General features: G+C 40.1%; 8 protein-coding genes, 1 non-coding gene and 2 pseudogenes across 11 annotated transcripts in view; 5 read left to right on the forward strand and 6 right to left on the reverse strand.

Annotated features, from left to right (window-relative positions):
- The window catches only part of MED21 (mediator complex subunit 21), a 9780-nt gene extending 8164 nt beyond the window's left edge, over positions 1–1616 (reverse strand). The window contains exon 1 of the mRNA XM_052640695.1: positions 1558–1616. Within this exon, the coding sequence (XP_052496655.1) occupies positions 1558–1599 (42 nt within the window). The 5' untranslated portion in view covers positions 1600–1616. The remainder of the gene's footprint in view (positions 1–1557) is intronic.
- Positions 1617–10807: 9191 nt separating this feature from the next.
- On the forward strand, positions 10808–50364 carry TM7SF3 (transmembrane 7 superfamily member 3). The gene is made up of 12 exons (XM_052640494.1): positions 10808–10923; positions 22418–22572; positions 26364–26514; positions 30156–30276; positions 31209–31380; positions 37780–37957; positions 41067–41153; positions 43026–43106; positions 43716–43868; positions 46966–47063; positions 48021–48183; positions 49440–50364. Exons 1-12 carry the CDS (start codon positions 10833–10835, stop codon positions 49700–49702), a joined length of 1713 nt encoding a protein of 570 aa, XP_052496454.1. The 5' UTR covers positions 10808–10832; the 3' UTR covers positions 49703–50364.
- A 15926-nt stretch (positions 50365–66290) lies between these two features.
- FGFR1OP2 (FGFR1 oncogene partner 2) lies at positions 66291–77265 on the reverse strand. Its single transcript, XM_052640960.1, has 6 exons — positions 77131–77265; positions 74465–74582; positions 73249–73391; positions 70838–70951; positions 68784–68897; positions 66291–66428 (listed from the first exon to the last, which is right to left on the reverse strand). The coding sequence occupies exons 1-6, from the start codon at positions 77263–77265 to the stop codon at positions 66291–66293; spliced, it is 762 nt and encodes a 253-aa protein (XP_052496920.1).
- Positions 77266–88923: 11658 nt separating this feature from the next.
- On the forward strand, positions 88924–119870 carry INTS13 (integrator complex subunit 13). Of its 3 annotated transcripts, XM_052640731.1 has the most exons (16): positions 88924–89148; positions 91224–91298; positions 97357–97559; positions 97942–98022; positions 101589–101679; positions 103236–103364; positions 105084–105168; positions 109584–109673; positions 109884–109973; positions 111291–111469; positions 112429–112599; positions 112844–112998; positions 113315–113545; positions 115117–115256; positions 118779–118914; positions 119640–119870. In XM_052640731.1, exons 1-16 carry the CDS (start codon positions 88924–88926, stop codon positions 119677–119679), a joined length of 2121 nt encoding a protein of 706 aa, XP_052496691.1. In that variant the 3' UTR covers positions 119680–119870. The 3 variants fall into 3 exon arrangements, with proteins under 3 accessions (XP_052496691.1, XP_052496693.1, XP_052496692.1); XM_052640733.1 differs by lacking the exon at positions 111291–111469 and having other exon boundaries at positions 89038–89148; positions 112475–112599; XM_052640732.1 differs by lacking the exon at positions 109584–109673 and having other exon boundaries at positions 89038–89148.
- Positions 119871–165560: 45690 nt separating this feature from the next.
- LOC128048585 (60S ribosomal protein L23a-like) lies at positions 165561–166036 on the forward strand (annotated as a pseudogene).
- A 5626-nt stretch (positions 166037–171662) lies between these two features.
- On the reverse strand, positions 171663–205751 carry LOC128048215 (heterogeneous nuclear ribonucleoprotein A1-like; annotated as a pseudogene).
- Positions 205752–206521: 770 nt separating this feature from the next.
- ITPR2 (inositol 1,4,5-trisphosphate receptor type 2) lies at positions 206522–799158 on the forward strand. The gene is made up of 57 exons (XM_052640930.1): positions 206522–206613; positions 265082–265152; positions 329726–329841; positions 330625–330711; positions 332785–332943; positions 339048–339146; positions 339429–339512; positions 339983–340129; positions 345793–345888; positions 361263–361307; positions 380366–380517; positions 384848–384947; positions 385453–385613; positions 393442–393583; positions 395936–396097; positions 400085–400257; positions 401159–401278; positions 401396–401581; positions 402830–403081; positions 403798–403942; positions 405742–405892; positions 437732–437925; positions 441997–442126; positions 444101–444158; positions 445863–446028; positions 447284–447457; positions 467925–468014; positions 468127–468252; positions 473505–473627; positions 474516–474716; positions 477278–477529; positions 480086–480211; positions 493474–493602; positions 495298–495418; positions 517871–518061; positions 523620–523762; positions 529485–529593; positions 597396–597504; positions 598491–598678; positions 604396–604579; positions 605277–605533; positions 613292–613492; positions 615856–615966; positions 619593–619688; positions 621150–621272; positions 669116–669223; positions 674004–674196; positions 676835–676960; positions 686615–686790; positions 695440–695604; positions 698845–699040; positions 703496–703588; positions 719537–719667; positions 720795–720960; positions 734049–734209; positions 798212–798373; positions 799072–799158. Exons 1-57 carry the CDS (start codon positions 206522–206524, stop codon positions 799156–799158), a joined length of 8106 nt encoding a protein of 2701 aa, XP_052496890.1.
- TRNAW-CCA (transfer RNA tryptophan (anticodon CCA)) lies at positions 662077–662150 on the reverse strand. The gene has a single exon. It is a non-coding gene; the product is annotated as a tRNA-Trp (tRNA).
- Positions 799159–903804: 104646 nt separating the features above from the next.
- Positions 903805–947568, reverse strand: SSPN (sarcospan). Its single transcript, XM_052639697.1, has 3 exons — positions 947293–947568; positions 914493–914579; positions 903805–908107 (listed from the first exon to the last, which is right to left on the reverse strand). Exons 1-3 carry the CDS (start codon positions 947566–947568, stop codon positions 907742–907744), a joined length of 729 nt encoding a protein of 242 aa, XP_052495657.1. The 3' UTR covers positions 903805–907741.
- Positions 947569–1036784: 89216 nt separating this feature from the next.
- Positions 1036785–1041454, forward strand: BHLHE41 (basic helix-loop-helix family member e41). The gene is made up of 5 exons (XM_052639741.1): positions 1036785–1037173; positions 1037310–1037373; positions 1037695–1037802; positions 1038130–1038241; positions 1038712–1041454. Exons 1-5 carry the CDS (start codon positions 1036785–1036787, stop codon positions 1039824–1039826), a joined length of 1788 nt encoding a protein of 595 aa, XP_052495701.1. The 3' UTR covers positions 1039827–1041454.
- Positions 1041455–1089197: 47743 nt separating this feature from the next.
- Positions 1089198–1108256, reverse strand: RASSF8 (Ras association domain family member 8). Its single transcript, XM_052640787.1, has 4 exons — positions 1108131–1108256; positions 1093360–1094249; positions 1090351–1090495; positions 1089198–1089737 (listed from the first exon to the last, which is right to left on the reverse strand). The coding sequence occupies exons 1-4, from the start codon at positions 1108231–1108233 to the stop codon at positions 1089616–1089618; spliced, it is 1260 nt and encodes a 419-aa protein (XP_052496747.1). The 5' UTR covers positions 1108234–1108256; the 3' UTR covers positions 1089198–1089615.
- Between the last annotated feature and the right edge of the window lie 45177 nt (positions 1108257–1153433).

Raw genomic sequence — 1153433 nt, forward strand, 5'->3', positions numbered from 1 at the left:
GGGTTTTAAAAAAGGGGTGTCCTTATTGATGTTGGAAACTTACTGCTCTGATGTGGCTGGTGGGACGCTCAGACCCTGTAGAGAATGCAGTGGTATCTCTAGAGCCAGAAATTTCTGCCTACAGCTGAAAACACTCAATTACAACTCCTAACCACATACTGCTTTTTGCATTATTTAAATGTCTTGAGTATACGAAGTCTTTCTAACCAGACTGTAAACTCCTCAAGGAGTAACTCTCTGTAACTATGACAGTGTTTATATATACCATACCAGATAATCTAGAGGCTTTCCTCCGAAATCCAATGATCATCCATGGAGTTAATGGCCATATTCACTTTGTCCTTACTATCCTTCTGGCTATGAAATGTATATGAATATGCAACATTTCCCCTAAAATAATGTTTGTATCCAGCAGTCATTACAATTTAATTTTGTAAAGCCTCAAAGAAGTATCTCCCCACGGGAGACTGGCTGGCCGCCCAGGCAAGTCATCAAAGGTAGAATTCATCTTGGTGAATTTATCAACATTAGAGGCCGGCCCTCATACACACAATAGATCCATTTCTCACAGGCAGACTCACACTGTTCAAGTGTACAAACACTGAGTGATAACAAGAATACCAACTTATTAGCTTCCAGTGAGAAAAAACTGGCAAGAGCCTAGGGACAAGAGACTAGTTTGATTTTCCAGTCAACATCTACAGGTATCTTACCTGGGACATCAAATTATAAACAGAATGACAGAAATGTAACTACCAATGAAAAACAATTTAGCTCTTAATGGTAATAAGTACATGAATGCTTTGGTTTGCATATACTTTCCACATAGACATAAATAACAGGAAAAATAACCAGAAAGATCAAAGTAAGGGGGGCTATTTACATCACCTGACCTTTCATAGGGAGAAGATTCATTAGCAGATGTTTTAAATATCTTAAAGATATACAAAGACCGTAAGATTCACTATTATAAGATGTCACTTTCCCTTAAACTGACAAGCTGGGGGAGCGGCCAAGAGATGGAACCCTTGGTATATAGGAACCAACTAAGATGAAACAAAAACTTTTCACATTAGTATCACTCCAGCCCCAATCTGAAAATTGTAGCCAAAGAATACCCTCGGCTAACATCTAATGACAAAGATCTAACCATTAAGAACACGGATTTATCTCCGTGGGTAAAAATTCATAAGGGGTAAAAAAAAATTCCGCTTCCTCTCTCCTCCCGGCAAAAAAAAAAAGGAAAGATCCATAAGCACCACTGACAAGAAAATAAAACTGGTCCCAGAGAACAAGGCAAGTCGCTGAAGCCTGACAGTCCACGCAGTGAGATCCTCCACTTGGCAGGCGAAGAGGCCGCCGGCTCTCGCCCGGCCCCGCAGCCGGCCTCAGACCTTCCAGACGGCGGCGCCGCCTCCAGCCAACCCCAGCGCTTGTTGCTGAGGCCCAGCCTCAGTCCACTCCCCACTTTCGAGTTTCGTCCCTCACACCTCTTTCTCTGCCATGCTTTCTCTCGGGAAGGAAGACGACGGAAATTAATCGAGTGCAATTGCTCACCGAGTTCACAGCGTCCTGCAGCTGCGTGAGCCGATCCGCCATGTTCCTCCCGCAAACAAAGAAACGTGAAAGCCGCTGCTCCTACGCAATTGGACAGTCATGGCCAATCACAAGGCTGCGTTCTTGGAGGGGGTGGAGTCAAGCCAAACCCCAAACCCCGTAGCGAAGGGGCGGGGCTTTCCCGAGCCTTAACTTTGTTCAGACTAACTCCACTTGAAATTAAGAGAGGCAGCCTAGAAATAAAAAGACGCTTACTTCTGGGGAAAAAAGTTATGACCAACCTAGACAGCATATAAAAAAGCAGAGACATTACTTTGCCAACAAAGGTCCGTTTAGTTAAGGCTATGGTTTTTCCAGTAGTCATGTATGAGTGTGAAGAGTTGGACTATAAAGAAAGCTGAGCGCCGAAGAATTGATGCTTTTGAATTTTGGTGTTGGATAAGACTCTTGAGAGTCCCTTGGACTGCAAGGAGATCCAACCAGTCCGTCCTAAAGGAGATCAGCCCGGAATATTCATTGGAAGGACGGATGTTGAATCTGAAACTCCAGTACTTTGGCCACCTGGTGCGAAGAGCTGAGTTACTAGAAAAGACCCTGATGCTGGGCAAGATTGAAGGTGGGAGGAGAAGGGGACGACAGAGGATGAGATGGTTGGATGGCATCACCGACTCAATGGACATGAGTTTGAGTTAACTCCGGGAGTTGGTGATGAACAGGGGGATCTGGCGAGCTGCAGTCCATGGGGTCGCAAAGAGTCGGACATGACTAAGCGACTGAACTCCACTTGGGATAACCCTGTTGTGCCATTGTCTGTAATAGTCAGTGGCTTGTCGCGAGTCTTTCGGTTTTGGAGGCCAGCATACTTTCTCATGACTTAAGTGTTAAACGCTATACAGAGATTGTTCGATTGTGGGGGTTTTCAATGTAATTCCTTACCCTCCCTTGTATCCATTCTTAAACATCGCCTTGAATACTTTACATATTTTACGTTGCTTTAGCTTCTAGGCGACCACAAAACATACACAGCAAGCAGCTAAAGAATACTTGCGAGTCATGATACCGACTTTCATTTTAAGAAATACGAATTAAAATTCAGCAAGCGATCAGGACGGACTGGGTTCGGGTGCCCCTCTGTTGTATTTGGGTGCAGAGTGCCTTAGCCAAGTGGAGGCTGGAGGCGTATTTAACTGTGGGCGTGCTGGAAGAGTTGACATATATGAGATGGAAAGCGTCCAAAACAAGTACTAAAGGGAGCTGTAATGTCCGTGTTGAAAGAGTAGGAACAAAAGAGGTCTTACGGGCTAGAGAGAGAGGAGGAAGATGAGCTAGGTAACGGATAAACAGTTGGTGTGTTAGCGACCTCGATAAGGAACAGAGCAGGCTTAGTGGAGAGGAGAGTGGAAGTCTTGCTGTGTAGTTGGAAGAGAAGAGGTTCCTAGAAAATAAGCCAGGTGCAGAGATGGGGCGAGTTCAATTTTAAAAATGATAAACTGTGCAATTTAGGCTTACACTAGGGCCTCCTAAGGGTATCAGTCTGAAGAGTGATACTAGAAACTTGGTATTTAAGGGAAGTTAGCCTGGGGACAGTCTGGAAAGAAATGGGGCTGGAATCAGCTAATGACAAACTCCCAGATCCTGCTTCTCAGGCAGATTATCCCTGGGGATGATCTCCAAGGGCTGGGGGTGGGTTGAGAAAACTATCCACTGGGAACTTGGCTTGTTGGATCTATTCCAACCTTCTGTTTCACCCTCATACCCACCCCATCTCCAAACAATGGACAAACCTGCTGGGACCTAATTAGGAACCTCTCCAGGTTTCCCCAATTCATGGGATAAATGAGAGAGAATTCCAGCTTGTCTTAACTGTAGTGTGGGCTAAGCTTGTGACCCTTTCCACTCGGCCCCAGCTGAGAGTGTACATTACTGAATGCCTGCCATATGCCAGGAAGTATGTCAGGGGTGCTGAGTTTGCAAAGATGAATAAGTCAGGGGCTCACAAGGAGAAGGGGTTTGCCGTTAAACCCAAGCAGAAAGGGCTGGGTATCAACCTAAGAGTTCTCTGGAGTTACTGGAAACTGTAAGAAAGACCTGGCTCTAGTAAACCGATCCTCCTCATCTTGCAGTCATTTTCTAAATGAAATAATCACTTCAGATTTTTCAGCCACAGCTTCTGAAAAACCCTTGTTTTTCCCAGGTTTCTTTAGCCTCTTCTGGCCACGGACCCTTTAAGAATTAGATGAAAACTGTGGACTTTTCCCCACACCAGGCTCTCAAAATTTTGCATACATTTAAGGGATTTATGAATCTCTTGAAGCTACGAACTTCAGGTAATAACTCCTCAGTCTAATACAGTCTTAGATATGTAGCTCAGGATGTCTCAACCACACCTCTATTGACATTTTGGGTTGATTATTCTTTGTCCTAGGGGTGCTGTCCTGGGCATTGTAGAATGTTTGCCAGCATCCCTGTCCTCTATGCTTGAGATGACGGTAGCAACGCCCTCCCCCTTCCCCAGTTGTAACAACCCAGAATATCTCCAGATAGTCCCAAATATCTCCTGGGAAGTGTGGGGCAAAATTTCCTCCAGTTGACAACCATTTCCAGTGGCTCAGATGGTAAAGAATCTGCATGCAATGTGGGTGACTCAGATTCGACCCCTGGATCAGGAAGTTTCCCCGGAGTAGGGTATGGCAACCCACTGTAGTACTTTTGCCTGGAGAATTCTGTGGTCAGAGGAACCTGGCGGGCTTACGACTGGGGTCCAAAGAGTTAGAAATTACTGAGCGACAAAGGTTTTATCAAAACAATTTCTTTGCTGTTATTTAATTCATACTCTGTCTTTTAAAGTTTTGTTCCGTTCAGTCGCTCAGTTGAGCTCAACTCTTTGCGACCCCATGGACTGCAGCATGCCAGGCTTCCCTGTCCATCACCAACTCCCAGGGTTTGCTCAAACTCATGTCCACTGAGTCAGTGATGCCATCACACCATCTCATCCTCTGTCATCCCTTCTCCTCCTGCCTTCAATCTTTCCCAGCATCAGGGTCTTTTTCAGTGAGTCAGTTCTTCACATCAGCTGGCCAAAGTATTGGCATTTCAGCTTCAGCATTAGTCCTCTCAATGAATAGTCAGGATTGATTTCCTTTAGGATTTTTTAGTAAAAAGTTTTACTATTTTCATGCAAATTTTTTAAAATACTAGAGTCCACATGGGTTCCCTTCTCTCTCTTTTCATGATTTTAACATTTTTTTCACATGCTTTTTCATTTGATTTTCTTGAATTCCCAGCTGGATTATATGGTTTTAAGAGGAGGAACCCAGTATTATGTATCTCTTATTCCCAGGAGGCTCAAACAGTAAAGAAACTGCCTGCAATGCAGGAGACCTGGGTTCAAGCCTTGGGTTGGGAAGATCCCCTGGAGAAAGAAATGGCAACCCACTCAAGTATTCTTGCCTGAAGAATCTCATGGACAGAGGAACCTGATGGGCTACAGTCCATGAGATCACAAAAAGTCTGACACAACTGAGTGACTAACATTGTCTTTTAAACACAATTTTGGTAAGTATGTTCTGTTAAGCTTTATATTATTAAAAGTTTCAAATATACACAAAAGTAAAGAGAATAGTATAGAGAACACTCATATACCCATCATCCAGCTTCAGTTTTTTAAAATCAACTTCAGAGAAGGCAATGGCACCCCACTCCAGTACTCTTGCCTAGAAAATCCCATGGATGGTGGAGCCTGGAAGGCTGTAGTCCATGGGGTCACTGAGGGTCGGACACGACTGAGCGACTTCACTTTTACTTTTCACTTTCATGCATTGGAGAAGGAAATGGCAATCCACTCCAGTGTCCTTGCCTGGAGAATCCCAGGGACAGGGGAGCCTGGTTGGCTGCCATCTACGGGTTCGCACAGAGTCAGATACGACTGAAGTGACTTAGCAGCAGCATAGCCTATCTTGTAGTATTTTAATTTGTTTAATCTGTAATAACATTTTTTCAGAAAAAGAAAACTTTAACAGTTCTTTAACTTGACATTCTAGACCCTTAACTACCTTTATTAACTATTCAGTCACAATTTATTTAACTTCTAAACTGTTCCAAGGACTGTGCTGAAATACTGTAAGCATTTGCTATAGTAGATTACTTGCAATTCCCTATAGATGCTCTGCTGTTTCACACGCCTGTGAACATCATATAAGACACATTAATTCTCTTTTCCGGTATGAAAAGCCCACACTTCATTCCTACCTTGATTTTGTTCCCTTGTTGACCATCCATTTAGCTTTAAACCTCACTTTAAACAGTTTATTTTTTGATAATACATTTCCTGAAACCCTAAAGTAAGTTAATTGCTCCCAATCTTTACCACAATTGTTCCTTGTACTTCTGTTACTACACTTAGCAAATTGAGGTTTAATTATTCATACATGACTCTCATTCACTCACCACCATTAGCTACTTGTGAGCAGGAAACATATTTTAATTGTTTCCATATTTCTAATACCTAGCACCTAGCATTTAGCCTGAGACATAGAAGCCACTGAATGCATATTTATAGACTACGTGAATGAATTTCCTAGCATAATGATTTCCATATAAATTAGTAAATAAACATTTATTGAATTTAATTTAATAAACACAGTCCAAAGAATGTAACCAGCAGGAAAAACAAAAGTATTAAAAAATACAGAGCTAAGGTAAGTTTAGAATGAGATAGGATAGGAACTTCCCTGGTGGTCCAGTGGCCAAGACTCCATGCTTCCAATGCAGGGAGCCTGGGTTTGATCCCCGGTCAGTAAACTAGATCCCACAGCCACAGTGAAGATTCTGCATGTGGCAACTAAGACCTGGAGCATTCAAATAAAAAAAAAATTTTTTTAAAGAATGAGATAGGATAAATGGGAGAGCTTCACATAGAACCTTTTCTGCCTTTCCCCTGAAACTCTATTCCCATCTCCATCCAAATGTCTTCAGTTCAGTTCAGTTCAGTTCAGTCACTCAGTCGTGTCCAGCTCTTTTCAACCCCTTGGACTGCAGCAAGCCAGGCTTCCCTGTCCATCACCAACTCCCAGAGCTTGCTCAAACTCATGCCCATAGAGTCAGTGATGCCATCCAACCATTTCATCCTCTGTTGTCCCCTTCTCCTCCTGCCTTCAATCTTCCCCAGCATCTTGCATTTTGTCAAAAATCTAGGATAAATTGCCCACCTTCCTTCCTTTTCTAAACTTTAAGCAGTCCTTAAGGCTCTAGTTATCTATTTCTTGGATTTGTGTTTGGTTTCAATTCTTAGGAATAAAATCTCATCTGCAAAGCTGCTGGGCCCATTTGCTTCACAGGTTGCCAGTGGAACTCTGACATGAGCAAGGAACCCCAGCCAATACTCTTCCCAAGCTGTTACAGTATTCCAGAGCCAAGGTAATGAGATCCTCTTCTGCTTACTGACACATTTGTCATCATCTGTCTTCTGCAGATACGGGGAACTGCAATGCAAAAATGTGGAGAAGGGAGAATAGGGTTAGTTCAGGGAAGTGAAACTAATTCAGCATGGCCAGCACACAGGAACTGAGTTGCACCAAGAACCCGGAAAGCTGGATGGGCACTACATCATGAAAAATATGTCATTCTCAGGAAGATGGACTGTTACCCTGAATGATTTTACCAGAAAACCTTCAGAACAGTATCTTAAAAAAAATTATTTTCTTAATCAAAAGGTATATACATTCATAGAACATTTTACAAAGGACAGAGAAAATCATTCTTTAAAAAAAATTAGTTAACTAATTTTGGTTGTGCTGGGTCTTTGTTGCTGTGCACAGGCTTTTTCTAGTTGTGACTAGTGGAGGCAACTCTCTAGTTGTGGTACATGGGCTTCTCATTGCAGTGGCTTCTCTTTGCAGCAGAGTCTCTGCTCTAGGGCTTGTGGATTTCAGTAGTTGTGGCACATGAGATTAGTTGTTGTGACACACAGGCATAGCTGCCCTGAGGCATGTGGAATTTTCCCAGACCAGAGATCAAACCAGTGTCCCCTGCATTGGCAGGTAGATTCTTTACCACTGGACCACCAGGGAAGTCTGAGAAAATTATTTTTAATTCAATCACCTGGAGATAATCTATTTTAAACATTGTGATAATGTTCTTTCAAACTTTCTGACATATAAACATGAATGCATATCAAAAAGAAAACAAATAAAGCTTATACTATATATATATATATTTATTGCTTTTTAACTTGTCTTTTCATAAACATTTCCTGATCAATCAGTTGCCTTTTAAAGCATGATTTTTGATGGGCTACACAGTATTCTATCACATGGATGCATTACAGGTTATTTAATTACTTCCTTATTGTTGGGGATTTAGGCTGTTTTCATTCTTTTTGCTATAGTAAATAGCACCTTAAACAGTTTTGTACACTATATATATAAAATTTTATACATATTTACATACTTAAATCTAAAAGTGTAATTATCACACTAAAGCTATGAGTATTTTTAAGATTTTTGATGCAGCTCATGCTATAAAAATGTGTATGAAATTACACTGTCACTAGTTCCATCATAGAATGTCTTCTCAAATCTTTCATCCACACTCAAAGTTCTTGTTCTTTTGAAATATTTGCAGCTTAGTTTCTTGACTTGATTTTGTATGTATGTTTGTTACTAGTAAATTTGAACTTATTTTTCATGTATTTATTGGGCATTTGTGTTTCTTTTATTTTTTTAAGATTCCCTATTCAGATTGTTTGCTAACTTTTATTTTTGGCCATCAACTTGATCATATTGTTTATGGTGTTTTTGACTTTAATTAAAAATGTTAAGTAGCCAAATCTACCAATCTTTTTCTTTATGGCTTCCTCCTTTGCTTTTTTGCTTAGTAAGTTCCTCCACTTTCATGCTGCCAGATTCCAAGAGATTCTTGCTTAAATAAATTCTTAAAAGAGTGGGAGATCTGAGATATATAATTTAGTTTTTGGTTATGCTGGGTCTTCATTACTTCTAGCCATCTTTTCCTAGTTTTGAAGAGTGGGAGCTACACTCTAGTTGTGGTGCGCAGGCTTCTCATTGTGGTGGCTCTCCCCTTGTTGAGCACAGGTTTCAGTAGTTGCAGCACCGTGAGCTCAGAAGTTCTGGCTCTCCGGCTCTAGAGCATGGACTCTGCAGTTGTGGTACATGGGCTTAGTCACAGCTTTAGAATCCTCCTGGACCAGGGATGGAACCCATGTCTCCTGCATTGGCAGGCTGACTCTCATCCACTGTGCCATCAGAGAAGTCCCAATTTTTTAAAACACATATATTTCCTCTAGCTCTTTTAAGATCTTGTGACAATGTGAGAGTTGTAATCCTCCCTCCCTGAAACAGTTAATCAGTTATCAGTTTATTGCATGCTTGATCGGTGGATTCAAATGCTACTCTTATAATCGCTCCTGTCATCCTCTTGGTATTTCATCTATTGAGAATTACTGGAATGAGGACAGTAATAAAAACCATAGGAATAAACAGTAGTACCGCAGCTGTGAACATTTAGACCAGGCAGAGGAAGGACAGAAAAAGACTTGTGCCTGTTAATATTATGGTGATTGCTATAGGTTTTTAGTTTGCTGCTGCTGCTGCTGCTGCTGCTGCTGCTAAGTCACTTCAGTCGTGTCTGACTCTGTGCGACCCCATAGAGGGCAGCCCACCAGGCTCCCCTGTCCCCGGGATTTTCCAGGCAAGGACACTGGAGTAGGTTGCCATTTCCTTCTCCAATGCATGAAAGTGGAAAGTGAAAAGTGAAAGTGAAGTCGCTCAGTCGTGTCCAACTCTTCGTGACCCCATGGACTGCAGCTCACCACGCTCCTCCGTCCTTGGGATTTTCCAGGCAAGAGTACTGGAGTGGGGTGCCATTGCCTTCTCCTGGTTTTTACTTTAGCAGTGGATTAACCAAATATGTAATTTTCAACATGATTGTTCATTGAAATACATAACTGAAAAAGTAAGTGAAGTCGCTTAGGAGTGGGTTGCCATTTCCTTCTCCAGGGGATCCTCTTGACCCCAGAATCGAACCCGGGTTTCCCACATTCTAGGCAGATGCTTTACCGTCTTAGCCACCATGGAAATCCTCAAAAAAGTGAAAGAGCAGGAAAAATAAAGGAGGGCTGCTGCTGCTAAGTCGCTTCGGTCGTGTCCGACTCTGTGCAGCCCCATAGGCGGGGGCCCACTGTCTCTGGGATTCTCTAGGCAAGAACACTGGAGTGGGTTGCCATTTCCTTCTCCAATGCATGAAAGTGAAAAGCGAAAGTGAAGTCGCTCAGTCGTGCCCGACTCTTGGCGACCCCATGGACTGCAGCCCACCAGGCTCCTCCGTCCATGGGATTTTCCAGGCAAGAGTACTGGAGTGGGGTGCCATTGCCTTCTCCGTAAAGCAGGGCACTCTTCCCCAAATAACTTTGAATCTATAAACCTAATTCCACCATCGTCTCGCGAGCCATTTAATCACATGGACCATTGTTCTTTAAACAGCCCTCGGGTATAAAATTTGAGAGGAAGTTCAGATGAAGGTCTCGAGTCTTCGAGGATATTTCGCTTGGAGAAAACGAAACCTCAGTTTTAAACGTGGCGCTCAACATTATCGCAATAAGTACTACAGACACAGCATCGCCCCCACATTTTCATACTAACCTCTCCCTGGCGGCTAAGGCAATTGCGACAGGGAGAAACGATCATCTCTAGCGTTTTGAGCACCAGATTCCTCTTTTTTTCCCTTTTGCAAAGGACCGTTAAACGTGGTACCGGGAGACGTTAGGCCGCAAAAGAAAGGTTTATTTTTTTTCCTGGAACGGTGGCTTTCGTAAGTGCAAAGATACCAAAGTTGAGAGACACAGGTTACACCAGAGAACTTCCTGGGGTCGCCGATGCCCCCGGGGTGGGAGTCTGAGAAACTCAGCCAGCCGAACCGAGGCTCGCGCTGCCGGGACAAGCCCCTTGATCCCGCGCGGCTCCCGGCCCCGCCACGGCCGGCCCTTGGCCCCGGCCCGCCCGTGGCCCCGGCAGCCCCGACCCAGGCTCCGGCCCAGGCCCCGCCCCCAAGGCCTAGCTGCCGTGACGTGAAGGTCGGGAGGAGGTGCGAGGCCGCGCAGCGGGGCTTATTGCCGGAACTGGAACGGTCTGCTGGGCCCCCGGCGCGCGGGCTCTTCGGGGCTGGCAGGTGTGCGGCGAGTGCATCTGGGAAGTGATGGCGCCAGGCGCGGGCGACCCGGGGTAGCGCTGGCGAGACGGCGGGGCCCGGCCCGGGCAGCGATGGGGCTCCTTCGGCTGCTGCTTATCGTGGTGCTGGCTTCGGTAACCCGGGCGGCCGGCGGAGCTGAGATCGTCGGAAACTCCAGCGAGGGTAAGGTCGGGGGCGCCTGACTTCTGCAACCCAAACTTGGTCTTGCATTTATTGCAGGGTCAAATCCGCCCTGGGGTCAGTCCACTGCGCGGGGGAGGCGGTGCGTTCAGAACTGGCAGGAATGGATCGAGGTCCTTTCCTGCAGGAGGCAAGTCCTATTGGCTAAGAAGGCCCTACTGTCAACCTCCTAATCTATACTGGGGAAATGGGAAGAGATAGGAAACCCGCTTGTTCAGACACATTATTCTCTCCCTTAGGGCGTAGCCATGTTTGCAGGTTTAATTTAACACCGTGAAACACCCCTTTGCTCGCAAGTGGCTCATCTGAACCTCTGGACTGCGAAGCTTGATAAAGCCAAGCTGCAGCGGTTCTTGTACTCCCCCAATCTAGATGCTTTTCAAATTCGTTATCCTTGGCGGAGTTTCAGAGGAAAAGTGAACCCAGAATGGGACTTCAGCTCATAGGTCATGTGCTTGGTGAATGGATCTTAGCACTAGTTGGTGTTTTGTTAATGTAAACTGTAAAAAGCACTAATTGTACCAAGCTGATAATCATGTGCTTTTCGGTGTCGTGAGGTCAAGCGTATTTTGGTTATGTATTGAGCTTAAGAGACTAGTAGTTCTGAAACATAACATTTTCTGAATAATGTGATTGTGCTTCTCATCTGTGAAACGCTCTGTGCAAACTGAATCCTAGAATTTTTGCCTAGGACTTAAGACCAAAGCTGAAAAGGGCAGTTATACTTTTGAAGAAGAAGAAAAAAAAGCCTTGTTTCTAACAGGGCACTCACATTCACTGCGTGCAGTGTGTGCCAGGTGCTTTTCATGGCAGGGTTGTTTACGCCTCACAACCCTATGAGATGATAACTGTCCCTCACTGGTGGAGGATGAAGCTGAGACCCGGGATGATGCTCACTACCGGAGTAAACAGCTCAGTGGGGCACAGGTAGCTATGAACCCCTGTGTCATGTAAATTTCATGGTCCTCCCCTTCTACAAAGCTGCCCTCCAATGAGAATGCTTTATTTAGTATGGTGCTTTACCCTTAATTCTTCTCTGAATTCTTATTCCTTGAGATAGAATCTCTTCTCCCTTCCTCATCAGGCCAGCTCCATTCTTCCAAGGAGAAGAGTCTGAGAGATTAGAGTGTGCAAATGATCAGACTCGTGAAGTAATTTGAGAAATTAATGTTTTTCAGATGCTGTGTCTCACCTCCTTTCTGTGATTACAGCACTAGGATTTCCTCAGCCACGTTATTCTTCTGCCCTTGCATCAGTATTGTTTTTCTGGGTAGAAGGGCAGCATGTGGGAACTTGACTGCTAAACAGTAATGAAACCTGATATTCTCCACATCTGTCAGGTAGAGATCGGAGTGGGAATTAACAGAGACACTTCAGCACTTGCCTGATCCTCCTGGAAAATGGCTGGATTGCTATTGGGAGATTCTGATAACTTGAGTGAAGTGAGTGAGTGAAAGTCGCCCAGTTGTATAGTCCATGGAATTCTCCAGGCCAGAATACTGGAGTGGGTAGCCTTTCCCTTCTCCAGGGGATCTTCCCAACCCAGGGATCTAGCCCAGGTCTCCCGAGTTGCAGGCGGATTCTTTACAGCTGAGCCACCAGGGAGCAAGTGCCATAAGTTAGAGGGATTTACCCATTTTATAGCAGGATAAGCTAACCTGACACCTTGTGTGGTGGTTTAGAAGCTAAGGGAAATTTTAAAGGTGGCAGATTGAGTTTGTAGTATGTCTGAGGATGGTGACCAGTGGGGCACAGGAGATGAATCATACGTCTAAACAGTTTTCCCTTCTTTGGGAGTCCCGGTTCCCTGCTGCCCTTAACACTTTTAATTCAGTATTATTTAAGGTTCATATCCAGTAACTCACATGGAACTTACCCAGTAATTGGAGTTTAGCATCGTGCCCTTTGAACCTTCTCAAGTGCCTCGCAGGCCACTTGTGTAGTTAGTTGCAAGTGTTCTCTTTCTCTCAAAAGTGTGTATATGTTTGTGTTTCTTTTCATCTTTTAGGGCTAATGAAAATTCATAAGGAGGTATCAGTGAGAAATTGGGAGGGTAGTTGAATGCCAGCCAGCTCAAATGGCTGAATTATTTTTAATACTCCATCTGAAGAGAATTACGAAGTGTTGACAGATCTCTCCTACAATTTGTTGTGTTAAAGCACAAACGTAAAGAGATGTGTTTTAGTAAAATAGTAAAAAGGAAAAGTTGGAAAATGTTAAGGTTACGCATTTAGGTTCTGATTGAGAAAGAAAAGGAAAATATTGGGACTAGGCAGCTCCTTTTAGAATGGTATTATTGGAAAGAAGGCATTCCCAGGTGGCTCAGTGGTAAAGAATCCACCTGCAATGCAGGGGACGTGAGTTCAATCCCTGGGTCAGGGAGATCCCCTGGAAGAGGAAATGGCAAGCCACTCCAGTATTCTTGTCTGGGAAATCGCATGGACAGAGGAGCCTGGTGGGCTGCAGTCCATAGCGTTGCAAAGTCAGACATGATTGAGCCACTGAGTACACACACACATTTTTTTTTTTTTTTACACACACATATTGAAAAGAAAAAATGACTCTGGGTAGGAATGGAGAAAGACTATGAAAACAGAAAAGGATCTCCTGCTGTGGGTTAGATGGCAAAAAACATTTTTGGCAGAAAAGGCAGAGGTACTGCTTTTTAGAGAAGAGCTACAATCCGAGTGCTCTGTCTCCTGGTAGCCATTTGCCTGTAACATCCTTTGATGTGCCATCTTTCCCACCTGCCCCCAAGTCATAAGACCTAAATATCCCTCATAAAATGTTTCCGATGCATCCTTTGGCAGATGGCTTTGAGGTGCAGTGAGTTCCTGTTAACCTCTTCAGGATGTGTTTTGTATGCGTGTCTTCTTTTGCCATATATGTTTTTATGAGTAGTGATTGAATGCAGTTTCTGCCAGGCAGGATTGTTAAAGTTGTCTTGACTTTCAGTGTGTTTCCCTGTCACGCTATGGAAGTCACTTTCTCAGTGCTGTTTATAATGGATGTGCTGGGCATTTATCTGTGTTAGGCCTCTTCTTTTCACTAGTGTATTTGTAACAGAACCATACTGACTGCCTGCGTATTTTCTTTTCTTGGTAACTACATGAACCTCTGAAACATTGGAAAGCTAATGGAAGTTAATAATGTTTTGTTGTGCAGTATTGGATAGTTTAGTTTACAAATATTTTTCCCATTTGATGCTTTTAGCAGCCATTTGATGTATACAGTACAGTTGCCTGCCTTTTCCCATGAGGGAACTGAGGTCCAGAGGAAATAATTACTTGCCCAAGGTCACAAAATTCAGTCATCATTTACCAAACACTTATCATGTGCCAGTCAGCTGCCTGGGACTGTTTGAGGCCCTGGAATATCAAATATGACAAAGCCCTGCAAGTCAGGGCTCAAACCATAATTGGTTTCTTTAACATGCAACCTTCTATAAAAATTGTGAAATGGCTGTTGGATTGCCTGTGTAATGCTGCCAAAGAATTTTCACACAGAAGTTAAAGGTAACTAAGGATGGGAAAAAATATAATTATCCTTCCCTAATTCATCAAGCATTGTGTTAGGAGTTCTCACACCTGGCAGAACATTAGAATCACCTAGAGTGCCTTGAAAAAAAGGCATGTTGATGAAGAGACAATTAGAAATTGAAATATAAAATAAAAAGCAAGTTTATAATACCATCAAGAAATATTAAATATTTAGAGATGATTATAATGGAATATGGAACAGTCTCTACACAGAAAACTATACAATGTTCTTGAGATAAATTAAGAAACTTAATAGAGGGATATCTCAAAATCACAGAAGAATCCTGTGTTATAAAGATATCATTTCTTCCTAAGTTAATACTTTCAGTGCCATCCCAATCAAATTTCTACAGGTTTTAGTTTTGTTTTGTGAAAATTGACAAGTTGCTTTCTAACATTTATGTGGAAATGAAAAAGGGCCAATAAATAGTCAAGACAGTCTTGAAGAGGAAGAACAAATTTGGGGCAGAAATTAAGACTGTGATATTGATGTTAGGGTAGGCAAATGGACCAATGGTACAAAGTTAGGAGTTCAGAAACCCTCACCTTGTCACTTGACCTATGTCAGAGGTGGAATTTCTGAGCAGTAGGAAAACTACTTTCAACAAAGTCTATGTCAGCAGGATATTCCTGTGGGAAATGAACCTTGGCTCTAGCCTCACACCCTATGTAGAAATCAGTTTCAGGTTGATTTTAGACTTCAATGTGAAAGGTAGAACGAAGTTTTAGAGGTTAACATGGGGAATGTATCTTTATGATCTTGAATTATGTTGGTAGATAATTCTTTAAAATAATAAAGGAAAAGCTTGAGAAACGGGACTACATTAAAACAAAAACTTCTGTTCATCTCAAGGTAACAGGAGAGTGAAAAGACAAGCTATAAGAGTGGAGAAGATATTTGCAACATATTTGACAGAATACTCATATCAGTGATGTCTACAGAGTTCCTAAAATTCAGTAAGGACAGATGATCCAGTTTTTCACATGGGCAAAAGGCTTGAATAGACTCTTTCATTGGAGAAGAAAATGGCAACCTACTCCAGTATTCTTGTCTGGGAAATCCCATGGACAGAGGAGCCTGGTGGGCTACAGTGATGAGGTCACAAACAGTTGGACACAACTGAGGGACCAAACAACAAGACCCTTTCACAGAGAGGATATTTAAATAGCCAATAAGTAAAACAAACTATTCTTACCAAGTGTTGGTGAGCATCTTGGATTACTGAAATGTTCTCTCACGGATTGATAGGGGTCAAAATTGGCAAAACGATGTTGGATAACTCGGAGAGCACCTACTAAAATTGAACATAAGTAAACCCTGTAACCTGATAATTCTACTCATAGGTTCTCCTTATAGAAATGTGTACGTGTACACCGAAAGATACATACCAGAATGCCTAAATGGAGTTATTTATAATTACTCCAAACTAGAAATAATCGAAATGTTCATTAACTGAATAGATAAATACATTGTGGTACATTTATTTCGTGAAGTATACAACAATGGAAGTGAGTGAATAGTGGTTACTACAGCAACTGGGATGAATCTCACAAATAAAATGTTGATTTTTAAAAAGCTAGACATAAAAGAATTCATGCCATACAAGTCTGTTTAATTAAATTTCCAAAAGAGCCCATCTGTGGTTTTAGAAGTGAGGATCACGATTACCTCTGGGAAGGAGGGACGAGACAGTGACTGGAAGGAGAGGTTAGAATGCTGTTTCTTGACCTGGTTGTGTAAACTTTGTGCCCTTATCTGCATGCATTTATTATAATAAATATTTGCTTTGTAATTAATACTTGGGCCCTAACCCCAAGGATTTTGATTTAACTGATCTGGAGAGGGACCCAGGCAACAGTATCTTTAAAAAAGCACCTTCAGATAATTGTAATGTACAGCTTCAAATTGCTTTCTAATAAGGACACCTCATGAGTACTATAGAAAATATGAAAAACAGGAAATGTGTAAAGAAAATATTATTTAAAGTATACCCCAGAGAGACATGCTCTTAATACCCCTACTTACTTGTCAAGTGACTGGTTTGTTAAATATTTAACCAGTTTGTTAAATGTAGTGTCTCTCCCCTTTGTTCTCTGGCTTCTGCTTGGTTCTTGCCAGAGGCATTTGACTGGGGGAAGAGGATTGGTGAGGCATCATCTTCCTTTTGGAAGCTTTTGGAAATCTGGAAAGTAATAGATGAAAGTTGTAATTGTTTCTGAAATGCTATGTGTTTTTCTTGAAGAAGTCAGAAGCAAGGGCTGTCACTTACTGTTTTGGTCCTGGTCATTATATTTTCTCACAGAAGCTGTTTGTTTTCATTTCTCATTTTCTTAAGGAGAACAAGACTTCTTAGGTATTTTAACCATTTAGGATTGAAGGTGATCTGCTACACTGTCACAGCAAAAACCTTCTCAAGTAGGTTTATTGCTGATATACACACATATATGTGTGTGTGTGTGTGTATATATATATATGTAAAATATATATACAGTGATTTTATTTCTTGCGCTCCCCAGGTGGCTCAGCGGTTAAGTATCTATTTGCAATGCAGGAGATGCAGAAAACCTGGGTTCGATACCTGAGTCTGATTCCTGGGTTGGCAAGATTCCCTGGAGCGGGAAATGGCAACCCACTCCAGTTTTCTTGGCTGGAAAATCCCATGGACAGAGGAGCTTTGTGGATCCATGCTGTTACAAAAGACTTAGTGACAATACAACAGCAGAATTTTATTTCTTATTTCTTATTCATGCTGGAATGGTAACAGCATAGATATTTATTAATAAGGGATTGGTTGGGGACTTCTTGGCATTCCAGTGGTTAAGACTTTGCCTTCCAGTGCAGCAGTATGGGTTTGATCCTTGGTTGGGCAGCTAAGATCTCACATGCCTCTCAACCATAAAAACCAAAACGTGAAACAGAAGCAGTATTGTTACAAATTCAATAAAGACTTTAAAAATGGTTCGCATCAAAAAATAATAAAAGACTGGTTGAATAATCATGGTGACATAGAATGTAATATTTTATAACCTTTAAACTAGTAAAACTAGGATTGCCTGTTGATGTGGAAAGATATGTAAGATCTAGAAGATGGGCTATACCAAGACATATTTGTGTTTTTCTTTTTCCCATTTACATGGAGATGCTTATGCTGATATGCTGGAGAAATTAACTTTCTCTACGTTTCTTGCATTTTTGTTGTTGTGTCCGACTCTTTGTGACTCCATGGACTGCAGCACACCAGGCTTCCCTGTCCATCACCAACTCCCGGAGCTTGCTCAAACTCATGCCCACTGAGTCGGTGATGCCATCCAATTGTCTCATCTTCTGTCATCCCCTTCTCCTTTTGCCTTCAGTCTTTCTCAGCATCAGGGTCTTTTCTAGTGAGTCAGTTCTTCGCATCATGTGTCCAAAGTATTGGGGCTTCAGCTTCAGCATCCATCCTTCCAATGAATATTTAGGGTTGAATTCCTTTAGAATTGACTGGTTTGATGTCCTTACATTCCAAGGGACTTTCAAGAGTCTTTTCCAGTACCACAGTTCGAAGGCATCAATTCTTTGGCACTCAGCCATTTTTATTATCCAACTCTCACATCCATACATTACTACTGAAAAAAAATCATAGTTTTGACTATACACACCTTTGTTGGCAAAGTAATGTCTGTGCTTTTTAATACGCTGTCTAGGTTTGTCATAGCTTTTCTTCCAAAGAGCAAGCATCTTTTAATTTCATGGCTGCAGTCACCATCTGCAGTGATTTTGGAACCCAAGAAAATAAAGTCTCTCACTATTTCCATTCTTTCCCCATCTATTTGCCATGAAGTGATGGCATGATCTTATTTTTAAATATGATCAGCCTTTTGAAATATGGTTATATATGATCTGAGAAAATATTACCATTCTGAGGGAAAAACATAACAAGTGACAGAAGTGTTGAGAGTGTTACCTTTTTATGTAGGTTGGCTGTGTCCCTATTTTATAAGTTTCAGATGAAGAGTTAAGGTAGAACTTGTGTTTTGAGTGCCATCAAACAAGGAGATTTTCTCCAAATTGTGCATTTTCTTTCTGGTAAGAACACCTCATGATCACTATAGAAATTTTATAAACAATGAAATGTGTAAAGAAAAACTGAGGGAATTCTCTGATGGTCTAGTGGTTAGAACTCTGCACTTTCAATGGGGAGGGCCCATGTTCAGTTCCTGTTGTGGAACTAAGATCACATAGTCAAAAAAGAAAAGAAAAAAATCAGTTAGCATACATTCCCAGAAATACCTACTTTTATTACCTCTAGTTATTTTGTTAAGTTACCAGTTGTTTAGTAATATATTTTCATTTCTATGGTTGTGTCTTTCCCTACTGTCTTTTAAATCACTGGAAGTTTTTGCTTCTCCAAGTATTTCTGAGTTGTGATAGATTAAGGAAAGGTTAAGAAAACCAAGATTTCACTAGTTGATAGCATCAATCTCTTTTAGGGTTTGTAAAGGTTATAAATGGTTTTTCCAGTAGTCATGTATGGATGTGAGAGTTGGACTCTAAAGAAAGCTGAGCACTGAAGAATTGATACTTTTGAACTGTGGTGTTGGAGAAGACTCTTGAGAGTCCCTTGGACTGCAAGGAGATCCAACCAGTCCATCCTAAAGGAGATCAGTCCTGAATATTCATTGGAAGGACAGATGCTGAAGCTGAAACTCCAATCCTTTGGCCACTTGATGCGAAGAACTGACTCACTGGAAAAGACCCTGATGCTGGGAAAGATTGAAGACAGGAGGAGAAGGGGACAACAGAGGATGGGATAGTTGGATGGCATCACCAACTCGATGGACATGAGTTTGTGCAACCTCTGAGAGTTGGTGATGGACAGGGAAGCCTGGCGTGCTGCAGTCAATGGGGCCACAAAGAGTTGGACATGACTGAGCAACTGAACTAACTGAAAGGTTCTACAGAGTATTTTGATTCAAGGCTCATGTAATGGGAGACAGACATAAAGATTATCAAAAGAGTTTCCAAGACAGGCTTAGGGGCAAATTTAAGTGTTAAGTGATAATAACCTTCATGAATTTGCTTACATCAGTTTTGGTCACAATACCCAAGAGGCAGAGTGATTAGCTCAGCAGAATACTTAAATAAATATCTGTCAAATAGAGAAAAGGGGTGGCGAGGCTCTGAAAACACAAAAACTGAAAATGTAACTCGAAAATGCAGGCCGGTGAATGAACTGAGTGCTCTTGACAGTTCAAGGATGGAAATCTAATTAATTCCTAGGAAAACAAACTGATCCTGCTCTTTAGTTTTGCAGACTAGAATTTATGGATAGTTTTAAGACTTGGAAGATGGTGGATAGATGATACCAAAATTAAAGTGCAAAACATGAAAGGTTTTTAGGGCCATTTACTGAGATCCAGTTAATTGTATACATAATTTTGGTTTCCTTGTAAAGTAATCTGGAGACGGAAATGGCAAACCCACTCCAGTGTTCTTGCCTGGGAAATCCCATGGACGGTGGGCTACCATCCATGGGGTCACAAAGGGTTGGAGGTGACTTAGAAACTGAGCACAATAGAGTAACCATGGCGATGGGAAGGCCTGGGATATATTAAAGTGCTTTCCTTACTCCCTTTAAAAAAACAAAACAGGAAACGCGCCACTTTTTCCAGACTTCCGTTGATTCTAGTAGTCACTTCTTAATATTTTTACCTCTATTTGGGCTGGAGTTCTGTTCCACATAAAAGGTGAGATGTCTTTCTTGTTACATAAATAAGAAATACACCACATTCATTAAAATTTTCACTGGATTTTTAGAAATTAAATTGTAACCACAAATAACCTTTTGTCATCAGTTAAAAAATTAAGTTACAATGGTACTATCGAGAATAACTTTTATTCTAGGCTTCCCAGGTGGCTCAGTGTCTGCTAAGCAGGAGACATGGGTTCGATTCCCAGGTTGGGAAGATCTTCTGAGGAAGGAAATGGCAACCCACTCCTGTATTTTTGCCTGGGAAATCCCATGGACCGAGGAATCTGATGGGCTACAGTCCAGGGGTTTGCAAAGAGTTGGACTCAACTTAGGGACTGAACAATAGCAACAAAAACCTTTATTCTCACCCACTATTTATATGTTCTGTTTGGCTTCTTGGTTAGCTTTTCTTAATAGTCTTTCTTTTTTATAATCATCCAGATGGAGTACTTGTGTTAAGAACAAAAACAGAAAGTATTGAAAAAGTTCGTTTTCTTTGGAAATGGTACATAAGAATGAGTTAGAAAGTTATTTAGCGTCTGGAGTGTTTCTTTCAGCTCCAACTGACTCAAATTTCTTTCTTTAAAAAAAAAAAAAGATTGTTCCACTCTAAGATTCTGGTGAATATTATCTTTACCTCATTGACTCCTTTTCATCTATATTAAATTGAAATCTTTTTGTTTATTTTTAGACTCCGACACCCAAGCCTGCTTATGTAATGCTTGCGAACTCTGCTGTTTATGCAGAGATACACTGACTCTAGGGCAGAGGGTGAGATGGGAACCCAGAACCACACAGAAGTCAAAGCAGCCTATTTAGTGGATTCCTTGAGAATTAGGTTGGAAAAGGAAAGAAGTGGTGAGCAGCTACAAGAAAGCCACACAGAGTGAATGAAATACAGCCAGACAGTGGAGGCAGGTCAGCAGGTGGGAAAGCCTAGAGGAGGTGTTGGAAAATTTGTTATGGCCTACCTTTTATGTGGACTCTGAACTTGATCCTTCAGCGAACAAATGAAAAACTCCTTGAAGTCCCGTTTTTCATGAAGTACCTGGTGTGGACACTCAATACACATTTTTGCCCACATTGATGGGCAAAAGTTTACAAGCTGGGTAATATAGTCCTATTAGACATATGAAGAAATTGAGGTTTAAGGGAAGTAAGTAACTTTTCTGAGATCACATAGCTAGTAAAGGGTGGGATAAAACGGAAGCCAGATGCGTGTCTCTCAGTTCAGTTCAGTCACTCAGTCGTGTCCGACTCTTTGTGACCCCATGAATCACAGCACGCCAGGCCTCCCTGTCCATCACCAACTCCCAGAGTTCACTCAGACTCACTCCATCAAGTCGGTGATGCCATCCAGCCATCTCATCTTCTGTTGTCCCCTTCTCCTCCTGCCCCCAATCCCTCCCAGCATCAGAGTCTTTTCCAATGAGTCAACTCTTCGCATGAGGTGGCCAAAGTACTGGAGTTTCAGCTTTAGTATCATTCCTTCCAAAGAACACCCAGGACTGATCACCTCTAGGATGGACCGGTTGGATCTCCTTGCAGTCCAAGGGACTCTCAAGAGTCTTCTCCAATACCACAGTTTAAAAGCATCAATTCTTCAGCACTCAGCTTTCTTCACAGTCCAACTCTCACATCCATACATGACAACTGGAGAAACCATAGCCCTGACTAGATGGACCTTTGTTGGCAAAGTAATGTCTCTGCTTTTCAATATGCTATCTAGGTTCGTCATAACTTTCCTTCCAAGGAGTAAGCGTCTTTTAATTTCTGGACTGATTTCAGAAAATATTGTTTAGTACCAGTGCATTTACAATTGGTGGTAACTCATGAGGGTTGTTAATCCTTAAATTCAGGGACTCTGTTCTGAATAGAGTTCTTATTGCTGCTCTGGGCTCTGGAAGCCGAGCTCCTTGAACATCCTGTGTTTGCATCTTTGGAAATACCTTTCTACCCCTCCAGTTCTCAATTCCACCCTTTCCAGATGAGTAGTCACCTTGGGTGGGGGTGGGGGGAGGTTTATGAGGGCGTGGGGGGTTGCTGCTTCTGCCTTTTGAGCTTCATTGTCCTCATTAGTGAATAGAGCGCAACAGTTTTTTCTGAGGACTAAATTAATCTTGCATGTGTGTTTAAGTATACAATTCCTACAAGTTGGTTACAGAGAGGTATGAATGTTAAAATGAAACATTTCTCCCCTTGTAGGTCTTCTGGAATTTTCTGTGGGGAAATTTAGATACCTGGAGCTCAAGAAGCCCTTTCCAGAGGAAGCTATTTTGCGTCATATTTCCAGCAATGTCACTTTTGTTATTTTCCAAATACACTCACAGTATCAGAATACAACAATTTCTTTTTCTGAGGTAAGTACAAAGAGTTACTTCCATAAAAGCCATTTCCACAGTTTGGTATTTAGTGTGAGCATTAGAAATTAATGCCTCTTTATGTGTTAAACTTTTAAAAGATCAAGATTGAGTCCTGTCAAGTTAGTAATTTAGGCTGGCTAGGAGGTGAATATTTCAGGCCTTTCTTGAATGGTGACCTCTGACCTAAAAGAGGGGTGATGCTGCTGAGTTTGGTAGGGGTGGCTTGTACCAAACGTCTCCTGCCTGCAGTTAAGCTTTCCCCGTATTTCCCACCTTTTCTTTTTCTTAACCCTACTGGGTCCTCAGTGATTTTTTACCTGAGAATATATTTTAATGGATTTCTGTGGTCATTTAGCCATTTAGCCTTGAAGTTTACTAAGACACCTAATAGGATCAGCTTTATTCTTTAGAGTTTCATTGAAAGAAAAGAATCCTAACTCTTAGTTTAACCAGAGCAGTGCTGTGCTCCCAGCAGCATTTGGGACCCTCTTACAGAGGGTACTCACTAAACCCCCGAGCCTCAACCACATCTCTGGGAAGTTTCCAAGTATCCTGAATCAGCTGAAGCCATTAAGGCTTTGCCATTTCTGCTACCCTTTACAGATCCACTTATTTTTGGTCCATGTGACCCCTTAGACTAATACATGAATTTCACTCTGTATGAAGTTGTGCTGCATTTTTATCTGTCCTCAGCCTACCTCCTGGCTTCCCCTGTAGCTCAGAATCCCCATGGACAGAGGAGCCGGGCAGGCTACAGTCCATGGGGTCGCAAAGAGTCCGACACGACTGAGAAACTCAGCACAGCACAAGCCTACCTTCTAATATTCTGGAATTTGCTAAATGAAGCTGTCTTCGTCCAGTCTCTATATATTTTCTGGACATTGGTCATTGTATCTTTCACACTAAGTGTTTTATAATTTTTGTTCCTGCCTTCCTGCCCCTACCACGAAGGTTTTGAAGGTGTGTGTGTGTGTGTGTGTGTGTGTGTGTGTGTGTGTGTGTAGTGGTTTGATAGACTAGATATGGGGGCTTTCCTGCTGGCTCTGTGGTAAAGAATCCTCCTGCTAATGCAAGAGACGTGGGTTCAGTCCCTGATTCAGGAAGATCCCACACGCCAGGGAGCACAACTAAGCCCGTGCGCCACAACTGTTGAGCCTGTGCTCTAGAGTCCGGGAGCTGCAGCTAGTGAGCCCATGTGCTGCCGCTGCTGCAGCCCGAGCACCCTGGAGCTGGTGCTGCCACAAGAGAAGCCACCAGCACGAGATGCCTGTGCACTGCGGCTAGAGAGTAGTCCCTGCTCGCCACAAGTAGAGAAAAGCCCGTGCAGCAGTTAAGACCCAGCACAGCCAAAAAGTAATAGGCTAGAAGTGGAAGGGCTTGATCGAGGAAAAGAGGAAAGAATAAATTCTACTAGTTGAAGATATAATAGTGTATATGACCCATTCATTGATTTTGCGGGAGTTCTTTGCAGCCAGAGCAGAAATCAAAGCATGTTGAATTTCATAACTTTCTTAGAAGGAAAAAACATTCTCATTCTTCAGCGGGAAGCCAAGTTTTTTTATGGGACTAAATTCAAAGGGAAACTTTCTATTCAGGCACTTACCTAGGAGACGCAGTAAAATGGCACATAGATGATTTCCTTCTTAATAACATCACAGCAAAGACAACGTTTGAAGGAAGAGACGGGATGGAGAAAAAACATGCAGTTATATTTATTGAATGCCCAGTGTGTGCTAGGCCAGTGATCCTTGAGCTCCTGGGGCCAAAGACTTGGTGTCTGCTGAAATTGTGGACTTTCTACCTGGCAGAATGTATGACTACATCTGTATAATTTCATGGGGGTCTCTGGAAATGCATTGAGCCTCCTAGTGAGGACCCCTCGCATTTGATTTTCCATGTAGGTAATTTAATTCTTAGAACAGTTTGTCCAAGTAGTCCTAATGTTTATCTCTACTTTTGAGGAAACGGAGGTTAGGTGAAGGGGTGCCTGCGTGACTGATGTGACAAGAGTGGCCTGGATGAGCAGCATCTTGGGTCTCAGTTTTCGTGCAGAAAGGATCTTAGTTATCCTTAATGATAACCATGTTCCTTTCCTGGGCTGCCTTTAGTTCTTGCTATATTTATACTGCTGAGAAGATGACAACCAGAACGGTGCATAATTCTAGAAGGGAGCGGTCTGCATGAAGAGAGCTGTTTCTGTTGTAACTTCCTGACGACTTGTGGCATCTTGGAGTTTTGGGGTCATCTTGGCAGTGAGTTAGTTCTTTGAAACATTTGACCCTTAAGTTCCTTGGTCATTCTCTCTTACGCTTGTCAAATTGAAACCCACGTGGCACTTTTTTCTTCCATTTCCTTCTTGTTCAGTTGCTCAGTCGTGTTTGACTCTTTGCAGCCCACCAGCCTTCCCTGTCCTTCACTATCTGCCAAAGTTTGCTCAAACTCATGTCCATCGAGTAGGTGATGTCATCTAACCGTCTCATCCTCTGTCGCCCCCTTCTCCTCTTGCCCTCAATCTTTCCCAGCATCAGGGTCTTTTCCTTAACTTTAAGGAAACACTCTGAATCTACTACCTCTCAACTTTAGTACTTTGTTATTCAAAAAGCTTTCCCAGCAGATGGAGGGAGGGGATGAGAGAGTATGGGGGTGTAAGGAAGAGTAAGAACAGGGCACAAAGAAGATGATCTCTGTGTTCACTGTCTTGGTCTTGGTGATGGTTTCCCAGGTGCCTGCATTTATCAAAACATATATTGGTATACTCTATGTGTAATTTATAATATGTAAATTATAACTCTGTTTTTTTAGAAAACTTTTCAAGGACCAAACTCTTTGGGGGCAGAGCTTCTATTTTTTACCTTGGTAGTGGTCAAGTTAATTTGTATATCAGGACCACAAATGGAGGCCACTCTAGTGACTTGGTCCACGTCACAAATCTAAGCCTAAGACTGCACTTACAGGGAATGCCTGTCAAGGAAACCTAACTTAAACCGATCACAATCCTCCAGCTCAGCTTAGCCAGCTCACTTTACCCTAGAAAATAGGACTTGCTCGTCTTCTGACTAAATCCCAACCTCCTAACCGAGCATGCTCTTCTAATGCTCTAAAAAGCTAGTTCATGCCCTATATCCCTTGGGAAGCATGCGCCACATCTAGTGAGGCACTGTCCTCCCCCAGTCCATCAGTGGTGTTCCGTTGAATAAAGGACATCAGACTTGTTACTAAATTGTTTTAGTTTTGTCATTTCCATGAAAGTCCTTAACCCAGTAGTCTTAGTACTTGAAATGCGTGCTAAGTCAGTTCAGTCTTGTCTGACTCTTTGTGACCCCATGGACTGTACCCCGCTAGGCTCTTCTGTCTGTGGAATTCTCCAGGCAAGAATACTAGAGTGGGTTGCCATCCCTTCCTCCAGGGGATCCTCCCGACCAGGGATCAAACCCTCATCTCTTATGTCTCCTACATTGGCAGGCAAGTTTTTACCACTAGCAACGCCCGCAAAGCCAAGTACTTGACATAGTAAATCCTAACTGAAGGGACTGAAAAGCTTGGGAATGTTATTGTGTATCTGCTATTCCTGGTCAAAGAGTGTATATTTTAAATAATTCCTCCATGTGTATTTGTGGGCACATGCACATAGAGGTGAAAATAATTCTTTAATCATCTAAGGAAAGTCTTTTTTACTCCTTTTTGGTTTTGAGAAGCTTTGGAATAGGGCATGCACACTACATTTACTCTGGCATTGAAGCACTTTGTTCAACTGCTGATTCGCAATGACTCTTCTTTCCTCGTTGCAGACTCTCCTTCCTAATGCCTCGGTGACGGGCACTGACAAAGGACTGGTTTCCATTCTTAGACCAGAGCAGAGTATGTGCACTTGGCACTTGGAGACATTAGACCCTGAGCCTGTCCAAAATGTGGCCATTCCACTGTCCTACTCGGAAAGCGGTAACCTTTCTATCATCAACTCCTTATTACTGTCCAGAATGCAGGACTTGTGGGTGAGAATTTAGAGATAACTATAATCCTATTAAAAGCGTTTATTATAAATATAGTTCTTCGAATTAGAAAGGTTTTAACAGCGGGGGAGTCAGAGAATTAGCATGATGAGTGAAAGCCCAGGAAGGGACTAGGATTAGAAGAACACATGTATTCATTTGGAAAACACTGAAGGAGCCCTTGGAGGAACTGTAACAGAAAGACATGTCAAGAGGAGAGGTTGATTCATGTTGATGTATGGCCGAGACCAGTGCAATTATCCTTCAACTGAAAATAAATAAATTTTAAAAAAGCAATTATCCTTCAATTGAAAATAAATAAATTAAAAAAAAAACACAAGACATGGTTCTCACACATTAGTTGATGGTTCTAGGTCAAGGAAGGTGTGGGAGAAGAATAAGGTATTTGGAGGATGGTGGACAGTGGGTGTGGCTGGAGCCAGAGTGGGAAGGTCCTGGTATATAATGTGAGGTCTGCATTCTTTGCTGAGGCAGCATAGAGACTTTGAAGCAGAGGAATGACCTGATGCCTTTCCTCTCTAAGAAGGTTAACCCTAGAAGCAATGTGGGGAGTGGATTGGAGGGGGCGTAGCAGAGTCAAGACAACACAACTTTCAGGACTCAAAACAAGAAATGAAGATCTGAACAGAGGCCCTGAGAAGGGGGTGGAGAGGACAGGCTGGATTTGAGAAATTTGGAATATGGAATTACAAGATACAATGACCAGTGGTTATGGATTGTTAAAAGTGGGGAGCACAGACTTCCCATTTGGCCAGCTGGGAGATGATCAGAATAGTGATCAGATGGGGTGTTTGTGGTGCTGGATGTTCTAGGTGGTTGGGATGGGGTTAGATGGTGACTTCAGTTTGGCACATTGACTCTGAGACACTTGTAGGACATCTGGATGGACGTGCATGGTAGGCAGCTGAAAATAAGGACCAAGGCTGGAGGAGTGGGGTTAGACATCCAACTGGACAGCTGAATAGCTGTTAGTAAAGTCATGGAAGTGAGTGAGGTCATCCAGGCATGAACTTAGAGATTTAGGGAGGAAAATTATAGCAAATAATTTCCTAGTGTGTTGAGGTCCTTTAATGATCCAGAACCTGCTGGTCCGAAGTAGACAATAAGAAAGTAAAAGAGAGAGAGAAAGAGGCTCATATTCCTGGGTTTACGCAGAAAACCAATAAAGCTCTTGGCATAGAGCTTGCATCACTCATGAAGGCACTGGGCGCCCTCTCGAGGGGGTGAAGGCACAGTGCGCCTTCTCGAAAGGGTCTTAGAAGCCCAGGCAGGAGAGTGAGCATGATGGGTTTCTACGCTCCAGAGAAGAGAGAGAGAGAGAGGGAGGGAGGGAGGGAGAGAAAAAAAGAAAGACACAGGGACCCAAGCTCTGATGGAACAAGGGTGTTTTGTTCAACATAGTGTGGGTATATATACTGTCTTACAAGGTAGCTATTTTCAGCAAAGATAAAAATCAAAAGTCCAGACTTACAAATTATCAAGGAAACGTAAGGTAATCCATATCAAAGAGAGAGGATTGTAAATAATCACTTTTACCGTATGGTTCATAAAAAGGAAGAGGGTTGTAAATAGTTACTTATCACCGTATGGAGCTAACAAAGGAAATGCATGCGTTCCTCAGCCCCCGGAGCGGTTTGCCAACTCCTCTTAATTCCTGAGTATTCAGGAATTAATAAGGGACAGCGGATTCATGCCAGACCCCAAACAGCACACAGGAAGCCTCCTGTTAAATTGCTTCCGGACACTAGTGCCTGCCACAGTTTCTGGGGGATGCTAACTGCCGAAGAATAATTAGAAGGCTAAGGAGTAGACAGGACAGTGAGAAGAGAGACTGGATGCCCAGCATTATAAGAAGTGGTAAATAGGACTTTGCAGAGAGGTCAAGAGAGTGACTGAAAATGTCCCTATGGTGGCACAATCCAGAGTCAGTGGCGGCCTTTAATGAGAGTCATTTTAGTGACACCATGAGGATGAAAACCAGATCGTAGTGATTGAGGAGTGAAGGTGAGGGGAGGAGATTTACATTCTCTTGAAGTTTGGTGGTAAAGGGAAGGCGAGGTTGCAATAGCTAGAAAAGGAGGTAGAATCCCAAAAAGTGATGGGAGTTGAAGAAAAACATATGTAGCCAAAGGGTAATTATTTGATTAAAAAAATGATAGATGTCAAGTTTTCATCAAGGTCAGTGTACAAAGAAAATTAGTGAGCAGTGGAGTGCCACTTACAGTACACATGCTTTTCTTGGGTGTGGCAAATGTTTGTAAATACAGGAAAAGAAGAGTGTGAAAGAGCATAGAATTCTGAGGAAGAGTCCACTGTGAAGCAGTTCAGACTGGGTGTCTCCATTCCGGCGCTGCAGAATTCCAGCAGTTTATAGAAATTAAGAACCAGCTGTGGGAATGATTGAATGAGTTAATGGAGCTGAGATCTTAAAGTACTTTAAACTGGTTTACCTTCTTGTCTCTTAACTTCTCCTCTTGAGCCCACCATACACAGTTCTTTGCATGGAATTGAACTAATGTCAAGTGACTTCTTTAAATTTTGTCTTGGTTAAAGGTTATGAATAGGATTCCTAATAAGAGCCGTTTTAACCATATTATGAATGTAAATTAAATACCCCAAGGGGATTCCCAGGTGGTGTTAGTGGTAAAGAACCTGTTTACTAATGCAGGAGATCCCTGGGCTGGGAAGATCCCTTGAAGGAGGGCATGGCAACCCACTCCAGTATTTTTGCCTGGAGAATCCCGTGGACAGAGGAGCCAGGTGGGCTATGGTCCACAGGGTCACAAAGAGTCAGACACAACTGAAGCGGCTTAGCATGCAGGCATGCAAATACCCCAGATTTATTTTGTGTTTAATTGTGCACATGCCGTGTCTAATACATGATCCTGGGGTTCTTGAGATCTTTAATTTTTTTTCCTCTTTTATGTATACACAAAGACTCTTCCAGCGAGGAGGATGAGAGGTTGACACCATCTTTCTCCCTGTTGAAAGAGTTAAGTGAAAAGTGGACACCCTTTTTCTACTTACCAGGATCTAACGAAAACTTCTCAGAATCTAAAGAAAATGTGTTTAGGAAATGCACGTATTCAACAGTTGACATACAATTTCCAGGTGTTCACAGGGCTCCTGAAACCCATTTTTGGACCCCAGCTTCAGAATAGCTGTCTCTTCTGATGTTTTGAACTCTAGAGCAGAGGTTGGCAAACTGCAGAGCACAAGGCAAAGCCAGCTCATGGCCTGTTTTGTGCATAAAATCTTATTAGAACACAGACGTTCACTTACATATCATCTGTGGTTGCTTTCCTGCCACGGGGCAGGGTTGAGTAGCTGCCACAGAGATCAGAGAGTCTGAACAGCTTCTAAGACATTTACTATCTGGCCCTGTACAGAAAAGGTCTTCCACAGTCCATCACCTCATATAACTTTACCTTCAGTCTATGAGGTAATACAAAGCTTGAAGCTCTCCACTGAACTTCTATGTTGGGTGTTCTTATAAGAGTGGGGTTCTGTTTTTCTGAGTGTGCTTTGACTATATAAGAATTCTAAGTAACTTCCTGGTTTCCCATCCAGATCCTATCCCTGGTGGCTGTAATTTGGAGTTTGATGTAGATATCGATCCAAACATTTACCTGGAGTATAATTTCTTTGAAACAACTATCAAATTTGCTCCAGCAAACCTAGGCTATGCGAGGTATGTCTGTCTCCCAACTCCCAAAACTCTTTTTAGGATAAGCATGACCCACTGTTGTGTAGACTGAGTAAATTCTCTCAAAATCCATAGTTCTCCTTAGCAGAGTTGAACTGCTTATTTTTTTTTCCAAATAGAAGTAGTTTAAGCTTTGTTATTAATATGTAAAGTGTAATTTACAGTTAGTATTGTTTCCCTCCTTTCTTATGAAGAGCCAGATGTTGTTCTTATTAGGAGCTTAGAGGTACATCTTAGTTTTTGTAAAGACTTTTAAATATGGAAAGCATTTTGGGACTCCCCTGATGGTCCAGTGGCTAAGACTCCGTGCTCCCAATGCAGGAGGCCGGGGTTCGATCCCTGTTCAGGGAACTAGACCCACATGCCTCAACTAAGAGTTCACATGCTACAACCAAATATCCCATGTGTGGCAACAAAAACCCGATGTAGCCAAATGAATAAATATTTTAAAAAAGAAAGCATTCTGTAGCTGTGAAACATTCCTATGTTTGTAAGGATTTTATTGTTTTAATTAAAACTCTGCCCTAATTTCTACTTTAAGAGTAATGATAGGTAACATTTGAACACTCTCTGTGTATCATTCACAGTGCTACTGAATATGTTCTTTGTCATTTAATCCTTAGAATTTTATGAAGAAGGGGCTGTTGTTCTTATTTTACAGAGCAGTGCCCTAAGGGTTGTTGAGATCCAGTGACTTGCCCACATACACACGGCCAACAAGTAGCTAAGCTGGCAGTGGACTCAGCCTGACTGATACTCACATCTGGTTAATTAACCATACCTACCGCTTCTCTTTCCTTAGTGATGCCAAACTGGGAATCGCTGTTGCAGAGTTTGAAGTTTTGATTCCTTTTTACATTAGTAGATGAGATTTGTAGCATGAGAGATTAATGTTCAGCTTTGTTGGTTGATTTTAGAGGTTCAGATCCTCCATCATGTGACGTCAAGACGGGCCCGGACTCCAGGTGGAGGCTGCAGTATGATGTCTATCAGTATTTTCTGCCCGAGAACGACCTCACAGAAGAGGTATTGCTGAGACATCTGCAGAGGATGGCCAAGGTGCCTCAGGTGCAGGCCAGTGCTGTCAAGGTAAGTCTGATGCCTGTAATTCCTGTAGCCAGATTGTGACACCGTTGTAGAGCTGAGAAGGGGAGAAGCTACCAGGAGCTTATTATTATTACTATTTTTACTGTTTTCTTGGTCTTTCTAGGATTCTCATTTTATCCTCTTTGATTTCATTGTCATCTTGGGAGTCAATGCCAGTGACATCCCAGAGTAACATTGGCTTTTGAGGAGGTGCATGTAAATTTTGTTATGTTTTGTTGCAGCCATGACTGTGGCTGGTTATCTTGAGCTATGGGTGGAAGTGGGTGGTCATTTTCTATGTACTCCCATAACTATTAGATATAAAAAGTTGGGAAATATGAAGTGTATAGTGTTTCGAGAAAAAGTAATGTGAAACTATTTAAAGATATATGCATTATCCTTACTATTTAAATGCAAGTACAAATTTGTAACTTGCAGCAAAAATTTTCTCTGAGCTTTTGAACCCCTGAAAACTCTTGCTATTCCTCAAGTGTGGGGGTACAGCTGGCAGCACTGGCATCACGTGGGAATTTGTTAGAGTCACAGACTCTTAGGTTCCACCCCGGATCTACAGAATCAGCGTCTGTATTTTACGATCCCCAGGTGATTCCTCTGCACATTAAAGTTTGAGACTCATACTCTCGATCATTTTTGTGGAGGGCAGGATTTTGCCTTTATGTCTTAAAAGGTACCTGATATCAGTCTGATAAACAAGGACATCTGTCAGTCTGGTAGTTGGTGAGGAACATTTTTCCAGACTTATGATCTTCCCAGAAAGTTGCAGACTACCAGATTATATAGAAGGAAGCAATTGAAATAGGGCAGCTGTGGGCTTTCCCTGGTGATCCAGTGGCTTCTGATGCAGGGGATCTGGGTTTGATCCCTGGTCAGGGAACTAGATCCCATGTGCCGCAACAAAGAATGAAGATCCTGGATGTCGCAACTAACACCCGGCACAGCCAACAATAATTAATTAAATTAAAAAATCTTGTGATTATTCGCAAATTAGGAGCTCAATTTGAAAAGTGTGCCTTTGTACACAGGAAATTTCGAAGACCACTTTTATTCTCATGAAGAATATAAAACGTCACATAACAGAGTCTTTTTAGGTTCAGTTCAGTTCAGTCGCTCAGTTGTGTCCGACTCTTTGCGACCCCATGAATCGCAGCACGCCAGGCCTCCCTGTCCATCACCAACTCCCAGAGTTCACTCAGATTCACGTCCATCGAGTCAGTGATGCCATCCAGCCATCTCATCCGCTGTCGTCCCCTTCTCCTCCTGCCCCCAATCCCTCCCAGCATCAGCGTCTTTTCCAATGAGTCAACTCTTCGCATGAGGTTGCCAAAGTACTGGAGTTTCAGCTTTAGTATCATTCCTTCCAAAGAAATCCCAGGGCTGATCTCCTTCAGAATGGACTGGTTGGATCTCCTTGCAGTCCAAGGGACTCTCAAGAGTCTTCTCCAACACCACAGTTCCAAAGCATCAATTCTTCGGCGCTCAGCCTTCTTCACAGACCTGCCTCTTGAGAAATCTGTATGCAGGTCAGGAAGCAACAGTTAGAACTGAGCATGGAACAACAGACTGGTTCCAAATAGGAAAAGGAGTACTTCAAGGCTGTATATTGTCACCCTGCTTAGTTAACTTATATGCAGAGTACATCATGAGAAACGCTGGACTGGAAGAAACACAAGCTGGAATCAAGATTGCCGGGAGAAATATCAATAACCTCAGATATGCAGATGACACCACCCTTATGGCAGAAAGTGAAGAGGAACTAAAAAGCCTCTTGATGAAAGTGAAAGAGGAGAGTGAAAAAGTTGGCTTAAAGCTCAACATTCAGAAAACGAAGATCATGGCATCTGGTCCCATCACTTCATGGGAAATAGATAGGGAAACAGTGGAAACAGTGTCAGACTTTATTTTTGGGGGCTCCAAAATCACTGCAGATGGTGACTGCAGCCATGAAATTGAAAGACGCTTACTCCTTGGAAGAAAAGTTATGACCAACCTAGATAGCATATTCAAAAGCAGGGACATTACTTTGCCGACTAAGGTCCGTCTAGTCAAGGCTATGGTTTTTCCAGTGGTCATGTATGGATGTGACTTTTTTTGGGGGGGGGAGAGGTGGGCTGTACTGCACAGCTTAGTGCAGTACTAAGTTCTTAGTTCCCCAACTGGGATCAAACCCAAACCCTTGGCAGTGAGAACCCAGAGTCCTAACCACTGGACTGCCAGGGAATTCCCTAGGTTACTTTTTAACTTTTGGTTAAGAGTTAGAACATTGTGTGCCAGAATTCAAAGAAACACAAATTGAGGACATGACAAAAAGACTATGGAGCCTGTTTGAAGAGGCTCATACTGACCAACTCTGGGGCAATTCAGTCATCAAAAAGAACATGATCGATTAAGCCTTCAAAAAAGAAGAACATCTTTAGTCCATCCTGATACTAAAAAAAAAAAAGAAAAGAAAAGAAAAAGGAAAATTCCTCAGTTGCTACCTACCATTGGAGCAACTTACATAAAATTACTCTGAAAATTGATAAAAGGGAAGGAATTTACTTTTAACAAAAGAAGGATGTGGATTCACCCCCAGTTGATAAGAGAAGGCTCCCCTTCACTTTTTTAGTATTCATTCATTTATTTTGGCTGTGCTGGGCCTCTGTTGCTGCACACAGGCGTTCTCTAGTTGTGACGAGCGGAGGCCACTCTCTAGTTGCGGTGTGTGGGCCTCTCGTTGCGGTGGTCTCTCTTGTTGTGGACCACAGGCTCTAGGATGCGTGGGCTCAGGAGTTGCAATTCACAGGTTCAGTTGCCCCATGACATGTGGGATCTTCATGGACCAGGTATCAAATCACTGTCCTTCGCATTGCAAGGTGAATTCTTAACCACCAGACCACCTGGGAAGCCTCAGAAAGCTCTTCTTTAAGAAGAATGCCAGCTACTGACTGCATAAGAATAATAGAATTAGAAAATCACCATTTTATGACCCTCAGTGAAATAATTTAGGCAAGGATCTCCAGGTAAAAGAGTGTTAGGGGGCAGGATAATCCCAAGATGCCTAAATAGCACCCTGAAGTTCATTCTAATTGCAGAGGGAAAACTACTTTTAGAATGGAGTGATTCAATGGTCTCTACCTTATCTGTGTGATCAAAGTTAATTTTGCTGATGAACCTGCATTATGTGCTTAAAGCAGTGTAGGCTGACTTTATCACCATCACTTATGGAATATTCTGGTGAAACAGGTTCAACTTGATTTCCTGTTTATAGGAGTTTCTGCTTACAAGAAATCCGTGGGATGAAAGTACAAATTAGATACCCTGAGTACAATCTAATAAATTCATATTGGAGAATAATCTGTAAAATAACTTCCTTCATCTTTGAAAGGTGGGAGAAAGGTGATTCCAGATTAGAGATTGGAGATAAACATATATGGAACTTGGTTGGATCTTGGTTAAGGGGGAGAAAAGCCATAAAAGACATTTGGGGAAATTCGAATATGGACTGTGTATTAGATAATAAGAAATTGTTAATTTTCTTAGGTGAGCTAAGGTAGTGTGGGCACGTCAGAGGATATCCTTATACTTGTACTTGCTATTCAAAGTGTGGTGGGTGAATGCATAGCATTGCAACACCTGAGAATTTCTTAGAAAAGCAGAACCCTGGGTACTTCCTCTGACCAGCAGAGTCAGAATCTGCTGTGATTCATAGGCCATTAAATTTGAGAAGCACTGTGTTAGGACATGCATGCTGAAGTATTTAGAAGTGAAATGTCATGATACCTGTCACTTACTTAAAAAAAATATATATATGGGAGAGGAGGGAGAAAGAGGGAAGGACAGAAAAGCAAATGTGCTAAAATAATAACTGTTGAATCTAAGTGGTGGTATATAACTTATTCATTGTGTTGTTCTTTTAACAATTCTCTCAGGTTGAATGTCTCATAATAACAACTTGAAAGAGTAGAAGCTAATGTTAACAGCATTCTATTGGACTTGACTAGTCCTTTCCCCAGAAAACATTATTTTTGAAGGCTAAGCACTATATTTAAACAGTAGAAGTTTTCTAAGAAGCTTCTAGATTATTCACTCCTAAAACTCTTAATATTTAGTTTTCTCTCTTCTATTAGTAGGAACCTATCTGTGTATGAGGGCTAAGTGGAGCTTTTGTTTTTATTACATGTATCTAAAAGAATGAAACTAGGACACCTCCTAACACCATACACAAAAATAAACTAAAAATGGATTAAAGACTTAAAGGTAAGGCCAGAAACTATAAAGCTCTTAGAGGAAAACATAGGCAGTACACTCCTTGACATAAATCAAAGCAAGATCCTTTGTGACTGACCTCCTAAAGTAACGGAAATAAAAAAAAAATAAATAAACAAATGGGACCTCATTAAACCTAAAAGCTTTTGCAGAGCAAAGGAAACTATAAACAAGGTGAAAAGACAACCCTCAGAATGGGAGAAAATAATAGCAAATGAAATAACTGACGAAGAATTAATCTTCAAAATAAGCAGCTCATGCAGCTCAATACCAGAAAAATAGACAACCCGATCAAAAAGAGAGCAGAAGAGCTAAATAGACATTTCTCCAAAGAGGACTTGCAGATGGCTAATAAACACAGGAAAACATGCTCAACATCTCTCACTATTAGAGAGATCAAAACTACTCATGAGATCAAAACTACTCATGAGATCTCATGAGATATTAGCTTACACTGGTCTGAATGGCCATCATCCAAAAATTAACAAATAATAAATGCTGGAGAGCGTGTGGAGAAAAGGGAACCCTTTTGCATTGTTCGTGGGAATGTAAATTGATATAGCTCACCATATAACCCAACAATCCCACTACTGAGCATATACTCTGAGAAAACCAGAGTTTAAAAAAAGACACATGTACCCCAGGGTTCATTGCAGCCCTATTTACAATAGCTAGGGCATGAGTCAGTGCTAATGAGGTGGATGAACACCTATTACACAGAGTGTAAGTCAGAAAGAGAAAAACAAATATTGTATATTAATGCATAGATATGGAATCTAGAGAGATGGTACTGATGGACCTGTCTGCAGGGCAGCAGTGGAGATGCAGATATAGAAAACAGACTTGTAGACACAGTGGAGAAAGGAGAAGGTGGGACGACGAATTGAGAGAGTAGCATTCAGACATATACATTACCATGTGTAAAAAATGATAGCTAGTGAGACTTGGCTGTGTGATGCAGGAAGCTCAACCCTGAACTCTGTGACAACCTAAAGGGCGGGGAGGTGGGAAGGAGTTTCAGGAGCGGGGGACCTGTGTATAACGATGGCTGATTCATGTTAATGTCTGGCAGAAACCATCACAGTATTGTAAAACAATTATCCTCCAATTAAAAATAAATACAATTTTTTAAAAGCAACCTTTAAAAGGGAATTGTTGAAGTGAAGGACTAAGATAACACGGCTATATGTAATTTTTCTTATTTCAGAGCCTGTTAGACAAAGTAAGTGGGTGCTCGCTGTGAGCTGTTAACCCCCACGACCTTTGTTGGTGCTGGCTGTCAGTGATCACTAGTGTTTTTTGGACCCTTACGCTGTGTGGAGTATTGACAGGAGACTTGTGAACAGGATGTATAAGGTTTCTGCCCTTATGTCTTTTATAGTCTAGCAGATGGGAAAAATTCTTTTACTTCGTCCTAACTAGCACATTTTACTTAATCATTATATCACATTTTACTTAAATTATTAACATATGCCAAGTCTTTCGATGTTTTGTGTAAGAGCTTGATCATGTCAGCACAAACAGACTGTATAGGGTAATCTTTCGACAAACCCAAATGAGTTGGCAAACTATTATGTATAGGATGGATAGATAACAAATTGCTCTGTATAGCAAGTGCATGCCTGCTAAGTCTCTCCTTCAGTCTAGTCCAGCTCTGCTACCCTGTGGACTGCAGCTCGCCAGGCTCCTCTGTCCATGGGGATTCTCCAGGCAAGAATACTGGAGTGGGTTGCCATGGCCTCCTTCAGGGGATCTTCCTGACCCAGGGATCGAACCAGTATCTCTTAAGTCTCCTGCATTGGCAGGCGAGTTCTTTACCACTAGCGCCACCCAAGGTAAAGCACAGGGAACTATATTCAGTATCCTGTGATAAACCAGAATAGAAAAGAATATGAAAAAAATATATGTGTGTATAACTGAGTGACTTTGCTTTATAGCAGAAATTAACACAACATTGTAAATCATCTGTACTTCAGTACATTAAAAAAAGTCAAATGGCCTGGTGTAGGTTTTAAACAAGAATGATGCTTTCATATTACAATTTAATAGCACATGTAGCTGGGGTTATAATAGAAAAGCTTGTGGGGTTTGATTTTTTTAACTTAAACACTAATCATGCATTATTTTTGGCTTCAGGTGGTCACCCTAACAGCTGACGATAAGACAAGTGTTTCCTTCTCCTCTCTCCGGGGACAGGGTGTCATTTACAATGTCATCGTTCGGGATCCATTTCTAAACACGTCCACAGCTTACGTACCCACTCACACGTACGCTTGTAACTTTGAGGCAGAGGAGGGTAATTGTTCCTCCCTTGGTGAGTATGTAGATTTCAACTGTGAACTTTCTTCTTTGGCCTTGAAGAGTTTTATCAACTAGTAAAGACCTTCAGGATATTTACAAGGGCTTTTGTCTCTTTTATTCATTCATGCATTAAGCACATGCCTCCTGAGCCCCTGTGTTACTCTGCTCTCTGTTCTAGGCGCTGGCATAGAGGAGTGAGTAAAATGGGCATAATACTTGCCTTCCTGGAGCCTGCATTTTAGTGGTGAGGGGAACGAGGCAGACAAAAGACATTTGTAGAATACACAGTACCTAAGATAAGTGATGAGGGCTAAGGAGCAAGAATTAACCAGTGAGGAGATAACCAGTGAGGGCGAGAGAATTTGAGAAACTAGCTAGGGAAGTCCTTGCTGAACTGGTAGCATTAGGGTGGAGACCCATGGCAAGGCAAGGAGCCATGCCCGTGTCTGCGGTGGGGAGTGGGTTGCCAGGCCGAGGAGACAGCCAGCGCAGAACCCTCAGCTGGGAGCCTGCTGGTGTGGCTGCAGGAGCAGGCAGCCTTGGAGGTCCTCCTTTGAGCTACAGCTTTTATTCCGAGTGCAATGAAAAGGCATTGGAGGGCCTGAGCAAATAATACTATGATTGGTCTCATATTTTAATGGGATCACTCTGGTGCTTTTCTTGAGAAAAATCAGGGGCAAGAGCAGAAATAGAGGGACTGATGAGGAGGCAGTCATAGTGTCCAGGAGAGAGAGGACAGTGGCACTTGGGGTGTTGTAACATCATCGTGTGTGTGTGTATTTAGCATTTTATTCTGAAACAGTTCCACAGAAAAGATGTAAAAATAATTCAAAGAATTCTGTATAATCTTCACCAACATTCCTCAAATGTTAGTTAACATGTTTGCTGTTTGCTTTTCATTCTTTATCTAGACATACACACATATCTACATTTCTTCCCCCTGAAGCATTTGAGAGTAAGTTGCAGACATAAAGACCCTTTGGCCCTAAAATATTTCTGTTCGTTTCCTTATATAGCCATAGTGACGTTGTCAAATCACAAAATGAACACTGATATACTACTGTTACTTAATCTATAGATGTTATCAAATTTCATTGTTTGTTCCACTAATGTCCTTCATACCCAAAGGAAAAAATTTTTTTTTGGTCTGGGGTCCACTTTGGTATCACGGGTGCTTTATCTTCTTTAATCTGGAATGATTTCTTAGTCTGTCTTTGTCTTTCAAAAAACTTTACCTTTTTGAAGCATACAGATTAGTTTTTATTTTTGTAGAAAGTCCTCAGTTTGGGTTTATCTGATGTTTCCTCCTAACTTCAGATGATGCATTTTTGGCAGGAATACAAAAGAAGTGATGGAGTGTCATTCTCTGCAGACACCTGATGTCTGTTTGTTCCATTCCTGGTGGTCATAATCCTGAGTACTTGGTTAGGGGTGTCTGCCAGGTTTCTCCACTGAGAAGTAACTATTTTTCCCTTTAAATATCTTTTGGAGAGATACTTTGAATACAGGCAAATATCCACTTCTCAAACTCTTCACTTGCTGGCTGGAGGATCCAGTGAACTTGCCTGAAATCCTTCCAGCGGGTTTGCCAAATGGCATTTTGCTCTACTTATCATTTCTTTCATGTTTATAGCTGTAGGAAAAAGGAGGGGGTCTTGGGACTGAGCTGATGGGCCAGCTAAGAAAGAGACTGGAAAAGGACCTTTGGATTTAGCAACAACTAGAAGCTACTGGTGTCCTTGGGAGCGTTTCAGAGGAGCCTGATTGGAGTATGTTCAAGAACAAATAGGAGGAAAGAAATCGGAAAAAGAGTTTGAAGAGCTCTTTCAAGGAGTTTTCTATAAAGAATAAAGTCTGTTGGTTGTGGGAATTCCCTGGTGGCCCAGTGGCTAGGACGTGGCACTTTCACTGCCGTGGCCTGAGTTCAGTCCCTGGTTGGGGAACTAAGATCCCACAAGCTACACAGTGTGGCCAAAAAATAAATAAGTAAATAAAGTCTGTTGGTTGTGTTCAAGCAGGGATTAATTTTTGCTCTTCTCTGCGAGAGCTGTGTCCCACCCAGTCATCCAGTGCCACATGCGAGAGCCTTGAGAGATACAGTGCAAGAAACCAGGCAGATAGAAGTTCTGTGATTTGACAGCTAGGCTAGATCTTGTTGGGTTTTTCTGTTCCTTTTCCCCTGAACTCTTTGCACCAGGGCCCTCCTGATCAGAGCACCCTGGGCCCTGTCTTTCCACGTTAGGTGGAAGAGAGGGAAGTGTCCCATCTGATTGTTCCTTCAACTCAGGGTGGAACCCTCCCGGTCATGTGGGCTCTACCGCTTTCCTTTCCTAACTTCGTTTGTTAGGGAAAACTTCAGTGAACTTCCATATACCATTATCCAGCCTTAACAATTTTGACTCATGGCTGTTATCTTGTTTCAGTTGTACACCCACCATGTCTCTGCCCCTCCACCCTCCTTTATCACTGGATTTATTTAGAGCAGGTACCTAATGGTCATTTTGCTTATGGAATTTTGGTATGTATATCTTAAAGAAAAGGGCTATTAAAAATAAATAGCCACAGTAGCATTAATACAAGTTTCAGTGAAAAATATTGAAGATAATTCCTTAATGGCATCAAATTAACAGCCAGTGTTTACACTTTCCCAGTCTTGCTTTTTCACAGTTCATGTGTGTGAGTCAGGTTTCCCATGAGGTCTGTACATTGCATGCAATTGGTATGTCTTAAATTCCCTTGACACCATAGTTCTCCCTCCCCACTCTCTCCTTTTTCTTCTTCTAGTTTCCTTTTGAAGAAACAGAATTATTTGTTTTAGGCACACTCTCTTTTCTTCTCTTTTCCACCATTCCCTCCCCCAAATGTGTCATAGGTAGAATTGCAGACCCTTATCAGGAAGCAGCGTTGTCTGATTTCTCTTTCTGTGGGACCTGCAGCCATTGGTATTCATCACCCACTTAAAGTCACTAGGGGTGGCAAGAATGTTTCTGAAGTAACTTATATACCTATGGAATAAGTTATTACTTCATTCTACTTGTTTTTCATGAAGCTTTTGTTCTGTAGTAAATAGATATAACATATTAAATTGGATGTATTATCCACTTAATTTTTACTCTTTTTAGGAAGAGTATCTACCAAAGTCTTCTTCACTCTTTTTGCCCTGCTTGGCCTCTTCATCTGTTTCTTTGGACACAGATTCTGGAAAACAGGTATTTTGTCTAAAATAGTTGCTACTTACATGCCTCATGTTTTTTTTTTTCCCCTGAAATGCTGCTGGGGAGTTTATGACCTGTAAGGAGAGTAAGCAACTTATTATCTCCACTATTTCATTGATTTGTAGCTGGGGTCTTTTAGTAAACATTTTACTGAATTACAGTACATTTTAATTTTTTCTCTTTTCTCCACCAGGGAGTGCAAACTCCTCTTGTTAAGCAGGGTATAAAGTTTGATTTGTGCATCCACCTTTATCAATTGCTAGAATGACTAGTTGACCAAAGATTACTAATTAGAAATCAGAATGTCTGTGTACAAAATATATGTGGATTTTGGTGATGGTGATGGATGTGGTTTTGCACAAATCAGGCTGCAAATCAGTGAGGCTGAAATGTCTGCACAACCCTGGGAGGTTCAAACAGCAAATGGGAACGCCACGATCTGCTCAGTGAAACCCAGTGAAGGGAGGAGAATATGAAATGTGCTTGTTAAGTTGACTTGAATTCTTTGGATTACCTTTTATATAACTAACGTTTGCGTGAGTGCTTAGTCACTCAGTCATGTCCAACTCTTTGCAACCCCATGGACTGTAGCCCACCAGGCTTCTCTGTCCATGGGATTTCCAGGCAAGAGCACTGGATCGCGTTGCCATTTCCTCCTCGCGTTGCCATTTCCTCCTCCAGGGGGTCTTAACTCTCCTGTTTTAACATCTCCTGCATTGCAGATGGATTCTTTACCCATTGAGCCTAATGTTTGTAGTTACTGGGGGGAAAAAAATGAATCCTTCATGTAATTCATTAACAGGGGATATAATGGTATTACAAGGGGAGAGTGAATGTAATCCTGATCTTAGAAAACTGTTTCAACTGATAAATTGTTTGAAACAGCAACTCCTTTCCTTCCATTGCTACCTTTTTTTATCTCGATTAAGAAGAGAATATTGTGAAGAATATTTAATTACTCAAAATGTAGAATGATCCTATAGTACAGAATTTAATTGTTAAGCTGTATGTAGAGTTTAAAAGATGAGGAAATGGCAATCCACTCCAGTACTATTGCCTGGAAAATCCCATGGACAGAGGAGCCTGGTAGGCTGCAGTCCTTGGGGTCGGGAAGAGTGGACACGACTGAGCGACTTCACTCACTCACTCACTAGGTTTTTATGGTTAAAGACGGTAGTCAATGTTCATACTAAACAAGAGAGGATGAATTTAAAAAAGACGAAAAAGTCACATTTTGCTTTGGAATATATTTTTTTAACCTTTCAAATCCTATTTTTGCTCATGTAATGAAGGGCTCCCAGGTGGCGCTTCCACCTGCCGATGCAGGAGACACAAGAGATGTGGGTTTGATGCCTAGGTTGGGAAGATCCCCTGCGGTAGGAAATGGCACCCCACTCCAGTATTCTTGCTTGGAAAATTTCATGGGCAGAGGAGTCTGGCAGGCTGCAGTCCATGGAGCCACAAAGAGTAGGACATGGTTGAGTGACTGAGCACAATGAACTGAAATCTAGTGTGTAATTTCAGATCAGACACAATAACAAAAGTACTATTTCTGTTTTAAATTGGAACTATAAATATACTAAACCAAGCTATGAAGTTAACAATTAACTGATCAATTGAAACTGACCTATATACAAAAAATGTATCCAATAGTTAATACTTTAATTTGTACCCATTTAATAAGAATATTTACTCCCAATGACTTCTGAATTTTTCCTGCCTTTTAGATACTTATTTCTTTTCTTTGAATGCCCTCATGTATACATTCTGGGAACTGAAGAATGTGTTTGTAGATTAGACATTTAAATTGCATTTACTAACCATAGCTTTTTTTTTTTTTTTGCTTTCTTGGTGGTCTGCTACTAGAACTATTCTTTATAGGCTTTATCTTCGTGGGATTCTTCTTTTATATACTGATTACAAGACTGACACCTATTAAGTATGATGGTAAGTGAACATAATATAGTTTGATGGAGGTTCAAAAAGCAAGGTGCTGTGTTTGCACCCAGCATCCCTTGTATAGGTTGACCAGTAATGAGTGTGCTATCCTCTTATGTGTGTAAAATAACTGGCCACCTATGCTCTACACATCTTTTCTGAACTACTCCTTCAAACCTTCTCTCCAAGGTTTTTAATCTGCATGGAGAATTCCTTGGTACTCAGGGAAATGAAGGGCCATGTGGATTATAAGCCTGTGTTCCAGCTATGTGGTATATTGACAATATGACATTTACAACAGAGTGTTAGGATTTTCTTTATCTCAAAACAAACACAAGCCTCCAGAATCCTTGTCACCCCTTCTTCCACAGTCCCAGATAGAGGTTGTACCCAGCCATGCCTGTCATTCATCCTCAGAGGCTTAGCTCCCCGGCTGGTTTCCAGTCTCAGACCCTCCCTAGAGAGGGCCTTTCCATGCTGTTTTCATGGCACTGCTGATGCACCCTTGGTGCCCGACCCAGAGAAAGGGTAGTCTAGTCTGGCTTTGGTAACGTTAGCGTGTCTGAGCATGCATCTGAGAAGCTCTGATTTAACTGTCCATCCGCTCCCCTTGTGCAGTCCGCCTGATTGTGACAGCCGTCGCCGGAAGCATCGGTGGAATTTTCTTGGTAGCTGCTTGGTGGCGATTTGGAGTCCTTACGCTCTGCATGCTGTGTGTTGGACTGGTGCTGGGCTTCCTCATCGCGTCAGTGGTTTTCTTCACTCCCCTGGGTAGGAGATCCATTACTCATGTTGTGTGTGTGCAGTTCATTGTCAGACTTTATTTCACCTTTCCAGGACACGTCCCCCCCCCCCCCCCCACCCCTTGTCAGGGATTTGGGGCCTCTCCTGAGAGTTCTGGAAACTTGCACTGATAATGTGCCACTTTAGGGAAAACCAGTACCAATAAGAATCCCCCGTTCCTCAAAGGTGCCCTATGTAGATGAATTCTGGAACATCTTCAGAGGTTGCCTTGGACCTACGTGTCATAGGGGTCTGTGTGTATTTCTGTTGGTTGAAATTAATGGAGGTAAAGGGAATTCTTTATATATGGCAGAACAGTGGTTTTCAGTTTTTAAAACCCTGCAACTGTTTCTTCAAGTGAGTTTTAAGCAGAAGCCTGGTACAACCCACAGATATACTGGCACTACTCTGATGGCAGCTGAGCCAGGGAGCCTGGTGCTCTGTTGCCAGTCTTCTCTTGTACCCCTAACCCCTGCTCCCACTCCCTGCAAGCCCTGAGTGTTCCTGAGGTACCTACTTATAGTCATCCTAGCACAGTAACACAGGGATGGTTTGGGGGGTTTTAAATTATTCAGTTTCTATCCATTTAAAAAATCTAGGTAGTGTGTAAGTTAACTCAAAAGGGAGGAAAGATTTTCCTTTTAACCTTCTAGGTTCTTTGGCTGCTCTAATAATTCAGTTGACATAGGACAGATTACTAGGAGAAAACCAAATTTAATTCTGTACCACTGGAGTCCCATAAAAATAGAAGACTCAAAGGCAGTCAGGCAGTTGAGGCTTCTCTGCCATCCTGAGCTAAGAATTCAGATGGAGTCTGAGGCTTCAGAGAGGTGGAGGGCACTTCACAGGAACATAAGAAGGGTAGGTGTTTGGTAACCAGATGTCTGCCATTGCAGATAGAAAGCTGTCTCTGGTAATTGCTTTCATTCTGGGCCAGGCCTGTGATCTACATTCTTTTAGGCAGTAAAGGGAGAGAAAAGTTTCCCCCAAATCTGCTGGGTCTTGATTGCCTTCAGCTCAAAATAATCCACATGCCAAAGGGGCCCATTCTGGGGTGCCTGTTCTGCTGCCCTTCACTCTGTAGTTGTATGATAACTTACATTTCTTCAGTGGTGAAAATCCTCCTGCCAGTGCAGGAGAGACAAGAGAAGTCGATTCAGTGCCTGGGTCAGGAAGATCCCCGGGAGAAGGAAATGGCAACTCACTCCAGTATTCCTGCCTGGAGAATCCCACGGACAGAGGAGCCTGGTGGGCTACAGTTGATGCGGTCACAAAAGCCAGGCACGGCTGAGCGCACACACACTATACATAAAATAGATAAATAACAAGGACTTACTGTATAGCACAGGGAACTATATTCAGTATTTTGTAATAAGCTATAATGGAAGATACTTCAAAAAAGAAGTGGGTGTGTGTGTGTGAGTGGGTGGGTAGGTGTATAGCCGAATCAGTTTGCTGTACCCCAGAAACTAACACGACATTATTAATTAATTATATTTCAAGAAAAAATAAAATTTTTAAAAAGGGTGTCTATGGCCAGAAGTACTCTACTAGGTTATTTTTTACTTCTGATAATGTTTAGTTCTTTTATTAAAATTTTTTAGATCAGAAAGAATTGGTGACCTGTGTATTTACTGACGATTCCAAGGCCCTTTTGCTCTGATTTTAGCAAACCTATAGCCAAGTTCATTCCAGGCCCCCTTACAGGTAGCTCTTTATCTACCTGCAAAGTAGCATTGTTGAGATTCGGCTAAATCACAGACTCTCAGGGATGTTTATTGAAAATGCAGATTCAGAACTCTACTCTAGAAGTGCTAAACCAAATACTATTTAATGAGCTTCCTTTTTGTTAGTCTTTAGAAGATGGAGGGATGGTGGATTAGAATCTTTTGTAGTTAATATGTTGAACTATCTTATTTTTAGTAGTTAATGTATGAACTATCTCATCCCTCAAGGACACTTAGGGTAAGTGTGACCTTAATTAGTGTGGGTACAAACTCATATTTCTAAGCACTAAAATTTGGAAAAGATTTGATTGACTTCTAGATTTAATGAAATTACTGTTTTTCACTTTATTATGTGTCTTCTGAGTAGGTCAGTCTTCTCATGCCTGGCATCATAACTACTATTGTTAATCTCTTGTATTCCTTTTTTTAAAGTCACATGTGCATGTTGTGAAGGATAGCATTGGTGAGCTGGAGATATGATCCATCCATTCACCTCACTGAAGCATGGTGCAGTTTGCTTTCTGAGAATATGGGGTCTCCAGGTCAGAGCCCCTCACTATGGACCTCCAACTCTTTCAGGATACGTGGGTCTCAAGATACAGGGACATCTCCATTTGGACTGAGGGATGGTGCCAGTGTCAGTATTAAATAATTGTCAGATTTACATTTTTGTTATTTAAACATAATTTATAATAGAAGTGCTAATATATCCATCCTGGGCCACCCCAAGGTGCACTGCACTTTAGAGAAGGGTTTAGTAGGATGGATTAGCTCACATCTTAGCTAAATGATTAGCTCACATCTTTCCTGATGCCTGAGAAAAAGTCACATCTTCCAGTGTACAGTGGGTAAACAGGAAATGCATTGATGGTCAAAATCGACTAAACAGAATTTGCTTCTTATACGGGATTTCATATATCATATGATCACTCTGAATGCCATTTATATTTTTTACTTCACAGTACAAAATCAGGGAATTATAGAAATTTATAGCTAGAAGGGATGATTTGAAGCTTGGAGATAAAGTGGTTCAACCTTTTCATTTTAAGGATCAGGAAACAGGCCCAGCATCACAGCTGGTGAATGATAGAGCTTGGGCTAGTCCAGCCTCTTCTAAGTTATCCTGTAATAAATGCAGAGCATTACCTGCTTGATTTTTCCTCCTAGCCCTCTACTTTCTTAGGACACATCCTTCAAAGAGGGTTGTATTGATAGTTAAGTGAAAAGAAATCAATTCATTTCATAGTGCCTGTTTGTTACTTTAAACCTTCGGAGTATGTCTATGTTCACATGTTGAGAAAATGAAATTCCAGTTGGCGAACCTGTTGTTTACTCCTGGTTTCTTTCTGCTTTTCCAGGAAACCTAAAGATTTTCCGTGTCGACGCAGTATTCTGGGTGACCTTCTCTTGTATAGCCATTTTCATTCCAGTGGTTTTCATGGGCTGCTTAAGAATAGTAAGTGTTTCATCAGGTCAGGATTCACCCTATTTTCCTGGGCCTTCCTTTGTTCACTTATTGCATCATTTTGCATTTCTTTTCCCTAGAGACAGCTGTCTGTCTGTATCAGATGATTGATTTTGAATAGCCTTGTTACTGTGAAAGCAAGAAAAGTTCTTGTTAAATGATCACATTATTTTTTCCAGTAAGTGGTGCAGGTCATCGCACTTCTAACAGCAGGAGCAGAGAAGGTAGGGCTTATGGTGATGCAGCCACTTGATGGATTGTTCATTTCTGCTGTCTCTCCAGGAGATTCTTCATCTACTTAGAATTTATTATTGAAGTTATTTCAGCAGGAAGACCTTTTCTATGACGAGGGACACTGTGTTTTATGAACCATAGGTGTTGAAAAGTTTTTTTCAGTTTATCTTCTTTTTTCCATAATTTTTTAAATTTATTTTCCAGCCAAAATAAATTTTAAAAAGCACTGGGTCTTCATTGCTGCAAGTGAGCGTTCTCTAGTTGCGGTGAGCAGGGACTTCTTGTTGCAGCGTGCAGGCTTCTCATTGCGGTGGCTGCTCTTGTTGCTGAGCACAGGCTCTCAGACGCTCGGGCTTCGGTAGCTGTGGCATGTGGGCTCAGGAGTTGAGGTTCCCAGGCTCTAGAGCACAGGCTCTGTAGTTATGGTGCACGGGCTTGGTCGCTCCAAGGTATATGGGATCGTCTCGAATCTGGGACTGAACCTGTGTCTCCTGCCTTGGCAAGTGGATTCTTTACCACTGAGCCACCAAGAAAGCCCCTAGTTTCATCTTTTCAGGTAACCTTTATTCAGTTCTAAGATTTGGTCCCTTTTCATATGCCCTGAAGGAGCAGGAGTGATTCCCAGCTCCTCAGGGTTGAGGCCAGTGATGAAAGCTATAAAAACTATTATTCTTCTACCAGAGGTGATGCCTAAACACTTCTGCTTTTCCACAGCTGAACATACTGAGCTGTGGATTCATTGGCTCCTATTTGGTGGTCTTGGCCGTGGACAGTTACCTGTACACAAGCCTTTCTTACATCACTTTGAACATACTCAGGAGAGCACTCCATGTGGATTTCCGCAGAGCTTTTGTGAATGTGCCTTTTCAAACGAACGGTAAGACTCGAAATCCAGGAACCAAGTGATGGTCAGGTAGGAATATTGGCTTACCTGTGCTAACAAGAGCTCTTCTAACCAGATTGAAAGAAGGTTAACGGGCCATAAGGAGGAAATTCACACCATGCAGATGGTATTAGAGCCCTGTGTTAATGATTACTTATGATCACAGGAGCAAAGAATTTAAATTTGTAAGGTGGCTGAAATTCATACTTCTAAAAATCTAATAAATGAACTTATTAAGAAATTTCTAAACCAGGATTACTAAGGTTTATCTAGTCATTCCCGGTTATCAGAAAAATGCTGAGAATAAAGCTGTTTGGCACTTTATGAGTTGAGGGTAGGGTGAGGGGTGAGAAGGACAACCTGATTTTTTAAGTTATTCCCTTGTTTCCTTCCTATGAAGAAGCACATAATTTGCTAATAAAAAGAGAAAGTGGTTTTCAATCAGTAGTTGTGTTTTTCCTCAATTGTAAGAGTTGACCCATTAAAGATTTTCCATTAAGTTTTTGAAGGAGAAAAATGATTACTAAATCAAATGTTCACAAAGATTGCAAGATATGTTGGTTTCAGAATGTTAAAATAGGGAGGATGGTAAAGCAAGACTTAGAATTGAAGTTATAGAAGCATGATTGAAATTGTTATGAATATTTAAGGTCAGCTTTTTCTCTCTGCTCTCCTGAACCTGCCCTCATTGTTCAAGAGGTTGATGGTAGAGACCTTGAAATCCACGTGTCGTAGAAGTGGATTTTACTGAAAGCTCAGTACAATTTGTTGAATCTCTTCATGCATTTCTATATCTACTCTATATGAGTGGGGTGGGGTCCCATACAGGATGGAATGGGGAAAGAAGAGCATGGTGGTCTCTGATGTTCCACGTTGTATGTCTGTGAGATCACTGCCTTTCCTCTCCACTCTGAAAAAACACAACAAACAACTCTGCCTTTGAGCACTATCCCTGTAGTCATAAAATACTGGAATGCCAAGGCTCCAAACAACTGATTCCTTTATAACTCTGTCTGGACTTTCAAGTGCCTGTAGTAGGAAATTCCTATCTTGAAATGTAAAACCATAGTTTCCTTGCTTATTCCCTGGCTTGTAAGTGAGGAAGTACACATATATTTGGACATACTCACCATAAAGTGTAGTATTTAACTGAGAAAAGACGATACAGATTGAGGCTATAAAATGTCTTAACATCTAGTGATCAGTTTTAAAATACAAGAGTTCAGACTGTGCTTTCTACTGTTCTGTAGACTTTATTGTCCTGGCAGTATGGGGGATGCTGGCTGTAAGTGGAATTACGCTACAGATTCGAAGAGAAAGAGGGCAGCCGTTTTTCCCTCCCCACCCATACAAATTATGGAAGCGAGAGCGTGAGCGGAGAGTGACGAACATTCTGGACCCCAGCTACCACATCCCTCCACTAAGAGAGCGACTCTTCAGCCGATTAGCCCAGATCAAAGGGCTCTTCCAGAGGGAACAGCCAGCGGGAGAGAGAACGCCCCTGCTTCTGTAGATGCCAGAATGCTTGGTCAGGGCAATATAGAAGTACAACCCCCGTACCATCTCAGGTTCGGTGATGCTGCCCGGCTGCTTCAGCAGTCTCTGGGACAAGTCTGCTAAGAAACCGGCTCTGCATCGGTGCTTTGTACAGTACTGTGGTCTCTTTATTGAAAGAGGGTAAGGGCATGCCTGGGAGATGACAATAATTCTAAGTGAGAGTGAGAAAGGTGGTCATAATGTTGGTGGTAAGGAGGTTTTTCTTTATTACCAAATGCTTAAGAAATTACATTTTTGATTTATAGGTTATGTGTCAACTTACTCCATTAAGTAGATACACTTTTTAAAAAATTAAAAATTAATTGTTGTTCTGTAAAGCTATGGTGGGTTTTTTGTCTTCTGCTTCTTTTTTTTTTGTAACTTCTTGAACAATTCTCTCACCTAAGTCTGTCTAAACTTGGGGACCAGGGCACGGAGGGCGGTTTTATTTAAATAAATTTTTATTTGCCACTGTGTTTGTAGTTTTGGGGATTTGGTATCGTACCTTTGAACTTCAGAGTACAAAGTGGGGAGAACTAACTTATTTTCTGACTACAAGCAATCTGATTACTTAGTTGCACATAAATAGCATATATTATCAAAAATTACCCTTTTGTTTATCTTTGTGATAAAATACATATTTACCCTATCGATCATTTTTAAGTGTATATATAGTTCAGTTGGTACTCCTCATCTTTGCCTTTTATTGCTTAAAATAGTAATTTAAATAGCTGAAATATTTCAATCATTTGAAAAGAGGTCAATTTATGTAGATAATAAAGTTCTTATATGGATGACTTATTTATATTCCAGATAAAAAATGACTTTTTTTCCTTTCAAAACCTTTTAAAATAGTTTTGACAGCCGATTTCTAATTTAAACTGCATTCAATGACATATAAATTGTTTTATTTTGGGGAGATAAATTGGCCCCTAGCTTCATCTATAGTCCAATTAATAAAGAAACCTTTAAAATATTTGCGTTTTGTAGTTCTTTCTGCTAAATTAGTTATTAGAGCATTGGTACAACTTCAAAAATATCAGTATGAAGTCTTTGTCCTATCTGTGTTGTGAATTGGTGAGGAGAGAGAAAGGATTTAGGTGTTGAATAAAGCTGCTTTCAATGAGGGCCCTGGATTCTGTAAGAAGAGTCCCTTCAGTTCTGACTTTGTTGCACCGCAGGAAAGCACCCAGATGCCCTGGGCCGCATCCTTGCTCCTTGTGGCCTTCTAACAACTGTCAGAGTCTCTGCCAGGGTTCTACCTTGTATCTGAAGCTGGTGACTGAGATGCCTGAGTAGCTGTGAGGTTGGTTATGGTTGCCCTACTCCTATTTGTGAGTTAACCACTATCTAAACGATGCTGCTTTTACAGGTTTTTCAATATACAATAGGTTTTTGATGCTTCTGGTAACTGGAGACTTTTCAGCTTTGCTCTTAAAAGTGTTATGGAAAGGCTGAGACAAAATGAAAAAAAATGTATAATAATTTCTTGAATTGAAAAGTTGAAATTACACAGGTGTTTGTTTGCTATGTATTTTGTAATCTTCACTGTTTATATAACTTCAAAAAACACTTGAACGTGAAGGAAAAAAATGTGGGCTTTTTTTTATGATTCACCATAGAGATTCTGTATTCTGCTATATCATAAATTCTAACAAAGTGACATGGAATATTTGTGTTTTTTTTCTATACATCAAAATGTCTGCCAGTAAAGATTATAAAGACAAAACATACTTTCTTGGAGGGGGGAGACAAATTGTTTAAAATTTTTCATGATAATTTGTGAGAAATAAGCCAGTTTGTTTAATTTTTTAATAATAAGTACCTATTTTGATACAAATGCAAAAAGGTCTCATTATTATAAAATTCTTATAAAATTTTTATCATCTGTATTTTTACAAAAGTAATAAGACATGAGGACAGTTTCATAGCTATAAACAAAAGTATTTAACTTGGGCAAATAATTCTTCATTTCAAAAAATCAGTTTAACAGCAACAGAATCACAGACTTAGAAAACAAATTTATGGTTGTAGGACAGTGTTGGGGGTAGGGGGTAGGAAGGTTGAAGGGGAGGTATAGTTAGGGACTTTGAGATATACATGTACACAGTGCTATATTTAAAATGGATAACTGGCAAGGACCTGCTTTATAGCACAGGCAACTCTGCTCAACGCTACATAACAACCTAATTGGGATAAGAATTTGAAAAAGGAGACATGTATATGTTAAAAAAAATCAGTTTAAGCATAAATGGAATGATAGGAAATGAAGGAAATCTGGGGTAATGTGTTAAAGGTTATATCCTTCATTAGAAGGAAAGATGTTGTCTTTAATGCATTAGTTTGTGTTGGTGTCATTAGCGCTTTAGTTGGGTCAAACAGAAAAATAATAATGTTGTCAGAAACTTGTTTCTACCAGTTAAATGTTTTAGTTCTGATTAATCTATTCTGGATTAGCTATTAGGTTGCCAAACCACAGCAGCTAACCAGTGCTATAAACCTGTTGAGTTCTATATAAAGTGGGATAGAAAACTGATTCTAACACAGAAATTGCTACAATGTTAAAGGAGGAATGGACTTTAGATACAATAATATCTGATCTTAACATGTAATCATGTTATTTTGTACTTGAGGAAATTCTTAAGGAGTAAATTATATAAAGTCACAGTTATCAAATAATAGTGCCCAGACCAAAACTTGAGAACTCCCTATCCAAATGTGCTTTACACTCTTATTGTGATGAAAATGTGAATCATTGATTTTTTTTCAATTTTCTTCTGTTGTTAGTGAATTCTTAGGAAGCTCCTCTGCTCCTAATATTGCCATGATCTCTTCTTCTAGGAAGGTGTTAATTTTGCACAGTGAAAACATGTTTTTCCAAGTTATGGTCATGGACCATTTTATACTCATTATAAAGTATACAATAGATATTTAGTTTCCAATTCCATAAGTATTTCACCACAGCAGCATTTGTAGTGAATTTTTTGGTGTCAAGTTCACTCCTTGATGATGTACTTGATACCTGTTGTTAACCTTCATGAAAACCCTAGAATTCTTTGCTCTCATTTCCTGAAAACTGTAGGCTTTCCCACTGTGATGTTCAGTCCTTAGGAGCAAGGCTGCCTGTGTTTTCCTTTTTGACATGCACTGAATTTCGTGCCACCCACCCAAAAATTATATGTTGAAGCCCTTACCTGCCAGTATTTCAGAGTGTGACTGTATTTGGAGAGAAGTGAAAAGTGAAAGTGTTAGTTGCTTAGTCGTGTCTGACTCTTTGGAACTCCACAGACTGTAACCCACGAGGCTCCTCTATCCATGGGATTCTCCAGGCAAGGATCCTGGAGTGGGTTTCTATGCCCTCCTCCAGGGATCAAACCCAGGTCTCCTGCATTGCAGGGTTCTTCCACATTGCAAGCAGATCTTTACCGTCTGAGCCATGGGGGAAGCCCATTTGGAGAAAGGGCTTTATTAAGGAGTTAATTAATTAGGTAACCGAGCTTCCCAGGTGGCTCAGAAGGTAAAGAATCTGCCCACAATGCGGGAGGCCCTGGTTTGATCCCTGGGTCAGGAAGATCCCCTGGAGCAGGAAATGGCAACCCACTCCAGTATGCTTGTCTGGAGAATTCTGTGGACAGAGGAGCCTGGTGGGCTACAGTCCATGGGACTGCAAAAAGTCAGACATGACTGAGTGTTAACACTTTCACTTAGGTGAAAATGAGGCCATCAGGGAGAGCCCTTAATCCAATCTGAAAAAGATTAGAACATACAAGGACTCTGGGACAAAGTGGGTGTGAGCACACAGTGAGATGGTGGCCACCAGCCAGCAGAGGAGAGCGGCCTCAGACAAAACATACCTGATCTTGGACTTGCAGCCTCAGAACTGAGAAAATTTCTGATGTGATGCCGCCCGGCCTGTGGTATTTTTGTTATGGCAACCCTGGCAAATGACTACACTTTACAAGTCCATTTAATCCTGCTTGTTGATTGGGAAACACTTGTGTGGTCTGGCTACTGCTTTTGCAAGGACTACTCTTTATGAAACTGAGGTAGAGAGGGGTTCAAGTTAGTGGATACTTGGACTCACCAGGGACCCTATAATCACAGCACTGGGGAGGCTGGCAGTTCTGGATCAAGCATCAGGGACAAAATTTTAAAAATTGTAATACCACAATACTCTGATTTGGACCTCACCTTCACTCATCCATGCAATATTTTGTTAAGTTCCTAAGTGCCAGGCATTGGCAAAAATCAGGCCCAGTCCCTGCTTCAGGGCTTAGCATGTGATGAGGCAGACACTAAAATAGTTACACAAAAGACATACAATACACAATGGAAACTTACCATGGAATTGGAGGTAAAATCTGGGATGCCAGGGAAGAATTCCTTGAGGAAATGACATGTAAGTGGAGACCTGGAGGTTGATCTTTGTTTTTTGAATGTTGAATTTTACGCTAGCTCTTTCACTCTCATCAAGAGGCTCTTTAGTTCCTCTTCACTCTCTGCCATAAGGGTGGTGTCATCTGCGTATCTGAGGTTATTGATATTTCTCCTGGCAATCTTGATTCAAGCTTGTGCTTCATCCAGCCGGTATTTCACATGATGCGTATAAGTTAAATAAGCAGGGTGACAACATATAGCCTTGAAGTACACCTTTTCCAATTTTGAACCAGTCCATGGAACAATGGATAGTTAGAACAATGGTTCTAACTATTGCTTCTTGACCTGCATACAGGTTTCTCAGGAGGTAGGTAAGGTAGTCCTATCACTTCACAGCAAATAGAGGGTAAAAAATGGAAACAGTGACAGACTGTCAGGCTCCAAAATCACTGTGGATGGTGACTGCAGCCATGAAATTAAAAGACGCTTGTTCCTTAGAAGGAAAGCTATGGCTGAACATAAACAGTGTATTAAAACACAAAGACATCACTTTGCTGACAAAGGTCCATATAGTCAAAGCTATAGTTTTTCCAGTAGTCATGTACGGTTGAGAGAGTTACACCACTATAAAGAAGGCTGAGCACTGAAGAATTGATGCTTTCAAACTGTGGTGTTGGAGAAGACTCTTGAGAGTCCCTTGGACAGCAAGGAGATCAAACCAGTCAATCCTAAAGGAAATCAGTCCTGAATACTCATTGGAAGGACTGATGCTGAAGCTGAAGCTCCAATACTTTGGCCACCTGATGTGAAAAGCTGACTCATTAGAAAAGACTGTGATGCTGGGAAAGACTGAAGGCAGGAGAAGGGGACAACAGAGGATGAGATAGCTGGATGGCATCACTGACTCGATGGACATGAGTTTGAGCAAACTCTGGGAGATAGTGAAGGACAGGGAAGCCTGGCTTCTCTGTCTGCAGTCCATGGGATCGTAAAGAGTTGGACACGACTTAGTGACTAAACAACAGCTAGAGGATGAGGGCTTCCCTGGTGGCTCAGATGGTAAAGAATCTGCCTGCAATGTGGGAGACTCAGGTTTGATCACTGGGTTGGGAAGATCCCCTGGAGAAGGGAATGGCAACCCACTCCAGTATTCTTGTCTGGAGAATCCCATGGACAGGGAAGCCTGGCAGGCTCCAGTCCATGGGGTCACGAAGAGTCGGACATGGCTGAGCAACCAACAGTTTCACTTTCACTGGAAGGTGATTTAGGACCACAGGGAGGCACAGTGCATTCCATGTAGTAGAGGAAAAGCATGAACAAATCCTGGCGGCCTTCCCTTCTCATTTTGGAGATGCCCCAGTGGAATCTCACTTGTATGCCCACCAGTCATTATAGCCCTTCATTTTGGTGCTTGGCAGAATCAGCTCTCCCATTCTCAGCTCTTGTCATTTTGAGCAGCTGATCCAGACAGGATGTTGTCATTTTTTTTTAAATCGAGTTACAAATGATATATAACATTGTGTAAGTTGAAGGTGTACATATGCTGATTTAATACATTTATATATTACTATATAATTATCATTAGAGCATTAACTAACATCTCTATCATGTCACATATTTCCTTTTTGTGGTGAGAACACTTAAGATTTCATTTATCGGCAACTTAGAGTATTGCTGACTGTAATCATTATGCTGTGAATTAGATGTCCAGAATGTATCTATTTACCTTCTGATTTGAAGTTTATACCTTTAAACATTCTCCCCAGCTCCTCCCCCTACCCCTGGTAACCACCATTCTGCTTCTGTTATTAGGAGTTTGGCTTCATTAGATTCCACAGATTAGTACCATAGTTGTTTGTCTTTCTCTGCTGACTTATTTCACTGAGCATAATGCTGTCAGGGGTCATCTGTGTTGTCACAAATGGCAGAATTTCCTTCTTCCCTATGGTTAAATAATACTTGATTACATACATATGCAACATCTTCGTCCATTCATCCAATGGAGGACACTTAGGTAGTTTCCCTACCTTGGCTATTGTGAATGATGCAATAAACACAGGCATAAAGATAATTTTTCAATACCCTGTTTTCCTTTGTGTGTGTGTATTTGTGTGTGTGTATCTAGAAGTAGGATTGCTGGATTATATGGTAGTTCTGTCTTGATTGTCAGTCTTCTCTTCCTCATTACATTTTAATTGTTTTACAAAACTGCATGGAGCACACCTTGCCTTTTTTATTTAGCTTTTTCCATTCCTCCCAAGACCCTAGAATTTAGTGATCATTCCCTGGCAGGTAGGTCAGAATCCCAGTGACTCATAAGCCATGACCCTTGGAATCACTCCTTCTATTCCAGAGTCTTGTACACACAAGTATAATAATATATGACACTACTTCCCCTGGAAGGAAGTTAATAAATGGCCACATTTTTTTTTGAAGTCTTTTCCCTTTGAAGTCCTTAAGGAGGAAAAACCCTATTTCACATGAGGTTTCATGGCTTCTCCTCTACTGGATTATCTTTTGCCCAGATTAGCTTCAATGTGCTCAGCCTGCCTGTAGTCATGGTGCAGGATCTGGGAGCTTTGAGGAGAGGGGCAGAGGATCAGAAACAGCTGCAAACAGCAAGGAAGAAAATATATTAAGCTCCCTGCTTCTCCATGGGTGGTGTATATCACGTAAAACACACCAGTGATTTTCTTTCTACTGAATAGAGATGTTTTTCACCTCTTGCATAATATGTATGTCTAGAGTCTGCATCAGCTGGGAACAAAAACCTTACAATTATTGAGACAGGTCTTAAAATGAACGTATTCTCAGTTCAGTCGCTCAGTCGTGTCTGACTTTTTGCGACCCCATGAATCGCAGCACGCCAGGCCTCCCTGTCCATCACCAACTCCCGGAGTTCACTCAGACTCACATCCATAGAGTCAGTGATGCCATCCAGCCATCTCATCCTCTCGTCCCCTTCTCTCCTGTCCTCAATCCCTCCCAGTTTCAGAGTCTTTTCCAATGAGTCAGGTCTTCGCATGAGGTGGCCAAAGTACTGGAGTTTCAGCTTTAGTATCATTCCTTCCAAAGAAATCCCAGGGCTGATCTCCTTCAGAATGGACTGGTTGGATCTCCCTGAAGTCCGAGGGACTCTCAAGAGTCTTCTCCAACACCACAGTTCAAAAGCATCAATTCTTTGGCGCTCAGCTTTCTTCACAGTCCAACTCTCACATCCGTACATGACCACTGGAAAAACCACTAGCCTTGATTAGACAGACATTTGTTGGCAAAGTAATATCTCTGCTTTGCAATATGCTGTCTAGGTTGCTCATAACTTTCCTTCCAAGGAGTAAGCGTCTTTAATTTCATGGCTGCAGTTTCCATCTGCAGTGATTTTGGAGCCCCAAAAATGAAGTCTGACACTCTTTCCACTGTTTCCCTATCTATTTCCCATGAAGTGATGGGACCAGATGCCATCATCTTCGTTTTCTGAATGTTGAGCTTTAAGCCAACTTTTTCACTCTCCACTTTCACTTTCATCAAGAGGCTTTTTAGTTCCTCTTCACTTTCTGCCATAAGGGTGGTGTCATCTGCATATCTGACGTTACTGATATTTCTCACATCTGCTGGATCATGGAAAAAGCAAGAGTTCCAGAAAAACATCTAATTCTGCTTTATTGACTATGCCAAAGCCTTTGACTGTGTGGATCACAATAAACTGTGGAAAATTCTGAAAGAGATGGGAATACCAGACCACCTGACCTGCCTCTTGAGAAACCTATATGCAGGTCAGGAAGGAACAGTTAGAACTGAGCATGGAACAACAGACTGGTTCCAAATAGGAAAAGGAGTATGTCAAGGCTGTATATTGTCACCCTGCTTATTTAACTTCTATGCAGAGTACATCATGAGAAATGCTGGGCTGGAGGAAGCACAAGCTGGAATCAAGATTGCCGGGAGAAATATCAATAACCTCATATGCAGATGACACCACCCTTATGGCAGAAAGTAAAGAAGAACTAAAAAGCCTCTTGATGAGAGTGAAAGAGGAGAGTGAAAAAGTTGGCTTAAAGCTCAACATTCAGAAAACAAAGATCATGGCATCTGGTCCCATCAGTTCCTGGGAAATAGATAGGGAAACAGTGGAAACAGTGTCAGACTTTAGTTTTTTGGGCTCCAAAATCACTGCAGATGGTGATTGCAGCAATGAAATTAAAAGATGCTTACTCCTTGGATTCTGCTGCTGCTGCTGGTGCTAAGTCACTTCAGTCGTGTCCGACTCTGTGCGACCCCATAGACGGCAGCCCACCAGGCTCCCCCGTCCCTGGGATTCTCCAGGCAAGAACACTGGAGTGGGTTGCCATTTCCTTCTCTCCTTGGATTCTAGGGGAAGTTAATATTTGAGAAATTCATTCATTTTCTCTCATATCAGCTTTTGGTTTGACAGGACTGAGCACTTCATCCCTGAGTGGTACCAAAATCCGAGATAAAAATCCTCTGGCATTGAAGGCAACCAAGGACGACTAGCCCTGTTCATCACCTATTTATACAAATCAAAGCAATGTACTGAGGTTCAGGGTTACATACAAACATGATAAGGACAAGTGCTTAGGGAATGCTGATTCTAATGAGCTTTCTTCATTTCAGTTCAGTTCAGTTCAGTCGTTTAGTCATGTCCAATCATTTGCAGTTCCATGGAATGCAGCACACCACGTTTCCTTGTCTATCACCAACTCCTGGAGCTTGCTTAACCTCATGTCCATTGAGTCCGTGATGCTATCTAACCATCTCTTTCTCTGTCATCCCCTTCTCCTTCCACCTTGGATCTTTCCCAGCATCAGGGTCTTTTCCAATGAGTCAGCTCTTCACATCAGGTGGCCAAAGTATTGGAGCTTCAGCTTCAGCATCAGTCCTTCCAATGAATATTCAGGATTGATTTCCTTTAGGATGGACTAGTTGGGTCTCCTTGCTGTCCAAGGGACTCTCAAGAGTCTTCTCCAACACCACAGTTCAAAAGCATCGATTCTTTGGCACTTAGCTTTATTTATGGTCCAACTCTCCCATACATGACTACTGGAAAAACCATAGCCTTGACTAGACGGACCTTTGCTGACAAAGTAATGTTTCTGCTTTTTAATATGCTGTCTAGGTTGGTCATAACTTTTCTTCCAAGGAGCGAAAAGCTTCCAAGGAGCTTCTAACATCATGGCTGCAGTCACCATCTGCAGTGATTTTGGAGCCCAAGAAAATAAAGTCAGCCACTGTTTCCATAGTTTCCCTCTCTATTTGCCATGAAGTGATGGGATCAGAAGTCATGATCTTAGTTTTCTGAATGTTGAGTTTTAAGCCTATTTTTTCATCCTTCTCTTTCACTTTATCAAGAGGCTCTTTAGTTCTTCTTTGCTTTCTCCCATAAGGGTGGTGTCATCTGCATATCTGAGGTTATTTTTATTTCTCCTGGCAATCTTGATTCCAGCATGTGTTTCACCCAGCATGGCATTTTGCATGATATACTCTGCATATAAGTTAAATAAGCAGGGTGAAAATATACAGCCTTGATGTACTCCTTTCCTGATTTGGAAATCTGCATACAGATTTCTCAGGAGGCAGGTAAGGCGGTCTGGTATTCCTATCTATTGAAGAATTGTCCAGTTTCTTGTGATCCACAGTCAAAGGCTCTGGCATTGTCAATAAAGCAGAAGTAGATGTTTTTCTGGAACTCTTTTGCTTTTTCAATGATCCAGCAGATGTTGGCAATTTGATCTCTGGTTGCTCTGCCATTTCTAAATCCACAGTTCACATACTGCTGAAGCCTCTTGGAGAATTTTGAGCATTACCTTGCTAGCATGTGCTGCTACTGCTGCTAAGTCGCTTCAGTCATGTCCGGCCCTGTGCGACGACTCCATAGACAGCAGCCCACTAGGCTCCTCTGTCCCTGGGATTCTCTAGGCAAGAATATTGGAGTGGGTTGCCATTTCCTTTTCCAATGCATGAGTGAAAGGTTAAAGTGAAGTTGCTCAGTCGTGTCCCACTCTTTGCGACCCCACGGACTGCAGCCTACCAGGCTCCTCCATCCATGGGATTTTCCATGGAAGAGTACTGGAGTGGGTTGCCATTTCCTTCTCCTACTGGCAAGTGAGATGAATGCAATTGTGCAGTAGTTTGAGCATTCTTTGGCATTGCCCTTCTTTGGAATTGGAAAGAAAAATTGACTTTTTCCAGTCCTATGGCCACTGCTGTTTTCCAAATTTGCTGACATATTGAGTGCAGCACTTTCACAGCATCATCTTTCAGGATTTGAAATAGCTCAACTGGAATTCCATCACCTCCACTAGCTTTGTTTGTAGTGATGCTTCCTAAGGCCCATTTGACATTACATTCTAGGATGTCTGGGTCTATGTGAATGATCACACCATCGTGGTTATCTGGGCCATGAGGATATTTTTTTGTATAGTTCTTCTGTGTATTCTTGCCACCTCTTATCTTCTGCTTCTGTTAGTTCCATATCATTTTTGTCCTTTATTGTGCTCATCTTTGCCTGAAATGTTCCCTTGGTATCTCTAATTTTCTTGAAGAAATCTCTAGTCTTTCCCATTCTATTGTTTTCCTCTATTTGTTTGCATTGATCACTAAGGATTTCTTTGTTAGAAAACTCAAATGTAGCCTACTGATACTCAAGAAGTAGGCCCTGTGTTTCAAGATCAGTGCATTTTTATTTTAGGTACAATCCTATCCATTGATATTGATTTCAATATAGCGAATTTTCTGAAGGCTTTTGGTTACTCTACAGTGGCCTTACTCTTTCCCTTTTACTCATGTGGAAAAAGACTTACAAGGGATATCATTAACTGAAAAGAAAAACCAAGGCGAAAAATCAAGGCAACTTACTAGACATGGGTTTTAGGATGAGGTTGACTACTCTAAATTTTATATTTTCCATGTGTTGGATTTTTTACCATGTACAGTTCTTTTCCCTTTATGTGAAAAATAAATAACAAAAGTGAACATAATCTAACCTCTGGGAATTTATACACCAGACATTACAGTGCAAAAGCCTATATATATATGTTTATTTTTTTATATAAATGTTTAATGCAGCATTTGTTTTAACAAAAACTGCAAACAATCTGAATAAACACCAATAAGGGAAATAGTTGATAAAATTATAATGCATTTACCCAATGATGGTTACAAAATACTGGTTTGTAGGTTAAAGAATTTAGTTGGCTAGAGTATGTTAATAGAATAATTTGTTAGAATATTGATGTTATTTGCTTCTGGACATTTCTCCCATGCATTTGATTTTTCAGTCAGTTTAGTTCAGTTGCTCAGTTGTGTCTGCCTCTTTGCAACCCCATGGACTTAGTTGTTTTATGTGCAATTTAGTATTAAGCTTCTTATGCAAATTTAGGCACATATTTTTTTCTTCCTGTTGTTAGAATCAAGCCACAGTATGTAATAAACCTCATTGAATAGGTATCAATAATTTAGATTATTAAAAAACTAAATTTAACTCTTTTCCTGTTGTATTTAGGTTGAATGCAGTTTAACTCAATCATTATCGTAATGTGGCTTTAGCCAGTGGAAGCAGTGGTGATGCTGAGAAATGGTAAGCTTCTGATACACAGTTGACCCTTGAATAACAGGTTTGAATGGATTTTTTTTTTCAATAGTAAATACTACAGCAATACATCATCCATGGTTGGTTGATCCACAGATTCAGACCCTCACAATACAGAGGAACACTGGATATAGAGGGCTGACTCTGTTATACTCAGATGTTCAACTGTGTAGAATCAGCACTACTAAACCCCATTGTGGTTCAAGGGTCAATCGTATTTAGAAGGGAGATTCGACAGGATTTTTTGATGAACTTGGTGCAAGATTTAAGACGTGGAGTCAAAGATGCCACCAAGGATTTGGGCTCTACGAGTTGGAAAGATGGAGCTGTCATCAACTGAGATGGGGAAAAATACAGAGAGATCTGAGAGTCAGCAGGGGAATTCAGCTTTGGACATCTTAAGTTTGATATTTCTCTTAGTCACAGTTGGAGGAGTCTAGAATTAATGAGGTCTAATGAGAGCTGTAAATTTGGGAGTCATCTAGCATATAGGTGGTACTTAAAGTCACAAGACTGGATGAGATCAGCAAGGAAGTGAGTTAGATTCAGAACAGGAATAAGAACCGAGCCCTGTGGTTCTCTAATTTTAAGAAATCACAAAGAAAAAAACAAAGGAGAATGAGCTGCAGCCAGTGAGTTAAAAAGGAAACGTCCCCTCAAATACCAATTAGAAATTCTTCTTCATCAACAGTTCACTAAAAATTGTACGCTTGTTTTACTCTGAAAGTCAAAAAAGGTAGTAGTCACCACAAATTAAGGATCTGTGATCTTCCATTCATTATAGTCAGTTTAGGAACACAACATTGTGGAAGATATCTTGATGTTAAAGAACATCAATTTGAGCAGAAAACATTTTATCTGTGAGCCTTTACCTAAGTAGTTTTTCAGAATTGTATTCCTTTTATAAAATAACATGGTGGATAGATGAGAAATAATAGATGATCTATTCATTTCCTAAGTCTGCAGTGACAACTTACTACAGGCTGGTACAGGCTGGGTGGGAAGCTTAACAGAAATGCATTCTCTCAGAGTTCTGAAAATCAAGGCCAGAAGCCTGGGATCAAGCAGGGCTGATCCCTTTTGGAGGGCCTGAGGGAGATGAGGTCATTCCATGCCTCTTTTCAAGCTTCTGGCAGCACCTCATAAACCTTAAGTTTCCTTGATGTGCATAACCCTCTGCCTCTGTCTTCATGTGACTTTCTCCTTGTGAGTTTCAAATCTCTTCTTTTCCTATAAGGACGCTAGTCATTGGATCTAGGATCCATACAATATCCAGGAGGATCTTATCCTGAGATCCTTAAACCTGTAAAGACTTTATCTGCAAATATGCTCACATCCATAGGTAGAGCAGTTAGTACCCGGACATATCACTGGAAGACACTTTTAAACCCACTACAGATGATCCACAGGTCTGCAGAATCAGCAACAAGTTGCTGGCCAGTTCCTAAGGAATACAGGTAGAAACTGTTGCCAAGTACTAATTTTGTGGGAATACCAGACCACCTGATCTGCCTCTTGAGAAATCTGTATTCAGGTCAGGAAGCAGCAGTTAGAACTGGACATGGAACAACAGACTAGTTCCAAATAGGAAAAGGAGTATGTCAAGGCTGTATATTGTCACGCTGCTTATTTAACCTATATGCAGAGTACAACATGAGAAACGCTGGACTGGAAGAAACACAAGCTGGAATCAAGATTGCTGGGAGAAATATCAATAACCTCAGATATGCAGATGACACCACCCTTATGGCAGAAAGTGAAGAGGAACTAAAAAGCCTCTTGATGAAAGTGAAAGCGGAGAGTGAAAAAGTTGGCTTAAAGCTCAACATTCAGAAAACAAAGATCATGGCATCTGGTCTCATCACTTCATGGGAAATAGATGGGAAAACAGTGGAAACAGTGTCAGACTTTATTTTGGGGGGCTCCAAAATCACTGCAGATGGTGATTGCAGCCATGAAATTAAGACGCTTACTCCTTGGAAGAAAAGTTATGATCAACCTAGATAGTATATTCAAAAGCAGAGACATTACTTTGCCGACTAAGGCCCGTCTAGTCAAGGCTATGGTTTTTCCTGTGGTCATGTATGGATGTGAGAGTTGGACTGTGAAGAAGGCTGAGCGCTGAAGAATTGATACTTCTGAACTGTGGTGTTGGAGAAGACTCTTGAGAGTCCCGTGGACTGCAAGGAGATCCAACCATCCCATTCTGAAGGAGATCAGCCCTGGGATTTCTTTGGAAGCAATGATGCTAAAGCTGAAACTCCAATACTTTGGCCACCTCATGCGAAGACCTGACTCATTGGGAAAGACTCTGATGCTGGGAGGGATTGGGGGCAGGAGGAGAAGGGGACGGCAGAGGATGAGATGGCTGGATGGCATCACTGACTCAATGGACGTGAGTCTGAGTGAACTCTGGGAGCTGGTGATGGACAGGGAGGCCTGGCGTGCTGTGATTCATGGGGTCGCAAAGAATTGGACTCGACTGAGCGACTGAACTGAACTGAAGGATAAACAAACAACCTTAAAAAAATACCTACAAGTAAGAATAAATGTAAGTATTGTTTCCAAATTAACTTGGAGACCATACCAATTTTAATTACTCATCTTTATTGATAAAATAGGTTCCTAGCAGTACATAGTCTCAGACATAAATTTAAGGGTTTTACTTAAAAAAAAAAGTATGGGATAGAACACTGTTGCTATATAATAAAGTACATGTTTTTAAACACCAAGTTCTTAAAATAATATCCAAGTAAGAAGACCAAGAATAAATTAATTCAACCTGTTTGTAAAAATAATTATTTGTCAAGTAATTTTTATAATAGAGCTGCCCCAACAAATTGCCTCAGACTTAATTTCAATTGTGTAGCTAATTTAAATTCTGACTTGGGATAAAAACTCTATGAATGTGCCATCAAATTAAAGGATACTTTCCCAAAAACCAATAGAAAAGTTTAAAAATAAAATTTATTACTTGTTTACAAAATACAAATCAAGGCCTCTGAATGAGAAAATAAATCTGTTTAATGTTTGGGCCCATTTTCTATTCAATCAGTCCCCTCAACTATTCCAAACTTAAGATAAAAAAATTCTGAAGTGAAAAGCAGTTTTTAATTTTACCATATATGAAATTATACATAAAAGTAACCATGTGATTATTAATTTAACAAATTATATACTCCAAAGTAGAATGTTCTATCATGCATATTTTAATATATATTCAATATAAATGAGTACAGTATATTTAATAGTATTTGACATTCCTTTTTCTTCTATAATCACCACAAAATATGAAAAATTTAGATTTTGATTGATGTCAGCACATTTCTATTTCTAGTGGCTTTTAAATACTTATATATTAGACATACATTTTGTAAAAAATAAAACAAATACTGATAAATCCAGATTTCCCCTCCTCCCCTGGCACTCCCCAACCCTTTGACTGAAAGGTTACAAGAAATACATTTTGCTTACGTTTATGAAAACCAGATGGAGCTTTAGACCTAGCAAAAAAAATTTTTAATTTTAATTTACTGTTTCTGTATCTCTTAAGAGTAATTACTTTAAAAAAATGGTTCTGAGGCAGAGCAATTCCCAATTTACTGTGAAATTACCACACCTAGCTGGCTGTATCAAACATTCCAACTGTTAGCTAAATGAGCTACATAATATCCTTAAAGATCAACCAGAGAAGAGAAAAATCTCATCTTCATTACTGATTTAGAGCCAAAACTTATTCAAAGAAGTAGTTTAACCTACTAAATATGTCTCTTATAAGCTCTTCTTTCTTAGAAAGTAGTATTCCTTCTCTTTCATTCCTGAAATGATATCTCATGTACTTAAGCAAGTCATGGACAACTGTCAGCTCATTATTATGATAAATGAGCTCAAACTAAATTACCTGTTTTATTTATGGTGCATATAAAACATTCCTAACAGCCTTTTAAACTGAACTTTGTTTGACAAAAATTTAAATTAATGAGAAGGTAGATAGGCAATCATTAAAGCTGAAGTCTCATGGTACATAAGCTATTTGTTAACTTTCACCAAATAGGAAGAAAATAATTTAGTATGACGATTTTTCCATTCACAATACTGTGGCAAAATCTGTATATTAAAATTGGGATATTTTTATGAATTCCAAGACATTTGTTGGGAATATTCATGTGTATCTAAATGTCAACCAAAAGCCAACAGCACCGCTGAAAGCTCTTGTTATGTTCAGTAGTTGCTGTGAAAATCTTTAATTCTGCCAATTACATTTAATTGGCAGAATTACAAAATTCTTGTAATACAAATTTTGTAATTATAAAAATTACAAAAATCTTGTTCACCAATTAACAAAGGCTTAATTTCTGCTTTTCAATTATATTTTGGAATAAAGTCTATGACCATTAACTATGTATTTTTTCACTGCTATCTTTTAAATGTCCTTGCCAGTGCACGGTACATATTATAGAAAAAACAAAACAAAACAAAGGGTAACTTGAGATGGATTTTGCTGTTGATTCATTCACTTAACAAGCCAGTCCCAGTGAGTGTGTTGGAACCTTGTAAGAAGTTCACAGACTTAAAAAGCTCTTCAGCTCTTCCTCAGACTGAGGTCACTACTGGTTACTAACGCTGACAAAGATGTACTTTCTGACACATCCTCTTTCCTAAGGTTCAAAAATGATTCTCGAGTTATTTGAAGAATTTCTCTCAAGCCTTTATTTTCTTGCTATAAGAAAGCAAACAAAAAGAAGTAGTCAGCACAGTGGCTATAATATTAAAAAGGTATCTTAAGAAAAACCAAACATATGAAGATATGATAAATAAAAGCAAGTACTGTAATTGGCAGAAATGTATTAAATCAGTGGGTCCCCAACCTTCTTGCCAACAGGGACCAGTCTCATGGAAGACAATTTTTCCATAGGCTGGAGGCGGTGGGTGGGAGGGAAGGAGTTGGTTTCAGGATGATTCAAGTGCATTACATTTATTGGGCCCTTTATTTCTATTATTATTACATCAGCTCCACCTCAGTTAATCAGGCAGTGGATCTTGGAGGTCAGGGAACCCTGTATTAAATGATATATGCCTTTACCAACTTGAATCCAGAGAACACGTGTTCAGTGTCTTCCACCACTGTGAAGGCTTTTTATTTATGCAGCTTCAATTACAGAACTTCAGAAACTGCCTTATTTTATAACACAGTATATATAGATGAAGAGGAGCTCTCCTGGTGGCTCAGTGGTAAAGAATCTGCCTGCACTGCAGGAAACGTGGGTTTTGAACCCTGGGTCGGGAAGATCCTCTGGAGTGGTAAATGGCAACCCACTCCAGTATTCTTGCCTGGGGAATTCCATGGATAAATGAGCCTGGTGGGCTACAGTCCATGGGGTCTCAAAAGTGTCAGACACAACCGAGTGACTAAACAACAACACAGATGAAGAAAATAACCTCTAGATTTTTATTTGTGTAAACTCAGAAAGTCTGTGAATAATACCCTGGGGCTAACACCTCTTAGTACTTTACTACTTTTATTATTTTCCATGATAGCGTGGAATGCAGGGCAAGCCTGGTTTGCTTTACTTGTGACGATTTAACAGCAGCAGGCTGGCTGAATATATTGTGTTGTTTTTTTTAAGAAGGAAAGTAAGCGACCAAATTGAGCACTAGTAAACGACTTTGCCCTTATCTTCTAGATGAGTTACTGTAAGTCCATGGGGTTGCAAAGAGTTGGACATGACTGAGCGACTGAACTACTGTAAGAAATTTTAGACGTTTAAGAATAACTATCATAATTTATTTTCTACAGCCTTGTCTTTGGTCTTACTTTCTAAGTTTCAATGGTATAAAGCAGGCATCAGCAAACTATGGCCGGAATTGAGGCCTATTATTGTAAATTAAACTGTACTGGAACACAGTTGAGTCCAATCTTATATTGTGTGTGTATGGCTGGTTTTTCGTTTTAGTGGCAGAGCTGAGTACCTACAACAGAGACTGCCTGGTTTTCAAAACTGAAAAGATTTATTATCTGGCCTTTTACTGAGCAAGTTTGCTTGCCTTAGTTACAAAGAATGAGAGAACTTTGTACAGTTAGAAAAATCATTTTTGGTCCCCTATAACTAATTTCTCCACCATGATTTCAAAATGAAGGTTTTAAAATTATAAAGGTCACCTCTTCTACCAATTTAAGCTATTTAACAATGACTTGTGCTTTTGCTACACAAAATAAAGGACAGATGCGATAAAAGCTTTTATGTCAAGTGTTAGTTGCTCAGTTGTGTCTGATTCTTTGCGACCCCATGGACCCTCCAGGCTCTCTGTCCATGGGATTTTCCAGGCAAGAATACTGGAGTGGGTTGTCATTCCATTTTCCAGTGGATCTTCCGACCCAGGGATTGAATCCAGGTCTCCTGCATTGCAGGTGGATTTTTTACCATCTGAGCCATCAGATGGTAAGAAAGTTTTTATATCCCCTAGAAAAATACAAGTGGCCAAAGAATATTATTTGTGGATTAAAAAAAACTTCCCCCTGCATCATTGTGATCTCTGATAAAATAGAGATAGTTTAACAAATTACTGCTACTGCTAAGTCACTTCAGTCGTGTCCGACTCTGTGCGACCCCACAGACGGCAGCCTACCAGGCTCCCCCGCCCCTGGGATTCTCCAGGCAAGAACACTGGAGTGGGTTGCCATTTCCTTCTCCAATGCATGAAAGTAAAAAGTGAAAAGTGAAAGTGAAGCCGTTCAGTCGTGTCCGACCCTCAGTAACCCCATGGACAGCAGCCTTCCAGGCTCCTCCGTCCATGGGATTTTCCAGGCAAGGGTACTGTTCACCTGATAACAGAAGCAACACAGGATCAAAAAAAGTCAATTTTCTCAATGACTGGTATAAGTTTGCTACTGATCTTAGACTCCTACATTACTATATAAATGGTCTTGCATTATTCACCCAAATAACCAGTACCCAGATTAGGAAAAAGAACATTACTAGCATCCCAGAAAGTAAATATTTAAAAATGAGAGATATTTTCTGGCATAAATCTTTGTACAAATAGTTTTCACCGACATGTGCAATTTAAAACTTACTTCAAGTTGAAATATTCGTTCCTGTTCCTTGCAACCATGTTGCTCATCAATTTCAATGGCTTTCCTCATTACTGCTGCCATTTCAGTTATCTGGTCAACATGTGCTTGTAATTCCTAGAAAAAAAGGAGATGGAAGCTGTAAATCAATGAAACATTTAAAAAAAAGCCTCTTTTTATGAAATCTACATTACTACTTGATATGAATGTTAATACCTTTACATAAATGTAATATATCAAACAGATATTTACAAGACTGTTGACTGAAGATAAATGTCCTTGTGAAGTCAGATTTCTGTTAGGACTAGGATTAAGGATAAGCAGCACAAGATATCTAAACCCACAAACAGGAATAATACTCATTTCACATTCCTCTCACCATAAATGATAAGCAACATTTTCTTTTTCGTACCTACATGCCCCATGACCAAACTAATGGGAAAGATATATATGCAATATCTATTCCTTCCTGAAGTCTTCATGATTTATAAATATATCCTATGTTGCTCACTGGCAACTGAGGGTTACTTTGTTACACTAAGGCCAAAACTTAAATATAGAAGTTGATAGTTTCCCACATAAACATTCAGTCTCTTAAATAGTTGTATATACTCTATTTGGAAAAAGGATTTGAACAAGACCCCTCAAAACCTACAACACTAGTAAACTGTGGAAGGACTATAAATATTCAAACAGACAACAAATAGGAATATCTTTAGCAAACCACAAGTTTAATGTCTTAAGTAACAAAAATACAGATCCTTATATTATTTTAATATAATCTATACAAACCTAGTACACAGAAAGAAGCCAAAATAAATTACACTGTTCAGTACAGTGCTATTTAAATTGAAATTACTGGAAGTCAAATACATTTTAAGATATTAACAATTCAGCCCCTCAGTTGCACTGCTGACATTTAATAGCCACATGTGGCTGGTGGCTTCCAATTTGAATAGCACAGATAAAGAACATTTCCATCACTGCAGAAAGTTCTATTAGACAGCTCTGGATCAGACTATGATGCTAAGAATGATATCAAGACAAACAACTGTCATGTCCTATAACAATTAAAAAAAAAATTACAATCTCTCCTACTATAAAGGAAGCCTAACGTTTAAAACCAAGTCCAGTACAGGTAACTGCAGCAGCAAGTCAGATAAGGATAATGAGTAAAAATTTTGAATACCAACAGCTTTCTCAGTTTATGATTTGATGTCTTATGGCAACTACAAGGAAACGAATAATCATTTGCCTCTACAATGGAAGAAAACAAGAAACTACATTTTTCAGTACAGTCTGTTCTAACAAAACCATCATAAGAAAAAGAAAACTCAATACAAACAGGAGGGTATTTTTACAGGCCTGGTTCCTGGATGACCCACTTATTACAATAAGATCTTTAGGGAAATATAGAATCTCTTAAAAGGCACAATAGGGCAAGATCTGTGCTTTCAAAATGTTTTAAAAGCAAGAAGTGCTAGCAACAAAATCTTTGCACTCTCGTGAAATAGCATTTGAGGAAAAAAAAGACAAAACACAACAGACACAATGGAGAGGTTGCTACTATACTTAATTGTAACACCTAAAAAAGGTAATTTTATTTTATTGTGATTGCAAATTAAAGGACTATAAACTATGGAAAATCTGAATTAAAACAGTTCATTTAATTGTTTGACTGAACAAAATTTTTACAAAGTCAGATTAAAATTACTGTCAAGAAAATGTCTTTGATGTCCAGAAAAAGGACAACCATTTGAAGCGTCCTAAAATTTTGCAGCTACAGTTAACTAGAACAACAAAATGAAAGGCTGGCCTAAAGAACCTTTAAAGCCTACAATTACCTAACAGGCTATGTATAATGCAATATACAGCGAATTCATGACAGATTTAAAGTTTCTACACTGAGTATTTTTGCAAGGCTATCAAAAGCATAGTGTTTTTTAAAAGCAATTTCATTTATTTGCTGATTTAATTTGGGAGAATTCAATGTAAAAGAACTTTTTAAATGGCCCCCCCATCCACACCCCCAAAGTTGACTGTTTTATTTAGTGTACATTCTGATTTGCTTCCAAGTGCCTCCTCTCCAGTCCATGTTGAGGTGCTTCAAGGATGTGTCGAGATGCACCAAGGAAGAATCCTTCGGAGCTGTTACGATGCACCATGTCAATCTGTAGTACAGAGTCATTATAATGTTAATACGGACAATATCCGTAATTTCAAAACTGAATGAGTGTTAGTTCATGCGAGTTAGCCAACTGTTGGAAATGTTTGTTTTTTTAAGATTTCCAAAAAGGTAGTAGTTCAAAAATAATGTAAAAATGAGTGTTTGAATGAAAATGAGTTCTCCTTAAACTTTTTATTGGCTTTTAAATGTGTGCTCAAAAACTTCTAGGTGAGGGCAGAATTCTGTTAAAGTAGTCTCAACAGAGCCTCTTACTCCAAAATGCTGTTAAGTGTAACTCTGTGTTTTACCCAAAAATGTGTTATAAAATTATTTTTGCATTTAGGTGTATCAGAGCACTAGTACTTAAACATATTCTGGAAGCTCATACTTCTCGTGCAAGTTTCTCTGCTCACCCATTTCTGCTTGTTAAGCCCCCAAATTAATTCGAGGCTAGATTTAGATGGATTTGCTAGCTTTCCTTGCCACTTTCCCAGATTCTCCTCGTGAGAACTAAACTTGCTTCCTCTAGTACTCCAGTAATAATCCAGATCTCTATTTAGGATTCATCACATCCTACCTTATGTTAGATAATCATGTTTGTATCTGTATCTCCCAATGCATTGAAAGGTCCTATGGTAGAATAATAAAACTTAGTCATTCATCTCATTATGATAACTAAGCCAGTGCAAGTGTTAATAAATATTTGTTTGAATCAAAGCATCTCCTTTTTGGGAAAAATCAAAATCACAAACATTAATATGTATTAGTTAGAATTAATAACAAGTAACCAAACTGTTATTTCATGGAAGGCAAGAATCAGCACTTAGAAGAAGAATTTCATCTGCATAATGAAAAAGAATGGCTTACAGCTATCTTAAGACATGTTTAACTTGCTAATTAATAAAACAGCTGTAATGAATGGTAAAATCTAATGTGTTTTAGAAAACATTTGCTTCTGACATAGCTGCTACCACAAGGGACTAGTTACCTTCAGTATCTTATTCTTAAGCACTTGCTTGCCAGAGTATTCTCTGTAGATCTTAAAAAATTTGTTAGGTTGTTAAACACAAGGGCCTTTTGGAATGTCTCAAGAACATACTTATTTTACCAATAATTTTAAGTCAGTTCATATTTGTACCTTAAAAAAACCTCTTACATTACATATTCAAAATAAAATGTTTTTATAATGATATTAACAATAGATACATTTTATACTCAAAAGATTGCCACTTGACTATCCAAGGTTCCTTTTGGTTAGGAGATAAATAGCATAATTAGATAATATTAAAACTACATTTGTTAACTTATTATTATACTGTTTGACACAAGAGCTATTACTAACTTCCTTAATATGGAAAGTTGAATTTACATGTTAAAGCAATTTACTAGATATTTATTTTTAGTAGAATTAATAATAAAAAATACCTAAAAGCACCAAGATGGAATAAATATTTTAAAGAATCTAAAAAGTGTTTTAATAATTAAGAAAGATAAAAATACATTATAACAGTCAATACTTCTTAAATAACACTCATTATAACTAACAAAAAATAGCTCATCATTATCCAATAGAGATAATGGCCTTGTAATCACAATCTATTCTAAAAATCAGTTTAAAATAAAATGTAAATGGTAAAGGACTATGCTATCTTTTCACAGCAGCTGCTAGCAAACACGGGGATCACAACTAGTAAGATGAACAGCAGAAACAACATTGATTTCTAGCCAGTTCAGCTCTGTCTCTAAAAATGTTGTTGAGTGGTATGTGATGGAGGATGGGATGGGTGGGAAGGCAACATATATAGTATATTGTTTCTTTTCCTCCCCCCACCCCTTTGTGCTTCCATTAATAATCAGGAGTATCTATAGTCTGGATGAATTAGCCTCATTCAGAAGACAGTCTTAAAAACAAATCTAACTTTAGCTGTTTTTGGGTTTTTAAAAAGATTTTGGGGCATTTAATTTTCACTTTTGCAACATATACCAATATAAGTTAGAAGAAATATTTCTTTGAAGCAGGTAACATTATAATTTTGAATAATTTGAATTGAATAGACTTACCTTTATTTCCCAAATAATGTTTACTTTTTAATACATATTTTAAGCTACTAGGGAAGAATGGAAGTTTGAAAACTAAATCAAACAGAAAATGACACATAACATGAAAAAAATAAGGAAAAGAAGAAAATGTCAAAAAGAGAAATATTCAATATCATGTAAGACACCTGTGATTTTTTAAAAATCTGAACACAAGTTAATTGATTGTTCTTTTTTCAAATTATATTTACAGAATGGGATTACCTTAGTGTGTTGCTCTTTTAACTTCATTATTATTCCTGGATCATCTTTTTTGCTAGCCATTAGCAATCTAAACATTTGCTCTCGATACTTGCTCATTATAAGTTCCAAGGCAGATTGATGTTCTTCCAGGGATGTACGTAATTCTATCAAGAGTAACAGTATATTTTATTTAAACTTGAGTTTAAAATGCACAATGTATTCTCTTCCAAATCATATTTTTTAAAAAGCAACTTATAAAGGGGGTATTTCATAAAGAAAATATGAGGTACAAAAATCTAGCCATATGGAAATAAAGGACACCAAATGGAGTCCTTTATTAGTTTTCAAAATAACCATTTTAAGCTCATTTTTTTGAGAATCATTTTAACAACTACTGAACAACAACTGAGGGTCAGATCATGCTCTATATTAGGAATACCAAAAGGCCATAAAGTTCAGAGTTTAGTGGAGAAAACAAAACATAAATAATTATAACACAGTGTGGGAAGTGCAGAGTGGAACTCTACCCTAAAACATATAAACATATAAAAAGTCTGTGAGGAAAAATTGGTGGAGGCTTCACAGAAGTATAGTAGTGAGATGAATGTACATTCCTTCAGTTGAAAAATAAAAGGACAGGGCAGTCTAAGCAGGGAGGCATGAAAGTGGATGGTATGTTTGGGAACCTGTTCAGGGTGGCAAGAGCAAAGGTCTCATGGAGAACGGAGGGATGGGAAGAATACGAAAAAGAAGGCTTAGAGTCAACTTTGAAGGCCTCTGGATAAGGAAACAGTACAGTGATGGTTCTTAAGCAAAAGAACAACATGACCAGATAAGTTTTTGTAAAATCAGTCTGATGACTGTGCTGAAGATGGACTGGAGCGGAAAGAGACTGAAATCAAGGAGACCAATGAGAATACTTCAGGCCGGAGACTATAAACACCTAAGCAAGGGACTGCAGAGAATGAAACTGAGTTATTTCACATGTAATAATTTAAGTGGTACAAATGGATATTGAAGGTGAGAGCCTAAGATGATTCCAAGTAAGGTAGACAAGCATTCATATGTAGGATAGGATAAAGAGAAATATATGTAATTGAAGCATAATGGACTAGCGAAAGTAACTTTAACTGGCTATTTTCCCATTTAAAAAATATTAACTGATCCAAATTCAATAGTGCAATTGGAGATTAAAGCTCACTTTTGATATGCTATAATCAGTGATAATATAGCTTGCCTTTGTTCTCTTGTTGCAATTCTCTGATTTGTCTGTTTTCTTGCTGGATTCCCATAACTAATGTGGACCGTGGCCGATGTCTTGCAACTTCATTAAGTTCTTGAATTTCTTCTTGATACTAATGAAAAGATTTTTTTCAAGACATAAGAGAATATATTTGAAAATACGTATCTTATATATGTGTATATATGTGTGTATATTTCATAAGGAATTCTTACAGCTCAACAATAAAAAGAAAAAGAACCCGATTAAAAAATGGGCAAATGACTAAGTTCTGAGGATGCAATGGACATCATGGTGTTTAAAGTTAACAATACTATATTATATATTTGGAATTTGACAAGAGAATACATCTTAAATATTCTCACCACATACAGTAATTACATAATTATGTGAGGTGACAGATTAACTAACCTCATGATTAGTAGGTAATGATTCCACAATATATACATGTGTATTGTATATCTTAAACTTACACAATGTTGTACATCAAGTACATCTCAATAAAGCTGAAAAAAATGGGCAAAGGATTTGAAGAGACATTTCTCTAAAGATGATACACAAATGGTCAATAAACACATGAAAGATACTTAACATCATTAGTCATTAAGGAAACACAGCTCAATGTAACAAGGGGATAGCACATGACAGCCACTAGGATGACCTTCATCAAAAAACAAGTAATAATAATGAGTTTAACAGAGGATGTGCAGAAATTGCTATCACCTATATATTGTTGATGGGAATGTAAAATGACATAGCTGTTTTGGAAAATAGACAGGCAGATCCCCAAAAAGTTAAACATAGAGGTATAAGACCCTTCTATTCTACAGCTAGGTATATACCCAAGAAAACTGAAAACAGATGTCCACATAGAAATGTATATACAAGTATTCACAGCAGTATTATACATAACTGCCCCAGAAAAAAAACAATCCAAATGTTCATCAACCAATGAATAGAAAAACACAAGGTGCTATATCCTTACAATGAAATTATTAACATTTAGCAATAAAAAGGAATGAAGTACTGATACATAATAGAACATAGATGAAACTGAAAACTTAAAAAAACAGTCACAGTAAGTCACATATGGTACTATTCCATTCATACGATATGTTTAAAACAGGCAAACCTATAGACTGACAGATTCATGGTTGCCAGGAACCAGGGAAAGGGAGACTGAGGGAGCAGCTTTATGGGTAATGAAGTGTTCTAAAATTAACAGTGATTATGGTTGCAGAGCATGTGAATATACTAAAATTCAATCAACTGCACCCTTCAAAAGGGTGAACTGTAGGGGACTTCCTTGGTGGCCCAGTGGTTAAAACTCCATGCTTCCAGCAGATGTGGGTTCATTTTGTGGTTGGGGAACTAAGATCCAGCATGCCATGTGGTGCAGCCAAAAAAATTTTAAAATAGGGTAAATTTTATGGTATGGTTCTTAACTCTGGTTGTCAACCCCCCCGCCTTTTTTACAACTCAATACAAGACATGTATGTTCACTGGAATGCATGAATCAAGCTAGACAGGGAGGTATGTAACGTGTTCAGGGCAGCAGAACTGCAAAACAAAATATGGGGCTGGCCAAAAAGTTTAGGCTTTCCCATAAGATGTCATGGAAAAGTCCACATGAACTTTTCGGCTAATCCAATAGGTAAACTTGCTTCACTTTTTCAGCAACTTTGTTAAAATCAGTACCCCCAGGTTGCTGTCTCCTTTTACAAAAGAGATGTGCTTCATGAGACTAAGCTATAAATATATATTTTCCTACAGTGATTTCCATCATAGTTTCAGAGATTCTATAGTTCTCTTAAAGTTAAAATCTTAACTTAAAGTTAAAATCAGAAGAGGGCTTAAAATAGTAGTTCAACTTCACAGCCCACTGGAAAGCTCTTCTACACAATGGTAAGGATAACAAGAAGTGAAGCCCTTTTCATTCCTTAAGGAAGCAAGTATAAACGAATAGGGCTTCTCAGGTGGCTCAGTGGTAAAGAATCCACTTGCGAATGCAGGAAATGCAAGTTCAATTCCTGGGCTGGGAAGATCCCCTGGAGTAGGAAATGGCAACCCACTCCAGTATTCTTGCCTAGAAAATCCCACGGACAGAGGAGCCTGGTGGGTTATAGTCCATGGTGTCGCAAAGAGTTGGACACGACTGAGCACACACACACACACACAAATGCAGTAACTGCAAAAGGCGAAAACAAGATATTGCTTTGCATCATCTTCAAAAACTATTTTATTATTAAATAGCACCACCAAAATATTCTCATAAAAATATTTCTACATTATAAAAATAGGAGACAGAACAAAGAATGTGTCACTATTAGTAAAAGATATTATCTCGCCTTTGTCAAATGTATTTAGACCTAAAAAAATTCATGTACTTTCCAAACTCAAATCTGCATCACTGTAGGAAATTAAGTGATCAAATCTATGGTTTTAGAAGATATATATATACATACATACATGTCAGTTGACCTTGACAAAATTATATTTCAATCTAAAGTAAACTAAAACATACAAGTCAAGCTACTTTTAAACTTCAGAAAACATTAAAAATAAAATACTAGTTAAGCAGAAGTTTGTAATAAAAGCAACACATAAATGTCAGTGACGGTCTTTTAAAAATAGAATCAACAGGGGAAAAAAAAAAATCAAACCTGCTTCATAGCCTCTACTCGCTTGTTGAGAGCCGTGGTTTGCTCGATCAAAGATTCTGCTGCATCGTCGTGGTCTCTCAACCTTTCAACAAGGGCTTTAGCGTCAGCAAGTGCCTTCTCAATGGTGCAACTCATTTCTAAAGGAATACACAGGGTTAAAAATGAAAAACAGATTCAAAAGAAAGCTGGCATATCAATCTTATTCTAGTTCCACTTTAACACACATTATGCTTAAGCTATATTTGTTACTGAATCGTTCACTGTCTCAGGATGAAAACCATCTAAGAACACGTGGTTTTGATCCTGTTAAGATGGAACAAACTTGAAAGTGATTTTATAATATTCAAAAAATTATACACAACACATATAAATATATATAATTATATATTACATATATACATATGTTTATATATACACATTATATATATGTATGTGTGTGTGTATATATATATTTATGTATATACATATATACACACATAGGGCTTCCCTGGTGGCTCAGAGGTTAAAGCATCTGCCTCCAGTGCGGGAGACCTGGGTTCGATCCCTGGGTTGGGAAGATCCCCTGGAGAAGGAAATGGCAACCCACTCCAGTATTCTTGCCTGGAGAATCCCATGGACTGAGGAGCCTGGTGGGCTGCAGTCCCCGGGGTCACAAAGAGTCGGACACGACTGAGTGACTTTACTTACTTTACTTATTTTTATATATATATATTATATATATATGTATATATAATATATATGTATATATAATATATATATGTATATGTGTATATATATGTGTATATATATAAGTATATGTATATATGTGTGTGTGTGTGTGTATATATATGTATATATATATAAGTTTGAGAACAAAATCAGAATGTATTTAAAACACCCTGAATATACAGTGGGGACAAAAGTGTACATTCACTAAATACATTTTATGTTATATAGACTCCTCTATTCATAGGATTCTTCAGGCAAGAATAGTGGAGTGGGTTGCCATTCCCTTCTGCAGGGGATCTTCTCAACCTAGGGATCGAACCCATGTCTCCTGTGGCTCCCACACTGTAGGTGGATTCTTTAGCGCACTGAAGAACTGATGCTTTTGAACTGTGGTGTTAGAGAAGACTCTTGACTTGGACTGCAAGGTGATCAAATCAGTCAATCCTGAATATTCACTGGAAGGACTGATGCTGAAGTTGAAACTCCAATACTTTGGCCACCTGATGGGAAGACGTGACTCACTGGAAAAGACCCTGATGCTGGGAAACATTGAAGGCAGGAGGAGAAGGGGACAACAGAGGATGAGATGGTTGGATGGCATCACCGACTCGATGGACGTGAGTTTGAGCAAGCTCCGGGAGTTGGTGATGGACAGGGAAGCCTGGCAGCTGCAGTCCACGGGGTTGCAAAGAGTTGGACAAGACTGAGCAACTGAACTGAATGTTATATAGAAATTGCGCTCTTCGTGAGGGCAATCCCTATCTTGCCATTTGTGAAAAAAGGTCATTTTATTATTTTGTATTCTGCAGTGAGTGACTGTCAGGTCTCCGACCATATGACCCCTGCTAGCCTCTGCTTGGTCAGGTGACCTCAGACACCATCCACAAATGTACACTACTAACCAGCCAAAGCAGCCTCTATGTGGCATGCTACACTAAAGGATCAACCTCCTTCTGGAGGAACTTCAGCTTCTCATAGAAAAATTATTAATAATTCTAACTCTCGCACTTTCCTTAGTAAATGGCAAAGGAAGTGTTAACTTAGAACAACACTGGCCATTATGGGAAACTTCTGATATGTTAAAATCAGTAACTAAAATGTATAAAAGGAGCTGAAAAACTAGGAGACAAAACATAACACAGCCAATAGTTAGCTTCTTCAACTGATATGCCGAGACCTCAAAACAAAATTTTTATTTTAAAATCTCTCAAAAACTTTAACATTCTGACACTTATCACTCTTGAATTTTTCTCTTTCTACTGTTTTGCCTTGTTTTCTATTAATATACGAGCCACCCTTTACGATTTTCTCAAAAAATAAAATTACTTTGTAATGTTTCTATGTCATAAGCCAAATCTATAGCAATTAAATTAAAACTCATGTGTAGAACAAAGTTAAGGGCTATAATTAGGGATTTTCACCAAGTTTAGGAAGACAGAATATAGGTCTTTTTAAGATACTACTACATGGGACTCGTTAGGTTAATTGTTAGCCCCTCAGATACAGAAAAATGCAGCAAGAGATTTAAATAACCCAACTGTGTAACATTTTAAAAGAAAGAAAATACAACACATCCCACCATTTTAGCAGGCTTTCATTAAGATTATACCTAGCAAAGATTCAAAATTGCAAATTAAATAAAGATGAAAAAAAATTCAAACAGTATTCTTGGTTGTACCCAACAGCTGAAGCAGAGAGTATATTGTCCTGTTTTTATAAACAGGTTCAAAGCTGAATATAAAGATTTAATCAAAATAAAATAAAACTGCCAATTTATAAAACGTTCCCTATATGACCAGACATTTCCAGAGATCTTTAAGAATTAAGTCGGAAATTAATACAACTTCTGTCTCTCTAGATAAAACCACCAAAAGATTTGTCTTCAAAGATTTAGGAGATTTAGAAAAGGGCACTTCAAAATACAACAGCAAAAGGGCCACTAAAGGAACCAATTCTTACTGTAGGTTAAAACACAAAAGGACAGTCATTCAAATCTACCTAAGATGTCCTCCAACAAGGCCTTGCCCTTCTGGAATTACCTAAAATTAGAGCTAGGCAACAGTACAGCTTTCTCCAGTATTCTTGCCTAGAGAATCCCAGGGATGGGGCAGCCTGGTGGGCTGCCGTCTATGGGGTCACACAGAGTCGGACACGACTGAAGCGACTTAGCAGCAGCAGCAGCAGAGCTAGGCAACAGTACAGCTTTCTTATTTATATGGGGGTCACTGTATCTCTATGGGGGGGGGGTCACTATATCTCTATGGGGGGGCTTCCCTGGTGGCTCAGAGGATAAAGCGTCTGCCTGCAATGTAGGAGACACGGGTTCGATCCCTGGGTTGGGAAGATCCCCTGGAGAAGGAAATGGCAACCCACTCCAGTATTCTTGTCAGGAGAATCCCATGGACAGAGAAGCCTGGCGGGCTACAGTCCATGGGGTCGCAAACAGTCGGACACGACTGAGCGACTTCACTTTCACTTTACTTTCATCTCTCTATGAGTGAGTGTTAGTTGCTCAGTTGTGTCTGACTCTTTGTGACCCCACAGACTGTAGCCCTCCAGGCTCCTCTGTCCATGGGATTCTCCAGGCAAGAATACTGGAGTGGTTAGCCACTTTCTGACCCAGGGACTGAACCTGGGTCTCCTACATTGCAGATTCTTTACCATCTGAGCCACCAGGGAAGCCCCTATATCTCCATATCTCCCATCAATTCCACTAACTATAGAACATCAGATTTTTTAAGAGTAAAGTTACATTTAAAAACAGAAAAAAATGTCTTACAGTAAAAATAACTGGTTGCAACAGATGTTGAAAGAAAATAAAAAAGCAAAGTCTAGAGAAAGCTGTGAAAGATTTGAGATGTTTATCTTGATTTAACAGAACAACTCAGGTATGAGGACCTTGACAGTCCGAGGTCCCAACATGTAAATGACATTATTGGGACTAATATCAGAAGAAACCTCCTTATGCTTTGCAATAACATGACATCTACAAACAATAGCTAGGCTGTGTTTCCAAATAAAATGCACTAAAGTTCCCACACAGCATGAGGTGACAGGTGACCGATTACCTATACTGTGTGTAATTCAGTAAGCTGCCCTCTCCCCAAAAGTTATGCTCTCAGAATTCTCTGGGCAAAGGCATCTGTAGATTAACTGAAACAAAGCCCTGAATCTAGATGCAGCCTTTTCAGATAATGATAAATCTTTCTTTCTGAAATATGAAAAAGTTAAGCTGTGTCTGGGGTTACCAACCTGACAACAGGTTAGACAGGGAGACATAAGGGCTTCCCTGGTGGCTCAGACAGTAAAGAATCTTACCTATCCCTAACGTTTTGCCTTTATCTTTAGTTCATTTGCTGTTTATTTGCATGTGTGGAAGATATCTAATTATATTTTCCTTTTCTCATGGAGACAACCAATTGTCCCATTTCCCATTTTTTGGACAGTACATTTCTCCCCATCCGAATTTTAATCCCACACCAGTTGTATGTTTTCTCAATAAATGTATGGGTATGTTTCTGAGCTATTTCTGGATCTATTTCTGGATCTATTTATCTATCAGTAAGCTGCCTCAGCTGTTAGATTCCAACTGTTGGTAGCTTTCTGAACCGAAGGGATACAACCTTATACTGAATCTTGCTCATTGGGATAACTGTTATCCCCGTTTTATCAATGAAGAAATAGACTCAGGACTTGAACAGAAAAGAGCTGACTGACAGCACCATGCAGCAAGGAAGGAGCCAAGCGAGTACCAGAAATAGAACTTCTGATCCCAGTCTAGGGGACGTTCATCAGCCAAGATGGCTCTCCAGGGCTCTGCCTGCTTCTACCTATATAAAAACTACCGTGAAAAAAAAAAAAAAAAAAAAAAAAAAACTACCGTGGTGTCCTGGGTGGAAAAACAGAGCAAATTCCTTGATGCTACTCCACCAATGAGTCTTCCAAAATATTACATAAACTGCACTGCAAACCAGCAGTAGAAAATAAGTGGAAGTGTAAACGAAGATGAAAAAATAACAAATTTCTAATATCCTACCTCATAACCATAAGAAGCCTAGCACTTATTTTAACCAGTCATCAGAGTTAATCTGAAAGACTGTTAAAAACAAAAAAATGAGATGATGAAAATGATCATCAAATGGATCACCAAATGGAGTCACTTATGCTAAGCCCCAACCCTTCATTCTTTCTGGAGTTATTTCTCCACTGACCTCCAGTAGCATATTGGGCACCTACTGACCTGGGGAGTATCTCTTTCAGTATCCTATCATTTTGCCTTTTCATACTGTTCATGGGGTTCTCAAGGCAAGAATACTGAAGTGGTTTGCCATTCCCTTCTCCAGTGGACCACAATCTGTCAAACCTCTCCACCATGACCGCTGGATCATGGAAAAAGCAAGAGTTCCAGAAAAACATCTATTTCTGCTTTATTGACTATGCCAAAGCCTTTGACTGTGTGGATCACAATAAACTGTGGAAAATTCTGAAAGAGATGGGAATACCAGACCACCTAACCTGCCTCTTGAGAAATCTGAATGCAGGCCAGGAAGCAACAGTTAGAACTGGACATGGAACAACAGACTGGTTCCAAATAGGAAAAGGAGTACATCAAGGCTGTATATTGTCACCCTGCTTATTTAACTTCTATGCAGAGTACATCATGAGAAACGCTGGACTGGAAGAAACACAAGCTGGAATCAAGATTGCTGGGAGAAATATCAATAACCTCAGATATGCAGATGATACCACCCTTATGGCAGAAAGTGAAGAGGAACTAAAAAGCCTCTTGATGAGAGTAAAAGAGGAGAGTGAAAAAGTTGGCGTAAAGCTCAACATTCAGAAAACGAAGATAATGGCATCTGGTCCTATTACTCCATGGGAAATAGATGGAGAAACAGAGGAAACAGTGTCAGACTTTATTTTGGGGGGCTCCAAAATCACTGCAGATGGTGACTGCAGCCATGAAATTAAAAAATGCTTACTCCTTGGAAGAAAAGTTATGACCAACCTAGATAGTATATTCAAAAGCAGAGACATTACTTTGCCGACTAAGGTCCATCTAGTCAAGGCTATGGTTTTTCCAGTAGTCATGTACGGATGTGAGAGTTGGACTGTGAAGAAGGCTGGGCGCCGAAGAATTGATGCTTTGGAACTGTGGTGTTGGAGAAGACTCTTGAGAGTCCCTTGGACTGCAAGGAGATCCAACCAGTCCATTCTGAAGGAGATCAGCCCTGGATTTCTTTGGAAGCAATGATGCTAAAGCTGAAACTCCAGTACTTTGGCCACCTCATGCAAAGAGTTGACTTATTGGAAAAGACTTTGATGCTGGGAGGGATTGGGGGCAGGAGGAGAAGGGGACGACCGAGGATGAGATGGCTGGGTGGCATCACTGACTCGATGGATGCGAGTCTGAGTGAACTCCGGGAGTTGGTGATGGACAGGGAGGCCTGGCGTGCTGCGATTCATGGGGTCGCAAAGAGTCGGACACGGCTGAGCAACTGAACTGAACTGAACTGAAACATCACCAAACCAAGACTTAACTTATAGTTTTGGCCTCTTCCAGAAATGGAACCTTAAATCACTCAATCAGGAATCATTATGAGGTCATTTGCCTGACAGATCCCTGCCATCCCCTAAAGGAAGTGACCTTGTCACATCCAACCTGCTTTTTGCTAGTATAACTTCCTTGTTCCTTTTCCTATAAAAGTGTCTCATTTTGTACAGCTCCTTAGAACTCCTTTCTGCTAGGTGGGGTGCTGCCTGAGTCATGAATTGTTGAACAAAGCCAAAAAGATTTTTAAAGTTTACTCAGTTGAATTTTGTTTTTTACCACGACCAGCTAGGTTTTTTGAAACTATAATTAACATCCACTTAAAAAAAAATTCTCTATATTGCATAATGAAATACTCCTATCAAAATGAACTACATTTAAAATCTGTTTTGTAACTATAAAAACTTATTTATTCAGGGAAAGTGTTAGCTGCTCAGTCGTGTCTGACTCTTTGCAACCCCAAGGACTGCAGCCTGCTAGGCTCATCTGTCCATGGGATTCTCCAGGCAAGAATACTGGAGTTGGTGGCCATTCCAGGGGAATCCCCCTTCTCCAGGGGATCTTCCGAACCTAGGGATCGAACCTGGGTCTCCTGCATTGCAGGCAGATTTTTTACCATCTGAGTCACCAGGTAAGCCCAATTCTATTCAGGGTAAGGAATTATAAAAAGCAGGTAATTAAAAGCATACTTTTATTAGCACTTTAGATAAACAGTGACATAAAATTTCTAAGAATCTGCATGTTTATTTCCTGTATGTGAAACCACAGAAAAGTTTAAATATTTTATAATGTGCATTTATTTTGCAACATTTTTGGAAACCGCTGTGCTTCTCTCCCTCCCCGAGTCCTCCCTTTTTGTTGGTAACTGCAGTGGGAGGAAGATTTGTTTTGCCATTCTCTGACAAGTTTTAAATTTAAAAAAAAAAAAAAAAAAACTCCAATTAAAAAAAAAGGATATTCTTAATTTATCTATTTTTAAGTGTGCATCTTAACTAGTCATACTTAACTAGTGTACTTACTTACATTATCTTCTACAGGTAGGTTCAGATTGCAGGTAAAAAACTTTTAAAGCAGTTCCTGGTCCTACTCCCCTCCACCCCCCGCCCCTTCATGTTAAGCACATTCTCGCCCACTCTACCAACCAAAGACATTTGCAGTCAGACTCCTGGCAGAGCGTTCAGAACATTCTGCTGCTGATAAAAACCACCACCCACCCAAGAAAGAAACTGCCAGCTGTTTACTTTTAGACTTTGGTTAAGAAAAAATTAAGGAAATTAAAATCATTCTTCTTTCTCTTTTATCCACAAATCCATTATCCTATAGCTGGAACCACAGAGAAATACTGTGACCACTGACATACCACAGATGTGTCTATAAACGTCAACAATCTAGTTTGGTTAAAAATTTTTATTGTTCGGGCAGAGGCCTCTAAAGTTACTTTGTAGAAAATATTAACTGACACCCATGGAGGTACAAAAATGAAAGGCATAGTTATGGTTTCCTTAGAAATTTACGGAGATCAAGAAGAAAACATGTAAATTATAAATTATGTACTTTTAAAAAGCACTTTACACACACACATCACTGTATTTGAAAGCACAAAAAATTTTCACTGTCCTTGAAAATAACGGAATGAACACATTTAGAGTTTTATGAAGCAGCTTTTTGAAGGAAATGAATTTTTAAAGTTAGAAGAAACAGAATTTGAAAACAAGGACACAGGTGAAGTTTTATTTTTTTCAATTACATGTTTCCTTGGAATTGTGACTAAATATAAGTTCATATACATATATGTTCAAACAAGTATGACAATTGAAGAAGAAGCTAATCTAACCTAAACCAGTTATTTCTAACCTATGGGCAAGGAATCACTGGAAGGGTGGCACAGATGTACATGCACTAAGCATGGTCTGTAGTCTAAATATTTCTCTCATACCTATATATCCCATCATTTTTATTAGACAGAGACAGCTAATAAAATACAAAATCATGTAAAAGCATAATAGTTTCATGCCACGATGCACAATCTCAACTAACAGATACTAAAAATACAATTACTTGTGTGTTAGTGGTACAGAATTTCCTCATACTCAAAACTGGTCAGCATTTTTTAAACTAATATGTAAGGTTTCTCTGGCTCTAAAATTCTACATTTTTTGAGGATGCTAAGGACTCCTACTTGATATTATAAATGGGGCTTCCCAGGTGGCTCAGTGGTAAAGAATACACTTGCCAATGCAGGAGACTTGGGTTAAATCCCTGGGTCAGGAAGATTCCCCTGGAGTAGGAAATGGCAATCTGCTCCAGTATTCTTGCCTGGAAAATTTCAGAAACAGAGGAGCCTGGGGGACTATAAACCACAGGGTTACAAGAGTTGGACACTGAACAACTAAGCAGGCACACACACATTATAAATAAATATACACATGTACATATTAATACACATAATGCCTGCTATGTGCCAAGCAATGAATTAACTTTTGCTACAAAGATGAATAAGATGTGATTCCAGACTCAAGCTCAAATTGGCACAAGATACTTGAATAATGTTATGCAATCTAAAAAGTTCTGTAGAAATACTGTTTCAAGTGCTTTGGGAGAGCAGTGGTGCTATCAGTATCATCTGGGGGAGCCGGAGAAGACAATGGTCTATGAATTAAATTTTGATAGGAGGTTTTATAAAAAGGAAGAGGAAGCATTCAAGACAGATGGTACCGCACATACAAAGGCAGAGAGCTGTAAAAGTGCTTGGCGTGTTTGGACAAACAGCAGTCTGGCGTGAACGAATATTGAGGTATTGGCAATATAAAACAGAAAAGGTAAAAATGGATTGGGACAGACAGTAAAAGGCGCTATGTGATATTCTTAACAAACAGGACTTAATTCTGTCAGCGGTAAGGTTATTGAAAAAGTTTCAAGAAAGGATTGACATAAACAGATTTGTATTTCAGAATGGTAACCAGGGGAGGAGGATGGTGGGGAAACCATCTGGTTTTGAAAGAAGAAACAGCACAGTGCAGTACAAGGAGAAATACAGTCAAGGATGAGCCCTTGGGTTTCTAGTGCGGACAACTGGATGGATACCAGTACTATTATCTGAGATCGGATAGAGAAGAAAGGTGAGATGAAAACCAAGAAAAAGGTAGGAGTCTTCAGAGGACAGTTTAAAGACAGTTGCTTATCCGCGAAGAGAACTAGGAAGAGTAATATGCCTTGCAGGGTGGTTTCAAGAAAGGGAATGGTTCCTATGCAAAGAGGTAAATTGAAACCTGAAAGGGAACACTCTTCCATCCCTGCAGACCACCCCCACCCCGCCCCGCCAACGGTGAGCTGCCAGGTGGGTTAGGCAGGAAGAAAACAGAGAACAGAGGTGTGTCCACACGGGTTAGGGCCAAGGCTTTTCATCGAACTTTCTGCACCTGAGTTCCGGAAAGAGGTGCTCAGAGCTGAGAACAGGAAGTACCGCGCCCAGGAAACGGCAGCCGGTGGTTCAAGAGGTGGTGCAAAAGGGGGAGGAAAGCGTACGACTCGCTACGCCCGCTCATCTCCCTGGATTGATTCCACTTACTCTGGTCTCAATCCCTCGCAGCCGTCAGCTGTGGTGGTTAGGACTCAAAGCCTCTGCCAACGGGGACCTATGCACCCAAGGGAAGAGACTCCTCCCGCCTGTTCAGCTTCCTCAGAGAGCAGACGCAGAACCCAGAGTAGGCAAAGCAGGGCTGGCTGCGGGGATCCAAGGGCTCAGCCCCATCACTGGCAAGGAGAAAACCTCCGGCAACCGCCTCCGACCAGCGCTCTCAAAGCGCTTTAACCTCGCGAGACTTCCTTCCTCGCGTAGCGGTGGGGGGTGTGGGGGGGCGGACAGACCTCAGCGATTTGTTTGAGGCCTCAAGCTGAGCATGCGCAAGTGGTAGGGGCGGGCCACTTTACGTCCCTCCCCGCTAATCCACACTCGGGCTTTTGCTCGGCCTCTCGCAAATCTCGCGAGTTTTGTTAGGGGAAACGGGCTGGGTGGAGAGACGGAGCAGGGAGATCTAGTGGGAGCCCTTTGCGCTTAGGGGCCCGTGACGGGTTTAGCCGGTGCTGTGGTTGGTACTACCCTCTTGGGGAGGCTCTCAGGTCGCCGGGATCAGTCTTCCCAATGGGTGATTGGGAAAGTTAGCGGGTAGAAAATCTCGAGGGTCGGAGGCAATTTTTTTTCTTGGCTCCGCCCTCTTCCTGTTAGAGACCTGGGTGTCTGGCCCGCCGAGGGGGAAGGGCAGTTTGGCGGGGCTGTCGAAGAGGGCTTTGCGCACGCGCCAGTCCGAGTGTGTGAGTGTTTGTGTTCACGCGCAGGCGCGCGCGCGCTCCTGCATTTAGGAAGCCTGGGAAGGACCGGTGTGCTAAGAGATGAACGGGGAAAGCATAGTCCCCTGTCTTTGGTACCAGTCACTCCTGACTGTGCGCTGACCCTCCCCACCCAGCCAGCAGCCTTTTCCAGAGAGGCTGTGGTCCATAGCCTCTGTTCGTTTTCACTGCAGGACCAGGCACGAAAGTAAGCGAACCTCGATCCTGAGGTCTTCCCTATCCACTCACCTTGTACTTTCTACCCCCCACCTTCCAGCAGAGTGTGTCTAGGTTTCTCAAAGAAGAGTTTTGCATGAAGGGGAAATGCGTTTGAAAGCAGTAGAAGAAAATAGGTAGATTGTAAAAAGTCAGTTCGTTTTGATGAGCACTTTTGCTCTGTTTACCATGTGCTTTTCGAATGTGGATTGTCTGTTCAGTGTAAGATTTTCTTAGCGAAGCATGGGAGTTCCTATAAAAGTTCTTGAAGTTCCTCCTCTCCATCAGCGTGATGGTAGCACCTAAGTTTTTCTGTTCTACATGATAAATTAACCGTGGTGTTTCATAAGCTAAGGGGGAGAACGTGAATTTGAGGTCCTTATCCTAATGCGAAGACCTGATATGCAGTTATCTTAGGAGATGTTTGTTATGTTTTGGACTTCCCTTTGTTGTCACTCCTCTTTCCAGTACATTCTTTCTCCCCCTCTACCCTTCTTCAGAAGTCTTGAGATTTTTTTTTGGAGGGAAGCCCCAAAATACTGACTGAATTAAGTTTAGGGATTTATATGTAATTGATGTCAGTTAACAAGGATCATCAAAAGTGTATTTGAAGAGTACTTGTCGTTTATTATGTTTGATATTGTGTAAGAGAAACAATTTGATTATTTGTAAAAATATTTTCTGCGGACCAGTTTAAGTGCATTCCAAAAGCGAAAAATGTATGCATGGATTGCAGTGTTGCCTGCCTCCGGTAGAATGGCAGGTTGATATGGACCAGCTCATCCCTTGAATTGATAGTTACTTTCTTGTCATGACCTCGTTAAATCTTGTCCTTTGTTGGATAAATTTCATTGAATACTGATTATTTTAATAATGTTCCCTTCCAAATCTTCTTGAGGAAAAGAGACAGTCATTAGAAATAATTGAAGAGATTAAATGTTATATATAAGATGTTTGGCTAATATAATTTATCCTTTACAGGTTAAAACAAGATGAAGATTTTTTCTGAATCTCATAAAACAGTGTTTGTCGTGGATCACTGCCCTTACATGGCAGAATCGTGCAGACAGCATGTCGAATTTGATATGCTGGTGAAGAATAGGACCCAAGGAATCATCCCATTGGCCCCCATATCTAAATCGTTGTGGACTTGCTCAGTAGAATCTTCCATGGAATACTGTAGAATAATGTATGACATATTTCCTTTCAAAAAGCTGGTGAGTGTGAAGTACAAGGAAAATCAAGATTTGGGGGGTGTGCTTAACTGCTTGTTACATTTTTTATATATGAATTTGCTATCAATTTGAGTTACTGTTTATTTGCTACTTTAAAAATGTGGTATATAGAACTCCCCTTTGGGATTAATATGTTACGTGTGTTTAATCGAGGCCAACAATAATAATAACAGCTTAGAGTTTCGGAGCTCTTCATACATGTGCTTCATATTTATTAACTCCTATGACTCTCACAACAGTCCCATTCGGTAATTACTGTAATTAATGGGACAATATTCAAAGTATGTAATAACCAGAATGGAACAGACACTGACCACTGAGAACTGTTGCCAGCATAACCAGAAGGGATGTTGTCTGAAAGCACTTTGTCAGAGTGTGTTGGTGTGTTGTGTGAATATCAGTCTTGTTTATTACTGCCTTGTTGGAGATGCAGAAACTGAGGTCAAAAGAAGCAACTGCTCTGAGTCATATAGCTAGTTAGAGGCAGAACCAGAATTCTAAGAACCAGGCTGCTTGCAGTTTTAGTGAAAGTGTCCTAAACTGCCACAGGGTTTGGCCATGTTGTAAAGAAATACTCTTAAGAATGCTAAGTGGAAATTGTTTTTATCAGTAAGAAGGGAAATGTAAGATTGATAAAAATTTCGAGTAGGAAAATTATCTTCAGGTTTCAGAATCTCAACTGTTCTATTTAAGGGAAGTCATTTGGTTAGCCACAAGTGGATGATGTGCTTTCTGTCTCATTTGGAGCAACATAGGCTGGGACCTGTTGTTGTTTAGTCACTTCAGTCATGGCCAACTCTTTGCAACGCTATGGACTGTAGCCTGCCAGACTCCTCTGTCCATGGGATTTCCCAGGCAAGAATACTGGAGTGAGTAGGCTGGGACCTAGCCAGTTCATCGACTGGCATAGGCAGAGGAGTAACAGTAAGGGTGAACATGGAAAGTCTAATATATATTACACATTCAGATGTATTCTAAATTAAATATAAATTGCTTTTAGTCCCTCTGTAAATTGTTTATCATGTAGGATTAAAAAAAGTATATATGAGAGGAAGCATAATGTAGTGGTTGAGGGGATAGGTTTTGGTTCAAATTCTAACATCATTAAGCAACCAGTAGTGTGACCTTGATCTTTTTGCTTCATCTCTTCAAGACTCAGTTTCTTCCCTAGTCAGCATAACACCTCCTTCCTATGATTGTTGTAAGATTTCACTGCAGTAATGTGAGTAAAGGGGACCAGCAAGACATGTTCCTGTCAGATAAGCCTCAAGAGAAAAGGCTACTTACCAAACTTACTGGGAAATCAAAACTAGTATTTCACAGATAATAAGAAAAAAGATGCATGAATTATACCGTATAGTTCAGTGAAGAATAAATAATCTCATCCTCCTCCCAAAAGAGAACACAGCCATATTCTGATGTATTTTCTAATATGTCTTTACTGTCATCATCTTACCTGATAGTATTATTTGGTTTGCATTTTATTTTAAAATTTAGAATGAAGTCCAAATTCATTCTTCCGGCCTCCACTGCCTTATGTGATATGACTCCGGCATATTTTTCTGACCTTATGAGAGTACACAGAGGCTTTTGCATTTGCAGTTTGCTGTACCTAGTATTCTCTACCTCCATCTCTTTCCCTGGCTGGCTTCTTTTGGTCATTTTGGATTCCTCTCAATTGCCACTTTTATAGAGAGCTCTTTTCTGATCAACTGATCTAAAGAAGCTAAACAATTTCTTTTTCATAGCATTTATCACTCTCTGAAATCATCTTGTTCATTTATTTTTGTTTGTATTCTTCCTGCACTGCCCTCTGTCTTTCTACATCTGAAAACTCCTAATGTTCCCCATGGTGTGAGGGGAAGAACTGTTTTCCTGGTACTGGGTGTTCTGTGTATGTATGAATGAATCAGTCAGCAAACTAGTGCTAGAGACTGCACTTCACGTTGTGTTTGTATTACATATATTAAAAGATATTTATAATAAAATAAATATTTTAAATATGTAATTGAGTGGAATTGGAGTTGAATACTAATTATTTCTTTGAACTCTATTAGGTGAATTTCATTGTAAGTGACTCTGGAGCACATGTTTTAAATTCTTGGACTCAAGAAGACCAAAATTTGCAGGAGGTATGCTTAAGTTTCTTTTGTTTTTTGCTTAGGTTTTGGGTTGTGGCCATTTTTGAAAATATGTGAATACAGTAATACTTCCTTAAAAAATAATTTTTTACTGGTATAGTATTTGCGTGTAGTTTTAAAACACCAACTAACACTAAAAGAAAAACAGCTATCTACCTTCCAGTCTTTCCCCACTTCGTAGAAGCAAGCTTTCAACTCTCTAGCTCATCTAGTATTTACTTCCATATTTCTAAATAACATTTTTACTGCTATTTATAGAGTTCCTAATTTAAATCTTATTTATCATTATTGTCAATGAAGATTTACCTTTTGTAGTTTCTCTTGCATATGCCACTATGACCGCCCACTTCCATTCCCCGGTTTTCTCGGTACTGTTACATCAGAAGTTTTGGTTAATTCAAAATCCCATGTTTACATTATGTCTACATAAGGGGTTATCCACTGCTAAGCCAAGTAGCGTATGTGATTGTTTCATTTCTTTTGTGTTTTAAGGTTTTATTAAAATATAGTTGATTTACAGCTCGGTATTAGTTTAAGATGTACAGCACAATGATTTGACTTTTGTGTTATTTCCTTTCTTGTACAATTTTTTTATGTATTTCTGGAATTTGTATTTACTTTTTTCGCTTTTAATATACTTAGCTTTCTGAGAATATATTGCTGTTTTCCTCATGTCTCTACAAAAAAACTCAATATTTTTATTATTGGTGAATTAGAAATTAGGCGGTTTGACTTTTTTTTTTCCCCATGAAAAACTTCCTGGAGCTCAGTCTTGGGCTGCAGTTTGAACTGGTTGCATTCTAGGCCTGTTGCCCTGCTGTCATCCTCCTTGCTCCCTGCCTTTCAGTTCCCAATTTTTTTCTTCTTTTTTTTTTGGTGTGTGTGTAATCTCTTGTTTTGGGAGGATATACCCTCCAGAATTTCTGTAATTTACTTTACAGTTTATTCGTACTAGAGGTATAAAAATTTAAGCTTGGAAATAATTTTTTCTTCAAAATACTGAGGGCCTTACTCTACTGTTATATAGCTTCCAGTCTTGTCAAGAAGCCAAATATTTTTTCCTTTGTAAAATGGAAATATTTCTTTGTAATGTTTTAGAATATTTTCTTTCCTCCTTTATGTTCTGAAATTTCTCAGTTATTTGCCCCAGTGTTGGTGTTTTGTCATTCATTGAGCTAGGGTTTATATTCTTCCAGGGAAATTTCCCTGTACTGTTTCTTTGATAATGTTCTTGTCTTTGTGTTCTGCATCTTTCTGGAATCCCTATGAGTGGGAAATTGGACTTCCTGAGTTAATTCCCTTACTCTTTTTGTCTTTGGTCCTCATTGTTCTTTCTGAACTTTTTACCCATCACCTTTTAACCCTTATATGGAACTTTTTATTTGATCATATCTCTCATTTCCAAGAACTTTTACTTATGCTTTAATTACGTACATGTTTGTCATTTTTCTTTTCTTGCTTTATGGGTGTAATTTTTTAATCTGAAGGTACTAGTAATTTATTTGATGTTTTCTTTTGATCTCTTTGTGTTTTCCGTGTTCTTTTCATGTTGAGGCTTTTCTTAAATGCCTGCTGATACTTGGGTATGCAATCTTGTTTAAAAGAAAGGCACTCAACAGCAGGTGAGAAGTAGGTATTGCCAACTGGTCTTTGTCATAGTTATCTAATTGCTCTCTCTGGGAGACCTCTGGATGTCACAATGGACAGATCACCTCTCTGGGACCACTCGGGGTCTCCAGGGAAGGCCTTCCACTCTTCTACCTCTATGCTGTAAACCTGGTTATCAGCCTTCTGGGAACCAGGGGAGAGGGTAGGTGAAATATCGAACTTCCACTCAGTCTTTCTGGTTTTGGTCTAGTATTGTGCTGTCCAGTGTACTAGCCATATGTAGCTACTATTAGCTATTAAATAGCTACTATTTAAAATTAAATTTACTGGAAAAGACCTTGATCCTGGGAAAAACTAAGGGCAAAAGGAGAAGAGGGTGACAGAGGATGAGATGGTTGGATGACATCACTGACTCAGTGGACATGGATTTGAGCAAACTTAGGGAGATAGTGAAGGACAGAGGAGCCTGGTGGGCTGCAGGTCATGGAGTCACAAAGAATGGGACATGACTTAGTGACTGAACAAAATTAAATGCAGTTAAAAAGTTCAGTTTCTCTGTAGTACTGGCCATGTCTCAGATGCTCAAATAAAACACATGTGGATAGTGGCTACTGTACCGCACAGGTATAGAATATTTCCATCATCACAGAAAATTCTTTTGGGCAGCACTTGTCTAGTGTCTTACCCTTATATTCTGCTGCACTTGGTGAAATCCTTGTTTGGTAACTTCCTGGTTCAGTTCCTCCAAGGGATGTGATTCTGTGTCTGGGGAGAGGTGGTCACTTGCATGGGTAGGGTGTAAGTTTGGGAGTCAAGTTGTACTTTATACTGACGTCAACTCATTCAGTTTTCAGTATCTTGCGCACCCTTGCTTTGTGTGTTACTTGATACCTCAGTTGCTGAACTTCTCCTAGATTCTGAAAAGCATATCATCTTGCTTTTTCCCCTGTAGGTGCTTAGATTCAGCTAATTCAGTGTTACTAAGTTGATTACTGGTTCTCCATACATTCTTGCTGACATCTCTTGTTTATTCTCTTCTCTGCTCCTCCATTCTCTTCATATTTGTGAGTTTATTGGGGTTCCCCCCTTCTGCCCCCCTGCCTTTGGTGTTTGCTTTTTAAAATTAAATTCCTTTACTACAGTTTTAGTGGGGTTTTAGGAGGAAGCAGAAATAAACCCATGCTCAATACATCAAGTTTATGCTTTTTAAACATGTGTCTCAGGATACTGAGTTTGTGGTAGATTGCATTCTTTGCTGTTGTTTAGTTGGATAGCAGACTTCAGTCTATAAAGTTCTTCACTGATGAATATGAGCAAGAGAGACAAGCATTCGTGAAATATTTCAATACATTATTTTCAACTATTTCATGTTAAAAATTCTCTGTTAATGGATATCCTTTAATGAAAAACGCTCAGTCATGTCCGACTCTTTGCGACCCCATGGACTATACAGTCCATGGAATTCTCTAGGCCAGAATACTGGAGTGGGTGGCTATTCCCTTCTCCAAGGGATCTTCCCAACACAAGGATCAAACCTAGGTCTCCCACATTGCAGGCAGATTCTTTATCAGCTGAGCCACCAGGGAAGCCCTTAATGGAAATAATCCCATCCAAATGGAGGTTTTAAATTGAATACTTATAAGAAAATGTGTTTATCACAGTGTTTGGTCTTAAAATGTTGTGATTAACATAATATATAAACATTTCTAATCTTCTTTTCTTTTGAGGTAACTCACTGAAGGTGGCAGGTGGGTAGGAGGGCTGTTTTTTGGCTTGTCTTTGCATTTATATCACTCCAGAATGATCTTTATTCTTTGATTGCTTGAAAAAAATATTAAAGATTGCATTCATTCCCCCTGTACAGTCTCTTAGAAATAGCATGTATTCTATTTTGTTCTTTCAAGAGGTACTGTGAAAGAAGGCTGAGGCTTCTCTAGTTGTATATGAATAAAAATAAGTACAAATTTGTATAGATTTTCCTTACTGCACCTCTGCAGTGCAGTAAAAGGTATGCATTTGATAATGGTAGATATACTGATATGAGAATTATTGTACTACTTCCTTCTGCTTTCTGAAGGTGACGAAATATTATATCATACTGTGTCACAAGAGTTGCTTTTAGATTATGGACTGAAGGGAAACTAGTTGTGAATGCAACCATATAGCAAAGCATTGGTGTTTAGGATGATACAAAGTAATTGACATTTTGTATAAATTATGTATCATCATCTCCATGTTGACACATTTTATGTTTAGCTTTAGTTATCTATGTCACACCTTTCTCTAGTTATTTTGAATAATCATGAGAAAAAATTAAAGTAGGTTGATTGAAGAATGTTTAGGCTGGAAGGATTGTAGACATTTTTTGCTTTGGCTCTTCTTGCTGGTGAAGGTACTGAAGCCCAGGGGGCCAGAGGTAGTTTGACTTACATGCTTAGATTCAGGACTTCTCTTACATCTCATAATGCTATCCTCTCTCTACATGGTAGATCTTACTAAAAAAATGTGTCAAATCTCAAGAGTCTTGTTTTTGTTAGCTAAATTTAAGTAAAGTCTACAAGTATCATACTAATGTGGGGCAGGTTCTATTGGTTTCACTTTCAGATTAGGTTAAAGACTAGGAGAGATTGACCAGGATCACACAGTATTAAAAGGCAGAGCGAGAACTTAAGCCCATATTTGTCTGACACGAGAAGTTAAACTTTCTGCTGCTTTCCCATGACCACAGCACCCCTCTCCTAAAAAGCAGTTTCTCCTATGAACTGGGAATTTTTATAGTGCTGTGTACACAGTATTTTTTCTTTTTTGATTATTGTTTATGAATAGGTAATACCTATGTAGTTTAAAAATAAAATTTGCATATATATTGGCCTGTGTACATAGGTACATACATGTGTGTATAAATAAAAGCTAGGCCTTGAAGAATTTTCCACTTGTCCCCTGCTCCAGTTAGTGGTATACTGCTGCTGCTGCTGCTAAGTCACTTCAGTCGTGTCCAACTCTGTGCGACCCCATAGATGGCAGCCCACCAGGCTCCGCTGTCCCTGGGATTCTCCAGGCAAGAACACTGGAGTGGGTTGCCATTTCCTTCTCCAATGCATGCAAGTGATAAGTGAAAGGGAAGTCACTGAGTCGTGTCCGACTACTAGAGCCTGCTTATACCAGCTTGAGAGAGCTGAGTATGTGAATCCCATCTCACCTTTGCACTCAGTGAAAGATTGAAATAAGCTATCATGGAAGTTTTTAGCCACAGATACTGGCAAACACTACAAATTAGGAATTTTTTTTTGTTAAGAGAACTGGTTTACTGGCACATCATTGTTTATCTCCATCACTGTTAGTTTTTAACTGGACCTTCGAATGTATCTTTATGCATACATAGAACAGAGTCCTCACTCTTTCTTTTAAAGATTGTTTTACTTATTCTGGATCCTTGCAGTTCCATATGAACTTTTCAAATCTGCTTATCAGAAAAGTCACCTGGGATTCTGACAGGGCATATGTTTAATCCTAGTTCAATTTGGGTAGTATTGTCATCTTAATAATAGTAAATCTTCCAGTCCACGAACATAGGGTGTTTTCTATTCATTTAGATGTTTAATTTATTTTAACAATATCTCATAGTTCTCAGAGTATAAAATTTGCATTTCCCTTGTTAAATTTATTCCTAAGCATTTTATTCTTTTCTCAATTTCACTTTTGAATTTTTCTTTGCAAGTACATAGCAGTGTAGTTGGTTTTTTCTTTTGATCATGTACTTGCAAGCTTGCTGAGTTTTACTATTTTTAGAAAATTTCTAATGGATTCCTTAGAATTTTCTACATGCATGATTATTTAATCTGCAACATAGAGATAGTTTTACTTCTTCCTTTCCAATCTGAATTCCTTTTACATCTTTTTCTTTCCTAATTGCCCAGGAGAGAACCTCTAGTACAGTGTTGAATAGAAATGGTGAGAGTGGATATCCTTCTGTTTCTAATCTTAGAGGGAATGCACCTATGTGTAGGTTTTTCATAGATGTCTTTTATCTGCTTGAGAAAGTTCCCTTCTGTTTCTAGTTTGTTAACTGTTTTTATCTTGAAAAGATTTTATTTTTTTACCTAGGCTCATTTAATCCTCTCTCAACCCATGAAAGGATTTTAGATTTTTGTCAAATGCTTTTCTGGAGCTGATCATGTGATTTTTAAAAAATTGTATTGATAGCATTTGCGTTAATTAATTTTTGGATGTTAAATCAACTTTGCATTCCTGGGATAAGTCCCACTTGGTCATGGTATATAATTCTTTTGAAATGTTGCTGGATTCAGTTTGCTAGTATCTTGTTGAAGACACTTGTCTCCATATTTATAACATACATTGGTCTATAGTTTCCATTTCTTGTGATGCCTTTGTCTGACTTGTGCTTATTCTTGTCAACATAAGTGTTTCCCCTTTTACTTAGCTGATGGCAGCATTAGCTGCAGTTGGGCCTCCTAATCCACGGGCAGATCCAGAATGCTGCAGTATTCTGCATGGTCTCGTTGCAGCAGTGGAAACCCTCTGTAAAATTACTGAATACCAACATGAGGCTCGTACTCTGCTGATGGAGAATGCAGAACGTGTTGGAAATAGAGGACGAATAATTTGCATTACTAATGCAAAAAGGTAAGACATTAATCACAGTAATTCTTACTGAGGAATTTTTCATGTCCTATTGTAGTTTTTATTTTAAAAAAGTAGAAGCAACATGTTAGCATTTAAGCATATCACGTGTGGCCTTTCCAATATCAAAGCTGTGTTCCCAGTTCTAAAATATCCAGTTCACCTCAGTGAAACTGTTTGAATTGTTACCATGTAGGTCAATTTGACTTTTTTCCCTCACTAGGTTTTCATTCAGTTGCTTGGTTGGTATTGTGAATGAGCATGCTACAGACAGTCCTTATTGCAGTAATTAAAGTGCCTGTAACATGATACACAGCTGAATAGTGTGTTTAACTGTTTTTCTCTTATTGTTTATTTAACTTGGTTATTTTTTTTTACCCCATAGTGATAGTCATGTGCGAATGCTTGAGGACTGTGTCCAGGAAACAATTCACGAGCATAACAAACTTGCTGCAAATTCAGATCAGTGAGTAAAATCCATACATGGAATAAATATTCCATTTTTATAGTCCTGTTTATTTCATTATAATTATTCCAGTAATTTAAATAGTAATTGGTAGCATTCCCTTGAATTCTCTACTGGCTCCACAAATTAGTCAAAACGTGTGTTTGATCAGCAGCTTCTTGTCCCATTTGCCCTTTCACTTTAAATTTTTACTTTTTGCTCACAGGCAAGGTGAGCAGAAGGATAACAAATAATTTTTTTCAATATAAATTTATTTATTTTAATTGGAGGTTAATTACTTTATAGTATTGTATTGGTTTTGCCATATATCAACATGAATCCACCACGGATGTACACGTGTTCCCCATCCTGAACCCACCTCCCACCTCCCTCCCTGTACCATCCCTCTGGGTCATCCCAGTGCACCAGCCCCAAGCATCCTGTATCCTGCATCAAACCTGGACTGGAGATTCGTTTCTTATATGATATTATACATGTTTCAATGCCATTCTCCCAAATCATCCCACCCTCTCCCTCTCCCACAGAGTCCCAAAGACTGTTCTATACGTCTGTGTCTCTTTTGCTGTCCCGCATACAGGGTCATCGTTACCATCTTTCTAAATTCCATATATATGCGTTAGTATACTGTATTGGTGTTTTTTTTTTTTTCCTGGCTTACTTCACTCTGTATAATAGGCTCCAGTTTCATCCACCTCATTAGAACTGATTCAAATGTATTCTTTTTAATGGCTGAGTAATACTCCATTGTGTATATGTACCACAGCGTTCTTATCCATTCGTCTGCTGATGGACATCTAGGTTGCTTCCATGTCCTGGCTATTATAAACAGTGCTCCGATGAACATTGGGGTACATGTGTCTCTTTCAGTTTTGGTTTCCTTGGTGTATATGCCCAGTAGTGGGATTGCTGGGTCATAAGGCAGTTCTATTACCAGTTTTTTAAGTAATCTCCACGCTGTTGTCCATAGTGGCTGTACTAGTTTGCATTCCCACCGACAGTGTAAGAGGGTTCCCTTTTCTCCACACCCTCTCCAGCATTTATTGCTTGTAGACTTTTGGATAGTAGCCATTCTGACTGGCATGAAATGGTACCTCATTGTGGTTTTGATTAGCATTTCTCTGATAATGAGTGATGTTGAGCATCTTTTCATGTGTTTGTTAGCCATCTGTATGTCTTCTTTGGAGAAATGTCCATTTAGTTCTTTGGCCCATTTTTTGATTGGGTCGTTTATTTTTCTGGAATTGAGCTGCAGGAGTTGCTTGTATATTTTTGAGGTTAATTCTTTGTCAGATGCTTCATTTGCTATTATTTTCTCCCATTCTGAAGGCTGTCTTTTCACCTTGCTTATATTTTCCTTTGTTGTGCAGAAGCTTTTAATTTTAATTAGGTCCCATTTGTTTATTTTTGCTTTATTTCCATTACTCTGGGACGTGGGTCATAGAAGATCCCCCTGTGATTTATGTCGGAGAGTGTTTTGCCTGCGTTCTCCTCTAGGAGTTTTATAGTTTCTGATCTTACGTTTAGATCTTTAATCCATTTTGAGTTTATTTTTGTGTATGGTGTTAGAAAGTGTTCCAGTTTCATTCTGTTACAAGTGGTTGACTGGTTTTCCCAGCACCACTTGTTAAAGAGATTGTCTTTTCTCCATTGTATATTCTTGCCTCCTTTGTCAAAGATAAGGTGTCCGTAGGTGCGTGAATTTATCTCTGGGCTTTCTGTTTTGTTCCATTGATCTATATTTCTATCTTTGTGCCAGTACCATGCTGTCTTGATGCCTGTGGCTTTGTAGTAGCGCCTGAAGTCAAGCAGGTTGATTCCTCCAGTTCCATTCTTCTTTCTCAAGATTGCTTTGGCTATTCTAGGTTTTTTGTATTTACATACAAATTGTGAAAGATACCGTTGGTAGCTTGATAGAGATTGCATTGAATCTATAGATTGCTTTGGGTTGTATACTCATTTTCACTATATTGATTCTTCCAATCCATGAATATGGTATATTTCTCCATCTATTAGTGTCCTCTTTGATTTTTTTCACCAGTGTTTTATAGTTTTCTATATACAGGTCTTTAGTTTCTTTAAGTAGATACATTCCTAAGTATTTTATTCTTTTCGTTGCAATGGTGAATGGAATTGTTTCCTTAATTTCTCTATTTTTTCATTATTAGTGTATAGGAATGCAAGGGATTTCTGTGTGTTGATTTTATATCCTGCAACTTTACTATATTCATTGATTAGCTCTAGTAATTTTCTGGTGGAGTCTTTAGATAAATTTATAATGCATATTTTTAATGGCTAGATCTCATACTCTGTTACAAATCTATAAAATGCCAAATCAAAACATTACAACTAATTACATTGTATGAATTTTTTAAAAAGAAAAAAGCTACTAAGGACATGTTTGGGACAATTGTAGTGTGGAGTATATGTTAGATTGAGCTGCTATTAAATTTCTAGGTGGAGTACTGGAATTATTGTTAACAAGTAGGATTATTCTCACTAGGGGAAGGAAGCATGCTGAGGTATGTAGGAGTGAAGTATCATTGTCTTTGCAAGTTACTCTTAAATGGCTTAGTAAAAAAAGAAGCAGTGTACATCTATTTAGTCATTTATAGTGAAAATGAATGTAACTAACAGTGAATATAGGTTAAGGATATGTGGGTGTTCATTATATAATTCCTTTCTTTTAATTTTTCTGTAGGTTTGGAAATTTTAAAATAAAAAGTTGGCTCACAGATACAGAGAACAAACTAGTAGTTACCAGTGGAAAGAGGGAAGGGTGGAGGGGCAAGTTAAGGCTAAGGATTAAAAGGTACAAGGTACTGTATATAAATAAGCTACAAGGATATAGTGTGCAACAGGGGGAATATAGCCAATATTTTGTAGTAACTATAAATAGAGTATAATTTTTAAAAATTGTGAATCACACTATGTTGTAAACCTGAAACTTTTATTATTGTACATCAGCTACACCTCAATTTAAAAAATAAAATAAAATGGAGGGGCAAAGAACAGATAAAATGTTGGGGTAACTTTTTAGTATTACAGATCCTATATTCTTGGAAATAACCAATTATAGGTAATATAGTTGCCTGATGTTGTCCTTAAAAACACTAGTATGTATGTGTATGCTCTCAGTTGTGGCCAACTCTATGTACTGTAGCTTGTCAAGCTCCTTGGAACGTGGAATTTTCAAGGCAAGAATAGTGGCGAGGGTGGCCATTTAAATACTAGTAAAAGGGAAATTAATACACAGTATATTCATTTCTCTCTATGGCAGTTATCTTTTGAAAATTATACCAGAATGTAAGAATTTTTCCTTTATTCTATCCTTCAAAAACACAGAAAATGATCATTTTTGCATTTGAATTAAATTCATAAAAATTATTCATTAAATGTTCATAGAAGGATCGCAATTATACAGTCTTTCTGACTATTTAGCTTTTATGTTAACTATACTAATCTGATTTATACACTGTTTTAGTATATTAAATGTTTTATGGTTTACCTGCCTGAATTCATTCCATAGTGTGTGTTCTTATCTTTTAAGTGAAAAGTTTTTCTTTAAGTCTCATGCAGATTCAGAAATGTGAGCTAGTCTTGATCCACACCTACCCTGTTGGTGAAGACAGCCTTGTATCTGATCGTACTAAGAAAGAGGTAAGTACAGGTCATGGAAGAAGAGGTCATTGTTAGTTATTAATGATAAATACAAGGTTTAGCATAAGAATGATCTGATTGCCAACATTTTCTGCTAAGAAAATTTGGTTTTGAAATCTACCTGTATGGCGAAATACCTGGATTGGCTCTTCATGTTATAATTGTAGATTTTGAAAGTATTTTCTGTTTTGCTTGCCTCTTGATGTTTATTTCAAATAACTTTATTGTCAAACCACACACAATTTGTATTGTTCCTCAAATTTCAATTACTTTGTGTGTGTATGTGTGTGTGTGAGTCACTCAGTTGTGTCTGACTCTTTGTAACTCCGTGGACTGTAGCCTGCCAGACTCCTCCATCCATGGGATTTTTCTAGGCAAGAATACTGGAGTGGGTTGTCATTTCCTTCTCCAGGGGATCTTCCTGACCCAGGGACTGAACCCAGGTCTCCCACATTGCAGTCAGACTCTATCATCTGAGCCAAATTGCTTTAATGACTTCTTATTCTGGAAAATTTTTCTTTTTTCCTCATTAGAAGAAAAATACTCTCTTTAGTCAAAATATACTCCTATAGCAAAGAAATTAATTTTACCTATCCATAAGGGAAAAGACTAATTTCCAACCTTAGTTTTACTTTTCAAATAAATTGGCACAATTTTAAAGGAAAAGATGAGTCTGTTGATTATTAAATGGATTCACATAGCATAGACCATATCAGTGGTCTGTGTTTAGCAATACAGACGTATGTGTTTATATAATGATATTAAATGTATATGTTCTTATCTCTTTTTTTATCTAGCATTATTTATTATAAACATTTAAAGTATTAATGATTTTTTTTAATAACTGGTGGGTTTTTTTTTAAATTGGTTTTCTTAGGTTATCTCTGTCATTGTATTTTAGGTAATTTCCAGTGTAAACCCATTTTTTTGCTAGCTTTTTTATGACTCTTGATATCATGACAGTACTTTGATTTTACTTTATGATAAGTAAACAGTTTACTTATGACAAATATTACCCTGGAACAAATAAAATGTTACCTTGTTATAAGTGACTTTTGGCTGCCTTATTACATTTATTGGTGACAAAATATGGCATTTGTAGTGATTTTCATTCTTTGTAATGAGTAGTGTTATCTGCAGAGGTTTGTCTTCTTCACAAAATTAATTATTTTACAGTATTTCTGTGGATCACCTCAAATCAATTTTGCATATAGATAAATAGAAGTTAAACTTATAAATTAAAATATATATTTAAATCAAAGATTATTCTACTCTGAGTTTCAAGAGGACAGAGATTTTACCTGTTCACTGCTGTATCCTCCAATAACTCACAATTTCTGGCTATCAGTATAGTAAGTTCTCCTTACCTATCTGTTGACTGAATGAATGAATAAAAATGTATTACTGAGATAATGATTATGATTAACTTATGGATCTTTTGCTTCCTATCTCAAAAGTTAAAAAGTACTTAATTTTTATGGGTTGAAGTAAAGTATTTAGCCCTAAATTACAATGTATTAATGTTTTGTGGGGTTTTTTTTCATACTTCTCTATAGTTGTCCCCGGTTTTAACCAGTGAAGTTCATAGTGTTCGTGCAGGACGGCATCTTGCTACCAAATTAAATATTTTAGTACAGCAGCATTTTGACTTGGCTTCAACTACTATTACTAATATTCCAATGAAGGTAGGCAGTTCTTTTTCTTGCTACTTTGAAAACTCTTCTTTTCTTTTTAAGTATTTGCTTGATATGTATTATTTGTTTTAATGAACCTTAATTCTTTCTTCCCATATCATATTTTCTGTTTTGCTAGCCCACATTCAGTGTGTTTGACCAGGTTAGTAAATAATGAAAAGCAACATGAAAGGATCACAGAACAAAATGCAGTATTTTTTTTCCTAATTTCAACCTTCTATATCAGCTTTTTTGTTTTTAATTTTGTTCTCATTATTTTCATCAAAATATAATTTTCATCTGAAATGATTACTTTTTCTGTGATTCTTTTCCTGACAGTTGTTATTAGATTTAACTCACTTCGTGTGTTCTAGTATATCTTCTGTTTCCTTTGTTTTTGTTCTTCTCTACCCACCATCAAGGTGTTTATCACTGATAGGTCTAACTAGGGGGAAAAAGTTTATAATTTTAGACAAGTTTATTATTCTAGTTGAAAAACTACCATATGAGTCTTAGGATTTTACTGAAGGATTTTCTTAGGAATCTATTACTAACGTCATTTTCATTATGGGCTTCCCTGATGACTCAGTGGTCAAGATTCTGCCTGCCAATGCAGGAGATGTGGGTTCAGTCCCTGGGTCGGGAGGATCCCCTGGAGAAGGAAATGGCAACCCACTCCAGTATTCTTGCCTGGGAAATCCCATGGACAGAGGAGCCTGGAGCACTACAGTTCATGGGGTCACAAAAGAGTCAGACACAACTTAGTGACTAAACAACAACAGCAACAGCATTTTCATTATATTACTTAGTTGTCTTAAGACCAGTATGATCCCTGGCCTATAGAAAGCTTCAGATGAATTTTTACTGAGTGGAGTTCAGTTTAATTGTATTATTTATGTCTACAAACATAAAGTAGCCACTATATCTAAACATTTAAATTCATTTCTTATAAGTCCAGTTGTATTTTTTTGCATATTCTAAAAACTAATTTGCATGAGAAATGTAATCTTTTCATTATTCCTCCTTATACCAGTGGCAGGCTCTTCAGTAGAAATTATAGCCTTAATCAGTTTGGGTGAGGAAGCAATTAAGATTAAAATAGCATAATAGATACACTTTATGTAATTTCATGAGTTGCAAGCAAAATCCTTTGAGGATGATAGATACATTACTTTTTAAATTTGACCATATTTGTGTGTTATTGGTGTGATTCCTCAATCTCTGTCTCTTTCTTGTAAATAGATAGTACTAAAGTTTCTATTTACTGTTCAGTGAAAACAAGTTGCTCAACTTGTTTATTAGTCTATATTTGCTATTTTATATAATTGGTGCTTGTTTAATTTACTATAGGAATTTAAAGATGCTATTTCCTCCTTTAAACAACTATTGTACAATTAGCAAACTATTTGAGTTATGTCATATATGTGTATAAAAATGTATTGGCAGGACAATGCATTCAGAGTAAAAAAAATTCTAAATTTCTAGATTAGTCATCTACGTTAATTCTGACATAAAAACCATTACTTTATTGCTGAAATGTAGCCAGTAGTTTTTTTCACATAGTTTGTATTTAATTGGAAAATCATTGCATCTTTAAATAGATTAATTACTGAGCACATTGTCCCATTATTATTGCTAATTACTGTTGAGTATATTTGATCTCACTTTAAGCAAAATAAATAATTCATTAGAAAAAAATCAAAGCCAAGTTATTTTTAATTTTGCTTTAAGGAAGAACAACATGCTAACACATCTGCCAATTATGATGTGGAGCTGCTTCATCACAAAGATGCACATGTAGATTTCCTGAAAAGTGGTAAGTAAGAGACATTGGAAAGTAGTATTTTATAAGATCTAACGTAGGAAAACATACTAACAGCTTTGAGAAGTTCTTGAGTAACTAACCTGATGACTTTAATTCATCCCTTTGCAAACTTATCTGACAGTGTCACCCATTAATGGTCATGGAACCTAGTGTTCTTTTGAGTATACTTTGGGAAAGATGAGGCTAATGGAACAAATACAGGTATACCTTGTTTTATCATGCTTTGCTTTAGCAGATGTAGCTTTTTTTTTTTTAACAAATTGAATGTTTGTGACATCTATTGGTGTCATTTTTTAAAGCACTTGCTCATTTCATGTCTCTGTCACATTTTGGTGATTCTCAGAATATTTCAAACTTTTTCATCATCATTATATTTGTTATGGTCACCTGTGATTGATGATCTTTGATATTGCTATTGTGATTGTTTTGGGGTACCACAAACTGTACCCATATAATACAGAGAACTTATCCATAAATGTTGTGTGTGTTCTAACTGCTCTACAAACTGGCTGTTCCCTGTCTCTTTCCCTCTTTTTGGGCCACCCTATTCCCTGAGACACAAAAATATTGATATTATTAGGTTAGATAATCTCCAAATCCATCCATGTTGCTGCAAATGGTGTTATTTCATTCTTTTTAATAGCCGAGTAATACTCCTTGGTATGTATGTACCATACCTTCTTTATCCATTCATCTTCACTGGACATTTAGGTTCTTCTGTGTCTTGACTGTTGTAAACAGTGCTGCAGTGAAAATTGGGCTGCATGTATCTTTCCGAATTAGTTTTCTCTAGGTATATGCCCAAGAGTGGGCTTGCTGGATCATATGGTAGCTCTATTTTTAGTTTTTTAAAGAACCTCAGTACTATTCTCCATAATGGCTGTGTTAATTTACATTCTCATCAACAGTGTGAGAGGGTTCCTTTTTCTTGTCAACCTCACCAACATTTATTGTTTGCAGATTTTTTTGATTATGGCCATTCTGATACCTCATTATAGTTTTGATTTGCATTTCTCTAATAATTAACAATATTGAGCATCTTTTCATGTGCCTCTTGGCCATGTGTATATCGTCTTTGGAGAAGTGTCTCCGTAGGTCTTCTGCCCATTTTTTGATTGGATTGTTTTTTTGATGTTGAGCTGCATGAGCTGTTTGTAAATTTTGGAGACTAATCCCTTGTCCATCACATCATTTGCAAATATTTTCTCCCATTCTGTGGGTCATCATTTCATTTTGTTTATGATTTCCTTTGCTGTGAAAAAGCTTTTGAGTTTAATTATGTCCCATTTGTTTATTTTTGTTTTAAGTTTTGTTATCTGGACATCTCTCACTTTAAATCAAAGGCTCAAAATGATTAAGCTTAGTGAGGAAGGTGTGTTGAAAGCCAAAATAGGCTGAAAGTGAGGCCTCTTGTGCCAAACGGTTAGCCAAGTTGTGAATGCAAAGGAAAAGTTCTTGGAGGAAATTAAAAGTGCTACTTCAGTGAACAGAGAAATGATAAGAAAGTGAAACAGCGTTATTGGTGGCATGGTGAAGGTTACAGTGGTCTAGATAGAAGATTAGACTAGCCACAGTATTGCCAAAAGCCAAAACCTGATCCAGAGCAAGGCCTTCACTCTTCAATTATGTGAAGGCTGAAAGTGATGAGGAAGATACAGAAGAAAAGTTTGAAGCTAGCAGAGGCTGGTTCATGAGATTTAAGCAGAGAAACCCTATAACATACAAATGCAAGGTGAAGCAGCAACTACTGATGTAGAAGCTGCAGCAAGTTATTCAGAAGATCGAGCTCAGTAATCACTGAAGTTGGCTACACTAAACAACAGATTTTCAGTGTAGATTAGACAGCCTTCTATTGGAAGAAAATGCCATCTAGGACTCTTAGGGCTAGAGAGAAGTCAGTGTCTGACTTCGAAGCTTCATAGGAAAGGCAGACATTTTTATTAGGGGCTAATGCAGCTTGTGACTTTAAGTTTAAGGCAATGCTTATTAACCATTGTGAAAATCCTAGGGCCCTTAGGAATTATGCTAAATCTATTTCACCTGTGCTCTATCAGCGTAACAACAAAACCTGGATAATAGCACATCAGTTGACACCATGGTTTACTGATTCTAAATAACAACAGGGTCTACTGATTTTAACCCCACTGTTGAAACCTACTGCTCAGAGAAAAGGGTTTGTTTCAAAACGTTACTGCTCGTTGCACAGTACATCTGCTATCTCAAGAGCTCTGATGGAGACATACAGTGAGATTAATGTTTTCATGCCTGCTAACACAACATCCATTCTGCAGCACATGGATGAAGGAGTAATTTTGACTTTGAACCATTGTGTTTAGTCACTCAGTCGTGTCTGACTCTTTTCAACCCTATGGACTGAAGCCCACGAGACTCGTCTGTCCATGGGATTTTTCTAGGCAAGAATACGGAGTGGGTTGCCATTTCCTCCTCCAGGGGATCTTCCCGACACAGGGATCAAACCCACATCTCCTTCCTGCCTCTCCTACACTGGCAGGTGAATTCTTTACCACTTGAGCCATATGGGAAGCCCTTCAGAAGTCTTACTATTTAAGAAATATATTTTGTAGAACTATAATTGCCTTTGATAGTGATTCCTCTGATTGAGCTCAACTAAAAATGCCGGATCATCGAAAAAGCAAGAGAGTTCCAGAAAAACATCTATTTCTGCTTTATTGACTATGCTAAAGCCTTTGACTCTGTGGATCACAATAAACTGTGGAAAATTCTTCAAGAGATGGGAATACCAGACCACCTGACCTGCCTCTTGAGAAACCTATATGCTGGTCAGGAAGCAACAGTTAGAACTGGACATGGAACAACAGACTGGTTTCAAATAGGAAAAGGAGTACGTCAAGGCTGTATATTGTCACCCTGCTTATTTCACTTGTATGCAGAGTACATCATGAGAAACGCTGGGCTGGAAGAAGCACAAGCTAGAATCAAGATTGCCGGGAGAAATCTCAATAACCTCAGATATGCAGATGACACCACCCTTATGGCAGAAAGTGAAGAGGAACTAAAAAGCCTCTTGATGAACGTGAAAGAGCAGAGTGAAAAAGTTGGCCTAAAGTTCAACATTCAGAAAACGAAGATCATGGTATCTAGTCCCATCACTTCATGGGAAATAGATGGGGAAACAGTGTAAACAGTGTCAAACTTTATTTTTGGGGGCTCCAAAATCACTGCAGATGGTGACTGCAGCCATGAAATTAAAAGACGCTTACTCCTTGGAAGGAAAGTTATGACCAACCTAGATAACATATTCAAAAGGAAAGACATTACTTTGCCAACAAAGGTCCGTCTAGTCAAGGCTATGGTTCTTCCTGTGGTCATGTATGGATGTGAGAGTTGGACTGTGAAGAAGGCTGAGCACCGAAGAATTGATGCTTTTGAACTGTGGTGTTGGAGAAGACTCTTGAGAGTCCCTCGGACTGCAAGGAGATCCAACCAGTCCATCCTAGAGGCGATCAGTCCTGGGTGTTCATTGGAAGGACTGGTGCTGAATCTGAAACTCCAATACTTTGGCCACCTCATGCGAAGTGTTGACTCATTGGAAAAGACCCTGATGCTGGAGGGATTGGGGGCAGGAGGAGAAGGGGATGACAGAGGATGAGATGGCTGGATGGCATCACCGACTCAATGGACATGAGTTTGGGTAAACTCCGGGAGTTGGTGATGGACAGGGAGGCCTGGCATGCTGCAATTCATGGGGTTGCAAAGAGTCGGATACGACTGAGCGACTGAACTGAACTGAAAAATGTTGAAAACCTTCTGGAAAAGATTTACCATTCTAGATGTTGTTAACAACATTTATTGTTTGTGGGAAGAGGTCTCAGCTTAACAGGAGTTTGGGAGAAGTTGATTTCAACCCTCTTGGATGACTTTGAGGAGTCTAAGACTTCAGTGTTGTCATTATTTTGACATCTGTTTACTCCATTAAGACAAAAAGTGTTCACTTATATCTCATATATTTAACTTATAGACTCCTCATTTTATGTTTTTTCTAATAAATTTATTGGGATTCAGAATGAGTTATGTATTTTAGATTCCTGAAGGTTTAGTTACATAACCACATTATTTTATCATTTAATGGTGTCAGAGGGAAACAGATGTAGAGTCTTGAAATGTAAAAAATTTTGCTGTTGATTTTTAGTGTAGTGAATAAAATGATTAAGTTATTAATAACAAATTTGAAGGAAAATAAAGTACCTATTTTAATAATAACTAATATCCACACTCTGGTGTTTTTCTAAGAGGCTTAATAAAAAAGATGTTCTCTCTGACTTATTTTCTCTTATAAAGCTTAAACTCTTTCAGAAATCTTGGCACACATTTGAAGTTTGTGATCTATTTAATAATCTTCATATTTCTCTAAATTATTTTTAAAGGTGATAACCATTTAAGTGGCAGCAGTAGAGAAGGCTCATTTAAAGAAACAATAACATTAAAGTGGTGCACACCAAGGACAAATAACATTGGTAGGTACTTAACAATAATTGAAAGTGAAAAGAATAAATCAAAAGGTTCTTTTTAAGTGTTAGGTAGGGTTCACTTGTTTCTTTTTGAATTTTTGTTTTTCATTATTTTAGGGGCTCAAAGAACAAGTTTTTGTTTTTGCTTATTTTTCTCTTTTAATTGTAGAAATATTTCTTTATATTCTTTCAAATCAGTATTTTCTTCTGTTTCAGAATTACACTATTGCACTGGCGCTTACCGAATTTCACCTGTAGATGTAAATAGTAGACCTTCCTCCTGCCTTACTAATTTTCTTCTAAATGGTAACTTTCTTTATTTGTTTTTACTGAGATCATTACAAGTGAATCATTAGAATATGTGAAAATGTGAATTCTGGAAAAGCTTAAATATAGTCTATAACCGTTTTATTTTCCAAAGCTGTTTGGTTTCGGTAGCTAAGTCGTGTCCTACTCTTATGACCCCATCCATGTACTGTAGCCCACCAGGCTCCTCTGCCCATGGGATTCTCCAGGCAAAAATACCTGAGTGGGTTGCCATTTCCTTCTCCAGGGGATCTTCCCAACCCAGTAATTGAAGCCAGGTCTCCTGCATTGCAGGCAGATTCTTTACCAACTGAGCTACGAGGGAAACCCAAAGCTGTTTTAAAATTGTATAAATATCCTTTAACAGTTTTACTGATGTTTAAAAATAAGTTGACTTTATGTCTTTCAGACTGTTGTATCTAAGTAAATTTATTTAGTATATTTTTCGGTATTTTTATTTTTAAAAATTGACATTTAGAGTCTTAAGTTGATTTTTTTGGAAGATAGAATGTAGATTATCATGGCCTATTGAATTTTAAATTATAAAATGTAAATGAACCTATTTCTCTTTACTATATCATAAATAAACATTCTATTTTCAGTAATATGTGATGTGGTTCTTAGAGATATAACTTTAAATCTGTGGTTTCTTTGAGTAAAAAAAATTTTTTTTTAGGCCAAATTATTGAATTCCATTTGCCAAATCTAAATTCCAGTGACTCCTTGGTGATTCTTATAATAACTAGGTTTTGGAACCACTGTAGTAAAGAGTTACTCTGCCTTTATCATAAAGTTAATTCAATTGTTCTATTAAACACAGTTTGATTATGAGATTGGGTAAAGTCCAGATTAAATAACATTTGGTCATGTAAAACAGAAAGTAGTAACAGTAACTGTGCTGATAGGGAGGTATTGTAGAAGTGAATTAAGACTTGCTTTCTCCCTAAAATGGTTTGTAGCTTTGATAATCTGAGGGTTAACAACTCTTATATAAAGAGTTGTCCCACTTTTTTCTTGACGTTCAGGAAGAAAATTTTTATATGAACTTGAAACTGAATGAAACCAAACATACCAGAGACCACTATACTTATTCTGGAAAACTATCTTACATACCTGTGTAAGCTTGGAGTAACCAAGAGAAGGCTAAGGCTAGCATTCAAATTTTTAGAACTTGATATGCAGATAGATTGAATTAGCAATGCTAGTTAAAATATGAGGGGCAATAAGTAAAATGAAAAATCTAGATGTCAATCTTATGGGAAAAATTGAGAGCCACTTGGATTCCATCACTGATAAGAGTAATTTTGTGTTTGACAGGCCGTTCTGTTTTATTGGAACAACCACGAAAGTCAGGTTCCAAAGTCATTAGTCATATGCTTAGTAGCCATGGAGGAGAGATTTTTTTGCACGTCCTTAGCAGTTCTCGATCCATTCTAGAAGATCCACCTTCAATTAGTGAAGGATGTGGAGGAAGAGTTACCGACTACCGGATTACAGTAAGACACTAATATCTATAAATTTTGAGTTGATCATTCAGCAAACATGTAGAAGGCCTATTGAATGCTAAGACCTGTAGCAGAAAGAAGTTTAGAGAAGTTGATTTTTTATTATTATTTTAATTAGGTGAATTTCCTGCAGTATGTGCTCAAAAGAGCTATTTATCACTATGTCATCTTCCCTATGTATTCAGTGTATGCTGAGATGTATGTGGATAGCATTGACATGATGGAATTAATAGGAAAGAGTGGGAATTGATTTGAACTAATACCTTAGGCTGAATTTTAATTTCTAGTAACATAAGTGCCAAGCATAAACCTTTGAATGTTTGGATTCTGCTACTTTGAAATAACACTGTCAGTGTTTGTGTTATTGATAGGTACATACAGGGCAATTGGGTCTATTTTTGATAGAAACTACATTGTTCTTATTTGAATTTTTCACTCCCTACCCATCTATTATATTGGATATTTCATGACTGTCTACTTTTTAAGGTGGTTATAACAATTAAATGTGAATGATAACAATTAAATGTGAACAACTAAATGTAAATTACCTATAATTCCATCATTAAAGATAAACACTGTTAACATTTTGATGTTGTGTTAAGATAATTTTTAAGTAGAATGGTATTTTAATGTGACGAACTTAGTCTTTTATCTGCATATAATAGAAAAGAGATAAATTATAGATGTGAAGAAAAATGAGTGGTTTTAAAAAGTGGAAGGAACCATGAATGTATTTATGTTTGAGCCTTTCTTAGTCTCCATTGAGTAAAGGCTGGGTTTCATGCTCAAAAAGAAAGGAAAAAATTAGTGTGTGGAGGGTGATCTACTAGAGAAAATGCTTTGTTGTATATCACAGGACAGAAGACATCAGGGGAACAGACTGTTACATGTAATCCACACTGAAACACTAGAAAATAGTTTCTAATTTTATTTTATTTGGTTATCATTAGGATTTTGGTGAATTTATGAGGGAAAACAGATTAACTCCTTTTCTAGACCCCAGATATAAAATCGATGGAAGTCTTGAGATTCCTTTGGAACGAGCAAAAGATCAGTTAGAAAAGCACACCCGTTACTGGCCTATGATTATTTCACAAACCACCATTTTTAATATGCAAGCGGTAAGTGTGAAATAGTTTGTTTTTCTTTTGGATTAATGATATATCATTTATAGATAACATTTATCAAGCAAGGAATAAAATTATATGTGTTTGTTACAGTTAAACAATAGAAAATGGAAATGATGGTAACAGATTAGCTCTCCATGGTGATGTTTAAAATCAATTCAAGTTCTGTCTAGATGCTTTGATACTTATTTTTCATGACAGATTTTCTTTTTCTCTCCTTTTTTTTGGAATCTGACAGGTAGTTCCATTAGCCAGTGTTATTGTGAAAGAGTCTTTGACAGAAGAAGATGTATTAAACTGTCAAAAAACAATATACAACTTAGTTGATATGGAAAGAAAAAACGATCCTCTGCCTATTTCCACAGTTGGTACAAGAGGAAAAGGTCCTAAAAGGTAAGTTTTTTTCTTTCTTTCTCATATGTCACATTTATTTGATGCTTATTGGGGTTTTTTTTTTTTTTTAGCTAACTTATTCCACATGTAAATTATGTGTTTTAGAGTGTATATCTACACATACATAGGATTAAGGTGAAATGGTAAAAAACATAAAATAGATGAATTGGACACATTATCAGTTAGAATTGCACCACTGGAAGAGAAAGGAAGCCCATGTTTAATTATCTCTTTTAACTTCATCATTAACAAGTGACACTTGGATATTATTTAAAGAATATTTTGTAAGGACATTATTTTTACATCTTTACTTTAGAGATGAGCAGTACCGAATCATGTGGAATGAATTAGAAACCCTTGTCAGAGCCCATATCAACAATTCGGAGAAACATCAAAGAGTCTTGGAATGTCTAATGGCATGTAGAAGCAAACCCCCAGAAGAAGAAGAACGAAAGAAACGAGGAAGAAAGAGGGAGGACAGAGAGGACAAGTCAGAGAAAGCAGTGAAAGATTATGAACAGGAGAAATCCTGGCAAGATTCTGAGAGGTGATTTGTTGATATGAACATAGTCCGTGGTGCCTTCTGTCATATGACATTCTACATGTAACACATTTGAACATTCAGACCTTATTTATTAGTAATGCATTTAATGTGTTTATTTTACTTTATAGCTGTTATTATTCTTTAAATCTGGAAGGTCTTTCTTGGGCTTAAAGAGGTTTTTTTTTCCCCCCACTATTTAACAGCAAAGGTAGTGTTCAATTTTTCCTAATTAACTTCTGAAATGATAATACATGATTTTTGTTATCAGTAATTGCTTTTATGTGTTATGCACATCAAAGGCATAGTTTTCTTTCTTTATTTAGTGACTATTTTTTAACTGCCTATCACATGCCAGACATTTGGCATAAGATCCCTACCCTGGAAGGATGAACAGTGTTGTGTAGAGGTTGACCAAGTAAGTAAGCGATTTATAGCAAAGTGTGAAAGACGCTGCTGTAAAAATAGGCATAGGAAAAACACTTGAAAGCACAGAAGATCATAGTCCTATTCTGGAAACCTTCCTCATTAGTACATTCTTTTTCCTCAGAAAGGTGTCAGGTTAAATTTGAAAAAAACAAAAAATAGTAAACATCTATAAATAAAAAATATCATGACGTATTAGTTGGATTCATCTTCTGCCTTCTTGCCAGAAATCAGGCAAAGAGCCAGGTAACTATCGTAATGGCAATAGTTAAAAGCAGAACTTACATGGAAAATTTCAGACATACGCAGCAGTAGAACAGTCAGTCACCTATTATCTGCTTTCAATAGCTAATCAATTTGTAGCAAACCTCATTTCATATATATCCACATCCATTCCCCTCACCATCACCACCCTTCACTTTCCCCATGTGAATATTTTGAAGCTAATACTGAAAAGTGTATTATTTCATTCGTAAGTAGGCAGAATACTTTTATTTTCTTTGGCCTTAGAAATTCACTTCTTCCTTAGGGCTGCTGAGTTTCTGACACAAAATTGTCTTGCTTTAAGAAGAGGAGGGAAGAGTATTCTTATTCTGATCCCATTGATCTTCAAGTACATGAAATTCAAGATAACCTTGGAGTTAAGTTCCTAACTTATGGAACATAAATACATTTCACAGTACATAAACTAGTGGGAACAAATTCTAGTAGATTTCTTAATCTTAGTTCTAATTTGAAATAGTGTTTTGTCTGTATCTTTAGAAAAATTAAAATTGTGGATTATTTTCCAAAGATTATATTATTTCTGATCTTTTGCAATTTACCTTTCTAAATTCCCCCCTGCCATCTTTTTTTTACAATTTTAGCACCATTTTACAGCTAACAACATTACTGAATAATGACACTATGATGAACAAAAAGGAAAAGTTGTATTTATAGTCATTAAGTTCTCTTACCTGATTGTAAATTGAAGGTTAGCTTCTGATTTGTTCCTGATTTGTTCCTAGGCTTATGTTGTGACAGCAGATATCTTAGTAAGGCTGATTTGCAAAGTCTAGTTTAATTACTGAGCCTTTTAGATTTCTAAGAATGTAAACTTGTTAAGTTTTTTTTTTTAATGTGTAAGTTTTTATTATTTGTCCCTCTGGAAGATTAAAAGGAATCTTAGAACGTGGGAAAGAAGAGCTGGCTGAAGCTGAGATTATAAAAGATTCACCTGATTCCCCAGAACCTCCAAATAAAAAGCCTCTTGTTGAGATGGATGAAACTCCACCGGTAGAAAAATCAAAAGGTAAGGCAGAACTGTGGTAACTATGTAAAAAGTTTTCCAATTTAGTTCTGTTGTACAGAGTCCTCTATGTTTTGTGTGAGGAAGAGCTACTCATGGCCCCTCATGTCACTTCAATTCAGTTCAGTTCAGTTGCTCAGTGGTGTCTCACTCTTTGCAACCCCATGGACTGCAGCACACCAGGCCTCCCTGTCCATCACCAACTCCCAGAGCTTTCTTAAACTCATGTCCATCAAGCTGGTGATGCCATCCAACCATCTTGTTCTCTGTCATCCCCTTCTCCTCCTGCCTTCGAACTTTCCCAGCATTAGGGTCTTTTCTAAGGAGTCACTTCTTCGCATCAGATGGCCCAAGGATTGAAGCTTCAACTTCAGCATCAGTCCTTCCAATGAATATTCAGGACTGATTTCCTTTAGGACTGACTGGTTGGATCTCCTTGCAGTCCAAGGGACTCTCAAGAGTCTTCTCCAACACCACAGTTCAAAAGCATCAATCCTTTGATGCTCAGCTTTCTTTACGGTCCAACTCTCACATCCTTACATGACTACTGGAAAAACCGTGGCTTTGACTAGACAGACCTTAGTCAAAAAAGTATTGTCTCTGCTTTTAAATATGCTGTCTAGGTTGGTCATAGCTTTTTATTGTAGGCCTTAGTTATCTTGAAGGTAAACTAAATTCAGTTATTTCAGGGTGAATGGGAAATGGTATGACAAAGGACTGGGTTTTTAACCACTGCAGCCTTAGTAATACAGAAAGACCTCAAGGCTGGCCAGGTTAGTTACAGGTAGCTCATCCTAGGGAGGTTTGTTTGTTTTTTTATGTACTGCTATTGTAATATGTATTGTAATACATCTTAATAATCTCCAGTTCATTAGTTTCTTTGAAATTAGAGATAGAGGCAGTCTTATCAAATTTGTCTGTCAGGCATTTGCCAGGGTACCTGCAAAATAATAGGCTTTAAATAAACGTCTCCCGGTAAATTATCTTGTTACTCATATGCCACTGCTGATTCAGTTAAGTCGCTTAGTCGTGTCCGACCCTTTGCAACCCCATGAATTTCAGCACGCCAGGCTTCCCTGTCCATTACCAACTCCGGGAGTTTACCCAAACTAATGTCCATCAAGTTGGTGATGCCATCCAGCCATCTCATCCTCTGTCTTCCCCTTCTCCTCCTGCCCACAATCCCTCCCAGCATCAGTCTCCTTTCCAGTGAGTCAACTCTTTGCCTGAGGTGGCCAAAGTATTGGAGTTTCAGTTTTAGCATCAGTCCTTCCAAAGAACACCCAGGACTGATCACCTCTAGGATGGACAGGTTGGATCTCCTTGCAGTCCAAGGGACTCTCAAGAGTCTTCTCCAACACCACAGTTCAAAAGCATCAATTCTTCAGCGCTCAGCTTTCTTCACAGTCCAATTCTCACATCCATACATGACCACTGGAAAAACCATATCTTTGACTAGACGGACCTTTGTTGGCAAAGTAACGTCTCTCCTTTCGAATATGTTATCTAGGTTGGTCATAACTTTCCTTCCAAGGAGTAAGCGTCTTTTAATTTCATGGCTGCGGTCACCATCTGCAGTGATTATGGAACCCAAAAAAATAAAGTCTGACACTGTTTTCACTGTTTCCCCATCTAATTGCCATGAAGTGATGGGACCAGATGCCACGATCTTCATTTTCTGAATGTTGAGCTTAAGCGAACTTTTTCATTCTCCACTTTCACTTTCATCAAGAGGCTTTATAGTTCCTCTTCACTTTCTTCCATAAGGGTGGTGTCATCTGCATATCTGAGGTTATTGATATTTCTCCCGACAATCTTGATTCCAGCTTGTGCTTCTTCCAGCCCAGTGTTTCTTATGATGTACTCTGCATATAAGTGAAATAAGCAGGATGACAATATACAGCCTTGACGTACTCCTTTTCCTATTTGGAACCAGTCTGTTGTTCCATGTCCAGTTCTAACTGTTGCTTCCGGGCCTGCATACAGGTTTCTCAAGAGGCAGGTCAGATGTTCTGGTATTCCCATCTCTTGATGAATTTTCCACTGCTGATTAGGATGCAGTTAATTTAGGTTAATTCTAAACAATGTTTCAACATTGTTTGGAAAATACAACTCTAAAAATTATTAGTAGTAACAAAATGTCTCAGGCAACTGAAACATGCATTATTAAGAGAACGACTTAAATGACCATGGGTCCATAGGGTGGAATGTATAAAGCCCCAGAATTGCTGTTGTCACAAATGTCTCCTCTCCCCTCTTGCTAAGGAATATCATTTCAGATTTTAACTTAAATAATAACTACTTTTTCAGGAAAGACTTCCCTCACCTCCTTTCACACTTATCTGTGTTCTTTTTGATGATAGCCATTCTGACAGCTGTGAGGAGATATCTTATTGTGGTTTTGATTTAGGATATTGAACATCTTTTCATGTGCCTGTTGGCCATCTGCATTTCCTCTTTGGAAAAATGCATATTCAGGTCTTCTGCCCACTTTTAAATTGGGTTGTTTGTTTTTTTTTGATGTTGAGTTGTAAGAGCTGTTTATATATTTTGGATACTAACCCCTTATTGGTCATATCAATTGCAAATATTATATCGCATTCAGTAGGTTTTGGTTTTATTTTGTTGATGGTTTCCTTTGCTGTGCAATCTTTTAAGTTTAATTAGGTTCCATTTGTTTATTTTTCCTTTTGCTTTAGGGGACAGATCAGAAAAAAATCATCGCTATGATTTATTTCAGAGTATTCTGTCTGTGTTTTCCTCTAGGAGTTTTATGGTTAATGGTCTTACATTTAGGTCTTTAACCCATTTTGAGTTTATTTTTGTATATGGTGTTAGGGAATGTTTTTTGCCTCTTCATATTGTGTAGAAAAGAGTTAACTATAGCAGGCCTGAGGCTATATCATCATTAGAAAAGCCTGCTGGCATGTTTGGCCCTTGGCTGACATCTGGGAATATGGCTTTTGAAACATTCCCCAAATGATGAAGTTATGTCTGAATTAAACACCTTCTTTGCTTCTAGGAGTCTGGAATTTTGGTAGTTGTAGTTAGGAAGAGAATGCATATGTGCCCAGCCTCTATTGAACTCTTGAATCTTACTTTTTTGTGCTTTTCTGACAGAAATATTGTACACACATGGCTGCATTTTTGCTTCTGGAAGAAGTATGCACTCTGTATGAACCCTCATGGGAAGGAGAGAACATAGAAAGCCTGTAGATGGATTTCTCTGGTCTTTGCCTATTGTGTCTTTCTGCCACACTGGGCTGGCTATGTATTCTTGCTGTGCTGCTGTAATGATTCTTAGCTATGACTGTAGCTTAATTTTAGTTATTTGAATCCTTCTAGCAAATCACTGAACTCTAGCAGGTGGTCTTGGAGATCCCTAAACACATAAAAATTTTAGAATAAAGAGAAGATGATATTGCTTAAATTCATATAAAGTGAACAAGAATTAGAGGTAAATTTGTAAACTTTGAAGTAATGAATTGTTCTACTTTTTTTCTCTTCTTTCAAATATTACACCAGGGCCAGTGTCCTTATTATCTTTATGGAGTAATAGAATCAACACTGCCAATTCCAGAAAGCATCAGGAGTTTGCTGGACGTTTGAACTCTGTTAATAACAGAGCTGAGTTATATCAACATCTTAAAGAGGAAAATGGGTTTGTATTATTTATTGTAGAAATTAGTTTTGTTAATTGCCTTATTTTAATAAGTTTAAAAAAAACACTGCCTGTTTTTTGTGTTCAGTAGTTTTGATAATGTTACTTAAAAGGAGAAAAAAAATCACTTTCTTAAATTTTTGGTGCTTGTAAAAGACCTGATATTCTTCATTGTAACCATGAATGTTCAGTAAACATCATAGAGGGAAAAATCATAAAGAAAACTTAGTATGTAGCACTGACCCTTGTATAAAATGACAGGGAGAAAATATTTTCCTAGTAAGTAGTACAGTATTAGGAATATTGAGTTTAATTGAATAAATCCAAAATCTACAAATAATTGAAGATTTATTAGGATAAATATAAAATAATTTAAATGGTTATTTTAATTGCTTTTTTAGAAGAAATTCTCTTTAAAATGTATTGATAAAGAAATTTTTTTAGTAGAAAAGGAAATAAATTCTTATCTAAATGGTAAAGATTTTTTCCTTTAGTTTTACGCAATCTCTCTGGGCCTCCCTCAATTTTCACTCATTTGCAAAACAAGGACGTTAAACTAACCATCAGGAACCCTCAAGTTAGTTGTTTTCTAAAGTGTTTACATTCTTCTGTTCTGTGACTATATTAGATTTTAATTTCATTTGAAAGTTTGATAAAGAGAAAAAATACGGGTGGTTAATGAATATTTTATTTTACCAGCACTTTTTTTCCCTCCTACTTTCCAGAATGGAGACAACAGAAAACGGAAAAGCCAGCCGGCAGTAAAGAGTGACTTGAGCAAGTGAATTTAGTATACTGCATAGATATTTTGGATGGAATTTGATATAAGAACTTTTACAGCAAGATTGTATAGTTATGATGCCTGGACTGGTTTTTACATTTTTAAAATATTTCAACTAACTTTATCTTTTTTGTATTAATTGTAAAATTGGCACATATGTCAAAAATATACATTTGTCCTCCCAAATTAAACAAATTTATTTTATGGTAGAGGGTGTTCCCTCTGGAAATGTTTTTTAAAAAATTCTTAGGCTTCTCTTTGCCAAATAAAACTATTAAAATATCTAAAATGCAAAATATCAGAGTGTTCTTTTAAATAAAATATTATATTCATATAATGGCTGACCATTTTGAGAAATTTTTAAGAAATTTTAACAATTTGGGTGATATTTACAGTATTGAATATAAAATATTGCCTATGAATCTGCAACATATGCAGTGCTTTTCCAAAAACTAATGCTTTTGTTTGCTTATTTTGTATTTTATTTTAGATTATTTTGTGTGTGTTGCCCTTTTAAAAGCAGCGTTTTCAGGTAGTTTTCAGTTTGGAGATGTTAACATGTTGGATGATGTTAGTTATTCTTTTTCTGCCAAAAACTTACTATCCATTAACTTTTCATATTGAAAAAGAAGCATGAAGGAGATTGCTTTGCAGACTTATTTACCCGTATTGGATGATGTTACAATTCATTTTCTGCTAAAAACTTACTCATTAACTTTTCATATTGAAAGAAGATGAAGGAGATTGCTTCTGCGAACTTAAAGAAAAGTTACTATGTCGCTTATTTTAATCCCTAAATAGAATCTTGGTCTCCTCATCTCTCAGAAGTGTCACAGTTATATGGTATATGTTTGGTGAGTCTTCTTCCTGTGCTGCTTTTGGAAGTCCATAACATGTTGCAAGAAACATGTTATTTCATTGTTAAATGCTAATTCTAGGCTTGCCATTTTTCTTTGAGTTTCTGTTAGAGAACAGGAAAAGCTCTTTGTTTAAATATAGAAATTCAGTATTTTCTATTTAAAAAAAAAATCCCTTGTGCTTAAACAAGGATTCAGCAGGTTATCTTGTCAATCCAGTGAAATTTACAATGTTCTCCTTTATCCACTCCTGTGCGATTCTAAGCCATTGCATCCGCCCTCTTACCCTAAGCTAGTGCCATCTTAATTTCTACCACTGTGCTTAGATACACACCACTCAAATGCATGACCAGACCTAATTAGCACCTAGACTTGCAAGATTTAAAGAGTTGTAACCCAGTACTAAATTATTGGATCATATTTACTTGTGGTAAATATGAATTCTGACCGTTTCTGCCTTATCCTTGATACCCATTTAACTTGACCAAGTTGAAGTCCCTAGTTTAGTTCTTAATTCAAAAATACTTTCTTTATAACCCATTTGAGAGACTCTTTTTTTACTCTCAGTTTGTGCTTCTTCCTTTCCATGTGCTAAGGCAATGCTTCTTTGTTGACAGACTTATCTACATTTCAGTCTTCATTTTTAAGTATTATTTTTGCATATATACTGCTGTTACTGTGTTCTACCAACTGGGAGGATGTTTCTGTGGCTGCATTTTGAACTAGTATTCTATATATTGTTGGTGGTTAATAATCTCCAGTAGACACATTCTTACCTGTCTAGATGCCTTTTGAGCACCTAAAATTGAGCTCCTCCTTCATCTCCCACAGAACATCAGGCTATGTATTATTGGTCTTATCCTGCAATATCTATTACAGCCTTTTGGTAGACGTGACTGTTTTAGAACAACAATAGAAGAATGGTTGGTGAGTTTTTGGTTCTTCTAAAACAGGATCCATATTGAGGATTTACTAGTCAAGAGAAGTGGACAAAATATAAATTTAAAAAATTATTACCCTTCCAATACTGGAATCTAAGCTTAAGTCCAGGCTTAATGATCATGGGAATCAAAGTTACCCTAGAGAGAACAAGTACACTTTCAATTCTAAAGATTCTGATACCAGTATCATGGGAGCAAAAGATGTCCCTTATTTTTGTCCCCTGACTCCCCAACAACACCAATGAAAGTTTGACATCCATCCATGGACAAAAGTCCCTTTGAGGGAGCTATGGAATTCTGCATCCTATGACAGCCTGAGAAGAGTCTCAGCCACCTGTGTGTCGAGGTAGACTCAGCTGTGGGCCATGCAGTGGCTCATGAAGAGGCTCCAAACCCTCAGCTACACTCTGGGAGCCCCTGGGAAACACTATCTTAGGCAGTCACCCATGGACACAAGAGCCTTTGTGGAATTCCAAGTTTCTAGGTGAGAAGTTTCAGCACACCATTGAGTAAAAAAGTACATCTGGAGGTATTGGAGTAGATAAGAGAAACAGCTTGACCTTACCTGCATCACCCTTCCTCCAACGTGACACAGCTTAGGGCCAAAAGAGATCTTAGTGTGGAGAAAGGGAGAGTGTATAAGCACCCAACTTCCCCAGTGGTGTTAACTCTTAGAAAAGTTAAAGGACAAAAGTATTAAAAATAGTTATAACTACAATAGTTTGTTAATAAATATACAATACAAAAGATGATTGTGACATCAAAAGCATGAAGAGGGGAATAAGTGTAGAGTTCTTGTATGTGGTTAAAGTTATTATCAGTGTAATGTAGACTGATACGTGTATATTTTATGTAAAACTCATGGTAACTACAGAGCAATATCTACAGTAGACTCGGAAGACATAAGGAGCAGGGAATCAAAGCATACCACTCCAGAAAATCGTCAGTTCACAAAATAAGGTAGCAGGAGAGGAAGCAAGGAACAAGAGAAATACAAAACAGCCAGGAATAAAGATGACATGACCAAGTCCTTACCTATCAATAAGTACTCAAAAAGTAAATAGATTGAATTCTCTAATTAATGACATACAGTTACTGGATGGATTTTTTTAAAATTTGAGACACAACTGTATACTGCCTGCAAGAGACTCCTTCAGATTTAAGGACACATGGGCTCAAAATGAAAGCAACATTCCATGCAAGCGAAAACCAAGAGAGCAGGGTAGATATACTTTATATCAGTCAAAATAGACTTAAAGCCATAAATGATGACAAGAGACAGTCATTATATAATGATAAAGGGGTCAATTCACCACGAAAATATCAGAATCATATATTCACCCATAATTGAGCACCTTAAGCAAATGTTAACTGCTCTGAAAGGATAAATATTATTGTAGTATAACAATACAATAATAGCAGGGGACTTCAGCACCCTAATTTCAACAATGAATAAGTAATTCAGATAGAAAACTAATGGTTAAATGAACCAAGCAGTCGCATAAAACATTTCATCCAAATGCAACAGAACACACATTGTCCTCAAGCACACACAGGATATTCTCCAGGATAGTTAACATGATAGGTCACAAAGCAAATCTTAGCAAGTTTAGGAAGAGTGAAATAATACCAAGTATCTTTTATGCCGACAGTGGTATGAAACTGAAAGTTGCTAACAGGAAGAAAACTTAAAAATTTACAAAAATGTGAAAATTAAATAACACTGTCTTGAACAATCAATAGGTCAAGGAAGAAATCAAAAGAGAAATTTTAAAATATCTTAAAAATCAAAATTCAACATATCAAAACATACAGTATGATGCAAAAGAGAGGCATTTGTAGCAATAAACACCTATATCAGAGAATAAAGATCTGAAGTAAACAACCTAACTTTATACCTCATGAAACCAGAAAAAGAACTCCAAAGTAAGAAGAAGGAAAGAAATAACAAAGATCAGAGCATAAATAAATGAAATAGACGTTAGAAAAACAGCAGAAGAAATAAAACTAAGAGCTGGATTTATTGAAAAGATAAAATTGACCAATATCTAACTAGACTAAAGAAAAAAGACTCAAAATGATAAATGAAAGTGGAGACATTTTAACTGATAATACAGAAATACAAAAGATGTTGAGACTGCTAGGAATAATTATATGCCAACAAACTATAACAGAAAAAACGTGAATTCCTAAAAATATACAACCAGACTGAATCATGAAGAAATAGAATATCTGAGCAGACCAATTATAAGTAAAGAGATTGAATCAGTAATAAAAAAACATTCTCCAAAGGATAAGCCCAGGACCAAATGATTTCACTGGTAAATTCTACAAAATTGTTAAAGAAGTAATGCCAACACTTCTCAAACTTTTCCACAAAATGGAAGAAGAGGAAACACTCTCAAATGCATTTTATGAGGCCAGCGTTACCCTGATACCAAATCCAGACAAGAACACTACAAGAAGAGAAATGGATATAGATGCAAAAATTTTCAACAAAATGTTAGCCAAACCAAATTCAATGACAAATTAAAAAGTGTACATACACCATGATTAAGGGGGATTTAGCAAAGATGGCTGGAGAAGGCAATGGCAACCCACTCCAGTACTCTTGCCTGGAAAATCCCATAGACGGAGGGGCCTGGTGGGCTGCAGTCCATGAGGTCTCTAGGAGTCGGACACAACTGAGCGACTTCACTTTCACTTTTCACTTTCATGCATTGGAGAAGGAAATGGCAACCCACTCCAGTGCTCTTGCCTGGAGAATCCCAGGGCTGGGGGAGTCTGGTGGGCTGCCATCTATGGGATTGCACAGAGTCGGACATGCCTGAAGTGACTTAGCAGCAGCAGCAGCAGCAAAGATGGCTCAACATATAAAAATCAGTAAATGTGATGCATCACATTAATCAAATAAAAAACAAAAATAATAAGATCACCTCAATGGATGCAAAATAGCATTTAATAAAATACAGCATTCTTTTATGATAAAAGTACTCAACTAATTGGATATAAAAGTAACATATCTCAACATAATAAAGGCTTTATATAACAAGTTCACAGTTCACAACATACTCATTGATGAATGGTTGAAAACTTTTTCTCTAAGATAAGGAACAAGACTACTCTTATTCAGCATAGTACGGAAATCAGAGTAATCAGGCAAGAAAAATAAATAAAAAGCATTCAAATTGGAAAATGAGGTATAACTGACTTTGTTTGCAGATGATATAATCTTAAATAGAAAATCCAAAAACTCTACCAAAAAAAAAAAAACTGATAGAACTAATCAAAAAGCTCAGTAAAGTTGCAGCATAAAACATCAACACACAGAATTAAATTGCATTTATATACACTAATAATGAAGTATCTGAAAAAGAAAGAAAATTTCATTTACCATGGTATCAAAAAGCATAAAATACTAAAGAATAGATTTGACCAAGAGGTAGAAAGGTCTATATATATTGAAAATTATGACTCTGGTGAAAGAAACTGAAGAAGACACAAGCAAATGGAAAGATATTCCATGTTTATGGATCAGAAAAATTAATATGGTTTAAATAGCCATACTACCAAAAGCTATCTATAGATTCAGTACAATCCCTATCAAAATTCTAGTGGCATTTTCACTTTTAAAAAAAAGGCACTGTTTTTTTTTTTAGAATAAGGGTTCTAAAATTTGTATGGAGAAAGAAATAAAGAAATCCTGAGAAAGAACAAAGGTGGCGGCATCACTGTTGCTGATTTTAAACTATACTACAAAGCTATAGTAATCAAAGCAGTATGGTACTGGCATAAAAATACACACATAGACCAATGGAACAGAGTTGAGAGCCCATAAATAAATTCTCATATGTATGGTCAACTGATACTTGAAAAGGGAGCCAAGAATACTCAATAAATGGTGTTGGGAAAACTGGATAACAACATGTGAAACTATATCCCTATCTCACAAAAATTAATTTGACATGGATTTAAAACTTAAAAACAAGACTTGAAGCCATAAAACTCCTAGATAAAGATATAGGAGGGAAACTTACTGACAATGATTTTTTGGATATGACACCAAAAGCACAAAAAAAGCAAAAATTGATAAGTGGGACTACCTCAAGCCCATGGTCGAGAAAATCCTTTGGAGAAGGAAATGGCAACCCACTCCAGGATCCTTGCCTGGAAAATCCCATGGACAGAGGAGCCTGGTGGCTACAGTCAAGGGGTCTAAAACAGTTGGACACAACTGAGCGACTGAGCATAGCACCTCAAGCTAAAGAGCACAGCAGAAGAAACAATAAAATTCAAAAGCAACCTTTGATATGGGAGAAAATTTTGCTAATTATGTATTTGATAAGGGGTTAATATATAAAGAACTCATACCACTCATTGGCAGAAGAGGGATTGAGTCAACATTTTTCCAAGGAAGATATACAAATCATCCGTTCAGTTCATTCACTCAGTCGTGTCCAACACTGCAACCCCATGCACTGCAGCATGCCAGGCTTCCCTGTCCATCACCAACTCCCAGAGTTTGCTCAACCTCATGTCCATCTAGTCAGTGATGCCGTCCAACCATCTCATCCTCTGTCGTCCCCTTCTCCTCCTGCCTTTAATCTTTCCTGGCATCAGGATTTTTTCAAATGAGTCAGTTCTTCCCATCAGGTGGTCAAAGGATTGGAGTTTCAGCTTCAGCATCAGTCCTTCCAATGAATATTCAGGGCTGATGTCCTTTAGGATGGACTGGTTGGGTCTCCTTGCAGACCAAAGGACTCTGAAGAGTCTTCTCCAACACCACAGTTCAAATGCATCAATTCTTCAGTGCTCAGCTTTCTTTATGGTCCAACTCTCACATCCATACATGACTACTGGAAAAACCATAGCTTTGACTAGATGGACCTTTGTTAGTAAAGTTATATCTTTGCTTTTTAATATGCTGTCTGGATTTGTCATTGCTTCTCTTGCAAAGAGCAAGTGTCTTTTAATTTCATGGCTGCAGTCACCATCTGCAGTGATTTGTAGCCCAAAAAAATAAGGACTGTCACTGTTTCCTTGTTTCCCCATCTATTTGCCATGAAGAGATGGGACTGGATGCCATGATCTTAATTTTAAATTTTGAGTTTTAAGCCAGCTTTTTCATTCTCCTCTTTCACTTTGATCAAGAGGCTCTTCAGTTCCTCTTTGCTTTCTGCCACAAGGGCGGTGTCATCTGCATATCTGAGGTTATTGATATTTCTCCTGGCAACCTTGATTCCTCCTTGTGCTTCATCTAGTCTGGCATTTCACATGATGTACTCTGCATACAAGTTAAATAAACAGGGTGACGATATACAGACTTGATGTACTCCTTTTCCAATTTGGAACCAGTCCATTGTTCCATGTCTGGTTCTAATGCTTTTTGACCCGAATACAGATTTCTCAGAAGGCAGGTCAGGTGGTCTGGTATTCCCATCTCTTGAAGAATTTTCCACAGTTTGTTGTGATCCACACAGTCAAAGGCTTTAGCATAGTCAATAAAGCAGAAGTAGATGTATTTCTGGAACTCTCTTGCTTTTTTGATGATTCAACAGAGGTTGGCAATTTGATTTCTGGTTCCTCTGCCATTTCTAAATCCAGATTGAACATCTGGAAGTTCATGGTTCACATCCTGTTGAAGCCTCTCTTGGAGAATTTTGAGCATTACTTTGCTAGCGTGTGAGATGAGGGCAATTGTGAGGTAGTTTGAGCATTCTTTGGCATTTTTCTTTGGGATTGGGATGAAAACCTTTTCCAGTCCTGTGGCCACTGCTGAGTTTTCCAAATTTGCTGGCATATTGAGTGCAGCACTTTCATAGCATCATCTTTTAGAATTTGAAATAGCTCAACTGGAATTCCATCATCTCCACTAGCTTTGTTTGTAGTGATGCTTCCTAAGGCCCACTTGACTTTGCATTCTAGGATGTCCGGCTCAAGGTGAGTGATCACACCATCCTGGTTATCTAGGTCATGAAGATATTTTTTGTATAGTTCTTATGTGTATTCTTGCCACCTTTTCTTAATATGTTCTGCTTCTGTTAGGTCCATAGTGTTTCTGTCCTTTATTGTGCCCATCTTTGCATTGATCACTGAGGAAGGCTTTCTTATCTCTCCATGCTATTCTTTGGAACTCTGCATTCAGACCAGTATATCTTTCCTTTTCTCCTTTGCCTTTAGCTTCTCTTCTGTTCTCAGCTATTTGTAAGGCCTCCTCAGACAACCATTTTGCCTTTTTGCATTAGTTTTTCTTGGGGCTGGTCTTGATCACTGCATCCTGTACAATGTCATGAACCTCCATCCATAGTTCTTCAGGCACTCTGTCTATCAGATTTAATCTCTTGAATCTATTTGTCACTTCTACTGTATAATCATAAGGGATTTGATTTGGGTCATACCTGAATGGTCTAGTGGTTTTCCCTACTTTCTTCAATTTAAGTCTGAATTTGGCAATAAGGAGTTCATGATCTGAACCATAGCAAGGTCCTGGTCTTGTTTTTGCTGACTGTATAGAGCTTCTCCATCTTCAGCTGCAAAAAATATAATCAATCTGATTTCAGTATTGACCATATGGTGATGTCCATGTGTAGAGTTATCTCTTGTGTTGTTGGAAGAGGGTGTTTGCTGTGACCAGTGCATTCTCTTGGCCAAACTCTGTTAGCCTTTGTTCTGCTTCATTTTGTACTCCAAGGCCAAACTTGCCTTTTACTCCAGGTATCTCTTGACTTCCTACTTTTGCATTTCAACCTGCTATGATGAAAAGAACATCTTTTTTTGATGTTAGTTCTAGAAGGTCTTGCAGATCTTCATAGAACTGTTCAAATTCAGCTCCTTCAGCATTAGTGGTTGGGGCATAGACTTGCATTACTATGGTATTGAACGGTTTACCTTGGAAATGAATGGAGATCATTCTGTCATTTTTGAGATTGCACCCAAGTACTGCATTTTGGACTCTTTTTGACTGAGGGCTACTCCATTTCTTCTAAGGGATTCTTGCCCACTGTAATAGATATAATGGTCGTCTGAATTAAATTCACCCATTCCAGTCCATTTTTGGAAAATTCAATGGCACCCCACTCCAGTAATCTTGCCTGGAAAATCCCATGGGTGGGGGAGCCTGGCGGGCTGCCATCTATGGGGTTGCACAGAGTTGGACACAACTGAAGCGACTTAGCAGCAGCAGCAGTCCATTTTATTTCATTGATTCTTAAAATGTCAATTCTTGCTATCTTTGACCACTTTCAATTTACCTTGATTCATGGATCTAACATTCCAGGTTTATATGCAATATTTTTCTTTATAACATCAAACTTTGCTTTCATCACGAGTCACATCCACAACTGGGCACTGCTTTTGCTTTGGCTCTGTCTCTTCATTCTTTCTGAAGTTATTACTCCACTCTTTTCCAGTAGCATATTGGGCACCACTGACCTGGGGAGTTCATTCTTCAGTGTCCTATTTTTTTTTGCCTTTTCATACTGTTCATGAGGTTCTCAAGGGAAGAATACTGAAGTGGTTTGTTATTCCCTTCTCCAGTGGACCACATTTTGTCAGAACTCTCCCCCATGACCCATCTGTCTTGGGTGGCTCGAAATGGCATGGCTCATAGCTTCACTGAGTTAGACAAGGCAATGGTCAATGTGATCAGTTTGGTTAGTTTCCTCTGATTGTTCAACAAGATGGCAGAGTAAAAAGACGTGCACTCACCTTCTCCTGCAAGAACTGCAAAATTGCAAATCACTGTGAGTGTCCATGAGTCTACAGTGGATGTGTGGGTCGACAGTATACAAACCATAGTGTATGGTAAAATCTTCACAATCCTGTGATAATTGCATGGTTTGTTTGATGAACTATTACAGTCATAAATAGTGTGATATTTTACTCCAAAATTTTCATGTTTATATGAATATTGTTCAAAATCACTGTGTGGACATGTGCAAACCTCATTAATGCATATATCTGTTAATATATGGATTGACACTTGTATATCATGGAATAAGACTGAGAAACACACAGCATAGTTTTAGAGGAAAGTTACCAGTGTTTGAATTCTTGAATACTGCTCTTGTATTCCTGACTTTACAGCACTAAGTGCCCTTAGTTGAGGGCAAAACAATCTACAGTAGTTTGTTCTCATTGTTTTATGAGGCACTGTGTTATTTGCTTTGTTATTTCTGTAACACTTCAATTAAAGTCACCAGCACAATTGTACATGTGTGGAGAACACTTTCACTTTTCACTTTCATGCACTGGAGAAGGAAATGGCAACCCACTGCAGTGTTCTTGCCTGGAGAACCCCAGGGACAGGGGAGACTGGTGGGCCGTCTATGGGGTTGCACAGAGTCAGACACGACTGAAGCAACTTAGCAGCAGCAGCAACAGCAGGAGAACACAAGTGTCCAGATGTTAACTTTGTTATGGAGGTGTTGCTAATGTGAGCAAAACTAGAAATGTCCATATTATTGTAGAGATTTGAAGCACTAGACTTAATTCTGGGAACTCTGAACTTATTCTTATTAGGTTTCATTTCATTGAAATATAGTCCTGTTATTAAAGTGAACATATTAGATTGAACCATATAAAACTGTCATATTTACAGTAAAAACAAAATTTAATATTGGCCATTTCATGTGGTTCGACTGAACTGAACTGAACTGAACTGATTTATAGATTTGTTTTTATATTCTGACCAAATATTTGGTAGAAACTAAATTTAGTAGCTTGTGCGTATTGAAACAAGTTCCTCCTAGTGAAAGGTGCAAACTTAATTTATTTTCTCATTTGTAACATTTTAAATTAATTCCACCACTGTCCTGAATCAATTTAAAATTAAAAGCTTCAAAGGACCTATGGCTTATTCATGATGATGTTTGGGAGAAACCAAAGTAATAATGTAAAGTAATTATCCTTCAATTAAAAATAAATAAAAATTTCAAAACGCTTCAAAAGAGAAGAGCAGTTTGAATTTACATGCCCCTGTAATTTCTTTCTTAGTATGGAATGGAGTAATACTCAACTATTTAGATTTGAAAATTAAAAGAAGAGAGAAATATTATCCTATTTAAAAGCAGACATCACATTAAATTTATGTACTTACCAGGTTCAAGAACAGTCCTTCAGAATATGTTTTAAGTGGTATAAGAGAAGGGAAAAATAAAGGTCAAAGAGGTTAGAATACAAAAGTGCCGCCAGAGTTGCAGAGATGTTCAGAAGACTGAAGATTTAGACAAGGCCAACCAAAAATATGCCAACCAAGATGTTGGCAATTACTTCCAAAAAGCCATTTCTATGGAGTGGTGGGAGTAGAAACTAAACTGTAGTGATTAACATGTTGCTTGAATGCAGTTAGAAGGGGAGGATATGAATCAGCTCTTGCAGAAGTGTGGTGGCCAAAGTGCTCTTGCCAGGTATGGCAGCTCAGTAAGAGAACTGAGAGAAGGTTTGTTGTTATTTTTTGGTAGTCTTTAAAAAAAATCAATATCATATGCTTGTTTGTGAACTAAGGATAAGAATACAAAGGAGTCATTTCAACAATAGTCCTCCAGTCCATGGCATGGTATGTCTATCTGTGTCACCTTCAATTTCTCTCATCAGTGTCATAGTCTTCTGAGTACAGGTGTTTTACCTCCTTAGTTAGATTTATTGACAGGTTTTGGATTTGGGGTTTTTTGCTTTTTAAATTTTTTGTCCTGTTAGCTTGCAGGATTTCAATTTCCTGACCAGGGATTGAAGCCAGGCCATGGCACTGAAACTGGTGTATCTTAGTCACTCGATCCCTGGAACTCCCAATTCTCAGGTATTTGATTCTTTTGGTTGTTATTGTAAATGGGATTGTTTTCTTAATTTCTCTTTCTGATAGCTTTTTGTTAGAATTAAAAAATGCATCATATTTCTGTATATCAATTTTATATCCTGCATTCATTGATGAGTTCTAGTAGCTATTATGTTGACATCTTAAAAATCTTCTATGTAAAGAATCATGTCAATGGCAGACAGTGACAGTTTTATGTCTTCCTTTCCAATTTGGATCCTGTATTTCTTTTAATTGTCTGATTGCTATGGCTAGAGCTTTCAATACTATGTTGAACTGAAATGGCGAGAGTGGGCATCCTTATCTTGTTCCTGATCTGAGAAGAAATGCTTTAAGCTATTCATCACTGAGTATGACGTTAAGCATGGGTTTGTCATTGATGGTTCTTATTATGTTGGGGGAGGCTCCCTCTATTGGGCCCTCATGGCTCAGATGGTAAGGAATCTGCCTGCAATGCAAGAGACCGAATCCCTGGGTTGGAAAGATCCACTGGAGAAGAGAATGGCTACACACTCCAGTATTCTTGCCTGGAGAATCCCATGGACAGAGCAGCCTGGTGGGCTACAGTCCATGGGGTGCAAAGAGTCAGACATGACTGAGCGACTTCACTTTCACTTTCAGGTTCCCTCTGTGCCCACATCCTGGAGAGTTTTTAATCATAATGGTTATTTAATTTTGTCAAAAAGCTTTTTATTCATCTATTAAGACAATCATACGATTTTTAATTCATCAGTTTATTAATGTGGTATATCACATTGATTGATTTGCAGATATTGAACAATCCCTGCATCTCTGGGATAAATCCCAATTGATCAAGATATATGATTCTTTTTAATGTATTGTTGAATTCAGTTTGCTAATATCTTGTTAAGGATTTTTGCATCTATGTTCATCAGTGATAATGACTTATAATTTTCTTTTAGTGTGTGTTATATCTTTGTCTGGTTTGGGTATCAGGGTGATGCTGGCCTGGTAGAATGAGCCTGGAAGCATTCCTTTCTCTGAAATTTTTTGAATAGTTTGGGGGCTTCCCTTGTAGCTCAGTTGGTAAAGAATCTGCCTGCAGTGCAGGAGACCTAGGTTTGATCCCTGGATCAGGAAGATCCCCTGGAGAAGGAAATGGCAACCCACTCCAGTATCCTTGCCTGGAAAATCCCATGGACAGAGGAGCCTGGTGGACTGCAGTCCATGGGGTGCAAAGAGTTGGGCATGACTGAGTAACTAACACTCACACTTATACTTTGAAAAGGATAGGTGTTAACTCTTCTCTAAATGCATGGTAGAATTCACCTATGAAGCCATCTGGTCTAGGACTTTTAATTGTTAGTTTTTAAATTACTGACTCAACTTCATTACTGATAAGTGTTTCATTCATATTTTCTATTTCCTCATGATTCAGTCTTAGGGAAAGAATTAGTATTGTTAAAAATAAAAATAACCATACTACTCAGGTCTACAGATTCAATGCAATCCCTATTAAAATATCAATAGCATTTCTCACAGAACTAGAACAAATAATTCTAAAATTTGTATGGAAGCACAACAGATCTTGAATAGCCAGAACAATCTTAAAAAGAAGAATGAAACAGATGTATCACCTCCCTGATTTAAAACTATACTACAAAGCTACAATCATCAAACAGCATGGTACTGGCACAAAAACAGACACTCAGATCAATGGAACAGAATAGAGAGCCCAGAAATAAAATCACACTTATATGAGCCATTGATCTACAACAAAGGAGGTGAGAATATACAACAGGGAAAATATAGCCTCTTCAATAAATAGTTTTGGGAAAACTGAACAGCTACATGCAAAAGAATCAAACTAGACCACTTTCTCACACCATATACAAAAATCAACCTAAAATGCATTAAAGACTCTAAGACTTGAAGCCATAAAACTTCTAGAAGTAAATGCTGGCAGTATGTTCTTTGACATCAGACTTAGGAATTTTTTTTGGATATGTTTCCTTACACAGAGCAACAAAAGTAAAAATAGACAAATTAAACTATATCAAACTAAAAGGCTTTAGCACAGCAAAAGAAATCAACAACAAAGCGAAAAGGCCACCTACTGAATGAGAGAAGATAATTCCAAATGATAAATCTGAAAAAGACTTAATATTTAAAACATACCAACAACTTATACAACTCAACATTCAAAAACCAAACAATCCAATTTTAAAAATGAGCAGAGGGCCTGAATAGGCAGTTTTCCAAAGCAGACCTATAGATGGTTAACAGACACATGAAAAGATATTCAATACCACTAATCATCAGGTAAATGCAAATCAAAACCACAAGATATCATCTCAGACCTGTCAGAAGAGTATTATCAAAACATCAACAAATAACCAGTGTTGGCAAGGATGTGGAGAAAAGCAACCGTTGTGCACTGTGGTGAGACTGTAGATTGGTGCAGACACTGTGGAAAACAGTATGGAGACTCCTCAAAAAACTAGACATATGATCCAGCACTTTTACTTCTTTGCATTTACCCAAAGAAATTGAAAACACTAATTAGAAAAAATACATGCACCCCATATTCATTGCAGAATTATTTTCAATAGCCAAGATATGGAAGCCACCTAAGTAACCATAGCTGATGAATGGAGAAAGAACATGTGGTTGTTGTTGTTCAGTTGCTAAGCCATGTTCCAACTCTTTGTGACCCCATGGATTTCACCATGCCAGGCTTAGAAAATTGCGCTTCCCTGGTGGCTCAGATGGTAAAGAATTACTCAGCTGTAATAACGAAATTTTGCCATTTGTGACAACACGGATGGACCTTGAGGGTATTACGCTAAGTGAAATTAAGTCTGACAGAGAGAAATACTGCACAGTCTCACTTATATGTAGAATCTAAAAACAAAACAGATAGACAACCATGATCGAACAGAAAGAGTTATAGATTCAGAGAATAAGCAGGTGGCTGCTGGAAGGAGGTGGGTCCGGGGAGGACAGAGATAGGTAACATAGATTAAGAGGTACAGACTTTCAGTTCCAATATAATGAGTGAAGGGTATGAAATTCAGTGTCAGAAATGTAGTCAATAACTATGTAATATCTTTGTATGGTGACAGATGACAAGTACACTTATTACGGTGACCTTTGGAAATGTACAGAAATACTGAATCACTATGTTGTGCACAAAGAGTTCATATAGAACTGTAGGTCAATTATACTTCAAAAACAATTTAATAAACAAATAGGAAAAGAGATTAGATTTGTAGCTACCAGAGGGGGAAATAAACGAAGGCAGTCAAAATGTACCAACTTTCAGTTGTAAGATAAGTAAAAATTACCAGGGATTTAAGATACAATATGATAAAGGTAATTAACACTGCCATACATAATCAGTCAGTTCAGATCAGTTTAGTTCAGTCGCTCAGTTGTGACCGACCCTTTGCGACCCCATGAATCGCAGCACGCCAGGCCTCCTTATCCATCACCAACACCCGGAGTTCACTCAGATTCACGTCCATCGAGTCCGTGATGCCATCCAGCCATCTCATCCTCTGTCGTCCTCTTCTCCTCCTGCTCCCAATCCCTTCCAGCATCAAAGTCTTTCCCAATAAGTCAACTCTTCGCATGAGGTGGCCAAAGTATTGGAGTTTCAGCTTTAGCATTAGTCCTTCCAGGACTGATCTCCTTTAGAATGGACTGGTTGGATCTCCTTGCAGTCCAAGGGACTCTCAAGAGTCCTCTCCAACACCACAGTTCAAAACCATCAATTCTTCAGTGCTCAGCTTTCTTCACAGTCCAACTCTCACATCCATACATGACCACTGGAAAAACCATAGCCTGGACTAGACGGACCTTTGTTGGCAAAGTAATGTCTCTGCTTTTTAATATGCTATCTAGGTTGGTCATAACTTTCCTCTCAAGGAGTAAGCATCCTTTAATTTCATGGCTGCAATCACCATCTACAGTGATTTTGGAGCCCGAGAAAATAAAGTCTGATACTGTTTCCCCATCTATTTGCCATGAAGTGATGGGACCAGATACCATGATCTTCATTTTCTGAATGTTGAGCTTAAGCCAACTTTTTCACTCTCCTTTTTCACGCTAATCAAGAGGCTTTTCAGTTTCTCTTCACTTTCTGCCATAAGGGTGGTGTCATCTGCATATCTGAGGTTATTGATATTTCTCCTGGCAATCTTGATTCCAGCTTGTGCTTCTTCCAGCCCAGAGTTTCTCATGACGTACTCTGCATATAAGTGAAATAAGCAGGGTGACAATATACAGCCTTGATGTACTCCTTTTCCTATTTGGAACCAGTCTGTTGTTCCATGTCCACTTCTAACTGTTGCTTCCTGACCTGCATATAGGTTTCTCAAGAGGCAGGTCAGGTGGTCTGGTATTCCCATCTCTTTCAGAATTTTCCACAGTTTATTGTGATCCATACAGTCAAAGGCTTTGGCATAGTCAATAAAGCAGAAGTCAGAAGTAGATGTTTTTCTGGAACTCTCTTGCTTTTTCTGTGATCCAGCAAATGTCGGCAATTTGATCTCTGGTTCCTCTGCCTTTTCTAAAACCAGTTTGAACATCTGGAAGTTCATGGTACACATATTGCTGAAGCCTGGCTTGGGGAATTTTGAGCATTACTTTACTAGTGTGTAAGATGAGGGCAATTGTGCGGTAGTTTGAGCATTCTTTGGCATTGCCTTTCTTTGGGACTGGAATGAAAACTGACCTTTTCCAGTCCCATGGCCACTGCTGAGTTTTCCAAATTTGCTGGCATATTGAGTGCAGTACTTTCACGGCATCATCTTTCAGGATTTGAAACAGCTCAACTGGAATTCCATCATCTCCACTAGCTTTGTTCGTAGTGCCGCTTTCTAAGGCCAACTTCACTTCACATTCCAGGATGTCTGGCTCTAGGTGAGTGATCACACCATTGTGTTTATCTTGGTCATGAAGATCTTTTTTTGTACAGTTCTGTGTATTCTTGCCACCTCTTCTTAATATCTCCTACTTCTCTTAGGTCCATACCATTTCTGTCCTTTATCAAGCCCATCTTTGCATGAAATGTTCCCTTGGTATCTCTAATTTTCTTGAAGAGATCTCTAGTCTTTCCCAGTCTGTTGTTTGCCTCTATTTCTTTGCACTGATCACTGAAGAAGGCTTTCTTATCTCTCCTTGCTATTCTTTGGAACTCTGCATTCAGATACTTATATCTTTCCTTTTCTCCTTTGCTTTTCACTTCTCTTCTTTCCACAGCTATTTGTAAGACCTCCCCAGATAGCCATTTTGCTTTTTTGCATTTCTTTTCCATGGGGATGGTCTTGATCCCTGTCTCCTGTACAATGTTACGAACCTCATTCCATAGTTCATCAGGCACTCTATCTATCAAATCTAGTCCCTTAAATCTATTTCTCACTTCCACTGTATAATCATAAGGGATTTGATTTAGATCATACCTGAATGGTCTAGTGGTTTTCCCTACTTTCTTCAATTTCATTCTGAATTTGGCAATAAGGAGTTCATGATCTGAGCCACAGTCAGCTCCCAGTCTTGTTTTTGCTGACTGTATAAAGCTTCTCCATCTTTGGCTGCAAAGAATATAATCAATCTGATTTCAGTGTTGACCATCTGGTGATGTCCATGTGTAGAGTCTTCTCTTGTGTTGTTGGAAGAGGATGTTTGCTATGACCAGTGTATTCTCTTGACAAAACTCTATTAGTCTTTGCCCTGCTTCATTCTGTACTCCAAGGCCAAATTTGCCTGTTACCCCAGGTGTTTCTTGACTTCCTACTTTTGCAGTCCAGTTCCCTGTAATGAAAAGGACATCTTTTTTGGGTGTTAGTTCTAAAAGGTCTTGTAGGTCTTCATAGAACCATAGAACTTCAGCTTCTTCAACGTTACTGGTTGGGGCATAGGCTTGGATTACTGTAAAATTGAATGGTTTGCCTTGGAAACAAACAGAGATTATTCTGTCATTTTTGAGACTGCATCCAAGTACTGCATTTCAGAACTCTTTTGTTGACCATGATGGCTACTCCATTTCTTCTAAGGAATTCCTGCCCGCAGTAGTAGATATAATGGTCATCTGAGTTAAATTCACCCATTCTAGTCCATTTTAGTTCACTGATTCCTAGAATGTCAATGTTCACTCTTGCCATCTCCTGTTTGACCACTTCCAATTTGCCTTGATTCATGGACCTTACATTCCAGGTTCCTATGCAATATTGTTCTTTACAGCATTGGACCTTGCTTCTATCACCAGTCACATCCACAGCTGAGTATTGTTTTTGCTTTGGCTCCATCCCTTCATTCTTTCTGGAGTTATTTCTCCACTGATCTCCAGTAGCATATTGGGCACCTACCGACCTGGGGAGTTCCTCTTTCAGTATCCTGTCATTTTGCCTTTTCATACTGTTCATGGGGAACGTTATTAAGAGAATTAATCTTGAGTTCTCATAACAACAAATATTTTTTCTCTTTATTGTGATGTATCTATAGGAGATGATGAATGTTCTCTAAATCTATCATGGTAAATCATTTAATGATACATGTAAATGAAATCATTGCTTAAACAGTGCTATATGTCAACTCAGCACTTTTATTTCTATCTCAATAAAACTTGAAAAAAATTAAAAAATACAATGGGGAGGTAAGCATTTACTAATTTTTTCCTATTCACAGTCAAATCTTAACCTATTGCAGAATTTATTATTTACAGTTATACTATGCCATCATGCTGAGGTTGTAAAGAATGTCTTGTGTTGGCAGTTTATAGCATTTTGTACACTGGGAAATGCTGTTCCCAGTGACGCAATTACTTTCTATAACGGATGAGTCTAGATGATTTGTTTAAGATAGTGGTGGCCTGGATGACATAAATTTATAATTGATCATCAGGCTTCTAAGGAGAGGTAAGTAATTAGAATTAATTGGTAGTATGTTAATACAATTAATGCAGAGGGTAAAGTATTTATTGCTTTTTATTGTTCATTTTACCTGCTTTCTAGATCAGTCATCCCAGTTGTTGACACATCTGGCTTTCTGACAGTATCACTCCCTTCTCTGCTGGATAATGAGATCCACTTCATTATGAAAGCTGGTGTTTTGGAGGCTGGAAGACTGCCTACTCTTGTTAAGAGGTAACGGTGCCCTTCTCAATAATCCAGGTGAGGGTGGAACTTCACACTCCAGGATAGGGGGCTTTCTCAGCCTTAGAACATACATTTCTTGGTCTGAATTACTTATTAAGTTTCTCCTTTGAAACATCAGGGACTGAGGAAAAAGAAAGGTCTTACAGTTTCTACAGAAATAGTGTGTAACATAGGCCGCTACTGCCACAGTCAGTATACACATACTTACTAACAAAGCCAAAGGCAGATTTTTAATCTAGGGGCTATTTTCCACTGGAAAAAGCAAGAGAGTTCCAGAAAAAAATCTACTTCTGCTTTATTGACTATGCCAAAGCCTTTGACTGTGTGGATCTCAATAAACTGTGGAAAATTCTGAAAAAGATGGGAATACCAGACCACCTGACCTGCCTCTTGAGAAACCTATATGCAGGTCAGGAAGCAACAGTTAGAAGTGGACATGGAACAACAGACTGGTTCCAAATAGGAAAAGGAGTACGTCAAGGCTGTATATTGTCACCCTGCTTATTTCACTTATATGCAGAGTACGTCATGAGAAACTCTGGGCTGGAAGAAGCACAAGCTGGAATCAAGATTGCCAGGAGAAATATCAATAACCTCAGATATGCAGATGACACCACCCTTATGGCAGAAAGTGAAGAGGAACTAAAAAGCCTCTTGATTAGAGTGAAAGAGGAGAGTGAAAAAGTTGGCTTAAGCTCAACATTCAGAAAATGAAGATCATGGCATCTGGTCTCATCACTTCATGGGAAATAGATGGAGAAACAGTGGAAACAGTGTCAGACTTTATTTTCTTGGGCTCCAAAATCACTGCAGATGGTGACCGCAGCCATGAAATTAAAAGACGCTTACTCCTTGGAAGAAAAGTTATGACCAACACAGACAGCATATTAAAATGCAAAGACACTACTTTGCCAACAAAAGTCCGTCTAGTCCAGGCTATGGTTTTTCCTGTGGTCATGTATGGATGTGAGAATTGGACTGTGAAGAAAGCTGAGCACCGAAGAATTGATGCTTTTGAACTGTGGTGTTGGAGAGGACTCTTGAGAGTCCCTTGGACTGCAAGGAGATCCAACCAGTCCATTCTGAAGGAGATCAGTCCTGGGTGTTCTTTGGAAGGAATGATGCTAAAGCTGAAACTCCAATACTTTGGCCACCTCAGGCGAAGAGTTGACTCATTGGAAAAGACTCTGATGCTGGGAGGGATTGGGGGCAGGAGGAGAAGGGGATGGCAGAGGATGAGATAGCTGGATGGCATCACCAACTTGATGGATGTGAGTTTGAGTGAACTCCGTGAGTTGGTAATGGACAGGAAGGATACATTGGAGAAGGAAATGGCAACCCACTCCGTTCTTGCCTGGAGAACTCCAGGGACAGGGGAGCCTTGGTGGGCTGCCGTCTCTGGAGTCGTACAGAGTCAGCCATGACTGAAGTGACTTAGCAGCAGCAGCAGGGAGGCCTGGCATGCTGGGATTCATGGGGTCGCAGAGTTGTACACTACTGGGCGACTGATCTGATCTGATCTGATTTTCTGTGTTACATGAGGTAAGATGACTGTTCTCAATTAACACACCATTGTCTGGCTCCAGAATAAGGCAAATTCCACTATATGTGATATTTTTAATTGTGCCAATTTTATATTCTGGGGACATAGCAGATGTAAAGTTTGGGTGGACATTTCCAACAGACCTCCTTAGTTTAAACATCATTTCCTGAATTTTTCTGTTAGGACACCTTTTCAGAGAACTGCCGTTGATTATACATAATGTTCTGTTATACCAGCGTATAATAGTAGAGCCTGGTCTCAGGTGGTTAATACAATTTGTTCAGTGCTGCTGGAGTTTAGGTAGCCAGTGAGTTTAGCAAAAAACAAACCAATTAAATTGCAGCTAGCTTTCGGAACCCAAAGGATAATCATTTACTGATCTCACTGCAAGTGTCAAGTGAGTTGAGCTCCTGTCTTCCTGATCATAAAAAGTGTAAGGAGGAACTGGGAAACAGGGTCTGTGCCCAAAAGTTGGTATTATAAATTGAACTGGATTAACAACTGTTGGAAACATGTTGGGTTGACCCAGAAGGAACAAACAAGAATCAAATGTCAACAAATATCATTTTTATTTAAATATTTAAGATTGTCTTGATGGTTGACTTATTTCTCCCTATACTCCCTTTCGGGGCTGATGCACGTGTGCATGTGTGTGTATGTGCGTGCATGTGTGTGTGTGTGTGTGTGTGCGTGTGTGTGTGTGTGTGTGTACACATGCTTAGTTATGCTCTACTCTCTTTGACCCCATGGACTGTAGCCTGCCAGGCCCTCTGTCTATAAAGTTTTCCAGGTAAGAGTACTGAAGTGGGTTACCATTTCCTCCTCCAGGGGATCGTCCCGACCCCGGGACTGAGCCTGTATCTCTTGTGTCTCCTGCATTGGCAGGTGGATTCTTTACCACTAGCGCCACCTGGTGGGAAAGCACATATATCCTGTATTTGGGCACCACTTATGGCACCCCACTCCAGTTCTCTCGCCTGGAAAATCCCATGGATGGAGGAGCCTGGTTGGCTGCAGTGCATGTGGTCGCTAAGAGTCGGACATGACTGAGCGACTTCTCTTTCACTTTTCACTTTCATGCATTGGAGAAGGAAATGGCAACCCACTCCAGTGTTCTTGCCTGGAGAATCCCAGGGATGGGGGAGCCTGGTGGGCTGCCGTCTATGGGGTCGCACAGAGTCAGACACGACTGAAGCAACTTAGCAGTAGCAGTAGCAGCAGTAGTAGCTCCAGGAGGCAGTGAAAGGCTCTGACTTCTTTCATCTGTTTTCAGCCTTCCTCCTTCTACTCAAGGGTCAGGTTCATCCATCATAAGCTAGCTACTCTTTCTCTTCTGTTTTCTTTCTCCCACCTCTGTCTCCCTCTTCTCTACTTTTCTTCATTTTCTCCCTTATAAATAATTGGTAGATTTCACATTACAGCCTCGATGCTGCTTATTATATTTATGGAGTTTGTTAATTTCTAAATTTCCTAATCTTCTCAGTCTTTTTTATAGAATGGAAGAACATCTTGAGATTAGCTCATTAATAGTATCGAATAACTAAGTCTCGGTAGGAGGGCTTCAGAAACACAGTAATTTGGCAGTCGGTTTAAATTTCTAAACTGATTGTGTATGTGTGTGTGTGTGTGTGTGTGTGTGTGATTTAAAAGCTCAACAGGGAAATTTTTTAAAGTTTAGGATATAAAGAACTTCCCTGGTGGTCCAGTGGCTAAGACTCTATGTTCCCAATGCAGGGGGCCAGGGTTTGATCCCTGGTTAGGGAACTAGATCCCACATGCTGCTAACTAAGAGCCCTCAGGCCCCAACTAAAGACCTCACATGCTGCATTGAAGATCAAAGATCCTATGTGCTACAACTAAAACTGCTAAGTTGCTTCAGTAGTGTCCAACTCTGTGCAACCCCATAGACGGCAGCCCATCAGGCTCCCCTGTCCCTAGGATTCTCCAGGCAAGAACACTGGAGTGGGTTGCCATTTCCTTCTCCAATGCGTGAAAGTGAAAAGTGATAGGGAAGTCGCTCAGTCATGTCCGACTCTTAGCGACCCCATGGACTGCAGCCCACCAGGCTCCTCTGTCCATGGGATTTTCCAGGCAAGAGTACTGGAGTGGGGTGCCATTGCCTTCTCAAACTAAAAACTGGTGCAGCCAAAAAAGAAAATATTAAAGTTCAGGACATGAAAGTTATATAATTAAACAGAAACACAGTAAAAACTAGTATTCTAATTTCAATGAATACACTTAAATCTCATAGAAGCCAGAAAACAATTTAAGTTTTGCACCGCAAAGGTTTGGTGTTGTTGGAGAAAGAAGATGAGGTGACTGATTATTGCAAAAATGGAAATATGCTGCAATATAACAAAGGCAGGTGGCTTTAGATATTGTAAGTTGCACTAAGTTGGAAAGAAGAGCATCATACTAGGGAAGAAAAGAATGAATCTAGAAGACAGAATGGGGCAACTACTTAATGAAGAGAAACACTATGTTGAAGTGAGATCTGAGCACTGTTGCATATTTCATGGGACAGCCTAGCAGTATCTGTTCTAACTACCAGGGAGATAAGTTCCAAACAGGCTCAAGTTCCATCAGGTTTCCCTCCTTGGCGATAGAATTGCTTACCTCGGGGTGACATGTCCTCAGGTTTCTGAGATTCAGAATGGATAGCACATGTTTTCAGCATCTTTGTTGCAGGAAGCAATTCATATTGAGCAAGAGACAAACTGGTTATATTTTGTCTAAATGATTTCTCTGAAAAGATGATACTGTGAAAGTGCTGCACTCAATATGCCAGCAAATTTGGAAAACTCAGCAGTGGCCATGGGACTGGAAAAGATCAGTTTTCATTCCAATCCCCCAAAAAGGCAATACCAAAGAATGCTCAAACTACTGCACAATTGCACTCATCTCACATGCTAGTAAAGTAATGCTCAAAATTCTCCAAGCCAGGCTTCAGCAATACGTGAACCATGAACTTCCAGATGTTCAAGCTACTTTTAGAAAAGGCAGAGGAATCAGAGATCAAATCGCCAACATCCAGTGGATCATCAAAAAAGCAAGAGAGAAGCATCTTCATGACCATAGTCATGTGTCTGAGACTCCTGAAGTTTCTCAGGAAAATCATTCATTCTCCACTCCTGCAGAGACACTTTCACCTCTTAGCATGAACGCAGATACAAAATTTGTATGGGACAGCACATTTGACTCAACTCTTTGGCTGTGGCAAACTGCTTGTTTCACCAAGTTTGGAAAGAAAGTTATGACCAACCTAGACAGTATATTAAAAAGCAGAGACATTCCTTTGTCAACAAAGGTCTGTCCAGTCAAGGCTATGGTTTATCCAGTGGTCATGTATGGATGCGAGAGTTGGACTATTGAAGAAAGCTGAGCACTGAAGAATGGATGCTTTTGAACTGTGGTGCTGGAGAAGACTTTTGAGAGTCCCTTGGACTGCAAGGGGATCCAAACAGTCCATCCTAAAGGAGAGCAGTCCTGGATGTTCTTCGGAAGGACTGATGTTGAAGCTGAAACTCCAATATTTTGGCCACCTGATTCGAAGAGCTGACTCATTTGAAAAGACCCTGATGCTGGGAAAGATTGAGGGCAGGAGGAGAAGGGGACGACAGAGGATGAGATGGTTGGATGGCATCACCTACTCAATGGACATGGGTTTGGGTAAACTCCGGGAGTTGGTGATGGACAGGGAGGCCTGGTGTGCTGTGGTTCATGGGGTCACAGAGAGTTGAGCATGACTGAGTGACTGAACTGAACTGAAAACTCTGGAGTGAATCCAAATAAAAGGGTGAGCATCAATTTAAATTAAATGTTTAATTCAAACATAGGAATTCTCCCAGAATTAAAAATCATATGTGAAATTTTCCATGAAGTTATCATTCAAATATGCTTCAATATGAAACAGGGTCTAGCAAATATGAGTTACCTAGTTCAGAAAAGAGAAGATGGGCAGAGATGATAACAGGTTACATTTAAAAAACATTCATCCAATGCCAGGCACTGTGCTAAGTGTATATTTCATTTTATCTTCACAACAAATATATGGGGATAATAATTATCCTCAATTTATAAATGATGAAAATGAAATAATAAAATTAAGTAGCTCCTCAAGGTAACACAATAGTATATTATAGAACTAGATTTCAAACCCTTGTCTGACTGTAGATACTGGATTTTTAATCAATGTTGCCTGTGTTTAGAGTATATGATGGGAGAGAACATGGTCTTAACTTTACCAGTTGAGATTAAATTTGTTAGCAAGACTTTTTCTAATGATGAGAAACCACAAGGTTGCAACAGATGAATAGTGTCCTTCTGAGATAATTTAAGAATAATAACAACTAGACAGCACGGCCTAAGTGATGGTTTAACGTTCCTTCCAGTTTTGTTAATCTTTGGTAAATGTGAATTGTATTTAATGTGTAGAGGGTAGAAAATGGATATCATGTCTTTTTTAATTTTTTAAAAAATTTATTTATTTTTTAATTGAAGGATAATTGCTTTACAGAATTTTGTTGGTTTCTGTCAAACCTCAACATGAATCAGCCATAGTGGATACTGTATTTTGTTGAATTTTCTTACATAATATTTTATTACAAGTTTTTCCTCCTGAAAATCACTACACTCCTTGTAGAAATATTGGAAAATACAGAAACTATAAAGAGAAGAAAACAAAAAATGTATAATGTCACCACAGTTGACATCAGGCACTATATTTTAATCTTAACACTCTCTTTTAATCTGAATATTTTAACCAACATTAGCTGGTTACTGCCTGTCAGTATAAAGATTAACTGAAAAATATAGCAAATAGAAAACTAAGCAACTACCACAATCTTACCTTGCATGTTGTTAACATCAGAAACAGCCCCATATCTTGTCAATAAGTTTTGGGAGGTTTATGAGTGACTTATCACCATTTCAGTAGAATCCAGGTTAAATATTATGTTGCCTGTTGAAGTCTGGCTAGTTCTGGAGAATTTGCCAAAAACTATATGTTCTATGCCTGAATATCAGTCGCTAGGAAAATGCAGTACAATCTTTGAGCCCATACTTTCAGGTAACTCAAATGTATTTACCAATTTGGGCAGCTCAGAAAGGGATAAATCTGATAAATGCATCAGTGATGAGATATCCTTAGAAAAAGATGGAGTTCTCATAATCACATCAGATGATGAGTCTTCTTCTAATTGGTTGTTGGTGAAACAAGCTGTTTGCCACTGCCAAACAGCTGAGTCAAATGTACTGTCCCATGCAAATTTTGTATTTACGTTCATGCTAAGAGGCAAAAATGTCTCTGCAGGAGTGGAGAATGAATGATTCTTCTGAGAAACTTCAGGAGTCTCAGACACATGACTATGAAGATGCTTCTGTCCCAGCTGGCTTGACCAGAGCAACTACCTAAACTCAAGGGGAAGATGGGAGGCTGCCCTTGCTGATGCTGAAGCTATCAGGAGGATATTAGGTGACTGGACAAAGCTTTTTGGGTAGACTGGGTCAAAGCCACTCCATTTGCAGAGCAATGTTGTCATTGAAGATAGTCCCTCAGAAGGTGAGGCTTTATCCAACATTACTTCCTCTGAGACAGAGGACCCAGGAGAATGAGACTACTGGGATGAAGCAAGCGGGACTCTTGAATACCAGGCTTGACTAACTGACTCTTCAGTTCAGTTCAGTTCAGTCGTTCAGTCGTGTCCGACTCTTTGCGACCACATGAATCACAGCATGCCAGGCCTCCCTGTCCATCACCAACTCCCGGAGTTCACTCAGACTCAGGTCCATCGAGTCAGTGATGCCATCCAGCCATCTCATCCTCTGTCGTCACCTTCTCCTCCTGCCCCCAATCCCTCCCAGCATCATATGCCAGCAAATCTGGAAAACTCAGCAGTGGCCACAGGACTGGAAAATGTCAGTTTTCATTCCAATCCCAAAGAAAGGCAGTGCCAAAGAATGCTCAAACTACTGAACGATTGCACTCATCTCACATGCTAGTAAAGTAATGCTCAAAATTCTCCAAGCCAGGCTTCAGCAATCCGTGAACCGTGAACTTCCTGATGTTCAAGCTCGTTTTAGAAAAGGCAGAGGAACCAGAGATCAAATTGCCAACATCCTCTGGATCATGGAAAAAGCAAGAGAGTTCCAGAAAAACATCTATTTCTGCTTCATTGACTATGCCAAAGCCTTTGACTGTGTGGATCACAATCAACTGTGGAAAATTCTTCAAGAGATGGGAATACCAGACCACCTGACCTGCCTCTTGAGAAATCTGTATGCAGGTCAGGAAGCAGCAGTTAGAACTGGACATGGAACAACAGACTGGTTCCAAACAGAAAAAGGAGTATGTCAAGGTTGTATATTGTCACCCTGCTTATTTAACTGACTCTTAGACAATGTCAAATAAAACAGGATGCCTTTGTCTTTTTGTCCTGTGGATCAAGCTGTGCCCCTTTATTCCCTACTCTGTTGAGTCTAGTTTTCCTAATAACATTGATGTGGTAGTTCTACTCTGAAGGAAGTCAAAATCTGTGAATGAAGTAGCTGTTGATACCATAGAAGGAATGACCTCAGGCAAAGCAAAAGAATATTCAAGGTTTATTGTCAAGGAGAATTCTCTTTAATGAATTCTGTGTTGCTACTGTATGCAGCAGCCTTGTTGTCTTTGCATACCTTGGGGTACCTGGAATAAAGTCAGGGTCAAGGATAGGAGTGATCTGTCTTAAGTGATCAAATAAGCCAGAAACTGATGAGGCCTCATCTTTAGGGGCCTTCCCAGGTGGCGAAGTGGTAAAGAATCCGCCTGCCAATGCAGGAGATGCGAGAGATGCGGGTTGGATCCCTGGGTCATGAAGATCCCCTGGAGGAGGAAATAGCAACCTGCTCCAGTATTCTTGCCTGGAAAATCCCATGAAGAGAGGAGACTGGTGGGCTAGAGTCCACAGGGTAGCAAAGAGTCGGGCATGAGTATGCGACTGAGCAGGCACAGACACATCTTTAGGGATCCAAGACGTCACTAAGGTAGATAATGAAACAGAGCAGGGTTTGTTTGGTTTTCTTGTTATCTCATTTGGCCCCATCGTTGTCACTGGGACAGCCCTTAACTGTCTGGGTCTTCTCTGAGGTTTTTGAGGTAATCTCCAACCTGTAATCTTATATCCTAAAATCTGGGCAGGACACTTAGAGGAAGCATGCTGTTGAAAAACCTGCATTAGTTCTGGCAGTGTTGTAGAAACGTCAGGGTCCATAGGCCAGTGGAATTGTACAAAGGGACCTTGTAAAGGAATGACGTACCTGGGATCTGCAGCCAACACTGGAAGGTTCCAAAGGTGCTTGTTTATCTTGCTTCTGAAGGAGTTCATAGTCACTCACGATGGATCCAAGTGGAAATAGTCTGCCAGTGTGTGCACCAAAAAGAGACGGTTTCCAACACCAAGAATTTCGGCAGCTGCTTTAACAGTGATTTCAGCTACGTTGGTAGAAAACTTTGAGCCTCCTTGGATCCTAACACTGAAAATTTAAAAGAACGACACAGAGTGGATTGTTGCCTTATTAACAACCCGTTACTTTTATGTGGGCTTTCAGAGTGTATTTAGAATGATATGGGCTTCCCAGGTGGTGCTAATGGTAAAGAACCTGCCTGCCAAGGCAGGAGACCTGGGTTTGATCCCTGGGTCTGGACGATTCCCTGGAAGAGTGTATATAATAGTCTCACATGGTTTATTGCTATGTCCAATAACTAGGAGAGGATGGAGGACAATTATTATAATCCCTAAGATATAGTTGAGGCTTCCCTCATAGCTCAGTTGGTAAAGAATCTGCCTGCAGTGCAGAAGACCTGGGTTCGACTCCTGGGTTGGGAAGATGCCCTGGAAAAGGAAATGGCAACCCACTCCAGTATTCTTGTCTGGAAAATCCCATGGATAGAGGAGCCTGGCAGGCTACTCATGGGGTCACAAGAATTGGACACGACTTAGTGACTAAACAACCAATATATAGTTGAAGAAACTGAGATTCAAAGAGCTAAGTGAAATGTCCAAAGGAACAGAGTAAGTACCCGATCCAAACCCAGGTGTTTGATGACTTCAAGTTAGAAGATAAGAATTTCAGTGGGAAAGTCATTTTGGAGTTTGAAAGTTTTGAGTTATTTAACTGATCTGAGTTTCAGTTTCTTCAAACAGAAAATGGGTATAGTAATTTCTCTTTCAGAGATTTTTTTTTTTTGGAATGTGGACCATTTTTAAAGCCTTCACTGGATTTGTTACAATACTGTCTCTGTTTTATGTTTTGCATTTTCATCCTCAAGGCATGTGGGATCTTAGTCCCTGACCAAGGATCGAACCCGCATCCACTGCAGGGGAAGGCAAAGTCTTTACCACTGACTACCAGGAAAGTCCCAGATATTTTGAATATGAACTGACATAGGGCACTTCGCGAGTTGCCTGGCACAAAAAAAGCCTTTCACTCTTCTGCACCTGTCCTGTTCCTTTCTGTCCCTTCTCTTTTCCGGTGACCTCTCCTATCCTTCCCATCGCTGTGCTCTGCCCTGTGTCCTTCCTTTCATCTACCTCATGTCCTTTCCTTCCTCGCTTCCATCCTTTCCTTTCACCCTCCTGTATCCCTCTTTTCCATGCACCTTCCTTTTGCTTTGCTTTCTTATACTTCTTTATCTCACCTCTTTTTCTTCTAAATGAATGGCAGATCTCCTCTTAAATGGAAGTATTGACTTGTAGTTCCCGCAATTACTAAATACACTCTTTTAAGTAATAGACCCTGATTTGACATCAGTCCAGAGTTGGGGTCGTGAGGCTAGTGTCTCTAGGAGGTCCTGGCTTTACTGAATGAAATGTCAAGTAATAATCCTCACAGATCCAGAGAGGATCTGAGCGTCATACAGCCCTGGTTCGCTGTTGAAATGAAAAGGCATGCTAAACCCAAAATTATAAAAAAAAAATTTTTTTTAGGTCTTTTAAGACAAGGAAAATAGATTTTATTTCCAGGGTGAAGTGATTAGATTCTGTTCTGAAGGCTTCTGTTTCTTCCCTTCATATCTAAGACCTTCAAAGGTGCCAGGGAGCCCACAAGACTTTTCAAGATCCAGGGTTTGCTAACTTCTCCAGCCTCATCTCCCGCCACTGGCCAACTCACCCTGTGTTCCAGCGATGCCAAATTTTGTGTGGTTTCCCACACATATCATTCTGCGTAATGCTTTTGTAACCATCAAAGAGGTCCTTCTCTGAGACTATAGTGCCTCCTTTTCTAACTAGCTAACTTCAACTTTAAAATCCATCATAGACATGATCTCATCCAAAAAGTTTTGCCAACATCCTACCCTCAGCTGGGTTAAGCTACTAATTTAGCCTCTATAACTTTTTCTTTTTCACTGAAGTACAGTTGATTTACAATGTTGTGTTAGTTTCAGATGTACAGTAATGTGAGTGTTTATATGTTATATATACAAATACATATATGTTCTTTTTCATATTCCTGTCCATTATAGGTTATTGAAAGATATTGAATATAATTTCCTGTGCTCTATAGTAGAACCTTGTTTATTATCTGCTTTATATATATGGTGTGTATTTGCTAATCCCAGACTCCTAATTTATCCCTCCCTCTCCCCTTCATTAACCGTAACTTTGTCTTCTATGTTTTTGTTGTGTAAATAAGTTCATTTGTATTATTTTTTTTATTCCACATACATACAAATGGTATCGTGTGATATTTGTCTTTCTCTGTCTGACATTTCACTTAGTATGATCTTCTCTAGGTCCATCAGTGTTGCTGCAAATTAGCCTCTACATATTTCATATGGTTCTGTTATTGCATCCGTTACACTATATTACAGTTTCTTTATTACATTCCTACATACCCTACTGCACTATTAGACTGAGTTCTTCGGCAACAATTTATTCCTATTATCTCCTGCTCCAGGCCTCTTCAGGATGTGGCAAATAGTAAGCACTCACTAAATTCTTAATGAATGAATGAGTAGATAAATGAGCAAAAAAATACGACTGGAATGCAAAAGTAGGAAGTCAAGAAACACCTGGAGTAACAGGCAAATTTGGCCTTGGAATGTGGAATGAAGCAGGGCAAAGACTAATAGAGTTTTGCCAAGAAAATGCACTGGTCATAGCAAACACCCTCTTCCAACAACACAAGAGAAGACTCTACACATGGACATCACCAGATGGTCAACACCGAAATCAGACTGATTATATTCTTTGCAGCCAAAGATGGAGAAGCTCTATACAGTCAACAAAAACAAGACCGGGAGCTGACTGTGACTCAGATCATGAATTCCTTCTTGCCAAATTCAGACTTAAATTGAAGAAAGTAGGGAAAACCACTAGACCATTCAGGCATGACCTAAATCAAATCCCTTATGATTATACAGTGGAAGTGAGAAATAGATTTAAGGGTCTAGATTTGATAGAGTGCCTGATGAACTATGGAATGAGGTTTGTGACATTGTACAGGAAACAGGGATCAAGACCATCCCCATGGAAAAGAAATGAAAAAAAGCAAAATGGCTGTCTGGGGAGGCCTTACAAGTAGCTGTGAAAAGAAGAGAGGTGAAAAGCAAAGGAGAAAAGGAAAGATATAAGCATCTGAATGCAGAGTTCCAAAGAATAGCAAGGAGAGATAAGAAAGCCTTCTTCAGCAATCAATGCAAAGAAATAGAGGCAAACAACAGACTGGGAAAGACTAGAGATCTCTTCAAGAAAATTAGAGACACCAAGGGAACATTTCATGGTAAGATGGGCTCGATAAAGGACAGAAATGGTATGGACCTAACAGAAGCAGAAGATATCAAGAAGAGGTGGCAAGAATACATGGAAGAACTGTATAAAAAAGATCTTCACAACTCAGATAATCATGATGATGTGATCACTCACCTAGAGCCAGACATCCTGGAATGTGAAGTCAAGTGGGCCTTAGAAAGCATCACTACGAACAAAGCTAGTGGAGGTGATGGAATTCCAGTTGAGCTGTTTCAAATCCTGAAAGATGATGCCATGAAAGTGCTGCACTCAATATGCCAGCACATTTGGAAAACTCAGCAGTGGCCACAGGACTGGAAAAGGTCAGTTTTCATTCCAATCCCAAAGAAAGGCAATGCCAAAGAATGCTCAAACTACCACACAATTGCACTCATCTCACATGCTAGTAAAGTGATGCTCAAAATTCTCCAAGCCAGACTTCAGCAATCCGTGAACCGTGAATTCCCTGATATTCAAGCTGGTTTTAGAAAAGGCAGAGGAACCAGAGATCAAATTGCCAACATCTGCTGGATCATGGAAAAAGCAAGAGAGTTCCAGAAAAACATCTATTTCTGCTTTATTGACTATGCCAAAGCCTTTGCCTCTGTGGATCACAATAAACTGTGGAAAATTCTGAAAGAGATGGGAATACCAGACCACCTAACCTGCCTCTTGAGAAATCTGTATGCAGGCCAGGAAGCAACAGTTAGAACTGGACATGGAACAACAGACTGGTTCCAAATAGGAAAAGGAGTACGTCAAGGCTGTATATTGTCACCCTGCTTATTTAACTTCTATGCAGAGTACATCATGAGAAACGCTGGACTGGAAGAAACACAAGCTGGAATCAAGACTGCTGGGAGAAATATCTATAACCTCAGATATGCAGATGACACCATCCTTATGGCAGAAAGTGAAGAGGAGCTAAAAAGCCTCTAGATGAAAGTGAAAGAGGAGAGTGAAAAAGTGGCTTAAAGCTCAACATTCAGAAAACGAAGGTCATGGCATCTGGTCCCATCACTTCATGGGAAATAGATGGGGAAACAGTAGAAACAGTGTCAGATTTTATTTTTTTGGGCTCCAAAATCACTTCAGATGGAGACTGCAGCCATGAAATTAAAAGACGCTTACTTCTTGGAAGAAAAGTTATGACCAACCTAGATAGTATATTCAAAAACAGAGACATTACTTTGCCAACAAAGGTCCGTCTAGTCCAGGCTATGGTTTTTCCTGTGGTCATGTATGGATGTGAGAGATGGACTGTGAAGAAGGCTGAGCACCGAAGAATTGATGCTTTTGAACTGTGGTATTGGAGAAGACTCTTGAGAGTCCCTTGGACTGTAAGGAGATCCAACCAGTCCATTCTGAAGGAGATCAACCCTGGGATTTCTTTGGAAGGAATGATGCTAAAGCTGAAGCTCCAGTACTTTGGCCACCTCATGCGAAGAGTTGACTCATTGGAAAAGACTGATGCTGGGAGGGATTGGGGGCAGGAGGAGAAGGGGACAACCCAGGATGAGATGGCTGGATGGCATCACGGACTCGATGGACGTGAGTCTGAGTGAACTCCGGGAGTTGGTGATGGACAGGGAGGAATGGCGTGCTGCGATTCATGGGGTCGCAAAGAGTCGGATACAACTGAGCAACTGAACTGAACTGAACATGCAAAGACACCCCATAAACCGTGAGTAATACACGAACACAATAAAAAAGTCAGAAGGCACAAAAATGAAAATCATATAAAATATACAATGTTCCTTTTTACCCCTTCATTCTTGTTGCCCAGTCTCCCAGTTTTCCTCCCTTACTGTTACTATAATATTCTGATGTATTCTATGCCTACAAGGTATACGTGTATTCAGGTTGCTGCCTTTTGAAAGAGAAAAGGAGGATTGTTCTCAGTTAGTGTGTGGTCCATGAGTGTAAAATAAAATGGTGTGAGAAATAAAAACTTAGTTCCCAAGAGTTCACTTATTTGGAGAGTTTGTCTTCCAATTCAAGGAATTATCATAATAAACTTTGCTCTAAGAGCCTGTTTATTAGCAACATTGTGAAATGTGTCTACTTCTTTTTGTGGTGGTCTTCTATTCCTTACTCTTTCTCTAGGGCAAGGTTTTACTTCATCATATCCTGTCTTTGCTCTTGACTAAACTCATAGGCTGAGCATCTCACACAGCTGTCCTGGTACTTTTTAAAATGAGGACACTCACCCACTTGGAGATGGAATCAAGCTTGTTTCCTTTACGTCATCCCTGTCCAGCACATGAAGGGTAGAGGTGATGGTGGCTGTTCGCGTTTGCTGGAAACAGAAATCCCCAGACACCAGCGCCGTGATTTGGAAATCTCTTCCTTCATCTTCTAAAGGCAGTCCTTGCAAGGTCTTGATAGAAGGGTTATATTCTAGCCAGCTTGGCAGTCTAACATTATGAACCAGTGTGACCTGTTAAGTTACATGTGAAATAAAGAACTTGCCTTTAGGAAGACGTTTTACGTTTGTTTGCTTGCTCTGTTCCTGTGACAGAGTACTGAAACAGGAGTTAAAGATCTCTGTTGACATAGAAACGTCAGTTTAATCATAAACCAGTATTTTTAAACCCTGACAATAGACATTCTTTCATCTCAGGCTCATAAAGTCCTTATGAAAAACAAACTTTGAGTAGAAATCATAGAACAAACACTAAACTTTATTAAACTACTTGGACAAGTATTATACTAAAAAAAATTTACCAAAACCTAGCAGCTATTTAATGATTGACAATTAAGACTTGTGTCTAAGAATGTTATATTCTATTAAATTCAAATACTGAATTGTTTTTCTTCTTGAACTAAGTTCCTTACAGGAAAATTTCTTTATGAGCCTTTTAAAATAACTTCATTTCTTGGTTAGTGCTCTGAGACACCTACATACAAATTATTACATGGACAGCTTGGAAAGCTTGAACCTTTTTTTTTTTTTTTAATTTTTAAAATTTTTGTTCCTTGTGTTATACAGTAGGTCCTGGTTGGTTATCCATTTTAAATATAGCAGTGTGCACATCTATATATCCCAAACTCCCTAGCTTTCCCTTCCCCGCTATGTTCCCCCTTGGGAACCATAAGTTCATTCTCTAAGTCTGTGAGTCTATTTCTGTTTTGTACCATTTCTTTTTAGATTCTGCATATAAGGGACATCATACAATGTTTCTGCTTCTCTGTCTGACTTACTTCACTCAGTATGACAATCTAGGTCCCTCCGTGTTGCTGTAAATGGCACAATTTCATTCTTTTTAATGATCCCTGTTTATTTTTAATAACTGCAAGAACACAGTGCTGAACAGATGGTTAAAGATACTTAAACGCTTACCTGAAACTAGTTTATCTTCCCTTGGAAAGTATATGGAAGAATTGGATAATAGAATAATTTTCCAATGATAGCACCTGTGTCTGGCTTGCTATGAAGAGTTTGGATCTCTTCGCATGAATAGTGAGTTGTCACAGCCAGCACATTCACAGAGACAGATGTTAGCACCAGCCCCAGACGTGATATGGTTGAAACTCTTGTGATCCAATTCAGGGACAACAAAGGGGTGCGGCGAGGTAGGCTCCTCTGTGTTTCTTACTGGTATCCATGGCTCACTTGGGTAACTGGATATCACATTACTGAACCTCAAACTGCCTAAAGGTAAAAGCAACAACATTTAAGCTCAGCCCATTAGCATTTCTAACTTATGTTCAGAGCAATATTTAAGAGTTAGAAGCCTTTTGCTTTCACATATCATTTGTTTCAACTAACAGAGAATGGAAGATCCCCACTATTTCAAAACATCACTGCTCCATGGTGACAGTACAGTGAGTGAGAGAGGGAGGCCACTGATGCATTTGGACAGAGTCAGGCTTGTGTGGCTTCCTTCAGGGATTTCCATCTAGCTCTACCTAGAGTTAATATGGGGCTCACAAAAGGATGTTGATGTAGTAACACAATAAAAAACAAATACAAAACAGCAACAAAAAGCCTTCTGCAAAGAAACAGACTTCTTCCGTTTTCATCTGTGCGCCCATAATAGAGGTCAGAGGGTTTTAGGCATCCCTGTCCCTCATTTTCATCCTAACGACCTCCCTTTGGGAAAATTTCCTCCACCTATTTCGTGACTGAATGATGTAGTGACCCATCACAGTCACCCACCTCTCTGGCCAGGCAGGTGAGCAAATAACTATGGGTTGGTCGGTCAAAATCCTCAGTGCCTCTTGCTGTTGGGAAAGACCAGGTTTAGGGAGGAGGCCCAGGCTCTACTTTTACTGCGTTCTGGGGTTTTATATGGACATGCTGGGACATAAAATCTCTCCCTTCCCTCTCAGGTTGGTTGAATGTTAACCTGCGGCTTCTTATCACTGCTCCTTCCTCTCCCCACTCCGCTTCTCTCAACGCCTCTGGTTTCTGGAACTTACAGAACAGCTCAGTCACGCACAGGCACTCTGAAACCCACAGTGCGAGCTACGCTTTGTTCCTTTTCAGCTCCCAATGGACTGGTGCTGTCTCCAGCATTTCTTCTTCAGGTTGAGCGCAATGTTACGCTTAACCGGTAGAGAGCGCTGGAGAGACGCTGCAGGAAGAAGGAGGCGTCTGGTTTCCGGGCGCTGTTAACGCTTTTGCCGGTTCCTGCTGAAGGACTCAGCAAGATTGTGTATGAAAGAGGATATCCAGTGCGCTCCTTACTCGCCACACAGTGTCCTTTGGTGACCTGGCAGCCCGGCCCAGGCCCCGCTGGCCACTAACCGTGACTCTCCCGCCTGGACGCTGGCACGTTCCAGACGTTCGTCAGCAGTGGTACCCAGACCCTCGCTATGCATCCGCATGTTGGCCTTGGAGCATCTGTACCCCGGAAGATTGTTTCTGGCTGGGGGGTGACAACCCAGTAAACATCCCTGTCATCTCGGGGGTGGCAAGCATCCTTTTCTCTAAAGAGATCTAAACTCTGCTCTTGGAGAGTGGACCTTCTCCAGGTTTTCTCTCTCTTACGCACTGTCCAGCAGCCCTAGGTATACTTTAGAATCTTTCTTACATCTTTTTAAAGCTATTCTCCTAAGTTAATAATTCTTTACATAAAACCTTCCCTTTTCAAATTCCTGTGTGTCCTGTTTCCTGATTGTCCAGACTGACTCACCCCTTATTCTTAATATTACTTTTAATTTCTTTAATTAGCTTGGTTCTTTTCTTATCTTCAGGTTGGTAATGTTTTATTATTACTATCCCACCACTGAAGTCTATGTAACATGGGAGAAGCAATGCCTTTTTTACCTGTTATTATGTATATGGAAGAGTTTGTAAATTATAAAGTGATATTTTATGTTTGTTATTTTTATTATCTAACAGCCCTCCCATCTTATTTTATTCACCCTCACCCCTCCTCTGCTTCCAGGTCATCGGTTCTTGACTTTTGCCTTCTCTCTATACCTTACCTTAGCTTTTCATACTTATGGGTTCACCTTGATCTCTTCCTGGAACTCTAGGCTTAGTGTCTCCATGACTGTCTGCAGTTATTCTACACTGCCTAGATATGGAAAATAATGTCCTTAATTTTTAATTTGACAATCAAGACTTCATTTATTCAACATTCATGAGGGCCTGTGATGTGCAATACACTGTTGTGGGTGCTGGGCATCTAGAAGTGAACAAGATAGGCAAAGCCCCTATGTTTATGGAGTTTACAATCCACAATTTAACCCTAATCTAGCTTTCCAGACTCATCTCCCTGGTTTAACGTGTGCTCCAAGGGAAGTAAACATCTCCTGGTCATTTTCCTGCCTGTCTCTTAATTATTAAAAAAAAATAAAACCTGAAATGATCTCCATCCTCTCTATCTGCACCCTATGTTTTAAGACCCAATTAAAAACCATCATGAATCTTCGGTAGACAACTCCCAAAGCACTTAGAGCAGTGATTCACAACTTTCCCAAGGCTTCTCTGAGAGTTAAAATATGCCCTTTTTGTAACAGCAGCCAATATTACCCTCAGTTGGAAACAGGAGGGTTTTGCCAGAATTTTAGTATGTAGGGGTGTGTGTGTGTGTGTGTGTGTCTGTGTCTGTGTCTGTGTCTGTGTGTAGGTATATGTGCAGGGGCCGGGGGTGGAAAGCATGTATAATTTGAAAGTCTTCTGGGTGATTTCAATATATCTCCATAGAAGGACCTGGCTTCTTCCTTGTTGAGAATCACGGGTTCTATACATTATGTTTCTCAGTGAAACATGTGCAGCTTTTAAAACAGTTTCTATTATTCAAATTCTCATGTTTCATCTTCTTGATTAAATGGAAACACATTAGGAAAAAGTTCAGTGGGTCTGCTACTTCTTGAGATTCTTCCCTGCCCACAATTCCTACTTGTATGTATTATACACAGAATGTCGAGAAATATTGAAATGATTATTGGTTTTACTTGTAAATTGCAAAACCAAAGCAAAACAAAATGAAATACTATTTGCCTTAACAACTATTGACCAAGCTTCCCCCCTCCCATGTTTTTTTTTTTTTTTGTCAAGGGATTCTAAGTCCATTCCCTGGCTTGTTTCTCACACTTAATTTTAGACTAAAAAATCAAGGTTATATCTAAATATAAGAGTTAAAACTATAAAACTTCCTGAAGAAAACTTGGGGAAAAACTTTATGACCTTGGATTACACAAATAATTCTTAGGCTATAAGAACCACATAATTACCAAAATTGTTTATTTCTTTTAACGTTGACAATATCAAATGCTGGCAATAATGTGGGGAAACATTGTTAATAGTTTCAAAATGGCACAGCTACTCTGAAAAACACACTGACCATTTCTTACAGAGCTAATCACAAAAATACAGAATTTATCAAATATACAGTTTATTGTTATTGCTGGTGGCAATATAACATTTCAGAAACCCAAATTTGAAATTACTTTAAAGATTAGCATTTTGCTTTTTAATGAGGCAATTTCTCCTTAATGTATTTTTTCCTGCACTTAGCTGTCTCTTCTTTAGATAAACAGTCCCACCTCACTTAACTGCCACAGAGAAACCACTTCCCATCCTTTGGGCTTTTCAGTTGCTTATCTTCGACCCTCTTTAAGTTCTCCAACAGTCTTTCACATGAGCAGAATGAAAGGAAACATCAAGGAAGAGTTTCATCTTGTCTAAATATAAAAGACCACTTCACTTAAATGATGACTGGGAGAAAATGTGGCCAAGAACTAGCAGCATTTGATGCTGCCTTTGGGAAATGAGCTGACAGTATGAGCAAGACTGCCAGCCCTGCAGGTTTCCCACGTCTGCTGGGATCTGCCTTCGAACTCCCTGTGGAGAGGATGGGGTTGTCAGGAGGGCGTGCTCATGTGTCTCAGAAAGGGAATGTGGACCCAGACAAACTGCCATCTGTTTCACTGAGCTTAATGACCCCAAAAAATTAGACTCCGTCATTCTGATGAGTCCTGAAAATAGAAAGCTCCCTCCAGCCAACAGTTTGTATCCTTCTTATTAAGCATTTAAGGCTTTATCAACAGCATGATAAATGGAAAGTGGGGGAGGAATGGAAAGCTCTGAATTGGAGGGAGTTAAGAAACATGGGTTCTTGTTTCTTTCCCAATTAACTAGCTAGTACACTTCCTTTCTTGGCATCTCAGATTTTGCAGTTGTTGAGTTAGAGACGATCGGACCAAAAGTTCCATGTGGTCTCTTTCGGTTCTTAAATTTTATGATTCTGTAGTGATAGGTGACAAGAACTTACTGAAGTGAACCCTTCTCCCCGTGGCAACCGTAGGAGAGTTAGCAGGAGTGACTGCCCTGGCTTGCTTGGCTGTCTTACTTGGAAGCACTTCAGTGACCCCTGAGGGTGAAGAGATTGAGCACTTCAAATTCCATTTCATCATGTACACTGTCAGAGAAAACTGAAGACGGATTTATGGATAGCTTGAGAATATGTGCTTGAGTATTTTAGAGAGTTACTGTTCATTTAAATAGGTAGGAACTTAATGGGCTCTTTCTAGTCTCTGCGACATGTGATAACAGAAAATAAATAATAGAGTAACTTTGCCAGAGTGTTAGATTCTGGGTTCCTTTGGTTGATGAACAGGATGATCCAAGAAGTAAACAATAGAGAATGATCTCATTCTTAAAATCTTGATTTTTAGGTACTTTTCCAAAAGAAAAGTATATTTCATGTGTGAGATCTAAAAACCATAACAATTAAAAAATCTTTGGCTAGAAAATTCATAAAGTTTTGAGCTTAAAAAGATTTGAGGTGGCTTTTTTTTTCTTCTCTCAGAACTTCAGCAACACATAGATAGACACACTGTTTGCAAGTGGTTGCCTAGTAACTGCTTATTTACAGTGACTATGGGGACCACTTCCCTGTAGCCTGACTCTAAAACTAGAAAGTTCAGGGAAAACACAAACACTAAATGATTTATTTCATTGATCATCAGTTTGATTTTCAGACATTCTGTAATTCTTATGTTTTAGAAGTACCAGCTTTAAACAGTGGATTAAAAAAATACAGTGTGATATTTGCTTTGTTTTAGTGGGAAAATAATGCATTTTCATTTATTGTGGTTATTGAAATATTAGGATTGTATAAATAAATCTTATTACGTCCTTTCTCTTTGTGCTGCCTTTTCTGCCTCCCTTCTTTAATATTGCTCTTTCAAATTCATCAAGTTTTCCCTTATTTGAGTCTTTCACATGTACAAATTAGTATATTGAAAAGCAGAGATATTACTTTGCCAACAAAGGTCCATCTAGTCCAGGCTATGGTTTTTCCTGTGGTCATGTGTGGATGTGAGAGTTGGACTGTGAAGAAAGCTGAGCACCGGAGAATTGATGCTTTTGAACTGTGGTGTTGGAGAAGACTCTTGAGAGTCCCTTGGACTGCAAGGAGATCCAACCAGTCCATTCTGAAGGAGATCAGTCCTGGGTATTCTTGGGAAGGACTGATGCTAAAGCTGAAACTCCAATACTTTGGCCACCTCATGTGAAGAGTTGACTCATTGGAGAAGACTCTGATGCTGGGAGGGATTGGGGGCAGGAGGAGATGGGGATGACAGAGGATGAGATGGCTGGATGGCATCACCAACTCAATGGACATGAGTTTGAGTGAACTCCGGGAGTTGGTGATGGACAGGGAAGAGTCGGAAATGACTGAGCGACTGAACTGACCTGAACTTAGAAATGATAAGCTCTGTGTCTCTTATTTTGGTGGTTATTCTGATTATTTTAATGTGAACATGTGTCAGAGTGTATAGTTGTTCAATAATTTTACCTTCCAAAAATTGCGAAGAGTTCAGAGTTTTGTTATTGTTGTTTTTAGCTATACAGCATGCGGAATCTAAAGTTTCCTGACCAGGGATTGAACTAGTGGACTGTCAGGGAAGTGTCAACCTTAGAATGTTTTAATTCTGGTCACCCTCCACCCTCTCACTATTTGTAAGGTACTAAGATGGTGTTTTAGGCTAATTATTCCCACTGATTTTTATAACATTACAATCAATGTAATCAGTTATAAACAATCAATGTTGTTAATTTTATCCTTCTATCACCAATGTCTTTGTTACCATTTCTTTGAAATAGAGTCCTTCCTTTAATCCTTGGTGAGCTCTTTGGTAGTAGATTCTCTCAGTTTTTATTTGTCTGAAAATTATTTTCTCAAGGGCGTTAATAACAGGTTGTCAATTTTTTTATCTCAGCCTGTTGAAGATACCCCACTGGCTCTGGCTTCTCTCACTGCTGTTGAGAAGTCAGCTGTCAGCCTAACTGCTAGCTCATTATGGGTGGCGCACCTTCTGTCTGTGCGCTGTTGGAGGCATTTTGTCTTTTGGTGTCTTGTGGCTATGATTAGGTATAGAATGCTTTTTTTTCCGTCCTGCTTTTTGTTTTGTTTTCATTTGGTTTTTCTGGATTTGTGCCTTTTAAGCATTCTGGGAAATTCCCAGCCATTATCCTGACAAGGTTTTTCTTACGTATTCTAGTACATCACTCTGGAATGATAGTTAGACCTCACTCTATACTCCATGCCTTTTAACTTCTATTTCATATTTTTCATCTCTGTCTGGGATATTTCCTATTTCCTGAATTTTTTTTGTATGTTTCTTTCCATTCTCAAATTCTCTCCTCGGGTATAGCTAACCGATTATTCCTGTCCATTGATATTTTACAATTCAATTGTTGATCTCTAGGAATTCCGTTTGGTTCTCTTTATTTATGTATGTATTTATTTTCACTCCTGCATTTTATTTTATTTAAATTTTATATTGGAGTATAGTTGATTAACAAGGTTGTGTTAATTTCAGGCATACAGCAAAGTGATTCAGTTATAATGTACATGAATCTCTTCTTTTCCTATTCTTTTCCCAATTAGGTTATTACAGAGTATTGAACAGGGTTTCTTGTGCTACACAGTAGGTCCTTGTTGGTAATCTATTTTAAATATAGTAGTGTGTACATGTCAATTGTTTGGTTCCCTTTAAAATCTGTTTGTTCATCTGCAGAGTTTGTTGTTCTATACTCATATTTTGAGCTTTCACATTTATTTATTTAATCATATTAAATATAATTATTTTATATCTGTGTCTAATAGTTCCAACATCAGAAGTCTTTGGGGATCTTTTTCCCCTGTTGTTTCTGCTATCTCCTATTCATTGTGCCTTGCTTCCTTGTGCAAGGAATTGTGCAAATTCATTTGTGAATTACTCCTTTTCCCTGGGTCTTTTTTTTTTTTTTAATTGAAGTGTAGTTGCTTTACAATGTTATGTCAGTCTCTGCTGTACAACCAAGTGACTCAGTTATACACATATATACATTCTTTTTCTGTATTCTTTTCCATTATGGTTTATCACATTATATTGGATATAGTCTCCTGTGCCATACACCTTGCTGTTTATCCATTCTAAATGTAAACTTTCTTGGATCTTTATCTATGGTGGGAATTTTTGTGTCCTAGATTTTACTCTCTTCTGCCAACCATTTAGGAGACAATATCACCATTTTAAATAAAGCTGTTATCTTAAGAAGTTTTATTTATTTATTTGTTTGATTCAGTGGCAAACTGTAAATCACAATTCAGGCTATAAATCTTTGTGAGAATCAGGCTGTTATTTTCTGTCAGAGAGGGTTTTTACTTAGTTAGGAGACCTGAATATTTCTTTCTTTCCTGTTATTTTATCCATCATTTTATTTGTTTCTAGTAAGAGAATCATTTAGGGCATCTAGTCTGCCATCCTGCTGGAAATGGAATAATCTTATGAAATTCCAAGTTGAATGCAACTTATTTTTGTCACTAGAATTTCTTTCTTGACACGAGGCACCAGTGACTAAAAAGTCACACAATTCAGACCAAGTTTAGCAGAAAGAGTAAATGAGAATTGTTACAACATAAATGAGAGTGTAGCTCTATTTTTTGTAACATCCATGGACATAGAACCTGACACTTGCCAAATTTCAGAATTTACTGTACTCAAGATCTGTGTCATTGACTTTAAAAAGTGAAATGTGAGGGTTTAAAAAAATATTTATGTATTTGACTGTATCTGGTTTTCATTGGGTCATGCAGGATCTTTTGTTGAGATGCTTGGACTCTCTAGTTACGCCACGTGGGCTTAAGTAGTTGTGGCATGCTGGCTTTGTTGCTCTGCTGCACGTGGGATCTTAGTTTCCGAACTGGTGATTGGACCTATGTCCCCTGCATTGCAAGGCAGATTCTTAACCACTGGACCACCAGGGATGTTCCTGATGTGTGAGTTTTGAAAGAGACTTGGATCCCTCCTGGTAGCTTAATGTTAATAAACAAATTATACTGATTTAAGTGCAAGATCTACTCTGGGAGTGGTTTATACTTGATACTGGATCTGAAGGTGTAAATTCCCAGTGATGGATACAGCCAGGTGTGTTGTGCTGACACCCAGGAAAACATTCCTCCTTGCCTTCCCTTTTTTCTTTTGATGCTCAGTTGCCCATGGTCAGAAACAGGTGTTACTTTCTGAGAACAGTTCTGAAAAATAGTTCACCTCAGAAATTTATGTGAACAAGCTAATCAATGCCAATAGAAAGTTGGTAAATACCATGTTCCTAGGAATAATGCAAATGGCTATATACCTGTTTCAGCCTCTATGGGGCTTGATGAAACCTGCTGTCATCTCAAAAGTTCCTCAACACAATAACAAAATGAAGGACACTGCATATTCAGCTACTGCTTGCTATAGCTTGCATAGACCCAAGATTTTCTCAAGCTTAAAAATGCTATCATTTCTTTGAGTCACTGCAGACTATTAATAGAAGCTTCCACTATCTCTGGGAATCATTTAAATGAATGCAGCTCTCGCTGTAGGGGAGTGAGTGGTCAGTGATGAGACCACCCTTGTTCCCCAAGTCCTGTTGAACTAGGCCATCTAGAATGTTGATCAAAAGAAGACAGATAAGCAGTTCAGAATCACAGAGGAAATGATCTCACCAATAATGGTTTATTCAATAATTAAAAAAATATTTACTGTGTATCTCCTCTGGTTTCTAGCACTTAGAAATACAGTAGTGAGGAAAACAACCCCAATCTTACAGCTCACAGTGCTGGAGTGGAAGAAAGATGAGAAAAAACAGATGAGTCCATTACTAGAGGGTTTTTTTGCCTATACTCAACAGGATCCTAGTTCCCCGAGCAGGAATCAAACCCACACCTTCTGCATTGGAAGCACAGAGTCTCAACTACTGGACCACCAGGAAAGTGCCCCATTACTAGAGCTTAATGAAGGCTTTAACAGGGGAGGTAGAGGCTGCTACCCAACCATCTTGGTGTGCACTCTGCTGGTCCCACACGGAGTTTTTCAGTCAAAACTGTACTACATCACAACACAGCATAGAAAACAGCCTTCCAGGAACTATCTCCCCAAAATGAAGCAATGCAGAGGGTGGGGTGGGAAAAGGAGCAAGAAACGATGATGAAAATACTGTAATTATTTGACCTTTCAGGAGAAGTTTCAAACATATTAAGAAAGTTTGTTTAATAAGCAAAACATTGGTACAGTGTTCTGGCACATGGCATTTGTAGACAAAACTGGGAAAAAGGAAGTAAAATTTTTAGTTTGGAATTGAAAAGCCAAATTTTAATATTTTTCTATGTTCACAAAAAATAGCTTCATTTTAAAAATTAAATCCTCATGTAAATAATTTTTTAGGGCCATGAAAATACCATCATAATGATGGACACATGTCATTTACATTTGTCCAAATCCATATGGACTTCCCAGGCGGCACAAGTGGTAAAGAACCCATCTGCCAGTGCAGGTAGGTATAAGAGACCTGGGTTTGATCCCTGGGTTGGGAAGATCCCCTGGAGGAGGGCATGGCAACCCACTCCAATATTCTTGCCTGGAGAATTCCCATGGACAGAGGTTGGTGGGCTACAGTCCATAGGGTCACAAAGAGTCGGACACGACTGAAGTGACTCAGAGAGAAAAACCCATAGAACATAAAACACTAAGAGTGAACCCTAATGTAAACCAGGGGCCTTGGATAATCATGAAGTGTCAGTGTTGGTTCATCAGTGTAGCAAATGTACCCCTTTTGTTGATAATGGGGGAGGCCATGCCTCTGTTGGGGGGAGGAAATTGTGGGAAATCTCAGTATCTTCCAATCAATTTTGCTGTGAACCTAAAATTTCTCTTAAAAAAAAAGGTTTTGTTTCAAAAAAGAAAATTTGCATCTTGGTTGTGTGCTCCGACCACACCCCCTTATAAAGCAGCCATATAAGTGAATCAGATATTACAGAATAAAAAGCCCATCAACACACAGTGTCTTAAATGAATAAGAGTGGCTCTAGCTCTAGTATGTGTTAGCATTTTCTTGGGAATAATGGTCGTGAAAATTGCTCAGTTGTGTCCAACTCTTTGTGACCCCATGGACTACACAGTCCATGGGATTCTCCAGGCCAGAATAACATGGAGTGGGTAGCTGTTCCCTTCTTCAGGGGCTCTTCCCAACACAGGGATTGAACCCAGGTCTCCTGCATTGCAGGTGGATTCTTTACCAGCTGAGCCACAAGGGAAGCCCAGGAATAATGGTTAAATAAAACTTAACACTCCCATTGGAACATTAAGAACATTTTTTCTCTTTTTTCAGTTGTCAGACCCAAGAGCTGGCTTAATCACCAGCCCCCTCTTCCAAATGCTCCTTATCATTTGGTTGTTGCTGCTTGTCCCACCTGGCTACTCTTTGTTCTCTCTGCTTGGGCTCTGAAGTTGTTAGTTTTTTGCCAACTGTCTCCATGATGACTGGTAGGAAATAATTGATCCTTCCTTCATTGTTTGTAGTGAAAGCCTGTCTCCAGTTCTATAAGCTTTCCACTGCATCTTGCCTAGAGAAGACAAGAGAGACATAATTTCTCCCTGGGCCCTGGCCATCTGACCCACTCCCCAAGCCTTGTTTTCTCTACATCAGGAGATTGGGGCAATCACCATTCACCCTGAGGGGTAGCAGATGAAGGGGATGTGTGTGGGAGTGAAAAAGCCTAGTTTTAAAGAGAGAGTATTGTGGGCACCATGCCTACCAGGATAGCCTAGACTAATGAGAATTTTTTTTCATATTTTCAACACTATTCTGATCAGCCTGCCTTTCTCATCACTAGTCCTTTCTGAGATTTTAACACTATTCTCTGTTCATATGGAAACAAATATCTATATTTAGTTTAAAACCACTACATCATCAAGAGGGCAAAGTTTAAAGTACTTGACCTGTTTCTGAACATTGTTACAGGGCTGTCTTAACAAATGAGACACAGAAGAATGTTTTCAAGAGTCCTAGGAAAATGTTATTTCTTAAGACATAGAGTATACCTTTTCATGAAGATGGCGCCGAAGGCGAAGAAGGAAGCCCCTGCTCCTCCTAAAGCTGAAGCCAAAGCAAAGGCTTTGAAGGCCAACAAAGCAGTGATGAAAGGTGTCCACAGCCACAAGAAAAAGAAGATTCAGACATCACCCACCTTCTGGTGGCCCAAAACACTGTGGCTCAGGAGGCAGCCCAATATCCCTGGAAGAGCGCCCCTAGGAGGAACAAACTTGACCACTACACCATCATAAAATTCCCCCTCACCACTGAGTCAGCCATGAAGAAAACAGAAGACAGCAACACACTGGTATCCATTGTGGATGTCAAGGCCAACAAGCACCAAATTACACAGGCTGTGAAGAAGCTCTATGACATTGACTTGGCTACGGTCAAAACTCTGATCAGGCCTGATGGAGAGAAGAAGGCATATGTTCAGCTGGCTCCTGACTATGATGCTTTGGATGTTGCCAACAAAATTGGGATCATCTAAACTGAGTCCAGCTGGCTAATTCCAAATATAAAAGTTTTCACTATGTGGGGAAAAAAAAGATATAAGCTATACATGGGGTGCTGTGGGGAGTCATGGATGCTGGTCATAGTCTTGATAGTCACATTTTATTCATTGGTGTGAAATTCCAGGTAAGTGTGGCCTGCACAGGTGTTGCCAAAACTCAGCCTCTGTTCAGTGGTGCTGAATAGAAATGTGGAGACCGAGTTTTGGGTGACGTAGAAAGAAGAGTAGCTGCTATTTCTTTGCTAGACAAAGGGGCCCACAGTGGGCGAGTGCCCTGAAGGCAGTGCCCTGGAGGGAGCAGTGAGGAGTTTTATAGTGTTCAAGGAGCAGAACATGATCAGCTCTTGGACTGACTGACATCAAGGTGGAGTTTCAAGCGTCATCCATCTTCTGGTTTCAACCGGTGTAGGGTCTGTATTCTTGTGGTCAGCAGTTTTCATCTGAGTGGAGGGTAGAGAGGGTGGTCTGCCTCCCATAAAATCAACTTAGGAATCTGTGTCAGGCCTTTATCTATGTCTTTCAGGGAACTGGGAATATGATGATTCCGTGATATGGCAGAATTATCGTCTAAATTATTACCAGTTCCCTAGCCCGACAGCTCTCCTTTGTTCCTACATCTTCACATTTCCCAATCATTAACTCTTGAGTCAGCATTTTACTTCAAAAGTCAGGGACATAGGGGCTTGTGCACAGTTCCACAGGGACCAGACCTGACCTTTTTCTTTACCTCATACTCTACACCCAAATCCTGCTGATTCTACTTTCAAAATATACTGTGTTCCTAAATCAATCATGTCTCAACATTACATCTTAGTCCAAAACATCATTATCTATTTCCCGGGCCACTGAAATAGATTTTACTTCCATTACCTTTGACCCGTTTCCCATCCACCCAGCTGTTGGGTTGGGCCACTGAGTCTCCTAAGGTTCAAATGACAAATTTTTTTCAAGGAAATGGGCTTGCTGGCTCATCCCTTCCCTGAGTTGTTTTTGCCTTATCTGCACGGTTATCCCTCAGTCATCCTTGATGTATGGGGTCCAGGTGATGTATGGGATACTAGAGATGACTACATAAGTAAGAATATGGAGCTGTTGGGACTTTGCTCGTGGTCCAGTGGTTAAGACTCTGTGCTTCCAATGCAGGGGCCACAGTGGGTTCCATTCCTGGTTGGTGAATTAAGATCCCATATGCCCTGTGGTGAGGCTTCCCAGGTGGCTTAGGGGTAAAGAATCTGCCTGCAATGCTGGAGACACAGGATGTGCGGGTTCGATCCCTGGGTCAGGAAGATCCCCTGCAGGAGGCATGGCAACCCACTGTAGTATTCTTGGCTGGAGAATGCCATGGACAGAAGAGCCTGGCAGGCTATAGTCCATAGGGTTGCAAAGAGTTGGACATGACTGGAGCAACTGAGCACGCATGCATGCACATGCTCTGGGGTGAGGCCAAAAGATTTTTAAAAAATGAGTAGGGATCTGCTATGGAGTTTGGAGCACACAGAGAAGAATCATGAAAAGTTCATGTTGGACAGGAGGATTTTTTGCACCAATAAAAGACTCAACTTAACAGTTTCTGCTTCAAAATAAACAAGTTCCAGGACAAACGTTTAATATGCTCTGAAGGGGTGTAAGCTGAAGGTCACATAACTCATGAAAAATAAAGTCCAGGGTTTTCAAGCAAAGATAAACATGAGGCTATATACGTAAAGTTGGGCTTCTGCAGGTGGCTCAGTGGTCAAGACTCTGCCTCCCAAAGCAGGAGATGTGGGTTCAGTCCCTGGGTCGGGAAGATCCCCTGGAGAAGAAAATGGCAACACACTCCAGTATTCTTGCCTGGGAAATCACATGGATAGACGAGCCTGGAAGGCTACAGTTCATGGGGTCTCGAAGAGTCAGACACGACTTAGTGACTAAATAGCAGCAGCGGCATACACAACAAAATAGGGTCACCAAAGTTCCGTCTAGTCCAGGCTATGCTTTTTCCTGTGGTCATGTATGGATGTGAGAGTTGGACTCTAAAGAAAACTGAGCACTGAAGAATGGATGCTTTTGAACTGTGGTGTTGGAGAAGACTCTTGAGAGTCTCTTGGGCTGCAAGGAGATCCAACCAGTCCATCCTAAAGGAGATCAGTCCTGGGTGTTCATTGGAAGGACTGATGCTAAAGCTGAAACTCCAATACGTTGGCCACCTCATGCGAAGAGCTGACTCATTTGAAAAGACCCTGATGCTGGGAAAGATTGAGGGCAGGAGGAGAAGGGGACAACAGAGGATGAGATGGTTAGATGGCATCACCGACTCAGTGCTTTTGGGTGGACTCCAGGAGTTGGTGATGGACAGGGAGGCCTGGTGTGCTGTGGTTAATGGGGTTGCAAAGACTCAGACACGACTGAGCAACTGAACTGAACTGAACTGAACCACACTATTTGAAGAATGACTATCTAATGTGGACACAATTATAGTAAAGTGAATGCCACTCGGCAAACTGAACTGTACAAGAAGCCTGTTTTTCTACAGTCCTACACTCTACCTGCTGAGCTATGGCAGGGAGTATAGGAGTCTGTTCTTCTATAACCTAATTTCTGTTTGGAGCCCCCATTATTCCAATGCAGCAGGAATTAATCTCTGTCAGTTCGGGGATTTCCTCCCACATTTGCATCAAATTTTTGGAGAATGTTCAACGGACGAGAGGTTGGGAGCGGAAGTACAAGTTTGAATCTGACCTCTGGTCACCATCTGTCCATGCTGGCGGGCATCACAGGGATGGCCAACACTGGGAATGGGAAAGACCTGCCACCCCAGCTCCCGCAAGGACCACACCTTCAGTATCTGTCTGTTGGGCACACCTCACAGTCATTTTTCTAGGCTATTCCCAGGAACCCCAAAACCTATCTGGAGCTTTGGTAATGCTTCCTTCCCACCTGACTCTTGAATGAGTGAGGGAGAAGGGGCAGGGGTGGGGCCATCTCAAGGCCACAATAGCATTTATGTTCCAACTTCTTCCTACACCAGGAAATCTTTGTCAGGGATCCCATCTTCTACATTACTGAGTAGATTTCTACATCTTATTTATGCCCTGCATACTTGCCATTCTCTTCGGGGTGTCGAAAGCCAAAAGCAGCTCATTATTTTCTACTTTCTGTTAATGTATTCTGCCCGAGGGTGTGCATGCTCGGTCACTCAATCACGTCCGTCTCTTTGCGACCCTATGGACTGTAGCCCTTCAGGATCCTCTGTCTGTGGGATTCTCTAGGCAAGGATACCGGGGTGAGTTGCCATCCTCCAGGAAGATCTTCCTGACTCAGGGATCAAACCCAAGTCTTCTATACCTTCTGCATTGGCAGGCAGGTTCTTTGCCACTAGCATCACCTGGGAAGCACCTGGCCTGAGGATAATAGAATTCAGATAACCTATCTGCTGTTTGGAAGTCATTAAGAATGAAGAAGTAGAGGAAATAATAGAGGAATGCATTGGCTAGTACTTTAAAAATGTATCCTACCTCATAACTTTCTATTGATTAATTATGTAACAGAGGTATGAAGCATAGACTGGAGTGGCGTCTGAAACAGACTAAATCTCTTGATGCATGCTAAATGATGATTACATGCTCTAATATGATACATGGGAGCTCTTAAAAATATTATTTGCAATAACTTAGAATGTCATTAGATTATACAGGGTCCATTTCTGCTGTGATCAGGCCATAGAATGCTAGGCTAATCAATCGCTTAACTTTCTAAGCATAGATTTTCCTATTTGTAAAGTGGGGATAATAACCTCTACTTCACACAATTTTTTGGAAATTAAATCATGTTAAATAATCAAAGTGATGCATCACAAAACCATTAAGTAAGCTCTTATTTGTTCATTCGTCCATTTATCAACTCATGGCTTCACCCTTTCTGTTATCAGGTACACATGCCTTACTCCTGTACAGCAAGACTACGGCCACTGTTATTTGTTTGTTGTTGTTGTTGTTGTTTTTTAATTAAGGTGGATGGCTCTTTCTTTCTTTCTGGCTGCATCAGATCTTAGTTGCAGTTCCAGCATGTGGGATCTTTGTTGCAGCATATAGATTCTTCGTTGCGGTGCATGGGCTTCTCTCTAGTTGGGGCACATGGGCTCAGTAGTTGGAATGTATGGGCTTAGTTGCCCTGGCACACATGGGTTCTTAATTCCCCGACCAGAGATGTCCCCTGCATTGGAAGGCAGATTCATAACCACTGGACCACCAGGAAAGTCCCCAGCTGCTGTTAATGAAGCTTTTGCCATATATATACAAACAGGTCTTTGGGTGTGTGTGCCTGCCCTAGCCATTTATCAAGTCAATTATAGATAGAAGCCCTAAATAAGATCAGTGAAGATAAGCCCTGGATACACTATTCCCAAGGATCCTATGAACAACACTCATGACTAGGGCCTCTGCATTGCCCTTACTGGTTTTCAGCAGATGAGTAGTTTAGAACAGAAATAGTAACTTATGGACAACAACATCTCCCTCACCTTTTGTCTATATAAATATTATCAATGATACTTTATAGGCTTCACATAGAGACTTGGATGAGATAAACTCTTAGATCTAGAGCGGAGTTCATAACTACTCTTTCTCTTTTCATTGCAGTATAATTTTTATACAATAACGTGAACTGATCTTACATGTTCAAGTCAATGAATTTTTGACAACTCTATACACCACCCTGAACAAGAATTAAACATTTTTATCACCATCCCCACAATTTACCCTCATGGGCTTCCCTGGTGGCTCAGATGGTAAGGAATCTGCCTGCAATGCAGGAGACACGGGTTTAATCCCTGGGTCAGGAATATCCCCTGGAGAAGGAAACGGCAACCCACTCCAGTATTCTTGCCTGGAGAATTCCATGGACAGAGGAGGCTGGTAGGCTACAGTCCCTTGGGTTGCAAAGAGCCAGACACGAATGAGCAAAAGCAAGGAGTTTACTTTCATGCCCCTTTCTAGTCAATTCTTCTACCAATATGGCTGAATTTTTTTAATTGTGAGAGTCCCCACATGTTCTTAGGGATGCCTTCTATTTTAGTTATCATTTGAATTCTCACAACTTTCATCTGTTGGAAGTAAACGAATGAGGGACAATGCTTGCTGCATCATCTCAAAATCCATAACTATCCTGGGAGGTTGGAACTATTCCTCCTTTCATTTTACAGATGAGAAAACTGAAGCTTAATGAGATAAAGTCAGTTACCCAAAGGTCAAAATGCTCTGAAGTGGCAGAGCTGGAATTTGAACTCAGATGAGTCTGATTATAGAACTTTTTTTTTTTTAAGACACATTTATTTAGCATCATGATCAGACTATTACATTGAGCATCAGTAGCATGGGTACAAAAAAACCCAACTGAAACACTTCGTTGGAATGATTTACACTTTCCACAGGAGAGAAACTAAAATAACCTCTTATACAATTAGTCGCAAACACAGTCCTGGAGGTTTCTCATCCATACATGTGAGTATTGTCTAAAACATGTCTTCTTTGTTGCAGCTAGGCCCTGCCACCACTGTGCCTGGCTGAGTTCTCAAGTCTGTTGTAATCTGTGGCTTCCCTGTCACTTGTCTGACTATCCTTTCTTCCTAAGCTTTGTTTCCTGGCAGTAATGAAAACCTTCTGTCGCTGCCATAGCTACTGCTGGAACTGCCATAGCCACCTTGGTTTCATGGCTTGGCAAAGTACTGGCCTCCACCACCACAAGGGCCTGAACTTCTGCCTCCAAAGTTTCCTCCTGTCATGGGTCCAAAATGTGAAGCTTGGCTGTTGTAACTGCCAAAACCATTGTAGCTTTTGCCACCTCCAAAATTGTTTCTGTCATCACCAAATCCATTATGGGGCTTCCCTGGTAGCTCAGCTGGTAAAGAATCTGCTTGCTATGCAGGAGACCTGGGTACAATCCCTGGGTTGGGAAGATCCCCTGGAGAGGGGATAGGCTACCCACTCCAGTATTCTTGGGCTTCCCTGGTGGCTCAGATGGTAAAGAATCTGCCTGCAGTGTGAGAGACCTGAGTTTGATCCCTGGGTTGGAAAGATCCCCTGGAGGAGGGCACAGCAACCCACTCTAGTATTCTTGCCTGGAGAAACCCCATGGACAGAGGAGCCTGGGGGCTTGAAGAGTCAGACACAACTGAGCAACTAAGCATAGCACAAATCCATTATAGCTGTCCCCACTGCCTCCGTATCCGCCACCACCACAGCTGCCACCAAAGGCACCTTGACCACTGAAGTTTCCTCCTCGACCAAAGTTGTCATTCCCACCGAAATCACTAGCCATCATTCATTCACCAGCTAGTGAAGCCCTAACCATCTCTTGCTTAGCTTAGGCTTTCCTTACTTCACAGTTGTGGTCATTCACAGGGTAGTTGATAGTCTTGTCTGCAGAGTCATGGTACCAAAGGTTACGAAAGCGAAGTCTCTCTTTGCCACTGCTTCGGTCAGTCATGATTTCAAACACTTCGGTTTCCCTATACTGTTCAAAATAACCTCTCAGGTGATATTCTTCAGTGTCTTCTTCAGTGCCACCCATAAAAATCTGTTTTTCACAGTTAAGTGGGCACCAGATCTTTGAGAATCTTCTCCTGAGACGGCTCTCTTGGGCTCCACAATTCCTCCATTGCCTTGCGTGGCCTGGCCTTCCTGGCCGCATCCACCTCCTCCACAAGGCACATGTGACAAAGCCGAAGCCTCTGGAGTGCTTGGTGTTTGGAGCCCTCATTACCATACAGTCTGTGAGTGTTCCCCATTGCTCAGAATGGCTCCTCGGACTCTCCTCAGTTGTTTCAAAGCTCAAAAGTCTGACGGAGAGCTTCCGCAGCTGTTTGGTTCTTTGGGAGACTCTGAGTTAGACAATCATGCAACAGCGAGGGTGGGTGGAGACTTTAATGTTGCTTACTGGCCAGTGTCCATGGGCAGAAAGGCTGGAACTTGACTTTTAAATCACTATGCTAAAGAGCAGGTGTATCTTGAGGTTTGGCTCATGACTGCAATTGTCCTGGGTCTGAATTTGGGGCATTATGACATCTGTTATAGATAGCATTAGTCACTCAGTTCTGTCTGACTCTGTGACTCCATGGACTATAGACTGCCAGGCTCCTCCATCCATTAAATTCTTCAGGTAAGAATACTGGGGTGGGTTGCCATTCCCTTCTCAAGGGGATCTTCCCGACTCAAGGATCGAACCTGGGTCTCCTGCATTGCAGGCAGATGATTTACCATCTGAGTTACATCTGAGCTACACATCCTTATGATGACAAAAGGAGAAAGAATAAGTTGGTTGACTTAATACTATCATACAGTGTAACTTCCATGTCCTTTATAGTATCTTCACAAGACTTGTTACACTTTCATTAGCTTATGCCTGCAAGATTTCTATCAGTTGATGGTTAAGAACCATGATGGTGATCATGATAATGATGAGAATTATGAAAACAAACATTTCTGAGCACTTACTATATATAAGGTGCCATATGAGGCCCTGTATCTTCATTTCCTTATTTAGTTCTCATAACCACTTTCAGGGTAGAATCTGTCATTAACATTTTTACAGACTGAAATATTGAGACTTTAGACAGCCTGAGTGACTTGCCCAGTGCTGTCCAGTTAAGAAGGTAGTAGAACTGATTTTGAATCTTGTCAGGCTGTCCCAAGAGCCTGCGTTTCAACCACCACCCTATACAGCCTCTTAATCCTCTATTTATGCCCTCAGTCCTGTTAATAAAGAATGGTCTTGGTTCCTGCCTGAACTAGATTCCACCAGTATAAATATGTGAACATGAACTCTGCCAGCTGGCACACTTTACTTTAAGATAAGATCCTTTTAGTCCCAAACTCTCAAGTCCACCTGGTCTTCAGAAACTTGGACAACAGCCAGACTGGCCTTTGGCCAAGTTATGAAGTAGAGGAAGTTGGTCTTTGGCATTTTATACGTCCCTGCACTCTGCTTCCATACCCTCTAAATATCCAATCAGTCAAAGACTCCTCTAATTTTCAGTTCCTGGAGCCCAAATCTTACCAAAAGGACTGAATTCTTCAGTCTCTGCCTGTTTACTTCTTGAGACTCCAAGCTCCTCAAGCCCCAGCTTGTTGGTTTTCCATCTGTATCTGAGTCAGTTTCACTCTAATTTCCCACCCAAGCCTGTGCTAATGTCCTCATGGAGGGAGGTTGGTGGAGGCCCTCCAGACACTCAAGGCTTTCTAGAGATAGGACCCCTATCTATTGGGTTGGCCAAAAAGTTCATTTGGGTTTTTCCATAACATCTTCTAGGAAAACTCAAACAAATTTTTTGGCCAACTCAATATTTTGGCAACTGGAGTGCTCTGTGTTCCAGGACTGATAGGAAAGGAAGAGATGGCAGCCTTAGTGATAACAACAGCTAATCACAGAGTATTTAATCTGTGCCCTAAACTGTTCTAAGTACTTTATATGTGCATGTGTGCTAAGTTGCTTCAGTCATGTCCGACTCTTTGTGACCCCATGGACTGTAGCCCACCAGGCTCCTCTGTCCATGGGGATTCTCCAGGCAAGAATACTGGAGTGGGTTGCCATGCCCTCCTCCAGGGGATCTTCCCAACCCAGGGATCGAACCCGTGTCTCTTACATCTACCTGCATTGGCGGATAGGTTCTTTACCACTAGCACCACCTGGGAAGCCACCTGGGAAGCACTTCATACATATTAATTTATTTAATCCTTCCAACAGTCCTATGAGGTATTTTAGTCAAGGCTCCAGCAAGAAATAAGAGATACACAGAGATGAAATTCTGAAACGAATTCAAAGAAGGGACTATTTGCAGATGTGTAGGCAGATCTGAGGGAATCAATCAGGAATGCTGAGGCATCCAGGAAACTAGCCACAGTAGGAAGTCATTTCTACCTCTAGGCTGAAACGGCAGTCAACAGAATGGTGTTAGAGCTGATGAAGAGCTTCTCCAGAAAGAGCTCCTCTTGGTCATGGGATGAGTCAGAACTCCAGTGATCTGGGGACTGGGGGAGCAGGGGACGTGACCATTGCACGGGTTAGTGAGGTGTTGGGGAAACAAGTGCTCTTCCCCCTTCCAATTTCGTATCATCAGTAGTCATGTATGGACGTGAGAGTTGGACTATAAATAAAGCTGAGCACTGAAGAATTGATGCTTTTGAACTGTGGTGTTGGAGAAGACTTTTGAGTGTCCCTTGGACTGCAAGGAGATCCAACCAGTCCATCCTAAAGGAGATCAGTCCTGAGTGTTCATTGGAAGAACTGATGTTGAATCTGAAACTCCAATACTTTGGCTACCTGATGCGAAGAGCTGACTCATTTGAAAAGACCCTGATGCTGGGAAAGATTGAGGGCAGGAGGAGAAGGGGACTATAGCAGATGAGATGGTTGGATGGCATCACTGACTCAATGGACATGAGTTTGAGTAAACTGCAGGAATTGGTGATGGACAGGGAGGCCTGGCATGCTGCAGTCCATGGGATCACGAAAAGTCAGACTCGACTGAGCAACTGAACTGCTGAACTGAACTGAAACAACTAGAAGTCTGAGGTCAGTCTGGGTGGTATAGGCTGGAGGTACCCATTACCATGGGGCTCAGTACATGGCTTAAGGACAGAGAAAAACCACAAAGCACAGAGAGGTTGAGCAATGGACCCAAAGTCCCAGAATTAGGAAGTGGAAGCACTAGGATTGGTATGGAGGTTGATACACTCCCGCTAGCATTGAGGAGTCCTCCCACATTTCCATCAAGTCTGACAGCTTCCAAAAATGCCCTCAGGCTCCAGTCATCTGTTTAAAATGTCCTTTCATGTTGATGTATGGCAAAACCAATACAATATTGTAAAGTAATTAACGTCCAATTAAAATAAATAAATTTATATTAAAAATGAATGAATAAAATGTCCCTGTCCGCAGTAGACCCTGGGCAGAAATTACTTCGTGACGGGTTTGGGTGATACTGGTAGGTCTTGGCCAATTGGCTGGGTTAATGACAACCAATACAGTTAAGCTTATGAAATGGAAAAATCATGAACTAGTAAGTTTGCTGGAAAACTGCTGAGAAGTTGGGGAGAACCATTTTGCCCCAGCAGAGAAACTGAGACCTGTGGTTTCTGGGTGAGAGAAGTCAGTATGTCTTCAGTGTGAACAATTTCTGAAAAAAAAAAAAAAGAAAAATCTACCCACCTGGGTTGAACCTGCTCATGGCAGAACAACTGCATTGCATGGAGACATTTCCTGTGAAAAGTGGTACATAAAAGCACTCTTATGAAAGAGAAAATTCAAGAGAAATGAAATGATTAGAATAAGCCTGTTTTACATTAAAGAAGTGACGCTCTAATGATAGCCTTTTCGTATTTATTCATTTCTAATTAACTTTTTGTTTTCTTCTTGGAAAAACTGGGCAACAAGCTAAGTACACTCCCTCCCTCCTTTTTTTTTTTTTGCTTGTGCTGGGTCTTCATTGCTGCAGGCTTTTCTCTAGTTGCAGTGAGCAGGGTCTACTCTCTAGTGCTTAGGCTTTACACTGAGGTGGCTTCTCATTGCAGAGCATCGGCTCTGGTGAAGGGGACTTCAGTAGCTACAGCGCATGCGCTCAGTATTTTTGTGACTACTGGGCTCTAGTGCCATGTGGAATCTTCCCAGATCAGGGATCGAATCCATGTCTCCTATATTGCAGGCAGATTCTTTACCACTGAGCCCCTTGGGGAGCCTCTAAAGTATACTTAATGTAAGCCAGACAATAGTTTCTATGAAGAAAAAGAATGAAGCTGGGAAAGAGGGAAGAGGCCCAGGGTGATGCATTAAGAGGCACAGAGTGTAAGAAAAATATCAGCTTTCCTTATGTAATTTAGCAACAGAATTGTATAGGTGTAATGGGTCACTATGGCTTGGCGTTACCTCTGTAATTTAAGAAAGAAAAGCAGTCTTAAGCAGACGGAGCAGTTTTCTGATAGAACTCTGTGAAAAGTAAATCAAATGTACTCAGCTTATAATCAAATCAAATGTTATAGACCCAGAGAACACGCTTTCCCACTAGATATTTTTCTCTCCTACTATTTGTTCACAAGTTGTTCTGGTAAAATTCTATTCTATTAAGCTATTTGAAATGTGAAATTGGTTTTAGGTAGGCAATCTTTATTTATCATAAAGATGAAATATAATTGCCTTAATTTTTATTCTTTCCAGAATTTGGCTATTTCTGGCATCTGATCCCATCACTTCATGGCAAGTAGAAGGGAAAAAGTGGAAACAGTGACAGATTTTATTTTCTTGGGCTCCAAAATCACTGTGGCCTGTGACTACAGCCATGAAATTTAAAGACACTTGCTTCTTGGAAGGAAAGCTATGAGAAACATAGACAGTGTATCAAAGGAGCAGAGACATCACTTTGCTGACAAAGGTCTATATAGTCAAAGCTATGGTTTTTCCAGTAGTCATGTATGGAAGTAAGAGTTGGACCATAAAGAACGCTGAGCAATGAAGAATTGATGTTTTTGAACTGTGTTGCTGGAGAAGACTCTTGAGAGTCCCTTGGACTGCAAGGAGATCAAACCAGTCAATCCTTAAGGAAATCAACTCTGAATATTCATTGGAAGGACTGATGGTGAAGCTGAAGCTCTAATCCTTTGGTCACCTAATGTGAAGAGCAGACTCATTGGAAAAGATTCTGATACTGGGAAAGATTGAGGGCAGGAGAAGAGGGTGACAGAGGATGAGATGGTTGGGTGACATCACCGACTCAATGGACTTGAGTTTGAGCAAATTCTGAGAAATGGTGATGGACAGGGAAGCCTGGCGTACTGCAGTTCATGGGATCACAAAGAGTCAGACACGATTCAGCAACCTAACAACAACTGGAGAAAGAAGGTTGGGGTATATACCACAGCTGTCTTCCCTCTTGGTGACCATAGCATATGGAATAAACATTAGAGTTGTTTTGAAAATTGTTAATGGACAAACTCAGGAAAGACCTGGACACATCAGGGAAACATTTCAGTTCAATGGAAGGAAGATCCGTTCAACCTGAAACGGGTTCCCTTGAGAGTCACTGAGTTTTATTTAGCTAGAGACTCTCATGCATGGAGTCTGTGATTTATGTAAAGTCAAGGCAAGCATATGCAGAGTACTGAGCCAGATAAATTTCAGTGCCCCTCCCGTATTCCGATGACTAAATGTCTATCCCTTCTTAAGGAAAGGAAAGAGAAATAGAGCCAGAGCATAAAAGTCCATGAGCAAATAAAGCCTTTGTAATGGTCTGAATGGGCTGTGTTGATGACTGACAGATTAATGGTGGAATAATTTCCGCTGTTTGTCCTGTAATGAGTGTTTGTACCTTGGGTTTACAACAAAATTCTCGCCCTGTGAACTTTTCCAGCTGGATTTCAAAGAAAGGAAATGGTTTGGCTTAAGTGACAATTAACAGAATTCCTTCTCATTAATTTTTTTCTGTATTATTTTTATCACAGGCAAATAGGGGGCTATTTGTTTCAGTTATAATCCTAAAATCTTGTAAGTTCAAGATAAGAGCTTACATCCAATTTATTTACACAGCATATGGTTTTCTAAATGCTTTAACTTTTTATGGATCCTTTTCTTCTGAACACAGAAATATGAAATTTATTTCTACCTTGCAGCATCCTTACATCCCCTCACAGAAAAGTATTTTTGTATTAATTTATTCATTTTCCATCTTATAAATGGGAATTTTTCTAAACAGTTTCCCCTCTCTTTCTTTGATTAGTTAACATGTTTTCCTCTCTATTTTAACCTTTCATTCTCTCCCACTTCTTATCTCTTCTTCATTCCAGTTCATTGAGAAAAAAAAAAGCATTGCTCTCTGGTCATCCCCTGGAAAATCCTATGAACACATCTATTTCTGCACCCATCTTCTTCCTCTTTCCTTCCCTTTTAGTGAAAAAATGTTCCTCCTTTAAAAAAAAATTAAAGGCAATGTTCAATGAGGCTAAAAGAAGGGCTTGATTCTATGTTTGTGAAGAATCACATGTCATGGTGAAGAAAACCTGATCATTTACAGGCAATTAATGAGAGTGAGGCTTATTTTTTTTTTCCATAAAAAGAGGAAAATTAAATGATTTCAGAATTCCTAGTGAGCTATCTAAAATTTGGTTGCATTTAGCTTATGACATTGAGACAATCAGTCCACAAACATTTATTGCCCTTTTCCTTATTGTACACAGTAAACAATTTTATGTTTGGAGGCAGATGTACTCAAGAATGCGCAGAGGACCTGAATAAACATTTTTCCATAGAAGACATGCAGATGGCCAACGGGCACATGAAAGGATGTTCTACATCATTAATCATCAAGGAAATGCAAATCAAAACCACAATGAGATATCGCTTCGCACCTGTCAGAATGGCTGTTACCAAAAAGAATGCAAATAACAAGTGATAGCAAGGATGTGGAAAAAAGGAAATCTTTAACACTGTTGGGGGGAACGTAAATTGGTGTAGCCGCTATAGAAAAAACAGCATGGAGATTACTCAAAAAACTCAGAACAGAACTACCATATCATCCAGCAATTCCACTTCTGGGTATATATCAGAAGAAAACAAGACACTAATCAGAAAAGATATATGGACCTTTATGTTCATTGCAGCATTGTTTTCAATAGCCAAGATACAGAACCAACCTAAGGGACCATTAAGAGACATTGAATGAATATAAAGTATGAATATAAACTATGTTGCAAAAAAGAAAACAGGAAATTAGCAAGTTATACAATATTATTAACCAAACTACAGATTTTGTTCAAATTTCACAAAATTTTATGCCAGTGTCCACTATATGTTTTCATACCTTAGTCAAGACTCCACATTGTATTTAATTACATTGAGCAGCTTCAGCTGTGTGCAAAAAATTTTGGTAAATTCTCTTTTCATTTTTATTCTATTACAAATATTTGCTAAATTTCCTTGTTACGGCTTCTTAGATACACCCATCATTTAAAAGTGGACATTTAATTTCCAAATACATGCGATTTTGTTTAAAGTATCTTCGACATTAATTTCTCACTTTTCATTTCATTTAAATGTTTTCTTCTCTGCAATCACCTTCTGTGCTTTTTTCAGTCTTCCAACTTTACTGAGGTTTTTAATGGCTAAGTCAAAGACCTCTCTTCGTAAATGTCACGTTGCACTTGAGAATATATGGGCCTATTTTTAAATATCTTTTGATACTGATTTCTAACATAATTTCACAGTGATAAAGGAACAGATTCTGTATGATTTCAATAACTTAAGCCCATGATGCTTTTGCACCTTGTTTTATGTCCTTGGATCTGTTCCAGCATCTCCACTTTACAGTCCATAGGAACTTGAATAGAATTTGTATCCTACTACGGTGTGAAAACTAGACAGATTTTAATTATGTTGAATTGGTTCACAGTGCTTGTCAGGTCTACTATATCCTTTTACTTCTCTGTATATTCATTCTATTCATTTTTGAGAGTTTGATATTGAAACTCCAACTAAAAATCTAAATTTATCTACTTAAAAAATAATTGCGATATATAGTGGAATTATATGTAAACTTGGTTGCCAGAGAGGAAAGGCAGCTGGGAGAGGAAAGAAAGAGGTGAGTGAGACCAAGAGGTACAAACCTGCAGTTGGAAAAATAATTGAGTCACAGGTATGAAACATACAGTGTGGGAATATAGTCAAGGACTATGTAATATCTTTTTATGGTGACATATTGTAACTAGACTTCATATGATCATTTTGAAATGTATAGAAATATATTATGTGCCAGGAACTAACATAGTATTTATTGTTGGTCAATTATACTTCAAAAGAAGAGAAGCAGACAAACTCATAGAAAAAGAGATCTGGTCTGTGGGTACCAGAAGCAGATGTTGGGGGGGAGGGCAAATTGGATGAAGGCAGTCAAAAAGGACAGACTTCTAGTTACAGGATAAATAAGTACTACCAATGTGATGCACAACATGACCAAGATAATCAACACTTCTCTACATTATAAATGAAAGTTCTTAAAAAGAATAAATCTTAAGATTTCTCATCACAAGCAAAAATATTTTTCTTTTCTCTAATTTTGTATTTATATGAAATAGTAGATGTTCACTAAACTTATTGTAATCATTTCATGATATATGTAAGTCAAATCATTATGGTGTACACTTCAAACTTATACAGTGCTGCATGCCAATTATACCTCTATAAAACTGGCAAAAAAAAAAAAAAAACAAGAAAAGAAGAAACTGTTAAGAAATTATTGGTCTTAGGAAGTTAATATCATTCTACTACCCTTATGTCTGCTACCCACAGGACATTTCATTCATTTTTGCGACAGTTTGTGATGACTCTAAACATGAAGAGATAATGTCTTTTATAAAAAATCTTTTAATTTCTCCACACCTCCATCCAATCCCTTATCATGTCCTTTGATTCAAACTTTCAGACAACTTTAAATGAGGCCCTATCTCTTCATCTCTACCACCCCCACTAGAGTTCACATCAATATTATTTTTTGCCTGGGCTACTATACGGAGCTTTCTTACTAGTGGCCCTACTTTATTTCTTGCTCCCCTTGAGTCTTTTCTTCATGCAGCAGCCAGAGCTGTCTTATCTCAAATGCTGCTGATCAGTAGGACTAAAACCTGTCTATTGGACAAAGAGGTATAAATGTCTAGGCAGGTAGATATAGAATTTGGAATTAAACTTGGAGTGGAAAGCCTGTAAGTGAAGGTAGACTCAAAAGAGAAGAGGCCCAGTGGGTAAGCCCTGGGACACAATATTGTTTCGCTGCATCAGATATACTGAGGCACCTGCATTCAGTGACGTGTCAGTACAAGGAAAACCAAGAGAAGGTGGTATCCCTGAAGGCAACGGAAGCAAAGATATCAAAGAGGAGGGAGTCGACCCCTGTGCAAAAGGTTGATGATAGGAGAAGTAAAATGAGGACGGAGAACCACTGATTTAGCATCATGGAGGTCACCGGCGATGTTGATGAGAGTAGTTTCAGTGGATTCGTGGGGGCAAAGCCAAAGCACGCAAAAGAGAATGGGAGGAGCACTTCCCTGGTGGTCCAGGGGTTAAGAATCCACCTGCCACTGCAGAGGACGTGGGTTCCTTCCCTGGTCTGGGAAGATCCCACATGCCTCGGAGCAACCAAGCCTGTGCACCACAACTGCTGAGCCCACACTCTAGAGGCCACATGCTGCAACTGCTGCACCTAGAGCCCATGAACATGCCAACAAGAGGGGCCGCTGCAGGGAGAAGTCTGAGCTCCACGACAAACAGTAGCCCCCTCTCACGGCAGGCAGAGAAAGACTAGGCAGCAACGAACACCCAGTGCAGCCACACAGGAATAAAATTTAAAAAGAGAGAGAGAATGGGAGGAGACAAATTGGAGAATGAGACTATGCACAACTCTGTTCAGGAGGCTTTCTGTAAGGGGATTAGCTACCATCAGGGTGAGCTCATAACAACGGAGCAGGGGACACAGGAAATGGCAGAGGTGTGCCAGCAGGTGCTTGTGGAGCTTCTGTCTCAATTGTTTCCATTTCCTCACGAGCTGGGAGACAAGGCTACCATCAGGAAGACAGTCAGAGCTGGGGAGTAGCTGTGGCATTTGAGGAGGGATGAGAAGGTGTGAGCAGTCATACAGAGGAGTGGAAGAGGGATGGAATTAAGAAAATGTGTTCTGACGGCCTCACTCCCTGGAAGTCCAGTAGTTACGATTTTAACACCAAAAATATTTTGTATTTGGGGTATAGCCGACTAACAATGTTGTGATAGTTTCAGGTGAACAGTGAAGGGACTCAGCCATACATATCCAGTAGTTGTGATTCTAGAATGGGACTGGTCGGTGAGGGTTTGCATTTTTTCCTAGTGATAGTTAACAGTGCAGGTTGCAGCAAGCTGGGATATTGGATTTAGCCAGAGTCGCAGTTGTCTAGGTGAATAATACAGAGAGAGAAGACAAAGAAAATTGAAATAGTCATGTGTGATGATGACAATGGACCCTAAGCCAGCTGAATAATGAAGGAAAATAGGGCTTGTGAGAGGTGGGTTCCCATGTAAAAGTGATGGATCAGTGGGATCTTAGCAGGCTGAAAGATGGTGGAATTAGGGTCGTTACAAAAACAGGAAGCAGAAGGTAGTGAGAGTAGCTGCTTGAGATTAAAGTTTATGTTTGTAATTACTATTGGTAATGATAAGGATCCACAAAATGCTCACAGAGTGAGCAGATGAAGCAGAGAGGAAAAATTGGGGTTGATTAAGTTAGAGACCAGGATGTGAGAAAGATCTTTCATATAGATACTGAAAGTGTTATGAGTTATGCCTGAAGTGTTGGCAAGAGTAATAGTGAGCCAGAAGGTAAATCTGCAGAAAATTGAAAAGGATGACTCAGTAGTCTATAGATGACTGTGATAAAGATTCAGCTCAGTTCAGTTGCTCAGTCATGTCCGACTCTTTGCGATCCCATGGACTGCAGCATGCCAGGCCTCCCTGTCCATCATCAATTCTCAGAGTTTAGTCAAACTCATGCCCATTGAGTCCGTGATGCCATCTAACCATCCCATCCTCTGTCATCTCCTTCTCCCACCTTCACTTTTTCCCAGCATCAGAGTCTTTTCAAATGAGTCAGCTCTTCGCATCAGGTGGCCAAAGTATTGGAGTTTCAGCTTCAACATCAGTCCTTCCAATGGACACTCAGGACTGATCTCCTTTAGGATGGACTGGTTGGATCTCCTTGCAGTCCAAGGGACTCTCAAGGGTCTCCTCCAACACCACAGTTCAAAAGCATTAATTCTTCCGCACTCAGCTTTCTTTATAGTCCAACTCTCACATCCATACATACTACAGGAAAAACCATAGCCTTGACCTTTGTTGGCAAATAATGTCTCTGCTTTTTAATATGCTGTCTAGGTTGGTCATAACTCTCCTTCCAAGGAGTAAGCATCTTTTAATTTCATGACTGCGGTTACCATCTGTAGTGATTTTGGAGGCCAGAAAAATAAAGTCTGCCACATAGAATATTCAAACCTGAGTACCAAAGAACAGTAAAACCAAAACTATAATGCTGGAATGTAATAGAGCTCATAAAAGAAGCACAAAATGTTGTGACCACAGTTCTCATATTTTAGCAAGCATCAGAATACTTACATGATTTGTTAAAATACAGATTGCTGGGCCCCACCCCTCAGAATTTCTCATGTAGTAAGTCTGGGGGGTGGGGCGTCCAGTGATTTGCATTTCTAACAAGTTCCCAGCACATTTCAAAAATGAACTTGGTATGGAAATTTAGAATAAGGAGGGATTTCTTCCAGCTGGAAAGATCAAGGATGATTCGTGAAGAATATTCTGTATTTCTTTACATAATTTTGGAAACAACAGAGTTTGACATCATCAAATACCATATGTTTGGTATAAAGAAGAGAAGTCATAATTTTCAGTCACATATTTACCTGCTCTGCATGTCAGAGGAACTAGGAAACATGGTTCCTTCACTTGTGTACACTTTATCAACATTTTGCACACCACATGCTAAGTCTCTTCAGTTGTGTCTGACTCTTTGCCACCCTATAAGCTGTAGCTCACCAGGCTCCTCTGTCCAAGGGATTCTCCAGGCAAGAATACTGGAGTGGGTTGCTGTGCTCTCCTCCAGGGAATCTTTCCAATCCAGGGATCAAACCAGTGTCTCTTTATGTCTCTTATATTGGCAGGCAGGTTCTTTACCACTAGTGCCACTAGGGAAGCTTCCCAAATGTATGCAATGTTGTATGCCAATTATATCTCAGTAAACTAGAGAGAAAAATAAAACTGCATTGTCCACAGTGAATTTGATTCTCATCAAGACTCTATCTGATGGACAACCAGAAAAAAAACTGACTTCAATCCATTCTGTTTAAACTTTGATATGTTGTTGATTATTTGCTAAGTCGTGTCTGATTCTTTTGCGACCCCATGGACTGTAGCCCACCAGTCTCCTCTGTTCATGGGATTTCCCAGGTGAGAATACTGGAGTGGGTTGCTATTCCCTTCCCCAGGGAATCTTCCTGATCCATGTCTTCTGAATTGGCAGGCAGAGTCTTCTTTTTTTTTTGATTCATTTATTTATTTTAATTGGAGACTAATTACTTTACAATATTATGGTGGTTTTTACCATACAGCAACATGAATCAGCCATGGGTGTATGTGTGTCCCCCATCCTGAGCAACTCTCCCACCTCCCTCCCCTCCCATCCCTCTGGGTTGTGGCAGGCAGATTCTTTACCACTGAACCACCAGGGAAGCCCCAACTTTGATCTAGTTACATAAATTGAAGCAATCCCTTTAAGTCAGTATTTAATATCTTTGGGGTGAAATGTTTGGCCTTTCGGATTTCACCTGGTGGAATGTGGTTTTGTGACCTCGTGGCTGTGGGGGTATGGGGTCCCGCTCTGTGTTCTGGCAAGAGGTTCTGTGAAACCTCTTGTCTGCCGGGCTGCTGCTCGCTCTGCTGACATTCTTGGCTGAGGTCTGTGCTGGTGTAACCCATGGTCTGCTCACTGAGCTTGATCTGAGCCCAGGAATTCTCTTTCACCAAGTTGGCATTTGCTTGCTTGCCATGGTCCCCTCTGAGTTTCTGTCCTGTCTCCTATCTGGCCACTGGCCTGGTGGATTATGGATCATCTCACCCTTCACCAAAATGGGGTGGGATGTGTGACAGAGGCCCTGTGGCAACCTCACTGGGTCTCCGTTCATGTGACTTCACAGTCTAACCCTTGGGATCCTCACTTTGGGTCCCATCTCTACACTGGGCTTCCCTGGTGGCTCAGGAGGTAAAGAATCTGCCTGCAGTACAGGAGACCTGGGTTAGATCCCTGGGTCAGGAAGATCCACTAGAGAAGGGAATGGCAACTCACTCCAATATTCTTGCCTAGAGAATCCCATGGACAGAGGAGCCTGGTAGGCTACAGTCCATGGGGTCACAAAGAGTTGGACAGGACTGAGTGACTAACACTTTCACACTTTCTACCACATGGGAGTAAAAGCAGATTTGGGGGATCTGCTGTCTGTCTCCCCTCTCTGCCCAATGACACGGACTCACCACTTTTTCTCTAACATGGCACTCTGCCGCCCTCATTTGGCATGGGAATTGCCTGAGAGGCAGCCTCCTTCTGGAACTCTAACTGGAAGCAGAGCCTGACCCCGACTCTGCCCTCAGCATTGCCCTCGAACTAGCCTCCCTCCATCTTCCTGTCTCTAACGCCCCAGACTGAGGAGATCAGAGCATCTCACCCACCTCCCTCGCCCCCTTTCTTGTCTATTCCTTTGCTGTACTTGGGCATCAGAGAAGTGCTCTCCACCCCTCTTCGTATTTGAATATCCTTGAAATTGGGTCTTAGAATTCATATCATGTCCTTAGTTTAATTAGCAGAATTTTTTCTTTCTTGGTGGTGTAATGGTGCTCCTTACCATCAATGTTGTCTTAGATTCTAAAATACTGCATCTCTTTGCTTCTCCTGTGTCACATTCTCCTATTTCCACTTTATTGTCACAGCTGAGCACACTGGTGTCACTAAAGGTATCGTCCCTACTCTGTGGCAGGTATTATTTGTTGAAAGGGAAATAACGAATTTAATAAATTCCTTTTCCACCATTCTGGATTTTTACCTATTGTCTTGATCAAGAAACCCAAAAACATGCCCTTCTACCTCTGAAGTGAAGTGACGTGAAGTCGCTCAGTCGTGTCCGACTCTTTGTGACCCCGTGGACTGTAGCCTACCATGCTCCTCTGTCCATGGGATTTTCTAGGCAAGAGTACTGGAGTGGGTTGCCATTTCCTTCTCCAGAGGATCTTGCTGACCCAGGGATCGAACCCAGGTCTCCAGCATTGTAAGCAAGACACATTACCGTCTCAGCCACCAGGGAAGTACCTCTAGTATGATTAAAATCCAGGGCTTGGTCTCTGAGATGAAGACAGCATTGAAACCTGATTATGGAGTGGGGAATAAAATGTATCTGTTTAACAGTTGCAAAATAAATGTGATACCTGTTACACATTTGAATATCAGAGCAAAAGTTACTTTTATAAAGGTATTGTTGATAATGATGGTAACAATTTGATGCTTATAGTAGTTTTTTAATAGTTTAATTGCTAATAGTGAAGTCACTCCGTCGTGACCGACTTTTTGTGATCCCATGGACTGTAGTCTACCAGGCTCCTCTGTCCATGGGATTTTCCAGGCAATAGTCCTGGAGTGGATTGCCATTTCCTTCTCCAGGGAATTTTCCCAACCCAGGGCTCCAACCCGGGTCTCCCACATTGTAGACAGACACTTTACCGTCTGAGCCACCAGGGAAGCAACCTTAATTGCTAATAGTGATAACTAATTTTCTATTATTGGAAAGTATTTGTTTAGGTTGGGCCCTCTTTAAATTCAATTTTTTATTAGAGTATAATTGATTTAAAATATTGTGTTAGTTTCTGCTACATAGTAAAGTGATTTATATATATGTATAATCAAAAAGTTATACATATATATATTCTTTTAATTTCTTTATCATTATGGTTTATTACAGGATATTATGTAATAGCCCTGTGCTATACATAGGACCCTGTTGCTTATCTATTTTATACATAGTGGTTTGTATACGCTAATCCCAAACTCCTAATTTATCCCTCCCCCACCCCCTCTCCCTTTTGATAACCATAAGTTTGTTTTGTATGTCTGTTAGTCCTTCTGTTTTGTGGATAAGTTCATTTGTGTCATATTTTAGATTCCATGTGTAAGTGATAGCGTATGGTATTTGTGTTTCCATTTCTGACTTACTTTACTTCGTATGATAATCTCTAGATATAGCATTTGAGAAACAGGGCAAATAAAAATTTACTTATGATGTAAATATGATAATGATCTACTGTTTAATAAGAAAATGTAGTTTCCAAATGGTTTGACTAGCATGATCTTTTCTATTGTTAATCTTATTTTGTGTTTTATACTATAAGCATGATTTATTTGTATATTCTTCTAAAAATCAAGCATAGTTTCTGTTACTACAAAAAAAGATTCTAATATGATAATGAGATCAGAGTGAGAAGGTTATGATTTAATTCCTGATTTATGAACAAATCACCTGATATATCTGGTCCTTAGCTTTTGTCACTTGTAAAATGAGAAAAAGATGATATTCATCTAGGTGTGGAGGGCTATCAAGTCTGGGAGTGTTCTGTTTGCAAAATCAATAGGAAAACTGAGCTCAAAAGAGAAAGCGAAAACAGAAACCTAAGCTTAAACTCAAGTATTTGACTATTTCATTATACTGTGAATTATCCGGAGGATTGCATTAGTTCTCTGCCTCATTTTGCATTGTTAGTAAACATCATCAGAAACACCTACAAATGTTTTAACTTCTTCACCTATAAAAGCTTAAGAAATTAAAAAATATTAACTGAAAAATATACATATGTGAATAGTCACCTTCTGATTGTTATCTTAGGTTTATTAAGATTTATTAATACTGACGATTCAGTCATTTCTCATAATCAGATTGAATGATATAAAGTTTGCAGTCATGGATCATGGATTCTTTTCTCTCAGGCACACCTTCTGATTCTATGATACATTTTGGAGTATGAATTATGTTAAACAAACTGACAAATATGGAATTTTCTGTTCTTTGAAATATGCAAGTATTACAGCAAAATAAAATAATTTTCATTTTAAGGTTAGTGATGACATGTTACATATCTGCCGGGAATATAGATTTAATCCTTACACAGTTGTCACAAATTTATACAGCATTTTTCTTCAGATTATATAAAGTTTAATACTACAGTCTTGGGATTGTACTAAATTGAGAATAGATAGATTTTTTTTGCTTATAAATACAATTTGAGAATTTCTCTAACTCAGAATGAAGATGAAAAATCTAAAAGTGTGCTATTTGATAATTCTCATTACAAATTGAGGGACTGATAAAAAAATGAAAAAAATGCAACTTATTTTCCTGAAAATGTTACCAAAGAAACAAGTTCTTGTAGTCTATTAATATACACCACAGTTTTTTCACATTTACTAATACCCTCCCTATTTTCAGACATAATTTTTTACATTGTCTCCTTTTATTCACTGTATCTAGCTCAACTAGATAGAGAAATGATTTTGAAAATTGTAAAAAGTGTTAAAATACATGTTAAATGATAAAGTTGTTCTAAGCAGTCATTGTACAAGTGGTTAGGCCAAGAGAATTTCGTTATGAGAATTCATATTAAATATTAATGTTTAGATGGTTAAATCTCTATTTTATAAGCAGATCATGTTATGGAGGGGAGAAGTAAATGGCAACCCAGTCCCAGGAAAGTACTCTGTCCTGGGAAACCCCATGGGCAGAGGAACCTGGAGGGTTGTAGTCTCTGCGGCTGCAAGTGACTTGGTGACTAAAGCACCACCACCACGTTATCAAAGAGGAGCTGTGATAGGGAGTGTTTTCTTTCCTGGCCTTCAGAAAGGTGCTGGTCCTGATTCAATGAAAATTGCTAGTGAATAATGGGTAGCTTATGATGTGTAGTGTTTGTTGACTTGTAATTACAATTTACTGCTTTGTTTTGGCACTGCAAATGTCTTAATTATTCACATTAACACACATCAACTTAAAAAAAGCTTAAGAATAGTCAGCTATGTGCGTTCATCTATGTGACAACAATTTTTGTAAAATGAGATGAGTTCAGAATGTATTATAGATCAAAATTAATATGGAAGCTTTTATTTATTTTTTTTAAATTTTATTTTTACTTTATTTTACTTTAGAATGCTGTATTGGTTTTGCCATACATTGACATGAATCCACCACGGGTGTATACGAGCTCCCAATCCTGAATCCCCCTCCCACCTCCCACCCCATATTATCTGTCTGGATCATCCCCATGCACCAGCCCCAAGCATCCTGTATCCTGCATCGAACATAGACTGGCACTTCGTTTCTTACATGATAGTATACATGTTTCAATGCCATTCTCCCAAATCATCCCACCCTCTCCCTCTCCCTCAGAGTCCAAAAGTCCGTTCTATACATCTGTGTCTCTTTTGCTGTCTCGCATACAGGGTCATCATTACCATCTTTCTAAATTCCGTATATGTGTGTCAGTATACTGTATTGGTGTTTTTCTTTCTGGCTTACTTCACTCTGTATAATTGGCTCGAGTTTCATCCATCTCATTAGAACTGATTCAAATGTATTCTTTTTAATGGCTGAGTAATATTCCATTGTGTATATGTACCACAGCTTTCTTATCCATTCATCTGCTGATGGACATCTAGGTTGTTTCCATGTCCTGGCTATTATAAACAGTGCTGCAGTGAACACTGGGGTTCATGTGACTCTTTCAATTCTGGTTTCCTCAGTGTGTATGGCCAGCAGTGGGATTGCTGGGTCATAAGGCAGCTCTATTTGCAATTTTTTAAGGAATCTCCACACTGTTCTCCATAGTGGCTGTACTAGTTTGCATTCCCACCAACAGTGTGAGAGGGTTCCCTTTTCTTCGCATCTTCTCCAGCATTTATTGCTTTTAGACTTTTTGATCGCAGCCATTCTGACTGGTGTGAAATGGTATCTCATTGTGGTCTTAATTTGCATTTCTCTGATAATGAGTGATGTTGAGCATCTTTTCATGTGTTTGTTAGCCATCTGTATGTCTTCTTTGGAGAAATGCCTATTTAGTTCTTTGGCCCATTGTTTGATTGGGTCATTTATTTTTCTGGAATTGAGCTGCATAAGTTGCTTGTATACTTTTGAGCTTAGTTGTTTGTCAGTTGCTTCATTTGCTATTGTTTTCTCCCATTCAGAAGGCTGTCTTTTCACCTTACTTATAGTTTCCTTTGTTGTGCAGAAGCTTTTAATTTTAATTAGATCCCATTTGTTTATTTTTGCTTTTATTTCCAGAATTCTGGGAGGTGGATCATAGAGGATCCTGCTGTGATTTATGTCGGAGAGTGTTTTGCCTATGTTCTCCTCTAGGAGTTTTATAGTTTCTGGTCTTACGTTTAGATCTTTAACCCATTTATTTTTGTGTGTGGTGTTAGAAAGTGATCTAGTTTCATTCTTTTACAAGTGGTTGGAAGCTTTTAAAAATAAGTTATTTGGGAACAAGCTATATCCTGGAAGAAATATAAAGCTTGAGAGAGTAAAATCAGAAATTCTCTGGATAAGTAAGGGTTTAGCTATTTAATTATTACACATGGGAGGCAATTATTTTTAATCAAAATGTATCTTTTTATTCTTTGAGAACATTCATTCAAAGAAAGCATTTGTGGCACTGACATTCTAAAATCCAAACAAAGAATAAAGGTGTCCTAACAAGTAAGCTGACCCTAGAAAGGCTGGGTCTTGCTACCCCGGCCTGGCTACCTTGTTCTGCATCACATTGTGTGGGGGGTTGGGGGATAGTTTTATTTTTTCTTAATTTTAAAAATTTATTAAACTTTAAATAGAGAAATGATTTTGAAAATTGTAAAAAGTGATTTATTTCTTTTTGGCTATGCTGGGTCTTTGTTGCTGTACTTGGGCTTTCTTAGTTGCGGTGCACAAGCTTCTCATTGCAGTGGCTTCTCTTTTTGCAGACCACAGGCTCTAGGGTGGGTGAGTTTCAACAGCTGTAGTGCCTGGGGTTAGTTGCCCCATAGCAGGTGAAATCTTCCTGGACCAGGGATCGAACCTGTGTCCCCTGCATTGGCAGGTGGATTCTTTAGCACTGAGGCACCTGGGAATTCCAATAGTTCTCTTTATTGATCCTTACTTACCATCTGCCTCCTCTCCCATTCTACCCTCTCCATTCTTTTTGCTTTCCTTTCCTTTTTCTTTCTATATGTTTTTCATAACTTGAAAAAATTCCTATTTTTGTCTTCTTTCCAAATGATAAAACACATTTGTGTCATTATACTATTAAAGATACATTGCCAAAATACTATTTGATTATAGTAAATTCACACATACAGACAGACATTAAGAGTCTATTTCAATTCGGGATAAATTATGGAAACAAACAATAAAATGTGTTTGACTTATATAAGCTGAAAATGCTTTGCACACAGGTGCCAAAGTTTATTGATCAGCTATTACATTGAGCTAGTATTTTAATATATTTTGAATGTGAAAATATTTGACGTTCCTTATAATAGAAACCACTCAAGTCTGTTATTTTTTTTTACCCTTGAGAGTCTGTATATAATAACCATCTTATAAATAGAAATGTTTGGAATTCTTTTTGCATGTATGCTTTGAAAGACATGTGTCACTGGACTTACTACTGTTCATGGGTGACAGTGTATGGTTTTATTTCTTTTTCTTCAGAGCATCAGTTTTCTAAATTCTCTTCCCTCACCAAACTCTTTCTTAGTAATATACACAAAAAGACTTTCTTGGTGATCCAATGGTTAAGAATCTGCTTGTCAATGCAGGGGACACAGGTTTGATCACTGTTGGGAAGATTCCACGCGCCTCAGGGCAACTAAACCTGTGCACCACAATTACTGAAGATGACACACCGTAGAGCCTGCGCTCTGCAACAAGAGAAGCCACCACCACAAGTCCCCACACCGCAACCAGAGAGTAGTCTCCACTGGCCACACTAGAGAAAGCCCGCTCATAGCAACGAAGACCCAGCATAGTCACAAAAAAGGCTGTAGAAAATAATATACACAATAATACATCCCTATAGGAGGAAAGTGTCAGTCCAAAAATATAAGGAGCTTAATCTTTTTTCTTCCCTTTTATTGAGATATAATTGACATGCAGCACTGTACGCATTTCAGATGTATAGCATAATGATTTGATTTACCTTCATCATGAAGTGATTATCACAGTAAGTTTAGTGAACATCTATCATCTCATATAAGTACAAAATTGAAGAACTAGAAAAAGATTGGTGTTTGTTGTATTGTGAACTCAGAATTTACTCTTAACAACTTTTATATATAGCATTCAGTTCAGTTCAGTTCAGTCGCTCAGTCGTGTCCGACTCTTTGCGACCCCATGAATCGCAGCACGCCATTCCTCCCTGTCCATCACCAGCTCCCGGAGTCCACTCAGACTCACGTCCATTGAGTCCGTCATGCCATCCAGCCATCTCATCCTCGGTCATCCCCTTCTCCTCCTGCTCCCAATCCCTCCCAGCATCAGAGTCTTTTCCAATGAGTCAGGTCTTCGCATGAGGCGGCCAAAGTACAGGAGTTTCAGCTTTAGCATCATTCCTTCCAAAGAAATCCCAGGGCTGATCTCCTTCAGAATGGACTGGTTGGATCTCCTTGCAGTCCAAGGGACTCTCAAGAGTCTTCTCCAACACCACAGTTCAAACGCATCAATTCTTTGGCGCTCAGCCTTCTTCACAGTCCAACTCTCACATCCATACATGACCACAGGAAAAACCATAGCCTTGACTAGATGGGCCTTAGTCGGCAAAGCAATGTCTCTGCTTTTGAATATGCTCTCTAGGTTGGTCATAACTTTCCTTCCAAGGAGTAAGTGTCTTTTAATTTCATGGCTGCAATCACCATCTTCAGTGATTTTGGAACCCCCCAAAATAAAGTCTGATACTGTTTCCACTGTTTCCCCATTTATTTCCCATGAAGTGACAGGACCAGATGATATTTTTTAAAATTTATTAGAGTATAGCTGATTTACAAAGTTGTGTTAATTTCTGCTGTATAGCAAAATGATTCAGTTATGCATACATCCACTCTTTTTTAGATTCTTTTCCCATATAGGTCATTGCAGAGTATTGAATAGTTTCCTGTGCTATACAGTAAGTCCTTATTATTTATTTTTTCTATAATAGTGTGTATACATCAATTCCAATCTCCCAGTTTATCCCTCCCTACCCCTTCCCCCACCCTGTAACAATAAGTTTGTTTTATACATATGTGAATCTATTTCTGTTTTAAAGACAAATGATTTTTAAACTCTAAGAATACAAAGTATAGTTAATGTAGACTTGTAACATAGCTGCTAAGAAAACCAGTATGGTACAACTTTATATGGCATTGTGTATGGCTGCGTTGGGGGAGATGGCATACATAGAGACATATTATCATTAGAGACATGAACCATTATGCAATGACTCTAGGGGAGAGTATTTCAAATGCTGTGAGAATGAAGGAATTGCATGTCCATTAGAAGCAAACAGAACAGATGTTGCTGACAAGTTGTCTTAAGAGTTCTAGCATGTTCCCTTCTCATCCTCTGGTTCTACCCACTGCTGCTTACACCTTCTCTCAGAAATTGACTGACTAGAAGGAAGTGAGCATGTATTCAAAACCTGGTGTTATGTTATCTTCATCCACACACAAACATGGACAGGAAATGACATTTGAGCCAGGTGTTCACCTCTTCAGGGAAATGAAAGTGTGTGTGAAGTGGCCGTGATGGTCGCAATATTTGAAGGAATGTTTTTGTCTAGTGTAAACCTACTTCCACATGAAAAATACTAGATTCGCTTTATACAATAGCCCTCAGGCATTCTTAAGAGAAGATGCAATATAATTTGGGAGAGTTTGGGGAAGCTGAGTTTAGGCCTGTTTATTTGAGTATCTCTTAAAATCTCTTATTCAGTTTAGAGTTTTATATAATTACAAAAAAATGAATATTTTTATGTCATTTATGGCAAGTTTTATTCAATATCAAGCCTGCTCCGGTTTGATAAGCAGAGATTGATTGTAAGGGTGAGCCTAGCCAAATCCTGACTTAGCCAAAGGCCCAGAACTAAGGCAAAAATGGTAACAGGTTTAGTTGCAACACTTTCCTGTTACCTGGTACCCAGAAATAACCAGACTCCAAACATTGATAAGTTGTCATGGAGAACTACATTCCGATCTTAAATGTTTTTGCCAAGAAGGGTGGATTTGAATTCTACAGGCTTCTTGAATTTCCACTTGGCATTTTGTCTACTGAGATGTTCTGAAAGATGCCACGAGACACGTGTGTGTGTGCCTAGTCACTCAGTCGTGTCCAACTCTTTGTGATCCCATAAACTGTAGCCCACCAGGCTCCTCTGTCCATGGGATTCTCTAGGCAAGAATACTGGAGTGGGTTGCCATGCCCTCCTCCAGGGGATCGTCCTGACCCAGGGACTGAACCCACGTCTCTCTTCTTTCCTGCATTGGCAGGCAGGTTCTTTACCACTCGTGCCCCACCTAGGAGGCCCTCTAGGAGACACTGGGCCAGCCCAAACTGAATTACTGAATTGCCATGCAGCTATATATCCTCTGCTTGTAATTCCACTACAAAGACTCTGATAAACACTTCCTTAAAAGTATGCCTTAACAAGAAAAGGTTAAGTAAAAAACCAAAATCAAAAGCTGACGTCCTAGGCATGTCTTCTGCATGACTGAATCTGGTATTTCCATTTTCTCCTGTTCTGCCTTCACTCTACTGTGTCAACTGAAACTTCGAAAAAATCTTTCTCAGAGTTTCTTTAGAAATTTTTCCATTTAAAAAGAAGTGTCATTTATTGCTGTGATTTTTATTTTTCATTTTTAAAAATACAAACTTTCTAAAACATTAAGAAAGTAGAGAAAATTAGTCCTAGTTTTACCATACAAGTCTTGTGTTCTTAGCATGTTGTTTTCCCCTGACATTTTAGTGAGCAAACTCAATATAGAACTTTGAGCCTACTTGTAAATCTTGACATAAATCTTTTCATATATTTTACATATTCTTAATAAGAATCATTGGCATATATCATGTTAGCTACTACTTCTACATCATTGATTTGCTATTGTTCAATATTTGCTTTGCTTCCAATATTTATTATTATTAATACTATGACAAAAATTGTGAGTAAAGTATTTTTCATATATAGAATTATTTCCTCAGGATATACTCCTTGGATCTATATTGTCATTGAAAAAGGCTGTAAAGATATGAGATTGGCTCTTTCACCATCAGCATTGGTTATTATAAGTAAAAAATATTTTTTGCTATTATGAGAAATTACATCTTACTATTGTATTACTTTCATTTCTTGCCTACATCCAACATTTTGCCTATAACATTTGTTGCATATAGTTTGCCCATCTTGTTTTCTTTTAAATTTTATTAGAATTTTGACATAATATTTTACAGTTGTATGAATTAAATCTACTTGACATTTTACTTTATGTTTTATATCAATGCATATGTATTTTAAATTCAGAAATCCCTTATACATACTTATAAATATTAAATTTCATTTTTCAGTTTTTTATTGAATAACTACATTCTCCTGAATTTATCTTAAGATGTCATGTGATGTTCTAAAAGCATTAAACTAGAATTTTCAGCCAACCACGATTTGCGAATATGGTACAACTCTACACGGGTGTGTGTATATGCCTGGATGTTGGTTAAGACTGCAGATGCAAAACCCACTAATAGGGAGGACCAGCTGGACCAACCCTCTCATGGGAACTTGAGCATCTGGGGATTTTGGTATCCGTGGGCCCTCTTGGAACGAATCCCCCACAGATAACGAGAAATGACGATATGACATTTTATAGTACGTACACAAATGAGAGGAAACCAAGGCAAATTTGGGAAAGGTCAGGTCAAAAAAAAGACTTCAGGAAGTTCTCCTTGAGTTTAGTCTCCCTGTTTTTGCCCTTTTCTAAGTTATGGTGCTGTTTTTTCTCCCACTAGTTGGGTGCCCTTGGGTTGGTTCTTTAACTTCTCTTAGACTCAGTTTCTTCAGCTGTAAAATAGGGCTGATAGTAACTAGTATTTATCTCCTGGAAGTTCTTAGATAATATACGAGAAGTGCTCTGTTCAGAGACTCAAATATAGAAGTCATTAATATAATTACTTTTCCCCATCTCTTTCCTTTCTACTCACATTTGCTCTTACGTCTTTCATTCTCATTGACAGTTACCAGTTTGACGGGTTTGGCCTTAGTAGTCTGTTTCCACTCATTAAGACAAGGTTAAAGTTCCTGAAGTAAACCTTTAAGAGCAAGTCAGAAATCCTGAGGGATCTGGGAAATGGGATTACACGTTGAGAAATTGCTCCTAGTTTGCATTTTAGGACCTTAATTGCCCCAACTGCACTTCTTATAGTACGGGAAGTCTGTAAGAGGTGAGGGATAGTCAGAGGTCTGCTTTATGTCTTCCAGTTATCAGGCTGGGGACCATAAGCACAATAGCTTTTTCTTGTGTTACATGGCAGTTTTCTTTCAGGGTTTTATCTGCCCCCCTTCTGTGAAGAGATAAAAACTTGCGGAAGGCAGAGTTCCCACGGGACATTGTGGGGTGGTTGTGCAGCACCAGGGTGGGAATTTAGCCACTTTGGTTTCAAAATTTGTTTTCTCTAGTATGTTTGAAATTTTCTCATTAAAAATCAGATTTCTTTCTTTTAAAGAAATTTTAAGGAATCAAATATCCCTGAGAGAGATTATCAGGCATTCACTACTGTTTACTGAAGGGGCTGATGTGTAAATAAAGCAGCTATTGACTCAGACTCTCTGGAGACAGGTCTGGTGTTGACTTTGTCATTGATCTGTCTTCTTGCACAGGTCACAGTATCTCTGATGCTTGATTTTCTTATGACTTTTACTATTGCTTTTCTCTCAGACAATGGTAATGACAAAAATAACTAACACCATGTCAAACTTGTTTAGTGTATTTTCTAATGTAAATCTCACAAGGACTTTAGGAGGCAGGTACTATTGTTCTCATTTTACAGATAAAGAAAATTAGGCATCAGAGGCTGAATATTTGCATAAAGTCAGCAGAGAGTCAATTAGTGACTTAAACCAGGTTTCCCTGGTGGCTCAGACCATAAAGAATCCACCTGTAATGCAAGAGACCTAGGTTGGATCACTGGGTTGGGATGATACCCTGGAGAAGGAAATGGCAACCCAATCCAGTATTCTTGCCTGGAGAAGTCCATGGACAGAGGAGCCTGATGGCTACAGTCCATGGGCTTGCAAAGAGTAGGACACGACTGAGAGGCTAACACACACACAAACCAGGTCTATGTGATGCTTTATTTTTAATTATTCTGGTATACAGTTATGATTGATGACTGTTGTCCTGATATCTAGCTGAGAACATGAAATTATATTAGAGGAAGAATAGTTGCAAAGTAAGCAAGAATTGAAATATTTGAGCAGTTTAACAGCTGGTAGTGTAAATATCTCTAAGAGGTTGGAAGAATATTTTAATAGGATGTTAAACAGAACTTTCAGTGGAGACATCGAAATACAATAATTAAGACCAAGATGCAAACTGTGAAGGGAAACATGAGCTAGGCTGTTGGAGATGATAAATGATTTTGAAGTGCTTTGGTGTGCACTGCTGCTGTGTTATGAGTCCTGCCCCACCCTCAGTGCATGGGCAAGATCCAAGCGTGCATGTGTGTGTGTGTGTGTGTGTGTGTGTGTGTGTGTGTGTGTGTGTTGGGAGGAGGGTGTGGAAGAGATAACTGGCTCTCACATCTGGGAAGCACTTCAAAGGCACCACTGGGGGAGACTGGAATTTGTCCCCTGCAGGTAGGGAAACAGATAGATGTCAAAACCCTAGCTTTGGAAATAGGTTAAAGGTCAGGAGATGGGTTGGACACCATTCTTGGCAGGAAAATCAAACTTGCTGCTGCTTTGGGATTGGCCTACATTTGTGGAATTTTCCCAAGCTAAAAGGGTGTTTCTTGTGGATCAATCTTTAATATGAGACCTGGTTTGGGATTATTGCTAAACTCTTCTCCACTAGACAACACTTTGACAGTGATCAAAACTAAAGTCATAAACAAGGGGACAGATGGACACCACTTTCCTGAGGTCAAGTCGCCTGAGGAAGTACACGTTGTCACTTAACATATTAATACTATTCTAGCTGGAAACGCTTAACCTAATCTAGTTAGGAAGAAAGGCAAGACAAAACCAAACAGAGGACTATCCTATAAATAAATGGCCTGATTCTTCAAAACTGTCAATGTTATTAAAGACAAAGGATGTCTGAAGAATTGGTACAGATCAAAAGACACTGAAGAGATATGACAGCTAAATGCTGTATGTGATCCTGCATGGGATTCCATCCTGGAGGAAAACCAATGCCATCAAGCAGTGGTCCTCAACCTTTCTGGCATCAGGGACTGGTTCTGTGGAAGACAATTTTTCCACGGACTGGGGGTGGTAGGGATGGTTTTGAGATGATTCAAGCACATTACATTTACTGTGCACTTTATTTCTATTATTTTTATATCAGCTCCTCCTCAGATGATCAGGCATTAGATCCTGAAGGCTGGGGATCCCCTGCTATGAAGGACAGTTGACCACACTGGATTATCGACAGTAGATTAAAGTTTTAGATCAATGTTAACTTTTCTGAGCTGGATAGCTGTATTATGGATACAGAAGAGAATATCTTTGCTCTTAGGAACACATGAAGTCCTAGGTAAAGGGGCATGATATATGCAAGCTGTAGACGGATGGTTCTTAAAATAAATTGTATGTGTGTATGTGTGTGTTTGTAGAGAAAGACAATGATGAAACAAAGGTGGCAAATTATAAAAATCGGTGAATTTGGGTCAAAGTGATGTGCTCTTCATAAAAAGTTACTCTTCTATAACTTTTCTGTAACTTTGAGATTATTTCAGGATAAAAAGGAAAAACATTATTTTTTCAGCAATGCCTTCCCACTCACCAAAGTCTGTTTCACCCGACCTCTCTCCACCCCTTCCACACATGACCACCTCCTCCAGAAATGCTAGTAAACCCCACTCTAGACCTGGTAAGTCAAAAATTTCATGGGATGGGACCTAGGGAGCTGTGTTTTAAAATGGTTCTTACACTAAAGTTTGAGAAGCACTGGTTTAGACTAGTCAGAACCCATGCTTGGAGTTGGAGGAGGGGGGTGGTGTTGACCCCACTCAGGCTGGTAGACATGAAGGAAAAGTGGACAGTTCTCTGGGATCTATGACAAACCCTATGAGAATCTTATCAACTTCTCACAGCATTTTTTTTAGTACAAAATTTCACAGCAGGCTGTATACATAAGGCATATTTGTTAGAGGACAAATCCACAGAACTCTCCCTAGTGAATACAGAGATGGGATTCAGGAGGAAGGGGCACTTTGCCCTGGCTGTACCTGGGACACTTCCCTGGGGAAATGGAGCTTTAGGGTGTAGAGGTGGGAGGAGGGAAGGAGGAAGGGGATTTTCTGGCAGAGGGACCATTGCATTCAAAAGCATGAAGACTGGGACTTCCCTGTGGCCCAGTGCCTAAGACCCTGAGCTCCCAATGCAAGGGGCTTGTGTTTGATCCTTGGTGAGGGAACTAGATTCTACATGCTGCAACTAAGAATTTGCATGCAACAACTAAAAGGTCCCACATGGCACAATGAAGATTGAAGATTTCGCACGACACAACTAAGACCCGGTGCAGTCAATAAAAAGAAAAATCATGAGACTAAAAGTACTAGATTATATGTGGGAAGTCTGGCTTCCCACAAGGCTATCAGGAGTGGAAGAGTAGAAACTAAAGTTATCAAAGGAGGAGACCAGATAATGACCACTGTGGAATGTTATGACATGGTGGTGTCACATTCTCAGTAGAGGAAATCCGTTTAGATGGACTGATGCCCACAGTATCTAATATTCATACCAGCAGTTAAAGACTTTAAACTTTCTTCTGTAGACAAGGGGGTGTCACTGTAAGTTTGAGCAGTTTTGATCAGATCAGCCTTATAAGGAGAGTGCTTTGGCTTGCTGTGAGGACTGTGAGTGGGGGAGACTGGAAGAGTAGAGACTTGGGAGCAGGCAACAGGTACAGGATGGAGCAAGCAGGGAAGGTAAAGAGGAGACATTTTTTTGAGATAAAGGAAAGAAAGTAGGTAGAGAAAAGAAAAAAGAGTGACTCCAAGACTTTGCGTCTGACTACTTAAGAGGTTGCTGATGTCATTGATGACAAAAGTGATTTGATTGGAAGATGGAACATTTTGAGTTTGTGCATTCAGACCAATTAATGAGGAATTAAGTAATGTGTTTTACCCCACCTATAGCTTCATTGAATTCTTTTTAGTTATAACCTACCACCTTTTCCCCAGTCTTGGCAGCTGAGTATGAGGCTACTGTTGCTCAAAGTAGGTGTCAGGTGAAACCAAGAACACAGAGGTCAAGGGAAAAATAGAGTGAGCAAAAGTGTACGTTTGAAGAAAACTTTCTCATCACTCCCAAAAGGAACCGGGTGTCCTTTCCTATCCACTCCAGGCCATAAGTAACCACAATTGGCTTAAAAAATATTTATTAATTATTTGCCTGCACTGGGTCTTTGTTGCTGCATGTGGGTCTTTAGTTGCAGTATGTGGGATCTAGTTCCCTGACCAGGAATTGAACCCAGGGCCCCTGCATTGGGAGTGCAGTCTTAGCTACTGAATCACCAGGGACGTCCCCATGAATTGACTTTCATCTACATGAATTTGCCTATTTTGCACATTTCATCTAATTAGACTCACATAACATGTGATCTTTTGTGCCTGGTTTCTTTCACTCAGCATAATGTTTTCAAGGTTCATCTGTGTTGTAATATGAACCAGTAGTTTTTATGGCCACGTACCATTCCACTGTGTATTTATCCATTCATCATGGATGATGGACATTGGCTATTATGAATAAAGCTACTATGAATATTTTTGTACAAATTTTTTTGTGCACATATATGCTTTCATTTCTCTTGAATACATTTGTAGAGATGGAATTGCTGAAAGTGAAAGTGACGTCTCTCAGTCGTGCCCAACTCTTTGCGACCCTACAGACTGTAGCCCACCAGGCTCCTCTGTCCATGGGGATTCTTCAGGCAAGAATACTGGAGTGGGTTGCCATTTCCTTCTCCAGGGGATCTTCCTGACTCAGGGATCAAACCTGGGTCTCCCACATTGCAGGCAGACTCTACCCTCTGAGCCACCAGGGAATTGCTGGGTCAAATGTTAAGTCTGTTTAACTTTTTTAAAGGACTATCAAACTCTTTTTCCAAAATTTCTAATAGCAACAGACCATTCCAATTTTTCCATATCTTTGTCAACACTCGTTATTATCTTATCAGCCCCTTATCAGATATACAATTTGCAAATACTTTCTCCCATATGATTATTTTAACTCTCTTGATAATATCCTTTGAGATACAAAATTTTTAACTTTGGTGAAGTCAAATTTATCTATCTTTTCTTTTGTTGCTTATGGCTTTGGTGCCATATTTACAAGACCATTGATAAATTCAATATTATGAACATTTACCCCTATATTTTTTCTTATTTAATTGAAGGATAATTACAATATTGTATTGGTTTCTGAATACATCAACGCCTCTATGTTTTCTTATAGGAGTTTTATAGTATTAGCTCATATATTTAGGTCTGTTTTGAGTTAATTTTTGTGTATGATGTGAGGCCAACCTGGTCTTTAATAATTTAATCGGTTTCAATTGCCCATCTCTACTAGGGCTTCCCTGGTGGCTCAGAGGTTAAAGCGTCTGCCTCCAATGCAGGGAAACCTGGGTTCGATCCCTGGGTCGGGAAGATCCTGTGGAGAAGGAAATGGCAATCCACTCCAGTATTCTTGCCTGGAGAATCCCATGGACAGAGGAGCTTGGTAGGCTACAGTCCATGAGGTGGCAAAGAGTCGGACACGACTGAGTGACTTCACTTTCACTTCACTGGTGGTAAAAATCTAGTCAACTCTGGATACATTAAGTTTAGGTTTTCTCAATCACCACAGTTTTAGTCTCAGTAAATCTAGGACTCAGCGTTTTCCTTCATCCTCTTCTTATGTAGGATTTAGTCAAGTCATTAATGGTTAATGGTACCTGTTGACAAGTAGTACGTATAGAGTGGGTTAGAATTAGGATTGGGTTCAAATGTGGTTCTCTATCCTAGGGTTAGCTTCAAAGAGAAGACAATGATAGATCCTGAAGAAAGTTTGGGAATCTGGGATTAGGGTGAACATGCATCCCAACTGAAGTACGGTTACTCTTGGAGATAGCAAGTTTTACAGAGGTCCCTGAGATTCTATAACAATAGCTGTACTAGGGGATTTTTCTCCCACACATTCAGCATATATTTATTAACTGCCTATCATGTGCCAAGAACTCTTATAATAGTGGAATAAAGCAGGAATGAAAATGGACAAATTCTCTGCCATCCTGGAACTCATATTCTAGTGGGAGGAGACAGGACAATAAATAAGCAAATAACATGTTGTGCTAAAAAAAAAAAAATCTAAGAAAAATAGAATTGGGGAGACAGAACAAATGAAGCTGAGGACAGTATTTTTTACAGGGTGGTCAGGGAAAGTCTCCTGTGATATGGGGACATCAGAGCAGAGTCCTGAAGCAGGAGAAGGACCGAACCCTGCAGATACACATGGGGAAACACACAAGGTGGAGGGGACAGCAAGTGCAGTGCCCTCCTATGGCATATGTGAAGGTGAGCGAGGAGGCCAAGACGGCTGGAGCGGAAGGCTTCAAGTCAGTGGTGGGAGATGAAGTCAGAGATGTGGTGGCGGGCTCTCAGAATGGCTGTGCAGGTGTGGACTGCTCGCCACTCACTCATACGTAAGGTGCTGCTCACATATGTGTACCTGCACAGCTGCACCACATCAGCCCAGGGGGAAGATCAATATAGGGCCTTAAAGGCCATGGAAGTGACTTGAGAATTCACTCTGAGGTGGGAAGCCATTGCAATGTTTTAAGCAGAGGCTTGACCTAATTTCTATTTTAACAGCAAATGTCTGGCTTCTTGGCAGAGAACAGATCATAAAGGTGCAATGGTGGAAGAGGGGAAATCAGTGAGTAGTCTGCTGTGATCCAGGAGAGAGATGATGGAGGCATGGACCAATGCTGTAGGATTTTGTTTATAGTTTGAAAGCTGAGTTGACAGGATTTGCTGGTAAACTGAATGTGGGACATGAGAGAGAGGAGTCAAAAATGATTCTAAGATTTCCAAGCTGAGCAGACGAAGGAAAGAATTGCCAGAATAGCTAAGGCACAGAAGACCCTTTGGAGGTTGACTGACCATCTATTTCATGCTAATGCACAAGTGTGACTGGATTCAGGTCTCAAACTATACAGGACACATCAGTGGATGGTGGTGGTGGGGATGGGGTGAGAAGGAAAAAAGACATTGATCTTGGTTATATGACTTGAAGTTTGTACCTGTTCATTAGTATGATGCACGTGTTTATAATGTCTTGTTCACTGATAAGTTTGTACCTAGGGGAAACAAAGAAAAACATTCATGACTTAGGCCAATAATAGTGGAGCATCCATTTGGATATTTGGCACAGGATTGTGCAACATGAGAAACCATAGAATGTAATCCATGGGCTTCTTGAATAAATAGAAACCACCATTTTCAGGGTCTTCATCAAGTTCCATTGCAAGCTTTTAAATAGTTCAATGCCTGGGAGGCTCCCAACATTAATAGAGTGTATCATGTAGACAGAAGAGAGCTTCTGTCACATAACAGGCATTTCTAAGTTGCTAAGTAACGATTTCCAAAGGAGAACACTGAAGTAAAGGGAGATCTGTCAGTTACATGGTAGGACAATGACTGGGTCCAGTTTATCTCAACACATACAGGCTTTGCGCTGACATTTCCTGGATTCTGTGAACATTTTATTCTCCTCTATCTTGTATGCTTTCTAAACGTCTGAATATTAAGCTTATTCCTTCAGTATAGAACTCACCTGCCAATGCAGGAGACATAAAAGAGACACAGGTTCCATTCCTGGGTTGGGAAGATCCCCTGGAGAAGGAAATGGCAGCCCACTCTAGCATTCTTGCCTGTAGAATCCCATGGACACAGGAACCTGGTGGGCTAGAGCCTATGGGGTCCTAAAGAATCCGACACGACTAAAGCAACTTTGCAGAACTAGCTTTACATTCCATTATGTAAGTGTCAACCATCTTCAAAATGTAAGACAGCCTTGAACTGTAAATTTAAATTTCCATCAGTTGCACAGTTTGGCACACACCTCTTTGTCCGCCCCGAGTCCCTTCACCTTTCAGCAAACCTTGCTCTGGGGGGATTACTTAGGTCGAAATTCTTTGGGTGTCTAGAGTCCTAACTGCTACCCAAGTTTGCCTTTTCCAGGTCTTCCGGAAGGATAGGACCAAAGTCTTTTAAAATGGTAAGACGAGAGTTACAAAAACAACAAAGAAGGTGTGGAAACGTGTCCCGCTGCCAGTTTCATTCATGAGAGTCAGAAGCTTTAAAAAGGAAACAAACCGAGGCTGTCGGTGAGAGGGTGACAGCAGGCTCCGGAGGTGGAAGATTAAACCTGGGTTTGGGATTAAGAGCAGGAGGCGCGGCCTCCGAGGTTTAAGAGAAGGTTCGCTGCCTACGGTTGGCTAAAAAATTGCTGGCTCGGCCAAGTGACTTTTCCCTCGCGTCTACCTGGACATCTGCTGACGGGTCAAGTTTCACTAACGCCTTACATTAATACTAGAGACAAAAACCTAAACTACTAACTCCACATGGAGACAAACCCTTCCCTCTCCCTCCCCACTGTCTCCCTCCTTTTCCCTCGTATTTTCTTTCCTTATTGTGTATTTTGAAAAAGTTCTATTTTTTCCTTTACTTCAACACACCTTTCTCTCCCTCAGTCAGCATATAACCCATTCCACGCACCCAGCCCACCCTGACTCCTCCTTTTCATCTGCAGGCGTGAGGCTGGCTCCCTCTGCTCCGGTCGAGCGCGTCCGCCTCATCGCCAATTCTCATGCTCTCCGCCCCCTTTAAGACCCGGGAACCGGTCTGGCCCCGCTGCCCTTCGCCTTCCCAGGCGGGAACTGTCGCATCCCAAGTCTAGCCACTCCAGGGCGGCTCTCGGGCGACAGCTTCCCGGCTCGGGGGCCCCGCTGTCGCCCCTCCAGCGCCTCCCCGTGTTCGGTGCGCGCGCGCCGCGGCTTCCCGGGTGGCCGGGTCCCCCGCCCCCTAAAGTCGTCCCTCCCTGGCCGGGCTCCGCCCCCTGCCGCCGCTGCCTGATTGGCCTCCGCCTCCTTGTCCCCACGCTCCTCGGCTCCCCTTCGCCCAATGGGCACCACCACCTGGTCCAAAAATTTCCCCGAGGGGACCCAAAGGCTCTGCAAGCAGCAGATCCGGCCAGGCGGCTGGGACCGCCGCGGAGGCGCGCGGAGCGCGGAGGGTTCGCGGAGGCGGGAGCGGAGGAGCAAGGAGGAGGAGCAAAGGTGTCGGAGAGAAAAGTTCTGAAAGGAACAGGAAACCTGCCGGGAGGCGGCGGCTGCAGCTCTCCCGGCGTCCGGGCGGCGCGCGTCGCGGGGTCTCCGGAGCTGCGGCTCCGGTCCTGGCAGCTCTCCCGGCGCAGGTCTATCCCTCTGGTCGTGCCTGCCGCCGCCGCCGCCGCTGTTCTGGGCTGCAGGCGGGCGCTCCGTTCCGCCTCTGCCGCTGCGGCTCCCCGGAGAGGGCGGCGCGGGTGCTGAGAAGAGAAGGGGACGTCTTCTTCGGAGCATGAAGCAGCATGTCCGATAAAATGTCCAGCTTCCTCTATATAGGGGACATCGTGTCCCTGTACGCGGAGGGTTCGGTCAACGGTTTCATCAACACGCTGGGGTAAGCCAGGGCGCCGGGTGGGGAGCGCGGGCTGGGGAGCCCTGACGCTCGGTCCCCTCGGAGCTCATCCCCTTCGCCTGGGGTTGCTGGGCAGGCTCTGTGCCCGCGGACAGCGCGGTGCGCTCGGCTCGCGCGCTCGCAGGAAGCTGCCGGTGGAGGCAGGACTTTCTCAGCAACTTCGTAATCTCGAGCTCAGGCGCATCTGAAAAGGAGGAAGTGATTCAGAAGCCCGAACACAGGCCCGACGAAGTCCTCATTGGCCTCTCCGTGGGTTGTTTTGATTAAAAAAAAAAAAAATTTTTTTTTTACCCTTACAGGTGGGGAAAAAAAGAAAACAACACAAACAACACGGCTCCTCTCCCCACCTTTGCTCGCTACGACTCTCAAGCCCCTGCCCCTCACGGCCGGGTTTGTAAGAGCAGTCGATAAAAGTCTGTGGCCTTGGACGTGAGACGGACGATGAGGCGAGCGGGAGGAGTGTGGCTTTGCCCTGCGGGAGGAGCTCACTGTCCCCGCTACGCTGAAGTAATTTCCTTTTGGCCGTGCCAAACGGGAACTCGCCCTTCCTCGGGGGCGTCCTGGGGGCTTCTGGGTTCTAGAACTCACACCTGCTTTCTCCCCTCTCCGGGCCTGGGGCCACTGAAATGCTCAGCCTCTCCTGGGATGCAGCCAAATGCTTGGCTCTTGAGATTGAAGTTGATTTTTGAATGGGGGAAGTAGGTATATAAACATAACCTGTGCTAGCTGGGTAAAGAGGACTTCCTTGATTACTAATATTTTCTCTCTGTCCTGATGGTGAATACCAGCCTGTAATTTTAATGCGCACTGCATTGTCTTTTGATAGGCACGGTTTTTGTTGCTGTTGCCGCCTAGTTTCAGTAGCTGGACTCCCCAGTCTTAGAGATTTTAGGCTGAGGAACTGGTGTTTCCACTTATGACTGGTCACTTTTTTTTTTTCCTGCTGTTAGATTTTAGGGCACACGACTTAACATGCAGCGTCATTGGACGGTGACTTTGAGCCATGCTATTCACGGGGTGGTGTCTACCTGACAGGGGACATGGGAGTCCCAACTTCCACAGTTTCTGTTACTTGTGCGTCTCCTCTAGTGAGTGAAAGAAGGGAGGTAGATTTAATGTAATTCCTTTAAGATCAGTGTTAATTTATTGTGAAACTAAAGCATGGAAGGAAAAAAAAAACAGCTGTAACACGTGCTTGGTGCTGAGTTTGTAAATTGTAAGCTGACATTTGTTTCTGGGAGAGTTCACAGTACAAGGTCAGTGTTTGGGCCCCCAGTAACATTTTGCGGATGGACTCTGCTGCACCTCACCCTTCTCCATTGTGGACTCTTTGTGGAGGTAACATGGTGGTTAAGCTGGAGGGGCCTGGGGTCAAATCTCTGCTTTTCCTATTATGAACCTGATGACCCTGGGCAAGTTGTATAATTGCATTCCAGTTTCCTCACCTCTGAAAATGGGAAGATTGTGGTTACTACCTCATAGGACTGTGCTAAGAAGTGAGTTAACATAAAGTGTTTAGTATAGCACCAGGCACGGGAGCAGTTGTATAAAATGTTCACTATTGTAATTATCACTCCCTTGGTAACTGTGAGCAATAGTGACACTCTTGGACACAATAATAAAAAGGATTAGGAATAAAGTATAAAACCTAGTCAAATTAAAAAGCCATGTTTTCGTAGTGTGTTATTCAGCAAAAGAGGGCTTCCCTGGTGGCTCAGATGGTAATGAATCTACCTGCCATACGGGAGACTCAGGTTCAATCCCTGGGTTGGGAAGATCCTCTGGAGAAGGGAATGGCAACCCACTCCAGTTTTCTTGTCTGGAGAATTCCATGGACAGAGGAGTCTGGCCAGCTACAGTCCATGGGGTTTCAAAGAGTCAGACACTGCTGAGCGACTCATACACACTTTCAGCAGAGGAATGTGTTTGGTAACTACCTACTTAAGCACTTGTAGTGTCTCTCCCGCTCAATTTGGAGGTGGAGAAACGGAGGGGAAGAGAAATGAAGTGACTTACCTACGAAGCAGAGGACATTAATGTCAAAAGCTGGAACTGTAGCCCTGTCCCCAGATTCTCAGCCAAGTGTGTATTTCTTTGGTTACATATTGTTGTCTTTAAGCCTTGAAAGAAAGAAGCTTGACCTTTCATGTAGCATGTAGATTTGTATTCAACATTTCTTGCTGGTGTTGTGGAAGTCGAGTTGCTTTAGAGTGTGTTTGTGCAGTGTTATTTTTCTGTTGACAGACGGATTCTTTTTGAGGTTCCTATGACAAGACCTCTGTGTGGCTCAATTCTAAGGTGAGGATTGGGTATGCTGCCGCTGGTGAAGCTTGGTGCTTTGATTGAGTGTTCTTTTTCTTTATGGAGTCCATGGAATAGCTGGAGTACAATATAGTTCATGGAACTACATTGGCCTGAGAGTTTTAGGAGTTACAAAACTGGCAGGAGCCTATGTGCATGTGACGTGAAATGTTCTCTAGGCAAAGTAGCATCATCTGCTTTGCTAGTGTAGAAGACAACTGGTAGATATGTTACCTTGCATCTTTTTTAGGGCCATAAATATGGAAGCAGCATTATAGTTTTTCATTATATTGTTGTAGGATCGTAGTAATACACTTTTTCTATCAAAGAGAGAGAGCATACTTCAAATTGAATCTCTCTGCTCTTCTATAGTTGGAGGGAGATCTGTTGTCTGAGGTCTATTGTTAATTATAACCTTGTTCATATCATTTATTCCCTTTTCATGTCAGCATGTCTTTGTAGAGAGTAAAAGTATATGCTTGTCCCACCCCTAGAGTATTATAAAAGTGAATGGAAGAGACAGAAAGGAAAGAGCCCCCCACTTTTTTTTAGACAGTTTGTAGGAAAATCCACATTATGCTTATATTCTTGTGGCCCTTGCTGCTGCTGCTGCTGCTGCTAAGTTGCTTTAGTTGTGTCCGACTCTGTGCGACCCCATAGACGGCAGCCCACCAGGCTCCTCTGTCTCTGGGATTCTCCAGGCAAGAACACTGGAGTGGGTTGCCATTTCCTTCTCCAATGCATGAAAGTGAAAAGTGAAAGTGAAGTCGCTCAGTCGCGTCTTGACTCTTCGCGACCTCATAGACTGTAGCTTCCCAGGCTCCTCTGTCCATGGGATTTCCCAGGCTAGAGTACTGGAGTGGGGTGCCATTGCCTTCTCCCTTGTGGCCCTTAAGTTTCTTCAAAGGTGTGTGAATTGTTAAAGTGAATCAGAGAGCTTGATTGGAGACGTTGGCATTGTAGTTAGCCAGCATAGTTTGTTCCACTGTAATATTAAAAACTCAGCGGAAGAGCTAAAAATGAGGCTAAAGGTTTCTGACTTCTGTTTTCACTCTTTATCTGTTTGACACTTTTGGTCGTGTGATGGTTTTTCAAATTCAGCTTAATTATCATGAGATAATTGTTAGATATTTATTTGTCTGCAGATAAATCGTATCTGATTTTAGTATCTAGTGTGGAAATTTGAGAGAATACACATTGTTATTATTTGGTTTTGGGGAATTTCTTGCAATAAAGTCATGAGTTTTTCAGCTGGAAAAAAAATTACAGGTTTTCATTCTGTTAGAGTTCAGTAGGCCCTTTTAGAGGCCTTTCCAACTGGAAATGTGGTAAGATTTTTGTAGGCTCTGTGACCTAGCTTTTAAGCTCAGTTTCTTAGTCTGAGAAATCAGACTGCTCCTGTTGCAAAGGTTTGCATTTCCCTCCCACCCACCCACCTCCCCACAATTATCCTTTAACTAGTATTTACCTGATGTTTCTGAAGCCTGAGTTGTTGCTAAATAAGGTAGAGTATTGTTCTTCCAGCTTGTATTGGTAACAAAGGGGCCTGGTGTATGTTTTCTAACTTAATTTTTCATCTACATATCTATTTAGGAAACACATTAAGGAAAACTGTTAAATCCTGTTGGATGAAGATGAATATATTTTAAATAAACAATTTTTTTTTGCTACTGTATACTTTAAGGTTATGGTTTTTATTTTTCTTTTAAAAGTGAAGGAGTTTGGGGACATGCTGTACAGTTTCAAATGTGGTGTTGCTGTTTTTTTTAATTTTAAAAATTGAGATGTAGTTGATTTACAATGTGTTAATTTCTGCTTTACAGCTAAGTGATTCAGTTATGCATATATATGTGTATAGTTTTTAATATTCTTTCCCATTATGGTCTATCATAGGATAGTTCTCTGTGCTATATAGTAGAACCTTGTTGTTTATTCATTCTCTATATAATAGCTTACATCTGCTAACCCCAGCCTCCCGCTTTATCCCTCCCCCAACCCCTCTCCCTTGGCAACCACAAGTCAGTTCTCTATGTCCAGAAGACTGTTTCTGTTCATTTCTGTCACATTTTAGATTTTAGGTTCCACATATAAGTGATATCATATATGGTATTTACCTTTCTCTTTTTTAAAAATATTTTTTGATGTGGACCATTTTTAAAGTCTTTGTTGAATTAGTTACAGTGTTGCTTTTGTTATATGTTTTGGTTTTTTGGCTCTGAGGCATGTTAGATCTTAACTCCCTGACCAGGGATTGAACTGGCACCCCCTGCATTGGAAGGCAGAGTCTTAACGGCTGAATCACCAGGGAAGTCTGTATCTTTCTGTACCTTTCTCTTTCTGATTTTTCTTAGTATGATAATCTGTAGGTCCATCTGTGTTGCTGCAAATGGCATTATATAATTCTTTTTTATGGCTGAGTAATATTCCATTGAAGAGGAACTAAAAAGCCTCTTGATGAAAGTGAAAGAGGAGAGTGAAAAAGTTGGCTTAAAGCTCAACATTCAGAAAACAGATCATGGCATCTGGTCCCATCGCTTCATGGGAAATAGATGGGGAAACAGTGTCAGACTATTTTTTTGGCTCCAAAATCACTGCAGATGGTGATTGCAGCCATGAAATTAAACGATGCTTACTCCTTGGAAGGAAAGTTATGACCAACCTAGATAGCATATTAAAAGCAGAGACATTACTTTGCCAACAAGGGTCCGTCTAGTCAGGGCTGTGGTTTTTCCAGTGGTCATGTATGGATGTGAAAGTTGGACTGTGAAGAAGGCTGAGCGCCGAAGAATTGATGCGTTTGAACTGTGGTGTTGGAGAAGACCCTTGAGAGTCCCCTGGACTGCAAGGAGATCCAACCAATCCATTCTAAAGGAGATCAGTCCTGGGTGTTCATTGGAAGGACTGATGCTAAAGGTGAAACTCCAATACTTTGGCTACCTCATGTGAAGGGTTGACTCATTGGAAAAGACTCTGATGCTGGGAGGGATTGGGGGCAGGAGGGTAAGGGGACGACAGAGAATGAGATGGCTGAAGGCATCACCGACTTGATGGACGTGAGTCTGAGTGAACTCCGGGAGTTGGTGATGGACAGGGAGGCCAGGCATGCTGCGATTCATGGGGTCGCAAAGAGTCGGACACGACTGAGCAACTCAACTGAACTGAATATCCCATTGTATCTATGTACCACGTCTTCTTTATCAGTCCATCTATTGATGGACATTTAGGTTGTTTCCATGTCTTGGCTATTGTGAATAGTGCTACTATGAACATAGCTCATATATCTTTTTGAAATATAGTTCGATCTGGATATATGCTCAAGGGTGGGATTGCTGGATCACATGGTAATTTTTAGTTTTCTGAGGAACCTCCATACTGTTTTCCATAGTGGCTGTACCCACTTATATTCCCAACAGTGTAGGAGGGTTCCCTTTCCTCTACATCTTCTCTAGCATTTGTGATTTGTAGAGTTTTTGAGGATGGTGATTTTATTTGCACCAAATGCAGCGTTAATTGTCTCTTTCCCCTTCCTCTATTTTTTTTTATATTGAGATTTACTTCGCTAGTCATTGATACTTGTGTTTTCTTTTTAAATTTTTGTTTTATATTGGAGCATAGTTGATTAATAATGTTGTGTTTCAGATGTACAGCAAAGTGATTTAGTTATACATGTACATTTATCATTTTTTTTCCAAATTCTTTTCCCATTTAGGTTATTACAGAATATTGAGCAGTGTTCCCTGTGCTGTACAGGGAAATGTATATCCTTGTTGGTTATCCATTTTATATATAGTAGTGTGTGTATGTCAATCCCAAACTCCCAATCTGTCCCTCCCTCCCTTTCCGCCTGGTAACCATAAATTCATTCTCTAAGTAGGTGATTCTGTTTCTGTTTTGTAAATAAGTATTTTGGTATCATTTTTTTTAGACTTCACATGTAAATGATATTGTGATACTTGGTTTTCTATTTCTGAATTACTTTACTTAGTATGATAATCTCCAGGTCCATCCATGTTGCTGCAAATGGCATTATTTCATTCTTTTTAATGGCTGAATAATATACCATCGTTTATATGTACCACATTTTCTTTATCCATTCTTCTTTCACTGGACATTTAGGTTGCTTCCACGTCTTGACTATTGTAAATAATGCTGCATTGAACATTGGTGTGAATGTACCATTTCAAACCATGTTTTTCTCCAGGTATATGCTCAGGAGTAGGATTGCTGGATCATATGGTAGCTCTAGTTTTGTTTTTTTAAGGAAACTCCATATGGTTCTCCATAGTGGATACACCAATTTATATTCCCACCTACAGTGCAGGAGAGTTCCCATCTTTGCACATCCTCTCCAGCATTTATTGTTTGTAGGTTTTTTCTGATGTTTGCCAATCTGAGTGGTGTGAAGTGATATCTCATTGTAGTTTTGATTTGCATTTCTCTAATAATTAGTGATTTGAGTATCTTTTCATGTGCCTCCTGGCCATCTGTAGGTCTTCTTTGGGGAAATATCTACTTAGGTCTTCTGCCCATTTTTTGGATTGGGTTGTTTGTTTTTTGGATATTGAGCCGCTTGAACTCTTTGTAAATTTTGGAGCCTGATTCTTGTCAGTCACATCATCTGCAAATATTTTCTCCCATTCTGTGGGCTGTCATTTTGTTTTGCCTATGGTTTCGTTTGCTGTGCAAAAGCTTTTGAGTTAATAAAGTCCCATTTGTTTATTTTTGCTTTTATTTCCATTACTCTAGGAAATAGCTCAAAAAAGATATTGCTGCGATTTATGTCAAAGAGTTTTCTCTGTTTTCCACTAAAGTTTTATGGTATCTGGTCTTACATTTAGGTCTTTAATCAGTTTTGAGTTTATTTTTGTGTATGGTGTTAATTCAACCTAGTTTTGGAAGTCCTCGCCTTGACACTTCTGACATTAGGTATTTTGGGTACATCTCCTTGATCAAGGATCTCATACCACACTGTGGGAGTGAGCGGGAGAGAATTCCACAGGACAGTAGAGTCGGTGAAAAGTACACTGTTGTTTCATTGTCTGTTCTGCTTGTAGTTCAGGGTTCAGTGAATGACAAGCGTGTGTGATCATGTACGTCTGTATACATATATTTAAGTGATTACTGCCTTTGGTTTGAGGGTTCTTCTCAGGACCTACCAAGAATCAACACCAGCTTGTTAAGGTTTGAGAAAATGCTCAGGTGACCACCCATTGAAGCAGTGACTGCCAAGTATCATAATAGTTGCTTAGCCAGAGTGGCTAAAGATCAGGACTCTTATTTTTAGTTCATGTTTGATTTTTCTCAGTTCAATGAGTTTTGTTTCCATGTTCATGATGGATATCAGGTAGGGGAATGGTGGGTCATTTATAATTCTGAATTAATCCCTCAGATAAATGAACAAGACTGTGTAAAGTCCTATGTTTATTTTTTCCAATTGTAGTCCCTTGAATTTTCCTTTCTGACCTTTTTTTCTGCTTAAAGTTTTTAATATTTAAATGTTTGCAAATTTGACTGTTAATTTTTTCTTCTTTTACTTATTTAATTTTTCTGTTTTTTTCATAGTTTAGAAAATCTTCCCCTTAATAGGACTGTTTAATCAGTAGAGACTTGGATGAAACAGGAATGGTTACAGCTGACTTATGTTTGCATTAATTTGTAATTTATCTTTAGTCTCTTGTAGATAAAACTCTTCCAAGTAACAGCCATTATTTTCTGCTATAACTAGGTGTATAAATTTAGCTCTGTTTTGGCTACAGCATTTGTTACTATGATAAAAGTATCTAAAAATCCATGGGATGTTTGCATGTGTCTCTAAAGAGGAGGAAGAAGACAGTATAATCTTGAATACTGAGTTGTTTTGGAAAGTGTGAGGGTTAGTAGTGTCATGTTATGGAACTTGAAATCAGCTAGAATACAAAGACAGCTTCTGAAGTGGTGAACATAAAGTCTATTTTAAGCTGAAAGGTCGACCATTTCTTAAACTTTGAAGTCATTCCATAAACAACAGGGTAGCTTTTAGACCCTCTCCGGTGGAGAGCTCAGTCAGGTAAACAACCATGCTTCCTTAAGTGCCTTGACTTTGGGAGAAGAGAATTCAAAGGCAAATGATTGCCCTCGTTCTTTATTTAACAGAGCTTTTTTGCTTAAAACATTTTTTTTTTTTTTTTGCATAGGTAGCGCTTTTCACAATCATGTATTCCCTTTGGAACTCAGCATATAGACAGAATACTTTAAAAGTTAGATTCAAACTTTTAAAACAAATTCCGGACACAAGGTGTATCTTCATATAAATATAAAGGAAGTTACAGTGGACTTCTGTGACAAATTTCTAGCATAACAAGTAATTGAATTTTCCTCCTTTTGTTTACGTCAGAACTTGGTAATAAATCACCGGATAGTAATCAGAGAAGTGAAATTTTAATGGTCATTCATCCATTCATTTATTTAATGAGTAAAATTGATTGTGCCTTTCAAATGCACAGGGGTTTTCTACTCTCATGCAGATTTAGGTGGGAATGTTTTTAATATATGCTTTAGAAAACCATAATTCTGATGTAAAAATATAGAAAAAAATATCCACGGAAAATAGTGAAAGTGAAGACCTTTCAGCATGTTTTTTAACAGTGGTGACACCATTTCATGGATGGGTGCATGATTTTCATTTTTATTTTCATTCTTAGGTCTCCTGTGTTTCCCAGATTATACATATATTTCTTTAATTAGACATTTATTACTGTTAACAGTTAGCACAGTTAACTAAAATGAAAATAATGTTTTTGAGGATCTTCAGTTTCTTATTACTGTTCATCAACGTTTATTTTAAAAAGCATAAAGAAAGCATTTTCCTGGTCATTGTCAGTAGACAAACCCCACAAACCAGGAACTGCATGTTGCTAAAATATATAGGTCATATGTTTACCATAAAATTTTTTGTTCTAGTTATTTATTGTTGGTGTTTTAAAATGTATTATGGAAAAATGTTTGGCCAGTAATGCTGATCCTTTATAAATGGTTGATTTAACTTTTGCTTCCCTTGTGGCTCAGATGGTAAAGAATCTGCCTGCAGTGTGGGAGACCTGGGTTCGATCCCTGGGTTGGGAAGGTCCCCTGGAGAAGGGAATGGCTACCCACTCCTGTATTCTTGCCTGGAGAATTCCATGAATTCTGATAGGCAACAGTCCATGGGATCACAGAGTTGGACACGACTGAGTGACTAACACTAACTTGTGCAGTAAATATATAGTCTATTTTAGAAGTCTGTTTACACATGTAAGAAGTATGCCCTTCAGCGTGACTGACTAGTTCATTTTAATAATCTTAGTACCCACTATGGAACTATTACTGTCTATCAGTTTCTATGGGTATTACTTAGTGAGGGCTCTGTGTGTGTGTGTGATTGAAATCATTTGAGTAATTATTTTTATTGAATATCTTTGAAATGGATGGATTCGCCCTTTCAAAATTCAAATCAATGATTGGTTAAAAATAGTGATTTTATAGTTTATTCTGACACAAACCTACAGAACTCCAACCCTGAATTAAAAATAAATTATCAGTTTATTCAGAAAAATTTAATCATGAAATTGAAAATGTGTCCCCAGCATGATCAAGTTTCTGGACCATTCTTGGTGATGTGGTTTATGCTGGAGGATGCTGCAATGAATCACTGGTTCATTTGACACATAGTTAACAAACCCTGACTATGTGTTAGAGATCCAGCATGAAGAGATGCCAGATATTGTGCTATTTTGATTATTATCTCAGAAATTCAGACTTCCTTTGATAATTTGTAGTATGACATTGGACTAGGATCTATGGGAGTCTAAGGGCATTTGACACCTCTGCCCTCAAAGTTGTAAATGCCACAAGATCAGGAACTGACTCTGACTTTTAATCCTTGTATGCTCAGCACCTCACATAATTCCTGCTACATAGTAGGCATTTAATAAATATTTGTGAAATCAATGTAGTCATTATTTAGTCATGGAGATAAGATTGGTATTGAATAACTACAACATAAAGCAGTTTTTTTCAAATAAAGATGATTAAAAACAGGGATCACAGGGAAACCAAAGCGGATTCTTTGAGTGGTATGACCCAAAGAGGGCTTCAAAGAGGAGGTGATATTTAGCTGAACTTTGTGGGATCATTAAGGTGAATATTTGTCTCAAACCTGTGTCCATAATTTGATCATGTATGTGGAGCCCTATACCAAGGTCACAGTGTGGAGCCCTGTACCAAGGTCACAGAAGAAAAATCTCTGGAACTGACCAAGGCCCATAGCAACTGTTGCCGTGAGCCTCTGGATCTAAATTAGCCAGTTCCTTGCCTGGTAATCGAACCTGGGCCGCAGTGGTGGGAGTGCTGAATCCTAACCACTAGACTTGACAATATATTCTTGGTACTTTTTTCTTTTATTCAAAAAATTAGTGAAATTTTACTGTTTATATTAATAGCTCCAAAAAAGGAAGCAAAAATTTGATATTATTGAGATGTGCAAAGATTGAAGAAATATCCTGAGAACATATTTTATGCTTATTTATCGAATGTAAGAACTTTGTTTGATTCAGGCCCTCTGAATTTGTCATGTGCTGAGACATGTTAACTGAGTTTAGTCAGTTTGCTGAGACAAGAGATAAAGAGGGCAGGATATAAAGCCCAGAAACTTGGCAATTATTTGGGGGAATTTTTATAGTATTTCCAGCTTCTTTGAATATTCTGATTTCATTCCTTTCCCCCTTATTTCTCCTTATCCCAGTGTTTCATCATTTTTCTTCCTTAATCATGGACTTCAGTTGTCTTCTAGATCCCTGGAAGCTTTGCTAATAAAGAAAACTTTCCATCTAAAATAGTTATAATTTTTTTTGTTTGTTTCATAGTGCCTGAGACTGTTCAACACATGCACGCATGTACAGGTGCATGTGCGTGTGCGCACACACACGCACACACACACTCCATTTCGTGTAGAGTACTGGTATCTGTGGAGCCCACTCTGCCCTCATTTCCTGTGGGTGTTTAACAAGCAATAGAGGCCATAGATTCCCATGATGGCCAGGAAAGACTTCGGAAGTGAACAAAGCATAATCTAAATTCATATCTAAATTCTTAGAATTCAAGCATGTGTTATTAAGATTCTATCTAAAGTGTTTGAGTCATTTGAGTCATTGTTTAAATATCATCAGAAAAATCTCTTTGTGAAAATTGCAAATTGCCGGACTTCTATTATGCATTTGTTATACAAGAAAACTCTACAGTGGAATCTTAGAACAAACTTTTATGTTTTTAATTAGACAGTTCCTAGATGTCTAGCTGTCTAAGATCTGTGGTGATGACTGATTATGAAATAGCCACTAGGAGCAGACACGACTACTCTCCACATATTATCTCCTTTTGAAAAGAGGATTCTTCAAATTGTGTAAAGAACTTATGGATTATCAGAGCTAAATACAACATATCAAACAAACAAAAACCCAACCAAAAATGAAACTGGATTAAAAAAATTGTTGATTAACTTTTCCACTGGCAAATCAAAGTGTATTATTTATAAAAACTAGAGAATGTTAAGTCCCCTCCAACTTGCATTTAGTTAAATTATTTGCAAACCTTATATTGTATTGTCTTGGAACTCTTGAAAAGCTGCCTGTAGGTATCTCTTGTTATTCTTTTTTTTTAAATAAAATGTTGATTTATTGCTGCATTGGGTCTTCATTGCTGTGTGTAGGCTTTCTCTAGTTGCAGCGAGTGGGGGGCTATTTATTCTCTAGTTGTGGTGCACCGGCTTCTGGTGCAGGCTTCAGTATTTGTGGCTCTTGGATTCTAGAGCACCAACTCAATAGTTGCATTGCATGGGCTTTGTTGCTCTGCAGCTTGTGGGATCTTCTCTGACCAGGGATTGAACCCTAGTCTCCTGCACTGGCAGGTGGATTCTTTATTACTGAGCCGTCAAGGAAGCCCCTCTCTTGCTGTTCTTACTATCTGATCACAAAAGCTCAAAAAATTTGGAAAGCAAAAGATACCTGAATATCTCTTTGCCCATATGGGTAAAGCTTAAGAACTGAATATTAGAAATAAAGTTCCATTGTTAGTAAGGAACAGAAACCATCTTTGGCTAGCATAAGCAAAGAAGGGAATTTATAAGTACAAGGATCCTGGAGGAGCTCCAGGAAATTGAATGATGAGCTCAACAAGTGAACATCAAGAAAGGCAGAAACTCAGAGCTGCTGTGGGTATATTGGTAGCAGAACCTTCTGTCTGGTCCTGCCATTTACAGGACTAGGATACAGCAATTTCTATACCCTTTATCTTCTTAGCATTCAAAATGCAGAATGATAGAATTTGGCTCCACTTGGATTAATCACTTATGTCCATGAAGAAAAGTCACAAGGCCAGATCTGATTATCAGGGAAATCACTTTTAGTGGGGCTCTGATTTCTGCCTGCTTCCAGGGCGGTGTGGTATGGCAGGAAGAGAGTGCGGAGGACCTGAGTGAACTGAGATCTCATCACTTAGTAGGTAATTGAATAGTAACTTCTCAGCACCTTTTAAAATTATGGTCCTATTCATAACATAAAATGTACTGTCTTTTTTTTTTTAAATATTTATTTCTTTGTGCTGTGTCCTTGTTGTGGCACTTGCAATCTTCTCTCTTTGTTGTGGCATGTGGTATTGAATCTGGGCCATCTGCATTGGGAGTGTAGACTCTTAGCTACTGGACCACCAGGAAGTCCCTCATCTTACTCATCTTTAGGTGTAAAGTTCAGTGGCGTTAAATGCATTCACAGTATTGGGCAGCCATCATCATTATCCATTTTCAGTACTTTTTCATCATCTCAAAGAGAAACTCTTCACCCTTGTGAAAATAACTCCCCATCTTCCTCACCAGGGCACCCCCCCCGCCTTTGGTGTGGTCCTTTAGCGTTTGGCTTATTTTATTCAGCATAAGCTCTCAAGGATCATCCATATTGTAGCATGTGTCAGGACTCTATACCTTTTTATTGCTGAATAGTATATTATGATAAGGATACAGCCCATTGTGTTTACTCATTCATCAGTTGATTATCATTTGTGTGGCTCCTCCCTTTTGACTATTACGAGTAATACTGCAGTGAATATTTGTATGTAAGGTTCTCTGTGGACATATTCTTAATTCCTTTGGATATACACCCAAGGAGGGGAATTGCCTGGACATGGTACCATATTTAATATTTTGCCCCAACCTTTCCTGTTCTCTTTATCTTGCTTTACCTTTTTCTTTCATATCTTCTTATTATACACAATATAATTTACTATTTCTTGTGTTCAGTGTTTATCACCTGTCTGCCCCTGGTAGAATGCAAGCTCTTTGAAGGCCGAGATCTTTTGTTTTGTCACTGAGTATCTTAAGTTCTTGACTCCATAAATATTTGTTGAATGAATTCATGTTGAATTAGGATATGAACATTCCCAGATCTCTAAGTAGATGTTAACATCAGCCCTGCTCTGGGAAAAAAGTCAATTTAATTGTAAAGTCAGTGTAATTGTTCTTATTAAATACTTTGAGAAGCCATAAGGGTAATTCTTTTAAAATGAATGAAAGTTGTCACTAGATTTATAGTGCCATTAACTCTCTCTTGGGTCATATCTCTGCACCTCCCTAGCCTGACATGTGATAAAACTTACTTATAGCCTTATTTAATGGTTCGAGTGTTATAGACACATTAAAGTTGTTATTTCTGAAAGTTCAGTTTTATTTTTGCACATGCAAAAAGTGAATTTGTAAGCATTTTGTGAGACCATTTCTTAACTTCAATCAGCCCTTTTTCTTAGTGGATAATATATAATACATCCAGGGAAATATTTTGTACCCTAACAGCTTTAAGCAAAAAAGTTTAGTTGAAAATAATTTGCTAATATGAAACCAGAAAGTATTGGGGGAATTTATAATTTTAGTTTACTAAATAGAAGAGGGCATATAACAAGTTGTAATATTTATTTCTGAAATTTAGGAAAAAGTGTCTGGAAAGGGATGGGTACTTAAATGTAGGTTGAGGAGAACAAGTGAATGGTATTTTTGTTCTTCGTTACTTAATATTCTTTCTGTTGACTCTGTTATAATGTGCTCTGCCTCAGTCTTATTCCAAAAGACATGTCTGGTTATTCTCTTTAAGAATTCAAAATTCTCCAGTGTTGTTATTCACTCTTATTCTTGGAATCCTTACTGGTAGCGATGTACAAATGAGAACTTCTTTGAGAGCATATTTGCATATAGGACAGAGAAATAAAGGGAAAAATGTAGATGTGTACAAATGATAAAATAACATAGAAACATAGAACAAGGTCATTCTGTTCCCGCTAGTCCTAACATGCTGTGATCCACTGTGATAGATGTTTAAAAATATGATATCTTTAGAAAAGTAATATTGAGATAAAAGATGAATTAGGAATCCAAAGTAAGTTAATGATTCAAGGACTAGTTATTTGTGTTTGGCTGAAGTGTTCAAGGTCATTGCTAGTATCAGGGATATAATTCCTTGGACATTTGCGTTTCAAGTAGACTTTTGGTTTCAGCCATGTTTGCAAAGAGGGTAATTTTAGTTTGGGTTTGTTAAAATTCACAGGGAAGAATTTACAACACTCCTTGTTGTGTTGAGGACTCTACTTGTGGCTAGGAATGGTTAATACTATGACATTTTAAGTCAAATCAAGATTACTTGTCAATGAAAGTGTTAGTTATTTAAAACTTTACTGAATGAATCCATCGCCAGGATTAATAACAAATGATAAAAGGCCTTTATTTATCTTTCTTCCCTATTTACCTGGCAGGACACGATTTAGTAATTGAGTTCCAATTCTAAATCCATGTCCAGACTGAGCCTCCTTTCCTGGTCAGCACAAATGAAGCCATTGTTATCTGTCATGGTGAAACATAGTACTTATTTCTGAAGTCTTAGCTGCTATAGAATCTCTCAGAACTGGCTTTTAAAAACTATCAAACTGCAAGTAGAAAAACATTTTGTTAATCATTGGAGAATCTTAAAAAATAATTGTTAAAGTAAATTGACAGGTACAGGCTCTGGAGAGTCGATAATTTGGCAACAAGATAGCCGTAATTTTATACTATAAACATTTTTGAAAGAATAGATCAACATTCATATTGTACTTTTGTCAAAATTGAAGTTGTAATACATGCTCAAAGAATCAATATTAACTGCATTATTTAGTTTGAACCATATTTACTTTAGCAAAATGCACAATGATTTTAATTTTTGTATCAGAGTGTGCTAGTTAGTCCCCAGCATTAGTTTTTCACTCTTTCATGATAATAGAAGTATTTGAGTGTGTGGGTGCTGAGAATAAGGACCACATTTCCTAGCCTCTTTTGTAGCCAGGTATGGCTTCAGACTAGAATTTGTGGTCAGACCCTTACAGATGTTTACTCCCCTCTTCTGACCCCCCAGCCCACTCCCATTCACCTGTTTGTAATGCGCAAGGGAAGAAGCCGTCTTGAACCATGTGGATGAGGCCAATACTTTAGGAGTAACAGGATAGCAAGAAATGAAGCTGTTCTCTGGACATCTCCAAATCCTGGCTGTACTGTCTGTATTTGAACAGAAGATGAAACAAGATGGGCTGACAGGGGTCAGATCATGTATTCCCTGTTAGGCAATGTGAAGCCCTTGATGAACTGTTAAGAGGAAGAATGAAATGATCAGGTTTTGCTCTAGGAAGATCAGACAGTGGTAAAGAGAAGTAGAAGCAAGCTGCAAATGGCAGGCATGGGAGGAATCAGGTGACTCATGAAAGCAGCCTGAACCCAGCAGCTGGAGTGGGGATGTAGAGTAGCTTCTCATCAGAATCGTTGAAGGGACAGTATCTTTGTTTAGTGTCTGACTTTAGACCCAAATGTTTTATGAATCATTTGGAGATGTGGGTTTGATCCCTGGGTCGGGAAGATCCCCTGGAGAAGGAAATGGCAACCCACTCCAGTATTCAATGCAGTGTCCTCCTGCATTGGCAGGTGGATTCTTTATCACTAAGCCACCTGGGAAGCTTGGGAGAAACAGAGATAATCCAATTGTTATAAAAGAAGTACAATTAAAACTACAACTGGGTAAACTTTCTGAAAGAAAGAAAATCCCATGGACAGAAGAGCCTAGCAGGCTGCAGTCCATGGTGTTGTAAGAGTTGGACATGACTGAGTGACTAAATAACAAATGTTTCTCCCACTAGGCTTTAAACTGTGTAAGGGCAGCAACTGTGTTGTTTACAGTTACATCCCCACTGCCTTGCACAGTATCTGTCATATAATAGGTTTTCAAGAAACATATTGAGCAAATGAGTAATGTTTTAGCATAATGGCTAAGAGGATGAGTTTTTGATCAGATAAACTTGGTTTCAAATTATGTCTTTACTCCTTCTCATGGTATGATGTTTGGAAGTTACTTAATACTGAAAACCTCAACTTTCCTATCTGTAAAGAGGGATTGTTACCTATAGTATTGCCATGATGACTAATGGAAATTAATGTATGTAAAACCCTTAGCTTCAGCCTCTTAGAATTAGGCACCTAAATGTTAAATAGGTAGAAACCATTATTATTACTATTATTCTATGTGAAAAAATCAGCAAGAGTCTCTCTGGAAGCTTGGCTAAGTTCTTACTGCATTGATTTGAAAGTTCTGCCGTATTGTGTTTATAAAACTTTGCAGTAAACCAGTTTTTCAGTGGGTATTTGTTTAGTAGGCTGTTCAAAGGCACTCCGCCTTATCTATTGTTTGCTTTGGTTTTGGCCCTTTTTTTCTCCTTTCCTTACTTTGATAATGTGTACTACTAAACTGCAGGCACTTCTGTTTATCTTGTATTAGTGGTTTGATGCATGCTATCTTTTTGATGTAATGCAAACACCTAAAGTATATCAACATTAGTCACAACCTTTGAATTGCTTGGCATACATTTTCTATATCTTCCTTGACTAGAATTTTCAAGTCTTGTTAAATTTTAAAGCCATCACGCTACTTCAGTGGCTAACATTTCTTCCCTACTGGAACACAGTGGTGAAAGGAAACAGTTTTATTTATTGAGACAAAACAAATGTTTGCTTTGAAGCCATTAGAATGGAGGTTTTGCATAAGTTTCCACCGAGCAGCTGGTGTCACCATCCCTTCTCTGAAATTTCCTATTGCCAAGAATTCCTTCTGAGCTTCTGTGACTGTTAGAGGGATTAGCAAAAACATTTATCTAATTTGGATAATTAATTAGTTTAGAAATAAACAAATTTGCCTAGGACAATCAGGTCAGATTTTAAACAGTGACTAATCAAATTATAATGGTTACTTCTCTTTAGAATAATAATGATTTTTAGACAAAATCATAGGGATCTGAAAGGCATAGAGAGGATATCTTACTCCTGCCACTTAGATGTACCTAGTGAACAAATATGATCCAGGTTGTAGCCTTCTTTTGATTAAGATATGGAAGGAGATTTTGCTATTTGCCAGAATCTTACTATGTATATACACTCAGACTGTTGAAGCACTCTGAAAAATTAAAGCATTAAAACACTTGAACCTGCTTTGCAAACTCTTGTTAGAAAATTTCTCTGTGAGAAGGTATTTCCTTTTAGTTAAGAGCAGTTCCTGATGGTGCAGTTTATGCCAGTTTGTTATCTCTAGTCTTACTGGACTAACTACTAATGGATAAAAGTGCTCCATTCCTTGTTCTGACAGTGAATTAGTCAATCTGAAGACCTTTTGTTAGCCAGGATGTTTTTTAGTTGCAAGAAACAGAAAACTCAATTGGAACAATTGTTAGCAAAGAAGAGAACTTAAAAAAACTTTTTATTTTATATTGGAGTATAGCCATTAACAACGTTGTGGTAGTTTTAGGTAGACTGCAGAGGGACTTGGCCGTACATGTACATGTATCGATTCTCCCCTAAACTCCCCTCCCATGCAGGCTGGCATATAACATGGAGCAGAGTTCTCTGTGCTATAAAGCAGGTCCTTGTTGGTTACCCATTTAAAATACACCAGTGGGTACATGTCCATCCCAAACTCCCTAACTATCCCTTCCTCCCCCCCACCCCCCACCCCGCCTCTGGCAACCAACAAGAATGTATTGTTTATGATCAGAGTAGCTAAAAAGTCTGTGCATAGCTTTGTTATAGGCTCTCGGCTTTATCCTTGATTCGGTTTTGTCATCAGTATTAGCCCATCCTCAGACAGGCCTTCTGCCTCTGGTGGCAGTGTGTCTGCTGGCAGCTTCATCATTAGTGCATCCTACCATCTTACATCCAGAGCTTAAACTCTGGAAGTGCTGCAGTCTTCACTGTTGCAATGACTCGGATGACAGTCCCATCTTCAGCTGAACACTGTGGCCAGGGGATGAGAGGCTCTGATGGCAGAGGATACGCCATCATGCACTACGTGGAAGAAGAGCCCTTCTGCATTCTCCTTTCAGGGCTCAATGGCCAGAAGGAAGACAGTGGATGTTGGAAAGGCAATAACAACACGTGTCTACTGTAGCCAGATGGAATTGCTCTGTGGACATAACAAAGCCATATTTCCTGTGTCCTTACCATCAGGTTTTAAAATGTGAAGCCATTAGTTTTTTGTTTTTTTTAAATTTATTATTTTTTTGAAGGATAATTGCTTTACAGAATTTTGTTGTTTTCTGTCAACCCTCAACATGAATCAGCCATAGGTATACATATATCCCCTCCCTTTTGAACCTCCCTCCTATCTCCCTCCCCATCCCACCCCTCTAGATTGATACAGAGCCCCTGTTTGAGTTTCCTGAGCCATAGAGCAAATTCCTGTTGGCTATATAGTTTACATATGGTAACGTAAGTTTCCATATTACTCTTTCCATACATCTCACTCTCTCCTCCCGTCTCCCCATGTCCATAAATCTGTTCTCTATGTTTCTCCATTGCTGCCCTGAAAATAAATTCTTCAATACCATTTTTCAAGATACCATATTTATGCATTAGAATATGGTATTTATCATTCTCTTTCTGACTCACTTTACTCTGTATAATAGTTTCTAGGTTTGTCCACCTCATCAGAGCTGACTTAAAGGTGTTCCTTTTTATGGCTGAGTAATTTTCCTTCATGTATATGTACCATAGCTTTACCCATTCATCTGTTGATGGACATCTAGGTTCTTCCATGTTCTAGCTACTGTAAATAGTGCTGCAGTGAACAATGGGATACATGTGTCTATTTCAACCCTGGTTTCCTCAGGGTATATGCCTAGGAATGGGATTGCTGGGTCATATGGTGGTTTTATTCCTAGTTTTTTAAGGAATCTCCATTCTGTCTTCCATAGTGGCTGTATCAATTTACATTCCCACCAAGTGCAAGAGCATTCCCTTTTCTCCACACCCTCTCCAGTAATTATTGTTTGTAGACTTTTTGATGAGGGCTGTTCTGACCGGTGTGAGGTGATATCTCATTGTAATTTTGGTTTGCATTTCTTTAAATATGAACGATGTTGAGCATCTTTTCATGTGTTTGTTAGCGGTCTGTATGTCTTCTTCTGAGAAATGCCTGTTTAAGTCTTTTTCCCACTTTTTGATTGGGTTGTTTGTTTTTCTGGCATTGAGTTGTATGAGCTGCTTTATATATTCTGGAAATTAATCCTTTGTCAGTTGTTTCATTTAATATTATTTTCTCCGATTCTGAGGGTTGTCTTTTCACCTTGCTTATTGTTTCCTTTGCTGTGCAAAAGCTTTTGAATTTAATCAGGTTCCCCTTGTTTACTTTTGTTTTTATTTCTGTTACTCTAGGAGATCTTGCTTTGATTTATGTCATCGAGTGTTCTGCCTATGTTTTCTTCTAAGAGTTTTATAGTGTGTGGTTTTACATTTAGGTCTTTAATCCATTTTATCTTTGTGTATGGTGTTAGGAAGTGTTCTAATTTTGTTCTTTTACGTGTAGCTGTTCAGTTTTCCCAGCACCATTTATTGGAGAGGCTGTCTTTGCCGCATTGTATATTCTTGCCTCCTTTGTAAAAAATAAGGTACCAATAGGTGCATGAGTTTATTTCTGGGCTTTCTATCTTATTCCATTGGTCTATATTTCTGTTTTTGTGCCAGTACCATACTGACTTAATGACTATAGCTTTGTAGTATAATCTGAAATCAGGAAGATTTATTCCTCCAGCTCCATTCTTCTTTCTCAAGACTGCTTTGGCTATTCGGGGTCTTTTGTGTTTCCATATGAATTGTGAAATTTTTTGTTCAAGTTCTGTGAAAAATGCCATTGGTAGTTTGATAGGGATTGCACTGAATCTGTAGATTGCATTTGGTAGTATAGTCATTTTCACAATATTGATTCTTCCTACCTAGGAACATAGAATATCTCTCCATCTGTTTATGTTGTCTTTGATTTCTTTCATCAGTGTCTTATAATTTAATGTGTACAGTTCTTTTGTTTCCTTAGGTAAGTTTATTCCTAGATATTTAATTCTTTTTGTTGCAATGGTGAATGGGATTGATTCCTTAATTTCTTTTTCTGATTTTTCATTGTTAGTATATAGAAATGCAAGTGATTTCTGTGTATTGATTTTGTATCCTGCAACTTTGCTAAATTCACTAATTAGCTCTAGGAGTTTTCGATACATCTTTAGGGTTTTTTATGTACAGTATCATGTCATCTGCAAACAGTGAGAGCTTTACTTCTTTTCTGATCTGGATTCCTCTTATTTATTTTTCTTCTCTGATAGCTGCAACTAGGACTTCCAGAACTATGTTGAATAAGAGTGGTGAAAGTAGACACCTTGTCTTGTTCCTGATCTTAGGGGGAATGCTTTCAGTTTTTCACCCTTGAGAATAATGTTTGCTCTAGGCTTATCATATATGGCCTTTACTATGTTGAGGTAGGTTCCTTTTATGCCCATTTTTTGAAGAGTTTTAATCATAAATGGGTGCTGAATTTTGTCAGAGGCTTTTTTCTGCATCTATTGAGATGATCATATGGTTTTTATCTTTTGATTTTTAAATATAGTATATCACATTGATTGGTTTGTGTATATTGAAGAATCCTTGCATTCCTGGAATAAACCCAACTTGATCATGGTGTATGAGCTTTTTGATGTGTTGCTGAATTCTGTTTGCTAAAATTTTTTTGAGGATTTTTGCATCTATGTTTATCAGTGATATTGGCCTGTAGTTTTCTTTTTTTGCTTTGTCTTTGTCTGGTTTTGGTATTAGGGTGATGGTGGCCTTGTAGACTGAGTTTGAAAGTGTTCCTTCCTCTGCAATTTTTTGAAAGAATTTTATAAGGATAGGCATTAGCTCTTCTCTAAATGTTTGATAGAATTCTCCTGTGAAGCCATCTGGTCTTGGGCTTTTGTTTTTTGGGAGATTTTTTTTTTTATCACAGCTTCAATTTCAGTGCTTGTAATTGGGTTGTTCATAATTTCTATTTCTTCCTGATTCAGTCTTGGAAGATTGAACTTTTCTAAGAATCTGTCCATTTCTTCCAGGTTATCCATTTTATTGCCATATAGTTGTTCATAGTAGTCTCTTGTAATCTTTTGATTTCTGCATTGTCTGTTAACTTCTCCTTTTTCATTTATAATTTTGTTGATTCTTCTCTCTTTTTTTCTTGATGAGTCTGGGTAAAGGCTTCTCAATTTTGTCTGTCTTTCCAAAGAAGCAGCTTTTAGTTTTATTAATCTTTACTATTGTTTCTTTCATTTCTTTTTCATCTATTTCTGCTCAGATCTTTATGATTTCTTTCCTTCCACTAATTTTTTGTTGTTGTTGTTCTTTTTCTTCCCCCAGTTTTTTTAGGTGTTAAGTTAGGCTGTCTATTCGATGTTTTTCTTATTTCCTGAGGTAGAGTTGTATTGCTATAAACTTCCCTCTTACAACTGCTTTCTCTGCATCCTATAGGTTTTGCGTTGTCATGTTTTCGTTGTCATTTGTTTCTAGAATTTTTTTGATTTCCCTTTTGATTTCTTCAATAACCTGTTGGTTATTTAGAAACATGTTGCTTAATCTCTGTGTGTTTGTGTTTCTTACAGTTTTTTTCTTATAACTGATATCTGGTCTCATAGTGTGGTCAGAGAAAATGCTTGATATGATTTCAATTTTGTTAAATTTACTGAGGTTTGATTTGTGACCCAAGATGTGGTCTATCCTGGAGAATGTTCCATGTGCACGTAAGAAGAAGGTGTATTCTTCTGCATTTGGATGAAATGTTCTGAAGATATCAGTGAGATCCATCTCATCTAATGTATCATTTAAGACTTGTGTTTCCTTTAAAATTTTCTGTTTTGATGATCTGTCCCTTGTGTGTGAGTGGGGTGTTAAAGTCTCCTACTATTATTGTGTTACTGTCAATTTCTCCTTTTATGTCTGTTAGTGTTTATCTTATGTATTGAGGTGCTCCTATGTTGGGTGCATAGATATTTACAATTGTTATGTCTTCTTTTGGATTGATCCCTGGATCATTATGTAGTGTCCTTCCTTTTCTCTTGTAATCTTCTTATTTTCAGGTCTATTTGTCTGATATGAGGATTGGTATTCCAGCTTTCTTTTGCTTCCCATCTGCATGGAATATATTTTTTCATCCTCTCATTTTCAGTCTATATGTGTCTTTAGGTCTGAAGTGCGTTTCTTGTAGGTAGCATATATATGCGTCTTGTTTTTGTATCCATTCAGCCAGTGTGTGTCTTTTGGTCGGAGCATTTAATCCATTTACATTTAAAGTAATTATTGATATATATGTTCCTATCACCATTTTCTTAATTGTTGAGGTTGATTTTGTAGATCTTTTTTCTTCTCTTGTATTTCTTGACTATATAAGTCCATTTAACGTTTGTGGTAAAGCTGGTTTGATGGTACTGAATTCTCTTAACTTCTGTTTGTCTGAAAAGCTTTTTGTTTCTCCATTGATTTTGAATGAGATCCTTGCTGGGTATCGTAATCTTGGTTATAGATTTTTCCCTTTCAATTCTTTAAATATATCCTGCCATTCCCTTCTGGCCTGCAGAGTTTCTGCTGAAAGATAGCTGTTAAGTGTATGGGGTTTCCCTTGTAGGTTACTTGTTGCTTCTCCCTTGTTGCTTTTCATATTCTTTCTTTGTGTTTAGTCTTTGTTAGTTTGATTCGTATGTGTCTTGGCATGTTTCTCCTTGGGTCTATCCTATATGGGACTCTTTGTGCCTCTTGGACTTGACTGACTATTTCCTTTTCCATGTTGTAGGAATTTTCAACTATAATCTTGTCAAAAATGTTCTCATACCCTTTCTTTTGCTCTTCTTCTTCTGGGACCCCTATAATTTGAATGTTGGTGTGTTTGATATTGTCCCAGAGGTCTCTGAGACTGTCCTCAGTTCTTTTCATTCTTTTTACTTTATTCTGCTCTTCAGAAGTTATTTCCACCATTTTATCTTCCAGCTCACTAATTTGCTCTTATGCTTTAGATATTCTGCTATTGATTCTTTCTAGACTATTTTTAATTTCAGTAATTGTGTTGTTTGTCTTGGTATGTTTATTCTTTAATTCTTCTAGGTCTTTGTTAATTGAGTCTTGCATTTTCTCCATTTTGTTTTCAAGGTTTTTGATCATCTTTACTATCATTATTCTGAATTCTTTTTCAGGTAGTTTGCCTATTTCCTGTTCATTATTTGGACTTCTGTGTTTCTAGTTGTTCCCTTCATTTGTGTAGTATTTATCTGCCTTTTCTTTTTTAACTTATTGTGTTTGAGGTCTCCTATTCCCAGGCTTCAAGATTGAATTCTTTCTTCCTTTTGGTTTCTGCCCTCCTGAGGTTGGTCCAGTGGCTTGTGTAAGCTTCATATAGGGTGAGATTTGTGCTGAGTTTTTGTTTGTTGTTTGTTTGTTTTTCCTCTGATGGCAAGGCTGAGTGAGGTGGTAATCCTGTCTGCTGATGATTCGGTTTGTATTTTTGTTTTGTTTGTTGTTAGTACAGGGTGCTACTGTTGGTTGGGTGATGCTGGGTCTTGTATTCAAGTGGTTTCCCTTGTGTGAGTTCTCACTATTTGATATTCCCTACGGTTAGTTCTCTGGTAGTCTAGGGTCTTGGAGTCAGTGCTCCCACTCCAAAGGCTCAGGGCTTGATCTCTGGTCAAGAACAAAGATTCCACAAGTGGATTCTTATGGCATTAAGTGAGACTAAAGCAAATATCCAAAAATGAGAAACCAAAGATGAACCCCAAACAAATAGTGGTTATAAAATCAGGCAAATAATAATTAAAATAATGGAATATACAAATATACATATACACCCATGAGCAAAGTGAGGACAGTCCAACAAAAATAAAGTATAGTAGATGGACCTGGTGAAGGAAGAAAATAAAAAATTATATTTACCAGTTAAGAACAAAACTAATTAAAGCACAAACTGAAAAACAAAACTAAAGCAAGGTGCCAAGTGGGGAAGAAAGCAATGAAAATAAAAGTAAAAAATATGTTGAGAGGAAAGGAGAGAAAGAAGAGAAAGAAAGAATAGATATGCAAAGTTAAATAGAGGCAATGCAGAAGATTTATATACATTATAGATTAATTGCAAGGGGAAAAGAGCAGTACAGAAGGTGACCAAAGGAATAAATGTAGAAAAGTATAATATTTAAAAGCAATTAAAAATTAAAATTATAAAAAAGAGAAAAAAAACAGAAGAAAGAGAAAGGAAAAAGAAAAAGGGAAACTCCGTAGAACTGCAAAAGCTCAACGTAGAGGCAGGGGTTTATAACAACAATAAAAAATGTGACTGAATATGCACATGTACATATACACCCATAAGCAAAATCAAAATAGTCCAACAAAAATAAAGTACAATAGATTGACCTGGCAAACAAAGGCAACCAGAAATTATATCTACCAGAACGGAGCTAACCAAAGCTCAAACTGGAAAACACAGCTAAAGCAAGGTGCCAATTGGGAAATAAAGGAATGAAAAGAAAACTAACATATACATTGAGAGGAAAGGAAAGAAGGAAAAGAAAGGGAGACTAGATATGCAAAGTTAAATAGAGGTAAGTAAAGAAGATTTATATATATTAAAGATTAACTGCAAGGGAAAGAGAACAGTAGGAAACAAAGCAAACAAAGGCAAAAATATAGAAAAATTAATAATTGGTTTAAAAAATTGAAAATTAAAATTAAAAAAAGAGAAAAGAAAAAAGAAAAAAAAAAAGAAAACCCCATAGAGGGAGAGGGTTTTAACAACAGTGAAAAATGTGACTGAGAAAAAAAAAAAGCTCAAAAGCTTAATAAGATTTCATAGTGCCAATAAAATCGACAACTACAACAGACAGGGAAGAAAGAGTGGCGGGGGGGGGTGGGGGGGGGAGAAAAAAAATCCAAAACAATCTACAGAACAAGTCAAAACATAAGAATAATAAATGTTTTTCTTGAGTCACTGCTGTCAGAGTCCTTTTCCTCACTGGGAGTCACAGTCTACCTCACCTCCCGAAGATAATCTCCAGCACTGTGCTGATCTCTGGACCTGCTTGTGAGGGCAGCTCAGATTCTAACCTGGTCCTAGTCCTATGTGCTCTTGCCTCCAATGTCCAGTGTTCTTTTGTGGGAGATCTCAGTGACCTTTTATATATTCCATAGACACAGAGTCTGCCTAGTTGATCGTGTGGATCTAATCTGCAGCTTGTACAGCTGTTGGGAGGGTTTTGGGTCTTCTTCCTTAACCACACTGCCCCTGGGTTTCAACTGTGGTTTTATTTACACCTCTGCATGTGGGTCATCCACCGGGGTTTGCTCCTGAGGCTGCCCTGGAAGACTTGGGTCTGCCCCTGTGAGGGCCTGGTGTGGAGGTGGTGCAGCTGCTTGGGTTGCAGGGGTTCTGGCAGCACCAGGTACTCAGGGGAGTTGGCGGATAGGACAGCAGGAACTATAATGCTCTAGAAGGATATGGCAACCAGTATTGGCCAATACGCTCCAGTATTCTTGCCTGGAGAACCCCCCTCCTTGACAGAGAAGGAGGCCACAGTCTACAGGGTCACAAAGAGTCGGACACTACTGAAGCGACTGCGTGCATAGACGTAAGAGCTTTTTTGCCTGTGGCAGCTCTGCCCCGGTGAGAGTTGACTGTGAAGGTGGCGCAGCAGCTGCTTGGCTTGCGGGGACCCTGGAGGTGCAAAGTGTGCAGGCATGTGGACTGCCTCCGCTGCAGGAGTCATGGCCCTATCAGAGTCTTTTTTCGAGCTTCTTGTAGCTGACAAACATAAGGTCTCTTTGACCAGTCTTTCTCCGTAGCTCCACCAGTTCAGGCACATAGAGGGGTCCCCCTGGCTTGGTTCCTACTCTGTAGGTCGGTGCATCAGGCACGTAAAGGGGCACCCTGGGTGGGATCTTACTCTGTAGTTTGGGGCATCAGTCACTTAAAGGGGCACCCTGGGTGGGGTCTTACTCTGTAGTTCGGGGCATCAGTCACTTAAAGGGGCACCCTGGGTGGGGTCCTGCTCTGTAGGTCTGTGTGTTAGGCGTTTGATGGGCCAACCTTTCTGTTGTTCAGCTGCTGATGCTGGCATGTGGGGAGAGAGAGGCTCTGGTGATGGCCCCACCCCTTACGCGTGACTCAGCAGTATCACCTTGCTTCCATGGCTGCCAGCTTTCCTCCACAGGCATTTCCCACCACAATTTCCTCCTTTACCTCCCCTCCATCTGTCTCTCACAGTCAACAGCAGCCTTCCCCCTGCTATTGCTCCACAGTCCCCAAACTCCAGCTCCAAGCCGCTGTGCTTTCCAGAGGACCCATGTCCCTGTCCGAGGTATGTATGGCTGCGGCAAGGACTGTGATTCTCATTCCATTGAGGCTGCCACAGATCAGCTCTTTCACTCTCATTCTTAAATGTTTCTCCTCTAACTCAGACAGTTGTCCTGATGCGGGGATCGGACCCCTGCTTCAGTTCCCCCACCCACTGAGGACAGGTCCAGTCCTAGGAACACTCCTGTTTTTCGCCCTAGTTCCTTCCTCCTCCTGAGTTTGCGTGGTTCTGTGTATTCCTTTCCTCTGCTCAGGTACTCCTGTCCTCTCTCAGCTGGGGTTCTGCATGCACTTCTGTGTCTGAAGGTGTATTCCTGATGTATCCGTGGGGAGAGAGGTGCTCCACATCCACCTACTCCTCTGCCATCTTGTTCTCTCTAGCCACCGTTAGTTATTTTTGATGCTATAGAAGACTATTGTCTTTCCAGTTTACTAGTTTTGGGTATTAAAGTAACACAGTTTCAGGTGGAGTCTACTTCATGATGAAAAGGAAAATTATCTGAGTACTATGCATGGCGTGGTAAAGCCTGATTAGTCTGGTCTGGTCTAAACTTTTCTTTGGCATCGTCTCCTGAAGGAAAGAATCCGAGACTATCAAGGGTGGGGGTTGTAGTGAGGGTCAAAAAAGGAAGGCAGCATTTTATTGTAATGTTGATGCAAAGTGAAAAAGGAAAGAGGAGTTGAGGAAACAAGCTATTTCAAAATGTGTACACGAATATGAATATGTATATGAATAAACCTGCTTTGATAAATGAGTCTCATCCTGAAGATATATGCATTTGAATCTCTTGCTCACAGTAAATTTGATTATGAATGTATTTGCTTTTAATATTCATATCTTTTGTTTAGATATAAGCAGCTTATTAACTTTATAGAATAATTGTGTCACCTTATATGTACACAGTGTACAAGAATTGGTTATTATGATGGAGATATGTGTTAAGCAAGGTGTAACATAAGCAGGATTAAAAATATGAATTTTAAAACTGAAAATTGTTAGATATCAAAGTTAGCAAATGTTGCTAAAATACTTTTCATTAAAAATTCCCTCTGTAAGACAAATATTTTTTATGTCACAGCTAGAAATGAATTATAATACCTAATTAATATGTAATATTTGAAATGTGATCTTTATGTAACATTTAGAAAATACATAGTAAATTTTTCTCTTAATAGTCAGTGTCTTCAATTTTTGTTTTACCTCCTTCTCCCTGGTGGCGCAGAGGTTAAAGCGTCTGCCTGCAATGTGGGAGACCTGGGTTCGATCCCTGGGTCGGGAAGATCCCCTGGAGAAGGAAATGGCAACCCACTCCAGTATTCTTCCCTGGAGAATCCCATGGATGGAGGAGCTTTTAGTCTTACCTTAAATATTTAAAACTGAGGTCCATCTTGAACTATTGAACAGATTGGTTGGTTATGAAATGACTATCTAGAAATCATATTTAATTTCAAGGTTGAAGTCAAACCATTGAATAAATAGATACTTGATTATGAACTTTTAAAAATATGAATCTTGTAAAGAGCTGTCTAAGTGCTTAGTTTTGAATTTTAGTCTATCCTGAAGTAGTTGAGAACTTGGACACATCATTTAATCTCTGAAGTCATTTCCTCATCTTTAATTTGGGAGTACTACTAACACTTCTACTCTGTTCCTCAGTGGTCCTTTGAGGGTATGAAATGATGTTATACTTGTGTGAGTGTTTGGAAAACTATATTGGTATATGCTGAATATTTAAAAAGTTACTGCTGCTGCTGCTGCTAAGTCACTTCAGTCGCGTCCGACTCTGTGCAACCCCAGAGACAGCAGACCACCAGGCTCCCCCGTCCCTGGGATTCTCCAGGCGAGAACACTGGAGTTACTATATGAGCTTAAATTTTTTAAAAAAAATTCAGTTTATTTAAACAGAAAAAAAAAGTTAACATATTTCTCCTACCCACTACCCCCTATCTCTTGTAACCACCAGTCTGTTCCATCTGGGAGCTTGTATTTTTTTTTTTTTTAAGAGACCACATATAAGAGACATTGTATGTACCTATGACTGATTCATGTTGATACGTGGCAGAAACCAACACAATATTGTAAAGCAATTATCCTCCAATTAAAAATAAATAAATTTTAAAAAGAGACATTGTATGTCATTTATCTTTTTTTGTCTGACTTATTTCACTTAGCATATTTCACTTCAAGGTCCATTTATGTTGTTACAATAGAAAGATTTCCTTTCTACTTTATGGCTGAATAATATCCTATTGTATATATTCATTAATATTTTGTTTAAATAATATACAGTTGTATGTGGTGTATACCATATTTTCTCAGTTTATCCATCAGTTCAGTTCAGTTCAGTTGCTCAGTCGAGTTCAACTCTTTGCAACCCTGTGAACTGAAGCGTGCTGGGCTTCTCTGTCTATCACCAATTCCAGAGCTTGCTCACTCATGTCCATTGAGTTGGTGATGCCATCCAGCCAATCTCATCCTCTGTTGTCCCCTTCTCCTCCTGCATTCAGTCTTTTCCAGCATCAGGGTCTTTTTCAGTGAGTCAGTTCTTCACATCAGGTGGCCAGAGTATTGGAGTTTTAGCTTCAGCATCAGTCTTTCCAATGAATATTCAGGACTGATTTCCTTTAGGATGACTGGTTTGAACTCCTTGCAGTCCAAGGGACTCTCAAGAGTCTTCTCCAGCACCACAGTTTGAAAGCATCAGTTCTTCAGCACTCAGCCTTCTTTATGGTCTAACTCTCACATCCATACATGACCACTGGAAAAACCATAGCTTTGACTAGATGGACATTTGCTGACAAAGTAATGTCTCTGCTTTTGAATATACTGCCTAGTTTGGTTATAGCTTTTCTTCCAAGCAGCAAGCTTCTTTTAATTTCATGGCTACAGTAACCTTCTGCAGTGATTTTGGAGCCCAAGAAAATAAAGCCTGTCACTGTTTCCATTGTTTCCTTGTCTATTTCCCATGAAGTGGTGGGACTGGATACCATGAGCTTAATTTTTTGAATGTTGAGTTTTGAGCCAGCTTTTTCACTCTTCTCTTTTACTTTCATCAAGAGGCCCTTTAGTTCCTCTTCACTTTCTGCCATAAGAGTGGTGTCATCTGCATATCTGAGGTTATTGATATTTCTCCTGACAATCTTGATTCGAGCCTGTGCTTCATTTAGCCCAGCATTTTCCATGATGTATTCTGCATATAAGTTAAGTAAGCATGGTAACAATATACACCCTTGATGTACCCCTTTCCCAATTTGGAAGCAGCCCATTGTTCCATGTCCAGTACTAACTGTTGCTTCTTGACCTGCATACAGATTTCTCAGGAGGCAGGTAAGGTGGTCTGGTATTCCCATCTCTTGAAGAATTTTCCACAGTTTGTTGTGATCCACATAGTCAAAAGCTTTAGTGTAGTCAATGAAGTATAAGTAGATGTTTTTCTGGAACTCTCTTGCTTTTTCTGTGATCCAGCGTGTATTGGCAATTTGATCTCTGGTTCCTCTGCCTTTTCTAAATCCAGCTTGAACATCTGGAAGTTGGTGGTTCACATACTGTTGAAGCCTGGCTTGGAGAATTTTGATCATTACTTTGCTAGTGTGTAAGATGAGCAATTGTGCAGTAGTTTGAACATTCTTTGGCATTGCCTTTCTTTAGGATTGGAATGAAAACTGACCTTTTCCAGTCCCATGACCACTGCTGAGTTTTCCAAATTTGCTGGCATATTGAGTGCAACACCTTTAGCAGCATCATCTTTTAGGATTTGAAATAGCTCAACTAGAATTCCATCACCTCCACTTGCTTTGTTCCTAATGATGCTTCCTAAGGTTTATCCATCAGTGAACACTTAAGGTGAGGTAAGGTAAGGTGAAGTCACTCAGTCGTGTCCGACTCTTTGTGACCCCATGGACTGTAACCTACTAGGCTTTTCCGTCCATGGGATTCTCCAGGCAAGAATACTGGAGTGGGTTGCCATTTCCTTCTCCAGGGGATCTTCCCGACTCAGGGATCGAACCTGGGTCTCCTGCATTGGAGGCAGATGCGTTAACCTCTGAGCCACCAGGGAAGCCCAGTGAACACTTAAGCTGATTCCATATCTTGACTATTGTAAATATGCTGCAGTAAAATGGGATGTATATAGCTTTTCAAGGTAGTGTTTTCATTTTCTTCAGATACATACCCAGAAGTGGAATTTCTGGATCATATATGGTAGTTATATTTTTAATTTTTGAGGAACCTCTATATTGTTTTCCATAGTGGCACCAGTGGTTAAGAGTCTCCCTGCCAGTATGGGAGACAAGAGGTGTGAGTCAATCCCTGGGTTGGGAAGATCCCCTGGAATAGGAAATGGCAACCCATTCTAGTATTCTTGCTTGGAAAATTCACGGACAAGGAGCCTGCTGTGCTACAGTCCATGGGATCATAAAGAGTCAGACACAACTGAGCACGCATAGGCATGCACACACACACACACCAGTTTACATTCCAACCAACACTGCACAAGGATTCTCTTTTCTCTACATCCTTGCTAACACTTGTTAATTCTTTGTCTTTTGTTAATAGCCATTCTAACAGGTGAGAGGTGATATCTTCTTTTGGTTTTGATCTGTATTTCCCAGATAATTAGTGATGTTGAGCACCTTTGCATGTACCTGTTGTCCATCTGAATGTCTTATTTGGAAAAACTGTCTATTCAGGTCTGTTACCCACTTAAACATTGGATTTTTCTTTTGCTGTTGAGTTGTATAAGTTCTTTATATATTTTGAATATTAACTCGTAAATATCTGATTTGCAAATATTTTTTCCTGTTCAGTGGATTGCCTTTCATTTTTTGATACCTTCCTTTGCTGTGCAGAAGCTTTTTAGTTTGACGTAGTTCCACTGTTTATTTTTGCTTTTGTTGCTTTTACTTTTGGTGTCAGATTCAAAAAATCATCGTCAAGAGTGATCTCAAAGAGCAGCTTACTGTCTTTGTTTTCTTCTAGGAGTTTTAAGGTTTCAGGTGTTACAGTCAGGTCTTTAATCCATTCTGAGTTAATGTCTGTGTATTGTGTAAGATAGTGGTCCAGTTTTATTTGTTTGCATGTGGCTGTCCAATTTTCCCAACACCATTTACTTCAGATACTGTCCTTTCTTCATTGTATATTCTTGGCTCCTTTGCCAGAGTTAATTGAACATATATGTGTGGGTTTATTTTTGGGTTCTCTATACTGTTCTGTTTATCTATGTGTCTGTCTCTACCCGCCCCTGCCATACCATACTGTTTTAGTTGCTATAGCTTTGTGAAAGTGAAAGTGAAGTTGCTCAGTCGTATCCTACTCTTTGTGACCTCATGGACTGTAGCCTACCAGGTTCCTCTGCCCATGGGGTTTTCCAGGCAAGAGTTCTAGAATGGTTTGCCATTTCCTTCTCCGGGGAATCTTCCCATCCCAGGGATTGAACCTAGGTCTCCTGCACTGTAGGCAGACGCTTTACTGTCTGAGCCACCAGGGAAGATGCTTTGTAATAGCATTTGAGATGAAGGAGCATAATGCCTCCAGCCTTGTTCTTTCTTAAAGTTGCCTTCGATATTCAGGTTTTTTTTTTTTTTTGTAATTCCATATAAATTTTAGGATTGTTTGTTGTAATTCTGTGAAAAATACCATTGGAATTTTGATAAGGATTGCATTGAATCTGTATATTGCTTTGAGTAGTATGAACATTTTAACATTATTATTTTTTTCTATCAATGAATATAGAATATCTTACCATTTATTCGTGTTTTCAGTTTCTTTCATTAATGTGTTGTAATGTTCACCATACAACTCTTTCACTGCCTTGCTTAAATTTATTCCTAGGGTTTAAAAACTGATTAAGTCATAGAGAAGTCACTGAAACCTATTTATTTTCAACAATTGAATCATATTACACATTTAATATCAGTGACTTACTTTTCCAGATTTGCTATAATTTTAAAGCCAGGAATGTTTCCCCTTTAGCAGGGATGCAAGTAACTATTGAATTGGTTACATAACTCAGTATTTTCTTGATTATACTTTGTATTTATTGATAAATATATTTGGAAAATAGAAATAATTTATGTTTAGTTGTATACATCATTAAATACCTTGTTTTAGGCAGTGGTTTTAAAACTATACTCCAAATATCATCTGATTACAATTCAACAGATCAGTCATGACATTTGGTGTGTCATTAAGGTAACCTACCAGATTACTTTTTTTTTAAACCTTGAAACATAAGAGATGAGACATAAGTTTAAGCTTTGTTGATTGTTAGAAAGAAATCTAGTGAAGCTGTTTCTTAAAATTGCAGTGTTTAGGGAAGCTTAAAGGACAAAATAGTAAACACAGTTACGTGTTTAAATCAAGATATTCATAAATTAAAGGAAATGTAACATTAAATGAAGGAAAATAAAGCATTTCCTATCACATCCTTTCTTTTCCTGTTTTTAAATTCCAGGCTCTTTAGAGAAAACTTTAGCTACTTAACAATTCTTTAGGCCATGGGTGGAATACTTATGAGTCTGGCCCAGTAACAGCCCCTGTACTGCCAAGTTCTTGGAATTTAGATTTTCGACAGTCTGGGAAGAGGCTTTTGATTAGTTTGTGAACACAAGGGAGGACGGAACATCCCTGTGGTGCTGCGCTGAGGATAGGGAAGAATTAGAAAGGGTGGACAGTGGGGAAGTAGTGAGTTCCTACTGTATAACTTTTTTACATTCAGAGAGAATTCAGTAGTTTAGAATGTTGAATTCAGCAGGTAGCTGAAGATACGTCATTTCGCTAATTTAGCACTGAAAAATAGGACTCTCCAGGGGAAAAGCTGTAAGGATTTTGGGCAATCCTTCACTCTAGGGACTATGCATAGAATTACTTTGAGAGAGGAAACTAGAAAAGGCATGTGGTGATTCTATTGGTAATAGTAAATCTTGTCCACAGTGAATTACGTGCCTTTTTCATAGACTTTCTTCAGACAGGACAAAAGCAAGGGCCAAATGCCATGGTGAAGGATTTTTACTCTTTATATGTGTGTGTGTGTGTGTGTGTGTGTGTGTGTGTGTGTATGTATGTATGTATGTGCTCAGTCATGTCCAACTCATTTTGACTCCATGGGCTGTAGCCCGCCAGACTCCTCTGTCTGTGAATTTTCCACAAGGATACTGGAGTGGGTTGCCATTTCCCCCTCCAGGAGATCTTCCCAACCAAGGGATTGCACCTCCATCTCCTGGGTCTCCTGCATTGGCAGGCACATTCTTTACCACTGCACCACCTAGGAAGCCATTTCTTCTCCTGGCAGCAGTTGTTCGCATCTGCATGGATGAGACCCTCCAGTGACGAAGCCCTTGGTGTCTAAGCTAGAACCAACGCACAGTTGCAGGATTTTGTCTCTTGACGGATGTATTTTTCCGATGTAATTTGTTGTTGTGAACAGTATTGTGGCTTAATGTGCGAAGTGAAAAACTTTAATAAAAAGCTGAAAGTTGTATTGGTTTGTGGGAGAAATTGAGTATGTTATGAAGCCTACATTTGTTTCTTAGAGGATGTCCAATAAGATGGGGTAATCGTGGATGTTTATCTTTTTCTTCTTGATTAGAAGTTTGGTTTGAAATCATCAGTTTGGCAAGATGACTGGGCCCTAAAAACAGTTGCTCTAAAAGGCAGTTTAAAAATATTTTGAATAAATGTTACTTAATATCTTTTTAAAGCTTGTTGTTTATCCATCTTCTATAAAATAGTTGTCCTACTATATAGTACAGGGAAGGGGCTTCCGTGGTAGCTCAGTTGGTAAAGAATCTGCCTGCGGTGCTGGAGACCCCATTTCGATTCCTGGGTCAGGAAGATCCCCTGGAGAAGGGATAGGCTACCCACTCCAGTATTCTTGGGCTTCCGTTGTGGCTCAGCTGGTAAAGAATCCACCTGCAATGTGGGAGACCTGGTTTCGATCCTTGGATTCGATCCCTGGGTTGGGAAGATCCCTTGGAGAAGGGAACAGCTACCCACTCCAATATTCTGGCCTGGGAATTCCATGGACTGTATAGTCTATGGGGTCACAAAGAGTTGGACATGACAGTGATTTTCACTTCACGTCATAGCACAGGGAACTATATTCAGTATCCTGTGACAAACCATAATGGAAAAAATTATGATAAAGAATATTTTTGTGCATATATATATATATATATACATAAAAGTGTCACCTTGCTATATAGAAGAAACTAACGCAACATTGTGAATCAACTGTAATTCAACAAAATTAAAAAATTCTGTTTAAAGCTTGACATTATAAAAGAGAAAAAATGAGAAAGACAGATAGAGAAGACTAAGGAGAACACGAATTGCCTAAAGACTGTAGCTGGTTTTTTTCATGGGGCAAAATGACTGCTGGTGACATTGTTTTTCTCTTACCTTTCCACGGGGGCAAGACAGTCATAGTGTCTGGAGGAAACTGAGAAAATCTTAACCGAAATGTCAAATGTTGCTGTCCCTAGGGAGACATCTTTTATACCACCCATAAGTAAACTTGGCTGGTCTTATTAAGTCTACTCCCTAAATGTATGGTGTTAAAAATTACATCTTAGAGAAATTATATCTTTTCATAGATGGTTGTTATTTATGTCTACTGTGCTGAATGAGGAAATGTAATTTTTATTTAGAGACTGCAAATCTAGAATTAGGAGGCATAATTACTCCTTTAAGTTATTCAGAATATCAGTTTGTGAGATTCCAAAGTCGTAACAATTATGTGGAAAACCTAGGATGAGAAAGAGCATGTGAGTGTTGGTAGGCCAGTTGCTACTTCCTGTGAATTCAGTGAAAAAGGCTGGTGAAACTTAACTTCTGTCCAGACATTTTTAGAGAAGGGTGAAGGTAGTGGATCCCTCATGAATATGAATCAGTGAATTATTTGGGCAGAATAAAAAAATTCATTGTTTACCTTTGATTACCTGGTCTTCAGTTTCCCTCCATAGGATGGCAGAAAGTTGAGAAATGAGTTATTTTGTCTTGAAAAAGAACCTGCTTTTGGTTACTTAGAAGTAGGAATAGCCAAAGCAAAAACCACCAGAACACATTCTTAGAGACAGTTTTGATGAGAAAATAATTATGATGCATCAGCTGGTGTTTAAACATCTCCAAAGATCTTCTTATTTTTGGAATAAGCGTAAGCAGTGACCCTGGTTCCTGTTTTTTTTTTTTTTTTTTACCAGATATGAATCTGATCAGTATCAATTTAGAAGGAAACCGTTTTGCAGGTGAAAGGAAGTTGCTTTTCTTTTGGGTCCAGGAAATGCAAGTGTGAAGCATAAACAACCTGTATATAAAAGGGAGTTAGAAAGTAGGGCAGAATATCCACATCCATTCTCATGAAGGGGAGAATGCAGAAGATGGTACCTTTCTTGAGTTTGTCTTTGTACAATTAATTTTCCTCTTGCTTAAAATTCTAAAGATGAGACATATAACTTCAAGAGAAACTTCTATAATGGTAATTTCCCCTTTGACTTTTGCTTGTTGCAACTTGATTGCTCTTTAGTTGTATTGAATTACAGCATGGAAACTTCCAAATACAAATTAAGTTGCTAAGGGAGAAGAAAAAAATTGGTTGTTAATAATAGCAGTATTTGTAAACTGGGCCCTTCAAAACTTAATGTGGATGGGTGTGGGTGTGGGGATGGAATTTTCCTTTTACAAAAAGATGTGTAATTCCTTTGCATCCCATCAGTTTTAAAAAAGTTATTGAGCTATTTGTTGGCCAAGAACAGCTTCCTAGGAAGAGGAGACTACGTGACTTGAGGAGAGGATCTAAATATTTTATTCTCTGTTCCTTACAGCCCTTAACTGAGGTGCTATTATTTGAGGTACTTTCTAGGCTTTTAGGGTTTAAGGCAACCACTTTTTCGGCTTCTCTAGTGGCTCAGCAGTAAAGAATTTGCCTGTCAATGCAGGAGATGCGGGTTTGATCCCGGAGTCTAGAAGATCCGCTGGAGAAGGAAATGGTAACCCACTCCGGTATTGTTGCCTGGGAAATCCTGTGAACAGAGGAGCCTGGTGGGCTACAGTTCATGGGTTATCAGAAGAGTTGGACACGACTTGTGACTAAACAACAACCACTTATTAGCTGTTAGTTTTATTTCCGTAGAAAAATAAAGTATGAAAGGAGTTAGCTTCCTAATAGATGTTCAAGGAGAACGATATTTATGTAAAATCTCTGTTGAATAGAGTGTGTCTTCTTTGAACAAAACTATGCTAACATTATGATAGGAGAATTTCCATGAGAACTTAAGACTTCTTGATCCTAAGGTATGCTTTTGTTCCAAGTGTTTTTCTAAATCTTTTGGCTGGGGCCTGGGGGAGGCTATATTCCCTTTTGAGACTAAGAGAACTATGGTTCAACTTGCCATGAATATACACAGACATAAAATTTTATATATATTGAGGGTGTTCAATGCTCCCTAAAACCCACTCTGTGGACCTAAGCTTGGGAACAGTTGTGTTAGTATGTAATTATGGTGCTTATATTAAGATGTAAGCTCTGGGTTTGGTCTGTTTTATATTCTGCTGTTTACCTTGTGCCTAGTACCATGCCTCCACAGTCAGCCCTCAATGAATGTTTGTTGAATGAATGAGTCAGGGACAAAATCAGTGTATGTTGTTTGTGATTACATGGCTACTCTGGATTTTCTGGTTGCTCATATTCAGTACTTCACCAGTTCTTTACTAGCTCTGGGCCCTTCATGGGTACATTAACTTCTTTTGCAAGGACCAAAGACCCAATCCGGTAAATAAAACAAAGGCTTTTTGGCTTGCATTCCTGAGAAGTGCATGAGGAGGTCTCGCTTCAGGTACAGTTGGAACCAGGGGTTCAGTTGATGAGACCGGGATTTTGTCTTTTGCTTCATTTTTTCCCTCCTTTTGGGCTTTCTACTCTGGCACTTTTTCCACCCACGGTGGGGAAAAATGATTCCTGACAGTGTTAGACCTACACTTTCCATCACAATTCTTGATCCTAGAAGGAGATTAGGACTGCTTCCTTTCCCATTCATTGTTCATATCTGCTTCTGTAAAGGCGCCTTGGCCCTGCTGGGGTTGTATACTGTCCTCTGGATGAAGCACTGTGTCTGGGAGGAAGTGACAAGAGGGGTCAGCCTAGGCCTCTTATCCTTCCTTGGGTGGCTGAGAGGTCTTCTTGGTTCTTAACTATGCTCTGTTAAGAGTTTTAAGTGGAAAGTGGAAGCGTCTAAAAGGTCAAGGAGCAGAATAAAAAGTAACATATGTCTGAGGCACCTTCCCTATATAGTTCGTTTCAGGTTGATATGGTCTTGGGATGTCAATGGGTCTGGGATCAAACCCGCGTCTCCTGCATTGGCAGGCGAATTCTTTACTGCTGAGCCACTAGGGAAGCCCAAAAAGTGGTTGCCTTAAACCCTAAAAGCCTAGAAAGTACCTCAAATAATAGCACCTCAATCAAAGGCTGTAAGGAACAGAGAATAAAATATTTAGATCCTCTCCTCAAGTCACGTAGTCTCCTCTTCCTAGGAAGCTGTTCTTGTTCTGAACAACTGGTTTTCTGGATGATATCACCAAACACACTTAATGTCCTCAATGGAATGACTTCTGTCTTTCTTGCAGAATTTTTGAGAATTAAGAGAATAAATGCCAGCGTTAACTAAGTGAGCATAGTAATCTTGTGAAACCTGTTATAGATCAGAGAGAGCTTCTGTCTTCAGATTGCAGGCACAGTGATTTGGATTTTCTGTACATGTTCGAGCTTTGACTTATGGGCCTTGTAATGACTCTTGTAGGGCATCAGCATGGGCTGAACACCCTGTGCTTAGCAGGGCTCATACACGGAACCAGTGCAGGTTGGCTCTGGTGGGAAAGGAAATACTTTAGAATATGTGGGTGTTGTTTGAAACAGTGTGCTATGTATTTCAATTATAATTTCACTGTTCTTTCTTTGATGTATATTTCATTCAACAATGATTTTCTAATGATGCATATATATATATTTTTAAAGACAAGAGGAATGTTTTCTTTCTATACTTATCATGCAAGTGTGAGAATAACCCACTGAGGAGGGTTCAAATGCATTGAAAATCTTGAGATATATTTTGATAAGTTAAGACAGTTTAATTTTGAAATGCATAATGTTCTTAATTTTCTGTTTGGTTCATTGTGGACCCGTGCTGAGCAGGAGACTGTTAAATCCTTGATGCAGTGCTGACTTTTGAAACTTAGATTAAAAAAAATTATTTATTTTAATTGGAGAATAATGACTTTACGATATTGTGATGCTTTTTGCCGTACATCAACATGAATCAACTTCCCTGGTAGCTCAGTTGATAACGAATCTGCTTGCAGTGCAGGAGACCAGGGTTCAGTCCCTGGATTGGGAAGATCCCCCAGAGAAGGAAATGGGAACCCACTCCAGTATTGCCTGGAAAATCTCATGGATAGAGGAGCCTGGTGGGCTGCAGTCTGAGGTTGTAAGAGTCGGACATGACTTAGCAACTAAACCACCATATACATGTGTCCCCTCCTATCCTGAACCCCCCTCCCACCTCCCTCCCCAACCTATCCCTCTGGGTTGTCCCAGAGCGCCTGCTCTGGATGCCCTGCTTCATGCATCAAACTTGCACTGGTCATCTATTTTATATGGTGATATACCTGTTTCATTGCTATTCTCTCAAATCGTCCCACCCTTGCCTTCTCCTACTGTGTCCAAGTCTGTTCTTTATGTCTGTGTCTCTTTTGCTACCCTGCAGGTAGGATTGTCAGTACTGTCTTTCTAAATTCCATATACATGTGTTAATATACAGTTACTTGTCTTTTTCTCTCTGACTTACTTCCCTCTTGTCCGTCCTCAAACACGGCAAACATGCCCCCACTGTGCTGTTTCCTCTGCCTGGAATGCAGTTATCTTAGATAGCTCCCTTACCTCCGTTATGTCTTCTATCACGTTTTATGTTTCCTTTTTAAAGTAGTATTTATGCCTTAGCACATCCCATGGGTGGAGGAGCCTGGTGGGCTACAGTCCGTGGGGTGGCAGAGTCAGACACGATAGAGCGACTAACACACTATGTAATTAATGGATTTATTGTGTTTATTGTTTCTTATTTGTCTCTTTCCTACTACTCCCTACTAGAGTGTTGGTTTTGTTTGCTCTTAGAATAATGCCTGGCACATCGTACTGCTCAGTCAATATTTGTGGAATGAATGAATTTCCTGATGAAGAGATTTTAATTCCTTTTTTCTATAGTGATTGGCTTACTGCTGAACTTTTTTCAACAACTATGTGTTAATAATAAATAACAGGAATGAAAATGATGAATCCTCATAATTATTGAGAATGTACTTTGTGCTGGGTATTTATATAATAAATAACATTGATGATGGTGGTGGCTATCCTTTATTGAATGTTAACTTTGTACTGGGTGTTTTGCATTGTTAAATCAGTTGTTTCTTCAGATCAACTCTATGATGTTAGTACCAAGTTATCTCAGTTTTATAGGTAGGCCAGAGAAATAACTTCCCAACATCACATGTTTATATGGAATCAGTACAGTTGTGATATTAGAATCTTAAAAGAAACATGTATTGTTAAGGGCTTTTTAAAAAAAAAAAACACCTTATTTTTTCTTTTCTTTTTTTGGCTGTGCTGGGTCTTTCTTGCTGCATGTGGGCTTTCTCTAGTTGTGCCAAGAGGGGCTACTCTTTGTTACGGTTCTTGAGCTACTCTTTGTGGTGGCTTCTCTTGTTGTGGAGCACAGGCTCTAGGAATTAGGGCTTCAGTACTTGCAGTTCCTGGGCTCTAAAGCACAGGCTCAGTAGTTGTGGCTCGTGGGCTTAATTGCTCCTTGGCAAGTGGGATCTTCCCGGACCAGGGATCGAACCCATATCCCCTGCATTGGCAGGTGGATTCTTATCCACTGTGTCACCAGAGAAGTTCCAGAAACATGTGTTGTTAAATTTATATTATCCTATTTTTGTCCTAATCTAGTAGAGCCAATATATCTGTTTGGGAACATTTATTTGTGTTTTTTTTAAATTAAAAAATTTAAATGAGTATTTATTTATTTTTGGCAGTGCTGAGTGTTTGTTGCTGCGCAATGGCCTTTCTCTAGTTGCAGCGAGTGGGGCCTACTCTCTGTGGTGCTTGGGCTTCTCATCGTGGTGGCTTGTCTTGTTGTGGAGCACAGGCTCTAGAGTGCAGGCTCAATAGTTGTGGCACATGTTTAGTTGCCTTGCAGCATGTGGGATCTTCCCAGACCGGGAATCGAACCCTTGTCTCCCGCATGGGCAGGCAGATTCTTAACCCATAGACCACCAGAAATGTCCCTTATTTTTGATGATTACTGTCTGAAGGATTAGGGTTTAGAACTAGGAGTATCCTCCGTTTGGTCTTCCCTGGTAGTCAGTGGTAAAGAAGCTGCCTGCAATGCAGGAGACCCAGGTTAGATCCCGGGTGGAGAAGATCCCCTGGAAGAGGGCATGGCAGTTCACTCCAGTATTCTTGCCTGGATAATCCCATGGACAGAGGAGCCTGGTGAGCTATAGTCCATGGGATCTCTAAGAGTCGGACACAACTAAAGCGACTGAGCACACACATCCTTCCATTTATAGGTAAGTTCATTACCTAGGATTCATTATAAATTCTACTTTAAGAGTACTAGTATTTCTGCTTCTCAGTTCACTTCAGTCGCTCAGTCATGTCCGACTTTTGTGACCCCATGGACTGCAGCACGCCAGGCCTCCCTGTCCATCACCAACTCCTGGAGTTTACTCCAACTCATGTCCATTGAGTCGGTGATGCCATCCAACTGTCTCATCCTCTGCATCCCCTTCTCCTCCCGCCTTCCATCTTTCCCAGCATCATGGTCTTTTCAAATGAGTCAGTTCTTCACATCAGGTGGCCAAAGTATTGGAATTTCAGCTTCAGCATCAGTCCTTCCAATGAGTATTCAGGACTGATTTCCTTTAGGATGGACTGGTCGGATCTCCCTGCAGTCCAAGGGACTCTCAAGAGTATTCTCCAACACCACATCTTCTAGGCATTGGGAAAAAACTTTTTGTCCAACTTGGAAGCAAGAGAAATAATTTAATTTAGTACATACATGTGTGGCTCTTTTCAGCCATCAGATTTCTCTGCTGTTTTTGTTTACCTTTGATTTTACTGTCAATTGGCTCTCTGTTTAGAGATTGTATGGTTTCTTTTACTATTTTCAGGTAAGAATACTTTCATTCTATCCCAGAAAGACAGGAAAACACTGCAGAAAGGGATGTATCTGTCATTTCAGCTACAACTAGACCCTTCACAGTAACACAAATAAGTTTGGAATTATTTTCTTTTTGCACAGAATGACTTAAAAGAGGGTATGTCCACTGATTCCATCCATACAAATTATATGTGTAACTTTAGAATGATGTCTGTTTTTTAAACCTATATTTACTCACATTTAGCCACTGTTAATGAAATGTTGGAAGCTATGTCTCTGAAGGATCTATGTGAGAGTGTGATTTTTTTTTTTTTTCTTAAGAAGGATTTTTAAAGCTCCCCCTTTTCTGGCAATTCTTAGAAATGTCCCAGTTCTTGTTGACTCAGAGTCATCTGCTTGTAGCTTTAACACGGTAGCTTTTATACCCTCCAACTTACTGGAAAAAAGAAGTCTAGTTTCTTATGCTAATCCTTGTGAGAAAATGGTTTATGGTTCCCAGAGGTTTTTCTGGTGAGGGAACTTCTCTTGCCAACTATTTCCTCCTAGGTATATTTCTCTTTTGTGTCTGATTAGCATGATATTTGGTTCTTATATTCGTCTCGTTTTGAAGAAGGTAGCATAGTTAAAAGAACAGGGAAGACACAGGTCCTAATAGCTATAAAACTAATTGCTTGTTGCATTGTACTCTGGAGATTTCAAAGAAGAGAAATGTTTTTGGATAAATTGTTTGTTCTGCCTAGGAGCTCCTACTGACTGGGTTATTTTTTGAGGCCTGTTTTAGCCACTCACTTCTGTAATATATGATGTTACTTTATGTTTTGCTGAGGGCATGAGCCCGGGAGGAGCAGTTCGATCACTGTTACATACTTAATTCATCTTTTCTTCCTATGTTCTTCCTGCTACCTCTTTATCGACTGCGTTTTGTCTTTTGAGATTTGTTTTCCTTATCCTTGTGGTCCACTGAAGTATGTAAGTTCATTCATTCAGCAGTTATTTCTATGTGCTGACTATATGCCAGTCACTATGCTAGGTATTGAGAATATGAAGATTAAATGTATACTGCTGCAGTCCCCAAGGATCTCAGTGTTCATTAGAGGCATGGAACTAAAAGCATTTACAGTATATAGCAGCTTGAAAGAGTGCATATCAAATATGGCGGGATCATAGAAGGAGACCCTAAGCTTCTAGAGGATTGATGAGTATGGAGTTTTAAGCTAAATACTATGCACCAAGAGAATTTGTCAAAACCTTGTAAATTTAGGCTATATTGTTACAATATAGTAGGGATATGAAAACCATATAACCTGAAAAGAGTTGAGGGCCCTGGTATATACTTTTTTCCTGGTATATACTTAGATGAATCTATTTGCAAAGCAGATACAGAGAACAAACAACTGGACACTAGGGGGGTAAAAAGAGAGTGTGATGTATTGGGAGATTGGGACTGACATAAATGTTTATTTACATTTATACACTGTTATGCATAAAATAGGTGACTAACGAGAACCTACTATTTAGCACAGGGAGCTCTATTCAATGCTCTTTGGGTTCAGAGAGAGGGTATCTGTATGTGTATAGCTGATTTATTTTGTGGTATAGCAGAAACCAACAAAAACATTGTAAAGCAAGCAAACTCCAGTAAAAAAAAAAACTTAAGAAAACAATGCCAGTAGATTGCTGGATGCACCGCTGCCACACACTTTCAATTTAAAAAAAGAAAGCAGTATCTGTAAAACACAATAAAGCAAAGCACAGTGACACAGGTATGCCTGTACGTCTGCTGCCTTTTATATCTCTTACCTGTTTTTTCCATTCTCTGCAAGATACAGATTTCTGAAATTTCAGAGACAAGAAGAGGCCTTTATGAGTTGCAGCCCAACACTGTAAAGCCATCGGTTCTGCTTTATTCATGGATGGTCTTGCTTTGTTGAAACATTTTTTCAGCAAGGCCTAATCTAAGAAGACTCAAGGAACATCTTGTTTGCTTTCTTCTCAAATGAAGGGTGTGTCTCCACAATAATTACCTGAGTGTGCATTCTTAACTAGATCTTTCATTTCCTAGAGGTGCAAACTCTATATGGCAAATAGCTTGCATAAGTGTCATAATACAAGTGTGGTAGATTCTTTCTGTCAGTTCAGTTCAGTCACTCAGTCATGTCCAACTCTGCGACCCCATGGACTGCAGCACGCCAGGCTTTGCTGTCTAACACCAACTTCTGGAGCTTACTTAAACTCATGTCCATCGAGTTGGTGATGCCATCCAACCATTTCATCCTCTTTTGTCCCCTTCTTCTCCTGCCTTCAATCTTTCCCAGCATCAGGGTCTTTTCCAATGAGTCAGCTCTTCGCATGACCAAAGTATTGGAGTTTCAGCTTCAGCATCAGTCCTTCCAATGAATATTCAGGACCAATTTCCTTTAGGATGGACCGGTTGGATCTCCTTGCAGTCCAGGGGACTCTCAAGAGTCTTCTCCAACACCACAGTCCAAAGCATCAATTTTTCGACACTCAGCCTTCTTATGGTTCAACTCTCACATCCATACATGACTACTGGAAAAACCATAGCTTTGACTGGATGGACCTTGTCGACAGAATAATGTCTCTGCTTTTTAATATGCTGTCTAAATTGGTCATAGCTTTTCTTCCAAGGAGCAAGTGTCTTTTAATTTCATGGCTGTAGTCACCATCTGCAGTTATTTTGGAGCCCAAGGAAATAAAGTCTGTCACTGTTTCCACTGTTCCCCATTTATTTGCCATGAAGTGATAGGACTGGGTGCCATGATGTTTGTGTTTTTGAATGTTGAGCTTTAAGCCAACTTTTTCATTCTCCCCTTTCACTTTCATCAAGAGGCTCTTCAGTTCCTCTTCGCTTTCTGCCATAAGGGTAGTGTCATCTGCATATCTGAGGTTATTGATATTTCTCCTGACAATCTTGATTCCAGCTTGTGCTTTATACAGCCCGATATTTCTCATGATGTACTGTGCATATAAGTTAAATAAACAGGGTGACAATACACAGCCTGACAATATACAGGTTCTTTAGGTTCTTGTTATTAATCCTTCGTTTTACAGATGAGGAAACTGAGACTCAAAGAAGTTAAATAACTTTCCTAGTGTCACACAGCCAGTAAATGGCAAGGTCAGAATTTGAATCCAAGCAGTCTGATGACACCAGAGTTGCAAATCTTAATCATTACACTGTGTGTAACATTATTAATGCTAATTGGTTAACAATCATTTTTGCCCTGTGCTCATAATTCCTGTTATATTTCTTATTCCCGACTGTCCCCTGTGTGGATTTTATTTACTGGTGGGAATACTAGGAGGATGGAAGGGAGAAGACAGCATATGAAGTAAATCAGTAAATCTGAGAGAGCCAGAATATTAATGTTCTGTATATTCTCAAAAAGAAAATATTTTCTCCACTTGTTGTTTTATATATTTCTATGAGAAGTTGCATGTTTTACATATGTCCGTAGATCAGGCTTGCCAATTATAGGTTTTAAAGCATGTATCCTTGCTACATTTTGTCTGCTTGCCCTATCAGTAATTGAGAAATATGTTGAAATCTCCCACTGTGATAATCTTTGTTAATTTCTCCTTGTAATTCTAAATTTTTTTGCATAATTTGAGGCTGTTACATTAAAATTTAGAATTGTTATGTATCCTTAGAGAACTGAAACACTTCTTGTTGTTTAATCACCTTATTTGTTTTGAATAATGCTTTTTTTAAAAAAAAGTCTGAAGTCTGTTTTTCTACTATAGCTTTCTTTTGATCAGTATTTCTTTAATGTGCTTTTCTCTGTCCTTATGTTTTGGGTATAATTCTAGTACATAACATATGGTTGGGTTTTTTCATTCAGTCTGGACATCTTTTTTTCTTTTTTAGTCTGTCTTTGAAGTGGTATGTTAAAATTAAATTTATTATGGTTAATATTGACTCATTTCTACCTTCTTACTTTGTGCCTTATGTTAATCATGGTTTTCCCCAATTTTTCTTCTCTCTTAATTCTTTTTTGAATCAATTGAATTTTTGCTTATTTTTCTTTTTGTTCTGTTCATCCTTCTCTGTTGGCTCTGTGATAGTGAAGTCATTCAGTCGTGTCTGACTCTTTGCGACCCCATGGACAGTAGCCAACTAGGCTCCTCCGTCCATGGGATTTTCCAGGCAAGAATACTGGAGTGTGTTGCCATTTCCTTCTCCAGGGGATCTTCCCGACCCAGGGAACGAACCCAGGTCTCCCACATTGTAGGCAGACACTTTACTGTCTGAGGCACCAGGGAAGTCACTGTGTTACATATTAATACGTTTTAGTATTTTAAAAATTATGCTATGCACACTCAGTAAAGTAAAAAGTTAATTGATATTTAGCTAATTCCTGTACAGTTCAGAACCATGGAACTATTTAACTCTGATCACTGTCTTTTTACTTATATGCAGATATCTGATATGTAATGTTGTATTTTTTAAAAAGTCATATGTTAGTCAGTATTATTCTTTTATACTAAAAATGTTTATTTACATTTATTCACATGTTAGTTTTTTTCCTTCCAATGTCTTCTTAGAACTGATATTTTTATACTAAGATAATTTTCCTTCTACCTGAAGTATATCCTGGAAAGTGTTTTAGTGAAAATCTGTTAGTGGTAAAGTTTAGCTTTTATCTATCTAAAAATACTTGATATCACCCTGTTCTTAAAAGTTAATTTTGCTGGGCACACAGTTTCAACTAAATGATTACATTCAAAGAAGTGATTCCAAAATCCTCTGGCTTGTATTGAATCTGAGACACTAGCAGCCCAATGTGTTGTGTTTTCTGTATTTGTGGATTCATACCTTTCATTAGTTTATGAAATTTCCAACCATTATCTCTTCAAATATTGCCTCTCTTCCATTTGTCTATTCCACTGATGCTAAATATAATACATTGATACTTTCTCGTTCCATCCCTTGTGTTTCTTGGGTGTTAGTCATTCAGTTGTGTCTGACTCTTTGTGACCTCATGGACTGTAGCCCCCAGGCTCCTCTGTCAATGGGGTTTTCCAGGCAAGAATACTGGAGTGAGTTGCCATTCCCTTCTTCAGGGGATCTTCCTGAGCCAGGGGCTGGACCCAGGTCTCCTGCATTTCAGGCAGATTCTTTAACGTGTAAGTCAACAGGGAAGCCCTGGCGTTTCTTAACCTCTCTTTCATATTTTTTCTCTTTCCTGTCCTCTGTTTCATTTTGAGTGATTTCTTAAGATCTATCTTCTAGGTTATTAATTAGTTGTGTTTGATTTTCTATATTAAACCTACTTACTTAAACAATTATTTTTTGTTTCTGGAAATATTTATCAAGTCTGTCTGGCCATTTTTAATGGGCTCTTTCTGTTTTTTCATTTAAGAAAAGTATCTTTAATGTCTGTAAATATTTATAATTGTTATAGTTTAAGTTGGTAATTAGATTGCCAACATCTGCTGGATCATTGAAAAAGCAAGAGTTCCAGAAAAACATCTATTTCTGCTTTATTGACTATGCCAAAGCCTTTGACTGGGTGGATCACAACAAACTGTGGAAAGTTCTGAAACAGATGGGAATACCAGACCACCTGACCTGCCTCTTGAGAAACCTGTATGCAGCTCAGGAAGGAATAGTTAGAACTGGACTTGGAACAATAGACTGGTTCCAAATAGGAAAAGGAGTATGTCAAGGCTGTATATTGTCACCCTGCTTGTTTAACTTCTATGCAGAGTACATAATGAGAAACGCTGGGCTGGAGGAAGCACAAGCTGGAATCAAGATTGCTGGGAGAAATATCATAACCTCAGATATGCAGATGACACCACCCTTATGGCAGAAAGTGAAGAGGAACTAAAAAGCCTCTTGATGAAAGTGAAAGAGGAGAGTGAAAAAGTTGGCTTAAAGCTCAACATTCAGAAAGCTAAGATCATGGCATCTGATCCCATCACTTCATGGCAAATAGATGGGGAAACAGTGGAAACAGTGGCTGACTTTATTTTTTTGGGCTCCAAAACCACTGCAGATGGTGATTTCAGCCATGAAATTAAAAGACGCTTACTCCTTGGAAGGAAAGTTATGACCAATCTAAATAGCATATTAAAAAGCAGACACATTACTTTGTTAACAAAGGTCTGTCTAGTCAAGGCTATGGTTTTTCCAGTAGTCATGTATGGATGCGAGAGTTGGACTATAAAGAAGGCTGAGCACTGAAGAGTTGATGCTTTTGAACTGTGGTGTTGGAGAAGACTCTTGAGAGTCCCTTGGACTGCAAGGAGATCCAACCAGTCCATCCTAAAGGAGATCAGTCCTGGGTGTTCATTGGAAGGACTGATGTTAAAGCTGAAACTCCAATACTTTGGCCACTTGATGTGAAGAACTCACTCCTTGGAAAAGACCCTGATGCTGGGAAAGATTGAGGGCAGGAGGAGAAGGGGACAACAGAGGATAAGATGGTTGGATGGCATCACCGACTCAGTGGACATGGGTTTGGGTGGACTCTGGGAGTTGGTGATGGACAGGGAGGCCTGGCGTGCTGCGGTTCACGGGGTCGCAAAGAGTTGGACATGACTGAGTGACTGAACTGAAATGAAAGTAAATATTAGTTATAGTTTAAGTTGGTAATTAAAGTGTATGTTTGTTGTTGTTTTTGCTGATGGAATAGCAGCTTGCTGCAGTAGAAACTTTGGAAATATTCGAACTCATATTTCTTGAGTATAATCTACAGTATAATTGCTGAGTTGGACAGAAAATAGTGAACAACTATTGGAAAGTGTGAGTGAGTGACCAAAACCAGGCAGAAGCCTGGGGCAGGGGAGGTGTCTATTCTTGGAATAAGAGAGTGTCATTAGATGAGTTTCCCATTTTATAGCCTTTTTACTGGTAGCACCTTTAAGGTGGTACCAAACATGTGGCAAAAACTCAGATAGCCAGGACAGTATGGTAGTATTAGTATTAACAAAGTTCTCGACCTGAGCTTTGCCCAGTCTGTCACTTTTACCAGTGCCAAAGATTTTCTAGCTCTCTGCAGATAGTGACTGAGAACTGGTATTAGTTAGCGTAACCTTAGCCATCATTCCTGGAGAAGGAAATGGCAACCCATTCCAGTATTGTTGCCTGGAGAATCCCATGGACCGAGGAGCTTGGTGGGCTACAGTCCACAGGTCGCCAAGAGTCGGACACGACTGAGCGACTTCACTTTCAGTTTCTAGCCATCATTAAACAGTTGATCTCTACTGATATCGATGACCATTTATATCCTGAGAAAGACACTTTGTAAATGCTTTGACTTTCATGAGAACAGTAATGGGCAAGCTGGAATAAAATGCTGCTTACACTGGCTTGTAATAGTATTGGGTTCAAAGAGGTTGAGCAGACAGCCTAGAGAGGATCAAGGAAAGAAAATTATTAGATGTAGAAGGAAAATCTGAGAAGAAAATGATTGCTTTCTTTGGCTAGATTAAGACTTTAAGCTTTCAGAATATACAGGCAAATCCTTTCTGAAGTCATGGTTAGGTAATACATGTTTCTCTTTGAGAGGTAATGTGTAATTCTTTTAGTTTTTTACCACCAGTTCTACCAGCATCCATACTCTGAATATAATTGTTTCACTAAATGATGGCTTCTTGCAGTGATTTCTAAAAATGTTAATGTGTGAGCAACAGCATTGCCTTTGTAGTCCTCAGGATATGCATTTTGTTTAAAGGTCTTTAGGTCATTTGGCATAGATGATAGTGCTGATCAAAAAATTTAAACATAAGGATTCACTCAGTGTTTTTCGGGATTTCTATGTAGTATTGTTTGATAATTTAGTGTCTATGCTATAATTTATATGTGGTTTAGATTAATTTTATCTTTCATGGAAGAACAACTGGAAACATTTGAAATATGTAAGAGTACGCACAATTTCAACTTTGGAAGGAACCAATTTTAGAAATATTAGCAGCAACAAACCTGTGCATGGTTGAAAAACTTACATGTGGAATTAAATATACTTTTAATGTTTAAACTTAAAGTATTTGTGTTAGTAAAAATATATTATTGAAATAGGAAACCTAATAAGAGAAAATAATGTTCAACTTTATTGATTTAACTTTTAAAAATCTCACATTTCCAATGGCAAAAGGGAATTTAATTCTACTTGTCAACATAGGCAAAATATGAGTCCAGGCCATGAGTGAATTTTCTATGCTGCATCTGTTTTACATTTACAAGTTAGAACACTCTTTGGCAGAAAGTTTAACAATGAAATTACTTCCCTTTTTGTGTGATTAGAATTGTTTATGGTGTTATGCAGAGGTGTATCCGCAGGGCTTATCAGATCTAAGGTATGGAACTGGACATTTGTAGAACCTAGTATTTCATGTTAAGTTACTCTGAATCATGAGACACATTAGTTGGCTTACAAACAAGACTATACAGGCCTTGTTGTTGTTGAGTTGCTAAGTCATGTCTGATTCTTTGTGACGCCACAGACTGCAGCATGCCAGGCTTCCCTGTCCTTCTCCATCTCCCAGAGTTTGTTCAAACTCATGTCCATTGAGTCAGTGATGCCATCCAACCATCTCCTCCTTTGTTACCCCCTTCTCCTCCTGTCTCAATCTTTCCCAGCATTAGGATCTTTTCCAGTGAATCAAGTTGGCTCTACGGGCCTGGAGTTTGGCTTTTTACTTAGGCAACTTGAGTATTGGTCAGTAAAAAAATGTCCCCGATACTAAATGGCAAGACTTTAAGATGTTAAAACACTGCCTTCTAAGACTGTGGTGAATGAATGGAACAAAGATCACACACTAGTACTTTGCTTGGTATGATAAAATAATAAATAAACTTCAAGCAATTTATTCTGAACAGTTAAACTTTCAAACTATAATATATACAATATTTTAACCAATACAATATTGTAATTAGCCTCCAATTAAAATAAATTTTTATTAAAAAAATAAAATCAGAATTTGCTACTGAAAGGTGATACCAAAGCCAACTTTGATTACAAAATAGAATCAGAGAAATGAGAAACCACAGAAATAGAAGGAATTTGTGAGATCACAGCTGCCCCATTTAGAAAATGAGGCAGAGAGAGGTTAAGTGGCTAGCATAAACACAGCTGGCTGTAAAGTGGCAGACCAGGGATTTGAGCTCAACATATGTTTCTTCTCCTCTACTACTACTTCTAAGTGACAGTAAGGGAGGGTGATGTGCCAGGGTTGACTGACGGCGGGTGGTGGGGCTGTGTGGGGTAGAGGGGCAGTTTTGCTAAAAGTCAGAAAATTGCAGCTAGAGGAGAAATTCATATGGCCATCAGGGTAAAACTCTTAACTCCCAGTTAAGCATCACCGTCTTGATGGACGTGAGTTTGAGTGAACTCCGGGAGATGGTGATGGACAGGGAGGCCTGGCGTGCTGCGATTCATGGGGTCGCAGAGAGTCGGACATGACTGAGCGACTGAACTGAACTGAACTGAAGGGTAAAATGGTTTGTGACAGAGTCCTGAGAGTTCTGTAAAGGTGATTCCATCATACTTATGAACCTGGTCACAATATTAGCTCTCTTTCTTAGTAATAGTTTTTAATGACACTTACTGTGGATTCCCCTTCTTCTCTCTCCCCTCAAATTCATTTTCTTTAAATGTGCCTCAAAACCATTGTATTAGAAATAAACTATATCACCTAATTGCACAAGGATTGCATATGTGTGGTAGGCAAATATCAGGAAGATAACACACTTATTTTAAAAATTATGATATTTCAAAGGTAGAAATATCAGTTATGGCTTTGTGAGGAAAAACATATGACTAACATATTATATTTTACCTATTTTGTGGCAGTTTCTTTACAATTGGTGGAATAATAAGGGACTGAAGACCAACAGAGTAATTTGCTTTTTTTTGGAAGTCTACTTAAAAATTGGAAAGCCATGTATTTTATGCAATAATTTATTTACACTCCATGTGTATTCCTAAAATATATGCTATTTAATTTTGCCTACCTATGCCTTCTGTATAAATGGAATTATATAACATTTGAGACTTACTTGTTTTTAGCTCAATTTCATGTATTTGAGTGTTGTTGCATGTAATTGCAGTTTATTCACCTTTTAAATTAGTTCTCTTTTGCTTGAAATTACACACTTGTCATGGTATATTTATTTACATTACTGTTACTGATGGACATTTGAGTTTTTCCAGTGTTTGCTATCATGAAGTGTTGCCTCAAAAACTCTTGTATCAACACATGTCTTCAGTTGCACAAAATTTGCAAGATTTCTCTAGGGGGCATATCTGTCCAGTTAAAATTTGATTCATGTATATTTTGATTCATATTTATGTATAAAATCATTCAAAGTAGCTAATGAAATCTCCTTATAGATACCTTGGAAGGTCTAATTGTTGAATGATTTTTTTCTTGTTAATTACAGTAAACAAATAATTTACAGTTATGACCTTATGAAGAGAAGATAGGTATGAAGGATAACAGGTTTTATGTTAGCTGAGTTTCAGTGACAGATTGAGAATTTTTGGCTGTGGCTATAATTGCCCATTTGGCCTACTTGCTGATTCAAACAGGGGGAGATTAATACATCCCTTAAAAAACTGTACTGACAGATTGAAGTTGAAAGGTTCTATATAAGATATTTTATTTAGAGCAGGCTGTCTAGGTCCTTATCAGGATTTGACATTTTTGATAACTTTCTGAGATATGTCACCCTTTCTTCCATCTACTATTAGTTAACCATTTGTTAGTGCCAGTTATTTTTATTGATTTTGTGATCTATTAATACCAAAAATAACATTATTGATTTACTCAGTTGTTTGCTAAGAGTCGGATAGGACTGAGCGTCTTCCTTTTCACTTTTTACTTTCATGCATTGGAGAAGGAAATGGCAACCCACTCCAGTGTTCTTGCCTGGAAAATCCCAGGGACAGGGGAGCCTGGTGGGCTGCCGTCTATGGGGTCACACAGAGTCGTACACGACTGAAGCGACTTAGCAGCAGCAGCAGCAGCAGCAGCAGCAGCAGCAGCAGCAGTTGTTCAAAAAGTGACTCAGTCATTCACTCAGTTAATACTTAACATCTTGCATGTTTGAGGCCTAACATTTAGATTTGGGCATAATATGCTCTCACATGTTATGGTGAGAGCTTCCCAGGTGACACTAGTGGTAAAGAACCCACCTGCCAATGAAGGAGACATAAGAGATGTGGGTTCGATCCTTGGGTCGGGAAGATCCTCTGGAAGAGGGCGTGGCAACTGCATCAGTATTCTTGCCTGGAGAATCTCATGGACAGAGGAGCCTGGCAGACTACAGTCCATAGGGTTGCAAACAGTTGGACATGACTGAAGTGACTTAGCATGCATGCATGCATGCAGAACAGAAATGTGCTGACTCTCCTGCAACTTACAATTTGTAGTGCTAGTAAAATACGCACGTAAAAGAAAACTGGATGGAGTGTGAGAAGTTTTCTTATAGAGGACAGCCTCAGGTACTGTGGGAATATAGGTGCTACTAATCCATTCAAGAAAGATTGGAAAGTGTTTAAAAAATACAGATTCTTAGAATGTATCCTCAGAAATTTTTGTTTGGTAGATAGGAACCAAAGAAAGGTATTATTATTATTACCTCATGTATATATGATTCAGCCATTGAGCCAGATTTGGGAAACACTATTTATGAGTGAGAAAAATAGGAAGTAATCATGAGAAGGTATTTAAATGACTCCAAGAGGGTATAGATGGCTTTCAGATGATTTTCTGCTCATTGGCCAAAGGTTGATCTTTATATTTGTACCTATTCAATTGTAAATCCTTGTTTGTAAGTTATAAAAGTTAACTGCTCCAGTGGTGGATGGGAAAGCCTGGTTTATCAGTAGTACACGTGAAAACACCTGAAATTGTTCACCTATAATGAGTGTCAGGAGTGGGCTTGACTTCCATGGAAGCTGATGTAATCTTAGGTAGCATAACTGTAAGCTTAGTGTCAGAAAGAAGGAGATGAGAGACCTGTGACCCCTGCGCTTGTTGGAGATGCACCTGGATTCATGTGAATAGTCTCTGGGATCACATTTATGGGTGTGTTAACCCTTGGACTGCAAGGAGACCCAACCAGTCCATTCAGAAGGAGATCAGCCCTGGGATTTCTTTGGAAGGACTGATGCTAAAGCTGAAACTCCAGTACTTTGGCCACCTCATGCGAAGAGTTGACTCATTGGAAAAGACTCTGATGCTGGGAGGGATTGGGGGCAGGAGGAGAAGGGGACGACCGAGGATGAGATGGCTGGATGGCATCACGGACTCGATGAACATGAGTCTGAGTGAACTCCAGGAGTTGGTGATAGACGGGGAGGCCTGGGGTGCTGCGATTCATGGGGTTGCAAAGAGTCGGACACGACTGAGCAACTGAACTGAACTGAACTGAACACTTGGATGCGTGGAGGTGTTGAGCTCCTTGGTAAATATCTATATGAGGGAGAACTAGAGAGAAATAGACTTGTTCATCCTAGAAAAAGAAAACTTAGTCCAAAAGAAAGAACTGAGACCAAAAAGGGAAAGTTATTTGGGAAAGCCAGTCTCATTGTTTTTCATTTATTCATTTAACAAATATTTACTTAGTGGCCACTATAACTCATTCTAATGGGTGCCAAGGATATAATGGTAAACTAGATGGATTCAGTTTCTGACTTCATGGAGTTACAATTTATTGAAAGTTCAGACTAATAAGCAAGTAGTTAGAAAATGTAAGTTCTGTGATGGAAAAAGACCTATAAAACAGAGCAGAAAGATGGTAAGTGGTGAATACTCTGGCCCTGAGGGTATTCAAGAAGAGGCTCTTGGAGATATTATAGAAGTTGTTCAGTAAAGTCATCTTTAACATTTAACATCTGTGATCATATATGTTTTTATAACATTCACACTGTTGTAAAATTCACACTTGTTTCACACTATTATAAAATTCACACTTGCTTCTTTATCCACCCATTTCATCGTAACCTTCCCTTTCTTCCATTCTCTCCAAACTCAGTTCCAGCTCATTCAGTCTGTATGATGAGATGACTGTCTTTGTAATTTTCACAGACTTTGGTTTGTAAGGAATAGGACAAATTCTTCGAACTGAAGTCACTCTTAATTACTAATGTTTTTATCTGGGCTATTGAGGATAGGCATAAATATTTATGTAAATGCACTGTGACCTGACTGATGGCTTTAGTTTTTTCCCATTCCTCTTGATGGCAAGCCGTCATGCAGGTGGAGACTCCTTGGGTGATTCTAGGGGAGCCTGTATTTCTGTGGGAATGGCAAACACAAAGACTAAGTAAAATATCAATGCCACTTTTAATACATATTTTTTGTGCCCTAGATGAGTTGTTATTGTTCAGTTGCTAAGTCACGTCCGAGTCTTTGAGAACCCATGGGCCACAGCATGCCAGGCTTCCCCTGTCCTCCACCATCTCCTGGACTTGTTCACTTTCGTGTCCATTGAGTCAGTGATGTCATCCAACTGTCTCCTCTCCAGTGCCACCATCCACAGCTGTCCCCTTCTCCTTTTGCCTTCAGTCTTTCTCAGCATCAGGGTCTTTTCCAGTGAGTTAGATGTTCTCATCAGGTAGCCAGAGTAGAGCTTCAGCTTCAGGCCTCCCAGTGAATATTCAGGGTTGATTTCCTTTAGGATTGACTGGTCCAAGGGATTCTCAAGAGTCTTCTCCAAATTTGAGAGCATCAATTCTTTGGCCCTCAGTCTTCTTTATGGTCTAACTCTCACATCTGTGCATAACTACTGGAAACACCATAAGCTTTGACTATACAGACCTTTGACAGCAAAGTGATGTCTCTGTTTTTTAATGTGCTGTCTTGATTGTCATAGCGTTCCTTCCAAGGAGCAAGCATGTTTTAATTTCATGACTGGAGTCACCATCTGCAGTGATTTTGGAGCCCAAGAAAATAAAATGTGTCCACTTTTTCCCTTCTGTTTGCCATGAAGTCTCTAAATTAGACTATGTGCTTTTTTAAATTATTATTATGCTTTGAATTCTTAACTCACTTTTTTTTAAATTGGAGGATAATTGTTATGTTGTTATGGTGTTATGTTGATTTCTACGGTATATCAGCATGAATCAGTATACGGATAACCCCTCTGTCTTCAGCTTCCCTCCCACGCCTCCCCCCATCACACATCCACCCCCCTTCCCGCCCCTGTTGTCACAGAGCACTGAGCTGAGCTCCCTGTGCTGGGTAGCTGCTTCCCACTGGCTCTCTGTTTACACATGGCGGTGTGTACATGTCAGTGTTCCCCTCCCAATTCATCCTACCCTCCCCTTCCCCCACAATTAACTAGTTAGAAAAGCTGGAGTTTCCCTCACAGCATTTTTTTAGATTTAAATATAATATTGTGACATCCTTAGGACTCTGAGCCTTGCACATTCAGTGTTACAGCCTGAAGTTGGATTTTGTGGAGGTTTGGGTTTGCTTTTTCTTGACCCATTGTGACTTCCTGTTTCTAAGAAAACAATTTTGAAGCCTCTTAAAAGGAATTTCTTGCATGCTTGGCAGCTCTTGTAAAACCACATTTTAGCAAACCAGTATGAATGAAGTATACTAAAAAAAAAAAAATCAAACAAAGAACTATATGCTTGATCAAATTATTATTTTGTTTGGTGGAAATTGGATCTTATAGAGAAATCCAGTGATTTAGGAAGTGTCTGCTTTTGTAAACAGATAAACCAGGAACCAAAAGTTTCATCTTGATTTGGTTAATTATTCTAGTTCAAGGGGACTGTTGATCATGAATTGGGGTTACTTTATGCTGGGGTTAGTGCATACTAGTGAATGGGGTTTACTTTTGTGTTGGGGTTAATGTGTGCTTTTTAACAAAGTTCCAACTGGGGCATCGTTATTTAAATGAGCTCATAAATTTGGACTAACTCATGTGCATTCTCACAATATTCTGGAGAAAACCCTAATGGCTCTCATTATTTAGTCAATGGAGAAAATGACTATCAGTGAGTCTTTTGGTAGTTAAATATTCCCCTGACACAGAGATTCGTGTCTCCTGGCTCTCAGACCAGAGATTCAGCTTTTCTGGGAATTGTCCTCAAAATTGGCTTTTCATGGATATTTTAATAGGGGCAAGTTTTTGTAACTAGGAAGGTACTCTATTCATTTGAGTAAATTTATTGAGTACTCATCACTAAGTGTCAGGCATCCTTCTCGAGGAAGATAGGAATAGGGCGGTGAAGTCCCAAATGTTATTATCTTAAACACTTAATATTTAAGGGCCTACTCTATGCTAGAAACTGTGCTAGGTACGTTACAGCAATGAAGTTAGTCAGTCCTCCTGACAATACCATGAGGTGGGTACTCTTATCTGTGTTTGCAGGTGTAGCGAAGGAGGTCCAAACCCCCGCCTGGCTGGGCCATAGTTGAACACAGGATGAGCACTTTTTATCCTATTGTGTCATCACTCTGTGAGCCTGATCTCATAAGCTTACACATTCCTTATAAAAATAAAAGAGAACACGCTCGCATTCATGCTGGAACATGAAAACTTGGGCAGTCTAATCCCTGTTAATGTTTTGATGTCTGTGTTCCAGTCCTCATATGTGTCTCTGTAGAGGGGTGTGTGTGTGTGTGTCTTTAAATACATACAATATCTTACTGATTTGTTCCCACTTATTTTCACCACATATTATAAATGTTTTCCACACTACTGCCTTTAAAAAATAGAATTGTAAATGGCTCTGCAGTGTTTCATGGTTTGTCAATATTGTGATTTCTCTAACGTTTCCTGCTGCTGCTGCTGCTTGGTGCTTAGCCATGTCCGACTCTTGGCAACCCCATGGACTGCAACCCACCAGGCTCCTCTGTCCATGGAATTTTTCCAGACAAGAATACTGGAGTGGGTTGCTGTTTCCTACTCCAGGGGATCTTCTCTACCTGGCAATCGAACCCTTGTCTCTTAGGTCTCCTGCATTGGCAGATGGATTCTTTACCACTACTGCCACCTGGGAAGCCCACCACCTAACAGTTTTTCAGTTTTGAGTTTTCTAAACCCTGCTTTGATTCACACCTGTATAACCAGATCTTTTTCCAAATTTATGACTATTCAAACATTTCTGAATGAAGAGTGGTATTGAAAACTTTTTGTAAATATTGATGCAGTCTCCGTGTGCATTTTGTGCTCTATGAACATGACAATGTCAACAGTGTGAATGTTCTTTTCCTTCCAGACTGGTGGATGACCGATGTGTGGTGCACCCAGAAGCAGGGGACCTTGCCAACCCTCCCAAGAAGTTCCGAGGTAGGAAAGAAATACTTACTTTATATTATATGACCTAAGTGGGGGTATTTTTCTGTCTTAAAAGAAGTAATATTAGAACTTTATTCAATATAAAACTTTCAAATAGAAATATATCTGCTGAAAACTCGTTCAAAAGTTCCCCATTGTTTTTCTTCCTTGAGACACTGAAGGGCTGATACTGAAAGAATAGCTTCAAGTTTTGTTTTGCTGGAGAGTAGTCTGTATGTTAAGAGGCCACTTTTCAAACCGGTAAATATAGCTGAATGATATGTATTTATATATTTCCGTGACAGTTACACCATAAATATTAGTGTTTCCTTATCAGCTCTTTAATTTATTTTTGTAAAATCTCCAGCATGGTGATACTGATGGGTTAGTTTCACTTTTAAAATGTCACTTTGGATGGTACATAATAACTAACAATTGTCTTAGAGCTCCTTTCTAGGTATAATTTTAGAGGCAGTGTCATACTGTCAACTGAGAAGTTGTTCATAGTAGCAAGTTGACTATGACTGTTACAAGAGAAGGATTAATGGGACTTGTAGAGAATCATAGACAACTAAGACCAGTCATTAAGAGCTTGTGCAAGTCAAATTAATACTTTATAGTGTATAATATAATGATAACAACTTAAAAGCAACATTCATTTTGAATACACTGTGTCAGCATTCCTCCTCACATTGGTGAAAGACAGCTTTAATAAGGGAGCCTGATCTGGACAGAGAGTCAGAGGGGTTTGCTGGAGCCCCAGACCCAGATCAGAATGCTGTCCACGTGCATGGGGGAGGAGGGAGCCTTCACGTCTGGTGAGTGTTTCCCATGCTTCATGTTCTGTAACTTTCTTACACCATTTTTATTATAAGGATTTGCAGGAATATTGCATTTTTGTCTCAGAGAGTGACAGGCACCGTAAATGTGGTTTGAGTGACATCAGTCACTTTGAATACGCCATCTACTTGTCTCTCCATGTGGGGAAATTAGCGTGAAAGCAGATTGAGGGAGTGATACCACCCATCAGTGCGCCTGGACCCCTGCTCAGTGGGGACACTTCCCCAGCCCTGGGCATGTGAAGTCTTCTCACAACACAGTCCCCATGGAGAAGGGACTCACTGTTGACCTGCTTGAAGGAGAGTCAGCAGTTGTGACAAACCAGACACAGAGTGCTTCAGGAGAGCTTTCCAGAGACTGTGCAGTGAGTGTGTGGAAATGATTTCAGAGGCAGAAGAGGCTAAAGGAGGCTGATGGAAGAACGGACACTATGAAGAAGAACATACAGGTTCTAGAAAGCGTGAGCGAGTGTATTATATGAGGAGATGAGGAGACTGTGGTATGGAAGAGAGAGCTGAGGAGATTACCCAGAATGCAGGGCAGAGGAACGTGTGAACAAGTCATGAAAAACCAGTGTTGGGGAGGGGCCGAGAGGGTGTAGCAGCATCTAACCAGATTCTAGAAGGAGAGGCCGGAGTGCGTGAGAATGAGGCAACGTGTAAAGAGATACGGGTGAGAACTTGCCTAGGTTGTAGAAAGCCACTGTTTCTCAGGTGGAGGAGATATATTGAATTCAGAGAAGGGATGATAAACAAATTCAGATCCACAGACTCTCTTTTGTGAACTGTAAGATGTGGAAGATAAAAAGTTTTAAAAGCAAACTGGGACAACAGATCTGTATTTGTAGCAGAAAAAAGCATGGAGTCTGGGTTTGACCGCATTTCTCGCCGACTGTCATCTTAAGTAGGTCACCCAACCACTTAGTGTCTCCGAGGACATCTGTCATTGCCTGGTGGGACCAGGGGTGGATAAAAACAAGAATAATCTTGCCACACAAGGCTCTGTGTGGCTTGGATTATTTCCAGAGAATAAATGTAAAAGTGTTTTAAGTCATTATACAAATGGTAGCTAACTTATGATAGAAAGACATAATGTATTTCCTTTAAACATAATTGGTTCTTCTCTTACATTATAACCTCTTCAAGGGCAGGCTTTTCTTTTTTTCTGTTTGTGTTTCCCAGGCACAGAACTTTGCCCATAGTAGACATCAGAAAAAAATAGCGATTAGCTGTTCATGGGTGAGAGACCCACACTTTCCCTGGGATCGTGTGATACAACTTGGTTCCCAGGGGTGCTTCATACTTCATGATCATGAGCTTGTGTAGCCTTATTCCTCTGTCAGTCAGGGGAAGTTAGTCTGTGAAAGATAAATCTTCAGGGTTTGTGGCTGTCTTTTTCCTTTAAATATTTTAGTGTGTCTGAGGGAACTCTGCAGTAACAGCTCTGTACCCAGGAGGTAATTATACACAAATACTTGGTGTTATATGATTCAGCGGGCATTGGTTCAAAGTATGAATCATTCAGGTGCTCCGTCCGCCCCTGGAAGGCTGGCTTTTCCTGTAATCTAATGCGTTAGGTCATTGTCGTTGCTGGTTTGCTCTCATTTTCTACCTCTTGTGTAAGACTAAGTCATTTGTCTCCACTCATCACTGGAGAAGGAGGGTGTCTTGCCATTGAAGATTCAAGACTCCTTTTTGTCTGAAAGCTCTGACTCTTCTCCCTGGATTCTTGGAGGCCCCTCCTGACGGGGCCCCAGAGAATTCCATGAGATGGGCTTGCGTTGCTTTCCCTGGCCTTCACGTTGCTTGGCAGACCTTGTTTTCCCAATCCTGTATCCTTTCTCATACCTTATTCTTTTGCAGCTTCATCCTTCTCTTCCTGAATGTGTTCCTACTCTTCCCTTTGGCTGTAAAAGCGGTCACTTTTGCATAGATTGACCTCCCAAGATCACCACTCCTGCCTTTCCAGACCCCTCTGCCAAGTTTCCAGAGCACCCTCCCTTATTGTTACTTTTTAGATAATATGAAGAAACAACAGTGTATCCCCAGTTCAGCTGCACTTCACTTCCTTTTGCCTCAGCCAGACAAATGGTGTCTGCAAATTAATTTGAAACAGTTTTTATTTTTCATACTTACTGTATGGTTTGTTCAAGCGAATCATAAAATTTTAGAGCTTCTAGAAGGCAATTAGCAGTCAGTTAAGGACTTCCCTGGTGGTACAGTAGATAAGCATCTGCCTGGAATGCAGGGGACACGGGTTTGATTCCTGGCCCGGGAAGACTCCACATGGCCCAGGAAGACTCCACATGGCCTGGAGCAACTAAGCTGTTGTGGCAAAACTACTGAGCCCATGCTCTAGAGCCCATGAGCAGCAACTGCTGAGGCCACATGCTGCACCTACTTAAGTTTGTGCTTAGAGCCTGTACTTCACAGTGAAAGAGGCCTGTGGAGGCCTGTGCACCTCAATGAAGACTAGCCCCAACTCGTTGAAACTAGAGAATGCTCATGCACAGTGATGAACACCCAACGCAACCAAAATAAATAAATAAAAAGTAAATTGAATATGGGTCTCCCAATTTTTTAAATGAGGAACCAAAATTTTAAAGAGGTTAATACAGTTATCCCCAATACCCACAATTGTACAAGCAATATTCCTTTGACGGGTTCCCTCTGCTTTTCACATGAACAGAGGAAATGAAGCTTTAACAAACAAACAGCTTCCCAAGGGTTTTTTAAAACCTGGCGGATGGACAGCTATTTTCAGTAACCACACCATCAGAATAGAACTAACAGAAGCACATTGGCTTTCTCTTAAGTAAGTGCAGAAGTCTTTTCATGATCAAATATTCTTTCATTTTTAAAGATCAGCTATAAACTTTGGAATACATTTAGGTTATGAGGAGTCGTAAAGGGAGTATAGAGAGTTCCCTTCCACCCACTTTCCCCTGTGTTAGCATCTTATATAACTGTGGTTCATTTGTCACAGTTAAGAAATTACCATTTGTACATTACTGTTGACTAAATTCCAGGCTTCCTTTGAATGTCACCAGTTTTCCATTATCCTTTCCGCAATCCTGATCCCGTTCAGGATCCCACGTGCCATTAGTCATCATGGCTGTTTAGTCTCCTCTGGTTTCTTCCACTTTCTCAGTCTTTCCTTGTTTTTTTTTTTTTTTTTTAATGACTTTGATACTTTTGAAGAGTACTGGCCGGATATTTTGTAGAATGTTCCTTGATTTTGGTCTGGCTGATGTTTTCATCATACTTAGACAGGGGCTAAGGTTTTGGGAAGGGATATTAACTACCTTTTTCCCTACATCATATCAGGGGCACATATTGTCAACATGATTTATCACTAATACTATTTTTTGATACATAGTTTTAAAGGAATATTTGCTTATTTGTTTGGCTGTGCCAGGTGTTAGTTGCATGTGGGATCTTTCAGCTATGGCATGTGAATTCTTAGTTGCAGCACGTGGGATCTAGTTCCCTTACCAGGGATTGAGCCCAGGCCTCCTGCACTGGGAATGCAGAGTCTTAGTGTGAAGATCCTAATGTACAGTTTAGCCCTCCTCCTGCACACTAAATGATAGCAGTTGTTTCTATTTACATTCTTTCCGTTTTTCGTTTCCCTGTCCTCGTTCCATTATGCATGTCTCCCCCTATTCTCAAGAGAAGTTGGGTATAGATTTTTCAAAACATTTAGACCTATTAATATGTATGCATTTTCTATTAGGTGGAGAAACAGACCTAAATCAAAACAAGAGAGGTTTGTGTGCCCTTTTCTTAACCATAAAGGTGATAAAACACAGAAGTAACCCAGAACTCAGGGGGCCACTCCCCAGGAGGGCCGAGGGAAGAGAAGACAGGCCTGTCTCCTAGACCACAGGCTTTTTGGCTGTTTGCTCTAGAAATTTCCATCTCTGTGACTCTGTGGTCATTTGACATGTGACTATTTCATAATCCACCAGCCCTATCAAAAGGCTGCTTCCGGCAAGCAAAAAGTCATTCTGAGGCAGAACTTTGAATGCTTCAGGAACTAAAACAGAGACTGTCTCTGCTGTGCAATGCCGCTTGAGAGCAGGTCGTGAGTATCAAGGACTTGGGGGAACACTGACAAGACCTCTCTTTAACTCAGTTTCTTCTGGGCGTGTAACTCAGAGAGCCATCTTCAGGCTAGCACGTTCACCTCCGGGCTTCCCTGGTGGCTCAGTCGTAAAGGACCTGCCTGCCAAGCAGGAGACATGGGTTCAATTCCCTGGGTCGGGAACATTCCCTGGAGGAGGGCGTGGCAACCCACTCCAGTATTCTTCCCTGGAGGATCCCATGGACAGAGGAGCCTGGCGGTCTGCACTCCATGGGGTCGCAAAAGGGTTGGACGTGACTTAGTGACCAAACAAAAATGGCAGCAACAACAATACTCTCACCTTTTGGCTCTGCTCATGGAGGTTATGGGCTTCCCTGGTGGCCCAGATGGTTAAGAGTCTGCCTGCAATGCAAGAGACCCAGGTTTAATCCCTGGGTTGGGAAGATCCCCTGGAGAAGGGAATGGCTACCCACTTCAGTGGAATTAAGATTGCCAGGAGAAATATCAGTAACCTGAGATATGCAGGTGACACCAACCTTATGACAGAAACTGAAGAAGAACTAAAGAGCCTCTTGATGAAAGTGAAAGAGGAGAGTGAAAAAATTGGCTTAAAACTTAACATTGAGAAAACTAAGATCATGACATCTAGTCCCATCACTTCATGGCAAATAGATGGGGAAACAGTGGAAATAATGACAGACTTTATTTTTTTGGCCTCCAAAGTCACTGCAGATGGTGACTGCAGCCATGAAATTAAAAGACGTTTACTCCTTGGAAGAAAAGTTATGGCCAACCTGGACCTCAGATTAAAAAGCAGAGACATTACTTTGCCAACAAAGGTCCATCTAGTCAAAGCTATGGTTTTTCCAGTGGTCATGTATGGATGTAAGAGTTGGACTATAAAGAAAGCTGAGCACTGAAGAACTGATGCTTTTGAACTGTGGTATTGGAGAAGACTCTTGAGAGTCCTTTGGACTGCAAGGAGATCTAACCAGTCCGTCCTAAAGGAGATCAGTCCTGAATTCAATGTTCATTGGAGGGACTGATGCTGAAGCTGAAACTGCAATACTTTGGCCACCTGATGCGAAGAACTGACTCAATGGAAAAGACCCTGATGCTGGGAAAGATTGAAGGTGGGAGGAGAAGGGAGATGACAGAGGATGAGACGGTTGGATGGCATCACCGACTCAATGAACATGAGTTTGAGTAAACTCCAGGAGTTGGTGATGGACAGGGAGTTCTGGTGTGCTGCGGTCCATGGGGTCACAAAGAGTCAGATGCAACTGAACTGAACCCACTCCAGTATTCTTTCCTGGGAATTCCATGGACAGAGGATCCTGGTGGGCTGCCGTCCATGGGGTCACAAAGACATGACTGAGAGACTAACGCTTTTCTGGAGGTTATACACTTAAGAGCACTGGTGAAAAAGCTATCTGGCTAAGTAATAGCTTTGACATTTTATATAGTTGAATGTGTCAATCTTGTCTAACATGGTAATTCTCTGGTATGAGCCAATTTATAAATACCTACTTCCTCTACCAGTTTCACAATTCCTTTATTGAATTCCTTCAGATTTGATGATCATGTAATTTTGGGGATGAAGACTGAAACTATTTCAGATTTGAAATCACTAACATGTATTGACTGAGTGCTTAATACATGCAACACTGGGCTCAGGACTTCCTGTGCATTAATATTTATAGTCATCTCAATAACCCTGTAAAGTAGAAATTGGTGCTGTCTCAATTTTGCAGTTGAGAGAGTTAAGTATAAAGAAATTATACAACCATTTTAAGGTCCCCAAGCTTCTTAGTGGTGGAGTTAGGATTCAAAATGAATTCATCTAGCTCTAGAGCTGTTTGCTTTTAACAACTGTTCGCTACTGTCTGTTGTATAATACCCTCCTGTAAATTCTACCTGTTGGCCCTGAAAAGCCACATAGATTCTATCTAATCCCTCTTCCACACAATGAAGCTTTAAGTATTTGTTTGTTATTGTTTGGTTGCTCAGTTGTGTCTGACTCTTTGTGACCGCATGGACTGCAGCATGCCAGGCTTCCCTGTCCTTCACCATCTCCTGGAGCTTGCTCAAATTCATGTCCATTGAGTCGATGATGCCATCCAACCATGTCATCCTCTGTCACCCCCTACTTTTCCTGCCATTCTGTATTTGTTTAGAATGATTTTATTCTTGCACGTCTTTTCTTCTACTGTCTTAATTTAAAAAATTCTTTCACCTGTTGCCAGCTACATTATCTTCAGTGATTTCTCTAGTCTTCATCTCGCTGCTATGTGTGGATTCTGGTTAGGCTCCTATATGTCAGTGTCATTCTTAGTGGCGTAGGGAGATCTGAATATAGTACATTTGGGTGTGTTGTGATGAGACCCTACCTTGTTTTTGGATGCCACACTTGCAGCCCAAGAGTCCTGAGCAGGACTCCCCAACTCCCCTATAGGTGTTAGTCAAGCCAGACTCCTGAAACGTTTTCATTTGCATCTCTGGACCCTTGCTTTCCTCCTCCGTGCTCAATGCATGGTATTTTGCAGCCAGATGGGGGATCTGTTATGTTTCATCTTTTGAGCATTAGTCATTGATCTAGCCTGCCAAACTTTCCCTTTCTCTCTCGTTCTCTCTTTTTCGATCTTAACTCTCATCCACCTTATTTATTCAAAATCTTAGCCTCCTGACATCTTGAAGCTGAAGTGGATCACAGGGATATATGTGATAGTCTCGCTTCATGTGTTACTCCAGTGTGACTGAACACACCTGAAGAGAACTAGATTAGGACTATGTTGGTTGGAGCTGTTGTCATGTCAGATCCTGGAAGACGTGGGTGGAGAGAATCAGTTTGGGAAATGGTCCTGGGAAGTGTGAGGGAGTGAAGGAGAGAGAGCCTAATGCAGTGAAAGTGGTGAAGTGTGCATAGGGCTTCCTGGTGGCGCTAGTGGGAAAGAACCTGCCTGCCAATGCAGAAGATGTCAGAGACACAAGTTTGATCGCTGGGTCCGGAAGAGCCCCTGGAGGAGGGCATGGTATCCCACTTCAGTACTCCTGCCTGGAGAATCCCATGGACAGACGAGCCTGGCAGGCTGCATCCCGTAGAGTTGCACACAGTTGGACAGGACTGAAGTGACTTAGCAAGCATGCACGCCAAGTGTGCGTAAGACTCACCAGTGTGCCAGCTGGAGCTCAGTCCTTTGGGGCCCTTGGAGAAACCACAAGGAACATGCCTCAGAATCTCCTATCCAAGGCTGCAGCCAAGTTTTATCCTCGGTGGGTTTGTGGACTGTGTTGTCATTTCTTCCACACGAACTTCTGGGTTGCTCCTGCTTGCTAGTTTCTCCAAGTGTCGGGGAAGCGATCATGAGGACAGGAGGAGCGATGTGGGCGCTTGAGCTTGGAAGCTGCCCACATGCTGGGAACTCTCCACTGTGGTTGTCAGTGAACTTGGGCCTGAGGACACATAGTTGCGGTACTTGTATGTGCTTAGAATTTGCACCCGTTTCTTTATTTGAAAGGTCTGTGATTAGACTACAAACTGTTTGAGGGTAAAAACTGTGCTCTGTCGAGTTACCTAGATCAAGAACAGTGTTTTGTGTATCGTTGGGGCTGAATTAATTTTTGTTGAATTAACGAATAAAGTCCTAGAAAATTGTAATTCTGAAAGGCAATAGAATTTCAGTTCTGTCATCACATGCTTTTTTTGAAGTCTTACTATTACCCAGCATGTAACATAGATGTTAGGTGATTATTTCACTCATGAGAAAGCAAAGTGTAGACCTGTTATATTCTTACAGCCTTATATTCTCAACCTCTGAATTTCAGTTCATTGGTGTTAAAACTATGTATTCTAATATATAAATCTGTCGTGTGAATAGCGGAAGATGAAAACTTTTACATGAATTAAGTGAAGTTCTTTTAGGTTGTAGCATTTTATAGTTTGCTGCTACTCAGTTTAGAAAACTGCAGTGAATTTCCAAGCCAGAAACCCCATGGTTTATTGAAAAACATCTTTAACATTCTCCAGTTAAATGTTTCTGCTGTGTTGATTCTGTGTATTTGTGGTAAGTCATCATAATAAGAACCTTCTAAAGCTAATCCCCTATTATTAAACGCTTAAGTGGCAGTGGAAATTGGATAGTAAGTTTATTCTTTTCAGTGAGATTTCAGAGAAGGGCCAAAAGATGGAATGAAAACACATTGCTTTGTCTCTTTGCTTCTCTTGTTGACTCTAGTCAGGATTGTAAAAGGGCTTGTACTTTTAAAATATTTTAGTCTCTGTTGGAAGGAAGTTGCTGTCCTGAGTGGTTTTCTGTTTTGGACTGCAACAACAAGAACAACACCGTTAATCGTGTATTTGTCTCTCTGTGTTTGCTGTATGAACTTTGATTCATACATACAAATGAACTTTGATTGATTTGTGGCTTTGACTTGTGAAGTTTAATTTGCTCCATGGAGAGTAAAAGTAATGGGCAGAAAATGAGCACTTGTGATGTCCACGGTTTAGTACTGTTAGAACAACTCCCTTATTTACTGTTCTGTATCCATGGGCCAATTTTCCGAGTTGGGAGCTTGTTGTAGAAATCTCCCTTCAAGTGTTATGCATGATGTTAAATGTGTGTCTAAATTTTTGGTAAGTAGAGAATAAATGCCTTTTGTCTGTGAACATTTTAACTTAATAACTAAGACTGCTCTTTCTAAGAATAGAAAGTGCTACATATTGAAATTCTTAACTTTGAGTGCTTTGGATGGCCTTTGGCCATGTTCCCTTACTTAATTCGTGGTAGCCTCATTTTACAGATATAGAAATCACACTGTGAGGAAGTCAAATAATATGCTCAAGGTCACACAGCTGTTAGGTGAGAGACTGCCTTATCTGAAGCTGATGTTTTGAACTCTATAAAATCTCGATATATGTAGTAGAGATTTATTGATTATTCACTGTGTGCAGTGCAGTGTGTGAGCTAGTTACTAGGGTTCAAATGGGTCAGAAAGTAATGCTACTCTCAAGGAATTTATAATCTAATGAGGGAGATAAGATGTGTGTGTAAATGATTGCAACCCAACATAGAAAGTACAGGTTCAGTTCAGTTCAGTCGCTCAGTCATGTCCGGCTCTTTGCAACCCCATAGAATGCAGCACTCCAGGCTTCCCCGTCCGTTATTGACTCCCAGAGCATGCTCACACATATGTCCATCAATTCAGTGATGCCATCCAACCATCTCATTAATCTGTGGTCCCCTTCTCCTCCTGCCTTCAATCTTTCCCAGCATCAAGGTCTTTTCCAATGAGTCAGTTCTTCGTATCACATGGCCAAAGTATTGGAGTTTCAGCTTCAGCATCAGTCCTTCCAATGAATATTCAGGACTGATTTCCTTTAGGATTGGCTGGTTTGATCCCCTTCCAGTCCAAGGGACTCTCAAGAGTCTTCTCCAACACCACAGTTCAAAAGCATCAATGCGTTGGTGCTCAGTTTTCTTTATAGTCCAACTCTCACATCCATTGGAGAAGGCAATGGCAACCCACTCCAGTACTCTTGCCTGGAAAATCCCATGGATGGAGGAGCCTGGTAGGCTGCAGTCCATGGGGTCACGAAGAGTCGGACACAACTGAGCAACTTCTTCACTTTTCACTTTCATGCATTGGAGAAGGAAATGGCAACCCACTCCAGTGTTCTTGCCTGGAGAATCCCAGGGACGGTGGAACCTGGTGGGCTCCCATCTATGGAGTCGCACAAAGTCGAATACAACTGAAGCAACTTAGCAGCAGCAGCAGCTCACAACCATACATGACTACTGGAAAAACCATAGCTTTGACTAGACAGATCTTTGTTGGAAAAGTTATATCTCTGCTTTTTAATATGCTGTCTAGGTTGGTCATAACTTTTCTTCTGAGCAGCAAGCATCTTTTAATTTCATGGCTGCAGTCACCATCTGCAGTGACTTTGGAGCCCAAGAGAATAAAGTCTGTCACTGTTTCCACTCTTTCCCTGTATATTTGCCATGAAGTGATGGGACCAGACGCCATGATCTTAGTTTTCTGAATGTTGAGTTTTAAGCCAGCTTTTTCACTCTCCTCTTTCACTTTCATCAAGAGGCTCTTCAATTCCCCTTCACTTTCTGCCATAAGGGTGGTGTCTTCTGCGTATCTGAGGTTATTGATAGTTCTCCCAGCAATCTTGATTCCAGCTTGTGCTTCATCCAGCACAGCATTTTGCATGATGTACTCTGCCTATAAGTTAAATAAGCAGGGTGACAATACACAGCCTTGATGTACTCCTTTCTCAGTTTGTAACCAATCTGTTGTTCCATGTCCAGTTCTAAGTGTTGCTTCTTGACCTGTATACAGATTTCTCAGGAGGCAGGTAAGGTGGTCTGATATTCCCATCTCTTGAAGAATTTTCCAGTTTGTTGTGATCTACACAGTCAAAGGCTTTGGTGTAATCAATGAGGCAGAAGTAGATTTCTTTTTGGAATTCTCTTGGTTTTTCTATGATCCAAGGGATGTTGGCAATTTGATCTCTGGTTCCTCTGCCTTTTCTAAATCCAGCTTGAACATCTGGAAGTTCACGGTTCGTGTACTGTTGAAGCCTGGCTTGGAGAATTTTGAGGATTACTTTGCTAGCACGTGTTGCTGCTGCTGCTAAGTCACTTCAGTCATGTCTGACTCTGTGCAACCCCATAGACGGGTGCCCACCAGGCTCTGCTGTCCCTGGGATTCTCCAGGCAAGAACACTGGAGTGGGTTGCCATTTCCTTTTCCAATGCATGAAAGTGAAAAGTGAAAGTGAAGTCGCTCAGTTGTGTCCAACTCTTTGCAGCCTCATGGACCACAGCCTACCAGGCTCCTCCATCCATGGGATTTTCCAGGCAAGAGTACTGGAGTGGGGTGCTAGCATGTGAGATGAGTGCAGTTGTGCAGTAGTGTGAACATTCCTTGACATTGTCCTTCTTTGGGACTGGAATGAAAATTGATCTTTTCCAGTCCCGTGGCCACTGCTGAGTTTTCCAAATTTGCTGGCATATTGAGTACAGCACTTTCACAGCATGATCTTTTAGAATTTGAAATAGCTCAGCTGGAATTCTGTCACCTCCACTAGCTTTGTTCATAGTGATGCTTCCTAAGGCCCACTTGACTTTGCACTCTAGAATGTCTGGCTCCAGGTGAGTGATAGTACCATCTTGGTTATCTGGGTCATGAAGATCTTTTTTGGTATAGTTCTTCCATATATTCTTGCCACCTCTTCTTAATATCTTCTGTTTCTGTTAGGCCCATACCATTTCTGTCCTTTATTGTGCCCATCTTTGCATGAAATGTTCCCTTGGTATCTCTTAACTTTCTTGGAGAGATCTCTAGTCTTTCCCATTCTATTGTTTTCCTCTGTTTCTTGCACTGATCATTGAGGAAGGCTTTCTTATCTCTCCTTGCATTTTTTTGGAACGCTGCAATCACATGGGTATATCTTTCCTTTTCTCCTTTGCTTTTTACTTCTCTTCTTTTTTCTGCTATTTGTAAGGCCTCCTCAGACAACCATCTTGCCTTTTTGCATTTCTTTTTCTTGGGCATGGTCTTCATCCCTGCCTCCTGTACAGTGTCACAAACCTCTGTCCATAGTTCTCCGTGCACTCTGTCTAGCAGATCGAATCCCGTGAATCTATTTGTCAGTTCCACTGTATAATCGTAAGAGATTGGATTTAGGCCATACCTGAATGGTCTAGTGGTTTTCCTTACTTTCTTCAATTTTAGTCTGAATCTGGCAAGGAGTTCATGATCTGAGTCATAGCTCCTGGTCTTGCTTTTGTTGACTGTGTAGAGCTTCTCCATCTTTGGTTTCAAAGAATATAATCAATCTGATTTTGGTATTGACCATCTGGTTAAGAAAGTACAAAGGGCTACATAAAAAGTTATAGTAATGGTATTGTGGAATGACGGAGTTTTTAAAATTTTTTACAACTTTATTGAGGTACAGTTGTTTAAAATGTACAATTTGATGAGTTTTGACATATACGTATACCAGTGAAACCACCACCACAATAAGGAGAAAATGAACTACTTTTCTATTAATAGTAAAATAAGTAAGTTCTAGTCAAGGAGTCCAGCTGATAAACCACAGTATATATTCCATGCTGGTAGATTGGAAAAGACCCTAATGCTGGGAAAGATTGAGGGCAGGAGGAGAAGGGGCTGACAGAGCATGAGATGATTGGATGGCATCATGAACTCGATGGACATGAGTTTGAGCAGACTCTGGGAGATGGTGAAAGAGCAGGAAGTCTGGCGTGCTGCAGTCCACGGGGTTGCAAAGAGTCAGACACGACTGAGTGACTGAACCACAGCAATGCTGGTAGAGTCGTGAGTTGGAGCAGGTGTGGCCCTGTGGAGCCCAGAGGTGTGGGGATGGAATGCATAAAGATATATGGTAGGACATAGGTGCCGATGGTTCATGGGGCCACTGCTGCCTCCACCCCTTTGTTCCCAAGCCATCTACCCTCCCTCTTGGGCACATGGACCTGTAGAGGTCTTTGATTTAGTAAATGCACTGCGTGCTGAAGAATGGCACTTTATTCTTCCAGAGAGTTGCCTGGTACATCGATTGTGTCTTTAGAAAAGCATTTCAGCATTCTGTGAGACTGGTCGTTCCTAGGCGCGTTATGTGATAAGCTATCCCACAACCATGGGTTATTCCCATACCTCGTTTACTGGTCATGTGCTATGCTTGGTGGACTCCATGCCTGTGAATCAGGTAATTCTCATAACCACAAGGGGTCAAAAGTAATAGAATGAAGGTAATAGGAATCACATTGAGAAAACAGAGGGTGTTAGTATACAGTAACAGGGAAGATGAGTGATAAAGAAAAGGATTCTGTAGAACCAGAAAGCTAATCTTGTTCTGTCATGTTGGATAGAAGCTAGCCACTTCCAAAGTCTGCAAATTTTAGCCAGTTCTTCAGAGTTCTCAGTCTGAGGTTTATTGGTTTGTAGTCTGGATAAAAATGATGTATGTCTTTTCAGTTGACAAACGTATCCATAGTTTCATGCTGTGCTAATTGTTTTTAATTATTATTTATTACTGACTGTGCTGGGTCTTCGTTGCCACCTGCAGGCTTTCTCTAGTTGTGGTGAGGTTGCTTCTCTTGTTGGGGAGTGCAGGCTCAGTAGTTGTGGCGCACGGGCTTAGTTGCTCCCTGGCATGTGGGATCTTCCTGGACCAGGGATTGAACCTGTGTCTCTTGTATTGACAGGTAGACTTTTAACTATTGGACCATCAGGGAAGTCTTGTTATGGTATGTTCATTGTTAAGAGTGAGTGATAAGACCCTTTCTATTGATGCTAAAGGGCAATTTTCCTCTGATGTCTTTTCTAGAAACCAAATGTCCATATTTCAAAAATGGAGATTTGAATTTCCTGTTTTGAGAGATGAGAATAGCTCCTTAATTAAGATAGCATTTTCCCTGTTAGTAGAAAGATTTGTGCCTATGGGGAAGAGACATTTTGGCTTTTCAGGCCTAGTATTCACCTTTTCATGAAAGTAGTTCCCAGGGGAATACTTGGTATGCAAAGCTAAACTGCATTTCCCTTTTAAATAGTAAGTATAATACTGAGATGAAAGTGCCAAGCCATTACCCAAATAAATTCTCCATGACATAGACAAGTAAACCAATGATAACTAAATGTGATCAGGGCTACTCTACTACCACTGCTGCTAATCCCTGGCATTTTTTAGTCCTTACTATATGTCAGGCGATGTCTGCAATGCTTTCTGGTGGCTCAGATGGTAAAGTGTCTGCCTGCAATGTGGGACACCCGGGTTCAGTCCCTGGGTCAGGAAGATCCCCTGGAGAAGGAAATGGCAACCCAACCCAGTACTCTTGCCTGCAGAATTCCATGGATGAAGGAGCCTGGTGGGCTACAGTCCATGGGGTCACAAAGAGTCGGACACTACCAAGCAATTTCACCTAGTCTGCAATGCTTTATATTATCTTATCCATTCCATCTTTCTGAAACCCTAAGAAGTATGCATTGTTATTAAGATATTATTATCTGCGTGTACTGTATAAGGTGATGAATTTCCTGGGAGGCTCAGCAGGTAAACAGTCTGCCTGCAATGCAGGAGACACAGGAGACTTGGGTTCGATTCCTGGGTCAGGAAGACCCCCTGGAGAAGGAACTGGCAATCCACTCCAGTATTCCTGCCTGAAAAATGCCATGGACAGAGGAGCTTGGTGGGCTACACAGTCCATGGGATTGCAAAGAGTCAGACACGACTGAGTGACTAAGTGCAGAATACTGCAGACCTTGAAACAGAAAAAAATATAAGGTGCTAAAACAAATAAAACAACAACAAAGACCAAAGGCTTACAGAAGATAGAAGTTTATTTCTCTTTCACCTAATAGTTCCTAGGTGAGTGATACAGAACTGTCTTGTAACTGTATTGTCTTTAACACATGGCTTCCAAAATTGCTTCAGTGGTTACTATTCTGTAGTCAATACAAAGAGGGCAAAGGGCAAACAGATTCTTCTATAAGGAGAACTTCTGGATTTGCATGTATTAGTCCTACTTATGTGTAATAGTCATATAGTATATTGGGCTGAACGAGATCCTAGTTCCCAGACTAGGGATTGGACCCATGTACCCTGCATTGGCAGGTAGACTCCCAACTGCTGGACCACCAGAGAAGTCCCAACACATCCCATTTTGTGGATGAGTAGATCAAGGTACAGAGAAGTTAAGTAACTTGTCCAAGGTCATATAACTAGTAAGAAGCAAACGACTGACTGAGATCCAGACTCTTAGGGGACGACCGAGGATGAGATGGCTGGATGGCATCACGGACTCGATGGACGTGAGTCTGAGTGAACTCCAGGAGATGGTGATGGACAGGGAGGCCTGGTGTGCTGCGATTCATGGGGTCGCAAAGAGTCGGACACGGCTGAGCGACTGAGCTGAACTGAACTGATACTGCTTTTAGTCCTAAAGGGCTGTTGAAGTAAGAGAAGATCACAATTGCCTTGGGAATTCAGAGGAAGGATGGAGGTAAGCTGGAGCTGTGGAAGGATGAGCAGTTGTTAACTAGGTGGACAGGAGAGGGCTGGGGAGAAACAGGCACAGGGACGTGTAGTAGCATGACTCATTTGTGGCTATGGTTTTAGGAAAGTTAAAAGCTGAGGAGAATGTGGAATAGTGACAGAAATGAGCTTGGAGGACGGTCTGCTGCTGCTGCTGCTAAGTCACTTCAGTCGTGTCTGACTCTGTGTGACCCCATAGATGGCAGCCCACCAGGCTCCCCCATCCCTGGGATTCTCCAGGCAAGAACACTGGAGTGGGTTGCCATTTCCTTCTCCAATGCATGAAAGTGAAAAGTGAAAGGGAAGTCGCTCAGTCGTGTCTGACTCCTAGCGACCCCATGGACTGCAGCCCACCAGGCTCCTCCGTCCATGGGATTTTCCAGGCAAGAGTACTGGAGTGGGGTGCCATTGCCTTCTCCAGGAGGAGGGTCTAGGTGTTTTAATTTTTAACACCCACCCTCCTCCCCCACCAAAAAAAATACCCCCAAACAAAACTGCGTGGCTTTCTGAGCATTCATTTGCTTAACTCCTGAATCTCGGGGTTTGCTTGTGGCTTCTTCTGTTCTGAGCTGACTTGGCTGATCTCTGATGGACTTGTTCGTGTATCTGTGGTCAGCTGATGGCTGGATGGTATGGGCTGGCTTCGCTCACTTACCTGTGTGTGGATAGGTTGTTAACAGGCGTGGCTGGGCCATTCATCTCATTCTCTGTCAGGCTAGCTCAGATTCCTCCCATAAGGTGAGTGTGAGAACAGCCAGAAAGGGCAATCCTTCTCCCCTAGTGCTCAAGTATTATTCAGACCTCTAATGTTATATGGGTAAGTTCAGAGGCAGAGAGTGGAGAAATTGACTGTGTCTTTTGACAGAAGTACCTGCAAAGCCACTTGTAAAGAGACGTGCATACAGGGATGAGAAGAATTTATGACTGCTTGCCATTTACCACAGTAATGAACTTGGTTCTGGCATCCTTTTTGCCAGAGGGGTAGATCTAGAAGATTGCTGGAGATGTTAATCTCGAGGTGCAGGAAAAAAATCCAGATGCCAAATACAGATTTGAAATTTGATAGCATATAGATAGAATTTAAAGCTGAGAGTGAGAAGAGTTCCCTAAATGGAATCCCTGAGAATACCAACATTAAAGGTACTTCTCCCAAAACAACAATATCAAGAACCACAATGAAGCACTACTACAAAAATGAGTGAAATAAAACTACTGACAATATCAAGTGTTTACAAGGATGCAGATCACCTAGGGCTCCATGCATTTGTCAGTGGTGTGAAAAATGCTCCAGCCGTTTTGGAAAAGAGTTTAGCAGTTTCTTATAAAGTTAAACACACATACCTATAAAAGCCCAAATCTCACTCTTAAATATTTACCAAGAGCAACTAAAACTTACTTTCATACAAAGATAACTGTTCTTCAATGCTTATATTAAAAACTGGAAAAAATGAAAAACTCTCTTTTAATGAATGGATAAATAATACATGAAGTACATTACTATTCAACAGTAGAAAGGAGTGAACCAGGGATACCTCCAGCAATATGGTGACTCTCAAGTGCACGACACTTGGTGAAAAAAGTCAGTCTCAAAAATCTGCCTAACGTATGGTTCCATTTATATACTATTCTGGAAGAGGCTGAGGCAGGAGGGGTAAATTTAGTCAATTCAAGATAGAATAGTACAGAGGGGAAAACTAGCTCTGAAATGGTTAGAAGTTCATATGATCCAGAAATAATCTCATGACTTCACTGAAAAATAATGAAATCTCCCCCCTCTACACTTCTGTGAATTTTTTTCACCTCTAAGTCTAGCTGTGTTGAAACATGGAGAAAGCCCTTAAGCCTTCAGGACTCTTTGCTTCTCTGGGCCCTCTCTGGAGGTCCTTGATGAGGTCTTCAGATATTTACATAATACAGTATTAATTTTGGGGAAAAGAACAATCCTTATGAAAGTACAACAAAGCACATTTTAATCACTTTTATAGGATGTTTGTTCTTCTAAATATATGGAAGGTTAGAGTATTTCTAGCTGTGCTATATCCATTATTATTTTTGTATTTCTTAGGTAATTTCAAGTATATTATTCCAGTGGAATTTCCTATGAGAAGTGCATTGCTTTTATAATATAGTTTTCAGAAACACATTGTGGTGAGAAGCATGGACTGTTGGTAAAACTAAAGCTATGGCTCACTCAGAAACTCTTCAGTGAATTAAACTGTAGCTATTTTTAAAAATTTATTTAATTGGAGGAAAGTTGCTTTACAATGTTGTGTTGATTTCTGCTGTACAACAATGCAAAGCAGCTATAATTATGCATATAATCCCCTCCCTCTTGACCGTCACTCCCCTCCCCCATCTTACCCATCTAGGTCATCACAGAGCACCAGGATGGGTTCCTTGTGTTATTTTTAAATAAACTATTTCCCTATCCTCTCTTGTTTTGTCATGTATTAGACATATTGAAAACATATTAAAAAGTCAGTCACTCCAGTTTTCACAAGCTGTATAGCATAAAATATCTCTAGTGGGAGGGAAAATATCTTATCCACATTTGATATTTTAAGTGAGAGTATGTGTGAATTAGGATTATACTTATATGGTTTATGGTAGATTGGCCTTACTTATTTCACTCTTTTGAGTATTAAATAAATTAATATATGTTTTGTTTATGAAAGTCTCCGTACATCTTATAAAACTTATTAATCATTAACTTAAGCAACCACCGATAAAAGATAGATTTGTACATTGTATGCTCAAGTCCAAGTCAACCGCCTTTCTTCCCAGGTGTTGATTTAGTGAATAAGCAGTTTAAAGATCTTCTCTGATCAGGTGCCTTTGTTTACATTTTGTGGTTTTCAAGGTAAATACAGCAATTTCAGAATAAAGCAAACTGCTGGCGGGTGGCAGTGTTTGTTTTACAAATGCTTGGAAGTAGTTTGGAAATGTTGCCTTTTGAAGAATAAGAGGTAAAGACTGAACAAAGCAGCCCTCTGAGTAGAGATCCAGCCTCAACTGGTGTTTCACCACCCTCTCACCTTGTTCTTCTCAAGCCTTGTCGTCTTTTGTTAGTGGGTGTGTGCTGGGCTTAGTCGCTCAGTCATGTGCGACTCTTTGCAACCCCATGGACTGTAGCTCATCAGGCTCTTCTGTCCATGGGGATTTTCCAGGCAAGAATACTGGAGAGGGTTGCCATGCCCTCCTCCAGGGGATCTTCCCAACCCAGCCATCAAACCCAGGTCTTTCTCATTGCAGGCCGATTCTTTACTGACTGAACCACTAGGGAAGCCCAAGAATACTGGAGTGGGTAGCCTATCCCTTCTCCAGGGGATCTTTCCGACCCAGGGATTGAACAGGGGTGTCCTGCTTTGCTGGTGGATTCTTTACCAGTTCGTTAACTGGGGACCCCTGCAAAAAGAGATTTATGCCCTGTGAAAGTGAAAGTGAAAGTGATAGGTCCATAGGAGTTCTCGGAGTCTTGCTTCTTCTCTAATGTTTTGCTATGTGACTGTGATTTTTGGTGATGGTGGTGGTGCTGTGTATGTGTGTGTGTGTGTTTGCACGTGTTCATGTTTGTGTGTGTGACTGTTCCACTGGATGACTTAGAGCCGGTTAAAATTAAAATTCTAGAGTCTCTCAAGGTCCATGAAAAACCAGAAGATGATAAGCACATCCATAAAGTATTCTATCTTGAAATCATAGGTATAGGTAGGCTAAAAATGATTTTTAAGCTAGTACTTCCTAAACAGAAAGCTTCAGCTCTGGTGAGAGATAAGGCCTTGGGCTTTGTCCTTTTGGTTCCATTTAGATGTACTGCATAAAGCACAAGTCCAGCTATGATTATTCTAGAAAGCTTCATGGTTATTCAACTTGTACTCTGATTGTACCTGCATAGTTAAAACCTTCATGTTGATAAATAATGGAAGGTAAAAAGAGTTAAAACAAAGTTAATTATGTGGTTAGCGTGGGAGTTAGGTTTTGTGAAAAGTAAAACTCACTCAGTTATGTCCGACTGTTTGTGACCCCATGGAACTGTAACCTGCCAGGGTCCTCTGTCCGTGGAATTCTCCAGGCAAGAATACTGGAGTTGGTTGCCATTTCTGTCTCCCAGGGATCTTCCCTGACTCAGGGATCAAACCCAGGTCTCTCCTGCATTAGGTTTTGTGATGTTACCACATAAAAGAAAAAAAAAATCAAATACTTGAAATGTCATGTTAAAAAAACCAGTGTGACCCTCCAGTGGGCAAATGTATAAAAAAGGAAAGAGCAGCTGATTGAGTGTAACTGATATTTTGACTTAAAGCAATAATTGGATGTTCTTTGCTTCCTATTTCTTTGTCAACACTTGTTTTTTAAAAAATATATATTTGGCCAGCATTGTTAATAAAACAAAAGGCAGGTACCTTCACTGGTTGACTTCCATATAGGCAAGCCCAGAGAGCAAGCAAGTTCCCTACTTTCACCTAACACAAAGATGGGTAGCATGTTCTAGTGGCTTTTTGGGATATTCTTTCTGTATCTTCCTTGCCCTGCAAATAAAATATCAAACAGCCTGAAATTCAAGGTTTCATCACTTAAATAGCGTAGAACAGAAGTAGCCTTGAAATGGCAACTTAGTTGCATAAAACCTTTTGGACTTGGAAACTGTGATCACTTTCTTCAGAGAACACAAGGCAGTCAGGAGCCTTTGTTGCATGTGTTCTCTGAGCCATGCTATGATGGATGTATAGCAACCAAGCAAGCTGAAGACAGCCCAGCCTTCGTTGCCAGAGGCCATGCTGTGCTATGCCTAGTTGCTCAGTCATGTCTGACTCTTTGCTGCCCCATGGACTGTAGCCCGCCCGGCTCCTCTGTGCATGAGATTCTCCAGGCAAGAATACTGGAGTGGGTAGCCTATCCCTTCTCCAGGGGATCTTTGCAACCCAGGAATTGAACAGGGTCTCCTGCATTGCAGGCAGATTCTTTATCAGCTGAGGAAAGCCCACCACAGGCCATAAGAGATGGTAAATGCAAAGTGTGAATTACTTGTAGGACAAAGACCTAGATGTGGTTCTCTAGCGTGGGGGTCCTCCAGACCCTTTTGAGAGGGTCTTCAAGATCAAAGTATTTTCACAATGGTACTCAGGTGTCGTCTTTTCCACTCTCGTTCTTTGGTGACTGTACAGTGGGATTTTCCAGAGGCCCTGTGAAGTGTGGTGCTGTTATCTCTCTGTTTGCTAATGGAACGTATGCTTGTGTTTTATTGTGTTGCAGATTTCTAATTTTAATCTGTTGTATAGTAAACATTGATAGAAACTGCCCACAAAAGAAAGTCTCTTAGGGGTTTTCAATAATTTATAAGCTTGTGAAGAGGTCTTGATACCAAAAAATTTGAGAACAGTTTACTAGAGAAACAGTCAAGTAGCAAGAGTTAGGAATCAGCTTAACTGAGCTGTAGGAGAAAGCATGTGTTAAAAGCAGTGGATAGGCAGGAAACAGGTGAGAACTCTGGTCAGGGAGAGTAATTAGAAGTCAGACCAGCAGGTATACCTAAGGAGGCAGGACAAAATGAAGGGACAAAGTACATAGTTATTTCCGTGAATTTTTTGAGTTCAGCACTGTGCCTACAGCAGGATGGACCTTTGACAAATATTTATGAATGAATGAATGGGAAAATATAAAGATTGTGGAATCATATAAAAGTTTGAAAAACATGAGGTGCAGTGTTTATCATAGTATTTTTATAATGAAGGAAACTTAAATATACACAAGGAGAAAAAAGATATAGACATTGTGATTTGTCCTTAGTGGGAATTTAATATTTTCAAGTAAAGTTTAATAACTACAGAATATGAAACAGATATATGTATCCATATACATGGGCTTCCCAGGTGGCGGTAGTGGTAAAGAACCTGCCTGCCCATGCAGGAGATGTAGGAGACGTGAGTCTGATCCCTGGAGGAGGACATGGCAATCCACTCCAGTATTCTTGCCTGGGAAATCCCAGGGACGGAGGAACCTGCAGGGCTACAGTCCATGGGGTTGCAGAGTCAGACATGACTGAAGTGGCAGCACACACAGCGCACGTCCGTATATATACACACACACTGCATCTTCTCTATCCATTCATCTGTTGGGGAGCACTCAGGTTGCTTCCGTATCTTGGCTATTGTAAATAATGCTGTGAAGAACGTAGGGGTGCATGAGTGAGTAAGTGAGTGAAGTCGCTCAGTCGTGTCTGACTCTTTGTGACCCTGTGGACTGTAGCCCACCAGGCTCCTCCGTCCATGGGATTCTCCAGGCAAGAATACTGGAGTGGGTTGCCATTTCCTTCTCCAGGGGATCTTCATGACCCAGGGATTGAACCCAGGTCTCCTGCATTGCAGGCAGATGCTTTAACCTCTGAGCCACCAGGGAAGCCCTATAGCTTTACAAATTAGTATTTATATATACAATGGAATATTACTCAGCCATAATAAATAATTGAAATCTTACCATTTGCAATAACAGAGATAGACCTAGAGGGTATTTTGCTAGGTGAAATAAGTCAGACAAAGACAAATACTGTAATATTTCACTTATATGTGGAATCTAAAAAACAAAATAAATGAACAAACATAGCAAAATGGAAACTGAGTCATAGATACAGAGATCAAACATGTGGTTGTCAGAGAGGGTCGGGAGCATGGGGAAGAAAGAAATGGATGAAGGAGATGAAGCAGTACAGACTTCCATTTGCAAAATAATTGAGTCGTGAATATGAAATGTACAGGGTGGGAAATAGAGTCAGTAATGCATTTTATCTTTGTATGGTGACAGACTGTAACTAGACTTACATTTTGAAATGTATAGAAACATCGAATCACTGTGTTGTACAGTAAGTACTAACAGATTGTTGTAGGTTAATTATATACCTCAAAAGCAAACACTCAGACGCATAGAAAAAGATAACAAACTTATAGTTAGAAGAAGTGTGGGGTGGGGAGGAGATGGTGAATTGGAGGAAGGCAATCAAAAGGTACAAACTTCCAGTTAAGATAAATAAGCACTAGGGGTGTACTATACATGACAAATATAATTAACACTGCTGTTAATTATGATTAACACTTAGGATTTAAGAGTTCTAAGAGTTCTCATCATGAAGAAAAAAATAGTTTTTTCCCGTTGTTTAATGTTGTCTTTACATGAGGTGATGGATGTTCACCAACCCTATTGTGACAATCATTTAATAATGTGTGTAGTCAAATCTTTATGACATACACTGTAAACTTATACAGTACTATATGCTAATTTTGTCTCGTAAAACTGGAAAGAAGAGATAATGTGAAGTGGGAAAAGAGCTCTAGTTAATATTGTAAATATATTTTCAGTTATCTAAAATACATAGGCATGTATAGTTGTATATTTTGGTAACTGTATCTGTTTGCCTTTCTAAGAGCATACATCAAAATAAGAAATATGGTTAACCTTGGGGCATGAAAAAAGTTAGGACTTTATTTTTTCTTTGTATTCTTTAGATTTTCCTAAGTATTTTGATCATATATCAGTTCTATATTAAGAGAAAAGTCAAGTATTTTTTTACATACACACACACTTATTTTAAGCCACTAGAAAACATTTTGAGTTGTTTCAGATTGAGATATTTTTCTGTCCTAGGCTCAGAATCTTTTAATTTCTTTACTGCTTGTGTGAAGCTGACTTGAATGTCTGGAGGAGGCAGAGAAGGAGGGAATTACAGGCCGAGGAGGGAGAAATGGCAGCCGATAGTGCCCTTACCAGAAGGAAGACACAAACTCAAGAAGTCATTCTAATTTGTCCTGTAACACCGACTGCTCCTTGTGACGATCTTTACCAGAATCTGGGCCGAGAAGGAGGCCTGGCTGCTGCAGGGGTGTCAAGAAAAGAACAAGAAAGCTTGCAGCAGTGATTAGAAGAAAATAAAGAAATACTAGTTTATCTGCAGCTTTGCTTGCCCTTTGCCATTTAGAAGATATAAAAACTAGGCCTGTTTTGGAGGAAAAATAATAATAATTAAATATATATATATAATGCACACATATATTCTACTTGCTAAAGTTTTTAGTGGTTTCTCTAGAACATAGATAGTCCTTTAGTGCTTCACTTTTTTTCTTTTCTCCTCTCTTTAGTAGGGGAAATTTTTGGACATTTAAAAGTGAAAAGACCATATACAAAAATGAGCTCAAAGAAGATTATAGACATAAATGTAAGAGTGAAAACTATTGAGATTATTAAAAACAAACATAGAAATAACTCTTTGTGATGTTAGGTTATGCAGTGATTTCTTAGGTATGGCATCAAAGGCACAAGTGATGAAAAAATAGATAGACTGGACTTCATCAAAATTAAAGCTTTTATGCTTCAAAGTACAGCATCAAGAAAGTGTAAAGATAACCCATGATCTGGGAGAAAATATTTGCAAAACATATATTTGATAAAGGGTTCATATCTCAAATGCATGAAGAACTCCTACAACTCAATAATAAAAAGACAAATGATGTAATTGAAAAATGGGCAAAAGATCTGAACATGTATTTCTCAAAAAAAGATAAAAATGGTCAATTAAGCACATTAAAATATGTTAAATATCAGTAGTCATTGGGGAAATATAAATAAAATCCACAGTGACTATTACTTCACACATGTATTATGGCTGTACTAAAAAAGATTGATAATAACAAGTGTTGGTGAGGATGTGAAATATTAGAACCTTATACACTGTTGATGGGAATGTAAAATGATGCATAATTTTGGAGAACAGTCCAGGAGTTCCTCAAAAAGATAAAGTTATCATTTGACCTAGGAAATCATCTCTAGATATATACCTAAATGAGACGAAACATAATCCACACTAAAACTTGCATACAGATGTTCATAGCAGGATTATTTATAATAGCCCAAAGTGAAAAAAGTCCCAGATGTTCATCAGCTGATACATGGGTAAACAAAACATGGTATATCCCCACAAGGGAACATTATTTACCCATAAAAAGTAAGGATGTACTGATACATGGCATGGATGAACCTTGAAACCATTATGCTAAGTTACAAAAGACTCCGTATTATATGATACTATTTATGTGAAATGTCCAGAGTAACGCAAAGTAGATTAGTGATACATAGAGATGAAGGCGGGAATGGCAACCCTCTTCATTATGCTTGCCTGGAGAATCTCATGGACAGAGGACCCTGGCAGGCTATAGACCATGGGGTTGCAAACAGTCAGACGTGACTGAGTGACTAACACACACACACACACACACACACACACACACACACGTGAAGGAGGGGAATGTAGGGGAATGGGTGCTGTGTACAAGATTTCTTTTTGAGGTGATGAATTTTTCTAAAGTTAAAATATAATGATATTTGTACATTTCTCTGAATGTTTTTAAAACAATTGAATTGTACCTTAAAGTATGAACTTAATGGAATATAAATTATATATTAATCAAGCTTATGAAAAGCAAAAGGTGTTGTAGTCACACGTGATAAAATGTTAAAACTCATAAGTTGTACCAACTTGGGGTACTATTATTGTTGTCCAGTCAGCCAAAATAGGTGAAAATCGTAAGCTTTAGAGAGGTTATGAACTTCCCCCTCTTAAAAAAGAGAGGCTATGTGGAAATAGGCACTCTTACACTCAAGGAGAAATTATAAATTAGCACAGACTGTCTGGAGAGCTGTCTGATGAACCAAGGCTACTTTACAAGGCCTTGGCTGAGAGAGGGAAATATAAAATATCCAGCAAGCAAAAAATTCTGATCTTAAATGTTAAATAATAAGGTTCTGTCTCTGCCTACTTATGAGCATGCAAGTTCAGTGATCAGTGGCTCATAAAACCTATTATTAGCTCATGAAGTATATAATTAACATAGGCTGATGAATCAAAGAGTCTAACTGATATAAACTGGAACATTTCTTTGTCCATGAAACATAAGTAACACCCTAGAATTTTGTGTGAAAATCCAACAAAATAGTATTTTCCACATGACATACATCAGAACGGGGCTTCCGAGATGACTCGTTGATAAAGAATCTGCCTGCCAATGCAGGAGAGGCTAGAAACGCAGGTTCAATCCCTGGGTCGGGAAGATCCCCTAAGTAGTTAGACTTTTCCTTACCATTCTATCTGATAACAGATGTAGATGGAAGAGCCTGATAATCTTGTCAAAGCCTTTGTTCTAGTTGAGTCTTAGCGTAGCTAGAAAGTGGACAAAGAACTTGCAGAACTTTTGTTTTGCTTATTTTAAAGCTGTGTTCCTCAAAATAGCTAAAAAAAGAAACAATCAAAAATATCCAACAATTTAAGAGTAAGTAAACCATGAAATATCAATGCCATTAAAAATAGGTGCACCGTTGCTACATGTTGTTAGGTATACATTTCCGCTATGGAAGTAAAAACTCTACAAAGTATAACCCTCTTGTTTATTTTCTCATTCCCAGCAAATAGCATAGTGCTTGGCACATACAATGTACTCACTAAATATCTAATAAATGAGCCTGGAAAATTTTATTTTTTGTTAGACTTTGCTTTTCTATATATTGGAAGTAGTTCATAATTAAGAAAGATTAAAACAGAACAAAACCATGTGCTTACCTCTATTGTTGCTATGTAACATTTTATTTTGGAGAAGGCAATGGCACCCCACTCCAGTACTCTTGCCTGGAAAATCCCATGGACGGAGGAGCCTGGAAGGCTGCAGTCCATGGGGTCGCTGAGGGTCGGACATGACTGAGCGACTTCACTTTCACTTTTCACTTTCATGCATTGGAGAAGGAAATGGCAACCCACTCCAGTGTTCTTGCCTGGAGAATCTCAGGGACAGGGGAGCCTGGTGGGCTGCCGTCTATGGGGTCACAGAGTCGGACACGACTGAAGTGACTTAGCAGCAGCAGCAGCAGCAGCAACATTTTATTTATTAATAAGGATTCAAAGAGAATATGTTCCTTTATGTCTTGAAATATTTTCCTTTAAAAATGTAAGTATTATGAACAAATAAGAGCAACACACAACTTCTTGTCATTCTAGAACACTGGGAGTTACTATTTGGTGCAGACTGTACTTTGTTCAAAGTGTCACAATCCATGATTCAGAGTCCATTTTCAACCCTTCTGCTTTCTAGTGGAAGGGCCTATAGGTGTCAGGATCATTGCAAAAGAAACGAAAAGCCTGAGGAATAAGAAAGAGAGGGGAGAGGGGAAGGTCACTGTTACATGTTAAATACCACTTGATGAAAAGGAGAAAGGGAAGAGGAAAGATGAAAACTGCCAATATCAGGTCTGCTGAAACTATGTGTGCGCGTAGTCGCTCAGTCGTGTCCGACTCTTGCGACCCCATAGACTGTAGCCTGCCTGGCTCCTGTGTTCATGGGATTCTCCAGGCAGCAGTACCAGAGTGGGTTGCCATTTCCTTCTCCAACTGGGTAGAGCCTCAAACTAACATTGCTCTTTTTTTCATTAGACATTATTTTTAAGAGAAGTCTTAACTTCACAGCAAAATTGATGGCAAAGTACAGAGATTTCCCAGGTCAACATCCCCCACCAGAGTAGGACATTTGTTATAATCGATAACTTACAATGACATATCATTTCACTGAAAGTCTGTTGTTACTAAGGTTCACTCTTGGTGGTGTACATTCAGTGGAGGTTGACAAATTCATAAAGATATGTATCTTCCATTACAGTATCACGTAGAGTTGGGTCACTGCATATGTGTGTTCCCCCTATTCATTCCACCCGTGCCACTAAACCTTGTCAATGCCTGAGCCCTTTTTTGCCAGTTTTTTTGTTTAATTGACATAAAATATTGTATTAGTTTAAGATGTACAACATAATGATTTGATATATGTATACACTGTGAAACAACTGCTACAATAAATTTAGTTAACATCCATCACTTCACTTAGTTTTTTTCTTGTGATGAGAACTTAAAGATTTACTCTTTTGCTGCTAAGTTGCTTCACTCGTGTCCGACTCTGTGCGACCCCATAGACGGCAGCCCACCAGGCCCTGGGATTCTCCAGGCAAGAACACTGGAGTGGGTTGCCATTTCCTTCTCCAATGCATGAAAGTGAAAAGTGAAAGTGAAGTCGCTTCAGTCGTGTCCGACTCTGTGCGACCCCATAGACGGCAGCCCACCAGGCTCCTCCGTCCATGGGATTCTCCAGGCAAGAGTGCTGGAGTGGGGTGCCATTACTCTTTTAGCAACTTTCAAATATACAATACAGTATTGTTAACTATATTGTTAATATTGTAATAGTGTTTAGTCACTCCGCTGAACTCCCCTGAACTTATTTATCTTTTAACTAGAAGTTTGTGCCTTTGGACCACCTTCACATCCCCATCCACTACCCTGCCCATCACCCCACACCCTCCCCCCACCCCCCACCTCTGGCAAGCATTAATCCCTTCTGTTTCTGTGAGTTTGTTTTTTTTCTTTTTTTTTTTTTGATTTCTCTTATAAATGCTATCATCCAGTATTTGTCTTTCTTTGCCTGACTCATTTCACTTAGCATAATGCCCTCAGGTTCCATCCATGCTGTCACAAATGGCAAAATTTTTTCCTTCTTTATGGCTGAATAATATTCCTTATTGAATATTATTCATTTATGGCTGAATAATATTCAACCTCCCATTGAATATATTCCATTAATATTTCATTCCAATAATATTCCATTATATATGGTATGTACTTTATTTCCTTTTTCCATTCATCTGTTGATGGGCACTTAGATTGTTTCCATGTTTTAGCTATTATAAATAATAATGCAGTGAACTTGAGAGTGCGTATATTTCTTCGAGATAGTGATTTCATTTCCTTAAGATCCAAACATGGGATTGCTGTATATAGTAGTTTAATGTATATAGTAGTTTAATGTATATAGTAGTTTAATCTCCAGTGTTTCATAGTTGCCACACCAATTTACATTCCACCAATAGTGCATAAAGATTCCCTTTTCTCTACATCCTCACCAACTCTGTTATCTCTTATCTTTTTTATGATAGCTGTTCTAACAGCTGTGAGGTGATGCCTCATTGTGTTTTATATTTGCATTTCCCTGATGATTAATGATGTTGACTACTTTCTCATGTACCTGATGGCCATCTGTATATCTTCTTTGGAAAAATGTCTATTCATGTCTGTCCAGTTTTTAATCAGATTGTTTGGGTTTTTGCTGCTGAACTGTATGACTTCTTTATAGGTTTTGAATATTAGCTCCTTATCAGATATATGATTTGCAAATATTTTCTCCCATTTAATAGGTTGCATTTTCATTTTGTTGATAGTTTCCTTTGTTGTGCAGAAACTTTTTCGTTTGACATAGTCCCACTTTCTTAAATTTTGTTTTTCTTCCCTTTGTTATTGGTGCAAAATCCTGTCCATTTTAAAATTGGGTTGTTATTTTGCTGTTGAGTTTTATGAATTCTTTATATATTTTGGATATTAATCCCTTATCAGATATTTGTTTCACAAATATCTTCTCCCATTCTAATCTCTGATCCTTTCACTTTTTGCCTTGGTTTTGCTTTTTCCAGGACGGAGCCTTTTCAAACTGGCTTCTTTTACTTAAGTCTATGCATTTAAGGTTCCTCCTTGTCTTTTCATGACTGTGATCACTCATTTCTTTTTAGAATATTAGTATATTCTGTCATCTGGATTCTCACAGTGAATTTATCCATTGACCTACTGAAGGACATCTTGGTTGCTTCCAAATTTTGCATATTAGGAATAAAGCTGCTATAAACATCTTGAGTGCAGCTTTGTGTAGACATAAGCTCATTTGGATAAATACCAACAAGCTTGCTGGATCTGATGTTAAGATCATATTTAATTTTATAAGAAACCCCTAAATAGTTTTTCAAAGTTGATGTACTGTTCTGCATTCTCACCAGTAATGATTGAGAATTCTTGCCAATATTTGATGGTCTTAGTCTTTTGGGTTTGGGGCATTCTCACTGATATGTAGTTACAGCTCATTATTTTAATGTGCAATTCCTTAATGACAAATGATGTTGAGCATCTTTTCAATTGTTTCAGTGCCATCTCTATATCTTCTTTGGTGAAGTATCTGCTTAGATTTTTTTGCTCAGTTTTTAATTGGATCATTGGTTTTCTTATCATTGAATTTTAAGACTTTATTGTCTATTTTTGGTAGCAATCCTTTGTCAGGTAAGTTTTTTACAAATGTTTTCTCTCCATCTGTAGCTTATCTTATTCTCTAGACAGTGTCTTTGGCAGAGTAGAAGTTTTTAATTTTGCCAAAGTCTAGCTTACCAATTATTTCTTTCGTGGATTGAGCCTTTGCAACTGTATCTAAAAAGTCATCACCCTACCCAAGGTCATCTCAGTTTTCACCTGTGTTATCTTCTAGGAGTTTTATAGTTTCACATTTTACATCTAGGTCTGTGATCCATTTTGAGTTAATTTTTGTGAAGAATGTAAGGTCTTCAATTTTTTTTTTTTTTTTTTTTTGCATGTTGCTATCCAGTTGTTCCAGCAGCATTTGTTGAAAAGCTCATCTTTCTCCATTTTGTTGCCTTTGCTCCTTTGTCAAAGATCTGTTGGCTATAATTATGGGAGTCTACTTCTGGACTCTATTCTATTCCATTGATCTGTTTTTCTATTCTTTCGTTCTTGGCATGTTGTCCTGGTTACTGTAGCTTCATAGTAAATCTTGAAGTAGCCCTTTTCTTTTTCACAAAGGACAAATTGGGAAGTTGGTGGGGAAGATGGATACCAAAATTTCACCTTTTATAAGCTAAAGGCTAGGTTTGAAGATTTGACTTGAGGCATTTTGACCAAGTGGGTATGCTGATTGTGAATCTATTAATAGAGTCAAGTACAAGTCTTTACTCAGTCACAAGCAGCATTCAGATATTCAGGTAAGCCCCTTTATTTCCTTAGTGGGAGGAAGCCAAAGGGTGGGACACATCACAGTTTCCCTCTTCAAGTCCCATCACTAGAAAGAAACAATGGAAGTGGAAAAGAACCTTCCCCCCACCGCTAATAGTACTGTTAAAACAACAGCAACATGAATGCTGATCAGCCAGCATAAAACTAGAACGTGCAAGCACCTTGAAAGCCCCTGTGTGCCACTTACTCATATCCTGCCATTTCTTCCCCCACAGAGATAACTGCTGTCCTGACTTTTGTGTTAAACTACCTCTTTCTTTAGTTTTATCATTTACACTGTATGTACGTATTTCTAAATTAATATACAAATCTCATTGTTTTCTGAGTCCATGAAATTGGATAGAAAAAAATTACATCCTTGTTTTCATTCGCTTCTTTTATGTTTCACTATTTCTTATTAGTTGTGCCTTTAATTACAAAAGGAGCTAATAAAACATTATTCTGAGAAGGCGTCTGTTGGCTCCACTGGCTCACTGAAGGCCCACGACATGTTCTTGCTAGGGTATTTCCTGGGAGTGGCATTGCTAGGTCTGAGAACATGTTTCCCCGCTCTTACCAGGAACCAGCAGATGCTCCATTCTAGCCCTTGTCAGAATTAGTCCTTTAACCACAGAGCATGGCCAATAATGTGAGGGACCGCTTTCTCAGTTCTCCAAAGAATGCCACATAACCAGTCCATTCTATGTGATAGGAGAGATGTTGATTTGTTAGTAAATTTCTTAGGCATTAGGGCTTATTTCTCTCCTGGAACCACAGAGCTGGCATGCAATTCTTGGTTGTCTTACTGGGAGCTTCTTTGTCCTGAGCTGGGTGTAATGGAGTCAGACTGATGGAGGTTTAGACCCTGTTCTGGCCACTTACTAGGAGTGTGACTTTGAGGGGTTATTTCATCCCACTCTGTCTCAGTGTACACACTGTAAAATGATGATGATATTGATGTCCTGGGGTTCTTTGAAAATTACACAATTTGTGTAAATTTACAAGCACAGTTACTAGCTCAAGGTGGATCACTAAGGGTTGTTTTCTTCCTAATCCCCACCCATTCCCTTTATTATTAATACAAGGAATTAGAGATATAGATGGAAGATATAGTTAAATTTCTATATCTTATATAAAATTTCTTCTTTCTTTCCCCTTTTCTTTGAAATGCTGGAAATTGATTTATATATATATATATATGTATACTCACTTCAGTCACTCAGTCGTGTCCAACTCTTTGTGACCCTGTGGACTGCAGCATGCCAGGCTTCCCCGTCCATCACCAACTCCTGGAGCTTGCTCAAACTCATGTCCACTGAGTCGGTGATGCCATCCAACCATCTCATTCTCTGCCCTCCCCTTCTTCTCCCACCTTCAATCTTTCCCAGCCTCAGGGTCTTTTCTAAGAAGTCAGTTCTTCGCATCAGGTGGCCAAAGTATGGGAGCTTCAGCTTCAGCATCAGTCCTTCCAATGAATATTCAAGACTGATTTCCTTTAGAATCAGCTGGTTTGAATCTCCTTGTAGTCCAGAGGACTCTCAAGAGTCTTCTCCAACACCACAGTTCAAAAGCATCAATTCTTCAGCACTCAGCCTTCTTTATGGTCCAACTCTCACATCCATACATGCCTACTGGAAAAACCATAGCTTTGACTAGATGGATCTTTGTCAGTAATGTCTCTGCTTTTTAATATGCTGTCTAGGTTGGTCATAGCTTTTCTTCCAAACAGCAAGCATCTTTTAATTTCATGGCTGCTATCACCATCTGCAGTGATTTTGGAGCTCCCAGAAATAAAGTCTGATACTGTTTCCATTGTTTCCCCATCTATTTGCCATGATGTGATTGGACCAGATGCCATGATCTTCATTTTCTGAATGTTGAATTTTAAGCCAGCTTTTTCACTTTCCTCTTTTGCTTTCATTAATAGTTTTTTCAGTTCCTCTTTGCTTTCTGCCATAAGGGTGGTGTCATTGCTTATCTGAGGTTATTGATATTTCTCCTGGCAATCTTGATTTCAGCTTCTGCTTCCTCCAGCCCAGCATTTTGCATTGATGTACTCTGTATAGAAGTTAAATAAGCAAGGTGACCATATACAGCCTTGACACACTCCTTTCCCAATTTGGAACCAGTCCATTGTTCCATGTCCAGTTCTAACTGTTGCTTCTTGACCTGCATAAAGAGTTCTCAGGAGGCAGGTAAGGTGGTCTGATATTCGAATCTCTTGGAGAATTTTCCAGTTTGTCGTGATCGGCACAGTCAAAGGCTTTGGTATAGTCAATAAAGCAGAAATAGATGCTTTTCTGGAACTCTCTTGCTTTTTCTATGATCTAACAGATGTTGGTAATTTGATCTCTGGTTCCTCTGCCTTTTCTAAATCCAGCTTGAACATCTGGAAGTTCATGGTTCATGTACTGTTGAAGCCTGGCTTGGAGAATTTTGAGGATTACTTTGTTAGTGTGTGAGATGAATGCAGTTGTGTGGTATTTTGAACATCCTTTAGCATTGTCTTTCTTTGGGATTGGAATGAAAACTGACCTTTTCCAGTCCTGTGGCCACTGCTGAGTTTTCCAAATTTGCTGGCATATTGAGTGCAGCACTTTCACAGCATCACCTTTTAGGACTTGAAATAGCTCAGCTGGAATTCTATCACCTCCACTAGCTTTGTTCGTAGTGATGCTTCATAAGGTCCACTTGACTTTGCACTCCAGGATGTCTAGCTCCAGGTGAGTGATCACACCATCATGGTTATCTGGATCATGAGGATCTTTCTTATAGAGTTCTTCTGTGTATTCTTGCCACCTTTTCTTAATATCTTCTGCTTCTGTTATATATATATATATATATATATATATATATATATATACACACACACACATTTTAAAATTAAAATACAATTGATTTACAGTGTTGTGTTAATTTCTTCTCTATAGCAAAGTGATTCAGCCATGCATATACATAGATTTTTTTTCGTGTTGTTTTCCATTGTGATACTGAATATAATTCCCGTTCTTTACAGTAGGACCTTGTTGTGTATCCATTCTGTATATTCTGTTTGGATCCACTAAGCCCAAACTCCCATTCCTTCCCTCCCCTCCTTTTTCCCTTCACAAGTCCAAGTCTGTTGAGAATTGTTTTAATTTTCACCTCTGTTATTCCAGTACACTCATGTTTGATTCTGGTGACCTCCACATTGCTGTGATTTTAGTTCAGACTTTGTTTGGGCTCAGTGGAGGAGTCAGCACAAGTCACTGAAGCTCTAGAAAAGCTTATGTGGACATCACATGCCTTGTTCCTGGCTTTGCCCACAGCTGCTCCTTCAGTGTCTTGCACTCTGTTAGTCTGGTTCCACCACCTCTAATTACTCTTCACTCTTTGACGGCATCGTTCTCACCTTTCATTAGGTGGTTTGTGTGTGTCAGCTCATAGAATTAGTAATTTTGTGTTTAGTTTGTCTAGATTTGTATAGTGTGTGCAAAGCTTGTGTAATTTCCTTAGGTAAGATACAGTTCATAACAGAATGATACCTTGCAATTTAAATAGCAGCTGTTGAGGGAAGTCAGACAGTTACAAACTACTCTCTGCTCTTTTGCAAAACAGCTGTGCCCTGATGAAATGAATAATATGTTTTAGGGCATACCTGGATTTGCTACTGTAGTTTGATTTACATAAACAAAGGAAAAACTCTACTTATTTGAATTTGTTTCCAAGTGCAGCACAAGTCTATTCCTGTGAGAGAATTTTGAAAGAATTTTGAAAGAGTCTTGTTCCTAAGAGAAGGAAATTCTTACCTGTTAGTTCTTACAGTGGCTATGACCCATCACCTACTTCCGGGAAGGGGTGTTTTATTTGAAAGGTGAGAATTTATGTCTGTATCATTCATTTATTTCTAAAGTATTTAATGAAGACTTTTTATGTGCTTTATACTTTAAAAAGTTTCATGTACACCCATGGCAGATTCATGTCAATGTATGGCAAAACCAATACAGTATTGTAAAGCAAAATAAAGTAAAAAAAAATTTTTTTTTAAAATAAAAAAAATAAATTTTCCCAGCTTTATGAAGGTTGATTGACAACTAAAATTATGTACATTTAAAGCATACAAGTTGATGATGTGATATACGTGTATGTTAGATACTTTGATAGATGTTGGAAATATGAAGGTGATTAATACATACACTGTTTCTGCTCTCATGGTGTGACTGGCCACTGATGTGCAGAACATTTTTATCTTTTTTTTGTCTGCATCGTGGGGCAATGGAACTTCCTACCAGGGATCGAACTTGTGCTCCCTGCATTGAAGTGCAGACTCTTAAACACTGTACCACCACAGAAGTCCTTATGCCCAGAACATTCAAGTTTGACTTCTTGACTCTGGTCATAGTGGGTAAAGGTGGTCTGTAGAGGATCAATAACTTGTTTGAAAAGCCATATGTTTTATAAACATTTCATTTTATATCTATCTTGGCATTTAATAAGAAAATTTAAAAGAAAATGCTGGCTTATTTCCTTTGGATTAAGGAGAATAAAGAAAATCCGTGTCCACCCATGTGCCCAGTTCAAAAGGAGAAGCCATAGATCTTTGACAGATGGGCAGCAGGTGAAATGTTAATACTTTGGTGGCCACTGAAACTCAGTAAGATAGTCTGGCTCCTGAAGCAGGTGCCACATTCTACCTGGGGCTTTTCTTTCTGTGTCTAATCTATAAAGACACGGACATTCTCTTTCCTAATAAGAGGCTTTGTATTATTGGACTTGTGTCTTTTAACAGTGGCATTGGAAAATTGGGCTTTTTTGGGAACTGTTAGGGCAGTATTATGGGAAAAGGCTAGTTTTAAGGTGGGAAACCCTTTTTTCTTCCTTAGGGAACCTTAATCCTCACAAAATTAATCAAGTAAGGGTCAGTTGCCAAGCAAAAACATACAGTAAACAAGGAGGAGAAGACTAACATCAATGATCATGTAACATATTATAGTAGGTAGTGATTGGTTACTTCTCAGTTTTCTTGTTTAGCAAATCTTTTAAAACTGAGAAAAGGAGACATTAGTGTATATTAAGTACTTAAAATATACTTTTATAATCTGTCTAGTTAATGAATAGAGGAGATTAGAAGGGGGAGACAGAGAGTGAGAAGGGTGGGAGTGGAGAGAGGATGTAGACGAGAAGGCTCCAGGTGATTGAAGAGGTGGAGACCGAGGGGCTAGCCATGAGGAGGGAGGAGGAGGCAGGAGGAGAGGTCCTCACCCTGGACTCTTAATTTGGGTAGTTTTTTTTTTTTTAAAGAATCAAGCGTTATTGACTCTTACCATTCTTTGGAATTCTAATTAGTGCATAAACAATCACTCTTTTTAAAAAAAAATCTCAGTTTTATTTATTTATTTTGCTTTACAATATTGTATTGGTTTTGCCATACATTCACATGAATCCACCATGGGTGTACATGTGTTCCCCATCCTGAACCCCTCTCCCACCTCCCTCCCCATCCCATCCCTCTGGGTCATCCCAGTGCACCAGCCCTGAGCACCCTGTATCATGCATCGAACCTGGACTGTCGATTCGTTTCACATGTGATAATTTACATGTTTCAATGCCATTCTCCCATATCATCCTGCCGTCGCCCTCTCCCAGAGTCCAAAAGACTGTTCTATACATCTGTGTCTCTTTTGCTGTCTCGCATACAGGGTTATCGTTACCATCTTTCTAAATTCCATATATATGTGTTAGTATACTGTATTGGTGTTTTTCTTTCTGGCTTACTTCACTCTGTATAATAGGCTCCAGTTTCATCCACTTCATTAGAACTGATTCAAACATATTCTTTTTAATGGCTGAGTAAACAATTACTCTTAATGCTTCAAGAACTGGCTTTGACTGTCTACAAGTTCTCAAGCTAGGAGGGTCATAGCAATCACCTCCTATCCTCACTTCCTCGTTGTCTACCCCCTGACAGGGTATTTTTCTAAGGATTCTGGCTCAAGAATCCTCACAACATAGGGTACACTTCCTGAGAGTCCAATACAGTCAAACAGATATGAATGTATATCGGATAGAGAAAGAAGAAGAGTTGAATTAAATAAATGGGTTTTCACTTATTCGAAAATTTATGCCTTGATGAAAACTAGTCATTATCTCACCTGAGGATGTAATAGGAGAAACTGGCTTAAGCAGTCTGAGGAAAGTAGCATAAACAAGAAGAGCTGTATCACTAACCAAGAGGGCTGTTGAAATTAAGATGAGTTTTTAGATGTCTGAAGTGAAATTTTTAAAGGATTTCCTTACTCTTGAAAACTTATTATTAATCCTGCATATGCATTTGCCCTTTCATAATTGTTGAAAGGTAAACTGAGGCACATTAACATTTTTTTTTTTTTTGGAAGCGTTTGTAAACAAACACAATTCTAATGGGACCATGCCAAATCAGAAGTGGTTAGGAGCTTTCTAAGGACAGGAGCTAAGGGCAAGGTTTTTACAGACAGGATGCAGAAACAAAGCAAAGCAATTAGTTGATTGGTTATAGCTTATCAGTTGCTTTGGGAAAGACTCGTTGGTTGGTTGTGATCGGTTGTTCTTAAGTTTCACTTTCTCAGATTTGATTCTGGCTTCGGTGTTGGTTTGCTTACTTAGGCTACCAGAGCATTAGATGCTGCCAGCACCGGCCCCTCCACCCAATCCTCCCCCATGTGATGGCCTCCTGTTTAAATACTTTAACAAGAGTATACACACATAGTTGTATAACTCTGTCGCTTTGGTCAGTCGTGTGGTAAAAATAATTTTGTGGGTGGGTTTAAACTCGTGATTAGTGTTGTTTGTTTAGGATCTTTAAAACTTCTAGTACAAAACGATGATTTGAGCTGAGGGTAGGGTATTGTTGGAAGTAGTAGAGAAGCGAACCTCTGTCACCATAACTCATGCTCCCAACAAGGGCTCTGGCAGTGTGAGATGAGCACTGACGACGTCACGTAACTAGAGAACTGTCTCCTCAGAAGTGGCCATCTGTTGCTTTGAACCTGAAGGCAGTGGTCTTTCAACCTTTTTGATCATATGTTCCAACAGAAGCAAAGTGGGAATAATAGATGTTTACTTATAGAATATATATATTATATATATATTATTGTAATACTGAGTAGTATGCATTATTGAACATACACAGAAATAAGTTAAAAAATAGGGGATAAATCTGAATATATATTCAGTTTTTAGACATTTCTTCCACACCCTAGTAGACTGGGCACTCCCGGAGAATGTGCACACCTTTGTGGAAACCTTCTGCCCTGGTAGTTTGCCTTTTTGATGACTCAGCTGTTTTCATGGCCTGACTGGTGTTAACTAGCTACCCGATCTTGGGCAGATAATCTCACTTAACTCATGTGTAAATTTGGGAGTAATTACAGCTATCTCATGGAATCGCGCTGAGACGTCGCGAGTTGTAGCAGTCTGAAACGTCAGCGCTTTTCCGCATGCCATTTCTGTCTCATCTCTTCTGTTTATTCATGATACGTACTTCCTTCTCTTCTGCCTTGGGATTTTAGTTTACTAATTTCACTTTGTGTGTTTCTCCTGACTTCCCCCACGCTCCCAGTCTTGTGTACTGAGAGAGTATTGGTTTAGGCTAATTTGTCATAATGCTATGTCCAGTTTTACTGAGTCAGTCCTGGTTTTCATCTGTTGTTCTAGCGTCATTACAGTTCTTTTAACTTTAAAAGGTGTCCTGGTTTAGAGTAAAGGACGTGCCCCGCCCACCCTCCCGTTAATCAGTCACCAGCAAGTATAGAGGACCTTGATGGGAGCAGACCTCTTGAATGACGGTCAGTACCTTGGCACTACACAGATGAGAGATGGTTATTTTCAGATGAGCTGTTAGTCTCTAGTTTATCCCAGCTGTTATCAGAAGAGAGGGAGGGGTCTTATAACTTACTGTCTATAAGGAAATGACCAAGGGAGTGGTAAGTATGGCATGCCCGTAGAGAGATGTTGAGTGTATCTGCCTACGCAGATTGCAGAGTGAAAATCTGAATTTTTTTGGATATTGAAGTTAGAAACTACATCTCCGACCTGAAAGTTGACATCATAGTGAACGTTTTCCAAACTGAGAAAAAGTTCTTTCAATGTGGAATGAAGTGTCATGCTATCATGTAAGGTTACATTCATGTTCATAACAGGAGTTTAGAAATAGGTCTTCTTGTTCTTCCCCAGGCTCTCAAGAAGCAGCGGAATCATTCCTTGTTCTCCTAATGGCTTACTCAAGACTGTGGCTCCTTGTCCTGTGTTTTTTTTTTTTTTGCCCCATTTCTGGCTCCATGCTTCACCACTGTTGGACACTCAGCAAATATTGACTAGCAATGGTGAAGCTTATTCTAACAGTGCTGGGGGAGGAAGAAACCATACATGATTAATAAATCATGCATGTATTTTTCCCTTTCAAAGATCCTGTAACTGTGTCCTAAGACATGCTATTTAAATTACTAGACTTGTTAGGGAATTATAGGTAGAGAGCTTATGTTATAGTAAAGAAAATGAGTTTTTTGGTATTTATTTTTACTTTTTTGACATTTATGGGGATTGATCACATAAGAAACTATTGGACAAGTTAACTTTTGCATTCCTTGAGATCTATAGGCTTTGTTTCCTAAAAAGAACACTGATATTTGGTTGTGATCCTTAGCGCTGAAATCTTAACAACCCTGACACAAGACTTGAAAACAAAGGTCTTTATTTCCTCTAGTAGAATCAGGAGCAGGTGATGAATGTAGTGGAACATATGAACTTTTCATTGTTTCTCCAGGAGAAAAAAAGTAGGGATTGAAACTATTTGATGTGTACATTTAGAAAATCAGTTATGACTTAAATGTAAATACTATTCAGATTTTTCCGCAAAAGCTTGACATTTTATATTATATTAGAATAAGCAGTGACTTTCCCCTTAGAAATTTATATGAGTAATATGTCTGAAAGCTGCTTTGGATCACAGTCTGTTTTTCATTTTCCGACCTGGACGTTTTATAAGTCAGTGCTAACCTTCTTGAGTTCTGTTTGTATTTTAGTTTCCGTATTGGACTCACTGAACTGGAAGAATGATAACCCATGAGAACTTAGTAAGGAATCCAGATAATACTTTTGGAGACAGGGTGCAGGTATTTGGGTACCATATGGTACCAGAGAGTCAAATCCCTGTCAAATCAAATTCATACAGTAATGAATCTCACTTCTTTTAGTCATTCAGCATATACTTAAAGGTACAGATTTCCTATACCTAAAGGTACAGACTTCCTCAGATTTTACCCTTTTCCCTTCTCAATTCTTATACTTCCATGTAAAAGTTTCATTGATTCTTACAGTTTAAATTGCCATCTTTGTGCTGATGGACTCTCAAATTTGTATTTCAAGTTCCTTATCATTTTCTTTTCTAGTGACTCATCACCCATGGGTTTCCTGGAGGAAGTGGTATTTTAGAATCCCATCTACTATTTCACAATTTAAAAATGAGTTTATTTAAATGTCAAGAAGTAATCATTGTCATTCTTATTAAGACTAAAAGGAAGGTCTTATTTCACGTGGAAAATGAGACACCCAGTGGACTTGTCCTCAGGCAACTGGGAAATCATGACTCCGATGATGAAAGGATGGTTTAGAGATACATGTTTGAAATTCAGAGAGGAGCAGCTGCCAAAGGGGAATTTGCTGTATGTCTCAGGAAACTCAAACAGGGGCTCTGTATCAACCTAGAAGGGTGGGATGGGGAGGGAGATGGGAGGGAGGTTCAAGAGGGAGGGGATATATGTGTACCTATGGCTGATTCATGTTGTGGTTTGACAGAAAACAACAAAATTCTGTAAAGCAATTATCCTTCAATTAAAAAATAAATAAATTTTTTAAAAAGAAAAAAAAACAGAAAGAATGATTTTTTTTTTTGTAATATTATAGAATTAGTTGAGTGTTACAAAATTAATTAGGGAAGCCTTCCTGGAGAAAGTGATTCTTCAGGGTTTTGAAGTTAGAAGGGATTTGACTTGGTGGGAAGTTGACAGACCAAATTATTTAGATGATAGAACAACACACATAGGTGTCTTTGGAAGGAAAAACAAGCTATGGATTTGGGGCAGGGACTTTTTGTGTGTGTTTGAAACACAGAATCTGTTGAGGAATAATGAGAAAAGGTCAATGAAGTAGTGATATGAGATAGGAGACTTGGTGGAGCACACTCAAGATGGGGTAAATGAATTTGCACTTGATGCAGAAGAATTCTTAAACAAGAAACTATGCTAAAAGCAGTGTTGGAGGGACTTCCTTGTGGACCAGTGGTTAAGACGTCATTTTCCCAATGCAGGGGGCCTGGGTTCAATCCTTGGTCAGGGAATTAGGCCCTGCATGCTGCAGCTAATAGTCAGTGCAGCCCAGGAAAAAAAAAAAAAAAAAGCGATATTGGAAGAAATTGATCCAGTAGTTTCAAGACTGAATTGAAAGGGGAGATATTCATGATGGAGACTCAAGCAAGGACATATAGTTGTCTTGATGTAAGGTGATGAGCTGTGCACTTAGGTGAAGCTGTGCAAATAGAGAATGGTAGTTGTTAAAGCAAGAGGCATATCAGAAAAACCATATTGGATTAGACAAAAATTTATATTTGAGTGAGTAAATATTAAGACAAGAGGAGTTGAAGATGTTTTTAATCATATGTTTTGTTTGCATTATTTGAAATTACCAATATTTGACTTTTAAAATCTTCCAAAGTGGTAGCTTTATATGATTCCTGGTTATACACACCTGGTTGGGTGATAACCACTCTCAGAAATGAGTAGCAGCACTAATAAAGAACCAAGAATTGCAAGGGTAGGAATGCTACCAGCTGACTGAAGACAGTGTTTTTAAGTGATGGTGGGTTTTTTTCAGAGCTCTGAGCTTGGAGCTGAGTAAATTACAGAATTGAGAACAAAATGAACAAAGACAGATTTCACAAATAATCTTTGAAGTTTTAAACATGTACACATTTATGCTAACTCAAAGTGCAGATAAAACAATATGGCCTTTGAAACTGGATTAAGTAGTCTTTAACTAATGTAGAGAAACTCTGAAAGATTGATTACCTGTCCAGACAGCTTTGCTCTGACCTGGGCAGTTGCTCGCTTCTAATTTACTTGGATATTTAGCAAGCAAAAGGAGTTTTGTGAACCTGGAAGAGAGTCGAAGCATGTTTGCCTCTCTTTTGCAGTCACTCTGATGTAGCTTATAAGAGAATTAGGCTCAAGTTAATTAAGAAGCTAAACAAAATACAACACACATACACAGCTAATAAGAGAGCACTTGAGACCTTTGAAGGAACAGGCGTGTATACACAGCAGTTTTGGAATACCCACTTTGACTGGATTACTTTGGTAATCATCTTTTTCTTTACGTGCATCTTATTAGTGAGTATAAATTAATTAATCATAAGTGGCCCACATGTGCTTCAGTAATGAAGAAAACAGTGTCGCCAGATTAAATTTGTGACCCTTGCACCAGACCAGGGGTGTTCTGAGTTTCCAGATAAAACCTCCCAAGACTTCTTTGAAAAAGACATGAATCACCAGACCGCATCTCCCAGGAGGCAGGCCGCACCAACTAGGACTGAGCAGCAGCTGAGGAAAGACGTGTTCATGGTTTAGAGTGGCAGATTGTTAGGCTGTTTCCGCTCATTTCCTATTCAAACTCACGTCCAGTGCTTCCTGAACACCACAGAGAACACTAGCCCTGTCTTCTCTGGCTCAGTAGATGGAGGACATGGGCAAAACAGAATGGGCTCATTCTCCAGGTGGCCCCCATTTGCATGCAGATTTTACTGGGTCTTCAAGGAAGCAGCTCATGAACAGCCATGCAAGGACTTGTGTGTGTGTGTGTGTTGTAGGAATATTATATTTCAAGTTGTTTGTGCTCCCTTAGGGTGAATGGGGTGAAATGTTTTATATTTAATCCCACTCTGTGTCCCCTAGGTTAGGTACTGCTGGGTTATTCAAAAGAAATTTAATGTTTAGGCTCTGAATTTGAGGGAGTTGGGAAATAAGTTGGGGAGATAAGCCTCTTTGTATAAAATACCCAAAGAACAACAAAATACTGTTTATAATCATTGTTGGATAGTAAATATTGGAGGGATCTGAGAAGGGGGTCTCTTATGAGCTGTTGCAGTCAGGGATGGCTTTTTGGAAGACTGAGGTGTATGTTTTAAAATTAAATTGGCATGTACTGAACGTATAATAGGTCAGCCTCTGTTTGCAGCAAGGACTAACATTTGAATTTCAAATAATTCTATTTTTTACCCATTAAGTAGAGCCACTTTTTGATAATTGGGTTCCACAAAATAACTTTGTGACCATGACATTTTTTAAGCCAAATGTTTAAACCAAATGTTTCCTGATTTTTGCTTCATGAAATTTGATTACCCTACAGACTTCTGTGGGCTTCCTAGGTGGTGCAGTGGTAAAAAATCTGCCTGCCAATGCAGGAGACGTAAGAGACGCGAGTTCCATCACTGTGTCAGGAAGTTCCCCTGGAGAAGGAAATGGCAACCCACTCCACTATTCTTTTCTGGAAAATCCCATGGACAGAGGAGCCTGGTAGGCTTATCCGTGGGGTCGCAAAGGGTCAGAAACGTCTGAGCAACTGAGCAGCGCCACCCCCCCCCCCCCCCCCCCCATACAGACTTCTGTAATGGAGAACTTTCAGGCATTTTTTCTTTCTTAAAACAGTGGTTCTGGGAAGGCATTCAGGGGCGCTTCTTCAAACGTGAGTCCGCTTTCTCTGTAGCAGTTGTTCTAACAAGCTGACAGTTCAACTCTGCTGTTTGGACTATTGAAACATAATCCTGTACCATTTACCAGATTGTTAAAGCATCCAGAGTTTATGCCTCAAATAAACTTTTATGTTGGTGGCACAGAGGGTGGCTGCCGTCCTCTGCCAGGGTTCAGGCACACAGAGCCGGGAGCCTCACGACGTGTCATCATTAGAAGTGCAATCAAAACTGTGCCTCTCCTGGACCAGCTCACATTTGGCCAAGTCACAGCTGCTTTGTGTCTGTGTGTGTTCAAGGATGAAAGGCAAAAACACCTGGGCTCCTTTCTGTTTCCATGTTTTCATCTGGCAGGCAAGGAACACGGGAGGTCTGTTGTTCACCATTCCTGGAGCACATCAAAGCCTGCCTGTTCGAGCAGAACCACAGCTAATCTGCGGGCAGGACAGGCCCCTGTGACTCGTGAGAACATTAAGAGTGCTGCTACTTCGGAAGGATTCTGTCGCTTTCACAAAAGCATTTTAGCTCAGAAAAGTGGCACCTATCATCGTTTGTCGAACTTTGTTTCACAAAGAACTTCTCCAGACAGTCTAAAATGAATAATCACATCTTGATTGCAAATTTATTTTCCTCTGTGCTCACCTTTTCCTTTTAAAAGATCCCAGGAACCACTTTCAAGAAAAGACAGCACATTTCCTGGTGATTTATTTGTTATTTATTATTTATTTTTTTTGGTGAATCATGGGTGGAATCCAGTTAAGTTGCAGGCTCCTGTAGTTCTTCCTGATGTCTCTTGTTTATGGTCAAAGTGATCCATACTTATGCTGAAAAATTCAGATGGTACCAAAGGTTGTGGGATTTTATTCAACATCTGGGAAGTAATGTCACTAATATTGATTCATTTCTTTCACTACTTTATCCATGTGTGTGTGTTCATTCATTCAGGAAACATTCACTGAGTGTGTAGTAGGTGCCAGACAGGTGGTGATATTTTTCTACACGAGGTAGAAAAATAAAGCGGGGTAGCTGAGAGTACAGGCTGGAAAGGGGGTGCTTGGTGTTTTCACTGTGCTGGGGCTGGGGTGTCACTGATATTTGAGCAGAGGCCTGAAGAAGGAGTCAAGAGTTGGCCATGCAGAAATGGTGGGGAAAAGGCAAAGGCAGAGAGAGCAGCAAGGCCAAAGGCCCTGAAGTGGGGGGTCCTGGGTAAGTGTCAGCAATAGTGAATGGGGAGGGCCTCGAGAATGGCCTGAGGCCTGAGTGGGGAAGTCAAGATAGCCCCTGGGGGTGCTGGACCTGGAAGAGTTGAAGCTGCTGCAGGGTTTTGAGCAGAGGCTGATGGGACCTGACTGTCTTTCAGTGGGTCCAGTTGCCCCACCTGGTGGAGACCCGACAGTCAGAAGGGCAGAAAGAGGGAGCTTTGTCAGGAGACTGTTGCTGTATCCAGGAGAGAAGTGGTGATTTGGGTCAGAGCGGTGAGTTGGTAAGAGAGTGGATTCTAGGAGTATTTTAAAGGTAGAACCTATAGTGTAGGTTGTCTTTTGTTTTTGTTTATGGTTTCCTTTTGGCTTCTCTGGTGGCTCAGTGGTTAAGAATCCACCTGCCAATGCAGGAGACCTGGGTTCGATCCCTGGCTTGGGAAGGGTGTTCGACTGGTTGTCCTCCGATTCATGTAAGTGTTAATAGATCTGCTATCTCCTAGAGAAGGGAATGGCTACCCACTCCAGTATTCTTGCCTGGAGGATTCCATGGACAGAGGAGCCTGGCAGGCTACAGTCCATGTGTTTGCAAAGAGTTGACTGAGACCCAGTTCAGTTCAGACATGACTGAGCAACTGACACTTTCACTTTCATGGTGTTAAAGAATGAAATAATGCCATTTGCAGCAACATGGATAGACCTAGACATTATCATACTAACTGAAGTAAGTAGGATAAAGACAAGTATCATATAGTATTGCATATATGTGAAATCGAAAATATGATACAAGTGAACTTATATACAAAACAAATAGACCCACAGAAGCCACCAGGGAAGTCCATGTAGGATAAAGACAAGTTTCAAATAATGTTGCATATATGTGGAATCTAAAATATGAACAAGTGAACTTATATACAAAACAGATAGACCCACAGACATAGAAAACAAATTTATGGTTACCAAAGAGAAAGAGGGGGAGGGGTAAATTAGAGTCTGGGATTAACATGCACACTACTGTATGTAAAATATTATTAGATAACTAACAAGGACCTACTGTATAACACAGGGAACTCTACTCAATATTTTGTAATCACCTATAAGGAGAAAGAATCTGGAAAAGAATAGATTATATATATGTATGACTGAATCACTTTGCTGTATACCTGAAAATGATACAACATTGTAAATCAACTGTACTTTAACAACAACAAAAGTAAATTAAAAAATAAAATTTATCTGTTCCAGTGGGTAAAAAAAGAACCTATAGGTGTTTTATTATTTTGGATATGAGGTACAAGAGATGGGAATCAAGAATGGCTCTAGGCTTTTTAGTCTAGGCAACTGAAAAGGTGAAATTGCTTCCCTAAGCACATACTATGTGCTGTGGAGCTTACAAGCTACAGTATTAAGGACTGTAAAAGGATTTTTTCTTCACAAAGTTCTCTGCTGAAATTTAACTCACATTCCATAAAACACATAAACATTCAATAAGGTTAAGTGTATCAAGTGTAAGTTTAACATATTTTTATGTATATATTCATGTAATTATCGATCAGTTTCCTTATGCCCTTTCCCACTCCTTGTCAGTTCTTCTGGTTAAAGTAACCACTATTTTTACCCTCATTACCATAAACTGGACTTCCCTGGTGGCTCAGACGGTAAAGCATCTGTCTACAATGAGAGAGACCCGGGTTTGATCCCTGCGTCAGGAAGATCCCCTGGAGAAAGAAATGGCAATCCACTCCAGTACTATTGCCTGGAAAAGCCCATGGACAGAGGAGCTTGGTAGGCTACAGTCCACGGGGTCGCAAAGAGTCGGACACGACTGAGCGACTTCACTTTACCATAAACTAGTTTCCTCTGTTTTTGACCTTTATGTAAACAGAGCCATATATAAGCTTTAAAATGAAGATATAATGTACATACCATAAAGTTCACATTTTAAAGTGCACAATTCAGTGTTGTTGAGTACACTTGCAAATCTATGCAACTCTCCCACTCTGTAACTCCAGAACTTTTTCAACATTCCCCAAACGTTTGCCATTAACAGTCCCTCTCCAATCTCCCCAACTTCTACCCTGGCAACCATGAATCTACTTCCTGTCCCTTTGGACTTGTATATTCTGGACATTTCATATAAATGGAAACATATAATATATGACTTTTTGTGGCTGGCTTCTTTCACTTAGTATAATATTTTCAAGGTTTATTCATGTTGTATCATGAATCAACAAATCATTCCTGTTTATTGCTGAATAATATCCCATGTGGGAATATGCCATATTTTATCTATCCTCAGTTGATGGAAATTTGGGTTGTTTCCCATTTTAGGCTATTATGCTTACTGTTGCTATAAACACTCATAGAAGTTTTGTGTGGATACACATTTCAGTTATCTTGGGTATAGACCTAGTCTTGAAAAGCACGTGCCCTGGGTGGCTGGTTTCTTTTTACCAGCATTACGTCTGTGTAGTTAATCCATTTGTGGGGGTGTGTGTTTCAGCACTTCTTTCTTTTCCACTACTCTTTAGGATTCTGTTCTATGAATGTACCACAATTTATTTATCCAAATATGGTTGATGGACATTTGGACTATTTCCAGTTTGGGGCTGTGGTGAATAATACTGCTGTGAACAAGCACTCATTTCTCCTGGATAAACACACAAAAGTGATGTTGCTAGGTCATCCCTCTTCATCTGTCTTTCCACATTGTTCTGGCGTGCTTATTCACGCTGATGCTGGGCACGCCCTTGGCTTCTTGCTGACCTGCCGCAAGAGTCCATCCCTGCCTGGGCACACATTTAGGACTGATTTTTATCTGGTCTCTCTGAAGCATCTTGTAACAATCCTGTCCTTCCTTAATATACTTTTTTCCCCCTGTTGATTAACAAAGCCAAGTTTAATACATTTGTGGATTTGTGGACCTCCGTGAATCCCATCCAGCTGTTTGTTCACGGTTCCCAGGTCAAGAATCTTCTCAATTTTGTGATGCCTTAAACATATCAGTCCTCTTCAACCTTCCCCCTATGCTTTAAGATCTTCTGTTCTAAGATGTCACTGTACAAGTAGGAAGGACCATATGTGTGACTCTTTGCTACCCCATGAACGCCTGCCAGGCTTCTCCTCTGTCCACGGGGATTCTCCAGGCAAGAATACTGGAGTGGGTTACCATGCCCTCCTCCAGAGATCTTCCCAACCCAAGAATCAAACCCACATCTCCTTCATTGCAGGCAGATTCTTTACTGTCTGAGCTACCAGGGAAGCTCTGAAGGACCATATATTCACATACATAAAACTGGCTAATACAGAGACCCTGACCTTGCTGGGAAAAGAGGTTAGAATTATTAGCACTTAGAAAAGTCACTGTCTTGTTGGGAAACTCTCATTGTTTCAATTCTCCTAACCTTTGAGAAATTTTCTAATTGTATCCTTCACCACTTCTGTTAAATAAACTCCTTAACTGGAGACTAAAAGGGATACACTGCAATTAAACTGGACCCTCCCCGGCTGAGAAGGTGTTGCCCTGGCCTCGGGCACAGCCAGCCTCCAAGTGGTATATGCTGCCTTGAGCTTCTTCCCTCACCGGGAGCTTTCCCCTCCTCAGCCTGGGCAGGTTTCCTGCCTCAGATTTTCTTTATGGGGAATAATTGGGTGCTACTTAATCACAGAGTTCCATGGAAAAGAATATGAGTGGACTAAACAAAGTAGACAGTTAAGTAGTTCATAGTAAGTTAGATCTTTTTCTTGGGAAAATGAAAAATTCTTGTTTAAAAAGTTTTTGTTAAAAAATTTGTTAAAATTTTTTTTGTAGAGAGTTTGATAAAGCACGGAGTGAAAATCACTTTTCCTTCCTCTGCAATGCTTACTTCCATTCCTTAAGGTGAATAGTTTATTTTCCTTGTGTTTTTATCAAGCATATGATATCGTGGTGTAGCTTTGTTTGTTTTTATAACACCAAGATCACATTATGCACGTGGTGTAGCTTACTTCTTCCACTTGGCAGGGCAGCACAGATGTGCTTCTGTGGATGTGCTTCAAAGTGCTGATGTACCTTCCTTTAATCTTGTCTCTCTTAATGCTTAGTTTTCTTTACTCGTGTTTAGAGTAATGAGTTGATACCTTGACCTCCAAAGAAGACTATTAAGTGTTTTTTCTTATAACTGTGAACTCATGGATTTTAACATATTTGCTGTGCTTTAGTCCGCTTTAGTCATGAACCTTTAGGCACAGACAGCCTCATCCTTGTTGAGTAGGAGTCTCTTTTGATGTGACTCAGCCGGTGTCACTCACTTTCAGGTAGGACAAGGTATTCCAGGCTGTTCTTTCCTCCAAATTGGAATTAAAATTTGGGTTAAGCCTCAGTTTTATTGTGTGCTGTGTTTAGGAAAATGTGTCTCACTAGGTTTAATCAGATCTCCCTGCTGCACCCCTGGGTGTGCCTTATCAGTCCATCGCCAGGTATGTGTGAGAGCCTCCAGGTGCAGAGAAGGGCAGCTGGAGCCTGATCTGTAGCCAGCAAGTCACCTCTTCCTCCCAAATCAAGCAAATCTCAACCCAAACAGCAAAAACAACAACAACAACAACAAAAGAAAAAACCTTATTATGTCCTCAGAATTTTATCTTTTATCCTGACTATTTATGGGACACCATTGATAAGAAAAGAAACACCATCGAAAAGAAACCAGTTTAGGGCTATATACAAATCTAGTGATTTTTTTTTCAGTTTTATTTTACAGTATTTTACATATAATAACACTCACCCATTTTAAGTGCCTAGTTCAATACGTTTTGGAAAATGCAGTTTTGCAGCCAACACAGGATCATATATCCATTACCCCCAACTCAAAAACTCTTTTGCCCCCTTGCAGTCAACTCTTGTCCCCAGCCCAGTGCTAGGTGAACCACTGACTGTTTTGGATGCTCTAGTTTGGCCTTTTCTAGAATTTCATATAAATGGCATTATTATGGTGTATAGTTTTTTTGTGTCTGGCTTCCACGGGCTTCCCTGGTAGCTCAGATGGCAAAGAATCGGCCTGCAATGTGAAAGATCTGGGTTCGATCTCTGAGTCAGGAAGATCTCCTGGGGAAGGGAATGGCAATCCGCTATAGTGTTCTTGTCTAGGAAATCCCATGAACAGAGGAGCCTGGCAGGCTACAGTCCAGAGGGTGGCAAAGAATCGGACACGATTGAGCAACTAACACTTACACACTTTCTTCCACTTTGTGTATATATTTGAGATTTATCCATGCTGTTTTGTGTATGAGTAGTTCAGTCCTTCTTTTTTTTGACTCCGTAATATTCCATTCTGTGGATATACTAATTCATTTGAAGTTGGGTTGTTTCCCTTTCTTGTTTATGGCTATTATGAATAATGCTGATATAAACACTTGTGGACAGGGAAGTCTGACATGCTGCATTTCACGGAGGTTGCAAAGAGTAGGACAAGACTCAGCAACTGAACAACAAATATCTGTGTATGAGGCTTTGTGTCGACCATGTGTTTTAATTTTCTTGAGTAGATACCTTGGAACAAGGGTTCCTGAATTATATATTCAGTGTATATTTAATTTTTCAAGAAATTGTCAAAATGCCCTGTCTCCTGCAGAAGCTACTCTGTCACCCCATCTTCTAATTTTCCAACTTCTCATGTCCAGCCTGCTTTCTGGAAGTCTTCCCTTTCCTGCCATTTCCTAGTTCTTCAGTATCTTACTGCCCTGACTTCCCAACATGCAAAATAGCTGGTTTCTGTGTGTGCTTTCCACCGTTAGTGTATAAAAGCACAGACTCTGATGGGAGTTATGAGGGTCTGACTCCTAGTTCCACTACTTGTTTAATTCTGTGACCTTGGGCAAAACCTAACCTTCTACCTCCACTTTCACCATCCATGAAATGGGAATGAGAGTAGGACCTTTCTCTCATTTTTCTTTTTTCGATTTTACATTTATTTTAATTTTTTAAAAATTAAAATGAAATTTAGTTGACTTACAATATTCGTTTCTGATGTGCAATATAGTAATTGATATTTTTATAGATTATATGGCATACAAAGTTATTATAAAATATTGACTGGTCCATGTGCTATACAGTATGCCCTTGTAATTTATTTTTTAAAATTTTTATTGGAGTATGATAGAATTGATGTGAAGCTCTTATCATAGTGCTTGGTGCATAGTGTCTGACCATTCATTGTTAGCTGTTATTAGAGTGTGTGAGTGTGTGTGTGTTTTGTGCAGAGAGGGTGTTTCTTAGTTTTCATTCTTTAAACTTCAGTTCTCTGTTCACCTTTTTTTCATCTGAAAGGATCTTATGAAATTAAGCAACTTAAGTGACAAAATATCACAGCAAGCATATTCTGAAACTCTGAGGTATAATCAACACAACTGTATTTGCTCATTTGGAAAGTAAAGTTGGAAGTCATAATAATGGATATTTATGTAATGCTTTAACTTTGAGTATTTTACCCTTTGCTGACAGATATTTCATGGTGAAAGACTTAGAAGGTCTAGGGCTGCAATTTCTTGGTCTTGAAATAGTGAGATGCCAGACCAGTCCATGATGTGATAAACACAGATGGGGCAGGTGAGCTGTCTAAGCTTTTTATCAGGAAATTCTAAACATGAACTCCATAACCTTTCATGCCAGTCATCTCTGCCATGGGTCCCGTCATAACACAGAAGGCAGTAGGTAGTATATAGAAAGGGCCTTCTTCCTAACACGAGATCCCCTTGACAGCATTTCTCATCTGCCTCTGCCTGAACCCTATTGTGAAAGCTAACTTGCCTGTGATTAATTTGCTGTTGTATTATACTGGCTTCCCTGTGTGCCCAACTTTGGAGATAGGCTATTTTGTCAGGGTGCCGCTTGCAATGTTGCAGCTGTAATTGAGCCCAGCATTCTGAGTGTGCATCATTGAGCCTAATATTCTGAATGTGTCCCCAGTTCTCTGGTTGAAGCTCCATTCTTCCGTGAATCAGCCTGAAATGTCTCTATCACCTTTCCAGTGGCAACATCATGGTATTCATTTATTATATTTGGGGTGAACATATACTTTATCGTCTAAATTAGGATACTTTTGAGAGTAAAAAAGGACATGGTAATTAAGCTCAGGCACCAGGCATAAAACCAGAATTGGCCTGGACACATAAAATTATATGAAGTTGAACTCAAATCTGTCAGATACTCAAGCAGCTTCATTTTTCTGAATTTAAATTCAGAACTGTACTTTTGTTAAAGTTTCATTGCATTGATGTTTGTCCTGTAGAGATTATTTCAAATCTACATTTTTGTCTGTCAAATTAATCATTCATCCCCATTCTGTGCCATCTGAAAATTTGATACATACCTTTCTTGCACATCTTTTTTTTGGTAATATAAAAGTTACCTCCCCTGATCCACAGCACCAGCTCATCTCTACTTTTAAACTGAGGCACAGGATCTTAGAGTGTTCCTGTCTCAAATATTTGCATTTTAACAGGAGACAAAAATGAGTAAAACCTTTTGGAGCAGAAAGAACAGAAATCTCACAGTTGTTTCTCAGGCAATTTGGCAGGTGTTTCCTCTGCAAAATTTGAGCATCTTCCATATACTAGATATTAGGTGCTGAGTGTAGTGCTGGGCACTGTGCTTAGTTGCTCAGTGGTGTCCGACTCTTTTTGACCCTGTGAACTGTAGCCCCCCAGGCTCCTCTGTCCATGGAGATTCTCCAGGCAAGAATACTGATGTGGATCGCCATGCCCTCTTCCAGGGGATCTTCCCAACTCAGGGATCAAACCCAAGAGGATTCTTTACCATCTGAGCCACCAGGGAAGCCCAAGAATACTGGAGTGGGTAGCCTAATTCCTTCTCCAGGGGAACTTCTTGACCCAGGAATTGAACCAGGGTCTCTTGCATTATAGGTGGATTCTTTATCAGCTGAGCTACCAAGGAAGATGAATGTAGAGTTACATGCAAACATGTTAGTTATCAAAAATGCCATCTGATGGATAGGTAAGGTTGTAAAGGTAGAGGAGGTGTTTCCTCTACAGATTCTGAGCGTCTTCCATATGGCAGATAATAGCTGGTGAATGTAGAGTTACATGCAGAATGTTACTTAGCAAAAGGTGCCGTCTGATGGATAGGTAAGATACTAAAGGTAGAGGTCAACTAGAGTGGGGTGAAAAAGAGGAAGACTTATTTCAAAGGATATCTTCCTGTTCTATTGTAATTGCCTGTATAGAAACTTCATGGGGCAATTAATAGAAGGATAATTTTTATTTCAAAGTAAAAACTGGATTTCAGAAGTCTATAAATCAAGAAAAAGTTCCTTTGATCATGTCAGTTTTCACTCCTCTTGACAACAGAATTCCTTCCTTCCTTTGTTTCCTTTCCTTCCCCTCCTTTTCTCCACTCTTTATGTAGATTTTTTTTACAATTTCATTTCCTTTAACCCTAACCTGTATTCATCTGTAAAGTAGTAAAGTCACTCCAGTCATGTCCGACTCTTTGTGACCCCGTGGACTGCAGCCCACCAGGCTCCTCAGTCCATGGGATTCTCCAGGCAAGAATACTGGAGTGGGTTGCCATTTCTTTCCCCATGGGATCTTCCCGACCCAGGGATCGAACCCAGGTCTCCTGCATTGGAGGCAGACGCTTTAACCTCTGAGCCACCAGGGAATCCTATAGAATAGTCACTTTCAAACACTTTGTATTGCAACTCTCAGTGTGGGATACTGAATACTGTACATTTCACACCATAATCCAGCATGTAACACACACGTACACGTGTACATGCACACACACACACACACACACACACATACACACACAGACACACGAAACAAGTTTCTTGAATAGAATACTTGCTAGTGCAATGACTTCTGTTTACGTTCTCTTCTCTTCCCACTCCATTTCATTCCATCCCTCTTGAAGCTCCATGGTGATGTATGGTAGAAACCATCACAATATTATAAAATAATTATTCACCAATTAAAAATAAAATTAAAAAGTCAAATGCCATTTCATTCCATCCCATTTCATTTCAGTCCATTCAAAAAGGGCTGACTGAAGCCAAATAAATTGACTTCAAACTTGGTTTGCACAATTACAGTTTTTAAAACAACTATTGTTGTTCAGTTGCTAAGCCATGTCTGTTTGTGACCCCAGGGATTGCAGCATATCAGGCTTCCCTGTCCTTCACTATTTCCCAGAGCTTGCTCAAACTTATGTCCATTGAATTATTGTCCGGTTACTTATAAATTATTCATAGAGATAGATGCTTTATGGTCATAATAATCAACAAAAAGTAGTTTTACTTGGGCACAACTCTGCAATAATAGTGATGATTAGGACTTTGTCATCTTTTTTTTTTCCTTATTGGTATATCTGCTCACAGAGGACCTAGCATGAGACACTGATTTTGTTTTTTTCTCCTGTATGGGTGTAACAATGAATTCAACAGCTAGATAATGAACAGCAAGAAGTTCTTCAATCTAAATATTACATAACTCTCCATTACATAATTATAACTTGGCATAAAATATTTTGTATTCAACTTTAAAAAAGTTTAAGCCAGGAGTTATTATTGCCATGCTGCAGTTGGTTTAAAAAGTCCATCACTATAAATTATTTTACCTGTCTTAAAAGTTTAGTTATTCAGCTATTTGAAAATTACTACTTTTAAAGTGGAGGCCTTGAGACCATGAAATATCCTGCCTAGTTGTTTCAATGTTGCTACTTTGTTACTTCTATTAAGTCAGAGTCGCAGATACTCAGCCCTTTTTAAAATACATTTTTGGGTCCTATGGCACCCCACTCCAGTACTCTTGCCTGGCAAATCCCATGGATGGAGGATCCTGGTAGGCTGCAGTCCATGGGGTCACTAAGAGTTTGACACGACTGAGCGACTTGACTTTCACTTTTCACTTTCATGCATTGGAGAAGGAAATGGCACCCCACTCCAGTACTATTGCCTGGAAAATTCCATGGATGGAGGAGACTGGTAGGCTGCAGTCCATGAGGTTGCGAAGAGTCGGACACGACTTCACTTTCCCTTTCGCTTTTCACCGTCATGCATTGGAGAAGGAAATGGCAACCCACTCCAATGTTCTTGCCTGGAGAATCCCAGGGACAGGGGAGCCTGGTAGGAGGCCGTCTATGGGGTTGCACAGAGTCGGACACGACTGACGCGACTTAGCAGCAGCAGCAGCAGCAGCAGGAGAGGTTTGAGCTTCCCAGGTGGCGTTAGTGGTAAAGAACCCACCTGCCAAAGCAGGAAACATAAGAGATGTGGGTTCATTCCCTGATTTGGGAAGATCCCCTGGAGGAGGGAATGACAACCCACTCTAGTATTCTTGCCTGGAGAATACCACGGACAAAGGAGCACAAAGAGCCGGACGTGACTGAAGCGACTGGGCATGCATGCACAGGAGAAGTTAAGCATTTCTAGGAGTATGAAACCAGGAAAAGCTAGGCTATCATGTTGTGTTTTAATTTCAGTAAATGTACCTAAGTGTATCTTTTAGCATGTGTTAGAATTTTATTCTTTTTATGGTGGAGCTATAGTACATAGTGGCTCAGATGGTAAAGCGTCTGTCTACAATGTGGGAGACCCGGGTTCGATCCCTGGGTTGGGAAAGTCCCCTGGAGAAGGAAATGGCAATCCATTCCAGGACTGTTGCCTGGAAAATCCCATGGACAGAGGACCCTGGTAGGCTACAGTCCACGGGGTCGCAAAGAGTCGGACACGACTGAGCGACTTCATTTCACTTCATAGTCCATCGTAAGTGTATAGCACATTTTGTTTATCTATTCGTCTCTTGATGGATGTTTGGATTTCTTTTACTTCTTGTGAAAACAGAGATTAATCTGGAGTAAATCTAAAAACTATTTTTGAAAATTTAGGATAGATCTTCAGTTTCAGTTTCTTCATTTATCAAATTAATGCTAACCTCAAAGGGTTTTCAGAAGAATTAAGTTAGGGAATGTGACAAGCTCTGATACATAGGAGACACTATAAAAGTGTATTATATAGCTATAAATAAAAAATACAAGTAAACACATATAAAATATATATAAATAAGTATTGTGAATATGTATGTATATGTCTATATGTATGGTGTTGGTAGTGGTTTAGTTGCTCAGTGGTGTCCATCTCGTTTGTGATCCCACGGACTGTAGCCCACCAGGTTCCTCTGTCCATGGAATTCTCCAGGCAAGAATAGTGGAGTGGGTTGCCATTTCCTTTTCCAGGGGATCTTCCTAACCCAGAAATCAAGCCCACATCTCCTGCTTGGCAGGCAGATTGTTTATCAAAGAGCCACCTGGGGAAGCCCTGTGTCTATATGTATCAGTTCAGTTCAGTTCAGTCGCTCAGTCGTTTCCGACTCTTTGCAACCCCATGAATCGCAGCACGCCAGGCCTCCCTGTCCATCACCAACTCCCGGAGTTCACTCAGATTCATGTCCATCGAGTCAGTGATGCCATCCAGCCATCTCATCCTCTGTCGTCTCCTCCTCCTGCCCCCAATCCCTCCAGCATCAAAGACTTTTCCAGTGAGTCAACTCTTCGCATGAGGTGGCCAAAGTACTGGAGTTTCAGCTTCAGCATCATTCCTTCCAAAGAAATCCCAGGGCTGATATCCTTTAGGATGGACTGGTTGGATCTCCTTGCAGTCCAAGGGACTCTCAAGTCTTCTCCAACACCACAGTTCAAAAGCATCAATTCTTTGGTGCTCAGCCTTCTTCACAGTCCAACTCTCACATCCATATTTGACTACTGGGAAAACCATAGCCTTGACTAGATGGACCTTAGTCGGCAAAGTAATGTCTCTGCTTTTGAATATGCTATCTAGGTTGGTCATAACTTTTCTTCCAAGGAGTAAGCGTCTTTTAATTTCATGGCTGCAGTCACCATCTGCAGTGATTTTGAAGCCCCCAAAAATAAAGTCTGACACTGTTTTCACTGTTTCCCATCTATTTCCCATGAAGTGATGGGACTGGATGCCATGATCTTCGTTTTCTGAATGTTGTGTTTTAAGCCAACTTTTTCACTCTCCTGTTTCACTTTCATCAAGAGGCTTTTTAGTTCCTCTCCACTTTCTGCCATAAGGGTGGTGTCATCTGCATGTCTGAGGTGATTGATATTTCTCCCAGCAATCTTGATTCCAGCTTGTGTTTCTTCCAGTCCAGCATTTCTCATGGTGTACTCTGCATATAAGTTAAATAAGCAGGATGACAATATACAGCCTTGACGTACTCCTTTTCCTATTTGGAACCAGTCTGTTGTTCCATGTCCAGTTCTAACTGTTGCTTCCTGACCTGCATACAGATTTCTCAAGAGGCAGGTCAGGTGGTCTGGTATTCCCATCTCTCTCAGAATTTTCCACAGTTTATTGGGATCCACACAGACACACATATATACAGACACATGTCTGTATGTACACACTCATTTATATATGTATAAATTTGCTTCAGTTTCTTTCAGACTTGATATTTGTGTATTCTGACTTGAAGACTTGCCTTTTGATTTTGAAATAAGCCTGCTGATTACACATTTTTTGATTGTCCTTGTTAATATGAAACTTTAAGAATGGGAAATTAATTGAAAATTATAAATTATGATGTTTTAGTAGTGAATTCTGCTTATGCCTAGTGTTTGCTTAATGCTAAAATTAAAACCTTGACAGGAATGAAAATTTGGTATATTTGAATTTTATTTTTCTGTTTCACTCCAGAGAAAGCAGAGTATAAAATTTCCCTTGTTTTTGAGAATTTAGCCATTAATGTAGGAATCAGGTAATAAATGTTTTTGAGAATAAGATGTTGTAACATTCCTATTAATGTCTTAACATTTATTTAATATATGCATACGTGGCACACTGGGCTTCCCTTGTGGCTCAGCTGGTAAAGTATCCACCTGCAATGCAGGAGACCTGGGTTCAATTCCTGGGTTGGGAAGATCCCCTGGAGAAGGGAAAGGCTACTCACTCCAGTATTCTGGCCTGGAGAATTCCATGGACTGTCCATGGAGTCACCAAGAGTCGGATAGGACTGAGTGACTTTCATTCTCACTTTCAGGTGGCGTACTTCCCATAATAAAACATAAATGTACCTTTGAAGTATTATAATTGTTTTATATCTATCTATCTAGATATCAGAAATCTATATATTTTTAGATGTAGATAGTTATCTATGGGGTTGCAAAGAGTCGGACTCGACTGAGCGACTTTCACTCACTCACTCAGATAGATGTATATCAGAGGATTACAGTTCACATTCTGACTTAATTCCTTACCAACTTTTTGGATTTAAGAGAAGTATCAATTTCTTTCTCTGGAATATAGAGAAAATTATCCCCGCTAACTCTCAATGTTGTTGTGAAGATCAGATGTTCTTTATTATCAATATGCATTACTCTCTGTGGTTTAGAAGGTGCTCCAAGGCAGTTCACTGTATCAAGCAAACGAAGTATGGTATCAACATCTGTCACTGCGGGGCCAGTGACTTCACAGGGCTTTCAAGCATCCTGTGTGTGATTGAACTTGTGTATATTTGTAAGTTATTTCAATCTATAGATTCTATCTTGAATGACTAAGGCAACTTACTCTGAGCTTTTACTTCCTATGTCAGAGAAGGGAAAGGTTAGATTTTATCTGGAGCCCCTTCGAGTTGTAACATTTTTATAATCTACAGGCCATTTCTCTCCTTCTTCAGTAGTAAAATAGCTGACTTTTGCTTAGAAGAAGCTATCCTGCAACCTTCATGCTGGAAGCCACGTATTCTGATAAATTTTAACACGTGCTAACACCTGCAGTAAATTTTCTTCGGCCTTTGTAACATTCTAGAGGACGCTTCCCCTCTTAGACATCCTCTATCCTTGCCTTTGATCACGATCAGTTAGTAGATGTTTGGTTTGAAATTTCCACGCATAAACAAAACAAAACAGACTCCTTTAAAAAAAACATACTTTAAACTTAAAGAGTTCTTTAAACACACTGTATTTCAGGATACATTTCTTAGAGAAACTGAAAAGCAAGAAGAGAGCTACAGTTATATTTTTGGCCAGTGAATGTGTACCTCTCTCTGACCAACTGTTAATTCTAATTGCTGGCATCCAGTCACACCTCATCTGCCTGTCCCTGGCCCTGGGGAGAGTTTTGTTACCACTTTCCGTTTTATCATTGGGAAGGGCCTGTTGTCTTCATGGAACTCTGCTCCATCCGGTTTATATTAAAAACAGGAGAAGCTCAGAGGCTCTCCCTCCCCACCTTTCTCCATGTGGAGATAATAAAGCCCTTGGCAGCCACATTCTCTGTAATCAGCATGAGGTAATTTTACAGGCTTCCATGAAAGAGCCATTTGTTGAATGCCTGCTTTGTGACACCCATTTGCTGATGGTTTAATGTTTTGCCTCATTTAAATCTTATGACATCTCATGGAGGGAGAAGAAATGAAACAGTTTTCTTTCCCCCATTACCAAGGGAAATTGTTGGCTACTACATAACTTGAACTTCATGTATAATAACCTAGAATAGAGTCCTACAGAACGTTTCTGGGGTGCAAAAGCTGCCTTGTATTTTAGGAAGCACTTGTATCTGTACAAAGCAAAACATTTGAGAACTATTTAGTGAGGTATTGTGAGTAGAAATTTAGACTGGTTTCCTTCCAGATGCACATGAAGTCGCTTGGGAAGGTTAGTTCTTTGATTTACAGTGTTCCATACTGAGGAATACATGCTCCACACCATTTAAATGGCTTTCATATTTCTTCCCTCCATGAACATTTATTAGAAGGTTTAAGATACCAGCAGATCTTTCAGTTTAATGTGAACACTTCCAGGAGGTTTGATTTCCTTCCATGGTTTTAAAATAAATGTTCCAATTTTAAGACTTTTTTTTTCTTTTTTTTACAATATTGCTTGACTGAACATAGCCTGTTTAGTCAGATTTCTAGCATTTCTTTACCTTCTATAATTCTGCAAAAATTGCTGGCCTTAGATCTTTAGGTTAAGTTTTTTTTTCTTTTTTTAATTTAACTTGAATTACTTGCTTATAATTACTTAGCTATGCTTTTGATGTTTGCTTTATGAAGCAAACCTTGCCTTTTTCTTTTTTTAAAGTATGCTTTGAGTCTTGAAATGCTAGAGATTGTTGCTACCTAGTTAATAAATGACACTAAATAGCTTTGTAATTAGAAAACTCCCTGAGGTCTTTTTTCCTACCAGTATATACATTTTTAAGTTTAGAGAATGAGCAGACGAAGGGGCTCCAGAGTTCTGGAAGCAGGTTGAGGAGGGTAGTGAGAGTGGATAGATAGGTCTGGATTCCTGCATGCCAAAGAAAGTGTTAGTTGCTCAGTCATGTCTGACTCTTTGTGAGCCCATGTAGCCCACCAGGCTCCTTTGTCCATGGAATTCTCCAGGCAAGAATATTGGAGTGGGTGGCCATTCCCTTCTCCAAGGGATCTTCCCAACCCAGGAATTGAAACCTGGGTTTCCTGCATTGCAGGTGGATTCTTTACCAGCTGAGCCACCAGCAAAGAGAAAGGAAGGCTTTTTGTCAAGGCTGTACCCATGCTGGTGCTAGTTATTGCTTCTGCATATTTTAAAAGATACTAAGGCCATGGTTTTTCTAGTGGTCATGTATGGATGTGAGAGTTGGACTGTGAAGAAAGCTGAGCACTGAAGAATTGATGCTTTTGAACTGTGGTGTTGGAGAAGACTCTTGAGAGTCCCTTGGACTGCAAGGAGATCCAACCAGTCCATCCTAAAGGAGATCAATCCTGGGTGTTCATTGGAAGGACTGATGCTAAAGCTGAAACTCCAGTACTTTGGCCACCTCATGCGAAGAGTTGACTCATTGGAAAAGACTCTGATGCTGGGAGGGATTGGGGGCAGGAGGAGAAGGATGAGATGGCTGGATGGCATCATTGACTAGATGGACATGAGTTTGGATAAACTCAGGAAGCTGGTGATGGACAGGGAGGCCTGGTGTGCTGCGATTCATGGGGTTGCAAAGAGTCGGACACGACTGAGCGACTGAACTGAACTGAACATGGTAGTGGAGACTTTACCCTCTACTTCTTGCCGTGCTTTTTCTGGGAATTCAAGAACTGTATACAAAGACACATTGTGGCGTCTGAGACTGTGACATCAATGAAGGGGTGAACACCTTGTCATGAATTTGACATTTTGGGGTTACGTTTGGGTTTAATCTGAGAGCTCTACTTTTGGAAGCTCTTTGCTGAGAGCTCTGGAAGTGTTTAGTCACTTCTTAATCTTAGTAAAGCTACTGCTGAATGAATGGAGCAATGTTAATAATAATACCTTACATTTAATGCTTATTATAGGACTTTAAAGTTCACAGAGTAATTTCACAGATTTTCTGTTTTTTTTTTCTCATCTCAGCAGCCCTGTGAATTAGGTGTGGCAAGTATTATTACCACCTTTATTGTGCAGTAAATTTAAAATCAGACAGAATACGTGACTAGCCCAAGAACAGATTTTAAAAAATATTTTCTAAAGGAGGTAGAGGGAGAGTTACACACACACACACACACACACACACACACACACACACACCCATCACTGTTACCACCAACATCATTTTTACAGAGGTCTGAATGCCCTAGGCTTCTTCCTGTCAACCAGAATAGTCCTGTGATGATGGTACCCACAGAAACACTTCAATTATTTACAAAATGAGCTGCCTCCTGGGGAAGGTGGCTGAGGAGAACTAAACAGCTGAGGCTCTGAAAATGGAAAGGGCTTTGAAAATCTAAGCCTTAGTGTCTCAACCAGAGTGGGAGGATGTCAGCTAGACTAACCTCACTTTCCCTCTCCCTCACCCTTCCCCACCCCGCACTAATAGGTAAGACTAAGCCTGTTGGTTCTGCTGCTTTCTTTTTAAATCTGCAGCTACCCTAAAACTCCCATAGGCCTAGATCCTCCCTATCTCTGATCAACCTGGCAGTGGACTTTCATGCTGGGCTTCTCATCTTGCTGTTTATGTCATCCCCCACGTGCTGTAAGAGCTGAAAACCCTAAGAATAGGGTGTTTTCCCTGGGGGAGAGAGCATACTCCTAACCTAAAACATGGCACCCTGCAGACCCAGATTTCAGCCAGTGTTGCCGATTTCATTTCACAGCCTGGAATGTCATTTTCTTGACCAATTGGTAGGTCCCTGGACATTCTGCTTCTCTGCCCTTGGACTGGCATGGACTCTGTTTGAGATACCCCCCCCCCCCACCCCCTCCCTCGACCCTGCAACCCCTGAGCATTTGAACCTTCTTGCCAACATGCTGAATTAGTATAGATTCTTTAACACTTAACTTGTGTCTTCTTCTCCGGAAGACTTTTCTGGATCCCCCTAAACAATGTGAATGGGCTCTTGGGTCTTTGAGGCCCATAGCACCTTCTCCAGAGCCTCATTGTGAAAATTCATCACACAGTCAATGCCTGTTTCACCCACTAGATGGAGAGCTTTCTGAGGACAGGGTCTGAGTCCTCACACCCAGAGGCACAGCCTACTGGTCAACCGTAGTTGGCTGGATGTTTGACTGGATGCATCACAATCGCTTTGGCTATGACGATGAGGACTGTGACAGTTTCTTTGCTAGCTACCCAAGGATACCATTTATTAGGAGTGCTCCTGTGGTGGTCTAGAATTTAGGAAAAAAATAATTTCTTTGTCAAAAGACTATTTCCTAATGGAGTTAACTAGGGATTTGAAGTAATGGAGAACCCTTTTTTTTTTTTCTTTCTTCATAGATGAAGGTAGTCAGAAGTAGAGATTGTAGATTATGGAGTTAAGTTCTACTTAAATATAGACTTGTATTTTTGCCTAATATAGGACAGTTAAAGCAGTCTGCTGTGTTACTTAGGGAGTACTCTTTTGGAGATATCACTAAACAACCTTGGTATGCGTGCTTGTAAAACTTGTATATTCTCTTTGTAGATACTAATATATAGGAATAGTTCCTAGGGGTTATCAACCTATGCTGCCAAGGAAAACAGGTTTTAAATCTAGTTATTTGGGTTTCACATGCTTGTGCCTGGTGAGGATTCCTGTCTCCTGCTTTAATTATGACAGTCTTTCCACCTACTTTGAGCAGTTAGAAGGTGTCTGTTTTCTGCTACTTATAAAATATTTACTCATCCACATCAATAACTTTTAGACCAGAAGTTAATAATGTTTTCTATAGGTGTATATGTATAGAGGGGAAGCAATCAATAGAATTTGTTATTATTTCTAATTACAAGCTATAGAAAAAAGTCATTTTTTCTTCTGAGTTTTAAAACTTCCTTAAGTAACTTACAGTAATATTTCTTGATCATGTGTGCCGTTAGAACCAAAAGAGAGATTTGAAAAGAGATTGTCTCAGACTTCCCTGGTGGTGCAGTGGATAGGTATCCACCTGCCAATGCAGGGGACAGGGGTTTGACCCCTGGTCCGGGTAGACCCCACATGCCACGGAACAACTAAACCCGTGTACCACAACTACGGAGCCTGTGCTCTGGAACCCTGATCTGCAACTAGTGAACCCATGTGTTGCAACCACTGAAGGCTGTGCTCCACAACAAGAGAAGCCACTGCGATGAGAAGCCTGTGTGCAACAATGAAGAGCAGTCCCTGCTCACTGCAACAGAGAAAACCCGAGCCCAGCAACAAAAACTCAGTGCAGCCAAAAATAAATAAACAAAAGTATATGAAAAAGAAAAGCGATCATCTCATTTAATTCTACACTTAATTTTAAAGAGAATAATAGAATGAGCATATATATATATATATAAAATATAGTCAATAATGTGCCTAAAGTTGACATTTGAGTTGACTGAATTGTATCTTTGGAAATGTATTTGAAAAATGAAAATGAATGTGAACATTAACACATCAGTCAAAGCAAGGTTAATTTATTATATAGAAGTTTTACAAATTTTTGTGAGATAAATAAAAATAATGTTTGGATCTTTTGTGACAATACTCCTTTACTATAGAATATTGGGCATTGACCTATATTCTAGATTGTAATCCATTCCACAAACATACAGAATCACTAACAAATAAAAGCAGGGTTCAGGCAAACTTCCATTTTCCTCTTTAAACAGAAAAAATTTGTTTTTCCACTTAGAGATATCACTATATTATTACACTATGATTTTCTAACTTAATATTTAGTAGTAGAGTATAATCTTAGTTTTTTGTTTTGCTTTGTTTTTCCCTTATAACAATGCAGTACAATCATTATAACATACTGCATCTCAGATTTCCACACCATGTTCACCCTAGATATGTGTAACCTTGGGGAATAGATGACTGAGATGCGATTGCTTGATTGCTGTGATTGTTTCTACTTCTTCCATCACTTTTGACTGTCAAAGATACATACCATGAATAAGTAATTGATTGTACAAAGTCAGATAAGGCAAGGAAAGACACTAATCTGGTTCTGACTTTCTAAGACCAGGTACCGCATTATAATTAAGAAGTGCTTAATAATGTTTACATTGGTTTGGTTTCTTTATAAATCACATTAGCTATGGTTTCTTTTAAAAACCCTAACCAAATGAAAAAGGTGGTATTTTAACAGACTAAATAATTATTTGAAAAGCAGTGTTATGGGTAGAATTTAAGAATTCACCTGAGTATGGGCTAAATGATGTTTAAATGTTATTTATATGCAGACATTCGAGATTCTAATACTCAGCTATAAGGGAAATCTAAGAAATGCTGGTCTCCTTAGTTACAGTGTTTTCGTTTGTTGATTTGTCATAGACTGCCTCTTTAAGGTGTGCCCTATGAACCGATATTCTGCTCAGAAGCAATATTGGAAAGCCAAGCAAGCTAAACAAGGGAACCACACAGAGGCGGCCTTGCTGAAGAAGTTACAGGTAAGGACTAGCCTTCCATCTCTCTGGCTTAAGATAGAACAAGTACAACAATAACAAAAGGTCTATTCCATAGCTTGGTGATTTCCCGCAATACATTCAGATCCAGAACAGATGTGGCAACACGCTGAAAGTGGAAAGGACGTTTAAGTCTTTCTAATCCGTGTATGACTTCTGATTTCCTGGTGTGTAGGTATTGTATTTCTTCCTGTTTATTAGGGTGTGCCAGACCAATTCAGATATTCACATCACACTGAAAACCAATTCAGAATCTCTGCAGGAATATCAAATCCAGTTATATTTTACTTGACATAGTACCCATTTTCTTTTGAAAGACTATCAGAAAAAAATTGAAAGTCTATTGTTTCTGATTTGGACTCTGTGTAAATTTAATAAGACTTTGTTATTAAAATTCCTGTTACTTTTAGAATTGAAGCTGTATTTTGAAGCTTTTGAAATTTGTCTGTTTGGCTTCTCTAGCAATATTCCTTCTGAAAATAATTTTTTAAGACCAAACTGCTTAGTCCTTTTTCTGAAATTTCTAACATAAGAGCATATCAGTATATTTTAGGCTACATTTCAGCATTAAACTGAGAGAATTGTCACACATTATAATCATAGATTTAGTTACTGCCCCACTTCTCCCTAAGCAACAAGTTTAAAGCAATCTGCCTATTTTAGTCTTGATTGTATTCTTTGTTCCTAAAATAAACCTTTTTTTCTGTGTCAGCTATTGTGCTCTATTTGTTATGGTTTCACAGTAAATATTTGATAATCACTTTATAGCATGCTGCAGAACTGGAACAAAAACAAAATGAATCAGAGAATAAGAAGCTATTGGGAGAAATTGTGAAATACAGTAATGTTATACAAGTAAGTGTCTATTTATTTTTGTATAAAGGAGATGAATATTTTATCGATAATTTGCATTTGGTAGGAATGCCAACCTGCATTAAAATTGGGGGCTACAATAGTTTGTTCTTCGGTCAAAATTATACAGTGTGATATTTTCAGTTGATATTTAGCACGTCATTCTATATGAATAAATCCAGTGTGTACACATAAAGAAATGAGCTTATCTAGATGAATTACACAAATTATTAAATCAAAAGGAAGAAGATGGGGAAAGCTTGTAATAAAATAGTCTTTTAGAATTAATGAGACTAAACATGTAACATATGAAGCTTTATCTTTTAATTTTGTAGGGAGGAAAGTTTTCAAATTGTACTGTCCTTGAGTTATTATATCTTCTATTTCAATTAGTATTCACACTGATTTATTTCAGCAGCATTTCTTCCTTGTGCTTCACTAGATCTTATAATTTTTTACTTGGATAGTTGTTAATATATGCCCCAACCTTGTTCCAAAAAGAATGCAAGGCATTTTCAAAAATACCTTTCACATAACAAGATAAAATAGAAATAAATAAGGTAACTGGATCAAAGGGAAAATACTGATTGCATGAATAAAGTGAAGTCAAAGGTGAGGCATGTTTATCATATCCATGTTGTAAAGACTGGTAAACTTTGAGTTGAAGCCTTTTTGTTGCTTGTCTAGGTATAAGGCCATGTGAAATATTGTGATATTTACATATTAGTAGAAGGCTAGTACAGAGAACTAAGTCAGAAGTTTGGAAGCACAAACATTCTCAGGAAGAGGACCAGAGAACTGTTTCTCCAAAGAGCTCTCATAAAGAGGACACTGTTTAATATAGTAAACAATGGCCCTAACAACTTCCTTACCATAAACGCTACAATGAGGTGTTTCTTAGAGCTGTTTCAAAAAATAACATCCCCTGATGTTTTATTGGCCAGTGGCCAAGTGCCAGAGCACGGGACCAACAGAACAATTCTCTGATGGGGCAAGAGGAGAGCCCTGGGTCTGTGACTCCCTGGTTCTTACAAGTTAATCCCATAATAGACTGTGTGTTACCTGTGGCTGAATGTCCCTTGGGTGGTCCTCCATAACTAAAGTTTCTCTTAACCAAGTTTTGCTTCATATGAAGTGCCAGCAAGCAGAGCTTATGTTTCTTGTCCACAATCTGACATGCACATGTTTCCCGAAGTGTTAAGGGCTGAGCCACACCCTCTTAACAGGGTGGATTCCAAAAGGACTGGAGTTGGCACCTGAGGGTTTTCACTGATTTCACTGGAAATTTCTGAGATAATTTCCTTCTTATTTTGTGGATGTTAAAGCGACCATTTGTTTTTTTTTTTTTTAATGATTGGGATAGTAGACAGGAAGGTTATTTGTTTCAGTTTTCCTACTCAGAATAATGTCTTGGAAAGGTTTTGCCCATGGGATCCAAATAAGCCCAGCAGTGGTGCTCCCGCCTTCATCTGAGAAGGAGCGGGATCATGTCCTCTTGTGGGAGTGGCAGAGGTTGTTTGGGACGAGCAGCTGGTCTCCTCACACAGGGGGATGAGGGCTGGTTTTAGGCAGGGGTGGTTAATAATATGAAGTGGGTTGATGCCTTATTCCAGTTCCTTTCTTATCCTTTAATATAGTTTGATTTTGTGGCCGGGCAGGAATTGAGAAAGAATATGTTGGGTTGGTCAAAAAGTTCATTCAGGCTTTTCTGTAATGTCTTATGAAAACCTGAATAAACATATTGGCCAACCCCGTAGTTGGGAGTAACATCCTGGTCTCTTTTGGAAAGCCTGGGTCTATCCTATTTTTTATCAGTAGATGAAAATCATTCAGGGACGTGTCCTTAGTTTTTTTCCCTTATGTGCTCACTTCGTATGAAACAGCACTGGGGATGGAGGTGAGGAGGAACCCAGAGAAAGTCAACTTGGATAGATGGTGAGTCTGCAAAGAGCTTCTTTGTTTACTCTCTCCCCTGAGCCGTGTTATGTGGGTATGTGATATAAATATAAACACATATGTGTAATGAACAGAGGAGATCAAAGAATGAAGGCAGTAATCCCTAACTTTTTCCTACAGCTACTGCATATAAAAAGCAACAAGTATCTGACTGTCAACAAGAGGTTACCTGCTTTACTGGAGAAGAATGCCATGCGCGTGTCCTTGGATGCTGCGGGAAATGAAGGGTCTTGGTTTTATATTCATCCCTTCTGGAAGCTGAGAAGCGAGGGTGACAATGTATGTAGCTCTAAGATGAGAAAAACGTGCGTTCTTGAAGATGTTGGTTCTTAATAATGGCGAATCCAAAAAATGCGAAGAAAGGAAAGATAGTTTTCAAGTTTCAATGTATTATTTTATGTTAATTTCTTTAATAGGTTAAAAGCATTTATTTATAGTACAGATTGTGCTCGGGAATCATAAAAAGACTAAGATCAGATTGATTTAAAATCATTTTCCGGCCAGAATTTTGTGAAAGAATTTAACATTAAAATATTGACTGAGACTTTTAAGGGAGAAAGAAGCAGAGTTTGCTTCTCGGCCTTATTCAGGGGGGAGTGTGGCTGTATAGAAAAGCTGTGTTAGGAGATGGAGTTTATTCCTTTGAATTTACAGAGTAACACAGCAAATCATGACAATATGTCATTTATTGGCTCAGTGGCCATTTGTTTACAATCTGTACAACTTAATAGATGTGTAATATATGAGGAGATGTGTAATGTAATGATTGGCAGTGACTCATTGATGACAGTACTTAAATATGTTATATCATATGAATTTTAGTAGTTGCAGTATATTTTTATGCTGCTTTATGGAGTAGAGAAAATAAAAATTACGTGTGATGATTCAATAGGATCAAAAGTTAGATATTTTTGTGTGCAATAGATGAAGTAGCAGGTGACAGTCCTGGCATGTGGGAGATTCTTAATAAATTCTGGTTGACACCAAGTACTCAATAAATTTTGTAAATAGAATACAAATATTGGGTCAGGTGATCAATAAAAATAGTTAAAATTAAAAAAAAATTAACAAAAATTGAAAGCAATGTTAAAGTCTTATTATTCTGACAGTTTTCTCAATCAATACTGTAATAATATTTTTAAATGTATTGGCTGTTTCTTGTCTTAGAAATGTCTTATATTGTAATAAATCTATTTTTCCAGTGAATTTTGAAGTCCAAATTCAACTCCACAGGTTACAAGCTTCATGGTTTAATTTGGTTAATAGATTAGCTGATGATATCCTCCTTCGGTAAGGTTTGGGAGAAGCATGGCATGCAGGAATGTAATGCACTTTAAACTTGTTTTGGATTCCTTGAAAAAAAGTTATTTTCTTTTTCCTTTTGGCATCAAGTGATGTTTGCTGTGAGCATGACATATTTTAATTTCAGTAGGTAGTTAATTACAGTCAACTCTCAATTATTCAGGGACTGGTCATGCAGCTTAACAACAACCTGTATCTTTGGATGCCCTGTTTTAAAATACTTCTCCAGCCCCCCTCACTGAGTAAGGTCCCTGTTTGCAGGTAGTCAGTGAAAATTAAGCATGAAAACAAACAAAAGCTGAGCTCAAGCTCTAAAGGAATGGAATGAAATCATTGGATAAATTGGGGCCTTGAGATTAGTGTGGATTTTATTAATTGATGCTATCTAATTTTTCATCTCATCTATTCCTTTCCCTACTCCCAAATGCCTTTATGGACTTCCCTCATGGTTCAGATAGTAAAGAATCTACCTTCCATGTGGGAGACCCGGGTTTGATCCCTGGGTCGGGAAGATCCCCTGGAGAAGGGAATGGCAACCACTCCAGTATTCTTGCCTGGAGAATCCCCATAGACAGAGGAGCCTGGTGGGCTACAGTTCATGGGGTCACAAAGAGTTGGGCATGACTGAATGCCGAACAGTAAGCTCCAAATGCTCCTTGTCAATAAGCTATAATAAGGATGATTTTATTAATTCATCCTATCTAATTTTTCATCTTATATTCCTTTCCCTACTTTCAAATGTCTTTAGAGGATCAAAGAGAGTTGACTGTAATGAACTATTTCAAATAATTAGCTGGACTGGATTGCAGGACGGGGAACAACCTACCACCCAAGCACTCCATCTTGGTTAAAGTGGATAGTATAATTGTTATGTGCAAAATAGAGATCCTCCTTATATAGATGTGCTCCATAAAGCATGGCTAAAACAACCTTACACATTGCTTTTTGCTGAAATAGCTCACTGTTTTTGCTCACCACTGTAGCTTTTGTGTGTGATTAAGGTTGCTGTGAAAGCATAAGCACATCCATAGACCTTTATTTCCATGAAAATAATTGTATCATAATACTCATTTTCCTCCTTAGGAATAGGTAGCATTTTTCTAAAATACAAGTGTACTGTATTTTATTGAAGGCAGTTGGAAACCCTGTCATTTCATAACAAGTGGTTTAATTACTATTGATTTTTTGAAGCAATTTTTAATAAAAAATTTTTAAATTATGAAAGTATGATAACATTTACTGGAGACTTGGAAAATACAGAACCAAGTTACCTTTATTTCCACTGTATGTTACAATTATTTTTTAAGTAGATAAGTTAAGATTTTTTTGGTTGGAGTTTCAGTATCAAACTCTCAGAAATTAGTAGAATGAATAGACAGAAAAGTAGAAGAGATATAGTAGACCTGAAGAGCACTATGAACCGATTCAACATAATTAAGATTTATACAATTTTCACACAACAACAGGATACAAATTCTGTTCATTTCTGTGACTGTATAAGACTGTAGATTTTTCAAAAAAAACATTAAACTAAAAGGAAGAAATTGCCAGATTTAAAGGGCTTTTATTTTTTTTTATTCTTTTTTTTTAAATTTTATTTTTACTTTATTTTACTTTACAATACTGTATTGGTTTTGCCATACATTGACATGAAACCACCACAGGTGTATACGAACTCCCAATCCTGAATCCCCCTCCCACCTCCCACCCCATATCATCCCTCTGGATCATCCCCATGCACCAGCCCCAAGCATCCTGTATCGAACATAGACTGGCACTTCGTTTCTTACATGATAGTATACATGTTTCAAAATTTCTATTTTATTATTTACTAATTAGTTAAGTTGCAATTTAGGTTATAACTACCCAAAAGATGTTCAGTGACTGAAAGCTAATGTAAGACTGAGGCTGATGATAGGCTGGAGGGAAAAGTGCTCATCTCCTCAAAAATCAGTAGTTTCTACTGTTTAAGGCCATCTCTGTCATATATTTTATAGAATTTCAGGGTAGATAATTTTGGGGGAAAAATAGTTTCATGTATCTCTCAACTTTTAGCTGTGTAGATATCCATGCTTGTTGTTGCTCAGAAAGTCACTGGGGACAGCTTTGAACAGAGTACATAAATATTTTATTTTTGTTTATCTTCCCTTGATGGAGTAGTTAATTTTTCATCTTCAACTTGTTCTAAGAAGACATTGGTTCTATACCTTGATAGTAGATTTTAAAAGGGAGAAAAGGTCAGATATTTCTTTCAATCAGGAAGAAGAAAAACAACCCTTAGGGAAAGAGCCTCTTTAAAGAGCAAGCAGATTTCATTCTTGAAAACCTAGACTCCTTGGAATTTCAGAGAAGGTGGGACTCGATCCCTGTTGTTTTGATTTCTACTGTAGTGTTCTTTTCACACCAGGTGCCACTTCAAAAGAAGGGTGGCTGCTGGTGGTATTGTGTTCCTCTTTATTTTCAGTAAAATCCCAGCATGAATCTTCCATGGCTGTTACATAAAATCGGCAGAAATGCTTTTGCAATTGCAGTTTTTTAAAATGTGTGTGCACTAGGGTGAACGTGATATGGCAGAAAATGATGTCATCCTCAAGTTCTGTATTAAATATATGGCTTCTCAGAGGACCTCTTCCCCTGTCAGTGGATCAGGCTCCATGCCTGCACTCTTCTGAAAATACTACCAGATTTACCAAGTTATCTAAATAGATAAGAATTCCTCAAGAATAGAGACTACTTTTTACACACGTTTGTGTTATTCTTAGCACTTCTTACTGTTCTTTTTATATCTTATGATTAGCATCTTGTCCATTTCATTTGTCAGTTTTATTCATCATGTGTGATCAAAGTAACCATTGTCAACAACAAGACCTAGGACCTGAAAATTAGTGAGATAATGTTAGATTCTCCTTATGAATACCACACTTATGAGTCCTTGAAGTTGGTGACATTTTGGCTATATGACTAGTCTCTTAAAGTTATAGAAGACTTTACAGCTATTGTTTTGAAGTAAAACTAATATAGGGATTGATCCAAAGCTTACAGAAAGTTATGGTAAAATAGTGAGACTTAGAGCACTGACTATAGGTGCAACCAAAAGTATTCTTTTAATTAGAAATATATAGCTAAAATATGTCACTATATTTAGCAACTAATTGGCTCGTATTTATATAGTACAGACAGGAAGGATAGTGAACCAAATCTAACTGTTCTTTAGGAAATTGGAAGACCAGATGTAGTATTGGCAGAGTGTAGTGTCCAGTTCCGGTGTCTGTAGAATGGAAGACTACTCAGGCTTCTACGTGATTTTGAGACTTGGAGTTGGCTTGGTGTCATGTGCAATAACATATGTTTTTGTTTTTTGAGGGAGGTGTTGAAAATATGTCTGTGATGTTGATTTTTGTTTATTTTGTTTATAATTTAATTGCTTAAAATAGATACCAATTCATGATTCAAAGATAGAAAACAATATAAAGATATATAGGGAGAAGTCTCTTTTTAATCCTTTTTCCCATGTTCCCAGTTCCCTCTTCTCTTTTTCACAGTTAACCACTGGGATGATTTCTTATGCGTATACTCCTACTCTCCGTGTTTTACACAAACATAGCCCAGTTCTGCCCTTTCATCCTCTCACTTAACACAGTTTCTAAATGATTTCTTCCTTATCTGGACATAATAAAGAGCTTCTGTAATCGTTCTTTCTGAATCACAGCCTCCACCTGATTATGGACTTGAAAGGCAGGATGGTGAATAGAGACTAGTCCTGTAAATAACAGAAGCTATTCCTGCAAACCAAAGAATAATCTTCTTTTGCTCGATTAATGAGCTTATGGCTTCTCTATCATATTTGAATCTCCAGGTGTAGTTTGTGACAACAGTACTGTAGGTGAATGTTGACTCTTGTATATAATTTATTGACATTGCAAATGTGAAATTATGCTCCTTAAAGTCTTAGTCTAGATTCAGATCCAGGGAGAAGACGTTTTATCTGTTTTTATTGTCTCAGTCCTAATTTGTTTTTCAGTTATCTACTAGGCTATTCTAATATTTAGTTGATATGCAATGTGCAAAGGGAAGGTATTGATTTTCATTTCTGAAGTGAGCAATTCTGTGAAGAAGAGTGAGGGTACTACAGTAGTAAATCTTCTAGTGGAACTTAACAAAAGTAACTTTAATAACTATAACTGTTCACTATTATCATTAAGAAAAGCACAGCTTTGTTTCCCCAAAATCTGAGTGATGAATAAAGACACTTAAAGATCAAGCAGACATTGTTAATAAAAAGATCAACTTTGACCTATTTCTTTAGAGCACTTTTCCCATAATTAATTTTAATTTTTATTTACAAATGAGCACCAGGTTTAAGGAACACTGTTAGTATTAGATGTTTAAGATAAAAGTGAACCAGTTGCCCAAGGCCCAAACTATAAATGTGTTCCTACAGGGTCATACCAGATTCTTCATTTTCTGAATCCAGATGAGATTAGAACGTTTATTAAAGTTCTGAGACTATGGGGAAGATCAAATATAGTAGATTTGTTTTTAATTTAGAGCAAATACAAATGTATAAGATTCCCTGCTTGCACGTGAAGTGGTTTTAATGTTTAGGCAGATTCTTGTTTTGTGGCAGATGCATTTATTCTTGATAGCTCCTGTGTACGTGGCATTAGACCACTGTGGAGGGATGCTGACCTAATTACTGACATTAAGAAAGCTCTAACTGAAATGGCAGACCAATAAGAAAAGAATCTAGGGACTTCCTTGGCAGTCCAGTGGTTAAGATTCCACGCTTCTACCACAAGGGGCGTGGGTTTGATCCTGGGTCAGGGAGCTAAGATCCCACATGCCAAGCAAAAGAAAAAAAATCTACACCAGCTTTATGAATCCACACTTATAGGCCCTGTGGGACATGATTATATAGTCATTTATCAGAAGATATTTCACCTTGAAGAGAAAAGAATTGACCTAAAATTTGATAAACAGGTCAAATATTAGGTCAATAATGAAGACTCTTATTTTTAGCATCAAATATATCACCACAGATCCATGCAGTGTCTCAGTTGCAACTTAATTCTGATTTCCAGATTGTTGTTGGAGATAAAGTTGTTTTGATGCCCGTGAATGCAGGACAGCCACTACATGCCAGCAACATAGAACTACTCGATAATCCAGGGTGTAAAGAGGTAAGTTTGGGAGGAAAGGAAGTGAATTTGTTGATTTTTATCATGAGAAGAAAAATAAATCTTGTACTTTCTTTCATTGTTTTCATAAGCATAAGCCCAGTTTATGCTAGTTATTATTGCTAAGATACCTATGGATTTTGAATGGTCCTTTGAAGATATTTTTTGACATACATACCCCATTGCCCAAAGTTATTCTTTTTTCTCCTTCCTCTAGTTGAAGTAATAATTCATGGTATAAAATGGAACCTGCAGTCTTATAACTTAACATCTCTTCATTAATAGGTGAATGCTGTTAATTGCAACACTAGCTGGAAAATCACTCTATTCATGAAATACAGTTCCTATCGAGAAGATGTACTAAAAGGAGTAAGTATGTTATGTAGAACATTTGCTGGAAGAATTGAAGGCTGTCTTACTGAGCTTCTAGATGCAAAACCTATGTATTCACTGTGTTTGAAGTTTAGAATGTGACTGTAAACCTTAAAACTCATGTTGAGTTTTCCTTCCTATATTTGGAAATGTATACATAATCATTAAAAGCCAAATGTTTACAGAAGGGCCCAGAGTATCAAAAACCTACAGAGTCACCTACTTCTTACGTCTGTTTGATCAAACTTTTGTTGAAAATACAGTTTTTCATTTATTTTTAATTGAAGGATAATTGCTTTACAATAATGGTTTCATTTCTGCCACGCATCAACATGAATTAGCCATAGGCATACATAGGTCCCCATACATACCTCCCTCCCATCTCCTACCCTTTCCCACTCCTCTAGGTGGTCACAGAGCCCATACAGCAAAGGAAATACAGGGGTTTTTTTTGCCTCTTTTTCTAGGGTGATGTTGTTCGATTGTTCCATGCGGAACAAGAGAAGTTTCTGACTTGTGATGAATATGAGAAAAAGCAGCATATTTTCCTTCGTACAACCTTGCGTCAGTCAGCCACTTCTGCAACCAGCTCTAAAGCACTCTGGGAAATAGAGGTGCGTAAATCATTTTTGGCTTTTAATAAATGCTTATATCTAAAAGACAAGGTCACTTGTATGGTTTATCGTCATAAGCATCGCTTGTGCCTGTGTGCACGCTCAGTTGCTTCAGTTGTGTCCGACTCTTTTCGATCTCATCACTCTAGCCCCCCAGGCTCCTCTGTCCATGGGCTTCTCCAGGCAGGAATACTGAAGTGGGTTGCCATGCCCTCCTCCAGGGCATCTTCCCAACCCAGGGACTGAACCTGCTTCTCTTATGTCTCCTGCATTGGTAGGCAGATTCTTTACCACTAGCGCTACCTGGAAAGCCCAAGCATCACTTGTGATAGATCCATAAAACAATAATTTTTGTGAAGCCTCTTGTACCTCTTTACTGCTGTGACCAGTCTGAAATGTTGCTACTTCCTTTATTTCTCTTCACATATATATAATTCTGCTTTTAAAAATTCCATTGTAAAGTGTTGACTTCAGGCCAACATCAGACTGCAGGCCTTGTGCCTTGAATGGCACTGGTGTTGAGATGGAGCAGGAGCACTCACTGTAAGTGAGCATCAGAAATACACAGTCACTGAAAAGAGCATTTGTGTCTTCTGGGGGTGCTCTTTCTTTTGGAGTGACGAGAACCATAGTTAAGAATTCATTCACCTTTAAGAGAGATTTTCTTAAATGTGCCAATATGATAGAGTAATTAAGAAAATATAAGGTATGGGTTTTTATTTTAAGGAACTTTATATATACCGGAAGAGATAAGATATACCTGTGCTGTGCTTAGTCACTTGGTTGTGTCTGACTCTGCAACCCCATGGACTGTAGCCCACCAGGCTCCTCTATCCATGGAGATTCTCCAGGCAAGAAAGATATACCTGAGTGGCTGTAAACAACCCGACAAGTTCCATCTGGATTTAATATATCTCCAGCCACTATAGCAGTGGTTCTCAACCATTTCAAACCCATCATCCCACCTTTTACAGCAGTTTATTTTGTTATACTTCCTTTATGTATGAAAATGAAATTCATGGTTAATGTTATTATATATTCTCATGATTAAAAAATCAATAAAATGCCCAAATTCTAATACAAAGAAGATACAAAAGGAAAATAATTTATAATAAAATAATATTCATTTCAACATATAAATACATACTCTAGAAACTATAACATTTATACCCATCTTGGGGCTTCCCTAATAGCTCAGTTGATAAAGAATCCACCTGCAATGCAGGAGACCCCAGTTCGATCCCTGGGTTGGGAAGATCCCTGGAGATGGGAAAGGCTACCCCTTCAGTATTCTGGCCTGGAAAATTCCATGGACTGTAAAGTCCTTGGGGTCGCAAAGAGTTGGACGCGATTGAGCGACTTCACTTTCATTTCACTTTCACTTTGATGGATTCATTTAGATTTGGGAGAGGTGATAAAAGAAAAGGATAAGAAGCCATTCTATATAAGTACAGGAAAATGAAATAGCAGAGCTAAATGTGGGCCCTTGGGTAATATCTAGTATTAGGAGAGGTAATAACAGAACAGACTCATTTGTACATGATTTAAGAAAGAAATCACCATAATTGGAATAAGGATAATGAGGCAAATTATAAGCTATTGAAACAGAGAAAATGAGGAAGTATAATATTTATGTAAATGAGCCGAGCCTTAATTATAAATGTTACATAAAGACAATTCTCTAAGTTATGACATGGTTTAGAATAGAGATGAAATAGCACAAAAGCATGTTGAGGCATATTTTCAGTCTCCTGCATTCAGAAGGGACCATGTCCTTCAGTGTATTTGGATACACTGGTCTTTAGTAGGTGAAAGTAAGTAAAGTAAGTAAAGTCGCTCAGTCGTGTCCGACTCTTCGCGACCCCATGGACTGTAGCCTACCAGGCTCCTCCCTCCATGGGATTCTCCAGGCAAGAGTACTGGAGTGGGTTGCCATTGCCTTCTCCAGGGGATCTTCCCGACCCAGGGATTGAACCCGGGTCTCCTGCATTCCAGGCAGACGCTTTAACCTCTGAGTAAGTCGGAGGAAAACAACTACCGGCAAAACTACATAATCCTCTTCCCAGAAGCCAATCTCACAAATTCTCTTATTAGAATAAGAGAAAGATAACAGGCAACCAGGAAAGAAATACATAGTTAAACATTTTTTTCATGCCATAGATTTCTTACCATTGTGCTCTAAGAATTTTCAAAATATAGGCGATAGGGCTTCCCTGGTGGCTCAGTTGGTAACGAATCTTGCCTGCAGTGCAGGAGACCCAGGTTTGATCCCTGGATTGGGAAGATCCCCTGGGGAAGGGAATGGCTACCCACTCTAGTATTCTTGCCTGGAGAATTCCAAGGAGAGGGTAGCCTAGTAGGCTACAGTCCATGGGGTCGCATAGGGTCAGACACGACTGAGCGACTGACAAACACTTTGACCTTTCACTTTCTTTCAGCAGTACTGTTAAATGCTATTTTAAAATTTTATTAGCAAAATACAGTGATGGAAAAGTTATATAGCAAATTCCTTACACAGTGAGTTTGGTTTCAACTCTGTTAAAAGAAGTTTTGTATCTTCCCTCTTATATATTTGCTGTTAGTTTTATAGCTCTTGATGTAATTTTGCCACTGCACCAATATCCTTCCCAACAAAATGCTTGGTTGGAAACGTTATGATCCATTGAGCAGTCAGAATGGAGAGAGTGAATACATTATTCAGTAATTTTGACATAATGTCTTGGATTCAGGTAAGCTTCCTTATCCACAGTGAATGTCTCTAAAATGATTGGCCTTTTCATATAACTTGATGTAAAAGCTTTTCCGTATGGTTACATGTTACAGCACTAGCAGTTTATATTTGTGGTAGGTTTTATTTCTGTTGGAGATTTGAAAGTGATACTAGGGGACGTTTCTGTATGGTGTGCTACATCAACCAGGCTTCAGTTCAGGAAGCCTGAGCATCAGGTGTTTCAAGCAGACAGATATTTAAAATTGGAAATTGGTTTCAATGTTGTTGGAAGGACTGGATGGGAAAAAGTGGGATGAAGAATATGGTTTTATGTAAAGATCTGATAGGGCTGGAAGCCAGGGCTGCCTCTTCCTGTGGCCCAGGAGTGCTCCCTGACACCTCCCTGTGGGAGGCCCTGCAAGGCAGCTACTGCCACCTTTATTGGAGCCCTGAGAGGATTCTGTCTTTCACTCTCCTTTGCTTCCTATCCTGGTCACACAGCAGGGCCCTTAGAAGGACGGGGATGGTCCTGAGTGTCACACACAGTATCTAGCCTATGCTTATACGCTTCTGTGAATTGCAGGATATTTAATATCTTGGCCACTGTTCATTCATTCCAGTAGCATCCCTCAAAAATCACTGTGATAAATGAAAACGTGCTCCCTTCCCTGACTCCAAATTGTCCTTTAGGGAGCTGTATGTACTACTATTGCTAGACCCGCTAATGTAGAGGGCAGGAGTTCTTAGTCTGTGATCCCTGGTGAGTGTCAAGTTATTTATTAACCTCCAGCAGTTGTATACAAAAGTTGTGTGAGAGTATGTGTGTATGTGAGACAACTCATGGATTTTATCGGATTCTCAGAGATGTCTCTCCCAAAGGAGTAAGAGTTCAAATATTGACAAGATCATGGTAGGGGTGGGATTAGCAAAGGATTGGTGGAAGAAGGTTGATTTGAGAACTGAACTTTGAAGGATAAGCAGGTGTTTGGCCATAAGGGGAGTATTTTTGTAAGACTTTATCCACTTTGAAGTATTTTCATAGTTATCTCATTTGAGCTTTTGGAGTATGGGAAGAAATGGGGGCTGGAGTCTAGCAAAAGGCATTGGGAAGTTCTATACATTTGTTTGCCTGGTGACTCAGATGGTAAAGAATCTGCCTGCAGTGCAGGAGGTCCAGGTTTGATCCCTCATCAGCAAGATTCCCTGGAGAAGGGAATGGCAGCCCACTCCAGTATTCTTTCCTGGAGAATTCCATGGACAGAGGAACCTGGAGGGCAATAATCCATGGGATCGCAAAGAGTCAGACATCACTAAATGACTAACACTTTCACTTTCACTTCATACATTAGCACACAGAATTGAGGCTGGGGCAGGAGGCAAAGGATATCAACAAGAAGAAGGTGATCTGCTGAAGAACAGTGGAAAGTTACCTGAACACTCTAATATGCCTTTGTGATATTTACTCTTCACAGCAATCCTATGAATTAAACCTACTTAGTACATGAAGACGGAGAAGGCAATGGCACCCCACTCCAGTACTCTTGCCTGGAAAATCCCATGGACAGGGGAGCCTGGTGGGCCGCCGTCTGTGGGGTCGCACAGAGTCGGACACGACTGAGCGCTTTGACTTTCACGCATTGGAGAAGGCAATGGCAACCCACTCCAGTATTCTTGCCTGGAGAATCCCAGGGATGGGGAAGCCTGGTAGGCTGCCCTCTATGGGGTCGCACAGAGTCGGACACGACTGAGGCGACTTAGCAGCAGCAGCAGCAGTACATGAAGAAACAGGCTTCTGAGATGTTACATTCCTTGCTGTGATCAGACCATAGTCATTAATGTCAAGAACATATATGCTCAGTTGTAGCTGACTCATTGTGACCCCATGGACTGTAGCCCATCAGGCTTCTCTGTCCATGGGATTATCCAGGCAAGAATACTGGAATGGATCATTGGTGGGACCCAAAACCAGTTGTCTCCGAACTGGAGAACTTGAACTTTGCTCCAGCACTGAGCCGCTTGTCATAAGCCACAGTTTCAGACCTTCCACCACTTTCATTTTCAGCGCACCTAATGGCTCAGCATCTGGGGCAGGTATCAAAGGACATGGTGTTAAACAAGCCACACATGGAAAGAGCCAGGAATTAAATTAGTCCAGACTTCCAGGCCTTGGCTTGGTGGTCTCTCTGCCTGGAATGATCTTTTCCAGTCTCGCTGCATCACCGTCTCATTCTTTTCCATCAGAGTACCCATGCTGACTGCCGTGTTGATCCAAAGTAGCCTTCTGTAGGGAGCTCCCCTGGTGACTCAGTGGTAAAGAATCCACCTGCCAATGCAGGAGACGTGGGTCTGACCCCTGGTTTGGGAAGATAACCCTGGAGAAGGCAGTGGCTACCCACTGCAGTATACTTGTCTAGAGAATTCCATGGACGGGAAAGCCTGGCAGGCTACAGTCCATGTGGTCACAAAGAGGAGGACACGACTGAGCGACTAAAGCACGAGCCTTCTCTAGGTGCTCAATCACGCACTCTCTTTCCTGCTGGTGTTGCCAAATCTTATTCATTGAAAGCTTAGTCTTATTCGTTGCTCTGGTCCCTATTGCCCAGAAGAGTACCTGGCACCTGGTGGACTCTTAACATAATCTGTTGAGTGAATGAATAACAAATGTGAGGAAGCCCCGCAGTATTTCCAGTTTGGGCCTGGAAACATGTGTTTTGGAGTAAGGCTGTATTTGCAGATATGAGACATGAGAATCATCCAAGCCCAGTAAGGTAACTGTTCTCTTACTTATTTATGGGGAATCTTGGTTTCTGCTACATTGGACTCCTGAAAAGGTATATTAGGTTTGACAAGTTTAACGTGAACATGCGGGTACCCCATGTAACGTCTTGAGATTTGCTTGCCAGGAACATGCATGTCTTTTAGCCATTTTTTTTGTTTCTCTTTTTGTCTGTAGGTAGTTCATCATGATCCGTGCCGTGGGGGTGCAGGACAGTGGAACAGCTTGTTCAGATTTAAACATCTTGCAACCGGGAACTATTTAGCTGCGGAGGTAACATTAACGGATATAGTGTTGTAAAATCTCTGATTCAGAAATAGTAAAACAGGCAATAGAGAAGATGTATTTGTAGGAACAGTTATTGTGCACATTTGATTATTGCTAGTCAAGTACTGGATTGGCATGTCCGCTATTCTCAAAATGTAAATATTAATTGAAATCTTAAAATAATCTTTGTTTTGAAAATAAAAACAGCAGCAGCCACCACAACAGAACCATGTGGTTGGTTTGCTGTAAGGGTATTTGAAAGAGGGTGTCTGATTTGCACCAGTGTGGGATTCATCCTGAGACTTCCTGTTTGACTTCACTCTTTCAGAATGTCTGATTTGGAATCCTGATCAGCTCATAGTTGGTGTGGTGTAGTCTAGATAGCTTCAGATTGATGTTCTGTGGCTATTCTTTCACTGGTGGGTGGCTTTCATTGTTCAAACCATTAGAAAGGAAAGGGTCCCCCCCACCCCACCGCCGAGATATTGCACTGTCTTAAAACTGTCAATAAAAATGGTAAAAATGTAGAAAGGTCTTTTCTTTCTCCACTAAATGCATGTTGACAGAGTGAAAAGTGGTAGAAATAACAGCACTGAAGCTGTAGGAATGATTTAATTAAAGGTTAGTTATCTGGTTTAAAACTAGTTTTGAAAATATTTGTTATAATTTTAAATTCATTTTTTCTTAAATCTTTATAAAATTGAAGCATGGTTGATTTATAATATTGTGTTAGTTTCACATTTACAGCAAAGTGGTTCAGTTATACATACATAATATACATGTTGTGTATCTATATATATATTTATATTCTTTTAAAAATTCTTTTCTATTATAGGTTATTATAAGATATTGAATATAGATCCCTGTGAAAGTGAAAGTCACTCAGTTGTGTCCTACTCTTTGTGACCCCATGGACTATACTAGTCCGTGGAATTCTCTACGCCAGAATACAGGAGTGGGTAGCCTTTTCCTTCTCCAGGCCCCAGGTCTCCCTCACTGCAGGCGAATTCTTTACCAGCTAAGCCACAAGGGAAACCCATAGTTGCCTGTACTATACAGTAAATCTTCGTTGTTTATTTTATATATGGTATTATATAGAAAATCTTTGTTTTCAAATATATGAAATATCCATTTATTTTACTCTTAACTCTGTTTTTCAACTTAGAGTTTCTTCTGGGATTCTAAACCAGAATTTTGTCTTGGAATGTCTAGTATTAATTATCTAACTTTTGCTTTTGGATGTTTCAGAGGGTAAGTAGGTGGGGCTGGAAAGCTGATGCGCAAAAGGTGGTGCAAACAGGAAGTTTCTATAAATATGCTGACCCCAGTGTAAAGTAGAACTCAAACCCATTACCCTCTCTGTCATGTTAATCTGTGATGGTTTTCCTTATAGTATTTCCCACGTTCTCACTTTTTATATGTCTTATTGACTTTCTCTGTCAGAATGAATATACTCTCTGAAGGCAGGAATTTTTTTTTTTTTTTGCTAACATCACCACTGGATGCCCAGTACCTGGGAAAGTACCTGGTACTTTGAAAGCATTTGGTGAATACATTTTGAATGAATGAATGAATATGAAGAAGCTATTCAGGGTTCCCTAAGCTGAGAGAATGGGAATAAAGAAAATCATAGAATTTGTATTTGAGACACATTTGAGACCATATTTGGGCAAATTAATCTCTCTAAACTCCCGTTTCCTCCGCTGGAAAATGGGGATAATCACAATATTTATATAAGTTTATCAAGAGAATGAAATGATATAAAGTGCTTGGTGTAATGTGTGACCAGGAAGGAATGCTGGCAAGATTAATTTTATTATATGGCAAGTAGAAAGCATTCTTACCTTTATAAATATCTGACTCAATTTTAATGAATCGGCTCACTTAAATGAAATAGAGCTTCACAATTTATGGGCTGCTGATACCATAAATGTTTTGAAGTAACTTTTTTTTGGAAAAGTTAAGCAGTAAGGTAAGAGAATCTTGTCTAAAATAAGAATTAGAAAAGCCTAGTGGGTGTCCTATCAAAGATTAGAAATTAGGATTAAAATTCTCTTAGAAATGGGGAAACACTCAAGTACAACACCCCTTGGTAGAGGGTGGTGGGGGGCACAAGGAAGGGCAGCTGCCTGGTGGATGAATAAGGCAGATGGGGAAGAGAGAGAAGCATGTTCAGGCAGTGAGGCAGAGGAGATATGTTTATTTTACAAACTAGTTTCACATGGGTAATTCATGTGTATATCACACATAAGATATATGTGAGTTAAGAAGTGATGCTAGAAGGTGGGAGGGGAGTGATGGGGCCAGAAATGTAGGGTAGCTGGTATTTTCAGGCCATATATATTAAGCCATGCAGAATGTGTTTAATCTTTCGCTTAAAGAGCAGCGTTCTAAATAATATGTGTTCAAAACAGACCACTCCAGAGTGGCACTGCCCAATATGGTAGTCACCAGCAGCGTGTCAGCTATTTAAACTTTATATTTTTTTAATTAAGTAAAATTAGAAAGACTGGCAGCCTGGGAAGTCACACAAGCAACAGGAAAATCAAATAGGCTGAGTCACAGGCGCCAAGCAAGAGAAGGTAGGGTTTCAACAAGGAGGGAGTGCTACAGAAAAGGTCAGGAACAAAATGTCTTCACAGCACTTGGCAAGAATATGGTCATCTGTGACTTCACTGAGAGCATTTTTAGTAAGACCAGAATGCAGGGAGCAGAGGAAGAGATGAGGAAGCTAGCAATCAGAAGGAGGTGTGGACTGAGATTTCTATAATGGTTGTGAAGGGGGAGAATCAGAGTCATAAAAGGAAGGGAAGAGTTCTATTAGATTAAAAAAATTTTTTTTTTTAATTTTTATAATTGGTTTTGCCATAGATCAGCATGTATCCACCACAGGTATACATGTGTTCCCCATCCTGAACCCGCCTCCCTCCTCCCTCCCTGTACCATCCCTCTGGGTCATCTCAGTGCACCAGCCCCAAGCATCCAGTATCATGCATTGAACCTGGACTGGTGACTCGTTTCATATATGATATTATACATGTTTCACTGCCATTCTCCCAAATCATCCCACCCTCTCCCTCTCCCACAGAGTCCAAAAGACTGTTCTATACATCTGTGTCTCTTTTGCTGTCTTGCATACAGGGTTATCATTACCATACAGTAAGATGGATGAGCTCTTCTAGGGGACGATCTATCAGAGGGCAGGATTTGGAGGCATGTTACTCTTTTCCTCAAACTTGTCCACTTTCAACACACCTATTTATAGTTTGAAACATTAATTTAGTATGCTTAGGCACCCCTGGTCAATTGGATGATACAATTCTTAAATTGCCTTTGAGTTCATGGTATTTATATTGGCCAGTGCAGCAAAGAGAGCCTGGAGTAGTGGGAAGAAAAGTCCCAGGTAGACTGCTCACAATCTCTCTGCCTTTAAGCAAATACTTGACCCCTCTGAACCTCAGTTCCCTTGTGTGTGAAAAAGGTGATAATATATATTATATGGGATTTTTTGGAATTAAAGAATATCTTGTGAATTTTAAGCATCTTGTACATAAAGGGTATTTAGTAAGTATTAAGTCCCTTTGTTTCCATTGGGAGGAAGGGGAAAGGAAATGTGTAGTTGTGCTTATTATTATTTTAAAAGTTATCCTTATTACTTTTGTTATTCATAACTGACATTTCTTTGTCAGTCAGATAACTTAAGGGGTAAAATGTTTTGGGAATCACCACTGGGTACCTTGTATCTAGAACAGTCTCTGATAATTTATATTCAGTAAGTATTGGATAGTCTAATGAATAAATCATAGAGAGAATGAAGTTTTAAATCCAGGCATTTCGCTTGGCAAAACAGAAAACCCAGAGTCAGAGAAGGGATTTATTTTGTCCAAAGTTAAGAAACAAGGTTAATGATAGTATTCAGGCTGGATGCTACACTTGCATTGTTTCATCCCGATCAGTGAGTCTCGATGGAGGATGGTCTTCTTCCCAGGGGGTGTTTGACAAAGTCTGGAGACATTTTTATTGTCGCAGTTGGGGAGAGGGAGCTACTGGCATCTAGTGGGTAGAGGCTAGGGATGCAGCTAAACATCCTAAAAAGTGAAGGACAGATCCCACAACAAAGAATGATCTGGGCTCAAATGCCACTAGTGCCAATGTTGAGAAACTGATGTATGTTATACTGAAATTACATAATCATTTTATTGACTGCCTCCTAGATGAAAGCACTGTTCTGTTATTGCGAAGAAATCAAAGATGACTAACATTTTGTCCTTGTCCTTCAAGAATGTGCAGTCTGGAGGGGAATTATATTAACTCATCACTGGGACATCTATTTGTCAGTTGTTTCCAGCATACATAAATATCTGAGATAACAGGTTATGTGTAAGGTTTAAATTATTAACATTTGAAGACGCTCATGGTAAATCTCTCAGTAAGTTTAAAGGGCTGCCACCTTAAATCTAAGGACATATGAGAAAAAACACCTAAATTTTTAACTTATACTTTCGTAATCTGATATTCTATTTCACCAGTGCTTACTGGGTGGCTAAGTTATTCAGAAAAATGTAATAAGCTTATTTGTTTGGAAATGAAGGGTAAACTAAAGAAAATTAGACTGTTACATGTGCTGAGTATTGTGTAGTCTTAACTGTGGAGACAAAACAGGTAAATTACAAGCTATTCAAGAATGGCACCATGTTGTGTGTGTGTGTGTGTGTGTGTGTGTGTGTGTGTGTGTGTGTGTGTGTGTGTGAATTGTAGAAAACATCTAGGAATTAGGATGGTGATATGATATAACACTGTTTAGACTTTATTCTGTAAATTACTAAAGTCAACTAAGGTTTAGAAATGAACCCTTACTCAGTTTGAATATCTCTAACAGTGTTGTCTTAGCGAATTAAGGGTTTATTTTTGAATACTATGCAGTGCTACTAACTCATGACAAAATGTGGAACAAAATATTTGTGAATTAGGTAGCAGGGCATTTGTGACTGTATTATTAGGCTTTCTTCTATAATGTCAGTTTCTGTGGGCCATGCAAGAAATAAGGTGACATGAACGGAAGTAAACTCTCATATATTTTTGCTTTTTTTTTCTTTTTAAAAATTTATTTATTTTTTAATTGAATGATAATTTTTACAGAATTTTATTGTTTTCTGTCAAACCTCAGTATGAATCAGCCATTGGTGTACATATATCCCCTCCCTTTTGAACCTTGCTTTTAATATACAGCACGGTTGTCAGCACACTCCTTGCCATTTTGCCATGGATCTTTTTCTTGTATCACCTATTGGTGCAGGAGTGTTCACAATCCTGTCTGTGGCTGAGAAAGTAATTTTATCATAATCTGAATAGGGACAATATGAAAGCCTTAGTAAATAGCTCTTCTACAGCTGTAAGAAGAATTATAACTCAAATATCACAATTTCTAATCTGCTGCATTTTCTTTCTTTGGATGTTATTAAAGGACTAACTTTTGATAATCATTTCCCAAGAGTGACAGTGAAAAATAATTTTATTAAAGATTTTGTAATTGCCCATTTTAAGACAACTAGCTTATTTATCTGTAGATAGGCCAGACTTCCACCAGATGGCAGTAAACACTTATTTCCTAACTCCAGCGTAGTCTTTGGATTTTAGTTAATTAAAAACTTAGTACTCAAGAACTTGTACATTAGCATAGGATCTTATGTATATTAGGGCTGTAGTTTTAAATACCTCAATGTCTGGTTCTCTTTCAAATGTTATCAGTCATAGTATACGAAAAGGGTCTTTATATATATATGTGTGTGTGTGTGTGTATATATATATATATGTATGCGAAATTTATATACAATAGAGGAACATGCATACCAGACTCTTTATATACAATAAATATATATCAAAATATACATGATGCTTGGTACATGTCAGCATCCTGTAAATGTTATTTTCCCCTTCTTTCCTGGCCCTAACAGTAATAGCTTGGCTCTGAAATGCCTTGTCATTAGAAAAAGGAACATATAATTATTTAAAATTATACATGTGTTGACTTTATGACTTCGGTGTGATATATATTAAAAATTGATCAAAAGACATTTCATTATAAAAATAATTTTTTTTTTTTTACAAAAATGAACATAAATTTTGGACTTGCAGCTTGCCATCTGCTGCTTGCTATTCTTTCGAGAGGCAGTTGCAGCTGTCTTTAATTTAATAAGTGGTATAGCCATGACTTTCACTGTCTCGGTGCTTATGATATTAATCTGTCTCTCTGCCACTTTTCTATTCTGACTTGTCATATGCTCTGCCTGACTTCATTCTAGTCCTCTTTGGCCACTTGAATGAAGATTCCCTTCAAAGCTTAATTTCAGGACTTCCCTGGTGGTCCAGTGACTAAAACTCTGCACTTCCAGTTCAGGGGGCCTGAGTTCTATCCCTGGTCAGGGAACTAGACTCCACATGCCACACCTAAGAGAGCTCACATACCTCATCTAAGACCCAATACAGCCAAATAAATAAATACATAGTTTTTAAAAATTAAAAAAACAAGTTTAGTGCCTATTTGCTCTTTCTCTTCTCTTTCTGTTACTTACTCTCCTGGCTGCAGTGGGCCATGACTTTGATCTTAGATATTTCACTGCCAATTGAAACTCAACAATCATATCTAAGATGAAATTGTTTCCCCAGAGAGACTAAGTTTTCCTAGCTCTGGGTGAAAACCTTGCGAGTCATGATAAACACTTTTTCTCCCTCAACCTTCGGGTTCTCTTGATTCTGTCTCCGTAGAATCTTTCCCATCCGCTTTCTCCTTTCTATTTCAGCATCTTTATTGATGCTGGGGCTCTACCACCACTTACTCCAGGCCTGCACTTGGTTACATTGTCCCTTTTATCATCTGTCTCTATCTCCTGCTAACTATGGCCAAGGGAGGGTTTTTAGTGCACTGTTTCTGCAAACATTTTCCCAGTGATATATGCAAAATCTTCCTGAAGATGCAAACCCTTTAGCATGTGGCAAAAAAAGCCCCATTGGTTAGGCCTTCCTTCTTACCTTGGATCATACCAGTCCTCATTATGGGGGTAGGAGGGAAGTCATTGGCTATCAGAACTAAAAGATGGAGCTTTGGAACCGTCAGACCGGTGCTTCTGAATAACCTGCTGCTCTTCAGTGGTTTGATTTTGTATGGAGTACTTAGTGTGCCCCAGGTGTCTTACCTAGAAAATGGGGTTAAGGGTTGCTTCTAATAGGATAATTGTATGGGGAGAATTAACCTTGAAAAGCATATAAAAATATTCTATAAGTGACATTTACGGGCCTTCTCTGATCAAGGCTCATTTTCTCAGATATTTAGCAGTAGCTCCCCTTGTACTGCTTGTCTTCTTCATTCCAGCCTTCTGTCTGTCTGTCTTTTTTTTTTTTCAGTTTTCATTTTAAATTTTATTTGTTAACTTTTAATTTTATATTGGAGTATAGTTGATTTACAATGCTGTGTTAGTTTCAAGCGTAAGGCAAAGGAATTCAGTTATAAATATACCTGTATCTGTTCTTTTTCAGATTCTTTGCCCATAGGTTATTACAAGAGTATTGAGTCAAGGTCGCTGTGCTGTACAGCATTTCCTTTCTGAGAACCTATTTTATATAGAAAATATTTCCTTCTCTCCCAGTTGTAATTCTACCTATCTTCAAGGCTTCACTCATGTACTACCTTCTCCAAGAATAATTCTTGTTTTTTTTTAATTGTTTGTTTGCTTATTTTTTGGCTATGCTGGGTCTTTGTGGTGCACTTGGGCTTTCTCTAGTTGCGGTGAGCTGGGGGTACTCTTCCTTGCTGTGTGTGATCTCATTCTGGTGACTTCTCTTGTTGCAGAGCCGAGGCTCTAGGTGCGTGGGCTTCAGGAGTTGTGGAGCACAGGCTTATTTGCTCTCTTGCGTGTGAAATCTTCCTGGACCAGGGATTGAACCCTTGTGTTCTGCATTGGCAGGCGAGTTCTAATCTACTGTACCACCAGTGAAGTCCCTTCATGAATAATTCCTGAATAAATTTGCCCACCATAGATCCCTCCTTCTTCTGACCTATTATTATTTATAAATTATTCATTCATGTCTTGTATCTCTTGTCATATTCTATTTTATATTACTGCTAACGGTATTTATGTCTATTTTCCCTCCTAGATTGTAAGGTCTTGTGGTCAGGGACCATATTCTTTTTGTCTTTGTGAAAATACCTAATGCCACCATTCTTTGTCCATTTTAGATGCTCTATTAATATTTATTGAGTAAATGATCGAATAACATATTAGATCTCTCTCTCCAATGCCAGATTTATAATTCATCTTTTAACATAAGAAAATACTTCCTTTAAAGTCCTAAAAGATTCAGGAAGCTTCATATCACCGTGTCTTTTTTCCCCTTCTTTAGAAATATTTTTTTTTATTCATCCTTAGTCTAATTGCTGAATTACTGTTATGGTTATAGTTATAGAAGGAGATCAGCAGCATGATTAAAACATATATTAAAGCATATATTTATTTGATCTTTGGTTAATGTTGGTGAATTTATGTAGCCATAGATCTATTTGGGTACTCGTTCCTTCTCCTCCTCCTTCAGTTCAGTTCAGTTCAGTCGCTCAGTCGTGTCTGACTCTTTGTGACCCCATGAATCGCAGCACGCCAGGCCTCCCTGTCCATGACCAACTCCCGGAATTCACTCAGACTGACGTCCATCGAGTCAGTGATGCCATCCAGCCATCTCATCCTGGGTCGTCCCCTTCTCCTCCTGCCCCCAATCCCTCCCAGCATCAAAGTCTTTTCCAATGAGTCAACTCGTCGCATGAGGTGGCCAAAGTACTGGAGTTTCAGCTTTAGCATCATTCCTTCCAAAGAAATCCCAGGGCTGATCTCCTTCAGAATGGACTGGTTGGATCTCCTTGCAGTCCAAGGGGCTCTCAAGAGTCTTCTCCAACACCACAGTTCAAAAGCATCAATTCTTTGGCACTCAGCCTTCTTCACAGTCCAACTCCCACATCCATACATGACTACTGGAAAAACCATAGCCTTGACTAGACGGATCTTAGTCGGCAAAGTAATGTCTCTGCTTTTGAATATGCTATCTAGGTTGGTCATAACTTTCCTTCCAAGGAGTAAGCGTCTTTTAATTTCATGGCTGCGGTCACCATCTGTTTTTTGGAGCCCCCAGAAACAAAGTCTGACACTGTTTCCCCATCTATTTCCCATGGAGTGATGGGGCCGGATGCCATGATCTTTGTTTTCTGAATGTTGAGCTTTAAGCCAACTTTTTCACTCTCGTCTTTAATTTAATGATATGGAATTAGTATGATTAGGCTTTAGTCATAGACTTCTTTCTTTTACAGATGAGGATCCTCAGTTCTTTCAGGGTTAGGTGACCTCTCCTAAGACCCATGGTATTTCCTTCCAGACCAGAGTCTGGAATCCAGTTCCCCACACATCTGTCACAGACTGGACTGGGTGATGCTAAAAGGGTGGAATGTGTGAAGACAATTTTAGAAAGTAACATTGACTTTAAGGTAGAATGTGACCTGTGTCTTAAAGGGTGTATGTGATTCTGTGTTTGACTTCGGTACGTTAATTCCTGTTTTTGTCCACATTTTAGTGATGCATATGTCGTGGCTTCTAGCATGAATTTGATTTACTTCACAGTTTCTGTAACCAACTAGTCCAAATGCTTATTGGATGAAAACTTTGACCATATGATATATCCTGGTTAAACTTGCTGCATACCTTTTGAATATAGTTTAACTATAATTTTAGAGTATATATATATTTTTTAATTTAAAAGAAAATTCTGAATTCTTCAAACTGAAAAAAATAAAACAATGATCCTTTCTTTGTTAAAGGCATTTTATTTTATTTTTAATTTGGCTACATCACACAGCATGCAGGATCTTAGTTCCCTGACCAGAGATTGAACCCGGTTCTTAGCAGTGAAAACAGCCAAGTCCTACCATCGAACCTCCACAAAATTCCCTAAAACAATGTTACTTGACTAAGAAAGCTGAATAAACCCCTTCTGTGCCCTTTGTTGGAACTTTCATTACTACCGAGTAAAAGTGTGTCTTTTTGAGTTTGATTAATCAGTACACTGTCTTTTCACTTTCTACCTTTCACTGTTGGATTCCAAAAGCAAGAATAGTACTGTTCTGGAACTGACTCATTTAATCATAATTCAGGGGAATTTAAGGAGCTTGAGGTACACATCTCCATAGAAAAATAAAGTTCAGCCTCAGATCTCTCCAGTTACTAGCCTGGCACCAAGAGGCAACTTGTAACTGGATTCCTATTTTATAACCCCTCCTCCACTCCATTGTCTGTCTGCTCTGAAAATTGGAAGACTGCTGTCCAGTGGCTCTTGGACTGGCAACTCCTCTCCCTTATACCCCCACTCACTTTCTGGTTTGTTTAACCATAGTTTAGCGTTCTGTCTGTTCTTAGATTTCATATGAATGCAGTCATACCATGTGTGTCTTCTCCCACTTTAAAATTGAAAGATAGGTGACATAGTTGTAGGTGTACAATATAATGACTTGGTGTGTGTGTGTGTATATATATATATATATATATATATATAGTGGTAGTGGTAAAGATATATATATATATATATATATATATATGTATGTATATAGGCACTAGTGGTAAAAAACCTGCCTGCCAGTGGAGGAGATGCAAGAGACAGGTTTGATCCCTGGGTTGGGAAGATCCTCTGGAGAAGGACATGACAATCCACTCCAGTATTGTTGCCTGGGAAATCTCATGGACAGAGAAGCCTGGCGGGCAACAATCCATGCAGTCACAGAGAGCTGGACATGACTGAAGTGACTTCATACACACACACACATACACACACACACACACATATAGAAATGATCACCACAGTAAATCTTGATAACATCCATCACCACAGTTATAAAATTTTTTTCTTGTGATGAGAGCTTTGAAGATCCACTCTCTTAGCAACTTCCAAATATACAATTCAGTATTATTAAATGTAGTCACCATGTTGTACATTACATCCCCAGGACTTACTGTCTTAGCATTGGAAGACAGTAACTTTTGACTCTGCCTTCATCCATTTCTCCCACGACCATCCCTGCCTCTGGTAACCACAAATCTGTTCGCTAAGTTCATTTTCTGTTTTTTTGTTTCTTTGTTTTGGATGCCACAATCTCACATATAGGTGAGATCATACAGTATTTGCCTGTGCTGTGCTTAGTCACTCAGTCATGTCTGTCTCTTTGCGACCCTGTTGACTGCAGCCTACAGTATTTGCCAATCTCTGTCCAACTTATTTCACCTAGCATAATGCCCTCAAGGTCCATCCCTGATGTTGCAGATGGCAGGATTTCCTTCTTCATTTTTTTTTTTACGATTGAGTAATATTCCATGGTATATACTTTTGAGATCTTTCCTTGTTATGTGCATCAGCAGCTCTATGTTTTATTGCTGACTAGTATGCCATTGCTTGAATATGCCATGTTTTGCTAATCCAGTCTCCTGTTACATGATAGACATTTTTGTCTAAGCCTAATTTCTAGCTCAGTTTTATATCCCTACCATTGTTCCTCCCCACCTTTCCCATCATCTTCAAATGAGTGTGTCTTTTTAGTTGATTTTCCTCGAATATGGTCTGCAGGAAACTCCTGGAATATGAACTCAGCATACACTGTTCTTTCTTCCGCTGAGGAAAGCTTTATTTTCCACTATCTTTGATCATTGCCTATGTTTCACTTATTTTCTCTTCCTTTTAGTACTCTGGAGGTCCATTAGTTGATACCCCATTCTCTGGTCCTCTGTGACTATTTCCTTTTTCCTAATTTTCATTTATTTACATGTTTCCTCTGTGTTGAAAGATACCTGTTCAATTTTTGTTCTTTGCATCAGTCATTTCCTATAACATCAACTATGCTTATTCCTGCTGCTGACATGGACTTTAATTTTGTATTTACGTATGTTTTCATTATTATTGAAATTCCCCTTAATTTAGCTTCTTTTTATATTGTGATTCTTTACTTTTTAATTGTTTTATTATTTATCTTATTATTTCATATTATATTTTTAGCCATTCATATTTTGCTATCTTCATATAGAGGCAGTGTTTTCTTGTACTTTCTTGAATGTGCCAAGCCATCTCCTGAAAACTTATTTTGGATCATATTGGGCTTCCCAGGTGGCTCAGTGGGTAAAGAATCCACCTGGCAGTGCAGGAAATGCAGGAGATATAGGTTTGATCCCTGGGTGGGGAAAACCCCCTGGAGAAGGAAATGGCAACCCACTCCAATATTCTTGCCTGGAGAATCCCGTGGACCGAGGAGACTGGTGGGCAGTCCACGGGGTTGCAAAGAGTCGGACATGACTGAGCACTCTTGCAGGCATACTATAGATAATACTCAGAAAGACTCTGAGAACATATTCCCCCTGTTTTAACATACTTTGTAATCTGTCCCATATTTTTTTTTTCATGCTTTCCTCCCTTATTGTCCTCAGAAGCAGAAGGTTTGAGTGGATGGTCCTTTTGTTCCTCTTGCTTTTTCTCAATCGTCTTGCTGAATGTTTAGCTGCAGGGCAGCCTTTAGGGTCCCTGCCTGCCTCCCAGTTCCAGCAGGTGTCGACTCTGCGTCCCTGGGATCTCTTGCAGTTGTGTCTCTTCCTGGCTCCTCTGCTGCTGCTACTGCTGCTAAGTCGCTTCAGTCGTGTCCGACTCTGTGCGACCCCATAGACGGCAGCCCACGAGGCTCCCCCGTCCCTGGGATTCTCCAGGCAAGAACACTGGAGTGGGTTGCCATTTCCTTCTCCAATGCATGAAAGTGAGAAGTGAAAGTGAAGTTGCTCAGTCGTGTCCAACTCTTAGCGATCCCATGGGCTGCAGCCCACAAGGTTCCTCCGTCCATGGGACTTTCCAGGCAAGAGTACTGGAGTGGAGTGCCATTGCCTTCTCCGGGCTCCTTTGCTATTTCCCTGTTAAATCCATCATCATGCAGTGTGATTCCAGACTGCAGCAGCTACATTTTTTTCTCTTCTCACTGATTCTTCAGGCAGAGCTTCTTAGAAAACCCTCTGCCGTCGTTTGCTCCCTGAGCTTTCTGCCCATTTGCTTTCTGAGCTTTGTTATATCTCTTTGATGATGAGAAGCAGAAAGAGGTAATGGAGAGGATAGAAGGATGTGATCAGATATTCAGTTATGTCTGACTCTTTGTGACACCATGGACTGTGTGTAGCCTGCCAGACTCCTCTGTCCATGGGATTCTTCTGGCAAGAATCCTGGAGTTGGGTGCCATTTCCTCTTCCAAGGGATCTTCCTGACGGAGGGATCAAACTTGATTCTCTTGTGTCTCCTGAGTTGGCAGGCAGATTCTTTACCAATAGTGCCACCTGAGAAGCCCAGATGAAGGATGGGGGAAATTTTCTGCTCCATTCCCTAGCAGGTTTTCAGGGATGGAGAAGCACTTCTGTATGGGTTGTTGGTTGATGAATACTTAGGTTCTGTGGGTCAGCAGGCAAATCGTGGAACCGCAGCCAGTATCTTCTGAACTGTGTTCACTTGGACAGTAGCCTGAAGTGAGGTTGAGATTTGCCATGAGATGACAACTGGGGAGGTATTGCCTCTCCTCCAGCTTTATAATTACTGTCAATTCACTGAATATTTAAGGTTTAGGTTGTTTTCAGTGTAAGTCTTCAGTGTTATTGAGAGTATTTTGCTTTTTTATCTTTTTCCAGCACCTTCATTAATATTTAGCAATTAATTGGCAGGGGCATTTGTCAGAGCTACTAACCAAGTGTCATACTGAAAAAGACCTCTAGCCTTATGTCTTAAGTGGTGACTTTAATTACCTGGTGTTGCATATTATATACACAAACTGACTCACATTAATAGGATTACATTCAACTGGACAGCTTGTTATTTTGAGAAAACAGCCTGTAAACCAAATGATCAACAGGGACGCCTCTTTGAAACTGCACCCCACTCCAGTACTCTTGCCTGGAAAATCCCATGGACGGAGGAGCCTGGTGGGCTGCAGTCCATGGGGTCACTAAGAGTCGGACACGACTGAACGACTTCACTTTCACTTTTCCCTTTCATGCATTGGAGAAGGAAATGGCAACCCACTCCAGTGTTCTTGCCTGGAGAATCCCAGGGACGGGGGAGCCTGGTGGACTGCCGTCTCTGGGGTAGCACAGAGTCGGACATGACTGAAGCGACTTAGCAGCAGCAGCAGCAGCCTGGTGGAAAGATTGAAGGCAGGAGGAGAAGGGGACAAAAGAGGATGAGATGGTTGGATGGCATCACTGACTCGATGGACATGAGTTGAGCAAGCTCTGGGAGTTGGTGATGAAGAGGGAAGCCTGGCATGCTGCAGTCAATGGGTTTGCAAAGAGTTGGACATGACTGGGCAACTAAACTGAAGTCCAGTGGGAGTCAGGAGTTATGAATTCTAGCCAGCTGGAAATGTGTGGGCCAACACACAGCATATCCAGATCTCATGCTTCTCTTTGGAATGACCCCCAAACTACTCCACAGCCCAACCCAGAGACATGAGTTCTTTTTTGTTAAATAATCCACATGCATTAGTTGACATAGGTGATATGTGTATGTGTGTATATGTATATATATGTGTGTGTGTGTGCACGTGTGTGTATATGTATATATATAGTTCCTCTTTTGCTTGACTTTCTTTTCTTGTGTGTATAGCACATGCAGCAGGATCTTGAATCACAGTTAAAACTTGCCTTTGGTCTACTTTTAAAACTTGGTGTCTGCATTATTGGTCAATGGCAGGTTTTGTGGTGGGCAAAATGAAGTTTCTCTAATGCTTCCTAGGAGATGAGATTGTCAGCTCTCACTTGTTCAAAAATGTCAACTGTTTGATATAAACAAAGGCCATAGCTTTGGTATTTTACCTCTAGTTTCCTGCCACTCGGATTTGAAGGTATTTGGTAATACCTTTTTTCTTAGCCTCTTTCTATGTGAAATTTAGTTAAGTATATGTTGTCTGTGTGCATGCACGTGCTCAGTTGTGTCCAACTCTTTGTGACCCCACGGACTGTAGCCTGTCCACCAGGCTCCTCTGTCCATGGAATTTTCCAAGCAAGAATACTGTAGTGGGCTGCCATTTCCTCCTCCAAATCTTCCCAACCCAGGGATCGAACCCATGTCTCCTGCATTGGCAGGCGGATTCTTGATCACTTCGCCACCTGTGAGTATCAGGTCAGTTCAGTTCAGTTGTTCAGGCATGTCTGACTCTGTGACCGCATGGACTGCAGCACACCAGGCTTCTCTGGGAATATAGTGAACTGGAATTAAAGATCACTGTTCTTGTTAATGTACTTTTAATAGCAATTCAAAACTAGTTTTTTGTTTTTTTTTTTAAGCTTAACCCTGATTATCGAGATGCCCAAAATGAAGGGAAAAATGTGGTGAGTAGAACTATTTTTTTCTCCATAAAATACAAGCATATTATTTATATTTTATATGAACAAACTGAAAAGTTATTAGACAATTTGAAGACTAGGGACTCTGAGAGAGAGACTCTGAGTAGAGTTTGTGGATCAAAGATAAAAGTAAATGATGAGGTGGCTTAGAGTATAAGAAGATGATCAGTAGTGGGTGTTTAAGGAGATTTCTAGCAATTTGGAGGCTATTTATGATAGAGTGCTGAAGGCAGCTGGGTCTCAGAGGTATGCTTCATCTAGGTTTAGTTTTCATAAGTGCATAGAAATTAGAAATTAGGAAAGAGGAGTGGAATTGTGACTTAATATTAAAATAGGACAACAAAAAAATCATTTTTGATTCAAAATAACTTGGGTTTTATTTATGCAAGAAATTGAACTATTCAGCAAGTAGATAATTTTACTTTCTAATATTCTACCATGTGCTACTCAAAATGATCTCAATCATTTTTCATTAAAAATTCTTATTATTATTCATCCTGCTCATCTCATCCCCACTTGTAAAGAAAATGACTTAATGATGACAACATGATTTAATTCAATAAAATTTTAGAGAGGAAGGGATGTGCCAGAGGGAATGGGTTTGGGGTACAAGTGAAACTGTGTGGTGATAGATGGTAACTAGACTTCTGGTAGTCATCACTGTGTACTATAGGATGTTGAATTATGATGCTATATACCTGAAACTTATTAAAAATTCAGAAATTCAGGACACTTTGATGTGATATAAATAAAGCCCGGATGATGGGCTAGATTTCTTCCTTTTTTTTTTTTTTTTTGGTATGTCTAATTATCATTTATATTACTGTTGTTATATTTTTAAGTTACTTCTGCAACTGCTGTCCTTAGAAACAACTAAGGACAAGACCTAAAAATCAAACTCCTGTTTCTCAGTTTCCTACAGGAAAAGACTGTGAACTATTTTTTAAACTGATTCAGTTTCCCTTCTTTTAGTAGAAAATTGGCAACCCTGAGACTTCTGTTTCCCATGACACACAAAAGCTAGTAAACATCTAGAAGTGGTTCAAAATTTATAAGTAAACAATATTATATGACCAAATAGAAAGTTTAAATAATTTTTATGACCTGAAAACACACTTAAGAGAACAAAACCTCTCAATATTTTCATACCTAATCTTGAGAGTCCCTTGGACTGCAAGGAGATCCAACCAGTCCATTCTGAAAGAGATCAGCCCTGGGATTTCTTTGGAAGGAATGATGCTAAAGCTGAAACTCCAGTACTTTGGCCACCTCACGTGAAGAGTTGACTCATTGGAAAAGACTCTGATGTTGGGAGGGATTGGGGGCAGGAGGAGAAGGGGACGACAGAGGATGAGATGGCCGGATAGTATCACTGACTCGATGGACGTGAGTCTGAGTGAACTCCAGGAGCTGGTGATGGACAGGGAGGCCTGGCGTGCTGCAATTCATGGGGTTGCAAAGAGTCGGACACGACTGAGCAACTGAACTGACTGAACTGAATCTTAAACATTCTAACGAATAATTTCGATTGTCTGAAATTATTGCACAAAAAAGATATAACTAAATGTTTTAACTAATCAAACTGATCACATAGAACAGCCTTGTCTAACTCAGTGAAACTATGAGCCATACTGTGTAAGGCCACCCAAGACAGATGGGTCAAGGTGGAGAGTTCTGACAAAATGTAGTCTACTGGAGAAGGGAATGGCAAACTACTTCAATATTCTTACCTTGAGAACCCCATGAACAGTATGAAAAGACAAAAATATATGACACTGAAAGATAAACTCCTCAGGTTGGTAGGTGTCCAATATGCTACTGGAGAGGAGTGGAGAAAAAGCTCCAGAAAGAATGAAGAGATGGAGCCAAAGCAAAAACAACGCCCAGTTGTGGATGTGACTGGTGATGGAAGTAAAATCCAATGCTGTAAAGAACAATATTGCATAGGAACCTGGAATGTTAGGTCCATGAATCAAGGTAAAATGGAAATGGTCAAATAGGAGATGACAAGAGTGAGCATCGACATTTTAGGGATCAGCAAACTAAAATGGACTGGAATGGATGAATTTAACTCAGATGACCATTATATCTACTACTGTGGGTAAGAATCCCTTAGAAGAAATGGAGTAACCTTCATTGTCAACAAAAGAGTCTGAAATGCAGTTCTTGGGTGCAGTCTCAAAAGTGACAGAATGATCTCTGTTTGTTTCCAAGGCAAACCATTCAGTATCACAGTAATCCAAGTCTATACTCCAACCAGTCATGCGGAAGAAGCTGAAGTTGAATAGTTCTATGAAGACCTACCAGATCTTCTAGAATTAACACCCAAGACTGGAATGCAAAAGTAGGAAGTCAAGAGATAACTACAGTAACAGGCAAATTTGTCCATTTAGTACAGAATGAAGCAGGACAAAGGCTAAAAGAGTTTTGCCAAGCGAATGCACTGGTCATCCAACAACACAAGAGAAGAGTCTACACATGGACATCACTGGGTGGTCAATGCCAGATTCAGATTGATGATATTCTTTGCAGCTGAAGATGGAGAAGCTATACACAGTCAGCAAAAACAATACCAGGAGCTGACTGTGGCTCAGATCATGAACTTATGTAAACTTCAGACTTAAATTGCAGAAAGTAGGGAAAACCACTCGACCATTCAGGTATGACCTAAATCAAACCCCTTATGATTATACAGTAGAAGTGACAAATAGATTCAAGGAATTAGATCTGATAGAGTGTCTGAAGAACTATGGATGGAGGTGGCATTGTATAGGAGTCAGGGATCAAGATCATCCCCAAGAAAAAGAAATGTAAAAAGGCAAAATGGTTGTCTGAAGAGGATTTACAAATAGCTGAGAAAGGAAGAGAAGCGAAAAACAAAGCAGAAAAGGAAAGATATACCCTTTTGAATGCAGAGTTCCAAAGAATAGGAAGGAGAGATAAGAAAGCCTTCCTCAGCAATTAATGCCAAGAAATCGAGGAAAACAATAGAATGGGAAAGACTAGAGATCTCTTCAAGAAAATTAGAGATACCAAGGGAACATTTCATGCAACGATGGGCATCAATAAAGGACAGAAGTGGTATGGACTTAACAGAAGCAGAAGATATTAAGAAGTAGTGGAAAGAGTACACAGAAGAACTATACAAAAAAGATCTTCATGACCCAGATAACCATGATGGTGTGATCACTCACCTAGAGCCAGACAACCTGGAATGCGAAGTCAAGTGGGCCTTAGGAAGCATCACTACGAACAAACCTAGTGGAAGCGATTGAATTCCAGTTGAGCTATTTTGAATCCTAACATGATGCTGTGTAAGTGCTGCACTCAATATGTCAGCAAATTTGGAAAACTCAGCACTGGCCACAGGACTGGAAAAGGTCAGTTTTCATTCCAATCCCGAAGAGGGCAATGCTAAAGAATGTTCAAACTACTACACAATTGCACTCATCTCACATGTTAGGAATGTAAAGCTCAAAATTCTCCAAGCCAGGCTTCAAGAGTACGTGAACTGTGAACTTTCAGATGTTCAAGTTGGATTCAGAAAAAGCAGAGGAACCAGAGATCAAATTGCCAACATCCACTGGTTCACAGAAAAAAGGCAAAAGAATTCCAGAAAAACATCTACTTCTGCTTTATTGACTATGCCAAAGCCTTTGACTATGTGGATCACAACGAACTGGAAAATTCTGAAAGAGATGGGAATACCAGACCACCTGACCTGCCTCTTGAGAAACCTGTATGCAGGTCAAGAAGCACCAGTTAGAACTGGACATGGAACAATGGAGTGGTTGCAAATTGGAAAAGGAGTATGTCAAGGCGATATATTGTCACCCTGCTTATTTAACTTATATGCAGTGTACATCATGTGAAATGCTGGGCTGGATGAAGCACAAGCTGGAATCAAGATTACCAGGAGAAATATCAATAACCTCATATACGGAGATGACACTGCCCTATGGCAGAAAGCGAAGAACTAAAGAGCCTCTTGATAAAAGTGAAAGAGGAGAGTGAAAAAGTTGGTTTAGAACTCAACTTTCAGAAAACTAAGATCATGGCATCAGGTCCCATTACTTCACGGCAAATAGATGGGGAAATGAAACAGTGAGAGACTTTATTTTTTGGGGCTTCAAAATCACTGCAGATGGTGATTGCAGCCATGAAATTAAGACACTTGCTCCTTGGAAGGAAAGCTATGACTGTCCTGCTGCTGCTGCTGCTAAGTCGCCTCAGTTGTGTCCGACTCTGTGTGACCCCACAGACCGCAGCCCATCAGGCTCCGTTAGACTGCATATTAGAAAAGAGAGACATTACTTTGCCAACAAAAGTCCATCTAGTCAAGGCTATGGTTTTTCCAGTGGTCATGTATGGGTGTGAAATTTGGACTATAAAGAAAGATGAGTGCCGAAGAATTGATGCTTTTGAATTGTGGTGTTGGAGGAGACTCTTGAGAGTCCCTTGGACTACAAGGAGATCCAACCAGTCCATCCTAAAGAAATCAGTCCTAAATATTCATTGGAAGGACTGATGCTAAAGCTGAAGCTCCAATCCTTTGGCCACCTGATGTGAAGAACCAACTCATTGGAAACGACCCTGATGCTGGGAAAAATTGAAGGCAGAAGGAGAAGGGGACGACAGAGGATGAGATGGTTGGATCACATCACTGGCTTGATGGACGTGAGTTTGAGCAAGCTCCAGGAGTTGGTGATGGACAGGGAAGCCTGGCGTGCCGCATCCTATGGGTTTCAAAGAGCTGGACGTGACTGAGCAAATGAAGTGAATTATACTGAACTGTTTAAACTGAGTACAACTTGCTGTCGCCCCATGGTGTCTACTGCTTCATATATCTGATTGCCTCCTTTTCTGTATGTGGGCTCGGTAAAGGACAGAAATGGTGTGGACCTAACAGAAGCAGGAGATATTAAGAAGAGGTGGCAGGAATACACAGAAGAACTGTACAAAGAAGTGCTTCACGACCAAGATAATCACGATGGTGTGATCACTCACCTAGAGTCAGACATCTTGGAATGCAAAGTCAAGTGGGGCTTAGAAAGCATCACTACGAACAAAGCTAGTGGAGGTGATGGAATTCCAGTTGAGCTGTTTCAAATCCTGAAAGGTGATGCTGTGAAAGTGCTGCACTCAACATGCCAACAAATTTGGAAAACTCAGCAGTGGCCACAGGACTGGAAAAGGTCAGTTTTCATTCTAATCCCAAAGAAAGACAATACCAAAGAATGCTCAAAGTACCACACAATTGCACTCATCTCACATGCTAGTAAACTAATGCTCAAAATTCTCCAAGCTAGGCTTCCACAATACGTGAACCATGAACTTTCAGATGTTCAAGCTGGTTTTAGAAAAGGCAGAGGAACCAGAGATCAAATTGCCAACATCTGCTGGATCATGGAAAAAAGCAAGAGAGTTGCAGAAAAACATCTATTTCTGCTTTATTGACTATGCCAAAGCCTTTGACTGTGTGGATCACAATCAACTGTGGAAAATTCTGAAAGAGATGGGAATACCAGACCACCTGATCTGCCTCTTGAGAAACCTGTATGCAGGTCAGGAAGCAACAGTTAGAACTGGACATGGAACAACAGACTGGTTCCAAATAGGAAAAGGAGTACGTCAAGGCTGTATATTGTCACCCTGCTTATTTAACTTCTATGCAGAGTACATCATGAGAAATGCTGGACTGGAAGAAACACAAGCTGGAATCAAGATTGCTGGGAGAAAATCAATAACCTCAGATATGCAGATGACACCACCCTTATGGCAGAAAGTGAAGAGGAACTAAAAAGCCTCTTGATGAAAGTGAAAGAGGAGAGTGAAAAAGTTGACTTAAAGCTCAACATTCAGAAAACGAAGGTCATGGCATCTGGTCCCATCACTTCATGGGAAATAAATGGGGAAACAGTGGAAACAGTGTCAGACTTTATTTTGGGGGACTCCAAAATCACTGCAGATGGTGATTGCAGCCAGGAAATTAAAAGACGCTTACTCCTTGGAAGGAATGTTATGACCAACCTAGATAGCATATTAAAAAGCAGAGACATTACATTGCCAACAAAGGTCCATCTAGTCAAGGCTATGGTTTTTCCAGTGGTCATGTATGGATGTGAGAGTTGGACTGTGAAGAAGGCTGAGTGCCAAAGAATTGATGCTTTTGAACTGTGGTGTTGGAGAAGACGCTTGAGAGTCCCTTGGACTGCAGGGAGATTCAACTAGTCCATTCTAAAGGAGATCACTCCTGGGTGTTCTTTGGAAGGAATGATGCTAAAGCTGAAACTCCAGTACTGTGGCCACCTCATGCGAAGAGTTGACTCATTGGAAAAGATCTGATGCTGGAGGGATTGGGAGCAGGAGGAGAAGGGGACGACAGAGGATGAGCTGGCTGGATGGCATCACCGACTTGATGAACGTGAGTTTGAGTGAACTCCGGGAGATGGTGATGGACAGGGAAGCCTGGCGTGCTGCAATTCATGGGGTTGCAAAGAGTCGGACACGACTGAGCGACTGAACTGAACTGATATGTGACTCTCAGTAGGGCTGGATTTCTTTAAAAGCAATTTGTATGGGTGTTAAGTCACTTCAGTTGTATCCTACTCTTTGCGACCCTATGGACTGTAGCCCACCTGCAGGGCTCCTCTGTCTATGGGATTCTCCGGGCAAGAAACTGGAATGGGCTGCCATTTCCTTCTTCAGGGAGCCTTCCCCATCTAGGGATCGAACCAGTGTCTCTTACGTCTCCTGTATTGCAGGCAGATTCTTTACCCCTAGTGCCACCTGGGAAGCCCTAAAAGCAATTTAGCCAGATATTTTGATATAAAATAGACAAAGTCTATAATACAATTTGGTAGGGATTTAGCCATCCCTTTTGGAATGAGCAGGTGTTATTACTGCATCACCCCAAATTCTGCTGTTCGATAGAAACAGTTCGAATATTTAAAGTGATCACTGTTTTATATTGGTATGCAGATTTATGTCTTATGAGGATAATGATTATGGAAGTGATGAATCAAATCAGAATTTCTGGACCTGAGTCAGTCCTGTTTGACTCCTCTCTGCAAAGTAATTATCATGTTTACAATTGAAATAAGCTGAAGTATCAGGTACTGATCCAGTAAAAACTTTAGTTTGTGTCCAAGTATCTTTATATAGAGAAGTAGTTTTTTTTTTTTTTAAGATAAATTGGATCTTTTGTTTGTAATTCAATTTTATCTCCTGGTATGGGCTTTTCTCGCCTTGATTTTCAAGTAGCTGTACCAGGATTGTTGGGCTCTTACCTTCTGATGACTTAGGAAAACGCCATCAGTAGCCATGTTTGAAAAGCACAGTGTGTTCTCCTTGTAAGCTTGTTTGTGCCCTCAATGGTTTCTAATCAGAGACCACCAGGAAAATACATGTACTTGAACAAATGGGGTTCATTACTCTTTGGACTCTCACTGTGGGGAACTGTGGGGTACCTCAGTGAGCACATGTTAGGAAGAACCTATTTTAGGGCTTGGGCTTATGCAGTTGATTTTGGGGACGACTTAAACAGGTGAAGCTTTGCTGTGTATAGGAATGCTGTCAGGATGAAGAGGTGTCTTAATACATTTTATCTATGGGCAGGGTAGGTGAGATCCATGTCCTTGCTAAAGAGGCAGTAGCTGCTCATACTTGGTAGAGGAGAACAGGATCCTAATTTTTTTGTGGCTTGTACAATATTCACAATCTGTTGGTGTTCAGACATGGTTATAAAGTGGTGTTGTTTTGCCTTGATGCATTCCAGTCAGGAAGTGGCCTTATCTGGTGTTGCTGTTTTGTGAAACTGTCCATATTCACCAGGCCCAGCTCGAGGGTCAGGCCAGCTCCTAGCAACTCCAAGGCCTGGCTCATATACCAGGCCAGCTGTTGGATGTCAAGGACTGTTTTTCTCTTTGTCAAGGTTTATTTCTGTGATATTCTGTATGGCTTCTTGAACATGGTGTAGAGACAAGAGAGCTCTGCTTTAGCACCACCATAAACTTGCATAGCCTCAGACAAGTCAGGTAGCTTTCCTGAGACTCAGTTTCTTCACCGGTCTGATAGAATGAGGATGTTTGCCCTACATCCCTCACTTGAATGCCAGGCGGATAAAATCAAAGCAGATGGATGGAAAACTCATTGTCTAAAAGATGTCGGTAGGGTAAAAATGTGTAAGTTGTTTCTCTTAAGGGGGCCTCATATCAAAGCTTCAAATTGTGTAGTTGAATTAAATCTTCTGTGCTCATCTTTTTTACACTCCATACCATTTGGAGATACTGTTGATGCTTCTGGGTGGAGGTGAGTGGAAGAATATAGTGTGTGAAGGCTTATGGAGCCGCACAGAGCATATAAATAAGTAATCAATCCATGGTGAAGTTCACTCTTTGTGTTAATCAAGCCTTAGTTAGACTTGCTAGATTTTGTTTCTTTGTATTCTGAAGTACAGTTTTTTTTCCACCTCTTAAGCACCCTTCTGTTTAAGCAGTGTTACTAGTGATACTTTAATTGCATACCACACAGGTGGATTTGCTTTTGCTGTAGAATGTTATGATTGGCTCTCAACTGTCATCTCAGAAGCACATCCAACTGGGACACTTGATTTCATTTTCTTTTCTCTCTGAAACCACTAGCTTGAGAGTAAATAAAACTGAGAATATGGAGCAGTAAAGCTAACAATATGGCTGCTCATTTTATACACCATTTACCACGTAGCAATAATGACGTTTCTGTCTAAGAAAGGAAACAGAGGAACATTTGGAGTGTAGCCTGTGAAAAATGAAATCTGTTTCCCAAAACAATGCTATCTCACCTCAGATCTAGGTTCCAGTAACACTGAATTCACTGTGACCATGCTAATTATTTTCTTTTCTAATGTTCCTTATGTTATCTATTTAATATCCAGTTAATATTTTTCCTGTAATTCAGAAACCTTTATCAAGTGTTGCCTTCCATTTTTGAAGTTTCAAAGGTTAATGGATGGTGCTGCTGAAATGAGGCGGAGTGTGTCAGAGCTCCCATTAAGACCCAAATTGCTGTATTTATTCTACAAAGAAGCCTATTATTTCCAATCTTACAAATGTACAGCATCCACAGGGACCCTGTAAATATTGGAACTGTATCAAGCCCAGCTGGGAACCTGACAGTCATTAGTTTTTTTTCTCCGTGAAAGCCTGCATCTTTTCAGATGGCTCTTTGAAGGGGACTTTTTGGAGGATAACACCACTCATTTTCACTTACTTTATTTCTGTGGAATGTGATCTGATTTTTTGAGGGAATGTCTTTTGTCTGTGCTGGGGATTCTCAACCCCAGAAATCCTGATATATTGATATTTGGGCCAGATCATTCTTTGGTGTAGGGGCTGTCCTTTGCATTGCAGGATTTTTAGCAGTGTCCATGGACTCTTCTCACTAGATTCCAGGAGTGGTCTCCCTGTTCTCCCCTCACCCAAGTGTGGCAACTTAAAGTATTTCTGTAAATGACCAAATATCTCCTAGGAGCCAAATTGTCTTCCTTTGAGAACCATCAAAAACATACATGAAACAGAAATGTTTTAGGAAGCATGAAACTTTGCTGAAATAGACTTGAAACTTCTATTCTATAGATTTTTTTCTTTGGGGGGACAGATTCTGAAAGAAGACTCCCCCAGTTCTTTGAGTTTTACTATATATTCATCAGTGGTAAGATGATAAGGAAAAGAAAGAAAAAAGGGATCATATTAGGAATTCGTTTGAGAGCACTTGATTGTGAAGGAACCCTGGCAAGAGAAGCAGTGTTTGCAGCTTTAACTGGCAGGGTTGTGTCTGTTACATAAAGTCTGCAATGAGAGCCCCAGAGGGTCTGGACCAAGACACAGATGCCTGCACATCTTAGGCTGCAGTGGCTGCGCACAGGTCTGAATCAGCCCTGAAAACGCATACATTATTTCTTACCGAATGTCTCTGGCTCCTCACAGCAGAATCCCTACGTGATGTCTCTGCTAAGAATTCGATGACTCACAAATGAGTCAACAGAGAAGGTGTTACAGGAGGCTGCCTGCTGTTAAGCTACAGCAGGGCCCTGGAGAAGCCAAGGAGCCATTAGTATCCTCTCTGGCTTCCCATACAGGATTTTCGATTTATATAGTCTGAGAGACGGTGTGCCTTTCCTTCCAAGTGCAAATGCTAGTTTTCTAAAAGCCCAGCAGACTAGGTTAACATTCTGAGGCCCTGCATGCCCTAAATTGAGAGAGAGAGTTTGGGAGAACGAGCTGATGTGAAATTTAACACCTGTTTAAGCTCTGTTGTACCGTAATGTATTTTCATGATGCAAAGAGGGAGAGAAGTGTGCTTCTGTAATTCTCAGCAGGGAACTAGTGTTTTGGGTTTTTTTTTTTTTTCCTTCAAAAGAGATGTGGGTTTATAAACAAAAGCCACAAGCACACGATTTTGAACAAAACTGTTTTTATATAATGGAAATAAAGCATTAATTTTCTTGTATATTGAAACTCAATCCATTCATTTAGAAATTATATACTTATAACTCATTATTCACATTTCATTGTTTAAAAAATTCCAAAAGGCTAGCTTGAAGTTTGCTGTCAAACTGCTTATGACAGCTGTTAAGCAAATTAACAGAGTACAAGAGATTAAAGCGAAAAGGTTTAGACTGCAGCACTGTTTTAAAAAACTTCTAAATGTGTTAGAAACTCCTATTCCCAAATAAACAATTGTTATGCTTTTATAAATGGAACTTATCTGTTCAGGAAAGCTTTTTATCCCCAAGGACCTAAGCAGATGATTTGGGGGTACAATATACATTTCATTTATCCTGTGTAATTAAAGTTAAACCACAGGTCTTAAATAGTATGAGTAATTTAAAGTGAGCTTTTAATTAGCCCTAATAAGTGAGGTTTCTGTAAGGCAAGGATTTTTATTGTTCACTGTAAGAGTGTCAAACTAGAGAGGTCTCTGATCACTCTTATCAGGATTCCACAGGGAAATATTACCAAGTGGGATATAATAGAAAGTGGGGTTCAGCTGCTCATTGCTCAGAAGCCATTAAAGAGGCCAGTTTGGTAGAAACTGCTTTATTTCGGAGGTTGGCAACTGGTGAGGGATAGAGGGAGAGGACAGATGCCTGTCCAAAGCCAACTCCTCCCTACCCCTCACCCTGTCCCCCTCCCCTCCCCGCCTCAGCAGTCTGGAGGCAAGAGGTTTTATAGACAGAGGGAGGGGGCTACATGCAGAAACAGCAGAGTCAGTCCCGACAGTCATCTTGAAATCGGTCACTGGTGGTCTGATCAATATCATCTTAATTGTTTTAAGCACAGTTAATCTTCATTTCCAAGGTTGCTCTGTTCCATTTCTTTGAGGCCAGTTCTCTGAATTGTGGCGGCTTATGTCACGGCTAGTGTGGTCATCCTGTAGTTGACTTCGTCCACTCTGTGTGAGTTTCAGTATCTGCAAAACAGCTCACAGACTATGGCTCAGAATATCACCTATAGCCCTTGAGGAGGAACTGAAGGTCCTTGACTCTGCTTAATGGCTGAACTATTATTATTTGGTCTCCTTTGACTGGTTTCCTTTGTTTCTGCATGTTCTCACTTCGGTGATTAAACCTATTCTTTGGCTGAAGTTTTTCCATGGACAAAAGGCAGGCTGAGGACATGGGGGACACGGACCATAGTGTCCTGCTCCATTTCAGTAGGAGGGCAGTCTCCAGGAACCTGGACCTGCTCTCCCTTTATGTGTCCAGAAAATTCATTTTATTAGCGTTTCAAAAGAGGAAAAGGAGAGTGTAGGCAGGAGGATTGACTCCACTAAATGAATTGATGTATAATGACTGATGACAAATGACTGATATATAATCACAATGGCCTCTCTCAGTCGCTTATTCATATCCGACTCTTTGCGACCCTGTAGACTGTAGCCCACCAGGCTCCTCTGTCTGTGGGATTTTTCTGGCAAGAGTACTGGAGTGGGTTGCAATTTCCTGCTCCGGGGGATCTTCCCAACGCAGGGACTGAAGCCTGTGTCCCCTGCACTGCAGGCAGATTCTTTACCACTGAGCTACTGGGGAAGCCCTCTCAGTTGCTAAGTAGACATGAAGCCTTGGGGCAGTTAGTGCATTTTCCCTGAAGGAAAGCTAAATGATGATGAGAAGATTGGTGTGCAGATGGCACAGATACCTTTCAGGGATATGGAATGCCCCCAGGAAGACTGGAATACTAATTTGTTGCATCTACACTGGCCTACAGTGAGAGAAACTGTCAAATACTTGTTCATTGACTCTCCAATATTTAGGGTACATGCTTATCTTCTGTTAATAAAACATTTCTTCAAATACGAAAGTGAAGTGTGTGAAAGTTCATTGCTCAGACATGTCTGACTTTTTGCAATGCTGTGGACTCTAGCCCACCAGGCTCCCCTGTCCGTGGAATTCTCCAGGCAAGAATTCCGGAGTGGGTTGCCACTTCCTCCTCCAGGGGATCTTCCCAGCACAGGGATCAAGCTGGGTCTTCTGCATCGCAGGTGGATTCTTTACCATCTGAGCTACCAGGGAAGCCCTTCTTCAAATATGGTTCAATATAATTGATTAGATTTTATTTTCCTTAGCTAAAATTGTGTTTTAATTGTGCCTTTTTGATACTGCATTTAAGCCACTTGTTTCAAAAATCCTTCGAGTTTTTTTCCTACAACTGCCTGATCTCATCCATTATTTTTGCATTCTTCCAATCTGAGGCAGTCTTCCCTCGTGTGTATTAATAACACTCATTATGTTGGTGGTTCTTCATTTTGGCTGCAATAGCATTGCCAAATCCAAAAAGAGCTCTTCTATAATATTTCTTTGTGATTGTAAATCTCCTGATCTATTTCTCCCCAAGTTTTCATGTTATAATAGGAAAATAATTTCCTTTTTTCCTTTTAGAATTAGCATTTTCTCTTCTTAAATCTCCCCATTCCTCTTTCTCTACCTTCTTCATCAGAGTGATTTTTATCTTCGATATCAGATGTCACCACCATTTTTACTATTGAGAAGGAGTTCCTGGTTACACATGGTACATTCTACTGGGCCCTGTATAAGAGGATTGTGTAGATTTTCTTGAGACCTTGACTCAATTACTTGGAGGTGGACAGAAGTGTGATTCCTGTGTCACCAGTACATTTCAGAGCCGCCAGGGAAAGCTACTTCCTTCATCCATATCTTACTATAATATCTGGGTTTTCATATTGAGTTGGATGGCAGAGATAATGAAACAGTGTACTTTTGAGTTGGTTAGTTGGTTCTTTTATTCTTTCCTCCCTCTCTCCCTTCCTCCTCCTCTACCTCCCTGTCTCTTCCGTCTTCCCTCCCTCCCTGCTCTTTCCTTTCCTTTCTTCCTTCAACAGCTTTGGTGGTGGTTTGGTCGCTAAGTCGTGTCCAACTCTTGCAACCCTGTGGACTGTAGCCCGCCAGGCTCCTCTGTCCATAGGATTTTCCAGGGAAGGATACTGGAGTGGATTGCCATTTCCTTCTCCACAGGATCTTCCCGACCCAGGATTCGAACCCAGGAATCTAACCCAGGTCTCCTGTATTGCAGGCAGATTTTACTAAGTTATTATTCACATACCATAAGAATTCTCCTGTTTAGAAGGTACAGTGTTGTGAATCTGTAACCACTATCTAATTTTAGAGCATTTTTTAATCACCCTCCCCCCAAAGAAAGTCTATATCCACTAGCAACCCCTATCAACCCAAATCTACTGTCTCTATGAATTTGCCTTTTCTGAATATTTCGTATATGGAATTATACAATATATGGTCTTTTAAGTGTCTGGCTTCTGTCACTTAACATAATGTTTTCAAAGTGCATACATGTAGCATGTATCTGTATGTCATTCCTTTTCATGGCAAATAATATTCCATTTGGTACATGTACCATATTTTGTCTATCATTTGATGGACTTTTGGCTTATTTCTGCTTTTCAGCTATTATAGATGAAGCTGTTATGACCATTCATGTGCAAGTTTTTGCATGGTCATATACTTTCATTTCTTTTGGGTAGATACCTAGAGTTAGAATTGCTGGTTGTGTCTGTGCTAAGCCTCTTCAGTCATGTCCAACTCTGTGCGACCCTTGGACTGTAGCCTGCCAGGCTCTTCTGTCCATGGGCTGCTCCAGGCAAGAATACCGGAGTGGGTTGCCATGCCCTCCTCCAGGGGATCTTTGCAACCCAGGGATTGAGTCCGTGTCTCTTATATCTTCTGCATTGGCAGGCAGGTTCTTTACCACTAGCGCCACCTGGGAAGCCTAGAATTGCTGGTTATATGTTTAATATTTTGAAGAACTACCAAACTCTTCCTAAGTGGCTACACCATTGTGTGTTCCTCAGCAATATATGGGGAGAGCCTGAGTGTTACAGTCTCTCCACATCCTAACACTTGTTATTGTCTGTACTTTGATTATAACCATCCTAAAGCATTTTCCTATTTAGTAAGGAGATTGAGCACTTTTGCAAGTATTTCTTGGCCATTTTTCTGTCTTCTGGGGAGAAATGTTTGGTCTCATCCTTCGTTCAGTTTTTAATTGGGTTATTTGTCTTTGCAACTGTTGAGTTGTAAACGTTCTTTTTATATTCTGGATACAAGTCCCTTATCAGATATATAACTTACTAATATTCCCTCTCAGACTGTGTACTTTTAACAACTTTATTTATCTATTTAGTTTTGGTTGTCCTGGGTCTTCATTGCTGTGCGGGCCTTTCTCTGGTTTCGGTGAGCTGCGGCTGCTCTCGTTGCGGCTGCAGGCTTCTCTCTGCTGCAGCTGCTCTCTCGTTGCAGCTGCAGGCTTCTCCCTGCTGCGGCTGCTCTTGTTGCGGAGCATGGGCTCTAGGGTGCATGGGCTCCAGTAGTTGCAGCTCCCGGGCTTTAGAGGATCTTCTCTGTAGTTGTGGCACACACAGATTGGGTTTTTGTTTTCTTTTTAAACAGGCATTTGTAAAGAGCATTTTAGATGCATAGCAAAATTCAGTGGAAGATACAGACGGTTCCAATACACCGCTGCCTGCACAAAAGTACAGGGTCCCCTACTATGAGCATCCTTTACCAGAGTGGTACATTTATTACACTGGTTAACCTACCTTGGCACATCATTATCATCCGAAGTCCAGTTTACGTTAGGGTTCACTCTTGGTGTAGAACTTTCTATCTCTCTGATTAAAGTATAATGACATGTATCCACCATAAAAGTATCATACAGAATAGTTACATTGCTTTAAAAATCCCTGTGTTTTTCCTACTCATTCCCCTCCCATCCCCGGCAGCCACTAATCTTTTTACTGTGCCATAATTTTGCTTTTGCCAGAATATCATACTGCTGTATATTTGAAGTCACACAGTATGTAGCTTTTTCACATTGGCTTTTTTCATTTTAACTATGCCTTTAAGGTTTCTTCATGTCTTTTCATGGCTTGATAGTTCATTTCATTTTAGTGCTGAATAACATTCGATTGTTTGAATGTCCCACAGTTTATTATTCACTCACCTACTGAAAGGTATTTTGTTTGCTTTTATGTTTTGGTAGGTATGAATAAAGCTGTGATGCAAGTTTTTGTGTGGACATAGCTTTTCAGCTCCTATGGGTAAATAACAAGGAGCATGACTGCTGAATCATATGGTATAGTGTGTGTTTCATTTTGTGTAAAACCATTGAAATGTCTTCCAAAGTGACTGTACCATTTTGCATTCCCACCAGCGATGAATGAGAGTTCATGTTGTTCCACACCCTTGTCAGCCTTTGGTGTTGTCAGTGTTTTGGATTTTGGCCATTCAGTAGGTGTATGTGGTATATCATTGCTGCAAGTGAGATCTAATTAGAGAATTTGCTATTCCCTAATGACATTTGATATTGATCACCTTTTCATATATGTATTTACCACCTATATGTCATCTTTGGTGAGGTATCTGTTCAGGTCTTGTGCCCTTTTAAAAATTTGATTAATTGTTTTCATATTATTGAATTTTAAGAGTTCTTTGTATATTTTGGATACCAGTCCTTTATTAAATATGTCTTTTGCAAGTATTTCCTCCCAGTCTGTGGTTTATCTTCTCATTCTTTTGACTGTGTCTTTCACAGAGCAGGAGAAATTTGTTTTCATGGAAGCTTGATTATCGATCATTCTTTTTCATTGAAAGTGCTTTTGGTGTCATATTTTTCTCGCACATTCCTATTTTCCTAGATCTAGTGTCCACACTTCCCATTCCTTCCCTTATTTTCACCTTCTCATTCCAACTATTTTTTTTTCTTTAGACTCCCTCAACTGTCTGTGAGAGTTGAAATACAGGAAATAAACGAAACTGCACAAAGGCACAAAGGCTGCCTAAATTTCAGTTGGGAATAATTAAAGACCAGTGTTTTCATGATGCAAAGGAACACCTTTCAAGCAATAGAATTTCACTTGACTAGCTGCTGCCAGAGATTTATTTGGGAAGAAGTCTTTTTAGCTCACAGATGATCTGTGAAGATCTTTTCCAAGCTGGAGATTCTGTGAGCCTGAGCTATAATGTTACCCAGGCTGCCTTCTTCCCTAACTTACTTGTCTGGCAAGGCCATTTTTATTGGGTTATTTAAAGACATTTAGGTTTTCTCTCAAGATGGGATCGTGTTTTGCCCTTCAGAGACTTTTGTTTTCAGTTCATAGATTTCCATGCCTCAATGCAGATGACTGTGAATTGGGTCTTCTGACCCATGAGAGTGTTTTCAGAAACTTTAAAGAAGGTTGTTAAGCATTACGTTTATGCCTGTTCTTTGAGGAGTGACTCACTCAGTGCCTGAGGGCTGCAGACCAGGCCTCTGGCTTTGGGTGACATGGATGGAGATGGCTAGTTAAATTTGGAGTTGAGCATTCCTGCTGCTCTCACCGCTCCCCTCCCCTTTCCCCCTTTTTATTCCCTCCTCCCCATCGCCTTCCCTTCTTCCTCCTCTCCTTTCTCTTTCCTCCCCCTCTTTCTCCTCTGGTCCTCCCCCTCTCCATCCTCTTTCTTTCTCTCCTTCCCTCGTCTTTCATCTCCTGCAGGTATCTGCACTCATCTCTTTGTTTAAATGAAATAATGTTCTTCCTCTTTTTCAAATCTTTGTTGTAAGATTAGCAAGAACAACCAAGGAATGGTTTGGGTACCTTGAGAAACTTTGTGTAAATTCACAAGTGTAATTTGCTTCCTATCTTGCATTTCCTTCTTTCCTCTTTCCCTATACTTCTTCTAATGTGTAGTAAGTTACCTTTTTTCCTGATGAATAAACATAGTTCATACTTACTGATAAGAAACAACTGTTATGGGGATTAAACTACCTGGGGAGAGTTTGCCAGACTCCTATCTTCATTTAAGTTTGAACTTGGGTCTTTGTGGAGGGCCTATAAGTGAAAGATGCCAAGAGCTACCAGGGACTGCTAGGCTGTGCGAGATTTAGCAGATAGCAGTCCTGCTTCTACTTCGGACCCTGGCAGTTCCTCTGCCCGTTTGTAGGTCAGTGGTGCTGCCAATTTGTGCACCATTTACAGAAGACACCAGCAAGAAATGGCAAGGGTTTTCTGATGAAGGAAAATGGTGCTCGCAGCCTTGGGACGGTGCTTTAAGTGAACATTTTGGAATGGTCGGGTGTAGTGCTGCATTGCTATGGTGACCTTGAAAGCAAAGCTTGTCTTTGGGTGTGAACTGCTCTCATTTACCTTCGAGCATTCCTTCCCTCCTCTACTTTCTTTCAGCTTCTTTTGATGGTACAATGACAGCTGTCCTCTCTTATATTCAAATTTAATTGATTTAATAAATATGTAGAAGTATTGCCAAGCTTATATTATAATTGCTGTATCCTCTTTTGGTTTTCTTAGACATCAGATCCTTCCATGGGACATAGGAACTTGGGGAAGTTCAAGAGAAAATGCATAATCATCCGTCTTGTGTTGCTCTCTGCTTAAAATGGTAGGGATGTAGTGGAAATATTGGCTGAGTTTCATCATAAAGGCTTCTATTCCATTTGACTTCGCTTTATTTGACATTATAGTATCTTCTGGGATCTTACAGAATAGCCAGTGAACTGAATGGCAATCCTGCTGTTGATTCCCCTTCATTCCAAGTTAATATCCCAGTGGTGTTTCAGGGCTTAGGCAGGAACTCTGAGATGCTTCCAGCTTCCAGTTTATGAAATCTGGATGGTTCAGCCCACTGTTTCTCTGTGTTTTTGTTTGTTTCGTTTGGCTGAGCCGAGTCTTCGTTGTGGTGAGTAGGTTTTCTCTAGTTGTGGAGCAGGGGCTCTAGAGTTTTCATGCTCAGTCAGTGCAGTGCGTGGGTTTAGTTGCCCTCAGGCATGTGGAATCTTAGTTTCCAGATTGAAATCCGCATCATCTACACTGGAAGGTGGATTCTTAACCTATGGACCACTAGGGAAGTCCCTCTGTGTTTTATTTATTTATTTTTTGTAGCTTTTCAAAAAAATGAACACTTATTTTAATTCGAGGCTAATTACTTTACAATATTGTATTGGTTCTTGCACATATCAACATGAGTCCGCCACGGGCGTACACGTGTTCCCCATCCTGAACCCCACTCCCACCTCCCTCCCCGTACCATCCCTCCAGGTTATCCCAGTGCACCAGCCCCAAGAATCCTGTATCGAACCTGGACTGGCAATTCATTTCTTATATGATATTGTACATGTTTCCATGCCATTCCCCCAAATCATCCCACCCTGTCCCTCTCCCACAGAGTCCAAAAGACTGTTCTATACATCTGTGTCTCTTTTGCTGTCTTGCATACAGGGTTATCATTACCATCTTTCTAAATTCCACATGTGGAATGCTCAAAATTACTACTGTGAAAATAGGTTTACTATCAGGGAAGGGCCATAACTATTTTGACTGTTGCTGCTTTAATAATTTACCCAGATGAAGTCCTCTGGAGTGTGTGAACTAGGTAGGCATCACTATAATCCAGTGAAGAAATACGTGCAAATTTAAACTTCTCTCCCAATTTAGTAAGAAACCTAATAAAAGTAAAAAACATTCTATCACCTCAACAGAGAGATGGAGATCTTCCAGCTTCAAAGAAGAAACGCCAGGCAGGGGAGAAGATCATGTACACTTTGGTTTCAGTCCCGCATGGAAATGATATTGCGTCACTTTTCGAACTGGATGCCACAACTCTTCAGAGAGCGGACTGCCTGGTTCCAAGGTAAAAAAAAAAAACCCACAAAAAGACAGGTTAAACAATAATGTCCCTTTGAATAATTTTACTGGTTGGTAAGGAATTAAAACCATAATTTTAATACAATTTTTGTGACAGCAAGAGAGCAAGTATAAGTGAAAAACAAGTGTAAAAAATCATACCTTTTTTATGAGTAGATTAACATAGTTGTTCTATTCTTAAAAATAAGTAAAATGTTCAGGATAAGAGAAATTCTGAAAAATTCATGAGAATTATTTATTTTTACTACTTGGATGTCCCGTGGTTACTAAAATGAAAAACAATCTAGAAGCATTTCCGTTGATACTTATAGCATTTTTATACTCCAGTAAAAATTAATTTAAAAATACTTATGACATTTTTATTATGTCAAATTCCATATTTCATTCATTTATTTATTTATTCGTCCATTTGTTCATTTATTTAGTCATCGAGTCAACAAATCTTACTGAACATTGATTACCTCCCAGGCATTGCCCTTGGCATTGGGAGGACAACTGTGAGCAAACTGGTGATGAACTTAAATTCAAATGGGAGAGAGAGGTAATAAACAAATAAGCACAAACTATAAGGTCAGGTAATAAAAATGTTTTGAAGAAAAAAATTGAAGCATATGGAGAGTTCTGTTATTAGGTATGAGACCTCTCTGATTTAGGACATTTGAGAAAAGATCTGAATGATCTGAAAGATCAAGCCCTCTCCATCTGGGAGAAGTGTTTCAAGCAGCAGGAACACAAAATGGAAAAATATTTAAATTTGCTAGCTGTGTTGAAGGCCCAGCTAGGAGACAAGTAGACCTAAATGAAGAGGGGGAAGGAAGATTGTTGATGAGGTAATTGTTAACTTACAATATTTTACATTCTTTTGTTTGGATTTGGTGAAGTGTTTTTTTTTTTTTTTTTAACCTACAGCTGTCTACCTTCCAATAGCATTAGGATGCAATCTCTAGATGCATAGAGTTTTGCCTTTGTTATTAAGTTTGGTGGGATTGTTCTAAATTGTCCTTGATCCAGCATGATTGTCCTTGGCCTTGGGCAGATCGCAGTGGTTAGATTGAATGTACATGCTCAAAATGCAGACATTACTGTGCAGGTTACTTTCAGAGAAGGTAAAAAGTTGCTCTACTAACACTGCTGGAAATCACTGCTCCTTGGGCTTCCTGGGCTGTTTCACAGCTGTTCTCACTCATGAGATATGTAGCTGAGTCTATGGTCACACCACCCAGAACATGCCTGATCTTGGAAGCTAAGCAGGGTCAGACCTGTTTGGTACTTGGATGGGCGAAAGGTAGCTGAGTCTTGGCCTTGCATGAGCCATTTCTCTTTGGGCTACCAACAGAGATCTGTAAAGAGATCCACACGGAAGGTTTGACTTGATGCAAGTCTCTGACCTTTTCTGAGTATGGCATCTTAATAAATCCTTGCTCTGACGACTCTAGATTTTAACTCAGCAAACAGAGTCCTTCTTGAACTCTAACCAAGAAAACTTGCTTAAGGAAAAGGTAGAAAGATCTCACTATATAGACAATCCCCAAAGCCTTGCTCTATATGGAAGGGTTCATCTATTACTATTCAGAGCCGCTGAAGCCCTTCTCATTATAGAACAGATTTTTGTATTAACATATTCTTTGTCATTAGTTGTTTTAAAGTTTCTGCTAATGAACACTTAGTAATAACTACTATTGTAATATAACTCTGGAGCTCTTGCTGTGTGCTGAGCACTCTTGTCAAGTTCTTTATAAATATTCTGGCAGCAATTCTAACAGATCAGAACTGAAGACTAGCTGTGCTGTGTGTGCTTAATCGCTCAGTAGAGTCTGACTCTTTGCAACTCCATAGCCCACCAGGCTCCTCTGTCCGTGGGATTTCCCAGGCAAGGATACTGTAGTGGGTTGCCATTTCCTTCTCCAGGAGATCTTCCCAACCTAGGGATCAAACCCAGGTCTCCCACATTGCAGGCGAATTCTGAGCCACCTGGGATGAACTAGTTAATGCCATGTTTTTCATGTCAGCTTTAAATTGGAATCACCTGTGCAGCACTTTGCCCTGTATGCTCTGGCCACACGAAGACCAGTGAAATCACCTGGAGATCTTTAAAACGTACTGATGCCTTCTCTGAGTCGCAGACATTCTGATTTAAATAATGTGCAGTGCAGCCTGGGCAACAGGCTGTAGAAGCTTTTCTGGTGACTCTAATGTGCAGCCAGGTTGGGGAACTGCTGGCTTAGTGTGACTAGGCTGATCAATCAATGTCTGGCTCATGAGGTGGAATTTGATCCTGATGTGTGTGAATTTGAAGTCTATACTCTTAACCACTATGATGCATATCTTCATCTTTTATTTTTATTTATTTAAAATTTTTTCTGATGTGGATCATTTTTAAAATAGTTACTGAATTTGTTACAATATTGCTTCTGTTTTATGTTTTGTTTTCTTGGCCTTGAGACATGTGGGATCCCCACACGTTAGCTCCCCAACGAGGGATCAAACCCATACCCCTGCATTGAAAGGCAAAGTCTTAAGCCCTGGACTGCCAGGAAGTCCTCCCAATGTCTTCATATTTTAGACATTCAAATTACATCAAGATTCTAAGAAAGGATTTTTGTGGTGTAGGTCCTAAGGAGTTATTCATTTCTAGAATTCTTAGAAATTGCAAGTTATTATGCTCAAGTGTGGTCTCATTAGTTTGGAACTCAGCCATCTAGGTTGACTCCATAAACATCTATAGAAAAAGTGCAGGGGTAAGACTAGGGGGAACGACCATGGAGCCTAATAAGCTATGGCCCCACTTTCCAGATGCTTAAAATACAATGGTGAGGATAGTTGAATCCAAATGACATCTCCATGCAGAAGATAAGTGGTATCACAGAGGTATTTCAGTACTGGACCTTTGCTGATTATTTGGACAATGATTGGCCCTTGCTGGTCTAGATTTTTGAAACTCAGTCTCGATCTACTTTTATGAATGAGCAGAACCATAATGTTTGAGACTAAATCTCTTTCCTTGAAGCCTTTGTTTTTTTTTTCAATTTGAGTTTCTCTTAATGGCCTTAATGCTTTCTGCCTTGTGTTATAGGGATTTATCTTATCTTTCCTGCTGAACTTCTCGCAACTTGAAGGCAGAGAACTTACCAGAATGGTTTTCTTTTAATGGACACTTTATTCATTTTGTTTAAGAAATGATAATAAAAGTTTCACTGAACATGATAATATTTGAGCTGGAGGAAGCTCTAGCTGTTCTTTCTTATACACTCTCTCACAATTTACCTATCATTGGTTCTTATTGTTGCTGGAACATGAATTAGCAAATATGGGACCATTGCTCCTAAGGGAAATACGGAGTTAGGTTCCTGCAAGCCTCTGGACACAGTATTTTTGTCAATCAGTTAATACTCAACCTTGTTTTCTATGTGTTTTTGGTTAAAGACACCTCACTTAATGTATACTTTTGGTTCATGAACACTGGATTCATGACCATCAACACTATAACTCATGCCTGGATGAAGCTTCTCTGTCAGTATTTTCTCTGTAATGCACATCACAGCTTTGCTCTACAGGAACACAAGAGAGCACTTCAGCACTACGCTTGGGACTGTTTTCAACAGTGAATTCCCCAATGACAGTGAAAAACATGGTAATATACAGACCATGAAAAGACACTTGTTGATGGTTCAAGAGCAGAAACGAGAAGGCAGAGCATTGCCTTGTTTAGCCTCACTGGGGATGTGAATGGCAGGGAATCAAATTTTTTGCCACTCTGTGCATGTCTGAGAAAGACTGCCAAAGTGCCCCCAAGAAGTGATTTTGGGGTTACAGATAATTTGTCACAAGTACATAATCTGCAATTATTGAGGATTGACTACACTATATACTTTCATGTGTAAATGGTTAAACCACAAAAGGGACTACTGTGAGACAGCCATTATAACTGAGATGGTTACACAGTCAGTGCTTCTTACCTTCCTATACATCAGAATTTCCTGGAAAGGCTGGTAAAATACTCACTGTTGGACCTCACGCTCAGATTCTCTGATTCAGTGGACTGGGGTAAAACCTTGGACTTTGTGTTTCTAACTAGTGTCCAGGCGATGCTGATGGTGCTGGTCCAAGGTCCAGATTTTGAGAACTACCAGTCTAGGTGATACTACTGCATGCTTTGAAATAGTCTGTAGTCAGATTTTCCCTTTAAATGTGACTGATCTACACTCAGTTAACTGTGTGAAATATATTTATATTCATATCATGTATGAAACTTAAATGTTAATATTAAGTGTGTTAATTTTTTATAAACAATTTTTAAAATATTATTTTTCTTTTAGGAACTCATATGTTCGGTTAAGACATTTATGTACAAACACGTGGGTAACAAGTACTAGCATCCCCATAGACACGGATGAAGAGAGGCCTGTTATGTTGAAGGTAAATGTTTCTGAGAATGGTTTACTTTTCATCCAGATGTTGAGTGAATAGGATTACGGGAAGACTGACATGTTCTTACAACTGCACTTCGTCAATATTAGAAATTACTGCAGTGAATTTCATCAAGGACTCAGGCCCCCCAGTCAGGTCACTGCAGGGCTGTGATTCAAGAAGATGCAGCAGAGATACCAAGAGAATGGGAGCAGCATGTCGGAAGGGAAGAAGATTCCAGAAGGGCATTGTCTTTCCTCTGTTGAAACTGAAGCAAATGGCAGGGGTGAAAGGGAAACACTGCCAGTCGGGCTTTGAGAACAAGGCAGGAAATGGGCAGGAGAGGTCTGTGTCTCTACAGCTTTTCATAGTGGGCGATGCTTGTAGGAATCGTGTTTGGATCATCTGCTTCTGTTTTGTACCTCTTTTGCAGTACTAAGATGTGTTAGTACTGGAAGAGTATTGCATCATTTTTTAATAAAGCAACTAATCTTAATGGAAAAACACATTGCAGATTGGAACTTGCCAAACGAAAGAAGATAAAGAAGCATTTGCCATTGTGTCTGTCCCACTGTCCGAGGTCCGAGACTTAGACTTCGCCAACGATGCAAATAAAGTGCTGGCGACTACAGTTAAAAAGCTGGAAAATGGCACAATAACCCAGAATGAAAGGAGGTTAGTAACTTTCCAGAGTGACTTTTACTTATTTATCATTCATATTTTTAAATTAATTTATTTAATCAGAGGCTAATTACTTTACAATATTGTGGTGGTTTTGGCCATACATTGACATGAATCAGTCACGGTGTACATGAGTTCCCCATCCTGAACCCCCCTCCCACCTCCCTTCCCTTCCCATCCCATCCCTTTGGGTTGTTCCAGTGCTTTGAGTGCCCTGTTTCATGCACTGAACTTGGACTGTCATCTCTTTCACATATGGTAATATATATGTTTCAATGCTATTCTCTCAAATCATCCCACCCTGGCCTTCTCCACTGAGTCCAAAAATCTGTTCTTTATATTTGCGTCTCTTTTGCTGTCTCACATATAGGCTCATTGTTACCATCTTATTAAATTCCATATATATGTGTTAATATACTGTATTGGTGTTTTTCTTTCTGGCTTACTTCACTTGTATAATAGGCTCCAGTTTCATCCACCTCATTAGAACGGATTCAAATGTGTTCTTTTTAAAGCTGAGTAATATTCCATCATGTATATGTACCACCACTTTCTTATCCATTCATCAGCCAGTGGACATCTAGGTTGCTTCCATGTCCTGGCTATTGTGAGCAGCGCTGGGATGAACACTGGGGTACCTTGTTCTCTTTCAGTTCTGGTTTCCTCAATGTGTATGCCCAGCAGTGGGATAGCTGGGTCATATGGCAGTTCTGTTTCCACTTTTTTAAGGAATCTCTACACTCTTCTCCATAGTGGCTGTACTATTTTGCATTCCCACCAACAGTGTAAGAGGGTTCCCTTTTTTCCATACCCTCTCCAGCATTTATTGCTTGTAGACTTTTGGATAGCAGCTATTCCATCTGGTGTGAAATGGTACCTCATTGTGGTTTTGGTTTGCATTTCTCTGATAATGAGTGATGTTGAGCTTCTTTTCATGTGTTTGTTAGCCATCTGTATGTCTTCTTTGGAGAAATGTCTGTTTAGTTCTTTGGCCTGGTTTTTGATTGAAGTGAAGTGAAGTGAAGTTGCTCAGTCGTGTCCGACTCTTTGTGACCCGATGGACTGTAGCCCACCAGGCTCCTTGGTCCATGGGATTTTCCAGGCATGAATACTGGAGTGGGTTGCCATTTCTTTCTCCAGGGGATCTTCCCAACCCAGGGATTGAACCCAGGTCTCCCGCATTGTAGGCAGACGCTTTTACCGTCTGAGCTACCAGGGAAGCTTTTTCTGGTATTGAGCTGCATGAGCTAGAATAACTTTTAAATCATCAAGAGTCAGTTGTCAACTCATGCAGTAGCTCTCAGTGAATGAATGACTCTAAGGAAATATGTAGAATGGTCTCCATGGCAGCATACCTGCTTCTCAATGAGCAGATCCTGGTGCCTAAATGAAAATAGTAACATTAAAATCTGGGGAATGTTTACATTTTTCTATTTTAGTTTGGCTTGAACACAGTTGTTTTGAGTTACTTTCTGACCTTTCCTTTTAAATGTTTCTTAAGAGATGCCTTTTGATACACTTGATTTGGTATTTGGGTTTGGAGTTTTAAAGGCTCTATAAAAGTTTTATGCCTTTTTGTTCTTATTTATTCAAGATACATTTCTCTGCTCAAGTCCGCAAAGCAAACATGTTATGTAATACCAGCAAACAGTCTGCAAGAGTGTAGCTTTCTGCCCTTGTAACTCACTCAAAGACACTCGAAGAAACTGGACCTTGATTCCTCCACTCATTCCATTTTGGAAATGAGTAAGAAAGAGTGATACTGATAGCCACCAGTCATTTCATCCCTACTTTATACTGGTACTATGTTAGGCACTGTAAATATATTTCTCTAGTCCTTCAAACAGCCTTGATATGGCCATTATTCCCATTCTACATAAGGGGTAATTGAAAGTTTAAGCCAGTCAGATAAGGTCACACTGTAAGTAGGGGATTTAATCATGTGTGTTTTTAAAGTCCATAGGTTTCCAACACACCAGAGCGCAAGCATTCTCTGTATTTCTCCACTTCATGGTCTGCTACATACCTTTCAATTTGAATAAGAAAAATAAGAAAGTACCAACTTCCCAGGTGTTCACACACTGAAATTCTCATGCACAGCTGGTGATATGATAATTGATAGCAGTTCAGTTCAGTCGCTCAGTCGTGTCCAACTCTGCGAACCCATGGACTGCGGCACGCCAGGCATCCTTGTCCATCACTAACTCCCAGAGCTTGCTCAAACTCATGTCCATCATGTCGGTGATGCCATCCAACCATCTCATCCTCTGTCATCCCCTTCTCCTCATGCCTTCAATCTTTCCCAGCCTCAGGGTCTTTTCCAATGAGTCAGTTCTTCACATCAGGTGCCAAAGTATTGGAAGCTTTCAGCATCAGTCCTTCTGATGAATATTTACGACTCATTTCCTTTAGGATTGACTGGTTTGATCTCCTTGCTTTCCAGGAGATAATTGATATAAGCTTTTTGAAACATAGTTTGACAGTAAGGAGCAAAGTTTAAGGAAGCAGTCACTCCTCCTGTAAGTGGAATCATGCAGTGTTTGTCCTTCTGTGACTGGTTTATTGCACAAAACAGGTTCACTCATATTCTCATATGTGACAGGATTTCCTTGTTTGTTAAACTTGTGTACTATTCTTAGGACAGTTTACACACGGTGGCAATGCAGCCATGAACAGCACAGACTCCATTCACATCTTCATGCAATTTACGGGCTTGAGTATTGGTTCCAGTTCCCTGAGATAGGAGCTCAGAATCTAGAGCAGGGGCCATCCAACATGTGATCACCAGATCAGATGTCCTTCTGATACAGAGTTAATATTTTCCTATAGCAGTGTCATTTCCCTTTGAATTTTACTTGCTTGATATTCCTGTCTTGACACCAGCTATCCTTTGTTTAGTGTTCGGGTAGATGCCTTTTTTCAATATCCATTTGTTTCAGATTTGCCAGTCATTTTGCTTTGTTAATGTCTTGTGAGCAGGCAAGAGCTGGATTTTAAAAATATAATCTGATAGTCTATTTGAATTCGCTAAAGTTTAATTACCTTGATTTGTTAAATAATGTGTTTGGACTTATTTGAATACCAATGGGTATCGTATTTTGTTATTTTCTTTCTCCTGTATAGCTTTTTTTTCTTTTCCCTCTTCCTCTTTCTTCCTTTCTGTTAGAGTGTTTAAGTTTGTATTTTCTCCCCATTTTTACTTTTCTTCTGGTTTAGAAGCTATAGATCCTTTCGTATTCTTTTGCAAGTGCCCATATGGTCTTGTCATACATTTCAGCTATATATTCTTTTTTACATAACTTGAAAATATTTCTTTCTCTCATGGGAGAAAAATACTTCAGAATGCTTTGATTATTCTCTGCTATTCTACTTCCCATCTTTTATTTTGATGGGTGGGGGGACTAGTTATCTAGATGCATAGTTCTGAGTTTATTTAAATTACTTATGTCATCTAAATTATGATGTATCACTTTTTTCCTGAAAATTTAGTTCCTAAAATTATTTTTCAGATATTAATTATATTTCTTAATGTATTTTACCTTCTCTTCTACTTGCTTTTATTTCTTGCATTTCACTCTTCTCTGGGTTCACTTTTCTTTTTGCTGAAATTTTTTCTTTAGTCTATTCAATGAGGTTATAAATCTTATTAATCTTTATATGGGGATGTCTTTATTTTACCACCTTTTTAAACTGATACTTTATGTATGAAATGCCAGCTTGACTGTTCTTTTTCTTTAGTATTTTAAAGTTATAACAATTATTTTCTGTTGTATCTTGTTGCCATTAAGAATTCTTTATTGGCATTTTTCTTTACTTTCTGATAATTTTGTAGATTTTTTCTTTTGTCTTTTATGTCCTTAAAGTTTCACTACAATGTGTTTACAAGTAATTTTTATTTTTATTTTACCCACTTGACACTTAGGGTATACTTTTAATCAGAATACTTCTAGTTTTCTTCAATTCTGGAAAATTTTCAGCCATTTTCCTTCAGGTATTTATCTTTTCCTCTTCCCTCTTTTCTGGAACTCCTATTAGATGTGTGTTGAATCCTCTTAATTCATCTCCCTTATCTCTTAACTTTCCTTTTATAACTTGCCTTTTGAAATCTGTCCTGCTTCCTAGATTGATTTTTTTGATACTGTCTATAAGTCACCACATTTTCTAGAATGTGTGTGTAGTATTTTACCTTCATGAATTATATTTTTATTTAAATGATTATAATTTTGTTTCTCAGATTTCTGTTGGTTCTTTTGCACAGCCACATTTTCTTCATTTGTATCTGCCTTCTTTTATGTATGTTGTCTTCTTTGGTATATAATTGTTTTCTTAACTCTTTGAGGATTGGAGACACACTGATTTAAAAGTTATTTTGAAATTTTCCTGTTACTTGCATTTTTTTGGTAATGAAGTGGCCTCCTGGTTTTTTAGTATGATGGATGGCTTTCTTAATTTCAATTTTTCTCTTGTGCTTTGAAATTTAAGTACGCAGGTTTTTCTTGAGTGGAAATTTTTTCTTATTCTTTCTCTGCATTCTCTCATCTTCTTTATTAGTTTTATGGTTGCTTCCACCTGGCTCATCTCAACAAGTCCAGAGCCAGGTCTGATACTGAGGGCTGAGAATTCATGTCCTCTGGTAATTTGAGGCTTTAGCCATGGAGATTGCAGGTGATTGAGGACAGTCCTGTCTCTGTGCTTCCTCTCTTTCCTCCTGTCACTCACTGCACAGCCAGGACTGGTCACAATACTTTCAGGCTTCCTTTAAGAGACAGAGACACGCTGCTTTAGTCTCTGCTTTTGTATCTTGAGTTTAGTTCCCTGCCATATGCTTTCAGTCCCCATTGTCTTGCTAGTACTGAATATTATCCTTGCTCATCACTGTTTTTCTTATTTTATTCCTGGTTGACTGTGTTTTTTGTTATGTTTTAGGTATGTCTTTTTAAAATATATATTTTGTTTATCATGGCTGCATATGATAAAAAAAATTCACACTAAAAGTTTTTAGTAAAAGGAAATTAATAACTTTGAATGATGAAAGGGCCTACCCATCTCCCTGGTGGCTCAGACGGTAAAGCTTCTGCCTACAATGTGGGAGACCCAGTTTCAATCCCTGGGTTGGGAAGATCTCCTGGAGAAGGAAATGGCAACCCACTCCAGTACTCTTGCCTGGAAAATCCCATGGACGGAGGAGCCTGGTAGGCTACAGTCCATGGGGTCACAAATTGTCGAACACAGCTGAGCGACTTCACTTTCCATCTCCCAGTATAGAATTGTAATTTGGTCTAAACTGAAAAAAACAGTTTTATTTGCCCCAGATGGGATGCTTGAGGTGAAAAGACAAAAATAAGGTTTCAACAGTTTTGGAGGTCAAAAGAGAAGACTCATTTTCTTGACTATCATTAGGGGAGGTAGGCTCTGCAAATAAGGTTAATGTATAGTCATTCTCAGTCAAGACTGTTAATTTTCTTCATCATCATTCCATTAGCTATCACCAGTTTTTAATTTATTTTTAATTGGAAGATAATTGCTTTACAATATTGTGTTGGTCTCTGCTGTACAACATTGAGAATCGGTCATAACTATGTGTATATATATCCCCCTTCCTCATGAGCTTCCCTCCCAGCCCGCCATCCTACCCCTCTAGGTCATCACAGAGCACCAGGCAGGGCTCCCTGAGTTATCCAGCAACTTCCCACTCTATCTGTTTTACATATGGTAGTGTATATATGTCAAAGCTGCTTTCTCAATTTGTCCTACCCTCTCCTTCCCCTGCTATGTCCACAAGATCATTCTTGACATCTGCATCTCCACCATCATTAATTTGTAAACCATCTGGAAGAGTTTGAAGCAGAGGCGTTTGTAGTTGCTCCCAGAGTTGTACTTCCTTAGATAACTAAACACCTGAATACAATATCCTCTAAACAGCAAGAGGGAAAAAAAAAACCCCAATATTTCTAAAAAGAAAATGCAGATATATTTATGCTTGGACTGGACTTGTAGATTGAGCCCTTGAAGCTCAACTCAATTTTAGTTTGCTGAAGAAGTCTGAGCTCAAAATAAATATTTTATTATTTCTGTTAAGGACAACAGAATAATTTAGAAGATGTTGAGTCACAATTTTGAAAGAAATTCACACCACATTTTGATGTGTAGGAATCATGTTTTACATTTCTGTGGTTGCCCCTAGAAGTTATGTCAGTGAATCCTATTCCTAAGACATTTTGTTGAAACAGATTGGGTTAAAATTTAAAGTAGGCACACAAGAAAACATAATATCTCTGGAATTTGGAGTAAGTTTATGAACCTTGGAGGTGTGTTGAATTTGGATGTGGTGGCTAAATTCTGGATTATAGGTGTATCCACTTGGCTCCACTCTCTTGCAGGAGTTGAATCTGGAGGTAAGATCAAGGTGCTTCATAACTGATTACATTCCACACTTTTCTGGAGTCACTGAATCTCTTAAATTGTAGTTTTTTTGTTGATGTAATCTTGACTGATTGTACTAATAACAGTGAATAATTATGCTGATATATATGGATAAAGCTTATTTATTGAAGTATAGTTGATTTACAATGTTGTGTTAGATTCTAGTGTAAAGTGATTCAGTTATATATAAATATACATGTTATTTTTCATTATGGTTTATTATAGAATGTTGAATATAGCTCCCTGTGCTATACAGTAGGACCTTGTTGTCTATCTGTTTTATGTATGGTAGTTTTTATCTGCTAATCTCAAACTCCTAATTTATTCTTCCCCCACCCTGTGCCTGCTTTTGTAACCATAAGTTTGTTTTCCATGTCTGTGTTTCTGTTAAATGTTAAAACATTGTAAATAAATTCATTTGTGTCATATTTTAGATTCCACATACAAATGATATCATATGGTATTTTTCTGTTTTTGTCTGACTTGAACTTTGCTTAGTAATGATAATCTCTAGGTCTATCCATGTTGCTGCAAATGATACTATTTCATTCTCTTCTGTCTGAGTAGCATTCCATCATGCATATATATGACATCTTCGTGGATAAAGTTTACTTAAATATTTGTTGGATAGTTTTTGTAGTATTAAAAAATTCATATAGGATGCAGTTCCCTGGTGGTATAGTGCCTGTATGAATTTTACAAAAAACAGTCACACAGAAAATGATAAAACGCAGGAAGGAGGAAGAAGAAAGCTAAGGGAGGAAGGGCTCTCCAGACACTTTAGGTGCCAGACACCACTAGTGTTCAACTAATAGTTAAAAAAAATAGCCAAAGTGTGAAGTTAAAGGTAAACATTAGTGTATGATTTTAGAGTGTTATGATTTTTATAGATCAGTTAATACTTTCAGAACAATTTAGAGATAGGATGGCTTGCTCTTGTCTTTCTTTGCAGGTCATTTAAGTTTTTCCTATTCTGTACAGGGAGAAACTGTAATGTACTAAAGGTTAGAAAATGTAGTTGAGTTGATAATAAAAAAGAACAAATTTGAGTTTAAGAATTTAGTTTAGCTGTTCTCTCATAAAGCCAAAATACCCTTCTTTGTGAGTCAGTCATGAAAAAGCATCTGCCGATGGGTGTTATCCTCTCAACACCTCTGGTTTTGGGACTCATGGGGTTTTATTTCATAATTGTCTTTGCAAATACTTGATTAGAGTTGGAGGTGGGAGTAGGGCGTGGTGAAACTGAATAAGGGATGCTCTTTGCAAAGATTTAAGTAAATATTTACTGTATTAGTTATTAAATGATTTTATTATAAAATACTTTTACTTTTTTAATGTTTTAATGTTTATTTAAAAATATTCCCAAGATTAAGCACATCATATTTCCTTTTCATGATAGGTTTGTAACCAAGTTATTGGAAGACCTTATCTTCTTTGTTGCTGACGTGCCTAACAATGGACAAGACGTTCTAGACGTGCTTATCACCAAGCCAAACCGAGAACGTCAGAAGTTAATGAGGGAACAAAACATATTGGCACAGGTGATTTTCATGTTTTATCTTTTGAATTATAGTATCAGGAAAGTTCTTGTATTAGTTACCTATTGATGTACAGCAAATTAGCCCAAAACTTAGTGTCTGAAGCCAGCAGATACTTAGGTTTTCTGTGGATTAGGAATCTGGCGGGGGGTGGTGGTGGTTTAGGTGGGCAGTTCTTGCTCACGGTGTTTCACAGGCTGCAGTCAAGGTCTTGGCTGGGTTGTGGTCATCTCGAGGCTCAAATAGGGGAGGATTTATTACCCAGCTCACTCGCCTGGGCCTCTCCACAGGGCTGCCTCAAGCCCAGGAAGGTTGTGTTCCTTAGAAGTGAGGGATCCAAGACAGAAGAAGAGAGGGCCTCCAGGTGGAGGTCATAGTCTTTTTGTAACAAAAATCTTAGAAACTGTAGCATCTCATCATTTCTACCTTGTTTTCTTAGTTAGAAGTGAGCCAGTAATTCCAGCTCACAGTCAAGAAGACAGGATTCCATAAAAATGTAATTCCAGGAGGCAGGGTTCACTGAGGGCTATCTTGGATATGGCCTGCTACAGACCTATGAAAAACCTACATGGTCAAACTGTCTGCAGAAAACATGCTGTAATAATGTTCTAAGTAGAATTTCCAGGGGAGCTTAGAAGCTGCCATCTCTATCTGCTTCCTACCTTTTCCCCATTTTCCCCTCAAAAAGTAGGGCAGTCTATTCATTAGTCACAAGTGCTCTTTACAGTATTCTAGTTTTTTCCCTGAAAGTCTAGAAATGCTCTTATGCTATGTCTTCCTGAAGTTGTTCATCACGTGCCAGCAAATTAATTTACTCCCTAATACTGTGCACGTTTGGACATGCCTACCTTCGTGCATTCTTTTTATTCTGTTAACTGCTATATAAGTAATGGGCTTCTGCCTTAATTGTGGACTGTAGGAAGATACTTAAGAAAGAAAATTTATGTTATTAATATACATGCTATTGTAGAGTTGGGAAAGGAAAACAGTAGACATTATCAATTAATATTCTGTAGCTGATTGTCACAATATATGAAATCAACATTTTTCTCAAATAAAATAAAGGTTGCAAATCTAATGAGACAAAGTCTTTTCTAACATTAGCATTTCTTTTGTATAAAACATTTGATTTCAAGGACTTTTAGAACCTTGAATGATTTATTAATATTATTTTAACAAATATATGTCAAACATTTTACTTCAGTATTATAAATAGAAAATTCACAGTTTAGTGAATATAGAATTATTGAAGAAACTTTAATTCATATTTTATTTCATGGACTACAGAGGATAATTCTGCTTTCTTGTATGACTCCTCATGTCTTTGCCTAGGTGCTCTTTTATAAATACTCATCCTGCCAGTTCATCTCCAGGTGATCCTACCTGCTGTCTTGTTGCCTAAAAGAGTCATGCTCCTCAATGCTTTTTAAATACTTCCCAACTGCTAATTTTCTTACAAGAAGAATCTGAGTCACTGGGTATCACCAGGTGCCCATATGGCTCCTTATTTGTTTTGAATGCTGATACATTCATTGATTTGGTCACATCTTTAATGTATACAAATAATAAGTTAATTCTTTTACCAGGAGGTTTAAAAGCAATATTTGGAGGTAGTTTTTGATGTCAGTTTTAGATGAAAAGTGAATATTTTCCTTATAGTGTTTTGACTTTAGAAAGTTATGGAGAATAACAGAAGTAGTTGTAAAGCCCATTGAAGTCAAACTATATTTTAGTTCATCTGAATATGCTCATGTAACTTAGTAAAACTTAAAATCTTTAAATTTTTTATTATTTTTAACCAAATATTTATTTATTTACATTAAGTCCTTATTGGTTACTTTAAATATAGCAGTATGTACGTGTAAGTCCCAAACTCCCAATTTAGCCCTCCCTCCCACCTTCCACCTGGTAACCATAGTTCATTTTCTAGTTTGCAAGTTTGTTTCTGTTTTGAAAATAAATTCACTTGTATGATTTTTTTTTAAGTTCTGCATATAAGTGATATCATATGATTTTTTTCTTTTTCTGTCTGACTTATTTGGGAACTTCAACACTTCTCGAATATTTTTTTATTTTAATAAAATAGAATTTCTAAACAAAATGAAGCATTTTATTTAAATATTGTTTTGTCTTTTAATTTATGGAATACTTTTAGCAGTATTTTTCTGTCCTTTAATATGTTGGTCTTATATCCCCCCAAAATCTTTCTTTTATGTTTTTATTTTACACTAATTCTACTCAAATATTACAAAAGCCTTTTTGAGTCAACGTTTTTTGTTATAAAAAAATTTAAAAATTCTAAACATGCATCTCCATTCATCGGAATAAGTCATAGTTGTGTTGTTTTCTTAATAGGTATTTGGGATTCTTAAAGCACCCTTTAAGGAGAAAGCAGGAGAAGGCTCAATGTTGAGACTTGAAGATCTGGGGGATCAAAGATACGCCCCCTATAAGTACATGCTGAGGCTGTGCTACCGTGTGCTGAGACATTCACAGCAGGACTACCGGAAAAATCAGGTTCAAGGATGGCCCTTCTTTTTATCTTTTTAACATCTAAAGTATGGGCGAAGTTGTTTGGTTACAGTTCCAAGACATATAAATTAGGAATGGGAAATTCTGCTTTGCAATGAAATGCTTTCTCTTGGTCATTTGTGTGTGTTCCAAAATGTTTCTTTTATAGTTGAAATATTTTATAACACACAAAAATGACCTGTAAATGTACTTGAAATGACATATGTGTTTATTATTCCTTGTAAAATTAGAATTGTTGGGGGAAGATGTCTGAGTCCTCATGTGTGCATGGTATTAGCTCCTGATGGGCAGGAGGCATGCTGGATATATTATGTAAAGAGGAATGAGACATTTCTTGGCATTTCTAGAAACACGTGACATACCCCATCATGTGTAGGCTAAATATGATGTGCATCTGAAATGTAAGGCAGAGTCATGGAGTGGGTAGGGGTGATAAGACAGTATTGTGGGAATTCAGGAGAGAGAGGAGCTCAGCTCAGGTAACCCAGGAAGGGTGCTTGGAGAAGGAAGCATTTGAATACAATAAGAATCATTAAAAAAAAAAAAAAAGAATCATTTTCAGAAATTGTATGGGAACTGGCATTTTAGTGAACAGAGATTTCTGAAGAGAGAATAATGGATCCTAGAAGGGCAGTTTCATCAAGATACACCTAACCATGGAGGACAGGGAACCCAGGTGTATCCAGGGATATAGCTTAAAGTTGCCAGCTCATGTAGAATTTCATCTCATTTTTGTCTGAAAATATAACATGTAGTGGGCTCAGTAATATACATCTGCTTAATACAAAATTGTTTTCAATTAATTATCATTTGGTAAATTGGTGTCCTATGTTTCTCTTAGACAGTTGGAGAGATGAGTGCATAGTCAGGAAACTTCGGTGATGAGTTTAGTCCATGCAGAAGGATGGTGTGGGAGTGGGCTGGAAAGTCATGTGGGCTGAGCTGTGGAGGGCTGAGGATGCTGACCTGGAGGCTGGGTGCTATTTGGGAATCAGTTCAGTTCAGTCACTGAGTCGTGTCTGAGTCTTTGCCACCCCATAGGCTGCAGCACACCAGGGCTCCCTGTCCATCACCAACTCCCGGAGTTCACTCAAACTCATGTTCATCGAGTCGGTGATGCCATCCAACCGTCTCATCCTCTGTCATCCCCTTCTCCTTCCACCTTCAATCTTTCCCAGCATTAGGGTCTTTTCACATGAGTCAGTTCTTCACATCCGGTGGCCAAAGTATTGGAGTTTCAGCTTCAACATCAGTCCTTCCATGAATATTCAAGATTGATTTCCTTTAGGATGGACTAGTTGGATCTCCTTGAAGTCCAAGGGACCCTCAAGAATCTTCTCCAATACTACAGGTCAAAAGCATCAGTTCTTTGGTGCTCAGCAAAGTAATCTCTGCTTTTTAATATGCTGTTTAGGTTGTTCATAACTTTTCTTCCAAGGAGTAAGCATCTTTTAATTTCATGGCTGCAGTCACCATCTGCAGTGATTTTGGAGCCCCCCAAAATAAAGTCTGTCACTGTTTCCACTGTTTCCCATTTATTTGCCATGAAGTGATGGGACCAGATGCCATGATCTTCGTTCTCTGAATGCTGAACTTTAAGCCAACTTTTTCACTCTCCTCTTTCACTTTTATCGAGAGTTTCTTTAGTTTTTTTTCACTTTCTGCCATAAGGGTGGTGTCATCTGCATATCTGAGATTATTGATATTTCTCCCGGTAATCTTGATCCCAGCTTGTGCTTCTTCCAGCCCAGAGTTTCTCATGATGTACTCTGCATGTAAGTTAAATAAGCAGGGTGACAATATACAGCCTTGACGTATTCCTTTCCTGATTTGGAACCAGTCTGTTGTTCCATGTCCAGTTCTAACTCTTGTTTCTTGACCTGCATACAGATTTCTCAGGGAGTAGGTCAGGTGGTCCGGTATTCCCATCTTTTGAAGAATTTTCCACAGTTTGTTGTGATCCATACAGTCAAAGGCTTTGCCATAGTCAATAAAGCAGAAGTAGATGTTTTCTTTCTGGAACTCTCTTGCTTTTTCTGTGATCCAGTGGATGTTGGCAATTTGAGCTCTGCCTTTTCTAAATCCAGCTTGAACATCTGGAAGTTCACAGCTCATGTACTGTTTGAAGCCTGGCTTGGAGAATTTTGAGCATTACTTTGCCAGTGTGTGAGATGAGTACAATTGTGCAGTAGTTTGAGCATTCTTTGGCATTGCCTTTGTTTGGGATTGGAATGAAAACTGATCTTTTCCAGTCCTGTGGCCACTGCTGAGTTTTCCAAATTTGCTGGCATATTGAGTGCATCATCTTTTAGGATTTGAAATAGCTCAACTGAAATTCCATCACCTCCACTAGCTTTGTTCATAGTGATGCTTCCTAAGACCCGCTTGTCTGGTTCTAGGTGAGTGATCACACTATCGTGTTTATCTGGATCATGAAGATCTTTTTTGTACAGTTCTTCTGTGTATTCTTGCCACCTCTTCTTGATATCTTCTGCTTCTGTTAGGTCCATACCATTTCTGTCCTTTATTGTGCCCATCTTTGTATGAAATGTTCCCTTGGTATCAGTAAGTTTTACTTAAAGCAAGAACATATTCTAGTCAGTAAATTTTCCCAGCATAGAAAACATCCCCAAAGAGAATCCCCAAGAAATTGAAGTGAACACTTTGGACTGTGGAGAAGGTTAAGCTTACCAGTTCTGAGATGTGGCTTGGAATAGAAAGGCAGGCTGGTGGGAAGAAGAATCAGATGGAATCATACATGGGGGAAACTCCCCAGTGGCTCTCTCTTGCTCTAAGAATGGACCTGTTTTCACATGGCTCTCCAGGACCTCACCTCCCACGTCAGCTCGTTTTCTCCTCAATGATGACTTTCCTGCTGCAACGGGCACTCTGTGTTTACAGAGCTCAGGAGACTGGGTTCCACCACCACGGAACCTTCCACTTGCTACTCCCATGCTTCGACGACTTCTCTCCCCATGATTGCCTCATTAAAAGAAAATCATTTCATCATTTTCATCATTTCTATCCCAGGTCAAATGTCACTTCTTCAGCACCTACCCCATCTAAATTAGTCAGCTTTTCCCATCCTCTGCTTGTTTCATTTGCTTATCAATACCTAAAATGATCCTGTTTGTTAGCTCAATGACTGCCCTTTATCACTAGGACATGAGCTCCATGGGAGCTTGTTTGTCTTGTTTACTGCCATACCCCTACCTGTCAATTCTGTAACATGTGTTTGCCAAAAACAAGTACATCCTCTTACGTAACCATAGTATAGAGCTGGAATGCCCTTCCAGACATATCTATTGGATGAATCGGTCTGAGCAATAAAGTGATTAATCATATTACCTTACTGGACTTTTTTTCCTGTTTACCTTTTTATTTGTGAGTTTTTTCACTGATATTTTTTTAAAGATGAAAAGTGCTATGTAATTTTATCATTATTTTAAAGAGAAGATTTAATCATTGTAGTATGTATAAAAAAAAAGAAATTGCCTAGGTTCACCTGGGATCTTCATATAACAATATGAAGCTCATGCTTCATGAACAAAATGTCAGAGGGTCATTTTCATTTCTGTAATTATGCCAAAATCCTGGGTTATGACTTTTAGTGAGTGTTTGAAGAGGGCCATCTGTTATACTGGTGAGATACTTAGTTATCATGTCATAAAAATTTGTGATTTTAGCTAGGTTTATTTTTGTTTTTCTAATTTGTAAGTGTAAGCACCATATTAAAAATTACTTCTAGACATGTAATTTTCTGTTATAATTAAAATGAGGTCTATTAATATATTTGCAATTCCTTCCTCAAAATTCCTATTTATTGAAGAATTACTTATTTGCTTTTCTTTTGACAATAATTTTTAGTGCGTTTTCTTTTATGAATAAATTAATCATTGTTGCTGACCCTAATAGAACCTGTTATTTCTAAGCTGTTTGGCAGCGCATTCTGACAGTCCTTCTCCTTTGCAGGAATACATTGCTAAGAATTTCTGTGTCATGCAGTCCCAGATCGGCTATGATATTTTGGCAGAAGATACCATCACAGCTTTGTTGCACAACAACAGAAAACTACTAGAGAAACACATTACAGCAAAAGAAATAGAAACATTTGTTAGTTTACTCAGGAGAAATCGAGAGCCAAGGTTGGAAGTAGCTCATGCAGTGTTTTCTTGTGGGGATTATGGCTTATTGCTTTATTTTCAGAACTTTTCAGAACTTTAGTAAAGTTAAAATTCTTTCATGGACTAAACAATTTTGGACTTATTGCTATGATAATTATGTATCATCGTGAGTTATTATCTCATAGGGGATCAAAACCCTATGTAGATAATGTATTTAAATGTGGTTGATTTTACTCTGATAACTTGTGTTTTTATAGTTCTCCATAGTTTTTCAGAATATGTTCATATATATATTAATACATTGTTTCATTTAAATCCTTGCACATTCTCCTGAAGTACACTGGTCATAAAACATCTACATATTAGAGATGCAAAAATAGAAGCCTACAAACCAACTAGAAAGAGAAGTTAGGGTTTCTGACTCCATGGCAGGTCGCCTTTCTCTTATACCATGCTGCCTTATCGGGGAGAAATGATTGCAGAGAAGTCAAGCAGAATGACAAACTCTTCTTAATTAGCATGGCAAATACGTGTTAGAAGATCGAATTAGGCCTCTGACTTGACCAGACCGAATTCATGTGCTGTCTGGCTGTTTTACTGAGAACAGCGTTAACTTTGATCTGGCTTTGTTTTGATACTGTAAATATAACAAGTTACAGTGCTGTGGGATGAATATCAGCAAATAAGTAGAAGCAAGCTTATATCATTTTTGGAAACAAGGTTTGTACTAAATACAAATAATTGGACATTTAATTTGTCTCTAATGCTGCAGTAGATAAGCAACACATTAGAATACTGTTGCATGGAATTAATATTAAAAATATATCTAGACAGCTTCATTATATCCCAAAGTATATTTTGGGTGATGATTTTATAAGATGCTTTTTGGTAATGTTCAGTTTAATTTTTTTTCTCTTGTCAGGTTTTTGGATTATTTATCAGATCTGTGTGTGTCTAATACCACCGCGATACCCGTGACTCAAGAACTCATCTGCAAATTTATGTTGAGCCCAGGCAATGCAGACATTCTCATTCAAACCAAGTAAGCCCAAATGATGGAGGCATCCTTTTATGTTCATTATTTGTAAGCAGGACAGTTCCTTGTCTTGTTTCTGGATGAACTTTTTCATAGACTTTTGTGTGTGTTATTTATTTCAAGACTGGTCTCAATGCAAGGAGACAACCCCATGGAGAGTGCCATCCTTTCAGATGACATTGATGAGGAAGAAGTTTGGCTCTACTGGATTGACAGCAACAAGGAACCTCATGGCAAAGCTATTAGGCACCTTGCCCAGGAGGCAAAGGAGGGCACCAAGGCTGATTTGGAAGTCCTTACCTATTACAGGTTAAGTATCATAGAGAACCATAATTCTCAGTCTCACATATTGAGAGGTGATTCTCAGAAATCTGTAAATCTGTGAAGTCAGACGTCTGTGAAGAAGTTTAAGAAGTTATATCAGAACTAGGGTAGCTGAAATACTTAATATTATTTAACATATTCACAATAAATGCAAACATCTGTGTTTTCCACATATATCACTTGCTATTTTCTCATTTTCTGCTAGTTTGGAACTGTTGTGCAGCAAAGGGGTTTTTCCTCTTGTTGATTGGTGTGGGTGCAGATAATCGAGTTGAGAAGGAGATAGCGCTGGGGCCAGGGAAGCTGATTTGGTTGTAGAGGTGGTCTCAGTGACGGTTAGCCAGTAGTTATGTACATATTGCTCATGGTCATGTAGAGACCTAGGACTTTGGACAAACTGGTGTCTATAGTTGTGACAGTTCAGTGGTGGCATATAGTAGTTGAAGTTTCAGTGGTGGTTGACGTAGTCAGTATAGTGAGAGCAAGAACCGAGTTGGTGTTTTTTGAGTCTAAGGCTGCTGCTGCTGCTAAGTCATATCAGTCGTGTCTGACTCTGTGCGATCCCACAGACGGCAGTCCACCAGGCTCCTTTCCCTGGGATTCTCCAGGCAAGAACACTGGAGTGGGTTGCCATTTCCTTCTCCAGAGTCTAAGGCATGGAAACCCAAAGCAGAAACCAAGACTGGGCCCAAATCACAAAAATCTGAGAAAGACAGAGAATTCCTTGTGTTCCCTGATTTCTACAGCTACAAAATCAAAGGCTACTTTCTGTATCTTGGAGGTTGATGAATCAAAGTGTACTGATGCCATTTGGACTGGTCACTTGAATAATCATTGATCATTTGGGAACTAAGTAAGTCTACACTTGGGATGTAGACATGAGAGCCTGGAACTGAGTGAGTCTGAGCAAGGCAGAGAGAGATGGTTTCACGAGAGCTGTTATCCATAGCCTTTGGGCTTAGTGTATTTGTAGTCCTAGGAAACCAAGAACCTAGAGCCTGATGGCCGTCTCCACCAGAAATTTGTTGCTGGAACAAATGAGAGAAATTGCAACTGAATGGGCACAGAAATGGCCTCATCTACGTGCCATTCAATCACTTAACCCACTACCACAATGTCCAGTATCACATACACTTGGAAATATTAGAAACATAAAAGTAGATGCGGATTGATACTAATACTTAGACGTTATCCGGATAAGACAAATAATGTAATACATTTACTATTTTTAAGGTACCAGCTAAATCTCTTTGCAAGGATGTGCTTGGATCGCCAGTATCTGGCCATAAACCAGATTTCTACACAGCTCTCTGTTGATTTGATCCTGCGATGTATGTCAGATGAGAGCCTGCCTTTTGACCTCCGAGCATCTTTCTGTCGCCTCATGCTCCACATGCACGTTGACCGGGATCCCCAGGAGTCCGTGGTGCCTGTCCGCTATGCCCGGCTCTGGACAGAAATCCCCACAAAGATCACAATTCATGAGTATGTTTGGGAACATTTCTCGATGACTTTAAATTCAGCTGATGAACTCAAAATCAAATGTCTTCAATTTCTTAAAAAATTTATTTTATTGAAGTATGATGGTTGATTTACAATGTTGTATTAATTTCTACTATACAGAAAAGTGATTCAGTTCTACACATATATATACATTCTTTTTCATATTCTTTTCCATATGGTTTGTCACAGAATATTGGATATCATTCCCTGTACCATACAGTAAGATCTAGGTTTTTATCCATTCTATATATAATAGTTTGCATCTGTTAATCCTAAACTCCTAATCCATCCCTCCCCCAAATGTCTTCAGTTTTGAAATGGAATATAAGGAAAGGCATTTCTGTGTTCAAATTTGGCTTCTTTAACCTTCCAAATGCAAATGAGATACTCTTTTTGGAAAGTAAAATGACAACTTTTGATAATAGAAATGTTATTCTGGAAACCAGTAATCAGGAAATGTATTAATAATAGGAGAAAAAATTTATTAAGTCTTTAATATTATGGTAGACTTTGATTTAAGTGCTTTACATGTAGTAACTCATTTCAAAACAGGCCCATTTTACAGATGAGGACACAGCGTCTAGAAAGGTTGATTAATTTACCCAAACTTAGAAGTCAGGAGGTTAAAGTATATGTATTTTCCAATTTAAATGACTACAATCAATTTAACTTCCCTTAAATTCTTTCTGTGTTCCCAGATATGATTCTATAACAGACTCTTCCAGAAATGACATGAAGAGGAAATTTGCACTGACAATGGAATTTGTTGAAGAATACTTGAAAGAAGTTGTAAATCAGCCTTTTCCTTTTGGAGATAAAGAAAAAAACAAGCTGACATTTGAGGTAATTTCTTTTAAACAATTAATCTGTGAAGTTATTCACTTTACACTGTCTAAAATTAGGGACATTGAACATCAAAGATTTTTTTTCCCTCTGATATTTAGGATGTTTTGATCATTTGGTAGTTAAATTCCTGAAGGTATGATTCCCTCTGCCATTGATTAAAAGATAGATTTGATACTTTAGTTATACCTGATATACAAAATATTTTATTTATAATTATGTTATATACTCTTTTCTTTGATTTTTTGATTTATTTGTGCAAACTTTATTGCATTTAATGGACAGAGAGTTTTGCATATTTATGATATATCTTGCATATATTTAAAAAAATCTCCAGTAAAGTGATGTTCTTAGCCTCGTTAAACTAAATTGAAATTATAATATCACTTTGAGTAGATGGTGACAAAACTAGAGAGAAGATGCTGTTACCTGATACCTGGGGTATTAGGTACCTACTACTGATGTGTAACAGATTACCCCCTAACCTAGCAGCCCAAAGCAACAAGCATGATTATCTCATGTTTCTGTGGGTCAGAAATCTGGTGGTTCTGGATCAGGGTCCCTCATGAGGTTGTAAATCAAGCTGCTGATTGGGGTTACCGTCATCCGGGGTCAGATGATCTGCTTCTGAGTTCACTTGTGTGGTTGTACTTCCTTGCTGGCTATTGTCTAGACACCTCATTCTTCTTGCCATGTGGGCCTTTCCATAGGCTGCCTCAGTGTCCTCACAGCCTGGTGCCTAGCTTCCCCTGGGGTAACTATTTGAAAGAGAGAAAGGGCCCAAGATGGAAGTTGCAGTCTTCTATAACCTGAGCTTAGAAGTGTCTTGTCATCATTCTGCTGTATTTTGTTGGTGACACCGACTAAGCCTGGGGCAATGTGGAAGGAGACCCTACGTTGGGGACCATCTTGGAAGCTGGCTGTCATGCCTAGTATGTCCTGTAGCATCCAGAAGACCACAAAGTGGCATAAGGAATGTGTATTTCTAGACAAATTTCATGGATAATATTCAGTTGTTAAAGTAACTCATTAATGTGACTGCTTATTAAGTGATATCCTACTGACTAAATAACTTAATATTTAAGCAAGAAGTCAATCATTCTAATGTAAACCTCATTTAACCACCCTGATACATCTGAAATCTGTCTTCTTGCTTCCCCTGTGGACTGTTCACCAGATACCTCATATTCCTGTCACATGGGCCTGTGATGGGGTTGATGAACTGGTCTTATTTGGATTTAATTCTAAACTTGATTAAATCAGAGGTCAGTAGTTACTTTTGCAGGTATTAAATTCCTAGGTATTAATGAATTAGAAGAGGACTGCTGAAGGATATATTTCCTGTTGATTAGACAGAATTCTTTTTAAAATTTTTGAAGTATAGTTGATTTACAATATTATATGAATTTCAGGTAGATAACAGAATGAGTCAATATTTTTGTAGATTATATTCCACTGAAAGTTATTACAAAATAATGACCATATTTCCCTGTGCTGTAAAGTATATCACTTTTGCTTATGTACTTTATACATAATGGCTTGTACCTCTCAGTTTCCTATACCTGTATTACTCCTCCCCACTTCCCTCTGCCCACTGGTAATCACTAGTTTGTTCTCCATATTTAGGCGGGGTTCTTTAAAATCTACCTTTCTATTAAATGAGACCAGCTGGAAAAAAAAAAGAATTAGACATAATTAGATATGTCTGCACAAACTTAGATAATAAAAATTCAGTGCTTATTTTTGTTCTTAATGTTTTTCTTTTCTTTTCTACCCTTTTTCTTCTTTTTCTAAATTAGGTGGTTCACTTGGCTCGGAATCTTATATACTTTGGATTTTACAGTTTCAGTGAATTGTTAAGGCTAACAAGGACTCTTCTGGCTATCTTAGATATTGTCCAGGCCCCCATGTCATCCTATTTTGAAAGATTAAGCAAATATCAAGATGGAGGTAAGAACTTTGGAGAAAAGTTATAATCTTTTTGGCATCACTTTGAGGTGAGATAAAGAACAAATCTGTCGAGTGGTTGTGAACATGTACCTGGTAATATATATGTGCACGTGGACCTTCATCCTGTGAATGCCAGGAGGCTAGATGTGCTAGCATGCTTCTCTTTTTAATGAAAAGCTTTAAAAGACAACTTAATAAGATCAAGGAATTCCATCGTGCTATGGTCAGTTCACTAGTGAAAATATTACGTGTTAAAAAACAAACACTTGAGGCTTCACTGGGGGTCCAGAGGCTAAGACTCCATGTTCCCTGCAAGGGGCCCAGATTTGATCCCTGTCAGGGAACTAGATCCTGTATGCTGCAATTAAGAGTTTGCATGCCACAGCTGGAGGAACCCCATATTGCAACGAAGACCGAAGATCTCGCAAGCTGCAACTAAGAGCTGGTGCAGCCAGATTGAAAAAAAAAAAATTTGAGATCATCCTGGTGTGTGTCACGTGCTGGCTACCCTTCATAAATAGAAAAATGTAGAGAATGGGTACAGGCAGGGCCACAGTAAAGAAGCAGTGGGTGCAAAGCCATTACAGAGGCAGTACAGTACAGTGGGCAAGAGAGCATGTGCTTTTGAGTCAGAGTGCCTGTGTTCCAATTCTGGATTGACCACTTTTTATTAACTTAGGCAAGGTACTTCTCCTCTCTAAGAGTTTCTTTTCTCTTTGAGATATGGTCATAAGGTCAGTTTTCATTCCAATCCCAAAGAAAGGCAGTGCCAAAGAATGCTCAAACTACCGCACACTTGCACTCATCTCACACACTAGTAAAGTAATGCTTAAAATTCTCCAAGCCAGGCTTCAGAAATATGTGAACTGTGAACTTCCAGATGTTCAAGATGATTTTAGAAAAGGCAGAGGAACCAGAGATCAAATTGCCAACATCCACTGGATCATCGAAAGGGCAAGAGAGTTCCAGAAAAACATCTATTTCTGCTTTATTGACTATGCCAAAGCCTTTGCCTCTGTGGATCACAATAAACTGTGGAAAATTCTGAAAGAGATGGGAATACCAGACCACCTGACCTGCCTCTTGAGAAACCTATATGCAGGTCAGGAAGCAACAGTTAGAACTGGACATGGAACAACAGACTGGTTCCAAATAGGAAAAGGAGTACGTCAAGGCTGTATATTGTCACCCTGCTTATTTAACTTCTATGCAGAGTACATCATGAGAAACGCTGGGCTGGAGGAAGTACAAGCTGGAATCAAGATTGCTGGGAGAAATATCAATAACCTCAAATATGCAGATGACACCACCCTTATGGCAGAAAGCGAAGAGGAACTAAAGAGCCTCTTGATAGTGAAAAAGGAGAGTGAAAAGGTTGGCTTAAAGCTCAACATTCAGAAAACGAAGATTATGGCATCTGGTCCCATCACTTCATGGCAAATAGATGGGGAAACAGTGAAAACAGTGGCTGACTTTATTTTTCTGGGCTCCAAAACCACTGCAGATGGTGATTACAGCCATGAAATTAAAATATGCTTACTCCTTGGAAGGAAAGTTATGACCAACCTAGACAGCATATTGAAAAGCAGAGACGTTACTTTGTCAACAAAGGTCCGTCTAGTCAAGGCTATGGTTTTTCCAGTGGTCATGTATGGATGTGAGAGTTGAATTATAAAGAAAGCTGAGCTCAGAAGAATTGATGCTTTTGAACTGTGGTGTTAGAGAAGACTCTTGTGAGTCCCTTGGACTGCAAGGAGATCCAACCAGTCCATCCTAAAGGAAATCAGTCCTGAATGTTCATTGGAAGGACTGATGCTGAAGCTAAAACTCCAGTACTTTGACCATCTAATGCAAAGAGCTGACTCCTTTGAAAGGACCCTGATGCTGGGAAAGATTGAGGGCAGGAGGAGAAGGGGACGACAGAGGATGAGATGGTTGGATGGCATCACCGACTCCATGGACATGGGTTTGGGTGAACTCTGGGAGCTGGTGATGGACAGGGAGGCCTGGCATGCTGCAGTTCATGGGGTTTCAAAGAGTAGGACATGACTGAGCGGCTGAACTGAACTGAATGATAGTATCTGCCTCATGGTTTCCTTGTAAGAATTAAGTGAACGTATACAACATATTGAAAGCACTTATAACAGTGCCTGGCTCATAATTCGATACAGTTTGTTTCAGATGGTGATTGTTTTCAGGTTGGATGCCCTGAAAATACCCTGTGGTATAAAATTGTTTGCAGAATGTATATTGAAGAGTGCATTTGGGATATATTACCTGTAAGGAAGTGAGGAAGGTAGGATTGGCATTTAGGATATACACCTGTAAGGAAGTGGAGAAGCTGAGCCACAGGGTGGTTACAATTGTGGTCTTTGCTGATCCTACGGGGATCTCTGGAGCTGGGATGGTCCCTCACAGTGGTTACAAATTAAGGCAGAGAGCCTGGGCTTTGTATCTTCATATTAGCCAGCATTGATTGCTGGCTTCATCATAGAGAAGATGTGCAGCCTTCAGTAAGGCAGTTCCTTTTGGACGGTGGTCTCTCTTAGTGAGAAGCATGGGTACGAGAAGGCAGCAGCCATGACTGGCCAGCAACTGAGGATATAGATACCTCAGCTCTAAATAGGTGCACAATGTATCCACTACAGTACCCACTGCAGGATTAAACAGTGAAGCCAGAAATCTAACTTCAAATATAGAGAAGAAATATCTGACAAAGAATGATAAAGTAGCTGAAGTAATTAATTGCCACTGCTTAAATCTCAGTTCCTTCTACATCTGCCAAAAATTTGTACATGTCAATAAGAAGCAAATGAAACTTTATATATCCCTCACCTTCAGCCAAACTAGAAGACAGTGTGAAATTATTTTAAGTAGAAAAATGACATCAGTTTTTAGTGGCGCTGCCTCACTATTCCCACTGAGAGCTTATGTGGATAGTTAAGGGGTTCTGGAAAAATCAGGTGAAAGAGACTGTGTGAAAATCATCTATAGAAGGAATTCCCTGGCGGTTCTGGTGGTTACAACTCTACACCTTCCACTTTGGTGGAGAAGGAGGGTGTCGATCTCTGGTCAGGGAACTAAGATCCTGAAAGCCATGTGCAGTGCGCCACACCCTCCTCCCCCCACCAAAAAAAAAAGAAATCACTATTAGAAAGAGAAGGTCTATCCTAAGGATGAAAAATATTGAAAGAGAATCCAGAATCCGGATAGATAAGAACTCTGAATAAAGAGGAATGAACTTGAAAGGACACAGGGAGCAGTTGTGGAAAACTAGAGGTGAACAGGTTAAAAGTAAGACAGAGGCACCCTTTGGACTCTTGTTGGTGAAAGGGAAAAGAAACAAGGTGGGGAAATCTGGAATACCACAAGATAAAATAAAATTGAAGAAAATAATCTCTACAGCCTCCCAACAAAGGCCAACCTTTAAAGAAACTGCATTTCATGACTCGGACAGGAGAGGGTGCCCTTGAGCTAAAGATCATGTAAATCAGCCCACGTCACCTTGTCCATGAAATGCAGAGATGTAATCAATTGTCATCTGTATGAAAGGACTATAAGATCAAAACAGAATGGAGAATCAAAACATTTCAGTTGATGGAAATTTCTCTCAACATCAACCGTGAAAGAGAAGAGAATTCCAACACGATACTCTCAACTGAATTAAATACCTTCAAATATGAAAACATAAACATATGATAAACACCTTGAATCATAAACCCAAGAACTAAGGTTAGAAATGGACAAAAAAAAAAAAGCCCAGTAAGAAATGAAATGAAAGTTGATTGGACTCATAAAGGAGAAAGACTTTTTTATTATTATTATTAGAAATAACAGACTGAATTATGCAATATCAAAGGGAGAATAGATTTGATTGGAAGTGTAGGAAGCACCATTGAAAAAAGGCAGAACAGTAATGAGAATGTTGCTGCTGCTGCTGCTGCTAAGTCGCTTCAGTCGTGCCTGACTCTGTGCGACCCCAGAGACGGCAGCCCACCAGGCTCCCCTGTCCTGGGATTCCCCAGGCAAGAACACTGGAGGGGGTTGCCATTTCCTTCTCCAATGCATGAAAGTGAAAAGTGAAAGTGAAGTCGCTCAGTCGTGTCCGACTCCTAGCGACCCCATGGATTGCAGCCCACCAGGCTCCTCTGTCCGTGGGATTTTCGAGGCAAGAGTACTGGAGTGGGGTGCCATTGCGTTCTCTGAAGGAGAATGTTAAGTAGGTAAAAAAGAACAAGTGAAAAAGTCAGTGAGAAAATTGTTGAAATGGAAGAAAGCAAAGAGGAGCCATCGTATGAATAATTGGAATCCTTGTAAAAGAAACATGAAACAGTGAACAGACCTGAGAGTTAAAATTCCAATCCAAGAAAACATTCTGTAGCTAAAAGAAAACCTGAACTATACATGCGGGGCTGTACAGAATGGTGATCTCCAAGACTCATGACGGAATAAACTATTGCAGAAACTATTACATATAGTATGCATTCAGAGAGAGTGATGGTGGGGGCAAGGAAGCAGTATGAAAGCAAATGGAGAAATAAAAGAAAGTAGAGATGCTTCCTGGTGTGATGTTTTTTCAATATCCAGTTTACTTTACACCAGACCATCCTTTAAAAACTCAAAAATTGACTTTGACTTTTGTTCTCAGTGCTGATAATCTGTTTTCAGAGTTTAATCCTAAAGAAAAGTGTTTGAATCCCCTGGAAAATTGGTATGTACTCTCCACTGTTTTATGCATGTCTGACCTCCGAGAGACATTTTTTTTACTCTTTCCAATATTTTATAATTCTCATATTTTCTCACGGGCTCCATTCACTTCTGGATACCTTACTCATTTTATCAACTCTGTGAGAACCACTAATTAAATTGCTCAGTAAACTCTCACTGAATAACTATTACTGAGCAACTGTAGACAACAGACTATTCTAGTCACTGGGAAAAATGAGGAACAGGATGCAGTCCCTAGCTTAGACAGAACAGACACCAAATAGGCATAATCCCACCCCTCTCCCTCCAGGGGGAGATAGGCAGATCATAAGTGAATGTACACTGCTGTATTGAATAACACTATGGACAAAAATCAACTAGGACAATATGGAGTATGATGAGGAGGGGACAGGCAGTTACTTTTAGCTAAAATGGATTTTTTAAAAATTGAAGTAGAGTTGATTAACAATGTTGTGTTAGTTTTATGTATACAGCGAAGTTATTTAGTTAACATACAGATATATTGTTTTGTTTTCAGATTCTTCTCCCTCACAGATTATTACAAAATACTGAGTATAGTTTCCTGTGCTCTACAGTAGGTCCTTGTTGTGTATCTGCTTTATGTATGGTAGTATATATATGTTAATTCCAAACTCCTAATTTATTCCTCACCCTATTCACCTTTGGTAGACATGTTTGTTTTTTACGTTTGTGGGTCTATTTATGTTCTGTATATGAGTTTATTTGTATCTTTTTTTAGATTCCACACATAAGTGAGATCATATGGTATGTCTTTCTCCGCCTCACTTATTTCACTTGGTATATAATCTGGGTCCATCCATGTTGTTGCATGTGGCATTATTCCATTCTCTTTTCTGGCTGCGTAATAATTCATTGTACACATGGACCACGTCTTCTTTAGCCATCCGTTGATGGACATTTAGATTGTCTCCATGTCTTGGCTATTGTAAATAGTGCTGCTATGAAATGAGGGTGCATTTATCTGTTAAAATTATAGTTTTCTTCAGATATACGCCCAGGAGTGGGATTGCAGGATCATAGGATAGCTCTGTTTTCAGTTTTTAAAGGAACTTCCATACTATTTTCCATAGTGGCTGTACAATTTCCATTCCTACCAACACTGTCGCGGGTTCCCCTTTCTCAACATCCTCTCCAGTATTTATTATTTGTAAACTTCTTGATGATGGTCATTCTGACCTGTGTGAGGTGATACCTCATTGTAGTTTGGATCTGCACTTCTAGCTAGTGAATGGAACTAGCTCTCAGACATTTGAGCGGAAACCCACATGCATCAGGAGAGAGAGCCCTGAGGCAGAATGAGCTTGATACATGTGCATATCAAGCAGGAAGGCCATTTTGGCTGAAGTAAAGTGAGGTAAGGGCCAACATAGGATAAGAGGTTGGAGAAGCTCAGATTGTAGAGAGTATTACACCCTCAAATTGGAATTGTGTTCTGAGTTGGATGAGCAACTTCAGAGGATTTTAAGAAGGGAACAATATGATTTGATAACTTTGGCTGCTGAGTGGACAGTTGTGAACATCTGTGTGGACATAAATGTTGGAAAGACTATAGAAAGGAGGCTATTTCAGCATTGGGTGATGGTGATGGACTAGGATAGAGGGTAGAGAAGTGGTTGATATTAGAGTGGGGCAGTCCTGACTGATAGGACTTGATGAGAATGGGGAAGAAGGAAGAGAATCAAAGATTATTCCAGCGGTTTGAAAGCAGCTGGGTAAATGTGGTACTGTTTATTGAGATAAGGAAGAATAGCAGGTCAGTGAGACTGTAGGGACAATCAGGAATTCCTGTTTGGGTACCTCAGGTCTGAAATGACTATTGTGAATCTCCTGGTGATGTTATAGTTGGAAATGTGAATTAACTTAGGGTGTAGTCATGGTAGGAAATAGGAATGTGAGAATCAGCACACAGGAGACATTCAGAATATCAGACTGAATATAATCAGCTAAAGAGTGACTGTTGATTGGGAAGAAATGATGTCCAAAGATTGAATCATGGATGTGCCAACATTGAACAATGAGATAGCGGAGGAGCCAGCAAAAGAGACTGGGACAGGGTGCCAGCAAGTAAAGAGGAAGACCAGGAGAATGCAATGTCTTAGAAGCCAAACAAAAAGTTATTTTAATTGTTTGTTGGCTTATATAATGTACTTCCTAGATAACCTGTTCATTGAGTAGTTTATGTGCTGAGTGGTTTTATGGGATTACCTTTCATGTCATGTGACTTGGGCTTAACCTTGTGTTATTCCATTAATGAAATATGAAACACCATAATTCTATTGTAGTATAAAAAAGTGATTCATGATAGTTTTTATCAGCCAATTATAGTTTTCTAAGAAACTTTTTGTTGTGTTGGTAAGAAATACTTATACGTGTTCTACATGCACTGAGATTCAGAGGTCTTCCTTTTGAGACTGGTGTGGTGTGTAGAATGGTGTCTCTTCATTAGGGGAACACATTTTCTTAATTTGTGGTAAGGGTTTCTGCATTTTGCCTAGATTTTTGGAATCTGAACCAATATGTTTATCCCCCTATTTAGTAGTAAGTATTCTAGAAATCTGTTATTCTAGTTCTTGGTGTATTAAAATCAGTTTGAATTTAAGGATGATAGTTTGATTTCTTCTTTTGATATTTGCAAATTAGAAGGTAAATTATTTCTTTTATGCATTCCTGTTATTGGATACATAATTTAAGCTGTAGGAAAATATAGTTTGTTGTTAAGCATCTTTTTATAATAATGACAATTTTACTTACTACACACAATACCTCTGAGAGAATTTATTATGATTAGCTTTCTTCATTTCTCTCAACTCAAAAAGTCCTTCTCAGGGAATTATTTCTGCTTTTAGTAGCATTAACTGTTTATTTAATAGCATTATCTTGACACGTATCGAAGGACAGTGCTTTCATAGTGTGCTGTGCTCGGTCACTTCAGTTGTGTCTGACTCTTGACGACCTCATGGACTGTAGCCCATCAGGTTCCTCTGTCCATGGAATTTAATGAGGAAGAATACTGGAGTGTGTGTCATTTCCTCCTCTAGGGGATCTTCCTGACTCAGGGATCGAACCCACGTCTCCTAGTTCCCCTGCATTGGCAGATGAGTTCTTTACAACTGCTGCTGCTGCTAAGTCACTTCAGTCGTGTCCAACTCTGTGCGACCCCAGAGACGGCAGCCCACCAGGTCCCCCGTCCCTGGGATTCTCCAGGCAAGAACACTAGAGTGGGTTGCCATTTCCTTCTCCAGTGCATGACAGTGAAAAGTGAAAGTGAAGTCGCTCAGACTAGCGCCACCTTATTTAGATCTCTTTGGAGCTTATCTATATTTGTAAGACAAGAAAAGATACTATACTTTTGTCAATATTGCCTTGAGATACATTTGAAAAAGTGCATATGTGGCTTTCACTTACAGTACATAAAATAAGAAAGAAGGTACCTCACAGGGATACATCGTTTATTCATAAATGTTGCCAATATGCAAATATAATGAAATTGTGCCTGGAGTCCCCAGTTTTGTAAAAGAAAAATTTTTTAAAGTACCAATATAGGAAAGCATATTCAGGGAGATTAATTAACTTGCCTAAGATTCATTAGTAAGTTAGTAGCATTGCTAAGAATTAAAGTGCAAGAAATTAGTCTTCCTATCCTTTGCACTGCTACATTATTTATTAGTCCAATGAGCTAATACTTTAGAAAAATTCTTATTGAGGTTAGAATTGTGTTCCATAATTTTTTTAAAGTTAGCATTTCTGTAGGGGCTCAGTCTTATAGATATTCTTTAAGTTAAGTAAACAAAATAGAGGTTAAAGGTAATTTTTAAAATAAAAATAATAAAATCAGGACAAAGCAACATCGTGTGCTTCTAGATGTGATGTCCTAAGAAGGGCACAGCATTGCCTATTTCAAATTTCTGATAAACATTCATCATCTCCATCTGATCATGAAGAAATATGAGGCAGATACAAATGATGGGGTATTTTATAGAATAATTGGCTTGAATGTTTCAAAAATGGCAATGTTACAAAAGATGAAGGTTGAAAAACTGTTTCAGAATAAAAGAGATCAAAGAAATATGACAACTAAATAGAATATGTGGTGTTGTATCAAGAAAATTATTATCTACAGAAGACATTATTGACACAGTTGGTGAAATTTGAATATGGATTGTATATTAGGTTGTAGTGTTGTATCAGATTTTCTCATTTTTCTAATTGTACTGTGGATATGTAAGAGAATCTAGTTTTTAGCAAATAGCTGAAGAATTGAGAGTTAAAAAGGCTATGATGTCTGGAACTAACTCAAATAGTGCAGGAAAGATTGTGTGTGTGTTTTTGTGTGTGAGAGAGAGAGAAGAGAGAAAGAAAGAGAGGATGCAAATGTGGCAGAATTTGTGAATCTGATAAATTTGATCAGAGGGTGTTATGGGAGTTCTTTGTACTATTCTTGCAACTGTTTCCATAAATTTGAGAGTATTTCAAAACAGAAAAGTTAATGACTTAGATAATTAGCCAAGTAGGAAAATGATTTATTGTATGTAAGATGACACTTCAAACTTAACAGCATTATCCTGCAGCTTTTCTGGGAGCTGTGTTATTATAGCTGAATTCTATTAGGCTATAAATTCCTTAAAAAGTCTTCTTAGACTCTATAAATTCTTAGCAAAAGAAGCAAGAGAGAACACATTTCTGGAATTTCCAAAGGTGGAGACAGGATTGTCAGGCCTGGGAAAAATTCCTGTGGTACAGAGTGAGACTGAGGTTGATGCCAGAAAGGAAATCCCAGATTACGGGAAGTACCTGGGGAAAAAAAAGAGTTGTTATTCTAAAGGAAAAGTCAGGGAGCCATAGTAGTGTTACCATATTACAGTACCTGGTGTAGCATCCTCTTGTCTTTTATATTAAAATGGTTTGGATTCTATTTTCTTATTTTTAATTGGAAATCATTTGCAAAGCACAGTTTTCTAAAAGTAGGAGACAATTTTATAAGCACGGTGGCTAGACAAACCAGCTCTTTCAAGTAAGAGATAACAGATTTCTTTCCTCATAATGTGTCTGGAAAATTCTGTGCAATAGAAATATGTCTTTTTTTTTTAAATCCTTTTGATCTACTTACCACTTAGGAATTCTGCTCCGCCGCAGTTAGGGTTATACATTCAGAGACACGTGTCTCGTCATTGTTTGGCAGGTCAGACACAGGGGAGCGGAAGAAGAGGCGTGTCGAGAAGGTGAAGGTTTCTGGTTCCGGTTCCGGTTCCAGAGTTCCAGTCCTTGCTGGCCTCAGTGGCGCCTGTCTTAAATAGGGTGTGCACACCGCACTCTTGTGTTTTTCTGGGAAATCCTGTAGGCTTTGATGCCAGTGATTAGTGTTTGAGGTGATGGGGTTGGCTGCCTTGTAAAGTGGCAGTTACAGACGTTTTCCTCTTCTGGGTTCCTGGTTACAGTTCAGCCCTTCTTATCGTTGGGAGTTGCCTTCGCCCTTGAGCTGGTCGGGGGTCTGAATCTAGCCCCCAGGCTGTGACAACGCATCATCACAGTGGCTTTTGGTTGGCATGGGCAGCTGCTCGGCATTTTGGTGCCCTAGAGGTGGTCCAGTCAGAAAATTGGAGGCATACTCACATGGAGACAGAGGGGGCTGGCACTTCCCTGCCCTTTCCTGTGGTGAGGGAGGAGACTCTCATCTTCAGAACCATCAACTAGCAACCTTTTAGCCGTTATGTACTCACTTAGGAAAAGAAGTATTGTTTTCAAACAAATGTATTCACTCCCAGCAGGCTATGTTGTTCATTCAGTTTGCTTTGCCTAATACCTATCATTTACTCTCAGTGATTTAAAATGCACAGACACCATTCGGTGTAATTGATCTTTTGGGTCGAAGGATTATGTCAAACAGTGCTCTTCTTTGCCATGTCCATAAGTTGAAAGCAAACCCTTAGACAGGCTGATAAACTGGGTATTTTCAATATGCTTGTGAAAGTACAGTTCATTTAAAAAATTATTCATCTCTCTTTCTGCTTGCTGAAGGATATACAATCCGAAGATTGGTACTGCCACAGGCATGCCTGCTTTTAGTGCACTTAGCTTTACTGAGCTTTACAGGTAGTGCATTTCTTTATAAATCGAAGGTTTGTGGAAACCTGGTCCAGCAAGTGTGCTGGAGCCATTTGCCCCACAGCAGTGGTCACTTTGAGTCTCTGTGCCACATTTTGATAGTTCTCCCAATACTTCAAACTTTTAAAATTATTAGTATTTTTGTTGTGATGATCTGTGATCTTTGATGCTCTCTTGTAGTTGTTTTGAGCCACTACTAACTGTACCCATGTAAGCTGGCCAACTTAATCAATAAATGTGTGTTCTGACTGCTCCACCAACTTGCCATTCCCCATTTCTCTTCCCCTGCTTGGGCCCTCCTTTTCCCCTGAGACACATATATATTGAAATTAGACCAAATTAACCATAAAGTGGCCTTTATGTGTTCAAGTGAATGTAAGAGTTGCACATCTCTCACTTTAAATCAAAAGCTAGAAATGATTGCACTCAGCGAGGAAGTCATGTTGACAAGCCGAGATAGACTGAAAACTAGACCTCTTGCACCAGTTATTCAAGTTGCGAATGTAAAGGGAAAGTTCTTGAAGGAAATTAAAAGTGTTAACTTCAGTGAACACCTGAATGGTAAGCCTTATTGCTGATATGGAGAAAGTTGTGTAATGGTCTGGTTAGAAGATCAGACCAGCCATAATAATTCTTTAAGCCAAATCCTAATCCAGAGCAAAGCCCTAACTCTCTCCAGTTCTCTGGAGGCTGAGAGAGGTGAGGAAGGTGCAGAAGAAAAGTTTAAAGCTAGACAACTCTGGTTCATAATGAGGTTTAAGGGAAGAGGCTGTCTGTATAACGTAGAGTACAAGATGAAGCAGCAAATGCTAATGTAGAAGCTGCCGCAAGTTATCCAGAAGATCTAGCTCAGATAACTCATCAAAGTGGCTACACTGAACAACAGATTTTCAGTGTAGGTAAAACAGCCATCTGTTGGGAGATGTTATCTTCGACTTTCATAGCTAGAGAGGAGAAGTCAATGCCTGTCTTCAGAGCTTCAGAGAACAGACTAACTCTCTTGTTGGGGGCTAATGCAGCTGGTGACTGTAAGTTGAAACCAGTGCTTTCTTACCATTCTGAAAATCCTAGAATCCTTCCGAATTTTGTGGTGTCTACTCTGCTTGTACTCTATAAATGCAGTAAAAAGGCCTGGATGATAGCACATCTGTTTACACCATGGTTTACTGAATATTTTAAGCCCATTGCTGTTCAGAATAAAACAAAGATTTCTTCCAAAATATTACTGCTCATTGACAGTGCACCTGGTCACACAAGAGCTGTGATTGGGATGTACAACCAGATTAATGTTGTTTTCATGCTGCTAACACAACATCCATTCTGCAGCCCATGGATCAGGGAATAATTTTGACTTTCAAGTCTTATTATTTAAGAAATAAATTTTATAAGACTATAGCTGCCTTAGATAGTGATTCTCCTGATGTATCTGGGCAAAGTAAAATGAAAATCTTCTGGAAAGACTTCTCATTCTAGATTTCATTAAGAACATTTGTGATTCATGAGAAGAGGTCAAAAAACAGGAGTATGGAAGAAGTTGATTCCAGCCCTCAGAAATGACTTTTAGGGGTTCAGAACTTCAGTGGAGAAAGTCCCTGCAGATGTGGTATAAGTAACAAGAGAACTGGAAATGGAAATGGCATCTGATGATGTCACCAAATTGCTATAATCTCACGTTAAAATTTGAACAATCGAGGAGGTGTTTGTTATGAGCAAAGAAAGTGGTTTTCTGAGATGGAATCCACCTCTGGTGAAGATGCTGTGAAGATTTTTGGCATGACAATAGAAGATTTAGAATATTACATGAACTGAGTTGGTAAAGCAGTTCAGAGAGGACTGAACCCAACTTTGAAAGAAGTTCTCCTGTGGTTAAAATGCTGTCAAACAACTACAGAGAAATTGTTCATGAAAAGAAGTCAGTTGATGCAGCAAACTTTGTTGTCTTATTTTAAGAAATTGCCACAGCCACCCCAGCCTTTAGCAATTCTGATCACTCAGCAGCCATCAACATCTCATTGTGACAAGACTCTCCACCAGTGCAAAGATTACAACTTGCTGAAGGCTCAGGTGACAGCAGTTTTTAGCAATAAAGTTTTTAAATGAAGCTATGTATGTTGTGTTTTTAGACATAGTGCTGCTGTTCACTGAATGGACTAAACCATGGTGGAAACATAACTTTTACACGCAGTAGGAAACCAAAGAGATTTCCTGTGACCCACTTTTATTGCACTGTATGATTTATGGTGGAGGTCTGGAATGGAACCTGCAGCATCTCTGAGGTCTGCCGGTACTGATGTGATTAATTAAGATCACTTATTACAGGTGGTTGGGTATATACTGTTCTACTCGAGAGTCATTTAAATAGTTGGGACAAATGTGAATCCTACTTACAACATTCTTCTAAGAGTGACATAGCATGTTAACTCGGAAAATTCTATAATCTGTTCAAATAGAACTTCACATAGTCTGGAAATGGTTTAGGTCTAATTTATTATTTGGTTAATTTATTATTTGATTATCGTGTTGGTATCCTTTAATTTGTCTGTTTGCTTTTGAATGGAACTAGGATTCAAATTTAAACCTCCAAAATGAAGCAATAAAGTCTAACCACTGAGTAAACGTTGGGCCCATTTGGGTATCCAGGCCACCACTGTCATTTCTTTTCACAGTTGTCTTCCTGTCCTTGAACTCACCATAGTGTGAAAAGACAACAGATAGAAAACTACCAAAAAACTAAATGAGAGCTGAACAGTTTCTTCTTATCCTTTTTTTTAATCTCCTATCGTTTTGCTTTTTCACAACTCCACATTCTTGGGAGTTCCCATAATCAAACCCTGACATGTGGGCCTGTTCCCAGTCAGTAATCAGATAATCTCTTTTAGGGGGAATATATGTTATAATATTGAAAAGAGTAAATCACCCCCTCCCCCCAAATCAATGAAGAATTCCATTTTCTTTGAGGATTTCCTTTCCTTTGAGGTTTTTAGGGTTGGAGCAGAAGTGCCTTTGGTCTTAGGGAAATAGGATACAGGTAACCACAGCAGCCTGGAATGATCCTTTTTCTCTAAAAGGATCCCAGCCGCACTGGGCGACTCAGTGTAGCCCTGCGGGCCCAGCCCAGGGCAGGGAAGGGCAGGGAAAGGGTAGGGAGGGAGAGCCACCTTGGAGACACAAGTGTCTAGTAGCAGTTTCCTTGCTCCAGGAGATTGGGGGCGGAGAGTAAGAGTATGCTACCTTCCCATCTGGTGGCAAAGGACCAGCTGCTTCTTCAATTTAACTTTTTTTTTTTTTCCCTTGGCTTGGCTGGGACTTCACGTGATCCACCTTGAAATGCTTTTCCTGGCAGCCTTGCTGCTTTTTAAAAGGAGAAGGGAAATTGAGATGGGAGGTGGAGCAGAAACATTTTTTAATAGTGTTCTATGGGTGGGAAAGGAAGAAAATATTTGCAGCAAAAAAAATCTTCCAGAAAATAGTTTCTTCCTTTATAAAATCAGGAGGTTAGTCCAAATGTGATTTTTGTGGTCTGTTTCAGTTCAAAACCGGGGCTCTTCGAAGATTAGTGTGTAGTTCTCATTCCCTCACTGAATCCTGTTCTTCTTCATGTGTGTTGCAAAACACTCCTTTTAGCAAATATTCGTGAAGCATGTCTCCTGGTTAAGAGCTGTGATTGCTCTTTGTAAAGACATCAGCTACAGTGCCTTGAAACCGGGGGCTTTAGTTCACCTAAAGTATGGAGTGTGTCACCAAAAAAGCAAACAAGGGGACTTCCCCAGTGGTCCAGTGGTTAAGATTCTGAACTTCCTCTGCAGAAGCTTGGGTTCGATCTGGATTGATCCTTGGTCAGGGAACTACCATCTCACATGCTGCGTAGTGCAGCCAAAAAAAACAGAACAAGCAGGCAAGTAAGTTAGCAAAAAGGTATGACTGGGTGCAAAGTGGGACTCCGAGGAGGTGTCTGTGTGGAGATGCAGGATGAGACAGAACAGAAATGAGGCTTAGTTCCATGACCATAACCAAAGAGCAGGTAGCGAAGGTTCTTTTTAGGTCTCATTCCAGTGTCCCTTCAGCTTCTGTTAATGTTTCATCGGACTGAGCTCCTTCCAGTTTGGTATAAAGGACATATGTTCACAGTGGAGCTCACAGTGCTCAGAAGTGTCAGGCAGATTGACTTGCCGGATTACCCAACATCACTTGAGCATCTGTTTCATGGACTTCTGGACTTAATTTTTCCAACCACCATTCTTCCTCTTAAGATGCTTCTTTCAGTTGGTCCTGCCTCATCTCAGCTTCAAGCCTGTCCCTCGCCCTTAGATCTGTCTCATCCTCTCCAGGTCTCCTTCCTCACACCTCCCCATCTGCTTCTCCCTTCTATCTACAACCTTCTCTCCATTCACATTGTAGGCTTCCGGTAAAGGGAGCTGGAGCCTCGAAGAGGAAGCAAGGACACATGTGCAATTTTGTTCATAGTGATGTCTGTCTCGTCCTTTGTGTGTGCACACCGTGTCAGATGAGTGTGTTCTCATCATGCCTTGAGATTCTTCCACTGACAGCAACTTCCCTTGAGACAGAACAGGTTGTGTACCCCAGAGAGCAGAGATTAGCCCTCAAGAGGTATATTAGGGGGAGCTCTTAGGACAGCACCAGCGGAATGGAAGGGCATGGTAGGATGGAAGCAGGCCTGGGCCAAGGAAGAAACTGGATTGTGATGCAGTCTTAGGGGGAGCCTGAGGGTTGTCTGAAATTGGATGTCCTTTCAGAGTTGTCTCTCACTGGATGAGGGGGCTGAGTTTTTATGCCCCTGTGGGGGACTCTGAAATGGCATGGGCACTTGCTTGAGGCAGCTCTCTTCAGATCAGTCAGTCCCCATAGGGCTGACCTTGAGGGCTGTCCCCCGGGTGGCACTGCCAGCAGCTGAGACAGTAGTCCTTCATTCCTGAAGGTGAATCTGGGCAGGACCATCACAGCATCCACCATAGATATTTTCTAAAAAAGTACCATGATTAGAAAAATTTTAGGTCAAGATTAAGCTCTCACAGGAAATGCAGAATAGGAGGAACCATAAAAGTGATTCAGATCTTACAGAAGATAGAGATGTAGGGACTCCAAAACAACATTAAAACATTTAAATGCACAACAAAGTTCTAGACATGAAAGAAATTTCTAGATGCTACCTGCTTTCAAATGCCCCAGAATCACAGGCAAGAGAAGCCTGCTCTAGGCAGCAAGTCTGTTATGAAATCCTTTTCTTCAGATATGAAGTTTTCTGTGACATTCTGATCTCATGAGTGGTTCTTCCACCAGCTTTGTGCTATGCTGACTGCACCGCTAAGTCTTTTCGGACTTAATGTATAATGTCTTTTACACTTTTATACATTTTTTTTTTTTTTTCTCCTTTAGCGTTTAAAAGTTTTAGAAAAAATGCCTGTAACTGTCAGGCTTTCTCTTAGTTACCAATGGTGCCTGGGAGGACTTGTTTTCCTCCCCTTAAGTTTTAAGGTTTAAGTGTTCTCTATATATAGAGGTTCTCAGAAACATGATCTACACTAGATCATGTCCCTTTAAAAAGTGGGATGGGTTGGAAGGTGGGAGAGAGTTTCAAGAGGGAGGGGACATATGTATATCTATGGCTGATTCATGTTGATATATGGCAGAAATCAACACAATATTGTAATTATCCTCCAATTTAAAATGAAATTAAAAAATCACACACACACACACACACACAATAGGCAAAGAATAATTATGTAATATGTCTCCTTCACACTGAGTTTCCACCATTGGCCAGGCCACACATTTAGCAGGGTATCTATTTATATTTAACACCTAGCACTCATATAGGTCTTGCATATTTTTATCTGCAGTCCTTGTCATAATCCAGCTTGTTAGATGTTATGGCCCAGGAAATAGGCTCTTTCAGAGGTTAAGTACGTACCCTGAGACCATACTGCTTGTAGCTTGCTGAGCCAAATTTTGAATTCAGGTTTCTGTCTCTTTTTCTCTAGTTCTTCACAAACCTGACAGCCTTGCCACCAATGTGCTTTCTGCTGCTCCACTACTTTCTGTGCTGATGACTTCTTCATCTGCAGGGATCCTGCTTTCTACCTTTTCCTGGTTTCCTGAGAAAGTTTAGTACAGAACAGTAGGTGTTTATTAAGGAGTTTTGATGTAACTTAAGGTGATTTCACAGGTCAGATCCAAAAAAATTTTTAAGCCAAATATCTCGCCTTCCTGAACCATTGCTGGACTTGTCTCAGAAACAAAGTTTCAGTCACAAGTCTTAAAACTTTTGCCAGCTTAAATATCTTGAAGTTGGATGTTTCTCTTCACTCCCTGCTGGTCTCTTTGTCTCTGGTTTTGGCTGTTTCTCCACATTCCTGCATAAGGATCCTTCTGAGTTACTTGTTCTCAATCTCTAGAGAGTAACAACACAGTACCTTAAGTTGATGCCCGCAGGTCTTTATCTGTGTTAGATGTCTCTAGGTCTGTCTCTTGCTGATTCCCAGGAATATGAAACAACTTTATCCTCCAGGATCAAATATTACTGTATTTCATGTATACTTTTATAACTCACTTATCTCTAGGATGAATGTATGTGACATGCTTTATATAGATGTGCATGCATTTGAAGGACAAAAATATTGAGACCCTAATGTTCCAAATGTATGCTTTTGCCTTTTTGTTAATGTCAAAAAAATTTTTTTTTAATGTCTGTTTTTTCTAGTAGACTTACAAAAGACTCCATGACTTTTACAATCACTACCTAGATAATTCAATAATAAAGGTTGAAATTTATTGGCTGAGGGAACTAAAGTGGGGAGAAAAATTTTGAAAATAGATTCTGTTTCTGGTTCTAGAGGTGACTTGGACCATGCCTAACATGCTTTTTTATGCATACTTGGCTTTCAAATTATCCATTGAGTGACATGCATTTGAGGAATGTATGTAAATTATATGTTTTGTATATTTGAATGATAAAAATATTTTTGAGACCATAACATTTCAGATGTATAATTTTTTCTTCTATTGCTCATGAACTTTTAATTTGGCTGCCCAAATTGCCAATGAATGGGAGATACCAAGACAAATGCCAGTTGATATTAAAATGCTTCTGATATTTTGTTTCTTACAATTTTAGCGATTATTTATGTTATACCTTTTCAGGGATCTCTCATGCACCATCTCTTTTTTCCTTTATTTTAATGTTGCTGACCTTTTTTTTTTTTTTTTTTTACAATTTTGTTTATTTATTTAATTTTTGTTGTGTTGAGTCTTTGTTGTGTGGGCTTTTTTCTAGCTATAGGCAGTGGGGGCTACTCTCTAGTTGCAATGCATAGTCTTCTTATTGTGGGAGCTTCTCTTGTTGCACAGGACTGGCTTTAGGGTGAGTGGGCTTCAGTATTTGGGGCACGTGGGCTCAGTAGTTCTGACTTCTGGGCTCTAAAGCACAGGCTCAGTAGTTGTGGTACACAGGCTTCGTTGCTCTGCAGTGTGGGATCTTCCTGGATCAAGGATGGAATCCATGTCTCCTGCACTGGCAGGTGGATTCTTTACCACAGAGCCACCAGGGACGCCCCTCATCTCTTTTTTAAATTGAAAGTATAGTTGATTCACACTGTTTTGTTAGTTTCTGGTACACAGCAAAGCAATTAAGTTATATATATATATGAGCTATTTCAAATCCTGAAAGATGATGCTGTGAAAGTGCTGCACTCAATATGCCAGCAAATTTGGAAAACTCAGCAGTGGCCACAGGACTGGAAAAGATCAGTTTTCATTCCATTCCCGAAGAAAGGCAATGCCAAAGGATGCTCAAACTACTGCACAATTGCACTCATCTCACATGCTAGTAAAGTAATGCTCAAAATTCTCCAAGCCAGGCTTCAGCAGTATGTGAACCGTGAACTTTCAGATGTTCAAGCTGGTTTTAGAAAAGGCAGAGGAAACAGAGATCAAATTGCCAACATCTGCTGGATCATGGAAAAAGCAAGAGAGTTTCAGAAAAACATCTATTTCTGCTTTATTGACTATGCCAAAGCCTTTGACTGTGTGGATCACAATAAACCATGGAAAACTCTGAAAGAGATGGGAGTACCAGAGCACCTGACCTGCCTCTTGAGAAACCTGTATGCAGGTCAGGAAGCAACAGTTAGAACTGGACATGGAACAACAGACTGGTTCCAAATAGGAAAAGGAGTATGTCAAGGCTGTATATTGTCACCCTGCTTATTTAACTTCTGTGCAGAGTACATCATGAGAAACGCTGGCCTGGTTAAGCACAAGCTGGAATCAAGATTGCTGGGAGAAATATCAATAACCTCAGATATGCTGATGACACTACCCTTATGGTAGACTTCCCTGGTGGCTCAGACAGTAAAGCATCTGTCTACAATGCGGAAGACCTGGGTTCAATCCCTGGGTTGCGAAGATCCCTTGGAGAAGGAAATGGCAATCCATTCCAGTACTCTTGCTTGGAAAATCCCATGGACAGAGGAGCCTGGTAGGCTACAGTCCATGGGGTCGCAAAGAGTCGGACACGACTGAGTGACTTCACTTCACTTCCACCCTTATGGCAGAAAGTGAAGAGGAGCTAAAAAGCCTCTTGATGAAAGTGAAAGAGGAGAGTGAAAAAGTTGGCTTAAAGCTCAACATTCAGAAAACAAAGATCATGGCATGTGATCCCATAACTTCATGGGAAATAGATGGAGAAACAGTGGAAACAGTGTCAGACTTTATTTTTGGGGGCTCCAAAATCACTGCAGATGGTGATTGCAGCCATGAAATTAAAAGACGCTTACTCCTTGGAAGGAAAGTTATGACCAACCTAGATATCATATTGAAAAGCAGAAATATTACTTTGCCAACAAATGTCTGTCTAGTCAAGGCAGTGGTTTTTCCAGTGGTCACATATGGATGTGAGAGTTGGAATGTGAAGAAAGCTGAGCGCCAAAGAATTGATGCTTTTGAACTGTGGTGTTGGAGAAGACTCTTGAGAGTCCCTTGGACTGCAAAGAAATCCAACCAGTCCATCCTAAAGGAGACCAGTCCTGGGTGTTCATTGGAAGGACTGATGCTGAAGCTGAAACTCCAATATTTTGGCCACCTCATGCGAAGAGTTGACTCATTGGAAAAGTCCCTGATGCTGGGAGGGATTGTGGGCAGGATGCGAAGGGGACGACAGAGGATGAGATGGCTGGATGGCATCACCGACTCAATGGACATGAGTTTGAGTGAACTCCAGGAGATGGTGATGGACAGGGAGGCCTGGTGTGCTGTGATTCATGGGGTTGCAAAGAGTCGGACACAACTGAGTGACTGAATTGAACTGAACTGAACATACATATATACACACACACACACATTCTTTTTTGTATTCTTTTCTATTATGGCTTATTACCAAATATTGAATATGGTTCCCTGTGTTAAATAGTTGGTCCTTGTTGGTTTTCTACTTTATATATAGTATTTGTATCTACTAATCCCAACTTCTAATTTATTCCTCCTTCCCCGTTTCCTCTTTGATAACTAAGTTTGTTTTCCTGTCTGCCAGTCTTTTCCTATTTTGTAAATCAGTTCATTTGTGTCATATTTTAGATTCCACACATAAGCGATGCCATATGGTATTCGTTGCTCTCTTTCTGACGTAGTCACTTCGTGTGATAATCTCTATGCCTGTCCACATTGCTGCAAATGGCGTTGTTTCATTCTGTTTTTATGGCTGAGTAACATTCTGTTGTATATGTGTACACATCTTCTCTATCCATTCCTCTGTCAATGGACATTCAGGTTTAGTACACCTTCTTAACAGAATAATATGGTTGAAATATTCCCTCATTAACTGTGTGGGTTAATAAATTTCGGAAGGATTTAATGGGTATGATGCATGCCTAATTTCCATACTATACTAAGTCATGAAGCGACTGTATAACTTCCTTATAGTTCTCTCAGTCAGGGGTTGCTCACATAAAGTTATGATATATAAAAATATTTTTTGTTATACTTTGTAAGTTATTTAACTCAGTAGAAACAGAAGACGAATTCTAAATTTATCTGTGTTTCTCTGGGTGTGTTGGAAACAAAAGAACTGTCTGTAGTTTTTGAGGTTTTGGTTTTGCAGAGGTATCTGCCCCACAATGGATGAAGCACCTTTCGGTTTAGTGTGGAGTTTATTCTCATTCTTTAAGCTCTAAGGTGACTGAAGTCTCTGCAGTTTCCTAGGAGCAATATGAATGATTCCTGAAAGCCAGAAAGAGCTACTGACATGACCAAATTCAGTTAATCAGGCAAAATCAATATTTATATGAGCTCCCAAGTGGTGAGAATGAGTAAAGAGGACCAGGTTGTCCTCACCTCCTCTCTACTCAGGTATTTCCTCGATCTTAAGTTCTGTTTGAGCCTCAATCTCTGGTCAAGAGCATCCACCAATGACTTACAATGAAGGACCTTATTGGAACATAGAGATGATAGAACATTAGTGCAGAAAGGGACTGAAGAAATCACCTACACATTGTATGATCTGTAGATCTTTGTAATAACCATTGAAAATGGTCCTCTAGGATATCTTGGAACACTTGAGTGACCAAGATTTTACTGCTGCAAAAGGCAGCTCTAAATATCAGGTCTCCTTTGTTAGGTTATCCTAAAGATTCCTCCCTCCCACTTCCAAAACGCAGCTCTACTTTTGTTCCCTGGAGCCACGCTGAAATCTAGCTTCACTCCCACACATCAGTTTTTTCTGTTTGAAAATGGCCAGCCTGTCACCTGTGTGTCTCCGCCTCACTGTGTCATCACCTGCAGTTCCTTTAACAGTTCCCTTTATGATTCAAATATTTTTGATCACTGCTTGGCAAGAACAGTTATTTTCTCATTTATTCTGAACATTACTTTTGTAATACCATCTAGGTGAAAATGAGTGTTTCGGGTAATGATGACCTAGCATTGATTTCTGCGTGTGCTCTGCTGCGTGCTCTGTTGTTTAGTTTTGTCCAACTCTTTGCGACCTTTTCCTCCATCCATGGGATTTTTCAGGCAAGAATACTGGAATGGGTGACCATTTCCGTCTGCAGGGGATTTTCCCCACCCAGGGACTGAATCCGCATCTCTGGTGTCTCCTGCCTTGCAGGCAGATTCTGTACCTGCTGAGCCGCTGGGGATGCCCTACTATTGATTTCTACTTGAATGAAACTCAAGTTCTAGTTTGCACTCTGTTTACACCACATTTTCCCCATCATATACTTGAGTTGGTTTTATTTGTATCTAAATGGCAGGGAATTTTATATTTTCAGTTTACCTTGTTGGACTTAACCCAGTAGTTTTCTTTTCTCTCAATGTGGTATATTATATTGATGGATTTGTGAATGTTGAACCATTCTTGTGAATTTGGGATGAAGCCCACTTGGTCAAGGGGCTTCCATGGTGGCTTAGTTAGTAAAGGATCTTCCTGCAGTGCAGGAGACCTGGGTTTGATCTCTGGGTCAGGAAGATCCTCCTCAGAAGGGAATGGCAGCCCACTCCAGTATTCTTGCCTGAAGAATTCCATGGACACGGCAGCCTGGTGAGCTATTGTCCATGGGGTCCCAAAGAGTCAGACGTGACTGAGCGACTAACAGACCACTTGGTCATGATGTATGATCTTTTCTATGTGCTTTGCATTCAGTTTGCTACTATTTTGTCGAGAATTGTTGGATCTATACTTATCAAAGATATTGGTCTGTAATTTTCCTTTTTGGTGTTGTCCCTGTCTCGTTTTGGTATCAGGGTAATGGTGCCTTCACAGAATGTCTTTGGGAGTATTCCTGCCTCTTCAGTCTTCTGGAAGAGCTTGAGAAGGATCAGTATAAGTTCTTCTTCTTTTTATGTTAGGTAGAATTCATTTGTGAAGCCATCTGGTCCTGGACTTTTGTTTGTAGGAAGTTGTTTTTTGTTTTTTTTTTTTTCAATTTATTACAGATTCTATTTCACTTCTAGTGATTGGTCTATTCAAATCATCTATTTCTTCTTGATTCAGTTTTGGTGTGCTGTATGTTTCTAGAAAGTTGTCCATTTCTTCTAAGTTGTCAGATTTGTTGGCACATAATTAACAGTTCATAATATTCTTTTATGGTTCTTTGTGTTTCTGGGATATCAGTTGAAATTTCTCCTTTTTCATTTCTTATTTTGTTTATTTGAATTGTCTCTCCTTTCTTCTTGGTGAGCCTGGCTAGAGGTTTTGGCTATTTTGTTTAGCCTTTCAAAGAAGCAGCTCTTGGTTTTATTGCTTTTAACCCGTTAGTTTTCAACCTGTTCATGGAGTTTTGGGATTTGATGCAGTCATTTACTATATTAGTTATCTTTCCTTGTTTCATGTTATCTTTGCATTTGCTCTTTCTGGGATTCCCTGGTGGCTCAGTAGTGGAGAATCCACCTGCCAATACAGAGGACACGAGTTCGATCCCTGGTCTCTGAATATCCCACATGCTGTGGAGCAGCTAAGCTGGTGCACCACAGTTACTGAGCCTGCGCTCCACAACGAGAGAAGCCAGCACAGTGAGAAGCCCCGCAGCACAACTCGAGAGGAGCCCCCATTCGCTGCAACTAGGGAAAGTCTGTGCCCAGCGACGAAGCCCTAAAACAGCCGTAAATAAATAAATACTTTAAAAAAAGTGTGCTCTTTCTGACTTCACCCGTCACTGACAAAAATACTTATCTGGTGGAGGCAACAACAGAGCAGCAAGGAACTAGAGGCCCTTGAGTACTGGAACAGTGATGGATTTAATAATACTCTGGCTAAAATCAGCTTCTAAAATCATACCTATGAAACTGTACATTATTCAGTGTATAGCTCTACAGTGTGATAAATCAGAGGAGTGGTTGTTTTTTTTTGTGGTGGTGGTGGGGGGAAATGTGGAAGGGATTAACTGGGAAAGGGCACAAAAGAGCTTTCTGGATAATAGAAATGTCTGACTATCTGGATGCTTTGTGGTTTATATGGGTCCTCCCTTGTCCAAACTGCTACAGCCTGTATTTAATACAGACTGTATTTAATTTACATCTCAATTACAAAAATAGTAAATCCACTTATTGCTTGCATTACTAGCTGTTAAGAATTAAAGATCAGTTTGGCAAATTAAAATGAAACCTTGAGGTTTGGAATACTGAAATGACTTTGTCAGTATTTGACAGTGATGAAATTCAAAATAAGACGTAGAACTCAACCACTGTTTTGTATGAATTGCTTTTTCAGTTCATCCTTTGTGTAAGTCTTCTTTAGGGTGTGGGATGGGAAATAATTTTCTTCGAAGCAGTCTACTTTATATTAAAAAAAAAAAGATGGATAATAACATTACTATACCTTAGTAACATGTTTTTAGTAGGTTTTGCTTTGCTCTATTTCTAACTGGAAATTTGGAATCTGTCAATGGCTTATCAACATACTGTGTTCACTGGGTGTTTATTCAGAATGAAAAAGATTAGGTGTCATATCATATCCTCTGTCCATTGAGTATTCTTTACAAGCCACTCCTCTGCAAGACGCTTTCTTTTAGAGGTGATACTTTGTGTCAACCCCATGGGTGTGTTAGTGATTATGAGCTATGATTATGTGGTGGATCACACACTTATTAGTAAGGTGGTGACTGCTGTCATAGAACATAACGCAACAGAGAAGAGCTGTTTTTCAGAAGTTTAGTGAAAACATGCACGAATCCTCCGCTTTTCATTTTGAAATAATACCTCACAATTATGTGATATTTTTCATGACTTTTGGGGCACATATTATATAATTTTATTCTCACAAGAAATTGGAAACTTTAATTAGGATTAAGATTCTGAACATCAGGTGGTGAAATGGTCTGTGAAAGATTTACACTAATTTAAATCCTTCACCCCATTCAAAGCCTAGTTCAGAATTGTATTTCTTTAGTGAAGCTGCCTTTTAGTCTCCTTACCCTAAGATAATTTTCCCAATGGGAAAAAAAAAAATGTCCTAAGCAATTTTGAATACTGTCCATGCTGTGTTATTACTATCTGTTCTTAAATTTGGGATGAGGGGCATGTTTTCTGTTTTCTTAGCGGTACTGAAGTTTTCTGGGCATCTGGTGGCCAAGTGGTAAAGAACTTACCTGCCAATGCAAGAGATGTAGGTTTGATCCCTGAGCTGGAAAGATCTCCTGGAGAAGGAAATGGCAACCCACTCCAGTATTCTTGCCTGGGAAATCCCATGGACAGAGAGAGGAGCCTGGCAGACTACAGTACATGGGGTCTCAGAGTCAGACATGATTTAGCCACTAAACAACAGCAACAAGTTTTCTACTTCTCTTATGTCCTTGGCAACCCACTCCAGTATTCTTGCCTGGAGAATCCCATGGACGGAGGAGCCTGGTGGGCTACAGTCCACAGGTCGCAAAGAGTCAGACACGAATGAGCGACTTCACTTTCACTTCACTTTATGTCCTTCTGCACCTCATGTCCCTAGTATAAAGCCAGGTGAACATTGACTGCTTAATAAATACTTTCTGAGCAGAGACTGCCCTTAGAATTAAATTGTGTAATGTAAGCAAAATGCCACAAGTAGTGTGTGGACAATTATTTAATATTAACTAGTTGGACTGAGGAGCCTGGTAGGCTGCAGTCCATGGGGTCACTGAGGGTCGGACACAACTGGGCGACTTCACTTTCACTTTTTACTTTCATGCATCGGAGAAGGATGGCAACCCTCTCCAGTGTTCTTGCCTGGAGAATCCCAGGGATGGGGGAGCCTGGTGGGCTGCCGTCTATGGGGTCACACAGAGTCGGGCACGACTGAAGCGACTCAGCAGCAGCAGCAGCAGCAGTTGGATAAGATCACTTGAGAATAATGTGAGCAGATTCGTAATATGATTAATAGTCATCCCACATTTTCACTACACAGTTTTAATTAAGATATTTTCTTTCTGCATTTGGTAGGTTTTCTGAGTCCTAGTATAAAATCTTTGTACACTTGGAAGGTGATAGCCTTTAGTGTAGCAACATGGTACGGAGAAAAGATGCACATTGATGTTAAGTAACCTGAATCTGTGACCTTGCCACTTGCTGCTATATAAAATGGGATGGGTTCCCCACCTCCCTACCCTGCTGTGAATGGTGTGTGTGGCCTAGCACAGTATTAATACATGCAATGTGATATGCCCTTGATAAAGTCAGTTTCCATGATTTTGCCTTATTTCATTCTTATCTATTATACTTTTTAACAAATATGTTTTTAAGTAATGTGAAATTATATATGCTTTTTGAAAAAATTTAGAAAATTTAGAAAGTGTAAAAGCAAAAAAAAAAAAAAACCCACTCACCTTGATGAAACTTACCCTTTGGTTTAATAATACCTATTTTTTAATATAAGCCTTATAACAATTGGGCTTCCCTGGCGGCTCATTGGTAAAGAATCCACTTGCAATGCAGGAGGCAAGGGAGATGTGGGGTTCAGTCCCTGGTTTGAGAAGAACCCCTGGAGCAGGGAATGGCAATCCACTCCATATTCTTGCCTTGGAAATCCCATGGACTCAGGAGTCTGGTGGGCTGCAGTTCATAGCATTTTTAATAATTCCTTTGTTCATCCAACTTCTTTTATTTGTGCAGTAATCTAATAAGCATTGATTGAATGACTGTAGCATGTCAGACACTGTACCTGGTGCCGGAGATAGAGTAGTAAACCAGGCAGAACCTCTGTCTTCATGGAGCTTAGGTCCTTTTTGGGGGAGAGGGAAAAAATAACCACATACACAAATATAAAATATGATGTGAGACAGTGATAATGCCTTGACTGAAACGTAAAGCAGGATCCAGAGTGATGGCAATTCTTTAAGAGGGTGATCAGAAGAGGTCTGAAGAGGTGACATTGCACCAGAAATCAGAAAGGATTTTGAGGGAGAGAGCCAAGTGACCATCTGGGGACCTCCAGGCAGAGGAATACCAAGTTCTCTCCTGTTCCAGCATGTGGATTAAAACCCCATGTGATTGACAGAGGAATGGGTAAAGCAGATGTGGTATACAGGATGCATATACACAAAGGAATACTGCTCAGCCATAAAAATAGTGAAAGAATGCCATTTGCGTCAGGAAGTCCATGGGATTGCAGAGTCAGACATGGCTGAGTGACTGAACAACAACAACAGTGCCATTTGCATCAACACGGATGGACCTAGAGATTATCATACTAAGTGAAGGAAGTCAGAAAGAGAAAGGCAAACACCACATGATATCACTTATATGTGGAATCTACAATATGACACAATATCTACAATCATCTACAAGAAAATAGACTCACATAGAGAACAGACTTGTGATTGCCAAGGAGAAGAGGGGATAAGGAAGGGATACTTTAATAAAATAAATTTTAAAACTATCATGAGCAATTAAAAAAAAAAAACCTATGTGGACTGTATATGTAGCTCTTACTTGTCTATTACTTACTTGTCTATTGGGATGCTAAATCTTAATCTTTTTTTGATTTAGATTGATACTATGTTCCCTGTTACTCTGATTATACCATTATCTTAACTAAGGTTTTGATCTTGTGTTAATGCTTTCTTTGTGTATGTGTGCATACAGAAAAGTCCTTTTAGAACCCAGACCCTAACCACTGGGAGGAAGCACTGCTCTAGGGAATGGTCAAAATAGAAAACTGCTCTAGTTCTAGGGAGTGTAGGCGTTTTCCAGCAAGAGGAGGTTTATAAGGAGCTGCTAAGCAGGGAGGGGAAGTAGGAAGATGTCCTGAAACATGTCTTTATGGTTTAACATCATTCTGTTTCAAATGAATTATGAAAACAGCAGATATATTTTTCCAAGTCCAACTATAAAAATATGTTTCAGGGAAATAAGAATGGTTTTGGTGTTATCCATTTTTTGGCTTCCATTACTCTAAAGCATTGAGAGTTGCCTTTGGTAGGCACAAAACAAGAAAATTGCTGTGAGCAGTTATTCACAAAACTCTTATCAGATATATCTATTTCTCTTTTAAATGCTTAGAAGATTTCAGAAATGTCTATCTGAAATCTGAACAACTAGAAAACCCAGATGATCAATTTTATTCTTATGTGTTCATAGGTGAGAAGTATTTCTTTTAAAAAAAATGTTCATTTGTTTATTTGACTATGGCAAGTCTTAGTTGTGGCGTGTGGAATCTTCCTTGCGTCACGTGGGATCTTTTGTTGAGGTGCGTGGACTCTCTAGTTATAGCCTGTGGGCTCAGTAGTTGTGACACTGGAGCTTGGTTGTTCCACAGCATGTGAGATCTTAGTTCCCCAACTAGGGACCGAACCTGCATCGCCTGTATTGCAAGGTGGACTCTTAACCACTGGACCACCAGGGAAGTCCCCAGAGAAAAGTATTTCTAACAGAAGGAGATAGCAGGTAAAGAATGACTTTAAATAAAACACTAGAGGACTACAGTAAATTTCAATCAATCAAGTAAGATTCTACTAAATCCCTTGCACTCTCTGTAAATCCACAAAAGTGTTAGATTGTTGAATCCCATAGTGTGGCCAGTAATAAAATGACTTTGGAATAAGGAAAAATTCAATTATGGTCAGCATAGTTTTAGTGTTATCTCTGGAATTGGTAATGGAAACTTGACTCATGAAAACCATCAAAGAAGCAAAGTAAAGAACTCTTAACCCATTTCCAGTCGCCATTTCTAGTATGCATTTACTGTACTTGTCTCGCCTTGGGGGGTTTTCTCTTGAGGGGATTAGGATTAGCATGCATGCTAAATTGCTTCACTCCTGTCCGACTCTGTGCAACCCTATGCATTTGTAGCCTGCCAGGCTCCTCTGTCCATAGGATTCTCCAGGCAAAAATACTGGAGTGGATTGCCATGCCCTCCTCCAGGAGATCTTCCCCAGCCAGGGATCAGACCTGCATCTCTATGTCTCCTGCATTCGCTGGCAGGCAAGTTCTTTACCACTAGCACCACCTGGGAAGCCCTAAAATACCTATACAATCATAATGAAAGCACCTGTAAAGTCTGTCTGCTTTTGTTTCTAAGAAATTCCTTCCTTTGTAGTTTTACGTAACAAATGTGACTCCCTTTTTCAAACCATCTCAATACACTTTGTACATAAATCCAAATTCTAGCTTCTGGGTTAATATAAAGGACATCGAAAACTTGAATTTATTCAGAAGATTTATATTATAGTATAGTAGCCTTTTCACTGAAAACTTTTCAGTAGTATTAACTAATCATGGTTGAGAAGAGACATCCTAAGATTTCTTCTTTTGCATTGTTGAAGACTAATCACCACTGGCTTCTCTGGTAGCTCAGCTGGTAAAGAAACCACCTTTAATGCAGGAGACCCCAGTTCAATTCCTGGGTTGGGAGGATCCCCTGGACAAGGGATAGGCTACCCACTCCAGTATTCTTGGGTATCTCTGGTGGCTCAGATGGGAAAGAATCCGCTGGCAATGTTGGAGACCTGGGTTCGATCCCTGGGTTGGGAAGATCTCCTGGAGAAGGAGATCTGTAATTACCAGGACCAGAGAGTTGGACATGACTGGGTGATTTTCACTTTCAATCACTTCTGAGATATCTCAACAGTCCTAGAATTAAAAAAATTTTCTGTGGAAAAAATGACGCCTTGCTTGTCTGTGATTTATGTGGTGTTTGATTTACGTTTTCCAAGCTGTAGTAGTTCATAATTGAAGCACTTCTCATCACACCCAAAAACTCTGGAAGACATAGCATCTTTTAATTTGCAAACTCAGCATTGGCCATACACAGAGAGGTTAGGAGAGTTTTGTGGCCACCAAGTGCCACAGGCATCTAATGATGTATTGCCCCTGGGATGAGCCCTCCCATTTCATTGACAACATGTGTTATCTATTATGACAGAACTGGCTACTGGATTTTAATTGCTTGATGACAAGATCTATATTTGGGGGGGGGGGCGGTAAGAATTGTCTGGGTGAATGTTTTGTGTGTAACAGTCAATTGGATTAAATGGTTATTTTCCTTGAAATTATAAATAAGGTGCAGACAATGTGGGTGCCTAAGATTTTTGTGTGAATCAAGGGTAAGAATAACAGAAGAGCCTGTTCTGTGTTGGTGGTAAGCAAGCATCATTTGGAGGCTACTGCATATACATACTGGAATCGAGCCTCGGATAAATGTACTGGTTGAACATTGATGATCCAAAACTGTTGCCAGCAACCAGATTGCATGCCTGCAGTTGGTGGGGAGATGTAGGAATGCTTAGTTGTTAGGATTATTTGGAACCACAGACAATGAAGCATTCTGCCTCGAGGTTTTTCTGATAGAAAATGGGACTGTCTCAAATCCTTTGTCTCAAGCTTGTCCAAACTTGAAAATTATCTTTCATATATTTTTTCTTATCCCCGTTTTTGGGTTTACGCTAGCTGCAGTGTAATAAAAGGTCCTAGACTCTCAGAATGAAAACCCTAATTAATTTCTGCCTGGAAGATGCCACTCTAGAAAACAATATTCCTTCATTGCATTCTCAAAAGTGTATTACTTCAGTACCACCCTCTTTTATGTATACTGATTTAATCTGTGGATAAGATAATGAATTTTAAAAGGCATTTCACCTTTCACAGTGTACAAATAATATCAGTTACCACTGGCTTGATGGTAATTGTGGTCTGTGCACAGGACCATGAAGATACTCTTGAGTCATCCTTTAAATATTTTCCTTTTCTTTATTTGTTTGGCTTTCAATCCTGTAGGTATTCCCACAGTTTATGGTCTTTGCTTGGAGCTGAGGGTTTAATCTCTTCCCATCTTATTTCCCTTTCCCTTTCTTTTGGTTTATACCCTGAGACACTTGGGGAAAGGAAAATTCTTTGCCAGATTCTTAGGTCTTTGCTTGAGGCAAAGCTCCATGAACACCCACGAAGCAAAGACCACTGTTCAGAAGAGAAAGCAGAGAGTTCTTTCAAATTCTCATTTCTTGTTGTAGGGATTTAGAAGTGAGAAATAGCAGAGGAGAGGGTAAATCATAGCAGTGACAGGAGGACCCTTTGGTACAGCTGCTTGTGGTCAGCGTGAGGAATGAGTGTGTGGGCAGTTTCGTGTGTGCTTCGCGCTCATTCAGTCGTGTCTGACTCTTCTGCGACTTCATGGACTGCAGCCTGCCAGGCTCCTCTGTCCATGGGATTCTCCAGGCAAGAAGACTGGATTGAGTTGCCATTCCCTTCTCCAGGGGATCTTCCCAACTGAGGGACTGAGCCTACATCTCCTGTGTTAACAGGCAGATTCTTTCCCGCTGAGCCACCAGTGAAGCCTATGGGCAGTTTTACTGGAGGACAAATTAAATGAGGAGCCAAACTCAAGATGCAGGAGAGGCAGGATGCCTCACTGGAAATGATGATTAGTAATTTGTTTCTGTAATTATCTCAAACACAATTGCTTTTTGTGGATTTTGAATTATGATTTTAAACTCAAATTGATGAAGAAATGGGTAAAATGTGCTTCTTCTCTAGAAAAGAGTTTTCTTAAAATGAAGCTGTAAAAATCCTCCTCCCAAGCTTTTTTCACAAGCATTATGAAAGCCAAGCTAAAAGGTCCTAGGCTTGAAGGTAGGATTAGGACAGTAGTCACCATATAAGTGTTTTCCTGTAGTCTTTGTATCCTCACTTGCAATGTTCTTTATGGTAGAGATTGAACACCTTTCTTCCTTGTGACTGTAAGAGTTAGTGCCTCTTGGTGTGATGGATGGTAGGACTTCCTGTGTTCCAGAAGGACCTGGTTTGGATATTGTTAGAGCCAGCAACAACTCACCTGCCGTGTGTCATTTGAAAGCATTTTCTGAGAAAAGTAAACTTGTATTTCTAAAATCTGCTATTCTGAAATGTGTCTGCACTATTTTAATTTGATCTGCAAGGAAGGATCCGGAGCAGGGCTGATGCTCTTCTTTCTCATCCTTAGTGCTCTTCCTGCCACATTTTCAGTCTGGTTGCGGCCAGCGGATGTAACAGCTATCTCCTGAGGTCGCATGTGTGTTGACTTGTGGGCTTTTCTTGTGCCAGGGAACAATGTCATGAGAACCATCCATGGGGTGGGAGAGATGATGACCCAGATGGTGCTCAGCAGAGGCTCTATCTTCCCCATGAGTGTGCCTGACATTCAGCCCAGCCTGCACCCCAGCAAGCAGGGGAGCCCCACTGATCACGAGGACGTCACCGTCATGGACACCAAGCTGAAGATCATTGAGATTTTACAGGTAAGGGCCTAATGGGAGGCAAGCAACAAGCACCTACCTGTGCCTGTTGGCTTAATGTCTTAACTTTTTGTTCCAGATCACGGTGTAAATATTCTGAAATGCTGTTGATCTAATTTTATTTCATTTAAGATAATGATAAGCCTGGTAAAAAAATCTCACACTGACACTATTTAACATATTCATTACACATGTACATGGCCATTAAATAGTTTAATGATGATACCTAACAAATGTGGAGTGCTTTGAGGTTGGCATAACTTCTTTAATATATATTTTATCATTTAACATTGACCTTGATTTAATTTTACCTTAATTTAAGAAGGGCTTCAGAGTAGGCAAAGTTAAGATTGAATTCCAACTCTTTTTTAACTTTTAATTGAATTGGACATTTGACTCTATGTATACAGATTTATCATAGTAAGAGACTTTTTATTTTTATTAACTTAAAAGTTAATTACTGTTTTTAGCATTTTATGTAGTGACTGTCTTGATGTTTTTGTTTCCAAAAGGCTAGTATATGTAGATATGTTTATTTATGTATGTACTTATTTTTAATTTTGGCTGTGTGGGCTCTTAGTTGCTGTGTGCGGGCTTTCTCTAGTTGCAGTGAGTAGGGGTTACTCTTCATTGCCGTTCTTGGGCTTTGGTGGTTGTGGTGCATAGGCTTAGTTGCCCCACAGAATGTGGAATCTTCCCAGACCAGGGATTGAACCTGCCATGTCCCCTGCATTGGCAGAAGAATCCTTAACCACTAGACCACCAGGGAAGATCAATAATATATACATTTAAAAACTAACCTAGTCTAATACCTATGTCCATGAGGTTAAAGGAGTAAATTGCTATTTTGTGACCAGTGGTTTAGTATGGGATAGTAGATAAAAATCTCATTACTATAGCTATGGATTCTTAGCATTTTTTTTAAGTTTGGAAAGTAGTTTTATGATACTTTAATTATAGGACTTATTCCATATTTGAAAATTGGAGCCTGGAGTTTTTGAGGATCTGTTAAAGTTCTGGCTACAGTTTACTAAGTCTTTCATCCTAATTTAATGTAGACTAGCGACCAGAAGTGGGTTCGTTGTCCTGGAAGGATCTGTACATTTTTATTTAAAGTAATTAGATTTATAATCATAAAAAGTTTCACAGTTCCTCCACGAATTCCAAAGGCTAAGTCCCAAGAAATTATTGGCAGGCATCCCAACCCTGTGTTCACTACCCTGAGAAATCACTCAGTTGTCCTGTTCTTAACCCAAGGAAGGTGTTGATCACCTGACCTGTGGGCCTAAAGGGCTCCCAGCCTAGTGTCATCCTCCTCATGGGACAGACTCTGAAATACATGTCCTCATTTTAGACCAATAACAGTTACAGATATTCTGAATTTACCAAACAGTCCATTATAGCTAAAAAATGATGGCATGGCGAAACCATGGCAGGGTAGAGCAGGACTGGCTTCCTTTTGCTGCTGCCTTTGGGTTCTTTATGTATTTCTTGTTGAAACTCTGTTCTTGCTCCAGCTTTTGTGTGTCTGTGTCTGACTCTGACTCCCTGTGTCTGTGTTCCCCTGTGCTCCTCTTGAATGTTTCTTTTTTCGAATGTCTCTTGAAGAATTTCTTTGCAGCCACGTTCCTTAAGCAAGTCAAGTCGCCTGCTTTCTTGCCAGCTCCTCTTCCTCTCTTGCCCTTCCTTTCTTTTCCCATCATTTTGTGTATTTTCTTTAAGGCTTTTTGTTTCTCACCCATTCTCTCCCTCTGTCTGTCTTCAGCCCTTTGTTAACTCTCTTTCTCTGCCTTTCTTTTTGTTCTTCCCTTTCCCCCTCCCCTTCTACCTTCGATTATTTTTCACAATTAACTATATTAGACATGAAAGTTTGAATTTTGGCTCTATTTATAAAATATAATTCTTTGAATATTAATCGTCAACTAAAAGCCAATGAGTGTTTCATTAATTTATGTTTTCACTCTTTGTTCTTTACATGAAAGTGAAGTGTTAGTCGCTTAGTTGTGTTTAACTCTTTGTGACCCCATGGACTGTACCTGCCAGGCTCCTCTGTCCACGGGATATTCCAGGCGAGAATCCTAGATTAGCTTTCTATTTCCTTCTTCAGGGGATCTTCCTGACCCAGGGATCAGACTCTGGCAGGCAGATTCTTAACCGTCTGAGCCACCAGAGAAATACATTCACTTGAATAAACAACTCTTCATTTTATGCATCTGCGGTCTAGCTTCTGCTCCTGTCATTCTGCTCACCAAGCCCACTGGTCCTTTCTCAGCCCTCTTCTCCCACGATCTGTCTCCAGCTTTGAAAATCCCTGAAGTAACTGGAATCAGTTCAACTAATAGCTGTAGTGGTGCTCAGTGCATGCTAATAAGAGTTTCTTTGGTGTTTGCTTTTCTCTCTGGATTATATGCTGTTCAGAGGCAGGTTTTATATCCTTGGCACCTTTTCCGCACTCTTGGTACCTGCCTCAGTACCTGGCTCAACAAGTTTGTGGAACTTGACTGGACATAGCGGACATGGAGCATGGCTGTGACCCAGGAGGAACATAAAGGTCTAGCAGAAGAGGAATAGGGAGAAGGGAGAGAGAGAGAGGCATTCAACTTTGGACCTGTAGCTGTAAATAATGTGTTGGGTGAGCAAAAAGGAGAAAAATTGATTTGGACTGGGGAACCAGAGAAAGCTTCATTTCAAAAGGGATTCAAACCTTGGCTATCTCAAAAGCTAGTAATTATGGGGTAGAGGAGAAGAATATTCAAGGTAAAGTGAACAATGGAAATAAATGTGAGGAGGCAAGAGAGACACTGCAGGCATTCCAGCCTGTGCTGTTGGGATGGAGAAGAACCAGAGGAGAGAGAGGAAGGGGGTGGGAGGGTGGCAGGAGGGAGATGGGGGTCTGACACTACTGACTGTGGCATAGATAGTGAGAACTGGGTTTGGAGGGTACCACCAAACCCCAAGTTTTCTGAAACTTGCATGACTGTTACTGTTTGCTGTTCCAATGAGCATCTCTTAAGAGAGTGCAGGGGACACAGATAATAATTATACTGGGAGCAAAGGCTGTCCCAGGACTCTCCCAGGCAGCCTGGGATGGCAGGTTGCCCTGTGCAGGTCTGCCTCTCTGTTGTTTGCCATCTCCACTCAGGTAGCAACATATACCTTTTCCTTCTTGATCTCCATTATATTTATCCCACATGGGTACCCCTCGATCATTTCCTAAGTATGTTAACAGTGCTGTAGCAGGGACTGACAGCCCTGTAGTTGAGACTCCGTGCTTCCCCTGTGGGGGTGAGGGTTTGATTCCTGCTCGGGGAACTAAGATTCCACATGCTGTGCAGTGAAGCAAAAAACAAGTAACAAGAACAAACAGCGCTATAGCAAAATATGTTTAGTTTTTCCAACTCAATCACTCTTCTCGAGGACCCTGGGCTCTAGGCACTCACACCCTTTTCAGTGCTGAGCACAGATGGGAACCTTATTGGTACTTAGTCTCTGTCAATACGTCCATTAAAGAGAACAAGGAGAGCAACACAGAGCCAAGGAGAGCCAGGCAGCAGTGAGGCATATCCCTGGTATACCGGATGCTGTTACTTAAGCTGCCCCTCTGAAGCCTAGATCAAGGACTCCTTTTGTTACAGTCAGAATCCACACTATTGTAGCTGAAATCCTGACCTTTCTGTTGTGAATGAGGGTCTCAGCTCCAGCACTTTTCTTGTGGAGCCATTGGAAACTCTGCTCAGGGCTCGGGAAATTATGTCACCATAATGTCTTCATCCATATCTACTGGATAGCCCCACCTGGAATATTCCAAGAGTGATCGTGGGAAGTCAAGTTGTCTTCCTTTCAAAAACTGTTGAGGGATTTTACTGACATTGGCTCCTGCAGATGCCTCACTGTGCTTAGTGTTATGATTGTTTATCATGTGTGTGATGGAAGTGTGGAGTTTTCCAGTAAAGTTTCGAAGTAGTTCATGTGACGTGTTGATAGTTACATTGTTCTTGCTGTCCTGTAATGAAATGAATTTTTAAACACCATGCTGATGAAAGGAACTTATGTTGTTTTTAATGTTTCTTACAGTTTATCTTGAGTGTCAGACTAGATTATAGGATCTCCTATATGCTGTCAATATATAAGAAGGAATTCGGGGAGAACAATGGAAATGCCGAAACGTCCACCAATGGCTCTCCTGATACCCTGCTGCCATCAGGTATTACCTTTGTGACAATATTTACTCTCTGGATGATGTGTCCATGAGAACTTGAAAGTTCCTTTTGATGTTTTAAGACAAAAAGCATCTGTATGAGACAAAAATGTCCAAATAATCTCCACCAATGAAATGAAGGAGCTGAGACAGGAAGTAAATAACTTGTCAAGAATGGCAGGGAGGATGCTTGCTGCTCTGGTGCTCAGTCCTTTGAATGCAGTTTCTCTTGTTATCTTTACAACTCCACAAGTTTGAGTACTCTTTATTGTGCCAGTTTACTGATAAGAAGACCAAGGTTAGAGCGATTCAGGTACTTGCTTAAAGTTATGAAGTAGTGGAAAAGGGATTCTCTCTGAGTTCTCTCCAACTCCAGGTCTGAATCTTTTAAGAATTATGCTGTTTGGGTGAAAATCCAAGGGGATTATTTTTTTGGCTGGATCACAGAGCATGTGAAATGCATCTATCAGGAAGAAAGGTATTTTGTAGGAATTACCCAACTCAAGAAGAAAGACATGGCATTCCCATAGAGGTCTAGATGTGGGTGTTAGTTTTGCGGTGTATGTATGTGTGTTGGTTCTTTATTATCTTGTACAGTTGTAAACTGGTACTGTTTTTCAGTTTTTCACATTTAAAGTGTGTAAGAATGAAGCTACTCTCTCTGTGAGTATAGGAGCATAATGAAAAGAGCATAAAAATTATTGTAAAAATGTTATGACTCTAGAAAGTACCTTATGAAACCTAAGAAATATTAAATCACCATTTTTTTTTTTCTGGCTAGATCAGGCCAGCCATGACAAGCTGGAAACTATATCATATTGAAGATGGAATCTTTATCATTGACGATTTAGCCAGTTCACTGAACTCTTTTGCTGGGGTAGGAGTTACATGAAACTTCTTGGGAACTACAACCACTGTGGTAACATCAGGGAGCCTCTTCTTTGTGCATCAGTCAGTTTGATAGGAAAGTCAGAGTAGTTAACATGGATGCTAAGCCAAACGTCCTGCTCCCTGACTCATCGGTACCATCCAAAGGCAGCGTGCTCTACAGATGGAGTTCAGCTCTCCTGAGCTAGAAGTCTCCTTGGCACATTTGCAGCTGTGTTGTTTTTATGCTTCCCAGAAGTGTAGAACCCCAAGGGGCTATTTCCAGGAATGAGGAGGCAGAACCAGAAAGTCTTGCTGGCGTCTGCATTGACACTAGCATAACAATTATTGGCTCTCAGAAGCCAGACTTCTGGAAAAAGGAGCTCTGTCAGTAAAAGTGTGGGAGAGGAAGTCTAGGGGCATCCCCAGAAAACCAGTCTTCTTTGATTTATCTGACCTGTTAAATCGGTTGTATTTGTATGAGGTAGCTTTCTGGGAATAATTTTTTCCCTTTTTATATCTTGCTCCTTTTTCTTTTCATGCTTTGGAGATGAGAAATAAATTGTGTACCTATCATGGACATCTTCAAAATGTTAGTGGTGGGAATGGGTGAGGAATCAAGACTGGTTCACATTAAAAAAAAAATGCACTCTATCCCACAAGAAGAAGGTATGGAATTGCAAAAGTAAGCTTAGGTAAAAAGATCATATTGTTTGGAAGTACCATGTAATAACAAGGTTCCTTATAGGTATATTGTGATTCTTTAAAAAATATTATCTTCCCATATCATTATCCATTTAAATTATATGTATGTATATAGGTATGTGTGTATGTAGTTATATATATGTGCTTATATAGATGAAGAAACTGTAAATAGTTCTTGGTGATCTTTTCAATATATCTTTGAGTATAATGATTTTAAAATGTAAGCTTCAATTTAAAATATTGATGAATAAGGGAAACTGTATTGTGACTTTTTAAAGTGTTAATTGACTTTTGGTGGCATAAAGAAATTAAGACAAAATATTTTTAGGTATGCTACATTAATATAAATATTGGGACTCCTAATTATAAAAATATAAAGAATGGATTTTTTACCATTTATCTTTGCAGCTATTGTTCCTGATATAGATGAAATTGCAGCTCAGGCAGAAACTATGTTTGCTGGAAGGTATAGTAGCATTTATATATCATTATCTTATGAATAAGATTTTACTTAGAATTTTACAATAGTTTGTCATTCCCTATATCTATTTAATTTTATATCCCTTACGGTTGCCAACATAATTCCTGCCAGAAATGAAGCTGCGAATTTACTATAGAAGAGAAAGCATAGCTTTTCTTTAGGTCAGGTTAAAAAAAAAGGATGGGAGAGATGAGATCAGTGTATTGAACTTTCCCCTGAATTCTTTGCTTTTCTTTCCTCAAATAATGACAGCACACGAATGCCCTTTAAGTCCCCTGGCAAAAATATCGCTGGATCTTGCAAAACACTGCTTCCCAAAATCGGAGAAATTTGAGGCAAGAAAGTAACTTTCAATGTTATCATTAACTATATGTGAGAACTAATGCTTATTATCTGCCAATTGAAAATATCCGTATGATTGAAGAAAATGAAATATCTCTGCCATGGCTACCCTCCTTTGCTGTCAGGAGCCCTACTATTCATTGTTTTTAGGTTGCTTCTTTGGTTTCCCCAGAAATGAAACTAATAGTCAAAAAGAAAAGTAAAAACTGTACGATGTCTGAGCTACAAATATTGAGTTTGTAGCACCCATTTTTATCACAGATGTGCCATATATACCTAACAGATTTCTGTACTAACCCTTTTGTAGCATTTTCTTTGATTAGCAAGAAAGAGAAGAAAGACTCAGGGAAGCCCAAAAGGATTTTTATCTCTAGTGAACTTTTGGTTTAGGTTTGTTTTTATATTGTTTTGCCAGTTTCTGCTGTTGTTATTGTTACTGTGTTTTCCTATTCAAGTATTTCATTATTCCCGAGAAGAGGATAAAGCAGGGTATGATTTTCACCGAAAAATAAACGAACTTTTCATCCGGGTAATCTAGCCCAGAGTCCAAACACAGCAAACTCGCGGAGTTGCTCTGGCTATGGCCGTGCCTGTGCGCGTGCGCGTGCGCATGCTGTGCCGTGCCGCTGTGCCGCACTGCCTCACCACCTGTCCTAAGGTTTTGGGCCTGGCGGGAAAGTGGTGGGGGTTGGTACATTGGCTCTTGACGTGCATCCAGCTGATATGCCTTCTCAATAAACGCTTCTGGATTGATGCAGATTCTGTCTTTTGTCTGTGCCTAGATTACCAGATCATCCCAGTTTGCCTGCTGCTTTCCTATTGCAATCACTGAGAGTCCCCCATCTTGGGAACCTTCTCAGTCTTCGACAGACTGGGACTTTGGTCACCCCTCCTTTCATGGACAGTCACAAGCTTTTCTTTATGTTCCCTTTCCTCATTCGTTGTGCCTGTAAGCTAAATCGCTTCAGTCGTGTCCGAATCTTTGTCACCCTATGGATTGTAGCCCTCCAGGCTCCTCTGTTTCTGGGGATTCTCCAGATAAGAATAATGGAGTGGGTTGCCATGCCCTTCTCCAGGGGATCTTCCCAACCCAGGAATCAAACCCACGTCTCTTATGTCTCCTGCATTGGCAGGCATTCTTTACTACTAGCGCCGCCCTGGGAAGCCCCCTTATTAGTAACATGAGGCCAAAGAAAGTAAAAATGTCTTCCTTTCCAATTTCCAATTTTTCGTGGAGGGGTGATGGTGGAAATGGTGTAAGTCTGAGAATGTATACACAATATTAGCTACTTATGATTAGATTTTAGGTAAATACAAGTCTTTTACAATGATCTTTTGGTTTTACAGAAAGGAGAAAAATCCAGTTCAACTGGATGACGAAGGAGGCAGGACATTTTTACGGGTCCTCATTCATCTGATCATGCATGACTACCCGCCTCTGCTATCAGGAGCCCTGCAGCTGCTGTTCAAGCACTTCAGCCAGAGAGCGGAAGTTTTACAGGCATTTAAACAGGTGAGATTGAGTAGCCTTCAGTGCTTCCACCCTCAGAGGCTCTGAAATGTTGTTTATAGCATCCAACCTGACTTAACGGTTGCAGAGTTAATGAGACTGCAGCTTTTCCTGGGGACACTTTCTATTTTTAAAGATAGATATGGCCTTGTCTGCAGCTAAGACATGATCTATTTTAGAAGGTGATTTTTCAGTTAATATCTTTAATGTAGATGATAGGCACTAAGATTTAGGAAGGCACTGGGGGATAATACCATATTAGGAATTTTGTTGCCCATGCTGTTATTCTGACCCTAAATTTTACTGATCAGTTTGGGTACTGCACTGAAATAAATGTTTTGTGATTGAAAAATATATGAATCCAAAAGAGAATTGTGATGGAGCTAATCTTTTTCTTTGTCATCTTTGAATGATACCAATCTTGAGACCATGAATGAGGACTATCTCCAGGCTTACATGTATTTTACTAATAGTTCCTTAATAGAGCATTGATCTTCATTAGGAAAATTTATAGGAATATGTTAAAATATGAAATAATTAAAAGTAACTATATAAATGGATAAAACTATTCATATATTCCAGAGAAGGCAGTGGCAACCCACTCCAGTACGCTTGCCTGGAAAATCCCATGGACAGAGGAGCCTGGTGGGCTGCATCCATGGGGTCACTAAGAGTCGGGCACAACTGAGTGACTTTACTTTCACTTTTCACTTTCATGCATTGGAGAAGGAAATGGCAACCCACTCCAGTATTCTTGCCTGGAGAATCCCAGGGACAGAGGAGCCTAGTGGGCTGCTGTCTATGGAGTTGCACAGAGTCGGACACGACTGAAGTGACTTAGCAGCAGCAGCATTCATATACTCACATAATATATACAAATTAAGCTTCAGACTGCATGGGTATTTTCTTCCACTTATTTTTATGTTTCTACCTGTTTCAAACAGGGAGTCTCAGAAAAATTAACTTTATCAGTAAAATTAGAGTTGGGGTATCTTTTACTTTAAATTACTCTTTAACATTTTGAAAAGCATTGTTAGGGCTCACTTTTTTATATGTATAATTTCTTAAACTTGAATATATTAAGTGGAATTTGCAGATACTTTCAGGTAAATTTCCATGATCAATATACCTGTAAAATATCCATAAATAGCCTAGAAATACTAAACTTCAACTGAAGGACACATATGTTAAAAGACTTGGGGTTTTTGACATAAATGAAATTCCATAAGTAAATCAAAGTTTGAAATTCTGTTTCCAGGTGCAGTTGCTGGTGTCTAATCAGGATGTAGATAACTACAAGCAGATCAAAGCAGATCTAGACCAGCTTCGACTTACTGTAGAGAAATCGGAGTTATGGGTTGAGAAGAGCAGCAGCTATGAGAATGGAGAAATGGGTGAAAATCAAGTAAAAGGTGGTGAAGAGCCAATTGAGGTTTGTTTTTAAGCTCTAAATTGAAATCATCCGAACAATATCTTTTAAACCAGTATAAAATTTCTATTTGCCAAGTCGATAATCCACATAAACTTGTACTTTGGTTAATTCTTGTTAATTGTTCTTATTATATCATCTGCCCCCTTTTTCACTCTTTCTCCTTCCCACTCAATCTTATAATCCAAGAATCAAGACAACAAGATGGAGTGAGGTGGAGAGAAAAGGAGTAGGTCGTAAGCCTAAACCTATAAAGAGAGGGGAATTTTCATTTTTAATGTTCATGGTGGCTTTTTTATTGCCAACCTATAAATCATTTTTTTTCATTATTGAATATCCTTATAAATAAGTAAAAATACCCAAATGAAAGGACAATGCCAACATGAAAATCCCCCAAATTTGTTTGATCTGAAAAATGGTAAAATGGTGTTCATAAGTCGTTTGTTATATTGGTTTTAGTTTTCACTGGGCTAATTTCATTGCTGTTTCTGCATTTTTCTAAATACTAAATAAACCATTAAAAAATTTTAAGCATTTTTAGAAGATCAGTGCCAACACCATAATTGATAATATATTGAGTTTCTCAAATACCTGTCCAGTGTTTTATTTAGTTATTTTTTTAAAGTTTATTTGGCTGTATTGAGTCTTAGTTTCAACATGTGAGATGTCCGACCATAGTTTTGTCATGCAGAATCTTTAGTTGTGGCGTGTGGACTCTCAGTTGCAGCATGTGGAATCTAGTTCCCTGACCATGATCCAAACCTGGGTCTCCTGCTTTGAGAGTACCAGATTTTAGCCACTGGACCACAGGGAAGTCCCTATTCAGTTGTTATTTTATTTATTTACTTTTTAACTTTACAATATTGTATTGGTTTTGCCATACATCAACATGAATCCGCCGCGGGTGTACACGTGTTCCCAATCCTGAACCCCCCTCCCACCTCCCTCCCTCTGGGTCATCCCAGTGCACCAGCCCCAAGCATCCTGTATCCTGCATCGAACCTTTTAATCTACAGCAGTGTAAACTGTTTAGAGGGGTTTACCTGCCCTGACTTTTCTGTTTGTTGGAATACCCAAAGTATTTTGTAGTGTAGGGTGTAGAGTAGGAGGTAATTAGTGGGAATGGGAAATGATAAGATGCTGAGAAATTCCAAAGGGAAGTTCAATGGTGGGTAACTACTTTCTACTTGTCTCAGGACTAATTGCCACTGATCTGCACGATATTTTTGACTTAATTCTTTAGAAACTTTTCTGTGATTTTATGATATAAGTTGGCTCAACGGTAAAGAATCTGCCTGCCAGTGCAGGAGACGCAGGAGACATGGGTTCAATTTGTGGGTCAGGAAGATCCCTTGGAGGTGGAAATGGCAACCCACTCCAGTATTGTTACCTGGAGAATCCCCATGGACAGAGGAGCCCAGTGGGCAATAGTCTATGGCGTTGCAAAGAGTCAGACACAACTTAGCAACTAAGTACGCACATGCACATGATATGCTAGTGGCATGTAGAATTTCTACAGCTTTTTTGTTGCTGTTGTTGAAATGGAGTTTTTCCATAGTGTTTTTAAGATACAAGAGAAAATTCAACATTTATGTAGTATTTGCTATATTACCAACTCTTACAGCAGAAACTGTCATGCATGGTATATTTTTTAAAATGTTATAGTAAACTTTGGAGATAGTTATAAAGATCACATTTCTGAATCAGCTGAATTAACTGAAATTCAGAAAACCCAAAGATTTTCTCACTATCAAGCAGCTTTATGAGATTTTAACTCAGGTCTTTATAATGATAAGCTCCAGGCTCTTTAATGTAAAATTGCACTTTCTGATACAGTATTTAAGGTTATTAAGAGATGTATTATGCTTTCATGAGTTAGAATACCTCTTCCTTTTACAAATACATATTTTGTAAATATTCTAGAGGATAAATGTAATGTTTCTTCCCTTTTCAGAACTTTTCATCATTTTATTTTAATAGAGAACAGCTCTAACCCTTAGGAAAAATGCATTATGCTTTTTGTAAAAGTTTGCCCAGAAAATCACTTTAGAGTAGAAGTGAGATGTTCCGTGAGGGATGTCAGTCGCTAGTCTACAGTTTAAGTTCCTAGTCATGAGGGAAAATGGAGAAAGAACCTGTCTGTTAAGTGTATATCCACAACATCCTCATAGCAATTTAATAAAAGTTTGTATTGATGTGAGAAAGAAGATGAATAAGTCATCTGATGATAGTCATTTTATTAAAAATAAAACTGCATTACACATGGGCTATAAAACTATTTTTCTAGGGACTTCAGATGAATATAAATCAATAAAGTTGAAATATATTTATTTGTTGAGGTCGGGATTTATCAGTTCAGCACATGTTAATAAGTTTAGGTACTTAAAGCAGGAAGTGATTTAATACAAGGAATTAAATTTTAGAAATGTCTAGAGGAATACAGTTTTAGAGGCTGCCTCTGGACTATAGAGTTCAGGGTCAAACAATCATAGCCATGATTCAGAGGCCAAGAATCTGCATCGGCTACTGTATAAATAACTACAGCCACCAGCACTGACTTGTACCTTAGACATGTATGGACCCCTCAGATCTGTTGGGATTTTCTTTTCACCCCGCACACCCTCAGGAAGATGGATGGGCCTTGAATGGATAGGGCATTCGGAGGATAGGTTTTGGTGTCAGACACCCTAGAATTTGCCACTCACTATATGTGTGACTTTGGGCAACTGATTTGAATTCTTTCAGTTTTGTTTTCATTGTCCATTCAGTGAACTTATTAATGATACTTAGCTCATAGTGAAGATTAAATGAGTGAACTCTGTGCATATGGTGTGTCAGTTGATGTGACTTCAGTGGGAAAATACAGACAATACGGTGACATATTAGTTACCAACAAGTCAAGAAGTGAGACTCCAGCTTTAGTTAATTTATTGTCTCAGTGCAATCATTATGGACCAGTGGCCTTACACTGAGACTGATCTTCCTCATGATTGCATCAGGATATCCTCTTCTTAGCATCACAACACCCCAAGAAAAAAATGTCTGTGCTTTTCTGGGTCTCCTGCTCAACAGCAAGTAAACCTTTCCCAGGTGCCCCTCAGTAGATTCTATCTCATGTCTCCTTGGCTGAAGCAGGACCACAGGTTTACCTCTAAACCAAGGGGCTGTGAGTTTAGACTAAATAAAAGATGCTCCACAGGCTACTAGAATACTCTCCCCTGAGTTATGTGGGGGAAGGATAAACAAAATCAGAATCTGCTTGTGGGGCTTCCCTGGTGTTCAGTGGCTAAGACTCCATGCTATCAATGTGGGGGGCCTGAGTTCAATCCCTGATCGGGGAACTAGGTCCCACATGTTGCAACTAAGAGTTTACATGCTGCAGCTAAAGCCTGAATGCCTCAACTAAAGATTCTGCATGCTGCAACTAACACCCGGTACAACCAAACAAATTAATAAATATTTAAAAATATCTGCTGGCAAGGGAGAAGGAAGTAAGGATGTAGGTTAGCAACCAACAGTGTCTGCCAAAAATCTGTAGTCAGTCAATGCTTGTTATAATTATTGTTGGTTTTTATGCACAACGTATTGTGCTGTTTGTTATGATGCATATGGAATTGTGAAATCTTAAAAGATACTCGTAGGGTTATCAAGTCCATTTCCTCTGTGGTATTTGTTCTGTCTCTAAATAGCTCACCTAAGTGAGATATTTCTTGAAACAAACTTCTGTGATGGGAAATTCAATACCTCCTGAGGTAGAACAGTCTGTTGAAATTAGTGTATAGCTTGAGAAATAGAATATTACCAATAAGATGTCCCCATGGTCCATCCCTCTATTCCAGTCATTTTCATGAGTTTATGTTAATAATTTCCTTACTTATCATAGTGGTTTTACTATGTGTATCTATATTTCTAAAACATTTAACAACTGAAAAGAATTTCATTTAGCCTTTTTTACTGGAGTCCAGTTGCTTTATAATGTGTTAGTTTCTACTGTACAGCAAGATAAACCAGCTATACATGTACATACATTCCTTCCTTTTGGGGCTTCCTTCCTATTCAGGTTACCACAGTGCCTTAAGTAGAGTTCTTTGTGCTAGACAGTATGTTCGTATTAGTTATCTGTTTTATACATAGTGTCAATAGTGTATGTGTGTCAATCCCAGTCTCCCAATTCCTCCCATCTTCTTGCTTTCCGCCTTGGAGTTCTCTACATCTGTGTCTCTATTTCTGCTTTGCAGATACGATCATCTACACCATTTTTTCCTCAGATAGCTCAGATGGTAAAGAAACTGCTTGCAGTATAGGAGACCAGAGTTCGATCCCTGGGTTGGGAAGATCCCCTAGAGAAGAAAATGGCAACCCACTCTAGTATTCTTGACTGGAGAAGTCCATGGACAGAGGAGCCTGGTGAGCTATAGTCCATGGGATCACAGAGTCAGACACAACTGAGCAACTAACACACACACACACACAAACATACCATTTTTTTTAGATTCCACATATATATATAAAAATATAAAATATTTGTTTTTCTCTTTTTGACTTATTTCACTTTGTATGACACTCTCTAGGCCCATCCACATCTCAACAGATGACCCAATTCATTCATTTTTATGACTGAGTAATGTTTCATTGTATTAAACTCTTAGAGTAAAACTTAGGCAGAAGTTTTTTTTTTTCCTCGACATAAATCTCAGCAAGATCTTTTTTGGCCAACCTCCTCGATTAATGAAAATAAAAACCAAAATAAACAAATGGGACCTAATTAAACTTAAAAGCTTTTGCACAACAAAGGAGACCATAAACAAAATAAAAAGATAGTCATCAGAATTGGAGAAAATATTTGCAAATGAAGCAACTGACAGGAATAATCTCTAAAGTATATAAACAGTTCATGAAGCTCAATATCGAAAAAACAAACAACCCAATCGAAAAATGAGCAGAAGACCTAAATAATTATTTAGTCTGTTTTAGGTATGTTTTTGTTCTCTGTCTTCGTTGTTATGTAGCAGTGACTTATTTTATTTTCTCTAATATACATGATTACATTTTATGCAGCTGTAAACTCTTGATAGACATTTTCATTCTTTACAGTTCTAGTGTCTTGAAAGGAAATTTGCTACCAAAAGGAGCTTTAAAAACTTTGAAATGTCACCTGATGGACATGTTGGAGACCCTTCAGGATATATATTTAGGTGTAAACATCTAGTATGATTACCAAATAATGTCGGTTGCTTTCCAAACACCAAATGATATTCCCAGGGTTTGTAACAATTTCTGTAATTCCCCATCATGAAGACTACTGGTTTTCTCGCTTTTCCATTTTTGATAATTGGATGTGTTTGGTATATTATCCCTGTGTGATTTTCATTTTTCTGGATTTGTATGAAGTTGAGCATGTTTTTATACTTTTATTGGACATTTCACTTCCTCTTCCAGTTTAGATTAAGCTCAATTCTGTGTGGGCAGGTAGTTAGATCCTACCAATTCATGTGTACCTACTACTGAGTTTAAAAATATTTTTTATATCAAGTCATGGTGATGCTCTTAAGTTTAAAATTGAGTACTGTCTTTTCATCTGTTATTTCTTTACTTATTTTAGTGTGTTGGTAAGATTTTCTGGTACAGTGTTGAGCAGATATGATAATGGCATTTTTGTTTTGCTTCTGATTTTAAAGGGAATAATTTTAATATTTTACTGTTGAACATGATGTTTATTATACTTTTTTGTAGATACCTTTTATCAATTGAGGAAATTCTCTCCTGTTTTTCATTTGATACTTTTTGCCATGAATGGTTATGATTTTAATTAAATGCAGTGTATGCATCTATCAAGATGATGTTTTCTTTAATTTTCATCTGCTCATTTTAATAACATGAATCATCAGTAAACTTCTGTAGTAGCCTTGTAGTCTAGAGTAAATATGTCTTGGTGATATTTTATACGATACTACATCTAGCTTCTGAGGATTTTGCTTACCATTTTACATCTGTGTTATCAGTGAGGTTGGTCTCCAGTCTTGCTTTCTTGTACTGCTCCTGTCAGTTGTTGGTATCAAGGTTAGACTAATTCCATCACAAGGTGAGTTACAGACTCTTACCCTTTCTTTGGGTAAGATTGGAATTGTCTCTTCTGTCAGTGTTTGGTAGAACTTGTCTAAATCTGCATTGGCCTTGGATTTAGTTTGGGTAAATTTTAACTAGTAATTAATATCGTAGAGATTATAAATTCATTAAACTTTTCTCTTGTGGGTCAACTTGTATATTATTCTAGCTGTATACTTTAGTTTTCAAATTTATTCATCTTTCATTATCTTTCAAAATTTCTGTTATATCTGTAGCTTCATACCCCTTTTTCATTCTCTTCTTTTTCCCTTTAGATTTCACTCTTTGGGTTGTACAATTCTATGAGTTTTGACAAATGTATGATGTCAGGTACAATCTCACCAGAGCTGTACATATTTTATTCATCTTTTTAAATGAATTTATTTTTGGCTTGTTAAGCTCCTGGGCTTGTTTGCTGTTTTGTTATATTTATGCTATTATACTCTAGCCTTTTATGTTGACATATTTTGCAGACTTAAAAATAAATGGTATAATTCCTAAGGAGCTGCATCCCACAGATTTTGACAAACATTATTCCACAGGATGGGAAAAGGTCAGTTTTCATTCTGATCTCAAAGAAGAGCCAATGCTAAAGAATGTTCAAATTACCATACAACTGTGCTTATTTCATATGCTGGCAAGACTATGCTCGAAATCCCTCAAGCTAGGCTTCAGCAGTACATGAACCAAAAACTTCCAGATATAGAAGCTGAGTTTAGAAAAGGCAGAGGAACCAGAGATCAAATTGCCAATATTTCGCTGGATCATGGAGAAAGAAACGGAGTTCCAGAAAAACATCTACTTCTGCTTCATTGAGTACGCTCAAGCCTTTGACTATGTGGATCACAATAAACTGCAGAAAGTTCTTGAAGAGACGAGAGTACCCAACCACTTCACCTGTCTCCTGAGAAACCTGTTTGTGGGTCACAACTGGATGTGAAACAATGGACTGGTTCAAAATAGTGAAAGGAGTGCTACAAGGCTGTATACTGTCACCCTGCTTATTTAACTTACATGCAGAGTACATCATGAGAAATGGCTGTGTTGGATGAATCGCAAGCTGGAATCAAGATGTCAACAACCTCAGATATACAGATGATACCACTCTAATGGCAGAAAGTGAAGAGGAACTAAAGAGCCTCTTGGTGAGAGTGAAGAAAGAGAGTGAAATAACTGGATTGATGCTCAACATTAAAAAAAAAAACACTTCAGATCATGGCATCTGGTCCCATCACTTCATGGCAAATAGAAGGGGGAAAAGTGGAAGCAATGATAGATTTTATTTTCTTGGGCTCCAAAATCCCTATGGACAGTGACTGCAGCCATGAAATTAAAAGATGCTTGCTTCATGGAAGAAAAGCTGTGAGAAACCTAGACAGTGTATTCCAAAGCAGAGACATCACTTTGCTAACAAAGGTCTATATAGTCAAATCTATGTTTTTTCCAGTAGTCATGTACAGATGTGAGAGTTGGCAAATAAAGAAGGCTGAGCTCCAAGAAATTGATGCTTTTGAACTGTGGTGTTGGAGAAGACTCTGGAGAGTCCCTTGGACTGCAAGCAGATCAAACCAGTCAGTCCTAAAGGAAATCAACCTTGAATATTCTTTTGAAGGACTGTTGCTGAAGCTGAAGTTCTATACTTTGGCAGCTTGATGCAAAGAGCTGACTCACTGGAAATGACCCTGATGCTGGGAAAGATTGAAGGCAACAGGAGAAGGAAACAACAGAGGATGAGATGGTTAGAGAGTATGCACATGAATTTGAGCAGATTCTGGGAGTTAGTGGAGGACAGAAGAGCCTGGTCTGCTCTAGTTCATGGGGTCACAAAGAGTGAACACGACTTAGTGACTGAACAGCAACAATTTTTATTATTGTTCAATATTAGATATTAAAATTTTTCATTATGATTTCTTCTTTGGCCCAGAAAAGTTACTTGGAAATGAATTTTTAAATTTCCAAATATACTTGCAAAATTTACACTTCTTTGGCTATTGAACCTTTAATTAACACACAACAAGAGAATGTGGTTATGATGATACCAGTTCTCCCAAGATCTGTTGGGACTGCTTTATGGTCTATTATATCTTCAGGTTTTAAAACTATCTTCTCATGCTCGAGTAGAATGTGGATGGGTATAGGATTCCTTATATGTGACTAGCAAATCGAGCTTATTGTATTTAAATCATCCATCTACTCACTAATAATTTTGTTTTCTCTCTTTTTTCATGGTCACAATTTTATTTATGAAGTTCATTTGTTCAACTTTTTATTTTTTATTTTATTTTTTTCAGTTACTGTCTTTATTCATACTCACTGATTTTTTCCACGGGGAAACTGTTGAAGGGACAGGAGGGGAGGGCTGGGCAGGGGGAACCATGGCTTGGTTTTCCTCCATCCAGTGAAGGAAGTGACAGAGGAGGGACATAACTAAAGAGAGTGACCAAGGGGACCATCACTACGTGGACTGAGATGCATTGTGCAGTGACTTCAGACAACCTGAGTCCTTCCGTTGGGAAATGCAATGTCAAAGTGTAAAAGCAGAAAAAAAAGAAAAGATCCAAAGAAAAGAACAAAGTGCATACAAAGCAAACTGCTAATGTAGGGACGGTTCTAAGGCAGCCATCAGGGAGAAGGCCAAATGTCCGGGGTGGTCACCCGACTGTGCCCCACTCCCACTGCCCCATGACAGGCCAGGCTGTCGGGCCACCAGTGCCCTCTCGACATAATCTCTGTTGGCTCCAAGCGTGCTGTAAAGCCACAGAAGGTTGTGGAAGGAGGAGAGCCTGAAGTGTGGCAGCACCAAGGCAGCCCAAGGCATGGCTGCATTGAGAATCTCAAGGCATCTCTTGGGGATGGCTCTGGAGGGCCGGTGAGATATGGAGGGGGAGGGACACCCAGGAGGGATACAATCAGCATCTTTACTTGACCACAGGGCAGAGCCACTCTGCTGCTGCTGCTGCTGCTAAGTCACTTCAGTCGTGTCCAACTCTGTGTGACCCTGCAGACGGCAGTCCACCAGGCTCCCCTGTCCCTGGGATTCTTCAGGCAAGAACACTGGAGTGGGTTGCCATTTCCTTCTCCAATGCATGAAAGTGAAAAGTGAAAGGGAAGTCGCTCAGGCATGATCAGACCATATCTGAACCTGCTCTCCTTGCTTGCTTTCATATTTCTCCAGAGCACCACTCTTCTTTTGAATATTCTCCTAAAGGTACAACTTTATAGCTTCACCATCATGCTTCCATACCTTTGTACACACCTGAATTTCTTGTTTCCTTTCTTAACATTTGATATATAGAATCAGAACGAATATTTGAGATATGATGCTTGCTCTCAAAGATAACACACACAGAATAACACCCAGAAAACAGTATGACAAATGTATGATTAAATGTTGAACTGTTGCATCACAGGAAAGGGAGAGATCAGTGTGGGCGTGACTGTGTGGAGAAGACTTCACTGTTTCATTTATTTAGGCTGAGCTGGGTCTTTGCTGCTGCGCGGACTTTTCCGTAGTTGTGGCAAGCAGGGGCCACTCTCCAGTGTGGTGCAGCGGCTTCTCATTGCATGGCCTCTGCTGTTGCTGAGCATGGGCTCTAGGGCAGATGGGATTCCATAGTTGTGGCTCGAGGGCTCAGTAGTTGCAGCTCCCAGGCTCTAAAGCACGGGCTCAGATAGCTATGACGCACGCAGGGATCAAACCCGCCTATGCTGCATTGGCAGGTGAATTCTTTACCAGTGAGGTGCCAGGGAAGCCTGGCTTCACTGTTTTGAAAGGTTGGGAGGATTTTGTTAGCTAGTAATTCAGGAATAATCACAAGAGAAGCAGAATTCAACAGGAATAAGTGGTTTGTATTTGAAGTGGCTGGAGATTGGGAACCCTTGAAGATTTGGGGGAAGGATGACTCAGCAAAAAGAGCCTAAAGGTGGGGACCAGTTAGGAGCCTCCTGTTTAAACTCACGTGTGAGCATGAGCTCGGGAAGCAAAAGTAGAAATGGACATAAGAAGAGTTGAGAAGCCAGGAGAAAGGTACATTTCTAATGGATTAATATACAGAGAAAAAGTGAGAGACTACAGAGTTACTAACTTGTACACAGCCAAATAATCTATGTTATGCAATGAACCAACTGCCAGAGATAGTGACAATTTATTGTAAACAGGATGAAATACATCACAATATCAATGGAAACAGCCAGTAGCAGGCGGCACGCACTCTGGCAAGCCAGTACAGATAATAATCCTTTGTTGTGTAGTAAATCTTTACAAAGGCTCTAAACACAGGATGATTGCCATTGTTTTAAAACAGCTCATAATGTTCTAACTTTGTGCCTGCTTAGACATCAGAAAGCCAGATAACAGTACAGTGAGTCTTCATTTTGGTAATAAGATATATTTCCAATAGCATAAAAATATTTTTTTTCCCTCAGTGGTAAATTTTGTTGATTTGGGTCAATAACTGAACTGAAGTGCTATGCCTTTCTTAGTTGCTTCAGTCATGTCTGACTTTTTGTGACCCCATGGACTGCAGCCTGCCAGGCTCCTCTGTCCATGGAATTCTCCAGGCAAGAATACGGGAGTGGGTTGCCATTTCCTCCTCCAGGGGATCTTCCTGATCCAGGGATGGAACCCACATCTCTTGCACTGGTAGGTGAATTCTTTACCATTGAGCCACCTGGGAAGCTCTGATAATCCACCTACTAACACTACCAAATCTCAGTGTAACCAAAATTATCCTAGTATTGTAGTTGATCTCGTGCAAACACGTTGGAGGATGGGGTAGATTGGGTCTTCTAGTAAGCTCACTGCATCCCTAGTACATATGAGCTTTATTACCTATTATATCTTACAGGGTTTCCCTATTAACTTACTTTCAAGGGCATTAAAAAGGGCATTGTTGCTGAAAACTTAAAAGCTAGGGTATAACAAGTTGACAGTCTCTGTAGCATTACTAGTTCATCACATTCAAATGCATGTTGACTTCTAAATATAAGAAGGAGGGATTAACTCAGGAAGTCAGATCTGAGTGGGTTAAATCTGGATTGCCCTTTATGCTCACCCATCTCTTTATAAAGAGTTGAAAAGCAAGCCAAGGAGGCATCACAAGACTTCTAACAGAAGTTCCCACTTGTGTTAAATATTTTGGTGGTTAATTTTCCTTCACAATGATTGTGCTTCTGTGTCTGTGTATGTATATAGATGTATCTCTACAAATGGTTGCCTGCTCCTTTAAAAAAAAAAAGAAAAGGGTGCTGGGGGGAGCTTCTCTCCTGGCTCAGATGGTAAAGAATCTGCCTGCAGTGCAGGAGACCCAGGTTCAATCCCTGGGTGCAGAAGATCACCTGGAGAAGGAAATGGCAACCTGCTCTGGTATTCTTACCTGGAAAATTCCATGGATAGAGGATCCTAGTGGGCTGTAGTCCATGGGGTCTCAAAGAGTTGGATACAACTGAGTGACTAACATTAAAAAAAACAAAAAACTTACGGTCTTCACAATCTAAAGTCTGACGTTTAAACTGTCTAGTTTTTCCATCAAGGACAATTTTTTCTTTGAGAGTTTCTAATTGATTTTTTTCATATCTCTGCATTCAAGATTCCTATCTGTGTGTTTTCACTTCATAATTTTTTTTGTCCTTTTAATAGGTGTGTGATGTAAGGGACAGAATTAACTAGAAAGTGTCCCTGGGGGCTTACTCTGGGTTGCCTAGGCAGCAAGCTGGCTGGCTGTTTGCTGGAGTGGGGGTGAGGGGGTGGGGCAGGAGCTTCTCTCCCAAGAGGCCCTGCACTGATCTGACTTCTCATGTGGACCCCTGACTCTTACCTCTCAGCAGGAGGAGTCTTATTTGTATGGGCCTCATAGCTGGTAGTCCTGATCAGTTTCTGCAAACAGCAGGCACCTAAATCCAGACTGCTTGGTGCCGAGGATGTTTTGTACACCTTCAGAGACCCCTTACTCTCCAACTTGCCCTGTGAGAAGTTGTGCTGAGAAGGGGCGGAGGTTGTTTGTCAGAAATGTAGACCCAGGATGGCGTCCAGCATGACAGTCACACCTCTCTAGGGTGATTGAAGGCTGGGGGACACATGTCTTCCCTTCTCTGCTGACCCTTGGCTTGCGTCTCCCCCCCTCCCCTCTGCTCCACCTCCCTTCCCCAGTAAGACTCTCCCTAATCCCTCCCAAGTGATGCCGTGGGTCCTCCTGACCATGCGGCAGCCACACAGGGGTCCACCTAGGGTGAGAGAGGTTATTCCTCACTTTATTTCTATGATTATTTTAAACATGTTCTTGTGTATGCTAAGTTGCTACAGTCGTTTCTGACTCTTTGTGACCCCATGGACTGTAGCCACCAGGGTTCTCTGTCCATAGGATTCCCCCGGCAAGAACAGTGGAGTGGGTTTCCATTTTCTCCTCCAGGGGATCTCCCCGACCCAGGGATCAAACCCTAGTCTCTTAGGTCTCCTGCATTGGAAGGCAGATTCTTTACCATTGGCATCACCTGGGAAGCCCATTTTAAACATACATAAAGGTCCTTTCAGAAGGTTTCTTAATTCATTTGCCTGGGAATGGCAGAGTCTCATTACTGAGTTTTTTTGTTATCTACCTTAGCATTCGCTTTCCTCACAGGTATTTAAATTTTAGTTTGCAGGTTTACCTTTCTGAGAGAATGAACTGAGTTCCTTCCTTCCCTCCCTCCTGCCCCCTTTCCTTCCTTCCTTTGCTTTCCCTCTGCTTTTCTGTCGACAGCCCTTCCTTGTCTGACGGTTTCTGTCTTACCCCCACATCTCGGTACTCTTGAAAAGTGAAGCCCGGTTTACATTCTTTGCCAACCACTTCTGATCTTTTTTCTTTGATGAGGCAAACAGGCAAGGAGGCTGTTCCCTCTAGAAAGATATCTTGAAAGAAAAGCTATGCTTTCCCAAGTGTTAGGACTTTGATTCTGCACAGCAGGGAAATAGTTTTATATAAACTTGGTTTCTCTGGCAAAACTTGTGATTGACCAGCTGACTCTTGGCAAAAGTAACTGATTGAATGTTTAACCTTCATGGCTGGGTAAAGAAAGTGTCCATGAGTTTCAGGCAGAATCTTCCTAGATGATCTGACTTATGCGGGACTCTATGGTAATTGGATAGAGACCTTTTATCCATTTATTTGGGAGCGTGCTTGTGTGAATTTTCTTTTTATGGAGTTTGTTTTCTTCATTTTCTGCGTTTGCCTTTGACCTCTTTGTATGTTTATTTTACTTGTTTATATCAGATTACATATTTCTGTCCTTTATGTCTGAGCTGATGTTACTGAAGGTGATTTCTGTACATGAGTATCACTTTAATAAGTCCTTTCACAAGACTTTCAGCTGAAAACTGATTTTTAGGCTTGAGCCAAATGCTACTTATACACATCCTCATTCTATTTGGTTGTAATGCAGATTCTTAAATGTAGTGCTTTTATCTCCTGAATTGGTTTCTTTGAATTATTTCCAGGATAAGAATCTTTTTCTCCGTCTTGTCTTCTGGCCTGCATTTAAAATTAATGCTGTTTTATTATTTCCCTTCATGTTGTAGCGAAAGTTACTATTTTATTCGTTTTTTCCACTTTGCCATTTGTTCTCAATCTCGTTTGAACTTGGTGATCTCGGGTGGCTTTGGCCTGCAACAGCTCGAAGCAGGGTTTCGGTTGCTGCCTAGAGATTGAGGTCAGTCCTCGGCAATGAGAGCACTGAAGCTGCGTGACTAGACCTCAAGGGACCAGTGGCCGGTGACAAGGCCCCGGCCTGTCAGCTGTGTAGAAATGAATTTCCACCTAGAGATGGAAAGTAGTGAAGGAAGTAAAGTGTTTTAATAAACAGCCCTCCTAATGGAAGAGAAAGAATACGTGTGGATAGACACACGGGTGGTCTCAGAGAGAAAGTCGTGCCCTCGTGGAGGTTTGAATCCCTTTTATGGTGCGTTTATTCTGGATTTCCTTTGGCCAGTCATCTTGCTTTGCCTGGTTCTGAGTCCATATTTGGTGTGTCTCAGGGTCCTCCCATATGTGTGCACACAGCTCTCAGCCAAGAAGGATTCTAGTAAAGGGGCCTGTGGGTAGGTTGATATCACTTACTAAAATGTGATGTCCCCTCTCTTTTGATCTCCAAGGGGCCTTTCTGTGCATGTGTAGTCAGGGAGATCTCCTTGACTTCGAGAATTAGAAATATGTGGTCCCTGTCTCTTACCTGGACAGGGCTCATCTCGTCTCTTGCTCCTGCTATTTTAGAGTATCTGTTCACAGGGGAGAAACCAGCTGTTCACCCCGAGGCCCATCTAGCTCCTGCCTCATTGGTAGTGAGGAGTCTAACTTCCTTTGTGTTTTTTTCCCTTAGCAAGTGGCTTACAAGGAAATCATAGAAGTTGATTCATTCAAATCAGAGCACACCTATGGCACTGGGCCAGAAAACAACGTTTCTGTAATGACTGCTTGCTAAAGAGGGAGTTGAAGAGAAGGTGCTGGTTTCTTCCCCCGCTTCTGTCCATGCAGCCCTCTTCCCCCAGCTGCAATGGGGTTTGCTCTGAGATGACTGTGACTAGGGTTGCTTCCCTCACATATGTCAGGTTCTGTTGCGTTGCTGTTTTCACTTCCTGAACAGTGCTATGTTATTCTTGGTCACCGTGCTAACTAAAGGGTTGCCTTTCCTTTCTACATTTTATATAATACTGCTGAGGATCATATTAAAAAGTATTATAGCTTCCCTGCTGGCTCAGTTGGTAAAGAATCTGCCTGCAATGCAGGAGACCTGGGTTCAGTCCCTGGGTCAGGAAGATCTCCTGGAGAAAGAAATGCCAACCCACTCCAGTATTCTTGCCTAGAAAATTCCATGGACAGAGGAGCCACGACTGAGTGACTAAACCACCAAAGTATTATAGAAGGTATTGTGTAAAAAGTATTGTACATGACTGTGCTATAGTGGGTTCTTATTGCACGCCTATGGAAACAGCTCTTAGTTTACTTTGAGCATACCTATCATCAGTACATTCCCTATTTTTCTGAGTATCAGTTTAAGCAACGAGAAAGCACTCCAGTAGCACACACTTTTTTGTTACTTTACCAGAGATACTGATAGTCAAAGAGATTTGCGGTATTTTCTAGGGCATCTGATCAAACATCATCAAATACTAATTAAAATGACATCAAATGAATTCAAAAATGTCAATATTTGTATTGTCTTGGGACAAAGGGAAAGCAAACAGGTTTGGAGTAAGACTGAGAGTATGGTTTACCCTCTAGAAGAGTAGAAATTTGTGCCCAGCTTGAGGGAAATCTGGAGGAAGGTAATATGCCAGTATTAATGTCTTTACCAAGTCTTAGAGCAGCCTTAGGCGTCAACCAGGGAAGCCGAAACTGTCAGTCATGACCCCATGATGGTCTGTGTTAGCTTTACTGCCAAGGTCAGATAATTAGATTCAGGATGATGTAAGAGTTTCTGTAACCCTTGAATATCATCATAAATGGCTGGTATGTGATGTAACTTTTAGATGTATGGGAGAAAAACATACCTCATCCTCCCACGGCAGGGCTATCATTCAGTTGTCTGAAGGAGGTGATATTTAATATGAAGAGCTTCAGTTAAATTATAATCTGGTTGGTCAGTCAAGCATCAAAGTCTGATTATTAGATTTTTTTAGTGTGTTTTGGAGGGAGGTAAGAAGGAGAAAGGGTGGCATTTGACATCTGAACTTGAGAGGAGGGTGACTGGTAAATGATGCCACTGATTTGGTTGACAGGTAGATACAAGAGAAGGCTAGGGGTCCAGATGGTGAGCAGAATGCTTTCCAGTCTTGCTGACTTGATAGCATTGCTGAAGAAGGACATCCTTTCACTTCACTGGGGTTGGGACAAAGCAAAGAAATGCACTGAGCTATTTTAATCACAGCTGTGGTAGATGTAGGCGTTTCTACACTGTAGGATTTGGAAAGTTCTTTTTTAAAAGCATGATCGACCTTGTTTAAATTAAGGAGCCAGATCCTCATTAACTTGTGCCCATGTTTAGTTCACCATATGATTCATACAGTATTATTTTCTTATATCATTTTTGCTATTTATCTAAAAAGAGTTTCCTTGCCTGATGCAAAATAAGTGTGGGGTCAACGTGATGTTCAGAGCCAGTATTTACTTAGTTATTTACTCTGAGCATGTCTAGATCCATGCTGACCATCTAATTTCTAGACTCTTCCAGAAATTTCTAGACCCTTCTAAACTATCCTTGCTATGATGTTTCAGAATATACTGCTTTATGTTACTGTTGTTCAGTCACTAAGTCATGTCTGATTCTTTGCAGTCCCATGGACTGCCACACACGAGGCTTCCCTGCCCTTCACTATCTCCCTGAGTTTGCTCAAACTCATGTCCATTGAGTTGGTGACACTATCCAACCAGCTCATCCTCTGTCGTACCCTTCCCTTCCTGCCCTTGATCTTTCCTAGCATCAGGGTCTTTCCCAATGAGTTGACTCTTCACATCAGGTGGCCAAAGTATGTTACAGTATATACTATGCCATTAAAAATCTAGCTGCCTCAGTAAAATCACTTGACTAAGTGGTTCCCATATTCCATTAGAGGAAATAAATTCAGATTCTTCCAGATGATAGGAAACAATTACAGTAAAGTACAAGTATTTTTGCATTGCCTTTCTTCATCACTGTTGTCAAAAGCATAATTTAGGTATTTACTATAAGCATGGCACTGCTCTCCGTGTTACACATTTTTTTCCTGAGCCTCCTCAACTCTGGGATTCTGCATAAATTACACTTCTACATTTTACACTTTACTAATATATTATCATTAGAATAAAGCCAGGACTTTGTAGATTTGGCCACTAACCTAGGGACAAAGAGGTATAGGATATAAAAAATATATAATCAATTTCTTTCCTTTCTGGAGGAAGACAGGGCAGCTTTACTTGGAGCAGCTTGGCATTAAATAAGAAAATAAAACCTAACTGTAGTTATATAGTTTACATATTTCTTAAATTCCCCTGATCACTGCTTTGGGATCATCCACATGTTCTATGAGTTAATATTTTTGTTCAGTTTAATTACATTGAATTATTTTCTGAAATTAAAAGGGGCCGTTCACTGAATTCTCTAGCATTGCCTCCTTTGTTGACTGCTGGCAATTTTAAATTAAAATAATTTTTCTTTATAATTTCCATAGTTAGGAAGTTTAGCATTGTCTACATCCTCCCTTGGGCAGAACTAAAGAGCATAACTTTTGTAACGTAGTACATCTTCCCTGAGATTACTTTTCTTAAAACAAGACAGTTGCTTTTTCTGCAGGCCGTTGCTTGAAAAATAGACTTAAATATATCTGCCAAAGCTTTGCCTCTATATTTGACTGATTTTTTAAAAAGTTGAAATATATCAGGAGGATCTCCTTTCCACCTTAGGCACTTTGTCAGTCTTTAGACTTGGTAACATCTTAATCTTGGATTAGAATACAAACTTAGGTTTCTTTAATATTTTTTCTTTTCCAGAAAAAAATGAATATGGCCTTTTTAAATTCAGCCTTCACCTTTGTGATCAGAGAAAGGAAATTTAATTATATTTCTACCTTTGCAATGTCTACTTGTCATCAATAAATTATTTTTCTGTCAAGTAGAAACCCTGTTTCTCATATGCTGTGACCTCCAACCTCTTCCATCCAAATAGCTTCCATTCATATGAGGCACTGGGGCCCTTTCCCTCTTCTATTAATACATTGGCCTCACTTACGTATATATTTTTACATTTTCTTCTGTAACTTTTTTGGATTTACTTAGTGTTTATTGTCTTGTAGATACTATCTCCCATTCTTTTTTCTTTTTTGTTTACCTAGGGTGGAAATTGGATTGCTTTCATTTCCTTCCTAGGATTTATTAGCATAGATGACACAACCCTGGAAGGTAACAGGATCAGTGTTAATAATGCTTTCAGTGTTTTTATTCGTGACTTTTTGTGGTTCCAGGTCCATTCAGTGAAAGAGACAAAGTGGTCAGAAAGTCTTGGAGAATATCCTGTCATAATAAAACAAAGTGGAATTTAAAGACAATGGTAGTGAACCAGAGAATCAGATGCTAAAGACAATTTTAGTCATTCAATCATTGACACATAAAACAATTTTAGTACAGTAGATTATTCTTTCGAGAAACTTAGTGGGGGTAATAATCCAAGGTGCAAGACGACTTCCTTTCCTTCATGGAAAGTGCTCAGTCAGTCTCAACTTGGGCTGTGGCTTCAGAGTTCAGAAAGAATCCGTAGAGGATAGAAATTTTTCACCTGCAGAAACAGGGATGAATCAGAGAGAAAAGGTGGGGGAGATGGAATTTAAAAATCTGAGTTTCAAAAGTTCTTTTTCTCTGAGACACAGCAGGGAATGCAGACAGTTTTGTGGATGATACTGGATGTTTTCAAATGCAGAAGAGACCGCATCATGTCGGGGAATTTTCTTATGCTCAGTAAAATGAGAGAAGAGTTACTTGCTAAAGTGGAGTTCAGATTGAGAGCCTCCCTCTTGGATGATGTTTGCCTGGAGAAAAGTCAAAGAGAAACATGGAGCTTCCTGAGCAGTGGTGGTAACTCCATACCTGACCAAGTCACTCTCTTGCTTGAAACCTTGGATCAGAAATCTTTGACTAGCTAGGAAAACACAATGATTTTTCTTTCTTGGTTTGAGTTTATTTTGTGATTTATCATGGAATGCAATAGGAAAAATAGGGACAAATAAAATTATATCAATTAACTTCATATATATATATTTTTAACTTTCTCCTAAGCTTAGATTACCTGGAGAAGGGAATGGCAACCCACTCCAGTGTTCTTGCCTGGAGAATCTCAGGGACAGAGGGGCCTGGTGGGCTGCTGTCTATGGGGTCGCACAGGGTCGGACACGACTGAAGCAGCAGCAGCAGCAGCAGCAGCAGCAGCAAGCTTAGATTGGCGTCCCATTTAACTGTGAGAGCTCAGCACCTTCAATGTAGTCAGGAATACAGGGTGTTTTTTAAACCACCCTTGATATTCATCCCAAATGCAATTTTGTACTAGTTGTAGATCAGGGAGGTGGTCAGGCCCCACTCCACCTAATTGCCTACTTTTGCAGCGTGCTTTGTCAGTTCTCGTCGTTTTCTGTACACCATTGTGCTTTCCTTTCTACAGCACCTTTGAGTAAGGTGCCTTCACCTAACCAATGTCTGCTGCCCTTTCGCATGTCTCTCGTACTTAACTGAATTGTTTTCATCTTTCAAGACCTTGGCTTAAACTTGGCTGCTTCATAAAGCTGTCTAAAATTATATCTAGTCTCCTTCTCTCTGTCTCTGTGAATAGTAAATTCTGCTCAGTTCAGATCTTTATTTTCATATTTCTCCCTGCTTTCTTAGGTAGACTGCAGTTTCTTGTGGGAAGAACCATATCTTCTATTTCTTATATCCACTCACCATTGTCTAGTACCAGGCATGCATTAAGGATTAGTAAATGTTTGGCGATTGTATTATAACACGTTTTATTTTCATATGAATACTCCAATAATTGGTATTTAAAATATGTACACTGCTTAATATTTGTCTTTTATTGTGCTACTGCAGGTAATGGTTGTTATAATAAAATGTTTCTGGTGTTCTAGGTCCTATTAATATACTTTGTTAATTTAAAATATTATTTTTAATTTACATTTTCTTTTTTTTTTTTCATTTTCATGGTCTATATGTGATTGTTCGGCCCCTAGTCATGACTCCTAAGAATGTCACTATAACCTGTCAGAGAATTCTTGGGTTAAGGTGTTTTTACCTCTCATCTCTGAAATTATGCTTCATTATGATATGCTCCTTCAGTCTTTTTTTTTCCAGCAGCTTATCCCTGATAATAAAACTTTGCCTGCTGTGCTCTGAAATTTTACCATTCCTTTTTCTATGGGCCATATAAGGTCTGATACATTTAGCATAAGGAAATGCACTGAGTAATGCCATAGATCTTGTAATTTTTTTTCTCTCTTTTGGCTGCATTGGGACTCCCCTGAGGCATGTGGGGGCTTTGCTAGTTGAGGCACATGGACTTAGTTGCCCCATGGCATATGAAATCTTAGTTCCCCAACCAGGGATTGAACCCACATCCCCTGCATTGAAAGGCAGATTCCACTGGACAACCAGAGAAGTCCCAGATCTTGTAATTTGGTTGTTATTGGGAAGTGGTCATTTGCATGACTCCTTGAAGCCAAGGAGCTTTTTATGAGGTAAAAAGGTACCAAAGAAACATTTAAGTTGAATAATAAATTTATCACAAAATAATTTCAAAATGTATTTCTTATTTTTGCAGAAGAACCAAATGTATTATGAAGCTATACAGAACATAAAATGCATCTTTGTGTTTATTTTAGGACTCAAACATTTTAAGTCCAGTGCAAGATGGAACAAAGAAACCTCAGATTGACAGCAATAAGGGCAACAACTATCGGATTGTAAAGGAGGTCAGCAGCTAGTTTCATGTGGGTTTATATTTGCATGGCAAAAGAGTTTTGCCTGTTGATTATATTTAATATTGTATTTTCTATGGTTAATGATTTTATCTTGTTTGGAAAGATTTTGATTAGGCTCAGTAAACTCTGCGTCCAGAATAAAAAGTGTCGCAATCAACATCAACGATTACTGAAAAATATGGGAGCCCATTCAGTGGTGTTGGATCTGCTGCAGATACCTTATGAAAAGGTGAGTTTTTAGGTTCCGTTTTCCTTTTTTAATTTTGAGGCAATTTCAGTATAGCACAGTTGCAATTAATATTTTCCCCAAACCCTTTGCAAGTAAGTTGCCAACCCGATGCCCTACCTCCCCTGGGTCCTTTAGTGTGTTTTCCCTGTGAACATCACCCCATAACACCCTTCCAGATTGAGAAAGAACATGGCACTCTGCTGCCATCTCATCCTCACAAGCCATTCACGTGCTCCCATCATCCTAATCACGTACTGTTTGACAAAAAGATCCACTTCAGAAACAGGTGCTGTTTGGTGTCATGTCCATTTAAACCTCCTCATGCTGGACCTCTCATGACCTGGACACTTTTGAAGACAGACCAGCTATTCTGAAGACTGGCTCTTCATTTGGATCATCTGACTTTGCCTCATGATTGAATTCAGTTATGCATCTTTGGCAGGAACGTTACAGGAGTGACACTTAAGTTTTTCCCACCACTTCCTATCAGACAGCGTGCAATTTTGATTTGCCTCATGACCGGTGATGTTTACTTGGGTCACTTGATAAAGATGGTGTCTGCCAGAATTCTCACTGTGAGCCACTCAGTTTTCCTCTGTTATAAATATTTTGTGGCACAATTCTTTGAAACTAAGTAAATATTCCATTTTTGATTAAAATTTCTTTTTTTTAACCTTTTAAGTAATTTTTTTAAACTGGAAAACAGTGGCTTTACAATGTTGTGTTGATTTTTGCTGTACAACAACGTGAATCAGCTATAAGTATACACATATCCCCTCCTGTTTGAGCTCCCTTCCCCATGTATCCCACCCCGTAGGTCATCACAGAACACTGAACTGAGCTCCGTATGCTACATACCACAGCTTCCATTAGCTGGCTATTTTTATTAAACCTTTGATTTATTCATTTATTTATTTATTTATTTTAGTATGGGCTCATGGATGCTCATTTCACGTAATAGATTACATTAGGTTTCTATCATTATTTATTTTGACTGTCCCAAATTGGGCCAATGGAGCCCCTTTGGGTTAGTTGCCTGTCCTCTAACATGGCCTCATCATTCTTCGAGTGATTCATCACTTAATTGCGCATTAAAATGTTCCAAGCTCACCTTGCATTTTTCTTGTTTCACCTGAAATTAGCTGTTTCTTCAGGAAGCTCCAGATCTGTTTGGGGGAGAATGGTATTTGGGAGAAAAATTCTGAGAACGTAATGTACTTATTTCTGTAGGGGTTTTGCTTCTTTAGGTCCTCTAAGTAGACAGATCTAGAGGATATATGTGTGTGTGAGTATAATTACTCACTTATTAATATACTGTTTATAACTCATCTTCCACCATCACTGCTCTCCCTTCCTCCTCTAGGCTCTGACCTCCATCTGCGAATAGATGCCCTGTTTATCTCTTGGAATCCAACCATGCCAGGCCATATACCATTCCCACTTGGACTTTGCACTTCTCTTATTGAATTGCCCCCTGTCTGACTTAGTTGCATTTTAATATGTATATTTATAAGGTGGTATAATTCAAACTATGTTAGAGAATACGGTAAAAGAATTATTGAAAAGCAGCCACACGTATTAACTCCTTAGTATTTATAATTCAAATTATTATGTCTTTGATATTGTAACACAGGCATATGACATGTAATGAAGTCCCTTTTTCTAAAAATATAACTATAGTGTTGAGTGTTTTACTACTACTTTATGTTTGTGGGTTTTCTATTTTATTATTATATTTTTATTGAAATATTACTCATTTACGATATTAGTTTCAGGTGTCCAGCAGAGTGATTTGAAATATTTTTATAATCACAAAATGATGTCAGCATACAAGTTATTACAATATTATTGGCTATATTCCCTATGCTGTACATTACATCCTTTGTTTATTTTATAACTAGTTTATTTTATAAGTGAAAGTCTGTAACTCTTAATCTTCCCCACCTGTTCATCCCCTCATCCCACTCCACTCTGGTAACCATCAGTTTGTTCTCTGTATCTGTAAATCTGTTTCTGTTTTGTTTGCTTGCTTGTTTTCTCTTTTAGACTCTACATATAGGTGAACTCATGTAGTGTTTGTCTTTTTCTGATTTATTTCAGTTACATAATACCCTCAAGGTTCATCAGTGTTGTCACACATGACAAGATTCTGTTCTTTTTGGCTAAGTTTTATTCCATTGTGTGTGTATCTATCTATATGTGTGTGTGTGTGTATACATATATATATCTCTCACATCTTCTTGACCCATTCATGGAGACTTAGTTTGCTTTTGTATCTTGACTATTGTAAACAATGCTCCAGTGAACATGTGGGTGCATATATCTTTTTGAATTAGTGTTTTTGTTTTCTTCAGAAAAATACTCAATGTGGAACCTCTGGATCATATGATAGTTCTGTTTTTAATTTTTGAGGAAACTTTATACTGTTTCTATAGTGGCTATACCAATTTATGTCTCCACCAACAGTGCACAAGGGTTCTCCTTTCTCTAAATTTTCACCAACACTTGTTACTGTTTTTGACAATAGTCTTTCTAACAGGTGTGAGTTGATATCTCACTGTGGTTTTGATTTGCAGTTCCTTGATAATTGGGCTTCCCTGGTGGTTCAGCTGGTAAAGAATCCCCCTTCAGTGCAGGAGACCTGGGTTTGATCTCTGGGTTGGGAAGATTCCCTGGAGAAGGGAATGACTACCCACTCCAGTATTCTGGCCTAGAGAATTCCATGGACTTGCAGAGTTGCGGAGAGTCAGACACAATTGAGCGACTTTCACTTTCAATTCCTTGATAGTGATGTTGAGCATCTTTTCATGTGTTTGATAGCCATCTGTGTGTCTTCTTTGGAAAAAAATGTCTATTCAGTGTCTTTGCCCATTTCTTTCTTTCTTTTTTTTTTTTTTGATGTTGAGATGTATGAGTTTTTGTGTATTAACCCCTTATTAGACACATCATTTGCAAATATCTTGTCCCATTCAGTATTTTGCTTTTTTGTTTTGTTGATAGTTTCCTTTGCTGTGCCAAAACTTTTTAATTTAATCAAATTTTAATTTAATCAAATCAGGTCCCATTTGTTTACTTTTGCTTTTGTTTCCCTTGCCTGAGGAGACATCCAAAAAGTGTTGCTGAGACCAATGTCAAAAGTATACAGCCTGTATTTTCTTCTAGGATTTTTATGATTTCAGGTCTTAGATTTAAGTCTTGAATCCATTTTGAGTCTGTTTTTGTATATGGTATAAGATAGTAGATTCTTTCGCATGTAGCTGTCCAGTTTCACCAACACTAAGAAGTTCTGTTTTCCCCAAGGTGTATGCTTGTCTTCTTTTTCATACATTTTCTCCAGTCTCTTCATCAGCCTAGAATATCTAAACCAAGTGATTTTTAACTTGCATCACCTAAATTTTGAATAAAAGGTTGAAGAATTTTCCTACACATCACTGAAAAGCACATACAATGTGGTATCATCTGTCTCAGAGCTCATTCCTAGGTTAATTGACCACATGTTTTTGGGTTTATCTCTGGGCTCTCTGTTTTGCTCCATTGATTTATGTGTCTGTTTTTGTGCCACCATCATACTGTTTGAATCACTGTAGCATTGTAGTATAGTTTAAAATCAGGAAGCATGGATGTCCAGCTTTGCTCTTTTTTCTCAAGATTGTTTTGGATATTAAGGGTCTTTTGTGGTTCCATATAAATCTTAGAATTATTTCTGTGAAAAATGCCACTGGGGTTTTCTCAGCTTTAATAACTAGATTGTTCATAAACAAGCAAAAAAAAAAAAAAAAAAATCAGGTGACAGCTTCAAAGAAATACCAATTCTAGTAGAATTGCCCCTGCCGTTCTTCTGTACTGGCTGGCTTTTCTGTGTGAATTGAGTGTTCCTGTAGCTGAAGTTGCTTTGATATTTTTTCGCTATGCCTGGACTACAAACATAAAAGAAAATACTAGTATATTTTGAAATAAAAACTTCCTATTTTCAAGATGGGAATGAGTTTTTGGACATAATTATTAGTCTAGTTAGTTCATCCCTATTTTAAATATGAGGAAATGAGTCTATTAATGATTTTAGGCTGTTGGTTTAGTTATATATGGCATAAAATTTAGACTCTCAGATTAGGAAAAAAGAAAACAATAAAATGTTGAATTATTTTAATGTAAACTGTGACTCAAAACATAAATCCATTTTGTGTATCTGACACTGCCACATGACCTAGCCTAAAAAAATTTTAGTTGGTTTCAGTGAAATTTGAAAAGATAACTTTTAAGAAGAAAACTTTGCATTCTTTGTGAGTTTTGAAACTCAAGTTTCTTATTGAAATTTTTATTAGCAACAGAATACTTTATCATAGGACTTTGGGAAAGGACAGTGAATAAGGAAACGACTTAAGAGTATGTGTGCTAAGAAAGAGGGGACAAAGGGGAAGAAGAAGGCGGAAAGCGAAGAGATAAAGGAAAAGAATGAGATGGAAAAAAGAGGCAAAGTAAGTAGCAAAAGAAGCAGGCACAGAGAAAGGAGAGCGGAGAATAGAGGGAAGGTCAGAAATACTGGATTGGCCAGAGTTTGTTCAAGATTATTATAAGCCGCTATGCAACAACCTGAATGAACTTTTTGACCAACTTCAATATGTATAATTTACAGAGTGGGGAAGAGAGGGCAGGTGAGTGGAGAGAAGAGGGAATGAGAGCAGGAGAGAAGGAGCAGAAGGAGCCAGAGGAGGAGGGATAAATGCCTGGAGAAGAAAGGGAGGAGCTGGAGAAACGGGGGATAGAGATGATACAAGAATGAGGAAAAACAGAAAGCAGAAGGATCAGGAGGCTCCAGGTACACTGAAACACTGGAAGAAGGTAAATCAAAGAGAGGGAAGGAAAGAGAGGGATTGGAGGATGCAGGGCAGAAGGGAACAGAACTGGGGAGAGTGAGGAGGCCAGAGAGAGAGGAACCGGGGACAGAGGAGGTGTGGGGACAGATGCAGGGGAGAAGGGGCAGCTTTGTACAGCGATGGGAAATTGTAGTGGACAAGTGGGAAGATTGAGGAGAACGAGAAATGGACTGTGAAACAAAAAGGGGAGCAGAACAGCTAATAGAATGCAGATGAGGGGAGAGACATCTGCAAAATGGGAAGAGGTGTTGACACAGAAAGGAGACCATAAAACAGTGAAGAAAACAGGAAAAAATGCTTGTGTAAAAAAAAATGTTCTTTGATAGTATTTTTGCTCTGTGTGTTTCTCTGTATCATGTTCTACTTTTTAACTTCCAGAATGATGAGAAGATGAATGAAGTAATGAATCTGGCTCACACATTCCTGCAGAATTTCTGTCGGGGAAATCCACAGAATCAAGTTCTCCTCCATAAACATCTGAATTTGTTCTTAACCCCTGGTGTAAGTATTTGAGAGACTTCTAATATTTATAGTATTTATAGTAAAGTATCCATGTCATTTCTTTTAGCAACATTAATGGATAAAATTTTATTCATCTTTGTGCATGTGTGCGTGCTAAGTCACTTCAGTTGTGTCCAACTCTTTGTGACCCCATGGGCTGTAGCCCACCAGGCTCCTCTGTCCGTGGAATTCTTGAGACAAGAATGCTATAGTGGGTTGCGATGCCCTCCTCTAGGGGATTTTCCCTACCCAGGGCTTCAACCCATATCTCTTAAGTTTCCTGCATTGGCGGACAGGTTTGTTGCCACTAGTGCCACCTGGAAGGCCCCATATTCATCTTCATCACCTCATTTTATTCCTTGTAGGGGTTTCTTCCCCTGAAACTGAGTATCTTTTCTTTAAGGGAACATTTAAAGAAACTTGAAAAATTACACAAATCTTACCTGCAGATGGCAACTTCATTTTTATGTACACAGTTAGGAAAAAGATAAGGTACAGCAAAGACTAAGTGTGATGCCACGAGTAAGTAAATATGAAAAACTCGAAGGTGGAGTTTCCTCTGCTCTGTAAAACATGTGTCAGCGAATACTAAGGAAGAGCCATGTTTGAATAGTACATGATTACATTAATCTCAAGAATACTGTTGCCAACCTGTTGACCTTTATAATAAGCTCCCTTTTCCAACTAAATTCCTTTGTGAGCTCAGTTTTTTTATTTTTATTTTTTAAATGCTGAATAATCTCATTGCATTTTGTGGAAGAGAAAACTCACTGCAATTTTGCATAAAATAGAAAACTGATCACAAGCCGGGTAATATGGTCTAAGTGTTACTGTAAAATAGAAAACTGATCTTGTCAGAATTACAAGGGCACATTCCTTTGTGTGTAGCTCCTTGAAGCAGAAACTGTGCGGCACATCTTCATGAACAATTACCATCTGTGCAATGAAATTAGCGAGAGGGTTGTCCAGCACTTTGTGCACTGCATTGAGACACATGGCCGCCACGTGGAGTACCTAAGGTTTCTGCAGACGATTGTCAAAGCAGATGGTAAATACGTGAAGAAATGCCAGGATATGGTAATGACCGAGGTATGTTCTCAGTTTGCATTTTACCAGCTTCGCATAAATGATATGCTCAAATACGTGTTTTCTGTTAATTTTGAGTGAAAAAAATCCCCCAACAACATAGGTTTGGAAAATAATTTGAGTACAACTCTTAAGCATAAATGTATTTTGCTTAGGTCTAGGGAAGTGACGTATCATAAGGTGATGTTATAATTTTCTAGGAGTGTATTTTTCTTTTTGAGCCATAATGAATTTGTGTATTTTAAATAATGGGTAAAATCCTATGAAATGTTATAGATGATTTAAAATGAAAGTGATTAAAATTTTTATTTTTAAGTTTCAAAATATAACAAAAATGGATTAAACTCTGCTTTTTGAGTGCCTTTATTACTGTGTTCCTGTAATCCTAAAATGGATGTTCTTTGCTACTATTTACAGAGGGCTTTGAAGGAAATGAAATTAATAGAAATTATCTGTCAGTGATTTTTTACATTTGGAAGCTTAGCTCTTCAGAGTCAGTTAAAAATTTAAGAAAAGCAAATGGATGATGTACTCCATTTATTTTGCCCTCTTCATTATGATATTTCTCACTGAGCCAGATTTATACAGTGAATGAGTTACTTACTAGGAACCAAGTGACACTTTGGAGAATGGATGTGTGTGTGCTCTAAGTCCCTTCAGTTGTGTCCGACTCTTTGCAACCCTATGGACTGTAGCCTGCCAGGTTCCTCTATCCATGCTATTCTCAAGGCAAGAATGCTGGAGTGGCTTGCGATGCCCTCCTCCAGGGCATCTTCCTGACTCAGGGATTGAACCCATATCTCTTATGTCTCCTGCATTGGCAGGCGGGTTCTTTACCACTAGCACCACCTCGGAAGCCTACTTTGGAGAACACTTTGAGCCTCTGTGGTGGGTAGATCATTGCCCTGTGACCTAATGTTCTCTAAAGGCCTGGATGGATTAAAGCAGCTTTCAACCATCTACAAACAGTTACTTAGTGGATTATATTGATTTGGGGGAATTTTCATAATTATACACTTTAAATTTGGGATGGGAGAAATTTCTGTATTGTTACAATGTGAGTCCCTCTTGCCCCATAAAAATTTCAAAGTTAATTCAGTGTAAAGTTCTGAATTTTTAATGTAAATTATTGTTATTAAACATTTAAGGAGCATTGTAAATTTGTGAAATTTACCTATCTGTATTTGCATTCATAATAGTTCTCCTTTGCCTAGAAATGTGGCAATTAATTCGATTTTGGAAAATCATCATGGAAAGAATTAAAATGGGAAAGCAGCAAATAGTTAAGCAAGTCCAAGGGCATTTATTAGGTGACATGTTTCTATATGTAAAGAAATATTTATAATTTTATGTTAATATGTACATTTTTGACACAAATACATTCTCTTTCAACAGAACTTTCTGTGTAAGCCAGTGAATTGTCATATCAATTTAAGTATGTTATCAATTCAAATAAAATAGAGAAAAAGTTATGTAATCTGTGTTACCTACCTAAATATTTCCCACTGAGGGTAGAAAATTGGTACTAGAATAGACGAAAAGAATTGAGGCCAGCGCAGGTCCTGACCTGTCTGTGGTTTGGGGTTGCTATCTGCCTCATAAAGCAAAGTAGAGGGTTTGTCTCCTGGGAAGACAAAAGTTGTCTTCTCTGCAGAAGCCTCTTACATAACTAGCCTGGGCATCTTCCAGGAATAGGAGGGCGAGAATTGAGACTTCAGGAGGCTGGGTTTTCAGTTGAGGGAGAGAGAGAAGATAGCAGTGATAGTCTGGAGTGGAGTGTTATTACCTCCAGAACCCATCACTGTTAACTCAGCCAGGGCTTCATGGCAAAGTAGGTTCCTTAATAAAATAATACTGTTTTCCCCTCAAATAGACAATAAGACATTGTGGTGATTTAGCAATAAAATTAAATCCTGCTGGAAACTCCACTTTAGTTAGTTTGTTCCACAAACAAAACAGGAGGGAAAATTTATTTCATAGAAGCCCCTACTTATTCATTCTTTGTCTCTCTCTTTCTTTAAGCTTGTATTTTTCTTTTTACTTTTCTGCTTTTACCTCCATCCTCTACTGATATCTACAACAAATGGTATCTGCAAATTCTTGTAGAGTTACCTTTGGTTATGTGTACTTGCTTACTTATTCCATCACTATTGAAGGGGATGGGGATATTTTAATTCATAGTAAAATGAGACTTATGAGATTTCTCATACTTGGCAATGGCATCTACCATTTGAAATTAAAGAAAGTAACTTTATTGGAATATTTTGGAGGTTTAATTTCAGTGGCTAACTCATTGAACAGCTTCTAGTCATCTGTGTCATTTATTCTCAATGCCATGTACCTCTCCCATATCTCCTCAATTGGTTTTGATGACTTTCATAATTAATCACTTCACACATGAATACAATCTTTTTGCCATCCTGCTTTGGTATAGTTCTGCTTTTGCAATGTTATCTATGTTTTTATAAAGATATACACGTGTTTCCACATAGACCAAGCCTTTGGAAATAACTGCAAGGGTGAACATTTGGACTGCTATATAGACTCTCTTATTATCATTTCAGTTGATAAATGGGGGTGAAGATGTGCTGATATTTTACAATGATAGAGCATCATTTCCCATCCTTCTTCATATGATGTGTTCAGAGAGAGACCGAGGGGATGAGAGTGGCCCCTTAGCCTACCACATCACCCTCGTGGAGTTGCTGGCAGCATGCACAGAGGGGAAGAATGTCTACACTGAAATCAAGTGCAATTCCCTTCTGCCCCTGGACGACATAGTGAGGGTGGTGACCCATGATGACTGCATCCCTGAGGTAAGCCTGGCAAAAGCTTAGCAGCTATAGAATTGTTTTCAATTTCTAGTAAGTGCCAGAAGTCCTCCTGTGGTTATTTATAATGAGATAACACACTTAGTCACAGAATAGTACCTAGGTATATAATTAGGCAAATTTAAAAATCATTAAAACTTACTTTTGTGTTCTACAAGGGACTATGAAAGTTGATAAGCCTTTTAAGAGTATAGCCACTGTTAGTTTTCTAGAAATTCCACTATAGAAATTTCTAGGTATGGTATTGTGATCAGACTTAAACATTTACTTGTAACTTCTAGTATGTTTTGAGCATAAAACAGGTGCTTCATGAATAATTCGCAGTCATCAATAGAGGCTAGATTGGTGCTGCAGGACCACTATTAGATTCTCTAGGTTTACCTTTGCTTTATGGAATAGCAGCTTTCTTGGAAACATGGACACATATTTTCCTTTATTCATACGTCGCCTACCCTCCATCCTAGTTTGGCATGACAGGCAGGGAAAAAACTCATTAGAGACTGGTTGTCTGCCAGGTGCATTAATGAAGCTTCCAGGAATGTATATGACAATAATTTCTTTTTTTATACTGTTCTAGTGTATTGTTGCAAAGTTTATAAATATGTGATATGCTAAATCCAAACATTTTAAATCACAGTAACTTTAAAAGATACCAGGTTAGTTAATTTTCCTATTTCCAAATAGTCCTGCATAGTGATGGACTTGAAAGTATATTTTTTATGAAATTTTTTAGGATTGCTAACACCTCAAACCAAGAGTACTTCATGCCTTGATTGTTTTGAAGTAAAGTAGCAAGGAAAGGAAGCATAGTGTTGTGATTAAATTGTGGGTTCTGTCTTTATTTGAAGTCCTGATTCTAGCCAGTCAGTTCTCTCTGACATAGCACTCTAACCTCTTATATTCACCTGCTTCACCCCTCTTCATCCTTTAGATCCTGATTCAAGTATTACTTCTTCAAAGAAGACCCTCCTGGCTTCTAGTTTTAGAGCCTATAAGAGTCTACAATTTGAAATTTGACATTTGAATTTTATTGATTAACAAATGTCTGTAGTCTTTTCATTCTTTACCAAAATTATGAGCTCAGTGAGAGTAACAGCTGGGTCTATTTATAGTTACCATTATATTCTCTAAGCCTGGACCTACATTTAATAAATATGTTTTGAGTGAATGAGTGAATGGGTTGAAGAATGAGTCAGAATCTTGGATCGGTTACTTCCTACCTGTGTGACTGACTCCAGCAGGTGACTTAACCTTTCTCATTGTCAGTTTACACAATTTTGAGTATAATAACTATAGTCCATATCTGGTAGAATTGCTGTGGAATTAAATTAAGATATTGCAGAATCTCCAGAATGCTGGAGAGTCTGACGCCTCGTTACCCTGTAATGCAGCCTTGACACAGGCACCCTGTGGTTGAAGGTTTTAGACCTCAGTCAAGCAGTGATAACGTCTAAGGCCATAAAAGCTGGCCTTGTATTCCTGTTGGTTCTAACTTGGATTCTATGAATCTTTTGAAACTGTTTACCTGATTTTTTTATATATGTGATTTTTACTGGGGAAATTTATAGCCTTCATCACATTTTCATAAAGAGAAAGAGGAAAGACAAGGAGAGAGGAAAAAAAGAGGAAAGAAAAGAAAAACAAAAACTACTGGTCTGTGTACTTTAGTAATGGTATATGTTGGTGAGACTCATCCCAGTCTCTTATGAGAAGTTTTGCTAAATCTGGAAAAATACTTTAATACATCTTAAAATAATACCATTTTTTTTTGTAAACTGTGAGCCTGGTTCTTCTCAGAAATAGCAATTTAATTGTTTTTGAATGGCAATACAGTATTATTTACTCAACATATTTAAGTGTTGTATTAGATCTCTCTTGGTTGCAATGGACAGAAACCTAATTTAGACTCGTTTAAATTTTAAAAGGGAATTTTATATATTGACTCCAGGGTTTGGAAATTTGAAGGATGGTTGTTCAGGTGAGTCAAGAGGTTCAAGCAGTGTCAGAGTTCCATCTATCTCTTGTTCCCTTTTCCTTTGTGGTTTTGCCTCATGCCCTTTTTCCTGAGCATGATTTTCCTCTAAACACCTGGAGAAGAGGCTTCTTGGAGTTCAGGTTTACCTTGTTCCATTTGACAATGAGAGAGAGAAAGAGAGAGGATGAATATGAATGAATGAATGACAGACACAAGGGGAAAGGAGGTGGGGAGATGCGAGAGAGTAGAGGGAGGGAGAGAGAGAAAGGGACACTTGTCTCAAATATGTCAGACTTGGTCTACATGAAGTTCACATTCTCACACCAATCACTGGGCCCAGGGGAACAGAATACTAGGTCATGTGTTTACCCCGGGTCAGGGGATGAAATATCTTGGTAAAAGAAAGGAGATAGGCATGCTCTCTGGGTAGACACAAATCATACTATAATTTGCTATAGGAAATAAGAGTTTTATTTAACTGTTCCTAACAGATATTTGAAAATGAAGAATGTAGAAAAAACTAAAAGATAAAACTTACTTTCTTTTATATTTGAAACTTGGCACAGGTTAAGATTGCTTATGTGAATTTTGTTAATCACTGTTACGTTGACACTGAAGTGGAAATGAAAGAAATCTACACAAGTAACCACATTTGGAAATTATTTGAGAACTTCTTGGTGGATATGGCAAGGGTAAGTTATGCTTTGACCACTAAATGCTGCTTCATGTTTAGTAAGGTTGTTGATGTAGCTTTTGACTAAATAGTATCAAGCAGCTATTAATAGATGAAAACTTAAAATTAAACCTGCTATGTTTGGATGTCATCTGTTACATTCAAAAAGTTGTGACTGAGTTTCACAAGACTGTGAGTGAGATTTAATTAATTAAGGTACACAAAATGCCAGTACAGTGTATATGGCAATAAGGTATTCATTTTCATTTTTACCACTGATTATATTGGTCTATTAGTAAACAGAATTTTAGTAGCCATCTTACATTGGTTAGAGAAGCTATTTGGCAGAGATCAATTTATTCAGCCTCATGTCAATTACAAACTGTAGATAGAAGAAGTCTCACGATATCTTGACTATGGCTTTCAGTCAGGTAGGTACTTGACCATACTGGTTGGGACCTAACACTGCCCACTGTTGCCTCTGAGAGTGTGTTCCAGTAATTGAATCATCTGCTGTTTTTACTCATGTCAGCCAAAATGCAGTCTGCTTTTTACTTTGAGTCCATTTTCTCATGTTTGGCTTTATTTGAGGGTTGGGAAGGACACATGTAGACTGGTTGGCATTTTCTGGATATTGTCTAGCATATGTTTTTGTCTGTTAATATTGACTGAATGAATGAAGGAAGGAAGGAAGGAACCTTTGATAGCACTTAATTTTATTTAGTATATTTTATGCCCCTTCTAAGCATACTGAATTATCAAAATGTCCAAACTCTATTCTTTTAGGTTTTTTTTTTTTTACAGGGGGCTGGGGATCTTCTTCCTTAAAATTATGGGACATACTGTTCAATTAAGGGTTTCACTAATAGAAGATAATGTATAGCTAACTCTTTAGACGTGTTATGACTTATGGTGTCCTGTCCCAGTCCTCTGGCCTCCTGCATTCCTGAGTGCTGTGATTTACATGGGTCTTACTAAGATGTACTGAAGATGTAGTGAAGGAGGGGGGTTGATGAAGTCCACATGAATGGATGCTGATTTTATCGATTATCTCACTGCCTCCTTACAGTTCTTTCTGGAAGGAGGAAGGACAAAGGGGATATAAGGAAACAACTGCAGACCCAGACATCCAGGACCAATCTTAGATAACAGAATAAATCACATATTCTAGTCCAGGCACTCTTATATTTAGTCAGGGTTAGCAGGTGGAATGTATTTATTTCGTCTTTGATGTGGGGAGTATGCTTGAGCTCCGCTGTGTTCACACGTGTGTGAAGTAAAGCAGTTCCTGTTTTACTGTATTTCTGTAGACCTTCAAAGCCACTCGTTACCTTCCTCAGGTGGACCTGCACCTGTGGAGGAGTCATCCTGTCTTACACAGCACTACATACCACTTGTATTTACCCTTGTGACCTTGTGAAAGCGCTTCTAAATGACTAGCCACAAGTACCTCTGGAGGCCTTGGAGTGAACAACGGTTTACATGCTGATGGCTGAGGTTTAAAACTGCATGTGCGGGAAGATAGTAAAAATATTGCAGACTGATTTGCAGATTTGCACGGTGCTCTGGACTAAAGATAAGGTTGAAAAGACCAGAGTCACACTCTAGACAGCATGTGCTGCAAAGCTAACAGGATTTTTATTTTTAAACTAAAGAAAGCTAATGATAACTGTCATTGATTCATTGATCATGCTACCTTGGAAACGGTCTTTCCATTGATGTGTTTATTCATAAGGCTAAGGGGTACATTTTTGTTTTAAAGTGTGTGTGTAGGCAGGATTTTTATTTTATTTTGATTAAGTAGACTTAGTGTTATTAGTATTAAAGGCTCTAAGGGAATTTCATGGTCTTTTTGGTCTATTCAGTCCTTATGTCTAACCACAATAGCTTAACTATACTGCAGAAAGCATTTTTTCTTTCCTTCTTGTTTCCCTCCCTCTTGTTTATGTCAAGCAGGAACTCTTTTATCCCCTCATTGAGAAAGATAAGGAATCACCCTTCTTATGTCAGGGAAGGGACAGGAAACCTGACTTTCCATATCTAGGATTTGTCTTTCTCCCCTTGAAGAAAGTTTAAGGAGCTACCACACACTTTCAAATTCAAATACCAAAAAAAAAAAAAAAAATATATATATATATATATATGTATATATATAGGTAAGTAAGTATAATGTGGCGTTTTAGGCAAATTTTCAGTTCAGTAGAGCAGTAATTCTCAAACTTTAGTAAACAGTAGAATTACATGCAGGGTTTGATAGAACACAGATTGCTGGACCCCACCCCCATAGTTTCTGATTCAGTGAAAGAAAGTCTTTGCATTTTTAAGAAGTTTTCACATGGTCCTGAAGATGCTGGTTTAGGGACCACACTTTGATAATCACTGAAGTAGGGCAGGATTGTTAAGACTAGGCATTTTAGAGGCATTAGCCAGACCAGCGTTAAAATTTAGATTCTGCCTCTTTTTTTTTTCTTTTTATTTATTTATTTATTTTAATTGGAGGCTAATTAATTTAGATTCTGCCTCTTAATAGCTCAATTATCTTGTTGGGCAAGACACCTATCCCTCTGATGCTGAATTTCCTTATTTGTAAAATCAATACAATAACAATGCATTCTTTATAGTGTTACTGGGAGGATTCAATGAGATAATGGGTATATAGGTCTTAACACAGGCATGGCACTTAGTAAGAGAGTTGGTACTATCATCCATTTTATCCATATCATGGTAACTTCACTGGTATTATTAAAAGGTTATATGTAGCCTTTAAAGCAATTTCAAGTAGTTTCCCCAAGACCCAATGATAATATGGAGGATGACCTGAATGAGGACCATCCAACACAGGCGAGACCCAGAAGCCATGTTGGTGAAGCTGGACGCAGGCAACAGCAACCTGACATAGAGATGGACTAAATTCAGATGTTATAACAAAGTTATGAAATCCTGGGGCAACTGATTTCCATCACTGAGACAGGTGAAGGTAATCTGGAGGAAAGGCATTTGGTAAATTGGACCTGAAGAACCATAGGATCTCAGGGTTGAAAGAAACTGGCAATCCTGCAGTTCAGTGTTCAGTTCAGTTCATTTCAGTTCAGTCGCTCAGTCGTGTTCGACTCTTTGCAACCCCATGAATCACAGCACGCCAGGCCTCCCTGTCCATCACCAACTCCTGGAGTTCACTCAGATTCACGTCCATCGAGTCCGTGATGCCATCCAGCCATCTCATCCTCTGTCGTCCCCTTCTCCTCCTGCCGCCAGTCCCTCCAGCATCAGAGTCTTTTCCAATGAGTCAGGTCTTCACATGAGGTGGCCAAAGTACTGGAGTTTCAGCTTCAGCATCATTCCTTCGAAAGAAATCCCAGGGCTGATCTCCTTCAGTGTTCAGTACCTGCCTGTATATTTCCATTAACAGTGACCTCAGTCTTCTCTTTTTGGGGAGACAACTGGTTTCATTACTAGAAAACTTGTTAAAAGGTCTTATATTGATCCAGATTTTTATGTTATAATTTTTTACCTATTTTTCCTTTTGTAGCAACATAGAATGATTCATTTCAGAAAAGATGTGGGTATTTGCTAGTCTCCTTGTTAGTGATCTAGTTTGAAATGATAAAGGTATACAACTTAAAGGAACTTAAGATCATCTAGGTTGACCTGATAATTTTGCTCCCAAGTTCCAGAGAGATTAATTTGCTAGCATGGGATATTTTGCCTGGCTGGTAACAGAACTGGAAGGCCTGCGGGTGCTGAATCCAGGGTTCTTCACGCAGTAACTTCTCAAGTATGTTGTGATAGCCCTCACGTCTCCTATTGTTTTCTCCATGACTTTCGGTGGTTCCTCTTCCGTTAAGATTTCTGGGCTTGTTTGCAGTATGCTTTTGAATTCTCTCTAATTTGTTAGTGTTTTAAACATGGCTTTCAGGATGGAACCCAGTGCTTCAGTCAAGGTTCAACTAGCGCAAGTATGTATGTGTGTGCATGTGTGCATAGGTTCAGTTGCCCAGTTGTGTCTGACTGTTTGCAACCCCATAGACTGTATATCCTGCCAGACTCCTCTCTCCATGGAATTTCTTCAGGCAGCAATATTGGAGTGGGTTGCCATTTCCTCCTCTAGGGGATCTTCCTGACCCAGGGATCAAACCTGTGTCTCTGTGTCTCTTGCATTAGCAGGCAGATTCTTTACAATTAGTGCCACCTGGGAAGTGCAAGCCAGCACAAGGCTGATGATTAAAAATTTGGAGAGCAATCCTGTTTGAAAGGCAAATGAAATATTAATGTGTGGTGGCCCTCAGACCACCTTCCACCTTTGCCTTCATGTTTCTCCGGAGTCAGCACCACCAAGTTCCTTTTGTTTGCTCTTGGTAAAGTCCTCTAAACAGTCCCTTAATTAGTATCTTTCGTGTTCCTGTTTGTACTTTCTTGTCTTTTATATTGTTAAGACCCATGTAAGAAAAGTTTTCCTAAAGACAGTTTTTACTAAACCAAATTTGTTTAGTTTTAATTTTTATTATTCTTAAATATTTGTTTATTTGCACTGGCTTGTTTCATATACTTATTCTATTCTGATTTTCTGACAGAACCAGCATCCATGTCCTATAAATACACCAGATTTAGACAGACAGCAAAGCTGTTAGGCCTATGAAAAGTTGTTTTAACTGTCTTTTAGAGAGAGCATTTAACAACAGCCCACTTTGATCTCTGTGTCAGTGCAGCTAAAATCGGTGTTTGTAAGATAGAAATGCTTTTCTTTGCTCCATAACTGATTGTTGTTGCAGAGTCAGGAGATTTGAGTCCTATTAGAAGGCACATGGAGAGGGGTGAGCTGTGGACAGTGTTAGCCTCAGACTTTTTTTCCTTTTGAAGATGTTCCTAATTTTGCTACCAATTCCAAGGTTCTCTAATGGTCAACAATACTCTTAAGTGATGTACTGGCCGATGAAATTAGGCTGAGGAATAATTTAGAAACACACCTGCCACAGTGTCATGTCACTGTCTCATCAAACACTGCTTAACAAGACAAATCAGAGTATTTCATTTCCAAGTAGATCACTTGAGCGCCTTTGGCTTACCGAATAGGTAGGAAATAACAGAAAAGATACAATGTATATGTACTTTTAAATACACTTTCCAGGTTCTCTAATTTGATAGAATCGAATAGGTTTTCTTTGCTTGATGAATTGATTCCAAAATTTTCTTCATTGTTTTTTAAGTTGAATGAGCCACTGAGAAGTCTCATTCTAAGGCCTTCTTTTTGAAATGCATTTATTTTTGGTTTTGGCTGCGGGCTACTCTCTAGTTGTGGTGTGGGGGCTTCTCTCATCGCTGTGGCTTCTCTGGTTGCAGGGCGTGGGCACACAGGTCACGAGGACTTCAGGAGCTGTGACTCTCAGGCTGTAGATGTGCGGGCTCAGTAGTTGTGACACATGGGCTTAGTTACCCCGTGGCATGTAGGATCTTCCCGGATCAGGGATCAAACGCAAGTGCCCTGTATTAGCAGGCAGATTCTTAACCACTGGACCACCAGGGAAGTCTCTTCTAAAAAGCCTGTTGGGTAGCATCACTGACTCAATGGATATGCGTCTGAGCAAAATCCAAGAGATAGTGAAGGACAGGGAAGCCTGGCATGCTACAGTTCATGGGGTTACAGGGTGTCAAACATGAATTAGCGATTGAACAACAATAGCTAGCACGGCAGGCAAGTGAAGAATGTAAGTATTCTGTAAGTGTCATTTTGTGTGTAGCACCAGTCCCTCAGTTGTAATTCTGCTTTTCTTTTCAACTTTCATGATGAATTTATAATGGTGGTGCCCATGTGGAGCAAACACTTGTTTGACTGTTCTTCACTGATGACTGGTTGGCCCCAGTCCTGCATAGCACTTTCTGCTCTTCAAGTCATCATTAGCATTTATCATAGTTGATAATCTCCTTGAAACATGACCTCACTTGGCCCGCAGGCTATCAGTCCTACTCTCAGCCTTCCACTTCACCAGGCCACTCCTTCTCAGTCTCCTTTGCTATTTCCTCTGGATCTTCCTAGCTTCTAAATATTGAAGTGTGCCAGGCGCAAACCTTAAACTAGCTCCCTCCTCTCTCCACAGTCTCTTGCGGTTTTCATCTGCTCTACGTTAATCCCAGGCTGGTCGAAGTTTGGGTCGTTCCTCTTATAGTCTCGCATGTCTCACTGCCCACGTGACATCTCCAGTTGGCAACTGAACCTCAAATTCTTCACTCACTTTCTTGTCCCACTAAGAATTCCTTTTCAAGTCTTTTGCATCTCAGTAAATGGCAATGCCATCAGTCATTCTAGACATTCAGGCATAAACATTGTGATGTCATCTGTAAATCTTACTTTCTTGCTCTTAAATTTAATCCTTTAGCAAACTCTACAAGATCTAACCTTAAAATATTCAAAATCTGACTACCTCTGAATACTTTGATCATTGCCACCCTGCACCAAAGTACTATTAAGTTTCATCTGGATAATTGCTGTAGCTGTTTTTCCGGCTTCTACTGTTGACCCCTCCCTTCATCTTTTCTCTATACAGCAGCCATAATAATTAAAAAAGAGGAAGAATATTGGTTCAGGTTCCTCCTCTGCTCAGACTGCTCACAGAGTAAAATCAGTATATGATTGGACTCTCCTCTGTTCAGTGACCACCCCAACCCCACCGTGGCTTCCCACTGTCCTCTTGTTGTCTCCTTGCCTAGCTCTCTTTTGCTTCTGGTGGCCTGCTTGCTGCTCCTCACACGTGGCAAACTCACTCCCTTCTCAGCATCTCTGCATCTGCCTGGGATGTACTCATCTCCAGGTACCCTCCATCCTCATGACTTCTTTGAGGTCCCTCCCCTACTTAAAGTCCCCTTAAAGTCTTCAGAGAAGCTTTGGTTGACTTCCCAATGTTAAGGAACAATCTCTTCCTTCTGTACCCTCTTCTTGAGCTTAAATTTTCTTTTTAAAAATTTTATCTATGTAGTTTTGGGTACACTGGATCTTTGTTGCTGCAAGTGGCCTTTCTCTAGTTGCAGCGAGTGCAGGTTACTCTTACTTTTGGTGCACAGACTTCTCATTGTGGTGGCTTCTCTTGTTGCCGAGCATTTGCTCTGCGTGCTGGGGCTTCAGTAGTTGCCGCTCTCGGGTTTAGTTGCTCCGTGGCACGTGGGATCTTTCTGGACCAGGGTTAGAGCCATGTCCTCTGTATTGGCAGGCACAGTCTCAACCACTGGTCCACCAGGGAAATACTGCTTCATTTTTCTTTATACAACTTATCCTTACCTGATTTTTTTTAATGTATTTGTATTTCTTTCTGCTGCAATAAAAGGATAGAGATTTTGTTTGGTTCACTGCTGCATATCTGACATGGAACAGTGTCTTACACATAATAGATATTCAGTATTTGTGTTATTATTTATTTGGACTGCACTGAATATCTTGTGAAATCCCAGTTCCTCAACCAGGGACTGAACCCGGACCAGGGCAATGAAAGCATCAAGTGCTGACCACTAGACTGCCAAGGACCTCCCAGTATTTGTGGGATGAATAAATAAATCTCATATGAAGTTGAAAATATTTAAAAAGTGAATCTGAAAAAAGTGTGGTTTTAGCACAGAATTAAATGGGCATATCAATGGAATGAAATAAATAGCCAGAAAATGATTTGTATTTATGTAAGATACTATGATATAATAACTAATCACCTATTAGTTCAGAAGTGATGGGTAATTTTCAGTGATTAGCAAACTTTTTTTGGTCAAGAGAGGGATAGTTAATATTTTAGCTTTTCAGGCTCCTATCACAACTCTTATAACAATTACGGAAGGGAAAGGAGCCGTAGACAAATATAAATGAATAGATATGGCTAGATTTGACCCATGGTAGTTTGCCTACCTCTGGATTATTAAATTAGTAATAATAAACTTCATCAGGTTAGTGATTTTTATATATTTTGTTGTTCACTGATAGATCCCAGGTACATAGAACATCCTTGGCATAGAATAAGGGCATTCAATAAAAATTGTTGATTTGAACTAAAACAAAATGACATTTGAAGACCTGGCTCTTTGGGATGAAATGAACTTAGTTCCTGTCCTTACATCATATAATTGTATAAATTGCAATAGATAAATGTGAAATGATGAAAATGGTTGGATGTGTAGGTATGTATTTATCTGTCTTTGGATGAGAGTGTTATTTCTAAGCATAAATGCAGTAGACAAAATTAGCTGTGAAAAAAGCATTTCCCTATTTGAAAATGTAAAACACTGCGACCCCATGGACAGTAGCCTGCACCATGCTCCTCTGTCCATGGGATTTTCTAGGCAAGAATACTGGAGTGGGTTGCCATTTCCTTCTCATATATATATATACATATATATATATCTAAACATCATAAAAATAAAAGAACATAAAAATAGAAAAAGTTACCATACATTAAAAAAGGCTCATAACCTTTATGCAGAAAACATATATATGTATTGATAAGAAAAATATGAATAATCTAATGATAAAATGGGCCAAATCCAGGCATTTCCTGGGTTACATACAAGTAAATCCCTGAAAAAATAGTCAACTGTTAATAACTTTAAAAAAATACAAAGGAAAATAAGATCTAATTTATAACTATCAACATATAAAAATAAAAAGATAAAAGGATAATACTAAATATTGGTTCACATACCTTGCTGATGAAAGTAAATTTATGCCATCTTTTAGAAACACATTTTTGTAGTACATTTAAAAAAACCCTTCATATCTTTTTAATGTGTCAAGTAATTTACCTTCCAAGAATTTGTCCTCAGGAAATAATTAACAATGATATCAAGGATTTATGGTCAAGAAAGTTCGACATACTTTCATAATAAAATACAGTAGGAAATAGTTTACATATTTAATTAATAGAGAAATGGTTCAACAAATTATGATATATCTGCAAGATTGAAGATATAGTGTCACTGTGACTATTTTTTGAAGATTTTTAATGATATGAGAGTGCTAATGATTGAGTAATGAGTATAAGAAGGAGAGTAAAAAGCTGATTATCCAGGATTATTTCAATTATGTAAAATATATCAGGCAGAGCAAGAAGATTAGAAGAAAAGATTCCAAGATGTTAACCATGGTTTTGTCTGGATTTTAGGATTGTGGATAGTTTTTGTTTTCCATTTTGTATTTTTCTATTTTGTTACAAGGCTCCCACATTTGCTATCTTAACATCAATATATATTGTCTTTTTTATAAATGAACTTAAAATTCTAAGAAAGCCAACTGAGTGTAGGCACAGATGACTCACATAAAAAGGAAGTATAAAAAGCAAATGTTTGAAAAAATTTTGGCCTCATAAATAAAAGAATGCAAGTTAAAATAAATATGAGATAATTACCTCAGATATTTATAAAAACATTTTTACTGCCTATGAGGAATAAAAAATGACTTTAAGATTTGTATTCCTTGGTCTGTATGATCAAAGGTCTGTTACTGGTGTGAGCTGCCCTATCTGATAGGTTAATAATTTGCCACATTTAAATTTTAATTTTAGCTAGATAAAGTAGAATAAAAGAAATTTTTCTGGCAGTCTAGTGGTCAGGACTGAGCCTTCCAGAACAGGGGGTGCAGGTTTGATTCCTGGTTAGGGAGTTAAGATCCCACATGCCTTGTGGCCCAAAAGCCAAAAAACATAAAACAGAAGCAATATTGTAACAAATTCAATAAAAATTTAAAAAAATAGAATGAAAAATCCATTTCAAGTGCTCAGTAAGCACATGCCTAGTTACTGTCTTGAACGTGCCAGATATAGTTTTCTATCTTTGCAGACAATCCTATGGACAGGGCTGCTCCAGCATATATATGATAACTTATTTAGCTCAGTCTGTCATCTTTGAAAGATATCAATCTCTTTTAGAGCGCAAGAGAGAAGGGACATCATATATAAAAGAGGAGAAGTTTCAGAAATAATTATATCTAGAAATTACACTTCATTTGTTTAACCAACAGTTTTAAGTACCTACTGTGTGTCTGTCTGTGGAGACAGATTTTTACTTGCTCTTCCTCCAGAAACTTCCATGGCTGTTTCCTCAGTTCTTTGTTAAAATGTGGCCTTATACAGAGAAGTTCTCCAAGCAGTTTATTAATAGATAAAGTAGTCATCCTTCCCTATGCCTCCTCCCCCTGCTACATCGCCTGTACCGCTTGCTCTTTATTTTCCTCAGGAGCCTATTTGTTTTCTCTATTTTTGTCACTTATATGTTTGTTAATTTATTTATGGTGTATCTCTTGATTAGAATTAGAGTTCTAATAGAGTATAGACTTTTCTTTTCTGTTTTTGGTTCACTGTTCTAATTCCTAGTCTAATACTTAGCTTTAATTTAATAGTTCATGTCCCTAAGTGAAATTTGAAGTTCATGTCCATGAAATTTGACTGATATGAGGCAAAATTCATCTGAAAGTAGATGAGGACAGATATTTCAAAAGATGGATTTTTTTCTTGGAAAGGAAAACAAAGGTGGATTTTTTTTTCCCAGTGTAAAGCACATTACAAATCGAGAATCAATCTTATAGAATTAAATTAAAATATTAAAAAAATAATATATACCAGAGATTTGGGGAGAGACTTAAACTGCAATTGGGCTTCCCTGGTGGGTCAGACAGTAAAGAATATGCCTGTAATGCAAGATGCCTGGGTTTGATCCTTGGGTTGGGAATATCTGGAGAAGGGAATGTCTACCCACTCTAGTATTCTTGCCTGGAGAATTCTGTGGACACAGGAACCTAGCAGGCAATAGTACATGGGGTCGCAAAGAGTCAGACACGACTGAGCAATTAACACACTTCAACTCCCTCCAAAAACAGATTAAAGCATAATGGTTCATTAGAGTGGAATCTATGGAATAACCTTTTGAAATAAGTGTTTAGATATTGATGGTACATAGGAATATTTGATAGGAAATAATAGTGTCTGCAAACAGAAACTTTAAAAACACATGTATTATATATAAAATTAATTTAATGTGATGTGTTTTTTTTTTTTTTTTTTTTAGCTATTTCTAATCTTTGTGGGAAAGAGACTGCCTGCCCTTAATGTCACAATGTAAGATGCAGGCTCTAGAGGTGAAAAAGTTGTCATTCATCTGTGGCAGAAAAAATATCTTGAATGATTTATGTGAATTTCTTGTCCAAATAAATTGAGAACTAGGTTTCACACAGTTGTAAACCTAGAATTTCCACAACCAGGATTTTGAGGAAAGCTTTCATCTAGAAGTAGATTCCTTTAATTTGTCCACAGACTAAAGCAAATCTGGGGGGTTCTTTAGCAAATGTTCAGCTGCAAATAATGCAAATGTGATTCTATGGTAGCTCCAAATACCCCCATTCAATTGGTGAAATGTCAGCTGTTCTTCCTTGATGAGGAAGAAGCATCTGTGGGTTGGTTATGGTGGAATTTTTAACCACCTACCCAAATTTAATGTATTTTTATCCTGTGTATCAGAAAAAATCACCATAAGAGCCAGTGCTGTAAAGATATTAAATGAATTAAATCCTACTTTATATCCATCATGGGAAAATCAATTTTATATTAGTTCAGTGATCACATTAAATTTTAATCCAAGGTTAGGTGTTCCACAAATAAAATCTAACCCTTAATTAACCTAAGATAAATGAATCCTTTCTTATTCTCTATTATTCTTTCATTTAAAAATTAAATGGTCATTAATTTCATAAACATTTATTGATCATTTTGTATTTATCAGGCATTGCATTATCTGCTAAAACAATAACTAAAAGATGATATAACAGCATAATTTATTGCCATTAATTGCATCATTCCCTACATAGCTATGAGATTGTGTATGTGTGCTCAGTTGTGTTCAACTCTGTGACCCCATGGACTGTGGCCAACCAGGCTTCTCTGTCTATGGGATTCTTCAGGCAAGAATACTGGAGTAGGTTGCCATTTCCTCCTCCAGGGGATCTTCCCAACCTAGGGATCAAACCCGTGTCTCTTGTGTCTCCTGCATTGGCAGGCGATTTCTTTACCACTAAGCTACCTGGGAACACACTGAAAACCTTTTAGTTCTGATAACACCCCTGTCAGGCAGGTGTCATTTAATAGATGGGAAAAAAGTGAGATTCCCCCGCCTGGAGGGAAAGTAACTTAGCAAATTAAACCCTGTACCCTTTCTTCCTTTTAGTGAAGACTTATTTTCCAAACCAAAACACTGGGACACACAGTTTGAGAAGGGAGTTTTTCTCTTTGGTGGTTTTACTTGTGTGCAGGGTATTAAAGGAATATCTGATTAAATTATATTTCCTTACTCTTTTGATTAATCACCTTATTGAAAAGAATAAATTATGTAAAAATTGGGAACTAAGAACATCTGGAACATCTGGCCACCATACTGACCCACTGTAATCTTGTGAATATTTAAATTTTCTCTCTGCCCCGTCCTTGAGTCTTTTCTCACATCCTATGTTCCCTTGCTCACTTCTTTTTATTTTTTTAAGTCCATTTGTTTTTTTCCTACCACCCAACTCTTTCATTTAGTATCAATGTGTATCTTAGCTTTTGCAATTTGTCTACTCTGACATGCTTGGAAATTTACAGTTTGTTTAGCAGGATAACCAACTTTGGCCTCATTTACTCCCACATGAAGGTCAGAGCCCACGGTCTTTGTTGATGTTCCCTTTGCTCTAGAGTCGTCTCTTCTCGCTTAGCCGACTTGGAGAAGAAGGCACGAGCATAGATCCTCTGAGCTTACCAGATAGTCTTTGGACGAACAAGTCAAAATTACTGGCAAGGGTTTGGCTTTTTCTTATGTTTCTGTTTTCCTCTCCAGGTATTTTCTATGTTCGCATCCTCCCATGTGGGCCAGTTATTTGAGGTGAAAGTGTATAGAGATGTGAGCCATCAGTAATCCCCTTCACCTCTTTTTGTACTTATAATGTCTGTTTCCTCTTTATTTTCCTCACATCAAGTGGAAAAGTATTTTCCAGCAAAGTCAGGCTTGAGGATGGAGGGAGAAGGCTGTGTGCAGGAGGAAAGAGAAGCAGATCAGGGAGAAGGGGCGGTGGTCTGTGAAAGAATTCTGGCTCAAAGATGAAATGACAACCAAACTTAAAGGCGAAGCTACTGCTGAATGATAAACTTGGAGTGGATTTTAGGCAGGAATATTTTTATTCAAAGCAACTTTCAAAAGCAGAAGAAATGTTATCAATAACCATTTCAGGACAATTTTTTGAAGGTTCTGATATTGAGTTATTAAGAACACACTGAGTTGTTTGGCGTCTCTTTCCAGGTTTGCAACACAACCACAGACAGGAAGCATGCAGACACCTTTTTGGAGAAGTGTGTTACTGAGTCAATAATGAACATTGTGAGCGGCTTCTTTAATTCACCCTTTTCAGACAACAGTACCAGCCTCCAGGTAACATTACCAAAAAGTAAAAAGCATCCTGTCACACAGAATTTCTGTACCTTGAGTGGAAAAAAATGTAATATGGCCAGAAAGTCCTTTTTTGCCCTTCTAAAGATCAGTCTTCTTTCATAGTATTCACTGTTATACCCGTTTCTGAGTTTCCCAATCTTTATTTTCAATAAATGAAACTTCAAGCTGAATTCTTTTTGCTCTCTCTAAGCAAAATAGGAACTTTCACAACTGTAGATTGACTGTTTCCCACGTGTCAAAATAAACTGGTATGATTCCTTAAATGGATGGACATTTTCACTCAATAATTCCAATTTAGTAAATCCTGAAAGAATTAGCATGGATTTATATACTAAGATTTTCACTGAAGTATTTATAACACTTAAAAATTGATGTTAACTTTAAATGTTCACAAGCAGGAAATTAACTACTTTGGTGGCTCAGGTGGAAAAGAAAATGCCTGCAGTGTGGGAGACTTGGGTGCCATCTATGGTTTGGGAAAATTCCCTGGAAAAGGAAATAGCAACCCACTCCGTTATTCTTGCCTGGAGAATTTCATAGACAGAGGAGCCTGGTGGCGTACAGTCTATGGGGTCACAAAGAGTCAGACATGACTGAGTGACTAACACTTTCACTTTCATTTATAAATACTTAAAATTTGATGTCAACCTCAAATGTCCTCAAGCAGGAGATTAGCTAAATATATTGTGGTATATCTATAGGTGGCTTATTATATCTCAATTAAAAGTCATGGTTTAAAAGAAAAATTGATAACTAAGGAAAATAATCACAAAGCAATATAAAGTGAAATAGGCCACAAAATTGCATTATAGTGTCCTCCAAGTTTGTGTGTATAAAGAATATATGTGCATATATACATAGAAAAACTCAGTAATTACCTTAAAAATGTTGATACTAATTATCTTTACTTGTTAGGATTATTGGTGATTTTCATTTGTTTGGTTGCCAAATATTCTACAGTGATTATATATTGCTCTTATAAAAATGGTATTTCAGTTTTACCTTTTTAGAGAAAACTTTTGGACTGTTAAAATCATGTAAAATTGTTTTTGTAGGTCAAAATTGCTGTCTCCTCTACTTGCTCAGCAATGAAACCTAAACATACAATCAATGAAACAAACAAACCCAAAGCACCTGTTCTATTTATGCGTGCTTGATTGCTCAGTCGTGTCTGACTCTCTGTGACCCCATGAACTGTACCCAATAGGCTACTCTGTCGATATAATTTTCCAGGCAAGAATACTGGCTTCAGTTCAGTTCAGTCCCTCAGTCGTGTCTGACTCTTTGTGACCCCATGAATTGCAGCATGCCAGGCCTCCCTGTCCATCACCAACTCCCGGAGTGCCGTTTTCTAATCCATGTTCTGTTTATACTTGGAAATAAACAAGGAGTTATAAAAGCATACTTAAATTTATATCATTGGCTTCAAGAAATGTCATATTTGCCAGATTAAGAATATAGGTAAAATAATGAATTTTCTATAGTGTCTAATGTGGTTCTTGTCATGAAATGAGTACATAATAAATATCTGTTGAATGAGATGTTCATTAAATAGCACTGAAACTTAAAAGACAAGATTGTATTTTATTTTGATGGGCCTGTTTTGATAATGAATAGCTATCACATCAGAAGGGTTAATGGTTTGATGACCTGTTTGCCTCTTTCTGTTTTCAGACACATCAGCCAGTTTTTATTCAGCTGCTCCAGTCTGCCTTCAGAATTTATAATTGCACCTGGCCAAATCCCTCCCAGAAAGCCTCAGTGGAGTCCTGTATCAGAACTTTGGCTGAAGTAGGTAAGTTTGAGTGTCAGATTTTACTTACTTCACATTATGTAAAAGAAATCAGGCTTTTATCTAATAGGCAGTATAACGCAGCTTGTGTGACTTCCATAAAGGTGAAGAGCAGAGATGAGCAAACGATTCTGAACATCACATCCTTTTAGGGAGGAGAGTATAATTATTAAATTTCTTCATTTTAAATATTTTTAAAATACTTATTTTTAAATTATTATATTTCTAACCTTCAGTTAATATTTTGTGCTTTAATATGGCTCAGTAGAATATTACATAAATGAGTCTGTTTTGTTATCTGAGATTTTATTATGGAATTGCCTGTTAAGTAGCCTAATATATTAATATCTGCAGGAGGACTTCTTGAGGGGTTTTTAGTTTCCTAATTTTGTGTGAAATCTATTCATATTTATTTGAGCCTCTATTATCCATACGAGGCTTCAGAAATTACAGATAAAATGGAATGCCAGAGAATAACACTTAAGGGAAGGTTAGTGTATTCTAGAAAGTATTTTTCAGAGTTCTCTCCTGTTTTTTTTTTTTTAAGTAAATTTGGACTGTTCTAGATGGCAGAAAGGAGGAGGGAAAAGAAATATAGACTGGACTGGACTTCAGAAAACAAACGGGAGCTGAATCATTCATCTCAGCTAATGGTGGTTCTGCAGGCATTGCAGGCATTGGAAAGGGCAGCTTATCGTGTGTTTCATTATTGTGATCATCATCACTGCTGACATTTGTCAGCATATACCATTTGCCATGCTAAGCAATTTACGTGTATTATCTCATTTAATCCTTAGATAGGCTCATCACTTATTTACAGCTTATTTTACAGCTGGGGAAACAGAATTATCTAGATCAGTTAACTTGGCCAGGGTTACAGTATGTGCTTAGTAAATATTTGATAAATGAATAAATGGTTTAACTAATTAATGACCACTTGAAATATTTTAGTCTCTTCTCCTCTTGTGCAATTTAGTTTAAGTAATTTAATATTGACAAAATGTAATGATGGCCCAATTTTAATTTGAATACATTCAAAGGGAGTTATAAGCTAAAAGGATCAATTGAAAATGATTAGAAAAAAGAGATGAATGGAGAAGGCAGTGGCATCCTACTCCAGTACTCTTGCCTGGAAAATCCCATGGGTGGAGGAGCCTGGTGGGCTGCAGTCCATGGGGTCGTGAGTGAAGAGTTGGACACGACTGAGCGACTTCACTTTCACTTTTCATTTTCATGTATTGGAGAAGGAAATGGCAACCCACTCCAGTATTCTTGCCTGGAGAATCCCAGGGACGGCGGAGGCTGGTAGGCTGCCGTCTATGGGATCTCACGGAGTTGGACACGACTGAAGCGACTTAGTAGCAGCAGCAGCAGAGAACTAGGTGATTGTAAATTGTAAATAAGTATTAAACTTGGGAGATCTTCTATATATCCCAAAGAGAGAATACATTTGAAAAACTATGTCACAACAATAAAAATATTTTAGGCAAAATAAGAAACATAAGAGTAAAATTATATTGCTGTTTTGAAGGATATAAAATATTTTAATAAATGATTTGTTAGAATTTTTAATAAATGATTTTAACTTAATTTTTAATTTAGCAAATGGATTTTATTTAAATTTAATCAATGGATTTATTTAAATTATGTTAAATTTATAAGATTTAATAAATAAATTGGAGAAGGAAATGGCAACCCACTCCAGTACTATTGCCTGGAAAATCCCATGTACGAAGGAGCCTGGTAGGCTATAGTCCATGGGGTCACAAAGAGTCGGACACGACTGAGCGACTTCATTTTTTTTTTCCAATAAATAAATACTGTTTTGGGATTATAAAATTCAAGTTGTAAGGATGTCAGTTCTCCACAGTTAGTAATTTTACTGCTTTCAAACAGGACTCCTTCTTTGCATACACTCTCTACCCCCTCCACTTGGGCCTAGACACCCCATGCAGGGCCACACCCACAAGGCTGTGTCCTCTGACAGCCTGGCCTCTGCCTCCTTCTTGTGGAAGCTTCCTCCTCACATCCCAGTGGTTGCACACAGCCCCCATCAGGCTATTGCTCCCGTGCCCGGTGGCCTCTGACTCTGTGCTGGGTTGCTCGTTAGCATGGATCCCCTTATCATCTTTGTCACCGTGCCAGGCTGTCCACCAGTGTGGACAGCTTCCTTACCAAAGTCTGATTCTCCATTCCAGGGCGCCTCCTAGGCACATGCCTGCCACTCCTTTCTGGGTGTGAACACTCTGGACCACCTCAGCCCCTAACGCATCCTTACCCAGTGTTGGCACTTGACTTTGCTCTGCTCTGCCTCCGGGTTTTAAGATAGAATGTGTGTGAAAGTAGCTCAGTTGTGTCTGACTCTTTGCAGCCCCATGGACTATACAGTCCAAGGAATTTTCCAGGCCCGAATACTGGAGTGGATAGCCTTTCCCTTCTCTAGGGGATCTTCCCAACCCAGGGATCAAACCCAGGTCTCCCACATTGCAGGCAGATTCTTTACCAGCTGAGCCACAAGGGAACCCCTAGGACAGAATTGTTTAAGAAGAGAAGGAAGAGGCCATCATGAAAGTGAAAGGGTTAGTCTATCAGTCATGTCCGACTCTTTGTGACCCCATGGACTGTAGCTCGCCAGGCTCCTCTGTCCCTGGAATTCTCCAGGCAAGAATACTGGAGTGGGTTGTCATTCCCTTCTCCAGGGGATCTTCCTGATTCAGGGATCAAACCCAAGTCTCTTGCATTGTAGGTGATCCTTTACCATCTGAGCCAGGCTGTCCTATATACTGTCAAAAATAAAGAACACAAAAGAGAACCTAAATTTTGTTTTGGAAAGATGCACATAGCAAAGTGTCCAGCAAGATATAAATAAAGTAAAAACCTTTACAAGACCTTGCGTCACAAATATATAGACACCATTAACCAGTCTTTCTTACTGACAATAAATTATTAATAAAATTTTAAAAAGATATAAATAAAGTATTAACACAGGTTATTGCTTGGGGGTAGAATGGTTCTATTGTCCATACTTTTCTGTAACTTGTGAGTTTTAGATCTCAAATTGTAATAAAACAATATTAAAAGCATTTTCATTTTGACCCAGTCAGCTGGGAAATATACTAACTATCAAAAGATAATCTAAAGGAAAAGCAAAAAAATATGATGATTTGTTTTTACAAAGGAATTTTTTTTACATTGTCTTTGCTGTCAAGTATGTTTCTGTATTTTACATTTTAAGGCAGTCTCCCTTCTTCCTCCTCATCTTCCTGCTTCTTCTCTCCCCTTTCCTCTTTCTCCTCCCCCCCTTTTTTTTCACTTCCTTTTTGTCTCCTCCTCTTCTTCCCTAAGCGTTGATATTCAGCAAATACAGTGGGGGGAAACATGGGGCATGGAGGGTATGCTGTTCATACCACTTACAAATTGAGAGATGAAGAGCTCTGAGCCACAAGTGAGATGCCATGCTGTATTTTCCATCTGAGTTGCAATTCCAGTGTTGTAGTCAGGCGAGTTCTTGCAGAGCAGGGTGGCACAACTTTGGAAATTTAAAACAGTCACTGAAACTCTACAGTCTAAGAATAGAATTTATTTCTATGTTACAGGACTTCATTTTCTACTATTTCCTTTACTCTTTATGATTTAACAGGAAATTTTAGTCTCTTTTTGTATGCTATAGAGACACATGTGAAAGGAAGTCCAAAAAATATCTTAAGTCAATAATCAAAGTAGGTTTGGAAGAATGCTTTGGTATAAAGTCTCAGTTTTATCTTTGTGTGAAAGCATGTTTTTTAAATTGAAATATACTTGATTTGCAGTGTTTCAGGTGCCCAGCCAAGTGGTTCAGTTGTGCATGCATTTGTGTGTGCGCGTGCACACACAGACACATTTTTCCAGGTTCTTTTCCATTATAGGTTATTGCAATTTATTGAATATAGTTCCTTGTGCTATATAGTAGAATCTTGTTGGCTATCTATTAAGGTTTTATGTGCAGTAGTGTGTATATGTTAATCCCAAACTCCTAGTTTATCACTCCGCCTGCCCCCTGCCACTTTTCCCCTTTATAACCATTAATTTGTTTTCTTTTTTAAATATATTATCTTTATTTATTTTTTAAAATTTATTTGTTTTAATTGGAGGCTGATTACTTTACAATATTGTAGTGGCTTTTGCCATACATTGACATGAATCAGCCATGAGTGTACATGTGTCCCCTTGTCCCAAACCTTCCCCCCAACCACCCCACATCCTCTGGGTTGTCCCAGTGCACCAGCTTTGAGTGCCCTGTTTCATGCTTTGAAGTTAGACTGGTCATCTGTTTCATATATAGTAATATACATGTTTCAGGGTTATTCTCTCAAATCATCCCACCCTCAGCTTCTCCCACAGAGTCCAGAAGTCTGTTCTTCTTGCATCCCTGGGATAAAGCCCACTTGGTCATGATGTATAATCTTTTTAACATGTTGTTGGATTCTGTTTGCTAGAATTTTGTTGAGGATGAACATACATCTATGTTCATCAGTGATAATTGGCCTGCAGTTTTCTTTTTTGTTGCACGTTTGTCTGGTTTTGGTATTAGGGTGATGGTGGCCTCATAGAATGAGTTTGGGAGTTTACTTTCCTTTGCAGTTTTTTGGAAGAGTTTGAATAGGATAGGTGTTGCTGCTGCTGCTAAGTCATTTCAGTTGTGTCTGACTCTGTGCAACCCCATAGATGGCAGCCCACCAGGCTCCTCTGTCCCTGGGATTCTCCAGGCAAGAACATTGGAGTGGGTTGTCATTTCCTTCTCCAATGCATGAAAGTGAAAAGTGAAAGTGAAGTCACTTAGTCATGTCCGACTCATAGCAACCCCATGGACTGCAGCCCATCAGGCTCCTCCATCCATGGGATTTTCTAGGCAGGGGTACTGGAGTGGGGTGCCATTGCCTTCTCCAGGATAGGTGTTAGCTCTTCTCTAAATTTTTGGTAGAATTCACTTGTGAAGCCATCTGGTCCTAGATTTTTGTTGGAAGATTTTTGATTACAGTTTCGAATTCCATGCTTGTGATGGGTCTGTTAAGATTTTCTATTTCTTCCTGGTTCAGTTTTGGAAGGTTATACTTTCCTAAGAATTCATCCATTTCTTCCAGGTTGTCCATTTTATTGGCATATAGTTGCTGATAGTAGTCTCATATAATCCTTTGTATTTCTGTGTCGTTATTTCTCCATTTTCATTTCTAATTTTATTGATTTGATTCTTCTCCCTTTTTTCTTGATGAATCTGGCTAATGGTTTGCCTATTTTATAATCTTCTCAAAGAACCAGCTTTTAGTTTTGTTGATTTTGCTGTAGTCTCCTTTGTTTCTTTTTCATTTATTTCTGCTCTGATTTTTATGATTTCTTTCCTTCTACTAACTTTGGGATTCTTAATTTCTTCTTTTTCTAATTGCTTTAGGTGTAAGGTTAGGTTATTTATTTGATGTTTTTCTTGTTTCTTGAGGTAAGCTTGTATTGCTGTGATCCTTCCTCTTACCACTGCTCTTGCTGAATTGAATCCATAGGTTTTGGGTTGTGTTTTCATTTTCATTTGTTTCTATGCATACTTTGATTTCCTTTTTGATTTCTTCTGTGAGCTGTTGGGAGAACCATTAATTATTTTTCTGTGTCTGTTGAGTCTGTTTCTGTTTTGTTAAGAAGTTCATTTACATCATTTTCTAGAATTTCACATATAAGTGATATCATATGATATTTGTTTTTCCCTGTCTGACTCACTTCACTTAGTATGATAATCTCTAGGTCCATCCATCCATGGCGCTGCAAATGGCAAGCATATTTCCTTCCAGTTCCTCATTTGTTGTTTCCAACTGAACAGTTAGGAAACTATCCGTCTGCATTTGTCCCCCTCTCCTACTGCATAATGGCCTAGTTTGACCCCTCTTTACTTCCTTTCTGGACCACATAGGCATGCTGTGTTCTTTCCTCACTTAAAAAAAAAAAAAGCTACCAGAATAATCTTGATGTGAAATTCTGTTGTTTTAAAAACATCAACAACAAAGCCCTCAGCCTTCAGCAGCATCCGTTGGTCCAATAAGCTAGGATGGATTCCTCATTGCACATTTGTGGCCTTGCCAGCACAGCCCTGCCTCCTCTTTTGACTAGTTGCTCACTGCTTCTCACCCCCTCACAGAGAACTGGATATTCTGCCCCAGATATTGCTCACATAATAAGTCTCTTTTTCTCTCCAGTTTCCACCATTGCCATTTGTCAGTATCTTTTCCATTACTAGAAAATTTTTATTGTTCAAATTTCTCCATTAAAGCCATTTCTGACTTACAGGTCCAGATCTGAACTCATCCCCATTTGACCATTTATACTTTTCTTACATCTTAACTTTATCCTATCTTACACCATCGCTAAGTATTAATCTACTAGATTTTGAGGGACAATGACTATGAAATGTCTGTGAAAAATACATTAATAAAAGGTATTGTCTAAGATGAAAAGGTGAAAAGCAAATTCTGCTTTGTGATGGGTTTTTGTTGTTCAGTTACCAAGTCATGTCCAACTCAGTGCAACCCCATGGACTACAGGGAAGCATGCCAGGCTTCCCTGTCCTTCATTGTTTCCTGGAGTTTCCACAAACTCACGTCCATTGAGTTGGTGATGCCATCCAACCATCTCATCCTCTTTCATCCTCTTCTCCTCCTGCCTTCCTGATGCTCTTTCCCAGCATCAGGGTCTTTTCCAATGAGTAATGGATCGACCACATCTTTTTTTTGTTGTTTATTGGTGGATATGCTTCATGGAAAAACACATCATCAAAATGAAAGCATTCAGAAGTGAGCATCTGTGGTTGTAAAGGGATCTAAACCTCCCTTACTTATGTAGTGATGTTGCATGAAGGGGGACCCCTTCCAGGGCCTGAAACTGGTCTCTTGTCTAACACTTGAAAATGAATTGTCCAAGGAGACACATGTGCTGACAAAGCAAGAGATTTTATTGGGAAAGGGTGCCCAGGTGGAGAGCAGTAGGGCAAGGGAAACCAGAAGAGCTGCTCTGCCATGTGGTTCCTGGCTTGCAGTTTTATGGTGATGGGATTAGTTTCCACGTTGTCTTTAGCCAGTCATTCTGACTCAGAGTCCTTGCTGGTGGTGCACGCCTCGTTCAGCCAAGATGGATGCCAGTGAGAAGGATGCTGGGAGGTGGTTGGACATGCAGCGTCTCTTTTTGACCTTTCCCAAACTCTTCCGGTTGGTGGTGGCTTATTAGTTCCATGTTCCAGGATCTCCTGTTACAAAACAACTCATGCAAATGGTTACTATGGTGCCTGGCCAGGATGGGTGGTTTCAGTCAGTGTGCTTCCTCTAACAGTGTTTGAAAACATTTGAAAAAATTTAGACAAATAAAAAACAAGTCTTATCTTCCAACATTTGAAGGTGTGAATGGATTTCCTTTACAGGTTCCCAGGAATAGGATTGTAATTAATATATGGCAACTGAAAGAGGCAGATTTAAAAAAAAAATTTTTTTTGACCATGCCACACAACTTACGGGATCTCAGTTCCCTGACCAGGGATTGAACCTTGGCAGTGGAAGCACCGAGTCCTAACCATTAGACTGCCAGGAAACTCCCTAGGAGGCAGATTTTTGTCCCACTTCAAAGAATGACTATTTACAGTTAGTACATTTTTAAAACCTTAGGCATCATATATGACTCTTCCCTTTTGTTCACTTCTGTTAAATACAATAGCAAGTTCTCCTGGTTCCACTTCCAAAATCCATCAGTTTTTTTGTTCTCTTGTCAGACAGTCTTTTCAAATGCGCTATGATATGACATGGATTATAGAAGAATCTCATTACTGAATACCCTACCTCTACCCCAGTCTCGCTACAATCCATTTTCTATATAGTAGTTATAGTGATCTTAAAATGTAAATCAAATCATATCAGTCATTTATGTAAAACTTTCCATTGCACTAAAAATTCCTATTCCTTGTCATGACCTTGAAAGACCTTCATCATCTGAGTTTCATCTGCTACTACTTTCTCTCATTTCCCTATCCCCATCTCTGATCCACCCACCTTGGCCTACATTCCGTTTCTCATCTGTAAACCTTTTTCTCATCCCAGGGCTTTTGCATGTACTATTCCTGTTATTTGAATCCTTCTCTTCCATATGATGACATGTTCAAATGTTAAATGCTCAGTGAAGTGTCCCAGATATAGTTTTCCATATGTAGTTTTCCAGCTCCTTCCTACCCGTTGTCCTGTCTTTCTGTTTTATTTTTGTCTTAGCCCTTACCACTGTTTGAAAGCACCTTGTTTGTTTACCTCTTTGTTGTCTGCTTCTCCCTTTAGAATATAAACTACAAAATCAGGGATTTTGCTTTATTCACTGATTGCTTCTGCTTTTAAGTGTCTGGTTCTGACATAGCTGGTTTTTGAATGTTGTTGACTGACAATAATCCCTGAGCTAGATATTTTTGCAGATGGTGAACTTTAGGCATAGAAAGGTTAAATAACTTACCTGATTAATAAGTCGAGCTGGATTTGAAATCCAAGTTTCTCTGAGTATGAAGTTGATGCCGTACCAGGTTGCTCCAGAGTCCTTTCTTAGAAAGCCCCAACATATAAACTAGGACTATGGCAGTTTGGCTCACCAGGTAGGGATCTGTCTGACGTGTTACAACTCAGGTGCAAAGTCATTTTTGTGTTTCAACTCCTTTTTAAGAATACAAAGAGGCATTTATTACAATTGAAATATGTGTGAATTTATATTAAAGAAAACAGTGAATATATGTATTTAAGAAAAATGTTACAAAGTCAAAGAGAATACTTAATTTTTATAAAGCAAAATTTCAGTGCATTTACAAACTGGTAATCACATTCTTATAAAGGCAGATAATTTTTATATTGTCTATTCTAGTTATATTTACATAACATTTTGTCATTTGTAAAGTGCTCTCAAGTATATTGGCTGAACTCATTTATCATCAAAACTATTTCATTCTCTTTCATATTTATACATTAGATACAAAAGGTAGTAAAAACAGCAAAAGCATTTACTAGGTCAGAACTTACCTTACTGGGAGTGGGGAGCATTGATTAGTGTTATTGCATGTATGAAGTGAAGTGAAGTCGCTCAGTCGTGTCCTACTCTTTGTGACCCCGTGGACTGTAGCATACCGGGCTCCTCTGTCCATGGGATTCTCCAGGCAAGAATACTTGAGTGGGTTGCCATTTCCTTCTCCAGGGGAACTTCCTGACCCAGGGATCGAACCCAGGTCTCCCGCACTGGAGGCAGACGCTTTAACCTCTGAGCCACCATATGATCAGTAACTCAGTTGTGTCTGACTCTTTGTGACCCCATGAACTGTAACCCACCGTGTTCCTCTGTCTATGAGATTTCCCAAGCAAGAATACTGGAGTGGGTTGCCATTTCTTTCCCCAGGGGATCTTCCTGATCCAGGGATCAATCCTGCGTCTCCTGCAGCTCCTGCATTGGCAGGCAGATTCTTTACCACTGAGCCACCTGGGAAGCCTTGTTATCAGTGTTAGACAGTGTGGTAAACCCTGTGATGTGGACATAATCCGTAGGCCCATTTTAAAGATGGGGTCATGAGGTTTGCAAGGTTAGGTAGCTAGTTTGGTCACACAGGCAGGTGTGAACCCCTTCTAAACTGACATACTAGCAGGCATTTGTGATGCTCTGCTATCAGAAATCAGTTTAAATAACATTGTATTATACCTTTAAAGTACAAAATATTGATCAGGATGTTAAGTTCACTAGTCAGTTACTGTTCTTCAATTTATTCATTTGTATAAAATACAATAGCACATGTTAGAAGTACTTTGAGAAAAAGCATCCAAGGATTACTCCCATTTTATTTCATGTAAAAAAAGAATTTTGTTCCATAACTTTCAAATGATTTGAGGGGATTAATATTGGGTACTTTAAAAACATAATCATTTTTCCAAATGGAAATTTTGCAAAATATCTGTTACAAATGGTTTGAATAATGAACATCAATCTTCAAGCCAGTCGTGCCCCCAAATTTGAATGTGTGTAAAACATTAACCCTTTGAGAAGAGAAATTCAATCTCTCTTAAATCTGTGTGTCTATTTTCATCTCTCTAGATGTTATGACTGATTGTATAAAGCATTTGACATGTATCTCTATAATTATGGTTTTAAAGTAATAATGGAAATTTTAAAACTCCATTATTACTTAAAAAATTAAATCTGAAGGAGAAGCTAGGACAAATTTTATAAACTTTTTCATGTATTTATTAATTCAGCTATTGATAATGAGCCCTCATTATCTGAAAAACATTACTCTAGTTTTAGGGATATACAGTCTGGGAAACCGTACTTCTTGCCCTCAGTGAATATCTAGTACATTGAGGGTAAATGTAACATGTACAGAAATCACAAATCAGAATAAAACTAGATAAGTGGGATGGAGTAGAGTAGGAGGGAGGCACAAAAGGGAGATGATACCTGTCTACGTAGGGCTTCCCTGGTGGCTCAGAGGTTAAAGCATCTGCCTGCAATGTGGGAGACCTGGGTTCGATCCCTGGGTCAGGAAGATCCCCTGGAGAAGGAAATGGCAACCCACTCCAGTATTCTTGCCTGGAGAATCCCATGGACAGAGGAGCCTGGTGGGCTACAGTCCATGGGGTTGCAAAGAGTTGGACACGACTGAGTGACTTCACTTTCACTTTCACTTTCACTTTCACCTATCTACATATAGCTGATTTATTTCCTTGTACAGAAAAAACTAATGCAACATTGTAAAGCAATCATACTTCAGTAAAAAACAAAGCTAAGTGCTTTATCTGTTACAAAGTTCGAGAATCTGACACTGTGGCTAGAGCATGGTAGATCGATGAATATTTATTATATGAATAAAATACCTGAGTGAATACAAATGAATGAATATTCTACTCTTGTCATTGACTGCATAATATCCTATTGTGTGCCTACATTCTAATTTATTTAACCCCATTATTATTTATATTGTTTCTAATCATTTTGCTCATGAGGAAGATTAAGATAAATACCTAGGGGTAGAATTTCTGGATATTATACTTTTGACAGATACAGTAGTCTGTCGAGATTACTCAATTTATATGCCACAAACAATGCAGGAGATAATTTATCTCCTTGATAATATGGTATGTTATTGGATTCTTAGATCTTTGCAAATCTTTTAAGTAAAAGTATCCATATAGATTTAATTTGTGTCTCTCTTCTTACAAATAAGGGAAAAAAAAAAAAAAACCTTTCCATATGATTGAGTCATTGGTATTTCCTTTTCTGTGAACTGTCACTTTTTTATTTACTTTTTGTAAAGTTTTTTTTTTTCCCTGATAGTCTGCATAGCCCTTTATCTATTAATAAAATGAGCTCTTTGCCTGTAAGTAGCCAATATTTTTTTCTCAGTTTTTCATTTGTCATTTGAATTTTTTTTTTGGCATGTAGAAATTATTTTCTTTTTTTTAAAATTTTAATTGGAGGCTAATTACTTTATAATATTGTGGTGGTTTTTGCCATACATTCACATGAATCAGCCATGGGTGTACATGTGTTCCCCATCCTGAACCCCCCTACCACCTCGCTCCCCATCCCATCCCTCAGGGTCATCCCAGTGCTCCAGCCCTGAGCACCGTGTCTCATGCATCGAATCGGGACTGGTGATCTATTTCACATATGGTAATATACATGTTTCAATGCTATTCTCTCAAATCATCCCCCTCTCGCCTTCTCCCACAGAGTCCAAAAGTCTGTTCTTTGTATCCATGTCTCTTTTGCAGTCTTGCATATAGGGTCATCATTACCATCTTTCTAAATTCCATATATATGTGGTACTATATTGTACTGGTGTTTTTTTTCTGACTTACTTCACTCTGTATAATAGGCTCCAGTTTCACCCACCTCATTAGAACTGATTCTAAAACATTCTTTTTAATAGCTGAGTAATATTCCATTATATATAGGTACCACAGCTTTCTTATCCATTTGTCTGCTCATGTACATCTAGGCTGCTTCCATGTCCCGCCTATTGTAAACAGTGCTGCGATGAACGTTAGGGTACACGTGTCTCCTTCAATTCCAGTTTCCTCAGTGTGTATGCCCAGCAGTGGGATTGCTGGGTCATATGGCAGTTCTCTTACCAGTTTTTTAAGGAATCTCCACACTGTTCTCCATAGTGGCTGTACTAGTTTGCATTCCCACCAACAGTGTAAGTGAAAGTGAAAGTGAAGTCGCTCAGTCGTGTCCGACTCTTTGCGACCCATGGACTGTAGCCCACCAAGTTCCTCCATCCATAGGATTCTCCAGGCAAGAATACTGGAGTGGGTTGCCTTTTCCTTCTCCAACAGTGTAAGAGGGTTCCCTTTTCTCCATACCCTCTCCAGCATTTATTGTTTATAGACTTTTTGATAGCAGCCTTCCTGACCAGTGTGAGATGGCACCTCATTGTGGTTTTGATTTGCATTTCTCTGATAATGAGTGATGTTTAACATATTTTCATGTGTTTGTTAGCCATCTGTATGTCTTCTTTGAAGAAATCTCTGTTTAGTTGTTTGGGCCATTTTTTTGATTGGGTCATTTATTTTTCTGGAATTGAGTTGCATGAGCTGCTTGTATATTTTTGAGATTAATTATTTGTCAGTTGCTTCATTTGCTATTATTTTCTCCCATTCTGAAGGCTGTCTTTTCACCTTGCTTAGAGTTTCCTTTGTTGTGCAAAAGCTTTTAAGTTGAATTAGGTCCCATTTGTTTATTTTTGCTTTTATTTCCGTTACTCTGGGACATGGGTCATAGAGGATCCTGCTGTGCAGGATGAGAGTGTTTTATCTATGTGTTCCTCTAGGACTTTCATAGTTTCTGGTCTTATGTTTAGATCTTTAATCCATTTTGAGTTTATTTTTGCGTATGGTGTTAGAAAGTGTTCTAGTTTCATCCTTTTACAAGTGGTTGACCAGTTTTCCCAGCACCACTTGTTAAAGATATTGTCTTTTCTCCATTGTATATTCTTGCCTCCTTTGTCAAAGATAAGGTGTCCATAGGTACATGGATTTAACTCTGGGCTTTCTGTTTTGTTCCATTGATCTATATTTCTGTCTTTGTGCCAGTACCGTACTGTCTTGATGACTGTAGCTTTGTAGTATAGTCTGAAGTCAGGCAGGTTGATTCCTCCAGTTCCATTCTTCTTTCTCAAGATTGCTTTGGCTATTCAAGGTTTTTTGTATTTCCATGCAAATTGTGAAATTATTTATTCTAGTTCTGTGAAAAATACCGCTGGTAGCTTGATAGGGATTGCATTGAATCTATAGATTGCTTTGGGTTGTATACTCATTTTCACTATATTGATTCTTCTGAGCCATGAACATGGTATATTTGTCCATCTATTTGTGTTATCTTTGATTTCTTTCATTAATGTTTTTTCCATTCATTTTTCTTTTTTAATTTAAATTTATTTATTTTAATTGGAGGCCAGTTACTTTACAATATTGTATTGATTTTGACATATATCAACATGAATCTGCCATGGGTGTACACGTTTTCCCCATCCTGAACTTGTAGGCTTTTTAGGTTTTGTTTCATCTTCCAGAATAGCCTTGATAAGCCTAAGATGTTGTTTTTTAATTCCCATTGAGAATTTTCATGGTTTTAGTTTGCCTGGTCTGTTTGTTTTTTGGTGTAGCTGTTTACAATTTTGAGTTATCTGGAATATATTTAGTTGTAAGATAGAGGATGTGAAATCAACTTAATTTTTTCCAGATGAATAGTCAGGTGTGCCAATACTAGTTCTTACATAACCCATAAAATTATATATTCTTTTCTAATTTAGGTAAAATTGGTATATAACAGTACACTAAATGGCAACCCACTCCAGTACTCTTGCCTAGAAAATTCCATGGATGGAGGAGCCTGGTGGGCTACGGTCCATGGGGTCACAAAGTTGGACATGAATGAGCGACTTCACGACTTCACGAGTTTCAGGCTTAGAACATGATAATTTGATATTTTTACACACTATGAAGTGATCACCACAATAGGTATAGTTTCCATCCTTCACCATGTGTTTGGACTGCCTTGACTCTTTACGTGCACTTCCTAAACCCCTTCTCCTCTGAGCTGTTCTCTAGATCTTTGGGTTTTGTTTTGATTTGTGTGTTCATTTGCTTTGTTTTTTAGCTTCCACATATATGTGAAATTGTGTGGTATTTGTGTTTCTCTCTGATTTATTTCACTTAGCACAGTAACCTCGAGATGCGTCCATGCTGCCCCAAATGGCAAGAGTTCCTTCTTTTTTTTATGGTTGAATAGTTTCCAGTTTGTGTGTGTGTGCTATCTTCTTTATCCATGTACCATACATTGACGGACACTTTGGTTGCTCCCATTTCTTGGCTGTTGTAAGTAATGCTGTGGTGAACATAGGGTTGTATATACCTTTGGGGTTAGTGTTTTCATTTTCTTTGGATAAATACCTGGAAGTAGAATATGTGGATCATGGCAGTTCTATTTTTAATTTTTGGAGGAACCTCCACACTGTTTACCCCTTCATCAAATTTGTATGCCCACCAACAGCAACAGCAGCCCACTCCAGTGCTCTTGCCTGGAATATCCCATGGGCAGAGGAGCCTGGTGGGCTGCCGTCCATGGGGTCGCACAGAGTTGGACATGACCGAGCAACTTCACTTTCACTTTTCACTTTCCTGCATTGGAGAAGGAAATGGCAACTCACTCCAGTGTTCTTGCCTGGAGAATCCCAGGGATGGCAGAGCCTGGGGCTACCATCTATGGGGTCGCACAGAGTCGGACATGACTGAAGCAACTTAGCAGCAGCAGCAGCAGCAGCAACAGTGCACAAGGGTTCCTTTTTCTCCACATCCTCTCCAATGCTTGTAATAAAATTTTCTTTATTTAATTGAGGGGTCATTTAAGTGTAGATTGAGTACCAAACAGGAAAGATACAATTTGTGTACTTAATGTTCTTCATATTTAAGAATGCTAGTGTTTCAGTTGTGATTTATCCTGGATATTTTTATCTGATTCAGAAAAGGTACCACTCTGCTCACTTATCATTCTTGGGCACTAGCCATTCTTATTCTTCTGAGCCTGTACAGGGCTGCTTGACAACAAACCAAGTGTTATTAATAAATGCTTACACTTTCTGTTGCGTTTTTCCCCAACCTGTCAATTTATCTATCTAAACATTTTTTTCCTGCTGCACTTACCAATGTAATTCGTGTATTCTGAGATTTTCATTTGCCATTTGCCACCACTGATTTAGTCTAATTTAAAAATATCACAGAATATGCAATATTTAATGAATAATAATTAAAAATAGATTTTTAATTATATCTTAAAGTAATTATGTCATACCTAGAGAATTTTCAGGATTTGTAAGCCTAATTAGTCGGTTAGCTCAGTAATCACAATACCTATGAATAAAGATAATGCATTTTAGAGAACTAGCCATCTCTGGGCAGAACACTGTAAAAGATAAATTGTTAATAATAACCCATCTTCTCTCTTATTTGATTTTAAAGAAATCCATATACTTATTCTCTGACAAAATACCCTTAATGAGATAGTATCTTAGTTGCATTCTAGCTTAGGGGTGAAATAGGAATATTTATTTTTTAAATATTTTAAACTTTTATATGACCACTAAAGCACAGTTGGAGTTAATGCCACATGCTGGAAGAATGATTGACTGTTGGTAATTCATTAGTTTTTTTTATTGGAGATAGGAGGTGTGGAAACCATTAACCCCCAAAATACATCCTAGTTCACATTTCAGTTCACATTCTGGTATTTATATCAGAATGTTTTCTACCTCAATAAATGGAAGCTAAATGTGGATCATATTTTTGATTACATTAGAAAAATATTATTCTAATTATTAATGTTCTTATAAAGTGAGATCATGAATTAATTCCTTTCTTTTCCTGCTTTAATTTCTGCTTTAATTGTTAAACTATATATAGAAAACTAAATTAGCATTGTCAGCTTTGCTTTCAACTTAATCTTTATAATATTTTGACAGTGCTGAGAATCTATTTCAGGCCATGTCTTAAAGGTAATGATATTTTTACAATTGCTTGAAAAAGTTTTATAATTATCTACACAGCTGACTTATTTTAACTCAAATTCTCCTTTCTCCAGTTGGTTAATTGATTTTCTTTTATTGCCTAGAAATTGTGATTTATCATTTGACTAGAGTTTACCTTTGGGCATGAGAAAGTAGGGTTTATTTTAGCCAGTTAATGTATATCTTGCAATTTGTGCCAAGACAGAAGGCTAGAAAAAACCAGCTAGAGTGGTTCAGTTTGGGGGACAGAAACACCCTTTCAACAAAGTTTGGGATAGTGGTGTCTCTTTGCTGCTGGCTATAGTGTAATAGTGGTAGCAGCTCATGGGATGTATGAGGAGGGGGTAGGAGATGAGATTTTCTTGACCACACTGATGGGGGGCTTCATATCCTGGGGTGGCACTAGTGGTAAATAACGCGCCTGCCAGTGCAGGAGATGTAAGAGATGTGGGTTCAGTCCCTGGATTAGGAAGATATCCTGAAGGAGGGCACAGCAACCCACTCCAGTATTCTTACCTGGAGAATCCCATGGACAGAGGAGCCTGGCGGGCTACAGTCCATAAGGTTGCAAAGAGTCAGACATGACTGGAGCAATGTAGCATGCACTCACACACCAGTGGATTACATCTTCACTGGTGTCATTAGAAAAATACTTTTTAGGTACATCTTTGTGTAAGTTGTATTCATAGCAGCACACACTCATTTGATGGTTAGTTGTATCTAACATATCTGGTTACTAAAGGGGAGGTAAATCTATCCCCTTTGTTTAAACATTTGTGAAAACTGGGTTGCAATATGTTTTCAGCAGTTTTAAGTTTTATGCTGTTTTTGTTCAGCTGCTAAGTTGTGTCTGACTCTTTGTGTCCCCAACTGCAGCACGCCAGGCTTCCCTGTCCTTCACTATCTCCCAGAGTTTGCTGAGACTAATACCCATGGAGTCAGTGATGCCATCCAACCATCTCATCCTCTGTTGCCTCTTTTTCCTCCTGCCCTCAATTTTTTCCAGCATCAGAGTCTTTTTCCAGTGAGTTGACTCTTCACATCAGGTGGCAAAAGTGTTAAAGCTTCAGCATCAGTCCTTCCAATGAATATTCATTCAGGGTTGATTTCCCTTAGGATTAACTGGTTTGATCTCCTTGCTGCCCGAGGGGCTCTCAAGAGTCTTCTCCAGCACAGCAGTTCGGAAGCAGGTATTAACCATGGACAGAGGAGCCTGGCAGGCTACAGTCCATGGGCTCGCAAAGAGTCAAGACACGACTGAGTAACTAACACTTTAAGTTCTATAATTTTTCTTATTTTCTGTTGCTTAGAAAATAACATATAAGGAATATTGTCTTCTGTTAGACTTTTGAAAGTTTAGAGCAAACCCAGCATATGTGTGAAGCAGTCATTATGGGTGAATCAGTCAAGTAAGAATTAAGTATTTAAAAAAGATGTGCAGCTTGGCCATTTTGAGGCTGTTGGTCCTTCAGATGGGACTGGAGTGCATTTGCTTTGCTGTATGTGATGGACAGACGCAAAGACATTGTATGCTGTGGAAAAGTGAAATTTATAAGGAATATTAGGAAAATATTCACTTGGGAAATTTGGACAGTAGTACAATTGATCGTTTAGGGTGGGGTTAGAGCTGTTATTGTTTCCTTAAAACTTTAGCTCGAGCTCCTGTCTAAATTGGGAACTTTTTGTCTTGGCAGCTAAAATTATATATTTTCAAAGAAGTTTTGAAGTATCTCTGAGCATCACAAAATTTTCACCAAAAGGAATAGTATTGCCACTGCTGTTACTTTCCTTCTATTATATGAAGCAAGCCAGATCCTCTCATTCTCACTCACTCTCATTTCTTTTTATTCCTTCCCTCCTATTTCCATTAAAGAAATCTAGTGATTATTATTTTAACTTTAAAGAATATCTTTTTATCCCTATCCCTTGAATAACAGGTCTAAATAATGTCTTTATCTTCACACTGTGGAAAATCAGGAAATTAACACTTCTTCATTTTTCACCTTTTTTTTTCCCACTTTGTGTTCCAGTGATTGCTTTATAGATTACTTGTCTGCATTATTATGACTTGTGACATTTGTATTCTGTTCTGAAATACAATGAATTATCTTCAGTTCAGTTGCTCAGTCGTGTCCAGCTCTTTGCTACCCCATGAATTGCAGCACACCAGGCCTCCCTGTCCATCACCAACTCCCAGAGTTCACTCAAACTCACGTCCATCGAGTTGGTGATGCCATCCAGCCATCTCATCCTCGGTCGTCCCCTTCTCCTCTTGCCCCCAATCCCTCCCAGCATCAGAGTCTTTTCCAATGAGTCAACTCTTTGCATGAGGTAGCCAAAGTACTGGAGTTTCAGCTTTAGCATCATTCCTTCCAAAGAACACCCAGGACTGATCTCCTTTAGAATGGACTGGTTGGATCTCCTTGTAGTCCAAGGGACTCTCAAGAGTCTTCTCAAGCACCACAGTTCAAAAGCATTAACTTCGGCGCTCAGCCTTATTCCCAGTCCAACTCTCACATCCATACATGACCATTGGAAAAACCATAGCCTTGACTAGATGGACCTTAGTCGGCAAAGTAATGTCTCTGCCTTTGAATATGCTGTCTAGGTTGGTCATAACTTCCCTTCCAAGAAGTAAGTGTCCTTTAATTTCATGGCTGCAATCACCATCTACAGTGATTTTGGAGCCCCCCAAAATAAAGTCTGACACTGTGAAAGTGAAAGTGAAGTCACTCAGTCGTGTCCGACTCTTTGCAACCCCATGGACTGTAGCCTATCACGCTCCTCAGTTCATGGAATTTTCCAGGCAAGAGTACTGGAGTGGGTTGTCATTTCCTTCTCCACGGGATCTTCCTGACCCAGAGATCGAACCCAGGTCTCCCACATTGCAGGCACTTTACTGTCTGAGCCACCAGGGAAGTCCAGTTAGAATATGAACAATACGGTTATTTAATCCTATTTAACACACACAGTAGACCGTTTCAGTTAAGACTTGCATTTTTTTTCAGCTCAGAGTAATTAATTGTCTTCTGTGTTTTCTTAATCATTTCTTCTCTTCCATTGTCTCGGATGTTTCTTTCCGGAGCTTACATTTATTAGATATTTGACTTCCTGGGTGACCCTCCCTATTTCATTTTCTCTCTGTTTTAGTTTCCCCTGGACTCATTTTTATGCATAGTTATTTTATTTAATGGAGAAGGAAATGGCAACCCCCTCCAGTATTCTTGTCTGGAGAATGGACCGAGCAGCATGGTGGGCCACAGTCCAGGCGAGTTGGACATGACTGAGTGACTAACACTCACACATTTTATTTAAAATATGGTCTATTATAATACTTCATCTATTATTATGAGTCTTCAAGTCTTTTCACATGAGTGAATTTTCTAGATAACAAATGCTTATTCCATTTAGCACCACAGTAATTCTAGATTTGTACTATTTTTTTTAACAAAGTATTTTCATCTTTTTCATCTTCTTTATATTGTCCCTTTTACTCTTTTATGCTTTGTGTTGTGGAAGATTCCTTGACTTTCCCAGTTATTAAAGTATTAGTTAGTTGCTCCGTCGTGTCTGACTTTTTGCAGCCCAGTGGACTGTAGCATGCCAGGCTACTGTGTCCATGGAATTTTCCAGGCAAGAATATTGCAGTGGATAGCCATTTCATTCTCTAGGGGATCTTTCCAACTCAGGGATCAAACCTGGGTCTCCTGCACTGCAGGCAGATTCTTTACCACCTGAGCCACCAGGGGGTCCTTATTCCTATCTTTTTCAGCCAATTTTGAAATTTTGTATAATCTATGCAATCATTTTAATTTCCAAGATTGCTTTCTTATTTTTATTTTCTATTTTTTTGACGGTGATGTGTGCTCACATTTTCTGAGGACAATAATTAGAATTATTTGAATTGTTTTTTGTGTGCTTCTCTGTGTTTGTTTTAATTAGTTTTTATTGGAGTATTCTTGCTTTACAGTGTTGTGTAAGTTTCTACTGTACAGCAGAGTGAATCAGCTGTATGTATATAAATGCCCTCTCTTTTTTGAATTTCCTTTCCATATAGGTCACCAGAGAGCCCTGAGTAGAGTTCCCTGAGCTGTACAGTCGGTTCTCATTAGATAGTCTGTTTTATTCCTAGAAGTGCATACATGTCAATCCCAGTCTCCCAATTCATCTTACTCCCTTTCCCATTTGGTGTCCGTAAGTTTGTTCTCTACATCTGTGCCTCTGTTTCTGCTTTACAAACAAGATCATCTGTACCATTTTCTAGATTCCACATATACACATTAATATATGATATTTGTTTTTCTCTTCTCACCAGTTTTCTCTAGGGCACAGGCTCTAGGCGAGCAGGCTCAGTAGTTATGGCCATGGGCTTAATTGCTCCAAGTCATGTGGAATCTTCCTGGACCAGGGATCAAACTGGTGTCCCCCACACTGCAAGGCAGACCCTTAACCAATGGACAGTCAGGGAAGTCCCAGGGCTATTCTAATGTTCTTGCTTTTCCCTGTGATTCGTGGTGGTATGTCATATTTACAAAGATCTATGAATGACCTGCACGGGCTTCCACTGCAGTTTTGAGAGTCTGTTTCTCTACTAGCTTTCTCATGTAAATGACAAGGCTTACCCTGAACTCTGGGTGAGGGAAGAATACAGAAGTGGGTAGCCATTCCCTTCTCCAAGGTATCTTCCTCACTCAGGAAATGAACCTGGGTATCCTGCATTATAGGCAGATTCTTTACCATCTAACCCACCAGGGAAGCCCCCCCAAAATGATACACAGGCTTTCTTGTAGTGTACGTGTGTGTGTGTGTGTGTGTGTGTGTGTGTGTGTGTGAGAGAGAGAGAGAGAGAGAAAACAACCTGGAAGTACTAACAAGTGTACTCTTTTTACTGGTGTTAAAAACCTCCCTCTCCCCTGCATTCTTCTTCTTATTTGATCAGGATCTTTGGAGTTACTTCCAGCCCTATTCAGCTTCTCTGTCAATCCCTAACGCCTTCATTTGGCATCCTTTCAGGCACGTATTTTTGTTTCTTGAGAGAACATTTCTGCATTTCTCTAACTTTATCCTCTGGGTAAAAGCCTCTGCTGCTTGTCACTCTCTTTATGCTCGTCAGAGAGAGGAGGGCTTGAACTTCAGCTATTCAGATGTTGTTCTTTCTGGAGTTGCCAGCTGACTATCCCACCTCCCATGTCCACTCTATGTATTGTTTGGCTGGGAACCTAGGAAGGCCTGTTCTAACTCTAATCTCTTGTAGAGCAGTTTCTTCTCTTCTTTCTCTGATGGACCAATCTCATCTTCATTCTGCTTGCAAAAATACCTCAACGTTTCTGTATTTTTTTTGGCAAGCAATCATGTTTTTCAGTATTGTGATATGAAATGAAAGTGAAAGTGTCAGTCATGTCTGACTCTCTGCGACCCCATGGACTGTAGCCCACCAGATTCCTCTGTCCATGGAATTCTCCAAGCAAGAATACTGGAGTGGGTAGCCATTACCTTCTCCAGGGGATCTTCCCAACCCAGGGATTCAACCTGGGTGTCCTCCGTTGCAGGGAGATTCTTTACCATCTGAGCCACCCAGGAAAAACTATGTCTATTAAAATATAAATTTCAGTGGATCTTGGAAAGAAGAACATGTACTGTGTACTATTTTCCAATGCATATTTTCTCATGCTTCTCAATTTTTTTATTTCTTGTCTCAGTTGTTTTACCATATGCAGTTTTGTGCATTTTACATGTGTGTGCATACACATATACACAGAATTATATTTATAAAATGGACTGGCAGGATTTTGTCATATATTTTCTATCTGCTTTTTAATTGTCTTCTGCATCTAGGAAGGTACAAATATATATGACTGTTACAGTGTTTTCCCATATTGATGCTGTATAAAGTATACTTTAAACATTAACCATCAAGAAATCAAATAAGCTCTTGAATGTTTAATGAGTCTGTTTTAATCATTGGTCTTAAGAACTGAGACACTTTCAAGTTAAACACTTTTGTAGTTGTGTAAAATAATTTAATGGCTGAACTTGAAGGTTTGATAGTTTTTTTTCCCCATTTCATTGAGATATAATTGGCATATAATATTGTCATTGATATATGTATATATTGTGAAATGATTACTACAATAAATTTAGTTAACAATCTGACAGTCATAATTTTTTTTTCTTATAATGGGAACATTTAAGATCTACTCTCTTAGGAACTTTCAAATATACGCTATAGTATGGCTAACTATAATCACCATATTTACATTACATATCAGAATTTGTCTATTTTTTTCTTTTGTATTTGTTCTGTCTGAATTGTTTTGATGCCAGGCAAGTAACTTTAGTCAAATTAAGAGGAAACTGTTTAAATCTTTCTTTTTCAGCAAAGAATCGTGGAATTGCCATTCCAGTGGATTTGGACAGCCAAGTGAATACTCTTTTCATGAAGAGTCATTCAAACATGGTGCAGAGAGCGGCCATGGGCTGGAGACTATCAGCTCGCTCTGGACCACGCTTTAAGGAAGCTCTTGGAGGGCCTTCTTGGGATTACAGAAATATTATTGAAAAGTTACAGGTACAATAAGAGCATGAAAGGACATTAATATTTTCTAAATTAATATTTTAATATATGTGGCCACATAAACTATGGTTAAAACTATCAAATTCTAGTTGGGTACCAGGCTTTGCTTTCCAATGTCCAACCAACACTATCCTTTTTAAAACATTGCTTCCAGATAGAAGTTGTTGGGAGTCTTTCTTTTTTTCTTTTTGAGTAGGTATTATTTAATGTGTTCTGGCAGTGAGGTAATGGGTCTTAATATCAAAATAATAACTGTGACACATTTAGTAGAATAATTTACTGTAAAGACCCATGTAATAAATATTTTACAACCTTGCTTCAGTTCATGTCTCAATATCCTTTTATATTTCTTTGATGAGAATGGTGTGAGCACCTTTACTCCCAAATTATTTGCATAGTATCCCACTCCTGTGTTTGGCCTGGACATTCTGGGACACTGAGTAAAGAGAGGCATTGTATTAATCTACCCGGACTGCCATCATGAAATACCACAGCCTCGGTGGTTTAACCGACAGAAATTTCTTTCTCACAGCTCTGGCGCTAGAAATTCAAGATCGAGGCGCTGGCAGGTTTGTTTTCTTCTGAGGTCTTTCTCCTTGGCTCACAGGTGGCATGCTTGTCTCCGTGTCCTCATGTGGTCTTCCCTCTGTGCACATACACTTCTTTGTCCTAATTGCTTCTTGTAAGGCCCCTGGTCATTTTGAAGTAGAGCCCATCCATATGAATTCATTTTACTTGAATTACCTCTTTAAAGGCCCTGACTCCAAATACAGTCACATCCTGAAGCATCGCTGTGTATGTGCTGTGTGCTCAGCCACTCAGTCGTGTCCGTCTTTGTGGCCCCGTGGGCTGTAGCCCTGCCAGGCTCCTCTGCCCATGGAATTCCCCAGGCAAGAATACTGGAGTGGGTTGCCATTCCCTTCTTCAGGGGATCTTCCTGGCGCAGGGATTGAACCCACATCTCTTGCATCTCCTGCATTGTCAGGTGGATTTTTTTTTTTTTTTAACCGCTAACACCATCTGGGAAGCCTCAAAGCACCAGGATTAGGGCTTTATCGTATGAATTTTGAGAGGGACACAATTCGGCCCATAGGAGATACCTTCCCACTCACATAACCAGTGAAAGATTTCATGGCACAAACTGGAGTATGGCTTGAGGAAAGTTTTTGGCATGGAGAATGGTCACAACATGAACTGGAATAAATATTTTAAGAAGTAATGAGTAGATTACTTGGTGAAGATTCAGTTTTAATAGATGAATGTAGTCGCCCCCATTTGACACAACTAGAGAAAGCCCATACACAGCAATGAAGACCCAGCACAGCCAAAAATAACTAACTAACTAAATAAAATTATAAAAAACATGAAGGCAGGGTCAACAGACCTGGTGGTTCTTAGATGGAGATAGAGAGGGAGCATGAGGGACATTGAAGAGGCATGATGATTGGAGACTAGGTGACATTGTAGTCCCTAGACTGTCAGAAGGAAGGAGAGAATACAGTAAAGGGATCTTGGCGGTGCTCACTGAACACACAGTGAATAGATTTATTGGCTACTGAATGTATTGGAAGGTAGGTCTATATTTGGAGGTAATAGTTGGTTGATGTTGCTAAAAGAAAGAGTATAGTGATAGGAAAAACAAAGAACATTTTTTTAGGCTAAATAAATTAGCCTAAAAGTTGCAGAATGGCCAAATAAAATGAGGGAAAAAAGGCACAGTCAGAAAGGAGGTAACCAGGTTTATGAGAGGCAGGGGAGCAGACATTTCAGGGGAGAGATTGTCATGTCAACCAGCATAGAGAGGGCATGCTTTCAACTTATTTTAGCATAGTCAGTGGCAATCATTTAATAAATATATATTTGATGAATACTCTGTACCAGCCACTGTGTTAAGTACTGGAGATAGAACCATGAGGTCTGTATCCTCATGGAAAATGCATTGTAACCCATTAAGTAAATGATATAATGTTAGATAATTAAAACCTCTGTGAGTAAATCATGATAACAGTTTGATGGAGCGTCACTGGGAGAGTGATCCTGTAGTGAGGGAGTGCTTCTCCATCGAGAAGACGTTGACACCCAAATGAGGAGGAAGAGTCTATTCAAAGAGAGCTTTATGGGAAAGGAAAAGTAAATGCAGTGATGCTTTGGCAGGAATGAGGTTGGGGATTTGAGAAACCAAGAGAATCCCATTGGGGCAGATGTTAGCAAAGGAAGAGAGTATTATGAAATGAGGAGCCAAATCACATAGAGACTGCCATGCATGATTAAGTGTTTGGCTTTATTCTAAATGTGATGGAAAATTTTTGGGGATTTTTAGCAGAAAATAGGCATGACTCGGTTTACCTTTAAAAAAACACTATGGATTTCAAGTGGTGAATTGACTGTCGGGTCCAGACAGAAGCAGTGAGTCTAGTTCACCAGTTATTGCATTAATTCAGGTAAAAGGTAATGGTGGCTTGGCTTAAGGGGGTAGTGATAGTGATGAAGATAATAAATTTTGGATATAGTTGGTCCTAGAGCCACTGGGGCTTGGTGGATGGATGGGAGAGTTGTGGATTGTTGGAAAGAGAAATCAAGGATGAGCCTTGGTATAACATGATTAGATCATTTGCTAAGGTAAGGAAGGATGGGAGAGTTGGAATCCAAAGATTCTGTATGGAGAATCTTAAGTGTGAGATGCCTATGTCAGTATCTATATGGATGTGTCAAACAGACAGATGGATGTATGGGTCTGGGGTGGTTTGGAAAGATATCAATGCAGGAAATATAATTGTGGGAATTTTCAGCATACATATGATGTCAAAACCATGCAATTTCATGAGGTTCCTCACAGAAACTGTAGATATAGAAGAGAAAGGACCAGGAATTTGGTAAAGGACTAGTCAGGACATAGATGGAAAACAAGGAAAAAAGTGATGTTACAGAACCAAGAGTAGAAAGTGTTTGACGAATCAGAAACAGTGTGTTAAATGCTTAGGTAAGATGAGGACAGAAAAGTAACCACTGAATTTAGCAACATGGTGATGATTGCTGCTGCTGCTAAGTCACTTCAGTCGTGTCCGACTCTGTGAGACCCCAGAGACAACAGCCCACCAGGCTCCCCCGTCCCTGGGATTCTCCAGGTGATGATTGCAGCTAACTGGTATTCAGTGATTACTACATTAAGGAGTGACCAGTACATGTTAGAGGCTGTTTTTTCTTTTTTAGCTTTTTAAGCCATTTTTAAAATGAAGCGTAGTTAATTTGGGGGGTAATGAGAGATTCCCTGGTGGCTCAGACAGTAAAGAATCTGCCTGCAATGCAGGGGAACTGGTTTCCATCCCTGGGTCTGGAAGATCCCCTGGAGAAGGGAATGGCAACCCACCTGGGTATTCTTGCCTGGAGAGTTCCATGGACAGAGGGGTCTGTTGGGCTACAGTCCATGGGGTCCCAAAGAGCTAGCTGGACATAATTAAGCAACTATTTCACATAGTTAATTTGCAGTGTTGTATTAGCTTCAGGTGTATATCAGTGATCATTTTTCAGATTATTTTCCATTATAGATTATTACAAAACATTGTAGAGGCTATTGTATATATTTACTTTTAATCCTCACAGCAAGCCTATGTAATTGCTAGTATCATTATCCTGGGTTTTCACATTGGGGAAAAAAATGAATTAAAGAGATTACGTAGTTGACCCATGATTGAAATAGGAGGTAAAGTCTGACATCATAGATGCCTGGACACAGTTTATTTAGAGAATGAAATGAAGTTGAGAGGTAATCTGAAAGAGAGGTATGTTATAGTGATGTTTTCTTAACTACGATAACTGTGGTCACATTTGATAACCATATTCTCTTCTCGCCTTTGTATAATATCTAGTTTCTGTGTATGTGATTTTTTTTTTTTTCCCCTCCCTGGTAGTCTCTCTCAACTATTATGAGGAATTTCTCAGAAAACTTAGTTAGTAATTGAAGGAGAAATTATCACTTTTTCTAAAAGGGAAGGAAAGAGTTAAACAAAAGTTAACTCCTGAAATCTAGTCATAAGGAATCAAGAGACTACCAGGAAGAAAACAACTTAGAAATATATGTTGAGAGTAACAATAAGCAATTGGCAGTCAGTTTTCTGCTTAAGAGAATAAAGCCACAGTTATGAGCAAATAAAGTATTGCTTTATGTGAGTGTTGTTTTTTTTTTTCTTCAGTTTGTTTTCTTAGTTAATTTTAAAACAAAAAGGGGAGGCTTTCATCATTAAATAATGTTCAATAAATTATCATTGCTTATAGTTAATTTAAGCAACATGTCAGTTGACTGCTTTCAGCTATAATTAACAGAGAAAAGTGGCTTAAATAATAAAAAATCTATCTTTTCACACACAAGAAGTCTGAAACTAGGGTTCTTCCTGAGGTGTTTAATTCAGTAGCTTGATTGGTTGGGGTCTCAACCACCATTAGTCTGTGGACTTTAAGCATAAGGCTGATCTTCAAAGGTCCTTTGAGGGCTGCCTTGTACTTTGAATTTTCACACTCTGAGGCTATCTTAGAAGCCAGAGCTAGTTTCTAAAGAATCTGCCCTGCCCACTCCCCAGCTCCATACACACCCTCACACTCAGCAGACTTCACTTGATATCTCATTGGTCAAGACTGTGTCACAGAATCACACCTAACCAGTTGTTGGCAGGGGAAATGGAACGACCATGACTGGCTTAATCAACCTTGACTCTAGGGGAGGCGGGCAGGGGCTCCTCTCCCGGACAATGTTGTTGCCTGACTGAGAACAAACATGGAGATTCTGTTAGCAAGGAAAAGGATGAGGAAAGGCTACTGGTAGATGATCAATAGTGTCCGTCAAAAAGTATAATTTAAAAATACTACTAAATGTCATCAAACCCTTGTATAGTGCTAATACTGCTTCAGGTAATATATCAGGGAATTTCCCCCACTGGAAAAAAATGGTCAGTTTCAGGTGACCAGTGACACACATGAAGTCTTTCTTAGCTGTTCCCTGAGCATACTGTAACTCCAGTTTGATGAATACCTGTACTGTCTGTGGTTGCTCAGTTGGTAAAGAACCCACCTGCAATGCACGGGACCCAGGTTCGATTCCTGGGTCTGGAAGATCCGCTGGAGAAGGGAACAGCTACCTATTCCAGTATTCTGGCCTGGAGAATTCCGTGGACTGTTTATTCCATGGGGTCGCAAGGAGCTGGACATGACAGGAGAGACTTTCACTTTCACTTTTGCACTATCTGTATTACAGTCCCAGACACTGCCGTACTTGTAGCAGTGGCTTTACTGACTTTTTATCTTTCCTGTATATTCTTAGAAATCTATAGCTACCCACTCCTCCTTTATCATATAAATGAAAAAGGAGATCCAGGAAGTATTTAGACAGAAGGCCAGCCTCTGCTTAAAGCACACGTATCCAGTGCTTTGGGAAGTAGGGTACCTCTTCTCTGAAAGTCCCACATCTCATTTTTGGTTAGTATTCATAAGCTTGTCCTATTTTTAAAGGATGAAATCTGAGTCAGGTCTTCACATGTCTTCTCTTGTGCTTTGTTCCTTAGGATGTAGTGGCCTCCTTGGAGCAACAGTTCAGCCCGATGATGCAGGCTGAATTCTCAGTGTTGGTTGATGTCTTGTACAGCCCAGAACTGCTGTTTCCTGAGGGAAGCGATGCGAGAATAAGATGTGGCGCTTTCATGTCGAAGTAAGTGGGTTCAGCGAGATGCTGCAGGTGCTGCCACACCGAGCCTGCCTCTGACATCCCTGTTTTCTGACACTGCTGGTGCCTCATGACAGTCCACAGAGCATGTGAAGCGTCTAAAATCCCTGCAAATGTACTTCCAAAATCATTCGTGTGATTCAGTGGAAATTTTGTTTTGGTGATTTTCAGGTTATCATATTTATTAACATTGACTGAAAATGAAATGTATCATTGGGCACAAAATATCACATAAAAGAATATCTTTGTTCTGAGTCCTTTCTATAGCTATATGGTGTGAACTTTTAAAAGATTCCAGTTTAAGGTCACTGATTTTCCTTAAGAGAAAGAGGAGGGAAAGGGAACTAGCATTTATTGAGGTCTTACTATGTGGGCTATTGTCCTGTGTATGCTTACCCATGTTATATAATCTGTACAAATACACTGAGAGATTGGGCCTCATTTTAGAGATGAGAAAACTGAGGCCCAGGTGTGCTTCGGTAACCAGCTGTTAAGTCTCGACCCGGCACTCAGCCACGCTGCTTTGATGATGCTCATCTAAAGCGCTTTCATTTATGTATTTCTCTTAGCATTTTTGTGGTATTGTCAGGTCTGTTGCAGTGGGTGTGTTATCCTAGAATATTTTCATTTTAATGATAAAGGAGCAGTTCTCAAGGAAATGTAAGCAGTTGTGAGAGAAAGTTTTAGGCAGCTCCAGAAAGATGCATCCTAATGCAGAGGACCCTTCACTGAATGATTTGTGCAAGTAATTGCATGTTGACTCAAGATGGCCAGGCAGAGGGACGTGGGCTCCTTGGGGAGAGAATCTGGATGAAGGGTCAGAAGAAGCTGCAACCCCCTTGACCGTTATTTGTCACAGCCTCTTCTGTATGGTTGAGAATATGGCTAAAACGGTCTCAAAGCCTCCTCTATTGACTGTGGCATAGTGAGGCAGAAATTGAAGGATGAGTGGACACAGGAATGTGTTTCTTTCTTTTACCAGTTAAAGCTGGGATTTGGGGAGAGAAAAAGAGGTATGGGGTGAGAAGAACTGACTGTAGGGATCATGTTGAAGAGCAGGTGGAATTTCTCCATTATGGCCAAAATCAGGAATTCTTTACTCTTGATCACTGTACCTTAAGAAGCCTGGGAAGAGTGGGCTTGTCTGGGTACTAACCAGCCTTCTAATAAGCATTTTTAAATGAAGAGGTCTAGAGAGTCTGCAAACTGCTGACTGTGGAAACCACTGGAAAAAAAAAAAGTTGAGGTGTTGTCTAGTATAAAAAGGGTCTTTGACAAATATACTTTTTCTCCCATGAATATATATCAACATATATATAACATAGGTTAAAAAGTAGGCAATAAACGTGAGATTTTTAACTCCAGGATATTCATATGATGCTATAGCTATATCCCAGAGGCTTGATGGTCTAGACAAGTGATTGGCAAATTCTGGCCCACAAGCCATTGATAATTTTTGCAACTAAAGTTTTATTGAAACACAGCCACACATATTCATTTACGTATTGTCATCAGTGGCTACTTTCATACTATTACAGCAGAACTGACTAGTGGCCTAGTCTGCATGGCCTCCAGAGCCTAAGCTATTTACTGTTTTGCCCTTGAGAGAAAGAGTTTGCTGATTCAGTGTCAAGAATTAGTGTCAATACGATAACTATACATGGCTATTAATATGAAAGTTTAAATTCATTACAACACAGATAAAATATTTAGTCCCTCAGTCGACATTTGCCACATGTTAAATACTCAGTAGCCCTAGGTAGCTACTGGCCAGCAACTAAGACAGCACAGTTATAGAACATTTCAACGATCTCAAATAAAATTCTGGTCTAGAACTTAAGGATATAGGTGTGTGAGAAGGTGATGTAAAGTAACTCAAAATGTCGAGAAAATATTGACCTGTGCTGAAGATGAAGCAAGTCTGTTGCAATATTAGGTAAATTCAAAGGAGAGAAGCAGAATGACATGATACTGAGAATGTATCACAGGTCCTACATTCGGATGGAGGAAGAGAAACTCACACGTAGTTTAGTGTTTAGAGAAAGGATTTTTATGCAGTTGTATGTGAGTGATGGTAGCATGGCTTGAGGCTCAGGGATATCTGTTTACTTTTGCATAATTCTGGGAAGAGCCAAGAGTTTTATTTGCAAGGATATCTATTATAATAAAATTGGAGTTCAACATCGTTAATTGCTGTAGGTCTTAAGTGGGCCCTCTGACTTCCTCAGATGAATTCAATTATTGGAACTTTTTGAGTCAGATGAGTCTGCTGGAGAATGTCAGGGCTAACCCCCAGGAAAGGACCAGATTACACATTAGTCACATGTAGTGAGAGAGAAGAGAATAGGTCATTGTAAGAACTGGCTTTTATGGTGGCTGCATGTAGTTCATTAATATCCACACTTACTCCTCCCTTATGAAGGAGAAGCTTAATGTTTCCCAAATTATGGGATGTGACTTATGAAGAGGAAACCACCGATTTGTAAAAAAGAATTGGGAAAGAATATAAAATATCAGCATGCATCTCATATAGTAAAGGTAACTTTTTGTGATCATTGTATAAATACACTCACATTCATGTATTTGTATGGCGAATTGTTTTGTGAAGCTTACTCTTTACTTAGATACAGAAAATTTGAAAGCCAAATGATCTAATTCAACCAAACATTATTTGATAGATGAATACTTTGTATAAATCCCAAGAAAGTATTCATTTATTCCTACCAACATTTTCAAATGGTTAGTGAATTAAATATTTTATCTAAAAAAAATTTTTATCTAAAGAAGAATTAAGGAAAATAGAAATAGCCTAAGAGAGAAAAATGTCAAAAGAAATTTAGTGTCTACCAAATGATTTTCATGAGCTTCCTTGGTAGCTCAGCTGGTAAAGAATCTGCCTATAACGCAGGAGACCCTGGTTTGATTCCTGGGTCAGGAAGATCCCCTGGAAAACAGATAGGCTACCCACGCCAATATTCTTGGGCTTCCCTGGTGGCTCAGATGGTAAAGAATTTGCCCACAATGCAGGATACCTGGGTTCGATCCCTGGGTCAGGAAGATCCCCCAGAGGAGGACATGGCAACCCACTCCAGTATTCTAGCCTGGAGAATCCTCATGGACAGAGGATCCTGGCGGGCTACAGTCCATGGGGTCGTAAAGAGTCAGACAAGATTGAGCAGCTAAGGACAGCACAGTCTATAGGAAAAAACTGAATAACTCTTTCAGAGAGGCTTTTTGTTTCTTTCCAGGAGAACTTTCTACCAATAAATGTGCCTGACCACACGGACATATAGCGCCCTGCCCAGATGTAACAAGTCTAAGAGGAAATCACTATTCCTTCCCAACATGAAATAGGTGTCATTTAAAACTATCATTAGTTCAGTTCAGTTCAGTCGCTCAGTCGTGTCCGACTCTGCGACCCCATGAATCGCAGCACGCCAGGCCTCCTTGTCCATCACCATTTTCCACCTACTAACCCAGCTCATAGATTTTAGGCATCTGTGATCTCCCTTCCTTCTGTTTTTCTACTTCCTGTATGCCATTGTTTGCCAGGTCATGGCTATTTTATTTCTGTATTGCTTCTTATGCCCTTTCCCCATCGTGTGCCCTGTTCATCTCTTACTTGTTCTCACGCTTCCATGCCCTTGTCCCCACTGCCGTCTTTTTAACAGGTAGGCAGGATCATACAGCTCCTTTAACACAGTGGTGCTCTGTTTTCTATAAATTCCAGACTCTTTAGCGTAATATTCCCAGTTCTTTCTTTTCAGACTGCACTTTTTACACTCTCCTTTTCCATGTCTTTAGCTGTCAGCTGGCAGTTAGAGTATACCTATTTCCTGGACATGACATCAGCTTTTCTGCCTCTGCTCTTTTTTCCATTCCCTTTGAAATCACTTCTCTCCACTGTTTCCTGCCAGGTGAAATCTTCATAGCTAAATGTTACATTGTTTCTGAAACCTTCTCTGGTCAGCCCTAGGCAGCTCCCCAACAAAATGTAATGGCTTCTTTGTCCAGTTTATGACTTTTGCCTTTCTCTCTGCTCTAACTTCTTATAAGACACAGCTGTATGTAACCTAGGACTCCCTTCATCAGTGGAGGGATGTCCTGTCTCCACAGAGCGGTGCTTCAGAATTTTGACTCTGAAGTCAGGTTCAGTTCAGTTCAGTTCAGTCACTCAGTCATGTCCAACTCTTTGCGAACCCATGGACTGCAACACGTCAGGCTTCCCTGTCCATCACCAGCTCCAGAGCTTGCACAAACTCATGTCCATCGAGCCAGTGATGCCATCCAACCATCTCATCCTCTGTTGTCCCCTTCTCCTCCTGTCTTCGATCTTTCCCAGCATCAGGGTCTTATCCAATGAGTCAGTTCTTTGCATGGTGGCCAAAGTATTGGTGTTTCACCTTCAGCATCAGTCCTTCCAATGAGTATTCAGGACTGATTTCCTTTAGGATGGACTGGTTTGATCTCCTTGCCATCCAAGGGACTCTCAGAAGTCTTCTCCAATACTACAGTTCAAAAGCATCAATTCTTTGGTGCTCAGCTTTCTTTATAGTCCAGCTCTCACATCCATCCGTGACTACTGGAAGTCAGATGGACCTGGTCTATTTGCAGATCCCACAACTTAACAATTGTGTAACCAGAGGAAAGTTGCTTTACCTCTTTGGGTCTCTGTTTTCTCATTAGCAAAATTAGCCTGTTAATAGAACCTAACATATGACTTTGGCTTGCTGTGAGGATAAGTGGAGAAAATGCATGGAAAGTGCTCATATTTCACTCTGACACTTGATAAGCACTGACTAGCCGCTATCTAGTGAAAGCTCACTTTTCCTCGGGGCACTGTCCCATAGGATTCCCGTTATGTCACTGAAATCAAATCATTCCATTCTATTTTACATGGTTTTGTTTTTTTCTAGGAGGACATATCTCACGGGGTTGTTTTGAGAACCAGCTTTTTAACAACATGAGTTGTATGTGCTAAGCTATAAATTCTGATTCTCAGCATCTTATTTGATTCTGAGTTCTTGGAGATGTTATATAACTGTGACCTCAAATATTTCTCTTGACAGAACTCCACTACAGAGGTCACCACTGTAAAATTAATTAGAATCTTTGCCAAAATTATAGCAAAAATAGTAAATGGATAGACTATCTTGAATTTACTTTTTTTTTTTTTGCTTCTAATCACGAAAACTGCCAATTTCTACCAAGCCCTAGCAGTGAAAAGTAGCAGTTATTATTAGTGGAAACTGGAAAGCATCCCATTAATGCTAAGGCTCCAGTGTTGTATGCTGCTATTATATAGTTAATGTGATATACTACATGGAAAATAATATAGAATGGCATAATATAATAAAGTGTACTATACTGCAGATATTCATATTTCTTTCCTAATAAACTTGTTTTAGTTCACATGATAGACTTGAAGATAATCAGCATTTCATTGGTCTTTTTAGAGTATTGTGTCCCACTAAAAGTATGTTAACTGAATAAACTTGAGAAGCCCTGGGGTATACTGACTATAAAGCAAAAGTTTTATAATACAAAGTTTATAAGCTGGAGTATAATTTTAAAATTTTGATGATATGTATCTAGTTTGCTTTATACTCTAAAATAATGGTGTGATTATTTCTTTCCTTCTGGTATATGATGCTATTGACTTAAAGAGAAATTACTATCCTATTAAGGCTTAATGTTTTGTTTTAAGGTTGATTAATCATACAAAGAAACTGATGGAAAAAGAAGAAAAATTGTGCATTAAAATTCTTCAGACTTTACGAGAAATGCTAGAGAAGAAAGACAGCTTTGTGGAAGAGGTATTTAAAATTTTTTCTTGCTGTTTGAAAATAAAATAGAATTTCTAGAATACTATAATGAATGTTACAATAGGCTATTATATGATTATTTGTATTACATATTAATAGTGTGTGTACTTAGGTGAATTAGATAATTTGAGTTTTTATGTTATTCATCTCTTAATGTTTACTTTTGATTTGAGAAGTAACTAAGATTAGAATGGCCCAAGTATTTGGTTTATTTGTTATTATTATCTTTTGTCATGAATATATAAATTTTTCTCATATAGTATCAATGGACCAAATGATCTTTCTTAAGCATTATTAAGATTTTGTACAAAGTTCTGCTGTGAATTTAAATGGTCTGTGCATTTTGGAATATGTTGATTTTTCATTGTACATTTATGTTCATGTCATTTTCTAGAATATTATACCCAGTATTATAAAATAGTACTTTTTTAAATAAATGGAACTGTAAGTTTCTATTCTTAACTATACTAAATATTGCACAGATGATTTTCAGGGAATATCAACTTATAGATAATAATTGTCAGCCTGTTATTAAAAATGACAGCTCAGATGCTCATTAAGAGATAGCTGGCAGCATGTTTAATACCCAAGGTGATACACTTAAATATAAAATATAAATCTAATGTAGGTTTTTTTTTAGCTAGCTACCTTTACTGTTTACTTTTATATTAGGTATCAAACATAATTTATAACATGCTCCTTAATAATTTTTGTTCTGTTTCTGTAAATATTAATTATCTGGTATCTTTAAAATTTGAAAGATTTTATTTTTATTTATGTATATGCTATCTAATTCCAAAAAGATTGTAGTGGTAGATTTTTTTTCTTAACATATTTTGGTAGAAAAGAATTGCAGTGGAATCTTGGATATTAATAGAAGGGGGGATAGCTTCAAAATACAGCATTTGAATCAGTTGTTTGCTTCAATTATCAAAATGACTTCTGCATTGCATTAGTTCTCATCATCCTTAAAACTATATTTGGGAAACATTAATAAAATACAGGTGGTCAATACAGTTTTAATAAATATTGCTGTACCATAGAACTCAAGAAATATGCTTATAAGTTTGACTATATGGTATGTTCTTAAAAACAGTATATAGAGTTCCTTGGGACTTTTTGTTTCTTTCTCCTTTGGTTCTTCAAACTATTGCTGTAGATTGTTTGATATTGGCTGAAATATCAGATCCTAAAGTAGAAAAAATGAGGTCATATGAATTTTTTAGAGATGAGTGAAGTTTATGATAACAGTTATTTGTGCTTAACAGAAGATATGTGATAAGCCTTTCAATTTTATATAATAGATGATTATTGAATTACTATAAAGGAAACTAGGAAAGAAATCAGGCAAAATTTTACTGTGACTAGTCAGGAGAATTTCAGCACATCTCCCAAACCACTGTAAAATAATTCATGCTACTATCTGGGTCTCCTTTACACTCCTAGGGTCATCACTGACTAGTTCAGGCTTTCCGCTTCTCTTATCTAGAAAACACCAGTGCCCAGTTCCCTGAGACCTCCTTGAAGGGAGGCAGGGCTGCTGTTTTCAGAGCTCCAAAGACACTATTCCCATCAAGTATGATGTGAACGGCACCCCCAGGACACGATCCTCAGGGAAGGGGTCAGCTGAGGCTCTTTAGGCTCATTCACTCTGGCAGCTCACACTGCCTGAGCAACTATTAAATGGTGGCCCTAGTGTCTGGGCACTGGGAATATGGAGACCAATGGCACAGCTTACTCAGGGCCACCACGGAGTGCATTTCACATGCTTCTGGGGTCCTGTCAGTGTCTGCAGAGATCACGAGAGCCTTTCAAGAAACCTGCAGGGGCTCTGCACTGCCTGGGTATTACAGGACCCCCTCTGCCCTCCCCGCCTCACCCTTCCTCATCCGTTAGCCTCTAGAAACCTGTCCTTAAGGTGCCTTCAGTGTCCCTCAGGCTTTTTTAACACTGAGCCTTCCCAATCTGGAATTGGGATTGTTAAAATACAAATAAACCTCAATACCCCCAGTGTTATCTTTGTGAAGGAGCTAATGAGGAATACTTATCAACTGTTTTTGCCAAAAGTGATACTTTCTCAATAGAATTAACAAAATACTATGTGCGTCTCTCTGTTTTTTTTTAATTAATTTATTTTTTATTGAAGGATAATTGCTTTATAGAACTTTGTTGTTTTCTGTCAAACCTCAACATGAAACAGCCATAGATACACATGTATCCCCTCCTTTTTGAAACTCCCTCCAATCTCCCTCCCCACCTCACCCCTCTAGGTTGATACAGAGCCCCTGTTTGAGTTTCCTGAGCCAGATAGCAAATTCCCGTTGGCTATCTATTTTACATATGGTAATGTAAGTTTCCATGTTACTCTTTCCATACGTCTCACCCTCTCCCCATGTCCATAAGTCTGTTCTCTATGTCTGTTTCTCCATTGTTGCTCTGTAAATTACAAAGTCTCCAGTGCCATTTTCTAGATTCTGTATATATGCGTTAGAATATGATATTTGTCTTTCTCTTTCTGACTTACTTCACTCTGTATAATAGGCTCTAGGTTCATCCACCTCATTAGAACTGACTCAGATGCTTTCCTTTTTATGGCTGAGTAATATTCTGTTATGTATATGTACCGCAACTTCTTTATCCATTCATCTGTCGATGGACATCCAGGTTGCTTCCATGGTGCCTCTCTTTTTAAGACATTGTATCTGGGTATGTAGTCCAAGCTGGTTTATAGATGATGTCACTGAGACCCAGAGGGGTAGTGTGATTTACCCAAGGTCACACAGCAGGGCCAGAACCAGAAACAGCCAAAACCAGGGCTCCTTCCTCTCTGCTTAATCTTATTTATCAGATCACAGACAACTTTTACAAATGAGGTATATCACTAGTAAGAAAGATTAGTATATTTTGTCCAACATGTTTGGGGGGGCTGGATTTTAAGTCATAAGCAGACAGAATATAGTAGAATGTAATATCCAAAATAGATAAAAGTTTAGCAACCTAGAATTAAACATTAAGGAATATGGAAATGTAGTCATTAACTTAGAAAAACCTAAAAGAGACTTACATAAATATCATTTCTTAATTTCTGTGTCTATTAAAGATGGAATAAGAAAACTGTAGCTGAAAGAATTCTAGATCTTAGTCAACATTTTAATTCTAAATGTTGTAGAGTGAGAAGCACTTCTACTAGTGGAAGGAGAAGACTTTTCTCCCTATATGAAATTTTTAGAAAGCATATTAGATCTAGAATGATTCAGATACCTCTGCTGGGAAAGAGACAGCAATGGACGATCTCTGCATGTTGTCAGTTGGCCCATGTTACATGGCTGGTGCTCCCTTTTCTGTGCCAGTGGAGGGGACCTAAAGGACCCACCAGTCTGGATGAAATGGCCTTGGGTAACAGATTCAGAAGCTGGTCAAATCCATTATTTTACAACCTACTATATATTTTCAGGAAAAATCCTGATTATCTGTTCTGGATAACAGGTGGTTGTGTTTTCGTTACTATGTTAGTTTCCTACTTGTTATTGCTGTTCAGTCAAAGTTATGTCTGACTCTGCAACCCCATGAACTGCAACATGCCAGGCTTCCCTGTCCATCACTATCTCCTGGAGTTTTCTCAAATTCATGTTCACTGAGTCAGCGATTCCATCAACCATCTCATCCTCTGTTGTCCCCTTCTCCTCTTTCCCTCAGTCTTTCCCAGTATCAGGGTCTTTTCCAGTGAGTCAGCTCTTCACATCGGATGGCTGAAGTTTTGGAGCTTCAGCATCAGTCCTTCTGATGAATATTCAGAGTTGATTTCCTTTAGCATTGGCTGGTTTGATCTTTTTGCTGTCCAAGGGACTCAAGAATCTTCTCAATCACCACAGTTCGAAAGCATCAATTCGGTGCTCAATCTTGTTTATGGTCCAACTCTCACATCCATATATGACTACTACAAAAGCCATAGTTTTGACTATACGGACTTTTGTTGGCAAGGTGATGTCTCTGCTTTTTAATATACTGTCTAGGTTTGTCATAGCTTTTTTCCAAGGAGCAAACATCTTTTAATTTCATGGCTGCAGTCTCTGTCCGCAGTGGCTTGTGGCCCAAGAAAATAAAATCTGTCACTCTTTCCACTTTTTCCCCTTCTGTTTGACATGAAGTGATAGGACCAGATGCCGTGATCTTTGTTTTTTGAATGTTGAGCTTTAAGCCAGCTTTTCACTCTCCTCTTTCATCCTCATCAAGTGGCTCATTAGTTTACAACCCACATGTTTATTATCTTATAGTTTTGGAGGTTGAAGTTTAAAATAAAAATGTCAGTTGAATTCTTTTTGGAGGCTCCAGGAAACAATTCATTTTATTTGCCTTTTTTAGCTTCTAGGGGCCTCCTGCACTCCTTGTCTCATGGCTTCTCCTTCTGTCTTCAAAGCCAGCAGCTGTAGTATCTTCAACACCCTCCCTCCCCACCTCCGGCCTTATTTCTCTCTCTTTCTCTTTCTCTCTCTCTCTCTCTCTCTCTCTCTCTCTCTCTCTCTCTCTCTCTCTCTCTCTCTCTCTCACACACACACACACACAGACATACACACAGAGAAAGACTCCATTGTTATACCCCCCACTCTTATTCTTGCCCTTCTGCCTTCCTCTTATAAGGACATTGTGATTACATTGGAACCAGCTAGATAATCTTGTATAATCTTCCCATCGCAGGATCCTTAACTTAATCACACCTGCAAAATTCCTTTACCAAGTAAGGTGACAGTCCCTGGTTTTTGTTGCTAGGGCATAGACATCTTTGGGAGGGCCATTACCCAATCTATCACAATGATCTTTTTACTGGAGAGCTTACCTATAGCTGATTAAAATGTAGGACAGTTTAAATGTGGATGAATATGACAAAAATTGCTTTGAATTTCTAGCATTTTGCTGTTTTCAAAGTACTGTAAAATATTTTGCTACCTTGCAGCAGTTCTAGGAAGCATATAGAACAGGAAGCAGTACGTCCAGGTTTGTAATGTGGAGAGACTCAGAGAACTGACTTGCATTGTCGCATAGTTTACCTAGTACCCGGCTTCCTGACAGCAGCTGGGTGTCTACTGTCTGTATATTGAAGCCCTCCCAAGAGATCCCCCAGAATTAAATCAAAACAGAAAACTCACACCAGGGTTTTTTGCATTAGCCATCTTAATGTTGCTCCACATCCCTGGTCGCTCAGTAGTAAAGAACCCGTCTGCCAATGCAGGAGACTGGAGTTCGATCCCTGGGTTGGGAAGATGCCCTGGAGAAGGAAATGGCAACCCACTCCAGTATTCTTACCTGGGAAATCCCATGGACAGAGGAGCCTGGTGGGCTCTGGTCTGTGGGGTTGCAAAAGAGTCAGAAACAATTTTACAACTAAACAACAGTAACATCATAATGTTACATTTGAGACTTCATTAATTTAAATTTAATACCGTCAAAGGAATTCTCCATTTTCATTTTTGCTTCTTTCGTCTCTGGTACTAGAAGTGTGTGTGTCTGTGTGTGTGCATAGGGGTGAAAATTTAAAAATAGAGCAGTGAAGTAAATTTGCTTCATGGTTGAAACAGATGTCCTTAAAGCAATTTTGGACTTTGAGACCATAGTTTTCTGATATTATTAGTCCTCTCTGTATGAAATATTAAGGAAAAATTCATGCAACTACATTTTTCTGGTATTTAGTTGATTTTTAAAATGTATTCAATTTATAATCCCTTTGATCATAGCTCCTAAATTAATTTTACTTAATATTTTTCCTTGCTTTATGTTCCTTTGTGCCAAAGGCTGAGAGAGAAGATGTGGGTGGTAATATCCTGAAGATTTCAAATAGAATAATACAAGTAAATGAAAATTTAATTTTCTATTAGGCAAGCCTCTGTGAAACCCACTGATCATCTGTGTACCATTTGTTACAAGTGACAATGCTTATTTTTATTGAAGGTTAAAACATGAAAAATTGTATATTAAAATTCCTGAAGGAGGGAGTTAGCTGAGTTGTATAAAAATTTTACAAAGTTTTATTTGTTTAGGCGATTCTGGTAGAAAAGCAAAAAGTTACAAAGGATATGTATAAGTACCCTGAAAGCTCAGGGTTCCTTTGCGATGGGTTCCATTTGAAAGGATCCTTTTAGGTAACAACAGCAGACATGTTTATTTGCACTTTAAAAAATATGTGTGTTGGAAAATGTGTGTAGGGAAAGAGAAGAGAAGGAATGTTTTTTAAAATGTCTTGAAGGCAGTGTGATTTCTAATATTCCCCATCCTCAGTGCCATGTTTTTCTACTCTTATTTCTGTGGAGGTGGAAGTGTTAGTCACTGAGTCATGTTTAGCTCTTTGCCACCCCGTAGACTGTGTCCCACCAGGCTCCTCTGTCTGTGGAATTGTCCAGGCAGGAATACTGGAGTGGGTAGCCATTTTCTTCTCTAGGGGATCTTCCCAACCCAGGGATCAAACCTGGGTCTCTTTCATTGCAGGCAGATTTTTTACCATCTGAGCCACCAGAGAAGCCCTTTTATTTCTGTGACTCCACCACAAAATAGAAATACCTGTTAGGATGTGTGTGCTTTTTAACAGCATAGCTTAATTTAGCACCGCACCTGAGTTTTGTGTACTTCAAGGTGTTTTAGGTCCAGGTCTGAGTAAGGTTTACCTGAGGTGGTCAGGAGATAGAGCTGTACGGGTTGGATGGAGGTGGATGGTCGGGATGCTGAGCAGGAAATAGTAAAAACTGTGTACAGAGGATTGGTTTGGCTTGAAGGACTTTTTTTTTTTTTTTGGTCAGTTTTCTTCATCTTACGCCCTTCAGTATATATTTTCATTAAGATTTATAGAGCATTAGAAATTTTTTCTCTCATAAAAGGGAGAAATATATAAATAAAAAATAGTAAAGATGTTTATAAGATCTGATCCTGAATGTCTAAAATTCGTAGCTTCTGTCCTGTAGAACCGGAAAAGATAAAGAGCCCTGATAGCCTGTGGATCTGGTGATTTACAGTCTCTTTCCTTGTAGTCAAAGAAACTGACCTATTTAGAATGCCAATCATAATTTCCTCTGTGAGTGTATTCATATCCACTTGTAAATTATACTGACAGTACAAAAAATCTACAGGACAACAAAGATGTTTAGTCAAGTTCAATGTTCTTCAAATTTTCAGGTTTGAAATGCTATATATTCTTGGAATATTTTGCAAAGGGATCTAGAAACCACTTCTACTCTGGTGTGGTTTTATATGCTTGTTTTTATAAAGTGATGATTGCTAGCATTTATTTGGGAACTCACTAAAAATCAGATACTGTTCCTGATCCTTTGTGTGTATCATCTCATTTAATCTTTAACTCTTTGTCATCCATAGTATTAAGTATTTTATCTCTCTTTAATAAATAAAAAATAGTGAACCCATGGACTATAACCCCCCAGGTTCCTCTGTCCATAGAATTCTCCAGGCAAGAACACTGGAGTGGTAGCCATTCCCTTCTCCAGGGGATCTTCCCAACCCAGGGATCGAACCCAGGTCTCCTGCCTTGCAGGCAGACTCCTTATCATCTGAGCCACTAGGGAAACCTTATTAAAAAATCAGATATTATTCCTGACCCTTTGTATGTATTATCTTATTTAATCTTTAACTCTTTGTTATCGGACTTCCCTGGTGGCTCAGTTGGTTAAAGATCTGCCTGTAATGTGGGAGACCCAGGTTTGATCCCTGGGTCAGGGAGATCCCCTGGAGAAGGGCATGGCAACTCATTCCAGTATTCTTGCCTGGAGAACTCTGTGGAGAGAGGAGCCTGGTGAGCTACAATCCATGGGGTCACAAAGAGCTGGACACGACTGAGCAACTAATACTTTCACTTACTTTGTCATTGGTAGTATTACACCTCTCTTACTGATGCGGAAACCAAAGTATATAGTGTGAGTAGGTGAAGAGAGCTTGTATTCCGCCCAAACAGTTTGGCTTCTGAGGTCTTAACAAGATGTTAGAACCAAACAGATGATACAATTTACAATCACAGCTCTTCTGTTTTCTCAGATGTTCACCTAAATAAAACGAAAAGCTTTTTAGTTTTGTTTTCGATAAAAATTTGTATGCATGTGTGCTGGAAAGCATAAAGCCTTGATTCAGTGAGCTGCTGAGGAAAGGCTTGAAGATTTTAGATTGAGCTGTTTGGGAACAATGTGATGCAAGAGCTGTGCAGATTTTTAAGATTATTTTTTACAGACCTACAGATCAATATCAGAGCTTCCCAAGTCCCACCCTGTGATCATGTCTGAGTTGCTAGTAGCCTGAGTATTATATATAAAAGTCCCAAGCAATGCTTATAAGATAACATGGTAGATAGCCTCTTGTGGAAATGTGGCATTCAACAAACAACATAGCATCTAATTGAGAGCTGTGATCTTTACGAATGCCCAGGTGGGATAAGTGATATTTACACACTGTACAATGATGACAGAGCTTCTTGGTTTGAAAGTTGGTATCTGGATTGATATGGGATAAAGATCTTTAAGAAAGGATGCTTCGAGTTATTTTTTTAAGATACCTTCTAAAGATACCTTTAACTCAAAAATTTACTGAGTTAACTAGGTTTTATTTTTTTCTTCAGCAGGAAAAAAAATTCATTGTAATTAATCTTTTGTTTCTGATTTTGAAAAGCAGCAAAAAGAATGTCAGGAAAATACCAAGGAACTTCACTCCCACATCAAATATGCAGACTTGTCAGTCCCAGCAGTAATTACATTGTTGCAAACTTATAAATTGTATCAAACTTCTCTTATTGTAAGAGTCTGCAGAATTATTCACCTTCTATGCATATGCTTATTTCACTTTTTTAGGAGGCAGATAAACAAATTATGTAGAATTGTTACATAAAGTGCAGTGTAGCTTAATAATTGCTTTGCTAAAGAAAAGTAAGTTTCAGTTTTAGCATCAGATGCATTTTGTAGAACTTTAAAAACATACATTTTAGAGGTGAGTGAAGTTTTCCCCCTATATTCTAATATTTTTTTAAAGCAGTAAATGATGTTATAAACCTTTTGTACCACCATTCCTGTTTTGTGAAGGTATGTGTATTGTGTTTTAACTAGGTAACTAAATGGTTGGAATATGAAACTATGTTGATGTCTCCTTACAGTAAGAGATCTGTTTTAGAAATATAGTTAGTATACTCTTACCCTTTGGAGTTTTTGTTTTATATTTTTATAGGGGCAGAAAGACTTTTAGCATTAAGGTGGGCACAAAGGAAGCAGTTACTTTTATAAATTTACTCGTCAGTTGCTGGGCTGGCTTGGCCACTTGTTTTAGGCCATCAAAGTGACATGTTTATCAGATTTATTCATCACTGTACCCTTATTACAAAAATTAGAAAGTTCTGAAATACATCTTGACTTTACTCTCCCACCTAAAAATCTGACAATAACATCACTGCCTCAATGATTTTTGAGTTAAGCTTTGATTCTGTAGAGATCAGTGACTGAAAGATCATGTTGAAAATATTATCAGTACTCCAGTTATTTGTAGTTAATGGATGTATGTGAAAAATGATATTGTGATTAAAAAATAAACATGGGTTACATAAAAAGTTTTTTAAAAAACAAAAAGAACAAAAGAAAAAACTAAAATTAATGTATTACTAAATTATTGTGTTAGTTCCAATTACATCTAACCTAAACCCTTTTTCAGGATGCATTCCATGATTAGTTTCTTTTAACTCCATATTATTCTAGTTTATAATCATTTACTTACTTATAAAATCATCTTGGTCTTGTTACATCCTTCCTAAATCGTTTCAGTTGTGTCTGCCTCTTTGTGACCCTATGGGCTGTAGCCCACCAGGCTCCTCTGTCCTTGGGATTCTCCAGGCAAGAACGCTGGGGCGGGTTGCCATGCCCTCCTCCAGGGGATCTTCCCGACCCAGGGATTGAATCTTCATCTGTTGTGTCTCCTGCACTGGTAGGCAGGTTCTTCAGTGTAGGCCTTTTATTATCTTGCCATTTGAAGGATGTGTGTTGTTACTTTTAAATAAATTAGGAACTCCTCGAGGACAGGTCTGATAGATGTGAAGAAATGCCCTGAAGACCTTTCAGAGATTCTCTAAGGGTCTAGTTCTGTATTTATCCCCAGTCCCACTCCACATGTCCTAAGCGTTGTGCTATTGAGTACAGAGGTGGGTGATCTTATTCCCTGCAGTGTTCCCTGTGGTGCACAATCATTGCTCAGTGTTTGTGAACTGACATTTATACACAGTAGAAATAAATGTTAGTGACTGTCTGCTTGTACAACACATTGCCCTTCACTAGTCATATCCAAGAAGTGGGTTCTAGAAGTATCACTTCACACTCTAATTTGCATCTCTTTGTCACCCAGGAAGGTTTCTTGGTACTTGACACACCTGCAGAGTTGGGCCAGCTGCAAGGAGATCTCCATACATTCTTGAGGGCTGGTGAAGCAGATTAACTTGTAGCAAAGGCTTTGTCTGATGTGCCCTGTGGTGTTTGCTTGTGGTCTGCCTTGGAAGGGGAAGAAGTGGGGGATCCGCCGACATGGTAACATGGGTGCTCAGCTCAGGGAAGCTGCTGCAGAAGGATGACGGGATCTGAAGGCAGGCAGGTGGGAGGAAGGATCCAGCCCCTTGGCTTTGCTCTCAGGAAGGGCCCCCTTCCCCTGAGAAGGAATTCGAGAACAAGTAGGGAACTCAGGCCACACAAGAAGTGGGAAGAGCCCACTGCAGAACCAAGAACCTGAGAACAATTCGGGCTCTGGAGAGAGGCTGAGACCCAGTCAGCTGAACTGATCACTGCACTTGTCTGGTTAACTAGTGTTACTAGCTGCTGTTGTTGTTTAGTTGCTAAGTTGTGTCTGACTGTTTTGTGACCCCCTGAACTGTAGCCCATCAGGGACCTCTGTCCATGGGATTTCCCAGGCAAGAATACTGGAGTGGGTTGCTACTTCCTTCTCCAGGGCATCTTCCCAGCCTAGGGATCAAACCTGTGTCTCCTGCATTGGAAGGTGGATTCTTTACCACTGAGCCACCTAGGAAGCTTGTAACTAGCTTTACGGCCCACTAACCAACTGCTCTCAAGTAGCATCAGGATCTCCTGCCATGGGACAGAATTGGTGTTTGAAACTGTTCTGCTGTTACCACAGTAACGAAAAAGTGGGATATAAAGGCTTGAAGCAGATTGGGCCTGAGATATTTTACTTTTTCTGTCTGATGCTTTCATCTGCGGACAGGTACTCACAGAGGAAATATCTGACTTAGTATATGAGACACTAAAACCACATTATTGCTGTTGCTGTTATTTAACTATCATTGATTGTGCATCTCTAGAGAAACTATTTGCAAAATAACAATGTGTCTGTGGGCATTTGGAGCCTTACAGTAACTCTCTGAGGTAGGCAAATATTTTTTAATTTCCATTGTTATAGATAAGACTGAGGCCCCGGTGGGGAAATGATCTGGTCATAAGCATAGATTTGTCAGTGACAGAGCTAGGGATATGAATCAAGGAGTTCTGATTCTAGCCTGTATGTGATGCTTCTCCACATGGTAAGAAATCAGATAATGATGGAGAAAATAAATGACCATTTAAATGTGATTTTACTTTTTGAAACCCTCTTTCAGGCTTTCACTTCTTTTACTGCCTCTAGAAACCTGGGGAGTTCAAGCAATCTTAAAAAAAAAGGGAAAATGTATTTTCATTCTTTTTTAGGTACATGCTCTAAATGATAGCAATATAAATAACTTCTGTGACGTCTGTTGTTTTTGTTGTTGTTTAGTCACTAAGTCATGTTCTACTCTTTCGTGACCCCATGGACAGAAGTAGCCTTCCAGGGTCCTCTGTCCATGGAATTTCCCAGGCAAGAGTACTGGAACAGATGGCCATTTCCTTCTCTAGGGCATCTTCCCAATCCAGGGATCAAACCCCCATCTCCTGCATTGGCAGGTGGAATTTTTATCACTCAGTTGCCAGGGAAGCCCTCTATGGTGTTTACTGTATAATAAAAGTCAGGTGCTTGTATAAATGCCCCACAATGTTAATTCGTTTAACCCTCATAACAACACATTGAGGAAACTGTAACCCAGAAAGGTTACAGAGCTTGCCCAAGGTCACAAGTGAAAAAATGGTGGAGCCAGGATGAAAACTCAGGTCTTCTGGCTCCAGAGCCCAGGTTTGCAATCGTTGTGGGAAGCTGCCTTTCATTCTAGTCTGGCATCAACTTATAAAGCCCTAAGAATGTCACTCATGGCTGTCAGAGGAAAACTGTTTTCTTGTTTCAAGTAACACAAACTACCGTAAGATATTTCTTCTCAAGTTTAATGATTCTGAACAGCTACCATTTGCTGATTTCTTCAGGGTAGGCTCCGTTTCTGCACATTCCATCTGGTGCTTGAAAATCTTAAGCATTTTTGGATACGTCTTGGTTACTTAAAACAGAGCAGCATACAACATTTACAATATTTGCAGATTGCTCAGTGTGATGTCAGGTTTATCTTTTCTCAGTTGCTCGTAGCCTTTGGCTGAGTTTTTAATTAAAACTCAAATTACAGACTATACTAGTTCTATAGTCATGGAATAGGGAAAACAGACGTGATGTGTTAATGAACTCAACCTGGCAGCTTGGTTTAATGAGTTGGTGGCACAAAAAAAAATAATCTAAATGAGGGCACGTGACAGTTAAAGTCAAATCGAGTGCTTACAGTTAATATCAGATACAAGGAATAATATTGATGTACTTGTAAATTCCCATCCCAGGAACTGAGTCTGTTTCGCGTTCTCTCAAAATGCCAGAGTACATTCATAAAGTAACCAGAGATGTACATACCAGCAGGTATGTGGTAACCAGAAGTAATCTCATACTTGGGCATACCTTTGAGAAGCATGCTTTCTTTAGGCTTCTCACCATCTTCCACCATGGAGCATGCACTTATTTATTCATTTACCGTATGTAGAGTCAGCTGAGATTCCCCGTCCTCTTGGCAGAGTTAGATATGACTTCTGGCTATTGGCCGATTGCCCACTCTCTTCAAAGAGATCTTTGATATCAAATCCACATGCTTTTGCCATTCAGGGCACAAAGTGTAAACACTAAGCCCTTCTCCCAGTCCTGTTCCCACTGCTGTCTGCATGGTATTGCCTGTCTCCTCGCCCCGAACCTGCTATTCCTCTCCTCCTCGGGCTCCCAGGCTCTTCCTCTCTTTTGTCCTCCTCAGCAAATGCTCCTGTGTCCTCATCTTCTCATATAAGTGTTCCCTCCACCTCCTTAAAAAATTTTTTTTTATTGATTTATTTGTTCACTTATTTCTTTATTATGGAAGCTTAGTTGATTTACAATGTCATGTTAATTTCCTCTATACGGCACAGTGATAAAGTTATACATATACATACATTTTTTTCATATTCTTTTCCATCATGGTTTATCCCAGGATATTGAATATAGTTCCCTGTGCAATACAGTAGGCTCTTGTTGTTTATCCATCCTATATAGAATAGTTTTCATCTGATAACCCCAAATTCCCAATCCATCTCCCACCTTCTTGCTTTGTTTATTTTTCGTTTTATTTACTTGACTGCACTGGGTCTTTGCGGCAGCACACAGTATCTTGTTTCTTGACCAGGGATTGACTCCAGGCACCCTGCATTGAGAGCCCAGAATCCTAACCACTGGACCACCAGAGGAGCCCCCTGCCTTCTTGCTTTAATCAAGTCTCTTTCCCTGAGGCCACCTCTCTTTCTCAGTAGCTCTGTGGATTAGAGCTTTTCTCTCATACCCAGTATGTGAAGAGGCTCTGTGGTTGGTTATTTCTAGACTGATTCTTCTGCCATCTTTTAAAATCTATAGCTCTTTGAGATTCAGACCCTCTGACTTAGTCACCCTGTCTTTGCCAGCTTTCCAGTCCCCAACCCCCTCACCTTCCCTGCCTTTCATCTCTCCAATATTTTGGAACCTAGCTCTCATTCCATGTCTCTAGCCCCAGACCTGCTGTCATTGTGTTGCAGGAAGGGAGACACCTTCTTGGGCCCGAAAGTGGCCTCTTATCTAACACTAGAAAATGAATTGTCCGAGAAGACACATTTGCTAACAGAGGAAGAGACTTTATTGGTGCCCCAGAAGAGAGCAAGAGGGTAAAGGGAACCCATGTGTACTGCTCTGCCATGTGACTTGCAGTCTCAGGTTTTATGGTGATGGAATTAGTTTCCCAGTTGTCTCTGGCCAGTCATTCGGATTCAAGGTCCTTCCTGGTGGAGGACCCTGAATCAGGGTCCATTGACATTGCTCAGCCAAGATGGATTCCAGCGAGGATTCTGGGAGCTTGATAGGATGCATGACGTCTCCTTTTGACTTTTCCGGAACTCTTCTGATTAGTGGTGGTTTGTTAGCTCTGTGTTTCTTACTAGGACCTCCTGTCATAAAATAACTCACACACATGGTTACTCGAGTGCCTGAAAGGGTGGGCGGCCTCAGACAGTGTGTTTCCCCTAACAATTGGGGTGACCAGTCCACATGGCAGCACATTCAGCACTTCGGCCTCTGAGGCCTTTGAGCCCTGCATCCGCACTGACCTTCTGCTGTCCACGTCCATCACCCACTTCTTTAGCAACATTTTGGACATTTTCATCACCAGGAGCTGCTTCTTCCCCATGATAGCAAATTCAGGTGTCTCGCTGGCTGCCCTGTCCTCTTTCCCATTCAGCTTGTTTATTTAACTACAACCGTTATGACTGTTCTTTGACCTAATCAAAACCGCTGACCCCTCCAATTTCCCAGTTGCCCAGCTTGGTCTCTTTGTCTGCTTATTATTTCACGGTCATAAGCCCAACTGCTGAGCAGCTGTTGAAGCCGGGCCACTAACATGGAAGATGAGAGGGTGGTTCCCCACTAGAGAATTGAAATATTGTTGCTAAAAGGTTAGGGAGAAGAATATCCAGGAAAACCAAAACAACCAAAGCGCATTCCAGTTTCTTCTGCAATTTGTTTCTTGACAGATTGAGTAGTTTAGATTATTTAAGTTATTTGCCTGATTTTCTATTCATGTTCCACTGAACTGTGTATGCTATGTTTTTCCAAATGAAACGGGAATTCTTGGCTCTAAGTTCCCTGACAGAAAAACGTCTACTTCACTGTGTACACAGGCACTGTGTGTTCTCCAGAATTGAAAAATGGCTGAGGATCTCTTTTCTCAGACTGAGAAAACATATGGACGAGAGTATGCTACGTCTCGTCATCTGTAGCCTTTTGACAAGACATCTGCTGCAACATTTTTTGCTCTTGGATCACACACTGTTGTTTGCCAATTGTTTTTGTAAATATTAATCTTTGAAATCTTGACTGACATCTGAGTTGTTGTTTTTGGATTCTTTCCTTCTTTATATGCACCATCTTTAAATAATTGTTACATTATAATAAAAACAAGATTTTTCTCAGGAATAAGGAATAAGAATTTTTCTCAGGAATAGGAATAAGAAAAATTCCTATTTTCGAATCAAGGGCTAAAATTTCTAATTTAGTAACATATATGCTTTTTCTTCCATTTGAATTCTCCCTCCTTTTCCTGTACTTAACTAAATGTATGACCATTGAAATAATGCTTCTGCTCTAGTTTCGTGAAAAGCCATCTTTCGTGTCAGCCCTTGAACACCCCTCAGGGAGACTCTGAAGCTCAGATCCACCCACCTTCCCGCCCTGCTGTGTTTGGCTTAGTCCCAAGGTTGATAACTACACTCTCTTTGTCTGAAACTATGAACTTGAGAACCAGATCACATTCTTGAACTGGACTTCGAATAGCCTATTCAAGATGTTCACTAATAGTTTTAATTTCTGTTCACACCTTTGCATGAGAAGATCATTGACAAGGCTGTGATGGAAGATACAATGATCACACATTTCAGCCCAGGGTCTTTATCTATTGATTGTTGGTACAATTTTCCTGGACTTGGGTGGTCTCTTCTGTGCTCTGTTAGTATATGGAAAGCAGTGTACATGTTCCACATAGCTTTTTGGCTCATTTTTATTATGCATGATATTCATGACATCTCTGGAGATGATTAATTTAGTCCACTTTAAGTTGATTCTGTTAGTCAATCAATAAAACATTTTTAAAAGTTGGATTAAAGTATAGTTATTTACAATGTTATGTTCTGCTATATACAAAGTGATTCGTATATATGTATTCTCTTGAATACATATATGTTATCGTATGTACATATGATTCATACATATATATATTCTTTTTCATATATATATATATTCTTTTCCATTATGGCCTATCACAGGATACTCAATATAGTTCCCTGTGTTATACAGTAGGACCTTGTTGTTTATCTGTTCTATATTTAATAGTTTGTATCTGCTAATCTCAAACTCCAATTCATCCCTCCCCACCGCCCCTCCCCCTTGGCAACCATAAGCCTATTCTCTATGAGTTTGTTTCTGTTTAGTAGATAAGTTCATTTGTGTCATATTTTAGATTCCACATATAAGTGATATCATATGGTATTTGTCTTTCTCTTTCTGACTTACTTCGCTTTCTCTGAGTCCATCCACATTGCTGCAAATGGCATTATTTCATCCTTTTTAATGGCTGAGTAGTACTCCATCATAGATATATACCACATCTTTATTTGTTTATCTGTCAATGGATATTTTGGTTGTTTCCATGTCTTGGCTATTGTGAATAGTGCTGCTATGCACACTGGGCTGCATATATCTTTTCAAATTATAGTTTTCTCCAGATATATGCCCAGGAGTGGGGTTGCTAGATCATATGGCAACTCTATTTTAGTTCTTTGAGGAACCTCCATACTGAATAAAATGTTTTTTAATCATAAGAATAGAAATTGCTTCATATAGATAACCTGATCTTGAGGTCTGTTAGCAAAGAGTTAGCTGTGTGTTAAGCCAGTATGCCAAACACAGCGTGAGCCTCATTTGGAAGGGAACTTATTTGTTTGCAATGCCATGGGATCATCTCTTCCTTAGCAAACCGCCTGTGTAACATTGAATTTAATTTGTTTTATAAAATTGCTTGCAAAGATCTCATTACAAGATCTTGAGAGGGATACTGCTTCCTCAGATTTTCATGCGAGATTTCCTTTTTCTTATTGTTTAAGCCAGAATGCTCTATTATTAGAGCAGAGTTAATAAATTGGAATATACCATAACTTACTGATGTGTGATGGAATTGTTATTTCTTCAGCTCTATCTACAGTCATGTAAAAATTAGAGTAGAAGAGATTTTTAGATGTTGCTGTTCTAAAGGGTGTGTCAGGGTCTGGGAATATATTTCACAGTTGAGATCAAGCGTGGTTCCCTCTAAAGTCTGTTGGCAAGAGTCAACTGTCCTCAGCTGTGTTTAAAGACATACAGCTGAGGAATTCCCTGGTGGTCCAGTGGTTAGGACCCTGTGCTTTCACCGTCAGGGCATGAGTTTGATCCCTGGTCAAGCGGCTAGGATCTCAAAGGCTTCATGGTGGGGCTAAGGAAAAACAGAAATAAAACAAGTCAGCTCTCCTTGACATCACCCATTTCCTGAAAGTAAAAAGAGATTCACATGTTCACCTACCATCCTGCTGATTCTTGCCAGGGATAATCTCCGGAAAGAGCATACTAAATATCTCTGCTGTGCCTCTATTTTAGGGAGAAAAGAGAATCTCACAAAACTTGGGAACCATTCTAGGGTTGGGCCAGAAATTAAGGGTAGATGAAGGATCTCCCCCAGGGAGAGAGCCTCTGCCGTGGCTGCCAGTGATTCCATGCTATCGAGGAATGGCTGTGTTTATAGTTATTCCTCTGGGTCATAGATTAGAAGATAGTTTGGAGAAAAGCCTGTCCTCACTTACACTGTTTGAGTCAGAGCACCACACCTCCTGAGAATTTGTCATGAGTTATCATTCTCTGTGGTTTTAAGAAACTAAGAATTGATGTGATACTACCAGCATTGGTTTTTGTGGGCTGCCATCATGGCACAAAGTACCACAGACTGGTGAATAGCAGGAATTTTTTTTTCCAGAGTTTTGGAGATGAAATGTCTGACATCAGGGCGTTGGGGAATTTGTTTCTCTCTGAGACCATGAGGGAAGAGTTATCCAGGTCTGTGTCTTTGCTTTAGATTGCTGTCTTCTCCCTGTCTTTATATGGTCTTCCCTCTGTATACATGTCTGTCTCCGGATTTCCTCTTTGTATAAAGATACCAGTCATGTTGTATTAAGGCCAGCCCTTGTGACCTTGTTTTTTTAAATGAATATGATTTGTTTATTTCTACTTCACTAATCCTATCTTCTGCCTCCGTTATTCTACTATTTGTTGCCTCCAGAGTGTTTTTGATCTCATTTATTGCATTATTCATTATATATTGACTCTTATTTCTTCTAGGTCCTAGTTAAACCTTTCTTACATCTTCTCATTCCTTGTCTCCAGGTTTTTTATTTGTGATTCCATTTTGATTTCTAGATTTTGGATCATTTTCACTATCATTATTCAGAATTCTTTATCAGGTAGATTCCCTATCTCTTCCTCTTTTGTTTGGTTTGGTGGGCATTTATCCTGTTCCTTTACCTGCTGGGTATTCCTCTGTCTCTTCATCTTGGTTATATTGCTGAGTTTGGGGTGGCCTTTCTGTATTCTGGCAGTTTGTGGAGTTCTCTTTATTGTGGAGTTTCCTCACTGTGGGTGGGGTTGTATGGGTGGCTTGTCAAGGTTTCTTGGTTAGGGAAGCTTGTGTCGGTGTTCTGGTGGGTGGAGCTGGATTTCTTCTCTCTGGAGTGCAATGAAGTGTCCAGTAATGAGTTATGAGATGTCAGTGGTTTTGGAGTAACTTTGGGCAGCCTGTATATTGAAGCTGAGGGCTGTGTTCCTGTGTTGCTGGAGAATTTGCATGGTATGTCTTGCGCTGGAACTTGTTGGCCCTTGGGTGGTGCTTGGTTTCAGTGTAGGTATGGAGGTGTTTGATGAGCTCCTGTCGATTAATGTTCCCTGGAGTCAGGAGTTCTCTGGTGTTCTCAGGATTTGGACTTAAGCCTCCTACTTCTGGTTTTCAGTCTTATTATTACAGTAGTCTCAAGACTTATCCTTCTATACAGCACTGTTGATAAAACATCTAGGTTAAAGATGAAAAGTTTCTCCACAGTGAGGGACACCCAGAGAGGTTCACAGAGTTACATGGAGAAGAGAAGAGGGAGGAGGGAGTTAGAGGTGACCCGAATGAGATGAGGTGGAATCAAAAGAGGAGAGAGCAAGCTAGCCAGTAATCACTTTCTTACGTGTGCTCCACAGTCTGGACCGCTCAGAGATGTTCATGGAGTTATACAGAGAAGAGAAGAGGGAGGAAGGAGACAGAGGTGGCCAGGAGGATAAAAAGAGGGGAATCAAAAGGAGAGAGACAGATCCAGCCAGTAATCAGTTCCCTAAGTGTTCTCCACCATCCGGAACACACTGGTGATTCACACAGTTGGGTAGAGAAGAGAAGGGGGAGGGAGAAGACAGAGGCAACCTGGTGGACAAAAAAGAGAGTCCAAAGAGGGAGAGAGCAATCAAGCCAGTAATCTCGCTCCCAAATAAAAATGGGTACTGAAGATTGGGTTCCTAAAGGTACAAAATTGATAACAAATACCAAAAAGCAAAGATTAAGAATCTAGAGTAGAGGTTGGGTTTTCAAAAATACAATATTAAAGAAAAGAAAAAAAAAGACAAAGTCACAAAAATTATTAAAATATATATATATATGAAGTTTGCTTTAAAAAAATAGGGTCTTTTTCTTTGCAAAGTAATAGTAGGTTATAAAAATGAAAATTAAAGGAGTAATAGAGGATTTAAAAACATTTTAAAAAAAAGAATGATCATAAAAATAGTAAAAATATATCTAGGACTTTCTCTGGTGGTGTTGTGGGCAGTGTGGGGTCAGTTCATTTTTGGATAGTTCCTTGGTCTGGCTTATATTTCTCAAGATCTATAGGCCCCTTCCTATGTACCATAGTTAGTCAGCACTAACTACAGGGTTTTAATCTATTGCACCTGTCACTTCCAAGGCGGTTCCCTCTTTTAGCTTCTTCTGTTTGCTGGTCTCTTCAGTGTCTGATTTCCGCCCTAACACAAGGGGGGCGGTGGTGGACAGTTTTTTAAGGCTCACTTGTTCAGTTGTGCTATGGGGAGGGAGGGACGCTGCAAACAAATAACATTTGTGTGTGCTCCCAGTGTCTCAGCCACAGTGGGTCTGCCCCTGCTTATGGAGCATGTGCCCTTCCTGCCCACACTGCTCAGGCTCTAGGTTGCTCTGCCGGGAACCCTCCGAGGCCAGCCCTGGGCTGCATGCACCTCCCAGGTCTAAGCCGCTCAGGTCCAGGCACTCGGGTAGTCCTCAGAAGCACAGACTCGGTTGGGCCTGTGTTTTGTGCCTTTCCCAGGTCGGAGCAGCTCAGGTGATGAGGTGTTTGGCGAGCACAGTCACTGCAACTTATCGCCTCCACCGTCCCTGCCGCTTGGTTTTCTGGATGTACAACCGGAGCACCTTCTCAGGCAGATGTTGACCATCCAGAACCCCAAGAAGTCTTAGTTAGCAAAGAAGCCTGCTTGCAGTGGTAGATAATGTCTGTCTGGGGCTGTGATTGCCCCCTTCCGGCTCTGGCTGCCTGTCACCGGAGGGGGATGGTCTGCAGCCGGCTAGTTTTGTTCATTCCTTTGTTCTGTGTGCGGGCCTGGGGCTGTCTTAGGTTAGGACTTTTCACATGGTAGCTATCCCACAGTCTGGTTTGCTAGCCCAAGTTAGTTCTCTCAGATTGCCCTCGGGGAATTCAGGCCGGGTCCTTACTCTAAGCAATGCAGCCCACGCCTCCCTGCCCAGCCCCCGCTCGCTAGTGCTGGATGCAGGCGTCTGCGCTGCTTCTCTGCTCAGGGAGTTACCGTTGGGCTCGTAATCTGAAGGTTTTAATTATTTATTTATTTTTCCTCCCTGTTATGTTGCCCTCTGTGCTTCCAAGGCTCGCCACAGACTCGGCAGTGAGAGTGTTTCTTGGTGTTTGGAAACTTCTCTGTTTTTAAGACTCCCTTACCCGGACGGAGCTCCATCCCTACCTTTTTTGTCTCTTTTTTTGTCTTTTATATTTTTTCCTACCTCCTTTTGAAGACAATGGGCTGCTTTTCTGGGTGCCTGATGTCCTCTGCCGGCATTCAGAGGTTGTTTTGTGGAATTTACTCAGCGTTTATATGTTCTTTTGATGAATTTGTACGGGAGAAAGTGGTCTCCCTGTCCTGTTCCTCTGCCACTGTAGGACCGCGCCTATTTGTTTATTTATTTTCAGCTGCACTTGGTCTTCATTGCTGTACACAGGGTTTTTCTAGTTGTGGCAAGTGGGCCCCACTCTCTAGTTGCAATGTGTGTGTGCAGGCTTCTCATTGCAGTGGCTTCTCTTGTGGAGCAGGGGCTCTAGATCTTGGGCTCAGTAGTTTTGGCACATGGATTTAGATGCTCTGTGGCATATGGAGTCTTTATGGACCAGGGATCAAACCTGTGTCCCCTGCATTAGTAAGCAGGTTCTCAATCACTGGACCAATAGGGAAGTCCATGACCTTGTTTCAATTCACTTACTTTTTTTAAACCCATACATCCAAGTATGGCCCTGTTCTAAGGTAATAGGACTTTAATTGTAAATTTTGGGGGTTACAAGGTGAAGTGAGCAATGCAAAGAAATAGAGGAAAACAGTAAAACAGTGAAACAAGAAAGACTAGAGATCTCTTTAAGAAAATTGAGATACCATGGGAACATATCCTGCAAAGATAGGCGCAATAAAGGACGAAAATAGCAAAGGCCTAACAGAAGTGGAAGAGATTAAGACGAGGTGGCATGAATACACAGAAGAACTGTACTAAGAAGCTCTTAAGGACCCAGATAACCATGATGATGTGATCACTCACCTAGAGCCAGATATCCTGGAGTGTGAAGTCAAGTGGGCCTTAGGAAGCATCACTATGAACAAAGCTAGTGGAGGTGATGGAATTCCAGTTGAGCTATTTCAAATCCTAAAAGATGATACTATGGAAGTGGCTTTACTCAATATGCCAGCAAATTTGGAAAACTCAGCAGTGGCCACAGGACTAGAAAATGTCAGTTTTCATTCTAATCCCAAAGAAAGACAATGCCAGAGAATGTTCAAATTACCATACAATTGCACTTATTTCACATGCTAGCAAGCTTATGCTCAAGATCCTTCAGGCTAGGCTTCAGCAGTACATAAGCAGAAAACTTCCAGATGTTCAAGCTGGATTTAGAAAAGGCAGAGGCACCAGAGATCAAATTGCCAGCATCTGTTGGGTCACAGAAAAAGCAAGGAAATTCCAAAAAAATCTACCTCTGCTTCATTGACTATGCTAAAACCTTTGACTGTGTGGATCACAACAAATTGTGGAATATTCTTGAAGAAATGGGAGTACCAGACCAATTTACCTGACTCCTGAGAAACCTCTATGCAGGGGAGGAAGCAACAGTTAGAACTGGACATGGAACAACGGACTGGTCCCAAACTGGGAAAGGAGTATGTCAAGGCTGTATATTGTCACTTTGCTTATTTAACTTATATGCAGAGTACTTCATGCTTTGTATGTATGTATGTATTTCATACATAATTTGAAATTCTGGGCTGGATGACTCACAAGCTGGAATCAATATTGATGGGAGAAATATCAACAACCTCAGATATGCAGATGATACCACTTTAATGGCAGAGAGTGAAGAAGAACTAAAGAGCATCTTAATGAAGATGAAAGAGGAGAGTGATAAAGCCAGCTTAAAACTCAACATACAAAAAACAAAGAACATGGCATTGGATTCCATTACTTCATGGCAAGTAGCTGGGGAGAAAGTAGAAACAATGTCACATTTCATTTTCTTGGGCTCAGAAATCACTGTGGATGGTGACTGTAGCCATGAAATTAAAAGATGCTCCTTAGAAGAAAAGCTGTGACAAACCTAGACAGTGTATTAAAAAGCAGAGACATCATTTTGCCAACAAAGGTCTGTATAGTTAAAGTGTGTTTTTTCCAGTTATCATGTATGGATGTGAGAGTTGGACCATAAAGAAGGCTGAGTTTCAAAGAATCGATGTTTTCAAACTGTGGTGCTGGAGAAGACTGTTGAGAGTCCCTTGGATAGCAAGGAGATCAAACCAGTCAATCCTAAAGGAAGTCAACTCAATATTCACTGGAAGGACTGGTGCTGAAGCTGGAGCTCCAATACTCTGGCCACCTGATGCGAAGAACCGACTCCTTGGAAAAGACCCCGAGGATGAGATTGTTGAATGGCATCACTGACTCAATGGACATGAATTTGAGCAAATTCAGGGAGTTCATGATGGACAAGGAAGCCTGGCATGCTGTAGTTCATGGGGTGGCAAAGAGTCTGACTCAACTTAGCGAATGAACAACAACCACCACCTAGGTCTTTACACATAGATAAGATGTTTTCACATGATTTCTATGTTTGATTCTCATTTGCTCATTTGGTTGAGGGCAGCCAAAATGCACTGAGCAGATTGCTGGTATCTGCAAGCAGAGATTTAGGAAGTTATTTCTAAACATCATTATTAAAGTCGGTCTACACCAACAAAGAAACAGAAAACAGGGTTTACTTTCCTCGTTTCATATCTTGGATTAACGTTGAAAGAAAAGTGTTGATTGGCATAAAAATTCCAGTGATGCTGGGAATTATATGGATAAATGTTTGAGCATAAAATTGGAACGCTATATAGATCTGACTGGTTCTGAAAACAGAAAATGGGAAAATTTGAAAATTTGATAGAATTTAATATTTGTGATATTATTATTTAGCCTTAGCCTGACATAGTCCAGTTTTTCTCTTGGGTACTTTGACAGTGTTTCAGCAGAATCTCAAAGAGTTGGAAGTTTCAGATATGATCTTTTGGAGTTTATTTATTCCAAATTAAAGAATTATTCTGGAATATCATTTTAGCAGTTTATCAGTCTAGTCTTCTCATAAAAATGAAACACTTAAAATCCTTCATTGGAAAGTATTCTTTTGGGGCTTCCCTAGTCCTACAGTGGTTAAGAACTCGCCTGCCAGTGCAGGGACACGAGTTCAATCCCTGGTCCAGGAAGATCCCACATGCTGGAGGGCAGCTAAGCCGGTGCACCACACTATTGAGCCTGAGCTGTAGAGCTTGGGAGTTAAAACTACTGAGCCCAAATGTCACAACTGCTGAAGCCCTCGCACCTTAGAGCCAGTCTCCGTAACACAAGAGGCCACCGTGATGAATGGGTGGCAAACCACAGCTAGGGAAGAGCCCATGCAGCAATGAAGACAGTACAGCCAAAAATAAATAAGTAATTGTTTTTTTTTTTTTTTTTAAGAAAAGTATGCTTTTTCTAGAGGAGGGCTTCCTATTATTTGTAAAATTCACATACACATTTTAATTTTGTTAGGTACCTTTTTAAAAAAAAAATGGTTATTTCTTTTTTTTTTTTTTTTTTTTTTATTTTATTTTTATTTTTTTTTAATTTTAAAATCTTTAATTCTTACATGTGTTCCCAAACATGAACCCCCCTCCCACCTCCCTCCCCATAACATCTCTGTGGGTCATCCCCATGCACCAGCCCCAAGCATGCTGTATCCTGCATCAGACATAGACTAGCGATTCAATTCTTACATGATAGTATACATGATAGAATGCCACTCTCCCATATCATCCCACCCTCTCCCTCTCCCTCTGAGTCCAAAAGTCCGTTATAGACAGCTGCGTCTTTTTCCTGTCTTGCATACAGGGTCGTCATTGCCATCTTTCTAAATTCCGTATATATGTGTTAGTATGCTGTATTGGTGTATTACTCAGCCGTTAAAAAGAATTCATTTGAATCAGTTCTGATGAGATGGACGAAACTGGAGCCGATTATACAGAGTGAAGTAAGCCAGAAAGAAAATGGTTATTTCTAATACTCACATAACGTAAAATTTAAAAAACGAAACACAGCCAGGAATACTACTTTTATCCTAGCTTCTGTACCTTGTTCCGTGTGCCTGTCTGTGGGATGAAGTGGCAAATTTTCCTTATTTTAAGGAAGAAAATGACTCATGTCATTGTATTGCTTTTGTAAATATCCTGGCTTATAGAACATTTTTCTGATATTTTAAAGCAATGTTACTTTATTTTCTTAGGAGTGACGTTCTGCTTTTCGAATATTTAAAATCAAGTCTCTCCTACTAACAAATGTAAATAAGTAGTACCAGAAAAATATTTTAAGATCCATTCACACAGTAATTCCTTCTGTTCTTACAAAGGTAGCTATATAGCTAAATTAAGATTAGCTATACACGTTTGGTTTTGATTTTGGTATAATCTTTCCTGTGGGATTCTAAATGGTCACTTCGATAACTGCACAAGAAAAGAATTTTCGTGGATGATTCAGGTAAACATTTATATACATATGTAAAGCAGTAAACATGAGATATAGAATATGGTATTTGAAAATCATAGGTGTATGTGAGAAAATATCACCTATAAATAAAAACGAGACTAAAGTACAGGATCCTGGAAGTGGAGAGCCAGTCTGAGCTATATAAGAACAGGCATCATCAGAGTATTTTTTAATGGATGTATCCTTTTTATGGAAAAAAAAAAAACACAAACCCCAGAAGCATTTTTAAAAACCGCTATTTATACCTGTCCACTGCAGAATTTCTCTAAGCTTAGTTTTTTTACTCCAATTTAATATACATGACCATTGTATAGTAAATGAACAATTAGAAGTAGGTTGTAGACTTTAACGTGAAAATCTTTTTTTTTTTGTCTGATTTGTTTGTTCACTGCTGATATTTTCAGTGCATTTATTGACGTGTCTTCCACACGTAATGCTGAAGTGTGTTATGCTGGTCTGTACTTGACATTTGCCTGAGATATTTCAGTTGGCAGAATACAATCAGCTGCGTCAGGAAAGTGCAGTGAATATTGTTAGTGCTCCGAGGGAACCACATACAGAAATGAACTTGCTCAGCTCCCAGCCATTTATCTTCTCTCTTACTTTTAAGGATATTTGTGATTAAAAAAAAACACACAACACCATTTGCTGTAATTGATTGATTTTCTTCCCTGGTGGCTCAGTTGGTAGAGAATCTGCCTGGAATGCAGGAGACCCGGGTTTGATCCCTGGGTTGGGAAGGTCCCCTGGAGAAGGAAAGGGCAACCCACTCCAGTATTCCTGCCTGGAGAATCCCAAGGACAGAGGAGCGTGGCAGGCTACGATCCACAGGGTCACCAAGAGTTGGACACGACTGAGCGGCTAAGCACCGCACAGCACAGCGCCAAAGATGCTAGATCGACTAGATAGAGTTCAGTGACCTGAGGAGAAGTGCTGCTCCAGTTGGCTTATCCCTGCAGGTTTTCATAAGGATGGGTATTGCTATAACAAGTGACTAAGGAAGACTATGAGAGAGGATAGTAAGATAGATGATATTTTCCTGGGGGATAGATGCAGTGTTCCCAGATGATATAAGTGTGTTGGATTTCATGTTCAGCTCTGTAGCCCCACAGGAAAATTCAGCACCATGTATTTCTAAATTTCAGTGACCTTAGAAATAGGTTCTAATTCAAACTGTCTGTTACTGTAAGGGTTTGAGATAAACCACTTAGACAGCATCCTTCTCCCAGGATTTGCAAGTGTAGAGAGACACAGAAGTCACTCAGATTGAGGTCAAAATGCCAGCTTACTGACCGGAATATCCAACTGAAAAATGTGCTTCCAATTTGTGGATATGTTTGCTAATATTTTGCCCCAACCTGATAACAACCCCAGATTCCCCCAAAGGGCAGGCCTCTTAGAATGTGGCAGAGAGCAGCCCAGAATTCACCTGCTCTCGAGGTCAAGAAGAACTCAGGAGAAGCTCTGCTAAGCATCTTCCTAGTACTTCTTTACAACTCACCAATCAGATAAGGCGCTCCCATTTTTACAGGGGAAGTGAGCTGGCAAAGACAGGTCAGAAGTGGCAGTAATAGGAATTCTTCCACCCAGGGCACACGAGGTGAGGAAAAAGGAGCTTCTCCACTGACCTTTCTCCATTTGTTGTTGTTTCTCCTTTGGGAGTCTTATTTCATTACACAGTGAATTTTAATTGCCTTTATCCATGCTAAGCTCATGTTCTCATAAGAAATACTGTATACTTCTGTGCTCAGTCACCCAGTCATGTCCTGCTCTTTGTGACCCAATGGACTGTAGCCCGCCAGGCTCCTCTGTCCATGGGATTCTCCAGAAAAGAATACTGGAGTGGGTTGCCATTTCCTTTTCCAAGGGTATATGTATCCTTGCTTTATAGATTGGGAATACTCGGTTTTAACTTTTTTCATAGAAACATATTGATTAATAACATGCCATCAATACGGGTACCTTGATCTGTGCTACTGCTAAGCTGTACATAATTGCCAATTTTGATTTTAAATCCTTTCTTTGTGAGCTTGAGAACCCCTAGTATAGGTCTGTGTTAGTCTAGACTGACTAAAGAAAATTTCTCTAAAATGAATATTTGGAACTGATTTTCTATGGAAGTTTACCCATAAACCTGAATTGAAAGATACTGGTTTCATTACCATTGCTTAAAATGCTGAGCATTCCGCCATATCAGAACCATTCTGATTGGTTGGACACTGTTTAATAGAATTTTCAGGATGTGACACCACTGTTAGCCACTTATCATTGATGACACACACTTATCAAAAGCCTGCTCCCTACAAAGTACAACACTACCAAGTTCTGAGGCACCAGGAAATATCAATCATCTGCTCACAGGAAGTTTGTGCCCTAGGGTGGAATGCGTGCCAGGCAAGTCCATGTGAAAAGTAAATAACGTGAATTAAGTCTGTGCTACCTGCTAAGTGAATTATATAGACGTTAGAGGCAGAATGTGAAGTCATGAACCAAAGTCATTTTTGACAGGTTTGGGATGGCTACAAGCCATTTCCTAGGAATTATTCATAAAGTTCGAGACACTAAAAATGAGTGTTACTGCAAACTTTGCAGGAATAGATTATAATGAGATTTTTTTGGTCTTAGGAAATTTCAGGAGGGAGGTAGAATTTTAGCTGGTCCTTCGATATCCCAAGGACCAAGTCATTCTCACACTGTGCTATGCGTAGTCTCTCAGTCGTGTCTGACTCTTTGCAACCCTGTGGAATGTAGCCCACCAGGCTCTTCTGTCAGTGGGGATTCTCTAGGCAAGAAGACTGGAGTAGGTTGCCATTTCCTTCTTCAGGGGATCTTTGAAACCCAGGGATCGAACCCAGGTCTCCAGCATTGCAGGCGGACTCTTTAGCATCTGAGCCACCAGGGAAGCCCCATTCTCACACTGCATTCCACCGCATTCCACTTATTAGTAGGCAGTACCACCATCTACCAAGCTCTTCAACCAAAACCTTAAGTGTCATTCTTGATCATCTTTCCTCTCATCCACACAGCCATGCATCAACAAGTTGATTCTACCTGTAATGTTCAACACACCCAGCTCTCTTATTTGCCCTGCAGTTCCCTGGTTTGGACCCATCTCCTGACGACATTATCATCTCCTGCCTGGACTACCTGGTGACCACCTAATTCATCTCTGTGCTTCCCTTGTTTGTAACCCCCAGTGCATTTTTTTCTATAGAATAATAGTTGTAATCAGATGATGCCATTCTTCTGTTAAAATCCTTTGATGTTTTTCTGTTGCTCTTTAAAAGAAAAGTTACATTTCTTACCAGAATAAATAAGACTCTACATGACCTAGCTTGTGCCATCTTTTTCATCTTTCTTTTACTTTACTATAAAGACAGCCACATACTGTCCTTTATGTTTCTCAAACAAAAGGATCTGTTTCTATTTAGAGGTTTTGCATTTGCTATTCCTTCTGCCCAGAATGCTGATCCTCTGGCTCTTACCACACCTGTTTCCTTTCATCCTTTAGGTCTCAGCTCAGATGTCACATTCTTAGCTCAAATAACTTTGTTTTTTTTTTTGTTTGTTTGTTTTTGATGACCCCCATCTAAAATAATTCCCCTCAATTGTCTCCTATTATATTATCTTATTAATTGTGTCTCCCTCTATAGTCCTATAACTCCATGAGAATAAAACTCTTGTCTTTTGTGTTTATTACTGTATCTGCAGTACACATCACTGTGTTTTGGATTATCCAGTAAACGTTTGTAAAATGAATAGAGAATGTAGCTTATACAAGCAGAGCAGAAAGATGGTGGTCTTGCAGTCTGGGTGAGAGTGCAAGCAAAGTGCCAGATGGTTCAGAATGTGGTTTGTGAACAGATCATCCAGAGCACTGTTCCTATTAGAACTTCTATATAGCTCAGCTGGTAAAGAAAAGTGAAAGTGAAAGTCGCTCTGCCATGTTCGAATCTTTGCGACCTCATGGACTATACAGTCTGTGGAATTCTCCAGGCTACAACACTGTAGTGGGTATCTCTTCCCTTCTCCAGAGGATCTTCCTAATCCAGGGATCGAATCCAGGTCTCCCGCATTGCAGGTGGATTCTTTACCAGCTGAGCCACCAGCTGAGAACACTGGAGTGAATACCCTATTCCTGCTCCAGGGGATCTTCCCGACCGAGGAGTCAAAGCTGGTAAAGAATCCACCTGCAATGCAGGAGACTCCAGTTCAATTCCTGGGTTGAGAAGATTCCCCTGGAAAAGGAAATGGCTACCCACTCCAGTATTCTGGCCTGGAGAATTCCATGGACGAAGGACCCTGGCAGGCTGCAGGGTGCTAAGTTTTCTTTTAATTGTACTTGGATATAAATTGGAAAGTAAAACTAATTTATAGAAGGTCTTAAAGCTGTAGGAATAGAATTCACATTGCAGTGCATCAACTTGAAGCTACTGAATGAAGGTTTTTGATCAAGGAATGACTGTAAGATTAATCTTGTGGTACTGTTGGTGAGAAATGCTGTAGGCAGATAAGTCATGTAGGAGAGTACTGTAATTGTCCATCTGAGATTTTATGAAATATGTTTCTGTGGCTCTTTCAGTTGAAAAGGGTAGACTTTATATGTCTGTCAGAAATCCCAAACTAAAAGCTATTAAAAGGGAGTTATCATGCAATCAAGGGCTTCAAAACTTGGACCCTGGGAAGCTTTAAAACTGGAAAGGTTGACAGGGACATATGTATCACTTCTTTTCCATTCCTTGACTCCCTTGTCTGCATGGTAGTGATACTCACGTTTTGCATTGAGGTCTTTTGAAATTTCCTTTCTGTCTCTTCACCGTGATAAACGGACCTATAGAGCTGGGCTGCAGTGTCACAACTCATCAGTAGGTGTCACCATCTCACAAGTGATTTATTCCACTTGGAGCATTTGTCAAGTCTAACTTAAAGCTGCTGCTGCTACTGCTGCTAAGTCCTGTCAGTCATGTCTGACTCTGTGCGATCCAATAGACAGCAGCCCACCAGGCTCCTCTGTCCCTGGGATTCTCCAGGCGAGAACACTGGAGTGGGTTGCTGTGTCCTTCTCCAGTGCATGAAAGTGAAAAGAGAAAGTGAAGTCGCTCAATCATATCCGACTCTTCGCACCCCATGGACTGTAGCCCACCAGGCTCCTCCGTCCATGGGTTTCTCCAGGCAAGAGTACTGGAGTGGGTTGCCATTACCTTCTCTGAACTTAAAGCTAGCGTATTGTATATAAAATAAATTAGTTTTTTTATCTCATATCTTTTGAGTTATCAGTTCATAATTATAAATATTTATTCAGATCACATGAAATCAACAAATTTTGTCTAAATTTAGTTATATATTTAATACCATGATCACATTTTGTTGACAGTTTTGCTGTTTTGTGATTCTTTTTAACAACTGATAGTCCGTTTAGTTTTAGCTACTGTAGTATTATGTTACTTATTTTGATAATATTTTAATGTTTGATGGCCCTATAGACATCTTGGAGCAAGAAAAAAATATGGTTTGTGTACTTGGTTTTCATTTTCCTATTTCCTTTTTTTTACCTTTTCCATCTAATATTTCCACCATCACAGAAAGTTCAATTAGACATCCCTGGTACAGACTAAACTGCTTTCTTTTGTTAAAGAAAAAAGTCTGAAGATATCACCAGGAGCCTGGTTTCAGGATCTTGAATGTAGATATGTTTTAGGTATGGAATTTTATTCTTTGTTTGAAGGTTTTGTTTGTTTAGTGTGTATTATATTTCACTCTCAGTTTTAGAATTTTTTAACATTAGGACATAATACTAGTAAAATGGAAAGAAGGCAAAGGTTAAATGTCTAGGCTTATATGATAGTTCAGTATTTTCAAATCTAACAACATTACTTTAAAACTAGATATATTTAATATGTTTAAATTGTGCATATTCTAATCAATCCTTGGAAATCAACTAATGAGTATAGAGTATATGAGGGTGGGGATTTATTGGAGCCCCTGTAGCTCATTTGCAGGAATAACCGTCTCATGTCTGACACTTGGTTGTACTCCATGTAGCTAGTTGTAAATATAATGTAAATGGCATGTAATCAGTTGCCAGCCTGCGGAAGATTTAAGCTTTGCTTTTGGGGACTTTCTCAAGCTTTTTCCAGATATTTTTAATCTTTGGTTGGTTGAATTGGCAGATGCAGAACCTGCAGATAAGGGCTGTCTATTACTCTCATTCTTCATTTCCACCACCAAATGTAGAAGTCTCCCTGCCCCCTGCCCTTGACTCATTTTCCATCACCAGCTGGGCATGATTTAACCCAATCCTGGCACTGTCTGCCTAGAGACAGCATCAGATTCTGAAGGTTCAGGGCTCAGTCCCACAAGCTTGCTCCGTCCTTCACATGCCAAAGCAAGTCCAGGTTTTGACCTGTGCTTCTGCGTGTGCACGACTTCCCTGGTGGCTCTGCCTACAATGCGGAAGTTCTGGCTTTGATCCCTGGCTCGGGAAGATCCCCTGGAGAAGGAAATGGCAACCAACTCCAGTATTCTTGCCTGGAGAATCCCATGGACAGAGGAGCGTGGTCGGCTACAGTCCATGGGATCACAGAGTCGGACACGACTGAGCGACTTTTACTTTCTGAGTGTGCATGTGTACATGTGTGTGCTCAGTCATGTCTGACTCTTTGTGATCCCATGGACTGTAGCCCACTGGGCTCCTCTGTCCAGGGGATATTCCTGGCAAGAATACTGGAGTGGGTTGCCATTTCCTCCTCTAGGGGATCTTACCACCCTAGGGATTGAACCCATGTCTCTTGCCTCTCCTGCATTGGCAGGTGAATTCTTTACCACTTGAGCCACCTGGGAAGCCCTGACCAGCTGTAAATTTGAGATTCCCAGGACTCCCTCCTCAGGTGTGATAATTTGCTAGAGTGGCTTACATAATTTAGGAAAGACAATTTGCTTACTAAATTATTAATTTGTTGTAAAAGGATAGAACTCAGGAGCAGTGGGATGGAAGCGTGTGAAGGGCAAGTATGTGAGAAGGGGAAATGGTGCTTCCTTGCTCTCTCCCAGCGCCTCCATGCATTCAGCAACCCGGAAGCCCCAACACTGCCCTTCAGGGTTTTCTATGGACCCTTCATCGTGCAGGCATGATAGATGGCTAGTGCCATTTCCAGCCCCTCTCCCTCTGCAGGGAGTGGAGGTGGGGACTGAAAATTGCAGACTTCTAATCGTGACTTGGTCTTTCTGGTGACCAGGCCCCAAGCAGGAGTCCGCTGGGAGTTACCTCATTGGAACAAAAGATGCTCCTATTCCCCAGGCAGTTCTAAGAGATTTAGATGCTCTGTGTTAGATCCACCTATTACTTGGGAAATTACAAAGGTTTTAGGGGCTTTTTGTTGGAAATCGGGGTCAAAGAACAAACATAGCAGAAACCGTGGGTGGAGACTATTATTATTTCACACTTGCTATCCACACTTAATTATACAAAAAGTAGAATATTTCACATTTGCTTTCTCTGTTGCTTGCTGAGAAACTGCAGTGTTGTATCTTCTGTCCTGATATAATCTTGTGTGCTGTGCTACTGATTTTAATGAACTATTCTTACTTACCAGTAGGGAAATGGTCCCTGTGTTATTATTCACTGCTATGAAAGTTTCAAAACATGTGACCGTCCATGTGAACAGCCTGTGCAGATTAAAGCTGCAGGGCATGATTGGAGGACGCATGGACTGCCAAGCCACGAGGCAGCTAAGGAGGCGTCCTCTGCCAACGACGGCATGGGATTATGTAACGCCTGCAGTGTCTGGCAGCGTGCTCCACTGGAGACACATCACATGTTGTACAATGCTCTTGGCCCTGAAATTCAATTAGATTGCTTTGAATGATCCGTGAGTCTGCATGAGATAAGCTTTTACTGCTCTCCACTAGAAAGCAAATGGGTTGATTAGCCCCACATAAATTGAGAAATTGCCATCATAATTCCAGCAAGGATATTTGCATTATATATATATCATTGTGCCACAGAAGAGCAGAGTGTAAGCATTATGTAACCTGGATAAATAATGGGGAGAAAACACCCAACCCTCACGACTGAAAAAAACAGATTTTCTTACAGACACTTAAGAATAGATTTTCTTTAAAATATATTTTGCTATTATTTTGAGGAATCAGTTTAAAGGCTGCTTGTGTTTATTTTTTTTTCTTTATGTTTTGTATGTTTGCTTACACTATGATCTGTGAGTGAGAATAAAAAAATGGATAGAGTGATAATTTGGTGGGGGTGGGCAAAAGAACTTGGATTAGGAAGAATTTTGAATTATAAGTTCAATGGCCTTTTTATACTGAGTGAGTTTACTTTCTTTGTGAATTGTAGGTGATCAATTTAAGGAGTTGGGATCTATCTGAAATTAACCCCATATTGTTTGGCTGGAAACTTCTGATATCTTTTCACGAAAGAAGATCTGGGATGGAGGAGGGAAGGTCGGAGTAGATATTGAGAAATTTAAACTTGGAAGGTCAGGATTATCATCATACTAAAGGCTTAAAGGGCCACTGGGAAACCACCAAAATCAGTGATGTGAACTTGACTTTCCCGCTTTCTTTTACCCGTATTTTCCTCCAAATGAGATTTAATTTAAGGTTTCAACCAAAAGCTTTGGTAAGAACTTGAAGTTCTTTAGAATTGTTTGGGAACTGAATTGAAACAAAAGGTGCCAAAATTCTATGCAGAGAGCTTCCATTTTGTTCTATCAGTGGGGATTAAAGAGTACAGTTCCTTTGTGGGTTTAGGCAAGGTGGTCTTGAACTGATGGCAGCAAAACCACCATTGTTGTAGATTTTTCCCTGTTGGAAAAAGCTTTTATTTCTCTCCTAACCTTTGAAATCCTTAGGACATGAATTTGCTCACTGCAACTTAATATCCTGCCTTTTAGTGTGAGTTGATATTTGTAAGTGAGTTGTTTTCTAACATGTCATAGTAAAACCCAGATTTTAACAATTTTTCTTTTTGATAGATTATCTAAATTTTGTGAGATTTAACAAGCATAGGTATTTTTGCTGGTTTAATTTTTCTAACCATTGGCAGTAGGTATTACTACTGTTATTTTTATTAAGCAAAGGGAAAATTGATGAGTAGAGGAGTACAATGAGCTGCCCAGGGTGACACTACAAGGAGGTGACTGGATAGAGGTTCCAAAACAGATCGTAAGCCTTCTCATCCCACTACGTATTAATGGTCCTCAAATGCTGTGCCATGGACTAGGGCTAGACTGGGCCATATTTCAAAGAAATCCTATTTTATTATGCCTAGAGTGAACGTCTCAGATTTTTTCATTTTAAAATAGCTTCCCAGGTGCTTCTGATGTAAGATAAGAGTTGGTAGCTGCTTCTTGTTTAATATTCTGAACTATAGAGATAGCATTAGAACGTCTCTATGCTCTACTTCAAATATATTTTTTTCTCTGTTTATCCTTCTGATATGTGTGTGTATGTGTATAGTACTTGTGTATATATGTACTTATTAGTCAATAAGTCATGTCCAACTCTTTTTCTACCCAATGGACTGTAGTCCACCAAGCTCCTCTGTCCATGGAATTTCCCAGGCAGGAATACTGGAGTGGGTTGCCATTGCCTACTCCAGAGGATTTTCCCGACCCAGGGACCTAACCCAAGGCTCCTGAACTGCAGCTGGATTCTTACCACTGAGCCACCAGGGAAGCCCACATATATGAATATGCTGCTACTGCTGTGTCTCTTCAGTCATGTCCAACTCTGTGCAACCTCATAGACGGCAGCCGACCAGGCTCCTCTGTCCCTGGGATTCTCCAGGCAAGAACACTGGAGTGGGTTGCCATTATATATATATATGTGTGTGTGTGTGTGTGTGTGTGTGTGTGTGTATTCAAACCAAATTGTAAAAACATAGTCCTTTTTTGTTGTTGTTGTTTGTTGGTAAAATTTTAATAGAAAATATATCTTTTCAAAATGGACACAAAATATTTTGTGGCTAACAGAGTAGTATTTTATAATAATCAAAAGAAAATAGTGGGAAATATAATTCAATAAATGGCATCTGTTATTAAAAGGCTAGCTCGCCTCCAGGTCTTAAATTGATGCTAGGGTGTAACTTTGTTAATGAGTGAATTCAGAGTTGGTTTAATGAGTTGCTGTTGGAAGGATGGCTCATTTTCACCAGTGGATATAACTTGCTGCTGCATCTTTGCAAAATAATAAAAAGGGGCTAACACATCCCCTGGCCCTACCATAATTGTCCTTTTTTTCCTTTCCCTGTTGACATCTTTAAAAGATGATGTGCATCATTGCAGGGGCTGGGGCTCCATGAACATCTTTCCTTTCTTCATCTCATTCCCTACCTCCATCCCCCACCTTATCTTTTTGCAAAGATCATCTGGTTTTGTACCACAAATATTTGTCTTAAAGGCAGATGTTTGCAAAAGTCAAATTAAGTATGTGAACCTAACTTGCTTCATAACCAAACATCATGGTTTGGGCTTTGGATAGATGCAGGATGGGACTCTGAATGCCTGCAATGAATCTGAAAAATTTTGACAGTTCTAAGTTAATAGCCAGCATACAGACAACTTTGCAGAATATGTACTTTCTAGAAACATATTTTTAATGATTCAGCTGTCACAATGGGTTTACCAAGTATATGATTGGCAGATATATTAGGCATTTTTAATTAAATTTTACAGAATACTAGTATTACATAATTAATAGAAATAATTTTCCATGCGTTATACTTAAGAAGTAAATAATAATAAAGTATGATGTGGTTTTCTGAACTTCAGTCGTGTGCAAATAAACTTTTCTTGGCAAATGAACCACATATTGTCAGTTTTTCGCCATTGAAAATGCACCATCTCACAAAAATGTCTTCAGGTAAGAAATGAAATCAGCATTATGAAAGCTGGTTAGCTGGAGTTTCTTTTTGAGGATTTATACCATGGAAAGAAGTGACTTAGCAGCAGCAGCAGCAGCAAGGAAACTACTTAAGGGCAGAATCTGGGTCTCTAATGTCCATTCTTTCACAGTGACTCATATTGTTATATTAATGTGATGGTGTTTGGTCCAGGAAATAATTTATTCAGGTTTTCTAAAAGGAAATTGTACTTCTTACCTAAATGAATTCTCCCCAGCGCCTGACTTGTCTTGTATAGTTTTCCAAAGTTGTATCAACCTATAGAAGATCCATTTCCACAAATATATAATCAAGTTCATAAGTAGTATGTGCTTTAAAATTTGTTTTAAAAATTTGCTTGGTGTGTTAATTGGGTTTGAGTCAGGAAAAAGGCACAGGTTATTTTAATAGATTAATATGAAGAATTGTTAATTAGGAATTGAAGAAGTAAAAGGCTAAAATAAAAACACACTTGAAGTATGGTATGGAAAGTAACTTCTAGAAGCAGCTATCACCCCTAGGGCAGGAGCAAGGGGAAGTGATTGGGAATCAATCACTGAAAAAACTTAGCAGAGGGGACTGATGTGGCTTGATCAGGTTTGTGAGCCCTGTAGAAAAGACTAGGAGCAGATTTTTGGGGGGAAAGGCATGATGAAAAAACTACAGACTGGGTTAGGTGTGTGTGAGTGCTAAGTCATTTCAGTCATGTCCAATTCTTAGCAACCCTATGGACTGACGCCTGCCAGGCTCCTCTGTCCATGGGATTCTCGGGGCAAAAATACTGTGGCTTGCCATACCCACTCCAGGGGATCTTCTTGACCCAGGGGTCAAACCCAGGTCTCTTACATCTACTTGCATTGGCAGGTGGGTTCTTTACCACTAGTGCTAGCTGGGAAGCCCAGATTAGGTATAGCTGTGGGCAGGAATCACCCCTGTCAGATTAATGTGTGACTGGAAAGCCACATACGAGAACAGGAAGCAAAAGCAGGAAGCCTGCCGGAAGCCGACAGGAAAGAAGGAGCCTCTTCTTCCAGCCCTGTACACTCTCTCCTGCCTCTTATTGGCAGAGCCTTATTTGAATTCAGCCAGCAAAGTAGAAATGAGGTCTGTTAAGTCCCAGCCCCTGCATCACAAGAGCTGATCTGGAGCTGAGAATCAGTAGCTTAATAACTGGCATTGTTATTGTTGTTTAGTCGCTCAGTTGTGTCTGACTGTGTGCAACCCCATGGACTGTAGCCCGCCAGGCTCCTCTGTCCATGAGATCCTCCAGGCAAGAATACTGGAATGGGTTGCTATTTCCTTCTCCAGGGGATCTTCCCGACCCAGGGAGGAAACCTGTGTCTCTTGTGTCTCCTTCATTGGCAGGTGGGTTCTTTACCACTGAGCCACCAGGGAAGCTCAATAACTGGCATGCTCGACTTTTAAGTAACTTAAGAAAATTCTCTCAATTAAAAATTATTTGAAGTTTAGTTTTTTGAACAGTTAATATACCGTGTGGTACAAAAATATAAATAGAATGATATTCCTCTCGCCTTCAAACCCTCCCATCTACTTCCAACCAGATAATCACTGTTATTTGTTTCTTGTTCAGGGCTTCCTTGGTGGCTCAGAGGTAAAGAATCTGCCCATAATGCAGGAGACCCAGGTTTGATACCTGGGTCGGGAAGATCCCCTGGAGAAGGAAATGGCAACCCACTCCAGTATTCGTGCCTGGGAAATCCCACGGACAGAGGAACCTGGAGGACTACAGTCCACACGGTCGCAAAGAGTCGGACGCGACTGAGCGACTTCAGTATATAGTAGAACCTTGTTGTTTATCCATTCTACATGTAGACGCTTACATCAGCTAACCCCGCCCTCCCACTTCATCCCTCCCCCAACCCTTCCCCCTTGGCAACCACCTGTCTGATCTCTATGTCCCTGATTCTGTTCCAGAGATAGGTTCATTTTGTCATGTTTTACACTCTCCATATAAGTGATATCATATGGTGTGCAAATACTTAGGCTTATCTTTGTTATCATATTACTTCTCATACCGCTTTTTGGCACCTTGGTATTTTTACTTAACGGTATATCTTGTTGATCTTGCTGTATTCATACATAAAAAGCTTCATCATGTTTTAGAACCTCATTACCTTAATGGCTTCTCTTACTGTTTTCAGTAGTTTTAAATGTTATTCTCTTTGGCGTTCTCAGGATAGAATGACATCATCTGCAAATACTGCTAGTTTCCAGATTCTCTATCTCAAAAATCATTTCTCTCTGATAATTGTTTTGGCCTGTACATTCAGCACAGTGTTAAATATTAATGGTAGCAGTGAGCATCTTCGTCTGCTTCTGGCTTTAACGGCAGTGTTTCTAATATTTCCCGTTTAGCATGATGTCGAATTTGGGGATAAATATATTACTTTGTTAAAGGAATTAACCATTTATTGAGCTTATTTTTTTAAGATCAGAAACGAGGTTAAATTTTACTAAATGGGTTTTTACCATCTATAGGGCGTTACCAACCATACGACTTTTCTTTTTAAACTTAATATAGTAAATATATTTCCTTTAATTTCCTATGTTGTTAATAGTTTTCTTAGTATTCTTAATATTGAGCCATCTTGGTATTCCTGGAACAGAGTCCTCTGAGTCATAGAATTGGTAACACACCCACATACACACACACAAAAATTGATACTTCTAAAAATTGTAGGCATTTATTATTGTTGATCACTATTCTTCAAGTTTTTGTATCACTTTTACTGTTTCATAAGAAGAATTTAGAAGTTGTTCTTGTTTTCCTCTCCTGAAACAGATAGCATTGGAATAATCTCTTCTTTAAAGTTTGGTAGAGTTTTCTGCTCAATATTATGTGCCAGCCTGGATGGGGGAGAGGCTTGGGGGAGAATGGGTACAGGTATACATATGGCTAAAGAGTCCCTTCACTCTTTACCTGAAAGTATCACAACATTGTTAATCAGCTATACCTCAGTATACAAAATAAAAAGTTCAAAAAAAAGTTTGGTAGAATTTTCCTGTGAAACTCTCTGGAGTTGGTACTTTTTGGGTATTTAGCTCCTTTGATGCTTTTCTCTATTTCTTTTATGGAAATGGACCTTTAAGATTTTTTTTTTCTTTCATTTTGGCTCAACTCTGTTGAATTATATTTTACTAGAATATTATCTTATTCAGGTTTTGAAGAAAAATGTTGGAGATGGAAAATTATGTTGATCATAGAAAATGTTATGATCATTTAATTTTTTGTTTCTTTGATTATTTCCCCTTTGCAATTTATTACTTAGTGTTTTATATTATTTCTTTACTATGTCAGATGATTAATCTTTTCATTTTTCCCAAAGCAATTTTTAAAAGTTTATCAGTGCTGTTTGTATTTCTAATGCATTACATTATACTTCTGTATTTAAATTTTTATCTGGCTTAAATTTTTGCTAGTTTTTATTTTGGGATATGACATTTAAGTTACTTTTATTGGTACAAAGGTTTCAGTTCAGTTCAGTCACTCAGTTGTGTCCGACTCTTTGTGACCCCTTGGACTGCAGCACGCCAGGCTTCCCTGTCCACCAACCAACTCCCAGAGCTTACTCAAACTCATGTCCATTGAGTTGGTGATGCCATCCAACCATCTTATCCTCTGTTGTCCCCTTCTCCTCCCGCCTTCAATCTTTCCCAGCAGTAGGGTCTTGTCCAATGAGTCGGTTCTTTGCATCAGGTGGCCAAAGTATTAGAGTTTCAGCTTCAGCATCAGTCTATTAGGGTTGACTGGTTTAGGACTATGAATTTTTCTCCTAGCACTGCTTTACTTGTATCCTATAGCATCTCTCTCAGTATAGGAATTTACTTGTTGTTTTCTAGAAATTCTTCAATTTTGTTTGAATTCTCTCTCTGGCCCAAATGTTTAAGGAGAGCGTATTATTTACCAGATGCAGGAGCTCTTTTGTTTTCAGGTTTTAAAAACTAATCTCTAGTTTCTTTTTTGCTGTTGTTATAGTCTTAAAGTTTTCTTTACATTTAGGAAAATTCTGTTATGTCTTCAAGTATTTACTCTCTTTTGTTTCTATGGTTTGCTTCCTTATATTTCTAGATTATGTGTGTGTTGTTTTCATTCCCTATCTTCTGTTTTTTTCACTTTTGCTTTTAATTTTGAAGAAATTACTTAATGTCCATTTTGTTTTCTTTTTCTTGTCTGTCTTCTGTGTCTGATTTCTGTAGTGTCCCTTCAAATTATTTACTCATTTCTGAAGAAATATTTTCTTAGTTTCATCTCCTATTGTATTGTCCATAGTCTCGTTGTGAATTCTTTCTTTTTGCTCTGCTGTGTTCATTTATAGATGTGATGTCATTATAACTTAAAAGAATGTGTGTTGAAATATTTTGTTAGCAGTTTTATTCCGTATGTATAATTCATATGGGTGACATATATTGATTTGTTTTGCTGTTTCATTTCACCTTTTCCATCCTTTCATGTCCCTTTTTATATGTTCTTTCTGTTGATACAACCAAATACTTTACAGGAGGTCTTAGAGGTCCAAAAGCATGTTCCTGCCATCACAAAGACAGAACCATCTTATAAATATGGCAACTCTAGTTCCTCGGCACAGCTCACGTTGCTTTTCCTCACTCTCATCCTGAAATCCGATGATATAATGTAGAATGTAGCTTTTGTAGATTGGAGGGAGGGTTTGGTCCATCACTTTAGGGGGTATATTTTTGCCTTTCCTTTTTGGCCTTAGCACTTTTAATGCTTCTTCGTGACACTTTATCCTGCATGGCTTATGCCAGACAGCAGTCCTTTGTAGCCTTCAGATTGTTATCTGTCTCCTCCTTCTGCTGAAAATGGAGTTTTCAGGGTTTTGTTTCTTTCATTGTTGTGTTCTTTGATTTCCACAGAAGTATAATGATATTGGATTAATTAGTCAGACATATACTGAAAGACAGGCTTCTCTGATGGCTCAAATGGTAAAGAATCTGCCTGCAATGTAGGAGACCCAGATTTGATCCATGGGTCAGGAAGATCCCCTGGAGAAGGGAATGGCTACCTACTCAAGTATTCTTGCTTGGGAAATCCCATAGACAGAGGAGCCTGGAGGGCTACAGTCCATAGGGTCTCAAAGAGTCAGACACAACTGAGCAACTAACACTTTCACATCATACTGGAAGTCAGTATGTGCTTTTAAAGACTAGCATTTTAATATTGGGCTTTGATGGTTTACCCAGGTAATACAGTAGTTATAGCAGGTGCTGTTCATATTTGAAAGTAAAATAATGTTCAGATTGCCCCCCAAAAGTCACTGTAAACAATGAGAGAGATGTTGCTTTTCAGTTTCTTGACTTTCACTTCTTTAAAAAATCAGTTTTAGTATTGGAACTTGGTGCTAGTATTTTTATAGTCCAGGAAAATTATTTTCTTTAATAAATGATATGAAGCTTCTGTTTTTTTGTGTGTGTTTTTTCCTCTAGAGTGTTCCCTTTTTTTCACTTGTAGGTTCTTTTTTCTATTTCTCTTCTTCTCTTGCTGGTATCAGACCAAATTGGCTTAATCTGAGTAAGATTTTATGGACCTTGTTTTTTCACTGTTTTGGGGGTCTCTTGTTCTTTTTTTTTTTTTTTTGGTTTTTTTTTTTTTTGATAGTGCAAAATATGTTAGTGAGTACTGAGGTAGAAATTACCTTTTGTATTTGTTAAACTGTCCAGAGTTTAGGAGAATAATTTTCTAACTTAAGGATAATTGTCTAACTTAAGGATACAGTTTTAGTCAGTGATTATAAATACAGACAGCAGTAGATAATTATGTTTTGTGTGAAGAGTTAGTCATAAATTAAGTGCAAATTTTAATTGATAAAATAAGAAAAGTTGAGATCAGCTGTTCATTGAATCTTATTCCTTTTTGATTATCATTGGTTACCAAACTTAAATGGCTTGAATTAAGGTTAAAGGTGAATCAGTGTTATGTGTCAGCCTGGATCGGGGCGGGGGGAGGTAAGGGGGAGAATGCATAAATATGTATGTATGGCTGAGTCCCTTCGCTGTTCACCTGAAACTACCACAACATTGTTAATCAACTATACCCCAGTGAAAAAAAGCTTAAAGTTTAAAAAAAAAAAAAAGATGAAAGGTTAAGCTTTAGAATTAATTTGCCTTGTAAAATAACAGTTCTCCATGACAGAAAATAAATGAACTGAATCAGTGTTCCAACACTGTAACTGTGCATGCAGTAGCAAGGTACTAGAGCTGACAATTTTCAAATGATAGTAGCTGGTTATGTAAGTCACCCAAGATGGCTTGATGTACTGTTATTTCCAGACGAAATTAGAAATAACATGTGCCAAGGTAACAGGCAGTCAGACGAAAACATAACAGTTTACTTTCCAATAATTATCATCACCTCTAGCCAGGCTGGAACTTGATTGATCTAGTACAAAAGAATATCTTTTGTGTGGATTTATTTCAAGACCAGAAACATCGTAACTGTAGTAAATATTCTTGTAAATCATTTTTTGGGACTTCATTAGAAGACATAGCAATAATCACTTCATTCTTTGCTATTGAATTAAATTGATACAAATTCCAGCCGGTACAATTCCTCAATTCATTTGTCCCTATTTCCATTCCCTCACTCTTGCTTTTTTCCTAACTCTTTTTAAAAGTGAAGTTAATTGGAAGCTTTTCACGTGAAAACTGATTGTTCTCAGAAATTTAGCTCATACTTTTCCCATAGTTGGTAAAATAATGAAAAAATGAAGACAAATCTTGGTTTATGTTGTTTGGAAGTATCATATTGTTCTTGGAATACATATTTAATTGACGAATTTCTAATACTTTCCGAGTCTTATTAAGCCTTCAGTTATCACTGTGAAAGGGGAAATGTTTTCAGAGGTTCAAAGACGGGACAAATGGAAGCAGACAGGTAACAAAGTTGGTGGAGACATAGCTGAATACTAGAGAGTTTGAAATAGTTGATGTGTGTGCGGCCTGAAGTTAGTTGACTTTCCTTTTGTATTTCCCTTTTTTTCAGGATCAACCACATGGGAAAAAAGTGTGTGTGTGTTAGAGGGAGAGAATTGTAGTAATGGTTATTGGAGACAATGGAAAAGTTGGATGAGAGAGAGAAGGCAGAGATGGTGGGAAGAGAGAAAGCTGCGACAAGTTAAGGGAAACCGGGAATCATCTGATGAGGGTGAAATTTTATTCCCAGATGACTTTTCATGGCAGCTTCACGACTAGCTTGTGCCCGGAGTCAGTTTCTCCAGACGGAGGGGAGTCTGGACAGAATACCTTAGGAAGAGTCACAACTGGAGCTGCCAGGGACAAGACCAGTTATTCTCCATGCAGGCTAACCCATTCTCCAGGCTGGCCTGTTTTGGTTAAGGTAGCCCTAGCTGTTGAAACAGAAAAGCCCCAAAGCTTCCCTGGCTTAGTATCGTAACTGTTTGCTTGTGCTTTTGCATAATGAAAGGTAAAATCCCAGTGTGATGTTCTGGCTGGGCGGCTCCTGAGCAATATGGAGCCTCAGATTCCATCCTTCTCCTGACTCTGCATCTTCTTTGACTGCTGTAACTTTTTGCTTCAGGCTACAGATATGGGTTCGATCCCTGGGGTGGGAAGATTCCCTGGAAGAGGGTATGGCAACCCAGTCCAGTATTCCTGCCTGGAGAATGCCGTGGACAGACAGCGCTGGCGGGCTACAGTCCATAGCGTTGCAAAGAGTCCAACACTACTGAAGAAACTGAGCGCACTGTAGAGGAAAGATGCAAGATTCCAACGTGGGCCCAGCACCTGTTCCTTCTGTTCCCTTTCATTCGGCTCAGGCTCAGTCACGTGGCCCCACCTGACTGCACAGAAGGCTGGGCAACATAGTCGAGAAGAAGAGGAAGAGGATTGGTGAAAGCTGGCCAATCTCTGCCTCTCCTACCAGTAAACCAGAGTGTCTCTCTTTTCCTCTTGAGCTCGTAAGGTCACACTTACAGGGCAGGGATCAGTTCAGTTCAGTCGCACAATTGTTTCCAACTCTTTGCAACCCCATGGACTGCAGCACACCAGGCTTCCCTGTCCTTCACCAACTCCTGGAGCTGGCTCAAACTCATGTCCTTTGAGTCGATGATTCCATCCAACCGTCTCATCCACTGTTGTCCCTTTCTCCTGTCTTCAACCCTTCCCACCATCAAGGTCTTTTCCAGTGAGTCAGTTCTCTGCATCAGGTGGCCAAAGGATTGAAGTTTCAGCTTCAGCATCAGTCCTTCCAGTGAATATTCAGGAGTGATTTCCTTTAAGATGGACTTGTTGGATCTCCTTGCAGTCCAAGGGACCCTCAAGAGTCTTCTCCAATGCCACAGTTCAAAAGCATCAATTCTTCGGCGCTCAGCTGTCTTTATAGTCCAACTGTCATATCCATACATGACTACTGGAAAAACCATAGCTTTGACTAGACAGACCTTTGTTGGCAAAGTAATGTCTCTCTCTGCTTTTTAATATGCTATCTAGGTTGGTCATAGTTTTTCTTTCAAGGAGCAAGCATCTTTTAATTTCATGGCTGCAGTCTCCATCTGCAGTGATTTTGGAGCCCCCCAAAATAAAGTTTCTCACTGTTTCTTTTGTTTCCCCATCTATTTGCCATGAAGTGATGGGACTGAATGACATGATCTTAGTTTTCTGATCAGAGCAGGGATGGCTGCTGCTATCTTTTAAAAACTTTTATTTATTTATTTTTATTTTTATTTTGTTTTGCCTGTCCTGGGTCTTTGTTATGCTGTGCCAGCTATTCTCTAGTTGTGGCAAATGGGGGCTGCTTTCCAGTTGCTGTGCGCAGGCTTCTCGTTGCAGTGACTTCTCTTGTGGAGCCTGGGCTCTGGGACATGCCGGCTTCAGTAGCTGTGGCTTCTGGGCTCTGGAGCACAGGCTCAATAGTTCTGGCACACGGCCTTAGTTGCTCCAGAGCATGTGAGATCTTCCCAGATCAGGGATTGAAGCAGTGTCTCCTGCATTGGCAGGCAGATTCTTTACCACTGAGCCACCAGGGAAGGCCTTTACTTTATTTTTCACTGGAAGATAATTGCTTAACAATGTTGTGGTGATTTCCACCATATAACAACATGAACCAGCCATAGGTATACATATGTCCTCTCCCTCTTGACCCTCCTTTCCACATATCCGCCCCTCCCAGGTCATCACAGAGCACCAGACTGAGCTCCCTGTGTTATACAGCAACTTCCCACTCTGTTTTACACTTGACAATGTATATATTTCAATGCTACTCTCTCAATTTGCCCCACCCTCTGGTGCTGCTGTCTTTACCAGTGGATTTTTATAAAATGTTCTATGTTTTCCAGAAGGAACAATATTAATTTATTTTCAAAGGACAAAAATATTAACATCATGACAATACCATAGTGACTCTTAATTCTGACCTAAGCTTGGGCTTTTAAAATGCGGGGTGAAAATGCCTTTCACAGACCTGAGAGATCCCCTGGGTGAAAATGCAGTATACTCGCTTCATGATGATACTGCAGAGTGTCTTCCTGTAAAGTGTGTGCTCGAGTGCTTTAGAGTTAAACACTGGTGCCCTGCTATGTTCATTGAGAGGTGAAATATGGGCAGAGGGACGTCTGCGGCTGAACTTTGAAATGAGGTGAAGAGTAAATGAGGTATAGAGGCACCAGGAGGTCGTTCCAGGTGACAGAAGCTGCAGAGCACGAGATTTTAGTGCCATGAATGGTAAGGTCGTGTGGCAAGGTGTCGAGGGGTCAGAGCTAAAGAAGCTAATGCGGGCTGAAGGGTGAAAGTGGAAGACGAAGATGGCTTCCGTTTCAAGTCTTAATTTTCAGCTAAAGTGGATGTATGGAAATTCCCTGCTGCCTTACCATTCTCCAGCTGTGTGCATTAGTCCTGCACATGTCCCAGATATGGTCACACAGGTGTTTATGCATTGGTCCCATGTGCTCGAGAGTGATTGTTTTCTGTTCACCCTAGGATGAAGAATATTTATTTCACAGTATGACCGTTTAGGAGATTTTGAAAAACAATCTGATTCTAAGGACAGTTTTTTATTAGGAAATCAGGAAAATGTCAGAATGCAGAGGTATTTGGAAATAGAAAACAATGGATGACACAGTATATATTTACAGAAATTTACTGAATGTCTGCTAAGCCCTGAGAATGCCTTGAACGATCGGTTACACTCTCATAGAATTTAAAGTTTAGTGAAAGACAGACACCAACCATCAGGTTGGGTGGGGATTAATTACTTTCTTTACTTAATGACTCTGAGGAAGATCTGAATGCTGTTTAAGAGTGTGTAACTGGAGGATGCAGGTTAGGTGAGGAGAGGAGCATCCAGAAGATGGTTTTTCCAAGAAAGTGACATTTAAGCCGAAATTTGAAGGGTGACAGGTGCTGGTGGAGGCAGAGAGCAGTGGAATGCTGCAGGCTGGGAGGAGCAGTAGGTTCAAAGGCTCCTGCTCCTGCACCACAGATGGGGTGATAATACTATACAGATCTTATCTCCTGATGAAAGCTTAGATATCCAGAACCAAAGGGGACTGCAAGGAAGGAACTGGTTACAGCTCAGGTGAAAGCAAAGTGAGAAAGCAGGAAGAATTGAGGGGAATCAAGATGATTGTTGCTGCTGTTTGCTTGCTAAGTTGCGTGGGAGTCCTTTACCACCCCATGGACTGTAGCCTGCCAGTCTCCTCTGTCCATAAGATTTCCTAGCAAGGATACTGGATTGGGTTGCCAGTCCCTTCTCCAGGGGATCTTTCTGTCCCAAGGATCAACCCCACGTCTTCTGCATTGGCAAGTGGGTTCTTCACCACTGAGTCACCAGGGAAGCACCATAATAAACAAGAAATAGGGGAACAGAGTTGGCAACAATCAAGAAAACTTGATTCGAGCTGAATTCTATTTAATATGAGTGTTTTTTGGGTAGAGTTCTTTTTTGTTTTCTTTGACCATCAGCTTCTGCCCCAACACTTTTATTGAATATTTTCTAATTTTTCACAACATTGTCTTTATTTTAAAATAAGTGAGATCCATGCTTTCCAGAAATATTGGGGAAGACCTTATGCATCTGAGTTGATTCTTGCTGCTAAATGAGGTGTTGTGTCAGTTTGTTATCAGCATTGAATGAGGTGTTTGTGAAACTGTCCTTTATAGAAATTAAATATTTGTAGTACTTTGATTAAAATGTACTGATTCACTTGTCTCCTTTATTAAAACACTCACGCTGTATCTCGTGTAACAACAGGACTAAATGGTCCAAAGAAAACATTCATGTTTTCATGCTGGTTCTCTCTTGAGTTCTGGGACTGAATCCTGATTTGATTGCTTAATAAAGGAAGTGATTTGGGGACATGGAAAAAACTGATTCAATGACTTCATCATTCTTCTTCTCTAAACTTTAAAGGTGTGAACAAACAGGTGTAGAGTCAGGTCTTCTCAGCAAAGTGGACTGGGAAATAGCTCTTTTGAAAGCTGCATGTGTTGTTTTTTTCTTCTTTTTAAAAAATGCATTATTTTTTAAAAAATAATTATTAAAAAATAAAAATAATTTTAAAATAATGATACATATTAAGATAATAACCAATAATACATATCTTAAAAATAATAAATTATAATAAAATAAAAGCATTATTAATTTTTAATTTTTCTCTCTTTTGAGCTTTTTCTTTTGTACTGGAGTAGAGCCCATTAACAATGTTGTGATAGTTTCAGGTGGACACCAAAGGGACTCAGCCATACATACACAGATACATGTGTTCTTCTCATGCTTTATTTTGTTTAATTCTGAAATGATTGTTGAATAACATGTGGCTTTCATGTTACATCTGGAAAATGTGTAGTCTTACTCCATGGGAAGGAGCAAAAGGATGGTGGGTGGAGTACCCTGGTTGTAATTACAGTTATTGGGAAAGATCAGCATATTAGTATGCAGTGGCCAGATTAATTAAAGTCAGCTGGAATAATTCAATAGAGTTGGTTTCTATAAAAGCTAAATATCTTTAAAACTCTTGAGGTTTGCTGTAAACCTTATGATGTAAAGCTTTTTGAATAGATCTCTCCCTCTACTGTGAATTTTAACTCAAAAGCTGTCCTTTTAAAACCCTCCCTCATGCCCCCCCAAAACCTTATCCACTTATCAACAAAATTAGTTCTAGCATCTTCAAGAAGATCATTATTTTTAAACTAATATATTTTGTGAAGCATGCTTTTCCTGAGGTTGTTTATAAATTTTGGTTTCTTACACCTCAAATGGTGTGAGGTATCCATGGAAACTGTCCAGCCTATATTCAGTGCGCTGGGCGCCTTCCCACACAGGTCAAGACAAGCAGTCTTAGATGATAGTTCAATTTACTGTGCCTTAAACATTAGATAGTTTTAACAAGAAATTGGCTCCTAATTGACACATGCAATTTTATATTTAATTAGCAGTTTGAGCTGCTCTGTATTTTACTAACAGATGTAGCATTCAAAACATGTGCTGTTTTTGATACGTCTGTTGTACAAATGTACTTAAATGCAAGAACTTTGTGGCAAATAGCAGTGATGGCTCAGCTGCTTATTAGCAAAAATTTGGACAGAATTGACATTATTTTCTTTAAGATAAGCATTTAAAAATAATTGATAGAGTGAAGTTCTTTAATATAATGTATATATTTTATAGTTTTAACGGCCTTACTAAAATTTTCATACATTGTAAAATTCACCCTGCTGAAGTATACAATTCAGTGGTTTTTAGCATATTCACAGATTTGCAAACAACACTCACTGTCTACTTTTAGAACATTTTCATTACCCCCAAAAGAAACCCCATACCCTTAGCAGTTTCTCTCCATTCTCCACCCCACCCCCTGTCAACCCCTAATCTGCTTTCTCTCTCAGTGGATTTGCGTCTTCTAGACTTTCATATCAATGCATCTTAAACTATGTGGTCATATGCTTTCTTTCACTTAGCATAATGTTGTCAAGGCTAATCCATGTTTACCTGTATCAGTACTTCATTCCCTTTTTATGGCCAAATAATACTCCATTGTATGTATTTTGTCTATCCACTTATCATGGAGGGACATTTGGGTTTTTCTTCTTCAGTTCAGTTCAGTTCAGTTCAGTCGCTCAGTCGTGTCCGACTCTTTGCGATCCCATGAATCGCAGCACGCCAGGCCTCCCTGTCCATCACCATCTCCCAGAGTTCACTCTGACTCACGTCCATCGAGTCCACGATGCTATCCAGCCATCTCATCCTCGGTCGTCCCCTTCTCCTCCTGCCCCCAATCCCTCCCAGCATCAGAGTCTTTTCCAATGAGTCAACTCTTCCCATCAGGTGGCCAAAGTACTGAAGCTTCAGCTTTAGCCTCATTCCTTCCAAAGAAATCCCAGGGTTGATCTCCTTCAGAATGGACTGGGTGGATCTCCTTGCAGTCCAAGGGACCCCTGAAGAGTCTTCTCCAACACCACAGTTCAAACGCATCAATTCTTTGGCGCTCAGCCTTATTCACATTCCAACTCTCACATCCATACATGACCACAGGAAAAACCATAGCCTTGACTAGACAGACCTTAGTTGGCAAAGTAATGTCTCTGCTTTTGAATATACTATCTAGGTTGGTCATAACTTTTCTTCCAAGGAGTAAGCATCTTTTAATTTCATGGCTGCAATCACCATCTGCAGTGATTTTGGAGCCCAAAAATATAAAGTCTGACACTGTTCCCACTGTTTCCCCATCTATTTGCCATGAAGTGATGGGACCAGATGCCATGATCTTTGTTTTCTGAATGTTGATCTTTAAGCCAACTTTTTCACTCTCCTCTTTGACTTTCATCAAGAAGCTTTTTAGTTCCTCTTCACTTTCTGCCATATGGGTGGTGTCATCTGCATATCTGAGGTGATTGATATTTCTCCCGGCAATCCTGATTCCAGCTTGTGCTTCTTCCAGTCCAGCATTTCTCATGATGTACTCTGCATAGAAGTTAAATAAGCAGGGTGAAAATATACAGCCTTGATGTACTCCTTTTCCTATTTGGAACCAGTCTGTTGTTCCATGTCCAGGTCTAACTGTTGCTTCCTGACCTGCATACCGCTGCTGTCAACATTCAGGTACAGCTGTTTGTGTGGACATATATGTTTATTTTTCTTTCACACATAACTAGGAGTGGAATTTGGGGGTCATATGAAACTATATGTTTAATTTCTAGGAACTGAAAAACAGTTTTCCAGAGTGGTTGTACCATTTATTATGGTCAACAATGTATAAGAGTCCCAATTTTTCTGCATTCACAGACTTGTTATTGCCTCTATTTTTTTATTTTAGCCATCCTAGTGGAGGTAAAGTGGTATCTAAGGGTGAATATTTTAAAGGAGAGCAATTTAATATTGTCCATGCTTTATTTTAATTTAATTTTATATTATATTATATTAAATATTATATATTTATATATAAATATATTAAATAAATAAATAATTTGTTTAATATTATTTTAAATGCATCTCCCTTATTTTTCTGTTGCTCTTAGTTCATAAGTAAAGCATACCTCATCTCTGTCAATATATTCATTTTGTATACTGATCTTAATATAGGCCCAATTCAGAGCATATGACATGAAAACATAAGATGATGGTGAACTGAAGTATTGCATGGAACAGGTAGCAGTAAAAAAGGGAAAACACTAAAGACAACTAGCTTGATTCTAAGATTAAATCCCTAAATCTCTGGTATATTTTCATCTTGCTTTACATGAACTGGAAAGTAGGTGTAATAGTGAGTGATACCAGATACCACGAGGCTTTGTTGAATTCCAATGCTAAATTAAAAGATATTTTTTCTTTCTTGTCAATTTTAATGTGCCATGAGTTGTATCTCTTGGGGAGAAAAGAAATGTTGCCAATTGAGGTATGGTATACCATTAATTTTAGATTGACCTGTAATTCAGGAATCCTAAAGTTTGGGTGAAAATGTGTGTGTTAGAATCATTGAAGTGTTTTTCATTTCTTCCTATTAAAATAAATAATAAATATGTCTTTCCAATAAATATATCCTTGTGGAAAAAAAAAATCATTCCAATGTAATATGAGGGACTTCATTGGTGGTGCAGTGGCTAAGACTGAGCTCCAAATGCAGGGGGCCTGGGTTTGATCCCTGGTTGGGGAGCTAGATTCCACAGGCGGCAACTAAGACCTGGTGCAGCCAAGTAAATATATGTGTGTGTGTGTGTGTGTGTGTGTGTGTGTGTGTGTGTGTGTGTGTATAAGAAATGTAGTAGGAGATGTGTTTGTGCCCTTTTTATTTTTTGAAGGCAACTCAATCATCTATGCTGCCAATACCCACAGGAGAAACAAGACTTTTAATACCTCAAAGACTTGATCAATACCTTTTATAATATAATGGGCTTTCCAGTCTCAGAGGTAAAAAATCCTCCTGCAATGTAGGTGATGCAGGAGATGTGGGTTCAGTCCTTGGGTTGGGAAGATCCTCTGGGGGAAGGCATGGCAACCCACTCCAGTATTCTTGCCTGGAAAATCCCATGGACAGAAGTGCCTGGTGGGCTGTAGACCATAGAGTCTCAAAGAGTTGGACATGACTGAAGTGACTGATCATGCTAATATGTTAATACCCATGAGTATAAAAATTATATTTTACACACACTCATGCACACACACACAGATTAAGAAGAGAGAAAGAGTCATCAACTTACTGTTTCCGAATTTGGGAGTATGAGATGAGCAGCCTATTGTTGTTGATCAGTCACTCAGTCATGTGCAACTCTTTGCAACCCCATGGACTGCAGCATGCCAGGCTTCCCTGTCCTTCACCAACTCCCAGAGCTTTCTCAAACTCAAATCCATTAGTTGGTGATGCCATTCAACCATCTCCTTCTCTGTCATCCCCTTCTCCTCTTACCTTCAGTCTTTCCCAGCATCAGGGTCTTTTCCAGTGAGTTGGATTTTTGCTTCAGGTTGCCAAAGTACTGGAGCTTCAACTTTAGCATCAGTTCTTCCAGTGAATATTCAGGATTGATTTCCTTTAGAACGGACAGGTTTGATCTCCTTGCAGTCCAGGGGACTCTCAAGAGTCTTCTCCAACACCACAGCTCGAGAGCATCAATCCTTCGGTGCTCAGCCTTCTTTATGGTCCAACTCTCACATCCATACATGACTACTGGAGAAACCATAGCTTTGACTATATGGACCTTTGTTGGCAAAGTGATGTCTCTCTCTGCTTTTCAATATACTGTCTAGCAACCTATAGTTTACTGAAATTTTTCTTTTCCATGTCCTATTTAAGTTACTAAAAGTAGCTGATGTACCTCAAGTCAAAATTTTGAAGATTGTGTTTTCACCATGAAAATATTTTGCTTTGTTCCTTTCCAAAGCTAACTGGACAGGTGATTCACGAGGCTATGTGAGTGTTTATAATGCAGGTCCCTTACACCCCAGCCCTGCCAAGCAGCTCAGCTTCCATAGCAGCAGAAGTACTTTGCATGTTACTAGACACCCTGGTGGCTCAGCTGGTAAGTAATCTGCCTTCAATTCAGGAGACCGGGGTTCGATCCCTGGGTTGAAAAGATCCCCTGGAGAAGAGAATGACTATATACTCCAGTATTCTTGCCTGGAAAATTCCATGGACAGAGGAGCCTGGCAGGCTGAAGTCCATGGGATGGACAGAGGAGCCTGGTGGCCTACAGACTGTGGGGTTGCAAAGACAGTGGGGGACACAACTGAGTGACTAACACTTCACTTCAGACATAAAGTGTTACTTTCTTAGTGGCTTGAATTTCAGTTACAGTTCAGGATGTATAAGATAGTGAATTTTCTGCCATAGTATTTGCCAGAGGGAATAAATGACTTTCAAAATAGTGTTCAAAAGACTGTAATAAGCTGAGTCAAAGACTGAAAAAGTATCTTCCTAAAGTAGGCATTTGACACTTGGTCTTTTAATCAGCTCAGGCATCTGTAGGTTTGTTTGAATTGAAATCTGTTTTCTTTTGGTAATATTTGTATTGGTACTTTAAAATGTTGTTGAATATTTATGGAATTCCTAGTTTCTACCAGTTCTAAATCATTGTCTCATAGTGTTTCATTGTGGAATTCTTTGAAAATTATGGTTAACTTTTAGAACATAGTTGGGACATATAAGCAGATGCTTACTTATATTAAAATAGGCAAGATATATGGTCTCATGGACACTTAGATGCAGGAAACCATCAAAATTAGACCTATATAATTTTTATTGTCATAACAGCAAACACTAAGAAAAAATTATTTTAATTTGATAAGGGGAAAATGAGTTAGAAAAAAATTATTTTTGATTTTATCTTTTATAAATTATGGCACACCAAACATAATATTTTTAAGAGAAAATAGTATCTTTTTAAGAGACATGCTTACATAATATTAAGAATTATGTTACTCAGTCAGATCCTTGCAATGATATATTCAGTTCAGTTCAGTCACTCAGTAATGTCTGACTCTTTGTGACTCCATGGACCACAGCACTTCAGGCCTCCCTGTCCATCACCAGCTCCCGGAGTTTACCCAAACTCATGTTGATTGAGTTGGTGATGCCATCCAACCATCTCATCCTCTGTCGTCCCCTTCTCCTCCTGCTCTCAATCTTTCCCAGCATCGGTCTTTTCAAATGAGTCGGCTCTTCACATCAGGTGGCCAAAGTATTGGAGTTTCAGCTTCAACAGCAGTCCTTCCAGTGAATAGTCAGGACTGATCCCTTTTAAGTTAGACTGGTTGGATCTCCTTGGCAGTCCAAGGGGCTCTCAAGAGTCTTCTCAAACACCATATTTCAAAAGCATCAATTCTTCGGCACTCAGCTTTCTTTATAGTCCGACTCTTACATCCATACATGACTACTGGAAAAACCATAGCCTTGACTAGATATAGCATCAAGGCTTTTCAGTAAATACGAATGTTTTTCAGTAAAATACAAAAATCCTATTTCATTAGACGTATGGTGACAAGGGAATAACTTGGACTAGACTTTTAGCATATTGGTGTATTTTCCTGCATTAGACCATATCACAATCATTGATCAACATTTTACCTTCAAATTTTTCAGACTGACTGTTAGAATTGTTTACCTTTTCTTTTTGGTAGTCTGATATTTTGCTTCTTGGATTCCAACATAATTAACTTCTTTCTGACCTGGAAGCACAGTTATTGAGTTTGTGTATTGAAAATATTGAATATGTAAGTAACTTTAAGCATAATTCAAATATCTTCCAAAGTTGTAAGGCATGACAGATGTCAAATATTGCAGTCCTTAAAAAGGCTCCACTCAGTGTGACTATTTTTTGGTAAATAGTGCCCTCTCCTTCAGAATCACAGAATACATGCATTCAAAAGTTTTTATTGAGTATTTAATGTGCCAGCTTTTGCACTAGATGTTGGAGTTGATTATCAGCCAAAAGGAAAAAAAAAATGGCAAAAGGGAAAAAAGCAAGTCCTTGTCCTTGTGGTTTTTATAATCTAGTAGAAAGATCGAAATCATTCATAGATTGATATAAATAACTATAAAACTAAGACTATGGTGAATGAAGCACATGGTATTATGAAGGGACTGAAAGAAAACTAGTTTGGTAAGATTCCAGAGGATGACTTTGTTATGGTTGAGCTCAGACCTAAAGGTCAAGTGAAAGTGAGAGTGAAGTCGCTCAGTCGTGTCCAACTCTTTGCGACCCGTGGACTATAGCCCACCAAGCTCCTCCATCCATGGGATTCTCCAGGCAAGAATATTGGAGTGGGTTGCCATTTCCTCCTCCAGGGGATCTTCCTGACCCAGGGATTGAACCCAGGTCTACCCACATTGCAAGCAGACACTTTTAATCTCTCAAGTCAGAGTCAATTAAGCAAAGCTGGGGGATGGAGAGGGAGAGGGACAAAGAAAGCATGGATGGCAAAAGGAGCCATCTTTTCTAAAGCCTTGAGGAAGAAGAGACAGGATGAGACACTGAAAGGTTTGTGTGGTAGGAGGAAGATATAGACTGATTCACAGAACAATAATGACAAGATTTGTAGATGTTGGGTCATGCATCCTTATGTAAGCTATGCTGTGGGTTTTGGTCAGTATTCAAAAGCCACAGAATATACATGACATGCAAACTATCATGATGTTTAATATTTATTGAATATCTTCTTTAAATATAATAGACTTTGTATGAGATGATATGTACACCATCACTTTAAATTATAAAACACAATAATGTAATGAAGATGTGTGAATCCCCCAGCAAACTGAACAAGAGCATGCATCTACATATGTGTTCTGGCTTCATCTTCCAGAGGCAACTGGTAAACTGGTACCTCTCATTTTTAATACTGCATTTCATGTCTTCTAGGACATTTTTTTCCCTCTCAACATCATGTTTCTGAAATTCTTCAAGGCTGTTGGGTGTTGCTGTGAGGCTCTAGTTCTTTCATATTTACCACTGTTTATTCCATTCTGGGAATGTACCACAATTTACTGATCCATTTTCTTGTCGGTGGATATTTGGATTGATTGCAGCTTTTTTGTTTAATTTTTGCCTGTTTGTTTTGCTATCAGTGCTAATATAAATGGCTAGAATGTGGTACTATGTATCTTCTGGAGCACATTTCCTTGGGAATGTAACTGCCAGGTGAGAACACAATTTCTAAACTGGTTGTACCAGTTTTCATTTCCATAACTGATTCATGTCCTCTTCAGCACTCATTTTGTCAAACTTCCTAATTTTTGCCAATCTAGTGCTTGTAAAATGGTGGCTTATGATAGTCTTTTTGGTGTTTCTCTTTTTAAATAAAGTATAACTGATTTAAAATGCTGTGTTAGTTTCAGGTGTACCCAACAGTGATTCAGATATATATACACACATATATATTTATATATGTATTCTTTTTCAACACAGACTTAATTTATATTCCCTAATTACTAATAAAGGTGAGCATTTTTTCATGCTTATTGGCCATATATATTTTCTTATATGAAATACCAGTTCATTTCTTTGTCCACTTTTCACGAGGTCTTTTCTCATCAATTTGTAGGCATTTTTATGTGTTCTTGTATATTCACTATAGTCCTCTGTTGTTTCACAGCCCTCTGAATATCAGAGAATGAATTACAGGGGCACCAAGTACGTGTGGGGACACTAGTTAGCAAGCAGTCTTTCCTAGTGGACACTGTGTGATAATTTTATAAATGTTTAAAATATTTTTGTTACATTTCTTATGTTAAAAACAAATACTAGGATGAAATACTGTTCTTTTTCTTTCCCTAATGGAAAATTAGACCATTGGCTTTTGGAAGAGTTCTGCTTTGTACAGGCACTAGGGACACTTGAAACTTATGCATGTTAATGTATTATTTTTATGAAACCATAACACACTGATCAAGTTGGCTTCGAAGTGATCTACAAAATGAATGCTGTTTTTCATTTGCCTTCTCTTAAACATTTATAGAAAGTTGGAGCTGGATACTTAGGTCAGCAGTTAAAACTGTGGCTATCTTTGTGGAGCTAGGCATTGTCATATCCTGTATATGCTATTTGTGCAAATCTTTCTCAATTGAAGCTTATTTTTTAATGTTAAACACAATATTATAATAACTGTCTGTTTAGCACTTATTATGGGCTAAGAACATAACCTTTCCATATACAATCTCTAATTCTTAAAATAGCCCTGCAGCATAGATATTATTATTCAAAGATGGAGAAACTGAGTCCAGGGGCAGGTAAATAAAATTCTTGAGATCATGAAGCCAGTGGCAGAACCCAGATCCTAACTAATTAGGTTGGTTTTGAGAACATTATCATTTTCACTAAGTGTACAGCTTTCCAATGCTGAGCGCTTTCTAAATTTCATTATTATGTGTTAGACTGTGTGTTGATAGATATCTCATTTAATTTTCAAGAGCTTACCTTGATGTTGTGGCTTTGTAGAGCTCTTCTTCATTCCATTGGCTCCTTAAATATAAGAACTTCTAAATATATTCTGAACTTATTAAAAGTTGCCTTCATATTTCTTTTGTCAAAATATTTGCACTGATTGATAAGTAATACAAATGGTAGTTTTCTCCTTCTCTTTTAAGGCTAATTCCATTCCAATATTTTTGGGGAAAGGGGGTGAGATTTCTCTCTCTCTTTTTCTCTGAAGGGGTTGGTTCTTCTACCATCTTATTCCCTCAACAACTCTGCCAAGTTCTGTACCCCTCTCACTGCCCAGTGAGCCAAACCCACTTGGTTGTAGACAGGTAGAACACAGCCTGCAACTCATCAACTGCATTGACAACATAATATCCATAGAAATAGGAAGGTGAGTATAGGGCTGGAACATACTGGTCTTTCCTCTCTCTCTCTTCTCTTTTTGTTTTGCTTTGTTTTTTGTTGTTGTTTTTCATCTGTACATCATTAGCTTCACTGAGAACATCAAATTATTTTTCAAAGTAGCTACACCAATTGCTCAACTCCCGATGTTCTTTTTGCTCACATCCTTGTAGAAAGTTGATGTTGAAAGAATTTAAAAATTTTGCCAGCCTTGTGAATGAGAAGTCTCTTACTGCAGTTTAAGTTTTTACTTCTCTAATTCCTTGTGAGGTTGGTTGTTTATTTTTGTATGTTTTGGGGGGTGCTATTTGGCTCCTCTCTTATCTAACTTGCCTGTTTGAGTTTTTTATTTTCTTTTGGATGGTTTATGCTTTTTTCCCAGTGTGCAGGAATTCTTTAAATATTATATATATATAGAAATTATCTTTTCTAAGTGGTTTTCTTGATGCCTTTTAATAAATGGAAGCTCTTAAGTTTACTGTAGTCTTTTATAGCTTGCAGATTTTGTTTCTTGTTTAAGAAGTCCTCTCCTACCCCTTTGTCGTAAATATACTTTCTCCTACACAGACCTCTGAAAGTGTTAGGTGTTATAGTTTTTTCATTCACATTTAAATCTTGTATCCACCTGAAATTGATTTTTTGTGGATTGTGTGAGATAGAGGTTGATTTTCAATAACTTATATATTGTTCCTTACCACTTGGTACTCCGTCTTGCAAAGTTGTACCTATGTAACAATCTTACCAAGTGATAGTGGAAATATGAGAGGAAGCACAGCACTGGAGGATCTAAAACGGATATCATTCTTCCCATTGTCCAAGAGGGAAGCTGTTCACCTGTACTTCACGTTCAGATCAAGTTCAGGTCTCTCAATTATTTCCATCTCCTCTCCCATCTTGCTTTGTTCTCTTGTGTTCTCTGAGACCTCCATAGGCTGGATCTTTATTGATCTGTACTCGGGCATGTCATCCTTCAGGTATACAAAGCTTTTATAGGAGCTTTGAAATTAACCATAAGAAATTCCATTTTTCCTGGTCTTCAGTGTGAGTGCTCATGCTTGCATTGGCAGCATATTGATTCCATTTTCTCAGAAACAGGTAGTTTCTTCATTCTTTACCAGGGGATGGGGGGCTTAACTTCAGTGGTTGTATGCACTGCCATTTGAGTGTAATTTTATGAGGTAGTGATTTATGATGTGTGGGTCTAGGAGTTTTGCTTCAATAGGGAAATGGTATATAAGGCTCCTCTGCTTATCACTTGCTTATTTATTCTTCTCTCAGCTCTTTATGTTCTAGAGATGAGAGGAAGACTGCTTACCCAGAAAAGTGAACAATTATTAGCAGAAAGATCCATTTTCAGTACTGTGGGTGAGGGGTTGAATAAGTTCTCAACCCTTAGAATTTAAGCAGACCCTGTATTAAAATGGGTGAGGAGGTGTACGATGCTGTTGAGTTTCATGTCAGTCTGTGTACTTCCTGGAAACCAAATACTGAGAGGCTTTTATTAAACCTCAAAGAAGATAAATAGTTTCCTTTACTTCTCACTAGTTATGGGGCACAAACTCATCCTCTAAAACAGTCTTCGCAATCTTGTTTTTTCTAGAGGTAGTTGATAGTTGATAAACCCAGAATGATGACTTGTCACTCTTACCTCCAGTATCATCATTAAACGTTTAAATATCATCCTTTACTGTGTAAATGTTCAGATTTCACAAATGGAATCGAATGGTCTGGTGACAATTATTTATTTTGAAAAACAGTGCCATATGTTTCAGCTGTACATATTTGAAAATTATTTTAGCATATGCTGCTGAATTGCTCTTCATAGCCCCTTTCCTAGTGTCTGACACATGGTAGAAATATAATATGTCTTAACAAGGAGTAAAAAAAAAAGGGAAGAAAGGAGATGGAAGTAGACTGTCATTCTAGTGTATGAATTGGTTTTAAAATTTAAAAAAAAATTTCTACCTTCTTTTATTTTTCATAACCTCCTTTACTAGATTTATTGAAACATCAGTATGTTTTCAAGGTTATCATGATTGTGTCATCATGTTGATAAAGAGTATCTGTGAATGTATATAATAACTATTCCTGTTGAAGTTTGTATTTCTTATCTTAAGAAGTTGGGGCGGGGGGGGGGGGGGGGAATTATCAGGGGAAAGAACTGGCTTACATTCCTTGGAGTCAGTGACCCAGAAATTTAAACCATCAGACAACTAGATTATAGGAGTTTGGCCACATTTTCCCAAAGGAGTTCCTTGAAGATGTAGTTGATTATAATGCCACATTTAATGTAATTCCACTAGGATACAGCTGTTGCAATAATTTATTTGAAATTAGAAATATGCCTTTTAACCTCTTGGAATTCAAATGAGGAAAACTATCTAATCAGAGAGACTATCATTAAACAGAAAGGTTAGGAGAGCACCGGTTAGACTAATACCAAGTTTAATGTTAAAATAAAACTACGCAGAGGGTACAGAAACATACAATCACTTTCTTGTAGATCTTATCCAAGCTGATTAGCAGCTAATTGTTAGTCCTGGAGGAGAAACCGTAAATTAAGCATCTTTAGTTTGCAATTTTCATTGCATTTTAAATTTCTACTTGAGGACTTAGTTTTCTAGGATTCTGGTTGTGGGACGTATTTTGATGGTGTGTTAAGGATACTGCACACAGTAGAAAAATGTTACTTTAGTGTCTAATTTTTCCAAGGAAATGGGAACAAATGTGGATTTGGTCCCTCAAATATCACATCCTTGAACCCTTCACTCCGAATGCTGCTAACTCCTAATGAGACTGTCCTGGGCTTCCTTGAAAATCAAAGAAAATCTTTAGTCCTTTTTTAAGACTAATACATACTTGGTATCATTTCTATCTGTGAAAGGCAGTCATTTCTAAGCTTCTTAATTTTTGATCCATTAGAGTTGATGCAACAGGAAGTGGCCAGGCAAAACCCATCTCAGATTTTCACAAACTTGTGGCTTCTCTTTTTATGGAGATGTTTTGTTGCAATTTCAGAAGGTGGTTGTTAGTTATGTTGGCTACGTTATCTTTAGCACATCTGGGATGTGTTCACATGAAGGCATTGGCTAAAAACTGTGTCTTGTGGCCTGGAATTGACTCTGATATTGAAAAGACAGGGAAGGACATTCCTTGCTACTTGGCCTAACCCAATAAAGACACCTTCCATGGCGAGCCCAGTCAGGAATTCATTTTGGAAGCTGAAGAGCAAGTACAGAAGTTGAGCTTCTCAGTTTTATGATGCTTTTCAAAATATGTTTTTAGTTCTTTCCCAAATTTCTGGTGTGGCAATTATAGCTCTGAGACTATAATTTATAATCCTGGTACCATAATTTCTGACCTTGGTTCTACAGTTACTTTGAGTTAAAGGAATTTGTGGAAATGACTTGCCTCCAAGCTGTCAACACTGTAAGGCCACCAAGAATGCCCCAAGACAAGTTGAGGCAAAATACTTGCCTCCCATCCTTTAAGTCAGAACTCACTACTAGACAACAAATGTCTGTTGTCTGCTAAACTTGTGATGTAGCGATATCTGAAGTTTTCCAGTCTTAAATGAGGGTAGTTAAGACAACAGAATCCTATTCCATCTCTGCCTATTCTTCATTCCTGTTTAGCCCCACGCGTGGGTGCCAAATCACTTCAGTCATGTCTGACTCTCTGCGACCTTACGGACTTTAGCTTGTGAGGTTCCTCTGCCCATGTGATTCTCCAGGCAGAATAATGGAGCGGGTTGCTGTGCCCTCTTTCAGGGGATCATCCCCACTCAGGGGTCGAATCCATGTCTGTTTCATCTACCTGCATTGGCAGGCGGGTTCTTTACCACAAGCATCACCGGGAAAGCCCTGTTTAGCTCCAAGGTTTGCTTTTTTTTTTTTGAAAACTGTGGAATTGGAACCAGAATAGAATTTTTTCCACTTAGTTGAAGTTGGAACGTCCATTTTAAATGGCAAAGTATGTGCAGATTAGCTCACAAGTATGTAATTTCAAGGACTGACTAATAGTGGATGAATGAGGATTTTCACTTAGTTTACCATTTTTTATTTGTGCCATTTTCTTAGTATATGGGACGGTTTGGTATACAGTGAGAAACTATGTACAAAATCAGCATGTCAGTTGTAAACTGTTCTGTGATCTGGTATTAATACTAGCAACAGCATCAATTATACACAACTTACAGAGTACTTACTATGTTCTAGAAATTGTTCTAAGTACTTTACATATTTTCCACATCACAGAAGCCCCCTGAAGGGTGTTATGATCATTTCATTTGACAGTTGTAGGACTGAGTGCTGGATAGTATAGTGAAGTAACTTGCTTAAAACATACCGTTAGTATGTGGCATAGAGGGGACTGAAGCATGGACAGTGTGGCTCCAGAGTTGAAAGCAGAATATAGGGAGCCCTTGTCCCCTTTCTGTGGCATTTTGAATTCATAGTTAAAAAACAGATGCTTCTAACTTGGCTGGAATTAGATAACAAAAATGTGGCTCATTTGATTTTGATGTTTATGAATCTGGTAAGCACCTGCAACTTCATTTTATCTGCCTGAAAATAATTTAGAAATAATGACAGATAGGGTGCATATTTTAATCTGCCATGAAACACTTCCGCTCTCTGATTGGTTTTGAATAGCTTTCTTCTTTAGCAACATAAAGGGCATTTTTTAAAACAGAGGGTAAAATGTAGCTTTCTCAGTTCAGTTCAGCTAAGTCACTCAGTTGTGTACGACTCTTGCAACCACATGAACCGCAGCACGCCAGGCCTCCCTGTCCTTCACCAACTCCCGGAGTTTACCCAAACTCAAGTCCATTGAGTCGGTGATGGTCTCTAACCATCTTATCCTCTGTCATCCCCTTCTCCTCCTCCCTTCAGTCTTTCCCAACATAAGGGTCTTTTCAAATGAGTCAGCTCTTCTCATCAGTTGGCCAAAATAATGGAGTTTCAGCTTCAACATCAGTCCTTCCAATGAATACCCAGGACCCATTTTCCTTAAGATGGACTGGTTGGATCTCCTTGCAGTCCAAGGAACTCTCAAGAGTCTTCTCCAATACCACAGTTCAAAAGCATCAGTTCTTTGGCGTTCAGCTTTCTTCACAGTCCAACTCTCACATCCATACATGACCACAGGAAAAACCATAGCCTTGACTAGATGGACCTTTGTTAACAAAGTAATATCTCTGCTTTTTAATATGCTGTCTAGGTTGGTCATAACTTTCCTTCCAAGGAGTAAGCATCTTTTAATTTCATGGCTGCAGTAACCATCTGCAGTGATTTTGGAGCCCCCCAAAATAGTCAGCCACTGTTTCCACTGTTTCCCCATCTATTTCCCATGAAGTGATGGGACCAGATGCCATGGTCTTCGTTTTCTGAATGTTGAGCTTTAAGCCAACTTTTTCACTGTCCTCTTTCACTTTCATCAAGAGGCTTTTTAGTTACTCTTCACTTTCTGCCATAAGGGTGGTGTCATCTGCATATCTGAGGTTATAGATATTTCTCCTGGCCATCTTGATTCCAGCTTGTGATTCCTCCAGCCCAACACTTCTCATGATGTACTCTGCATATACGTTAAATAAACAGGGTGATAATATACAACCTTGCTGTATTCCTTTTTCTATTTGGAACCAGTCTGTTGTTCCATGTCCAGTTCTAACTGTTGCTTCCTGACCTGCATACAGGTTTCCCAAGAGGCAGGTCAGGTGGTCTGGTATTCCCATCTCTTGAAGAATTTTCTGTGATCCACATAGTCAAAGGCTTTGTCATAGTCAATAAAGCAGAAATAGATGTTTTTCTGGAACTCTCTTGCTTTTTCCATGATCCAGCGGATGTTGGCAATTTGATCTCTGGTTCCTCTGCCTTTTTTAAAACCAGCTTGAACATCTGGAATTTCACAGTTCACTTATTGCTGAAGCCTGGCTTGGAGTATTTTGAGCATTACTTTACTAGCATGTGAGATGAGTGCAATTGTGTGTTAGTTTGAGCATTCTTTGGCATTGCCTATCTTTGGGATTGAAATGAAAACTGACCTTTTCCAGTCCTGTGGCCACTGCTGAGTTTTCCAAATTTGCTGGCATATTGAGTGAAGCACTTTCACAGCATCATCTTTTAGGATTTGAAATAGCTCAACTGGAATTCCATCACCTCCACTAGCTTTGTTCCTAGTGATGCTTCCTAAGGCCCACTTGACTTCACATTCCAGGATGTCTGGCTCTAGGTGAGTGATCACACCATCGTGATCACTCTAGTTACCGTTTAAGAAACTACTGTTTCTCTATTTCTTGGTTGAGTTCTTGGAGTACGGGGGTTAAAAGGCTCTTACAGAGAATAAAATGGGAGCTTGTTCACGTAGACCTGGGGCTTCATTCACAACAAGTTCTCTTCCAGGAGGTGACTGTGACTTGTGCCATATCATGAATAAACAGTCCTAGGGCTTCCCTGGCAATCAGTGGTTAAGACTCTGCACTTCATCTGCCAGGGAGCACCTTTGATCCCTGGTCGGGGAACTAAGATCCTGCCTTCCACGGCCAAAAAAATTAATTAATTAATTAATACCCATACCTTCATTGGAGAAGGAAATGGCAACCCACTCCAGTGTTCTTGCCTGGAGAATTCCAGGGACGGGGGAGCCTGGTGGGCTGCCATCTATGAGATTGCACAGAGTTGGACACGACTGAAGCAACTTAGCAGCAGCAGCATACCTTAAAAAAAGAAAAACAGTCCTGTGTTTTCACATTTATCAATTTTATTTATTTCAGCTAGGCCAACTATACGTTACAGGGTTTGAGTAAGAAGCAATCCATTCATGTATAGAGGTGAGAATGATGATTAGTAAGACAGACTGAGCTGCCCTTTAAAGAAATTACTTCGGTTAATGTGTTCTCACATCTTTCTCCCCAGGTCACAACTTGAACCTTATAATTTATGGGTCTAAAAAGGTCTTTTGTAGCGTCTCCTTCTGCTGTAATGAGATACATGATAGAAAGTCCATTTGACTCCAAAGAAATGTACTATTTTGTTTTTCCTACCCTTTTGGAAGCATCATTCTTTGGCCAGATGAAGTTATTTCAACTCAAAAGGCTTTATTTCAAAGTAAAAAGAGAACTTTTAGTTTCTTGTGTCTTTTATAAGTGTCCCACTTTGGTTTGACAGGGGAGAGTCGAGTTCTCTTCACTGGTAGAATAAACTCTTCCTTAGTCACTTTCTCTTCTAAGACTAGTCATCACCTTTACTCATAGCACCCCTATATGAAAAAATCTTAGACGAAGAAAGCATGAAATAGGGAGGAATAATAGATGTGTTCTAGAAATTTTAAGTGTCAGTAAATAAAAGTCCCTGTAAGGCTCTGAGTGTCTGTTGGAATTCTTGGCACTGTGACATTTAGGACATTTGTTCCACACTGACTGCATGAGACAGCTTTGCTGGGATGATCCTCTGGGTTACCAGGGGAGGTTTGCCATGTGAAACCACTTCTGAGTCAGCCATTCCCTCTTACGCACTTCCGTAGGTCTTAGTATGGACCTCTCTTATGGAACTGATCTTATTGTAAATTCTTTGAGAGGAGGGTTATATATTTTTTTAATTATTTGTATTTTTTCATTTATTTCAATTGGAGGATTATTACTTTACAGTATTTTGATGGTTTTTGCCATACATCAATATGAATTGGCTGTAGGTATACATGTGTCCCTCCATCCTGAATCCCCCTCCCACCGCCCTCCCCACTCTATCTCTCAGGGTTGTCACAGAGAGAGCACCGACTTTGGGTGCCCTGCATCATACATCAAACTGTCACTAGTTATCTATTTTACATATGGTAATACATATGTTTCAATCTTATTCTCTCAAATCATCCCACACTCTCCTTCTCCCCTGAGTCTAGAAGTCTGTTCTTTACACCTGTGTCTGAGAGGAGGGTTATCTCTTATAAAGTTAAGATAGTGCCTAAAATACACTTGATTCTTAATGAATATTTGTAGAATGAAGAGGGAAGATAGGATATGTCCGTGCCTGTGTGGTAAGTCACTTCAGTTGTGTCTGACTCTTTACGATTCCATGGACTGTAGCCTGCCAGGCTCCTCTGTCCGCGGGGTTCTCCAGGCAAGAATACTGGAGTGGGTTGCCATGTCCTCCTCCAAGGATATGTCCATAAGTAAGACAAAAGAGGAGCTTTCAAACTGAGAATATGATATGAACAAAGAGAAAGACTAGAAAACTGTGGTTGAGGAGTCATCACATCGTTCAGTTGGGTTTTACAGTATAATGTGTGAAGACACTATTGGAACCAACAGTTGAAAAAGTAGAATGGGTAGGTTTTCACAAATCATTTTCAAGTTGGGGGGATATTGGAGCCTAAAAGACCAGAATGATGTGATCGCCTTGAAACCAGTTGAATTTCTTCCACTTAAGAGAGAAACACATTGAAGACAGAAGAATTAATACATTGTGAAAAGCTGAGTTTAGTTGCCAGTAGAACCTCCAGATGTAGATAAGGAGATGTGAATGGAAAGAGAAGGAGAGGTTCCGGAGAACCAGGTCAAGGATAGAGGAGACACATTTGACCGTGAGACCTGCCCAAGGGATTGTACAAGCAAGGGCTGGAAGAAGTTGCTGATGGGGAGTGGGGAGCCAAGAGTTGGAGAACTGAGGACAAAGCCTGAAGGGCTGGAGAAACAGGGACACCTAAAGCATGGGAGAGAGAAGGTGCAATGGAGTCACGTGTCACAGCAGGAAAGGGGGGCATGCAAAGAGGGTGTGCGGCATGGCCTGGGGCGATGGCCACATTTTGCCATCAGGAGCTGAGTTCAGGTCTTTGTCTGTCACCTGTTAGCTGCATGATCTGCAGCCAGTGCATAAGCTTTTGGACCACAATGTCCTTACCGTTGCAGTTGTGGTGTTGATGTAAATAGTTTAAATCTACAGTCCTTACATAATACTTTAAAAAGTACTCTTGTCTATTCAAATCATAGCCACTAAGATAAAAGATTTGGAGTTATCTATATTTCTTCTGTTCATGCAAGCAACTATATTGCAAAATATACTATTTTAAAAATCTCTTGTAATCTATATGAAATTGAAGACAGAAAAAAATTTTGGTATATGATAGAAGTTTATTGATGATAAGTGATAAAAATGATTTTTGCAATAAATTATGTGGGAACAATTGATGTCAATATGGAAAAAAATTAAGATCTTAACCTTTCACCTGGCACAAAATTCAATTCAAATTGGAGTATAGATCTAAATGTGAAAGGCAAAATTTTCAACTTTAGAAAGAGTATATTTGAAGATGTCTTTCTGAACCAAAGTTGGAAAGCATTTCTAACAAAAATGCAAAAACACAAGACTAGTGGAAAACACTGATAAACGTGGCTACATTAAAATTAAACAGCTCTTTTCGTTAAAGAAAAGTGGAGGAAGAGGAGTAATAAACAAGGAGACTTTGCAACATATATAACTGACAAAGGACTAGAAATTAGTATATAAAAGGAACTCCTTTTTGTCAATAGCAAAAGAAATAATCTAACTGAAAAAAATCAGGTAAACAAAGTCTTTCTAAAAGAGGAAGTCCAAACAACCAACTAGTATATGACTCTCTGTCAACCTTTATTAGCAATCAACAGTAGAAAACAGGAATTTTTGAATTGTGTGTTTGATAGACTATCTTTTGCCCACTGTCTTCTGAATAAAGCTCTTGGAATTTAAATATAATTCATTCTGTCTTATCAAGCTTAATTTTTTGAGCACCTTCTGTATACCTAGGACTTTTCTAGCTCTTTTTACTGGGCCTATCTAAGTGAAGGCTTTTCCTTTCCAATTCTTAGTTTATTTATTAATCCGTGTTTTCTTTAGATGCCATGAATATTCTTACCGACACTGGGACCCTCAGCTTTTGAAGCAATTTTAAATTTATAGAGTTTGTGACTGTATTGTTCTATTGAAGATACTGTACATTTATTCTTTATCTCTGGAAAAGGCAACATTTTTGTTATTTTCATGGAAAATATTGACAGATTTTTGCCTTAGAAAATATTATACAATGTTAGTTTTTCCATGTTCAACATCACTGATAAATGCATTTTAAGTGGCATTTTAATGTACTGATAACTTTCTCTTTTACTAGAAAAAGGAACAATAAAATTTTTCTTATCCTTTTTATTATTAGGGTAATACATTAAGAAAAATCCTCCTGAATCGATACTTTAAAGGTGATTATGGAGTCTCTATAAATGGACACCTCTCTGGAACCTACTGCAAAACTGCACAAGGAGGAGGCAAGATATCATTTTTCCCTTTATTTTCAAATTCTAATGACATCTCTGCGTGCCAGTGTTATTCTAGTGTTTTACTTAAAAATAGCACAAATATGAAAAGATTCATTTAAGAAGCACCATCATCACCCATAGCAAAAAGAAAATCCTGCCATTTGTGTCATCTAGGATGGATCTCAAGGGCATTATGCTAAGTGAAATAATCAGTTATATATGTAATCTAAAAATTCAAAACTCAGAGAAACAGAGATCAGATTTGCGGTTGCCACATGCAGAGAGTGGGGAGTAGAGAAATTAAGTGAAAGTGGTCAAAAGGAACAAACTTTCAGTTAAATAAAGAAATTTTGGGACTGTAATATACAACATGAAGGAATGATGCTGAAGCTGAAGCTCCAGTACTTTGGCCATCTCATGCGAAGAGTTGACTCATTAAAAACTCTGATGCTGGGAGGGATTGGGGGCAGGAGGAGAAGGGGACGACCGAGGATGAGATGGCTGGATGGCATCACGGACTCGATGGACGTGAATCTGAGTGAACTCCGGGAGATGGTGATGGACAGGGAGGCCTGGCATGCTGCGATTCATGGGTCGCAAAGAGTCGGACACGACTGAGCGACTGAACTGAACTGAACTGAATATACAACATGATGACCGTTGGTAACAATACTGTATTGCATATTTGAAAGTTGCTAAGAAAATAGGTCCTAAAAGTTCTCATCACAAGGAATACAAATTAACTTTATGAGATGATGAATTTAATCTTATTATAGTCATCATTTTGCAGTATATACATATATCAAATTATTAATGTTGTACACCTTAAACTTATACAATGTTATATATCAATTATATCTCAATAAAACTGGAAAAATAAGTATAAAGCACATTAAAAACCTTTGTATGATTTTGGGTTCATGAAACAAATTTGAGCTTTAGAATTAATTTTGCCTTTTAACAAAGGTTTACTTATTTATTTTTCCTAATCACAGGAAGCTTTTCTGGGCAAGATTCAGATAAGATGGGGATATCCATGTCAGATATTCAGTGTCTCCTGGATAAAGAAGGTGCATCTGAACTTGTCATTGATGTTATAGTGAATACCAAAAATGACAGAATTTTTTCAGAAGGCATCTTACTTGGCATTGCCTTGCTGGAAGGAGGAAACACACAAACTCAGGTACCTGCTTACCGTCATTGTCGTTGGTTACATTTGGTTATTTTGTATTTCTTACTTCTTTGTCTTGGAAACCCAAGTAATGATTTTTCTTTAAGTTTCTCATGACTATCTCAAAAAGAAAAAAAACCCACAACAACTTTGTATCACATTATCCTTATAAATTTTTTGATTTGCTGTAGTAACTACATTGTTGTTGTTTAGTCACAAAGTCACGTTAGACTCTTTTGCAACCGTGGACTATAGCCTGCCAGCCTCCTCTGTCCATGGGATTTGTCAGGCAAGAATATGGCATGAGTTGCCTTTTTCTTCTCCAGGGGATCTTCCTGATCGAGAGACTGAACCCAAGTCTCTTGCATTGGAGACTGAACCCAAGTCTCTTGCATTGGCAGACAGGTTCTTTACCACTGAACCACGTGGGAAGCAGAACTTTGCAAATTACTCAGTGAAGCAGAACATTCCAGAAATTCTCATTTGCTTAGGGAAATTTTAGGCTGACTAAGCAGATTAGGACATTTTGACTTATCCAAGAATTACATGTAAAAAAAGGAATTAAGTGCATTTATTAAATGAGGTAATATATATATATATAAATTCCTCATACAGTACTTGACGTTGAAACAAGTTCTGATAACATTCACCATGCATCTCAGTTACTTTTTTAGAAACTGAGAACTCTTCTGTTCCCTGTTCCCCAAATCTGCCGGTGCTTGTTACCCTGCTGCCTCTGAGTAGCTGAAGCTTTCCCTGTTGTGGGCAGAGAAGAACCATTCCTTCTTTTTTTGTTCTGTTTACTTATTCAGCTCAGGAGGGGTGACTTGAGAGTCATCGTTCATCTACTCAGTGCTCCAATCCAGTGAGCAGTGTGCTCACCTGCACGTAGGATCATACCATTTCCCGAAGGCACACATGTGACTTAGAAACTCCTGCCAAGTTGCCCCTGAACTTCCCCATACCTAAAGGCAGAGTTCACTGTATGATCCTGAGAGCTGGGACATATTCCCAGGGAACAGCCTTCCTCCTCCCAGCCCTGCCACTCACTAACAAGGTATTTCCAGGTTTCAAACAACTAATTGGAAATTCCAGAATCTATTTTCCCTATTCATGGCAAGTAGACATCACATCTTATTAAGCACGAAAAAAAAAATCATGTTGCTTCTAAAGACACCTTTCCAAAACACATATTATTCTCCTGCTTAAAGTCAGTCACTTTCCCCTATAAAGGCAAATGCTCCTTCATGATCTAATCTCTTCAAGTTTTCTAACTTTCTGTTCTTACTCCATCTCTCCCCGCCTCCATCCTTTCTCTTGTGTACTAAGCTCTTTATAGCTCCTCAGATGTGCTATGCCATTTCTCATGTCACTTTCTCCTCTCTGAGGACTCAACTCATGAACTTCTCTTGGAAGCCTTTTCTTACCCCACGTCCCACTGGGCAGAATTGTCCACTAGTGACTCTATGCTTCTGCTATATCCTGCAGATATCTGCAGTAGCATTTCTGCATGTTTGTGTGTGCACCTCTTCATGAGTACAGCAGGCTCTGTCTAGTGAATTATGAATCCTTAGAGGTTGAGACCACATGTTTTCCATCTTCACATCCCTTGTTTCTGGCACCATGTCTGGCCCAGCCTAGGGATTCAGTAAATAATTGGAAGTGAACATCCCTATGAATGAATGGTCCATTTCTATTTACAAAGTCTTCACTATTTTGCTGTGGCCTTTGGGACCACTTCTCTATCTGAGCTCCCATAACATTTGCTTCTTGGATGCTCCCTTGGCATTTTTCCTGTGCTGCTTTGCTTCGTTGTTATCTATATAATATTCTTCTTCTCCAGTTAAATGTCATCTTCTTTAAAGTAGGGGGATCATGTCTTGTTCTTCATATCTACAGCTTTATAGCCATTTGACAAATACTTGATGAAATAGAATTCAGTGATTTTTGTTTATGAAAATCTTTTAAAAGGGTTATGACAGTCTTGTTTACCAGCCTTACACTATCCAGATTTCTCACTTATCTACATCATTGTGTAACCCAGATGTCAACTGTGTGCTCCTGGCCCTAAGATATCTAATTGAGGTCAGCTGGAATGCTTACCTTCCCCAAGACTTCTGTCAAAATCCAGGGGGATTTATATTCTAATTGTCTCATTGACCACTGTTGTCTTGCTTACTTAGTTCAGGGATTGTCTTGACACCCAGCTTCTGTAGTCCTGAATTAGGGATCTGATGCCCTTTCTTAAGTTTTACCCTCCTAGCTACATAAATCAATTTATATGTTTAAATGTACTTAATTAAAAATTGGTTGAGAGGAGGATAAAGAAGATGGTTAAATTACAATTTCAAATTGTACACTAATAATAGCAACAATGAGAATGCTACTGCTAAGTCACTTCAGTCATGTCTGACTCTGTGCGACCCCATAGACGGCAGCCCACCAGGCTCCCCCATCCCTGGGATTCTCCAGGCAAGAATACTGGACTGGGTTGCCATTTCCTTCTCCAGTGCATGAAAGTGAAAAGTGAAAGTGAAGTCGCTCAGTCATGTCCGACTCTTAGCGACCCCATGGACTGCAGCCTACCAGGCTCCTCCATCCATGGGATTTTCCAGGCAAGAGTACTGGAGAGGGGTGCCATTGCCTTCTCCAACAATGTGAATAATGCCTTCTAAATACTAGGCCCTCTTCTTAGTGCTTTCAGTGTATTAGCTTGATTAATCCTTACAACAACCTGTGCAGGAACTTGAATCCTATCTCATCTTACCAAAGAAGAATCTGAGATACACGTAAGCTCATGTAGCTGGTTAGAAATCAAGCTAGGATTGGAGCCCATGTAGACAGGCTCCAGTGTCTGTGCTCTTAACTGCTATAAACATCTCCTTTCAGGACTGTCTTGGTGGTCCTCTGGCTAAGAATCCAACTTGCAATGCAGAGGTCATGGGTTCAATTTCTGGTGGTTGAACTAAGATCCTACATGCTGCAAAGCAACTAAGTCTGCACGCCACAACAGAAGACCCCATATGATGCAGCTGATAAATAATAGATATTTAAAATGTCCTTCTAAAATATCCTTCTGTCTACTCATTCCTGGGAAGTTTCACTGACTGATCACCCTGCATTACACCCTAGTATTACATCATCTCTCTGAGTCCTCACTTCATTTCTCTTCTCTGCCCTCTCATTTCTAGTTGCTCTCCATCCTTCTTGGGGGAAAGTCCTTCCTCTATTACATGGAACTGTTTATCTATCACCTTGGCTCCTGAAAAAAAAATGAGGAGTTTTCCCTTATACTCTGAAGCTTATGGAGGTGGTTTCCCTTTGTGAGGGATTAAATTGTTATGCTACCTCTTGAGATTATATAAATATTATAAAAGCGTACTATTTATCTTTATTAAAATCATACTGTTCAGGTTCGTTGTCGTTTTTGTTCAGTCACTCAGTTGTGTCTAATTCTTTGTGACCCTAGGGACTGCAGCGTGCCAGGCTTCCCTGTCCTTCACCATCTCACAAACCTTGCTCAAACTCATGAGTCAGTGAGTCTGTGCTCTTAACTGCTATAAACATCTCCTTTCAGGACTATCTTGGTGGTCCTCTGGTTAAGAATCCAACTTGCAATGCAGAGGTCATGGTTCAATTTCTGGTGGTTGAACTAAGATCCTACATGCTGCAAAGCAATTAAGCCTGCACGCCACAACAGAAGACCCCATATGATGCAGCTAATAAACAATAAATATTTAAAATGTCCTTCTAAAATATCCTTCTGTCTACTCACTCCTGGGAAGTTTCAACTGATAGTTGAATGATACCATTCAACTATCTCATCCTCTGTTACCCGCTTCTCATCCTGCCCTCAATGTTTCCCAGCATCAGGGTCTTTTCTAATGAGTCAGTTCTTCGCATAAGGTGGCCAAAGTACTACAGCCTCAGCCTCACCATCAGTCCCTCCAGTGAATATTCAGGATTGATTTCCTTTCTAGTTTTTAAAAGTCCGTGTAAATCACTTGTTATTTTGAGCTTAAAGGGTCATTTTATATAATGATTTAGAGTCAGAGAATCTAGATTTAAGTCCCATCTCTATTACTATTATATAATATTGGGAAAGTCGTTTTCACTCACCAAACTTTATTTTGTTGATATATAAAATGAAATAAGCACGCTGTGTTCATCATACAGTTGTCCTGAAAGAATCAATGAGATAATACATGTCAAGGAACAACAAAAATTATAAAACTTTGTGTTAATAGAACCACAAAGTTTTATAACTTCCTCATTAATATATAGGAATCCCTTTCTGCCTTCCAATGCCATTATATTGAAAATATTAGGGTTCAAGCATAAGTGTAATTTATGGGACCACAGAGGTCTCTGAAATCTGCCTTTATCCTCTGAATTAATAACCAGCTTGATGGTTTCACTGTGGTTGCTATGGTTACTGTGGCTTTTTGGCCTGCTTTCTTGAATTGTTGCTAGCCCTCTGCCTAGTGCTTCCCACTTGTAGGTATGAAACTGACTTGTAAGACTTTATGAAAACGCTTTGAGAATGTGCATCACCCACAGCAGAAATTTCAAGACAGGTATCCATTTCCAGGCCTGATGTCATTAGACAGACTCTCACCTGCAAGTCCCAGGACCTGTGAGTCATGGTTTCAGGCACTCTTTCAGCAAGGGTATCTGCAGGAACCAAACTCCCCAAAATTGTCTACTCTATTGGATTACAATCAATTCTACTTGATCTGGAAGTCATTATTTCTTCAGATGTTTTCTTCCCATTGTCTCTCATCAAGTTTATATAACTCCTCTCATATCAGTACAGTGACTGGAATTACTATCTTTATTAATTATTTTTACTGTATTTCTCTTGTGTTGTGTCTGTCCCATGGTTTTAGTCTTAATAACTTAAAATTTCTTGTTCAGAGCACATCACATTTCCTAACTCATACCTCTTCTGGATACTTCTCCAAGCAGACAGTGATTAGGGCAGATGATCTCAAGGTCCGTTATTTCCAGAGATGTGTTTTTATCATACTTTGACTGTTGAATCCTTTCCATATTGTTATTGATTGTGAAGCAGAGTTCACGTCTTGCATTTTATGGTGGGCTTCTCCTGTATCCTATGCAAACAATGTAGCTAATAAAATACCCCAGGGACTTAATGCCTACTTATCAGTGGGTTCCTATGAGTGAGGCTGCCATGGTAACACAGTCTAAATTAAATATACAATAATTTAGGGAAAGAGGAAAGTAACTTTGTAGGCTCACATTTACCAGGATGATCACAGAATTAGTGGTTGTTTTCCAGTCTAGATTACAGAGTCATGAAGGCAGAAATTGTAGCTATTTTTCCTGAGTGTTCTGTCACTTCACAGCATGGGGCCTGGAACACAGTAGGACCTCAATACACAGTACTGCACAAAACATGACTTCATAATAATATAAAAATCAAAGAGCTCTTTGCATACCACTCTTACAGTGTTCTTATGAAATTTAAAAACAAATAATCACTAAAGGTGACTTCAACAACATAAAATTATGTTGAATTTTAGTGGAAAGTACTAAGCAAATATAAACTATTATTAGGACACCATAAGTAGTATAGGAGACTGGTAAAGTTGTCAGTTTATGAAATAATCATGAGCAGCACATTAAATATGGGCTTTTATCCATAATGCTTGTGTTTATTTCAAACATCCTTGAGGGTCGATGTCTGAAAATACGTTTTCTTGCAGTATTCCTTCTACCAGCAGTTACATGAACAAAAAAAATCAGAAAAATTCTTCAAAGTTCTCTACGACCGAATGAAGGCTGCTCAGAAAGAGATAAGATCAACAGTGACAGTTAACACCATCGACTTAGGTAACAAAAAAAGGGATGAAGACACAGAGCTGATGACATCTGGCCCACGGATGAGAGGTGAAGGACTAGCTGAGTATTTGGGAGAATGAGTAGGAGAAAAGCGGGTAACGCAATTTTTAGAGCTCATTTATCTTTGTCATCTTACTTACCTTAGTCTAATTATGCCACTTGTGCCTCTGTGTATGGAACACTGTCCTTGAATTATTGTGGTCACGGTATTGACCTTCAAACAGCTTTGTGGGGTCAGCCTCAAACAAGGAATTATCAGTGCAAAGCAGCTAGTGACATGAAAATATTTGATTTCATCGTGAAATTCATGGTAAAGAACAACTACCCATCCCTTCTGAATGCTCATGAAATGTAAACTGTAAGAACCAGAATTATAGCACTAAACTCTATGAAAGATTCTTGGAATTTGGAATAACAAAGTCATCAGGATAGTAAAAACAAATTGTATAAATATTTTGAACTTTGTACTATTTTCTCACTTTCTTGTATTTAGGAGCTCTTAATTTTATATTTATCAGAAAGACAGGAGCCCTTCTAAAATGGGCTAAGCGTTAAGATCTTTTAAAAAAAAATGTCCCAGTGCATATTTAATTTTTTGGTTGCTCCTTCAGATTCTTTTGGGAAAAGTTGTTGCTCCTCTTGTCAGGTGATTTGAAATCCAATTGTTAGAGAATTTGGGTAACTGTCTTTTTTAAATTAGCAAATGGAAATTAATTCATAAATATGAGTACTGCTTTATTTTCAGTAAGAGATTCGTCATTACATTTAAAAGAGGGAATGAAAGGGCAGTTAACAGAAGCTTCTTCAGCCACATCCAAAGCATACTGTGTATACAGAAGAGAAATGGATCCAGAAATAGACATCATGTGTGCAGGACCTGAAGCAGGAAATGCCGAGGACAAGTCCACCGAGGAAGTAACAATGAGCCCTGCCATTGCCATCATGCAGCCGATTTTGAGGTTTCTGCAGTTACTCTGTGAGAATCACAACCGGGAGCTGCAGGTACTTGTTCTGTTTTGTGTGAGAGCTGAGCCTCCAGCCTATGATGATAGTGATTAAATTCAGATAAAACTAATGTTTTGGAGAGATAATAAGAACAAAATAGTGCTTTTCTGAAATGGGAAGAAATTTTGGTATCTGGGTGAAGAAAAACGAGAAGAAAATTCCTTTATGCATTCCTACAGTATCATTCTTTGCATCCTCAACTCACATCTCTCCAGTCTCAGTGGGTATCCTCTAACCTTAGGACTCTGAGATTTGTTGAATAAGGTCAGTTTTGCCTCATCTGTAGCTTTCTGGGTTTTGTAAGACTTGGATGGCCTTCATCATTGCCAACTCAGTTCATATTTCTTGACTGAGGATACAGAGTATCTTTATATTTTATTATAAACAGAGTTAATATATGTCTATTAGAAACAGTGGAGAAGGCAGTGGCACACCACTCTAGTACTCTTGCCTGGAAAATCCCATGGATGGAGGAGCCTGGTGGGCTGCAGTCCATGGGGTTGCTAAGAGTCAGATATGACTGGGCGACTTCACTTTCACTTTTCACTTTCATGCATTGGAGAAGGAGGTGGCAACCCACTCCAGTGTTCTTGCCTGGAGAATCCCAGGGACGGGGGGCTGCTGTCTATGGGGTCGCAGAGTTGGACACGACTGAAGTGACTTAGCAGCAGCATTATAAACAGAGTTAATATATGTTTTTATTATAAACAGATTAATATAGAAGAGGGTTTTCTTGCTTTTGAAGTTTAGTTGATTTACAATATTGTGTTAGTGTCAGGACTACAGCAAAATGATTCCATTATATATACACACACACACACACACACACACACACACACATCTTTTTAAATTATTTTCTATTAAAGATTATTACAAGATATTGAATAGTTTCCAGTGCTATACAGTAAATGCTTAACGTTTATATATTTTATATGTGAAAGTGAAAGTGTCAGTTGCCCAGTCATGTCCGACTCTTTGTTGCCAGGGTCCAACCCCGGTGGGTCCAGGGTAATTCGAAGCCAGGATGGAGTCGGCAATTAGGAAAGAATTATTTAATTAGAGATATAAAGAGAGATTAGGGAAGAATAGTGTAGTAGGAAAATTAGTGGAGAAAAGAGGCTGAATAACTTGGTTTACGTGGAAAACCAATAAAACCCCAAGACAAGGGGTTTGCACCACCTACATAGGCCACAGATGTCTTCCCGGTCTCCTGGAGGAGTGGAGACACAAAGTGCCTCCCCGTTCAGATCTTAGAAGCCCAGGCAAAATTAGTAGGCCTGGCAAGCCTCTGCGCTCCAGATGGGAATTCAGCCAGAAAAGAAGAGAACGAGAAAGAACGACACGAGGGAAACCAGTCTTTCCAGGAACTGGTCTGTTTCTTTATTTTCCAGGGCTGCTTTTATACTTTAAGCCATACATAGAGGTAAATGGAAAATACAAAGTCACGTGGGGTGAGCAGTCCTGACCGTTACTGAAACCACGCTTTCTTTCTGCATTCTTTCTGATATACAAAGTTCTCAGGTGATTTACATCATCTTCTGACCAAGAGGCCTGCTAACATTTTATGACCCTTTCTGATGATGATTAGTCGACCAGAAAACTTATTTTCTCCAAAAGTGATATTTCTTAAGTCAGGCACCACCCTCCGAAGGCACCAGATAAAGTTGCATTCTTGCAGGGCAAAGGTGCAGTGGGCTGTAATCAAGAAAAGAATTTACTTAGCCTAAAATCTAACGTGATTAATATCAAGGTTAATACTTATTTCTCCTATATGCTAGTTATATCAATTAGTGTGTATAAGGGGCAAAGGATATGGAGGCTTAGCAGCATATATTGGCTCAACAATGAAACCCTCCACTGGTATAAATTCTAACTAACTCGCTAATACTATACTAATAATTTTCTAACTTCTCAAAAGAATCTGTATTTAGAAAGTTTACGGTATCTCGTGCCTCTCACGGTTGGGAGGCTGCGAACAATCACATGTGGCTGGACAAACCTGTCAGGCAGGTTAGAGAGCCATCAGAGGAATTTTTGGACCGAAACACTCTTGTTACACCCAGGAGATTTATTAACTGGAGTTCTAAGCTAACTCGTTTTCAGAGAGAGGTGGTGGGGGATAGCCCCCCGTAATGTCAGAAGTGTAGGTGAAAGCATAATGCAGTAAGGTAGGCAGACTCTGGTTTTGGGGGTAGATGCTCGAGAATGTCCAGGGGGACCCCTGAGGCCTGATCCCGCCTTTGTGTATGTCAGGCCTCCTTCCTCATGACCTTTGCCATGGGCGGGATTCCCCACGCTGGCTCCCGGCACTTTGTGACTCCTTGGACTGTTGCCCAGCAGGCTTGTCTTCCATGGAATTCTCCAGGCAAGAATACTGGAGAGGGTACCCACTCCCTTCTCCAGACTATCTTCCTGACCCAAGGATCATACCTGGGTCTTCCACACTGCAGGCAGATTCTTTACCATCTGAACCACCAGGGAAGACCTATTTTATATGTGGTAGTGTGTGTTTGTTAATCCTGTGTGTGTATATGCTCAGTTGCCAACTTCTATCTGACTCTTTGTGGCCTGACTGTAGCGCAGGCTCCTCTGCCCATACAATTTTCCAAACAAGAATACTGGAGTGGGGTGACATTTCCTCCTCCAGGGAATCTTCCTGACCCAAGGACTGAACCCATGTCTCCTGCGTCTCCTGCATTGGCAGGTGGATTCTTTACTGCTAGCGTTACCTGGGAAGCCCTTTAGTAGTTACCTTATCAAATTGCAAACATCTATTAGATCATAGAAAAGGCAAGGAAATTCCCAAAAAAACAGCATCTACTTCTGCTTCTTGACTGCACTAAAGCCTTTGACTCTATGGATTATAGCAAACTGTGGAAAATTGTTTAAAAGGTGGGAATATGAGACCATTTTACCTGCCTCCTGAGAAACCTTCATGCACATCAAGAAGCAACAGTTAGAACCTTACATGGAACAACAGATTGGTTCAGAATTGGGAAAGGAATACGTCAAGGCTGTATATTGTCACCCTCGTTATTTAACTTACATCAGAGAACATCATGGGATATGCTGGGCTGGATGACTCACAAGCTGAAATCAAGATTGCCAAGAGAAATATCAGCTACCTCAGATACACAAATGATATGCACACTAATGGCAGAAAGCAAAGAGGAACTAAAGAGCATCTTGATGAGAGTGATAGAAGAGAGTGAAAAAGCTGGCTTAAAACTCAACATTCAAAAATTAAGATCATGGCATCTGGTCTCATCATTTCGTGGCAAATAGATGAGGGAAAAAAAGTAACAGTGACATACTTTATTTTCTTGGACTCCAGAATCACTGAACGGTGACTGCAGCCATGAAATTAAAAGATGCTTTCTCCTTGGAAGAAAAGCTATAACAAACCTACAAAGTATCTTAAAAAGCAGAGACATCCCTTTGCCAACAAAGGTCCATCTAGTCAAAGCTATGGTTTTTCCAGTAGTCATGTATGAATGTGAGAGTTGGACCATATAGAAGGCTGAGTGCCAAAGAATTGATGCTTTCGCACTGTGGTGTTGGAGAACACTCTTGAGAAACCTTGGACAGCAAGGAAATCAAAACAATCAATCCTAAAGAAAATCAACCCTGAATATTCATGGGAAGAACTGGTGCTGAAATGCTAGTTCTTTAGCCACCTGATGGGAAGAGCCAACTCGTTGGAAAAGACCCCAATGCTGGGAAAGATTGAAGGCCGGAGAAGGGGATGACAGAGGATGAGATGGTTGGATGGCATCACCAACTCAACGGACATGAGTTTGAGCAAGCTCTGGAAGATGGTGAAGGCAGTGAATCCTGTTGCGCTGTAGTCCACGGTGTCTCAAAGAGTTGGACATGACCTAGTGACTGAATAACAAAGTTAATAGATTAATTATTACTAAGTTAATTACTAAGCTGTTTAGTTCAGTCGCTCAGTCGTGTCCGACTGTGCGACCCCATGAATCGCAGCACGCCAGGCCTCCCTGTCCATCACCAACTCCCAGAGTTCACTCAGACTCACATCTATCGAGTCAGTGATGCCATCCAGCTATTTCATCTTCTGTCGTCCCCTTCTTTCCTGCCCCCAATCCGTCCCAGCATCAGAGTCTTTTCCAATAGGTCAACTCTTCGCATGAGGTGGCCACAGTACTGGAGTTTCAGCTTTAGCATCATTCCCTCCAAAGAAATCCCAGGGCTGGTCTCCTTCAGAATGGACTGGTTGGATCTCCTTGCAGTCCAAGGGACTCTCAAGAGTCTTCTCCAACACCACAGTTCAAAAGCATCAATTCTTCGGCACTCAGCCTTCTTCACAGTCCAATTCTCACATCCATACATGACCAGGGGAAAAACCATAGCCTTGACTAGATGGACCTTAGTCGGCAAAGTAATGTCTCTGCTTTTGAATATGCTATCTAGGTTGGACATAACTTTTCTTCCAAGCAGTAAGTGTCTTTTAGTTGCATGGCTGCAGTCACCATCTGCAGTGATTTTGGAGCCCAAAAATATAAAGTCTGACACTGTTTCCACTGTTTCCGCATCTATTTGCCATGAAGTGATGGGACCGGATGCCAGGATCTTTGTTTTCTGAATGTTGAGCTTAAAGCCAACTTTTTCGCTCTCCTCTTTCACTTTCATCAAGAGGCTTTTTAGCTCCTCTTCACTTTCTGCCATAAGGGTGGTGTCATCTGCATATCTGACATTATTGATATTTCTCCCAACAATCTTGATTCCAGCTTATGTTTCTTCCAGCCCAGCATTTCTCATGTACTCTGCATATAAGTTAAATAAGCAGGGTGACAATATACAGCCTTGACGTACTCCTTTTCCTATTTGGAAACAGTCTGTTGTTCCACGTCCAGTTCTAACTGTTGCTTCCTGGCCTGCATACAGGTTTCTCAAGAGGCAGGTCAGGTGGTCTGGTATTCCCATCTCTCTCAGAATTTTCCACAGTTTATTGTGATCCACACAGTCAAAGGCTTTGGCATAGTCAATAAAGCAGAAATAGATGTTTTTCTGGAACTCTCTTGCTTTTTCCATGATCCAGCGGATGTTGGCATTTTGATCTCTGGTTCCTCTGCCTTTTTTAAAACCAGCTTGAACATCAGGAAGTTCACGGTTCACGTATTGCTGAAGCCTGGCTTGGAGAATTTTGAGCATTACTTTACTAGCATGTGAGATGAGTGCAATTGTGCGGTAGTTTGAGCATTCTTTGGCATTGCCTTTCTTTGGGATTGGAATGAAAACTGACCTTTTCCAGTCCCATGGCCACTGCTGAGTTTTCCAAATTTGCTGGCATATTGAGTGCAGCACTTTCACAGCATCATCTTTCAGGATTTGAAATAGCTCAACTTGAATTCCATCACCTCCACTAGCTTTGTTCATAGTGATGCTTTCTAAGGCCCACTTGACTTCACATTCCAGGATGTCTGGCTCTAGATGAGTGATCACACCATCGTGATTATCTGGGTCGTGAAGATCTTTTTTGTACAGTTCTTCTGTGTATTCTTGCCACCTCTTCTTAATATCTTCTGCTTCTGTTAGGTCCAAACCAGTTCTGTCCTTTATCGAGCCCATCTTTGCATGAAATGTTCCCTTGATATCTCTAATTTCTTGAGGAAATCTCTAGTCTTTCCCATTCTGTTCTTTTCCTCTATTTCTTTGCATTGATCGCTGAAGAAGGCTTTCTTGTCTCTTCTTGATGTTCTTTGGAACTCTGCATTCAGATGCTTATATCTTTCCTTTCTCCTTTGCTTTTTGCCTCTCTCCTTTTCACAGCTATTTGTAAGGCCTCCCCAGACAGCCATTTTGCTTTTTTGCATTTCTTTTCTATGGGGATGGTCTTGATCCCTGTCTCCTGTACAATGTCACAAACCTCATTCCATAGTTCATCAGGCACTCTATCTATCAGATCTAGGCCCTTAAATCTATTTCTCACTTCCACTGTATAACCATAAGGGATTTGATTAAGGTCATACCTGAATGGTCTAGCGGTTTTCCCTACTTTCTTCAATTTGAGTCTGAATTTGGCAATAAGAAATTCATGATCTGAGCCACAGTCAGCTCCTGGTCTTGTTTTTATTGACTGTATAGAGCTTTTCCATCTTTGGCTGCAAAGAATATAATCAGTCTGATTTCGGTGTTGACCATCTGGTGATGTCCATGTGTAGAGTCTTCTCTTGTGTTGTTGGAAGAGGGTGTTTGCTATGACCAGTGCATTTTCTTGACAAAACTCTATTAGTCTTTGCCCTGCTTCATTCCGCATTACAAGGCCAAATTTGCCTGTTACTCCAGGTGTTTCTTGACTTCCTACTTTTGCATTCCAGTCCCCTATAATGAAAAGGACATCTTTTTTGGGTGTTAGTTCTAAAAGGTCTAAGTTATTACTAAATTGTGTTTATGTCAGTACATATTGAAGTACGTCCTTCTTTTTCTTGAAGTAGTTATTTATTTATTTGGCTGCATTGAGTCTTAGTTGCACACTCAGGATCTTCACTGTATCATATGAGATCTTTTAGTTGTGATGGGCAGGCTCTGGAGCATACAGGCTATGCGGGCTTCATTACTCCACTGCATGTGGGATCTAACTTCCTTGACTGGGGATCAAACCTGCATCTCTTGCACTGCAGGGAAGATTCCCAATGATTGAATCACCAGGAAAGCCCCCTGAAGTACCTCATTCTTATAGCTTCTAAGTATTCCAGTGTTTGGATATACAATTATTTATTAAATCAGTCCCATTGTGATTGGTATGGTGTGATATTCAGTTGGGGCTGTTACAAGCAGTGTGCTCTGAATCTCTTTGTAGTTGTCTGTTACTCAAAATATTGACAGGTCCTCCAAGTTGCCCTTCATATTGGTTGAATCATTTGAAGCTGCACTATGTATAAGGGATTGCTTAGTTGAGTGTTCAATTGCTTCTTTCCCTGATTAACTTCTTCTGGTTTCCTTTTTTTTTTCTCCTTACCTGCTACTTAATTATTTTTGCCCTTTGTATATAGTTTTAAGATAATGACATTGAGAAATGTTTTTTATGAACTGTATTGATAAATATAGATGCTTGAAAAATCTCTCTCTCTTCTCTTAATCCTAAGAGAAATGTAATAAATGTGAATACTTCCTTATAAAGAGCAGGGATGATTTGGGAGAATGGCATTGAAACACGTAGCTGCTGCCGTTGCCGCTAAGTAGCTTCAGTCGTGTCCGACTCTGTGCGACCCCAAAGACGGCAGCTCACCAGGCTCCCTCGTCCCTGGGATTCTCCAGGCAAGAACACTGGAGTGGGTTGCCATTTCCTTCTCCAATGCATGAAAGTGAAAAGTGAAAGTGAAGTCACTCAGTTGTGTCCGACTCTTAGCCACCCCATGGACTAATATCATATAAGAAATGAATCGCCAGTCTAGGTTTGATGCAGGAAACAGGATGCTTGGGGCTGGTGCAGTGGGATGACCCAGAGAAATGGTATGAGGAGGAAGGTGGGAGGGGGGTTCAGGATTGGGAACACATGTACACCCATGGCAAATTCATGTTGATGTATGCCACAAAACCAATACAATATTGTAGAGTAAAAAATAAATAAATAAAATAAAATCTGGAAAAAAACAAAATAAAGAGCAGGTCTGTTCCACATTGCCATGGGGTTCCTCTTGAGTTGATAAAACACCCTTAGAAAAAAATTGAAAACATTTAGCACAGTGATTTTTTTTAATGCCTTGGGTATATTTTTTTGTTGTTGTTTAGCACTTCCTGAGGAATCAAAACAACAAAACAAATTACAACCTTGTCTGTGAGACCCTTCAGTTTTTGGATTGCATTTGTGGAAGTACAACAGGGGGCCTGGGACTCTTGGGTCTCTACATCAACGAGAAGAATGTAGTGCTGGTCAACCAGACTCTGGAGAGCTTGACTGAGTATTGCCAAGGTCCATGCCATGAAAATCAGGTAACTGAAAGCAGTCCTTCACTAAAATTATTCCGACCAGTTAGCCAGAGAATCAGCTTGGTGAAAGAGCCAAGCTTTGTGTGCATTTGAAAGATTTTTCTTTTACTTTGCCAGATATTTTTACTTTCCTAACAATGCATACAAAGACTGAATTATAGACTAGCAAATACTACGCCATATTTTAATTTAATTTCACTGTAAAAGGAAATTCCCATGAAAACATCCGAGATAAAAATCAGAGTACAATATATTTTTTCGTCATTGATCAGTTTTCACCTTTAGTCATTCTCTCCAGGATTTGTGGCATCGGCTCCCTTTGGCTTCTTCAGCTCCACTGCAGTGGGTTGTGTATATTACCATCTTTATATTGACAGTAAATGTAACAAATAGGTTATATTGTTCCCATTTTGCTGATAGCTAGATTGTGACTCAGAAATTAAGTGATGTCCAGGGTCCCAGAATAATGGAATCTCTTTAAGTTGTAGGGTCATTCTTAAAACTCAGGACTTGTGGCTGAGTCTAAACAGAGTGTGCTTTCGACTGTATAACATTTTCCAGGGCAAAGTTTCGACTCCCTCTTCCAGAGTGTTTGTCTCTGATTCCATTTTCTTGGATATCACAGACACAGAGAGGGAGTAGAAGATGGAATACTTGGGTTGGTAAAGGGCGGGGGGCAGCCTGGAGTTTATTGACTCCACATCCACACAGATGTTATAGAGCTACCATCACAAGCACGGATCCACCGTGGAAGGAAGAATTTTCAAATCACACACATTCTGGATATAAATTTTAAAGAAACCACTGAGACCAAATGTCAGTGCTTGATACAGGAAAGAAATGTTGAAAAGTAATTGCTTTTCTATTGCAAATTATATGACATATATGTGCAAAGTACACACACATACATGTACATACATAGGTATGTAGAACAAAAACATGACAGTTATTGGCATAAATAATTTGTTATGGGGATCTTTATCACCTGTAATGTGCATGTGACATGGTGAAAGAGTTTGTGGATTTTGCTCTGTATTATATTTCACTCTTCCAGGGCAATAATATAAGAAAATCTATTGATTTTAAGTTAAGGAAATATATGCAGATTCAAAGATTTCATTTTGTTGTTGGTTAAAATCAAGTAAATCTATAATAGAAAGCATGTATTCTCCACTCTGGGTTTTTTAAGAAAATGAAACTGAGTTTTGAAAGTTACTAAATCAAGTTAGCTAAAAACAGAAATTAATAATAATATAGCATAAATCCCATATACTCTAAAAATAAGCTTACTATGAAGCCCGTGCTCTGGAAATATGTGGAAGGAAGGAAAATTGCTAGCAAATTTCAGAAATGATCTGCAAATTGATTTCCTCTAAGTTTAGCAACCACTGTCATGATCAGAAGAACCTCAGAAAATGTAGATGAATGGAAGATACCTCTCCTTGGTGTCAGGGTAGTAAAAATTTCCTTGTGAAGAGAGAAATGAAGCCCATCCTGAAAAATAACAATCCTTTCAGAATTACCTTGATTTTACTCTTTCTCGTTTATTTTACCTGGGTTTCAATTTTTCAAATCCCTTTGATTCTGGGTGCTGCATGGTAAGATGTAGTTCCACAAATTCCAACCCATGAGTTTCCGATTTTCAAGTTGTATAAAATGAATTAAATTCAGAGTCCTAGCATGGTAGGCCCTAACCTTCAAAATACTGACATTTATCTCTCAGGGTACTTTATAAACTTTTCCCAAATCAGATTCCTCTATAAATTGCTTAAGTTTAAGGAATCTGCTAACCTTTTCCCTCAACCAGCATAATTGACACGATGTCTGAAATATCAGGAGTGACTGTATTCCCAGCACAGTCAACAGCATAGATTGTTACTCATTTAGCATTAAATAGCAGAGAAATGAAGATGCCACATCATTACAGATAAAGTTGACTTACAAACCTTGGGCATAAGGTTTTTATAAATAGGAATATTCTCTTAAAATTGATCAGATCTTAAAATTCTAAATTTAAAGAATTTCTCTAATGAAGGACATATAAAAATTTATAGACCGAGTGTTTTACTTAACCATTGTTTTTTGAAATTCTACAAAAATGGTTCACCTGAAAAGATACCTGTTTCATACAATATCTTTCTCCGTGTTCTTCATACAAGTCATTTAATTAACACTAATCAAATAATAGACTCTATGTAAAAGAATATGTAAAGTTAAATCTTTGACTTATATTAGACAATCTCAAAGTTAAATCTTAATTGTATTTTAAAGGTTAAAAGGCTAAGGTGATTCTATTATTTTATATCATGGCCTCTAGTGCTCTTATGTTGTAAATAGACTTATTTTTAAAATATTTTGTTTTCTAGACGTGTATTGCTACTCATGAATCTAATGGAATTGATATCATCATTGCTTTGATTCTAAATGACATAAACCCTCTTGGTAAATATCGAATGGACCTGGTGCTCCAGCTAAAGGTAAAATAAACCCGCTGGGGAGAAGGGGAAAGTGACATTCTCTATATAAAACTCACTTTCAGAGTTGACTCTAAATGTTCAAGTAGGTCTTCTGAAAAGCAAGGTCTTATCATATTTTCAAGTAATGAATTGACAGAAAGGGAAAGTAAAAGCATGAGCACTGACTTCCTAAGAAAGTGTCGAATAAGACTTGAGGATACCTTACTGTAAGTGTTTCTAAGCAGCCACTTTGTTTCACTGCTTTTCTTTTCTATTTTTCATTATATAGAGGAACATAAGATGCTGAACATTCACTTTGCCATATGTTTTTAATTCATCTTGAGTATAGAATTCTATCTCACAAGTCACAATTAATGAAACTATGGTAGAAGAGGGCTCTGTTTTCGTTTTATGTCTATTTTCTAAAAGTTGTTTTCTTTTATATTAGAATTTTAATTTTTTCCCTAATACAGTAAGCCATTTTCAAGCTCCCTTAGAGAAGTTTTTGTTTAGTTGCTAAGTCGTGTCCTGCTCTTTTGCAGCCCCATGTTCTCTGTCCATGGGATTTTCCAGATAAGAATACTGGAATGGGCTGCCATTTCTTTCTCCCTGGGGTCTTCCTGACCCAGGGTCCGAACCAGTATCTCCTGCATTGCAGGCAGATTCTTTACTACTGAGCCACCAGGGAAGCCCCCTTTGAGAAGTTGCTTTAGCTTATGTGTACTTTATAGCAGTTCCATTTATCAGAAGTCAGGAGCACAATGGCATTTTGAAAAAAATTTCTTCAACTTTTTGTTCAAATGGAAATAAGTAAGTGAATATACACAAGAAACTATATAGTTCCAAATAAAAAGACATTATATTCAATTGAGATGAATTATTAAAGAGTGCATGTGTTAGGTGTTAGAACTAAAAACATTGCTTATTTAAAATTTTTCCATAAACATAGGGTTGATCCAATATCACAGAGGATAAAGTTTACCTTTTATAGGTAAATTGATGGCCGAGAAGGATAGAAATGGTATTTTTATAGTTGTTTCTAAATATAGATTTAGATTACATAATGGAATGCATGTATGTCCTACCTATGTGGAGATTATGCTGATGATGGCTCTTAATAAGCAAACAGAGTTATGTTTGTGTGTTTTCACTATTTTTATTTGCAATAGGTATCAGCTTTGGATCTTTCTCTTCATAAATGAGAAAGAAGGTGATTCTCAGGTAGATTGCACTTGTGTCCTTTTCCTCATTAACTTCATTCTTCAGTTAGCAAAGTCAGCCTGGCCTATATGATAGCTTAATTGGAGTTACTAGAAAAAAAATTATTTCATCTTGAATTCATCTTTAACCATATTTCAGAAAGAAACAGCATTTTGAAGCCTTAGATTTTGGGGTTTTTTAAATCTTTCATTTATCTAAAGACTTACACCTTTAAATCTCATGTTTAATAGATATAACTTAACTGGGAGAAATACTGAAGGATTCATCAACTTAAAACAAAGTGTAGGGGACTTCCCTGGCACTCTAGTGGTTAAGACTTCACCTTCCAATGCAGGGGTTATGGGTTGAATCCCTAGTTGGGGAGCTAAGATCGCACATGTCATGGCCGAAAAAATAAAACATAAAACAGAAGCCATATTGTGACAAATGCAGTAAGGACTTTAAAAATGGCCCACATCAAAAAAAATCTAAAAAATAAACTAAAACAAAGTGTAGACATATAGATTATTTACAAATTCAAACCTATGGGGAGGAACCCTAAATGATAAGGTATGACTTACTTGTATGAAGATATTCTTAGCTACTCAAATGAAAATCTGTTTTGAAAAAAGGGTCATTTAAAATTTCATTTATGTTACCTTTTCAAAATATGACAGTTGGATAGGTCAAGGTATATGTAAAATAGAAAATGAATGAATTTGAATTGAAATATTTATAATATTTTACTAAGAGAGATGAGTGTATGTTTCTAAATAATGCATGAGGCTTTGTACATAATGGCCAGTATGAGAACAATGTTTGTAAGACAGAATGATATAGTATACTGGCAAATTTTAGAAGGTGTATGTAGGATGCTTTTAATTGTAAATTCCCTGGAACATTATAGAGATGCCATATGAAAAAAATGTTAAGGTTTTATTATATATCATTTACTCTTAAAATTAATTACTTAAACAAGTATAATTTTAAGTATATTTAACTGTACTCATTTACTATACAATTTCATGAATTTTTTCATGTATGTATATATCTTGTCCCTTTTAATTTACATTTCATAACTGACCTGGACTATAAATTGCTGAATTTGTAAAATAAGTAGATTTTTTTGTTGTTATTGTTACTGTTGTTGTTGGGTGTTTTTTTTTTTTTTTTTTTGGTCTAAGGACTCTAACTTCTTTTGGAAGAGAATCCTTTATTAACACATAAAAATTGGATTTCTTAGCATATATAATCTCTTGAACTTTCAAAGTGATTTAGATTTCAGTAGGTCATTTACAAGATTTCTATTCCCCCAAGATAGTATGAAAAAGATTGGTTAGGAAAACACCGTATTGCCAATATTCTGAAATTGGATGTATTTTTAAGCTAATTTGTACTGGGGCTGCTGAATGAAGTTCATTAGAGAGAGTACTGTTAGTGTTGCCCGGGTTTTAGCTTTTGATTATATTGGGTCAGTTCAGATTGCTCTAAAGATGTAAGGTCTTCACTAACTCTAGAACCTTACTTTTTAAAAGATATGTTGTTTGTGTGGGATGCTGGATTATAAAAAGGAAATTTTAGGATTTGTGCAAATCTGTAGAAATTAAAAATGGAGCATCATTCCAAACGTTGAGGATATTTTGCTTTGTGCTATAAGACTTTCTGTAACTGTGTGGTACCCATTTTGTAGAATAAATTGGCTGAATCAGAAACATTTAAGATTTCTTCTATAGGTAAACATGTTTGAGAGAATATATTTTTAAAACCAAATTAGGAAGCACCAAAGACAACATGAACTGTTTTTATTTTCTATTAAACAAAAAATAGAAAATATTCTACAACCCAACTTGTTAAAATGTTGCATACATATATTACCATGTAGGGAGTCTAAACTGTTATCAATAAATTTATATTTTGTTTCTAACTCATGAATTTAGAATTTTGTAAATTAATTCTCACTAATTATTGATCAAATTTATTTAAGATTTTGATTTGCTATGAGTTGATGTTTCATGTTAAAAACAATTATGCTAAATTCTAATGAACTATATGCCGTTTTTTGTAAAATATGTCATTGATACTGGTTCACCTTACTGTCTTATTAGATTGTCTTCATATAAAGGCCTACTTAGGAAATAGTGAAGGAAGATATGATTATATTTTAATATATCATATATAAAGTCAATTTTGTGTTTAAAATGCCTTTATAGCAATATTTAAAATTTCCTTTGTAACATATTTCGAATGATTCATTGCTTTTATCTCTGTGTTGACAATAAAATAAAACATTCTCTTTTAAAACGTTAATAAGCTAACTGAAAAGTAGGAGTTTACAATTGTGCTTGATTTAAAAAATAGTCCTGATAATCTCAATTGAAACACATGCAGGGGATCCTTAATCCATGAAATAGACTTTTCATGTGCATCAACTCAATGTGTATCTTTAGAACAATGCCTCCAAGCTTTTGCTGGCCATCATGGAAAGCAGGCATGACAGCGAGAATGCAGAAAGGATTCTTTTCAACATGAGACCCAAAGAACTGGTAAGAGCACTTTTGAAAGTCATGTCAATAATGTGTAACCTAAAAGGGACAGTGTGTAGTATACATGTCAGGGGAGAAGTCTAAGGCTTTCCCTGCTCTGCCGAGACATTGATGGCACATCACGACTTGCCATTACTGATACCTCAGAAGGCTTATGAACGCAAAGGCCTGTGTGATTTGGGTCCTTATGACTTCATTGGTTTGTCCACTCTAAATACTTTTCTTAACCGGCTTGTTAAACTTGACTGAACTATCTGCAAATTATTTTTGCCCCCCAAAAACATTTGCTTTAGTTTGTGTATTAGGATACATGTGAGGAAGATAAATAAAAATGTTTGCACCCCTCAAAAATTATATTTATACCTCTTTCTGAAAATAAAAGCAGAATAAATATCCTTTGCAGTTGTCCTCATGTTCAACTGAGGACAGTGTTCAGCCTGGAGAAAATTGCATGGAGACCTGATGGGAAATCCCCAGAGATCATTATTAGTGTTGTCTTCCTATTGGAGAGGTTATATTTTCCTCCTCACTGTGACATGGGAATTATGAAGAAATATCAGCATGCTTTAACAGCACTGAGTTTCAAAAGCATTGAGAACATTCTCAAACTGTATAGCCAGTCCCCTAATAACTAAGTCCTAATTGTTTGAGTACCCCTGTTGGTGCTATGGGCAACTCTATGAAGACACTTTTAATGTGTAAGCAGGAGAAGTTCATTGATGTGAAAGAGCATTTGATAAATATTAGAACAAACTGTGGGCCCAGGAGGTACAGGGAAGGGATAGGGAAGCAATGTGTAATGTTAACAGGAAACATGGAAGGTTGGGAGAAGAGCAGAGAGGCAGGGAGGGTAGAGAAATATGATGTATGAAGGACCTCTTTTGCTCTCTTTAATAGTAAGGAACAGAGTGGAAGAATGTAGATAAAGAGGAAGATAAGGTGCAATTTGATTTAACATATATTTAATGACAGCATAGTATCTGCAAGGCAGTGGGCTAGGAAGAGCAAGACACTTCCTCATCCGCATATATGCTGGCCTCTTGCTGACTCATCCACTGGATGGTAAGCTCCCTGTGGGCAGAAACTCTGTCATATCCACCACTGGGTCCTCAGGCAGAGTATGGTGTCTGTCCAGCACCATGTGTTCTTGTTATTAGTGGACCCTTGATAAATAATGGATGCTTATCAGGGTTCCAAAGTCTCCTAATTCATGGGAACTTTCGCACTGTCAGCTTTCAAAAATCAAAGCCAAAATTTCCAAGGAAAACAGAGAATTTGTAGGAAAATAATTCCATAATCATTTAAATGAAGAAGGTTTCCAATGCCATTTTCACTTAGAATTCTTGCATATTTTTCAAGTCTTAGGAGGCATTCCACTTTTTTATTATACCCCATAAATGAGGCAAATGCACGTTGTTTGTGGCATTTCAAGTCTTGATGTTCCTATTGGTTTTTTGATAGGTGGATGTGATGAAGAATGCCTATAACCAAGGATTGGAATGCGATCATGGGGATGATGAGGGCGGAGATGATGATGTTTCCCCAAAGGATGTTGGACACAATATCTATATCCTGGCCCATCAGGTATCACATTTTTTTAATCTTTGTATTGTTTTGCTAATCTTATCAGTCTCATCGTATGTCATGGCTTGCTGTCAATACTTTCAAGATCTGGTCCTTCCATTTATTCAGTGCTTGTGTCCCTTGCTCTGAGTCAAGAGAAGAAAAAGCTCCCAGAGTGCCCCTAGGGCTGTGGTCAGAGCTGTTCTGCAAGAAAACAGTACTTGGTACCAAAAACTGGGCCAGCAAGGAGGAGAGAATCCCATGTCAGAGCCTGAGGAATAGGTATCCATGGCAACAGATGGAAGTCTGGAAGCAGAGAGGACAGAGGCTCCTGAGAAGACAGAGAGTGTGAAGGAAGGGATGCATTCGGGTCTAAACAGACTTCTGGCCTCTTTGAATTATAGGCTAGCATATTTCCTGCAGAACCTGTAAAGTGACAGCCTCTAACTGTTTTTACCGGACTTCTAAAAAATATGAAGCTAAATTCACATTCTTTCAAAGGAAAACCATTTCTATTTTGTGTTAGTATGAAAACAGGTGCTTGGTTAGTGTTATTTGACACATTTAGTTCTTTTAACCTGAAGATCCACTTTAAACTCGCATCTTCTAATGCAGAGTTGTTTTAGAAGTTAAAAAATTGAGATGTACGTATGTCCATTTGACTATCTATATCAATTCGGTTCAGTTGTTCAGTCATGTTCAACTGTTTGCAACTCCATGGACTGCAGCATACCAGGCTTCCCTGTCCATCACCAGCTCCCGGAGCTTGCTCAGACTCATGTCCATCGAGTTGGTGATGCCATCCAACCATCTCATCCTCTGTCATCCCCTTCTCCTCCCGCCTTCAATCTTTCCCAGTATCAGGGTCTTTTCTAAGGAGTCAGTTCTTCACATCGTATAGCGATTGTCTATATAGCTCTCACTTTTTTACAGAATAAAGTCTAAATTTCTAGACTGTCTTGCTAGTCATTCTCCCCCATTGACAATCTCTACCTTTTCCTGCTTCCCTGTATATCTTATCAGGTAATTGAACAAACATTGGTAGATATAAATAAGACTCTGAATAGATTAACTTTCTGTTTTTAAAATTTTTCCAGTTTTATTGCGATGTAATAGACATATAGCACTGTGTAAGTTTAAGGTATTAAAAATTTCCTCTTTAGATGATTCTTAACCATCTCTGTCCTCATACATAACTGCCTAAGGTATGTAACCTTGAGTATAATTTTTATAAAAAATTCAAAAAGGAGTCAAATTCTAAAAGATATTAATACAAGAAGCTGCAATAATTTTATAGTATAGTTTGCACCATTGAGAAGGTTTTTAGGTCTGTCACGGTATGTTCTCAGCCACGTCCAGCTCTTGGAACCCTGTGGACTGTAGTCCATCAGGCTTCTCTGTCGGTGGGATTTTTCAAGCAAGAATACTGTAGTGGGTTGCTTCCCTTCTCCAGGGGATCTTTCCAACCCAGGAATCAAACCAGCATCACATCTCCTGCACAGCTCCTGCATGGTTTGTGGATCTTTACCTGCTGAGCCATCAGGGAACCTTCTCACAGTATAGCAAAATCCATATATAGAACAGAAAAGGTCAGGGCAAAGGGGTTATAGCTAGGAAGACGAGAGAATTTTAAGTATTGAGGAACTGAAAGCTAAGATGAAGAGATACACTGAAGAAAGTAGAACACAGAGATTTAAGATGCGGAAGAGGTATGCTTTTAGAGAGAAAGAAATTGGGTGACAGCAATCGAGTCAAGCCAGAAAAGGACTGTCCAGAGAGTGAATGAGAGTAGAGAGGGAAAAAAATCACGAACTGAGAATTAAAATCATATTGGCTTCTACAACAAGGATAGAAATAGAGTGACACAGCACGTGTACATGAGCAAGAAGTTATTTCAGAAGCGGCAGCATTGTGGAAGGAACGTGACTGAAAAAGAGAAGAGCAGAGTGAGCAGTAAGAAGTTTTAGAAGGAAGTCAGGGAGTACAGCCACCCATTGTGTTCTTTTGGCTGAAAGCTAGTCTCGCTCTGCCTGGAAAGGTTATTCCGCTGCCTGAGCAAGCAGCTGCACGAGCAAGATCTAACCATGTGTCTTTCAAGTTGGAAGTGGACAACCCGACCAAGCACGTCGCCCCTGAGAGAAGAGTAGATGTTTGAGACAAATTACCTCGAACCCGTGGAGAAGACGTTTAAAAATGTAATCTCATGTTACCAGTTATGAATAACAATAAAAATAGTCAGGAAAGACCCATATTCGGTCAGTTCAGTTTTAAGTAGATTAAATACAAGAGTAGAGATTAGGGTTTTGTGTTTTTTGTTTGGCCATGCCGCATGACATATGGGGTGTGGGATCTCAGTTCCCTAACCCAGGAATCAAACCTGTGTCCCCTGCGTTGGAGCTCAGAGTTCTAACCCCTGGACAGCCAGGGCAGTCCCAAGAATACAGATTTTTAAGACAAGGTGAATGTTGAAAAGAGTGGAGAATAAGAATAAAGAATACAAAAGCTACTCTTAGATTGAAAGATAATGATTTAAATTATGAAAGAGGTTAAAAATGAAGGCAGCATAATGTCAATGATTTTGATGGGTTTGAGTTTATGAAAGTGCTTAGAGAGAAACAGATTCAACGATGGTGGTGGAGTTGTCCAACGAGTGGGAATTCAGAACTACCTGTTAAAAAAAAGTAACGAAGAGCTAAAAACTACTTACTGAAACAAAGAGATAATGGATGTGAAAATGGCCTGAATGAAGGTTTCTGAATCTCCCCCAAACCAAAATGTTAGAAAAGCAGTAGTATGCAGAGCTGTGATGGTACAATATATAGGCACATAAATAAAACCGGACTTCAGGAAGAGGGAGAATGTCAGACTGAGTGAGGGAAGGAGATCTGGAATCCTTAAGGCCTTGTGATTAAATTGTAAGAGTGTAAACATGAAACGGGAGTCCACAGGAGTCTAGCACAGGAATGCAAGATGTGTGGAACAGTGTATATAACCCACAGGGCGGTTAAGCAACGGCCTGCTCACTTTCTTACAATGACCCAGGAAGTTGCTCCCTCGCCGCTTTATGCATGCATCCTCTATGGGGTGGCTCCTCCCACCAGCTTTAATGAAAAATTCAGTTTTCACTCAAAAGAGAGCCAACCCATGCTCTTTTGATCTTTCCAGAAGTGACTTCCTTGGCTCTCTCTAGGCCAGGATATTGTACTGGTTTCTTAGGAAGCAGAGATGGTTGCTGAATTCCTTCCTTACGAATCTGTTGTCCAGATAGCCTCCACACTGAGGCACAAATGCCAAAGACAGTGGTTGTAAGCCTTGCTTCAGAAGTAGCCATGTAGCCGTGCTCCAAGAGTTTTCTGGGGTTCAGGTTTGGCTGTATCCATTGTGAATGTGGAGTTGTTTGGCTCTGTCGTGCTGATGACCGTGCAGATTGGTTTCTGCCTTTGCACAGTTCAGTAATTCCAAAACTGAGGTTCAGCTTCCTCCTTGTTTTACTATAATCATCTTTTGCACAGACAGTCTATTTTGGTGCCCTCAGACTTTCAATTTTTGTTGTTATTCTTTTCATGGTAGTTGGGTAGTTCTGCTTTTTCTACCATGACATCCTTTTTGGCCCTTCCTGTGGTTGGTGTTACCAGAAACAAATAATGCTTCTTGTAAGCGTCTTGTCTGATCTACATAGAACTATCAATACCTGAAAAGGGGAATTTCTTAAGTTCTAATACCATAGTGTCATGCAGAGTAATTTCCTTAAAATTCAGCTATGTGTCCTTTTACATTTTCTGTCCTTCACATGCTCTTCTCATGCATCTCCGCCTCCTCTCTCTGCTCTAGCTTTGGTCTTTTATATTCTACTTTCTTCCTATTCCTTCTCTTGCTTCCTATCTTTCTATAAAACAGGCATTGCATGAAATCTAGAACGATGTTCAGTACTTTAGATAAGTTTAACATATATGCAGGCCTATTGTTTTTCTAGGGCTTCCCTGGTGGCTCAGATGGTAAAGAGTCCGCCTGCAGTGCAGGAGATCTGGGTTCAATTCCTGGGTTGGGAAGATCCCCTGGAGAAGGGAATGGCTACCCACCCCAGTATTCTTGCCTAAAAAAAATCCCGTGGACAGAGAAGCCTGGAGGGCTACAGTCCATGGGGTCACACAGAGTCAGACACGACTGAGCGACTAACACACACACATTGCTTCTTTGATTCCATATGGCAGTTCTGTTTTTATGAGACTTTATTTTGTGTTAATTTTCTTACCCAGTTTTATTAAGATATAATTGACACATAATATTGTGTAAGTTTAAGGTGTAAGTATGTTGATTTGATACATTAGTTAATACCCAGTTTAGTCACATGATTGCGATTTTTCTTTTGTGTTGAGAACATTTAAAATCAACTCTTTTTGCAACTTTCAGGTTTATGATACAATATCACTAACTCTAATGACTGGGCTATACATTAGATCCTCAGAATTTGTTAATCTTTCAACTGGGAGTTTGACTCCCATACTTCCCTTTTCCCTCACCTCCCAAACCCTGGTAAACACCACTCTATCTCTGCTTCTCTGAGTTTGTCATGTTAGATTCCACATATAAGTGATCTCATGCAGCATTTGTCCTTTTCTGTCTTACTTATTTCATTGAACACAGTGCTCTCAGGGTTCATCCAGGTTGTTGCAAATATCTCCTTCTTCCTCATGGTTGAATAAGATTCCATTGCATAGCTATATTGGATCTTCTTTATCCATTCGTTGATTGAAAGACAACTACGCTGCTTTCATGTCTTGGCTATTGTGAATAATGCTGCAGTGAACATGTGAGATGGTTTATTTCAGTACCTACTAGAGTTGAGAAGCACATGGAGAAAGGGGAAATGTTATGTGCCTTGCAGTATTCGGAGAAGTATTAGATAGCTTGCCTGTAGAAAGCAAAAATAACTCCTGGCTCTTAAGGCAAGAAAGAATGGATCACTTTAATTGTATATATGAAATTATTTTTAAATATAGGCTTTAAATTTTTTCATCATCATTTCCCCATGTCATTAAATAGTCTTTGAAAACTCAGTTTTAATGTCTGCATAATTGTTCACCATTTTATTGCACCATAATTTATTTAATCACTTTTTATTTTTTAGACATGTAGGCTTCTCATGTTTTTGATATTATAAATTATGCTATGATTAACATCCTCATACATTAATGTTTGTCTGCTGCACGATTTCCCTAGGATAAATTCCAAGAAGTTTAATTACTAGGTTTCATGGTAGTAACTATTTTATGGTTCTTGATGCACATTATAAAATTGTTTTTTACCATGTGATGGTAATCATCTTACTGAATCCTAAAATTATTACCATTTAAATAAAGATTCACCAAGTTGAATAGTGTCAGGAACACAGTGACCACTCAACACATGTTTGTTGAATAAATTAATGAGGTAGATGAAAAGGAATTTCATTTTAATCCAAATCTTTTGGATTCCTAATAAAATGAATTGTCTTTTAATATGTTATTTGGTCATTTCTACTTATTCTCTGAATTGCTTGAAAATGTGTCTGTCCATTCTTCAGTTGGGTTTCATTTTTTTCTTTGTGAATTTTAATTAAGGTCAACAAATCTTAGTCATAGTAGTTATATCTATTTCATCCTGGTTCATTTGCTTTCTAATGTTTTAATGATAATTTTTTCCATTACCTTGATATCTTTAAACACTCACCTAGATTTTTTTCTGGTGTCTAGGAAATTCAGTTTTTGCTCTTAATTGTTCAATTTTTCCATGTCATAATGGAAGAATAATATAAAGGTATGTTCTTGTTGTAATTTATCTGTAAAGACATAGTCCAAGATTTAGTAGTAACAGCAGTCCAGGAGGGCAGGGTTTCTAGTAATTACATGACCGTGATGTATGTAGGACATTAGATACCAGGGCCAAAACCCAAACCACCTCAGGATCAAGCAAAAATGGGTGATGTGGGGGCAGATGAGGCTGGGACTATCTGGTGATCTGGTAAGCTCTTACTTACTTCTGTTGACTTTCCAATTGGGATTGCAGGCACTAAATTTCCTATTCCTCCACTACTTCAAAATGTCTGAATTTTTAAATTTAAAACATTGTGAAATCTAATTTAAAAAAACTGACAACTCATTCAAAAATTTTAAAAACATCAAGCATGCCAACCGAAATTTACCAGCAGGCAGAATGCAACTTACGAGCCATAGTTTGCCACTTGTGGATTTGTTTAGTTGCTAAGTCGTGTCCAACTCTTCGACCCCATGGACTGTAGCCTGCCAGGCTCCTCTGTCCATGGGATTTTCCATGTGAGAATACTGGAATGGGTTGCCACTTCCTGCTCCAGGGGATCTTCCTGGCCCAAGGATCAAAGCCACATCTCGTGCATTAGCAGGTGGATTCTTTACCACTGAGCCACCAAGGAAGCCCACTTGTGGACTAAGGGATCTGAATTTCTCATTCAGTTTTAATTCAATTATACGGTCTTTTTGAGTGCTATACCAGATGTCAGGCACTGAACTAGATACTAGGAATACAGCAGTGAGGGAAAGCAGGACGAAATCAGCTCTCAGGGGACTTAGATTCTGACTGGTAGCAGTGATGAGTAGACAAACCAGAGAGAGCAGATAGTCATACAAGCTATGCAGTGAATGAGAAGAGGGAGGGATGAAAGGCACTCAGGAGGCCTATTGCAGAATGACTGATGAGGAGAGTTCTCTCTAGGGAGGTGAAATTGAAGCTAGATCTAGGTGAAAAAAGCAGAAGCCAGCAGTATGTAGTGGAGCAGTGTGGGGGCGCATCCCAGAGATGTCTGGAAAGTGGCAGTAAGCTTGGCATGTTTCCAGGAGAAGAAGACCTGTGTAGCTGGACCCTCACCCAGCTCCCAGCACTTAAACGCTATACTGATTACAAACACTGCACCTGAGGCTCAGTTATTATAAGATTATCATTCAGGAACATTTACTGATTAAGCACCTCTTTTTTTTTTTTTGGCTTTGCTGGATCTTCACTGCTGTGTGGACTTTGCTTTAGTGGCAGTGAGCAGGGGCTACTCTTGGTTGTGGTGCATGGACTTCTCATGGTGGTGGCTTCTCTCGTTGCAGAGCACAGGCTCTAGGTTGCACAGGCTGCGGTAGTTGCGGCACATGGGCTTCGATGCCCTGCGGCATGTGGGATCTTCATGGACCAGCGATCAAACCTGTGTCCCCTGCACTGGCAGGCAGATTCTTCACTACTGGACCACCACGGGCATCCCTTGGCCTTGCTTTTCCCCTCCTTCCGAACATCTCTTATATCAGGCATCGTTTTAGTTGCTAAGGTATAACATGAATAAAGTTGCCATTAAAAAGCTCACAGTTAAGTGTGTGTTGGAGTGGGGAGAGCTAAGTTGCTTCAGTTGTCTCCGACTCTGTGTGACCCTATGAATTGCAGACTGCCAAGCAGACTGTCCATGGGATTCTGCAGGCAAGAATACTGGAGTGGGTTGCCATGCCCTCCTCCAGGGGATGTTCCCAACCCAGGGATCAAACCTGTGTCTCTTACGCCTGTCTACATTGGCAGGCAGGTTCTTTACCACTAGCGCCACCCGGGAAACCCTGGAGTGGAGAGAGGGAGACAGATAAATTATGATAATCTAACATACGTTTGTTAAAATGGAGGTATGTACAAGACACACTTCTCTTAAGTCAGGAGAGAATTCATGGAAGTGACACTTGAACTGAATCTTGACAAATAGGGAAATTGGGGAGGACATTCCAGGCAGAGGCAACAACTTCTGCAAAAATACACCACAGACATTTTAGAGAAAGGAACTCCTTTGGGGAATATTGTGAAGGATTTGGTGTGGTATCTACTTATGTCTTTATTTGAAATGAATTACAATAATTTGAATTGAGTCAACATCTTTCATAACTGTAATGACCCTGATTGTAAGCATTTAACAAATGTTGCATGATTGAGTGAATGAATGAATAGGACATGATATACTCTAAAACTTTAATATTTTTAACCTAAGTATTGTAATTAAAAAACAAAGATATTTTCCTGTTCTCATTACCACAATCAAAATTAATGGTATTTCCCTCCACTGGAGAATAAATCCTGTGCACAAACAATTATTGTTTCCGTTCCTATGCTAAGTATCATACCTAGCTATAGTAGATACTTAACGAGAGTTTGGGAGAATAATGTTTTGCAAAAATTCATGCATGCTGATAGTGTTTTTATATAATACAGGTACTCTAAGATTTATAGAATCCTGCAAAATTGACATTAGCATTCTCACAGTCACGGATATTACTCAGCTGCTGTGGACTTTCTTTTTAATTTTGTAGTTTATTCTTTACCAGTCATATCAGCAAACTACATAGACAGGATCCTATAATATCTTCCCTCATATCAGGAACTTTTCTTACTTTCATTCAGGATACCATCTTTCCTCTGAACTAGCAAAATATCTCTCCTTGTTTTTAAAATTCATTTATTATTACCTTAGTTCCTCTAAAGCTCAAATTGAAACCTAGTTACCCCATTTCCAGTGAACACTGGTCTTTGTTTTGAGTTCTGTTATGTCCACACTCACTGCCCCAAACTGCTTACATTCTTTCTCACTAGCTTATGCTGTGTATAATTCTAGAATTGTTCCTTATTTCATGTATGTAGGTCTTGGCTACGTTATTAGTAGTAGATTCGTGAAATCTGGGCACCCATGAAGCCTCATTTAAAAACTTTTTTTTCATGAAGAAAACTATCTCAGGGAAAAATGCTTAGGTATTTAACCCCTCAAATAGGCTCCTGCATATCTTTCAACAAGCACCAAAGAATCTCTGGATTACTGCCTTTCATATGACCTCTCCAAGTCATGGTTAGTGGGAGCAGTAAAAAAAAGTATAGTCCAGGAAGTGGATTGTAATTGGACTTCTAATTGTTAGTTTGGTGTGAGGATCATCAAGTCAAGTTCAGCTGAAGCAATTATTTCTCTGCTTAACATTTCATAGTTGGTAGACTTATATTTATTTCTGAGTGACATTATTAGAGCATCAATCTGAATTCTAGGAATGTAGAAGCCCTTTGTTGTGTCTTCGGCCCCTCTTAAAAAAATTTTTTTTATTGCTAATATGTACCTGTTTTTTGGCTGTGCTGTTTTCATTGGGCTTCCTTGGTGGCTCAGACAGTAAAGTGTCTGCCTGCAACGCAGGAGACCTGGGTTCAACCCCGGGACAGGAAGATCTCCTGGAGACGGGAATGGCAACCCACTTCAGTATCCTTGCCTAGAGAATTAGGTGGACAGAGGAGTCCGGTGGGCTACAGTCCATGGAGTGGCAAGCGTTTCTCTAGTTGTAGCAGCAGGGGCCACTCTTTAATTGTGCTGTGTGGCCTTCTCCCTGCAGTGGCTTCTCTTATTTTGGAGCACGGGCTCTCGGGCACATGGACTTCAGTAGTTGTGGCACATGGGCTCAGTATTTGTGGCTCCCGGGCTCTCGAGCACAGGTTGAAATGCTGTGGCACACGGGCATAGCTGCTCTGCAGCACATGGGATCCTCCTGGATCAGGAATCAAACCTGCATCTCCTGCACTGGTAGGCAGGTTCTTTCCCTCTGAGCCACCAGGGAAGCCCTCTTTGGCTCCTCTTTAGGTCTGCTCTGATTTCAACTATATTCTTGAATTCAAAGTCTATTAGTAGAGCTAGAGATACCAGGCGGGCTGTTTCTATATACTTTTTCTCCATGCAGGGAAATACATACATCCCCTGCTGCTGCTGCTAAGTCACTTCAGTCGTGTCCGACTCTGTGCGACCCCAGAGACGGCAGCCCACCATGCTCCCCCGTCCCTGGGATTCTCCAGGCAAGAACACTGGAGTGGGTTGCCATTTCCTTCTCCAATGCATGACTAGCATATTTTAACCTTTGAGTTGTTACCTTGTCCCAAACCAAAGCCTGTATCTCTTTTTTTTCCCCTTTAGGGGTTAGAGGATGGTAGGAACTGCCATCCTATTTCAAGGACTAGGGTACTTTCTGTCATGCTGATGGAATTTGTTATTAATGAGTTGTTATTGCTCATTAATGTGTTTTTTCCCCTTAAAATTCTAATCTCACAGCTAGAGCTATATTCATTTTAAGGCATATGCATATACATAACTCTTAAGTAGCTAATTTTTACTTTATACGAAAATCATATGAAACGTACATATTGCTCAGATTACTTAAAATGTTTTCCCTAGAGACCTAGGCTGCTTCACCTCTCTGCCACTTCTATTTTCTTATGCTAATATGTAGTCATCAACCTTGTTTCATTTTATTCCTAGAAATAGAAGGATGGGCCTGTAATTGGATACATGACTTCCATCCTTAATATCTTTGAAGGATTTTAACTAGCTTAACAATTACTTCATCTTTATTATTGCCTGTAGTGCAGAGAGTAGAAAACATGGCTGGGTTTTCAACTCACAGTCATATGTTGTCCAGAATATGGTACAAACTGCTTAACTCTTATTCACCCTGAACTCTGTGTTCTCTCCATTAGCTGATTATGTCACTCAAATTCTCTGACTTCAGCTTTCTCTGGGGGGAAAAAAAAAAACAACAACATGAGTATCCATGAGCTATGTTTGCAAAGCGAACTTCCAGAGATCTATTGGACACTAACTAGTACAACAGAATGGGAAAGACTAGAGATCTCTTCAAGAAAATTAGAGATACCAAGGGAACATTTCATGCAAAGATGGGCTCGATAAAGGACAGAAATGGTCTGGACCTCACAGAAGCAGAAGATATGAAGAAGAGATGGCAAGAATACACAGAAGAACTGTACAAAAAAGATGTTCACAACTCAGATAATCACGATGGTGTGATCACTCACCTAGAGCCAGAAATCCTAGAATGTGAAGTCAAGTGGGCCTTAGAAAACATCACTATGAACAAAGCTAGTGGAGGTGATGGGATTCCCGTTGAGCTATTTCAAATCCTGAAAGATGATGCTGTGAAAGTGCTACACTCAATATGCCAGCAAATTTGGAAAACTCAGCAGTGGCCCCAGGACTGGAAAAGGTCAGTTTTCATTCCAATCCCAAAGAAAGGCAATGCCAGAGAATGCTCAAACTACTGCACAACTGCACTCATCTCACACGCTAGTAAAGTAATGCTCAAAATTCTCCAAGCCAGGCTTCAGCAATACGTGAACTGTGAACTTCCAGATGTTCAAGCTTGTTTTAGTAAAGGCAGAGAAACCAGAGATCAAATAGCCAACATCTGCTGGATCATGGAAAAAGCAAGAGAGTTCCAGAAAAACATCTATTTCTGCTTTATTGACTATGCCAAAGCCTTTGACTGTGTGGATCACAATAAACTGTGGACAATTCTTCAAGAGATGGGAATACCAGACCACCTGACCTGCCTCTTGAGAAACCTGTATGCAGGCCAGGAAGCAGCAGTTAGAACTGGACATGGAACAATAGACTGGTTCCAAATAGGAAAAGGAGTACATCAAGGCTGTATATTGTCACCCTGCTTATTTAACTTACATGCAGAGTACATCATGAGAAACGCTGGGCTGGAAGAAGCACAAGCTGGAATCAAGATTGCTGGGAGAAATATCAATAACCTCAGATATGCAGATGACACCACCCTTATGGCAGAAAGTGAAGAGGAACTAAAAAGCCTGTTGATGAAAGTGAAAGAGAAGAGTGAAAAAGTTGGCTTAAAGCTCAACATTCAGAAAACTAAGATCCTGGCATCTGGTCCCATCACATCATGGAAAATAGATGGGGAAACAATGGAAATAGTGTCAGACTTTATCTTTGGGGGCTCCAAAATCACTGCAGATGGTGATTTCAGCCATGAAATTAAAAGACGCTTACTCCTTGGAAGGAAAATTATGACCAACCTAGACAGCATATTAAAAAGCAGAGACATTTCTTTGCCAACCATGGTCCGTCTAGTCAAGGCTATGGTTTTTCCAGTGGTCATGTATGGATGTGAGAGTTGGACTGTGAAGAAGGCTGAGCGCCGAAGAATTGATGCTTTTGAACTGTGGTGTTGGAAAAGACTCTTGAGAGTCCCTTGGACTGCAAGGAGATCCAACCAGTCCATCCTAAAGGAGATCAGTCCTGGGTGTTCATTGGAAGGACTGATGCTGAAGCTGAAACTCCAGTACTTTGGCTACCTCATGCGAAGAGTTGACTCATTGGAAAAGACCCTGATGCTGGGAGGGATTGTGGGCAGGAGGAGAAGGGGACGACAGAAGATGAAATAGCTGGATGGCATCACTGACTTGATGGACATGAGTTTGGATAAACTCTGGGAGTTGGTGATGGACAGGGAGGCCTGGCATGCTACAGATCATGGGGTCGCAAAGAGTCAGACACGACTGAGTGACTGAACTGACCTGAACTGAACTAGAAGTAGTTGGACGGTAAAGATTCTTTTACTGAGTTAGATTACGTTTTAAGTAATGTAACAAAGTAACTAACTGGACAGCAAGGAGATCAAACCAGTCAATCCTAAAGGAAATCAACCCCTAATATTCCTTGGAAGGACTGATGCTGAAGCTGAAGCTCCAGTGCTTTGGCCACCTGATACGAAGGGCCTACTCATTAGAAAAGACCCTGATGCTGTGAAAGATTGAGGGCAGGAGGAGAAGGGGACAACAGAGGATAAGATGGTTGCCTGGCATCATCAACTCAATGGACATGAGTTTGAGCAAACTCTGGGAGACGGTGAAGGACAGGGAAACCAGGCGTGCTGCAGTCCATGGGGTCACAGAGTTGGACGTGACTTAGCGTCTGAACAAGAACAACAAAACTAACCAGCTACTAGATATTTATGTATTTATTTTTACCTTACCTACTTTTAAAAGGAATTTGAGGTTGAACAAGAAATGCACTGGGTGTATAATTAGACTGTTAGAATACAAGATCAAAAGGCTTGAGAAGGAAAAGAATTGAAGTATGCTAAGTATCTTACCCAATATCCTTCTTGTTTATCAGTGGTAGTGCTGAGCTTCTTGGTAATAAGCAAGAGTGAAAAATAATGGGCAATACAAGTCATATCTATACTATTCATTTATGACCAACTTATTACTGTTATTTAATTCTAAAAGAAACATATACAAGGGCAGAAGACAGCATGGTAAACAATGTTTTCTAAACTGTTCTGCAGAACACACCAGAAAAAAAAAAAATGAACATAACTGTTTTTAGTCTTCAGGGATAAATAATGATCTGTATTTTTGAGTTATAATCAAGAGTTGAATATAAATAAATGTGAAGTGTGTACAACAGTCATTCTGAAAATAGGTGTGTAAGGTCACTTCATAGAGAGACTTTCATATTGTAGAAACTTTCTAATATGTGAATTCTAATAATTTAAATATCAAGAGATTATTTTATCTAATAACAGAAAATACACGTATCCTAATTGCCCAGCTAGGTAAAAAACCTGCTGTTAGACTTGGCAGATAGATATGTAGAAATGTAAGCAATTAAAAGAACTTTGCCTGAAAACTGAACATAATTGCAAGTTTTCTTGTCTCAAAGGAATAGGAAAACCAGGATCAGCTATTTTCTCACTACAAGAAAGATATTTTTCTATGTTGCTATCATATGGCAGTTTGACATGAGTATACATTGTGTGTTGTTGTTCAGTTGCTGTCATGTCTGACTCTTTGCAACGTCATGGGCCATAGTCCTTGAGGCTCCTCTGTCCTCCACTTTATCCCTGCATTTGCTCAGATTCACGCCTGTTGAGTTGGTGAAGCTATCTTACCATCTCATCCTCTGCTACTCCCCTTTCCTTTTGCCTTCAATCTTTCCTAGCATCAGGAAAAAATATTACTAACTAATATTATTTTGAGCATTAATTTTTCTATGTGTCTTGGCAACCAAGGCATAGAAAGAAATATTTAAGTTATATGATAATATATAATGTAAAATAACACCCCGCCCAGACCCAGCCCCCCCCCCAAAAAAAACAAACCCATATTGATGATTAGTGAAGTAAAACACTTCATTGTACTTGAGGAATATAGGAATTGATTGAGGGAACCTTCACTAGTAGTGTTAATTACTGGTCATAGGATAGAAGGTTAGATTAATACAACTTTGCAATTTAAAAAGGCCTGTCAGATTCTAAATTTTAAAAAGTACTTAGCTGTATCCTGTTGCCATACAGCAAAGTGATAGAAGGCAATTGTATTTTCAGTAACAACTTTAACATGATATAAAGACTGACAATTGTCTCCACAAATATTCCTACATACACATCCAGCACCTAGACAGATCCTGATGCTTCAGAAGTGCTCCATCAACTTTAAGGCTTATCAGATTTATTTTCATGACTTTAAATTCATTCTCAGTTCATTCTTAAGCCAATGTGAATTTATTGATCACATATTATCACCTGGTTATATTCTCAGCAAACAGATGCAGATTCCATGCTCAATGAGCCTGATCCCTGAGATCACATCACCAGTTCCTTTTGGGGAAGCCATTCTAGAGACACCAACTGTGCCACAGATGGAGAAATCTGAGGGCATGACAGTGAGATACAGTCTCTGCTCTCATGGAATTTACCCTTTATTACTGGGAGACATAAAGACAATCAAGGGTTTCCCTGGTGGCAGCACAGAATACATCTGCCAATGCAGGAGATGCGGGTTCAATCCCTGGGTTGGGAAGATCCTCCAGAGAAGGAAATGGCAATCCACAACAATATTCCTGCCTGGGAGATCCCACAGACAGAGGATCCTGGTGGGCTACAGTCCATGGTGTCACAAAAGAGTCAGACGTGACTGAGTGACTAAACGACAGCCACATAAAGACAATCACAGCATAGCAACCCTGTGGACAGTGTGTCCCGGGGATGCTCTGGGATCTCAGGTTAGGAGTGTGCACAGGAAAGTGAGTGTGTGGCTGAGACAGAGAGAGAGAGAGAGTCAGAGGAACAGAGACATCGCTTTCCCCCTACTCGATCATTTGCTCAGCACTCAAGCAGGCAAATCAGCTTCTCTAAAAAAAACCCCTAGCCCATTGACCCGTAGCTCTGCTCCCTTTTTTAGCAAAACGATCAAAAGTTGTATACAATTGCTACCTCCGTTTCCTCTTTCTATTCTCTCTGAAATCCCTCCCTGCCAGGCTTTCCTCCTGACCATGCCACCAGGACAGCTCCTAATGAGGTCACCAGTGACTGCCACCTGAATAATTGAATGGCTTGTCCTCAGTCTCCATCATATTTCTCTGTCACTAACATTTCACACACTGGGATGCTGTCTTCTTGAAATACTTAGCTTTCTTGCTGCACAGTTTTCCACCCTTTCTGCCTTCTTCCCAGCACTGGTTCCTATTCCTCTCCCATTTCTATCAGAAGGAGAGTTCCAGGACCCATTCCACAGCTCTGATTTTCTCAGCGGACGCTCAGATGGTCTCATTCTGTCACGTGACTTTAAACAGCAGATGTACCATAATCAACTCCCAGTTTATATCTTGAACCTGAGTCTCTCCTCTGAACACCAGATATGTACATCCAACTGCTTAAGATCTTCACTTGAATGTCTTTTTAGGCATCTTGTTCGTGTGTACTGAGTCACTCAACTGTCTCCAGCTGTTAGCCACCCCATGGACTGTAGCCCACCAGGCTCCTCTGTCCATGTAGTTTTCCACTAAGAATACTGGAGTGGGTTGTGATTTCCTTCTCCAGGGGATCTTCCTGACCCAGATATCAAAACCTTGCCTTTTACATGTCCTGCATTGACAGGTGGGTTCTTTACCACTGGGCCGCCCAGGAAGTCTGCATTTGAATGCCTTTTTAGGCATCTCACACTTAACATATTTGTAATGAAATTCTTGATTCTGCCATAGTCTTTTTAGCTTAGATACAGACCCAGACCGTAAAAACGTTAGTTTTATTTTATTCATGAATGTGTTGCCCAGTGCACAGGACTGTGTTTGATACAGTAAATACTTTGATTGAGTGATTAAATGAGTGACTATTACAGTTAATAAGTGCCACAGATGTCTAGAAAGGGAAGAGCTTAGCATTGGTGTTACTGTAGAGGGCTTTGTGGAGGGGCTAACATTTTATTGTACTTTTTAAAATAATTATTTATTTAGCTGTATCAGGTCTTATTTGCTGCATGTAGGATCTTCAATTGTGTCATGGAAACTCTTAGATGTGGCATGTGGGATCTAGTTCCCTGACCAGGGGTTGAACCTAAGGCCCCTCCATTGGGAGCTCAGAGTCTTAGCCAATGGACCATCAGGAATTACCAAGGAGGATAACATATTAGATAAACCTTGTATATTGATAAGGTTTGTTTTCTTCAGTTGCTAAGTTGTCTGACTCTTTGAGACTCCATAGCCTGCAGCACGCCAGTCTTCCCTGTCCTCACCATTTCCCAGAGTTGGTCAGACTCATGTCCATTGAGTTGATGATGCCATCCAACCATCTCTTCCTCTGTTTCCCCCTTCTCCTCCTGCCTTCAATCTTACCCAGAATCAGGATCTTTTCTATTGAATTGGCTCTTCACATCAGATGGCCAAAGTACTGGAACTTCAACTTCAGCCTCAGTCCTTGCAATGAATATTCAGGGTTAATTTCCTTTAGGATTGTCTGGTTTGATCTTGTTTTCCAAGGGACTTTCAAGAGTGTTCTCCAGAACCACAGTTCAAAAGCATCAATTCTTCAGTGCTCAGCCTCCCTTATGGTCCAACTCTCACATCCATACATGACTACTGGAAAAACCATAGCTTTGACTGTACGGACCTTTATAGGCAAAGTGATATCTCTGTGTTTTAATACTGTCTAGATTTGTCATAGCTTTTCTTACAAGGAGCAAGTGTCTTTTAATTTCGTGGCTTCAGTCACTGTCCCCAGTGATTTTGGAGCCCAAGAAAATAAAGTCTGTCACTGTTTCCATTTTTTCCCCATCTGTTTACCAAGTGATGGGACAGGATGCCATGATCTTAGTGTTTTGAATGTTGAGTTTTAAGCCAGCTTTTCACTCTCATCTTTAACCGTCATCAAGAGGCTCTGATAAGATTTAGATAAGCAGAGAAAAGAGAGGAAGGCATTTCCATCACAGGGTAAAAATGAGCAGAGGAACCAGAAGTAGTCATCATGATATGTGTATGGAAGTGAGGAGCTCTGGGACATCAGGAGATAGAGCAGCATTGTTCAGATGTGGAGGTAGCAGTGAAGGGACATACCTTACGAAATTCTGGAGGGTTTTAAGTGCCAAAAAATAATTCAGTTGATATATCTATTAAAATATAGTGTAAGTTTCTACTAAGTTCTTCCTTAGGATACTTAGTTCTTATTTATGTTGCCATAAAATTAATGAGACATTAAGGATTTTGTTGAATGCTAAACATACTAACACAGAGACACATGGCACAGAACTTGGCTTTAAATATATCCACCAACTCAAAAGCATTATTACAAGTCTCCAAAAGATATTTTAATGACTGTACTTTTATTCCATGTGCTAAGTTATACCCTGACAGTGTTAAGCAAGTATTTAAAGACAGATCAATTAGACACAAACCCATGAGAAAATGTAATTAGTAAACACGTACGCCAATATAAAAACACTAATGTCCTGGCACAAGGAGTATCCTGGATGTATGTGTTGGTGTGTATGTGCTTTCATGTATCTGCCTATGTTTATGGGTTAACTTGTTTTTCCAGCTCCAACATAAATGAAGAGAGCTTAACAGATAGCTGACACTTTATTCCAAGAACACATTGTAGAAGTATGAGATGGGATGGGCTGTCAGGACAGAAGGATCTACTTTACGCTTTTAATCAATAGATCCAGTGGTAGAGTATTAAGTATTAAGGTGGAATATGAGAATAGTTCTTTTCTGATTTAGTAGCCGAGAGACTTCTGTAGGCATGTTGAATCTTACTAGTAACGTGATGAGCTGGCCCAGCCTTTGTCTTTTGTGGCTGTTGGTGCATTTGGAGTTTTAGAATTACTTAAACAGAGGCACAGAAAAGTGAAAGACCACAGTGACAAAATAATGCTAGACGATAAACTGTTGAACTAAAAGGTCAAGTTTCAGAAAGGAAAGTAGATACCCTCAGCCAGACTGAAAAAGTCCCTCTTCTACATCACAATCAAGTAGTTGTTTGAAATTATAAGGGGAAAGTTCTGGAAAGTCCCATGTTGGGATTTATGTAATCAGTGAAGTAATATCAAGTCTAGAGGTATAAAGCTCTTTAGTTCAAAAGATACCTTTTCAGCTGGTAAAGAATCCTCCTGCAATGCAGGAGACCTGGGTTCGATCCCTGGGTTGGGAAGATCCCCTGGAGGAGGGGACAGCTACCCACTCCAGTATTCTGGCCTGGAGAATTTCATGGACTGTATAGTCCATGGGGTCCCAAAGAGTCAGACACAACTGAGCGACTCTCACTTCACTATGTATCTCTCTCTCTCTCTCTTTGATTTTGTCTGCTCTATGAGACCTGCAAAGTATTTGCAAGTATTTGGTTTTATTTTTTTACTTTTACAGGTAACTTTCGGCAAAGGGCCACCTAGTAAATAGTTTAGGCTAGTTTTCAGTTATACAGTTTCTGCTGGAAACATTAACTTACCAGTCTAGTGCCAAACCAGCCTGTGTTAAAATGAAACTTCACTGATGAAAACAGATGTTAGGCCAGATTTGACCCATAAACCAGAGTTTGCCAAACTCTGCTTTAGAGGATCTGTAGAATCTTCACAGTCTGAAGTTTCTCACATTTGAAAAATCTCTGTGAGTCAGAAGTGATAGGTCGTTTATTTTTCATCTCTATATTTATAACATTTAATTCACTTTGTTTATGATTATAACATACAGACACACACATACCAGAGAGACATACACTTAGAATCTGCCTGGATAAAAGTGAAGTCACTCTGCATTGCTGAGATCCTGATTTCAGCCTTCTATGAAGAGTGGAAGCCTGATGCTAACTAACCCATTGGCTGGGCAGTGTATGCTGAATCATTAGATTGAGAGTATGAATGAATCAAGTGTGAAACAGGGGTGTGGATGAATCAAGTAGAACAGAAGCAGAAGAGGGGAGCATGGGGGCACAATACTTGGAATGACACAGACCTAGGGGTAGAGGTGAGAGGGCAAACTAAAGAAACTGCTAGCTGGGGGAAAGGTAATATTTCCATCTCCAAACTGGGGAAACACTGTGATGAACCTATCTGCAGGGTAGGAATAGAGACAGAGAAAATGATCTCGTGGACACACAGAGGGGAAGGGCAGGGTGAGACAAATTGAGAGAGTAGCATTGACATGTCTAAAACAGATAGCTAGTGGGAAGTTGCTGTGTAGCATAGGGAGGTTAAGCTCAGTGCTCTGTGATGATCTAAGGTGTGCGATGGGACTGGGCTGGAGGGAGGTCTAAGAGGGAGGGGCAATACACATACATATGGCAGCTTCATTTTGTTGTACAACAGAAACTTCATACAACACTGTGAAGCCGTTATATTCTAATTAAATTTAAAAAGTTGAGGTCAGAGCAGCAGTTATCCCTCTGTAGTGTGCATCAGCTCTTGGACCCTGTCCCCAGAAACTCTGATTGACTAAGTCTGGGGTGGAGCCCGCAACTGCCTCTTACCATCCATCCTGGGTATTTTTATTCAAGTTGTCCGCAGGCTAGACGTTCGCCCTCGCCAGCTTCCTTCCCTAATTGTCCCAGAGCCTGGTCACCTGACCCAGATCCAGCCTCTTCTAATCTGTTTCCTGTCCCTCTCCTTTTGAAATTTCTACCTTTGTGCTATCAAACTAATCTGATTATCACCTAATTTGCTTTTACTTGAAATTAAAAGAATTAACCTGGGTGATTTATCCACAGAAAGAATCTTCTTAAAAAACTTTACATCAAAACAAAAACCATAACTTTCTCCTCGTGGGCATGGATTCTTAGATCCCCCATAGCTGTGTGAGAATCCTAAGCCTCACCATGCTTTGCTTGTAAAATTCCCAAGGACCAAACAAGAAGAGAAGGCCAGACAGCTGGGGCACAGCATGGGAGAGGGCCAGGGATGAGGCAGGGGACATTGGCAGGGTCAGTCCAGGACACTTGGAGAGCTTCCTCAGGGGGTTGACCTTTAGCATCGTCTAAATGCAAACTCCACTCCGTTTCTGGGAATGGCGTGAGGAGAACGGGATGATGGGAGATAACTGCCAGGTGTAGAGTTGGTGGCTGGGTACAATGGGATATAGAGACAACTAGGGGGTAGGACTTCCCTGGTAGCTCAGATGGTAAAAGCATCTGCCTACAATGAGGGAGACCCGGGTTCGATCCCTGGGTTGGGAAGATCCTCTGGAGAAGGAAATAGCAGCCCACTCCAGTATTCTTGCCTGGAAAATCCCATGGACAGAGGAGCCTGGCAGGCTGCAGTCCATGGGGTCGCGGAGAGTCAGACACGACTGAGCAACTTACCCTACGTAGGGGGTAGGATGCGGGGGAAAGAAGCTGCTCTGGTATTTGAGGAATTTGTGAGACACTGGGTCACAGGTATATAACCTGCAGTTTATTATATGTACCTGATTCTCAGGAAAGAGACCTGGGCTTGGAACGTGAATGGACAGAGATAGTAGTATATAGATGCTATTTGAATTGGTGGGCATGGATGAGATTTCTCAGGACAAACAGTTGGAATGAGAGGAGAAAAAGATCAGGAATGAAATGCTTTATTTTTAAAAAAATTATGAATTAATTTGGCTGTGGCGGCTCTTAGTTGTGGCACAGTGGATCTTCTTTTGCAGCGTGCAAGCTCTCTATGATGTGTGCAGGCTCAGTAGTTACAGCACGCAGGCTAGTTGCCTCAAGGCATGTGGGCTCTTAGTTCCTGGACCAGGGATCAAACCTGCATCTCTGCACTGGAAGGCGAATTCTTAACCACCGGATCACGAGGGAAGCCCCAAGAATGGAATACTTTACAGGAAAGGAGGAGAAAGAGAAACATGTAGGTTAAGAATGAGAGGTCTGAGCAAATGGGGCATGAAAGCAAAATAGACAGACTCACAAAGGAGCAGGGGACCAGGGACTCCAACGAACTCAATATGTAAGTGAATCGTGTCTGACTCTTCAACCCCAGGGACTGTTGCCCACCAGGCTTCTCTGTCCATGAAATTCTCCAGGCAAGAATACTGGATTGGGTAGGCATTCCCTTCTCCAGGGGATCTCCCCAACTAAGGGATCAAACCCAGGTCTCCCGCATTGCAGGCAGAGTCTTTACCATATGAACCATCAGGCAATACCTAAAGTGCAGCCCTAAATCCCAACAGGGTTTGGCACTTAGATCACCAACAGCCTCACTAAGGGCAATCTATACTGAGTGGTGGGGGCCCCCAACATACATCAGTGAGCCCAGAGGGCTGTAAGGTTAATACTAAAATGTGGGTTCGCTCTGGGTGCATATTAGAGAAGCAGTGGTTCCGAGCTGCTTAGCCAGTGTATCCTCTTCTGATCCCTGTCTTAAGCATAATTAAAGTGAAATATCAGTTCCAAATCTTTGAGGGAAGGGAGGATGAGATAAACACTGGTGGCATTGCAGATCAAATTTTCTCTTTGTCACTGAGCAGCTTTTATATCCTCAACACACGGCAGCTGCTCTTCAGATGAAATGGGTGTGTATGTGTGTGTGTGTCTTGTTTAACATGCCCATCCCAGATTTCCGAAGCCTCCTCATATAGGTTTGTCTCTACTCTTAGCACAGTGGCATTATCCAGAAGCACTGCCAGGAAAGGGCTAAGAGGAAATACGCATTCCTGTTTGCAAAAGCAGATCTTTAGCTGCCAGACAAGGCATTTATTTCAACTGGTACCCACCCTGCGTGGTGCTCTGCGGTTCCCAGATGGTAACTCACGTGATGAGATAGCAGCGACAGTGCTAATTAAATGTCAGTGAGCTTGGGAGCTGCAGCAAGGCCTTCATGCTCAGATTGCTGAGACAGAAGTAGGAAGGAGAAGTGCATCAGCCTTCCTGAGGCTCATTAGAGTTGGGGAGGGCTCGAATTCAGACAGCTGGATTCAGATCCTAAATGGACACTGCAAGAGGGCCCACAAATGAACTCCAAAAGGAACAAACAAACATTAGTATACATCGTTTTAACAGAAAACACATCCTTTGGCAGGTTTTCCTTGACATCATCCATCACCCCCATTTGACTGACTGTGAATTGAATTTAGCTTGTTCTTTTTAAAACAAAGCAAAACATTGTTTTATTGTGAAAGGCTATGCTTCATTTAATAGGTCTTTGTTGGTTATCCATTTTAAATATAGCAGTGTGTACATGCTCTTCCTAAAGTCCCCTAACTATCCCAACCCCCCAACAACCATAAGTTCGTTTTCTGTGAGTCTCTCTTTTGTAAGTAAGTTCATCTATATCATTTCTTTTTAGATTCCACATAAAAGGGATGTCATATGTTTCTCCTTCTGTCTGAGTTACTTCACTCACTGTGACACTGTTTAGGTCCGTCCATGTTGCTGCGAATGGCACTTCATTCTTGTTAATGGCTGAGTCAGATTCCACTGTATGTATGTGCTTTATCTTCTTTATCTAGTCCTCTCTCAGTGGACATCTAGAGTGCTTCCATGTCTTGGCTATTGTAAACAGTGCTGCAATGAACACTGGGGTGCATGCATCCTTCTGGATCATGTTTTTCTCTGGATATATGCCCAGGAGTGAGATTGCAGGGTTATACTGAGGGCAGGAGAAGGGCAACAGAGGATGAGATGCTTGGATAGCATCATCAACTCAATGGGCATGAGTTTGAGCAAACTCCAGGAGATAGGGAAGGACAGGGAAGCCTGGCGTGCTGCAGTCCATGGGGTCGCAAAAAGTTGGACACACCTGAGCGACTGAACAACAACATGGTAGCTCTACTTTCAGTTTTTAAGGAACCTCCATGCTATTCTCCGTAGTGACAGTACCAGTGTTCATTCTCACCAACAGTGCAGGAGGGGCCCCTTCTTTTCACACCCTCTCCATCATTTATTGTTGTGCATGTTTTGTTGATAGGCATTCTGACCAGGGTGAGATGATGTCTCATTGTAGTTTTGATTTGCATTTATGTACTAACTTGCGATGTTAAACATCTTTTCATGTGCCCATTGCCTATCTCTGTGTCCTCTTTGGAGAAATGTCTGTTCAGGTCTTCTGCCCATTTTGAGTGAGTTGTTTGTTTTGATGCTGTTAAGCGTCATGAACTGTTTGTAAATTTTGGAGAGTAATCCCTTATCGGTCACATCATTTGCAAATATTTTTTCTGGTCTGTGGGTTGTCTTTTCATTTTGTTTATTGTTTCCTTTCCTATGCAAAAACTTTTTAAGTTGATCCAATTTGTATATTTTTGCTTTTATTTCCATTATTCTGGGAGATGAATGGAAAGTTGACCACTTCCATATGTTCAGCATTGATGCAGAGGAAGGGAGAAGTCTTCCGAAGTAATAAACACTCAGCGTATCCAGGAAAGATGAGTGCTGAGGCCGCAGGTGGTGACAGTCAGCCAGGCTCTATCCCGCTTCTCCTGGGGGCTCAGACGTTTTCTTTTCTTGTGCGTCACAGTCTGCATTGCATTTGGTGGCACAGAGAAGCAGCCACCTTAAAGTCATTACCAGCCTCTACCCAGAACTACACTGAGCCCCCTTTCTCAGTGATGGCACGGTTCTCTAACCAGTTCCCCAACTGGAAAGCTGGTGTTCATCTCCACCCTCCCCACCCCCCAACCCAGACAGCATAGCTCACCATTTCCTCCCTCTGACATCTCTCAGACCTGCCCAGGCTTCTTCCTCTTCTTGCCCGTTTCTTCCTTCTGCCCGGGCAGCTGTAACAGCCTCCTTCCTTTGCCTCCAGTAAAGTCCCTTTTTAATCCACGTTCCACCGGAAGGTCAGAGGGATTGTTCTAAAATACCCACTACTTGTGTCTGTCTCCTCACCAAACTTTTCAGTCATTTTCAATAGAACAGAGCAGGCAGTCACAAACAAGCTTGGGAGACCTTTGATGCTCATGTGCCTGATTACTTAAAAAAAAAAAGACTCATAGTTATCAAGTACTGAGTGCTGTATCTCATGAAATCATTACCACTCTGAGATAAATAGGAATAAAGTACTGCTACTGGAGGGCTTCCCTGGTGGCTCAGTGGTAAAGAATCTGCCTGCAAGAGACACAGGAGATGTGGGTTCAGTCCCTGGGTCAGGAAGATCCCCTAGAGAAGGAAATGGCAACTTACTCCAGTATTCTTGCCTGGGGAATCCCATGAACAGAGGAGCCTGGCAGGCTACAGTCCATGATTTGCACAGAGTCGAACATGACTGAAGCGACTTAACATACACGGCGCACTGTTAGAGAAGACACTGGGGTGAATGGAAGCAGGGAAGCTGGTGTGTTGTGTCAGTCATGTCCAGCTCCTTGCGACCCTGTGCACTGTAGCCCGCCAGGCTCCTCTGTCCATGGAATTCTCCAAACAAGAATACTGGAGTGGGTTGCCATTTCCTCCTCCAGGGGATCTTCCCAACCCAGGGATCAAACTCATGTCTCTTCATCTCCTGCATTGGTAGGTGGGTTCTTTACCTGCTAGGGCCACCTGGGAAGCCTAGCAGCTTCTCTAACAGCACTGCCCTGAACCCTTAAGAATGCAATGCAGATTATGTCATCTTTCTGCTCACAACCTTCTGATAATTCTAGTTTGTAAACAGCATCAAATCATTGGCTTCAAAAGCTCCCCAATATGACGTGACCCCTGCACCCCCTCTCCCTGCCTCTGTGGCCACCCTCTTTCTCCCCTACTTAAGTGACCCTGGTCTTAAGGCTGTGTTTTGAAACCAGCAAACATACTCCTGCTTTCTATCATTGAATTTACTGTTTCTTTTGTTATTAAGTTTCTGTTACAATGTTCTATTTCATTTGAAATAGCAACCTCCAGCCCCTCCCAGTGTTCATTACTCCCATCCTCTGCTTCTTGTCTTAGCACTTTCCCCTTTTGATTGGCCATAGATTTGTTTGTGTATGTTTCTCCCATGACTGGAAAGTCCATAAGGGCAGGAATTTTGTCGGTTACGTTCACTATTACGCATGCTCCCTATGTTTAGAGAATTACTAGACACACATCACAGTTTCATGAAGCATTTTAGAATGAACACAGAAGGTATTCGCCAGTTATAGTATTTAGCTCATGATTGCTTACACTATGAAGAGAATTTTGTTGTTGTTGTCCTGGATTGGGATAAGTGGCGTTTTTGTTATGTTAAAATTGCATATGATGCTGCTGCTGCTGCTGCTACTACTGAGCGACTTCACTTTCACTTTTCACTTTCATGCATTGGAGAAGGAAATGGCAACCCACTCCAATGTTCTTGCCTGGAGAATCCCAGGGACAGAGGAGCCTGGTGGGCTGCCATCTCTGGGGTCGCATAGAGTCAGACACGACTGACGCGACTTAGCAGCAGCAGCTGCAGTGCTTTATGGATCGAACAGTATTGTTTCTTTTATGGATAACTCATGACCTTATCATGTAATACCAAAGAAGCATAAATTGCAGAATATAGCATTCTCTGTAGTATCTATATGTTTGTGTTTGATGCCTATATCCTTAGATATCGACCAGTTAGCAATGTATTTTTTAAGAAAGGAGAACAAGTCTTTCTAATTGAGTATGTCTCTGAATTTTCTTTCCTCCTTTTCTCTTTTCACGGCATGCCTTCTCTTTGTCTCTTCAGTTGCAACCTGGGTAATTTAACTTCTGAATTACTGTATAACTTTTAAAAGGTGTTGGGTGTCACAGAATGAACAAGCAACAAAATCTGTCTGTTTGAAACTCTTTGTTTCTTTTCAGTTTGATTCAACTTATCTGAATCCTAACTTAGAGTTGAAATTCACCTTGCCACCTCATTTCCTCCTGTATTAGGTTTGCCTTTGAATGCAGAAGTTCACTTGAGCAATAATTCTCTCACTTTTGAGAACCAGTCTGTCTAACAAAGGCTGACCTTTTTTTTTGTTGTTTAAAGCAGCTGTTGATTAGACAGTTAAACATAGAGGGGCACTACCACGGTAAATTTCTCAGTCTGATGTAACTCAGAAATAGAAAGCTGCAGAAACCTGAGGTTGAAATGCTTTCAAGCAATTGATCTTAAAGTTCCTGAAAATTATCTCATGGTGCTTCTGCTCAATTCCCCACATTCCTCCCCCAGTTTTACATCTGACTCATTTGTGCACTTCAGATTAGATTCCTGAGCACACTGGCAGTGGCAGGACTGTTGTGGAACTCATCATTAGGATTCCAAGCCTTTAATTAGGCCACTTTGAAGTGGCTTTGTCAAGGCTATGAGCAAGAGCAAAGCAATTGACTCATTCTTAGACGAGGTTTATCATAATGGAGAGTAGAACAGTAATACTGTGCTCTTCGCTAAGCCTGATTGGTTGAGGAATGTCAGGAGTATTAGAAGCATAGGTTCTCCAGTAATTCTCTTAGATAGGGTATTGTAGGTATTATTTCACAGCCAGGTAAATTAGACATAAAAAGGCCAAGTAATTGTATATGTTCCTGTGAAAGGTCGGGGCAGAACCAGAGATAATCCCTCAATGTGGATAATAACCACCCCCTCACTCCAACAATTACTTTGAGAGCAAGTGTTCTCTAAGTTTTCCCAGACAACCATAAGACCCATTTTAATATGTTCAAAGACTTCAGAAAGATGACTGTCTTCATCTCTTAATGCTCTCCTTTAGGGGGGAAAAAAAGAGTCACTAGAAACTGTGAAAGAATTAGAATACTTTTGAACAGATAAGCAATACTCTAATTCATCAATTCTTTATTTTGTAAGTAAACAATTGCTTTCCTGCATAAAAATGAATTATACCATCTTTCACATTTACAAATTATGATTCAATATTTTCTAAAAATCAATCTCTTTTGGAAAATTAAACACATTTACCATTAAAAATCGAACAAACAAAAACTCTTTATGCCTGCCATCTACCCACCCATCCATCCATCCATCCAATTAATATTTATTAAGGAGTCTTTGTATGCTGGACTCTGTTGATACATGGGACACAATCATGAACAAAACAAAATTCCTGTCCTCCCAGGACTTTACTGTAGGTGAGGGAGATACTCTAACATCAGATAAATGCTAATTCACAGCCATGTTTCATTATTTTAATTAATCTTTCTGTTGAGAAAGATCCTTCTGTTCTGCTAGTGTTTCCCAAACTACATTTGAAAGATCATTAGGGAGGGGACATGATTGTAAATTTCCAGCTAATTTATTTCTAGATGATTGAAGAAGCTACTAAAGTATTATTATCCTCTTATCTCTGGGTCTGAAGAAATGCATTACTTCCTTTATGGGAATAGTCGTGGTGGTGGTGGTGAAGCCGCTAAGTCATGTCCAACTCTTGCGATCCCATGGACTATAACTTGCCAGACTCCTCTGTCCATGGGATTCTCCAAGCAAGAATACTGGAGTGGATTGGTATTACCTCCTTCAGGGGATCCTCCTGACCCGAGGGTCGAACCCGGGTCTCTTGTACTGCAGGCAGGTTCCTCACCAACTGAGCTGCCAGAGAAGCCCTATGGGATTAGTAAAACCTGGAAATTTCCAAGACTTGTCTTTATTTACATCAGAAAGAAATAGAGTCTGAAGAAATGTCTGTCTTTCATCAATTCTACAAAGCAAAAGAAAAACTCCTAGGGTATATCATTTGGGTGTTTCCTGGAGATCAGTTGCTAATGTTAATCTGTATTTTGAATAACTCCACTAAACAAGTAGATTAATTTTTTGTGTACTTCTAGCCATGAAAATATTTTATTTGTTTTGAGTAGAATGCTGCCAACAATGATTAATATAGAATATTTTTGTGAAATGCTGATTTCAGAGAATATAATCTACTTACATACAATTTATTTTCATGGACAGTAGTTTTAGTCACTCAGAAAATATTCTTATATTAATATCAGAAGCAGTTCAGCATTATATTGTACTTTTTAAATTTTTCCATGAAAAATACAAAATGACAGATATTTTCCTTCAAAATTATAAAATTTTAATAAAATACTAACATATATAACTTCTACAGTATTAAACATGAGAAAGTGTGACCTGTTTTAATTGAAGAAATGAAACTAAAGAATAAATATGACAAGCAATTCTAGGGAAAAAGCTAGCTTTTAGAAGGTAATTTTGTTCATCTATTCATGAAAATATATCTGTAAACTAATTTGATTAATATGCTTATATAATTATGTAAACCTTCTAATAAACATTTTTTACTTGAATGGGATTTTGGTACAGAAATCTTTTATATATTTATTTTATTTTTATTGGAGTATAGTTGATTTACAATGTTGTGTTACTTTCTGGTATACAGAGAAGTGAATCAGTTTTATATATACATATAGCCACTCTTTTTTAGATTCTTGTCCCTTATAGGTCATTACAGAGTAAGTGAGTAGAGCTCACCATGCTGTACAGTAGGTTCTTATCAGTTATCTGTTTTATATATAGTAGTGGATATGTGTCAATCCCATTCTCCCTATTTATTCCTGCCTTCTTTCATCCCTGGTAACTCTATTCTGTTTTCTACAGCTGTAAGTAACTCTTTCTATTTCGTAAATAAGTTAATTGATACCATTTTTTAGATTGCACATATAAGTGATATCATCTGATACTTGTGTTTGTGTGTCTGACTTACTTCACTCAGTATGACAGTCTCTAGGTCCGTGTTGTTACGAGTGGCATTATGTCGTTCTTTTTTATGGCTGAGTAATATTCTATTGTATATAGGTACCACATCTTCTTAATCCATTCCTCTGTGAATAGACATTGAGGTTGCTTCCATGCCCTGGCTATTGTAAATAGTGAGTACAGAAATCTTTTTAAAAGAGCAAAGTGAACTCAGAAATTGGAATGTGTGAATGATAAGTGACCAATTTTTTTTAATTGAACGGAATGCTTTTTATACGTCTGATCCCGATTTCAGGTTGTTTTTTTTTTCTTTTTTTGAAAAATGGATTCAGTAACTACTGTTTTTAAGAGTTTTTAAATGTTGCGTGCTCAATCACTTCAGTCTTGTCTGACTCTTTGTGACCCTATGGACCATATCCCTCCAGGCTCCTCTGCCTGTGGGATTCTCCTGGCAAGAATACTGGAGTGGGTTGTCATGCCCTCTTCCATGGGATCTTCCCGACCCAGGGATCAAACCTGCATCTCTGCTTTGCAGGTGGATTATTTACCCACTGAGTCACCTCCTTTAAAAACAGAATTGCTTCCAAATTTTAAGTTTAATTTTAGATTACAAAAGGGGATTTCCTGTTAAGAATATAAGTTGGTACTGGTGATAAAAATTTATAAAGGACAAGAATTCTCAACTCTTAACAGCACTGAAATCACCTGGAGGCCTGGTTAAACCAGGTTGCTGGACCCCAACTGCAAACTGCAGGGTTTCTGATTCTGAAGGTGAAGTGGGCCCCTAGAATTTGCCTTTCTAACAAGTTCTCGGGTGATGCTGATGTCACCGGTAGTGGACCATATTCTGAGAACCTTTATATTAGAATAGTAAGTGTTAGTCGCTCAGTCATGCCCGACTCTTTGCGACCCCATGAACTGCAGCCCTCCAGGCTCCTCTGTCCATGAGATTTTCCAGGCAAGGATACTAGAGTGGGTTGCCATTAAGTATTAGCAATCAGCAGGAAAGCTAGATTCTTCATCACAACAATTTGTAATGCTTTATGGCAAAACTTTAGTTCAAAGACAACTTACTACCTTCAGTCATTTTAAAATGCATTGTTTCTTGCCCTTTTCCCCACCCCCCTCCTTTTTTGCCTTGCTTCAAGGGTTTAGCTGTCAAATATTTATTTACTATGATCACTAAAGGTCTTTTATTGGTTTTACTATAATTTTAGACAGACCCTCATGAATAGGAGTCTAGATCATTTAGAAATTAGGAGTTTTAAAAATTTTGGCAAGTTTCTTGTTATTTCCCATTATCTTTAGATTGGCTACCATTGTAAAATGGAAATAATAAACTGATCTCTAAGAAATATAAAGGATTTATTTTAGATATTAGATAAGTAGGAGCTATGTTTCTTTAACACCTTAGATAACAATGCTGTAACAGAGTAATACTGGCTTTGCAGGGTCCCTCCTTCAGTCCTGCACTGGAGGGAAAGGACCAGTGGTTGTGTATACGTGGCAATGAAGAGAGAAAGCAGTCGTGAGACCTCATGCTTTCCTGGGTCTGGGATTCTGTGGGCTGCTGGTCCATGAATCCTTCACAGCTGCCTGGCAAGGTATTAAGAAATTTGCCCCATCTCTTTCCCGGGGTGCCAAACTGTATTTCTCAGAATGAACGCCCAGTCTATTCTTTCTCCTGTTCATTGACAGCTTTCCTCTTGGTTACACTGTCTTAAGGGCTTTCTCTTTGGATTCTCAGGAGCCTGTTTGGAAATCCAGAAAAACAAATATTGCCTTTTTCCTCTTTCATTCTGGTTACAGTCCAAATACTGCTCAAGGTAATATGGACAACTGTGTTTGAGTAACAGGGGAAACCTGAGAAGGAGAAAAAGGGACTTGTGAATTAACTTTTTAAGACTGAGATTTGTTACTTTTCCCAGCTAATCGATTCCATTATACTATTTGGTGGTGAATCCGTACTAGCCTCTGCTTCCCATGGCCCATCTATGGTACTCTTCCCGCTTTGTCTCATTCTTACCTGACTTCTCCCCAGTCTCTAATGTCGTCACCTCCTCCCTTTGGGAGAAAGTCATCATGTTCCCCTCGTGAAAGGAGCCCTTCACTTCTTAACCTTAGACATGAGCGGAATATTAATGGGGATTTCCTGTGGCCTGGGCTGTACTGCCTGAGGTGGGAGGGGTGTTCTCCTGTCTACCTGGGGGGCCTAAAGCCAGTTCTCCTTTGACGTATCGTAGTACAAACAACTCCTGCCATGGTGACGTGATTGTTCTCTTGCCAAGACCACACAGCTGAACTACCTCATGTGAGAAAACCTTTTCTTCTTCTTGTCATGGCTTTGACCCTGTTCTAACAGAATAATAATTCTGGCATCCATATCCTGGGAGAAGAGTTATTTCTTCTTTGGTCTACTTTCTTTATAAAGGACCTCACAGTCCTGGGAGTGGCTCTGGGCAGATGACACCAATCCCAAATGGCTTCTCTCTAATCCCCGACTCCTTTTCTAACAGAAGCAAAAAGAATAGATAAGGATCTCAATTTATCTTGCCACATTAAGAGAAAAATTCCTTTATGGTTTGTATTTGTATTAGCTTCTGCTATAGATTGAATGAGTGTGAAACTTATTTCTCATTGGCAAAAATGTGTTGATTGTAATGGTTCCTATTTTGATTGATAAAGATAGAATTTGGGGGGAAGGTACGTAAATACACACTAAAAGAACAGAAACAAACTGGACTTTAGAAAGGGTGCATCTGGGGACTGGGCATGGGATCATAAGAAACTTTAACTTTATCATTTTTTTTTAATACCATTTAAGCTTGGAAGCAATTATAACAAAATTTTTAGCAACAGATATTAGCTTGGTACAAACAATTTCAGTTTAAGACCATGAATTTTAAATCATTATGCTTGAACTTAATTGCTTCCAAGCTTAAATGGTATTAAAAAAATAATGATAAAGTTAAAGTTTCTTATGATCCCATGCCCAGTCCCCAGATGCACCCTTTGTCTTGCTTTCTAGTTTGTTTCTGTTCTTTATTGTGTATTTACGTACCTTCCCCCCAAATTCTTAGGTTGAATCCTAATGCCTAATGTGGGGACTTCCCTGGTGGCTCAGATGGTAAAGAATCTGCCTGCAATGCAGGAGATGCAGGTTCGATCCCTCGGTCAGGAAGATCATCTGGAGGAGGGCATAGCAACCCACTCCAGGATTCATGCCTGGGAGAGCTCATGGACAGAGGCACCTGGCAGGCTACAGTCCATAGGATTGCAAAGAGTCAACTGAGCAACTACTTTCAATGCCTAATGTGATGGTATTAGGAGGCAGGGCCTTTGGGAGGTAATTAGGTCATGATGGTGGAGCCCTTATGAATGGGATTAGTGCCCTTATATAGAAAAGAGGCCTGAGAGAGATCTTTTGCCCTGTCTACCAGTAGAGTTATAATGAGAAGACATCTGACTATGAGAAAGTGAGCTCTCCTTAGACATTGAACCTGCTGGTCCTTGTTCTTAGACTTCCCAGCAGCCAGGAATGTAAGAAATCAGTTTCTGTTCATAAGCCACCAGTGTATGATATTTTTGTTATAGCAGCCTGAACAAACTAAGACAGCTTCCTCGGGCTGTGATAAGAAGTTACCACAAACTTGATGGCTTAAAACAGCAGGTTTTTACTATCTCACAGTTCTGGAAGCTGGAGGTCCTAAATCAAAGTGCTGGCAGGCCTGGCTCTTTCTCTAGGCTCTAGCGGAAGACCCTGCCCTCCTGCTGTTATTAGTTTCTGGTGGTTGTTGGCAGTCCTTGGTGTTCCTTGGCTTGTCTCACTCCCATCTCTCGTGTCATCAGATGGCATTCTCTGTGTGTTTGTGTGTGTGTGTGTGTCCAAATTTCCTTCTTCTTATAAGGACACTACTCAGTGGATTAGGGCCCACCAATATCCGGTATGACTTATCTTAATATCTTCATGTCTGCAAAGACCTTATAGTAAGTCCACTACATACAGACCTTCAAGTTGTGAACTTTCAAAGATGCCAATATGCGTTCACATGTCCAGTCACTTAAATTCTTAATAATTCATGTGTCTGGCGTACATTGTCACATGCGTGTATCCCCTACAAGTGTGTGTAGGGGATTTGTGTACTTTACTGTATGGTACTATAGTACGGTAGTACAGTGTCTTTATTTCAAGCCTGAGATGTCCAGGAGCAAGCATAAAAACATCAGTGATGTAGCTGATACTACTGTACTGTACTGTAAAACTTAAAATGTTTTCTTTATTTTTGTGTATTTGTTTTTTATGTATTATTTGTGTGAAAAATATTATAAACCTACTGTACTATGGTACTATATAGCTGACTGTGTTAGTTGGGTGCCTAGGCTAACTTTGTTGGGCTTATGGACAATTGGACATGCTCTGGAAATTGAACAGAACTTGCTGTATTTCCAAATAGGTCAATTTCACAGGTCCTGGGGGTTAGAACTTGAATGTACCATTCCGGTGGATATAATTCAATCTACAGCCATATTCTGGAGAAGGCAATGGCACCCCACTCCAGTACTCTTGCCTGAAAAATCCCATGGACGGCGGAGCCTGGTAGGCTATAGTTCATGGGGCGCTAAGAGTCAGACACGACTGAGTGACTTCACTTTCACTTTTCACTTTCATGCATTGGAGAGGGAAATGGCAACCCACTCCAGTGTTCTTGCCTGGAGAATCCCAGGGACGGGGGAGCCTGGTGGGCTGCTGTCTATGGGGTCGCACAGAGTCGGACACGACTGAAGTGACTTAGCAGCAGCAGCAGCACAGCCATATTCTCTATTCACACTCCTCATGTGGGCGTTTAATCTGGCTCCAAATTCTAGTCTTGTCTCCTGCTACCCATTCTTCGTGACTTTGTTCATGGGGATCCGTCTCTACACAGGATAACTTCTTTGTGCTATCCTCTCCAGCCACTTCTTCATTTTCTCTGTTCTTTAAAAACCTTTATCAGATGCATTTCATATGTGATTCCTTTCCTAGGATCACCACCCAAATGTGACTCCTTGTATTTCTGCCCTTGTGTTCCCTCTTTGAATTACATTCTTGTAATCATTTTAATTCCTCCAACTAAAAAGTAAGTTGTTTAAAAGAATAAAGTATCTCACTTATCTCTGTACTCCCACACTAGTTCTATGCTTTACATATAGTATAATCACAAAATCAGAGGAAAACAGATAATTTGAAAATATACGCCTTGTATATTTTAAGCATGTTAGAATAGGTAAAACTTTAGTTTATACCCTCTTCTGCTGATTTTTACCTCAAATAAGAAGAGTGTTTGGTATAAAAGCAGTGTACCAAACCTAGCAGATAAGGCAATTATTCTGACTTCAGGCTCCAGCTCACTTTGTGATCTTTGGATAGCTGTGTCAGTTTTACCAATTAATAAAAATGGAGACTACATGAAAAAGTTCACAGATGAGAGGTGCCAAAGAATAATTATTGTTGAATAACATTCAAATGCAATTGCTTTTTTTTTTTTTTACCTCATCCTTACTTGGCTCCAAACTAAAATAAACACTAAAATCTTAATGATAAGAATGCAAATGTGAAATGGTTTAACAAGTTCAGTTCAGTTCAGTTCAGTCACTCAGTCGTGTCCAACTCTTTGCAACCCCATGAATCACAGCATGCCAGGCCTCCCTGTCCGTCACCAGCTCCCGGAGTTCACTCAAAGTCATGTTCATCGAGTCGGTGATGCCATCCAACCATCTCACACTCTGTCGTCCCCTTCTCCTCCTGCCCCCAATCCCTCCCAGCATCAGAGTCTTTTCCAATGAGTCAACTCTTTGCATGAAGTGGCCAAAGTATTGGAGTTTCAGCTTCAGCATCAGTCCTTCCAATGAACACCCAAGACTGATGGCATTTAGGATGGACTGGTTGGATTCCCTTGTAGTCCAAGGGACTCTCAAGAGTCTTCTCCAACACCACAGTTCAAAAGCATCAATTCTTCGGTGCTCAGCTTTCTTCACAGTCCAACTCTCATATCCATATATGACCGCTGGGCTGGAAAAACCATAGCCTTGACTAGATGGACCTTTGTTGACAAAGTAATGTCTCTGCTTTTCAGTATCGTGTCTAGGTTGGTCATAACTTTTCTTCCAAGGAGTAAGTGTCTTTTAATTTTATGGCTGCAATCACCATCTGCAGTGATTTTGGAGCCCCCCAAAATAAAGTCTGACACTGTTTCCACTGTTTCCGCAAGAGTTGCTGCTAAAAGTGGAAAGCCCATCTTTATTTCCCAGTCTTGGACTTTAAAACTGCCCAGTGTTAGTCAAAGACCCTACTATAGGTTTATGTATAAGGTTTGTATTTAAAGTGTGTGTACATACGTATACATATTTTAAATTCCATTCAGTGTTGCATATGTATTTAACTAAATTACAAATGCCATAATTAATAATAAGATACATGACTTTCATTTTTTCTTTTCAATATATAGTGAAAGAACCCGAGCCCTTCTTGGCAGTCTTTTGCTATTAGGGATGTCTTGATTTTTTTATAAGGCTGCTGCTGCGGCTCAGTCCCTGCAGTCATGTCCAACTCTGTGCAACCCTATGGACCACTGCCTGCCAGGCTTCTCTGTCTGTCAATGGGATTCTCTAGGCAACAGTACAGGAGTGGGTTGCCATGCCCTCCTCCAGGGTATCTTCCCAACCCAGGGATCAAACCCAGGTCTCCTGCATGCAGGCAAATTCTTTCCTGTGAGCCACTGGGAAGTCCTTTTATAAGGCTAACTATCCACCAAAGCTTTTGATCCTTTCCTCACTAATATATCTCCCCATGATTGCATTGCAATTTGTTTTAAAGCTTTATTATTTTTATAGACAACAGATTATCTCAGGACTAATTTTCCTATTTGTATTAATGAGCTAATAGGGGTTGTTTATTGGTAAAATTATTTGGCCATCACGTACTAAGCAGATACTACAAGTGTAAATCCTGTGTCCATATCATGTGTAAAACAATTGCTACTATTTTGCCTTACAAGTATTGCTGTGGATTACAAGTGTTTCTGTTCTCAGAGATTTCCCACCTATGACGTTATCCCTTTTAGCATCCAGTGTTGTTGCCCATGTTCAGCTTCTCATGATTACTACTATTGATTGTTGGCTGGCTTTCCAGACTGTGGTATGTCGTGACATCATATGATTTTGAGTGCTGTGGTGAGGGTCTCTGTCAAGTCAAGTTGGATATTGTAAGATGGCTGTCCTTGATTATTTAAATTAGCTGTTTTCCAGTTTTTCATTAGGATTTAAATTATATTTCTTACTGTGGTGGCTCTTGACAGACATACCATACTTGTCCAGAAATTTAGCGAGTGTTTGCACCTTTGGTTTCCAAAGCACATAATACTAAATGATGCCACTGCATCTTTGGATGCTGGGGTTGTTCTTCTTTATTTGCATCATAGGAAAAGGTACATGGCTGGTAGAATGGACAAGATGTGGCCAGAGTAAGAGCCCATCTCTGAGGAAACCCTGATGTCTCTGGTTGTCAGTGTGGCCATTCTGCAGAATATTTTTGATCAGTTCAGTTCAGTTCAGTCGCTCAGTCGTGCACGACTCTTTGCGAACCCATGAATCACAGCACGCCAGACCTCCCTGTCCATCACCAACTCCCAGAGTTCACTCAGACTCACATATATCGAGTCAGTGATGCCATCCAGCTATTTCATCTTCTGTCGTCCCCTTCTCCTCCTGCCCCCAATCCCTCCCAACATCAGAGTCTTTTCCAATGAGTCAACTCTTCGCATGAGGTGGCCACCAAGTACTGGAGCTTCCGCTTTAGCATCATTCCTTCCAAAGAAATCCCAGGGCTGATCTCCTTTAGAATGGACTGGGTGGATCTCCTTGCAGTCCAAGGGACTCTCAAGAGTCTTCTCCAACACCGCAGTTCAAAAGCATCAATTCTTCAGTGCTCAGCCTTCTTCACAGTCCGACTCTCACATCCATACATGACCACAGGAAAAACCATAGCCTTGACTAGACGGACCTTAGTCAGCAAAGTAATGTATCTGCTTTTGAATATACTATCTAGGTTGGTCATAACTTTCCTTCCAAGGAGTAAGCATCTTTTAATTTCATGGCTGCAGTCACCATCTGCAGTGATTTTGCAGCCCAAAAAATAAAGTCTGACACTGTTTCCCCATCTATTTGCCATGAAGTGATGGGACCGGATGACATGATCTTCATTTTCTGAATGTTGAGCTTTAGGCCAACTTTTTCACTCTCCACTTTCACTTTCATCAACAGGCTTTTTAGTTCCTCTTCACTTTCTGCCATAAAGGTGGTGTCATCTGCATATCTAAGGTTATTGATATTTCTCCCAGCAATCTTGATTCCAGCTTGTGTTTCTTCCAGTCCAGTGTTTCTCATGATGTACTCTGCATGTAAGTTAAATAAGCAGGATGACAATATACAGCCTTGACGTACTCCTTTTCCTATTTGGAACCAGTCTGTTGTTCCATGTCCAGTTCTAACTGCTGCTTCCTGACCTGCATACAGGTTTCTCAAGAGACAGGTCAGGTGGTCTGGTATTCCCATCTCTCTCAGAATTTTCCACAGTTTACTGTGATCCACACAGTCAGAGGCTTTGGCATAGTCAATAAAGCAGAGATAGATGTTTTTCTGGAACTCCCTTGCTTTTTCCATGATCCAGCGGATGTTGGCAATTTGATCTCTGGTTCCTCTGCCTTTTCTAAAACCAGCTTGAACATCAGGGAGTTCACGGTTCACGTATTGCTGAAGCCTGGCTTGGAGAATTTTGAGCATTACTTTACTAGCATGTGAGATGAGTGCAATTGTGTGGTGGTTTGAGCATTCTTTGGCATTGCCTTTCTTTGGGATTGGAATGAAAACTGACCTTTTCCAGTCCCATGGCCACTGCTGAGTTTTCCAAATTTGCTGGCATATTGAGTGCAGCACTTTCACAGCATCATCTTTCAGGATTTGAAACAGCTCCACTGGAATTCCATCACCTCCACTAGCTTTGTTCATAGCGATGTTTTCCAAGACCCACTTGACTTCACATTCCAGGATGTCTGGCTCTAGATTAATGATCACACCATCATGATTAGCTGGGTCATGAAAATCTTTTTTGTACAATTTTTCTGTGTATTCTTGCCACCTCTTCTTAATATCTTCTGCTTCTGTTAGGTCCAGACCACTTCTGTCCTTTATCGAGCCCATCTTTGCATGAAATGAATGTGGTCCACTGGAGAAGGGAACGGCAAACCACTTCAGTATTCTTGCTTTGAGAACCCCATGAACAGTATGAAAAGGCAAAATGATCGGATACTGAAAGAGAAACTCCCCAGGTCGGTAGGTGCCCAATATGCTACTGGAGATCAGTGGAGAAATACCTCCAGAAAGAATGAAGGGATGAAGCCAAAGCAAAAACAATACCCAGCTGTGGATGTGACTGGTGATAGAAGCAAGGTCCAATGCTGTAAAGAACAATATTGCATAGGAACCTGAAATGTCAGGTCCATGAATCAAGGCAAATTGAAAGTGGTCAAACAAGAGATGGCAAGAGTGAACATCGACATTCTAGGAATCAGCAAACTAAAATGGACTGGAATGGGTGAATTTAACTCAGATGACCATTATATCTACTACTGCGGGCAGGAATCCCTCAGAAGAAATGGAGTAGCCATCATGGTCAACAAAAGAGTCCGAAATGCAGTACTTGGATGCAATCTCAAAAACGACAGAATGATCTCTGTTCGTCTCCAAGGCAAACCATTCAGTATCACAGTTATCCAAGTCTATGCCCCAACCAGTAACGCTGAAGAAGCTGAAGTTGAACATTTTATGAAGACCTACAAGACCTTTTAGAACTAACACCCAAAAAGATGTCCTTTTCATTATAGGGCACTAGAATCCAAAAGTAGGAAGTCAAGAAACACCTGGAGTAACAGGCAGATCCGGCCTTAGAATGCGGAATGAAGCAGGGCAAAGACTAATAGAGCTTTGCCAAGAAAGTGCATTGGTCATAGCAAACACCCTCTTCCAACAACACAAGAGAAGACTCTACACATGGACATCACCAGATGGTCAACACCGAAATCAGATTGATTATATTCTTTGCAGCCAAAGATGGAGAAGCTCTATACAGTCAATAAAAACAAGACCAGGAGCTGACTGTGGCTCAGATCATGAACTCCTTATTACCAAATTCAGACTCAAATTGAAGAAAGTAGGGAAAACCACTAGATCATTCAAGTATGACCTAAATCAAATCCCTTATGATTATACAGTGGAAGTGAGAAATAGATTTTAGGACCTAGATCTGATAGATAGAGTGCCTGATGAACTATGGAATGAGGTTCGTGACATTGTACAGGAGACAGGGATCAAGACCATCCCCATGGAAATGAAATGCAAAAAAGCAAAATGGCTGTCTGGGGAAGCCTTACAAATAGCTGTGAAAAGAAGAGAGGTGAAAAGCAAAGGAGAAAAGGAAAGATATAAGCATCTGAATGCAGAGTTCCAAAGAACATCAAGAAGAGATAAGAAAGCCTTCTTCAGCAATCAATGCAAAGAAATCGAGGAAAACAACAGAATGGGAAAGACTAGAGATCTCTTCAAGAAAATTAGAGATACCAAGGGAACATTTCATATTTTTGATAGAATTGCATAAATAGGGGACTAAATCCTTATTTTTAAAAATTAGATGTGTGTTCATTGGTCTCTGAGAATTTGCACTGTGCTCTTAGTAAACTATAAATTTGGACCAAGAGAGAGCTCTAAACTGACACATTTTCACACATTTCAGAATCATTGAGAGAGTCTACTTTTTTGTATTTTGTCTATGTGATAGGAATGCTATCCTTGCTTTGTAAAGGATTCAGTTCAACAGTTTTTGAGTACCCAGTTCCTTCCTCTCCAAGTAGTTTACAATCTAGCGGAAGAAATAGAAGTACGTGAACAGCTATGAGATAAGAAAAAATATTAAAATATTTTATTTCTACCAATGCTGGGAATTCTGTCATCATCTGATATCTAATCATATTTCTTTGTCTTTGGCCTTTCTCGTTTATTGAGGAGAAAACAGAGATAATTTACTGAAACTTAAATGTGTCCTTGCTCATTTAAATGCATAATGACTGTCACTAGTTAACCCATTTCTTTATCCAACAAATATTTGTTTTTGTCTATTTGGTGTACCAAGTTCTGCTTCTGGCTCTGAGAATGTAGGAGTGAATAAGCCCAAGCACTTTTTCTCAAGGTTGTTTGCAGCCCATTGAAGAAAAATGATAGTTACTAAGAGGCAATATGGAAAATTATACTCTCTAGAAATGTAAAGGGCAATATCTGAACACAGAACAATGAAGAAGAAACTAGGTGACTTTAGTCAGGAAAGGCCATCAGTTATAAAGAATGTAAAAGATGTCCAGGTTTTAAAAATGACCATTACTTCTAATTTGTTTTTATTTGAAAGAATTATGTATTTCAGGGCTCCCTGGTAGGCTCAGTGGTAAAGAATCTGCCTGCCAATGCTAGAGACACAGGTTCAGTCCCTAGTCAGAGAGGATCCCACGTGCCATGGAGCATAAGCCCATGGAGCAGCTAAGCTGTCGGGCCACATCTCCTGAGCCCACGTGCTGCAACCCTGAATGCTACAGCCCAAGCACCCCAGAGCCCGCGCTCCACAGAGAAGCCACTGCAGTGAGAGGCCTGTGCACTGCAGCTAGGGTAGCACCCGCTTGCTACAGCTAGAGAAAAGCCTGTGCGGCAACAAAGACCCAGCTCAGCCACAGATATAAATAAATCAGTCTTTTAATGTATATATGTAGAGTCGGACACGACTGAAGTGACTTAGCAGCAGCAGCAGCAGCAGCATATATATATATATATTTCAAATTTTCCAGGAGTTATATAGATTACTTACATATTGTGAATGAAGATAAAATAAATGTTTGAACATGTGAAAGGAGGCCTAGGCATTTTCTTAAAGTGTCTTTTTAATGTTTTTACTTATTTGACTGTGCTGGGTCCTAGTTGCAGCACGTGGGATTTTCAGTCTGCATTGAGGCATGCAGGATCTTTAGCTGCAGCATGCAAACTCTTAGTTGTGACATGCAATCTCTGGTTCCCTGACCAGGGATCAAACCTAGGCTCCCTGCATTGGAAGCACTGGCGTCTTAACCACTAGACCATCAGGGAAGCCTCTGACGTGCCTTTTAGGGTGCCTCTTATCTGCAATCAAACGAGACAAATGAAACAAAGCATTTCATTAGGACTGAAGGAGAGAGAGGCCCTACCATATTTCTGTTACACTGGATGAAATAAAAATTATTTGTATAGATTTGTACTATTGATTATATCATATGAAATAGCATTAGTGGTTTCTTAAAATAATTATAGCAGTTTTGACACTATAGAGTGCCTATAAAGACATAAAAGCTTTTTATTTCTTTTACAAATGAGCTTATTTACAAAAAAGAAATAGACTTTCAGACAGAGAAAATAAATTTATGGTTATCAAAGGGGATAGCAAGGGTTGGGGGGAAAGACAAATGAGGAATTGGGGATTAAGAGCTGCACAGTACTATATATAAAATAGATTTTTTTGAAAAAAGATAGATTTTTTTTTAAAAAGCACAGGTCAAAATAACTCAGTATCTTGTAATAACCTATAATGGAAAAAACTCTTAAAAGAATATACATTTATATGTATACACATAATTGAATCACTTTCCTGTACACTTGAAAGTAACACAACATTGTAAATTAACTCTATGGCAATTTAAAAATAGAAAGACTAGAGAAGAAAAAAAATTGAAGCGTTTTAATAAATAAATTGAAAAGAAATCATTCACGTTAGTGTCTCACCTTGGGAAGCTATCCATAATTTGAGATTTAAAGACTGACATTCAGTTGATTTTTAAAAGGTATGTACTGAGCATCTGCTATGTACCAGATACTGTTCTAAGCCTTGAAAATACAGCGATGAACAAAACAGAGGTAAACCCATTTCCTCTGAGAGCATGTGCTTACATTCTCTGGGGGGAGATAGCTAATAGATCAGTGATAAAATATGGTATGTCATAGTGCGTGCTATGGAGAAAAACAAAGCAGAAAGTGGGGTTAGATGTGTTGGGAGAGGTGAATAAGGTGGTCCCTGAAAGCATAGTCATTGATAAGATAGTATTTGAAAGGAGTCCCGAAGTAGCTGAGGGAGCAAGCCATGTAGGAATCCAGAGGAGGAGAATCTAGGCGAAGGGAGCCACACCTGCCAAAACCCTGAGACGGGAACACGCTTCTCAGGCTGAAGGAACAGCCAGGAGCCCAGTGTGGCTGGACTTGGGGACGGTGGCAGAGAGGAGTCCATAGAGGGAGCAGGGCCACGTTCCGTCATCCTTCACGGCCACAGTGAGGACTGGGCTCTGACTCCAGGTGAGACGACAGCCATCAGAGGATTTGGGACAGAAAAGAGGCATGATCTGATCGAAAGGACTCTGGCCTTGGAGTAAGGTGATATCTAGAAGACAAAGGTGGAGCCAGGAGACAGTTATGAGGCTATTGTAGAAGTCCAGGCGAGAGGAGATGGAGACTGGGACCAGGGTGATGTGGAGGTGTGAGAGGTAGGAGATAGAGATTAGACGATAGACACTCCTGCGACCTGGTCCTGACTGATCACTGCTCCCTGCTCTGTCAGTCAGCTCCATTTCAAGTATCTCACTCTGACCAGCGCTTCCTACCTCGCACCAAACTCCCAACACATTTTAAAAACCACATTACTTTCAATTTTTCACCATTGAGGATAATGTTTGTTGTGAGTTTGTCATATATAGCTTCTATTATGTTGAGGTATTTTCCTTCTATTCCTGCTTTCTGGAGAGTTTTTATCATAAATGGATGTTGAATTTTGTCAAAAAAAATTGAAAGCATTTCCCCTAAACTCAGGAACAAGACAAAGGTGCCCACTTTCATCACTACTATTCAACATAGTTCTGGAAGTTTTGGCCACAGCAATCAGAGCAGAAAAAGAAATAAAAGGAATCCAAATTGGAAAAGAAGAAGTAAAACTCTCACTGTTTGCAGATGACATGATCCTCTACATACAAAACCCTAAAGACTCCACCAGAAAATCACTAGAGCTAATCAATGAATATAGTAAAGTTGCAGGATATAAAATCAACACACAGAAATCCCTTGCATTCCTATACACTAATAATGAGAAAATAGACAGAGAAATTAAGGAAACAATTCCATTCACCATTGCAACGAAAAGAATAAAATACTTAGGAATATATCTACCTAGAGAGACAAGAGACCTATATATAGAAAACTATAAAACACTGGTGAAAGAAATCAAAGAGGACACTAATAGATGGAGAAATATACCATGTTCATGGATCGGAAGAATCAATATAGTGAAAATGAGTACACTACGCCAAAGCAATCTATAGATTCAATGCAATCCCTATCAAGCTACCAACGGTATTTTTCACAGAACTAGAACAAATAATCTCACAATTTGTATGGAAATACAAAAAAAACCCTCAAATAGCCAAAGCAATCTTGAGAAAGAAGAATGGAACTGGAGGAATCAACCTGCCTGACTTCAGGCTCTACTACAAAGCCACAGTCATCAAGACAGTATGGTACTGGCACAAAGACAGAAATATAGACCAATGGAACAAAAGCGAAAGCCCAGAGATAAATCCACACACCTATGGACACCTTATCTTTGACAAAGGAGGCAAGAATATACAATGGAGTAAAGACAATCTCTTTAACAAGTGGTGCTGGGAAAACTGGTCAACCACTTGTAAAAGAATGAAACTAGATCACTTTCTAACACCATAGGCAAAAATAAACTCAAAATGGATTAAAGATCTAAACGTAAGACCAGAAACTATAAAACTCCTAGAGGAGAACCTAGGCAAAACACTCTCCGACATACATCACAGCAGGATCCTCTTTGACCCACCTCCCAGAATATTGGAAATAAAAGCAAAAATAAACAAATGGGACCTAGTTAAAATTAAAAGCTTCTGCACAACAAAGGAAAATATAAGAAGGTGAAAAGACAGCCTTCAGAATGGGAGAAAATAATAGCAAATGAAGCAACTGACAAACAACTATTCTCAAAAACATACAAGCAACTCCTGCAGCTCAACTCTAGAAAAATAAATGACCCAATCAAAAAATGGGCCAAAGAACTAAACAGACATTTCTCCAAAGAAGACATACAGATGGCTAACAAACACATGAAAAGATCTCAACATCACTCATTATCAGAGAAATGCAAATCAAAACCACAATGAGGTACCATTTCATGCCAGTCAGAATGGCTGCGATCCAAAAGTCTACAAGCAATAAATGCTGGAGAGGGTGTGGAGAAAAGGGAACCCTCTTACACTGTTGGTGGGAATGCGAACTAGTACAGCCACTATGGAGAACAGTGTGGACATTCCTTAAAATACTGAAAATAGAACTGCCATACAACCCAGCAATCCCACTGCTGAGCATACACACCAAGGAAACCAGAATTGAAAGAGACATGTGTACCCCAATGTTCATCGCAGCACTGTTTATAATAGCCAGGACATGGAAGCAACCTAGATGTCCATCAGCAGATGAATGGATAAGAAAGCTGTGGTACATATACACAATGGAGTATTACTCAGCCATTAAAAGAATACATTTGAATCAGTTCTAATGAGGTGGATGAAACTGGAGCCTATTATACAGAGTGAAGTAAGCCAGAAAGGAAAACACCAATACAGCATACTAACGCATATATATGGAATTTAGAAAGATGGTAACGATAACCCTGCACGTGAGACAGCAAAAGAGACACAGATGTAAAGAACAGTCTTTTGGACTTCGTGGGAGAGGGCGAAGGTGGGATGATTTAGGAGAATGACATTGAAACATGTATAATATCATATGCGAAATGAATCACCAGTCCAGTTTCAATGCATGATCCCGGATGCTCGGGGCTGGTGCACTGGGATGACCCAGAGGGATGGTATGAGGAGGGAGGTGGGAGGGGGGGTTCAGGATAGGGAACACATGTACACCCATGGTGGATTCATGTTGATGTGTGGCAAAACCAATAAATATTGTAAAGTAATTAGCCTCCAATTAAAATAAATAAATTTATATTAAAATAAAAAAAATAAATAAAAACCACATTAGAAGCTACAATTTGTTGATCCTGTCACTTTTTCATCATTCCTCGTGGCTTCATTTCCTTCCTTATTCAGCTGAGATTCCATGGTCCCATATACATTCCTTGCACAGACTCTTAAATTCCACCTCTCTCTCTCTCTTTTTTTTTTTTTTTGCATGTTATTAACCCAGCAAAACCACAGTCTCATTAATGGCAACTCTCATTGTAATTCCTTTTCTCTAGCTACCACCCTATTTCTTGGCTCCCCTAACAGCTGCAGTCTTCAAGATCTGCCTACACTGGTCGTTTGTACTTCCTCTCCTCTCATTCTCATTTAAACTCGCTACGACTAGACATTGGTGTCCACTACTGCCTGAACTGCCACTGTGAAGGTTACCACGACTTCCAAGTTGGTAACCCCAGTGACCACTTCCCCGCCCTCATCTGATGTGACACAGATGATCATGCCCTCCGTTTTGAAGTTCTCTCTTCCTTTGGCTGCCGGGAGACCCGATTTCACTGGCTCCGTTCCTACTTCACTGGCCCAACTTTCCCAGCCTCCTTTGCTGGGGCCTCTCATCTTTCTAACCTCTATCAGAGTTCCTTAGGTCTCCTTTCTCTGGCTAAGCTTACGGCAGCTGATCTCTTCAAGGGTCATGGTTTTAAATATCACCCATATATTGATGATGCCTACCATATAGCTCCATCCCCAGCCCCTGCCTAGAATTCCTGACAAACAGCAAAGAGCCTGCTCACTCTTTCCTTCTGAATGATATCTGAAGCTTTCTGTGTCCAAACCCAAAGTCCAGATACTGACCCCCTAAGTTATGCTCCTCCTGCATTTTTCCTTAGTAAAGGGCATTTCTAGACTTTCACTTGCTCAGGTCAATAATTCTGCAGTCCATCCTTAACTCTTCTCTTTCTCGCATGCCTCAGATTCAATTGATAAACAAATCATGCCAGTTCATGCCTTCAAGAACTGGCCATTTCCTAGAACATATGCTAATATGCCTAAATGATTACCACAATTTTATCCTTTGAAATTCATTTAGAGTTTAGAAACACCTGCAAGTCACAACAAGTTTTATGACTATGGTTTGTAATAAAATCTGTATAATTCACATTTCAGTCAAAAATTAAATATAAATATAAAATAGGAATGGCTTTCTTGAGTGATGTATAAATATCCCTGAAAGCCAATTCTAAAATAATAGTTTAATAAAATGAGGAGCATCAATGTAATGAATATATAACTTACCAAATTATCACTAACAAGGATGATATTTATTTAGTTTCATAGATTCAGGATTGTTGTTTAAAATTTATTACTATTCTTCATACCCATAATTTATAATAACATTTAATGAATAATACAAACACTTATCTATTGCTCTTTCATGTTGATGAGAGTATTGATTCTGGAACCACGCTGCCTGAGTTCAATACTGGAGCTATCATTAGCTCGAGAGCTATGTTCTCATAGACAAGTTCCTTAAATATTCTGTGCCTCGGTTTTCCTGTCTGTAAAATGGGGTAATAGTGCTTACCCCAGGATTTCTTACTAGGTTCACATGCATTCATGTACCTAAATGTTTAGGATAGTGTCTGGCACAGAGTAAGAGATAGGAATGGTGCTAGGAATAAAATAGTTATATGTCAGAGTTTTTGTTACCAGAAGCCCTCAGGGAACTTAGGGCTTAATAGAAAATCTGAAAGGTTAAAGACATTATGAGGTTTTTAGAGATTGTTCAAGACAACCATAAAAGAGCTATTTGAAGGCAATATGTATTAGTTATCTACAAAGTGAGAGAACAGGCTAACAAATGCCATTGACATTCAAATGAGAGAAAAACATTAGTTCTATTGACAACCATTTAAGATAATTTATAATGAAATTTTTGTGTTTTAAATCTTTGGTTTCAATTTTAATAAAACTGAGCTCTGTACTCATAAAACAGCAATTTTGACATCTGACTATGCAGAAGCATAGGATTTTAGTACAAACTGCTAATTGTAGAGCTTTGATTAGAAGCTACAGGAAATATAGATACCTATTTATGTGCATTAAGAAGCTGCCATTTATATTGGTACCACTAGCCATTGAACTATCACAGTATTCATCAAGTTATTTTATGTGTACATGTAGTCTAAATTTATTATGCTCCTAAGTCACTTCAGTCGTGTCCGACTCTGTGCGACCCCATAGATGGCAGCCCACCAGGCTCCACCGTCCCTGGGTTTCTCCAGGCAAGAACACTGGAGTGGGTTGCCATTTCCTTCTCCAATACATGAAAGTGAAACGTGAAAGTGAAGTCGCTCAGTCGTGTCCGACTCTTAGCGACCCCATGGACTGCAGCCTACCAGGCTCCTCCTTCCACGGGATTTTCCCAGCAAGAGTACTGGAGTGGGGTGCCATTGCCTTCTCCAAAATTTATTATAAGGAATGTCAATTATATATCATTGTGGGCTTTTCTTCTTCTTGGCACGATTATACATTTATTGAAGATGTATAGTTAATCAACAATAGTAACTGAATACCTACTCTGAGCAAGACATGGTCATCTGCTAAAAACATTCATGAATTCATGCATTGTCAGTCATGTCTGACTCCTTGCAACCCCATGGATTGTAGCCCACCAGGCTCCTCTGTCCATGGAATTTTCCAGGCAAGAACACTGGAGTGGGTTGCCATTCCTACTCCAGGAGATTTTCCCACCCAGGGATGAAACCTGTGTCTCCTGCATTCGCAGGTGGATTCTTTACCACTGTGCCACATCAGAAGCCCTTGCTAAGAACCTATATCACCAAATAAAAATGCAAGATTGCTATAGTGATGTCATTGTTTATGCCTTTCAGGTAGACATCCTCTCCTGAAATGGAATTAATTGCCATTAGTCCCAGAACTGTGAAGTTCTGTATTAAAGTAGATAAAGTGTTTTCAAAATCTGTCCTCAGTAAAGAGGGGAAAAAAGAACTAAAACATTTGTCTCACTTTTTCCCTTAGTTGGCCCGCCACAACAAACTTTTACAGCAGATGCTCAAACCAGGATCCGATCCAGATGATGGCGACGAAGCCTTGAAGTATTATGCCAACCATACCGCACAGATTGAGGTAATAACCATCAGTGGGCCCAACTGTGAAAAGATATGTTTGCTTTCTCTTTCAGACCATTTTTATAATTGTTTCCTAGAACAATGACGTAGAATTGAGTGATGTAAACTGTCAAAGTATCAACATATATACCAAAAGAGGAGATGTGAGGGGTGGCCTATAACAAATCAATCTGCACATCTTTCAAAATTGTCTTTCTTTTTTGACCTGAACTATATGTAAATTCTCTTTTGTAAATAATAAAGTTGTTTTTATTTTCTTTTGGTTCTGGAAGATATTTTAGAGACAGGATTATTATAATAGATTGTATCATTCAAGAAATTGTTTCTTTTAAAAAATAGTGGAAGGCTTATTAAAGAAGAGCTGTCTGTGTAAGAAGGTGTACAGAAGGGCAGGGGAAATGGAAGACACTAGTAAAGTTTTCATATTGATAGCATGGACTTGAAATGGCTTAACAGTTTCCATTTCAGTCTGCAGCAGTTGACCCTGCCCCCATAAATGAGCCCTTACTCAAGGGCTGGTGGCAGTTTTGGAGGTGTGGATCAACATGGCCTTAATCATTATGTGTTGTGAGAACCATCTGGCTGTCATTTACTAGCTATGGTATCATTTTGACACTGGTTGGCAAAGATGATCAGGCAGAAGTGAATAGAATAGTTGACGCCTGTCAAGGTAATTTACATTCATGCATTCATCCACTTCAGCAGATATTTTTTAGTTTTTAGAAGAGTGCACAATGGCATTACTGCTGTGAACTCTCAGGGTATGTTATCACTGTACCGTCTTGTTTACTGTTGCCAAACCTTTGCAATAATGATCATTATTACCTTGTGTTGCAAAGTGGATCCCTTGCTCACATTTATGAACATTAATAGCTTTGGTGGGAGACTTGACCTAGTGCAACCCATGAGCTGGGGTTTTTGCACCCACAGCAAAAACATTGCTCACTATCTTAAGTGCTTAGGGGCTGAGAAGCCAGATAAATTGATACAAATAGATCATCAAACCACCAAGTTTCTATTTAAGGTCCCAGAGGCCAAAGAACAAGGTTAGTAATTAGAAGAGAATATGAGGAATAGATGGAATAGCAGGTGGGCCAGAAGTAGGGGTTGAATTAATACCTCTCTGTAAGAACTGGGGACTGCGGTTGGAGTTAGACTTCTGTGGGGTCTCAGCGGTGAGGAGAGATTTAGCTGTGAATACATACATTCTATAAATGTTTACTGAGCCTTTACTCTCTACCAGTTACATATACATAGAGAATATCATTCTGTATAGTAATTGTATAAACAAAGGATATTTAGAGAAAATAGTATTTAACTGTGCCTGGGGTATTTCAGGGTAGATTTCACAAAGAAGGTTGTCATAAAATATATATTAAAGGATCGAGTAGAGGTTTCTTTCTACTAAAATTTGGGCATGGAATTCCAGGTAGAATTGAATGAAGGGAAAGAGAAAGAACATAGGAAAGGAAAAGATTCTTTTCAAAGATTATTCAAATTGCTATTTGGAGAAAGGACTGGAAAAGGGAATGAGGCAAGGAAAGCAAGTAGATGAGATAGGAAGATAGAAAAGAGAGAGATGGTGGAATTGAAGATGATAGATTGGAGGAAATAGAGACACTGTATGTTACATCACACACATATACATATACACAGGGCTTGATGCTTGATGTTGGATTCTGCATGTAAGGTGAGGGAAACACTGGGGAAAGGATGCCCCCTGGGCTTCTGGTTTGAATAAGTGGACAGAAATTGGTGTTATGCACAAGGATCCTAACTTTGGCAGTTAAAATGTTCTGGAAGGTCATTTGTTGATTCTTGGATAAATTGAATTTGAGGTGACTTGAGGAATGCATGAAGCTGGATATAGAAGTTAGGGGTTCAAAGGAATAATCTGGACTGATGATCTAAACTCTTCATGTTGACCAACCTCATGCTTATTCAAAGACCAGCTTATATCACCTCTGCATTCATTTATTTTATCCCACTATACTCCCACAGGCATTTTGATCATTCTGTTTTTTTAAGGTATCATGTTGGAATACTGTTAGGTTCTTCTGGGTCACTGGCCCCCTACTTGAGGCGGGGACTGCTCTTAATCACCCTTTTATTTCCAATACTGAACACTGTTCTTGAAGCATCAGTTCAGTTCAGTTCAGTCGCTCAGTCGTGTCCAACTCTTTGAGACCCCATGAATCGCAGCACACCAGGCCTCCCTGTCCATCACCATCTCCCGGAGTTTACCCAAACTCACGTCCATCGAGTCCGTGATGCCATCCAGCCGTCTCATCCTTGGTCGTCCCCTTCTCCTCCTGCCCCCAATCCCTCCCAGCATCAGAGTCTTTTCCAATGAGTCAACTCTTCGCATGAGGTGGCCAAAGTCCTGGAGCTTCAGCTTTAGCATCATTCCTTCCAAGGAAATCCCAGGGTTGATCTCCTTCAGAATGGACTGGTTGGATCTCCTTGCAGTCCAAGGGACTCTCAAGAGTCTCCTCAAGCACCACAGTTCAAAAGCATCAATTCTTCAGCGCTCAGCCTTCTTCGCAGTCAAAATCTTGAAGCATAGCCTCAGAATAATAAATATTGTTGCAAATAATAGTTTGTCTGTATATTATAGGCTTAAAGACCCTGGGAAATAGCAAGGACCTTACGGGTTACCTAGTCTGTTCACCAGTCCAAGGAGGAATTGCTTTGCAAAGATCCTGTTTTGGCTTTAAATTCTTCCTGTGACAGCCATCTCACTACTTCAGGAGGAAACATCTGATTTGGAATAGCTAATAACTAGAAAATTATTTTTTGATAACACACACAATCCAGCCCACTTTCATGTTTGCCTGCTGTTCAGACTGTTTGCTCCCCTGTCACCATGATAGCTTGGTTCAGACATTTGAGGTGCCATCGTGATTACAAAATTGCAAGCCTTTATAGATTGGGGTTCATGCTTTTTAACTTTGAATTTCCCAGGACTCCTCACCTAAGGCCTGAATAAGCATGTGTGGTATAAGTGCATTGAAAAAAGTATCCCTTTTTGGCTTTTTGCTGTTAACACATCCCCATCTCTTTCAGTATGCCCTCCAGTCTGTCAGTGTCCCTCGTGAAATGTAACAACCAGGATCAAACATAACATATCACAAAGGGGCTGAAAAGCTTGGCTTATAGTCATCAGGACATTATTTCTTAAATGCATCTGGAGAATTTTTTTTTTAATGTTTGGCACTGTTTGAACCAGTAAACCATTTTTTCCCATGTAGTTGCTTACCATACCAAATACTTCCAATTTTTATTTTGTATGATTGATTTTTTAACCTAGGTTCCAAGAATTTTTATCTACCACTACAGATTTCTTCTTTGTTTTATGATAGTATTCTAGTATGTGGTTTGTATGTGTAACATATCATTTAGGATAGTTTCAATTATAAGTAACAAAATACCAGGCTAATAGTTTTTAAACAATAAAAATATTTGATTTTCCCTCATAATGGGAAGTCTGGAGGCACCAGTAGTTCTATAATTGATTCAGTGATGCAGTGATGTCTTCAAACACTCAGACCTTTTCCATATTTTCAGCTAAGTCTTTCTTATTGTGTGGGTGCTGTCTCACCTCATGGTTGCAAAATGGCTGCCAGAATTTCAAGTAGCATTATCACCTTTTTTTCTAAGCAGGGAGAAAGAGGGTACTGATGAAAAAGAGCTGGTGTGTTGTATATTTGATCTTTTGTTTGTCTCATGTGGCTTCTGTCTTTTCTAGAAGGAAAATCTCCCTTGAGAGCACCTCTAGCCCCAGGATATTTCTCCTTATGCCTCATTTTCCAGAAATAGGCCAAGTGCTCATGACCATACCAGTCAGTAGCACAGGGAGATAGAATGACTCTTTTAGCTTAGACTAATTTCTGATTCATTCTTGAGGGCTAGGCAGAGCACATCAGTGTGAACCTTGACAGGCAGTCTGCATGAACCCTTGTGACATAGGGACTCTGTATGAAATCATTTAACCTGTTTTTCTGTCTAAAGCTAAACTGTGATCAGGGCTTCCCAGGTGGCCTAGTGCACCTGCCGGTGCAGGAGATGCAGGTCTGCTCCCTGGTCTAGGAAGATCCCCTAGAGAAGGAAATGGCAACCCACTCCTGAACTCTTGCTTGAGAACGCCGTGGACAGAGTCCAGGGGGTCACAAAGAGTCAGATATGACTCAGCAACTAAACAACAAACTGTTACCAATACCAAATTAGAGAAGTTCAAAACAACAAATACTCACATCTGAGTGTATGCTTGAATGAGTTACACATACAAATATGTTTGCCATTATCAGGAAAACATTTTAATGACATAAAACATTTTTCTCTGTAGAATGCAGGGCGCATTATGTTGTATATGTCATTTGTTCCCCAGTAGCCATTTTTAGGAAGAATAGGCTAAGAGCAGGATAAAAATATAACACGTGCTGTGCTTAAGGTTACATAGCCAGACACTTCCCAGTGAAGACCCTCTTAGTTGTCTGATGTACTTCATGAAGATAAAAATGGGTGGCAAGCGTTTAATGTTAATTGAGAAAGATTTTGGTTTTTGTTATTTACAGTATATTATAATACTGATTATAGATTAGCCTGATTAATTTCTCTCATTTAAAGAGAATAATATACAGGACTATTTCAGATATTTCAAGTTGGCATATTTTTTCATAGCTGAATTCATAAAGTATCGTTATTGAAGTCATGCTAAAAGCAGAAAGTCGTCTAAGATCCTCCAAAGCTTAAAACAAATGCAAATTAATGTTTTTCAGATTGTTCGGCATGACAGGACAATGGAACAAATAGTATTTCCTGTTCCCAATATATGTGAATACCTCACGCGAGAATCCAAGTGTCGCGTATTCAACACCACAGAGAGGGATGAACAGGGAAGTAAAGTGAATGACTTTTTCCAGCAAACTGAAGATCTCTACAATGAGATGAAGTGGCAGAAGAAAATCAGGAGTAAGTTCAATGAACCAAAATGATCTGAGCATAATGAAAATGTTTTGAGCATAATGATAGATACACCAGTACTTTGGGATACATGACAGGGTTCGTTTCAATTGGCTCTTAAATTCTTGCCGTCTGATGTTACTGAAATCACTTATAAGCTTAAGCATGTAAGCTCTGTCTATAGTTGGAGCCAAGACACCTGTGGCTTAAGAAACATAGAAGGTTCTGACTAATTAGATCATCTTTTAGTGCTGATCCTATAGTTTTACAAATATTATGACATCCAAGATTGCAGCTGTGGGTTTCAGCTGTGGAGCAGCTGCAGGTTTGAAGTCCATGAATAGGCCTTGATCGGCCTTAACAATCAGTGAATGGAGTGGAGAGATCCTGGCATAGGCATGCCTGTCCTCTTGTATCTGTGATCTTATGATCAGGTAGACTGTTGAGTGTTTTTTCTGAAACTCATTCCTTTTTTCAACGTATCTGAATCTTGCCAAGTCGAAGTAAAAATTGTGTGACACTTGTATTCAAAGCAGGCAAGCTTATAATGTAACACTTAAAAGTTACCATCTTATAGTTCCCCTTACTTATTTCTTAGGTTTAAGTCTATTTGGAAATATGTAACAACCAAAATGAGAAAACAATCTGAAAAAGAATAGATACGTGTATATGGATAACTGAATCACTTTGCTGTACACCTGAAATCAACACAACTTTGTTAATTAACTACACTCCAATACGTTTTAAAAAGTTTTTAAATAAGACCACAAAAGGATTGAAAAATTTTCAATTCTAAAATAAACTTTACTTTCCCAGATGAGAAATATCATGAGTTTTTAATAAAAATCATTGGGATAAAACTTTTGATTAGGGCTTTTCTGACTATTGGAGAGATTTTCCAGACAACAGGCATATGTTCTCAATACTTCTGTTCAACAGTGTTGCATCATTTTAGTTTCCTGGGAACGTCAGTGATTATGGTTTATGAATTTGGTTGAGCTTGAGACATAACATCCTTGAATAAAGATTGTAGCATGCATTGTCAGACTTTCTTAGCAGGATATTTGAAAAAAATAAAGAAATTACTCTCCCATAGACTTTCCCATGAAGAACCTTATGGAATTCAGAGAAACTTAGGTATTCAGAGTACATAACAGAAACTCAATTTGAAAATCATTCATTTTATTCCTGACAAAAAGTAAATTGGATAATGAGCTAGTGCTTGTGGGGTCTGTGTTTTTGAGATAAATATTTTGTCATTTGTCAAAAAAAAAAACCTTGAAATAATTTCCAGTGTTTTTGAGATAAATATTTTGTCATTTGTCAAAAAAAAACCCTTAAAATAATTTCCAGTGTACAGTTTACTTTTAAAATTTGGAAGTAGCTTATGATGAGGTTTTAGACAGAATCTAATTCATTTGATGAATTTGTTGTTACAAATGTATGTATCAACATCTTCTAATTTTGTCTTAATATTCTGCTTTTTAAAATGAGGACTCCTAATTCAGGAATGATGAAAATGCAAATGCTTACAATTTATGACACATTAGTCAACTAAATGCCGTAGCTAATCATAGCCTACTCCGGTGTTGGAATGCTCTATTCCAAGAGAAAGAAAACAAGATGTACTGAAGGGAAGTGTAGTTTATAAGTAAGCAGCAGATTTGAGATTGGAATTCTTAGAACATACTTTGAAAAGCTTAAAATTTCTATTTGAAAATTTAGATGGCTTTTCCCCTCAACTGACTCTTAATATTTTAAATCTAATGTTAAACTATTAAGAGTTAGACAGTGGACAAGACCTGAATATGTTGCGTGACAAACTTGTATGCATGACGTGTCTGTTCAGTTTTTTAGGAGAGGTGAAAGAAACTGAATTTTGGCTTATGTAAATTTTATTCAGTAGATGCATCTATCAATTCATTTCTGGTGACAGATACAGAATCCCACTTCTGAAAATATTCAGCAAAACCTCTCCCACTTATTGGTAGTTTTTGTTGTATCTTTCACTTTTGCTGTTGCAAACCCAACAACTTCTTGGGAAGCATAAAGGTTTAAAACTTAGGTAATATTATAAATCACTAGTTCCCAGTAAGCAGTGCTATGCCATGCTATTAAGTTTCAGAGTTTCAGGTAACTGGGACTGTGATTTGAAACTCTCACCAGAGATACATCTGTGCAAAGGGTGAGGGTTTTATTTTACTTTAAGACAGGGGAGTGAGACCAATTAATTGATATTAAGACCAATTAATTGATATTACTAAATTACACAGCAGTGTATACCATTCCATTAAAAGGGGCCCCAGGTGACTGCTAAACTGCCTTCCCCCAACCTGCTCTAGGGATATATTAAAGAGAATTAACCCAGAGTCATCTTTTCTGACCAGAATTAGCAGTTGCAGAATTACTCACCCTTCTACAATAGCTTAGGTGTAAACTGGCTAAAGAAAAGAAGGAATCAAATGGAAAACTCCTTTATGGTATTGATGATAAATATTCTAAAATAAGTTGCATTAAATGTTTGTTTATATATGCTTTTATAGTAGTTTTCAAAAATGCATTTAGGAAGATGTTATTTCAGTAGGGCTCTGGTATTGAAATCAAAATTCATTTTCTTTTCTGTCCCACCATGCCTCTTTCTCACCAGGTAATCCTGCCCTGTTCTGGTTCTCAAGGCATATTTCTCTTTGGGGGAGCATCTCCTTCAACCTGGCTGTGTTCATCAACTTAGCTGTGGCCCTCTTCTACCCATTTGGGGACGATGGAGATGAAGGTAAGTGCTTGTCTGTCTTTAAATGATAAGTATGTTAGAGTCTAAAAACAATACTTTTGATGCATGCCTTAACTATTTAGATCTCCCCAGTTACAACAATTTCATTCTTGTTAAATAGCTTGTCTTTATTCACTGGAAACAGAATGATCGTAAGTAGAATAGGCAGAAAATGATGGTCAATATAAATATTTTTCAAGAAATTCATATACAGAAGAGCTATATTGATAAATAAGGCAAGAAAAATATTTCTACCTTACTTTGTGAGCAAAAGCATTTTATGTATCATCTAAATCTTATAAATACATGGGAAAGTGAGAGATGTATGCCAAAATGTTGATTGTGATTATCTTAAGCAGTAGAATCTCTATTTTACTCTCTTTTCTTTGCTTTTGGTATTGTCTAAGGATTCTACAATAAGCATGCAGATAATTTGAAAAATAATTTTAAATGTACAGCATAAGGCAGATTATAATAATAGAGCACAAAGGATATTGACCATGAAGCTAATATTATCAAACTGCTGATACATGAGGTTTTGCAAAAGCAAAGACAAGAAAAATGATCCCATGTTAAGTGAAACAGGAAATAGTAGGAGAGATACACTAAAGGCTGTGGAAATTAAGTTTTCTTTAAACCTGGCAAAAGAACGTGGGAGAATATGTCACAATCTGTATCCTGGTTGGGATACAATCAGGTAGATAACTTTGGAATGGGTATTGAAAGAATGGCTCAGAGGACAGGATGAGAGATACCAGCAAATAATAACCACAAGATGCTTTTGTATCTCATCCGTTTATAGGATTATGTGAGAATTTAATGAGATGTTGTAGGTAAAGCATTAAAAATAGCAACTAGTAATCATATGATACCCAAAAAATAAAACTTGAATTTGCCACTCATCTTCAGCTATTTACATAGCACTTATATTTTATCTGGGCTTCCCTGGTGGCTCAGACAGTAAAGAATCTGCCTGTAATGCAGGAAACACAGGTTCAGTTGTGTTTGGGAGATCCCCTGGAGAAGGAAATGGCAACCCTACTCCAGTATTCTTGCCTGGAGAATTTCATGGACAGAGGAGCCTGGTGGCCTGTAGTCCGTGGGGTCACAAAGAGTCAGACACGACTGAGCAATTAACACTACTACTACTAATCATTTGATAAAGCTTAGCTGTTGTTGTTACAAGGTGAATATTAGCACTACAAAGGGAAGCTCAGTGGAAATGAGGGTACGACGAAAAGAGCAAGAGCTATTTAAACCTATTTTAGATCTGAGTAGGAAGGGGCGTGAGCAGGAAGGGAAATGGGAGTGCAGAAGTAATTTGCTATTTCTAAGGTCTGTTGCAGATGGCAGATAGCAAAGTTCTAGCCTTTGGGTATAATCTGAGTAGTTATAGAAAGGTTTGTTTTTTTTAGAAGGTACGCCAGTGCTAATAAAAGGATATTTGACAAGGGAGTAGATGTGTGAGTTAAATAGCAATGAAAACATAGCAAATATTTGGCCATCCATTGTGGGGAAGTTACAAATACAGCAGGAAGTGGAAACAGCGCTCTTCACTGTGTTTAGTCTCATTTAGTGATGATAGCCCTCTTGGCACAAAAGAACATAACTTTCGTAAGGAGAGCAGTCCAGCCTGAAGTGATAAATTAGTATCATCTGCACACGGAATGCTAACTAGATTGTAGCATCCCGGTAAGTAGAGCATAAAGTCTTAGATATAGAAGCAGTTCTGGAAATCATCTAATATCAAATCATCATTGACACATAAAGAGATGGAAGCCCAGAGAATGGCAGATCTAAGACTAGACGGTTAAAGCATTTGTTTGTGCTCTCAGACTTTCCTGCAGGATGATTAGGTTAGAAGCGTGTCAATAACAGGTGCCCCTTTATACAGGGGCATCATCGTCCCTAAGTTCTATGCCATGATATACCTTACAAGACCACCAGAGCCAAAGTATATAGCCTGTGCTGCCACCTATTATACGTTAAATATAATGGTGACAGGCACGGGTACCCCTCTGAACATCTACTCTTTACTCGTTGAGGAGAAAGTAAAGCGTCTGATACATTTTTTTCATATTTGCCTGACTAATAACAGTTGTAATAGTATTGCTAATGATGATAATAGCAGCTGTTATTGTTTACTGTTTAGATTGGATCAGGCAAAGGGCTAAGCATGTTGCATACATAATTCCATGTAATCTTCCTGACAATTCTATAAAGTAAGTACTTCATCCTTCTGGATGAAGAACTTGAGGCTTTGGAAGATTTGACCAGTAATTCGGAAATCTGGAAATACATATTTTTTAACAAGTTTCCCAAGGTGTTACTAATACAACTGGTCCTTGAACAAGAGCTTGAAACCACATATATGGTAAAACAGGGAATGAGGCTCCAGCCTCAGAAAGAAGTAAGACCAGGCAGGAAGACAAGGTGTATCCTCATCAGGTGCAGGTGTGCACTTTACTCTTCGGATAGGACTGCATAGAGGTGAACAGCAATGATCAAGGTGGAGGCTCACTCTTAAGTATCTGGGTGTGGGTATGGCACTAAGGGGGAAAGGAAAGCATGAGCTGCCATTTTGGCAGTATGGAACCCCAAGGTTATATTTGGGTAATCTGATTACAGTTCTAGATGAGTTATTTAATTATAGCTCCATGAATAAGGTTGCAGTTTTGATCAGGACTAGCTGAGCCTCTAACCTTCAGTTACATGCTATACATAGCTGAGAAGGCTGAAAAAGCAAAGTTAAGACTGATTACTGTACTTGGCCATCAGAACTGGCTGGAGAAGGTGGTGGGCATGCAAGTTTCTAACACTGGATTTTGTCAAGCGTAGACTGGATGACACCTTGACTGGGACACTTTGAGATGATTTAAAGATGAATTAGTTGATCATTAAGATTCCTTCCAAAAAGTGCTACAAAAAATGATGGGAATGTGTCAGAGAGCACAGGATTCAACTTGAAAGGTCTCCCAGTGGCCAAGCCTGTGGAAATTTTGAGATAAAAATAGTTACAGTAATACATAATAACCCACAGAATAAAATAAGAATCCGGGAATCCATACTGGTAGAGGAGAAAGCTCTTCCTTACAATAGTATTCCTGTTAATCAGTGTAGAAAGAGTAATAGAAATAGAATGTTGCTGTTTGGCAAATACCATATAATAGTAATAATCATCAGTGGATGCTAAAATTAACAGAGAAGTGTTAGATCAGAAAGTATAATGAGAAACAGGATATTGATGTAGTCAAAGTATTTCCCCATAATATACTTTATTATGAAAGAGAGTGACTTTAAAGTGCAGAAATCACTTTAATTATGTGATCAATGTTAATGTCACCAGCGAAGAGACACAGCAACATCAGGTGCCTCTTGACATGATGTGCTGACAAGGATATGGCATCTTTTGACAAAAATGCATAAAGTGAGGAAATTTCAGACAAATGCAGAATGAGAAATATTCTACAAAATAATTGGCCAGTACTCTTGAAGCTTGTGAAGTCCAAGGAGTGCTGAGGAATTAAAAGAGACTAAGAGACATGACAGCTAAATGTGATGTGTGATCCTGGTTCAGAAAAGAAGACGTTATTTGTGCAGTTCATGAACTTTGATTAAAGGTCTGTAGATTAAAGTGATTGTTGTTCAGTCACTAAGTGTCCAGCTCTTTGCGACTCCATGGACTGCAGCACGCCAGGCTCCTTTGTCCTCCACTATCTCCTGGAGTTTATTCAAATTCATGTCTATAGAGTCAGTAATGGTATCTAACCATCCCGTCCTCTGCTGTCCCCTTCTCTTGTTGTTTTCAATCTTTTCCAACATCAGAGTCTTTTCCATGAGTCAGCTCTTCACATCAAGTAGCCAAAGTATTGGAGCTTCAGCTTCAGCATCAGTCCTTCCAATGAATATTCAGGGTTGATTTCCTTTGGATTGACAGATTTGATTCTCCTTGCAGTCCAGGGACTCTCAACAGTCTTCTCCAGCACCACAATTTGAAAGCATCAGTTCTGTGGTGCTCAGCCTTCTTTATGGTCCGACTCTATTAATGTATTAGTTTCTGGACATTGATCATTGTTGTGTGATTATGTAAGGTGTCGATATTTGGGGAAGCCAAGTAAAGAGTCAATGAGAATTTTGTATTATATTTGCAACTGTAACATTAGTCAGAAAGAGTTCTACAATTAAAAGTTAGAAAAAATAAGTAAATATGAGGATTCCATCCAGCTCTGAGGTTCCTAGATTCTGGGCAGAAGTTGATCACAAAATCACCTGGTGAATCTTGACCCAGAAAAAAAGACCTGTGGTCCAAACGGGCCACCTTTTCCAACCCCGGATCCTAATACAAGCTGCTCCGGAGTCACTTTGGCTAACGTGTCAGGTGAGGACGGAGAGGCTGGCAGCAGGGGGAATGGGCTGTGTATGCTGTCTCCAAGGGTATTTTCTAGCCTGAACATACAGTGAGCTTGTGGAAATCACTTGTGTCCAGATATCTGGTTCATGCTTACGTTATAATATTAACTGAGAGAACAGAGTCTGCCTTCAACCAGGGTAGTAGCATACGATAATAAAAGGGAGATACTTAATGGAAGGTGATTCTCAGAGTACCAGCTTGTCAGACGTCCACCCTCCCAATGCCTACTGCAAATAATCTCTTTCCATAGTCAGGCTTTGCAGAGCTTTCTTTGAATTTCTTCAAGAATCCAGGGCCTGTTGGTGTGCTGTAGATTTTGGTGTGGGTTTCCTTGTTTGGTTGATTAATGTATATGCTTAACATATGCTTCTCTAAAAATGAAACTTGTGCCAAAGTTAGGTAATGAGGTCATGCTGGTTGTGGCTGAAGCCACAGCTATTGATGCTAGGGAATCTCCAAGATGTCCACTCAGAAGTTGAGCATTGCCATGCCAACGATCCCTGCCCAGTTTGGCGAAGGCAGAGGGGTTAGCAGAGAATTGTGCCTTCTTATATCCATTTAGCTGGAGAAGGCAATGGCAACTCACTCCAGTACTCTTGCCTGGCAAATCCCATGGACAGAGGAGCCTGGTAGGCTGCAGTCCATGGGGGCGCTAGGAGTCGGACATGACTTAGCGACTTCACTTTCACTTTTCATTTTCATGCCTTGGAGAAGGAAATGGCAACCCACTCCTGTGTTCTTGCCTGGAGAATGCCAGGGACAGGAAGCCTTGTGGGCTGCCGTCTGTGGGGTTACACAGAGTCGGACACGACTGAAGAGACTTAGCAGCAGCATATCCATTTAGCATGTGATTTTTTAAAAATACTGTGTTCAAATTTGGGATGTCATTCTTTTTCCCTCAAGTGCTTTGTGTTAAAGGAAATAAATCTTCAAGGTGATTTTAATTCATTCACCTTAATAGCAACCACTGATAGAGTGTGGCTGGATGCCAGACACTGTGCTCGACCCTAGAGATACAAACACTGGGAAAACTGACCTTGTCCTCAAGGAGCTTATAGTCTAGTTAAAGGATGAAGAAAGGAGTGAGACACAATAGTAAAGAACACCCATAGATTTATCTAATTTGCGTTAGCGAGATTGAGAAGGGGGGAATAGGAAGTCCTTACAAGTCTCTGCTGGAGGCCGAGGAGTGGAGAGAGGGGAGTAAGATGCAGCATGTTTTATAAGTTAGCAGTACCCGACCATTTGGCTTCCCTGGTGCCTCATGGGTAAGGAATCTTCCTGTAATTCAGGAGAAATAGCTTGATTCCTAAGTTGGGAAGATTCCCTGGAGGAAGGCATGGCAACCTACCCCAGTATTCCTGCCTGGAGAATCCCATGGACAGAGGAACCTAGTGGGCTACAGACCTTGGGGTTGCAAAGAGTTGGACATGACTGAAGCAACTTAGCATGCACACACAACCTTTTTAGCACCAGGGACCAGTTTCATAGAAGACACTTTTTCCCTAGACCATGGCATGTGAGCTATGGAGAGTGGCTGTAAACACAGATGAAGCTTCACTTGCTCAGTACTGGTTTGGGGCCCAGGGGTTGGGAACCCCTGCTATAAGTAAACTTAAAAAAATAAAATAAATAAATAAAACAAGTCAGTGTGAAGTACATAGGAGAGTAGAATTGAAGTCTCCAGTGTTTCTATTTGAATTTTCTTTTATTACGGACAAGTGCTATACTCTAATATTTTAAAATGTATAGAGTGAATTCTTAAATTTTTTTCTATTATAAAAGAATGCATGATCATTATAGAAAATTAATACAGGTATCAAGAAGACAGTCCCCTCTTTCCACCGTTAATGGCTAAAAAACGGCTTTGACAGTCTACTGTCTTCTAAAGTTTGTCAGAGGATTTCAGTTTATTTTTCTAGTTGAAGATCAAATCTTCAGCTAAAAACCAATATGATCATTCTTACAAAATATAATTACAAATTGTTGTCAATTGACAATAGTATAAATAGCCATTTAAGTAACTTTTAAATTTATTTACTCTTCACAAATACATATTTAACATTAAACTATGTGCAGGGTACTAAGCTAGACACTGTTTGAGTTCTCTCTACAAAGGGATCAAATGTCCAGTTTTAAGTTCATGGTTATAATTTCTCATTGGATCAAGAGGAAATATCAGTAAGCCAGATACTGTCTGAGAAAGGGTGGTCAGGTTGTGGTTAGCTTATCAGGCATTAGTGACAATGTACAGTGTGACTAGCAGTGCCAAAGTTGAGACTTTTAAAATAAGAATGTCACACCAAGACATTGCTTATGAATTATACTGAAGAATCTAGTGATTGGATGAGAGTTAAGTGTGCAAAGATGTTGGCAGTTTTACTAAACCTAAGAGTGAAGCTCCACAACTTGGGAAATTTATAACTAGAGATGGACTTACTCAAAACGAGCTCACAGGTTATGTTTCTATTTATAATCAACAAATAATTGGTGCTTCCCCGGTGGCACTAGTGGTAAAGAACCTGCCTGCCAACGCAGGAGATGGAAGAGACTTGGGTTCGATCCCTGGGTCAGGAAGATCCCCCAGAGGAAGGAATAGCTACCCACTTCAGTATTCTTGTCTGGAGAATTCCATGGACAGAGGAGCCTGGTGGGTCCATGGGGTTGCAAAGAGTTGGACACCACTAAGCAACTAACACTTTTACTTTCACACACACATATATATAAATACACTTGTGTGTTTTAACAGTGAAAGTTTAGGTGTGTTTCCTTAAAGAATGGATATTTTACATTCTGAATCTATAACTTAAAAACACTTTTTAAGCTTTATTTTTGGCTGGGCTGGGCCCCCATTGCTGCTCGCAGGCTTTATCCAGTTGTGGCGAGCAGGGGCTGCTCTTCATTGCAGTGAGAGAGCTTCTCATTGTGGTGGCTTCTGTTGTTGCAGAGCACACAGGTTGCAAAGAGGCCTTCAGTAGGTGCAGCACTTGGACTCCCAGACTCTAGAGCACAGACTCAACAGCTGTGGCCCAAGGGCTTAGTAGCTCAGAGGCACGTGGGATCTTCCTGGATCAGGACTTGAACCCATGTCTCCTGCATTGGCAGGCAGATTCTTTACCCCTAAGCCACCATAAGAACTTGATAATAATTTAACAGGACAAGATATGAGTTCAGTGCCTGATTCCTGACTTACCTGAACTAGTAAGAAAATCTTACTAGTGGAAAACTAGTGGAAAATCCCTGTTTTGTCGTCTCCCCTCTGACTTCAACAGCCTGAATACACGTTTGAGGTCTAATCAGCCCAAGAGTGTTCCCCCTTAATTTACTTCTGCAAATATAGCATCACTTGACCTTCAGAGGGGGATTCCTTGAATACACATGTCAGTGCAAATATCAATAAATTGTCCTTTATAAAAAAAGAAATGTATTTATAAACCCCTTCTGGGGCCATTTCTAAAGAAACTGTTGTTGCAATGGAGTTTAGTTTTGAAACATTTGGAGCTTTTGTTTTCTGATGAAGTAAATAGCCAAACATTATTTTTAGAAGTTGAGAAACACACACATATACCTATGTATTCAAACACATAAACGCACTTGTGTGTTTTAACAGTTAAAGCTTAGGTCTCTTTCATTAAAAAGTAGAGTGTGCATTCTGAATTCTTTAATATAATATAAAACCTTAATTATAATAAAACAGGACAAGGTATGCATTCAGTGCCGGGTTCCATTTGGTTTAGCTGAATAGTTGATGGTCATTAGTCATTCATTTTGAATTAAGATTCATTAAATGAGAAACCCCTATCCAAAGCATCTAGCATGACTCCCATTGGAAAGAAAGACACACAAGTTTCAGAACTAATGTAAGGAGCATTGACGAGTGAGTATTTAAGCAGCCTGGGATTCATCACAAGCTTTCTGGAAATGTAGGTGGTGCTAGTGGTAAAGAATCCAGCTGCCAACTCAGGAGACTTAAGAGATGGTGGTTTGATCCCTAGGTCCAGAAGATCCCCTGGAGGAGGAAATGGCAATCTGCTCCAGTATTCTTGCCTGGAAAATCCCATGAACAGAGGAGCTGGGGATGAGGGGGCTACATTCTATAAGATCATGAAGAGTCAGACACCACTGAGTGTCCGAGTACAAGAAATAACGAATAATATATACAAAGACATCTCTAAATATACAGTGTGTTCAGTTCAGTCACTCAGTTGTGTCCAATTCTTTGCAACCCATGGACTGCAGCACGCCAGGCTTCCCTGTCCATCACCAACTCCCGGAGCCTACTCAAACTCATGCCCATCGCGTTGGTGATGCTATCCAACCATCTCATCCTCTGTTGTCCCCTTCTCTTCCCTCCTTCAATCCTTCCCAGCATCAGGGTCTTTTCCAATGAGTCAGTTCTTCACATCAGGTAGCCAAAGTATTGGAGCTTCAGCTTCAGCATCCGTCCTTCCAGTGAATATTCAGGACTGATTTCCTTTAGGATGGACTGGTTGAATCTCCTTGTAGTCCAAAGGACTCTGAAGAGTGTTCTTCAAAACCACAGTTCAAAAGCATCAATTCTTCAGTGCTCAGCTTTCTTTATAGTCCAACTCTCACACCCATACATGACTACTGGAAAACCATAGCTTTGACTAGACGGACCTTTGTTGCAGAAGTAATGTCTCTTCTCTTTAATATGCTGTCTAGGTTGGTCATAGCTTTTCTTCCAAGGAGCAGGATCTTTTAATTTCATGGCTGCAGTCACCATCTACAGTGATTGTGGAGCCCAAAAATAGTCTGTCACTGTTTCCACTGTTTCCCCATCTATTTGCCATGAAGTGATGGGACCGGATGCCATGATCTTACTTTTCTGAATGTAGAGTGGGTTACTTTGAAATTCAGTATCTTACAACTTGTCTTGCTCTGTTATATGAAATCAGTTCAGTTCTGTCTCTCAGTCATGTCTGACTCTTTGTGACTCTGTGGACTGAAGCACACCAAGCTTCCCTATCCATCACCAACTCTTGGAGCTTGCTCAAACTCGTGTCCATTGAGTTGGTGATGCCATCCAACCATCTTATCCTCTGTTGTCCCCTTCTCCTCCTGCCTTCAATCTTTCCCAGCATCAGGGTCTTTTCCAATGAGTCAGTTCTTCACATCAGGTGGCCAAAGTATTGGAGTTTCATATATATAAAATAGAGTGGCAAATGATTTAACATTTTCCAGTTTTGTTCTTAGTAAAAATAAACTCCTTCCACATTTTACAGGTACTCTTTCACCGTTGTTCTCAATTCTACTTTGGATAGCAGTGGCAATCTGCACATCTATGCTGTTTTTCTTCTCCAAGCCTGTGGGTATTCGGCCATTTCTTGTGTCAATAATGCTGAGATCAATATATACAATAGGTCTTGGGCCTACGTTAATACTTCTTGGTGCAGCAAATGTAAGTACTTTATTTAGTTTTGTACTGTTTTAGATTAATTAAAAGTGTACTAAATATAAAAATGTAGCTTTATGCTTTAAATCTGTAAATAAATTCTAATTTATTGTAAATCCAAATTAAATTGAGTTTAATGTGTACCTTCTTCATTGACTTTTTTAGAGAAAGAAAAAATGACAAGTGAAAATTTTATATATTTAGGATGGTAGCATCTGGGCCATGACCCAATTCTGCACTCAATTTAACCCAATCCAATTTTAATGCCTTTGGCATCCTATATGGGCAGCTATTGACAAAAATGACTCTGAGCCACTGTTAACATTCTAAAGTAACTTCTAAATCATCCAAGAAAGATTAAATTATATTCAATAGAATTTTAGAAGTGAGTATCTTTTATAAAATGACCAAAGGAAAAGGATTGCTATAACAGAAAATATGAAATTGGGCTTTTTAAAATGTGAACAACACCTATTAACTTGTGAAAGGCATAGATGAGATTAAGGTTTTTTTCACTGAATTTTAAAATATTAGAACAAGGGAGCACATTTCACAACCTTAACTAGGTAAGTTTAAGATAAGTAAGCCAGACTACTATTGCAGATAGCAGTAATTTTGCCCAAGTGATAAAATTTTAAAGGGACTAAACAACTTTCCGTATGGTACAGATGAAAAGGGATATTAAGAAACAATAAATCACCAAGTTGATGAAAGAACAAGTTGCATGTAGGCAAATAAATCTTGCTAATATGTCCACTGCATACCTAAGTACTTTCTTTTCTTTTCTCTGGGTTTCTAACATAATGTCCTATATTCTGGTATCTGTGTATCTGTATCTGGTATCTCCCTTTCTACATAAGTTCTTAAGAAGAATGAGTAATCATTCAAAGTCTGGAACATGATTCATACTCAACAAATGTTTCTTAGGTAATTTAAGTAATGAACAAGTAGATGAATGAGTGAAAGATTATCTTTGTATTCTTACACATTTACAGTGCCTCACCATAAAAATGTGGCAAATATATATTGAAAATGAATAAATGAAATAATCAACTGAAGTTTTGAGAATTATAAAGCTGAGCTAGTATGGCCAAATCTATGTTTCCGATCTCTATTATAATCATTCAAAAATTGAACATGATATATGACAGATATGTACATACATATATATGTGGTGGATACATATATATATTCACATATATGACAGATGTACTTATCTGTCTGACCTGGCATGCTACATTCCGTTGGGGTCTCAAAGAGTCAGACAGGGCAGAGTGACTGAACTGAACTGAACTGATATGACAGATACCTTTATATGTTTATATATGTTAAACCAGAACATTCAGGTCACCATGTTACCAATTATTCCACAATTATTGTGAATAAAGTGAAGTATACTATACATACAAATAGTTTATCAGTAAAAATTCTGTTAAGTACCAAATATATTTTTCTATAAGTTTCTTGAGGGCAGAGTTTGTCACATTCGTAGATATAATCCTGTCCACCTCAATACTTGCCCCATTTTACTTTAATACCTAGCACTTAAATATTCAAAAATGGTTTACATGAACTGAACTTGTACTTTTTGTGCTTTGGAAATAAGCTAATTTTGCAATATTACCAGCAAGTGAGTTAAGGAATCTTCATGGCTTTGTCTGATTTTTTCTAAGCCTATTACTACTTCCAGCTTATTATTTTTTTCTTTAAAAAATACAGTGACTATTGAACCCTATTATTTGAAGAAGCAAATAATATACATAAACTAATAGCTGATTCTCAATAAGACATTAATCCAAGTGAGAAAATTCAAATTTGATCAGTGAAATAATAGCTAGACAGAGTTAGACCCAAAATAACAGCATATATTGGGTCTCCAATAGAGGATTTATGTTCTTGTCATCCAGAAGCTTTAAGAATATATAAAGAAATAAGGAATAACATTTTAAAGTCTATTGGGAAAACTGAAAACATTGGGAGTATTTTCCCCCTCGGGAGACAGGATAAAAAGATAACTTCTGCCTAGTTTGGTGAAAATAGTTCCACCATAAGAAATGAGTATTTGTTTGACTGACAAGTTTTATACTTTAATTTCTTCATGAGAAGAAATCTACCTGGAGATAAAACTTTCTTATTAACTTTGTCAGTCTGTTGGTACTCTAAAATGTTCAGAGCATAAAACACTTATTTGCACAACCCCTAAATAATGCATTATTATCTGCCTATCTAGAGCATGTTGACTGAAAAAGAAGTAATCAGCTTTCGTTTGGGACAAATTAAATGGAATAATTGTAATTCTGATATGATAAATATTGATAGAGTTTTTATCTATAGTTTTGATATTATACAGTTAAATAGAAATGTTTTAGTGAGTGTCATTTATCTTAACATTTAACGTACAGGATCGTTATAGAACTATCTATGGTTTACCATTTCCTAGGAGGTAGGGGGAAAAAGAAAACAAATCAGTTGTGTTTGTACCTTAGATTTTAACATATTTAGTAACTTAATTTGCACTTAAAACATTGCATTGTACAACAAGTGGAACTATAATTACTAAAAGTTATAGGTATCAGAAACAGGAAAAAAATGTCTACCTGAGAGTCAAGACTTAGTGAGAATCAGAATTTCAGACCTTAGACAAATAGCATGCCTCAGAATTTCATTCTTTTCATCAGTAAAATGGGTTGTTGAGAAGATCAGTTCGGGAGATTAGTGTGAAGATTTAAAAAAGAACAGCAGCAGTAATAACGATAAAACAGCAATGAAGGCTCGTGTTTACTAGGTACCTAATATGTGAAGTAGGATTTAATTGTAGAACGTTGCTGTCATCATCCTTAAAGTGTTTGTGTTTTGGTTCGCAGGAACTTGTTTGTTTCTGACTCAGTGTCTTTCACAGTTTGAAGCAAATACAGAAAGTTCCTTTTTTGGAAAAGGAATCAAGTGGGAGGAAAAACCTCAATCTGTGTTCTGAGTACTTCATATTATCAGTTTCTGCTTATTATGATGCTTCATCTTTACTAGGTTCTAAAAATTGAAGTTTTATTTAGTTTGCAGATAGCTTCTCTTGTCTTGTCACAGGGGTTAGTTATCTCAATCGTTGAGATGCTTAAAAAATTCAAATGTTTTTCTCTGTTATAAAAGCCTATCTTATAACCCAATACAGTTTCCTTCCCACCCTCCGCATTACAATTTTAGCTATGGGTACTGGAAATTAACATTAGTTTGGCAAATATAAACACTTTTTAACAATTTGGGATCAGTTAATATTTTTTCATACCATTAAACCTATTTGTAAATCTCATTTTAGTAATGATAATATTTCCAGTTGTATGGATATCATATAATTTATTTAACCATCCCATTAATTCTTACTATTCATATTTTTTTAGATTATTTTTATAGTAAATAATAATACAGTATATATCTGTGAAAGATGTTTTCTGAGTCAAAACTTTCCTATTCTCTTTGTTTCTCTCTCTCTCACACACACACACACACACGCTCACACTCTGTGTGTTTTTCTTGCAATATACTCACTGCGGCACCTACTTCTGATATTCAGTTGCAGAGACAGAAAACTGCTCCAGTGCCTTGAGAACACTGTTAATAGCCTGTGTTGAATTTAGTAAGAGACACTACTGTTTATACCCTTGTTTACTGTACTGTTTTGTTGACAATTTAAAAGTTTTCTTGGGTGATTTTGACTACATAACAATTTTGCCTTAGGCTTTGATAACTGGGGAACCTTATCCTGCCCATGTAACATCACTGAAATGGAAATTTTTGAATCAGATAATCTCATTTTTAGTTAGAAAGTTGATGGTTGATGAATATATGGTAATATAGTTAAACTATAGTTCAAGACAATAAGTTTAGTTTTGCTTTTCAATAAACCAATCTTCTTTTAACTTAATTTATTCCTAGGATATAAATAGGAACAATGTAAGATAGGGGTGGGATTACCGATCAGGAATACACAGTCAAATAACAAATAGGGTAATATAAGGGAGCTGGAAATTTCTGGGATCACGTAAAATAGCAAAATTTAAAAGAACACCCCTTTGAATTCTAGAGCTATGAGGCACCTTCAGGCTTATTCCCTTCTAGTCATTTCATTTTAGAAATGAGTATATACACATCCTATAGAGACCAGGAGGATTTACCAAAGTAATTAATGACAGAGGCTAGAACCCAGATGGCCCAATTTTTAAGCCAGGGTCTTTCCACTATACTGTGCTGTTAAAAGTTTTGCAAAGACATATCAATTAAATGTAATGTATCTGTGAAGCTATTGCTATACTGTATAATTAATTTACTTAGTTAAAATTAATGAACTTATTTTAGTGTACATTAATTAACAAATGAGCATTAATTTTGCTATTGTAGAAGACATTCATAAATCATTTGGATGGTATGCCACTTTTAAAAAGGCTGTACAAACACATGAAAAGATGCTCAACATCACTCATTATCAGAGAAATGCAAATCAAAACCACAATGAGGTACCACTTCACACCAGTCAGAATGGCTGCGATCCAAAAATCTGCAAGCAATAAATGCTGGAGAGGATGTGGAGAAAAGGGAACCCTCCTACACTGTTGGTGGGAATGCAAACTAGTACAGCCACTATGGAGAACAGTGTGGAGATTCCTTAAAAAATTGCAAATAGAACTCCCTTATGACCCAGCAATCCCACTGCTGGGCATATACACCGAGGAAACCAGAATTGAAAGAGACACATGTACCCCAATGTTCATCGCAGCACTGATTATAATAGCCAGGACATGGAAACAACCTAGATGTCCATCAGCAGATGAATGGATAAGAAAGCTGTGGTACATATACACAATGGAGTATTACTCAGCCGTTAAAAAGAATTCATTTGAATCAGTTCTGATGAGATGGACGAAACTGGAGCTGATTATACAGAGTGAAGTAAGCCAGAAAGAAAAACACCAATACAGTATACTAACACATATATATGGAATTTAGAAAGATGGCAATGACGACCCTGTATGCAAGACAGGAAAAAAGACGCAGCTGTCTATAACGGACTTTTGGACTCAGAGGGAGAGGGAGAGGGTGGGATGATATGGGAGAATGGCATTCTATCATGTATACTATCATGTAAGAATTGAATCGCTAGTCTATGTCTGACGCAGGATACAGCATGCTTGGGGCTGGTGCATGGGGATGACCCACAGAGATGTTATGGGGAGGGAGGTGGGAGGGGGGTTCATGTTTGGGAACACATGTAAGAACTAAAGATTTTAAAATTAAAAAAAAGAAAAAATAAAAAAAAAAAGAAAAATACTCTATAAATAAACTCTTTTATTAAATTCCAAATAATCAAAAAAAAAATAAAAAAAAAATAAAAAGGCTGTACAGAGAACTTATCTTTCTACTCTTTCTTTCTCTCACCCACCACTTTTTCCTCCCAGTCTTCACATAATTTACCATATTCTTAATTAAAAATATTGTTGTTGTTATTCAGTCACTAAGTTGTGTCTGACTCTTTGTGACCCCATAGGCTGCAGCACGCTAGGCTTCCCTGTCATTCACTATCTCCTGGAGTTTGTTCAAACTCATGTCCATTGAGTTAATGATGACATCCAACCATCTCATCCTCTGTCACCCCCTTCTCCTGCCCTCAATCTTTCCCAGCATCAGGGTCTTTTCCAGTGAATCAGCTCTTCACTTCAGGTGGCCAAATTACTGGAGCTTCAGCTTCAGCATCAGTCCTTCCAATGAAAACTGTTGGGTTAGCTAAAAAGTTTGTTTGGGTTTTTCCGTAAGACCTTACAGGAAAACCCAAACAAAACTTTTTAGTCAACCCAATATATCAAGGGCAGCTTTGAAGCACAGAGAACAAAAAAATACATGGGATAGTTATGATCATTTATGTTGGTGTTTGTATGCTGACTGAAAGGTCCTTTCAACAGCAGTTCAGAAGAGGATGACCTTTTTAAAATTAATTTTTATTGGCGTATAGTTGCTTTGCAGAGTTGTATTAGTTTCTGCTGTATGCAAAGTGAATCAGCTATGTGTTCACATGTATGCCCTCTTTTTTGTATTTCCTTCCCATTTAGTTCACTGAAGATTGAGCTCTACAGTAGGTCCTCATGAGTTATGTTTTATGCATAGTGTCAGTAGTGTATACCTGTCAGTCCCAGTCTCCCAATTCATCCCACTCCCCTTTCCCTCCTTGGTGTTCATATGTTTGTTCACTATATCTGTGTTTCTGTTTTGCAAATAAGATCATCTATACCGTTCTTCTAGATTCCACGTATATATGTTAATATACAATGTTTGTTTTTCTGAGGATGGCCTGTTAACCACCTTGCCCAGTTCCCACACTCCCCATTTATTGTTGCCCACATGGACCCCTGCCATAGAAGCAATGATTGCCTACATAATGGTATTCACAAATGAAGGACTGGTTAGACAGTGTCCAATAAGTAATGACATGAAGAAGGAGAATGTTTCCATAACTTCTTTATTTTCGTGAATATTCCCAGCTTTCATGACTAATGCTCAGTAAGATTAGTTCACAAATTTCAAGGTCATGGGCAAGAAAAACCAGTGTTCAAGTTCTTTCCTACCCAAATCATTTATACTTGCACTTATTTCTTCATGATATGAACTCTTAAAAAGACCTCAAATTCCTTGTTTCTATTCTGTGCAGAAATAGGTGGCTGTCACTACCAGTATCAATTCCATCAAGAGAACAGGAGCATGTCCATCAACATCAAACTTTAGGTCAAAGTTCAGAAGAATTAACTTGAAACCAATAAGGCTAATCTTTATTTTTCATGCAATAATGGCAGAGGCCCTTTCAGGCAGAAGTGTGTCCTTGCTTTCGCATCATTTGAGAAGTGAAATATATTGCTCTTTTTGAGAACTTGAAATCAGTATATCCCTTTTACTTAGTATAAAGGATGTGTACATAGTTTTCATGCCTGACTTTTTATGACTCAGTTTAAAGACACAATATATAAATAATTTGTATGCAGTTTATCATTCATCCTTCTGAAAAGTCATAATTTAAATCTTTAATTTCATTTTTATTGAACTTCTTATTTCTGTTTCATATTAACGATTTGGGTGAATGAATTAAACTTGCTCTTGGATAGTAAGCATAAAGACATCTATTAATACTGTAGCTATATTTAATAGTAATGTCAAGATATGATGATGTAACACCAGTAAAGTAAAACTTCATTTGACACTATTCAGGTTGTTACCAAGATGATGAAATTTATAAAGGTGATTGTTGAGAGGATATTTAATTAACATGGAGCAAACTTAGAAAAGGTTTGAAACTTTTACTTGCCATGCTGTTGATTTGGTTTGGTTAACTTCACAAGGTGCAGTGATAAGCCTTTTCTCATTTTATCTGTATTGATTTGGACTTCAGAAAGTTGAAGGGAAGGTTTTTCAACTTCTCAAATTTTACTTCTGTCCAAAATGTTATTTATTCTCCTTCTTATGTTATTAAAAATCATTCCATAAGACAGTTTCTTTCATATACATTGAGAAATGTATGATGTTGCCGAGAGCAAGCTGTCTGCCCTAAGTTAGGTCTGGACACATAAAGACAAATATGGTGCCGTTAGAAAATTTTTAAGGACTCAGGAAATGATCTGAAAGAACTAACTGAAATTTTGAAACCTGTAATTCTTTCCTTGGTAACTAAATGGAAAAATTAGTCTTTCCATTGATAAATAATGCAGTGATTCTAGAACCAAAGAGATGGCACTAAGTTTATGATAGCCGTGTTCTTTGGAAATCATTGCATGGGTCATTGTTATTGCCCCAAACCTCAGTATAAATTTCTGTATTCTAAAATTATGCCACAGAAGGCAATTTTAAGTGTAGTTTTAATTTAAATATTAAATATTCTACATGATACAAAGCATAATAAATACTCCAAAATGCTTACTGAATAATTACCATACATACAGCTTAGAAGATACATGCAAGTATTATACTTATTTTAATATAAGTAGATAAATCTATTTTTTTATGAATGCAGAGTAAATTTTAAAAAATAATTTTTCATTGCTTGCTTGTTTAAAATAATATTCAGTGGAGAAAATCCAGGATAAAAAAAATCCAGGACAAATCTCTGGTTGCTTTCTGAAAATGTATTTTTCTGTTTCATTTACAGTATGATTAAAACATTGCATGTATTACTTTTAATATGGAAGATATAATAAGTAATATTTCAAGAGTCATTTTACTAAGGACTTCATATGCGTTATGAATTACTTAATTCTTTGAAGAGTTCTCTGAGGTGGGAATTCCTTTATTCTAATTTTTGAGAAGAAACAACCAAGGCCTACGGTTGCATGGCCTGGATCATATAATAGTAGTGGGATAGCTAGGATTTAAATTCAGGTCTGTCTTGATTGCAGAGCTGGGTCTCTTAGTCACTCTTGCTCACTTTTCCTGGAATTTCAGAGAATACAGGGTTTGTCTGTCTTGTGTTTACATGTAGATTTGTAAGCAGTGTTGAAAAATTGCAAAATGAGAAATCATCAAAGAAAACCACAGACTTTGCAAATAATAGGTTTTGTCAATGACCTGCTGTTTTTGTGAGCTTCACCGGTATGAATAAGACAATAAAATCGAATCTTTTCCTCCCTTTAGCTTTGTAATAAAATAGTGTTTCTGGTGAGCTTTGTTGGAAATCGTGGTACGTTCACCCGAGGCTACCGAGCGGTCATCCTGGATATGGCCTTTCTCTACCACGTGGCGTATGTCCTGGTTTGCATGCTGGGCCTCTTTGTCCATGAATTCTTCTATAGCTTCCTGGTGAGTACATCTCTATGTGGACAGTCACTGCTGAAAAACATACACAATGCTGCTGCTTCTTATGCTTCTCTCTTTGATTTTTTTAAGCAGAGTCTGGCATTGAGGACAAATTATGTTATTTTTAGACTTGCCTGGGAAAATCATGCATTATCATTATTTTTAGTCTTTTTCTCTGAGATACTACATAGGTGGTGCAATTCTTTATGTACTCTCTGAGACCCAGCTCTTGACCCAGGCTTCGTGTAGTGGGCTGCTTTGGGTTTTAGCCACATCATATTGGCTTAGAGATTCTTGAGCAAGAAAAGCGATTTATTTTCTTGATACTGAATTCATTGTATTTATTTATAATCCCAGGTATCTTGCATATCTTTAGAATGGCATATAAATAAACTGAGAGGGAAAGCCAACAGTCAGCAAAAAGACAATGAGCTGTTTCAAGGACAGTCTTATAGTTTCAGACTTAACATGGCGTTGCTGTTAAACTTATTTATGTATATCTATTCATTGGATAGACTTGCAGATTTCTTCTAAAGTTGTATTTTGGTTTTGGTTTTGGCTTTTGTTGACTATCAGTTTTCCTTCCTATGTGTGTGCTCTCCAGCCATAAGCCAGGGGAAGAGTCGACGCAAGTATAGAATGCTTTGAACCATAGACCGTTGCCAGGTTAGCATCATGATGCCATAAGCACAATTTCTTTCTATCTTTCCCTCACAACTGATGTGCAGAGGAGAGCACTACCCAGTAAAATAGTTCCTAAAGAACAAGCTGAAGATCTAAAAACATTATCTTGACTGGTCTGCTTAGATCATGAGAGGCAAATTCGTAGTCTTCTGCTGCCCTGTTATCCAGAACAGCCACATTCTGGATAAGAGGCTGCATTTTCATTTACCCTAAAGCAATGGAAAGAGCCGCAGTGAAGAATGGATTTGTCCCTTATCAACATAAGGATACAAAATTATATTCTAGGCAGTTTAGTTAGATTAGTATTCAGCAATCAAAAGTAGATTTTTTTTTTCTGATCCAGGGATGCAAATGAATATCTTCTTTGCTCTGATTCACCATAAAACTTCCATTAAAAAAAATCTGCCTATGATATTTAATAGACAAGTTATATCATGTATTATATATGATATAATTTGTTATACCCAGAACCTTTCCCTGACTGTAATATGTAAAATTTATGACAGTGTTTTTATAAAAAAAACTCCCTATTTATAAAATGGATAGGTTTAGTATGAGAGACTAATAATATCAAGACCCATTAAAGAAATAATATGAAAACCATGTGAAATGATGTATGTAACTCTGCATTATTGAAGGAAAGGTTTTTGACAAAATAAAGGTATATTTGAATTATTATATGAGTTATTAATAGTAATGTTACTGTTAATTTGTGTTAGTCTTATTTTCTATTTGCTTTTTCCTCATCTTTCATCTTTCAAATTGTACAACACTGATGCTAATTTGTCTTCATTGGGTTGATTATAAAAGGATATATTTCATTTTCATGTTTAGAGTACTAGGAGGACATTTTATTGAATATAGTGCTAAAATAGTATTTCAATGTATTTTAAAATATTTTTATATTTAAAAAATATATGAATATGCACTCTCAGTTATGTCCACAAATGCCCGGGCATCCTTTAACCAGTAATAAAAACCACACTGTAGATTTTTCTTACAGAAATAAACAGAAGGAACCATTCATCTGTCTAATGTCAATACCTTTGCCTTCTCAAACTTCTGATTCCATACATATGGAATGGGGCCCCAAAATATGTATTTCTTAGCAAGCATCCCATCGGTTTATGAAAACTAAAAACTTTCAGAAACTATCCAGAAATGAACTAGATATTTTGCCAGACCTTTTCTTCCAACCACTGTTCAACTGAGGAAAAATCTCCTTTCTGTAAAATGTTTAAATAAGTTAAATAAGCCGGGTCAATAATTTGGAAGCTGAATCAGCATTGCTTAATTTGTCTTTATGGAAGAATATGGACTTTATTTCTAAATGTTGTAGCTCCCTCCTAAGATAAACAGATAGCAAAATAGTTAAACATATGTTTTTATATTTGACCATCATAAAATATCCGTGTCTTAAGGTGAGCAAACAAGTTAATATCTTTAGGGCAATTATTTGCACAGCTGCAATTAAATTGGTAAGTAACCATATAAGCCTCAGTACTTAGAAAAACAGTGTACAAAGCCCTGGTGTTTCTGAAAGGATGAGTGACACTGATAATTGAAACGAGTTCAGAAATTCTAACCACTGCCCACAGATAGTAGAAGACAAACCCAACTATTCCAGTGTTAAAAATGCTATCCATTTCCATACTGCTATTAATGCCTTCTTTAAAGTAACTGTTACTTTATTGCCTTTAACCAGCTTTTGATAATAAAACAGGTACTTTCTAATGTTTAATTTCAACATTATAATATAACAATAAATAAAATTTTCCCTAATGTTGACAACAGATAGCAAACGCATACCTAGGTTCCTAATTAGAGCATAGATTTTCTACTACTAAATACAAAATTGATGGTAACCTATGAGAAGAAATGAATTAGTGCTGTGTATTACACTTTTGTTTCCACAAGTACATACTAAAGTGATAGATTTTGCCCTCATTCTACCTGTTTAACTAAGAAAGATGTTTACATTTCTCAAATATTTTTAAATTGCATACTTTTTCTATTAATATTATAGTGGGCTCATAAAATTGAATTCTTATCATCTCACCTCTAATCCCTTAATTAAACAATCCATTGAATGAATCTGTCAATTATTCATCACGTAGGTGAACATAATTCAGCATTTTCACATTAGCTCTTTTACTTATTCCAGAGGCAACTGCAGAATATTAGAAAGATTAAAAATAGGGAATAAGCAGCTAAGTTGATTACATATAATATTATAATTCTAAATGCAAATTTGAATTTTCTGTGCTATTTCCATGTCTTAAAAAAGTTGATATTTTGTTGGTTGGGAAATCAGTAGATGCACATTATATATTGTATTAGAGTTATCTTTAGTGAAAAGCAGTTTATTAATACGTCCCAACTAGAGAAGAAATACCTATCTTGGTTCATTTTTAAGGCCTTATTTATATTGTTATTCTCTCATGGATAAACTAAAATGGCTGCATTTGTATTTGTGATTACCCTTGTATTTATTCACTTGTTGCTTCATTGCATTTTTTCCCCTGCCTTTGTTTTCTTTTCTTTTCTTTTTTCCTGTAGCTTTTTGATTTGGTTTATAGAGAAGAGACTCTGCTCAATGTCATAAAAAGTGTCACACGGAACGGCCGATCCATTATTCTAACTGCGGTTCTTGCCCTCATCCTTGTCTACCTGTTTTCCATTATTGGGTTCCTTTTTCTGAAGGATGACTTCACTATGGAGGTGGATAGGCTGAAAAACAGAACTCCCATCACAGGTAATGCACTTAATATCCTTACAAAACTCGCAGGTTTGATCCCTGGGTTGTGATGATCCCTGGAGAAGGAAATGGCAACCAACTCCAGCCTTCTTGCCTAGGAAACCCCATGGACAGAGGATCCTGGTGGGCTGCAATCCATGGGATGGCAAAGAGTTGGACATAGTGACTGATCACGCACAGCTTGTACATAGCTTGTTAAGAGGATCACAGATAAACACTAATGGAGGCAATGTTTTCTTTCATTGCTTTGAAAACATTTTCTTATTCACTAAGAGCTCATGAGTGTGAAATACCCATAGGCTGTATGTTAGCTGACAGTGTGTACTATTTAGGAAAATCTTTGTACAAGAAGCATCACATAAGCTCAGTCTTAGTACAGAAGTTTCAACAGTTGTTGACCGTACTCCAAGAGACAGTTGACAATTTCAATTCAGGGTAACTGCTTTGAGATTCTTTTCCTTCTTTCCTCCTCTTTTTCCCATTGTGGGCTAGCTCTCCCAAGAATATCCAGCATCATTTACAACCATTACTTCATACATTTTTCTCACAGTACATTATATTATACGTGAATAACTGGAAAGTATAAATGCTCAAAGTATTGTCATTAATACTGTCAGAATTAAGACTGTCCATGAGTCTGTGGCTGTCAGAATTTCTGTGTGATATTTATTTTTGTTGTCTGACTGGTTCGCCATGCCCCATTTATACTCACTGTGATTCTTGAGATGTGAGGGTTGATTCTTTCCATCTTACTTTGGATTTTTTATTTATTATGTTCCCTAATGATTTCTTTTTTCCCTTTTGCCTACATTTGTTGTTTTGGTTAAATTTTATTCTTACTCTCATTTCACTCTCCTGTTTTGCTAGATGGATGTCATAGTTACTGCACTTTGCTAACAGTTTCTCTGGGTGATTCCACTGCCTGTGGATTGCAGGGAAAGGAAGCCACAAAATGACACTTTCTTTCTTCAAACCATCAAATTTAAAAGCAGGATTTTGGATTTAACTAGTGGTGCTTTTAAAATATAGCATAATTAAATGGCATTTAAATCTGTTAGAGTCTAAGTGATCAAAGCATAGAATAGAAACATCATATACATAAGCTGAAAGTTATTAAACTTGAGACTGAATTTCAGACCTAGGTAGTAGTCTTTGTTCACAGCCACATCGTACATTTTCTGTTATGACCTTTCTTGTTCTTCCTTAAATGTTTCTTTATCCAGAGATTTACAGGTATAAATATTTATAGGAAAAGCTCATCTATACAAATACACCCAAAACTCCACTTGTACTAAACTGTGAATTCCTATTCTCAAAAATCTTTGTCTAAGTATTTACTAGGCTTAATCACATTGATTTATGCAATACAGAGTAAGTCTGACCCTTGAGTGAAGTCATTCAGTCGTGTCTGACTCTTTGTGACCCCGTGGACTGTAGCCCACCAGGCTCCTCTGTCCATGGGATTTTCCAGGCAGGAATACTGGAGTGGGTTGCCATTTCCTTTTCCAGGGGATCTGCCCAACCCAGGGATAGAACCCAGGTCTTCCGCATTGCAGGCAGATGCTTTAACCTCTGAGCTACCAGGGAAGTCCAGGAAGCCTGACCCTTGGGCATCATAATTTCTGAATTCAAATGTATATGGTCATTATTGTTTTATGAATCTTGTAGTAAATAATTTTAATTGTGTTGTTTTAAAAGAAGGTTAGTGTCATTATATTATGGATATATTTTCCTTAGAAATATTTTATTTTAAAAGTCTTCTTTTTTTTACAAAATAAGTAGCACTGAAACTAAAATGTCAAGATCGTCACTAAAAATATTTATGCGTTTATATGAAAACTGTTAAATAAAGCATTTATAAATGCTCTGTAAATCTAGCACTCAAAACCAGCTAACAAAGTTAAACTTTTGATTCCTCAAAGACTGAGAGCTTTTTATTTCATAGAGTGTACGTGATACCATTTCCTTGGAAAATCACTCGTATTTACGTTGTTGTTGTTCATTGTTCAGTGGCTCTGTCATGTCCAACTCTGTGACCCCATAGGCTGCAGCACGCCAGGCTTCCCTGTCCTTCACTAACTCCCAAAGTTTGCTCAAAATCATGTCCATTGAGTTGGTGATGACATCCAACCATCTTGTCCTCTGTCTCCCCCTTCTCCTCCTGCCTGCAATCTTTCCCAGCACCAGGGTCTTTTCCAGTGAGTCAGTTCTTCGCATCAGGTGGCCAAAGTATTGGAGCTTTGGCTTAATTTCTAATTTTATATATTATGGCTGTTGATACATAGCATAAAGTTTATCCTTTCAGTTATTGAACACTATTTTCTCCCAGAGTTGAGTGAAATTATCAAAGATACACATCTGGAGAGCAAGTGAAATTGGGAGTGTATAAATACACAACCCTTCAGCGAATGTGAAGAGTCAGGGAGCAAAGAGGAGGTTGAGATTCTAGAGTAAATGACAGGAGCATCACAGGCACGTGGGAGAACAGGGGGCTGATAATTTGCCAATGGCCTTGGGAATTCAGCACAGTGCAGATCTCACCTTTGGCACCAGTAGAATCTGAGTAGGTGCAGGAAGCTCCATCTGACAGTGGTCAGGGGAATCCGTGTGTTAGATGAGCCCAAGGAGTTGGCGAGAAGGTGGTGTTGCCAAGTGGAGGGTCCAGAGTCTCCCCTGCTGTCCCTCTTGCCCCTCCTCAGTGCTGGCCTCCTATTTCTCACCCTCTTTTCCTCTTCCCAGGAAACTGTAGAAACTTCCAGATGGCTTCAGATGGCATCCTCTCTTCTGCCAGTCCATGTCGTTCATTGCACCCATGGCTCTGGTTCTGTGTCTCATGGGTTCAGAGCCTTGCTGGATCCTGGGCTGGCTGTGGAATGCTTTGTTTAAAATCCTTAGCCTGGAAGCTCTGCCTCGTCTGTGCCTTTGCTGTGCCCTTTTTTATACCGCTTGTTCCTGGAACTGCAGCCTTTTCTCTCTACCTGTGTAAATCCTGTCTCCTCGAGATGGATCTTTTCCCGAAAAGCTTTGTAGTTTCCTTTCTAGAATTCCCTGCTCCCTCTCCTGAGGTACTCCTTCACTTCACCTGTACTGCACTTCCTTTATTCAGCTATAACTATGTCTGTACGCCTCTGTGTCCCTAATGGATTGTGGGTTCTTCAAGGCCCCAACTCTGAGCCCTCAGAGCCTAGCACAAAGTGAGTAAATATTTACTAATTTAAGGGAATGGCTATAAGGGACACTCAGGAACCTCACCTCTCTTTCTCTGACCACCTGACTCACGCTACACCCGTGATATACCCGCCAAGCTGCCCCAGTCAGGGTGCGCGGAGAGACGGAGGTGAAATCGGTGACCTCCTTCCTCGTGGACCCCAACTCTCTCGTCTCCAGGGCTGTGTCAGCGGCAAACCCAGGCCTAGTCCCTCTCCTCATCACATGTCCGAACTCCAGCCACCATTCTCCGTTTGCACCCTCTCCTCATTAAACAACCAGCCTAACCTTGGCAGGGTGCTGCCCTGACATGCACTTGAATATTTTTTCAGTGTATAAAAATGAACAGATGGAAGAGGAAATGGCAGCCCACTCCAGTATTCTCGCCTGGGAAATCCCCTGGACAGAGGAGCCTGGCAGGCTACAGTCCATGGGGTCACAAAGAGTTAGACACAACTCAGTGGTTAACCAACCAAGAAGACGATAAACGAAATGTGCTTAAGCAGGGGGGAAAAAAAAGAAGCAAACCAAATCCTCTCCCTGTATCTTCTGGGCTTTCCTTGATGGCTTCATGTAATAAATGGGTTTGAGAGGAATGAACCTATTCACTTTGTTACTAACAACAAACTATGTGAAACTTTTTTATGTGGAGAAAAAGGTTGCTATTTTCTGTTACATCTGGGCCAGGGAGGTAGGTGGTAAGCCAGCAAGCAGATGGATCCTTGGGGACTAAGGAAGAAAAGGAAGATCCTGAAAGGGATCTGGTGGATGATTCTCACTTCCTTGAGATGCTTTATGCCCTGGGCCCAGGAGCCCACATGTTACTGTTAGAGCCACCACCTCCAGCTGTGGGCATCAGTGGCTGAGGGCTCATGGGGAGCCAACAACCCTGGGGGACCGTGTTGCTGGCATTTCCAAGCCACAGCCCTGAATGCATTTGGCCATGGGAAACTTGTCATACAGGGTGGTTAGCGCCTGCAGAATTATTAATACTTTATCTCAGCCACTTTAAAAAGATAGAAAAGGCTTTTAGTGGGTTGGCCCATGAACCTATTCTCTATTTATAAAATTGCTTCAGTAGGCAAAACTGTATTCAGAGTTCCACACTAACTTAACCAAAAACTTTAGGAAGGCAGCTAATTTGGAGTAATAGTGCCTTTTATGTGTGTGCCTTTGTAATTATCTGCTCACTTCTTATCACTTGTATATTCATCTCTTTACCATGTCTCTGTTGTGTGTTCTCAGGTAGCAATGCAGTTCCTACGATGACTTTAACTTCAATCCTGAGCACGTGCGAAAAGGACAACTGCTCACCTACAATACCAGCTTCAACTACAGGTTTGTAAAAGGGGCTCCAGGACAGCATGAACTCAATGATTCTGAAGTTATGTTTAGCTGATTAAAGTTATTACACCTTGAGGCTTCCCTGATGGCTCAGTTGGTAAAGAATCCACCTGCAATGCAGGAGACCAGGGTTCAATCCCAGGGTTGGGAAGATCTCCTGGAGTTAGAAAGTTGCTCTGAAAATCTCATGGTGAGTTGAAATAGAATGGAGGGTGAAAGAACCTAAAAGTTTCAAACTAGAGAAAGGATTCTCATATCCAACATTTTGTATTCTCACCCTGTTCTTTATATCATTTCTAATCATGAGAATTTTTCAGATTTACTCTGTGGTACATACTGCTAAAAATGCTGTTACCAGATTGCAAAACCATACTGCACTCAGCAAGACCCTTTCCACTAGCCTTTCACTGAGTGTCTTACCTTTAACAAAAGAATCCATCCATTAACAAAGAATGGAAAAGCATGGGTTTAGAACTCAAAAGGCTTGGTTATAATTCTTGACCCGTTGCTTTCTAGATTTAGGTCTTGGATATGTTATGTAAATTTCCTAGACTTTGTTCAGATGGCTTGTCCGAAAAGAGAGGAAGGAAGAAAGGGAGGCAGGCAGGGAGATAAGGAGGTAATAGATAGATAGGTAGATAGGTAGATAGGTAGGTAGATAGGTAGGTAGGTAGGTAGAGAGATAGGTAGATAGATAGGTAGGTAGATAGATAGGTAGATAGATAGATAGATAGGTAGGTAGGTAGATAGATAGGTAGATAGATAGGTAGGTAGATAGATAGGTAGATAGATAGATAGGTAGGTAGGTAGATAGATAGGTAGATAGATAGGTAGGTAGATAGATAGATAGGTAGGTAGATAGATAGATAGGTAGGTAGATAGATAGGTAGATAGATAGGTAGGTAGATAGATAGATAGGTAGGTAGGTAGGTAGATAGATAGATAGGTAGGTATGTAGGTAGGGCTTATGATATTTTCTTGCCTGCAAAGGAACAAATGTAACCATACATACAAAAAATGTTTAAAACTCTACATTGTCCTCTTAGGATGTGGCAGGAATTTGGAAACTAGGGCATATGTGAAATTTAATGAATTGTAGAAGGAATTAGTGATCTATTTCCAGAAGCAGCAGAGATTTAGGAAGTGTTTAGCTATTTCAAGAGTTCTGTATATAAAAAAGGAATGGATTTAATCTCTGTGATATCTACAAAAGGCAAAACTGGACTCAGAGAAAGTGAGGGAAGCAAGAGGTAAGCACAGCATAAGGATGGATTTCCTCACTTCCATCCAGAAGGACACTGTTTAGTCATAACAATAGAGGATTTTTCCCCAAGTTGCTTCTTACCATATGATGTCAGACTATTGCTTGAAGCCCAGCAAAAAGGAACAATCCCTTCTACTGACTAAATGTTTCATTCTCTATGACCTAAAGAGCGAGTTAAGCATATTCATATGTTCCACTGTGCTTTGAAGGTGGCTCAGTCATAAAGAATCTGCCTGCCAGTGCAGGAGATACAGGAGATGCAGGTTTGATGCCTGGGATGGGAAGATCCCCTGAAGGAGGGCAGGTCCCTGGGTTGAGAAGATCCCCTGGAGGAAAGCATGGCAACTCACTCTAGTATTCGTGCCTAGAAAATCCCATGAACACAGAAGCCTGGTGGGCTACAGTCCACGGTGTCATAAAGTCAGACACGGCTGAGCAAGCACGCACGCATATGTTCTATTCCCATGTGCCAGCAGCTCTAGGCACTGTGAGCAGTGACCACTCAGACTTCTTTTCTCCCTGACCTCCTGGGTACCCAGTTCAGGCCTATAAACCACAAACCAGTTTGTTCTGTCTTTGTGTAGCTTTACTGTGCTCTGAAGTTTCTGAAATCCCATTACATGCCTCCTCAAGCCTGTACACCTCCAGTTTCTTCATTCTTGCCTATGTATTATGGCCATTACTCTTCATGTAACACTCCAAGGCACGAGATTGAATGGGGTGATCATTTTCAGAATAGTGAAATTTGCAGTCACACCGCACTCTTGACCCATATTTGACTGACTCTCAGTTAAAATGCCATTCTTCAGTGGTTCAGTTATCAAGTCATAAATGCCTATTCTGTAGTCACGTAATTGGGAGTTTGGGATTTCAAGTATAAAACCATAAATTTATATTTATATATTTCTGCCAACCCATAGCCCCAGGCTGTCCCAGTTTTTCCTGTGAATAGAGGAGGAGCGTCTTGACCAGATGGTCTCTAGGTTTCAGGTCGCTTCCAGTGCTCACGTGCCATGAGCTCATGGTGTCCTAATGAATCCTGATTCTGTTAAGCAGTATATTCTTTCTGTCTCGTGTCATCATCAAGTCTGATAAGCTCTAGAACAGGGGTTAGCAAACTTGGCCCATGGGGAAATCTGAGAAGAAAACATGTCAAATGTCACTTGTTTCTGTACAGCTCTCGGGCTAAGAATGTTTGCAACTGAATTCATTGACTTTATTTATAGTCCCAAATATTGTTATGTGTCTTTAGAATGGCATATAAATAAAATAAGAGGGAAAGTCAACTCAGCAAAAAGAGAATGAGCTTTTTTAAGGACAGTCTTAAAGTTTCATATTTAATGTGTTCAGTTCAGTTCAGTTGCTCAGTCGTGTCCTACTCTTTGCGACCCCATGAATCGCAGCACGCCAGGCCTCCCTGTCCATCACCAACTCCCGGAGTTCACTCAGACTCACGTTCATCAAGTCAGTGATGCCATCCAGCCATCTCATCCTCAGTTGTCCCCTTCTCCTCCTGCCCCTAATCCCTCCCAGCATCAGAGTCTTTTCCAATGAGTCAACTCTTTGCATGAGGTGGCCAAAGTACTAGAGTTTCAGCTTTAGCATCATTCCTTCCAGAGACATCCCAGGACTAATCTCCTTAAGAATGGACTGGTTGGATCATCTTGCAGTCCAGGGGACTCTCAAGAGTCTTCTCCAACACTACAATTCAAAAGCATCAATTCTTCAGCACTCAGCCTTCTTCACAGTCCAACTCTCACATCCATACATGACTACTGGAAAAACTGTAGCCTTGTCTAGATGAACCTTAGTCAGCAAAGTAATGTCTCTGCTTGGTCATAACTTTCCTTCCAAGGAGTAAGCGTCTTTTAATTTCATGGCTGCACTCACCATCTGCAGTGATTTTTGAGCCCAAAAAAATAAAGTCTGACACTGTTTCCAGTGTTTCTCCATCTATTTCCCATGGAGCGATGGGACCAGATGCCATGATCTTCATATATTTAATGTGTAGCTTTTGTTAAACTTATTTACATTAAAGTTTTTTTTCTTCCTTTAAAGAAAAAGATGCATTAGAGACTATATGTAACCCACAAGGCCTAAAATATTTGTCTTGTGGCCCTTAACAGAATAAATTTTGCCAACCTCTAGAAGATTTTCACAAAAGGTGCTAGAAATGTTACATGGAGACAATGCTAAGAACAGAGTCCTTGGCATGCAGCCACTGAAAACATACTTTCAGATTGCTGTAGGCATGTTTTGTGCATTATTTACCCACAAAGAAATCTGTCTTAAATAAACTACCATTTAGCCCATGTTCCTCTATCTTTTTTAAAAAAAGTATGACATGAGGCTACTACTTAATTCCTTCTTGCCAAAGCCAGGATACATAAAATCTGCCAGTATTTTCAATTTGAGGTTAGTCAGAACCCATACTGTCTTCTCTTGATCCTGACTCCTTCCCACACTATCCTTTAAATGACCTCTCTTATCTGGGGGAATCAGCATTAATCTTATTTGTCATAGTCTGCAGAGTTTATCATAATATCAAGTTCAGGTCTAAAGATGTTTCTCTTCTCTTGCCATTATCCATGATTCAAAAAATCACAGACAGCTATTTCAAAGATGTAGACCTAGTTTAAGTAGCTGGCTAAATTTAAATCACTCTTGGGATCTTTCAGCCACCTTGAACATCAATTTATTGTCTTAAATACTTGTTACTTCTTCAATTTATCATTCTTTCTCCTAGACCAAATATGAAAACAAGTATGTTTAAAAATTTACTTTCTTGTTAGCAAAAATATTTTAACGACATGATCTCAAATAGAGTAACCCTATTCCTGCCTCATTACTGTTGTTGTTCAGTTGCCAAGTCGTGTCCAGCTCTTTGTGACCTCATGGACTGCAGCACGCCACATCTCTCCATCCCTCACCATTTCTCAGAGTTTGCCCAAGTTCATGTCCATAGACTCAGTGATGCCATCCAACCATCTCATCCTCTGTTGCCCTCTTCTCCTTCTGCCTTCAATCTTTCCCAGCATCAGGGTCTTTTCCAACGATTGGGCTGTTTGCATCAGATAGCCTAATTATTAGAGCTTCAGCTTCAGTATCAGTCCCTCCAGTGAGTATTCAAGGTTAATTCCCTTTATGAAAAGGAAAAAAAAAATTATTTCCTTTTTTAAAAAACAAATATACTGAAACAGTGGTTTGATTTTAAGAGGAAAATATTGGTTTGTCAGTAAACCAACAAAGAAACCGGTGTTCCTCCTGCCAGAGTTTGTAAAGGGGGCTGACCCAGCACAGCAGCTGAGCATCAGTGGTGCTTGTCCACCACTAAGCGTCCAGAAGCTCTAAGGTGCAGTGTGAGAGCTGTGGGAACCCACTTTCCAAGAATGAGGTCCTCCAGGTCACACATGTGTGCACACATCCCAGGATGTGGCTGTCCAGCTCTATGCAAGTCTGCGGATTTTAGGCTTTGTACAGTTCCCCAGGCCTTGTTGTAGATGCTCAGCCAGGTATTCTGGTGGCATTGTTTCACATATTCTCACGAATTGTGATATTTTGACCTTAATATTTAACACAATGAAGTGTTTTTGTAAATTAGAAATTAAGCCAAATCAGTACAGATCCTCAGTGATGACAGTGATATATTAATAATTATGAAAACCTTGTATATTCATTCATTTCTTCATACAACAATATTTGTTGAGCCTCTGTTATGGGCCAGCCATCATGTTGGTTATTTGGGACAGTGTTGAATAAAAGATAATCCTGGACATTATGGAAGTTATAAAATAGTGAGGGAAGCAAAGTTGCAAAGTATGGAACTATGATATGGTGCTATGATAGGTAATCACAAGAGAGCCTGGCTGCCGGCAATTAGAGAAGCCCTTCTGAGGAGGGATTATGTACACTGAGATTTGGAGAATAAAAGGGGGCCAGTCAGGCCAAGAGGAAGAAAAAGCCATCTAGACGCAGGGAACTGCATAAATGAAGGCCTTGAGGCATGTTCAAGGATATAAAAATGCTACTAACTATCCTCATATTATAGGTAGAAACACTGAAGGACAGAGCCGTTCAGTAAGATCACAGCTAGTAAATCAATTTAGATCTCTGATTCAAGGCCTATGTTCCAACCTTCTAAATTTTATCGCCTCCTAAGTAACAGACTAATCTCTACAAATGGTTTATTTCCTAGCCAAAATTTAGAGATTGTTATAATTCTGCCTACCATATTGCCTTTCCCCCAAGAGTGCTTAGATAGATTTTCTTTATGCATATAGTCTTCTGAGGCAATTTCTTAAAAAATAAATCTTCTCTCTTATGTGTTTATCAACTGGAGTTAATGCTCTCGCCTGTCCCCCTGGCCTGAGGATGCTTGGCAATGTCTGGAGACTTTTCTGGTGGCCGTGACTCTGGGAAGAGTCCTACTGGCATTTAGAGGGTAGGGGCCAGGGATGCTACTAAATATCCTGCAATACACAAGACAGTCCCCACAGCAAAGACTTCTCCAGCCCCACACGCCCATGCACAGTGGTAGACAAGCCATCTGCCAATGCAGAAGATGCAGGAGAAGTGGGTTCGATCCCTGGGTCAGGAAGATCCTCTAGAAGAGGAAATGGCAACCCAATCCAGTATTCTTTCTTGCCTGGAAAATTCTATGGACAGAGGAGCCTGATGGCTCCAATCCATGGGGTTGCAAAGAGTTGGGCACAACCTGAACACACCACAAATGTCAATAGTATTAAGACTGAGAAACCCTGTTCTGTCGTAAAGCCTGTTTGGATACTGGTTTATATTATAGCCCTGAATGCACATGAATAAAAGATTCCCACAATACCTCTATAACCCATCACTTTTACCTACTACATTATACAGAGAACAGAACTTCCTTTTTCCCTATGGACAAATGGGGACAGTTCTTCCAGGCGTAGCACCCCAGGGGCAGTCTCCATTTTTTTAGGCTGGACCTGAGCTAGAAGTTGTGGGGAAAGCTGGGTATGATTTTGCAAGGGAAGCTTCCAGAGTAGGGAGGAACGAATCCTGCAGGGATTTCAGCACTGGAGGTGTGATAGAGAGGCTGGTGGGAGATAGAGTTGGTGGCCATAGCTGTTCATCATTAGGGATCATTCCTAAATGAGTATTAAAAGCTACCGGAAAGCCTGTATTAATCTCCTTTTCCTTCTGTGCCCTTTTTACATTTGATTGAAAATGGATTTGATCTTGGAGCCCTGGCCACCTTGAAATTTTGGCCACATGTGTTTAACTGCGAAAGTAGAATGAAAGCTAGAACCTGGGGTTTGTTGTGCAGCATGTGTCACTTAGATTTAAAAATAACTTTGCTATGTGTAAGACCAGGATAAATTTTAATTTGCAAGCCCTAGTGTGCATTTGTGAAGGTTTTGGTTTGTCACCTAGTGGACAGCAGGTCCACATTACAAAAGACCCAGACACACGCAGTAGCATGATAACAAGCATTGCGGGGAGTGGGAGGCTGAGCTGCCAACTCCTGAGGAAGCTCCATGAATGTGGGTAGGGTCATTGTCCCAGAGGTAGCAAATTCTCATGGCAGCTGGCAACCAACTGTGGTTGAATAAAGAAACAAAAAACCTTTTATTTGCTGCAGACCTCCCTGACTTCCTGGACAAAAAATATTCCCTTTAAAACAAACTGATTTTCAAAAAAAGTAAGACTTTTTTGAGGCAAGAGCTGGATATGACTGGACATGTACATATGCATATTATATATATAATATGCATGTGTGGGTGTTAAAGCCTCTTCAGTAATGTCCAACTCCGTGCAACCTATGGACTGTAGCCTGCCAGTCCACTCTGTCCATGAAATTTTCCAGGCGAGAATACTGTAGTGGGCTGCCATCCTCTCCTCCAGGGAATCTTCCTGACCTAGGAAACGAACTCACATCTCCTGCAGCTCCCGCATTGCAAGCAGATTCCTTACTCCTGAGCCACCGAGGAAGCCCTATATATGATACATATTGCAATTATTTTCTCAGTTCAAATCATTTGAATAGACAGGAAAAAGAGGAAGTTAACAGATGTCCAACATCTATGAGTTATTCACATTGAATATATTCTGGTATTTTACTGTAATAAAAAAGATTGATGAATAGCAGAAATCAGTCAGTCTTTATATTGCTCTACATTTTGTCTTCCTTCTGGGTGTCCCTGGTTCCTACTGGGCTTCCCTGGTGGCTCAGAGGTTAAAGCGTCTGCCTCCAATGCGGGAGACCCAGGTTCGATTCTTGGGTCGGGAAGATCCGCTGGAGAAGGAAATGGTAACCCACTCCAGTACTCTTGCCTGGAGAATCCCATGGACGGAGAAGCCTGGTAGGCTACAATCCATGGGGTCACAGAGTCGGTTGACTGAGCCACTTCACTGGGTGTCCAATGTTTTCAGTTTTTTTTCCCTAATAGTTTTTTTAAATCAGCACTTCCATATTGAGTTGATTGTGATTAAATTTCAAGGCCAACACACAAGAAGTTCTCAATTGTACTCATTGTTTCAAATGTATCTCAATGACAATTTGTTACTTTCTAAGAAACCATAAAAAAGAAATAACTTAATTGTTACATTAGTAAACACTCTTATTCATGCATGTCCAATATTAAAAAAATTTACAGACTAACACCTCAGATTAGGGGAATTATTTCAGAGTCAATAGGATATGTTTTTATTTCTTTTCTCATATGAAACATTCCTATTAGGAATTTTAAAAAATCCTTCCTAATACTACTAAACTGAAAATGAGTATAATTTAACCTCATATGGTTCAAGTACAGAATTTGTTGATTGTATTAAAACTATAGCTTTGTATGAGATTGGACAGCCATCTATCAGTAAGAATGCTATTGTGATACCTAGAATTTATTACACCCTAAATACATGCCAAGCAGTATTCTAAGTTACTTATATGAATATACTTAGTTCTTAAAACGTATCCACATGAAAGTCTATTTCCATTAAGTTTTCCTTTTTGCATGTAAACAACTGTGTCCTCTCGCTTCTTTTAGAACCATCTCTGTTTTTCATCATTCCCCCTTTGCCATCATTAGTTCAATCATTGTTCTTATAACTGAAATCTTTTCCTTATTACCATCTATTCTCTTTTTTCTTATAAACACTTTTGGGTCTTAATTGAACCTTCTTTAGCATTCGCTTATCCCCTCCAGAACTAATATCCTATTAACTCTTTCCTTTCAGTACCAACTTTTTCTCTAAAAACAATTGATGTATACTCTCTCCTTCAATTTCTGAATCAGCTGTCTTCTCTTCCACTATTTGCCATCTTCCGATCATTTCCTGATCACCTAATTTTAAACCCAGTGACCTTTTCTTCTTTCTCGTTGCCTTTGATCCTTGTGTAATTTTGATGTTTTTTGTTACTCTCTTGGTCTTTAAATTATTGTCTTCCTTAATTTTGAATCACAGTACACTCCTAGCTCTCTTGTCCTCTCTAGCCTTTTAAAATGTTTTCTAATTTTCATATCCCATAAACAAAGAGCATCTTAGAGTCTTCCCTTGTCTTCATTAAAACACAAGCATCCAATTCCTCCTTCTAAAGCTTCTGTTTCTGTGTTTAATGAGACCAACCTTTCCCAAGTGACCGCTGGCTGGAAGCTTCAGTCTGATACTTAACGTTGCCATCTCCTTCCTGTCAAGTCCCTCTAGTTCCTATTCTTTCATCCTTTTTATTCTCACAACCGTTACTCTTAATTCAGACTCATAGCACTTCATGCCTGAATTATTGCAACTGCCTCCTAAGTGGTCTTCCTACATCTAGTCATTCTCTCCTCTTCAGTTCACCCACTGTATCACTGCTAAGACCACTTGTCAGAAATCACTGCGTTGAATATTTTCTCCCCTTCCCCAGCTTAAGATCTCCACAATCCTCCATTGCCTGCCAGCTAAAATCCAAACTCCTTAGAGCTTTTTGGAGAGCTCCCAGTTTATCGCCAGCCATATCTTACACTCCTCCACATACTGCTATTCATCTTTAAGCAATTTTTTTTTAAACTCTGTCCATGCCTTGTGAAATGCCAATCTCCTGCTGTCTGACTCTGTTGAATAGTCAAGGCAAACTCAGTATCTGCATTAATTAGAAGGGCTCCCCTCTCATTATCCTTATTATTAAAAGTTCTCTCTCTGTTTTGATCTCTTTGAGCCACTCTTATGGCTTTTATCATGTGTTAATTTGTGTGGTTAATTAAGTTCATGTTTTATCTCATACTATTTTGCCAACTAGATGGTAAATCACCTTCCTTCTGTATGAAATTCTCCAGTGCCTCCTCATAGCTTCCTGGATAAAGTTTAGACTCTTCACCTGGGTGTATGATTCTTGCAATAATCTGGCCCCTATCTCCTTCTCTTCTTACAGCTCCCATGTTCGTCTGTATATCCCAAAGGCCCAGCCATTCCTGGTCTACTGTGTTTTTTGGGGGGTGGGCCACACTAGCAGCATGTTCAATCAGGAATAGAAACCACCACCCTTGCATTGACCGTATGGAGTCTTAACCACTGAACCACTAGGGAAGTCCCAAAGCCTAGCCATCCATGTGTCATTCTGCAAACATCCAGATACTTTTAAGCCTGTTTGCCTTTGCTCATCCCATTTTATGTGCCTCGTATGTCTTTACTCATCTTATTGGCAAAGGATGCCCCTCTTTCAGTAGTCAACCCAGGTGCCACCTTCTTTAGGATGCTTTCCCTGACGCCCCAGCCCATGAGATGCATATCTATCCTGCTTCCTTGGTACTCATGCCTTGCCTTCGTTCATATGCTGACCTGTGTTTCCTAGAGGACCATGAGTTTCCTGGGGGTTGCAGCACTTTCGTCTTCTCACCTATATTTCCAGTACCTAGCCCAGGGGCTCTTGATGAAGTGAAATGAGACAGGCTTGGCATGGGGAAAGCCAGCTGGTTATGTAGGTAAGTCTCCACCAGGTGGCATTTACTTAGGTGAATTCACCATGACTCTTGCCCCCTCTTCTTAATATCTTCTGCTTCTGTTAGGTCCAGACCATTTCTGTCCTTTATCGAGCCCATCTTTGCATGAAATGTTCCCTTGGTATCTCTAATTTTCTTGAACAGATCTCTAGTCTTTCCCATTCTGTTATTTTCCTCTATTTCTTTGCATTGATCACTGAAGAAGGCTTTCTTGTCGCTTCTTGATGTTCTTTGGAACTCTGCATTCAGATGCTTATATCTTTCCTTTTCTCCTTTGCTTTTCACCTCTCTTCTTTTCACAGCTATTTGTAAGGCCTCCCCAGACAGCCATTTTGCTTTTTTGCATTTCTTCTCCATGGGGATTGTCTTGATCCCTGTCTCCTGTACAATGCCACAAACCTCATTCCATAGTTCATCAGGCACTCTATCTCTGATCTAGACCCTTAAATCTATTTCTTACTTCCACTGTATAATCATAAGGGATTTGATTTAGGTCATACCTGAATGGTCTAGCGGTTTTCCCTACTTTCTTCCATTTAAGTCTGAATTTGGTAATAAGGAGTTCATGATCTGAGCCACAGTCAGCTCCCGGTCTTGTTTTTGTTGACTGTATAGAGCTTCTCCATCTTTGACTGCATAGAATATAATCAGTCTGATTTCGGTGTTGACCATCTGGTGATGTCCATGTGTAGAGTCTTCTCTTGTGTTGTTGGAAGAGGGTGTTTGCTATGACCAGTGCATTTTCTTGGCAAAACTCTATTAGTCTTTGCCCTGCTTCATTCCGCATTCCAAGGCCAAATCTGCCTGTTACTCCAGGTGTTTCTTGACTTCCTACTTTTGGATTCTAGTGCCCTATAATGAAAAGGACATCTTTTTTGGTGTTAGTTCTGAAAGGTCTTGTAGGTCTTCATAAAACCGTTCAACTTCAGTTTCTTCAGTGTTACTGGTTGGGGCATAGACTTGGATAACTGTGATATTGAATGGTTTGCCTTGGAGACGAACAGAGATCATTCTGTCATTTTTGAGATTGCATCCAAGTACTGCTTTTCGGACAATTTGTTGACCATGATGGCTACTCCATTTCTTCTGAGGGATTCCTGCCCACGGTAGTAGATGTAATGGTCATCTGAGTTAAATTCACCCATTCCAGTCCATTTTAGTTCGCTGATTCCTAGAATGTCGACGTTTACCCTTGCCATCTCTTGTTTGACCACTTCCAATTTGCCTTGATTCGTGGACCTGACATTCCAGGTTCCTATGCAATATTGCTCTTTACAGCATCGGATCTTGCTTCCATCACCAGTCACATGCACAGCTGGGTATTGTGTTTGCTTTGGCTCCATCCCTTCATTCTTTCTGGAGTTATTTCTCCACTGATCTCCAGTAGCATATTGAGCACCTACTGACCTGGGGAGTTCCTCTTTCGGTATCCTATTATTTTGCCTTTTCATACTGTTCATGGGGTTCTCAAAGCAAGAATACTGAAGTGGCTTGCCATTCCCTTCTCCAGTGGACCACATTCTGTCAGGCCTCTCCACCATGACCCGCCTGTCTTGGGTTGCCCCGCAGGCATGGCTTGGTTTCATTGAGTTAGACAAGGCAAGAATACACGGAAGAACTGTACAAAAAAGATCTTCACGACCCAGATAATCATGATGATGTGATCACTAATCTAGAGCCAGACATCTTGGAATGTGAAGTCAAGTGGGCCTTAGAAAGCATCACTACGAACAAAGCTAGTGGAGGTGATGGGATTCCAGTTGAACTATTTCAAATCCTGAAAGATGATGCTGTGAAAGTGCTGCACTCAATATGCCAGCAAGTTTGGAAAACTCAGCAGTGGCCACAGGACTGGAAAAGGTCAGTTTTCATTCCAATCCCAAAGAAAGGCAGTGCCAAAGAATGCTCAAACTACCACACAATTGCACTCATCTCACATGCTAGTAAAGTAATGCTCAAAATTCTCCAAGCCAGACTTCAGCAATATGTGAACCATGAACTCCCTGATGTTCAAGCTGGTTTTAGAAAAGGCAGAGGAACCAGAGATCAAATTGCCAACATCCGCTGGATCATGGAAAAAGCAAGAGAGTTCCAGAAAAACATCTATTTCTGCTTCATTGACTATGCCAAAGCCTTTGACTGTGTGGATCACAATAAACTGTGGAAAATTCTGAGAGAGATGGGAATACCAGACCACCTGACCTGCCTCTTGAGAAATCTGTATGCAAGTCAGGAAGCAACAGTTAGAACTGGACATGGAACAGAGTGGTTCCAAATAGGAAAAGGAGTACGTCAAAGCTGTATATTGTCACCCTGCTTATTTAACTTATGTGCAGAGTACATCATGAAAAACGCTGGACTGGAAGAAGCACAAGCTGGAATCAAGATTGCCAGGAGAAATATCAATAACCTCAGATATGCAGATGACACCACCCTTATGGCAGAAAGTGAAGAGGGGCTAAAAAGCCTCTTGATGAAAGTGAAAGAGAAGAGTGAAAAAGTTGGCTTAAAGCTCAACATTCAGAAAATGAAGATCATGGCATCTGGTCCCATCACTTCATGGGAAATAGATGGGGAAACAGTAGAAACAGTGTCAGACTTTATATTTTTGGGCTCCAAAATCACTGCAGATGGTGACTGCAGCCATGAAATTAAAAGATGCTTACTCCTTGGAAGAAAAGTTATGACCAACCTAGATAGTATATTCAAAAGCAGAGACATTACTTTGCCGACTAAGGTCCGTCTAGTCAAGGCTATGGTTTTTCCTGTGGTCATGTATGGATGTGAGAGTTGGACTGTGAAGAAGGCTGAGTGCCAAAGAATTGATGCGTTTGAACTGTGGTGTTGGAGAAGACTCTTGAGGGTCCCTTGGACTGCAAGGAGATCCACCCAGTCCATTCTGAAGGAGATCAACCCTGGGATGTCTTTGGAAGGACTGATGCTAAAGCTGAAGCTCCAGTACTTTGGCCACCTCATGCGAAGAGTTGACTCATTGGAAAAGACTCTGATGCTGGGAGAGATTGGGGGCAGGAGGAGAAAGGGACGACAGGATGAGATGGCTGGATGGCATCACGGAATCAATGGATGTGAGTCTGAGTGGATGCTGGGAGTTGGTGATGGACAGGGAGGCCTGGCGTGCTGCAGTTCATGGGATCGCAAAGAGTCGGACACGACTGAGCGACTGAACTGAACTGAACTGATTCACCATGACTGAGGGCCTGGCTCTCAGTCTGAATGCCTGGGATCGTGGCTTAACAAATCGTGACTAGATCCATCTCATAAAGGTAGAAGCTTATTATCCATACTCACAGAGGCTGCTGTGTGATTCCAGCATGCTTAAGCACTAGGTATGGAGTGAGTGGACTGGGCTTTTGCTGGCATTGACCCTGACCTGGGCACTCTGCCTTTGTTTGCATGTCACACAGGAAGCCAGTTCTCATGTGTTGGCGGCCAATCTATTGTACTTCACAATGGCTAATCACGTGAGTTGTGTGTGGATTGTACTGGCCTCCTAAAGAACAAACAACCTCACTTCTCAATTATTGGGGAGAAATGGGCGCGCTTTCCTGTAGCTTCTGTGAACTGATTAACCCACATGTAATAAGTCTTTAGTAAACACTGGTGTCATATGATCAGGCAGTCACTGATTAGATAAATAAATGCCACTAGATAGAAGATTATTTGAAAGTCTAACCATGGCAAAGTAGCATAAGACATACTGCCCATGATGGCATTGCTGGAAAGCTATATTACTCTTCAAAATTTCCTTTACCTCTTTTACATGTTTCTGTTTTCTTCACATGCTGCTTGCCATCACCACCACCAGGCACTGGGACCTAACCAAGCACTTTGCATGCTGAGCTTGCTCTCTGTCTTCTCTGCCTTGCCTGTCTCTTCTGCTGCCCTGACGACTGTCACCACAAGCTTCCCCTCCTCCACATCTCCAAAAGCAGTTTCATTTCTTCTACTTTGTAAGTCAGAATGTGCCTTGATGCTCACCTCTGAGGTCCACGGTCCAGTGCAGGCTCTGCCAGTATCTTCAAGCTGCATTTGGTGCTTGCCCATCTCTGACTTCCGCCCTTCTCTCAAGGTTGTATGTTCTGCTTTTTAAATTTTTATTTATTTTTTTGCTGTTCAAAGCAAATTTATTTATTGTTCCTAATCAACACTATTAATAAATCTGTGATTCTGTATGTTAGGGATTTTTCTTAACCACTAGATAGGTCAGAATTAGAATAAATGGTGAGCAGTGGGGTATGAAAACATTTGATTTTCAAGGGAGTCATATTTTTCCATCAGTTCCACTTCACAATATTTTACTGTGTATTTTTCCCCTCATCTTTCTGATTTTGAATTTCACTGGGTAACTGATTTAAAAAAACAAATGAACTGGTATTCCACTATGGAGAACAGTATGGAGGTTCCTTAAAAAACTAGAAATAAAACTATCATATGACCCAGCAATCCTGCTACTGGGCATATACCCTGAGGTGTATGTTTTAGAAAGAAACAACTGTGAGTAAAGGGAAAATACCAGACCCCCCATCCATGTGATATTAAACTCAGCTTATAAGAAGAAAACCAGCCTTTTCATAAGAAAGTACTTCTTTTCCCTCTGGTAGTGATGATTTTTATACTCACACCATAACATGCAGACTGGCTACACAATTCCAAAATTCAGCACCATATGGTTTTTTAATCTAACAAGAAAAATACATTTCTTCTCACTTTTCAATTTAGGATATCTTGATTCTAATTTCCAGCTTGGTGTGAACTTTTTATTATTTTAAGTGACTGAGAGATTACTACCAATTTTAGTAATTTTATCTTAAAAAAAAACTATAAATTTTTCTGTCGCATAGTAATTTTTTTCCTCTCTCTATTTGTCCCTAAATATTTTCACATATGGAGGTGGACTTGGCAACCCACTCCCATATTCATACCTGAAGAATACCATGGACAGAGGAGTCTGGCAGGCTTTGGTCTCCATAGAGTCACAAAGAGTCAGACACGTCTGAAGTGACTTAGCATGCACATGTTTGCATAAACACATTCACATAAAATAAATTATTCACATGAAACAAATCGTTCACATAAATGCATTGTAGCACTGTGCTAGTCATTCAGAAAGTGTAGTCACTTACCAAAGAAATGAAATAAAATCTGCCCTCAACTTGTAAGCATTTACTATGGGTATGCCAATCTCTGTGCAAAGTCTTTTACATACCTTAAATAAAATCCTTAAACAACCCTCCAAAAGGTTTAATCCTTAAACAGATTTCCCCATTTTATAGATGAGTACATTGAGGTTAATAACTTGCCCAAGTCCCAGTTCTGGAACAGAGTAGAGTTTGAAGCTGGGCTCGCCTAGCTTTCTTGTACACATTCTTTCCCCTGGGTGAGTTGATTGTTTTCGGAAGGTTTTATGGAACTCCCCTCATACCACGACAACGCACAATGAATAGTAACTTTCTCATATTTCATCCTTTTCATTCTGTCATTTTCCACTGATGGGAGAAAAAGTGATTTGGGGATATTATACATGTGGCTTTATCAGTCTATGTCAGTCTTGGGATGCCACATAGAAAATGTGTTATTAATATATGACTGCAAAAAAGTGTGTCCTGGCACAGTTATGAAGAAACAGATCTTTAGATGTAGAAAAGAGTGTTTTAAAAACGTGAGTTTGCTGTACAGTGTGACTTTGTGTTTTTATAGCTGATGAGGAATACGAAGATGGGATTGAAAGGACGTGTGACACTCTTCTTATGTGCATTGTGACTGTCCTGAACCAGGGCCTCAGGAATGGTGGAGGCGTGGGCGACGTGCTGAGAAGACCATCGAAAGATGTAAGCTGCAGAAAAATAGTTTTTCACGGAGCACACAGTCTTTTTTTTAACCTTTCTTAACAGCATTTACAACCCAGTTTTTGTTTATAGGGTACTCCATTTTATGTTGTTTGCTATAAAAATATAATGGTAGCTATTGAAAGCAACCCATTGTATAATAGAATTCCATAGAAATAGCAAATGTCCTAAAAATCTATATATGTTAGTAGGTCATGACATCTTAGCAACTGTGAACTGTATATTGTATGACAGCAACAAAATCATGACTTCTGACTTTATGGAGGAGTTTGATTGTTACATAAATAACAGAAACCAGGCTGTCTCTTGTCTCTCGGTTTTTGCAGGCGTGGAGATTTACTCTTTGCCTCTGAATAGGGACAACCTCCATTATTTGTCCACAAGGAATATCTGATCTGAACGGATTCTAACAGGATTTCATATATCAAAGTGGCAAGGCTGAAAAACTTCTCATTGGTGGCAGCATCTCAAGTCCCCCACTGGGAGCTTGAACAAGTTCAGTCCTCTAACTGGCCAGCCATATCACATTGTCCATCCATCTCACGTTTCTTCATCTATGAAACACCTGGATTATCTGGTCTCTAATGTGTATTTTAATAACATTTATCAAGTAGAAATATGCTCGAGTTGTTAATGTACTTGACGCTATAAGGCCAAGAGCAAAATCTCCTTCAGAAGTGGACAGATCGTTAGATGATACTCAAATTTCCAGTCTCTCTGATCTTTGGAAATGGCATTTGTTTACCTTCTGGGTAACTCCTGGGATAGGAGCCCACTGCACCAAAATGCATTTAGCATAATTACATGTAAAGTGATTTTTAACACATGATAAATCCCTCCTTTGGAGAAGAAAAGTACAAGTGCATGGAAGGAGTCTGGGGACAGACTGGAAAGTTTTCCTCACAAAACTTATAAAGTAAACGAAGATGGAAAATGGGTCTTATTTTTTCCAACTTGGAATACTGCTTATAGTCAGTGAGCAAACAGTTATTGAATATGTACTTTCTGCTAGACAATATGCTAAATCAACATGCCTTGAAAATGTGAGTTTGTATACATACATGATAGAGGGTTTTTTTTTTTAATGTTTTTAAAATGTTTTATTTCAGGAGCCCTTGTTTGCCGCCCGTGTGATATATGATCTTCTTTTTTATTTCATTGTCATCATTATCGTCCTGAACTTGATTTTTGGGGTTATCATTGATACTTTTGCTGATCTCAGAAGTGAAAAACAGAAAAAAGAAGAAATTCTAAAGACCACGTGCTTCATCTGTGGTGAGTGTTCTCAAGATACTAAAATAAGAGAAAAAGAAACTACCCACTAGAAAGGAGGGGATGGAAGGATTTTTTGTTTGTCATGCCTTGGGAAAAATTATTTCAAAATGAAAGCTGGACAAAATTCAGATTATGTAACTGAGCATTGGACCGGGATACTCTGCTTCCAGAAATAGAAGAATCATATCCCAAAGCTCTCTTGTCATTATTTCTGCCATTTGTATGATTCTCTAACTATAGCATGTGTTGCAAAATGCCAGAAGGTTCCACCAACTGGCAAACAGATTTTTCATCACAATAACATATTGATTAAACAACAGAGTGATTTTTATTTTATTTGGTTAGACTATGAATCCACAGATGACTGTTCCAGCAGCTTGACCTCCTTACTCCCTGGCAGCACTTTGTCTTCCATTCTGAGTTCTGCTTTCTCCCAGTTTCTGTCTTTCTCTCCCCGTCTCTCACACCCTGTCCTTTTCCTCTTCCTCTCTCAGACCCACCCAACTTTCCTTTCGTCCTCATTATGTCCTTTGGCTCCACCCTCTGCTTCATAGACCTCAGCCTTTTCTGGCTTTAGTTGTCTCTTTAGCTGGCTTAGTCATCCTAGGATCCTTTCCCCTCCTTTTCTTTTATAGAAGCTATAACATGGATGTAATTTTGCTTTCTTTCTTTCTTTTTTTGCCTGCTGCACCATGTGACATGCGGAATATTATTCCCCAACCAAGGGTTGAATCCAAGCCCCCTGCCGTGGAAACACAGTCTTAACCACTGGACTGCCAGAGAAGTCCCCCTTTCCCCTCCTTGAATAATCACCAACTCCTGGTGATACTCAACATCTATTTTTCCGTATTGAGCTGAAGTCACAAAATAAGCATAAGGGCTTCAACATTCATTATATAGTAGATAACATTTATTCTATGTAACTTAAACTGCACCCTCAATAATCCCCTTCCTTCCTCAGTTCACCTTTTGTCACCTGTCTCTTTTCCCTGAATGGCTCATCCAAGCCTTCCCAATGTCACTCCAACAGGTGGAAGTGTGCCAGATGTTAACCTGTAATAACTGAGCTGTTTTCCAAGGAAACAAGCACAGATTCAACATGCCTGTCTCCAGGGTATCCACAGTCTATTGTGAAATATAGAAAAAAAAATACCATTGCTGTCTAATGCATTAGGGAAATGATAGAGAAGTTTAAAGGTTGTTAACGTTTCATGGGTCTGTAGTAGAGGGCATAGAAAGTTAGGAAAAGTTTCCTGGAATAGATGGTGATGGAGCTGATGGTAAAAGATGGCCAGGAGAGAGCCATATGAAAGTGGGCAGAAGCACAGTGGCTAGCATAATGAAAAGCATGGAGAGGAGAACAGATGAAAAGAAGGTTCATTTCCTATAGACAGATGAAAAGAATCTTCATTTCACAGTTTGATGTTGCTAAAGTGAAAGTTTCAGAGCAGGGTATGCCAGCAAAAGAGACTGGCCAGGCTATGCGTGACCTCCTATGTTAAAAAGTTTGGACTTTATCCTTATGGTTTTATTATAGATGGTGAAGATGGTGAATCATTATAGAAATCTAAATAGAAGATACAGGGTGTAATTATTATTTTCAATCACTGTGGCAGCTATGGGAAGTTGTTCATCGGGGAACAATACTGGAGGCAGAGGAACCAGGTAGAGGTTTATTGCCATTGTCCATAAGAGGTAAAGAAACCTTGATCCAGGACAGGTAGTGATGGCAATATTCAGGATAATGGACAGAGTTAAATATTGGAGAGGTAGAATCTGCCTGCCAATGCAGGAGATGCAAGAGATACAAGTTCAGCCCTTGGGTCGGAATATGCCCTGGAGGAGGAAATGACAACCCACTCCAGTATTCTTGCCTGGAAAATCCCATGGACAGAGGAGCCTGGGCTACAGTCCATGGGGTCGCAAAGAGTAGAACATGATTGAGCTTGCATAAGCACACACAGAATCCTTAAATCTCAGTGGTTTGTAATGGATATGAAAGAATGTGAGTGCCTAGGTGGATGATAGTAACAAAAGTTGAGTCTGAGAATGGAAGAAAAAAAACAATTTTAGGTAGGCATAGGCTGAATTTGGCTTTGAAAGTACTGAAAATGAGGTGTGTACTAAGTTGGACCATAAAAAAGGCTAAGTGCTGAAGAATTGACGCTTTCGAACTGTGGTGTTGGAGAAGACTCTTGAAAGTCCCTTGGACTGCAAGGAGATTCAACCAGTCAATCCTAAAGGAAATCAACCCTGAATATCCATTGGAAGGACTGATGCTAAAGCTCTAATACTTTGGCCACCTGATGGGAAGAGCCGACTCATTGGAAAAGACCCTGATGCTGGGAAAGATTGAAGGCAGGAAGAGAAGGGGATGACAGAGGATGAGATGGTTGGATGATGTCACCAACTCAAGGGACATGAGTTTGAGCAAGCCCCGGGAAATGGTGAAGGACAAGGAAGCCTGGCATGCTGCAGTCTATGGGGTCGCAAAAAGTTGGACATGACTGAACGACTGAGCAACAACTGAACACCCCAGTGGGATACACCCAGCACAGAGGTGAACATATATGTCTGAGGCTCAGAGAAGGAGACAGTACTGGGGAGTCCTCAGCCTGAATGGGATAGAAAAAGCTAGTGTGGAGGAAGGCTTCCAAGTAAGAAGAGGAGACAATGGGATTCAAGGGAAAACATCAGCAGAGAAAGGGGATCACGCACACACAAGAACTATCCAGTATGAATGGTGTGAGGACAGCCAGGCACAGGTGGCATGTGAAAGTGAAAGGAGAAAATAGCCTTGGGAAGAATATAACAGATTATCAACTGTGCCCAAGCAGAGAAGGCCAGTAACATGAATTGAAACACAGCCTTCGAATTTCTTGTTTAGGAGGTTTTGGAGTCTTAGGAGTTTCCATGTGGATAAGGGCAGGGACCAGATTGCACAGTACTGGGGAGGGACTTGCTGGAAGGAAATGACACAGAAAAGAGTCTTCTCTTTATATGTCTAGATTAGGTGGAGGAACGCAAGACTGACATGGCGTCAGGAAGATGTCGTACAGTAATTGGGGGATTTGAGAAGAGAGTTATTATATATTAACAGAAGGGTGAGCCTCACAGAGGAAGAAAGACAACTGCCTTTGAAGAGTTTCCTGTGTCTCGTGGTCTTGCCTTTACCCTGCTTCCTCAAAGCCTTTTTAGTCACAATCACAATGACCGTTGTGTCAGAACCCTGCCTCTGAAACATGGGCTCTTTGGAAAAACCTGTCAGTACAATGTGAACCTCATCCTAAGGCATGATCCTGTCTCCCCTATTCTAACAAGAAAAAGCATGAACAGCAAATAAGTGCATCACTTCACCCCCATTCCTGCTCCTCTGAGCTTTCCCTTCAATATCAAAATCCTCTCTGGCTCTTCAAAGTTATCAAAAAGCTTGTAACCTATAAATTCCTTAAAATATCACATTAAGCTTCTTCCCCAAATGGAAGTGTTTGTCTCAAACCTCAACATGAATTTCCTGCTGACCTTTTCTTCTAGCTCAGGTTGCACATTCTCTGGGTCCATCACAAAGGCTCAGACTTTCTCAGAACCCATGATTTTATCATTGACTCCTTGTGTCTTCCCTCTGCTGACCTCTTTAACACAGCTCTATGCAGTTTATTGCCAAATATGTAGCCAAGGCTCCAGACTTTCTCCAAACTTTCATCCTTTGTTTTCCACAGTTGATTGACATTTTAAAAGGTATGACTTCCTGGCAGCCAATTTTACCATGTCTGCGAACCCGTACATCATGCCTCTCTATCTCCCTCCTCTAACCCAGCAGCTTATCCTGACTTCCATATTGCAATTGATGACAACCTACTGGGCTGGCAGCTTCTCCATCATTCTAAGCATCTGCTTTTTCCTCTTCCAGATGCACTACTTACCACGTGCTAATGAATCTGTTTTCACAATCTCACTCACTTCCTTCCACATATTCCCACAGCCACACCTTGGTTTTTCAGGCTTACCCTGGCTCATACCTCCAAATGACCTATTCAGTGCTGCCAGACAAAATTTTCCACATTGAGCTCATCATTTCCTTATTCAAAAGACCATCAATAGCATTGTACAGACTATAACTCAAAACGCTGATTTTCCTGGCATGTAGGATGCCCTGCAATTGGGCCTCTTCTTTTTTTTGCCTGTCTTTCCTTCCACTGTTCTCCCATTTATAGCTCAAGGTCTGGTTCAGTTGTGTTACCCATCTTTAACTCTTTCTTCTGTTCTCAGTTATGGTGTTTCTGTTTAGAATGCCCAAACTCCTAGGCTGTTGAACGACCACCCTCTCTCTGAGACCCAGACCTAAAATCGTTATTGCATGAGTTCAGCATTCTCTGGTCTTACTAATCTGAAGCAAACGCAGTCGCTCCTAAATTTTTCAATCATGATTAGCTCTAGGGTACTGTACGCATTTTCCGTAGTCTTATCTCCTCTGTTGGATACTATGCATTGCCATGTTATAGAAAGTAAATGAACTTTACAGTCACATATATGTGGGTCTACACTGGTTCCCCATCCTGGCTTTGTGATCTTAGCCAAGCCTTCTTTCACCTTGAAAGTGAAGAATATGCTGCCATGTTTTGGGGTTGTGGTGGCTATAAATGAAATCTTGTATATAAAAATCCCTAACTCAGTGCTTAGCTGAAAGTAAGCTTTCAATACATGGTAACTTCTCTTCTTTAGGAGATCAACATCTACATCTTATCCATTTTTATGCTTCCAGTTATTGGGTTGGCTAAAAAGGTCTTTCAAGTTTTTCTATAAGATGTAATGGAAAACTCCAAATGAACTTTTTGGCCAATTCAGTATGTATTGGAGATTATTCATAAATATTTGCTTAATGAATGACTATCCAATTAGTCACCTCCAAATTAACATTTTCTCTATACTTATGTGGCTTATTGTTTATAAAGGAAAATAAAGCAAGTAAATCCTAAATTACTCTATACTGTAGACAAAAACCTTAATTTCACTAATTCCAAGTTATTCCAAATTTTGTTACATGTAGGGTATAGTTTCTGTGGCATACACATATCCACAGGGATATATAGTGTGAGATATCAAACAGTACCTGGCTCAAATGGTAAAGAATCTGCCTGCAGTGTGGGAGACCCAGGTTCAGTCCTTGGATTGGGAAGATCCCCTGGAGTAAGGAACTGGCAACCCACTCCATTATTCTTGCCTAGAGAATTCCATGGACAGAGGAGCCTGGCTGGCTACTGTCCATGGGGTCGCAGAGTTGAACACAACTGAGCAACTAACACACACACAGATCAAGAAGTATTAGATCAATGTAGTGTATTTTTCAGAAACTTCATATTTATTCAAATATTTGAGAGGCCATTTAGGTAAGTTAACCAAACAGCAAATTTAAATAGTATTTTTTTATATTGGAACAACTGTTTTGTAAAGTAGAACAAATTTAGTATGAACATTTAAAATAAATTAGAAACGTAACTTAAATATTGAAAAGTGTTTCCAAGTTCCTATAGCTGCTAATCCCTGTGACCTCAGTAGCTTAAGGGTTCTTTATCCTCTGCTCTCAAAAGGCAGAAATTTGTATAAAGTGTTGTGATCATGTATATGTAGATATGCATTCATTCCTGGAATCGCTTATTGCATATAAGATCTAATATATACCACTGAAAGTGAAAGTGGCTCAGTCATGTCCGACTCTTTGTGACCCCATGAACTATACAATCCACGGCATTCTCCAGGCCAGAATACTGGGGTGGGCAGCCACTCCCTTCTCCAGGGGATCTTCCCAACCCAGGAATCAAACCGAGGTCTCCTGCATTGCAGGCAGATTCTTTACCAACTGAGCTATCAGGGAAGCCCAAATAAATACCATATATATTATAATAATATATCTTCAAGAGTGATTTAAACATGGGATATTTGGGAGTTGTATTAGAAGACTATAAAATAGTTGTGTTTAATCTAGAAATGGTTCTTCGAACAGTCTGGTATTAAATTGTGATCCAGAGGGGAATATGGTATCAAATAACAGAAAAGGGATTCTCCCCAGTAGGAATTGGCTCTAGGAATATTCCAAGGATACTCATAGTAGCGTTTGCAGAAGAGGTAGGTACTGTGACAGGCAATGAGAGCAGATGGGACTTCTAAGCCTTAAAGACATGACCAGGTGTATCAGTTATGATTCAGAAAACAATTGCTAGGGATCCAGAAGGCAGTCATGATAGGGTGGTGATGAACGCGTGACAGAGCCGAAGCAGTAAGCATGGAAATAGTTTGGCTCTGTTGTTCACATTAACTATTAATTTTGAATTACTAGAGGCTGAAGTGCAACAGAATAACAAAACGGAGAAAGGTCAGAATTCCTATCATAAGGAGAGTCAGATTCCTGGAATTAAAGATCTTTCTAGATGCTTGAATAGGAAATAAAGGTTATTTGGTGAGGAAAGCATCTGTGTTCTTCTCTTGGTATGTTAATTCCTCCTCTATACCTTATATGTGATTTTATTCTCTTCTATGTTATGCATTGTTTTATTCTCTTATTCTCTAAACTTATGCATGAAAGTCATTCATTCACCTATTTGTTCAATACTTATATCCACAGTGTAGTAGGATCTTGCAGTGAACAAAACCAGACAAAAAAGCACTGTCATCATGGAGCTTATTTTCTAACACACATACAGTGTCAAATGATGACAAGGACTAGGAGAAAAATAGAGCAGAGAAGAGGAATAGGAATGCCTGGCTGCTGAGTGGATATGTGCCCTTACCTTAGTCGTCCTGGGTGTGAAACACAGCATAAGTGTAGTCTTCTCATTGTTCCGGAAAAGTTTGTATTGGGCACACACAACTCTTCTTACCCATCCTTTCTTTCTTTTTTAGTCATCTCATCCAGTGCTCTGGCTTTCATTGTTGTTTTATGTCATTTATCCTTGAAGTAGTAGAGTTACATCGTGAATGCTTTTTTGGAGTTCCCAGCTTCCTACCTAGCATCCCAGCATTAATTTTTCTATAGGCATCTTAAGCGGAACCCATCCCATATCAAACATATCCTCCCTTTAAAATCTCTTCCTTCTATTTTTTTCCTGTTGATTTGTTGAGATTACCTTAAACTCGCTCACCAAGTCAGAAAAGTCAGTCATCCTTCATTCCTACTAAATCTATACCTCTACTTGGACATCAAGCCCTCTTCAGTTTTTATTTGTGAGTCCTCTTCAATCTCGTATTCATATATTCAATTACTCTGTCAGCTTTAGTTGAATGTCAGCTGTTTTCCAGTTGCTATGCCAGGTGCCGGTAATACAAAAAATAAATCGGACAATAAAGTAGTAGAGCCTAAGGAATCAATAGAAACAGACAAGTTTTTGCAGAAAGACACTGAAAGGATCAACCAAGGGAGTGAGAGTGGTGCCAGGGGTTGAGCTGGCTCTTGGAGAAGGAATTCCTATAAAGTGGGAAAGAGACTAGATAGAGGCACAGGGTTTTCAAAGGATTTGGTGTGTTTGGAGAATAGTGAGAAAGTCAGGGTGGCCGCAGGACGTGTGCAGAGTGGATAGTTAGTCCATGAGTGTGAGGGCAGCATCAGGTTCCTTGGTGGACAGGGACTTCATTAGCAGAAGAGAAGAAGGGCTAGAAACATAAATCTTTGATTAGTTGAGTTTGACATGCCTGTAAAGTTATTCAGGAGGCAGCAGAAAATAAAATCTAAAGTTGAGGAGAAAGGTTGGTACTGGGAATAAAGATTGAGAAATCATCAGCGTGATGCTGGTTGAAACCACACGAGTGGACTGTGATGCTCAGAGAGTAAGATCTAATGATGATGAAAGACAACCAGTTTCCCTCCGTTACATGCCTCCTCCCGTGCTCTGGCCCCCTGGACTCCCACCCTCTCCTTTTCTCTCACAGTCTTCCTCTAAATCCTGTCAGCAGAAATTACTTCAAGCGCAGCACCCAGTATGCTAGGCTCCACTCAGAAGCCTTCAGAATAAAGTGCAGGCTCCTTAGCTTTGTGTGTAAAACTTTTCAGGGTTTGTGCCAAATGTACCGTTTCATCTTCATGTCCGAGCGTTCCCTCCTGACCATACCAGAAGAATTGACAGTATCCCAAACAGGGCATTTGCTTTCATCTCAATTTTTGCTGTGCTATTTCCCCTGCCCAGAGGCAAAAGAACATAGATTTGGAGTCAGGAATATTTTTATTTAAATATTGGCTGACTTTCCCACTAAGTAGAGGTATTAACATGAGCAATCAATGAAATCCCTCTGGATCTCTTTTTTCACCTGCTGAAAGGTCAGATTGATTATTGTTGTTATTACAGCATGTTTAAACATCTTTATAGTTCTCAGCATAAATAGGTGCTCAGTAAAAATTAAGTAGCCTTTGTTACTGATCATCTCTTCTCTACTTGCCAAGGTCATGTTTCATAGGTCAGACGTTTACAACTTTATGCCTTGTTGATACCTTTTAAAATGTATCTGGTCAGAACTCGTTTTGCCCTCCTTTATATTTCCTTGATAGTTTATACCACTTAGAATGTAATATAATTTGTCTGTTTCCTTTACCCTATTATGGATTGATTGATGGTAGACATTATCTTTTTATCTTTATAGATCTATGTACCTTGCAACAGGTACGTAGGTAGGTAATTGTTTGAATTGGATTCTAGGAGAAAGCTACTTTAAAATTTTCTCCATTTTTCTGTAATGGCTCTGTTGAGATATAATTTACATAACCTTATGATAGACTCATTTAAAGTGTACATTTTCAGTGGGTTTAGTATGTTCAGAGTTGTGTATCTAGCATCATAATTTTATTTTTAATTAATTTATTTATTGCTTTACAATATTGTGGTAGTTTTTGCCATGTGTTGACATGAATCAGCCACGGGTGTACATGTATCATCATAATTTTAGAACATCTTCATTGCGCTCTAAAGAAACCTCCTACCCTTTGGCCATCACTGTTCCCTTCCTTCCCATCAAACTGACCATCCTCCTCAGCCCTAGGCCACCACTGATCTACTTTCTGTCACTCTAGATTTGCCTGTCCTAAGCATTTCGTATAAATGGAATCGTATCATATGTGGTCATCTGTGACTTGCTTCTTTCACTTAGTATGTTTTCAAGGTTCATATTAGCATGCACCAGTACTTTCTTATTGCAGAAAAATATCCATTGTACGGATATACCATACTTTGTTTATCTTTTTATTGGTTGATGAACATTTGGGTTTCTACTTTTTAGCTATTATGAATAATGCTGCTACAGACACTCATGTATATGCTTTTGTGTGGACATACATTTTTTTCTAAGAGTGGAATTGCTGGTAACATGGTAACTCTGTGTTCAAGTTTTGAGAAACTGCTAAACTATTTTTGAAGTATAGGAGGGTTCCAATTTATCCATGTCATCAATACTGCTATTATTTGTTTTTAATTATATGCATCCTAGTGGAACATCCTAGGATTCTATGAATCCTAGTGACATATTCCTTTTTTTTTTTTCTTAAAATAATGAGCATTTATTGAAAGACTGCATGAGCAATTTAAGATAACAAATGCAGTAAGCAAAAGAGCCATCATGGAGAGCCAGGTGCTTTAATTTAGCAAGGCCCGCAGCCCCACCGTATGCTATTACCCAGCTCTTTTCTCAGCTTCCCCCTTTCTCCCTTTTCTAGGGCCATTCTAATTCCCTCTCTCTACCTGCAGCTCTGCCTCTGATTTCTGCCAGGTTGCAACTTCTACTGCTTCATTGCTTTCTGCTTATATTCCACTCTTTCCTGCATCTCTTCAATTCTGTTTTGTTCTTAGTGATATACTCTTAATTCACTCAATTAATATTTTATGCAGTGCTGACTACGTGCCAGGCAATGTTCTAAACTCCAGGGACCACTGTTGAAGAAAGAGACACATATATCTACCCGTGGACATGCAGTAAATAACCAACATAATAAGCTCATATCTAAGTTCCCAGATAAAACATTATGCCTTTCTTTTGTGCTAATTAGGCTGCATTTTTCTTGCACAATAATTTTTACTTATATACCTGAGACTTGTGGTCCAGTTTAATTGAACACCTTTGATACAGCTATTTTCAGTCTGTTTGGAGATGAAAAACACTGTAAGACAAAGGAAAGCGTGATCAAAAGTATCAGTAGAAAGGGAGGGACAGACTGAATAAAACAATCAAATTAAGCCACATTGAGAAAGTGAGGTTTGAGAACAACTAGCAGGCAAGTGAGTTAGTCCAAGAGATATCAGAGAGAAGAGAGCTGTAGGGAGAGGAAACAGTTCAAAGGCCCTGAGGCAGGGATCTGGGTGCCAGGAAGAGCAGAGAAGCCCTTGGTGGCTGGGGAGAGTTAGCCAGGGAGAGGAGATGGGAGATAAGATTAGAAAGGCTGGAGGGCCACATCACATAGGGTTTAGCAAGCTGCTATTGCATGGGATATATTTAAACTCAACAATTATTCATTATTTTTTCAATTTTTGAGCTTAACTGTGGATCCTGTATTTTCCCTGGCAACCCTACTCATGGGCCATTGTAAGAATGTTGACCTTTTTTCTGAGGAGATGAGGAACCACTGCAGGTTTTAAAACAGAGGAGAGACACTATCCTACTCAGGTTTTTACAGGGCCACTCTGGCTGCTGTGTTGAGAACAGGCCTTAGAGAGGAAACATGGAAGCAAGGAGGCCTGGGGGTTATTTGGGTAAACCAGATGAGTGACAATAATGGCTCGAACCAGAGTGGTAGCCTTGGAGGTGGTGAGAGGTGATCAGATCCTGAGTATATGTTGAAGATACAGCCAAAATAATTTCTTTTTTTTTTTTAATTTTTAAAAAGTATTTTAATTGGTAGAAAATTGCTTTACAATTTTGTGTTGGTTTCTGCCATTCAACAATGTGAATCAGTCATAAATTATATATATCCCTTTCACTCCCTTCACCCCACCCCTCTAGGTCATCACAGGGCTCCAGGTTGGGCTCTCTATGTTATTTAGTAATTTCCCACTATCTATTTTATATACGATAGTGTATATATGGGCTTCCCTGGTGGCTCAGATGGTGAAGAATCTGCCCACAATTCAGAAGACCTGGGTTTAATCCCTGGGTCAGGAATGACAGCCCACTCCAGCATTCTTGCTTTAGGAATTCCATGGTGAGCTACAGTCCATGGGGTCGCAAAGAATCAGACAAGACTGAGCCACTAACCCCCCCCCCCCCCACACACACACACACACACACTGTATATATGTCAGAGCTACTTTCTCAATTATTAGAGAAATGCAAATCAAAACTACAATGAGATATCACTTCATACTAGTCAGAATGGCCATCACCAGAAAATCTACAAACAATAATTGCTGGAGAGGATGTGGAGAAAAGGGAACCCTCCTGTACTGTTGGTGGGGATGTAAACTGATACAGCCATTATGGAAAACAGTATGGGGATTCCTTAAAAAGCTAGGAAGAAATCTGACATATGACCCAAAAATCCCACTCCTGGGCATATACCATGAGAAAACCATGATTCTAAAATATACTTGTACCCCAGTGTTCATTGCAGCCATATTTACAGTAACCAGGACATGGAAGCGACCTAGATGTCCATCAGCAGGTGAAAGGATAAAGAAGTTGTGGTACATGTATACAATGGAATATTATTCAGCCATAAAAAGTAGTGAATCTGAGTCAGTTGTAGTGAGGTGCATGAACCTAGAACCTCTTATAGAGTGAAGTAAGCCAGAAAGAGAAAAACAAGTATAGTTAAAGCATATATATGGAATCTAGAAAAATGGTATTCATGAGCCTAGTAGAGAATAGATTTGTGGACCCAGCAGAGGAAGGTGAAGGTGGGGCACATTGTAAAAGTACCAAATGAATTTCAACATGAATTGGATGTGACATGTGAGACAGAGGATTCAAGGATGACTCTAGACTTTTGGCTTGAAAACTGAAAGACTGGAATGAAAAGAGGACGTGGGTGGAGCTCGTTTTGGGGAGAGGATTGGATTTTTATTTGAAGCATGCTAAGCTGACGATCGGTCAAGTAAGACGAGGCATGACCATCAGCCAGCTAAATTTTATGGTATTTCCCGTAAAAATATCCAATAGTATAATTTAAAAGGTCACACCTTCATTGGGGACAGACTTTTTTTGATTTATGTACTTTGTATCTTATTGTTTAAAGGGTCTTCTTCATGCCTAAAGGGCCAGATGACTTTTTAAAAAAAAAAATATGTTTAGGAAGAAAGTAGCCAGTTTTGGAATTCAATTTCCAGATTTCTTCTCCAGTATCCGAACTGCAAAACCAGACTGAATCCCAACATCCCATTTTACTTGGCAGCCTAATTCATTTTTCCATAGACGTTTTTCTTCATCTCCATTCATTTCGTTTCATCTCCCCTTCAACCTTTGAGAGAAAAGCATCTTACTACCCAGATCCTCTCCTCAGTGTTCTTCCAGAAGCTAAAAAAATATTCCCTGGAAATTGATCAGACCTTCCCCTCCCCAGCATGCCTGGAACACAGTAGTCTAAGGGTGGGACAAGCCTGTGAATCCTTATTGCATTTGGAGCACAGATCTCTGTGGACATTCTTTTGCCCTTCACTGATTACAAGTGGTTTTGAAGAGAGATGACTGTTAGCTGCCTTTTTTTCTCTTTTTACCCAAGTTCCTGGATAAAATGGCATTTTTTTTCCTGCCCCGATTATTAGCATGCATGCTTTTTCTTGCACAATCATTTTGACTTCTTTTTCTTAGACTTGAGGTCCAATTTATTATAATTTGACAATTTTTATTTGGTTACGTTTTAAATTGTCTGCAAATTTTGCATCTATAATAGGACTCCACTTTTCCCAGGATCCACAGGGGATAATGTTAGTTGGGAAGAAATGAAAAACTCTGGCATTTTTTCTGGAGGTCTTGTGTACTGCGTTGTTTTTAATCATAACATTTTAAATTGTCACGCTCTTTCAGAAAATGTTTCTTCACAATAATGATTATGTTTTTATGCCAAAAGTGAGTGCTGATTAAATGACACGTTACACACATTGTCTCTCATGGTTTTTTTCCAGGACTCGAGAGGGACAAGTTTGATAATAAAACGGTTTCTTTTGAGGAACACATCAAGTCAGAACACAATATGTGGCATTATTTGTACTTCCTAGTCCTGGTGAAGGTGAAAGACCCAACTGAATATACCGGACCTGAAAGTTACGTGGCTCAGATGATTGTGGTGAGTGAGGGGAGGGTTTGGATCTATGACTATACTGCATTCTGTATGCTTCCAATTCCCTACCCTATCTTTCTTCCAGAATGCAAAGGTTCTACCAGTCATTTTGTTAACTTTTAAATAGGACTGTCAATCACTGAAGAACCCCTATCCTGGCTGAATCTTAGTGGCCGTCTTGGTTATACAAACCGTATCTAAGCTTCAGATGTACAGATGGTATTTCCTGGAGAATTCTCTGTGCAGTGAATTCAGTCCTTTCTGTCATCGTCTGACCTCATGCTTCCTGTCATCACTAATGTCTCAGTTCCCCAAATCTGGAACTTTCACATTGGCACATGATTCATACTTAAAGAAATGCCTTGAATTTCAGAAATCAAGCATTTAAGCAATTAAAGAGTGTTTGGGGAGGGGATAATGTTCAACCCCAGTGGGACAGCATTGACTTTTTGTCAGTGTACATTTTGGATCGATTGACCAGTGTTGGTGATGGGTTTGCCCTGATCCTGCTGTGTCCAGTTGCTTGTGACTCCTCCTCACGATCAGTAGCATTGCATAGAGAGTATGGTTGTCCACAATTCAAAGTTTCTTCTGTTTCATAGAAAATTAACATGAACTGGCTTAAAGAGAAGTCAGAGTTGCAACTCTCCCGTATCCATGATATGCATTTTGTTGTTCAGTCACTAAATCATGTCCAACTCTTTGCAACCATGGACTGCAGCACACCAGGCTTCACTGTCCTTCACCATCTCCCAGAGTTTGCTCAAACCCACTGTCCATTGAGTTAGTGAGTATCATTGCATCTGATGCTGAAGCTGAAGCTCCAGTACTTTGGCCACCTAAGGCAAAGAGCTGACACATTGGAAAAGCCCCTGATGCTGGGAAAGATTGAAGGCAGGAGGAGAAGGGGATGACAGAGGATGAGATGGTTGGATGGCATCACCGACTCGATGGACATGAATTTGAGCAAGCTCTGGGAGATAGTGAAGGACAGGGCAGCCTGGTCTTCTGCAAGTCCATGAGGTCACAAAGAGTCAGACATGACTTAGTAACTGAATAATGACAAATCTTTGCATCTGATATAAATTCTTGTATTCTTATAATAAACGTGGCCATATATTGGATTTTGCCTCAAAAACCATCCTCCAAAGTTGTGTTAATTATTTGAGAATGAGGCCTTCAAAGAGCCAAGACCCTCTTTAATGCTGAGTCCCAAGAATGTGTGTGTGCTCAATCACTTCAATCCTGTTCGACTCCTTATGACCCTATAGACTGTAGCCCGCCAGGCCCCTCTGTCCATGGGATTCTCTAGGCAGGAGTACTGGAGTGGGTTGCCATGCCCTCTTCCAGAGGATCTTCCTGACCCAAGTATCGAATCCTCATCTCTTGGATCTGCTGCATTGGTAGGTGGATTCCTTACCACTAGCACCACCTGGGAAGCCCCATCCCAAGGGTAACATTTTAAACACCAGAGTGTCAGGAGAGCCAGGTAACAACGGGTCTGGATCTTCCCCTCTGGGAGCTTATATCCACTTAGGAAGGCATAAGCTACAAAACAATGAACAACCAAAGAACATGTTCAGAGGCTAACATCTTACTAAGTTACCAACATCTTAACATTGCACTGTTTTACCTTACCTGACAATATTTATGTGTCCCAGGAGAGCTCCGTGTAAACTGAGTTTTTTTAATTCAGCATTTTTCATCCTATTTTATTATGGACATGCATCCTCCTGTAAGTTATTTTCTCTCCATTTTTATATGACAGTGGGCAGAACCTAATATTGTTTCTTTTTTTTCTGTGTAGCCTTATCTGCCCTCTCTTCCTTCTAAATTAGGAAACAGGTTATCATTTTGAGAATAGACACAGTCATCATTTATTCTTGATCTCAAGATGCTCAGAGACTATTTGTGTGAAACATTTTGTTTCTGCTTACCAGGGGAAAATCATGTAAGCATTCATTTAACATGTGACCTCGGGACTTGCCTATTGCTCCAGCGGTTAAAACTGCATGCTCCTAATGCCGGGCTTGTGGGTTCCATCCCTGGTTGGAGAACTATGATCCCATATGCCTTGAGGTGTGGCCAATTTTTTTTTTTTAATTTAGAAAAGTAAGTAAATACAATGTGACCTCACACTGCTGTATTTTTTAAAAGTTTGAGTTACATTTAATTAATATATATTTATCAGTCATCTATTATGTCCTTTGGACTAAAGATTTTGGAGAATACACTGAAGTCTGAAACATTCCTTTTCTTAAAGCCAAAGAATTTAGAGCTTCCCTGGGTGTTCTTTGGAAGGAATGATGCTAAAGCTGAAACTCCAGTACTTTGGCCACCTCATGAGAAGAGTTGACTCATTGGAAAAGACTCTGATGCTGGGAGGGATTGGGGGCAGGAGGAGAAGGGGATGACAGAGGATGAGATGGCTGGATGGCATCACTGACTCAATGCACATGAGTCTGAGTTAACTCCGGGAGTTGGTGATGGACAGGGAGGCCTGGCGTGCTGCGATTCATGGGGTCGCAAAGAGTCGGACACGAATGAGTGACTGAACTGACTAAACTGAAGAAGAGGAGGTGAATAATAAACCTAAAGTACAACAAACCAAGTTCCCTAAGAGTGGAAAAGAGAAAGGTCTGAAGGCTTAACGATGTAGAGTGATAACTAACTGGAAGGTGGTGGAAGGCATTTGAGGGGTGTGCATGTGTGTGTGTCCACATGTATGTGTAATACATGAGACAGGGTAGAGTTTGTGCAGATGAGGAGTGTCTGCTGGATTAAGAGTGAGTTCCTATAAGAGGGAGCAGCCTAAAGAAAAGCCTCAAAATGGGACATTCAAACACTCGGGGGATAGTTACTTGCCTGGTTTCACCAGCACATGGTTTACTTCTAAGGAAGTTCTGCAAGTTATGACCTGCAAGTTATGACCCAAAAAGTCAACTGGACTTTTGAGTAAGAGGTGTAGGTTTTGGTCATTATTTTCTTTCAGCAAAGGGAAGCCACAGAGGTTTTTACCTAAGGGAATAATATGGCCCAGTAGAGTGTTCAGGCAGAGGTGCGTGGGCTGGTTTGGGGAAGGGAAAGACGAAGTGAGAGGTGGTACTTGGCAGTTGACAGGATTAGGAGGGGGCCGTGGAGGAGCAGGTGAAAGGTTGAGAGCTGAGCCAGGGACACCTGACGCTGTGAGCCTGGTCATTGGGAGAAAGGTAGCGAATGGGTTTCAGAAAGTCTCTATGAGGCGGAGAAACAAGTCAGAGAAGAAGACTTGTTGATTTTGAAACAAGACAGGAGCCTGAGTCATTGGGAGAGATGGTATAGTGACAACAGTAGGCGTCTTACAGCCAGAAGGATCTGGACTCACCCCCTGACTCTAGCATGGATCTGCTGTGTGGTCTTGGTATCTTGGGTGAGTCTTTGAACCTCCCTGAGACTCTGCCTCCTCACCTGAGAGGCAGAAAATGGGTGTGAGGTCAGTGAGATGATGTGTAAAAAGTGTCTTGCTTATGGCTGGGTACTCAGTAATTGACAGTTTTCCCTGGGATCATCCACATGGAAAGACAGCTGGCACCATCAGGTTAGCGAGTGGCAGGAGAAAGGAGAAATATAAAGAGAGGAGAAGAGAAAGCCAGAGGCAAAACCTGGGGGATCTCATCTTGAGGAAGAAGGAAGAAGACATATAAAATAAGGAGAAAAAGGAGACAATAAAAAGGGTAGAAGAAGCACCAGGAAGTGGAGTGTGTCAGAAGCCTAGAGATGAGCATTTTCAGTGTAAGAGTTCACAGCATCAGTTGTTGCAAAGAAGAGACAGGTCCAAGCCTTTGGATCTTGGGTAAGGAAATCCCCGGTAACTGCCAAGAAACTGCTGACCCATCTTTAGCCTTTATATTAAAAACACCATTTTGCCGGGCTCTTGTTCTTGAATGTTTAAGACTTAGATTTCCGTGTGTCTATCCATCCTCTCCTCTCTCAAGAAGCAGGACAAGAGGGAGGAGAACCACAAGCTTATTCAAGCATGAAATGTCTCATTCTCATCCAAGCAGACCACATCCAAGAGAACAGGCACTGGTCCTGAATTTTAATGGTCAGGAGAAGGAAGACTGATATTAAGCTTAGGAAGGATGGAAACAAAAAGTCATTTGACTCTTAAGAGTGTTCATTTACTGAAATAGCCCTTTTGGAAAACCTGAAAATCTGTAGCTGACAAACCCAGTTTGGAAAATTGGTACTTCAAGCTCCATGGAGATTATGGCCTCCTAATCTTGATCCACCAAGAGAGAGATTTTCGAGCTCATGGCAAGTCAACACGTGTCTGTAGCTCATTTCAAAGACTGTATTTTTCTCTTCCTCCAGGTCAAAGGTAATCACTCTTAACAGCTTGGTAGGAAATCTTCCGTTTTCCTACCACTTCAATTTTTGGTCTTTAAAATTAGATACATTTACCAGTTTGATGTAAATGCTTGTTTATCAATAGAACTTTAGAAGAAGTTTTCAGTTCTTCATGATGGACATAGGTTTTACCCTCAAGGATTTATGCAAAATAAAATAAGGAAGTTCCTCATATTTGTTCATGAAACAACTCAGAGTTCTACTACACTATAAGTAAGCCCAGTTTGGACCTAGGGGGCCTTAGCAAATGCTTCCTGTCTTCTGGTGAAATGAGAAAAATAAGAATATACCAAGTTTGGGGCTGTTTCTCCCCTCTGTGTATTTTTTCACCTCCAATCCATCCATTTTATGCTCAGGTAAAAATGAGTGGCACTCATTCCCAGGTGGTAAAGAACCCGCCTACAAATGCAGGAGACATAAAAGACACAGGTTCAATCCCTGGATTGGGAAGATCCCCCAGAGGAGTGCATGGCAACCCACTCCAGTATTCATGCCTAGAAAACCCCATGGACAGAGAAGCCTTCAGTCTAAAAGGTCACAAAGAGTCAGATAGGACTGAGGCAACTTGGCACACACACAACACGCATAAAGAATATTTATACTTATATGCATTAAAGCATATATTATAAATAAATTGATACATTGTTTCTCGGGGTTAGATTCTTAGAAAATACATTTGTGCCTCTACGTCCACCCAGTGACAGGGTCAAACCTCTAAAATATTCATAGGAACTTAAACCTTTCTCACGCCTGCCTTCAGACCCTGTGTGAAGCTGTTTAACTATCCACTGTCTGAGTCTTTGAATTAACACAAAACTCTTTTGGGATATTGTTATGGGAGATGTGAGTAGATCAAGGTATTTGGGGAATATATTTTCTTCTGGCAAACAGGTTCTCATTTTTTATAAGAGAATTGACATTTTGAGCTAGTGTTTATTGGGGGACACTAACTGGGAGACAGAAAAGGAAGGACCGTGCAGGAAAGTAAAAATAATGAAAAAGAACCCAATAAACTAGGAGGAAAGGGCCTAGGAGGGTAAGTCCTATAGCCTGTGCTAGTAATGGCCTGTGAGCATCACTACGCCCCTTTGCTTCTGCCATTACCCAAAGGACGATATTGAAGAGGAACAAACAAAATAGAGATCATTAGAAAAAATGCCCAAGGCTTTTAGAGGTTTCTGTAACATTTTGGAGACATTTTCAGATTTTCAGTTGCTCATTTGCCAAGGTATGTTAGGGACCTTTGGAAATATTTAGTACTTAGTTTGACAAACAGTGAGATTGAAATCAGAGGTACCGGAAAGGCAGGTACCCTGCTTGTTGAGAGAATTGCCCACGTGTTCTGGTGTACTGGGTGGCAACCCAGACCCTGGCTGGCCATGCCTCATGACCTTGGCTTTGGGGGGGGACCAGTTCCTCATTTTAGTGTATGGCACTTTTAAGCTCTTATGCTTATTTGACTCTTGACTAATAATTATTTGTGGACATCGTGGTGATGTCAGCTGGGACAGTTTCACTTGTTCTTTTTTGAGGGGCTGGAGTTGTATGGGGTTTTTTTTGTTTTCTTAATTTTTATTGGAATACAGTTGATTTACAATATTATGTTAGTTTCTGCTGTACAGCAAAGTGAATCAGTTTTATATACATAAACACACACACACACATACACTCTTTAAAAAATTTTTTTTCTAGATAAGTCATTGCAGAGTATTGAGTAGAGTTCTCTGTGCTATACCATAGGTTCTTGTTGGTTATCCATTTTATATAGTTTGTATCTGCTAATCCCAGTCTCCCAATTTATCCTGTCCCCCCTTTCCCCTCCTGGTAACCATAAATTTGTTTTCTACATATGTGACTCTATTTCTGTTTGGTAAGTTCATTTGTATCATTTATTTTTAGAGTCCATGTATTAAGTGATATCATATAGTATTTTTCTTTCTCTGTCTGACTTACTTTACTCAGTATGATAATCTCTAGTTGCATCCATTTTGTTGCAAATGGTTTTATTTCATTTTTTATGGCTGAATAATATTCCACTGTGTATATATAACACGCCTTCTTTATCCATTCATCTGCCAATGGACATTTAGGTCACTTCCGTGTCTTAGCTATTGAAATAGTGCTGCTATGAACATTGGGGCACATGTATCTTTTCAGATTAGTTTTCTCTGGATATATGCCCAGGAGTGGGATTGCTTGATCATATGATAGTATTTTTAGTTTTTTAAGGAACCTTCATGTTGTTTTCCATAATAATTGTACCAATTAACTCATGTTTTTGTTAATATAATAGTTGTCTTGACACAAAAACAATTTTAAGTTTCTTGAAGGCCACAACTAGGAATAGAGTAGCTTTTGTTCTGTGTAAGACCAGAGCAGGTGATATCTGTAATGTACATTAAAAGTAACTCAGTAGACATTTAGTGTTTCTTCTATGCTAGCAGCTATTCTGTGGTTTGATACATAAGACTAAACAAGAAGTAATCTCTTCCCTTGGGCTTCCCACGTGGCACTAGTGGTAAAGAACCCGCCTATCAATGCAGGAGATATAAGAGACGTGTGTTTGATCCCTGGGTCGTGAAGATCCTCTGGAGGAGGGCATGGCAACCCACTCCAATATTCTTGCCTGGAAAATCCCATGGACAGAATAAGCTGGTGGGCTACAGTCCATGGGGTCACAAAAGAGTTGGACACAACTGAAGCAACTTAGCACACACAATCTCTACCCTCAAGAAGCTTAAAACGTTTACTGAATGAGTACATAAAACAATGAGTGAATTAACAAATGAACAGTTTCTTAGCTCTCTGGTAGTTGGACATAATTTACAGAAAGATACACCAAAATAGCTGCACGGGTTTAGACTATGAATTTCTCATTAGGCAAATATCATCTTTTCCCCTCTTTTAAAGTCAAAAGGTAAAGACAAAGCAGGAAGGGTATGCCACCCGAACCAAGTATAATGGATGCAGTATTAAAAATCAGATGGCTGATTTGAGAGACTGGTGATTTAATCCCTCTGTCGTCTAAGTATTTCTCAAGACCAGCTCCTCACATACATGCAAAGCACTCAGGAGTGCACCTGAAGCTGCTGGTCTGGCAGAGGGCAGGCATGCACAATGGTGGGTTGTTCTGCATGATTCACCCATTAGAATGAATTCTGCCATGATCTATGAAGACTTCAGAAAGAGAGAGGCTATCCTTTAATGAGATAGAAAAGCAATCTAGTCACCCAGAAGGAAGGAAAAGAACTCAGAATTTACCAGATGTTGTTTTTCTGTGTCTGGAACTCAAAATCAATCTCGTTTACTTCAACGGTATTTTTGAGCAGTAACTATTTCAGGAGGGAGGTGGGCTCATGAAAGACATCAGGTCTTCTAAGATTTATATGCCCCCCTTCTGCATCAGCAGCATTTGCTGACTTAACTGCTGCTTTATTGTCATGTGTTATAATTATGAAATTACACATTCTGATTCTATTATTTCCAATTTATGCTAATTGTGTAATTGGATCTAATTAAGCCAATTATGAAACTGCTCAATCTTCAAAACCTATTTTAAAGTCGTTGGAACATAATAAGACAGTTTTAAAATGTTTACATTTCCAGGGATGCAGGAGGCTAGAGGTTATAGCTTCAGAATGCACAATTAAGAAGGGAATGCCACCTCTACTGTCCACATTTTAAATCCAGACATGTGTCTTCAATTTAAGAGGCATCTTTTTTTCAGTTCCCAACTCTGGATTTCATTCTTGTGGTGGGATCTATCCTCTAAAATTTCCTCTTTAGTATTCATACATATGATCCATGAGTTACCACATTTTTGTGTACGTCTTAACATCTTTCTAATCCTCATCTTATTTTGAAATACAGAGATAGAAAAGGTAAATATTTCACAGTGTGGATGTACATAGAGTCTTCATCTTAAAGACCAGAAGTGAGGGTGAAAGGATTGGGCCAGATTGTTTTAAATGAGATTCAGGGATGGAAGTGGAATGAGTAAGAAGGACCAGGGCAGGCACATGAGGTGTGGGCTCTCAGTTGTCATTGACTGGTTTCCTGGATTAATCAGAAATTGAACCTGCCAGAATTCAGGTATGTGCTTAGTCACTTCAGTCATGCCTGACTTTCTGCAACCTCATGGACTGTAAGCCCCCCAGGCTTCTCTGTTGATGGGAGTCTCCAGGCAAGAATACTGGAGTGGGTTGCCATACCCTCCTCCAGGGGTGTCTTCCAGACCCAGGGATCGAAACCACACCTCTTGCATCACAGGCAGATTCTTTACCGCTGAGCCACTGGGAAAGCCCCTGGCGTCCAGGTAATAGTCCTCAAAGTTCAAGAAACGAAAGTGGCTCTTGTTAGTTTCTCTAATCAGTTTCTATGGAGAAGCTCAGTGTCACAGAAGGAACCTGGGCCTCAGATTCTGAAGTCTGATTTGCTAGGATTCCCTTATGCAAGACCCATGATTTTTCCTGATTGCTTCTGCACTTCACATTACCTATCCATGAAGAAAGTATAGTCAGCCAGTCAACACTCAGAGTTGAACGAGCTGAATTGTGCCTGGATGCCAGAGGCCTCCTGCTGTGTGGGATCCTGTTCCATTAGCTGCTGGATCATGAAGCGAAGAAGCGGACAGAGATACCAAGGAAAGAAGCTGGGCAGAGAAGGCTGCAGGGTCGTGGGGAGGGGAGCAGGACTTGGAGGGCTTGAGAGAGTCGGTAATCTGGAAACTAGGAAATACTGCAATAGTTTTAGCAACTAGCAAGGCCGCATCTATGCCAACCAGCTAAATATTAACCCTGTCTATAGTAAGTAATATGCTATGAGGATTAAATGAAATCCTGCATACTAGCATTACTGTGACTCATAGAAACTGACATTTGATGAGTGCTGTGTGCTCAGTGCTGTTCTAAGTGAGTGACACACATGATCTCTTAAAGGCCTTGGATCAGCCCTGGGTGGCAGTCTGTTATGATTATCCCAACTCTCCACAGGATTAAACTGAGGCTTAGAGAGGACTGGTAACTAGCTCCCAAACGGCACGGCCTGCGGGAAGGGATGCTGTGTCCGTGACATGCGGTGGCCAGCATGCGTGCTATTGTGCTGTGATGCTGTTCGTTATGTAAAGCTACCAGCAGTGCTTCCTCTGAGGGCGGGGTTCCAGCACAAACCTCATGCTCTACCTAAGAGGGACCACAAATGTACCCTGCAGGCCGGGCCCGGGAGTAACTGAGCCAGAAGACAGGAAGTCAGCAGACAAGCCTACAATGGCAGGAAGGCCTGAGAGAAATACAAATAGGACTGTCCTTGTTCAGAGCTGGCTGGCAATGGCATGCTTCCTGCAAAGATTAGAAGGGCTGCAACTACAATTATTACAGTGGTAGGTAAGAAAAGCTACGGGACATTTTCATTTACTGGGAAGACTGTGCACGAGGCACTGATGGGAACAAGAATAAAACATCATTACTGCCTTTACAGAACCGCCGGGTAATAGAACAGCTGTATTCACCGGAAAGTGTAGTGTTAGTTGCTCAGGAGTGTCTGAATCTTTTTGATCCCGGGGATTGTAGCCTGCCAGGCTCCTCTGTCCACAGAATTCTCCAGGCAAGCATACCAGAGTGGGTTGCCATTTCCTACTCCGGGGCATCTTCCCGACCCAGGGATTGAACCCAGGTCTCCCACATTGAAGGCAGATATTTTACCATCTGAGCCACCAGGGAAGCCAAGCACCAGAAAACTATAGTGCAAACCAGAACTCCTGTGAGAGAGATAGTAGATGTTCAGCCACACTGTAGCTGGAGAAATCTTAGAACAAAGTATACCAGTGCCCCCCTGATTTATTTACTTATTTATTTATCTTTTTGCCACAATGCACAGGATATAGGATCTTAGTTCCCTGACTAGGGATCAAACCCACGTCCCCTGCATTGGAAGCACAAAGTCTTAACCATTGGACCACCAGGGAAGTCCCTGACCCCTGATTTATTAAAGCTGTTCAGTGGTACTTAGAATAAAATGCAGGCTATCTTCCTGGCCCCCCTTATACCTACTTCACCAGTCCTATTCCATCCCACTTTCCTTAGCCCAGGACAGTTCAATTGCACTGACCCTGTACTTTTCCTTGAGAATGCCACACTTTTGCTGGGTCAGAGCCTTGGCATGTGGGTGCCTTCCACTTGCAGTTGTTGTCCCCTAGCTCTTTCCATGCCTGGCACCCTCTCTGACATCCCTGTTCCAGTTACTTCCTTTCCTGTTACCCGTGAGAGCACTTATAGTCATCTGACCGAATATTGTTTTTATACTTGTTAGCAAGTTTATTCCTCTCCACTACGACTCAGCCTTTTCCACATCTGTTTTGTTCACTGCTGATTCCCAGCCCCGAAATTAATGCCCAGTGGGCATTGTGGGCATTCGGCATAGATCTGTTGAACAAAGGGAATAAGATATTGAGGCACTGGAGCCCCAGTGACAGGACAGCCCTTTCTGGCTGAAGGCTTCAGGGACAACTGCACAGAGAAGATTTGGAGGAGAGTTGGACCTTAAAAATGAGGAGGATGTGGCCAGGAGGGATGGAGGAAGATATATTCCAGGTGAAGTGTGTATCTTTAAAGGGAAAGGATAAGCAGAGAAAAAGAAGATGAATTCTATGTATGCTGTGTGCCAGCAGCTTTGCATGTTAATTATACTCATTTTCTGTACATTGAGACTCAGAGAAGCTCATTACTTATTATCCAAGGTACTCAGTCAGTAAGCGTTGAACCAGAATCCAAACATTCATTTTTCTGGGACTTGTGTATGTGATTTTACTTTAACTTTGCTATCTCTTAGTGAAGAATCAGGTAGAACAACCAAGATCAAATATATATTAAATTCAGTGTTGGAGAAAAGGTAGGGGAACAAACCCAAACACCAACCAAAGGCATCCTTTAGAAGGAAGAAAGCACTTCCTGCTTCTCCAATATGTATGTCAAAGTCAAGGATCCTCAACCTCCAGAACCTAATGCTTGATCATCCTAGGTGGAGCTGATATAATAGAAATAAAGTGCACAATAAATGTAATGCTCTTGAATCATCCTGAAACCACCCCCCACCCCAACCCCAGTCCGTGGAAAAATTGTCTTCTGCAAAACTGATCCCTGGTGCCAAAAAGGTTGCTGTTTTAAGGAATTAGAATCCTTAGTTTTTAAGCTGTAATAGTTGAGGCATAATCCCAAATGTCTTGAAAATGCAAACCAATAAATCTTTTTTCATCATTTCAAGATTTGTTCATCTGATGAAAACAGGTTCACAGGCTGAATGCTTAGTGGGCTGCCTGGGGATTCAAGGTTGAGGCAGAGACCATAACTTCCTTCCAGAAGCACTGGTGAAATACAGCAGACAGAGGAATCTAATAAAAGAGTGATAATGGCGCAAGACAGCAGCGGAGCCTGCTGTGGAGCAGACGGCCTGGGCAAGGAGGCTTTATGAGGTCATGCCTAGATGCTCGAGTGAGTCAGGAAATTAGGAGAGAGCAGGTGGAGGGAGCAAGTCGGCCCGTCTAGGGAAAGAGTGAAGCTGTCCAGGAGGAAACGTAACTAGGAGCCAGATCACAAGGTCCTTGTGTGCTTGGAAGTCTTTGCTGCTGCTACTACTGCTAAGTCGCTTCAGTCGTGTCCAACTCTGCGATCCCAGAGACGACAGCCCACCAGGCTTCCCCGTCCCTGGGATTCTCCAGGCAAGAACACTGGAGTGGGTTGCCATTTCCTTCTCCAAGAACACTGGAGTGGGTTGCCATTTCCTTCTCCAAGAATACTGGAGTGGGTTGCCATTCCTTTCTCCAAGATCTACCTGACCCAGGGATTGAACCCGGGTCTCCCGCATTGTAGGCAGACGCTTTACCTTCTGAACCACCAGGGAAGTCTTTACCTCACCCTAAAAGCTAAGGGAAGCCCTTCAGAGTTATTAAACCAAAGAGACAATGTCAGGTGTGCATTTTAGAAAGTATGTTCCATGACAGCATGGGAAATGTATTCAAGGGGACCGTCACGGAGCAAGAAAAAAATTACCTAGCAGCAGTGATGGGAGTTGGTATGAAATGCCACTGGGGATTGAGAAGAAATGATGAGGATGAAAAGATTCAGGCAGAAGACTTTCTGAAGGCAAGAGGAAGGAGCTTTCAGTCTTGGGTAGTTGTGGGCAGTGGGTTGAGCAGTGGGGCCCAACCCAACTCCCACCGGTTCATCAGGAGCCAGCTGAGGAAGTGTGATCATCTCAGTTTGCCTCATGGTATCCAAGGGCACAGGAGCAGTTTGGGTTTCTAAGTGCATGTGTCTGTCCAGTAAGAAACAGAATAGAGAGGTCTCCAGTTCCCACAAAGAGTTAGGGAAGATCAACTACTGCAGAAGGGAGATTTCCAGAGCACAGAACAATGCCTGGTATAGGGTAGGTACTCCGTAAAGATTTGTTAAATGACCACAAAGCTTATGCCTCATGGAATATACTCGATAGCTGAATTTGGATAAAGTTTTCCAAGGGAGACTACACAGAGTGAGTAATTGACAGGAACATGTTCTTAGACAGACACAGAACTGTAACCTACATAATACTGATAATAACAACTAACAATAATAATAATGTCTAGAACCTGCCACCCAGATTTTACTCATCAAAAAGTGAACCCAGAAAAGAGAAAAACAATTTTGGTAGGAGGGCACCAAAAAACAAATTTAATTTTTCATTGGCCAGCAAACTGAGCAGTGTTTTGGTCAGTTTGTGCCTGTCTTATAACCCAACATTGATCAGTAAGTTTCAGGATAGAATTATGCTGCAAACCCAAATGTTTAGAGCAAAGCTATTTGGGTTTCATTCAATCTAAGACTCTTTGAAACCTACTTGAATTATGACCCATCCTCAGGTATTTATTTGAACCTTATAAAGGGATGTTCATATCTCTGATTCTCTTAACCTTAATAAAAAGACTTCTTCCCACTGTGCTGAAGAAAATTCTTGTTTCCCAGTTCTGGTCATTACCGTAAGATCTTGTTCAATTCTCAGTTGGCTTTCTGGAATAATAATGTCCACATTGTTAGGACTGATACATTTTACTCAGAAATTCTGGCTTTCTTCCAGAGAGTAACAGATGCCATCAAAATGTAAGTTGTGGGAATGAGAACTATATACCGTAAAGCCACACAGCTTCTATCTAATGGTTTTTAATAGACCGGCATAGCCTATGCCCCATATGAGTAATTAGTCAAGACAGCAATTAAGCTGAAACACTACATTTATGTTAGGTAAGGTTATCAGGCAAGCTAGTTTCCATAGGATTTTGAACTAGTTTTATCTAAGGGAATTCCTGAAAAATAATGGCTGAATTTTACAAAAATGATTCAGCACTTGGATTTCAAAGATGAGTCACTTTAATGTCATGTGTATGCAATCAGTTACTTTTATGAGGATTTAGAGATCAAGGTGTTCTGAAACAATAGCATCTGAGATAATTTGCCCCAGCTCTGAATCTTGTTTCCTCACCTATAAATGGCGATCCTACTCCTCTTTACCATGATTCCTGTATGTATTCAACAAAATCACATCCATCCTTGTACCTAACATGGTGTCTGACTCCTAGTCACTGGTCAACAAATATTTGATCATTCCACTTCTACTTAAAACATTGGCCTCTTAAAATAATACTGTTGTTCAGTTACTAAGTCATGTCTGACTCTTTGCAACCCTGTGGACTGCAATACTCCAGGCTTCCTGTCCTTCACTATCTCCTGGAGTTTGCTCAAATTCATGTCCATTGAGTCAGTGATGCTTTCTAACCATCTCATCATCTCCTGCCCCTTTCTCCTTTTGCCCTCAAATCTTTCCCAGCATCAGGGTCTTTTCCAATGAGTCAGTTCTTCACATCAAGTGGCCAAAGTATTGGAGCTTCAGCTTCAACACAAGTTCTTCCAGTGAATATTCAGGGTTGACTTCCTTTAGGATTGACTGGTTTGACCTCCTTGCAGTCTAAGGTCAAGAGTCTTCTCCAACACCACAATTCGAAAGCATGAATTCTTTGGCACTCAGCCTTCTTTATGGTCCAACTCTCACATCCATACATGACTACTAGAAAAACCATAGCTTTGATTATAGGGACCTTTGTCAGCACAGTGATGTCTCTGCTTTTTAATATGCTGTCTAGCTTTGTCATAGCTTTTCTTCTAAGCAGAAAGTGTCATTTCATTTCATGGCTGCAGTCACTGTCTGCAGTGATTTTGGAGCCTAAGAAAAGAAAATCTATCACTGTTTCCACTTGTTCCCCTCTATTTGCCATGATGTGATGGAACCAGATGCTATGATCTTAATTTTTTGAATGCTGAGTTTTAAACCAGCTTTTTTATTCTTCTCTTTCACCCTCATCAAGAGGCTCTTTAGTTCCTTTTCGCTCTCTGCTATTAGAGTGGTATCATCTGCATATATGAGGTTGTTGATACTTCTCTCAGCAGTCTTGATTCTAGCTTATGATTCAGCCAGCCTGGCATTTCACATGAGGTACTCTACATGTAAGTTAAATAAGTAGGGTGACAATATACAGCCTTTTCATACTCCTTTCCCAATTTGGAACCAGTTCCTTGTTCCATGTCCAGTTCTAACTGTTGCTTCTAAATCTGCATACAGGTTTCTCAGGAAATAGGTAAGATGGTCTGGTAATCGCATCTCTTTTAAAAATTTTCCACAATTTGTTGTGACCATACAGTCAAAGGCTTTAGTGTAGTCAATGAAGCAGAAATAGATGTCTTTCAAATAATGTGGCTATTTAAATACTGTTTCACAGATTCATAGCATTCTTAAGAGTTTTAATGTTCAAACTCTTTGCGCATTCAGCACCACGTTCCTCTTAGAGATCAGGGAATAGTCAATTTATTTGTTCAATAACTACTACCTACCATGTCCTCTTGATGAAAGTAAAAGAAGAGAGTGAAAAAGCTGGCTTAAAACTCAACATTCAAAAAATGAAGATCATGACTTCCAGTCCCATCACTTTATGGCAAAAAAATGGGGAAAGAATGGAAATAGTAACAGACTTTATTTTCTTGGGCTCTAAAATCACTGTAGATGGTGACTGCAACCATGAAATTAAAAGACACTTGCTCCTTGGAAGAAAAGCTATGACCAAGCTAGAGAGCATATTAAAAAGCAGAGACATTACTTTGCCAACAAAGGTCCATCTAGTCAAAGCTATGGTTTTTCTAGTAGTCATGTATGGATGTGAGAGTTAGACCATAAAGAAAGCTGAGCACTGATTGATGCTTTTGAACTGTGGTATTAAAGACGACTCTTGAGAGTCCTTTGGACAGCAAGGAGACCAAACCAGTCAATCCTAAAGGAAATCAGTCCTGACTATTCATTGGAAAGACTGAGTATTCCAATTTTCCATTTTCCAGTATTCCAATTTCCAGTATTCTTTGGAAAGCTGAACTCCAATGCTTTGCCTACCTGATGTGAAAAACTGATTCATTGGAAAAGATACTGGGGAAGATTGAAGGCAGGAGAAGGAGACGATAGAGGATGAGATGGTTGGATGGCATCACTGACTCGACAGACATGAGTTTAGGCAAGCTCTGGAGTTGGTGATTGACAGGGAAGCCTGGCATGCTGCAGTCCATGGGGTCACAAAGAGTCGGACACAACTGAGTGACTGAACTGAACTGAACCATGTCCTAGGCACTACGATGTCTCCTGGAAAGGTGGAAGAGGAGAGCAGGACAAGTGTGTCCTGTCATGGAATTTTCTGTTTAAAGCAGAAGGCAGATCCTAAACACATCAGGATGGTTTTTACATAGTGAATGTTATCTTTAGAACAGGCCGGGCAGAGGGACTTTCCTATCTTGTGACCTGACCCAAACTCAAGTCCTTCTGGCATTTGTTCCTTTTTATTAAGCTGAAAGTCAGGAACTCACTCAATATTGCTTGAACCATTGAATTCATTAGAGTCCAATAAGTGACTTTAGTGTTAGTTGCTCAACCGTGTCCAACTCTTTGTGATCCCATGGCTCCTCTCCAGGCTCCTCTGTCCATGGAAATCTCCAGGCAAGAATACTGGAGTGGGTTGCCATTTCCCACTCCAGGGGATCTTCCCGACCCAGGGATCAATCCTGAGTCTTCTTCATTGCAGTTTCTTTACTATCTGAGCCACTGGGGAAGCCAGATCTTTCCCCGAAGAGCGATGGTATGATGCTAGTAGGAAAGGTCCTAATAGCAGGACCTGGGGGCTGGGCTGTTTGGAAAGAGAACTAGGAGCTGCCACTGAGTCAGAACAAAAGCACTGGGAAAACAGATTTTGTCTGGCTTACTTCAAGTTCCCCCTGGGGGAAAGGGTGGGGAGGGTGAAAACTTTCCCTTTATCTTGGCTCTGTGGTGGGAGGCATAGGAAAGTCTGTTTCATCTCCAAAGAGTACCTTTTAGGCTTCTTCAAGTGAAGAATTTACAGCATTTTTCAGTCATGTAATCACTTTTTAAAATTTTCCCCAGCATTTGATAAAGTTCTAATATAAAGCACACATTTCCCTTTAGAAAGAATATCCTGAATTTAACTTCCCTTCTGCATTGGAGCTCTACTGTCATTATTAACTCTTAAGAAAGGATTCCTAGTGTTATGCCATTCTGTGAGAGTACTGATTAGAATTTCAAACACAACTGACTTAAAAAGGAAACACCAGTTCACCAGTTCATCTGAAATTCAAAAATAGCCAAATTCATGTGTTAGTCACTCAGTCATGTCCAACTCTTTGCAACCCTAAGGACGATAGCCCGCCAGGCTCCTCTGGCCATGGAATTCTCCAGGCAAGAATACTGGAGTGGGTTTCCATTTCCTTCTCCAAGGAATCTTCCTGAAACAGGGATTGAAGCCGAGTCTCATGCGTTACAATCAGATTCTTTACCATCTGAGCCACCAGGGAAGCCTCATTTATTTGCAGAGGTACTTGTAACTTGACAAAGAGACAATTACCCAGGAATTCTCTCTAGCCAGCTGGGTACCATGCTGTGGTATAAAGGCCCTTGGCCCTGGTTCTACCTGTAACCTGGAGACTCAACTGCCACGCACATCAATTTCTCACTCAGAGTGAGAATGGAAGTGGTTTCTAAAGTCTCTTCTAAAGTGGTTTCTAGTTCTAAAATTCTGACAACTCTAATATTTAAAATTTTTCTTTACATCAGATTTTGAGTATGTTAATGTTTGTTTTCTGTTACAAACTGAAAGCAGTTGGGATAGAAAGTAGTTTGGAGTGGTCCAAATTTGTTTCTAGGACTGACCTCTCCCCCAACCCTTCCTGGAGCCTGGGTCTTAGATGGTAAATGGTCTGCTGTCCACAGGATTACACATCCGTGCTGCTGGAGTCCCCTGGAGGACCACATTGGTTAGTATCAGACCATGAATTACCCGCTAAGACCTGGAGCCTCACCTTTGAGAAACCTCTGTGGTTTTGGTGGGGGTCCCTGTACTGCGGGGCCTCAGAGACTTCCTGTTTCCTGAGCTCATGTTCTAGTATAGTTTGGAAGCACTCAACCTGGGAGACAAGGACATAGTGCCAACAGATATGTACAAAGATAACTCATTTTACTGGGAATGATAAGATGTATGGTTACTTGAAAGGATCATGTTTTCCTCACTTGGTCCTCTAGTACATAACTCACTTGTGCGCAAGTATCTGAGGATGAAGTAAGAGTGGGGAGTGTTGCAAGGGAGCTACTGAGGGATACCGTATGTGAGAATGACACAGCCTCGCATGGTGTGTTGACATGGACTGGGGGGCTCATGCAGATGCTTTTATCTTCCTGTGTCTCAGTTTCTTCATCTGAAAAGTAGGTAACCATCTCTACCTCTATGATTTTTATGATAATTAAACAAATTAATATTTTTACAGTATCTGACACACAGTAAATGTTACATTAAAATTTAAAATATGTATCAGAAGCTGCTGTATAACACAGGGAGCTCAGCTTGGTGCTCTCTGATCACCTAGACTAGTTGGATGTGGGCTGGGAGAGAAGCTCAAGAGAGGATATATATATATATATAAACACACACACATACTTAGAGCTGATCCACGTTGTACAGCAGAAACTAACACAAACACTGTAAAGCAATTATCCTCCAATTAAAAAAATTATACAAACCACACTCAGGAAAATAAACTTTTATATGATGAAAAACAAATTCAAATATATCAGAATAGCATTTCAAGGCTCAAGAAATTATTATTTATTCAACAACTTTTATATTGAGTGCCTGCCATGACTGTAACAATGGCTTAGATCATGTAGGAGAGCGCAGATAAAGGACAGATGAATTCCCAGCTATCAAGAAGCCTGTGCCTAATACGGAGAGCATAATACATGGGCACAAAGGTTGGTTAATAACACCAAGTAGCAACATATGCTGAGGTGCAGATAAGGAACTGTCCTACAGGTTGGGGAGAGCTGGCTGTGTGTAAAGGAAAGAAGCAGATCTGAGGAGTGATATCAAAGCATAAGGGGACCCACCCCTGGATTAGACGGGGCCTAAACAGTAGCAGTAGTGAAAGGGCAGAAGGCTGGAGGAAGGGAATCTGGTGAGCATCACTCTGATGGAAAATGTGATGGAAGGAATCTAGAATGGAAAGGAAGGGTGTGGTGAGACGAAGACTGGACCAAGAGCAAGGACAGGCTGTTGTCCTTTTCCGCCACCTAGGAACCAGGCAGTTTTGTCCGGTGCCCAACTTTCCTGGCTTTTCTTTCCTCAGAAAAGGAATGTTCTTCCAACTTTGTCTCCTGCTTCCCCTCCCGTGGGAATGCCAGTGTTCAAGAACTAAAATCCCACTCCTGGCCAAGCCCCCAGGCCCTTGATAAGAGCATCTGGTCATATTTTTACAAAATCCTCAGCACTGTCTGAAATGATATGCGAATGAGTGTGCTAACTTACTTTTGAGTCTTTGTTTCCCTGGAAACTGAACTCTTGAATGTCCTGTTCACTGTTTCCCCAGTCCCTAGAATAGCATCTGGAATAAAAAGCCTCTCAAACAAGTATCTATTAAAGAAGTGTATAAATAACTCATCTCTGAGGTCCTTCCAGACCTGAATTTTGACTCCCTAATTCCACCTGAGAATCAAACTCTTAGCTGACCATGGGTTTAGAGAAAAGAAGATTAAGGTTTTCAGCTTGGGTGACTAGGGAATACCTTTTTGCCTGAAATATTAACAATTAACCCCTCCCCAAAACATTCAGGGAAACAGTAATTTTGGTTGCCAGCTCACTCCACATATGATGACAGTGGGACATCAATCCAGAGGCTAATGATTGCATGGTTCCCAGCAATAACAAAACTGGAGTCCAGGAGAGCAGATTGACGAAACTGAAGATGTTATGAAACTCATAGATGAAATTCATGCTTGCTAACTGGTGGTAATAATAAAGCTTGATTTATTTAAAATTATTAGTGTTGCTATTGATATTTGAGTGAAAATCCTATATTTTCATTCAAATAACTGAAAGGAAAATGTTAAGAACTTTTATCACGGTAAATCAATGTTAACATGTAATAGTTACATGAATTTGTTCAGTATTTGGGGCAACTAAATATAGGACTAACTAACTAAAGGACTCCCTTGTCATTAGGACCTGGCTGTGGATGAGTCATTCTCCCCAGGTCCATTCTGTCCTGTACAGCCGTGGTGATCTGGGATACTATTCTCAAACCAGTGGTTATACTGCACTATATCTTTGATGGTATCCACCAGAGCTAGCCCAGACCCCAGAGGCTACAGGTCATGGTCCGCAGCAAGACCTCCCTGACTTCAGATGCCAGCTGCACTTTGGTTGTTCTCAGGGCACCTGCACTTCTGACCAACTGACTATAAATTCAGAGTTTCCCATGAACCCTTTGGTTTGATTGTTCACTAGAGTAAAACACAAAACTCAGAGACACACCATATTTACCCTTACAGTTTTATTTAAAGTATAGAGATTGAGAATAGCCAAATGAGATCTGAAAGTGAAAGTGAAGTCGCTCAGTCGTGTCCGACTCTTTGCGACCCGGTGGACTATAGCCCACCAGTCTCCTCTGTCCATCGGATTCTCCAGGCAAGAATACTGGAGTGGGTTGCCATTTCCTTCTCCAGGGGATCTTCCCAACCCAGGGATCGAACCCAGGTCTCCCGCATTGGAGGCAGACGCTTTAACCTCTGAGCCACCAGGGAAGCCCAAATGAGATCTGAGTGGGTTTCAAACACAGCACTCCACTGGCCTCCCTCTGTGGGTGTGCCAGGGTGCTTCTTCCTCCTGGCCCAGAGATGTGTTCACCACCCAGGAAGCTTCGCTGGGCTTTAGTGTCCAGAGTTTTTATCAGAACTTCATTACATAGGCATGGTTGACTTTTTGTGGCATTGGCCAGATGGTTGAACTCAATCTTCAGCCCCCTCCCCACCCCCCGAAGGTTGAACTGACTCAAAACTCCAACTCTCTAAGCACATAGTTGGTGTTTCTGATGACCAGCCCCCATCCCGAGGCATCTTATCTCTTAACACTGAGGGACTCATGAATAACAAAGACACTTTTGTCAAATTAGAATCTCCCTCTCTAGAGGCAGGGATAAAGACCAGTCACATTCCTTTTTGTATAGTAGATACATTCCCCATTTCCTATATATGTGTTTTTTGCTTTTATTTAAAGTGGAAAGGAGCTTTAAAAGTTAATTAGAAGTTAGGAATCCTACGTCCTGTCTCTCTTATATAGACCCCATGGACTGTAGCCCACCAGGCTCCTCTGTCCATGAGATTCTCTGGGCAAGAATACTGGAATGGAGAAAAATAAGCAACCCAATCAAAAAATTGGCCAAAGAACTAAACAGACATTTCTCCAAAGAAGACATACAGATGGCTAGCAAACACATGAAAAGATGCTCAACATCACTCATTATCAGTTCAGTTCAGATCAGTCGCTCAGTCTTGTCCGACTCTTTGCAACCCCATGAATCGCAGCACGCCAGGCCTCCTTGTCCATCACCAACTCCTGGAGTTCTCTCAGACTCACGTCCATTGATTCCGTGATGCCATCCAGCCATCTCATCCTCTGTCGTCCCCTTCTCCTCCTGCCCCCAATCCCTCCCAGCATCAGAGTCTTTTCCAAAGAGTCAACTCTTCGTATGAGGTGGCCAAAGTACTGGAGTTTCAGCTTTAGCATCATTCCTTCCAAAGAAATCCCAGGGCTGATCTTCAGAATGGACTGGTTGGATCTGCTTGGAGTCCAAGGGATGCTCAAGAGTCTTCTCCAACACCACAGTTCAAAAGCATCAATTCTTTGGTGCTCAGCCTTCTTCACAGTCCAACTCTCACATTCATACATGACCACTGGAAAAACCATAGCCTTGACTAGACGGATCTTTGTTGACAAAGTAACATCTCTGCTTTTGAATATGCTATCTAGGTTGGTCATAACTTTTCTTCCAAGGAGTAAGCGTCTTTTAATTTCCTGGCTGCAATCACCGTCTGCAGTGATTTTGGAGCCCCCCAAAATAAAGTCTGACACTGTTTCCACTGTTTCCCCGTCTATTTGCCATGAAGTGATGGGACCAGATGCCATGATCTTTGTTTTCTGAATGTTGATCTTTAAGTCAACTTTTTCACTCTCCTCTTTCACTTTCATCAAGAGGCTTTTTAGTTCCTCTTCACTTTCTGCCATAAGGGTGGTGTCATCTGCATATCTGAGGTTATTGATATTTCTCCCAGTAATCTTGATTCCAGCTTGTGTTTCTTCCAATCCAGCATTTCTCATGATGTACTCTGCATATAAGTTAAATAAGCAGGGTGACAATATACAGCCTTGACGTACTCCTTTTCCTATTTGGAACCAGTCTGTTGTTCCATGTCCAGTTCTAACTGTTGCTTCCTGACCTGCATACAGATTTCTCAAGAGGCAGGTCAGGTGGTCTGGTATTCCCAGCTCTCTCAGAATTTTCCACAGTTTATTGTGATCCACACAGTCAAAGGCTTTGGCATAGTCAATGAAGCAGAAATAGATGTTTTTCTGGAACTCTCTTGCTTTTTCGATGATCCAGCAGATGTTGGCAATTTGATCTCTGGTTCCTCTGCCTTTTCTAAAACCAGCTTGAACATCAGGAAGTTCACAGAGACATGCAAATCAAAACCACAATGAGGTACCATCTCATGACGATCAGAATGGCTGCTATCAAAAAGTCCACAAACAATAAATGCTGGAGAGGGTGCGGAGAAAAAGGAACCCTCTTACACTGTTGGTGGGAATGCAAACTAGTACAGCCACTATGGAGAACAGCGTGGAGATTCCTTAAAAAACTGGAAATAGAACTGCCTTATGACCCAGCAATCCCACTGTTGGGCATACTCACCGAGGAAACCAGAATTGAAAGAGACACGTGTACCCCAATGTTCATCACAGCACTGTTTACAGTAACCAGGACATGGAAGCAGCCTAGATGTCCATCGGCAGATGAATAGATAAGGATGCTGTGGTACATATACATGGTGGAATATTACTCAGCTATTAAAAAGAATACATTTGAATCAGTTCTAATGAGGTGGATGAAACTGGAGCCTGTTATACAGAGCAAAGTAAGTCAGAAAGAAAAACACCAATACAGTATATTAACGCATATATATGGAATTTAGAAAGATGGTAACAATGACCCTATATGTGAGACAGCAAAAGAGACAGAGATGTAAAGAACAGACTTTTGGACTCTGTGGGAGAAGGCGAGGGTGGGATGATTTGAGAAAATAGCACTGAAACATGTATATTATCATATGTGAAATAGATCGCCAGTCCAGGTTTGATGCATAAGACGGTGCTCAGGGCTGGTGCACTGGGATGACCCTGAGGGATGGGATGGGGAAGGAGGTGGGAGGGGGGTTCAGGATGGGGAACACATGTATACCCATGGCTGATTGATGTGAATGTATGGCAGAAACCACCACAATATTATAAAGTAATTAGCCCCCAATTAGAATAAGTAAATAAATTAAAAATAAAATAAAATATACCTGTTAACCGCCTCCCACCCAAAAAAAAAGAATTCTGGAGTGGGTTGCCATTCCTTTCTCCACACTCCATCAAAATAGTTCATCTACTCTCTCTGGTGAAATAGATATGAATCTACTGTTGCCAAAACTCTTACCCTCAGCTGCCACTTAGACTCTTGCAGGTGCCTCTAAACTTCTGCTTCCACATTTGCCCTTTTATTGATTATTCCTTGGAGAACAAGGTGATGATTTTTAAACTGTAAATCAGAGTATGTCTCTCACCTGCTCAGAACCATCCACTGGCTTTCTGAAGTACACAGAATACAATGCAAATTTGTTTTCAGGCCCATACACCCTGACACCTGCCATCCACTGCCTCTCTCTCATTCCTTGGCTGCAGCCTGTCTGACCTTGCTCCTCCCACAATACACCCAAGCCTGTTTCTACCTGAGGACTTTTGTATTCATTTTTTCCCTTGGCCTACAGCATGCCACTTGTTTTTCATATCCTGCATGTTTCTGCTTAAATGTCAGCATCTCAGAGAGTCTGTCTCTGGTCACCTTTTCAAAAAGAGGCACTTCTCCTGACTATATCATTCTCAATCCTCTACCCTTCTTACTGACTCCTCTCAAACACTATTGCAACCTGACATTATATCGTATGTTTATTTTTTAACTGCATGTCTTCCTCGTACATACAGAAATAACATAATCTGCAGTAAGGCAACAATGTTTTTGGTCATTGTTACATTAACAGGACTCAAAGCCATGGCTAGCACATAGTAGGTGCTCAGTGAGTACTTGCTGAATGAATGGATGACTGAATGAACAAACAAATGAATAAGAAATAAATAATGATATATCTCTAGTGGCTTAGCTTAGCGTCCTAATAGTGCAGATGATGGTTGGTGAGCAAAATGGGCTAGTAAGACGTGTACAGGGATTAGATTGAGTTCACATCCCAGTTTGGCTGCTTCCTAGCTGTGTGACTTTGGGCAGTTTGCTTAGCCCCTCTGCCTCAGTGTCGTCATCTGTTAAAAAAGAAAAGGGGGAAAAAAACCCACAGAACTATTATCTACCTTAACACTTAAAACTGTGTTTGAAGACCTGGTGGTGCAGAGGTTAAAGCGTCTGCCTGCAATGTGGGAGACCTAGGTTCGATCCCTGGGTCAGGAAGATCCCCAGGAGAAGGAAATGGCAACCCACTCCAGTATTCTTGCCTGGAGAATCCCATGGACGGAGGAGCTTGGTGGGCTACAGTCTACGGGTCGCAAAGAGTCAGACACGACTGAGCGACTTCACTTTCACTTTCTTTTTTTTTTTAATTTTTATTTTTACTTTATTTTACTTTACAATACTGTATTGGCTTTGGCATACATTGACATGAATCCACCATGGGTGTACATGAGTTCCCAAACATGAACCCCCCTCCAACCTCCCATCCCACATCATCCCTCCGGATCATCCCCATGCACCAGCCCCAAGCATCCTGCCTCCTGCATCGAATATAGACTGGCGATTTGTTTCTTACATGATAGTATACATGTTTCAATGCCATTCTCCCAAATCATCCCACCCTCACCCTCTCCCTCAGAGTCCAAAAGTCCGCTCTACACATCTGTGTCTCTTTTGCTGTCTTGCATACAGGGTCATCATTGCCATCTTTCTAAATTCCATATATATGTGTTAGTATACTGTATTGGTGTTTTTCTTTCTGGCTTACTTCACTCTGTATAATCGACTCCAGTTTCATCCATCTCATTAGAACTGATTCAAATGTATTCTTTTTAATAGCTGAGTAATACTCCACTGTGTATATGTACCACAGCTTTCTTATCCATTCATCTGCTGATGGACATCTAGGCACTTTCACTTTCATAATTAGGAAACTACTCTCTCCTAGTACATTCCAGTATACATACATTCAAGTGGAACCTTGGATCAGAGGGTTCAACAAGTTGAAAATAGACCGAGTAGACACAGAAGACAGAATTAGAGACTAAGAGACATGAGAGAGCTTGGCCGTGTTGCTTGGCCTCCTCTTGCTTCCTTGTATGAAAAACAAGGGGATGACAGGCAGAGTGTCTGATGAACTATGGACGGAGGTTCGTGACATTGTACAGGAGACAGGGAGCAAGACCATCCCCAAGAAAAAGAAATGCAAAAGAGCAAAATGGTTGTCTGAGGAGGCCTGACAAATAGCTGTGAAAAGAAGAGAGGCAAAAGGCAAAGGAGAAAAGGAAAGATACACCCATTTGAATGCAGAGTTCCAAAGAATAGCAAGGAGAGATAAGAAAGCCTTCCTTAGCGATCAATGCAAAGAAATAGAAGAAAACAATAGAATGGGAAAGACTAGAGATCTCCTCATGGAGAAGGCAATGGCAAGCCACTCCAGTATTCTTGCCTGGAAAATCCCGTGGACGGAGGAGCCTGGTAGGCTGCAGTCCATAGGATCGCTAAGAGTCGGACACGACTGAGCAACATCACTTTTACTTTTCACTTTCATACATTGGAGAAGGAAATGGCAACCCACTCCAGTGTTCTTGCCTGGAGAATCCCAGGGCCGGGGGAGCCTGGTGGGCTGCCCTCTATGGGATCGTACAGCGTTGGACACGACTGAAGCAACTTAGCTTCAGCAGCAGCAGAGATCTCTTAAAGAAAATTAGAGATACGAAGGGAACATTTCATGCAAAGATGGGCTCAATAAAGAACAGAAATGGTATGGACCTAACAGAAGCAGAAGATATTAAGAGGTAGCAAGAATACACAGAAGAACTGTACAAAAAAGATCTTCATGACCCAGACAATCACAAAGGTGTGATCACTCACAATCACCTAGAGCCAGACATCCTGGAATATGAAGTCAAGTGGGCCTTAGGAAGCATCACTACAAACAAAGCTAGTGGAGGTGATAGTAATAGAATTCCAGTTGAGCTATTTCAGATGCTAAAAGATGACGCTGGGAAAGTGCTGCACTCAATATGTCAGCAAATTTGGAAAATTCAGCAATGGCCACGGGACTGGAAAAGGTCAGTTTTCATTCCAATCCCAAAGAAAGGCAATGCCAAAGAATGCTCAAACTACCACACAATTGCACTCATCTCACATGCTAGTAAAGTAATGCTCAAAATTCTCCAAGCCAGGCTTCAGGAATATGTGAAACATGAACTTGCAGATGTCCAAGCTGGATTTAGAAAAGGCAGAGGAACCAGAGATCAAATTGCCAACAGCTGCTGGATCATCAAAAAAACAAGAGAGTTCCAGAAAAACATCTATTTCTGCTTTATTGACTATGCCAAAGCCTTTGACTGTGTGGATCACAATAATCTGTGGAAAATTCTGAAAGAGATGGGCATACCAGACCACCTGACCTGCCTCTTAAGAAACCTATATGCAGGTCAGGAAGCAACAGGTAGAACTGGACATGGAACAACAGACTGGTTCCAAATAGGAAAAGGAGTACATCAAGGCTGTATATTGTCACCCTGCTTATTTAACTTATATGCAGAGTACATCATGAGAAACACTGGACTGGAAGAAACACAAACTGAAATCAAGATTGCCAGGAGAAATATCAATAACCTCAGATATGCAGATGACACCACCCTTATGGCAGAAAGTGAAGAAGAACTAAAGAGTGTCTTGATGAAAGTGAAAGAGGAGAGTGAAAAAGTTGGCTTACAGATCAACATTCAGAAAACTAAGATTATGGCATCCGCTCGCATCACTTCATGGCAAATAGATGGGGAAACGGTAGAAATAGTGGCTTACTTTATTTTTCTGGGCTCCAAAATCACTGTGGATGGTGATTGCAGCCATGAAATTAAAAGACACTTACTCCTTGGAAGGAAGGTTATGACCAACCTAGACAGCATATTAAAAAGCAGAGACATTACTTTGCCAACAAAGGTCCATCCAGTCAAAGCTATGGTTTTTCCAGTAGTCATGTATGGATGTAAGAGTTGGACTGTGAAGAAAGCTGAGCACTGAAGAATTGATGCTTTTGAACTGTGGTGTTGGAGAAGACTCTTGAGCATCCCTTGGACTCCAAGCAGATCCAACCAGTCCATCCTAAAGATCAGTCCTAGGTTTTCATTGGAAGGACTGATGTTGAAGCTGAAACTCCAATACTTTGGCCACCTGATGCGAAGAGCTGACTCCTTGGAAAAGACTCTGATGCTGGGAAAGTTTGAGGGCAGGAGGAGAAGGGGATGACACAGGATGAGATGGTTGGATGGCATCACTGGCACAATGAACATGGGTTTGTAGTTGGGTGGATCTGGGAGTTGGTGATGGACAAGAAGGCCTGGCATGCTGCAGTCTGTGGGGTCGCGAAGAGTTGGACACGATTGAGCGACTGAACTGAACTGAACTGGACTGAACTGAATTAAGACTATCAGAAAAGCTTCAAGCCCTGATATGCTTTGGTTTTATAAACGAAGCCACAGGTCTTGAGAGACATGGAATCCAGGGGTGCATCAAAGAATCATACACCAAAAATGGAAGAAAAGCAGTGGTGCTCTCTTTCTCATAAGAGTCTGCTCATTCAAATAGACACCAGGTGGTCCTGTAGCCCCAACTAAATTTTCTTTGTAGGATGTAAGCAGTCACTGAAAAGCTTTATTTCTAATCATGGTTATGATTATCATGGCTAATTCTGGTCTGTGCAGAGAAATGGCAGCAAAAATGTAGCTGAAGGTGGAGTCAGATTTAGCTCAGTGCCCATGTCAGCATCTCTTTTCTGTCTTACTCTTTCTCAGATAAAGCACTGCCTAAGAAGGAAGAGAAATTAATTTCTATCATCAGAGAAAGACAAGGCACTGTCTAGATATAAACAGTGATAGAAACATGGCCTAACACATGTGAATGCAATTTCTCCATCAGGCAATACATAAAGTATTTGATCTGATAAAAGCATAGTACATTATCTTTTCAGAATATATAATTGGTTTCCTACTGCTCATTCGTAGTTTTTTCCAGGTATGTGTCTTAGTTTGGTTCAGATTGCTTCTTTTTATATAATATTGTTTTATCACTCTTCTGCATCTTCCTTATGAGTTTTTATCAGATTTTTATATTTGGTTGCAAACCTGCTTTGTGAAATCCTCTCCTTTCCCATCTTCATCTTTGCATCTCTCTCAGTAGGCTTTGTGGATGTAAATGTCATAGAAGCTAAGATTACATCATCTTTAATAAAGGAGAAAATATATAATATATAGAAGCCAGGTGAGCTACACAGAAGGAAATCAATCAGTTGGCAAATTGCATCTATGGCACAAAGTGTGAAATGCTGTTTTTGTGCGGTATTTATTGAAGAAGTTTGTGAAGAAGGTGGTTAAAATGTATATGGAAAAGTAAGGAACCATTTTGTTAAATTTAAAGTGACATTAATGTCATTTTTACAGTATGAAATTATTCAATATTTCCAACAATCCTTGTTATAGTATTTTACACAATTGCCTCAAAAGGCCTTCAGATATAAAAGTATATATCTAGTGTTGTAAATTAGGTACATCCTGTCTATGTATAATAGATGCCTGTACAGCCACTCCACAAAGTTGAATAGATCAAGAATTGCATTATAATTTGGGGATTTGGAGGAGATTTTAAAGTTGATATTTTTATTTTTTGGGGGGGGGGGATGAATTTGGCTACATGACACAGTCTGCTTGTCTTTCGAGTTATATTTTTAATAATCTTTAGTGCCCACAGTTAACTATCCATTTTTCAATGTTTTAATCAGTCCTAGTTTAAAATGATATATGGATGAGTTTCCATTGCTCTTTTGTATTCACTGTGAGAAAATAGAGTGTTGACTTTATAGAGCTAGAAAATGCATTCTTACAAAATGACTTTTCTTTCCTTATGGTTATGGCAACTGTCAATATGGGTATCCTTTCCAGCAGTGACTGTTCAATAGATTGGTTTTTTTGCTGTTTCTCAAAAGGAAACATTCAAGTAAAATACACCCTCCCAGATAAATGCATGCTTCCCTCCTGCCATGGATGTAAATAGGGTGTGCAAAGGAGGAGGGACAGTCGTGTAGAAACTTGCACTTTTCTTTAGTATTCTTAGCCAAAGAAATTCTGAAACAATAGTGGAGAAGAACACGTTAGATGGTATTTGAGTTAGTCCAACACCAGAAGAAGAATGCATCTTATTTTGGAGATAGAGCAGAGATAGGACTGTAGTTGAGTGGATCCTGATGAAGACATCCTTGCTAACGAAAAGCATAAGCACAATCCAAAGCCGCTTTCTGTGAAACCCTGGTACCTAATAAACATAGAAATATCAAACTAAAATTAACAAAAAGAATTGTTGACAAAGGCTTTATTTAAAAACAGAGTGTAAAACATTTGCAACCGGGTGTGAAATTGTAGTTAGAGCTCACAAAGCCTTTCATGACTTATTTGCAATTTAGTTGGATTTTCCTGTTTCCTTGCTTGTTGCTGTAATTAGCCATTAAACCAGCAGAAACTACATTTTCTGCATCACACAGACAATGTCTTTAAAGTTTGCAAAGAGAACAAGGAAAGCAGACTAAACCATTTCATAAAAGTCCACCTAATGTAGGAAAATAAGAATAACTGTTGCATAAATACTGAAAACTTGTCAGCGGGCAGAAAGAAGATATTTAACTGGCAATTAATTTAAAATAGATTTCTCTTCTGATGTCTTTTTAAAGAAATCCTCTATTATTTTTATTTTCTAGTTTAATATAATTTATAGTTTTCATGTTACATTGGATAACGTGGAAGAATAATGCAATATTACCTAAAAATACTCCGAAATGGTTTCTATGCAGTCAACAGCATGGGGCCAGTGTCTGTGGAAGATTTCTTCTTGCCCACTCACTCCTGTACCTGTACTCCTTGTTGTTGTTCAGTTGCCAAGTCGTGTCCAACTATTTGCTACCCCATGGACTGTATCCCTCCAGGCCTCCCTGTCCCTCACCATCTCGCAGAGTAGGCCCAAATTCATGTCCATTGATTGGTGATGCCATGTAACCGTCTTATACTCTGTCACCCTCGTCTCCTTTTGCCTTCAATCTTTCCCAGCATCAGGGTCTTTTCCAGTGAGTTGGCCATTTGCATCAGGTAACCAAAGTATTGAAGGTTCAGCTTCAGCATCAATCCTTCCAATGAGTATTCAGGGTTGATTTTCTTTAAGATTGTCTGGTTTCAGATCTTGCTGTCCAATGAACTCTTGTGCCTTCTCCAGCACAATTCAAAAGCATCAATCCGTCGGTGCTCTGCTTTCTTTATCTGCCCTCATCACTTAACATCATCTTAATCAGACGAAGTGTTTTTTAAGTTTATTTAAACTCTTTAGGTGATAGATTTCCCTTTTAATTAAAACATTTTTTCCTTTAAGTAGTAGATAAATATTTTTCACAATTTTCCTTAGAGAACTTCTTTTCTGCTTCTCGCTTTCTAGAATAAATGCACAGATGAACTCATTTATTTTAGGATTTAAAGCTGCAACTCATATATGTATATAATGGTAAACGGGCATGAACAATCTGATGTTTCAAGAATGTCATATGTGCTTAATGAAAATTCTGATCTATTACCTCTGAATTCCCATATCTTAAGTCTGGGGATACAGTGTGTCAAGAAAAATGAAACAGTTTCATTTTTAAAAATGGTTCCTATAATTAAAGTTGTAGGAGCCATTTCTGGAATCCTTGCATGACTGGGGAATGCACAATGTCTTACTCTTATATTAAAAATATTGTTAGGTACTCAGGCTACGGGAATTACTGAGCTTTAAATTTAATTTACATTCTATATATAGTGACATTGTTCATTTTCCTTTCCTGAAGTCCTTTGTGTTTAAGCATGAAAATTGTCAGACTTCCTTAGAGTTTCCAGTTTAACCTTGCTGTTAACTGTTACTAGTGTTAAGTCGCTTCAGTCGTGTCTGACTCTGTGCAACCCCATAGACAGCAGCCCACCAGGCTTCCCCATCCCTGGGATTCTCCAGGCAAGAACACTGGAGTGAGTTGCCATTTCCTTCTGCAGTGCATGAAAGTGAAAAGTGAAAGTGAAGTCGCTCAGTCATGTCTGACTCTTCACGACCCCATGGACTGCAGCCTACCAGGCTCCTCCGTCCATGGGATTTTCCAGGCAAGAGTACTGGAGTGGGTCGCCATTGCCTTAACCTTGCTTGGAAACTGCAATAAAGTTATGGCTTGCTTTTGTACTCTTAGCTTGAGATCAATAAGCGTTCTTTCATGATTCCTGTTCGTCACTGTCATTCCCAAATTATATCAGTTAACTGTAGTTAGACTACTGCTTTGCTGAAAATGCTTTATCCCAGATCAAATGTGAATGCAGTGATGTGGGGCCACCACCTGGAGAGGCTGACCTACAGCAGGTCACCAGATGGTGTCTCAGGGACAGAGCTCCACACAGGTCCTTTCCCATGTGATGAAAGTTCTAGATCCTGTGCTCAACTTCCCAGCCTCAGATCCTCAATGCCATCAGGACACACAGAATGAATTGGGGTGGGAATGTACTAATCAGAGTCCAAAGACAGAGCTGTAGAGAAACCAGAACACCTAGGCATTGATTTAACAAGATAAATTATAATTTCCAAACAGAACAGGTACACATACTAGCCGGTCAGTGTATTTTTTTTTTTTTCCTGAGAAGTCAGATTGTAATCTGAAGGTTGCTTAATGAGCAGAGGTTCCGAGCAAAGGGAGCTAGTTGGATGCATGATATGAATGTTTAGTGGGTCAGAGTGAGATAAACTGATCCTGCCTCATCACTGCATGCAGCTGTAGACTGGATTGTAAATGAGAGCTTGAGTCCCGTGGGTGAGTCCTGGCTCTACCACCTACTCGCTCTGTGACCTTGGGAAGTAATCACTCTGTATAAGAGTCTGCTTCTCTGTGAAATGAGAGAGAACTAGTGCCTACCTTAGGGTTATCAAAACTCATTCATTTGTTTATTCATTACCAAGCATTTATTAGTACTTATAATGAACTGAGCATTATTTTAGGTGCTGGGGAAGGAGCAGTAAACAAAACAGAGGAAAATCCCTATGTTCATGAAATTTATGCTCTAACAGCAGGCCATCAACAACATCAATAAATATCACAGTATGCTAGGTGGTGATGGATGCTACAGGGAAAAATTAAGCAGAGAAGGGGAAAGAACGAGGGCAGTGGCATTCCTTTTATTTATTTATTTGTCCATGTCTGCTCTGGGTCTTCGTTGCTGCACGTGGACTTTCTCTAGTTGCAGTGAGTGAGAGCTCCTCTTAGTTGTGGTGCACCGGCTTCTCACTGAGGTGGCTTCTTTTGTTTCATGTTTCAGGTTCTAGGGTGCCCGGGCTTCAGTTAGTTGCACCACATGGGCTCACTTGCTCCAAGGCACGTGATATCTTCCCATACCAGGGATCGAACCCATGTCTCCTGCATTGGGTTTCTCAACCAGTGGACCACCGGGGAAGTGCTGGAGTTGCTTTTAACTGCAGTGAAATAATGAATGTAAATATGACAGGACCCAGACCATTACATTTTTCATTCTAAGTTATTATTATTCCTGCTGCTCTCGTGTCCACTTCCAGGGACCACATGGAGCCTAGGTGAGTGAGTGGCACACAAGCCAATCGTGATGCTTTCTGCCCACTTTGTCCCAAGCTAACTTTCTTCCTGGCAGTAGACAAAGTTGCCTTTAGATGAGTTAATTTCATTGATTCATTAACCGTGGGTCTTGCTTTGTTCTGGAGGACATGTTATCCTTAAGTTGTCAGAGTACAAATTTCATTTATCACAAGTTAGTTTTTAAGTCTTAACTTCAAGCATTTGAGAGGCACCTGCATACTTAGAGCAATTTGTAGGATAAGATCATGAAAAGGATTCTAATATCTCATGATCCCCAGCGAAAGGGTCTTGGGGCCCTGAGAATCAAAAGTCTGTATTCTAGTTCTGACTTATTCATCATTCGTGTGACACTGGTTAAGCAATGGCAACCGATGGACCTTAGTTTCCTTTTAGTTTTGTCTTGGGGTGCCCTTCACAGAGTTCATGTGAACTATTTAAAACAACTGTTTAGAGCAGTGAACTATGTGAAGTATTATGTGATTGAAGTAGTACCAATTTTAATGATGTTTTTAGTAGTTTCTCCTTCACTTTTCCTTTCAGATCTGTACCAATATTTTGCCCACAATCCTAAGTAGGAGTTGAGATGATAAAGCATAAGCTTAGAGAATCTAAGGGCTGCATTAACTAGTCCAACTTTCCACGCCAACTCAGGAGTTCCTTCTCCAAGAGAGGATCAGAGAACAAAAGTATTTACCTAAGATGATTGGCTGCCAGTATGTTCCCTACCTTTTGTTTCCCACTTATGCATTCTTTCGACTATAGTATGGTACTGACAAGGACTAGGAAAAATAGCTGCCTAGTAGTTGAGCCTCTTTTATTTTTTGCTGCACTGGGTCTTCACTTGCATCACAGGGCAGGGCTTTCTCTACAGGCTGTAGAGTACAAGCGCTCTAGTTTTGGTACATGGGCTTAGCTACTCCGAGGCATGTGGGATCTTAGTTCCCAATCAGCCATGTCCTTTGCATTGGAAGACAGATTCTTAACCACTGGACCACCAGGGACATCTCTAGTAGTTGAGCTTTAATGTTACATCAAGAAACCAAAAAGTTTCACTCGCAATAGGTTAGAAAACGATGGTGTTTAAACAGGAGAAGAATTTATTATGATGGTTTAAAGGAGTCCTGGCAGTACTGTATTAGAGGAAAAGGGTCTGATGAGACACCAAATAAAAATATAAGTAATCAGCGACTCAGTAAAAATAGCAGGTAGAGTTGTTGTTCAGTTGCCAAGTCGTGTCTGACAACACTTTGCAACCCCATGGACTGCAGCACACCAGGCTCCTCTGTCATTCGCTGTCTCCCGAAGTTTGCTCAGATTCATGTATGCCATATTGTTCTTACAGCATCGGGTTTTACTTTCACCACCAGAGGCATCCATGATTGAGCATCGTTTCTGCTTTGGCCTAACCGCTTCATTCTTTCTGGAGCTATTAGTAATTGCCCTCTGCTCTTCCCCAGTAGCATATTGAACACCTTCTGACCTGGGGGGCTCATCTTCTGGTGTCATATCTTTTTGCATTTTCATACTGTTCATGGGGTTCTCGTGGCAAGAATACTGGAGTAATTTGCAGTTCCTCCTCCTGTGGACCACGTTTTGTCAGAACTCTCCACCATGACCTGTCTGTCTTGGGTTGCCCTGCACAGCCTGGCTCATAGCTTCGTTGAGTTACATAAGCCCCTTCACCACAACAAGACTGTGATCTGTGAAGATGAGGGAGTGATGATAGTGAAACATCTTCCCACATTCTTCCATGTGTGTATCTAGCCCCAAATATCTGAGTGCTTGTTGGGCTTGTGTGCCAGACACTAACCAGAGAAATGCCTGAGGGGTCATTAGGTACATGTGACATCAGGAAAGAATGAGAAAACTTCTTCTCTAAAATGTTGTGTTGATGTTTAGACTACGAAAGCACTATATAAGTTGTTTTGTTTTTGAGAGAGAGAGAGACCACATCCTTGTGGAGCTCTGGGTTTGATCTCCAGCTCAGGCTGGAGATATATAGCCAGTGACCAGCTCTGAGACAGAGCCTGTCCAGAGCTGGAGCAGGTGAACTGGAGCAGGTGACAGGCACCCCGCTCCGTGCGCTGTCCCGCACAGCTGCATGGGACTCAGCCTGTGATGGTGCTTCAGCGCTCTCACCGCAGCCGAGAGCCTTGCTGGAAATGCATTGCCTTCATCTGCAGGATCCTGGGCCACTTGGAAGTGGAGCATATTAGAAACATCTCACTGCCTTGTTCCACCCGTCACAAGCTTATTTATTATAATGGGATTCTGTTGATAAGAAGGAGATGCTATGACTCAGGCAGCAAATAGCACAGGAGATGCTGTATTGAAAAAGGGATTTGTAACACTTAGAGGTGGTTGAACAAATTCATATCCAAAAATCATTTCCAGAAGATAAGCATTCCTATGAATTTCAACACAAAGTGTGCAAAAATGTGCTAATTTTACTAACTACTATGTCATACACTGGCAATCTCTTTAACATCTGGAGGCTACATGTCACAAAATTAGGACTCATTTGTCCATTATATACACTATATACATAACAAAACAAAATGCACATAACATACAAAAATGGTTTCATCTGAAAATGTCCAGGGGCAAATGTACTAGCATATTACCTTTTGCAATTCTTCCCCTGCCCCCCACCTCCTCCAAACCACTAACCAGTATAGACAACAGTGTGCTGCTCACAGAGATAGTTTATTAACATTTAACATTCCCAAAGACAGTACTTCCTATAAAGCTGAGCAAAAAGATATTTACAAAGTGATATTTCACTACTTCTACGTTTGACATACTTCGGACACTTCTAAACATCTAGATGGACTAGATGTTTCAAATAAGGACTTAATTTGTCCACTGTATACAGAGCAATCTTGAATAAACTGCACACATGTACCAATTATAATCTGAAAGTGTCTTCATAGCCTAAGATTCCTCTCTTCTGTCCCCCCCCTCCACCAACCCAGAGGGCTATAATGCTCAAATTTTCAGAAGACAATCTTTCCTAGAAACTTTTAACACAAAATGTACAAGATGTATTATTTACTAACTCTGTTTTTGTCATACTCTGGCAACCTCTTTAACATACAGAGAGACTAGCTGTTGTAAATTAGGACTCATTTGTCCATTATATACACTTTATACACAGCAAAGTGGAGTGGTGGTGGCTACAAGGAAGCAAGGGAGGAAATGGTTCAGGCCAAAATGGTCGTATTTAGAAGATGCCTCAGATTATAGCCATTGTTACACTGTACAATTTTATTTAACAGTGCTGTGTACAGGGTTGTTGTTCATTCGCTCAGTCATGTTCAAGTCTTTGTACCCTCATGGACTGCAGCATGCCAAGCTTCCCTGTCCCTCACCGTCTCCCAGAGTTTGCTCAAACTCATGTCCATCGAGTCAGTGATGCCATCCAACCATCTCATCCTCTGCCGTCCCCTTCTCCTCCTGCCTTCCATCCTTCCCAGCATCAGGGTCTTTTCTAATGAGTCAGCTCTTCACATCAGGTGGCCAAAGTATTGGAGTTTCAGCTTCAGCATCAGTCCTTCTAATGCATATGCAGGATTGATTTCCTTTAGAATTGATTGATTTGAACTCCTTGCAATCCAAGGGACTCTCAAGAGTCTTCTCAACACCACAATTCAAAAGCATCAATTTTGGTGCTCAGCTTTCTTTATGGTCCAGTCCTCACATCCATCCTCACATCTCACACCTCAGATCTCACATCACTTCCCTGGTGGCTCAACTGGTAAAGAATCCACCCATAATGTGGGAGACCTGGGTTTGATCCCTGGGTTGAGAAGATGCTCTGGAGAAGGGACTGGCTACCCACTCCAGTATTCTGGCCTGGAGAATTCCATGGACTGTATAGTCCATGGGGTCACAAAGAGTTGGACACTCCTGAGCGACTCTCACTTTCTCACATCCATACATGACTACTGGAAAAACCATACCCTTGACTGTATGGACCTTTGTTGGCAAAGTAATATCTCTGATTTTTTAATAGGCTGTCTAGGTTGGTCATAGCTTTTCTTCCAAGGAGCAAGTGTCTTTTAATTTCATGGCTGCAGTCACCATCTGCAGTGATTTTGGAGCCCCCAAAAATAAAGTCTGTCACTGTTTCCATTGTTTCCATCTATTTGCCATGAAGTGATGGGACCAGATACCATGATCTTTGTTTTTTGAATGTTGAATTTTAAGCCAGCTTCTCACTCTCCTCTTTCACTCTCATCAAGAGGCTCTTTAGTTTCCTATGTACATAGTGGACAAGTAAACTCTTATATGAAATACCTAGTCTTCCTAGGTGTTTAGAAGTGCTTGATGCATATAAAAGTAGAAGGGGTAGAATAATGTTTCTTGTAAATATCCTTAAAAAACTGATGGGAAATACTGTTGTTGGAAATGAAATTGGTAAACCTCTCTGAACAGTGTACTCTGTGCTTTTTCATTGGGTTGAGGGAAGTGGGAGGGAAGATTGCAGAAGAGGTTTTGCTAGCGTGCTAGAACATTTCGGATTACCATATGTTAAATGTGCTTCATTTAACTTTACTGTATAGGTATATGTATGTACTTTACAAATGGGTCCCAATTTTATCGTATCTAGTCTCTAGATATTAAAGAGGTGACCAGTGTATGACAAAAGTAGGGTTAGTAAAATAACACATTTTGTTTCAAAAAAAAGAGAAAGTGGGATTTGGGTGGTAGAAAGTTTCTACTGCACATTGCACTGACTGCTTTCATCCTGTAAAATTCCATTTTGCAGGACAATGGCTGTCAATATAAATAATCATTTGCTAAATTAGCTGCTTAACCTGATGGTGCACATCAAAAAGATCTCTCCTTCATTTTTAACCCTAGACGCTTCATTGGAGTGTCACATACAAGTGAAATGTTTTGTGTTGAAAATGGAAACATACTTCCGGTGTACCTGGGAAAGTTGTTACCTAAAGAAATCCTGGGATTATTCTTTTAGGAAAGAAGACTTATGAAACGAATAGCAAATAATCTATTTTGTTTGGTTTTATAAATCTGGTCTTATATATATTATCTAATGACACCTACCTGTCTTGGGTCAGAACAGATTATCTTTTTTCCAGGAGTTGGTCATTGTGTACAATCCTCAACCAATACTATCTGCATTATATAGTTGTATTACCAAATCATTCCCCACATTTTTTCAGCAAATTAAAAAAAAGAGTTAAGAGACAATGGGCTTGGGGTACAAAGATTACCCTGAGGGACAGAAATGTGGGGGAATTATGCTCAAATTTATAAGATACATAAACCATGACCAAGGATATAAACGATAACCAAATATCTTAACTAATGTTGAATAGGTGTTGCTATAATTCCAATAGATAATGTAATTTTCAACCTAACACACCATAATTAAATGTGAGGCTATTTGGTAACATTCTTTTATATTCTAAGTAAGTACTCCAAGTTCCAAAAAATGTATTATTTGGACAACTGCAATGTCTTATAAAAGTATTTGTAATTGTCACACAAAGATGTATAATCAAATTACATTGAAGTTGTCATAGAAAGAAAATATATATATTTATATCTGCCTGGTGGGATGTATAGGATATAGCAGACCATCTGTTGGAGAACTAGGGATAAATTTAAGTTCAGCAGGACCTTGGAAGTCTTGCCTATTAACACTGGCAAAACTATCAGTTTTCCATTCCTGGTGATAAATTTTAATCCAAATAAATCTTGTTTGTTAGGGCACTAAAAAGCCTTGTCAGCTCAGAAGTTAAGAAGGCATGCATTGACTGGCAGCATATTGATGCCATAAACCAGGCCAAAGTGCCAACATCTCACGTAATCTTATTTTCAAGCGCAAAGTTAAGGCAAAGCCAAATATGGCTCCAAGGGCAAGGCTTCTTCAACACAATTCATAGCATGACCCTGGGCTTTGTGACCACGCAAAGCCACAGGTCAACATCACTTCTTTCTCCAAAACAGTGAGCCTTGAAGAGAGGTGACAAGGAGGTCAGAATGGGAAAGGGAAGAGATAAACTTGATCAGGAGGGTTTCTCTGTACCTTGGGTGCAACAAATAAAGGAGAAAGTGAAAGAGAATTAATAGTGTGTTTAGTAAAATGTGGAAGGGCTAAAATACCCTGGAACAGAGTCTTAGCATTTTCTTTCCGAGTAACAGTCTGGATACACCAATGTTACGGGCTCTGACTGTGTGCGCACCACCCCTGGAAGCCTGACTACAGGTTGCCCTTGCAAAGAAACAGAAGCGAAAAGTAGAATTCTTCCACTCTGAGCTGGCCTTCCTCCTCTCTTTGTGTGTCAGTGAGTCTCAAGCAGTAGATTTTGAAATCCATGGTGACTGGAAGAATTTACATTTTAAAAAGTGGGCAGATATAGGCAAAGTTGTAAGTGGGAATTTGGAAACAAATGAATAGATTCTTCATTCCCACAAGGTTACTCATGGTGGGGTGGGGCAGAATGGAGGGAAAACCTTCTGAAACTCCCAAGTAGCATTCGACATGGGGAAATGTTAAAAGTCAATGTCAGGGGGACTCCTTGTTCTTGTCCCTTAAAATCTGTTGATTCCAGTGATGTCATAATCTCATGAGGCCGGTCACAGGCCAGTCTTCCCACTCTCTCCGTCCTCTTTGCCCCAACCATATGTTGCCCCATCCTACACCTACACCGCCCTGCCTGGCTCCCATTCCACTCTCCTCCCACCAGAAACGTGTTATACATACTAGTTCTTGTTCCCCACAAGACAAAATCATTGCAATAGTTCTTCTACATCATTTCTTCAAATCCTGACACAAGTCCTAAAAGACAGGTATTATTATCCCCATTTTCAGAGAATGAAACTTGAGCAGTAATCTTCTCTGATCACACACCTCATGAGAGAAAAAGCTGGAATTCAGAAAGAAAATGGATTGCCTCCAAAACCCCTGCCTTTTCAGTCACAGCCTGCTTTACTGGGTCGCTGCTCATCTAAGTGTTCTCTCACTTGGGAAATGTCTTGAGTGGTTTCACCTTGTTAAGTGTTAACATGAAGTCTAGGATGGCAGAAGCCACTTCACCTTTTACCTGAATATTCCTTAGCTCTGACCTTGCAAAAATTGGAGCAATGGCAGAAAGCTTTTCTTCCTCTGTATCCTCCATCGGAGCCTCTATGTTTATTCAGCTAGCATCTATTGAAAGCCTGCTGTGTTCCAGACACTGTCCTAGGCTCTAAGAACAAGTCAGGCAATCCTTGCTCTCCTAGAATTTGCATTTTATCACTGAAAACTGACAAATAACTATGTAAGGAAAGCCATGTTAGGGAATGATGAGGAAAACCACGTGATCATCTTAGTAGAGGCGAAAAAAGCATTCGACAGAATTCAACATTCATGATAAAAACTGACATCAAAGTGGGTATAGAGGGAACATATCTCAACATAATAAAGGCCACTTACAGCAGACCCACAGCCAACAATATACCCAATAATGAAAAGCTGAAAGCTTTCCTGCTTAATTCAGGAACATGACAAGAATGCCCCCTCTCACTGCTTCTATTCAACATAGTAATGGAAGTCCTAGCCACAGTGGTCAGGCACAAAAAAGAAATAAAAGCTATCCAAATTGGAAAGGAAAGGTAAAACTGTCATTATTTGCAGGTGACATGATCCTCTATATAAACAACCCTAAAGTCTCCATCCCCAAACTGTTAGAACTAACAAATGAATTCAGCAAGGTTGCAAGATACAAGATTAGTATACAGAAATATGTTACATTTCCATCACTAAAAATTAAATATCAGAACAAGAAAGTTTTAAAAAACATGTTTACAATTGCATCCAAAGAAAAAAATATTTGCCATACCTAGGAATAAACTAACCAAAGAGCTGAAAGACCTACACTCTGAAAACTATAAAACCCCAATGAAGGAAACTGAAGATGATTCCACAGTCATGGAAAGATATCCTGTGCTCTTGGATTGGAAGAATTAATATTATTAAAATGGCCATACTACCCAAAGCAGTCTACAGATTTAATGCATTCCATATCAAAATACCCAGGATATTTTTCACAGAACTAGAACAAATAATCCTAAAATTTATATGGGACCACAAAACCCACATACCTCCAAAACTGGAGGTATGACCCTCCCAGTCCTCAGACTATACTATAAAATTAAAAATTAAAGTACAGTAATTGAAACAGCATGGTATTAGTACAAAACCAGACATATAGACCAATGTAACAAAGTGCCCAGAAATAAAATCATGTACCTATGGTCAACTGATCTATGACAAAGGAAATAAGAATATATAATGGAGAAATATCAATCTCTTCAACACGTGGTGCCATGAAAACTGGACCACTGCATGTAAAACAATGAGATTAGAACATTCCCTTACACCATATACAAAAATGACTCAAAATGATTTACCTAAATGTAAGATCTGAAATCACAAGAGTCCTAGAAGAGAACATAGGCGGAACACTCTTGGACATAAATTGTAGCAATATTTTCTTGGACCAGTCTCCTAAGGCAAAAGAAATAAATACAAAAATAAACAAATGAGACTTAATTAAACCAATTAAAAGCAAAGAAAGCTGAAGGAGTAGAGGGATGGAGGTATATTCTACTGGAGTGAGTGAGCAAGCCATGGAGAGATCTGGGAGTCAGCAAGAGCAAGTCCCTGACAGCTGTGGACTGGGTGTGAGGGAGGAACAGCAGCGTGGCCCACTTGACCAGAGCTAGTGAGGAAAGCAGATGACTGTCAAGGCTATAGGAGAGGAGAGGGCAGAGACTGGATCATGCTGGGCAAGGAGTTTATATTTTTACTAGGAAATTTTATTCTAAAAAAATTATCAGTGATTTCACTTTCTGCTTCAACATTGTCAATTATCTCATGCACCAAATTCACTGCTGACAAGGAAATGGGGAGCACATCCTAGAGTTAAGAGTTCAATTCACAGAACATTCACAGGCTGGTAGATTCAAACCGCTCCTAACCACTCAGGCAGAACGTAGGGAGTGAAGAGAGAACTTAAGGTCGTAATCCGAAAGCATCCTTTTCGCTTTATTCTTTATCCATAAACACACCCTGGATAAATCTTTCTACCTTGTGTGGTTATACCCTAAGTATGTGCATGCTAAGTCGCTCAGTCATGTCCAACTCTTTGGCGACTCTGTGGACTATAGCTCAACCAGGCTCCTCTGTCCATGGAATTCTCCAGGCAAGAATACTGGAATAGGTTGCCATTTCCTCCTCCAGGGAATCTTCCCAACCCAGGAATCGAACCCACATCTCTTACACTCCTGCATTGGCAGGCAGGTTCTTCACCACTGTGCCACCTGGGAAGCAAAGAGTCAAACACGACTGAGCAACTGAGCATGCACACAGATTATACAAGAGAATAGAATCTCCCCTTAGGAATCAACCAGAAACAGTCTTAGTCTTTGTTATATAACTTGGCCCTAGCCAAGGAGAGGGACAGGCCTGAGAGTGGTCAGTGAGGAGGAAGGCAGTAGGGGTAGAAGCAAGTCAGAGGAGAAATGTGAGATCAGAAATTGCCTGTACTGCTGGCGACAGGGGTGGGAGGCACATACATATAGCCATATCCAAGATTTCAACTCTGAAGATGTGCACCACCTGAATGAGGAGACAGTTTAAAGTGAAAGAAAGTGAAAGTTGCTCAGTCATGTCCAACTCTTTGAGACCCCATGGCCTATACAGTCCATGGACTTCTCCAGGCCAGAATACTGAAGTGGGTTGCTTTTCCCTTCTCCAGGGGATCTTCCCAACCCAGGGATTGAACCCAGGTCTCCTGCATTGCGGGTGGATTCTTTACCAGCTGAGCCACAAGGGAAGCCCGACAGTCTAAAAGTCAGCCAGTATTCGGTATAAAGCAGGACAGCATCTGAGTTCTCATCAACACAGAGCACCTGTGCGCAGCAGCCGGTCACCCCCCAGGCATCACAGTGCTTCATCGACAGGCTCCATCGTGTGACAGAAATGATTTTTACATGTAGGCATTGCTTCAGCATCTGTTTCAGTTTAAGTCTTATGTCAGATTGATGTTCCATAAAAACAAATAATTAGGGAAATGTTTCAAAAATGGAAACATGGGGACTTTCCTGGCAGCTCAGTGGTTAAGACTCCACACTTCCACTGCAGGGGTCACAAGTGTGATCACTGGTTGGGGAACTAGGATCCTGCATACTGCATTGTACAGCCAAGAATTTAAAAAAAGAAAGGGGGGGGGGATGCATGAAGATGAATAAAACCTGAATAGCCTCAGTTGGAAAAATGGGGAGTGTATTTGTGAAAGTGTACAGAAATCAGAAATACAACACCTACTGTTTGATCAGTGACTGTTTCCACATGGCCTTATGGCTGCAATTCCTGTTCACCAAGACCCTGCGCCTTTTGTGGCTGGGCATCTTATCATTGCAGTCAGCCGGGAGTCATTATTTCAAAAAGAGCTGCCGTCCCCTGGGATTCCAGTACACCCTACTCTTCTGCCAGCCTTGCTTGTGTCCTGGGCAGCCCATAGCTCGGCTATGTCATTTGAAGTTTCCCTTGTTCGTTGCACTTGAGATTATCTTGTTTCTTCTCACACTCAACAGCAGCTGTCTGGGAGACTTACGTGTCATCACCTGTAGCCGTTAGGCTCCCTACATTCAGGGCTACATGGTCCTTGGACCCAGTGGCCAGCTGTTGATGCTTTGACAGTCGAAGTCAAACTGTGCACCATCCAGCATGCGTGCATGTGTGTTAAGTCACTCCAGTCGTGTCCGACTCTTTGTGACCCTGTGGACCGTAGCCTGCCAGGTTCCTCTGTCCATGGGATTCTCCAGTCAAGAATGCTAGAGTGAGTTGCCATGCCCTCCTGCAGGGGATCTTCCCAACCCAGGTCTCTTGTATCTCTTGCATTCGGCAGGTGGGTTCTTGACCACTAGTGCCACCTGGAAGCCTATGCACCAACCTACAGCTCTTCTAAGTCCCTGAGCCAGCTCGACAGTGGTCAGTGCTATACCCTGCAAGCTATCATCAGACTTAGAGTTCAGTCTCATGTTGACGTCACATCCTGCTTGCCCCTATCCCAGAAAAACGTGTTGGTTTTGACTCAAGAGTTTTTTATTCAGCCTCCTTCAATCCATATAATGCCCTTTGCAAAAACTTTAGTGAAAATACATTAGCTCGTTGATGCTAATGAAAATGATCCGAGTGTAAGATTTCTTTGGTACAACCTGGCACACCACGTTGGCCCAACTCCGAATTTGTTTTTAGGTCTCAGTATCATACTGTCCCCAAATAGACACTCCAGATCTTTTTTATTTTCTGGTTTTTTTATTGAAGTATAGTTGATTTACAATTTTGTGCTAATTTCTGTATTACAACAAAGTGACTCAACTGTACACATATCTACATTCTTTTTTATGTTCTTTTCCATTATGGTTTGTCCCAGGAGATTGAATATAGTTCCCTGTGCTGTTACAATAGGACCTTGTTTATCCATTCTAAATGTAATAGTTTGCATCTGCTGCTAAGTCGCTTCCGTCGTGTCCAACTCTGTGCGACCCCAGAGACGGCAGCCCACCAGGCTCCGCCGTCCCTGGGATTCTCCAGGCAAGAACACTGGAGTGGGTTGCCATTTCCTTCTCCAATGCACGAAAGTGAAAAGTGAAAGTGAGGTTGCTCAGTCGTGTCTGACTCTTCAAGACCGCGTGGACTGCAGCCTACCACGCTCCTCCATCCGTGGGATTTTCCAGGCAAGAGTACTGGAGTGGGGTGCCATTGCCTTCTCCAGTTTGCATCTACCAACCCCAAACTCCCAGTCCATCCCTCTCCCTCCTCCTTGGCAACCACAGTCTGATCTGTGTCTGTGAGTCTGTTTCTGTTTTGTAGATAGTTTCATTTGTACCATACTTTAGATTCCATATAAAAGTGGTATCATATGATATTTGTCTTTCTCTTTTTGACTTTCTTCACTCAGTATGATAATCTCCAGTTGGATCTAGCTGTAAATGATATTAATATTATTTTTATGGTTGAGCAAGATTCCACTTTATATAGGTACCACATCTTCTTTATCCATTTATTTGTTGATGGACGTTGAAGTTGTTTCCATATCTTGGCTATTGTAAATGGTGCTGCTATGAACATTAGGGGTACATGTATCTTTTTGAATTATAGGTTTTTCTTCATGCCCATAAGTGGAGTTGCTGGATCATTTGCTGCTTCTATTTTTAGTTTTCTGAGGAAACTTCACACTGTTTATCATAGTAGCTGTACCAACTTACATTCCCACCACAGTGTAGAAGGGTTCCCTTTTCTCAACATTTGTTATTTGTAGATTTTTTAATGATGGTCATTCTGATTGGTGTGAAGTGGTACCTCATTATAGTTTTTATCTGTAATCTCTCCAATAATTAGTGATGTTGACCATCTTGTGATGTGCCTATTGGACATCTGTATGTCTTCTTTGGAGAAATGTCTATTAAGGTCTTCTGCCCATCTTTCAGTTGGGTTGTTTGTTTTTTTGTTGTTGAGTTGTATGAGCTGTTTATGTATTTTGGAGACTAAGCACTTGTCTGTTGCATCATTGGTGAATATTTACTCCCATTCCGTAGGTTGTCTTTTCATTTTGCTATGGTTTCCTTTGCCGTGCAAAATCTTGTACGTTTGATTAGGTCCCATTTGTTTGTTTTTGTTTTTATTTTTTTATTTTATTATTTATTTTATTTTATTTTACTTTGTTTTACTTTACAATACTGTATTGGTTTTGCCATACATAAACATGAATCCGCCACAGGTGTACATGAGTTCCCAATCCTGAACCCCCCTCCCACCTCCCTCCCCAAACCATCTCTCTGGGTCATCCCAGTGCACCAGCCCCAAGCATCCTGTATCCTGCATCGAACCTAGACTGGTGATTCATTTCTTACATGTAATTATACATGTTTCAATGCCATTCTCCCAAATCATCCCACCGTCTCCCTCTCCCACAGAGTCCAAAAGTCTGTTCTATACATCTGTGTCTCTTTTGCTGTCTCATACACAGGGTTATCGTTACCATCTTTCTAAATTCCATATATATGTGTCAGTATACTGTATTGGTGTTTTTCTTTCTGGCTTACTTCACTCTGTATAATCAGCTCCAGTTTCATCTACCTCTTTAGAACTGATTCAAATGTATTCTTTTTAATGGCTGAGTAATACTCCATTGTGTATATGTACCACAGCTTTCCTATCCATTCATCTGCTGATGGACATCTAGGTTGCTTCCATGTCCTGGCTATTATAAACAGTGCTGCGATGAACATTGGGGTACACGTGTCTCTTTCAATTCTGGTTTCCTCGGTGTGTATGCTCAGCAGTGGGATTGCTGGGTCATAAGGCAGTTCTATTTCCAGGTTTTTAAGGAATCTCCACACTGTTCTCCATAGTGGCTCTACTACTTTGCATTCCCACCAACAGTGTAAGAGGGTTCCCTTTTCTCCACACCCTCTCCAGCATTTATTGCTTGTAGACTTTTGGATCGCAGCCATTCTGACTGGTGTGAAATGGTACCTCATTGTGGTCTTGATTTGCATTTCTCTGATAATGAGTGATGTTGAGCATCTTTTCATGTGTTTGTTAGCCATCTGTATGTCTTCCTTGGAGAAATGTCTATTTAGTTCTTTGGCCCATTGTTTGATTGGGTCGTTTATTTTTCTGGAATTGAGCTGCATGAGTTGCTTGCATATTTTTGAGATTAGTTGTTTGTCAGTTGCTTCATTTGCTATTATTTTCTCCCATTCCGAAGACTGTCTTTTCACCTTGCTTACAGTTTCCTTTGTTGTGCAGAAGCTTTTAATTTTAATTAGATCCCATTTGTTTATTTTTGCTTTTATTTCCAGTATTCTGGGAGGTGGGTCATAGAGGATCCTGCTGTGATTTATGTTGGAGAGTGTTTTGCCTATGTTCTCCTCTAGGAGTTTTATAGTTTCTGGTCTTACATTTAGATCTTTAATCCATTTTGAGTTTATTTTTGTGTATGGTATTAGAAAGTGTTTTTAATTCTATTGTGCTTAGAGACTGACCTGTGAAAAGCCACTCCAGATCTTGATTGGGACCATGCTGAAGCTCTTCATGATAGATTTTTTAAACAATTCAGGGACTGATAGAGAGACCAGTGATGATAAAAACTAAAGGAACAAATTTGGATTTTTTTAGCAGAAGTTCATTGGCATCAAAGAGAGATTTCAGGGACTTATTAATATCCATCCACTTTAAAAAAGAAAAAGAATGAAAAATAATGAAATGAGCAAGGCAGGCATGGACAACTCCCATGAGAATGTATCAAAACCCATTTTTATAGGCAATTTACAAGTGACCTAAATATGACTTCATAGTAGATAATATCTCACAAATATCCTTTCAGCAATTTATGTCCATAGATCCAGTTGTCTTTTTTTATGTAATTCTGTTTGTTTAAGCTGAGCTGGGTCTTCATTGCTACACGCAGGCTTTCTCTAGTTACCGTGTGCAGGGGCTACTCTTCGTTGCAGTGTGTGGGCTCCTCGTGTGGTCTCGTTGCCGACCACAGGCTCTAGGTGCGTGGGCTTCGGTAGTTGTGGTGCACAGGCTTAGTTGCTCTGGGGCATGTGGAATCTTCCCCGACCAGGGGTCAAACCCGGGTCTCCTGTTGGCAGGCAGATCCTTCACCATTGAGCCACCAGGGAAGCCTCATAAATGCAGTTTTCATATCTCCAGGCTGCCCAGATATGGAACTCTTTCATTCTCCTAACAGATTGGTCCAGATACTATAAATGATAGTCTCGGTTTTCATGGAAACATGAGGGACCATAGTTTTGATGGGAACGATTCTGGTTATGCCATTGTCTCTGCAGAATTTTTAATAACACTCCTTTCAAGCCCAAATATGTCCCTATTTAGCCTACAAATTGTTTGATTACTCAATATGTACAGGAATACAGTTAAGGATTTTCGTTAAGGTTCATCCAGTACTTAGTGATGATATTACTGGTTAGGTCTCGAATTATTTAAAGTGGTTATTCTCAGACTGTAGTACACATCAGCATCACCCAGAGGGCTTGTTAAAGCATAGATTACGAGGCCCCAACCTTAGAGCACCTGATTCTGCAAGTCTGGGTTGTGGCCTGAGAATCTGCACCTCTGCTTCCCATTTGATGTTAAGGCTGCTAGCCCAAGATAGACACACTTAAGGACCACTAACTCTTTCCCTTTGCTTTGGTAGTATTTTGAAGACAAGGAAAAAGACTTTACAATAAACCAAGCAAGTTAAAAGCACAATTTGATAAAACGTCTTCATATTACAGGCTCGTATAAGAACGTCAGCTGGTGAGCTGGCCAGCTGCAAACTCGGTCTGATCAGATTATGACGGGTGAAGCCCTGCAGTGATAACCATGTGCTGGATCCTTCACTGCTTGTGTGTGTGATTTTGAGATTTGGTGACAATTCATTATATAGCTTACTTTCGTGGGGAGAAAAAGGACATTCTTTTTTGTTTTTTTTTTTTTTAATTCCAGAGGAGGAATTTAAGTGGTCTTTTCAAAGATTTACTCATCTTTTTGTTTGTTTCAGACAAACCTGTATGTGCTGTGTATATACACATGCGGTGCTCAGTCACTTCGGTCGTGTCTGACTCTTTTTGACCCTATGGGCTATAGCCCACCAGGCTCCTCTGTCCAAGGGGTTCTCCAGGGAGAAATACTAGAGTGGGTTGCTATACCCTCCTTCAGGGGAGCTTCCTGACCCAGGGATTGAACCCACATCTTCTACATTGCAGGCGGATTCTTTACCGCTGAGCCGCCGGGGAAGCCCATATGTATATATACATAGACACGTACATATATGTGATACATGTATATGAGGTATGAAAGACAGTGAAGTTCAAACAGTAACAGATGGAGTTACTAAAACAGATTTTAATTCCATTTTTTATTGTGTTGCCTTTGACTCTGGTGTAAAAGAATTTCTGGGAATGTTTTTTCTCTAGGTTTTCTGTATAGACATTTTATATGTGTGTCTCCATAAAACTTCCCCTGAGCTCTACTTATAAATTGACTATTATTTTTTAAAATAAATGTATTATTCCTAATTTACTTCATATTAAATCATGTACAGTGGAAATGAATGATGATATTTGAGCAAAGTTTCCGGAGAGTCCTGTCAAAATATCAGAAAAAGGTGCTTTGATCTACATTTTACTGCTTATGTCGCTACTTGTTATTCAGCATTTTTCTGTAACATTGTACAAAATCCCAGACTTTTTAACCATCCCAACACATCAAAGAAATCCCTGACCTTAAAAGTCTCTTGACTTAAGGAGACGTCACCAACTGAATTTTTAGTTTACAACATTCATAGATGAAGCTTTCTTCCTGAATCTTTGTTGTTCTGTATTTATATATGTACTTTGAATATTACTCTCCTCAATTATGACAATGAGAAGTATGTTTAGATTAAGATCATCCGGTTCTTTAAAATCAAAAAAGAAAAGTCAGTAATGAAAAAAAAAAAGGCACTTATATGAACTCTGTAAACTAAGAATTCAGTTGGTGACATCTCCTGAAGTTGATATATTGGGTTGGCCAAAAAGTTTTTTGGGGATTTTTGTATGATGTTACAGAAAAATCCAAACAAAATTTTTGGCCAACTCGGTATCAGGAGTTGTCACCTTGGTTCTGCCATGATCTTCTGGTTTGTGACTTTGGAATTAGTGGTTTAATTTAAACTATCTTTAAGGCTTCCTCCATCTCTATTAATAAGAGACGTTCTAGTACTGTACTAATGTTTAACGACCAGTTTGGGGGTACCAGGAATGCCGTGGTGGTAGCATTGCCCATTTCGCTGGTGTAATTACTCCCACCATGGCTGATTTCAGGCTGCCAATGTGGTGTCACTGAACTCAGAGATGGGCACAATGGCACAACCCAGCTGTCTCCTGTGGGAGAGCAGCTGTGAAGTTCTGACCCAGTAATCCATTTAGGGGCTGAATTGTCCAGTCTACCTATCACATTAATCATGCAAACCAAATATTTTGAGCTCTTTGAATGCAGTCTTATCCTCCAGGAAAGGTGTTGCCTGTCAAGCATGCATTTCCAAACACTCAGTGGCTGCCTTCAAAGCCCCCCGGGGGCTGACAGTATTGTGGAAGCACTTCCCTGTGCCCTACTCCTGCCCACCCCCTTGCTGAAGCCCCCAAGAATGCCCACCTGGAGATGGTGCTCTCCAAATGGAAGTCTGCCATGTCTGTTCTTCATGCAGCAGCCAAAATGTTTTATTTAACTTGTGTGTGTGTGTGTGTGTGTGTTGAATGTGTATGTGTGTGTTGAATGCATGTGTGTGTGTGTATGTGTTTGCTGCAAACCAGGAAATGCCATTCCACTGTTAGGAGTCAAAATTCTCCTCGGATCCCACCACCTCCAGGTCTCTCCATAACTGGCCCCTGTCCCCCTCTGGCACCTTCTCTCTTACTTCTCTCTATCTCTCCCTTGGTAGCACACTCTGGTTTTGTTTGTTTTTTGTTCTCCAGATATGCCAGCCTCATTTCGAACCTTGGGGCCTTTGCATGAGTGTTCCTTCTGCCTGAAACTCTGACCCATTAGTTCAGAGCACCCTTTACAGCCAGTTCAATCCACAGTAGCCTCCTCTTCTCTAAAGATAACGCTTCGAACCACGATTTTATTCATAGTACTTACCCTTATCTGAAATTATTTTCATTTGTTATTGTCTTCATCCCTTATTCACCTTTCATTAGAATGGAAATGGGTCCTTTCTGAGCTGCTTATTTGCTTTACCCAGAGCTTAGAATGGTATTGACTACATGGCAGGTGCTCATTAAATACATTTGAAGAAAGAGGAAGGAGGTCTTTTTGCTTTGGGTGAATAAAGAACAAAAAGGAAAGGGAACCATTCATAATAAAATATGTCTTATTAAAAAATTCAGGTTACTGTGTTTACTTATGTTCATTTGCACTGTATACAGCAACTCCTTATCATGCATCTGTTTTACCAACAGTAGATACCTAGTGCCAAGGACATAGAAATGGAAGATGCAAGAAGACATCAGAAAGAAATACTGCCCTCTAAAGGGCTTATAAGCTAAACACTTTATTAATTTCTTCTCTGTTTGATGATCCCATAATTAATCAGTAATATTAATTATGTATGACATGATATGATATGATTATATTTTATTTATGGTATGATGATAATTCTCCCATAGCTATGATATTATTAAATACAATTATTATATAATAACTAGTTAGCTGTATGACTTAGATAGGGTTTCCCTGGTAGCTCAGCTGGTAAAGAATTCACCTCTAATGCAGGAGACCTCAGTTCAATTCCTGGGTTGGGAAGATCCCCTAGAGAAGGGATAGGCTACCCATTCCAGTATTCTTGGGCTTCCCTGGTAGCTCAACTGGTAAATAATCCTCCTGCAGTGCAGGAGACCTGGGTTCAATCCTGAGTTGGGAAGACCCCTTGGAGGAGGGCATGGCAACTCCCCCCTCCCCTGAACCCAGTATTCTTGCCTGGAGAATCCCAATGGACAGAGGAGCCTGGTGGGCTATAGTCCATGGGGTCGTAAAGAGTCAGAGAAGACTGAGCGACTAAGAACACACCTGTGACTTAGATAAGGACCTTAGTCACTGTAAAATTTTATCATCTTTATTCTGGACAGAATTTGCCAGTGTTAAATTAGCACCTGGTCCTGTAGGTCCCTTGACACGTGCACCCATCAAGCATCTTTAAACAGTAACAACTGATTTGTGGAAGGGATGCACAGAATTAAGAGGAAAGTGACAACCAGGCCCACCTGGGCACAATCCAGACCAAGTGAACCGGCCAGAAAGTCCCAGGTTGGGCCAGGCTGGCTGGAGGGAAGATGCCCCTGCCATGTTGCAGTGTCCTGGAAGTCGGCCTTGGCACGAATGGTGTCCTCACAACCAGAAGTCACTCTTTCATCCATTGTGAACAAAAAGAATTCTTCTTGCTAGCACTTGTTCCACATCCAGATCTCAAGCAGGAGCAACTAGTGGGCACTCATAAGTCATATGACTGCTCTCTGACTGCCTCAGAGAGGACAGACAGGCGTCAGCCTTTTCAGCTTCCAGAGCAGGACGCTGCACCCAGCCTCCCATCATGACCCCCAGTAGCGGTTTCCTCAGGCACAGGAGGCAGCAGGTGTTAGGCAGCCAGAAGTTGGACAGATGACCACTGGAGTATTCAATACTCTGTTCAGAATACTTTCTCTCAGAATTCTTCCAGAGTACAATCTCACCATGAAGAAATCTCCAGTTTTCTTCTGTCCCAGTGAGATTTGCAAATGCTCATACTTGAGATTATTTGCAGAAGAAAGTAAATATGTTCTTTGATGAAAAGGCTGAGAGAGTAACTTATGAGAATCAATATGGAAATTAACAAATAATAAGACGAAGAAAGGGTTAAAGTCCCAAGAGCAAAAATATTGAGTAAGTGGAGTTATGAACTGACAGGAAAAGAAAACCACAAACAAGAAGGGAAATGACCTGCTCTGAGGAAGCCCACAGGTAGGACTTTGGAGCTGCCCAGTGTCCCTGACGAGGACGGTTTCCTCTGTTACACAAGCTTTTCTTATTTGTTTACTTTTCCTTTGTGGTCAGAATGCTTCCCACTTAACACTTCTCTAGGAAAACCAGCAAGAGGAATCTAGGAGAAAGGCAGGCCCTTTGATTCCTTGATCACTCACAGCCAGTTGGCAGACAAGCCTCCCATCACTGCATCCTCAGACCTTTGACTGTTTCAGTCCCTGCCTCTGGGGCTGCTGTGTATCTCGGGATCAGCTGGCCGGTGCTTAAAGCAGCTCTGGGTGCTGGACTCCCCTCCTCTCTCTCTCAGTGATTGCCCACCTGGTTGCTGCTCAAGCTAAGGTCCATCACCTCCAGAAGCCCTACATCACAGCTGCTCCCGCAACCAGAGCCCTTCCGCCCCTCGATGTTCCTGACCTAGCAATAGGGCTAGATACTGACGAGAGAACTATAGCTCCCAGCTGCCCTAAGCTGTGTTGGGTCCGGAGCCCTCTCAGCCCTCCCAGCCATGGACCACTGTCTCTTCTCAGTGCAGCTGCTTCCTTGGGTGCCCTGATGTCTGGGAGCAGATCAGAACTCCTCCATTTGTGGATGTAGCTGTTGCGTTGTGTAGACACCCGAGGGCCATGGTTAGCTGCATCAGAGGTGGGAAGTCTGAGACCAAAAGAGAATCCACAGGCACTTTCAGTTTGAGCGCAGCCACTGCCCTACGGTTGTGGACAGACATGATGTGGCTAAGAGGGAGCCCTGGGAAGCAGAGAGGGAGTAGGATCGGACTGGGAAGCAAGGTGGGTGCCCCGGGGCTGTGGGCTCTGCTCACGGTCCTTCCTGCTGTCAGTGATGACATTTACTGCTCACTCCCAGGGGCACAAGCCTTGTAATATCATCAGATGGTAACCTATTCCAGGTCACCACTGAGAGCCCTGCTTTTCAAAATCAGTGCATTTTCAGGTTGCTGGGTTAGATGGGCCTTGGCAATCACAGTTCTCTCAACCTCCAAGCAGCTGGAGCCCACCATCCAGCATGTAGAACACCCTTAGGCAGTGACCTCTGGGTTGACCTAGTACATGCAGTGCCTCTTGCCCGTTGCAGGAGGCCAAAGTCCCCATGAGCGGCTGACTTTACTAGCACCTGGGGCTTCCCTGGTGGCTCAGACAGTAAAGAATTTGCCTGTAAAACAGGAGACCCATGTTCTGTCCCTGGGTCCGGAAGATCCCCTGGAGGAAGAAATGGCAGCCCACTCCAGTATTCTTGTACGGAGAATTCCATGGACAGAGGAGCCTGGTGGATATGACTAAGCAACTGATTTCTTTTTTTTTTTTTTTACCAGCACCTAGATAGCTTTTTTTTTAAAAAAAAAAAAACAGTCTGGAAATGTTTAAGAACAGAAATCTCAACCCATGAGTCTGAAACTTGAGTCCAGCACTTTTTCTGACACTCTTCTGTAAATGTTGGTTGAACTGTTTTAACCCTCTTTGCAGCCGATGAGGTCCACACTCACTTGCTTTGCTCTGGCTCCGAAGATGAGGAAGCCACAGAAGGCGGGCATTCAGGCTTTCATTGCCACAGAAACTGAGCCTGCCAGGCCATGAGCAGTGCCTTCCTGCACCCCCTGTGCTGGGCCCAGGCCAGCCGCTCCCACCGCGGTGATGCTGCATATAAAACAAGGGGACTAGGAAACTGGACCGGTGTCCAGTCCCTCCCAGCTGAGACTGGGACTACCAGCCTGGGGCCCTGCCGAGATCAGTAACCTGTTAAGTCATTTTCATTCCACCATTCTTCTTTCGGTGGTACTTCTGCTGGACCTTGGGAGCAGGGACTGGATAAAGTAGGCCTTGTCCCTGGAGGGCTCCCACACCAGCAGCCCCCTGGAGGCAGGGCCATGGAAAGGGGTCAGGCAGGAGCCCTGCAGGGATGTCAAGGTCTCTTGCTTTTCAGCCTTCGTCAAATGCCTCTAAGGGACAGATTCCTGCCTCTGTGGAGTCTGTTCAGCAGTCCGAGGATCTTTGATGTTTGTACCTTGCTTTGTAAGTTTCAGGGCTTCCCAGGTGGTGCTAGTGGTAAAGAATCCTCCTGCCAATGCCAGGAGATGCAAGAGATGCGAGTTCGATCCCTGGGTTGGGAAGATCCTCTGGAGAAGGAAGTGGCAACCCACTCCAGTATTCTTGCTGGGAAAGTCCCATGGACAGAGGAGCCTGGCGGGCTACAGTGCATGGGGTCGCAAAGAGTCAGACATGACTGATACAACACACATCCACATCTCCACCTTGTAAGATTCAAACCACTTTCACATACACAATGCAAACATGACGTCCACACCTTTAGATTTGTAAAATATTTCAAAGTTTGAACATGACACCATAAAGGAGTTTGTTGCTTTACAAAAACTTTCATACAGATTTGCCTTGAATAACTAACATATTTTAAATTTCTCAAGCCACCCATGTCGGGTACTCTGCCAGAGTCTCAGGAACTCAGTTGCAGAAGGAAGATACAGAACAGAATAAACAGAGACAGAAGGAAGATGCAGTTAATAAAGGGTGGCAAATGAATCTTCCAGTCCTGGAATGTGCTATTTTTCTAACACAGCAAAATTTTTACTCTTATTCCCTCCCTTTTTTTAGGATTAGTTGACAAGTTTCTCATTTATTTATCAATCCAAGAATAGCATTTTAGCTTCAAAGGACACAGCTGGACCCTTTCTTTCATTGACAGTCCCCGGTGTTTGTCAGACAAGAGTGTGTTTCCCAGCTCATCCTTCCTTCCTTTTAACCCAGGGTCTGTGTGCAAAGCCCTGTGAGAATCAGCCTTTTTGTTGTCCAGATTAAGCAACTCTGGTCACATACAGGTGGAGTGTTCACTAGGAACAAAGCTAGAAGTCCAAATGCCAGTGTTGTGGGTGTTCCTTAAAGGTTTGAGACAACGTCTCACCTGCCAGCAAGGCCGCCATATTGGTTGGAGGGTGGGAGGCCCACCATGCCCCTCCTTCATGGAGCAGAGGCTGGGATGGGCTGTATCTGGGCTGAATCCTTCTTCCAGATTATTGGCCTTGGTCTGTGAAGTTCCAGGAAAGCAGGAATAGTGTCTTTCCCTCAGGGACCTTCCAGTGAGTAGATAGTGTTAGCGTTGCTGGTGTTCCTTTTGAGAGCCATTTCTGCTGACATCTTGAAACCAGAAGTGCCAAGAGAGGAATGTAGTGGGTCACACTGAGGCTTTGGGCAGATGGTTTTGCTCCTCAGCCTAGGAGGCTTCACATACAGTTTTAGAATAGAAACTGCAGTGTAAATTTAAGGCTTAGAAGAGGATGGTAACCAAGAAAAACCTTTGCAGATGGTCTTGTGACAGCATGTATTAAGCATAGAGAGTCTGGAAGTGGAGGTGAAGATACATGTACAGTGGTTTATCAGTATTCCAGTACAGCACAGTACAATGGTACGTTCAGTGTGGTACCTCTCATTAGCAATATTTCAGAGAAGTCTGCAAAATTGCAGCTAATGTCAAGGGTCAATCAATGTATTTCCACAGTATCTGCATCTACATTTCTGATATAATGCCTAAAGCATTTATTTCTGATTTTCAATAAATAAATCTTTAGCCTACCCGAGAAGAAATATCAGGGGAATTCAAGTTATAAAATATATTCTCACTGTGGTGCATGCTTAGTCGGTCAGTCGTGTCCGACTCTTTGTGACCCTCTGGACTGTAGCCTGCCAGGCTCCTCTGTCCATCAGATTCTCCAGGGAAGAATACTGGAGTGGGCTGCCATTTTCTCCCTCCAGGAGATATTCCCAATCCAGGGATCAAACCTGTGTTTCCTGTGTCTCTTGCACTGTAGGTGGATTCTTTACCCACTGAGCCCTTGGGTAGTCTCTATTTTCTCTGGCAAGTTGAGAAGCTAAGCATTTGGCATGTCTATTGGACGTGGAGAAATAGTCCAGGGTAATGAAAAGAGTACAAGATTTCCAGTCACCTAGGGTGGAGGCCAAAGCTTGGCCCAGCCATTTACCACCACTCTGTGGCCTTGGCCAGTAACTAATCCTCTTCCTGTCTCAGTGTTGTCTTCTGTAAAATGGGGCTGGCAACAGTCTCAACCTTATGGAATTTTTGTGGGTATTGGCCGTAGCATGACTTAAGTGGCTGACACTTGCCAAGCAGCTAAAAATGGGATTATTACTATGATACAGAACTACAGTGCTTGCATTCTCTTTAACTTACATGCAGGCAACTTTTTTCCCACGTTTTTGAAATTAAAGTATAGTTGATGAGATGGCTGGATGGCATCACCAACTCGATGGACGTGAGTCTGAGTGAACTCCGGGAGTTGGTGATGGACAGGGAGGCCTGGCGTGCTGCGATTCATGGGGTCGCAAAGAGTCGGACACGACTGAGCGACTGAACTGAACTGAACTGATTTACAGTGTTTCAGGTATACAGCAAAGTGATTCAGTTATATATATATCGAGAGAGATAGATGTATGTATTGTTTTCAGATTCTTTTCTATATTATAGATTATTGTAAGATATCAAATACAGTTCCCTGTGCTAAACAGTAGGTCCTTGTTGTTTATCTGTCTTATATATAGCAGCATATATTTGTTAATTCAAAACTCCCAATTTGTCCCAGGCATCGTTTAATGTGTACCTAGTACACATTAAAGAGACATAAGACAGTTTCTCCAATGTTTGGCTCACTGAACTCAATCTTATTCTACTTTTCAATCTCATTGTGATACGGAGAGAAATCATTACACTCTATGTTTTTTTGAGCCTGTCATCGATTAAACATCAGCAGGGCTAGGTTACATTATGTAAGAGCTGTTCCACTACATTAAATTGAAGGACTTGTCCAGAAGTGGAAATCAAGTACAGAGGAACAGCTGTGAGACCTCAAGGAAACCTAAACTTTCTAGGATCCAGACTGGGCATCTGTAATGTGCTGAGCTTGGGTTATGTGGTTTCAAGGTTGCTTCTAGCCTAAATGCTATGTTTCTGTTTGCTCAGTTGGCAAGCTTAGGGCTTGTCTCAGCAATCTGATTTTTAAAGTTTTGAATTCATAACTCATGGAATGATGAGTTGGAAGAGACATAGAGACCACCCAGGGTTAACATTCTGGTTTTACAGACGAGGAAACTTGGATTTGGAGGATAAGGCTCCCCACCCTCCTTCTATCACATAGTTCATTTTTGGTTGAACTAAAATCAGAACCCAGGTGTCCTGACGCCTAGATCAGTGCCTTTTCCTTGATATTGTGTGGCCTCTTTCCTGAAGATGGGGTATCACATTTAAGGACAAATTATAAAGACAGCACAGATAAGCTCTGACTGACTCTGACAACCCAATCATTTACTGAATAACTACAAAATTAAATAAAGCAAATTGATCTGACTGTTAAAAGGACTATTTGAAAGGTTTTTACGCTCCTATCTATCCATCTTCTGGTCTTCTAAGAAGATGCATTATTATTAAAATTTAGGGATAGCAAGAGGATCACGGCTGCCATGCTCTCTGTCCCTTCATCTCTGGGAGTTGCATCTTGGTACCTTTGAAAAGCTTCGCTTTCCACTCACCAAGTTTCTAGGATCGTAAGTTGTAACCTCAGAAACTAACACTTAATCTGTAACTTCCCAACTTTATACTACCCTGTGGTCAAACATATTCATTCCTGGTGAATCAAAGAAATGATGTCATATTGACTAACCAAAGTCACCATGGGAATTTACTAATCGTGAGCATGATCACAGGCTGGACATAACCTATGTGAGTAACCAAGAAATAACAAATCAAATCAAACTGCTTTGTTAGATGGCAGCCATGTTACAAGTCAACACGGTGAGTGAGTGGTGTCTTGTTAACCAGCCAAGTGTTCTGGGTGTCTGTCCTGTGGTTCTGGCTCAGAATAAAGTCCAGGGTTTCCTTTCTCACCCTGCTCAGGCTGAGCCTCCTGTGGAAGCTGCTCCTTGTGACATTGGAGCAGAGAGAGGAAGTTTGGGGTATTTCATTGGAAACCACTTTCTGTGAAAAGCCACGTGCAGCATTTATTCTAAGAACTTGTTTGGATTTTAGTTACTTTTTGGTGAAAAGAATACACTTTCTATACTAGGAGAAATCAGTGGTGAACATTTATTTTTAAAAGGCTGGCTTTTTTGTAGAAAGAGGACAAAAGATAATCAATTTAGGGTGCTTATTTTTTGTTATTTTAGTGAGGTGCAAGGCATTCAAGTCAGGTTCCTAAAAATTAAGAAAAGGAACCGGAAAGCATGCAATTATGAAAAGAATCTTAATGACACATTATATTTTAGTTTCAGGTAATAGTCAGTTGGTATACAGAGAAGAAGAGGACTGAAACAGTATAAAATGAGTGGAGAAAAGGCTGAGAACCAAGCAAACATACACAGAGAAAGATACAGGCAGTGAAAGGAAGACAGATGAGAGAAACCAGACGGTTAGAAGAGAGAATGATTTGGGGGAGCTTAAAAGAAAGGACAGTGGAGCCGGGTGACTCCTCCCCAGCACTTAAGTCGGATTTGTCGTTATTTTCACCATCTTTGACTGAAGTCTTATCCTCCACCTAGGCTATCACTATCAATTCCACCAGCACAAGAATCGCACTGGATTTGGCTCCCTATTGTTCTCCCGGTGCCTAGCACAGACAGGGTCAACAAGGAAGAATTAGTCCATGAATACATGAACAAAGGAACAAGTGAAGAAAGAATGTGTAAGGAAAAGAGTCCCATGGCCCAACCGGCTGGGGCAGCGGTCCCCTGAGAACTGCTTTTGTTTCCTCAAAAGCAAGAGACTGTGGACTGAGCTGACCGGGCCCCTGAGATACCTATGATAGCAGTTTCTTTGGAGGCAGTTTCCAGCTCACCCATGTTATCTTTGCTAAGCATTGTTGTCGTTGTTCAGTCACTCAGTCGTGTCCAACTCTTTGCAATCCCATGGACTGCAACATGCCAGGCTTCCCTGTCTTCCACTATGTCCTGGAGTTTACTCAAACTCTGTCCATTGAGTTGCTGATGACATCTACCCATTTCATCTTCCATCGCCAACTTCTCCTGCACTCAATCTTTCCCACCAGCGGGGTCTTTTCCAATGAGCTAAGTATTAGAACAGTGTTTTGTCTCTGTTTCTCTAGGAAACGTTCTGAAAGCTGAGGTTTTCGCCACCTCCATCATGTCTCCTGGTACCTCCTCAGCCCAGATCCAGCCAGCCATCTGAGGCTGTCACACCTTTCTGTTCCATCCTGGGCTTCCTAAGTGGCACTAGTGGTAAAGAATCCACCTGCCAGTGCAGGAGACACAAGAGACTCGGGTTTGATCCCTGGGTCGGGAAGATCCCCTGGGGAAGGAAATGGCAACTCACTCCAGTATTCTTGCCTGGGAAATCCCATGGGCAGAGGAGCCTCGTGGGCTACCGTCCATGGTGTCACAAAGAGTAGGACATGGCTGAGTGACTGAGTATACATATGCATATCATTTTAACTTTTTTTTTTTTTGGCTGCACTGGGTCTTACTTGTAGCATGCAGGATCTTCAGTGTTCGTTGTGGCATACAGACTCTTTTTTTAGTTAAGGCATTTGGGAGCTTTTATCTGCAGTATGTGGGATCGAACCCAGGCGCTCTGCATTGTAAACATGGAGTCTTAGCCACTGAACCACCAGGGAAGCCCCATTTAATCCATTTTATGTGTAAAGTTTTGTGCTATTCAGTACTTTCACATCGTTATGCACACATCCCCACTGTCCATCTCCAGAAATTTTTCATCTTCTCCAACTAAAGTTCTCCAACTATACCCATGATATACTAATTCCTCAAATTCACTGATATTTTATCAGATTTCAGACTTTCTTACCCTAGTATTTTTATTTCCTGAAGTTATCCTACCTTATTATTATTCAACTTTCTGTCCACAGGCTCCTTTCTGGCCAGAAGGCCTAGATACAGACAGGTCTGGGTTGGGCTTCCAGCAAAATAATTTGCTAGCCTCAGTTCAGTTCAGTTCAGTCGCTCAGTTGTGTCCGACTCTTTGCAACCCCATGGACTGCAGCACACCAGGCCTCCCTGTCCATCAGCAACTCCTGGAGTCTACTCAAACACATGTCCATTGAATCATGGATGCCATCCAACCATCTCATCCTCTCTCGTCCCCTTCTCCTCTCGCCTTCAGTCTTTCCCAGAGTCAGAGTCTTTTCCAGTGAGTCAGTTCTTTGTATCAGGTGGCCACAGGAATGGAGTTTCAGCTTCAGCTTCAGTCCTTCCAATGAATATTCAGGACTTGATTTGCTTTCGGATGGACTGGTTGGATAAGAATCTTCTCCAACACCACAGTTCGAAAACATCAATTCTTCGGTGCTCAGCTTTCTTTCTAGTCCAACTCTCCCATCCATACATAACTACTGGAAAAGCCATAGCTTTGACTATATGGACCTTTGTTGGCAAAGTAATGTCTCTGCTTTTTAATATGCTGTCTAGGTTGGTTATAACTTTTCTTCCAAGGAGCAAGCGTCTTTTAATTTCATGGCTGCAGTCACCATCTGCAGTGATTTTGGAGCCCAGAAAATAAAGTCTCTCACTGTTTCCACTGTTTCCCCATCTATTTGCCATGAAGTGATGGGACCAGATGCCATGATCTTAATTTTCTGCAAGTTGAGTTTTAAGCCAACTTTTTCACTCTCCTCTTTCACTTTCATCAAGAGGCTCTTTAGTTCTTCTTTGCTTTCTGCCTTAAGAGTGGTGTCATCTGCATCTCTGAGGTTACTGATATTTCTCCCGGCCGTCTTGATTCCAGCTTGTGCTTGCCAGCCTCAGTTTCTGCATTTGTCAAATTCAGATAAGAGGTAGTACAGTAGATAATGCAGATTCTAAATAGATAAGAGAACTGGAGTTCACTGGATTGCCTATTATCCATCCCTCCTACCAGTCCACACACTGGTGTTCCTCTCACCAGCCACTGCTCTGCTGACATACCTAGCTTCCCGATAACCTTTGTCATTCTGATGCCCTTTCTGGGGGACACACCATCTTGTATCAGTCCAGCTCTTGGCCTCAGCTGCACACCCACCTGGGCTGTTGGTGAGCCCTGATCTCTGATGGAGTCATTCCAAGGTAGGGTTTCCCACTCCGCCCTGCAAGCATTCAGTGGTCTCTATTTGGCTTCTCTTCCCCTGGTGGCTCAGACAGTAAAGAATCAGCCTGTAAGACAGGATACCTGGGTTCGATCCCTGGGTCAGGAAGATCTCCTGTTGAAGGAAATGGCAACCCACTCCAGTATTCTTGCCTAGAGAATCCCATGGACAGAGGAGCCTGTTCATGGGGTTGCAAAGAGTTGGACACAACTGAGCGACTAACAGTCTCATTTCTCACTTTTCCCGTTCCTTATGCCAGCCACTTCAGATCTTTCCTTTTCACTCCATCTCCCTAATCTGCCACTACCCTAGTGGTTCTTGTTAATCTTCTATGTCTCCATAGATCAGACTTCTTAAAACTTTAGTGCACCTACAAATCATGCAGGCTCCCTAGGAAGTTCTGATTTCATAAGAGGTCGTGGGGTTGAAATCTGCTATTTTTACAAGCAACCCCAGGGAATTTTGACAGGCAGACTACCCAGTTCACTTTTCATGGAGGGCTGTCCTGAGCCACAAGCTCCTTGAGAGCAGATATTTTGTCTTACCTGATTTTCATCTTTAAATACCTGGCAATAGATGTTGAAGCACTAATCGAATAAATCTGGCTGTCACTCTGCACTTCAGAATAAGTTACCATTCTCCTTTGAAATGCTGATTAGCTTCAGCTGTTTAAATGCAGCTTAACTCTCTTGAATATTTTATCCTATCCTTTATCAGCCCTTTCCACTGCCATTGGGGGTCAGGAACTATAAAGAATGTGTTGTTCTCTGACTAACAACTACCAAAGAAACCAATCAAAGGGCCAGATGAGATTTAGACGGAAGTGCCAAGGTACGGAGGTTGGACGTTTCCCCTTTCCCCTTAGGAGAAGAAAGAACTCTTCCTGCTCTTGTTCTAGGCATCAGCTGGGCAGACGCCTTTGTAGCCACTGCAGTGGTCTTTTCTGGAGTGGAAAGAATCTTAAGCAGGAAGGTCACTGCTAGGGCTACTGGGAGAAGGTGATTTAAGGAAATAGGTAAATATAGACTGGGATTCCTGATCAGTGGCTAAAAGGCTTGTGTGTATGCTCAGTCACGTCTGACTCTGCAACCCCACGGGCTGTAGCCTGTCAGGCTCCTCTGTCCTTGGGATTCTCCAGGAAAAAATATGGGAGTGGGTTGCCATCCCCTCCTGTGTTGGATCCCTACCCAGGGATCAAACCTGGGTCCCTTGTATTGCAGGTGGATTCTTTACTGCTGAGCCACCAGGGAAACCCAGCCAAAAGGCTAACCTGCCTTCAAACCCTAGCTCTGCCAATTCCTAGCTTGTGGTGAGGGTAATTAAACTCTTGGAACTTCTCGATTCCTCATCTGTAAAATGGGAAACTTTCTTGAGGATTGAAAGATGGGATACAAGTAATTCACAGGGATTCTATGATGTTGGGCAATCAGGAAGAATTTCCAAGAGATGTGAGTATCTTGGTAACCATCTGTTTTTACCACAATGGAGGGAACACACACACACGTGCACTTACACACACACACCCCTACACTCTCAGCCTGGAAAAACAGAAGTGGCACGCGCTGTTGCCCTCTGGGGAAGTCTAACTCTAAAACCCCATCCCCACTGTAATAACATGTTTCCAAAAGGAGCGGACAGGCTAACCCAGGGCCATGCCCTCCCACTTCCCTCTTCCCCAGAGCCTGTCTTGGGGAAGTGGGAGGTAAATGGGCATGGGCACCTGGAACTGAAACATGCCTTTTATCATCTCCTATTCCACCACCGCTTCCTCCTCTGCGCCAGGGCATGGATCGGGTAGGGAGGATAAACAGCGCAGGCCTTTACTGTCCCCACACACATTTGGGTCTGCTCTTCTCAGCCTCCAGTGCATAGCTCTTCATTCATCAAGATTCACTAGTTGCCTACAGGGTGCAGGATGCTGCCCTAAATGCTTTACCGGGGACCTCCGGGGTAAACCATAAGAAATTCATTCCAATGTTTAAAATCTTCCCTCAGCTCATGAAGACTAATGTGGAACCTTCACTTCATTCCCACCCTCAACCTCTCCCCACGCCTGGCCAGAAAGAGTACCTTTTGCTTTGAAAGTGCTAAGAATGTTAATAATGCGTTCAGTTGCTCCGTTGTGTCCGACTTTGTGCGACCCCATGAACTGTAGCCCACCAGGCTCCTCTGTTCATGCTTGCCATTTTCTTCTCCCAAATATTAATAATAATGAACCCTTCTAAACATTCTTTACATAACTTCAGGCTCCCTTCCATATTTATTCCCTTGTTCCTGCACATTTATTTGCTTTCAGGAGAAGAATTTGGACTGGTTTCCTCGGATGCGAGCCATGTCCCTTGTTAGCAATGAAGGTGACAGCGAGCAAAACGAGATTCGGAACCTGCAGGAGAAGCTGGAGTCAACCATGAGTCTGGTCAAACAGCTGTCCGGTCAGCTGGCAGAGCTCAAGGAGCAGGTGGGTGCCCTTCGGAGATGGAGCTGGGTGGTGGTGGTGGGGGTGGGGGTGGTGATGGGAAATCTTTCACCACTGTGAGTGGGAGAGACTGGAGAATCCTGGCAGTGAGATTGTTATCCACGGGATTGTAAATCACAGTAAAGAAACCCCATGCTATGTTGTAAGAACCACCTCTCGGCAAGCAGAGGCTGCTTCTGCTTATCACACGCATCTTGTGTGACACTTCTTCTGTGGAACAGGGGAAAAGGAACAAATACTGAAAGACAGGGACCGCTTTGGACTTTCTGATAAAAAATCGTATATTCTGCCATCACAGCAATTATTAAGTTCGTCAGAAAAGCAGATCGTCATTAGTATCTGTCATTTCAGTGCTACTGTCAATCCCTTCCTCACGTAAGATTGTTAGCCTTAGTAAAAATAGTATCAAAAGTTAACTGTGGTCGCTTTTAAAATGACTAAGGTGATGGCAGTGATGATATGTGACAAGCAGGGGCTGCTTTAAAAGAACCATGGTTCCTCTTTCTTAACCACAGAGAGGGGTTTGCTGTGTTTCTCTGCCTATGGAAATTCATTTTTAAAAATATTTTCCCTTTTTCAATAAATATTCACTGGGAAATATTCACCCAACACTGTGTGTTCCACCAGCGCTGGGAAGGAGTGAGAAAAATCAGCTTAATACACTCTCTCTTTTCCCCCAGATGACAGAACAAAGGAAGAATAAGCAGAGACTGGGCTTTCTCGGATCAAACACACCCCATGTGAACCATCACATGCCACCACACTGATACCATGGGGGCAGCCGTGACTAGCCTTTCATCAGTGTGCTGCCTGATCACTGAATAAAGAACTGAGACGGAGGGGAGTGAACAGTGCCTATTGTTGAAAAGTTAAAAACAACCAAGTGCCAAGATGTTGAGTGGTTTAGCTCTGAGAACAATTTTTAACTGTGTTTTTCATGGTTGAGAAGACCAAACTTAAAATGCAGCCGCTAGAAAGCACACATCACGCATTCTTAATGCAAAGTGAAGCCGCTTGCTCCAGTGGACAGTGAGAGGAGGGGGGAGGCAGGGGGGAAAGAGATGCAGGGCAGAGAGAACTACCTTTGGCTGAATCGATAAGGGTCTGTTTTGTCTTTAATGCTCACTGCAACCTTTGTCATGGTTGGTTGGAATGTCTTTCTTTTAATTATGGCATCTGGGTCAGTGATACAGGAAGTCATATTTTGGTGGCTAAGTTTTACTAAGGGAAATAACTAAAAAGATTAAAAATGAGAGCTGCAAATAAAAAATGTTAATGCTTCCAAATCGTAGCCATCACAGGCAATTTCCTTATTTATAACATGGAACACAGTGGATTTATGGCCCTAGGAACTAGTGCTTTGGAGCTTATGTCCCTCAGCTGACAACACGACTGGAATATGATTGCTTTCTCCCAGATTCAGAGGGACTCTTGTCAATACAGAGCACAAAAGGAGGCTTTCATATAACTTGTTAACATCGTGTTTCAAATCATGTAGAGACTAAGACTATCAAAGATTTGGGAACAAAAAAGCTGACAGTAAGCCCCAGAGAAGAATCTTTTGAGAACGTATGTGTGCTATTGAAATACATTGAGATTAACAAATGAAAATGCTTAAAGGTGACAGGAAATACAGAGAAACTTATGATGGTGGCATTGCCTTTTATAAATACGGAGTAAAAGCTATTTGATTCATGTTTGCTGTGCTTAAGAACGGAGTGGTTTTATTTATTCTATTCCTGCAGTTAGGAAAACAATCCAAGATATGTATTGAATACTCCAGAAAATACAACGTTTCAATTGTATATTTTAAACTCTATAAGTAAGAGCTTTGCAAAAGGTAAAAAGATAATAATCTCTTTCTCAAATTGTTTTTATGTTAAATTATGCAACCAGAATTTGTAGAGGGAGAAAATAACCTGCCATGCCTGTGTTAGTCTCAGAGACTATGCCTTTAGAATGCTAAAGCAAAATTCACATCATGAAAGTGTTAGGAGAACCACCATATGGTGAGAGAGCAAGGCACTGACACCAGACTCTGGGAGGTGCTCAGCAAGCTGACCTTTTCTGGTTGCTGCCCCCAAAAGAACGAAATACTGCCTTTTAAACTCTCGTGTTATTACCACCAAGGTTTAAGGTCTGGACAGGATTTGCTATGCCCCCTTTTAAAGCTTTTGGATTATTGGAATGTAGTTTAAGCTATTGGCTTCTAAAATTCTCTAATCACGGTCTAGGAAGATGATAAAGGATGCCCAAAACCATCCTTCTTCCACACCCCATTAAAATGTAGACTTGGAGGAAAGCTGTGGAAACCCAGAGCAGTGAATTTTTGAACTGAATCTGCTGATAACATGCCCCCCCCCCCCCCAGATAACTCCCCAAGTTAAAAATTCCTCACTCTGATGTGATAGTATTTTTCTGGACTGATCCCTGAAGGATCACGATCAAGTGATACTCAGAAACTGAGCTATATGCAACACAGAGCCTAGGACCCAGTGGGCATTCAGTGAATATATGAGAAATTCTATGTCATTCAGTCCTAATGCTTCACTAAAACTTTAAACCATATCACATTTTGATTTTTAAATGACTTCACCAAAACTGAAGTAGACCAAAGCAGCCATGTTTAAAAAACCACAAAATAAGGCCCTTCTTGTTATTAACAGTATTAGATGAAAAGTACCCTTTTAAAGTATTTTAACTAGGCAGGCAGAGAGTTTCACAGGCAGGGTAAAGTAGTAAATACTGGCTATATTGCAGTGTCAGCACCTATCTCTGTTTAGCACAAGCTAACATGTTTCTGATGGATGTCCCAGCATCAGGAAAAAAAATCAGTTTGTACAGATGAGAGCAACCTCTCAGATGAACTGCCTACTTTTTTCTTACACTTTTTTTTTTTAGGGAAAATGAGTCATTGGATATGTACCTGCTATCAAGAAATGGCCTAACCTTTCCAACCACTGTGGAGTGGCAAGTCACCATATCACAGTGTGTTTTCTCCTCTGAGACGTATTCAGAAGGGATTGCAACTAACCAGACTCTTATTTAATCAAAATTGAAATATTGCTCAGTTGTGTTTCTCTTCTTTCCTTCCTCAATACTTTGAGATTATTAAAGTAAAATAAACGAAAGCAAACAAAAGAGGCAGCTTTCAGGCTATTAAATTCATGATGAAGCAGATAATCATGACATTCACTATAAATTTATGTTTGTTTTATATATGTTTGTTAATGCAACTGGAATATTTGACCTAAACAAGTGTCAATTAACATTCTCATATTTATATAGTGATATTAAAATAAGTACAATCATCTTTGATTTTGATGTTGAGAGAAATGTTTTACTGTTTAGTTATTAAAACCCATATTGGCTTAAAAGTATCAGTTTCTGCAGAACTTAATTTTTAATCTCAAAAGGATTTGATTCCCCTACATAGTCCACTCTGAAGCCCAAGAGTTTCATGCAGGTATGTTTTAAGACTATAATACTAAAAAATAAATTTCATACATGTAAAATTCACATATTTTACCTTTTAAAAGTTTCTTTAGACAAGGGCTTATTTTCTTGCATACTGAAACTTTTCTACTGGTGATGAGGATGCATTTTCTAGTGGATTATTGATAAATCAGGAAGATATTCTGCTCAAGTCAGAACTGTTTGCTTTTTTCCATATTCTCAGCTCACAACTCATTGTTTTGGTTGTTCTTTTTAGTTTATAGTTGTTTTATTAGAAGCAGTAATGCCAAAGGGTCCACCCTCTGTCCCCATGCCCCAAGCCTGAGAAAAAGCAGAGAAATTGGGGATCTAGAGACTTGGGGAGGGAAAGTGCACGTTGGGACTTCACTGTGATTAGGGGAAGGACTTCCATGGTGCCTCAGTGGTGAAAATCCCGCCTCCGCAAAGCAGGAGACTCGGATTTAATCCCTGGGGATGGAAGATCTCCAGGAGGAGGAAATGGCAACCCACTCCAGTATTCTTGCCTGGGAAATTCCATGAACAAAGGAGCCTGGCAGGCTACAGCCCAGGGATCGCCAAGGGTCAGACACAACTGAGCTAGTAATAACGCAGTATGATTAGGGGAAAGACAGAGTAAAGGGTAGATAGTAGGATGAACAGGGCTTACCCTCCAGGGACCCAGTAGATTGGGACATAAGTAAGTAAATATTGCGCAGGTATAATGATTTAACAGATTACAATCTCAAGAGATAACCCTTAAACACGCAAAGAACAGGGCTTTGTGGAGAGCATCCGTAAGAGATGTGTTCCCTCCAGCAGTCCTTAAATCTTAACAGAATCGCATATCAGCATATTCTGACCCACAGACCTGTTCCAGGAAGCCCTGACACTCAATGCAGTGCAAAAAGGGGGTGCAGCAGGCATCTTAAACACAAGTGCAGGTGCCCATAGGAGCCAGAAAAGTGACTAGTGTGAGTGCAGCTGTGAGGGGCGCGTTGTATGTAGGGAAGAGGAAACCCATGGGGAGCTTTCTTTTTTCAGTTTATTTTATTGAAGTATAGTTGATTTACAGTGTTATGTCAATTTCTGCTGTCCAGCAAAGTGCTTCAGTTATATATGTACGTACATTTTTTCATATTCTTTTCATCGTGGTTTATCCCAGGATATTAAATATAGGTCCCTGTGCTATACAGTAAGGCCTTGTTTATCCATTCTGTATATACTAGTTTGCATCTGCTAATGTGGGGAGCTTTCTGTTTACAAATTTGACACCTAATTCCACTCTGAAGAAAATGCCTGAGGCCAGTTGAGGCTCTCTAGTCATTGGTGGCTCAGCTGGTAAAGAATCCCAATGCAGGAGACCTGGTTCAATTCCTGGGTCCGGAAGATCCCCTGGAGGAGGGCATGGCAACCCATTTCAGTATTCTTGCCTAGAGAATCCCCATAGACAGAGGAGCCTGGCAGGCTGTAGTCCATGGGGTTGTACAGAGTTGGACACGACTGAGCAACTAAGCACAGTCACTCATTTGTTATCTCTGAAAGAATTGTTGGTAAATCTACACCATTTAGTAGAAGAAAGTACACTGCACCAAAATGGAGCAGAGGAGCTAAGGTGCATGTGAAACTCAAGAAATCTGAAAACAAAGCCAGATTTCACCTCTGAACTGAGTGTTTCCACAGACTTGAGTAATGGATGAAAGTATCATGCCAGTTTTTCTCATTTCACCAGAAGCCTTTTCTCCCCCTGCAGTAGAAGATTGCTATATTTGCCTCAAAAAGTATGATTCTAATATATGTCAAGACCAGATAACTTATAAATTATTATTAATAAAGTTGAATTTGTAAAACTTTTTTTGTGTGTGATACTTCAAGTGCTTTGTCATTTTTTAATGTTTCTAAATACTATATTGGTATGAAAATCATTACTATTGCTATTTTACATGGTGACTTGGGGGACAAAACTTTGGCAGCTTGAACCACACTGGTAAGATAGTTCAGGTGGGCCATTATGCCCAACGCTTACTGGGAATTGGCCCGACTCCCAATTGGCCAGCACCTCCTAGTATATCAACATTGTGCTGGCACCCAGCAGGGGCTCCATGGGCACAGATCATATGGTCATCCAGAATTTCCTAGTTCTTAACCCCCAGAGCATGGCACAGCTGAAATCAAAATGACATGCATGAATCACGTGCAAACCACGAAGAGAATTCTCTGCTCACATGGACATTTTGCAGTGTCCTTGAAGCTGGGTGACAAGAATTGTTTTGTTTGAGATCTGAGGAAAGGCTTTGGGAGGGAAACTGAACAATGAGTTCCTCTTCCAGTGAGAGAAATTGGCGCAAACGGAGGATACACGTGGGGAGCGTCATGGACACTGGAAAGTGACCCTGCATTTGACTGTCAACCGCAGTGCTTTGAGGAAGTCTTAGGAAGCCAAGTCTTCAGAGCACAAAAATCTGCAGGCCAGAAATCTGTGTACTCGAACCACTCCTATGTCCCTCCCTGAAAGCAGAGGCACTGGCATATCTCAGGGAAACTGCCACGTGGAACGCAGAAACACAGAGACCAAACTTGATGAAGGTAGAAAACTGATAACAGAAATGAATTGTTGAACATAGTTTGGCTCAATCTAACAGAAAAACCTGGTCTTTGCACTTCAGTGTGGATTTCTGCCTTGATTAGCCTGTTTCCTTTTCCCTCTGGTCCTTGGAGTAAAATCAGCTCCAGGTAGAACTGTCCTCACAGCTATGGAAATGTGGATACAGGTGTGAATTTCCTCCACAATCCACCGCAGTGCTTCCTCCCCAAGTCTTCTCCGCTCAAATCTGCACAGGGAAAAGTTGCCACTGAGGCTGCTGCCTGTTCTAACAACTGTGCTTTTTCGTTCTGTTTTTATAATTGTCTTTACTGTGGACAGTTTTATCTGCCTTTTTGTCTGCCATAACCTGTTCCTTCTCTTTCGACATAGATCAGATTTTTTTGTGTGATCCTGATCTTTATCTTCTAATAGAAAAGTTTGTGAACACAATACCTTAAAATTAGACCTGGTTGTATTAAATATATATGTATTTTAGATCTTTTAGGGTTTTATGGGAAAAGAAAAATCAGATTGGGTGACATGGACTGAGAGATCTATTTTAAGGATTTGACCTCATGCAGTTATAGGAAAGGGGACTTCCTAGGTGGCGCTAATGGTAAAGAACCTGCCTCCCATGCAAGAGACTAAAGAAACACTGGTTCGATCCCTGGGCAGGAAGATCCCCTGGAGGAGGGCATGGCAATGCACTCCAGTAATCCTGCCTGGACAATCCCATGGAAACAGGATCCTGGAGGGCTACAGTCCATGGGGTTCCAAAGAGTCGGACACAACTGAAGTGACTTACCACGCACTCAAGCATGCACACACAGTTGTAGTGAAGAGCTGGTGAAGAATTCTGCAGAAGCCTGCTGCAACAGCATCGGCGGTTGAGTCTGAAATCACTAAGTCAGTAGGACTGGTGGTCAGAAAAAAAAGCTGGGTGTGAGGCATGGAAGGGCAGGAACAAATTACAACCCAGGAGGACAAACTTCAGATTTGCCTCTGGCTCTCACAACCTCCGAACTCAATGGCATAAAAAGCTGGTGGCCTTCACCATGGAACGGAATGCATCTGACCCAGGACTCAGAGAAGCTGAAGGAGGTCTGATGGGAGCTGGAAAATGGAAGACTTGTCATTCTTGCCACTGTTCACACCAGTATCATGAGCAGGAGATCAGGTTTCAGTGGCAGCTGTTGTCTACTTCTTCTGAACTTAACTCTTGTTTTATTCCCACCTTCCATATCTCAGGAAAATACTTCCTGTGGTCAAAAGTAACCTCTAATCCTCTGAGAGAGGGGATTCTGGGAAATGTAGTTCTAGCTAAGCTAAATTGAGGTAGTGCAAAGCCACTCCACTGGAGTAGAACTTGATTGCTCCCCAGTAGTGATGCTCTCCTTGTCCTGGACACACAAATGACACATTTCCCAGCACCCACTGCAGCTGGGAGGAGACACACTACTGGGGTTTTTTTTTTTTTTTCAGAGTTTTTTAAGGGTTGTTTTTGTTTTGTTTTGTTGGCCACATTGCACAGCATATGGGATCTCAGTTTTCTTGATCCAACCAGGGATCAAACCTATGCCCCCTGCAGTGGAAGCACAGAATCTTGACTCCTGGACTGCGAGGGTCGTCCCAAGATTTATTTTTCACTGGGGTAACTTTGTTTTATAGCATTATACATGTTTCATGTGTAGAACATTATATTTCCATTTCTGTAGGCCCTACAGCTTGTCCACCACCGATGCCCACCACCAAAAATTTAGTTTCCATCATCACCATATAGTTGATCCCTTTTACCCATGTCTCCCCTCTGGTAACCACTATTCTGTTCTCTGTATCTACATGTTTGTTTTTATTTGGTTTAGTTTGTTCATTTATTTTATCTATTCGATTTTTATATTCCACATCTGAGTGAAATCTTATGATATTTGTCTTTTTGTATCTGACTTATTTCACTTAGTACTAACTGTCAAGGTACATCCATGTTGTCTCACGTGGCAAGATTTTGTCTTTTTTATGATTCATCAGTATTCCATTGTGCGTCTATATATGCCACATCTTCTTTATCCATTCATCCACTGATGGGTTCGTAGGTGGTTTGCATATCTTGGCTATCATAAATAATGCCATGTCTTTTCAAATTAGTGGATTCACATTCTTTGGATAAATTCCCAGAAGTATCATGGCTGGATCATTTGGTAATTTTAGTCTTAACCTTTTGAGGAATCTCCATACTGTTTTCCATGGTCGCTACACCGACTACAGTCCCACCAACAGTATACCACATTGTTTGCAACATTTGTTATTTCTTGCATTTTTATAATACCCATTCTAACAGGTGTGAGGTGATATCTCATTGTGGTTTTGATTTGCATTTCCTAACTAGTGATATTGAACATCTTTTTAGCTGACTCATTTGAAAACACCCTGATGCTGGGAAAGATTGAGGGCAGGAGGAGAAGGGGACACAGAGGATAAGATGGTTGGATGGCATCACCAACTCAATGGACATGGGTTTGGGTGAACTCTGGGAGTTGGTGATGGACAGGGAGGCCTGGCATGCTGTGGTTCATGAAGTTGCAAAGAGTCAGCCATGACTAAGCAACTGAACTGAACTTTATGTGCCCATTGGCCCTTTGTATTTCTTTGGAAACATTTTTAATTGGGTTATTTGTGTTTTGTTGTTGAGTTATATGTGTTCTTTATATATTTGGGATCTTACTCCCTTATCAGATATAGAATTGGATATAGATATAGGATATATAATGTTTTCTCCCATTCTGTAAATTGTCTTTTCATTTTGATGATGGTTTCCTTTGCTGTGCAGAAAATTTCAGGATTGATATAATCACATTTGTTTGTTTTTGCTTTTGCTTTTCTTGCCTAAGGAGACATATCTAGAAAGACATTGCTAACACCAATGTCAGAGTGCATACTGCCTATGTTTTCTTCTAGGATTTTTATAGTTTCAGGCCTTACATTCAAGTCTTTAATCCGTTTTGAGTTGATGTCTCTGTATGATGTGAGACAGTGGTTCTGTTTTATTTATTTATTTTTTGTGCATGTGGCTGATATAACTAGTTATGAACAGTGAATTGTGAGTGCAACTGACAAGTGGAGGCAATAAAAATGTCCCTGCACAACCTCAAGTTCTTTTCCCACCACTTTAATCATGGAGGCCAAGATGGAACCATCTTGAAACCCTGAGTTGGCTCTTTGAAGAGAAATACCCTGAAGATCCTTGATACACACAGCAGAATTGATATGAGTAAAAAACTTAACTGTGATAAGTCATTGACATTTAAAAGTTTTGTTTCCTGTTAAATAAATGAGATTAGGGTATATGCAATGGTTACTATAGCATAACACAAGTCTACCTAACTAATACAGACATTTGTATTAGGGACCAGAAAACTAACCCAAATGTACAGCTTCTGAGATGTATCCAAGAAAAAGATGAAGAAAAATCTACATTTACAAACTCTTTATAATTTTAAAAATTGAATGCAGTACAAAGACCCAGTAATTTGGGTGTGTTTTAAAATTTATGATTCAATCATGGAATGGACTGTCGTATGTGTGTGTGTGTGTGTGGGTGTGCATGTGTTAGTCACTCAGTCATGTCCAACTCTTTGCAACCCCATGGGCTTATAGATGGCCAGGATCCTCTATCTATGGGACTCCCCAGGCAGGAAAACTGCAGTGAGTTGTCATGGCCTTCTCCAGGTAATCTTCCCAACCCAGTGATCGAACCAGGGTCTCCTGCATGGCAGGCAGATTCTTTACCATCTGAGCCACCAAAAGTATATAAACAGGCTACATTGGAAAACAAGCAGAATAAACTTTTTAAATGCCTACAAATTTTATGTACACTTCTAACTATAGAAGAGCATGTTTCTCAAAAGGACTTGAACAAAATCCACTATAATGGTATTTATTTTAAAATAACTATGGGATTATATATTAGTTTCCTTTTTCATTTTCTAAGTTTTTTATGGTTTAAGCATCTTTAAAAGGAAATGAAAGTTGTATTGAATCCAACAAGTGTTTTCTAAGAATAAGTTTTCCCAAATTCATTTACATTTTATACGATCATTGAAACTGTGGATTAAGTAAATACTGTAGCCACAGTTTATATTGATTTCAACAAGACGTTGAAGAAAAGCTGAATGATTTTTTACAGACGATACAAAATGTGTCCTTGATGAGAATAGAGTTCTACAAATAGGTATGCAAGTAAACTTAACATGAGGGAATTTTACTTGACATGAGATCTGAGTAAAATATCCTTGTGTATGTGTGTGTGCTCAGTCACTCAGTCATGCCCAGCTCTTTGTGAGCTCATATAGACTATAGCCTGCCAAGCTCCTCTGTCCATGAAATTTTCCAGACAAGAGTACTGGGGAGGGTTTCCATTTCCTCCTCCAGGGGATCTTCCCAACCCAGTGACCAAAGCTGGTCTTGAATTTCTTGCACTGGCAGGCAGATTCTTTACCACTGGCACCATGTGGGAGGCCCCAAATATCCTTGGCCTATTGTTAATTAATTAGGGCTTCCCTGTGGCTCAGAGGTTAAAGCGTCTGCCTGCGATGTAGGAGACCTGGGTTCAATCCCTGGGTCGGGAAGATCCCCTGGAGAAGGAAATGGCAACCCACTCCAGTATTCTTGCCTGGACAATCCCATGGGCGGAGGAGCCGGGTGGGCTACAAGACGACTGAGTGACTTCACTTTCACTTTCACTTTATTGTTAAATCTCTGTCCTTTGCCTTTTCCTGATCAACATTTATTTCAATGTCTGAAATAAAGAAATAGCAATTTTTTTTTAATGTGGAGGTGATACAAAGTTGGGAAGTTAACAAGATGAATGACAAAATTAACAATATGGTCAGAAAACTAGAATGATGAACAAAGCTATTGTGATGGACTTTAACTGGGACAAATGTAAAGTTTAGCTCCAAAGAGCTCAGTTGCATAAATATAGGATATAGAAGACAATGACTCATGTAAAAAGCAAACAAACCTTGAGATTTTCAATAACCTCTAGCTCTATATTGATATATTCATTTACTTCAACATGTTTCTCATCTTATGCATGCTCAGTTGCATCTGACTGTTTGCAACCCCATGGACTGTAGCCCACCAGGCTCCTCTGTCCATGGAATTTTCCAGACAAGAATACCAGAGTGAGTTGCCATTTCCTCCTCCAGGAGATCTTCCCGACCCAGGGATCAAACCTGAGTCTCTCCTGTCTCTTGCATTGCAGGAGGATCTTTTACCGCTTGAGTAATTGGGGGAGCCCCTCAATATGTGTATATTTATTTTATTTAAGAAATATTAAAGAAGTCAAGGCAAGATATGATAAGGGTTTTATCTTAAAGAGTAAGCACTGGGGATAGAAAGAAGGGTTGGTTACAAGAAATATTCTGAAGGGAGAATCTACAGAACTTGGTGCTCAATTGGGTGCTCAAGAAGAAGGATTCCAGGATGATTCTTGGGCTTTGAGTTTGCTGAATAGGCAAAGAGTGATGCTGTTTATTGAGCTAGGGCATACTGGAGAAGTGGGCTCAAGGGGGAAATAAAAGATGAGTTTATTCTTGGACATACTCAGTTTTAGTTCTTTAAGACATATCCGGGAAGGAATATCTGTTTGATAGAGGCTATAAGGGTCTGAAGTCTATGAAAGAAGTCAGGCCTAGAGATAAAAGTTGTAAGAGTCATTGAGACATACATGACAGTGAGACTAAAGAAGTAAATAAATGCTGAAAGACAGAGATTAGACCTTGAGAAGAGAAGATCAAGGACAGAGCCCCAAAGAACAACTAGCAAGAGAAGTTAAAAAAAAAGAAAAAGAAAAGTCACAGAGCTAATGTGAGAACAAAAAAGAATAATGTTTCAGAAGTCAAGGGAGGAGTTTCAAAAAGATATGAAATTTCCTATCAAATATACTAGTAGAGTGTCAGAGACTCAACTTTCTCCTAAGTTTCTATTCTAAGCATATTAGATAATACCATACCTAATAATATGTTATAGAAGCAAAATTCCATCATCACACATAAACTAGGTAATACAATTATTAAAGCAAAGTCTATTTAAGAGTTAAAGGAATTTTTCTAACTATTGGGGCCACTCCCTTGACATTCCATTCTCAGAATTAATTTGTGGACAGTCTAAGGTAAGAAGCTAAGGGAGGATTTCCTTGGTGGTCCAGTGATTAAGAATCTATCTGCCAATGCAGGGGACATGGATTTGATCCCTAGTCTGGGCAGATCCTACATGCCATGGAGCAACTAAGCCCAAGCACCACAACTACTGAGCCCCCAGGCCTAGAGCCAGTGCTCCACAAAAAGAGAAGCTACCACAATGAGAAGGCTGCACACCACAAGGAAGAACAGCCCCTAATCACCACAGCTACAGAAAGCCTGAATGCAGCAATGAAGACCCAGGATAGCCTTAAAGAAACAATTAAAAAAAAAAAAAAGAAACTAGGAGAAAACTTTGAGTCACTCTCACAATTTATCCCTTACCCAAGATATGGGCTCCTCTCTTCAAAAAAAAAAAAAAAATAGGTGGCCTTCTCCTTTTACATGGGAACTATGCTCTGAGTCCATCAGTCCCCACGTCACACTTCCCCTGCTCCCTTCTGTTCCCGTTAAATCTCATTCAACCTCTAGAGATGAACTTCCTGTGTATAACTCTACAGAAAGTAGAATGAGGCAGGTGAGAAGCAAGGTTCATCTTGGCATGCCTACACGATGGAGTCCAAGGAGTTGCAAAGAGTTGGACACAACTGAGCTACTGAACAACAGCACAATGGAGGAAAACTGTTGTGGCCCTGGGACAGGAAGGTTGCTGGGAATAATGCTTACATATATTGAAGGAATAATAAATGTGCCGCATCTAGAGAATCCAGAATCAAGAATCAGTGTAGAAGGGAAGCATGTTTTCTATGAAAAGTGCTAGCTAGGTACCACAGTTTGGGCTGCCAGCATGTGTAAGAACCTGCTCAAGCAAGAGAAGTGAAGTGGAAATGAAGAAAATGGTCTTCTACCACAGGGAAGTCCATGCTCTCCTTCCTCCAGCATTGCTGACTGAAGGATCCTAGGAAGGTAGCAATACTTTGGCCATCTGATGTGATGAGCCTTCATTGGAAAAGACCTTGAAGCTGGAAAAGACTGAAGGCAGGAGGAGAAGTGGGTTCTCCTCTTGTCACAGAAGACAAGATGGTTGAATGACTCACTGACTCAATGGACATGAGTTTGAGCAAGCTCCAGGAAATGGTGAAGGATGGGGGAGCCTGGTGTGCTGCAGTCCATGGGGTCTCAAAGAGTCAAACATGACTGAGTGGCTGAACAGCAAGGAAGGTAGCATGAAGTGGCTCAGTATAGCACAGGACATCCTGAGGAACCAACTCCTAGCCTTCACTTCAAGTCACCTTTCACATGGTAGGGACTTCCCTGGTGCCTCAGACAGGAAAGCGTCTGTCTACAATGCAGGAGACCTAGGTTCGATCCCTGGGTCGGGAAGATCCCCTGGAGAAGGAAATGGCAACCCACTCCAGTACTCTTGCCTAGAAAATCCCATGGATGGAGGAGCCTGGTAGGCTACAGTCCATGGGATCGCAAAGAGTCGGACACGACTGAGCAACTTCACTTCACTTCACATGGTAGAGATGTAACTGAATGCTGAACTAAAAAGAAAGTGGCAGAAGAGCCTTCTCTACAACTGAATTTTTTTATTGAATGGTAGTTGATTTATAATGTGTTAATTTCTGCTGTACAGCAGGGTGATTCAGTTATATATATATATACCCTTTTCCTAATATTCTTTTTCATTATGATTTATCATAGGACATTTAACACACTTCTCTGTGCTGTACAGTAGGACCTTGTTGCTTTTCCATCCTGTATATAGAAACTTACATCTGCCAACCCCAACCTCCCACTCCCATCATTTGCCAAAATCCTTCCTTTGTTTGGTTACGTAAAGCGTTACAGACAAGTATAAACTCAGGAAATTTTAAATGATAAGCATATTACTATCACCAGTTCAAACTCACTTCATAATTGCAGAGCCCAATTTTCTGGCTTGAAGAATCACAGCACATGACAATTGACCTGCTTTTCAGTAGTTTCAACATTGTTTTATTGGTTTGACCTGTACTTTGTAGTATATGCCTTCTCTTCATTTAAAATAATTTAGCAGGACTGTGCATGGACATGCATATAGACAAGCGTACAAATATTGGATGTACTATACAACAAGGTTGAGACTGACTTTGTCTGTGCCCCCACAATCTTCTTCCCCTAGTGTTAGTCTCTGAGTCATGTCCCATAGACTTTGCCATCCCAGGGACTGTATGTAATCCACCAGCCTCCTCTGGCCATAGAATTCTCCAGGCAAGAATGCTAGAGTGAGTTGCCATTCCCTTCTCCAGGGGATATTCCTGACCCAGAGATCAAACCTGGGTCTCCCACATCACAGGCAGATTCTTTACCATCTCAGCCACCTGGGAAGCCCTTTAGGGTCACCTTTAAAGACCCTGAGCTGGCTCAGTGAATGAGCTATAAGGGCAGCCAATCCAGCACAGAGCAGTAGCTAATTTTGTGAAATGCAGGCCCATCCCTACTTGTCCAGAGTCACTGTCTATCTGGTACGAACTATTACTCAATAGTCACATCTTTTAAAATAATTGTTAAAAAATAAATAAAAATAAAAGGAAAATGAAAATTGTAAAAATAATTTTAATTTAAAAAAATAATTGTTCTATGTATAGAAGATGAGGGATAAAGTGGAATATGCTCTGTAAAAAAGAACTCATGGGAGAAAAAGGAGTGGTGGAGAGGGGTAGACTGTGGAGCCCAGAAGAAGGAGCTTGGAGGAGGAAAAAGAGGAGTCTGTGTCTGGAGCACTCACACCTGACTACCACTAGTACCAACCAGCATTCCCTGACTGTGCACCAAGAAACAATACATGCTGCACATATGTTTTGACTCATTTAATTCTTCTGTAACCCTGTGATGTATTACAATTACCTTTAGCTTAAAAATGAGAAAACCGAAGCATGGGGAAATTAAGCAATTTGCCCAAAGTCTTACAGCTTGTACAGCCTGAACCAACACAGTCTGACTCTAAAATCCATCCTCTCAACCCATGTGCTATCTCACGCACTGAAGAACAAAAGGTGTAGGACAAGTCATGTTGGAGAAGAGATGGGAATATGGCAGTGTTGTTAAATAATTAAAGAAAAGTAGAAGAGACAGAGGTGGGAGGAAAGCTTGGCAGCTCTCAAAAGATGGAGATGCAAGACAAATGCCTGAGGGATGGGAGAAAATGAAGACAAGCTCTGCCTTTTCCTACATTTATCTATCCATCAAACGTGTCAAAGTCACACACTGTTCCAGGCACTGATCTGGACACTGAAAATACAGAGACAAATAAAATAGAACCACTATACTTCAGGAGCTTGCATTTCCAGAGTGAGAAGGGCCAATGTATACTTCAACACACAGTAGTAAATACTATCATTGAAGTATGGAAGGTGCCACATCCAATGTGGGGAGAGAGGTTGCCCAGAGGAAACGACACTGAAGAATTGAATCGGAAGTTAAAAGTGGCCAAAGAAAGGCTTGGGAAGAAGAGGCATTTGAAGTGTCAAGAAGAATGAAGGCAAAAAAAGAGACAAGGAAAAGGAGCCGTATTTACAGAATGGCCAAAGTCACAATGGCTTTTGTGTCGTGGAGGAGTACTAACAGCCAGGCCATGAAATTGTCCATGTTACTATCCTAAGGAGCAAGAGGAGAAGGGCTAGTGGAAGCTTTTAAATGGGAAGCAGAATGTGATTGTGTTTAGTTTTAGAAAAGTAATTAGAGTGAGAGCTGGATTGGAGAGGAAGAAGGTATCAACAGGAAGGCCAGTTCAGCTGGATTGTTGTGAAGATCACCCAAGGAAAGGCCTGTGCCAGGGCACTGGTGTTCTACAAAGAAGCATGGACAGGTCCAAGAGACACCAGCAAGGTAGAGGTGGAGGATCTTAGATCAATAGCAGGCTCGTTGTTGAGGATTATCTTAAGATTCTAATTTGGGAGCGAGGGTAGACATCCATCAGTGGAGAGAGAAAATTCTTCACAGTGGGCATGTTTGTGATCTATGGAATTTGAGGAATCTACCAGACATCCAGATAAATATTATAGTAGACTCTATCATTGTTGAGGCAAAGTAATACCATCATTGTGACCTAACACCTTATTTTCAATGCCAGATAGTTTCCCTATAAAAACATTAGTAACAGGTTATAGATGGAAACTGAATCACTGTCCTTAATGCTATAGATAAACCTAGATAGCATATTTAAAAGCAGAGACATCACTTTGATGACAAAGGTCCAGATAGTCAAAGCTATGGTTTTGCCAGTAGTCATGTATGGATGTGAGAGCTGGACCATAAAGAAGGCTGAGCACTAAAGAATTGATGCTTTCAAACTATGGTGGTAGAGAAGACTCTTCAGAGTCCCTTGGACAGCAAGGAAATCAAACCAGTCAATCCTAAGGGAAATCAACCCTGAATATTCATTGGAAGGACTGATGCTAAAGCCCCAGTACTTTGGCCACCTGATTCAAAGAGACGACTCATTGGAAAAGACCCTGATGCTGAGAAAGATTGAGGGCAACAGAGGATGAGATGTGTGAATGGCATCATTGACTCAATGGACTTGAGTTTGAGCAAACTCCAGGAGATAGTGAAGGACAGGGAAGCTTGGAGTGCTGCAGTCCATAGGGTCATAAAGAGTTGGATACGAGTGAGAGACCAAACAATAAATAGATAGAGAGGAATTAATTGAGTGTATTTTGCATTCAGTTAAGAAGAATCAAGTTACATCGTTTTACAATACTTTAACATATGGCATTACTTTTAATCCCCCCAATAATCCTAAGGGTAGGTACTTAATATTCTTCCAAGATAATATTTAATATCCTTTACTATCCTTCCAATTTTGAGGAATCAAAGTCTGTTGTGTTAGTTATCACACAGTTATTAGTGGAGCTACAACTGAACCACATCCTTCTACCTTTGCCTGGAGAGAGACAATCCTCACAAGACTGCAAAGCCATGGAGATCATACCCAATCTTATTAATTCTTGTGATTCTGATGTTCATCACAATGCCTGGTGTATGGCAGCATCAAATCACTGGATTTATTCATTTGTATGGATAACATTTTTAAAGTCTTTACTTTGTTAAATAACATGATTACATTTCTGAGTAACTATTTTCATGGAAATGAAAAATTAAAGGGACATCCAGTGGTTGAAAATCCACCTGCCAGTTCAGGAGACACGGGTTCCATTCCTGGTCTGGGAAGATTCCACATGCCCAGGATCAATTAAGCTTGTGCACCACAACTACTGAGCCAGTGTGCCCTTGAGCCTGTGCTCAGGAACAAGAGAGCCATCCCAATGGGAAGCCCTCACATCCCAGCTAGAGAGTAGGCCCCGCTCGCCGCAGCTAGAGAATGTCTGAGCAGAACAGTGAAGACCCAGTGCAGCCAGTAAATAAATTTATTTTAAAAGAAAAATTATATTAGTCAGAAAGGTGTTACTTCTTGTGAAAAAGCTTGGGAGAGAGGGTAGATTCCATTAGCCAAAATAACACATGTGGGGGAATTCATGTTGTAAACAGAATATATAATAAGAAGTGTGTATGTGCATTCCTGGCTCAGTCAGGCTTGACCCTTTGCGACCCCATGAACTGTAGCCCGCCTGGCTCCTCAGTCCATGGAATTCTCCAGGCAAGAATACCAGAGTAGGTTGCCATTCCCATCTCCAGAGGATCTTTGCAACCCAGGGATTGAACCCGGGTCTCCCAAATTACAGGCAGATTCCTGACCATCTGAGACATCAAGGAAGCCTATAAAAAGAGGTATTTCTGTAATCAAATTAATTTCTCATGCTGTTGGCAGGAAGACCCTTTCCTGAATCCCACCTGAACAAGCCTTTTCATTGCTCACTTTTCAAGGTTGTGTCTATACACCAACTTCTTGCCTTCTCCCTCTGCCTCTCTCTGTTTTATTACAGGACATTTTCATTGAGCTATCGAAATTGGATGTGTCAGACACATTAAAAGCAATGGCAGTTGTGGCAAGTTAGTTGATATATTTTAAAATAAACCAAGAGGGCCATGTAGCTGTCAGGGGAATAAATTGCTCTGTTTAGCAACAAGTGATTTATTTAACGGCAGTAGACAGGGTCCAAGGGATGCCAAGCTGCATACATTTGGGGGAAAGCTGAGCAATTTTCTCAGAAATCTCTCATATGGGACCAAGGTAAGAGTTGGAGGAGTTTATGAGAAGATTAATTAAATTCTTGACTTGGGAATGACCCCAAGGAATGAATTTTATTTCCCATGTGCTGCAAGGTGAGACACATTCCAGAAGCATCAACTATGAGCAGTGACCCAGACTTCATGGGTTTCCCCCAAACTGCCACAGCAGCATTTTCCTTGCTCACCTGTGAGGACAAAGTGTGATGTTTCCAAAAGAGTGCTGAGCAGAGAAGCTCATGTCTTGGATTTCACTCCTTCTTCCTCTCTGCACTAAGCTTTGTTTGGTGCCTGCTTGAAATGTGTAATCAGTGTATGTGAACTGATTGAAGTCTAAAGTTGCACAGAGGCTAAAAGCATGGGCCCCCATTCTAGAAGGGTCCACCTGCCAATGCAAGAACCATAGGAGACGCAGTTTCAATCCCTGAGTTGGGAAGATCCCCTGGAGGAGGGCATGGCAACACACTCCAATGTTCTTGCCTGGGAAACCCCATGGACAGAGGATCCTGGCAGGCATCACCAAGAGTTGGACATGACTGATGATACACATGCACCATTCTAGAAGGCCCTGGTTGGCATCCTCCTTCTGCCTCTTACTCACTGTGTGACCATGCACAAGTAACTTGCCTTCCTGTACCTCATTTTTCTCATCTGTACCTGAAGATAGTAATAGTATGGACCACATACAATTAATGTGACGTTAAATGAGTTACAGACTGGTTCCAAATAGGAAAAGGAGACATCAAGGCTGTATATTGTCACCCTGCTTATTTAACTTATATGCAGAGTACATCATGAGAAATGCCGGGCTGGAAGAAGCACAAGCTGGAATCAAGATTGCCAGGAGAAATATCAATAACCTTAGATATGCAGATGACACCACCCTTATGGCAGAAAGTGAAGAGGAACTAAAAAGCCTCTTGATGAAAGTGAAAGAGGAGAGTGAAAAGGTTGGCTTAAAGCTCAACATTCAGAAAACGAAGATCATGGCATCTGGCCCCATCACTTCATGGAAAATAGATGGGGAAACAGGGGAAACAGTGTCAGACTTTCTTTTGGGGGGCTTCAAAATCACTGCAGATGGTGATTGCAGCCAGGAAATTAAAAGACGCTTACTCCTTGGAAGGAAAGTTATGAGCAACCTAGATAGCATATTAAAAAGCAGAGACGTTACTTTGTTAACAAAGGTCCGTCTAGTCAAGGCTATGGTTTTTCCAGTAGTCATGTATGGATGTGAGAGCTGGACTGTGACGAAAGCTGAGTGCCGAAGAATTGATGCTTTGGAACTGTGGCGTTGGAGAAGACTCTTGAGGTCCCTTGGACTGCAAGGAGATCCAACAAGTCCATTCTAAAGGAGATTAGTCCTGGGTGTTCTTTGGAAGGAATGATGCTAAAGCTGAAACTCCAGTACTTTGGCCACCTCACACGAAGAGTTGACTCATTGGAAAAGACTCTGATGCTGGGAGGGATTGGGGGCAGGAGGAGAAGGGGATGACAGAGGATGAGATGGCTGGACGGCATCACTGACTCAATGGACATGAGTTTGAGTGAACTCCGGGAGTTGGTGATGGACAGGGAGGCCTGGTGTACTGTGATTCATGGGGTTGCAGAGTCGGACACGACTGAGCGACTGAACTGAACTGAACTGAAATGAGTTACTACAGTTACAGAGAGGACCACATGGGATTGTCCCTTCTCTTATTTTCTGGTTGACCATTCCCTCTCCATTGGTTGATTCCCCTCAGTGTACACATTCTATTGTAATATCTCCCTTGAAAAAGAATCCTTGATCTTACATCCTGCTCCAGTTTAAACCTTATTCCTTTTCTCTACTATTCCAATGAAATTTTTCATCAGAATCATGAGTGAACTCCATCTTGCCTAGTCTGAAGGTCAGTTTTGAAGGTCCTCGAGTGGGACACAACATTTCAGCAGCATTTGACTCATCCTGGATTCCCTTGTTCTGAAACACAATTCTTTCTTGTTTCTTTTCTTTCTCCACTGCCCATTCTTCCTTCGTCCCCTTTACAGACACTTCCTCACTGGACTGTCCCAGGGGTTAGTCTCTGGAACTTTTCTGTCCTTTTGTTCTGTGCTCCCTTGATGATTTCATTCAGTCTCATGAAAGCTACAGATATAAATACATGACAATGGCTCTCAAGTCAGTACTTCCTGCCCCAATGTTTCCCCTGGAATCCCCCAGAATCTGACTCTTTTTTCATATCTTCACTTGGCCTCTTAATCTTAATGCAGTCAGTCTTCATTATTTGAGAATTTGTCTATTTGCTAACATTTATCTGTGACCCCCCAAATCAATACCCATGGTGCCTTCTCAATCATTTGCACACATGTGCAAAGCTGCAAAAATTTGAGTCATTCAACATGCACGTTCCAACTAAGGTCAAACATGGCAACACTTTGCCTTCTTGCATCAACTCCCATAATGTAAATAAGCATCCTCTAGTAATCTCTTTAATAAAATATTTAAAAAATTTGTGTACTTTCCTTGTAATTTCCCTGTTTAAAATGATTCCTAAGCATTGTGCTGAAGCTCTGTCTAGCATTCCTCAGTGCAAAAAGGCTGTGATGTGCCTTATGGAGAAAATACATGTGTTACATAAGCTTCACTCAGGAATGAGTTATCATGCTGTTGGCAATGAGTTCAATGACAGTGAGTAAACAACACATATTAAGTAATATGTCTTTAAACAGAAGCATACATAAAAGAAAGTCCTATATTGCAGCTGACAAAAACATTGGTGTCAGGGGACCCCTGGAAGTTATCCCTATATTTCCCCTAGGTGCAAAGGTTCAGTATTCATTAATTCAGGGTTCATGGTGACTTCGTAGAATATAACTATTGTGAATAAGCAGAATTGACTGTATATCCAAACCTTAACTGTGAATTCCTTCCACCCCATTCTTAATCTCAGAAAATAACTTTATTGCTCTAGTTGCTCGGCCCAATCTTTGTTCATCTTTTCCTCTCACCTCCCACCTGCAATCAACCGGTCCTTTTATAGATTCCTTTGAAATTGCTCCACTTTTTACACCTTCCCTCTTTCAAGCCTGGTCCAAATCGTGATCACCATGATGATGGTAATAACATCCTAATTGGTTACCCTGCTCTTATCCATGACCGTGCCCACCCTTCACATTCAGGTAAGTGACAGTGTGACACTCTTCCCCTGGGAACCTTCTCCAGTGACTTCTCATAGTATTCAGAGCAAAGGCCAGAGTCTTACCATGGCTTTCAGCTACGCTGTCCTCCCTGCTGATCTTCTAAACATCGTGAACTGCTCACCCCCTGACTTTTCACTTTCTTTTCTTCAAACATTCATCCTGCAAGGGTTCATGTGTCTCTCGCCTTTGTGTCTCTCCTCAAATGTCAGCTTATCAGAGAAAGCCCCCCTTGGTAGTACTCTCTGTAGAATTGCAGCTCCGCCAACCTCTCTCCCTTTCCCTGGCCTATTTTATTTTTAATTTTCTTTATTTATTTATGGCTGTGCTAGGGCTTTGTTGCTGGGCACGGACTTTCTCCAGTTGTGGTGCGCGGGCTTCTCATCGCAGTGGCTTCCCTTGTTGAGGGGCACAGGCTCTAGGGTGCACAGACTTCAGTAGTTGTGGCTGTTGGGCTTTAGAGCACAGGCTTAGTAGTTATGGTGCACTGGCTTAATCGCCCTGCGACATGTGGAATCTTCCCAGACCGGGGATGGAATCTGTGTCCCCTGCGTCGGCAGACATCGTCTTAACCATTGGAACACCAGGGAAGTCCCCTGCTTTATTTTTCTTCATATCAGTTTTCATTCAATATATTATCCATCTGTTTAATGTTTCCTCTCAATAGAATGTAAGTGTTTTGAGGGCAAGAACTTTACCTTGTATGTTCACTGCTGTTTCCCCAGTGCCTAAAACAGTACCTAACACAAAGTAGATACTAAATAAATTAGGATTCTGGGTGATTCTTTTATTTCTTTTATGTGAAACGGAGATAATGTTATTCTTATTTCATACTGTGATTTATCCTTGTGTGCTTACATGCTCAGTTGCTTCAGTCATGTCCGACTCTTTGTGACCCCCATGGACTGTAGCTCACCAGGCTTCTCTGTCCAAGAGATTTTCCAGGCAAGAATACGGAACTGGGTTACCATGTCCTCCTCCAGGGGATCTTTCAGACCCGAGAATCGAACCCAAGTCTGCATTGCAGGCTGATTCTCTACTGACTGAGCCACTAGGGAAGACCCGATTTATCCAGAACGATATTAAAATATACTTCTGACTGCTCCCCTTTCTGCTGGGCATGCCCCTGGGCCATCTTCAACAAGTTTGTTGAGCAAGGACTTCCCTGGCAGACCAGGGGTTAAGACTGTGCTTCCAGTGCAGGGGTGCATGTGGCTAAGACACCACATGCCTTAAGGTGAAAAAGCCAAAACATAAAATAGAAACAATATGGTCATAAATTCAGTGTGTTCAGTCATTTCAGTCTTGTCTGACTCTTTGTGATGCCATGGACGGTAGGCTGCCCGGCTCCAGGGGATTTCCCAGGCAAGAACACTGGAGTAGGTTGCCATTTCCTTCTCCAGGGAATCTTCCCAACCCAGGGATTGAACCCACATCTCCTGTGTCTCGTGCATTGCAGGCAGATTCTTTACCTGCTGAGCCACCGGGGAAGCCCTAGCAAACTCAATGAAGCCTTCTAAAGTAGTCCACATCAAAAAAAATCTGGAAAAAAAAAAAAAAAAACAGGCAGAATTCATCTATGAAGCTATCTGGCCCTGGGCTTTCGTTGGAAGATTTTTTATTACAATTTCAATCTCCATGCTTGTGATTGGTCTGTTCTTATTTTCTATTTCTTCCTAATTCAGTTTCAGTTCAGTTCAGTTCAGTCGCTCAGTCGTGTCCGACTCTTTGCAACCCCATGAATCACAGCACGCCAGGCCTCCCTGTTCATTACCAACTCCCGGAGTTCACCCAAACTCATGTGCATCGAGTCGATGATGCCATCCAGCCATCTCATCCTCTGTTGTCCCCTTTTCCTCCTGCCCCCTCCCTCCTAGCATCAGGGTCTTTTCCAATGAGTTGACTCTTCTCATGAGGTGGCCAAAGTATTGGAGTTTCAGCCTCAGCATCAGTCCTTCCAATGAACACCCAGGACTGATCTCCTTCAGAATGGACTGGTTGGATCTCCTTGCAGTCCAAAGGGCTCTCAAGAGTCTTCTCCAACATCACAGTTCAAAATCATCAATTCTTTGGTGCTCAGCTTTCTTCACAGTCCAACTCTCACATCCATACATGACCACTGAAAAAACCATAGCCCATTTAGAAAGGTTATATTTTCTAAGAATTTGTCCATTTCTTCCAAGTTGTTCATTTTATTGGCATATAGTTGCTCATAGTAGTGTCTTATGATCCTTGGTATTTCTGTGTTATCTGTTGTAATTTCTCCTTTTTAATTTCTAATTTTACTGATTTTCATCTTCTCTGTTTTTTCCTTGATGAGTCTGGCTAATGGTTTGTCAATTTTATCTTCTCAAAGAACCGGCTTTTAGTTTTATTGATCTTTGCTATAGTTGCTTTCATTCATTTTTCGTTTATTTCTGCTCTGATCTTTATGATTTCTTTCCTTCTACTAACTTTGGTGTGTTTTGTTGTTGTTGTGTCGTTCTCTTTCTAGTTGCTTTAGATGTAAGGTTAGGTTGTTTATTTGATGTTTCCCTTGTTTCTTAAGGTAGACTGTATTGCTACAAACTTCCCTCCTAAGCACTGTTTTTACTGCATCCCTTAGGCTTTGAGTTGTGTTTTCATTGTCAATTGTTTCTATGCATATTTTTATTTTCTTCTTGATTTCTTCAGTGATCTATTGGTTATTCAGAAGTGTAGTATTTAGCCTCCATGTGTTGATGTTTTTCATAATTTTTTTCCTGCTGTTGATATCTTACAGCATTGTGATCAGAAAAGATGTTTGAAATGATATCAAGTTTTTAAAATTTACCAAGGCTTGATTTGTGGAATCTAATTGAACTTAAAAGCTTTTTCACAACAAAGGAAACTATATGCAAGGTGAAAAGACAATCCTCAGGATGGGAGAAAACAATAGCAAATGAAGCAACTGATAAAGGATAAATCTCCAAAATATACAAGCAGCTCAATACCAGAAAAACAAGCAACCCGATCAAAACTTGGGCAGAAAACCTAAACAGACATTTTGCCAAGGAAGACTTGCAGCTGGCTAATAAAAACATAAAAATTTGCTCAACATCACTCATTGTTAGAGATATGCAAATCAAAACTGCAATGAGATATCATTTCACACAGGTCAGAAGGGCCATCATCAAAAAGTCTACAAACAATAAATGCTAGAGAGGGTGTGGAGAAAAGGGAACCCTCTTACATTGCTGGTAGGAATGAAAATTTATACAGCCACTACAAAGAACAGTATGCAGATTCCTAAAAAACTAGGAATAAAACTGCCATATGACCCAGCAATCCCACTACTGAGGAAACCATAATTGAAAAAGACGCATGTACCCCAATATTCCTTGCAACACTATTTATGATAGCTAGGACACTGAAGCAACCTAGATGTCCATCAGCAGATGAATGGATAGAGAAGCTGTGGTACACATATACAATGGAATATTGCTCAGCTAAAAAAGGGAATGTGTTTGAGTCAATTCTAATGAGGTAGATGAACCTAGAGCCTAATATACAGAGCAAAGTAAGTCAGAAAGATAAAGACAAATATCATATATTAATGCATATATATGGAATCTAGAAAGTAATACAAATGATCCTATGTGCAAGGCAGTAAAGCAAACACAGACATAAAGAACAGACTTTTAGACACAATGGGGGAAGGAGAGAGTGCGATGATTTGAGAGAATAGCATTGAAACACACACATCACCAGACGTAAAATAGCTAGCCAGTGGGAGTTTACAGTGCGACACAGAAAACACAAAGCCAGTGCTCTGCAGCAACCTAGATGAGTGGGAGGGGCAGGTGGAAGGGGCCTACAAGAGGAAGAGGACATATGTATACCTATGGCCGATTCATGTCAATGTATGGCAAAAATCATCACAATAGTATAAAGCAATTCAGTTCAGTTCAGTTCAGTTGCTCAGTCGTGTCCAACTCTTTGCAACCCCATGAATCGCAGCACACCAGGCCTCCCTGTCCATCACCATCTCCCGGAGTTCACTCAGACTCACGTCCATTGAGTCCGTGATGCCATCCAGCCATCTCATCCTGGGTCGTCCCCTTTTCCTCCTGCCCCCAATCCCTCCCAGCATCAGAGTCTTTTCCAATGAGTCAACTCTTCGCGTGAGGTGGCCAAAGTACTGGAGTTTCAGCTTTAGCATCATTCCTTCCAAAGAAATCCCAGGGCTGATCTCCTTCAGAATGGACTGGTTGGATCTTCTTACAGTCCAAGGGACTCTCAAGAGTCTTCTCCAACGCCACAGTCCAAACGCATCAATTCTTCAGCGCTCAGCTTTCTTCACAGTCCAACTCTCACATCCATACATGACCACAGGAAAAACCATAGCCTTGACTAGATGGACCTTAGTCGGCAAAGTAATGTCTTTGGTTTTGAATATGCTGTCTAGGTTGGTCATAACTTTTCTTCCAAGGAGTAAGCGTCTTTTAATTTCATGGCTGCAATCACCATCTGCAGTGATTTTGGAGCCCCCCAAAATAAAGTCTGACACTGTTTCCACTGTTTCCCCATCTATTTCCCATGAAGTGATGGGACCGGATGCCATGATCTTTGTTTTCTGAATGTTGAGCTTTAAGCCAACATCTTCACTCTCCTCTTTCACTTTCATCAAGAGGCTTTTTAGCTCCTCTTCACTTTCTGCCATAAGGGTGGTGTCATCTGCATATCTGAGGTTATTGAATTATCCTACAATTAAAAATAAAATGTAAAAAAAATATAATAAAATATAAATTAAAAAAAAATTTGCTTAGGAAAGATACATGTTCGCTATGACCCTAAGCAAGCCATCCCAAGCTAGATATCAGGAATTCTGAGATCTACTACCCCAGCCTCTCAGCTTTGGTAAAGGGATTTAAGAATGACTGTGTTGCTTCAGAATATTATCTTGAAAGCTCTATGCATGATGGAATTTTATTTTCCCATAAATTGCCTATTTTCTTCCCAGTATGAATTATGATGGATACAGCTTTCTCCTCAAAGGAAGAGGTGCCGTTTGAAAAGTTTTGTTCCCACACAGGGTGCATCACAGTGAGATTACCATCCAGTCAACTATGGAATGTGACTCAGGGTGGTCATGTAGACTTGATGCTCAAGAAGTTAACTGCATGATTCCCAGCTGTTAGGGCCCCTGACCAACGATGTTTGCTTAACTTTAAAAGAAAGCTTTCCTTTGGAACATATTTCCTAGTGAGCAGGATCAAGTGTTGCTTAATAGATATTAAATATATACAGAGTAAACCCCAGGCTTATGCAGGGTAATTAACAGCCTAGGCGAACTCACTGTTCAGTTTTGGTCAGCAAACCAGAATTTTAGGGCAGAGTCAGGTCTGGAAGCCACGTGCATTGAGGATCTATGAAACCACCCACACAGTCATCATTCTTCCAGGCTCAGGCTTCTCAAATAAAAATCCCACTCTGTTCCCCGGCCAGAGAGCCTCCAGGGCTGGTATTGCTCAAGCCTTAGTTCACAGACATGTCACTGTATTCATTTGCTCCATAGGTATGTGTGCAGGTTGGCCTCATACACGAGAGTCCCAGTTAACAGAAACTTGATGTTTATGGCAAAAAGAACACATGTTTATTGTGAAAATTTAGAGCTTCAGGAAACATCATGAATAAAAAAAGGATTCACAATTCTAAGGCCCAGAAACTAAACACTTAACAGTTTAGTGTATATCCTTCCAGCTGTTTATTATATGCATGGGAGTATATATAGTTTTAAATAAGTTGGATTATTCTCACCTTGTTTTATAATCCTTTTCTACTTACTATTGTGGACATTTTCCCACATCTGCTAGGAAATTATTAATTGTTCTGCTATAGTGATTTTTTGACTAGCTATCCACTATTCCAAAATACGGAGGTCCTATATTTTATTTATTAATGATTTGCAGTTTAACATTTAGATAATTTCCAGTTCTCCATCATTAAAGACAATGCTGTGATGAACACTGTTGAACATTAATGTTTGTATACAATACTGATGATTTTCTAAGAATAAATATCATTGGAGGAAAATCATATGTTCAAAATATGTGAAGTTTTGGCCAGCATATACTCCCTCCCCCAGAGTAGGCAAGGGTCACCATTCCAGAGATGGCTTTTAGAATGAGGCTCCTCTGGGAGTCCCTGTTAGGATCCTCCTAACAGATATAGCCTGCACCCCTAGAAGCTGCCCCAGGGCAGCTGTGTGCAAAAGGCCGTCTCTCGCGTCAAGGCCTTCTGGGCCGCATTGACTCATCTCTGCAGCAGGGCCAGCCGAAGCATGTGGAGGTCAGGTGATGTGTGTGGGGTCATGCAGCCAGCGGTGACTCAGCCAAAACTGTTCCAGCTCCTGAACCTTGCTCAGATCACAAGGTTGAGAGCACTCGCTTCCCTTAGGCCCATTATTCCCAAATAATTAAAAGGCCGCTTGCCTTTGAGTTGGTGGATATTCAGTTTTGGAATGACTGGTTCAGCCCCATGACTTTGCTAATTGGTGACACTAAACGCTGCACCATGCTGTTTTCCTCGTCCTTTTGGGAACCAGTCAGAGGGTGATTTGTAGAGTTCTCCCTCTGTGACAAAATTTGCAATCTAACTGAGTCTGGGTGGCTCCAAGTGTCCACCTGAGCCTCTCAGAGACATAACTGCTGAACTGGATCAAAACAAAAATTCTGATTCATTATGACTCATACATAAAACCCAAGCTGCCTGGTGAGGCACCAGAACAGGCTGTTGACCACCAGACACCTGACTGCAAGTATCTTTTCTTGTATTCCCATATTTCTAGACAATGATTTTTGTAAGACAATGAATTTATTCATTATAGATTAAAAAATAAAAGAAAAACTCTGGTGACACAGATTGGCCCTAAGATGAAGGCCAATCGTCTACATGATCCTTCACCCATCAAGGTGAATTCAATTCAGGTGACCCGTCGTCAGCAAACCCAGTAAGACTAAGAATTCGCAGGTGATTAGACCAGTATGGGAAATGACTGCATCTGACGCAAGACGGTTCTTTGCTTTCATTGGCTTGCCGTCCCTGGATTACTCCCTGAAATGATGCCTATGAATTCAGGGTTCTCCATGGTCATTGTACTTTGTTCTGACACTTAGCCATAGACAGCGGGTGTCAAAGCCCAGACGTTCCCATAGTTGTGGACACCAACCGCACTCGGGGCAAGAGAAAGTGAAAAAATTCCGATTTAGTATTTATGGTAGATGTAAGCCTATTCAGATTGTCTGTTTCTTCTTGTGTGTTTGGCATATTGTAAAGTTCAAGGAATTGTTCCATTTCACCTAGGTTATCAAACTTGTGGTCATAGAATTGTTCATGGTATTCTTTTTTTTCCCCCCATGGTATTCCTTAATGAATCCCTTTAAGGTCCATGAGATCATGATGACATCCTTTTTTTCATTTCTGTTATGAGTAATTTGTGTCTTCTCTCTTTTTTCTCAGTTAGTCTAGCTACAAGGTTATTGATTTTAGTGATCTTTCCAAAGAACCAGCTTTTGATTTCATTTTCTTTATTGATTCCCTTTTTTCAATTTCACTGGTTTTTGCTTCACTCTCGACCATTTCTTTTCTTCTATTTCTTTGGATTTAATTTGCTCTTTTCCTAGCTTCTTAAGACAGAATCCTAGATGGTTGATTTTAGATATTTCTTTACCATAAAGAAATATTTATATTATATTATTATTTTATATATTATATAATTAAATATTTCTTTTTGCTATATCTTTCATTCAATGCTATAAATTTCATTCTAAGTACCACTTTCACTACCTCCCACCAATTTTGATAAATTGACGTTTCACTTTCATTTAGTTAAAAATATTTTAAAAATCCCCTTGAGAATTCTTCTTTGACCCATGTGTTATTTAGAAATGTGTTGTTTAATCATTTGGGAGTATTTTGGGGTTTTCAGTTATTTTTCAGTTACTGATTTCTAGTTTTAATTCTGTTGTGGTCTGAGAACAGACTTGTATGATTTCTAATCCTATAAAATTAAGGTGTGGTTTATGGCCCAGAATGTAGTCTTTCTTAGTCAGTGTTGCATGTGAACTTGAGAAGAAGGTGTATTCTGCTGTCACTGGATGAAGTAGTCTACAGTTCAGTTCAGCTTAGTAGCTCAGTCGTGCCTGACTCTTTGTGACCGCTTGGACTGAAGCATGACAGGCTTCCCTGTCTATCACCAACTTCCAGGGCTTGCTCAATACTTACTATTGTGCCTATCCACTTAAAAACAAATGTATCATAAGTTGTATATTAGCAGTCACATACAAGAATACACTTTGATCACTTTTCATAAATATATACATGTAACAACCTGCCCAGTCCGAAAATTCACTTGTGCTACTTTAAAATCTCCTCTCCCCTCCTCATGACTCTCTGACAATCACTGATGTGATTTCTACCACCATATATCAATCTTGCCAGTCCTACAACTTCATAGAAATGGAATCAGACAGTATGTAATCTTTTGTACCTGGATGATGTCACTTAACATATTTGAGATTTAGTCAGCTTGTCTGTATCAGTCTGTTCCTTTCTATTGCTAAGATTCTACTTTGTGAATATGCTCAAATAGATTTACTCATTATATTGTAGATGAAAATTTGGGTGGTTCTCCAAGCTTTTACAAACGAAGCTGCTGTGATTATTTCCACACAAATCTTTTTATAGACATGCACTTTGTTTCTCTTGAATAGATACCTAGGAGTGAAATTTCTGGATGGTTTCCTAAGTTTATGTTTAAATAAGAAACTGTCAAGCTTTTTTCCAAGTTGCCGTACCATTTCTTTCACTCCAGCTACCAAGAGTTCCTGTTGTTCTACATTTTCACTAACATTTAGAATTTTTAGTTCTTTAAATTTTAGCCATTCTAATGGCTTGAGATGTTATTGTACTGTTAATTTTCATATCCCAATGACTACTGGTAAGTACTTTTTCATGTACTTTTTGGCCATTTATAGAGCTTTAAAATTTTTTAACTTTCAGATGTATGACATTATAGTTCAACATCTGTATACACTGCAGTGTGATCAGCATGCAAGTCTAGTTACCACCCATCACCCATTTTGTCCACACCTCAACCCTCTTCCCTTTTGGTAACCACTGATTTGTTCTCTATATCTGTGAATTTGCTTTCATGTGTTGATTGGCTTTGTTTATTTTTTTAATTCCACATACAAGCGAAATCCTACAGTATTTGTCTTTCTCCATCCGACTTATTTCATTTAGTGCGCTACACTCAAGGTCCTTTCGTGTTGTCACAAATGACAGAATTTCATTCTATTTTTATGGCTGCTCACACTTCACCATGTATAGATATAGTACATCTTGTATATCCTTTCATCTGTCAGTGGACACTGAGGGTGTCTACAAATTTTAGCTATTGTAAATAATGCCGCAATGGACATAAAAGTACATGTGCGTGCGTGCATGCTAAATCATTTCAACTGTGTCTGACTCTGTGACCCTATGGACTATAGCTTGCCAGGTTTCTCTGTCCGTGGGATTTTCTAGGCAAGAATGTTGGAGACGGTTGCCATTTCCTTTTCCAGGAGATCTTCCCAATTCAGGGATCAAAACTACGTCTCTTGCATCTCCTGCATTGACGGGTGAATTGTTTACCACTAGCACCACCTTGGTGTTGAGTCACCTGTCATGTCCGACGCTTTGCAGCCCCATGAACTGCAGCATGCCAGGCCTCCCTGTCCCTCACCATCTCCCAGAGTTTGCCCAAGTTCATGTTCATTGCATCAGTGTTTCCATCTAGCCATCTCATTCTCTGACACCCTCTTCTCCTTCTGCCCTCAATCTTTCTCAGCATCAGGGACTATTTCAATGAGTCGTCTGCTTGCCTCAGATGACCAAAATACTGGAGTTTCAGCTTCAGCATCAGTCCTTCCAGTGAGTATTCAGGATTTATCTCTCTTAAGATTGACTGGTTTGATCTCCTTGTTGTTCAAGGGACTTTCAGGAGTCTTTTCCAGCACCACAGTTTGAAGGCATCAATTCTTTGGCATTCTGCCTTTTTATTGGTCCAGCTCTCACAACCGTACATGACCACTGGGAAGACCATAGCCTTGACTATACGAACCTTTGTCAGCAGAGTAATGTGTCTGCTTTTCAACACAGTCTGAGTTTGTCATCGCTTTCCTGCCAAGAAGCAAATGTCTTCTGATTTAATGGCTGCACTCACCATCTACAGTGATTTTGGAGCCCAAGAAGAGGAAATCAGTCACCACTTCCACCTTTCCCCCTTCTATTTGCCATGCAGTAATTGGAAAAGACCCTGATGCTGGGAGGGATTGAGGGCAGGAGGAGGAGGGGATGACAGAGAATGAGATGGCTGGATGGTATCACTGACTCGATTGACATGAGTTTGGGTAAATTCCGGGAGTTGGTGATGGACAGGGAGGCCTGGCGTGCTGAGATTCATGGGGTCGCAAAGAGTCAGACACGACTGAGCGACTGAACTGAATTGAACTGAACTGAATGGAGCCAAATGCCATGATCTTAGCTTTTTTTTAATATTTAGTCTTAAGCTGGTTCTTTCACTCTCCTTTTTCACCTTCATCAAGAGATTCTTTAGGTCCTCTTTGCTTTCTGCCCTTAGAGTGGTATCATGCACATATCTGAGGTTTTTGATGTTTCTCCCATCTATCTTGATTCTGGCTTATAACTCATCCAGTCCAGCATTTCTCATGATGTGCTCCATGTATAGGTTAAACAAACAGGGTGACAGCAGACAGCCCTGTCCTACTCCTTTCTCCATCTTGAACCAATCAGTTCCACCACCAGTTGCCATTATATTAATTATTTTCTGGCAGCTTTTGTGGTTCCCCTCTGCTTCTTTATTTTCTTACCTTTTACCTCGTGTTTTGGTGACGTTTGGCAGTGTTATGCTTAGATTTTTTTCTCATCCCTTTTGTGTATTTATTAAATTTTGTCCTGTGGCTATCGTTAGGTTGAAGTAGCCACAGGAAAATTGAAGAAATGAAGAAAGTAGGGAAAACCAGTAGATCATTCAGGTAGGCCTAAAACAAATCCCTTATATTATACAGTGGAAGTGACAAATAGATTCAAGGGATTAAATCTGGTAGACAGAGTGCCTTAAGAACTATGGATGGTGGTTCATGACATTGTACAGGAGGCAGGGATCAAGACCATCCCCAAGAAAAAGACATGCAAAAAGGCAAAATGGTTGTCTGAGGAGGCCTTACAAATAGCTGAGAAAGAAGAGAAGTGAAAGGCAAAGGAGAAAAGGAAAGATATACCCATTTGAATGCAGAGTTCCAAAGAATAGCAAGGAGAGATAAAAAAGACTTCCTCAGTGATCAGTGCAAAGAAATAGAGGAAAACAATACGACGGGAAAGTCTAGAGATCTCTTCAAGGAAATTAGAGATACCAAAGGAATATTTCATGCAAAGATGGGCTCAATACAGGACAGAAACAGTATGAACCTAACAGAAGCAGAATATATTAAGAAGAGGTGGCAAGAATACACAGAAGAACTATACAAAAAAGATCATGACCCAGATAACCATGATGGTGCGATCACTCACCTAGAGCCAGACATCCTGGAATACAAAGTCAAGTGGGCCTTGGGAAGCATCACTACAAAGTTAGTGGAGGTGATAGAATTCCAGTTGAGCTATTTCAAATCCTAAAAGATGATGCTGTGAAAGTGCTGCACTCAATATGCCAGCAAATTTGGAAAACTCATCAGTGGTCACAGGACCGGAAAAGGTCAATTTTCATTCCAGTCCCAAAGAAAGGCAATGCCTAAGAATGCTCAAACGACTGCACAGTTGCACTCATCTCACACATTAGCAAAGTAATGCTCAAAATTCTCCAAGCCAGGTTCCAACAGTACATGAACCATGAGCTTCCAGATAGTCAAGCTGGTTTAATTGGCAACATCCGTAGGATCATCAAAAAAACAAGAGTTCCAGATAAACATCTACTTCTGCTTTGTTGATTACGCCAAAGCCTTTGACTGTGTAGATCACAACAAACTGGAAAATTCTTCAAGAGATGGGAATACCAGACCACTTTACCTGCCTACTAAGAAACCTGTATGGAGGTCAAGAAGCAACATTTAGAACTGGACATGGAGCAACAGACTGGTTCCAGACTGGGAAAGGAGTACGTCAAGGCTCTATATTGAAACCCTGTTTACCCTGTTTATTTAACTTATGTGCAGAGATTTCATGCGAAATGCTGGGCTGAATGAAGCACAAGCTGGAATCAAAATTTCCAGGAGAAATATCAATAACCTCAGATAAGCAGATGACACCACTATTATGGCAGAAAGTGAAGAGGAACTAAAAGAGTCTTTTGATGAAAGTGAAAGAGGAGAGTGAAAAAGCTGGCTTAAAACTCAAAATTCAGAAAACGAAGATCATGGCATCCGGTCCCATTACTTCATGGCAAATAGATGGAGAAACAATGGAACAGTGACAGACTTTCTTTTCTTGGGCTCCAAAATCACTGCAGATGGTGATTGCAGCCATGAAATTAAAAGACACATTCTCCTTGGAAGAAAAGCTATGACTAACCTAGACAGCACATTAAACAGCAGAGACATTACTTTGCCGACAAAGGTCCATCTAGTCAAAAGCTATGATTTTTCCAGTAGTCATGTATGGGTGTGAGAATTGGATCATAAAGAAAGTTGAGCACTGAAGAATTGATGCTTTTGAACTGTGGTGTTGGAGAAGACTCTTGAGAGTCCCTTGGACTGCAAGGAGATCCAAACAGTGCATCCTAAAGGAAATCAGTTCTGGATATTTATTGGAAGGACTGATGATGAAGCTGAAACTCCAGGCCTTTGGCCACCTGATGTGAAGAACTGACTCTGGAAAAGACCCTGATGCTGAGGAAGATTGAAGGCAGGAGAAGAAGGGGACAACAGAAGATGAGGTAGTTGGATGGCATCACGGACTCAATGGACATGAGTTTGAGCAAGCTCCGGGAGTTGGTATGGACAGGGAAGCCTGGCGTGCTGCAGTTTATGGGGTTGCAAAGAGTTGGACACAACTGAGCGACTGAACTGAACTGTTAGGTTCACGTGCAACATTCTATGTAAATAAGTTAGTTTTAAGTTGGTAGCAACTTAAATTGAATACATCCACAATTCTTACCTTTTTACACCCCACCCCACGATTTAACTTCTGATGAAATGCTCCATCTTTTTATTTTCTATCCCTTAACTAATTACTGCAAGATTAGTTACTTTTACTAGTTTTGTCTTTTAAACTTCATGTTTCCTTTATGAGTAATTGTTTCACTACCTTTTAAAATCCATTTACCATTTGCTGTGAGATTTTTACTTTTGCACATTTTCTTAATATTAATTAATGTCATTTCTTTATATTTTAAAGAAGTCCTTTTAACATTTTTTACAGGGCTGGTTTAGTGTTGGTGAACTCCTTTAACTTTTGCTTATCGGGGAAACTCTCATTCTTTCCTTCCATTCTAAATGATAACTTTGTTGGGTAGAGAATTCATTGGAAGTTTTATTTCTTTCATTGCTTTGAATACGTTTTTCTACTCCATTCTGGCCTATGAGGTTCCTGCTGGAAAATCTGATAGACTTTTGCAGTTTCTCTTGTATATAATGAGTTGCTGTTATTTTTCTTGCTACTTTTACGATTCTTTCTTTATCCTTAACTTTTGCTGTTTTAATTATACTGTGTCTTGACATGTGTCTCTTTGACTTCATCTTTTTATAAATCTTTGGACTTCCTGGACCTAGATTTCTGCCTCCCCAGATTAGGAGGAATTTTCAGCCAGTATTCAAAAAGTTTTCTGGACCTTTCTCACCCTCATCTTCTTCTGGGACTCTTTTACTGTGAGTGTTATTTCATTTAATGTTGCCCCAAATGTCTCTTAAGGTATCTTCACTTTTTCTTTTTTATTTTGCTATTCTAAGTGTCATTGCTTTTTCTTTCAGCTCACTCATTCTTTCTTCTGTGTCATCTAATCAGCTCTTGAACCCCTCTTGTGTACTTTTCAGTTCTAACTTCTGTTTGGTATTTTCTTATATTTTCTATCATTTTTTGGAAGTTCTCACTGTTTTCATACACTTTTCTCCCAAGTTCAATGAACATCTTTTTGAACATTATTTTTAACTCTATCAAGTAGACCATGTATCTCATTTTCTTTAGTTCTTTTTCTGAGGTTTGGACTTTTTCTTTTAATTAGAATATTTTCCTCTGACTCTTCATTTTGCCTAATTCTCTATATCTGTTTCTATGTATTAGGTAAATCATCTACCTCTCCCACTCTGGATGGGGTGATCTTATTTGGGAGATGTCTTGCGGTGCTCAGAAGCACAATCCCCTCTGACTACCAGAGCCAGGTCTTCAAAAGATTTCCCCTGTGTATACTGCATGCATTGTCTAGTAGGGGCATGGCCACTACTAAAGCATGCTGGTGGGCAGAGCTGGCCCTCAGAATGCCAACATAGACTAGATGTGGCAGCAGCTCTAGGCTGGTGTGTCAGGTTGACCTTCAAATGGCTACCGGACCTGGCCATAGTGGTTGCTAGGTGCTGGAGGGCTGGGTTATTGCCCAGCCTGCTGTGAGACCCAGCTCACATGCAGGGTTAATGTATGCCCACTGAAACTAACAGATTAGATGGAAAATTTCAAAATGGTGCCCACCAGCACCAGTATTAGCAAGGACACAAAAATGACTCTGTCTAGTGTCTCAGTCCTCAAAGAGCATCCAAACTGGTCCCTGCCTCTAAAGCAGATGCTTCAGGATAAGCACATGCATCTCCTTCACCTATTGTCGGGTGAGATTTTCAGTCTGGCATTTTTGTGCTTATTTTCAGGTCAGCTGAGCCTGCTCACTTTGCCAGTGGATTTTTCTGTACTCTCTAGGTCTACAGTGTTTCTTAGATGTATTCCTCACTGGTTCTCAAAACCAGGTGTCTTGGGGTCTCATCATCCCTGTGCAGGATTTAAGGGTTGGGGCACCAGATGTGGAAATCTCATCCCTCATTCTTCGAGGAAAGATCTATACCTTTATAATCCTTCTGACTGTGGATCACTGCAGCTGTGGTGTGGTCTTTTTCCTTGGCATGACCACATCTCTGTATCTCTGTTTCTCCTCTCTGTCTCAGCACTGTCCCTTTACCCTTTGTTGTGATGATTTTTCAGTTTTCAGAGGGAATTATTCTATATGTCATTCCATATGTAGATTTGTTGTGTCCATGGGAGGAGGGACTGCAGGAACTTCTTACGCCGCTATCGGTAACTCTCTCTTATAGACTGTGTTTCTGTGAACTTTCTGCTCCCATCTTACCCATATTTATTTGTGTCACTTCTTACTCTTGAGTTATAAATTTTGCTATTCTGGATTCAAGTTATTTTCCAGATACATGTATTGATAATATTTTTCCCAGATTACTTTTTATTTTCTTTCTCTGGAAAGCACCTTTTAACTTTATCAATTTTTAATGGCTAATAAAAGTGATATTTTGTATGAAATTAGGGAAAAGTATCCATTTATTTTTAACACTGTAAATAGGTTAAGGTTTACAGTTAATCAGGTTCTATATGCTAATCAGGAATAGACAAAGCAAGTAAACCAGCAAACAAACTGTCTTTCAAAAACTTAACTACAAAGCAACTTATCTTAATCCAAGAAATCTGAGTTTTAGTAAAAGAATCAGTTCAATTCAGTTCAGTCGTTCAGTTGTGTCCCACTCTTTGTGACCGCATGAATTGCAGCACGCCAGGCCTCCCTGTCCATCACCATCTCCCGGAGTTCACTCAGACTCACGTCCGTCGAGTCAGTGATGCCATCCAGCCATCTCATCCTGGGTCGTCCCCTTCTACCCCTGCCCCCAATCCCTCCCAGCATCAGAGTCTTTTCCAATGAGTCAACTCTTCGCATGAGGTGGCCAAAGTACTGGAGTTTCAGCTTTAGCATCATTCCTTCCAAAGAAGTCCCAGGGCTGATCTCCTTCAGAATGGACTGGTTGGATCTCCTTGCAGTCCAAGGGACTCTCAAGAGTCTTTTCCAACACCGCAGTTCAAAATCATCAATTCTTCGGCACTCAGCCTTCTTCACAGCCCAACTCTCACATCCATACACGACCGATGGAAAAACTATAGCCTTGACTAGACAGACATTTGTAGCAAAGTAATGTCTCTACTTTTGTATATGCTGTCTAGGTTGGTCATAACTTTCCTTCCAAGGAGTAAGCATCTTTTAATTTCATGGCTGCAGTCACCATCTACAGTGATTTTGGAGCCCAAGAAAAGGAAGTCTGACACTGTTTCCACTGTTTCCCCATCTATTTCCCATAAAGTGATGGGACCGGATGCCATGATCTTCGTTTTCTGAATGTTGAGCTTTCAGCCAACTTTTTCACTCTCCTCTTTCACTTTCATCAAGAGGCTTTTTAGTTCCTCTTCACTTTCTACCATAAGGGTGGTGTCATCTGCATACCTGAGGTTATTGATATTTCTTCCGGCAATCTTGATTCCAGCTTGTGTTTCTTCCAGCCCAGTGTTTCTCATGATGTACTTTGCATATAAGTTAAATAAGCAGGGTGACAATATACAGCCTTGACGTACTCCTTTCCCAGTTTGGAACCAGTCTGTTGTTCCATGTCCAGTTCTAACTGTTGCTTCCTGACCTGCACACAGGTTTCTCAAGAGGCAGGTAAGGTGGTCTGGTATTCCCATCTCTTTCAGAATTTTCCACAGTTGATTGTGATCCACACAGTCAAAGGCTTTGGCATAGTCAATAAAGCAGAAATAGATGTTTTTCTGGAACTCTCTTGCTTTTTCCATGATCCAGCAGATGTTGGCAATTTGATCTCTGGTTCCTCTGCCTTTTCTAAAACCAGCTTGAACATCTGGAAGTTCACGGTTCACGTACTGCTGAAGCCTGGCTTGGAGAATTTTGAGCATTACTTTACTAGTGTGTAAGATGAGTACAATTGCTGATTAATCATTTTTCAAAGCAGAAGATAGCACAATAGTATCCACCTGATGGATACATGTTGTGATTCATGTACAGTTGTGAAAAAGACTCGCTTTGTTTAGTTTTCTTTTTCTTATGCACACTGATTCCCTCAAAGGAGGGAATTTGGAACCCATGCTGCTTCCAGAGTCTATTCCCTTGTGACTGAAGCTATAGAAAAATTAAGTAACTACAGGTTTTGTTTGCATTTATTTGAAAATACATGTGAATGGCAGTTTCACAAATAACATAGAAACACACAGAAAAGCGATCTTCTACCTCTTTTGTGTTAGACAAAAACATGGTGTTCACCTAGGTGTTGCTATTACACAGACAGCCTAAGGACAAACAGTGTAAGGATTGCCACAAGTTCCACTGCTTAGAAAAGTCGCACTTACCCAGATGCTGAAAGCCCTCAGTTAGTGAGTGGACAGAACACTTCCCTAGGGTTTCAATTCAGCTTTCTTCGAGTTTCAGCAAATAAATTACTTTTTCTGAGGCTCTGCTTTTTTCCTTGTTAAAGTAGGGATGCTAACTTTCATAGCTATTATAATTGTTAAATGACATAGTTTAATGGCAACATCTAAGACAAGGCCCTGTATTATCTAACAGGAAAAATACTCAATAGAGTAAATTTTATCTAAATGAGTTGCATGTTCAAGGTTGCTATTGAAACCAAAGGGTTCTATTAAGCTACCATGGGCCATTAGCAACTTATTGCAAGGTAGCTTTTCAGATTTTCCTGTTTCCTAGCAAGGACCTTATAGGAATGCATCACTAGACAGTCAGTCACGTTTGAACAGGGGAAGAAAGTCATATCAAAGAATAAAGAAAAAAATATCAAAGAGGTAAGGTATTTCCCAAAGTGGTTTTCATCTCTTGGGTGGGGTTTCACCTTTTGACTGAGGTTTCACACTAGGGCAACCAGAGTGGGTTATGTTATGTTGATTGGTTGCCCTGGGAGGGAGAAAAGCAAGAAAGTAGAAAGAAGCAGAATGTAAGATCACCAAGTCAGTGTTTTCTCATTTTACATTTAACCCTTGTCTTAAATCATTTATTGTTTCAACAGATGTTTTTTTTTTTTTTTCAGATCACAATGGACCTAGCATTCTGCTGAATACTATATAGATGGTTCAAACCTAGTGCCCATATTCTCCAGTAACTAAGCCATATATATATATAAAATGGTGATTCAGGGCCAAAATTATTGGCACAGCCAGTGATGGTAAATTTTAATGTATCAACTTCACTAGTCCATGGAATGATAATATATTTCATCAAACATTATTCTGGATATATTCATGGGGATGTTTTGGTTGTCATTAACATTTAACAATTAAAAATCTACTTTAGTTTGTATAAAGTAGATTGCCCTTTCTGATGTAGATAGGCCTTGTTCAATTCATTGAAAGCCTGAATAGAACAAAAAGATTGACCTTCCCCTGAACAAGAAAGAATTCTTCCTATCTATGGGCCTTCAAACCGTAACATCAACTTTTTTCTGACTCTAACTGAAACATGGGTTCTTGCTGGGTCTGTAATCTACTGGCTTCCAGACTGGAATGAAACCAAATACTCTCCTGGATCTTCAGCTTGCTAACTACATGTCTTTGAACTTGCCAGCCTCCATAATTGTCTGAGCCAGTTTCTTATAATCTATATAATCTATTATATATTCATCCTAATAATTCTGTTTCTTTGGAGAACCTGAAGCAAAGACAGACTGAATATGTTTGGAGTTCTAAAAGAGGAGGTGAGATTTCAGGGTAGAGTTGCCAATGAAGGCCTATGAAACAGGTGTTAAAATATGATAGTGAGATAGGGTAGTCCACACAGAACACCTCTCAAGTCTCAGAAGTGTGGGCTGGTAAAGCAGAAGGAGTTACATCTGAAGAATACAAAGGGCACAGTGTTTCCTTGGGTCTTTAGGCCTTGAATAAGTCTCAGTTCTAGTGATACCCCTTGACTAGTACCCCACGGCAGACAAAAAGACCTTCTCTGCTCTAATGAGTTACTTTGTCTAAAAGGAAATGAATAAACTTGGTATCTGTTGTTGTCTTCCACTCTAATCTCTCTAGACATCATGTAGATTCTTAAACTAAAAATATAGTATATTATTACACCATTATAAGATAAATATTATTTATTTATACCATGGCCTTTCCCCATGGCCATGATATAATCGTAAATGGTTTGGGGAGGGCTGAAGATAAGATAGAGGAGGGACAAATAGGTATGACATGATTTCTGTAGCAGAGACTTGGTGAATTCAAAATTGCCTCTCTCCTATAATGTTGACCCAGTCCTCTAGACAACCTTTCATAAGCTTGTCTTGCCAAGACTGATTTATTTTTTAAGAGACTCATCCATCTTTCAAACCAACCAATTGTTGATAGTTTCTTGACCACCAGTCTACTAAATGCATTAAAAATTATTAAGTTTAGCATGACTTAGACAAAGAACCTGGACCCCCAACCCCTGCCATCTTGCAGGGATAGCTGGTTAGTAGCAAGGAACCCACAGTCATCAACTCCTTAAATATCCATCTAGTGATATCAAGGTAGATGTTGTAGTGGAGTCATCAGAGGGATTAGAACATAGGCTTGTATCATCACCACTTTGTGCCAGGGGCTCTCTATGATTCACCTTCCACCAGCAATGGTCTCCTCGCTATCAGCCAGGAGTCAAAATCTAATTTCTGCCTATTTTACAGAACCACTCCTAGATGGGCTTCTCCAGAAGGAGACACTGAGACAGAGTTTGGAGCCAATGTATTTACTAGAGATGAAGACCTATAAAGGATGGATGAAGAAGCAAGATTAGGTAGAGAAATTTTAATGTGATGGAAAGCCCAAGAGCTAAGATTGCTCATCAGTCATCCTACAGTGTGGAGAGGGCAATGGCAACCCACTCCAGTACTCTTGCCTGGAAAATCCCATGGACGGAGGAGCCTGGTAGGCTGCGGTCCATGGGGTCGCTAAGAGTCAGACACGACTGGGTGACTTCACTTTTCATTTTTCACTTTCATGAATCAGAGAAGGAAATGGCAACCCACTCCAGTGTTCTTGCCTGGAGAATCCCAGGGACAGGGAGCCTGGTGGGCTGCTGTCTGTAGGGTTGCACAGAGTCGGACACGACTGAAGTGATTTAGCAGCACCAGCAGCAGCAGCAGCATCCTGCAATGGAGCGGGGGGGGGTGGGGGTGGGGTGGGGGGTGAAATAGCTTGGACTTTGTTTTTGCCTTCCTCGATCATAGATGTGGACCACTCTTATAAGAATGTGAGATCAGGCAAGGCAACTCTGGCAGCTGAAGTAGACCCTTAAGAAGCTGACACAGAATTGTTACAGATCACATTGCCCACAGCTGGGCAGCAAGTCATTCCTTCAAGGGGAATCTGGACAATGTATCTCCAAGGCTACCACAAGGCTTGAGCCAAGATGGATACTGTAAGGAGTTTTAGATAGATGGAGAGAGAGAATGAGAGGTAGATAGATATGTTTATTCAGATATACACACAGACAGAGAGAGAGAGAAGAAGGAAGAAGGTGAAAAATTATGAAATGGTATCAGTATTTTCTATAAATTAAGAAGGCAAATTAATTTGTGAAGGTCAAGGACAGCATGGCTGAAGATTAAAGAAGATGGGGCATTTGGAAATACTGACTGGGAGGAATGTTTGAAGTCTTCTGATAGAATTTTTATTTTTATTTATTTATTTTTAAATATAAATTTATTTATTTTAATTGGAGGTTAATTACTTTACAATATTGTATTGGTTTTGCTCTGCAGGTCAGGTGAAATTTCTAGTGTAAATTTGAAGACAAATCCCATAAGATTTTGAATCTTTATTCCACAGTCTCTGGTGGACAAGGGCAGCTTCTGAGTACATAGTGAGTGCAGACCAGAGTTTGGGGTTCTCATGATAGACTTGGCAAGGAGTCTAGTATGGTAGGGACAATGTTATAACAGTTGACTATGAGCCCAAGATGAATGAAGTATCAGGAGGAGTTGGAAGGTGCTGGTGTTGTAGAAAGAATAATGAGTACTTGAAGGTAGCATAACGGTAAAAGAGGACTTTTATTTCTTGTTAGTGAGTGGAAGAGAGACTAGATGAGGAGGTTGCAATCAAGGACTAATTTGAGATCTTGGTTGGGAAATTTCTCATGAAGAGACTCAGGATATAGCTACAGGTAGAAACGGGTATGCACTGGAAATGAATGCCCATAAAGTCCTAGAAGGTAGGTGAATGTGTGGTCAACAAGTTGTCATCATCCTTGTCACGAAGAAGGTTTCAGTAAGGGCTGGAATCTGATGAGATTTGAATCTTAGGTGCTGCACAAGGCACAATAATGGATGATATGTCTGGCCACTAAGATTTATCATCCAAAACCCTTGAAAGGAGATGAAAGCCAGTTTCCCCATTCCTGGAGCAAGTACTCAGTTGCTGTTTCCAAAATGAGAGAAAACCGAAGAATGTTTTGGTGACAAGTATTAGGTCTAAAATGTGAAAATATGTCAAAAACTCCTTTGGTGGAGAGAAGATCAGAACACACTTTTTTTAAAAAAGAGACATTGAATGGCTTCTTCTTTCACTTTCTGCCACAGTGTCTGCTAGGCAAGAAAATGACTCATTAATATGTTTAGCACCAGAGGCCTGACTCATTCAGAAATCTCGTAACAACCACCTCACCCCATCTCACTACACTTTAGCTAATGATATTCTCCAGCTCAGGCTGTCAGATTTATGCCTCACACGTGGGTAATGGGTTTTATAGCTTGTACCAGAAGCAGGCTAGTAGAATTAATTCCTATTTTAGTGAAACAGATGCTGAGCTAAGTGAATCACCTTAGACATTGAACGGAGGCTGAAAATGTACTTCTTCTTACCACCAAAATTAGCAAAATGTCCACAGTGAAACACTGACTTCTAGAGTAGATACTCCAGGTGTTGGTGTGAAGTCTAAACCCAGTGGCTGCACAGAATACCACATTTGAAGAAGTGATAGCATATCTATGAATAAGCAAGTCAAAGGCAGCAATGATTTCTTATCCAACTTTCTATTTCCTGGGCCTAGCACAAAGCTTGGTAATAAATATTCAAAAAATAAGTTAAATGAATGAATGAAATATCTTAAGTATCAATCTTGTGATAACTGTCTTTCCTAAAAGAAATACAATCGGGTCTTCCCTGATGGTTCAGTGGTAAAGAATCCACCTGCCAATGCAGGAGACATGGTTTCTATCCCGGATCCAGGAGGATCCCACTTGCCTCAGCGCAATTAAGCCCATGCGCCACAACTACTGAGCCTGTGCTCTAGAGCCTGGGAGCCCACGCACCGTAACTACTGAAGCCCACTCACCCTACAGCCCATGCTCCACAGCAAGAGAAACAACTGCGATGGGAAGCCTTGGCATCACAGCTAGAGAGTAGCCCCTGCTCTCTGCAGCTAGAGAAAAGCCCAAGCAGCAACAAAGACCCAGCACAGTCAAAAATAGATTAAAAAAATTATATGTAAAAAAGGAATACAATAAAATGAATGTTTTGTCACTCAGAGAAATTCCATAATTCTCAGCAGTGGATTGTACTCAGATGCAAGTATCAAAGATAAAAAGATGTATTGCATTACAGAATTTTCTCTCTCCTTGGTTTACTTTTTGGATCAGACTTTGATGCTAATACACATGTAGTCCTGAGGCAGAGGTGGAGAAGGAGCCCAAACAGATCTCCAGCTTTCTGAGTTTGGAGTTGCCAAAGCTTTTTATTTTTATGTTTATCATTTGAACCTTAGAAGCTTCTGTGCTCACGGGTTAGAGAACGTGGGTGATTCTGAGAAGCCGGATCTGAACAATACTTACTGACATCTACAAAAATGTCATTTGAGGGTTACAGGATGAAAGATAGAGGCTTTCTCTCAAAGTGTTTGCCATCTACTTGGGGAGAGAAGACATCAAAACTATGAAAAAGTGACAATGAAAAGGATAAATAGTCAATTTAAGATCTTGAGCATGGTCACAGGACAGCCTATAACTATGTAGCATTCATCTCCCCATTTCTGGATTTCTATCTGCAGCTCAACTGTATTCAAGTATTCACCCCTCCTGGTGCCAGAGGGGAAGATGACTCTCTCCCAGAGCAGGTTTAGATCCTAATTGTTGTTGTTGTTGCTTAGTTGCTAACTTGTGTCTGACTCTTTGTGACCCCATGGACTGTAGCCCTCCAGGCTCCTCTGCCCATGGGATTTTCCAGGCAAGAATACTGGAGTGGGTTGCCATTTCCTTCTCCAGGGGATCTTCCTGACTTAGAGATCGAACCTACATCCATTGCAGGTGGCTTCCTTACAGCTGAGCCACCCGGGGAAGCCCTTAGATTTTGATTAGCAAAGACAATTAACACATGACATTCCCTGTGCTACTGCTATTGGTCCAGCAGTGGACATGTGACTAAGGCTGGCTCAAGCTGATTGGAGGAAAACAGTTACCGCTTGAGGAGAGGGTTCCTACTCTCTGTCACTAGAAGTGAACAAAATAGAGCATAGCCCTAGTCGCATTTAACAGCCCTCTTGTGACCACGAAGAAGAAACCAGACATGGGATGGCACTGCGGAGAAAATTTGCATTTCCGATGGTGCATCTGAGTCCCTGAATCAACCTTGGAGCCTCTCCTAACTCAAGGCTTCCTGCTACATGAGATAATAAATTTCCTTATTGCTTAAGCTGGCTTGGTGGGGAATTTGTTTCCAAAAGGATCTCAAGGAGACAATGATCAATTGCCAAATGCGTGGGCAGATAATAATTACTGTGAGAGTTCAGCATGGGGAGAGTTCACATCAGGCCAGAGTGGTCAGGACAGCATTCAGAGAAACAGAGCCTTTAAAAATGAATAGAATTTGTACAAGAGAGGCCAGAGAATGACATTCCAGGCAAAAACCAGCAGATGAAAGGAATTTGAGGAGCAATAAAGGAACAGAGGGTGCAAAGTGAGAAGAGAAAGGTCAGATCAGACTTTAGAAGACCTTGAAGATCAAATTAAAGTACCAGGGACTCTGATATTTAGGCACCGAGGCTACAATAAAGATTTCTGAACAAGCAAATTGTCTGTGCCTGCCTGAGCATCTGAAGCTGGGTCCACCCACCACCACATTATAGTCCTGCTGGTCCATAAAGACAGTTTCAAACTTTAATGGGTGTTTTAAGCAAATGGCTCACCCCACCCCACTGCCCCCTCACCCTGACCTTCCCACACTTTGGTCTCATCTCTTTGGCTTCACACTCTTGGCTCTGAGATTCTGACTTTGATCCTGTGTCTTCAGCTTCTTCAGATTAATCTCTCATCCTGCTTGTCCCATCACTTAATCCTTGTTTCTTCTCTCATGAGCTCTGGGGTAGTGTGTCTTTCCCCATGGAGCCCCACTGTGTTCTGGGATGCTTTACTTCCTCACAGACCAATCTCCATCCCAGGTACTCAAGAGAGAAGGAGAGCAAGAAGGTTCAGGTAGAAAGGACAGTGCATAAGTGAGCCAAAGAGGGTTGTGTCCATGGTTAGAACCACGGTTGTTTTAAGGGAAATCACACAGGAGTTAATATCTTTGCTATACAAAGAGCTCTTAGAAATTGACACAAAAGATACAAGAAACTCAATAGAAAAATGAGTAGGTGGCTAACCAACATGAAAGGGTGCTTGAATTCCTTAAGATCATGGGAGTTCAAATTAAAGAAAACTATGAAATATCACTTTACTAATACCTATTAATTTGGCAAAAGCAAAAAAGAACTCTACTACCTATTGCCGTTGGGATTGTAGGGGCAAATGCACTCATACATTACTGGAAGAAATATGAAGGCTTAAAGTTTTATTCATGCGGGAAAAATGGCAGCATCTCTTGCAATTAAAAATGCACATATCCTTCAATCCAGCAATCTGTTCCTGTTTTAAATGCATAGAAGTAAAACCAGCAATACAAAAGACTTAAGTACACACACATACATATTGCAATGCTATTTGTAGGAGGGAAAACTGGAAAAAAAGAGAATACTCAGCAAAAGAAGAGGAACTGAGTAAACTGTAGACTATTATGCAGCCATTACAGTCAAATAGTGCTCTGCCAGTTGACCTGGATGGAATGACATGAGGAATAACAATGGCTCTGGTTTATCTGGTGCTTTATCTGGTGGCCCTGGTTTATCTGGTGCTTCCTAAATGCTAGGCATGGTTCCACTGCTTCACATGTATTGACTTATCAATCCTCATAATAAAGCTATGAGCCAGGTATTACTACAGAGAAATTGAGTAACTTGTCCAAGGATGCACAGTACATGGCAGAGCTGAGGTTTGAACCCTCAGGGGTGCAAAGCTGCTGAACTGAGTGGAATAGGGAGAATAAGAGGGGAAAATCTAAGTTTGAAAAAGGAAAAGAAGCATGTTGGACTTTACTTTTATAAAAAACAGCAGGTATGACATAATAGCATTTATGTATTATAGTACCATATAGTTGTGTGTATAAAGAAAATTGACTTAAAAAAAGAGAATTCATGGAATCATAAAACCTTACAGTTTGAGAGGAATATAGAAATCATGTAACACAATCACCCATTCGAAGCTTGAAGTACTTCCATAATATCTGTGCTTGCTGCTGCTGCTGCTGCTGCTAAGTCACTTCCGTTGTGTCCGACTCTGTGTGACCCCACAGACGGAAGCCTACCAGGGTCCCCCGTCCCTGGGATTCTCCAGGCAAGAACACTGGACTGGGTTGCCATTTCCTTCTCCAATGCATGAAAGTGAAAAGTGAAAGGGAAGTCGCTCAGTCTTATCCAACTCTTAGTGACCCCATGGACTGCAGCCTACCAGGATTCTCTGTCCATGGGATTTTCCAGGCAAGAGTACTGGAGTGGGGTGCCATCGCCTTCTCCGATATCTGTGCTTAGTAGTTGACAAATGTACCAGGATGAGAAACTTAATGTATTTTTCAGATAGTCCCTATTTTTAAGTATATTTTTATTTACTCTTAATTAGTTTGGCTGCACTGGGTCTTCATTGCTGCATGCAGGCTTTCTCTAGTTGCAGTGAGCGAGGTGGGGGGGCCACTCTCTAGTTGTCCTGCAGAGTCTTATTGCAGCGGCTTCTCTTGTTGCAGAGCATGGGCTCTAAAGTGCAGGCTCAGTAGTTGTGGTTGCATGAGCTTAGTTGCTCCATGGCATGTGGGACCTTTCCAGATCAGGGATGAGCCCATGTTCCCTGCATTGCAAGGTGGATTCTTAACCACTGGACCAACAGGGAAGCCCTCCCTTATTCTATTTGAATCTCTGAGTCTTAGTATCAGTTAGCTCTTGTTCTATCACTTGGATGTCATATAGAATAAGCCTGTTTTCTCTTCCGCAAAGGAGCACAAGTGTTTCAGGAAACATCGTATCGCCTCTAGGTATTCTCTTTTCCAAAGGCTGAGTTTCTTCACTGAGCCGTCAACATGGTTTTGAGTTTCCATTAAATTGATCACTCCTTTACAAATATAATCTCATTTGTCTATATCTCTTTTTCAAGGATGATGCTCACAGTTGGACACAACAGTATCCTTATAGCTGAGACACATAGTTACTAGTCTATATTCTCACACTCTGTTGTTGTGAACTAAAACCATTTTAGTTTTTGTGATCACTGAACCACGCTGTTGGTTCTAAGTGGGCTGTTGCTGTTTAATCCTTGAGTCGTATCCCAGTCTTTGTGACCCCATGGACTGTAGCCCACCAGGCTCCTCTGTCCATGGGATTTCCCAGGCAAGAGTACTGGAGTGGGTTGCTATTTCCTCCTCCCAGGGATCTTCTCAACTCAGGAATTGAGTGCAGTGCACTCAACTGCTTGCAGTGCAGTAGACTCGGGCTTGATCCCTGGATGGGGAAGATCCCCTGGAGAAGAGAATGGCAACCCACTCCAGCATTCTTGCCTGGAGAATTCCATAGACAGAGTGGGACACACTTAGTGACTAAACCACCACCACCACCACCGTAGTGAAGCTAGTCCATATAAGTACAGAATTAAAAGACAGCTTTTTTAAACCAATTTATTGGCATTAGTAGATTTAGCTCACTATAACAACATTTGGGGGCCATTTACGGTTGGGCTTTTCCTTGCTTGCATCACTTAAGTCATGTCTGATCCTGTGCGACCCCACCAGGCTTTTCTGTCCATGGACTTTCGCAGGCAAGAATACTGGAGTGTGTTACCATTTCCTACTCCAGAGGATCTCCCAGACCCAGGGATCAAACCCACGTCTCTTGTGTCTCCTGCACTGGCAGGCAGGTTCTTTACCACTAGTGCCACCTGGGAAGCTTCTTTATATTAACTCTTCCCCCCCTGCTTTCTGTCAGGTGTCGTCAAAAATATCTTCTGATTAATCTTCATCCTTTGGATGAGGTCAGAAACTGCTTATTTTTACATCTAATTATCCTTTTCTCCAATAATCCTTCAGCTATTTTGCAGAGAAAGTAAGCAGAACCTTTTACCTATTGCCAACATTATTTTATTTTTTCACAATTCCACAAAAAGTCACCAATATTGAATTCAGTGATCTCATGAACCAGGAGAACTGGGCTCATCTAGAGCAGTTAAGGGAATCAGACCACTTTCTCTCTATATTCCCATCACTTGCACTTTTGCCAAGACATTCTTCCTTGTTAAAGTAGGAGCTTTTCCTGTCTCTCCTTCCACTTACTGATTGATGCCTCTGTCAGTAGAGTAAAACAGGAATTTGTCAGATGCTCTACTTTTAGCCAAGTGAGACTCCCTGCGGGTGCCCTCTTGGTTAGAGTAGGCTTCTAAGCCATGTTGAGATCTGGGTCAGGAATTTATCCCCTCTGCCAGCTGGCCCCATGTGTGTTCTCCTTCCTGAAACCACCCATATTCCTGTCTAATGTTCTCACCCTCAAATTTATATGTTTCTACACTTTTATGGAGATGTACACTTCTTGACAGGCAGCTAAACTGCATCCCCTCCTACTGGGTTAGACCTTTATTTTAAAGTCTATTGAACTTGGAAAAGTTTCACTATCCATCATCCCCCCTTCATGTCCCCACATCCCTCCTTTGTTATTGTTGTTTTTTAGTCATCAAATCATGTCTAACTCTTTGCAACCTCATGGACTGTAGCCTGCCAGGTTCCTCTGTCCATGGGATTTCCCAGGCAAGAATACTGGAGTAGGTTGCCATTTCCTTCTCCAGGGGATCTTCCCAACCCAGGGATTAAAACTGCATCTCTTGCTTTAGGAGGTGGGTTCTTTACCACTGAGCTGCCAGGAAAGTGCCATTTCACTCCTTAGTGAGCTTAAATTCCATCATTAAAATAACTGAACAAACATCTCAGATATCTTCCTCTTTTTTGTGTCTCATACTCACCTAATCAAACTCTGATTCTGATTACATCCTGTATTGTGCCTACATCCTTAAGTCTTAACATTGCTGGAAAAAAATCACAGGATCATGCTGAACTGAGTGAAGCGAAGTCTTTCAGTCGTGTCTGACTCTTTGTGACCCCATGGACTGTAGCCTACCAGCCTCCTCCATCCATGGGATTTTCCAGGCAGGAATACTGGAGTGGGGTGCCAGTAATCTTGCTTAAATTCATGACCACAGACCTCAGATGGGCACACCACACTGCCTGGCACACCACATCATTTTTATAGCAGTAGATTTGACACTCTCCTAATTGACTTTTTTTCCACACATCTCTTTACTCCCCAAATACTCAACATCCTCTCCTCCTCCTTTCCACCTCCGACATCCAATCCTCCTCCTTTCCTCCTTTCCATACTAATGCCCTTTCTGTTCACTTGTATTTGTTGTTACCTTGAATGCTTCTCTCCCTGACTCTTTTAACTTCATGACTTATTCCTTCATTTTATTCATGTCTTTATTTGCATCTTCCCTAGATAACTCAGCCAGGGAGGACATGCTATCAGCAACTCTCTTTTCCCTTCATACTTATTTCTCAGGTACTTATTTCTACCTGAGTTGTTCTCTCTCTCTATATATATATATATATATTTTTTTTTTTCCTACTATTACCTGAAACTTTTTAAATTTTTACTTTCGTAACTTGCATCTGCATATTCTCAATTCTTTTGGGTGCTCCATCACATTACCATCTATAATATCTACATTATTGAGTTTGGATACCTGTCTCCTAGGCACCCAATCCTGCTGTTTCAAACTTTACAAGTTGTTTTCAGTGTAGGTTGTATAGTTACTATTCTAAATCTTCACCCTCTCCTAAGCTGAATCCACTCTTTTCCAGATAACATTTTTTTTCCCTTTCACAGGTTACTCTTTCTTTGTATTGAAGCACATCTTCTGGGAACTAGGGCCTCTAGACTCACAGAACCCAGAGCTGTAGGGACAAGGAGCACACATTTCCCAAATGGGTCACTGATGATGGTAAGTGACCATCATATTTTCTAGACCACTTCTCTTATTTTCTAGACCCATTTATTTTATCTGTTGGAGGCACAGCACAATATAGTGGTCATTGATTTATGGCAGCTGTTCTTAACAAGGATTCTCCATGATAATCAAGCCTTAATGCCATAATATATCCATTATATACAATGAATTAACTTTACTCCTTAGAGTCTAGAATAGTATTTATTAGCTGTGGATCAGCCTTGTGAAAATTGAGAAAATAGTCCCTCTAATAATTTGGGGTGTGGCTTAAATCTCTCATGGAATTTTGATTGAGAAAGACTGAAGGTATATCCTCTACCCCAGAGGATGACATATCTACACTGTGGTTTCTGCAAGCAAGCACATTCAAAAGGCCATTTCTTCTTGGTGGCACAGTATGTGATACAACCAGTAGATATTATAGTCAAATGTCCAATGTCACATATTCTTTGCTATAAAATATGTAATTCTCAAACATTAGTGTGCATTAGAATCATATGAAGGGCTTGTTAAAACATAGACTTCTGGGCCCTACCGCAGTCTTATGAAAATTCTTGGGTGGGATCCAGAAATTTGCATTTCTAATATCTTTTCCAATGATGCTATTGGTCCAGGAACCACACTTTGAGAACCACTGCTGTAAAGTGAGTTTGTAGATCCAGTGTGTTGTTATACAAGATCCCAATTCAATGGATCAAACACTCTATAAGCTTTTTGATAGCAGTGCAGGCTGAAGTCCTGGGAAAGATAAAACCACACCCAGAATATATGCCACTGTTCTTTTCAGGTGGAAAGGATCCAATATAATCAGCTTGCCATCAAGTGTCTGGTCGATTCCTTGAGGAATGAGATCATATCAGGGCCTTATAATTGGTTTCTGTTGGTAGCAGACTGGACATTTGGTGGTAGGAATAGCTATATCAGCCTTGGTGATTGGAAGTCCATGTTACTGAGCCCATGAATAGCCTCCAACTATACTATGATGGTACCCCGTTCATAGGCGCATTGTGCCAGCACTGGACTGACAGATGACAGAGGTTTGCTAATGTCAGCTAGCTAAGTTATTCTGTCTGCTTGATATTTTATGCTTTGTTTGTGCCTGATGCTATCTGGTATGTACATAATATATGATACAAAGATTTTTATACCTGTGAAAATCTGTCTCCCATAGATCCATTCAAGTTATCTTGAAGTTTTGAGACTTGTTTTGTGGCTCAAAATATGATCTATCCTACAAAATGTTCTATGTGTGCTTGAGAAGAATATGTGTTCTGCTGCTATTTTGTGGAATATTCTGTTTATGCCTATTAGGTACCTTTGGTCTCTGTGGTGATTCAAATCCACTGCTTCCTTATTTATTCTCAGTAAGGATGAGCTGACCATTGTTGAGAATAGGGTGGTAAAATCACCGACTATTATTACATTGTCATTTACTTATCCTTCCAGTTCTGTTAGTATTTGCTTTATATAGATTTGCAATTGTTGTATCTTATTGATGAATTGACCTCTAAATCATAATATAATGACCTTTGTCTTTCATGACAATTTTTAGCTTCAAATCTATTTTGACTGATACAAGTATAGCTACCTCTGTTTTCCTTTGGTTATCATTTGCTTGGAATATCTTTCTCATTCCTTAAATTTCAGTCCATATGTGTCTTTAAGGCTTAAGAGTAGGCAGCATATTGCTGTATCTTGGAGTTTTCTGCTTCCTTCTTATTCATTCAGCCACTATATGATCAGATAATTTAACTGATTTACATTTAAAGTAATTATTTATGGTTAAGGACTTACTATTGCCATTTTTAAAATTTTTTTAAATTTAAATTTTATTTTTTTACTTTACAATACTGTATTGGTTTTGCCATACATTGTTCAGGGTTGGGAACTCATGTACTATTGCCATTTTTTTCATTGTTTTCTGACTGTTTTGTAGTTCCTTTGTTACTTTCTTCTTTTTTGCTCTCTTCCTTTTTTGGTGACTTTCTATGGCAACATGTTTGGATGTCCTTATCTTAATCCTTTGTGTATGTACTACAGGCTTTACCTTTTTGGGTATGGTGAAACTTATGTAAAATATCTTGGAGTTATAACATCCTATTTTAAGCTGAGAACAACCTGACTTTGATAGCATATTGAAACCACATACTTCTACTTTTTTTCCCTTCACATTTTAGGTTGCTGATGTTACAGTTGAAATCATTTCTACATTGTGTATCTACTAACAAATTATTATAGTTATATTTATTTCAATATATCTCTTTTTAATTTTTAAATTAAAATTGAAGCGATTTGCTTATCACCATTACAATACTAGAAAATTTCTGAAAATCTATTTACTTTCACTGGTGAGTTGTGAACACATATGTTTTTATGATGTTAAATAGCATCCTTTAATTTCAGCTTGAAAAATGCCCTTAGCATTTTTTTGTAAGGCAGGTCTGATGATGATGAACTCCCTCACTTTTTGTGTGTTTGGGAAAATTGTTATGTTTTCTTCACTTCTGCAGGACAACTTTGCCAAGTATAGTATTTGCTCAGTTCAGTTCAGTTGCTCAGTCATGTCTGACTCTTTGAGACTCCATGGGCTGAAGCCCACCAGGCTTCCTTGTCCATCACCAACTCCCAGAGCTTACTCAAACTCACGTCCATTGAGTCGGTGATGCCATCCAACCAAGTATAGTATTCTTGGTTCACAATTTTTTTTCTTTCAATATTTTGAGTATGTCACCCACCTGTCTTCTGACCTGCAAAATTTCTGCTGAGAAATCCACTGATAGTCTTGTAGAGATCCAACGGCTTCCTATTATACTTAAAAAAACACCCAAATTCCTCACCATTACTCTCAAATATCTGCATGCTGAGGCCCTGTCTACTTTTCCAACCTCATTTCTTCCTATTTTCCCCTCATTTACAATCCTCCAGCTACTCTGGCTTATTTTTTGAAACTTTCCAGGTGGGATTCTCCCTCAGGGCAACTGTGAATGCGGTTCCCTTGGCTTAGATTGTTCAGTCTCTATTCCCTCACATTGTGAATCCAACTCATAATTTAGGACTTCATTCAAATAGCATATCTTCAGCAGTGCTACCCTGACCATCTCCCTTTTCATGCTGACTGCTCATCTCTCTACCTCTCTACTGGCAGTCTCTCAATCTTTTCACCTTTTTTCTCATAGGAGAAATCACTGTGTACAATACTCATTAACTGAATTGCTATCCTGTTTATCTTTTGTCTCGTTCCCTCTCATTTTTTAGTTAGGCTCCATCATTGGATGGCTCTCACCTCTTTCATTCAGTGCTCTATCCTCAGCACCCCAACAAAACAGGCACCCAATTCATACTTGTTAAATAAATAAATATGTCAGTAAGAAATTCTATCCAGTTTTATTAATATGGATGAAATTAAGCCCAAGGATGTACTTTTGGCCTAGCCATAGGCCTCTTAACAAGCCCAACTTCCACTTGTCACCTCCTAAGTACATATATTAGTCTGAATAACCCTTGGCAACTTGGAAAAGATCCAGCCTTCTTCTTCTTGATTTTTTTAAACAAGGTATTTTTTTAAATTTTTAATTGAAGAATAATTGCTTTACAATGTTGTGTTGGTTTCTGCCATACATCAACATGAATCAGCCATAGGTATACATATGTCCCCTCCCTCTTGAACATCCCTCCCACCTCCCACCACATTTCACCCTTCTATATTGTCGCAGAGCACTAGGCTGAGCTCCCTAAGCAAGATATTAAATCTCTTAAAATTTAAGGGTAAGGTACACCTTAATAAACATGTTTATCTAAAGCATGGATTCAGCCTACTTCCTGCACCTAATCACTGCAACCCATTCTGGGATCAAATTCTCAAACTGTTTCTGCCGCTCTGCCTCCTGGCATCTTGCCTTATTCCCCACCTAAGCTGTGCCCTTGAAGTTTCCTCAGAACTTTGTTACAGAGGACCAGATCCCTTCATCATCACCTGCCCCTGCCCTTGTGAATTCCCCACTCTGATGCACTGATATTGAAGGCTGCTCTCCATCACAGGTATGACTCACCATGCCTTTTCCTTCTCGATTTCTTCTTTCCATGTTTCTACCTGCCCCTCTCCAAGGTAACTGTTTTCCCAGGTTTATCTGATTGCTTTCCTCCTTCATCCACTATATTGAGTTAAAAGCCTTTTGGGTCTGTCAGTCTAGCCTCTGGGCAGACACATTATTTCTGTGCCTGTGAAAAGTGAACCACTTGTGGCCAAGAACCCAGTATTCCAGTATCTTAAGCCAGTGGGCCCCAAATCTAAATCCAGGTTATCAACACTCTCTGGACAGGCAATCATTGATCTCTTAGCTCTTTCTCTTTCATCTCAAATCCATACTTTCAGTAGAATTAAGTGATAAAAACAGCACCTGTATCCCAAGTAGTTCTTTGTTGTTATTCAAGAGTTTATACTCTCTAAAGGTTCTGTCCTGAGAGCCTCTGATTTTCTCTGTTTTCAGACTCAAATGCTGCCTCTCTAGTTTTTCTCTGCTGCAGCAGCCAGATTTCCTGTGGGCAGGTCTGGGCTTTGAGCATCTCTTTACAATCAGTTTTGACACAGGCCAACAATTTCTTTGTCCCCATACTTTTATATACCTCAGGCATCTTTCCATCAGTCATATCAGAACGATTCATGCTTTAAAATGTAGTTTCTTATAGAGCTGAAATCCCAGAATCAGGAGATCTGTAGGAGAGGTGAGAGAGAATGAGCAGGTGAACACAAAAAAGAAATGATAGAGGAAAATGAGCCCAGTTTCTAGTCAAGAATTATGATGCCCTTGGATTATCTGAAAACTTTAAAAACATATAAGTGAAAATGGAAGAATCAATGAGGTCAGCTCAGGTTGTACTGTTTTGCCTTTTATCACATACCATAAACTTTACAGAATAATCTGCCTCCGAATCAAAATATTGTTGAAATATCTGCACCATTTAAGTTATAGATACAATATTAAAAATATAATAACTACAGTACTGGGAAGACAGAACATCAAGCTCTTTTCCAAATTGACTAGTCAGTTTATTTATCTAATTGTGAATGCAGCTAATGTGTCAAGCTATAAAGCTATAGCATAAAGTGTTTGAAGAAACAAGTAGTTCAAAATAATCACCATCAAAAGAATAGAATCCAGCAGCACCGTGGGGTTTACAATCAGATTCAAATGTCAGGTCTACCAGTTATTATTCTGTAGCATTCAATCTATCTGAACTGTCCTATACTTATATATAACAATGGAAGCAAAGACTCCTTTCTGGGTTATTCTAAAGATTTAATGACACAATCTATAGGAAAAAGCTCCAGCATAGTGCTTGATACCTTGTTACTCAATGTTTGTCTACTTTTCTCCTTATCAGACTGCCAGCACAAACTCTAAGATTTTAAACCCTATAGAAATATTAGACATTCATAGCTCTGTTCATTTAAAAAGGAGGAGGAAATAGCTTTGTTCCACCTCCCGAAGAGGTCATTGGGTAGAACAATCCTTCTATGCCCACTCAATAGTGTTAAGAAAAGAGAATGTCAAGTTTTTCTGCCAGTGATGTTCAATGTTGGAATATAGGGAGTGTCAGGGAATCAATGATTCAGTCCAGTGGGAATTTCAATTCAGACTTCAAACCAGAAAAATCTTAATCCTATCCAATAAATGTGTACATAGAAGAGGAACAATGAACTAGATGAATCAAAACTTGACAAGAACCAAATAATCAAATACACTGATATTGTTTATTTGTTTAGTGATGAAGGCCTGGAGTTTCATGTCAAATCTCATTCCACATCCTTAATTTGCTATGTACAATTTTGTTTAAATTAATGTAAAGCATAATGTAAAACCACGGTTCTCATTTCAAATTGTAGGCTCGGTCATTCTCAACGAAACGTTTGTTTGTCTTCATAAAGTTGTTGTTGTTCAGTTGCTCAGTCATGTCCAACTCTTTGCGACCCCATGAACTGCAGCACATGACTCCACTGTCTCCTGAGTGTTTGCTCAAGCTCATGTCCATTGAGTCGATGATGCCATCCAACTACCACGTCTTCTCTTGCCCCCTTCTCTTCCTGCCCTCAATCCTTCCCAGCATCAGGGTCTTTTCCGATGAAGTCGGCTCTTCGCAGTTCAGTCCAGTCAGTCACTCTGTCGTGTCGGACTCTTTGCAACCCCATGGACCGCAGCATGCCAGGTTTCCCAGTCCTTCACCAACTCCAGGGAAGCATCAGGTGGCCAAAGTATTGGAGCTTCAACTTCAGCATCAGTCCTTCCAATGAATATTCAGGACTGATTTCCTTTAAGATTGACAGGTTTGATCTCCTTGCTGTCCAAGGGATTCTCAAGAGTCTTCTCTAGCACCACAGGTTGAAAGCATCAGTTCTTTGTTGCTCAGCCTTCTTTATGGTCCAACTCTCACATCCATACATGACTACTGGAAAAGCCGTATCTTTGACCATATGGACCTTTGCCAGCAAAGTAATGTCTCTGCTTTTTAATATGCTGTCTAGGTTGGTCATAACTTTTCTTCCAAGGAGCAAGCGGGCTTTGTCGGTAAAGAGATGTCTCTGCTTTTTAATACGCTGTCTAACTTATCTTTGTCATAGCTTTGCTTCCAAGGAGCAAATGTTTTTTAATTTCATGGGTGCAGTCATCTTCCGCAGTGATTTTGGAGCCCAAGAAAATAAAATCTGTCATTGTTTCCATTCATGAAGTTAATGAAGCAAAAACTCAGGAAGGAAAACCATGTCCATGACCACTGCGCCTTCAGTCTCTCTTCCTGTTTCCGCAGCAGGCATCACACCGCATCAGTCACTCCCACTCACTTTGGATGTGGTCTCAGAATTGCAGCCAAGGCTGCAGAGCCAGAACAAGTGAAGGCAGGTGAGCAGTACTGGGTACAAGCCTCCTGTCTGTCTAGGTAGGCTGCATACCATGTTGGTCACAGGTGGAGTTGCCATCACGAGGATGAGGAGAACCAGGCTCTATCAGAGAATGCCAATCCATATTTGCGCCTGATTGGCCCCAAAGAGCTTGCTACTCTGTTTCTACCCACTTGGCTTGGACTTTTGACCTCCCTTCCTTGGATATCACTGCCCTTGTTCCTCTCTTCTGAAGGCCAAACCTACGTCTATGGCCATGCCACTCTGAACATGCCCAATCCTGTCTGGAGGCCAGGCCTGCCCCTATGTGGCGCACAGCTCTGCTTCTTCCCTGGCATCCGCTTAGCTCCAGACCTTACTCCAGATACTCACTCAGTGCTGCTTTTGCTCACGGAACACAGGTCTCAGGACTTCCCAACAACCCACTGCTTCCTGCTACTCCTCCTGGGCAGAGCCTGCTGTGACTTTCACGGGCAGCCACTCTCTGTTGTCCTCACCTGGTCCGATTAACCCAGTTCTGGGAAGCTGCTCTGTGGGGTCCAGCCTGGCCTGCCCTGGCCTTGTCCGGCCTTGGCACTAGGGGGGTCTTCACAGCCCACATCTTTCCTCAAGGGACGGCCTGTGCCTGAGTCAGCCCATGCCAAAAAGGCAGCCTCCTCTTCCTTTTCTGGATTTGTGGTTCACTTGCTATTCCTCAAGCCTACCACAGTTGCCTTGGCAGCAACACACCCTGGGGCCTGCTGGGAAAATTCCACACTCTGATTTGGCACCTGTTCCTGACGGCAGGCAGGCCTGAACTGCTGGGGGGAAACATAGGCATGATGAATTAGATATTGAACTGACAGGGGAACAGTGGAGTCCCTTGCTATGATAGTGGTCTGGAGAGCAGTGTTAGAGAGATACCTTCTTTTCTTTCTTCTGTTAGCTATAAATCCTTCTGCCCCAGGATGGCCTCAGCTTGGCAGGTTGACACCCCGATGATTTCTGATGGCCTACGTGCCGACCACAAGGCAAGCTTGAGCGCTGCCAACTCAGCCCCCACAGAGAATCCCTTCTCTGGGGATGAGAGGTGCCTTTCCAAACCCCAGCAAGCTGGAAGGCATCCACTCCTCCCCCTTGCATGCAGCTACAGTGAACAGTGGTCAGCCGAGGCAGAAGAGCAGAGGCCCGGCCTGTCTGTGCGGGAAATGTTATTCTATGCTGGGAAATCTGAGACATGAAGGGAAATTTGGCCACGGAAGAGTTGCAGTTCCAGAACTGATAAAAATGGTCCAAAATCTCGCTCTATCCTATGCTTGATTGCACCAATGGTCGGGATGACAAATGAGCTTCCACCTTAATCATAGCTCAGGAAAGGATGCATAGACCGTTCTCTGACTTCTGTTCTCTTCTGTCCATTCCAAATAGCTGCTTTAAAAAGGAGGGGTGAAGAAGAAGAGGCGTAAATAGCATGCCATGTTTGGTCTCATTTGCTCTGGAAAATCCCCTAAGAGGTTAATGTTGTGTCTCGTGCTTCCGGGCATGTGTGGCACCCATGCTGGGAACTGAGAGGCACCTCCAGACTCCTGCTGTGGTGATGTCCAGCCAGGCAGATGGGGAAAAAAGCACAGGCAGCACAGACATAGGCTCTAGTAAACCCGTGTGGACTTCAGGATTTTGCCTGTGACTAGAATTCACATGAGGAGAGAACTTGCAGTTTCCTTCCCTGGGAGAAGGATGGAGCAGGACAGGAAAGGGCACAACAGTGATTTAACACTTTCAAGTGTTAAAGGGAGGAAACCCCTCAGACAATGTGGAGACGGAGGCCACTCTGCCTCAGATGATGGGAAAGCATCCTGATCCCCGAGGAACAGGGCCACATAAGTTTCTGGTTGGCACATGATGAGTTTCTGGTGCCAAGTATCCTGAGCAAAGCATTTTGTGGCAAGGAGAAAGGAGAGGAGGAAACAGATCAAATCCCACTGGAGACTGTCTCAGGGGAAAAAGCCAAATAGCTGCTGCTTGATTTTCCTGTAGTCTAATAAGAGTCTCATACTTAAGGCAGGGGGCCCAAGCCTCACACAACTTCATAAGATGCCAGGAGACCTGGCCTGAGTTGATTTTCTGTGGGGGGTGAAAGCGGCTTCATCCTTCTAGAAGGTATGGGATTCTTTTGGTATGTCTGTGGAGAAGGTACAAAAGTGCTTAGTCGCTTCAGTCATGTCTCACTCTTTGCCACCCCATGAACCACAGCCTGCCAGGCTCCACTGTTCATGGGATTCTCCTAGCAAGAACACTGGAATGGGTTGCCATACCCTCCTCCAGGGGATCTTGTCCACCCAGGGATCGATCCCCCATCTCCTGCATCTCCTGCGTTACAGACGGATTATTTACTGCTGAGCCACTGGGGAAGCCCCAAAGACTTAGCGATTCAGGATGCCTGTGAAAGTAAAATGGGGAATGCAGCTGGAGCAGGTTGCAGGCAAGCTGTGCACGCATGCTCAGTTGTGTCTGACTCTTTGAGACCTCATGGACTACAGCCTGCCAGGCTCCTCTGTCCATGAGATTTTCTAGGCAACAATACTGGAGTGGGTTGCCATTTCCTTCTCCAGGAGATCTTCCTGACCCAGGGATTGAACCCACATGGATTCTTTGCCGCTTGAGCCATCTGGGAAGCCCAGGTGTCCTAAGCAGACTAATGGGAAAATGGACAAAGGCCTCTGATGGCAAGAAAAGCAAGAAGACACAGTGAGTTCGGCACCAGGATGGTCTGGACTGTGAGAACTCACATCACCACCACCACACACCCCCGCCACCCCCCAGCTACCTCTGTGACTTCCCAGCCTCATGTGGTTCTCACATGCCAGCAGAGGCTCTTGGATCTGTACGAAATACGCTCCCACTGGTGTCAGAGGTGGATCCCGCACCTGGATGCTCTATGAATCACCAGCAGCAGGAGATCATGGCTCTCCCATTTTCCATCCCCGCTTTCAGCCTCCAAGTCCAGTGGGCAGCTGGGAAAGGGTCACAGACCTCAGCCTGCTCCTGCTCTCCACCCGCCCACTGGAAGTGGTGGGCCTGGACAATGAGCTTACGGTTCTCTGGCTATTCTGGGTGGGATCGTTGTTGCTGCTGAAGATCCCCAGCAAATGCAACTGCTTGTGAATGACTTTAAAATGGGTCCCTGGAAATATGGAAGTAAATGGTCTGTGTGGGGACTCCTGGGACTAGCCCCTGAGCCATGGGCACCATGCCCCAGGAGGATGTAGCGCAGCCCATGGCCACCTGAAGTAGTCTGTTTTTGTCTGTCTATTTTTAGCCCTTTGGGAGGGACAGGCTATGGCAAATTCTTGTGCTTTTGCTTCTATTAATATTCTTCAACCTGACCACATTTATTTAGGGAATCAGGGGCCTCTAGGAGGGGTGGTCTTCTGTCCTGATCTCTTGCTTCCAGGGAGGTCTGTGCCATTAAATCAAAAGAGGAATGAATTTTAGCTGCAAAGATTTATACTCCTCCACCCTCAGCATCTGTCTGATGCCCTGAAAATTTCAGAGATCAAAGAGTCTCTATATTAACAAAAATATGTACTCAAATGAAATAAAATTTATCGTGGAAGCTTGGATTGATTTCTTTAAAGAAAGTTATTGATTGCTTAGTATGTACCAGTCACCAGTGAAACTAGGCTTAGAGAGATTTATTAAATTAAGTGTAGACATAGCTGGAGAAGGAAATGGCAATCCACTCCAGTATTCTTGCCTGGAGAATCCTGTGGTCAGAGGAGCCTGGTGGGCTGCTGTCCATGGGGTCACACAGAGGTGGACACAACTGAAGCAACTTAGCAGCAGCAGCAGCAGACATAACTAGTATGAAAGAGGATCAGAGTTGGAACCTACATCTTCTCAACCCCCAGTCCAGTGCTCTTACCATAATGCCATAAAGAAGGGGAGGAAATAAGATGTCTGATCTTTAACATCTTAAATATGGAATTTCTTTTAAATAATGCAGTTCATACACAAAAAAAATGTTTGCAGAAACATTTTTTTCTGGTAAAATTCATGAAACCTAAATCATATATAACCAGTGCTTCTAAAACTTAAGAAAGCAACATTTCCACAAACAAGGACCAAGTCTGGTCCTGATGACTTGTTCTTCTGATGCTATGCTTAGCAAAACACTTTTTCTTGGCCACTTGCATCTTAAAGAGAATGAAGTCAAAATGACTGGGATCCCGAAATGCTCAGGGCCTCTTCTATGGTGAGGTAGACTTTCTACGCCCATGTCATTCACTGAACCATTTTCTTTAAGCATAAAGTGTGAGTTCCCTGGTGGTCCAGTGGTTAGGACTCTGAGCTTTCACTTCCAAGGGCCAGGTCAGCAGCTAAGATCCCACAAGCCACGCAAGCATGGAAAGAAAAAAATCAGAAAGAACTTTTAATTTTCCCTGCAGCTTTTGCTGCAGCTTTTGCGAGATGAGATCGAAGGCTCTATCCCCGTTGGTGCTTCTCAGCACATCTCCTACCTCAGAGCTGACAAACTTGGGTAGGTGGTCTGGTACCCTCCCATCCCTCAGCTAGGACAGTTATAGCTAATCTGGCATGGCTCTCCTTCCCACTGACCTTTGGGGTGACTCAGAATCCTTTTCAACACAGCACTCAAGACAGCAGCTGTCAACAGACAGAAGTGACCTGTGAGCTGACACACAATTGCCAGCATGGCTTTACCTGCTTCTTTTTACTCAGAGAATTGGCAGAAGCTCCCACTTTTCTCTGCAGTTTACTCTTTACCTCTATTCAATTGCAGTAGGGCCACAAATTTACTTAGGGTGCACTGAGATGTGTAGGGAAAAAAGTGTTTTCATATTGTGCTATAGCTGCTTAAGTTGAACTTACTGGACAATGAGGAAGGGACAGAGAAAGATTCTGTACTTTAGACCAGTGCATCTCAAACTATTATGTGCATCCGAATGAATCATCTCGGGATCTGCTGAAGAATTCAGAATTTGTTAGGTCTGGAGAGGGTCCTGGGTTCTACACTTCTAATGGGTTGCCAGATGTAGTTGATTTGGGGTCCACACTTTAAGTAGTGAGGCTTTTAGACACTACAGTAAACTTCTCCAATGGCTCCGAATCTGCCTGCAAATGCTGGTGGACTCTTCTGTCCATGGGGTCGCAAAGAGTCGGATGTGACTGAGCACACGTGCTTGCCAGGGTCCAGTCCCAGTAGATCCAGGGTAATTCGAAGCGGGGACAGAGTCAGTGTTCTAGGAATTAATTGCTTAATTAAAGATATGGAGGGAGATTAGAAAGAAATAGTGTAGTAGGAAAATTAGTGGAGAAAAAGAGGCTGCATAACTTGGTTTACATGGGATACCAATAAAGCTTCAAGACGAGAAGCTTGCACCACCTACGTAGGCCACTGGCGCCCACTTGAATATCGGAGGGTGCCCTGCCTTGGGCTCCCTCTCGCGTGGAACTTAAAAGCCAGGGCAAAATTAGCAGGCTTGGCGAGCACCCACGCTCCAGATGGGAATTCAGCCAGAAAAACGGAGAACAAGAAAGAACGACACAGGGGAATCAGTCTTTCCAGAAACTGATCCGTTTTCTTTATTTTCAGGTTTGCTTATATACCTTTTGTTACACATAGAGACAAATGGCGGAGAAGGTGACGGCACCCCACTCCAGTACTCTTGCCTGGAAAATCCCATGGACAGAGGAGCCTGGTGGGCTGCGGTCCATAGGGTCACGAAGAGTCGGACACGACTGAGCGACTTCCCTTTCACTTTTCACTTTCATGCATTGGAGAAGGAAATGGCAACCCACTCCAGTGTTCTTGCCTGGAGAATCCCAGGGATGGGGGAGCCTGGTGGGCTGCCGTCTATGGGGTCGCACAGAGTCAGACATGACTGAAGTGACTTAGCAGCAGCAGCAGCAGAGACAAATGGAAATTTTAAAGTCACGTGGGGGTCAGCGTGACCTTTATCAAAATCAGGTGCTTCATATAAATACAAAAAGGTCTTAGGGGTTTTACATCATCTTCTGGCCATGAGGCCCGCTAACATTTTATGATCCTTTCTTTCTGATAATGGTCAGTCAACCAAAAAACTTATTTTCCAGGGGTGATTTTTCTTAAACCAGGCACCACCCTCTGAAGGTACCAGATAAAGTTGCATTCTTATAGGGTGAGGGTGTAGTGGGTTACAATTAAGAAAGGAATTTACTTAGCCTAAGGTTTAACATGATTAATCTTAAAGGTTAATACTTATTTCTTCTATATGCTAGTCATATTCATTATAAGAGCAGGGAATATGGAGATTTAGCAGCAAATATTGGCTCAACAAATGAAAAAACCTTCACCAATATAATTCCTAATCAACCCACTATACTAATCATTTCTAAATTCCTAAAAGAATCTGCCTTTAGTAAGTCTAAAACATCTCATGGCTCTCACGGTTGGGAGGCTGTAAACAATCATATGTGCCTGGACGAACCTGTACAGGCAGGCTAGATAACCTTCAGAGGAGTTCGTAAGTTGAAACACTCTTGTCACACCCAGGAATTTTTATTAACTGGAGCTGTAGGTTAACTCCTTCTCCGAGAGAGGTGATGGGGGAGAGTCCCCCGTAAAGTCAGAGGTGTAGGTGAGAGCATAAAACAGTAAAGTAGGCAGACTCTGGTTTTGGGGGTAGATGTTCGGGAACAAGAGGTTTCCTGAGGCTCGATCCCGCCTTTGCTTATGCCGAAGCCTCCTTCCTCATGACCTTTGCCATGGGCGGAGTTCCTCACGCTGGCTCCCGGCATGTGCTGCCCATTTTTATGGCCTTCCCTAGTGGCTCAGATGGTAAAGAATCTGCTTGCAATGTAGAAGACTCAGGTCTGATCCCTGGGTCAGGAAGATCCCTTGGAGAAGGGCATAGCTACCCATTCCAGTATTCTTGCCTGGAGAATTCCACTGGACCGAGGAATCTGGTGGGCTGCAGTCCTTGGGGTTGCAAAGAGTTGGAAACGACCGAGCAATGAACACAATAAACTTAGTCTGGTATTAAATTTCAACAGTCTCTTTAGGAAGCTCTTCAGTCTGTCTTACATTAAGTACTTAGTCCATCAGAGGTTCATGAGACCTCATGGTGGAATGGGAAAATGGTACCCATGAACCACATGGAATCTTCTGAATCATCCCTAGCTTCTATTAGGAAGTGAGTGGTCTGGGCTGCTCTACAGACTGGTGACCACTAAGGCTGAACTAGTCTCTTCTCTGGGCCTGATTGTGTTCAGACTCTCAGAAGCAAATCTGATAAATTGATCTTGTGAAGATATTGGGAATGGCATAGAATTCCTGTCCTGGTACAGAGAATCTAGGAGCATTTAGAGAAGTGTGAGCAAGATAGCCGACAAGAGTTTGGGGTGGGGGATTTTCAGTGCACTTAAACCACAAGTGGCTACTTAGGAAAAGACCACGCTACATGCTCAATGCCTCCGAGACTTAGTTTCTATTTCTGTAAGTCAAGCCCGTACACAAACTGCACTTTTTTTCCCTATACAAACTGTACTTTTTAGTGTTTTCCCACAGCTGCAAAGAAGCGTAGTGAATCTGTTTTTGGTTTCACCTCAATCCAAGCAAAACTTGAACTCTGCTGAAGTAAGAGGCTGGAAGTTAACATCAGGATCCTGAACACCAAATCTTGAGAATTCCAGAGTGAGGGTGAAACTTAATGGTAGGTGACTTTTGACTAATCAAGATTTAGTCATCCATGCCTTCATCTCTCTGGCCAGAAGCATTAGTTGAGCATTTAAATGTGACACACAAAGCCATGCACTAGAGTGTGAGTCAGTCTTTGGAGGTAACTGAGCATATCAAGTTCAAGGCCACAATGCAAAGAAACAAATTTTGAGTTGCCTTAATTTAAAGGAGGAATATAACAAACTCATTTCCACATAAATCTTGCTCCAAAATGGTCTTGACTTGAGTCTTATTGAAAGCCATTCTAAGTAACACTCTAAAGGGTCCCTGACATTTTCTCTGGAAGCTGGAAACCAGAGGCTTTTAGAAAGCTCTGCAGATTGCTAATAAGAGCTCGCATTTACTTGCAAATACACTTGACTATCAAAAGTGAAGTGAGAAGAGGAGCCAAAGTCTTGTAAAGAGAAAGAGGTCATTATCGCACAGATGAAACCAAGTTGCTCAAACCTTTCTACTCAACTATTGAATTCTCCCTGCTCCCTTTTGGGTTGTTTCACATTTTGGAAAGGAGCAGATAGATTGAATGATTTGCCCAAGGCCAGAAAATGTGCCACTGTTGGGCTTTGGAATGAGACATATCGTTACTGGTTCTCAGGGCCTTTCCCTGACAGCCTTACAGGGAGACTAGGGTTGCTATGAAGACCAAAAAAAAAAAAAAAAAGAGTTACAGAGAGTCAGGCAGCTGTATTATTTTTATAGCCCTATTGTATGTGACATCTGCCCCTTGGGAATTTGCTCAGTTAGATGAGGAACGCTAAGGATTTCATTATTTAGACATCAAATAAGACCTGGTCACCAGTCCTCAAGTTGATGGGAGGGCTGCCAGTCCTTGAGTGTTTGAAAACTGAAAGCTGATGGGCTGAGCCTGCAACCCTGTCTTGACTTGAGCCAACTAGGTCAGAGGTAGGTGTCTTAGCCCTCTATTATGAAGCAGGAAATTAACTCATGATATCAGTGGTCCCAATATTGGAGGTGTGAGTGGATGACACACTGTAAATGAGCAAATGTGTCTCATCCTTGGCACCCCGCCTCTCCCAAAACGTTGACCCAGTTCACAGAGTAGAATGAATTATCTTGCCCAGCACCTTCATAACCCACTAAAAAGGGAACACAGTCCCAAGGCTCACAGTTAGAAAGCTGGCTCTTGCTAACTCCCAGCCCTTGGGGTCCAAGAGCATTGAATGAATTCTGTTCTTTGGCCAGTCAACACGTTGCTGGATCTGGCACTGGAGTGGACAGTTCAGCAGAAACCATGCTGCTCTTCACCTCCTGAATGTCATTCAGGGCTTAGAACTCCCATAGTGGGCATAACCTGAAGGATGGTCTCTCCCTGCTATCTCATTGGACCATGCTTGATGCTCCAGTGTCCACTGAATGTCCTGGACCCTGTGCATTGAGCCGGTGATGCACCTGGCTGAGGTCAGGCTCTGTAGCTGCCTTGCTTCCCTTTCACCCATGCCTTCATCTTAGAATCTTCATCTTCATCATTTCCCTCCTTCCCACCAATAGAAGTCATGACAAGTTTAGAAGGCTGCTCACTGCTACTGTGACAAGGTCAGTATGGATCAAGGTGGGGGACTGTGTAGCAAAAGCCACAGAAGTAGTCCAGGGGTTGGCAGAGTGAGTTATGCAAGTTCCCTTCCCAGGGCTATTACATCAGCTGCCTGGAGAAATGGCCCTGATGACCCTGGGAGTATAACATACACAGAACCAGCCTTAGATCTGGCATCTGGGCCCTTGCCCTGTATCCTGTGCGTTAGTGGTCCCTGCTCTGACCCTTATCCAGATGAATGAGGGTCCACAGGTCCCACCCACCACACATGCTTCCCTTCTGACCACTTCTGCAGGACCCTGGAATTCCTTCCAAACAACTCAAGGCCCATTTTCAGGGCTCGCCTAGAGCCTTTTCCCCAAGTTCATCCCTGACTTGTGGATAGTAAGTGGACTAGTGGTGGAGATTGTGAGTTGTACACAAGCTGCTGAGGTCTCCACACATATGTACACAAGGCCTCCTCTGATGTGGTTGTAGAGCCTCTGTCTGTGTTGGGGCCTATGCAGGCCAGGACAGAAGAAATCCCTAAATATTCTTTTCTGGGGTAATTTTCTACTCCGCATCTACTTAGTCAGTTCATCATTCCCCATGAGTTATACCAGCTTCGTGCTAATGACATCTTAATTTATACTTTTGCTTTGCTGAACTCTAGAATCTCTATTTGGTATTCCAAGTTAAATATATCAGATGTCTCAAACTTAGCAAAGTTAAGACAGATTTCTTGATCCCTCCCACCAATAATGGTGCCCCCACTGTGCTTTTACATTTCACTAACTGGTGTCACTACCTACCCAGTTGCTCAAGCTAAAGACCTGGGAGCATGCTTACTGAATCTCCCCCTTTCCCCTCCAGTGTCAAATCCATTGGAAAATTGTATTGGTTCTACCTCGGATCTTTTTCTTGTCTCTCTTTCCATTGCCTTCTATTTGGCCCAAGCCACCATCACCTCTCACCTGGACAACTGAAATAACTTCTTGTTTTTCTACTTCCATTCTTGTCCTCCTATGATTCATTCTCCTGAATGACAAAAATGCTCTTCTTCCATGTAAGCTAGATCATGCCTTCCCGCCTGGCACTTGTGCAAAAGGGGGAAATGGCTTCTTTTTCTGTTTTATGGATCCCTTCTTCTTGCCTGTCTTCTCAGGTCTCTCAGTTCCTCTAGCACTCTCGGCTTTCCCACACCTTGCCTGACCAGCATCATCTCATCATGAGAGTCTCAGCTTAAATGTCACCTCCTCTGAGAGCCCTCCCTGAGCGACCCAGCTAAAAATGGTCCCGATCCCTCAGCCTCCTACACTGATTCTCCTTCTCAGCCCCTGTTTTGTCTCTGGCACAGCAATTAGTGTATTTGAAAGTATTACTTTAAATGATGTGTTTTCTAATCCGTCTATCCTACTAGACACTAAGCTCTTTAAAGGCAGGATCATGTCTGTCTAGTTCACAATGTGGTCCCTGTGACATAGGCAGTTTGAGGCACATAGTCAGTGCTGGGGAAATGTCTGTTGTATGTATAATGAAGGTGGGGACAGGACTGGTGGGTGTGGCAGACACATAAATAAGAATAGAATCTTTTACATCCCTCAGGGACCTAGGCCTACCCATTTTTCTGTACTCCAAAGGTCAACCACTGATGGCTGAATTTCCCTTTTCTCCTGATCACTTATGTTGGTTTCTAGATCCTCTGTATGTGATCTCAGAGGGCCCGTTCTAATCTATATAGAAAGAATGCAAGGCCTTGGCTAAAGCTGAGGCTGAGAAATTCCACTGAGCCTCAGCGATCAAGAGGAAGCTGTTCCTACCCGGAGAGTGACAGGTTACAGCTCTGCTCATAGGGCAGCCCCATCCTGAGAGCCCGGTGGGGTTGTTTTGGTGCAGAGATTATAGAAAGCCTCTCTGTTTGGGGTGGGTTTTCTTCGCTTTGTTTTCTTGTGTGCTCCGTGGCTTGTTCCTAACTCATGGCCAATCACCACACTGCCAGATGGTGCGAAAGATTTACCGGAATTTCGTTTTCAAATAAACCACAAGCTTGGATGAGCTAATGTTGTTCCACATAAGAAAGCCACAAAAAACTGGACAAATTAGCTTTGTTTCAAGAAAAGAAACTTGTCCAAGCCATCAGCTCTGCCCTTCTCAAAGGGCTCTGATAGCTGCATGAAGACACTGGGGGGTGGGAGTCATTCTCGTGTGAGGCCACCACCCCAAACGACAGGGGTTGGTCCCCCTCCCTCTACCGCTGGCTCTGCAGAATGACTTGGAAGTGCTGTGGGGAATTTCATTCTCCCGTGAAACTGGATCATTTTTGGTCAAGTTCGTCTCAGTTACACCAAGGATGGCAATGGCCTCTTGCAGCCTGTCGGCAATGGCTGCCGTGCCCCCTCAAACACAGACCGGCCATGAGCTTTCCTGGAGAGCAGGTCACCTTTCCTGCTCAACAGAGACGTGAGGACAGATGATTTATATGCCACGGCTGCAGAGGGTGTTTCAGATAGCAACCCACACTCCACCCCCCACCCTACCCTGGCCCCACACCACACACCCAGTAGTAATGGCAATATAGCCTGGTATTAATAGATGATGCTTCCAGAATCAGAATCCTAGATTCCACCCCCAGCTGCACCACCTACAGCTGTGGGGTCATGGGCAGGTTGCAAGTCTCTAAGGAACACTGTTTTCTTGTCCTTTAGATAGAGATAATAATATTAAAACAGCAGGGTCATGTTAAGAATAAAGTTGAGATAAAAGTCCTTTGTGCTGTGCCTGACATATAGTAAGAGCTCCCCAAATGTGGGAGCTGTGTGGCTGGGGGGTGATGATGGTGGTGGTGGCGGTGCTGGTTATGTGGCTGCCCTCTCCCCTCCTCCATCCTACAGCACTCAGAGAGGCTACAGGATGACACACCCACAGAGGGGGTGTGTCATCTGCTTCCTGTGGTCAAAATACCATGAAGTAAATCAAACCAAGAAAGCAATCAATATAACTCAGCTGAAAGAGCCCTTCTTAAAGAATCTAAAAAATTGCCTTGTCCCTTATCCCTTTTTTTTCCTCAACCAGACATCAGATTGGTCCCTTATGACCTCTGTGTTACATTAGAATTCTACGAGTTTGCCTCCCCTTGGAAAATTTTTATCATAAATATACATAGAAATACTCTAAAGGGAGGCCTGTGCTCTGGTCTTGGAACTTCATTTTGTTACAGGGGATAAAGCAATCTGGAACTTATTTGAGCAGAAATTCAGGTTCATGAACTCGATGATAATAACCAAAATCACTACCATGGACTGAGTACTTTCCAAACTAAAAAACTTGCTATCCTTTATTCTATTGAATCTCCGCTATAAATTTGCAACATTTCCCCCATTTTACAGACAAAAATACTAGAGAAAGATTGTACTCATTGTACAAAGGCTGGATCTGCTTCACCATAAGGCGTACTCCTGCTGTTCTATTTATGTTTCGGGGTAGAAGTCACCAGACAGGAGCAAAATAACAATGATAATAATGGTAATGTTAATGTCACTGTCATTATCATTACTGAATGTTCAGAAACCACTTACAGTGCCTTAGAAGTATTGCCTCAGACCTCATAAACCTATAAGGTGCAGACTCTCACTGACCCCATTTTACAGATGAGGGAACCAAGCAGAGACGCTAGTGGCACATCAAAGTCACTTAGCTGGTGGTGGGTAGCAGTGCTGGGATTCAAGCTGAGGCACTTTGACCTTAACCTCTGTGCCTGTGTGACTTCTCAAGGGCAGAGCTCGAAGCTTTGTGCATTGAGGCAAATTTCCCTACATCATTCATCAAGACAGACTCCGTGAAACTTCTGCCGCACCTCCGCAAAGTAAGGTAGACACACCGACTCTAAGAGAGAGAGCCCTGTACAAGGACACAGATTTAGGGTGTGACTGGCTGAAGTGAAAGTGTTAGTCACTCAGTAGTGTCTGACTCTTTGTGAACCCATGGAATGTAGACCCTTCAGGCTCCTTTGTCCATGGGATTCTCCAGTCAAGAATACTGGAGTGGGTTGCCATTTCCTTCTCCCTGGGATCTTCCCGACCCAGGGATCGAACCCTGGTCTCCTGCATTGCAGACATATTCTTTACCTTCTGAGCCAGCAGGGAAGCCCTATGACTTGCTAACAAAGCACAATAAAGCCTGTGACAAAGCACAATAAACTCTTCCTGGGCATGCTGAAAAAGCATCTCTGGGGGCAAGGAATGGGGGGTGGGGGTCATGAGAAATAATTTCATAATGTGAAAATCTACAAGTGTGACTGAATTTCTTAGAAATATGCAAAGGGACAAATAATGTTTGGTCCATTTTCTTACAGAGCTTAATTTCTTTTCCTTGGGGGTTTGTTTGTTTTACCTCAGAATGTGATAAACAATAGCAAGCAAACCTTTTAGTTTCTCGATTCCCACCTCTCATATTTGTTTCATTTCTTGGGGTTCAGAAGAGGTTTGGAGAAAACTCTGTTCATTTTGGAGCCTCGTGTCTAGGGCCTGGAAAAAAACTGCAACTGCAGCCTTTCCAAGATAGGAAAGCCCCTGTTGGGTCAGCCACAGGTCTAAATAAATGGTGACTCTCCTCACAGAGTGCCCAGCTCCTGGAGTTCCTTCAGCAGCTCAGCATGAAAGTCTGGGTCGGGCAGGGGGGCCTCATTTCAGGGCCCTCTGTGGTACTTTCCCTTCCCAGGGCTGACCCCACCAGCCACTGACTCACAGCTTCACGTCCTTTACTAGAAGTTCCGGATGAAGCATGCAGGGGGGAAATCCACTGTTTCTACTCCCTAAATCTGACCATGACTCATTATTCAGCAAACACCAAATGGTTCCACGTCCTCCTCCTGAGAAGGAGGCACGGGGTGGTTACATAAGCAGCCGTCTACAGCTGTTCTTGGGTAATTGAAAGTGAAGCCCTTCTGACTGGAAGCTTGGCTGGGAGCAACGTGACTCTTTCCTCACCTGGTGATATCTATCTTTACGAGAGGAGGAAACTCTCCGGGAGAGGGCCCCCAAAGCCAGAGTGTGTTGCAGGGTGGGGGGGTGGGGTAGTTTTTGCACAGTAGGCTTGAGGGTTGGAATAACCCGGTATTTTTGGCCTTGTGAAAACAGGGCCCTTCTGCAATGTCTCTGATCTTATCTCTTGACAAGCCGGAGCTGAGCTTCCTGAGGTACAATCTGCCCAGTACGCTGAGCAGAGGAGGAGGCGTGGTATGGGATTCCTGTGCTTGGGGAACCCACCCAAGAAGGACCACCCAGGAATGATCCATCTGAGGGAGAGGATTCATAAGGGCTGTTTCTGTGTAATAAACTCAGCACTGTGATCATAGAAAATAGAGTTGAATTGCAGAGCCCAGAGTATAGGAAACAGTTGTTTTTTCTGGTTCAGGGAGAGGAGAAGTGGTTTTAAATTGCCCTAGGAAAGAAACTGAGGCATTAGATGCATCTTTGCTGGGCTCAGTAATCCTGTCTTCCTTCCCAGCATGACTAGCATACATGACTAGGGCGTCACTTTTTGAGGAGTGGTGGGAAGCAAACCAGATCCTGAACATCCATTTCTGGAACCTGCTTCATGCACTGAAGGCCTGCTTATGGACACCACAGGAAGTACCAGCTGATGAAGGGAACACTGTCTTTTCAAATGCCACCCCGAGGGGCTTGGGGGAGTGGGTGTATATACCTGGCTTTTTGGGCAAGACCACAGCTCTCCTTAACTGGGCTTGGTGGTCTACTTGAGCAGAACTGGGAAGGGTCTGCAGGGGAGGAGTGGTGGGTGAGGGAACACAGTGGCCTCCATCTCAGCAAGGCAGCCATCCTCAAGAGGAATGTTCCAGGAAACATCCCCGACACTAGAAGAAATGAGATCCTGGAGAAGACTGGCCTAATGAGCTCAGAAAGACTGGTAAAACTGGAATACTTTGTAAAGAATGGAAAGGCACTGTTGGGTTATCTAAATGTGTGTATGGCCATGAGTAGGGGGGTTGTCTGGAGTTCCCAGCCTTTCTGAAAGTCATAGACATGATATCATAGCTGAATTATGTGTCTTCCTTCCCAGCACCAAACTGATCTGTTGAAGTTCTAACCTACACCCTCACCCCAACCCAGTATCACAGGATGTGACTGTACTTGAGACGGGGGCTTGAAAGAGAGAATTCAGTTAAATCAAGGTCATGGGTGGGCGCCCCTCTAATACTACCAGTCTCCTTAGAAGAAGAGATGATCAGAGCACAGACAGGCAGCAGGGAGGCCATGTGAAGACACAGGGAGAGATAACCATCCACAAACCAAGGAGAGACATCTACCCTGCCAGTACCTTCATCTTAGACTTTTGGCTTCTAGAACTGCAAGATGATACATCCATTTCTACTGTTTAAGCCACCCAACCTGTAAAACTTTCTTGTGGCAGCCCTAGCAGACTAATATACATGGTGACCCTGAAACTGCCCTAAATCTGGTGAAAGGGTCAGTTGTGTCCAGCTCTTTGTCCATGGGCTGTAGCCCACCAGGCTCCTCTGTCCATGGGATTCTCCAGGCAAGAATACTGGAGTGCGTGCTCCCTTCTCCAGGGGATCTTCCCAGTCCAGGGATCAAACTCCGGTTTCCAGCATTGCAGGCAGACTTTGGCTTTTCTTTAGAACTTAAAACCTGTCCCTTCCATGGATGGTTCTCGAAAGAAAAGCTAAGGCACACAGAGAGAGAGGCCTTCCTCCCCCTATCACAGTCCTGAGTACAAATGGATCTTGGAGACTGGGTTCCTGAGTGTTTTAAGAAAAATTCTGAAGGCTCCTATGCCCTGGTGCAGAGAAGGATGCAGAGACCCAGTAAGGAAATGCAGTTCTATGGGCCTTCTTCTCCAGGATGTTCTAACCAGCACTTTCTCAACAGTGTGCTCAACCCAGGGACATTCTCCAGCCCCTCTTGACAATCCCTTTTCCCGGAGCCCAGTCAGGCCCTCCAGCAGTCCCTTCTCAGTTAAGAACCTGCCAAAGGAATGGTTTATACACGTGCCTCACGTATATCAAGGGAAACTAGTCCGAGGTTTTGGCTGAGAGGGTCTTAGGGGAACTTCAGGAAGGAGGCCTACATGATACACAGCATTAGATGGAAGGCTATTAGTTTTGCTAGGGCTTAGTTTTGTTTTCTCTCTCCTATGAGGCAGGGTTTGGACATCAACATGAACAGTATAAAAGCGCTGAGGGATTAATGATTGGGTCCCTCCCACCACCACCATCTCAATTACTTCAGTTTTAATCTTTTCTAACCTTTCCCTAAATCTGATATTTTAATGAAATATTCTGGTTTTGCCTTTTTTCCTTTATTTCTTTTTTTAAAAGTCTGTTTGAATTAAATGCTGTCTGGCTCCTGGCAAAGCTAAGCTCCACTGTGAGTGCCCCTGGAGTGTGCAGGAAAGGTTGAGTTCTAGCTGCCTTTCAAGGCTGCCCCTATCCCTCCCCATCCGCACTGCCCACGCCTATGTGAGAACAAGGACAATGGGGCGCCACAGGCCAGCGTCCAGGACAGCTCCTCAGAGCCACTTCCCCTAACACCGCTCTCCCCTCAGGGCATGCAAGTGTGGGTGGGACCTGAGAGAAGCTTCCAGCATCATCATTTTCTTTGAGACAGAATTTAGAGAAGTGTTAAGAAGAAAACAGGGCATAAACCAGTGTCATAACATGTGCTGCGATTCAAAGACGAAGTACATTTTTGAGGAAAAATCCTTTTTCCTGGACCCATGCTGCTGCTGCTGCTAAGTCGCTTTAGTCATGTCCGACTCTGTGCGACCCCATAGACGGCAGCCCACCGGGCTGCCCCGTCCCTGGGATTCTCCAGGCAGGAACACTGGAGTGGGTTGCCATTTCCTTCTCCAATGCAGGAAAGTGAAAAGTGAAAGTGAAGTCGCGTCAGTCATGTCCCAGTCCTAGCGACCCCATGGAGTGCAGCCCACCAGGCTCCGCCGTCCATGGGATTTTCCAGGCAATAGTAGTGGAGCGGGGTGCCATTGCCTTCTCCGTCCTGAACCCATAGGTAAGAGCTAAATCCTGAAATAAATGTCCCATAAACTTGGAACTTCCAACCCAGCCCTGAGAATGCCGCGTGCTCTCCCACGCGCTGATGGCAGGCCTGGCCCTTCGCCAGGGAGTTCAGTTGCAAAGCTGGAAATTCCCTGACTTAAAACAATGTCTGGGTGTTTTCTGCTTTCTTGGAGCTTGGAAGGAGGGGAAAAAGTTTAATAAAAGTGTTGCTTAATTTGACTTCTCCTGCCCTGCGTACCTATGTGCTTCATCTGCTTTCATTAGATGAGCCAGCCATAAAAAGCAGCTATAAAACACTCAGTGAGCCACACGAGGAGATTACTTCATGGTTCTCATCCAGCAAATAGCAGTGTGCTCAGGTATTGTATAAGAAAAACACTTCCCCTGTCAAAAAAAAATTGGACACAGTCCCTGCTTCCTTGGAGTCAATAAACCAAGGAGTCCAGACAGAAGGCTAATTAATACTTCAGATACGTATTTCTTTAAACAAATTTTTTTTTCCATTATGATTTATTACACTTCCCAGGTGGCACAGTGGTTAAGAATCCGCCTGCCAATGCAGGTCCTGTGAAGACCCAGGTTTGATCTCTGGATCGGGAAGATCCCTTGGAAGAAGAAATGGTAACCCACTGCAGTATTCTTGCCTGGGAAACCTCATGGACAGAGGAGACTTGTGGGTTACAGTCCATGGGGTCGCAAAGAGCTAGACACAACTGAGAGTGTGCACCCATGCGCACAGCACACACACACGTACACACACGGTTTATTACAGGATATTGAATATAGTTCCTATCCTAGGACCTTGTTTATCCATTCTCTATATAATAGCTTGCATCTGCTGGTCCCTAATTCCCAATCTGCCCCTTCCTTCTCCCTCACCTTGGCAAACACAAATCTATTCTCTACGTCTGTGAGTTTGTTTCTGTTTTGTAGTTAAGTTCATTTCTGTCATATTTTAGATTCTATATATAAGTAATATCATATAGTATTCGTCTTTCTCTTTCTGACTTGCTTTGCTTAGTATGGTAACCTCTAGGTCCATCCATGTTGCTGCAAAAGGCATTAGTTCATTCTTTTCTATGGCTGAGTAGTTTTTATTTAAATCTAGGCATCGCATCTTCTTATCCACTCGACTGTTGGTGGACATTTAGGTTATTCCCATATTTTGGCTGTTGTGGATAGTGCTGCTATGAACATACAGGTGTGTGAAGATTTCTTTTTCTGCTTCACCTGCTTCTTCCTATTCTTATTTCCCCTATCCTTTCACCTCCCCTTCCCTTCATCCATTCCTTGCCCTTTCCTCCTTCAGGTCCTCCTTTCTGTGACAGAGGTTAAGGGCATGACAGCTCTTTGATTGCTCTCAGGGTTAAGGGTAAAAGTAAGTGATTTAGAGCTCACTTCCGTTCTCAACCCACTTCTCTTGGCTGAAGTTCACTTTTAGGAGGAGTAAAAGAGAAAGGGAAGAGAAATAGATGCAGGAACACCTCATCAAAAAGCTTTTTCTGGCAGTGAAGAATATAAGCGAATAGACAAACAGTAAATCACAGAATTCCAGGGAATGAAGAAGACTTTGAGCCTTGGAAACTTACTCTCTCACTTTATAGATAAGAAAAATGAGATCCAGAAGTCTGATGACCTACACAAAAAGGGAGCATCATCATCAAAGGGTCTAAGACTCAGGCCTTCTTGTTTCTAAATCAATGCTCCTTCCCTGGGTATATTAGATGCCAGATAAATATATGTGCCTGGGAAGGCAATCTGTGGGCCTAATCCTATCCCACCACTGCAAGTTCTCTCTTATCCCATCATATTAAATGAAACTGCCCAGGGATGTCACGTTAAGGGCTTGTCTATTGACTGTGTCTCCAGGCAAATGAGTAAGGTGAGAGTGGTTAGGACAGCAAGCCCCGACCTGCCTCCAGTGATCTGGGCAGAACAATCTGAATCAGCGCTCTCCAACAGTTATAATGTAAGCCATGAGGGAGAGCCACTCATGTAATTTTGAATTTTCTAGTAGTCATGTTACAAAGAAAAGTAAAATGAAACAAGTGGGATGGATTTTAATATATTTTACTGGACCTAATCTATCTAAAATATAATACCAATGGACCGTCAGTTTTTAAACTGTATTAATGAGATATTTTATATTCTTTGGTTTTGGTACCGAATGTTTGACATTGAGTGTGTGTGTTGCACTTATAGTATCTTCGGTTCAGACTAGCCATTTCACTAGGCTACACATTCCTGGTGGACCACCCTGGAACACTGTGGACCCTAGCACACACTGGACAGGGCAGATCTAGATGTCTTATCTCATCTGCAAAAATGAGAAATTAAGACCATCAGGGATTTTCAAACTTCTCTGCTTCAAGTCCTAGGAATTCTTCAGAGGTGCCTCAAGGAGAGAGAGAGAGAGAGTGAGAGAGAGTGTGTGTGTGTGTGTGTGTGTGTGTGTGTGTGTGTGATGGGATAAGTAGAGACCATCTCCTTCCACTTCAAGCCAGATACTTCCTGCATTAACTCTTTCAAATATTGGACTTTTGTGTGACGTTTTGTTGGGAGACGACATTCTACAGCTAAATAAAGATGCTTTAAAAACCTTTGAACAGCATAATCTTGTAAATTTCACCGAGTACTACAGCCTAGTTGTAGGAATGGAATGGAAAAGGAGTAAATAGATATCTTCCAGCAAAAAAAAAAAAAAAAAAAAAAGGGCCAGGTGACAAGCATGGGAGTGGCCCCACACTCCAGCTGGTTGTAAAAGATGTGGCTGTGACCTGTAGACTAGTGTGTCAGGCACAGACTGACTCTTTCCCACCTGGGCAGGTTAATGGGTAACAGTTTGAGCTCTCAACCAGGATTTTGTCTAGTAGGACTGTCCTGGGGCCCTAGCCTTTCCCACAGGCCAGACTGTCTGTAATTTGGGCTGATGGATGCACAGAGGTCACAGAAGGACAGGCTTTTGTGGAACACAGGACCTTGGCTTTGTTATTCCCTAAGCATCCCAGCTTGAGGACACACTGCACACGGGGCTCCATGTGTGGCCCCAAAGACTTTATCCTGCTCTCTTCATTTTAAACTGTAATATACAAGAAAATACACACAACAGCTGCAAAATTCAAACAGCTATATCAGCAAAGGATGCAGTGTTCGAGGATATCATTAAATCCAGGTTCACGGCCAGCAGCCAGCACACCCACTCACTTCCCAGGGCCAGGCCAGTGTGAGATGGAGACTGTGGCCACAGTCCTTTCAAACTCAACTGCTCAGGAAATTCACACATTTTTGTTAGATTGTTATTCTCTATTTAACGAGTTATTAAGTAGCCCCACTGCATTCAGTTAGACATATGGTCACCACCCTCTGGAATTTCTCAAATATTCTGTTAAAATGAAGATGTCCTCTTCAGTTTGGCTAAAAATTCTCAGAATCTCAAGCAAGCTAGAGATGAAAATATATACAGCAGTCCATGACATGTTTATATTACCAAGGAGACAATTAAAAACATAGCCTGAATAGGCTATTTCCTCAAAAAATTAAAAATAGAGCTACCATGCGTATATGCTCAGTTGCTCAGTCGTGTCCAACTCTTTGCAACCCCACGGACAATAGTCTGCCAGGCTCCTCTGGCCATGGGATTCTCCAGGCAAGAATACTGGAGTGGGTTGTCATTTCTTCCCCTTGGGGCTCTTCTCAACCCAGGGATTGAACCCTGGTCTCCTGCATCTCCTGCATTGGCCAGTGGGTTCTTTACCACTGAGCCATCTGGGAATCACAGAGCTACTATGTGCTGTGCTTGGTTGCTCAATCGTGTCTGACTCTTCACAACCCCTGGATTATAGCCCTCCCGGCACCTCTGTCCATGGGGACTCTCCAGGCAAGAGCTATCATATGATCTAACAATTCGACTTATCCGAAGGAAATGAAAACTCCAGCACAAAAAGATATGTGCGCCCCCATGTTCACTGCAGCCTTATTTACAATGGCCAAGATATGGAAAATGAATTACGTGTTCATCGATGGATGAATGGATAAAGTAATGTGAGATACCCACATGTGCGTGCACACACACACAATGGAGCATCATTCAGCTATAACAAAAGAAGGAAATCCTGCCATTTGCAATGACATGGATGGACCTTGAGGGCATTATGCTAAGCGAAATAAGTCAGACAAAGACAAATACTGAATGATCTCACTTTTATGTGGAATCTTAGAAAAAATAGTACAAATAATAAATTTATGGATTCAAAGAACAGATTGGTGGTTGCCAGAGGTGGAGAATGGGTAAAATGAATGTGGTTAAAAGCTACAAACTTCCAGTTGTAAGATAAATAAGTAAATAAGCTCCGGGATGTGATGCACAGTGTGGTAACTATGGTCAATAATACTGTGTGGTATGTTTGGAAGTTCTTAAGAGAGTAGATTCTGAAAATTCTCATCACCAGAAACAAGTTTTTTTTAACTTTGTGTGGTGATGGATGTTAACTAGACTTACAGTGATCATCATTTTGCAATACGTACATATACATTATGCATATAAAACTAATATAATGTGTCAATTATATCTCAATTTTTTGAAAAGCAGGGTCTAGTCCCAGATCTATCCCTTAAAAGAAGAACGCTCATAATGAAGATGTTTCTAAGAACAAAGAAACAGCCAGTACATTCCCTACTTTCCCAACTCTTCTCCATTTACTTACCTCTGTTTAGGGATAGCTGCATCTTTGGATTGAGTGTAAACAGAAGTCCTCTAGAAAAGACTCCCCAAACTTTGGACTGTGGTGAAGGTACCTCCTTTCAGAGCGGTGGCATCATTAGATTAGAAATAAAGTATACAATAATTGTATTACATTTGAATCATCCCCAAACCACTTCCTACTCTCTGGTCTGTGGAAAAATTGTCTTCCACAAAACCAGTCTCTGGTGCAGAAAAGGTTGGGGACTGCTGCTCTAGATGTTCCTTCAGGTACAAGGGAAAATACTGCCTTAAGTGTCTAGCAACACACAAACAGTCAGTCAGTTCAGTCGCTCAGTCGTGTCCGTCTCTTTGCGACCCCAAGGACTGCAGCACGCCAGGCCTCCCTGTCCATCACCAGCTCCCGGAGTTCACCCAAACCCATGTCCATTGAGTCGGTGATGCCATCCAACCATATCATCTTCTGTTGTCCCCTTCTCCTCCTGCTCTCAATCTTTCCCAGCATCAGGGTCTTTTCAAATGAGTCAGCTTTTCACATCAGGTGGCCAAAGTATTGGAGTTTCAGCCCCAACATCAGTCCTTCCAATGAACACCCAGGACTGATCTCCTTTAGGATGGACTGGTTGGATCTCCTTGCAGTCCAAGGGACTCTCAAGAGTCCTCTCCAACACCACAGTTCAAAAGCATCAATTCTTCAGTGCTCAACTTTCTTTATGGTCCAACTCTCACACCCATACATGACTATTAGAAAAATCATAGCCTTGACCAGATGGACCTTTGTTGACAAAGTTATGTCTCTGCTTTTCAATATGCTGTGTAGGTTAGTCATAACATTCCTTCCAAGGAGTAAGTGTCTTTTAATTTCATGACTGCAATCACCATCTGCACTGATTTTGGAGCCCAGAAAAATAAAGTCAGCCACTGTTTCCACTGCTTCCTCATCTATTTGCCATGAAGTGATAGGACCGGATGCCATGATCTTCGTTTTCTGACTGTTGAGCTTTAAGCCAACCTTTTCACTCTCCTCTTTCACTTTCATCAAGAGGCTCTTTAGTTCCTCTTCACCTTCTGCCATAAGAGTGGTGTCATCTGCATACCTGAGGTTATTAATATTTCTCCCAGCAATCTTGATTCTAGTTTGTGCTTCTTCCAGCCCAGCGTTTCTCATGATGTACTCTGCATATCAGTTAAATAAGCAAGATGACAATATACAGCCTTGACGTACTCCTTTTCCTGTTTGGAACCAGTCTATTGTTCCATGTCCAGGTCTAACTGTTGCTTCCTGACCTGCATATAGGTTTCTCAAGAGGCAGGTCAGGTGGTCTGGTATTCCCATCTCTTTCAGAATTTTCCACAGTTTACTGTGATCCGCACAGTCAAAGGCTTTGGCATAGTCAATAAAGCAGAAATCGATGTTTTCTGGAACACAGACAATAGTAGTAGCCATTTGTGTGCCAGACACTGTGTTGCACATTTACTTGGACAGGTTGCTTCTTTTAATTTTGTAGCAACTTTTATCAGTAGCCCATGATTTGTGAAAGACAGGTTGGCTCAGTGAGGATCAGAGGCTTCCTCAACATCACAAAGTCAGGGTGTAGTAGAACTGGAATGCTAACTCAAGCTTAAAGGATATGCCAGAGCCTCTGTGTCTTAACTAACAACATTCTCTTGTCATCTTATCTGTGGACCAATCTGTGCATTTTTTAAAAAGACAATTCTATAGAAATTTATTAGACCATAGTTGTACAGAAAAGGACAACTCAGTATGTTCCTGCTCAGCAGTTATTAATGTGGGAGGGGATATTAACTAAATGGGGCTTCCCGGGCGGTAAAGCTAGTGGTTAAGAACCTTCCTGCCAGTGCAGGGGATGATACGAGATGCAGGTTTTATCCCTGGGTTAGGAGGATCCCTTGGAGTGGGGCATGGCAACCCACTCCAGTAGTCTTTCCTGAAGAATCTCATGGACAGAGGAGCCTGGCAGGTTACAGTGCATAGAGTCACAGAGTTGGATACGATTGATGTGGTTTAGCTGAGCGACAGAACTGAACTGAACTGAAGTGGTTTAGCACGCACGCACATACACACACACACATTACCTAAATGATATATACTTAGGTTTGACAGACACAGAGAAGGTCCCCACAGTTGTTAAGAATTATTATTGGTCTGGAATAATAATACTTAATTTCTGTAGGAAGCCACTTTCCTCCATTTGAAAAACAAATCAAGTCTTTCCTTACTCTACTCTGATTCCTACCAAGAGCCTGGACTTATGTTACATTTCTATAGGAGAGAAAATGGGACAAATGGGTTGAGGAATTTTTTTTCTTGTATGTGGATTTAATTATATCAAATCTTACAAAGCTTTTCAAATGAATTACACTCAGTTCTACATTAACAACTTACTTCTCTTGAAAAACAAAATGAAGTAAAATGTAGATTGCCCAGGAAAAAGAGAGCAAAAGCATCATGCCCTGAGGGTCTTACTTCCAGCAGTCTGACAACTCAGACATTTTCTGATGTGAATGTGTTACAAGAGAAAGTCTGCTGAACAGCGCTTGGGCTTCTAAGTATCTGCATTTTAATAGAGTCCACTTGAAAATCAGACTTTTCTAGACCCCAATAATGGGACTGTAATCATGGGCTGACCTGTGGTTGAGCTAATGTTTTGGATAATAGTCCTCATTTTCCTAGATGATCTTATCACAGCTGTGGTCTCCTCAAAACTCCAATACTTCTGATCTCTTTTGGCTTATGACTTTTTCCCTGTTTCACTGAGAAAAAGAGAAGCAACCAGATGAGAACAGCCACAAATGTCAACCCCCAACTCCCCACATGACTGCATCTATCACTGTATATCCTGCTTTCCCTCCATTTATCAGAGACGAATGGTCTCTGCTTCCATCTAAGTCCAAGCCCCAGACTTCATCATCCTCTTTCATCAGCTCACTAACATCATTTAACCTCCTCTCTCCTGCATCAATTTGGACCATTTCCATCTGCATACAACTCTGCTACAATTTCACCCATTTTTAAAACAAAAGAAAACAACCACCACAAAAAACAAGACACCCTCTGTTGACCTTACCTATACTATTCCCTGATTATTGCCATATTCCTCTTTATAGAGAATGTCTCAAAAGAGTTCTCTTTATTCATCATTTCCTCCTCTTCTTTTCTCTTGACCTCATTTGCACACCAAGTTTCATCCCTACCACTCAATGAAATAGCTCTTTTCAAAGTAACCAGTAAATTCTGAGCTCTCTCTTCCTGGATGAAGCTGAGGCATTGCACATAGTTGCTCACCCTCTTCTCCTTCACTTTCTTCTCCTGGCTGCCAGGATGCCAAGCTCTTTGGCCATTGCCTGTCTTCTTCGAATCTTCATCTTCATGTCCTCATTAATATTGGTGCTTCACCCTCTGCTGAATCTCTACTCTCCTAGAGATGTCATCTAGTTTCCTGTTTTTAAATCACATCTTTTCACTGCATGTGTATCTCCAAACCAGATCACTCTCCTGAACTCCAGTCTTGCATAACCAACCACCTGCTTGGCATCTTCACACAGTTATTTCAGTCTTCTTGACCTTAACATATCACCTTGAACCTACTCTTCATATAGCTTTCCCTCTCTCAGTAGATGTCAGATTTATCCTTCCAGCTTCTCAGAGCCAAAACCTTGAAGGCAGGAAAAAGAGGACAAAAATAGTACCTATCTCATGGGCTTATTGCGCAGATTAAATGAGTCAATATTTGTCAAGAACTTGGAACAGTGCCTTGTATATAATTAGCACTATATAAACTTCTCTTAAATAATTAAAATAAATCATCATCTTTGGCTCTTCTCTTTTTCTCACACTATTTATCCCTAGTGGCTCAGATGGTAAAGACTCCATGTGCAATAGAGGAGACTGGGGATCGATCCCTGGGTAGGGAAGATCCCCTGGAGAAGGAAACTGCAACCCACTCCAGTATTCTTGCCTGGAGAATTCTATGGGCAGAGGAGCCTGGCAGACTACAGTCCATGGGGTCACAAAGAATCAGACATGACTGAGCGACTAAGTTTCACACTTTCAAATTTCTGCTAAATAATTAAAATAAATTGTCATCTTTGGCTCTTCTCCTTCTCTCACACCCATTATCTAATCATTAGCTAATCATGTTGGCTCTTCTTTAGAAATAAAATGTATAAAGCATGTTCTCTTCTTGTCTCTCCCATTGCTTACACCCTGATCTAAGCCACCATCACCTCTTGCCTGGATTATTGCAATAATCCCAGCTTCTGTTCCCCAGCTTCTACCTCTGTCCTACTGCAGTCAGCCTCAACACAGCAACCAGAGTAATCGTGTTAAAACAGAAGTCAGATTGTATCACTTCTTTGCTCAAAACCCTTCACTCAGAGTGAAATCACAGGTCTTAAAATGCCCTGCAAGGCCTTTCATGCTCTACAAGCCACACCAAGTCTACGCCTCTGAACTAATCTCTACCATGTACCCTCTCCACTCCATGCCACACCCACTCACATGCCCTTTCTCCTCTTAAATGAATATACTGAGAGTGCTCCTGCCTACAATCCTTTGTATATTGTGTTTTCTCTCTGCCTGGGTTGCTTTTTCCCAAAGGAGCTGCATGATCCCCTCCCTTGCTTCCTACAGATGTTGCTGTTGTTTAGTCGCTCAGTCGTGTCCGACTCTTTGCGACCCCATAGACTATAGCCCGCCAGGCTCCTCTGTTTATGGGATTTTCCAGGCAAGAAAACTGGAATTTCTTTCTCCAGAGGATCTTTCTGAGCCAGGGACTGAACCTGAATCTCCTGCATTGATAGGTGGATTCTTTACCAATGAGCCACCTGGGAAGTCCACCTGACATGATGCCTGCATTTTAATATAGTATTTGTACTAAACCTCATCTTGTTAGAAAAGCTCTGGGCCTCCACTCCACATACAATGGTGACTGCTATCATTCCACTTCTATCATTCCAATTTCTCCTTTTTCTGCTTTGCAAGTTTTCCCAAAGTCCTAACAGACCAAACATCAACAATTATTTGTTTTGTGATTATCTCTCCTGCAACTGCAGACCCCATGAGGGCAAGAACTTTTGAATACAGCTGTGACTCCAATACCTAGAACAGTGCTTGGCACAGAGCAGTGGTTCAATATATATTGGCTGAAGAATTAACAAGTGAAGCCTTATTACTAGGGCAGCTGCTCCCTTGCTCCTTCATAAGATTGGCTTTCATGTGCATATAGCCCAAGGAACCCATATTTTGGAAACATTCTGAAACATGAAATCCTTCATATTCCACTAGTGCTAAAGAAACGAAGAAGCTGTATTCCATGAGTGTGTGTTAAAGTTGTCTAAGTACATCTGATAAAGGCTCTCTTCAGCTTGTGAATATCCCACTAACAAATGGCCTGTTTACATAATGCATTTGCCTCTCTCATACTACCCTGAGTCTTTTGATTAGCAACGAAGCTACAAGTACCAAAAGTACCACCTAGTGGATGAAGGGTTCAGAATCAGAAAAGGGTCAGAAATGAGAAATGAGTACAAGAAGCTGCTTTGAGAAGATAGAATGAATTATAGTGAAGACATGTAATAACTTAAATGCTAGGCTTTAGGTTGTATAGTCCATGGAATATGGTTAGTTTTTAAAATCTCAATTGAGTAAACCACTAAGGACTGAGCAATCTTAATGAGCTGTGCCCCAAAGAGAACACAGTAAAGGTACACTTCTTGCTTATAGCATCTTCTACTGATGAGAATTAAATACCAAAAGCATTTTTTAAAATAATAGCTGCATAGATATAATTTTTATGTAATAAAATTTATTTATTGTAATTACACCATTAAATGACTTGCAGCAAATTTAGAGTATCGAGAAAGTATCACGACATTCATAGTTTAGAGAAATTCCCTTCTATTATTTGTGTTAAATTTTTAATTATGAATGGCTGTGATGTTTTGTCAAATGCTTTTACGGTTTCTATTGAGATGATCATGTGGTGCTTGTTTCATATTTCAAGTTGATTTTCAGATCTTGAACCATCTTTGCATTCTTGTGATAAATCTTACCTTGTCTTCATTTTTTATGTCGCTGGATTCAGTTACACTAAAATTGTCTTAATTATTATTTTGTCCATAATTATAAAGGTCATTGGTCTGTAGTTTTCTTTTCTTGTGAGGTATTTGTTTGACTTTGGTATCAGAGTAATACTGGCCTCATAAAATGAGTTGGGTAGTGTTCCTACTTCTACTTTCTGGAAGATTTTGTGAAGGATTGTATTACTTCTGTAAATATTAGATAGAATATTAGATAGAATTCACCAGTGAAACTCTCTGGACCTGAGTTTGTCTTTGTGGGAAGATTTTTAATTACTAATTTCGTTTCTTTATTTATTATAGATCTATTTCAATTTTCTATCTCTTCCTGAGTCAGTTTTGGTAATTTGAAACTTTCTCAAAATTTGTCCATCTAACCCTAAGTTGTTGAAATAATGGGCATACAGTTATTCATAAAATTCCCTTTTAATCCTTTCAATTTCTCAAGGAAGAAAATTAGCTTTCAGCCTAAACTCTGCACCATTTTTTATTATGTGCATGCATTATGTTGATATAAAAATGTTTAAGAGTTTATAGTTTTTTCAAACAGTGAAGAATCAGTGTTTCTACATGCCTAGTACTAAAATTGTACCAGTCAATATAACCTAGATATTTGTCCATTTTTCTTTGAAGAAGTCATGTTTACTAAACAATGAAATAGGTACTGTACTTTACTCCTCTGATATAGAAATAAAATAATTTTCAGTGCTGCCTCATTAAAAAGCATTCTCCTGCTCCCCACAGCTATTTTCACTCCTTTTAAGATGCCAGTGAGTATTAATTCAGAATGCCGTTTTTGCATTGGCTTCCTGTGATTGCTGAGTAGTTTCACCAAACCAAAACCAAGGTATCGACAGAGCTGCCCCTCTCCAGAGGCTGTCAGGAAGAGCCCACTCCTTGCCTCTTTCAGCTCCAGTGCGTGCCAGCACCCCTTAGCTTGCGGCCACACCACACCAACTGCTGACTCAGTACTCACACTGTCTTCTCCCCTTCTGTGTCAAATGGCCTCCTTCTGTCTCTTATAGGAATGCATGTGATTATGTTTAGGGCCAATCCAGATAATCCTGGATGATCACTCAAGGCTCTTCACTTAATCACATTTGCAGAATCCTTTTTTGCCATGTAAAATAACATTCATGGGATCTGGGGATTAGAAAATGGATATCTACTGGGGGTCAGTGATCCATCTCCCAAACTTCAGTTCTTTAGATTTTTAGTCATTGAGTTAACTTCCAATGTCTGTTTAAATGAAGGAACTATCTTTGAGGTGAAAATGAAACTTAAAAATCTAAGTTATTTAGGGCTCAAAATCACTGTGAAATGGAGGAAGAAATGGCAACCCACTTCACTATTCTTGCTGGGAAAATACCATGGATAGAGGAGCCTGGTGGGCTATAGCCCATGAAGTTACGAAGAGTTGGACATGCCTGAGCTACTCAGCGCACCACTGTGAAATTGAAGTATGTGATGGCAGAAAGTGTCCACATTTTTCAGAGCTAAGTATTTTGCTTAATTAGAGTAGCTTCTCCTACTGTTTATACTCTCCCTATCTTATATAATGTTCTACTTCTTTTTACTCATTTAAAATATTTTGTATTTCATTAATGTCTTTAAGTTGGCAAAGGATTAATATAATAAACTGAAAAAATATATCTATAAGAAATTCATGTTTTCATTTATTCTTTGTTAATAAGTACATTGCTCAAGTCCATCACGGTCTTTCTTCAAATGTTAACTTTGTTTTATAAAAAGGTATGTGTTTGACTTCTGTACATATTTGCTTTAAACAACAAGAAATTCTGTGGATATGGAGTCCCTGTTTACCTGTAGTCTGAAAGATGCCTCTAATCACTAGGTGTTTAAAACTTCATCCTTTTACAAGAATAGCATTATGTAATTTTAGCTTTATTAGACAAAATCACAGTTCATAATAAAAATCATTTTCTGTCAGATTTTCCTTTCATTAAAAGTTTTGAAAGAAAGAAAGGAGGAAGGAAATAAAGAAAAGAAAGAAAGTTACATAGAAAAAGGAGTATTTAAAGGAGTTTCATAGGTCAACAACCCCAAAACATTTACTTGTTCAAGTCCTTTCATTGACTGGATCTTCCAGCTTGGTGCCAATGTCCTGGAACAAAGAGAAACCATTGTGGTTAAACAAGTGAGTAAAACTGAAGGTTCTCGTCTGGATCTCAGAGGGAGACCTGGTACTCTCTGCAAATATAGAGAAACCACGCCACTTGTAAATTACTGGTTACTGGTTTCTTAAACCAAGTTGTGCCTTCTCTTAATGGATATCTAAGCCCTGGGGACTTATGAGAAAGCCATCTAGCTTTCTCTTCCCTGTTGTGTCTCTGTTCTAGCCATAACAAAATATCTTAACAGTTGGCTTTGAAAGATTAATGTCCCCCATGACTTGTGTATGGATGGCGCTATTCCATTTCAGGTATTAATTTTACAAAAGGGCTTCAAGGAAACATTTGCCTTATTTTGCAACATAGCCCTTCTTGCCTTTCTGAGAAAGAGTTCAACCTTCTAAATATCAAATCTAAAGTAACATGCAATTATAAAAAGTATTGTCCTAACCCAAGCTCAGCTTCTACTCTATGTATCTTCCTTATGTGTGTGTGTATGTACGTATGTCATACGTGGGAATGAGAAACAGAGAGGCAGGCTTCCTATGACTGCACTGCTTACAAGCACTCCAGTATCTCCCAAACTCTTTCCCCTGGTCAGATCCTTTTGGGAGCTGACCTCAACTTACCTCCTCACTCCTATCTGGTAGCAGCCTGCCCCTACGGCACTCTGATCAAGATTTCTTCATCTTCTTTCTCTGATTGCCTAACCTCACTGTTGGGTATGAACTGTTGCTGTTCCTCCTGCCTGGAATGCTTTCCCTCAAAAAAATCATTGCATGGCTCATTTCTTCTCATTTCTAAGGTCTCAGATCAAATGGTATGTCCCAAAAGAGGTCTTCCCTCATTATCTCAATGTGGCCTTGCCCCTTCACTCTCTCCCAAGACTCTGCTCTTCATAACACTTACTGCTATCTAAAGTGTTTTTATTTGCTTATATTTCATTGTCTGTTTCTCCTGCATGAATGTAAGTCTTGTTACTCTTTATACAATCAGCTCCTAGAATAATGACTAACACAAAGTAAGTATTCAATAAACATGTATTACAGTGTTAAATCTTTTACATTTCCTTTTCCTCTTGCTCTTGCTCTTGTTTCCCCCACCCCCCACCCCAGTGGCTCAGCAGTAAAGAATCTGCCTGCAATGCAGGAGACGTGGCAGGAGACTCAGATTTGACCCCTAGGTCCAGAAGATCCCCTAAAGGAGGAAATGGCAACCCACTCCAGTACTCTTGCCTGGAAAATCCCATGGACAGAGGAGCCTGGTGGGATACAGCTCATGAGGTTGCAAAGACTTGGACACGAAGGAGCCACTAAACAACAAACCAGAGGCACAATTATTCTGGAAAAGCTCAGAGCATTCAAAGATCAGTGGATCCAGTTATAATAAAGGCACCTCAGGGCTAAGATCAGTTAAGGGCTTGGAGGGCTAATACCTTAAACACCTGGGGATCTGACAAGGAGAGATAATACCCACCCTTCCACCTACCACATTCCCATCCATCCACCTCAATCTTGGCTGGCTTAGTATAGCCAAGAAACAGCTTCCTAGTCACCTCTTCCCTAGAAGATGCTTGGACAATGGAGTACAAAAATAATGATCCAGGCGCTATTGGCCACATCTGGTAGATGAGCTTTGGGACAGTGTGAATAGGCAAGCTGAAATGTTGGTGCGCACTCACACAGCCACATTACAAGCTCCCTGTCCTGATGCCACACTGCGAAGGTGTTGCCTGGCTGAGTTACTCCATGTAGGGGCAAGGCTGGGCAGAAGAGCCAGCTGTGGGGACTGCCTCCTTCTGGAGATGTGTTTTTCTTGTCTTGGAGGAGGAGAGCTGAAATGGAAACTTCTAGCTAAATAAAAGTGAAAGGTGGGTAGCCAGGATAGTGTGGTCCTGTCTTTCTGCACCAAGCTGAATCACTTTCATTATCGCTCAATTTGAGTTAGGTTAAAAGCAGACAGCTTGTCTCTTCAGTGTTTTTTTTTCTCCTTTCAGTATCCAAAAGTCTAGAAATTGATATAATTTAAAGTTAATGAAAAGAAGGTTCAGCAGCTGCATCGTATTTCATGCCATTCTTTCCTTGTCCTCGATCAGGCCTCTCCCAGCTCCCCCCAGCCTTCTGTTGTGTTGCCAAGGGCACCACACAGAGCAGAGGAGCCTGTTCTGAGACCGTGGCAGGCTTCCCCACGGCTGATTTCACATTATTCACTTGCTCAGCAGGAGATAAGGAGGAACCCGGTCCTTTTTTCATGTTGAACAGGTGAAGAATGTTTCTGTTTTGGTGGCATTGACCGATGATGGTGCTTGTTTCTGTTTTACCTACTAACTCCAAAGTCTGATGTGTTTTAGCTTTAAGTTGCATGTTTGATTTATCTGTCAAATGCAGTGGGGAAAGACAATCTTGACTGCTTTGGAAAGAGTTTATGCAATTCACCAGCTTACCCAGTCATTGTGGGTGTCGCCTGTTTGCACTGGTGGTTGTACACAAGACAAAGACGAAAAAGCAGAAGCAGTGAAAGTTTCTCCAGCAGCATGGTTCCATTAGCATCACAGAGATTCCTAGATCACTGTTTTTCTTCCTAGCATAAAATGGCCTTCAGAATCTGCTGATGTCAGGCCCATTAACTGCCACTGGAAATTTTCTTTAGCTCCTCTCCTGACTTTTTTGTGTTATGTGATACTTCCTGAGAGATCTACAACAACCCTTCTAAAGGCAAAAAACTGACACAATACTAGAAAGAGTGATGACTTGATGAAGGGGAGAAATATCTCATTATTTGCATACCAAACCTCTTCATGCATCTAAAAGGGCTGGCTCTGAAATCCTGGTTCTCTTTAGAAGTATCAGGACATAGCTCTGCAGAGGATAAGCCCAGGTTTGAAAAGGGAATCACCAAAGGGACAGGAAGATGACTGGGAAGAAATAACTACTGCTTATTGACAAGGAGCATTTGGAGCTTACTGTTCGTCATTCAGTCGTGCCCATCTCTTTGTGACCCCACGGACTGTAGCCCACCAGGAGAATTCTGTCCATGGAATTCCCCATGCAAGAAAGGCACAGTGGGTTGCTATTCCCTTCTCCAGGGGTTCTTCCCCACTCAGGGATCAAACCCAGGTCTCCCACTCTGCAGGCAGATTCTTTACCATCTGAGCCACAAAGGAAGCCCAGCATTTGCAGCAGCAGTAACCCCAAATAGGAAGACTTGAGGTTGGTGGGACTGTCATTTCTGTTGCAGTTCTCATGTCACACTGAGAAAACCCGGTGTATATTAGATACACAGAGGCTTGTTATATTAACCAGCGGCCAGACTTTCATCTAAAAGTTTTGAAGTCTACCAGAAAATTCTCTAAGAAAGCATGCTTTGGAAACTGTTCTCTATTTTGAATGTTAATTGTGAACAAGTATGCCTTGATGGTTAAAGTTGGGGGTAGGGTTAGGAGAAAGGGTAATTACAGGTAATGATAATAATTAACACAGATTGATCCTTTTGAATGTTCTAGGCACCGTTTCCAGCACATTACAGATACAAACTCTCAGAATCTTCACAACAACTCTATGCAGTAGGTGCTCTTATTAATTTTATGGATGAAGGGATGTAGGTATAAAGTAGTTAAGGACTTTTTCCTAAGAGTCTGTAGTTGGTTGTTGTTGTTTAGTCACTAAGGAAGATCCCCCGGAGAAGGAAATGGCAACCCATTTCAGTATTCTTGCCTAGGAATTTCCATGGATAGAGGAGCCTTGTGGACTACAGTCCAGGGGTGGCAAAAGAGTCAGACATGACTTAGCGGCTAAACCATATGTCCTGATAAATGGTAGCAAAACCTAGACTTGGACCCTTAGCAATCCAACTCGTTCTGGAGTCTGTGTCTTTAAGTGAGGCCAACAGCAGCTCCTTGGAGGATTCCAGTCTCCAGCATCATCTCATCAGCACCAAATGCACATTGTCCAGGAGCTGTTTATTCTGCCCCTCAGTACTCCCCAGCCACTTAGAGTTGCTCCTCTTCAAGCAGGTTCTTAGGTTCCCCTGAATCACTCTTTCCTTTGCTCTGCTTACTCGGGGTCATTGAGGTTGGGAGCACATGAGTAACTTTTATTTTATTACTTAATTTTACAAAAAAAAAAAGTGTAGAAGAAATGTCCTGGAATATATTAGCAAAATGAACACGGGGTTTTCACCTTGTTCCGGAAAAATAGAAAACCACGCTTACTCTCCTTGAGAATATGGAGTGGGGATTTCCAATTTGTTGAAGTCAGAAAGTGTGTCATTGCAGATTCCAATCAAACAGAGAAATATGGCAAAGAGTAAAGAAACAAAATAAAACAGAAAGAACTTATGCCAAAGACAAGTTAAATAGAGAAATGACAGAGAAGTTTAGTAACCTTGAGCAAGTTACTTACCCTCATGTGGCCTCAGCTTGCTTTTCTGTGAAAGGAAACAAGTCGGACAAGAGGCTTCCTTCCAGCTAAAAGGCAATGATGTTAAGATAAAGAAGCAAATGCTAAGGAGAAAGGTTTGGGAGTGAACTACAGAAATTGTAAAACATTTTCTCTTCCCTTTTCATATTTTTTCCTTATTACAGTAAAACAAGTGTGCTGAATAACTGATCCTGTAAATAACAAGATTCATTAGTTAAAACCTGAGAGCAAACATTTCTCCTTTTGGATTTATGGCAAGGGTCCTGACTGTATTTGGAAAAAAATGCAAGGTTGTAGAGTGTGGAAGGGAGTATAATCCGGGGGTCAGAGAACAGAAATACTATTTCTAAGAAAAACATTTTAAAATCTGATAATTTCATTAAAACAACAACAACAACAAAAACCCACCTGAAATCTACTCTCACAAAAGGGTACACGATCCTTCAGTAAATCCTAGGTTTCCACAGAACATAGTGTAAAAAATCCCTGGTGCTGCCCTTTGAGCCCCTCACATGTGTATTCAGTCTGACCTTCCCAGTCTTCTTCGTCCAGAACTGCTTTTTGAGGAAAGAATACAAAATACACAGTACAAAACTCTGCGGGCACATATCCTGTCCCCACTCTTAGCCCCGCCCCATTGTACGTCTTTCTCTACGTGAAAATGAAGCTGGGAAAGAGTGAACTTGGGGTAGAAGGGGAAGCACTTTAGAGTCAGGGTTAGTCCTGGGTGGTGGTGGTTTAGTCACTAAGTCGTATGGGACTCTTGCGACCCCACGGACTGTAGCCTGCCAGGCTCCTCTGTCCATGGGATTCTCCAGGCAAGAATACTGGAGTGGGTTGTCATTCCTTCTCCAAGGGGTAGTCCTGGCTATTCCCTATTTCTACAATTACTGGAGGCATGGGTGTGGCTTGGAGTGTCTGCTGGTGGTCAGATTAGATCTCAGTACATCTCTCTTAAATAAAAAGAAGGAACCACCCCCTAATCAAATAGTTCTCTTCTTGTCTGTATTTAATTTCTATTTTTAATGCACAGGCATGCTGTGAATCTAAATCTCATCTATCTCAGCTCTTCAGAGAGCCCAAGATGTCAATTTATAGAACTCTGCATTTATAAACCCATTTATAAGCCTGTGAGGAGGCTTGCATCTTAAGCCCACTCTGGCACCTGCCCATGGCGCCTCTGGGGCCAGCAACATGGCCTGGTAAGAACAGCTTTGAAAAAGTCCTCTGCAGATTTTATCTCTTGGCTTCTAGGGCTGACCTTGGCTATCAAGACATGGATCCAAAAAGTTCAAAGATCCCAGTTTGCTTTGAGCCATCTTACTGTTACACAGAGGTCCCTCCTAGGGCTTTGCCAAGGTCCTGTCCCTATGTGGAGCCTGGTACTGGGCATGGACTCAGAGCTGATGGATGGGGAGGAAGAAAGCAGTTCTTCCAGCTGGGTTTGAAAGAAGAAAGAAGTCACGTATAACTGTGCAAACACTTAATTCATAAACCATCCAGCATCTCCAAAGCAGAAACGGTGGTTTCCCTTCCCAGTGTGTACTGCCCATGATTGGAAGTTCTTTGTGACATTTTTACTCCCTCAAAGCCTATATGAGGCTTTTTTTTTTTTTTTAATAACCTGGAGTCCTCTATATCTATGGGACTAGAAGAGTGGCCCACGGGGTGGCTCTGGGCTCTAAAAATCTTCCTCTGGCCCTGGTACATCATTTCCCAGGTCAGTGAGTCGCAGGCCAGGACTGCAAAGCCTTGAGTAGAGATCGTGGCTGGGAAATAAATACAACGATATCATCTGAATTGCACTTCAATGTTTGTAAGGGGCAGAGGGATCACTGAGTATTATTGTTGTTGTTCAGTCGCTAAGTCGTGTCTGACTCTTTGTGACCCTATGAACTGCCGCATGCCAGGCTTCCCTGTCCTTCACCATCTCCCAGCGTTTGCTCAAACTCATGTCCGTTGAGTCCATGATGTCATCCAACCATCTCATCCTCTGTTGTCCCCTTCTCCTCCTGCTCTCCATCTTTCCTAGCATCAGGGTCTTTTCCAATGAGTAGGCTCTTTGCACCAGGTAGCCAGAGTATTGGCACTTCAGCTTTAGCATCCATCCTTCCAATGAATATTCAGCATTGATTTCCTTTAGGATTGACTGGTTTGATGTCCTTAGTGAACACCAGGGACTCTCAAGAGTCTTCTTCAGCACCACAGTTCAAAAGTATCAAGTCTTCGGTGCTCAGCCTTTTTTATGATCTGACTCTCATCATCTAAATTGCATATCCAATGTTTGAAAGGGGCAGGGGGATCACTGTTTTGTACTTAGGCTCCAGAGGACAGAAACTATCAATTGGTGTGTTGCTGCACCATGATTTGTTATAGGAATTACACATGCTACCACTGTTTTCCTGTTTCCTGATATTTTCCTAAATTTCAGTTTCTTGTAGTTTATACTCATCAATGGGTTTCCCGGGTGGCACTAGTCATAAAGATCCCTCCTGCCAATGCAGGAGACATAAGAGACACAGTTTTGATCCCTGCACTGGGAAGATCCCCTGGAAGAGGGCATAGTAACCCACTCCAGTATTCTTGCCTAGAGAATATCATGGACAGGGGAGCCTGGTGGGCTACAGTCCATAGGATTGCAAAGAGTCAGACATGACTGAAGCAACTTAGCACACATGCACACACTCACCAACTTTATCATCATCAGTTACATAGCATTGACCATAGGCTCCATTCTAAATCTATCACAGACAATCATTTGTTCATTCATTCATTGGTTTAGTCTTCACAAAAACCTTATAATTACCCTTCAGATGAGGAAACAGAGTCAGAGAGGCACAGCAAGGGTATTTGGCTTGCCCAAGGCCACACACTGGAATTCAAACCCAGGCAGCCTAATTTTAGAACCATGTGCTTAATGACTATATATATATAAAGATGGAGAAGCTCTATATAGTCAGCAAAAACAAGACCAGGAGCTGACTGTGGCTCAGATCATGAACTCCTTATTGCCAAATTCAGACTTAAATGGAAGAAAGTAGGGAAAACTACTAGACCATTCAGGTATGACCTAAATCAAATCCCTTATGATTATACAGTGGAAGTGAGAGGTAGATTTAAGGGACTAGGTATGATAGATGGAGTGCCTGATAAACTATGGATGGATGTTCATGACATTGTACAGGAGACAGGGATTAAGACCATCCCCATGGAAAAGAAATGCAAAAAAGCAAAATGGCTGTCTAAGGAGGCCTTACAAATAGCTGTCAAAAGAAGAGAAGTGAAAAGTAAAGGAGAAAAGGAAGGATATAAGCATCTGAAAGCAGAGTTCTAAAGAATAGCAAGGAGAGATAAGAAAGCCTTCCTCAGAGATCAATGCAAAGAAATAGAGGAAATCAACAGGACGGGAAAGACTAGAGATCTCTTCAAGAAAATTAGAGATACCAAGGGAACATTTCATGCAAAGATGGGCTTGATAAAGGACAGAAATGGTATGGACCTAACAGAAGCAGAAGATATTAAGAAGAGGTGGCAAGAATACACTGAAAAATTGTACAAAAAAGATCTTCATGACCCAGATAATCATGATGGTGTGATCACTCACCTAGAGCCAGACATCTGGAATGTGACGTCAAGTGGGCTTTAGAAAGCATCACTACGAACAAAGCTAGTGGAGGTGATGGAATTCCAGTTGAGCTGTTTCAAATCCTGAAGGATGGCGCTGTGAAAGTGCTGCACTCAATATGCCAGCAAGTTTGGAAAACTCAGCAGTGGCCACAGGACTGAAAAAGGTCAGTTTTCATTCCAATTCCAAAGAAAGGCAATGCCAAAGAATGCTCAAAGTACCACACAATTGCACTCTCACACCCTAGTAAAGTAATGCTCAAAATTCTCCAAGCCAGGCTTCAGCAATATGTGAACTGTGAACTCCCTGCTGTTCAAGCTGGTTTTAGAAAAGGCAGAGGAACCAGAGATCAAATTGCCAACATCCACTGGATCATGGAAAAACCAAGAGAGTTCCAGAAAAACATCTATTTCTGCTTCATTGACTATGCCAAAGCCTTTGACTGTGTGGATCACAATAAACTGTGGAAAACTCTGAGAGAGATGGGAATACCAGACCACCTGACCTGCCTCTTGAGAAACCTGTATGCAGGTCAGGAAGCAGCAGTTAGAACTGGACATGGAACAACAGAGTGGTTCCAAATAGGGAAAGGAGTATGTCAAATTGTATATTGTCACCCTGCTTATTTAACTTCTATGCAGAGTACATCATGAGAAATGCTGGGTTGGAAGAGGCACAAGCTGGAACCAAGATTGCTGGGAGAAATATCAATAACCTCTGATATGCAGATGACACCACCCTTTTGGCAGAAAGTGAAGAGGAACTAAAGAGCCTCTTGATGGAAGTGAAAGAGGAGAGTGAAAAGGTTGGCTTAAAGGTCAACATTCAGAAAACTAAGATCACGCATCTGGTCCCATCACTTCATGGGAAGTAGATGGGGAAACAATGGAAGCAGTGTCAGACTTTATTTTTCTGGGCTCCAAAATCACTGCAGATGGTGATTGCAGCCATGAAATTAAAAGACGCTTACTCCTTGGAAGAGAAGTTATGCCCAACCTAGATAGAATATTGAAAAGCAGAGACATTACTTTGCCAACAAAGGTCCATCTAGTCAAGGCTATGGTTTTTCCAGTGGTCATGTATGGATGTGAGAGTTGGACTGTGAAGAAAGCTGAGCGCCAAAGAATTGATGCTTTTGAACTGTGGTGTTGGAGAAGACTCTTGAGAGTCCGTTGGACTGCAAGGAGATCCAACCAGTCCATCCTAAAGGAGATCAGTCCTGGGTGTTCATTGGAAGGACTGATGCTAAAGCTGAAACTCCAGTACTTTGGCCACCTCATGAGAAGAGTTGACTGATTGGAAAAGACTCTGATGCTGGGAGGGATTGGGGGCAGGAGGAGAAGGGGATGACAGAGGATGAGATGGCTGGATGGCATCACCGACTCGATGCACATGAGTTTGTGTGAACTCTGGGAGTTGGTGATGGACAGGGAGGCCTGGTGTGCTGCAATTCATGGGGTCGCAGAGGGTCAGACACAACTGAGCGACTGAACTGAACTGACACACACATATGGCATCTCAAATACATATAAACACTGAATTCAAAGGGTCCTTAAAATAGCTTTCTGGGATTTCTCAGATCTACTCAAACAGGACTGTGTTTTTGCCTATTACTTTAATGCCTATACTTAAAATATGTAGTCCAAGCTTAAGAATTTTTTCATTAAGTTTTATTTTTATTGTTACCTTAAAACAACAATTTTATATTTCAAATCCACTCCTATATACTGTTCCTTAACTTCCCTACTGTTGAGTGCCTCCAAAATACCCCAAGCTGGAAGTATTTTTAGCGATAGAAGAGACCAAGAGACAAATAAAAAGGGACAGTGACAACATTAGAAGTCTGTTGGTTTGGTAAATTCCCATGATTTACAGTTGAAAGAATTTTTTTCTCATAGTTTAGATAAGATTATTTAATATTCTGGAAAGATTGGGGTTCTACAATTGCCCTTGGTAATCTCTTCCATATCTTGCGCATTGATACTTAGGAATGCCATTCGAATATGTATTTTCATTCCTTCCTAGGCAGCAAGTCAGCATTAGAAAAGAAAATGGATTTATAATGACACTTGCATTAGCTATGATGAGTTGCCTTTTGAGTTGTTCTTGCAATACAATTAGCCCTCAGCCACTTCTGGCTGCAGGTTGTATTCAAATAAAACAGAAACAATCTGACGTTCTCAGTTAAGGTAGACATAAACTCCACTGTGTCTCCTGGAAACTGGAAACCATAAGAAGCTAAACTTTTTTTCTTATTATTTCAAGGTTGATTGTGATTTTCAAATTATGTGCCCTAAAATTTTTCACTGTAATGCAGGCATGTAGCTCCCGGTTCTTGTAGGGGGTTAGGTTTCAGAGATCCTTGTAAAATCACTCTTGTGAAGCCAGAATGGAAACCCTGTTCTGCTCTCAGCTTTTTCTAACTCTATGAGCTGATATGATGAGACATGGAGGCCTATATGGGCTTCCCAGGTGGCACTGGTGGTAAAGAACCTGCATGGCAATGCAGGAAACATAAGAGATGTGGGTTTGATCCTTGTGTCGGGAAGATCCCCTGGAGGAGGGCAGGGCAACCCACTCCACTATTCTTGCTTGGAGAATCCCATGGACAGAGAAACCTAGTAAGCCACAGTCCAGAGTGTCGCAAAGAGTTGGACATGACTGAAGTGACTTAGCACGCACATAGAGGCACATTTGCACACAAGACTTGGCACAGCACAGTTTCTTACACATTTAGTTTGGTTGCTCCTGTCCAGAGACACACACACACTGCACTTGCTGGACTGGTATCTGGTACAAAGACCTCGAGTAAATGGCAGAGGGTAGCAGGCACAGGGGGAGGCAGCCCCTCACCTCTTCTCTCCAGACTGCCGGGGGACACTTCATGAGGCTGTTGGAGTTGGCTGCACGTCACCAAGTTTAGGGAGGGGTCCCTTCTGAATGCTTTGCTGAGGGCTCCCATGTCACCAAGCAAGGACAGAAATGTACCTCCAACTGAAACTAATCACATATTCATCTCAGGTGAGAAAATGTCTGCTGCAGAAAGAAATGAGTAAGAGCCTTGAGGGATCCTTGGAGGAAGAAGAGGTCCATGGGGAAGAACGAACAGGCTGAAGCAGGCTGTCCCCTCTCTCTCTCTCTCCAGCACCCCTTCCCTGGGCGGCTCTGGCAGCAGAACCAGATCTCACCTAATGCCGAGTGTTTTATTCATCCTGGTCTATACCCCTGCCTTACATAGCAAAAGCTCCTTGGTAACATCCTGCAGCAGTTCTTCTCATTTTTAATTGAATCCAAGGAGGTTTTTTTTCTAGAGATACCAGCTTAAACTAATTCCCAATAGGGCTAATCAGGGACTCATAGACAATAAAGATGGAGAAGACCTTACCAATCGGTTTCTGTCATTCTGCTCAGAGGGTTCTCCAGTCTGGGGCAGTTCTTGGTATTGTGGGCTATTAACAGGAGCCTTGAAATAAATCCGGCTCAGTGAGATAAGAGCAACTGATTTCACTGCCTAGGTATCTCTCCTCCGGTGACCAGACACACATACACCTTCCATTTTCATCAGTTGTTTATCAAAATCAGATTAGTAAGAGAAGCATCCGACAGAGTTGTTTATGCCTGTCTCAATCTTGAATTACAAATGACTTTCTTGTGCTGTTTGAGCAAAACACCATGACCTATAGATGAACCAGGCTTTGTATTTCCTGCACCTTGTCCTGAACTTATAATTCCCCAAAGACCACAGTTGTTAAGTCTCACTGGTATTGGGATCGTTGATCTGAGTAAGATAGGTGAGGCTCACTCCTTGGGGGCTGTGGCTAGGTGGGTAATAGATTCCATCTTTGTGATAAGTCATAAGTCACGAATGGGTTATTTTGAGCTCTTCCAAGTGGAAGACAATGGAGCATTTAGTAGGTTGTGTGGTTACGTAAGACATCTCTTTCCAAACAAAGAGGAGGCAAGACACCCAGCCAAAGGATTGAGCCCAGGAGGCTGTGTGGTCTGGTGGTTCCAGGGAGAGACGTGGGGCCAGAGCTTCCTGGGTTCAGCTACCAGCCGAGACTCTGACTCAGGGGGAGTGGAGCCAAGGCTCTTGGCTTGAGGCAGAAAGACTGTAAAACCCAAGAGAGAAAACCACAGGTCTGTGCTCAAGGACTCTGGGGGGAAAGCACATTTTGGAAATAAAAATTTAGAAAGAAGATCATCCTGTTAAGTTACAATTTGGGCTTTTTTCAATAAGACATGAGCATTTTTTTCCTGCTTATTGCCTGACACGTTCTCCCCTGGGCATCAGGGTGAAGCCAAGCCAGGCTCCGAGGGTGTTCTATGTGGGATGAATAGAGGAGCCCGGGGTCTGAACGAAGGCAGTCAACCTCGGTGAGTTGTCACAGGCAATGCTCAGGAAGCCTGGCACTAGGGGCAGTGAGGTTCCACATGGATTCTTCCCTTTGCCTCCCCATTCTGTCTTCCACAATAAAGAGCCCTCTGAGATGGTGGGAGGAGAGAGTCCTTCCCACAGACTCTGCATGCTTCCCTTCCATGAGTCTGAGCTGGCGTTTGCTCAGCTGTAACCGGCGGCCGCAGCCTCCACAAACCTACGCGGGTTCCCAAGCCACAGCTGGAGTCAAGGCCCAGGGCAAATGTTCTCCACGTCTCGCAAGCTCTGAAGCTCTGCTTCCTCTGCCCAGACAGAGTAGGTGGCTGCCCACAGGGTTGGGTTGGAAGGACAACCGGGCAGGTCTCCCCTCTTTGGCATCATGCCTCCTTTCTCTGGATCTGAGACATTTTCTGATCTTTAGAAATAGTCTATGAAAATGAAAACCATATTTTCAGGCATCTCTGTGTTTAAAGGAAATCAAACCTGAATATCAACCCTTAATACTCATTGGATGGATTGTTGCTGAAGCTGAAGCTCCAATACTCTGGCCACCTGATGTCAAGAGTCGACTCATTGGGAAAGACCCTGATGCTAGGAAAGATGTAGGGCAGGAAGAGAAGGGGATGACAGAGGATGAGATGGTTGGATGGCATCACTGACTCAATGGACATGAGTTTGAGCAAACTCTGGGAGATGGTGAAGGACAGGGAAGCCTGGTGAGCTGCAGTCCATGAGGTCACTGAACAACTGTATTCAAGGTCTTTACCCAACCCTGCAACCCTGCACCCTGCACCAGAGTGAATAACACCTTAGTTGAGTTTCATGGGCATGGGCCAGGACATGAAGGAGGGACAGGTTTTGCTGTGGGATAGGGTGCGGGTGGGGAGCTGTCCGTTCTCTGGAAGAGTAGAGAGCCCAGGAGAGAGATATACATCTCAGAAGTAGAGGCGGTCTTCTTGGACATTTGACCTAGAGTTGTCAGGTCAACTTCAAAATCTTCAAAATCTGGCAGTGTGAGGGTTGTACCAGGATGGCTGCTCTTACGCTAAGCCAAGCGGGGCCAAGTGGGACCCAGTTTCTCTCTCACAGCCCCCTCATCCAGGGCCCAGATACACTCAAGATGTCTCTCCTCTCTACATCTGTCCAAGGACATGCTCCCAGCTGCTGGATACATAGCCAAGCTCAGTGTCCACAGTGTAAACTTCTCTATAGTAAAATACAGAAGCGCGCTCTCTCTTTTCAGTTGTATAACCATCCTTTGGTCACTTTTGTTGCAACCTAAGAAAAAAATTTAATAAAAAATTGGAAATCCACTCTTGCCCATAAAAGTATCTGAGGGAACATTGCCTACTTTGTAAGAATATGTGAATTCTATCCTGAGGGAAAGAGAAGTAAAAATAATCCACTGAAGCTGGTGAGAACTTTAATTCCATAATGTTCAGACTCTGGTTCCTCTACTTCCGACGGTTCACTCTGCTGGCACACCACTTTCACAGGTACTAACAGCCTATTAAACATGGGCCTTGGAAGATGTGGGCTTCCCAGGTGACGCTAATGGTTAAGAACCCGTTTGCCAATGGAAGAGACATAAGATATGCGGGTTCAATCTCTGGGTCAGGAAGATCCTTTGGAGGAGAGCATAGTAACCCGCTCCAGTATTCTTGCCTGGAGAATCCCATGGACTGAGGAGCCTGGCAGGCTACAGTCCACAAGGTCACAAAGAGTTAGACATGACTGAAACAGCTTAGCAGCAGCAGCAGCAGCTAGGAAGATACTGGGAGACGAATCGTAAGATTACAGTCATCTTCTCCGGTCACAAGAGCCATTGCTTCTTTGGTCCTTGAGAGTAATCCTTTTGCTCTCTCCCTGCACACCCGGTTGGGAAGATAATGCACTAAGTTTCTGGGGAGAAGGGTCTGAGTAGAAAGTCAGAGTAGACAGAGCACCCCACCCGGAGAGAGGTGTCTTCAATGTGTCCTGGTTCAGAGACCCCAAAGTGCCCCTGGCCTCTCACTCCTCTGTAATTCCTGGCAGCAGCATTTCAGGGACCCCTGCCTCCCTCTCCAGCAAGACTCATGTGGAAGAGGAAGGACCAGCACATGTCCCACAAGTCATCCCATCTTCCTCCCTTGCCCCAGTCAAAAGGTTTCGTTAAACAAAAGGCTTCATTCTCAGTTGAAATCAATTCAATTGAATTGAAATAATTTGATAATTTGAATTATTGCCCTAATATCTGCTTTTCCCCCAAAATAGAGCTGAAGGTATATCCCTCATCTCTTTGATTAAAGGATCTTTCTGATGACCTTTTCAAACAGAAAAAGACTTCCTCTAAGAACCCAGGCTTTGGGAGGAATCAATAAACATGCTCAGCGGTGTGCTTAGTTGCTCAGTCATGCCTGACTCTTCGCAACCCCATGGACTATAGCCCACCAGGCTCCTTTGTCCATGGAACTCTCCAGGCAAGAATACTGCAGTGGGTAGCCATGCCCTCTACCAGGGGATCTTCCGAACCCAGGTCTCTCTCATTGCAGGCAGATTCTTTACTGTCTGAGCCACCAGGGAAGCCCAAGAATACTAGAGTGGGCAGCCTATCCCTTCTCCAGGGGATCTTCCCTACCCAGGAATTGAACTGGGGTTTCCTGCACTGCAGGCAAATTCTTTACCAGCTGAGCTACCAGGGAAACCTGAATAAACATATATGTGTGTGTGTGTGTGTATATATATATATATATATATATATATATATATATATATATATTTGTTGGAAAGAAATAGAAGAATGAAATATTGTCTCCAAGCTGGCATCCCCACACATTAGTTTTATTTTCATTTGCTTACAATCTGAATTTTCAATGTGCAGTAGCTGACATTAGTCCTGTACTTCATAAACGCTAACTTATAAAAGATGAATTTGTCAAGTAAAAAAACAATTTATAATAATTTGTCCTGAAGTACAAAGATAGATAGACTGTATCAAGGGAAAAGTAGATTTTTGGCTGTAGGGTTTTAATAGTTAAATTCACCACAAGTATGAAGATTTATACAAATGTTTTCCTATCCAGCCTGGAGATTCGCTGATATTTTCTGACTGTACACAAAAATAAAACCTTTTATGATCCTTGAAAGAGAATCAGTGATCCACAGAATCAAGCATATTAAAGGTGTTCAACGGTTGGTTTTTAAATAAATGAGGGATTGTATGTTACAACCTAATAAGCAGTAGAGTGATAATGTATAATACCAATGCTTGATAAAGTTACACTTTAAGAGTTGGGGTTAAACATGCTTCTGTTACATAAAATTCCAAGGGCTATAAAAATCAGGAGAAATGTCTCAGTTTCTACTTCTGCCAGAGAGAAGCGTTGAGAGAAGATGACACATTCAGGTGTATAAACCAATAGGGATCCCACCAGCAAATGATTCCATGCACATCATGAGTAAGAACTGGTACTATCTTATTTTAACAGCAAAATTTCTGTTTGATGCCCATTTGATATTATTCCTGGCTTATTAAAAGGAAGTATTAAAAAGAACCCACCTGCCAATGCAGGAGATGTAAGAGATACAGGCTTGATCCCTGAATTAGGAAGATACCCTGAAGGAGGAAATGGCAACCCACTCCAGTATTCACACCTGGAAAATTCCATGAACAAAGAAGCCTGGCAGGCTACAGTCGTGCATGCTAAGTTGCTTCAGTCGTGTCTGGCTCTTTGATACCCCATGGACTGCAGCCCATCAGGCTCCTCTGTCCATGGGATTCTCCAGGCAAGAGCACTGGAGTGTGTTGCTATTTCCTCTTCCAGGCAATCTTCCCAACCCAGGGATCAAACCCATGTCTCTTACATCTCCTCATTATCAGGCAGGTTCTTTACCACTAGTGCCACCTGGGATGATGCAATCGATGGGGTTGCAAAGAGTTGGATATGACTGAAATGACTTAGCATGCATGCATGCAAGGAAGAAGGAAACCAAATATTCATCAAGCCCCTTCTATGAGCCACTTTGCAAAGTGCTGTTTCATCTAACCTTTCCCATGACTCTGTGAGGCAGTTATGTTTTTCTCCACTTTATAGATGAAGAAACAAAACTAAATGCTTTGTCCAAAGTCACACAGCCAGAAAGTGACAAACAGATTTCTAAGCCTAGGACTTGCAGTCTTAGGACTAAGGATAGTAAATCCAGCTCAGAGCGTGTGTCCTAATTATTACCCCTTTCCTTTGGCATTCTACAAGCTGAACTAGCATTTTACAGTTTAATCAACTATTTAAATTGCCTCTGAGTTGGTAAGAAGGAACCCTTGTCTTCAGGTTTGAAATGGAATAGGCTGTCTGTTTTTATGTATAATTCAGTGTTAAATATGATTGAGCATAGAATACTCGACATGTACCCCATTCTTTTAGGCCAAACTTGGGGCTTCCTAGATGACTCAGTGGTAAAGAATCTGCCTGCCAATGCAGAAGCAGCAGGAGATGTGGGTTCGATCCCTGGGTCAGGAAGATCCTCTGGAGGAAGAAAAGGTAACCCATTGCAGTATTCTTGCTGGAATCTCATAGTCAGAGGAGCCTGGCGGGCTACACTTCATGGGGTTGGAAAGAGCTGGACACAACTGAGCATGCATGTTACTTAACATTTATATGTATAAATGAAGATCAGCATTCCAAGTATCTTTTGCAAAAAAATTTTTTTTCAACTCCCTTTGCCTGGAGAGAATTTACAACCTCGACTTCAACAGTGGCTGTAGCATACCAAAAGAACATTGGAACAAAGGAGTCAAAATTCATATTGGTGCTTGTCTGCTCTAAACCCAGATTTTTGATGTAAACACTAAGATTTTATGTAGACTAGTTCATGTGCAACGTACCATCACTTTAAAACACATTCAAACACAGCATTTTCAGAGATAATGAAAATTTTATTAACAAAGAAAATCTACGTTATACACACCCTCTCAAAAACAACCACCTCAAACATGTAAGATACACTTTGGTTTCTACTCACTATACCCTCAACGCCAGAAGAACAAAAACCACAGCACCAAAGTACAGACCAATATTTTCAAAGGGACTAATTCTTTGAGATAATAAAATACTAGACAATTAGAAGAACCCATCACAGGCTCATTTCACAGGCTGAGCCACTGAGGCTTTCTCCAAATGAATGTTTCCACTGTGAGTCAATATATGTGGCCATCCGCACTTTGTAACACTACCCTCAATACACGTACATCTAAACACACGATCGAGTTCTTTTGAGTACAGTGATAACTGAGTCAGCAAGATTTATAGAAATGTACGGCTACACAGCAACAGTTCAGCGACAGGAGCTAGGAAATGTAAAGTTATGCGTCATAATAGGATGTGATTGGTTTTTCAAGGCAACTTTTAAGTTCATTTCTGATTATCGTTAACTGATCCATCTCTGTCCCTCGGAAACTCCCTTAGATATCCTCTATCCCACCCTTTACTAGACAGACTTATAAACATAGTCCAGATACACTGCATGCCAGAGAGGAAGTACAAGAAGATGAACTGTATCCTGATGCCCCGGATCCAAATAGAAAACACACACATAACGTGTCTCGCTGTCAGAACACACTGATGCCTGCAGCTGAAAGGTCCCTCAAAAGAGATCTAATGAAGGTTTAACTCAAGGAGGGAAAAAACTTAGGCCTGTTACTTGACTACAGTTTCCAGGGCCTGGTGTAGCTATATTTTTAGGAATGGCTCCAAGGAGCTGCCTACACAAATTTGGATGAAGCAAGGGAGGCACAGATGGTGGTCACGTGAAAGCACAGACCGATCTCGGGTGGGCTTGGTTACAAAGTCTGCACATTTAGGCTGCTGTATTCCTCCTATTTCAAGTGCTGCCAAGTCCTGGCTGTTCCCCCTCTTTTCAAAGTCTTGATTCATTTAATTCCCCTGAAGGAGGTGGGAGAGGAGGAGGATTGCGCAAATTTTACTGTTGCATGGTTTAGAAGAGACAGTCACCATCTTGGCTCCTTGTCAGATTTTAAATGTAACATTTTGCTAAGTGTAAAGCTCTGTATCTGTTCCTTTTCTGTTGCCATTACTGTAACTTCAATATTTGCAAAACACAACCTCAAAATACTTCAAGTTCAGCCCAAAGCAGTTTGTTATTCATGCAACACAATTCTCACATGTGTCAATACAGAGTGAGTTTGCAGCACAGAAGTCTTCCCTTTCTTTCCTTTTAAATTTTTTTCATTTTATTTTTAATTCCTGAACTGAAGTAATTTTTTTTTCTTTCTTTAGGGATTTCAGAATGATTCAGTCACACAGTAGCAAAATCCTCATTATATATACAACATATATGTGGTGTGTGCTTAGTCACTCAGTCGTGTCTGACTCTTTGTGACCCCGTGGACTGTAGCCCACCAGGCTCCTCTATCCATGGAATTCTCCAGGCAAGAATACTGGACTGGGTTACCATTTCCTTCTCCAAAGAATCTTCCCAACCCTGGGACTGAACCTACGTCTCCTGTGTCTCCTGAATTGGCATGAAGATTCTTTACCACTGAGCCCCCTGCGAAGCCCTACATCATATATACATATATATGTATGTCTCCTGATTAGTATCAATTTATCATTATGTCAGTTCTTACTGGTTGCATTATTTAAAAAAAAAAAAAAAAAAAAGGAAGCACATAACCTAGAGTTATTCTACCGTTTGAAATACCCTGTGAGTTGCTGGTAAAGCATGGAGCACCTTAGTGTTGTGTAGGATTTAATTTTCTGATAGAAAAATTTGTAGTGTTTGCCATAAAAGTTTTTTAAGGTATTCAGAGTGTGCTTCCAAAGATGCTTTATTCATAGTAATTAGCATTAAAGCACTGGTTTCTTATTCTTTAAAAAAGAGCCCACAGAGTATCAATCATTTTGTTTTGTAGGAAACTATCAAAATAAAAAATGGACACAGTTATTGGAACTTTTTAAAAACAGGGCACAAAGTATTTTTCAGGTTGTCACCAAGACGCTTGGTGTTGTGTTGATGTAATTTTTGTGCATGATCAAACCTCTGCTCTTGAGTCATCCACTAAGCCCCTAAGTGTGCATTTTTGGCCTAGCTAGTATGTAGGAAGGTCATTTTTAAAGCAAGTCAATACATAAAATGGTTTTAACATCTGTTAATCAAGTGTTTTATCTGGAGGGCATAAACTCTATTTATAATCCTCCAACTAACTTAATATTTCCTGTTTTTAAATATTTATTGTATATAATATTTGACACTTCTGTCACAATCAATGGAATTATTCAAATGCCTTATAAGGCAAACACAGGAATTATTTTTTAAGGGTAGGATTTAATTATTAGTAAAATATATCTATAGGCAATGTGGAGAAGGAAGCAAATTTAAGCTCAATTATTATCTTGAGTTTCTGCTTTCAACAGAGCAGCCTAATAGAGAAAGTTCTTGGTAACATTTATGCTACATGAACTTGCATCTGAGCTCCTTCCTTAAAACACTGATATTGTTCCAAATTTAATGATAACAATAATTAGGGAGGAAAGTCTCCCACCATAGTGTACTTGTACTCTTTTAAAGTCAATCACTTCAAAACAAAACAAAACCAAAAACTACCCTCCAAGTCAATGGCCCAGTGTTCAAACAAGGACCTCAAAATATTAGTTTAAGGCTCTAGTTGACTGTGCATACAAATCAACACTAGGATTACATATCAAATAGAGTTCCGTGAATGGAACACATCAGCATTACCCAATCTTCCTCAAAAGTGCTTAGCTGCCAAGAGAGAAACTTTATAAAACATCACAAATGTGCTATTTGTATAAACATTTCCCATTACAAATGCTCTTGTTTTTATTTAAATGAGTATTGTTAACCTGAGCTATTAATAAAAAAATTTTTTTCTCCCTTGTAAAGCTTGGCTTTCACAAGGAAGAATCATTGAGCCTCCTCTCTTGTGAGTAATTTCTCCTAATACCGATGGTGCTACGTAAGTACAGCCAGAGCTCATTAAATAGACTTCTGAGCATCGTTATAATTAACAATTAGCTAGAAATTAGTTTTAATGATTTGTTTTAGATGACAGAATAGAAGCATAATGTAATTATTTTTAAGCCTTCTACATCAGGGAAGCCCCATTAAGAACATAGCTACCACCAACTTTCAATTATTGAGGAGCAGACAGTCATCCAAAGCATTCACTAAGTGATCTGCTTACAGACCCAAACTGAGGGAGCAGAGGAGAAAGGCCACCCCAGCCCAGGTGTTTGTAATTATTTAGCGTTTTCACAAAGTCTCTTCCTTTTCTACTCTGCTCTTTTAGGCTGTTTGTATGCCTTGGAGACATCTCTACCAGGGAAAATAGAACAGAGAGAGTCACCCTGGCTGTTCAGTTCTGCCTCCTGCCTTCCTCTGAAGTGCAGTGACAATCATGGCAGGAAGGGTGAGAGGCTGGAGGAAGAGTCTAGAAAATTTAGCAAGTGGGCCTGAAACTGTCCTAATCAAGCTGGACTAACAGGAAAGAAGATTATATAAGCAATAGATACAGGAGTATTAAGAACAGACTCCAGACTCTAAGGTAGATCTATACCTTTCTCTGTGTTCTGTGGGTTGTTTTTTTTTTTAACATCTCAAAGTCAATGTAGATCTTAAGAATTTATTAAAAAAAATACTAAGGAAACCTGAAAAAATGCTCTTTCATTTCCTGAAAACTAGAAAAATATTCATTTAGAATGGTGAATACTGATTATTGTCAAAAGTTTTTCTTCCTTCCTTCTTTTTCTCTTCTTTAAAAAAAAAAATCTCAGTCAGGCTGCTGTTTGCTCTTCTACCTTTGAGCAAGAATGTTAGACCTTTTGCTGCTGACCTTCGGAAGCTGTCCCAGAGCACGTCCTGACACCCACATAAAAGACCTGGTACCTGTGTTTCCACATCACAAAGCAGGCCAACAAGCACACCAAGCCACAGACCAAGTTCAGAATCATCTGGATGAGTAGGAACAGTTTGAAAGTGCCAGTGATGCTGGTACAGTCAGTCACATCCCGGTACACAAAGGTCCTGCTGAGGGGCTCGGAGGAGGGCAGTTTGCACTGGCAGGAGTCGAACGCGGTTCCGCAGGTAAACTGTGCGAGCTGGGCATAGTGGTGAGCGGCGAACGCCACGGCCAACACACAGACTGTCAGGCCAAGGGCACTCAGCACAAAGTACAAGAGCTGCAAGAAAGCAGAAGAAAGGCTTTCCAGTTACAGAGAATGCTGGATGACTACCGCCAAAGCTAATACAGAAGACTTCTCTCCTAGGAAGCTCCCCCTCTATCCTCAGAAACGTGGTGCCCAAGACGTGACAATGGCTCCTTATGGACTGTTAGTGAGCCTTCCTGGAACTCTGATGGTCTTTTCATTTGCCGTACAGATGGAGGGTGTTTTCATGAATCAAGCCAACAATTTGAGCTTAATCTGGGGCTGTTTGTGTGTGGGTGTAGTAGGCAGCTTAGATGAATCCCAAACACAAGAGCCATCCCTGAAGGACAGACTGTGCTTGTTTTGACCTAAACGATTGCTGACATAAAGACTGCAACAACCCTAGGAGCGGAGAACAAGTTTCTGCAATGTAAACACTGTGTTGGCCAAAACTGGCAATGATTGGTCAACTAGCAACATGTGTTAATAAAAAAACAAGAAACTATGTTCAGTGGCTTGTGTATGTGCTGTTACTTCAGTCATGTCTGACTGTTTGCAACCCCATGGACTGTAGCCTGCCAGACTCTTCTGTCCATGGGATTCTCCAGGCAAGAATACTGGAGTGGGTTGCCATTTCCTTCTCCAGGAGATCTGCCTGACCCAGGGATCGAACCTGGGTCTTTTACATCTCCTGCACTGGCAAGCAGGTTCTTTACCACTAGCATCACATGGGAAGATGCTCAATGGAGTGGTTGCCAAACTATGTCCAGGAATGCCAATATCCCCAGTCAGAGGTAGCTGGGGGGAAAAAAAAAAAAAAAATATATATATATATATATATATATATATATATATCTCCAGAAAGTAGGTTACTCCACGTTAGCTTCATTATCTGGTCACCTGTGGTCCCTCTGGCCCCTTGGTCACCAAGGTTCTAAACACCATTAGCCTGCGTGTTAGCCTTGGAATGGAAAAGTCTGGTGAAAGTTCTAACTCTGCTATTAAAGCACCATGGAATCCCTGAACAACTCAGACATTTACCCTAAACCTGAAATATTTTGATCATGAAATTGTGAATACTTGTTGATGTGACTGCTATATAAACCATTTTATAGAACAAGAAATCTTGTGATTGGACTTCCCTACTGGAATCCTTCCTCTTAATGGTCCAGCCTACTGAGGATCTAGATAAGGAACAGAGTCCCCAGCTGTTGGCACTGGTGTACTGAACCAAGTTCTTAGTGTAAGAGTTGCACACCTGTAGTCAAAAGGTGCTCATAGAGCAGTTCTGGTGAATGTGAACTCCTCAAAGGAAGATCAGGCACATCCAGTCCAGGTTCAGATTAAAGTTGATCTGAGGGAGGGGGAGGGAATCTCATGAGGGAGGGGGATTTATATACATATATATATATCTATCTTTAAAAGTGTTAGTCTCTCAGTCATGTCGGACTCTTTGGACTCTTTGTAGCCCTCCAGGTTCCTCTGTCCGTGGAATTGTCCAGGCAAGAGTATATATATATATAGTATATATATATATATAGTATATATATATATATAGTATATATATATATATATATATAAATATTATATAGTATATATTATAACTGATTTCCATTGTATGGCAGAAACCAACGCAACATTGTAAAGCAATTATCCTCCAATTAAAAAATTGCTCTGAAAAGATTATGCCCTCCCCCTACCTCCAAGTAAATGCAACTCAAAATAAAAACATACATGTAAGATTATAAAATACATGCACATAAGTCCTACAGATAAGTGATTTTCCACACAGGGACAATTTCAAGTCTTAAATATAAAATACTTCCAAATTTATTTTTTCCTTCTTGAATGGGGTATGTGGTATGGTGTGTGTGTGTGGGTGTAGGTGTGTGTGCTGGGGCTCTGTGCATGGATCTGGTTTGCTTGGAAGCTTCGCTGCAGACACAAGAAGAGAATAGACCCTGGCTAAAGCCACTTGGACGTCACGTGGCTGCAGGAGCAAAGAATGCAGGGGTTCTTTGGATCTTCTCAACAAAATAATCTTAAACACACATTCCCTTTTTCATTTTCAAATCATATGAGAAGGACTGTCACATATAACCCACGTTTCTTCACATGTGACACAGTTTATGGAAACCTCTATCTCAGGGACCTAACAAGGATAACCTATGCACAACATGTTTATTCTCTCTTGGAGGAAGGGAACCACAAACACACACAGTGGCACTATTTTAATAAAAATTAAGAGGAACTATTTGATTTGTAATATTGAATGGATGGCCTTGGTTCTGCCTATCCCCCAAATTTTCCCTGGGCATATTTTCTAGAAAAATAGGCTAAAATGTATAGATTTATTTTGTGGGGTCATTGAGGCAGAATGTATGAAACATTTTGGGTTGTTTTGAAATATTCAGGCTTGACAACTGACTTCAAGCCCTTGATGCCAAGGACCAGACTAAATTGTGCTGGCCACATGGCCCATGCCTGCTGCTGGAAGCTGCGTCTCCAGCGCAGACGCAGGGGACTGGGAACAAATTGCTCTGGGAACATGGATACAGCAGAGACTCTACCAGCAGAGAAGGCTTAAATTAAAGGGATAATTTCCCACCCGAGAGTCATCCGCTTCTTTAGAAAGGCCCCAACTAGAATATTCTTTACACATTTTATTGTCATCAATGGATGGTACTAACGACGTTTTGTCATAACACACCCACACACACACTCACATATATATCCTTAGAGAATTTCTAGAGCAGCCACTGATGCATTATCTCAAACAATGACAATAATCCCTTATTCTTGATCTGTAAATTAGTCAAATTGTTGCAAAAACATTTTTTCTCATAACCATTATGAAAATCCATTTGCTGAAATGAGAGTTTTGTCTCTTTTTAAAAGAGAACTTTTTGACCTAAAGATCAAAAGATTTGCCAAGACATTTACCAAGTGCACAGCAGGGCTGGATGAGGATTACAGGCATGTGCTGGGGAGCCAGACAGCCTGGGTTAGAATCCTGGTTCTCCCCCCTTAACTATGAACCTTGGGCAAATTAATCAATCCCATGTGTCCCTCTGTTTCTTCATCTAACACTGGCTTCACAGCATTACTCCCAGGATCCAAAGGGTTGATATATGTACAGGGCTTAGAACAGTGGCTGGTACGCAGTAGCACTATTTAAGTATGTGTGAAATAAACACATTAGTAGAGGTGGAAAGAGCTGCCTGTTCTCAGGACTTTTAGGATATTAATCCTACTGACTTTGTCTTCTGTGTCATGTGAGAGTAACAACACATTCTTGGCTTGTATAAAAGATGTAAATATTTACACAAATACGGAGAGATTACTCAGTTTTAACCGAGTATCTTAAATATGCTAAAAGCCTCAAGAGCACCAATGAAAGCCATGCCCCTCCGCTCCTTTAAATACGAATACATTTTCATTGGTGCACTAGCTCACACATGGTGAGTCTGCTTCTCCCACTGCAGAAAAGCATCGGGCCAAGTAAACAAGAGTGAGCCACAGTATCAAGTTTCTTCTCCATTTCAAGACATAAATATAGACTTGATCGGCCAAAGCCTATGGGCCACTTCTGCAGCGTTATAGCATTTTTCCTTCGCGGCTTTCAACTCAGCCGACAGCAACAAGCTTCTGAGTCAGAATCTGTAATTTAAAATCAAGTGGCTGGTTTTACCTACAAGGCACAAACAAACTATCAATGAAAGTGTTTACGATGACCTTGGGAATGCCAGCGAATATATCTTGCTAGCAGCGCGGCTCCGGCCTCATCTGTCTTGCGGGTAACACGCCGGCGGCCGGCGCAGGACAGCGGGCGGAGGCGGGCGCCGCCTGCAACTTATGTAACCACGGCCCCGCGCTCGCCGCCGCTAATTGGTACCCGGCCGCCGCTTCAGCGTTCAGTTACTTCGGGAGGAGGGCGGTTCGGCTTCAATTTAATTATCTTCCCGATGGCAGGCAGGGTAAGGCCCTTCTGCTCCTCGATGGGCAGGGGGAAGCGGCGGCAGCCAGGGGGCCTCCCGGAGGGCGGTGGGTACTGGGCCATTGCGCCTCCAATACCCTCGTAGGAGAATGTGCCTCCCGAGTGTTTCCGCAAGCACATGAACCAGACACGATTCTGAAAACCATCAAGGTGAGCCCCGAGAAGATAGAGCCACGAGAATAGGCAGGAGGCCCAATCCGCGGCCAGATGGCCCCCCAAGCCCAGGAGCAGAATCCAGGGAGAAGAATGGAAGGATGCTTACGGCGGGGAGGGGGGGGGGTAGGGTGTGTGTGTGTGTGTGGGTGTGGGTGTTTTGGCCATCTGGGCGTTCAACACAAGGAAATAAACTCTCTCCAAAGTAATAAGTGTGTGTGTGTGTGTGTGTGTGTGTGTGTGTGTGTGTGTGTGTGTGTGTGTGTTGGCCATCTGGGCGTTCAACACAAGGAAATAAATTCTCTCCAAAGTAATAAAATGGTTTCGCTAGTAAGAAACACCACAGGAAGGTGTGTTTCATCCCCTCTCCTTTAAACGATGAGAAAGAAGCACAAGGGTAGAGTGGCTGTAACCTGTCTTGACTTTGGAAAACCCGGAGATTGACTGAAGCTCATTTTCGACCTGAAGATAATACAGCGGGCACCTTAGAGAGCTGGAAACTAGCATCATGAAAGGTCACATTCAGGAGAAGAGAAAGTGTTTCTGTATTTCTCAATGTCTGTCACAGGTGGGGAAAAAAAAAAGACAGCTAATGAGATCTTCCTAGTGGGGACTTCTCAACCTGGCTGACATTAGCAATGCCTTTTTTATTTTATTTATTTGTCCTTACACCTTAGGTGAAGACGTTAGGCTTTAGGGGCCTCTTTGAAGATGATGCTGTTGCCTCTATTGTCTCCTGGGATCTTGGGGGAGAGGGAGAGGGAGATGAGGGCGGTTCACAGAAATTGATGAACCTAGCTTAGAGCCCTTTTAACCTCATGAACGAAGTTCACATGGTTTAACATATCATTTCTTACTAGGCTCTCTGGCTTTGAAAAAAAACATCACTAAGCCTTGCAGTTTATTCAGACTTCTACTCTAAAAGTAAACAGGGATGATGTCTGCTTAGTCTGGACTTCTTTAAGGAACACCCTCAGACAGAAAAAGTAAAATTTCCAAGTGAGGCATATCCACCAAAATTCTAACTCTATCAATTTTTAAAATAGCATCCAATCAATTTTTAAATTAGATAAGTTACATCTAACTATTGGAGAACACCTCAAAATTGAATAGAAAAACCTACCAGAATGTATCTATAATCCCACCACTCAGAGAAACTATTTTTTTCTCTGTACATAAGAGCTATTTTATTTTTGTATGATCATACCATATATTTTGTGTAGCCAGTTTTTTTGCTAGTCAAAATAATTTGAGTATTTCTTCACTAGTTGATCTTTTACAGTGACTTAAATATATACATATATGTATGTATCAGCACACTGTTTTTTATGTCAAGATACTAGAATACACTGACATCTTATTTTCTTCATTTTTGTAATTTCCAAATGATATAGTTAACTTATTCTTATGCCTTATGCTTTCTTATTTTAGTGAACTAAAGAGTGTCCAGTTTTTGTGTTTTCTTATAGAAGAAAAGTAAACAATGTGAGTGGATACCCCCCCCCCCCAAAAAAAACCACCACTAACATTACAGAAAGCTTTTTGTTCTCTGCTGCAGGAGTCGAAAGAGAATGTAGGAATTGAATTTCTACTAACTCTGATGGCTGAGTGGGGTGTTTAGCTCCCTAAACTCTGAAAGGGTGTGTCTGTGTTTCCCTTTGGAGCAGATTCTACTGTGCAGTGAAAATGCTGTGTACTTGAATTGGCTCCAACCAAATCCACCGTCTCTAACAGGAAAAAGACACACACAGGAAAGACACACACACTTGCTACACCAAGCATATCCCAATCTCCCACCTTTGCCCCAGACTCTTGGCACAGATCATTTGGGTGCACCCAATATATTTTTCTCTGTCTCAGTGATCCCACCTACAAGGGGAAATGCACTTAGACTGCTTTGTTATTAAAGCATTCTTAAAAAAAAAAAAAAGCCCAACATAGGAAAGTGGGCACTGATCTAAGACACCTTTTCCTTAGCCAAGTGTTTTGTTGAACTGACAAATTTTCGATATTCCTTTTAAGGGCATTGGAGGACAGACTTCATATGCTCCATGCAAATCCAGTTCAAGGAAATTAAGACTTACCAAAAAAAAAAAATCTGCGTTACCTCTGAGGGCTGGATGAATGCCCTCCTAAAACATTTTTTGGCCTGTCTAAAAATCCAATTTCTAGAATAATCAGATATGCAACCCCTTAAAAAGTCCTCCAATTTTGTACTCATGTTTCTTTCTCTGTGACGATAAAAGAGAAAGAAAAATGACAACTTACTTTCATGGCAAACTGGATACATGTCCGTTCGTCAACTTGATAGGAGACACAAAGCATAAACAAACCGAGATAGGCCACTAAGCAGACCTGCAACCAAGAACAAGGATGAAAGGATGTTATCAGGGCAAGCTTCCTAATGACATCAATCTCTGTGTCTTTCACCAGTAACATCCTTGTTATCAAGGTGTTCATTTCATTTGCTTATCTTTATGGGATATTTTTCCTCAGCTTGGAACGGAGTTTTAAAAATAGGAAAGTCAATTTATTTCAATTTAGCCAGTATTTATGAAGTCCTTTTGATGTGCCAGGTACTATGCAAGGTCCTTCAGTGCATACGATGATGAACAAAACTTCCTCAACCTCAGTAACTGTATAGTCCAGGCCAGGCGACAATAAGTGCACACACTATTCTAAGGCAGGGCATTCTGTGTCAAATGCTATTCAGAGAAGTACAAAAAGAGGAAAAAAAGAAAAAAAACATTGAGTTGGGCAATTAAAAAAGCCTTTGCTAAAGAGGTGGATTTGCAATGGTTCTTGAAAGGGATGACGATAATAGTAATGATCACTAACTGTCACTGGATACTTACTTTGTGGCTGGGGCTCTTCTAAGAGTTTTGTGTGGATTTCTTCATGTAATCAGGACAAAACCCTATGAAGTAGGTGCTATTATGATCCCTGTATTATAAATGAGGGAACAGAAGCACAAAGCTAGTAAGTGCTGGAACCAGACCTTAAATCAGGTAGCTTGGGTGAATCAGTATGGGCAACAGCACAGATACAGGAGTGTGTGTGGAAAGAAGGGTGAACATGTATCCACAGTGGAAATAACACAGTATAGAGCAAGAAAAGTAGGTGGTGAGGTAGACCTGACTTAGCAAAGAGTGGGGCTCCCTTGAGCACTTTTGATCAGGGGAATGACGTTTTTCAAGACATGGTTCAGGAAAATGAGCAGTGGGTGTTGGGTGGCTTGGCGGTAAAAACATCAGAATCTTGTTTTACTAATCTAAAAGCAGGATTAATCCATCCAGTGGGCCAGAGCTCAGAGGGTGGTGGACAAAGTCAGAGAAAGAGGTGAGAGGAAAGGTGAACTAAAAGTAAAATCTGTACATCTTGACTACTGTGTGACTGATGGGTGGACAATGGAATGGGAGAAATAGAAAGCTATCTTCAAGCTCTTGAGTGTTAGTGACCGAAAAAGCAGGGCTGCGCCTGACAGAAAGAAGGCTTCAAGAGGAATGGCAGCTTATAAAACATAATCAATGTTTAATACAATTTTTAAAATCAAAGCACAGTTAATTTATAATGTTGTGTTAGCTTCAGGTGTACAGCAAGGTGATTCAGATACACACACGCAAATATATATATTTCTTTTTTAGGTTCTTTTCTACTATAGGTTATTATAAGACATTGAATATAGTTCTTTGTGCTATACAGTTGGTCCTTGTTGTTTATTGATTTTATATATAGTATTTATCTGCTAATCCCAAACTCCTAACTTATCTCCCTCCTCAGACAGTAAAGAATCTGCCTGCAATGCGGGAGACCCAGGTGCAATCCCTGAGTCAGGCAGATCCCCTGGAGAAGGAAATGGCAACCCACTCCAGTATTCTTGCCGGGAAAATCCCATGGGCAAAGAAACTTGGCAGGCTACCGTTCACGGGGTCACAAAGAGTCGGACACGACTGAGCAAGTAACACTTTCACTATATATATACATATATATATACACACATATACATATACACATATATATATATCTTTTTAAGGTTCTTTTCCATTATAGGTTATTATAAGATACTGTATATAGTTCCCTGTGCTATACAGTAGGTCTTTATTGTTTATCTGTTTTATATATAGCAGTTTGTATCTGCTAATCCCAAACTCCGAATTTATCTCCCCCTCCACCCCCACTATCCCCTCTGGTAACTGTAAATTTGTTTTCTATATCTGTGAATTTATTTCTGATTTGTAAATAAGGTCATTTATATCATTTCTTAAGAGCCCATATATAAGTGATATCATATGATATTTTGCTTTTTCTGACTTCACTTAATGTGATCATCTCTAGTTCCATCCATTTGTTGCAAATGGCATTATTTTATTTGTTTCTATAGCTGAATAATGTTCTGGAGAAGAGACTAGTTTGAAAAGGTATGAACTTCAGAGTTCACTGCAGCGCTATTTACAGTGGCCAAGACACGGAAGCAACCTTGTGTCCGTCAGCAGGTGAGTGGATGAAGAAGACGTGGCACGTTAAACGCGTGTGGACAGTGCGCAGTTGTGTCCGACTCTCTGTGACTCCAAGGACCAGCCAGGCTCCACTGTCCATGTAATTTTCCAGGCAAGAAGACTGGAGTGGGTTGCCATTTCCTACTCCAGGGGCTCTTCCCGATCCAAGGATCCAAACCACATCTCTTGTGTCTCCTGCACTGGCAGCAGATTCTTTACCACTGTACCACCTGGGCTTCCCGACAGAAAACATGCTTGATCTGATTTCCTTTTTAGTGCTTTAGAGTTTCTTAAACTCTGATTGATAGTTCCTAATCAGAGCATACCTATTCACACTCAACTTTGGAAACCTTAAAATGTTGCTAAGTTCTACCTTAGGATGGAAAACATAAGCAACCAAACTGCGTTTTCCAATAAGCACAGTTTTCCTAGAGACAAAGTTGGAAGTGTGGCTGAGAGTCGCCCAGCAAGTCATTGAATGGCTGGTTTGGCGATATCATAACTCCTACCCCCCAGGGCCAGCTTTGAACCTCAGACCATCTCTGCTAGAGCAGTAGATCTATTTATTTACAAAGCCCACATAGCATGTTAAGGTAGAACCTCTATTCCATTCTCCCTTTGATGACAAAATCAGTAAGTATCTTGTGCCCTCACAGATTCCCAAGTTGAGAGTTGGTGAGGTTTCCACTGGGCTGTGAAGCCAAAGCCAAGTCTTCTTTGAGTGCAAGCTGTTCTCAGGGTTTTCTGCCACTAGGACAGGCTGATGGTTAAAGAACATAGATGACATGTCTGGTGGAGAGACAAGAATGTGGGTTGGAAAGGTTTGGGTAGAAAATATAGCAGATAGAACCCAGAAAGGCAGCTTTTCAGCAGAGCATTGACAAATGTGGAGGTAATGATACAGAAACTATTCGTGTAGTCCACAATGTGGCTGTATTTTCAAGTGAGGCATGAAATTATTTTTCAAAGTTTGTTTTAAAAATATATCTAGGGAGGGAGATTCAAGAGGAAACATACGTAAATCTATGGCTAATTCATGTTGATGTGTGGCAGAAATCAAACCAATATTATAAAGCAATTATCCTTCCATTAAAAATAAATACATTTTTAAAATTTATAAATATATCTAATTGAAGTGTAAATTTGATAAGGCTTATAGGGGCTTACTATGTATTTTTCAAATTAAGAATCTACAGAACTGAAACAATGGAAGAAAGACCTTTTTTTGTTTATTGGCCACAAGCCCAGTGAAGACTTTCAAACTTGCTTCTGTGGGGACTGTCAGACCCTAAGCACGTGTCTGGGGTCCTTTGTTAACATCTGTCCACAGGTGCACAGAGTCAGGCTCTCTCCCACGTAACTGCTTTTGTCCCTAGCGGCTGCTGGGAAGTTGGCAACTGCCAAGACTCTCCCCTTTGTCTTTAGGAGAGACACGTTCCAACAATCAAGCCTAACTGACCAGTATCTTAAAAATCTAACTCTGCCTTCCTTGCACAATTTTTTTGACTTCAGTAATATCTACTTCTGTGAAGCCTTAATTTAGCTTGTTTCCAGCAAGAAGTACCACAGGAACATATACTCTTAGAGTATTTCATTTAATCATTAGATGGAAGTTTTTTTTTTTTTTGAGGCCAGACTTTTTTCAACATCTCCAGGAACGGAGTGATAAGAAAAAGTTTCAGCCTTCAAGGAGCTCTCAGTCCAGTGGGGAAAGAGAGTGAAGTTACAATACCATGTAAGTACTAGACTGTGTCTGCTGTAATACATGGAAGGGGTGATTAATCTGAAGGTAACTTGAAGAAACTTAGATGGATTTTAAAAGGTAAGCAGAAATCAAGCAGAAGGATGTGAGGAAGAGTAGAGAGAGTACTAGCAGGTATAAAAGCATGGAGAAATGCACAGTAAACATCCTCTCCCGTAGTTCCGGCGCAGAGGATGGAAGAAGAAAAAGCAAAAGATGAGCCTGCAGAGATGGACAGGAAGTAGGTCACAAAGGACTCATTTCAGTCTAGGACATTTGAAGCAAAGGAGTTATGTGATTGACTTTGCCTTTTAGAATGGTCTTTCTGGCTGTGAAGCATGGATTAGGGGAGGAAGACCAGCTAGAAAGTTGTTCTTATCTACAGAGAAATGGAGCGTGCCTGAGCAGGTAACTGAGAGAAATAGGTGTGTCTGAGTGATGTGAAGAAGCGGATTTAGGGCTCTAAGAACTAATTATATGTGAGGGCTGAAGGAGAGGGAGGGATCCATGAGATGCTCAGTTACTGCCATGAGGTGCCAGGTGGATGGAGTTCGCATTTAATAAGTCACATTTAATAAGAGGAAAAGCAGAATGGGAACTGAAATCAGTGAAGCCCACATGAACTCAGAGGTCAGCCACATGGCCCTAGAACTCAGAAACAGGTCTGAGCTGAAGATAAGCCCTTGAGGCAATGGAAACCATCAGAAATGCTGTTTCACCCAGAGACAGTCTAAGGAAAACAACAAGAGCCAAAGAAATTACCCAGTTATGAAGAACCTTTGGATAGTTTGAACAGAAAGCACCTTAGATACACTTCTTAACTTTGGTTGTACCCCATGACATGTCTAAATACTATGAAAATGATCATCCTTTTGGATTTTTAGAAGTTTCAGCTTCTATATCCTGCTGCTGCTACTGCTGCTGCTGCTAAGTCACTTCAGTCGTGTCCGACTCTGGGAGACCCCATAGATGGCAGCCCACCAGGCTCCCCCATCCCTGGGATTCTCCAGGCAACAACACTGGAGTGGGTTGCCATTTCCTTCCCCAATGCATGCAAGTGAAAAGTGAAAGTGAAGTCGCTCAGTCGTGTCCGACTCTTAGCGACCCCAGGGACTGCAGCCCACCAGGCTCCTCCATCCATGGGATTTTCCAGGCAAGCGTACTGGAGTGGGGTGCCATTGCCTTCTCTGGCTTCTATATCCTAGTATAGGTTATTTACTATAAAGCCTGGATCGATCGAACATATTTTAACTTCTTGGCTTGATTGATTCTGGAAGGAGAGTGAGGGAGTTCATTTTCTCACCTACAGCTCTGCATATTAGAACAATACTTTTTTTTAATGTTTGTCCAAATTGTTTTAGATAAATGTTAAAACACAAAATGTTATAGATACAATTGAAACCATTATTACACTCCCAGTCCCAAAGATCAACACTATCCTGAGGTTGATCTGCAACTTCCCTAATAATTTTTCCCATTACCCTCAATTACATACATCTCCATAACAAAACATAGTATCATATTATTTCTTAAATTTGTGTAAGTCTCACCATACTACAGTATGCTTTTGTAACTTGCTTTTAAATTTATTTATTTTTAATTTAAGGATAATTGCTTCACAGTATTATGTTGGTTTCTACCAAACATCAGTATGAATCAGTCATAGAGAACAATACTTCTTTATCAGAGAGTTTATTGGAATTTAGAATGCAAGCACCTTATAGAAAAGTAGTATTTATCGAATTGTTCAGTCGCCAAGTCATGTCCGACTCTTTGTGACCCCGTAGACTGCAGTACTCCAGGCTTCCCTGTCCTTCACTATCTCCTGGAGTTAGGACCTGGCACCGACTGGGGAGGAATCCCGAGAGGCCCCTTGCAACTCGCATGGTGACTTGCCTTTCCTGAGGCCACACGAGCGGGTCCCTGAGGTCCCCATCGTAACTCGAGAGGAACCTGCCGCAACTGGAGAAAAACCAGGGGTTTCTCCCCTCCAGGCGAGATGAGGCCCTTTTCCACTGCAGCGTCTCGAGAGAAATCACACCTTCCCTCTTGAACTTCGAAAGGGTCCTTCACACCCTTGCTGCAACACAAGAAGTTCCCCGACATACCCGTCTCCACTCGAGTGGAACACCGAGTGTCCCGCCAAACTCAAGAGGAGCCCGGTTTCACTCCCCTCTGCATTGGATACTATCTAACCATCTTATCCCCCACCGCCCTCTTCTCCTTTTAGCTTCAATCTTTCCCAGCATCAGGGTCTTTCCTAATGAGTTGGCTCTTCCCAAGGTAGCCAAAGTATTGGAGCTTCAGCATCAGTCCTTCCAGTGAATATTCAGGGTTGATTTCCTTTAGGATTTATTGAATAGTTAAAGCTGAAGGCTTTATGACCACAGGGAGCGAAGCAGATTTCTCATACCAGACCAAGAGTCTTGTTTCCTGAGCCAGCAGGACCTGGGCATGCCAGGAAGACAGGGTGTTCTGGCTTCCCCAGGCGGGAAAGGGCAAGTTCTTGATCATGAGCAGTGACACTCGCCAGGCCTCTCTGGAACAACAGTCTTGGATTCTGAGCAAGGGCTTCCATTAGATACGGGGAGGTGAAGCCATGGAACAGGAAAAAGGCAGTTATGTAAGATTTTCAAGAAGGCGTCCATTGGACCAGGGGCAGACAGGTGGAATCACTGGACAAAATCAGACAGGGCCTGGGTGGCAATGAGAAAACTAGTGCTGAGGGGTTAGCCTCGAAGAGCTTGTCAAGATCTAGTTCATATACAGATGGATAATTACGTTGATAGCAAAAGCTTGAAAGAAGCTTTTAATGAATAAAGAGAAAAGCCATCATTTAAAACCTATTCTTGGATGGGTATTTCTGCAGTCTGTTTAGCAAGAAGAGAAAACCTAAGTCCTGAATTTCACATTCTAAAGAGCTTCTTTGTCTGCTCAGAGTGAAGACTGCATCATCTGAATCTTAAATCCATGTCCTGAGTCTTGTCACTCTTGGTCTTTATTTGTGTTATTTGGCCTATTGTACCTGCAGTGGTTCATTTTGAGGGTGGGTTTATTATGAATAAAGAGTGAATGTTGCACCCAGGGTCTTGCAGATTTACCTACATATCATTTTTTCCCCTTTTCATTCTGACATAGCAAGAAGGTATCACCCTAAAACATTTTGTGAGAATTATTGGTATTTACTTTGCTCTGTGTCATATTTATATTCTGGTCTTGTGACATTCACACAACCTCCAATTTATTTGTTTTCTTCTTTTTTGTTGTCGACAGAGCTGCCTGACAGGGCTATCTGGGGAATATAACCTCCCCTGTCAAATGCCTTTCAAGGTTTCTCTCCTCCTTTCATCCTCCCTTTCATTTGTGCACCTGAAATGTGATTCTATTTCTGTAAGTTAATCAGCGTTCACCCTTGTATTTAAAGTACTTTAATTCAGTCAATAGAGTAACAAAATGAACTCTCTTCTCATGTTTGCACAGTCAAGATGGTCAACAAGAGATAGAGCAGAACTATAAATGTTTCTCTGGATATTTCTTAAGAGAATTTCTATGGATTTTCACCTATTTAGTAGAATTTAAGGTAGTGTATCAGAAATAATTTGCAACAAATGATAGATATATTGTAATTTGTCAAATGAAGCAGTCTCAAAAGAATTGCTTATGAATACATAGCTTATCAGAGACTTAAATAATATTCAAGAGGACATTTCAGAGAATCTATTAAAAGATATCTATTGGCTCAAGATTTCAGAAGAATGGGATAGAATATTTTAGCACAGCTTAAGCATTTTTACTAGATTCTCATTGCAACTGCCTCTGGTAAGAGGTAACCACAAGTCTAAGCTAGTGGTTCAGAGTTACTTGGAGGACTTGGTGAAAACTCCTTTATTTCCAGGATTTCTGATCCAATAGGTCTGGGGCAGAGACCAAGAACTTGCATTTCTAACAAAGAAGACAACACTTTGAGAACCACTGCCTGCCTGCTACGTCGCTTCAGTCGTGTCTGACTCTTTGCAATCCTATGGACTGGAGCCCACCAGGCTCCTCTGTCCATGGGATTCTCCAGGCAAGAATACTGGAGTGGGTTGCCACTCCCTCCTCCAGGGGGTCTTTCCAACCCAGGAATAGAAACCCCGTCTCCTGCGTTGCAGGAGGATTCTTTACTGCTGTGCCACCAGGGAAGCCCTGAGAACCGCTAGTCTAAGCTAAAAATGTACTCTTCTAAATGCTGATGCTATCGGGTTTATCTGGATGATTAGGGGTTAGAAGTGATACATTGACTTGTGGAGTTTCCTACAGAAGAGTTGTTTATTACCAGTAGTAATGAGATGTATCGCTAGTTTCCCCATAAATAAATTTAGTCATGGCTATTGTAGCAAAATTCCTTACAATTGGAGGGAAATATGCTTTGTCTTCATTACTACTTGAATATGACCTCATTCTAGAGCCTGTAGCCTTAGTGTGTGTAGTCGATGATTGGGGAGCATCTCTAAGTCATCGCAGTGCGATGTGGCACTCCGCTACTGTTGACAGGCACTGCCTATGGCACTTCAAGCCAGAGTAAGGCAAACATCCAATACTGGACCGTCTCTTCAGCAGGGTGCTGGTAAATGATTATCAGCTGCAGGGGTGGAAGCTGCTATTTGCAGCATTTGCTAATTTCCATGGTGGAAATACTGCTACCAGTGCTGATTTAAAGCTACCAATGTGAAGTCACTGAGCACAGAGTTGGGAAGAGATGTACACAATCAGTTTTCACTAGCCCATCAGCTGTACCCTAGCGCACCCCACACCCCTACTGCACTGTCTGTCCATCAGAAGTGCCCTAGAGCATCCTGCGCTTCCTACCACATTGTATGCCTCCTCTTTGGAAGCATCTGGTTACCAAGTGGGATTAGTTTGTAACTAAAGAGCAAAGTTTGGCACTTGATGCAAAAAGCCGAGTCACTGGAAAAGACGCTGATGCTGGGAAAGATTGAGGGCAGCAGGAGAAGGGGACGACAGAGGATGAGATGTTTGGATGGCATCACCGACTCAATGGACATGAGTTTGAGTAAGCTCTAGAAGATGGTGAAGGACAGGGAAGCCTGGCGTGCTGCAGTCCATGGGGTCACAGAGTCAGACATGACTGAGCAACTAAACAGCAACAACAAAGAGTAAAGTTTGACACATTACTTTTTATTAGTTGTTTGGAATCACTGAAACTAGCCTACAGAATCAGTATCAAGGTGCAATAGTATAAAGGTGCAGGGGAATAAGCCAGGGAGAAATCCTAGTACTCATTTCCTAATTTGTGAAAATGGAGTAAGAATTGTGGTAGCACAATCTCTGAGCTCTTGTTATTCATGACCATGCCAATGTAGGCATCAATCCCCAACTGAGTTGAGCTCAGCAGCTTTACTGTGGTAGGCACTAGCAAGAAGAGTAAGATAGGGCCTTTGTTTTTTAGAAATTTACAGTTTAATCTCTACTTTGCAGAGAAATTGAGGCATGGGAAAATTAATCGGCATGGAGAATGTCATTTGACCAGGATAGATCCGGTGTAAGAATGAGCAGCCATAGCAACTCATTTAAACGGTTATGTCCTGACTGCTCATCAAAACCTCTCATGCTGGGACTTCCCTGGTGGTCCAATGGTTAAGAATCTGCCTGACAATGCACAGGACCCGAGTTCCATCCCAGATCTGGGAAGGTCCCACATGCCGCGGGACAAATAAGCCCATGTGCCACAACTACTGAACCCAAGCTCTAGACCCCATGAACCACACTACTGAGCCCATGTGCCATAGCTCCTGAAGCCTATGTACCTACAGCTGTGCCCCACAATAAAAGAAGCCACCAAAATGAGAAGCCCATGCACCGCAACTAGAGAGTAAGCCCCCGCTTCTTGCAACTAAAGCCCATGCGCAGCAACAAAGACCCAGTGTAGCCGAAAAGTAATTAATTAACTAATTTAAAAACACTCATGCATTCCATAATATAAGGGACATTGAATCAACTGTGATTTTTTTTTCCTGCTGTGCCTTAGTTTTTAAAGACAACAAAGTGTTTTCTGTTAATCAGATAGGCTGTAAATATGGTAGAATGATGAAGTTATCCACTCTCCACATTTGTTATTATTTTAAATTGCATTTTAAGGTAAAAGCAAGATAAAAGGACTAAAAACTACTCCAATCAGATGAGATGAGAAAGGTAAAAATAACTCAAAAGCATGAACATCAAGTTACAGTTCATTCAACAAGTGATTACTGCTTCTTTAGTTTTGTTAAAATCAAGTCTAGAACTATAATCAAGGAGACAGTGCTGCATAGTGGAACAAATGTGGACTCTAGAGTCTGAATCTTGACCTTGCCACTTGGCACCTAAAAGATCTTGAACAAAATTATAGCTTCTTAGCCTTAGTTTTGTTATCTGTGAGATGCAAATAATACTGCCGTCTTTTGATGGTCAATTAAAGAATTAATGATAATATAAGTAAGGGGCCTAGGATAATATCTTAACAAATGGATAACAACTTCTAGTGGTTACTACCATAATTATTATTGCAAGTAGAGTCACTTGTACATTTATTACAGTAAGCCAAATTTAGAGTATATTTCAGGGATCAGAAATGTATTACCAACTTAAGCAGGTTTAGAACTGAAAACACATGTACTGTCTTGGTTACAAATATGAAAATATTTTTTATTAGTGCCAGTGGATACTTGGTGAAATCTTTATGTAAGAAAAACTAATTAACAAGTCTAGATTGTTTGACATTTTAATGCTAATATTGAGCAGTTTTATGTGCCAGGCATTAAACTAAGAACTCTTTGTAAATTATCTTCTTTGGTATCGTAAAATATCCTTGAGATAGTTGCTGTTATTACCCCATTTTTATAGATGAGGAAACTAAAGTTCAGAATGGTTTTATGCTCAAGGTCATATAGCAAATACAGAACTCAAGGCTGTATGTGGTCAGGAGTACAGAGCCTGACTCTTAACCATTATACATCCTGGCTGCCTCTCTTTGGAGGACTCTAGACAGCCCTTATAAGAGAAGGAGAGCTGCAGAGATTTAGAAAACATTCCATCATCTGCTCTTCTCCTTGTGGGAGGGCAGGAAGCCCTGCTCCTGAGGCATTGTGTAAAGATCAGTCTTTGAAATCCAGACTCTGTCTAAGCTGGGGGATGAGGACACAGTCGTTGAGACTCAATCTCATCATGTATAAAACAGAAAATAAAACTTCCTTTATAATTTAAGGATCATAAATAATGTGCCCAGAAGGGTAGTAGGTATTATTTTTTCCATCTCATATGACCTCAAACTGTGCCAGTGCAACTTACTCTGAAATTTGAGCTGAAATGAATGATATAAATAGATGTAGCCCTCTATCCCATCTTAGAAATAATCTCATTCTCTTCATTTAATAAGTGTTCACTGTGTATCTACCATGTGCTAGAAAGTCTTTGAGGCTCTGGAGATACTAGAAGCTCCAGAGGCTCTGGAGAGTTAAGAGTAGAGGCAAAAATTGCTGCTTTGATAGAGCCAATGTTTTAAAGTGGAGAGGCAGACCTTAACAAGTGAATTAAGTAGAAATATAATGTGTTGAGGCTTCCCTGATGGTCCAGTGGCTGAGACTCTGGCTCCCAATGCAGGGGGCCTGGGTTCGATCCCTGATCAGGGAAGTATATCCCACATGCCACAACTAAGGATCCTACATGCCGCAAATAAGATCTGGTGCAGCCAAATAAATAAATATATATATTTTAAAGAAATGTAATGTATCAGTCATTGAGAAGAGCTATGGAGAGCATAGCACTTAACATCATGGCTTCTTTTTCACATAAACATGACATATAGTAATCAGCAAAAATAAATAAATCCTTAAAGTGATATGTTCTCCCTAAAAATGAATTGGTAATACCCAGCAATTCCTTAAGACAAGATGGTAGACTCTAGGTTGTTTCTTATGAGAATCTCATTGATTATTATTTCAACAACATGTATCCATTCTAAGTTAGCTAAGACTTCACAGGCTCCCAGAAAATGGACAACAGAGGATAACTACATAAAGGTTTAGAGCAAAATCAGCTGCATCTAAATGGCAGAAACTGGGTCAGTATATCTTAGCTCTGGATCTGACAGAGCAGGATTCAAAAGCCACCTCCATCACTTTTTAGCTTTCAGTCTCAGACAGGTAACCTCTTTGAGCCTCAGTTGCATCATCTTGGGATGATAACCACAGTACCTACTTCATAAATTGCTGTGAAGATTATATAAGACAGCATGTGTAAAAGGTTTATTATAGTACCAGCACACATGAAGCAGTCAATACTTGTTTGTCAAATACATAAATGAATAAATGAATCCATTCATTGAGAGATTTGGGCTACTTTTGCTTTCATAGCAAAGACCTACTTTTCAAAAATCTTTCTAATAATGTGACCTAAATAGTTTGCAAAGACCTAAGAATTATAAAACCTCTTTCTCTATTTCTTTTCTTTTGTGCTACAATCTAAATATTTATTATGTACTACTCAGGAAGTGCCAATCCTGGTAACCATGCGGAGCTGTATATGTTTCTCTGATTACACTATTATGGTTTTACAAAGATAAGCATTTAATTTCTGAAAAAAAAAAGCCATGCCGTTAAAAATATCTTCTATCCATAATAAATCCAAAATTAATGTTACTTTTTTAAAAAAGCAAAATTGTTTCAGCCAAACTTAGTGTGCAGATATTAATAGGAAGTTCCAAAAGTGATAGGCATGTAAAAGTAAAGGTTCCAAATTAACCAGAATTTATGGCAGAATTGAACATCAGGATGAGAGGAGAACATACTTATGGTCAATTAATGTACAACAGAGGCAAGAATATACAGTGGAGAAAAGACAGTCTCTTCAATAAGTGGTGCCAGGAAAACTGGACAGTTCCACATAAAAGAATCAAATTAGAATACCCTCTAACACTGCATACAAAAATAAACTGAAAATATTAAAGACCTAAATGTAAGACCAGAAACCATAAAACTCCTAGAGGAAAACATAGGCAGAACACTCTTTGACATAAATCATAGCAATATTTTTTTGGATCTGTCTCCTAAAGGAAAAAAAAAATAAAAGCAAAAATAAACAAATGGCGCCTAATTAAACTTAAAAGCTTTTGCACAGCAAGGAAACCACTGACAAAATGAAAAGACAACCTGCTTAATGGGAGAAAATACTTGCAAATGATATGCCTAATAAGGGGTTAATATCCAAAATGTATAAACAGCTCATAAAACTTAACATTAAAAAAAAAAAATTTAAAAATGGGCAGAAGACCTAAATAGACATTTTTCCAAAGAGGAAATGCAGATGGCCAAGAGGCACATTAAAAGATGCTCAATGTGGCTAGTCATCAGGGGAATATAAATCAAAACCACAGTGATGTATCACCTCACACCTGTCAGAATGGTTGTCGTCAAAAAGAACACAGATACAAATGTTAGCAAGGATTTGAAGAAAAGGGAACTCTCCTATACTGTTGGTGGGGATGTAAATTGACGCAGTCATTATGGAAAACAGATTGTAGGTTCCTAAAAATAGAACTACCGTATGATAAAGCAATTTTACTCCTAGGTATATACACATGAGAAAAAAAAAAAAAGAAAAACATGCAGGATACAGGATGCTTGGGGCTGGTGCACTGGGAAGACCCAGAGAGATGGTATGGGGAGGCAGTGGCGGTGGGGCGGGGGGGGGGGGTGTCAGGATTGGGAACTCATGTACACCCATGGCAGATTCATGTTGATGTATGGCAAAACCAATACAGTATTGTAAAGTAAAATAAAGTAAAATTTAAAAAAAATAATAATAAAAAGAAAAACATATTTGAAAAGATACATGAACCCTAATGTTCATAGCAGCAATATTTTCAAAACAGGCAAGACGTGGAAGCAACCTAAGTGTCCATCAACAGATAAATGGATAAAGCAGATGTGATATGTATATGATATATGTGACTCATATGATAGTGATATATATGATCTATATACAAAGATGTGATATATATATCATATATACATATATAATGGAATACTACTCAGCCATAAAAAAGAATAAAAATTTGCCATTTGCAGTAATATGGATGGACTTGGAGGGTATTATACTAAGTGAATTAAGTCAGACAGAGAAAGACAAATACTATAAGCACTTATATGTGGAATCTAAATACAATAAACGAGTGAATACAACAAAAAGGAAGCAAACCTACAGATACAGAGAACAAACTACTGGTTACCAATGATGAGATGGGGAGAGGGCAATATAGGGGTAGGAGATTAAAATGTACACACTATTGTGTACGAAATAACACACAAGGATATATTGTACAACACAGGAAACACAGCCAATATTTTATAATAACCATAAACGGAGTATAACCTTTAAAAATTGTGAATCACTATATTTTACACCTATAACATATAATCACCTATACTTCAGTTTAAAAATTCCAACAAGAAAAAAAAAGATGAGGGGGCAAACTGTAACTATCTGTCTCTAAACACTACAAATATAACTGTATAAGCATTAAAACATTGCACACTATAATTTTTAAGAAAATTTTCTTGGTTTTTATTAAACTAAGCTGGTGGCTCTAGAGGTAAAGAACCTGCCTACCAATGCAGGAGACATAAGAGATCTGTGTTCAATCTCTGGGTTGGGAAGATTCCTGGAGGAGGGTACGGCAGCCCACACCAGTATTCTTGCCTTGGAATCCCATGGACAGAGGAGCCTGGCAGGCTGTGGTCCATAGAGTTGCAGAGTCAGACATGATTGAAGCAACTTAGCACGCAAAATAGCAGCTTCTTTTCTACCACAAATAAAGCTATAGCTAGCAACAACTTTTTATAGCTAGTTAGTTTTTTTAAGGAGTGTTTTATTTGGCTGACATATTATTAGGAAGATACTCAATGCCTTTCCACTTGCCTTAGGAATCTACAACCCCAAAACTTTGTTGCTCTACTCTTGTTATTTTCATTTTTCCATTACAGTAAAAGTTGTCAATGAAGAGATGTAGTATAGAAATACTCTCTTCATCTAAGGATTAAATTCCACCTGCCCCAGGAAGAGTTTGGGTTATGAAACACATCCCCATCTGTGCATTTCTATGTATTTCTTGGAGGGAATAATCTGTAATCTTTAGTTTGCAAGTCAGATTATTTTTACAAGAAGCTGATAAAGATCCAGGTCAAAATTTCTCAGCAAAGAGGTAATTCTAGATGATGAATTCTCTCAGAGAAAATTATTTTTTTGCAGAGTTTAAAGAGAGAAGACACTTGCTGAACCATACCTAAGCTGAGCTCACCTGTAACATCTCAGTCTTTTTCTTTCCCTTTGTTACTATCATTGTTTTCTTGCCTGAGGAGTTGTTACCTGACAGATCTATGTCTGAATTGCTGTAATTCTAAGGACTTTTCACCTATGAGTTTGCAAAGACATTCCAATCGAAGCAAAATGAATGATTTATGTGCTAATAAACTGAAAAAAGCAGGTCTATCATCACCTAGAACTTTCTTTAATCTAGATCGCTTTGGAAAATAAATTGTAGAAGTAAAATTTCTAAGAATTTATGAGACAATTGTTCAGGAAATTATTGCTCTTGCCATTGCCAGCAATGAGAGTGGATTCAACTGATTTGTTGTGATAAAAGATCTGATTGCCTGGCCAAGAAATATGAAGTGTTAAGAAGCACATACCAGACTGAAGTCCTTTGTTTAGTAAAATATATCCTTTCTAATTCCAAGTAATGAGTTTTATCATGATTTGAAGCTATCCAATAACCAGAATTTTATATCTATATCTGTGTTTATTTTGATATTAATATAGCTATATATCTTTATAAATCTCTTATATACAGAAAGATTATATATATGTATAATTTATGATAGGTAGATTTTATACACGTGTTTAGAAAAAATTTTTAACCAGTGTTACATTATACTTTGCACTGCTGTGGAGGTTAGCCAGATCTGTTGAATCAACACAGAAAGAGTGGGGAGGACAATGTGCTGTTGGGTGACTACCCTGTTTCTTAGCACACATTGTGCTTTGCAGATGGTTATATCTGCTGTGTTGCTTTAGAAGATGTTAGAAAGCTATCCTGATGGGACTGATAAAGATGAGTTGGAACCTGTGACCAGCAGCTGGATGAAGGGAGCCTGAATCCTCCAAATCCTATGGATATAGTGTGCTTTCCTTGATGTTCCTGCCAAAATAAGGTTGGAAAGCTAGGGAGATCTGCAAGAGATGTGTCAGAACAAACCTGCTACAATTTCTAAGTTTCAAAAACCTTGCTTGCAAATGACTGCAAATTAGCTCATAATTTTAAAACCAATGAATCTCACAACTGTTTCATCAAATTACTTACAGAAAACTGAGAAAAATCCGACAACTATCCTGTGCATGACTTGTCAAACAGACATTCAAGTAGAGTCCATTTCGTTTGGGTCCTATTTTAATACTGCAATGCAGATTTGCACATCTATGCCAAGATACATATTTTATAGGAACTGCTGACACCCTCAAAAAACTGAATAAGCACAGGGGACTTCCCTGGTGGTCTAGTGTCTAAGACTCTGCACTCCCATGCAGAGGATTTGAGTTTGATCCTTGGTTGAGGAACTAGATCCCACATGCTGCGGGGCAACAAAGCCCATAAGCTGCAACTAGAGAGGCCCACGCACTGCAACTACTGAGCCCACGTGCTCTAGAGCCCGCATGCCACAATTACAGAGAAGCTCCTACATGCTGCAACAAGACCCAACACAGCCAAAGATAAACAAACGAAAGTCTGTAAATGACATTAAAACCTTTTAAAAAAAAGATTGAGTAAGCATGAACAACAAAATTGTTGAGCAATAAAGTTACTTCTTTATCATCCTGGTACTCCTCCTTCAATCATTTTGAATCTAGTATATTCATTCTTCAAAATCTGTTCAAAGATCCTCTATACTCATTGCCCACTTTGTACACTTTTAGCTCATTTATTCCCCCAAACAAAGTAATAAGAAAAAAAAAATACCCCATTTTATAGAATATTGTAACTTAGGTTAAGAAACTTGCAAAAAAAATCCAAAGAAGATTTTTTTTTTTAAGCATTAAGAGGTTTCACTTTTATACAGTATTAAGGACAAAATGATAAGAAACTTCTCTCTATAAAACACTTTCAAATGCATTGAGCTTATATAGGCTAAGAGATGGATCTAAGACCATGGCATGAAGGTAGGCCCCTAAATGGCTACACCCTTGTAGGACTACAAAATAATTAACCCAGTAGCACTGAAATTCATCAAGAAAATTGTTTTGTCTCAGTCGATGGTGTGGGGTAGAGATTTTGAGGGATTTTAATACTTGCAGAGTCTTGGAACCCATGAAGGTAAGAAAATAGACAGCAACATGAAAGTGATCCTGAGTTTTCTTTTTCAACAAATAAATTGTAAGAGGGAGAGAGAAGAAGAGAAGAAAGAAAGGAAAAAGGCAAAGAAAGAAGAAAAAGGAGAGGGAAAAGGTAAATCTCTGAGTAAAGTGGATGTAAAAAATATATGAACCAATTGCTGTTCATGAATTTTGTTGGGATCCTGATTTCAACAAAATGTGAAGAAATATTCATGAGTTAATCATGAATGTTCAAACTCCGATTTCATCTTGTTAACTTGTTAGGTGTGACTGCTATTTTGATTATTTTTTAGTCTTCATCTTTTGACTTAGTGGAATATTTATGGATGAAATTACATAATATCCAAGATTTACTTCAAAATTATCCAGTGTGTGATGTGTCGCTGTGGAGAAAGTGCCAGAATAGGCAAATGAAGCAACACTGATCATCTTGTAATAATTATTGAAACTAGATAATGGAATCATAGGAATTCATTATACTATTTTATCTACTTTAGAGTATGTTTGAAAATTTTCCACCATAAATAGGTAAATTTTTTTAAAAAGGCAATTCTTGGATCATGATACCATTGGGACACTTGGCAAGGCAAACTGTTTGGAAAGGTTACACCACACCAAATTATCACATATAAAGCCTCTTAGAAAATGAACTCATAGACCACTTACACCAAACATATGAAGAACCAATTCATTAGTAAAGGCCAGAAACCACATGCATATAAATGTGTATGTATGCACACACACACATTCTCTTTCTCTCCTCTCTCTTTTCCTCTTTCTCAGAATTAAAGCCACATGAATTTCAAATAGCAGAACTGACAAATAGAGCTTATAAAAAGTACATTCAATATAGAACTATACTACTGGTTTACAAGATAATTTTATATTATATATGTGATTTGTAACTATTTTTTACATAACCATCTACCGTGAACATATTTGAATAAATAAACATTTTTCAAAGTACATTCAAAGTAAACAGATGTAAAAGAAGGAATTGAAAATACAAATAAACAACAGGGCACTTCTGAAAATTCCAGGAACATATTAAAAAATCAATAAAAGCAAAATAGGAGCTCTAGAAATGAAAAATAAAATCATTGGAATTAAAAGCTCTTGGAAAAGTAAGAGGCAGATTAAATTCAACTGAAAAGGGGAATATTTAACTAGAGATTAGATATGAAGAAATAACCCAAAATATGGCACAGAGGATACAGGGAGATGAAACTTAACAGAGAGGTTGAGAAATATGGGAAAGAAAACAAGAATGTCCAAATACATCTAAAATAGCATTTCCAGCAAAGCAACTGAAGAGAAGAGGGAGATAATCTTTGGAAGAAATAAATAATGGCTCAATTTTTTTAATTGATGAAAGACACAAAAATCTTAGATTCAGGAAACATACAATAGAACCCACAGATAGGCATACTGTAGTTAAATTACAAAACCCCAAAGAGAGAAAATCAGAAAAGCAACCAGAGGAATGGGGCAGGTTATCTATAAAGGAAAAACAATTCTATACCAAACTGCTTAGCAGCAATAACTGCAGTCAGAAGACAATGAAATGATATATTTTTTAATGGGAAAAAATAGCTGTTAACCTCAGACTAGTGAACTATTTTATAATCACTATCTTGTATGTGGTTATTAAGTAGACTAAAAATGTTTAATGAAAATGGGATAACGAGGAGAAACATATTCATCTAACGTTGAGAAATCTGAATACACATCTCTCAGTATGATATTCATATCAAGCTGAAAAATATTAGTAAAGATGTAGACAATTAAACAACGTGGTTAAAAAGCTTGATTGTTAAATGAAATACAGAACCCTAATTTCAAATGAGAGAATTCACATTTTTTCCAAGCTAAATGGAACATTTATTAAAAAAAAGTCACATACTAGATCACAAAGTAAGTCTCATATGTCAAAGGATTGATAGTACGAAAACACATGAACTGACCACAAAGCAATTAATTTGAAATTAATAATCAAAAGATAACCAAAAAGGATATTAGAGAAAAATTCAAATAAATGGAGAGATATTCTTTGCTCACACAGAAAGTACAAACTGAATGAAAATACAAAAGTATTTTTCTTGGAACATGAGAAGCCAAATCTAAAATATATACAGAAGAAAATATAGCTAAGACTCAGGACAATTTTGAAGGAGAATAAGATAGGGGTACGGATTCCCAGGTGGTGCAGTGGGAAAGAATTTGCCTGCCAATGCAGGAAGCACAGGAGACGCACGTTCGATCCCTGTGTCAACAAGGTCCCCTGGAGTAGGAAATGGCAACCCACCGCAGTATTCCTGCCTGGGAAATCCCATGGACAGAGGAGCCTGGTGGGCTATCGTTTATGGAGTCACACAGAGTTGAACACGTCTGAGTGACTGAGAAAATACGCAGGGAGGAGTAGGGGTGGACTTGCTTCTGCCATCATCTTTATAACAAGATGCATCATAGCGCTACTTTAACTTAGATAGTGTGATATCAACACAGTGACAGACAAAGAAAACAACAAGATTGAAGAGAATCATAGATACACTCCTCAAATCTAATATGGAAACTTGGTAGATGATAAATGGAAACTGCAGATCAGTGTGAAAGGACTGATTATTGATGGTACTAAGATAATTAACACTCCAAAAATAAAATATGAACACTACCTCACATCCCTATGCAAAAAGTTAGACCACTTAAAGATATAAATACAAAAGCACATTTTCAATATTTTCAGTAAACACTAGAGAAAAATACCTTTTTGACCTTGAAGTAGGGGGAGATTTCCTTAAATATATCAAAGCATATACCATAAAAAGCTTAATATATGTAAATGCATTAAAATTAAGTATTTTCCACAACAAAACCATCATAAACAAAAGTAAAAGAGATGATACCAACTAGGAGAAGATATTTGCAGCACCTAAAACCACAAACACTAAGTCACAATGATAATAAATCTTATAAAACAATTAGAGAAAAACAACTCACAGAAAATATTCATTGAATAAATAAAGGATAGGAAACACAATTGAGCAGTCAATAAACATATATGTTCAACTCCAGCAGTAATCAGAAAAATATAAATTAAAATAAGATATCATCACACACAAGTAAGATAGGCAAAAACTATAATTATCTGCTATTTGGCCATAAAAAATAATGAAATTTTGCCACTTGCAACCAAATAAATGAACTTGAACAGCATTATGCAAAGTGAAATAAGTCAAACAGAAAAAGACAAAGGACAAATACTGTATGATATTCCAGTACTCTTGCCTGGAAAATCCTATGGACAGAGGAGTCTGGAATGCTGCAGTCCATGGGGTCACTGAGGGTCGGACACGATTGAGTTGGCTTCACTTTCATGTTTCACTTTCATGCATTGGAGAAGGAAATGGCAACCCACTCCAGTGTTCTTGCCTGGAGAATCCCAGGGACAGAGGAGCCTGGTGGGCTGCCGTCTATGGGGTCACATAGAGTCGGACACAACTGAAGTGACTTAGCAGCAGCATTGCTTATATGTGGAATCTAACAAATGCAACAAACTAATGAATATAACAAAAAAGAAGCAGACTCATAGAACAAACTAGTGTTTACCAGTGTTCAGGGAGGAGCAGTATGAGATGAGGGGCAATGTTCACTGGAGCACTATTTACAAAAGCTAGGACATGGAAGCAACTTAAATGTCCATTGACAGATGAATAAAGAAAGAAGCTGTGGTACACAAAGACAATGGAATATTACTTAGCCATAAAAAGGAATATATTTGAGTCATTTCTAATCAGCTGGATGAACCTAGAGCCTATTATACACAGTGAAGTAAGTCAGAAAGAGAAAAACAAATAAAGAGGGGATGAGAAGCACAAAATATTGGATGTACGATAGGCTCAAGGATGTTGCACAACCCGGGCAATATAGCCAGTATTTTGTAATAACTGCAAATGGAAAGAAACTTTTTAAAACTGCACTAACCTTTGCTAATTAAAAAAATATAAGTATTTTTTAAGTTAAAATTGTCTGGAAGTAACAAATGTTGGCATGTATATAGAACAGTGGGTGGGACTTCTTATTTACTGGGAGTGTAAATCTATACAACTTTAGGTTTGCAGTACTGATTTGGCAATATCTAGAAAGTTGAAAATGTCTGTATCTGAAGAGCCAGTAATTCAATTCCTAGGAATATTCTTTAAAAACTTTGAAACGTATGTGTAAAGAGCCGTGGAACAGAACATCCACTATGTCACTATATGTAATTGCGAGGAAAAAATTCTCTTTTGAAAGCAACTTAAATTTTCATTAACAGGAGAATGAGTAAGTTAATTGCTGCATACTTGCATAATGAAATATAGTATAGCAAAAATGAATAAATGATATCCATGAATTATTATAAATGACTCAAAACCAATATTTTAAAATGATATTTTGCTATCATTTATATAAAATTTAAAACAGAAAATAATTGTTGGTTATGGATCTATACAAAAAAAGTATGAAAACATGCATAGGCATGATAAATATACCAAATTCAAGATATAATCAACAGATACCTCTGGAGAAGAAGAGTAAGGCAGGAGAGTATGATTAAGAAAGGAAAGATGCAATTTCAATGTATTGAAACAATACAATTATGACAAAATATTAAAACTTGAGGAATCTGGATAGGAAGTTGCTTTATTATTCTGTCTATGCTATTATATGGGATTCCCATAGCACTAGTGGTAAAGAACCCTCCTGCCAGTGCAGGAGACGTAAAGTGGTGAGGGTTTGATCCCTGGGTTGGAAATATTCCCTGGAGGAGGGCATGGTAACCCATTCCAGTATTCTTGCCTGGAGGATCCCATGGACAGAGGAGCATAGTGGGCTACAGTCCATAGGGTTGCAAAGAGTCTGACATGACTGCAGCGGTTTACCATACATACATGCATGCTATTATACAGTTACACCTTTTTATAGTTAAAATCATAGGATTGTATAGAACTGGCCATACTTGTTCAACCTGCACGAAAATAAAAATAACCTAAATTTATTTGAAAATGGTAGAGCTTGGATTGTACCCACATTTATTTTACTCCAAAACTAGAGGACCTCCTGCAGTCTCAGGCCCCTCTCCTTGTCTTTTCTGATTCTTCTCAGACAGGATTAATCACACCTTCTTCTGTGCCACTTTCTTCAAACACTTGGTTTTTAAACTTACTGCAGTTGATTGTATGTGTGTGTGTGTGTGTGTATTCCCCCATACACAGCTCTGGTGGCAACCTGCATGGCATATGGAAAGACACCAGGAGAATGGCTAAATGTGAAAGGTTTCTGTTTTACAAGTCAGTAATCTTTCTTTAGGGCTTGCCAGGTGCCTCAGTGGTAAAGAACCCAACTGCAATGCACAAGATGCAGGTTCAGTTCCTAGGTGGGAAAGATCCCCTGGAGGAGGGCATGGAAACCCACTCCAGTATTCTTGCCTGAAGAATCCCATGGACAGAGGAGCCTGGCAGGATAGTCCATGGAGTTGGACATGACTTAGTGACTAAACAACAATCTTTCTTTTATAGGCTTCTGTTCTGTTGCTTTTCAACCACCTACCTCACGCTTATGGTGACTTACCAGAAGCCAATCATCAATAGGTTCTACAAATACATACTTTTGCAAAGTAATCTATTTTCAAAGAATATAAGAGAAACTAAAATCTGAAACTAAAATGTTTCAGCATTTCTCATGAATCAACACAAGGGTTAGAAGTGTTACATATTTGTGGAAAAAAATAAAGTACCACTCATTTGTTCCATTTCAGGATTTTTCAAGTCCTCAGAAGCTAAAGGAACCTTATAAATGTGGATTTAGCCTATTCCAGAGGTAGAGAGAGGCTTCCCAAGTGGTACTAGTGGTAAAGAACGCATCTGCCAATGCAGGAGACATCAGAGACATGGGTTCAATCCCTGGGTTGGGAAGATGTCCTGGAGGAGGGCATGGCAATCTACTGCAGTATTCTTGCTTGGAGAATCCCATGGACAGAGGAGCCTGACAGGCTATGGTCCGTAGGGTTGCAAAGAATGGGACATGACTGAAGTGACTTGCACACACATGCAGAGTATAATAGAGTTCAGCTGTATTTTATGATACAAGCATAATTAAGCTGGTTCTCAAATTAGGTCCCACTTTAGAAATGATTGCACAGATAATTCTACACTAATACTCCTGGGCCCATCTCTCTGAAACAGCACAGTAAATGAAATTTGATGAAATGGTCCAGTATATAGGAATTATACAGTAAATCAATACAAAGTCAATCAAAACTGAAGTGTAAATGAGAGAACCATCCTATACAGCCTTTAAAAAACATTATCAGGTGGCTTTTCCAATGAAGAGTAATTTTTACCAAAACAACAACAACAACCAAACAGGATATAATGGAATGCCAAGTAATATATAGTAACATTACTTCTTTAAAATGTGTTTTGTCCTCTTCATCATGAAGAGGTCAGTGTCCCCAGGCAGCCTGTAGCCTCTCCCGCATTTCCTCTCTTCCCTTCCATGGCAACACGGGTTAGCAAGACACTGAGCTTTTTGTGATGTGTGTGTGAGGACAGGGAGAAGGGGGAGCGAGCCTTCAGGGAGGTCTCCAGGTGGAAAAATTCGTGACGCACTAGATTCAGTGACTGAATGAGAATTGTTTACCGAAAGTTCTCGAACACAATAGTTACGGTTACCTTATGTTCACTTTAAAATTTTTTGCTTGGTCTCAGGGCCCTTAACTCTGAAACCCTCTCATCGTAGGCATCCCAGACAACTTATTCATGAAAGGTTACATGACAAAGCCAGCCGGAGTGGTTTAATCCGTCTATTTCAGCACCTAAGTAGCCAGGCGCATGACAGATATGCATAAACTTCCTGAATGTGGAACATGTATATTAAAATGGTCGAATTCTGCCTTTCATTTGTAGGTGGTCATGAAGAAGTTATTTTGCTTGAATTATGAAGTGTCCACCTTCCAGAGACCTAGCTTGCCCTTCCACTGCCTCCGAAGCTGCACCCCTCCACTGAGACAGGAGGGATGTTCTTCCTGTGTTCTTCTCCCTGCATCCTCCACCCTCCACCAGAAAGGATGAAGGCTGAAATGCTATTTCCCTTTTCTTAGAAAATGCCTCCTTACTTTTCCTGGCACAGCTAAATGGCACGGCTAAAAGCCTGATATGTGTGCCACACCTGATACTTTAGAAGGAAGCGGGTGTTATTTTTTTTCCCTTAGTAATAAAGCAAAAATCCATTCCTTAGTCAGGGTCTAGTTAACACATTAGCAATTCCTTCTTTTTTTTCTTGTCACCTGTCACTATCTTCTACACAAGAGAGAGGCCTTGGTAACAATCTATCTTAAAGGGATTTTAATGGCTCATTACAGCCAATGCCGAATCAAACACTTTCAAAACAACAGTTGAGTGGGATGCCGCTAAAAGAGCCTCCTTGAGGTTTCCACAGCCTCTCCCAGCCGGGGAGAAGTTGCTCATTTCTGCAACAACAGAAGCAGGCCCAGCGAGCTTCTTCAGCAGAATGTGGGAATGCGATCTGTGAACAAACCATTTGCTTTCTAACAGCCACTTACCGGCCTCATGTCAGAGCGCAGGAAAGACAGCACTGAAACACTCAGATTCATGACTGTGTTAGGCTGTGGATGTGGCTCTAGCAACCTTAGATCAGAGAGCATTGACTTTAAATAAGCTCAAAAATCAAACCAGCGACATTCCAGGATGTCTCTGGAACCATGGCCCTGCCTTTGTTTACTACTCGTTCTGGACTAGGATTGGACCAAAAGGCGGCAAATCAGATTGTTAGTCACTCCTCTAGTCTTTCTCTCTGGGATGGTTGGGGTTTGTGCAGCACAGTTCAGGATTTCTAAGCTGGACAAACAGGATCAGATGAGAAGCCCTGTGTGTGAGCGCTCAGTTGCTCCAGTCTTGTACAATTCTTTGAGACCCTATGGACTGCAGCCCGCCAGGCTCCTCTGTCCATGGGATTCTCCAGGTGAGAATACTGGAGAGAGTTGCCATGCCCTCCTCCGGGGGGATCTTCCCTACCCAGGGATTGAACTCACATTTCTTGTGTTTCCTGGGTCACAGGTGGATTCTTTACCACTGAGCCACCGGGGAACCGGGGAGAAGCCCTGATGGCAGACCGAAGCGGGGTCCACCAGGGGCTTCGGGCTGGAGGCTGTGACAGCATAAGCCCCCAGGTGGGAGCACGCCCCAGGCTTTATTTTGACCCATTCCACAGAACAAAGACTGTTCGCCTAATTTTCAAAATCATCATCATAAAATGAAAGCATCAGCTGCATTATTATAAAGAAATCATCAGCTACATATTAAAAAGCATCAGCTGTATATTATTCGGGGAAGAGAGCTGGCTTCCCTGAATTCTAGAAAGACCAAGCCTGAGATCACTGCTCCCAGAGGCCAGAGGGCTCATCCAATTGCTGAAAATCTGAGCATACCCCCAAGGCCGGGCTCAGTCTACCATCCTCATTTCCTTGCCTCAGAAGCCAGGGTGTCATGTAGCTAGATCCTGACAGTGACTCACTCCTGGAGCAATATGAAAAGTTAGAGACTTACTAAACGTGAGTACTAAGCTTTAAAAAACTGAGGGGACAAATGAAATGCCTAAGCTACCCTTAGAGTTGTATGTACCACCTTAATCTACTTGATTTTATTTTTAGTGAAAATTGACACACACACACACACACAAAAACAATTAGTAAAATGCCTTGAAAATACCTTCCTCCATATGTTTCACTACTGGCATGAACAATTCAGTCATGCCATCTCACAACACTGCCAAGTGTCAGCTTACTGGCTCACAATATTCAGACTTCTAGATGTTCCATGAAAGCCATGGGATCTTCATTGAAAAGATGAGAAAACACATTTATGAATCACTGAGGTGGCTGTACAAGTGGATATTCCTCACTGAAAGGGCTATGGATTGAATTATGCCCCCCTCCACCCAATTGCTGTGTTTAAGCCTTCATCCTCAATGTGACTGTATTTGGAGACAGGGCTTTCAGGAGGTAATTAGGGTAAAAGAAGTTAAAAGGTGAGGTCCTAATCCTACAAGACTGGTGATCTTAGAAGAAGAGGAAGAGAAGGATCCCCTGTTCTCTCTTCATACATGCATCAAGGAAGGACCACATGAGCACAGAGCAAGAAAGAGGCCATCTGCAAGCTTAGGAAGACAGCTCCTCACCAGAACCCCACCGTGCTGGGGCAGACTAAGACAGAAAGGAAAATGTATTTTAGTCATTGCTGTACGTGTAAGTTCACATGTAGCAATTTTAAAATCTATCAGGGTGATCAAGTGAGTTGCCTTGCTCAGGCTTCTGACAGTTACTCCTGCCAAGTTTTATCTCATACACTGAGATCTGAGGCAGCATCCAAACCATTTGAAAGAGGACATGCCTCTAAGACACACTTTTATATAGTTGCAAATACTGTTCCCCACATCCATAAGAAGTTCCCCTTCAGCTTAAAACTCATTGTGTTAAACCTAGACTTGAATGTTTACAGCCAGTAGTAACTAGAGGGTTACATACGTTATCACAAGGTCTCATCCAACTCTGGATTTTGATGGGCTCTTTTGAGCAACATGTCTCTGGTTTGCCAGGACCTAAGTCTTAAAAGTGAACTATGCTTTGCAGCGAAATGGTGTCCAATTAAAGTTTAATGAGTGGATTCCACCCGTATTCTACAGTAACACAGAAACATGCACCCTGAACTCTTCACATGCCTTTGTGTGTATCCTTTAATGTCGAGGGCAGTCCTTCAGGGTGCAGCACAGGCAAGTGGACCCAGGTAAAGAACACCCTTAATAGAAATGTCATGGGCAAGGCGAATTGCAAGAAAAAGTCTAGAAAACATCCATTTCCTCAGACCAAATTGAAAGCAGACATCATAATGGCAATCTAGGAAACTATTAGACCAAATATTAGAAAAACCTATACCACTGCTCTCTTTGTAAAAAGGTAAGGTTGCAAATGTTGACATCTACCATTCAGCCACATCAATCCCAATTTGTCCTAATTTATTCAAGTTAGGGGAATGCAAAATAAATCATGTGACTTCTTGTTTCTTTTTTAAATCCTGCAGTCATCTTATAATCTGAAATAAAATATCTCAATAATTCTAAGTTAACATATTCTGAATATTTTTGAAACTCAAGAGCCCAAAATGGAGTAATAACACACTCCTTACTATTACCTCTCAGTGTTTTTCAGCATTATCAATAAACTTAAAATTCTCTATTTTGCAAAATACATTTGTAAGTCATTTTTTCAAACCATAGTTTAAAGTGGATATATACAAGTTAAAACAGAAACTCTAATAGTAAGTATGAAATACAGTTCAATTCAACACACATTGGATACCGTCATGTGTCAGAATACATAATGGCCCGATGGACACCTAATAGACTTAAAGAGAATTACCTGCTTTACTTTTTACTTGATTATCCCCAAAGTTTATGCAGGGCTTCCCAGGTGGCACAGTGGTAAAGAATCCACCTGCCAATGTAGGAGACACAAGAGACATGGGTTCTATCCCTGGGTCAGGAAGATCCCCTGGAGTAGGAAATGGCAACCCACTCCAGTGTTCTTGCCTTGAGAATCCCAGGGACAGGGAGCCTGGTGGGCTGCCGTCTATGGGGTCGCACAGAGTCGGACACGACTGAAGCAACTTAGCAGCAACAATAGCGGCAAGACTCTTATTACAATTCATAAGATAAGTTGTATGAATGATATTAAAGAAAAACAACATACTTCCCTAAAAGCCCTTTTCTTAAACTTTCTAAAGTGATTCATGTAGTATATATCTCAGGGATTTTATTCCAGGTAGACAGGGGTAGGAGGTGGGGTATGTGAGCAATGGAGTAAGAGTGAGGAAAACTAAAACCACAATAAGGCAAATAAGTTCCCACTTTTCATGGCAATATTCCCTACAAGGGCCAAGAGATTAACAAATACTAAACATCCCCATTGGGATGAGAAGCAAGAGTTTGCTCTAAATTGACTTCAGAGTAAAGATGCCAACGCAAATAAATCACTGTAAGTGAAATACTTTGAAAGGTAAATGGACTTTAAAAATATTTGCCTAGGTTAAATTTTTTAATCGGAAGTATTCATTACTGTCAGATATGATAAGGCCACATGTCCATCAGGATCTCTGGAGATCTCCTCCTAGTATATGATTCATTATTTTTAAACTAATACCTAGCTGGGCAGACATCCCCAACAAATGTTACTGAGTGAAGAAAAATAAGCAAAGATTCAAACATGTCATGCTTATGACCAACCTAGATAGCATATTGAAAAGCAGAGACATTACTTTGCCAACAAAGGTCCGTCTAGTCAAGGCTATGGTTTTTCCAGTGGTCATGTATGGATGTGAGAGTTGGACTGTGAAGAAGGCTGAGCGCTGAAGAATTGATGCTTTGGAACTGTGGTGTTGGAGAAGACCCTTGAGAGTCCCTTGGACTGCAAGGAGATCCAACCAGTCCATTCTGAAGGCGATCAGCCCTGGGATTTCTTTGGAGGGAATGATGCTGAAGCTGAAACTCCAGTACTCTGGCCACCTCATGCGAAGAGTTGACTCATTGGAAAAAAATCTGATGTTGGGAGAGATTGGGGGCAGGAGGAGAAGGGGACGACAGAGGATGAGATGGCTGGATGGCATCACTGACTCGACGGACGCGAGTCTGAGTGAACTCCGGGAGCTGGTGATGGACAGGGAGGCCTGGCGTGCTGCGATTCATGAGGTCACAAAGAGTCAGACACGACTGAGCGACTGAACTGAACTGAAACCAAAATTGTATTAAGTAAAATGGAAGTAAAGGCCCCAAAGTTCTCAGATTTCTTCAATCCACACACAGCTTTTCATCAAGAATAATTCTGGAATGACAACAAACTTGAATGCCTATTCAACCCAGCTACTCAAACCATTAATAGAATAAAATGCTGCGCAAACTTGGGTTTCCTAGGATCCCTTTTCCCTAGCCAAATGCATCCTCAAAGACTCTGGTTGACTTTGCATTGTCCCTGTGAAGTGACTTGCAACCCTCAAGCTACATAGAAAAAAATTTAAGAGAAGAATGGCACTCTTACAGGTTACATAGCCTCCGTAGTGGCTCCATTCTTTTTTTTTCTTTATGAGAATCTTTTGTAATTGAAGTAAAAAGACTTCAGTCATCTCTCTGATGGAGAATGAGAGGTAAGTAAGAAACAAGTTGTTTTTCTAAAATTCCTTGACATAAATCTCAGATCAGAGAACACCAATGTCTCTTTTTGATAACTAGAATTTCACTGCATATTCCTCAAGTCATCCAGATCACGAAGAAGTCACGAAGAAGTTGCTTAAGTGAGTTTATCTGTATACTTAGATTGTATCATGGGAATGGTGATACCCAAATCCATAGCAAGCCTTGTTAAAATGAAGGACGTATCATGGTCAGAGGCGACCAATACAAACAGAAATAGAAGAGTGAAGCAGGTCAAGCTGTGGATGAGGATGGTGCCTCAGTCTAGGTGCCGTGCTTGAATTCAGCATACATTCCAGAAGCAGGTTTGACTCTGCCCTATTCGCAGGGAGTGTTGACCTGTACTTTGGTCTAGCATGTCTGCTAAACGGGGCAAACTTTCAGTATTCCTTGGCGGATATACCAGGCCAGCATCATTCCCTGTTCCTAGGGAAAAATGACCCTGAGGAGGCCCTTTCCCCCCACCCAACCCCCCAAGTTGGTTTTTAGAAACCTCCAGAGAGATTAAGAAAGTTTTTTCAGGTTTTCAGTTCAGTCGCTCAGTCGTGTCATTCAGAAAGTACCAGATTCAACAAATACCGCTAAGACTGCTAACAGTAACTTGGCTGAGATCAGAGAAAGGTGAGATGGCCGAGCTGATACCTCCTTTAGGGTTCAAACTGGTCTTGGAAATGGAGCAAATCCAAAGTGACTGTTCTTCATGATTAGAGATAAAACAGAGCCACGGCTGCTTCCAAGAGTGCTGCTACCAGTGACGGCTCCACTCTTTGCTAATAAAAGGCGCAAACTCACTGAACGTGTACCCCAAGTCAGGACTCTAAGTGCAAGAACATGTAGTCACTTATCTATTCCTCAGGACAACCCTAAGAGGTAGGTATTATCATTAACATTTGGATTTCATCAATGAAGACACAGAAGCCTGGAGAAGTGAAAGGAACTTGCCTTGACTGAGTTATTCACTTAGACTTTTTCAGCGAATAACAGTGAGGGGTGGGAGGTGGGGGGCAGGTTCGTCTCCAGGCAGAGTCCTGCTTCTGTACTTTACCATCCTGCCTCCCTGCCTTTTCTCTTCCCTGAAAACTTGGAAGAGCGCCCCGGGACCAACCACAGACAGCGTGACAAGGACAACAAGCGTGGTGTCTGTGGGAAACAGGGACAAGCTGCCTGCAGCCTTGGCCCAGCTGGGTTGAATTTTTCCTCACCAGGCTCCTCAGGGTCCCTCCTCACTTGTCTCAGGCCATCTCCACTAACTGCTCTGCTCTACATATGCTCTCCGTTGAAAGAGAAGACTACGGATATCACCAGCACAAATATCACTACCAGAAAACTCCACGTGGATCCCAGATCATAACCTAGAAACTTGGAAAGAAAAAAAAACAGAACTGGCTGTAGATAACACTCTGCAACACACCCAAGGAGCTTCCTGGGCAACTAGGAACATGTGATGCTCCTACAAGCTGCTCAAGAAATTTCAGAGTTGCAAGGTTTGTACACTCCTGTCTTGAACATGAAGACAATTTTTTCCCAGCTAGTCTGCTTTTTTGGTACTGGACTTTTTTAAAGTTGGAGTAAAGAATGGATAGAAAACACATTTGCAAATAATATTCAAAACCACCACCATATGAGAAGCTTCATTCCTTTCTTCTATGAATTCGCCTAGCCTTAAAGAACAGACATATTTTCCCTCTGAGTCTGTTGACAGTCACTGCAGTGACTAAAATACCCAGTATATCTTAGTGAAAAGCTATTTTTAAAATCACTTGATTTAGAAAACTCCAATCATGATAATTTCATGGGACTTCTTAGTACACAAATTAAAAGTTTTAAATTACTCTGCAAGAATTTGAGAGTTCAAATACTCTTAATTAGAAAATACCTGCATCAATGCATATTTAATCAGGTGTTTTTAACATCTGTCCCGGATACAAAATTATTTTGAGGGTTGTTTTGTGAGTTATGGTTCTTCTGGTCAGTAATTACGGTGAGGATGCCACGTGAGACTGGGAGCCGGAAATATGGATCCTTGTCCCTCCTGGCTCTCCCATGCCTCAGCTCTGGACTTTGAGAACGTCACTTAACTTCTCTTAGCCTGTTTCCTCATGTCCACAGATGAATAACAGTTCCCACCTCCAAGTATTGTTCCATAGACCAAATGAAACGATGCAGGTGGAAGAGATTTTAGTGACTCCCAAGGAAATATCATATAATATTAAAATTACAAACTAAAGGTAGGAGTGACGGGACTTAGGCAAGCGCAGATGTATTCTGGAGCAGAAAGGTATCAACTTGGCTGATTTGCCAACTCTTGACCTTGGTTCTCTCGGTTGAGAAATGGAAGGATAAGAACTATCCCATAAGACTGATGTGAGGGTTAGAAATAATATGTAGGGCCTCTAGCAGGACAGGCCCAAGGAGGTGCTCAATAAATGGCACCCGTTTCTTATCAGAGAAAACGTTTAATTAAGCTAAAAGTATGCTGTGTGCAAACACAACAGCTGAACGGGGTTCTGCTTGGAACAGTACATCCATTAGCTGGGTCCCAAATAGTCTCCCGCCTCGGCCAGCGCCCTGGGTTTATCCCACTTTAGACTCCAGCGGATTAAGGCTGTGCTTGCTGTATTCGCATTTCCTGCCTTCCACCACGGTTTTCTAAAACTTCCTAATGGAACCTCCGATTTAAAAACTAAAATCAATTCTACCCAATGGGGCCACTCCACGCACAGGAATTTTCCTAACTTGCTTTCACAAGCTGAACTTTTCACTTTTTTGCTAGTCCTGGAGGGAGGAGGGTGGGGTCCGTGGGGCTGATCTGCTGGTGTTACTGAGAATGTTCAAAGTGACCAGAATAAGCAGCCTGGGCCTCGCCTCCCCAGCTCCAGCGCCCGAGGCTCAGGAGTGTCGGAGGCGTTCGGAGCCGCAAGCAGGACAAGGGCACGAGCCCCGCCGCGCCGGGCCTGGGCAGACCTGGGCCGGCGGGACTCGGTCACTGAGCCGCCGCGAGTTAGAGGCTTGTTGCCGGGGAAGGGCGCATGCAGGTGGGTTAGTGGTAACTCGACCATGCGGCGTGGCATTCCTGTCTGGCAACGCGCTCAGGCAAAACAGACTCGATGCTTACAATGATCCCAGCCCAAAATGGAGTGTCTCTGACTAGCAGGGAGGAGCTGATGCCGGCCATGAGGAAGCCCACCACGGTCACGGCGATGCCCAGCGCCAGCTGCAGCAGCGCGAGCAGCAGCGGGAACCGGCAGCCGCAGCACGTCCGGGCCTCCTCCCCGCTCTCCTTGGGGGCCCCCGCGCCCCTCTTCGGCCCCATGTCGTCGGGCCCCGCGGCGTCGGCGGCTGGCGGTCCCCCTTGGCTCCACGCGCCGCGGCCGGGCCGCTCCCTGCCCATGGCGGCTGCGGGGGCGGCAGCGGCGGGGGCGGCGCGGGGCGGGTCGCGCCGGCCCGGCTCGGCGAGTTACGGAGGCTGAACAAATATGGAAAACATTTGGAGCGACTGGCCGAGCCTCCGAAGGCCACGGGGAGCCCGCGGCGGAGGGGGAGTCGAGGGGGGTCGCCAACTGCCAACGCGCCGGGCAGGACGCAGCGCCCGCAGACTCCGGCAGGGTGGCCTGTCTTTGGACAGGCTGCGTGCGCGCGTGCGTGCGTGTGTATGTGTGCGCACGTGGGGGGTGTGCGTGCATCTGCGCGTCTCTGTGTGGTGTCTGTTTTCCCCACTTCGAACCCCAGGATTTTTTCGCTTTTCTTTTTGTTTTCTGAGAGGTGCAATGCAAGGTGATGAGTGTTTAAATCACTTGAGTTTAATTAGTAGACAATTTAATCCAAAAGAGGCGTTACTAGGCTCCAAGCTGTGAAGTCGTTTCCAGAAGTTAAATTGTTCCCTATTTTCCATCCAAGGCCTGGGCTCTTTATTTTTTAAAGTTCTGCGATCCAGCTGACGAATCAAGGCATTTTTCCCATTGAAAATGGTATTTGCTTTTGAAATGACTGTTTATAGAGATTCTCGGCTAATTGGGAACTCTTTCACGTGTATTTGCTTTTAAAAGCCCCTTTAATCGTTTATGCAAAGTCCCCAGCCAGTCTTCGCCAATCTCCACAACGGTGCCTAGGGGGATTATTATACACCTTGAAAGCTAGAGGATTTAATAACTCTGTCCACATTTGAGATATGTTTAACTCACCTACAGTGTGCTAGAAAAGAAGGATGCTCAAGGTAGATTTGGTCCCTGCCTTAAGTCACCAAACAAATCAATAAAACCAATCACTGTTATTCCCACATAGCTCTCCTCAGTAGCACTTAGAGCAAACTTCAGTAAAACCACTAAGAAATGATACCATCACTTTGGAGTATTTATATCTACTTTGGTATGGTCATTTTAGCGTTCAGAAAGCTTTATTAAAAACTAAGTGATGTTGCCAGGATGCTAGGATAAAGGCTACTCCTAGATTGTTTGCTATCAGCTAATTTAAAGAAAATCTAACTCCTTGCTTTGTCTCCAAATAAGAAACTAATCGTCATCAGCTTTTCCTTGGGCACCTTTGAAGGTATTAAATATATTCTTACTTTATGAACTGCAGTGTTTTCCTTATACCTTCTTTCTGGATCAGGCTTCCCAGATGGCTCAGTGGTAAGAGAACTCACCTGCAATGCAGGAGACGTGGGTTCAATCCCTCGATCTAGAAGATCCCCTGGAGGAGGAGATGGCAACCCACTCCAGTATTCTTGCCTGGAAAATCCCATGGACAGAGGAGCCTGAGGGGCTTCAGTGCCTGGAGTCGCAAAGAGTTGGACTCGGCTTAGGGACACGGGAGTCCTTCTGGATCAGTGAGAAAAATATGGTCCATGGAACAAATGCAGTAACTTAAAAAGCAGAAACCAAATTGCACATCCCAGTGGTCTACCTAGAAGCAGGAGAAGCAGCACTCACTCTCACAAGAGCAGCAGTGGGACGGAGGAAAGGTCGCTGTCAGCTTTGGGGCCCTTATGCCATTAGGATTTTTAGTGAGAACAAATGCAAGCTCTTGCTACACCAAGGTACCCACTTGTGCCTGATTGAGAACAACCCAAATGACCAAGTTTTTCTACATAAACCTAGAAAACTTTTTTAGGAAACTAACTGACTACCTGGAATTAATTATTTGTTCTTAGGGATGATCCAGCTACCAGTTACTGAGTATCTATTCTGTAACAAGCACATGCTAACTACTTTATTTCCTGACTATTACTCCTTACAAACACTGTGTAATTATAGTTTCTTCTTTTAACAATGAAAAAATTGAGTATGGGAGTTATTCACTAACCAGATTATTGAGTACCACATCTAGTTAGGGATGAGTGAGGGGAACCAAATATGAACCCTTGTAGATTATCTGTTTTATTCATTATTCCCTGTAAACAAGCAAGTGGGAGAACTGTTTAAATCATTTGTGATGTGAAACAATCTAATGATCATTGTTGTTTGTCGCCCAGTTGTGTCTGACTCTTTTCGACCCCATGGACTGCAGCACGCTAGGCCTGTCTTTCCCTCACCATCTCCCCAAGTTTGCCCAAGTTCATGTCTGTTGCTTCGGTGATGCCATCCAGCCATCTTGTCCTCTGATGCCCTCTTCTCCTTCTGCCCTCAATCTTTCCCAGGATCAGGGACTTTCCCAATGAGTCAGCTGTTCGTATCAGATGACCCAAATACTGGAGTTTCAGCTTCAGCATCAGTCCTTCCACTGAGTATTCAGGGTTGACTTCCCTTAAGATTGACTTGTTTGATCTTGCTGTCCAAGGAACTCTCACGAGTCCCTTAATGATCACAGGTAGTATTTTGTCTATCACAGAATTCACTATTAGCCTTGAACCTAAGAGTATTTGAGTACATTACAAAAAATATGTTGCTCTGCCACCATAATATATATGAGAGTTGATTGAGACCCTTATTTTTATTACTGACTTATAGCTAGATACAAGCTTTATTTGCTGACCATTCTGCTGGGTTATCAGTTAGCTAAGAATATTCTTAACCTTTTCCTCAATATCTTAAATTGGAATAGGTAAACAAAATAATAGGATATTCCTGTAGGTTGGTCTTCTGAGTTTCAGAATTAGTGTGGCTTCCGGTGGCACATAAATTATTATAATGAAGGCTTACTTTTAATTGCCTAGCTGCGACAAGTTACAAGTAGCAGTGAACAACAGCCCAGATAAATTGCAATCCTTCTAGTCTGATTACAACTGCCAACTTCAATTTTCAGCTTCCAGTGGAGGAAGGTGGCAGTAGCGTGGGGAGGCTTACACTTGCTCAGATTCTCAACCAAATTCTTGAATCTGTGTCCAATGGGGGCCTGGGCTTTGGCAATACCACAAGGGAGTAGTGATGAGGATGATATTTTCATTTCATTGATGTTACGTAGTAGAAACAAAGAAGAGGGTGAGAAAGGTTGTCAGAAGGTTAGTAGCTTCCCTGGTGGCTCAGTAGTAAAGAATACTTCCAGTGCAGGAGACACAGATTTGATCCCTGGGTCAGGAGGATCCCCTGAAGAAGGCAATGGCAACCCACTCCAGTATTCTTGCCTGGGAAATCCCATGGATAGAGGAGCCTGGCAGGGTACTTAGTGGCTAAAGTGACTAAGTGACTAAACAGCTTTAGTCATGACTCAGTGACTAAACAACAACAACAAAGTTATAGATAGCAATCAAGGCTAAAATGGGATCAAAGGGTCTTTAAAGACAACAACAAGAAAGCTCTTCCTTTAACATGTCCTTCCCATGAGAAAAATCACCGTTTCCAGTTCATCGTATAGTTTAACAGAAATGAACAGGATTTTTTTAGTATTCATAAATTATAATGTCTCTGTTTTATAGGCTAAGCAATAATCTCTTCAGATATTTATATTACTGGGGAAAAAAAGGCAAAGTAGAAAGAAATTGTCTTCAGATACTCTATTGGTGCTTCTATTATTCAAAACTGACAGAGATTGTAAATTAGAAATTGCAGGAGGGTAGGTAATATAAGGCTTGAGATTATTTTGATCCTCTGGAGAAAAAACAAAAATAAGCTTAGTATTTCTGTTTTCTGTATTTCAATATTATTTAGACATATTTATGCTTCAGGATTTCAGAACTGGGGAAAAAATTAATGTCATTACAGGAAGTCCTTAGGAAATATTAATACAACTAGAAATAATCCAAATCAACATGATCTTAGATTCACCAAGAACAAAAAGGTTTCATAGGAGAAATTATTACAGTTTCAAGGTCTGTGTCAAGTTTCTTTAGTATGTAATGAATTCTATTTTAAATATTCAATTAGATTTGATTTAAAGAAGTATCAGATATTCTACAGAGAACAATTGAGAGCCCATTTATGATTCGAAGCACCGTTGACTTCTCTGTCTTATCTAAAGTGACATGATATATTGTCGATGTATGTGTACACAACAAATAAAAGAAAATTGTTTTTGTGTGTGTTTTCTTTATTTATATATCATTAATTCTAATGATATCTTCTGGCTCAATTTTTCTCTAAAGAGTCGACCCATTTATGATCTTTGTACAGCAATTTGTGTTCTCAAGTTAAACATCATATATGCAGTGTACCCTCTGTGGTACACCGGAGTCTTATAACTTTCTCATTCTGTAGAGAATTGATAGTGATAATTATCAATTCTTTTCTAATGTATTCCACCTCTTTATATGATGTTATTTATAATACCAAATTATTCTACATGTAATTTTGTAAATATCTTTGTTTATACAATTTTGATGTGTCCACTGCCTATAAGGCAGAAATAACTATTTATTATAATTAAGAAATACATGGAGAAGAATGGACAAATTGTGGTGCAATCATACCATGAATACTACTTGCTAATAAGAAGGAATGAACCACAGATACAGGCAATGACTTGAATGAATCTCACTAAGAGTTTGCTGAATGAAAGAAACTAGACAGAAGAATATACACGGCATAATTCCATTTATATAAAAATTAAAAAGGCAAAATCTATGATAATTGCATTTTAAAAAGTGTTTGTGGAGTTGGGATGAGAGAATTGACCAGAAGGGAACAGGAGGGGATGCTCTGGGGTGCTGGAAGTCCTTTATATCCTGGTTTGGGTAGTAGTTACATGGGTGTTAACAACTGTGAAAAACTCACTGAACAACACTTAAGATCTATGCATATTATTATATGTAATGACATCTCAATTTTTGAAATGTAATAAAAGGAGAAATATGGGAAGTGATTGTATATCCATTGGTTATTAATAATAGAAAATGTAAAGTTTTTTTAATCTGAATTATCTTACTAAATTCATTTTTCCCATGCCATTCTGATTCTTCTATTGCTGCATAATAAATTACCCAAAATTTAAAAACTTACTAGTTTGGAATAACAGTTCTTGTGGGCTAAATATTCAAATAGGGTATAGCAGGGATCGTTTGTTTTTCACATTTTCTGGGGTCTCAGCTGAAAGACTTAAAGACTGGAGCCTGGAACCACTGGAGGTATTGACTGAGGCAGAAAGATTTATCTTCAAGGTGGCTCCTTCATCTGGCTGCAGGTTGGCTCCCTTCCATGAGGCCTCTCCCTGCATTGGCCATTCCACAGGGTTGGTTGAGTGTCCTCAAAACATGGTGGCTGACTTCAACAAGAACAAGAGAGTCGGAGATTTAAAGAACAAGACAAAAGCTATCCTTTTTATGACGCAGCCTCAGAAGTCACTTAGCAACAATTGAGCCACTTTCTTTTCTTTAAAAGGGATTCATTCAATCCAGATCACATTTGAGGGGGAAAGAATTAAGATCTGTCTATTCAAAGAAAGAGCAGTAAAGAATCAAAGAATATTCACAATGAGAAGCTACTGTCTAGCACAGGGAACTCTGCTCAGTGCTCTGTGGTGACGTAAATGGGAAGGAAATCCAAAAGGGGATATACGTATATGGGCTTCCCAGATGGTGCCAGTGGTAAAGAACCAGTCTGCCAATGCAGGGGACATAAGAGAGGTGAGTTCAATCCCCGGGTCAGAAACATCTCCTGGAGGAGGGCATGGCAACCCATATTCTTGCCTGGAGAATCCGATGGACAGTACGGTCCATAGGGTCGCAAAGAGTCAGATACGACTGAAGCGACTTAACACATACACATGAAGGGGAAGAAAGAGGAAAAGCTGTAGCAAAGGGGATAATTTAAAGTTGAGGAAAAGTCTGCCTCTCTTTTTATCGACAATTGATCAGATAAGTTTCTTGAGGTGGGAGAATTAGTCAAAAGGAAAGTCCCTTCACAGGCTGAGATAGAAGGAAAGAATGTAAGATTAGATAAAACACAGGTTAGTGAGCAGGTGTGGGAGGAAGGCGGTTGATGGAATTTCTATCTTCTGGCCTTGTCTAGAATATTCAGACAATGAATATAGTCTCAATATTCCTCTAAATGATATGAAGCCATTCTACTTCCAAAGCTATCCCATAGCACATTTTACTGCTATATCTCATGGATAAGTTCTACTGAAGCTACATTATTTTCTGAAATATTCGTTTGAAAGAACAAAACCCATCATTTACATAAAGTACATAAAGTACAATAATAATGATGTCTGGGATGTATATACATATATAGATATATACACAGACATACTTACATATATTTTACAGGTTGCGAAGTACTCAAATGATTACTCTAAATCTAACCAAACCCTATGAAGTTGAAATTTCTTCAGGGGTTAAGTGACTTGTTCAAGTTAAGTGACTACATTTTTTAAACCATTCTTAAAAATTGTGTTAGTTTCAGGTGTGCATCAAAGTGATTCGTGTATATATATATATATATATATATAACATACACATACAATATTTTTGCAGATTCTTTTCCATTAAAGATTATTACAAGATATTGAATATAGTTCCCTGTGCTATAGAGTAGGTCCTTGCTGTTTGTCTGTTTTATATATAGTAATGTATATATAGATATACACTTCCCAGATAGCCCAGCTGGTAAAGAATCCTCCTGCAATTTGTGAGAGCTCAGTTTGATCCCTGGGACAGGAAGTTCCCCTGGAGAAGGGATAGGCTACCCACTCCAGTATTCTTGGGTGTGCCTGGTGGCTCAGACTAATCTGCCTGCAATGAGGGTGACCTGGGTTTGATCCCTAGGTCAGGAAGATCCCCTGGAGGAGGGCATGGCAACCCACTCCAGTATTCTTGCCTGGAGAATCCCCACGGACAGGGGAGTCTGGCAGGATGCAGTCCATGGGATCACAAAGAGTTGGACATGACTGAGCAACTAAGCACAGCACAGTGTGTAATGTTAGTCCCAAACTCCTAATTTATCTCCCCCCACTCTTGCTATCCCCTTTGAAGGCTGCAAGTCCTAAGCTCCAACTCCACTGCTCTTGCCACTTATATTTTAGCTGAATGACTTGGAATTTTTTTCAGCTTTATTGAGATTTGATTGGTACATAAAAAAATTGAACAAAATTACTGTATTTACTTTGATGGATTTTTATTGTTTATATTGAGAAATGGCATTAATACATTGCACATCCAGGCAGTCATGCATGGTAAAGGCAAATGTGTGCTAACATATGTATTAAATATGCTCACATATATGTTAAACATACATATTTAGGGCTATGCTCTCAATTCTACTGTGTGAGTTTTCCCACCAAGCAATTCTCCAATACCAGCTGGCTGTCCCACAATTCAACTCAATTCTGACACTGTCTACCCAAGTACACCATCAGAGTCTACAGGTTAAGGCAGTCCCGCAAGACTGCCCCCACTTCATATGCAAATTGAAAGTACAGATGGTAATCTGTATTCCTGACCCACTGATGATAAATCAGAGGTTTCCACAACTCCTTCCTTGGGGTCCATGAATTTAGAACTCAGGAAACGAGTTTACTCACTAAATTGCCTATTTATTACAAAGGATATTAACAGACACATATCAATAACCAGATGAAGAGATACAGAGTCAGGTTCCTAACAAAGGAGCTTCTGTCCTCCTGGAGTTTGGGGCCATTCAGTGTGGCACATGGAACTGTTCTGGTTCACCAGCCTGGAAGCTCTCCCAATTCTTTTCTTTTTTGTTTGATTTTTTATGGAGTCTTCCACCAGGAAAGCCCCAGTGACATAGGCCTGATTGATTAAATCAGTGGCTGGTGGCTCAGACAGCATAGAATCTGCCTGCGATGTGGGAGACCTGGGTTTGATCCCTGGGTTGGGGAGTCCCTGGAGGAGAGCATGGCAACCCACTCCAGTATTCTTGCCTGAAGAATACCCATGGACAGAGGAGCCTGGTGGGCTACAGTCCATGGGGATGCAAAGAGCCGGACAAGACTGAGTGACTAAGCACACTGGTCATTGGTTCAACCTCCATGGTGGGAGGGGGCAGTGGAGGGGGCGGGGCTGTCTTCCCTGGGGATCTTGGAGTTGGGACTGAGAATTCCAACCCTCTAATCACATGGCTATGAAAGATGATGCTGTGAAAGTGCTGCACTCAATATGCCAGCAAATTTGGAAAACTCAGCAGTGGCCACAGGACTGGAAAAGGTCAGTTTTCATTCCAATCCCAAAGAAATGCAGTGCCAAATATGTTCAAACTACTGCAAAACTGCACTCATCTCACATGATAGCAAAGTAATGCTCAAAATTCTCCAAGCCAGGCTTCAACAGTATGTGAACAGTGAACTTCCAGATATTCAAGCTGGTTTTAGAAAAGGCAGAGGAACCAGAGATCAAATTGCTAACATCTGTTGGATCATCAAAAAAGCAAAAGAGTTCCAGAAAAACATCTACTTCTGTTTTACTGACTATGCCAAAGCCTTTAACTGTGAGGATCACAACAAACTGTGGAAAATTCTGAAAGAGATGGGAATACCAGACCACCTGACCTGCCTCTTGAAAAATCTGTAGGCAGGTCAAGAAGCAACAGTTAGAACTGGACATGGAACAACAGACTGGTTCCAAATTGGGAAAGGAGTACGTCAAAGCTGTATATTGTCACTCTGCTTATTTAACTTATATGCAGAGTACATCATGTGAAATGCTGGGTTAGATGCAACACAAGCAGGAATCACGATTGCTGGGAGAAATATCAATAACCTCAGATATGAAGATGACACCACTCATGGCAGAAAGCGAAGAGGAACTAAAAAGCCTCTTGATGAAAGTGAAAGTTGAGAGTGAAAAACTCTTGAAACTATACATTCAGAAAACTAAGATCATGTCATCTGTTCCCATCACTTCATGCAAATAGATTGGGAAACAGTGGAAACAGTGTCAGACTTTATTTTGGGGGGGCTCCAAAATCACTGCAGATAGTGATTGCAGCCATGAAATTAAAAGGTGTTTGCTCCTTGGAAGGAAAGTCATGACCAACCTAGACACAATATTAAAAAGCAGAGACATTACTTTGCCAACAAAGGTCCGTCTAGTCAAAGCTATGGTTTTACCAATAGTCATGTATGGATGTGAGAGTTGGACTATAAAGAAAGCTGAGCTCCAAAGAATTGATGCTTTTGAACTGTGGTGTTGGAGAAGACTCCTGAGAGTCCCTTGGACTGCAAGGAGATCCAACAAATCCATCCTAAAGGAAATCAGTCCAGAATACTCATTGGAAGGACTGATACTGAAACTGAAACTCCAATCCTTCGGCCACCTGATGCAAAGAACTGACTCATTTGAAAAGACCCTGATGCTGGGAAAGATTGAAGGTGGGAGGAGAAGGGGACGACAGAGAATGAGATGATTAGATGGCATCACCAACTCAATGGACATCAGTTTGAGTAAGCTCCAGGAGTTGGTGATGGACAGGGAAGCCTGCAGGCGTGCTGCAGTCCATGGGATCGCAGAGTGGGCAAGGACTTAGCGACTGAACTGAACTGAACTGAATCACGTGACTGGTTCTCCTGGTAACCAGCCTACACCTTTAGGTGTGTTCCAAAAGTCATCTCATTAACATAACAGAACACAACTTTGTAGCTTTCTCCCTTGGGAAATTCCAGGGATTTTAGGCGCTCTGTACCAGAAACAGTGATGAAGACCAAATATCTATCTTTTGTTATAAATCACAAGAGCATAAGTGCTTTGTGCATAGATATTCCTACCAAGTCCCAGGGTAGTAAGAACAGAAGCAGTGTAGAGTCTGTACCATAAACACGGTGAGAGCAGATATCTTGGGTTTTAGTCTCTACTGTTTCCACAGTACCCAGCTCGGTGCCAAGAACACTGTATGGTTTTAATAAATATTTATAGATCCTAAATAGTCATACAGTTTACACACAAGATTCATCTGGATTCAAAAATATATATATATAAAATATATCTTTAAAATCCTTGAGCTGCATATTTTGTCCATTTTTCTTTTTAAGAGTTGTCTTTAGGAATAACTCAACCAAGACAGTTTGGATGAATTCTAATCAGGTTTTCTAAATAATAACATTAAAAACACCATGAAGTGTATTTTAAATATCCTATGTGTTATAAACAAACTGTATGATTTTCACTTTGACTGCTAATCTTTCTCTTTAGAGTAACTGAGTCACTGTCTGACTTTAAGCCAGACTGACATCCTTTTTCATTTTTATAATATGCAGAGTTCCATAGACTTTACAACTCCCTGCATTTGGTTCTATATCCAGTCATCACTCTCTCTAAAGACATTTTTGGCCCTAAGACAAATCTTTGTAGTCTGTTCTTTTCCCCCTACCATTCCTCTATGAATTCTCTCTCATATTTATGTGGCAATGAGTGCAAACACTGGACTCAGACAGCCTGAGTTCCAACTGAGGCTCTAATTCTTACCAGCTGCCTTCTTTCACCTCTCTAGGCCTCGATTTCCTATCCATGAAATGTGAATATTAAAAGTACTTACCTCATTTATACTATGTAGTGTAAATACAATAGTTCATGCAAACACAGAGGATGTTTCCTGACGTGGATAACTAATCAGCAGGTGTTAGCTATTACCCTAGCCCCGCTCTCTCTTCTAATTCACTTTTCCTTCCTCTGCATTACCTTCCTTTGCTCCTCGGTAAGTCTGTCCTTGTTTCTCCTGCTACACTCCCCACAGAATGTTTAACTCTCCCCATTGTTCTCTTATACTCAGTATCTGATAACTCTGAAATTTCAACTTCTGAATTAGAGATTGGCTTCACAATGTAATTTTATTTTTCCTCATCACCACACTCTCTACTCAGTCCCTTTTCCAGAATGACCTCTAGAGAAAGATGAGGCCTCCCCCTTTCTTCTAGTGTTCTGTTTCTTTAGAGTGCCCCCTCATCTGAGCTTTGACCCCACCCCCTGCTTCAGGGAAGTGTACGTGCTCGGTTGCTAAGTCCCGTCCAACTCTTTTGTGACCCCACAGACTGAAGCCCGCCAGGCTCCTCTGTCCAGGAGATTCTCCAGGCAAGAATACTGCAGCGGGTTGCCATTTCATCCTCCAGTCGGATCTTCCCAACTCAGGGATCGAACCCTCATCTCCTGTATTGGCAGGTGGATTCTTTACCACTGAGCCACCTGGGAAGCCTTTCAGGGAAGTGACCAAACTGAAATACTGTCTGTCATCCACCCCAGCCAATCAGAAAAGGATTGCCATTTTATTTATAATCTTTTGCTATGCCCCTTGTGAAGGTAACATCAAAATAAATAGGAAATTCTCACTTGATTTCTCCAAATGAATTCAGATTATTTCACAGAATTACTGATATTGCTGATACTTCAGAAACAAAGTTTTGATCATCTCACATTAAGCTAGATTAGTGAAATCTTGACAGAAAGAAAGTTCACATTTCTCAAGTGTTATATTCCCTGAAAGAGCATACATGGTATAGTATTTGTCAATGATTTTGGCCTAATATCTGTCTTTATGTTGGGGAATGACTCCTTACACATGCCAACTGCTGCCCACCCCATGATCACAAGAGTAGGCCTTTGGACATGGTCTGGCCAATTGTAGTACCCCTGCCCCCTGCCCTGTATCTAAAGGCCAGGCACATGAAGGACTAATTCGGTGCAGGATGAACCAGAATTCTCCCACTGGCATGAGATAAGGATGCTGGGATGAGGTGTGGTCCTCTCTTCTTTCAGAAGGAAGGCTGCCAATTGTAGGGTTTCTTTCCCACAACCTGGAGGGGTTATTCCTATGATAGGTGAGAATAAGGCCAATAAGCAAAGAGGAACAAAGGCTAGAAGAGCCAAAAAGATTGGGGGGTTTATGGAGAAGGTGAAGAGTAGAGAGGTTTGTTGACATTTGAGCCTCAAAAAACAACTGTACCTAAAACAGCTCATTGATGTTCTGACATCCCAAGGCAGGAGGTGGTCTTGCTTACACTGCACCATCACTCTTGACCTGCACAAGGGACTCAATCAGTATTTGCTGAATGGTTAAATAAGTAAACAAGACAACAAATATTCCTTTTGCTTAATTATTTTTATCCCTCGAAACTGAAGGTACCATGAATAATGCACCCACCCAGGTGAATCTGTTCTGCTGTGAGCATCCTCGCCTCAGCAACACCAGACCTGCAGTTACCTAATAAAAACATACAGGAGTAACAAGTGAGCAGTAAGTATATTTCCAAAGACAGGAATGTTAAAATATCGGGGTGGGGTTTTCTCTGTCAAATTATATCAGAAGATACAAATTATATCAGAAGATATGAAGCCTTTGTAGGGCAGGGTAGATATTTTATTAAGTGTCAATTTACAATACATTTGCAATGTGGCAGATGAGGAAATGCCAAATGCTATTTTATAATCGATACCACTTTCATCTTAGGTGTATTTGTATGAGTATTATGCTCAACTAGCTAATTATACTTGGAATTTTTGTTGCTTTCATTAGCCTAAATCATAAAATTAAGTACTAGGTTAACAGATACTTGTATGCACTGCTTTTAAGCCAGAGATGTGGGAATCACCTATAGAATACTAAAGACCTGTTTTTGATTTGAATGTCTGATTTAGTTATATTTTAGGTGGAGTCTAGGTAGTTAGTCCATTTGGGTTGCACCTGATCCCTGGGCCAGGAAGATCCCCTGGAGGAGGAAATGGCAAACCACTCCAATATTCTTGCCTGGAAAATCCCATGGACAGAGGAGCCTGGTGGGAAACAGTCCATTGGGTCGCAAAGAGTCAGACACAATTGAGTATGCATGCTTGTGATTAAGTATCACTCTGAAAACCTGCCCAGAACACACTCCAAGCTAACTCAACACTCTAGCCATCACCTACGGCAATAAGAAACATTCCTTTTTCAAAGATCAACTGTAACTTTATAATTTTATTTCTTCTTGGTACTTCTTTCTCAAGAGTGAGCAATGTACAATGTTCTTTCTTGAGTTCATTCAGTAAACATTTATTGACTGCTTAATATGGCCAAGTAAGCCATCAGGCAGCAGGTAAAAAGGCAGCAGGTTCCTGCTCTCAGGGAGCTCACATTCAACTGGAGGGAGACAAACACAACAGAGAAGTGCAATAAAGTGTTACATGTGCATGGACAGATGTGTGTATAAAGCATAGCAAGCCATAAGGGCACATCACAATCTAAGGCACACAGCCTGTGTATCTGGGAAATGTATGGCAGAGCAGCGGGATCATTCAACCTTGTGGATTTTTATCCATGGGTTGATGCTTGGATGTGAGATGTTGGACCTGCTGGTTCAAACTTACCGCATCATGGCACCCAGTGAATAGCTCCTTCCTTATTCCTGGTCCTTGAAGACAAACCTTCCATGTTTCAGTTTGGTGGTCCTCTACTTCAGGATAGTGAAGATACAATCAGACCAGGACACAGTGGGTGGAGCTGATTGATTCAATGTGTGCATGCATGCTAAGTCACTTCAGTTGTGTCTGACTCTTTGCACCAGGCTCCTCTGTCCATGAGATTCTCCAAGCAAGAATACTGGAGTGGGTGGCCATTCCCTTCTCCGGGGATCCTCCTGACCCAGGGATTGAACCCAGGTCTCTTATGTCTCCTGCTTTGGCAAACAGGTTATTTACCACTAGTGCCACCTGGAAAGCCCCTCAACCATATGGCTGGGCCCTCGGAGGACAGCCCTCTCTCAGCTCTCCTGCATACTGAAGAACCAAGATCTTGCTGGAGTTCATGAACCCCATGCCTGTCAATCATTTGCAACTTTCTTCAGCATCTGTTTTTCACTCAGTCATATTTTTCATCCCTAAGCCATCTATACTAAACAGGTAATACACCATGCAGGTTTTGGGAAGGGGCATGGTTTCCAATATCATGCTTTTTTTTTTCTGTTCCTAAAAGCCTAAACAATCCATATTTTAAATCAAAATAATCTTCTTGTGCATCTTGTTTAGAGAGAGCTGAGAAAGCATGTGACATGCTTATTGAAGGAAGCTGCTTGAGGTTTAATAATGAAACTAGCACCTAAACCTAGAAAAAAGTTCATCAAGATGCTCAAAGCAGTTGCTTGGGGGCAGTGGGACATGCATGATGTTTTCCACTTTTTCCTATTTTTCTATTTTTCATGAATGGGCACATTATATTATCATGTAACCAAAACAAAACACAAACCAAACCAAACACCCCCCTATACCCTTAGTTTTCAAAAGAAACTCACTTCAGTAGAGACTGAGTCTTAGATTTATTTTAGAGTCACCTAAATAAGGGAGAATTAGGTACATAACAGATGCTCAGTTAAAAAGACATTATGCTTGGTAGATAAAGAAATTCTCTCTGGATTGAATCTTCATATATTAATTGAATTTAGTTTCAATAATGAGATTTTGCTAAGGTTATATTTTTAAAAGAAAAGATAGGTATAATATACTAAGATAAAAGCAAAAATTTCTGAAAGTATGAGAGATTATAGTATGCCAGTGGTTCTTATCCTTGACTGTGTATCAGAATCACTCATATTATTTTTAAATGTTTGTGACCAAGACCTTCCTCTAGAGATTCTAATTCAGGAAGTAGATTGACATACAGTGTCTGCACTTTTCAGATATTCCATAGATAATCTTGATGGATAGCTGGGGTTGTAGGCCAAACGAAATTCATCAATCAATCCAGGCACCAACTAATGCATCTGAAATGACCCAGGTCCTCCAACTTTGTCAATGGAAAGAAGGTAAACTTTTACTTAGTAAAGCTCTAATTGCTCAAACATTTGGAACTTTTCTTTGGGAAATTTAGTAAAAAGATGATTGAAGAGCCAACCGATAATCATCCTTATTACTTAAGGCTTGTATTAACCTAGCCTGCTAACTTTATTCTATTAAAGATTGATTGCTAACTTGGGACAGAAATGTAAAGTCAGGTAATCACCTTATCCCTCCCCTCCTGTTTTCTGCTCCACATAGTGAATGCTGGCTTAGCTTCTATTGAATGAACAAGTGAGTGAGTGAGTGAATGAGTGAATGGATGAATGATTCTGCTTCCTCATTTTCACTGAGGGCCTCAGGTTAGCTGTGCCATTTGCCCATGGACTCACCACTAGTTGATGGCAGTGTTGTGTCTCAAAATCAGAAGGGCACATTCTCAGTGCTCCATTCCCCTCAACCAGCCACCTGCTTTACTCATCTCCAACAAGTGTTGATTGTCCCAAAAGATTAATCCATCCTTCCAAAATACTGTTATGTCCATAGAGAGTATTTAAAATAATGTGCCACACAGAGCTTAAAAGAAATTCTATAACCTTAATTAACAAAACTACTCACAGCAACAGTAACACCATGTGAGTGGAACACCTTCCAAAGTGACTACTTCAAAGGAAACAAATTGATCTCTACCTATAAATTCTGGTTTCTTAAAACTCAGTCTTTGATTTCTAAGTTGCACAGTGTACCTTTCATTTATAAGTGTTCCAATGAGGGGCATCAATGTGCAAGGTTTAGTTACTAATTTTCATCAGGCCAGTATCTCACTGGACAAATTTGGCTCAGATCACCCTACAAATAATAATTAGAAAAAGATAGCTAAACTTTGATCTGTGATTAATAGGCATCTCTATTTTCACAACTATACAGTTTTAGATATGATTGCCAGATTGCCTACCTAATTGCCTTGTGTAAACTGTCCTGTTGAATCCAGAGAAACTACTTTGTTTTTTTTTTAATGCATTCTAACCACACCCCTTTTATAAGCCACCTTTGGGGAGAAAATTATAAGAAAAAGGTATCACATGAAGGCTACCATTGTTGACCAATCTCTCTTCATCAATAAGAAAGTTGGAGTAGGACTTTGGTCTTAAATAATAACTTTTGTTTAACAACATAATTTTTGCTGTGATCATTTCTTCAAATAGAAGATAACACAGAATTTGGATAAACAAAGAAATGGATAAAATGCCTCAACTATACCGAGAACAGCTTCTTGAGATATAAAGGGAGAAATGAGTATTAAACTCTAGGAAAAGAAAAAGATTTTCACAGATACCATAGTTTTATACTATGAGATGAGAGGAAATGAGAGGAAAAATGAGAGGGAAAAAAAAAGTGTGTGTATGCGCAGTAAAGTCCAACTTTTTGTGACCCCATGGACTGTAGCCCTCCTGGCTTCTCTGTCCATGGGATTTTCCAGGCAAGCATACTGGCGTGGGCTGCCATTTCCTACTCCAGGGGATCTTCTCAAGCCAGGGATTGAACCCACATCTCTTGCATCTCCTGCACTGGTAGGTAGATTCTTTACTACTGCACCACCTGGGAAGCCCAAGAAAGAAAATAGATCGCTTTTAAGCAAAAGTAAAACTTGTATGAGATTCTGTGCAGTTAAGAGAATCATTCTGGTTTTGTTAAGCCTGCTTCTCATTCTCAAACAGTATCTTCTCTGGAGCATAGCCAAAGCAGCAAGGATTATGGAGGGTATATCAGTGTGACCATCTGAATGAACTGGCAGAAAATAGGGCTTATTTCTCCCTTGTTGTTGTTTAGTCACTAAGCCATGTCTGACTCTTTTGGGATCACATGGACTATAGCTCACCAGCCCCCCTGTCATGGAATTGACATGGGATTTCCCAGGCAAGAATACTGGAGTGGCTTGTGATTTCCTTCTCCAGGGATCTTCATGACCCAGGGATAGAACCTGGGTCCCCTGCATTGCAGGCAGATTCTTTACTGCTGAGCCACTGGGGAAAACCTATTTCCCCCTTAGATAATTTTAATTCTTCTATCCAGACCTATAAATTCTGCTGCATATCTTTCCACTTTTATTCTTGCCCTCTGGATGCTCTATGCATGCAAACAATCCTTGATAGATGTTTAGCTTGGAGTTGAACTCAGCATTTGAGTCCCTTACTTGTGTGAGATGCTGTATGATTAGGAGAAAATGAAAAGACAAAAAATATATATATATAATTTCCTCCCCATTCCTCTGAAAAGATCTCAAGCACCTTTCAAGTTTTCTTGTACCTTAAGGTAATGCTCTTGCACCCTGGAATATCTCTCTGGACTCAAATTGTTTTGTTATTAAACCATGTACTCGAAAGTTAAATTTCAGATTTGGGAAAAATATGCTACTGTGCTCAGAACACCCAGGGGACAGTTAAATGGGAGAAATCAAATTTCGTAAACTCAGTGGTGCAGTTTATATTTTGTAGCCTGAGCTTATGTATGTCAGGTAGGTCGTGTGATGGTGGGGCTTTCTGAGCTGGTGTGGGAGGCAAAGTAAAAAGTCCCTTCCCTTCCTGTTACCTCTGACAAGGTTCCACCAGCATCCTGCGTCTAAAGGTGTCGGGACACTCTGTTCATTGTGTCAAGAAAAGAAAGTTCACCGCTCGGTGCTTGATCGTGTGAATGAATATTCAGCACCTCCAACTCAGATTCTCGGCTAACGGTCAAGATGCTGAATTTTCAAGGGCCAATTGTGTAGCCTCCTGCTTGCAAGGTGCCTTTCCTTTTTAGCAGTTTCATTATTTGTTCACACCTCCAGGAGAAGAAGTAGAGAAAAAAGATGAAATATAAATTCACTAACTTTTTTCAGCTACATCCAAAGTTCTTCAACTACTTGCCAAAGTACTGTAGTTCCGAGAAGGCTTGTGGGAGAGCACAGAAGAGTCAGGGGGCGCTAGCCTTTGCTGTGCCAACAAAAATGCCACACGGGGCACACTTCTGCACATCAGGACCAGCTGAGTCTCTTCATACAAAAAGACAGCGTCTGAAGTAAATATTTGACTATGGCACTGAAAGACAGAAAATAAAAGAGCCTGGCTGAACCCAGGATCCAACTCTCTGAAGGTTCCAATTACCCAAGTGCTGCCCTGAGCAAAGAGACTGCAGCACTCTGTGTGTGTGTGTGTGTGTGTGTGTGTGTGAGATAGAGAGAGACACACACAGAGTGCACACAGCTGAAAACGGATCGGTTCTGTTGCCGCTTTCAACAGGTAGCCTTAAACTGGGGCATGAACTTGAGTTTGTTTGTTCTTGATGACTTTCACATAGTTTGCTAACGCCATTTTGCAAGACCTCTTAGAAGGCATTTGGAACTAAAATCATAAGCAGGACAGCCAGTGTTTCTGATGCTGTTATGGGTACAGTCACGAGAAACTGAACACAATGCCCATGTAGAGCTTTGGTTTATCAGTGATGGATTGAGGAATACAGAGTCCCCAAGTGAAACTGTGAGGTAGAGGGGATTTCTCTTGACATGGGCCTGCATTGCTTTTGAACCCTCCTGTGTCCTGATGGTACTGTGCTCCCACCTCCCTTCCCCGCCCCATGTCCTAGCGCCTGGCTTCTACACCCATCAAAAGAGGAGAAGGTAATCCATCAGTACGGATGAAAGCCAGTCCATAAGTGACGAGTTTAATCTCTTCCACCCTTTCCCATTACCCTCTGCAGAAAAGTGCAAACCTCTTAGCCAGACTCCCTTGCTGTTCACTCTGCCCTCACCTTCTCCTCTCTGTCTCTTCTCCAGGCACATGAGAATCCTTCCCTCCCTCAAGATCTGCTGCCTTCTTGTTGCTGGGCCTTTGAACACTCTGTTCTCCGTGCCCAGAACACTCTTCTCTGCCCTCCCCCGCTAGCCATCTCCCAGGAAGCCTGCCTGGACCTCACAGCCTTGGTCAGCTTTGCCCTTCAAGCCCTTTTGCAGAGCACCTGTGCTTCTCCTATGAAAGTCGCCCTGTCATGGTTAGCCCTTTGTGTCTTGTCATGATTATTCCTCTGCTGTCAGCCTATGAGTGTCTGAGCACTTACATGTTTATTGCTACAGTCCCAGCACAGAGTCTGGCCTACAGCAAGTATCGAATAAATATTTACCATGCTCTTAATTGGGGGACTTCCCTAATGGCTCAGATGGTCAAGAATCTGCCTACAATGAAGGGGACTTCAGTTCAATCCCTGGGTTGGGAAGATCCCCTGGAGAAGAAAATGGTTCAGTTCATTTCAGTTTAGTCACTCAGTTCTGTCCAAATCTTTGTGACCCCATGGACTGCAGCACACCAGGCCTCCCTGTCCATTACCAACTCCCAGAGTTTACTCAAACTCATGTCCATTGCGTCGGTGATGCCATGCAATCAACTTATCCTCTGTCATCCCCTTCTCCTCCCACCTTCAATCTTTCCCAGCATCAAAGTCTTTTCAAATGAGTCAGTTCTTCCCATCAGGTGACCAAAGTATTGGAGTTTCAGCTTCAGCATCAGTCCTTCCAGTGAATATTCAGGACTGATTTAGTTTAGGTTGGACTGGTTGATCTCCTTGCAGTCCAAGGGACTTTCTAGAGTCTTCTCCAACACCATAATTCAAAAGCATCAATTTTTCTGTGATCAGCCTTCTTTATAGTCCAACTCTCACATCCATACATGACTACTGGAAAAACCATAGCTTTGACTAGATGGACCTTTGTTGGCAAAGTAGTCTCTGCTTTTTAATATGTTGTCTAGGTTGGCCATAACTTTTCTTCCAAGGACTAAGCGTCTTTTAATTTCATGGCTGTAGTCACAATCTACAGTGATTTTGGAGCCTAAAAAAATAAAGTCAGCCACTGTTTCCCCATCTATTTGCCATGAAGTGATGGGGCCAGATGCCACGATCTTAGTTTTCTGAATATTGAGTTTTAAGCCAACTTTTTCACTCTACTCTTTCACTTTCATCAAGAGGCTCTTTAGTTCTTCTTCGCTTTCTGCCGTAAGGGTGATGTCATCTGCATATCTGAGGTTATTGATATTTCCCCCAGCAATCTTGATTCCATCTGGTGCTTCATCCAGCCCAGTGTTTCTCATGATGTACTCTGCATATAAGTTAAATAAGCAGGGTGACAATATACAGCCTTGACATACTCCTTTTCCTATTTGGAACCAATCTGTTGTTCCTTGTCCGGTTCTAACTGTTGCTTCTTGACCTGCATGCAGAGGCAGGTCCTCAAGAGGCAGGTTCGGTGGTCTGATATTCCCATCTGTTTCAGAATTTTCCAGAGTTTGTTGGGTCCACACAGTCAAAGGCTTTGGCATAGTCAGGAGAGCAGAGGTAGATGGTTTTCCGGAACTCTCTTGCTTTTTCGATGATTCAACAGATGTTGGCAATTTGATCTCTGGTTCCTCTGCCTTTTCTAAAACCAGCTTGAACATCTGGAAGTTCACGGTTCACGTATTTTTGAAGCCTGGCTTGGAGAATTTTAAGCATTACTTTACTAGCATGTGAGATGAGTGCAACTGTGTGGTACTTTGAGCATTCTTTGGCATTGCCTTTCTTTGGGATTGGAATGAAAACTGACCTTTGCCAGTCCTGTGGCCACTGCTGAGTTTTCCAAATTTGCTGGCATATCAAGTGCAGCACTTTCACAGCATCATCTTTCAGGATTTGAAATAGCTCAACTGGAATTCCATCACCTCCACTAGCTTTGTTCATAGTGATACTTCCTAAGGCCCTCTTGACTTCACATTCCAGGATTCTGGCTCTAGGTTGGTGATCAGACCATCGTGATTATCTGGGTCGTAAAGATCTTTTTTGTGTAGTTCTTCTGTGTATTCTTGCCACCTCTTCTTAATATCTTCTGCTTCTCTTAGTCCATACCATTTCTGTACTTTATTGTGCCCATCTCTGCATGAAATGTTCCCTTGGTATCTCTAATTTTCTTAAAGAGATCTCTAGACTTTCCCATTCTATCGTTTTCCTCTATTTCTTCACATTGATCTCTGAGGAAGGTTTTTTTTTTTAATCTCTCCTTGCTATTCTTTGGAACTCTGCATTCAAATGGGTATATCTTTCCTTTTCTCCTTTGCCTTTTGCTTCTCTTCTATTCACAGCTATTTGTAAGGCCTTATCAACCATTTTGCCTTTCTTTTTCTTAGGGATGGTCTTGATCCCTGCCTCCTGTACAGTGTCATGAACCTCTGTCCATAGTTCTTCAGGCATTCTGTCTAGTAGATCTAATCCCTTGAATCTATATCTCACTTCTACTCTATAATCGTAAGGGATTTTATTAGGTCATACCTGAATGGTCTAGTGGTTTTCCCTACTTTCTTCAATTTAAGGCTGAATTTTGCAATGAGGAGTTCATAATCTGAACCATAGTCAGTTCCCAGTCTTGTTTTTGCTGACTGTATACACCTTCTCCATCTATGGCTGCAAAGAATATAATCAATCTAATTTTGGTATTGACCATCTGGTGATGTCCATGTGTAGTGTCTTCTCTTGTGTTTGCTATGACCAGTATGTTCTCTTGGCAAAATTCTATTAGACTTTGCCCCGCTTTATTCTGTACTCCAAGGCCAAATTTGCCTGTTACTCCAGGTATTTCTTGACTTCCTACTTTTGCATTCCAGTCCTCTGTAATGAAAGGGACATCATTCTTGGGTGTTAGCTCTAGAAGGTCTTGTATGTCTGAGCCACACACATCAAAGAATGTGGCCTTGCACTTCATGGCCTCAAGTAGTTAGGTAACTTAAATAGCTGACACAGGAGATTTGATCCATAGGCCAACGGTGAACTGAGACTTGGGGCCTTATTCAAATGACAATATGGACTAATCAGAATCCTCTCTGGATAGTCTTGAATTGGGAACTGAGCAGCTAGTCCTGTTGTTAGTGGATGTCAGAGACAGCCAGCCCTGATACATGGTAGATAGGAACTGGATGAGGCCATGCTGGGTCTTGGGTGCTTACTGAAGTAAGGAGCTGGTTGCCGCAGAAGAGTGAGCATATAGTCAGAAACAGATGAGAGAGAGAGACCATGTATTACTTAAGACTGAGAGATACTAACTCCAGTTCCTGATTTTTTAGGTTTCCAGTTTCTAGGATTTCTGTTGCTAGTAACCAAAGGATTTATTATTAGAACTCAATTACTTCAAGATTTCTGGTCCCCAAGGAACCCAGTTGGTCCTTCCAGGTGAGCCTAAGAAGTAGAACGGTGTTCTTCATGGGAGGTGAAGCAACAGGTGGGGCTGATCCCTGGGGGGCTTCCGTTACCTCCACAGTCCCTCCCCTGGGATGATCCTGACTGAGTAGCCATGGGGCAGCTTGACTGCTCAAAGCTGAGCACCTCTAAGGACTGTGCATGCAAACAAAGGTCCCCAGTGGTACAGTTTTTATCTGAGTTCAGAGCCATAGCAACAAACCCCCTATGCCAGGGTTTCACAAGTCTAGGCGGGAATAGCAAGCCACTCAACAGTGAAATTCTTGTATTCAGTAATGCCAGTGATGTACTGAGAGACAGAAAGGAATAATACTAATATGATAATGGCAATAAAATAATGTTTGGTGTTTCACAAAGCCCTTTTACTTAAATCACCTCATTGGATTCTTGCAATGACCCTCTATCTATTCGGTCACTGAGATTTGCTAATTTTATATTTTGAACTTCTTTTGATTCTATCTCCCTCTGTTCTTCTATTCTTATTTCCTTAAGAATAAAGTTCAACATGAACAGCTTGGCAAAGTCACAGTAAGAAAACTGGACTTTATGCTTAAGATAATAGAAAACTTTGGCCAAGATTTGAGCAGGAGAGTAGTAATGTGTTTAGATTTATATTTTGAAAGCATCACTGGGCTGCAGTGTGGATAATGGACTAAGGGAGGAAAAGAACAGAGACAGGGACATCAAAAGGGAGGCTGCTGTAAGGACCCAGAAGAGAAACAATGGGGGTTTGGACATGGTAGAGAACTGGGGATAAGGGTGGAAAGAAAATGGTGCCCAAGTATCTGACTTAAGAAAGGTGGGGATGGTGTTTCTATAGTAGAGGATTAAGTTACTTCCAAAGAATATGCAGACCATGCAACTTCAATCACTCTGTTTTTTTGTTTTGTTTTGTTTTGTTTTTTTACCACATCACATAGGATGTCTGGACTTTTAACCAGTGGACCACCAGGGAAGGCCCAACAGCTTCAGTTACTTTTGAAGGAATATGTAGTTTCACTCTGAACAAGCACCAAGAATATAACAATAGGAGTGATAAAGAAGATTTTTAATATAGAAGTTTCTGAGAGTTGTTCAGTAATGTTCAGCTTCCCATTGCCTACAGAAAGATCCAAGTCTAAGGAGGCTGAATTTAAAATATACTGCTTTAACATCCTTATCTAAAATTTGTCTGAATTCCAGGATTAAATATATCAAAATCTTTACACCACTTTAAGAATACAGAAAGCCTTGTATTATTAAGGAGTAGGGTCATCATCCATAGTCTCCCTTTCATTTGTTACTGAATGTGATTCACATAGCCCAATAGTCTATGGCCAATTTAATGATTATCAGTCTTCTATCTATAAAAAGGATGAAAGATAGAGAGACTAAATTATTTAATTGGAACAATTCAGGTTAAAATATCTAAATGAAAACAGAAAGAAAGAGACCAACAAAGCAAAAAGAATTCCTACATCTGAAATTTTTTGTAGTTTAAGAAATTCAAAATTCTATACTCAGAATATATTCCCTTTTAAAACCATGAAAATATGGCTTTGTGATTTTTTTAATTTTAAGAAACAACATCTGTTTATTCCATAAAATTATACTACCCATAGTAACTATCAGCTTTAGTAAACTGTCTCTGAAATGTAGGTTTGAAAAGATGAAGTATCACCTTGGATTTTCTGTATAGCTAAGAAACTGAACTGGGTGTGATTGCTAGGTATGATTGTCATCATTGTTTAAAAAAATGAAAATTTCCTTAAAGACCACAAAAAAAACTTCTAGGTGGTAAGAGAAAGAAAAGACAAACCATAGACTGGGAGAAAATATTTGCACACCACACAGACAAAAGACATACCCAGAATAAATAAAGAACTCTCAAATTCAGTAAGAAAAAACAAATAATTCAATTAAAAAATGGGCAAAAGATTTGGATAGACACTTCACAAAAGAAGTATATGGATGGCTAATAAGTACCTGAAATGATGTATAATATCATTAATAATTATGGAAATGCAGATATCACTACACACTCATTAGAATGGCTAAATTTAAAAGACTGCACATTCCAAGTGTTGACAGGAATGTGGGAAACTGGAACTTTCATTCACTACTGGTAGGCATGCAAAATAGTACAAGCACTATGGAAAAGAGTTTGATAGTTTCTTTAAAAGTTAAGTATACATGTGAACCAGCCTAAGAAAAATGAAAGCTTATGTCCACACAAAGATGTGTATACAAATGTTCATTCCAACCGTATTTGCAGTAGCCCTAAAGTGGAAACAACCACATTGAAGAATTAAAAATAATTATTCCAAGAGAAGAAAGCAAGACAGAGAAAGTACATATAGTGCTATGAAAGCTTAGAAAATCCAAACATATCTACAGTGACAGAAAGCTAATCAGTGGTTTCCTGGAGATGGTAAGGGAGACGGGGAGGACAAGAGGGGATAGATTACAAAACTTTTGGAGGGTGATGGATTTGTTCATTATCTTGATTGTGGTCATGATTTTATGGGTGCATGTGTCAAAATTTATTAAATTGTACTTTTAAAATATGTGCAATTTATTACACGTCAATTAAACCTCAATAAAGCTGTTAAAAGTGAAAAAAAGTCAGATGTGATCAGTATTAGTGGTCTAAGTTGAGCCTGAAGAAAAATCAATATTTAACCAAGATAGTATTTAAAGATCAAGTATGTAAATAAGTTAGTGATGATGCCCTGCAAGTGTATTTGACCTTCAAATGTCTAACATTTTTTGTGGCCACGATGAGGAAGTTTCCTGATTTATTTTTACTTCATCTTTCAGTCAGTTCAGTTCAGTCGCTCAGTCATGTCCAACTCTTTGTGACCCCATGAATCGCAGCACGCCAGGCCTCCCTGTCCATCACCAACTCCAGGAGTCCACTCAAACTCACGTCCATCGAGTCAGTAATGCCATCTAGCCATCTCATCCTCTATCATCCCCTTCTCCTCCTGCATTTTTACTAGGTTGTAAACAAGGTGTATTTGTTTTCTTGGTGACCAATGAAATACTGGCCACTTCCTCCCTAGGATACTTTTAACCATGAGAGCTCTGCTTTCCATGTCTTAGGATGTTCCACTAAAAGAAATTTATGAATTTAATACGGAAATCACATGTACCACATATTTCACCTGAGTTTTTGAAATGGTTGTAAATGTATTTTTCCTTGCCTATCAGCTTTATGATATTAAATAAATCTCCGTTTCTTCATTCATCCTCAAAGACATTATTTAAGCTTAATCATCCACATGCATGGGCCACAGTCAACAAAATAACAAAAAGAAATAAGAAAAATGATCAGGGCAATATATTTTACTGTACTGGAATTTAGCCCTCAAATTTCTTGAAACATAAAATTTGAAGATATAATGGCTGGTCCATCAATCCTTAAAATAGCTTTTTAAGAAAAATACCATGGGCTTCTGATATAAGATAATGACTGAGCATATGTTATCTGCTTATCCTCTTTCCCAAGACCCTATTTAAATGGCCATAGAGAAGGAAAAGAAGGAGGAAGAGGAGGAGAAAGATGAGGCAGAAGAGGAAGGGAGAGGGGAGGGAAGAAGAAAGGCATAAGCTTACAAGCGTACAGAGAAAGGAAAGGGAAGGAGTCATCAGCATTTAAAGGAAATCAAAAACCATCTGGACATTGGGAAGAGGAAGGGAGCACCTCGACAGGAGAAGCACCCCTGATTATCCCCTAAGAAAAGGGGTGCAGAGACAGGGTCCTGAGGAGAGCCCTTGGGAGGCTCTGGGTTCCTGATCTGCAGGAATAGAGGGCAAAGGTCAGAGGTGGGCCTGAAAACTTAGGATTTAATTAAAATGCTCTTTAGAGAACAGTGGCACCTGTCATCCCCATCTCCACCTTCACTTTTCAGTGCTGAACAGCACCCTTCCAGACCACCCTAACATTCACCTCCGCACTCTTTCTAAATGAAAGTGTTGAGATTTCTAGCTAGCAGGTCATACCCCAGACTAAACGTCCCAAATTCTGGAAGCTGGGAAAGACTAGGAGCCTGCCAGTCATTCTATCCTGCCTCCCCAAAACAGAACGATCAAAATGAATGACCCTCAGAAGGAACATGGAGAATTGGGGATACAGAAGAGGACTAGCTAACATTTTTAATGAGTCTTCTCGGGCTATCAGTGAAGATATTGCATCCATAAAGTAAGAATTTGAAGTCATCAAAACAGTGGATTGAAACAAGAGGTCAGATGATTCAGAGAGAAAATGAGAAAGATCTCTGTAGAGGAAGTAGATTCCTTGTATATAGTGATTATATTAATGGAATAAAAAATCAAAAATCAGGATATTTTTGAGTATATGCTGAAAACACATTTGACTTTCAGGCTGGAAATTTTCTCCAGATCTTCAGCTGTTCAGTGATATTTCAATCAACCCGTAGATACAATATAGGAAAAATAACTTGATACAGGATAAAAATGCTATCAGCTTTGAATCTTCTGGGTAGAGAAAAGAGATTGTCTAAAACTGTAATGAAAAAAAAAGGAAAAAGAGGTGGTGGGGCAGCAAGTAGAGTTCTAATTATCTTATTTTAAAAGATATATTAGCATCTATTCAGGTATAAATACACTGAGCTGTATCCCCATCTTTCACAGCAGGGACCTTTTAGATACTGTGAAAATTTCCAGTCAAAGTAAAGGAGTAAGCCTGTTATTTAGAGCTGTCATGGGAATTACATCTGGAACTGAAAATAGCCATGGATAAGAGAAGATATTTACCTCTGGAGAGTGGAAGTGATGAACTAAAGACCAGGAGATATTTTTCCCACCCAAAAGCCTTCTGGAATATTTGGGTTTTCTTACCATGTTCTTGAATTATTTTAGAATTTTTAAAATTCTAAAGTGAGTGTCTATGAATTAAGCACTGAAAATAAGCACTGAAATAAGCAGGATCTGCTACTGCTGCTGCTAAGTCGCTTCAGTCATGTCCGACTCTGTGTGACCCCATAGATGGCAGTCCACCAGGCTGCCCCGTCCCTGGGATTCTCCAGGCAAGAACACTGGAGTGGGTTGCCATTTCCTTCTCCAATGCATGAAAGTGAAAAGTGAAAGTGAAGTCGCTCAGTCATGTCCAACTCTTCACAACCCCATGGACTGCAGCCTTCCAGACTCCTCTGCCCATGGGATTTTCCAGGCAAGAGTACTGGAGTGGGCTGCCATTGCCTTCTCCGAAGCAGGATCTATTGCCCATCGAATACTATGAATGACTCTTGTGACTTGGGGCAGTTTCACTTGATCAACACCTTGGGGCAGTATCTTATGTGATCTACACCTAGGGGGTAAGGAGGTGCTGCTTTCTTGTATTGGGGAGAACCAAGATTTGGTGCCTTTAGATGGTTCCCCCATGCACAGAGGTGAGAGCTGGCACAGGTAAAGCCTGAGCTGGAGCCCTCTGATGCCAACATCGGTATTCTTTCTTCCGTACCAGCGGTCCTCAAAAGTTTGATTTCCGATTCTTTTATACTCTTAAAAATTATTAAGAAGCCCGAAGACATTTTATTTAAGTGGATCACACCTATGAATGTTTACATATCAACAGTTCAAACTGAGATCTTTAAAAATATTTATTCATAAATACATTTAAAAATAAAATAAAAATTCATGTACTAACATAAATATTTTAATAAGTATAATTCCCAAAGCAAGAAAAGAGTGAAAACAGGGACATTGTTTTAAATATTTGTAAATCTCTGGGTTGATGGAAGACAGCTGGGTTCTCATAACTGCTCTGCACTCGTTGTATTGTGAGAGCACACATCAAGTAAGCTCTAGGAAGACTTCACTGTACACATAAGAAGGGCAAATAATATCTTAGTATAATTAAGAAAATAGTTTTGACCTTATAACTCCCCTAAAAGGGCTTCAGGGACCTCCAGGGGACTCCAGACTCTACTTTAGATTCCACTTTTTCTCCCCAGGAAGAATTCAGTAACCTTCAATGTCATCCACACAGTTCATTCCATAATAGCTGTTGACAAATCCATGTGCTCTACTAAGCTGTGAACTCATCTATGGTTCAGCCCCAACCTAGTGCCTAATAGAGGGATATATACTAGGAAATAATCACTGTGGGATACATCAAATAAACAAAGCTCAACACAGAGTACCACAATACCACAACAGAATGAGCTCCAGTGCTCCAGTGGGCTACCCAGGTGGCGCTAGTGGTAAAGAATCCACCTGCCAATGAAAGAGTCATGGGTTGAATCCCTGGGTCAGGAAGACCTCCTGGAATAGGAAATGGCAACCCACTATGTATGCTTGCCTAGAAAGTTCCATGGGCAGAGAGGCCTGGTGGGCTACAACCCAGGGGGCCACAAAGAGTTGGACACTACTGAGTACACACACACACACACACACACACACACACACACAGCGCTCCGGTATAGAAATAGAGCAACCAAGCTAGAGTACAGAGGCATTGTTAAGAAAAGCTAGCAAGTTAAAAATGAATGGGTTTTGTTTGCACCTCTGCCACTTACTAGCAGTCTGACTTTTGAGCAACATCAGTTCCATTCAGTTGCTCAGTCGTGTCTGACTCTTTCTGACCTCATGAACTGCAGCACTCAAGGCCTCCCTGTCCATCACCAACTCCCAGAGCTTGCTCAAACTCACATCCATAGAGTCCAGGATGCCATCCAACCATCTCATCCTCTGTCATCCCCTTCTGCTCCTGCCCTCAATCTTTCCCAGCATCAGGGTCTTTTCAAATGAGTCAGCTCTTTGCACCAGATGGCCAAAGGATTGGAGCTTCAGCTTCAGCATCAGTCCTTCCAATGAATATTCAGGACTGATTTCCTTTATGATGGGCTGGTTGGATCTCCTTGCAGTCCAACGGACTCTCAGGAGTCTTCTCCAACACCATAGTTCAAAAGCATCAATTCCTTGTTGCTCAGTTTTCTTTATGATCCAACTCTCACATCCATATATGACTCCTGGAAAAACCATAGCTTTGACTAGACAGACCTTTGTCAGCAAAGTAATGTCTCTGCTTTTTAATATGCTGTCCAGGTTGATCATAGCTTTTCTTCCAAGGAGGAAGCGTCTTTTGATTTCATGGCTGCAGTCACCATCTGCAGTGATTTTGGAGCCCAGAAAATAAAGTCTGTCACTGTTTCTATTGTTTCCCCAACTATTTGCCATGAAGTGATGGGACCAGGTGCCATGATCTTAATTTTTTGAATGTTGAGTTTTAAGCCAGCTTTTTCACTCTCCTCTTTTACTTTCATCAAGAGGCTCTTTAGTTCCTCTTCACTTTCTGCCATATGGGTGGTATCATCTGCGTATCTGAGGTTATTGATATTTCTCCCAGCAATCTTGATTCCAGCTTGTGCTTCATCCAGTCCAGCATTTCGCATGATATACTACTCTGCATACAAGTTAAATAAGCGGGGTGACAATATACAGCCTTGACATACTCCTTTCCCAATTTGGAACCAGTCTGTTGTTCCATGTCCAGGTCTAATGATTGCTTCTTGACCTGCATACAGATTTCTTAAGAGGCAGGTAAGGTGGTCTGGTATTCCTATCTCTTTAAGTATTTTCCACAGTCTGTTGTGGTTGCCACAGTCAAAGGCCTAGAGCAAGATAGTACATCTCAGTTTCCTCATCTATAAAATAAGGATAAAAGTAGTCCAGATTCGTAAAGTTACTGTGATGGTGAAATGTGATAATTTATATAAAGTAATTATTTTTTATTACTATTAGAATATAGTTGCTTCACAATGCTAATTTCTACTGTACAGCAAAGTGAATCAGTTATATGTATATGTATTATACAGTTATGCATATATCCCTACTTTTTTGGATTTCCTTTCCATTTAGTTCATAGAGCATTGAATAGAGTTCCCTGTGCTTTATGGTAGGACCTCATTAGTTATCTGTTTTAGACATATCATCAATAGTGTATATATATCAATCCCAATCTCTTAATTCATACCACTGGCTTTCCCCCCTTGGTATCCATACACTTGTTCTCTATGTCTGTATCCCTATTTCTGCTTTGTAAATAAGATTATTTGTACCAATTTTTTCAGATTCCACATATATGTGTTAATATACGATATTTGTTTTTCTCTTTCTGACTTATTTCACTCTGCATGACAATCCCTAGGTCCATTCATGTCTCTACAGGTGAACCAATTCCATTTCTTTTATGTCTGAGTTAATATTCCCCTGCATATAGGTTCCATGTCTTCTTTATCCATTCCTCTGTTGATGGACATTTATGTTGTTTCCTTGTCCTGGCTATTGTGAACAGTGCTGCAATGAACATTAAGGTGCATGTATCTTTTGAATTATGTTTTTCTCATGATATATGCCCAGTAGTGGGATTGCCTGGTCATGTGGTGGTTCAATTTTTAGTTTTTTAAGGAATTTCCATACTGTTCTCCACAGTGGCTGTATCAATTTACATTCCCTTCAACAGTGCAAGAGGGTTCCCTTTTCTCCACACTCACTCCAGCAGTTATTGTTTGTAGATTTTGTGATTATGGCCATTCGGACCCATGTGAGGTGATACCTCATTGTAGTTTTGATAATGCTTGACAAATGATGAGCACTTTTACAGTTACTATTACTTTTGTAACCGAATGGGCAAAGCCATGTCTCACCATCTCCACCCTTAGACTAATAAGTGAGACCAAAACGGGAGGTAATATCTCACTCGGAAGAGGGACTTGCTCAATAACTATTTATTCAATGAATTTCAAAATATAAAATATCAGATTCTGAACCGAAGCAACTTTCCTCTAACATACTTGGAATTAGCAAATCACGGATCACAGAGAAAAATTAGAGTAATGACAATAGATGATTAGAGAAGAAGAGGTGAAGCATACAATTCAGAAATGGGTATACAGATTTTTCACAGTGCTTTGTTACTTTGAAAGGATTTCAAAAGTGATAATCAATCCACTTGTTTGGATCTCAGTAAATACATAAAGACTCTTAAATTAGCTCTATATTCGAAGTCAGCTTTAATGTCATTGGAGGAAGATGGTCTGATAATGACTTAGAACAGTTCTTACTCAGAGCAATTGGAAATAATTCTGCACATTTTGAAGACAAGTTTCTTAGTTCAGCTTTATCCTATACTTACTGAGTTACAATGAAAATCAGTTATTGCTGTCAGTCCTCATTTAATCCCTAATTTTAATAATACAGAGTAGTGCTGAATATTCACTTACATGATATACATTCAGATGTACCCCAAAATACAATTTCTTTATTACATTACAACTTTTCAGATTTAAGTCTGCACATTGTTGGAGGATTGGAAAGTGGGAGGGTGGTCAGAGGGTACATAGTTTCTTTACTCTACACATGGTAATCCTATCCAGTCATTTGCACGACCTCTTCAGATAACAGCTTCTGTTTAGATGACTTCAGATAAATGCTTAGCCATTTAGAAGCTGCCTCCCTCCTCTACTCCTCTCTTTGAAAGCTTCTGGGTGTAGGACAGGGGCCGAGGCTCTGCGTCCTCATAGGAGAAACTTGGGGAGATGTGGGGTGTGCCACTCCTTGGACTGGTGACCTCTGAGATGTGACAAAAATCTGTCTAGCTTTTTTCTGATTAGATTTTTAAAGTCTTTTTTTTTTCTTTCCTTATTTAAGTGGAAGAAAAGCTATGAGAAACCTAGTGAAAGTGAAAGTGAAGTTGCTCAGTCGTGTCCGACTCTTTGCTACCGCATGGACTGTAGCCTATCAGGTTGCTCCATCCATGGGATTTTCCAGGCAAGAGTGCTGGAGTGGATTGCCATTACAAACCTAGACAGCATATTAAAAACAGAGACATCACTTTGCTGAGAAAGGTCCGTATAGTCAAAGTTATGATTTTTTCAGTAGTCCTGTACTGATGAGAAGAGTTGGGCCATAAACAAGGCTGAGTACAGAAGAACTGATGCTTTGAACTGTGGTGCTGGAGAAGACTCTTGAAAATCCCTTGGACTGCAAGGAGATTCAACCAGTCCATCCTAAAGGAAATCAGTCCTGAATATTCATTGGAAGGACTGATGCTGAAGCTGAAGCACCAATACTTTGGTCACCTGATGCGAAGAACCAACTCATTGGAAAAGACCCTGATGCTGGGAAAGATTGAAGGCAGGAGGAGAAGGGAATGACAGAGGATGAGATGGTTGGATGGCCTCTCCAACTCAATGGACATGAGTTTGAGTAAACCCTGGGAGTTAGTGATGGACAGGGAGGCCTGGCATGCTGCAGTCCATGGGATCACAAAGAGTTGGACATGACTGAGCGACTGAACTAAACTGAACTGGTGCTGGGAAAGATTGAGGGCAGGAGGAGAGGGGATGGCAGAGAATGAGATGATTATATAGCATCACCTACTCTGATGAATTTGAGCAAACTCTGGGAGATAGTGGAGGACAGAGGAGCCTGGCATGCTGCAGTCCATGGAGTTGCAAAGACTCAGACACAAGTTGGTGACTGAACAAAAACAACAAATAGTTGACTTTCAATGATGTGTTAATTTCTTATGTACAGCAAAATGATTATTATACACACACACACTCTTCTCCATTATAGGATGTTGAATATAGTTCTCTGTGCAATATGGTAGAACCTTGTTGTTTACTGTCTAGTTTTTGAAACTGAAAGCCTAGTCTCCAACACTAGAATCTGTGGTTCAGGTCACTTGCCTCTAAGTCTTCAAGTCTTCAGTCTCCTCTCTCCATACCTAAGCCTCTGCTGGTCTACAGCCTCTTTCTGCACCCCTGGCACCTTTCTGGGAGGGTTCCCTTTAAGGGCACATATGTGAGCAGGAGGAACCACTTGCTCACCTCTTGAACCGTGTTGTCCTCTACCCTGATGCCATCTTCTTCATGCCATCTTGGATGTGTATAAAGTCAAGGGCTGGAGCTTTTTCTAGGAACCATAACTTCTCCTACAACACTAGCCTCAGAAAAGTAAGACATCAGTCCAAATGTCCTCAGCTTCCACATACCTATCTGGGTGTTTCTAAAACCTTACTAACTGAGCTTTCAGTTTCACATGGGAGGTAGGAGTGAGGGGTTGATTATCTGATCTCCCCAAAATTCTTGTCTTCCTTCCCTTGGACCAGAAGGCACAGGATTCAATTTTTCTGCTTCCTCTATGTCATAGCCTTTTTTCTCCTCAGTCAGCCACCTTCATAGCTTAACTCTCTTAAGGGGTAAGAGCTCTCCTCTCTGAATTATGGAAGAAAATCTCTGATTTAAATTATCATGGCTTAGTCTTTATAGTTAAAGAAATTTAGAAAAATCTTTCTTTCTGGGAGAAATCTAGCTAAATGACTATCATATGATTTTGAAAATCATATTTTAATGTCTGAGGATAAATACTAACCCCACAAAAGCCCTTTGTATTCATTCTTTCTATAACATTCCTAAATTTTCTCAAGGCAAATGGGTGCTCTGAAAAAAAGAGAAAAATGTATGGGAAAACCTTATAAATATATTTCAAAAACATCCCCCATCATGAGTGATTGTCATTACTCAGAATCCAAGCAATATTATTCAGTTCAGTTCAATTCAGTCGCTCAGTCATGTCCAACTCATTGCAACTCCATGGACCGCAGCACACCAGGCTTCCCTGTCCATCACCAACTCCCCGAGCTTGCTCAAACTCATGTCCATCAAGTCAGTGATGCCATCTAACCATCTCATCCTCAGGCAATATTACTGGACAACATTAATTTGCACATTAACTGAAAAAAAGAGCCAAAGTTGTTATTAGAAAGCAGAATCAATTCTTTAGGAGTTTCAAAACTAAAGAAATGCTTGCTGACTATAGAAATAGTTTTCAAAAGTTCCCCTAGAATTCCATAATTCCAATCAGCTAGCAAGATATTTGATGTTGGATAATCCACCATTATATTGAATTATTTTTCCAAAACTATGCTCAGAATCTTTCTTTTAAAAAAATTAAGGGCTTCCTTTGAGGCTCAGTTGTAAAGAATCCACCTGCCAATGCAAGAGACGTGGGTTCAATCCCTGGTCCGGGAAGATCCCACACATAGAGAAGCAACTAAGCCCATTCACAACTATTGAGCCTGTGCTCTAGAGCCTGGGAGCCACAACTACTGAAGCCCTCACAACCTACTAAAGCCCATGCTGTGCAAGACAAGCCACCGCAATGAGAAGCCTGTGCACTACAACTAGAGAGCAGCCCCTAGAGAAAAGCCCAAGCAGCAACAAAGACCCAGTACCGCTAAAAATAATTTTAAAAATAAATTTAAAAAAAAACCGTTAAGTAAATCTAGCTTTCTTTCTTTATCTTTTAATCTTGTTAATGGTACCACATTTCTCCCAGCCTGACAATCATCTTCAGCCCGTTTCATTCAAACCACATTTGAATGGCAGGTACCATGTTAGCCACTGTGGCTTGTCTAGGGCACAAACACTGTCCTCAAGGAAACTTCTATATAGAGCTCTATATCTCATCAATCACTAAGCCATACAGATCTTGCTTTTGAAATGTGTCTCATGTTTCCTTGTGTTCTTCTTTGCTACTGTCACCATGTCCTCATGTCTGAATCACAGCCATGGCAGTTTGATGCCCACCCTCTCCATACCACCTTCCTCCTGTCAACCAGAGTACACCATCTTCTGATACTTTTTAACTTCAATGTTGCTGAGGTTAGATTAGATTTAATTCCACTTTCCAAAGCCCCCATAGATGACTCTGACCAGCGTAAGAACTGTATCCAGAGGTAAAGAGAGAGGGTCGACTGCAAGGTCAGTACGATTTCATTCATGGGGAGGAACCATCCATGCTTGCCGCCTACTCCCACTGGGTGGTCCACAACTGCCTCAGAATACTGGGTCAGATAGATCCTTCCATCTCTACATCATTCTGGCATTTTTTGAACTTCTTTTCTTCATCTTTCTGTGGATGTCTTATGTGCAGAGTAATTTCTTAGTGCCCCTTCTTTCAGTGTGTCTTCTTTTTGTGTCAGTCACAAATTTAATCCTATGAATGTTTTCTTTGCTATTTATTTTCTTTCTTACTGTCTCAAAATATTGAACCAGCAATATTAAGGAATGATGATACTATTACCTTAAGGACTGCAATTAATGGCCATTTCCTCACTGGGGAAGGAGAGGAAGGAGCTGGGTGTTTGGTATCTAAGCTCCAGAACCACTTCTATTTCAGAAAAACTCCCACTTCGCCTTGCTCCTGTGTGAGTCCTTAGATCATTGTGAAGAACGTGCATGCTAAATGGCTTCAGCCGTGTCTGACTTTTTAAGACCCTATGAACTGTACCCCACCAGGCTCCTCTGTCCATGGGATTCTTCAAGAGAGAATACTGGAATGGGTACCCATGCCCTCCTCCAGGGGATCTTGCTGACCCAGGGATCAAACCTGCTTCTCTTACACCTTTTGCAAAAACTGGCATGCAGGTTCTTTACACCTACCACCACCTGGGAACACAGAATACCATTAAATCTCTTCAGAGAAAAACTCGAAGTTTCCTCACACAGTACACCTATTGGTAAATAATCTTTTCTGAATGGGGGGAAAGTCTGTCATGCCTATCGGCTCCTTGGGTTGATGTGGGTAGAAAGCAGAGAAGATTTTTTATTTTTTTTTTTTATTTTTATTTTATTTTTATTTTTTTTTAATTTTAAAATCTTTAATTCTTACATGTGTTCCCAAACATGAACCCCCCTCCCACCTCCCTCCCCATAACATCTCTGTGGGTCATCCCCATGCACCAGCCCCAAGCATGCTGTATCCTGCATCAGACATAGACTAGCGATTCAATTCTTACATGATAGTATACATGATAGAATGCCACTCTCCCATATCATCCCACCCTCTCCCTCTCCCTCTGAGTCCAAAAGTCCGTTATAGACAGCTGCGTCTTTTTCCTGTCTTGCATACAGGGTCGTCATTGCCATCTTTCTAAATTCCGTATATATGTGTTAGTATGCTGTATTGGTGTTTTTCTTTCTGGCTTACTTCACTCTGTATAATCGGCTCCAGTTTCGTCCATCTCATCAGAACTGATTCAAATGAATTCTTTTTAACGGCTGAGTAATACTCCATTGTGTATATGTACCACAGCTTTCTTATCCATTCATCTGCTGATGGACATCTAGGTTGTTTCCATGTCCTGGCTATTATAAACAGTGCTGCGATGAACATTGGGGTACATGTGTCTCTTTCAATTTTGGTTTCCTCGGTGTGTATGCCCAGCAGTGGGATTGCTGGGTCATAAGGGAGTTCTATTTGCAATTTTTTAAGGAATCTCCACACTGTTCTCCATAGTGGCTGTACTAGTTTGCATTCCCACCAACAGTGTAGGAGGGTTCCCTTTTCTCCACACCCTCTCCAGCATTTATTGCTTGCAGATTTTTGGATCGCAGCCATTCTGACTGGTGTGAAGTGGTACCTCATTGTGGTTTTGATTTGCATTTCTCTGATAATGAGTGATGTTGAGCATCTTTTCATGTGTTTGTTAGCCATCCGTATGTCTTCTTTGGAGATGTGTCTATTTAGTTCTTTGGCCCATTTTTTGATTGGGTCGTTTATTTTTCTGGAATTGAGCTGCATAAGTTGCTTGTATATTTTTGAGATTAGTTGTTTGTCAGTTGCTTCATTTGCTATTATTTTCTCCCATTCAGAAGGCTGTCTTTTCACCTTGCTGATATTTTCCTTTGTTGTGCAGAAGCTTTTAATTTTAATTAGATCCCATTTGTTTATTTTTGCTTTTATTTCCAGAATTCTGGGGGGTGGATCATAGAGGATCCTGCTGTGATTTATGTCTGAGAGTGTTTTGCCTATGTTCTCCTCTAGGAGTTTTATAGTTTCTGGTCTTACATTTAGATCTTTAATCCATTTTGAGTTTATTTTTGTGTGTGGTGTTAGAAAGTGATCTAGTTTCATTCTTTTACAAGTGGTTGACCAGTTTTCCCAGCACCACTTGTTAAAGAGATTGTCTTTACTCCATTGTATATTCTTGCCTCCTTTGTCAAAGATAAGGTGTCCATATGTGTGTGGATTTATCTCTGGGCTTTCTATTTTGTTCCATTGATCTATATGTCTGTCTTTGTGCCAGTACCATACTGTTTTGATGACTGTGGCTTTGTAGTAGAGCCTGAAGTCAGGCAAGTTGATTCCTCCAGTTCCATTCTTCTTTCTCAAGATTGCTTTGGCAATTCGAGGTTTTTTGTATTTCCATACAAATCTTGAAATTATTTGTTCTAGTTCTGTGAAAAATATGGCTGGTAGCTTGATAGGGATTGCATTGAATTTTTTAAAAGAAAACCTGTTTTTTCCTTTTATAGAGAGGAATACGCTAACTGAGGAGATAAAGACTGAGAAGTTGCTGGAGCAGAACAAGCCACAGACACCAAAGTCAAGGGCCCTCTGCAAACCCCACCAGGCAGTTTCAGTCTGATAGAGAGCTGTTCATTGTCCTTTTATGTATTCTGATGCTTTTTCCAATGTTTTTCCACAAGGTTTTTAATATGTAAGTAACATAAACATCATACAAAAAAAGTAAAAAGAGATGAGAAAAAAAATCAACAAAATCCAAAACTTTTTCCCAGTTACTATGTATAAATGTTTCCAGGTTTTTTTTCCTCTCATGTGTATATCGATAATATTCTAGACTCCAGTAAATGTTTGTTGGGTAACTAAATTAATTTTTTAACTAGAGGATAATTACTTCACAATACTGTGATAGTTTCTGCCATACATCAACATGAACTGGCATAGGTATACTTATACCCCATTCCTCTTGAACCCCTTCTCCTATCTCCCTCCCCATCCCACCTCTCTCCTATCTCCCTCCCCATCCCACCTCTCTAGCTTGTCACAGAGTACCAGTTTGGGGTGTTGGATAACTAAATTAATTGAATGATGAAAGGCTATAATTATATAGTTACACAACTTGGTGCTCTGATTTTTTTCCATTTTACTTAACATAACCATTTTATATTTCAATATTGTTAATGATGTTGAAGCTGAAACTCCAATACTTTGGCCACCTGATGAGAAGAATTGACTTATTGGAAAAGCCCCTGATGCTGGGAAAGATTGAAGGCGGGAGGAGAAGGGGACAACAGAGGATGAGATGGTTGGATGGCATCACTGACAATGGACGTGAGTTTGAGTAAACTCCGGGAGTTGGTGATGGACAGGGAGGCCTGGTGTGCTGCAGTCCATGGGGTCTCAAAGAGTCGGACATGACTGAGTGACTGAACTGAACTGAATTGATTGTTAAATTGTCACTGTCTTCTTTTTTTCATGGTTTTGAAATAGTCCATTGAGTGGATATGACACAGTTTATTTAATAGTTTTTATATACTTGGGGAACCTTTACAATTTTTCCCAATTTTTCTATGTAACACTATGATGAAAGTGTATTCTATTCTTCTGGATAGATTCTCTAGATCAGGAATAGGCAAACTGTTCTTGTAAAGGGCCAGATATAAATCTGTTTGGCTTTGCAGGCCATATGGTCTCTGTCTCAGCCACTCAACTCTGCTCATGTAATGCAAAAGCAGTCACAAATAATATGTAAGTGAATAAGCATATCTGTGTTCAGGGAAAATTTTATACATGTGCAATGAAATTTAAATTTATTTAGCTTTTAATGGGTCATTAAATATTAGTCTTTTAAAATTTTGCTCCAATCAGGTGAAAACCATTCTTAGTTTACAAGCTGTACAAAAATAGGCGGCAGGCCTATGACTAGATGGCTTATAGTTTGCTCTAGAGTCTAAGGATTCCTGAATCAAAGAATACACAATCAACCAGGGCCTTGCTGGTAATTTTGACAGTTTCCTTCAACCATATTTCTTGGTCATTAATTTTCTAGGTTTAGGTATTTAAATAATCAATGTTTTTATCCTAGAGTACATAATTATTAAGAGACTGTGCAAGAGCTCCCATTGCAGCGTGTTACCTCTAAAACATAACAGTTTCCTGAAACTGACTTGAGTGATTAGATTGTATGAGATCATCCAATCCAGCCTTCTGCAGTGGCCATCTGAAGCAAGAAAGCCCAGTTAAAAGGTGTCCAGCAGGAGCATTCCAGAATTTCATCATTTAACCTTAATCTTCCCAGTTCCAACACATTTCTTTCTAATTCTTCAGTTGAGTCTGAGAACACCTGGCCAGCTGCCACCTTAAAACACAAAGGTAATTATTAACCTAATCCCTTTGCATTTCTTTTTCTATCCCGGATTGATAATGATGAATAAGAACTATTTTCTTTTGTGGGTTGTGAAACTGAAGTATAAAAGTACCTTTTCTCTGATTTCATGGTGACTCAGAGAAAAGGAAAACCATGTACCCTGCCTCTAGGGCTAACTGTCGTGGTCATAAATTAATATTTATTAACCATCTCCTGCTTACTTCACACTGTGTGAGGCAAAATGACTATTAGTCCCATTCATTACTGTACCTTAAAAAATTTTTTTTCAATTTATTAAAATTGTATCCCAGTTGATTAGATTGCTTCAGGCCATAAGTACAAAATTGAAAATATTCAATTAGGATGCATATAACAAAGCAGCAGTAGTTAAAACATGGTGCATTAAAATATCAGCTTGACAGCCACTATTCTCAAAATCTAGAAGGGGCAGATTTATAAGATGTCCTGAAGGCCAAAGGACTGGGTCAGACCAAGAAAGACAGTGAACTCTTTACAAAGAGGAAATCCTTTCTTTTCCCAGCTTTCTATAGATGCTATTTGGGGCTCAAGATTTGTGGTGACTTATCATCTAGAGCTTTTCTCAGTTATTTCTTAATTTTAAAATATGAAGATGGTATAAACCTTTATTCTTATTCCAACTAGAAGTTAATAACCTTTCAAATAAATATACTCATTCAAGAACTCTTCTTCCTATAACCACTGCTACCCTCACCCCACCCCCACCATCCTCTAAGTATTTTTGTATGGGATGTTTGTATAAACCAGGCAATAAACTATGTACAAAGAAAAGAGTCATTTATCTTTATGGGAATGACGTGAAAGTTACGGCCAAAGTTACTCATGGTTGAGGACCACTAATGGGTAAAGTGATATTCCACAAAAATCAGTTTGAAGAGAAGAGTTAGGAGGGGGTTTGCCTATCTGCATCTTTACAAATAAAAGAAGAAATCAAATGTAGGCTTGTAAATATGTCACTAGTTCTAACTTATATTGAACTGTTGAAAAATACTATAGAGAAAGAGACAAATTCAAAGGTAGCCTTGATTAGATTTTTAAAGATCAAAATGATGAAACTTAATAGGGACATTTAATAGTATGAAATCTAATAGGAACAAATATAAAAAGATATACCATCTAAGAAATAAAAGTGAACCAAGAATACAAATGCAATATAGGGAAAGAACTGGTTAGGTCTCCATATGATAGAAAAAAAAACTTGGGCTCATATTTGACAATGAAGCTCATATTGACCAATCAATAATATAGTGTCATTAGGAGATAAGCTAATATAAATTTAGGATATTTTGATGCTTGTCATCCTGTCATAGGTTCAGATGTGTAAAAATCATTCTGTGTTAAACCCAAACAGCATGACTCTGAAACAGTGCTGGAGAACTACCTGGAGATTCTTTAAAACAAAGACTCCAGCAGCCAACACTGCAAATATGATATAGTAAATTCTTGAGAAGGAATCTCAAGAATCTGTATTTTAAACAAGTTTGAAACATAATTTATATGCAGGTTTGTCTCTGGACAAGGCTTTGAGAAACATTATTCTAGAGGGTGATCAATTCTTTTTTAGTCACTGTTTGTAGTTCAGGTATCTACCCTTGGTACGTGGTGATGCTGTAACTTACAGTTGAGTGATCTGCTTACTGGGTTTTATACAGACCCGACAATTAAGAGTAGCTATAATACATTCATGCAGGCAATCTACTGCTGCTCTTTATTTCTTTTAAAACAACTCTTCATTAAAACAATTGCTCAAAAGATACACAGTATGGACAGAATTTCCTCTGTCAACTAAGCTTCTTGAAAGCAGGAACTGTTTTTGTTCACCCTGGTGACCTTAGTACTTAGCACACTGGAGTTCATTATATTTTTTGCTCTATGTTAGGCACAATCCTATTGATGTTTATTTAATGTTTTAAGATATGCCATATGATATATAACATATCTGTGCCTAAAGAAATATAAATCTTGATTAGAGTAACAGAGGTTCCCACTTATAAGTAAGTAAGTGTTAGTCACTCAGTTGTGTTTTACTCTTTCTGACCCCATGGACTATAGCCCTCCAGGCTCCTCTGTCCACAGAATTCTCCAGGCAAGGATACTGGAGTGAGTTGCTTTCCCTTCTCCAGGGGATCTTCCCCACCCAGGAATCAAACTCAGGTCTCCTGAATTGCAGGCAGATTCTTTATTGTCTGAGCCACCAGGGAAGCCCTTCCACTTATATTCAAGCTTTAGAACTATGAATAGAAAAATTTTCTCACTTATTCTTATGTTCCACATTCACCTATTTCTCTTGCTCTGGCTGAGGACTTCAGAGTTGTTTCGTATTATCTTAACAACTGATTACAACTTGTCATAGAAAAGGCATTGATTGCCTTTTTAAGTCTAGTGTGTCTCACTAGACTCCCTGCATTTTACTGTCAGTACATTCAAGTCTAAATCTGCCCTCACTCAAGAAAAACTGCTCTTCTTGTCCTACCAAACTTAGCAGGTAGGCTTGGCCCAGACTGATACTCCCACACAACCCCACCCTGCCAAACCCAGCAGGAGTGCAGAGCATATAGGGGACACATTTTGGCATTGGTGGTCAGGGAATTTGCATTTCAGGGCCCCACGGGACCGAAACAGAGAGACAAGTCTTGGCAGGCTGACTCACCCAGGGCACTTCACAGATAGTAGACTAAAATGCAACCCCAGTGTTCCTATGACTACTCCTTCAAGACTGGAAGAGGTACTTATTTCATGTTATACACAGAAACAAACACAGAAAGTCAAAAAAAAATGAAGTAGCAGGGGACTGTGTTCCAAAGGAATGAATAAGACAAAATCCCAGGGGGAAAAAAAAACAAAAGCTTAGTGAAACAGGGATAACTAATTTACCTCATAAAGGGTTCAAAGTAATGGTCACTAAGATAACTTCCCAATCTCAGGAGAAGAATGGGTGATCACAGAACTTCAATAAAGAGACAGAAAATACAAGAAAGTACCAAACAGAAGTCATAGAGTTGAAGAATATAATAACTGAACTGAAAAGTACACTAGAGGGCTCAACAGAAGACTCAATGAAATTGGAGAAAGGATAGAGATCTGAAAGACAGGGCAGTGGAACTCATCCAAACAGAGCACCAAGAAGAAAAAGGATTTATTAAAATGAAGATAGCTTAAGGATCTCAAGCTATATACACCAAGCAGAATCATATTTGAATTACAGGATCTCAGAAAGAGAAGAGAGAGAAAAGCAACAGAAAAGCTATTTGAGGAAATAATGGCTATAAACTTCCTTAACATGGAGAAGGAAACAGATATTCAGATCAGATTCAGAAAGCTCACAGAGCACCAAATAAGTTGAACACAAAGAGATCCTCACCAAGACATATTACAGTTAAAATGCCAAAACTTAAAAGAGAGTATCCTAAAACCAGCAAGAAAAAACAACTTGTTATATACAAGGGAACCCCTATAAGACCAGCGGCAGATTTTTCAGCAGAGACTTTACATACCAGAAGGGAGGGACATGATGTATTCAAGGTGCTGAAAGCAGAAAACTTCCAACCAAGAATACTCTACCTAGCAAGGTTATCACTGAGAACTGAAGGAGAAATAAAAGAGTCCTCCAGTTAGGCAAAAACTACAGGAAGTCACCAGCACTAAACTGGTCTTACAAGAAATATGAGGGAACTTCCTTAAGCTGAAAAGAAAGGGCACAAGTTAGTAGCAAGAAAACACAAGAAAGGAAAAAAAATCTCACTAGTAAAAGCAAGTGTATAGTAAAGGTAGTGAACTAATCACTTGTAGAATATGAAGGTTAAAAGACAAAAGTATATTGTCACCTTGCTTATTTAACTTATATGAAACATTAAGTAAAATAATATTAGCATTACAGGATCTCAGAAAGAGAAGAGAGAGAAAAGGGACAGAAAATCTATATAAAGAAATAATGGCTATAAACTTCCTTAACCTGGAGAAGGAAACAGATATTCAGATCAGATTCATAAAGCTGAGTACATCATGTGAAATGCAGGGTTGGGTGAAGCACAAGCTGGAATCAAGATTGCTAGGAGAAATATCAATAACCTCAGATATGCAGATGACACCATCTTAGGGCAGAAAGTGAAAAGGAACTAAAGAGCTTCTTGATGAAACTGAAAGAAGAGAGTGAAAAAGCTGGCTTAAAACTCAACATTCAAAAAACTAAGATTGTAGTATGTGGTCCCATCACCACATGGCAAATAGATGGGGAAACAATGAAAACAGTGAAAGACTTTATTTTCTTGGGCTCCAAAATCACTGTAGATGGTGACTGCGGCCATGAAGTTAAAACATGCTTCCTCCTTGGAAGAAAAGCTATGACCACCTACACAGAATATTAAAAAGCAGAGACATTACTTTGCTGACAAAGGTCTGTCTAGTCAAAGCTATGGCTTTTCCAGTAGTCATGTATGGATATGAGAGTTGGACCATAAACAAAGCTGAGCGCCAAAGAACTGATGCTTTCAAACTGTGGTGTTGGAGAAGACTCTTGAGAGTCCTTTGGACAGCAAGGAGATCCAACCAGTCCATCCTAAAGGAAATCAGTCCAGAATATTCATTGGAAGGACTGATGTTGAAGCTGAAACTCCAATCCTTTGGCCACCTGATGCAAAGAACTGACTCATTTGAAAAGACCCTGATGCTGGGAAAGATTGAGGGCAGGAGGAGAAGGGGATGACAGAGGATGAGATGGTTGAATGGCATCCCTGACTCAATGTATATGAGTTTGAGCAAGCTCTGGGAGTTGGTGATGGACAGGGAAGGTTGATGTGCTGCAGTTCATGGGGTTGCAAAGAGTCAGACATGTCTGAGTGACTGAACTGAACTGAAAAGAGAAAAGTAGCAAAAAATAATAATAATAACAACCATAATTACAATTGTTAAAGGATCCACAAAATAAAAAAGATGCAAAATGTGACATGAAAAACTCGTAATATGTGGTGGAGGGAGTAAAAATGTAGTTTTAGAATGCATTCACATGTAACAATTTCAACTAAAACTAAAGTTATATATACATATATGTACATATATATATATCTTTTGGTAATCATAAAGCAAAAACCTATAGAAGATACAAAAAAAGATAATCACAATGGGATCTAAACATAACACTAAAGAAAATCATCAAATCACAAGGAAAGAGAATAAGAGAAGAAGAAAGGCACATAGAGGAACTGTAAAACAACCCCAAAACAATTAACAAAATGGTAACAAATATATAACTATCTATAGTTACTCTATGTAAATAGTAATAAGTATACACCTATCTATAATTATTTTAACTGTAAACAGACTAAATTCTCAAAAGACATAGAATCAGTCAGTTCAGTGGCTCAGTCATGTCTGACTCTTTGTGACCCCATGTACTGCAGCACACCAGGCTTCCCTGTCCATCACCAACTCTCAGAACCTACTCAAACTCACATCCATCACATCGGTGATGCCATCCAATGATCTCATCTTCTGTCCTCCCCTTCTCCTCCTGGCTTCAATCTGTCCCAGCATTAGAGTCTTTTCCAGTGAGTTGGTTCTTCTCATCAGGTGGCCAAAGGATTGGAGTTTCAGCTTCAGCATCAGTCCTTCCAATGAATATTCTGGACTGATTTCCTTTAGGATGGACTGGTTGGATCTTCTTGCAGTCCAAGGAATTCTCAAGAGTCTTCTCCAACACCACAATTCAAAAGCATCATTTCTTCAGCCCTCAGCTTTCCTTTTTTTCTTTCTTTCTGTATTTATTTTAATTGGAGGTTAATTACTTTACAATATTGTGGTGGTTTTTGCCATACATTCATATGAATCAGCCATGGGTGTACATGTGTTCCCCATCCCAAACCCCCTCCCACCTCCCTCCCCATCCCATCCCTCAGAGTCATCCCAGGGCACCATCCCTGAGCACCTTGTCTCATGCATTGAACCTGGACTGGCAATCTATTTCACATATGATAATATACATGTTTCAATGCTATTCTCTCAAATCATCCCACCCTTCCCTTCTCCCACAGAGTCCAAAAGTCTGTTCTTTACATCTGTGTCTCTTTTGCTGTCTCACATATACAGTCATTGTTACCATCTTTCTATATTCCATATACATGTGTTAATATACTGTATTAGTGTTTTTCTTTCTGACTTACTTTGCTCTGTATAATAGGCTCCAGTTTCATCCACCTCATTAGAACTGATTCAAATGCATTCTTTTAATAGCTGAGTAATATTCCATTGTGTATATGTACCACAGCTTTCTTATCCATTCATCTGCTGATGGACATCTAGGTTGCTTCCATGCCCTGGCTGTTGTAAACAGTGCTGCAGTGAACACTGGGGTACACGTGTCTCTTTCAATTCTGATATCCTTGGTGTGTATGCTCAGCAGAGGGATTGCTGCTCATATGACAGTTCTATTTCCAGTTTTTTAAGGAATCTCCACACTGTTCTCCATAGTGGCTGTACTAGTTTGCATTCCCACCAACAGTGTAAGAGTGTTCATTTTTCTCCACACCCTCTCCAGCATTTATTGTTTGTAGACTTTTTGATAGCAGCCATTCTGACCAGTGTGAGATGGTACCTCACTGTGGTTTTGATTTGCATTTCTCTGATAATGAGTGATGTTGAGCATCTTTTCATGTGTTTGTTAGCCATCTGTATGTCTTCTTTGGAGAAATGTCTGTTTAGTTCTTTGGCCCATTTTTTTTTTATTGGATTGCTTATTTTTCTGGAGTTGAGCTGCAGGAGTTGCTTGTGTATTTTTTAGATTAATTCTTTGTCAGTTGCTTCATTTGCTATTATTTTCTCCCATTCTGAAGGCTGTCTTTTCACCTTGCTTATAGTTTCCTTCGTTGTGCAAAAGCTTTTAAGTTTAATTAGGTCCCATTTGTTTGTTTTTGCTTTTATTTCCATTACTCTGGGACGTGGGTCAAAGAGGATCCTGCTATGAGTCACGTCAGAGAGTGTTTTGCCTATGTTTTCCTCTAGGAGTTTTATAGTTTCTGGTCTTACATTTAGATCTTTAATCCATTTTGAGTTTATTTTTGTGTATGGTGTTAGAAAGTGTTCTAGTTTCTTTCTTTTACAAATGGTTGGCCAGTTTTCCCACCACCACTTATTAACAGATTGGTCTTTTCCCCATTGTATATTCTTGCCTCCTTGTCAAAGATAAGGTGTCCATAGGTTCGTGGATTTATCTCTGGACTTTCTATTTTGTTCCATTGATCTATATTTCTGTCTTTGTGCCAGTACCATACTGTCTTGATGACTGTTGCTTTGTAGTATAGTCTGAAGTCAAGCAGGTTGATTCCTCTAGTTCCATTCTTCTTTCTCAAGATTGCTTTGGCTATTCAAGGTTTCTTGTATTTCCATACAAATTGTGAAATTATTTGTTCTAGTTCTCTGAAAAATACCGTTGGTAGCTTGATAGGGATTATATTGAATCTATAGATTGCTTTGGGTAGTATACTCATTTTCACTATATTGATTCTTCCAATCTATGAACATGGTATATTTCTCCATCTCTTTGTGTCCTTTTTGATTTCTTTCATCAGTGTTTTATAGTTTCCTATATATAGGTCTTTTGTTTCTTCAAGTAGCTTCATTCCTAAGTATTTTATTCTTTTCGTTGTAGTGGTGAATGGAATTGTTTCCTTAATTTCTCTTTCTGTTTTCTCATTGTTAGTGTATAGGAATGAAAGGGATTTCTGTGTGTTAATTTTATATCCTGCAACTTTACTATATTATTGATTAGCTCTAGTAATTTTCTGGTGGAGTCTTTAGGGTTTTCTAAAGGTTTTCTAGAGGATCATGTCAGCTGCAAACAGTGAGAGTTTTACTTCTTTCCAATCTGGATTCCTTTTATTCCTTTTTCTTCTCTGATTGCTGTGGCTAAAACTTCCAAACAATGTTGAATAGCAGTGGTGAGAGTGGGCATCCTTGTCTTGTTCCTGACTTTAGGGGAAATGCTTTCAATTCTTCACCATTGAGGATAATGTTTTGCTGTGGGTTTATCATATATGGCTTTTATTATGTTGAAGTATGTTCCTTCTATGCCTGATTTCTGGATTTTTTAAATCATAAATGGATGTTGAATTTTGTCAAAGGCTTCCTTTGCATTTATTGAGATAATCATATGGTTTTTATCTTTCAATTTGTTAATGTGGTGTATCACAGTGATTGATTTGCAGCACTCAGCTTTCTTTATGGTCCAACTCTCATTTCCATACTGGATATACTGGATCCATACTCATGACTACTGGAACAACCATAGCTTTGATTGGAAGGACCTTTGTTGGTAAAGTAACATCTCTGCTTTTTAATATGCTGTCTAGGTTGATCATAGCTTTTCTTCCAAGGAGCAAGCACTTTTAATCTCATGGCTGCAGTCACCATCTGCAGTGATTTTGGAGCCCCCCAAAATAAAATCTCTCACTGTTTCCATTGTTTCCCCAACTATTTGCCATGAAGTGATGGGACCAGATGCCATGATCTTAGTCTTCTGAATGTTGAGTTTTAAGCCAACTTTTTCACTCTCCTCTTTGACTCTCATCAAGAGGCTCGTTAGTTCTTCTTCACTTTCTGCCACAAGGGTGGTGTCATCTGCATATCTGAGGTTATTGATATTTCTCCTGGAAATCTTGATTCCATCTTGTGCTTCACCCAGACCAGCATTTCACATGATGTACTCTGCACATAAGTTAAACAAGCAAGGTGACAATATACAGCCTTGACATACTCCTTTTCCTATTTGGAACCAGTCTGTTGTTCCATGTCCAGTTCTCACTGTTGCTTCTTGACCTGCATACAGATTTCCCAGGAGGCAAGTCAGGTGGTCTGGTATTCCCACCTCTTTCAGAATTTTCCACAGTTTGTTGTGATCCACACACTGAAAGGCTCTGGCATAGTCAATAAAACAAAAGTAGATGTTTTTCTGGAATTCTCTTGCTGTATTGATGATCCAGCAAATGTTGGCAATTTGATCTCTGGTTTCTCTGCCTTTTCTAAATTCAGCTTGAACATCTGGAAGTTCACGGTTCACATACTGTTGAGGCCCGGCTTGGAGAATTCTGAGCATTACTTTGTTAGTGTGTGAGATAAGTGCAATTGTGTGGTAGTTTGAGCATTCTTTGGCATTGCCTTTCTTTGGGACTGGAATGCAAACTGACCTTTTCCAGCCCTGTGGCCACTGCTGAGTTTTCCAAATTTGCTGGCATATTGAGTGCAGCATTCTCACGGCATCATTTAGGATCATCTCAAAAGACATAGGATAGCTAAATGGAGAAAAATATGCTGTCTAAAGAGATTCACTTCAAATGTAAGAAAACACACATGTGGAAAGTGAAGAGATGGAAAGACATGTTTCATGCAAAAGGAAACCAAAAAAAGCTGGAGTAGGTATACTTACATCTGACAAAATAGACTTTAAAACAAAAATTATAATAAAAGACAAAGATGAATACTATATAAATGATAAAAGGTCATTCCAACAAGATGGATATAACATTTGTAAATATTCATGCACCCAACATAAAATCACCTAAACATGTAAAGGAAATATTAACAGACCTTAAAAAAAAAAAGATTTACAAAAACATAATAGTAGTATATGTTGTTGTTGTTTAGTCACTAAGCCATATCTGACTCTTTTGTGACCCCATGGCCTGTAGCCTGTCAGGCCCCTCTGTCTATGGGATTTCCCAGACAAAGTAGGGGACTTTAATACTCCACTTATATCAATAGATAGCCAATCCAAACAGAAAATCAATAAGGAAAAATTGGCCTTAAATAATACATTAGACCAAATGGACTTTATATATAAACACACACATACAGAATATTACAAATCATATATGTGATAAGGGATGAATATCCAAAATATGTAAAGAATTCATACAACTCAGTAACAAAATATACAATTAAATATTACTCAGTCCTAAAAAAGAATGAAATCTTGCCATTTCCAACAACATGGATGGACCTTGAGGGCATTATACTGTCAGACAATGAAAGACAAATACTGTATGACTTCACTTATATATGAAATTTAAAAACACAAAACAATCAAAATACAACTCACAGACATGGAGAAAAGACTGGTTCAAAATACAACTCACAGACATGGAGAAAAGACTGATAGTTGTCAGAAGGAAGTTTGGATGGTGGGCAAAACTGGGGCAGGGTGTCAAGAGATATAAACTTTCAGTCATTAAGAAAAAGTAAGTCAGGATATAATGTACAGTATGCTGACTATAGTCAATAATATTGCATTATGTATTTTGTAACTTTGATGGTGACAGGAGGAAACTAGACTTATGATCACTTCATAATGTATACAAATTGTTATGTTGTACACCTGAAACTAATATAATGTTGTATTTATAATATTATACCTCAATTTTAAAAAAAGAAGGAAAGAGAAAGAGAAAAAGAAAACACTGCTTTCAATTTCTTCATGCTGTGCTGCTATGGCCATATTTGTATTCTACGTTCTGAAGTCCCAGGCCTCATGCTTTTTGTTCTGTTGGTTGGCACTCTCTCTGTCACTCTACCCTGCCCCCCCCCCCACACACACACATACAGTGAAACATACAGGTCATTTTGAAGTTGTACCTTAATGGGATTTTTCCTACCATGAACATTTTAGTGTTTAAACCAAGCAAAACTCTTTTAAGGCAAGTTTATGTGGTTTCCTCATAAAGGCCATTCTTGCTCCCCACTAAAGTCTGAACTTTAGTCAACTGATGCAGTCAGTAAACTGCTGTGAAATATATTTTTTAAAGTGGCATCTTTTCAGAAAAAATACATCTCCTGGAGAAAGATTAACGATATTGGTCTATAGACTAGCATGCTGAGGGTTAGATTTATTTTCTTCAGCTACATGGAGGGCTTCATGGGAAGATATGTCTGGTGATTAGTTATCCAGGTTTAAAGAGAATAAAGGAGAAATTCAAGGCTTCAGCTAAAGCAAGAGAGCCATAAGTTTAACAGCAGGAGGAACTCAGCTGCAACAGCCAACTGATTCATTGGATTTTCATTTGCCTAAAAGTAGGACTGGCTGAGAGGCTCTTTTGCAGTCTTACAGACCTAGATGAATGACAGAAAGCACAATTACATGGGTAAATGTGGAAGTGATTTGATACCATTGCATGCAAGATGATGAAATGAGATAGCAACAGGTACCCAAAAGGCAAATGAGGTGATGACTAAAAGGACTGGCCAGTGATACATCACACAAAAGAAGGACAAAAGTTCAAACAAACTGGCATGTACCACAAATATTTGCTTGTTCACTCACTCATTCAACAGTATGTACTGGGTTGCTGCTGCTGCTGCTGCTAAGTCACTTCAGTTGTGTCCGACTCTGTATGACCCCATAGATGGCAGCCCACCAAGCTCCACCATCCCTGGGATCCTCCAGGCAAGAACACTGGAGTGGGTTGCCATTTCCTTCCCCAGTGCATGAAAGTGAAAAGTGAAAGTGAAGTCGCTCAGTTGTATCCGACTCTTTGCGACCCCATGGACTGCAGCCTACCAGGCTCCTCTGTCCATGGGATTTTCCAGGCAAGAGTACTGGAGTGGGTTGCCATTGCCTTCTCCGGGGATTTGCCCACTACATGTCAAATATTGTTCTAGGTACTTGAACAAAATACAAATCCTTGTCTTTGTGGAGTTTACGTGCTATTAGAGGGACAGTAAAAACAAGTAATAAATATAAGTGAAAGTGTTAGTCACTCAGTCATGTCTGACTCTTTGCAACCCCATGGGACTGTAGCCCACTAGACTCCTCTGTCCATGGAATTCTCCAGGCAAGAATAGTGGAGTGGGTTGCCATTACCTTCTCCAGGGGATCTTCCTGACCCAGGGATCAAACCTGGGTCTCCTGCATTGTAGGCAGATTCTTTACTGTCTGAGTTACCAGGGAAATCCCATAAATAAACATAAAATGTAAGTAAATCATAAAGTATTTTAAGGCAAGAAAGAAAATAAAAAATAGAGCAGATTAAGGGCAGCAGTTGCAGAACCAAACTTTGGTTCACTTGCCCGTGCACAATAAAGCCAGTGTACCAACACCAGGCTGTGGTAAGAAAAAGTATGGCATTTATTATAGGGCACCAAGCAAGAAGTCCAGACAAAGGTGAAGGTGACAGCTACTCAGTCATGTCTGCCTCTTTGCGACTCTATGGACTGTAGCCCACCAGGCTTCTCTGTCCATGGGATTCTCCAGGCAAGAATACTGGAGTGGGTAGCCATTCCCTTCTCCAGGGCATCTTCCCAATCCAGGGGTCAAACTCGGGTGTCCTGCATTGCAGGCAGATTCTTTACCACTGAGCCATCAGGTAAACCTGGAGTCCAGATAGCTAGTGCTCAAAACTCTCAAACTCCCTGATGGATTTCATCAAAGTATTTTTAAAAGCTAGGTGAGGGAGAGGGAGTCCCAGGGCATGTGATCAGCTCATGCACAGTTCTCTAATTGGCTGACAGTGAGGTAACAAGGTAGTGTCACAGGGGTTACCATTATTAATCCCTAGGTGCCGGTCAGTCTGGGGGCTATGTACACATTGGCATCAAGTAGTTAATTTCTTCCATTTGGTGGTGGTTTTAGCATTTGTAGAAAAACACAGGAAATGTGCATCAGATACTGTTATCTAGGTACTTCAGAGAAGAGCTAAAGCAGAGGATTTGGGGCAGCAGTCTGTCCCAGGAAGGCCCCATATCCACTTGGGTACAGGATTAGGAGCACAGGGATGCACAATGAGCTGCAAATTTAGAGTGGTCAGGGCAGGCCTCACTGAGAACAAAGATTTGATGAAAGACTTACAGAAGGCAAGGAGTGAGCCTGATGGCTGTCATTGGAGAAGACTGTTCCAGGATGATGGAAGAGCTAATGCAAGGATTCTAAGGCCCAAAGCACTTGATAGGTTCCAGGAACAGCATGGAAGCCACGTGGCTGGGAGTGAGGGAAGAGAAAAAGGAGGAGATTGAAGTTAAGAAGGGTGAAAATAGATCATGAAGGGCTCTGTAGACCTTGCTAAAATAGTCTGCATTTTACTGCGAGTGAAACAAGAGCCATAGCAAGGGTTTAAGCAGAAGAGTGATGGAATATGACTTTCTTTTAAAATGCTCTCTCAGACTGCTGTGTTGGGAATAGGCTGAAGACGGGAAGAGCAGAAGCAGAGCTATCTTCCCGAGGCACTTGCCATAAGACAATAGATGAGGGGGCTTCCCTGGTGGCTCAGTGGTGGAGAGTCCACCTGCCAGTGCAGGAGACACGGGGTTCAATCCCTGATCCAGGAGGATCCCACATGCCGCGGAGCACCTAAGCCTGTGTGCCACAACTACCGAGCCTGTGCTCTTGAGCCTGGGAGCCGCCACTACTGAGCCCATGTGAGGCAACTATAGACGCCTGTGCACCCTAGAGCCTGTGCTCACAAGAGAAGCCACTGATTGAGAAGCCCATGCACCACAACTAGAGAGTAGTCCCCTGGCTCCACAGCTAAACAGCCTTCACGCAATGAAGACCCAGCACACCCCAAAATAATCAGTAAATGAATAGACTAGAGATGGCAGTGGCTCTGACCAGGGTGGCAACAGTAGAGGCAATAAGTGAGGAAGAACCAAGCAGGTTATAAAGAAGGAAGAAGAATGGTGAAAGAGCTGCCATTGACAAGCTCTGCTGCTGCTGCTGCTGCTGCTAAGTCGCTTCAGTCGTGTCTGACTCTGTGCGATCCCAAAGACAGCAGCCCGCCAGGCTCCATCATCCCTGGGATTCTCCAGGCAAGGACACTGGAGTGGGTTGCCATTTCCTTCTCCAATGCATGAAAGTGTAAAGTGAAAGTGAAGTCACTGAGTCGTGTCCAACTCTCAGCGACCCCATGGACTGCAGCCTTCCAGGCTCCTCCGTCCATGGGATTCTCCAGGCAAGAGTACTGGAGTGGGGTGCCATTGACAAGCTCTACTTATGCAGAAAAAAATCACACATCCCTTTCTCTTATCAAGGAGACAAACCACGGTATGTTTATGTTGAATGTTGCTGCTTGCATAAATCCTCAAAATGACTGACAGCATTTGATGTAAAGATGGGCTTGCTCTGACAGTAACTGTAGAATAGCAGAGTAATTTCTCATACCACCTAACACAATGATGTCATCCGTGTTTAGATGGCAGTGAGTAGTTGGGTCTGCAGACAAAGTAAATTGACTTCAAATTGGAAATGAAAATAAAGAATAAACTTGAAAGTATTAAAAAAAAAACATGAAGGGGCAGGGGGGAATTAGAAATATAAAATGAGTGTCCATGTTTACACTATATTGGGAGGACAGGGCAATCAATGTCATGTCCGTGGTATGAGAACAATCTTTCAACAGCATTCAACTAGGACTCACAGCACCTGGCTTTCAAGGGCCACTATGTGACAGTGGGCAAATCAGAGTGTCCTAGACATAAAAACTAAATGAGATCCTAGTTGTCTTCTTTGGGAGCAGCCCTTCCTTCTGGGCTCCTCAGCTCTATGTGTTTAGCAACCTCCCATCCAACTTTTCTCGGCAAGGACCTTATCTGCCTCTTCTGGTTACAGAAAGAATTGCTAGCGCCTGTTAGAGTCAGTGAGCATCGTCAGAGGGACTTCCTGCCAGTCTGTGGTGCAGGTGTAAGAAGCTGTCATTCAGAGCTTAAAGGTGCTACAACTAAGCCATTAAGCGGTCTCCATCCTGGCCAGTTTGTTGCCCAGGGATGTTAGATGTGGCCAGAAAGGTTATGTGTCTGTTTAGATAACCCAGGCAGGGTAGGCTCATATATGGGGAAGAGGAGGTCTAGAACAGGGAGTAGGTAAGCATGTTCAAATACAGAAGCTCAGTCACTCAGTTGTGTCCAACTCTTTGAGACCCCATAGACCATAGCCCACCAGGCTTCTCTGTCCATGGGATTCTCCAGGCAAGAATACTGGAGTGGGTTGTCATTTCTTCCTCCAGGGGATCTTCCTGACCCAGGGATCAAACTCACATCTCCTGCATCTCCTGCCCTGGCAGACAGATTCTTTACTACTAGCATCACCTGGGAGCCCCACAAATACAGAATAATTAAAAACAAAAGGAAGGAAGAAAGACAGAGTGAGAGGAAGGAAAGGAAGAGAAGAGGTGGGGAGGAGAGAGACAGGAAGGAAAGGAGAGAAAGAGCAAAAAGAAAGAAGAAAAGAAATGACAAAAGTGAGGGAGCGAAGGAGGAAATACAGCGAAGTGGGGAAGAGACTGGATGGTGAACAGGGGTTAGCTGTTAAGCTTCTGGAGATCTTCTCTCTCATCAAGCTACACTGATTAATATCCCACTTCTGTCTTCTGTTATGTTAAAACAAACAAGTTTTCTACCATCTAAAACAAAATTTCTTCTCTAATTCTAATTGCCTTGGATTTGAGATTTTGAGCAAAGAAAAAAGATTAAGTACCCCTTTATCACAGCTCAGAAGGTGGATAATGAGATTTGTGTGCTTTTTCTTGTAAAAATATTTTGAATCCTGAACAAACCATGTCAAAAGGAGAAATGATCAAGCACATCACCCATCTGGACTCAGGAAATAGCTGATTCTTCATGAAGAGCCTGGATAGTGGTCAAGGCATTGATTTTTGTCCTCTACTTTGGGGCTGCCATGCTGTTAATGAGCCACTTAGTCTTACTGATACCAGGGAATATTTATTTTATCCAAATGGAATGAAACAGGGATGCAGAATATAACCACAGAGTGTCTACAGACATTCAACGAGAAACTTTAAAATCACTTAGACCATAATTTTTAGTGTCTTCTACTCGTCCTAGGTCAGAAATTGGGAAAAGAGAGCTGGGCATTTTGACTTCCTTAAAGAAGAACAAAATTGGTTATCTGAACAGTCCAAGAGTGTCAGCATGAATTGGTAATTGTGAATATATCTAACATAAAGTTTTGTGGGTTGAAATGAGTTGCTTTTATTCTGAATGGTTCAGAGTTAATTCAGTCCATTTACTCAGACAAGTTTAAGAGTGAAACAAAGACTTCAGGGTCAGGGTGAGGGGTGGGGTTTGGGGGTGGCTGTGGTGTGCATTTCCCAGCTGTCAGTTTACATCTGTGAATGACCTTTAGCTGGCCATCAAAGAATTGCTTTCCAGAGGATAACTGTATCCTGAATGGCTGCAAACAAAAGGATCTGCTGTCAGATCCCCAATCACTTTGTGAAGTCAGCGTCCACCTTTGTTAATTATTAGCCCATACAGGGTTAAGGTTCTACATGCATCCGCACCTGGAAAATACTACCGCAACCAAACACAGCACAAACAAGACTGAACTGAATGTCATTTTCATCTAGAAACCAAGGTTGCTTTTATTAAAAACTAGATAAATGTTTTAAAAGTGCTACCTGTATGGCACGAAGTAAAGAGCTCAGCTCAAAAATATTTCCCGCATAATCTGAATCTCTAAATTCACCATTAGAAACATATTGCTTTACATGACAAATGGTTCATGTACTAATCACACTTGACTGAGGGTCTGACACCTAGAGTCTAAAACTTAGGCACCACGAGCAAGTCCTCAAACTCTATGGGCCACAGTTTCCTTCTATGCAAAGTGGTGATAATTAAACCTAACCCACCAGCTTTGCAGGGTTGTTTTTCCTCCACAGCTATGTGGCTCCTGATCCTATCTATACAGTAACCACACTTCCTGTCAAGCACCTCTAGAGAATGCATCTTCCTGAGCTCCTCTCTGTTTATCCCTTTTTAAAATGATTGTTTTCTGTGACATATCTGTTGCAGTCAGCAGCAGTATGTCAATTGTCTGGGATCTCTTTCTTGTCACAGTTTGGGGTTTCTTGAAATCACATGTTTAGCATCTCTGAACATCTCATGTGATGACCCATGTTGGCCTTTCTGAGCCACTCTGTTGCTTTGTTTGTCACTCAAAGCCTTGAAGAGAGACCTTTTTGGCCAAAGGAAAAAACAGGTGGTGTGAGCCTAATTATCACCTTGTGGTCCTCCCTTTCTCATTTCCTTTTTTTGTCTTTCTAGTCATGCTTTATTTGCATGTTTGCCCCACCATTCGAAGGAGATGCCATTTCTGCTCTCTCACACCCAGCCTCAGTACTTCCTTTCCCAAGGCAGCTGTTCAAATGGAAATACTGTGGGCTTTCTAATGCAGTCGACAGTGGTTCTAATCCTGGCTCTGGTATTTACGAACTCGGTGATTAACGGTGACTTCTGCACTTCGATCTCCTCATCTGTGTGAACGGAAATCACGTCTATTTCAAGAGTTCTTGGGTGATGAAGAGACATTATATATGTGCTCCTGAGTCTGCAAGATGATCAATAAATATGAATTCCTTTACTCCTTTAGAAACATTTTCCTCTTTGCTGTGTCTTACTTTCATTTTAAAATTCTTTAACATCAAAGTTCTTTGTATTCCCCCTTCCCAGTCCTTTCCGGAGCTTCATCATCTTCTCTCAGCTGGGCAGAACAGTTAAGCACCCGAGTCATTGTCTCAGAGAGCCTAGATGTGAAACTCAGATTTCCTGCCTCTAAAACCCATCTCCACAAAGTTACGAAGTTACCCCATTCAGTGGGGTTAACCAAGGACTCATCTTATGGGTGGCTGTCACTCAATGTGGTGGTACATGTAAAAAGCTCGCTATGGTGGGCTTCATGAGTCATAAGTACATGGTTCCTATTGTTAGTGCTAATCTTTGTCCAGCTTCCCTGGTGGCTCTGCTGGTAAAGAATCTGCCTGCAATGAGGGAGACCTGGGTTCGATCCCTAGCTTGGGAAGAACTTTGTCCCCCTGATTCATTATTAAATCTTGCTCTTTCCTTTACATTCATCATGAATGATCTGCTTTCATGTTCTCCTAACCTCAGATTTCCCCTTATAGATTAACTCTTCCCCTTTCTGCCAAATCACTCTCTCGCCTACACACCTATTTCAAAGCCATTTAAGGGGCATCAGTCTATTACTGGTGGGCCAGGAGATATTTTCTTAAATGTTAAGGTATTTTTCCTTTGAGGTCTTCAAGTTGTATGCTATAGCCATTTAGGGATAAAGTCTGGGTCATTTTTACATTGTTAAGGCTTGTTTATCTCTCACTTTTTTCTCTACCCCAAACCATCCCCTTCTATTTCAGACACCTGCTCCTATTCCCTACATCTGTGGCCCTCTCTTCCCTGTTCACAATTATTTCTTCTTTTTCTCCACTTCTCTGGTGATTCACCTCTCCCTGGTCAATCTGAACTAGTAACTTTAATTCACGATTCTCTCTCTATTATTTGACCTACCCAGTATAAGAATGAACAGAGGTTACCCAGTGACCTGGCCTCATATGATGAACTGTCATTCATTTAAAGTGAGCCCACAGCCAAGTTGTTCTGCTTCAGTGGTCTTAGAACATGGTTTTTCTTTTTTTCTCTAAAAAATAGATATTCAGAAGTGAAGAATAGAGATTCTCCAACATTTTGATAAATATCCAGATATCATTCCTAATAAAATTTTCCATCTATGAAAACTGATTTATTCCTCTGTCATTCTACTGTCATGAGCAACCATCTCATTACACACTTGCCACCACGGTGCCCAACCTCCAGGCCCAAACTCCACTTCTTCCTAAGGCCCAGGACCTGCTATGATTCTGTGTTACTAGTTCCAGTTCCACTGTGCTCTAGACACTTTCCTGCTCTTTAATCTGCCTGCTGATAATATGCAAACAAACAGCTCTCTATAGCTTCTAGTCACTGAACTCATACTAGGTACCACATTCTGAGCTAAAATGTTTCCTTACTCTGTCTCAATTAATTCTCAGAGGTACCATTTTCATTCTTATTTTACAGATTAGAAAACTCAGAGTTTAACACCCACTGAGGAAACCATTACAGTTCCTCCCATTTAACATATTGCAAAGTTGAGACATAAAAAAGGCTAAGTAATTTGCATGAGTTCATGGGAATAAGGTGACAAGACAGACAGTGGTAACGTGGAGAGTGGGGGCTACTTTAGATAAAATCATCAGGGAAGACTCTCCTAGGACATTATATGAGTTAGAGTTCTCCAAAGAAACAAAAACAATACAGGAGATAGATAGATAGACAAATAGATGAAAAGAGATTTATTATAAGGTACTGACTCATGTATGGGCTTCCCTGGTGGCTCAGATGGTAAACAATCCACCTGTAATGCGGGAAATCTGGGTTCAATCCCTGGGTTGGGTAGATCCCCTGGAGGAGGGCATGGCAATCCACTCCAGTATTCTTGCCTGGAGAATGCCCATGGACAGAGGAACCAGGCAGGCTAGAGTCCATGGGATCACAAAGAGTTGGACACAACTGTGTGACTAAGGACACACATACACATTAAGCCATACTTAATCTCTTCCATGGAGAAGGCAATGGCACCCCACTCCAGTATTCTTGCCTGGAAAATCCCATGGATGGAGGAACCTGGTAGGCTGCAGTCCATGGGGTCGCTAAGAGTCAGACACGACTGAGCGACTTCATTTTCACTTTTCACTTTCATGCATTGGAGAAGGAAATGGCAACCCACTCCAGTGTTCTTGCCTGGAGAATCCCAGGGATGGGGGAGCCTGGTGGGCTGCCGTCTGTGGGTTCGCCCAGAGTCGGACACAACTGAAGCGACTTAGCAGCAGCAATCTCCAAATATAGACAATGAAGTCATAACTCCACCTAACATGATCTACCTATCCTGCATGCAACCTATAACATCCTAATCTCTTCCTCCGAAGAAGAGGTAAAGTTCTGAGTATAGTTGACTCTTCTCTTTGATTTCTCATAACTGAAATACTGTGATATAAATTAACAACACTTAAAAAGACTATGATATAAAACCAATATATCTTATGTTACATGATAAGGAAATGAGAGGGAAACAAAGATATTTGATATACACACCTATTCATAACTAATTAAGGAGGAAATAGTCCTCATTTCTGTGACTGGTCACAGGGTATTCATAACTACTACCTTCTTCCATTACCCACTCCATATTCCCCTTGCCTTCAGTAAGCACCAAGCAAAGTGAACAGCTAGGAGCACTGCTCAAAGTTCTGCTCCTTGAGAAGATTTCCCATCACAATTCTCCTTCAGGGATGTCCCAGAAAGGAACTGTAGAGCCCCAGCTACCCACCTTTGGGTTCTGACTGCATAACATGCAAAACCATCTATGCACCAGGCCTGAGTCTTCTCTCCTCCTCTATGAACTGACTTTCAGGAAGGCCCCATCAGGTCTCACGTACAGTCTAGGAAAGAGAAGCCAGTGCAGCAGGAGCGGGGAGCGTGGGCAGTGGGGCCACTTCTTCATGCAACTTACTGATGTCTCCAGAGCCTGCTTAGGACTTATCAGAGACACTAATCTTCCAACTGAGGAGGCAGTGCTGCTGTGCATGTCTGATTTTATGACTTGGTGGATCAGACAACACCCTGTTCACAATGGGCAGCTCAGGTTCCCTGGTAACTTGGTTCAGTTCAGCTCAGTTCAGTCACTCAGTCATGTCCGACTCTTTGCAACCCCATGAATCGCAGTCTGCCAGGCCTCCCTGTCCATCACCATCTCCCGGAGTTCACTCAGACTCACGTCCATCGAGTCCGTGATGCCATCCAGCCATCTCATCCTCGGTCGTCCCCTTCTCCTCCTGCCCCCAATCACGCCCAGCATCAGAGTCTTTTCCAATGAGTCAGCTCTTCACATGAGGTGGCCAAAGTACTGGAGTCTCAGCTTTAGCATCATTCCTTCCAAAGAAATCCCAGGGTTGATCTCCTTCAGAATGGACTGGTTGGATCTCCTTGCAGTCCAAGGGACTCGCAGGAGTCTTCTCCAACACCACAGTTCAAAAGCATCAATTCTTTGGCGCTCAGCCTTCTTCACAGTCCAACTCTCACATCCATACACGACTACTGGAAAAACCATAGCCCTGACTAGATGGACCTTTGTTGGCAAAGTAATGTCTCTGCTTTTAAATATGCTGTCTAGGTTGCTCATAACTTTTTTTCCAAGGAGTAAGCGTCTTTTAATTTCATGGCTGCAATCACCATCTTCAGTGATTTTGGAGCCCCAAAAGAGTAAAGTCTGACACTGCTTCTACTGTTTCCCCATCTATTTCCCATGAAGTGATGGGACCGGATGCCATGATCTTCGTTTTCTGAATGTTGAGCTTTAAGCTAATTTTTTCACTCTCCTCTTTCACTTTCATTAAGAGGCTTTTTAGTTCCTCTTCACTTTCTGCCATAAGAGTGGTGTCATTTGCATATCTGAGGTTATTGATATTTCTCCTGGAAATCTTGATTCCAGCTTGTGCTTCTTCCAGTCCAGTGTTTCTCATGATGTACTCTGCATATAAGTTAAATAAGCAGGGTGACAATATACAGCCTTGACGTACTCCTTTTCCTATTTGGAACCAGTCTGTTGTTCCATGTCCAGTTCTAACTGTTGCTTCCTGACCTGCACAGATTTCTCAAGAGGCAGGTTAGGTGGTCTGGTAGTCCCCTCTCTTTCAGAATTTTCCACACTTTATTGTGATCCACACAGTCAAAGGCTTTGGCATAGTCAATAAAGCAGAAATAGATGTTTTTCTGGAACTCTCTTGGTTTTTCCATGATCAGCGGATGTTGGCAATTTGACCTGTGGCTCCTCTGCCTTTTCTAAAAACATCTTGAACATCAGGGAGTTCACAGTTCACATATTGCTGAAGCCTGGCTTGGAGAAATTTGAGCATTACTTTACTAGCATGTGGTAACTTGGTGGCCCATGGTTAACTGTTCATTCTCTACTAAGACCCAGTAGCAGGTCAAATACTGTTTCTCAAAAGGAGAGTAATTATCTACAGAGAGTGGAAAGGCTTTGTTCTGAAGTCGCAAGGGCCCACACTATGATTCTCCTATGTGAAAGCGAAAGTTACATATGACTCTGTGATCCCATGGACTATAGCTGCCAGGCTTTCCTATCCACGGAATTCTCCAGGCAAGAATACTGGTGTGGGCTGCCATGCCCTTCTCCAGGGGATCTTCCCAACCCAGGGATTGAACCTGGGTCTCCCACATTGCAGGCAGATTCTTTACCATCTGAGCCACTCCAACAGCAGCTGCCAAATGCTCCAAGAGCAACCCTCTCTGCCTCTGACACCTGAAGGACCAACTAGATCTCCTGGGTCACATGGCCCAAGTGGCAAAGCAGCTTGCACAACAGCCTGGACCTGTGGCAGGGTCTTCTCTTGTTCTGGGTCCCATCAAAACTCGCAGCTGTTCAATCCCTGAATTGGGAAGATCCCCTGGAGAAGGGAAACGCTACCCACTCCAGTATTCTGACCTGGAGAGTTCCAGGGACTGAATAGTCCATGGGATTGCCAAGAGTTGGATATGATTGAGTGGCTTTCACTTTCTTTCAGATCACTCAGTAAATGGGCCATAGTAACACACCCCAAATGAGGACTATGTTGCCCCCCAAATCCAAAGAGACTCAGTAGGTGCCATGCCTCTTTCTTGGTGGTAGGAGGGCCTGGGTGCAACAATTTATCCTTCACCTTAGAAAAAAATCTCCCTACATGCCCCACCCAACCAGACCCCTGGAAATCTCACCGAGGTAGAAGATGTCTGAATTTTTGTCAGATTTATTTTTGTCTGAAATGTTGTCAGATTTTCCATGCTCTGGCATGCAAACATCATTACTGATAAGTCTAGAGTAGTTGCTACTTCTTTCTCACTAGGTTCAACTAACATAAAGTCCTCAATTTAATGGATCAATGTGACAACTTGTGGGAGAAAAAGGAGATGCGGATCCACATAAACTGTCTTGTATCTCATCTTATAAGGACACTAATCCCCATTCGTGGGGGCGAATTATTTCCCAAAGGCCCCACTTCAAAATGCCATTACGATAGAAATTAGGCTCCAACATATGTGAACCGTGAACTTCCAAATACTCAAGCTGGTTTTAGAAAAAGCAGAGGAACCAGATATCAAATTGCCAACATCCGCTGGATCATGGAAAAAGCAAGAGAGTTCCAGAAAAACACCTATTTCTGCTGTACTGACTATGTCAAAGCCTTTGACTATGTGGATCACAATAAACTGTGGAATATTCTGAAAGAGATGGGAACACCAGACCACCTGACCTGCCTCTTGAGAAACCTGTATGTACGTTAGGAAGCAACAGTTAGAACTGGACATGGAACAACAAACTGGTTCCAAATAGGAAAAAGAGTAAATCAAGGCTGTCACCCTAGTTATTTAACTTCTCTGCAGAGTACATCATGAGAAACGCTGGGCTGGATGAAGCACAAGCTGGAATCAAGATTGCTGGGAGAAATATCAATAACCTCAGGTACAAAGATGACACCACCCTTATGGCAGAAAATGAAGAAGAACTAAGAGCCTCTTGATGAAAGTGAAAGAGGAGGGTGAAAAAGTTGGCTTAAAGCTCAAAGTTCAGAAAACTAAGATCATGGCATCCAGTCCCATCACTTCATGGCAAATAGATGGGAAAACAGTGGAAACAGTAGCTGACTTTATTTTTTTGGGTTCCAAAATCACTGTAGATGGTGACTGCAGCCATGAAATTAAAGGACGCTTACTCCTTGGAAGGAAAGTTATGAGCAACTTAGACAACATATTCAAAAGCAGAGACATTACTTTGTCAACAAAGATCTGTCTAGTCAAGGCTATGGTTTTTCCAGTAGTCATGTATGGATGTGAGAGTTGGACTATAAAGAAAGCTGAGCACTGAAGATTTGATGCTTTTGAACTGTGGTACTGGAGAAGACTCTTGAGAGTCCCTTGGACTGCAAGGAGATCCAACCAGTCCATCCTAAAGGAGATCAGCCCTGAGTGTTCATTGGAAGGACTGATGTTGAAGCTGAAACTCCAATACTTTGGCCACCTGATGTGAAGAGCTGACTCATTTAAAAAGACCCTGATGCTGGGAAAGATTGAGGGCAGGAGGAGGTGGGGATGACAGAGGATGAGATGGTTGGATAGTATCACCGACTCAATGGACATAGGTTTGGGTTCATGAGGTCTCAAAGAGTCGGACACAACTGAGTGACTGAACAGAAGTGAACTGAGTGATTTCACAGAAACCTAATGAGAAGGAATCAGGCCTGGAATTCTGTGAAGGAAGAAATAGCATTTCCAGCAGAGGGAACAAATGCCAAGGCCCCAAGATCAACTGTGTTTTAGAAAAAGAAAGGCCAGTGTGGCTGGCATGTAGTGCTTGAGTAGGCCAATGGGCAAGATGAAGTTGTAAGGGAGGCTGTAGCCAGATGATGTAGGGTGTTATTCGGCATAATAAGAGCTTGGGTTTTCTTCTACGGACAATGAGAGTGTTGAAGATGGGAAGTGATACTGCTATGATGTGATACATTTTAATAGTATGCCTCTGGCTACTGTATGAAGAATGAACTGCAGATAAAAGTGGAGGCAGAGAGAGCAGAGAGGAGGACATTGCAGGAACACAGGTAGGACATGCTGGTGATGAGAAGTATGACGGGAAAAGGGAAGGAAATGATTCAAGGTGTGTTTCAGAAGGAGAGTCAATATGATTTGCTATTGGACTAAAGGAGAATGATAAAAGAATTAGAGGAATCATTTATGATTTACTCTGATTTTGACCTGACACAGTGACTTGTGAGAGTCAATTCTTAAATTTTTAGGAATTCTATAAGCCAGTTGTTAAACATAGTCACTACTAAAAATCATACTGTATAAATTTATAATTGTATTAAAATTTTAATGTTTTGAACTCTCAAAAATTCACCACTTCCTAAATATCTTAATTGCACTACGTGTTTACTATACCTGGGATCTTGAAGTCATCTGTGGCTACATATCTGTTTGGTGGAAACAGTACACAAGGATGAACTGTGGCACTTCTTGTCTACATTCACTGACGTCACATCGGTAGCTTGAAATCAGTTCAGTTCAGTTCAGTCACTCAGTCGTGTCCTACTCTTTGTGACCCCATGAATTGCAGCACACCAGCCCTTACTGTCCATCACCAACTCCCGGAGTTCACTCAGACTCATGTCCATCGAGTCCGTGATGCCATCCAGCCATCTCATCCTCGGTCGTCCCCTTCTTCTCCTGCCCCCAATCCCTCCCAGCATCAAAGTCTTTTCCAATGAGTCAACTCTTCGCATGAGGTGGCCAAAGTACTGGAGTTTCAGCATCAGCATCATTCCCTCCAAAGAAATCCCAGGGTTGATCTCCTTCAGAATGGACTGGTTGGATCTCCTTGCAGTCCAAGGGACTCGCAGGAGTCTTCTCCAACACCACAGTTCAAAAGCATCAGTTCTTTGGTGCTCAGCCTTCTTCACAGTCCAACTCTCACATCCATACATGACCACAGGAAAAACCATAGCCTTGACTAGACGGACCTTAGTTGGCAAAGTAATGTCTCTGCTTTTGAATATGCTGTCTAGGTTGGTCATAACTTTTCTTCCAAGGAGTAAGCATCTTTTAATTTCATGGCTGCAGTCACCATCTGCAGTGATTTTGGAGCCCAAAAAAATAAAGTCTGACACTGTTTCTACTGTTTCCCCATCTATTTCCCACGAAGTGATGGGACCAGATGCCATGATCTTCGTTTTCTGAATGTTGAGCTTTAAGCCAACTTTTCCACTCTCCTCTTTCACCTTCATCAAGAGGCTTTTTAGTTCCTCTTCACTTTCTGCCGTAAGGGTGGTATCATCTGCATATCAAGATCAAAGTACTCTGTAAATGCTATAACCAGGGCTTGACTTATTGTTCTGTTGATTGTCTAGACTTACAAAAATGACGGGGGAAATGTAAACCATGCCAATTAGACAAGTGTGTTGTGTCTATAGGCACTGAATTATGAATAGCACAAAATATTGAGAAAATGGTCTTGCAGCATACAGAAGTACCTGATGCAGCACTGCTTTTTTCAATTCAGAGACGAAGTGTTACCCAAAAGCAATACATTGTCGCATTGGATGAGGAAATATCTAGCTGTTTTGTTTTTATTTTCTTCCAGGCAGGGTACATAAGGAAGATTAAATCAGATATGGACAAAATTTTTAAAAATATGTATTTTCTTCATGTCTGAGTATAATATGTTAGTGCATTTGCAGTCACACTACAAGCAATTTGTAATAGACCCCTTTAGGCCACGTGGACCCTTTAAGCAAGCTAAAGTCTGGATCTTGTCATTCATAGATATGTTATATGTTCTGTGTGAGCTAAATTGCAAGGTCCATGAGAGCAGGGAGATTTGTCTGCTCACCAATGTAGTCTGAGAACTTTGAACAACTCCCAATACACACTAGGCATTAAATAAATATGTGTTGAAGTTTCTAAATGTGACAGTGAAAGTTTATATGAAAAGTATAAACTTTATTATATATATAGATAGTGATAGTGAAGTGACTCAGTCGTGTCTGATTCTTTGCGACCCCATGGACTGTAGCCCAGCAGGCTCCTCTGTCCATGGGATTCTCCAGGCAAGAATAGCGGAGTGGGTTGCCATTTCCTTCTCCAGGAGATTAAAATCCTCAATTGAGTCTCTAAACTTCTGTTTGGAGAAGTTTATATTTTATACATATTATATATAAATATATATATATATAAATATATATATATATATTTTAGGAAGCAGTTGTGCTGGGTAACAGCAAGGGAAAAATTAACACAATGTACACGACTATTTTTCATGGTCGAGAAAAGATCTAAATAGGAAAATAATGTAAATACAAATCTAAATATCCCAGATTGAACTTTTTTCCCTTCACTTTCTCTCTGGGCTCTCTTCTAACACCTCCAAAAGGATTTGGTAATGTTCGATGGTTTTACTTGGGTATTCTAACAAAAGCTGATCTCATGTTGACATTACAGTACGATTGTTTTATTCAACAGACCTGTTCAAAAGCAAACAGGCGCTTAAAAGTTCTCTGAGAGAACAGTCCTGGAGATTTTTAAATATATAACAGCCCCTTTATTTCTAAGTCCCACCTGAAAACCGCACCAAGATTTGTCTTTCTGGAGCCTGAAACACAATGAAGATGAATTTCTGTATCTTCACAAATTGTGGAAATGATTGCTACAGCGAATCATTTCTTAACCACTGTTCACACTGGCCAATGAATAGCATTCTTGAGTCCTGCTAGTAACAGAGCCAAACAAGTGACTTCAGACTTCAAATCCCAGGGGTGATTTTGGCCTGGCTCTGACTTTCCCAGAGGCAAAACTATCCTCATGGCAGAACACAGCACAAATCCCAGAGATGCCTCTCTTTCCAGGTTTTAAGAAGGGTCTGAGGAAACAAAGCGCATGCTTCCTTCCAAAATCCAGTTGCATTCACAGCTCTGGGCCTTATGCTCATTCATTATAAAATGTCCTCGGCTCAGGGTCTCAAGAATCTCCCTTAAGACTTTTTTTTCAGAGGTAAGTAGGTTATGGTAATTTTGATGACTCCCCAAATTAAAAATGTACAGGGATTTGCACAAAAAGAAAATATGTAGCTTTTCTCTTGACTTTTTTTTAACTAGGACATTTATAAACAATTCTTTATGAAGCATATTTAAACTCTCTGCATAGGACAAAGAAACAACTTAGTCATTACTGGGAAGATAAAATCATTAGCTTAAAATCAGTTTTATAGCATCGATATGTGAAACTATAACTGGTTAATAGACTCACCTGTGAGGGTGCCTTTTGGGGGTGACTGTCACACAGACATAAAAAAAAAAAACTTTCCCTAAAATGCACTGTTCAAGGTTAGAATATTTATCTGTGAGATGTTGCCACAGAGCTTTGTATGAAGCGGAAAGTATGAGACTACGGGTAGGACAATCACAGCACCCTGGGGCTGCCCCAGAGTCAAATCCACTTTTTGATCTCTGCAGAGTGCTTTCTTTCTTCGGGCTAATGCAAGCTTGGCCTTGAGCCCTCCTGACACAATCAAGAGGGAGCTATAAACCATGGGTGCCCTAGGTTAAGATGGTGTTCAGTCAGCCGGGATTCTCTTCAAATTTGAGACAGTGCACCGTATAGCATAGTTATGTGCCCATGTTTCTTCCTGCATTGGAGAAGACTTGAGATAGTACTGACCTTGAGAATATATGTATCCCAACATAGGAGGGTTTAAATTCTAGGACCTCTCCATCAAAACTTCAGGTGCAGACTTGTGGACACAATGGAGGAAGGAGAGAGTGAGACGAGTAGAGAAAGTAGCATCAACATATATACACGATCGTGTCAAATAGATGGCTGGTGAGAAGTTGCTGTATAACACATGGAGCCGAGCCTCGTGCTCTGTGATAACACAGAGGGGTGGGATGAGGGGAGGAGAGGGAAGCTCAAGAGGGAGGTCACATATGTATAGTTATGGTTGATTTGTATTGCTGTATGGCAGAAAACAACACAACATCGTGAAGCAATTTCCCCCAATTAAAAATAAATTTAAAAAAACTTCAGGTGCAGTGTGTATGGACTTGTGTGTGTGTGAGCATACATGTTTACACATGTGTGCATAGCTACATATATTACCTACATAATAAGAGGTGTAGTAATTGAGTCATAGGGTATCACATTATTTGATTAATAAAGATTACAACACAGGTCCCACATAGAATAACACATATTTCCAAAGTAGTAGTATTGTTGCCATTGCTGTTGTTGACAATAGCAAGAGGCAACACGTACTGAAGACAAATTATGTGACAGATAAGTATATGCATTGGCTTGCTTAATTCTCACAAGAAACTTATGAGCTATATGTGATTATCAATGAGACAGAGAGGAGGAAAAGGAGGCTAAGAGAGGTGAGATAACTTGCCCATGATCAGAGCTAGGCAAAGATGAAGCTGGGCTTCAAGTCTGATGTTTGGCTTCTCTGAGGCCAATTTTTTATGCTAAAATAAAATGAATTAAATACTGAAATCATTAGGGACAAAATTTGTTCTTTCTTTGATGATTTTTTAAAAATCCCCATTGTCCCAGTGCCTCTCAATCACCAATTTGGTCATTAATTACCACATATGGTAAATGTATAAAAAGTAGAAAGTGTTAATATTTCCAATCCTGAGAGTTACAAATGAGTAAACTTTCATGGATGCTTACAAATGCAGCAACACAAGCAAATAGACACAGTACTTTTGAGGTGGAATTTATAAACTGCATCACATCTAAGCCAATTTAAAAATAGTTTTTATACACCAAGTAAAGGGAGTAAAGGGAGTAAGCCCTACATTCATCAATTTATACTAAGTGCTTCTTCACAATAAAGAAATGTTTCAGAAGGAAAATCTACCATTACTTTAAAATACAAGATCGTTTGATGCTTTTCTAATTGCAAACCTTAAACAGGAATAATGCTTGATGGGGGACAAAGAGAATTTCTGATTTTAAAAAAAAATCCAGGAATTTGCATGGGTCACCCAGTAGGTCTGAGTATGTAACAATACAGATGAGAATGGTAACTGCACTAAGATTAGCCAGTAATGATAGGGCAGACAGAGCATTTTGTCCACTGTGATTCTGGAAAGTCTTCATTTATTTTTAAGACATTTCTGAATGGAAAATGTCGCTTAAGAGCACCACTGAGAGAATCTCATAAGATAAAAATAAGCTTTTTTAAGAAGCTTTTTTAAAATCACCATGTTACAATCCTTTGAGCTCATGGTGTTCACTTTATGTAGACATAGTTTTAGAAAGCCATGATGAAACAAGATGGAATTGAATGAAAATATTATAGAATACAAGATGCAAAAATCATAAAACCTGAAGCAGAGGAATTCTGACTTGTTCCAACCCCTCAAATTTTTACTTACATCCACTCTATAAAGCTGCACATCAAGTTGGTCTATATTTTATCATCACACAAGCCTACAGTATTCACTTATTTATCTTACAAAATCAAAACTAGAGCATTCAACTGCCTGGGTTTTATTCAGATCAGTTAGGGTTTCCTACCAGCAGCACCCAAAATAAAAATACAAACTAGGCAGTGTCCTACTTTATTTACTCCACAATACCATTACCTTGGGCCATGCCACCTATCAGAATCTGAGGAAGAAGCTAGGTGACTCCTCAAAGTAAGGCTGAGTTACACAAAGCCATGGAGATAACCTGACTCTCGGTGCGTAAAAGGAAGCGTGGTAGAAGGATGGAAAAGGAGCCAGGGCTGGATCACACAGGTCCTTAAAAAGTGCACTGTGTTAATGTACAGGTCTTCATCCCCAGGCAAGATCTCTAAGTCCCTCCCTTAACAGAAATTCACATAATTACAAATCACAAAATAAATGTACTAATTATTTTATAATCTCATGGCCATTTCTATTTATGAAGCTTTTACTTCATTATATAAATATTAAGATGTATTCTAAACTCTGAAAAGTTCTCTTAGATACAATGTAGATATGTATTTTAAACACTACTTCTTAGGTTGAATAAAACAAATCATAAACATTTTGAGCTATTTGCGCTTATTGCCAGTAAATAAGGGAGATCATGACTTCACATGCCTCACTTTCACATTTGTCATGCCATCTATTACTTACAATGTGGAGAAATTCATATCCTCTTATACTTCTGGTGGGCGTGAATGATGCAGCCACTTTGGAAACCCGTCTGGCAGTTCAGTTACCATATGATCCAGCAATTCAACTCCTAGTCCTATACCCAAGAGAACTGAAAGCATGTGTCTACACAAAAACTTGTTCATCATAATAGCTAAAAGTGGAAATAGCCTAAATGTCCATCAACTGATAAAGTGTCATATATCTTTGCAACCCCATGGGCTGGAGTTTGCCAGGTTCCTCTGTCCATGGGATTCTCCAGGCAAGAACACTGGAGTGGGTTGCCATGCCCTCCTCCAGGGGATCTTCCCTATCAAGGGATCAAACCCGCATCTTTTATGTCTCCTGCATTGGCAGGCAGGTTCTTTACCACTGGCGCTAACTGGGGAGCCCCATTATACACTTTAAATAGGTGGATTTTGTAGTATGTGAATTATACCTCAATAAAACTGTTATTTAAAAAATTTACAAACAGTAGGTTTCCCTTAACTCGCTCTCTGCATGGTTTAAAAGGTTAATAGTTGTGTGTGGAGGGGGTCGGGTCCCTATTACTACTAAAGTTAAGATGAATTTGCATTTTAAGAAATTATGCAGATAATTAAATCAATTGATATCAGAGAATCACTCCTGGGGGATACAATTCAATCGCATAAAGGTTCCTTACACCTCTTAACCTGAAATGGTCCCAACAGAGGTCAGAATGAGGATGAGACAGAGGGCACTCCAAAACTCACCCTAACAATGAGGTAACTAATGCAGTCATACCTCTGTCCATCCCAGCACATACACCAAAGTAGATTATGTCTCTGGAAGAGGAATGTTATTTAGAGGCAATTATCTCAAGGCAAGCACAAGAATTGCAGACTCTTGGTGGAAGGCCACTGGGCAGCATTCCAATTCTATCCTCGTGGAGCACGTAGTCATCTCCACCGGTACCCAACCCAAGGCTGCGACCCCATTTCTGTATGAAGAGTATCAGGAAACATGTCTAGGACTGTGGGAGCAATAGGGAGTGAAAGCTGAGATTGAGTCTTGGATACTTAGAAGCATTCCGAGGAGTGCCTGAAGTATTAGTGGACAGAGGCTCTGTACATGTCAGAAGTCCCTGCTGTCCCCAGTGTGGGAGCCCACAGCCATCAGGGAATGAATGCTGATGTCCCAGGTGTAGGGGGACACCACTGTTTTTCCTGCCCTGTGCCCCCACCCCTTTGATATAGATCCCACCTCACTCCCAACCATAAGGGCAAACCTGTCACTGAGGCTAATCGATCAGAGCCTCTTCCCAGCCCTTCTAGGACATACAGATGATCAACTCCCAAGAGGAGCCAGTCAGAATCCTTGAGCTAAAACTGGAAAATCCTTCTGATTACAAATCTGTGAAGATGTATCTTTAAGCCGCAGCCCCGTCCCCCCTACCCCCACCCTCAATTCCCGTCCCTCACCTCTGGTTTAGCCTGGGGAAGAAACTGGCTTGAGAAGATAAAGCTAATTTGCCGAGAGAACTCAGATGAGAGCTGGAGAGAAGGACACCTAGCGATGTTCTCATCTGTACTTCTGTCGCCTTGCCCTCTGCTCAGCTGGTTCCAGTCACCACTTATCTCCTTTGCAGCTTCGGCTAATTTGAATCTGGTTTCAGCCACTTGCACGGGGTGAATCCTAAAGAGCACAATGGTGTTATCTGACCAGCGAAGTCTGAAATATTCTGATTCCACAAATATAGATGTGACAGGAGTTTGACAGACACGTCAATTCTAGTTTTTAATAACTGGCAAAAACACAGACTATATACAATTCATAGACCATGGATTTGAGTGGGTGGGTTTGACAGTATTAAAAGTCTTTCTTGCTCCAACATATAATAAAAAGAGTCAATCATTTAAATTTGCTGTTATTGAATTAACTGAAATAGTAGTTGAAAACATACTATATGGGGCTATAGAAGTACTTGCATACTAGCAAATTTATCATTATGTTGAAGAATCTGGAAAAGTAAACTGAAAATAATAGTTTGCATGGCTTTGGCAGAGAAAAAAGGTGACCAACTCCTAATTTTTAATAGGATTTTAGACTGTGAATAATATAATCACAGACTTTGAAATGGAAAGATTTCGTATATAATCCATTTCACCTGTCAGTTATCCCATTCTATAAACCCATTCTTTCAACAAATTTTAGCTTCCTTCAGGATCTGTCTTGAAGGTCAGTGGCAAACAAAAATGGCAGAGCCCCTACCTCCTATAGTTTGTACCTGCCTCATATTGCAAAATTGCTACAGGTTGTATTCTACCCATTGACAGATCTTGTTTTGTATTTGTTACAGAATTAGGGGAAACTGAGCTCTGCTTGAGAGGCTCAAAGTCTGAGAAAGCACAATTTATATATTATAGGTTACAATTTCAACAGGCCAGTGGAAACAAAGACCATTCTTCAACTTACTGTTAAACAGTAAAGAACCAGGAGGACTGGCTACTACTACCGAGGCTGAAGTAACAATCTCTCTTAACGCTCATCTACTTTGGGTACTAAACTCTCTTTAGGTCTTTCACTCCATTAGATTCACTTGTTCCTACCTTAGAGTATTTGGCCAGGATTTGATTTTCGTGCTTTGTATACTATGGCAAAATTCTGCATCCTACATCTCTAACTAAACGAACTGATCTTATTCTAGTATTTGTTTCAATCAGCAAGTCTTTTGTTTCCCCAAAGAAATGCAACTATTTGTTTCACACACAAATATATCATATTTTTATTTCTAACTATTCAAAATGCATACCTGCTTATGGGCAATTAATTACAAAATCCTTTTGTAGGTCTCTGAATACCCCCTCTTGTATTCTACTTGCCTTGGCTCAAGATTGCCTACAAAGTCACCTGAAAGGCACTAGAGAAATAGGAGCTCTGGAGACAGGGTGCCAGCTTTAAATCTCAGCCTTTCATTGACTGTGTTGTCCTGAGCAAGTTACTCAACGTCTCTGAGATTCCTATCCTCCACCTGTGAAACTGGAATAATAATAACACCAACCCAATAGGTTATCAGGAAGATTAAAAGAAACCATATGTATAAAGTTCTTGTAGAATGTCTGTGACAGTAAGCATTCAGTAAATAATTCTCTATTATGACTACATGGGAACTCATAATGATCAAGTGTCTCAACATGATACACTCCAGTCATCTTGAAGAGATACTTGGCTTAGCTGTTTGGTATCACCTATATTTATTCAAATGATTACTGTTTTCTTTAAAATGTGAGTAAATGTTGGTCTCCAAAATATTTGGTACATTCAGTGGTCATATTCGTCATAAGCATGACACGTGTGAGATATTCTACTGAAAACTGCAAGCCATGAAAACTAAGTAAATTATTGTCTCTGCTTTCAAGAAATTTACAAGCTAGGAGGGAGCTAATTAGACCAAAGTACAAAAAAAAAAAAAATACAATATAACAATCACCATAAAATTGGCACAGGTAAGGAGTGGTAGTAATTCGAGAAAAGTGATGGCATTCATCTGAGATGACCTAAAAGAGGCAACATTTGAAACAGGTGCTAAAGCACAGGTGCAGATGAAGAAGCCAGGCACCTCTGGGCAAGAGAGTTTATTCCTGATTCTTCCTTCCTCTCTGACTATTTCACCTTGGTCCCATTCTTGGATTAATCTTCTTCCTTCCAATGCATAAAAATTGCTATTTGACAGCATTCCACTCTTGAGCCAGGTCTGTCTGTGGAATTCTCTCAGACACCCACATCATGTATGCCATTGACTCTCAAATGTAAACCTCACATCCTATCCTTCCCCCAAGCTTCAGAACCAGTTATCCAAGAGTGTCTTGGGTGTCTCCTCCGCCCTCCTGGCACCTCAAACATGTCATAGTGAAATCTGTCTCACATTCTCCTCCTGTATTCTCTGTTCTTGTTGGTGGTATCACTCTCTGCCCAGTCACCCAAGCCAAAGACCTGAGAGTCATTCCTAGTCCTTCTTCTCCCGTATTTAATGTAATGAATTGGTCTTCAATCCCATAAAATATACTTCTAAACTGCTTCTCCCTGTCATTCTCTATCTTCATTGCTACTTCCCTAGGGTCTTTTATCTTGACAGTGGCCATATCCACCCAACTAATATCCTACTTCAGCATCCCTCCCCTTCAATCTGTTCTCCAGAATGTCATCAAAATGAATTTTTTACAATGAAAAAGTGACACAGATTATAACACTTCAAGGACCCCTAACTGCCACCTGGACAAATTTAAAATCTCTCTGTAGGTCATGCAAAGTCATCCGTGATGAGGCATTTTCTTTTCACTTTAGGCTCCCAGGTAGCCAAACCACCTGCAATGCCCTTAATACCTTTCTAATTCACACTACTGTGCCCTTGCCCCACCAACCTCCTCTGCCTGAAAATCCACCTGCTCTTTTTCTCTTTAACCTGGCTTTACTTTCCTATTTTTGTGTCAAGATTCTTCCCAGTAGTCATTCCTCTGGAAAGACTGCCAAGGTACTTTTCCTATAGATGTCTAGAATACCCCATATGAACCCCTTTCATAGCAATCATTACACTGTTCCATGAACCCCTTTCATAGCACTTATTATGCAGCTTCATTTATCTTCTTGTCCATCTACTGTGTGCATCAGGGGGCAAAATGCCTGTTTTCATTCATTTTTTTCAACACTCACTCACTGAGTGCTTACTGGGTGAACGTGGTACATTAGATTTCTGATTTCATGAAGTTTCTATTTTAATGATGTGTCTGGTAAGGGGTTACAAAGACAATAAACATATTATTAAGACAATTTTGAACGCTGATTAAGGCTATGAAGAAAATAAAATGCAGATGCAGACACAGAGAACAAACGTGGATGCACTTGAGAAAGGAGAGGGTGGGACAAATTGAGAGAGTAGCCCTGAAACATATACATTACCATATGTATAACAAACAGCTAATCGGAAGTTGTTATTTAACACAGGGAGCTCAAGCTGGTACTCTGTGACAACCTAGAGGGGTGGGATGAGGTGGGAGTTGGAGGGAGGTTCAAGAAGGAGGTTCAAATGAGTTTCCTCCTAGTCCCAAGGGATGAGACCAGGCTGATAGCACTGAAGATGGTGATGATTGTCCACATTCAGGAAATATTTTAGAACAGAACTTGCTATTGGACTGGATGCAGAGAGCAATGAGAGTGGAGGACCAAGGATATGTCTTAAATTTGGGTTTCAATCAACTGGTGTACTGTAGTGTCATTGACAAGAGCGGCTTTGGGGCAGAAGGTGGACATTAAGATGTATCAGACTGAAACAATCAAGTTTAAGGCAACTAGTTTAAGATATCCAAGGGGAGTCATCAATTAGGTAGCTGGATTTATGAGTCTGGAGCTTGCCATGAGAACGAAGGTGGAAACATAAATTTGGAAGTCATCAAAATAAAGACGATATTAAAGCCATAAGCCTAGATGAGATCATCAAGGGAGAAAAAGTAGGTAGAGAGAGGGCAAGCACGTGTTTTGGGCAGGCTCTGTTCATATTTATAGCCCTAGCACTTAGTCTTGGCAAAGAGCAGCCCCTCAATAAAATGCTGATGAATACAAGACTAATTCTGGGCTAGACATTATTAGAAATTAAATTATATAAACAGAAACTAAATAAATCATATTAACAACAAAAGTAATAAATACTCAAAACTCAACACTTCCTAATTGTTTTACTACATTTTTCTATTCTCTGTGCTTTTGAGATTAATTATGTCTGTTGTAGCTTCCCAACTCCGTGTTCAGTGATGTTGCATCAGTAGCTTAAAATTGGTGGTGGTGGGAGTGTGTATGCCGTGGAAACTGGCACGCGCTACAGATTAGGGCTTGGTTTACTATTTTGTCAACGCTTAGACTCAAGAAAGTGATAGGGAAAACGTTAATCATGCAGATTAAACGTGTCATGTCTATAGTCATCATATTGTGTATAGCACAAAAAATTCAGGAAATATTTTTCTAGAATGTGGAAATTATCTGGTTTAATAAAGAAGTTGCTCATATCGTTGATGAGTAAGGTTCCAACATATGTCTTCATTGCTTCACTTTCACTTTTAGTTATGAACGTAATATACAGAACATTAACATAGCAACTCATAACACAGCAAATAAAAAAATGAACCAACATTCAGGCAGGAATTACACTTGTAAATTAATTGCAACCATAGGTTGGCAAGGGATAAAGAGTTTGGCAAAAAACCAATAAAAGCATTCAATGAGAATCAGTTGACTACATGGAGTTTAGAAAATACTGTAATTTTATTGTTGTGTGTAAATGTGTGCTTTGCTACATATCCTTTAAAAACAGTAAAAAGTATACTGAACTATATAAATACACCCAAACATACATGCACATATTTTCCCCAGAGAACTAGTTAATGGTTTACCAGCATCCTACTTCTTACATACAAATCCAATAGGCATATGATATTACATGCAGTATTAAAATTATTACATTACTATCTATTTATGGGAAGCAAATAAAATATTCACAGCAAATTCATGATCAAAATATTGATGAGCTATGTCATTTGGATTCCAGTAAAATTAAAATGGATCTGTCAAATATCATAAAACCCAGAGGTTGAGGGCTATAGCTTCTCTTTATTTGCCTGAATTTGTGCTTGATAACTGATATTTTTTCTTTCCCACACAGAAGTCTTAGATATCTTAGAAAAAGAACAGACTGAGAAACTGACTTGACTTTTTTTGAACGAATTATCTGCTTGTGAGCCATCTGGACCTGATTAAACCATCTACACTTTCATTGAGCAATACAATTATCCACTAAGCGCACGTGGCTATTTAAACTCAAATTTTAATTCATTAAAATTAAATAAAATTTGAAAATCAGTGTCTTAGTTAAACTAATCACATTTCAAAAGCTCAATAACCACACAAGGCTAGTGGCCACTGTTCTGGGCAGCACAGATTACAGAACCTTTCCATCATCACAGAAAGTTCTGCGGAACAGCACCGATGAAGAAAATGCTTTCCACATAGACATGCTTCATTATTAACTGAGTGATCAAGTTTTCCCCTATTTTTCTAAGCTGAAAAGTTAAAAAGAAGTCAAGAATTTAATATGCAGGAGGAAAGAAACCACCAATAATTGGGCATTTGGATATATTTAGATATTTAGTAAACAACGTTGGGACATCTTTCTTGGGCATGCATCCTTCTATGTATCACACAAAGTATTTGTCACAGGTATAGAATATCTTCACTATATAAATAGTGAGGATGCTGGGGTTTGCAGAAGCTCAATACCTTGCCTTCAGACAAACAGGGCAAAGTTTAACTTTGTGCTGTTTCAGGTTCCAAAGCCCAAGTTCCTTCTGGCACCGTGAACCTCTCTTCTCTAAACAAAAAGTCCCGGATAGTGAATAGAAATGTTTCATTTTCCTCTGGATATTGGAGAGGCCATTATGCAGAGAGGAAATAAAACAGGGGATTGTGGGCACTGACTATGGAACCCTGGCTCTGCCACTTACGAGATGTGTGACGTGGGTAAATTAGTGCTTCCTGTGCCTCAGTTTTCCTCTTTTCTGAATGGCTTCATCACAGTTTCCATCTCAAAGGACCACTTAGCAGTTAAATAAATTAAAACACTGAAAGCAAGCATGACGCCAAATAACTGCTACAAAAGTGCTTGCTGTTATTATTAGGGTAGATGGCATAAAGCAGAAATAAGTCCATGTATATTCGACAGCCAGGTAACAGACTTTGAAACTGAGGGGCTTCCCTGGTGGTCCAGTGGTTAAGAATGTACTTTGCAGTTTGGTCCCTGGTCCAGGAAAATCGCACATGCCCCGGGGTAACCAAGCCCTCGCACCACAACTACTGAGCCTGTGTGCCTAGAGGCAGTGCTCCGCAACAAGCAAGCCACCATAACAAGAAGCCTGAGCACAACTAGAGAGTAGCCCCAGCTCGCCACAACTAGAGAAAGCCTGGGTGCAGCCAAGACCCCGTGCAGCCAAAATAAATAATAATTTAAAAAAAAAAACCCTTGAAACTGAATTCAGTCATGTCATTCATTGAAGACCTGAAGAAGACTTTAATTAAGACAAAACATGGGCTGACAGTGTCTCCCCACACTCATGCAAAAATGTGGAACTGTGTGACCTCTCAGAAGAGCTTTCTGATGAAGAGTATGATTCAAAATCATATGGTTGTGGTGAGTGGTGCTCATTTTCAACCAGGACATGAAATAGAATTACACCTCATTAGTGGAAAATCACAGAGACAGGTCTGGCCTTCTATTTTACTTGTTATTCACCTATTAGTAAAGGAAAGAATAACTGAAAGCAATAGGTTTACCTCTTGAACTTAAAATGTGTTACCAAATCTATCAATTATTTTCAAACCATACTCTATGATACCCATAATTTTAACCTGGAAGCTAAAGGAGGACAATAATAGCTGTCATTTACTGCTCACCTCTTTGGTCACCTGATTCGAACAGCCAACTCACTGGAAAAGACCCTGATGATGGGAAAGATTGAAGGCAGGATGAGAAGGAAACGATGGAGGATGAGATGGTTGGGTGGCATCACTGACTCAATGGGCATGAGTTTGAGCAAACTCTGGGAGATAGTGCAGGACAGGGAAGCCTGGTGTGCTGCAGTCCATGGGGTCTCAAAGAATCGGACACGACTGAGCAACTACACAGCTACTCTCCCAGTAGGCGGCAGGGGTTCTCCGTGCATTGTCACCAACCTGCACAAAAACCAGGTAGAGGTAGGCACCAATACCTCTGGGTTTCATTTGAGAAAACTAACACATGAATAACTTTCCCAAGGTCAGCTGGACAGGGGAAAACAACACTTGAATGCAAGTCTCTTGGTCTTAAAGCCAGAGCCCACAATGTTCTGTCACCATAAACAGGAATGTGAAATAATATGAAACAGGAGAGAAATATGCGATGTGTCTATTTCATTACCTATGTCTGAGGCAGAATTTCTAAAACATTAAAAAAAAAAAAAACACACACCATAGGTTCTAGAAAAATAATTAGCATTACTATCTAAAATCACAATAGGCTCAGAATTGTATGGACCGGATCACCAAGGACCTGGGTTTGATATGGGTAGCCTTTATTTTGCAACCTCATGATCAGGAAAATCAATGCTGTCTGTCTGAATATATTAGGAAATAGTACCTCTGTGTTTCTGCAAATGTGAGTGCCAGGAGTAAATGCAAAGTTGGTTTGGGGGTGAGGGTGGAAGTGGTTCTCCCCACTGCAAAACGCCCCACATTAGCAGCATCTCATGCCAACCTGGTTCCTGCCTCCTGCATCTCACTCCAGTTCTCTTTTGTGTGTGCTGTTGCCTCACTCCTTGTCTCCTCTGTGCCTACCAGTTTGGCATTCTGATGGGCTGGCTTCACTGGCTCCCAACCCTCCCACTTTGTTCCACAGTCTGAGGATTGACTCCTACATCCTGGCACAGTGCTTGTTTCTCGCTGCACTCCTGGTAACCGAGCTCGCTGGCACTGCCCCATGACCCCCTCCTGTGATCCACTCTGCCTAGCAAACCTGTAAACACAGACTGCCATGCCAAACACTGCTCCCCCACCCCACTGCTGGCCTCAGAGAGCCAGGCCCTGGATGTCACATCTCCAGCCCACAGTCTCTAGAGGACCTGTGGAATTCAGCTGGGATAGTTTCAGCCCCTGAAGGCTCTGCCTTGCCTATGCACACTGCAAAAGGAAGTACAATTCTGTGAGTGAGAACACCAACTCACCAAGACTGGTAGGAAGCATGCTGGCAGAGTTGACTGCCTTCTGGGCACAGAACACGTCCACCCTGGCACGGTGACCAACGGCCATTCCAGAGGCCCAGACCCTAGGTCCCAACAGAACTGCCTACACCTCTAGTAGAGACCCTGCCGGCCTCCTGGGATTCCTGCCATCTTAGAAGCATTTACGATTCTGATCTTCATATACCAAGCGAGGCCAAGAAAGAAACATGCAGAAGTGCCCAGTGCTTCTGCTCATTAGAGCCAGATCATATGGGGAGGTGCCAGGCGGAGGACGGAAGGATAGGAGCCAATGCTACATTTCCTACCTCCTGCACCTATGAGGCTCCTTCAAATGCTAGGTGGCTGGGTTATGACTTTTCCTGGAACAAGGCTTCAGTTCACATGACCCCTGAAAGATGACTAGGAGGACAAGAGTTGAAGGGAGTTCGGGATGTGGGGAAAAGGCATTTGAATCTGTAGGGAAGTTGGAACAATATTAGTGAAGGACCTGAAAGGTCAGGGTACATTTTAAAAAGAAAGATTACAGGGAAGCCAGCATGCTGGAAAGAGAGACAGAGAAATGAGAGATGCAAGGAGGACGCTGGCAGAGGCCAAGTCACAGACAGTGTTTTTCAGGCCACTGAAGAATTTATTTTTATTTTAACCTGATGGAAATGGGAAACAAAAGGTTTTGATCAAGGGACTGACATGAACAGAAAGCTTGCTCTGGTCATCGTGTAGAACTGAGTTAGGTGTGGTGGAGGTAGAAGGCAATCCTACATGGTGGATATGGGCGTGAGCTGTCTGCCGTCAACTCTACCCCAGATCCACTGCCTTCTCCCCAGGCTCTCATGACAGGTGGTTTGGGAATGATGTTTTACACTCTCCCAGGCCCACAGGGTTTTGGCTTAGATGATACTGATGAGAGGTCCTTGTGCAAGAGGAGGAAAGTGGAGGAGATACACTATGTTTCTGCAGCCACGTCAGCAGAGAGGAGGTTCATATTCACTTCCAGGCAAGCCCCTACAAGTCAGCCTCTTCAGCAAGGCAGACTGCTGAGCCCAAAGGCATTCAGGCTTTCCTGAAATTTCAAACGGTCAAGATTCCCCTAAGGTTGGTAGCTATTATTCCTAACCTCGATTGCCCCAGCTTATATATCCAAAATTATGTATGCTTCCAATCTCCTAGGTTAAATCCTTCCTACTTGAGATATGTAGAGTTTCTGTTTTTCTCACTCAACCTCAACTGTTAAAGTCAGTTAAGAAGTTTTTGCAGGATTGGGAGTAAAAAATTATGAGGGCTTGATCTCGGGTATGGGCAGTGAGGATAGAAAAAAAAATTAGGATGGATTTAATGTGGATTTAAGAAGTGGCATTTGCAGGACATTGTTATAATTGGATAAGGGGAATAGGGGAGGAGAAGGGGTCAAAAATCACCACCAAGTTTTTGGCTTTATGTTCAAGCCATCTTGTTAAATTTGCCAGCCAGTCCATGCAGCCACAGGGGTATGGACACCAGGCTGCCCCAAGTGGCAGCCCTACCCAGGTTCCTTTCCAGACTGAAGCCAAAGAAGAGGAAGTCAACAGACTAGTGGTGAGGAAGACGTGCCCTTTTACAGGATGGGAAAATCTACACCCTGGATACTAAGGGCCATTGTAATGGCTTATCACCTTTTTCAAAACTGCTCCAACTTGTTGCGGAGCAGAGACAGTCAGTTAAGCCAAGATCTGTCCCAATCTCCCCCTAAAAAAGGGGCAACAACCAAGCAGCTGGGGCCCGGGTGAGGGCTGAGTGACAAGGATGAGCAGGAGCTTCGTACTGGAGACTACAAAGAATACGGAACACCGAGGAGGCAAACCGATTCATAAGCCAGAGGGCAAAGTTTAGATTCAAATATCAAAGAGAGAAAGCTCAAACACTAAGCTATGGGAAGATCAGGTCACAGGGGATGGCGGAATCAGAGACAGAGCAGATGAAGAGTATATAAAGTAAAGTTGTAGATGCTCGGGGAAGGTGGGTGTTGAAGGGGGCATTCCCACCAATATCAAGAAGGCAGGGTACATCAGGGGAGGGTAATGATGGTCTCGGCAGCTTGTGGGAGCAGGGCAGATATTATTTTCCTTGTCCATCTTCCCATTGAGGGATATTCTGTTTACAGGAGGACAATGCTTAAGCATAGACAAAGGTCACTGACTACACCTTCTGGAATGACTTCTAAAGTGCTTTCTAGAGAAGCATAGCTGTAAGGGTATCTCAAATACCTGAAAAGGAGGTGTCTGAGTATATATAGACCTTGGAACATGAGAAGGCTTTAGGATAACTACTCAGCTTCCTTAGTGACAGCTCCTCTTTGAGAAACTATGATCCATTAAATTGCAAGGCTGTTGAGACAATGTTCCTTACTGAATCCCTAATACTCCTCACAATGCACAATAAATATCAGTTTAGCAGATGAAGACAGACTGGCAGATTTCAAGATGCTGGGCAGCTTCATCCAGTGGGCTAACCACAATGTTTATCCATGTGTCCATCTGTGAGGAAACACTCAAAATTCCCACGTAGGAACACCCATATCAGGAATACCACTCCACAATTAGAATGGGGTCAAGAATGGCCCCTCTCACCACCTTCTTCATTTCTCAATAACTCCTTGAAACAGCCTCTGGGGATGGCTCCCAAAGCCTGGAGTATCAGCTTTACCAAGGGAGGTGAAAGTCTTGACTGGGGATTCCCCTGAGGGCTGAAGAGAGGTTTCTGTAACAGCACTAAACTCCTGCTGGTGACTACACCAGGAGCACCTCAGGACCCAGGTTCCCTGCTGTCTGGCTTTGCGAATTACCTAAAGTCTCTAAATCTGAGTTTGTTCAGCTATACAGTAGAGTTACTGGTGCCTCATTCAAAAACGGAGAGATCTAAATAATGTTTCTAAGACACCTGTCTTAATACCTGTCCACTAAAATGTTCCAATGGAGAAGGAAATGGCAATCCACTCCAGTACTCTTGCCTGAAAAATCTCATGGACGTAGGAGCCTGGAAGGCTGCAGTACATGGGGTCACTAAGAGTCAGACACAACTGAGCGACTTCACTTTCGCCTTTCACTTTCATGCATTGGAGAAGGAAATGGCAACCCACTCCAGTGTTCTTGCCTGGAGAATCTCAGGGATGAGGGAGCCTGGTGGGCTGCCGTCTATGGGGTCGCACAGAGTCGGACACAACTGAAGCGACGTAGCAGCAGCAAAATGTTCCAAAGCTGCATTCTCTTCCAGAATTCACCTCCCGATTCCAGTCTCAGAGACTAGCCCTGCTTGCTCGCATCTTATTACATTCACCCACCTCTTCTCTCCTCCCTCATCTGCTCCAAAACTGCAGTCACAAAGCTCTTCTCCTAATCTCCTGATATAAAGTATCCTATATCAACTTGGCTCCAAGTAGATGGAAGAGCAAAGTCCTAGCTCCCTTCAGGTGGGAACTATCAGAAGGTAAATTTCTGCTGGAAGTTTTTGTTCAGTCCCTCTCAGTCTCTTCAATTCAAATGCCTGGGGCAGAAGGCAGAGCAAGAGGACAGATGCAACTACAATAAGAAGAAGTCAATTGTTTTCCAGAAAACACTGCAGCTGCAATTTGCATTCTAAAGGAAGTAAAGCAAACACTTTAAATTCACTCCCTAGAAAAGCAGAGTTCTGCAATTAATAGAACTTACAAATACAGATGTTAAAGACCATGTGCTTAAGGAATTAGTTAAGTATGTGCAATTGCTTATGGAAAGACTGAAATTTTTCTGAAGTTGGTTTTAAATACCTTATACAATAAAGGGACATTGCCAACACAGATGGCATGGTGGAGGGGAAAAAAAGGCCCACTGATGAAAAAATGAAAAGGACCCAAACAAACCATTTCCTTTCGTTGTTACCACCACAGAGATGGCTAGTGCCAACTGAATATCTTCTCTACTCCCTCTTTACTAAAGAACTCCCTACATTTTGAAGAGAGCCTTAAACAGAAAACTGTATTTCTAGTCCCTAGGGATAGGATTGCACAAAGCAGAAATCAATGGGTGGAGTTTATAAGAAAAGCTCTTTAAAGGAGACTCAGCTAGTAAACACCCTTTTATCCTTCCCTGCAGGAGCTCCAGCATCCGTCTTATGACAATGAGGCAATCCTGAAGATGGTGTAGAATGGAACGTAAGTCTGGGACAGTGATGACACTATTACTACTTCACATTACCCCTGGACTCCTTTCCCCCACACTTCTTTTAAGGGATTAGGAAAGAAGTTCATTGTTTAAACTGCTATTATTTTGGCTTAAATGCAGTTCTTAACTGATACTCACACCTAGCTTAGGTTGCCATTAGTTTCCTTGTGCATGAGAACTATAATATCAGAAACATATTTTTTTTTCATAATTATATATGAATTCTTGCTTTAACTATTGAATAAAATTTATACCAATAATTCAAAGTGTAGGTTAAATCTAGTCTTTTGTTGCCTTTATAAAAGTGCCAGATTCTATTATAGATAGCTCTCCGAATTGGGTGGACACCCTCTGAAGACCGAGTCAAGAACCACGCCCTTAATGGGCAGGTGAAATAAGTGGCTATTTGTATATCTTATTCCTATTGTGTTTTACACAATAGCACAAACATATATCTCTTGAAGAATTTCTAAGGATTTTCACCAACAGTGACAAAAGAAACACAGGAGTTAAAAAGTCCCCTCTTCATGCAGCTTCTCTTAAGCTTCTCTTATTTGCACCATCCAGCTGGTCTGAGAACCCAGAGACAGGCAGTGATCACTTTGTGAAAATTCTTATGGATGTGTCATCTGCTTCTCACTCTACTTTTCCGGTCTCTATTAGTATGCGAAGCCCCTGGGCGTGGGAGGAACCAGGCAGATACTTAAGGAGAGAAGAGCCAGGGGGATCCACCCCCCGCAGTGGTCTTAGGCTTGGCTCTCCTCTAGTTGTCTTTTGTATGTAAGAACTCCAGGAACATTGAGCATATGCTAAATTCAGGCCCACATGCATGTGTTTGTGATAAGCACAAAATAATTTCCTATAATTATTTCAACAATTTCAATAATTCTACAGATAATATCAGTAGCAATAAAATTCATTTCCTATATTTAATATTACCTGCTCCATGGTGCTAAGCAAAGTCTAGTAAGTATATAAACTTCTTGAGTGGTGCTGCATATATAAAATGTGATTCATGTGTATGTTTACAACATAAAGACACATTAATTGGTAGCCTACAGAAAGACTGAAGTTCTTTTACGAATTAAATAAAGACACTTGTGCTAATTTGCTGAAGATGCAACTAGAAACCCCAGCCTCCTATTCTGGGATCTTAAACCTGGTGCCTTCAGCAAAGAGCATTATCAATTCCTATCTGGCTTCTGGTGAATAGCAGTGGGGTTTTCCCTCCTTAGATGCTCCTAGGAGGTGGTATGTCTTCTTCCTGTGATGTACCTGACAACACTAACCTTTCTCCCCTGAGAGCAGTGTGCATGGCCAGAGGAGTTCCCAGGGGCTTCACACATCCCTGATCTATCATCTCCCTCTAGTCCACGGCCCCGTGGCCTCCACTTTGATTTTAACATCAGCCCTAAGCATTTTCGATTTTCTTAAACTGATTCATGAAGGTTTTTTTGACGTAAAATGATATAGAATGACCAAATTCTTGTCCACTACCCCAAACAGAGGTGATTAAGAAAGGCCTCTGCACACCTGATGGTGCACCTCTCTGGTAGGCAGGAGGCTCCACACCCCTGGGCAGATCTGGGGCCTAAAGGCCATTAGAGATGCAGGGGTAGTTTGTCCCAAACACCGTAGTCACCACTCCAGGAGACTGGCAAACCTTGTAGAATCCTAAAAAGATAGGACACCTCTTCTCCATGGAAACTCTAATCCTCTCTGGAGAGTTCATTTTCTGTTGGAAATTCAAGACTTTGCAAACATCATAAGACCTTCTAAAGTCACAAGGTGACTATAATGAGTGTTGGGCTTAGAATAATTAGGCCAGGGTGATGGGAGAGGGGTGGGACCTGCAATAAGTGTTCTCTTTAATTAGAGTCCCAAATGATTTTAAGTGATTTCCCTACTTACCCAAGAAAAGCAATAGCAGCAGCACCCCCTCCCTCCACCATTAAAAGGAGAAAGATGGGTATCTTTAATTGAAAGCAAAGCAGCACAAAACTCTTTAATTATAGGCTCAAAGGGGCTTTGAGCTCATCTTGTAGCTTCTTGGCTTTCAGCAGGACAGTATTAAACCTTCCTCAAAAGATAAGACTCAACCTATTTTTAAACATACCCAAAGAGGGCATTCTGGTCTTCTGTTCCTTTGTTAGGTGAGTTTTTTTTCCTTTCTTAACTTACCACAGGTGAACTTCCCTATCACTAACCTGAGACATCACATTAGATTTCAGCTTAGTTTGCTCAGCGGATGTAAACAGCTGGTCATAATTAGCCTTTTTCTCAACTGTACTTTCCTCTGTCCATCTGTATGAAATTATAACAAATTATGACAATTAATTAAGATATTTCGGTTTAAATCAATACATTTGGGGCTAGATGCCAATGAAATCGCTTACTGATTAAAGATTGCCACCGTTCCTTTTTTTTTCTATACCTTTTACTTTCTCTACTATGGGCTCCAATACTAACGTCTCTCCCTTTCCCATCTCTCTTCTACACACACACACAACAATAACAAATGTGCACACTCCCTCTTAATTTAAATTAAGAAATATCCCTGAAACAGCTAGTTAACATTTAGATCTTGTCCTCACTGTTCACATCCAGGGGTAACAGTGAAGAACGCAGACACTGTCCAACGTCTGTCCTTAAATCCTGGCTCCGCGGCATGAACATATTTTATCTCCCTATGTGTCTATTTTCTCATCTGAGAAGTGGAGACGATAATAGTATCTACCTTACATGTGTTGCTACATTAAAAGCCCTTTAGAATGGTGCCCAATACTCTAATTGTAAGTGCTATATATTTGTAGCTATTGTTACACCGTCCTTGCAGCAAAGTGACATTCAGAGGCATTAAATGATGCCTGATGTTCCAGTACGCAAAAGTCTGTGAAAGAAAAGGAGTAGGATTTAAGGTTAAGGGGAGTGAAAAAGCAAGAAGAGTGAGGTGAGAAATTTACAAAGACAAAAAGGAAATAAGACAGCAAAAGCTACAGGGAAAGAGTAAAGCAGACATTTAATGAGGGTAAAGGTAGGAAGAGAAAAATAAAAGGCGAGGGGGGGGGGGAAAGGAGTAAAAAGGTGGGCATGAAAAAGGAAGAAATGGGGGAATGAGAGTAACAAAAGAGATCAAACACGAGCAAACACTCCACTTAGAGCCTGAGCTATCAGAAAAAGAAGAGTGAAAGAGAAAACAGAAGCGTTGGAACAGAAGAGACAGGGAAGAGAGAGAGATGAAAGTGGCGACAGGAAGGCTTCATTTGCAGCAAGGCCGCTGTCTTTGAATTAGGGGAAGTTTACATCCAAAATTGACACACTTCTGATCTGCCAGACTTCCTTCCCAATTCTTCCTATTGCCTTAGAGTCTGCCCGGGACTAGCTCCCTAAGGTGTGTCCTGGTAAGCTGTCTGCCTTGGGTCTGGTCCGCTTTACCCTCAAGGCCAAGACGCAATCTTCACTGTTTTCCCTAAATATTCCAACCATCCTTTTCAAGTGAAAAATTAGCTCTAGAGCAAATATTTACACCCTCTTTCTTCTCCAAACCGTTAGAAACCTATAAGGGGTGCTGGTATTTCATTTTTAAAAATTATTCACTTTGAAACATTCCCCGCCCCTCCCTTTTTTTGGTGTGTGTGTGTGGGGGGGGGTTGTTATTTAGAACAAGAGGACAAAACGATACAGTGCCGCAGGGGTATGCTGCTTTTAGACATACCATTTGTCCTTCCCACCAAAGGAAATTAATCACCCAATCACTTGGAAACGAGAGACTGGCTCTAGGTCTAAAATATACGATCAGTATTTCTTATAACAAATAAAGTATCATCATGATTAAATTGCCTGTTTGGTGCAAAATACGCCTCCCTCTTGGAGGAAGTCGAGAGACCTTAGAGGGCCCTCTGGGCAAACGGAGCGGACGGGCCGCGAGCGTCTGCTCACGCCGGGGTGAGCCTGGGCCGCCGCCGCCGCCGCCGGAGTCACGAAGCCAGACGCGGCGCGTCTCCGCCCAGGACCCGGGAGACTGCAGCAACGCGGCCGTAGCCCCGGCGGTTCTCGGAGGCGGGGAGGAGACGCGACTCCCGCAGACACGTGACCTCCTCCCGGCCGCCGCTTCCCGCGACCCAAACCCGTCCCCGGAACCCGCGCTCGGCGGGGCGGGCCGGGGGACACGTAGCGACGGCCCCGGTCCCTGCTGCGACCGGGTGCGCGTGCATTTCAGCGTACATCGCCCCTTGGTTCACGTGCCACTGGCAATAACGAATGTTTCGGGGATCACCCGGGAGAATGCAGGAAGGAAAAACGTTGGGTTTGAAATCGATTTACTTGTGTACAGACAGATTAACATATCGTCTCTCCATCCCTGCCCTGGCAGACGCAAGTGGCGGCAGCGGGGCCAGAGACCTGGGGGTCCCGCAGAAGGCGCTTCACCACGCTTGGTCTCCAAGGTCCCTGGCCCTCCGCTGCGCAAATGCGGGCACCTCCGGGTAACTCTCACTAGCAGTGAGTCATGCTCCCGGGATGGCTCTGGGGAAAGGCAGCCCTGCTCCGCCGGCCTGTGCTTTCCCCGCGCCGAGCGCCGCGGCTGCAGGGCGAGCGCGCGCGCGCGCACGGGCTCCCCGCGCAGTGATGTGGCAGCCGCGGCAGGTCGGATCACGTTGCTGGCCCTGTGCTGGTACCCGTTGGAGACAGGATTAAGGAGGGAGGCTTTGGAGGTGCCAGCGGTAGTAAACGTGGGCTCTGCACACTCCCGGCGACGCTTATCACACGCGGGGGGAGGGGTCGGGGAAAGCACGCAGCACCACCCGAGACGCGGAGGGGCGGCAGAGTTGAGCCCGCGAACGATACTGCTGCATTGCTTCTCCGCCGTCGCCCCTCTCTTGCCACCCCATCCTCTCCCCTCCCTCCTCGCTGCGTCCCTCCGGGAGCGCCTGAGGCCCCGAACTTCGTCATCTGCGGCTGTGACTAGTGGCACCGCAATTCCGGCGGCTGCGGGAAGTTTGGGTGGCCCAGGGACACCGTGTGGCCGAAAGACACTCGGGTTGCGACATTCTGTCCTAGTGGCTACAGTTGCATTTATCTTAAATCCTTCAGGGAGCGGATTTCAAACTGTCCCTTTTCGGGACAACCTCCAATCAGGGCTATAAGGGGTTCCCCCCTACCCAGGCCGCCCAGCGGTGAGCAAACAAGTTTCCAAATTGTCCTCTGGGACTGAAGTTGACCCACCGCGAATTCTCTTTCTCTTTCCTTTCTCTGGTCCAAACCAACAGCACAGTCGGTGGAAAGGCAAAAAGCCACGTTCACGTTCCTGAACCGTCATGACGGACGGCTGGAGGGAGTCGCACTTCCGAGGCGAGGAAGCCCCAGCGGCCCCGCACCCCCGGCGCCCCCTCCCACTCCCCAGCTGACTGCACCGCCCTCGGGAAGATGAATAGCTTGGCTGAAGTTGTTTTTCCTTTCCGGTGGCCCTGATCAGGTGTCCCCGCCCCCTCCCGCCGTTCGCCTCCCCTCGCAGCCTGCTCCCTGCGCCCCCTCCCGGCCCGGCCCCTCCTCCCCCGCCCCCCTCCGGGCTGGACCGCGGATGGTACGTTCCGCACGTGAGCTGGGTGCTGGTCTGGCCGGCGACGCGCGTGCCCTGTGGCCAAACACTGCCCGGAGTGAGAGCAAACTACCAGCGCAGTGGGGCCGGCGCGAGTGTGCGTGCGTGTGTGTGCGTGTGTGTGCGAGAGAGCAAGCGCAGCGGGAGGGGGGGGACCAACTGCTTCACACTTTCAACACTGCACTGAAGAGGGAGAGAGAGAAAGAGAGAGACTGGAGACCTACAGATCCCCCAAGATCTCCCAAAGCTACCGTCCCACAGATTATAAACCCCAAAAATCGAAACAGAGGAAACGGACAGCGGTTGAACATGGACGAAGGAATTCCTCATTTGCAAGAGAGACAGTTACTGGAACATAGAGATTTTATAGGGTAAGGTGCACGCACCCTTGCGAAAATCTGTCTAGGCTTCAGTTTGATTTTTTTTTTTCTCCAGAAAGTGGTATGGAGCGGGCGAGGGCAGAGCCCCTCCCCGAATGGGTGCCTGATGCTGATTTCTGTTTTGCAGACTGGATTATCCCTCTTTGTATATGTGTAAACCCAAAAGGAGCATGAAGCGAGACGATAGCAAGGTAAGTGTAGTTTCCTATGTTCCCCATAACCTGCCTGGGTAGTTAATTAGGGCCATTGATTTCACAGGGAAGCTCTGCCCGCAGATATATTCCAGCCTTTGAGCTTCCCCAACTGTGAATTTTAAGTGGTTTGCTGGATACTCTCAGGGGGAGATTAAACATCATACCTGAATTTAAATTGTATTTCAGAACAGCCCAGAGGAAAGAGGTGTCTTGGGCATAGTTTCTCACGTAGTATTGGGGAGGGGGCAGTATTGTTATATGCAGTAAGTGAATATTTAGCTTATCGTTTTTTCTCTTCCATGACTCTCATATTTGTAGGATACCTACAAATTACCGCACAGATTAATAGAAAAGAAAAGAAGAGACCGAATTAATGAATGCATTGCTCAGCTGAAAGACTTACTGCCTGAACATCTAAAGTTGACAGTAAGATGCACATTTTTATTCTTTGCTGTTCTCCGGGGTTGTGTTAATAGCCTGGTACCACTCCCAAGAGAAATAAGAATAAATGTAAATATCACATGCCTTACAACTTGTGCTATAGTGTAGAGTTTCCTGCAAACTCAAGAGTAGGTGTTCACAACTGAAGACAAGAAATCATTTATAACCTGTATGGTGGAAAACTCAGAGAAGTATAGGAATAGTACTTCTTTCAAGTATTTGCTTAAGTTGCTGTGCCAAATGGAGAGCCAGTCAAGCCAAATGTATGTTTTTAAGTAACCAAGTGCTCCCTTCTTTTTTGCATCATTGCAGACTCTGGGGCATCTGGAGAAAGCGGTAGTCCTGGAATTAACTTTGAAACACTTAAAAGCTTTGACAGCCTTAACGGAGCAGCAACATCAGAAGATAATTGCTTTACAGAATGGTAAGTCAATTCAGGGAGGCCAACCCACCCCGATGAAGGAGGGCAACCCACAGAGGAGCAGTGTTAGGATTCTTACCCCACTTCCACCTCCTTCCCAGGGCTCACTTTCATTTGTTAAATTGCTTACACTTTCCCTTCATTGGAAAGTGCCCACTTCCGACGCATCCTAGAGGCTTCCAGCAGAATTCGGAGGAATCAAATTTTTATTTAAAGTGGTGGTTGCGCCCTCTCCACTTTAGTTTCTCAGCTGGGACTAGAGCGCCCCCCTGCTTCCCCACCCCCGCCACCCCCTACTCCTCCCACCCCTCGGCAACCGGTGGATAATATCATGCGAATACAGAGGAAAAACCGAGATCACTTTAGTCAGTGCAGGGCCCACGTGATAAGCAGATGTTTCAACGTCGATATTTTTCTTCTTGCCTTCATTCCTCTGTTCCCTTCCCCCGCCCCCCACCCCTTCCTCATCCTAGGGGAGCGATCTCTGAAATCGCCCATTCAGTCCGACTTGGATGCGTTCCACTCGGGATTTCAAACATGCGCCAAAGAAGTCTTGCAATACCTCGCCCGGTTTGAGAGCTGGACGCCCAGGGAGCCGCGGTGTGTCCAGCTGATCAACCACTTGCACGCCGTGGCCACCCAGTTCTTGCCCACCCCGCAGCTGTTGACTCAACAGGTTCCTCTGAGCAAAGGCACCGGCGCGCCCACGGCCGCCGCCCCCGCCGGCTCCGGGGCCGCCCCCTGCCTGGAGCGCGCGGGGCAGAAGCTGGAACCCCTCGCCCACTGCGTGCCGGTCATCCAGCGGACTCAGCCCAGCGCCGAGCTCGCCGCCGCCGAGAACGACACGGACACCGATAGCGGCTACGGTGGCGAGGCCGAGGCCCGGCCGGACCGCGAAAAAGGCAAAGGCGCGGGGGCGAGCCGCGTCACCATCAAGCAGGAGCCCCCCGGGGAGGACTTGCCGGCGCCCAAGAGGATGAGGCTGGATACCCGCGGCGGCGGCGGCGGCGGCCCGGGGGGCGGCGCGGCGGCGGCGGCGGCCGCGCTCTTGGGGCCCGACCCGGCCGCCGCGGCCGCGCTGCTGAGACCCGACGCCGCCCTGCTCAGCTCGCTGGTGGCGTTCGGCGGAGGCGGGGGCGCGCCCTTCGCGCAGCCCGCGGCCGCCGCGGCCCCCTTCTGCCTGCCCTTCTACTTCCTCTCGCCTTCGGCGGCCGCCGCCTACGTGCAGCCCTTCCTGGACAAGAGCGGCCTGGAGAAGTATCTGTACCCGGCGGCGGCGGCCGCCCCGTTCCCATTGTTGTACCCCGGCATCCCCGCTCCGGCCGCCGCCGCCGCCGCCGCCGCGGCCGCCGCCGCCGCCGCCGCCTTCCCCTGCCTGTCCTCCGTGTTGTCGCCCCCTCCCGAGAAGGCGGCGGCCGCCGCCGCAGCCGCGACCCTCCTGCCGCACGAGGTGGCGCCCCCTGGGGCTCTGCACCCCGCGCACCCGCACGGCCGCACCCACCTGCCCTTCGCCGGCGCTCGCGAGCCCGGGAACCCGGAGAGCTCTGCTCAGGAAGATCCCTCGCAGCCAGCAAAGGAAACCCTCTGAATCCGTGCTCCACTTGAGAGGGGACCAGGGTTCACGCGGAATAATAATATTAATAAGTTAAAACACCCTTAACGTTTTTAAGGGAGGAAGTGTAAGAGACGCACGACAGGCTTTAAAAAAAAACCAACACAACAACACAGGTGTCTTGTGTACATGTGGAGTTCCTGTTTTGCTCACCCCTCGCCGCCCACTATCCTTCACACACCTACATCCCTTTTGCCCCCCACCAGCTGTCAAAGAACCTCCTAGATATTGATTCTTTTCTTTCTTTGAAGAACTCCCCATAATAAGTTTGGCCTTCTTTTAGGCCACGTTCCATTCTCTTTTAAAATACAGAACCGAATTCTCGAGGAAGTGAGAACGGTCTGCTCTCTGAACCAGGGTAAGAGAAGGTAACGTGGAACCCCAGGTAGCTGGTGTCTGCCTGCGTCTCAGAGCTGTCCTCCCTGCTTTAGGAGGCTTTCCACAGGCACAAGGAGGACTTTTTCGAGTTCGACTTACCCCAGTATTTTATAATGTTTAGCTTTTTTAAAGGCGTGCATTTGTCAAAGAGGAAGAGGTGAGAGTGCAGGCGCTCGCGTTGCAATCCATTCTGAAGTGGTTTGAGTGGTATCTCTTACTTAGTACTTGCACTCGTTTAAAAGAGGTGCGGAGTTGGGCCATGGTCTGAACTAAGTCAGGGAAAGGGATGAAGAAGGCCAGAGTCATTCTCAGTACATTTGCTAGCACTTTATTGAGAAACTGACCGTGAATCAATTAACTCATCTTAATTTCATATATATACCTATATATGTGAAATTGAGTGCCTCTGTTCTTACCCTGTCATTATTTAATCCATCATGTTTCTAAGTTTGTATCATCTTCCTGTTAAAATACAGAATGTGCACTGAACTTTAAAAAGTCCAAACTGATTTATCCTATATTCTGTTAATTCACAAAAGTGGAGGAGGAAGGCATGGACAGTTTCCTTTGGAAATGCTGTAAACATGTGGAATGGAGCCCTGTGAGGCCTTCCTATCTCCAAGTCTATGTATTTTCTGGAGACCAAACCAGATACTAGATAATCACAAAGAAAGCTTTTTTAATAAGGCTTAAACCAAGACCTTGTCTAGATATTTTTAGTGTGTTGCCAAGGTAGCACTGTGAGAAATCTCACTTGAATGTTATGTAAGGGGTGAGACACAACAGTCTGACTATGAGTGAAGAAAATATCTGGGTCGTTCAGTCCGTTTGGTGCATTTGCTGCTGCTGTTGCTACTGTTTGCCTCAAACGCTGTGTTTAAACAACGTTAAACTCTTAGCCTACAAGGTGGCTCTTATGTACATAGTTGTTAATACATCCAATTAATGATGTCTGACATGCTATTTTTGTAGGGAGAAAATAAGTGCTAATGATATTTTGAGTTAAAATATCTTTGGGGGAGGACTTGCTGAAAAGTTGCACTTTTGTTACAATGCTTATGCTTGGTACAAGCTTATGCTGTCTTAAATTATTAAAAAAAATAAATACTGTCTGCAAGAAACCAGCTGGTTTAGAAAAGTTGAGTATGTGAAGATAAACTAGAAATCATCTTTATATTCTAGTATTTTCAGCACTCCATAAATTCTATTACCGAAAATAAATATTCCCATGCTATTTTGTGATTTTAAAATTCTTACTAAGGAATAAAAACTTTAATATATGTATGCTATGAGATCGTCTAATAATTAAAAAGGCATAAGGGATGCTCGATTAGTTGTAAGATATCTAAGAATACAGGGATGAAGGTCTTTTAGGTTCTCAGATACCCAACTTTGTGGCTTGATATTACACATTTCAAATGTCTTGCAAGCCTCCAGGTTCTAGCTGTATCTACTTGCTTGTTCCCAATGTATCTGCATGATAATTGCAAAAGAAAAACCTATCAATCACTCACCTAGTTTATGTCACACCCAGTTTTCTAATGTTTTCATGATTGAGGTGTGTTTCCCTTTTCATCTTTGACACCAGATAGCCTCTGATATATGGCCTGGTGTTTCTCTTTCACTGGGTCCCGTATAAATACTGTACCACTTAGGAGTGGCTAATTTCTCGGTATATTTTAGCTTCTTAAGCTTTATAAACTAAGTCCCTTGTGGGATTTTATTATGGAATTCAAGTAAGAGAATTATTTCTAGACTTTTCTCAAGTTTATAATCAGATTTGGATTTGATACCAACTGTGTGAAGGATTGTCAATATTTAGTTTCAATAATGTTCACAAACCCCTTGATTTCTTAGAGGTATTGAAATAATAGTCAAAATTTATGAGATGTAGAAAAAGTGCTCCCTCTGCTGACTTTATGGCAACCAAACTGCAAGTCATAGAAAGTGGAGCCGGAAGGAAGCCCCGAGAACAGCTGTCCAGCCCCCTGCATTTTAAATAGAAATGAAGCCCAGAGAGATCAGATATCTGCCCAAGGTCACACAGCTACCTAGAGCGAGCACTAGAGGCCAGATCTGTTGTATTCCCCAGTCAGTGAAGTACTTCCCACTGCAGCATCTTGAACCAAATAAACCAAATTTGATTGGGCAGCATTCAAATAAGCCACAGGAACAAAGGAAACAAATATTAACATTACAAAACTATGTAGGATTTTTGAGCATTTTAATTTATTGAACTTTAAAAAAATATTCTGTCTAAACCAAAATAAAGGAAAAAATAGCATTTTGAATACTTAGAGCTACATGTTAATGACATGTAATAATCTGTTTTATAGCCAAAAGAGATGCAAAGTAAGTCAGGATAATAAAATGTTTTACCATTTGTATAGTTTTGGTATAATAAAAGGAAAAACCTTAGGGTTGGATTAGATTTTAGAGATTAGATTTTTAGTTCAAATGCCTTTATACTAGCATGGTAATAAGATAAAGCTGCTGGGGATAGAGTTGCAAAATAATATTATCTATACGGCATCTGAAAAATGTTATTTTAGTCATTGATTTATTTTAATGAACCAAAAGACAAGTCATCATAATTTGCTGAAGAGGATTCTATACCTATTACTGTGAAGTTTAGCCTAGATCCTTTGTAGTATATGTGATTTTTCAATATATGACAAATATGAATCTTGGGTCAATAATGTTTTTACATGTATAGTATTATATCAATTAATTTTACATACACAGAGCTGTTAGCAAAGTTCATACTGAACTGATAAAAATCCTTTCCTACCCCAAAGGACTAAGCATGTTTATAAGGCACTAGGAACTATATTTTAATAGCTCTTGAAAGTATGGCTGGAATTTTAGTTTCTATCATTGTGAAAACTATTTCTCATTTTTTTCTCTGTTACTAACCATACAGGCCACAACTTTTGTTATTGCCCATTACCTGAGGTTTGTTCAAAAGTATGTCAAGCCTCAGGCTGTTCCTGCCCATGTCACAGGTCAATTCTGAACCTCTTCATGGGAGGTGAACTCTAGTAGAGATTCTGAGAAGACAAGGCTGTACAGACTAGGCAGGACTTTTTACTTTAGATAGAAATGAACAGAGCCCTCATGAGCAAATTAAGCCCATTATAATGCCAAAAGTTGGCTATATTATTGTGATAATAGTGTTTTACTTCAGAGAGCAATCTGATGTTTTTCATTCAAGAAAAATTCTTAATCTATTAGACTCTCAGATCAGTATTTAGGCCCACCCATTGTTCTAACTGTGCTGTTTTAAATAAGTCCAAATGGGTATACAGTGCATATGTGTGTGAAGTCACTTTAGTCATGTCCGATTCTATGTGACCCCATGGACTGTAGCCCACCAGGCTCCTCTGTCCATGGGATTCTCCCAGCAAGAATACTGTAGTGGGTTGCCATTTCCTTTTCCAGAGGATCTTCTTGACCCAGGGATCGAACCCACATCTCTTGCATTGCCTGCATTGGGAGGTGGATTCTTTACCACTAGGGTCACCTGGGAAACCCCCATGAGGATGTGTAACTCCCCATACAGTGCATGCTTAAGCCCAGTGTAAGTTCCAGTTTTTCATAGAATATAACGGGATTGACATGGAAAATTATCACATATTTTCTATGATTAGGATGGGATTCATACTAAAAAAACATGTGCAGCATGTACTTTAAAAAAAATGCTCCGGGAAAGGAATTGGACATTTGTCTTAAAATTAGGTTTCTTGCACTTGTTCAGTGATTCCATATTGAAAACTGAACAAATGTAAAACTAAACCTTTATAAAAGTTGATGTTTTAAAATCTTGAACCAAGTGATGTCCAGTTTATGTTACTTCAGGGAATGATACATGCCCCATGAAACAATGATTGAGAAAACAGAAGCTTCTATGGTCAGGTGCCAACATTGTCTATCTTTTCTTTATTTTTTCTTTAGTATTTCAGTGAAAAGCTTAGTAAAATATGTTACACGTATCTTAGAAAGAAATACCTTATCTGTAGTTAAACTTTCTCAATAATTCAGGGTCATCATTCATTATAAATATCACTTTTGCACTATGAATATCATCTGGGAAGACTGGTACCTGCACTAAATTCCTTTTTGAGTCCTGATATCTGCTTTTTTATAGGTTTTTCAGTCTCTTTACTCAGGGTCAGGCTACCAGCTTCACTTCTTGATGTGTCAGAGCCTCTGCCTCCAAGTCTTCACTAATTTGCTACTTCTGAATTACTATAGCCTGGGAAACCATTTAACCAAAACCACACCCTTTGAAACGCGTATAAAATGAGAATAAATACGTTCTAACAGAGTACCTGAGGGGCACTTCTCTAAATTCTGTGAACTTGTAGAATCAATGACATGGTGATCTTGCCAATTTTATTTTCTTCCTTTAACTTTCATTCTAAGCAATATTCTATATCAGAAACACTTATGCAAAAGCCTTCAAGCACTTCATATATTTAATCGTTTTATTACATAAAAATGGTTTTATTTTACAGTTACTACAAAATAAATTCCAATGCCAGAAGCCAATTATTTGATTTGATAAATACTCTTTCTCTCAGGTTGATAGGAATAGGGGACCAATGGCCTTCAGTGAAAACTGATCCTGCATTTTGATTCATGGATGACTCTGGACCTTGATTCTGGTGTACCATCTCCTCTGCCTCTGGGTTTTGGATATCTTGGTTGGCAGGTCCAGCTAATGCACTCTGGGAACTGACAGGGAAGACATGTAGGCCCTGCTGCTGTCTGTGAATTTAGACATGCCCATTGGAGAGCCTTGACAGGTTCTAGACTCCTTGTGTGTGGACTGCAACAGACTCTTTTTTTCCTTGAGCCTACATATTCAAGAAATAGTGGACATGAGGTTCCGGGTATTTGTTTTTCTCCTACTGTGTGTGAGATGCTGTGGTAAGAGCTGGAAAATTAAAGATTAATGATCTCAGGATCTCAAAGTCTACTGGGGTGACAGATCTACACTAAAATAAATTACAGTGCAACATAGTAAGTGCTATGGAGCCGTGATTATAGTACTTGGGGGTGAAGGTTGCTAACTTCACCTGGGTGGACCAGAGAAGACCTTAAGAAGTAGCTGGGTTTTACAGAAGGAACAGGAGAGTAAGTCCACCTCCAAAGAGAAGGTTCTGGCACAGTCTGGTCCTGTGCTAAGGGCCAGGACCGTTTAATTGGTTATATTTGACTTGAGGTCTGAGTAAGTACTTCCTAACTTCTCAAGTCTCTTTCTAACTTGACTGCCATACTGACTCTCACCATCATCTCCTCCTGAGGATCTGGGCCATTCGGTGGGATTGAGGCAGGGTCATGCTATTTCCTACTGCAAAGAATAGTATTCATAACTTGATAATATCTAATGAAGTAGAGGGGGAAAAAATAGTACCTGGCAAGCAGCTCTGTCTCACCTCACCCATCCATCTTAGAAAGAAACTGAGGGTGACTTCTTCCCCTACAGGTAGGGGCATGATGATCCATGTTCTCCACTCAGTACCCAAAGGGGAAATGAGAGAAAGGAGCCCTAGAGGGAAACAAGAATCCTAAAGCCTGTTTTTCCAAACCTCTGGGACAAAGCTGAAGCAGCCAACTAATCCGAGGTCAGGTAGCTCAGTAAGTAGCAGAACCAAGACTAGAACCAGATTTTTTGGTTTTAAGTCCACTGTTCTTTATACCATCATCCTATAGTATAGTAATTAGGAGGCGATAGGCTGTGGTTTTCTCTTTAAATGAGGTAAGCCAGTCCATTTGCGGTCATAAGAAGCAGACTGTATGATTTTGGTGAACAAGGGAAGATTAGCACAGTGATAACCTTTTCAAATTATGTCATAAACGCATGTGATAATTATGATGGCGAAATTCTAGAAAAACAATTTTCAACATACTCTACGAAGAACCATACAATTTTGCTGTCTACTCACTTTGGAGACCTCCAGAAAGGTTTCCTCCTAGGTTTGGAAGTCCCCACATAATCTAGTGAGTTTACCACCTCTGTCTCTACCCCTCTGTACCTAGTGATTCTAAAGTTTCTCCATGAAGGGAGGGATCAAGTTAAGCCAAGCATCTGGACAGAGAGAATCGTTAGAATTGAGGAAGTAGAAAAGAGGGTGCTCTGCTACAGTTTTTATATGGGGTATTTTTGGGGTGTTGTCAACTTTACAAGGCTTCCCTTGTGGCTCAGCTGGTAAAGAATCCGCCTGCAATGCCGGGAGATCTCGGATCGATCCCTGAGTTGGGAAAATCCCCTGCAGAAGGAAAAGGCTACCCACTCCACTATTCTGGCCTGGAGAATTCCATGGGGTCACAAAGAGTCAGACACGACTGAGCGACTTTCACTTCACTTCACAACTTTACGGTTTCAATTTGAAGTCTCTTACATATGGTTATGCACGTGTATATACACTATCAAATGCTGAGTATCCACCACGTAACTCTGTAAAACTTCGCTTTCACATGCGGCTTTACAGGTTCAAGCAGTGTTTCAAAAGCTAGTTTTGACAGGGGGACTGCAGTTTGGATTAAATTTCTGAAGACCTGAGTTACTTCGAGTAATTATAAAATTCCCTCTGACAGGGGATTTTAAAGACACTGGCTTCTCTTTCGGTGGTTTACGCGGAGTTTTGTTTTCGAGTATATATGTGTGTGAACGGGGCTTATCTGCACAGCTATAACGTAGCTGTGTGGTCCGCATGAGACCAAACTGGTGAAGAAACACCAGCACCCTGGCGAGCTCTGCAGACACAAGTGGGCGCGATAAAGGACCTATTTCTGAGCTCTGTGTTTGAAAAGTACTCATTTAAAAACTGGAAAACCAACTCCAGCTCTGAAATCGCCGTTAGAGCGCGGCGTGGTGGGGGAGTTAAAGCAAGAGGGGAATAATGTCATCAACCGGCAGATCTTCAAGGAGCTCTAGGATTGGAAAGAGAGACGCATTCTTAGGTTGCCTAGCGATAAATCGGCCGATGATATCATTCTCCCGGAGGCCGGCCTCCCCCTCCCGTCCCCGCCAGGCTTTCCTTCCTCCGGGCCCCCTCCCCTTTCCCCGCCCCCTCCCACGCCCGGGTTCAAAGTACAGCCGAGCCGGGTGAGGGAGCCTGGGCCGGACGCGGCGCTGTCACGTGCAGCCGCACATGCCGCGGCGCACGCTGCGCGGCACGTGAGAGGGGGCGGGGCGGGGACCTGGAGACTCCGGCGCGCTGCCTTCTGCGCGTGCGCGCTGGACCGGGTTCCCGCTCCCCAGCTCCCCCACAAGAAACGGATTCGAGGGAGCCGGCGGGTGGCTGGGGTGGACTGGAGGGCGGTCCGGCGGAGGGCCGAGCAGAGGGTTGGGCGAGGCGCTCGGGCGGGGACGCGGACGCGCCCTCCCGACAGCTGCGCCGCACCCTGCTTCTCCGAGTCCTAGCGGGCCGGCCCGCGGTAGTCATTCCTCCCGAATTAAAGCTGGCTGTGACTCCGCGCTCCTCGAACCATTCTGACACAGCAGTTTCCGAGCAGCCCTGCCGGGCGCGGGTTAGAGGAAGGTCGACAGCCGCCCCGGAGGGCCTGGGGGCGGGAACTTCATGCCTGGGCTGGCCGCAGCCAGGGGAAGTGACAAGCTAAGGGGTGGGGGTAACACCCTGTGACACACCCGGCGGCGCCGGGACGCGGGCCAGACCCTGGCCTGACCTGAGCATGTCTTGTTGGAGAAACCTCTGGCAGTGGCAGGGGCAAGGTTGGGGGGGCGGGGTTTGGGGGGAGCATCTTTCATTGGTCTCGGTTTTGCAAATTGAATTGTCATTAATTAATCAGTAGGAGATTTATTTGTGATTAATATATTGGGACTTTCCAGGCAAGGTGTAAAGTAAAAGGAGTGATTCTATGGCCCTAAAGGATTCTGCAGGGTGCACTAAAGTGGAGGAAATTATTCAGGGGCTGGGGGATGGGTTTTATGTTTTCAAAAATTACTTAGAAACGCTGTTAGGAAAAATGAGCAAGTCTCATACTTCGGCTTTTTGAGGAGATCTCAGTAACTTGATTTTGTAACACGTCTGGAAACGTGCATGTTTATAAAGGATCTAAACTGAGTAATTCCTCTGAAGGAATGTGGAGTTCGTGAGGCCCTTTGGCCAAGCGGGTGCACACGGCAGTGTTACAAAGATAGAGAAGCCTCACTACCCCTTTGGAGATTTGGTTCGGGTCATGTGATGGAAAGTGAGCTCTGGGGTTGCCAATAATATTTGGACAAGTCAGGTGCCAGTATTTGCTAAGACGTGCTAGAGTGGTTGTAAACTCTCCAGAGTAAAGGGCACACTGAGTGCCACCCTGGAGGCAGACTGCTGTGAGCAAACAGACATACACAAAACGAATTCACGGTCGTTTGCCTCCTACCGATATGTATGCGCAATGTCTTGCAGATTGAGTTTGAATAACACTTCTGTACCACCCAAAGTGTTTGTAGGAGACAGCTTAGTTATCAGTAATACTGAAAGTTGAAAAAGCAAAGGTAGATTTATTCAGTCAACAAATATCTATCAAGCTCTTACTATATGCCAAGCATTGGCTATATAGCAGTGACTCATATAGACTTATTCATCACCCATCATGGTGCTCAAAACTTGCAATGAAGCCTTGCAAGTTCCCAGGCGTTTGCCAACCAATTATTATTTATGGCCTCTAGAGATCATATCTCTCAGTGCACTGGAATTTTTTTCAGTTGGTACTTAGGAAGATACCAGGCAAAAGGCATCAATTCCCCTCCCCTCTCCCTTCCCTTACCTCTTGGAGCCTACTAGCCTCCCTGCTGCTGTTCCAACAGGACAAGCTTGATCTTTTCCCAGAATGTGTGCACTTGCTCATCCATATGCCTGCAACACTCAATCCCCAGAAGGGGGATAGTTGACTCCAGCCGCACCCCCACCTTTTTTTTAGGTCTTTGCTTAAATACTAGCTTCTTCAGAGAGGTTCCCCCTGAGCAGCCTGTAGGCAATATATAAAATGCCGCTTATCATTTTATTTTTGCTCTTTTTTCGTCATAGCAGGAATCACCCAGACATCATGTATATACAGATTTGTATGAATACACAGACATATAATTTGTTTATTGCTTGTCTCATTGGGATGAACACGGACTTTATTTTGTTCGCAGCCCTTTGTCTACTGCCAAGAATGGTACCTGACAATACATAAATATTTATTTGCTCTTTTTTCTTTAATCTGCGCTGGTTGGTTGATGCTGTGAGCCGGCTTTCTTTAGTTGCAGTGATCAGTGCTACTCGTCATTGTGCTGCGTGGCCTCCTTATTGCGACGGCTTCTCCTAGATCACTGGGCTCTCGGTGCACAGGCTTCAGTGTTGCAGCACATAGGCTCAGTAGTTGCGGATTGCTCGCCCCAGGACACACGGGCTTCAGTAGTTGAGGAGTACAGGGGCTTTGTCCTTCCGCAGCGTGGAATCCGCCCAGACCAGGGATCTACTAGAGTCCCTTGCGTTGGCAAGTGGATTCTTGTCCACTGTGCCACCAGGAAAGTCCTATTTGCCTTTTTTTTTTTAAATTTTTTTTACTATACATGTATTGATCTTAGCTAGACATTTGCTGGATGAATGAATGAACGTCTCTGGCAAGCATTTCAGCTTGATTACCTCACTAAAGACAACAGAACACGGCCTTTCAAAGCAACCCTTGCCTGTTAAAGTTCATTTCCTCAACACTTATTGAGCACCTGGGTGACACAGAGCCACCAGCAAGTGATAAGGAGTCAAAGGCAGTTAACGCCCGATACCTGCAAATGGGAAACAACTTGGGAATGATTTGGAGGCTGATTGAATTTTATTGTCGCAATAACATGGTATTTAAGGATTAATAGATTTCCCCTAACAATAGAATTAATATCATTTCCATCTTAGTTCAAATGATTACAAGTTATGGTTAAAAGAAATTGTTCAGTAAACTGAAATACCTGCTCTGAAATTAAAAATTAGACAGCATTTCCCCATCCCGAGGCAACCTGTAGAAGAATTATGTATCAAAGATTCTGTCTCAGCTGTCAGATGGCTACTGAGCCTGCGTGAAAGTGAGTGGGATCCTCAGACTTCAACCCATGATGGAATTTACAGTACATAGGGCTTGAAGGTCCCAAATGCTTCTATTCCTCATTGGCTTTGCCAGGTGTGATAACCTCTGTCCCTTAGGCAATGAGCTGCTTCATGGGGAGAGCCAGTCAGCATGTGTCAGTGTGTGCTCAGCATCTAGCACAATGCCTGGCAAACAGTAAGCACTCAATAAATGGCTGATGAAATCCAAACTCTCCTCTCCATTTCCACAATCATTGTCCTAGTTCCAAGTATTTTTGTCTCACACCTGGATTATTGCAAGAACCTGCTCAGTGGCCTTTTTCCAGTCTTTATTTCCCATGCATTGACCGCGCTGCCAGCTCAGTTAACTCTTTCAATATCAACAGCACACTAAAGAATAGTTAGAGACAACCCATTACATGAAGAAGTCATGAAAACTTCAATTTCCCTTCTAGTTTCACTTCCCTTGACTCTGCCCCTTCTCCTATTGCCCCCAACCAGACGATGGGCATCAATTGCCCTAGTTGCACTGAACTACCACAAGTTCCTTAGTATGCTTTGTACTCTCAAATGTTTGTCTTTGGGTGAAATAACCTTATTTGGAAGTCTCCTACTTATGCGTCAAAACTCAGCCCAAATTACATCTCCTCTGTCAAAACTTCCAGAACTGTCTGAATCAAAAGGGAACCTCACCCATTCCTTTGCTTTGTGTTCTCTTAGCCCTTTCTTTAAATCTCCACTTGGCTTTTTAAACTCTCACTGCACAAGCATGCGTGTGCAAGAAATGATGTCCTTATTTCTCTCATTAAGTCTAACTTCAAGCCGCCTCCCCAAGGGCTGGTGGGAAGAAATCTCAGTCACCGTGGGCCGTCCCACTTCCACCCTCCTTAGGATTTCACAAGGACTTGGGACGCCAGGATAACAAAGAAAGGTTCTCTTCATACTCGTACTGTCTGAGATGCTTGTCAGTGTTTAAGACTGCCGCTGTCTAGGTACAGTCTTTGCTGAGGCTGGGGATCCAGACCTTAGGAGCACTGAGTCCCCATTCCCACTTGGGCCTTTGCCACATCAAAAGAACTGTAGACCTGTGACGGCAATGCCTTATTGCTTCTGCCTCTACTCCTAAGGTAATCTCCAACTTTGGAGAGGGTTATAGGAGCCAGGCAGTTAACTTAAATGAGTGATGTTGGCTGAGAATAAGACCATAGAGAATGACAGGGGTCACAGTGAACTGGAGGTTGTACCCCCGTAAGAGAGGCAGACATTACTCCAACTAATTGTAGCCAGGTGAGAAGGTTGCCCAGAACTTCCAGGTCACTGGACTTTTCCAGGAGAATCTGAAGTCTAGATTTTAATGTGAAATCTACTCCCAGAATGTTGGCGACTATTTTTAAAAACCTCAAAACACTATTCCTTATAAATGAAGCATGTCTGTCAAAAGTATTAGCCTGGGGAAGTCACTCTGAGACCTCTGCTTTAAAGGAGGGTGGGAGTGGGATGGAAGGAAGGCATGATGAAAGGTTTTCTTCAAGCATTTAACCCCAAACTTCCCTGATACAAGTAGCCCTGAAGTTATTCTTGAAAATGGGTGAAGGGAAAAATGCAATGAGAACAGACATTGATAATGTCTCAATAAATTACCCTCTCACCCTGGGATTGTTCACATTGTGTTGTAATTAACTGGGTGTGTCTTCCACACCCTGGCACCAAACATTGCTCCTGCTCAGATTGGCGCCATCTCCAGCCTCTCTTGGCCCTCGATGCTGTGACTATTGACTTGTCCTTAGCTCCTTCTCATATTTCCGTAATGACCCTCTGTCTTGGACCTTTGTCCCACTTACCTCAAGTCCTCTGTGAATCTTCCCAGTCTCGGGAAACTCCTACTTCAAATCATAAGGCATCATCTCCCCAGCTCTCACCCTTCCTACCTACCTCCTCCCACACCCTCGTTTTCCTTCCTGCCACTACAGAGGAAAAAGTCACCCTTCTGTTCAGAGCCAGCCCTTCGATCTGTGTCACTGATGACTGTTAAACCACCACTCTCCTTTCCACAAGGTGAGTCCAGATTTCTGTTAAAGGAGTTCTGTTATTCATTCATCATTGTATTCCTGGAGTCTAGTACACTGTCAGGGACAGGCAAGATGCTTAATAAACATTTATCAAATAAATGTTTATCAAAAGAGTGAAAGTGTTAGTCTCTCAGTCGTGTCCGCCTCTTTGCAACCCCATGGACCACAGCCCGCCAGGCTCCTCTGTCCATGGAATTCTCCAGGCAAGAATAACGGAGAGTAAAACGCGCCCCCCTCCCCCCGCTTTCTTTTTAAAATCTGGGGGCTATAGCCCAGTTCCTAAAAAATTGTCTAGATATGAAAGACAACTGTTGACACTTGATGCTTCGTGGGTATTGATGTAGAGACAGTAGTTTCCCCTGACTCTTGAGTGTGGGCTAAATTTGGAGGAGATAATCCAGGCGCGAATGTGGCTGGCAGGCTAGGGAGTTCCTCCTGGGTCAGGGCGGTGCCGTCCAGCGGTGAGTCTGCTGTATTAATGCCTCCTATTTGTCTTCTCTGATTACTGCTGGTGAGGCTGGCTTCTGGCACTTGCTGAGGAGAGCAATGGGGAAGCCTCCATGTCCAAGGTGTCACATTGCTCTCTGTCCCCTTGGGTTCCACCTAAGGACACCACTGCTGAGTTACCAGATTGTCCCCTGGAGAAAGACTATAAAAGCACTAAGCTTGCTTTCTTCTTGTATGTTTTGAGACATTTTTCTATTCTCTTTTCCTCCAACTTTTAAACTTTTAAAAAATATATTTTGATGGTATTTTAAAGTCTGTATAAATTAATTATATTTATCTTTAATCCTACTCTCATATTCTATTTTATAACTTCCTTATTACCCTGTTCACCTTCAACCTTTTTTAATTTTGACTTTCATCTGTTTAAAATTATTTCATAACTAACTTTCATTCTTATTTTAATTTTAATAGTTATTTTAACCTTCTGGTATCCTTGCAAATTTTACTTTCTTGTTCTTATCTTTATTCAGCTTATTTTATAGCCCATGTTATACTTCTGTTTTGTAAGTTTTTATAATTCTCCTGGTGTAAGATTTCACCTTGTTATTCCTTGAAGAGTTTCTTATTTCTCAGTTTTCAGCTTTTAATTGGTTTTAAGTCTTCCAGAATCTTTTAGGATCACATTTTAATCTGTATTCTCTTTTCCCTTCCTTTTTGGCTCTGTAATTTTCTACATTTTCTCTTATTTATTATCTGTCAATCAGTCTAGTTCAAATAATTATTTGTAAGAAGCACATTGAAATTAAGAAAATATCTGTCCCCCACTGCCAGCCATCACTGTAAGTACATTTTCTTTTTTTACATTCATGTTTTTTTGACACAGCTTTCTGTGCAATCTTGATTTTCATATTGTGTATTTTTTAATCTGTGGTTTCTAATGTTTTAATTGATTTCTTTTGGTTGCAAGGAACAGACTCACTCCAGTTCCCTCAAGTGATGGCATTTTATTTTAAGAATGAATGTGCAAAAGAGGAGACAGGAGTCTCAGCCACTCTGCAGGCCAGGTATCATGCCTATTCTATGGATCGTCTTCAGCAAAAGCTGAAACTGTTACGCATTTGGGCACCAGAAAAAAAAATTTAGAAGCAAATGTCATATCAAAGTGAGAATCTTCATTCTGTTCTTTGTTAATACCCATAACCTAAATCTGAATTTCAAAGAAGAGAATCTTATCAATATCCAGGAATAAGAATCAAGCTACCCAAAAGGGGAAAATGAGGAAAAGTTCAGGTAGCTCCAGATTCCTCCACAGCAATATTCACTGCAGAGGACAGAGGAGTAGCGTTGTTACCCAGAAGTGTGGTACATGACCCAGCAGCCTTGGCATCTGGGGGAAGCTTATTAGAGATGCAGGATTTCAGTTGCCATTTCATAGCTGTTGAATCAGAATCTGTGCTTGACCAGATCTTCGGGTGACTCCTAGGCTGCTGCTTTGAACTTTGCTTGCAATTTTCTTTGGTCCTTTGTTTTTCTTTTTCCTAAGAAAGCCTATTTATGTAATTTTTTTGAAATTGGAAGTATTTGTTTGCAAATTAGAACCACTTGAGGAATTTCATAAAAACCTCTGTTGCATGGATCATATGCTCAGATTATTTGATTGAATTGGTCCGAGAGGATGACCAGAAGCCAACAGTTTTTCAGAAGCTGCCAAGGTCACTGGAGAAGGAAATGGCAACCCACTCCAGTACTCTTGCCTGGAAAATCCCATGGATGGAGGAACCTGGTGGGCTGCAGTCCATGGGGTCGCACAGAGTCGGACATGACTGAGTGACTTCACTTTCACTTTTCACTTTCATGCATTGGAGAAGGAAATGGCAACCCACTCCAGTGTTCTTGCCTGGAGAAGCCCAGGGACGGTGGAGCCTGGTGGGCTGCAGTCTATGGGGTCGCACAGAGTCGGACATGACTGATGTGACAGCAGCAGCAGCCAAGGTCATTACAAAACGCAACTCAGACTAAAATCACTGAATCAAGGGAAACCAAATCCATGAACCCTTTTTTCAGCAAAAAAATTACTGAAAGATCGACACTTAGAGAACAGAAAAATGAATCAAAAGAAAGAGTTCAGAAATGAAGATGCTGCAGTGAAATAATTATTGAGGTAAATAAAAAATACATTACCCCTAAATAACCCGAAATTTCACTTAAGTAACATCTAATTGACACTCTAGAAGGTAGACATGCTACTGTGTACCCTCTAAATTTCTACTTATGTTTGGGGCCCCCTCTGTCCCCAAATCCATTACTTTTTGTGTTTTCTATCATTTGTCCTCAGGGGTTCACACAAGTGATGGCTGCTCCTGGTCCCTCCTTTTGTCACGTCACCCCTGGCAAGCTCTTCTTCAGCTGAGAGACTTGGCAATGAGAAAGGTGACTTACCTTATCAGTCTGCTCTGGGTTTCTAAAAGAGTGCCAGAAGTATGGACTAGAAGACTAGGGAAAGCCTTGTGATACTAGATTAGAGTTAGAAGGATCAGTGTGAACTCATGATGGTATTTATATAAACTGCACAGCTCCTGCCTGAGGCCCTGCCTTGCAGATTCCAGTGCTTCAGCTGCCCAAGGCCCCATCTCCTCCTCCTCAGCTCAGAGGGACCGCTGCTCTCGGCTTGGATTCCAGATCTCTACACTGCAAGCAGGCGAATTTCCCCAGGCAGACAGCCGGGAGTCATAAGGCTCCCCTCTTAGGTTTCCCTGCCTTCAGGGATTGATTCTCTGCCTGCTCTACCCTGTGTTGTTGCTTCTCCAATGTCTGAAAACACTTGCCTTAGACATTTTGTCTAATTTTATAGTTAAGGTGAGAAGGTTAGTACCAGATCCTCCATCACAGACAAAAGCAGAAATGCTGAACTATATAGTATTTGATGATAGTATTGTATTTATGTAAAATTTCCAGGAATTGATCACTGTAGTGTGGCTATGAAAGAACTCCTTATTCTTGGGATATACATGTGGAAGTATTTGGGACAAAGCTGTCTACAACTTACTCTGAAATGGTTTAGTCGAAACAATAACAATACAAATAGTATTAATATGTAGATGTGTAAAGGGAGTGAGAGAGACTGATAAAGCATGTTTCTTGGGGAGAAACTAGATGAAGCACATATGGGAATTCATCACGCTATTTTTGTTAACTTTTCTGGAAGTTTGAAGTGTTTTCAAAATAAATAGTAAACAAAACATCCCACTTAAGTGTAGACTGGGATTACATCCAAAGTTAGTATGGAAAGAAAAAGTAGTAATTTATAGTGAAGAACCCTGGAAAGTACCACCTTCACTTGGAGATCAAGGTCGACATCACCACTTATAAGTCATATGGACATCAAGTACCCACTGACGCTATGTGATGAGCAGATTTTCTTAACTCGAAATTCACAACCCAAATTAAGAACTAAAGGGGATCCTTAAATACATGTTCCCTTAAATACATTTTCAAATAGATAAATATTAGCCATTTCATTTATGTCTACCTAACTTAAATAGCATCTGTCTCTAGAGAAAGAAGGATGATATATCTGTATTTATCAACTCCATTCTAGTTCTAGAGTCCTGTGAAATTCATGACAGTGAGAAATTAGGTGCTCTGGCCACTGTCCTCCTATCCAGCCTGACTCATCGAATGGTGATTGGATCTCCTTCACTGTGTGGCCTCTGTGTTACCTGCGGATGAAGGCCTACCTTCCTACAGCTGACCTGGCTTGAACCCAGATTGTCCAGTTTCAAAGGACTGGATGTCAAGCTGTTGAGTTGGTTTGTCATGTCAGTAAACTCTCCACCTGCCTGTGGGGACTAGGATTCCTTTCCTGGACAGTTGGCTGTGGTAAGGGCCGAGATACGCTGGCTCTTCTCACAGGATTTAGCATCAGCCTGCAAGACATCTGGAAGTTTAATACCTAGCTCCCCTCCCCACATTTGTGGTTTTAGTCATTTTTCTTTCTGGTTGTTGGGAATAGATGTTTTGGCAGAGGTAAAGGTGAACTGCCCATCTTTATTATTTTTTCAATTTTATTGGAAAACAGTTGATTCATGGTAAAGCGTCTGTCTGCAATGCAGGAAACCCAGGTTCTATCCCTGGGTCAGGAAGATCTCCTGGAGAAGGAAATGGCAACCCACTCCAGTAGTCTTGCCTGGGAAATCCCATGGACAGAAGAGCCTGGCGGGCTACAGTCCATGGGTCGGAAAGAGCTGGACACAACTGAGCAACCGACACATGTGTGCACATGTGGACACACACAGACACACACACACAGACACACACACATACATACACTTGGGCTTCCCTGGTGGCTCAGTGGTAAAGAATCTGACTGCAGTGCCATAGATATGGGTTCAGTCTCTGGGTTGGGAAGATCCCCTGGAGGAAGGCATGGCAAACCGCTCCAGTATTCTTGCCTGGAGAATCCTGTGGAAAGGGGAGCCTGGTGGGCTACAGTCCATAGGATCGTGAAGAGTCAGACACAATTGAAGTGACTTAGCACGCAGGCGTAGTTAATTTACAATATGTGTTAGTTTTAGGTATACAACAAAATGATTCAGTTATACATAAATTCATTATTTTTCAGATTCTTTTCCCATATAGGTCATTACAGAATGTTGAGCGTAGTTCTCTGTGCTTTACAGTAGGTCTTTGTTGGTTATCTATTTTATATATAGTAGTGAGTAATTCTTAATCCTGGGAACTTTTTGTTTTTTGATGGTGTCACGTGGCTTGTGGGATCTTACTTCCTCAATCAGAGATTGAACCCTTCCCTTGGCAATGAAAGTGTGGAATCCTAACCAATGGACTGCAAGAAACTCCTGAATTGCTCATCTTTACATCTGTCAAGCTCCAAAGCACTGTTATCAAGAATTCAAGGTTATATTTCAGGAAACTTTTTCCTTCAGTTTGGATCTAGGTTTACAATAAACTGTAAATGTTTTTCTTGCCATTGATGGGTTCTGCCCAAAAAACATGTAGTGGGTTTGAAGTGCTTGTCACCCCTTTCCTGTCACAGTGGGAGAATGTATGCTCTCTGGCTCACACAGACAACAAAGTAATTGAGCCAGAATAGGACAAAAACAATGTCTCCTAAATTCTATTTTGGAATTTTCCTCAAATGTCCTCACTTAGAATACTTCCAATGGACTTACTTTCCTTGTTGCTGCTCATGAAGTTATACTGATTTATTGACCAGGTAGGCTATTGGGTTTTGGTTAATTATTAATCTGGATAGCCCCAGTACCTAACACCATGCCTGGCATTAAGTAAATATTTTAAAAAGTAGTTAATTAGTTAATCCATTCACCCATAAAATGAATGGACCTTCTAAAATCTCTTTTAATATCTCTAATATTGGAAAATAGGTAAAATTTGGCAGTATTGATCATTTATTATGTAGTTGAGAAAAGCATTGCATTACTTTTTACTTCATGGGCTGAAAATATTTTTGAGAAAGTTTTATCTTGTGAGAATAGTATATTCTACATTTATTATAAATTGGTAATTGGTAAATTAACTAGGGCTTCCTAGGTGACTCAGTGGTAAAGAATCTGCCTGACAATGCAGGAGCCACAGGAGACATGAGTTCGATCCCTGGGTCGGGAAGATCCCCTGAAGGAGGACATGGTAACCCACACCAGTATGCTTGCCTGGAAAACCCCATGGACACAGGAACCTGGTGGGCTGCAGTCCATGGGGTTGCAAAAGAGACAGACACACCTGAGCACCCATGTTACTTGAGATAACATGAAATAAACTTTACAACTGAGCCTAAAGAGATAAACTGGTGAAACACTTGATATGTTTTATAGCTGAAAAACGAAGTTTTCCCGGGGAAGGAGGGGAAATATGGTGAAACAGGTATGAGGTTACTGATCTCTGTAACTCTCTTATACATTTAGATGCTAAGGTCCTTGTGATTGCAGACATCGCTGAGCTCACAAAACCTCCTGGTGATGCCTGGCAGTGTTATGAGACAGGCACCACAGAGGCTCAAGCTTGGGGGCTTCAGCTGTAACCAAGATTGTTATTTCTATTTCCTTTCTCATGCTCAGCAATCCCCTGTAGATTTAACTACTCTTCCCTCTCAGATTTTCTGAAATCCACAGTAAGGAGTAGGTTATTAGATCACCATAGTGGAATGAGCTTGAAAATTTAGAGAGCTTTTGTCCTCAAGGGTGATGGAAGATTCTCATTTTGTGATCTCTTTCTGAATCTTAGCATCTTAGAGAGTTCAGTTCAGTTCAGTTCAGTTGCTCAGTAGTGTCCAACTCTTTGTGACCCCGTGGACTGCAGCATACCAAGCCTCCCTGTCCATCACCAACTCCCAGACTTTACTCAAACTCATGTCCATTGAGTCAGTGATGCCATCCAGCCATCTCATCCTCTGTCGTCCCCGTCTCCTCCCACCTTCAATCTTTCCCAGCATCAGGTGGCCAAAGGATTGGAGTTTCAGCTTCAACATCAGTCCTTCCAATGAATATTCAGGACTGATTTCTTTAGGATGGACTGGTTGGATCTCCTTGCAGTCCAAGGGACTCTCAAGAGTCTTCTCCAACACCACAGTTCAAAAGCATCAATTCTTTGGCACTCAGCTTTCTTTATAGTTCAACTCTCCTATCCATACATGACCACTGGAAAAACCATAGCTTTGACTAGATGGACCTTTGTTGGCAAAGTAATGTCTTTGCTTTTTAATATGCTGTCTAGGTTGGTCATAACTTTCCAAGGAGTAAGCATCTTTTAATATCATTGCTGCAGTTACCATCTGCAGTGATTTTGGAGCCCCCCAAAATAAAGTCAGCCACTATTTCCACTGTTTTCCCATCTATTTACCATGAAGTGATGGGACCAGATGCTGTGATCTTAGTTTTCTGAATGTTGAGCTTTAAGCCAACTTTTTCACTCTCCTCTTTCACTTTCATCAAGAGGCTCTTTAGTTCTTCTTCACTTTCTGCCATAAGAGTGGTGTCATCTGCATATTTGAGGTTATTGATATTTCTCCTGGCAATCTTGATTCCAGCTTGTGCTTCATCCAGCCCAGCATTTCTCATGATGTACTCTGCATATAAGTTAAATAAGCAGGGTGACAATATATAGCCTTGATGTACTCCTTTTCCTATTTGGAACCAGTCTGTTGTTCCATGTCCAGTTCTAACTGTTACTTCCTGAGCTACATACAGGTTTCTCAAGAGGCAGGTCAGGTGGTCTGGTATTCCCATCTCTTTCAGAATTTTCCACAGTTTATTGTGAGCCACACAGTCAAAGGCTTTGGCGTAGACAGACAGTACTTGTTCACTAAAGCTGGAAGGATTTCCACGTGGAGTGGAATACTCCTGACCTATTACTTTAAGGATATTGCTTAAATCTCAAGGTGTGCTCTTCAATACTCATCTTCAATAGACAAGACATTCCCAGATTATACAAATCCTGTATATCACTGTAATATATCTAGACTACAAATGCAGTAACCAGGATACAGGTTATCATCGGGTAATTCTATCCGTGTAAAAGTGTTGTCTGGACAGGCAAAGCAAAGGCAAAAATAGGCGAAGGTCTTGGCCTCAGCACTCTTTCACCTTAAGCTGGGCTCTCAGCATAGCTCACCCTGTTCCATTTGAGCATTCCAATAGTAAATTCTGCTGAGGTTCAAAACGCCTGGGGTGCAGATCCTGGCTCCACTGTCTAATTGCATAAACTTGGGAGAATCACTTACACATCCTTCTGTCCATTTCCTTACTGATGTAAAGAAACGGTGATGGTATAAGATCCTTGAGGGTTTGGAGCTTCATGAATGTTCAGATGCCAAACAAATGTTAGCTGTAGTTGGTTCTTAGGAGGCAGTCTAGCACAGAGGTCAAGAGCATGGACTCTGAAGTGAGACAGCCTAGTTTCAGTCTCACTTATCTGCTTTATGACCTTAGCTGTTACTTCTTTAAATCTATGTTTCCTTGCCTGTATAAAGGATAATTTTAATGAGCTAAAAATAGCTAGAAGGGTTAAATGACATCATCTTAGACTTGCTGTATTTTCATTGCTTTCTGGAAAGCCGGGAAGGAAGGGAGACAGGTGTGGTCTCTGCTTGGGATGAGGGATCAACCTGCCCCAGCTAGGTCGGCCCTTTCTGGGGCCACAGAGCAGCAGAGGCTCTGTAGCTCATTCCCACGCTTGCCCCTATTGGGGGCAGTGAGGGGCAGTAGCCCTGCCCTTCCTGCTCCCCAGACAATGAGACCGACCTTCAGCCACTCTGTAGGTTGTAAAACTAGTTTTCTTTGTGTCTCACCATCTAATCAGTTCTCATGTGAGGGTTTTTCTGGGTCAGAGGACCATGAGCTCTTGGGTTCACTGTGGTCAGAGACAATAGCCACTGAACAGGAAGCTGCTTCACAAATGAGATACGAGATAACTCAGAATTTCTTCAAGAACTTCTGTCTGTTGCTGGGTAACAAACTCCCGTATCTAAAATCTACACAGACCTTCCATGTTTCTAACCAGCACAAAACTGAATATATGCTTAGTCAGAACATCCCAGGAGTCCCAGGCTGTCAACTACCCTTAATTGCATCCAGACAGATCTCATGTCTGGAACCCTGAACTGCTAAGAAAGTCACGTGAGTCTAGTCAGGTCAAGATGGTCTTTTCTCAGTCTGGATGGAGGAGAGTTTGGGGGAGAATGGATGCATGTTTATGTATGGTTAAGTCCCTTTGCTGTCCAGGTGAAACTATCACAATGTTGTTAATCCGCTCTTTTCTAATATAAAGTAAAAAGCTTAAAAAAGTTAAAAAATAGAATGTGTAATGCCCTGAATCCCTGTAGGATAGTTAATGCTTTAAAAAAAAAAAAAAAAAAAAGATGGCCCTTCCTGAGTTAGGTGATTGTTTCCATGAACAGTCTTTGTATTTCTGGTGTGGAAAAGGGATATGATAGTGGCTATTTGCTATGTGCCTCTTACTATATATACTGCTGGGTACTGTGCTAAGCACATAGCATGTACTGATTTATGAAATTTATGAGGCAGGTGCTAAGAGATAAGGAAACCCAGGCACTGAGGGATTAAGCAACTTGCTCTAGTCACACAGCCACCCTCGCCAGGCTTGTTTTGCCCTTTGCTAGTCCATACCTGATTTTAGCAACCAGTCAGAGGAAAGAAAAACAAATTTCTATAGTAACATTTAACATAGTAACATTTCTATAGTAACATTATTTGTCCCTAATAATTGCTGAAGACTACTTCTTTCTATCACTAAATTTACTATAAAGAATTTGATTCCAAATAGTCATATAAAAAAACTTCAAAAACTAGACTAATTTTACAGTCGTGTAATTCTGACTCTAAGAAATTTATATTTGTGTCAAAACTACTGTATCATTTTATTACTGAGTTGTTTTCTTAAAAATTGCTTTATTCCCCTAATGTGAAATCTTACTTTCATCTTATTTTTCTTGCATATCTACTCTGCTTTTGGTTTATTGTGACCTAACCTGCCTGATATGGATAGGATTCTAATTAAATGCTTCCAAAACATCCAGACGAAAATTTCATGCAGTCAATGGGGCTTCCCTGGTGGCTCAGATGGAAAGCGTCTGCCAGCAGTGCAGGAGACCTGGGTTCAGTCCCTGGGTCAGGAAGATCCTCTGGAGAAGGGGATGGCAAACCACTCCAGTATTCTTGCCTGGAGAATTCCATGGACAGAGGAGTCTAGCAGGCTACAGTCTACAGCGTCGCAAAGAATCAGACACAACTGAGCAACTAATGCTTTCACTTTTTCCACAAATTAAATGCTTCCAAAATATCCAGACGAAAATTTCACCCAGTCAATTATTTTGTCATGTATAGTAAATAGCTTTATATTAAATCCATATTTTTTGTTTTGTTTCATTTTTCCAGAATGAGATTTTCTTTATGGTAACAATGATTTTGTTGCTATTTAGACACTTATCTGTTTAACTGCAGAATGTCTTACACCTATAGGCACTTAATAGTACTTAATGAATTACATTAATTAATATGTACTTTTCACAATTCTGTATTTATACCCATATAGTATGAGAATGCTCAATTTATAACTGTTTAAAAAAACTATTAGTCAGAAGAAAAATTTGTTCATGGACTAGCTACTAACCATTTCTTATTACTTACTTATTTCTTATTACTTACTATTCCCTTCTGTGCAAACAACAAGAGTATGGTGGGGCAGGGGGGAGGGATGGTGAGGTAGCTATACCCTTAGAACCTTGGATTTCAAACCTATAAGACTCAAAGCCCCCTTTATATAACAAATATTTCGGTATCTTCCCTTACCACCCTGAAACAAAATCCATAGAAAATATAATTTATAATACACAAAATCTAAAAATATATATTATTTTCCCTATAATATAAAGAAGAAGTAACTGGAAAAAATATATTAATATATATGAAATGCATAGATATAGCTCTACTATAAAACACAATGTAGTCAGATGCTTACACTGATAATATGTGGAATTTAAGAGATGCAGAAAAATCTTCAAGTTGATTCTCTTGTGTTTGACATCATGAATGATGACCGAGAGGCAGTAAGTCTCCTACATACTAACAGGTTCCACGCCAAGAACATATTCATAGGTCCAATTTGTTCCTAAATCCAACAAATATAGCCTAGGAAAATAGGTTTATAATATGTTCACATCTTTGAAAGTTTACAACTTGAAGGTTCATACATAGGGAACTCACTGTATTTAAAAGTACGCACAGAATTACCATAAAGCAAAAGTTACTGACACAAACTGTTGCCAATATGTTCTACTGTTAACTCAGTACCACAGGCGGAGATGGTGCTGGTGATGTGATCTTCAGAGCTAGTTCACGGCTGGTAAAGTTTGAAAAAAATAAAGCACAAGTTTCCTTTGATGAACCTGGTAGTTATATTCTTGGAAAGCTCAATTTTTATTAAAAAAACACTAGAAATGGTTCGTGCTTATACATGTAATAGACTTCATTTCCGGGATCAAAAGATTATTCACAAGTTTTCCACTGGTCAATTTAAGTGTTAGTCACTTCAGTCATGTCCAACTCTTCGCGATCCCATGGACCATAGCCCACCAAGTTCCTCTGTCCTTGGAATTCTCTGGGCAAGAGGACTGGAGTGGGTTGCCATTTCCTTCTCCAGGGGATCTTCCCAACCCAGGGGTTGAAGTTGGGTCTCCTTGCAGGTAGAGTCTTTACCATCTGAGCCACCAGGGATGGCCTGGTAATTTAAGGCAGGGCATTAAAAGCTGTGAGGCACACATGAGGATACTTTTTCAGTGTTTGCGGTTCCCCTGTACATTGAACGAGGTTTACCATCCCTGCTTTCCACGGTGTAACGTGGCGGTAGTGCCTCTAATCACTGATGCCACCAGGAATACCCTGCAGATCTCCAAATGCCCCTCGTGGGTAGAACTGCCTTTGTTGAGAAGCACCTCCCTGAATGTTGGTGATAACCTGAGATATCTACATATATACATATACATATACTTTTTTTTTTTTTTTACAAAATCTTTCAAAGAGTCCAGAATAACCAGCAATGATTCTTATTATATTGTTTCACTGAACTTTCAATCTAGTTTTTACAAAATTTTTATTTGGGAAATCTTATTGGAGTAATTGAATATGATATTGCTATGTTTGAGCCAACTCATCTGTAGGGCAATGCTATGCCCACTTTATGGTAACTGGATAGCTTTCCATAGCTGGACAAATAGTTTTGTAAATTATTTCCTTAAAAAATATGGACTTGTAGATTCTTGTTTCTGTTTAGGACACTCTGATTCTTCAGTGATTCAAGCCACATTGAGTGACTGAGTGTGGACTTTGTAATGGTTACTAATCCTTGTCAGTCTTGGCAGTACTCTCTGAAATCTGCACACCCTTCGTGAGTTACAAAATTATCACCCGACAGCTGCTAAGTGGCCTCAGTGAAATGATTTGTTCCCTTTGATCAAATGCATGAGAGATAAAAATGACCAATGGCTACCATGTTTTACAGAGAAACAGTTTAAATCCATCTTTCAGACTATATTACTTTGTCACTTTAGAAATGAGTCATAGAGTGTGAGCAAATAAAATATGTTTACTACTTATTTCTTCTCTGGCAAAGAAACACTTTAAGTCCTTGGGGTAAGAGGTCCATATACTTTCAAAAACGATACAGCAAGGAAAATTAAAATAAACAGCAAACTTCTTAGGTAGACTTTCTGCCCGGTCCCTTCAAGGACTCCTCCTAATCCTGCCGCTTTGGGGCCCCAGAAGGTTGATGAAGGGTAGTTGCTGCCCCCTAGTGTAGAACGTCTTGTTACTGCAGGCATCTCCAGTAGCCCACTGCAGATGCGTGGGAAATAAACAAAGGTGCTGTGTTTAACTGATGCAGATAATTGAGAACTTTTAAAAGCGTATATCATTCTCTTAGAATGAGTAGCTATAACATTTATTTGTAACTGTTTGAAGAAAAAGTCCTATAAATGTTTTCCTGTCATTGCTTCAAATTTGATGTTCTTATCATCATTTTCTGCTTTTTCCATTTCAGGGCTGCACACCTAATGAAAGCCCACCGCTAAATGAAAATGTGGGATCATTTGTTTAAAAAACAGGACAAGAGTACCATTAAAAGTACTAAAATATATATTAAAATCTTTTTTCTTTTCTACTTCACCCTCTCCCTAAACTTGTTATGGTGGTTTTATTTGCTATTTTATGTAAATAATGTAAAAATTAAAAACAAAATTTTATTACTTGAAAGAATTTTGTCTTTCATTCTTATATTGTGCAATATATTATGCCCCTTATCTTGTGCCCCACATGAGCTCTGACAACATTTAAAGTGTTACAAGCCCTGGACAAGTTTTGCCTACTTCGCTCTGTGCAAATCCTTAAGAACAGAGTGCAAATATAAGAATAAATATAATTCTATTAAGCACAAATGTAACTCACACTGTGAAATTATTGAAACTACACAATTCGTATTTTGTAGCTCATACACACTTATGTATTTTGTTCTTCCCAGAACAATGGAAATGCTAAACAAAAGTACTTCAACTTTTTTTTTTTTAATTTCACTTCCTGCTTCACGAACATCCAACCAACATTCTCTACCTTTGGCTCACTGATGAGTAAGCAAGGATGGAAAGGAAAAGGGACTGAGTTGCCCAATGTTTCCCCCTTTTCTTCTATGTCAAAGCATACAGCATAAATGCTTGGATAGATAACAGGAAGGGGAAAGAATATGATAGGGTTTCTTAGTCATTTTGTGTTTCTTAAAACACCACTGTCTTCTATTTGCATTGAAAACGAGTTAAGGTTCCAAAGAAAAAAATGTCTCTCCGTGCTCCCACTGGCTCAGTCATCAGTGTGGACACTTATGTTGCACTAGCCTTGCATGTGGCTGAACTCCTTGGCCTTGTGGGCCCACTGGGTTTCTGTGCTCATGGGACATGGAGAATGCCGTTTGCAGATGAGGGGCGAAGGAACAATGGACACGCATGTCTTGTGTATCTCTTCTGCTCATGTGCTCACTCCACTCTCCCATTTGACTTCACTTACAAATCACAAAGTCAAAAATAAAATTATCAAGAATTTCATGACAGTTACAGCAGAGCATTAATCCAAGCACAGGGAGGGCCCTCAGTTTCAGGGCCCTGTACAGATTGAAGGCCCATGGATCTGGCTTTCTGTCAATTTCATCGGTTCCACAGATGTAGAGTCCAAATCTATTTTGCATGTTCGTACTTCATCAGTCCTGAATGGGAATGTGTAATTCAGGGTCTTTGGGAGAATATGGAGGCACTTTTCTTCGTGTAAAATCACCAGTCAACAGTTACTTGCAGGCAGGGGCAGCTGAAGTGACGTTCTGTGACTGAAACCTCACGCTTGGGTCCTACCTGGGGGAGGGAGGGTTTCATTCAGCGCCATCATTTTGACATGAGAATAAAGATCATTATTGTAGGAATTGTGAGGGCATGTTTACTACATCTAATGGGGCATATTCTAAAACAGCAGTTCCCAACCTTTAGACAGTAAACAGTCTGCCTGAAATGCAGGAGACCTGGGTCAGGAAGATCCCCTGGAGAAGGAAACGCAACCCACTCCAGTATTCTTGCCTGGAGAATCCCATGGACAGAGGAGCCTGGCAGGCTATAGTCTATGGGGTCACAAAGAGTTGGACACGACTGCCTGACTAACACACACACAACCTTTTTACACCAGGCACTGGTTTCATGGAAGATAATTTTCCTCGAAATGGGGGTGGGGGATGGTTTCAGGATGATTCAAGAGCATTACATTTACTGTGCACTTTATTTGTATCATTATTACATCAGCTCCACTTCAGATCATCAGGCATTAGATCCTGGAGGCTGGGGAATCTCTGCTTAAAAGACTAGAAAGATATTTGCTGTAAAAAAACCAGAAAAGATTTTCTGACTCTTCAGCATAATTATGTGACAAGAGGCAAACTTAAGTTAAAGTTTTCAAATTCGTAATATTTAAGAAGAGACTAGTAGTAGTGTTCCTTCAGCTGAAACTTTCAAGGTTTGACTAAATAGGCCTGGTATCTGGACCAAATTTTAGCTGAAAATTTATGCAATTAATTTATCAAGGATTCAGTCACAGTGCACTTGTTCTGTGAGTCCCAGGCTTAGAGCCTGTGCTGAGAGTGAGGGAGTCTGGAGGTAGAAGGCAGAATTCCTGCCTTCCAATACCCATCTGGTTTGGAAATCAGAACAGCAGCCACAAAATTATAAACAAAGAGTGTAAGGCCAGTTTTAAATTTTTTGCTAGTCTCGTAATGAAATTTTAGCTTACTCAGTTTAAACAAAAAAATCTCTTAAAGGCATAGCTTGGTTTCCTACCCTCTTCAAGCATATCTTGAATGTAGTTTGATTTTTTTCTTGATGGCCAATCCTAATTGGCATTAGCCCATTAGGATTTTAAAACTATTTCTTCTCTTCTGTCTTTTCCTCCTCCAAGAAATTTTATTCCTCTTTTCTTCCCTGGATGTAGAGTCATCAGCTGTTCCTTCTGCAAATGATCAGCTTATGTGTTTACCAGACCTTTGATCTGTTTCTACCATTTCTTCATTTGCTGCCTTTCATCTGGTAGAGGCTGGAATATAAGCAAATGAAATCTGTTCAATGCAGGTCTCTTTACGTCTTTGGGTAGATCCATATTTCCAACTGGTATCGTTTTCCTTCTGCTTGAAGGACTTGCTTGAACATTGCTTGTACTTCAGGTATTTTGGCCATGGAGTTTTTCAACTTTGTTCATCTCTACTTTAAAAAAAAAAAAAAGATGATAATGATCTTCACAATCAGCCAGATATGAGATTTGTTTTTGAATGCACGTGCCTCTGTTTTAATGAAGTTTTTATTCCACTGATATTGTGATCTTGACCAATTAGTCCACCGCTGTAGATATGTATTTGATTTTCCTACAAGAAAAGAGTCTATGAATTGGGCTTCATTTCTTCTAGTTTATAAAGCATTCTGCTGCTTTATGAAGAAGTAAAGTCTTGTCTCTTATCAGTTATTAAAGGCACTGTATACTGACCTCTGGAGAAGGCAATGGCACCCCATTCCAGTACTCTTGCCTGGAAAATCCCAAGGACAGAGGAGCCTGGTAGGCTGCAGTCCATGGGGTTGTGAGGAGTCGGACACGACTGAGCGACTTCACTTTCATGCATTGGAGAAGGAAATGGCAACCCACTCCAGTGTTCTTGCCTGGAGAATCCCAGGGATGGGGGAGCCTGGTGGGCTGCCGTCTATGGGGTCGCACAGAGTCGGACACGACTGAAGCGACTTAGCAGCAGCAGCAGCAGCATACTGACCTATAAGTCCAAACCACAGATCTCTAAGAATGAGAATGAACCTTAGAATCGTGCAGTCTTACCGCCTGCCAAAAGTCCACACACAAAACTACATTTTACAGATCAAGAAGCTGAGACAATCATGTAAGAATTTTCATTTGCCACATGTATATAAGAGAAGCCATATTTTATGTATGAAGATCGTATTCCTCTGCCTCAGATTATCTGTCCACATTAGGGACTGGAGATCCAGTGTCATATCTTTGAAATCAGTTTGGGGATAAAGCAAGAATAACGAGGAGCAGGCAGCAACACATTAACTCCTAAACAGTACAGAACATTTCTTCTTAGCTTTAGTTTACCGGGTCCAGGTCTGTCTTTGTATTCACAGGACCTGGCAGAATATCTGACTCATAGTAGGTGCTCAGTAAATGTTTTTATTGTTGGTTGATAAAAGATCACTAACTATTATCCCTTCAGAGTCTGATGCTGGATACTAAAGAATCTACAGAGTTAAGAAATATCTATGTAATACATAATTGGAAAGAGGATGGAGAAAGAAAGAAAAAGGTTTTAAAAATTTAAAAACATGATCAAAATGACTATGTCATCGCTTGTTCTTGAGAAATTCACATGTTTGATCATTGACCTCTGCTCTAGAGAGTACAGCAAGGGCAGCAGACTCATAAATATGACCAGTAAATGGCACAAAACACAGGGTAGGGGGTAAAAATGGTTTTACAGGATCTCTTAAAAAGTGATAAATACTGACAGAGAAGGATGACCCAGGAGTAAGCATCAGTTCAGTTCAGTCGCTCAGTCGTCTCCGACTCTTTGCGACCCCATGAATCGCAGCACGCCAGGCCTCCCTGTCCATCACCAACTCCCGGAGTTCACTCAGACTCACGTCCATCAAGTCCGTGATGCCATCCAGCCATCTCATCCTCGGTCGTCCCCTTCTCCTCCTGCCCCCAATCCCTCCCAACATCAAAGTCTTCTCCAGTGAGTCAACTCTTCGCATGAGGTGGCCAAAGTACTGGAGTTTCAGCTTCAGCATCATTCCTTCCAAAGAAATCCCAGGGTTGATCTCCTTCAGAATGGACTGGTTGGATCTCCTTGCAGTCCAAGGGACTCTCAAGAGTCTTCTCCAACACCACAGTTCAAAAGCATCAATTCTTTGGCACTCAGCTGTCTTCACAGTCCAACTCTCACATCCATACATGACTACTGGAAAAACCATAGTCTTGACTAGACAGACCTTAGTCGGCAAAGTAATGTCTCTGGTTTTGAATATGCTATCTAGGTTGGTCATAACTTTTCTTCCAAGGAGTAAGCGTCTTTTAATTTCATGGCTGCAGTCACCATCTGCAGTGATTTTGGAGCCCCCCAAAATAAAGTCTGACACTGCTTCTACTGTTTCCCCATCTATTTCCCACGAAGTGATGGGACCAGATGCCATGATCTTTGTTTTCTGAATGTTGAGCTTTAAGCCAACTTTTTCACTCTCCTCTTTCACTTTCATCAAGAGGCTTTTTAGTTCCTCTTCACTTTCTGCCATAAGGGTGGTGTCATCTGCATATCTGACGTTATTGATATTTCTCCCAACAATCTTGATTCCAGCTTGTGCTTCTTCCAGTCCAGTGTTTCTCATGATGTACTCTGCATAGAAGTTCAATAAGCAGGGTGACAATATACAGCCTTGACGTACTCCTTTTCCTATTTGGAACCAGTCTGTTGTTCCATATCCAGTTCTAACTGTTGCTTCCTGACCTGCATGCAGATTTCTCAAGAGGCAGGTCAGGTGGTCTGGTATTCCCATCTCTCTCAGAATTTTCCACAGTTTATTGTGATCCACACAGTCAAAGGCTTTGGCATAGCCAATAAAGCAGAAGTAGATGTTTTTCTGGAACTCTCTTGGTTTTTACATGATCCAGCGGATGTTGGCAATTTGATCTCTGGTTCCTCTGCCTTTTCTAAAACCAGCTTGAACATCAGGAAGTTCACGCTTCACGTATTGCTGAAGCCTGGCTTGGAGAATTTTGAGCATTTTTACTAGCATGTGAGATGAGTGCAATTGTGCGGTAGTTTGAGCATTCTTTGGCATTGGGTGACTAATTCTCAGAGCTGGAAGAAATCTTGGGGAATCGTGCTGGTATGTCCTTAATTTTACAGAAGATAACACCAAAGCCCACAGGAGTGAGATGGCTTTTCAAGGCATCGCAGTAAATTGCAGAAGATGAGGCTTAGAGCCTAATTTCTCTCTCACCATAACCCTTTCTACTCTTCAGCTCAGCCTGCTCCAAATACTTTCTCTTCAATATGGAAGATCAAATGAAATATAGACTTAGGTTAAAGATCTAGAACAAAGGGAAAACAAGAAGGTAATTATTTTTATATGCCAAGGGATTTAAAAAATAAATCAGAACATGGATATCCATGTCAGAATTTCCACCCAGATTTGAAAGTCGGCCACACACCAGAATTTCTGTGTAGACAGAAATTTTTTAGTGAAATTTAGTAGCGTGGAAACAAATCCCCAGTTTTAAACAGATGGGAATTGGCGGGGGGAGAGGGGCGGACTGCAATTAGCAGGTAACTGTGTCACAAGGTCAGGCTTCCGGCTTTGTAAAGACTGCAGGAACTTAACTTAGAGGGATGAAGCCAAGACAGAGTCCTCCGGCAGAGGGAGCCGGCGACCAGGCAGGGAGAGCGTGGCTGTAGCTCACTGCATCCCCTGGGAAGGTGGGAGCCTTAAATCAGGCTTTGATTCATAATCACGCTCCAGGGGCAACTGAATCACTTTCGGCTTGACCTTGTACTCCATGCGTGCAAACGTCCTCACTCTTTCCTCACGTGTTCTCGGTGCTACAGGCTGGTTTGGAGAAAGACAGGCTTTTTAAAAAATCCAATAAATGGTCAACAGAGGTAGAGGAAAGTCTGTAGAGAATGCTTTTTCTCTGAGTTGTGATAAATAGAACAAACAAGTAAAAGGATCATTGAAAAGTACTTCGAGTCATTGAAACTTTGAGAATTTGCTTCAATGACATTATACAATGAGAAAAGGTAGTTAAACTAATTTCCATTTAGGCAAGAATGTGTTTATCCTATTTTCTTAGGGATATTAAGCCTAATGGAGTTTTGAAGAAATATTTTATTTATTGAAATACAGAGGATTTACAATGTTAATTTCTGCTGTACAACAAAGTGATTAAGTTATATAGCTATATACATTTTTTCCTATATTTTTTTCTGCTATGGTTTTTCCCTATGCTCTGCAGTAGGACTTTGTTGTTTATCCATTCTATATGTAATAATTTGTATCTGCTAATCTCAAACTCCCAAGAAATATTTTAATAAGAGGGAGCTGTGGGCATGGAAGACAGAAAGAGGGAGGTAAGCAGATGTAGCAGATAGAGTGGACATTTTGAGGAGTGTAGCTCTGGGCAAGAGAAAGAAAATTGAGGCAAAGGACACCTGGGCTTTGGGAATGGACCTCGAGCTTGGCTTCATGGATCAAGGACTAGCCTCAGGTTGCATAACCCAGGTATCTGGGACACAGACAGAATTGCTGCATTAGGAATGAGACGTGATCCTGCCCATTGGAAAAAATACAATACCATATGTTAACCCAAGTGTTTGTGTACTGGAGTCTGTGGTTGAATAACGTTGCCTGCCATATCAGAAAGTCAAGTCATCAGCCACTGCAGCCATCCACACTTGTGTACCCCAGGGGATTCAGAATGGAAAAAACCAGGAGTTTGGCCCCAGGTAGTTAAGGTGCATATCGAAGAAGTGATTTCAGTGAGCTCAAACTCTTGCAGCTTCCCATACAGAGAAAAGTACTAAATTCATTAACTTGAGGTATCTGGTTTTCTTTAATTAACAGTAATCTTTTGATGTTCTAACTGCCTGAGCTTTTGTTGCAAAAACTATATATCCTGGCTCCTCCCTTACCTCTTCGGAGCCATCCCTCAGAACTATCTGAGGCCGCCTCTCCGGGTTTAGTCCTCAGAAAGCCCAGTGAATAGAACACAATTCTCAACTTTCACCTTGTGCTCCTTCCGCCCCCCCCCAGTCGACAAGTCCATGATATGGATGAAGGTGCAGGAGAGGTGAGAGGTCACGGTTTTGGATTCCTCAATACGATCTTCTACATGAGGGTTAAGGCTGCTGGGCCAGATGCTAAGACCTTCTGCAAACAGACAGACTTCTTAGGGTAGATGCCAAGTTCGTATTCATAAAGTATGTACGGACCATGAGTGAACAAGCAGAGAAGGGCAACTGAGAAAAGACCAGTCCGGAGCCACCTCTGTACCCGCATCCCCCTCACCACCTGGTCCAGCACCAGTGCGACCACCAGGAGACTGACGTCTCCCGGCATGGAGGACAGGTGGGTGGTGGAGACAGTGAGACCAGATCCATATTTCTGTACCTCACTCGTTAGTGACATGACATGGCTAATCAGTCTTCATCTTCTCATATGCAAGGTGAAATTCATTCTTTTCATTCCATTAAATTGTTGTTGTTGCTCAGTCACTCAGTCATGTCCATCCCTTGCAACCCCATGGACTGCAGCACGCCAGGCTTCCCTGTCCTTTACCATCTCCCTGAGCTTGCTCAAACTCCCGTCTGTTGAGTCAGTGATGCCATCCAACCATCTTGTCCTCTGTTGTCTCCTTCTCCTGCCTTCAATCATCCCAGCATCAGGGTCTTTTATAATGAGTTGGCTCTTCGTATCAGGTGACCAAAGTATTGGAGCTGCAGCTTCAGCATCAGTTCTTCCAATGGATATTCAGTACTTAATTTCCTTTAGGACTGACTCGTTGGATCTCCTTGCAGTCCAAGGGACTCTCGAGAGTCTTCTCCAACACCACACTTCAAAAGCATCAGCTCTTTGGCTCTCAGCCTTCTTTATGGTCCAACTCTCACATCCATATATGACTACTGAAAAAATCATTTGGCTAGATGGACCTTTGTTGGCAAAGTAATGTCTCTGCTTTTTAATATGCTGTCTAAGTTGGTCATGACTTTTTTCCAACGAGCAAGCATCTTTTAATTTCATGGCTGCAGTCACCATCTTCAGTGATTTTGGAGCCCAATAAAATAAAGTCTGTCACTGTTTCCATTGTTTCCCCATCTATTTGCCTTGGAATGATGGGACCAGATGCTGTGATCTTAATTTTTTGAATGTTGAGTTTTAAGTCAGCTTTTCACTCTCCTCTTTCACTTTCATCATGAGGCTCTTTAGTTCCTCTTTACTTTCTGCCATAAGAGTGGTGTCATCTGCATATCTGAGGTTATTTATGTTTCTCCCGGCAATCTTGATTCCAGCTTGTACTTCATCCAGCCGTCATTTCTCATGATGTATTCGGCATGTAAGTTAAATAAGCAGGGTGACAATATACAGCCTTGACGTACTCCTTTCCCAATTTGGAACCAGTCTGTTGTTCTACGTTCAGTTCTAACTGTTCTTCTTGACCTGCATACAGATTTCTCAGGAGATAAGATAAGGTGGTCTAGTAGTCCTATCTCTTTAATAGTTTTCCACAGTTTGTTGTGATCAACACAGTAAAAGGCTTTAGCGCAGTCAATGAAGCAGAAGTAGATGTTCTTCTGGATTTCTCTCACTTTTTCTATGATCCAAAGGATGTTGGCAATTTGACTTCTTGTTCCTCTGCCTTTTCTAAATCCAGCTTGAACATCTGGAAGTTCACAGTTCACATACTGTTGAAACCTAGCTTGGAGAATTTTCAGCTTTATTTTGCTAGCTTGTGAAATGAGTGCAATGATGTGGTACTTTGAACATTACTTGGCATTGCCTTTCTTTAGGATTGGAATGAAAACTGACCTTTTTCAGTCCTGTGGACACTGCTGAGTTTTCTAAAGTTGCTGGCATATTGAGTGCAGCACTTTAACAGCATCATCTTTCAGGATTTAAAATAGCTCAACTGGAATTCCATCACCTTCACTAGCTATATTCATAGTGATGCTTCCTAAGGCCCACTTAATTTTGCACTCTAGGATGTCTGGCTCTAGGTAAGTGATGACACATCATGGTTATCTGGGTCATTAAGATCTTTTTTATGTAGTTCTTCTGTGTATTGTTGCCACCTCTTCTTAATAGCTTCTGCTTCTGTTAAGTCCATACCATTTCTGTCCTTTATCATGCCCATCTTTGCATGAAATGTTCCTTTGATATCTCTAATTTTCTTGAAGACATCTCTGGTCTTTCCCATTCTATTGTTTTCCTCTGTTTCTTTAATATTGACTGCATATCAAATGGCAGTGACTGGGATTGGTCCTGGACATGGTCCCTGCCCTTTTGGTGCTTACAGGATAGTAAGATAGACATTAAATGATCTATGTGTGTGTGCTTAGTTGTGTCAGACTCTCTATGACCCCATGGACTCTTGCCCATCAGGTTCCTCTGTCCATGGGATGTCCCAAGCAAGAATAATGGAGTGGGTTGCCATTTCCTTTTCCAGGGGATCTTCCTGACCCAGGGATCAAACCCTAGTCTTTTGCGTCTCCTGCCTTGCAGGCAGATTCTTTACTGCTGAGCCACCAGAGAAGCCCGAATGATGTATAGGAGATAGATATCACATAATCAGACAAACCACTATCTAATTATAACTTCTGTGAATGGAAGTAAAGGATGCTATTAGCATATGAACCTAATTGATGGAGTGAGAAGAAAGTAAGTATGTTAGGTAGACTTCTTTACCTACAGCCAGGAAGGCAGGTATGAGGATTGGAGACTTGGAGACAGAGGGCCCTCTTCCTGCAGGGTCACTCTTTAAGCACAATGGGACAGCCTGATATCCAAGGACACCCTGCAGTGAGGATTTGGGAATGGTAAAGTTTAGCCAGAGGAGGGTCTGTCCAACCACACTGAGTGGGGAGACGGGGTCCTCATCCTAGGTGTTAGGAGTTAATGACTGTTAACCTGTGAGAAACTGTTTCCAATAAAGTCTATCAGGAAAAAAAAAAAAGCAACTCTGGTGGCAATAGTGCGTGCTAAGTCACTTCAGTCTTGTCCAACTCTCTGTGACCCTATGGACTGTAGCCCACCAGGCTCCTCTGTCCATGGGATTCTCCAGGCAAGAATACTGGAGTGGGTTGCCATTTCCTTCCTCAGGGGATCTTCCTGACCCAAGGATCGTACCTGTTATTTCTTAGGTCTCCTGTATTTGCAGGCAGGTTCTTTACTATTAGCGCCACCTGGGAAGCCCCTGGTGGCATAGAGGGCAAATGAAATGAAACGGAATGAATTTCTTCGCAACATTAAAAGTTAAATAAATATCAGATTTGTTCTTTTTCATAATTATACGCTATATCGGTCAGTTTTTGGTATTTTCCTTCACCTCCGCTGGATAGCAAAAGGGAGCCCTGGAGCTATGTAGTTGAAGAGAAGAGGTGAGGGGCCTGGTCCTTAGGCCGCACTGGGGGAGGGGCCCTGCAAGGCAGCGGACTGAACCCGCAGCTCTGCTCTCCCCACCTCCACGTGAGCCACACGAGCCTCCTGCTTCAGCCACGCTCAGTCTGGCGCATCCCCTGCCCTGCGGAAGCCTGTGTGGATGTCCCTAGAGCCCACAGCCCTCACGTCCTCTCCATCTTGGCTGATCCTGTTTTCCTCCAGGTGTTGGTTATTCCTCCCTATTCAACCCTCACTGCTCAGGCCCAATCCAGTCTACTGCCCTTTGTTGTCCTGCTAGCTTTATTTATTTATTTTTTTAATGGTTAAAAAATGCTTTATAAGGGATGCAGTAACTTGGAGTTCAAATCACATTTTTTTTTTTCATGTATGAAATACTTCATTATTTTGAAGGTATTTTTAAAACTGTTCCTTAATCTTTTCCAAATACTTGTCAGCATATCATGTATCTTAAAATGTCAAGCATCTCAGTTTTTTAATTTTTAAGTGGAGGAAAATTGCATGCAAAACCAACCAATGTGTTGGTTTCTGTCATACAACGTGAATCAGTCATCACAGAGCACCAGGCGGAGCTCCCTGTTACTTAGCAACTTCTCAGTGGCTGTTTTACATGTGAGTTTACACATGATAGCGGTCAGTGCTACTCTCCATTCATCCCCCGCCTCCCCTCGCTGTGTCCACAAGTGCATTCTCCACATCTGCATCTCCAGTCCTTCCTTGCACATAGGTTCAGCAGTGACACTTTTCTAGAGTCCATAGATATGCGTTAATATACAACATTTTTGTCTTTCTGACAAAACTTCTTTGTCTTACATCACTCTGTAATACAGGTTCTAGGTCCATCTACCTCACTACAGCTGACTCAAATTCATCCTTGCTTATGGCTGAGTAATATTCCATTGTGTATATGTACCACATCTTCTTTATCCATTCATCTGTCAATGGACATCTAGTTTGGCCTCTTAGCTTTAAATCATCAAGATTATTTGTAGGGCAGTTTACTCCCATCTCAAAATTCACTTCACCTACCCTAATTCAGAAGGTGATGAGATGAGAAGGCGAGAAGGTGATGGCACCCCACTCCAGTACTCTTGCCTGGAAAATCCCATGGGCAGAGGAGCCTGGCAGGCTGCAGTCCATGGGGTCACTAAGAGTCGGACACAACTGAGTGACTTCCCTTTCACTTTTCACTTTCATGCATTGGAGAAGGAAATGGCAACCCACTCCAGTGTTCTTGCCTGGAGAATCCCAGGGACAGGGGAGCCTGGTGGGCTGGCGTCTATGGGGTCGCACAGAGTTGGACATGACTGAAGCGACTCAGCAGCAGCAGCAGCAGCAGCAGCACCACCCTAGTTCACCTGCATACAAAAAGCAATTTGCCGTCTTAAGAGGTAAGAAGGGCTCAGATATTTGGATACTTGATGATATTTTCATCCCTTCTGAACATGCATTTTTGCCTGGAGAATCCTATGGACAGAGGAGCCTGGTGGGCTACAGTCCATGGGGTCGCAAAGAGACTAACTGAGCATGGAGGCCAGAAGAGTAGAGAAAGAGGATACTGTTGTATTCCTACAAAATCTGGAGTTGCTACAGACAAAAGACACTAAAAGCTAAAAGGCATTGGTTAAATTTATCCTCATAGTTGGGACTGACATATATGCACCATTGATACTATGTATAAAACAGATAACTAATGAGAACAGACTGTACTCTCCGAACTCTACTCAGTGCTCTGGGTGACCTAGATGGTAAGGAAATCCAAAAAAAAAAAAAAAGAAAAGAGGATATATGTGGACGTATAACTGGTTCACTTTGCTGTACAGTAGAAACTAGCACAGCATTGGAAAGCAACTATACTCCAATAAAATTAATTTTAAAAATTTGTCCTCCTATCATCTTGTTACCCAGGTGCAATTTGTTTAGACTGGCGTTCTAGCATCTGCCCTTAGACGATAACTTTTCTCTTGATGTTTTCAGCTTCTGATTCCTCCTCGTCTCTCTTTGGGTCCATCAGCTTCATAAATGCAGATGGCTCCTCAACTCCTGCCCTTGGCCCTCTCCTGGGTGAATTCCAGGACTCCTCCAAGCTGAGCACACGTGAATATCATGTTATTGGCATTAACATACAAATTCTAACTCACGAAGTCTAGAGTGTGGTTACACTACATTTCTAGACAGTTCCTGGCTGTCCCCAAAACTGCTGGTCCTCTGACCATATTGAATAGCAAATATGTATACTTCTCCCTAAGACTTACCTCTTCTTTCATTAAAAATTTATTTGTACTTTTTTTTTTTATGAGGGGGTGTTTTCTTGCATTTTCAACTGTTGTGTTGGTGTGGATAGTTTCTGTAAGTCCATGTTCAGCTTCGTTTCCTGCTCAAGCTTCAGACCTGCATATTCAAATACTGACTGGATGTTGCTGTTTAGTCACTCAGTTGTGTCTGACTCTTTGTGACCCCATAAACTGCAGCACGCCAGGCTTCCCTGACCTTCACCATCTCCTGGAGTTTGCTCAAACTCATGTCCGTTGACTTCATGATGCCATCCAATCATCTCATCTTTTGTTGCCCCCTTCTCCTGCCCTCAGTCTTTCCCAGGATCAGGGTCTTTTTCAAAGAGTCGGCTCTTCTTCAGTGAGTCGGCTCTTTGCATCAGGTGCCCAAAGTATTGGAGCTTCAGCTTCAGCATCAGTCCTTCCAATGAATATTCAGGACTGATTTCCTTTAGGATTGACTGGTTTGATCTCCTTGCTATTCAAGGGACTCTCAAGAGTCTTCTCCAACACCACAGTTCAAAAGCATCAATTCCTCATCACTCAGCCTTTTATGGTCCAACTCTTACATCTGTACATGACTACTGGAAAAATCATAGCTTTGACTATACGGACATTTGCTGGCAAAGTAATGTCTCTGCTTTTTAATACGCTGTCTAGGTTTGTCATAGCTTTTCTTTCAAGGAGCAAGCATCTTTTAATTTCATGGCTGCAGTCACTGTCCACAGTGATTTGGATCCCAAGAACATAGTCTGTCACTGTTCCCAATTTTTCCCCATCTGTTTGCCTTGATATGTCGTGTCTGGATATGTCAATGCAGATTCTACCAGCATCTCAACAGGAAAAGTGCAAATCTAGACTCACTATCCTCTCAGTAGCTGCTTTGCCGGTGGATCCCACCCCCATGACAGATATCTCAAAGTGGTAGAATTCCAGAATGATGTCCGTCAGCATACAAGTGCCCTGAATGGACCTGAAGGGCATGCCAATGTTTGCTGATTTGGAAGAATCAAGATATAATTTTGAGGCAAGAAAAAATGAAAAGCAGAGAAAATCTGGTTCAGAAGCATTCTCTCTTCACTCGCTTACATCATAAAATAAGCAACAGTCAAGGAAAGAAGAGACTTATGGTTAGATATGAACTGGTTTCTAGCAAACAGGTTTTTAAGAGTTTGCCTAAACGTCCTTTTGGTTGCTTGACATGAAGTTTCATGAGTGTTTGCTTAGGAAGGACTGTGGAAAGTGTTGATCCACTGTTTTCTTTAAATCCTATACATTTATTTGATGCCAGAGCTCTTGGCAAGAGAAATATGGTCAAATAGCAATACTGATTCCAATGGTTTATTGGAGACTCATACTGGAGTTTGTACACAGTGGTATTCAGTAAGAAGAAAGGGTTTTATTTGGCTGATATTATATGTATTGTAATCTAAGTATACACTCTGATGGTTAATTTTATGGGTCAACCTGATCTTAAGCCAAAGGCCAGGTCCTGAAATTTTTGCTGTGCCACCACTTGGACAGTCTCTCTGCAGAGTCTACAGATTTTTCATTTACGTCCAGCTGGGGTTTTTATCATGGGCTTTATTAGACATAATACATTTTCATTCCAATCCCAGAGAAAGGCAATGCCAAAGTATGTTCAAACTACTGCACAACTGCACTCACCTCATACACTACCAAAGTAATGCTCAAAATTTTCCAAGCAAGACTTCAACAGTATGTGAACCATGACCTTCCAGATGTTCAAGCTGGATTTAGAAAAGGCAGAGGAACCAGAGATCAAATTGCCAACATCTGTTGGATCACTGAAAAAGCAAAAGAGTTCCAGAAAAACATCTACTTCTGCTTTACTGTCTATGCCAAAGCCTTTTACTGTGTTGATCACAACAAACTGTGGAAAACTCTGAAAGAGATGGGAATACAGGACCACCTGACCTGCCTCCTGAGAAATCTGTATGCAGGTCAGGAAGCAACCGTTAGAACTGGGCATGGAACAAGACTGGTCCCAAATAGGAAAAGGAGTACGTCAAGGCTGTATATTGTCACCCTGCTTATTTAACTTATATGCAGAGTACATCATGTGAAATGCTGGGCTGGATGAAGTACAAGCTGGAATCAAGATTGGTGGAAGAAATATCAATAACCTCAGATACGCAGATGACACCACCCTTATGGCAGAAAAGTGAAGAAGAAATAAAGAGCCTCTTGATGAAAGTGAAAGAGGAAAGTGAAAAAGCTGGCTTAAAACTCAACATTCAGAAGACTGAATGAAGAAGAGAAGACTTGAGAGTCCCTTGGACTGCAAGGAGATCAAATGAGTCAATCCTAAAGGAAATCAGTCCTGAGTATTCACTGGAAAGACTGATGCTGATGCTGAAACTCCAGTAGTTTGGCCACCTAATGCGAAGAACTGACTCATTGCAAAAGACCCTGATGCTGGGAAAGATTGAAGGCAGGAGGAGAAGGGGACGACAGAGGATGAGACGGTTGGATGGCATCACTGACTTGATGGACATGGGTTTGAGCAAGCTCCAGGAGTTGGTGAAGGTCAGCGAAGCCTGGCATGCTGCAGTCCATGAAGTTGCGAAGAGTCGGACATGACTGAGTGACTGAACTGACATGGAATCTAGAAAGACGGTACTGAAGAACCTATTTTAAGGCAGCAATGGAGATGCAGACATAAAGAAGAGACGTATGGACATGGAGGGTGTGCAAGGGGAGGAAGGAGAGGGTGGGGAGGAGGAAGGAGAGGGTGGGGAGGAGGAAGGAGAAGGTGGGGAGGTGGAAGGAGAGGGTGGGACAAATGGAGACAGTGGCATGGAAACATGTGTACTACCATATGTAAAATAGATATCCAGCGGGAATTTGCTGTATGACTCAGGGAAGTAAAACTGGTGCTCTTTGACAACCTAGAGGGGTGGGATGGGGTGGGAAGTGGAAGGGAGGTTCAGGAGGGAGGGAACATATGTCTATGTAATATGTCTATATTACCTATGGTTAATTCACAATAAACTGTGGAAAATTCTGAAAGAGATGGAAATACCAGACCACCTGACCTGGCTCTTGAGAAACCTATATGCAGGTCAGGAAGCAACAGTTAGAACTGCACATGGAACAACAGACTGGTTCCAAATAGGAAAAGGACTATGTCAAGGCTGTATATTGTCACCCTGCTATTTAATTTATATGCAGAGTACATCATGAGAAATGCTGGGCTGGAAGAAGCACAAGCTGGAATCAAGATTTCTGGGAGAAATATCAATAACCTCAGATATGCAGATGACACCACCCTTATGGCAGAAAGCGAAGAGGAACTAAAGAGCCTCTTGATGAAAGTGAAAGTGGAGAGTGAAAAAGTTAGCTTAAAGCTCAACATTCAGAAAACGAAGATCATGGCATCTGGTCCCATTACTTCATGGGAAATAGATGGGGAAACAGTGGAAACAGTGTCAGACTTTATTTTGGGGCTCCAAAATCACTGCAGATTTTGACTGCAGCCATGAAATTAAAAGATGCTTACTCCTTGGAAGAAAAGTTATGACCAACCTAGATAGCATGTTGAAAAGCAGAGACATTACTTTGCCAACAAAGGTCCGTCTAGTCAAGGCTATGGTTTTTCCTGTGGTTGTGTATGGATGTGAGAGTTGGACTGTGAAGAAGGCTGAGTGCCAAAGAATCAATGTTTTTGAACTGTGGTGTTGGAGAAGACTCTTGAGAGTCCCTTGGACTGCAAGGAGATCCAACCAGTCCATTCTGAAGATCAGTCCTGGGATTTCTTTGGAAGGAATGATGTTAAAGCTGAAACTCCAGTACTTTGGTCACCTCATGCGAAGAGTTGACTCACTGGAAAAGACTCTGATGATGGAGGGATTGGGGGCAGGAGGAGAAGGGGACGAAAGAGAATGAGATGGCTGGATGGCATCACTGACTCAATGGACGTGAGTCTGAGTGAACTCCGGGAGTTGGTGATGGACAGGGAGGCCTGGCGTGCTGCGATTCATGGTGTCGCAAAGAGTCGGACACGGCTGCGCGACTGAACTGAACTGAATCCATGTTGATGTATGGCAGAAACAAACGCAATATTGTAAAACAATTAGCCTTCAGAAAAGAAGAAAACATGACTGATGCAAGCCTACTGGTTCTTCCAGAGCCTGTGCTCTCTTTGATGGCGCTCGTTCCTGCCTTCTGCTCACCTCTGATGTGCTCCAGCAGCACTCTGCCCTCCAAAAAAGTAACCTTGTTATGAATTTGACTAAAGTCCACATATTCCTTCTGGGATTTATTACTTTCAGAGTGTTTAGGGATGATAAGTATTCTGATAAATTAAGATTCTGCACATGCTTCCCCAGATTCAATTCCACACACATACAAATCAGGAAAGACTTGGCTAGCAGCAGCAAATGTAAAAACACCAAAAACCAGGATTTTAGCCAACTTTCAGCTCTATGATTCAATAATGAGACAAAGTTCACCAAAACCTAACCACCCACCAAGTTGAGTTTTAGGCTGCATAACAATGAATCAAGTTCCTCCATGTTGACCTGGTCAGATCACAGATGGAGTTTTGTGCTCAGTCCTCTTTGCCACATTCAAGTGTGGAGACTGGAAAATATACTATTTAAACTTTGGGAAAGAGAACACTTGAGGGCCTAAGAGATGCCTTCAAATATGTGTGTGTGCTCAGTTGCTCAGTCACGTCTGACTCTTTGCAAACCTATGACCTGTAGCCGGCCAGGCTCCTCTGTCCATAGGACAAGGATACTGGAGTGGGTCGACATTTCTTTCTCTGGGGATCTTCCTGACCTGGGAATCAGACCCACATCTCTTGTAGGTGATGGTGAGTTGGCAGGTGGATTCTCTACCACTCCTGCAAAGCTCTCAAATATCTGAAGTGCCGTCACATTGGTGAAAGATTGTTTCTTCTATCTGGGTCTTAGGGAAAGTTGGAAACAGCAAGGAAATCTATTTAGGCTCAATAAAAAGGAGACCTTTTTAACTTGTCGAAGTGGCCCAGGTGGGTCTAGTCCTTGGGGGTTCTGCTGCAAGCTGTTTGGTGGAGATAGTGTGGAAGCAGTCGGGCAGTGCTGTGACTGCCCCTCTGGGCGGAGTGGGGCATTCTTGGTATATACTACTCACCCCTGCTCTGCCCAGCCTCCTGTGTGCTGTTTGTGGCTGTACAGCATGTAGCTCATTGTGTTCTTTGCTTGAAGTGTCTATGATTTGCTTTATTACTTAAAAGCAGCATTTATTACTAAGAATTCCAAGGAAAACAACAGAAAGGGTCAGATGAGAGATCTCTTCAAGAAAATTGGAAATATCAAAGGAACATTTCATCTAAAGACGGGCACAATAAAAAAACAGAGATGGGTAAAGACCTAATATAAGAGATCAAGAAGAGATGGCAAGAATACACAGAAGAACTAGTACAAAAAAGATCTTAACGATGGATAACCATGGTGGTGTAGTCTCTCACTCAGAGCCAGACGTTTGGGAGTGTGAAGTCAAGTGGGCATTAGGAAGCATTCCTGTCAATAAAGCTAGTGGAGGCGATGGAATTCCAGCAGAGGTATTTCAGACCCTAAAAGATGATGATATTAAAGTGTTGCACTCAATATGTCAGCAAATTTGGAAAGCACGGGATTGAAAAGGTCAGTCCTCATCCCAATTCCCAGGAAGGATAGTACTTAAGAATGCTTGAAACACCAGACAATTGCACTTATCTCCCATGTAAGGTTAGACTACTGCTACTGCTACTGCTAAGTCACTTCAGTCGTGTCCGACTCTGTGCGACCCCATAGACGCCAGCCCACCAGGCTCCCTCGTCCCTGGGATTCTCCAGGCAAGAACACTGGAGTGGGTTGCCATTTCCTTCTCCAATGCATGAAAGTGGAAAGTGAAAGTGAAGTCGCTCAGTCATGTCCGATTCTTAGCGACCCCATGGACTGCAACCTACCAGACTCCTCTGCCCATGGGATTTTCCAGGCAAGAGTACTGGAGTGGGGTCCCATTGCCTTCTCCGTAAGGTTAGACTAGAGATATCTTATAGTAAGGTTATATTCAAAATCCTCCAAGCTAGGCTTCAGTATTATGTGAATCAAGAACTTCCAGGTGTTCAAGCTGGATTTAGAAAAGGCAGAGGAACCAGAGATCAAATTGCCAACATCCACTGGATCATAAAGCAAAAGAATTCCAGAAAAACATCTACCTCTGTTTCATTGACTATGCTAAAGCCTTTGACTGTGTGGATCAAAACAAACTGTGGAAAACTCTTAAAGAGGTGGGAATACCAGACCATCTTGTCTCCTGAGAAACTTGTATGTAGGTCAAGAAGCAACAATTAGAACCCTGTGTGGAACAACTGACTGGTTCAGGATTGAGAAAGGAGTATGATAAGGCTGTTTATTGTCAGTCAACCTCTATATTTAACCTATACGCAGAGCACATTATGCAAAATGCTGAGCTGGATGAACTACAAGCTGGAATCAAGATTGCCAGGAGAAATATCAACAACCTCAGATATGTGGATGATGCCACTCTAATGGCAGAAAGCAAAGAGGAACTAGAGAGCCTCTTGATGAGGGTGAAGGAGAGTGAAAAGCCAGCTTAAAACTCAATATTAAAGAATTAAGATCATGGCATCCGGTCCCGTCACTTCACGGCAAATAGTAGGGGGAAAAGGTGGAAGCAGTGACACGACTGAGCAGGATGCATGGGTAACCTAAGACCGCCCATGCCAAGCAGCGCAGTAAAAAAAAAAAGGCGGTTAAAATGTAGAAGTTGGTTATTGTATAACTGATTATGCAGCTTTATCATGGGATTCAGGAAAGTACCTCGGTATCTGGAAGGACTAAATTCAACAGCCCTGTGAACTACTTATGAGTTACGTAAAGTTCCGGGATGGTGGAACACACCTCCTATTGTGCCTGGCAGGCCAGGTGGGAAGTCCTGAATTGTTCTTTCTCTTCCTTTCACTGGTGGTTTTAAAGAGATTTGGGAATACAGAGCTACAGTAATAAATAATTTTTCTTTTACTTTTGAAATAAAAGTGAGGCATATTAGTTTAATTCAGTTTCACTTAGATGAAGCAGCTGTCTTGGCAGCAACAGGTAATGCCTTACCTATAATAATTAACATTACTTTTAGAAAAATGTAACTCTGTGTCACTGCTAGGCAGACCTTTTCTCTTGGGCATTTTTTTAAAAGGAAATAAAATTATATTTTAAAATATTAAAGAAACAAGCCAGCAATTGTAATGCCCTGGTGAATCCTGAAAATTTATTATTTGGGAGAATATCAGATATTGATCCTTTGTTTTACAGCTCATGATAATAATCAGAAAATATACATTTTGAAATGACAGTCAAAAGAAAAGAAATAATTACATATAATACAGATTACAGGTATTTTACTTGTACATAAGCAAAGCAGTACTAAAAGCATACTTATGGGTTCATAGTAGGTGAACATGGCAGTTTTCTGTGTAAAGCTGCAGCAACTCAAATCCTCTTCGGGTCAATAAAGAAAGACAGATTGAGAAATACATTCAGGGCTTATCACTGTGTCTGGCTGTAAACCTATTTTTTTAACCTTTCCCCTCCCCCCATATATATATGTATATACTTTATTGCCTTTATATTTCTGCTGGTTTAATATAATTAGTATACTAAATAGTTATCTGCATTTATTTGGTTTCTAAAAATATATAAAATGCATTGGAATAGAGCTCCTGCAGCTTTCAAGCAGTCACTGTCCTGGCATCGAAAGCTTATTCTGGAAATGTAAAGCAGCAATACTGAATAAATAGTGATTGTTTTGTCTTCTCCATACAGCTGATGGCCTTCAACCCAAACTGAAAAACACTGTAGCAAATAGCATAAACATGCAACTTAAAAAAAAAACAACTGACATAATATAAAAGTAAGACTTAATGAGCTAAATTTTAATACAATATGGACTAATAAAGACAACTTTAGGTAGAAGAGGGATGTGAACACAGCACTGTTATTTACATATAAATTAAGGCCCAATTTTTCAAAGGCAATGTACACAGGGAACCATCTATCTGCTCATGCCCTTTGCACACCTGAAGTCAAGAGTTTTTTTTCCTTTTCCATGTTATTTCTTCAATCTGTTATTATAGTTCTAACTTGGAAAGGTGTTCACAGAAGTGGATTTAAATGAAGTTTCTTTTCTTGAAAGGCCACTTTGCTCTTATTCACAAAGAAAATATTCTTTTAGTGCAGGTACAAAATGTATTTATGTTCTGGAAGTGAGTGCTTTTTTGTTCTGCTTAAAGATTTTTAATATTCACATTTCACACCGTAAGTTCTATGTTTTTACGGTCTTAGTCTTGTTTTAGCTCTCATCTACAGTTAATTTGAACTACAGAAATTGATGACTAGCTCAGTGATGGCTGAGGGAATTAATTAATTGGGTAACTCCTATTAACACCAACTGAAATCTCACATATAAATTCCCCATGCATCAGGAAAAAAAAAAAAGCTAACCAAAATATTTCATCAGAAAAAAAAAGGACTGAGGCAACCCACTACAGATCATTCTCTGAGGATGACAAACACTCCAAAGGGTCAAATATACTAATACTATTTCAAATTATCCCTTGGTAAGGAAAAAAAAATCTTCTAATGTATTTAATACCTGTAGAAAATCACAATAAAACAACTTTCAGTGTAATAATTAAAAAAAACTTATAATCTAATTTAGTATTCAGAAACTGAATATTCCCCCAGATGCAAAATTTTCTATTTAGTATTTTTACATACCAGTGCCCACTTCCCCTCTCTGAAATATATCCAAAGATGTGGTACTTAATCTAACTCATTATATTTACAATAGATAAAAATGATCAGAAATAGACTAAGATATTTTTAAGATGTTCTAGGGAGATGAGTTTTCTTTCCTCCATTGTAAAAAAAGACTTAGAAAAGATTTCTTAGAGATGTACTTCCAGAAGTTATATATCTGATTAAAAAGTACCGTTGCTTGTTGTATTAATCAAATTCACATTTATATAATCTTCTTATCTAGGAAATAGTATTTCTATCTGTAATTAGGTCTGTGAAGATTATTTGGCAGCTTGAAAATTCAGATGAACTGTCAGGATCCGGCCAGCCTTTCGTTACAGTTATTAGGTTAATGCTGATAATAATTGACAACAATTGAGTTGGATCCTGACTTTGTGTTTTTCATGGTATGCCCAGGCATCTTTGCAATGAAAAACTGCAAAGTCTAATATGTCTTCAGTTTAACATTTTGATTTAAATAGAATGTAATCAATTTATAAAAATTGTTTTTCTTTGTGAATAAGATCTCAATTCTCTGAACAACAATAACAAAATGACCCAGTATAGAATGGAACCTTTTAAAAATAAGGCATATATCAGGCATACATAAACCATTATTATCAGAAAATCTACAAATTATTTTGATTTTTTAATTCTAATTTTTAAATATAGATAGATATGAAATAACTATTACAAACTGAGAGCAAATGTGTATAGGTTGTGGTTATTAGGTAAGAATCATTGATTTATCAAGTTTTTTTGCAAAACAGTATAATGGCAAGGTCAACTTGGTAATTCTAAGAACCCAAAGAAAATATCTTTAGTTGAGGTCTGCCATTTAGCTGGACTAGAAAAGGCAACTATGCATTATTACTTTCAGTTCAGAAGCTTCTATATATTGTCATAGCCATTCTTAAAAATTTTCACTGGAAACCTAAATATAGCAGCATTCTTAGCATTCATTAAACCAAAAATAAGTCAAATATGTTTAAAACATCCAAAGTTGCCCTCATGCATAGCGTATAACTTACATCTTTTTATTGTTACCATGGCATTAATATACTAACCCACTGTTATTCTGTTGCATGTCAATAATACAGACAATATGTTTTCCTCAGAATTAAAAACTATTTTAAATTTTAGAATAGAGTCTAAATTATATTGTACCAAATTCTGATCAGAGGGAATGTAAAAATGGCTAGGTATCTGACCACATCCATCCAGATAATCTGGTGCATCTCAGTTAGGTCAGAGGTGTTGACTCATTTTTGGTTTTATAAATAAGAAAATATATGCACAAAGGGAGCTTCATGTCCTGTAAAAGTCGAACTGAAAATTAATGAAAACAAACATTGAATTTAACTTTATTTCCTTAGTAAAAAGTACCTAACTCCAATCTACTTTCTGTCTAAATGACTGGAGAAATTGCAACCGTTTATAATGTACACAGTAAATTATGTGCAAGCAATAACTTATCCAGGGTGCTTTCAGCAATAGACCATACATACAAAGTGGGTTATTTTAAAAATTATATCACTTAAAGCAACCTTCCTGAAAATATCCTCAGATTTCCCTAATTTGTCTATTATGGCAACTCTGAGGATCCATGAGACTAAAACAAAAGGCAGAGCAGAAACAAAACACATCATGTTGTGGGAAACCCCATGCCTGTTTGGATAGATATTCAGCAAGTATATTTTTATTCAACAGTGTCTGAAGCACTGCAAACATTTTAAACATATATATAAAATTTACTTCATGAAAATATTTCCATTTTTGTATGTGGTCATTCCTATGCTGGAAATACTGTAAAGGAAAGATTAAGCTTCAGATTAAAAAGAAAACCTGAATTCTCTCACCTAATTAAGCAGTGGCTAGGATGGGTTCACAATGGCAGAGCGTCCTATGACACTCGTGGAGCTGTAAATCAGCAATGCGTGGAGTCTGGCGACATGCACACGAAGTCATTATCACACGGTATGTAATGTAATTCAGTCACAGGATAAGTATTAATAAAAAATATTAAAACATCAACATTCACTCATTAATTGATTACATGGAATAAATAAACTAAGTCAGTCACATATTTCTCTTCACTCTTAAGTCACGGTTTTATTTACGTATGCACACTGTATAATACTTTCCTAATGCTCTCAAAATGCTACAAATAAAAATGAAGGCTTGGCATTACAGCTGCTGGACAAAAACGTCAACACTGTGGATGTGTGAAGACACAGTTTCTTTGTTCTTTAGCATCAGTGCACAGGGTATGGCTCCAAGTGGTATGCAACTTAGGACAGAAAAAAGATGCGGTGGCTTGTGAAACAGATCCTCTGTTCATCATTGGCACAAAATCAAAGAAGGAATCTTCACCGTCCTTGGTACCTTTACTGGATCTCTACCCTGAAGACAGGTAATGTTATACATAGATGCCTTCAGGATTAAAACCAGAGGAGATAGGATTCTGTAGAATACGCAGGTTACTGGGGAGCTGCCGAGAGGAGCCAGGCCGCTTCAGAGACCCGGACTGGAATGGTGCCTCTAAACAAGAAACAGAGAACGTCATTTGATGTTTGCACCAGTGACCTGGATATGAGAAATCAGAACTTTCCCTGTTCTCAAGAACCAAGTGATACAGAGTAATGACTGCACCCCCATAGGTTCTGGGTGAGAGGACAGGCTGAGTCTGTTTGACACTCTCAGTTGATTAAATAGTTTCCAGTCATCTGAGGAGTTCATGATCTTTTGAAAAAGGTGAGCACTGTGCCTCTCTTTCTGGGTTGTTCATATCATAAGCATAGGCAGATTTAGAACTGTCTTTTAAATACCAGCACAAATTAATAATGAAGACTTTTAGGAGAGGAAGAAGGGGCCTTAGGAACAAAGAGAAGTTACCACTCAATTTAATAGACCATGACTCACACATATTTCAGGACAAGTTTGCAAGGAAACAGTTTAAAATGAGTGATAGGATATTTACCCATCTAAGTAAATAAATAATATAAACATAATTGATTCTTCCCAGAAAAAATTTCTTTAAGTGACCCAAGAATCAGTTTTGAGTAGTAGGAGAATGTTGCAACCAAATGTAAGCAGTTTATTCAAAGTTAACAGTGAAAATCAAGGTTTTAAAAAGCGGTTTCTCAAAGCTTACCCCTTTCTGTGTCTGCATGCAAGGCCTCCACTCCAATGGGCTCCGCTGGCAGGACGGTGACTTTCGTCCCTGTCTGCTGGATAAACTGCTGGAGGTTGACTTGCCGCAGCTCTTTGGTCAACTGCTCCAATTCTTGTTCTCTGTCCTAGACGGAAGTTAAATTTTTTCTAAAATTTGAGGATTCATTATTGGCCAGCTACAGACATCCTGGTCACTGTCCACCTGCTACAGGGTTAAAGGTGGGATGCTCACTTTCACAAGAGTGCTTGTAACAAACCCGGTTTATATTGACATACTGGGCTGAGGAGGTCAAGCTCACTCTGTGGCATGGGCCAAAAAATAAGCAAATAAAAGACAACAGCTTCTTCAGTTTGTGCTTTTGAATGTCATGCCTTCCTCTGCTAGGAGTACACTATGTACCTGATGAAATAAATCTATGTCTACAGACTTTCATGAATAAAATACTGGATTCCATCTATCCCAGTGTTTACAGCAATCTTGGTAAGCTCTTCATAACTATACTTCCCCATATCTACTTCATAATAAGTGTTAGTCAATCAGTTGTATCCGACTCTTTGTGACCCCATGGTTTGTAGCCCATCAGGCTCCCCTGTCCATGGAATTCTCCAGGCAAGAATACTGGAATGGGCTGCCATTTCCTTCTCCAGGGGATCTTCCTGACCCAGGGACTGAGCCCAGGTATTGCCTGCATTGCAGGCAGACTCCTTCAACTGAGCCACCAGGGAAGCCCACTACTTCACAATATGCAGCAAAATTAACAGTCATTTGGTTCATGAGATTCGGGCTCCTTGTTTTTTTTTTAAACTGTTTTTAAGTTTTCATGAAATGCTTTACTGAGATTTATGTTAGAGCACGAGGAAGGCAAGATTTCCACTATGGGGTTTTTAAATCCTTGACAAGCAGGTCTGTGAACTGAAGAGCTCTAAAGTAAGGAGACCAAGTTTGGATGGCCAGAAAGCTCCAAAAGCAAGGAGAGGCATTCTGTTATTCAAATGGACTTTCTTCTCTTTCTCTCTTAGGGCACTGTAAGGAAAAGCAGGAGGGCCTTATCTAAGCTGGGTGAGTCTGAAGGTTCTGGTAAGGATAGGGAAGAGGAAAGAGAAAGGAGTGGTTGTTTTTTGCTACTTTGAGTGTAGGGGGTACTTGGAGATATCTGAGTAATTTGATTCTCAGATATTTTTCACAGGAAGTGGAGTTTACTAATAACAATTTTCATAAATTAGCATGTAATATCAAGGCAATATCATTACCAAATGTACCCTTAAGTGTCTAAATAAAGGGTTGACAGAGGATGAGAAGGTTGTATGGCATCACCAACTCAATGGATGTGTTTGAGCAAACTCCGGGAGATGGTGAAGGACAGGGAAGCCTGGCACGCTACAGCCCATGGGGTTGCGAAAGAGTCGAACACGACTGAGAAACTGAACAGAACAGTACAATACTGACCAGTCATAGGTTAACAACCTTCTATTACTGAGAAATTCCTGACTTTCCAAATTTTTGTGGTGGTTCTGCCTCTTATTGTAATGAGTGGCAGAGACAGGAAATCCTATCAGTTCTTCCTGAAACCTCAGCTTTCTCTGCTTGTGGAACTGTCCCTCCTCTAAAGCATCTCTTCTCAAACTCCAATGTGCACAGGCGCTATTTGGAGATGCTGTTACTACACACAGTCTGAATTTCTAACCATTGTGCCCTGAAGCCTCATGGTTCACTCTCTGATCCACAGAGCTTCTAAACCAGCACTGCCCAATACATGAGCCCCTGAACAGATGTGCTACTAGAGCACTTGAAAAGAGGCCAAATATGACTAAAACAGAAATTTAACTTTATTTAATATTTTTAAACAGCTTCATTGAGTATTATTTAACTTCAGTTTAAACGTAAGTAGCCAGGGACTTCCCTGGCGCTGCAGTGGTTAAGTGTGATTTCTGTCCCTGGTATGCCTCCTGACTGAAACACTAAAAATAAACAAATAAATAACTAAAACAGAAGCAATACTGTAACAAACTCAAAAAGGACTTTAAAAATGGTCCATATACCCGCCCCCCAAATCTTTTAAAAAATGTGAAGTAAACATTTGATAATCAATTGTGTCTCCTCATTTCAGCTGTTAGATACCTCTTTGCAACTCCCGTAATATTTACTACCACATTGTCTTTCCAAGAATAGGCATCCAAGAAATATAAGCTGAGTGATCATGGTCTGAGTATGAAATATAAATGTTCCTGTATGCGGTTTAGAGATGGGAAAAAGTCAGGGAGGAACCTGCCCCTCTGGAGAGAAGAGAAGACGTGGTTAGCAACAAAGGAGAGGCGATTAGACACGCAGACAGCTAGCCACACAGCCTTTGTGAACCACTTCTCGGTGATCAGCTTTGGTTACCCTACCGTTAAAAGGAGGAGGTCAGATTCATGACCTCATCATTAGTGTCCACACCTGCTTGGAGGTTCTCATCTCCTGTCTCCAATTACCTAGTGTTGCTGCTGCTGCTGCTAAGTTGCTTCAGTCATGTCCGACTCTGTGCGACCCCATAGACGGCAGCCCATCAGGCTCCGCCGTCCCTGGGATTCTCCAGGCAAGAACACTGGAGTAGGTTGCCATTTCCTTTCCAACGCATGAAAGTGAAAAGTGAAAGTGAAGTCGCTCAGTCGCGACCCCATGGACTGCAGCCCACCAGGCTCCTCCATCCATGGGATTTTCCAGGCAAGAGTACTGGAGTGGGGTGCCATTGCCTTCTCCTCCTAGTGCTGCTATTACCCCAGTTAAGAAAGCTGCTTTCATGGAAAAGGACCTGTGGCTCCAGCTCTCATCTTTGGTTTAGTCTCCTATTTAGCACTGTCATAAGTCACAGAAATTCTAAGGAACTTATAAACCAAGGTAGGTTTCTAACTCTAAATGTAAGGGAAAATGAATAATCATTAAAGAAGATGCCGAAAGATATTCTTTTAAACAGATTAAAAAAAATTCTTTTTATAAAAAGGTTCTTACCTGTAATCGTTTGGTGGCTTGGCCAAGAGATCTTTCCACAGCTTTAATACCATTTTCCAGCCTTAGACTCTGCTGGCCTTGAATGTCAATTTCCCCTCTGACCTTACCGATCTTGCCTTTAACCTCTTCTTCATTTACTTGTGCCTCTTGGACTTCCCGTTGCAATTTTTCTGCTTCAAGACCACTTTCCATAGTCTGAATCTGAGCCAAATAGTCCTTTAACTTGCTTTCACATTCTGTTATTTTCTGTCTTATTTCTTGAAGTTGATCTTTCAGCTGTTTTTCATTTTCCTGTTCAATCTGTAATTCATTTTCCCAAAACTCTTCCTCTTCAATTTCTACATCATTTCTTTTGATCTTTTGCTCCAGGCGGACAATTTCCTCTTCAAGGTTAGAATTATATTTTTGCTCCCAAAATCGTATTTCTATTTCATTTGATTCTAGCTCTTTCTCAATGGATTGGAGCTTCTCGGTCTGCAAACGGATTAGCTTCTTCAATTCATCTGCTGTTGTTTTGCAGTTATTCAGCACCTTTTGCTTAAATTCAGTTTCTTTACCTTTTCCAAAAATGTCCATTAATCCTTTGGCACCTCCTGTAAATGTTAATGATTTCCTTTTAGGTTCTCTCCTTTTGATTGTTTTGTCAATCTGAGGCCTCAGTTTAGCTAAGGGGGGCAAACTCTGCCTGTACAAAGTTCTTTCAGGAATTCGAGCCACACTATCCGATGTGGGTCGCTCACTGAGAGATGGCCCTGTGCGACGTAAGATCAGCTGTACATCACTAGCATACTGCCCCCACTTGTTTAAAGATATGATAGGATTTTCATGAGGTGCTAAGTGCCTTTCAGTATCTCTCCATTTTTCTATAAGCGTGTACCTTCCAGTTCGACCTAGATAAAAAAGACAAAAATAAATTTTCAAGATGGGATATGTAATAGCTAAAATAATGCCTCCAAACAGAGGACCTATTGGATAATTGTGTCTTCTCAATAAGCATCACATTCCAGTCTATGATGCCTTTAAAACTTCACTCGAAGACACTGAACTCCTTAAGATATGTAACACATAAAATATGGGATGTGAATTGCATATACCCTTCAGACTTGCTTTAGAAAATCATCTTTATACTTTAAACCTCAATGAGAATCTTAACCTATCTTCCCGTCTGACTGCCCAGACCTTGTTTGGGGCGAGACCTCCTGCTTAAACTAAGAAGATCACTAGAGAGTCCTGCTGGAAGCCAGGACCTGGTTCTAGGAACCAGGAAGAACTTCAGAACTCGAGCAAATGCCTACTTGGTGAATCCCGCTGATTTCCCTGCACATCAGGACTTGGGAAGCTTGGGGCCCCTGTTTCTCCTCCTGAAGGGAGACATGGAGCCAATGGAGGGCCTGCTACCCAGCCAACAGGCACAGGACAGGCCTTTCCTCTGCCCTCACCTTCCTGTATACCTGCGGCAAATAAAAAAAATCACTGCAATGAAAACAACCCTTCAAAACAATTTCATATAAAAAGCGGGACCTGAAGAGAAATCCTGTTCACTTTTGATAAATAATAACTTCAAAGAGTCTTTAAAAAAAATTAACAAGGCAAAAATTATACCATTAAAGAACAAAAATAGAATAAAATTATATTTATATTAAAATATACTGAATATAACAGTAATTATGGAAGATAAAGATTCAGAAGACTTTATGTCACTAGTTTGAATACACTTCCTAAATATTTCCATTTAAGACGTGTGGGTCAGATGGATATTAATTTGTGAACAATGTCTATTAGACATCTGAAACTAATGTTATGTATCAATGAAAGTGAAAGTCGCACAGTCGTGTCTGACTCTTTACGACCCCATGGACTGTAGCCTGCCAGGCTCCTCTGTCCATGGAATTCTCCAGGCCAGACTACTGGAGTGGGTAGCCATTCCCTTCTCCAGGGGTATCCTCCCAACCCAGGGATCAAACCCAGGTCTCCCCGAGCCACCAGGGAAGCCCCTATATATCAATGATATCTCAATTTTAAAAAGTATCCATTAATAGTTAATATTATTACCAAAAAACCTCCCCCTGCCATCTAGCGATTATAATACTGGCATATACAGCTACAGATTTATTTTCTGTCTTCTTTTTTAATTTCATGAACTTCTGGACCAGTAGCAGTATTTCCTCAACTACTGGTCCAATAAATGGAAATCTGGATATGTATATATGAACACTCACATATGCAATTCAAAAGCTGAAAAATGACATCGCTCTAAGTATATGTGTATGATCTTTAAGGAAACCCGAATTTTGGATGCAGCTGAAAACTTGGAAGATTTGAAAGCAAACAGACTGGAGTTTTAATTTTGGGTAAATTACTGAATGGATGAGCAGCATTCCTTCACTTCTACAATGGGGAGGGCAGTAGCACCTCACAGGTTCTGACAGTCAGTGTGTTAGTCACTCAGTTGTGTCCAGCTCTTTGTGACCCCATGGACTGTAGCCCGCCAGGTTCCTCTATCCATGGGGTTTTTCAGGCAAGAATACCAGAGCAGGTTGCATTTCCTACTCCAGGGGACCTTCACAACTCAGGGATCGAACCCACATCTCTTGTGCCTCCTGCATGGGCAGGCGGATTCTTTATCACTAGCACCATTAGTTGTTACTATTATCAAAATACCTGGGCAAACAAGGAGACTGAAATGTCTTTGCAACCTGGATTTGGCTTTCTGGAATAAAAATGTTCTTAAGATTTTCAGGTTAAAAATGACTGTAATTACCCGCAGAAAAACCACATGACCAATCTTCAAGGTTAAACCTGTTCCACATGTATACTCTGCTTCAAAGATCACAGCACTTTGTGTTGCTGGCTCTGGTGTCTGTCAGCGACTTTTAGGATCTCTCTCCTGCCACCTGGACCCCATGTCCTCACCAGTTTATATGAAGGGTTAGACAAGACCAGTAGAATGTTCTCTAATCCTACCAGGCCATGAAGTGTCTTTAAAAAGAAAACTGAATAATTATACTGTATGAACAAAATAAAAATTCTTAAGGCCTGTAACTGAGTCATAATTATATATAAAGCTGATTCTTCCAATGCTTAATGGTACTGCTACTCCATGAGAATGCCTTGGTAGATTATTTAATATTGCTTTTACTGCCAGCTTTTCCTTTCTGTTAAATAATGCATATTTAGTGCAATTAGGCAAAAAAAAAACATCCAGCAACATAAAAAAGCTTCTTAAGAGGTAAATGAATACTTTGATTTTATTATAGAAATTGGGTTTTAGATAGTTTATGTAAGAGTTAAATCCTATAATCATTGTTTTTAATACCTATACTTGGCAAGGTCTTACAGAATCTGAATACTTCATTTAGACAGATTCCAATTCTTCCTGCAGAACTCCTTTTAGTGCAGTTTATTAAATGGATACATTTAGTTTTACCTTGTATACTATCTCAATGTAGCCTAAGACAAACAAAAAGGAATATCTATCTATCTGTGGCATTTGTAGTTTAAAGCTTTTGGCTACCTGGGTCTGAATGCTATAATCTGTAATGATAAATACTGGCTACACTTTAGAAGAGTTGAAGCAATTGAGTATAATCCTAAGAATCATTAACTTCATATAATGAGGAAAATCACAAAGAGATTTTAATTTTAGTGCATTAGGGGAATCTCACTGTATGAGTGACATCATTAAAAGGAGGTAACAGATGACTTTCACCTAATTTAAAGCGGAATACAAGACTATGAAGTAATATGAAGTTTTAGAAATATATACCCAAATATATACTCAAATATTCAAATATGAGTCATCCAGAAGCATTATGCCCTTATTTCAACAATTTAAAAAGAGTGGCAACTATTGTTTTAGAAACAATTTTAAGAAATTTCTTAGAGACAAAAAGTAAAATCATCATTTAAAAGTGTCACATCTTGTTATTTATTCAACAAATATACACTGAACATACATTTATCAGAAATAGTGTCAGGCCATGAGAATATATTCAATTAAACACCCTGATTATAAATGCTCTGCAGAAACTTTAGTTTTAACTGACATATGATTTTTTTCTCCAGTATCAAATTCTCCTTACTCCAAAGATGAATAATGTATGTTCTTGAAAAGAACATGACAGAGACCTAGTACTGATTTCTTACGAATTTAATGCTAATATATCCTCCTGTTTCTGGACATATTATTCAGTTAACATTGGACTTATTCTATATCTGTAGTGAAAAATCTATGCTGTCAGACTCAGTTTTTCTGACAATACTTTGCCCCTTGAGTTATAAACATTTTGAAATTAGTTAGTGAACCTAATTAATTCATTCCGTAACGGTTTAGAATTCTTACAATAAACATTGCTCTGTAACAGAACTTACATTGTATCATATAAACACACACACACCGACACACACACACAGACACAGACACACACACACACACAGACACAGACAGACAGACAGACAGAGACACACACACACACACACACACACACACACACACACACACACATGGTCTCTTCCCTGGTGGCTCAGGTGGTACAGGATCTGCCTGCAATGCAGGAAACCTGGGTTCAATCCCTGGGTTGGGAAGATCCTCTGGAGAAGGGAATGGCACTCCCATGGGATTTCCCAGGCAAGAAAACTGGAGTGGGTTGCTTCTCAGAAGGATCTTCCTGACCCAGGAATCAAACCTGAGTCTCCTGCACTGGAAGGCAGATCATATACATATCTATACATATTATATATATATATATATATATATATATAAATTTCCTGGTGATATGCAAGTATTCTGCAAATTTGCCAGTCATTTTCTATAGGTCCTGCATGCGCTATTAAGACGACTTCCCATAGAGTACTCTTATGATGACAGTGACACAGTGCAGCCTGTCAGCTAGCTGTGCACTCAGCACATTCTTAAACCATTCGCAGTATGTTTTCCCAGTGTGTTGACGACGAGACTATCACACAATCACAGAATTACAGCATATTAACTTAGGACTTACTTAGGGTTTTATTACTAATTTACTACCATTAAAAATAATGAACATTTACTGATTTCATCATGATTAACATTGAGTATGTCCCCTATATGCTAGGCTTTGTGCTGGTTACTTTACATAAATAGTATTAACCAAAATAACAGCTAACACATCAATATAAACCACTAAGTTTTGGGGGGTTGTTTATTAATGCAGCATAATCTTACCCATCCTGACTGATGCATGTTGTGAATTACATGTGTTCACATTTGTTCATATCTTTTAGGGATGTGGAATATATAGAAGATACTTAGAATTATGGCTGATACACTATACTACTGCTATAAATATAAAAATTGTAAAAGATGATCTTGGTTATAAAAAAGTCGTACATTTTACTACTAAGGATTTTTAGTTTTCACTTCAATGTAATTCAGTCGGTAACTATATTTTCTAACAGTTGTCCACTGGGATTATAGAGGATATAAATAACGCAGTGTAACAGTAGTTAACAGCGGGGTTCTTGGACCAGACTTCTGGTTTGAATCCCAGGATGCTCCTTACCAGCTACAGGAGCTTGGGCAAGTCATTTAGCATCTCTGCGCCTTGCTCCATCACCTCCAAAACAGGGGTCATAACAGGGCTCTTCTCATAAGACTGTTCTGAGGATTAAATGATGTGTAAAATTTAATTCCCAATTCAGTAGTGAAAAGTGAGGCTTTAACTATGAAGCTTTATGGAGAGTGAAGTCTTTTTTTTTTAAAGCTCATCTGTAGGAACATAGAAAGCATTGCTTGTAATGTTTACTTCTAGGAAGCAAGGTCATGAGCGATTCTTTTACCTTGCCTGTGTTTTGCTAAACTTCAAAACAGTCTACAATAGATAGTGCCACTTTGTAAGCAGATACAAAATTAACCAATTCATAATTTTCTAAAATTGATCACTTGTATATGAAATTAAGAGTTAAATGTGATGATACATTATTTTCTTTTATCTTCTAAAGTAGCATATAATCTTACAGATGAATAGGACATTAGGTGGTCACCACGTTCAGTCTGTACTGTACAGTTCAGCCTGCACCAATTTCAACCAAGTTCACAGAAACTTTAAAACATTCATTCATTTATTCACAAGTATGTGTGAGTGTCTGCTACATGCTAGACATGGTTTTAAGCTATGGCAATAAGGAATAAGCAAACAGTGGCAGGCAATACACAGCACATGGATGAATGAATGTAGGTCTACTGTCCGTTATCCATCAGCTTTAAGGTCAGATATGCTAAAAATTAAGAATTTTTTGGATGACAGAAAGGTAGCAGGGTGCTATCCTGCAAGTCCACAGTCAAATATATTGAAAATTCTAAAATATATCAATTTCATGCCAAATTGAATAAATATAGATTAAAAACAGCCTCAGCTTCATATCAAATCATCAGTTTTTACTCCCAAATGAGTTCAAGGTATACAGGTATGGCTAACAAACTATGATTAAACTTTAGGGTTTCAGAATTTTTTAGGTTTCAAAAATGTGGATAATGGACTGTGGCCTATAGGTAATGTATCGGGGTACAATAGAGAAAAATAGAGTATGGCAGATGGGGAGTATGCGCATGCGTGTGGATATGTATGCGCAGGTATGCATGGATGGACAATCAGGGAGGGGCTCTGGGATAAGACGGCATTACAGAGACCTACTTAAAAGCTTTTGCACAGCAAATGAAACAGAAACAAAATGAAAAGCAATCCAGAGATTGGAGGAATATATTTGCACATGATGTGACCAAGAAGGGATTAATTTCCAAAATTTACAAACAGCTCATGATGCTTAACAGCATCAAAACAAACTACCCAGTCAACAAGCAGGCAGAAGATCTAAACAGACATTTCTCCAATGAACATGTACAACAGGTACATGAAAGATGTTTCATATGGCTAATGATTAGAGAAATGCAAATCAAAACTACAAGGAGATATCATTTCACACCAGTCAGAATAACTATCACCAAAAAATCCACAAACAATGAATGATGGAGAGGGTACGGAAAGAAGGAAACCCTCCCACCCTGTTGGTGGGTATGTAAATTGGTACTGACACTATGGAGAACAGTATGGAGGTTCCTTAAAAAACCAAACATAGAGCTACCATATGACCTTGCAATCCCACTCCTGGGCATATATCTGGAGAAAAACATGGTCTAAAAGGATACATGCACCCCAGTGTTCACTGCAGCACTGTTTACATTAGCCAAGACAAGGAAGCAACCTAAATGTCCACTGACAGAGGAATGGATAAGGAAGATGTGGTACGTATATATAATGGAATATTACTCAGCCATTAAAATGAAATAATGTCACTTGCAGCAACATGGATATACTAGGGATTGTCATACTGAAAGAAGTAAGTCAGAGAAGGAGAAATATCCTATGACAACCCTTATATGTGGAATTTAAAAAGAAATTGTACACAATGTTACATTTAAAATGAATAACCAACAAGAACCTACTTACTGTATAGCATAGGGAACTCTGCTCAATGTTATTTCGCAGCCTGGATGGGAGGGGAGCTTGGGGGAGAATGGATACATGTATATGTTTGGCTGAGTCCCTTTGCTATTCACCTGAAACTATCACAACATTGTTAGTCAGCTGTGAAAGTGAAAGTTGCTCAGTTGTGTCCGACTCTTTGCAATCCCATGGACTATACAGTTCATGGAATTCTCCAGGCCAGAATACTGGAGTGGGTAGCCTTTTCCTCTTCTAGAGGATCTTCCCAACCCAGGGATCGAACTGGAGTCTCCTGCATTGCAGGCGGATTCTTTACCAACTGAGCTATATTCCAATACAAAATAAAAAGTTAAAAGAAAAAGACCCAGTGCTAGCCAAAAATAAATAAGTAAATAAAATTATTAAAAAATATTTTTAAAAAGATGGCATTTAAGCAGTGAGCGAAGGAAGTGAATTTGGAAGATATCTGGGTGCACAGTATTCTCAGCAGAGAGAAGAACAGATACAAAGACTAAGGCAGAAATGTCTCTGATATGTTTAAGAGGAAAGCAATCAACAGTGAGTGAGACTGTGGGTAAAGCAGGGATTCATCTAGGGTGCTGAAGACCAGTGCATAGACTTTAAAATTTTCTGAGTGAGTCTGGTTACTATTAAGGGGTTTTGAGCAGAACACTGATGATAATGTGCATTTCTAAGTATTACTTTAAAATCTGTTGAGAATAGGCTGGAGGGGATCAGAATGATACAGGGAAATGGGCTGGAAGGCCACCACAAAAATCTCAGTGAGTCATGATGGAGGCTTATATCAAGTGTTAGTGGCTATGGGGAGGGCAACACGATTCTGAATATACACTGAAGGTAGTGTGGGCAGCACTTGTTGATGGATTAGCTGTACGGTACTAGGGCAGGAAAATAATCAAAGATAATTCAAAGATTTTAGATCTAAGCAATTAACAGCAAGTGTTGCTGCTGCTGCTGCTGCTAAGTTGCTTCAGTCGTGCCCGACTCTGTGCGACCCCATAGACGGCAGACCACCAGGCTCCCCCGTCCCTGGGATTCTCCAGGCAAGAACACTGGAGTGGGTTTGCCATTTCCTTCTCCAATGCATGAAAGTGAAAAGTGAAAGTGAAGTTGCTCAGCCACGTCCGACTCTTAGCGACTCCCTGGACTGCAGCCTACCAGGCTCCTCCATCCATGGGATTTTCCAGGCAAGAGTACTGGAGTGGGGTGCTAGTGCCTTCTCCAAAAGCAAGTGTTACTCGTCTGCAATTCTGGGCTTAGCCCCTTGTCTCTGAGGTGCAGGTGGGGTCATTTTGACCTCAGCAATATGTGAACTGTGAACTACCATTTGTTCAAGCTGGTTTCAGAAAAGGCAGAGGAACAAGAGATCAAATTGCCAACATTTGCTGGATCATTGAAAAAGCAAGAGAGTTCCAGAAAAACATCTATTTCTGCTTTATTGACTATGCCAAAGCCTTTGACTGTGTGGATCACAACAAACTGTGGAAAGTTCTGAAAGAGATGGGAATACCAGACCACCTGACCTGCCTCTTGAGAAACCTGTATGCAGGTCAGGAAGCAACAGTTAGAACTGGACATGGAACAACAGACTGGTTCCAAATAGGAAAAGGAGAACATCAAGGCTATATATTGTCACCCTGCTTATTTAACTTCTATGCAGAGTACATCATGAAAAATGTTGGGCTGGAAGAAGCACAAGCTGGAATCAAGATTGCCAGGAGAAATATCAATCACCTCAGATATGCAGATGACACCACCCTTATGGCAGAAAGTGAAGAGGAACTAAAAAGCCTCTTGATGAAAGTGAAAGAAGAGAGTGAAAAAGTTGGCTTAAAGCTCAACATTCAGAAAACTAAGATTACAGCATCTGGTCCCATCACTTCATGGGAAATAGATGGGGAAACAGTGGAAACAGTGTCAGACTTTATTTTGGGGATCTCCAAAATCACTGCAGATGGTGACTGCAGCCATGAAATTAAAAGACGCTTACTTCTTGGAAGGAAAGTTATGACCAACCTAGATAGCATATTAAAAAGCAGAGACATTACTTTGTCAAAAAAGGTCCGTCTAGTCAAGACTATGGTTTTTCCAGCAGTCATGTATGGATGTGAGAGTTGGACTATAAAGAAAGCTGAGTGCAGAAGAATTGATGCTTTTGAACTGTGGTGTTGGAGAAGACTCTTGTGAGTCCCTTGGACTGCAAGGAGATCCAAACAGTCCATCCTAAAGGAGATCAGTCCTCGGTGTTCACTGGAAGGACTGATGTTGAAGCTGAAACTCCAGTACTTTGGCCACCTGATGCAAAGAGCTGACTCATTTGAAAAGACCCTGATGTTGGGAAAGAGGAGGAGGAGAAGGGGACGACAGAGGATGAGATGGATGGCATCACCAACTCAATGGACATGGGTTTGGGTAGGCTCCGGGAGTTGGTGATGGACAGGTGGTCGCAGAGTCGGACACGAATGAGCGACTGAACTGAATTGAGGAGGCCCTTGGGCTCCTCTGGCCCCACCACAGTGAAGGCAGGACCTGCAAGGTGGGGAAAGAAGTGGAGGTCGTGAGGCAGGTCTGTGAGAGCTGTCCAGGGTTCTGCAGAGAGCCCCTTGCTGGCCTTTGGGGCTAGGCCTGCAGTCTGAGGTGGGATGGGATGCAGGAGGGCCTGCTTGCTGATGCACATTTTATCTTTACTTCTTCCTGTTTTTCTTTCTTCCCCTTGCTCCTCCTTTAGCTCCTCCTTTAATATTATAATTAAAAATTTTTATTTGAAATAAAAAAAAGCAAGCATCCTCATTTGTGGAGATGAGAAGGAAGAAATCTGAGGATGGGCAATAGATGGGACACAAAGCTTGGGTTTTGACATTTTTAGTCTAGATAGCAATTAGTCATATTACTACAATAGCTAGTAGCCATTAGCCACATTTAAACTTTAATTAAATATTCAATTCCTCAGTTACACTAGCCACACTTCAAGGAGATAATAGCTACATGTGGCTCAAGGCTACCGCACTGGACCTGCAGGCACAGAACATCACTATCCTTGCAGAAAGGTCTATGGGGCACCACTGTTCTAGAAACTGTTTTATCGAGCAGCTGCTTCAGGAAAAGCAATGGTATAAGAAAAACAAGCAGGACCTCCACACTTTGCAGGAACTTTCAGAGAAGAGAAAGAAATATTAACAAATAGTAAAACTAGAGTTCAGTATAAAATGTGTTTGTGTGAGAACTGATTCTGTTGGGGCAAACTCTAAGAAACGTGGCTTCTTAGAACAGTCCATGCCACCTTGGGCCCCCAGCTCCAATCAATTTGTTTCTATTAAAAATGCTAGCTCTGGCCCTTAAGAGCTTCCCCTGTGGCTCAGCTGGTAAAGAATCTGCCTGCAATGCGCGAGACCTGGGTTCAATCCCTGGGTTGGGAAGATCCCCTGGAGAAGGGAAAGGCTACCCACTCCAGTATTCTGGCCTGGAGAATCCCATGGACTGTATAGGCCATGGGGTCGCAAAGAATCAGACATGGCTGAGCGACTTGCACTTTCACTGGCCCCAAATGAAAAAGATATGAGGACAAGAAGTGGGAACAGAGAAACACTCTGAATCTTCAGTACTTTCACTGGCACCAGGCAACAAAGCGATATGAATCAGGAAACCTTTCCCTTAGTCTCCTTGATTTCTTCCTCTTCTCTTCCTCTCTAATCTTCTGTAAGCTGTACTTTAAGTTCTAAGCTACTTGAGGGCAGAAGTATCTTCTTTTCATATTTTTTGTTTGTGATTTTACCAAGGCAAATGTATTTTCTCCACTATAACTTGAGACAGATGAGTTGTCAAAGGTTTTCTGTTTCATGTACAGTTTTGAGAAGCAGTTCAAACTCTGAAATAATGGCATTTCTGGGATGGTATATGGGAAAACCAAGGTTGAATATTTATGCCTGGGAATGTTTCAGAAAGCCCAGGGTGTACAGTGACCAACACAGTGCACCCCTGCTGGGCAGTTTAATCACTTCACGCCAATTAAGTGTGTCGTCGTGGTTTCACTTTTAGTTACTGTCTTATAATTATAACCTGTCAAGTGGTCAAATATCAGAGCAGAAAGGATTTTCAGCTATACTAGAAGATAACACGTAAAATCTTTTATCAAGGGACTTCTCTGGTGGTCCAGTGGTTGGGAGTTTGCCTTCCAATGCAGGGGCCATGGGTTCAACCCCTGGTCGGGGAACTAGAGGCCCACGTGCTGCAGGGCAACTAAGCCCATGCATTCCAACTACTGAAGCCCCGCGCTTGGAGCCTGCGTGCTGCAAAGAAAGATCCTGCCTGCAGCAACCAAGAACCAATGCAGCCAAATAAATATTAAAAAAAACTCTTTTATCAAATTATGGTTTGTCTTAAGCTCTTTTCTAACTTAATTTGATTGATCACTATTAACAACATTGCATCAGAAACTGTTAGCTGTTACATATATTTGCAGATTGCCAAATTGTGTACATGTTTTTATATCCTGATGGTTTCCTGAAAGCAATTTTAGCTATCCAGAAAAACTCAATAATCCCTAATCATATGTATAGTGCCCCTGCCACTGCTAAGTCACGTCAGTCGTGTCCAACTCTGTGCGACCCAGGCTCCCCAGCAGGCTCCCCTGTCCCTGGAATTCTCCAGGCAAGAACATCGGAGTGGGTTGCCATGTCCTTCTCCAATTCATTAAAGTAAAAAGTGAAAGTGAAGTCACTCAGTCGTGTCCGATCCTCAGCGACCCCATGGACTGCAGCCTACCAGGCTCCTCTGACCGTGGGATTTTCCAGGCAAGGGTACTGGAGTGGGGTGCCATTGCCTTCTCCAATAGTGCCCCTATATGAGGCAAATAAGTGGACTTAAACCTAAGAGGCTATTCTGCAGGTTGCTTCATTATAAATTTTTTAGAAACATCTGCAGTTTTGCTCGGTCCATATGCTGCTATTAGTGTAACTAAACTTTTACTATGTGAAGCCACAGAGATTTCTCCAGGTGTTTGTTAGAGCAGAAATTTCCCTAAATAATAAGTCCTCTATTATTTCTTATAGTAGAAATAAGGTCAAAATACAGTAACATCTTCATCTAATGTTTAGACTCGGAGTATCAATAACTCTCATGACAAGGGAGATAAATATCTACGTGTGTATCAGAAGCATACTGAACACGAGGCTGAGAAAATCTCATGGTACAACAGAAGCGGGGATCAACAGTTGAATCATCTCTCAGGTGAATTCTAAATTCAATGAAGTATTTATGAATCAGAAAAAGAGTTGCTTAGCCAGGTATGGAAAAATGTCATAAAGTCTGTTGTATTCAAGTTGTCAACTTTTCAAAATAGCTCTGGACTGAGTTACTGAGAAAGCAAAATTGGGGGATAGGTTCAGTTAAAGCTTCTTTTTAGCTTGTCCACAAACAAGTATCCTTTTCAGTCCAAATGGATAAGCACACACCTGGTACACCTGGACAGCTTCCCCTTGAAATTCTGTGTAGAGAACATGGTTACCAATTGAACAAACGCAGCTTACTGTAGTCTCCAACTGCTCTGACTTTTCTGAAAACTGCTGCCGCTGCTGCTAAGTCACGTCAGTCGTGTCCGACTCTGTGCGACCCCACAGACAGCAGCCCACCAGGCTCCTGTCTCTGGGATTCTCCAGGCAAGAATACTGGAGTGGGTAGCCATTTCCCTCTCCAGTGCATGAAAGTGAAAAGTGAAAGTGAAGTCGCTCAGTCATGTCTGACTCTTTGCGACCACACGGATTGTAGCTACTAGGCTCCTCCGTCCATGGGACTTCCCAAGCAAGAGTACTGGAGTGGGCTGCCATTGCCTTCTCCATCTTGTTTTTTAACCACTGTCCATGGCTTGATTCTCAAATATAACGAAACTTAGATTTGATACTTGCTAATTCTAGTTTTCACTAAGAAAGATAATAAACCAACAATACTAAACATTTACTCCAAATAAATTATGTGAGGCTTTTAAAGGGGGCGAGGACTAAGTTGCAAAGAATATGAGATAAAATTAAATGCCTTAATTTCCTCCTCTCTATTAACTGAATTTATGTCTACAAACATAACAGTAGTGCCAAATGTAAAAAAATTTCATGGGATGTGAAAGCCTAGCACTCTCAGCATTGTTTTAATATATGAGTGTGCTATACAGTGCTTCAGGAAAAATCGAAAGGCGTCAGCATTAAAGGAAAGCCTCTGTCTTTGCACAGGGACACTGACAACTTCGAACAGTGCACCTGCCACAAAGCTGGGCGACAGTCACCTCTACCAGATGCAAAGGCGCCACAGTAACAGTGACTTGTCTTCAGCCTGAGCTAGCTCGACATGCTTCCAATAAAATCCAGCATGACACCGAGCACAGCGCACAGTGCAGGGGTTGGGGCACCAACTCTTCACGCAGTTGAAAATCTGCAAGTAACTTACAGTCAGCTGGCCCCCTCTATCTGCAGATCCTCCACATCCATGCATTCAACTAACCTTGAACTGTGTAGTAGAGCAGGATTTACTACTGGGGAGAAAACCACATGTAAGTGGACCTCACAGTTAAAACCTGTGCTGTTCAGGGGTCAACTCTAAGTGATGGATTTAAGATCCAAATACAAACTTTAGCCCACATCACTGGCTTTACTGGTACAGGTGTTTATGTGCTCATCATGTTCCAAAAGGAATTACAGCAACTAAAATATATGCATAAAATATGATAAAGATGAATTGAGAATAAGTAAGAAGAAAAGTTGCAGCATGGTAAGTGGGTAAGACGGAGCCAGCAAGCGTGGATTTGACAACTTCACCTTCACTGTGTAAAATCTGAAAAGTGCATGTTATCATCCTGTACTTTTTACAGGAAGAAACATGTCATTTAATTTGTTGTTAATTTTCTTTTCTAAAAGTATTCAGAATAATAAGTAAATTGGATTTTCCCTAATGAAGGGTCTGGGAACTTGAAATCCATGTTTTGGCTCAGGAAAACATTTTCAGTTCCAGAAATTGTTGTTTAGGATAAACATCAGGAGAAGAAAAGACAGTGCAGACTCTAGACTCAAGATGAGTGAAATCCAGGAGAGGCAAAGAAAAGTGTCTTCACAGACTGACCTAAGCGGGCCGTGGGGGACAGCAGTCAGTAAAAGCGCGCTTGAGAGGTGCATCATGGAACCAAATGAACAAAACCCACACGACTCCTATACTTGAAACAAACAAACGAACAAAAGCAGAGAGCATAGGCATAACTGTCTGTCTCAGACACCCCGAGAGTTCACTTACCTATTGCTTGAGCTAAGGCTATGACAACCTCCTGGCAAGTTGTGACCTCGGTGACCCCACAAACAATCCTCTGAACTCCGTCCACCCATACTTTGAGCTCCATGGTGCCCCAGCCAGTCACCCGAGGGACCTAAGACTGGGCGTCAAGGTGTCAGGTCATGTCTCTGGCCACGAAAGCGTGGAAAAGGAGAGACTGTGTAGTCAGCTAAAAAGAGGAAAAAACACTGTTAAGAAAACAAATCTTAACTTTTCTTCTAATAAGTAAATGTTACCAAAACAAATTTTAATACAGCATAGTCCTACCACCATTAATGACCATGGGCTTACTGATTCACAGAGCTGAACTGCACTGAGCAGTACAGACACACCCATGGCCACCTTTCATGACATCTCATGGTACCACCATCTTCCCGATTAGAGTATTACTCATAACATCACTCTCCACTGACTATAAGAAGTCATATTTACTTGCCTGAGCCCTTTCACTCAACTTGCAAACTATTAATTAAAAAAAAGTTTCATTAGGATAACTTCTGAGGGTAAAAAAAAGAAAAACGTTTTTTTCTGGTCATTTTAGAAATCATAAATAATTGAACCAGCTTCTGCAGCCTTGCCAACATTTGTAAAGATATCTTCCTGAGGTTATGTAATCCTTCTTTGACTGAACCTTCCCATGTATGAGCTACTTGTCCTCTTCCTATTTATTTAACAAGGAGTTAGAAACAGAAAATTTTACATTCTCACATGGTCAAATCAAATGCCTTGATTTATTCTATTGATTACAAGTTATTACTACCCTACTAAAAATCAATCACATGCAATTCTTTTTCCTGTGTGTTTTTAAAAACTCAACTGTTCCTGTGTTTAATAAAAATCCTTAGTCAGTCTACAATTTGTTTGCCCACTGTCATCTTCCTATTTCTTTGCTGTTTTTAAAAAAGAATGTTAAAGTTTATGACATGTAATAAAGATTGATTTAATTAAAGAAAACATTTAAATTTGTTCAATGGTTTACAATGGCACTGGCATTTCAGGACTAATTACTTATCAAAAAACTTATTTAAAAAACAATAAAACTTAATTCTACAAAATATTTTAGTCCTTGCACATTTTCTTACAGGACCTAAGGCAGTTCTAGGTCACCTGGTTACCTGGGCAGAGTCAGAACACATGTGAAATGAAGGAGAATAAACCTAATTACTTTTTCTAGAGAAGGTACAAAATATTTTCTGTCGTCCTGAAAACAAAGGGAAGAAAGACTTGAGGTTCCCAGTATGCTGCTTCAGCTCTCTGTCTCCACTGCAGCCAAGGTGGCTTCACAAAGCCTCTTTCTGCCCAGAGAAAGGGCCATTTGCCTGCAACAAGCTGATTCCCATAACTGTGTTCCCTCATTTACAAAGTAACGTAAGATGTTAAAATTTCTGGGGAAATAGGGTTTCAAAGCCAAGGAAATATAAGAATTCCAGTAGATAAAGCCTGAAAAGTTCCTTTGCAGCTAGATTTCCAGGAACATTATATAGGCTGGTGTACATACCAGATTTCAAACAAGAGGTTTATATGCTACTATTCCTAATCTAGGAGAAGGAAATGGCAACCCACTCCAGTGTTCTTGCCTAGAGAATCCCAGGGATGGGGGAGCCTGGTGGGCTGCTGTCTATGGGGTCACACAGAGTCGGACATGAATGAAGCGACTTAGCAGCAGCAGTAGCATTCCTAATCTATTTAGAGACCACTTATAGAAAGGAAACCTAAGAGTTCTGACTTAAATAAGATTGATTTCCTTTCCTGGTAGGCACTCTATTTCCTAAAAATAGAATAGGCATTATTTGTTTTGGGGATAAATTAAGATGAAAAGTAGTCAAACACTAATATATTGTATTACATTAATATATTTAAATTATTTTATTAAAAATAAAAAACAGCTGAATTTTTAAAGCTGAAATAAAATGTATTTAATACCTAGTCCCTTATGTTTCATTTAAAGATTAAACTTGGACCTAATTAAAAGCTTTTGCCCAGCAAAGGAAACCATTAACAAAACAATGAGACAACTTACTGAATGAGAGAAAATATTTGCAAATAATATGGGTGGTAAAAGATTAATATCCAACATATATAAATAGTTCATACAACTCAATATCAAAAAAACAAACACTTCAATTTAAAAAAATAGGCAGAAGAATTGAATAGACATTTTTCCAAAGAGGAAATGCAGATGTCCAATAGGCACATGAAAAGATGCTCAACATCACTAATCATCAGGAAAATGCTAATCAAAAATCACAAGAAGATATCACCTTACACCTGTCTGAATGGCTATCATTAAAAAGAACACAAATGACAAATGTTGGCCAGGATGCAGAGAAAAGGGAACCCTCATGCACCGTTGGGGGGAATGTAAACTGGTGCAGCTACTGTGGAAAACCAATATGGAGGTTTCTCAAAAAAAACGAAACATAGAACTAATATATGACTCAGCAAGTCTACTTCTGGGTATATATCTGAAAAAAACCAAAAATGCTAATTTGAAAAGATACATGCACCCCAATGTATCCAGCAGCATTATTTACAATAGCCAAGATACGGAAGCAACCTAACTGTCCATCAACAGATAAATGGATAAAGAAGATGTGGTATATATATTCAATGGAAACTACTCAGCCATTAAAAGTAATGAAATTCTGCTTTTTGCAGCAACATGGACAAGTTTGCTATGCTAAGTGATGTAAGTCAGAGAAAGACAAATACTATATATCACTTACATGTGGAATCTAAAAACAAAAATACAACAAACTAGTGAGTGTAAAAAGACAAGGAGACACAGAGAACACACTAGTGGTTACCAGATGTGGGGGATGATACACAGCAGGGGAGTGGTTGGTACAAACTATTGGAAGTAAGATAGGCTCAAGGATGTATTGTACAACATTGGGAATATAGCCAATATTTTGCAACAACTGTAAATGGAAATAAAACTTTAAAGTATTAAAATTTTAAACATTATAAAAGTAAACAATTATTTTTAAAAAGATTAAACTTGGGAAAACTAAGAAGAAAGATAGCAGATCTCATTAAAAGTCCTCCTCTCCCACCCCCAGAAGCCTGTTGTTTACAAGAAACCTCTGAGGTTCATTATTAAGTTCCATAAAGGTTTTAGTATACCATCATATATTTTCCTCTCTGCATTATTATCTTTTCACCTTGAATTTTTAATCATTAACTGAATACAAATGAACATAAGACATATACATCTGTTAAATATCACAGAGTATAGTAATGTTGTGGGAAAACACAGAGCATAAATAATAGTGCTTAATTAATATAAACTTCAGGGTATTTATCCTCTTGATCAGAGACGTCCTACCACAGCCTCATCATTGCGAAGATCAGCATCTGCATTTTTAACACTGCTAATAATATCTTTCAGATTCTTAAGGAGGGTAGGAAACACCCTTATGGATGAGATCAAACAACCATACGGTCCAAAATTCTACTGCAGGAGGATCACTTTGCTTTTGTCAAGTGTGGAGCTATACTGACAATCATTCCTTCCTTTCTTTATGATCAGGGTAACTCATGAGAGTCATTTGAAACACATCTTGTAAGCAGAAGCCCCAAGTACTCTCTTTTAAAAGCTGCAACCCTGTTCTTTCCTTTATACCCTCTGAGTCCAACTCTTAAGCTCTGCTCCCAGAACTAGACTAGAGGGGAAAATAGAAGTCCTACACTGTAGGTGCGTGTGGTGGATTGGTCATCATTGGAACTAAAAACTCAGGAAGCAGAAGGACCATAGCATCTTAATTGGAATTTGGAATACATTTTTTCCATGGAAACAGTGATGTAGGTAGAAGTAAGGTTCTACTATAGAGTTGCTACTATTTTCATTATGAGGTTTCTATATTCAAACCACTATTATTTTAATAATTTTTATAATGAAGAACTAGGTTTATTCAGTAACTTGCAACTGGGGAGCAAGTATTCTTTTAGCTAAAAAGCACTTATTATCTTAAAAGTTGATTGGACCCATGCACTTACAGTCAACTAATCTACGACAAAGAAGGCAAGAATATACAATGGAGAAGACAGTCTCTTCAACAAGTAGTGTTGGGAAAGCCAGACAGCTACATATAAATCAAATAAATTAGAACATTCCCTTATACCATATACAAAACTACATTCAAAATGGTTTAATTATAAATTTAAGACATGACACCATTAAATTCCTAGGAGAGAACATAAGCAAAACATTCTCTGGGACAAACTGTAGCAATGTTTCTTAGATCAGTCTGCCAAGGCAAAAGAAATGAAAGCAAAAATAAGTGGGACCTAATCAAACTTAATGGGCTAGGCTGGTAGCTCACTCGTAAAGAACTCGCCTGCCAATGCAGGAGCCGTGGGTTTGATCCCTGGTCTGGGAAGATACCGCTGGAGAAGGAAACGGCAACAGCAACCCTACTCGAGTATTCTTGCCTGGAAAAACCCCATGGACACAGGAGCCTGGTAGGCTACAGTCCCTGGGGTGGTAAAGAGTAGGATGCGACTTAGTGACTGAACAACAATCAAACTTTAAAGCTCCTGCACGGCAAAGAAAACCATCAGCAAAACAAAAAGACGATCTACAGACTGGTAGACAACACTTGCAAACGATGCAATAGACAACTTCCAAAATGTACAGACAGCTTGTACAACTCAATATAACAAACATCAACCCAATCAGAAAACGGGCAGAAGACCGAAACAGACATTTCTCCAAAGAAGACCAACAGCTGGCCAACAGGCAAGCGAAAAGACACCCGACACTGCTGATTATTAGAGAAATGCAAATCAAAATCACAACAGGCTATCACCTCACACGGGTCAGAACAGCTATCATCAAACATTCTATAGAGAGTAAATGCTGGAGACTCTGTGGAAAAAAGGGACCCCTCATACACTGTTGGTGCAGTAGCTGTAGTGGCAGTGTTGGTCTCTCAGCTGTGTCCAACTCTTTGCGACCCCACGGACCGTAGCCTGCCGGGCTTCTCTGTCTACGGAGTTCTCCAGGCAAGATTACTGGAGTGGGTAACCATTCTCTTCCCCAGGGGATCTTCCTGACCCAGGGCTTATACTGGGTCTCCTGCACTGCAGGCAGGTTCTTTACCATCTGAGCCACCAGGGAAGTCTAACACTGTTGGGAATGTAAATTGGTGCAGTTACTATGGAAAATAATAGAGATTCCATAGAAAACTAGAGCTAACACTCCACTCCTGGGTATATATCCGGAAAAAAATGAACACTCTAATTCGAAAAGATACATATGTTTTCTTTATATGTTCATACACCCAGAAGTTCACAGCAGCAGTATTTATAATAACCAATAGATAGAAACTACCCAAATGCCCATCAACAGACAACTGGCTTAAGAAGATGTGATATACATATGTACAATAGCACATCACTGAGTCATAAACAAAAGAATGAAATATTGCCAGTTGCAGCAACATAGATGGACCTAGAAAATATTTCTTATGAAGTCAGACAAAGACAAATAACTGTATGGCATCACTTATATGTGAAATCTAAAAAAATAATACAAATAAATCTACATACAAAATAGGAACTGACTTACAGACACAGAAAACAAACTTCTGGTTACCAAAGAAGGGAGGGAGGGAGAAATTAGGAATATGGGATTAACAGATATAAACTGCTATAAATAAAGTAGATAAGCAACAAGGATTTACTGTATAGAACAAGGAATTATATTCAGTATTTTGTAATGACCTATGTGTGTGTGCTAAGCCGTTTCAGTGTGACCCTATGGACTGTGGCCCACCAGGCTCCTCTGTCCATGGGATTCTCCAGGCAAGAATACTGGAGTGGGTTGCCATGCCCTCCTCCAGGGGATCTTCCCGACCCAGGGATCCAACTTCTGTCTCTTATGCCTCCTGCATTGGCAGGTAGGTTCGTTTCCACTAGCACCACCTAGATCTATAATGGAATATAATCTGAAAAACAAACAAACAAACAAACAAAAAAACACCCTGAATCACTTTGCTGTGCTCCTGAAACTAACACAGTATAGTACATCAACTATACTTCAATTTAAAAAATGTCTGTTGGAATTAAGCACCTAAATTTGTGGAGACATATTACCCCACGACCAGTGCTTTTAATAAACAATTACATTCAACCCTCATTACTTGTGGATTCCTTATCTGTGAACTCACCCACTCACTAAAATTTATTTGCAACCCCCCAGATTCACACTTGTGGTGCTTTGCATGGTCACTCACAGACACGTACAAAGAGGTGGAAACATGGAGTTGCCTGGCTTAGTGTTCCCCGCTGGGGTTGGGCAAAATCTGTGCTGTCTTATTTCAGCTCCATTCTGTCAACAAATGTCCTTTTCTCAGTCTATATATAGGGTCATATTTTGCATTTTCGTAGTTTCTTTTGGTGACTTCACTGTTTAAAAAAGTCCCCATGCACTGTGCTGAAGTGCTGTCTAGGGTTCCTAAGGGCAAGAAGGCCCTGATGTGACCTAGAGAAAAATACACATTGTTAGGTGCGCTTTGCTCAGGCATGTACAGTAGTGCTGTTGACTGTGAATTCAATGTTGGTGAATCAATGACATATATTAAACAAAGTGTCTTTAAACGGACAAACACATAAAACAAGGTGATATACTATCAGATGATGACACTGTTGTGACCAAAGGCTCTTGCAAATGATGAGAACTGATGGCGTATCTCTAAAGGATATAACTTCCTTGTGAGAGCAACCATCAAACTGTTGAGCAAATCCCATCACTCCCTGGACACTGCATGCAACCACATGCTGGCTTACTGCCAACTTTAACATTTCTTTTGTTGCTAGCTTTCTTCAAGGTCTGACATTACTGCATGTCAAAGAATTCTGTGTAAAAATAGTATACAGATAAACTGGGTTATAATAAAATGTTCATGATCAAACTATTTACTTTAGTTAAGTCAAACACTGATGCTGGCCGCTAGCTCTTTCTGTGTCACAGAGAAAGAGATTCAGCACAACGAACACAATATATATTCTGAATAGTACTTATAAGAACTACTAATAACCAGATACTAAAATTCTCCTTTGTGTAAAAAATTGGTAAAAAAAAAATAACTAAAAGGAGTTCATATTAGCTCGTTCTAAAACTAATTTGATGTGAGAATTCAATGAAACTGTATAGAATCATTGCTACCAACTAAAAAAGTAATAACTTCTTAATGCTGAAATATTACTGATGTAAAAAGTGTCTATGGGTACCTGCTGTCTGCAGAAATGGGAAAAGAACTAAAGAGAAAAACAACCTGGAGCGCATGACAGGATGAAGCATAACGTGAGAGAAGAGAGAGACAGTGAAAACACACTAGAGGAAAGGTGATGAGAAGCCAGATTTGGCAGACAGCGGGAACAGTCTTTGGAAAGCTGCCTCAGATGCCAGTCAAAGGTTACTTTAATGAAACCCATTATTTCACTATAACGCAGTTCTGTAAGTGGTATCACAGAAAGTGGGTTGTTATAAAAAGGTACACAAGGTCAAGAGTGGTGCTAAGGAAGATGACCTTAGTAAAACAAATAAGCGTCTCCCAAAATGAATTCTGGATGAAGCACAAGCTGGAATCAGGATTGCCGAGAGAAACATCAATAACCTCAGATACACAGATGACACCACTCTTAAGGCAGAAAGGAAAGAAGAACTAAAGAGCCTCTTCACAAAAGTGAAAGAAGAGAGTGAAAAAGTTGGCTTAAAACTCAACATTCAGAAAACTAAGATCATGGCATCTGGTTCCATTACTTCATGGCAAACAGATGGGGAAACAGTGACAGACTTTATTTTTGGGGGGCTCCAAAAATCATTGCAGATGGTGACTGCAGCCATGAAATTAAAAGATGCTTGCTCCTTGGAAGAAAAGCTATGACCACCCTAAACAGCATAATAAAAAGCAGAGTATGGCAAAACCACTACAATATTGTAAAGTAATTAGCCCCCAATTAAAAAAAAAAAAAAGCAGCAGAGACATTACTTAACCAACAAAGGTCCATCTAGTCAAAGCTATGGTTTTTCCAGTGGTGATGTATGGATATGACAGTTGGACTATGGAGGAAGCTGAGCGCCGAAGAACTGATGCTTTTGAACTGTGGTGTTGGAGAAGACTCTTGAGAGTCCCTTTGACTACAAGAAGATCCAACCAGTCAAATTCTAAAGGAAATCAGTCCTGGGTGTTCATTGGAAGGACTGATGTTGAAGCTGAAACTTCAATTCTTTGGCTACCTGATGCAAAGAACTTACTCACTGAAAAAGCCTTGATGCTGGGAAAGATTGAAGGCAGAAGGGGATGACAGAGGATGAGATGGTTGGATGGCATCACCAATGCGATAGACACTTGAGTAGGAGTTTGAGTTTGAGTTTTGAGTAGGCTCCGGGAATTGGTGATGGACAGGGAAGCCTGGTGTGCTGCGGTCCATGGGGTCGCAAAGAGCTGGACACGAATGAGCGACTGAATATGGCAGCCTACTCCAGTACTCTTGCCTGGAAGATCTCATGGATGGAGGAGCCTGGTGGGCTGCAGTCCATGGGTTCACTATGAGTTGGACACGACTGAGTGACTTCACTTTCACTTTCATGCATTGGAGAAGGAAATAGCAACCCACTCCAGCATTCTTGCCTGGAGAATTCCAGGGATGGGGGAGCCTGGTGGGCTGCCGTCTATGGGGTCGCACGGAGTCGGACACGACTGAAGCGACTTAGCAGCAGCAACATAGCGACTGAACTGAAGTGAAAATTAATTCTTGAGAATGGCAGTCCTGAGAGATGCACCATGGGAAATAAAGTCTTCCAGTTCAGTAATTTTGGGAAACTTCTCATCACATGTCATCTCTGGGAGACAAAGGTTCTGATACCCCATGGTAGAGAAACTAGTCAAACTCTGTTAAACTTACTCAGTGACTTAGCATGGGCGGGGGGTGGGGGGAAGGTGGGGGGGTGGGGGGCGGGGGAGGTGAGCAGTGGAAGTGGCTACAGTGCCTGTAAAAAGTCTTTGTTTTATACTATAGGATGCAAACTACTAGCTTTTAGAAAATATGCCTATGTATAAGAATAAGATTTCTGCCCACTCTTTAATATATTTTGAGGCACTTAGAAGTGGTGATAGATACAGTTGGAAGTTTTACTTGTAGGAACAATAAAGGACAAATGAGAAAATTTAATAGAACCCTTGCTTTCTCTTTTGCTTATTAAAAAAAAGTCTTCATTGCCACAACAAAGTCATCTCTTCTAAAGAAGGGCTTTATATAGTTTCTTTTCAGACATCTGTCTAAATCATAGAATTTTTCTTCCATAGTATGTTTTTAAACGTTTATAATGCTAAGTACTACGTGTGTATTAACTATTAAATCCAATAAACCCATACTCTTTCCTCTAGTACTCACCATCCTCAGGTCACAGCATTCAAACACAGGCGATGATCTGATGCTTCCCAGACACGACGTGTGCGTGTGGCCACTCTGCAACCATGGCAAGGAGTGCTCGTACGAGTATTAACCATCTGCCAAGCCCGCGTGTCATGCCCCATTTATTCCTCTCAGCACAGTTCACTGAGTTTGGTACCACTCATCTTCTTTTAAAGGTGAAAAAACTGAGTCTCAGAAAGCTTAAATAACTAATTCTCTCGAGGCCATGAACCTAGTAATTTGGGGGCATATATTCACAATTGGGGTGAATAAAGAAACCAAGAAATGAATAAGGCTAGTCTCTAAAAGGACTTACTGTACCCAAATAAATGCTCTTAAAATGTCCTAAATTACACTAAGAAATCTCATCTGTCATCTCTTGGAAATTTACTTCTAGTAATAAACAACAATGGGTCAGCAGGTACAAATCTGCCATTCCAGGAGATGGAGGAGGCAAATTACCTACTAATAAACCGCGCTAAGAGACTACAGTTTTAGTTCAGAGAGCCCATGATAAATGTGCATTTCAGCAAATAAGTGTTTCATCACGCTTATTTTTCAGTGCCAACAAATTATTCCTCCAGTTTTAGAAAATTATGTTGACGTTTATTTTACAGAGTCCCTAAATAAAATATGCTTGCCTGTTTGTGATGATTTTTAACTCTTGCTTTAAATATAAAGCAAAGCTTCTTAGATATTTCCGGCATTTCCTTAAATTCACACTATTAAAAACTACTTCCTGGACTAAGCCATTTTTTTCAAGGGAACACTGATCAGGGTGATAGCATTCTGAGATTCAAATCCTGAGTATATCACTTCAACCAAGATGCATAACTTCTCAAGTGACCTTTGTGAGAAATAGAATGCCTTAATAAAAAATAAAGTCATTGGTATGAAAATACTGATCCTTCTACTAAGAATTATCTTTTTTAAAAATTAAATTTTTAAAGTAAACATTATCTAGCAACCTCAGTTTTTTCTTTAGCATGAAATTTGGAGTTTCTTATTGAAAGCTCATTTCCAGATATCTTATTGACAACTATATTTTTCTGAATCAAATATAAGGTTAAACTCATATCTATGATTTTGAAATGGAGACTTCTCCCACACCGAGAGGTGTAAGCCAACAGGTCATAGAGCAGTTATCGAAAATCTTTTAGGAGTACAGTACTTTGCCAGGACAGTACTTATATATGAACTAACAATTTGGGTAGATTTTTGACCTGTGAATTGAAGCTCTGAATAAGAAATACAGGATTTCTATGTAATAATTATAATTCAAGAAAAAGCAAAATCTTTAATTATCCATTTTAGAGAACAGATGTTTTTCCAGTAACCAAAGTTCATCTCAAAAGCAAGCTCTTCTAAATAACTCCTTTTATCAGTCTAATATACTGACATCACCAAAAAGTAATTTATTCCCTAATCCTCTCAAAATGGTTACCATTTGTAAAATCGTTCTAATATCCCATGGAAACACAAAGACATGTTTATTAGCTTGAATTCTTTGACTTCTGGCTAACAGAATACTCATAAGGGAAGTGTTCTGCTTTGGAATTTAACCTGGAAATTCGCATCTTGAAAAAGGTCACAGGAGAACAAGAAGACATGGAGAAGCCAGGGAGCTACGGGAGGCATGAGACAAAGGCCACTTGGATAGTCTGAAGGCATGTTATCAAAGTGATGGAAATGAACCAAGAGCAACACACAAAAATGAATAATTCAGTCTTGGGGGCCTCCAAGACCCTCTACAGCCCTGACTGTAAGCCAATTCCTGATGGCTGAAATCTTCCAAGTGGTAGTATGCCTGAGTCAACTTCATCTGGAATGCCACCATTCTGCATGAATGCTACTAACCTCCACACATGCATCTTTCTTCTTTTTTTCTGTTGTTCCAGCCTTGCCATATTTTCCCTTTTAAGTCACAAGCCTACCAATGTCACTCAAAAGTAATCTGGCTCTACAGGGTGAGGTCCCAAGGAAGCTGTGGATTCCTTACACCTAGACATGCTAGGGAGGGACTGCCACATGATAGTGCTTTCTATCAGACATATAAGGGCACTCACTCCAGAGAGTTCACTGAGACCAGATGCACAGCTATCTTGCTTTCCAGAGCTAGCAATCTGCTGTCCAGCAACTAGTATAATCAGTTCACTGAACACAGAAGGCTGAGGTCTGGCCAAACTTTATCATTTGATCAAGGTCACATGGATAGACATTAGCCAATCTCTGGAGTAATATCAATTTAGATTATTCTGAAAACTGAAATTAAATAATTAAACTTAACACATATTGAGATAAATTAAGTGCCCAATATAGAAGATGTTGAGGGAGCTGCTCCTGTTAAGAACTCTAATGAAAACAGTTGGACCATAAAATGGGGGGTGCCACTGACATAAGAAAATTAGCATGAAAAAACTGTATGTTGCTTGTTTTTGCCAATTTTCTTAAATGTTCATGGAAGGTGGGATAGTGTGTGACCTTACAACTTGATTTTGCTGGTTAAAAAATCTAAAAGTACAAAAATAATACACCATTGGGTTCCACTTTGTGCTGCTGTATTATTGAAAAAAAGGAACATAAAGTCATCTGTTTTGAGATGGCTAATAAACACATGAAAAGATGCTGAACACTGCTCATTAGAGAAATGCAAATCAAAAATACAATGAGGTATCATCTCACACCAGTCAGAATGGCCATCATCAAAAAGTCTGTAAACAACAAATGCTGTAGAGGGTATAGAGAAAAGGGAACCCTCTTGCACTGTTGGTGGGAATGCAAACTGATACAGCCACTACGGAGAACAGTACGGAGATTCCTTTAAAAAAAACTAGGAATAAAACTACCATGCTGCTGCTGCTGCTAAGTCGCTTCAGTCGTGTCCGACTCTGTGTGGCCCCACAGACAGCAGCCCACCAGGCTCCCCCATCCCTGGGATTCTCCAGGCAAGAATACTGGAGTGGGTTGCCATGTCCTTCTCCAATGCATGAAAGTCAAAAGTGAAACTGAAGTTGCTCAGTTGTGTCCGACTCTGTGCGACCCCATGGACTGCAGCTCACCAGGCTCCTCCATCCATGGGATTTTCCAGGGAAGAGTACTGGAGTGGGGTGCCATCGTCTTCTCCGAAAACTACCATATGACCTAGCAATTCCACCACTTGCATACACCCTCAGGAAACTATAATTGAAAAAGACAAATGTACCCACCCCAACGTTCATTGCAGTGCTATTTACAATAGCTAGGACTGGTGGCTCAGACAGTAAAGAATCAAACTATTTAAACATATGCACCACCCTATGCAAGAGAGACAGGCAGTGGGAATTTGCTGTATGATGCAGGGAACCCAGAGCCAGTGCTCTATGACAACTTAGAGGGGTGGGAGCAGGTGGGAGGTGGGGGGGAGGTTTAAGAGGGAAGGGACAACTGTATGCCTGTGGCTGCTTAATGTTGATGCATAGCAGAAACCATCACAATACGGGAAATTATCCTCCAATTAAAAATAAAATAAAAAATTAAAAACTCATCTGTTTTATAGTTATACCTTCTGCAGATGTCCCAGTCTACCCTGTGACATTTTAGAGATAGCTTCAGGCATGTGTGTAGAGCCACCTTTGTGATGGTTTAATTTCTGTTGGAGCTCTCAGGACCAGGAAAGATATCACACTCTCCAAGTCTTAATATGCTGCTGCTGCTGCTGCTAAAGTCGCTTGAAAACCCTGAATTCTGGCATCAGTTAAACCATGCTTTTTATTACATATGCTATTTCATGGCTCTCCTTTAAGTTCATTAGAAAACCGGCAGTGAGCAATAATGGTATAATGTATTTCTACTAAAACAGTCACTGAAAACGTGGTGAGATTTTAAAAGATAGACTGAAGTACAAATAGATTTGTGCTGCGTGCTGTGCTTAGTCGCTCAGCCGTGTCCAGCTTTTTGTGACCCCATGACTGTAGCCTGCCAGGCTCCTCTGACAATGGGGATTCCCCAGGCAAGAATACTGGAGTGGGTTGCCATGCCCTTCCTCCAGGGGAACATCCCAAGCCAGGAATCAAACTGGGGTCTCCTGCATTGCAGGCGGATTGTTTACCAGCTGAGCTACCAGGGAAGCCCAGATTCATGCTATTTCTCCTTAGATACCAAAGTGTATATATATATATATATATATATATCAAGGTACCTCAATTGTAAACCAAACACTTCAAATGAAATATCTTTGTTACTTAATCTAGCAACAACAATAATAAACAGCTAACACGTACTGAACTCTTACTATGTGAGAGATGCAAAGCTAAGTGTGTATATATTTACATGTATCATATATGTAATAAATGTGTATATTTTATTTAATTCTTGTGATACTCATCTATGTGACATGAATTATTATGAAACAAATGAGGAAACCGAGGCATAGAGGAATCAGTAACTAGGCCAGAGTCACTAAACCAGCATGTGGCAGATCCTTATCTGATAATACTCTTAACTACTAAAAAGTTTAATTATACTGGAGCGCCCTCACCTGGGCAGTTAAAGGCATGGCCAATCACTGCCGCTGCTGGAGGGGTGCAAGCTCAGAGGTCACCAGGAGATCCATCTGAGGAGGCTGTCAGGGCCCGGGAGGCACGGGGCTGTGTCTGTCACTGCGCCAGGGACGGTGCCCGGGGACCACTGCCCCTGCGCAGGCCCGAGAGCCATTTGCACGGAGACCCTGGATTCTGACTCCTCAGGATGCTGAACCCACCAGAACTGGAAGCGATCCTGAGCCAGGGGGTGAACAACAAACCTTTGGTTTGAAGGGGCCTTGGGGTTTCAGCATCCTGAAAGACTTCAGCTACCCATTTCTAAGTGTCAAAAGTATCTGCAGAGTTCCGGGGAGGAGGTGTCAGCCAGTTTCCCAGTGCGAGCCACCATTCACTTCTACAACATGAGGACCAGGAGGAAGACACCCAGCCCTCCCACCCCCAGTGCGAGGAGGCCCAGGAGGAAAGAGCAGAGACCGGTCGATGAACCCAGGATGGCGATTTGGAGGCCGCAGTGGCACTCCCCGACCCTGTCCCTCCAGGGGGTGCTGCGTGCTCCTCATCCAAGTCAGTCAGTTTCTCCCACTCACACCCACCTCCCGTGCGCCCTGGGGGACGGCTGTGGGGCACGGCTATGCCAGGACACGCTGTGTTCCCACGGGCTGTACAAGGACGTAACTGTCTCCGGTCAGCTCCCGACACATGGCAAGGACAGGGCCTTTCCTCATCCTTCTCCTGGCGAGTCCTTGTGCTTCATTCATACCTCTGAGAAAGGATTCCAGGACCATGAGGTTTGCATCCCATGGGTGATTTATTGGGTGGGGCCAATTTTCAAAGTGCCTTCAGTAATGTCACTGTGCTGATCAAATGACAAATCATTCCATGTTGATTAGTAACCCACCCACGCCTCTCACTTAACCTGAGACCCCTTATTGGGCTATTTCTGCTTCTATAAAAATGATTTAGTTTCTGTCTGAGGTTGATTGTAGTTGCTTAGTGGCATTCTGAACAAAAATTTACTTATGGAAAACACATAAACACATGGAATAATTTCCATAAAAGTAACAAAATAAAAAGGTAAGGATAGGGAGGTGAGACCATTCTGGATGAAAGTGTGTATGATTCCTGTCTAAGGGCTGCTTGTATGAGTAGAAGAGCTTTAACTCTTAGTTGGGATCTGCTTTGGGTTTGTCACTGGAATAGAATACTGCGGTTTTCAAAGTATCGAATGCAATATCATTTTCAGCTTTTTATATTTTGATGACCAAATGAGTGTATTTGTCAAGGTTTTTTACTTAACTATTTTACATGTGATTGTCTTCCCAGTTTCTACTTGAAAGTAAGTATTTTATTCATACTGATGAAATAAAGTTACTAGTAAAGCTTGTCAGGACATTTGTAATCATCAGTTCTGCCTCAGGAGAGAAAGTAATCAGGTAGATAGGACCATAAATAAGTAAAGTCACTCAGTCGTGTCCGACTCTTTGTGACCCCGTGGACTGCAGCCCACCAGGCTCCTCAGTCCATGGGATTCTCCAGGCAAGAACACTGGAGTGGGTTGCCATTTCCTTCTCCAGGGGATCTTCCTGACCCAGGGATCAAACCCGGGTCTCTCGCATTGGAGGCAGACGCTTTAACCTCTGAGCCACCAGGGAAGCCAGATGGACCATGGCGGCTATTAATTCTAATGCCACTAGGCTGAATGACTTGAGTGTATGTGTGCTAAGTCTATCTGCGACCTATGGACTGTAGCTTGGCAGGCTCTTCTGTCCATGAGATTCTCCAGGCAAGAAAACTGGCGTGGGTTGCCATTTTTTTCTCCAGGGGATCTTCCCGACCCAGAGGTCAAACCTGCATCTCTTATGTCTCCTGCACTGGCAAGCAAGCTCTTTACCACTAGCGCCACTAATACCGCTAGGGTGAGTAACATACTTAGCCTAATTACTGCCACAGAACTGAGAAGCATGGGGCTGATGTTCAATGATCCAATCAGACTTAGTAAGGAACACATGATCCTTGAGGTTCCTGCTGGTCACGCTCGTCTCAGTAAAGTAAGAACAGAGCTTCTGTCTGAATCCAAATGCTTTCAGACTTCTGGAGTCTATTTTCTTTCTACTACAATAAGCCAATGTGCAAGGCAGAATTATTTTTCTTCTCCTTACCCAAATAGATAAGGGCTACTGCATTGTCGGTTTTCATCCATTTACATGATATTAAATCATGTTCAATACTTTATAGCCTCCATTCAGGTAAAGGAAATCTGTTTTCTCAATTTAGCATTAATGATATTCTGCAATGAAACCCATAGTTTTACTTAATATAAAAGTAAATGTATTTTTCATCTATAGATTTCTCACTCTTAATATCATAAACATCGAGTCCATTAATTCTGACAAACAAGCCCGTTTTTACAGCTATGATGAATTGAGTGCATAAACTTTTCGACAAAACACTTTTTGACTAACAGCTGCAAAGTGAAGTCGCTCAGTGACTCCATGGCCTGTAGCCCACCAGGCTTCTCCGTCCATGGGGTTTTTCCAGGCAAGAATACTGGAGTGGGTTGCCATTTCCTTCTCCAGGGGATCTTCCCCACACAGGGATCGAACCCAGGTCTCCTGCATTGCAGGCAGATGCTTTACCCTCTGAGCCACCAGGGAAGTCCTACACAGTTACAATGGTGACTTAAATAGCCAGATTTTATATACTGAACATGGGCTTCCCTTCTGGATCAGTGGTGAAGAATCTACCTGCAATGCAGGAGACGGGGGTTGGATCCCTGGGTCAGGAAGATCCCCTAGAAGGAAATGACAACTCAGTTCAATATTCTTGCCTGGGAATTCCCATGGACAGAGGAACCTGGTGGGCTACAGTCCATGGGGTTGCTAGAGTCAGACAACTTGGTGAATAAACTACCACCACTACCACTATATATCAAACATGCTCCTTTTCAGGTATGTATTTCAAAGCTAAATTAGTATATGAACATTTCAAGGCCAAAATAAGATAATCTGAGGAGGAAATAGTAATAAAATAAGTATATAAAATTAAGGAAAAGGTGAGCACCTTTCTTTTACTGACTGTCAAAGTAGTTATTAGACTATAAAACTTTACAACTTCAATTTTAAGATTTAATTAACACAGTAGAGCAAGGGTAACACTGTCTTTCTTAAATACAAATTTGACTTTACATTCCTGCTCAGATTCCTCCAATGGCTCCACTGCCATCAGGAACTGGCTTACAAAGAGGGTGGTGGTAGCGGCTCTTGGAGGCCCTGGCCTAGACTGATGTGTTTGCTTCTGTGTGCTGGTCTCCATTCCCGTCACTTTTAGGACACCCCTTCATACCAAACAAGTGGCCGCTGTCTCATGCTACCCATGGCTCCCTGACCTTTCCAGGCCTTCTTCTCCTGGGACCAGCTGATAAAAGCACAAACTGCTTTAAAAGTATGGAAAGCAGATATTATATCTGGCAAAATTAAACAGGCGTGATCTCTAAGCATCTTTGTTAAACTAGAACTATATCAAATCACAGAAAGAAAATTTTAAAAGTATCCATTCAAACCATCAGAAAAGAGCAAAAAATTATTTTGCTTATTCTATGTATTTCCTGAAGAAAATATAAGTTGATTAAGTAATGAAATCCCTAGATGATGTGCAAAAATAGGTACATCTTCTGGTGATATTTAAAAGTACAGGCATAGTTGGGAGATATTGAGGGTTTGGGTGCAGACCACTGCAATAAAATGATTATAGCAATAACGTGAGGCTCACAAATTATTTTCTGCTTTCCCAGTGCATATAAAAGTTATGCCAAAGTCTATTAAGTATGTGACAGCATTCTGTCTAAAAAGACAATGTACATACATAGCTTCCTTAAAGAATACTTTAACCACCATCTGAGTCTTTTTGCAACAGCAACATCAAAAATCACTGACCACCATAACAAATACAATAATGGTATGAAAGTTTAAAATACTTTAAATACTGGTGAGAATTACCAAAATGTGACACAGATGCTGTTGGAAAAATAGTGCCAACAGACTTACTTGATGAAGGGTTGTCATAAATATTCAATTTGTAAGAAACACAAATTGAAGAATTCCTGGAGAATTCCATGGACACAGGAGTCTGGCAGGCTATAGTCCATGGGGTCCCAGAGTCTGAAACAACTGGATAACTAACATTTTCACTTTCACTAGATAGAAGGGGGTTGGGAATGGTCCTGGAGTAATGTACGTGCCTAGCAGTTGAGAAAAGCTGATTTTTGAAGAAACATTTTAATTAAAGTAAAACATACTACAGAAAAATTCAGCAATTAAGTGTGATGGATTTTCACACAGCAAACACACTCATGTCTAGTCACTTCCAAGATCAAGAAGAAGCCTTCTCCTAATCCTGACCCCTCCCTGAAGGGGCCTCTCATCACAGACTAGTTTTGCCTGGTTTGGGATTCTTCATAAATAGGGTCTATCTTATGAAGTGGTGCCTGGTTTCTTTGGCAACAGTAGGTCTGCTGGGCTTCATACCCATTGCTGCTCATAGCAGGCACTTCGTTCTTTCTCACTGCAGTAGGATTTCCCATTGTACAAATAAACCACGATTTATTCATCTATCTTCTCTTGATGGACAGCATGGTTGTTTACAATTTTTGGTTATTACAAATGAGGCCACCTGGCTTGGAGTGGAGTTGCTCCAGCCTATGATGGCCTGCCAACTGATCCCTCTGCCCTCCCTCCCATCTCTCTCTCCACATTCATTTTTTACATTATTGCTACAGAAAATCTTTCTTAAACACAAATTTGATTCTATATTCCTGGTCAGAGTCCTTTGATAGCTCTCCGCTGCCCTCTGGTCATTGATGGACCACCACTTAATTACGCTGCAACTCTCCCAGCTCCAAGATATTTCAGTTCTTTGAATATATCATTCTCTCAAGCATCTTTACCCTGCATCCACTGCTCTCCTTCACTGGAAAACATTTCTGATTCCTGCACATCCTTCAAGTTCACTGCAGCCTCCTTCGGGGCATCGTTCCCCAGTCTTTTGGCCCCTGTTCCGATCTGGAGGTGGCTACTCTCCCCTGTGCTTCCAAAGAGCTGTTTTGGTTTTACCACGGCAGCTCTCAAAGTGTTTACCTGCTAACTCCTCTGATTCTCATTCTACCTCCTGAACACTCCAGCACAGTGGCTGACACATACAGGATGCACCGTGCATTTGTTGTGCTAACTGCACAATAAAGAATTTACAGTTTACCATTAACTGAGGGGGAAAAAGCACAGAACTAGTGAGAAAGTGTCAGTGTGAACCCAGAGGTGACAAAATTGGCATTCAAGTATTTTAAGGTCAGTAAAACCTTGCATTATTGATTTAAACTCTGGAATAAATGTTAAATCTTATCAATAAAGATGCTACTGTGAATGCTGCACCATATTGTAAAGTTCTTAAATATATCCCAAGTCAATACCTAGAGAAGGAATACTATTATTTTAACCTACAACTTGTGGCTTCCATGTGATCTCAAATAAAACATATATATATTTTGGGGGGCAGGGGTGTGTCATGTGGCTTGCAGGATCTCAATTCCCTCACCATCGATTGAATCTGGTCCATGTAGTCAAAGCCCAGAATCTTAACCACTAGGCCACCAGGGAAATCCCAAGTAAAACATTTCATTTAAATAATTTTAGAAATATTAGTTTTAAAATAATTAGTGAAACAAAATGTGCAAGTAAATCACATTTATGAAAGGATAGAAACGTAACTGCAAAAAATGTCTAATGTTCAGAAATGGCAAAAAAAAAAATCAATGTAGTATAACATTCTCCTGACACAGCTCTTTCTCAATACCTTATCACTTAAGCAAAGCCTTTCTTCTTTAAAAACAAATTAATCAAAATAGGCCAAATGTCACCAGTCAAGAAGAAACACAAGCACCACCCTACAAACTAAGGGTTTTTAAGAAAAAGAATGTAAGGAATCTAATGAAATCAAAACAAAGGAACTGATAAAAGTAAACAGCACAGACTTCTCAAGCCATTTTCAGATTCTGGTTTATGAACTATCTATCTGAATAAGTTAAGATTATGGAGATAAATAAACCCATAGATAGGCTGTGGTTAATATTCATTTTATAGCCTGGAAATATACAGAATGAATACAACACATGCTCTTTACCCAACTGTTCCTTCAAATACATTATCTGTTTTCTCAGTCAGCAAGTTCTTAAATTTCTATGTTTAGCTTCTTTAGGTAGGGAAAAAATAAACAGACCTTTTTACTTATAATATTTCAGGATAGAATTAACATATACCTCATCTCATTTTTAAAACTAGACTCTAAAAATGCCAAAACATCCACAATAACTAGTAATTCATTACCTTAGTGTGATTCTGCCATAAATGAAAAGTTAATTACATTTTAGGTATTTTGAATTTGTAAGAGCAAAATATTTCTGTAGAGCATCCAACAAAATGGCAAATTCGTACCTCATGCTGAGAAGACAGATCCAACACATCAAAGCATCGGAGAGGAGACATAAAGCTATAAAACTCAGTCATGTATATGCTAATTATCCCTTAAACAGCTTCTCTTTAGAATTACTGTAAAATTTCTATTGGGCTGTCCTATGCTTTCCCTTTAAGACTGACCTAGACAATTAGCATTTCAGATCTAGCAATTTCTAGTTTAACACATGTGTATGTGTATGATGGCTTCCCTGGTGGCTCAGTTGGTAAAGCATCTGCCCGCAGTGCGGGAGATCTGGGATCGATCCCTGGGTCGGGAAGATCCCCTGGAGAAGGAAATGGCAACCCACTCCAGTATTCTTGCCTGGAGAATTCACACATGTGTATACACACATGTATGTATGTGTATATATTTATGTATTTATACATGTATCTATATTATACATATGCACATACATTCACACAAGTGCCCATGTACACATATACATACTCTTTGTTTATAGCTTAACTAGAAGTCAGGATGACACAACTGAGCGACTTCACTTTCACTTTTCACTTTCATGCATTGGAGAAGGAAATGGCAAACCCACTCCAGTGTTCTTGCTTGGAGAATCCCAGGGATGGGGGAGCCTGGTGGGCTGCCGTCTATGGGGTCGCACAGAGTTGGACATGACTGAAGCGACTTAGCAGCAGCAGCAGCAGCAGTCAGGATACCCCCTTCTTCAAAACTATATATCCTGTAACAGACTGCATGCTCATTAGTTAATGAATTACCCAGTAGATAACTGTTCAAATTATATAATCATCCAATGTCAAAGCCAGGAGATTTATGCATTTCTGATTGCCTAAATTTCCACAAATCCATAATATTATTCTGAATTCCCAAAGAAAAGCAACTGTATGAACCTCTAAGGAATAAATTAAACAATGAAATACTCTAAAAGCTGTATATATGAAAACTAATGTAAAAAATCTCATGACTTGTGTTCAATGCGATGGATAACAATATATTCAGGAGAGAAGATAGATTATTAAATTTTAGACTATGAAAAAATCATACAGAATAAAACTATGCTAATCATGGTCTAAAAAATGAAATAGAATACACTTCTTAGTTCTATATATTCAGTGCTCAGAAAACAATAAAAAGTCAAAGCCCAATAAAGAGTCAGCAGTTACCTCATTAATGAAAGGGGAATCAAGGATTGGTTCAAGCCCTAAGGAGTTTACTCTCAGATGGCCGGGGTGGGGTCGGGGGAGGGGGGTGGGGATGGGACTAAGGATATTTCTGCATTGTAACACAGGACAGATGTTTTCACTGTCAAGAGGTGTCTACAGCATTAGTAGGTGCTGAAGCACTAGTAGAAGTCTAAATTTGGACTCCTTTTGAAAATTTTCCCACTGTTCACAATTTACCCAATAGTGGCAAAATGATTAAGAGAATGAAGCTGCTAATTTTTTTTTTTGATTCAAATCCAATCATTTGTGCTTAGCTACTGAACCATAAATCCTACATTATGAAGAGAAACAATGTGCTAAATTCCTTTTTAAAAAGTAAGAATATTATTCATAAGTGGGGTTATTTGATATAAAAAAGAAGTACCATCTTTAAGTATTCCATCTACTTGTATAGACCCTAAGCTGGAGAGCTTTCCTTTCTGTCATTTCCCCTTTGCTTTCGTATGACCACATGTTTTTTGTACCAATCACTTAGGAAAGAAGTGAGCTCTCTCTTCATTGTTTTAGAGTTTTGCTTGTCTATTTAGCGTTCCTTTTTGAGTCTCAAGATGTATGGAACATGGAGTATTACTCAGCCATTAAAAACAATACATTTGAATCAGTTCTAATGAGGTGGATGAAACTGGAGCCGATTATACAGAGTGAAGTAAGCCAGAAAGAAAAACACCAATACAGTATACAAACACACATATATATGGAATTTAGAAAGATGGTAACGATAACCCTGGATGTGAGGCAGCAAAAGAGACACAGATGTATAGAACAGACTTTTGGACTCTGTGGGAGAGGGAGAGGGTGGGATGATTTGGGAGAATGGCATTGAAACACGTATAATATCATGTAAGAAACGAATCGCCAGTCTAGGTTCGATGCAGGATACAGGATGCTTGGGGCTGGTGCACTGGGATGACCCAGAGAGATGGTATGGGGAGGGAGGTGAGAGGGGGGTTAAAAAAAAAAAAAGATGTATGGAACAATAAATGTCATTTAATGCTGAAAAAAAAAGTAAGAATACTAATATATTTAAAGTTGTTATTCAAAATTAACTAAAAACACAAAACCAATGTGACTATTACTAAAAACAGAACAAAAAGGCTACTGTTTAAATGAATCCAACACAAATTTGTGGAGTGAATAATCAAAGTCAAGGAATAAAATAATTTAAAATATGTGATTCCCATGCTCTTTAATCATGGTACCATCGGGATCAGACATTCAGCAACACATGATTATACAGAACAGACACAAATAACAAACATTCTTTTTCTTTTTATAGTTGATCATTAAATCTAGGCAAATTAGTTGATTTCTCTAAATTAAGCCAGTAGTTATTTTTTCCCAGGTGGTTTAGTGGTAAAGAATCCACCTGCCAATGCAGGAGATGCAGGAGGCATGGATTCAATCCCTGGGTCAGGAAGATCTCCTGAAGGAAAGAAGGGAAACGGCAACCCACTCCAGTATTCTTGCCTGGAAAATCCCATGGACAGAGGAGCCTGGTGGGCCACAGTCTGTAGGGGCGCAAACAGACACGACTGAGCACGTATAATTTTTATCTAAATAAATCCACTCAAGAACTAAACAGCAAGCAAAAGCAAAAGGCACCCTTTCAACTCTCAGGTCACAGGAAGACTCCTTTGAAGGTAACAGGCCAAGAGCACTGACATGAAATCATACTATTAGAAAAATCCGGAGCAGATGACATGGAAATCATTAATTACTACTGCTGTTTACAGACCATGATGTTCTACATGACTGACCACAGTGTGGGAATCATTAAACCTCAAGATAATACTTTTTTTACCCTGAAAGATTCAAATAGTGTTGATAAGTGTTAGATCATTTATAAAGTTAGGCAAGGCAGTTACCACAATTTATTAACACCCCTTCCTACCACCAAAAACAAAACAAAACACACCAAAACAGCGGGTTAACTAAACTGCTCAAGAGTTAAGTTAATAAGAACTCAGGTTTCCAATCTTCAGTTCTCTAACTGCCAGCCCTAATAGAATGTACCATAAAACTCACCATTCAGACCCCTATCACCTCCCTCAATTTATCACAAGGGAACTATAAGCAGATGAATCAAAAGGCCACTGTACATCTGCCTACAAAACCAAGCAACGGAGATTGACCTGTCTACTTAGCAAAGCTAATTCTTCTGGAAAATGCTGTGAAAGTCCCCTTCCTGACCTCTGGAGCCTGATCCTGAGCAGTAGGCTCAATTTCACTGGCGGAGGAGCCTCACAGGTAAGCCACAGCCTTGGATCCTGTTTCCAGCTCAGTCACGAGGAAGTCCTAAGATGTTCCTCCCAGTCCTGTGATTCCAATACCTCAAACTGCAAGTGCCATTAACATAGTTTTTAAAAGAAAAGAACTCAAAACACACTTGAAGAATATAAATATTTTCTATGAAAAAAAGGTAGTTCTACAATCACATAGGAAGAGTGAACATCTGTTACTGTTCCACAAATCTCTAAGTGGAAAAAACTGAGAGACCTGAGTAATAGGAAAGGGTTGTCTCTGAAAACAAAGGAGTAATTTATCAGGCCAATAAATTCATTGTGAAGACATTAAAGTCAAATTAAATAAAACCGACAAGAGACAAAGCAATGTCCTACTTTTGCGTGCTGGGAGCTGAGGCTTCACTGAGCACTAATTATATCTGCTTGGAAATGAAGCAAATTAAATATGTTCCCTTTTAAATGGGCTTAAAAAAAAACAAACCCAAAACTTTTGAAGAAAGCATTTTGAATTATTTTCCCAAATTAATTTTGGGAATTAAAGAGTAGGTTATACAAGTAATTTTTTTTTTTTTCTAACATGCCCTGGGTAACAATGATGAAAGTGTATGCTGAAGACATATTTAAAAACCAAATATCTAGTTCTATAGTTTTGGGCTCTCCAACATGCCTCAGAAGCTGGGGTTCTAAACACAAAGTATAAAAAAACACATAAGTAATTACGCAGGGTCTGGGGTGCTCAAAATTAATGGAGAATGTAAATGCTTTCAGGAAACTGTCAAAACCACATATTTTAGCTTATTTATCTTTGTGGTCTTCATTGCTTTTTTAAAAATGGTCTCTTTCCAAAAGGGCTTAGGAAGCTCTCCTTTGAGACTTTGATCCTGAAACAACACTTCACTCTAAAAGTAAATCAGTAGAGAAGACATTATTCAGAGAGCAAACTTTTATTATGCGGCATGAGTTCATCTCAAGCACATATATAATACTACGTATGGCTTGTTTACAGACAATCACGGGCTTGGTATGTTCAGTGACAGTGGAGACATGTAGGGTAGAAAGACAACATCCCAAAGAGAAAGTGAGATCCTAAGTATACAAACATCACCGGCACTCAAGTTCAGGTCAAGAATGGAGCTGGCCTTGGCTTAATTTACTTTGAGGTTGGCTGGGCCATTACTTCCGTTTAGTCTCTGACTCTTGGCAAAGTGGTAGCCTTTAGAGGTAGCTTTCTGGACACAGCCACTCTTCTGAGGCTCTTTCCCTGCGTCCAGCTTCCTTCTCTCAATCTGTGTTCATGAACAGGTCCGTGCACACCTCCCCCCTGCCTCCCACCCCCGCCAACCACAAGTTGTGAGAAGCCCACTGAGGTAGTCACGGACGTCCACTGGCCATGCAAAGGCTGTCGATGCCATGAAACAGATTCGCTTTTGAAAATAATTACCTACATTTAGTGTGCTAAACATATCTCAATGCTAACCTGACTGCTGGTTGTCTAATAAAAAAAATAAGACATTCATTAATCTTTGCTAAATAACTTTCTATTTATTCCCCAGTTATAATTTTCCACTTCAGAAAAGAGAAGTCCTTGTCAAAAGGTTTGAGATGAATCTATACAGTGAGTCATAGATTTCCCCAACATGCACTGCAATCACAGAGGTATGATTTACAAGGAATATTCAGATGGTTTCTATCAACAATGAACTAAAAATTCATTAAGCCAGTTGTTTCTAACTCTTGTGGAAATGTGGGTACAGAAACAAGAAGGAAGAAATATCATGGAAATCACAGAGACCTTGGAAGATACCTGACACAACCCAACAAATGTAGATAAACAAATCCGCACCAACTTTCTGAACATTCTGGTCTCCTCCATATTAAATTGAGAGGCTGAAATGGTTTCTCACCTTTGTTTGCTTCCTATTTTTCCTTGCTGCCAATTAAAAGAAGAGAATTTAACAAACTCTGAGAGAAACAGGGGCTTCCCTGGTGGCTCAGCAGTGCTAGGCTGCTGTTTTTCATTATCTCCTAACTAGTCTGTTTTAATATGCTCTACTCCAGAGTGATATTCAGAACTCATTGAAACACACATGCTACATCACCAGGCACAACTGCTTCTCCACCTTTTGTTTTAGGGCAGTCTCCCACCTACCTTGGGCTTCCCAGGTGGCTCTGTGGTAAAGAATCCACCTGCTGAGTCAGGGCCGCAGTTTGATCCCTGGGTTGGGAAGATCCCTTGGAGAAGGAAGTGGCTACTCACTCCAGTATTCTTGTCTTGGAAATCTCATGGACAGAGGAGCCTGGTGGGCTACAGTCCAAGGGGTCACAAAGAGTGAGACCCACTGAATACGCATGCACGCCCATCTCCCTTACTAGGGTAGTTCTTTAGCAGCAATTACACACATTTAAAAGGATGTGGACCTCTTGCACTTGAAAGAACCTGGAGATCATCTGGGTCAGGGTTTCTCTGTTTTCCAGCTACGACACCACAAGGACAGGATACTCAGCTTCCACAAATACAGTGGCCAAGGGGTGAGCAGGGGGATGGGAGATGTGTCCACAGTGGCAGGAAGGAATAGCCCCATGCTTACCTAGGATTTTCATCATACTTACTACTTCAAAAAATAAAACTTTTGAGTGGGAATGATCAAACCATCTTCTTAGAAGATTACTCATGATTTTTTTCTGATAGGCTAAGTAACTCCAGGTCCTCCAGCATTTACTGTCTGCACTTCAAATTCAGAAAACTTTGCAAAACTTCCTGCAACTTTATTAAAAAGCAGAGGGGAAGGGGAGGTGGAATCAAATAAGGGTGAGACATGATCCAAATACAGCAAATTATTTATTACATCTTTTCTATGTAATATACCCATTAAAATTTGTGATATTGGATTAAGAACTGTTTTAAAAGTCCATCTAACTAAAAACCATACAGTAGATTCACCAAGAAGCTACAGAGTTGTTCTAACTGGTTTGTTGTAGACTGTTCTTATCTTTTCAGGTGCCTTCTCTGTACTGAAGCAGTTTGGTTTTAATTTCTATGTGTATTAGTCGCTATGAACTTCATCCTATTTTTGAGATTAATGAAGATACCTCCAGCGTTTCCCAATAAACTTTAATGGGCATTTTCCCAAGTGTTCAGTACCATTGATAAAAATTATTAACTCCCAGAGGTAAGGTTAATGAACTTCTCTAGGCTGTACCAAAGCAATGACCCTTCTTGCTGGGCATGACTGTCTGCCAGTTTTACTCTTGCTTAATAAGTTGTATGGTTTAATGACAGTCCACTCCTGTTTTCACAGTTGGCTAAGAATAAATCACCTGGTTGAAAGAGAGCTTTTTTCATACATTTAACATTTCTTTAACAATAACAAAAACAGAAATGTTCACTGAAGGGGGAAAAAATAGAAAATACTGAAAAGATGAATATAAAGCCATCTATGCCTCATTCCTCTAATCATAAGTGTTCAAACTCAGCTTAACTAGCACACACTAGACTCCCCCGGTGGTCCACTGGTTAAGACCATGTGCATACTACCCTGTGTCTGATCCCTGGTCAGGTAACTAAGACCCTGTGGCTGTGCAGCGCAGCCAAATAAAAAAAAGCAGACACTACGACAACCTCTTCGTTTTTTAGCTTTTTCTCAGAAAAAATGTATCCAAAAGCAACCTAGTTCATTTCCTCATTGATTCCTTCATTCATTCACTCTTAATATATATCTAGGCCTCTTATGCTCAAATCCATGAATGTTCCTCACTGACGTTCAGGATGAAGTCCACGTTCCTACCAATGCCCATGTCACTCCAGCTCCTTCCTCAACTACACTTTCCCTTTGTGAGGCAACCAAATCTCCATGTCTCACCATGTATAATATTCTCTGCTTGGAACATCTTCTTCCTTCCTACCTACCTCACCAGGTGAGCCCCAGGTGCCTCTGGTCCTGCTTAATGAGGTGGTGGTAAGAAGGAGGCACCAGCAGATGCCAAGAGCTTCCTCTATGCCGGGACACTTGTGAACTCAGAAGCACGAAGGCAATGCTATTATCCTGCTCATTTTACAAGTAAGAATGTAGAGGCTTTGAAGGTTAATTCAGTTCAGTTCAGTCACTCAGTCATGTCCGACTCTTTGCAACCCCATGAACCGCAGCACACCAGGACTCTCTGTCCATCACCAACTCCCGGAGTTCACCCAAACCCATGTCCATTGAGTTGGTGATGCCATCCAAGCATCTCATCCTCTGTCATCCCCTTCTCTTCCTGTCCTCAATCTTTCCCAGCATAAGGGTCTTTTCAAATGAGTCAGCTCTTCACATCAGGTGGCCAAAGGACTGGAGTTTCAGCTTTAGCATCAGTGCTTCCAATGAAAACCCAGGACTGGTCTCCTTTAGGATGGACTGGTTGGATCTCCTTGCAGTCCAAGGGACTCTCAAGAATCTTCTCCAACACCACAGTTCAAAAGCATCATCAATTCTTCGGCACTCAGCTTTCTTTATAGTCCAACTCTCACATCCATACATGACTACTGGAAAAACCATAGCCTTGACTAGACGGACCTTTGCTGGCAAAGTAATGTCTCTGCTTTTTAATACGCTGTATAGGTTGGCCATAACTTTTCTTCTAAGAGCAAGCGTCTTTTAATTTCATGGCTGCAATCACCATCTGCAGTGATTTTGGAGACCCCCAAAATAAAGTCAGCCACTGTTTCCACTGTTTCATGGGACTGGATGCCATGATCTTAGTTTTCTGACTGTTGAGCTTTAAGCCAACTTTTTCACTCTCCTCTCTCACTTTCATCAAGAGGCCCTTTAGTTCTTCTTCACTTTCTGCCATAAGGGTGGTGTCATTTGCATATCTGAAGTTATTGATATTTCTCCCGGCAATCTTGATTCCAGCTTGTGCTTCTTCCAGCCCTGCGTTTCTCATGATGTACTCTGCATAGAAGTTAAATAAGCAGTGTGACATACTTCTTTTCCTATTTGGAACCAGTCTGTTGTTCCATGTCCAGTTCTAACTGTTGCTTCCTGACCTCCATACAGGTTTCTCAAGAGGCAGGTCAGGTGGTCTGGTATTCCCATCTCTTGAAGAATTGTCCACAGTTTATTGTGATCCACACAGTCAAAGGCATTGGCATAGTCAATAAAGCAGAAATAGATGCTTTTCTGGAACTCTCTTGCTTTTTCCATGATCCAGCGGATGTTGGCAATTTGATCTCTGGTTCCTCTGCCTTTTCTAAAACCAGCTTGAACATCTGGAAGTTCACGCTTCACGTATTGCTGAAGCCTGGCTTGGAGAATTTTGAGCATTACTTTACTAGCGTGTGAGATGAGTGCAATTGTGCGGTCGTTTGAGCATTCTTTGGCATTGCCTTTCTTTGGGATTGGAATGAAAACTGACCTTTTTCAGTCCTGTGGCCACTGCTGAGGTTTCCAAATTTGCTGACATATTGAGTACAGCACTTTCACAGCATCATCTTTCAGGATTTGAAATAGCTCCACTGGAATTCCATCACCTCCACTAGCTTTGCTTCCTAAGGCTCACTTGACTTTACATTCCAGGATGTCTGGCTCTAGGTGAGTGATCATACCATCATGATTAACTGGGTTGTGAAGATCTTTTTTGTACAGTTCTTCTGTGTATTCTTGCCACCTTTTCTTAGTATCTTCTGCTTCTGTCAGGTCCAGACCATTTCTATTGAGCCCATCTTTGCATGAAATGTTCCCTTGGTATCTAATTTTCTTGAAGAGATCTCTAGTCTTTCTCATTCTATTGTTTTCCTGTTTCTTTCCACTGATCACTGAAGAAGGCTTTCTTGTATCTCCTTGCTATTCTTTAGAACTCTGCATTCCAAAAGGTTAATTAACTTGATACAATACAGCTAATACTTGGAGCTGAGACAGGAACTGAGTATGACTCTAGTCCTTGAGGTTAATCTTTACCTGGAGGGTTGCAAACACCTCATGGGCCAGGCAGGTTTGCATATTAAAGGCAAAGAAACAGTTTTCACCTCCACAAGAAAATATGCTTAAACAAAAACAATACTTCCGTTCAGATCAGTTCAGTCGCTCAGTCATGTCCGACTCTTTGTGACCCCATGAATGGCAGCATGCCAGGCCTCCCTGTCCATCACCAACTCCCGGAGTTCACTCAGACTCACGTCCATCGAGTCAGTGATGCCATCCAGCCATCTCATCCTCTGTCGTCCCCTTCTCCTCCTGCCCCCAATCCCTCCCGGCATCAGAGTCTTTTCCAATGAGTCAACTCTTCACATGAGGTGGCCAAAGTACTGGAGTTTCAGCTTTAGCATCATTCCCTCCGAAGAAATCCCAGGGCTGATCTCCTTCAGAATGGACTGGTTGGATCTCCTTGCAGTCCAAGGGACTCTCAAGAGTCTTCTCCAACACCACAGTTCAAAAGCATCAATTCTTCGGTGCTCAGCCTTCTTCACAGTCCAACTCTCACATCCATACATGACCACAGGAAAAACCATCGCCTTGACTAGACGGACCTTAGTTGGCAAAGTAATGTCTCTGCTTTTGAATATGCTATCTAGGTTGGTCATAATCTTAATGACTCTTTAAGTTTATTTCTGTGAGAATGGGAATATTCACTTTCATATTATATCTATCATAAGAAAACCAATAACCCTTCATGTTATTCATTTTCCCTCTAAAATAAGAATCTGGATAATGTGATTTTTCTAGAGAAACCATTTCTATTCTGGAAAATTTTAATATGCTTTAGGATGAAAGAGTGAGATAATAACTTACTAAAAACACACCTTAGGAACATAGTGGAAAAAATATGGGAAAGCTCACTATTCTTGTTGTTTTATGTTGTAAAACCAAAAAATGATATAAATAATTTGTGGTTTTTCTGTTGCAACCCGAAAGATCACAAGTTTTACTTAGAGCTTCAGTATTTATGTAAGTAGATACCAAATGCTTTTGATCAAAGGAGTTCCAATAGGTTCTGTAGCCGCCCGGGAACTGAGCCACACGGTTTTAGTAAGAATTTGATCTCCAACTGATCCTGTCTGTCTCATTATGGAATATTTGGGGTTGAACTGAACTCTTCAGCAACATTTAACCTGTCCTTATTTTTACCTTAAAGAAAAAGTCACGTTTCAAGGGTGGCTGAAGCATCGGATACATTTAGTTCCTAACACATCTGCTTTAAAATAAGATCACACACAAAAATTGCTCTCTGTAGGACATCTGTGGGTAAGAAGCTCTTTTGACTGACTAGGTTTAATATTTTAGTTTTGGTAGTAAAAGATTCCAGATGTTTACCCTAACAGCTTTTGTAGACACATGGGATTAATATAGGCATGTAATCCCTGGGTTTGGAATACAGCCAAAGTGTGTACATATGCCATTTAATTATGTGGACAATCTTGGCATTTCAAACATCATCAGAATTTCTCAGCTGATATTCCTATTAGTAATCTTGTTTTAAATAATCAAAGAGTGATAAAGAAACTGGCCTTGCACATACTAATGAAATCTATGTAGCCCCTTTTAATAGATTTGGAGATCCCTATGGATTAAAAATTCATGTGTTTTATCAATTAAAAACACAGGTAAATATAATATAAAAACTGCCAGAAAATATTTTCAAAATTCTTTGCTTCATACCAGTGCAGCAATTTCCAAATTCTTTTTTGTTAATCGTTCTTCTTTCTAAAAATTCATCTATCCCAAGGGAACCTTTGACTAAGCCCTGATGATTTCCCATGAGTTCTCGAACTTGACTTTGGGATATACTTCTCTGTACAAACAGTGCCAGAAGTTTGTTTTGAATAAGCATTCCAAAGTTCCTTACCTAGATGATTTTGAACAACCTGCTGTGAATCTAAACGCATACAGACACAGTAGAATTGTTACATATTAATGACTCAAATTTCTCCCACTTCCTTTTAGGAAAAATGCAGCAACAACAAGCAAAATATTTCCACACGTTTTTCCAAAAGACATTTAGAAGTTTTATATGTGAAAATAAATTAGTAAATCATCACCAAAAAAATGGATGAAGTGAGCTAAAAGAAAGTGCTACAAACTATCTGAGAGGAAAGATATTTTCAGTGAAGCAAGCTCAGTGGAAAAATTCCTAATCCAAAAGTTTTCCAGATATAAAATTTTCAAGTTTCCCAAGTCCATAATTTAGTTACTTGCTCTCCTGGGATACGGGAGGTTTCCTTTATGTGCTGTAGGCTGCTGTATCATGCATATAAATTTAAATTAAACACACACAAATATATACTGCATTAAAATAGCATATGATGATGAGAAACAAGATAGTTTGGTACATTTATCTGGAACATATTTATAAGTAAAGTACAGGTCATATCAAACCATTAAAGCATTTTTTTCATATTTGTTGAATATCTTTAAATGAGAAATATTTTTAATAATGATGAGGACAGCTGTAATTTTACATGTAAATTTTTACTGAAATCTCTATTAAACCCTCTTCTCTCAAGCTCTCCTACCCCAACTCTGATTATCCAGACTTAAAAAGCACCTTTAGAATCAGACATTTGTTTTCCAATACTTTATTTTGAAATTTCTCAATCAATTGATTGACATTTTCACTGCCAATAGTTTAAAACTTTTATTATCTCAGGCATTCATAACTTTATAACTGCTATGCCTTTCTGCTGTCCTGGCCCACTGCTACCAAATAGTACCCTTCCCTCAGCCTGGCTCAAATCTGGTCTGTATCTCTATTAAGCTTCCCTTGTAGCTCAGTGGTAAAGAACCTGCCTGCCAATACAGGAGACAAGGGTTTGATTCCTGAGTCGGGAAGATCCCCTGGAGAAGGAAATGGTCGCCAACTCCAGTATTCTTGCCCGGATAATCCCATGGACAGAGGAGCCTGGTGGGCTACAGCCCATAGGGTCACAAAGAGTCAGACATGACTTAGCATACATGCACACCTCTACGAAGCGCAATGACAGAGGCTTAAGAAAAGGTGGGTAGTCCAGCTCAAGAACTCTATATTAACTTCACAGCATCTTGATGAGGAAACATGGATCCCAACTGTAACACAGAGCCAAAGCATACTCTGAAAGCTCGAGTAAGGGATACAACTGAAAAGGAAAAAACCTAATCAAATCTAGCACCCTGTAGTATTGACACTTTAAAGGTTTAGCAGTTGGTAAAATCAAAGTAACCCAGAAATCTGGCACAATGAAACTCCCCAAACCTACCGCTGAGGTAGGGAGATTATAATGCTGGCAAAATAGTATGAAAGCGATCCTGCCATTGTCAAATGCTTCATTTATGGAGTGGCAAAATATCATAAACTTCCAAATACCTCAAAATATAGAAGGAAAAAAGTCTGCAAGTAAATCCGCTGTTTGGGAAAGCCTACTGCACTGTTTTGTCAGGCATTATATCACTGTAAAGACACTGAAAGCAGCAGCAGCCAAGCTGGTCAGAAGTCAGATATTTATGCTGCTTCAACTTGCTATCTCTATGATCATACTGGAAGGGATTATTAGTAAGCTATGTATGGCCTGCTGCTTGTTTCTGTAAATAAAGTTTTTTTTGAAACAGAGTCACATTCATTAATTTACCTACTACCATCTATGGCTGCCATGTGCTACAGTGTGGGAACTGAGTGTTTCTACCACATGGCCAGGAAAGCCTAAAATATTTACTGCCTGGCCCTCTACAGAAACAGTTTGTAGACCTCTGACTAGATGATAAAAAGGAAGATAAATAACTTCGATGATGTGAAGTGTAGCTGTAAGAGGTGTGGTAGCAAATAAACTACTTTCCCCCCTCTTTATATTTACATTATTATTTTCTATTAATGTTTCAACAGTCAATATTTTTGATAAGGATAGGAAACAACAGTGATTAAAATATTATCATGCTTCATTTTAAAATTCTGTAAACATAGTAACTGGATGTATGTCTCTAAATATGCTATAGTATATTTATTTGTACTTTACAGATCATCTACATGGTACTGATACTCTGTAAAACATATTTGCAGATATTGAGTAATTAGTACATTCTTTCTGTAACAGCTACACAGTCTCTATATTGCTTTATTACTATATGACATTGAAGTCCTGTTTCTCTAGAAACTAATATATTAAAATAGTGTATCATATGTATCTGAGAGATTAAGATGTCTTAGATTATCAATAAAAGTGAAAGTGAACATTGCTCAGTTGTGTCCAACTCTTCGCAACCTCATGGACTATACAGTCCATGGAATTTTCCAGGCCAGAATCGAGTGGGTAGCCTTTCCCTTCTCCAGGGATCTTCCCAACCCCTGGATTGAACCCAGGTCTCTTGCACTCCGGGCGGATTCTTTACCAGCTGAGCCACCAGGGAAGCCCAAGAATACTGGAGTGGGTAGCCTATCCCTTCTACAGTGGATCTTCCCAACTCAGGAATCGAACCAGGGTCTCCTGCATTGTGGGTGGATTCTTTACCAACTGAGCTATCATGGAAGCCCAGATTATCAACAAAATAGTGGTTAATGGTTCAAGAAATGTAGTAATTAAGCACAGTCTGGCTTTTGACTTAATTGCTTTCTTTGCACCATAGTTTTGATATTTTATGATACACAATTGACCTTGAAAACCAGTTGTTGGTATACTATATGTTAAAAAAACTTTTTTTTGAGTCTTAACTGTTTTAGATATTACTTTGAAGTTGCTTATCTATAAAAATCTAATTCTGGGAAAAAACCAGAAATTGAAAGATACCTACTTGATTTACAAAAGAGGTTAAATATTATCTGCTAGAATACACTTTTCTACTATATTTAGAGTAACATGGGAATTACTGTATCATACCAAGTGTTAGTTGCTCAGTTGGGTCTAACTCTTTGCCAGGATCCTCTGTCCATGGAATTCTCCAGGCAAGATTACTGGAGTGGGTTGCCATTTCCCTTCCAGGGGATCTTCCTGACCCAGGAATCAAACCCAGGTCTCCCACATTGCAGTCAGATTCTTTACTGTCTGAGCCACCAGGGAAGCCCCAAACACCTTGGCAAAAATGCCTGTGGGGTGAGTAACAGTTCTGCTGAACGTAACAGGCTGATAATTCTGTGTGTGATAGACAAAAATTCAATACTGGATTATAATATCCATCTTCTCTAGACAAGAGGCTTTAAAAAGTCATCCTACAGAGCCTCGCCTCACAGAAAGTTCTTTCAAAGCAGGCATAATTATGTGGAATGGATTCACTTCTGCTTCTTAAAATCCCACTACTCAGGATTATAAGGCATGAGGAACAATGTAGGTCTAAATTCTGAAAACCATGACTCCTGAACAAAACTGCCTTTTATTTTTTTGTGAATGTAAAGCATTCTTTTGATCATGGGGAAAAACTACCAAGAATTATTTTATCATTAACTGTAACTATATTGATCACTATAACATTTATCAACTGCTTATTAAAAACCAAATGAATTAAAACCAATTTTGAGAAAATCTAGGGATACAATAGTGCAATCTGTACTCTAAGAGAAAGATACCTGTATCTCTTTTGCCACATTTTTACTTTAAAATAATTTTTATATTTTTTAGTAACATGCCTTTGTTGCCCTAAATCTTCCCCCCTTTTTTTCCTTTTTTAAGCAAAGTGAGGCAAAATAACCAAACCAATGAAAACCACCTGAAAACAAAACTGACATTCTGGTTGCCATTTACTGATGGACTAAACAAGTTAAGGATAAGTATCTCTGAGGAAGCAACCCAATTAAACACTAGATAGAAAGTTGATTCAAAGATAAATAAAGCTAGGAGTATAAATCATACAGCATAATTTCAGGTGGATAGTTTCTTTAACCATTAGGTAAAACTGTTTTTCTATTAGAATGATCACTAACAATTAAGAACTTAAAACGAACAGAAAAGTTTTAGGTTTTAATTACATAAGAGATTATCAAGAAGACAGTCTTGTTAAGAAACATTCCGTTAAGGAAGTATTTGGATCTTGAATTAAGGCCAAGCATGAATAAAGAACATAGGTGATGAGTAACATAAGAGGCAGCATTTAAACATGGTGGCAAAGACACTGGTTTACTTGGAATGAGTACATGGGACATTGCACACACACACACACACACACACACACACACACAAAGACAAAACATGAACATATGCACACAATTTCAGCAGAAATGATTTACCTCAAGCTCTGTATCTCTTGAACTGGGGCTTATTGCTTCAGCCACCAGATGTCACCCTTCCCCAGAGAGATTTAAAAAAACAAAGAGAAAAAAGCACTTGTGTATTTGTTATAAGGATACAATTTTTAAAAATACGCGTTTGCAACATTCTTCTCTCCCTAGCCAAACCATATGAGGATGGACTCCCCTGCCCCCTGCCACCACCTTGCTCCTTAATGCAGAAACGCAGGTACTGGACAATAGAAGTGAAAACAGCCTGAGGCTGACATGATAAACAGAGCTAAGCAGTGACGGATGGACACTGGGACGCAGTTTCTTGGCATAAGATTTGTTGGACGGCTACCATGCTAGTGAGGGAGAATGGAGAGAACTGGATGAGAGAGACAAGACTTTCTACTCTGTACTATAAAAAGAACCCACTCCTGGGCATTTTCAACTAAAGGCTGCCGTAAAGATTTATATTGCTTTTTAGATCTAGTTTTGCATGTCAAAGCCACATTTTATCTACCAAATCTAGCTTTCAGGAAAAAGGAAATTAGCCAGGGCTCCTTCAGGGTCTATATATATATATACATATATATTTACAAACAAATTGGAGAGAAAACGACCCTGACTTCATCACAGTGTCTTGAACTAAACACATGGTAGGTAAACACTTTCTCGCTCACCACACCTCATATATAATACAAGAAAGGAGGTGATGATCAAAAGTTTCAATCTCTTTTCTTCAATCCCATTAGGTAAGTGAGAGCCCTATTCTCTCTATTGGCTATCACTCTACTACAGCTGCAAAGGGTGAAGTCGCTCAGTCGTGTCCGACTCTTTGCGACCCCGTGGACTGTAGCCTACCAGGCTCCTCTGTCCATGGGATTTTCCAGGCAAGAGTACTGGAGTGGATTGCCATTTCCTGCTCCAGGGGATCTTCCCGACCCAGGGTTCGAACCCAGGTCTCCTGCATTGTACACAGATGCTTTACCGTCTGAGCCACCAGGAAAGTCCAAGGAGACTACAAGGAGAAGTAAAATTCAAGGGTTAGAATAGGTTAATAATTCCATGTGTGTGGATTATACAAGCCAAAAAACAATTCAGCAGAGACCCTTACGATTACCCAAGGCTTCAGAAATTTCCAAGACACAATTTTTCTTATTCCATGTAAAATTAAAGGAAATTCCAAAGAAAAGGGTCTTTTGTAGCCCAGAAATTTTTAGCAATTTGTGAAATACTTGTTTAGAAAACATTTTTTTGTATTCCAACATATTGATAGATAAGGCTATTGCAAATTGTTGTATCTTTTGGAAAGATTCTGGATACATTATATCTTTTAGACACTTTCTTTCTCAACTACAAAGGCAATATATGTTCATTATAGAAAATTCTAAAAACCGAAGGAAGGCTCCAGATAATAAAATCACCTATAATCCCACAGAATATGGGAAAGGAGAATGAAGTTATGATTGAAACATATTTTCAAATATGCACAATATTAAATTTATACATGGTTCAAGTTTTTACAATTATAATTCATTTCCATTCATCTCACAGAATTCATTATAACTTGTCCTCCATTTACCAATGAAATATTCCCAACAAGTTTCCCAAGAATCTCATGCTTGGTGGCCCATATCTTCATACTCAAGTTACTCTTGTATCTTCTTTGGTGCTTCTACAGCATTGATGCTGCTGACCATTCTTTTGTAAACACTCTTTCCTGATTTTTTATATCCTACTTTTCATAGCTTCTTCTATCCATCTGGTCATTCTCCACTAGTCACCACTGTGGTCTGTTCTTTTTCAGGCTGCTGTTAACTAGTGAATTTCTGGCTCTATCCTCTATGCCACTCATTTGTACCCTCTCCTTGAGTGACCAAAGTCATTGTCATGGTATCGATGACTAGCTACATATTGACAGGCCAAACACACAACAGATGCTTAAGATGTTTAATTTTATTAATGACTTAACAACTTGCAAACCCAGTCTCCAGGAAGTTCTCAGCTCCAAGGCCAGAGCTTCATAGCAGAAGTCTCTTACTACTATAACTGAGAATGGTAATTGGCTGGTTAATTGTAAATGTGGGTTAGGCAGTAAATAATAAAACACTGCAAGTATTTTACATATTTGACATTAATCAAATACATGTCCAATCATCTGCCAATATTTTTAGAGTCAGTGTCATGAGATAATGATAATGGGTAAAATTCCCCAGGAAGACACAACAATTATAAATATACATGCACTCAAAATCATAATATCTAAACATATGAAGCAAACACTGACAGAACTGAAGGGAAACACAGACAGCAATACAATAATAGGGAACAGCCATACCTCACTTTAAACAATGGATGGATCATTCAGAACAGATTAGGAAACAAAGGATTTGGACAACGCCATAGACCAGATGGACCTAAAGACATATACATACACAGAACATTCCACCCAACAACAGTAGAATATATATTCCTCTCAAGTGTACATAAGACACTCTCCAGGATAGATCAAATATTGAATAACCAAAAAATTTTATCAAATTTAAGGTTGAAATCATAACATGTATCTTTTCTAACCACAATGTAATGAAATTAGAGATCAAAGGTAGAAGCAAAACAGGAAAATCCAGAAATATGCAGAAGTTAAACGGAATGTTCTTGAACAATCAGTGGGTCAAAAAGTAAAAGAGAAATTAGAAAATATCTTGAGACAAAATAGAAAACACAATAAATCAAAATTTATGGACCAACAAACTCAGTACTAAGGGGATTGTTTACAGCAATAAACATCTATATTAAAAGAAAAAAAAACCTCAAATAAACAACCTAACTCTATGGGTTAAGGAACCAGAAAAAGAAAAGTTAACTACCTGCAAATTTAGCAGAAGGAGGGAACTAATAAATATGAGAGCAGAAATTTTTAAAAACTGAATTAATGCCACTCCTTCTCAAAGTCTTCTTCTCAGACTCCTTAAAAACTGAAGAGGAGGGAACATATCCAAACTTATTTTGAGGCCAGAATTACTCTGATACCAAAGCCAGACAAGCATAGTATAAGAAAATTACAGGTCAATATCCTGAAGAATATCGATGCAAAAATCCTAAATAATACACAGGCAACCCAAATTGAAAACACATTAAAAGGATCATATACTATGACCAAGTGCAATCTACCCCTGGGATACAAGGATGATTCAAAATACAAAAACCAATTAATATGACATCCCACTTATCCGAGTGAAGGATAAAATCACATGATCTCATCAATGTAAAAAAGCATCTGACAAAATTCAATGCCTTTTCATAATAAATACTCTCAACAGACTGGTATAGAAAATTAACTCAACTTATAAAGGCCACATATGAAAAGCCACCATCTATCATCATCCTCAAAACTGAAAAGTTGAAAGCTTTTGTTCTAAGATTGAGAATAAGGCAAGAATTCTCACTCCTGCCACTTCTATTCAACATAGTACTGGAATTCCTAGCCAGAGCAATTAGGCGAGAAAAAGAAATAAAAGGTCTCCAAATAAGGAAGAAAGAAGTAAAATTATCTGTTTGCAGATGTTACCATCTTATATGTAGAAAACAAGCATCCACACACAAAAAATGTTGCAACTAACGAATTCAGTGAAGCAGGATACAAAACCAACACACAAAAATCAGATATCTATACACTAATGACAAAACAGCCATTAAAAGAAATTAAGAAAACAATCCCATTTACAATTGCATTAAAGAATGAAATACTTAGGAATTAAGTTAACCAAGCAGGTGGAAGACTTGTAGACTGAAAGCAAGACTTGGATGAAAGAAATTACAGAGTACACAAATGGAAAAGACACTCCACACTCAGGTACAGATAGTTTAGTACTGTTAAAATGTCCAATCTATCAAAAGTGATCTATAGGTTCAATGCAATCCCTATCAAAATCTCAATGACATTTTTTACAGAAATGGAGAAAACAATTTAAAAATTCATATGGAACTGCAAATAACCACAAGAAGTCCCCCCCTCACACAAAAAAATCTTGAGAAAGAATAATAAAGCTGGTGGCATCACACATTGTGATTTAAAAACATATAATAATATATCCACAAGTAAATAAATGAAATTGGACTCTGATCTCACAAAATACACAAAAATCTACTCAAAATGGATTAAAGACTTAAATGTAAGACCTGAAACTGTAAAATTTTCAGAGGGTAACATACTGGAAGCTTCATGACATTAGGCTTGGCAATAATTTCTTGGATATGGCACGAAAATTACAGGCAACAAAAGCAAAAATAGACAAGTGGGAGGACATAAAACTAAAAAGCTCTGTACAATAAAGGAAGAAGTTAACAAAGTGAAAAGGCAACCTACAAAATGGGAAAACATTTGCAATACTTGCAAAACATACATGATAACATTTTAATGTCCATAATTTACAAGGAGCTCTTACAACTCAGCAAAAATGAGCAAACAAAAACAAAAACAACCAAATAACCTAGGTTAAAACTGGGCAAAAAAATTTGAATAGATAATATTTTTCCAAAGGTGACAAACATGCCATCCACAGATGCTCATCACTAATCATCAGGGAAACAAATATCAAAAACACAGTAAGACATCAGCTCACACCTGTTAGGACAGTGATTACTAAAACAAAAACAGAAAGAGCTGGTGAGGATGTGGAGAAACTGCAACCTTTGTATTCTGTTGGCAGGTGCACAATCATGAAATGGTGCAGGCTCTTTGAAACAGTATGGAACTTCCTTCAAAAATTAAAAATAGAACTACCATATGAACCAGCAATTCCACTTCTGAGTATTTATCCGAAATAACTGGAAATCAGGATCCCAAAGATATATTTATACACTTATGTCAACTGCAACATTATTCACAGTAGCTAAGAGTTGAAAATAATCTAAATGTCCATCAATGGATGGATGCATAAAGAAAATGTAGTATATACATGCAACCAAATATTCTATCACAAAAAGAAAAGAAAGAAATCCTGTCATAGCTACAACATAGATGAAGCTGGAGCATATTATTAAGTGAAATGAGGCAGTCACAGAAGGACAAATTCTGCAAGATTCTCCTTATATGAGGAATGCAAAGCAGTCAGATAGAAGCAGAAAGTAGAATGGTGGCTGCCAGGGGATGGGGTGTGGGACAATGGGGAGTTTCTGTTTAATAGGTATAAAATTTCAGTCAAGCAACATGACAAAGATCTAGCGATGCAATATATAGCTGTGTATAGTTAGCAATACTGTATTGTATACTCAAGTTTGTTGAGTATAAATCCCATGTTATTACTATTTTTTTAAAAAAAGAACTTCCTTTAGGATTACTTGCAAGGTGAATCTGTAAGCAAAAATTCTCTTGAATTTTGTTAATTTGGAAATGTCATTTTGATTTTATTTCTGAACGACAGTTTTACAGGACAGAAGACTGTCAATTGACAATTTTTTTTATCATCCTTCTGATCCCCATTGTTTCTGATGAGAAGTCAGCTATTAATTTTATTGGGATTCCATTCTAAGTGACTGGTTGTTTTTTCTTTTTGCTGCTTTTATAATAGATTTTCTCTTTGTTTTTCTGCATTTTATAATGATGTGCCTGAGTATGAATCTCTTCTTGTTTATCCTTGTTGGAGTTCATCAAGCTCTCTGGATGTACAGATTAATGTTTCTCATCAAATTTGGGATATTTTCAGCTATTATTTATTCCATTTTTTTTCCTTGCTCGTTTCTCTTTCTTTTCTCCTTCTAGTACTCCCATTACACCTATGTCAGTAGCCCTAGTGGTACCATTCTCTGAGGTGCTGTCCATTTTTCTTCATTTTTTATTCTTTTTTTTTTGTGTGTGTATTGCATGGCCTCCTGTCAATCCATCTTTGAGTTCATTAGTTTCTTTAGCCAGTGCAAACCAACTGCTGAGCCCCTCTAGTGAATTTTTCATTTTGGTTACTGTACTTTTTATTGTACTTTAGAATTTCTATGTGGCTCTCCTTTACAGTTTCTATATTGATAATTTCTTTATTCTCTCAATGTGATGAGCAGCTGTCATCATGGCTTCCTTAAGCATAGTTTCCTTTGGTTATTTGAACATCTTTACAACAGCTGCTTTGAGGTCTTTTTCTGTTAAATTCAACATCTGAGTTCTCTCACAAGCAGTTTCTGTTACCAGTTACCTGCACCTCAACCCTACCCCTACTTAAGGCATCTGCCTAGGTTTTGGGCTTAAAGAATTGCTGACTTATTGCTCTATTGTTGCAAACAATGCTATGGGGCATAAATTGTTTCATCAGTTCAGTTCAGTCACTCAGTCGTGTCCAACTCTTTGCGATCCCATGAATCACAGCATGCCAGGCCTCCCTGTCCATCACCAACTCCCAGAGTTCACTCAAACTCACGTCCATCGAGTCAGTGATGCCATCCAGCCATCTCATCCTCTGTTGTCCCCTTCTCCTCCTGCCCCCAATCCCTCCCAGCATCAGGGTCTTTTCCAATGAGTCAACTCTTCGCCTGAGGTGGCCAAAGTATTGGAATTTCAACTTTAGCATCAGTCCTTCCAATGAACACCCAGGACTGATCTCCTTTATGATGGACTAGTTGGCTCTCCTTGCAGTCCAAATTGTTTCATAGTCTGATGCAATTCAGTGTGGGCAGTGGCAGTTTTTTCAACTCATCTTTGAGGTTTGTTCTGACTTCAGGAAGGCTTTTCTTAGCTCTTTCCTAGGTTCTCTTTTGTGAAACTGGCCTATGGTTTAGCATTTTGTTTACTAAGAGGTTCTACCAGCCTTCTTTCATTTGCTTAGAGATTTCCATCGTTTTTGAGAGTATCCTGAAACTTGAACTTCCCCACACTCTTGTTTCAAATAAAATCAGTTCCTATGGAAAGAGCTTTGAAGCTCTCTGTTCTTATGGACTGTGTCTTCCCCTAGGCAAAATCTCTGAGCCACTGCTCCAAGAGCTCAGTGTAGGCAGTAGCTCTGGTCTCCTTGGCTTTTCTCTCCCAGTGTGGAACTTCTGGCCATCAAGCAAGATGGAGTGAGGGCACCTGGGGCCCTAGTATTCTAGGCCTGCACACCTGCAATGGCGTCTTCATTCTATCAGTAGGGGCTGGGTGAAGGAAGGGAGCTCCTGACCTCTTGGCTGCACTTACCAGGAGTCCAGCCTCTGTAACTTGACATTGGAGGAGGTGAGAAATACTGGCAGCCTACCCTCCTGGTAAGACATGGTATCCCTTCATGGGAGATGAAAGGAGAGGAAGCCTGTCTTCTTAGCCACACCAGTTAAGAGTGGATATATTGTAATGCTGAGTTGAGGGCAACAGGGTAGGAGTAGGTCGTAATTCGGCTGCCATATTGGTTGTCCTTACCATGTGTGAGTAGATTTTCTTGAATAGATCTTTCTTCATTTGGTACATACCTGTGGGGCAATATCCAGTGACTGTTTTATTTTTCAATAGTTTCTACCAGTTATGTTTGTATTCTGCTGTGGGGCAGGTCTGCTATTGTGGAAGTGGAGCCTTTTTTCAGTATCTGTGTTTCAAATGTAGGAAGAAGGAAATGAATTTTGAAGTCATCAGGTAAAGAATTCTCCTAGATTACAATTTTTTTATTCCAATCTGTATTATACACAAATGAAAACACTACATTGCACACTTAAAGAGTATGCTAGTCATTGTTTAGAGCACTGAGAAAATACCACCACATTTAGTCCTCGATAAGGTGCATAGGTTGTTTTATCATGCTTTTTGTAGATGGAAACAGAAGCCCAGAAATCTGCAGTACTTTGCCCAGACCTGCACAGCTAAGAACTGGAAAAGGAAGGATTAAAAAAAGGCAGATTTGCTCCATATGTTGCTTTTTACTTCATATTTCTTTTCCTATGGAATAGATTAACTAATACTTAAATTTGGTTCATAATGTAAAAAAAAAATTCTGTTTTTACTTAGGATTATGTGGTAGTCATATTTTGACCTTAAATACTCTTTGAAAACAGTTTCTAATAGCTCTATAATCTTGCTCCGTTTTGAAGTGTATGAAAATGCTTGTCTTATTGTCTCCTCACTATCACTACATACAATACTCTCTTTTAAAAAGTAATTGTCATTCTCAAAAAAAAAAAAAGGTTGTCATTCTCTTTGTAAAAGATTTTCTCCTATGATTTACCTTATATCTACATTTTATTATTGTATTTGTGTCATTACTGAGTATCTTAGTTAAGGTTGCTGGAACAAAATATATAGACTTGACAACTTAAACAACAGTTATCCCTCACAGATCTGGAGGCTGAGAGGTTCAAGATCAAGATGCCAGCAGATCTGCTGTATAATGAGAACCCACTTTCTGGCTTTTAGACAGCCACCTTCTTGTTGTATCCTCCTATGATGGAGAGAAAGAGAACTAGCTCTCTGGTCTCTTCTTATACAGGCATGAAATCCATCACAGAAGCTCCATCCTCATGACCTCATGACCTCATCTAAGCCTGATTACTTCCTGAAGGTCTCACCTTCAAATACCATCACAATGGGGTAAGACCACAACACATGAATTTTAGGGGAAAACAAACATTCAGTCCATGCACAAAGTGATAAAGAATTTTCTCTTACAGTTCTAGGGATCAGAAGTCCAAAATCAGTTTTGATTTTGAACCAAAATCAAAGTATCAGCAGAGCCACGTCCCTACCAAGGTACTAAGAGAAGTTTTAAGAATCCTTCTTCAAACCTCCAGTGGCTCAGGCATTCCTTGGCTTATGACCACATCACTATTGTTTCTGCCTCCCTCTGACTCATCATCTTTGGCCTCAAAAATTCCCTCTGCCTCTCTCTTGCAAGGATAGATATGACTGCATGAGGGCTCATCTAGATAATCCAGGATAAGGATTTGAGATCCTTAACTGATTTCTTTTCCATATAAAGTAATATTCAGTCTTTTACCACATGAATACACTTGTGATATATACCAAATGATATTTATTTTTATACTTTTCCTATTATATCTTAGACAAATGCCATAAAGTTATAACTTTTAAACTATAACCCCTAGAGACACAATTTAAAAATCACTATCAAACAATGGATATCCAGAAAATTAAATTCCCTTTCATGAGAGAATTATTTAAAAGATCACAATTTAAAATGTGGTATTACAATCTAAGTAGTGCATTTTAAAAACTAATCCAAACAGTTCTTTGAAATAATAATAACTCGGTGTCCTTCAAAATGATAAATTAAGAAA

Source organism: Budorcas taxicolor, chromosome 5 (assembly GCF_023091745.1).
Source record: "Budorcas taxicolor isolate Tak-1 chromosome 5, Takin1.1, whole genome shotgun sequence".
Classification (NCBI taxonomy): Eukaryota; Metazoa; Chordata; class Mammalia; order Artiodactyla; family Bovidae; genus Budorcas; species Budorcas taxicolor.

Bases quoted from the DNA above. Each gene is read 5' to 3' on its own strand.
- SSPN (XM_052639697.1), bottom strand. From the start codon at position 947,568: ATGGGCAGGGAGCGGCCCGGCCGCGGCGCGTGGAGCCAAGGGGGACCG. The intron at 914,580-947,292 runs GTAAGCATCGAG...TCTTGGTTGCAG, and splicing joins CATTTTGGGCTGGGATCATT to GTCTGCTTAGTGGCCTATCT. The intron at 908,108-914,492 runs GTAAGTTGTCAT...GCTTTCTTGCAG, and splicing joins GTATCCAGTTTGCCATGAAA to CTCTTGTACTTTGTGCTGAG.
- TM7SF3 (XM_052640494.1), top strand. From the start codon at position 10,833: ATGGGGCTCCTTCGGCTGCTGCTTATCGTGGTGCTGGCTTCGGTAACC. The intron at 43,107-43,715 runs GTAAGTGAACAT...CCCCTTGTGCAG, and splicing joins GACACCTATTAAGTATGATG to TCCGCCTGATTGTGACAGCC. The intron at 48,184-49,439 runs GTAAGACTCGAA...ACTGTTCTGTAG, and splicing joins TGTGCCTTTTCAAACGAACG to ACTTTATTGTCCTGGCAGTA.
- RASSF8 (XM_052640787.1), bottom strand. From the start codon at position 1,108,233: ATGGAGCTCAAAGTATGGGTGGACGGAGTTCAGAGGATTGTTTGTGGG. The intron at 1,094,250-1,108,130 runs GTAAGTGAACTC...TTTTTTATCTAG, and splicing joins AGCCTTAGCTCAAGCAATAG to GTCGAACTGGAAGGTACACG. The intron at 1,089,738-1,090,350 runs GTAAGCTTTGAG...TTTCTTGTTTAG, and splicing joins GCATGCAGACACAGAAAGGG to AGGCACCATTCCAGTCCGGG.
- FGFR1OP2 (XM_052640960.1), bottom strand. From the start codon at position 77,265: ATGAGTTGCACCATTGAGAAGGCACTTGCTGACGCTAAAGCCCTTGTT. The intron at 74,583-77,130 runs GTTTGATTTTTT...TCTTTTCATTAG, and splicing joins GAGTAGAGGCTATGAAGCAG to TATCAAGAAGAAATTCAAGA. The intron at 66,429-68,783 runs GTAAGTTTTAAA...GCTTTCTTATAG, and splicing joins AACGAATATTTCAACTTGAA to CAAGAAAATAAAGGCTTGAG.
- INTS13 (XM_052640731.1), top strand. From the start codon at position 88,924: ATGAAGATTTTTTCTGAATCTCATAAAACAGTGTTTGTCGTGGATCAC. The intron at 105,169-109,583 runs GTAAGTAAGAGA...TTATTTTTAAAG, and splicing joins TGTAGATTTCCTGAAAAGTG to GTGATAACCATTTAAGTGGC. The intron at 118,915-119,639 runs GTTTGTATTATT...CCTACTTTCCAG, and splicing joins CATCTTAAAGAGGAAAATGG to AATGGAGACAACAGAAAACG.
- ITPR2 (XM_052640930.1), top strand. From the start codon at position 206,522: ATGTCCGATAAAATGTCCAGCTTCCTCTATATAGGGGACATCGTGTCC. The intron at 330,712-332,784 runs GTAAGTGTCTAT...TTTTTCCTACAG, and splicing joins AATACAGTAATGTTATACAA to CTACTGCATATAAAAAGCAA. The intron at 340,130-345,792 runs GTGCGTAAATCA...TTTTGTCTGTAG, and splicing joins AAGCACTCTGGGAAATAGAG to GTAGTTCATCATGATCCGTG.
- BHLHE41 (XM_052639741.1), top strand. From the start codon at position 1,036,785: ATGGTACGTTCCGCACGTGAGCTGGGTGCTGGTCTGGCCGGCGACGCG. The intron at 1,037,374-1,037,694 runs GTAAGTGTAGTT...TCATATTTGTAG, and splicing joins TGAAGCGAGACGATAGCAAG to GATACCTACAAATTACCGCA. The intron at 1,037,803-1,038,129 runs GTAAGATGCACA...GCATCATTGCAG, and splicing joins CTGAACATCTAAAGTTGACA to ACTCTGGGGCATCTGGAGAA.